The following is a 1,153,433-nucleotide window of genomic DNA, read 5'->3' on the forward strand; positions in this document are numbered from 1 at the left end:
AACCAAAAAAGCACACAACCTCCATTCAGATATAGCCAGGAAGAGTTTAACCAAAAAGTTGTGCTGAAAGCTCTGTTGTAAAGACCTTGCCCACTCATCTTGTCTCACTAACCAAAAAACCCTAAATAAAAATAGGTTAGACTCCCCAAAGCACCTTCAAAACATTGCCTTTATAGACACACAAAGGCTGACCTATTGCAACGTCTTATGGATCCCTTACATAGGACCAACTTATGTCTTAGTTTAGGGAGACGGAAGATTTGATAAAAAAGAAAAAACTCTTCTGAACTCCTACCTAGGTGTATGAACTTCCTTACTATACTTAATAGGAAGGGAATTACCCTCTTCTGTATGAAAGATGTTTTGAACAGAAAAAGAGATAATAAAAACTAGTTTCTCCAACTTATGAAAGCCACTAGAGCTTGCTGTATTATATACCATCCCCTCACTCTATACAAGGTTTTTAATGCAACTGGGTTTTATTTACATGCACATTAAACTTTTCTTAGGATTTAGAGGAGTTTCTTTTAATGCTCTTTCTTGCCACATCATCTGCAGAGCTCTTTACTAGTAAGTGCTTATTAAAGCAATCTTCTCCCACGTGTAACCCAGCAATAAACTGCTACAGAATGAGGTGGTAAATCTTAATGCATTCTGAAAGAAATGGTGCCCTTGCAGGACAAGGGGAATGGAACAAAAAAAATAAAAAGAGAGAAAAAAAAGAAAAAATATTTTCTGAGCTTTAATTTTTATTAAGAACACCTTTTATACTGAAATTCAGAAAATGCAGATGGCTTTTTCTGAATCTTGATGTGCTACTGTAATTTCTTTTGGGGGATGATGGGCAGCTGGAAAAAGGGGACAGGCAGGGGAGTGCTAAGCTACAGGGAAGCTATAGGAGCATTTTCCTAAAATGACAACTGATAGGGAACAATATGACCTGATCTTTAACCACCATTTGTATTGGTAACTGGAGCATACCCAGGTCTCTCTTCGTCCATAAGACACACTATAATTCCACATGGGGCTTAACAAGATTTCAAAGTGCAGCTGAGAAAGAAATTGTATCCTGAAGCACTGGAGTGGGACATGTGGGATGAATAAACAACTTTTTCCATTTGCCTGATCTCACATTAACCTCCAGTGCTGAAAACACACATCTTTATACCTTGAAATAAGGATCAAGCTATGGGCAAGAGCTGACAGAAGAAATTTCTTCTGATTTAAGGGGCCATTTATCTCAGAATCCCATGTAAAATGCAACTCTTCTGAGTGGATGAAGCACAGTGTTTGTGACCTGAAATACAGGATTCCCAGTTAGGTTTCCACATGCATCATGGGAAAGATACGGAGCAACACATCTGCTACAGAAACATGAACTATGCAGCTGAGGATCTTAAGCTTGGATTTACCAGAGAGGAAACAAACCAAGCACAGATCATATTTCTCTCTACAGAAATGCCATGACCTCATCAGTTAATTGCTTGCTGGCACCAGTTTTAAGCATGAAATATGGTCCTGCCAGATCCCTCTGTAAGTATCAGAGCCAGCTGAAGTGCCCTTGTTTCACTGGAAAGCATCCCTGGAAATTGTGTCTTTGATAAGAAGCACAGAGAGAGAGATCAGCTTCAGCCACCTGACTGCTGCATCTTCCTCAATCTTCAAAAAGTTGCGATGAATATTTCTGCTTTTACAATTTTAATTCAGAAAAGCAGGGGAATAGGTTAAAGCTGCCATTAGATTCTTCTCCATTGTTTCTCTTTCTGGACACATCATTTTCAAGTACCTACTGACTAAAACTGCCAGACACAGAGCCAGTCCAAGTTGCAACAGAAAACAGAAGATTTAGATTAGATATAAGGAAGAAATTCTTCACTATGAGGGTGGTGAGGCACTGGAACAGGTTGCCCAGAGGAGTTGTAGCTGCCCCATCCCTGGAAGTGTTCAAGGCCAAGTTGGATGGGGCCTTGAGCAACCTGGTGGAAGGTGTCCCTGCCCATGGCAGGGGGGTTGGAACTAGATAATCTTTAAGGTCCCTTCCAACCCAAACCATTCTATGATTCTATGATCATGGAGGAACTAGAAGGTAGGGTTGGACTAATTTCTTCTGCATTTAAGGAACTGCAGTTTGTCTCCCTACAACCTGGTCACCCCTTTTAGAGTGCACAAAGAGAAAAAGGTGCGTGCAGTAAGTGATTCAAGTGACATATTTTGAGTGCCTATGTTAGGATGCTCCAACCTCCATTGCTAAGTTTGACTAGCTCTCTGTGGACTACCAAGGGAGTTTGGAGACATCAGCTTAGGTGCCAGTGTCTGCGCTGAATCCCATAACAAGTGATCTGCCCAAAGCCTTGGGGCTGAGATTACACAACTTCAGCAAAAGGGCAAGTTGTCCAAAATTCATGCTCCCAGGATGTCTGTGCTGGACCAGGATCTTGTCCCACCACCTGGGCTCTGATCTCTAAATCCAAGCAAGAGGCTTTCCATTGCTCTGGAAGATGCCAGCTGGTTGCATTCGTATTTACAACTCACTTGCCTTCGAATGCTCAGAGGAAACATTTCTGCCAGTTTTTCTTTCACACCAATATTTACAACTCACTTGATCAGGGCTGAGGTGGTTTATTTCAGGGTAATTAATTATACCAGGGACTTCGTACATTAAAAATTAATGAAAGGAGAAACTGATTCATTTGTTTGATCTTCATGTGGAGGTAGAAAAAAATCTCACCTCCTCTGAGAAGGAAAAAAGTCCTGTTTAAAGCTTGTACTCATGTTATGAGGGTAATGCCTTAATCAAGGGCAGCTGTAATTCAGCATTGTATGGACAGTTTTGTTCCTTGTTTCTCTGCAGCACCTTCCCATTCAGCCCTCTCTAATGGATTCACTCATTCTCACATCACATATAGGTGTTGGTCTTTCCATGATATGTATATGCACAGCATAGCAACAAAAAAACCACACATGGACTTGGCACAGGGCTCCCCTCTATCCCCCATCCGATAGAGCCCAGGAGCTCTGTTCATCTCCCTGGCTCCAGCTACTCGACTGAACTCCATTTTTTTGATGAGGAGTTATTTAATAAGATTTTTTTAATTGGTTTTCTCTAGGTTTTGCATGGACCAAATTAAACCCATAATGTGTGCAGATAAATGTACTGCTACCCCAGGGCTGGTATATCACACAGTGAGATGCTCTTTATTAAACCAATTTTTCTTTTTAAATCACCTTCCTCAGAAGAGAGCTAGGAGAGAAGGAAGATGCTCTCGTGGCACATAAGCCAGCCTGGAGACTTGCTCCCTGCTCTATGCTACTGCCCACAGTGACTAAATATGAATGTACATGAGTGCAAGGGGAGCTGCTTTTTTCTTTGCCTAAGTTCATCTTTGATCAATGTGTATAAAAATAAAACTCCTGGAGCAAGGCACATCTTCTAGAGCAGTGTATGGAGCCCAGCAGCCAAACTCCTCTTGCAAAACCCAAACGTGGCTGTGGGCTTAAGTGCATTAACCACTATATCTGTATTTTTTAAGGGACAACCTAAATTACATCATTTTGATTGAGCCAGAACAGAGATGTGAGCAAGCCCTCAGACATTTGCATTGTCTGTACCCTTTAGTGAGCTAGAAAACTAGTTCCTCTGGTAGCTTCTTGGGGCCACTGCAGTCAACGGTTTCTTTGTGTTTTCCCTGATAGGCTGGTTCCTAAAAAAAAGGGCCTGATCCTTTTGCTTATAAAAGCCAAGCAGGCACCACGTGGGTTTTAAGAGCAATGGTCCCTCTTTCCAGAAGCAGGACCATAAATAGGAGGTGGGACCCATTTAACAAAGCGAGGTAAGAGCATCTTTGACATTAATCTTGCCAATGTGGAAAGGATGGTTTTAAACTAGATATTTCAAGGGATGGTGGTAACAGCTGGCAGTTGATTGAGGGAACTGTAGATCAGAGTAGTTAGTATTTAGCGTAAGGTAATGGGTAAGAGAAAGGCCCCAGGAAAGATGAAAACAGGTTAGAAAATGATCCGCTTCCCATGCTTGTGCACAAATGCCTGACAAACAAGCGGAGGAGACAGAGCTCTGCCGCGTGGGCCCCTCTGCTGCGCAATAACAGAGAGGTAGTGGGACAGCTTGCAGGACTGAGTCCCATAATGGACACTACGGGCTCCCCAGGAAAGGCAGGTAGGTTAGACCAGAGACCTCCAGAGGTCCCCTCCCACTTGCATGTTTAGGAATCTGAAGTTCTACTTAGAAAATTGCTGGTAGCCAATAATATCATTCAAGGGAGGTGATTTGTGGAAGATTGCACTCTTGCTGCACCGAATACACAAAAGCTGTTTCAAGCTGTGACTCAGGAAGATGAGAGAGGACACTGTGCACAGCCAGTTTTGAATGTGATGTGGCTGGTGCTCCTCAGAAGTATGCTTGATAATGTAGGAATGTGCCTACCTCCCTGATGGTCACTTGGGCAGAGGGATAGATCCCTGCAGAAAGCAGCTAGAAATACAGACCAGAGCCAAGGTCAGGAGGAAGGGTTTTCCCTTCCCACCCAGACCACCTGCTAGGGAGGATTTTTCTCATCCTCCTTTGCTGAGTCAAAGAAAGACACCGTTAGAAGAGCTTGTTTCAAGGGAGAGTAACTAGGGAATGAGAAACGAAGGAAAGGGTGAAAATGGAGAAAACCTGGACGAGAGGTTTTCTCCAGGACGAGACCAAGAGAAAGTGATTCCCTGATTGCATCAGGTTTGTGTCCTGGTGGGTTGGCTTACAGCATGCATGCAAAGGGCTAGTGGAGGCAGCTGGACAATAGGAAAAGCAATGGCTCACCACCATTGCATCCTGCAGTTTGGGATAGCCACCATATCTGTCTTTCTGTCCAAGGGACACACTGCCCCAGCACCAGACTAGCTAAGTACCTAACTTCTACTGCATTTATCCTCTAGAGTTCAAAAAGAAAGAGGTTAAGAGGTTAGAGCCATTTCCAAGCACAGAGAGAGGGACATGACTGAAACACCACAGGGAAACCATACACTTCAGCTGTTACTGTCATTTTACACCTGGAGTTTTGCTTGTTTTCTCATGAGAAAGAGTAAAAGGAAGAGGGAGTGAGAGGTGCAGCAGGAAAACAAATAAAAAAGATAATGAGAAAAGATGAGAGGTCAAGAAAAAAGGATAAAGGGGGATGGGACACAAAGACAAAACATGCAGGAAAAAGAAGGAAGACATGCACTGGCTTCACTAGTCAATGTTACGTGAGAAATAAGCAGAATCTGCAGTGCTGGACAGCGGTGTAGGACCCCATCAGAAAGCAAGAGATTGATAAAGGGAGAGAAGGGAGACAGAAGAAGAGAGAAGAAGGGAGAAATTAAAGCAGCAGCAAGTGAAAAATAATCAAAGATAAATAAAGTCGACACAAAAAACGACTGTCATTTTCTCTTGCAGGCACTCTGAAGTGAGCCGTACGAGCAGAGACTTTAATTTGCCTCCTTCCCACAGACTCAGCCTTGCTGATTCATTCAACTCGGCAAGGCTACACTGCTCACTAACCTATAGTACCAATTTATATGCTAATCGCCTTCGTTTGTAAATCAAGGCAGTCTTCTCCAATGCCTCCCCCCACCCTAAATTCACTGGTGCGAAATGCTGTCCATCTCTGTACACAGGGCTGGGAATTGCCGCCTCTGAGACACAAAAGACATCAAATCCTAAATAATTGGATCACTGATGGAGTTCATCCCCGTGGATTAAGTTGCTGTTTCATCTCAGCCCCTCACCTGCTCAGCAGGAACCTTTCTGAAGAGTTTTATAATTAGTCAAGCCTGGGAAAGGGAAAAGAGGAAAAATAAATTTAAAAAAATCCCTCCTTTTCCTCTCTGTCCTCCAGTGTTGCCTGATTTTCTTCTTCATAGCTCAGAGATCTCTCTTGGAAGGACAAGCTGGGACAAGGAAGCAGCACCATTTGTTTCTTAGACCCCTTTTCCACTTTTGAAAGAGTCTATGAGTACCTGAAAAGGACAAGTCTGGCAGGAGCCTGCCCATATCCAGAGGACAGATTGGAAATTAAATGGAACTATTAAGGTCCCAGGTTTTTTCCAGTCTTCTGCTGGAGGACTCCTGGGGGACGAGAGAAAAAAGCATCCTGATCTTCCAAAGGAAAGATGCCTTTGGAAAGCTTTGGAAAAAACAAGAAGTCTGTTTTCTTAAAAGAGGTTAGGATTGCACTTAATTCATCACCTGCTTAAAATGAGATCTTTTGATCCCTTCTGTTCCCTCTGAGAGAATCCACTCTCACTACACGGTGCTGCTCCAAGCACCCACTGGGATTATGAATCAAGCTAAGCAGAAAAGGATGTGAATCTGGGTCTCCTACTGCACCGCTAAATATTCTGCAGGGGACATATAACGTGCTCAGTTACTTTGAACAGAAAATCTGTCCTCTTCTTGACAAACAATCTTTCACAATTTCTGGATTTCCACAGGCCAGTAAAAACAGGGTAGTTTGGTATGCAAAGGTTGCTACTTGGAGTAATTAATACCAGTCCTTAACACTCCAAGACTCCTAGCCAAGTTTCTAGCAATCAATACCAAAAAAAAGGAAGAAAGTTACAGAGTAATCATGCACTTTTACCTCCAAAAGCAGCCCCATCTCTTCTTGGAAGCCCTTCCTTCAATATATTTTTAATCAGGATGCTTTCTTGCTGTCAGCTTTTGTGGTTCATGGCACCCAAAGGGATCCCCAGTATGAACTACTCCTGTACAGACAGAAGAAAGCCACTGCTGAGTCCCTAGACTGGACCCATGGGGTTTGAAGATGTCCTTTGGGTGAACTTTTACCGCTTTCCTCTTTTGAACACAGTAACTTTATGAAATCCTGCGTTAACAGCGATGGAGGTAAATGCTTAATGAATGGCAAAGGCAGCACAGTGACATTCACATCTCCCAGGCTGCAGGTCAGGGCGCTGTGGTCCAACCCTGCACCTGATCACCATAGTGTCCTATCTTCTTATAAGATGCTATTCCTAATGATTTTCTTTGTCCTAATGGTTTGCTTTGTTCTCTCTATCTTGAGCCTATGTGTGAATGCGATGAGCTGCAAGCTGGGCTGGCTATAAGCAACGTAGGAGATCTGGGGCCAGTTACTAGACTGGGACCACCAGCCTCAGGAGCTCAAGGGTCCTGGTGCCAGACACTGGGGAGGACTGGGACCTGAGAGACAACTGCTGAATAGACTAAGCCCAGCTGCTGGAGAGACCCATGCTGAGCATGAATATCCCTATAAGGTCAACCCTTGTCAGCTGGGGAGGAGGAAGAGGATGGGGCCATCCATGCTGACCTTGTTTATGTGAGTGTTATGTGTGTTTATGGGGTGCTGGTAAAGACACTGTTCTCCGTGCTGAGCTGTGTGACTGGCTGTGTCTGTACTCTGTGTGTGTGCATCTGCTCAGAAGACATGCTCACTCCCACTGAGGTCTGGACTTGGGGACGCAGAGCTGCACAGCTTTTGTGCTGGGGCAGAAGGAAAGCCCTGTCTTATAGCTCACTGGATGTGGCCATCTCTAAGGCCCTTCTCTTCTGTTGTGTCTCCCTCTTGAACCAACTCCATGTTACTACCTCCCCAGCTCTCCCCCAGGTTGGAATTACCACACTGCTAGTTAGAAACCACATCCTAACTTCCACCCTTAATTTTCCCATTTCTATCTTTATAATCAGGGACTCTTGCACCATCAACGTCCTCTAGGTTCAATAATTCTTGTTCTCTTTTGCTGTTCCCTCCCTCCATTCAACAGTCATCAGCAACAGTCATAAACCTCTTAACATGGTTTAAACAGACTAAAAGAGACAGTCTCTCTCAGTCTGACCATGTGGTCTCGGTTCCTCTGAGCTTTTGAACAGCCTTTCTCAGTTTGAATCCCTCTTCTCTGACCGTGTGTGACTGGTTGCACTGGTCTCACCACCAAGGAGGCACCAGGAGCTTGGGCAGCCCCAGGACCCCTCAGTGCCTGGACACACACAATGCTCCAAAGGAATTTCACCAGGTTCTTGCAAACTGTCATCTCCTCCTCTTTATTAACACTGGAAAGGTCTTTCCTGGTACCCCTCGAGCTTGGCATTTCATTTTCCTCTGATTGATGATTGTCCTGAATGCATTCAAGCCTCTCTCCCTTGTTGCTCCCATCTGCTGAGCCTCCCAGGCTGCAGCATGAGTTCTGTGCTTAGCTTGACTGTGTGCTTTGTACTATGAAATGTTATTCTGTTCCTCTCCCCGGCTCTCACCAGGCATCTAGTTCTTGGATGATGTCTCAATCCTTCTCTGTATTGACAATGTCCCTCAAAGTTTTGCCTCCAAATCTTTTCTTGACAAACACTTAACTTTTTTTTCCAAGGCTTCAAATATATTAAATAAGACAAAATCTTCAACTTAACTGAGGAACATGATTATTGACTCCTGCCCTACTCCCATCACAGTCTTTTATGCCCCAGCACCTTCCTTATCCACTACCCACATTTTCTCTACCAATACCACAGTGCAATAGTTTAGGAGATCCTTTGCTGAGAATAGACAAAATATTCTGATCACAGATCTAAGCTCATGGAAATCAGCTGTTTTATTTAAGGAAGATAATTAATTACTATGGAAAAGAACTCTTTGGCCAACTATCTATGCAGTGTGATCCATTTTCTATTTCCTTTTGTCTTTATTGATTCTTATAATGGGCCCAAAGCCCTGCCTGACACTGAATGGAGGTGAGCTTTTATAAACCAAGCTGATTTGCACTGTCCTGGCCCAGCTGGACTGAGAGCATCAATGAGGCCAAGCTTTTAAATCACTTTCTTTCATTAACAAACAATAGGTGTCAGCGCTGAAATGCCAACCCTTCCCCATCTCACGTCAGAAGAGAGATTATTTCATGGTCAGCAACTGAGACCCAGCAATGCCTTCTAGGCCTTTGACCTCTTCCAGAAAATTCAGCAAAACTAAGTGAGACGATTTTATACCTTGAATGGTATCATGGCTTGGCCTAAAGGGTGTCTGTGGAGGAACCAGATGGTCAGAATTTAACCTTTCCCTCTGCTGATGGATTTTCTGTGCTCAAGTCAAGCGTCTCTGCCTTTCCCTTGAGTTTCTGTCTTTCAAATAGGTTGCCAGCTCTTTGAAGGGGGCTCTTCGAAGGTTGCCAGCTCTTCGAATAAGAGCATGGTCTCTTATTTCCCTTGTAAATGCAAAACACCCATGAGTGATGGAAGCCTGTGTTGGCCGAAACCTCAAAGCTTGAGTTACAATATTAATAATAGGTCCAAACATGAGCTAACGTGAAGAAGCTGCCAATTATTTCAGACAACAATTGATCAAAGCCAAGAAACGCCTGATATACATTAAGCGACTCTTTGATTGTCCATTCCCTGAAAACCCTCAGCCCACACAGACCAGGAGATGACAATTTGCCTTTTCATTTAATTATTTCCCCTGAAGAGAAACTCTGCTGCACTTCTCTTGCTTCCTGCAGAATTTGCCTCCTCCTTTCTTGCCCGCTTTCAAATCACTCCCAACATTTGCATAACCTTCTTCGGTCATGGCTCCACCTCTGGAGAGGTGACTTGTCAAAGTGCTGCCACGAAGTGCTGTATTTTTTGAACTTCCATTGCTTTGAAGCTGACATTTTCCATTAGACAAAAAAAAAAAAGCCTCCATCCTGCTGTGCACCACATAAAGCACAGCTATGTGTTAGCTGCAGCAGCAGGTTGCTTTGCAAAACCTGCCAGGCATATGGGGAAATATAGCCACGCTGGGTACCACGACTGGTGCCCAACAAATTGGAGAAGCTAAAACATTAAGGCATTTATGCAAAAGTGATGCAGGGAAGCCTCTGACAAAGCTAGAAACTGAGTCTCCATCTCAGGAGTCTCTGCTCAGTGTGTGTTCCATAGCAAAATTCATGTTGTCTCCTGCGCTGCTAACCCCAAACAGGAACCCAAGCTCATTTTTCTCCTCTGTGCCCCAAGCTCTGTGGTTTTCATGCCTGTCCTGATCTCTGCAGGAGGGCAGCAACTTGCTGAGTTTAGAATTAAATAGTTCATTTGCAGCTGGTCACCCGCGGGAGGCAAAAATAAGCCAGTCCCATAGGATCAGGTGAGAAACGTACTTCTGCCTTGCTTTTCCTTTGCTGAAGCTGGACTTTATTAGCAGTCTGCTTGGTTGAAAAATTCAGTTTCCACATTATAAATAGAAAAAAAAAAAAAATCCCAGCCAACAACAAAAAAACAACAAAACAAAATCCAACAAAAAGCCATTGCAGATGTGCAGATCAGACAAATGCTACTGCAGCTAATTAATTGCTTCATATTGCTTAATTCACATTCTCTTTCTGAAGTTCACTGAGCACATTTCTCACATAAATCTTAGCTGCTGCCTGAGTCCCTTTTTCAAGGCAGTTTGACATCAAAAAATGCAGTATATTTAACCTGTCCCAATGTATTTTAATGATTTTGTACATTTACAGTTGTTTAGTTGTGTGTTTATGAAGTAGTAGGTAAGTACGTGTGCATGAGGGTGTGTGAGAACAATATATATATGTGTTTATATGCATGTACATGTGCCAGAGATTTAGGGTCAGAGTATTGTTTAGCATCACGTATGATATTTTGCCCCATGAGCACTGTGTAGGGCATGGCAGTGGCTCTCAGTACGGGGTTATACATACACACTGAGCATGGGCATGTGAAAATGCTAAACCACTCCTAGCTCCATTAGAAAAATGCCTGTCACTACTGACTCTGCTCCAGACATGTTGATTTTGATGATCAGGCAGGTATTTGCTTTTCTTTAGAAATCTGGATTAATTAACTGAAGCAATACCTTGGTGATGTCCTGTTTTCTACATGATGCTCTAAGCCTTTAAATTTTCACCTTCTTTAATGAACAAGTGTTTAACACCTGCCCAGCTGCTGGTGCTAATGGAGCTGCAGGCATTTACCTGGCAGAAAATTTCATGGTACTGACTTCTCTTTTCCTCAAATTTGGCCTTTTACCTAAAGGACTTTAAAGTCAATGGGAAGTGGTGATGGTGGGGACTCAGCCCTGGTGTGTGTCTGTAGACGTGGAGTCATCTAGCACAAGTCAGGGTGCAGCAGCTGAGTGCAGCACACTTGCACTTGGTTATTTCTTAAATGAAATCTGCAAGGGAAGAAAGCAAACAAAACCACCCAAACCTTACATAGGATTCTTCCCCACAGGCTGAGAGTCCTGCTTGTCCTCTCTTTCCATCCAAAATACAACATCTGTCCTTTCTTTCCCAATTTAGAAGTTCAAGGAGCTCTTGCAAACTCTGCAGGAGCCAAGAGATGTTGCTTTTCAAAGAAGCAAACAGCTGTGAAGCAGCTGGATAGTGGGGACCTGATCCAGGATGGTGATCTTGGGACTTTGTTTCTCAAGGTGCCACAGCTCTTCTGGCTGCCATGGTGGCTCCATGCTCTCTTCAGAAGCCATGTTGCTCCTCACTAATGAGCCAAAGCTACAGTATCTCTGGGACACAGAAGGAGATGAGCAAGGCCCACCTCCATGTGGTGGGGCTCCACAGAGAGTTGTTAGGGTGAACAAAGGAAGTTCAGATTGCATGGTTGACTTATCTCAAGATGATCAGGGAAGAGACTGAAAAGTGACTGAAAGCTGACTACCTCATTTCCCTGGGCCTCTTTTTTGGCATTACTGACATAACAGCTACTCAACTTGCTAACAAGCCAGTGCAATGAGTGATGTTCATTACTCAAACATAATGAGCATACAATCAGCAGTGAGTTTCTCTGTTGATGCTATTCAGCATCATGTCCTAAAAGGACTCTCAGGTTTTTAAGGCCAGGAAGGAATGATTTCAACCATCCAACATGAAGTCCTGCATGGCCCCAGCTTGTCTTCCACGTTGTCATCTCTAAGGCTTGGTAGGAAATTAGCCTGCCCAAGGGGCTTGCCAGCATAAGGGAGCTTTCAGCCTCAGATACATAAAAGGTTTTTTGGAAAATCATGAATGCAAATAGGTCTGAGCAAGCGAGCACCTGGAGAGGTCGTCCACATGGATCCCCTGAGGACTTCTTACTCAGAAGGCTGTTGAAAGCTACTTTGAAGGTGTTTTCTATTTGCTTGAAAGCTTCAAGGCAGACACTTCCCTGGGGAGGCGCTGACCTCTTCCTGGGAGGAGCAGGTTGGGGAAAATAAGAAGGAAAGAAAAAACCCAGCCATCTTCTTTCTTTTCTTCTCTGTTTAGGTCTTGTCAAAACAGGAGCTCAGGAACAGATATTCATCTCAGGCCCAGATTCATCCTACCTCATCTTGGACACCTCAGGTAGTAGCATAGTGAGCTCAAGCACTCCCTTCAGCCACAAAATAGATCGACCGCAGAGAGTAACCTCCTGCCCTGGTCCCAAATCTTCCAGGAATGGTGTCTTGCTCCATATGGGCCTTTTCCTATATGGGTAGCCCAGAGAAAATGCTTTGCATTTTCTTCAGTTTTCAGATTCTTCTCAATTTTCCAGCACAGCCATGTTTTCCCAGAGTAGCAACCAAGGAGTATGATTTCTTACATGTGCAATGTACCATTTATCCACTGCCGCAGCATGGCTGTGCTTCCTCTTTGTGGGATCATGGTGTATGTACAGGTGTTCTGCGTTTGGCCCATGGCTATAGCCTGGCGTGGCTGCAAGGCAGGATCATGGGCTCCTAGGACAGCTCAGGGGGACCTCAGGAGGCCCTTTCAAAGCTGAACTATCCTGTCACCCTCCCTTGCAGCCACACCACATTATAATCACAGCGCAAACTGAAACCACCTGTACATACACTGACCTCCTGCGTTCTCCACCTCTGATAGTGCTGTTATTTACAGTCCCATGAACACAGCGGGGACATGTGCTTCCTCCTTCCAGCTCCCCTTGATGAGAAGCAGCAGGACCTCCTGACCCATTTCTAGGGCTGTGATATGAGGTTTGGGCTCTCCTGCCCTCCCAGCCCGTCACCTCATGTGGTGCCTGGTGGTTAGTATTTCCCTTCTGCCTGCTAATGCTATAGGAGTATGGTATGTGAGATGTAGGGCGAGAAACACCCCTGTAGGAAGGATGGAGAAGCCCTGGGACTCACCATCAGGTGCTGCTGGTTGAAGAAGGGTTCGATCATGGCTCAGGGATGGGGGGACTGGGCTAAGAGCCTCCGGGCAGCCCCATGCTTCTGCAATCATTTCAGATGTTTCAGGATATCCAATTCATTTCAGCCAGGCCAAGAGAAGTCATTACATCCGGGGACCTACTGGGCCATGATGGCTTTGGATCGAGGCTCTGGAGAGAGGCAGCCCTGGATCTGATTTGCCAGACCCCTAAGCCTCCTGCAGTCCTGCCTGTAAACCTAAAAACTGTCAATCAGGTGATGGAGCAGAGTCAGGGAGATAAGGACACATTTTCTTGCTGGAGGATTTCAGCCATTCAAGGGTAAGCACCAAAGGAAGTGAATAATCCCTAGCTCAATTCATTTCTTGTCATCTTTCATGAGTGATATCCTTAACCACCTTGCGCACTGAGCTATGCTTCTGCTCGCAGCCTGCCTGGTAACGCAGGAGGTGGCAGGGAAATCCAGGTGAGGTTGTGATTGGCTTTGCAGGCATGCCAGCAGGGTAGCATCAGCATTTCCCTGGCCTTGTTGGAAACTATAACCCAGCATCACTGCCCTCTGCCAGTAATGCTGCCAGATCTGTGTTAAGTATCAGCCCCTCGCATCATATGACATTGGGAAGGGGGCATCAAGGTTTGGGTTAGAGGTACCTGCAGAAAAGCAGGCTGCGCTGCACAGAAAAGGGAATTCTTCGTGCCCTGGAAACGTGCATCATAAAGGGAGGTATTTTGGGGGGTATCAAGAACCTACGAAGCTAAAAGCAAAAGATGCACTCATGGGGCAAGTTTGGCCCCAGGCTATGGCTCTCCCAGAGTAGAGAGCCAAGGTGGCAGCTTGCAGGTCCAGGAGAGGTGTTTCCCAGCACCCGGGCATGATGCAAACCACACGTGGGGCGTGGGCAGGGGCGCTTTTAAAAAGCAGACATCTCTAGAGTTTACACCTCTTTTATTAGAAATAAGAAACATTCATTTTGTGCTCTGAAAACTGTACAGAAAAAAAACTGACGAACACAGAGAGGAGAGAGGCATGGCACGGAGCAGGGCAGGGCATGGGAAAACAGAATTAACCGGAGGAGCTGAGCAGAGAAAGTCGAATATCAACAGTTATTAAACAAACATTTATCTCTGTAATTACATAACACCGTTAATGTCCTGCAAGTCGGCTGGAGTGAATGGGTGAATGGGGAAGGTTGGAGCGAAGAGGGCAGACTTGGTCGGGCAGGGGAGGGGAAAAAAAAAGAGGAAAGAATTAAAACACAGTAGAAAGATATCTGTATGCTAAAATTCATAATATGTAATTATAATAATTACAATATCATACAACCCAGCATCTGAGGGAGGCCTTTGTGCTTTCCTGTTTCATAGAATAATCTAAAATTGAACAATAATATCACAGTTTTTATAAGTAATCAGTTTCCCTATTTTTTTAACTATTTGGATTTTTTAAAAGTTTTTCTTTCCATCCTTCATATTATACAGTTAATGGCAAGGTAAATGCCACTGTCCTTAAAGATCAGTTCCCCAGGTGGCCCAAAGGAAAATGGAAGCAGGGATGTCTGCATGTCAAGCAACATCTCTCAGTGGAGAAAACACAACTAGGGTCAGTGACTGTTTTGCATCTTGTATCCATTGTTAGCTTTTTCCTAAAAATGTGTTTTGTTTTGTTTTTTTTAAAAAGAGACTCAAACACACAGTAATAAGTCAGACCCTGATCAAGCGTTACTGCTGTCTGGCACAATCTGGCCACTCACAACCAGAGGTTTGTCGCCGCACATCTCCAAAGCTGGGATAGTTGTTCCAAACATCAGACAGACAGTGCTAGGAATGATAAAAAAAAAGAAGTCTGCGTGTAATGTCAGTGTGATATTTTTAATGATAAAAATATTGCACAACACTTTCTGGGGTCAAATGTAGATACCTTATTTTTTGTAAATAGCCTTGAGAAATGTTTAACGAAAAAAAAATCGTTATTATTTTTTTCATGGTGAAATAAGAAGACAGTATTTTATGATGAGGAATGTCCTGCTCTCCTGACCAGCTCCACCTCTTCCGTCTTGTAGGACCACAAACCTGCCTCCTGGCTCTGGGCAGCGGGGAGGGAGGAGAAGAGCCAGTGAGGGGAAAATAACCAAAACCCAAACTGAATAAAACAAAGCAAAACATTGCAAGCGAGCAACGAAGGCGCCGTGTATTCCCACCATCCCAAACTTTCCACGGAGCAACTTGCCTTCCACCTTCAGCAGGTGGCATCCTCACCCCATGCCTGCGCAGTCCTATGGCACAGAAAGGCATTCGAAATGACAAGAGTCAAAGAAAAGAAAGGTCTCGGGTTTCAAGTTCTCTTTTTATTGAAGAAAAGAAAAGAAGAAGGAAAAAAATAGATTATTTTGTTTGTTTGTTTGTTTGTTTCCAAGTGGACGTTATTCATGTTGTCAGTTTGTCTCAATGTCCTAAGGCAACATCTCTGTATACCAAATATCTCCAGGTACATTGGCAGATCTGTCTTTCCCTCTTTTTCTCTCTGCCTTCCAGGGAGGGGCAGCTTGGAATAAATCTGAGTCCGAAAGCAAGGAAAATAACAGAAAAAAAAAAAGGATGAGGCCAAAAGGACCTTTGCAAGGCCCGTGCTGAGTTTACCTATTTAACAGTCAATAAAATGACCTACATTCTTCTTGTTGGTCTGTTTTTCTAACACCTTCGACCCTCTCCCTGGAGACGGGGCAAGCAGGTTTTGGAGGTGGTCCTTTCCTCCTGTGCCTGTCCCACTCCTTAGGGTGCACAGGAGCTCTGCTGTGGAGGGATCAGAGGAGGAAGCCCCACCTTACCTCTCCACCTAAGCCATGGATGATGCCACCACTTCCCCCTCCAGGCCCCATGGGGACCCGCTGCAGGGGTGCCACGATGCCAGGTCACGGTGTGGCACATAAGAGTGGGAATGTCTTCTTGGCCACCACTTGGCGCGTCCCGTCTCCTTCCTTCTTGGATGAGCTGGTGAGGGAGAGGCGGGGGGCGAGGATCGGCAAGGGATGCCACAGACCCTCAAGGCTGCGTCTCCCCTGGGGATCTACGGCCAGACCGCATCCCAGCGAGGCTCCCGCAGGTGTCCCCTCTTGTGGTCCCCAAACAACCCCAATCTTCTTGGCCCTTTGCGGTGACTGCTGGGCGTCCTTCCACACCTCCCCGTGGCAGAGCAGGAAGGCTCCCGGCGTGTGGCAGCAGCCCGAAAGCATCTCGGCAGGGCTCGTCCCCTGCAGTCCCTCCCCACCCTCTGCCTCCTCCTCACTCTCTTCCAGGTTCACTTCTTCTCCAGTCCTACCTGGGAAAGCTCGTGTTGTCCTGAACCTACAGCTACTATACTCTATAAAGTAATATTCCCCCTCTCTGCTGAGAACAATACAAAAGTTACTCCATCTTACCAAGGGTTTCAAAAGAAACCAAACACTTCTCTCACTCGGTTCCGATTTAATTTAATCATTTCTTTAAAACGTGGTTTTGTTTTGTTTGTTTTGTTTGTTTTCTGGAAAAAAAAAGTCCCTTTCTTCCCTTTCTGCTCAGACCTCTGTCTGAAGGTCAATAATGTCTTGTCCCACCAGGGGGATGGTGGCTCCTGTTTTCTCCCACTCTACAGTTTTTAGTTCTAGGGGAGACTGTGCCACAGGTTCGATGTCCTTTTTAACCCATGATGGTGGGGACTGGACTTTCCTGATTCCTTCCCAGGGTCTCTTGTTTGGTGTCTGCTGTTTTTCTTGCTGCAAGAGGAGGGAAGTGTAAGAAAGGAGAGAAAGAAAGAAAGAGAGGTTAGTGCCTGTGCAAAAAATAGGATTTTTTCACCTCCTTCTCTTATATCAAAGGCAATTTTTTCTGTGAAACTCCTGATCCAAAATAAAGTGGGGTTTCAATGAAAATTGCACTTGGTGTGTAAACTGTCTATTTTTCAGGAAGAAAATATAAAGAGTTCTTTTTTTCATTGCTATCTCTATCACCTAACGCCTAGATATTTCAGCTTTCAGCTGAGGTTTTTGCCACTTGCATTTCCACTGAAAAACTGAACATGGTTTTGAGAATTCAAGATCTTTTTCTACTTCTATAGAAAATCCCCACATAGAAATCCAGATTACGATGAGGTCTTTTTGAACACACATCAACTAAATTTTATATAGATGAGAATATTTTTTTTATGTAGCACAGCTATTTCTAGGCTATTTAATTGCAGCAAAACATGCTAACTATTTTGCCAGTGAACCCATGCTGTTTGATGGGCTGGATTGTCAGCTCTGAAACTGAAAGCATTTCCATCAACTCCACACCAAGCCTTCAAGGCTTTATCGACTGTTGTTAGCCCAGACTCATGCCAGCATCCCACCATGGATATCAATTCAGAGAATATCTTTCAATGTTTCTGCCAATACGCACCAAGACAAGACTCTGGGGAGAGCTGAGGCTCTGTAAAACAGGTGTGTTCTTCAGTGTGTATATGAAGGAGAGTCCATGCAAAGATTTTAAATGAGTTGTTCCACTGAGCTTCTCCCCCCCACCAAGAGTGATGCTTTTTACAGTTAATTATCCCCACAAAACACTCCAGCACTGGGTGAGAAAAGGCACATAACAGGAGCATAGAGCCCCTTTGAGCCACCTGCCAAAGGGAAAGTGGCAGCTAGCGGAAAGGGTGGGAGGAAACGCAGCTGGGTGGAGGATGACAACAAGGAGAGAAGAAGTCTGAGGAGAAGGTGAGGAGACAGACATGGAGGTGACATGCAGCCCAAGACATGTCACAGCTCAATGCTGTCACCAAAATGTATTGATTGAGGGGAGATGAAGCCACACATAGACTGCAGTGTCATGATTGTACTCCAGGATGCTGCAGAGATTGCTGCAGCCCTATAGGAAACCTAAATACCCATCTGCTACATGCTAATCCACCTGCCTTAGCTTCTGATTTTGTCCTTTCCTAGGAAACTTTTGTAAGTCTCTTGTTTATCTCACCTCCATACTGCAACGCCGATAGGAAAGGCATTGTAGCATTATCCCTACAGGGACAGCTTTCATCACATCACCCAAGCCATGAATTTTGCTTTTCCAAACTTTCACCCTTAATATAAAAATGAGATACATTTGAAGTTGCTCCTGCATCCTCGTAGCTGCTCACAGGAACAAGGCACTGGGTGGGGTCATTTGGTGGCTAGAGAGTGGCAAATGTAGGAACCAGGTAAACCCGGTCTTCTCAATGTGAAGTGAAAACATCCTGAAATTATCTTTATTTTAATTCAAAGGGAGAAAAAGAACTTTTAAAAAGTCCTTTGAAAGACAATTTTTTCTTAAAAAAATCATGTTTTGGAAAAGTATTTTTCAGAATAATGTAAAACATGTCAGTTCTTGAAATCTGCAGCTGTGGTTTTCATTAAGCTCTATGACACAGAGCTTTTCTTACGCTGTTGGCGTTATTCTTACTTTATTTCATGATGTAACACAGTGGTGATTAATACTAATATGACTGAAAAGGTGATAGAATTGTTGATTTATTCCATTATCTATTTTGGAACTTATTTAAGAATGACTGCCACCAAAAACTGAAACTTTTTTATCTCTGTGTGTGTCTTAATGAGACAAGTTCAAGACTTCCTGAACTGAAACTTCTACCTATGGTGTTTTTGCAGGCCATTAGTCTGACATGAAAAGATGCAGCAAGAAAGTACACATAAAGACAAAAGCACATATAGAGCAAAAAATGGAATGAAACTGGAAGTTTCCCAAAAGGTGAAGAATAAAAAGCTTGGTCGGAACAGCTCTTTTCAATGAAAAAACATTTTGTTTTCTCCCACAATTGCTGTAATGCCACAAGTTTTCAAAGTTACTGATGTCGACAGCTGTATTATTTAACAGAGAGCAGCACAAATGATCATATGCATGAACTTCATAAACAATTCCATCTTTTCTCTCAAATGAAAGCCCTTCTTTGATGGCATTATTTACAGCCACCTTCAGCATCGGGTTCTTCTATTCCCAACCAATCTCTGTTTTAATAGTCCCTCCGTCTGCCACACTCCTGACCTTCAGCCTCTCCTTCATGCTGTGAGGATGCACCCAGATCTGATCATGTACACTGAACGTGATCAGAAAACCTCAGAGCCGTTCTCGTCACGGGCTGCTTTTGAGCTACCAAGTGAGAACAGCTGCAAATCCACGTAGGGAACAGAAACTGGGGGGGGGGGAAACAAACCCAAACAATTAGGAGTTCACATCTACAGCAATGGCCTCTGATCAGACCTGTCACTGGGGAACAAGACCTAAGGGTTAAAATAATTATTCAATGGCAATAACAACAGACATTAAATGTTGTGAATTATTAAGAATGGAGAAATTAAGAAAGGAAGAGAGAATGAAGCAGAAAACATCACTATACCAGTACATAACTCCACTCTGCACCCGCATCTTGAATATTACGTGCACTCCATGGGCTTCCTGATAGAAGGATACAGGGGAAGTGGTAAGGGTGGCCAATTTACAGCCATGAATAAATTTATGGAGCATGTTCTATAGGGGAAGGATTATACAGACTAAGACTTTTCAGCCTTGAAAAGAGATCATGGGTGGATGTGAAAGAGGTTTATGAAACTCTTAGTGGCTTGTTGATGATAGGAACGGACTACTGATGGTAGGGATCACCTCTTCCAACACAAGAACTACAAAGCATGATGAGACACCAAGCAGTGCCTAGCCCAGAGTGAACCCCAGGAGCTGGTCCTGCACACAGTGCCCAGCCGAACTGCAGACCACATTTCCACAGCTCTGTTGATGCTGGAAACTTTCAAAGTTATAAAAAGTATGTGGAAACATCCACAAAAGCAAAATCCATTCAGTACTATGAGGTAAGGTGACACCATTTTGCGTCAGGGGGCCTCTGAGCACAAATTACTGGAGTATTGGGGTTCTGTTTGAAGATGTACTACCACATGCTTGCCCTGTTCTTTTATCTTTCCAAGCTGCTTTAGATTCTGCTATGGAGAGAAGGCAGGGCCAGACTGGCCTAGGGTCTGACCCCACACAGTTGTTTCTACCTAGCTTATCAGTGTGATGTGTTATCTAGCTATGACTGTGGCGGGCTTAGTGACTCCAAAGATGTCTACTTACAGCTATAAGATGAAAAGGAGCCTTGGGACATCAGCAAATGGAGAGGGGAGGCTTGCTTTTAGTTTCCCACTTCTCGAAAAAGAATTAAGACTTCTCTAGTGATGCTGTGAGTGGAGGTGCTATCTCAGGGGTGGGCTGTACCGGCCGTCCACCATAGTGCACCAGCAGCTCACAGAGCTGTGTGCACAGCCATGATCTGAGCATGGGTGCAGAAGGACTCAGTGCCCAGTCGGATCTCTATGCAGGCTAAATGCAATCAGCCAGGCTGAGCTCTGGCAACGATGCTGGGAGACAAAAGAAAATCTTCTCCTCTTGGCAAGAGGCACCCTGGGAATTGGTAGCAGGGTCCCGGGAACAGCACCCTTTTTCTTTCCCTCCATATGGAAAAGGTTTTTATCAGGTCTGGGTCACTTGAACAGCATATAGCAACAGCCACTGGGCTCATGCTTCAGCTCTGGCATTTTCTTCCATCCCCACTGTAGGGTCTTAGCAATCCTTGCAGACAGGAGGGAAAACCTAGCTATGCACAGAAAAGAAGAAAAAACCTGGAGAGAGGGTTGTGTAATCCGTCTGTAAAAGGCGCCGGTGCTGGCCCAGGGCCTGGCGCCTCGGAGAAAGCCAGGAATGGCCCGAGACAGGAGCTGAAAGCAGCAGAGGCTGCTCTGCCAGTAACTCACAGAGACAGAGCCATTACTCTGGCCTGACACAGCCCATGAGCTTCTGGCTGTCGGGGAGGAGGGAAATGTTTATCGGTTCCTGCCTGGTGCCAGGATGGCAGAGCAGACTCCTCTGTTGGAGGACTGGGAAGGGAGGGAGTGCCCAGACCCAAGGCTGGGGTAAAACCTGCTGTGCAGGGCAAACTGGAGGTCTTCATCACCCTGGTGGCATTTGGAGTCTCCTTCATTCAGCCGTAGATTTCATTTTGGCTGCACGTCTTTAAGGCAGAGGGAGACGATTTGGGACAAAAGGCATTTAAGATGCAGTGCTAACAAAACTCCCCAAATCCCTAACAAAGACAGAGGCAAAGTGCATTGAGATAATCCAGACAGCCCTCTCCTTCTAAATCTAGTCCTGGCAGACTGCAATGAGTCACCTGTGTTGGACTCATGGTGGCTATGGAAAGGTGACGATGGTGGAGCAAGGCACCTCCCTACCACAGGCTCTTCTGCACGTTGGCTCTGTGCTGCCTTCAAGGGACCAGGCTGGCTTCATCCAGAGTACGCAGATCCTAGTGCAACTGTTTTGCTTGGGAGTGGCATCAGTGTATTGCATAAATACGGCATGGGAGACTGACTGGCTGCTCTAAGACAGCTTTCATTTCACACTTCGGTCAAAAACAATGAAATGTGCAAGCTGCTAAGCTGCATCTCCTTGTGTTTGGGTTTTTTTTGGTTGTTTATTTCTTTTTCGTTTGGTTGTTTGGGTTTTTTTAATATCCAGTTTTTATAGTTACCCTGAATAACCTGAAGAGGAATTCAGTGCTTTCAACAGAGCACTCTGGGATAACTCCCCTAGAACCAGCTACTCCCATGCTGTTTTCATTGCCTCTAGTGTCAACTTGAAGGATATTTCATGACCCAAATGGTCTCTCCCCATGACATTGATGACTTTAGGACCAGAATGAAGTTATTCAGAGCGTATAGCAGGGAATCTGAAAGATAAATGTGGCTCATGCTGTCTAATCCATCTTTGGATCAATGTCGATGAAAAGTGATTAGAAAATGGGAAAGCTGTCTTGTTTTTTTACAGAATGATAAATTTTCTTTTCTTTGTTAGAAACAAGTAGCTGCAGTTCCTTTATTTTATGCTACTGAACTACAAAGATTTTTTTTTTTTTTTAGGAGAAAAGCAAAATAAAAGGAAGTGGCTGACTTTTGTTCAGAATTTCATTTTTTAAAAAAAGAAGAAATAATTTGTGGGTTTAACTTGCATTGATGGAAATCAGTTAGGAAACTTGAAATACCCAGCATTTGCTGGGTTATAAAAATATCTTCTGGTTCTGTATTCTCTTAAGTTCAGATGGTCTAACTTGTAGGGGCTGCTGTGAGCCAAAGCCTAGTGAGGCCAGGCACAGCTGAATGTGAACAGGCACTGAATCAAGGAGCTCTTTCACAGACCCTCAGGGGCTCTTTCCATAGACATACACCATCCCTTGCCTGAAGGTTGCAGAGAAAGCCCATGGTCCCACCAACATGTCCTACCCACAGGCTATTCTCCAGGTTATTCTTACCGTTAATCCACCTGGTTAACATACCGTCCTTTTTTGGACAATTCCTATGGTCTACTGAGGAGCCCACTCCACTTGGTGGACATGGAGGACTGGGTGTTCCCCAAAATGCTGAAATCATTCAAGGCTCCCGCATGCCTCACAAGGGCACCTAGGGACTCCAGGAGGGGACCAAGAGCACCCAAAGCACAATTCTGTATAGAATCCTTTGGGTAACCAGTTCAAACAATTAGGAGCTGCAATCTGCTGCTGGCAACTGCAGGGTTTTGGAGCAGCTGATGGCTAGTTAGCATCAAAGGGCACGGCAGGAACTGACTGTCAACACAGCAGATACAGGGAATAAGAAGTCTCTCTGAGAAATACAGAGTAACTGATGCCTGATCCTTGGGACACAAGCTATCAGATGATCTACAGGAGGAGGTGAACTGCTGATTGATGGTATATTTGGACACCTGGTGGCTGACAGATGGTTTATGGCTGAATGAATTAAGGCTTGACGTCATTTTCAAAGAGAATTTATTGTAGTAATTATTATACTTTATGTAGCATTCCTCCCTATAAAAGTTATCCTAATGGGTCTTTTAAAACTTGCCAGTTACCAAAGCGTTTAAGAAGTGAAGAGAGGATTAAACACATGGCACAGAGGAGACACCCTACTTGTAAGTGGAGCTTCCCTTGCAGTGGGACACACAATCGACAACAGGAGGAGCACAGCCTCCCAGTTTTCTAATTCCTCAGTGAGGAATGAGCCTGAGTTTGACATAACTACCATCATCAGAGCTTCTTCACCCCCAGACTCAGCCCATGCAAAGAGGTTCCCATGGACAGGAGCCAAATTTTCCCACCTGGGAGCAGGGCTGCCAGCTCCCCAGCCAGCCAGCAAAAGGCCAGGTAGCCAGCAAGCAAGGGAATTAATTCTATCATGCAGCAGAGCATGCCAGGGAGACACACAGCCCTGACTAGGAATGACCTGCAATATTGATCAATATTCCTTTTTTCTCACTACTCTGTTAGATACCAAACTAAGTGCTGGTGGGATGGGCATACCCTCCAGGTGTCCGAAGAGGAAAGCTCAGAAAAATCTTGACCTGAGAACGGAAAGTGAGTTATCAAGCCAGAAACATTGTCTATCAGGAAATAGAAAAAAGTCATAGAATGGCAGAAACCCTTTTTCCACCGGGTTTTGGAGCAAGTGCTTGTCCAGGACCAACAGAAAGGTGGGACTGGATTTGAGAGCTGAGTTACAGACCAAGTCCGGATCCTGTATGTGAACTCTGGGACAGGGCTCCAGCCAAAGCAAAAGCCATTTGAGCCACGGAGAGCTAAACATAGCAAGTAGTTAATAAGCAAGAATGAGCAAATCAGAGAAATTTGCAGAGCTCTGTTCAGCACGGCTTTCGCTGACCTCTGCACAAGTAAAGAGTTGTCGCTTAAGATGAATGCAAAGCCGGATGCTGGCAAGGAAAGAGGAATATGTATGTGATTCAAACTTCTCTAATGGAGCTGGATCAAAGGACTCTTGCCGAGGGGGAAGGCAGGAGCGTCACTTCCATTGCTTTCAAAGCTGGCACTAAGCATAGAAGAAACAAAGCCCTTGCTTCCTTTAAAGGCTGCAAAGCCTCCACTTTCATTCCATGCTGTTGCAGAGCATGTGAACCCCTCCTGATGTCCAACCCAAACACTGGAATTTCTTTAGCAATTAACTTGCAGGGAGGACCAGTGTTGGTGATGCTTTGCCCTGACAAAAGAGTTCTGCGCAGGAAAATATTTCCCACGTGGTACAAAGTAGCTTGAAAATAGCCACTGCCCTGCTTTAATGTGGATAGCTCTCAGCTGCAGGAATTTAGACCCTGGGGCATGTGTGTATTTAGGGGGAAGCAGGGAAAAAGAAATTGCATGTTGGAGCCTACAGTCTGCCAGGCAAAGGGCAAGCTTTTAAATGGAGAAACAAACTTACAGCAAGGTTTCCAACAATGTGATTTTTTTTTGGTAGCAATCAGGTATTTAAAGAACAACTCAAAGTGATGGGAGTGATTAGGAAGGAAGAACTCTGCTGTCTGAGTCTGTACCAACCTAATGTTTCAACGTGCATCTGTCTGGGCAGCAAAATGTGCCTTAAAGCTGCTATGAAGAGATATCTATGACCCTGGTGGAAGCCCCTCATTACTTATTGTAACCTTAAAAATGAAGGCTTGGTGGATCCCAGGGACCAGAAGAATTTTTAATTTTAATCACTTAGGATGCATGGTGTGGATGGCTGGGTTTTTTGATGCAAATCCTGCTGTGGTTGTCTCCAAGCCTTTGGTTCCTTTCATGCTTTGTGGCTGCAAATAAGCTGTCTAGGGGATAAATATTCAACAAACAGCTCATTCAGTTTTCTGCTCAGGGTCTACACCAGCTTCCAGTTTGGTCTGGCATAAAATGGAAGGGCAACAGTGTGCAACCTCCACACATAGACTGGCTGCAAGTCATTTGGGATGAGGATGAGCGAAGTAAATCCAGCTGTTCCTGAGATACTCTTTTTAGGTACAAAATCCCTTCAGGTGGACAGAGATAATCTGTCCCAATTCCAGCTTAACAGGAACAAAGGAGTCTTGCCTACAACCCTGTAGCTTCCTTTTGAGTAAGGGCTGATTTTTCAAAAATCATCTCCATCTTCCTTGCCTCATCTGAACTTGAAGACTGCAAAAGAGAGAAAATTTACCATAGCCCATGGTAAGGTCATACAGAGATTTATTATTGCTTTAAAAAATTGACTTTTCAACCTGAAGTCATCAGATCTTGCTGTATGTCAGTCTGTTAATATCTTAATTCCTTAGCACTGAAAAGTTAGCTTTGGATAATAGCATCTACATCCCTGATTAGTTCATAAAGCCACAGATGAGTGAGACCTCTTTAGGCTGCTGCAGTGGTGAGGTGGCCTAGGTTTGAATGCAGGTGGATGTGTGGTCCTGTATGCTTTGAACATGAATCCTGCTGGACAATATGATTTTAATCAGGAATATCTGAGTGTGCTTCCAATGGGAACATTTTTATAGTTGAGATACATATATAAGAAGTACATGTTACATGGAATAGATTTAATGTAATAAATTGAAAAAAAATCATGGAAAAATCCAAGTTTGTCACCCAAGGAAGGACAATTCTGTATTATTATACTCTGAGGCTCAAGTTACTTTAGCATTAGCAGTGTGCTTTGATTTGTAGCAAAATAACTGTAGCAAACACTGGTGCCACAGTGGTTCCTGGGAATGCATTAAATATGGTCAAGATTCAGACGTGGTCGGCGTTCAGGCAGTATTCTGGTTCTCCTAATTGCCTGCCTCTGACATACCATCCTGGCAACATTGCTCATTAGTAAGTTGATGACAGGTCAGCTGATGATGGCAGTGGGGACATCCTAATCTCAGCGGGATGTGGATTAGTCTCCAGATTTACTGTAGCAGTTCTGACTTGAAGAGTGACTTGCGATGGCTAACATAGTGTTGCACAGTGCTTTGCATCACATGTATGCTTCCACCCTGTGCCCTCTAGTGCAAGGGAGAAGAGAGGTCCCAGGGAAGGAGTCCTGGGCTGCTGGGTGAGGGGAAAGCAGAATTTGTCCCCAAACCTGTCCCCACATCTGCAGGATGAGAGACAAGCCCAGAGGCATTTGTCAAGGCTGCCTTTGATAGGGATTGGGTCATTCTCACATCAGTAATGCCTTTCAGAAATGGACCTTGTAAAGGAGGAAAGCTGAACAGCTCAAACATGCAGGAGTCCCCGATTATGTTTCCAGCTCTGTCGGTAACTGGTCTGGGACAGACGGCAAAGGGCAGTCTTCTTTATCTTTCAAGTGTACACTGCGGTAATACTTATCCAAAGTTTAAATGTGTCAGGATACTTAGAGAGGAGCAATATATGTGCTGGTACAAACCTTCAGGTCTTTGCTGAATACCCCTTAAAAATCATGTTTTACCACTGAAGCTGGAGAAATTCTCAACAGTAAACACATGTGATGGTTGAATTTTCAACCCCTCTTCCTAAAGAGAGAGAAGACCTGTTTCTTCCTCCCTTTCTTCTGTTGGTGCTTCCTTCAAATCTGACAATGTAGTAATTCATCTGAGAGGAACTCAGTGTGACGAAGTAAATCAGTTTTGGCCGGCGCACTGAAGTACAGTGAGGACTAGCATGTACCTCATAACCAAAACCCAAACCAATTCCTAAAAAGGGCCAGCACCATTCCTAGGAATTCCCAAAGGAGGTCTGTCCTATGCAGACATTTAGTTCAAGTTTCAGCAGTACCCTTCTGACCTTGGAGTTGAAGGAGGAGAAAGGAAGTGCAAGAAGATTAGGAAAAGCACCATATCTTGGAAAGGACTAAGGACAAGGGGACATGCTGCCGTGATAGGCTGGGAAACTGCCAGGGCTGGAGAGGGACTTGGTAGCTTGACTTTGTTGTTGCTTATTTAAAAGGGAAATCAAAGATACAGCAATGCAGGCAGATGGACTAGACCTAGTAAACATCCCTTCTGCTCTATGATGCTAGGTGTGAAAGGGTTCAAGGGTATTCCAGGATCCTTATGATCTTGTTCATGCCCACAAGACAAGGAGTTTCCTACCGGTGAAGGAATGTGTTTGGATTCATGCATCATGGAAGGGTTTGGGACAGGTCTACAATGCTCTTCAATGCAAAATGAAAGCCAGACTTACGCTAACGTTAGTTTTATCACTTCCACCAGAAGAAATACTCCATCGTTTTATAACCTAAACATACATAAAAGAGAAAAATTTCTTTTGTTGTTACTTTAATCCCTGGTACCCGCAGTTTGCCTTCTCAAGGCAAGCTGAAGATGGGGCACGATTTCCAGTACGGTCTCCAGCAGCAAATGGCAGCAAAAGGGGTGAAGAAAGCTATTTATTTTTCTTTGTACTGCTTTGGATGTCTTTAAACCAATACCCACTACTGACTTGCCAATAGTGATCTTCGCAAGCTCACCCTCTCGGGTTACATCCAAGGAAAAATCACAACTTGAAAAAGATTCAGTCAATATGCAAAGGACACCTTCGCAGCTTCTTTCCAGCAGTTCAAAGCTCTTTAATGCTGACACTGGCAACTTTAATTCTAGATAGATGTATCTCTGAAATGCTCAGAACATCTCAATCTATAAAACCCTCCTGCAAACATATCACAAATTAGCTTTTACATGGTATTTGGGCATTTCTGATTTTACAGCTGTGTCATACCTAAATAATAGAAAAAAAGCAGAGAGATGAAATTCAGTGAAATGCATTGGGATTCTGGGCCAACACAGGCTTCTTTGATCTGAACCTGCCTGCTAGATTCACTATCCCTCTCATTCTGTAACACTGGACAGCCCCTAATGACACCTTGCCACACACAATAAAAGTAGGATTTGCTGGGACCACATACCCAGGGCTCAGCACAGCAATGCTGTGAGATCTGAAAGCAGACCAAAGGCTCTGCAGTGCTCTGCTTCCACAAAGAACCAAACTAAACCTCTTGTTCAATCACCCTCTGAACTCTGGTCTTGCCTTTAAGGGAGTCCCATCAAAATAAGCCCCGCTAGTGCCTCCTTGGCCATGCTGCAGGTGACTGTGCATCCTCAATCTGACTTTGCTTGCAAATGACCAAGAATATTATAAACAGCTCACTTTGCCCTTCTCCTGAGTGCAGGCACAACCCAAATTTCATTTCTTACTGCCAACCTGACCTTGCTGCTTGTTTTTCCCTTCTGCTGGAGTAGATACACTTCTTTGCAACCTTTCAGCTCTTGCCCAGCAGGCCTTATGGGCTGAGACATGGGGGAGGTGCCATCCGCCTGCCCTCCCTTATTCGTGTTATCCACATCACTTACTACACAGGTTCCTGATATCTGTTTCTAGTACCAAACCTCTGCCCCACTGAAAGGCTGCAAGGTCTTTCCTTCAGCCTGCCTCCCTCAAAGTCTCTTCTTGCCCTGGAAGTTTGGTTCTGTTGAGGAAAACCATGTATGTGGTGATCAGGTGCCACAAATACTCTCATGCTACTTTTAATTAGCATGCAGTCCCCAAGAAGTGCTGCCACCATTACAGCTTTAATCCCACTGCTGTGGCTTTCCTAAATAACTATGCCCAACACTGCTACCTTGGCTTCCAACTCAGACCCTGCAAGGGGGACAGAAGATTCTTGCTGTCCCCTCCTTCTGCCCTCTCCCTTTTCCACCTAGATTTCCTCAAGGCTGTTCTGGTTTCCAGTTCCTAGCTATGAGTGGATGGATGGGACACTCAGAGATGACCTGAATGGGGATGCAAGAAACAGACACAGGGAACAGAGACAAACAAGGCAACACAGACTCCATTCACCACAAACAGACATGAGGACAGACATTCTCCTTCCGGGCTGCTGACCACTCTGTAGACAAACTAGTGGTACCTCTGTGACTCTCCGTGTCCTATGTGGTGCACATGTGCTTGTTGCAACATGCATGGACAGAAAATCAAGGTAAGGCATTCAATGAAGGTTCCTAAACTTTCCTGCTTCTTCCCATGTTCCTGCTGGCACTAGAGAGCTCCAGGAGATGATGGTTCTGCAAGTGTCTGACTAACCTTGCTGTCCGTTGTTGGAGACTCCTTCTCCTTCTCTGCGTGCTGGAGTTTTCTGTTCAGGTCTTGGAACATGTCTTGGTGACGTTTTCTTGTGTGCATGATTTTCTGAAGCAAACATAAGGGCCACAGGTCAGCAAACGCCATTCAGCTGTACAGAAACAACATGTCTTCCCACCAAAGTTACACACATTATTAAAACCTGCCTCTGTCTCCCTGCAAGTGCGATCTGGTGTGCCTAAACTACCTTCAAAGTTCACTGAGGACCCAGTGTAGCACTGCCTTTATTTTCAGGATGAGATGGTGGGAGAAAGTGGAAAAGACTAATTTTTGACCTTATGGTTACCCTAAACCTGCAACTGCCAACTGTTTATACTGCAGAATTTGCGCTTGACTGGCAGTTTTCTAGCAGCTTGACCTAGGAAGCTTTGCTGACCTCCTTTAACTGATACTTGACCTCATGCCCACTCTGTTCTCAGTGTGCCTCCTTTGCAAATGTGTTCAGAGCTTATCCAAACATGTAGCATTTGGGTACAAGAAGTTCCATCAGAAACTATTCCACAATTTCCTTTTCTTTGTATTTTGGCCCTTCTGCATTTCATGTCTACCTTCTACTGCCCAGAAGGAGAGGCAGGACCAGTATCTACAAGGACTTCCCTTTGCATGTAAAAGCATGTTGAATATGGCTTTCTTGTGCTCTGCTAAGTGCTATATAATCAGAGAAGGTGGCTCAAATGGTTTGGGACCAACTTGAAGTATCAGCTTAGATGTACCCATCATGTCTCAATTTCAGACCAAGCTCACAACCTGGAGCTCTGAAGTGATTCTAGCATCAAGGCAACTCCTTGTGGGCCCTTAATGTGACTACTTTGTTTTGGAATAAGCTAGCAGCTTTGAAGGGAAAGGATAGCTCTGCCGGGAAGGATGCCATGATTGGACTCAGGATAGCTGCACTAGCTCTCAGTAGCTCCACGGACCCTCTGTGGAGGATTGGCTCTTTCGAAGCTTTCCACTCTGTGCCTCAGGTATGGGGACAGACATTTCCCTACGTACGGTATAGACTTTTTCCACCCAGACTTATTCCGAGAGGTTCATTAATAGGTGTGAAAGACCAGGATTGATGATGGGTTTTGACAGTGGGGACATATTAGCTTCCTTTCTGTTAAGCAACAGATCTTGAGCACAAAAGGCAAGGCACTTTAGGCCACCAACCAAATGTACGTGTGCTTCCCAAACAGAAACGTGGTGCAGTCACCTGTACCGCTCCATCAGCTCTCCATAAGCATTTTGCTCACAGAGGAGAAGTTACAGGCCTTGGACAAGCCGACGTAGGATCTTGATTTACAAATGTTTACACAGAAGCTGCTCCATAAATTAAGCATGAACCAATATAAATCACCCACTTGTTTAGCGGCACAGTGTAAGCCTTACTAGGCAGCCAGCACAACTCTTTCAACCCACCGTTTTTAAACACTTGAAGAAGCTCTTTGGCAAAGGCAGCACTCCTGCAAAGGTGCCAGAAAGAAAATAAAGCAGTATTTCTCTTTCTTATCCTACCTGTCGGAAAACATATTCGTAAAGAGAGGTACTCACCTCAAAATCTAGCTCTGCATATCGGGATTTCCGCCTCTGGGTATTCAAAAGAAAAAGAGATGGGTGAAGGTTAGTAAGGGATTAATGCTGGAGAATGGGCACAAACTGAACTACACGGTAGATAAAACAGGGAGAGTCCTTCTCCTTTTCCTTCTTCTTACACCTTTAAAGTGTTTCTCTGGCTCTTCATGACGGAAAGTGCCAGCCATTTAGAAGGATTTCTATCAAAAAACACTGAGCGCCAGGGAGGGCTGAGCATGGGCTGAGCATGGGAGTTTGGCCAATTCAAGCTTCTGTCCTAGTTATGAGCTTGCAGGTGGTTCACAGAATGGAAAGCAGAGAGGCTCAGCCAACTCATCTACTGGAGCTTTTGAGCATCAGTCAGCCAAGACTGATGTTTGGACAGCAATGGCCGAGACCTGCTCTCTGACAACAGGCAAGAAAAGGGCCAGATGCTGAGAAGTGCAAAAACTAGGACAGACATCAGCATAAGACCTATGGTCTAGGCAGAACTGCTAATATATGTAATGAGTTATCACAAGTCAGAAGGAGAGGGCTGCGCTTACGCAAAACCTCTGACATCCCTTGATGCTAACAGAATTGTGGGGCATGCCTTAGGGACATTTTACACCTGCAATCACTAGGGATTTCTCATCTGTATCATGACGGAAGTCATCAAAATGGGAAACAGAGATGGAGAATAGAAGGAGAAAAGGTAGTGCAAGCCATGTGCCTGGCACTAAAATGAACAATCTTTGACAAGCTAACATTTTTATTGGACTTTGCATTGCCTGTAGGGCTAAAGACAGTCTATCCAGCAACGGAATATGTCTGTGGAAGTCATGAGGGATTTTAAACACTAGATTACAAAATGTATGACATGCCAGTGATCCCTCACGATAATATAATACTGGCACTGCATGGTGAGTTGCATTTGGCCTATGGTGCTTCTCTTGAAACACCTGGTGTGGCCAGCATTGAGGGCAGGGCGTCATTCTGGTCGGAGAACAAGACAGTAATTCACACACTGACCTCCAAGGAGCTCATGGAGAGGGTGGAGACAGTCTCACTCTTGGACACCACACCCGAGTTCCCTGAGTCACCTGTGTCACACAGGCTGTTGGGAATCTGTGACTCGTTGGAGATATTTTGTGGAGCCAGCTGCTGCTGTTGTTGTACCATGGGGGAACCTTGCACCTCACTGCATGTCACGGTTACAGGCTCCCGTGGAGGACTCTTGACAACAAAGCCTGGGTCAGTAGCCATACTGAGGTGGATGAGCCGTGTCTGGGGCATCTGGTCAATATTGATGCTGTACTTGCTCTCATCTTTGGGCGGTTTGGCCCGTAAGGTAGACGTGTTGGTAGGCAGAATGACGTAGCTGGTGTCCAGTGTTTGCTCTTGTGCCCGGGAGAGTTCTGAGTCCAACTTCTTGAAGATGTCCCCATCACAGATGTATATGGACTTAGGTGGTTGGTTCTTGTCCTTCTTCAGAGTAAGAGTGTGATTGCTGAACTCATTCAGGTTGATGGCCCCCAAGTAGTGTGGTGAGCCCTGAAGATGCATCTTGGAGACATTGGCTGGAAGACTGTTAAAGTTTGATGACCCCTTCTGATGATTGAGTTTCAATTTCTCTTCATCCGGTAGTGACGGACGCTTCAGTGTTCCTGTGATGGTTGAGGTTCTGCAGGTGGTGATGTCTTTATTCAGCACTAGGGAGACAGACAAGTATCCTTAGCACCTCACCTAAGTTTTTGTTAACACATCAATACACCTACCACAGTCACACCATGTTAGGATGCTCCCTTGGACCTCTCAGAAAGAGGCTATGGTAGCAGAACAGTGTTTTACACTTTCTTTTTTTTTTTGTATGCAGGATGCTGAAGGCACAGCTAAAGCTAGGGAGGAAAAAAAAAACTTTCTCATTTTGAAAGAATTATTTGTGCTGCAAATTTCCCAACACTATCATGGCCAAAACTCCAAACCAGGCCATCACATATTATCACATCAATAACTGTATCTTGAAAAGCAAATACATGCCTATATATTTAGTACATGTAGTATATGTATATGTATATAAAATACATATTACTAGCCTATAAAAGAGTAGAATTTTTTAAAATAAAAGGTTGCTTTCATATAAAAATTATTTTGATTCAGTAAATAGCTGAAATGCAGCATTATCAATGATTTCAAATGTAAATTCTTTTTTTCGTTTTAAACTCGCCGAACTGCTTCAGGTTGATCTTCTCCCAGGAACAGTTTCAGTGTCAATAATTTGGTATTTTAAAATGCACCGCATTTTGTTATAAATTTCTAACTGCTCTCCAAAAAGCTTACATTCCAGTAATCATGCCAAGCCTTTGCGAGAGCTAATTATTTAGTGTTTCTCATTTTCCCTTGAGGAAAGAAAGGAGTGCCATGAATATTCCTTAATAGGAGAGGAAAACCTAAAACTGAGGATGAGGTGAACGTGCCAATTAGGAGGTATATAAAGGACACACAGACACTCATTCCCACGCAACACTGCCCACAAGAAGACATCTGCTCCTTTTCTAGGCATAAGAATCTATTACTCAGTAGATTTCAGGCTGCAACAAAGACCTTAGGAAGATAATGACATCAGCCTTGATGTCTCCAGGAGATGGAAATCACAGACTGTGGGGCAGGGGCAAAGTGGCACGGGACTGAAGGCTACTTACCCAGTATTTCAGCACAGGAAAGGAGAAATAAATGCATGTTCCCCTTTCACCCATCTCAGAAGGAAAAAAACAAAGGTCCTTTTACCTATTTTTTTCTGAATGGACCAGAGACAAGAATCTTTGGGGTAACCTGATACTATTCAGCTGCTCCACCTGGGACAGAGGCAGGACATGACATAGGCATCCCATGAGACTGAAGACACACTAATTTTTCTACGAATTCATACTGTGCGAGATGGGTGCTGGAAGAGCAAAGCTCCCCTCAAAGACTAGAGAGCAGGCAAGGCAGAATGACAAGCATACCAAGTAGAATAAACGAACCTTTAAAAAGCTTTTAAAGCTAAACACACTGGGTGTAACTATGGCAGCCATGGTCATCCTGACATTGCTGGAGGACACGCTAGGTAAATCAGAGCACTACAGTGTATTCATAGCATACACTGCGGGAAGATGTTACTGAAGTCAAACCCTTCATTTGGGAGTGTCAGTAAGGTTTATTGATTCAGGCTCTTCTCCATGCTCACGTCAGCTGCAGAAAGTAGGTTTGGAGAGGTTTGCACTTGGCAATCTACAAGCATGGAGTGGAGTGAGCTTTCAACACTGAGCCATGAACCCAATCCTACCAGTGAATCTAAGTGAGGAGGTTATGAGCAGTATCAGGCATATCTCCAATCCATCATAACATGAGAGCTGGTGCCTCCAGGAGAAATGATGGCCAGAAACCAATGGACAGATTTCTGTTTTTTATTATTCAATAAGCAGAATGCATAGGATGATGCACCATATAGAAAGGTCTCTGAAATGGGGACTATTATTAAGTACTTAGCTTGGCGCAGACTAACAGCACTTTATCAGAGGAGGAATATCTTTTCAGGCAGACATCAACAAATAAATTGTATAGCTGTATGCTGGCAAAGGAAGGGAAGCCTAGGCTGTTAGCAAGCTGCTGATCCAGGGTCTTCTGCCCTGAAGTCATGTGAAACCAAACAGCTCCTTCCTTTCCTTTGGGAAGCTCGATTTGGGAGCAAGAAGCTCGGTAGCAGATCCAGAAAGGCTCCTTTATTGCAGGAGTCCAGGGTCTGCCTTGGTTTCCAGCACAATGTGGGCTGCTGGCTGTATAGCTGGTTGTGTGTGCCAACACCCGGCCTGGATGTATGTTCACTGAGCATGTGTTCAGGTCAGACCTGGTCTCACATGCATGTTTTTCGCATGTGACTTTTTGGAACGGAGGTCTTCGGTGTCAAAAAGGAAGGAGGAAGACAAATGAGAAGAGGGAGACTGCTAAAAATTAGAGAGTGTGAGACAGAGAAACAGAAAGAAAAAAATGGACAGACCCTGAAAAGAGATAAATGGACAGAAAGAGACCATGAAATAAGATATCACAGGGATAAGTGAGATAAATATACTGTGACTGTGATAAGCATAGGGAGAGGGAGTGAGGCAGAGAGAAGGACAGGAAAAGATAAATAAGATATATAGATATTAGATAGATAAATGATAGTGACAATGATAGACAATACCCAGAAACACAGTGACAGAGATAAATGTTGACAGAAATAGAAATACATAAATAACAGGTACAGCAAGACAGACAACTGAGGACAGAGATAAATAAGTGATTGCAAGATAGAGGGAAAGAGATGAATTATAGATAAATACATTAGAAGCAGATAAATAAATGATAGATTAGATAAAGAAAAAGATAAATGAAAGGGACAGGTAGGTGTGCATAGAAAGACAGAGAGAAGGAGAGAAACAGAAAGAAAAAAAAAGGGAGAGAAAGAAGGAAAGAAGGAAAGAAAGAAGGAAAGAAAGTGGAAGGAAGGAAGAAAGGAAGGAAAGAAAGAAGGAAAGAAGGAAGGAAGAGCAATATAGAGAGAGACAGAAGCTTTCCCATGATGGTAACTGAACACACAGTATGTGCTGTCCTTGGCTATGGGAGATCCTGGTTTGGAAGATGTGAATTATATGCAAGTGCCAAGCAAGCTGGTATTTCTCTTGCTTGGGAGAGAGGAGAAGTCTGGGAGGGTAAATAAAAGCCTAAATATCTACAAAGGGTAAGAAAAAAAAAACCCAGCCAAATGGTCAGGCATGCCAGGACCAGGAGGATGAAACCTGCAGAGACGAACAGGTAGCAAAGGAGAATCCAGACAGCACAGACACCCCCAGGGGAATGAGAGAAAACGGAGTTATCAGGGAAAGGGACTGTCAACTCATGCAGATCTTCAGGATCATAATGAATGTGTGTGATTGAGCACACAGTAGAAAGGTGCAGGCAAAGGAGGAGAGACTTGACCCACCTCCATATGTACAGGCAGCTTACAACTGCACTAGAAGTGTGCGTGGAGCCAGGTGGAGTGGTGGGAAGGCTCACCAGATTCCAGACCTTCTCAAAGACACCTCTCCTGAGCACAGAGCTGTCTGAGGTTGGTGTGATCGGTGTGACCCCCTTGGGCAGGGGTTGCTAAAGCAAAGAAGGATCACAGTAGGAAGAGATGGATTCAATCTCTTCTTCCTTGATACTCTTCTCTGCCACTGTGTTACACGGGCCATAGGTAAGAAATAATGCCTCAGAAGCGAGGTTTAATCTTAGCTAAAAGGCCAAGAGAGCTGTGGGGAAATAGGATAAGCAAAGCACGGGGGGAATTAGGGGAGTTGCTTTGTTTTGGTCAGGGTCAAGAGTAAGGGCAGCCCACGCAAGTACATGCAAGTCACTAAGACACACACAAATAAAACAGAAAGGAAAAAAAATGGCCTAGTTCAATCCCCAAACCAGGTCACTTGTTGATTCTCACCTGTGATGTGCTCACCTGATCTACAAGCCATATCCACATCCTTCTCAAAATCGGTCTGAAAGACAGAGAACACAGAGGACGTGGTCAAAAGGAGGTGGTGGGGGAAAGCAAGCCATTTGGAAAATGCAAAAACCACTTTAATTAGTGAGCCAGACACAACCACTGCTGGAAGAGTGGAGGAGAGACGTTTTGCTTGAGCTTTGAAACATGGCAAACAGACCACTTTTTTCCAGCTGTGGCTCTTGAACTTCAGGCAGTGGTAAAGCTGTAACATTGCTTTTCAGCTGGATTCACCTGCTCATCCATACACTAATTCCACTAATTAAAATATCTCCCTGGAACACGTTTATGCACATTCCTAAAAATCAGGGGGCAGATTCCTGGCCTGATCTGCCTTGAATATATATCTCCCTGCACTTGGTCTAAGTGAATTCCTCTCCAGTCATTAAAAAGATCTGGGGATGCCGCTGAGAACGCTCCATACCCACTGGGCTTTCTTGTGATCTATCACCAAGTCACATGAAGTGGAAACAAGTCTCTCTGCTTCTGAAACTCTTAGCATATAAAATCAATGGTCCCTGCAGGCACAAAAGCTCAATAACTTTTTCAAGCGGTCTGTACAGCCAAATGAAACTCCTTTCTTCTCCCAGTATGAGTTAATCCTTTTTCTAAAGCTTTTAGCAGATAACATTTCAAAGAACTGGATACACTGAGTCACAGTGAGCCAGGAGTTTTCATGGAGTAATGGAAAGACCACAAACTAGCAAAAGGTAGAAGAGTTCACTGATTATTTCTAGTATCATTTCAGAAAGAAGACAGTTAATATAATTGTATTAATGTGATTAAATGCATTCCAGTTTAATACTAAGAAGAGTGTGAAAAAAAATCCCCATTCCCCTGGGATAAACACTTTAATATTAGCAGGTTGAGATCCAAGAGTTTTTGAAGAGCTGGTTGAGGAATTATCTCAACCTTTGTGATGCTAATTTCTTAGTAAATTATTTGGGATATCAAATAAATCTGAAAATAATAGAAGAGAAATAAGATTGAGTTAACGCTTAAATGGGCAAATAGGATGACACAGAAAAATATAATCTCATTTTCATTACAGGAGTTCCAGAAAAATGTAACTGAACAGCCTGTACTAGTTCTATTGATAAATAAATAAAAAATAGGTCTATATTTAATACCAGTCAACAAGATTTTGTGGAGAACAGTTCTACTCAGCTAAGCTTCTTTTCACTTGTTGGGTAGATTTGGAGATTACTGGAAAAGGTAACAGCAAAAATGCATTCCTCCAAAGCTTTTGATTTCTTTGGTTATTTTACAACTCAGTCACTACAAAATAACATTGTACCCCTCTAAAAAGATCAGTGAGGAGTCATCATTCAAGTCTAGATTCCGAAGCTTTTTGTGCCTGAATGTGAAGAAACTGATTGTAAGCTCTCTACTTCTCAACACATCCATCAACAGTGCAGAAATAAATGTAATCTCTTTGCTAAAAAAATTGTAGCTGACAGAATTTTGCAAGGTGGTTGATAATGAATGAAAACAGAGTTATACAGAGAGACAAAAATCTGAAACTTCAGAATATAGCGTTTGGGATGTTGACAATACAATAACAAATATAGTATCCACATTTTTAAAGGATGGTGAGAGGCTGAAGGGCATGTGGAAAAGGGTTATATAAATAATTTGAAGGCAGATGTCTTACAGAGGGAGAATAAAAAAGCTCAACGTGTTAACTTATTGAAAGGAAGATTGAGACTGGATATGATTATGGTGTCTATTATTGAAGGAGCGAAAGTACTAGGCACGCAAGGGGCTTTCTAATTACACATAAATAGGCATAGCAAGAACCCGTCTGAAAATGAGAAGACTACACATTTAAATTAGAAATGAGGCACCTGTTTTTAACAAACACCTATGAGGTGTGGTAAAATTATGTATCTCTTGATATATTGACTTAAAGATTGTGCTGTTTGAAATGAGACCTTGTACCCAAGCATAAGCTACTTAGCTTAGCACAGGAGTGATTGGAATAAAACACCATGGGGTTATGATATGGGTCTAATATTAACTAGACATTTTTGGAACTTGTTCAAATCTTGTGATTGTCCTGATGTCCCTACCCCAACCTCAGAAATCAAATGCCTCTTATATCATCTACATTGTAACACTGAAGCAGATGCAAGACGATTCCCCATAGCTTATTCTTCTACAGCCTTATCTAGATTTTTTATTTGTAAAGGACTTACACAACAGGACCAAGGTTTACAGTGCTTAAACTATATTCCCAGTGAAGCAATGTAAACAAGTGTGCTTTTGAGAGAAACAAATCCTTTTGAGACAGCATCTTTATAATAATGACCCAACACACTGTGATTAAAACAGTATTAAACTACTGCCTCCTAGCTCCAGCTAGGACAAGGCAGCATGATGGGGATGAAAAGGTCTGGAAGACCTGGGAAGTATATTTTGGCTTTGTATTTTCTGGGAAAGAAAGAATCTCACCAAGGTGTCTGCAAAACCTGGTGTGTAAGTTTGAGCCCCTTAATATTACAATGAAAAGAAACTGGATTTGTGTGAAAGAGCCTATGAAAGAGCTACATTTGGTCAAGCACAGGTTTAAAGGAAAAAACAATTATGATTGCAAAATCTATGATGGACAGAGCCTTTTGTTTATCAGTTATGAGTTAAAAATGCCTATAGGTCCTTTAATAATAGACTAGGTGGTAGTTTTCCCTACCATTAGCTGAGCGTGTCCATTCTGAAATGACCCCCCTGAGTCTCCATTGCCCTCTTCCTGACGATCTACTACTCGGCACTTCACAGCATCCTGGACCTGCAGGAACAAATGGATTTGCAAAAGTCAGAGTCAGACAGGAATACCAAACCATATCAAATTCTGCTGAGGAAAAAAAAAAAGGTCCTTGGTAGATCAAAAGAACATGGATCCTACTTTAGTAGCATTCAGGTATTAATTTCAAGTGTTTTATATTCACATACTAACAGAGCAACTCAAAGGTTTTACAGGTGTCCTGGGTCACTGTGTTGGTCACTTCTAGTTGCTTGATTTATATAGTCAAGAATAAAAATGTCTTCTATTTTGCAGCTTACAATATGTTTACAATGGATGCTATTACATAAACCATTATATTGGGGTCTACAATGTCTGATTATGATCCCATATTGGCTGTAATACGTATCTGATGATACGTATTACAAATGATCCAAAACTCACTGAAATCTATGGAAAAAAATGCCAGTAACTGCAATGGGAGTTAAATGCAAATATTCATAATGCAATCAGTTGAAGGAGTATCAGCCAAGTCAGTGGTATAGTTCCATTGATTTCATTGGCCTGACATAAGAAATTAATCTGTTTTACTTAATTTAAAGGAGCTGTAAGATGATAAAATGAATATGGAAAAAAAACCCCTCCTGTCTCTTTTATTAATAGTCTATCCACTCAGTAGGATGAAAGAATAAAAGAAACATAACAGATTCATTCTTTTCTTCCCTGATATAATTTACCATTTTAAATCTCCAGAGGGAGGCTGGAGAGAATTTACTCAATTTCCTTGCTTGATTATTGCTAGCTTTGCTTTCTAGCTCAAATATCTAGGCACTACTGCCAACATACAATCATTCTGTAAATCTCACTGCAAGTTGCCTCTCTTGAAATCAAACAAATGAATTGTTTTTCTTAATATTCTATTTTCAGAGGTGGGGTGTAAAAATTCTGGAAATATTAATTTTGGTGTTAAACAAGCAAAACCTGACATGTTAGCTAATCTAAGACTGTCCCCAAAATTCCACTCTTCAGTACACTCAGCATGACAACCATTGATTCATCCCTCCTTCCCTCTGACCGATACTGTCATGGTCATTTTTGTGGTCGCTGTCTACACAAAGGCAAAAGTTCATTGGATTAGAGAACCTACCAGGCTGACTGGACATTTTTCAGAGGTTTTCTATGGGAAGTATATTGGTTATGTAAAAGAGAATGACTCATTTGTCTCACCTCCCGCCTTAGGATGCAATGGACCATAACAATGACAAAGCCCTCTAACGAGTCAAAGACAGCAAAAAGGATCTGGAAGAGTGCTGACCGCCGATCTGTGATTGCAAGAACTGCAGACATCCAGGTGAGAGCCAGGAGAGGCAGGACCACGCAGGAGCTCCAAAGGGATGCCCTGTCAAGGGAGAGGAAAAGAGAATTCAGCTCCACTTCAGCCTCACCCGCTTCCACGTGGGTTGCTAATTCAGCCTCCTGATCCCATGAGGCTTCAGAAGACTTCTTCAGCAAATGTATACTTGTGCTAGACGTCTTCTGAGCCCCTGCCACAGGGAAGCAGGAAGATGCTTTGCACACTCACGCTACCAAAACAGGTGACACACATTTCTACGGGAGGGTCTACTTTTCAATGGTGCAGTCATGCATAAAACTTGAGGTGGGGAGGAAGGATGCAGATACCTCACTCCCCCTTTCACGCCCTTCCCACTCTATGTCACTAGTCCACAATGATGGCATTTGCCAAGGAGGGGAGACAAAATACAATCACTGTAGGTTGCCAAAGGGAAGGGGAACAGTTGCAGCAGAGACTGGTTTGTCACGATGGCTGTTGGTACTTGGGTTACAGACACTTGGACTTCCACAGCACATGGAAGACACCAACACTGGGGACATGTGTCACGGTTTCAAGTGACTAAAATGGACAAGCATAGAGCTGATGTGGAGACTGATATTTTGCTGTTGCTCTCTTATTCTACACTACATCAATGAACATCAGGAGAACTGATACCTGACCCAATTTTTCTATGAACAGAAAATTTTCTGCTTTCTTGTGTGATCTCCCCAGCTGAATGTTTTGAAAAAAATATAGTTGTTTCTATATTTAGCAATTATGGTACATAAGTTTATTCTTGGGTGGACATTCTAAGTTAAAATAACTTAAGATTCAAGCCACTTCTTAATTCACAAGACAGAAAACCGGACAAAACAGTTTTCTGTAATGCAAGTACTGCCCCATGAACCTCCACTTTATCTACAAATGATGGCTCTAGAAACGGGAAAGCAGCTCTGTTCCCATATTTAGTCATTTAGCTCTCTGACCAAAAAGGGTCCGAAGCAATTTTAACAGCTTACTAGGGAGATATTAAGCTGTCAGTCATCCTAATATATTTGGCAGCACTGGTGCACCAAGAGTACCAGGAGAATTTCTCTGTGGGCTTTTATCTAACAAATAAGAGTAGACCTATGCACAGGCTGAATAACAAGTTGAGCTTCAAGATCTTTCTGTGTAGAAAACCTCAACCTATATACTAACAAACAAATACAGGCAACACAATAAATTACAGGACAGATATAATGACACACGTTTTACAGTACTTACATGGGACTTGCTTACCATTTTCTGATAAATGATCAAGTTTTTAATAATGATTACTTGCTGGTTATCCAGGTACCACTCTCACAGACCTCGGTGAGAGTTTTACCTGAACAAAGCTGGAGCTTGGACACAGGTATGGACATCAGGATGTAACGCCCTGGCTTCAGTTAAGAGTTTTTCAAGGATTGTTACATCAGTTCTGCTGTAATGACCACATACTGAAGTGACAGGTTATTTTTATAGTCGTAATGATACTCTGATTGCAAATATTTCCACAACCTGTCCAGACTCAGATGTGTTCCTTAGTGGTTTTATTAAGCAATGTAATTTACCTAAGGGAGCAGGTAAATGTAATATACTTTTTTTTTTTCAATTAAAACAAGCATTATGAGACTTCCATGTAAGATAAGGGCCATGACATAATCTGATACCTTGTAATTTTATACAGGATGACAAACTGAATGTTCTTTAATGTCCAATATGAACTATAATTTCAAAGCATCATTTAAAAAAAAATGCAGCAGCCAGACAGCCCTCAACCAAACAACTCCTAAACAGAAGTTTTTATTTCACTTCTCCCTCAGCTCTCTGAAATCTGCCTCATTATATTGAAATCTCTCTTTGCTGTCATTTGCAGTGGTGCATTAATAAAACTGGCTAAGCAATAAGTGCAGCAAAAAAATCAGAGAGGCAGAAAAGGCAAATGGAAAGATAAGGCTTGCTCCATAGCATGCCACTCTAGATGTGTCTTCCATGCGAGTATCAGCAAACACAACATGCCTGATGCATGGCTTGGTAGATGAAATCATTCCAGTAGCAACTTGCAGTTGTGATTGCTGGAAACCAGCAAAGACAACAGAGGCTGCTAGAAAAGGTTTGTACCAGACAACTCTGTTTCCTGGAATTATCTGGTCTCTCAGCATACTCTTAATCCACACATACGTGTACCTTACTACCACCAACATGCAAACAAGACACCTGGCAACCACATATGAGAATGGATCTGACCTGTAAGTACGGGTCTGAACCAGCCATCTAAATTTGGATGGGTTTTCCACTCTTGAAAAGAACTGCAATATCAGATTGACAATGATTTGGATCTGGATCCGAGATTGAGATGTGGATTTGGGTTTGTAAGGGATGCTGCTGAGGAGGTAAATTATGTTTCTTTTTAGCAAATGGTTACATTTCAACCCACTGGCTTCAAAACACTTAAAAAGAAATGCAGGCACCCTGCTTTAACAAGGCACCGCTTGAGTCTATTTGCTATCCAGAGCACAGATGCAATGATCCATAACTACAGTGGGCTCCCTTCAGAGCTCCTGCTGTCTACACTGGACTCAGTGAGTCCTTCTCAGCCCCTTGCTCTGTGTGTCTCCATATGGGCAAACTATTCAACTTTCTTCTGAGTCGAGACATCCTGATGGACTTCACTATTGCTCCCAACATAAGCAACCTTAAATCACCACTTAAATCTCTGCCATTCTAACCAGATGATGAAAACATCATCTGCCCTTCCAACTCATATGATGAAAACAGTATTACATCACATGTTCAGCTGGAGTAAATCAGGATTTTTCCAACTGAGTTGTGCTCAGTTACACCAGCTAAGAGTATGGCCTTTCTGCTCTCTTTGTGATTCACCTTGCAGATGCCTTTTCAACAATATCTATCCCTTACTAATGCTATGGAAATGTTGCTTGCCACTTAATGCATAATCTTTATTCTCAGGCAGCAGATGGCAACAGGTCATAGGAATGTAACTTACTCTAATTTCACTTTCAGAGCTCTGCTTAGCTTTTGAAATGTTAAATTCAAAAACAGTTCCACTTAAAAAAAAATCATATCAAGACTGAAATTTCAGAAGAAAACTCAGGGGAAGATAAGTGGGTTTCCTGGGACATTGCCCTTAATTCTATTTGCTGTGAGCTGAATTCATAGCAGAACTCATACTTCTGCCACCTTTCTATTTGTCCCTTTTTTAGGAGGTACTGTGCATCCTTAAAAGGTTCCACAATAATTTATAGGACCTAAGAAACTTCATGTTGTGGTGCCACGTGATGTGAAATGAAATTATGATTTGTTATGTAATGACATTGTGATTACCTAATGACTCTTCATTATGGATTATCTATGATCAATGAATCCAGGATTTTTATTGCTTGAGACAAAGGAATTAGCTGGCAGATCCTCTTATTTGTCCCATACATGACAGTACTGATGATGAGTGACAGCAATATCAAGGGAAGATCATTACACTGCATTGTGGAAGCATGATGCTGGATGACCATGACATGACAATGTTACTCAACAGTACAGTTGTAGTGTCATGTTGTTCCTCCCCACCACACCACGCTACTGCTGCATTGCAGAGGAAAGGCGTTACTTTGGGATATGGCAATGCCATAGCACAGTGCAACTAAATACAATTACAATGACGTGTGACAACATGGCCACACGATAACATTGTCCACAGCTTTATCTAGCATGGCAAAGACTTAATCTTATGAAAGCACATAGCAGACCCAGCTCTGGCAACAAGCAGATGATGGCCTTTGGTCAAAATGTCAAAAACTAGCTGTGGTTTTGTTCTTTAGCTAGCTAGCAGCCTTGAGAGTCTTAATCTTTGCAAAAGAAGCAGGATAAACTGATGGCACTTAGAGGATAGCAATGGAAAGAGCAAAAAAAAATGTTTTTAGAAACAAAGATCGACATGAATAAAGATTAAGAGGCCTGCACCCTGACAAAAGGCAAATGCAGGAGGACACACAGTACATGCCAACAAAGATGTAAAGGGCCTTTATAAAGAGGTAAGTAATCAATTATTCTCATTACTCAACACTGACAGGGCAGCCAGTACCATAAGCTAAAGAAGCAGCAGAAGGAAAAATAACTTTATAGTTCAGAAAGCAGCCCCTGGAGAGGAGCTCTGAAAAGGAAGATGGTAGGTGGAGTCAACACTTAAGACAATGGATGGCTCCTTACATGCTGCACAGTGGCACATGCTGCTCCACTACTCTGATGAGCGTGCTATTCCTGCACCACAGCAGTTCTGCTGCAGGAAAACCACAGTACAAGGATTTACTTTATTCATTCCCTCCCTCCTCTAACTTGTATTCCTCCTAAAGCAACAATGTTGCCCCAATTTTAGGGACAGTTCAGAGAAAATCCCTTTAACTCAATGCCCTTATAACCAAGATAGGAAATCTATAACTAGGAAAGAGGGGGCACTGTGCATGCACAGGCAACACCGAAACACAAGATATTATTTCTATTTTCTCCAAAAGATGATTCTGCTCTCAGTTTCTGCAATCTGAACCATACAAGTAGGGGAACAGGAAATCAAATGCCTCTAAATGAGACAGGCAGGTAACGAAGTAGCTATGAGCAGACCGCTTGATTATTCACCCATAATAAGGGAAGTTGTTCTCTGACAGTCCAAGCAAGGACCTGCAGGGCCCAAGTATTATCCCCAGGTAAGGATACAATTTCAAATTCCTTGAACTATGAGAACAACACTCTCACGAGGAACAGTCTCCTTCATAAAACCAGCCATGCATGGAAATATAGATCACATTAGTCCTGGAACTACAATATGGACAGAAAATTTGACATCTAAGACTTCCTGAAATGACTTTAAGCCAAGAAAAAGAGAAAATCCCTTAGATGGGAGATTTGACACATGAGCTTCTGATGATGTAAGAGGGATGATGCATGAGAAGGGTCATGAGGACTCCCTGACATTGACTCTTGGGTGGGTTGCCTACAAGAAGAACACACCGTGCCAGGGCCTTAGTCTTGGGCCAGTCTCTTCCCTATGGTCAGAACCTGAGAGTCTGTATTTGCAATGCACTGCCTGGCAGGAATCCTTCCTTCTTTCCTTCCTTCCTTCCTTCCTTCCTTCCTTCCTTCCTTCCTTCCTTCCGTCCATCCATCCATCCATCCATCCATCTATCCAATAGCAGTCCCTGGTATCTGCAGTGGGTGTCCTGGTTCACAGCAAGTACAAAGAAATGGCATGCCCCTGAGATATTTTTTCCCTGTCTCAGATAAAAATTTTTCACAGGTAGCAAAGACAAATTAATTATAAGGCAGTATTTCACAGGCTGAGGCTACCCTACAGACAGCAATAAAAGGAAGGAAATGTGGGAACAGAGGTCTTCCAATGGCAAAATATGCCCAGCATCTTCTCCAGAACAACCTAAAGGGAAGGTTTTTTTTAATCCACACCTGTCAAGTCTAGCTAATCCTTAACAGGTCATAGACATCCAAAGCTTTCTTTTTCATCATTTCCCAAGACAAGAAATTGCACAATTTCCAGTGCATATTTTTCACTTCTGTCATGATTACTACCTGCTCTCCCATCAGTGGTTTACCACGTTTTCCCTCAGTTACACATCTGCTTCTCTGACTCCTTCTCTCTTAGACACAGATATTACCACAAAGAGTTGCTCAGAACTTCTATGATTTCCAAAAGCCAAGAAAAATGGACAAAAGGATTATCCTTTCATGCCATGCTATTCCAGAAATGAGCTCTGAAACATATGCGAGGTAAGCTGGAGAGGACATGAGCAACCCGAGCAGGAACAAGGCAGTAACGTCCTTGATGTGCTCTCTATCAAACAACTATGGCTAATTCTAGGTCAGAGAGGAGCCAGGAATCCTCATGGCATCTGATTTGCATTACAAGATTTCAAAACTGAATGGCAAAGCTGGTCCAAGATCTGGGATGAAGGCCAGCAGAATGGTGGCAGTGGCATGAAGCATAATCAGGGCTTTGCCTTATTGACAACCTCGTCTACAATAGATTTGGAGGAAGAAAAACAGAAACAGTTCAGCTGCAGAACGAAGTGGATGACAAGGGTAGATTAGGGCTGAGTGAACTAATTCATGTATTACTCAGTGGTCCCTTTGCAAGGACAAGAGCATAGGACACTTGAGGACAAACAACAAAACCAGTACTGGAATTTATCATCTAAGGTATTCTATCTGCTGGGAAACAAAAGACATATCCTCTTACAAGAGCGCTCCAATTTCTATCAAACTACTTAAATTAGAAAAGCAGGATAAGTAGGAGATCTGGATTTCATATCCCTTTTTTTTTCTGAATTGAAGATAAATCAGAATATGTGATTTATGACAGACCTATGTCAGACAATATGGGAGAAGGACTTCAGATTGTTTTACTTTTTAAATGAATTTACTATGAACTGAAAGCCTCTCCTATTTAATAGTCTAATTTATTAATAGTAAAGCTTCTGCTGGTTTAGCATTCCTCTGCAGTCACAGGAAACCGAAATGCAGTGACCTGCTAGTTCCAGACTTGTGGTACACGTGTCTGGACCAATGCCATCTCACCATCTCAGCTGGGCACTGTTGCAAAAGGTATAAGTAAATGACTTCAGCAGTGAAAAATAAATGAGATTTTGTTTAGTTTTTGCATCTCATCGAAACTGCTAGCTCTTAATAGAGGTGATGGCATGTTCTCTTTTTCTAACGACAATTGGTTATTTTTCCGAAATGTACATTTTTCCCTAAACTCTTTTGTATTTTATAAAAATGGCTCTGTTTTCAGAAAAAAAGGAGAAAACTTTGTGTTTTGATTTTCTTTTATATTTCTACATTTTGTGATTTGGTACTCAGCTGCCTATTTTTGTTTAGATTAATTAAAGGTAGGAGTTTTCAAATTACACATGTCTATATCTGAGACTGTTTCTTTCACACATTTTACATATATTACTTTAGTCATCAAATCCAAAACATAGCATCACTTGGAAATGATGCAGATAATAAAATTTCAAAAAGGGAAGGAAGAAAGACAAATCTTCCCTCATCGCTCTCCCTCCTACCTTAACCTTTGGGAAAAAAGCCAACTATATAAATAGCAACAATTTCTCCAGCAGAACAAAGCTCTGGCATTTTCATAACTTTTTTTTTTTTTTTACTAACTCCGGCAGCATCTAAGAAGAGATTTAACAGCATTTGACTTTTGTAACTCAGAGCTATGAAACACTTTAATATTTTGAGAACTAATTCCAAGTGCTTTTAGGGGTCCAAAAGAGGCAGTCAACACTTATCAAATCAGAACTGCAGCCCTACAAGGTATTAAACTTAACTCTAGCCTTTTATAAGAGAAAAAAACCCACTTAGAAGTGATTCACCAACTCACTTAAATCATACTCAATGCTCTGCAGCCTCTGGAGTAAAAAATTCAAGGACATGCTTAAGTGCTTGACAAAGCTGGAGTTTGAGGCCCCCATCTACCATCAAAATTAATTAGGGAACCACATCTTTAAGTCTGTAACTCCAGGAACTAAATTAAACGGGGGCATTAAACGTATACCCAGCTTCCAACAAACAAACAGTCCCTTTGTCTTCCATGGGCTGCTCACATGCTTAAATCTAGGCATGTCACAAAGTGCTTTTCAGGATCCAACCCATCAGCTTTTGCTCCAGGGATGTTGCAGGAGCCCTACACTACTCATGGCCCACAGAATGAGGTCAGGGAGAGTTGGGGATGTGGGGATGTGGGCAGGGACATGGGGAGAGAAAACAAACAAGGGCTGGTGAGTGCAGGGAAATGAAAGAGGGAAACAAAATAAATTAAAAAAAAAAGAAAGTGGAAAGAAAGAAAGAAAAGAAGTTGAAATTAGAGGAACTAACATGGCGTTACTGGTGGCTGTGGCCGAAACTTCAGCAGAAGAAACTACTCCACACTTGGAACATTTGAGCGTCATGCCGTAAAGGGGCACTGCCATCTGACTGCAATTAAAACCAAAAGACTGAAACAAAACAAAACACTTTGCTTATGAACACAAACGTAGAAAGGAAAGGGAAGGAGAAGCCAAAAGAAAGAAAGAACGAAAGAAAGGAAGAAAGAAGAAAGGGAACCAACCAACCATACCCAGTTTGAAAAGAGAAATGAAAGACAGGCAGGAATAAAACTCTCTCATCTGTACCACTCCAGATGCGGGAAATGGGAAAAATGTACAATTCAGAGACGTGTTGGTGCCGCTGGAGAGGGTGGAACTGTGTTGGTGAATGTTTTGCCAGATTCAGGGTGTCTCTCTCTGGCACCCACGGAAGAGAAACCAGTACTGCTCTCCCAGTCTCCACCTTCTTCTTTTGGTTTGTTTTTGAGAAATTGCTCTTTTCCCTCCTGGCCTTTTTGCTCCAAAACAAAAAAGGTGGCAGGGTTGTACAGTAGAAGGCAAGAAGTAGGGCTGTGGGGACTGTGCCTGCTTATCTTCTTTCCTAAAGCAACGCAAGGGATAAGTCATATATTTTCTCCATTGGCCCTTGTGTGCTAATCCTCGCCTTGGTGGGGATACCCACATGGCAGCTGACAATACCAGGAGACAGGCCACTCTTTGGTTGCTTAATTTGTGATGAAGTACATGCAAATGGGACTGTTTATGTCCTGGAAGTTAAGCATGAGCTTGGGTGTTTTGTAAGACCATAAACCTGCCCTGAAGGGAGCCGGACTGGCTGACTACTTTTGAGACATTTCTTCTCTCAGATCTTGTTTTGGAGCTGAAAACATCCTTGGGATGAAGCCTGAGACTTATTCACATCAGTTGCTCCCATTTTTTCTGGATGGGATCAACCACAGAACCAGGCCATTGTGGGCTGCTGGTATAAGGGACTCCAGGGATCTGCTAAAGGGTATGCCCTCATCATTTTTATAAGCTAATGCATGTGAACCCACATAGCTGGCAAGCCAGCTCTTACTCAGGAGCCCAGAAGCCACGTTAGCTTGGCATTGGCCCTGTTTCTTCCCAGAATTTACTAGTTTGTGTGCACTCTCCGATTTCCCCAGATAGACAACCACATCAGATCTGGCTTAGAAAATGGGCAGGAGTCTGCAAAACATCCTACAGGCCCACATGCAGTGCCTGATATCAGAGAAGGCGTGCACATCACTGCCAAAGGACAGTAGGTCTCTCATTCTTGGGTGATGGCAGTGCAGCTGGTGAGGGGTGATGTTTGCAGGTACAAAACATCAGGGGTTTTACAGCCCTACCTTGCCTGGGAGAGAGATTGGGAAACTTGACAGATCATTTCTTAACTTTTATGGCTTTCTGTTCAGTCTCACTGCAAAAAGGACTTCCCCATGAACACCAACACAGCATTATCAGTGGTCCTAGTGGCCCACTTTCAAGTGGCTATTGATTGGTCTTTTTATTACTTACATTGACATAACCCATTAATCTCTTCCAGAATAATGGCTAAGGTATCCCACAGAAACTTTCAGCCTTCAGACACAGAGAAAATTAGCTCCTGTGTCAATAGATACATATCTTCCAGGAAGGATGGTGTAAATCCAGTGAGGACAATGGCTGAACCAAAGATAAAGTGGGTCTTGAGAGGCATTAAGTGCACGACCCTTAAAAAAAGACAGCTTATCCCCAGATCTATAAGCCACAAAGAACAGATAAGCAGAGAGACAGAGAGAGGCAGAGATAGGCAGCAAAAAGAAAATAGATTGATTTGAGGAATTTGATGGAAAACTATACCAGAAAAAACATGAATGACACTGAATCACAAAGAACTGGCCAAAAGACCACTATAACACACAACTGTAGCTGCTGTTGGGTGTATTTATGCAGAAAGTTGTAAGCAGTAGGCACAGATGTGGATACATTTATATTCTAATTTGTTCTTGTTGGGGGCATGAGGTTGTTAATACACTGAATTTCTGTAGCAGGTTTATATTGGTGCCTGTATGTATGAAAGAGCAGCTAATGAAATAATCACAGTGAATAATGCATTCATTTAATTGAGCTTTTTCTGCTTCCTAAATATCCACAAACAGCTCACGGACTCATCTGATGTGTTCACTGGAGCCTGAACTTTGCTACCTTTTATTGAACAGTGCTTTACACCATGCACAGCCCAAAGAGCAGGAGCACTGCTTCCAACATGAAACATTCCCAGATGAAGGGCAATCTGAATCTGTTCCTGTTTTAATGTAGTTATTATCTTTCCAATTACTTTCTTCTCTATGCACTGACAATCCAGCTCCATTACACCCTGCCAGGACAGTCGCGCAGAGAATATTTCACACAAGGTATTGGGGCAAACTTTCTCAAGTCCTCTCTATAATCAACGGAGAGATAAAAGAAGTAAAGGTCCTCTAAGGGGCAAGTTGGAACAACTGAACAAGGCTCCCGTCTCTCTCCAGTAGTTACAGAGGAAGCCTAGGGAGATTAAACTCAGCAGGCTAAAATTACCCTTTGTGAATATACCCTATAGTCTCATTCTTCTTCCCTGGCTGCGTGAGCACACAAATGCTTCTGGAATAAACACTGGCTGAATAAATTTAAAATTCATTTTAAAGGCTCCTGCGTCTGACATTAAAACATTCATTTTTAGTAGCACTCCCATCAATAGAGCTCAAAAACTGTCGGTGCAGCTGACTGTGAATGGAGACCGTTCTGCTGGGAGACACTTGCACGGTTTTCTCCTGTGCCTGGACAGGAGTTGGGGCAGTTGCGTGCATTTCTCCAGATCTCCAGGCAATCACACCCAACTCTCTACAGCCTGGTTTTGTGATAAAGTCATTGCCATTAGAAAGTCAATGTCTTCTGACAGATGTGACAACGGTAATCATAGTAATTTCCTCTGCTAAGTACAGGACAAAACCTATCGTGGCTCAGGTATTATTTCGCGGGAACTGTTAGCACTGATCTATTTGTGCCAACTGATCTGTGGTATGTGTGCTGGGCTCCTCTTAGTATTCAAGGTCTTTTTTTTTCCCCCTCTTTTTGTTTTTTTAGGTCTTTTTTTTTTCCCTCTTTTTGTTTTTTTTCCCTTTGTTTTCGTTTTTGCAACACTGAACCATACTTCTTGCCTCTGCTAAAGGAAACACAATGTTTCTTTATACCATCTCCTCAGATCCAAACATCTCCAAGGCCGTTACTCATTCTGATTATCTTCAGATCTACCTTCCAACACGGTTCCCAAGCCCAGGCCAGAAGCGGCTAGCTAAAGGGAAGGGGCACCAGGCTCTCAAAAGTGCTTCCGCACTCTCAGCGGGTGCACTTCAAAAGGAGAACAAAATCATTGAGCACAGAGAAGGCTTAAAAGTGCTGCACACACACACACGGACACGAAAGAGGGGGGAAAAAGAGAAAAGAAAGAAAAAACAAAGAACATCAGAAAAATTACTTTTTTTTTTTGCTTTGTAGGTTTTGTTTTCAAAGTAGAACTATGAATGTGATCAATAACCAGCTGCTATGTATTAAAGTCATTCTGTATGCAGTTTAGATTACAGAGGGAGAGACTGAGAGACAGTAACTCACTGCTCTGCTAATCCAATAAACCATTTATTTCAGCGTTGACTTTCAAGTGCAATTATCTTGCTACAGACTCTGCCTGCAGTTCGGGTATTTTCTTGAGTTCTCTCTTTGTAAAGAAGGCATCATCCAGAATAAAGCACTCGCTTGTTAGCAGCTGCTTTAAGCAATGCACCAAGGTCACTTCTTCGCATACCTGTTCAACCCAGCAGCAACCAATACCTTGGATCACCCAGTCGTGCTTAAGTCTCTTCTTATTATCATGACCATGGCACTGCTCAGGCATCGAGATTCCCCTCTTTGCTGCACCAAGGGACCACGCCACTTGGCCATGTCAACACTGCTGATAAAACATGAACCTTAACAGGTTCTCGTGTTTCTCCCCTCACTGGATAAGAGCTTGCTTCTACCCTCAGTTTTGCTGCCATCACTCAATTAAAAACCACTTCCACCAGAACTACTCAATAGCGCAGTGACAGGAATATTGAACGTTGTCTGTACTTTCTGCCTCTACCCTCTGAGACTCAATTTTAGGGCTGAAGGCTTTTGCAGCACCACAGTGGATAAAGCACCTTACCCTCTCTGTGAAGCCTAGGAGTGCAGCATACAAGTCGACAGGTACCCATACTCCCTCAGGTTTCATAGATGGGGTATATCCTGTATCTTCTCCACCAGCCTCCTAAGGTTTTAGGCTCTGCCAGTAGCCATGGTGCAGAGGCACAAGAACACCTCTTGCTCTCCTTGTCTCTTCGTCTTCCTTCAAGAATATGATCATTATCCACAGTGATAAATCAAATGCCATCAATGGACAAGTGAGAACACACAACCCTATCTTTCCTAGCAGCAGGTAAGGAGATAGTTTCTCTGACTGCAACAGCAAGCCAAGTAAGGCAGTGGAAAATAACATACTAATATCAGCAGCCAGGCTGACCTGTGCATTTGATTTGACTCAGAGTGTCAGCTGCAGTTTCTGTCCTTTGCTTGGAGCATGGCATAGCTCAGGGATAAAGTCTGAGCAGGTTACAGACTCGTTTCTAGAAATGAAGATGAAGGGGGGACTCATCCTGCTGGAGCCAATGACAAAATAGCCATTGTCAACAGAGTTTGAAAGTAACCCAATAGAGAGCCCTGCATGGTAGCTGCTGCCCCAGCCAACCCCTAGTGAGACAAGGGTGATAAGAACTGTGGAGTCAGCTCTTCAATTTATGCTACAAAGAAAACCAGGTAACACAAGCCCCAGGCTTCAAGGATGGAGGTTGGGGTGGTGGCTGTGGAGAAGATAAAGAACCTCAGGTGGCATCAGAAATTTTTCTTGCAGAAGAGGTATCTTTGCTTACCAGTCCTCCTCTTTACACATCCATCCATCTACTAATCTGTTCACTGCCAGATCTCCAAAGACCTTTTCCTTAAAAGTATCACATACCTTTGCTGTCCCTCAGCCACCTGCCAGCCATTAGACATGCCGTCTTTGTTACACAGCCCATGCCATGTGCCACGCTCAGCAATGATGAGTCCCTCTCTGATCCAGCTGCTCTCTCTAAGAATTAGTGAGAAGAGTCATTTTGCTCTCCCGAATCTTTGGGAGGATACATCAGCCTGGGCTGGAGCCATTTTAACAAAGAGATGAACTTCTAACCTTCCTCCGTAGTAACACAGTGCTACTTCTTGGATCATTTGTCTCTGCTGTACTGAATGACAAGGCAGAGTGATTAAACCAACTGGGTCTTTTTTTCCTTTCATTTTGTTTAAATCTGCTTTTGCTTTTTGTTTGCATCTCCAATCTCTCTTTGCATTCCTTGCCTGGTTATTGATCACAACCTTGGGTGGTTTTGTTTTTTTCATTCTTTACTTAGATGTATTGATAAGGCATACCCTGCCCGTTCCTTCAGTTTCTTATCTGTTATTCCATCTTTGGATACAAGTTTGTTAAAAACCAGAATGCCAATAACCATGTTCACCTGTCGAAAGAGAAACAACACACAATTTTGTTCTCAACTGGGTCAGGTCAAACGTGGTAGCACAGAAGGAAAAAACCCAACATTTGGCAAGCTAAGTCCTTCCCATTTCTCCTGAAGCCAGGTAGCATGGTCACACTTCTGCAGGCCACCACCCCTTCTGTCCCCTCTCCACCCTTTCCTACCTCCCCTGGCCATGCATCAGTAAGTTCAGGAGAGCAGAATGCAGCTGGCAGCAGATCGGAGAGGTGTCCATGAACCAGGACAAGACTGTAAAGTGCTCAGATTGCTGCAGGGCTGTTTGAAGCCTGATGCATGCTTGAGATCTAGCAAGGCAAACTCCAGGCAGAAGAACAATTTTTCAGGGTAATACAAATAGAAAGTGGCCAATATGGGGGAGTAGCAGTGGCTACTTTCAAAAGTGCCTTCTGGAGTCTGTGCTGCCAAAGCAGCAGCATTAAGAGGAAGGGGAGGGGCAGTGCAGAGAGCTTGTCATAGCTCTTGCTCAGTGAACCAGCACCGCTGCTCTCAAAGGAAGAGGTGGAGGGGCACTGGAGCAAGTAGAAACATCAGCTACTATGGTGGAATGTCTTCAGAGATATTGCAGATGGCACAGCACATAGATTAGCCATCTAGTCATTTCCAAAAAAATCAGTGGGCAGGACAACTGCATATGCAGTCCTTTGGTCTGCTTTGTTAGGGTGAGAGCATGGATGTCTGTATCAAGCAGGTATAAATATTCACAGTGAAATACAGGCTGTACAGAACTGAGGTCTTGCAAAGTGATCCTAAACTCTTCACTATGCCTTTCTGACTACATTCACTGCTGCCAGCTGCATCTGTTTTACAAACCTCATCCAAACCTCAGCAACCTCTGAATGTGAACACATTAGTGACACATGAGCACCACCCTCTTCATGGAGGCACAGCACTGATGGTGGAAAAAAGTGACATTCTCCTCGTTTTGCTGTCAGTGAAACATCTGGTGTTGGTAGAACGATGTGCTAGATGCTCTTTTGCATGTGGGGATTGCAAGGAAATGTTTAAGGCCAAATTCAGAGATGTGCAACATTACATGTTAGCCGAGAGCCTTGGTGACTTTAACAGACCCTCGAGAGGTGGTCCTAAGAGACACCTAGTACAACATCTAGCCCAAAGGAAGGGAGATGTCTGCTCACACCAAGCCTCCATCTAATTGCCTAAATCATCCTCAAGAATGAGCAATCTTTCTGAGTTTGGATCGCTGGTTTCAGCAGGACATGACCCAGCTCACTGATGTGGAGGCCACAGCTGGGAATAAATGGAAGATCTCACAAATAGCAGTTATTTTCTTTTGCATCAGCTGCTGGGTCAGTCAACTACTTTCCACAGCTGCGAGTCCATTTCTAGAGCTCACCATGGTATTGTTTTAGAGAAACAACACTGGCAAGTCAGACACAGTAACTCAGCCAAGGATCAGCAGGAAATCAAACCCTAGTTATGTGCTTGGAGAGAGAGCACTTTCAATTCACTGATCCTTCTTCACTGGGCTGGAGCTGGTGAGTGCAAGAGAGACTTCTTTAAGGTGCAGCAAGGCAGTAGGAAAGATGGGGTTGAAGTGTGGCAGACTGGATTGCTCCTGGGGCTGGCCACAACACAGTGTGTGTCCTCATTCATATATAGCTGGGGAGATGACAAAGTGCAGCTCTGCAATTGCAGCTCTGCAATTGTTTTAATAAATAAAAGCTATTTTATCCAGTACATTGATCATCATGATCAACATCCTGCTCTGATCCCAGCTCTGTTTCTTTACAAAGTCAGGGATATAACATGGACATGCTTCTAAACACAGCCGCTCTTAATAACATGCAATGTAGCTTTACTTCCTTATCTCTGGGATGCTATCCAGAAGCAAAGACACAAATCTGAGATTCAGCCCTTGAGATAACCAGTACCTGATGACTGATTACTCTCTGTCCTGACTTCACCATGCCATGAGCCTCTCCCTGCAGTAACCCATTGCCTTCAACCTGCACGCAATTATCACCAGGCTGCTTCACCTGAGCTAGGTGAGTAAAACAGCTCTGCATTTCAGGTTGCTAGGATTTTTAAGACTAAAGGTCAAATCTTTGCAGCTGTTCAGTGTTAGTGGACTGACTGCAATTTGCAAATATTGCTGAAGCTGCAGGCCAACCATCTTAAGAATATTATTTTGGGTAAAGATATTCTCCAAGCCAAAGGCCTTTTTCCAATGTGGAGAATAATAAGGCAGGGTGTGGAGGAAGACGGTTACTACAGGTAATAGAATAATCATGTTGATAGAACTGCAGTACAGAGATGCTTGAACGGCTTGGGAGGAGTGAGCACAAGTCTAGCCTGGCTGGGGCTAAGGCCGAGGTAACAAGCCCAGCTATAGACAAGTCAGCTGTGTGCAAAGTCACTTGGACATCTGTATATCATACACATTAGAGTTTTAGGTGAGAAAGAGCTCAGGCACAGAGCCAAGTTCCACCTTGGTCTGTGCACCCCTGCACAACAGCAGCTGTATTGTCTCTGGAGCAAACCTGCCCTGGGAGCAGCACAGCTGCATATCCCCTGTACAGCCCTGCAAGAGCCTGACTGTCCTTATGTTGAGCAAGGTGGACTGTCCTTCCATTGCTGACATGGTCAACTTGAAATCAGCACAAAGTACACAGAGAACAGACAGCTGTCCAGTCTTGCGGACAGTGTATGCTTGAGAACTATGTGTTCAACTTCTGGCTCTGCTAAAAGTCACAGTGTGAATTTGGGCAACTTAGTGAGTTTATCTCTTTCCCAGGTTCTTATTTATAAAAAGGCTTTCAATGCTGCTTCTCCTTCTCCTTCCCCAAGCTCCTCAGTATATATACCAACTTGGGCAGCATTCACTTCTCACTTTAGCCAGCAATGAGTCAGGTAGTCTAAACTAGGTGTGTAGGCTCTTTCTCTGGGTACTGAATAGAGACAGACACCCCCAGAGACGATTCACTACTTCCTAAGATCAGCTGTATGAACCATCATTTGCAAGTGTTGACCTCTCTGTAAGGACATCTCCATTTCCAGCTTCAATGGCGAGTGAAAACTGAGATGCCAAATGGAAGCAGGCTCATCTGTTTTTCTCACACTTTAAAAATGCTAAGGGAAGCTGAAGGATTACTTCCCTTGTTGTTGGCACAACAAAACCAAGATGGCTTAAGGCAGCAAATTGACTCCCCCTTCTCCGGGCACTACCAAAGCTCCCTCCCTCCTAATCACTGCTGTTTATTGAGCGTTCAAGCCACTGAGCCAGAGCTATTGGCTGTTATGTTGTTGGGGCAAAGAGCTAGTTCATCTGAAAGCACTAAGCTACTTAATGCTCCTGTCAATTATCCTGGCTATAAAGAAGATCCTGACCTCCATCAGCTACATTACTGAGGGAAATCCAACTATCACATGCCTACAGAGATCTAATGACTGGCTGGCATGAACATCTGCTTATCCTCAGACTTTGCTGACTGCTATCTGAAGGCTCAACTATGTGACACAGCCCTACGCTGAAGAAAGACCCTAACTGATACAAGCATTGCCTTATAATAGAGGAAGGGCAACTGCTGGCTTGTCTCTTTGTCATCATGAGGAAACGATGGCACCAAGGTGGTTTGATGTGCAATGACAGCAGTGAGAATAGAGGCAGCAAGAGCTTTTGTGTAGTTATTCTCCTGTAAGCCCGCTCCTGCTTCGCCGCAGTTAACCCCCCAGGCACTGCACAAAACAAAAGCCTGATCTGAAAAAGAAATTGTGAGTGTCAACAATGCCATTCCTGTGGGACCCTCCAGGGCACTTGAGCCTTAGAGGACATACAGCTCCTCCACTGGATAAAAGACTGGGCTGGAGAGAAACTGCAGACTATCACTTACATGCGGGGGCTCAAATGTGGCATTCAATCCATCTGAAATTGCTGCAGGAGGGATTTCCTAGAGGACCAGCAGCTCTGAAATTCTTTGAACCCTGACAGTAAGATTTCTCATGGCCAGTGAGGCTTCAACAGCAGGGAAGCTTGATGAAAGTATGTCATCTCTTGAGTGACACCTTCAACTCAAGTAATAACTGGCCAAGATTGGCTTTGGTGCTGTTTTGGAGCCAAGGGTGAGGGGACAGTAGAACAGACTCCCACCATGAATGAGCTGGTGGGACAGAGTTTAGGAATGTTCACTTTAACCATGCCATCTCTTTTTGAACTAGAAGAAGGCATGACATTTTTAGGGTCACAAAGGACCCCCTCAGCACTGATTTGAAGACCTTCATTTCACCTGCAAACAAGAGAGGTGCTCACATGCACTGGCCATCTAGGACACACCAGGAATAAATCCTGGCTGTGGAGGCATAGCCTGCTCTGAAAGCAACCAGTAACAGCAGTTTCTGAAAGAGTTAATGTCAGAGTTTTCCACCATCATCCTGCACTTCCATCCAGATAGGGCAAAACCAAGGTAAAGCATTAATCAGATGTCTAGGGGACTCCAGAGAAGACAGAGGTGGAAGGCTGAGAACTGAGGCATATTATACTTCAGAATCAAACCCATCCCAGATTGCTGGCTTCTAATACTTTGCTCTTTATTCCTGAAGGAGAAAGGTATTCAAAAAATGAGTGGAAATAAAGAGGGGCATTCTTGGGTTGAAAAAACAAAGAAAGTGCTTTAAGAGAAAGAGGGGAAAAAAAAAAGCTTTCAGCCAAGCTTAAATACCAAAACGACAGCAGCCGCTGGTCCCACGAAGGCATAGAGAAGACCTCCCTCTAACGACAGCCAGCAGCTGGAAAATGAAGAGAGAAAATAAAGTTACCCAGTGGCTAGCATCACTGACAGGCACAGGTTTGCTTCTTCTCTTTGCCTGCAGAGTTCATCTTGGGAGGTGATACCCCATGGCAAAAAAGTCTCAGACTTTACAGCAAGCAAGTTTTGCTTCCCATTTCTCCTGAACTTGCATAAAGGCTTGTTTGCCTGGGGGTCTGCCTGCAGAATGGCATTTGATTGTCGACAGAGGAATGCATACAAAATTAATGATAGTGCTCTGTTTCAGATCAGGTCCTGGAAGCAGTTGCATCAGTTTGCTGGCAAGATGATGCTCTTATCCTACTCAGTCAGGCAAAAGAGTAGAAACATTGGAAATTGTCCCTCTCTCATTTGCTAACCACTATGCCTGCCGGGGGCTCAGGTCCAGGAGTGCAGCACATTTCTTCTCCTGGATCCTCCCTTTGAGCTTGCTGCCATGGGGAAATTTTACAACACAGCAGCGAGGTGGGAATTCACAGCACTCCTTAAGTGGATGCTCTTAAGGAATGAGCTGGATGTGAGATGCATGGTGCCTCTTCTGGAAACCAGCTTGTTCCTTCTCCCTCATATGATGTAACCTGAGAAGGACTTCTCCTTTCTCCACTGACCACGTGTGGAATTTAGGCTCCTAAACTGCCTGGTGCCTACACAAACTGAGGGGGCTTTTCTGACTAAGTGCTGATGTCTGCCCTATTGGTGCCTACCACAGAGCCAGTCACTCTTGATAACATTTCTAGGCAGCAGAGATCCTACCAAAAGATTCCAGGATGAGTCATCTACATTCAATCAGATGAATCACATCCTGAATTCCACTGACTGCCTTGACCAGATCTTCACCATCCAAGTAAGCAGTGCACCTAACCCAGATGGAGACATCACTGGGGAGATGAATCCCATCGCTCATGTAAACAGTATGATTATGCTCCAGGTGTCCCCACAGAGCTCCTACTGCACTGTACATTCACATGCAGATCTCACTGCACACTGAAAATCCCCATACTGACAAACTTGGTGTAAAAAAACAAGCAAAGAGAGGCAGGGGAAATCTCACCCCACTCCTATCCTCAGAGCTGAGCATCACAGGGTGTCTGGATAGCCAACAGGGATTTTCAGATTTGACCGTAAAGTCAGGAAGGAAACACTTTTTCACTGTGAGAGTGACCAAGCACTGGCAAAGGATGAGCAGACGGGTTGTGGAGTCTCCATCCTTGGAGACATTCAAAAGCAGTCTGGGCATGATCCTGCGCAGCCATGATCCTAGGTGACCCTGCTTGAGCAGCAGGGTGGTTGGACCAGATGACCTCCAGAAATCCCTTCCCACCTAAACCTGTCTGTGACTCTGTGACATTCATGAACAGTTGCAGCAGCACTGGAGCTGAAATTTCCATTTTGTGGAGAATCCAGCAATTCAGAGCATGGACACGTAAACTAGGTACTTCAGGGCAAGAGAGGATGCAAATTTACACTGTGTCAGCCACCCCACGGAAAGTTTGCATGCTTTGACATCGCGGTACCCTGGAGAAAATGTGCAATGAAGTAATCCTGTTTCAGCAGTAAACTGCCGTGCATTTACCACAGGATAAGAGCAGGCAACCACAATGGAGCAAGGACTTTCTCAAAGCTCTTAACCCAGCTAACCCTGCAGTAATTCAGTTACGTGCTTGTACTCTCAGCAATATGGTTTCATTCTGCATCAGAAGCAAACTGATGCTGCCTTTCAGAGTCTCCCAGGAAACAAAGCCTTCCTGGAAACATTTCAATTTTGTTGATCAGCCTCGTATGTTTTTGTATCAATTCTGACTTGCAAAAAATGTTATTTTTTTGCCCCAAAACACAGAACATTTGGGAAAAGAAAAAGTATTTCAAATGGAAAATTGAAAGCAGGACATTCTGTTTTTCTCTGAGGCCTGCATCTTGTTTATTTCTAAATTAAACCTGTAATGTGTTAATTTAATCAATTCTGATTTCTTCCTGATAGCAAGTTGCTCTGTCACAAACTGTCTGAGCCGCTGTAATAACAAAATGAATAATCAGCTGGGGAGGGAGGGAGTAAGAATGAAGCTTTGGAGGGCTGCAATAACTGGAGGTCTCCCCAAATGCAAGGAGAGGACAGGGGGAACCAGGAGGGCTCCCAAATCCCAGTCCTTGCTCAGACCTTTTTCTCCAGTGCTCCATCCTAATTTTGAGACCATTTTTCCCAGGGTCTCTTCCAACTGACAGCTCAGCCAAAGAAAGGAGCTGACAGTCCTGCACTCCAATTAGCAATGAGGACTTGGTGCAACGAGGGCTCTTGTTCATGTCAGGTCCCTGGCAGCCCCTCTTCCCCTCTGAGCATCAGGCTTTCTGTAGGCGAGTTCACACATCACCAAGCGCTGGTCCTTATCCCTTCTGACTGCCTGACCTCCGTGCCATAGTCTTAATCAAAGCATTTCCAAGGCTGTCAGAGGTGGTGGCTGACAGCAAGGGAAGGGAAAGGGTGAAGTGATATCCGAGAAGGGGAACTGACAGCAAACTCCAGCAATATATTAATCTAGTGGAGATGCTTTTAGCCTTGTGCCTACAAGGCACAGAAATATTTGCATTGCGCTAAGAGGTTCCCCAGTACTTGCCAAGGGATCTCTTCACAGATCTCTTAAATAAAATCACCACTGGAAGGAAGTGAATGGTTTAACAATGCTCAGCAGCTCCAGACTACTATTTCTAAGCAGTGCTTCCCAGACTGACAGCAGCTCTTGTGTTCAATGTGAAAGACCTCTTTGCAAAACATCTGATCCTTTTGTGAATCTGCCACATCAAAGATGTGAGATGGATGGCTTTTGTCTTGGTCCTGCGAAGAGCTGACTTCTACAGAGACCTTCTTGACTACACCATACAGCTCTGCCAGCAACAGGTCTCGCCTCGATCGTGTGCAAAAATTAAGCAGCCCCAATGCAACAGCCAACGTATTTGTATAACTAAGACTACAGCTGGGAATCAGGGCTGTCCCACCAGTGTTAATTTAGAGACTAATATAGCAGCTGCTGAGATACCTGTGGGTGGCAGAAGCCCTGATGCAATGGCACACAAGGACCCCTGGAAATTTGCTGTGTCCTGGCACTGCTCTCAGAAAACTTTTTGTGGGCTCTCTTGTGGGGAAGGATATGAGTTCCCAGCTACCAGTAGCACAACCTCAATTACTCAGTTCAAGCTTTAGGAGGCAGTTTGTCAAGCTTTAGAGGTCCAGAGTCAATCCCTGGAGTACCAGCTAAAAGGAGAGTTATTATTCAGGCATTCAGCCTAATACAAGGAGGTGAGCAGTGGCAGGTCCTCTAGACCTCCATTATCTCTAAGACTTTCTTTGAAGCTGGAAGTACAGCCTGTACCCTACCCCAGCAGCTCTCCAAACAACGGCAAAATCTCCTTTCAAATGCTGTTCAGATAAGAAAAAGGAAAAATCCCCTTGTGTCCTCCTCTCCTCATTGTAGATGGAGAGTTCATAGCACTCCAGAAGTGTCCTGAGCAATAAAGGCCTCTGAGTGAATGGCTGCTGGGGAATCGCCACTCAGAAAACAACAGAGACACAGTCCAAATCCTGCAGTACATATTCAATTTTTAATCTGAACCTCTCTCTCCCTTCTCATCTTACCACTCAGTAAGTCTGGCCCTGTCTGGCCAGCTAAAGGGTAAATATTATCTACAATCTTCCCACACTTAGCACTGTCTCTGATCTCTCTGCAGTACAGCTTGGAGACATGGCCAACCCTTTGACTGCTACCACATCTTGATAGGACAGGCCTCCATAATGCTGCTCAGTTGTGTTTTTATCGTTACAGAATAGCCTCATCCCATGTACAAACAAAAGACAGGACAAAGGTGGGTGAAATCTTGCTTAGGGCCCAAGTAGACCACCCTGTTGGAGGTTCCTCCCTTAACTTGCTCCATGGCACCTGGCCACCTTGGTGTACCCTGCAGATGAACAGTTTCAGTCATTGTGACACAGAGCCACATTATGGATTTCACACACTGTCCCTTCCACCAGCTTTGTCCTGGCAGTCTGCCACACCAAGATTAGAGCTGCAATGCCTTCAACAGTTGCAGCTGTCCCCAAAATGCTCTCATGACCATCCCATAGATGGATGTCAGGGGTTTTTTACCACTGTGAGTGGGATGAGAAAAAAACTGACATTGAGTGTCAGATTCTGTGCTCAGCTAAACATCAGAGCCCTGCTTTGTCTTAATGCCCATCTTCATAAGAAAACCAACGGGTGCTAATGCACTGCTCTTAGGATCCAGAAATTGCAGGGTTGGAAGAAGCTTTGAAAGACACGGTGAAGTCCTTTGTGGTTTATCATGTCAGCTCTTGTCCACTGCTTCACAGGGAGGGATATGTTGTGGCTAATGTCTTTCCTTCCTTCTGCAAGATGGAAACTTCGTGCCTTGAAAGTCTGCCAATGTCCATTTGAAATGCCCTGTGCATGCCCTATACTAACCAGAGACAAAGCTAAAACAGCTCCTGAGCTCTAGCTCCAAGCTTTGCAACTACCTCACATGTTTCTGCAATTGCCAGAAACCAACAAACATCCTGGGACAAGCTTCAAACCAAGTCTGTGTTCTGTTTATATGCCTTTAGCATCAGTGTTAAATCTAGCTCTCAACAACCTCAAGTTTTGGAGTTCAGCTCTGAAATTACTGCTATGTAATGTTAACTTTGCTCTAGAGGAGAGGTAAAACCAAGGGCCTCCCCACACATAAATGTAAGAAAGCTTTTATGCCTTTCGAGCAGGAAAACAGGGATAAGTGTGAATGCACTGCAGTCTGTCGGGGCACCCTGCCTTGGTTGCTCCACATGAATATTTGCTTCACATTTTAAAATGCAACAATGTGCAAATGTAACTCTCTTTACAGTGATGCTCAGAACCATTTTATGCTAAGCATCATGGCTCATGAATCCACCACGCCATCCGCCTGGTTGCAGCAGTGTGCACCCACTTGCCCCTCGCTGCATGGAGGTAGGGCAGGGACTACTTAAACAGTGCCCATGGAGACATCCATGCTGCTTGGGGCAGAGATGCTGGCTTGAGTGTGTGACTCCAGATTAGCTCTGTTTAGCTCTGGCTCTCAGTAAAGCCAACAGCAGGAATTACAAGAAGATGGCAGCATTAGGAATGTCTGATGGGCTCTCTGTGGTTGAGAGGAACGGTTGCTCCTCTCACAGCTTTGCTGGGACTCACCAGCTTTACCACACACTGGACTGCAGCATGGAAGAGGATGAAGAGGACCAAACTGGACTTGCTGGAGTGCGAAGGTCCCCTGCTATTTTGGTGACAGGCACCCTGACAGCAGAGATAGGAAACGGTGTCACTTGGGCTGCAGCTCCTGCTGGGAGCACAGGATCCCCTGCCATCCCCTAGGCAGCCAGCCTGCCTGCCAGGCAGGGAGACAGGCAGCATCCAGCCCTTGGATGCATGGAGCGACAGTCTTTAGGGCTGAAAGGAGTCAGAGGATTAGCAGCAAAAGGAGGAGAGCTGGTGTGGTTAAGCATCCCCTGGGAACGATGGAAAGTCAGTGCAGCCTGTTGGCCGCCTCGCTGGTGTGCCAATCTGAGAGCAAAGCAGGAGTCCAGAAGGTTTTGTCATGGCTGACACCCTTTTGGCTGCAGTCTGGGAAGGCTTTGCTCTGGGGCGGGAAGATGTTGGCACACAGTGGTCCAGGGCAGTGAAATAGGGTCTGCTTTCCTGCACGTTCCTCCCTTCCCTGCCCAGGTTCTTTTGTGTGGTCAACATTGACCACAAAACTCTGCGGTGGCCCTTAAGCATTAATAGGGAAGAAGCTACCAAGCTTTTTGCACCAATTCCCACCAGTCTATAAACAGAAAAGGAAGCAGAAATATTTAGGACCTCTTTCCCATTCCTCTGATGCTTGTTCATTATGAATTGTTCTCATGGCCTTGCATGGAGTAAAGTGCCAGAAACAGCAGACCCATAGAAAAGCTAAAGAGCATTTGGAATCTCGGTGGCACTTCTGAAAGCCAGCCTGTGTGTTGTCTTCTTCTGAGTCATACAACAAGCACTGGATCCCTCTCCACCAGGACACATCGAAGCCAAGTCACCTGAGCTGGGGCAGGCAAGTCAGGACAGGTACAGCCAATGCATCCTGATGCCAGCACAGGCTTCAGAAACAGTATCTATGGATTTGCATTTGACAAACCCGCCTTCCTGAGCCCTCTGTATTGTACAGTAATTTAGACTGCAGTAATTTAGACTGCAAAGCAAATGGAGAATGCTGCTGTGCTGTTTTAATACTCTCCTGCAATCAAAATGCAAACCCTGGACCATTTGGTTGTGGATGTGCAGAATATGGTGGGAACTGAGAAAGAGCAGGGATTCCACATGACATTTTCTCAGTGGGCCTATCGAACCCTCATCTGTTGCTGGACACATCTTCAGCTTTTGTCTTAAACATTGTTCACGTGGGATGCAAACTACTGGCCAGGAAGGCTCTGGATAATGATGAGTTGCAGTAGGGAAGGGCCTGATTTATTGCTACATAAAATATTATCCTTTGGCTGCCACTATGCATAAAATTTCTAAGCTATCTTTTTCACAACACAGTGAAAAAATAACACTTTCTTTTTCTTTTTTTTTTTTTTAAGTTGTATTTCTTTTGTGTGTGTGTGTTTCTTTTCTTTGTTTAAGTTTTAATGCTCAGCTCTGAGTGATTTCAGTCTTGCCTTAATGTATTTTTTACCTCTGCACAGTCTTGTTCCATTACTTCTACCCTGCCTTCCTTCCCCCATTACGTGCAAATAAAAGTTTCCTAAAGGCAAATCCTATGGAATTCGGAAAACAGGCAAATTCAGATTGCTTTCAAAACCTTGGTTTGAAAAACTCATGCTCATTCTGGTGCCAAAAACTGAGCCGAGCTATTTTGAAAACCTGGGACCAATCACGCAAACCATTAAACAGATAAACCCAAAAGCTATTTTTACTTTTTAAACATCCTAAACTTTAAATAGTCCACATTTCACCCTAAAAAATAAATTAAAAAGATCTCAAAGTAGGAGGTACTTAGATCAAAGTGGTGTCATATATGCAACAGTTAAATCTAACTAGTCCTTATGAACTTGTTTTTAAAGGAATACACAATCCACCTCGGCCAGCTGATGGCTTGAGGAGGCATGGAGGCAGGATGGCTCCTTCCTCTCCCATCATCCCTGCTTCCCTCTGCCATGGGCAGCACACCAGAATTTATCTCCTACCCTGGCTCCTGTGGGTCAGTGACTGGATTTTGACAAAAAGGATAGAGAGTGAGACAGGCAGAAAAAGGAAGAAGAGCTCCTTTACTCACTAGTTCACGGTGCCGTACCCCTTGGCTTTAGTAAATCCCACGGAAATGGCAACCACCAAGGCGGGGAGCCCTACGGAAATGAAACGAGAAAATTGGTCATTTAAGCATATGTGCAGCTCTTCTCCCACTCAATTACATAATATACCCCATTCTTCCCAGTGTTATTCTAGCACCATCTGTCCCAGCCTGGGTCTTTGGCAGAGACTGAATTCAGGACCTTCCTGAATTTAGACTGAATTCAGGAGCCAAAAGCATGAACCCTTGTTACCTCTGCTAATGAAGTAAATGTCATCAGCTGTAATCAGCTCATATCCTGCTGTGGTCTCAGCAGTTGTATGAGGACTGACAGTACATGCAGATGCATAAAATATATTTATTTTATCCTTAGGTACACAGGCCAGCCAGGAATATATAAAGGTGTCTCCTGAAGATGGAATATTCATCCACAACCCAACTCAAAGAAGCTAGCAAGGAGGAGATTACGGGCTATGTTTGCCCTTAACATAATGTATGATGAACAACATAGGTTCAAAGGTCACCCCAAATGAGACAGAAAAGGAAATGCAAACTGAGTTCCTCCTATCCCAAAAAGTCCCCTAAGTGCTGGGCCATGATCTATAATAGAGCAGGTCCCTCTGAAGAACAATAGAAAAGAGCATCAGAACATCAGCTCTTTGTGCAAACCAGGATACTTCTTCTCTTGCCAGAGACCTGCTCCCTCTTTGTGTCCAAAAGGGGAATAAACTAAGAAAAGCCAGCTGCCCTCGAGAGGCACACTTCATTACGAGTGTTGCAAAGGATGAGCAAGTTAGCCTGTGGCTGGGAAGCCACAATGTACAAAGTACAATTTATCTTCAGAGCGTCATGAGCTAACGGTGCCAGCATGGGATGTCATTTCAGGTGCATAAGAGGATGAAGCTACAGCCTTGATCTTACTGCTAGAAGCTCCCATAACATTAGAGTGAGGAGTATAAAGAAAACCTGCTGGTTATTGGGCAACCTGCTGGTTATTGGTCTAAAACTTATTAAAAGTCCTGAAATTGTTGGGTCCTTGAATGCCTAGGCACAATCAGAACAAGCAAAAGACACTATACTTGCTAATAGTCTTCTGATCCTTCTTATCCCTGCCACAATAAACTGCTCAAGGATCTACGGAGGAGATTGGGTACTTTTCTGGTTCATTAGCCCCAGCCCAGCTCTCCCCTTTCCCTAAAGAAATGCCTGGGTATCAGCTAGTAACATCTGGTTCTTCAGCTACGGAGGTCTCCATGTGGCTTTTTATAGCCCTCCTCCTTGTGACATGATGAATTGAGCTGTCTCAATGCTAAAGATGGGCAAATCCCATTAAGAATTAGCAGGATCAGTAGCCAGCTAGGATTAGTGCTTCTTGACAAGACCCTAATTCGTGTGCTGTAGAGGTCATGGCAGGTGACTGTGGAAGACGTTGTAGATCGAAGGGATGTGCAGACACAGCATCCAAACAATAACCCTGCTGGCAAGGTGGTCACTCAGCAATACAAATCAACACACGACTGGTTAATAGTGAGGGCCTGCAGCTAGCTGGGAGGTATAAGGCCAAGTTAGCTGGAATACACAGTATTTGAGAGTTATCATAAAGGAAAGTGTTTCTCTTCCCATATGAGATTTCCAAGCACAGCTCACATTTGATCAGTCCAAAACCAACAGGCAGCTAGTTTAAAAGATGTCTCTTTTTTTCTTTTCTTTTTTTTTCTTAAATGACTATTGCTCCTCTTGCTAAGCCTCCTTCACACCTCATCTGGATATATCCTGGGTGCTGTATTCACTACGATGCCATCAATATGGCATCCCATGGCAAGCACACCAAGAAACCAGATGTGAAAAGACTTTTTCAGGAGTATAGCTTGATGCAAGAGGCCCTGTGAAAGAGAAAAGTTGGCTAAGACTCTTTCAAAAATAGCACCTTGTTCTTCGCAAAGTGCTTCTCTTAGATGTGATAATTATGCAGAAATACAGACTCAGGCTGTGAACTCGTCAGCTTACAGGGACTGGCTCGTACCAAGCCTGGGTAGGAGCCCCAGCTTGTGCTGAAAATGGATGTGTATAAGAAGCATTTACTGAAGGTGGTAGCTATGCCATGGTAGCTAAGTCAAAGAGGATCATAATGAGGGGTGCTCTACTCCTCTGCCTTGGGAGAGCTGTTAATGGTCTAATAACGTTAGATGTGATTAGATTGAAAAAAAAAAAAATCAAAACTTTTAATCTATTTTTTGATTATTTGAAAGAAAGTTATTCCTAAGTGGTGTGTTCCATATACTGTGTGTGGTTTGTATCAGCCTTCTAGGCAGTCACTCATGCTACGTAGTCACTGGCAAGGTTTTGGGGGCTTTTTGCGGAAAGTGAATTTTACATTCACAATTCCAAATAAATGCATTGGAAACCTGTTTCGAAGAGTTTTGTAATGCCAGGTCAGAGGAGAATCAGGTCATGTGTTCATCATGTCCCATTAGAAAAAGTCGTTTGCTAATAACTACCAAGAGCCATAACTGTTATGAACAGTTAACTGAAGACCCACGCAGAGCCTGAGCTATGGCAGCATTAAAAATCCAGTTGTGGAAACTATGACATGGTCATTAATAGACTGACAAAATTATTTCTTCTTTACTGGGGCTAAATATGATGTCTGAATTGTTTCTAGGGAACAGTTTGTCTGTCTGTTCTAAATAATAATACTAAAAAATTTTAATTGCTAAAAAATCTTTTCTGGAAAGGCAAAGTTGCATAACCAAGAGGAGAACAAAAAGACAGGGAATAAACTTCACTGCTGATGAAAACCACTGTAGCTTCAATGAGTTACAGCTGACAGCAGCTGAGAACTTGGCAAAGACATTTAGAACAAGGGCTTAGAGAAATGCTAATGCGCAAAGGGGGAAAAGGGGGAGAATAAGCCCATGACAAAGTGAATTGTGCTAATTATTTCAGATTATGCTCTTTAAAACATATTTTCGGCCTCTTCCCTCTTAGAAGTGCCATTAATCCCAGCTCTACAGCTGAAGTCTAGCAGGATGCTAAATATCGGAAATTCCCTTGCTGCCTTAATAGGCGAGAGTGTTCTTCATTTCTTGTCCTAACCTATTCCAAATGCTTATTATGCATCATTTATCAGCCAGTGCATCCTAGCTCAGAGATGACTACATTTTACTAGCAGTGCAAATTATGCTTCTACACATGTAGGGTGGGTGGTTTTTTTTAATCTGTACAGACTACAAATGTGAATGTCGCTCATCCAAAATTCCCTTGGCTAACACGCCCATCTGTCCCAGCTTTTAAGAATCAGAAAAATCCCTTTTTATTACCCAGAAAAGCTATTAGTTTGTTGCATTCGATATCCCTGATGTTCCTTGAGTCACAGAATGTTTGTGTCTAAACATATGCATGAACACACACAGGCGCATGCAGCCTGTGCTTTGCATGTATGTGGCTACGCTCCTGCTGCACACAAACACTATATTTCAATACTACAATTTATTTTCCTTTGTAAGCAAAAGCTAGGAGTGAAAACTTAAAGGGATGCAGGTGCTGGAATGAGGACGGCTCTTGATGTGTCAGAATAAATCACATCAAGGCGCTTCATAAGCATCAGAAATATCGTGCCTGGGGTGAAATGCTTGACTTCAGTAGTAAAACGAGACTCATACAGCTCAAACGCACAACGCTTTCTCCCTCCCTTTCTCTTTTTTGCCTGCTCGCTTTTAAGCAACTTTTTGTTCAGTTGCTCCTTTCAAACGCACGCTTGTTATTGCTTTGAAAGCCCAGGTTATGGGTTTGTGTTTGTTTTCTACTACAGAATGCATCATTTAAGGCTAATACATTAAACATACAGAAGAGGAAGAGGGAGAAAAATTAGTTACAAGCATCTGCACCAGTCTCATTCATAGTTTATTTGTCTACGAAAGGCCCTGCTGCCATGGAGATGGGATTTCAGAGCTTGCTTCACTCTGGGTTGCACATGGAAGGAGACAGTGAGAGAGAGAAAAGGAGAAAGCAAGAAAGAGACCCAAACTCAGGAGAAACGACCCCCAGCACACCCTTTGAAAACTCAACCCCTCTCGACTCATCTATTTTGTGTGATCCTTGGGTGCACTAGGCAGCAGCAGGACTTATGGCTTTTGCTCATGCTATTTTTAACCATCTCAGCCCTTTTTGACAGCCCCGAAAGGGTTGCAAGCACCCCCTGCCAAGCCTTCTGCAGAGCATCAGTCCCTCCTGTAGCCCGGACCCTCTCTGCTCCGCATACCGGGGGCAGGGGGGACAGCACTTCCCCCCCACCCCGGGGGAGCTGCTCCGCAGACCCAGGATCCTCACCCCATCCAAGACACAAGAAGCGCTTGCGGATGATGCGGTTCCGTAACCGGCCCGTCACGGCCATGTAGGACTGCCAAGCCTCGGTCAGCACCCAGCAGAAAGAGGAGAGGAAGAAGAAGTGCAAGAAAGCCGCCACCAGTGTGCATATCACCTGGAGAGAGGAGGAAAGGAGGACATGTGAGAGGAGCAGCAGGCAGAGAGACCAGCATGTAGGAGAGCAGAAGGTGCAGGGAGATGCTTCCAAACCAGGCTCTGGAAGGCAAGGTCATGAAGATCAGGACACGAAAAGACATTTTAGGAGGAGGCAGTCTCCCTCACAAGCTTTGACCTAGCAAAGGACCAAAGCATTTGCTTCAAATTTAAGTACTGCATGGGAATCGGCTGCTCTTAAGCATGAGCTCTAAGATAAGCCAATGGTTAACACTTTTGCTGAAGTCTGAGCCCACGTCCCATCCTGGTGCTTTCTTGGCTTCAGCAAGATATATTTATTTTCCAAATGATCAAAAACATTGCCACGATCCTTTTGGGGAGGACGGAGCAGTTAGTAAACTGTGCACTAATCTCAGCTTAAAAGGTTTGCAAAGCACCATGTCACTGGCAGCCGAGCCACAGAAATGAAATCAGAGGAAGGCAATTTAGACAGTGTCCCTGCCAGGAAAGGATTGCTGAGCGAAAGAGTTAAGCCGTGAGAGCTGGGTGAAACCACGGCTGCCAGGGGCTGGTAAGGACTGCAAACATGAGAGGTGCAGAGTTGTCCAAGAGCATGTAACTACTAGCAGACAGGAAAAAAAAAGGGGGGGAAAAAAAAAAAGAAACTACATTAGAAGGAATTTCATAATGGTGAGCTCTACTACTCGGTGGGGAAATCTCTCAAGGGAAATTCAGGGAGCTTAAGCCATTTAAAATTAAACTGGGGAAAGTACTAGCAAATGCATTATGAAGAACAATCCTGTAGTGCCAGGGAGATGGACTGGAAAGCTGACAAGCTCGTCTTTGTTTTTAACTCAGCAAGGCCAAATCTTTCACTGGTGCAAATTGGTGCCGCTCTGTTTAACTCTGCCAGAGCTGTGCTTAATTTCCACCATCTGCGAGTCGGAAACCGTGAATCAATGTACTCAAGAAGAAAATGATGGAAAGAAACTCCAGTGGCTCCCAAGGAGAAGGGAGAGCAAATAGACTTTAAAAGTGACTCTGGATGAAAAAAAAATGGTTTAAGGCATTCAGGGCAGGGGGAGGGAGAGGTTTATAATGAAGAATTTATCTGCTTTGAGTTATATCAAGAAACATGGACTTTGGGTTTACAGTCAATGAACCTTCCTCTTTTTTCATCCACCAGCATCTTTTAACACAGAGCTTTCATGCACGGAGTGTCTTTTATCATTATTTTATCAGATTGCTCCCAATCCATACACTGGCACAAACCGATGTTATCAGAGGTTGTGAATAAAAGTAAGACTGTGTGTTATTTGAGACAGGAACTGTCTTTTTGTTCCATATTTGTATTTGACACCAAAACCCTTGGTATTCTGCCTGTAAATGGATTCTGGATGACAGTTCAGTACAAATAACACAGCTCAATATGATAATTTCAAGTAATTTTCATATTTTAAAAGAAATCTAAAAAGGTGGTTGCTATTCATCAGCTTACAGACCTACATAAAACAGCTACAAACACAGGATGCTTTCTGGAATGTATTTTAAGAGACTGTTATTTTAGAACTTTTTTTTGGCCAACATCAGCTACGACACTGTTCATTTTACCATTTTGATTTTAATCTGCACCAACACAGTTCTGCCCAGTTTGCTAGCAGTTTGTAAACAGGAGAGAAAAACTTTGCTTTCCAATTTTATGTCAGAGAGATGCATTTTCTAGGTATTTTTTCTCAATCAGCTAGTTTTGATAGAAAGGGAAGGAGAAGAGAGGACGGGAGCACAACAGAAATATGCACATCTCAGCTGGGCCAGTATAAACCCATTGACTCAACTGAAACCAGGCTGTGAACTTGGCCAGCTGATGGGCGGGCGCATATTTGCTTCTGCTACCTCTGCTGCAGGTTTTTCCTTCCTTGTAAGGAAAAAAAAATCTCCACTAAGGCCTAAGGAGAGGGATATGATGTCCCAAGCTGCTGCAGAAAGATCTAGCAGAGCTTGTCAGTCTGTCAAGGCCATTAGCCCTTGCTTTCCTTTAAGAGGAGAAATCTCTTTCCTTGCAGCACGGAGCCATGCCTTTGAGATATGGCCAATTCATGCAGAATTCATTTCTTTTGTATCACGTTATTGCTGACTGTAATTTTTTAGCCTTTTCCCAGGCCTTTCATCTTCAAAAAGCTTAGCAAATCCAGGCATGTAGTCTTGCCTTTGAGGTTACATGGATGGAAATCAAGGGAGAAGTTGGCATTTCCAGGGAAACTAATACTGTAGAAATTCTCCGAGAGTAACTGCAATTATAAATCAATCACCAACATTTTAAGACACTCCATTATCAATAATTGAATGTGAATAAATTCCTAATTTACACTCCTTCGTCTCTTCTCTGTATAGTTTTCCTTCTCTGTTCCCTGCCAGAGACTGTTTACTAGATGGCTGAGCGGAAATCCAAGAATAACCTTTCTATTTATGGTGTTTCATGCATATGTATGTGCAAAGAGCTAATCTGCCTCATGCAATCGCAGCCGGGAGCTTTGAATCCCCACTAACAGCTCTGACAGTGAACACCCAGAGTAATGTGAGAAAAAGCACGAGAGAAAACCTGGGCTCACAACTGTGCTCTGAGGGGGGTGGGAGAGGGTGAAGACATCCACCTCCTGTCCTGGGGTGAAGAAGACTAACCAAAGAGGAGGTCCAGCCATGGTTTGCCATGTTGAGCATCTCTCAGTGTTTCTTTCTATGGAAAGAAGCTCCTAGCACACACTTGGAGTTGCAGACAATGCACCCAGGGAAAGCAAGAGCTTAGCTCACCCTTTCTCCACCTCTTGCCCTGAGAAAACCATATTGGCCATGAAAGAAAACTCTGCTTTGCAACGTTAATTTCTGAAGGACACTTTTTTAATAGGAGCAGAGCTGGCTGGCTGCATCTCTCCACACTCCTTGACACACATATGACTCAAGCAGCTGTAAAGCTTTCCCTAAAACATAACCTAGCCCTAACCCGAAGGGCCCTCCATAGAAATGAGTCTCTGTGATTCATTAAACCCTGGGGCTTCTCTGCAGAAATGCTTCCAAAAGTGACAGCATGCTCTGGCTGCCAAAGTAGATGCTCAAAAAAACTGGCCAGTCACTGGTTACTGTTAATTAAAAACTAAATTTTGACTTCTGATTGCAACTTTGGCAGCAGGAGTAGTGGAGAACACTTCTTGCCTCACTTTTCTGCTTAGTGGAGTTAGGATGGTTGGAGCACTTGGGAAGACGGGAAAATGTACAACAGGAAAATACTAATGATGAGCAGTGATTTGTTATGCCAGACACCAATGGGGAAACTGAAAGTACTTTAGCTGAAGAGAAGTCATACAGGCAACACATGCCTCTCCAGCTGGGTCTGTAACGTGGGAAGGCATGTATGTGCAACCAGTGCACATGGCTTGAAAATCCATGTTACGTCTTGCCTTTACTGCTCAAATTACACGGTGATCTGCAGTGAGTCCCTCGCAGCCCCCGGCTCGGCAGTGTGCACAGCGCATCTGGCAACGCTTCCTACCTCAAAAAAAGGTGGGGTTTGTGGCTGTGTTTGTTAACATCTGCCAGGCACTTTAAGCTCGGAGTATAAAAGTTGCTGGAGAAATAAATGTAAAACTGAGATGTTGGGTTTTTTTTAAAAGCCTTTTCTCAATCTGTCTTCCTTTGTAATTTTTGGAAAATAAAATGGTTAAAGCCTTGCAAATAACCATGTTTCTTCACTGTGCCATGTGCCAGCTACTCTAGGCAGATATTCAAAAATATCACGTTGGTTTTAATCAAAGCCCCGAGGATGCTGACAAATTATCAAAGAGAGAGCGAGAGAGAAAATTGAAATCTGCCATTTAGTCGTGTCTTTGACATGTCGCTAATTAACAGATGGAGGAAAAATGAGGAAGCGCTGCCTGACTGGATCATTTCAGTGCTAAATCAGGGGAAAAGCAAACAAACAAACAAAGCCCAACTGATCTCCTACCTTATTCCGGGTCTGGGTCTGTCCGATCAGGATGAGAGCATTGGAGGAGATGATGGATAGGCAGAAGTTGATAAGAATGACAGAGCGCTCTGAGCGAATATACCTGCAGCAAGAGAAGAGGGGGAAGGAGATCCACCCTGTTACAACTTCATTAAGTTACCTCTGAAAAGCATCAACCAGGTGCAGGTTGCACTGGGCCAGGCCCTACAAAAGGCCATGGTAAGAGATTGCCCATTTCCTGCAGATCTTGTATGTTAAACAGACAAGAACAAGGGGAAAAGGGAGGGGGAAAAGCTTGGGTGTAGTGCTCAGCCCACAGATCTCTCACTCCTCCCCCATCAATGCTGGAGTTATGAGCATGAGTCAACAAACTAGGGGCCAGCCTGGTCCCTAGTCTGAGCCGCTCCTAAAACAGTCGAGTGCTGCAAGTCTTCTTCAGCTCTGCTTAATTGAAAGGGGACTTGAAAAGGAGCTTAAAAGAAAACATACAGGCAACACATGGAAAGATTCCCAAATAAGAAGAGCCACAGGCATGCTGGCAATGAAAGCAGATTATGAATGCATGCACCTTCACAACAAAGTGTTTGTGATTCAGCATTCCCCTTTGTTTAACCTAACAACCCGCCCTGAAGTGAGAAGTATTTGTGGCCCCCCCCCCCTCAGACGGAGAGGTTTAACACTTCTCAAAACTAGGCCAACTACATAACTGCAGCTGTGAGTCTGGGACATTAGTGATCCAAGTTAGGAAGCTGTTGCCGTCAGCACCTTGCAGGAGCAAGCTATTTGTCATTTCTGATTTGCAATGTGCAGCACAGCACCAACTTGCTGCTGAGGTATGCGCACAACAATTAATTCAAACCACTGGCTACGGAGGAAAATTTCTTTGAAGGCACTTTTATGCCTTCAAGGGAATTGCAAAAGTGCAAGTCCTCAAGGATTGACTCAGGACTTGACCATACCAACACTCATACATGTGAATAACCTCAATGATTCGGCAAGTGCCCTGCCTGAATACCAGATGAGTGAGAGTAGACGCTGATGCTTATAGAAATTAGAAACAGATATTAATCAACCAGCTCACCCCTGGAGGCTAATGCAGGATTATTTCCTATATTCCAGCACGGCAACTATTTATTCTGGGAATTTTAATTTCATTAACTAATTTTAGCAGAAGTTGGTCATGCTTTGGCTGCAGAGTTTTAAGTTTCTGACTAGGTGGGCAGGACAAGTTTACAGCACACGTGTGTTCTGCCAAGGGTAAATCTGTGCTTTAGACCTGCTGAAGGCTGCAAAACTTTGATTTTAACTTCCCTCTGAGTTTTACCTTCAGACAAACATGAAGGTTGAGGATATGCCTTCCTGGATACAAAAAGTCACAAATGCAAAGTAGCCTGAACTTACACTTTGTTGGAAATCTGGTTTATAGGTAGTTCTCCCTGAAACTCACCCAACCCCAGAACAGATTATAAAATTTAGGCTTCCAGCTGAGCTAGAAACTGGGTTGACTGCCTGCAAAACAAGCCTCTGGTTCCTTTCATGGCCAATCTGATCCCAAATTTCCCCATTTCATTGGCCTCAATACAAGGTTGTGCATCACCTGAATCCTATTCCATTTGTGGCTGGGGGGTGCCAAGACATCAATCTGTCTATACTTTGATTTTGTGAAGTAAAACATCAAGTGTCCAGTCACCAACTTCTAGGGGATAGAAAGGGAGATTTGGACTCTGTCCTGGTGGCAATGAGTTGTAATAAATCTGTGTAGCAACACTATGATACAACTGGCATTAGCATGCACTTCGAAAGTCTCCTCTGGTCAAAAAAGGTAAGAAATGAGTTGACCATAAGTATAGTGTGTATGTGAATGTAAGGGAAGATAATCCAGCTGTCTTCAGACTTCTTCCCCCCTTAAACAAGCCTCTCCTTTCTCCATGCTTCCCTTCATGCACTGAGTCCATCCTGTTCCCCACATCCCTGAACCTCTGAAGAACGAGATGTGGGTTGGCAATGTGTAGAATCACAGAATCAGAATAATTTATGTTGGGGAAAACCCTCTCAAGTTCCCATTCCAATTCACTGCCCAAAAAAGGGCTAATTTCAAGTCAGATCAGGTTTCTCAGGGTCTTGTCCAATCAAGTTTTGAAAATCACCAAGAACAGAAATGCCACCACCTCTCTTGGATGACTTGTTACAGTGCTTAACTGGTCTCATGGTGAAGGATTATTTTTCTTTATATCGAGCTGGATTTTTTCCTGCTGCAGCTGGTGTCTCTAGACCTTTCGCTGTATAACTCTGCAAGTTCTTTGACTTCTCCATGACTCCTCCTTAATAGCCTCCCCTTCTCCAAGCTAACCAAGTCTTGTTCCCTTTGCCTCCTTTTACATCACGTTCTCCAGCTCCCTAAGCATCCACTGGACTTGCTCCAATGTGCTGACATCTCTTGTACTGGGGAACTCCAATATTGGGCACACTTTTCCATATGTGGCCTTAAGAGCGTCAAGCAGAGGGGAATAATCAATTCCCTTAACCTGTTGGCTATATTCTTGCCTATATAGCCCAATATAATGTTGTCCTTCATTGCTGCACGGGTGCACTGCTGATTCATTTCCAAATCGTTGCCCACTAGGACCTACAGAGCCTCCTCTGTGGAGGCGTTATCAAGCCAGTCAGTCCCCAGACCATCCTGCTCCACACAGTTATTCTGTCCCAGGTGCAGGACTGTGCATTTGTCTTTGTCGTACCATTTCTCCAGCCTGTATCTCCAGTTTGCTGAGGTCCTTCTGAATGTCAGTGCTGCCCTCCAGCACGTCAGTCATTCCTCCCAATTTGGCATCATCCACAAACCTGCTGAAGGTGCATTTTGCCCCATCATCCATGTTGTTAAAGAAGACATTAAACAATATTGGCCATAGTATCAACTCCTGTCAGATGCAACTAGTAACGAGCTCCTGATTAGGCTTCAAGCCTTTGGTCATTACCCTTTAAGCCTGCATAAACTCCATCCTTTAGCTATTAAGCTATTAAGCTATTAAGTCACCTTAGAATCCACCAAACCAGCGCACAGTTTCCTAGTCTGGATACGAAGATGCTATGTGAGACTGCGTTAAAGGCCTTGGTCATGTCAAAATATACACCACCTACTTCTGTCCACTGTCCATGCAACCAGTCATCGCATCACAAAGGGAAACAGGTCAGTCACGCACAATCTGCCCTCAATAAATCTGCGCTGTCTATTCCCAATCACTTTTTGTCCATCATTTTGCCTGGAAATAACCTTTATATCTACTTGCTCCTTAATCTTCCTAGGGGCTGTGAGTAGGCTGACCAGCCAGTTGTTCTCTGGATCCTCCTCCTTGCCCTTTTTAAAGATGAGTGTAACATTTGCCTTCTTCCAGCCATCAGGAACCTCCCCAGATGATAGAGAGTGGCACAGTAACTCCAGCCAGCTCCCTCGACACCCTCGATGTATCCCATTTGGTCCCATGGACTTGCAAATGTCCAGCTTACTTAAATGGTCCTCAGCTCTCTCTTCCTTGGTAGTGGGTAGTATTTTCTTCCCCAGATTCTGCCACTAGGTACAGGAACTTGGGTACCTGGGAGCAAACCTTGCCAGTAGAACAAGGCAATGAAGGCACTGAGTACCTTCACCTTTTCTACTTCCTTCTCCATTAGGCTACTTGCCCCATTCAACAATGGGCCAACACTTTCCTGAGTAATCTTTTGGTGCTGACGTACCTACAGAAACCCTTCTTGATGCCTTTCAAATCCCTTACAAATTTCAAATGCAGCTGAGGTCTGACCTTCCTTATTCAATCCTGCATTCCTGGGCAATGCTTCCCTGCTCCTTCTTGGTAGTCTAACCTGGCTACCAAACATTTCCTTGTTATGTTTCAGCTCAATCAGAAGTTCCCCATTATGCTAAGACGGCCTCCTGCCATGCTTGCTTTTTTCCTTCCATTTCCTCTTCTCCAGCACAGGATGCTCCACAGAAAGAAATCACCATTACTATCCAGACTCTCTGGCCAAAGAAGTCAGGAGCTCACATCAAAGAGGGAAAAAACACAGAACTTCATGGTTTTTGCCAGAGGAGAGATCTCCAGCAAAGGCAGAGCTACTCCAGGGTGCTGTCTCGCCACCCCTTGGCTGATACATGGACTCTGCCTACTTATCAAAATACGCTGTACTCAGCCACCAAAGCAGGGGAAAACTCACTGCAAATTTAGGGAACTTGGGCTCTGGCCTGCGTCCTGCAGGATGTGGGGAAGCCCTGTGCAAACCAAGACAGATGGAGAAGGTGGGAAAACCCTGCAGTCTGTCGCTCTGTCCCCATTATGCTCCCTTCCTCTCCGCAAACACTGAGTCACTCTTGCTTTCTCACTGTGCATACACACATCCTTCTCCGCGCAGTCACTTACTCATTCCTGCTACCTCCCACAAGGGCCACTGAGTACCTCAGCATCTCTGGCAAAGGCAGAGCTCCTGGGTTTAAAGCAAATGTTAAAAGCCCCTTGAGAGCTCATTGACAACCACTAAATCAATCCTCAGGCTTCGATGGGCAGGGAGTGAGAAAAGCTCGCACTTTGGATATCTCTCAGCAATACAGCATTCACCCAGCCGCTGCCAGTGAAAAAGGTCTGCCGTGCCCCACATGCTGATGGGCTGGTGGAAGAGCTATTCGATAGCAAGCATTGATCTCCATGCTATGGAAAGGTCACTGACTCCAGAGGCTGTTGAACCACAATGAGTTCAGGGATAGAAAACACATTGGTGCACTCCTGAAACACCACTGTGTCAAGGAGCCTCTTAAAAGGAGTGGTACAAACCAAAGCTTAGAGAAACACGGTACTTAGTCATTTCACCTGTTCTGATGCTTGAATAATTCCTTTTCTCCTCAGTTTTTTTCATTTTCATGTCAGTTTTCAAGAGGGAAGATCTTTTTCTTTCAATTGCCCCTCTTTTTCCACATGGGTGGTGGAGCATGTGGCCCACACACAGATAGTGTCTCCAGCTGTGACCCAGGACAGCCACTGCCAAGACGTAACAAGGTCACTCCACTTTTATGGCCCACTGTGTCACTGACCTCTCTGTCGAGACTACTAATAAGGCCAGAGATGCACCATCTGCAGGAGAGTTTTGCAGCCATCTGTCTACTGGGAACCTGAGTGAGTCCACCAACAGGCCACCAACAGCCGTCAAACAGAAACAACGTCCAGTTTTCAATGAGACTGTGCCAAGTTGGCCGTGTCTGAAGTGATCGCTTGCATCAAAAAGTTCATGCCAATGGCTGAGTAGGTGCCACTAAGCAGCAACCATTATTTGGGGATTTTGAATGGGAAGCAGAGGGTAAATTCATTTCCTCTCTGATATGCAGCCCAAAGCTGGGATCACCTCCCTTTTACTCTGCCCCCTTTTCTTTACTGTGTTCCTTTCCCTCTTTCTCCCCTGCCCTTTCTTTCTGCTTCCCATGTATAAACAAACCCTAGCTGGGCAAAATTCTGGGAAAGTTTCCAGATTGTCAGCCTCAGTGAGCTTATTCATCAGAAGTGTTTCATACTCAAGCTGAGCCTATGTATGCATGCTCCAGATGCTTTTGTCCAGAGGTCTGAATGGGAAATTTCCCAGCCAAAGCTCCCTGAAACAGCTGAGCTCTGGTGAGTGCTCTCCACAGAAGACCAGGCAGCTAGGGCACGAGGATTTTCTCCTCTGCACACTGAGAAAGGACCACTTTGATACGGCTCCTGTATTTTAGCCACAAGAGCTGGAATAATACTGCTGATCCCACTTCTGAGCATTCCTCCAGCTGTTGTCTATCAGACTAAATAACATCTATGGAAAAACAAAGTGGGAGCCAGGAGATAATGTTGACTTGACTATGATGTTCCTGAGACCCTTAACAGGACAGCACATTCATGTCCAGCAGCTATGCCTAAAATAAAAAGGACACACAGAGTGCTCAGGGCTCAGCCATGGGAATGCTGTGAAGTTTAGAAAACATGAAATCATGATCTACAGAGAAGAAATGAAACAAACTCAGCGCACCAAAGAGAAATTCTAGAGATCGCTTGATCATGCTTTACAAATATTTACACAAAGAGACTTAGGATAGAGAGCCCTTTAATCAAGATATAGCTGGTCTCAGGATCACTTGGAAATGCATGTCCATCCTTGGCTAGCTCAGAAATGCCCATTCAAGCCTCCCATAAACACGTCCCCCCATTCAGGCTGATAATTTTGGGCATAGGCATAACGCAAAGGCTGGAATGAGAAATTAAAAAGAGCATATTTTAAACAGGGCAAGCAATTAACTTTACTGTCCTCAATAACAGTAAATATTGAGGGGCACACTCCTGGAAGAAAATATATCATGTTATTCCAAATGACTCTGGCATGGTCCAAACTGATTCAACCTCATGTCTGAACTTGGGTTTCAGATCCTGAACTTGTTTCTGATAGGAAAGAGAGGGTGAGGCTCGAACACTTGCTCTTTACTCCTCTATCCTAACTTTCCACTTGATCCTGACACCAGTGACACCAGTAAGTCACCTACCAGCGCTGCCCAGTGCTGCCCAGCCTGAGGAAAAGCAGGAGAGGACAAGGACTTGAGCAGATCCAATGATACCCCAGGCACGGAAAAACCTGAGTTCTAGATAAATGTTATTATGATCAGTCTTCAGCTCAGAGCACTTGCCATAATTAACTAGCCACTATGCACTGTCACAGTATCAACAAAAAAAGATGCATTTTTTCCTCATTTTTTGCTCTCTTGTTTTTTTCCTCTATCAAAGGGTAGAAAAAGTTATCTCAATTCACAACTCTGAACCGAGTTTACCCTTTCCTCCCTACTAAGAAGAATCACTTGACAAAATAAGAGCCTCAGACTGATCCCTCCTCCCAAAAGGGTCACCAATAATTTCCAGAGAGTATATTCTCTGTAGCCACTCAATTTCAATTTCACAGTCATTTACCTGGTTCTGATTTTCTTTGTTTTATTTAGCTTAGAGTCATGAAGCTCTCAGCATGTTTGCCATGGGTTTAGGAAAGGCATGGGTCTTTTAGTATAAACTCAGACCTTGTTCAATGCAGTATAGGGGGAGAATGCCTTGCACACCTTGGGTCCTCCAGCTTATACAGTCCACCAAAACATATCTAACAGGGTCATGGGCCAATGTGGGCCTTTGTTCAATAAAACTTGCTACGAAACCACTTCAGCTTCTATAAACGATAGAATTTAAGGTTCCACCTGACCTGTTTATAGGTGTACAGGAGCTCTCTGCAATGGGATGTACTGAAGAATCCCATATGCATCTGAAGCTAAAGGCAAAACATAGCTAAGAGGTTGGAGAGTTATTTAGACCATGCGGTTTAACATCCTTAAGCTCCTGAAAAGTGCTGTCAGTTCTTCAGGCCAGATGTTTCCATAACAGGTCGTGGATGTTTTGACGTTATCAAAGACCCAGCCGGGAACAGTTTGAAGCAATCTGCCTGCCAGGAGGCAGTGTGCGTCCACCTCTCCACGAACAAGGTTTCCTGGGGTATACGAAGGCATCTAAAACAGCACGTGTCTTTTGAAAATGGAACAATGCGACTACATGGGGTCATGGCACTAATTTCACTGTACTAATTTCTCTGGCGCTAAAAGGAATGAATAATGCCAACTAAGCCACTATGATGACTTTTTGCAGGACCCACTCATTACAAAACGGTTCTTCCTCAGACACCAGACACCCAAAGCAGGAGAGCAAAACCTCCAGGATCCATGTAGATCAAGAGACAGTTACTTTCCCCAACAAGAAGAGAAGAGAATGAAAGCCATACCTCCAAACAGAGACATAAATGATAATCAACAGCAAAAGTGTCAGCGAAGATACTCCACAGCCTACAATTAACGTGACAGAAGGGACCAGCACCTTTTCCATGTTCTGAAAGAGAGAAAGTAAGACATTAAAAAAAAGAAAAAAAAAAAAAGGAAGATGCTCAGCAAACACTACCAGCTCAATTTCATGGCAAGAACTTTCCTCCTAATTGTCGGTGTGTCAACTCACCTGACCTTCACATTGCACTGCACATACAAATAAAGAGGAAAGAAGACCAGGATCTATTTCTGGTTGACTCAGCCTTTTTTTGGACCCGATTCTGCTCCCACACACACCAGTGTTAAGCCTGGGTAACAACTCTGATATCCATGGCAAGGCAGGTGTGTAAAAGGCGTGGGTTGCAAGAGGAGGATCAGGCCCTTCATATCCAGTGTGAAACTTTGAAGATAATTAATTGAGGCAATAGCGGAAGGCAGTGCCTATGCTAGAACAATTACAAATGAGCTCTTCTGGGAATGGTGGTGATGAAGTTTGGAGGATGAAAAGAAGGTGAAAAATCTTCTACCAACTACAAACATCCATCTGGAAAAGGAGGAGATGAAGCAAGCAAAGGAAAAACAAGATGAATAGCCTCCCCAGGGACCCAGCATCCAGTCATACCATCCATCACTTCACTACTCTTACACTGCTACACAAGACATTTCTTCATATGCAGGGGTCCTTACTGGAAAATCTCGTGTGGAATGGTTCTCCATTCCTGTCTGACCACAAAAGATCTGCTGATCATCAGCTCTTGCAACATCAAGAATAAACACATGCTATAACCTCTCCTAATCTAGTTCTCTGCATCACTAGGACTAACTGTGTAACTAGCCAACATCTGGCAGACTAATATCACTAAAGTCCCCCTGTTCTCAGCTTAGAGTGAGGATCTGGATCCCACTTGTTTTTCTCTGCTGCAGGCCTTTTTTCTGGCATGTTTCTCATTTCCACATCAGTGATCTCTGCTGGCATGAAGGCAGAGAAGCAGAGACCCACCATGCAGCAGACACATGAGAACCCTCTATTTAGAGTGATTAGGCAGTATGCAGAGGTGTGGGAGCACAGTCAAGGTTGTCATTAGATTGGCGCACTACCAACACCTATCGCTACAGCCGTAGAGATGAGATCGTTTCTGACATAGCAAGGGTTTAGCATAGAGGAAAAAAAAGCAATTATGCGTGAATTTGGAAATGGAACAGGCAGTCCTCTAAGGACTTGTCTACACCATTTTGTTGGCAGGCATGAGGCTGCTCAACCTGAACCTCCAATCAGCAGGACACCACGAAGCTGAGGCTACTGCAGCTCTGTTCCAGGCTACTGAGCCTGCTGCAAAGCAAAATATATTAGGCAAGGCTCAGTGCTATGTTTATGTGGAGTTTGGCCAGCTCAACAGATGGGCAAAGCAAGCATATGTCCATTGACTCAAGGCCCACAGTCAGTACAGGTTTACTCCACAGAGCCCACCACAAAGAAGAGACAAGTAACCCCAATATATTGGGATCTGAGCTGAAGTGTCCCTGCAGCCTGAAGGGCTTGGGAAGATCCTCCTTACTTGCATATTTTGACCAAAGGCACCTCTCACATTTTGAATGTCATTGGGGGGAATTAATGAGGAACAAAACTTTCACCATACTGCTGCAGTGAACCCCACAGGAGCTATTGGGAAGGCTGGCACAAGAGCTTAAGGGATCTGAGACAAAATTTAGTGACATAATCAATGGCTTGAATGCCCAACTGGCATATATACCCAAAGGAGTACAGGTTGATTGCGGAATCTTTACTGGATGTAGACCAGCTGCAGACTGGAAGCCAAACTGCACTGCAGTGTGGTTCTACCTCTCTGTAATGGCCCCTCCCTACAGACCATATTAGCTCTGACACATCACTACACCGGCATGCCTGTACAGCTTCCCTGAGTTTGCTCTGTGAAACAGGAGGCTTGGGACTCTCCAAACCCACCGCCATAGGTACGTACAAAGGGTTTGGATGCTGAGCCTAATTCAACTTGCTGAAAATATGGAACTGGATTTCAGGCGATACCTTACTCCTTTTAACTACAAGCAATTGTGCAGAAATTGCAAGAACAACACAGCACTGAGCCTCACCAATCCATCCAGCAAGGTCCTGTATCTCCCCCACCTAGAGCTTCCCAAAACGCTCATGGAAAATGCTACAGCTCACATGTGGATTCTTCTTCTAAACTTCTATGGAGACTTGGATCACTGCAATTTTTAACATAGCTCATGTGACTGTATTCCCACCCTAAGAATTTACTCCTGACAAATATTCGTGGAAGGTTAGAAGCAGTTTTTTGGGAACTAGGTAAACAGAAAGAAATTTCAATAAAAATGTCAGCATTTTGATTCATCTTCCATCAAACAGAATTGAAATTGGACATATTCCAGGCACCGTGAGTGATGAAATACCATATCCTGCTCCTTACAAATTGAAATGTGGAAGGAACTTTCTTCTGGGAACAGAAGCCTCTGATTTAGTCAGGCACTGGGGTAGGGTATGGGAGAGAGAGATGCAATCTCTAGTATGAAGCCACAGCTTCTCACTTTGCCACCCGTGGTTTGTTTCCCCCCCTGCAGAACCCAGGTGGGCAACAGCCCTGCTCCACCTCAGAGATGTATGGTCATGATAAACGCACTGCGAAGCACAAGCCCCTCAGACATGAATTGCTCCTTGCTCACTCACTCCAAGCTCACTTCCAACCCTTTTTCTCTCCCTGTTCCCTCCTTACGGCAATATGAGTTCACATCACACAAATGGTGGCCTGGGATGAGCATTGATTGTGACATTTGATTTAAGTAGGTCTCATTTCACTGACTTTTCATGGGTAACTGGATAAAAGTGGGGGAGGAGCTCCATTAAAGCAAAAAAAGCCCAACATATAACTCACTCCTAAATCATCCAAGAAAAACTGAAGAAATGGAGTTTGGATTTTAAGAGAGAAGCAGACTATATGCCTATATCTCCAACACAGTAACCCTAACTCCCCTCCCTTCCACATCCTCTCTGACATCCCTCCACCCTCAACAACCTCACGTTCTTTCACCCCCTTCCCTATCCCCTTTCCCACATCACCCATAATCCTCTCCTAGATCCTCCATCAGCTAAGTAGAGGTTGCATGTACTGGACCATTCCTAGGTCAGATGTTTGCTCATTGGCAAGGCATTACACAAATGACAGCTGGCCAAGTGGAAGCCAGACCAGTGGGTAATAGCTGGTGTCTATCTGCAGCCCTTCCCACAAAAAAGACCCTGATCTTCACCACCTCCTTCTTTATCCTTCAGCCAAACTTTCACAAAACCCATGCCCACCGGAAGGACTCTTTCTGAGGAGATGCTATGAAGCTTATTCCTTCTTCCTACAGAGAAGGGATGGTTGGTCCAGCCCTGATGGGTTTCTGTTGGCATCATGAGGGTGGATAACTATAAAAAGCACTGGCTGCAATAAGAGCAGGAACTCGCTCCTTTGGAATTAATAAGTCCTAAAGGCTTAGGCCCATGTAGCTTAGGATTCTCCTTTCCTTCTTCACTATTAAGGTTTCTCTGTTCTCCCCATCTTCCTTCCCCCTCCCCCACTTCTTCCCTTTGGCAAATGAAGCATCATTTGTTTTATTTCTTCTGACTAATTAAACCCCCTGACAGAAGGTGGTCGGATGCTGTATGATCTGAGCCTTGCAAGAGAAATTTCCTTGGAGGAGAATGAGGGGGAAAAGCAAGGTTGGTTTAAAAAGAAATAGTGATACCAGGAGAAAAACAGCAAGGCATTCTCAAGGCAAGAGAGAAATCAGTCCTATGGGAGTTTCCCAGCACCACCTCCGAGGAGCAAACTGGTTATCTGCAACAGACAAGCTAGGAACAGGGTCTCCACCTGCTTGGACAGGAGGTGTTCCCTGATGGCCTGTCCCTCACCACCTTCCCAAGTCTGCTGATGGGTGCCATCCAGAAGCACCCTGAAACACAGATGAAGCTGTGCCTAGTTGGATCTGGAAAGAAAACCTTGGCCTGGGCCAAGCAGTAACAGAGCAGGTTGTTATGAGTTGCAAGTCCTGCGATTCTGTCACCAAGCATGACAAGGGAGGAGAGAAGCAATCAATGACATCAGCTAGGATGGAAATAATGAGAGCTAGTGCCTGGGGCTGCTTGCTGTCCTACCACCTCATCACTCTGCCTAGTAGGGCAGAAGGACACTCCTCCTTTTCTTTACAATTTCACTTTGCTTCCTTCTTCTTCTCTTCTATTTCCTTCTTTTCCTTTCTCCCTCATTTTTTCTCTCCTTTGTCTTCTTTCCTCCCTTCCTTTGGCCATTTTCCATGACATATCCTGTCTTTTCTTCTTGCTCTTAATGCATCTCTCTGGCTCTCCCCCCTTTACATTCTCTGCATTTCTCTCTTTCCTTCTCTTACTTTCTGCACAACACTGTGAAAAGCAACTTCATTCAACTCGTGCTTGTTCCATTACCCTGTTCTGGCTCCAGGGTCAAACAGGCTCCAATTAGAACAAAGTCAAAAATGGTATTTCTTAATGCCATGCAATTTGCCTGAGACCTTACAAGCAAGCTGTTCTTTCTGCTTTTTCCATCCTTGATACTGAGAAAGGCTGTGCAAAGTCTTTATAGGTACAACATCATAATAAAGTCACTGAAAAATTAAACCATTTATTTTGCTCCTAAATTAAACACAGACATATGAGTTTGGAATTTGGGGTGCTGGGCTTTGTTCGCTTTTAGAAATGTGTTTGCTATTCAGAATGGTTGCCTTGAGCTTGAATTCCTGCACATTTGAAATTTAAGACCCATTAAGCATTAAAATTTCAAAAGTACTGGTTGCAAGGGGCATCTAGAGCTTTCTAATCCAATTTACTTCTTGGAGCAAGACTATCACTAACAGCAGGTGAGGTCGACCATGGTTTGTCTAGATGAGCCTCGGAAATTCTCAAAGATGGAGAGCTCCCATCCTTCTGGTGGCCGTTCCAGGGCCACACCACTCTCCCAGTGACAGGGTTTTTCCTAAGGTCGCACATGAATCTCCCAAGCTACAGCTTGTGGCTCTTCCCCTTGTTAAATCATCAGGCACAAGCAAGAGGAGCTCGGTTTTATAATTTTTGTAATTGCCCCTCTGGTACCTGTAGGTTGTGATTATATTGCCCCTTACATTCATCTTTGCAAGACCAAGAAAGCCTTTGCAGCTCCTTCTACCTCTCTCCTCACGGCTCATGAACTCAAAGCAATGATGAGACTCACTCACTCCACCTTTCTGACAAAGAACTGGACCAGGTGGGTGTTATTTACTCCAAGAATTGTTCAGAAACCATTTTACTGTGCCACTGGCCTAAAGGCTTTTCACGATTCTTGAGAAGTTTTTTAAGCCACATTGTATTGATTTTGTTGCTGGTTGGACAACTCTTGTCAAAGCAGAGAGCTGGTTGTTAAAATTGCTGGAAAATAATGCTTTTACCAGTACTCACAAAAGTGAACAGCTTTCTACAAAAAGGGGTGTATGTCAGTGCTGTAAGAAAACAACTGAGGAGTGTTGAATAACAAAGAGGTGAACGTGCTCTTGTCATCTGCCAAAAAAATCCTGAATTTTTTTTTAATCCCCATTCGGTTAGATTCTGGGTTTCTCATTCAGACTCAGGCCCTCTCTATATACATATATAGACTGCAGTGGTATGGTATAGCACCAGCCATGTACTCTACCCCAGTACAACCACTTGACAAGAGGACAGCAGCCACCTCAAAGGGCAGCAATCCGCAGCAATATACAGTATCTTTTAGGGACTTTGGCAATGAGTGATGCTATGACACCTTCACCTGGGTGAGAACCAGGCTCTTGACACAACTCAGCTGACAAAGGTGTAGCTGATGTATGTGTCCACCTTCAGGGACTCTGCAGAACCAAGAGGAGCAAAGCATAGCATTTGCCTGCAGAAGGAGCAGATGTGAGGCAGGCACACACAGGGAGCAGACCCACTGAATAAGCAGGTGCTGTTCATACCGTACCACTCTCCTGACCATCATGCAGTGCTCAATGAAAGTTGCACTGATGTCCAGCTGTCTGGTCATGCCAGGGCATGCCAGTTGCTGAGGCCCATGGTAAAACTATAAATACAGATGGACCTGCTCAAGGGAACGCTCAGTTTCCACCTCCCAGAAGACATATTTCTTGCACTAATTGCAAGACAGGGACAGAGGAAGAGCAGGACACAAGCTCTTCCTGGTGGATCCCAAAATATGGGCAGTAGCAGGGATGTAGTGAAGGCAGGATTGGGCCACCAAAAAGCTGAAAGGAGCTTTTTGGTGGGTCAGCATTATCAGAGGGACTACGGGGTTCTCTCAACTCAAAGCAGAGGAACAGGGAAGAGGCACCAAGCCATTTTTTCATAGAATCATAGAATGGTTTGGGTTGGAAGGAACCTTTAAAGATCATCTAGTCCAATCCCCCTGCCATGGGCAGGGACATCTTTCACTAGATCAACACTTACGATGATGGGGCAGCCACAATTTCTCTGGGCAACCTGATCCTGTGTCTCACCACCCTCACTGTAAAAAATTTCTTCCTTCTATCAAATTTAAATCTACTCTCTTTCAGTTTAAAACCACTGCCCCTTGTCCTGTCACTACAGACCCTGGTGTTGTGGACCAGTCCCTGGCCAGCAGCTAAGCACCACACAGCTGCTTGCTCACTCTCGCCACAGCAGGATGGGGGGCAGAATCAGAAGGGTAACAGTCAAAAGCTTGTGAGTTGAGATAAAGAGAGTTTAATAATTAAAAAAAAAAAAAAAAAAAGGAGGGGAAAAACTAATAGAGAGCGGAAAAAAAAACCCAAATCCAAGAAAAACAAGTGATGCAAAAGAAAACAACTGCTCACCACCAACCAACTGATGCCCAGCCCGTCTCCAAGCAATGGCAGCCCCCACCAACCTCCAACCCCCCAGTTTTATTGCTGAGCATGATGTCATATGGAATGGAATATCCCTTTGGTCAGTTGGGGTCAGCTGTCCCAGCCGTGTCCCCTCCCAACTTCTTCTGCACCTCCAACCTTCTCACTGGTGGGGTGGGGTGAGGAGCAGAAAAGGCCTTCATGCTGTGTAAGCACTGTTCAGCAATAACTAAAACATCCCTGTGTTATCAACACTGTTTCCAGCACAAATCCAAAACACAGCACCATACAAGCTACTATGGAGAAATTTAACTCTATCCCAAACAAAACCTGCTAAAAAGTCTTTCTCCATCTTTCTTATAACACTTTATATATTGAAAGGCCACAATAAAGTCTCCCCAGAGCCTTCTCTTCTCCATTTTCTAACCTCTGAGGACGACTTTGTGATCTCTGCATGAAGATCGCTTAGTGGCATCATTAAAAAATAATCTCTTCACAACTTCTTTCTGGAACAACCCAACATCCTTCCCAGGCCATGTCATTGCAAGACAAGTCCAGAGGATTACTACCTCCTTTTGCTTCCTTCGTATCATAACTACAGGCTTCTCATGTCAAAGCTAATAGTCAGCCATTATCAGGAACACGTTTGTGGAGCTGAGGGCCCCTTTTATGTAATTTGGCCGGTCTAACAGGCAATTCCGTGTAATTATAGTACACAAAAATCACCCAGAGAGACATCTTAATGTGCTACTATTTATTAACAATTGCTAACTCTTCACTCGGTATTAAGTCTGTTCTCAAGATACAACATGGCAATCTGCGTTTAGTAAACAGCCTTGATGAAGCTCTCAGGGCAGAGGAGTGGTCACGCAGCCACTCGTTAATATGAACTGTCAGGATAATTTCCTTCAGGCTGGTGGGGAATTACAGGAGTTAACAGTATGCGCTATCTACCTGCCAGTCGCCAACACCACAGTCAGCTTGCTGCGGCTCTTTGAACTACCAGACTGCACTCTCAGTGCCTCAGTTTCCAGTCCTGATATCAAGGAGGGCTGGATCAGGCTCATATTAACTCTAAGGACCACTATCCTCCTGCCCAGCCAGCTGTTACCAAATATTTTCACTAAACAGCCCACTGTCATTATCTAAAATACATTATGCTTTATTCCCTTCCCGCCCCTTTCCCATTGCACTTCGCCTGGCCAAGCTACTGAAATCACTGTTTAACCGGGCTCTGATGAGTAGCTGTGGGCCACTTTGCATCCCTCTGCGAGCTACAGTTTGGGAACCAGAGTGCCGAGCAATGGGACCACAAGCGAGGAGAGGGGGGGTCTATTCCCAGCTTGCCCGCAGGTCAACTGTGTATGCGTGGCTCCATCATTTAAGCCAATCTTTTCAAAGTCCTCTCAACCTATCTGCTTTAGATTGTAAACACTGGTCTTAACTTCTTGGGGGCCTATTTTGACCCCCTGGAAATGGAAGAGAATAATACTGCTCTCCATCTCTCTTCCAAAACTCAATTCAGCTTAGCTTTCTGATATGTGTAAATGCCTTAGGGGGTTCCTAGGGCTACGTAAGGTCAATCAAGCGCCAGCATCTCATTCTCTGCTGTGCAATATTAACATGGGGAGGTATGGAGGAGAGAGAGGAGAGAGCTTTTGGCTTAAATGTTTGTGAGCTGGCCAGATGAATTGCCTGATTTTTACATCTTTGCTTTTCATGCATATCGTAAGACTTGCTCTGTTTCAGCCTTTCCCTTTAAAGCATGTTGAAGAGAAAATAGAATCATTTTCCACATAAAGTTGGTAATAATCAAAATGACCTATTCCTCTATGGGTATGTGCTCTTTCCTTCTGAGACGACAGAGGAAGAAGTGAACTTTAATCAGATTGTGCAGTACCACTGTCACAGGCACCGTGGTAAGCAGCAAACCTCTATCTCGCTATGTCAGTCCTAGAAAAAAAAATGGTCCAGGACCCACTCCATTGCCCTGAGATGAAGTGATATAGTATAGATAATATTTGTACAAACTCGTTGTTCAAAACAGAGGGGTCTTGTCCATACTGCCTAGTGGAAAATTCATGGACCATGCCATCCCCTGGACCACAGGTGTATCTTGCTAGTTGGCACAAGCCAAGACACAGCTGGGGAGCATTATAACAATTATAACAGTAGGGACAATTACAGGACAGTGCTAAAGCCTTTGACATGGAATTTATTATTATTAATAATATTATTATTACTATTACTAGCATTATTTTACAGTATGGACATATGCTCTTACTACATTAAAAATGAGCCTTCTTTACTGCTCCTTTCTGCTTGGGATTGTCCCTTCCCTGTACTATACAAAGGATAATAATTTCAAAGCCGGTAACTGATTTGCAATCTGGTCCTTACATTACTCATCTTGCCCTGGTTTCACAAGCGTGCCCTCATCTCTAGTAACTTTGCAGCAGCAGTGCTGAGCACCTTGCAGGGAAATGTGGTGAGATTTACACACAGTTAAAACAGAATAACTCAATGGCAGACTGGGAATGGAAAATGAGGGTGGAATCCAGACTGTGTTTATCCTGATTTAAGCAGTGTTTTGGTTCCATGCCAGGCGACAGCATTTCACCAAATTATTCCAAAACAGCCCGCTGTTTGTTTTACTTTATCAATGTCATGCTGATGAGTGATGCCAGACCAGCAGCTCTCCCCACAGCATGAGCAACACTTGCCTCCCCTGTGCCCGCACATCCTGCCCTTGGGAAAGACCCGACTGAGGAGTGAGGGAACACCTGAGGCCATGGTGTCTGGAGGAAGACTTCTGCCAAAGATGCTCATATCACCCTGCTGCCTACCACCATGGAGAACAAACGCCTGTCTTCCCTTTCCCCTTCTAACATCCTTGCCTGTTGAAGACCAGTCCTTAAAAAAAAGGTTCATCCAAAGCACAAGCTGTGAACACTTGTGCAAAGACTGCACAAGCCATCCCTAAAACACCTCTTAAACCCTGCCTTTGTTCAGTCCCTTTGCAGATGTGATCCTCTCCTGTAGGACCCAGGCAGAGCTTCCCATCTCTCACTGTTCACCCACTGAAGATCCCCATACTGGCAATGGTTCCTGACCCGAACTAGGGCTGAACCAACAGCCTTCAGGTAAAAGATGTCTCCAGCTCATTATCAGTCCTCAGAGTCTTTCAGGGGCTCACTGGCTAGAGCTCGCCTCTGAAAAGGAGACAAAGGCATTTCAGCCATTTAGCAGATGATCTGTACACTCTTATGATGATAACGACAGCTTTATTCCCATTGCAATCTGAAGAGCTCATGGGATCCAGCAGGTTTCTGCCCACCTAGTGCAATACACAACTGGTTACTGGGGAGTTACTGGTGCTAATTCCCTCTACATGGAACAGTGATCTCAAAGCAGCACTCAAGGAATCAGCTTCTGGCCCCGATGCCCATCTCATTCACAGCTGAGTGACTGGGAAACAAAATTGTAACAGCCCCTGGATTTACAACTGTACCAAGCTAATATAAACAAGATCAAAACTGGCCCCAGTAGTAGGGTATTCCCCATCTGGGGAACGGCTGACATGATTGCCATGTTTAAAAGAGCAAAAAAGAACAATTTGTCATGAAAAATGAAAGCGTTGTCTTGCTTGTGGGAAAACAGCAGAGTCGTTTTGCTTTCACAGATTTATTGAATATATTCTGTATATTCTTTTGGTTAGTAGGGCAGGTAGCTAGTGAGCACTCCAGCTGCAGACTTAGATTTGACTGACCATTATCACGCACAGCATCATCCCAGTTTCCCGATTAGACAGTCCTAACATTTAGAGGGAAGTTTCAAGCTCAAATATTCATAATTACAAGTCTGACATTTGTTTTCCATGCATATTGCCTGGTTTTGCTTAAAGATTGCCATTACTGCCAAAATCTTGCCAGTAGATTTGTCCATTCAGCTATTCATAGATAGCAAAAGTATGAAGAGCACAAGCCTTTCAGAAACTGATTCAATTTTGGTTTAAATGAGTAGACATTAGTTGTAAAAAAATAATAGTGACTTAATTTCTATGTCTCGCTTCATGGCAATTCAACGGCAACCTTAGCCTTTAGGCAGGGCACAAGAGGGCTCAGTGGTGAAGCAGCTTGCCAAAATTACCTAAAAAGGGCTTTTCCAGGCCAAAGTACTACGGAGATGGGTGCAGAACAATGTAAAAAAGACAAGCAACGCTCAACAGTTCGACTGACTCTTCAAACACGTGCTGAGACCTTGAAGTTGTTTGAAAAGGAAGATAATCTCATTTAGCACTAATGCACTGACTCCCACCCCTGATAAGCCCATGAAACCCAGCCTCCATCACCCACTTGTTACCATTTTCAAAGAAGCACCTTTGTGATGTCTCCCATGCCGTCCTCTGCCTCAGGAGAAGCTCCCCAAAAAACACCTAGAAAGCTATCCAGTGCTCTTGCTTTAAACCTCCTCTGTAAAACCTTGCTTGGTGCAATGCCTACAAAACAATCCTGACAACGGCAGATGTGCCACGACTTACTGCGGATCGTGATGACTAATGCCCTGGCACTGCTTACATGTGCCCCCACACCCGCCCGTATCCAAGCATCCTTGTATTTCAGCTGGAAATTTCAGCTGTATTTCACCTATTTTGGGTCAGGGTGGCTTAGTGGTTTGTTCAGCACTGAGCAGGTTGCTGAAGTCGTGCTCCATAGCTAAGCCTCCCAGGTGATGCGGTGGTCCAAATAACACATGATAAATATAAAATAACAGTGGATCAACAGCTACAGCTGGATATGGAAAGCAGGCAAGGTGGTCTCTCCAATTGTGGACAGCCCCTGTGATTTTTCCAAATACATGCCCTAACCCACTAGAGCTTCCCCATCTGCCTCCATCCTGCTCCTCCACCTCCCAGCAATGTGCCACATCTCTGCTACGCTTCTCTCTTTTACATAGCAAGAAGCAGCCACGAAGGTGATCTGGTTTACAGAATTACAGGCAAGAGGGCAGGAAAAGACATGACAAGCTCAGCTCACCCATTCACCTGCCTCAAAGCTGTCTAAACCACCCCCAGCCTGTTCAAGAAAACCTTTGCTGATGGAGGCTAGGCTCTCAGTACTTGACTATCCCTGCAGCCAGAACATTTTCCCTTGTGCCTAAATTAAATCTCTCTCACTGCAATTTGAGTCCAATCCCCAGCAGACACAGAAAGCAGATTACTCCCTTTCCACAGCTACCTTCTACCCATTTGATGACTATTATCCTCTTTCCCCTCAATCTTTTCTCCTTGAGAAAAGAGTCAAACCATCTCACAGAGCTCACCTCCGCTCACCATCAGTGTGGAGGTACCACGCCAAACATGTCTGACGCATCATCCTCTCCCACGCAAATACTCACACACTCCCACACTCACGTACCGTACCAGTCATCCTGCTTGAACACAGAGTAGAGCATCCCGGAGAGGTACCGCTCACCCTCTTCGTTCACATTTCTGGCCCTCGATGGCTCAAATCTGCATGCACTGAGTCTGAGAGCTGCTTTCCGAGCCTTAGGAAAGGGGAAAGTGGGAATCGGGAAGACCCTGGTGTCCTGGCTTAAATCCACACCTCCTTTAACAGAGAAGTAAGCTGTGGCTGGGTAATAGGGCAGCTGTCACACTTGCTAAGCTGCCTTCGTGGCAACAAGCCATTAAGCACTGCAGCTCAAAATAAGCACCAAACCGCTCAGGAACGCCTGGACACGCACTATCCTAGACGCGCACAGTGAGTCTTTAATTTCAGCTGAAAGCACGAGACTAACCTCAGCCCTGGTCTGCTCCTGGGGTCACTTGGTTAATGCCAGTGCTGCTCTTGCCTTTACACCAAAGGGTGAATTTGGCTCAGTATTACTCATGCTGAAGCACTGAATCCCATAACAGTTTTAAGCTCCCAGCCACTTGATCATGTTCCTCTCCCACGTCCCCTTCAGATGAAGAGATACAGGGTGATGCAGCATTTGCCTGCAGAAGAGTCACTGCCAGGGCTGTGCGGAGCTCGCTGGCTTCGGCTCGCGGGGGAAGAGCTGCAGACCCACGCTGCTGCAATCCCACTGCCTGGAGTTTTGTCGTGAGTTAAAGACCTGAGTGAATCCACAAGCACAGAGCAGAAACTAAGTGGAGGAAGGCTGTCAGCTGTGAATATCTACTGAACTACCCGCTGGATCAACAGACAGCTGAATCCGCAGACAGCCGTGAAGGAGGTGGGATGCTGGATGACTGCTTATTATGCTGAGCCAATTCCTCCTATTATTACCTTGTGTGCTACCTGTCTTTTTTTAATATATTCAAGTGTTGTCTCTCCTAGAAGCACAGAACTGAAAGGGATTTCCTATCACCCTCATCTCTGATTCCTTTCCTATATATGTTCAAACACCAATCACTTATTTGCTGATGGGATCCCTTCTTAGAAATCTGTGTACAGCATATAGCAATGGCAATCTCCATTCACATGTCCCACCATCTCCTCTGCTCCCTGGCACCTGGAGCACATCACAAGCTCTATCAGTAACCCCCTTCCTCTAAAAACCCAACATAAATCATCCATACATTGACTCCAGGTCCTCTCCAAACTCAAATAAGATTTAGCCCAAATTCACTCTGCAATGCATACTGACAGACTTCACGTCAGTGATGACAAAGCAAATGGTTAAAAGCAGGTGACTTCCAGCAAAGTGACAATGTAGGATCACAATTCAGCCCCCTCTGCTAAGAGGCCACGTTTGAAAAACAATGCAATTCTTTTAAGAGGGAGCTGGACTGTGGGTTGGCCCATTTGGCCATCTAAGGGCATCAGACATCCTCTTTACTTCCTAATCATATTATGAGAGAGAGTGGGAGGGGAAAACTAGCTGCCCAGCTGACTCGTACTCTATCTTCTCCATGCTATCAACGCCTGCTGAAATTCAGGGGGACTATACTGGGTTTGGTGAAAAGAGCATCCCTGCTGAGCACAGGAAAGACAAGCTTGTGATTTGCAGAATCACAGCCTGCTCCTACGGGCTGCCACAGACCTTAGGGAAAGGTACCCCTGAGAAAACACAGCAGCTGCTCCTGCTGTGGAGCAGGAGATGGGCAAACCCCAGAAATCCCCAGCAGCACTTACACCATAACCTTTCCCAATCTCAGCACAAAGCTCTCCTGAGATGGGCAGGAGTCCAGCTGGAAGTGTCCCTTTGTCACTCCCACTTTGGCCTCTCCATAGCCGGGGAGAGTCCAGCAGTAAGAGCACAAATCCCCAGGAAATTTTAGGAAACGTTTCCAGTTCGAGGGCTCCACAGCAAGAGGCACAATCAGCTCCCGAGAGACACTCTACGTGCAGCAGCATCCCAGAGAGGACAGGGTGACTGCAGGAAGAAGTGCCAACGGCACAAGCATGGGAGGCTTGCAGAGGATTTGGACCTCAAAAGCCTAAATGTTTGCAGCTCAGCAATGTTCTCCCTGGCACGGCTCTTGCTAACCGAGCAAACGGAGGCTCCTAATGCTCTGTCAGGGAAATGACAGCACTTGGTGCTTTCTGTAGCACCCTTCAGGCTTGGGGCACTGTACAAATATGGATGCACACAGCCTGGGATGTCACCTGCAAGGGTGCTGCAGCTGGAGAAATGGAAGAAGAAAACAATGAAGTGATTAGCCCAAGGTCACAATTTCACTTACAGGCACAGAAAAAGCTCTTAGTCCTGTAGCTTAGCCAATACACCCAGAGACACCAGTCTAATAAACTCTTCCCTAGACTCCCTGTACAAACTGGCAGTAGTTTGATGCCTTAAGACTTCGAGCTGGGCAAAACTGAGAACTTCCCTTCAACAGAAAAGTCCAACTTTTGAATCAAAGAGTTAATATTGCAGGAGAAGCAGCATCATTATTAAGGTAACCTGAAAACTACTGTAAATGTGAGAACTGGCTGTTCTCAAGGTATGCAAAAGGCTTTGTTCTTATCCAGACTCCAAATCTCACGTGATAAACGATGGTAGAATATAAATGTTAAAATGTTCATCTCCAAATAAAGTGCTCAGGCCTTATCTAAGTGAAACACTGCTATAATTTTCTATCAAAATGTTGTCAGAACTGCTACACCCTTACAAAATATTTTAATTCATTAACATCAACATTTTTCCAGGGAAAAGCATGCTGCTGGAAAACCTGGATCTACTCCCTGTGCAAGTGAGGCCCTACAGAGTTTTAGGACTTTAAAATAACCCACCTTGTGTCTGCACACTCCCTGAAGTACACTCCCATAGCACAGGGCAATCTTTTCAGAGGGAAGATCTTCAAGATATAGCAAGATCACACCAGACCTGCATGTTGGTTCCCTTCCCACAGCCTGCTCAGCCAAAATGTACACTGAAAGTCTACTCTCCATGCTTCATTATTTCGCCAGGGTAAAAAGGATTTCTTCTCCTCTGTTGCACACACAACGTTGGGATGTTTTCAGGAAAAGAAAGTAAACGTGAGTTGAGAGAGGAGCTCAGAAGCTGTTGTCCCTTTGGGTAGGAAGCATACCACGAAAGGTGCCTTGCATTCATGCAAACTGGAGATAACAACGAACAAAGCCTCTTGCAACATCCTGGGATATCATAGGGTCAGGGCTGCTCACTTCGTACACTCATCTGCCTTGCCAGCACACTTCCAAGGTGGCTCTGTAGTTTGGTCTGCTACAATACACTCCACAAAAATACACAGGTGCTGCACAACCCTTCCAGCTAATCATTTGCCTGTCAGTAAACACCATCGTGGAGATAAAATGTTCAAAAAATTCAGCACAGACACAACAAACTGAGAATCCATACAAGTTCTTGCCACCAGCACCTTTCAACCTTCGCTAACACTAGAAATGAGAGCAGAGCTCAGATGCCCAGTTCTGATCAGCCTTGTCTCTGCAGATGGGGCTAGTAAGGAGGAGGAGAGAGAGCAGAGATATATTTGTACAGTCTTACTACGGTTGTAAGTGCTGCAGGAACCAATCTTTAAAGCTTGATTGACTTTATAAAAGCCTATCATGAGCTGGTAGGCAGAAGAGACAACACGAGCCAAACTCAAACAAGACAATCAAAGAGTGGAAGGCTCTCCTGTGCATCCTCAGGCTCCCGCTCTCTTTCCTTCCCATCTAGACGAAATTGCCAAGACTGGCAAGAAATATTGAAAAAACACCACCATGAGACTCTTAATCAGCCTGACCGCAGTTTGCAAATGTATAGTTCAAACACTTGGCTCTGCAATTTCCTTTTGCTCTTATTCTCTATTAGCATTGCTATTATGCAGGTGTATCGTCACAGCATGTCAATACCGTTGCCCTACCAAGCTAGTCATGGCAAAAAAAACAAAATGAAAAGACAGCCCCAAAAAGCTTGTCTATGTTCCTTAATTTAAGAGGTTTTAATCTTTCATGATGGTCAAACAGCAATCCTGCTGAACCAGTGTGAGAGGTTGCCTCTGTCTAGTCGAAATAGCAGGGTCCAAGGGAAACCGGGCCAGAGAAAGAGTTAAATTTGAACTCCAGCTTTTGAGCTGGATCTGAACAGCTCCATCACGGTTTAGGGATGCCTGTCTCCAAAACTGATTCAAAACACAGCACTTTCAGCCCCTAGCTGCATTGAAATCAAGGAAAACTGCTTCTTTTCCCTGCCGCATGAGCAACTCTCAGGGCCCAGCCCAGGGAAACTCTGTCCTTGGCAAGTCCAAATTGGCTACCTGGGCAGCAACGCTCATTCCCCACAAGCCTTTCCTGGTCCTTTTTCACTGCAAAGAAGCTGTGCCCATACCAGGGTTACAAATATTTCAAACTGCCAGGGCCAAAGACTCCAGAAGGGAGATTTATAGCAATAAATAATATTAATGACACAGGCGGACGGAGCTTCTTGTCCTGAGAGCTCCAAAGGCACATGAAAAACTGCACCATAAATGTCACCACCGCAGACACCAACGATGACGAGATGCCACCTCTGGGGAAGGGAGGCAGCGTGGGCTTGCTCAGAATGGCACTCAGTCAGGAAACGAAGGGTGCTACCACAAGGACCTGGGTGACCAATGCTCCACAGCATCAACAAACCCTGGGCTTTGCTTAGTGGAGGGACTCAGGAGCTAGCCAGGCCCCAGCTTTCCTCCCAGCATGGTCAAAGGACTCATCCTGATGCTCATGAGTTGACTTCCAGCTGGGAAAAAATAAGTTGTGAAAATGTAACCCAACCAGCAGCCAGCAGAGTTGGAAAGAGGACGAAGGAAGCAGTTTTAGGCCTAAACCCCAAAGGACCAGCTGAGAGGTTAGTTGCAGATATAATAAAACATGCCTGGGGGAAGGAAGCTGCATCCTCCTGCAGCCAAGCCCACTCTCAGATGCAAAAATACTTGAACTGATGATAAAGGGCTTACACCAACCCTGTGTTACACAGATAACACTCCAAACACCTAGAGCTGAGGGAGTCACAGTATCTGGCCACTTCAAATTAACCACTTTTTTCCCTAGCTGTTTAGTTAAATAATACCAAGCACCGTGTGAACATAAAGACTTAGCCCTCCGTTAGAGAAACTTCTGCTTTAGCCAAGCCAAAGACTCCTTTCTTCCCACACTGCCTGGTCCTTCACCAGCAGCTCAGCTGTGCACCTGGGCTGGCTTCGTTTCAGGCTTTGCCTTAGAAGTATTCCTGCAGCAGAAATCACAGTTTATTTTCTCCAACATTGCAACCTCCCTAAACTTTGTCAGGACTGGGTTGCTTGCAATGACAGCATGGAGTCCTTCCCGTATGGGACAAGGCTCACTGGTGGTCATCACAACCTCTGGAGCCAGACACTTAAGCTGCTGTAGCTTGGGCTGAAGGGTGAAGCCTTGCTGCTAGCAGGACACAGCCCTGCAGGCTCACAGGGCAGGTACAGAGCAGCAGGGTACAGAGCTGCAGGAGATGGGTCCTGGCCGGCTCACCTGAGCTCAGCCTGGCCACCTCAGGAAGGCTGGGCACCACTCCTGGAGAGCACTGGCTCAGCAGAGTACCTCCCTGCCTGCTGAGTTTCATGCAGATCCCAGCCTTCCCGGTGGGAAGACAGGGAAACAACGACCCGTGGAAGATGTATGCAGGGATGCCAGCATCAATGCAACCAGCTCCTTCCAGGTCCCTTCCAAGCGGGAACCCAGTCCCAGTCCTACCTCCAAGCATCCTTCAACCAGTGCATCTCTGCCGAGACCAAAAGCTTGGTGCCTCTCTCAAGAGGACCCCGAGAGCAGTTCTACCCGATGCCCCAAAGCCCATTTCACAATGCTGTAGTGGCTGGGCCTGCACGGGGCCCGGGCAAACACAACCAACACTGTGTCTTTAAAACCACTTCAGTGCAGATGTTGTTTCCATGGTAACTAGTGGACCAAATACATTAGTGTTTCTAATAATAAACCAAACCTTCATCTTGGAAAATGTGATCCCCCCACCCCCCTTTACCACCATCACCCTTCCTTTCTTCCTTTCCCCTCCCCTTTCGCTGAATTAAGCCAGCATTTAACAAGCAAGGCATAATTAGTAAATAATTGCAAAGGCCCAGTAACTCCCAGTGCCCAGGCAGATGGAGAAGCGCTAGGTGGAGGGGGGGGTGCGCTTTGCTCTGTGAACCTGGGAACTGTCCAAAAAGGAATGAACTACTTAAAAAAGAAAAGAAAAAAAAATAAATTAAAAAGCACAAGGTGGAAGAGAGGAGCCTGCAAAGCCCCTTTTGGCCACCCTGGTGTCGCCTTTGGTGCCCTGGCACCCGCCTCACTCTCTCACTCAAGGTGCAGCTGCCCGGCGATAATTTCTAGGAATCTCGCACTTTTTTCTGGAGGCTCCATCCGAGACGCGGCACCGGCTTCGTGTCACCGACAGCGGCCGAAACTTCGCAACTCTTCCCCTCCACGGTCCCCTATTCTGGAGTGGGGGGACCCCTCGCCCCAAAAAGTGTGGGGTAGCGAGAAGGACCCCGAAGCAGGGAGAGGGACACGACCGAGCTGAGGAGCCGTGGAAGGGATGGAGGCAGCGCAGGGCGATTCTCGCCCAAAATAAGACACGTGCGAAGATTTCGTGCGTGGGGAGCCCACGGGAGTGAACACACCCGGCGGGGCTGGCCACCCCCCACGTTTAGCGGTATTCATATTCAAACGCAGAGCGGAGGGATGGAGGGACGGGAGGAAGGGGGGGGAAGCAGTGCAGCAGCAGCCCCAATATGTGTGTGTGTCCCCCAAAGCTGCGGTCAGGGTCGCGGGGGAAGGGGAGAGGAAGGGCGGCGGTGAAGGGGGAGGGTGATGCAAAGCCTCACGCTGTGTCGCTACGGTCCCGGCGACACCGGACTGCAGCAGGGCTCGGGGCTGTCCCCGGCGCCCCTTCGCGCAGGTACGCGGTAGCCGAAAGCCGCACGCCGAGGGATGCTCCGCTCCGTTCCCGGTCGCGTCCCCTTCCCTCCCTCTTTATTTTCCTCTGTCCCCCGTGTGTCCCCCCCTCCTCCTTCTCCCCTCTGCTCCTCCCTCCGCGGCGCTGCCGGCGGGACTCACCATGTCGGGGCTGAGCTGGGCTAAGATGGCGAAGGCGGAGAGCCGGTCACACAGGCACTTAGTCCGGGAGGCGTCGAGCGGGACCGTTCGGCAGCCGCGCCAGGACCAGGCGCCGGGCGGGGAGGCGGAGGCGGAGGCTCTGCTGGAGGGAGGGACGGGGCGGCGGAGCGGGGAGAGAGGGAGAGCGGCCGTCAGGGCGGGCGGGGAGCGGGCACCGCGCCCCCCGCCGCCTTCCCCCCACCCCGCCGGTCACCCCCCCACCATCCCCATCCCACCGCCACCCCCGCCCCCGGAGCTGGATCTCCTAGTCCTGGTCCTTGTCCGCCCCCGGGTCCCTCGCCCCGCTCTGACCCCTCCATTGCCCCTCACCCGTGTAGAGGTCCCCCTCCACCCCCGGGATGCCCTGCCTCACTTTGCCCCTATACACCTCCCTAACCCTATAGCCCACATATCCCATGTATGCACGCATAACCGTACAGTCTTACCCCACACACCCACTATGTGGATGCATAACCCTATAGCCCTGTGACACACACCCCATATAAGGATGCATAACCCTATAGCCCTGTGACACACACCCCATATAAGGATGCATAACCCTATAGCCCTGTCCCACGTATCTCATATACACCTCCTTAACCCCATAGTCCTGCCCCATTTATCCCATATGTAGATGCATAACCTTATGGCCTTGTCCCACACACCCACTGTGTGGATACATAACCCTATAGCCCTGTGACACACACCCCATATATGGATAAATAATCCTATAGCCCTGTCCCACACAACCCAAATACACCTCCCTATGCCCATAGCTCTGTCCACATATCCCGTATATGGATGCATAACCCTATAGACCTGTTCCACAGACCTGATATACACCTTGCTCCCCCCATAGCCCCATCCCTCACCCCATATATACCCCTCCGCACCCCTGCCCCACACCCCATATAGACGTGTGTGCTCCCCCCCATGTAGACCTCCTCCAGCCACATGATCCCCACAGGGGAGTGCACCCCAACCCTCCCCCACACCAATTACCTCAACACATGACTCCACCCCTCCCTCACCCCTTCCCCACCCCCTCCACTACCACCTCCAATTACTCCACAGGTGTCAGCCCCTCCTCCTCCCCACCCCCTCAGCTGTCCCCCCTCCCCTCTTCCCTTCCCCCCAGCTTTCTGGGGCCAGGGTCTCCATAGGCCATGACAGGATCCCCTCCTCAGACCTCCCCTACACCCCCAGAGCTCCAGGCAGGACAGGAATGCCCCTGCCTCATGGCCAGAGGAACCTCAAGAGATCGAAGGGACGGTGTCCTTGCTTTCTCATGGCATCCTTTCAGGCTGGAGAAGAGCAGCAGAATGGGAAAGGGGTCGTAGGTGGGAAAGGCTCCCTGTGAAGTTGGCCACTGTCCCGCAGATGGGATGGTTTCATCGGGAAAAGTTATTGCAGCCCCATCTCCACATGAGCACTAAGGGCTAAGCCAGGGAAAAGGGGAATCTCATGCTCTGCCTCACGTGCCAAGGTACAGTCATCACCCAAAAAGTACAGTCATTTTCCGCCCATTGCTTCTGAGTCTTGCCCAGACCACTCTCCTGAAAAGTGGTCATGTACGGGGTGCAAATGCAGAGAGTAAGTGCAGAAATGCTATGGATGGGGTGAAGGTCAGGATCCATGCGGATAACCTGGGTTTCACGGGAGCCTGGGACAGGATATGAAGGCAGAGCAAAAGGGCTATATGCCTTCACTGGAGGAACATGGGTGTAAGGTGTCCCCTCTCCACATCTGACCATCCTCAGAGGAGAGGACCTAGACACGAATGCCAGTAGCAAGCTCAAGGCAGCTCCAGATGGAGCCAAGCTGCTCAGCAGCCTTAGGTGTATCACAGATGGCCTGGACTTCTCCGTACTGCTGATTCCAGCAGACCTGCCTTGAGTTGCAGAGAAGTTTTTTGCAGGTCTCGACTCCATGCACACACTGACATGTTCCTCATGCAATGAGGCAGAACCTCCTTCCACCTCCCTAACCACTCTGCAAGAAAACGGAAAGAATGGGCTGGGTACCAGCAGGGTAACAGAGCATCAACACATGCTGTTGATTCTGTTGTGATTATCTACTCGGATCCAGTTTAACACGTGACACTGAGCCTTCCTGAATTATCTCCGTTTTGGATTAAAGCACTTTTCATAGTAAAAAAAAAAAAAAATTAAAGCCAAACTAATTTTACTGTAGAAGTTGTCAGCAACATACAATCCAGAGGAGTTTTTTTTCTGGCACCCATCCAGGCCTTTCTAAATGCCTGGACCCTCCTGCATGTTCATCCAGCTGACGGGACATAAATCTGTCTTCCCTGGATAGTCAGGTCTTCACATGCTCTTCACTGAGCTAAGTCACATCATCTCTTAGAGACTCTCAGGACCAGGCATTGTTCTCTGGTCTCTTCCATGCACCTTCTGCAATTCACCAACACCCTTCTTGGAAAGGACTGAGAGATCCAAGGCCAATCTCAGAGGGAATACAAATTCTATATTCTCCCCTATATGTACCACCTATATTTCCAAGAACTGCATTAGCCAGTCATTCTGCTTTTTCACTGTCACCAAGACAAATGACTTATTTATGATGTGTACAAATAATGACAAATGCTCAGACTCCAACTCGAATGCTCATAACTACCAACCAGTTATGTATTCTCACAGAAAGTATTAATTTAGCTTGACAAGATCTATTTTCCATAAGCTGATTGCTATTAATTTCTTTGTTTTAATAAGTATACTATTATTCAATTATAATCATAATATTACCCACAATCCCCTAATTTTTGGATCCCATATCAGATGGTGTGTTATTGTGCCTAAGACAGATGTGAGGCGGACGGCTCTGGAGTGAGGCTCTTGTGCTTGCAGACACATGCTCCTCTCTCCAGATTTTGGGAACACTTCCACCCTTCTTTTACTAAAGAGCAATGATCCCCAATTAGCCTTAGCCTGCTCTTTTAAAACTCTTGCATGCAAAATTACTCCGTCTTGTTTCTCTTAAAAACGTCTTACTTTATCAGATGATGTATAGCATGTTTTCTAGCTGCTGGTGTAATGAAAAGTATTTCATTAGCCTGGGATGTGGATTAAGTAACCAGGCTCTCTTCCAATTACAGAATACAGGCGTTTATTGAAATTTCTGCATTATTATAAATAAATCTGTCATTTCTAGCTCGTAACAAACCAATCCCATTAGGATTTATTTTGGTTTTAGTATAATCTAAATTTTTCTTTTTATTCATTGTAACCATCCTGAACAATAAAATTCTGTTTTTTCTCTTATCTTTTTCAAGCTTTTAATTTGTATTGCTTGCTATCAATTTATCCTTTGTCCATAATCTACAACAGCTTTTACTTTCCCTCTAAAACAGACTGTTGTTGTTTTTTGTAGAATATTGGTTTATTTGTCTTTGCTTGTTTGGGTTTTTTTTTGTTTAGTTGGGGTTTTTTTAGTGCTCTGTTTATCTTTTTCATTTATGGTTGTGCAGATATCTAGAAAAGTGCTCTTAAAGGGGCTCCTGATTATCCTTAACTTTTTCTGTTTAAGCAGGCTTTCACAACAAATAGACATGCTTAAAGCTATCATTCCTAAAACATCAAATATGTGTACATTGACACATATACACCCCCTGCCCCCAAGCAATTTAAACTCTCTTGAAATGTGTGAATACAATTGCCTTAACATCACTTTCAATCCTGAAGCCCAGCTTTACTCATTTACCAGCTTTCAGGGTAGACGAGGACAGATCTGGGCCATGCATCAACAGAAGTAACCTCATCCAAAAGAAAAAAGAAAAAAAAAGGCAAAAGAAATCAGAAAGCCTACCAAAACAGGAAACCCCAGGGAAGGCATCAGAAAACAAATAACACTCCCTAGATGCTGTGCCTGGTCTCACACTCGCATGGCAGAAAAGCTGACAGTACAGCAGTGAATGCAATATCAGAATAAAGTCTATCCAGAGCCAAAGCCACACTTGGCACCGTCTGATATCCATTTCTAGATGCAGATACAGAAAGAGCACATAGCGATATCTAGGCAAAAAAAGTAACAATTATAATAACCACCCTTTGCTCTTCTAAGACCTGGTCTGATGCCTGCTTATTTATCCCATTGGATTCAAAGAAATCAATTGGATCAAAGCCATTCAGTTTTTACTTTAAAAGCTGCTATAAATCACGGATGCTGTGGGACGTGCTGAGTCAGAAACTTGGTGTAAATCACCTCAGAGTAAGTCCAACTATGCCATTTAATAGAAAATGAAAATCTGACCCTCATTACTACAAGTGATTATTAATTGATTATTACCAGTTATTAAACTACTCAGAATATTCTAATGCTGGGTGCTCCAAAGAGCATGTCCATTCCTCTGGTTATAAGCTCCTCGGAAGAATAACTCTTCTCTCATTCTTTCCTTCCTCTTTGCAAATCTGCTTAATTACCTATCCTCTTTGCCCTGCAATCCTATTGATACGAACACCTCTGCACCCTCTTGGGATGTGGCTTGGAGCTGGGTTGGGGGTAGGAGGTTTTGCAGGCAGGAGGACATGTCAGAAGAGTCACCGGCCTCTTTTCACTGTCTACATGGTACCATGTGGCAAGAGGCAGGCTAAGCTCAGTCTTCAGAGAGCTGAGCAAAAGGTTTTTTGGGCATTGCACCATCTCAAGGGCTAACTGATATATCATCTAAAGGTTTGCTTATTGCTTCACTCATGGCACTCAGGCGAGGTGCCAGCATTGCCTTATTCCCACTGTAGACATGATATTATGAACCTTCATTCAAGCCTAGCTTCTGGATGCAGCCTGTGTTTCTTTCTTTTAAAATTAAATTCTAGTCCACATGGTTGCTGAGAAACTCCTAAAAATGCATGATTCAGTTGCAACTGGAAGGCTTCAAAATCACAGCTGTATTGGTGCGAAATCTTGTGAATAATGCCAGTCTGGTGATTTTGGGTGGTCCCATTCGTGGCTTCTGAATGTTTGAGCCTGTCCAGCAACATATGCTGCAGATTACATATTCAATACCACCAAGAGAGATCTAATAAGATCTCTTTCCATGGTCAATGGAAATCACATCTGAGGGAATTTCGGTCTTGTTGGATGCAGATAGCATTCTGCCCAGACAAGGGTGTGTAGGTTCAGCCAGCAAGTATTACCAAAAGCCTCATAGTTCAGAGCAGACTTCAAATCCTAAACAATTTGATCACTGAATTTTGTAATATAAAGATTGTTTCACTGGGATCTCTTCAAATTACGAAACAGGGATATTACAAAAAGGGCATATTGCATATTTGAATGTAAAATACTTTCATCATGGACCTGATTAAAAGCTGTAGAAGAAAATGGGTTATTAATGAACAGGTCCATAAGGGGAGGTACATGTGTGCGTTTGTATGTGCATGCCTGTGTGTACAGGTTTCATCTGTAGATCAGTACTGAGCCTTTGTCTTCTCAGCAAACCCTTTGATTCTGCAGAAAAGTACACTGGGTTTGTGATGGAAAACCCATGCTCACAGCTCAGTGGCAAAGAAAAAGAGCAGAATTTGAGTTATTCACAAATATTGAATCCAGGTACGCTAATAAGGGAGCAGAATTATTTCCAGGCGGTCTCAAGAGGGGAGGGAAGAAAGAGAAACTCTACTAAAGGGAAAACGTGGGCAGAATATTAGAGAACAGTGTAGTCAGACTGATTACAAGCTAGTCAAAGAGGAATTGTAGAAATCCCCAAACCAGACTGGTGTAAAAAACATTGTACTGGAAGGGTTAGCAGGAAACCTGACAAGTTGGTTCTGACTTTAATGTCTATGGTGAGATTGGTCTCCAGTGTAATTCCAATGATGTTCCAGAAGAAAATGTTTCACCATATGTTACAACATGACTATGAATGTTATTTGAGCACTTGATGGGAAAAAGCAATTAAGCACTGTCTTGTAGATTTAAATAGGAGCTAAGCACATGCTTAAGGACTTTCTTAAATAGAAATGCTGTTCTGAATAGGAATTTGCACAAATGGAGTGCGTTTGTTGTGGGAAGAGGCATGGATCAGAAAGCAGTTTTAAAAATGGGGTATATATTTGAGACTTAAATAATACAAACGATGTCCAGAGGTTTCTTCCAACCTCAATGATTCTGTGGTTCTCTGATACTTCTTGCTTCACATGGGCCATTCCCCCCTCGCTAACCAGGCAGGTCATGCAAGTGCTTGGCACAGGTCCAGCTGGCAGATTGATTATTAATTTGGAGAATGAACCAGGGATGAAGTCAAAGTTAATCCTTTTTGTGGGATTCCCAAAAGCAATTTTCATTTCTAGCCAAAGGCTGCCCCAGAGCACCTTTCAAACACTTTGGCTCTGCACAATAGCTTGGGACAAAAAATGTACAATCATTTTTCTGCAGCAAGTGTGTCAGAGTCACCATTTCTGCAGGACCTCAGGGCTAGATTAAAAAGTGGATGGTTCCCAGGAAAAAGGGACATGAAAAGGTTTGCACCTTTTTTTTTAAAAAAAGGCTGATTTAAAAAAAAAAATAATCTTTGATTGGCTGCTAAAATAGTCACAAAGGATCTCATGCCAGATAGGTAAACACTGAAGTAAATTAAACACTAAGCTAAATATGGGCTAAAATAAATCTTTAACAGCCTAGCTGCACGGGAAGTTTTAGACGCTGTCAGTGCCAAAGCAGTAATCATGCTTTGGTTAATTTAGACCTTCCTAAGAACTGAATAAAAGCTGCAAAACTGTTTCACAAGGGTCATCCTATTATCCAAGAGATAATTGTGCCTTTCTGTGATCAATCCACTGATTCAAAGCCAGGCTGAGCTCTCAGTTATGCTACTGAAAATCCTGCGAGACATCTCACACATCCAGCAAGTCAGTCTAGGCTTACTGGAGCAAAACCTATCCTAGAAAAATCATGCACTTCTGCATCTCTGAATTTGAAGCACCAGTTTGGTGACATCCATGTAACCCTATCTGAAACCTGAAGCTCCAATGCAATAACTGATTGTCCAGCACTTTTCCTACACTCATTTAAAAGAAATCAAGTGTCATCAACCTCATTTAGCTCGCAGCCCAGAAAGCCAACTGTATCCCGGGCTGCATCAAAAGAAGCGTGACCAGCAGGTTAAGGGAGGTGATTGTCCCCCTCTACTCCGCTCTGGTGAGAGCCCCTGGAGCACTGTGTCCAGCTCTGGGGTCCCCAGCACGAGGCAGACATGGACCTGTTGGAGCGGGTCTAGAGGAGGCCACAGAAATGGTCATAGGGCTGGAACACCTCTGCTGTGGAGAAAGGCTGAGAGAGTTGGGGTTGTTCAGCCTGGAGAAGAGAAGGCTCCGGGGACACCTTCTTGCGACCTTTCAATACTTAAAGGGGGCTTATAAGAAAGATGGGAACAGACTTTTTAGTAGGGCCTGTAGTTACAGGACACGGGGTAATGGTTTTAAACTAAAAGAGGGGAGATTCAGACTAGATCTAAGGAAGAAATGTTTTACAATGAGGGTGGTGAAACAGTGGCGCGGGTTGCCCAGAGAGGTGGTAGATGCCCCATCCCTGGAAACATTCAAGGTCAGGTTGGACGGGGCTCTGAGCAACCTGATCTAATTGAAGATGTCCCTGCCCATTGCAGGGGGGTTGGACTAGGTGACCTTTAAAGGTCCCTTCCCACTCAAACGATCCTATGATTCTATGATAAGAAAACTGAGGCACACAAAGGAGGTGCAAATGGATACTGACATGTAAGAGGGCATTAATAGAGCTCTGGTCTTTGGAGTAAGCAGGCACTCCTGAAACTACTGAGCAACATTGCCTTCCAGTCAATAAATGCATCCATACATCCATTGGCTAAGTTACCTGCTTTCTTCATAGAAAAAAACCCAACCACCAGGTCTCTGGAGCCACTCTAAAACTTTGTGCTCAACTGCTGAGATCTCTCTGTCTCCTTATGAGTTTTGTTTGGCACTGATGCCCTTTTTCTCACCTCTACCCCGACAGCATAGACCTGGCACTGAACAAAACAATCTTCTGCCGGTAGGAAAGAATCAATAATCAGATTAGCAACTATTATTAAATTAGCTCTTTAGAAAAAACAATGAAAATGGAAAAAAGGAAAAAAAAAAAAAGCCTACTATTGATCCAGTTGCTTGGCACAAGGAAAATGAAATGAGAGTAGGAATATTAATTTTTTTTTTTTCAGAGGCCACTAATTCCAGGTGTTTTCAGTTGATTTACTTCAAAACTGACACAAGCAAAGTTAAGACAATGGTGATTTCTGAAAAGATTCGTGACCTATGGGAGATATTTGGGATTTTCTCCAGGTCCTTTTCTTTTTGGGGGGGAGGAAGGGACAGGAAGAAAAAGTTATAAGGAGGTTAAAAGCAAGGCCTTCTCCCAGCTGTGAATTCATAATCATGGCTAACTGAATTGGAGCATTTTGCAGGGGACAAGGTTACTTACTATCTGCAAATTAGCCCCAGAAAAAAATGAAACAGCCCATATGCAGCATCCAGTCTAAAGATTTAATTAACATAAACAATGTTAAAACGCACAAAGAAATACATATTACCATTGAAATAAAGCATATGGCTGGCTAAATACCCGTAAGATTATCTGGAGATAATCTTTCTAGACACCATAAATACAGCTGACGCTGAGCTGTAATGACTCTCGTCAGAAGGCTATCCCAGTGGAGAGGAAGCTCAGCACTTCCCAACATCAACAGCCTCCTGGGCTTTGGACTGCCGTTTAAAATCCAGAGTGTGAGGTTGATAATTAATGAGCACTCTCCCCCTTTACATCCCTGCTCCACAGCTCCAGAAGAAGGCCTGAAATGCAGACATCACCTCTTGCAGATGAAACTTGCAAAATGCCTTGATCTACGAAGACCTGCCCCAGTGCACAAGGAAGGGTGGGATGGGAGAGGGGAACTTGGCCATTAGGTCCATACCCTGCGATTGTGATTTTCTTGCACTTCTCTGCCAAACTTCCTTTCCAAAGGCAGCCACAGGACGGATGTTTCATCAGGATGGACCCCCAGAAGGACTACTCTGCCCCATGTGTTCTACCCAGTAAGCCACTGAACAATCCTCAACACATGCCACTAATATCAAAGCTTTAATACAGAAAACCTGATACCATGGACTACAATGGGCCATAGGGAAGAAATGGAGAAGCCAAAGACACTGGTAGTGTCCTTGGCCTTTAAAACAGAAACAAATGTGAAAATCCCTGTGAGGTGTCGCAATATTCATGTTGCAGAGGAAACCAGTTCAATAGCTCCTGCTCATTGAACCTGGAGAAATATCCCTTCTGGACCCAAGCAACCAATAGTTCTAGTGGTTGCTTAATAATTACAGATCAGATCTCTTCCACAGTATCAAAGCTCAACTTACACACAACATCAGGAATTTGGCTTGAAGTATCATGAGGGTTTCTTTCTTTTTTTTTTTTTTTTGGTATCGCATATTTGAAGTCTTTTTGTCTGTGGATTTTCTCCTTTAAAAGGATGACATTTTCAAGCTCCTCTACAGAACCCTGTGAAATAGAAACAGAAAAGCCTACAGCTCCCTATAATCCTGTGACTTCATAGCTTTAAGAAAAAAGAAAAATCATTCTCAGATTTAGCTATACTGCAAGCACTGGTATCATCAGGTTGGCTCACCTGTCAGTGACTGTAGAAGATGACCTTGGACTACTTTCCACAACAGATCAATATTTTATCCCTCCAAGACTTTAGCCTCTGCTCTTAAACTCGCTATTGCTATCCAGAGCTAAAAGCATCATTACAGCATTTCTGGAATCTCTCTGATGCAAGAAGCACAGGCTATACCTCCTAATCTTATTTTTGGGCAAAGTTGCCCCATTGAGCGTTCCTGCTACACTGGAATATCAGAGTAATAAATAGTTCATTAGGTATCAGGGTCGTCTTGGGAAAAAGGTGGAAACAGGAGTTACTGTGAAAGTATCATAAATAGAGGTTGGGACTTTCTGAAGTTGACTTTCCCGAGTGGAGGGAATTGTACCACCGGGACAACAAGCGAATGGAAAGATGAGCAGTAAGATGGCTGGTCTCATTATCATATAGGGCTTCTTTCCAAAAAAGGACAAGGTGAAATCAGTGAGTGATATATCTGTCTCCCTCCCACCTCTACATGACATTCATAGCTGCTTATCCAGGCTTTGCAGGACCGTTCTCTCCAGGGGCAGCTCCTCTGGTGTCCCTGACTGGAGCGCTTGCATGGAAACGTTTTGGCAGGTCTTGCAAAACAAGAATGGGAGCTAGGACTGTGTTGAATGGGCTGTCACCCACTTGTACCACACTGCACGACCCTCCTGAAATCGCCTGCTTTAGCAAATGTGTAGAAAGAGTGTATGTTCCAGCTGGACATGAAAATGCTCAGCTTACCCTCTCAGCTTTCATATCGGCTTTCCAGCTGTAATTTCTCAATTACCATGAGATGCCTGAGACATTAAAGATTTGTGGCTGGTTGTGCAGTCAGTCCTTCTCATGCTAGGAAGTCTCAAGCTAGATCACGGTCCAAAAGATGGGTACTCTGCTTTTCTGTTTATAAAATGATGTGGCTCCATGGCAGGCATTAACCCGTGTGGGGTCCAGGCAATCCTCTTTCTCTGCCTTGTACAACAGCCAGTCATCCCACAATCATTTCTGAGAAACTGGGAAAGTTTCCTGGTTACACAGAAAATGATACTCAGCGCACCAAAGTGATAAGCAGCAGCCTTGGCATATGTACTGAAAACATTTCAGGGAAAATCCTCAGAGGAACTGAGCACATTAGCAGAATACACTGTTTTCTACGCCTGGACATCATGGTCCCATGCTCAAGTCTCATGGGAAAGGAGGCTTGGGAAGAATGGGGAAACAAGGTAGTAAATGCTTTTGCTGAGCGTACCAGATGCCAAAATAAATGTGAGACATTGAAGTCAGCAGTTAACAAGCTCCCTTTGGCTAGCCAAGGATGTACAAATGCACTCAGTTTAAAGGCAGGGAGAGCAATACAAACACCTGGTAAGAGATATCTCACATCCTCTTTAGGGTATGGTCAGGCTGCCTCAGACATTGCAGCATCTGTGTCCTGTTTGCAGTTCAGCACTTCCATCTTCCTAGATGACCCCAACAGAGCCTAAAAGGACTCTTCCCCAAGCCCTCAGCCAGAGCTCAAGGGAGCAGAAGGTTGGTTAGCTGGCATGGGGAGGGAGGTGACCACAACCGTCATCCCATGGCTGCTCACACCAAACCCTGGCAATGACAGCGCAGCAGGCTTGCCTCTGCATGTCCAGCTGGGGGTTTTAAACATTGCTCCGGAGCATGCAGCTGAAAGGAAAGAGGAAGATGAAAGCATGTTATTAGCTCTGAACAAAAAGCCTGCAAATCCCAGCTCTGGTCCAGATCCCCTGTCACTTGTACTCTCTTTTTTTCAGCCTCCCCCTCTCTGAAATGGCCCTAGCAATCTTCATGCTCTTCCCAACTTTTCATGGCAAAGTCAGGGACGGAAACACAGACTGCCTCATGTCTACCTATAAGCAGCACTTCGCAAAACAGCAAACAAACACTGCTGCCGATGTCCCATCCCTGTCTCAAAGAGTACAGGAGGCCCCAGGGCCAGGTTGGGAAGAACGATGGCTCTCTCGCCACCAAAACACTAGCTCCAGGGTACACTGCTTCTCAGAAACCTAAATCAGAAAATGTTAATGGCTGAATGCAGGGCTAGTGGATAAAGAGACAAAGAAAAATAAATCAGGCAGATGACAGAGGGGCTGGGAATAGGAGGAGGTAGCAGACGGTAAAAGAAATTAAATCAAGAAGCCAAATTAAGGTGCTGCAGGCAAAGATGAAGATGCTGGCTTAAAGATTAACCGTAACCAAGAGGGAGATGCAGTCCTTTAAAGGTACAAATTACTTCAATGCACTTAGCAAAACCCCCACAAATGTCCTAAGAATAAAGTCCTCACAGATGAAACTGAATCACAGTAACAGACATATCTGGACCTGGGAACCCTGTATAGCTTCACGCTCCAGTGTTTCCAGCTGAGAAGAGGCATTAAAAGCAGAGCAAAGGCAATCACCCTAAAAAATGGAAAGTCATCTGTTGGCTGAGGCAAAGGAGAGGGGGTGCAAGAAATCTTCTGAGAAGGGCTTGGCACCATACAAACAAATTCTGGGGGTATTTTGAAATTATTCTGAATCCAGGGGAGCTGCTGAGCCCTTTGGGGCTGTCTGTTCACTGAGTATTTCCTAATCTATCTCTTGCCAAATAACTCCAAAGGAACGCTGGGCAAGCTCAAAGTGGAAGCGCACCTTTCACACCTGCTTCTTCGCAGCCAAAAGCAAGAGAGCTCAGCAAACATCCCCATCAAACTGCAAGCAGGTGAAGCAGGTCACCCTTCGGCTCAGCCACTGGGCACAGAAGATACTTGTCCCATCACGACACATTACGTGTTTGCACATTTCACATCACCGCTTTGGGATTGCCGGGAGAAAGGTCACTTAGGCATTGCCACCTCCTTTTAGCACAAGCAACTCACATTTCGCAATGAAGCATCTAAGAAAGACCCTGTTTTTATAAGTGTAAGGAGGGGGGTGGAGGAACTGAAGGAGGCTGTGGGACTGACATTTTTAAAACCCTGAATTGTTTTTATCATGTCTTTCAAACATACTAATAAGGTTCTTCCGGGCAATACAGACTTGGCAGCGGCTGTACAGACCACAATAACAGCAGGTTACTTCTGGCTGTGTTAGCCTGTCTGTTAGGGTCCAACCCTGCTCCTCAGACAGACAGAACTTTGAGCCTTGCTGTTATTGGCACAATTGTCCCATGATCAGAACCTCAGGGAAACAGCAAAATGAAAATCAAGACCAACTTCAAGCCTACAGCTGTACATCAGTGAGCTCTGAATCAGGCCCAAGGAGCGATTAGGAGTTCAGAGAGCCAGGTGATAGTAGCAAGAGGCAGACACACACACACACGTGCACACAGGGGTGCTGCTCTGTAGGCGAGAAGGTTTAGTCAGTGTGAGTTCAGCTAGCTGCACTTTTTTCTCTGCCAGTGCTTTCCTTTGCTCCTTCCTTTCCCTTTGGCCTCCTTTTCCTTTGCAAAATGAGCATTTCATGGAAGTGGAGCAGCCAAAAGAAGCAGAGCTGACAGCCCCTTGAATGCGTGGAGTGCCTCCCTTGATCCCAGTTCAAATTTCGGAAAGCAGCATCTGCCCGTTCCTGAAGGTCATTTGAATCCTGGTTCAGGAATACTGCATCGCTGCTCACCACCTCCTCATCGTTATTCTGCGTCTATAGCCACTATAGATGTCCTTTCACATTATATGCTAGTTTGTTAGAGGTTTTGGGTGGGAGGGGGTAAATAAAATGTAAAGCAAACCACAAAAGCCCACCCTGGCAGGACCAGTGTGATTTCTGACTTGGGTTACGTGGGTGTATAAAGAAATCTACTAGAGGGTTTGCTTTGGATTTACATTAGCAGAAGAGGAGGAAACCTCTGGGAAATAAAGATGATGCTAATGCAGTGAGGGGGCTGGTGCACTAGTAGCTAAATAAATGCTAATAAATAAATGCTGATGTTTAAGATCATGCTGCCCCCTCTCCTTGAACAACTTGTTCCCAGCCCTCCTGGGTGCTGATCAGATGGTTTCTCACCGGAGGTCGATGTAAACAGCTCCCTGGTGGGCAGGACCCAGATCAATCAGAGGGAGAGGGTGACATCCCTCAGCGGGGCTGCGCTGCTCAGCTGGGAGCAGAGCAACAAGCAGAGAGGCGGCCGGATTCATCGATTCCCTTTCAGCCCCAAGCCACGCTGCTGGGAACGGTACCTTGTCACAATTTGAAATGCAAGACAGCAGCGAGGATGCGGGGATGCAGAAAGCCACAGACAGCAAAGCTCAGTGTTGTAGTGAAACTAGAGAGCAGAGGAGCAAACTTCCCTTCTCCAGCCTGCTAAAAGCCTGGCTGGACTGGCAGGAGGTCAAAACACGAATCAAGCTCCAGACCTTCAAAGCTGGCAGAGGTTTTCCTGCTGGAAGATTTCTCTGCCGTGGAAACCCAATGGTTTTATGTGGGACAGTGTGACTGTTGGGTCTGCTCTAATTCCTCCCTTCCCCGACTGATGTATCTGGCTGGGAGAAAAGACATGCCTGACCCACGGACCTAATTCCCCAGCATTTTGCGAAGAGCAGGCATAAGGAGCGGGTGCTGAGCAGAGCGACACAGATCTGCTTGTGCTTTTCTCAGGAAAGCAGGTCACGGGGGAGGAGGGAGAGTAATTTCCCAGCTTTGCTGCTGAAAATGTATTTAACCAAAGATACGCTGGTAACCAAACACTCCGCCGGCCCCTGGAGCTCATGCAAAGAGGGATTGCTATCAAAACCTTTTAAACCCACTTTCTGCTAATGAAAATCGCTTTCAGAGATACTGGCTGGTGGAAACCTCTCTCCTCCCAGCAACATTTCTTCATTAAGCTTTCTCTTCCCTCCTCACCATCCTACTTTATCTCTGTACATCTGGGCAACACAAAGGACAGAGTGCTCCCCAAGAAACCCAGACAGCGGACTTTATCTCATGGCTCCAGCAACACCCCTACCTTCAGCCGACCAACTTGTCCAAACTGGACAAATGTTGCAGCATCTGTGCAAACTTGCACTGAACTGTCTGATGTATTTTGTGTCCTGACGTTAAGCTGAGTTGCAGTGACAGGCTTTGAAGGGACTCCATGAGTATTCACCTGATAGGGAGTTTCTAACTTCCCACTTAGTAGGAAGACACAGAAATACTCCTCAGCTAATTAAATACCTGCCAATTATAAAGCAGCATAAACGATGACTGTGCTGGCTAAAGCAATTTATACTGAAAAATGTCTGTGCTGCCCTGTCTCTGGTTTGCAGCATTGGGAATGGCCTTTATTGCAGAAAATGCTGATTGCACTGCAGAAGGTGCAGTCCTAGGGGTGAAGTGTCCTTTTTTCCTGTTGATCCATCCACCCCAATCTGCCCAACAATAATATGCACACACGCCAGTGCCAAACACATTTATCATTGCCTTCTCCCTTGGCAGACTGATCACTAAAGCCCTGCTTCTGCACCTCCTGCAGACCTGTGCAGATACCTTGGGCTCCAGTTCCATGCTACAATGTCCTTGCAGAATGTGAACCAGCTCCTGCTAGCTAAAGGCACCGACTTGTGAGACTCAGCCTTTCACAGACCCTGGAGGGAGTAGGATTGGGTCTATAGCTCCCAAGCTGGGAAACTCAGAAGCGCCATTGATACTCATAGAGATCTCCGGTATTAAGCCAATAACAACTAAATGCACTTAACCCTCCTGGTACTCTCTTTCCCTTCCTAGGGGAGGGAAGGAACATAGGAATAAGAAGCCAGCTAGTATCACCACCACAGATGAAATGCAGAATCCCAGCAGGAAGCTTTTATCCTCTGGCTCAGCAGAGCTGCACATTGCCAGGGTGTTGTCTCCAAAAGCCAAGCTGGCACCTGGAGCCAGGAGTTGCAATAAGAAGAGATCAGCCTGGGCTCGCAGAGGGTGAATAAGGGGGATTCCTGCTGCTGCAGCTCTCTCCACCCCAGGGGAGAGCATCGGCAATAGCAATAGGAGTTGTTCAGCTTTACTCTAAGGAATAAACAGCAGAGATTTTGCAGAGAAGGGAGTTTCTGGAGCCACTGGAGAAAGAGAACCAGTAGGGGAGAGAGGGTCTGGAGATCAAAGGGGGTCCAAGTGCATACATGTGTGTAGAGGGGGAGAAGTTGATCTGGGCGTTTAGTTTGACACTCAGGGGTCCTGAAGGAAAAAAAAAGGTTGGAAACCACAGCGCTAAGGTGTGTGCTGGTACAGGTTTGCTGTATTGTCCCCAACCCATTCAAATGCCCCTGCCAGCATTGCTGGGTTGTGAATTAAGGTCTTCCACACACACTGAACAGTGATTAGACAGGCAGGTTAGGACCAAAGTGATGAAGCTGCTGGTCCCAGCCTTCACCCGCCCAAGGGTAGCATAATTGAGCAGGAAACATGCAGTGGATGTGACAGCTCCCACTCCATCCTCCTGTTTGATCTTTCTTTCTTTCCTGAGATGACAAGCGATGTCAGAGTGAAGGAGTATTGCTCACAAGCTGGGGGCTCCCTGGCCACCTCTTCTGATAGCTTTCCTGGGAGGAAGGCCAGGAGAACAAAAGTGCTCCTTGCAAGTCCCATGTTCAGGGGACCCAAGAGCAGGTCCCCTCATGGCTCCAGCTTCAGAGCAGCAGAAATGTTCTGAGAATTACTGTCAGTTTTGCTGCATTTTGAAGCCATCTTAGCCGTGAAAGCCAGAAAAGCAAAGTGACATTTGTCATTTGGCTGACAGTGCTTCCTCCTGCCTTTTCTGTTCACCAAAATTCTCCTAAAACATTAATCTGGGTAAAGGCAAATGTTAAAGAAACTTCAGAACTGTAAGTGACCTAGAAAAGGAGTTTTTTGTTCAGCTCTAGTTGCAATAACAACACATTGAAGGCTGTGAAATACTCAGGCATGACAGTAATAGGAGTCATGTAAGTCCTGTTTCACAGACTGCGGCAACAGCTTTTTACTGTTGCTGAAGATGTAATGGGCAGGACAATCTCAGCTGCTTTCCAGATCCCAGGAGGAGCTGGCAGTTAGCAAAAGCATCTTTTGCACTTGTAAACTGAATGAATTGGGTGAAAATGAACTGGGAAGTGGGGAAATGCCCAGCGCAGTTATGCCATTTCTAACAATACTTCTGAGATGATGATGCCTAAGTGGAGAGAAATGCAGCAGCCTCCAAGAAGCGGGGGTGGAGGCGGGGATTTCTTTTTATAGCTACATGAAAAAAATCAAAACAATTTTTGTCCCACAAACATAATACACCTGAGAACACTGTGATGGGAAACACCTCCCCATCATTTCAGACTTGACATGAGGAAGCATTTCTTTACAGAGAGGGTGGCCAAACACTGGAACAGGCTTCCTAGAGAGGTGGTCGATGCCCCATGCCTGTCAGTGTTTAAGAGGCATTTGGACAATGCCCTTAAAAATTTTTGGTCAGCCCTGAATTGGTCAGGCAGTTGGACTAGATGATCACTGTAGCTCCCTTCCAACTGAAAATATTCTATTCTATTCTATTCTATTCTATTCTATTCTATTCTATTCTATTCTATTCTATTCTATTCTATTCAGCCTCTCCATACCATTCCTTGTGTGGGTGTGTGGGTCTCCTGTGTGTCTGCTGCACCATGCTGAGGCAATGCCAGTTCTGAGCTGCAGGTTGTTTCCTCCCCTGCCCTGTTACAGGAGTCTCAGTCAAAGCGTGTTCAATCTCCCCCCTCACCCTAAGTTGTTTCTCTTGGGGATGGACAGGAGATTCTCTGCCGGGACTAATCAGTGCAACTTTAATGACTGGGAAGATGCTAGGGCTGCAATACAGCCACAGCTGTGTGTGTGCTACAGCCTTTCCTATCACTGCACTCACGCTGGCTCCCCATGTGCTGGCATGTGTAAATTACACCTTAGGCATCAAAAATCCCTTCCCTCCAGGTAACATTGCAGCTGAAGGATGATTTTCCCAGCCAGGACACGGATCCTGCAGTAATATTAGACACAGGGAGCTCCCTCCACATTCCTTGCATTGCCATGTGTGCAGCAGCTCCAGAGACACTTTTTTCTTGAAGCTGCCTGGATTTTAGGTATTTGCATTGCAGTGCTCTGCCTCACTCGTCACTACGAGTAACTAAACAGGCCCTTGGCACATGCTGTTAAGTGTCGGCAAAATCTCCACCACAGTTTTGACTGATGCATGGGACACATGGACTGGGAAGAGTCTGCCTGAACAAAACAAACTTCCCAATAGCAGTGATACTTTACTGTAGCTTTCATTTGGGCCCATATGGAAGATCAAAGACAAAGATACCCCAGCTGACAGTCAAAAGACCTGCAAACAGCCCTTTGCAGCACTTGTGCCCCAGCCTCCGATTAAGATTAAAATAAGAAAAAAAATCACATGCATATTGAGAATCCCTGGATCAAATCCTGTGGAGTGCCCTTGAAGCTGTCAGGAGCCTTGCTGAGGTTTGAAGGATGCTCAGCATTCCTTAAGATTTGACGTATGAGCTAAAACCACCACTAAATAAATAATATCCACAGCTAAAAAAAGAGTAACATTCTCCTGGATCCTTGCCTCCTTTGGACTCCTGTTCTCCCAATACAAGACATAGCTAACTTTTATTCAGAGCCACCAGCACAGCTGTAAGAGAGGACAGGAGATCTGAGTTGCTGCTCAGCTCTGCTCCTCCTTGGTGACAGTGGATAAATCATTCCCTCAGTTTCTCCTTCCCCACCTGCAAATGACAGCATTTAGGTTTTTGAGGACAGTCTATAACTCATCAATGCAATTATGACCCTTTCCATTTTTGTCCCCTTGGCTAGCTGGTGGTAGATTGGATACATCACCAACAGCTGAGGGGAACTGATTTACTTCCCACCCAATTTGCTGTATGCACTTCCATCCACACCAGAAAGAAAAACTGTCCTCAAACCTTGCAGAATTCACCCCAGGAAGATCTAGGCTCTTGCTGGGTCAGGCTTAGGGTCACCCTGCCAGGCACCACGCTCTGGCAGAGGGTGAATTTGTTCCCTGGCTCTCCATCAGAGACAGGTAGCAACTCCCCTGCCTGACTTATCATCCCACCAACATTGCACATGTACTTTAAACCACCTTGAGAGGCAGCTCTGGCCTAAAGCAGAGGGCTGCTCCAGGAGATTAATACGCATCTTCCAAAGGGTCATTATTGTAATTGAATCAAAGTATTTGCAAAGCCCTGGCAAGGGCCTTGACAAGTCTGAAAATCATTATATGCCATGTAACAGGGCTTTCTGACCTTGCTGCATCAGTTGTTTTTCTTTATGCAGCTCCTGACTGAGGGTTAAAGTAGATCCCAATAAATCCAATGGTCAGGGCAAAGAGGATCTGTCCTCTCCGGGAGGAGGGCTTTACCCATTGACTCTGGAAGGGCTCAGTGCTGCCTGCCATATGGGTCTGCCTGCCCCTGCTCTTTCCACTCGGGCAGCAGTTCGGCTGCAAGACATCGGTTCTCCCTGCGGTGGGAGAAGCTGCCATGCTCCGCATCGAGCCGGCTGTCAGAGCGGGCTGGATGCTGCATGCATTTGCTAATCTGCTCTGCCACATGGCTGAGAGGCCACCGTTAGCTCAGGCAGCCAGTGGGATGCACAGGCCGGTGTCCCATGCCATCGTGTGCTCAGTCTCTCAGTGATTGCCCTGAGACTCCCCGGTTCCATTCCGCTTCGTGAAGACTAAAATTCACATTGCGGTACTCGCTGCTGCTCACACGACTGAGGCGTGATGGGCAAAGCTGACGTGATGTGCGCTCATCTTGCATGGATGACCAGTTCAATCATAAAGCTCACGTTTAGATAATCAGTTCTCAGTGATAAATAACAATACTTATTTTTGCTACTTACTATCACTTAATGGAGCTCCTCGCTCCTAGATTTCATGACACTTAGAAGAGCTGTCTGATATTATTAGCACAGTAGACTCAGGGAAAACTGAGGCACAAAGCTTACACTGATTTGCCCAGACACACAGAAAGTTCATCATCAGATGAAGGCTGTGTCCCAGGCACTGTGTCCTCCTTTTGCTGCTGTTTTAGTAGAATATTTAATCTCCTAGTGCAGTGCACAAGCAGTCAGGTGAAAATGAAAACAAGTCTTTTTCTCCTCCTTACAAACAGGGGCAAACTTTCACTGTCCTTATTCACAGTGTGCCAGTTCTCAGCACTTTTCTCCCACATCCATCAATCCTACCCATCTTTGATCAATGACATTGACTCATAAACCTGTCTCTGCACCCTGACCATTTGCCATGGACTCCCATCATGAACGTGAGAGCTCTGCAAAGTATCTGGGACTGGAAGGGGAAATATTGCCACTCCCCACCCCCGTTAGGATCCCCACTGTGGGGCAATCCATTGCCTGGGCTATGGAATATGTGCTGATGGCTTTTTGTGGCTGATTCACAAAGCAGGCAAGAGACCTGCTAAGAATATCAACTCAGGAGGGTTTTCTTTAGGCCAGTCAGTAGAGATAAAGAATAAACTCTTACATGGTTGTCAAGAGATTTTAAGAAATACTGAGCCCCTCAAATATTAGCAACCTAAAATTACTGTGATTACAGTGAGTAGTGTTGTGTTTCTGGCTTGCATGCTGGTGTAGTTCATGGATTCATTAAAAAATGAGGCATTTTAAGTTCATCTGAACTTACCTCAGTCTTGCAAGGAAGTTGAGCAAAGAAGCCTGATGGGGAAACTTTTTCTTGTATTCTTAACAGAGACACATAGGACGTAACCTGCTTGAGCATCTGCCTAGTGCTGATGGTCTGTGCTTTGGAAAACCCTGGTCCTGAGATACTTGTGGTCTTAACATGCTTTCCTCACATCACGCACAGGCTGCTCTGCAGCCTTCAGCTTCCAGCAAAGCCAAACAATGCTCCAGAGGATACAGACCTGATATCCTCAGGATGGTGATAGGATCTGCAGGTTTAGAGACAGAATCATTTGGGAAGTCCTGCTCTGGATCTAGACAGGCTTTCTTGTGCACATAAAGGGAGAATAAAATCAATCCAGCAAAGAAGTATGTGGAGGTGCAGTGACTCTGCTCTGACTTTTACACACAGAGAGTGCTGAGCATCCTGGTAGTGCAGGTGTTTGTCTCTCCTCCATGCCCCTGAGCCTGCCTTGAAGTTGCTTCAAAGCTGCACTCTGTTGGCTATTGAGTCATTGGAGTTAGAGCACACCAAGGGTAGGCTTCAAGTTTCCCTAGCCTCTTTTTTTTCCCCACACTTAAAGGCCTGGAGATGTGAATCAGAGCTCTCCACCAGCAGATACAGATGCCTGTACTGTGTTATTACATTCTCAGAACATACAAGGTACCACAAAGACAAGCACCAAGTGAAATGCGGCAGAAATGCACCAGGGATGGGGCCTGGAGTCCCTTCATGCAACCTGGGAAGTCAAGGTGGATTTCCACCACATGCCACCGAAAGCCCTCGGCAGCCTGGCACTTCTATGGCAGATGGCTACAGAAGGGCACATGGCTGCTAAACTTATCCCCTCCCATCCGCAAAGGGAACATGAGTAAAGGGCATCGTGGCTTCAGAGCAAACAGCTGTAAATAAAGAGAGCAGGCAGGGATGCAGGCAAAACATGCAACCCCAGTCTGGCACGCACAGCATGCTGTGCAGAGGTTTGTGCATACACATCCTCCTGCTCGCGCACACGCAAACACTCTATAGCTCCTGCATGCATTTAAACATATATTGTACACATGTAGCTAGAGATTCATTGCACAAATGAAGGCTGGCTTGGGTTAACAGCCTTATCTGGGTACTTGTGTACCCTTGTACACATGCCCACGTACTTTTGTGTTGTCCACACACAAACGTATATACAAATGCTGCCTTATACTTGCAGGTACCTGCATACCTCATGTGCTTATGTTCACACTGACACACCACCAACACCCTGCAGCCCTCTGATTGTGCACAGAAACACACTCGCATGTGTCTGCACTCACACTCAGGCACCAGCACTCACTTGTTCCCACACATTCACCCTTTTATATTCTTGCACGTATTTTGCACATGTGCCTTTATATGAATACATAGCATACACGTGTGGACATACAAGCCACCCTGAACCCCATGGTGCTCTGGCTCACAGCGCACACTCAGCACTGAGTTGAGGTTGGGAACCACACCACTGAACCCAAAGTCCCTTCCCAAGCGGGAGCATCCTCCAGGTCTCAGTGTCTGGCTTCTGCCAGTTCTGTAAAGGGAATTAATTTATTCCATCCATATTCCTGACTCCTTTTCTAGGGAAGCAAGGGAAAAGCTGGAGCATTTGATTCAAAGCCTCTGAATCCTCTCTCCTCTCCCCCTTTCCCTTCTGTTGAGAGCCATTAAACCATGCTCTTTTGGCAGGCAGCAGAAGCCCTGTATCTGCTGCTCAGCTTCTCTTGCATCCTGTGCTGTGAAAGGCGCTGGAGAATAAGCCAGCTCCTCCTTTGCCAGTCCCACAGACAATGCTGACTGCTGGGCAGTAGCTCAGCAAAGGCCAAAGAAGTGCGACTCCTCTCCCGAATGGGGATGGGCACAGCCCTGCGGTCTGCTGGTACCTTGTGCCAGCTGCTTTGTACTAACCAGGACCTGGACCACCTCTTTCCTGCAGCACCTGGAAGTCCAGGTGACAAGGTGTTCCAGGAAAAGGTGTCCTCAGGCTAAGGCAGATGCCTGGGAAAATAGTCCCATGGAAGTAGTTCTGCTCAGTGCTTCCAGCAGCCCCAGGTTGAGCAGGGAAGCTATAATCCTCAGGCTCTAGAGGTGTGACTGGGTTTCACTGCATTAGCCGTTTTGCCTACTCTCATCCAGGGCTAAAAAGGGTCTCCTGGGGCCATAATTCAATCTGCCCGGTTGCACACTGCAAGTACAGTCAGATAGGCTGAATTAGACAGTACTTTTAACTGAGTTTAACACAGGGGAACTAATGGGAATATTCAGATTAACCTCCCTGCGTGCCCCTCTGTAGACAGGCTTTGCAAGCACAACACTGCCTTCTTTCACAGACATCCCTCAATACCTCCACAGAAGCACTCGGGAAAGGCAACATTTGCAGGTGGAGCTAAAAATGAAGATGCTAGATAAGGGCAATGGACCTGGAACAGGGGTACTGGCAAACCCCAGCACAAACACCCTGCATGGGATCACATGAAGGGCATGTCACTGGCAATGTTGCTCCCCCACGGCCAGCTGGAGTGTTGCAGTAGAAAATATATAGTATATAATATGTCATGCATAGGTCCAAAGAGGAGAGAAGTGCTCTGATTTCTCACAGGGCTTTGGGGCTGCAGTAGATTCCCTTCCTATCTGTATCTGGGGGGACTCATCCATCTTCGTCAGCATAGGCACGCTGTGTTACCACTTGATGTACAGCTCTGGCAGGGCCATTAATGCACTAGGTGATGGACAGAAGAAAAGGGAATCTGTTTCCCGACTTTAGAAAACTTTTCTTCAAAAGACAGGCACTGGGAGATGGATCAACTGATGTAATGAGCAAAAAGTGTCCATGGGATGCTATATATACAACCTACCCTCTGTGACGTTTTTCTGGTGGCAAGGGGTAGTAGAAGAAATGGACCTATTGTACATGCCCTCCAAAGTAAACCAGTGAGTTAACCACCAAGACTGAGATTGCACTAAAGTCCCAGAAAGCACAGAAAACTTCCTACCTTTCTCTTTATCCAGTGCATCAAAGGCTTTAAAAAAGTAGGGTGAAGCCCATGGAGCCTACACTGTATTGCTCCTTGCGCTGCCTTGCATCATGCATCAGTGCACAACTTTCTTGTAGTCATGTAGAACATGCAGTCAGGAATTCGGACAGCTTAGGACTCTGTACATTATACTCTGGACATCCCACCCTGAAAATAGGAATTTCAGGCAAAGCAGCTGCACTGCAAGACTTGTGGGATGGCTGGACCATAAACACCTGAAAGAACCCAATTACCCTAGGGAAAAATTATGGTGCCTGACAGGCAATACCTCCTTCTAGGATGTTTTTGGGGCTCCTCTATGGTGTTCCAGACAAAATAAACAAACAAAAAACACTCCCACAAACTTACTATGACACTGCAGAGCTCTCCCTGTGGATTGCAATTCTGTGTGATCACCTTTCCGTTCTGCCAGCCCTTGGTCCACACAGCTCTATCAACCATCCCCTTGAAGGACCAATATACACCCTACACCTCAAGTGGTTCCTGTGTGAAAAATACAGCATCTGTGAGCTGTATTTTAGGATCCTGTAAGTTTCCAAATGGGGACAGATTGATAGTCTACATTGTTTGGCAGCATCATAAAACAGCGCTCTTTGCAGTTGTGAACCCTTGAGGGAGATTTCTGCCTGACCTCAGCTGGGCATCAGATCCAGCCCAGAGCCAGGAGGATGTAATTTAGCCTTGCCCCAGTAGCTGCTGCACTGTTCACCTTCTTCTCCACCCTAACCTTGCTGTGCACGGGGCACCTTCCTAAACAGTGAGGTCTGCATTTCCTAAGCGAGATAGGTTAAAGGCTTTAATTACTGGAACAGATGATCTTTCCCAAGGGAAGGTAAGAGTGTCCTTGAATCAAAACCACAGACTCCTGAGGCACTTTCTCTTCTAAGAGCAAAAAGCCTTTTATGCAAATATTTGTGAAGGTTTGGAAGGCCTCTCAAGATCAGTTATTATAATGTCTAGCTATTATTATGCTTGCCTTGGAGACAGAGAAGCAGAGAAAAGTTGGTAGGTGGAGCCAGGCAGCTCCTCTAAGAGCAAGCTTTCCTTGTGGGATGAGAGGTTCCCTGGCAATACAGACCTGCTGGATCCCAGCTTCTGCAGGTATGGGACTGGATTTCACGCTTGGCATGGCACAATGCTCTTTCATGAACCATGAGCTAAAATACAAGACCCAGCAGGCTCGCTTGGTCCCTGCTGTCACCAAGGCAGGGCATGCTGGAGGGGAGAATTAGCATTCACCTGTGGCTGTGGGTCTATCTATGGCACCAGACAGTCAGTCTAATCTCATGGTCTCTCTGCAGACACTTGATGGCTTGTGACTGTTCCCTTTCATCTCACAACATCCCCATCATTTGACCTGGTCCCATGCTCAAAGAATCCCAAAACCAACTTTGGAGGTCTGAGTACACAGACTTATCAGTCCCATGGGGTAGCAGGACTGCTCTGCAACACTAACTAGCCCTGCATCTTCCACTGCAGCCACGAATCAATGCTGCCACCACTAACAACAAGCTTTGGCAACTGTCTCACTGTTCCCCTTGCCACATGGCAGCCCTGTTGTGCACCAGAGCAAGGCAGGCAAGAAATACAAATCTGGTGATGCATAAGAACACGAAAGCACATAAGATGGCTGCATCCATCAACTCCCTCCGTCCTGTCCCAGCAGGAGAAAGTGGGCGCAGGAGACCAGATCCTGCCTAGGTTTTAACTTCAGCAAGGCTAAGCAGCTAATAATTACTCCAGATGAATACCCTTGGAGGAGAGCCAGAGAATCCCAAATCATTCTCCGATTTCAACTTTCAATTTACCCAGCTAGTGCTAAGCTCATTAATCATACTTGCAGCGCCCAACACAACAGAAATTAGTCCCTGATCTTCTCCCCTCTTATTTCATGACATGAGAAGTTGGGGGCAAGAGGAAGAGAAAGGAGATGGAGAGGTGCCACCCACGAATCTAGCAATCACTCAAAGGGGGTAGGATTAATAAATCAAAAATCCATTATTAATATTACAAGCTTAAATATCTATCTAAATGCAAATGAATGAACACTCGGGGGTTCTTCCTCTTTTTTTTTTTTTTTTTTTTTTTAAGTGCTCTGTTCAACAACTCCGTCTTGGAGGAAGCACATGGCCACATGATAATTGTCTGTTCTAATTGCAATTTTACAGTTCAACCCTTCACGGCCCATGGATTTTAAGTGGCCTTTAAAGGGCTGTGGCATGTTTTGGATGGGATTGAAAGCTCAGGTGGCTGCAGTAACAGGCAGGAGCTCTCATGTAAGGATTGCTTCCAGTTTCCTGCCTCTGTACCTGTTCAGTCACATCGGCTGCAAGGGGTTAAATCCAGAGGCTGGTTCACTGGAATCAGATGGAGTTTGGATCCCCAAGATCCGCAGCCTCAGATGGACGACTGCGAACATAGGGAAGGTCCCCCTGGCCAGCCAGCCTTGGAGCAGGATCATGGAGAGCCTGCAAAAGAGCAAGCTTAAGAGACAGCAGAGCCTTCTGAGCAAGCAACACCATGGCAGGCTGGCTTGGGCTGTACAGGGAATGTGGTGGGGTGAATAACAGACAGAGAAATGAAGATGTAAAGCCATTAAATTGGTCAGAGCTGGGAAATAGAATTTCCTGAAATTCACCCACTTGCACAACCATCTTATGAGACTGATCAATGGGAAAACCTCCAATTTAAAGAGAGGGGTGGCAGGAAGGAGAAGGTGGGAGCAAAGAGAAGAACCAAATAAATATGGATGAACCTCAGGGTTTCCTGGCTCAGAGTCACCAGTTATGATCTCTACCATGTACCAGGCAACAAACAGGTCCAGGGTGTAACCTAAAAATCCTTGCTCCAAATAGGAAACAGTTATCCAAAACTCATGTAAAACCCTTGAGAACTCCAGAGCGCCGTTCAAGTTTGAGGTGAGCGTTCAGGCCTGGAGAATAGGGTTGGCATAGTTTGCCTTTCATTAGACTTTCCCAGGAGGTGGCAGTGGTAGCAAATCAGCTTTAAAATGTGGTGCAAACAGCTTTGCAGCTCCCATTGCCAGAGCTCACTGGATTGCATCTAGCTTTGGAACATCCCCGTAGCAAAATCTTCTGACATCAGCATTTTAAACTTTTGAACCGCTTGAGATTGCAAATGTTGGCTGAAAACACTTGCAGACGTGCACACACACACCCCGACATGCACCGAAAGCAGAGTCTTAGCGACAACATTTGAGCAACCAATCTGCTGGGGTTTTGGAAACCATCCTTGACAACTGACCAACTGAACAACAGCGCCGGTGCCAAGAAATTGTCTGCTCAACTCTTAGCTACGAGCCCATCCTTTGATGCCGTGGAGTTGCAAGGATTAAAGACTAAAGCATTCCTATCACCCCACGCTCTCAGAGAGACGACAGGCAGCCAAACAAGCTGCCAAGCCTTGTGAGCAAGTATACGGAGCAGTCAGACCTCCCAGGACAAGGCTAGGTGACAACGCTGAACTGGGCACTGTTTTGCCTCCAGATCAGCAATGGCATTCGAGCTTCTCAAGCCATGTTCAGCACTGGGTAACCCTTCATCTTTCTCATACCAGGCACCTTTCAGTGCCAGCTCTGACAGATATGTACCCAGCCTGAATGCCACCACTCTCCCTCAGATCCAACCATGTGCAAACTGGATTTTGCTCTTTTCTTGCTCAGACTACAGCTAATTAAATCCAGCTCTGAGCATAGCAGGGAAACACCTCCATCCTTCTGGACATAACCCTCTCTCGAGAGCCTAGAAAGCCAAGAACAATGAGATGGTGGGCAGACCAGAAGGGGCATTGGTTCCAACTTCTGCCTTTACTTGCCAAAAAATGGATTTGTATACAAGTGCTTTAATCCCATTCCAGCATGGAGAGACAACAGATTTAGCAGAGCAGTCCAGTTCCTATCCAAGCCTCCTCCTGAGTCTACCCACCTATAGACAAGCCTCTACTTTGGGCTGACTACAGACTCAGTAATATAATAAAATCCCATTTTAGTAATTTCATGAAGGTTCACCTGCATCCTGATGTGTGAAGTCAGCATAGCACAGCAAGGGACAGACCTTGCTCCTGCATCCCAACCGTCTTCTAATGCTGGAGCAATTTTCACTACAACCCAGAGGGACCAGTTCTGCCCTGGGCTACAACATGGGTGTGATTTCACAAGCAGGGAGTCCCTGTGGGTTCTTCAGCTTTGCTTTAGATCCACTCATACATGCCAAATTAATCACAGACCAACAAAAATGGTAAGCTGACTGCAAATATGTTGCCCGCCTATGTGTGTATATGCAGCTTAATGGAGCATAAAAGGAGAAGAATAGAATCATTTTTTTAGACTCCACAGATAATAATAATAAATAGGAATAATAAATGCGGAGGTATGTGCCAAATGCATGAGATCTCAAGGAGAGAAACGGACTGTTAGCAGAAAAGAAGTCAGGTTGGTCCTCAAACTGAGAGACAAAAGCCAATGAAGTAAAAACACCACTAAAGAAAAAACTTTGTATCTTTATCAAGCTCACTCAGGATTTAAGATCACACTTTCAGAGTGTACTTTTTTTTTTTTTTTAAGATACGTGCTTCCCATATAGGATTTATGGTCCTGACTCTTTGTGGTAACTTTGGATTTCTTTTTTCCCTGCTGACCACAATCACATCACTCAACACCTCCTGAACAGCACCAGTCATTGCACGAATCCTGACAGAAATCATTTTTCTGTATCACAGCAGCACATTACCTACTTCACCACTGCAGGCTGTATTTGCAACAGTAGTCTCTGATTTTGCATTACTCTCCTTATGGTGAACAATTTGGGGTGAGCACTGAAGAGAGCCAAGCACTGCTATGTCGAGCTCAATTTAAGGCAACCTGCGAAGGACTCCACAGTCTTGGGTCTCAGTTCACATATTCCTCATGCAGGAAAATCCAATATTGGAAGAGTTAAAATAAGAGGCCACTTTTGCAAAATGCAGACTAGGGTCCAAAGCAGCAAAGGAAAATGCAAACACTCCTCCATGTGAGCAGAAGTACACATGAACATCCCTGCTTGGGTACTGAGAGATGTTTCCCTGGTACAGACACACAATGCTCCTGGCACATAGGGCTCTTCATGGGCTATACTGACAACATCTAATCGCAGATCTTTAAATATAACACCTAGTTCAACTGGCACTAAAAGACAACGCAGTAAGAATGGATGCATCTGTGTGAAGGAAGGAGCACTCCCCACCAGGGCAAAGGACTTTGTCAGCCGTGAAGGTGGACATAAGAAAAAACTAAGTAGAGCGAGCAAGTGGCTGTCACAAACTTACACATCACTGTTAAATTTGTGATTATTTCACCCCAGAAAGCAAATGGACCCATGAGAGTAAAGAGAAACCCACAGCACTCACCCATCAGTCTCATCCCACAGGATGCAGGTCTGGTTGGTGGTTCCCTGCCAGGAGAGAAGAAAGGGAAAAATGAAACAAATCAGTGCCGTGCTGTTTATAGGGTTATTTGGAGCAACTAGAATGAAATATGGAGGTCCTGTAGAACAGCTTCCACTACTCTAAGCATGGTGAGTCTGTAATACACAAGATGGGCAGTCGCAGAGCTGAGTCCTTGGAATAGCTTCTTTCACCCTTGGCTTGAAAGGCAAGAATAAAATGGGCCTCAGTTTTTTCTGCATCAACACCACTGCAGAAGGATTTGATTCCGCATCTTTCCTGACTCAACCTACTGATGTTCTTCCTTTTTCCTCCTTTCACACAGAATCCTTTTGCTGCTCCCTTCTGGAAAGTGGATCAAATACAGCATGTGTTTTTGTGGGATACAATACTCAGAAGAGCCACAGCCCTGCAGGAGGTGGTCACGTGTGTTTAAAGCCCCTTGGAAGAGCTTTACCACTGACTCCAGCTGCAGCTATCTTAGACTACTTTGGAAAATCCTTCCTGGAAAGTCCAAAGCAAAGACACGAAGCATCTAATATTCATGTTGCAGAGCATCGGGAGGACATCTGAAACCCACAACAACAACAGGCCTTGAGGTCTGTAAATGTCCATCAGATATATCTGCTTAGGGTTGAGGAGGGCAACCTGGAGGGTCTCTTTAACTGCCTAATAGCAACAGTAATATTCATGTCTCCAGGGGTATCTGAGGACTGCAAAGAACATTTCATGCATTAATGGAAATAACCTTTTCCCTCCCACTTTCCCTCCTCAAGGAAGATCATTGTTATAACCCATTTTTTAATGAGTGCACAGTTCTTCTTCCATGATCGTGCCCACAATGAAATGGTGTGAATTGGGACAAATATGCCCGCATTTCCCATGAAAGTAGTGCTGTCACCCTTCTCCTGAATTAGCAATGCCTGAGCAAGGAGCACAGAGCAGGCAAGGTTTGCAAGGCCGACCCATACAGTGCATCCTTGGCAGTGAGCAACAACAGGACACCAACACCAGCCCAATCTCAGGGTGTCAGTCGAGTGCCTTGGCAGCCTGCATGGAGATTGAAGGGTCCTGCATTGGGAAAGAGAGCTCAGAAGCCCAGGAAAACCACCTCCTTCTTTGCACCAACACATTTCTGCTGTGCAGAAGCAAACACAGCTGCGTGGTGGTGCAGATTTCCAGGAAAGACTTACATTGTATAGGTGGGAGAATTCAATTTCCAAGGGAGTGAGGAGAGACCGGGGAAATGGCTTCACAGTCACGGAGATGACTTTGGAGTTCAGAACAGTGCTGTTCCTGGGAAGAAGAGGGGAAAGAGATGCTTTAAAGCAGACTGAGGCAGAAGAGCAGTGAGTCCCACTGCATTCGTTGCTGGTGGTACAAGGTTTAGTGTACATAGTGCAGAAGGAGTTGGCCCCATTACTTTGAAATACCATCAAAGACACTTGCTGCTGATGGACCCCATCCTCTGCCCTTTGAGCTCCCCTCACAGCCACTCTATATTTATTCCTCCAGGAATCAGAACATTTTATGAACCACGTAAATCCCTAAAGCCATTGGACTTAAAGGCTGTATCTATGCTGGTAATAAAATGGTCCTGGACCCATTTTCTGTCCCTGACAGGAGGAAACAGAGCCCCGTTCATGTCCTTTCAAAAAAACCCCCTGTTTCTCTTCTGAAAGGCTGGCTTAATCTGCACTGCAGCAACTGTTGGGCAGGGGCATGATGGACTTTAACAGCATATCCATGGGGCAGCACATGATCCCTTTCAGTTCATTACTAGAGGCACTGGTATGTATCTCCTTCCTCTGAGGATCCAAAGCAAATGGAAAGAGGCCAAACCTTTCATGTGGATGTCTAGTCTGTGCCCAGACAAATACTCTAATAAATCTGGCAGCCCTAGGAGATTTGACTGTCGGGAGAGGTGATAAGGGAGGAGATATCTCCCATACCTGTGCTCCTGCTCCCTGGAAAGCCAAACCCGTTGTAGGCACTTCCCTGGACACTGGGCATCTAAATACACAGAGGTTCCTGGTGTTTCTGCAGCAGGAAAAGACTTGGGTGTTTAAATAAGCAAAAGGTCCCCACAAGCAGCAGTTGAAAACGCTGCCCCTCTAAGTTTACCATGAAGGAATCAGTAGTAGAGAGGTAGCCCAGCATCAGGCTGCTCCCAGCCCTTCCAGCACCCGTGGGCAAGGGAAATCTTTCCCTATCCAAATCTCCACCAAATCTCCAGGCATTGGCAAAATCTTTCACATTTCTTTCTGGGTCTTATCTTCCTTTTACAAAAGAATTACATGGAAAAGATTTGCCCTTGCTTAACAGCAAGTGGGTTAAATAAACCTCTCAAACCAAAAAAATCTTGGAATTGTCCATGGATGTGTAAGTGGATGCTCAGAAAGCCACTATTCTACCAATACCAGAGGGAACAACAACATTGTTGTAGCAGGGTAAAGAAAAAACAAAACACATTTTCCTTAAAAAAAGAAAACAAGAAAAAAAGAAAAAAAAGGAACAAAGCAATAAAGCACCAATATTAGTCTACAAAGGAAGAGTAAAGGGGGAAGTCAATGGGAGTAAATATCAGCTCTAAGCTTTGAAAGGTAGGCAGCTGTAAATAAGCTAAAAATGGGAGCTGCTGAAAGGTAAACACCAGTGCATGTCTTCATTAGTAGCTGGGTCTGTAAGGGTCAGTTCTTGGTTCAGTGCTGTTGAATATTTGCATGAGCAACCTAGATGACACAGAAACATCCTTTTGAAAGCTGCAGACCACGTGAGGATTGATGCGGTGAACAAAAGCAGAAGCAGCATTTGATTTTTCAGCTTGGCAAGTTGTTAGCACACAGAAGTTACTTGCGTGCAGACTGTGAAGGTTGCTTAATGGCCAAGTAGTCATAGGCCAAACAGAAGTTATCCCAGTGCATCCAAGAGTCGGGAAAGGCATCTGAGCTTGGAGAGTGCAAGGTCTGCACGCAGAGCTACAGGCTCTGCTCCAGGGAGCTGTGACCCAAAACGTACCCAGGGAGACTGACTTCAGTGCAAAGAGCTGTGACAGAAAGGTCAGAAGTTATCTTGTGCAGGAACAAGGAGATGAAGCAGTCATCTTCTCTCCGCACCCCTCCTTGACAGGATGCCACTGTACCATTGGGTCCAGTTCCACTTCAAGATGGGGAAACAGTGGAGAGAGTTCAAATGAGGGACACAAAATTGATCCAGGTGCTAGAAAACCAGACAAAAGACTTCTGTTGGAAGGCATGTCTGACAGTTCGTTGTATGTGGGGGATTTTTCAGTCGCCCACCCGAAGGCCCAGTGCCTGGAAGTGAAAGTCAGACAAATTCAGCCTTAAAATAAGAGACAGCCTCCTAGCAGAGAAGGTAATTAAGCATCTGAGCAGCTTTCCGGGGGAGGTGAGGGACTCGGCATCACAGGGAATCTTTCAGGAAGAAGATGAGTCGTCTTTTGTAAAAGCATGTCACAACCCAGCTTCTGGGAAGAAAACAAAACAGATCAAGATCTGGCTTGGACAGGAGGTCAGACGAGCTCAGAGGGCTCCTGTGTGGCTGTAAAGAGTGTGTGAACAGCTGTAAACATGCTGTTTGGTGCACGGGGCTGTCAGGTACCAGGTTGTTGACTCTCCAACTGCTGCATGCGTACTCTGCAGCATTGCTCAGCTGGGACCAAGCACCACTCACCTCCCTGCCTTGAAAAATCAGGCATCATGTGTATCCCATCTCAATTGTCACAGCTGCCAAGAACCACAGGGCTCTCCGGATCCAAGGGGACAGAGTAACGAGTGGCTTCGATAAGGAATTGTTGCTTGGGAGAGGTAAATGGGGACAATTAGGAACAGCTCAGCCAGTGCTGCTTGCTGAGTTAAATCTACATTTTTTTCTTTTAGGAAAAAATCATTCTTCATTGAATCAATGTGGTCAAAACCAGGATCTGGGTCCTTCTTGCTTGTGTGTACCCAGGAATAGCTGCTCTCCTTTGTAGTCAGAAATATTTTTACCCCGTAGGCAGGTGCTATACAGCTACATGGTTATTTAAAGACATTCCCCTTTTGCTGTGTCCATTTGCACAGTAGTGAAGTAAGAGGTACTGTTCTGGTGCTGCTTCTTTTACTTCTTTTTTTTTTTTTTTCCTTTGACTCTGCACAGGTGATTCAGGGCTCTGGACCTTTTTAAAGAGGGTAGAAATTAAAGGATAGAAAACTATCCTTTAATTAAGGAACGTCTTAAATCAGATCTCCCGTGGGAATGCTGTGCAGAGGCTGTGGCTGCTGCAGCTGCTGGTTATCAGAGCTCATTCACTGCTTGGCCAGAGAAAGCTGAAATACCGCTGGATCATTTGAGCCAATGATGTTTATTGCCCTTCTGATCTAATTCCCAACGCTGTAATGGAAGATATTACAGAATACAGTTGGCTGGCTTGCTAATTCCTCTCTGCACTCACTTGGAGCTCTTTTGCCATTGCCAGTGGTAAATCTGTAGGTATTTAAATGATTATCGGTAAGGAGAGATGCCCTGGTGTTTATGGTAAATGGGCTCACGCTAATCAGTGCAGAACAGATTTAGAAGGTGCCTTAGGATGCTTAATTTACTGCTTCAGTACTAGCCTCGGAAAAAAAGAACGAGATAGCGAGAGAGAAAGGGAGAGGAGTGAAGAAAAGGAAAGGGAGTGCTGAACACAAAAGCTTCGGTGCCTGAGGCAGTTTGCAGCGGCCGGGAACATGGTAGACATGTGCAGCCAGGCGTGCTGCTATGCTCCTTTCCCCTCTCTGAGCCTGTCTTCTGCCGTGATGCTCTCAGAGGGCTCGGCGTGGCTGGCAGCTCCCCAGGAGTTTGGGAGGATCAGGGCAGCTGAGCTTCCCCCATCTGTCAAGCCCCCCAAAATCCCTCGTGATGAGGAGGGCAGCGTGAGAATCCATTCCTGGAGGGCAAAGGGTGGCAGGCAGCTGGCAGGCAGCGGTGTGGCAGTGGCAACAGCACTGTGCCTCCCCTCATATCTGGGATGCACGGCACTGCACATGGACGCAGAAAACCTTCCTGCCCATCCAGCAAGCGATGTCTGTGATGCATGAGCCTGGCCCCGCCTGAACATGCAGCATCAGTCAATGGGGGTCAAAATATTTGCACTGCTGTGTCAAAGTCTGTCTCGTACCCAGTGACCTTTGCTTTTTCCCTGAAAGACCAGGGCTCTGCAGCCAGAGGGATCAGCAGGAAAGCCTGGTGATTTCTCAGCTGCTCGCCCTCCCCAGGCAGCCCCTTTTACCTCTGGAGGGAGAGGATGTTGCCCATGTTCCGGTACAGCACAGTCCCCACAACGAAGACGGAGGAGTCGTCTGTCTCTGCAGGACACCAAAGGAAAGGGAAAAAGACAACAATACTGAGACAATCAGGATGTCAGCTGTCCCCATGGGACACCCAGGTGCAGGTTAGACCTCGCATGGAGGGGCTCTCTATTGGGGCATGGCCAACACCAGCATCACTACAGTGGGATGCAGTGCCTGCTGTTACCACACCAGGTCTCCATCAGTCCCAAGGAAGGGCTCAGTGCCTTTGGGGTGACCTGGCACCCCAGGCATCTGCCCTCATGCAAGGCTCACTCATCCCAAATGACCGGCCTGGTGATTCCCCATTTAGAAATCCCGCTAATCCCTCTGACAGCACCACAGTGGGAAAATCTGCAGGGCGGAAAGGTCTCTTGCAGCCACCCAGAGGCATTTGGACCCATCCACAGCTATCAAGCCATCAGAGAGAAGAGCTGCACTCAGGCCGACAAGGGCAGCTGAGAAGGGGACGTGTCCCACTGTGCCTGGTCTGACCCCACAGCTTGTGCACTGCCTTGGGGGTCACGGGGGCCACAGTCCCAGATGAGCCTCTGAATCATCTGTGAGACCTCTGAGCATATCACTTGACCTCCTCCTCCTCCACCGCCTCACGGTACCCAGCTGCAAGATGCAAGATTTTCCCCAGAAAAAGCACAAGTGACAGAGGCAGCCCTGCAGCTGAATTTTTTAGGGGAGAAAAAGCAAGTGGCTGGGTGAAAAGCAGAGCTGAGGAAGCCTAGGGAAGCGCCCTGAGGTGGGGTTTCTCTGATGTCTTGTACTGAGGTTGAACTTACAGTGCGCCCGCTCCATCAGTGCAGGGCAGACACAACTCTGCGTGTCTGTCTTCCTCTTTGTCAAACTGGGCTCAAGTGAGTAGCTGGTGAAAACATAACTAGGAGAGACTGACAGACAGGCTTGCAGAGCAATTGCATAAGCCTTGCTTCTTTAGGAAAGCTGGCACAGTCTTTTGGCCTTTCCCATGAATCCCTATGCAAACAAGGATCCTGCTCCCTTCAAAGAGAATTTTCCCTCTTTGTGCTCAGAGGATGCAGTAGGGCATTTACAGAAGAAATGTGTGCTCCTATGAGACAGAGCAAGCAAAACCCTAAGGCCCACAGGCTGGGTTACCACAGCACCCTCCCAGGAAGGCAAAGAATCTTGGTTGTAATAGAGGTGGAAGCTTGTCTCTTTTGGTCTGGGACAGATCTTAAATAATGCAGGTTCCCATCAGTCGTGGTGTACAAAAAAGAAATCCTCTGACGTGCTACCCAGCTGAAACAGCATTGCATTTTGGCCATGTAACACCTCCCCAGCGATGTTCACTCACCAGCAGTATTTGCACAGCCCGCAGCCCAAGAGACTCATCACCCAACTATATAAATTAGTGCTGGCCCACTGAAGTCAACTGTGCAAAGTCAGCTCCCAGCAGTGAGGAGGTCTGTTTTTGGTCTTGCTAAGCTGCCTGTCTCCATCACTTTGCTCAGGATAGCTGCCCCTGTTCCCTGCGGCTAAGGAAAGGTGAGGATCAAAACTGACAGAGGTGCATCTCCACTGTTAATCACTGAGTAAATCCTCAAAAAGATACCACCAGCGCAGGATGCTGAACAAGGCAGAGGCAGTACAGCCCTGAGTGGTACAGGACACCATGGAAAGGTGAGGACCAATGGGAAATTGATTCTTTGGGGCAGACCATCACATTGACTACTACTTGGGGCCCTATAGCAGCTCTATGTGAAGATGCTTGTAATAGAAATCTGGAAAACAGGCCTGTGAGGAAGCAGATGAGGCCTCCTAGGACAGCCCTCAGCCCCAGAGTAGGATCAGCTCTGCCTATGTCTGGTGCCAGCAGTTTGTCCAACAAGTGATTAAAGGTTTCCAAAGGCTCCACAACTTCCTCAAACAAGCTGCAATAACCCTCCCAATCTGCTCCAACTTCTCCCAGGAAGATAATTTTGTCTTTAAGGCACAACAAAACACAAGGACTGCTGGACATGATCCTTGGTCTGCCAGTGACTCACTGTTTACTGCTGGGAGTGTCACTTAGCTGTTCTTGGCCTCAGATTCCCCAGATAGAAATGATGGCTGAGTTGTTTCCATCCACAGTAGGGGGATGGAAGACATGACAAGACATCCTGGTATGACAAGAAGAGGCCAAAGGTCTTCTGATAGCAACAACTCACAGCCTTTGGCCTCTGTTCCAAGGAAGGACAGCACAGCCTGATGCAGCAGCCAGAAGCTTGCTGGCTCAAAGCCACTAGTGCCATACACAGCACCAGGGCATATACAAGGAAAACCCACTGTCCCAGCAACAGGCCCAGCTTAAAGTCCTGCTTTTGAAAACCCAGGGCTTGGGTTTGAAAACCCAGGGCTTGAAAACCTTGCCAAATAATAAAGGTCTCTGCCAGAAGATGAGCACCTTAAGTGTGTTGGTTCCTGGGACTCACATCCAAGTAAAGGCTGGATGCTCCAGCAGAGCATCCCAGAACCCTTCAGGTTTCCTTTCAGATCTGGCAGTGAGGCCAGCTTGGCTGATGCACCCAGCACTCCCACCTCCACACTGTGGCTCATATGCACGCCCTGCTGTGGAGCCAGTGACCTCAGTGGTAAATGCCCGTGCATTTCATTTCTGAAGGCAGAAAATTTCACACAGCTGCCGTAAACCCACAATCTAGCAAAGCTTGTCCATGCAGCAGACCCAGACCCATCGGTTGCTCAGCCTTACATGCTGACCCCCAGCTGCTTACCTTTACATGGCCCTGTCAGGCCTGGATCCAGTCTTGGAGAGCGTCTACAGTATTGTTTGCCTACATGGCCATTGTGATAGGTAGCAGAATCGTCCCCTGAATGCACTTGCCTTCCTTATACTGGTTAACCATACCTATATGGTACCCACAGTGACAACTAGCATTCCCTACCCCTAATGGCAATCCGGCATATCTAGGGAGGCATGAGAGACTCATTTCAGCACCTAACGTGCCCTGCAGAGGACGGCAGACTCAGCTCAGCACCCACATGCATCAAAAACAGAGTGACCCAGCAGACACAGGGGTGTGCTCACTTTTTCCCAGGTTCAGAAACCTTGGAAGAAGGAATCATCAAAGGAGTGTTGCTCTGAGTTTTTGTGCCAAGTCCTGCTCTTTTCTAAAAATGCTGCTTATTTAGGAGAAGATGTACATCCACATCCAGGCACTGAGCCTGCCCCTGAACTTTTACAAGTTGTTTAGATTTGACGCTTGGTCAGGCCATATATGAAAGCCTTATTTGCACCCAGTAATGCTTTTGGTGACCAAGGTTTTGTGAACAAATCCAGCTCAGCTGGAAGGAAAATCTGATCAGCCAAATGGAAGGAACCTCTCTTAGAAAATGAAGAAGAAATTTTGTTCTGGAGTGCTCTGGCTGTGCTGCCTACCTGTCAGCCCCGAAGACAGGATGCTCTTGGAGACAGTGACCTTGTCTTCTGAGTTCTTGGCCCAGTCCACCATGCCCCTCCAACCTTTCATGGGGAAGGTGATGTCAGTTGCTGCATTAGCAGGCAGTTTGTGAATGCCGAGGACTAGAAGGAAGCAAGAAATAAAGCTGTAAGCAAAACCAGCCTCAATAAATTCACATGTGCTGAAAAACCCATTGGAGGCAATAGTGGGAAACCAGATAGCAGAACGAGTGAGGTTGGATCTTGATAGCTATAGGAGTGATGCTGTCTTCAGGTAATGTCTATGCATGAAGGAAGATAACACTAATTGTTAGGGTTCATTCTTCTGTTCATTCAAAAGAACCTGCCTGCACTAAACCTAGCAGAAGAGAGGTCAGTCTACTCCAGCATCCTGTCTCCAGGAGTGGCCAGTAGCGACTGCTTAGAGAAGTGTGAGAAAGAACAGAGCAAGACATCTCGGTCTGTCTTCCCAGCTTCCAGCAATCAGCAGGACTTCCTCAGCTAGTGGCTGTATCCAGACCATCAACTTTAACAGCCACCAACGGACCTCTCCTTTATGCATTTTCCTAATCCCATCATGAACCCATCTGTACTTTTTGGCTTCTGCAACATCCTCTGGCAACAAGTTCGATGCTGTGATTGTGCATACGGCATAAATCAAATACTGCCTGCTGTTTGCTTGCTGCCTGATCACTTCATTGGCTGTTGTGCAGCTCTTGTGTTAAAAAAATAAAAGGAGGCAAATAATTCTGCCCAGTTTGTCATCTGTTCTCCATTCATGGTTCTATAGATATCTCTCAGATCTCTCCGTGGACATCTCTTCTTCACGCTGAAGTCCTAACTTATTTGGAGAAAAGCCACCCCATATTTATGATCATCCATGTCTTTCCCCAGACCTTTTAATGTTCCACCACCTGCTGCCTTCCCTCCTTCCCTCCCCACAGCCCAGGTTATACATATTGCACAGTAACTACAGCTCCCTGGGGTCTCTACCCAACACGGGGAGTGCAAATCAACTCACCCAGATTGTCCGTCACTTGGTAGGAATCCCGGAAATCTTTCATGCGAAAGCCGATGACATCAATGAAATCCTCCACAAGCCTGAACAACTCCTTGGCATTTGGCCCTATCTGCAGAGAGAGGGAGAATACTTAGTAGCACAGATACTGAACAGCACAGCACGAGTTTCTCTGAGGGCAGACGTTTCTGTCCTCATACGTGTACTGGAGGCATACGCTGGGTATAATGGAGTATAATGGAGCTGTGAAGAATGAGGACTGAGAAATCCTAAAAGGAAGCCTAGAAAAATAAAAACAAAGGGGCAAGAAATAATAAGATGTCATTCAGATTGAGAAAACCTAGAGTGGAGGGCAATACCCCAAAGCAAAGGGAAATATCTGGGACTCTCTGAAGCAGAACATAACCTGTCCATCTCCTTTGCTTCCCTAGGATTACCTCTGCTGCCAACAACCCCATCCAGAGCAGATAAGATACTTCTGATGTTCATTACGGCCCTGTTCCTGCAGTTAATGCAAGAAGAGAAACACACTGGGACAGACCCTTAGCAGCCATGATTTAATGTAGCTCCAATTTCTTTCCAATTCCATTGGCTGGAGTATTTGGCCCAACCTAGCTGTCAACAAGCCAGAGGCATTTGCAATTGCACATCCAGAGACATCATGCCAGAGAGTGAAGATGTGTTCATGTTGATGTGTTGAAGCTTTGCCCTTTGTCAAATTCTGAGAGCCTTTCCCAAGCCTTAGACTTCCCTGACACTCAGGTACTGTGATACTTGGCCTGAGAAACGTATTTGGGCTACTTCTGATGGTATATGTACGTTACCTACTGAGAGAGAGTCCACAAAACATTACCCCCACCAGGACAGTTAATTTTGCTATCACTCCACTGAAGCAGCCATACCAAAGGACGTCCATGGTCAAATGTTGAATCTCAGGCACACATAATTCTATCCAGGAAATCATCACAGTCTGGTTTTGTGCTTTCCTGTTTTGTTGGCAGGATCTCACTCTCCAAATAACCAAGTTGCTTCTTCTTGGCTCCAGGCCATCTTGGAGCTTCTCTGTCTCTTTTTTCATTCCTGGTGTTTCACCAATGATAAAGACATTGACAATAGTTCTGTTTTGCCTGTATTTTGCCAGGCTTACACAAGGCAGTTAAACAATAACTAGTTTTCCAGTGACAGATTTCATAAAAGATAATCCACCTGAAATGAGCTGTGCTGACTACCTGTCTTTTCCCCATAGTAAATTTGCCTACAGGGGCTTAGCAAATACCATGAGAGGCTGAAGAAAAGCAATTCAGCTCCTTATATCTCTTCTTTTCCTTTTCCACCACTTTCACAGAAGTTTTGGTTCCTCACTGTAATCCAGACCTCCTGAGGTGGCTGAGCAGAGCTGAAGGGACAGCTGGAGACAAACAGGACAGCACGACAGCAGGATGGGATGGAGGAAGAAGGAAGGCTGAGCTGGCGAGTGTATGGGCAAGGAGCACAGGGGTGCCTATGCATGTCTCTCTCTGTCTATCCGAAGGAAGCTTGGTAAGACTAAAACTGTATCAGTATCAGATCAAAAAGTCCTGCCAGTACAGCAGGTGTGCACATAATGAGGAGAAGTGAGTGAGGAAGCTATTTTTAACAGTATACTTTTATATTCTATTACAGATTGAAATCACAAGGTCAAGTTAACCCCAGGCTGCACTGGCCATTGTCTTTCACATTTCTATCATATAATGGCCAACACAATCTCCTCAAAAAACACAGTAGCCCTTCTCTCAATACTTTTCTGGGTTGTTTTGGTTTTTATTTTCCTCGAACAACAACTTTGCCTGAGGGGCCACTCGACACTGGGATGTGAGGCTGTGATGAAGTTGGGTTTACTTTTAATGAGCGAACTGGGAGCCAAAGACCTTGTTTTAAAAGAACTGGTTAATCTTGTGAAGCATGGGGCATGAGTTTGGTCCAGCAGCTTTGAGGGAGAAGGACAGAGACTGCCAAAACCTCTGTTGTCATCCAGTGCCTGAAGATTTCTGTGTCCTAAAGTCATGGTGTTGGCTGTCATCTCGGTTCCCACTAAAATATACACCAGGCAAACATTCTCCCCATGATTGTCCCACTCCTCGTGTAGGTTACAGCGATGCTGGGAGTTGTATCTATCTATAGGTGCAAAGAGCAGATTGTACAGGGAAAGCCAGTGGGAACGAATTGCCACAGAGAGTAAGCTGCAGCTGTTTTTAAGGGGATCAACAAGGTTTCCCTGTTGTCATGACAACTTGACAGTCTCCTCTGCTCTGTGCTGAAATATGTACACGCACCTGTAGGCTTGAAACTGAGTATTTGGTCACAGACTCAGAGAGTCACAGAATAGTTGAGTTTGAAAGGGACCTTGGAGGTCATCTGGTCCAACCTGCCTGCTCAACCAGGGCCATCTAAAGCCAGTTGCCCAGGACCATGTCCAGATGGTCCTTTATCTCATCTGGAGCCAGACCACATCATCGTCTTCCAAATGCAATGGGAAATCACCAGATCTCAGGGAGAAAAGAGGAGAAGAACAGATTCACAAGGCTGCTCAGCTCCTGGTGGAGTTCCTGTTGTATGAAGGAATTCTGTTCAGGTTCCTGTCTCATGTTCTGGACTGACAACAATTGTGCCAGCACCTGCTGTTAAGAGTTTTTCCCAGAGGACTTTCCTGGTTGGTGTGAGTACAATTGGACTCCGGGGTTGCTTTTTGTGCTGGGTGATTTTTTCTTGATTGGTATTTCCACACCTCTCCAAGGAATTTTGTAGCAGCAACAGATGGTTAAAAAGGAGCTGCCACGTTCTGATCCACATCTCTGGGTACTTTCCACAGGACTGATCTCTCACAAAGGCTGCGTTATATTCCTTGTCCAGGTTATTTTTCAAGCTGAGACCAAGGCGAGCTGGTGTTTCTGTTCCAAGATGCAGAACAAACGTGGAAGGAATGAGCATTAACATGGGCCTGTCCACCAGAGCATCCACCAGACCTGCTGGTCTGAGGCAGAACTATTTCACTCTGATGCAATCTACAAAGGCTGTAGTGAGATGACAGCATCGAGCAGCCCAAGGGCTCACCAAGAGAATGGGAAAAGGACAAAGGAACAGGTCTCACACAAGCCCAGAGAATTCAACTGGGGCATAAGAGACAAGGGGCAAATAAGACAGAGAAAGAAAAACAAACAATGCCTTCCCCTGATACACGAGAGTTTAACCACTGAGTTATTCAGCAGGATCCCCAACATTGAGAGGAGAGAAATAAAGTAAAATAGAACTGAACCCTTGTTCAGCTCATGCTGAAAAGAACCAGAAGCTCAGCTGAGCAGAGCCCAGCTCTGAAGTATGAAAATCCTGCCTGTCCCGCATCTTTTTAGCCAGGAACTCAAACAAGTTTGGCAAGAGGAGAAGAAGGGAATTATGGCAAGCCAAGAGGGTTATCAACTCCAAACCCAGCCTGAGCTTTGAGAGCTGTCCCAAGTTTGGTATTCACCCCAGTTTTTCACTGTTCTTCATGCAAAGACTCTGGCTTAGTGCAGAGATCCTGCGGCTCACTGAGTTACTCCATAAATATGACTCAGGTTGGCACTGACCTCACCCACATGACCAGTTGCATGAATCAGCTGATTGGCAGTCAACTCTGAAGCTGACCACAGCTGACCATGTCTGGGTTGTCTGTCTCTTTCGTCATGAGGATTTATCCAAGGAGAACAGCATTGGTGGATGGGGATATTTTGTGGTCTGTGGTTGAAAAACATACATGTTGCACACAACTCATTGTGGGCAAGAAGAGCTAGGAGGTCATGTAGACACTTGGAAATTCCCCTTGTCATGGCTTAAGCCTATGCTGAAAGCCTGTCTTGTTTCAGGGAAGGTGCTGAAGGTTCATACCAGCTGAGCTTCCTCCCATTTGTCCCGGTTTTCCTCTGATAAAAGATTGCTGATGATCTGGACAAAGTTCTGGAGAAGGGAGACAAAAGAGGAAAAAAGGGGTGGTTAGCCAAATGTAGCACAGGCTAGGAAGGACACAGTGATGTGCGAGGAACATGTGAGAATCAGCCATGCTCCAATAGGGTTCTCATGGTCCCATTCCCAAAGGATCCCACAGTATTTCACAGGCCTCTGCCCCCAAGGATGTTAAGGAGCCTTTTTCCAAAGGCCTTCACTTTGATTATTATATCTGATAAGGCATTGGACTGGGAATATATCTTGTATCCATTACTAAAAGGTTTTAAGAGCAGATTAAGTAGATGTCTGTCAGAAACCAGTTAAAAACAGATGATCTTGCCTTGTATAAATCCCTTCCTATCCTATTTTCACTTGGACAGAAAATACTCCAGCTTTTCATCACCATTGTGTCAGCTACAAAGGAGGTAATCAAACCCTGAGCCCTGTGCATGCACACACACCTGTAACCTAGCCTTGGTCTCCAGGATATGCATCTCAGCTCACCTGCACATCCCCAGAAGTTGGGCTATGATAAGCCCTACGGAAGATCTCTGTCATGTTCCTGAGTACATCGATGGTGGACAGCAAGTCCCCACTGTAGCTGGTTCCATCCTGGGAGATTTCCACAAGGTTTTGGAGCACTTCTGACAGCCCATCTCCCATCAACCCACGCTGAGCTTTGGAAAGATGTTCCCTGGTCTGAGAAACAGAAAGAAACATGACAAACACTTTAGGGACAGTCAAAGTCAAGTTAATGAGCTCAGTGAAGGAATTGCTGGGGGAAGGTTTTTGACCTTCCTTGTATTTCAGAGTGCAGATTAGATGAATGTGACAATCTGTCGGCCCGAGAGCCTGGGATATTTTTAAAATGGCAGGAGAGCAGAAGTGAAATCTTCTGTATGCCCACAAAGGAAAGGTTGTGTGTAGGTTCAGAAGAGATTATTCTACTACACAGATGCTATTCTGTTCATAGTCCAAGGCCAGCTAACAGAAGATTTTTGCCCCCAAACCTTGTTTTCTTATAACCAAATTGGAACTATTTTAGGACAGACTGTAGCTTGTCCTGAACAGGAGAGGGTGGCTCTCAAAAAGGCAATGCCATTTTAGGGCAAGCCACAGGAGACCAGCAGAAATTCATCACAACAACGAATTTAAGACTAACGAAAAATAAGTGGCTTATTTAGAAGTGATATAGTCACAGCAATTCTTACTGATAATGTGATATGAAAAACCTGGTAGGACCTGGTTTCTGCCAGGCTACATATTAAAATACTTAGTGGGGAACCACCCTGTCCTGGTTTCGGCTGGGATAGAGTTAATTTTCTTCCTAGTAGCTGGTATAGTGCGGTGCTTTGGATTTTAGTATGAGAATGATATTGATAACATGCTGATGTTTTGGCTGTCGCTAAGCGGCATTTACATTGGTCAAGGACCTTTTTTTTTTTTTTTCCCCAGCTTCCCATGCTCTGCCAGGCGCCCAAGAAATGGGAGGGGGCACATCCAGGATAGTTGATCCAAACTGACCAATGGGATATTCCATACCATATGATGTCATGCCCAGTATATAAACTGGGGGAGTTGGCCGGGGGGTTGCAATCGCCGCTCGGGGACTGGCTGGGCGTCGGTCGGCGGGTGGTGAGCGGTTGTATAATTTTATTTTATTTTATGGTTTTTTTTTCTTTCCCTTTTCTTTCCCTCCCTTGGGTTTTGTTCCTCTTTCTCTCTCATTGTATTCCTTCTCATTATAATTTATTATTATTATTATTATTATTATTATTATTATTATTATTATTATTATTATTATTATTATTATTTTGTTCCAATTATTAAACTGTTCTTATCTCAACCCACGAGTTTTCTTACTTTTGCTCTTCCGATTCTCTCCCCCATCCTACCGGGGGGGGAGTGAGAGAGCGGCTGTGTGGTGCTTAGTTGCCAGCTGGGGCTAAACCACGACACACCCCTTGTCCATGGAGTGCCTATGCATCACAAGTTAAGCAGACAAAAACAGTAAGAGAAAAGCAGGGCAGAGCTGTCATGTCCCTTTCACATGGAAATAATGCTTTCCTTCTTTTTTGTAACTATAACAGTGTAACAAGCATTTGGTGGGATCCCAAACCTGTTGAGCTGAGAAGTCAGTCTGCCTTACCATCATCTGTATGTTCCTGTAATCAATAGAAACACACTTGATGTATGTTGGAGGCTCCCAATAAGCTATCCCTTCTTCATCTAAAATGCATCTTCGAAGGATCAGCCCTGAAGAGGAAAGAAACAAATATGGGAGTGAGGACAGCAGGATGAAAAGCCAAGCACCTTCATGGAGGTCACCCAGAACTGGTCAATGCATCCATGTAGGCACACCTACCAGCACAAAGGGCAGCAGGAACATCTGCAGATGGCTGAACAACACATGCAAACATGTAGGAGAGATTATTTTTATTTCCTTCTGCATTTTCTTATTGAGGGGCAGGACAGCAAAAGGAACTGGGAATGAAAACAAAACCTGACAAATTTGACATGGCTAGTCAAGGTGAAAGAAGGTTTCTTCTGCCCTGGAGGGCAGCTTTCTTCCTGAAGGAAATCCCGTGAGCCTCCCCAGGTGGCATGGTCTGGTACTTGCAACTAAACCACCCACGGTGACTTGTGCTGCCTACATAGTCTCATGGAGAATAAATATCCAACAGCACCATCTTTGCATCAGCTGAAAAACTCTGAAAGCTGCTTGCAGTCCTCCCCCAGGCCTTTCCTTAGCTTCAGTCTACAGTGAGTTTTGCAGCGTTAATCACATGCATTTGTGATGCAGAGGAACAGACATATCAGCAAGGAGGAAGAGGAGAGGGATCACCTTGCCCAAGCAATTATGCTGCCATTTGGAGAGTCTCTGAGGAGCAGACTTTGCTGGGTCCACAATCCCATCACTACTGCTAAATGAATCAGTGATCTTGCTATGGATACAGCCCTTCATCTAGGCTAGCATTTGGTATGACACTGACTGTCCCAGGATGTGTGAGTCAAAGAGAGAGCTACAGGATTTGTCTGTATCTGAAAACCCCACTCAAACTAAATAAAACCTTTACGTTCATTGCTGACACTGCTGCCCCCATTTCTGTTCCTGCCTGGGAGGGAGGAACATCCAGCTGAGGACAAACTCCACCACCAGCATGTCTTCTGGAGCATTCTCTGCACTGCTTTCCACTTCTTGGGGAACAGGTGGCCACGGTCACAACAGATAATACCTGGATGCCCAGACACTATCACTTTACACCACCATGGTCAGACCATCAATTTGAGGACCTGAAGACACATTTAGAGAGCTGCTATGGTTTCTAAGAAGGAGAGGAAAGCACCTAAGTGTGAGTGGACAATTCAATTCAGATATCCTGCTTTCAGATACTAGCTTCTTTTACGGGCAGTGGAAAGAAATATAATGCCCAATTCTAGAGGACTTTAAGCCCTACCTGCTTCTGCAGAGCTATTTGTAGATAATAGGGAGAACATACCACAGTAACCCTTAATTGCAAAGCTGTCCCAGGACTAAGCATAGGGAGACACCTCAGATTCTCCAGAATGAACCAAGAAGTTGTTGTTAAACAGTGAAGGACCACAGAAACCCGGAGAGAGTTAATTTAGCTCTGAGCGAAGGGAGGGAAGTCCATTTGCTTGTCCTGTCCTCCCACAACCAGGTTCTCTTCATCTAGGAGGCAAAGGATGAAGGATACCCTGAAGGTGGGCCAGCTCCCCAGCCAAGGCATGCAGTCATCCTTACCAGTAGCATTGCGAGGACACCGGACAGCTGCAGCATCACCAGCGGGCGTCTCTTTCCAAACCACAGAGGCAAGACTTTCCTCGTCACAGATTTCGTGGGGCTCTGCAAGGAACGAAAAATTCCATTGGTAAAGCCTCCTCCTCAGGAGGGATGTGGAAAAAGGAATAGAAAGAGAAAACAGGGGAGTGTGGTCTGGAGGGAACAGCAGTGTGGTGTGAGCCAAGAGACCTGGAGGTGAACTCCCAGCTCTGCAGCTGCTTGGCGCATGGCCCCTGACAAAGCCACTTAACCTTTCTGGAATTTGCTTTGCCTGTCTGAAAACTGAGTGTCCATCCATCCTGAGGATTAGCTTGCTAATAGACATGTAACAACCTGGGAAAGCCCACTAACACGCCTGCCTTGCCTTGCGGCAGCTCTTTGCAAGAAAGTTGTTGTTGCTACACCCTACTAAAGAGTTTTCTTTTCTTGCTTAAGGGGCTGATGTCCACCTTTTGTGGGTGAACTCCATGTCTCCAGACTTTATGCTTTCCATCCTTCAGGGTCATCACACAGGTTTTGGATTGGATGTGTCTGAAATAAGGCTCGGCATAAATAAGTTGCGGTAAGAATGAAGGAAAGAACAATAAGTAGACAAAAAAACAAAATGGACATAGCCTCTGTGTGGACTTCATTCAGGCCCTCTGTCTGCTGCCATCTTATGCGAGGACACAGGGAGAAGATCTGAGCACCAACAGGCTGGATTTGCATCAGCAGCTCGTTTCCAAACACTGCTGCAGAGTCCAGGAGACTGCAAAATGTGTTTTGAGACATCACAGAAAAAGCTCTTTGGAAGGAGGTTTTTGGATGCTTCTGTCTGTGGGTGGAGCTGAGTTGGTCCCAGAGTCGATGGGACCTGGGAAAAAACATTCACCGCAGGAGAGCTTTGTGCCAAGAAACTCATTACTTGCAGCATGTAAAAACGGAGAGAGCCATGAGGATGGTGTTAAAGCTATGTGCTGGTTTTGGCTGGGATAGAGTTAATTTTCTTCATAGTAGTTAGTGTGGGGCTATGGTTTGGATTTGTGCTGGAGACAGTGTTGATCACACAGGGATTTTTTTGTTACTGCTGAGCAGTGCTTACACAGAGTCAAGGCCTTTTCTGCTTCTCATCCCACCCCACCAGCGAGTAGGCTGGGGGTGCACAGGAAGTTGAGAGGGGACACAGCTGGGACAGCTGACCCCAACTGACTAAAAGGGATATTCCATACCATATGACGTCATGCTCAGTATATAAAGCTGGGGGAAGAAGGAAGGGGGGGACGTTCGCAGTGATGGCATTTGTCTTCCCAAGTTACACGTGATGGAGCCCTGCTTTTCTGGAGATGGCTGAACACCTGCCTGCCCATGGGAAGTAGTGAATGAATTCCTTGCTTTGCTTTGCTTGCGTGTGCAGCTTTTGCTTTACCTATTGAACTGTCTCTATCTCAGCCCACGAGTTTTCTCACTTTTACTCTTCCGATTCTCTCTCCCATCCCACCGGCGGGGTGTTAGCGAGTGGCTGTGTGGTGCTTAGCTGCCAGCTGGGGTTAAACCATGACAAGCTATTTATCACTCCTGAGGGTGGGGAGGAGAAAAAATTGTATGTATTGGTTTTCGATTACAGTTTTTAGTTATTGTGTATGTAAAACTACCAATAAAAAGGAAGCTGACTGTATGCCTGCAGCTGGAAAGGCAGCCACAAAGCGAAAGCCAACCAGCCGTGGAGCCTGGCAGCTGCCTGCTGAGCTTCCTTCCCATGCAGGAAAGTGCTGCCCATACCAGCATCCAGTGGTGCCAGTAGAGACACGCCAAAGTTGTAGGGAAAATGTACATCTGCCATAAAAAAAGAGGGAGGCCTTGAATTTTCATGTTTCTCCCAAGGGAGCTGTGGGGCAGCGATGACCCTGAAGGCTTCTTTATACAAGGGACTGTGCAATGATGTGTTTTTATAGACCATTCCAGGACCTGCACTATGGAGCAAATACCCAGATGGACATACCCTGCTGCTGCTCTGGAACTACTCAGAGCACCAACATGGCTGTAGGGAAGGCTCAAACCTGAGATTATGGGCATGGCGTCCTACTTCTTTGAAGGACTCATACAAGATCCAACAAGCTGTCTACACATCACTGCTCCTGGAGTCAAGCTCCAAGACCGTGGGGCTCCAGCCCCAGCTGCAATTCAAAGACAGATTCCTCCCTAGTAGACACGGTCTCTGCTTGGAAACAGATGCTCCTTCCCCTGTTTTAAAATTCTCTTTGGAGTAATCACTACTGTAGTGAAATCCCGGAGGGCAAGCAGGACCCCTGCTGTGCTCTGCACATATACAGAAATAGTCCCTATGCCAACAGTTTATGACTTCTATAGATAAGGCAGAACATGGGTCGAAAAGAGGCAGTTTTATTTCCAACCTGTTGACACAGAGCTGTAGGACAGTGAGATTAAATCACTCAGTTGTGACCTGCACATGGTCACCCAGAAAGCCTGGGGCAGAGCAGGGAGCTGAATACAAACTCCTGCCTCCTGGACCAGTGCTTTGGCTACGGTCATAGACTCTCCACATCAAACTGTGGTTCAAAGGAGGGTTTGGGGCATGGGGTGGGAAACTTCTAGCACCCTCAACTACAAAACAACAGAGCACATCAAAAAGCAGAGGGGGAGTGTGTTCACATCCGACCTCCTCTTTCTCCTCCTCTGACCTGTCAAACCTTCCTGGTCTCGTCACCCCTGCAGTCTCCCTGGGGACCGCTGAGGGATGCTGTGGATCAGAGATGCTCTTTAGAAATACAATGATTTTCTTGCGTTGTCTTGCCAGTGAGCACAGAAGCAATTCCCAGGCCAGGAGAGAATAATTTCATCTCTTTTTCTTTTTTTTTTCTTCTTTTTTTCTTTTTGATGTTGCTTCATAACAAAGCCCTTTTTACCAGAGTAACCTATTTGCACTGGGAGATTTTAACAACTAACCCAATTAAACTCAATTCTTCTGTTCAAATCAAATCATGCCATCATTTGATACTTTCTTGAGAACAAATTGAGCGGGTTTATTTTTAGCCTCTGATGACTTTCCACCTTTTTCCTTCCCCTGCAAATTAACAACTGCAACGGGACCCTTCTGGTTTTGAACCCTAGCAGGGCTCAGTCCCTGAGACATGCCTTTTCCTTTTGTGCACTGTGCAGGCACCAGCCCCTGCGGAAAGAGAAGAAAAGATTGGGCTTGTTCTGCCAGGGCCCCAGCTGGCACACACTGAAGCTGAACTAAATCTGCATCACTCAGTAGACACCACCCGACAACCCGGTGCTAAGATTTTCTATGGCGAGGGAGAGCTTTGTGGCTGAGTTAGAGGAGACTCACACGCCACTGCTAATTGAGAGGCACAGCTTGTAAGGAGAGGTGATGTCTTTTATTAGAGCATAGCTGGAAAGAGTGAATACGCTGTCGCAGGCACACAGCCTCTTTCTCTGTTATCTTAGAGCTAAACGGGCTGAAACTTCCACGCTGAAGTGCTTTGGCTTTTATCTTTGTCTTCAGTAGTTTGCAAGGGACTCTCAGGGTCAGCTGTCCTCGACGTGACAGATCCACCCCCAGAAACATCTACACCAAAACTGTTACTTCTGTGTCGAGCTACAGCCTGTCTTTTAGGGATACACCCCTTTTCACTAGCACTGCCAGGATGATGCCGTGAGAATCTCTCCTATCTCTCACTGAGATGCTCTGACAATTAATTACCCTTTCGGTCAAAAATCAGGGCCCGTTACGATCGATGCAGTCTGACTACGAACATCACATAGGCCATTGATTCCCCACTGACAATTTCACCAGGTGCTTCAACTGAGACTGAGAAAGAAAATAAAAATGGTGCACAAGCCTTTTTTCTGGCCTCTTTATACTGTGTGAGAGACAGACAGAAGCATTCCCACTCACAAGTATTCGCTCCTGCTTATTTTTTGCATTAAGCCCCAGGTTTTTCCCTGTCCTACAGCTCAGTTGCCCTCTGTTCAAGCTTTTACATCCTTTTTCTCAAAGGGATGCTGCTCCCATGGCTGTAGCTGGAGGAGGGTGAGATAGGGTAAGGCTCTGACAGATGTAGACACAACTATCTTTTTTAAAAATTAATTGGTGCGCAGGTCTCCCGGAGGCTAGGTAAAGGGTGGGAAACCACTGCAGCATCCTCAACACAACTACGTTATGGACTCGAGACTGATACCAATTTTTGCTATCAAACAGCATGTCTTTTCCTCTTATGGCTCTATGGCAATGCAAAGATGAAAAACATCAAGGCTAGACTGGTGGCACTTACCAAACATTCATTGAAATCAGCATGGTTACACTGGCTTTGGCAAGAATTAAATCAAGCCCTTGACGTATTTTGTGCCTGGGTTATGGGGCAGGGTCCAACGAGATCACAACCCCTTGTTACATTCAGCTCTCTGACACTTGACACTCTTACCAAAATCCCTGTCCCCCCATGCAAAGGAAGATATGAGGGGTCTGGGGTACATACCAGGACATTTTCTGTCATTGCACTGCTTATACTCTTCCTTGGGACCCTGGCAAGTCTCTCCACCGAAGAAGGGCCCGTAGCACACACGGTCACGTCTCTGAGTCCCACCTCCACACGTGGTGGTGCAGCTGCCCCACACTCCCCAGGCCTGCCACTTCCCATCCACTGGAGACAAAAAAGAGGAGAGAAACAGCCTGTCATGTCCCAAACATAATCTGCAACAGAAGGAGGCAAGGTCCCGAGGTGAGCAGTGGAACATAGCATGAGTAGAGCATGGCTTGGTGGAAAGGGAGGTCTCCTGCCATGGATCTTTGATCCTCAACAGACATGAAATCAATGTGTGCTCTTTCCCATTGCAGCAGCCCTTTAATAGTTGAAGGGTGTTCTTGTGTTTCTCCTCCACATCCTCACCGCCTGCAAAAACAGCCCTATCTCTTTTCTTGGGCTCAGATTTGGGGCTGTGCTCATGAACACTCTTCAGGTGGGCAGGGATTCAAACTGCCTGGCAGCCACATCTGCCAGTCAAAATCGATAGCTTGAGTTTGGTTGGGATGTACAATGTATATGTGAAAATAGACCTTCCCAGAGAAGGTCTGGCCCAGGGATTTAGAGAGACCAGCAGAGCCTTTGGGCAAGAAACCATGAAGAAACATCAAATAAACCTCCATCCAGCTGTTTCCATTGCACTGTTGTTTCATGTGCCTTGGAAAGAGGTTTGGGACATTGTCTCATTCCATTGTATCTTCTCCTAGCATCTTTACAGATTCAGTGGAAATGCTACTTTTTTTACATTAACAATGGCATTTATCAAAACGCAACTTCTTTTATATTAACAATGGCATTTATCAAAGCACTATAAAAATGTTAATTAGCCCTCACAACAAGCCTGCAAGGTAGGGAAACATTCTCCTCTGCTGCATCACAGATGAGAAACAACAACTCAGTGACAGAACTAGAGCAAAGACCTAAATCTCATGATTCCTGTTAAGGTTTTAATTAGGAGTTAACATGTCATCTTGGGTTGAATAACTCCTTTTGGGAGGGTGAGGGATCCCCCTCTTCTTCTCCAAGAAGCAGAAGAAAATTATCATAGAAAAGGGACAGCACCAACCTCTGATGCTTTCTTTAGTGACACTGTACGCAGTGGAAGCCATGACCAACATTGCTTTGATAACTAACTCTGAAATCAGTGGGACAAGATTGTCTAAAAAAAAGTGAGGCCCTTTTTGTCTTTGAGGATCTCCATAAGTTGCAAAGAAGGAATGAGGTACCTGAACACCAAAACCTACTAAAGACCATGGCAGAAAGTCTAATACCTGTGTTAAATACTGCTTGTGGTCTGCTGCAGATGGTGATGCTACCAGAGACGATAGGGATTCCCTGAGGAAAGAGGCATACCAGGCTGAAGAGCTACCGGCTTCTATGCTTGTGGAGTGGAGAGAACGACAATACTTGCTCACCTGAGGTATGAGAAGTACCTCAAAGAGCTGAGCTGTTTCTGGCTGTCCCTGTTCTCTCGGAAAGGGAAGAAAGACCCTCTCCATCTCAGGGATCCACTCCTTCTCAGTCCCATGGTCTAACAGGGATGGAGCACCCAGGGAGAGCCAGGGAAAGAGCCAAGAGAAGCATGGTAAGAAAAATTGGTTGCTGATCAATCTTGAAGGCTTCTAGATGTTCAAGCTTTGTTTCCAGGTCAGAATATTTTCCACCCCAGCTGACCCAATTGGTTCCCTTGCAATGGCCTCTCCCAAGAATTCTGCACAGAAAGGAGGAAACTGCACCTGCAACTCTATAGTGCTGGTGTCAGTCTGAGAAATGCAGACTTCTGGTGTTAGGTGTGGTTTGGTATCTACTTCAATTTTCTTCGCTTCTCCTGCATGAAATGGCTCTCCTGAAGCCCATGGTCCATGGTGTGAAGACAAGGTGTTTATTCTGAATGTAAGGTACTGGCTAAAACAGCTGGGGCAGCAGGAATTTATTATTATTATTATTATTATTATTATTATTATTATTATTATTATTATTGCTGTTATTATTTTAAGACACAGCTAGATGAGTAAGTGACAAGTTTTAGATAGGCATGAATCAAGGCCAGACCTTGTCACAGATAAGGTTCAGAGCTGTGATACAATAGTGGTTGCTTCCCTGTTTGCTTCAACTATAACTAGGAGTGGTGAATTGGTAGGAGAAGAGGAACAAAAAAAAAAAAAAAAAAAAAAAGAGGAGGAAATTTGAAGCATGGTGGAGGCATGGAATAGGTTGCATTGATATTTTGTTCATTTTTTTTAAACACATGCAGAAAACTGGTATCTAAGGTTAGAAGGACATGTTCCCTGTGGGTAATCACTCACCTCTCTGTGGCCTCCTGGAGCATTTGTCAGCTATGGATTTTGGCTTGCATGGTCCGTTGGTATGACCCACAACCTCCTTATTACTGAATTACTGGTGAAAATTGAAAATCTTACCCAAAGAAAATAGGAGGGGTTTTCACAAAAACCTGCCTGGAACTGCAGAGAAGGATGACCCAAAAGAAAGAAGAAGTCATTGGTCACTGACCTGGGCATTGGCGTAGGAAGCAGTCCCTGGTCTCCACCCAGTGTCCCTGGCATTCAGCTCCCCCGTAGGAGGGTCCATTGCACTCCCTTGTCCGCTGCTGGGTGCCGTTGGAGCAGGAGGCAGAGCAGGAGCTCCAGCTCGACCACTCATTCCAGTTGCCGTCCACTGAGTGGCCCAAAGAGAGATAACAAAACTGAATGTGAAAATCGCTCCCACTGGAAACAGACATGTGCAAGAGTCTCTGGCCTGTGCCTACAAGGGACTGAGGCAGGGGATGACAAACCGGAGTCATGAAGCATGAGAGAGGACAAGTGCCATCAAGAAAAAGTTCAGACAACTTTGGCAATAGCAACGTGTTGGGACCCTCTGTAACCTCCGACTGGTATGTTATGGCCCAGCAGGATGCAAGTGCCATAACATGCACAAACATCAATTTTTATGTCCATACTCTACATAACACCATAAAAGTTGAAATTATTGATATTACACATTCCAACATAAAAGTCAAAACTAATAATATTGCCGATCACAACATAACATCAAAATAGAGAGCATGGATCATGTTTTCACTGAAAATTTTGAAGGAATCAATACATTACTATGACATTTCCCATTTTGGGCAATCAGCACTTTTTGAGAGAACCCATTTTTCACCAAAGTAATGCACGAGTCTGCAGGAAGGGCACTTTCTCAAGCACCCAAATGCTGTTTTTCATTAAAGCACATGCAGAAACTCGAATCACGTTATTTACAGGAATTCACGCTGCTAGCAGGGAAATGCTCGGAGCAAAGGTGTGCTCCAACAGGATACCACAAGCGGAGCGCCCGTGTGTGGTCAGTGTACTTCTCTCACAGCTGAATTAACACTGACAGGCTTGATATGTCTCTACACAGCAGTGTCTTTGATAATTAAATAGAGGAGGGAGGGACAAGAGAGGTTATGATAGGGACGGGGTTCGAGAGAAACATGAATACATCTTATTAGCGTGGTACAGTGTGAGGCATTCCCAAGTGTGGCAGTTACACCTTAATTGGTCCCTGATCAACAGATCCATCACCCAGTCTGCTATTCCTGGAGCACTTTTTTCTCATTAGCAGCAGTCATCATGCTCTGTTTAGCTCTCACTAGCTGCTAGCTCTCACTCAGAAAAACAATCTGAATCCTTGAAAAGTCTGAATTCTGGCTCATATCATGTTGCTGTAGATTGCAGCTCATTTTCTTTGGCTTTGTTTGTCAGTCCAAGAAAAATATATGCAACCTGGTCCCCTGTGTAATCTGCAAGGACCTGAACAGCCCTGAATAATCCCCATTGCAGCTGAGCAGCTTTTTGTTTGCAAGCACGTAAAAAAATGTCAAAAACATCCAAATGAGCAACTGTTAACTCAGAGGGAGTCACGTGAGCTCAGAAGGTGTGAAAAATCAGGCAGGCATAAAGGTACTTCCAAAAGGTGCTTGTTTTTAGCAATTCAAGCTTGATGTTTTCATCGTGCATAAATTCAAGGCATCATGTCAGTGCCTATCAATCCCAAGGAGGGGAAATGCAAGAAGCAGTGACTGACAGGTGATTCCTCTCTGGTAATGATCCAAAACCCCACAAAGTAGGTCCTACCAGGTATAAATTAGTATGGCTTTTCTGACTGAAGGAAGTGCTGCTAGTTTCCATGAACTGATGGTGCCTGCCCTTCATTAGTATTCCCCTATACTGGAAAAGTAAGATTGTATTTACCAAAGTAAATGTTGCATTTACCAAAAAAGTTGCATTTACCAAAACTGTTGATTTTACCAAAGCCCTACCTGCTGCTGTGGCAGTGGTGATTGGCACCTTACTGTGAGTGTGAGCATTTGGAGGTGGGAAAATAAGAGAACCACATCCATAAATTGCTCATTCAGTGTGGGACAGGGAACAAGTTATTTCCTTTGAGATGAAAAATTATTTATTCACAGACTGTAATTTCAAAGACATTTAAAAAAATGAGAAACAGAGATGGCTGTGTTGCACCTGCAGCCGCGTGCGCTGATGTAAAGGTGTCTCTTGGGTGAGATACTGAGGGGTCTCCATCACAGCTGCAGCAAAGACCGCTCAGTGCCATTGTCACACCTCAGTGTGAGTCTATCAAAAATGTTCATTGGAGTCTGGCTGGTGTAGTCTCTGCAGAGACTGGCATTGTCTTCCCCTTCTCTCTCTGAAGGACTTGGGGCTCAACCTGTGATATCTCCTGCTCGGGAGAAATAAAAGGTCTGTTGTCTCTGCGGCAGAGCATTTTTATCAATTGTAGTAATAAATCCTCAGAGCGGGGCGGTAATAAGCGATATGACTCTGTGTGGCAAGCACTGAGCAGTGCCCATTGTTGTGCTTCAATGAGTCCCGCAACGCTGCACTCATTTGGCACAGCAAATCCACTGATTGCCTTTGTTATTAGCTGAATAACCCCAGAAAGCACCTCTAGGTTGTTCCTCCAATGTATTCTTTCCTCATAGAGGATCCTCTTCAGGACAGTGCAGACGGTGTGCTGATTCAGCTGAGGCAGCTGCAGACCCACTCAATGAAGCCATGTGTGGGCATCTTCAGAGATGGGGAGACCTGCTGAAGGGAAGGCTTTGAATCTCTAACTGCCTTACCTGGGCAAAGTGCAATGTTGCAGAACTTTGTTTGCTTCTCCGGGCCCTCGCAGGGGTTCCCACCAAATTGTGGGGGCTTGCATGTACGGGTCCGATCCCTGTACCCTCTCCCACACGTGGAAGAGCACAAGCTCCATGGAGACCACTCGTCCCAGGTGCCATGCACTGCAATCAAAGCAGAAGAAGTAAGTTTCCTTTCCAAAGGAGGTCTGGAGAAGTCAGTGAGCCCACAGAGCACAGCACCTTCCCACCCAGAATGAGAAGCATGTGAGAAGTGAGTGTGGGAAGGCCAAGAACAAACCAACCCAAAATGTGCAAGAGGAACATTGTGTAATTTTTTATGTTTTGGTGTTGACACCAAGTGTCTGTTACTTTCCAGTCTATTTGAAACAAATCTCAATGCACTATAACTGACCCTAATTTTTCAGATTTTTGAACCAAGAGAAGAGAGCATTTTTTGAGCAAAAGATGTAATTAGCTAGAGAGGAACAAAAAACCCACTACCCTTTGGGAAGCAGCATCACCATCATTTTGTCACTTCTTACACTTATTTCCCTCCCTCAACACATTTTCTCATTGAAACATCGAAGGCTACAGCATTTTCAAGCTCTCAGAAAAGCTGTAGTCTGGCTACTAATTACTATCATACATCAGTGACACCACAGGGACAAAACTAGGGAGACATGGAAGAACAAAATGGGATGGGCAACATGCTCCAGTAGTGCTCAGGCCATCACTGGTAACTCCTGGAATTAGATATCTAAAGCCTTCTAATCTATATTAATCTAATCTTCTCCAATCTAATCTAATCTAATCTGGCCAGGTTATTTATGGAAGGTTAGTCACTGTAATCTCTAGAGGCCAAATGTTACAAGAATGTACTGATCTCTCTTAAGGGACTTCATCCCTTCCAGCTTTACCTGAGAAGCTAACGCAAAATCAATAATGCTTCAGAAAAAAAAAAAAATACAGGTACTTTTCCATTCCTTCATCAGTTGCTAACAGTTACTGATCCCCAGTATCAGGAAAGGGTGTTCAAAGCTAACGTTTTACAATTGTCACCAGGCATCTTGCATGATAAGAGGTAACTAGAGGAGGAAATGCAGGAATGAGCATGGGAAAACAGCTTGGTGGTTTCACCATTATAAGATTGATTCTGAACAATGATGTTGCTGGTCAGAAGTCGTGAATAACACACCCAGCTTAACAGCATAATTCTTCAAAATAATGTCCAAGCTCCCCAGACTGTACTTTTTCATCAAAATTGTGGAAGAAAGAGTATGAAAACAGAGATGATGGCTGGCTCAATTCATAAACATACCAGCAGCCTGAGTTTTTCATGCTGACTTTGCAATGGTATGCCCAGTGTTGGCATCTCAGCAACTCAAAGTGTCATCTGGTGCTTGTCTTTCCCAGTCTGCCCCATGCTTGGAAACATCCCAAAGGGCACATGCCTTTCAGATGTAATGTGTTCATTGCCTTTAGACAGTATTAAATTGTCCATACCATGCAAAACAAGTGCCCATCTAATGGTGCTTGGTCTAGCAAGGGTTTCTGTATGAGCCTTTAGGGGAAAAACAGAAGGAAGAGGAAACAAAAAACATCTCCCTTCAAGTAGGTAACACAGTGGAGATATCACAGGCAGTCAATCCTCTGTGCATCTCCCTTCCCCTCCTGCCCACACATACGTGGAGCGCTCAGCCCACCTGGGCACACGGCAGAGTTGTTGCATTGTCTCTGCTCCCGGAGAGGACCACTGCATTGAGTGCTGTAGGAAGACGACACGCAGAACCTCGTCCTGGTCTGCCAACCCTCCCCGCAGGTGGTTGAACACACGCTCCACGGGGACCACTCCTCCGCCGCGGGGTCACCTGTTGGGGTTGGAGCAGAAGGTGAGGATGTGGCATCCTTGGTCCCTGGATCTCTGGGGCAGTGTTTTCCAAGTTGCACTTCACCAGTTGCTGGTGATCTGTGAAGCTGTGCAATGTGTCCCGCATGTGGTGTGACAAGAAGGGTGCAAGGAGATTGGTGAGAAAATGTGAGGGTTGACAATGGGCTAAAAGTTTTTTTGGGGTACTGCGTAGAGCTGTAACACACACACAAAAAAAGGGAAGGACACTATGGAAGCATCAGGGCACTGGGCAGGGCAGGTTCCACCACATGGTGTAGCCACTGCAGAACTGTATGAGCTGGGATATGTATCATCTACTCAGAGATAGTACTAATTAAGTAACAGGGATTAGGCAGATATAGTAAAAGTGTCCATAAATTGAGCAGTTGTAAGGATTCAGCTCCTTCCCCTGCCTTGTCACAGAAGTGGAGGAGCAGAAAAAATAGAGGATGACAGTGCCTGAGAAGGATATTGGCTGAAGTAATCCCACAGAGCTTTCTCTTGTCATCTCCTTCACATGTGGAGAAGATCTGCTTTGAGAACAAGACTGACTGTTCCCAGGCATCATACAGTCCCTACAACTGCTTACCTGATGGGGCAGTATTGGAAAGGCAAATAAAAGCATCCCATTGAACAAGAGACGGGAGTGGAAAGCAATGAGACATATTCCCTTTGTTGTTAATATCCCTGCAGACAGATGGTCATGTCAGGGGTGTTTCAGCCAGGCCACAGCCTCCAGATAAGTCACCAGAAGTGTGACATGGGCAGGGAAAGGACGGTTTTCCATTAGTTTCATAGGCATTAGCCTATCCTTGAGGAAATGCCTTTCTCTCCAGATGAAAACAAAAGCTTGCTCTGTTTCATTTAATTAAGCTCTGCATTGTTTGGGTTTTTAGATTTTTAATGGATTACTAATAATTACACACGATAAACCTAGAAGGTGACATTTGGTATGTATAGTACACAGGCATATGGCACAAATAAACACCAGCACATCTTTGAGGATGCATAGTAGAGGGGCATACCCTTCTAGTAACAAGTTCTTCAGAGCATCAGACTGCACCATGTCACATCATAACCAGATGCATCTGGCAGACTACAGATGATATAAGAAGGATCATGGCACAGGGTGCAGAAGGTAAGCAGAACTTCAGGGGTTGTACAACATGGCACAGCCTGAGCTGCACCCCGCATTTGGATGTGTTTTCTCGCACCACCACCCCATTCCCAAAGAAAACTGGACAGTAGATGCTGTATTGGATTGACCGGCTGCAACATGGAGCATGAAAGAGACTCTAGCAGTGGGCTGCTACAGCTTAAGATCTCAGCCTGTTTGTAGGGCAGTGTGGGTTATAAACCAGCTGTGTGAAAGTCAGTGTTGGTACAGGAACTGTGATGGGGACTGTAAGGGTTGGAGACCACCAAACTGCCCAATACTACCTCATCTGACCTAAAGCTGTGCATGTCTGACTTCTTCCTCAAGGTGGTATATTTATTTACTAGTGTCTTAAGGGGAGTTTTCTGCATGCAATGAAATTTCATGCAGGATGGCAAGTGTTTATGGCTCTCATCAATCTGCTCATTGGGAGTTTTGGTAGTTATCTGTGTTATTTGTTATGTGTCATGCTTTTCAGCACATCTACTTTGAATGTCTCCAGTCATTAAGGCAGTTGGCAGTTAAAAGTATTCCCACTAATTGGAGGCTGGTGAATCAATATGTGCAGGCCTGTTGAAGGGGAAATGTATAGAGGAAAACCTGTCCTTGATGCAAAGCGGACAGGCTTTCATTCCTTCATTTACTGGCTGGAGTCAGAAAGAGGTGGAGGTAAGGATGAGTCTTTCTCCATGTCATCTATGCCATTGCAGCGATTATCATGAGACATAACTGCTTTTGTTCATTAAGCCAAAGTTGCTCAATATTGTTTCCCCTTGCTTTTGTGTTTTGTTTCATTAATCTACCCAGCCGGTTCCAGTTAGGTAAATGTTATGGACTGTTGGTCATTCTTTGGGATGTGTAGGAGACGGTGTGTGTTTTGAGGTCTTCAAGAAAACATTGCTCTCATATCTCCTGTTTCTCAAGTATTAGATCTGCTAGTATACAGAGATCTGCATTTCCATGGTAATTTTGCTGCCTTTCCAATAAGGAACTCAAATGGCTCTGTCAGACAGACAGTCCTGTGATACTCCGAGTTCACCACCAGCAAGTTACCTTTTTGGTACCATTATTTCAGCATTATTTCATTCATTATTCCAGAGTGGCCCAGATTTCAGGAGATGCCTCTTTGGCCCACAAATCCCAACCATTCCTGCTACCTAGCCTGCTTGGATGCTGCCTTTGCATTGCTCAGAGAATGCCCTCCATTGACCTTGAGCAACCTTCCCAATTCTGCACCCAGCAGCACCAAGTCCCGCAGTGGCAGGGAGCTGGCACTTTTTGGTAGTTACATGCTGCCAGTCTGTGCCCAAAAGTCTTTCTGAGAGGCCAGAGGTGGATCAGAAGAATCCTGTAGAGATGCAGTGGCCTCCTCCATCAGCAACTCATGGCTTGGAGAGTGCCATCTCACCACCTTCCCACTCAGGCTTGGCTGTAGTTTTGCAAGCTCCATGTCCAGACAAGAGTTACTGTGTCACTAGATTAATGAATGGTATCTTTGAACCAAATTCCACCTCTTCTGCCTCTTTCCCCTTCTTTATTATTTTTGCCCTTTGCCCTTTCACAGTAGAAATATCTATGATCAGAGGTAAATTTCCTCAGTTATAATATCTCACAATGCATCGATCTCTGGCTTTTAAATCCATAATATCGTTTGTTTTCCAAGTGCTGGTTACTCCTTTGGGTTTGGTGTCATTTTGAGCTAAGCAATTTATCTCAGTCTACTGGTGTACTATGTCCAGTCTAGTCTCAAACCTTGCAGAAATTCAACTGATTTTCAAACCATGCGAGACCCAGTTCTGAGATGCTCTCAGGCATCAGGACAAGCTCTCTCATTCTCCATCCAAGAGAAGCAGTACATTGCCCATCACCAAAACTATAGATGAGAAGAATTTCTGCACCCCTGTGGGTCAGATTGCAGCAAATACAAATTACTGGATGCAATATCTTCCGATTATTTATCCCAGAAGTGAAACCTGTCTCTGTTTTTTTGTATAAGGGCAAGAAATCTACCATGCTCATCAGGTTTGAAAGGCCCCTAGTACAGCTCAGTACTATCTTATAATTAGACCTGCCCGTGATGCACTCCACCAAATTGGTCTTCACTCCCCAGAGGACAAGGGACCATGCACTACCCTCCATCATGACTGGTGCCTGTAGACAGATGTCTCTGCAGGTCTGACCTTCGATTAGTCCTGTGATGCTCCACGCTAGCTTGGGGATTAACAGGAGTGTCCCAAAGGAGTTCACAGGGGCAAGGACCCCACTTCAGGTGGGAAGATGACCCTTTGCAGGGCTTGCTGCTCCCACAGAGCCAGCTGCAGTACCTCTCCTGCAGCTGGAGAGGGCCCAGCAGGTGCTGCAGAAGGAGACACACTGGGCATCACACCATGGGGACGTAGCACTGCAATCCAGGATCCTTTCCAGCTCCTGGCCAGCCCTGAGAGTAACTGAGCTGGCGTTATATAGAGCTCAGCTGGCTGCGGGGTCCCCATCAGTGCCTGCAGCTTCTCCGTGATGCTTCTTCCCTCGGCACTAATGGAGCGGCACATCGCTGTCATCCCTCCACCAGGATCCCTTTTTTTCTTTGGCATCATCTGTCAATCTGACATCTCACCACGTGCAAGCCGCTTCTTCGCTCACATCCTGCTGCTGGCAAAGACCTCCTGGAAGCAGTCTGTGGGCTGAGCCGGGAGGGCCCGTGCCAGGGACCTGCTGGGCTAGATCTCACTCTTGTGCTATTGCTGGGAGAGACACGTGGGCAGCCAGCAGCACCGCAGCTGAGAGCACAACTGTGCCAGAGCCTATGAGCCAACAGGACCTGGACACCAGGGCTGTGGAGGGCTGGCAGAAGAAAATACTAGTCTTCAACTGGGCAGGACCATCCCCTCATCCCTAGTCCTTATGGCTGGCATCAGCTATTTTTTGTATTTCATATTTTTCCAGGTCTTGAGTGGATGTGGAATGGCTTATCCCCTACAAATTGTGTTAATTGCTAGGGAAGACGTGGGCTGTGTTTTGGCATACCCAGCTAAAGACTCCCTCTAAATCCCTTTCTGGTCTGTACCCTCTGCCTGTTCTTTACACCTCCTCCATCCTGATTTCTTTGAACAACTTGACTGCAGTTGCTGCTCCTGGGACAGTGGCAGGAATGCGGCAAGCTTGCAGCAGGACAATGCACATCTCCCAGCCCATGCTGCACTCAGGGTTACCACAGCCCACGTGAGCCATGCTACAGCAGTGGCTATGACAGCAGGGAGTTAATAGAGATGTCACTGAGCCCAGATGCGGTATACAGCTGCACGGCAGGAAGAAATGCCAAGCTATAAACCTGATGGCTGAGCTACAGGCTGGAACAAAGCACTGGGGAAGCACCTGGGACCAGGCAGAGCAGCAACAACGGGGGACATCACAGGACCTGCCTTGGAGTGCCTTCTCTTCCCCCTCCATTTGAACACATGTGACTGAGAGACTGAGCTCAGCTTCACCAGGTTATAGCGGTGCAAATGCCCTCCCTCTCCTGCAGCCTTTTGCCAAACACCAGTGATGCTGCAGGCAACAGAGCTGCTGCCACTGGAGGGAGCAGATTCAGTGCAGGGTAGCAAGGAAATTCAGACTGTCTTCTGCCTTATGTTGAAAGCCACAAGCCCAGCCACTGCCCGATCAACCCTGGAGCTTCCACACCACTCTGCTTCCTGACGCTGTTCACTGCTGCACACTGGCAAAGTCCTGCTGGGCTGGATGGAGCACAGCTAATTTACACTAGAATATGACCCACTCTCTCTTATAATCTATTTCACAGCTCTAGCTCTTCAAATCACCTGTCTGAAGCCTTTCTAGAACACAAACTCTTTTCAAGGTCACTGGGCAATGATTTTAACCTGTAGTCAGGGTCAGCATGCCTTGTGTTGCCCAAGATCCATGATGAGCTCCATCCATGAGCTCCTGCCACAAAAAGCAGCTGTGAAGGGAGAGCTCAAAACCTCTCCAGATTGGACCTGGCATAGATCTAGGTCCAATTCATTCCCATCTTCCCAGATGACACTCTCTAATATTATTACGTATGATTCCCCTCCTATTGCAGGAGAGTGGAAGGTCCTGCTGCAGAACATACCAGATACAAGTCCTTGCACAGCACTAAAGACCCAGTGGCAGAGGAAAGTCCTGGTCTCTCCCCATCATGCTCTGCACACATCCTCCTACGGTCAATGGGAAGGCATGACATGGACATCAGCAAAGAGGCTGTATCACACTAAAGTCAGCTTTGGCTTAATGAACCATGACTGTTTAGATAGCTCAGACAAAGCAGTGACTTAGAAGTAGGCCGGGTGATGAGAAGTGGTCTGTGAGATGCATGGTCTTGTTAGGGCTTTGAGTCTAACCCTTTCTGCCTTCTCTGGCTAACGGCAACAACACAAAACCCTGTAGGGCAATGGGATGGGAACAAACTGGGTGATGACCATTTGCTCAGTGTGTGACTTGTTTGATAAGCCTACATTAACCTGGGGGGAAAAAGTTGGTTAGCTGGGTCATTGAAACAGCAAAGCGAGTCAATGCAGTCAGCCCAGCCCAGCCAGGAAGTGCAGTGACCAGGCAGTGTGTCAGCTCCAGAGGCTGTTGTGGTAGGTCAGAGCTTACCTATTTGAGGTGCAGGGTACCCGTAGTGCTGCAGTTCGTCAGTGTCCTCTCGCTTTCTGTTATCTGTGGACCTCAGCGATTGGCTTCTGGAATTATAGCGTCCATTGGCTATGGCAAGGTAATGGGTCATGTAAATACACCTTGGTTCACTCTGCAAGATTTTTCACTACAAAGGTTACATGTATAAACAACAGCGACCTGCAACATTTGGTTGACACGACCACCTGCCTTCCAGCCCCAGCACCCCTGGCCACCAGCAGTCCCGGAGGCTTTAGCACTGAGCCAGCCTGCAAGACTCAGACTGACTGGCAGTTCAACCCCTTGTTTCTCAGTGAGACTTGGACCATGCAGAATATGATCCCTTATGTCTGGTCTCTCATCAATTACAATTATTTTCTAGGGTGTCTGTGCTTTTTGCTGTACTTGTGGAAGATTCAGCCTTTTCAGATGTGCTGACAATAAATCCCACCATCCCTAGCAGTATTTTGAGATCTACAGTGATCACTGGCAGTATTTTTTGGTGGGTGGAAAATTCTGCCTTGCAACCAACACCTACTTAGCAATGTTCTGCAGAGTAACCAGAAAATGCTGAGTGGAGCAGGCAGGTGAGGGCAGGTGAACGGGAAGGGATAGATCAAAAGGATGTCTCCTTCACAGACCCTACCCTACCACCAGCAACAAGGAGAGATGAAGGTCTAGTATCAACAAAGTGACTTATGTACCAACAGAGCTATGGCTGGGCACCTTTCCAACTCAGGTGAAAGAGCGAAGCTCCTGACCCTAGTGTCCTAACTGAAATATATCCCACTGAAGACCGTGGTTTTGAGATCAGAAGGTAAATAATGCAAACACTGTAAAGGAAAGGCATTTAGCTCCTGACGGACTGCTAGCACCCCTGTTCCTTCCAAACCTTCTACCAGCTTTGTATTTGCATGCCATGTGGATCAGCCCTGAATTTGCTAAAGGGGAAACTAAAATTTCCATTCTCCATAGTTTTGGGCATGTTGCGACCCTGACACACACCCTCCCTAGTAAAAAGAGAAACAACTAAGCAATAGCAACCAAATCCCGCCCACCAGTACTGCCTGCTGTAAATCAGGAGAGCTTAGCTGACTCCACTGGAGTCATGCAGAATAGCAGAGAGCAGAGCTGAGTCCGAGTAATCTGTGATCTGGCAAGCAATTTGTTTCCAAACAGCAAGTACCAGACAGAGGATCTTTTTCCCTAAGGAGGTAAAACAGTCAGACATCTTTTCAAGAAGTACAAACTGCCAAGAGATGAAATGGTGACAAATTTGATCCTGGAACCCTGAGAAAATTAATAAAGGTTAATGAAGCTTCAGTGTGGTGGCAGGAGTCTTTATTGCCATCCAAAAAGGGAAAGCAGAGGAGGGAGAGGAATGATTCAGAGAGTCCCTGCCAGGAGCCAGACTTTATATTCAGCAGTTTGGTTCATGAAAGAGGCCCATCTAGTTTGTGAAATTATTTCCCATTACTGTTGCCTCAAAGCAGGACTTAAGGAACCTAGGAACTGGCCACGCCGACTCCTCCAAACCTTCCCAGCACTGACTGGTTGCAAGCTGCTGTCTGGAGGGGATGGGACTGGGCAGTCACGTGCCTGGCATCATCAGGGGAAAGGCACTGACAGCTGGACATCAGGACTACAAACATCCTGATATTTGCATACAACTTATTTTTGTCTGGCTCTTTACTGGAATAGAAAGGGACCAAATCCTATGTTTTTAATAGCTACAAAGTCATGGGGCTTTCCTGTGTGAGATTCAATTTAAAAAAAATGCCAGCCTCTAACTAGCTTTCCAATATCCAGTGTTTTGAGTTTGCTTAGGAGGCAAGTTAAATTAGTCCCATATTTGGGACACATCACAAACCCTGCTCCATTCCCACCACCCATTGCTGGCTATACCCACGCACTTTCATCTGCTCTGATTTAAATCCTCTTCATGAAATCATACAAACCACAAGAACACACAAAATCTCCATCTGCAGTAAATCCCGTAGGCTTCCCAGAGACTTGTTTAGGCTGGGAGGAGAAACAGGGGATGGGCAACAAGGGGTAGATGTGGAGCTTGGATGGCTTTGTCAGCTGCCCAGAACAAGGAAAGTGACAAGGAAAGCTTGGGATTGAATACCCCAGAAACAGCCAGTGGGCATGGGTGGATGGATGGACAGAGAGATAGGAGGCAGGACAGAAGGAAGGAACAATAAAAAGTAAAACAAAAGTTTTAAGTGCAACCCTGGCACCCTGGACCTCCTCTCACTGTTATTTGGGTCCCAATTTACTGACATCTTCTAATGACTGATCCTAGTCTTGAAGGAGCTGCATGATTTCCTTTGCTCCCTGACGGATATAACAAGCTTGCGCTGTTATTGCTCATCCTAATTAAAGGCAATCAGGTCTAGTAGCTGAATGTGTGACCCTTCCAGCTTGCCCCAAGCCTCCCCTGGCAAACACTGCCTCCAGACCCATGGTAGGGTCGCTCTGCTGCAGCAGGCAGGCTGCCTCCCCTTTGGAAAAGGTGTTGCAGAGAAGCAGGTCTGTCTCCATTTAACACGGAACATGGCTTAGATTTAACCTGGACAGTTGCCTTGAATATATGCAAAAATCAGCCATGGTTCTGAACAAAGCAGGAAGAAGCCAGGTCCCTTATGCACAAGGCAAAGTTGGTGCAATTGATGCTTTGCTGTGGGTTTTATGCACCTGAAGTTTATGGGGTGGAGGCCATGAAATAAAGGCAGTGGGGAACTGGTCGGATTTCAGCAGCCTGCTTCCCACGACGAGGTCAGTGGAGATGAGTAATGCCAGGATCAAAGGAAGACCTAGACTTGATTTACATCCTAGCTATATAAATGTCGTGAGGATGGCACGTCGTTGAAATACCCAGCACCTTGGAGAAGCTAGCAAGAGGGCTAGAGGAATAATTCCCTTGGAGGGAACACAGAGATGTTTCATTTGCAAGCGAAGGCAAGCACGTGAGATTTTGGAAGAATATAGCTCAAATGTGGATGGGGAGGATGATCTTGCAATGCTGGCAGTAGTGGGAAGAGGAAGCAGGTGACCAACACTTCTAATGAGAACATGTAGTGTGTCAGACAGCACCTTGCAACACAACCAAGGGAAAAAAGATTGAATGCAGAGACTTTGCAGTGTTTTGGGCCAAGGTTTTAACATCCAAGCATGTCTCACCAGAGCTACACACTCTTCCCTCTATACTCGTCCCCCAAAGAGGAGAGGCAAAGAAAATAGCAGGATCATGAAAATTTTTCAGGCAAGCTGGGGTGGTGGGAACGAAAGGATGGACGAGAGCAAAGAGTGGAAAGGCATCATTAAAAAACCCCATGAAATGGGGTAAATGTATCTCATTGCAGTAAAACTGAAGGAGAAGGTGTTGCCTATGGACTTTCTGGGGCATCTAGCAGCTGCTAAAGGAGTAAAACTGAGAAGGGCAGACTCACTAACAAACCCTAAAAACTAAGATCTCAGCGGTTGTAGAAGAAAGTCATTTTGGAGGCCACTGAATATATGGCAATTGCACCAGCTAAGGAAATGGCCTAAGGCATTTTGGTTTGAACATCTGAGACTTGTGAAAATGTCACTGGGTGAGATGCGTGACTCCTAGATACAAAATGTCTGAACCATTATTAAAAGGGAAGACAGGGTGAAGTCTCTGCAAGCAGCAGCAGGTACCTATAGGACAAGGTGCTTTTCCAGCCTGCAATGAATTCTAGCCTGGTCTGCGGGGAATGAAGATGCTCTTACACATGCACAGGATATTTCAGCTTGGTGGTTGCACCAAGAAGGCTATTTTTAATGAAAATCAGGGGCGGCAGAGAATGAGACTGAGGCTCCGTCTTTTGAATGTCATGTGGAACATGCGTTTCTTCACACCATTAACAGTTACACAGCTGAAGGGCTAGATCCTGAACCTGCTTGATACTGGAAATCCAGCATGGACTGCACTGGTGTCACGCTTCTGCACCTGATGGCAGGATGCGGCCACCCCTTTCCCAGCCTAGGGCAGATGTATCTGCCCAATCTGCATATTCATAAGTGTCAGAGATGGTTTTGCATTGCCTCTGCCAGATGGGATGGCAGGATTTCAGCTGGCTCCTCTGCCAATTTTCATTCCCCAGGAATAAATGCAGGCTGCCTACATCTCTGATTGTTCTTGCATTTCTCCGGCACTGCCGAGTTCCAGTGCCAGGGTCAGGCCTGTGACATCCCTCCTCTGGTTTGGATGTTGTCCTGCCACGCTGCCCATCCAGCCTCCCTACCAGGACGCTCAGCATGCCAGGTTGTAAGCAGCCACAGCTTTTAGCACCATGCAGCCAAGAGGGCCTACCACAGCACAGCGGGTGTCCCCTTCTATCCAAAGAGGGTGGACCTGGAAAGCTCCTCTGCAAGCACTTACCACCACACTTGGGTTGGCTTTTTTTCCTCCCTCTATAAAACAGCAGCTCCTGGCCAAATCCAACAGATGGAGGAAATCTCCCCTGTCTGTGCCAGAGAGGAGGATATCACCGGGTCCTTTGCCTCTAGCAAGGAAAAATCAGACTTACAACAAACACTGAATGTTGTCCTTCAGATTATGTCTCTTGAGCTGAACAGCTGCCATGAAAAAAGGCTCTGCCTAAGCCAAGCTGCTGTTACCAGACAAAGTTTCCTTTCCAGTTTGGGATGAGCCTTCATTACAGTTTTTCTTCTCTGTTTTGCGGCTTTGGGTTTTGCCCATGGAGATAACTTGCCCGGAGATAACTTGCCATTGGGCTTGGGTACGTATCCCTGGGGAAATTTAGCCAGATGAAGATCATCAAGCAAGAGACTCCATTACATGAAACAGCAGAGATGGTGGCCCAAGCAAGTGGAAAAACATAAAGCCCACATACAAGTGGAACCTGTGGAGTCATTCAGCTGTCCCTGTGCAGTTTCAAACAATACTATGGCCTCCAGACAATGTGTTCAGACTCAGCTCTGGGAACCACGTGGCTACACCTATATGTTGGTGACCATGCTACCAGAAGTCACACCTTTTGGAAAGGCTGAAAACCACCATTACCACTGCTGCATACTGGGACCTGCTGAAGGTCCACCTGGGGCAGCTCTGGAAGAGGAAGGATGGCATGACCTGGAGAAGGTCCACCTGGGGAGGAGCTGCATGAAAAGAAAAATTAGATCCCTCTAGCACATTTGCCATGGCCAGGCAAAATAAAACAATCAATGAAACCCTCACAGATCCTCTGCAAAAGTTCACCTCAGCAGCTCCAGAGAGCTTAGTGGCAGCACCCAAAGTTCTTCCCACTGAGAACCTGCCCCAGATGTGGTATCAGACTAAGACCTCTACCTGCTGCTGGACGTCCAAATAAACAGCTAAAACACTCTTACTAATCACCCATCAGCTTATTAGCCACTTTGGCAGAAGCAAGGAAGGAGAAGCTAAAGAAAAGAGACGGGTTTACCCTTGTTTTGAAGGTGGTGGTGATTTCTGTGTTATTCTAACCTAACCTTCTTGGCCAACATCTGATTTTACTTTTCAGTGATGGTATTAGTTTCCTTGGACAAGTTTCAATTTACCCCCACAACAAAGAGCAAAATATCAGAGCACTCATCCCTGTTTTGTTTTGTTGTTTTATCAGGATTATAGATGGCCCTTTGGTCAAGGAAAAGAGTATTTTTTCCTGTTTGTTTTCTACTAGAAAACTAAGGTGTCAGCTATTCCACAATACCTGGAGAGCTAGTCAGGTATTATTACAAGCTACTGAAATGCTGCACAATTCAGCATAAAGGTGTTCTTCTGTCCAATTCTTCTTTTCTTCTTTTTCTTTTCTTTTTTTTTAATTTAAAAAAAATAATTTGAATTTATTTAACTGCAATGTATAATGAACACTTAGGAAAATAACAGTTCAAGTGGAAGAATGAACATCCTACTCATGCCTAACAAATCTATGAGCAAAAGTCAATATGAGAATAACAGTGACACATTTAAAACAGGATTTCTGTTCTACTTTTAAATCCTCTCAGGTTTTGGTATAGATCACAGTAAAGGAAAGGATATATGCAAAAAAATTAAAAGCCCTTCTTGGGTCAAAAGTGCACCTTTCTTGGGCATGGCTGCAAAGGCAACAAGGGACAGATTCACTGAAGAGCGAGTTCAGAGCCAAATGCACAGCTTTGGTAGATATGAAGAGATACAGGTTTATCTTGAGGTAGAACACAGACCTCAAGATGTGCATGGGCAAGCCTTCTTGAAAGATTAATTCTTCACATCTTCCCTCAAATGCTTTCCAGCTTGCCAGTGTGAAAGCATCACAACGGGGCTCAGCAGTTTGTCTGCAAAGAGGCCCTTGGGAAAATTAATCAGAATTAACTTATTTATTTCAAAGGGATAAATCAATTTGTGCTGCCCCACTCTGTGGGCATACTCTCTTTCCAAACTAGGGCCTTCCATTTAGCTCAAGATCCTTTCTTCCCAAATAAGCTCAGCTGAACTAACCGGACTGCAATTTGGAGCAGGAGTTGACTGGGTATGTAATGGAAAGAGGACAGGAAGACAAGTGAAATAATTTATTGAATCATAGCCCCCCCAGGGTACAATCAGTTTTTTCTGCACTTAGGATCAGCTTTGCTGAATGTTGTGTTCTGGAAAAGACGAGCGAGTGAATAGTGAGTAAATAGCGATTCATCCTTCACTGCTGTGCTCCCCACGATGAGCGGAGCTGGAAACCCAGCCCAGACTTCCAGGCTCCATGATTGCCCACCATCCCACTTCATCCCTCCTTGCCACAGCAACCTCAGGAGATCTATCATGAAGAAGAGCAAAGTTTTGCCCCTGGGGCAGATCAAGGGAAGATGTTATGCCCCTTGCTCAGTGCTGGTCAGGTTGGACCTGGAAAACAGTGTTCAGCCCACCCCCCCCACCCAGTTCAAGAGGGATGTGAAGGAATTAGACAGGTCCCATGGAGGGCTTTGAAGTTGGTTAGGGATGAGGTCGGATATCCTGCAAAGAGTCTGGGGAGCCAGGTCCTCGCCTTGTTTGTCCAGCACAGAAGGGGCACTCTAAGGAGGCTTTTTTGCCTGTTGCCCCATGAGCCTCCATGTTCAAAGAATGCCCACATCTGCAAAGCCCCCTCTACCCACCCACAATGCCATCTCCACCTTCTTCTCCTTCACGGCATTGACCACCAAGACTGACGTGGCCCTTTCTCCAGCTCCATTCAGCCACACTCAAGTCCCACAGCTGGACTTCTTTTCAGGTCCAGCTTCCAGTCCTTGTACTCTTACCCTCACTGCCTCAAGCCACAGCTATGCTATGACTACAAAGTCACCAGCGAGCGTGGGGAACATAGATTAAACATCCCTAGTGTGGGCGAACCTCAGAGGGAAATTAGCAACTGTGAGTCAAGGAGATGAAATTCAATATACTAGAAGGTTTCATTAAAAAAAAAAAAAAAAAAAGCTAATCGCAACAGGATTTAAATTTATGGAAGTGGTAAAAAATGCATGAAATCATTTTAGCCCTTATTAGAGGAATATATTTATGTCCCTCTATTTGAACTTCCCCTTTATCGGGAGATACTTCCGTGCCTTTGAAGACAGTTGAACTTTCCCTAGTTATTTGACTAGTCAGAGGAGCTATTCAAACATTCTCTACTATGAATATGAAATAAAAAGAAGGGAATAATTATAATCAGCCATTCACTTGCATTTGCTGGGCTGAGCTGCTTCTGCTGTTGTTTTTTCCTCTTCATTCCCCTCTCAACTCAGCTAATGCAAAACAAGAACTGGGGATGAAAGTGGTGGAGGTTCACCAGCTCAACCCATTGATAACTGACTGCTGACTGGTGTTGACAATCTGTTCCCTGCTCTCTAGAGAAGACGACATGGAAAGAGGCTGCATTACAGGAGGAGAGCAGAGCATCTGCAGAAGACTTTGCCTTGCTCAAGCCCTGTGTTTTGTCTGTCTAATGGCCAGATCTTTCTCCACAACTTAGCACTGTAGGCTTCATTTTACAAAAGAAAGGGACAGCAACACTGCTCTTGACTGGGAAGATGAACTAAGCCAGAAAGAAGCAAGATTAGCATCTCCCTTAGCTGCATGCTTTATTTATTTGGGAGAGAGTCTCCAACTGTCAAAGAAATGCCTTTAAGGATGTATATTTTGCCATCCGTGGCAGATTTATCACCAGCATATGAATACCTGATGTAAGCCTGCATATAGGTTCCTATAGATTAACTCCTATCCTTTGGTGTAAAGGTCTGGATCTGCAGGTGTCTGTGTCGGAAGATGTGTGTCAGCACGTGCGCATGTGCATGCGTGACCGCGAGACAGGCAGGGAAGGGCAGGGCCATGCACAGCCGAAGTTGCATGCTCTTCTGGGCTTGCCGCTCTGACACGGCCCTTCGGCAGTTTTGTTGTGCCTCTAGAGCATCCTTCATTATTTATGGCAATGAGGCCAAGCTCCTCCTGGGAAGAGCGACCCACTCGCGCGCGTGCAAGGGAACATGCCTCCACTTACTATTGCATGCCTTCCTATTGCACAGCCGTCCTTCCTCCAGGACTCCCTCGCAGACAAGACCTTCATTGGGAAGGGGCTTGCAGGTGCGCATGCGGGTCTGCAGGCCTCCCCCGCAGTCCTTGGTGCAGTCGCCCCAAGCCGACCATGGGTTCCAACCACCTGGGCAAAATCCAGAAAAACCCTGTCAGCTTCAGTGACAGCCCAGCACCCAGGAAGCCAAGGCAACACTAGCCTGGCAGACCCTACAATTTACCCGCTGCCAAGCCCCAAAACTGGGATGTCTTTGAATGTGGTAGGACTAGACACCACAAGGTAGCCCAGAAAGTCAAGAGATAGGAGGAGAAGGGAGAAGCATTGCCTTTTTATTGATTTGTCTTCAACTATTCCCTATCTCTAAACAGGAACTTTGCTTTCCTGGAAACCCTGCCCCATTGCTAACTAGTCCAGCTCTTCCTGTTCTTGCTGCAGCAAAGAGGTCCCCTCCTCTGAGAAGACCCTCTGCCCATCTTGTGGCCTGTTGGCTTGTAACCCCAGAAGGCACTTGCAAAAAACACTTCAAGATACACATCCAACATCGGTGAGGTTGTCTCTCCTCCCTCTTCCCCCACGCAAACACACGTCCCTATGTGCAGACAGCACAAGGGAGCTGGCAGGGGGTAAGGGTCCTACCACCCTTTCCCCCCAAAAAGGACACTCCTTTTCCCCACACTGCAGATACCACCAGCCACAGAGAGGAACCGGTCTCAAGGACAGCTTTAGTAGGGAAATGATATTCCCCTCCAACACCCTTGCAGCACCCACAGGGAGCAATCTGTAAGAACCATAAGATGAAGGTGCTTTTTTGGCTTTCCTTCCCAGCCATGCTCAGCGCTGGTGTCAGCAACATGCAGCTTTCTGCCTTATACCGCCAGCTACAGCCCTGTAAGCTGATGGAGCCAGCAAGCCCTAGCTGCAAGGATGATCCTGCCACTTGCAGAATGGAAATGTTGTGCCTCTTCAGCCTTCTCCACCCTGCGTCTTTCCAGCTTGCTGCCAAGAACAACTGGCCCTGGTGGGATGTCCGTAAAGGTTGGTGGCAGGATGGACCATGAAGACTGCCTGAATCTGGCTTGCCTCCCACAGTCCAAAGCCTTACATCAGGCTGCCTGTGGGGAGCCTAGCAAGGCTGGGTTTTGTGTTGTAAAAAGACAGCAGGGGATTCTCCAGGCCCTTCAAGTGACGGATAAGCTGTCATATTCCTCAGTGGTCCTCATCATATCCCTCAGTTCACTCCTCATCGGCCATATGCAGCAAGCTAAAATCTGCTCTGTAATAGGCCTCTGCTTCTAACAGCTGGTGACTGCTTCCACTCCATCATTTGCCCACCTCATGGGGAGGAGCAGAGGTGGCCCTTCATCCCAGAAGTGGCCACTCTCAGATGGCTGCTTTTCCTGCTGTGCATTCTCTCATTACCCACAGCTACCCTTGGAGATGCTTCAGGTCCAAGAAATTCAGCTATGTGTCATGCTCAGGCACAGATAAAGATAATGAGCTAAAGATGTAGTTTTTTGAAGAGAGGAAACACTGGGAGAAAGAAAAATGCTGCTTTTTAAATAAAATAAAAATGAAATTAAGCCCCTTTTCTTTTTCTCACCAACAATCAGAGATTTGAGAGATGCAAATGATCCATTTCAGCTGACCCAGCCTCCCAGTTTCACTATTTATGAGGCAATAGAGATCACAGCTGTCCTCTGAGCTGTGGGCTCTGCCACTCCCTACACACCCTAGGCAGGACACCAGCCCTACCTAGAAAAACGAGGGTCCTCAACAGCCCAGCTAGGTGCCAGATCAGAATATAGGGATGTTACCAGCACCCCCTTGCACAGGGATGGGCAGATACTCATCCATTCACAGCATAAAGCTGTGAGTTCATACTCTACTACCACCAGCCTAGCTGTGCTCTAACTTTTGCTCCCAAGACAGAGTGAAAATAAACACATGCTCAGCAACATTCACACTGCTGAATGCAATGGAAGCTGCTTAGATACTTAATAATGAGAATAACATGGGAAAACAGAGCAGGATGGAAATGCAGGCTAGTGAACCTTCCAGCAAGATGCTCAGAGATCCTGGCAGCAGTGTGGAGGATGGAGTTGTTATTGCCAAACAATAAATATTTGACCTTGAAGAAGACTGTCTTTCCCTTGAAAGTCACTTTCTCTGCTGGTTCCTTTTCTAAACAGCATGGGGAAACAGGCTTTTCTCTCCCATTTCCTGATGAGAGACAGATTGTGTTTCAGTTACAAGAGAGGCCGTTGGCATAATGGCAGGTATCCTGATGCCTTGCTTGAGCTGATTGATAGGATATCTGTAACCAGACACATTTAGGAGCTAATCAACTCTTTGCTTCCCCTTTTAAGGATATCTTTCTTTACTCTCACTCCCTTGCAGATTAGGAGTGGGGCTGGGGAAGGGAGAAAGCAGCTCCACACAAGCCTTGGCTAGGCTTGTGATTTATTTACTTGGGATGCTTTTTGAGTGAAAATGCATAATTGCTCCAGTGTCTTTAAAAGTTATTTTATATTGTGTTTGTAAGCAAAATACTGACTGGTTACCCAGACTGATTGCCTGTCATGGTGTCCCCAGTTTGATGATGGGTTATTCAAACAGGTCTGCATTTCAGAATATAACCTATTATGATATTAACCCCCTAAAAATATATAGAAATAGATGCTGCCTGGTCTCACTACAGGAAAGAGTGGGGGATAGTGTAGGTTCCAATCTTTGACTTCTTCTTACTCTGCTTATCCTCAGCAATGGGAGAACCAGTCAAAATAAGATAAAAACCATCATAATCTCAAACCCTTGACTGGAATGAGATCTCTTTATGAGGTTGAGCACAGATAACTTCCTTCCTCTCCTTATTCCTCAGTTTCCATCCCATTTGTGAGTACTAAAGAGAAGCTAGAGAAGTACCAGAGCACTTATTAAATCAACACAGGCATTTACAGCCAAGACAAAGGTATTCCCCACTTTATGGAGTAGTCCTTTTTTATCATCAGGTTGTCTCATAGTCCTGGCAAATGAAATACTGCATGTTATTTATCCTGTTTATTGGCTGTCAGATAAACCTTTTGAAATCTCCCTTCTTTTCCTGGGTCTAGTCATTCACTGTTTCAAGTGATTTGTCTTTTTTAGTGGTGCTGTAAACAAGCAGTTAAGGGCCTTTTATATGAAGTTATACCCATCCCATCTTTGAGGGGGAAAAAAATGCTGTGCCATGAGTAAAACATTTGGCTCTTCTGCCTACTACTTGAAAGCATCTGGCTGGTGGAAAGTGGTGGCTGGATAACAACGTGAATGAGCTACCATGGCTGCGGAGCAGCTGAGCTGTGGCAACACACAGATGCTTTTAGCCTGGTGCAGGTGCTGCAGAAAAGACACGAGTGGGATTTGTCATGCAGTGGCTGCACACATGCCCCATTACTCAGTTCATCAGGAATGACTTGTTGAGCTGCAACAACCCTCATGGACTCCCCATCTTCTAGGAAACACTCATTCCCACCTGACTGCTGCACAATTCCCTGCTCTGCCCCTTCTTACATTTCAAGCATGGGATTGGAGGAGACCTTTCTGATGCTGGGAAGTCAGTAACCCATACAAAACACAATGCAGAATCCCACTGAAGTTAATGGGACACTTTGCAGAGAGTGCCTTTTTGCCCCTGGAGTTGTGTTTCATCAGCTCTCAATAAACTGCTGCACCCCTGTGATTAATGCGGATTGAGTTGCCATCTGTCCTTAATCCAGGAATAACGAGTCTGCTGCAACTGCTTTATGGAGGATTTTGCTTTTCAAAGGCACACTGACTCCTGTGAAGGTCTGTGGCTGGGATGGAGTTAATTTTCTTCATAGTAGCCAGTATGGGGCTATGTTTTGGATTTGTGCTGAAAACAGTGTTGATCACACAGGGATGTTTTCATTATTGCTGAGCAGTGCTTACACAGGGTCAAGGCCTTTTCTGCTTCTCACACTGCCCCACCAGTGAGTAGGCTGGAGGTGCACATGGAGTTGGGAGGGGAAGCAGCTGGGACAGCTGACCCCAACTGACCAAAGGGATCATCCATACCATATGACATCATGCTTAGCATATAAAGCTGGGGGAAGAAGGAAGGGGAGATGTTCATAGTGATGGAGTTTGTCTTTCCAAGTAACCGTTGCCTGTGATGGAGCCCTGCTTTCCTGGAGATGGCTGAACAGCTGCCTGCTGAAGGGAAGCAGCAAATTAATTCCTTGTTTTGCTTTGCTTGCATGTGCAGCTTTTGCTTTACCTATTGAACTGTCTCTATCTCAGCCCACGAGTTTTCTCACTTTTACTCTTCCGATTCTCTTCCCCATCCCACTGCAGGGGGAGTGAGCAAGCGGCTGTGAGGTGCTTAGTTGCCAGCTGGGATTAAACTACGACAAGGTCACATAACCAACTCGTTCCCACTTAGCAAAGTTTTGCTCAGCTACAGCCTTGCAGAACTGCAGACCTTTCTCACTTTGCTCTTTATTCCCTTTAACTGGAGTAGCTGTGGCTCATGCCTCCAGCTCCAGAGGTTCCCATCACAACCAGCAGCTATCACATAGCAAGGTTTAGCTTGTATTTTTTATTTTTTGAGAGCAGTCCTAGCTCCCAGCATGAGTTTGCAAAGGCAGCTGTTGCACATGAGGCTGCTGCTTATGGGACCGTTTTGAGTGCCATGGAGACTGTCATTTAGGGAAGTCTTTAATCCAGTTTCTAAAGGGCTTTTTGATGCTCCTCAGTCAGTTCTTATCATGATCACGTACTAAAACAAATTACTTTTCATGCTAGGCTGACCTAGTGCATTCTAATTTTCCACACTTAAATGGAGAAACTTTCAAGATGGTCAGAATCAACTGGCAAGCTCATATTTGGCATTTCTTGTTCTGAATCTTAAGCAGAGATGCCAAAAGAATAGGTCTTTCCTACTACAAATTAACTGAGAGAGCTCCACTTAGATGCCTCGTCCAAACACCCTTGATCTTTGGGAAGATTTGCATCCCGATCCAGAGTTTATCTTTGCAGCTGACAGCTGCGATGTGTCTCAGATGCCAGTCAGTCAATCATGCTTTTTAATTTAACAGCAATGCCTTAAATTAGATGACAGAGACAACAGCAAAAACTAAGGAATCAACACAAAACAATCAATACAGCACAGCAAAAGGGTCTTTGCTGACACACTACATCCATCTCTGATTTTGATTTTTTGGATTTAGCCTCCCACTGACCCCAGCTGCAGACACTTCTTGTTGGCAGCTCTCTCAAACTCGGCAGGGCAGGACATCTTGTGTCTGAAAAACATGTCGAGACTATATAAAGCCACCACAGTTCTGTGTGCTACCACTGGAAATATTTGTAGTGGACCTTATATCACAGTATCTGAGGGTCTGAGAATCATCAGTGGTTCGCAAATGAGTGAAAAAAAATGTTATTTCTTATGCAAATAGGGGGAAGGATGCTGAAAGGAGATTAAGAGTGAGATTGTCTTATACCATCTGAAAGATAAAATTCTTATACAATGGGGAAAGCGGGAGAGCTGCTCCACAGGGTTTTATCACTCTCCTTTCTTACTATGCTGGGAAAGAGCAAGTCCAGAAGGGGCTATTTTGAAGACAGCCTTCTATTACATAAAACAGTGATCTTTCCCTGGAGAACCATGCATTCAGTTTGCTACTTCTGTGAAAAAAGGAAAAAAATCTTTCAGGAAGATGGCCCCTTCTCATGCCCCATGTGATGAAAGCCTATGGCAGCACAAGTGAGTTGCTCCAGTGGTTCATTCTCTGCCCTTTCAAAAATAGATCCCATGTAACACTTTGCTGTTTTGCAGATTGTGCACACTAATATCAAAACTAACCCCCCAAGTTCCCTAAAAAGCAAAATCATTAATTCCAGCTCTCTTCTACAACCTTCGTCTTTCAGATGCCAAAGCTTTTGATGAACAGTGTATGAACATGATACCCCCATGATTGACCTAGTGAGAAACAAAATGAAAAGGCTGGGGCTAAGTACCCTCTTCTGCCCACTGTCCATACTGTGTGTCATGAGCTCTGTTAGGTTATCTGGCTAATGACAAATTTAATTAAACACAAAAACCCAGAGGTAATCAAAGAAACATGACAGGCAGAGGCATCTTGGTAACCTACTGAGTGAAAATGGACCACACACAAGGAGTACCCTCTAAAGAGACAGATCAGTCCCTGGTGTGAAACCCACTATTGTGAGTCATCGTGAAAGACACCCTTGGGAATGCCATGCAAACCAAGAGGGTCCCTTGCCTAAAGGACTATAGGACTTATTGTCCTATAGAGAAAAGAGAATTTTGGGGATGAGAGTTTGGGGATTGCACAAAACTTTTTATTGGATTCTTAAGGGTGGGGGGAAGGGAAGGCTGATCAGTGTACAAACCGTTAGCAAACTTCAAGCTAGACTAGCCAGCAAGTAGGATAAGGAAGGCCCAAGACAGGGCCATCTATCTATGCAGCCAAGATCATCCTTTCTGTGTTGTGTGTGTTTACCTCTGACAAACTCTATATTAACAACAGCCATAACCATACACTAGGACTGTCCTCCATGGAAAGGAGGTGAGTGCAGGTGGGAAAATGATGAAGATGCAATAAAAGTTCATGAGTGACCAGGGCAAGGTAACTAGGGAACCGTTGTTCATTGTCTTTTCCAATATTGGAATTGAGGGGTGTCGAATCTAGCAGGAGACAGGTGCAAAACCAATGAAGGACATAATTCACAGACACAGAGCACTGTCAAACTGTGCAATGCTTGTTACAGCATGAAAAGGTACCAAAGTGTCTATGAATACAAAAAGTAGCTAGGGAAATGCATGAAAGAGAAACCCACCAAATGCTATTAGATATGAAAACAACAGCTCTTGCTCAGAAAGTCTCTGGGCTGCAAGTTGCTGAAGGCTGGAAGGATGCTGTATGCTTGCCTTGTTCTGCTATTTTCCCTTGGTAGCCACTGCTAATGAGAGGATATTGGGGCAAAAGACCCCTGAGCTGGCCAACAAGATGGTTTCTGGTGCTTTCCCACTTGCTTGGCCTCTTCCTACCTTAACTTTATTACTATCACTCTCTTTCACAGAGATGTGCTCAGAGCACAGACAGCTCAAGGTCAAGCCAGTATTCCCCACCACTATTCAAAAAGCTGCTCAGATGATTCACTTCTGGGTACCCAAATAAGTGATGTGATTTTTTCAAAGCTGCTGAGTGGCCAAAGCTGTCATTGATTTCTGCAACATTCACAAGTCCCTGCAAATGAAGGTAATGAGGCCCAATTTGGACAAACATTTAGGACCAGCTTCAATCTCCTCCTGCTCTGCAAATCACTTAAGGAGGATGGAAATGAGGCCACAGTGCTCAGCTTTCAAGGAAACCCAGCATAAAGCTGTGCTTATTACATGAATTCCTGCAAATGAAACACTAGGGATAAAGAGAGATTATTTATGTGGAAATAGTGGGGGAGGTGGGCAGGGAAATGAGAAAGGGAATGTTTAGTCTGGAGCAGGAGATCAAATAAGACCGTGGAAAAATCTTCCCCTAAGAAAGCCATAGAGGCCTAATCACTTAACGTATTTCAAAGCAGAGCAGGCAAAATATCAGAGAACAGACTTGTGAAGAAAAATCCAGCATACACCACTGGGGAGGAATTAAATGCTTTCCCTCCCTGAACCTCTCTGATACTGTATAAATCACATCAGAGCTGAGTTCACACACTATTTTCTTCTTCAAGTTATCGCAGACCTCAGTGCAAAGCACAGAGGGGACATATTAGCATAGACACATGCATGCCTCTGTACAGTGATAAATATATGAACACATTAAAATCTAACTGTGTAGCCCAAGTTGATTGAAATCTTTCCTGATATGAGTGTCACTGTCTATTTTCATAAAAGCTTGTTCAAAAAGGAAATCAAAGAAGAGCATTTGTGAAATTTCCTTTCATGTTCCATCTGTCCTGGCTTGAAGGGCCTCAGTTTTGCCAAAGGTGTTTTCACCTTTGAAAAGGTATAAAGCACTTGCAGAACACTGCATAAACCCATAAATGCAGTGACATGTTGTAACACCCAGAGCTTTGCAAGCCCCCTGCAATATGAGCTTGTTTCCTGAACAGCATTTCCAGCTGAAGGATTTCTATGGTCCCCAAGACCGCAGTTTCTCAATCCTCCACGAGCTAAGACATATTTCTCTTCACAAGAGCCCTGCAAGGCAGGGCTGTGCTGTTATTGCCTCTGCAAGATGAACTGGGGAGGGGCTGAAAAGCTAAAAGACTTGCCCGCAGTATCACAGGGCACCTGCTGTACAGCACAGACAGAAGTTAAATTTTCCTAAGGTAAGCATCTTACAGGAGGACATACAGTAAATCAGCCAGGAAGACAACCCAGGAGTCAGGTATCCCCTGCTCAGAGCAGTTTTGCCAAGGAGACGCCGCTCAGCAGACACTATTCGTGGCTCACAGCACTCCTGGCTCCACTAACTGCTCCCAAGACAGAACCAGAAACGCAAACTCCAGCGCAATGCTGAGGCAGCCGCCTTGGCAGTTATTACACCAAATATTTAATGACATTTTGATACGCACAGCCAAACCCTCTTCACACAGAGATGTCAGTAATAAGGATTTTGCCTGGAAGGGGAATGGAGGCGGTTGAAAACCACATGAAAGCGCTCGGTGTGTGTGCACCTCTGAGGAAGGCTGGCGAACAAGCAAGTTGTCAGCAGGCATTTCTCCCTTCGGTGTCCTCTCCTTCGCAGAGCTGTCGGTTACACTCATCCTGCAGTGGGAAGATGCTAATCCTGAGTGCCTTGCTGGGCAGAGGCTGCCTTTACCAGCTCATCCTTTGACATGTCGTTAGTGTTTTTCATTGCAGAAGGAAGCAGGCTTTAGGCTTGTCTCTGTGTGTAGTTTCTGTCTCTGTCTCTTATTAAGTCCCTTTGTTAAGAGGGGGACAGACAGAATGGTTGGGTCACGTGCCACTTGGGCAAGGTGAGTGAAAAAATCTGGGGGAGTTAAAAGGTGATGTCTGTCTAAGGGGTTAGGACGTAGCACAGAGAGGAGCTTATCTGCAAGCCAAAGTTCGGGGTCAAGAAGGACTGCATGCCCAGGGAGCTCAGGAGGTCACTTTGCTAGGAAAAGATACCCAGCAGTGTCCAAAGACAGTTAATACAGCCCTTGGGAGAGATGCTGTCTGAACTGGATTGCTTGGGAACAGAAATTGCATTGTACCGGTGAGCATCTGAGATCCTTTATTGGGTTGACTGCTCCAACTGGCATCAGGAATGACGTTATGGATTAATGCCTGGAACCAGTCTGAGCATGGTAGGATCCAGTCCTACCTTGACAATGATGGGAGGAAATAGCGTAGAGCTATGTCTGCACTTGAAGTGTTCAGAGTAAAGTGACAGGGTTACTGCACCAGGGCAGGTCATGAAGATGAGGAACGAATCTGCCTGCCTTTTTCCCTCCTCTGCCAGACCCTATGCTCCCAAGGGAGCAAAACAAAACTGCAAAATAGGCAGTGAGATGTAGCACCTTCCTCTTTTTCAGGGATTTGGGGTCTTTGATTGGACCATGGTGAGAAGGGGAGGAAGCTTTCCAGTCCAAACCCCACCATGTTGGGAAGGGATTTCCCTCCTGGATGTGCTGTTCCCAAAGGTGCTAAAAACAAAAGGAAATCTTCAAAGGCATTCATTACCTGTAGGATGGAAAAGATCTGATTAAGTTGAAACCCTGAAATTTTTACTGTATGCTGCCTTGGCCTGGGCAGAGTTTGCCCTGACTTTGTACATGATTGGTAAACATTAGCAGTAATAAAGGATGTGCACACAATTTAGAGGCACGGTGTAGCATACAGGACCAAATCTTTCCCTGTATGCAATCATGAACCACAGAGAAATGTAGGCTTTCACCTCCACATAGGTCTCTGAAAGCTGAGTTACGCTATGAGCCTCTGAAACTACTACCCCATTGCTACTCATTTTCCACAAAACGTGTCTCTCTCTTCTCTGGGATACCAATTACAGTGGGCCATCTGGTAGGAGATCAGGTCCTTGGTGTCACAAATCTTGAAGTTAGACATGAAGTCTTTCATTCATTGGTCTTTGCGGGGTGTCTTTGATTTATTTGATGCAGTATTACCATTGCTTGCTCTCAGTCTGTGCTCTCTGACCATTAATTCAGCACTATTGGTTGCTCAAATCAATTCGGGCATTTTGGAAATGGAATAACTTTTTGAATCTGCCAGTGTTTAAGGTAGGAAACAGAGATCTGAGATATGAGCAGATCCACCTTGGGAATCGTGGCTGCATATGAGTGAAGGGGATTTATTATATAGCAAACACCTGCAGTCAGTGACAATGGTTTCATCAGTGCATCCCATGGGCAACTGGGACCACCATGTACAGTCCAAGAAGAAGGCAGAGATATGTTCAAACCATGGGAGGCACCCAAATGTACATTGCTTCATGATAGTTTAAGGAGCCAGCAGCAGCAATTTTGCATCTGGGATAATGACCATGTGGTATCCAGAATGCCTTAGCATCAAGGGCAAGAAATCAATATCATCAACCTTGATCAACATTATAATTAAGAGGTTAATATTGATCTTTTGACATTGATGCTAGGGTGTGGTAGGTGTGTTGGGTCATTAGCATCGTTGCTGGCAATCTGAAGTTGGGGCACTATAAAACAGACTGCAGGCACAGCAATTAACTCACAGATCCCTTAGAGACACTGGATTATGATGATTAAAGCAATCCTCAGCCTGATTCATAAACAACTGTTCCTAAAGTCATCACCTTTTCTATCAATGGTGAGAGGGGATTACTCACACATGCCTGTTATGTCCCTTCAAAGTCCCAGGGTGACACAAGGAAATGCAACTCCATCTGGTCCTGCAGGCAGCAGACTTGTGGTCTTATACTGTGTTTTTATCCTGAAAACTAAATAGGAGTTGAGCTCCTGTTCTTCATAATGGATTGATGCAGAATGGCCTGTGTGGCCATGTTACCGGTGAGGTCTCCCTCTGATTTCTCCTGTTATGACCACTAAAAGAAAGCCTTTTCCCTAATGAATGTCTGAAGCATCTTCATGAGCATTTTCTAACCCCGAGTGTGCTGAGCCAGACCCTGATACCCATAATCTTCAGCTAACAAAGATCAAGGTCTGTCTTGCTTAAAACCGTTCTTCCCTACGGACAAATCTGACATGAAATTCCCTTGGTCTGAGGTCCTGCTTAAGAAAAGAATGGCACAGTATTGAGAGATTATATCAGCACAGATGATGAGGAGATGCCATGAAGGCTCAGCATTTACCCAGGCATTTGTAAATGACTTTTTCTGTTATTCATATTTGTCATTTATATTCCAGCAGTGTTAAGAGGCCTCGAGTAAGATGAGAGCCGTCCTGGGATTGGCACTCTACGAGCAAAACAGTCACAGACAGTCCTTGATCCTAAGAGCCTGCACTAGGCAGTGCCTAAATACTGCTGTGATTGGTACTACAGAGCGAGAGAGGTGAATGTGCATGGAGAGGGAAGAGGAGAAGAGTGGCTATATTACCAGGTATACAGAGATTCAGACTACTTTGCAAATTATTGACTGTACTTAAATGTTAATCATCGTGTGCATTAGCTATTTTTTCTATGAGAAAATGCAGACAAACATCCCTGAGCTATAAGATTGTCTGCACAAATGGGTGGATTCTGAACAGACCAAGGATGTTCTTTTCCTCCCAGCATATTCCCGCAAACTGAGTGGAAATTAATCCATACAAGAACAGAGGATAGAGACTGACAGCAGAAGATTTCTCTGCATCCTTTTTTTCCTTTTGTCACTATTGATGCTTATAGGATTCAGGAGTGGTTGGGTTTTCATTGATTGCCGGGACTATTCAGGGTGGAGAGCCAATACACCAGGCGATTCATTTTCCTCTAACACTCCATGAAGCTAGAAACATGGGTAAATCCCATCTGGATAACCACATGAATACAACCCCAGGAGTTCAGCCCTGCTCTCCATTCCTCTCTCCATGACTCGTATCTGAAACCATCAGATACACATGGCACATGGCACCTGTTCCACAGGGCACAAAAGAATCATGGTGGTCAACTCCAAGTGAGAGCTGCAGCCCCTGCAGCCCCCAGACCAATACTTGTTTGACTCTGGCCTCTCTTAATATGGTTTAGTCCCATCATTTCTCTCTCTGCAGCTGTCCACACCGCCTGTCTGATAAATACAATCCAACACCTCCTCTAGAAATACTAACTGCTTGTCCAGCAATTCTCACTTTGCACAAAGCAAACAACAGCTAAAAATGATATCTACTAATTACAAGTGACTGCTGTCTGGGGAGTTGTGTCATATTTTATTTTTCTCTGTGGTCATCTGGGATGGTCTGTGATGGCCAAAAGCAGAAAGCTGGGTGAAGGACAGATCTGCACTGCGTGGCTTCAGAAGGTTCCCAAATGTCTCAGGCTGGATACATCTTTTTTAAGCACATCAGTATAAGCCAAGAGCAACATCTACTGGTCGAGCTGTTTAGTAAGATGCAATGTAGATCTGGCACAACCCATGGATTTTACAGACCACAACACATCTGTGAGGTATTTTTAGTTAGTACCCAAACACAAGGGTTAGCACCAGCACTTCACAGCTGTGGAAGTTGTCATGAAAGCAAATATCTGAATCCTGTACACCTGGACCTAGCTCATATCCATGCTTAATCTGAAATTTGCTGTTCAAGCCCACTGTGTCCTGGGTAGTGCATCCTGGTAGACAGTGAGTACCTGTGCATCTCAGTGTCTTCACAACATAGTCCTTCTTGCATTTCCCATAAAGTGTTCCTGGGCTGAAGCAGTCTGAAGGTCAGTAGCAGTCCATCTATTGCCACTAAAGCTGCAAGAAACTTACAGTGGGCGGTCTAACTTTAGACATTGAAAATAAAGGGTCCAAATCTAGAGGCTAGGCCTGTTGGTGTGTCTGCTGGTGTGTGGGGCGAGAGCCAACAGCATGCGTTGTGTGTGTTTCAAAGTGGGGGCTCAGCATAACAAATGCTTAGGAAAGATAGGAGGAAGGGGCTTCACCTTCCAAAAGAGTCTCTCCAGGTGTGTTAAATTCAGCATTGTTATCAGCCCCTGTTCTCCCTCACCCTCAGCCTCTCCCTTGACAATTCTTCTCAAAAGGGAGTGTGGGAATTTCTGGGAATGAGAGAGAGAAATCCATGAAGCTACACCCCAAAAATGGAAGCAAAAAAGACCGTGAGTTCATCTTGTTCGGAAGACTGAGTCTAGAACTCATTAATAACAGGCATAACTCATGCCTTCATCTCTGCGGCCTGGAGAACGGGGCCATTTGGGCATTGATGGGTGAACAGAACTCTAAGGAAATCCAAATAAATTACACATAAAATACAACTTCCTACCCTCAAGAGAGCCATTTCACCCTGCAGAGCAAGATTTAAAGGGAAGTAAGAGTGAAGCAACTTGATCTATATTCTGAGCTCCCTGCAAGATCACATACAATCCTCCAAAACATTGCCAGAGTGGGCAGCATCTCAGCTAGTTTTAGAGGTCTATGGTACAGATGCGTGTATCGGAGCCCTGCATAATTAAAGGAGGGAAATAAGCACTTTTAGAATGTAGGTTATCTATTTCACCGTCTTGCTTTATAGTGAGATGAATCTCACCCCAGAAATGCCCATTTCTCTCTGTGATTGTAGGAGACCAGATGACCTCCTTAGACATTGAGGATGTCATTTGGTCAGAAGAATCTTTCTCTCATAGCATAAGGAACTGAGAGACGGCAGAGAACCGTAAGTCATTGAAATGAGCAGGAATCACAAGTCAAAACTGGATAAAATAAGAAGGACCAAGCCTGCCTACTGCAGGCAGGTGGTCAACTTGCTCTATATAGGTGTCTTGCCTGCTGACTCACAGACACATCCAACTGTCCATTTGGGACAGTCTCCTTTCAGGACAATCCAGGAGTTCCTTGCAGACAAGATTGAAACCAGGACATCTCAGGTCTGCAGGGAGCTGTGCCCTTTGAAGGGGTAGAGACCAGCAGCATCACAGGACCATAACCCTGGTAACTCAGTATTTCTGATCAGGCTTGCTAGAAGTCTGGTAGATGATCTCAGAAGAGTCATTTTCCCTCTGTCCCTGTTCCCTAAGATAGTGAGGGTCTCTGATCATGATGGAGAATATGAAGACACAGGAGGATGCTGAAACTTGGGAGCAAAGGCAAATTTTGCTATTTTTGACCGTGATATATAGACAAAGATCCCTGCTGGAAGCAGTCCTGTGTATATTTTACTGAGCCTGGTGCAACCCAAACCCCATCAGACCCCTCAGTTCCAAGCGTCTGCCAGAAAGGGACCATAACCAAACCCACCTCCTTGAACAGGCATGGTACCTGTCAACATAAGCAGGTAAGACAGAGAGGCAGGTTCATCTTCTGCTTTATTCTGTTCCATAGATGATGGCACAGCTAAGTCCTTGGTAGGCCCTTTAGGCTCCTAGCACCTCATAGGGAGGACAGGCAATTTCTCACAGGGAAATGCATCACCCAGCTCCTCCAAACTGCCTCCAGGACCAGCACAGAGAAATGGTGGTAAGTATCCAAGGCCAACGAGAGTGGAACAGGACCACGAAGATGGATCTTACCTCTTCCTGACAATGCCTGGCCTTATCCAATGCTTTGTGGGTGCTACAGTGATTTCTACCTGGTTTCACACTCAAGTTAATAGGCATGGCTTCAGTGCAGCACCCTTGGGAAAACAAGGAAAGGCCACAGACAGTTTGAGTCTTCCTTCTCTTTCTGCCAGACTGTAATCTCCTGGTTACAGCAAATAACACATGAAAGGCTTTAAGGGAAAGTGTCTCCTTGTGCATGGAAAGAAGAAATCCCCCTTATGTCTAATGAAAAAGATTACTCTCGGCTCCAGAACCACTGGTGTCTAGTTTCAGCCCCATATTTCCCAGCTGGCCCCTATTTCTAGATAATAGGTTGAATCAAAATGCTGTATCTAAGCAGATGGGATGGTTGAGGTTTTCTGATCTCTGGCTGAGCAGGCACACGAGGATGCACGCAGGTAATGTGTGAACAGAGGCCAAATAAAGAACAGAACATAAACTCAAGACAGGAGGGGCACTAAACTAAAGGAAAAGGTTGAGCTCTTGTGTCTCCTTGAATAATGCAAAGAGCAAAATATTCTGTTACCAGCCTAGGGAGCAGACAATTAAAACACTACTTGAAGCAAATGTCTCCTGACTCTGGCTCAGAATTTCAATTAGTCTGCAAAGTCTTATTGCACTTAAGTGCAGGTTAGTGACATTTCAGGAAAGAGAGATTGATTGGGAGCTGGGTTACAGCTCAGCCAGTGGGGATCATATCTAGGGGCCTGTCCTTAAAAACAATGTGTGATCTCCACATGGCATTTTCCTTGTTTAGCTCTTTTATGTTTCCTATGAGAATGAATAATCCCAGTAGCCAGAGCTGTGTCCCCTCCTTTCAAACACTGCCTTATTTTCTTTCTCGTTTTCCTCTAATCTTTTCTTCCTTCCTATTGCCTTTTTCAATGTTCTTTAAGCATCCTTAGGTGTCCAAACAGTATTTCCTGTGGCTTTTCTGTTCCTCCTAAAGATGTTAACATTTTCTTGTCTCAAGAATTAGGCTCTGACTTCCAGGAAACTATGTTCATACTAGTTTACCAGCTTTGCAGAACCAGAGAAATCAGGATAGCACCTGCTATTTTTTGTCCCTGATGGGCAGTGACTTCTGTATTGCTGAATTTGGCAGAGCGGGCAAAGAAGAGGGGGGACATACTGCAGCAGTATCGCGGCATTGCCTGACAAATTACACCTGCAGGTACAAACAATCTCTCTCCATCTATACTGGCTGCAAAGCAAAGTGGGAAAATACCCTCAACCAGATTAAAAAAAAAAAAAAAATATTGGAAGACACCAAGTGTGCACCAGGGAAAGCCCAGTAGCTGGTAAGCCCAGGCAGGACCAACCAGCAGGTCCTTTTGCGTAGAAGACCCCTGCTGTGGTTAGATGTGTCTAAGATAACTACACTTTTTGGGAGAGGTGCATGAGATAGGAGACAAACAGGGCAATGGTTAACAAGCACACAGATACAACAGATTTTCCTGCCATAAGTAAGTCAGCATGGGAGATGGGATTTTTTCCATAAAGCAGCCCAAAAGTCATCTCCATGCCCCAACCAGGCCTGCTTTTGTCTCCATTTCTCATGCATCTATACACAACTGCACATACCATTAAAAATATCACCCAAAATGAAACCTTCCCAGAACAAAACACTCTGATCTAGCACTTAAACTCCAGCATAACCAAAAACTCTACCAGGGACACACTGGAAGAGATAGGGAGCAATACAAATAATCAGATAGAATAAAGTTTTCTGTCACAAAAAGCTGTAGGTAAATGAGCCTCCTTACACTGACAGTAAGACAGACGGACAAGCCAAATGTGCCTTGTGCTGTTAGCTGGTGGTGACTTTATTTTTAATCACCATCAATGGATTTTTTTCTGCGGAAATCTGTTGAATTGGTTTTTGGACCCATGGACACTTCGGTGCTGGCAGTGTCCTGCAGCGAGGGGTTTCACAGATTCATGATGCACTGCCTTGGCATGGTAGGCTCATCTACCATTCAAAAAACCCTGCTGAAAGCCAGGATATGTTAGCTCAGTAGGACATTAAGCTGTGTATATGAATTCTGGCTGGCCTGGAGACAGACTGCAAAGACAAAGCTTTTACAAAGACTGTTTTAGATGCATCCCTTCCTACAGCCGCCACGGGGACCACACCAGCATGTGCTGGACCTGCTGGAGCAGAAAGGCTGCAGCTCCAGAGGCTCTGCATGTCTCTGGGTGGGCAGAGGTAACCGCTGTCTGTGAACAAGTCCTATAACAAAGAGAGACACACAGGATCAATACTGACTCTCTTAGCTTTCTACAACCTTAACTAGCTCTCTACAGCCTCCAGAGATGTTCTGCACATAAATATCTGTATACAGGCATGTGTGTATCAGGCAAATACAACCAACTGTGAAGACACTTCTCTTCCTTCACTTTCTTCCTCCTACATGACCAAACACCCCCAGGTAAAACTGCCTTAGTCCAATCTCCCAGTATGGTCATCTTTGAGGTATGGACTTCCATTAGAAGAGAGGTGATAGCATTAGGCAGCAGCTTTCCTCTCAAGAAGCAAACTGGCTGCAGCAAGGCCAGCCCTCATCCTGCCTTTTCCATTATGGTCCCAAACATTGCTCATGCAACGGTCCTTCCCACGCCTTGGCCGTACAGGAGGGAGCCACACGAGTACCTCTAACCTCAGACACGGCCAGCCTGCACACAGCAGACCTAGCAAAAACCTTTCCAGAAAGCCAGCCTTTGCCTTTGGGAATGGACTTGATTGTGCTGAAAGGCAAATATTTGCCAAAGGAGGTCTTGCTGGGTCTTTCGGGGATCTCTGCACGTACAGGTTAAATTACTAGTCCACTCTGCTTGGGAGCACAGGAGTAAAACATATATTTTTTTTTTTACCAAATGGTGTTTTCTTCTCCCCGGTCAACTATGAGAAAGGTTTCATTATCAGAGGAAACTCCATTTTGTGTCATCACTCATCCTTTCCCACGGAGCCTTTCATGGCCCACGTGAACCGCAGCCACTCGGAAACCACCCCGGACCCTTGAAAGCATCCTGGAGGTTTTCAAACACCTCTTCAACAGATTGTTCCTCTTCGCATCTGTGGAGTAAGATGGATTGATGGGGGACCCAGGAGGGTTATTTTGCCCATGAATTATTTACACCCACTGGGTAATACTTCATTTTAGACTGGCCTTGTTTTACGCTTGTAATTTTTAATTCTTATAATTCCACCTCCAGCAAGCAGAGGCTCCTGAGAGCACTAGATTATATCTCAGCGGGCACACTCTCTAATGCATAAATAACCTCTCCTCTGCTGACAGCACATGGGAGATGGGCTGGGCTTTCAGTGAGGTTCGGTTCCCCCCCCCATCCCCCCACCCTCTCTCTCTTAAAGGAATCTTTATCTCTGTGCAGCTATTCTGTAACATGCTTCTGTTTGGTAGCAAAAGCACTATTTAAATGCAAATGTTGACTTTTTGCCAGGGACTGAAGGGAGAATACTTGTCTGATGATGTCTTTCCAAAAGTAAAACTGGTGCTCTTTTTAAAGGAACTGCATCAGAAGTGACTGGGACTTTGGTTCCTTGCACTCCTAACCACCTCTGCCAATGCTATCTTCTACCCCTTGAAGTCATGCCTATCTTTGCAAGAAAAATAAATAAATAAATAAATAAATAAATACAGGCTAAACTAAAAGCAAAGCAGAGCCTTTTGATCAGATTCCCCTTTCCTCTGCCCAGCCTCTTCAAAGATGGAGGAGACACAGTCAGTCCACACTCATTCCAGTTCAAGATGTTTGGGTTTTTTTCCTCCTCTGTTTTGGGACAGATGTTCCGGATGTTAAATGTCTGTGTGACAAGGACAGTAAGGTGACTGTTGGGCTGGGGCCCACTTGAAAAGGAAAGCAGTTGGCTGGCAGGAGGGGGAAGGGAAAGAGGAGATTCAGACTCAGGAGGTGGGTGAGAAGGAAAGGAGACCTGGGGTGAGTAGGAAAGGGAAAAGATGTCTGGAGCAGGGTTATTAATTTTGTCTGGGGAAACCCACTGTTTACAGTTTTGTACCATTTTTCTCTGTTGAAATAGTGATTCTGATTTAAAGCCAAAATTAGGCAGACCTTCCAGACATGCTTGCAAAGGTAAATAGCCCAGTGATGCTGAAAGAAGACAAAAGTTAGGCCAAACAGGAAGAGGGGAAAAAACCCAAATACACAACCAATATCCCCACGGAAGTGCCTTCACCCACAGCCATAGGGCTAGCAGCAAACACATACCCTGGGCTTAATTTTGGGCCGTGTCCGCTGCTCCCCATAGTAAGGTTTTGTGTAGGAGCAGGAAGGGCTCAAAGCAGTTGGAGACAAGGCTTGTCCTCTCCCCAGATGTGTGGGCTTCACCAGGGGCAGAGAAAGTGGAAGGAGACATCACAGTTTTCCTTGAACAGGGAGTGTTGGGAAAGGGATGGATGTGCTGCAAGACCTGTCATAGACGGGAGCTGTAGCACAAGCCAGGAGTTGGGACAAAACACGTGGCAGTGGAGGCTGTACATCTGCATGATGCACCTCACCAGCCAGACCAAGAGCTTCCCACATCCTTCCCCCTCCTTCCCATCTCATTGCTTGGGCTCTGCAGGCTGATGGATTTCGGTCCAGTTTTTGTCTGATGTGGTTCAGTTACCAAGGAGACAACAATCTGCAAGGGGGAACCCTTGTGGCATCCTGAGGAGTGAAATCGATGCAGATCACTCAGGGGTTGCAGATGGCCGCAGGCCCAGAGCTCAGGAGCTGGGAAGCATTTGCCCTGGCCCATGTGAGGCGTCCCAGGCAGGCTGCACTCTAGAGGACCTCCAAAGTAACATTTCAAATGAAATCAGTCTATCTGTGGGATGAGGAAGAATCAGTCTGTCCTTAGCACCAACTGAATATTCACATCCTCTGGGAAAAGCAACTTGAGAGTTAGAAATCTTTTGTTTGCCTGCTCCAGTGGCCTATGAAGTGTAAGAAGTCAGGTCCAATGGTTCAAGCAAAGCAGGCAGCAGTCTGGGGTAACAGACCCATAGCTGTGGCAGAACAACCATGGCTCATATTGCCCCTGCTGTCCATCTGCTGTCTGCCCCATCCCCTCAAGGGCTCACACACAATAACGAAACCCTCAGCAACCTCAGTTCAACACCACTTAGAGCATCCAACCAGGATGCTGGAGATGAGAAATGGTCCTCTTGTCTTACATCACCCTATGGCCCAATGAACATGTTGGAGAAATAAGGATCATCGTGCCTGCACTCTCACTAAAGCTCCTTCAGCTGAGAAGAGCTAGACAATCAAGGCTTCAAGGCAATAATTGTCCTTAAATCAGAGCTAATTTTTTAGAGTGAGGTAGAAAGGTTTTGCAACCTACTGCCAGGGCCCTGGCCTTTCTTTTCCCTTACCCTCTACGGACCAAGTGACTATCACCCTGCCCAGGCACGTGCCCAAACTTGGATGGAGTTGAGAGGTGCAGCAGGAAGGGGAGGCTGTGATGCTTTGGAGGTCAGATGGGACATATCCGCAAACACAAGGCTTGTGGAGGATAAAAAAACCCTTGGCTGGAGCACTGCAGTTCTTGTTGTTCCTGACTTGTCTTTAGCAATCGCTGCAAAGCATGGTGTCATGGTTTAACCCCAGCCGGCCACTAAGCCCCACACTGAGCCAGCACAGTCCCTGAGCCAGTACAATCCCTCTCCCTCCTTTGCTGCTGTAACACTGAGACTCGGAAAGACTCCTCCCAACAGGCAGAACTGCCGGCAGACAGGGTATTTCTTCCCAATCCCCACCTGATGATCAAATCATGACCATGGAAGATGAGTGCTGAGGGACCTTGCTAACTAGCAAGAGAGATTGTTTAGCGAGTGTCTGCAGAAGTGGGTTAAAAAACAATAACTCAGGGGAAGGTTCTTCCTCCAGCAGCCAGGGAAGAGGGAAAACATATTTCAGTTCTGTATATTCTCCTCGCCTGGGGAAGGCTCCGTAGCTGAGATGTCAGGTTTAATCTCTTCCCAACATGTATTTTGCAAATAACTCCTTTGTTCCTTTTTAAGTTGGGCAGCTAATATGCTGGAGCAGTGACAGTCTCCAGCAATGATTTAATAGAAGAGAAGGTAGGGTCCTCCTGTGTCACCTTTCAAATGCATTCAGCATGAAGGAGGCTGTGAAAAAAGATGCACTCGAGATGTGTTGACCCCACAGCAGGCACACAGAGTTGCCCAAGCCATGGCTCTTCTCTCGTCAGGCTCCTCTACCGACAGACCTAAGCAGAAAACAGGGCAGGGATGGGGCTGTTGTGGGAGCATGTAGCTATTAACTAGCTAAGAGAAACTGACATCCCTTTAAATCTAAATGCTTGTTTTTAACAAATTTCAAAGGGAAAAGTGAGCCTTCAGAGTGCTGGTAGTATAGGACTGAGCCAGCACAGTGACACATGTTAGATGAGTGGATTTTATAATCTTTTTTGATAATCCCAAACACCCACAAGACATGGGAATAAATTTTCTGGAAAGGATGTGGTGGTTCCCTCACTGGTTTTAAAGAACAGTTTATTAGGGATGGATTGGGTAAGGATTAGGGATGGGTTGAGTAGCTCCTGCCCTAGGGATGGACTAGCCAATCCCAAGGTGGTTCTGATTCTTGAGTCTTGATATTTCAAATAAAAAAGGCTGGTCCCAGTGTTACAGCACATTTCAGATTGGTCTGGAGATGATAGACTTGTTCAGTCAGATTTCTGCTTCCCCACCCTGTCTGGGGGATGACAGGAGCTGATTTTGGAGGGGGAAGAGAGAACATGGAAAGCAGACGTGCAGTTGTCATGACAGGAGTTTGTGGCAATGATGCACATTTTCAGCATTTATCATTGCTATTTGTACGTGCATCAGTTTACAGGAACATCACACAGTTCGGGGACAAGTGGGAAGAATAAGTCATTCTCTGTCTAGCAAGCCCTCCAACTCACACAGTTTGAAACACCCACAGTCCCTACCCAGGGTACCGCAGGCCCCATCTGGACTGTGCTTTTCAGGTAGAAGCTGTAAACCATTTCCCAAATCCCCAGCTATCCTGAAACAACACCGTAGGTGAGGGTTAAAGATCTGTATATGGAAGAGCTACCAAGACCTTACAAGATGAACAAGAGTTTCATAAGTAATGAATAAGATTGTTTTTTTCTAAACTGCATCTATTCATGGCTCACAGAGTAGCCACACAAGACTTCTGTGCTGAAAGGAGGACTATAAAGGTTATTCTACCCAGCACCAAAATGCAGCTGATTCTGATGTGGAACATGCCACCTGCCAAATGCACAGCGGTGTGGGGAAAGCCATGCTCCAGCAGTCATTGCCCCATAACTTTGATACACCAGGCAATCAGTATCTCCAGTTTGAAGATGCTTTTCTAGCACCTCTGTGCTAGGAGCCTGCTCAGGAGTAAGGGGAAAAAAAAGAAAAACAAACAAAAAAACCCCAAAAAACCCGCACCAAAAAAACTAAAAAATCCAGTGCCATCTGATGACCGGAAGAGCCAAGACTTCAGCACAGACCAGAGCAAAGAGGTTTCATCAGGGCATTTGATGGTAAGCATTCCCTAAACCACTTTTTATTAAAATAAGTAAATTGCTTTCTGACCCAAAGACAAATTTTCCATGGAAGCATCTGGGTTTTTCTATATTTTTGAGTGAAAGAAGGAAATGTTAGAACTAAATGTTCTGTGTGGGACATTCCCACTAGACCCATTTTGAGGGGGAGCAGGAAGACAAGAACTGGGAGTGTGTCACTGCAGGGGGAGTTAGGAAGATATTTTTAGTGGGTTTAGAAAAATAAAAAGGCAGGGAATTTTAGATAAAACTTTTCAAGTGCATGAAAATATCTCCCCATGTCTAATCAGGAACTGGTAGAAGGTTCAAAAGGGAATGAAAGATCCCTGTGTGAACCATCTGAGACTCTGGAAAGAAAAGAAGCATTTATATCCTTGCACTTGGATTCCCGGTGCCCTGGGAATGGCTCAGTAAAAAGCCCAGCTCATGGCATGCCCCAAGGCAGTGGGGCAGCAGACCCCTCCTCTGGTCCTCTTGTCCTCTGCAGCTTTAAAGGACACTTCCACTAGCCCTAGATGGGAGTAGGCATGTGTGGATAGATGGGTATTGCAAGGCAAAAAGAAAAAAAAAAGAAGGGAGGAAAGAGAAAATGACACCAAGAAAGAAAGAGAGAGAAAGAAAGAAAAAAATCATGTTTTTCTACTAACCTCCATCTGAAAGTCTTAAGGATGTTGAAATCCTTTATTCAAGTGGGGAAACTGAGGCACAGAGAGGTTACATTTCTTGCCCAAAGAGACATGGGGCATCCATGAGCAGGGACCTGAAGCACCTTTCTCCTCTTGTGATTGCAGCAGGGCCAGGGAGAGGCACTGCAGGGGATGAAACCCAGGCTGTCCTCCGCAGGGGGATGGATGCCAGGTCCCATCAGTAATGGCCTTGGAGCGACTGCATTTGCAGAGCCCTGGCTTGAGAGCTCAGCTCCCAGTTGCTGTGTCTCCCAGGGTGAGAGCACCATCTGCTTGGAGGAGCATGACACAGACAAGCAGAAAAAAAGGTCAGCTGCTTCCCCCGTTATCCTCCAGGTTGGAAGCGGGAAAAGCTCTGCCCCGCACCGTGTGGCACCTCAGACCTTCCCTGGGCTCATCACCCCCCTGATAATTCTTCCACCAGGCCATACGAGGACACAAAGGCAAAGACCCCTTCGGGCCAGCAGGTAGCAGAAGATAGCAAAGGAGAGGACAAGCAGCAAACTCCTGTTCACCCTGTCTTCCAGAGAAAAAGAAATCCAAGCAGCCAGTCCCTTCCCCACGACCTGAGCTCACCCTCCAGTCCAGGAAACCTTTTGGGCCGTGACACAGGACCAGGCTTGCAGAAGGTGGGTTGTGGTTTCCCGACTGAGAACTGAAGGGGACACTGCATAGATTCAATGTCATTTCAGGGGTCTGGGATTTTTTCCTGCTGTGTTGATTCAGTGTAACAAACTCATTCCTTTTGCAACGCCGCTGTATTTAACCAAACGGCAACCTCTGTCCTAGGCTGAAATGTGGCATTTGGGATGTCAGAGCTGTCTCAGTGAGACCCCACAACCACATTAACCTAAGCTGTTCATGGTAGATGTTTGGTCCCTTCCTGTTGTCCCCAAGCTTTACGGGGTGACCCCAAAGATAAACACACAGCCTCAGACGTGGCTTTCACCCTCTGGCCCAGCACCCCAGCCCCTTTTTATCTCCCTGGCTCCATGTACCCACTGCAAACCACCCTGCTCTGCCCACCATGGGCTGCCTCTGCAGCAGTCATATGCATTGCCTGCCCTTTCCCTGTGTCTCCAGGCTTTGGGGAGCTGCACTCATCCTCTGGAGCCCTTGCAATGATAGAAAGTCAGGGTTTGATCTGTAAATGGCCTCCAAATCCCAGCTACTCCCAGGTCACCAGGAGGTGGAGACCTTCCAGCTGGCCACAGACCAAGTGGCCAGCTGCCAAGTTCATCTCCTTGAAGTCCAAGCAGGTTTGGGGCCAGGTCACTCAGGCTTATGCAGAATATCTGCTGAGCCCTAGAAAAGCATCTCAGAGAAACCTCCCATGCTGTCCACCCCCCGCAGCCCCTGCTTCACAGCACTGATCAGTGCACAGGAGCAAAACCTCCCCTTTAATGTCCTAAGGTGGCCAAGAGTGGCACGCCAGGGACAGATTTGAGGCCTGCAGGAAAGAAAACATCGCTTTACACCCTGAGCGAAGGGAGAGCTTTGCTTTCAGCAGAGCATATGCCATCTGTTCCTGTCGCCCACAGATCCGGCCACGCTGCGCGGCCGCGTCACTGCACTGCCAAGCACAAGGCACTAGCGACAGGCTCCAGCAAGGCAATGTTTAACCCCCCTCCATCCTGAATAGGATGGTGCTGCCAAGGCAAAACCAGACAGCAGGACACCCTGAAGACCATCATGCCTGACTTGGCGTAATGCAGGGCTGGCAGCTCCAAGAAGGCGCCCAATGAAGTTGCTTGCAACATCCCTGGGGATTTTGCATCCAAGCAATCTGCAAGATTCAGGCAGAAGGACTAGGGCAAAAGTAAGCTTGCAAAGCAAAGGGAAGACAGCCAGGTTTGGCTCACTGCTTCCGGCCTTGGCCCATCCTGTTGTCACCAGGAAATCCCTTGCACACCCGTAGGAGGAGGCCTTCAGCAGCAAAAGAGCAGAGAAGCTCCTTTGGGACTGAAACCATCTCTACCAGAGAGAGGAAAGACCTAGAGTAAAAGGAGCAGAGGAAAATGTGTTTCCTATGCTTCCTTCTCCAGCTGAAACCTGCTTTGTTCAGAGAGAGCTCCTGTATCCCTGTTTAATGATCCACTCTTCATTTACATTTGATTAGAGGAATGAAAGAGCCAATTAACAAGATCTACACTAAATACAAACAAAAGGGATCGCTGCTGACTCAGACGCAGGGGTAGAGCCAAGAGGTGGGGCTTTGCAGACAGCTTAACCAGGCTGTGGCCAGAAGGCACTATGCCATGTGTCCCCTTTTCTGAAATCTGGGTGGTTGCACCATGATTTGGGCCACCTCATGGATCCAAATTAAAACTCATCCCTGTTTTTCTTTCCTGAGGTTGGCTTTCAGCTGGATGGGTGAGCAGAGTCACTTGCCATCCATTGCAATATCACTGGTGCTGACATTGGGGGCACAGCAAGAGCATGCTCAGGGAGAGGGGAGGAGGCCAAAGCACCCCTCTCAGGTCCAGTCCAGGATGAGTTTGGCTCACTTGGATAGCAGAAATGCAAAAAAGGATACAGCTCCACATTCATAGCTGCTGTGGGGGCTTTAACGTCCACCCCTGGCTATTCATCCCACATCATCCCATCACCCCTCCTGTGACAGCACTGCTGCCTGTGGATCCACGCAGTGAATCAGCCTATTAGAGTGATAAAAAACACTTATTTTTTTATTTCTTTTTAAGCTGGGCCAGCTTCCCATCCAATTTTGCAGGTTATCATCATACATGCAGCTGTGCCAGCACTGCTGAGGAAGGAAGGGGAGGCTTAAGCACAGAGGAGGGGAGGCTCGAAAAGCAGTGGGAAGTGCCATCTAAGAGGCTTAAAGCGCATAGACTACCACCAGGCCACCTTCAGCATTGGTCTCAGGGCAATCTCTCTGCCAAGGGTGCAGGCCACATGGCATTAGGAGCACGTGCCCACACCATGCTCAGCTCGAGACTTCTGCAAAACACAAGCACTGCATGGTTGTTTCTACTCCTCCCAGTGCAAAGCAGATGAAGGGGTAGAAGACCATGACGTCTCACAATCCAGACTTTCCACCTGCACAGCTGGATGAGAAAGGCAAGCTTATAATACGGGCTGGTGGACAGGGCTGTGTGAGCTGGTTCCAGCCATTCCTGCAGTGTGCAAATCACGTGCAATGAGGCTGAACAGGTTTACAACGCTGGTCCAAACCAAGTGTGAACAGACCCAAGTGTGTCAGCACAAGCTTCACCCTTCTCTCAGGGTTGGATCTCATTAACCCCAAATGAAGAGACATCTCGTCTGATCTCCTGTGAGCCAGAGCTCATCACCAAGATCAGCTTCAAATTAAGAGAGGTGTGTGAAGGGGTGGGCAAGGACCGCTTCTCATGGTATCCTTTTAATAAGTGGTCATGCTTGAAAGGAAGGGAGTAATCAGAGTGTGGGGAAAACAATCTCCAGGCAGGGACTAGGGATGATCATGAAGATGGGGCAGACAGAAGGATAATCTGAAGACTTGTTGAGGATGGTGTAACAGTAGATCTCAGCAACCATGAAATGGGAAACTTCCCAAAGGTTTAGACTTACTGAGAGCTTCTTTTTAATTTTAATTGCTATGAGTGATTTCTTTGTTTCCTTTAATGCTGGGGAAAGAGACAGCTTCAGCAGGAGGAATACTCTGGGATGCACAGGCTTTACTAACATCCTCCCTGCAATGCTCTTGTGCTCCAGCCCTTAGGGATAGATCCCGCAGAAAAACCTCTCCTGGAAAGGAGATGGAGAGGACCCAGCAAGGTCAGGTGGCTTTTACCAGGGATGGGCTTGTATCAGGGCTAACCTTGGTACCTCATTTCAACCCAAAGACAATCACTTCAGTTATAGCAGTGGCAAGGCTGCACTCAAGCTGAGATACCACCTATAACCATTACTCGTCCTCCAAATCAACTATCCAGTCCTTTTGCTAAAGATCCTGACTCCTTCCCTCTGATGTCTATTTTGGGATAGGATGAAGCCTGCCCTCATACCTACTACCCACCTCAAGCAGCTATTTGTTGACTAAGAAGGGAGCTCAGGGTGACGTTGAGATGTGAATGTCTCCACTGGGGACAGCTGGATTTAGCCACTACAGCACACAGGACACCAAGAGCTGAGGTCCTCTGCTGCTCACAGTCAGACAGACAACTTAAAACAGATCTGAGAGCCAGGGCTCATGGCTTAAAGAGATCAGCAAACCATTTACTGAAGTCAATGTCCCAGATATAATAATGAGGGTTATGATCAAACTGAGCTTGGAGATCTGTGATGCAATGGCACATCCTAAGACATATGTGCTGGTAAATTAATTCCTGTCATTACATGATCTGCCCAAATCTGGTCTTTCCTTCTTCTCACAGTGTTGTCAGCAATGTTTTACAAGTATTGAGCAAGAATTTTCACTTTGGACTCACTCCTCTTACTGCGCTCCCCACTTGCTTGGTTGCCTTTAGGTTTTGTTAAACCACCTCAGCTCTGCTGATGCATGACAGAGGAGTGTGGATTCTTTATCAGAAAATAACCTTGACTTGCTCACCTGTAGCTCACACCAAGAGAAGCAGCAGATGCCCCAGCCATTACCAGGCAGCATACAAGCAAGAACAGTACATCATTTTCACCTCCACAAATAGAACATCACAAAGGTGACAGCACCTTCAGAAGACAGAATGGAGATTCCTCCACCAGTCAATCCATTATTAAGACCAGCCTACCTGTGTGCTTGTTCATCCTGGTGTAAATCCAGAGCCCTTCAACTCAGCTCAGCAGAGTGCCCCCATCTTTGCACCTTGGCAGCTAATGGTGAACTCTGTCTCTTTCTTGATTTAAGATGAAAAAACTCAGTACGAGCCAGATAGCAAATGGAGTAATCAATATGACAGATAGAGACATCCTCAGGGCACAATATAGTTTATCACTGAAGCACTAAAAACCTACATTGGGTGTCTAAAGATATTTTCTCTGCACCACCCACCTGCCTCCTTTAATGCTGGACAATCCCTCTCTTTCTATCTGCCAAGCAGCCTCAATGCAAGGGTGTCACCCTGTAAGAGACGATCCTTTTCCTAAAAGAGAAGTAACTCCACAACCAAACTTTAACCATAAGAACCACTGGAGTATTTATTAATTATTATGATTATTTATATCCAGTCTTACTAATAGCTATTATCACAACTCAGGGAGTGCTGGTGCTAGGCACTGTACATCTGTTTTCTAAGAAAGTGCCAATTGCTCTCAAGATCTGAGTCAGAATAAAGAAAGAAAAGAATACGAGGATAAAACCAAGATTAAGTGCACCATGTACACAAATGCCTTGACTTCTTCAAGGTCATGAGCAGATGCAAGAACAGAGCATAGGCCTCCCTGTGAGGTTCTGGTCCAGCATCCTTAGAACCCGCTCCAGCACAAGACCACAGCTAAACTGGGTGCAGAGACCCATGTCACGCAGCACAGATGACACACTCAGAATATAAAAGTAATTCAGCATGCTGCACCATAAGAAAACACCCACATAGAATGAAGTTTCGTGTAACATTATTTTTCTTCTTTTTTTCACAAAGATACATAACTGGCAATACCAGATGTTTCACAAATTCATGCATTCTATCAACTTGTTTGTCTTCAATAAAAGCAAAATGCATTGCAGAAATGTACAGTCAATATTTGGGTTTTTCAACCCAGAAAAATTGGGGAAGGGGACTGGTCCAAACCTTCCCTCTATTTTGTTTTGTCAAAAACATCATCCAAACTAAACCCAACACATTCAGTTTCCAGGTTCAGCAAAAGATTGCATTCAGCCCCAGACATTCATAGCCCTGAAGTGTCCTTGATCGCTGTAGCTCTGCTTCCATCTCCACCCGCACATCTTCTGGATGCAAAGCACTGCCCATTGCAAAGCCTGGTGCTTGTCCAGAGGAACCATTCCCTGCAACAGGCCCATGGATTTACATCATGCTCCACATTTATAGAGACACACTGCAAAGCAATACTCAGGAGCACGTGGGTTATGGAGGGCCCACTGGCTACATGACCCATGGCTGTCATTTCTGTGTATCTTTCAAATGTTTGTTGAGGAAACGTATTAGGCTTTTTACATCTTAGTCCCTTTCAAGAACAAACAAAAAATGTGTTGTGCCTCAAGCAGTCTTTTTATTATCTTACATAGACTTCATGCAATAAAGTCCGTTAATTAAAACATGAATATTTAAAATGGCTTTCAAGAATGGCAGCCTTATCTCACCAGAGGGAAGAAGAAAGAAGAGGGGAAAAGAAGGGAGAAAAAAGTGGTAAAACACAAGGAAGGCAGGAAATGGTTCATTTTGCCAGAGGAGCATTCAATTATTTTATTGCTGAATGAATGCATTTTCCCCAGCTGACATTAGATGTTCATTTGCAGCAAGAGGGACAGGGCGGAGAAAGGTACAGAGGGAAGGAGCGGGGGCGAAGGCGAATGGGTAGTGTTTTAATTAAAACGTGAGGTAAGCAAAGCTGTCATTTTTGGCAGTGTTGCCTTTTGAAGTTGGGACTTTCTCAATGCAACAGTCCTGCGAAAGCAGAACAGCCACAGTTGTCTGCTGCACTGAGGCTGCTCTGACACCGCAAAAGGATCAGACAGCTCAGCATCCCAACACCTTCTTAGAGTGACTTTGCTCCTCAAAAGCATGTCAAAGGGTCTTGGTGTAATGAGAAACAGCCCCCAAGATGGAAAGACAGAGAGGACAATGGGACATATGGGAGTCAGAAGTACATGTCTGCACGTACAAACCAGCATGCAACTGGAGACATGTGAATGAGTCTGCATGTGTTGCATGGAGCTTGTGCATAGGTACCCACACCTGAGCTGGGATATGGGGAAGACAGGAGTGGAGTTGTTGAGGAGCAGTCAACAGTCTCCAAAGCCACAACTCTCCAGTAAAACTCCCCAAAAGCCAGTGCGCATGCTGCAGGGATAGATGCTGCAAGCTCTCCTGTTGATAAGCCACACATCAGGCAGTGGAGAAAGAGCTTTAAGGAAGAGCTGGTGGTCCCTAGGAGTGCCCTGGTTCAACCCACCACTCAAGCACTTATGGACTTTAAGCAGATCAGGAGCCTTTTACGTAGCAGGAGAAGACTGCCGCATGCACTGCACTGCTTTGCTGTGGGAAAGCAGGGCAGAGGGAAGCATGTCCCACCAGCAATGGGCCTGGGGACAGCTTTGGATGACTGCAGTCTCAAAGCAAGTCCTTGCTTTGTCCCCTCTGAGTGCCAAGCCATGCAGGTTGTCCTTTCCCACCAAGCTATTCCACGCTGGGGAATCCATCAGCTTGCTTTAGCTCTTGGGGGATTAACAGAAGTTTTACTTTTCATGGGAAGGATCCCACAAGTATAAACAAAACCAGCTTCTTCCAAAATGAACCATGAGGCACTCACTTTCCAGATAGGCCTCATGGTTTATTTTGGAAGAAACATGGAAAGGATGAAGCATGAGTCAGCCTCTTTTTCCTGCAGTGAGTTTGCATGCTGTGGGTCTCGATGGGTATGCAGCCTCTCTTGAGTGGGAAGCGGCATGCCCCACGTTTTCTGTGTGTCTGGTTATGGGGCTGCCGATGGGGGGGTCTCAGGTCCTGGATATGTTCATAGGTGTGTACTGGAACTCACATGGCTGTGGGGGTGTGCAGGGATTGTGATGTGCAGTAGCAGTACATGTGCACATGTTTGCAGACTCATTTACATGAGTGTGTATCCACCTCAGAGCATATACATCTGTCTGCTCAGCTCTGTATGTGTGTCCACCTGTTTATTGTCAGGTTTGCATGTGCATGCAGGTACGTTCATGCCCATTTGTCTATCTGCCTGCCATGTGTGGTTTTACCCTGCTGTGTGCAAGCATATGTCCATATACATGCACACTTGGCCATCCGTGTATACGCTCATGAGCCTCTTCCTGTATATATATATATATATATACCCATGTGAGTACATCCATGCGCCAAATCAAGCTGGTGTACACGTGCATCTGACTCTCTGGACATGCATGAATGGAGATGCGTGCCAGTGCAACTGTGTGCCTATCCAAGCATCTCTGGACAGGATCTGCCTGTGCATGGACAGATGTGTTTCAGCTTGCTGTGGGACAGGGTAGAGCAGGAGGTGGGGGTAGATGTTGCATTTCTGGTGACAAAGAGTGTGGCTGCATCTCTCACACCAGGTCAGTGGGACACAGCCAGGTGACAGCAGGGATAGGCTGTCAGATCTGGGCATGTCACAGGCTCACAGTTGCACCCTTGAAGAGGGATAGAGGTTTTCTGGCTGCTGCCTCCTCCGCTCCCTCCTCTTCCCATGTTGATGCATGCTCTCAGTCAAGCAAGGGAAACCCAGCTACACCATTCATATTTTATAACTGCTGCTTCTGGCTCTCCCCCATCACCTTTTCATTTCTTTTCCTTTCCTACTGAAGTATTAAAAACCATTTCTTTGAGTGCACAGTGCCTGCCCTTCCCCAGCCATTTCTCACCAAGAGGAGCTCTTTTCTGAACCAGAGAGAAAAGGTGCAAGACAAATACTCCTCCACAAGCCTTTGAAGCCTCCAGCACTACATATGGCATTTCTCCCAAGGCCTCCTGCTCACCCTTCCCTACCCAGTCCTGCTCCAGAGAGCAAGACCCACTCCTGCCATATGACCCAGATGTTTCCCCAGGGCTGTGACCCACACACCAGCTGCTTCTGGCATTGCGTAGCGGGGAAGATGCTGCAGAGCAGCCCTGTGGTTATGGGAAAGGCTGTGCATGGTGGGCTTGTACTCAAAGAGCTTTGACTCAGAGAGATGCTCCTGTCCCACAGCCACGCACCATCAAATGTCCCATCACACCACCTGACATGAGGCCCCTGCCTCAGGAGGAAAAGCAGTTGGTGACCCTGGACAAGAGGTTGTTGCCTTTTTCTACCTGTCCCCCTTTAGATTGGCAGCATATTTAGCTGGAAGTAAAAGCTAAATGAAACATGAGTGAAATTGTACTGGAGCAGGTAAGGGAATGATCTCTGGAGGCAGAAGTAAATAGACATTTCACATATTCATCCATGTTTATAACATGCAAAGAGCCAGGGGCTACTCAGTCTCCTAAAAAGGACATTGGGGCACTGATGTGTGTCTCTGAGAACCCACTGCTGTTCTCTGGAGAGACTCAAGCCCCATGGATCGGTGTTGTGTTTGTAACCCAGCACATGTTGCAAACTCTGTCTCTCCCCTTGCTTTGCTCTTGGGATACCACTCGCTTGTCATATGTCCCTTTGCCTCCCGCACTCGACACAGGATTCTTGTCAACCCCAGGACAACCTCAAAGCTAAGCCAGGCTAACCCAACAGCTGTAGTGGGACCATGTGGCAGAAGTCCCAGAGCTCCCACAGAAACACTGGCCTAGGTTTCCTCTCCAGGCAGCTCCCCAAAGAAAGATCACCACTTTTGTCTGCCTGACTTCTATCCCTTCACCAATTGATGTTTGAGGCCAGTCTCACCCCAAAGGTGCTCAGCCCATGAAGGTTTCTGGTTAGCATGAGGTCAACCTAAGTGATCCCACTCACCAAAAAAATAGCTAGTAAGCAGTTATCTGGTTTATTTGGCACACCATCCAGGCCAGCAATGCTCCAGATGTGCTACTTCTTGTCCAGAAAAAGACTAGGGGACCCAGGAGGGTGCTGGTAACAGGAGAAGGCCAGAGGCATTGGTGGAAGATGAGTCATGAGAGATTTGTATATGAGCAGCAACAAGAGGAGCTGGGATTCTCACAGTAGGGGAATACAGGACTTCATGTGGTAGGAAATCAGGCTTCATCCTTTCTACCATTCACAAAGCCCTATTTTTAAGACTAGAAGGGACAGCATGCCACCTTGGCCTCCCCACTGGCAAATTTGAGGCCAACACATCAGGCTCAGGAGTAGAGAGGAAGGTGGGTTGTTGTGTTTAAAGGCTTGGAAAAGGCTTTTGGAAACTCTGTTTCTGCTTTACAGCAAATAAAAGGCACCAAATTATGCCAAGGCAAAACTCCCACTGAACTTGTCACCGGCTCCAATGACAATAGGCTCAAAACACAGCACTGCTGAGCTGCCCGTGGGGCAGGGACACCGGAGTGGGTGGGAAGGAAGGGACTGCACAGAGTGGCATGTTGCATGCAAGAGCTGCTGAGCGAGAAAAGCCATCCCTGCCCTAACAGCTGGTGGGATGCATCGTGGCTCTCCCTTGAGGTCTGCTGTTCTCCTTGATGGTTCCTCAGCTGCAGTGGGTCCATGGGGTCAGGTGGTTGAGCTCCCCAAAGGGGCCTCCTGAGTTCCTCCGTGGCCCAAAAGCACAGAAGCATGAAAAGCAATCTCTTTAAATACCTCTCTATAGTTACCTGGGGACTGTCCTGGTCCCTGCATCTTTTCTTCTTCAGCGAGTACCCTCCTGGCAAGCCAGATGTCTTTCTGAGCAGCTCCTCTGCTGCTCACTGTCTGCCTTGCTGTTACCAATCTCAAGTTACACCACCATCCATTGATCTTGGCTGACCCTAATGCACTTTAGCTACCTAAATTTCAGGCCAATTAAGGAAGGTGCCCGCAGAATTTAAAATCTAGACATGGGGGAGGAGAGTTTGGGGAGGCTTACAAGGCTGAACATCTCTTTTCTGTGAGGAAGGTGGTCAGCCAGGTTTAGATGCTGCATCGCTGGGTCATGATGAAAACATCACGAACACCTCCAGGCTGAATCACCCCAGCAAGGTGATGCTGGCGCTGGACCTGACTCTTCACAGTTCGGTTGCAGCATCCACAGATTGAGTACATGGCTACCCATCGAGCACAGCCTCATGGGCTGCTCCCAAGTTAGAGTCACTCCAAACCCAGCAGAGCTCCCTGAAATGTGCACTGTCCAATGCTTAGCAAAAAGCATACAGCACAGCAGGAAGCTTTGTAATTCAGAACATTAAAATGAAAACAAAAAAACCCAAACCCCAAACCAACAAATTAAAGAAAGGAGGAGGAAGGGGTATGAGGAAGAGAGGGTTTTGTGGGCAGAAATTAATTGTCTTCAGTCAGTTTTATTGATGTTCCTTCAACTGACCCCATGCAAACAGAAGACAAATGCTGAACAAACCCAGCTGTAAATAGCAACCCTGGCTCATCTGCCTGGGTGCTTTGTTGCTGGGCATGGCCAGTTACATCTTTTCAAGCACATGTCCGCAAATGGAATTCTGGTGCAGATGTGTCCTTGGTCCAGCTTTGTAGAGATTACTAACCCACTGACTTTAGGGAGCTTAGACCCAGTCCCAGGTTGATAGGCACCAAGAGCACAACTGGCACCATCCTCATGGACTGGAACTGTTAATGGGGACTGGACTGTCTCTCCCCTGGCAGCATCCCATGCCAGGACTATTTTGGTTGTGAGTATATACACATGCACAGCATCCCTGCCTCTTAGCCTGGTTGCCCCACAGGACACTAACTTTAAAGCCAAGAAACTCTGTGTACAACAACAGAGCTGCTTCTTTCCCCATCTGGGATCTAGGCTGGGCCCTCACGGAGGTCTCTGATGGCCAAGCTGAACCTGCACTGCAGTCTTCCCCATGGCACATGCGCTGCACTGCCTTTCTTCCACACCTCTACTTCTGACCACAGAACTAGTAGAAATGGGATTCTGTTCATGGCCTTGGTCACACCAGCAAGTTAAGTTGAAAATGGCTAACAAACAGAATCAAGTTATGGGAAGGGACACCAAAACTATACCTTGATTTCATCCAACAGGCACATGGGATGGCATATAGGCCTGCATATGAAGTGCACACAGATTACTGAATAATGCTTTTCATGTGGCTGGGTTTAATCTGGGGGTGCAGGAGACATAGGGAGACATGGTGAACTCATTGTACCCCATGTCCTATTGCAGCCTCCAGTAGATCCTGAAGCAGAAACTCTCTGTAGGCCCTCTTCTGCATCAGCCCCAGGGTCTCAACAAAAGCCCAGATGCCAATAACCTGAATCTTTGTCCTTCAGTCTTCAGATTCAGGAGCAGGACCAGTGAAATGAAGTAGAGAAAGCACCCATGCTCTTAGCTGTTTCTCCTGCTTTCAGTACCATATGCAGACCTTCACTGTCTTCCTCTGGTTTGGGCACCTCCAGCACAAAGATAGCCAAACCCCTGACCCCAAAACTGACAAGCAGAGAAGTGTCCACTTCCATCCAGAAAAAAACCCCAAACATCCAAGCTGGCAGAGACCAGGGCATCCCCCTCTTAATCCAGGCAAGATGACAAAGCCAGGGACCTGCACCAGTAATTTTGTTCCTGCCCTAGGACACAGGGAGGGATCAGGCTCCCTTCTATTTGATGATAATTGAATCCCTGTGTTTTAGGACCCTACCAAACTTCTTGCACACACATATCTGCTGCCCTATTATCTCCATGCACACAAACTGTTACAGCACTTACAGGAATCAACACCAGCCTCTCTCCGTGCCTGTCCCCCATTGCTGCTGGTATTCGTGTGGATCAAAGCAGTTGTACTGCAGGGACAACACAGCTCAAGCTGCCCCAGAAGTGATGGGACAAAGCAGCCGCCCTACCAGGGCAGCCCAGTTTCTTCAGGAGCCTGGAGTTGCAGCTTTCACCCCTGCAGGTCCCTTCTCTTCCTTGCTGCTTCTAAGCATTGCGAATACCCCAAGCCAGTAACTGTTTGTTTAATGGCATGGACCGCTCAAGACCTATTGAGAGCATTCAGTTTAATGAGGTGTGTGGCGATTATTGCTCTATCAGAACTAGAGCCAGGGAACAAAAAGAAATATATTTAAACTCAACAGATCTGCAATTCTGGTGTGCTAAAGGACGTTCTTTCCTAGCCTGGTTGTCTCACCCTGCTGGAAGGCTGAAATGTAGGATATCAGTATCAGATTCCTGTCTGCAGTGAGTGCAAGAAGTGAGTGTACTACACGGAAAGTCAACAACTGGAGGTGACATTGGCAGAACCACCCCAGCAACACACAGTTGCTGAATCCTCCCCAGGTTGAAGTATCACAGAGCCACACTAAAATATACCTGCTGAGAATTTAAAACCAGTTTTCTAACCTATTTAGCTCAAGCTTGCTTCAGTACTGTCTTGGGGGATGGCAGGCTCACAGGAGACAGAATCATCACCCATAGATATTACAAGATTTAATTGATTATCAGAATGATAGAAGGAAAACATGGGAGAAGAGATGAGTTGCAGAGGTGACAACGATGCTCTGGAAGAGGGTGAAATCTACTGCTCTGCCCAGCATCGGAAGAGACTGCTGTGGCTTAGAGCACCCAAGTCCACTTTCTGAGTACTCATGGATAAGCCTCTGTTTCCAGCCTGTTAGGCAAAGATCAGAGCCCTTTTCTGCTCCTAGATCAGTTGTCTGCTAGATCTTCAAGGCAGCTGGGCTATGCCCCATCTCAGCTAAGTCCTGACTTCACCCAAAGTGTTTGGGAGCTGCATCTGGGTAGAGGAAACCAGCACTGAAAAAGGGAAAATTCCCTTTCAAAGAAACCTGGGAGAAACCCTAGAGCTATATCCACCATGAGAGACAGGATCCACCAGGTCAGAGAGCTCAGTGCCAAGGAAACCCATGGAGGTCAGGCACCCCAGAGGGGCATCAGACACCTGAAAAGCTCCATGGATCCAGTTCCCCTTGGAAAGACATTGTTTTTCATTTTTCAGCCTGCCTCCATCACCTAAATACATCAGATATTCAGGGTGGGCGGTGAAAAGGGCCAGGAGTGTCTCTGTGCACCCTCCCTTCTGAGACATTAGCATCCTCATTCTCATATCCAGTAGTTACAGTTATAAAACTACACTGCACATGTGATGATTTTGAATCTGGTGTCTGTGTTTCCCTGCATCTAAATTTCACCCTGTATTCCCATACAAAACATTTTGGGGCAGCTGCTATGGGTCCTGAATACAAGAGGATGTTAAACAATGGCAAATTAAAAAAAAAAATAAAAGAAAAGCATAACTGAAAAACTGAGCCTTTCACCAGGCTGCCACTCATTAAATTACCCATAAAAGTCCCCTCATAGTAATGAGGGGAGTAGTTCCTGTGAAACTCCCTCGGCAACTGGATGTAAATTCCACCTTTAGTCTCCCTGCTACAACAATAGCACATTCAGATGGTAATTGCTGATGTTTCTGCATTGTGATCATGTCCACAAGCTGTTGGGTTCACAATGGAACTGATCGCTTTATTCTCCTCATTTTTCTCTCCCCGCACATCTCCCACATAGGACATCTCCATACAGACCCATGCACGAGTGAATCGAGTGCTGAAAGTGGCATGGACACAGGAAATCTCTGCTCTGCCACTCTTACACTCATACCTAATTCTCCCTGGTATCCAGTGATAGGACACATGGGAATGCTTCAAAGCTGTGCCAGTGGAGGTTTAGACTGGACATTAGGAAGCATTTCTTACTGGGAGGGTGGTCAAACACTGGAACAGCTTTTCTAGAGAGGTGGTTGATGCCCCAAGCCTGTCAATGTTTAAGAGGCATTTGGACAATGCCCTTAATAACATGCTTTAACTTTTGGTCAGCCCTGAATTGGTCAGGCAGTTGGACTAGATGATCATTGCAAGTCCCTTCCAGCTGAAAATATTCTATTCTATTCTATTCTATTCTATTCTATTCTATTCTATTCTAATTGCAAGGTCTTTAATGACCCCAGAGGAAAGCAGTGGGGCAGACAGGGCTTGTACAGATCACAAAGATGTGAGTGTTTAAACTGAGTCAGAAACCCGCTTTTCAGCATCCAGGAAGGAGTTACTCACACTTGCCTCATCCATAAAACACCCCACTGACTGCAGACAAGAGGGACAGCCCCATCAGGAGCTGCCCATATGGGTCCAGTGGGCATTCACTGCAGGAGACAAGGTGGTGAAGGTCGTCTGTGAGCAAGGTGCCAGGCTGTGTTCAACCTCCTCCTCCAGGAGCTGTGAAGTGGTATCAGCTCTTGGTCACAGCTGCTGAGGTTTGGAGTTCAGCTGGGGAGATGTAAGGTAAAATCCCCAATGCTTTTTGCAGGGTAACATAGGAAAATTTCAAAAGTGAGCCAAAACCAGTTCTTCCTTGCCCCATGTTTTGCTGGTGATCTGTCACTGTATCCTAGCTCTGCTCTGAAAGATGTATAGACTAGAAAGCAGAGGCAAACACAGATGTTGAAGCAAGGAACTGGAAAGCAGCACACCTTCCCCAAGCACATTCAGCAAGTCCATGCCAGGAGGAAGGAGAGGCAATGAAACTGCATCAATCCAGCTCCATTTGCCATTTGGTGGCAAATCCAAAAATGAGGCAAATCCAAAGCCAAACAACTTTCTCTGCAAGCCCAGCTGTTGTTTGGTCCAGGAGGACTCTTGTGGAAGGAATAGAGCCTGTGTGGTAAGATGGAGCTGAAGAGGTCAAGGAGAGGCTTGAGAGCCTGCCCCTGGGCAATTTACTCACAGCTCTTCATCAATCCCTGAGCTTTCATGGTCACTAAAGCTCACCAGAAACATAGAAAATGACTTATCAAGTTATTTGTGCCCTGGGGGAGATTCAAGTGGAGGAGACCTGTGCCACACAACGTGACTCCTGCAGCAGGGAGGATGGCAGTTGATTCATTTGTCCCTATGCCTCTGTCCCCTCTTCCATACCAGCAACTTCTTTCAGCAGTCACTCAGTCACGAGTCCAGGCAGAAACTCAGCCTTTCTGAGGAGACATCACATTTCAGCCAGCAGAACTGGCCAAGCATGAAGCAAAGCTTCCCAACAACAACCAAGGTTTGGAGGATGAGTCCTGCGGTGAGAGATTTATGGAGTTCATGCATATGGACTTAATGCAGCAGAGGTTAAGCATCAACTTGTTTATGGGTCTATAAATGCCTCTCCAAACAGTAGAGAATGGACGCTAGATGACTTCTTAATCTATCAGACAGAGGTAGAAAAACATCTAAGGACTGGAAGGTGAAACACCACCAACGAAACAGAAATGAAGTGATGAGCATGTGTGAGGAAGGGGGGATCTGCATTTGTTCAGAGTAATGGGGACAGCAAACCAGTGGAAAAGCTTATCAGGAAAGGCAGGAAAACCCCCAGCACTTCAGACTAGCAATATTTCAATTCAGTTTTTTGAGAACTAAGAAGCTCCATTTAAATCTCAGTTTCAAGTTCTTTGCTGAAATGAATTTGTGAAATTCTCTGGCTAAGACATGAAACCAATTAGACTTGTTCATCATAAAAATCCCTCCAGCCCTGGAGCCATCTATTTTACCAGGGAGCAAATAATATACTTCAGGGGCACACACTTAACCCTGTTTTGCGGTCAGCATCTTGGATCCCTCCAAGATGGGGATATGAAGAGCAGAAGGACTAGAGCATGCTGGTTATCTCTTTGGCCCACCAAAATGTGACAGCACTGCAATGGCCTTCCAAGAACAGATTACATGAAGACAAGACTAATTAGACATTCATTAAGTGCCTAACTCAGCACAACACTTAAGCACACATTTAACCTTCTCTCATTACAATGTCACACCAGCGTCCCTTTTAAAGCTCCAGCTCTCATTACAGTGAAGCCAGCTCCCATTTTGGAGAGTCACCAGGATTTTCAGACCTTGAAGTTCCAATGCCCCATGTTTCAGGAAGCTTTCCCATCTGCAGCCCCCTGGTCTCCTACCCCAAACCGGTGTGGGAGCCTATTCCAGGAATGTCAACTTGCACTCCCAAAAGAGAGTTCAACTGTAAACATCAGGACCTACAACCAGTCTCTGCCTTCTTTGCATGTTGCCTGAGCCAGTCAAGGGAGATCTGATGCTGGCCAAAGATATTTCCCCTGTTGAATTGTCTTCTCCTAGAAAAAATCCCCTGTTCAAGCCTTCCCAGAGCAGCAACTTGAGGTAGCTGCAGCAAGGAGGGGAGATGTGGGGGGTGGGCTGCTGCTGCCAATACATTTCCAAGCGTGTCTTGCTGATCACCAGGACAAGCTCCATGTGCAGCAAGACACCAAAATATCTCCTGCCGCCTCTGCACCCTGACAGATTCTTCCCACCCCCACCACCGCCCTCTGTAACCTCTGCAACGTCTGCGTGGGACAGCGAGTGCAAAGAGGGTGTCTCACTAAACCTGGGAAGCAAATTTGGAGCAGTCTCTCCTACCTCCAGACATCGAAGAACAGACACTGCGGACAAGGCAGGGTCACTTCGGCAGAGTTACTTTGTGAAGTCCCATTGCAAATGTCCACAAACATCCCTGTGGACCTGAACCAAGTGCAAACTCATTGGCCATGAGTGAAATTAGGCTGTCAGTTAGGTTTCTTGAGTGCCCAGTAGCTCTGGAGCGACAGGATCAGTACGCCCGCTTCTCCACCATGACCAGGAGATCTGTGGCCTGGGTTGGCAGCAGAAGTTCATCTCCCAGTTCTGCTCTTTGGCCACCAAAGCCAATGTCCAGCCCAACAGATCCATCCTTGGACTGCTCTTGAGTGACTTTAGAGAGCAGGGAGAGGGCAACATCTAATCCAACATGCAGACACATATATGCATTCTCCATCCTTTGGTATACCAGTGCCCAGGGATGGGGAGTGAACCTTTTCAAAGGGATCTCACCCCACAGACTCTATGAGCCAAAGCACAGTTGCTTCCAAGGCAGCATCTCATTGTAGCCTCTATAGATTTGCACCCACCCATTTGCTTTGGAAATATCCCGGGTATAGAAGAGGCACATCAGGAAAAGTCAGGCTCCACATTTTGGGGTGGTATCTGGGTGTCTAGCAATTCCTTATGTGCCTTGAAAGTCATCAGACTAGATTAGTACAACACACGCATGCACCCTTGTTCAAAGATGAAAGTGTCAAAACAGGCCCAGAAACAACAAACGACTTGGGAAACAACGGGAGGGTGGGGGGGAAGCTTTTAGGAAATAAAATGCTACGGATACAATCAGAACAACAATGACAGCAATAATCATCATCAGTGCTCGGAAATCGGGAACCCTATCAAAATATTCCACCCACAAAATGCTGTTAAGGGATCACTGCCTCTCTGTCCAAATTGGATCTCACCTCCATCTTCCTGATCAAGCTTTTACAAAAATCAAAACAGACACAGTGACAGACAGAGCAGCACATGGAGAGGCCGGGCACCCTGCAAGCATTGTTTCTATGTAGATGGCATCCCACCAGTGAAGATGATAATTCTGTACCTTCAATATGGAGCAGATGTGAGCAGCCAGCAAAAAATTATCTACGCTCTCTACAAATATTTGACACCCAAAAAGGATTTTGATTCAGCCACCTTTGAGCCTCTTTCATATTTATTTTCTGGGAACATTCAAGCACTCAAGCTGGACTTGGAGCGATCTTTACAAAAGCCAATATTAAGCTTGAATGCTTCAGGATTTGCTGAAAATCTTATTTCAAATTTCACCTTTGGTTGCAATGAAAAAGGTCACGCTGCTTGGGTTGAATGCATAAATCATCCAATCAGCAAATGCAAGGCATGACACATGACTTAACGAAGCTCGCATCACTCCGAGGAGGCAGCCAACACGGTACTCCTCGCAAGCTGTTCACACAGGAGAAAAGGGCATTGCAAAGAAATCTGAAATCTGGAGAGTGAATATTGCCGAGTGCTCATAGCTGGGGAGGGAGGCACAGCTGAAGAACTAATTTGCAGGATTTATGGCTCGGCTGTGTGCCTTCATGTATTGATTCACAGATCAGTGAGAAACAAAATCTCCCCCAAAATACACTGACGAAAGCACTAATACCTGATCATATACTAATCTCTCAGCTAACGCCAGACTGCGGTCTGCAAGAAAATCACGCTGCACAGCTTGGACCTGTGCCCGGTAACCTCCTTCCTACTGCAATCAAATTTAGCCTCGTTCCCCCATCCTTGAGAAATTCCCCCCTGATTGGGGGTGGCTGTAAAAGCCAGGCAGGAGCCCCAAAGCCCAGACCCAGGCAGACGCCAACTTTTTCCCGGTAGCAGAGGACATTTCAGCGTAGCACCTGAAGAAGATGAGACCCTGGGGTGGGGGTCAGGTGCGGGTCTGAACCTTGCCAAATTGGAGGCTCCCCTCCCCACTGCCCAGATTCCCATTTAGCATCACACCTCTGGTTTACATAACCTTCATGCTGGCAGGTGGGATGGGAGCTGAGAATAAACACATCAGAGCGGATCTGACACAAGTCCTGAAATAAAGGATTCAATTTCCAACCCCCCTGATTTCCTTCTGTTTTGCATGGCACTGTAGCACTGGTGGAGACTGTGTTGGATCTCTGGAAGGAACATTTCCCTCCCCAGACCAATGCCCAGATCAGACCTCAGGAGCATCTCACCCTTATTCATAGTGCTTCTTGTCATGCTTCTTCCACCTCTCTAGTCCCTTTCCAGCCCATACCATAGTCAAGATCATCATCAAAACACTGATGAAAAGTCTGAGGAATGAGCCCCAGCAAAGGCACCGAGCAACCCCACAGAAGCAGCGTGGTCAGTTTTCTTTCTGAAAGCCTCCAGAAGGAAAATGAGGCTGGGAACAAAATGAGCGTGCCTTCTGTTGCCGTTCCCTCAAACCAGACCTGAGAATTAAGTTTTTCCCATGAATTAAAATGGTTGATAGGGCTGCTGAGTGCAGCCCGCCTCGGGAGGTAGCTTGGATCCTGCCTTTTCTAGGACATCTGTAATTACGTTGGAAAACTGCTCACCCTCAGGTAAGACTCTCCCTGCAGCAGCTCTGAGGCTGCAGAAATAAAACAAGCAAGGTACAAGCCCTGGGAATGAATTAAACAATTTGGGGTATATTTAGGGGAAGCTGCTTTGCAATTCCAGTCGCAGGCTCATAAAGAGCCACCAAGGGTTACCAGACCTGCCTACCAATTAGGAAATAAGGTTTTCGTACCAGGCATCCACAGACTCAGACACAGAGGTAATGGGGACAGCATGAGACCCGGGAGAGGACAGCCCAACCAGCCCTTCCTCCCAAACGCCCCCAGCTGCCCTCCACTCACCCAGGAACTCCACTCCGCTGCTGTCCTTGGGGCTGCTCATGCAGTTCTCCAAGTAAATTCCATCCTTATAGCAATCTTCCTTCTTCCTCGTGAGCCCCAGGATCTCGCTGGCCTGATCTAGGACCTCCCCTCCTGAGCAAGAGCATGGGGTCTGCATAATGCCGCATGGGTGGGAGCTGCTGCTGATGGCCAAGCACGCATCCAGCCATTTGCAGAGCATCTGGCAAGCAGCTTTGCTAGGGTTCCTGTTGCCCACCACGAGGTACTCCACTGAGAAGTCCCGCTCCTGAGCCTTTGTGGGCTTCCACCGCACGGGCCAGCTCTCTACCCCCGGTGGTGTGGTCTGCTTCATCTGGAGGAACTGCTTGTTGGACTGGAGGAAGGCATAGCGGGTGGACCCATCGCAGAGCTTCAACACATCATCAAAGCTCTCCATGCCCAGGTAGGTGCGGGTGGACTCCAGGAAGGAGTCGAACTGGTAGGTGCGGATGTGCTGGTGGTCACATACGCCGGTAGGTTTTAGGATCTTCATGTACAAAGTGTACCTCCGAGGGTCAGGGTTCTGGATAATCCAAGAGCAGAGAGAGGAGTTCAATGGGAAGACGGCAAAGGAGGAGAAATACCCAAAGAATTTCCCCTGGACCAAAGTGGTGCAGGGAGTTTGTGCCAGGTCCAGAGCGACCACGGTCCACACAAAGTAGAGTGGCGATACCAAAAGCAGGTTCAGGGCAGATCCAATGCTCCTCATCCTAGGTCTCTGGTCCTCTGGAACTCAAAGTAAATGTCAAGCAGGCGCCAGATCCTGGACATAACAGGGACCAGCTTAGAGGAAAAGTGAGAGTTTAAGAGGCTCTGGATCCGAAATCAAGCCAATCCTCCCATGTCTGGATTTGAGCTCCCTCCTGTGGCCATACACAACACCTGGAAAAAAAGGGAAGGGAAGGAGGAGGGGAGAGAAAGAGAAGAGATTTGGGATTTGGGGTTTTGGTGGGGGTTTTGGGTTTTTTATTATTAACCTTTTGCAAGGCTGAGTATCCACACAGCATCCCTAGTCCCAGCACATCTCACTGGGGAAAGATGCAGCTCCACATCACCATCCCCATGCTAGGTTTGGGGGTATCCCCATCCCCAGGATGTCCTAATCCCCAGGAGGGGCTTGGCTGTGACAACATAGGACATAGGGCATGACAACATAGGGGACAACATAGCTGTGACCTCCCTTTCCCAGTGCCCTCCTCCCATGCAGTGCCCCTCTGCTGAGCTGAGCAGAGCCTTTGCAGTAGTTTCTAACCATCTCCCCAAAGCAAACACCACTGATCTCTGTTTTAGGGAGTTTCCACCCCTCTCCATCCCAACAGAGCCAGAATGCTGGTTCAATGCAGACTTCAGGCTGCACCTGGGGAGGGTGGGCTGGAGGCAGGCATGGGCAGCTGGGCTCTGCCTCCTCTCTTCCTCCTGCCAGCCCTTGTTTTCTTGCTTCTTTCTGTCTCTCCTTTTCTCTCTCCTCCCTCCTCTTCCACCAAACCAGTGCAGGGGAAAGGAGTTGTTGTTCGGTACCCCAGCCCTGGTCTAACCCTGAGCCCAGACAGGAGGCCAGGGCTGGAGGAAGCTGTGCATCCAGTACAGGAGGAAAAAAGGGTGATAGAGGTAGATTTTAGGTCTTCCCACATCAGGTAGCCACCCCACCTTTCAACCCTGTGTGCAGGACACCCCAAAGCCTGCAGTACTGTAGCTGGGCATAGAACATCTCCAGAGAGTGGGAGTCCTCCCTGCCAGCCCCAGGACCTCCTTCAGCCTCAAAAGCCCCTTCAGCAAAAGTAACATCCATCCTGCATTGCCCTATGGGACCCGTTCCCTGCAACCCTTTTTAGCCCAGATCCCCTCTTCAGCCCAACTGCCCAGACCCTTGTGCCCCCCTCCATGCCGAACAGACTCCTGTGCCCTCTGCACTCTTGTAAGTCTCCCTCTTTCTTACCCCACCAAGACCCTCCTGTGCTCCCTTCCCTCCATCTCCCCCCTTTCCACAGGAGGAGAAAGAGGGGGAAACACCATCAGTAGCAGGACTCTCTTCATCTTGTACCCCCTCCCCACACAATGTGCACCTCCAAGTTTGGGGAGAGGGCCAATTAACAGATGCAGGGGTTGATAGGCAGGAGGGGCAAACCCTCAGTGTGTAGGGTAGAGCTTCGCCCACTGCTGGGCATACAGCCATGGCACCTTTTCCTTGTCACCTTTCCAGCCATTTCCTTTCCTGCCCTCTTGGCTCACCCCAGGTAGAGAAAATGAGGAGTTTTCCCTTGGGTGAGCCTTGGCCTGACCCTGCAGTATTTGCTGCCTCCAAAACAGGGCTGCTGCCAAATTTCAAAAGCACAGATCAGACCCCTGGGAGGAAGGTTTCCCCTACCAAGTCAGACTATTGCATTGATTTCAGGAGCCTCTGTGGTCCACAGGTTAGTGAAAAGCAAGTGCTCAGGACCTCTGCATTGAAGCCTGAGTGCAAACAGCCCAACTCCTGAGATGCTAACATTGTCCCGGGCTGCAACCCCAAAATAATTCAGATCATCTGGGATGTGTTTCTCCGTGATCAGGGACCACGGTGGCACTGCCAAGAAGGAATTAGGGTGAAAGTCTATGGAGAGGGGCACCTGTTGCAAGGGAGGAGGGAAAACACATCTTCTCCATTGTAGCCATTGACCCTCCTCACAGCCCCATGGTGTCCACATGGCTCATCCCCAGTCCTACCATCTCCCACCCTGCTGCCGGGCTCTGCCTTCCCAGACTGTAAACAGAGGAAGCTTTCACAGCAGCCATACAAATTCCCAGAAAATCTACAATTCAGGCAGCTAAACCCAATCCCAGGAGAGACTGAAAAATAAGAGATGAAGCCCATAGACCATCCTGCGCATCTGGGAAGAGATAAGAAGCCAAATGCATTTCCATATTCACCCCTTGGTTTCTCTCCTTGCTCTATTTAAAAGTTTTATCTCTGCATCTCCCCTCTTCTGCAAAAGCCTTTTTTTCTGGGGAGGAAAGGGTTAGGTAACTTGAAAGTCAGATCTGCTATTTGCAAACTGTGTTTCATCCGAGCTTCAAATCACTGCAGGCTCTGCCAGCAGATTCCTGAGTGTCTGTTAGACCTGACACTAATCAGCATGGAGTCCAAATGCATTTGCCTAAATTTTTTAGAAGTCAGGTCCCCACTCTTGACAGTGTTTTGCAGCCTGCAAAGCTCTGCAGTGAAAATCTCCCTGTGCCAGACTCCTGCCTGCCTCGGGGGCCAGATTTCAGGAACGCAGCCTGCTTAGGGGATGCAAAGCAATGCTTGCTTGCAACAAAAACCACAGGCATCAACCAAATATCCTATAAATTTCCAGAGAGGTCATCCTGATTAGCAGGAGGGGTTGCCTGCAAATTACTGTGAATGCCTTATATATCAGCTTTGGTAAGTGAAAGGTGCTTGCTTAGCTGAGACTCTGAAAGAGACCACTGGTTCACCTCTTCCTCACTGTAGGGCGGTGCCTGAGCAGCTCATGCTGTTTGCAAGGGGGCACAGCCCCTGCAAAGCCAAAGTCTATCCGACCTTCACACTGATGAGCCAGCCAGGGATCATCTTAACCTCTGGTCCAGACCGTGAAGAAACCTGTCTCTCCCGGCTGGAAGCAGGAGCCAGCGGTGCCTCCATAGCAACGAGATGATTAGGAGACAGGGCTTGACTGAGATCCAGTCCCTAATGGTGACTTCAGCACGTGGGATTCAGCCCAAGCCTCCTGCTCTCCACAAACGCAATTTTTCTCACGCTGGACACAGACCTGCTACTGAATGAAGATGCAGCGAGCACAAAATGCATCCCCCCTCACCGGCCTTCTCTGGGAAAAGCACCATAAAAGCCAACAAACTTTAACTAAGCAGACCCATTAATGGGACGCTGTGTTACGGTTGTTAGGTCTCAGAATGGATTTCCCCTGAATGCAGTCCCATCTGGAAGGTTTCACCATAAGGAACATAAACATATTTTTTCTCTTTCAACTAATCCTTGCTGAAGTGGGAATCTTTGCTTAGAGCAGAAGAAGTGAATAGACAAAACCCCCTCCACACCTGGATCTTTGGCTCAACATGTGTTGGACCTAGCAGGGAAGGAAGATGCAATGCACAGTTGACTGGCTGCTGCATTTCAGCAGAGAGATCCATCTTCTACACTTTAATCCAGAAAAATCCCAAGGGGATATATACCAGAGGCTGCAGCCTGCAGCTGGGGAAGTGATATTAAATGCATGAAAATACAGATTATTCCAGTGTTGGAGACCACGTTCCTATGGCACGCAGGCAAATTTGTCCTGATTCCCATGGTTGTTGCCACAGCTAGTGTCTAGGGAGCCTGGCTGTTTTCGTAATTTTGTGTGATGGGAGACATCCATGCCTGGTCCCATCCCTTGTCTCCAACTTGGAGTACATGCCACCCCTCCTGCCCTTTCCTTCCAGTCCTGTGCCTGGGAGATGTGTCTGGGAGAGAAGCTTTTTCTGGAGTAAAGCCTGGGGACAGCAGGTGAACATGGAGTACCTTGGGCTGTGCCTTGCCCGCATTTCTCAAGGACAAACCGAAGGGCAAAAATATTGTCTTCTTTGTGTGTGTGCCCCTGGCAGAAGGCAGTTGTTCATCCCAAGCAACTCACAGAAAGAGGCTGACAAGTTTGGTCTGAATGGTCCTTCTGCCTTGGTTACCTTGTGCAGGTGTTAGAGACGATGAAGCAGAGGGTTATGAAGAGATGTGAAGCACCGGCATGGCTCCTGCACCCTTGCGCCACTGCACAGAGCCCTGGTAATTTTTTCTACCTCCTTGCTGAGTATTTGCCATCCCACCTTGACATCCACTGGAGCAGGCACAGTTCAGAAACACAACCCGAGACAGACCTTCACAGTTTAAAAACAGGCAGGGACTGAATCACGTTACACCTGGCACCTGGGCTGTCCAAGGGGTTTAGGCATCCAGTTTGCACTGGTCCCAGTGAATTTTGGAGCCTGTAAGCCGTGGTGAGCTGTTTGGTGGTGCACCCTATCTTCCTGCAGTAATGGTAAACCAAGATGATCCGGGTCTGAGGCTCACGTCCCTGCTTGCTTTCTGCACATGTTTGTATGCCCCAAGCACACCCCACGCCCATCCTGGGGACGTAGGCAACATGGGACATGTGTGAGCAGGGAGGGATCAGGGCATCCCCTGACTGCCTACAACTGCCTTCACCCTCTGCCTGAATAGCCCCGCATGCTGATTCACCCTGTCCCACCAATATCTTCCAGACGGACATCTCCAAATTGCTGTGTCCCACTTTGCAACTGTGCCCCAGCATAGGGATTTCAGCTCTGCACAAGCAGGAGGAGCCCGTGAAATGCAGGCAGTACAGCAATGTGCCCTGCTTTGCAGAGTCTGTGCACTGCACAGAGTCCTCCCACACGGGAAGGGCAACCTCCCCGGTTGTGCATCCATCACCTTCCTCGGTTGTGCTGGTGACACAGGATTCTTGGTGCAGCAGCCTGGATCTGGCCAATGGAGGGCACTCTTAGACACACACACACACACACACACACACTCCATGGAAAAAAGAGGAAAAAAAATCAAAACAATGACTGCAGAAAGGGCATCCTTCCCCGCTGCTGCCTGTAGGACCTCTCCCAACACCCTCACCCTTATCTGCCCCCACTAGCTCAGCCGTGCCCCAACTCCCCTCTCTCTACCCACCGGCTCAGATGTGCTATCATCCAAGATTTACCTCCCTCTGCTTTTCCTTCTCCTGACCTTGGTACATGGCTGACATCCCAGCAGGGTGAAAACCACTCTCATCAAGCTAATCCTTCTTTCCTGGGGCTTCCCATTTCCCTTTAAGAAGTCCCCAGATATCAAACAAAATATCCCTTTTGCTGGAGGCAGAAAACTGCCTGGACCCAAAAATCTCAGTCCCTTGCCACTCTGAGAAAACATGGAAATGAGTATGCTCTGTCCTTATTCACAAGGAACTGCTAGCAGCAAAAAAAAAAAAAAAAAAAAAGCTGCAACCGCTTAGAAATTTTCTTTTTGCTACCGAGGCAAGTGAGCAAAGCATGGTGGAAATGCCTGGAGAAACACGGTGGCATCTGTGAACCGACAGCACACAGAGGAGTCAAACTCGGACCTGGCTCTCATTTGGCTGCAGTGGCTCTGCTGGGATGCAAGGAGAGGAGTTAGCCCTGAACAGCACCTAGAGAGGGATGGAGCTTGGACAGATTCTGGAGCAGCGCCTCTTCCATAAAATCAATGCTTAAAATCAGGTTTTTCCTTAGTATTATTTTTAATGATCCATTTTCCTTTTCTTCTGTTTTCTATGAGTATTTACTTGACTCTGGCTCTTACCAGCAACAGATTATCTATAGAAATTTGTGCTTATTTTCTGGCAAAGCAGAATCTAGTGAAAACTAGGACCTGAAAAAGCAAAAGGATGACTTGGTGGGTATTGCAGGACTGGGAAATCCTTTAGGTCTCACCCTAGCTTCAGTGCATATCCACTGTCTGGAGAGGCATTTCAGATGTGGACCATATCCTGGAAAGGCTGCTAAACCAGCTCCAGCTGGAGCTCCCCACGTCAGGCTCTGGCCTGGCCAGATCTACCTTTGGACCAAATGATGAGAGCTGAACTCAGACAAAACCCCTTTGGGAAGCAAAGGAAAGCAGACAAGAGTCAGATAGACAAGAGTCCAACCCTGCTCCCCTCCTGCTGTTTCATTTGCCAAAAGCATATTTCCGCATGGACTCCTCAGGACCCTGCATATTTGCTCCACCACTGTAGAGACTGATGAACTGCCCCATCTCAGTCTACTGAGTGCAGAGAAAGCCTGATTCTCACTTGCCTGCTGTGTTAATAAATTATATTTATACTTACTAACATCCTTCATCCCAAATTTCTCTCAGCTCTGACCTGGAAAGGCACCTACTTTAAAGGTGGACCCCAGCAGACATATAACAGCCTGCAGGAACAGCATGAATATGGTGGGAAATATTTGATCCTGTGATGGAGATTGGCTCGTGGGGACAGAATCGTGGTTCCATTTCGATTTTCAAAGGCTGGAAGAGGGGATTTGGGGAAAGGGAAGGCTGAGAGGTGATATATAGAAATGCATCATACTGGGATGCCCCAAGAGGCTTTCAACCACAACAAGGAAACTCCAAAGCCCCTGAGCCTCGGTTGAACCATCCCATCCCTGATCACCTTCAGCACTGACCAGAAGGGGAGACACTATCAGGGGGAGCCAGAGGCCAGATTTTAATCCTGGCTCCAGGATTTGTGCACACGCTCAATTAAGCATCTCTGCCAATTCATGCTTCAGTTTTCCCACCTGAAAAGATGGATGTAAGAAGCATCCTCTGCTTTTCTCTAGTGCTCTGTGATCTGAAAAGCTCCAGCAAAGTGTTGAAGATGGTGATTCATATCCAACCCACTAGGATTTCATCCCGAGACGAGATTAACAACCTTAAAGACTAAGGTCTCCACTCCAGATCAGGTTAATTGAAGATGAGCCCATTGCTAAAACTCTCAGGCAGGGCTGTAGGCAGGTCAGGCTCAGTTCCTGGCTCTTCATGTTTTTTTCAGTGAGTGGGATCAGGAGACAGCTGAGCAGAAAGACCTAAAATCTAGGACCTAGTAAATCTTTTGTAGAGAAAAGCCTGGCAGACAAGGAGGGCTAGATGTGCTCCATCTGGTCCCAGATGTGGCTGCCCGAAGGAAGTGGGCCTAGGGCTCTGCAGCACCTTCTGTTGGGTACAACACAGCCTCAGAGAGATGTCGTGTGTGTACTTGGTGTCTTTTAAACATCACCTCAGCCTGAGCTGCAGCTGTGGTTGTCCTCAGCTTTCCTCTATCTGGGTACAAAGTTATTGGCATGGCCTGTTGGGAGTACTACCAGGACTGGGCGTTTCTCAAGGACTGCATGATATAGGGATAGGTTAGATGCCATTGCATAGAAAAGTCAAGGAGCCTACGGGGTTCTTGGCAGAAGGCAGCTGATGCAGGTCGCCATAACGTTACATCTTTCTCTGCCTCAGTTTCCCATTAGCAAAGCAGGCTTAAACCCCATTTAACAGAGGTAAGGTACAGCCTACTGTGGGTTTAGGCTGGTCATTGCTCCACACTGTTCCCAGGCGTTTCCTCACCCCCAGGGGAATACACAACTCTTCTGATCCCAGTAAGGTCAGCCTTTCCTCCATGCCAGCATCACCCATACCCTCTGACTGCCCTAGCTTCCATCCATCCCCATCAGTGGTACCACCCGAGGAGCAATGCACATTGCCAGAAATACCCTGGATTCTACACCAGCAAATCCTAGAAAACTCCTGCTTCTCCTGTTGCCTTATTTCTGCCCATTAGTACTCCACGGCCAACCCTTTGGGGTCTTTTTCCCTATGCTCCCACCCTGCTCCTGGGTGTGAGGGTTACACAAGAGGGCCTCTGAGGGCAAGGTCATCCTAATGAGTGGCAGAAAGCAGGCAGGACCAGACCGTTTCCATCATTGTCCATTTGTACTGGGGACTGGGATGCGATTGATTGGAAATTCAGCTGGAGGTTAAAAGCACTGGTGTTATCTGGGGAGCTAAGTGTGAGCCCCCAGGGAGAGGGGATGTTTGGAGAGGGCTGTGTGTGCATGCTGAGGCTCAGACTTGTATGAGTGTGTGGGCAGAGCAATGGTTAATAAACCCAAAACTGGGCTTTGTGATTCACTGGGTTGCACACGCACAAGCCAGAGCTCAGTACATGTCCTGACATTGCTCACTTAACGCATCCCGCATAAATCATATGCACCAGGGCTCATTTTCTGGCCCCTGAGGCCAAGAGCTTTGACACAGCTCATGCCCATGTGGCTAAAGTACCAATATTCCAAAGCAGAATGGTACTGCCACAGTGTCTAATGCTCTCTCCTGAGCTGTGCTCAGGCACGGTCTGGGGTAGTGCTTGTTGGCTGAGGCCAAAACCTTGCCAGGAAGTGTCCTAAGACGTGTAGGCAGTGATGGGAGAGTGTTTTGGCCGTATCCTGGCCCTCTGGGGTTACTGGTGCAGAGATGGCTACAGAGGATAAAGGAAAGCTGGTGCCTTGTCCAAGGCACCAGGAGCTCTGCTCCTGCCCGGTCTGTCCAGACTCCCTGGGACTGAACAGCCGCTGGAGTCTGCCCCTTGCCTGCTCCATGGCAGCCTCGAGCTGGGCTGGCCAAAGGAAAGGAGGGAAAGGGGATGAACACCCAAGTAGCTGTTTTTGCAAACAGCTCCAGAGTAGGACCTGCACTAGCTCAAGTCCTAGTGCTTCTCCCAGCACCAGGAAAGTAGATTTCTACTTTGCTGTCCTCCAGCTCCTTACACGGCTGGGTATGATCAGCAACAGGGGATGACCACAACCAGAAGCCTTCGACCAGCCCTGGATGTATGGAAGTTTTAATGCATGCTCTTCTTCTGACTCCTTCCATGGATTTGTGCTCTCTCTCAATGACTGTGCCTCAGTTTCCCCATCTGACAAACAACACTGACACTACCCCAATGATGCAGATAGATGTCCTAGGCAGCAGCTGGGAAAAGAAGGAAAGACTACATCAGGGTACAACTTTACAGCAACCCTGAAGGTGCACCGTGCTCAGTTTTTGAATGCTGCAGTCTCAGCACAGTTAAAACTGGACTGGGAATGTTTCCGTTTTTGAGAACAGGAATTCAGCTCATAATTTTAGGCATTCAGTTACCAATGCCCAGTGAGGATGTCTTTAAATTACACACAGAAGGACTGTAAGATGGTATTGCTCAGATTTGCAATTTTCCTGTACCTCTCAGCAGGAGGAAGATGGAGATTCAGGCTGTGGCTATGAGAGACACCTGAAATAGAGGTCCTTTTAGTAAAACCAGAACTGTGACCATCCCTTGCTTTACCTTCACTCTCCACAGAATGAGCAGCACAAGAGAACTTGAACTACAGGACTGCGCTAGCTATGGGAGTGATTCTATCTGCTTCTATACAGTCTGAAATGAGGGGCTTTGAAGTCTTCTGATACCACACTAACATGGGTAAACAGGAACTTCCCAGTGGCATGGAAGGGCTAGAAATATCTGAGCTTGAGCAGAGTGTGGGAACTTTCTACCAAGTTGAGCACAGACCCTGAAGGTGGAGAGAATCAGGAACATACCCGATCCCCTTTAAAGTCCCAAGTTTCAGTGGTTTTGGATCCAGCCATGACCTTGAAGAAACAGAAGTCTGCAACCTGAACTTACAAAACAAAAGAATGATACATATGTGCATGTCTACAGTACCTTCTCTCCAAGGTCCTCAAGGGACATGGGTAGCAGCAGTGAATTAAGCCTCATGACGCAGAAAGCCATCCTTACTGACCCCAAAGGCTGAACGCAAACAAAAGGAAGTACTTTTTCACACAGCTTGTAATTCAATTGGGGACCTCATTGCCACAGGATGCTGTGGAGGCTAAAGGTATAAAAGAGTGCCAAAATGGATTAGAGAATTTGTAGAGGACAAGTCCATCAGTTGCTATTAAACACAACGGTCTGGATGCAACTGCCAGTCTCAGAAGTGTCTACTCTTCTTTGCCTTTCCTTCAGTCTTTCATTATGCATCCAGATAGACTTGGATGACTCTGGGTTGGGGCAATCCTCAATATCAATACAGCCTGGCAGGTGAGTGGGTTGAGAGCAGCCCTGAGAAGAAGGACTTGGGGATACTGGTGGATAAAAATTGGACATGAGCCAGCAATGTGCGCTTGCAGCCCAGAAAGCCAAGCATATTTTGGGTTGCATCAAAAGAAGCATGGCCAGCAGGTCGAGGGAGGGGATTCTCACCCTCTACTCCACTCTTGTGAGACCCCATCTGGAGTACTGCACCCAGCTCTGGGGTCCCCAGCACAAGACAGACATGGACCTGTTGGAGTGGGTCCAGAGGAGGCCATGGAAATGGTCAGAGGGCTGGAACACCTCTAATATGAAGAAAGGCTGAGACAGTTAGGGCTGTTCAGCCTGGAGAAGAGAAGGCTCCGTGGAGACCTAATTATAGTCTTTCAATATATAAAGGGGGCTTATAAGAAAGATGGAGAGAATCTTTTTACCAAGGCCTGTAGTGACAGGACAAGGGGTAATGGTTTTAAACTGAAGGAGGGTAGGTTTAGACTGGCCATGAGGAAGAAATTTTTTATGATGAGGGTGGTGAGACAGGTGGACCAGGTTGCCCAGAAAAGTTATGGCTGCCCCATCCCTGAAGATGTTCAAAGTCAGGTTGGACAGGGCTTTGAGCAACCTGATCTAGTGAGAGATGTCCTTGCCCACGGTGGGGGGAGTAGAATAGGTGGTCTTTAAAGGTCCCTTCCAAACCAAACCGCTGTATGATTCTATGATTCTATGACCTTTGCTCCTTCCCTAAATAACCATTCTTACATTTATTATAGAGAGGTGCAGGGATATTAGTAACCACCCCTAAGCCATAAGATGTATGTCCATACCACTAAACAAACAATGGCCAGAGCCTGAAACTAAATGGAGTGTCACAGGTCTCATCCATGCCACTAAGCTCCCCTACCAAAATGGGTTGGCCTGATCCATGCCCTCCTGTTCAGTCTGCTATGTCCTGCATAGTTCCATTGCACTGCTTGGGAGAGCAGTCGTTGGGATGGTCATCTGCCCTGACCTACACCTTTCTGGAGCGTCATGCCCACATCCATGCAGTGCCATGCCTGAGCTAACCATGCTGGACAGCAGAGGGTGGCTGCCTGCTCTGCTCCCTGGAGACCTTCCCTTTTCCTTGCAGACTCCTCAGGGCAGAGACTGCCTTCTAGGCTCCCTTACAACAAATCCCAAGATGCTCAAATGTAGACAGGCTGGCAGAGGGATGCAATGATAGCACAGGCGCTAACGAGCTGGATTATTCCTTGCATCTCATCTATCAGCCTCATGACAAGCAGTTCAGGATTTGCATAAACAAGACAGATGTACGCTTTTCCCCTTTTCAGTCTTTCTCTCCAGGAACCCTTGAGCAATGTGAGGTGGGAGGGAAGATAGTTTACTGGTAAGGGGAAAACATGGGGGTTATTGGGAAGCAAAGGACTTCTCTCTTCTCACTGTCTTGGGCTTTGTTTAATCACAGGAGATGATGGAGGATGTTATGGAGTGATTTGTGCAGCATTGAGAATGTGCTGGTTTGGGGCTGGCGTTAGTTAGCTGTCTGTGTGCAGCCTTGATGAAGATGAAGGATTGAAGGAGGATGGTTTATATTTATTCTGAGAAGGGTTCAGGTGATGCTTCATCACAGGGATGACAGCAGAGTCTGTGATTTTCACATGCTCCTTCATTTGTATGGGTTTTCCCTTCTGGCTCGGAGAACAGGCAGACAGCACTGGAGTGAGGAGCTGGAGGGGAGCTGGAGGTCTGCAGACAACAGGCAGGGCTTAGATTTAGGTTTCTAGCCAGGACCTAGGAGGGGACCTGAGCTACAGAGCCACGTGCAGGCAATTCTTCTGCTTCCCATTTCCTCCAGAGAAAGATTTTGAGACTGTTCCTCCTGCTTCCAGCCCAGCACTGTTTAGAGAAACCTCACCGTAATGTAGCAGCATGCACAGACTCATGTGTTCCCGAGCAGCCCTGCAATGTCAGACCCGCGTGTGCAGCCCAGAGGCCAGCTTCAGTAAGCTGGGAAATGCAGGAGAGACGAGCAGTCCTTCTAGGAAGGTGCCAGGAGATGAGGATCATGGCCTTTTTTGCCGAGAGGGTAGGTTGACCCAACACAGGGGGACACAGTGGATGTCCTCAGATCACTACCTGGAGGGCCTGCCACATCTCCACATTCAGTGGCGGACACAGGTTGGTTGGGAAGGAAAGCCCCCACCTCGTGCGTGCGAGACACAATGAGCAGATGGCCTTCCTTTTGTTCCTAAAGAACAGAAATTCACACGCCAGCTAAATGCTAATTTGCCCTTTTGCTGTCTGTCTCCACAGGCTATGTCTATACTACTGAACGAAACAGAGCAGGGGCTGTTCTTTGGCTCTGGGGCCAAGCACGGCACAGCTTGCAGCCACACACCTCAGCTCTCCTCCCCTGTGAAACAGGCTGGCCACATCCCACAGACCTGTGGGAGAGTGTCCCTTGGCTCAGCCATCTACCAGACTGTGTCCTGGCACCATCTTGGGCCAAAACTGCACCAGGGAGCATGCAAGTAATTAAATAGTCTGGATGATCACGGGACTACACTCATGCCTGTATTTAATCCCTCATTTATTTATGAGTATAGACATAGCCTCAGAGGGAGTGACTGGACATGAACAGCAAAGGGTTGGGCCTCTTGGGTTTCACCGGAAAAACTGAGAGGTGGTAGAGATCTCGCCATGGGGAGTGAATCCAGGTATCACCTTTGTTGGTTCAAGTGGACCTTTGGAGTCACATCAATGGGGGAGCTTGTCTCTGTCTTACCCAGCTCTGCACATAAATCGGGAACTTTGGCCTCGAGAGAAGACTGAACCCTACCAGCCCCACCACGGCTGATTAGAGCACTCCCCTCATCACTCAGCACGCCTGACCCCAACAGCCAGATAAGGAAAGGTACCAATCCAGCTCCTCCTTTTTGTCAGGGCTGCCCATTGGCATCTCACAAAGGGCCAGTAAAGGTGGATAGGATGGGTTGATCCTGGTTAGGCGAGCAGAAGCATAATGTTTGCTGCTGACACTTCATGCGAACTGGATTGCTGCTTTTTCTCTCTCCTTCTCCCTCCTTCCCTTCTTCTCTTTTGCCTTTGCAAAGTGAGACAGCGTGGGGATGAATCGCCTGATTGTGTGCTCCTCTTTCCCCCACCACGCCGCACCAGCAGCAGGGTTGGGGGATGGAAAAGGAGCCCAGCTGCTTCTTGTGGGCTGTTCTCTCTCCACCCACCAGGCACTTTAAATCAGACACAAATTAACACCAACTCCTGGCATCCTTTATTAATCGGATTGGCTCAGTGTTAGTTTGCTTTGCTTTTATCTTCTATTTTAATATTTCTTTTTTTTTTTCCCAAGCCCACCTTCCTGAAGAGCATACCTAACAATAACAGCAATGCACTGGAGAGCAGAGTTGCCTCCTGAGCTGTTCCAGGTAGTGATCATCTCTGGTTTCTCAAGCTTTAAACGAAACACCATGCCCCAGTAGGGGACAGCAATCTCTTGAATCTCTCCTATTTCAGCAATCTCTTCTATCCATACTGCTCCCTGAGCATCGTTCAAGGAGAAACTCCATGCACACAGTCACGAACATGCTGAAATGCAGCCACCTTTAGGGTACTGTGCATCTGTCATTTATCATCTGATAAGAAAGTTATGTAAGATCTTTTCTCCTAGCATAGGAAATTGAGCTAGCTAAAATTTGACTGCCCGATGTGGGACATAGTGGAGGGGAAAAGCTGACTCCTGTGTAGCCACAAGTGACCACTGTCTCCAGAGGCTCCACAGTGACTTAAACAGACACCCTGGGAAACACACCCTGGGAAAGTTGGTACCAACAGGGTCACTGACCCTTACCATGACAAAAGTCTAAAGAATAGCCATCACTGATGGAGGCACACACATGACTTCGTGACAAAGTACTAAGAAAGGGCTGCCAAGACTGGACCTTCAGGAGCAAGGATGAGAATGATTATAAGCACTCACTAACTTCCTTTGCTGCTCCCAGCTTTCAGAGACAGGAATGCTGGAACATATGTCCGTCAAAGCCTTCTGTCTACTCAGTCTTCCCAGCTTTGCAAATCCTCTGGTCTTAGTGTGCCCTGCCCCTCTTATACCCCTGGCTTGTCAGTCTCCGTCAGCAATATGCATGATGGAGGCAAGATATAAGGAGCAACTTATGGGTTTACTGCTGGAAGGACCATGCTTAACTGGGGAATTGGCTGGTTCCTCCCTGCTATCTGTAGGGCCATGTTTGCCAAGCCACTCCATCCAGCATGCACTCTTCAGCAACTGTCAAACCTTTTGTGGATTTCTGTCTCTGCAATATTCGTTTCTTAGCAACTCTGCTTTTAGCAAAAACAAAATGTCTCTGTCTGTGGCATGCTATTTTGAGCAGAAATGGTGCTGTTTCAGGTCCACGCTAGTCAGAGGGACCCTGGTGAAAATGGTCCTGTCCGCCCACTCACTTCTAACAGCACTGGGTGAAATTCTTATTTGTTTCCTTGCCGTTTCACCTGCCGCAGGGAAAGCACGGACACGGATTGTGGCAAACAGCTAATACTGCTACATTGCTCTTCTACGGTCCTTGCCATTCTGGGGATCTTGAAGCATATTGTATAACTCAGGTAATAAAGGTACAAGTCAGCAGCAAATTTTACAGCAGAACAGGGTTTCAGCAAGAAAATACAGTTATGTGAACCCGGTGCACTTTATTGGAAATGTCTCTGGTCTTGCCAACTTTGATTGAATCCAGCTCTACAAGAAGCTTTCCCAGCACATCCAGCTTAAGAGAAAGACCACTGAACTTGGAGGCTCAACCACAGACCTTGTAAAAAGTTCGGCAACAGCAATTTCTACCGTTGACCAAAAATGAATGGCAGGAACATGAAGGTCAGTGTGTCATTGCAGGATCCATATTTTTCATTTTTTCTTTTCAGTGATAGTATTGTCAGTTTCATTCCCACCAAAATGATACAAAGCCAGTCTCTGTCTAGTGGAAACTGGAATGACTAGTCAGCTCTACTTACAACCCCTCTGTGAGGTACATCTTATCCTCCTTCTTGAGTTACGATTAAGGGTAAGGACACACAAACTCATGTTAAACAGCATCAGCACATCTTGAGATTATGATTTAGGAGTTCTGATTGATTGGAAACTAATACCAATTAAAAACCAACCAGGCAGAAATGCTGCCTCACTTTACAGGCTCACTTTACAGGAAAGAGCTGGATGAAATGAGAGCCCAGAAAAACAAATGGGAAAAGCACCTCAGCCCTCTGGCTAAAGACATTTAGCATCATGGTAGGGGAGATGGATAAATAGAAAGTGGGACTTTTACAAGGTGAAAATCAGCTGTGCTTGAAACATAACTACAGACATCAACTCTCCCACCCAACACATAATTTCTCTACATTGCATTCACAGTTTAAGTTTAGCTATGCACATCACCCTGAACATACCCTACACCTCTGAACTGCTCAGAATATTTAGGACAGGATAGAGACCTCACCTCACCAACTCAGCCTAACCCTGGTAGAAGGCTCCCTTAGTTATCTTCTCCATCTCTCCATGCCCATGGGAACAGCTGATCCCCTGGAGTATACTTTGCAGCATTTTATCCACTTTGCAAGTGACTCAAGTAATGATGATTTTCTATATGAATCCAAAACTCTCAAAAAGCTGGTTAAAAAACAGGGAAGATAAGAAGAAAAAAAAAGACTTGAATTTTAAAGATCTGTAACTGGCAAAACTGTAGATGCAGGATGCGAAAAGAGGAAAGGGGATGACATGAAGATGCTCAGCAACTCCAGAATTAATATCTTGAGGCCATCATCTCTCAGGAGGCCTCTAGTAATCAGTGGAGTTAGACACTGAACTCAAACAATGTGGGAACTAACTTGTATAGTTTGTAGCCATTTTCTTTGGAAATAAGTACCATCCGTCTTTGATTACAGATCCAAAGTTATTTACTGAATCTGAGAAGCCTCACTGACGTCAGTGGGGCCAGGAATCCATCTCTTTATTCCTGAGTTCAATGCCTACATATTGTTTTCATGCAGCTGTAAAGACCTCTTTTATGCATCTTCTTGATTTTTCTCTCGCTCATTCATCCTGATTCATCTTCCTCTGCTTGGAGCTCCTTGAATATCCTGTAAGAAGCCCACACACTCAGACACATTCTTGCCCAAGCCTACATTGCAGTATATTTGTCCAACTAATTTTTACTGAAATAAAGTTCCTGCTTTGTGAAATTGCCAAGAGCAATTGTTTTGGTGAATCATAAATACTGCAGAAAGTAAATGTTGGTTCAGGTTGGTTGTTTCTGCTTTTGGCAGACCAAGCTGTAAGAGTACATACATTCCTCAAGAAACTGAGATTTTAATTCAGTAAATAAACTACAATGGCAATGGCTATTCATTAGGAGACCCCTACATTTTGACCTGAGAAAAGCCCACATATCTGAAAACCTGTCTGCTAATGTGATCAGGAAAGACTCCTTTAATCTTAGCCTCTTTGGCATTGGTTTGGTGAGGCAGCTTAAAAGTTGTATAGATCAAAGAGTCTTGACGCCATCGGGCAGTGACCAGATCTTGGAGAGCAAACCTTGTTTGGGAGAGCAGGATCTCCAGCTGTCTCCCGTGCCTGAGATGAAGGACTAATGGATACATCTGATATAAGGTGGAGCCCTTCGGCAAGCACTCTGGGAGGTGAATCTGCAGCACATCATGACCTTGTCCCTGCCAAGGATCACCATAGCTGTGGCAGGGGCGGTGGAGCAGGGTAGGGGAGCAGGCTTGCATCCCTACCTCTCTGGTCATCGCACTCACCTCACCTGCCAACCAGCCTCTCCAGGCCACTGAATGACCCAGGGGAGGATGCAGGAAGATCCCAAAGCCAGAAAGAGAAGGTAATGTAGATTGTGCCACTATAACTTGTGGGTTGAACTAGAATATAGAAAGATACTGTGCATTTTATCTGAAGCCTTTTTAAGGAAAAGTGCATAAGTTGCCCCAAGACTTGAGAAAATTGGGATTTTCAGTCTGGCTGAAAAGTGATGTAATGCTCTTACCACTAAGTTTTGATGTTTAAGATGTAGGCAGCACCACCTGGAAGATACTCAGAAAGGGATACCTTGAACTATCCTTAGATGACTAAAAGACAGAGGTACAAATCTGAGCTGACCACTTGAGGGTCCTTGAGCTGTCCACAGAATTTTGTCCAGGATTTTAGACAAGCCACTGTTGTCCAAAAATCTCAGTGCCTTGGTTAGTCCTGCACCAGCAGACAAGCTTTGATGGGCACATTTGTGAACAACTACTGTCCCCATGCCCTTGGGAAGAGGGATAAGTTGCCATGAACAAATTCATCAGCAGCACTGCTCAGTGAAGACAATTCATGGGAAGACAGAAACTGGACCCCAAAATAGAGATCCAGACCCCGCGCCAGGACCACGTGCCAGAAATCTTGTTATTGAGCTAGAGTCCTTTACTAGATCTCAGTCTAGGTCTGTTCCCTAGTACCAGTGGAAGATAGCTATCTTCTTAAGCAGATACCAATTAAAAGGCCCTCTAAGCTGTACTTTAATACAAATAACGTATAAAGCTAACACTATCATATTTCATAATATGGTGACTGTAATTCCACTCTTGTTAAAGAGCAATTGCAGTGTAATTATGATAAGTATGTTCTCTGACATACTTTAATATCACAAATACAAATGTAATATAATTATACTCCATTACAACATATATTAGTATCACAATATAATTTTACGTTAATGTAATAATATAATTGTTAATTATGGGTCATATTACATGTATTAGTATTTTACATATGTGCACACACGGACACACACCCTCATGTCTTGCAAAAAAAGGGACTAAATGGTTCACGGTATGGCTGAGAATAAATACTGTAAATATCACTGCAGTGGTGTATATTCATTTCAGGTAGCATAGGGACACCAGAGAGCTAACACAAACCATTCACTCTTGCAGTTAATGTTCTTATTATATCAACAGAAATAATTATTGATTGAGAAAAAAAACCCACAGTGTAATTACATTTTAATTGCAATATAATCCTACTGTAATTACACTTTTTTCTATTATTTGGCTTGGCCAATAACAATCAGATTACAATTTTAAAAGATTGTACTATTGTGTAATATTACACAGCCTCCCAAGAGAAGAGGATTCACCATTCATCAATTATTTCAACCTAAACCTGGATCAGTGTTGAAAAATTAACTATAAACAGCAACATTGCTGAGTAGCCCTCCTGAACTCTTCATGTCTCTGGTATCTCCAAATCACTGGCACTCAAAGAATCTGAAAAAAATACTGAATGGGAAGATGTGGTGCCAAAAGATAGGTCCTTACTCTCAGTTTAGCATCTTCTGTCAGCTTTTAAGGAGGCCTCTTTCCTCTCTATTTGAAAATGCTATAGTGTTTAGAGTGGAAGAGGACTATTATTCTATCTAATTCTGCATTTTCTCCCCAAAATCCCACTTGATTCAGGAGAGCTGCCTACCCAGAAAGCATGAGAAAGAAGGTTATTCATGCTGATCCCACCTTACTCAAGATACAATGCCATGAGCACCCCTGGGTCCCTCTGAAGTCAGTGATAATGGAAGATGTTACTCCACAGAAGCTCTGAAGAGAGTTATGTTATTATTCTCAGAAACAAGAAAGGGTTGGGAGACCTCATAGATGACAACAGACAATTATCTCATCATCAGCCTCAAAGCATTTTTCAGTTTAAAGCACTGGGATGAACAATTAGTATCCTCCCTTCCTCCATTTCCCCTCTTATTTCCTATTCATTAAAAAAAAATAATAAAAATCAACTCAATGAAAAAGTTGGGAAGGGAATGAAATCCTGTGTGCTTCCCGGAAACTCTGGATGATATGGTAGCCATGGCAACAAGCAGTTCAAGAGAACTCCTTTACCTTTGATTTTTCCATTTTTGTCTTAATGTTTACATGAAATAATGTAATTTTTGTCCCCAGTCCATCTCCTGTATAGGCCAGTGATTACTGGTGAAAATGCTTTGTACAGTTTCTCATGAACTGTTCTCCCTCTTGTTCATTACTCGCATGAGGGCATGACCCAGTCCCAGATGAAACCAGGTTGACCATGAAGTTTTCATGGACCTTTATTACAACCCCCCAAAAAAAACCAGGAGAGGAGGTTGGGAGATGGGTTGGAGACACATCCTGAACTGACCGAGCAGCACTTAACAGTTAAACACTGGGACTCATTGCCACAGCATGACCTAGAATCCAAATGTTCTGGTGGGCTCCAGGAGGGATCACAAAGGGATCACATCCATCCATGGTTACAGAATATATTTCTTCATACACAGTTTCCAGCTCAGAAAAAAATAATAATCCTTAATTCAGTGACTGCTGGAAGTAAGGAGTGTGCATCAAAGATGGGATTACTTTACACTTACTCCTTTTTGCTTTATTCTTCTCATAGGCATCTGCTATTGGGACTAACTCCATAGACCATTGATCTCACCGAGCATGGGTGTTAAGGAGTTTTTGTGCTCAAAGTCATACCCAGCCTTCAAACTTCCCATCTGTCCTGGTGAACAGTGGTGTTGCAAAGTGAGGGGTGATACCAAGGCGGGGGCTAAGCCAGGGAGCCTGGATCAGCATTCAGCAAAGGCTCCAGCCTGATCCCCAAGTTCAGGAAGGATCTCTGGTGAGATCCCGTGTCTGATAAACGCAGGGCAGGCTCTGGCCAAATGGTGTAGTAAACCATCACACTGTGCAGATCATGGACTGCTCATCTGACAGTCTCTCTCAGTCTGGAGCCACTGAGTTCTGCCTCCAGAGCTGGGAATGCTTTGTGAATTTTCACAACTTTCCAGGGAAACCTGAAGCAAGCACAGTGGCATAGGCAATGAGCTCAGAGTCATGGCCCAATGCCTGCCACTGCAGAGGTATTCAAGCCTGGTGTCTTGCTTGGATTTCTTTTTGAAAAAGGAGCCAATTTCAGGCCAAGACTCAAAGCAAAAATTCAGAGTGGTGAGACCATACCCCACAGGCACCAGAATCACCCAGATCCTCTAGGAAAACAGGGTTCCTCTCAACTGCAAGGAATAAGTCCAGCAAAAGAAATGGGGGTTTTTTGTTTGTTTTGTGTGTTTTGGGATATTTTTTTTTTGCCAACAAACCCCATAGGAGACACTGACAGGGAGCCTGGCTTCTGCTGCTTTGACTTTTGCTCTTTCTCACCTTGCCCAGCAGAAGCACTATGAACACACGAAGCAAAAGAGTCCTTATCCTGCCTTGCAGCTCGAGCTCTGCCTTGTCTCCCCAAGCATGCAGGCAGACTGCAGCAACTATGAGAGAGGGGCCAAGTGTTTTCATGCTTCTCCCCAGAGCCAGGAGACTGTGGCAGAGTCAGACTCTGTGCTAGGGCTTGGGCTTGCAACCAACGCTGACACTGCATTGCAGCACCAGGGAAAGTGGGGAGGGAGGAAAGCTGACGTGCACCCTGCAGGGAAAACAGCACAGGCAGGATCCTCCTGCCCATCTCTGATGGGAAGCCTTGTCAAAGAGAGCTACGCTCCCATAGCACCTCATCACAAAAAGGCAAAGAGAGAAGCTTAGCACTGGCATATGGAAAAAAAAACCAAACCCCACAACACAAAAAAACCCCCAACACTCCCAAATTTGTAAAACATAAGCCTAGCTGAGCTGGCAATTCTGTTTCCTTCCACAGTCACTGTGTTTCCAGTCTAACTCATTACTTTATTGAGTGCTCTGGGATACTCAGAGTGTAAGACTCTGCTCCTAGAAAATACACCGCTGTCCTACAGTCAATTCCATTCTTGCTCTATAGAATGCAGATCAAGCTATTACAAAGAAAATCCTGCCAGAACCAATAACCGTACAAGGCATGGCGTTATGCTAAGATGCTTCTTCAATAAATTATCAGCTAAGAAGGGTCTGGATCTGTTAATACTCCGGGGATCCATGGCTGCGCAAACCTATGTGTGTATACAGATAAATGCAGTTAAACAGATATACCGTATGATATTGTCAGAGGATTATCTGAGTAACAAGGAATGACACATTTAAAACTCTAGGTTAAAATTGGTACTTACTGACCCGTCTCCAGAGATGAAAAGTGCCACATTTTAGGGACCTGGTAGCTAAAGAAGGGGGAATCCTACATGTCAACACTCCTAACACTATGTTTATGTAAAGGAAGATCTGCAAAGGATGATCTTTGCTGTGGATCCTTGGGACTCATTTATGCTGTCAGGTCATGGTATACGCTGAAAACAACCTTTAGAAGAGGAAATCAAAGACTGGCTGGTGGGAGGAAGAAGATTTGGCAGGACTGCTGACAGAAACTAGACAAAAAAATCATGAGGCAACTTTCATCTCTGGGAGGGAAAAGTTATTTAGTTGAATCTGCTTGAAGAAGGACTGGAAGCATAGATGGAGAATACAGCCACTAAGAAATATCAGTGGGACTTCTTTCCCCTCAGAACATGGTTAATGCTAAGGACTCAATGCCATGAGCCTTCCTTGAAGGCCTTGAAGAGTCCCTCTCCATGCAATGATTTTTTTTCAAGAGTGTGGGTAGTCTGTTTCAGAAGTCATAGCAGGGCTGATTCTCAAAGAACAGACCTTAGCTCTTCCTGATGGCCAGACCCTTCTGAATGTCCTGAGTTGGGCCATCTGGTGAGCTGAGGCTTCTGTTATTGAGACATCCCTGAATCCCTGGTGACATTAAAAGTGGTCCAGTGGGATCTGTGAGATAAGTTCCTCCTAATTTAAAGGGATGCAACTTTCTTCTCAGAACTGCGTCAAGAAAACGATTAAAAACTTCCTCTAAGATCTCAAGGGTACTGCAACTGGCTACAATATCCATCATTGTGTTCACCCATCACTCACCCTATCCTTAGCTTTTTGAAATATCCAGCATACCTTTAGTGAACTAAGATGTCAGGACCATGTGTTTTGCTGTTAAATCTGCAAATATTCAAGCAAGGCAGGCTAGGAAATGAGGAAAAGCGGGGGTAGCTATGAACAACTGACTGAATATTAAGTTGAAGAAAGGAACATCATCTGCCCAAACATCAGCCCCACTTTTCTTCCTTCCTCAGTGGACTCTCAGCTGAACTACCGATCAGCCTCGACTCATTGCCTAGCTGATGAACTCTGAAAGATTGCAGCCCCAAGCAGTTACCTTCCAGGGATTTTCCTTGCATTTCTCTGCGCAGCCTGTAAACAGATATGAAGCTTTTTTGGGATGCATTAGCACAAATGACGCTCTGCAGAAAGGAATTGTGTTGCAGTGTCTGCTGCATGCAGACATAAGTCCTCCCTCCCTTCCTAGTTGTTGTTACTATTATTATTACGGATTTCATAATAACATGACTTGGAGGGTCACGATTTGTCTGGGAGACACAAACTCTAAAAATGATGTATTCTTTCTTTCCATGTCTCCCTTGCCAGCAGTAGGATGTTGACATGATTGAATTCCTGGGGAGGAAAGAAGGGCGGGGAGGGGGCAGGCAGCAGGTCCAATGTGACAGTGGAATTGAATTCCCAGATCTTGAGCTGGAACAGAATTTGCCATCAAGAGTGTTTGTAAAATGAAACACTGCTGGCACTTTTGTTTAATACTGGAGCTTGCATGAATTCTGTTTATTTTTGCTTGTTGGCTAGCTTCTTCCCGAGAACCCAGCCTTACCAAAAATGAAGGGAGTTGCTTTTGCAGTGCTGGAAAGATGCAGGTTTTTCTTCTGGGAGAACCTATTTACAGCAAGATCTGCTTTCCTGGGAAAGCCGAGATAGAAAAGCTCAACTTCTCTGTGTCCTGGAGAAGTGCCATGGTGGGAAGTTGGCTCAGGGGAACTTGGAATGAAAAATGGGGAGTTTTGTTTCTAGAAGACTGGCTTGATTCCTGTTTGGACCAATGAGGAAAAAAAGGAAGTTTCCATTTGGATCAGTAATGAGAAAAGGAAATCTCCTTTTCATGGCTCCCTGATGGATTTTGTGGTCTTTCCTCAATTTCTGACCAAGTTGATGCTCACACCTCAGAAACTCCAAGGCAAACAAGTGCTAACGACCTTATTGATATTCTTCAATGAAACCGAGAGACTTCTCCTCTGCCATCTGAGATCTGGTCTGAGAGACACTACTGAGGAAGGATGGATGGAGTCCAGCTTCTTTTTGCTTGCACTGAGTATTTTAATCTCCACAGCTTTCAGTCCCACACCTTTTGCAGGCAAGAAAATAAGCTTCCAAGCAAAGATCTTCTGCTGGCGTAAACCAGGAAAACTCTAACATATCAATCAAGCAACATCATTTCAAACTAACTCATTATTTTTAACAAGGGACCAGAGAGAGAAAGTTTCCTTTCTTATAGTAAGACAATACCTCTCTTTGGCAATTCAAGGAAGGAACAAAAAAACATGCCCCAGCATCCTAGATAGCTCTTGATCCCTTCAAAAGAAACAGTCTGGCTTGACACTCATACAACAACAATGAACCAAACAAACAGTGCTCTGGAGAGTCCTGCCTCACACCCTCTGGGATTTAACAGCAGTGATTGCTCAGTGCAATAATCCTAAAAAAGAGTTGGTCATTTTCCAACAGTTAATGACAAGTTTGTTAGTTAATGGCCCAGATCAAAGCCAAGGGCAATTAATGATCTAACAAACCAGTCGATAAACTAGTGATGAAGACCAATTATAAGTTGTATCAACAGCCCCCACCAAAGAATCACCTTTATTAGTCTTTCTTCTCTCTGTAGGGTCCAGGACAAGCAAGGGGCTATTTCAGGAAATTGCTTGTTCCCTAGAAATCGATAACCAATCAACACCTGGAATTTATTCTGAAGAAATGCATATGCCAGAAAATAAACTCTCTAAGAAACATTTTACCTAGAAAATAAACGAGCCCAACATATAATGTGATTTGCCTTAGACTCAGCTTTTCAACAGCTTGTTCAAGGGGACTCTTCTTTTTCTGTTTTTTAAAACTCTTGTCAAAAATTTACAATGCTGGGGAAAAGCACATGTAAGTGGAAACCCATTTCCTGAGGTGTGATACTAACTGAATGACCAAAGTGAGCTCCCTTGCTGTGACAGTGAAAAGGCTTGTCTGAAAGAAGCATGTATAACATAGGGATATTATTTTAGGAACTGAAGAGTTCACAACAAACTTCACAGGTCCTTAAACAACCCAGGGTTGCAAGAACAGCATTGAATCATAGACAACATAGGGACAGACCTACTCCATCTTCCTACCTCTAGAGGTGTTTCACCTTGCAGAAAGCATTCGTGAACAATGACCTTCCAATCTGCTTTTAGAAGCCTCCCAACACTACCAGCCCAATGTTTCATTACCCATCTCTCTACGAAAAGCCATGTCTAATTTGGATATCCAGCACTGCAATCTAAGCCAATTATTTTTTGTCCTGTAGATTCAGAAAACTATCCTATTTCCTTTATTTGTCACAATTCCTCCTGTACCCCTACACCAGGCAAATGAGTCTGTCTCCATTTATTGTACTTTTCTGTAGACTGAAAAAATCTTATTCATTTATTCTTCAACATTAGTAGTGTCCTAATCTCAACTTTGAACTCACCAGCTCATAACAGAGCCCACAAGAAAAATGCCCTACCAGAAAAGCCTAATACTAGGTTTCCAGCAGTGCCAATAGGAGACACTATTTAGGGAGAACACATAATTTTGGCCCATATCTCCTATTCAGAATCTAGAACTGCTGATTCAGAGGCATTAGAGGAGACTCTGCCAAGTATCCCTTTCAGTATCCACCTAGTTTCATTGCCAGCCAGCTTCTTTAGAGGACACCAGTGGACATCATACTGCTGCAGTCTGCACTGATGGACTCAGCTCAAAAGAGAGTGTCGATATATCACTTGGGAGCTTTGGGAACTGTTGTAGCCAAGGAGCAGAGCTCCTCTATCCCCTTTACCTATTCAGCCAGTTATATGTCACTTACTTAAAGTTTCTTTTTCCTACTGCTCCTTCTTTCCAGAAATAAACATTACAGTGGATATTAACCCTTTCACAGTATGAAAGAAATGGAGATGGGAATATGGGCAAAGGGAATTAGGTGGGAGAAAGAGGTGGTACAAATAAGTGATGGTTTAGAGGTCAGTAGGCAGGGTTAAAAGGCTGTTAAAACATGTGTGTGTGTATGTGTGTGTGCAGGGGGAGTGGGGTTAAAATAAACTCTTCTTCTGTAGGAAAACAGCTGCAGCTGATGACCTCCTGTCCTAGGATGAGACATCTGCATTCTGCTAAGGCTTATATGTGAGCCCGCTGCTAAACGTATGATGGGCTTTAACTCCAACAGTCAGCACATACGTAAGATTTACTATTGGTTTTAATAGTAACCGTACTGGAGGCGCAGAGACAGGAAGAATCGTACAAGAATGTAAGCCTTCAAACAGTCAAAAGAGAATGATAGCAATCTCCTAAAAGTGATTTAGCTCACCAAAGAGCTGCATCACTTTGGTGTTATGAGCAGATGATGATGGTGGTTTCAAGGTCTGGACTTGATTTCATGCCTGGTTCTGCCACCAGCCTCCGTCTTTGGGGGCAGCAGTAGATACAGTGCATTGGTGCAGTCTGCATTGATGGCATCAGCCCAACCTAGCTCTGATTGCTTGAACTGCACTGGTGTAAATCATCTCTCATCCCCCCCACGACAATGTGAGTCACTGATCCTGGCACTTGGCTGTCTTGGCAGGTCTCCCAGAATTCATTGCATGGCTCTCAGCAGTCAGGGGATGCTTTCAATGGGATTTGTGGGTAGAGGTATATTGACTTCTCTATGCCTTGATTTCCTCATCAGTGGAACAAAGCTAATCACCCTTACCCACTCCTTAATATAAGAAAGGAAAACCTTCATCAAAAAACTTAGCCAGCTGTGGTTTATGTAATGCTTTGTGATCCTGTGGCAGAGAGAACTCTAGGAGAGAAAAGTCAAGTTATTATGAATAGTCTAAAAAGTCTCTCCTCCACATACTGTCAATTGGTTCACGCTGACTTAATCTCTCAACTCAGCTGAGCATCTGCTTGCCCAGAATTAGCCCTGGGGATGGGAAGCCCAATTCACATTCCACTTGCAACCTCCAAGGTGAGGCACTGATCTTATTCACCAGCTGGAGCTGGTTAGAGGGTACTGTCTTGTTTCCTTTTTTAAACACTGAGCTGTCCTGCTAAGACTGTCCCTACTTGTCTTACTCCTTTGTTCCCTGATGATCAATTTGACTTAATTTCCTCTTCTTCTTCCACTGATTTACAAACCTTTATAATATAGTAGCTACTACTACTGCCAAACTTTTTTTAATGTCAAGTTCCCCTCCACCACTGCTCCATCTAATCTTTATTAATGAACTAGTTAATAACCTCAGATTATTCTGTAAATAAATGAATGTCAGAGCTGCTTCTGCGTAGTGCTTTCCTCCTGCCAAGCAGCATGGTACGAAATTCACCAATTCACAGTTTTTGCAACAGATATTTTGATAGAACAAAATTTGTACCCTGGGATGAACTTTTTGCTGTTGTCCAAGAATGACCCATTTTGAATGCTTTGAGTACAATGGAGCAGTATTAGGATTGCCATTAGTCTTCTGAGCTTCAAGAGGTTCAAGAAATCACAACAGAGCTCCCCACCTCCACAGGCACTTTTCTAACACCACAGCTTTTGGAGTAGGCCTGCAGAAGTGCTGTGAACCATGCTGTGCCACCAAATTTGGGATGGGTGGCCATCAGCGTTTCTGGTTTGGACACATGTAGACCCAGTGCCAAAATCTAGTTTCATCTCTACCGACAGCAACAGGGTGGCCAAAGAAATGTGAATGGCATGGATATTTGTCTTCGAAACAAGCTAAAGGATTGGAAATTGTGTTGCAAGGCAGAAGATCAGAGCCCATTCTTGATTCCCAGGTGTGTGACTTCCTGGGTGCTCTCAGGTAAGTCACTTAGTTCTGCACCTTGGCTGCTCTGTCTATTAAAAAATGCACTGTGGGCTACTGAGTCTTCCTTAGAGTTTCTCAAGAAATGCTTTAAAGTCTCACATGAAAAGCTCTGCAGGAGGGAGCAGCTGTTACTAGCAGAATCATACCACCTTCATGCAGATGTGAGCGGGTCTGCAAAGTTCCAACTTTCACTGTTATCTGCCCTCTCAATAGCAATGTCAAGGTGCCCTCCTGCTCTGTCACATAAGTCACTTGCCTGAAGGTCCCCAATGCTAATGAGATCAGACTCATAACACTCAACACAGGCAGGGAGTAGAGCAACTTTACAGATGAGAGCATGCATATAGAGAAGAGTTGAGGTGGGTTCATTGTTGTCATGGGCTCCAGATGAGCCAACATTTGATCCTATTTACCGAGACATGGGTCTTCCTCTTGTACATATGGTCAAGGCTCTACCTGTTCTGCAGAGATGGGAGATACTCCCCAGTCTCAGTTTTGGATACTGTACCCTGTGACTCCCCAGCAAAGTGACTATTGCTTTCAGTGTTAGAAGATCAGTCCTGTTCTGTCCAGGGCTCAGTCCTCCCCCAACAGACCTCTGAAATTAATAGCAAAATTCTCACTGATTTTAGGAAAGAACATGTCATGGCATTAATTTCTTGCTCTCTCTCTCCAGAAAGAACCATTTACTCCTCTCTCTCTGGAACAGTGGGAGAAATTTTTCACCACTGCACTGATGGAAGAAACGACTCTGCTTAATAGAAGCAGATGGAAAAAATATGAGGTCATTTGGTCACAAATGAAAAACTTGCCTACTCTAGTAGTTTAATGCCGAGTTTGCCTGGCCCCCTCTATGATTAGATTATTACTTATTCACTTATTCTTCTATTTAATCATATCAAGGGAGGGTGCCCTACATGACCCTTCTGGGTACTTGCTGATTCCTTTGTTCTTTTATTCTGCTTTTAACTGAGATTATTTCCATACAGGTTCCTTTCATAATGAGCCTTGAATTATTTTACTTTATCATCCATAAGGTGCTCTACGATTTGCTGGTGTGTCCCTGTCTAACTAAGCTATTCCTGCAGGACACATTACTCTTAAGTGACTCACAAGAATCAGCCATTCGCAGAGTCCTGAATTTTAAGGCCAGTTGGACCCTTCTCTTTCTTATCTCCTGAATGGTGATGGCCTTAGACATTACACTCATCCTGAACTTTTGGCTGTTACAGTGTGTCTTTTAGAACTAATACAAATTAAATCAGAGGTGCAAAACTTGTTAGAGCACTAAGCCCCAGGACACCAGGGTTCTCCTCATAGCTCTGACAGTTTTTTTGCATGGAGTCTAATTTCAAATATCCTTTTTTAACTTTACCTCAGCTTCCTTACCCATAAATTGGGGATTTCTCTGTTGAAGTGTGGGGGTTTTTATCTAAAGATGAAACTAGTTGTGTAAGAGAGAAGTATCAAGGCAATATGGAAGCCTGCATAGGACACACTGTTTATTGATTTCTTGTGAAGCTATCCCTGTGAACAGCTATTATTTGTTTAAAAATTGGTACCATGTTTCCTGGTTGCATCTGCCTGGTTTAACTAGGAGTCATTATATACAATGAGGCTTCTTCTGTCACAATACACCTGCACAACACATCCAAGAGACAATAATATTAACATTGTCTTACTTTAAACAATACATAGGGAACAAGGTGACTTGCTTTTGGCTGTATTGCTTAGTCAGTAGCAGAGTTAGAAGGAAAATCCTGAGGCCTTGATGACCAGTTTTATGGTTGAACCTTTAGACCACATCCCTGTATTATGGTTTCTTTGTAGTGTTGCTTCGCTTTCCTTAGTGATGGGACTGCATTGGATAACTTCTTGAGCTTTTTATTAGCCTCACAACCCATAGATGGACACGTAACTATGCTTATAAAACCAGAGAATCCTTTCAAAACAGCAAACAAATGTTACAGGTGAATATTAAATCTGCAATAGCACCACTGCATTTCTTGCTAATAAAAGCTACAGTAATCAAAACTCCATCTTGACTTCAACTAACTAACCAGTCATACACACTCACTTTAATCCAAGCACAACAAAGGACAAAACTCAGAAACGTGACTCAGATCCTGAGCCAAGGAAAATAGAAAAAGTTGAATGGTCAGCTTTGGTTCAGAACACAGAAGTTTGGGCTGATACTCTTTTACATGACTGATAGCTGAAAGCTGTGCCCTAAGAGGAGAGCCTGGGAAGAAAACATGCTCAAAGAAATTCCAGGAAACCAATGAGGCGCTTGAAATGCAGTTATCTTGCCTCATCTCGTAGGCCAAAGGTTACTACCATTAAGATTTCATCCAACACAGGAGCTGTGATCTGCAACAATCTGCATGGCCTTGGATGGGAGAATACTGGCTATAGGAGGAAAGAGTTGGAAAATGTGCCAGGCACCTGACTGGAATTGATGGCACTAAAATGCAGCAGGACTGGCCCTGGGAAAAGTTGATTAATAAATTCTAGAGCACTTTCTCATAAATCTGTTGCTTTTATAGTATAGCATGAGCCATGTGAGTCCCAAAACAGCAAAACATTCTGGTGTAAGAACACCAGAGGCATGGAGTAGTGTTAGCATCCTGTGTTGGCACATGGTGAGTCAACACATTAAGTGTGCATGTAGCCATGTTTTCAATTTCTCCATCTACAGCGATCCTACCAGCCTACTCTGAGAAGATTCCTGGGCCCAGTCTCCAAACATATTTGGAAGAGGAGTTTCAGGCCTTTCTTGGTTGTCTAGGTTACATTGAACCAGGATGGACCAAGCTTCACCAGCAGATATTCACTTGCTCACATCCTTCCAAGTATGGTGTACATTCTAAAGCTTAGACTAAAGTTTAGCTAACAGCCAGAAACTTATCTCTGTTCTTCATCTCACAGCTAATGATACTGCACAATGGTATGTATGCTAATATCTTGGAAAACTGCTGGTTTAGAGTCTGATTATATCCAAAGCTGGGCATGTATGAGAGCTACAGAGCTTTCTCAGCCCTCATGTCCCAATATCAGGGTCTGAAACCGATGGATATAGACAGTAAGCACCCTATTTCCTAACTTTATCTGTTTTCAAGGTAAGTACCTCCATAAAAGCAAGTCTGAGGCTCCCCATACAGTCAGGAGTAATCTAGAAAACAGAGTCAATGAAGAGTCGTACACGATTCGTCAGATGAAAGGTAGATACCTCTCCATTGACTCTCCAGATGGGTCACAGCAATGACTACCCTGGCAAAATTGTGTGATTTCTGGACATTTGAGATGTACAAGAAGTCCAGAAAGAACTAATACTGCATTTTCAATTGGCATTTTACTGGAAAACAACCAGTGGATACTCACTGGGTATTTGACCAACGCAGAAGGTGACTGGCCGGCATATTAGAGATGCTCATCAGAGTTTGTTCTGCAGTGACCAAAAACTCAAAGGACCAAACTAGTGAGGAGGCAGAGGAGGTGACTTAGAGACATTACAGAGAGGGTCTTCAAATACAGCTAAAAGTAGAAGGAACAGCCACCCACAGATAGGTGCCTTGCAGGTGGAAAAACTCCCTAAGGCTGACATCCTTCACAGCAGTGAGGTCCACTACTTTATGGGCCAGACTCACTGTGTGCTGGGAGGTGTGATCATGAGCAGTGTTTCTCCAGAACAATTGCAATTTTAATTCCTTCAACAGGGTGGGGAATGAACATGTCTCTTTGCATTATGTTCATTCATAACACAGGATCAGAAACACACTTACAAATAATATTCACGTCATGCTGTGTTGTTGTTGAAGCCAGTGGGTTTCGGATGGACTGGGAGCCAAGCAGTGGTTAGGCAAAATCAGAAGTCTAAGCAGTGACTAAAGAGCAAGTTTATAAAAGAAATTGGCAAACGATGAAAGGAAATTGTCAGGTGATGCAGTCACGAAAGGCAAACAAATAAAAACAAATTCAGGGAACAGCAATTGCTTTCTGAAGGCAGAAGAATCAACATGTCTAAAAGGAAAGTGAGGGGAGTGTAGAGACGGAGAGGAGGCAAGACTGCGTATTTCCTTTCTGAGGAGAGAAAAACAAGTTGCAGACCAGACAGTCCAATGAGATACTTTATTACTTCAGCTTTCTGACAATTTATTACTGTCTATTTGTCTTCTTATTTTACAAAAGTGCTGAATCCATCTCCTGTGTAAAGTGTCTGTTATAGAGAGTCAAAAATAGCTTTCTAAGCCCAATATGATCCGGATTGCAGCAGGAGCAATGAGTCAAATAGGGAAATATTTCTCATCTGCTGCTGCTGTTTCCAAAAACCAATCACATGAATGTGTTAATCTGGACTTAACAGCATTAGAGCATTCAGTGATTGGGATCCTAGAAGAAAATGGGATGAGAAACACAACCTTTCCAAAGATTGAAGCCTAATATTATGCCTCTTGCCAAGATGGGTGAACAGGTTATGTTATCACAGTGTACACCCTGCCAGCACGTGAAGGTGGGAACAGCTTTCTGATACAACCCTTAAACACTGATATCATACCAGCTCACGTATTCAGCCTCTTCACTTTGTCTTCAAACCCAGGAGAAGAAGAAGAAAACAGAAAAAATCATGACTTCACATACCCAATGGGGTTTTAAATCTTGTCATTGTGGGAGATACCAAACCTCTCACCTCAGGTTTCACTTGCTGGGAAGTAGGAGGTCCAGAAAAAAAACCCCAATACACAGGGATATATTGATGATGTATCTTAGAAAATGATGGGGAATTGCTCGGAGGAGAATTAGCTCTTATTTTCACACTTCTGGCTGTAGTCACACTAACCTTGTCTAATCTCCATTGCACTGGACTATTCTCATAACAGGGTAAGCCCTATGAGATGGAGTCAAGATGATCAAGCAGGACCTGCCTTTCTCTGTTCTGTAAGATTCATTGGCTGCTGTTCCTCAGGTGAAGAGAGAATACGTCTTACATGTCAATCCCAGCTCTGAATGAGCTCTTGCAAGTAAAAAATGAGTGTTCACCACCTCTCCATGAAAGAAGGCAGAGCTATTTCCTCCATGTTCCAGACTGGAGCTTCAGGCACAGAGACACGGAACAAGTTTTTCAGGGTCACATGGGGATCCTGAAAGTGAGTTGTAGTTTCCTGCTGTCTAAGCCAACCGTCTTCCTAGGAGACCCCTCCAACCCCTCTTTGGTGGATGTTCTCTCTTTGCAAGCTCAAAGAGTGAAACTGTCTGAATGGAAATGGCTGGGAACACAGCTCCAGGCTCTTTTTGCACTAAAAATACTCAATTGACTGTTGTCTGTGGATACCTAACCAATTACTGCAACAACCAAATAAATTAAATATATTATCTTGGCCTAGGAAAAAAAAAAAAAGCCAACAGCTGCCACTTCAAGAGAGAAAAAAATAATAATCCTGGAACACATTTCTTAGAATCCTGTAGGGCCCTCTTTTACGGCAACTATCCTAGGCATAAAAAAAGAAATTTTTCCTGCCCTGGGTAGAAGGGCATATCAGCCCTCCAGCTTCACTATTACGTCATTTAATGCCTATTGCCTGGATTAATAGGCATCTCAATCGAAAATACTTTTTGGAGCAGAACTTGGCTGCAGCTGCTTTCCTTTCTGGAGATCCCCTACAGTGCTCTATAAAGCAGCAGATTAAATACTGATGGAGCAGTGCTGGGAAATAGCAATTGTAGCCATGGTGATTGTTCACACTTATGCCTGGACATTAGATCTTGGCATCCGAGTGAGAGAATATTAGTTGAGACGCTGGGGTCATGCTTTGGTATACCAGGACTCATATTTAGAAGGTACATATAGAGCAGCAATCACCTTCACAGTGCTAAAGGCACATTAATTATACTTTCTGTGACAGTCTATAGTCTTGGTGGAGATATATACACTGGTGATACGTCCTAGCCTTGAAAACCCAGGTGTTCATTAGATTTATTAATGGCAGAATGGTTTCTCTTTAAACATAACCATTTTAGGAGGTTCGATATATAATAAGGGCTTTGGATCAGCACTGCTTCTCTTCATTCCCCTGCAGATACCTAGCAAGCTCTTATTTATTTATAGAGACAGTCCCAGGTGAGAAGGTTTTAGAGAAAAAAATGCCAACCTGTCTTTCTTCCCTTGCTCCCCATCCAAATCCACTGGGAATAGGAACTTTTCAACTATGGGCAGCATTGGTTAATCACTGATTTTTGTGAAGCATGAAAAGCCCAGCTGGCAGCAACTTGAGCATGGGCAGACTGCTTGCTGTTTGTACCCATGCCCTCCCATCCCAGGAACTAAGTCCAATGCTGTGTGACCCATAGGTTGGTGGAAAGCAGCATATTTCTCTCGTTATGCCAAAGCTGAAGTCGGTAAGAGCCTTCTGCACTGTGGGATGCTGCCTAGCATGAGTTCTGCTTCTGGCCCTCCTCTGAGGTGCTGCACTGATGTATGCCAAGGTCTGCCTTGCAGAGAGGCCAGGATTGTTATGCCTAGGTTTGATCTGCCAGCTGGGTCTGGGGATGGAGGTAAGCAGGCTTCTGTGCTCTCCTCTGCTGCACCTAGCTTTGACCAGGCATGCTCAATTCTTCACTCATTACCTGCAATGTGGCTGGTACCTGGCTATTACCTGTCAATCAGCACCATCAACCTGAAGTAGCACGAGGCACGTCTGTGATCGACGCATGGTGGATTAACAGGAGTTTCCAGCCATAGTCACATCCCTGGTCTAGCAAGTCCTTCCTACTGCCAGCTCTGTGTGCAATTGGAGCCCAGAATAGTGCTCCAAACGGCACTCCAGTAAAGATACCGAGATAAAATTGCCTGACACAGGTCACCCCTATTTTCTTGCAACTAGCATCACAGAGTGGTTCTTAAAACACATCAACATCATGAGCTTGGACAGTAACCGTAAACTCCCTGGGAACAGAAATGTCTCTTATTAATAAATAATAAGAGACAGCCCCATGTGTTGTCTCTCAAGCTGAGAGGGGACAGAAGATGTTCTCTGCCTCTTCCAAGCCACCATCACCTCTTACATGGGAAGGCCACTGATTCCTACCTGCTGCCATCCCAGAAACAAGCAGTTTGAGATCACATAGCTGTTGAGGAGAGGAATACGATAGCTTATGTGAATCTGAGAGCAGATCTAATGCTACACCCAGGCTTGCTAATGCCTTATAAATGTCAGCCTTATCTGCTTTCAAACAGGTAGGGGGAATAAAGCAAATGCTACGTGCTCTCTATGTTACTTCAATCTGACTAACGCTGCCGGAGCTGGGTCTGGTGGACTGCAGATGAAAATGTAACTCAACAGGTCTCTGACATCCTTAAGCACCTCTCCCTCTTTCCCTAGAGGAAAGCAGGATCTGGGGCCTGTAGGGATGATGTGAAATGGCAGCGGAGGCATCCCAGAGGGACGTGTAGCTGGAGGCTCGTAAGTGAAAGAAGCAGAGAAAAGATGTGATGTTGGGTGGAAATGTAATTCTCAGGGGTGTAGCAAGCTTGACTAAAAAAGCTTTTCACCCTGCCTCTGTTCATTCAACTGAGGTCACCCCCCTACTCCCCCACAAAAACCAGGAGCTCCTCCTGGTCATTGTACTTTGGTAGTGTCAGTCTGCTCCTCCCTGGAGCAGCTGGCAGGAGATGTCAGGTTTTAAAGTGCATCCTCGGGATAATAGCACGATTGCTGTTTTACTTCTAAATAATGTATCACCCCCCCCCCCCAGCACACGCTCCCAGCAGGTGTCTGTCTCGGAGCTGTACAAGTGCACTGTCAGCTCCACGCTTGTCATCAACCTGGAGGAGTTTAAGAGGAGATGGTGCCACCTCTCTTGGTGCTTCCAGTCATTTTAAAAATGAAGTCAGCTAGGTCAGCAAATTGAGAGCCATCACTCTGATGGTTTTCAAGCAAAGGAGAAGTAGGGACCAGGACTGGTAACCCCTCAGCTGAGGGGAGGTGACCTCAAGGTGATGTAGACAGGGGAGGATTGGCAGGGGTGGGGAAGGAAAATTTCTTAAACCACTCAAAGCAGTCTTACCAGTTGTATCTCAAGACATCTCCATCTGGTTTTTGAGACAGAAAAGCATTTCTTTTTGCACAAATAGCTTTACTGAGTTTCTGTAGGGCTATGGTCTAGTTCTGCCAGGATTATATTGGTTTTTCTGCAGCACAATCAATAAAATTCTTTCCAGTTTAATTTATATTTTTTAGTCAGGTGAGAAAAGGGGAAGGTCCAAAAAGAAGCTGAGCAATGAAGTAAGAGAGTGACACTGTTTTTGTGCTAGCTCACTGATGTCCATTTTTCATGTGGATTATGAACTGTGGTTCCCTTGCACAGCAAAACTTCACTGGTTCAAAGCATGGCATGACTTACCATGTGCCTCACTAGAAGAAAGGTCTGTCCTTCTTGTGGTGCATTCACAGTGCTGGCATCAACTGTGCCCCATAGGTCGTATAGACAGAGCTGAAGCTGAACTTTTCTCCAGGGAGGGATGCAGAACTGGAGAAGGGAATTTAGCGAAGCTCCTTTAATGTGCATGATGAATGCCTGACCTGAGGGGACAGACTGCAGCAAGTAACCTTTCCGACATCAGACCTCCTTCACCACAGCTTGAATTATTCTGTGATCCTTGCAAAAAGGACCCTGGGATCTGTCATTATAGATTCAAAATGGCTATTAAAGCCATCTGCCCTGGGCCTGACCTGGTCTGCTTTCTGATGCCAAATAGGTGTCGTGATCATTTCTGGAAGATGGGGAGCACTGCCCTTACATACACAAACACACGGAAAACCTCTTTCCAAACATCTAACCCACATTCATTTTCTCCTTGGACTCTCCTTCGAGGTGATCTTTCCAAAACACTGACCCAGTGACCCCATTCCCTCCCCCACTCCCCCGGCCCTGCCCCCAGTAGGCCTCCAATTAAATCCAAAATTGCCTCTGTACAAAAGCAGCTCTGTCAGCTCCATTCAGAGAGGAACAAGTGGCCTGAATAGCTTTGGGCGCATTGGAAACTGAGAAACAGTGTGGTCTTGTGTTAAAGTTGAATGGTGGTGAGGGGGGCGGTTGGAGGTTGAGGGGGAGTGTTGAATCAGTTAAAGTAATTATTGAGTCATTCGGAAGGCTGGGGAGGGAGGAGGATTCTTCCTAAACAAAGCCCTGTAATAGACACATAAGACGTTTCACCCCTTAAGGAGGTCTTGGGCAGAAAAGGAAAGTATCAGGTATAAAGCAGCAATTTGTAGAAGTCAGAGCTATTGTGATGCTCTGGCCTCTTGTTCCCCTTTCGAGATGGTCGATCGTGGACCTAGCTCATCTTCACTTCTCTATTCAATTCAGAGAGTCCAAAGGTCTAACTCACTTATTCTGGTACAGGGGGTACAGCTGAGCGTATTTACATGTAGACAAGGGATTTGATTGCTTTGTATGTCCTGGAGTCATCTGGATGGTGTACCCAGAGAAGTGCTGTCAGGATCATTACAGAAAAACCTCTGTCATTTGTCTGACAGTTAATACTAATCTGACAGCCTCCTAAGCAAAGTACTTTGGGTGTAACCCAAACCCTAAAACTTGTCACTCATCAACTCAGCAGGAAGACCACATCCATGTATGTGTCAGTGCTATCCATCAGAAAATAACCCACAGTGAGAGGAACAGAGAAGACAACAATTTGAAAGGCCAGGAGACAAACTCTCCAGCAGGGAGATGAGGCAGCAGTCCAAAAACAGCAGTGGCTTTCTACAGAGGTTCCTCTGCTGCTGCAGATATGCATCTCTCCTACAGCAAGCTGAGATTCAGGGGCAGGAAAATAGGCTCTGTTACTCTGTCACAAAGACTGGTATCCTGGTATCATTACATCCACTACAGCACACCTTCCTCTTCTATCAGGAAGAAGACCTCAAGGTATTTTTGGACAAACCTTTAGTGAAGAGTCTCCAGTTGATGCTCTACTTATAATACCAAGGCATGTGTAAGAACCAGAGGAGGCTGAGATGACAACATTTGTAGCAACAGTTCATTTTGTCTGTTCATTCCAGGCCAGGAAAGACTTCCCAGGTGTTCATTTTCCAGTGTTTTGCCTGTCCACACTGAAATGTGAGTCCCAAGGTAGAAGTTAGTGAGTAGTCAACTTCAGATAATGATCCAATATGATTTGCATTTTTCCCTACTGAGAGATTAGGATTTCAGCACGTTTATTAGTTATTTTCACTTATTCAATTATTTGTTCCTTGTTGAATGTAATTTTTTTTTTCAATGCCACTTCCATTACAAATAGGAAGAAGAGCTGTTGGGCTGCCATGCTGGTTAGTGATATCGGTCAGAGCAATCACAGATTGCTGCTTCTGCTCCTTTTTTGGGCATTGTACTATAGTCCTGCTGTCAGAAACACTCTTTTGTGAGGGTAAAAATCAGTACACGTTAATTCTCTTCCCTTCCAGATTCTGTTCTTCCTGCCAGTGAAATAATCACTATGTTTATTACTATTTATTGATACTGCAGTAGTTTCCTGAAACCTGGGTCACTCAACAGAAACTGTGATTATCCCATGCACTGTGTATGTCTAGCATGCAAGAGGTTGATAAAAGAGCCTAAAATACCAGGATAATCAGATATCTGCCTTTATTTACAAAATATGAGTAAATATTCATACAGGACCTTAGATTTTTAGGGTTTTGACAAGATTACCTCTTCTCCTCCTTTGGGGTACAAAGTCACAGCCTTGCAGAGCTCTTTACTAGAAAATACACTAAATATCAGATACATACTTTTCTCCCTAATTATTTCTCCTTAATTACCAAAGTTAATAACAACTCCACCAAATTTCAGTGGAAGGTACATCCAAAGTCTCCATGCACACAGTACATAGCAGGGAATTGGCTAAGCCCAGAAAGACTTTAGCCTTATAGTCAGTCTATATTTGCTTGAGTAAGCCATGCTAACATGTCCAAGATGTCCCCAAAGTGTGAGTTGATCTGTACGTGACTTAACAGGGTATCCTTACGGCTCTGTGCTGTGCTAATGCAGAAACGCTCTTAGGTACTTCTGAAATTGTGAGTTTTAACTCCTAAAAATTCTCTTTTGCTCCTCGGCACAACCTTGGGACCCTTCTCCTGCTCGACCTTTTCTTCCTTGTATGGCATTCGCTCTGCTCCTTAGACTCATCTCTACAGCTCCGAGTTGATGCCTCCTCTCTCGCAACAATAAAACATGCTACTACAACCTGCTGAGTCACAGTTTGGCGCAGCCGAAGACAATGTCATCTCCTAGCAACGGTGAGACATGCTAATGGGATTCTTGCACGTGCAGAGCTGCAATGGCAAACATGTGCAAAGGCTGCCGTGGCAGGTTTCACTTCTGGATCTCATGCTATACCTTGCTCACCAGGGGCAGAGGTCATGCCAAGACTAAGTTTTTAAGCAGAGCTTATCCTAGTCCATCCTGTGACCAGAATTGCCATGAATGACGCCACCAAGACAGCAGATAAATCCTGGCTAAATGCACCACGACAAGAAACCAGCAACAGGGCTCAAGCTGAGCTCTGTCTCAAGGGGAAGTTACTTTATGCCCATCTTAAAACAGGCAATTAGTCATAGACTGTTAATGACTTGGCTGGCCTTTGCGGGAACTACTCCCAGGTGGAATCAGAATCGCTGGAGCCTGACTCATATGACACTGTCCTGACAGAAATGTTTTGTATCTCAAGGCCTGAAAAGGCCTATTAACTCAAAGCTGAGTTTGCACTCACTGCAGCTTTTGAAGCACATGCTTACTGTTACAGCGGGATTTTGCAGGTGCTTAAGTAGCTGTGAAAGAAGTGTTGCCTCCTGGTTAGGCTACCAAGCTGGAATGAGAAAGCTCTGAGCATTTTCTGCCCTACAAAAACTGTGGTCACATTGTTCATTGCTTGTCTTTGGCAAAGCAGAGGCAAAATAAGGTTCATGTCTCATTAGGACTGTTGTGGTTTAACCCCAGTCAGCAACTAAGCACCACACAGCTGCTCGTTCACCCTCCCCCCCACCCCTGGTGGGATGGGGGAGAGAATCGGAAAAAAAGTAAAACCCGTGGGTTGAGATAAAGACAGTTTAATAGGTCAGCAGAGGAAGAGAAAATAATAGTTGTTGTTGTTGTTGTTGTTGTTGTTGTTGTTGTTGTTATTATTATTATTATTATTATTATTATTATTATTATTATTATTAAAGAATGTACAAAACAAGTGATGCACAATGCAATTGTTCACCACCCACTGACCAATGCCCAGCCAGTCCCCAAGCTGCTCCCTGGCCAACTCCCCCCAGTTCATATACTGAGTATGACATCAACTGGCCCTTTGGCCAGTTGGGGTCAGCAGTCCTGGCTGTGTCCCCTCCCAGCTTCTTGTGCACCTGGCAGAGCATGGGAAGTTGAAAAGTCCTTGACTTAGTATAAGCACTACTTAGCAACAACTAAAACATCAGTGTGTTATCAACATCATTCTCGCACTAAATCCAAAACACAGCACTATATCAGCTACTAGAAAGAAAATTAACTCTATTCCAGCTGAAACCAGGACAGCACTATGATTTCAGTGAGAGCTTGGTGCTCTAAGTAAGTCATGGACATGTCCCTATGCATTTGTAAAGTACCCAATGAAATGGGGCACAATTTTAGCCACAGCTTTTAAGCCCTTCTGTGATCCCTTTTTAAAGTCCTTCCTTTTACGGCCCTTTCCTCCATCCTCTATAAAGAGAAGGGCAGGTTTACAACAGCCATTGCAGTTAATAGGGTGGAAGTAGGGCAGAGGGGTAGATACATCCAATGATGCAAGAGATGATTAAGGAGTGAGGTTTTTCAGTAGATCATTCAAGTCATAACTAAAGACACAAGTCACCCTTTTTGAACCCATCCTGAAGCAGTTAACTTAGCATTTTCCCAGCTTCACTTCTATTCCTGCTTGGCTCCACCTCCATTTCCCTCTAGGCTGTTCCTCCCCTTCTATGAGCTTGATGTTGATTTCCAATATCATGTTCAAGATTTGGAGAATGATAAAGAAAGGCTTTACTCTAACAGGATAGAAGAAATAAAAACACTGTGTTTTCTTCCTTTTCTCTTCACCTCTAGCCTTATTTCATGATTCTCTTAAAGAGTCATATATAAGGCACAGAGGAAGCACGCAAATTATGCAGCCTTTGTCAAGAAAAATGAAATGCATTATGCCTCTACAAGGTACCAGCTGACTGTATCATTATCAGCAATGGTAATAAAAAATGCAGCTCTCTCACCTTAAGGGGATTTGAGTCACTGACATTTTAATTAACAAGGTTCCCGTCTCCCAGCATCAAGTCTGCATTCTGCACAAACTTCTCCTTGCTGTAATGGATGGAGATCAGATGTCCTTTGCCCTTCATGACAACAATGCCATGTGGAGATGATATGTCCTATTGTGTATTGCACTGGGGACTGGTCTCAAAGCAAAATGAGCAGGAGGAGGCACACCTAGCAGATGATGGTCTTTCCCTTTTTAAGGGCAAAAACCCCAGAGGAAGCAGTTGGCAGAAAGCAGGCTGCTGGCAGCCAGTCCAAGCCAGTCACAAAGAACGGTCACAAAAACTTTGAGGAGTTTATCAAAATATACAAACCTAGAAATAAGTGAGTGGAGAGGCTGCTTTAAAGAGGGAAAACTGCAGGGGCAGAGCCTGGCACAAAGGTCTGGTAAAGATCATCTAAACCATTGAATCTGTTCTTCAAGGACTGCAGATGACTATGCAATACATCCAGAAAGCTCTCCGAAGTCTTTCCTTCACAGTCTCACAGATCATGAAACAGGCTGACCAACACATATGTCCTGGTTATCACACAGGTGAGGCAGGTGGTATGTCCTCTTTTTCTTCCCTGACATTAATTTGTGGAGGTAAAAAAATGGCACTAAAAATGAATGAAACTCACTTGCTGCCCAAGACAAGGAATAGTAGATCTATGGTGCAAGGAGGAACAGGAGATGGCTGGGAGGACCCCAAGGAGAGAAGGCATGAAGGTGGCTTTGTCTCTAATAGAAAAGCCTATAGACAAAGAAAAGAGAGAACATGGATATTTCCAGCATCCCTGAAGGTAGAGCAGAAAGATATATGTGCTATTTGTCCAGATGATATGAGGAACCAGGTTATATGCAGCCCTTCTACCAACCTGGTTGATACACTCTCTACCAGTTAAGATCTTCACCTACCCCTTTCATCAGTGCTACATGGATAAAACCTGGCATTAGCTCATGATTTGGAGCACAAATAAGTATTTAGAATGGAAATTCAATGTCTTTGTGTGTTTGTGTGTCTTCTAAACTGTCGTAACTAATCACAGAAGGGGTAGAAGCTTCTCTGTCACTGGGAAATATTAAACTGAGACTGGATCTAATTCTCCTGCTCAGACTGTGTTAGGGGACTGTTTCAGAAACTGCTGAGTGAAGCTCTCTGGTCTGCTCCACACAGATGGCAGATCATCATGTTCCCTTCTGGCTTTAAAATGGTTTTGTGTAGTGAAGCCTAGGGGGTCCTCTATTCTCTGTACTGCCCAGCAGCAAAGATCTCCATTCACTTAGATGTGTTTGGGGAATCAATCAGTACATGAAAGGGAGAAATATGGTTTCAGTTTTTCAAAACATGGGGTTAGATACATAAAAGTAACTATCTCCTATTCAGGTGTTCAAGAGGCACCTGAACACCTAGATCCATGTATTTTGCACCTGAACACCTAGAGCCATGTGTTTACAGCACATGACAAAAAATGTTTTTTTAAAATGAGGAATTATCTTTTGTTGTTGGAAGTCCTAGGAGAAGGCAACAGAGCACAAAACATCTTTAAAGCACCTTTATTTGGTACATGTTAGGAACTTTCTTCAGCCAAAAATTATCCCAGTCTAAAACTAGCCCAATTGCTTGAATGCTAAGCCCCCCAAGATTTGCCTGAACATAATGGAAATAAGGACATAAGAGTCCATCCTCCAAGCTCCTGTATTTTTGAAAGTTAGTCCATGTAGCCATAAGACAGAAGATGACTTCTGCAAACTCCAAATAAGTGTGTTGGTGAGATCTAAGATTGCTCTTTGTCTGCCTCCTGACAGTCACAAAACCCTTTTGTGACTTTTATATAAACCTGTACAGCTCTTTCCTAACAGCACATTTGCCTCTGGGTATTACCTTGTCTCGACACAATCCATTCTTAAACACCAAAGCTGCCAGTTAGCACAATGTTGAATTGTGTGTCTGGAAACCAAATGTTTTTTTACAAATAGAGAAAATTGTATTTACAGTAAAAGTTACTGTATCATCACTATCAAATGAATTTTTCAGATGTGATCTTTTTGATGAAATGGTTTTCTTTCCACACCTTCTAGCACAAAGGTCACCTCTCAACTACGTTTCATCATAGTTCATGTTATAATGCCCTTCAAAATAGTAGTTAGAATAACCTACTTGTTTACACAATGCCTTCTTTCCTCTCCTAAAACTTAACTTCTTCCATCACATTAGAAGACACTAACCTCCAGTTTGTTATTTGAGTGCTGCTCTTGAGTACAGAGTTTTGTAGGAGTAACTTGACTTTGCAAATTTGACATAAGCAGCAAATTATGTCCAATCCTTGAAGACCATTTGGGGTGTTGTTTTAGAAAAAGAGAGTTTTTCTGTCACTGTTTCCTGTCACCAGGTCCATTGCCTTCCTCCACATGAATATTACCACTAGACATGACCAAAGCACCTAGCCATGTTCAGGCACAGTTGATTGGGTACTATCCATTGCCAAATACACTCTTCTCAAACCTAGATCTAGCCCACAGGCCACAAAGTGACAATCCTGAGATAGAATGCTGTCTAAAATCCCAAGCAGATATCATAGGGAGGTTGAGAGTATGTGGAAGGTGAAAGCAAAACAGTTTTGACTGTGTCCTTTCCAACTTCATAAACACGTGAAAGAAAATGCACCCAGGTAGAGATCAGAGAGAACTGGAGAGCTTCTTTTCCCAAAATACCTTTTATGTGGTGTCTGGAGTCCATGTATAAATAGGAAACAGAATTGTGCACTGTTGGCATAGCAGCATGTGGAATAAGGGAAAAAAGGGTGAAGGTAAATACAGTGAAAAAACACCTTCAAAGTTACTTCAGATACTCGGGCTCTGCTTGTATTTCTAGCACTGACCATGCTAGAGCATGAGGTCACTTGGCTGGTCTTTGTCATGAGACAGAACTTTTTCAACACATAGACCCTACTAAACCAGAGGCAGAAGAAAAGAAGTAACAGTGAAAGCTATCTGTCATCTAAAAAAGTGACAGAAGTGATGGCACAGTGACTCCCAGAACAGCCATTATGCCCCAAAATAAGACAACAGTACTTAGGAGCTGGTGTCACAAGGTGAATGGAAACTTAGTTGAAGAAACAAGGGCCATGCACTGGGGAGGGGACGTGGTGAATATGTCACTAATAGAAAAATCTGCTGGTGATTCTCTCCTTCCCCATTAAAAACATTCAGAGGTGGGGGGTACATTTGTAACTCCACAGGATCATCATATCTATCACCTGCATCATCCAGTGATTTCTGCATTGAACAAAATAACTTGTAGTTAAGCTAGAGCCTGCCTTTCAAAAAAACAGGCAGCTTTGACGTACAGATTTCGAGCAATGGAAAATCTACCACTTCCCTTGGGAAAGCTGCTGTAGCAGTTAATTAATTTTGCTGTTAAAAAATGTTTGCCATAGTTCCAGTTTGAATTTGTCTACGTTGCTCGAAGGAAGGATCTTTGTCAAGACTGTTAAGCAATTTCTGGTACTTACACTCTACCTTCATAAGATCTTCTTCAAACACTTGATAAATGTTAGAGAAACCTCACAACATCCCTGTGAGACATAAAAATGTAATTATCTTAGCACGTTACATGGATGAGAACAAAGGGAGAGAGGAATTAAAATTCTACTTAGGCAAAGCTAAGATGTGAATCAAGTGGGATTCCCAGGAAGAAAACCTGGCACCTCGATTCCGTGGTCCATAACACTGTCTCCTGCATCCAGGCTTCAGAAACAGTCAAGGTTACACGTCCTTCGCAGCTCAGAGACAACCCCAAAGGGGATGATCTCTGCAGTGCTGAGCACCTTCAGCTCCAGGAAGAACTGAGGGCACTGAAGAGCAGGCAGTATCAGTCCTTCTTTGCTCTGTACCTAGCAGCTTGCATGGATCCATGTAGGAACACGTTTCCCTCTATGCTGTGAAGTTCGATAACACAAGATGTTTAGTGGAGAGTCAGGCCTCTCCTCCCCAAACACAGCAAGGAATACAGAAGTTACTTTAGAAATACCGGAAATTTCCAAGACATCTCAGTCAGGTACGTAATTCCCTCAAGTCCCTTAGTAAAACCCTCGCCCTTACTCTCTGTTAAATACTTGGTCAGTGACCGATACTTTATGTCTCCAGAAGCATTTTCTCCACTGCTTAGCCTCCAATGTCACCAGCTCTTCTCAAACGGGATTATATGACATGGTTGGCTTGATGACCTAGAAGGTCCCTTCCAGCCTTATGTTGTAGTAGAATATTAATGACTCTGCTAATTCAGAGCTGTCTGACCTCCACTCTGTACAGCCACAAGCAAGATGATCTCTCTCTCATTATAGCTGTCGTGTTCTCAAATAACCTCTTCATGTAAAATGCATGCACAGTTTTCTTCTTCTCCTTGCAATACAGTGATTTCTTTCTACCCAAAAAAGCCAGTCACTGTTCAGATTATCTTCTCTGTAACTGTCTGGAAAACATTTTGGAGGATAATTCCTTTTTATTCCTAGCAACCAAACTAGGTATATATCTATGAAATAAACAGAGATCTTAGTCTGAAATAATTTGACTTAAAATCTGGAAGGAATCTGACGTGCTGCATTTATCTCATATATCCCCCAATCCTAACTAATGAAAGTAAGGGCTTGATGAGCTAAGCCAAGGAAGTCAAGGGGGCCATTTCTGTTCCCTCAAATAAGGATGGCCCCCTACTTGCCCTCAAGACTACACATGTTACCTGCCATCTTGGAAGCTCATAAGCTCAGCCAAATATAACTTTTAGGTAATGCCTGGCACCTTCGTGCCCATGAGCAGCAGAAACATCAGCAAATCACCTGGGGGTCTCCTGCCACCACTCAAACGAGTGCGCAGGAGAGTGGAAGGGGGTGAGATGTGGAACACACCATATTAACGTTGGTCCAGAGCCACGCCTTCAGAGCAATGCAGATAAGGCAAGGCTTTTTCATCCACTCAGAGGAGTTTGGAGCAGACCTAGAAACTCTCTGCCCCTTATACTTCTTAGGGTTATCTAAGAGTCTAAGCGATGGTGCAAGCCTGTATCAGGCACTGTACAATCATGTAAAAATTCTTCACTTTATCCAAAGATCTTGTAGGAAATGCATATGCAGAATGATGTTATGTGGGTGGTAGTAATGATAATAATAATAATAGATTTTTTCCAGTAGATTTTAGGGGTATAAATTTTATGCCTTATAGATTCAGGCCTTTAGCCAAAGTTAGGCCAAAAAGAGATGTCAGGGGAAAAGGAATCAAAGACATAAGTGAGTGCAGAAGGAGAAAACTATCACCTCTACCACACAGCAATATCAGATTGATTCATATTTCAAAATAGGTTGAAAGTTAAATTTAGTCTGACCAAGGACAACAACTATTTGCAATGATACAACATACTGTAAATCTTATGTCAGAGACTGGACAATAGGCAATTTCTTCCCTGGAGCAGTGTTTTGCTGGCACTGGGCTCATGTTCATGCTGAGGTTCCCACTTGCAGGTAAAATAACACCCTCACTTCCTTGCAACTTAATATCTGAAGCTTGGGAAAGATTTACCCCTACCAGGCTGGCCATCTGTTAGCCTTCCCTAGCCTCTTCAAACTTCTAAAGATATCACTAATTTGTCTCCCTGTCTGTCAAGTTTATAGAAATAATACTGCCTTTGCATTTCTCTCATGAAATATTTCTATTACATTATTTTACTTTCTTTGCTGCATTTCATGATTAATATTCTCATTAAAACTTCTTTTTACAGGCAGTGCTTTGGATATTCTGATTTTCTGGAGCTCATTCCTTAAACGTCTCCGGTTCCAAGCTCATGTCTAGTCAACATCTGCTGCTTGCCAATAGTCTACAACTTGCAAAGTCTTATACACACCCAGCAATCTCGCAGCTCACGGGGAAATCTGAAAGGAAACCCAACAGGTAAGCCACATGTCCTGATAGATAGTACTCTACAATGTGCATAAATCCTCCTCCCATCCCAGGATGCAAGTCTTTTCTAAACAGGAGACAGACAGATTAAAAAAAAAAAAAAAAAAAAAGAATTAAAAAAAAGGAAAAACCTTAGAAGGATATACCCTGTTTTCTTGGAAGAGAGGAAGCCTGAGCCCTTTCTGTGCCAAGGCAGTTAGACCAAGATTGGACAGGGGAGAATAGTCTGTAGGGACCAATTGTACTAATAGAGATGAACGAGTCGGTTAAGTGAAAGGTCTTTTCCATTTCTTACCAACCATGATCAAAGGAACAAAAGTCACTGAAGAACAGGGATACCTCTTAGGGAAAGACCTGCTTATCAACAGGGAAGGATCGATCACAATATTTTGTTTTAGTGAAATATTTGGCGTGTCCTGCAGTGATCAATGCCAGAGCTTTGGAGAGAACGATAGCAATAGACTATAATTAGCTGCGATAACTCCTTACAATAACAAGTATATTCTGGTTTGAATTATTCATGAACTACTGTGTTATTTATGGCAATTCCAGCCTTTCTTTTCCTCTGGTAATGTGGGGTGTTTAGGTTTTAGGTATTTCTTATTTTATTGGGCCAGGCAAATGTTTTAATTACTAAGCACAGGAATAAATAAATAAATAAGCTTCAGGAAAAGGGGGAAAAAAAGGAAGTTTTCAGCAAGAATCAAGTCTTCACTCACAGTGGGGGACGGGGAGGGAGAAACAGGATGTGAATTTCTACGTTCTCCATCAATTACATGTCTTTCTGACTACGCAGTATATGGACCGCCCAATTGGAAGCAAGAAAGGACTGCTTCTTTGGGAAGGACCAAGCTCCTCAGCTTTCTGAGCACAATTTCTCACCAAGCAGTTGCAGGGTTTCAGCTTTCCCCCAAGGTTCCCCAAATGAAGTACATGAGGAAGCGCTTAGCCAATGTTCTGCATCTATCTGATGTCTCTGCTCCTAGCAAATTGACCCAACGGCTGGGATTTTTGCCTTTTTATCTCAAGAGATGCATTGTTTAGTTAAGTTCCAGCCAGCAACAATGATGGGGAAGGTATTAGACATTAAAAATTAATTTACATTGGCAGCCCAAGATAATGAAGTCCTCTATTCACAGAACAAGTACAGCCAGGCACTTACAGGGCTGCTGCTTCAGTTTACTGTTGCTCCACCTTCCATCTTTGCCTTTAGGAGGCTATTTACCAGAAGAAGATGTGGTCTCTGCCTTACTGCAAGGAGTACTACTTGCCTTTTGACTATAAAAACATCACTCCTCCAGGAGCAAAGGCTCTGATCCTGCAAATCAGAGAAATAAATTTACTCTCCTTCAAAATCAGTGGGTTACGCTTATAATCAAACCAAAGCAGCTTGCACACTTGGTCTGAAGCAGATTGATGTTCATAGCAAAACCTCCTTCCTCCTATCCAATCACTATAATCATTTTGGGGAATCTAAGACCAAGAATCACACAAATTTATTTCTCCAGATAGCCCTCACGCAAGAAAAAACTTTCACTTCCTATCAACAGAAGGTTATTTTCATGCAAGGTCTTGAACCACTATTTCGAAGGTTTTCTGTACCTAGATTTCACAAACCACTTGCCCTTCACAGTAGTTTCCACACACAGTTGGGCTGAACCGAAATGCTTGCCTTCCAAGACATGAAGCAATCCCCACTTTGCATAATAGGTTGGAAATGCTACTTGTCACCTCATCCTCCCTGAAGGAAAATTGCCACATATCTCCCAAATCAGAATGAAAGCAATCTAACATTCATATACTTTATTAATACGTAAGTTGTTAAGAGACTGATGAAGTACCTGATATCTCAGCTACTGTTACATGACATAAAACTGTATGTTGTACAAAAGCCAACACACACACATATACATGCACACATGTGCACACACTTTTTACGCATTGCCATTTACCCAGAACAGAGGAAAAGCAGTTATGCTACCACTGATACCCCAAGATCATTATTGGGTATTGGATTTCTGGACACTTCAGAGTCAAGTAACACCAAAAGATACTTGGTACCAAAAGACCTTTTACAAACTCAGCTTTGAGGTCTGCCAGCTTCATAGGTAATCTCTGTGTGCCCTAGAGACTGGGACAGGATGGACATCATGTTCTACTAACAAAGACTGTACCTTCGTTTTAGGATTCATTCAAAAGCCAGCTTTCTGGTTGCTTAATACTGTCCTGAGACTTGCCACCTTTGGTCCCTCAAAGGAACCTTCCAGGTTTTCCTGACATTTAAGAGCAGTTGCTTGACTCCTAAAATGAGACAGAAAGGTGAAATTCTGGGAGAGCGAGAGGAGGAGTAAATCACAAGACCATGTATTTAGGAGAGATCCCTGTTCTCACCCATGCAGAGGATGTGTGAATCACTGCTGAATGGTCTGCTGAGCTGACTGTGCATCTTTCACCCCGACCGCTGCATTTCTCCATCAGCAGCAACTGGGGCAGAGGACACATTCAATAGCTACTGAATATAATTAAGTCTAATTGCAAAGTTAATTGTTGAGGAGGAGGAGGGGGGGAGAAAAACAAACAGCGTGAAACTAAGTGAGGATATCAGAGCTCAGCAATCTGACATCCTCAAGATAAAGCTGAAATTCAGCTTCCCTGCCCCATATTAACTGCATCCCCCTGTGTATGTATGCGGCTATCACTTCTTGCTTCTCTGACTGGACACCAATGACTGCGAAACCCCTCTCTCCCGAGGAAAGGACTCAGACCCATCAACAGCTAAACTAGGAAGTTGAAAATATCTCAGCAGCATTCGCCTGAAAACTTGTTCAGGTTGGGACCCAAGGAGAATGAGGGCATCTTGGTACTAGGAGGAAATGATTTGACTGCAGGACAAGTCTGACTGTTTGTGGGTTATATTCCCAGCTGATGTTCATTGCAGTAGGTTCATTGATTAGGACAGAGCTATTCTGCTGCTACAGCTGCTAAGATATCTCTTAGATGCTGCTTCATTCAGAAATCAGGCTCAAAGTCTTCCAAAACCTGACCTACTATGACATTTCAAGGCCTCCAGTCTGAAGGAAAGTCCCTGGGGATGTATGTCAAAAGTAGCATGGAGTGGGCTTGGAGACATATGAAAGAATCAAAAAATTCAAGTTTACTATCACTGCTGATAGGCACAGGGAAGGGATATCCATCAGTGCTTAAGTCTAACATATAACTTTTAGAGATTTGAGTGGAATCCGTTGTCCGTTATCTGTCTGTCCATGAAGGGACACTGGCAGAGGTGGGATACCAGCCCACCTGGACCTTCTCAGGGACCCAGCCTAGGCTTTGAGAGCTGGAGGACTATGATGCATGCAGCTCACTGTCTTTGGTAGCAAACAGACACCGCAAGCACTGCGCAACACTGAAGGGAGTTGTGCCAGGCAGGGAATGCTGGGAATAAAGGGGTCTGTGATATAGCAGCACAGACTGAAAGATTGTACTGCACAAACATCCCCAGACAGTCACTCTTCTCTGATGCAACATTAAATATTAATTTGCAATTGGAGTGAATTTCATGTTTATTCAGGGGAATTCCTTCTCCACCTGACATTCCATACAATTTTGCTGTTTCCCTATGCAAACAGCCACAAAGGGAGTTAAGGAGGGAGAGACAAAAAAACCACATCAACCATATCTTATTCGAAATAAGACATGAAGGGCCAGACCTCACTTGGGAAGATGCACATCAGTCAGATTCTTCCTGTGTTTGAAGCATACAGTCAGTCAACATCTCACCTGTGTTGCCTGATGCCAAATAGGCTTGCATGTGTCTGCATGCACATGTAGGATGCTAACAACTGATGTAATGACCTTATGACAAAAAGCTGGGCTTGCCTGTTCTCTAGGTTGTCACAGTAGAAGCAGCACTACTGGGACCTGTCCTGGAGACATCCCTATGCACATGTGCACCCCAAAACCCAGATTTTCCCAAGTGCCCCTCTTTGCATGGAACAACTGCAACAGACCCCAAAAAGGCATAGTCATCTCCAAATACATTCTTCGACCACAGCTCTGTCACTCAGCTCAAATATCACAGAAAAAGAAGTACAGAGCAAGGTCTTCCCCACGAAGGGGAAGCAAACCAACCCCTTTTTTGCTTACCACGTACAACCAACAATCACAAGATTGTTGTACTGGCAACAGGGATGCCAGAGATTTGCATTGGGAAACATGTAAAAAGGACAGGTGATTTTGGTGGGGAAGAGGGTTCTTTGTTTCCCCCCAGTTGTTATTTTTTCTGTCATTTTAGTATAATCTCTGGGGAAGCAGGGTGGGGGGATGAAGGAAATCCAGCTGTTGCCATGGCAGCCTCTAGCTGGCCATCTCCCGCATCACTCGAGTTACACAGTGCTGTTTCCCTCCAGTGCCAGCTCCTGGTTTCAGAGCAGAGGAGTTTTCATACTGGGGATGGCAGGGAGGGAGTGTGTGTGCAAAGCAGTGAAGAGGAGGGACCAGCAGTCAGCATAGGATGGGAAGAGGTGGCCTGGAAGAAGGAAGGATCACATGAGAGTGGATGAGGACAGACCGTCAGGAGTGAAGGTGAATGCAGTGATGGATGGAAAGGAAGTATTTAAAGACAGAAACAGAATAAGCTTGGTGGAGACCCCAGGCAGAGATAGAGGTGTGCTCATCATCTAGAAACTATTCTAATTTGTGCTGACACTTGCCCAAAACCAGTGGAGCTTCCCCCGACACCAGAGCCCCTTAAAAAATACTCCGCGACTTTCCCCCTAAACCTGTCTCTGGCTTCTGCCACAAATAGCAGCACCGCTCTCTGAGTTCAGGCTCTAAGTTTAGTCTCTGTCACGTTTAGATCTTAATGCAGCCCAGACGTTAAAAATTCATGTTCTGGCAGTTCCCATTTTCACAAGGGCCTGTTCGAACTAATGACGTTGCCTCAGCGAGCACTTCATAAGTTAATCATATGCTATCACTTCTCACTTCCCTGAAGATGGAAGCGGAGAAGTCTTGCTCACAAAGTTTCAGCATTCACGGCTCTCCTTGAAGACAATGTTCCATGCCTCCGCAGGATTTAACCAGCTACTTGCCGAACTCTTCAGGCAGTAAATGTGAGGAGCTCATAGGTGCGTTCCTGGGGACCAAGTGACAAAGGCTAGCAAGGAAGCTGCTACTGTCTCTAGTACTAAAAGGAAAAACACACTCAAAGGGCTGGAAGGTTAAAATTCATGGCCTCCTCTATAGCTGGCATTATGCAGCTATGGAGAACCCACTAAGAATTTGCTCTATCCACCACAGGAAGCCCACAAAACCCCAGGTTTTCTCTGAAGAAAATCCCTACAAGATACAAAACTACAATGTACTACATTAAGGGAGCAAAATAAATGATGGCATGCTTAAAAATCTTAGGGCTGGGCCACAGCAATGAATTTTTTAGCTGAAAAGGCTTTGATGGCCCTAAGCAGACCACATATAAGTCTACTAAGGAAAACCTGACCCGATGGATAGTGTTCGTCTATACAAAAACTGACCAAGCGGGCACCTGAGAAAGCTTCTGATATCACTTTGAGAATTAGCGGCCCAGCCCATAACCAATCTCCAAAGCGTCAGTTAATTCATTTTTAGCTACAATGGGGGCTTTTGAACACAGTGATGGAGGAAACCACTTAGACACTGAAGGGATGTGAACCCAGTGGAAAGACAAGCAATTGGTCAAGAGCTTCCTTTTGTGCAGGGTCATCTTTACATGCAACAGGAGGGGAAAGCATTAGTCCAAGAGTCAAGAACACTGAAGTGGGAAAGGACTTGCAGGTCCAATTTAATATGTGCTTCCAGTCCAGGGAAAGATTTTTTTCCTTCTATCTAAACAATTCAGGTAATGGACCATCCTTAAAAAGCCCATTGCATCCTCCCTTATTTTTCACTGTCAGCAACATAATTCCTTAACCTCCTAATGAAGTTTACAGATCCATCCTGTCCTTGGGCATTAGAAACCCTTTCCCTCAACTATTTCATCCTTACTCTTGCTTCCCAGTCCCAACATGTTTTCTCTTAACAGTCCCAGCTTTGTTCAAGCTCTGAGGTCTGGTGGCCCCAGTATAGAGATGGGCAGATACTTGTGTATCCTGTTCTCAGGCTATGGCTGCGATCAAGGTGCGCACAAGGTATCAGATAGTCTAAGCAGGTTACGCAGCTTCCTCATAGACAGGACAGGGCAGAGGGTTATTTATCTTTCCCCAGCTATCAAGAAACTGCAGTGGTACCTCCTCTTTCCCTCCCCAACTCAAGTTGCAAATGAAGCCTTCAGTCCCTTGCTCCTCTCTCCCCTCCTCCTCCACCCTGGGTTGCCACTTTCCACCAAACTTTATGCATGGTATTTGCTAGGGTGGTTTTTTCACCTAATACCAAAGCTACAGATCTTCCTGCACTGGGATCCTTTTATATTGCCACTCTAACTCCTGCACCTCTTTACTCCTCCTGAGCATCATCCAGCTACCTCTCCTTTTTTCTAAAGTGCATCTCCTTCTGCAGAGACCAGTGTCTTGCAGTATCTTCACTCAGCTGGAAGTCTCCAGCATAGGAAATTAGTACCACCAATTATTCTAAAACCCCTAAGCCCTTCTAATCCCACTGATGCTCTGTTTCAGCCTCCTCAAGCTGAAGGCAATGCACTGATTGTTTCTTCAGCTCAGCAATGAGCATGAGGCTTAGGAGGAATAGAGCAGCTTGCTTCTGTCTTCCTGGGCTTGTTATCACATATCTTTTGTCTTCACAGTCACAAAAGGCCACTGATGAGTGCAATCACAGGGAAAAGCCCAGATCAGAGAAGAGTCCACAGTCAGAGTGTGAAGGAGTGGGTCAGAGGTTCATTTAAATCGATGGCCACATACAGTAATTGCATAAATCTAAAACTATACCAACATGGGGATGTGTGGTGTAATTTTAGAGGCAAAAATAAACTTTATCAGTGATAAAAATTGATAGAGATGTTATGTAATGAGAGATGTTTCTTAATGGCTATTCGGGGATGAGACACTCTCCTAAATGCAGTAAGGAAGTCTTTCTTTTCACACCAATTGTTTAAGCGTTGGAACAGCCCTAGCACCTGCATTAGGACAGGAGATACAGTTAGTTTTGATTCTCCACTTCTCTGAGCATGAAGTAGAGCCAGGTTAAACACCCAATTCATTCTAAAGTGACTGGGGAGTATTAAAAAAATAAATAAAAAGGAGATAAATAGCATTTAGCATGCACGTGTTGGGCAGAAAGGTCCACAACGGACAGTCATCACAAAAGGGGATTTATCTTGGAAGGGACAAACTATTCAGACTTCAGTGCAGAGCATCCTAGTGACCCCCAGGCGAGGACAACGGGACACTGTCTGGCCTGGCAGCATTAGGAATTCCAGCCCTCCATGACGTTTGTCCTCTCCTTGCCCTTTGGAGGCAGGTGCAGTCACAGCTCCTCTCCCCCGGGATGGTTACGTGCTGGTACGTCCTCTGCTGTGCCAGAGGAGGTCAAGATCTGTAATTTTCCATTACTGCTGCTTATCAAATGTCAGCATTCTGGCAACCTTCAAGAGCGTCTGTTCCCCTTGTCACCACTGGGACCCAAAAAAGCTCTCTTCCTCATTCCCTGTTCAGAATTTACATGAGGGACTCAAACGTTGAGAGAGTCGTAAGCAAAAAGGGAAGTATCAAATCTCTTGTCTGTGTCACCCCTTGTTCTCCATCCAGTCTGGCACCTTTTTCTATTCTTCATCCAGGACACCTATTTCTTGAAAGTGGTTGATACTGAAGAAATTGCTTTTAATGTTTTGAAGGATCCTCAGCATCCTTGGAGGCCTTAAAGCATGGAAATTACTTTGGCAGCAGACACGAGATTTGGAGCTGCTTTCAGAGATCAAGGCATACATCAGCTTAAAAGGGATCCCCTCTCTGCAGAGAGAATGAGGAGACCTGGTACGTCCTAAAGAAAAGAGGTAGATCAAGCAGTCCCTATTGGTAGACACGTTCAGTGACACAAACTTGATGGTTTCTACATTGGGGAAGTCCTTGGTGGCTTTGGTATTTAGGCTGCAGGGTTTCCAAGGCATCCACATGCTTATAAGACTTTTGGGGAGGACGTGTGACGAAGTGCTTACCAGTGCTTTACTTAGATGTCTGTTGAGTGTATGGGGAGCTACATTCAGGCAAGCCTGGATAAGAGACAATCAGTCTGTAACTCCATGGAGAGGCTGTATTAGTTCACCTTCACAAAATAGGCAGACAAAGTCTGGCCTATACTTCTCCTCCAGAATTACCCAGGCACTTAAAACAACTGAGACCACCAACATTAACAGCAACTCAGCGATATTGGAACTCCAGCTGTGGCTTTTAGCTCATTTTGGCCACCTGTAGGGAAATGATTGGGTGAAAGCAGAAGTGCAGAAGGATGTGCAAATGGACAATAATAAGTTGTTATAAATTCCCAAGTCACCTCTTCTCACCAGCCTTTCAGCCAGAGGTCAACACTGTTCATAAAGAGAGACAGACAGATAAAATTAGAGTTGGCCAGTGGCAACCCTGAGTTATCCTTCTAGATAGCTTGGGTTCATGGAGAGTCTTGCCTTGGAAAGAGATTACTGATCAAAATTTGGTTCTTGAATTCCCTGGCTCAGCTTTGATGCTAGCTATAAAACACCTTTCACAAGCGTGGGAGTTGGAAGCCTTGGAGCAAGAGCACATTATCATCTGATGAAAGGTGAGGTAACTAATCTTCTCCATTTGAATTTTTTTCCTGACCACAGACGCTTTATATGGAACTCGTGATTTTGCTTATGTGGGGTGTGGAAACCTCCATTTAGGTGAGCAGGGAAGAGATGTTGCCTTACCATCCAAGTGAACAAGATCAAAATCTAACAAGATTTTTTATGTTTATCTGGTTTTCCTAACCCAGCAGACAAATGCTAAGTATCACAAATACACACCGAGAAGAAAAGGAAGGCACAGAACTTCAACCTCTCTGGCTGACACTCCAGGAAGTTAGAAGGGTAGTTCTAACAGATAGAAGATGGATAGAAGGAAAATCCTTCATAAGAGTAAGAAGCCAGTGGGACTCACTAGTACATGTCATGGGAGGAAAAGATACAAAGTCATTCTTCACACTCTGATTGGCCATTAATGACAAATAGTAATTAGTAACGTAAGTAACCTTTAAGCAGCGCTTTTAATCTTCACACATTCAGCTTTAGCAGTAAGGCTGTTTAGGATAGCAGTAAGGCTATTTAGGATAAAAGCATCTAGTTTTTAATCTTTGAGCTTTAGGTAACAGAAAAGTCACTGTAGTGAAAGAGAATCTCCTTTTCCACTTAGAGGGTAAATCAAAAGTGCAGTGATTTGCATGGTAAATGCTGTTGCCATCCCAGCAGCTCTGCAGCTTGTGCCTTGCCACACCTTTTTTTTTTTTTTTTTTAAATCCAAGAAGTTTCTTTCATATCCCATTTTCAGAAATTGATTCTCATGAAGCCTTCAACAACATGTTCTGTAAATCTTCCAAATTCCTTATTATCCCAGCCATTCGCCTCTGACCACCATCTGATATTTTTCTTATCAATCTCTTCCTACAGATGAAGAATCTCCAGATTTCATAAATCTCTTGAGCCTGGGTTGGGGGTAGGAGGATGAGCAGGCAACAAATTTGCAGCTGTAAGAGTAATATACTGTCTCTTGTTTTCCTTCTTTGCTGCTGGTAGCTTATATTGTTGATTACTCATTAATACTTTGATGATTAGTGAAACAATTGGAAAAATGTTCATCTTCAAAAGAGCTGTAGGTCAACTATTCCATTTCACAAGGCGTCCATTTGCCTCCCTCTGGTAACAAGGACTTGGATAGAGGGTGAGGGATCTCAACCTCTCAGCAGCTCAGGAGGTCATGATGGAGGAGCAAAACCCTGAAAGACAGCAGCTAAAGATTTAGTTCTCCATAGAGAGCTTCTCCAGGACCATTGGGCCTGGGACATTGTGAAAAAAAACCTTATTTGTTATCAACTCTTCAGTCACAAAAGGAACAGGATTAAATGTATGTATATGTTTATAGCACTTAGGTGGAGAAAGACACACACACACATGCACCCAAGGCTGAAATAGGACTTCAGAAATCCCAACATCTGTATCTGGAAGTGTTAGTATATTGGTTGGTTAGTATATCGGAAGTTGGTTATCCAACTTATCTCATTTTTTAAAAAAAGCTTGGAAAACTGCCTGTACATGTTATATATGGACGTACTTAAACCACTCTATGGGTGAAATGACCATGATTCATGATCTGTATTTTATCAAATATAATTTAATATAGAATTCAACTGAATTCAACATGAATATATAGCAGCCAAAGAGAGTTTGGCAAAAATCACTGGCTAAAAATTGGTTCTGAGATAAGCTGTTATGAACGAACCAATTTGTTCACAGAAATTCAAAATCTTTTCCCCATGGACTTAGGAGAAAGAAAGAAAGAAAGAGACTAACCTAACTGGGTTTTTTAAATCATTATCATTGTTGTTGTTGTTGTTGTTGTTGTTGTTGTTATTATTATTATTATTATTATTTAGTAATTCTGACTACCCTTATCTGTTATTTTTCCCCAATCAGCTTGGAGAGCATCCATGTTGAAAACATTTGAACTTTGTCTCTGGAACAAGTTAGATTCACTTTCATTTCAAAATGCCTTTTGTTTCCCAGTTTCAGCAGAAGAGCTCAGGGGTTAAGAGAGCTGTCATAGACTGAGTAACAGTTTGCAGCCTTGGATTTGAAGTGGTTGCCTAGCAGTAAAAGACTCCTTACATACGACTCCCAGTTGGAGTTGTTCCCTATTTCATGTATATAGTTAGCTATAAAGATCATATGTAGGAATATATAAGAAGATATATTAACAGGAGCATCCTCTCAAAATCAGAGTATTGAGTATAACTGGAAAAAGCCAAACCCTTTCAAAAGTAGTGGAGCATCGCACAGTCAGAGGCACCAGCTTAGCCCAGCAAATCAGTGTTGGATACATAGCAACAGATGCAAAAATCAACTGGTACGAAGCACCATTCTCAAGGAGTTTTTCAGGATCATTTCTTCAGCTTGAGGGAAACACTGGCATGGTACTAAGTCTAGGTCATTCTTCATAAAACATCTGGCATTTTTGGTTTTTTAATTTTTTTTTTATATATATATATATACACACACACACATATATATATAATGCCAGAAGAGACATTTATGTTCATGTAGTTTGTCCTCAGGCAGAACGAAGCCATTGAATCTCACCCAAGGATTCCCGTGCTTAGCCCAGAAATCTGGGTTTAGCACAAACCCCATAATTACACCTTACTTGTGTATTTTCTGACAGCCGCATGAGCCATTCAGCAGTGGTGACTAGCAACAACAACAGTATCTTGGATGCTGTTTTTCCCATAAAAAAGCAGTAGTGATGAGCCTTGCAGAAGGAAGACTCCTATTTATCCACAGGACAGAGTCAGCTTCCTTTCTCCTGACCCATCCAGTGAGTTTGCAAAGGCACCAGCTATCACTTAAGCTCTTCCACATAGACAATCTATGGCTATTAATGATTTTCTCTTTCTGGTCAATAGATCACAGGCAGAAGCCAACTGGCTTTTACGCAGACCAGCGGAACAGGCTTTCCATAAACTTCGGGTCTCTTTTGCCCTATTTAGGTCAGGAGTTAATATCCCTTATCACAAGCAAGGGGTCATGTCCTGCTGTTTAAAGTCAGCGCACGCCAAGCGGGCTGCCAGGATGAGCTGCCCCTCTCATCCAGTGAAAGCTGGGCTGAATTGAGACCTGTGCCTGAGCACAGCAGAGTGAACAACACCGCAATATGCTGCCAAATACTCACAGCGCATCTTGAGTGAGTTTTGCACAGAGGGCTTTTCTGGTCTAAGACACAAGATAAAGAAATGGTGCTAAATCCGTTCTTTTTGGGGGGCAGAAAACAGACTACACTGTCCCAGTCTGTCAGGCTTGGCTTGCTGAAAATCAATAGGTCATAAGGAGCTGCCCCAGTCTGCAATAGCTTTGACCCCATCATGCTGTCTGGAGAGACCCCTCTCCCTGCAGGTTGAAGGAGTTCAAGTCCTGTCTTGGATCACAAGTAGAGTGAGTTTAGGGGTCTCAAGACTTCTAAAAACCCGACATGAATTGGCCTGGCCTTCTCTCCATGACTGCCGTGCCCCAGACTGCTTCGGAGAACAGCGATGCAGAGGTGATCAGATGAGCTGTGCTTTTGTCCTCCCCTCTCCTGTTCTCCCCACTCCACCGTGCACAACAGTTCCAGGAGAATGGTGTCCACCCCAGACATCTCAGGATGAGCACCCTAGCCAAACCATGGCTCCCAGATGGGTTTGTCCTGCTGTTCCCTTTCACTGCTACCTGCATTTAAGACAAAAGCTGAGCCAGTTGCATTGACTGATTTCTGCAGCTGGCACACCCCTGCCAGCTGGCGAATCACCCTGGGACAGGAGGGAGCCTCTGTCCTCAGGCATTGGACAGCACCTTTTCTTCTCCCTCCATCTCTGAGCAGCCAGCACCTTCTCATTGCCCTCTATAAGGAGGAGACCAGACACCACCAGCACAAGGGAGGCAGGGGACAAGGATGGGTTGTGGCAGTCGCTCTTCTGAAGATACCAACGTTCACCTTGTTGCTGACCAAAACGACAAGGGGCGTTTACACCATCCTCCTCCTTCCTCTAGCCCCGCTCCCTTCTGCCCCAACAAAGCAAACAAGGCAAAGGGCTCTGTTGTTTCAGACCCCTGAGGGAAAAGAAGAATGAAAAAGCAGCCCATCCTCCCTGCCTTGCATGTGACGAGCCACAGAAGAGCAGCGGTGCTGCCAAGCCTGGTGACTAAGGCCAAAGAGAGAGGAGATAGAGGAACACAAGAGCCTGCTTGTTTGGGTTTTGTTTGGGGAGTTATTTGAAATTCAGCAGCGACTGGCGTTGGAGAACAGAGTCCACTCAGAGCCTCTCTCTTCCCATTCATCCCCTGCCCAGCAAAGAAGGGAGGGGGGGATGTAGGCTGAGGAGCAGGAAAAACAACCAGTCTTCTTATAATAATGCCCGCCTAGTAGAGGCAGCCTCTGCCCATGGGGAGGCATTTGAACCTAGACTTCATCAGCTTCGGAGGGCAGTCACGGCAGGACAAAGCCTTGATGCTCACAGCAGCCTGGTGTTGAAGCCTGAAGAGACTCTCTCCTTAACAATGTTTTTGGTAAAGCTTATAACCTCCTTCGTGAAGGCCAAGTCATTTTTTGCCTCTTCCTCAGTTTCCCCAGGTGTAACATAAGAGTAATACTGTCACATTTAGATAATGGGGACATTCCTAAGCTAAAAGCTGTAAGAGTAAAGTGACTCCTACACAGCAGAAAAAAGCAGAAGATGAAGATACAGGTTGGGTACAAACAAACAACACAGCTGTGAAAAAGGCAACATGTCAATCTAGAGATATTTCCAGATTTCCAAATATAGGGAAGACACTATCTTCAGCCATAGCTAAATATTGTATCCATTTTTTGTGCTCAGGTTCAAGAAAGATGAATTCACAGTGAGACAGAGTTGCAGAGAAAGATCACTAAAATGACTACAAGAACATAAGATTTACCAGAAGATACTGGCATATTTGTCCTTGCAAAAGGAAGGTGAATGGAATATTAAAATGCTATACTTAAATGCTGAGAAGGAAGCACCAGGAGAAGAAAGACTCTTCAAATTAAAGGGCAGTGATGCCATGAGAATAAACAGGCTTGATTTGGCAAAAAGGATTTGGTTGAGGTTCCTAGCCACCAGAAAAATTATTGTCCTGGACAGTCAGTCGTGTATGAGTAACAAGGCAATCTTGCCACCGTTGAGCTTGAGTTCATTAGGAAGGCAGCTGGCTTCAGGAAGTGGTCTTCTAGTTCTGTCCATCTGTATTTAATGCAGAGAGATGGAAACATCTTCACATCTCTGTAGCGTCCATCTATAGAGTGGAGCACAACAGGGGGCCTTTGCATCAATGTATTTCTGTATCCCTTGAGAAGTTTCCTTGCTGTTTTCTCTCAGGCATTTGGTGAGCCATCAGCAACAAGGTGAAAGTTTTCTGGTCTAACCTTACACTAAAGTCCCCAGTAGCTCAAGGACTCATGTGACAGCTTACAGACCTGACAACTACCTTCTGCAGGCAGGAGAGACTGCTTCCACTTGTGTACACATTTTTACTTCAAGGTCCTCCATCTCTGATGCCTTATGCTCAAGGATACAGATATTTTAGGGGTCCAGGGCAAATTCCAGAGAGCAACCTCATCCTGATAAGATATAGCATGATGTTAACAAGCCAGGTCACATTCAAACCAGTGGGTCCAAGCCCAGCAGCCCTATTCTATCCTTACTGAGCTATCTTGGAGTCCTCCTCCTCCTTCTCTGAGCCTCAGACTCCTGGTAAACTTCTAGGGGTTGTTGAGCACCACGCTACTGGGGGCAGAAACCTCTTCTTCATGCACTTACTTCCTTCCTGCCTTACTTTCTTCTTGATGTCAAGGTGAAGGTAGCCAGGAGAGATGAAGGAAACTTGCTGAACCATCTCCTGCCCCCTTTTAACATGGCAGAAATCTCTGCACATGAGCAAACCTGAATCCAGAGAAATAGTCACTCTGAATACAGTTCCCCTTAATCCTCTCCTGTCTATATTATCCCATGATGCCTCTTTCCCTCAATCACACCTTCACATGCCTCCTGCAGTCATTACCCTCTCCAGTATGGGTACCACATGCTTATTTGCAGCAGAGGGGCAAGGTTCTTTGATCTTTCTCCATGTAGGTGTGACTCAGCCTCTATCCCATGTTTAAATCTCACCTTCAAGTCCAAAGTTCCTGTTGGTGCATTTCAGTTGTCTAATTTCAGGCAAATTTAAGTTTAGGCTTCCAAAAATAAGATTCTCTATCTCCACATGCACAATGAACCTAAAGGACATGCCCTTTCCAGCCAGGATGCTGATAAATGTGAGTACAGTGCCAGAGAGACCTTCATTCCCCGTGAACTGCTCCTTTCAGTTTCTAAGATGCTGCTGTTAGAGAGACAGAGCTCCTTGGAGACTGAAAGAAAAGATGCAGAGGCAAATACTTCACTCCCCATGGAGACTGTATTCTGTCCTTATTACTGTTTGGTAATCTCCTGGTCCTTTCAGACATACCTCTGTCCTCAGATTCTGACACCTGTGTGGCAGCTCTTGTAATACCTGGTATTCTTCCATGAAATCAGAATTCCTCAAGTTATGCAATTATAAAAGACAGATAACATTTAGAAATAAGTACAAGTAGCAATTAAAAAAAAATTTCCCAGCTGTCATTGCTGAAACAAGCTGGAGAGGCTGACCACAGTTCAAATTCCAGATTTAAAAAAAAAAAAAAAATTTTCTAAGCAACTCAAGATTTGAAGGGATCCAGTTTCACAATCTCCAATTTTTTTATTTTGGCCATGTTTCATAACTAGGTGAGAAAAGGTGAACAGCACAGGCCACAGATCTCTCCATTCAGGCCCATGCAACACTCAAACAAGATTGTGCAATTCACAGTTAAACCCAGCCTGGACGCAGCTTTCAGAGAAGAGTGCCTCCAGCCCACGGGAAGAACAGCTGCCACTGCCACACCGTGACCCCGTTCAAGGAACGTGCAGTCCGTCCTCAGCCCTGGCTGACACTGTGCTTGTTCCTCACCACTGCCTGCTATTTTGGTCCAAGTGTCCCTTAACACCTTGTTCACATTGCTATTTTAGACTGGGTGTCCTGTACTACCTTGTTCTCATTGCACTAAAGCATAAAAAAAAACCCCAAAAACAACACAAAAAAACCCCCCAACAATAAAAGCCCTCTAATTAATATAAATGGAGGCTGGAAATATGGATATTTCACTGAAGTCCTGAAGCAAATGACATCTTCTCAGGAGATTACCGTAGTGGACACAGGCACGTGTGTATTATTTATAGCTTTAGTTTTACTGCAGTCACTCAGTCAAGCATGGCCAGGACCGTATATAGGCAAATGCGGTTCACTTCTCCCCTCTCTACTTTAAAGGGCAGCTAACAGCTTGTCCAGAGTGTTTGTTATGAATTTTATGAGCACAACTTAATCACAGAGATAGAAAGCAGTTGCTCAAGAAACACAGCTGCAAGAGAGGGAGGCAGATCCCCCCTTCACTGCCCTCCTGGCAAGTGGACTATGATATAGAGGTGCTCCAAGGAGGATTCAGGCTCCCTATTCCTTTCAGAGCCCTGTCTCAAGTGTCCCTCATTTATATAACATGCTCCATTCATCACTGCTTGGAAGCCTCTAAATCAAGGCACGGCATCTCTCTAACAGGTTCACTTGACTCGTACCACAAGTCACAGCATCCGTGCAGTCATTGTGGGATGAACCTACTGTCCCTGTCCACAGGAGCTTAAACACAAGATTATAATGATTCCTTCTGGCCTTGCAAGTGCTGACTTTCTTTGTCTCCCCCTCTCTGATGTTCATTGTTCTGCAAAGAGACCACTTAAATCAAATAAGGCCAAGGCGTGACTACAGCACCAGCTACTGAGATGCTGGGAGTGATGATCAGGTGATAAATTCGGTCTGCTTCCTCTTGCTATCACCCCATTCCCTCTCTTCCCTTCAGTGGTCTCTCTCCAACCCTCATTCTCACCGCTGTTAAGACTCTTAGAAAAGTTAAAAGCTTTCCTGGAAGAAAAAAAAATAAATTATTCTTCTCCCTAACCTCCTCTGGACTTTATTTCTCTTGCCTGAAATTTGCTGTTGAACTTAAAGGCTGCGTCTAGATCACATTACCATGAAAGGACCCACACAAAGACAGTAACATCAGTTAACCTGTTGACACCTTGCACCTTGCAATCACTTTGACTCGCACTTTCCCCTGCAGACCGCAGCCTTGTCCTCCTATCCTGTATTGTGGTAGGTTGGTAGAAATCATGTTAATTCCCACCCACCCAGGAATAGATCTGGGCCAGCTTCATTCCCTATAAACTTGCACTTTGCAGTCATGGATGTCAACCCCAACGTTTAGATCTACCTCAGTCTATCTGTTGGCTTGAAGCAAACAGGAGGGTAATCAGAATCCGCCTGACACAGCAAATCTAGGGAGGAGAAAGGGGGAATCAATTTTTATAATACGTGTTTGGCACTACATAATAGATATAACTCTAAATGCAAGCCATAAATTTGGAGAGGCTTATAAATTAAATCCATTCTGTCCCTTTTAACTAAAAAGTGACCTTACCATAGAATTAAATGTGTTTTTTATCCAGTGATCTATGGAGCTGTAAAAGTGGCTGATTGTTGCCGTACGGTGTTATAGTACAGAGAGGAGCCCCCAGACAGGCATCTCCACACAGCTCAGCCCATGTGCTGCTGCTTGGTTTACAATTAACGCAGGGCAACTGTACAGCTGGGGATTTCAGCCCTTTCCCTGCCAGAAGAGGGTGACCCATGTCCCTGCTGGGAACAGTCCCTGGCCAGGCTGTCCTCCGAACTGTGGCCAGGCTTGGGATGGGAGAGTGCTGCCTGAGCACAGCTGAAAACACATCAGGGTGTGTTCTAAAAATTAAACTGTCTGCACAAATGCAGGGCAGGTTTTGGATCTGTGTCCTATCCCTGTTTAGTTTACTGGGCCCTAACTAGAGCGCAAGAGGGGGAGAGGATTAGTAAGTACCCTGGGGTTCAGCAAAATGCCATAGTGGCGGAGAAAAGGGGGGTGGAAGGTCCTTGATTACTCATGTAGTGACTCCATCCCCCTGCTCCTGTAATCATACAGGAGAGTCTGAAATACAAAAGACTTGACATTGGAATCCAGCCCAGAGGACACAATTTAGGATGTTCCTGAATGCTTTTGAATGGCCGGAAATTATCAGGCTTTGTCTCACAAGAAAATATGGTTTCGAAGACTCTGCTGGGTTACAGGTTGGCATTCATGCATATAGGCTCTCAGAGCCTGCAGGAGACTCAATGCTCCAAGGAACATAATCAACACAGGATTGAAGGCTGTTCGACTTCCAATCAGTACAGCAGTGAAGAAAATCACTTCCCCCATGCCACGGATGAAACAGATGCTCAGGGAAGTCAGTGGTGTGTTTCCTCATTACTACTGAGAAGTGGTGCAAAGGAGGAGCCAAGATCCTTCCCAGCTATTGAAAGTCACTGAAACTTGGACAAAAAAGTGCCGCCAGGTCTGTCTGTCTCTTCTATGTGTGCACTGGACTGGTGTTGCTCTGTGAGCCACGAGCCTCCATCAAATAGCAAGAGTGGATTCAGGAGAGCAGTCCAGATGGGCCAATGTTATGCTGGAGACTCGTCTGAGATGCCACGCTTACTGTGCAACACATTGACCTCGACTAGTTATAGGCCAAGCCACCGAATGCAAATCCACACTGCTAGCTCTGTTACTCTTTGGCACATCCCAGGCTACATACAAAGTGTTGTCCTGAGATGTGGTTTGTGAGTACCACCTCCCTGTAAGCCTGGACACTGATGCCAGTGGCTCCCTTCTCATTTTGGTCTTTCTTTTTCTCCTATTATTTATTATTATTTGGCTTGATAGTGGCATTTTTGTCTGCAACTATACTGATGAACTGCACAGGGACAGAGCTTGGGCTCAAGAACTGTCTGACGGCCATCCTTGCTATGTAATCGTTATCAAGGCAATGCCAAGCACTATCCAGGGGACAGCATAGGCCAGGGACTATTACTAATAGACCGTATTATCAAGGCTAAGCTGCAGGTGAGGAGATAGAGAGAACTTAGTCCTGTGGCTTCCCAGTTGTCCTCCACTTCCCAGTTCTGCCTGCCTATCACACCCGTGCAAAGGTTTCGTGCTGTTACCATTTCAAAGTTATTTATGTCTAATGTTTGGAAAAACCCAAATACTGCAGCCATCCAGGACCTGCAATGGATCAAATCAAGAACATGTGGAAGACAAGACTCACCAGCAAGAGTCCTTGTCTCCAAAGAAAGAAAGAAAAACAAATAATTTCAAACTTTGAAAATGCAGTTGGATTTTCACAGAGAAAATTCAGCTATTTGCATACCAGCTTTTTGTCAGCCTAGAGGTCTCCCACCCTCACTGTTTCTACCACAATGATACCAGGAGGCACCAACTAAGAGTCGGACCGCATTGTAGCAAAGAGGACCAACTTCTTGAACCTCATGAACTCCCAATCCAAATTTTCCTGAGACTGAGAGTATGTAGGAAAGGGTGAAAAGAAATTCATAGTAAAGACCTGGCAACAGCTCTCCAGGAGCTTCACAGAGGGATAGGGGTAAGCTGGAGATGAAGCAAGATCCCAAGACCACCTGATGTTGACCTCATCCCTGCCAATGGTTCACTTTCCACCTAATTCAAGCCATAGACCAACCAGCTGCCTCTGTGCTCAGGAGCTCTACATTGGCCATACTCATATTCAATGCTATACAACTCACAGTGATAAGTGATGTAAGCCTACAAGAGCTCATCAAGAAAAGCTCAGAGACAGCAGACAGTATTGGCCAATAATTTGGGAAGGAATAAAGCACAATGACTTTAAATAATTCGCCCTGTTGATGGCCCAGGAAACATCCAGGCTAGTTGCCACAAGAACAGAGAAAATAAGGGTATAGGCAGAGCCCCAGCTGCCAGTATTTGATGAGGGCTTGGCGGTTGGACAGAACAATTACACCACTGAAGTCACCTTCCAGACTAGAAGCCAATTTGCACAGCTGAACCCCCCTTCCAATTACTCCTTCTCTGACTGTCTAAGGAGTTGTAGCAATCAGACCGACACTTTCAGAGAAGGACATCTGAGTGGCAGGATGGGCCACTGAATGGAAAGTATGGCTGAGCAGCATCATTAATTCTCCACCCCATTTCTGGCATTTGCACTAGGGTGATTGATTTCTTCCCCCCCCCCTCCTCCTCCCCAGCTACAAATAACTTCCACAGGGAGATTATGCTGTCTGCTCTGTAATCAACAGCAACTTCAAAAGGGCTTAGTGCTAAAAGAAAACCTCAGAGGGCCAGTATTAAGTGGGAAACAAACACAGCATTTAGGTTGTAATTTGAGGTGGGAGGCTGCGGTTTTAATAACCACATCACTACGGCATGCTGTGCACCTTGCGTTTCATAACAGCATTTATGAGTACAGGAAGTTACAGGAAGACTTTTCAGTCCATGGGAAAGGCAGCCATGTCTGGTGTGGAGCGCCCGACATACTTAGCTGTGCATAGTAGTTGTATTTAGCACCAGCTTTCCTATCATTCCCTAGCACTGTCACTTGCACACAAGCAGAGTCTGGTGACCCAGCTCCAGGACTTGGAAGATTCATGTCCTATTTAGATCCAACCACCCTTTTGGGCAAGGGAATGGAGGTGAGAAAAATCACTGCTTTGTTCCACATTCCCCTCACCACACAAAATGGAAACCATTGTGGTGAGCTCCTCTATAAACACATTTGAGATCTATTCAAGAAAGGAAAGAGAAAGATGTTTCAGTTCCCTGAACCTTTTAAGTCGAGCTCCAACCCAAGAAATAGTCCTTGCACATGCTGGGAGCTGGTAAGAATCACAGCCAGCTTTACCAGCCATCTTCCTCATCCCCAGCACTACCTCCCACATCGTACCTGATCCTGTTAGTACTCAGGTGCTATCCTCACGGGCACTCTAGGTTGGTCTTAGAGGTGCTTTTGTGAAGACCTTTTCTATTAATCAGAAGCCAAAAGCCAGACCAAGCAAGGGAGGGACCCACCAGCTATCAGCCCCACAGAATCGGGAAGAAGGAGCTATCACAGCTTGTGGTGGAGGATCCCCTCTTTCCACATCCCAGAGATGTCTTCTCAGCTCCAGAGCAAGCCTGAATGCTCAGCTTTTCCCAGGACAACAGAGGAGGCTATTCACAACAAGGCAATTACTTGCTTCAGTGGGGGAAGAAAAACAAGCTAAGACTCACATCTTAGGGCAATGTGTGTTCACATTTCTGATCAAAGATGATGTAGCATTGCCACTGGCCACAGCCCAGACAAAAAAAAATCAGTGTAAGGCTCCAGAGAGATGAAGGGGTATGGACTGACTAAGAGGGTCCTTGTCTAGAAAAGTGGGATAAGGTCAACAGGACATCAGTCCAGGGCTTTGTCCCAGTACAGGGCAAGGAGTGTCTCTGCTTCTCGAGGGGTAGTAAGGCTGTTTTACACAGTAACGAAAGGTTTTACTCCCACTCAAAACACCTCAGCACCCTTAGATTTCTGGCCACAGACCTCATTCCCCATCAGATTTCCTCCCTTCTGAGATACCAAGCCCAAAGGGTGCTGTCATACAGTCCCACCCTGGAGTTTGTCCTGCAAGACAGCCTTAAGTGCTTTTCCCAGGACACCTTTAAATACCCTGCAGGCCTTCTGCTCACTATATACAGGCCAAAGAGCAGCTCCTGAGGGCAGCTATGGCCAGCTATGTCCATTAAAGACTGCAGCACTCATGTCCCATCTTCACAGAATCACAGATGCTCGAGGTTGGAAGGGACCTCTGGAAATAACATCATCCAACCCAGCCCTCATCTTCCTCAGTCTTGGTAGAGGGCCAGGCTCTGGACTGAGATTACCCATCTGGGGGCTTGCTATCAAAACCTCCCCTTCCAGTGGCATTTCCATGCCTTCAGTCACTGCCCACAGACAGGCAGTTGTCCAGTTCCTGAGGGATGCCTTGGGTACATCTACAAGCGTGATAACTCTTACAGCAAAGGATGCCTTCCTGATATTTCCGTGCATCCTACTTAACTGGATCCCCCAGCTAACTGGCATTTTGCTGGGATCTCTCCTGGCTTCCCCCTTGCCCTCCCAGCTTTGCTGCACTTCTGACTGTCACCATCTCTCCTGCTGGTAGCAGAATCGTCTCCATCTGGAGAATCTGGAAGTCCCCACAGCATTGCTATCTCTATTAACATATCTAAAAACCCCAAGCTGGCAGGAGCCAGCAAGTCACACAGGACAGACAATATTTAACATTGTTCATGTTATTTTCTTAGGCATTCAGAATACACAGCAAATGTACATTCACTATTTACTTAGTCCTTCACTTGCCCTCATGGCTGAACATGCAAGTGCTAGCGGCTGTAAGTGGCTACTCTCACCAGAGCAGACCAGGCACTAAATGCCCTTTGTCACGCACTCTTCCTAAACCTAAACCCATCCCTAGAGCCATAAGAGTTTCTCAAGAAAGCTGCTCTGCCCTGGGGGACACTTGCAAGGTGGGCAGCATGTCAGACCATTGACTAACCATATCACTGCCAAGCTCCCTCACAAGTGTAAGTGCCAAGACAGTTCAGCCCTGCTCACAGGGGAGAGGTTCACTGCCATTTATGCATTTAACATCACCAACGACATAAAAGACAGCAGCTGTACAGGCTGCTAGGTTACAAAGATTTTTCTCTCCTCCTATCCCTGATTTCTGCCATAAAAATCATAGGCTCTGCTGTAATTTTACTTCCATAAAGAGATATTCTTGGGACATATGCAAGAAACAAAGTCCCTTACGATTGCCTGCATATGGCGAGCTTGCATTAAGCTCCAAAAAGGAGGGTGCTCACCCTTGACCCTTGCTTTGTATGCATGAAGGTGAGGAGCTTTTTGTTAGCAATTAACCCTTGTTTCAGCTCAATAGGGCTGATCACATTGTCGAACAACATCTGAGAAGTGAAGATTAGCAGGCCAAGCTCTTTAGTACTTAAGGCATCAGTGCAGCTACTCAAAATCAGATTTCTCTTTCTTCACTGGCATTTGATTAAAGCCTTTTCAAGCAGTTCTTTCCAACTTCCAGATGCTTAAGTCAGGTAATAGAGAAAAACTCTTTTTTTGTCTGGGAAATGGCAACAGCTTGTATCTCAAGCATGGTCAGGACAAAAATCATGCCCAGAAAACATGCACAAGTGTGTGCATATGTCTGTGCACATGCACTAACGCATAGCTTCGGTAGAGCTGACCAGAGCACAAACGTGCAAAGGCTTTAGTAGCATGGCTCAAGAAGGGGGAAAATACTCTTAAAGCAGGAGCTGAGTCCAGAAATAGATTGTGAGAGGATCAATTTTTGCTGCATACTGATTTATTCAAACCTTCCACAGTGGCAAAGGCCTCTATAACAAAATATCTGATTACAGGACTATGACCATAAATTCCACACACCCTCAAGCAATGGCCAATGAATAACTGACTTGTTAAGGGAATGAACCTGCACAATGAATAAATCTACCAACAGGGCTTTCAATACAAAAGACCCCATCGGGACAAATTTCCTTCTGAAGGTGTATCGACTTTCATTTGCAGGAACCAGCAGATATTTGTTTCGAGAAGATAGCCATTGTTAGATTGCTGCTAAACAACATAGAGTGTAAACCAGACTCCTACCCCAGGCTTAATCCACTTGCATATCAAAGTGGGCTGGACTATACAAAGGACCATTTTGCAGGACAAAGTATTATACAAGGTCTCCTGAAAAAGCATGTGTTTATTCCAGAGGGAACCCAAGGCGGGTACAGAAGACTTGCATACTTCCAGACCCTCAGCTGTAGAAAGGCATCAAGAAAATAAGGATTGAGAAAGGACAAGAAATCATGACTCAGGAGGAACGTTTAAGGGTGGACATGCATTCACAGTCGAAACACAAGAAGAATAATTCATGCCCTGTGCTTGGCTGGTACCTTTCATCTCAGAATCCCAAAGGAATTGTTGTTTGACCAAGTCCATTTGAACAGCTGGTACAGAGCCCCATTCGGAAGGAGGAAGCCAGGCATCTCCATTTTACAGATGAAAACACCGAAGTGCAGAAAGACCAATGTCTAAAATTAACTGTGACCTGAACCCCTGGCCTGAGACACATGGTTTGGCACAGGGTGAGATCAGCCCTACAATGCCCTTGGCCCTTAGTGAGGATTGCACTACAGCATCTTTTAAAACCAAGCCATGGGGTTTTGTGTTGGGTAGACCAAACTTTCAGTGGCTTGTGGAGCTGTAGACTTAAATGATCAGCTGAGAGGTCCACAAGAGGACAGCAGCACAGATGGGACAAAGTTTTTCAGCTCCAGATCTATTCTAGCATGGAAATCATGATGACCCCTATCCTGAAAGCATTTAGAGAGAGAGCTATGCTAACTCTCAATGAATATGGAATAAGTAGGTCTGCCAGGAATGGGATAGTCCTAATATCTGGCAGAGGGAGGAAAGAAAAAAGCCATTTTGCAAACAGCAAGGACTTTGTTATACGCCAGCTGAGCTCTAAAACTGAGAAAACATCTCCATCTAGCAAAGCCAGCCTGATAACAGGCAGGAGACAAGGTGAGCGTGCAGGTGGGAGTGCTGAAATCGTAGGATGAGGTATCACAAGGCCTGCCTCTGACCAAAACTAGATGTTCAGAAAAAGAGTTGGCAATAATATATACTGGTGCATGCATATGGCATGCACAAAATGGTGTCCCAAATATATGCAGGATTCCTCCATCCTTCTCTCAGGCCAAATCAAGTCAGCAAGCAGCAGCTCTACCTGGAGTAAAACACCTCCCTAAAAGCTATGATGCTCACTGGAGGGAGGATTTTTCATACTTTATGTACTTCATACATGCACTTAGGCTAACATAGAGTGTACCACATAAGATTACAGCCATCTGTTTCAATTTTTACCCAAAAATATTCCAAACTAGTAGAAAGTCTATATTTCCTTACAAGGTCTCTATTCATTCTTCCTCCAGATAAGATTTGCTTTCTCCGATCCCCCTTGTCCCAGGGATAAGGCATGACACCAAACACAACAGAGCTTGCAGTCACAATAGCTCATTTATCATCAGCTGGTCACTCCTTGATCAATGTTTTATGAAGGGATATTTCAGAAAATATGCAGAGGGAATAGGAGAAGGAAAGTAGGAAACCATCCCCAGTTTAATTTTGATAACATTGGCAGGGGGTGATTTGCTCCAACAAATTAAAATCAGCAAATCTTCTCTCATTTTCTCTGACAGAGGTAACTAATTTAAATTTTCATAAAGGGGGCAGTGATGTGTGTCTTTGCAAGACAGAGTCACCAATCTAGCAGCCCTCTGATTTAAAATATTATCTTTCTCTTCCTTTTTTTTTTTTTTTTCCTTCCCTGAGAGCTTCCTGGAGCAACATGACAGATTATCTCAGCATAATCAGACTAATACAAAACCGTTGCTCCAAGAGGCACCGCGAGGAATTTCTAAGCCCAAGATGTGACGATGAATGGACGTTCTGAAGGGACTTCATCTACTGCTAATTTTCCTTTTTTTTTTTTAACGTGTGCTGTTGTGTTTTGTAGCTTCACCATAGTGCAAACCATATTAAAGAGCCAACTATCACACAGAGTGCATGTAAGAGAAAGGCATGTACGTTCTCCACATGGGCTGGCCTGCCAGATTGCTCTCCAAGAGAGAAGTTTGGCTTCCAGTTGGTGGTTTCTTGTGTTCTAACAAAATGCCACCAGTACTGGGTTGGGGATGGTGTGGTGCTGTGGAAGAATTGCCTTTTGGGCAGCAGGAGCATTAAGGAAGGTTACAAGGCAGATGGGACCTCCTGCACTGGGAAGCTGGAGGATGCTAAACACCAGGATGATGTCTGTGGTGGCCTTGACCTGGAGAAACAAGGGTTGTCACAACTCCCTGTCATGGTGATTTGGGACTTAGAGGGCTGGTCCCCTGTGGATTTGGGACCTGAGGGGGCCCTACATGAACCTAAAGAAAAAGAGTGCATCTCAAGTCAATGGGAACTCCTGCCTCTCCAGCACAGATGGGACACTGAAATACTGTTTTCCCTGGCAGAGACGTGGTTCAAAGCAACTGAGATACAAAGAAGGAGATCCCTATCCCCACCCTGGCTGAGAGAACTGTGCCCAAGCACCTTTATTCCTGTGCTTCAGAGCCCCAGATCCCCACCCCACCCAAATATATGGATGGGCATCAATGCCCACCAGCAGGTTACCTATGCTTTAGTCTGGTTTCACCCAAGCACAAGCCTCCCCCTCCTGCCCTCTTTCATCCCAGCACTTTCTGCAAACCCCAGGCAAGCGGAGAGCCCAGAAAATTTGGGGAAGGAGCCATGAGAAGAACACGGGAGCATCCTGTGGATGGCGAGCGCTGGGATGCACCGGGGACCCCTGCGTTTTGTCTGCAGCCACATTGAGCTGTTCCGATATGTGCTGCGACACTGAGAAAGAACAGTCTTCTGCAAACGTCCAGGCCAGGTGCCAGCTCCCTTCCCTTTGAAGGGTCGCTCGGGGATGTGAATTTTCTCCAAGGGGAGGAGGCAAGCTAGTTGCAGAGACAGCCTGTCATCCATCTTGAAGAAAATACTCCTCTCCCTTTGCACCTATCCTAGAAAGGTGGCAATCAGTGTGCTGCAAGCCCAGGATCAGGCCCAGCTTTGACTCATTTGTTTACCAGCTCAGGTTTCCTGGAGCTAATTAATGAGCCAAGCTGATACCCTGCAACAGGTATCGATGACAGGGGATTTCCTACACTTGAGCTACGGGAGAAGGTGAATTTGGATCTATGATCACACTGCTTCCCTCTCTCCCTCCCCAAAAAAGAGGGGAAAGAAAAGCCATCTGCAGGCACCAGGGGAAGCCCCTCCATCATCTTCCTCTCCCGGAGCAATGATGGGGCACGATCCCTGCTGGACGATACTCTCGGCTGACTCCCAGGAGCAGAGCGTTTGGGTATCCCCTTCACCACTTGTAGGGAGCAAGGGCTCGTACGCAGCCCCCGAAACAAGCGCTTGGGGCTGGGGGCTGCCCCCCCCCGGGCATGGGGGCGAGCAGAGCTGCACATACCGCTTGCACTCCCAGGGAGAGCCTGTGGCAGCCCAGATAGCTTCTTGCTTTCACAAGGATGCTGAGATCGGGGAGAAGTGGGGCAGATAAAACATGCGGGGGAGTATGGTAAAAAAACATGGGGGGGGGGCAAAACGCCCATGGGAAGGTGATGCTCGCAGAGTGGGGAATAAACCCCGTGGGGCTGCGTGTTTGGGGTGCGCGGGGTGCGAGGTAGCCCTTATTGCGAGCCCCAGCCGTGCAGGGTGGGTTGTATTTTTTTTTGGGGGGGGAGATATAAGGGGGGGCACGCTCTGCCGGGCTGTGGCGAGCAGCCGTGCGCTCCGGGGGCGGCGGGCAGCGATAGCCGGGCTGCGAGCGCCACCTCCCCGCCGCTCGCCGCAAGCCCCGGTCGCCCCCCGGCTACCAAAAGCGGCCAGGACTGGGGAGACTGGGGAGGGGACCCTGACGCTAAGTTGAGATTCCTCCTCACCCTTTCCCAGCCTCTCCCTCCCCGGGGATGGCCCCGATGTTATGGGATGGAAGGAGAGAGTGTGTGTGTCTGGGGGGGGGTGTCGTTAAGTTTGGGGTTCTTGCAAAAGGGGGCTGTGTAAGGGGTGGGCAGGGGGTGCTGCAAGGGAAGGAAGGGCTCCGTGTGTGTCTCAGACCACCTCTGAGTGCCAGCGGGGAGGAGGGCAATGCAGCTCTCCCTGGGGTGGCAGGGCAGTGGGATGGGGGCGTGCTCCCCCCCACCCCAGAGGCTGCCTTTGGCTGCTCCTTGGGAATGTGACTGGGGTTCAGGAGTCTCCACACACACACACACTTCCCAGCCCGGTTACGGGGTCTGGCACACCTCCCCTGCCTCAGTTTCCCGCATGTAAGGGGAATAGGGGTACAGATCCTTCGTTAATGGAAAACCACCCCACTTTGCAGCCAGTCCTTCCCTGAGCCTGCCCACTTTTGCTGGTCAATTCTGCGGGGCTTCAAACCCCTATCCCTTCACTCAGGGCTCTGCAACGCTATCCCAAGCGCTATGGAAAGGCTCAGGAGCCCTGCTCCTGCCCTACCTCTGCCCTTTTTCTGCCTGGCCTCCCCCTTCACCCTCCACAGCAGAAAGGATGCTACACCCTGACCCCACTACAACATGTGGAGCGGAGCATGGGGGTCCCCTGGTTCCTCCCCCCAGCACCCCTGCACTCTCCATGCCCCTCTGCTTCAGCTGAGACCCACCAGGCAGGATGTCCTGCCTGCTCAGCCCCCTGCCTGTTCCCCGGCCGCTGCCTGGCTCAGCCCCGTGGCCACCCTGTCCCCTGGCAGTGCGGCTTGGCTGAGAGCTGGTGCAATTCCTCAGCACCCTCCGAGGGTAAAAACCTCCCCTGCTCTGCCCTGCGACCTCCCTCCTCTTCCTCAGCAAGGTCTTGGGCACAGTAATGACTGCAGGACCCAGGTTAATGAGTCATTAATTAATTAGGGACCCACTTAATATGCACGGAGAGTTGTTTGTTTCCTTTAGCAGCCCGGGCTTTGGATGAGATCCCAGCTCTGCGAAGCCTCCAGCCTCGTCTCCCAGCTGATAATAGATAATACAGATATTTCAGCACCAGCCAAAGCAGAGTCATCATCATTAATACACAGTCCTCCCTGCTACGCAGCGGAGGTCGCCAGTCAACTCCGCGGAGTGCCCGGGGCTCGTCCCTCCTGGCTTTCCTTAGGCTTTGCATGGCCAGGTGAGAACAAACCTATAGCTAATCAACAGGTAAAGGGGCCGGGGAGGTGCACCCTGCACCCTGACCAACCCCTGGCACCCTCCCAGGGAGCACTGACTTTCGAGGCGCTGAGATTTTCGCTCTGCCGCGCAGGCAGGTTTTGGCATCTGTCAAAGTAGCTTTGCTCTTCCTCACCCCCCCCCCCCCTTCCCCTCCTCCTCCTCCCTCAGCCATCAGCTGTCAGCTGGCCCTGGCGCTTGCCAGACCCAGTGCTGGAGCTGGATTGAGCCTGAGCCCTGGAAATACCCAGCTCCAAAGGGATGGGGTGGTCAGGGATGGAGGTGGGGGTCTTTTTGCCTTCCATCCCTTTGACCTTGCCTTGATACTCCCCTCCCCACCACCTCCTCTCTGTGCAAGTGATTCACATGGGTCGTTTCCTTGGCCAGGGCAGGATCAGGGGACATGAGCATGAGTCACAACCGAAGGTACCTTGCAGAGTTGATCTGCAACCCCTGCCTTCGATTGCCAGGAACTGATGCCTTCTCTCAGGCAGGACCGGGGCACAACCAGGCTGAAAAGTCCCTTCAAAACCCCTACCTGCTCCCCTCCACCCTGCTTTTCCTTCCAGCCTTGGCAGAGCCATGGCTGAAATACCTCTCTGCAAAAGTCTGAAGATGCATCAACAGCCACCCTCCATCAGCGAATGTCAGGCCGTGAAAGGGAAGGGGGCGGTGGGGGAAGAGGGAGAGACAAATTTTGCGATTCATTCCCACACAGGGTGATTCAGAACAAGATGCTTTGTAATTACGCATCCCTGATGGAGACTCCTTCTCTCTCCACCCCCCCCCCCCCCCCCAAAGAAAGGCTAAGCCATGCCTGGGTGCCAGCATCCCCCAGGAGCCCAGCTCCAGGAGCAGTGTGTGTGTATGTGTGTCTCTGCCATAGCCTGATCTCTACATAGGCTAAAGGCTAATTTTCTCCTTCGATGTGATGCAAAGTGCTGATAAATGGCATCAAGGTGGGAGGGAGACATTAGGAGCTCATTGCCTCCCCAGCATTGCCTCCAGCCCTGGGAAGGTGCCACACGAGTGGCAAAGCAAGCAAGGACCCCCCAAAAAAACTCTCCAAGGAAAAGGAGGAAGGCAAGGAGCTGGGATGGGGGCAGATTCATGCCCGGGGCAGGCAGCTGCCTATCCCTCTGAGACTTTGTTTGCCAACATTGCAGGCTGAGGAGTCCCAGACCCTAGGGCTGCCCGTGAAGGCACCGCGGCTTCGCAGCACTTGGCAGTTCAGCCCCGGCTGGCTCTGCAGCTCTCCTGTCACGATCCCCTGCTCCCCTTTCCTCGCCTGGCTGCCTTCTCCCCCAGGAACAACCCAGTCCTCAGCTCCTTTCCCCAGGACACGAATGCATTTCCCCCTCTGCATCCTGCAGACATCAATATTTTCCACCGCTGCTTGATGTTTGCCCACAGGACCCGCATGCACAAAAGTTAAAACTTCCCATGGCAGGGAGCGATTATGCTCTATCAGTCCAAATTGCAGAGCGGAGGGGATGAAAACATCCTCCGGGTGCTATTTCCAGGGGCAAAAGCAGAGGAGCGGGTGCCCACCGCTGCTCCCATCCCTGCCTCCCCTGGGGATGGAGAGAGAGACACACCCCCCCCCCGCACTCGAGGCAAAGCGCAGCCCGGAGAAGTCGTGTCCCCCACTCTCCCTCCCCTCCGAGGAAGAAGGAAGGGTGGCCTGGAGCCCCTTACCTTGCAGAGCTCCCCAGGTTTTATATCCTTCTTCCCTTTGTCAAATTCCAAATGGAAACCAGCAACATATCCAGGGGTAACCAGCCCAACATTGGGCAGCGCGTGAAGTCCAAAAGGATGGCAGAGCTCTCTCCCCCTCCGCTCCCTCCACTCTTGCCTCTACATATATATATACATACACACTTACATATATATATATGTATATATTAAACGGAAAAGGGAAAAAAAAATCCTAAAAGAAATGGGGGTGGGGAGGGAGAGGAAGGGAGAACCTTTGGTGTCTCTGCAGACAGGCAGGTGGAAGAGAAAAGCTGAAAATAATTAAGCTGTTTTTTGAGGAATCCTTAGGAGAGGGGAAAAATGCAGTTAAAAGCCAGTAAATCATTAGATCCAAGCAAACAATCAAGTCTTCTCCTTTAAAAAAATATACAGCAGGGTTCAGAGTAGCTTTCCCAGCAGTGAAGAGCGAGAATGGTCTTCTTCAGAAAGATATGTTTGTTTAAAATCCACTCATCTGCTTTTCTTTCTTTCTCTCTCTTCTCCCCCCACTTTTTTTTTTCTTTTTTTTTAAATTCTGCTTCTGAATCTCTCTCTGTGAAACTAGATCCAGTCTTTGTAGCCAGGGGCTGCATTAAGGATTACATCAGGCTTTTATAAGCTTTCCAGATCACACATTAGAGTGAGAGAGAGAGAGAGAGGGAGGGAGGGATAGGAGGGAGGGATAAAATGCACACACACATACACACGCACACGCACAGATCGGAGCTTTGTAAAACAGGCAGCTATAGGCAAGGACCCTAACTGCCACGGTATCGCATCGGGCATGCTCCGCTAGCCTATAGGAGGAGAGGAAGGATGGATGGATGGATGGATGGATGGATGGATGGATGGATGGATGGAGCAAAGGAGCCAGCAAGAGCCGGAGTGCGTTGGCGGCGGGGCAGCGCAGCCTCCCCGGGACAGCTTAGCCCTAAGCGGGGAGCCAGGAGGTGAAGAGGGAGCTGGGGTGGTGGTGGTGGTGGTGGGGATGGCAGGGGCTCTGCTTCCCCCCCCCAAAAAAAAAACCACCAAACAACCTGCGGGGTTCAGCGCGGGAAGGTGCCGGGCACCCGCAGAGGGATGCGCAGGGACACGGCTCGCCGCTCCCTGGGTGCTGGCAGGGAGAAGGGGTTGCTGGGGCTCCCTCAGTGCCCCCCACGGAGCTGACAGCCTGGGGAGGGGGACGGGAGACGGGACAGGACGGCGGGGAGCCCCGGGGCAGCGGCTGCCCCTGCCCCCCAGCCCGGCAGGCGGACGGGGGCTGGAGCTCCCCGAGCACCCCGGCTTGGCGGTGGCTTTGCACCAGGGCACAGGGTTTGCCCAGGCAGGAGACAGCAACAGCGATTAACCCTTTCTTATTTCATTTTTTTAAATCTTTTTGCTAGCACCCCCCCCAACTCCTTGCTCCATTAACCCACACGTATGGGGGGGGGGGGGGTATCACACCAATGCAACACCCCAGGGTGGCAGGAGGATGGGGGGGAAGGGAGAGTTTGAGCAGATGGAGGAGGAGGACATGGGCTGGGGTAAAAGGTGCATGCTGCATCCCAGCAGCTTTGGGGTAAAGGTGCTGCCTCCGGGTTTACAGCTCGGGAAAGGTCCCCCGGTAATGAGGAGCCTGCTGAGCAGGGAAGGGTTGTGGGAAGGGGATGGCGGGCAGAGGGATAAGGCTGGAGAAGGGGGGGGAGAGCAGGGGGACTTCAGCATCCTGCCAGACTTCAGGACCTGCCCCTTGTTTTTAACCCTTTCTACTCCACGAGGAGGAAACCAGCCCCTTTCCCTGGCAAAACCACCTCCCTCCCTGCTCGGGGCTGCTGCCCCCCCTCAGTGGAGGGGCACAGCCCTGCCCCAAGGGGCAGAGGTACAAATCCCAGCTGCCCTCACCTTCTGTCCCTCTGCCTCAGAGAGGGTGAGGACCACCCCATTCCTCCCCCCACGGACTCTCCAGGGCACCGCCATCCCCTTCCCTTGGCCTTCTTCCCCCTTACTCCCTTCCCTTCACCTCATCCAGCCCTTTTACCACCATTTCCACACCTCCGAACCTCTTTTACCCCCAAAAACTTCTGGGGGAAGGGGAAAAGGGAGAAATCTGTTCATTTAGGGGAGCTGAACAGCAAGCCCTGGCTGTGGGGGAGCACGGCGAACCAGCCTCTCCTCGTCCCCAGCCAGCACTGCAGCATTGCTGGCCAAAGGCATCTGTGACATCTCCAGTTAAGCAGGGACTGGAGCAAAGGGGCAGCTGGGGCCTGAAATGCTTGTTTTTAGCCGACAGGCGGCTATGCTGGATTAGCACCGTGCATGCTCCGAATGGAAATCTCTCCCTTTCTCTCTCCAGCCTTTCTGGAGTTTGTTTGGCTGGTTTGTTTTCCTTCAAGAAGGCTTTCCTGCTTCTCCGAGTCCCCCAGGGATTTATTCTCTGCTTCTCTTTCTCCAGCCCGCACAGGTGCAAGCAGGAGAGTGGAGAGCTTCGACGGGAACCACGGGGTGCTTGGCAAAAGGAGCCCATGAAAAGCAGCAGATCCTGCCCCTGTGAGTCCCATGGGGCAGCTCTGCCATGCCTTTGCGGTAGTGGGGAAAGTGGTGAGCACTCGCTTTCCCTGCCCTGGGGTTGGGGAGGTCAGGCAGAGCAAGGTGCAGCCAGGATCTCTCTTGTGTTGTAGGGCAAAGAAGCTCAGCACAAGGAAAAAGTATCAGAAATGCCACAGACAAAATTAAACCCATTTCCAACCCCCATTGCTGCAACGGGGCATGATGGAAATCTCATCTTTGTGGGAGTGGGGAACTGGGTTCGATAAAATGAAAAGTTTCACTGCTGCTCATTTCTATGCAGTCCTAGGTACAGAGGTCCATGAATCCCCAGACCCTCATTTGACAAGAGTGTAAACGTGACCCATGCCTTAAAAACATAGAGAAGAGAGGTCTGATACCCCCGTTTCTCACTGTGTCCCCTCCAGGAAGAACTGGGGGTGAGCTACAACAGGGAACAGGGCATGTGAAGAGTTGGTCCCTGCAATTGGGTGAGGTAACCAAATGCAATAACTCACCTGGGCCCTTTGGTTTTGTACATCTGTGAAGTGATTAAGAGGAAACAACTTTACCATAATGTACAAGGATCCGTGAAACTCACTGCTGCAGGGTACCTCTGAGGGCAAAGAAGTCTGCTTGCAGAGGAAGAGATGCTCTCAGCACATCAGGTCTCTTAAAGTCTGAGTTGGGGGAGACACACCCTTCCTTCCATCCTGCCAACATCCTGCCTGGGGATAATGGCCTATTTTATACCAGTCAACTGGATTGACCAGTCTTTAGGTCATTTTCCATCCTGGCCCACTCACATGGTGAAGAAGGGCAGCCCTTGAGTCCTCAAGCAAAAAGGGGAATATCATGCCAGAGAGCGGGCCTGGATGAGCAGCCATGCCATGGAAAGAGATGGAGAAGTTGCATTAACATGTTTTTTTCCCCTTGCTAGTCTCCACACATCCCAAAGGTACCTTTGAAGGGAGTCACTGAGCCCACAACACTGGGACACACTGAGATGTAAAGACACCTTTGCATTGGTGGTTGTCCCCCCTGCTCCCCATGTAAGGACCTTGCTGGGACCATGCTGCCCAGCCCTGGGGCAGTACAGTTTATTTATGATACAGAAAGCCCTACAACAGAGATACCAGCCCCATTTTGCTTGAAACTACTCAGATATAATCAAAGGGCCTGAAGTCAACCCAAATTGGCAACCCCTGTCCCACCAGGATGTGGTACGAGGACTCCTGAGGTTACTCAGGGCAGATATGGGTGCCATCAGGACCTTCCAGTGTCATTGTGAAAGGAAAGAGAAGCAGACAAGACTAGCAAAAACAGAGGTTACAAGGCACAACAGCTTCTGGGACACACCATCCCCCGACCACCATAGTGGTGCTAATAAGGCCAACCCACCCACACCACTTCTTGGGGAGGTGCTGAGTGGGCTTTGTGACAAACACTGGCTTTGCTGTGCAAAAACACAAAAACCAGACGATTATTCTCCTCTCCACTAGACTCTTGTTGCCTTTGCCCATGGTCTGTTTTCTGTCTGGGCTTTGCAGATGGCAATGCATGAGTTGGATCCAGCTGTAACTCTCTGCTTCTCTCTGACAAAGGAAAACAGCAAACTCAATACAGATAACCAATCCCTCTACCCTTATAAGATAGAGATAGAACCTCCCTCTGAAAGCATTTGTGATGCTGGGTCTGGCAGCAGGAAAGAGTGATGGAACCCCAAGCCTAGATGTTCACAGCTCCTCTCTTCTTCCCCCGAGCTTTGCACTGACCTTGATCTTTCCTCTTCCCCTCTCCAACACGCACACTTTTGTGGGGATCACAGGAGCTTTATACATCACTCTTGGCCACAGTATGGAGGCAGAGGGACCCCCCAGCCCTTCTTTTCCAGCCTGCAGGCAATTACTCCTGCCCCGGTCCCCAGCTGTGGTCCCTCACCACCCAACAGAGATGCTGGGCTCTGAGTGCATCCCTGTTTGGCTCTGGGGATGAGTGTGAAGGGTAAGAGATGGAGGGACACAACAACCCACCTCGCCAAGGGGTGAGCTTCAGAGAGACCTTCCCTTTGCAAGGACTGGGGGAGAGGAAAGGGCCAAGTCATTACGTGTGAAAGTTTTTTCCTCCCACCTTGACCCTAATTCTGCAAAATTCCCTCTCCAGCCAGACCCACAGGGATGAATGAGACACCCTAAACACCCCAGGACACTTCGGTGGGAAATGTAAATCCTCCTTTTCCTGATCTATCCCAGGGTTCTGTGAATTGGCACCCCCTTCCCACTGCTGTCCCAGTCTTGGGGCTTGCTTTCCAGACTTTTCATGTTTGCAGTTCCCAGGTGTCCATGGAGAGCTTGGTAAGACATCACAGAGTCATCTTCTGCAGTCTCCTATGGCAAGGCCAAAAGCTGGTGGAGATCCAGGAACCAGAGGCTGAGAACTACTAGTCTGAGGATAAAAGCAAAGTGTACTTTTAGGGAGAGGGAAAAAAAAGGAGATTATTTTAATGAGTAGGAAGCTGTTAAAACATTGAAGATGTTTGTCCTAGAGGGAGCTGCGTTGTATCTGCCTGTATCACGGTGGTGCACAGAGTGACGCTATTGCCAGTGAAGTCAAAACCGGAGCATCCCAAATGGTCACATAAAGGGAATCTCTCTAACAAGTCCTCAGCTCTTCCTTACCCTTGTTTGGAAACTGTATTCACAAGAGGGAAGGTGCTGAACACCTTCTAAAAATAATAATGGTAATAATAATTACAGTGTCTTTTCCCACAATAGCTGTTGGAAAAAGCTAGCCACTTTTTAAAAACCTTGGTTAGCACAAAAGGTTTCTTTGACGGTGTTAAAGCAGATTCATTTGCAGGGCTCGCCTTGCATATGTGTTTCCCAAGCAGAGCTATAGATGGCAGTACGTAGTATTTACGGAGTTGTTTCCCCAAGTAAACCTCCTTATTTTAGCAGAAAGCGAGAGAATTTCATTTCCTTGTAGTTACAACACGCTCCGAATGAGAACTCTTAAATCAATGGAGAAAGTGGAAGTACACAGCAAGAAAAGCCTCCTTGCCTGAGTACTGGCAAATGGAGCTTGAAATGTAAAATACCACTGTGTTGTATAAGATTGTCTATCCCCTTTCACAGGGATGATACCTAGAGACTTGAACAAGAAAACTGTTTTCCATACTGGAAAAAAAGTTTCAGGTATCTCAATTGGCTGTCACAAAAACCTGAAATAAACTGAAAATCCCAGGATCATTTTCACAAAACAGCAGTTAAGCAGGCCATGTGAATTTAATTCAAGCCAGTCAGAATATTTTCTTTTATTTCAACTTATATTTCCGCTTTGTTATTGCTTTAATATCACTAGGTTAGCTTTCAAAATTCAAAATTATTTTAAAGTAATAATGTGTGGGTTTTTTTCATGAAAATACCAACATTCCCTTTCTCCTTCTTATAGTAAAGCACTCCTTTTCCACAAACTGAAGTATAATTTAAATGAACTCACACTTCTAGCCCAAAAAGAGAGTGAAGAACCTTACTGAAGAAATATGCAACTTGTTGCAAGTTTCTTTCTCTTCCTGCCAGGTATTTGGTGTATCAAAGCTACACAGTGAAGATACTTTATTAATTGAAGCTTAGTGTAAAGAAACTCCTAAGCTTCCTGACTACACGAGTACCGGTTTTGCATCAGATCTGCTAATGCCTCTGACAGAGTTGGGGTAAACTCACTTATTCTTCATCCTTGCAGCAGAAGCAATGACCCTTACACCTGAAGTTAAATAAAAATACTTTGAAATGCAGAAAAAAAAGTCTCCTGCAGGAATACTCCTCCTTCCCCATTTAAAATTCCCCATAGCAATGAGCCCACTCAAAGGTGGCATCTCCAACAGTCATTTCTAAATAATCCCAGCTAGCAAATGACCAAACCTGTAGGTCATCTTCTTGCCCCCATGTTCCCAGCACCCAGGGGCTAAGTCTCCGTTGGTTTACATACAAAGATCCAAGTCAGCTTTTCACTGAAGTCAGAAAAGATAAGCAAAAAAAAATCTCCAAAAGTTCACACAATGGTGCGTTTCCAGCTTCATTTTGCAGAGTCAAGCAATTCAAATAATCTCCCAAGTGTCTTTCTTGCAAGGCCAAGTACTTCCAGGCTACCACAGAAACTAATGGAGTTGGAGAGTGCTCAGCACCTTTTAGGACCTGTTCCTTTTATGCTCACATGAATGAAAATCTGTGGTTTTCCTATAGCTGTATTTGATCCGAGCATGTTTTCTATGTGCTGAAATCAAGGCTGATCCCATAACTGTATAGCTTATTTGACCTAAGCAAATCTTCTATATGCTGTAATACAAGGTTGATCCCATAATGTATAGCTTATTGAACTTACCTTGGAAGTCCTTCAACAGAAAGTGGGATTAATCCTGAATAAGGGAAGAAAAAAAAATGACCTTAAGACTAAATAAAGCATTCACCCAAACTCAGCCCCGTAACTTTTGTGGTTGTTTTTTTTTTCCTCAGATGTAATTATAACGTATGCTGGGACACGTCTGTTTATGATAATGGAGAAACCATTTATTAGACAGCTTATCACTGCCTTCTGCCGTAAATCACTGAGATCAGTTGGAACAAGCCTGACTGTTGAGCCATTCAGTACCGGTGTACAATTCACTCCTCGATGCTACATGTGTTCATAAATACTCTGCAGAGGCTTCTAGCAAAGTTCAAAACTTCTGCAGGTGAAATGCTATTTGTAAATGCAATGACCTGTCATCTATTTTACTTTTTGATGGCAACATGCTATTTTAGAATTTGCCCACTCCCCTCATTGATTTTTCTAGGGCTTTCACTTCAGAGATCAACTGTTCGCATTTGGTGGTACCCTGTTTTATTAGCAGTGCCACAGTAGCCGAATTCTTCAGTCCCACAACACCTCTCTAGAGCAAGGCAATTCCTACATCCCATACTAGCAAGGCAGAACGGCAGCACATGGTGAATAAATGCTTTGTCCCAGGTCATATGGGAATTCTGTGGCAGGGGAGGCAACTGAACCCAGACTTTCCCAGGCTCACTTTGACCATAACCAGTTGTGAGAACTATTACAATGACTGAATTTTTTACCCTCCGCTTCCCCAGAAACATGCCATGATGCTGCATGAGTCCTTCTCTGCTTTCTCTGTACTACCATCCTACAATTTTAAGATTATTCCCTTTGAACGGAGTTCAGCAAACGTTTTGTTAGTGATGCTCTTCTAGGTGCTCTTCTTTTCTCCCTTCTCACAGCTGTTTCCTTTAATCTGAAAATAAGTCACTTCAGACAGAAAGAACATGTTTTTCTCCCTCTGAGTGTTGAACATAACATCGTGACTTGTGCATAAAGCCTGTTTCAATTACGAGGAACTTTCTTCTATCCTGTTAAACGTAAACCTCTGTGAAATCTATATGTACTCAGGAACAGAACAAGAGAACAAAATTAAAAGTTTAAATAAGCTTAAGGGACACAGTCAAGTAATATTAAGCTCAAAATACACAAGCAATGCAACTGTTGTGTGGGTTTTTCTTTTCTATTTTTTTTTTCTTTTCCTTCTTATTTTGAATGACCCTCAAGTTTTACAGCCCACTGTACTTCTAGAAATGAATGCAACTGCTGCAGGTTGAGTGAAACCTAACTCATTATTTTTATTATGGACTTTAATGGAAAGCAAGACCATTTGCAATCAAGGACCTTCACCCTCTTCCCAGCATTTCCCACTCCACCCAAGGGAGACCTCAGACTCTAGAAACCATCTCCCCCTCTGGTTAGAGAAGTGTTTTGGGTTTAGATGCAGCCTTTGGAGGCTGCTGGAATATTTGGAAGGCAATCCAAGAGGCACATAAGAACCACTGATGTGCCACTTATGCAGGCAAAAGCTGCTTATCTGCTTGGGAAAACATGGGCCTAAGGAGATTAAGACAGAGAGAACAATCATGGTCCAGAAGCGTGGGGATGGAGCAGATGACCCCAGGGCCATTTCCAGCACCAGCTGTATCCCCAGTCCTGCCTCACCTTGATCAGACTTGGCAACACAACCTAAAAGCCCACGTGCTGATTGCATTTGTCCTTTCCCTCTTCATAAATGACATTTCTTTCTACATTTCTTTCAGAGAAGGCTGTGATATTCAGAATCTCAATTAATATATAATGAACCATTTGTTTGCTTGTTTGTTTGTTTTCTTACTAATAAGAGTCCTTGTACATCAGACCCACATTTACAGTCAGATATTGCTTATTTCCTTCCCTGTCTTCCCATTCCTCACCACACAAAAGTCTCACAGGACTACACAGAGTGCCTGAAGATGGGGACCAGATCAACTGATGTAGATCTGGGACCAACAGAACAGGCTGAAGCCCATGCTGAGGTATCCATTGGTGCTGGAGCCATGAGTAAGCAAAGTAGACTGCACTTTAATTTGTTTATTTGAAGCAGGGGGTGAGAAATATGCCCCATATCAAGGGACACACAAATCTTTCACATACCTTTGGCAGGCACAGGCTTAGTTTTCTGCACTACCGGAGTGTGGCACATGGGCACACTCATGTCTGGATGTTTTGACCTAAGCACCACCCCAGTTTTCCTTCAACTCCTCCAGACTTCATCATTGACTCCAAAGCAACCCTGCCAGAGAAAGCCCAGGAGCTTGTAAAAGGTTTGGTGAAATGGGAATAAGGATCTCCAGGGATGTTAAAACTCACAAAATCAGCAACTTCACCGGAGTGTAGGAATGACTTGAAATAATTGGAAGAGACTGAGAACATCCTACTCAATACAGCTGCATGTTCCTTCCCTGAATCTGGTTTCTTTTTGCTTAGTGAGCTGATTTACTTCAAGCTGCATGGAAAACTCTTAGAAGTCACGATGCCTTTCCTGGTATCGCTAAAATATTTGGTCCAACGGCACAACTGTAACATTTTTACATGCATGACGAAGTGTGGAAGCCAGTCAATGGTGTCAAACACTGCACATTGTAAATGGTTTGGGGCAGAGACCCTCTTTCTGCTCTGCCTTCCTTGAAGCTCTGCTGAAGGAGGGCATAGGCATGACAGAAATTAATATAATATCTCGTGATTTTAATAACGCGTAACTTGTCTCCTGGATATACTGCCTTTCCCCAGGAGGGTTCAGAGCCTGTGCAATGTTGGCCATGACCTGTTGGTCACTGATGGAGATGTTGATGAAGACAGAAGAGCAGAGGCCTATGTCTTCAGAGCAGATATATTGCAGCTGTTTATATATTGCAGATATATAAACCAGTTTGCCTGTGCTAGAAAAAAATCCCACAATCTGCAAACAACTTCAATGGCCTTGCAGTAGCAATGGTCCCACATGTGCACATGAGCATGACCTTACCTTTGGGCAAATATGCTTATATTGGCATATAAGTCCTACACAGCTGGGAGGTGACGATGGGTTTAGTCTTAGACTTGTGCACCTTCCCCATTTTCCAGCATAGAGGTCTCTCCCTTGACACAGATTTAGACAAATCCATGAAGAGCAAATTCACCGGTGCTTATTAAAAAGGGTATCTGCATGCAAATTCCAGCACAGAAAGTGTGAAGCCTTCTGCTTACAGATAGCTGAGATCTCACACAGGCCTTCTTATGCAGAAGAGAAACCGCTGGCTCCAGCATTTACTTGTGAAGGACTGTCTTTTAAAAGGAAGGGCTGATCACTAAACCAGATGACAACCCAAATCAGCCTGAGCTCATACGAAATTTTAAGCAAGCACAACACTATGCCACAAAACTGTTTTGGATTGGTTTGGTTTATTTTAGGAATTTCCCCAAGAATTTGGAACAATAGATTTTATACCAATTTTCACTGTCTCTCTTCATCAGAATAGTGCATATCTGCAAAGAGGAATCTTTCTTACCTGTTGAGTCAGATACTTTCAAGCTAAATGTAACTGTGAAACACATGCAGAGTATTGGGCACCCAGTGGAAATGTCTACAGCACAGAAAACCACAAGGAAAATACCTAACTAGTTAGTGATAAGCTGGTTCAAATCCACGCTGGCAGGGCCACAGCTGGTTCCCTCTCCCAGGCTGAGAGTGCCAGCACTCAGGACAGGGACTGTTGGAAGAGTCTCTGCAAGAGCGTGACCCTGTACCAAAAAGTTTACAAACAAGCTGGCAGTTGCATAATTAGTTAATGTAAAAGAACCAAAGACTTTGGTAACAGTCTGTATTCTGGTCCTAACCATCTCTAGCTGCTTGTTCAAAGAAAAGAAACACAAAAATAGAAAGAAAAAAAAAAATCCAAATCAGACTAAGCCAGTTACGTCTCCTGCCCACAGGGAAGGAGGAAAAAGAGACTGTTACTTCTCTTAAACTCCGTTGTTATTGTCACTGGGGGGAAGCATGCATAGATACTGTGATGGAGCCTGTTTTTTAGTTAAGTAAAGATGCTGTTGTTTGTCAGGCATGGTAGCACAGACAAATGAAGTTGCAGAAGGTGCTGCCATACCCCTGCGGGCACCGTTCCAGAAGAAGTGTGTTCAGCCTACTAAACCACCCTGCTTCAAATCAAAACCCAGACTCCAACGTTAACCGGATTTGATGTATTTGCAGCATAGATTTCAACAGTCAGTTCTGAATATTCCTATTCCTGAAAATCAGAATAGAAAGGTATTATCCAAAAGACACGTCTGCATGCATCTGAAGGATGCATTACATTGTGCTCTGTCCCCAGTTCTAGTAGAAAGCAAAGTCCAGACCTCCTGCTCAGCTGTCTTCACTGGTGCTGAGCTGGCTTTGTGTAGCTGAGCAGAGAGGAAAAGGTTCCTCTGGCTGAACTTCAGAGGTTCAGCTCAATTGAGGAGGCTATCAGTTGATGGTCATGATGCAGTAGAAGCCCAAGAAATGGTTCACTATCTCTGCAAGACTTACAGACTCCTAGGATAATGCCTGTTTGCCTGACAGTGGATGAAACTCTTCCAACATTAGGATCATCTCTAATACATATTAGCCATGACCTGGTTGTTGCAACCCAGTAGTGGCTGAGATTGGAAATCAGCTGCAGTGCATCAAGTCAGGTACAGGGGTCTGTGAGCCCTCATCTGAGACAAGCTCAGCAGCAGCTGCTCATTACGTGGCTGGCAGAGCAGCTTCCCTCTGGCTTCCCTGGAAGAGCAGCATCTCATGGTCTCTGCTCCAGATTTGCGGACAACGACGACATTGGAAACCAGCCTTCAGCAAAGAGCAGCACTGAACACTCCGTGGTCAACCACTGCTAGGTCTGACAGGGGGCAGAGATATATTAAGGTGGGAGCAGTAAGCGAAACCTGATACTCACCCAAGGTGGAGATTTTAGAAGAGGCTGACTGAGAAAGGCATTGAATTGGGGTTTCATTCATTCACACCCAGTGTGGAAAAACACAGTGAGCACCACTAATCCCCAACTGCTTAAATCTGTCCTATTATTATTATTGCTCTATTGTTATTTCTATTATGTATGTTACTTATTCTCAATTATACTAAAATGTTATCTGGAGATCTAGAGCAATTTCTGGACCCCCCTAGGCACAAAGAGTGACATGCTATTTGCTAAACTGAGATGTGGGAATAACTGGTTTTTCATTTTGCTGCCAATTCCACAAAGCAAGCAAATAAATAAATAAGTTGAAGGCAGATCTGAAATGTAACTTTTAAAAAAAAAAAAAAAGAAAATTGTCTAACTGAAAATGGAAAACAAACAGACTAACAAGCCCAGCATATCTGAGTTTAAGTGAATGTTGTCTTCCACCCACAGTGAATTTCTTCATTTTTTTCAAGCTTTATAATGTGTTTCCTCAGCACAGTAGAAAAAAATCTAAATGGAACATCAGTTCAAATTAAAAGAAAATAAAAATAAAAAGGAAGTGTATTTTTTTAGGAGAAAATCAAAGTGAAATGTTTTGATTTTGTTTGTTTTTCTGGAGATGAAAAAAATCAACCTCCTTGTCAAAAATTCACATGGAGTTTCTGTCAGTTTGGAATCTACCTTTTCCAACAAAATTCTTTCAGCTGGAAATTTTTCACTGCCTTATAACAAGTCTCAAAATAAGCAACTTTTTGTCTGGGGAGCTGGAAATGCAGACCTGTACTTCAGAACAGCAGTCCCCTTATCCTAGTCACAATTCTAAGTTTTAAGTCACCAGCAGAGCAAGATGGCATGTAATAAAGAAACCACTTACTCTGAAATTGCCTAAAATCAGAGAAAAGTAACTTCTAGTGGGTTGCAAAATGCACACAGTCGTAAATTCAGTGCTAACTTCTACACTTTAATGAATATTGTATGTTTCTGTAATTGTCAGACACATTGTAACTTTAGGGGTATGCATTATTCCAATGTGAATCCATGAATCCCGCGGTGTTCATTAATAATGTAGATTAATAATTAAGTATTCAAGAATCCCTAATAGAGGAGTCATTGTCTGAAGTAGGAAATTAATCTTGTCAGAGCTCTACTTTTAAACTTTCTGTGAAAGGATATTGATACGCCTTTCTCACAAACATCTGTTCAGTTGGAGGGTAGGAAACTTTCATGTCAACAACCAAGTGATAACACATGACAGTGAGAGAAAACTTTGATTTTTCTTATGCATAGAGAAGTGCAGAGCCAAAGTTTTGAACAAGCCACCAACCATGGAATTCTTTACTGAACTTTAAGTATCTGAAAATCTAGATATCTCATGAAAAATACTCACCAGGGGACCCTCTCTGGCCAATGGGAAGAAGCTGACTTCTCCCAGAGGGTGACTGTCCCACCTACCCTGTTGGTATGGGTTGAGTCACGATCAGGAAGAGCTGATCTCTCTCGGTTGCTCTCGAAACAGCTGAGACCAAGCCCCTGCCTGTAGCCAGTGTCATGTCAGGCAGGTGAGATGGATCCTGCCTCCCCTTTATATAGTTTCTTGTTTCTGCACAGTTCTGCTTTGGGTTTGTTTCTTCCTTAAAGTGCCAAGAAGAGACACCTGAAAAGGCAGCATTTCCTGCAGTTGATCTGCTCCTACCTGGGTTTATTCACTTTGCTGATGAAAACAAAGGTTTGCTCCTGTTACAAGTGCAAAATCCTCCCATTTTCTACTGAGCAAAGGCCAGATCAGCAATGTTTCTGTATCTTTCTGAGGGCTGCCCTGACTGCCCATGAATTTTGCAAAGTGAGCCAGCAGAGATGGTTGCAGGCACAGCTGGGGACATGGCACGGCAGGCTCAGGGGCACCTGCTCACACCTGAAGGGTTGACCTGTGAGAAGCAGTCTTGACTTGGAGGCAAAGCTCATCTTCCCGGGCAGCATGGACAGAGCCTTTCGCTTGCAATACCTTTTCTAGATCTTTCGGGAGGAAAAGAAAAAAAGAAACCTGAGTATAAAACTGTGGAGAGAGAATAGCTGTAATGTGGACCAGTTGAGGGTTGCATCAGTGGAGCTGCGATAAGGGATACCCAGGGAGACAACCTGTGAGAGGAGACCAAGGACAGGAGATAATCTGGTACCCTGAAGGGTAGTCAGCCTTAGAAAACTGGCAGAGGTTACCAAGAAGAAAGGAAAGGGAAAGGGAAGGGAAAAGGAAAAGGAAAAGGGAAGGGAAGGGAAGGGAAGGGAAGGGAAGGGAAGGGAAGGGAAGGGAAGGGAAGGGAAGGGAAGGGAAGGGAAGGGAAGGGAAGGGAAGGGAAGGGAAGGGAAGGGAAGGGAAGGGAAGGGAAGGGAAGGGAAAAGGAAGGGGAAGGGGAAGGGGAAGGGAAGGAACACAACTCACACTAATGTCCCACAAAATGGTGCCTGTGACACATCTGGCTGACCTTGTGTCCCCATGAGGGGTGTTATCCCACTTCCTCCTTTGCTGCTTGCTGTGTGATCTTACAAAATGGTCCACAAATGTGGATTCCCACTCTGATCTTCCTGATAGCCCTTTCCAGCTTCAGCTGAGCCCAGGAAGGAAGATTAGATGGAGATGACCAACTAAAAGGTGACCAAGACTGAAGACAGTATCTCAGGATCCTCTGTGTTTTGACTGTAGAAATCAGCTTTCCATCTCCTATGAAGTCCTCAGTGTTTTAGGTGCTGTATAAATATTTAATTTTAAAATCTGAGCACAAACCCAAAAGATCACTCAGTCTTCTGTCAAGATACAACACGAGTCCTCAAACTGTGAGAGCAGCAGACTACAGCCCTTATCTCTTTACTGATGTATTTCTCATAAAGCACTTTAAAGTCTTTCATGGTCTCAGGGATCTTCAGTAGTCCAAGAAAACAGGGACAAAAAAATGATGGGGTTGCCTGGAGATCATGCTATCACTATTGCTGCCCAAGGGCCAATAAAAGACCAGGACAAACCACCTCAAAGGTTTTAGCATCTCTGCCTGCAGCCACCACCTGCATGTTTGTGGCCCACTGCAACACCACCTGGTGTCAGTAAAAAGAAAAAAAAAAAAAAAAAAAAAAGTCATAAGTCCCCACATTTTTACTGCCAAGAGTTCAAATTTCTCCAGACAATAAATATGCACAAAATTCCACTGGTGTTAGCAACTGACACGCTCGGGGAAGAGGATCAACCTCTCCCAAGCACTAATTGAAACTAGGCAGGTTACTGCTGCTATCACAGCAGCTCTGTTATTGATTTTCTAATGGGAACGCTTGTCTCCTGAGCAAACTCTTGTAGAGATAATAAGGCTGCTTAAAAAAATACAAAAATAAAAAATAATAATTGCCTCTCTGAGTCCTCATTTTATTTCACATTCAAAATCCAATTGCAGATCTTTCCGATAGCTAATAATTTAACGGTCATTTATGTACAGTTTAGGGTCCATTGTTAGCAACTTTGGAGCGAATAAGCCAATTAGATTAGCTGGATCTTGCATTCATGTAAAACAAATATGTATCAAAGCAATTAAATGTGCAGTTTAATTGCTCCCAAACTATGAAGAAGACAGTTGCCTGAAGGTCCCAGCTCTTTTCGTCCCTCCTGCTTCCAGCTCCTGACATCGATGTAGCAAGAGCCATTTGCTGTGTGGTTTTGGAAGCACTTATTTAGCATGGCAAGATACACAAGTGAATTATTGACCTCAGTATTTCCCAAGCCAGGAGGCTGCAGCCCTGAGGGGAGAGAGGTCCCTGCAAGACGGTGAAGGTGGTAGCAAGACAGGGAGCATTTTTAATTTCCAACTAAGGCAAAGCAAAACCCTCACTGCCCACATGCACTTCTGCCCTACAAGGTTCTGTGTTCCCTCCCAGCATTCTCCCACACAGATGATTTACTGTGCTTAGCACTGCTAAGGGCTGGCATGTTTATACACTGACAGGCAGAGCATGGGAGACTGCAAAATATTTGAATTTTGAATAAGCAGTTGCTACTCTGAGAAATGAGGGGGTGATCTTGTCCGCCCTCTGGCAGAGACGCCGAAGGGAGATGAGTCCTGTGGAGGGTGGCTTTTGCTTCTTGCTGACACATGGGTGATCCGGACAGATTCAGGGTCCTTCCATCCAGGGCTGCTCACAGCCCAGGGAGGCCACCATCCTCCTTCTGAGCAAACCCAGGACCATCTCTCTGTCCTCCTGCAGGGACAGCAGACACATTTGCATTACTTGGCACTGATTATTAATGAAATTTCCTCTAGCATGTAGCCACCCTCAGTTTAATGCTTCCTCTGCTGTGCCCTGGGCATCTATTTCCATTCTCATTACATGGCCAGAGGAACTGATCCGGGTCAACATTATAATATCCCTTTATGCAAGGGTAGGTAGTTACCCTGACTTCCTGCTGATGTCTTATCTCCTAGTTGAATGTGCACCAGCTCTGAGGGTTTCCTGCTCAAATGCTTTTATAATTTTTTTTGTTGCTCTGGTAATCACCAATCCTCAGCTCACTTCAGTCTCTCTGTCAGCCATGCCTGGACAGATCCCAAAGCTTTCCAGGATTTTGCAGTATTGCAGGAGTTGCTTTGGAAAATAGCAATCAAAAGGGTTTCCCAAACCACTGCAAAAGTCTTTCCTGTTTCCCACTTCTATCTCAGTCTCCATCCAGCCCCAGGTATCTCCTCATCTTCACTGCTAGAAGCTCTCTCCCTTGGCTGTCTACGACCTGTTTAGACATTTCTGCAGGCTGAGAAGCAGGAGATAAAAAACACAAGGAAGGTTGCAAGCTTCTTCGAGGGAAGCATCCCATGGGAGAAGCCATGGTTTATATCAGAGGAAGAAAAACACATTCAACCAAGAGCATCCACTTTTATAGCAAAAACAACTCATGCCATCACTTGTGTCACGCAGTAGCCATGCCTGGCTGCTCTTCTGCACAGGGCAGGGACATGAAAATACTTCCTGTATCAGATAAAGGATGATATTTGGAAAGCTTCAGAGGTCAGAATATGCACCAACTGTATTGCAGGGAGCTGGGGTCTCAAATTCAGATTATGGTGTCATGATGGGTCATTTAGCATAGGGTTCACCTCACCTGTGGTTTCTCCCTAAGTGTCTCATCACAGCTGGATTCTCTAGTGGACAGAGGAAGGCTGACACTTCCAGAGGGTGTTTTGTTCAATGTTGTAGACACTTACCTTGTTGTGAAATGACTCTTCATGCTCACATGGTTAAATGGTGGGAGAATCATGTAACAAGCCTGTACTCAGCCACAGAACCCTCAGAAGGAAGATCTCAGATCCCTGGATATTTTGATGGGACTGTTTAAAGAAACAAGGACAGATAAACAAGAGCCTTTAGAGAAATAATAAAATTATACTTCTTTTTTCTTTTAAGGGACTATCTAAACCAAGGCTACTGTGAAATCTACTGGGGCATGGTCCACTGGTGGTCTTCTCCCATTCAGCCACAGAAAGTATTTTTTTCTCCCTGGGTGTCTGTTTATGTGCATTTGCAGTTGCAAATACTGCAGCCAGATCCTCCTTAGACACATTTCTGTTCTTCAGCTCTAATTCCTCTCCAGATGAAGCTAAGTCCTGCAACATTGCTCTTTTTTACTGATGGCATCTGCCCAGCTTTGCTCAGGACATTAAAGCCAGAGGTACCAAATCAAACCACCTTTCGCAGCAAAACCCAGGCAGCAAGCAGCTTCTTGCAAGTCTTGCAAATCAAACCCAAGCGACTGATTCTGGAAGAACATTATGTCCAGCTCTGTCCTATTTGTACAAGGCTTTTAAGGAGCTGTCAACTGTCTTCTTTCTCTTTTGCACAGTCTTTCCAACACTGTAATTTCAGCTGAGCCTGGAAGCATGGAAGTGGCAGGTAGCAGCATTAGCGATTGTATCACTGCAAGTGCAAAACTAGCAGTGCTCTCACCGCTGCACCAAGAGTAAGGAGTAGAGCATAGATATGACACAGACAGCAAATTTGAGCTTAGGCAAAATATTAAAAGAAGTTTAAAAAATGTACTTTGAGTCACTATTTCAGGAGTGGTCTTAATCTTGCATTTATGCAGAAGATTGTAATGAACTGAAACACTTAAAATGCCTCTTTTTACTCTCCAGACAGCATCTTCAAAGTCAGCTCCCCAGTATGTACCTGTTTACCAACTGCAACACTTTTCAACGCAGGTTATTTGGATGCTTCCCTTCCAGCATGAGGAAAACCAGCCCAAACAAGAGACTATTCCTTATGGACAGATACAGTTGGTGATCCACGGTGTAACAGCAATGATAACATGCATTTCCATAGCAGCTTTCACCCAAGGGTCTTCAGAGAGCAAGCTTGTATTTCAGTGCTAACCTCTGTTCTTGTATTCACTAAAATTATCAATTCTCTCCTGTGTGAAAAAAGCTCATAGGAATGACTGTAGGCTTGGGTAGCAAACCTTCAAGCACACGCTATGGTCTGATAAGGATTCACAAGCCCTGTCACCTGGGGCCCTTGCAGCTCAGGGGAGATAAGGTGGTCTAGTAAAAACCTGAGAAGTAAAAACATGTTCAAGAGCCTGTTCTGCAACTGATCTGGGGAACATCACTTCCTTGCTGGTTTTCCCTTTGGCAAACTGGGAGGTGGATGCTGACTTCCTCTGCAAAGGTGCTTTGAGAGGCAAGAGCAAAATGTGCTGTATGAAACCTTGATGCCAGTATTTGTGTTACATCATTTCTAGGAAGGGCTTGAGATCTAGGCCATTAGCTGGTGGTAGTTTGGAGGTGCCCTCTACTCAGCACTGATGAGCCACACCTGGAGTACTGCATCCAGTTCTGGACTCCCAGTACAAGACAGACAGGGGCATCAAGGGCCATGAAGATGATGAAGGGTCTGGAGCATCTCTCCCACGAGGAAAGGCTGAGAGAGCTGGGACTGTTCAGCCTGGAGAACAGAAAGCTCAGAAGGAACTTATTAATGCATATAAATACCTGAAGGGAGGGTGCAAAGAGGAAGGAGACAGGCTCTTTTCAGTGGTGCCCAGTGACAGTCAAGAGGCAAAGGGTATAAACTGAAACACAAGAGGTTCCTTCTGAACATCAGGAAAGACTTTTTTATTGTGAGAGTGACTGAGCACTGGCACAGGTTGCCTAGGGAGTTTGTGGAGACTCCATCCTTGAAGACATTCAAAAGCCATCTAGACATGGTCCTGGGCAAGTGGCTCTAGGTGGCCCTGCTTGAGTAGGGGGGTTGGACCAGATGACCTCCAGAGGTCCCTTCCAACCTCAAGCAGTCTGTGATTCTGTGATTCCATGTGTCACTTGTTCCCTAAGGTGAATGTTCCCTAAGGTGAGTTCAGTGTCCCCTGTGCTACACATACCAAGAGAAGTGCATAACTCAGCCACCCCCACAACTGATCTTGCTCTGAGGAACTCAGAAATGCAGTGAACCTATTGCTGAAAAGGCTGAATCCTTCCTCCCTCCTTCCCTCCCTTAATACCCTTTTCTCTGTAATTCCCCTTCCTTCCTTCCTTCCTTCCTTCCTTCCTTCCTTCCTTCCTTCCTTCCTTCCTTCCTTCCTGTTTTCTTCCTTCCTTGCTCTCTCTCTTTCTCTGTCTTTCCTTCTTTCTTTCTTCCCCTCCCCCCCACCCCTTTCTTTGAACTTATATAGGTGTAAATCAGGGGCAGGAATACAGTCTTATTCTCGAGTGCCATCTCACAGCGCTCGGCATTAGGAGTGTTACCCATGGGTTTTTCTTACACTGAGAATCATGTAACAAGTCAAAATACAGGTCATTTAAAAACGATGTGAAACTTGGCAAGCACTTTATTAACTGTTACTCTCTGGCTTCAGGATGACTTGGGGATTTAGTAAGTGGGTTAAGGAGTTCTCCCATCAAGGTCAGTGGCAGGAATCTGGTGCAAAGTGGTAATAACAACAAGGTGTTTGCATTTTCTGGCCTACAGATCAATGAGTTTGGGTCTAGCTCATGCTGCGGGGATAGTAGCATTGCAAAAAGCCTCTAATAATAAGCAGGGAGGGGTTTTTTTTACTTTTTTTTTTTTTTTTCCTCCAGACAGGAAAATGTATCAATGCATGCAAACAGGACTATTTTCTTGAAGGCAGGCTATGGAAAGTGAAGGACAGACTCCATCCTGATGGCATAATATTTGTACAGCACCCTGGATGCTGTCCTTCATTTTTGCAAAGTCCCTGTGATTATGAATGTCCATGAAGCCCAGAGCATGTGCCTTACCATCATCTGGTTGAGTTTTAATCCTGGACAGACCTAGCTGGATCCTTTTCCTATTGGAGAATCTGTGGAAAAACATTCCCAGAACTGGACATTGAGGCATTAGTGCCATCAGTGCTGAGATACTTTTCCAAACAGAGGTGTGTGATGATACGTGCTTCAGGGTCCAATTCAACTCAGCTAACCCTAGTTGTCTAAGACTAAGCCATCTAGGCAATGCTAAGACAGGCAGCATTAGATGTAGATCACCTTATTTAGACATTTGTCATGGGATGGGATTAATCACACTCTGGGATGCATGTATAGAGGAACTGTTTGTAAGTATTTCCATTAGCTGACTTGTAGACAACTTGTCTGGGATTCACCCTTCTAATTTTAGCCGTCCATATTTACTATTTCCATCAGATGCCCATTGTAGTAATGGAGAATTAGTCAATGCATTCAGTAAGGGTAGGGATATGATTCATCGAACCCGAGAGAGACATCTTCTTTATGTTAAAACAAATCTTCTCCCGTACTTCCGTCAATGCCACTGACTCACTCTCTTCTGAGAAGAAGGAGAGCCTGGATGAATTGTTCAGTAGTTACTTCCCTTGTGGAAACCCACAAACAGTGGGACAAATCCCATCCCTAAAGATAAAGCAGATGAATACCATCCTGAATGTATGAGATGAGGTCAGTCTTCACTGCCTGGCCACAGAGATGTTACCAATCTGGTATCCAGATATGCTAAAGCACTTATCCTCCTGCTGTAGTTGCAAAGCATTCCTGTTATAAAGGCAATAATGCCCCTGACAGTGAGAACTGTAGCCACTACTGCTGAATTCAATTGTGGAAAAGATTTTGGGAAAGCTCTATAATGGTCTATCTGCCTCAGACCTCTTCAACATTTGGAAGTCAAGTTATAAACATTAAATTGAAGCATACCCCAGACCTGTCTTGATTCCACACTGGCTTCTGGAGAGAATCGGGAAGTCTGACTTGACCTACAAGGTCCTACATGTTACACGTCCTTAAAACGTTAGATGTCATTCTTTCTCATGTGTTCACCATCACAACAGGGAGATGAACATGAGTTGAATACCCATCTGACTGGAAGAGGGAAGAAGGTTGGTATCAAAGATTCCCTTCTGTACATAGCATTTTTATGGCCCAGATTATCTTGCATCTGTGGACCTGTCAGACCTGCCGCAAAGCTCACCAGCTTGACATGGGCTGGCACACCAGCAAGGCACGGGGCTCTCATGTGAGTTTCTTGTTTTCTTGTATCTCTGATTTACTCCAGGATCACATATGGCTTGGCTAGATGCTGTTTTTTATTTCTGCCTTCACATCCAGATATATCGATATTAATTATTCTTTTCAGGCTTTGGCTACTTCTTCTTTAGTAGAAAAATATAACTCAACCAATGATGAATTCTTGGTTCATGCCCACAAATCAAGATTGTGAACTCAACCCTGGATTATTACTGTTTGTTTACAGATGATCAGTTGGAAAGATGGAGAGGCACTCAAGTACTGCTGCCAGCAATACGTTGATGAGCTCCACTGCCTTGCAATGACGCTTCCAACCCCACTTGTAATCTGTCAGGGTGCCTACAAGGAAAAGGATCTGGCTCAACCTCAGCCTAGCAAGACTGAACACATCCTGGCTTAAAAAAAAAAAAAACAAAAACAAAAAACAAAACTTGAGAAACTCCCTTTGTCACTAATTTTTTAGAAACGTCCTTTGTCACTGCGTACCAAGGACTCGCTTGCATCTGCTATTTATTGCAAACACTAATCCATAGCCTCACCCCTGGATTTAACACTAACTATAAAGCCACTTCATCAAGCTGGTCAGTGACAGGCTTCCTTCAGTGAGCAAGAGTACCTAAAAGGAAAAGAAAAGAAGAAGAAACCATTACAAACAAGTTGCTACAAAGAAAATTAATAGAATGATCAACATGCATAGCATGACTTTAAAAGCATAAAATGAGGGAAAAAATGTGGGGAAAGTTTGAAACAGATTCAATATTTGAATTAATGTCAGATGTGCAGTCTTTTCATCAGAGGAGATGAAATTAAACTATTTTTTTTCGTTTTCCTTTTATCTTTCTCCTCCTCTCTCTCCCTTTTCTTTTTTTTTTCCCCAATAAAATAGTAGTCCAAAAATAGTAAGAGTGGGAAAAGTAAACTAGCAGGTATTAATTAGCTGGATGGGTAGCAAAAGTAAAAACTGTACAGCTCCATACTCTGGAAATTTTGGAGGGGAGAGGGAGGGGGCAATTAACATTTAAATATTTAACCCATTCAGTGATTTTTTCATCAACTTTCTTATTCAGTTAAAGGAAAGAAAGATGGATAGTGCTTGCATCCTTCTCTGATGAATTTCTTGTCTTGAATGACTTCTGACTTCTGACACCAAAACTAACAGCATTTCTGCTATGAACATAGCGCCAACTTTGGGAATTAATTATTGAAGTGTTACATCTTGGGCTTCTCTCTGTATGTCCCACCTTCTCATATCTTCTGCTAAGGTCAGAGGAAGCTCAGGCATGCTCTGCATATCCTAAATCCTGCCAAAGCAAAGAGATCTTAATCCTCCCCTTTGGTCTCTCCAGGCCATAAGAGTCTGTGCTCTAACTTTTATGTCCCACTGCCTTACTTCGCCTTGCGTGATGCTATTCCTGTGCCTGAATGCCTTTGATAAACAGAGCTTCATGATACAGGTGGGAACACAGAAAATTAGGTTACTGTTTAACTCCCATTTCCTTTCACTACATTTAAAGACCATAAGCTGGTTTTGCTCATTCATAAACCCACCAAGATATCTTTTTAAATACTCATGAAAACCTGACCTTTACTCTCTGTGTCTTTGACCTTAGAAATACAAAGAATTTCAAAGCCACTCTCATCTACCTGCTATGAGAAGTAGGGTCTATTGAAGGGTTCAAGCATCAGTTCCTTGCCATTGCTGGTGGCAAGTGTTTTCCCATAGACCCATGGCATGTCGGAGGCATCCCAATCAATGTACATCCACCAGGTCTACACAACTGGAACATTACTGGGGAAGTACCTTCCCAAGACAGTTTCAAAAGCCACATATTGTCTGGTTTTCCATTTTTCTGGTAGGGAAGGCATAAGAAAGGTCAGTTTTTTCCTTATATAGTCCCATCATTGTGCCTGACCTTTTGAGGGAGCAGGAGAAGTCAAGTCTCTATGACCTTTTCAGTTCTTGTTTTTTCTCCTGAGACTGCCAAACAGGAATTCAGATGTCAGGTTCCTCCAGAGAAGAACCAAGAACAGGAGCTGAATCTTATACTATAAACAGATGGATATTACCCTGGCTGAGGGCTATGCTATGATCAAACACTGTGTCTCCTACTGTCAGCCCTCAATTAGAAATGATCTGGGGTCATTGTTGATCAAAGGTGGGGCTTGAACAAGGAACCAAAAAACATAGGTCAACGACACAGAGGGCTGATTGCCTCAAAATGATAACCAGATTATTTTGTTAATTTGTCAGGAGACATAACTGTGGAGGTCACCTTCTTTCAGCAATGTGTCTTCTCAACGTGTCAAAACAATTTCTGGTATTCTCTGTGGAATTACCACCAAGGTTAATTTAGTGCCATAAGCCTAAATTTCCCTAGTATCTCCTCTTGGAAACAATAAAATACAATAGAAGCAAAGACCCAAACAAAATTAAAACATCCTAAGACTCATTGCACCTGTCTGTCTCATACTTATTATCTGTAAAATAACCCAAGAGTATTAAAGAAAAGAGGAATATAATTTGACATTATTAATATCATCAATCAATCTTCACCTATGCTGAGATGCACACATGCTCATGTTCCTAAAGGCAAGAATGTGCTTAAGTGCTTTGCTGCATTAGGTACATGAAGGCAACTGACTGCACACATTAGAAAAACTCCGTTACATGAATTTCCCATTCTGTTACTCACTCATTAACACATTTCAGAGGAGAGGGTAGAGCATGGAGTATTGATCAGACAGCTCCGTAAACCCTTCATCAAGAAATGTAAGCTTTAAAGGTAGAATATATTTTCTCAGATTTTAGCAAATAAGTTAGAGAAACTATCAGAGAAAATCACCGTCATGCTCCAATAGTTGATGGAGAAAAAGCCAAAGCACTACTTACCCTGTAACAGCAATGTGGGATAGAATTAATTAATTTGGTTTTTTTTCTGATAACATTTTAGACTGACAACATCTTTAACTTCTGCTTGTGCCTTTCATTACACCTAGCTTTCATCTCTTCCCTAGCCTCAAGATGAAGGTCTAATCCCTAGGCCATGTTGCCAAGTCCTTTTCACTAGATGAAAGATGAGACAAGAAACAACAGATGGATATAAACCAACAATGTAGCGCAAAGAAGTCATGAGACAATCTGGTGCAACCATTATCAAGATATCCCTCCTTGCAGTTTTCTGAAGGCACTAATTTCTGTAGACAGCTGCTTGGGAAAGGTTTTCAGAGGTAGGTGTACCGTAACACCCACAGCTTGGGAATCTCTGGGCTAGAGGAAAGAGGATAATTTCTTTCCCTTATATTCTAGAGCTCAGTAAAGTCCTACATCCTACACAGCATACATCTCTACTGAGATGTTATTCTATACCTACCTGCAGTCTCTCTCCATTCCCCTCCAACCCCAGTACTGGTAAGGTAAGTTGGAAGTCACACCAGTAACATTACCGCCACAAATGGCTAATAGCTACAGGAACCTCCCAGAAGGTCTAAAAGAGAAAAAAACCCAAGTTGCAACAAAGAAAACCTGGTTAGACATTATGAAAAACTTTTTCAGCAGGACAATAGTCAATGTAGGAGAAGGCCCCTGAGCAACCTGCTGAGAGAGGGGGGTAGGATCAGAAACCACTGATCCATCCATGATTGTGTCATAGTGTGACTGTAACTGTAAAATGCACAGTAACATCACTCAGTGCAATGAAAAAAGACAGCTGCAAATGCTCCATGAGCCCCATGACAATCATCTCTGCATTAAATATTGTTTGCTTGGGCTGCTTGGGCTGAAAATACAGCTTGAAAGTCCTCTGTGGGTTGGCACCCCTCCTGTCCACCAGCAACAGGGGGACAGTGGCACATGATTAGGAATGGTGTCAGTCTTTCAGTGAGTGCCAGGAACCAGGTGATAAAAAGCTTGGAAAAGATACAGTTCCTTCACCTCAAAAAAATTGAGGTTGTAATCAACTGCCACTAGCCTTACCTTTTGATCTGTGGGCACCTTCTGAGCTCACAGGACATGGTGGGCTTGCTAGCTGCTTTTCATTCAGAATGAAGGATGAAGCTATTTGCTATTTTTCTATTTGGTGATATGTGAAACCACAGAAGGTGCTTTCTGATGGTTGGTCCATCCTAGCAAAGTTGAAGGTCAAGTTTAACTACGGATGCCCAGAGATTTCCCTGGAAACTGAGGAACAACACAATGGTGGAGGATGGCTTGAATCACTGTTCAGTGCCTGGTTGGAGGAGAAAACCAGAAAAAGTAATCAGAAAAGGCAGAGGAACCCAGAGAGAACCTGTTAACACGGCCTTGTGAAGGAGCTAAGAGAGAGGAAGAAAAAGCTTGTGTTTATTCAAGGTCTACATGGAATCTGGCTCAAAAATTAATTATTCTTAGCTCTTGGTTCCATTCCTTGAAAACAGGAACACACCCCCAAATACACCTATCCCACTAGAAAGAGCCTGGCAAAAGTCCCAAATACCGTCTCACTGGCTGGGTCAAGAGAGGTTACATTGAGCTCTCAGGAGGAAAAGAAATGTGGCAAGCATTTACTCCAGCTTAAACATGGCTAGAATTTGCTTCACAGGCAGGGGAGAATCTCTCCACAGCTCGTTATAGTTTCAGAACATCGTGCAGGCAGGCAGAAACATGCACAGCACTACAAATTCACAGGAGGAGGTACTCCTTCCTTACATAAGGGAACCCTGCTTGATAGCAGTCCAACTGCAAATCTAGCAAAAAAAAGAAGGTAGTTCTCTGTTTTGACAGAGCACTGGCTTCCACTGAAAGTGTTGGAGAGCTTTTTGCAGGAGGGTTGGGGTGAGGAAGGTAAATGAACTATTTCAGATGGCTAATGTTCAGGAGACAGAAAGATCAACCCATCAGGAGCTATCTATTCACAAGCATTCATGGGAGATCTATCTGTCTGCACTTATCTCTGAGTTAATAATAAGGTGCCCAGATTAGAACATAGGAGCTGTAATGCAAGAATGAATTAATGCTTCATCAAAGTACATTTTCAGAAGTAGCCAACAGTTACTGCGCTGGGAAAATGTAGTGCTTTTATTTTCCCTGTATTCCTCAAACACTCACTTCTGAAATTCTCTTACTCCCTTCCATATCTACAGGTTGACGACCCATTTAATCCCCGTACAAAATATAAGGTTTTTCTGCTTGGCCCATTCCCTCTTAGAGATGCTGCTGGGAAGGGCAAGCACGAAAGAGCTTTCTGTGCTGGTTCTTTTCCTGGTTTCATAACCTAACACCTTTACGAGAGCTGCAAAACCCCAGAGGGTGTCAAGATTAATTTGAAACACTTCCTAAAGGCTTGCAGAAGCGCTTATGTGAGAGGAACCACTGCTAAATTTACTACACACTGTACTTAATTTTCACCACCAATAACCACTCCTTTTCCTTTTAAAACAGCAACAGAAGTTTAATTTCTTTAGTTCAAAGAGTGTAAAGGCATTTACTGAAGACTAAGTGGACGGTAAAACTGAAATGCAAAAGTAATCTAAAAACTTAAAGAGACACTAAAGGGAGTTAAGCTTTTCAGTGTAGAGCAGAAACCTCTAGCAAAAACCATGAAAAGTGATGCTGGGAGAAGCTAGAAAAGATTATGTCCCTACCTATAAACCTTTATCCCATTTATGAAACAGGTGTCAAGTCTTCAGGACTTGTTGAGTTTCTCACTGAAGAGAGGCAGCCAACATAACATTAAAGTCTAGAAAGGTCTTTTTTGACTAGTAAAGCTGGACCTTGATATTTGCATGGTATTAGCTTTTTTTCAGCCTAGGATGAACAACACTTTTTCACTGTACGTGAAGCTGAAGAAGAGACTCGTGAAGGCACTCCTAAGTACTTGGAAAGTGGATGCCCTCCTTCCCCTTTGCAATAGCCACTAGACACACATCAGGCTCAAACATGTCCCCTGAGGTAAAAAAGAGTGGAAAACTTCTGCCTTTGCTATCCTGGGCATTGGTGAGCCAAACCCACCCATTTGGATATTCAGCATTTTATCTCAAAAGTAGTTTAAATGGAAGAGTTGCAGTGAGGGGTTCATAATCAGGAGGGAAAACAGACAATCTCCCAGACCAGAGCAATCAATCCAATGCCTGACAGCCTAGAGGGGCACTAAACCACCTCCTTTCTTAAAAAAGTCAACCCACTTTTCCATTAGAGCAGCATTTCCTAGACAGATGATCCAGACAGTTGCTAGCACTTGAGTCCACGACAACCCTTCTCAGATGGTCCTTAGGACCATATAAAACAGCACTATCAACTTCAAGTTTAACAGAAAGGACACATTATGGTTTACAAGGAATTGTGGTAGAGGTCAATTAAGCCAAGAAATTTTGGAATCTTTGTAGTGAGGATAAGGTTGATATTCAAAGCTTTTCTTCCCCAGCACACTATAGAAGCCTACAAAAAACAAAGCAAATGCTCAGAATGTAAAAGTAAACATAAAGGAGAATGCAAGGAGAATGCAAGTCATGAAAAAAAGGTTTCCAGAGACTCCATTAATATCTCTCCTGGGGAAGAACCTAAGAAAGACACGGCATTTCCCTAGGCTCCAGAGTTAGTGGAGCAAGATATCCATCCCAGCTAAATTAGGCACTGAAATTAGGAATCTAGTCTTCTGCTTTAGTAACACAGAAGTAACACAGAGGTCCCAACATTCAAGGAAAAATAGCTCTTGGGGAGGCAGGACTGCCCTTTTGCTCCACTGCCTGCAGGATATCCTGGGATCATCTGAGAAGTATTTCAGGTAAGCACCTACAGTCACATAGGATATGTCTGGGCCACAACGACTAGACTTTTGCTATTGATTTCTGTGATGGTTACTCAGAGAAACTCAACTTATTCCCCATTGAACATCTGCACAGCACACCAGAACAACTCAAGGTCACTCATATTTTAAAAGTTTACCTTGGTCATAGGGACATATGTATCCCTCTTGCATGTGCAACAGGCAGCCTGCTTGCCTTTGGCCTTTTTTCCATCAAAATATTCAGGAGAAGCCTTTAAAGTAGCTTAAGACTTGGAGAAAGATTTTCAACCATAGTTTGTCTTGAAAGAAACCACAAGAAGATGCTGAGGAAAGCTAATGAGCACTTTGTTTTGCTTCCTGTAGCATGTATCACAAGCAAGCAATAATCTAAACCTTGCCTGGTTAAGTGTGTGCCCAAGAAATGTTACTGAGGGCATTTCATCTTGAATTCTGAACACAGACCACAATCTGGAGAACTTCAAGATAGTCCTGAGGCTGTGAAGATGATAACCAGAGCCAATAAAAGCATTTTAAAGTATAATACCAAAGAATCAGTGTCAGAGGAAAGAAACCAAAGCATAAAATTAAAGATTCATTTCTTTTTTCCTCTTCCCCGTAGCTTTGCAGGGCTACCAGTTCGACTGAAATTATATTCCCCTAGAATACACCTTTTGGGGACTGGCTGCAGCTGGATAAGAAATGAATGGGAGAAGCCCACTGTGGGGGGGGACAACTGAAAAGAGCAGAAGGTGGTTTTCTTTAAGCACCGGGAGAAGAGCAGGCATTGGCTCTGAGAAAAACTAGTTTTCAGGTTCTAAGTGAAATGTGAATGTGGGATGTAACGTCACCAGGACTTTGGCTGATGAGAATGCTTCATAATTGATGTCTTTCTTCTGTTTCATTGTGCACCCTCGTTCAATCCAGCTGTGACTTCATTAGACCAAATGGTCGTGCAAATCTCTGTGGATAGGCTACATCTGGTGTATGAATATGTAATTATATTTCTCTGTAGGCACTATATGAATGCCCAGGTGACTATGACATTCGGTATCTAAGAAGAAGATGTGTTATCTAGGCAAAATGAAAAAGCAAAAAAATCCTTCTAGGATCAAAATAAGAACAAGTTCAGGTTATCAACTGTTTGGAGGATGTATTTTCATTGACCTACCTTACTCAGCTTGCTGTTGGGAAATAAGAGTGAAAGAGCAATAAATGCATGAAGGGCGTTCTCAGAAGTATTCCATACAGAGAAGCTTCTTAGAGGATCATGAGAACATATATTTGCCTTACGTCCTTTCAAAATCCATCATGTTTATCAATTTCAAATTAACTTATTTCAAAGCAGATTTAGAACTATTACTTTTACTAATATGCACAAAAATAATAGAAAAGAAAACTGCATTTTAAAAAGTTTCAACATTAAGTTGTAAATTGTGTCAAAATTATGATTAAACCTCTTGGAAGGACACAACTTTTTGCAAAACCATAAAAAGTAAAAAATTTCCAAATATACATCAATTCAGAAGGAAGCAGAACCATCTTCTCTAAAAGACATCAAAACAAGAATCCCAAATCCAGGCACTCTGAGATTTTAGAAGAATTCAACTCCAGATCTGACCCAGGTCTGTGTTTTTCAGAAAAGCATGATCTGAATTTTATGCTCAGAACAATGCCCCAAGCAGGCTGAGCTCCATTCTGAAGAGCTCTGTTCTGCACTATGGAAGAAAAAATATTTCACGCAAAATAAGATAGAATCTGAACGTCTACCTGAAATTCAATCTTACCTTTGCTGGGGGTCCTGAAGTTCACTCTCATTTCCCTCCCATACACATACGAATTTTTAATTTGGCAAGGAAAGATGCCTGTACTGCTGAGATCTGGAACTGAATTAGATGAGTTGAACTCATCTAATCAAACTTGCTTTTCTGCACAACATCAAATTGCCTGTTCTGGTTGCCATATTCTTGCTGTCTGCCCCTCTGGTAAGTATATTATGTTCACTACCATCCCTTTAATGATGTGTAAGGACGCGTGGTCTGGGCGTCTGGAGATACGACCTTTGTTTCTCCTCAGCACCAGTAACTCTGGGTGTGTACTACCAAGTTCTTCTGTACAGCAATATGGTGAGGATGGATGGATGGATGGATGGATGGATGAATGCTTGTGTGACATTTGTACTGGGATCAATGCAATTTACTGGGCAGGCTTATGAGAGCTAAATCAAATCTGATTTTACCATTATGATATCAAATGGCATTTGGGTAATGACAACTAATATTCACACAGCACCTTCTGGCCACAGGCATACATGACATTTCAGAGCTACTCCACAGAAGTAGGTATGTGAGTTATCATGCATCTGCCACCAAGTGAAATGAATGAAATGGCAAAGGCTCCTGAAATGCATCTGGCAATAGTTCAGCAGCAAGCTGGTGAGCAAAGGGGCAGCCACAGTCATCAATAGACTGGAGGGGTGGCAGGGACACATGGATATAAGCCATGTTGGCTCCTGGTTTTGTTAAACACATCAAGGCTCCGAAGGACATCCTTTCCTCCCCTCACTAAATCAATGCCTAGAGAAAGTGGATCTGTGTATATCAGGAAATGAAGCCTTAAATACCCCCCACACACACTCTTTATTATACAACCCTGGATCTACCCATCAGCTGCTTTACCAGGTACTTTCCCAACCCTTTCATTCTCTTCCCTGTACAAAGATGCATCAGTTTACGCCCTTGCTTATTACCAGCCTGACTTACCCCTGTGTTTATGCAGCTTGTAGCTTTGACCTTTCCAGGCATTTCAACATCTGTGGCATTTTCTTGCATTAGAAGTTCCACAATCCCCTTTTCTGTCCCATACTCACTTGTCTTTGTCCTCATCTAGGCTTTTATTCTCGTAACAATCATCCCAAAGGGGTCAGTAACCCCAGCCCTGGGTAAACCTTTTGTAAAGGACTTGAGAAACTCAGTTGTTCCACCTTTTAAGTTTTGTTGAACTCTATAAAAAGCTCAGCAGCTCTGTTAAGGGTGTTATGTGGACAAATGCACACAAATGATTATTCCAGCCAAAGGAGAGGAAAAAAAATAAAAAGAAGTATGTTGGATATTTTTAACTGTATAACGGGTAAAAATTATGCATGAAATCAGAACGGCACGTTTGCTTCCAACACGCAGTCTCCTGTCACCATCTTCTGAGGTCTCTCCTGTTCCTCTTGGGAGTGTGTTGGTTGGTGGTTAAAGAGAGAGCTTTGGAGGTGTTTAAGTGCCCAAAGGTGCACAGAGAAGCCTGAAGGAAACTTCAGGTCTGGTTTCACCTTACATAACTGAGCTGCACACACATATTAAGGATCCAGTCTTTAAAGACACATCTGGAGATGTCTATGGGAGGAACCACATTGTCTTAGGCTTCTTCGGTGTTCCATAGAGAGAGATGGGCATGAGAAGTGACTCAGATCTAAGCTGGGCTGAGTCACCCCTGAAAGATGCTGACCTTTTCTACTGAAAACCTCAAATCCTCATCACTAAAAGGATAATAAGCTTCCTGTCCTTGCTTCTGTGTGTGTTCATCTTGTCTCCTCAGATTGCAGGTTCCCTGGGAAGGAATTATCTCTGACTAAGTATTTTAAAGTGGCACAAAGCATAATGTAGTCACATTTCATTCAATAATATAAATTAGAAAAACAACAACAAACACCGCAGAAGTTTAATAGTTGTTTTTGTGTCTTGAAAGAGTTGCCTGTCAGCCTTAGGGAAGCTTGGGTGCAGGTGTGCATTCACCTAACCCTACACCCAACAAAGATATCGACCTCCATAGCATGTTTATCACTACATTTTAGTACAATACAGAAACTTACAGCAAAATAACAGAGAAAGTAATTCAGGTGGGTGCATCTGAGATGAAAGAGTAGAGGAAAAAATACATAATAGGTCAATAAAGAGACAACTAATTGAAGGAACAAACTGAAAAGAAATCAATGGAGGTCCACCCCTGCACTGTGCTCAGAAGCCACTCAACAACTGATTCCACTATTGTCATGGTGTCACTGGTACCCACTGGAGCATGACACTATTTGGGATAAGTATGCACTAGACTGCTGTCATCAGCAAGTGAGGTTAGGTGAGCTATATCTTACACTAATTTTATAGATGATGAAAAAAATCCCACATATATATCCCAGATATATACACAGAGAATGTTCTGTTAGGATCTTCCTCTTGCTTTGGACAATTTAGCAGTTACAGAAGTTAGTAATTTAAGCAAACTATCAATTGCCTCTTAATCTCTACTCTGGAATCAAAAGCAAATCAATACACAATTAACTAAAAATGTACTGTAATATAAATACTCTTTTCAGCGCTAGAAATACTTGAAGTGTAAATTTTCCCCCAGAATAGAGCAAAAGACCAAAAAATATGCCAACTCTTCTTAGCATTCAGCAAACAGCTTCCCCATGGAGGGTCAAGTGTTTGCTGCTCCTCATCCCTTTTCACTATACCTCCTGCAATCTTCAAACCCTTGTTTTATTCCATACCTGCCAGGGCAACCCGTACCATTTTATTGTCCCCTTCTTCCTCCTGAACAACCTCTGTGGTCACTGCCCCAAGGAGTCCTTGCTGCCCTTTGCAGCAGGTCCACTACTACCTACCCTATTCATACTCCCTCCTCTCTATCAACATTTTTAGACTCAACTTCCCAGGAGAACCAGGCTCACACTGGTGAAACTGATTGTTTCTGCCTATTCATCTGCCCAATAGCTTCTGAACTCTTTGACTAATTTCAGACAGCTCTCAACAAACACATACAGTTGGAGGAGAGTCAGTGCTCCCATCCAAAGAAATGGCTGTTGCATGTCAGCTTTTATTATACTAAGGAGTCCACATCTGAGAGGTATTATCAGAAAGGTATTATGAATGCTCACAACTGAAAGGAAAACTTTGGTCATACCCTGGGCCAATCAAGAGAGGCAAATTCAGGGGATTTCACTGTTCAAAGAGATATGGTCTTGCAGTATCTTCCTCCAGCATTTCAGCATCATTCACCAATGAAAGGTGCAGTTTGCTGCCAGCTTAAGAAAATCAAAGACTGGTTTTCTGTTGCCACCAAAAGGGACAGTCCCACTTGCTCCAGCATCCTTTGTGGTATGTTCACACAGCCTCCCGGCATGTCAGCTCTGGCAAGTGTGCTCACACATGAGTGCTCCACTCACTGATCCCGCAGAAAACCAACACAGAAAAGACAATAATTTTCAAACAGAAGAGGCAGAAGGAAAGGTGAGCCCATCTCTGCTCAAATCCATGGGAAGAACAATGTGCCTTTGGTAGCTTCACGGCAGGCAGCAACTTAACGCCAAATGTGAAGTCACGAACTGACACTTTCCTGCAAGCTTCGGACAATGATTGCTCTCTTTTTTCCTAAAAACATGGATTTTTACACAAAGCCATGTGCACACACACAGGGAAAGTCGTGGGAACAGTACTTGAAGACAGACCTGGTACAGAAGAAGGAGCATTAATGTGATCTCAGGACCAGTGACATTTCTTACCATACCTTCTAACTGCATCCTATTACACAACTCCCTCTCTGCAGTGTCCCCATGCTGATTGGGGAGATTGCCCTTCTGCTTGATTTGGCACCCAAGCAATGTCTCTGCCAGCTTGCCCACCCCATGAGCATCACACAAACCCCAAGGCCATAGTGACACCACTGATGCTTCAGTTGTCATGAGGTGTCCTACAGTGTGAGGGAGACCACCATGCTGTGCCAAAGGACTCACTGGTTTGGAAAAATGACTGAGAGGGAACATGAGCAGGCTACAAAGTCATGAGGGGCCAAGAGACGGTGAATAAGGAGATGATCGTTTACCCTCCCTTCTAATAAGAGAAAACAAGGAGAGCAACACAAACACAAGGAGATACTTTTTCATACAAGTTGTGCTAAGCTGCGGAGGCTCTTTGCTGGATGATGCCACTGGTGCTTGCATGGGTTTAAGAAGTGTTTGGATAAATTCCTAGGAGAAAAATCCAAAGGGTGCTGCCTGGTACCATCACACCAGCTCTTGTCCAGAAGGTTCATGAGGCCTGGCAGGGTTGGGGTACCCCAAAGACATATTCCAGTGCATTTACTCTGCTCTTGCCCTTCCATCAAGATCTGCTTTGGCTGCTCAGGGCTGCACTGTCCTTTGCTCTGACCCACCACCACAGTTGTGCCATCCCAGGGAAAGGCTCGTTCAAAGACGTCTGAAGGATTGCACAGCAGGAACTGGCTGATTTTCTGTTCCACGTCATCCCCCAACACACTCTGGGCTGTCCCCTTTCCCTTGGCAGTACCCCTGGCTCTCTCCCCTCTGCCCAGGGCTTTCTTTCCCTTTCCTGGTGATATAAATTCAACCCCCCTACACCCTGCCTTGTCCTCCCCTTCACTCCCCTCCTTCTCTCGCTCCTTTTCTTGCCGCTGTCAAGTTTTCCACAGCATGCAGCCCACCTCAGCAAAGAGATGCCAAACAAAGGGGCTGACGCTATGCTCGTTGCCCGCCAGCTTCTCCAAGTGCTCACAGGATTTCAGTACTACAGATGCTGTGGGTTTTTTATTCCCCTCTTAACACCCCTCCCTCCCCCCCGGCTTTTGTTCAACAATTGTCATTAACAGGGAAGGCTCTTGGTCTCTATTTAAAAGCACTGTGAATCAGAAAGGAGACTGTTAAAATTTAGAGTGGGGCTGTCTCCCCCCTCTCTTTTCTTTCCCCCTCTTATCCCCACTCCTGCCCTTTACTGCAGCTGGTGGGGCTTTCTCAGACAAGGCAGGAAAGAAATGCAAGACCCATGCAAGGATGCAGCTAATCTGCCTCACGTAGCTTGTGCCGACCGGCACCACCACCAGCTCCCCCACCACCCCAAAAAATGACAAAGGAACCTTGATTACTGACTCACCGTACTAGCCGAAGGAGGGGGGGGGGGAAATAATGCATTGCATTCGTTTATAATAGTGGGCTCTGAGTCTGCTGGGAGATTGGCTGGCATTTCAGCAGCTGAGGGGGCTGCCCCGTCTCTGAGCTGTCACACTGACTCACCTGCCACAGCAGCAGCTCTGAAAGGCACCTCAGGAGGAGTGGGAGAGGGAGAGGCAGGGGATGGAGGAAGATGCACACCCCACAGACACACGGAGGGAAGGTGTCTGCCTGCCCCACACCCTCCCCTCCCAGCTCTACCCCACAGATGCACACGTTGTGCCTTTCGAGTGTCACTCACTCTCCTCCTTCATTCAGAAGCAGAAGAAAAACTCAGATTACTTCCAAGCTCCCCTCAGCTCCCCATCCACATTTGTCACAGCATAATACAGCATAAGGAAGCCTAAATTGAGAAAGACAATTGTCCTATCTGACCTGCTGCTTCACTTCACCAAAGCATCACTTTCAAGCGGTCAAGGACGTGGGCAGGAGCCCACAGCACTGCTGTTCTGGGTGCTGGACCCAGCCTTGGGACTGAAGCACTTTGCCTTCATGAGGGAAAGACCATGAACATCCCTGGTCAGTGGCTGGTGAGTCATCGCAGTCCCTTGCACTGAACATGGAGGCAGGAGACAAACTCTGAGGATGTTTCTACAGGAGCTTCAAAGTCCCTTCTCAGTATTCATGAGTGATTCCGGCATATAACAGAGAAAAACAGTGTTCATTGTATTACCAACTACTTTTTGTCTTTGGAAATTTTCCTACTGTTTTAGGACCACAGGGAACCAAGTGGCAGGACATTGACTGCCTCTTCCTACCTTGGGTGCTGCTCCCTTTTCCTGCCATCCTCTTCCTCCTTCCTTTTCCCCCTATTATTTTTCACCCCATGACTGGCCTCTCCTCTTCTGGCCCTTCTCCATATATTCTTCCCTCCATCCGTGCTTCATCCTCCTGCTTTTGGAAGTTCCCTGCATGAAAACAGACACCTGAGTATCTGCCTTTTGCATTGACAAACCATCTGAAAATAAATGAGGCAAAGGGTGGTTACTCCTATTTTTTTTTCCCCCACTTTATTTCATGAGCAGGTAACTTCTGCATTAAAACTTTTTCCACTGCTCAGAGACCAGTCAGTTCCCCTCACCATTAATGGCATCCTCAAAGGATTCAGTTTCTACTCTGAAGGTGTGTCAATGCAGCACTGCGTGGAAAGGGAGTGCTTTGATAAAGGAATATCAGTAAGTCAGTAAGGAAGGATGAGGTAAAAGGCCTCTAGGGCTGGGACCAGAGAAAGGAACATCAGTGGTACAGAGGGGTGACAGGTAAGAGCTAATTAGCAGGAAAATGTGATGATAACCGGTATCATCTTTTGGTATTCTACCACCTGTCCGGCTAAAGCACCTACTGCCCCTGCAGTGAGCCCTTGGACTGCAGCCTGGGGTCACACAATGAGGCTTTCATGTGTGTTTGCAGCTCCTAAATGCTTCCAGATTAATAAGAGTTATGAACAATAATTGATAATTGTCATACACTGTAATAAACTTAGTTTCATTTCCAGTCTTCATACAATCCAGAAAGTATCAGAATCCCAAACACATTATTTGGGACATTAAATGCCAAAAGAAGAAATCTAATAGTATACAAGCTGCAAACCACAGGACACCCATCCAACGCAAACAAAAACTCCATGAGAGGGAAGTGAAAGAAACCACTAATTCCGAGGGATTTTATTCCCCCTTCCAATTCTGTGAGCACATGTTGAAGCTGTTTTCTCTCTCCCTACATAGAGGACTTCAGTGTTTGATCTATACCCTGAGCCTTGTTTGCTGCCTTGCTTCTGAATCTGACTTGAATGGCACAAGACTGATTGGTGAAAGTTTGCAGTTGTTTCACTCCTGGCAAAATGAAAAGGAAGGAAAAGAAAAAAAAGGAAAAAAAAAAATAAAGGAAGGAAGGGAACACCACAAATGAGTTAAAAAGTTTGGAGAAGTGTTGGGAGCTTTATGTTCATTTCCAAGGGTTGCGCCTTTCTTTTCTAATAAATATTGAGCTGGGAATAAATCCACAGGATTGATGTGCACACTACACTGAGTTATTTCATTTTAGTTTGCACTGGAAAATCATTTCAACGGTGTTTTTTGGTGGCTGATACTGTTCCCTCCACCTCTGACACACTGGATTTGGCTAGGAAGCTTTGCACAGAGGAGAGAAACAGACTTAAAAGCATCGGAGAAAAGCCAAAGTAAAAAGCAACCCTTCAAAAAGAGGGAACAGGGGAAGACGAGGCAACCACAAGGCAAAGGGCTGGGGAGTGTGGTTTAGTGGCTAGAGGTCAGCTGGTTTTCACTCAGGTCTACTTTTTTTTGGCTGATATTTTCCACTCTGGTGTCTCTGGCTTGCTGGGTGATGGCTTGAACCCTTTCCTCTCCAGGCCTTGTTTTCATCTTCTCCAGTCAAGGGAGATGGGAGCTGCCCATACTCTCCTGTGATAACTCTATGGTTTATGTTGTACAGGAGTTGTTACCAGAGACCAGTATCCCCATTTCAATATTTTAAATCCTTTCTCTGCACTGAAAAGCTATTTTTAGTGAAGGGAAGATCCTAGCTGGAAGCAGAATAGTTCACTTTGATTAGCTCCTCATTTGAACAGCCAAATATGCTAAGCAGAGTTGTACTTTCTTCAAGGAGTTGCAGGTCAGGAATTTTCCTCATGTGTTTCCCCCAAGCTGGTCAGAAAGGAACTGTGATGCAGGTGAAAAGCAGTATGTTTCGGAGACTCATGGATTTACCTCCGCTGCCTGGTTCAGTGCTTCTCTGCGCACTCTCTTCTCACAGCTCACACTTTTGTTCCAGCAGAATAACCTCCTGGCTCTGCAGCCATGTGCTGTTCAGCATAGGATTGTGGTCATCCGTTCTGCACCCCTCTCTCTGCATTCACTCACCAATGCCAGGCATTAACCTGGGGCCCTTTTTCAATAACGTGTTGAGTGGTCTGGCAACATGAATCCACTGACTGCTAACTTTCCAAGGAAACCTGCAAGCAGCAGGTCCATGGGGAGGTGGCAGTGAACCAAGAGAGCCTTTCCCTTCCCCTTCTCCCTGACACAAGTCCTGAGTTGTGGGATCAAATTGCCATCTACTTTGCTGCCCACCCTTTCTTACAGATCTCTTTCAGCATGACTTGCTTCTTAAATTCTCTTTTACATAACATAGACACATTTGAATTTATTCCTCTTTATCTCCCCACATACAACCTCATTTTAGTCTTTTCTGCCACCAGTTCTGAATCCTGAGCCTTCTCATCTACCTTTCCTCCTTTGCTGGTTGGTACCCTTAGTGCTTCAGGCACCTTTAAAAAAGAAGTCATGAATATGTTACGAACTCACTTTATAACTAAGATAATTAAAGCCTCCATAGGTCCTGTTTCTATTCCATCCTCTATGCTATGCCCGCCCTTCTGCTTGCAGTCTCTTACCTGGTTTCCAGTCCACACATCAGCCAAAATAAATCCAAATTTCCCTAAATTAATGCTTTGAGGAAGTTTCATGAGACACACAGACTTTTTGACATTCCCTGGGCCCGCATTAACCCTTCATGCAGCAGAAAAATGTTTCTTAGATTAGTTTGCTAGATTGCTGGTCCTCCTCCTCTTGATCTTTGTTGATAGATGGATCTTGTGGTGTTTTGGTTTTTTTTCTGCTGGATTTAGAGCTTGCGCCAGAGGAAGCCCAAGGTATGAATAAAGTGTCAATCAGCTTCCCCACCAGCTGGCTTCTGAATAATCAAAGCTTTAGCCATGCATAACTAACTCACATTTGACAAGGATGTCCCGGGCAAGCATGCTGGCAGAAAGTCTACCAAGTCACTCCCTTCCTAGCCCTCTCACCAGGACCCCAAGAAATCAATAAATCCTATGTTAGCCACCACGGCAGCAGCTGCCAAGCGCTATATAGGGATGCAAGCTGACCTTCTTGCCTCTGCTGGTGTCAGAAGCAATGTAAGAAGTTTCTCTCCCACACACAGTATTTGACTCTCCACTTCTTATCCCACTGGGAATGCAGGCACAGCACACGCCCCCACATGCATTGCAGTCAGTAAAACACACCAAGCAAGATGCTGTTACCTAGGCAATGGTTATCACAAGTCTCTGGAAAAGGAGTAGGGGGAGAGGTACAGGACAATGCAGGCTTGGGGAAGGAGAAAATTAAGCCACCAGAAGGAATCAAACTGAGATATCAGGCCTGAAATGCTGTGATACTGGCAGCTGCTGGTACTAGAAGATTGGATGTTAGACTCTTTTTTTTTAAAAAAAATGTTAAACAGAATTCTGTGATGGACAGAAAGACTTTGGCTCTACGATTTCTTACCAGCCTGAAAAATGCTACCATCTTGCAGGCTTGTGACCTAACCTTTGCAGAAGGGCAGGCTGCTGGCCAGACCCCCTGTGGTGCCATGGCTGGCCAAGATTTTGGACCAGGGCTCATCCTTCACACAGCTGGACCTGAGCAAGGTCCATAAGGAGATGTTCCCTGAAAATTTTTTGGTGTGGTCTCCCATAGCAGAGGTGTCTCCTCTCTTGATGGTCTTTACCCCAGAGTCTCTCTAAATTATCCCCGAAAGGGAGCAACAATGAATTTATAGCATAACCCTCCTGAAACAGAAACTTACCTGGAAGTAAACCTAGAGGTTGCATGCTCTCACCTCCACATTGCCCACTGATATGTGTTTCCAGTGTGAGCTCCTCTCTCCAATTGCTGGTGCCAGGTCTAAAGTTAGAAAAGCTGAGCCCAGGAATCAGTACGTGGCTCACACAGGGATAACTCAAGAGTACAACTGCAGTGCTAATGAGCATTTCTGTGAAGCTTCAAAGCCTTTCAGGGGCAAGATCTGAACTATTTCATGGCATGTTCTCATGCATGTAAATAGATGCTGTACTGAAATCGGAATGAAACAACTCCGCTCCAGCAAAACCACATGGCCAAGAGTAAGACGAGCTGCAAACTCAAGTCCCGTGAGATGTTCTGTTACCTGATGGCATTTAATTCACTTTTGCTGGGTGTGTGCTTGACAATGTAATGTAAGCCAAAGAATTCCATAGTCCTCTCGTTGGATATGGGATGTAGCAAAACATCCCAAATGCAATGCTAGCCCCTCCAAAAAACCCTGTTAGCTCCCCTTGTGCTCACACAGTCACCATGGCCACGCTGGAAGTTAGCAGTACAAGAAACCCCAGCAGAAGTTTGCACATGCGGGTCCTGTGTGGTAAGGATGGAGGATTTCAGTCACAGCAGGATTGCTTAAGTGCCCTGACGCATGGAGATAGGTGGGCATGTGGAAGAAACAACACGATGAAATCTTTTCCCTTCCTCTTCAAGCATTACAAGGAGTGCAGCTTATGAAAATAAAGGAAAGGAAAGCTTGGGAAGTGGGGGGAGACAATGCTCTGCTTGCAGGTTTCGTTTTCAGTTGCTTTCAAATCAACAGGAAGGGAAATTTGGAAAAGAGGACTTTAAAAAAAAAAAAGGAAAAAACACAAAACACGCCACACACACACACATGAAAAATGCCAATACCTCCCCTCCCCAGCAGCTCAAGTGTCACAAGGAGGGGATAGATTTTTCTTGCTTGCAGCATTTCCTGTGTCCGCCTCCCCACCGGGTCTTTGTGGTTTTGTGAAAGGGAAAGGATATTGTGTACAAAAGGGACCAAGCTGCTGGGGCGGAAAAGCAATGGGGGAGGACCAGGGAGAGGGAAAATGGAGGAGGGAATAATAAAGGACAGACAAACATCTTGCACTAAGTAGAGGGATTTGGAGCATTTAAGCATTTAAGCCCCTTGTTGGATTGTTTATTCTTCCCCAAAACAAGGTTGGTGGTTGGTGGCCAAAATGACATTTTGATGGTTACCAAGGTGGTGGAGAGAGGGAGGTGGGGAGGGAATGATGCATTTTCTATGCATGGCTCGGAGAGAGATCCAGCATGGCAGAAAAAGGGAGGCCTTGTTAACACGGCAGTGGGGTGGTCCTTGTGATGGACAAACCAGACAAGAATCCTTGGCATGGCTCAGCACCACCCCTGCTTTGCTGTGCAGTGAAGCAGTAGTCCTCCAAGTAGCCTGGAGAGAGCACTGGGATCCCTCCTGGAGTTAAAGTGAGCACAGACCAACTCACTGACAGAGAGATTCTGGGGGCAGGAGGTGGCTTAAATTCAGGAGATCTGCTATAATCAGGGTCTACTCAGAATCACAGAATCACAGAATTGTATAGGTTGGAAAAGACCTTTAAGATCATCAAGTCCAACTGTAAGCCTAACACTACCAAGTCCACCACTACACCATGTCCCTAAGCACCTCATCCAAACCTAAGCACATGTCCCTAAGCACCTCCAGGGATGGTGACTCCACCACTTCCCTGGGCAGCCTGTTCCAATGCTTGATAACCCTTTCAGTGAAGTAAAACTTCCTAATATCCAGTCTAAACCTCCCCTGGCACAACTTGAGGCCATTTCCTCTCGCCCTATCACTTGTTACCTGGGAGAAGAGACCGACTCCCACCTCTCTACAACCTCCTTTCAGGCAGCTGTAGAGAGCGATGAGGTCTCCCCTCAGCCTCCTTTTCTCCAGGCTCAACAACCCCACTTCCCTCAGCCGCTCCTCATCAGACTTGTGCTCCAGACCCTTCACCAGCTTCGTTGCCCTTCTCTGGACACGCTCCAGCCCCTCAATGTCTCTCTTGTAGTGAGGGGCCCAACACTGAACACAGTATTCGAGGTGCGGCCTCACCAGTGCCGAGTACAGGGGGACAATCACTTCCCTAGTCCTGCTGGCCACACTATTTCTGATACAAGCCAGGATGCTATTGGCCTTCTTGGCCACCTGGGCACACTGCTGGCTCATATTCAGCTGACTGTCAACCAACACTCCCAGGTCCTTCTCTGCTGGGCAGCTTTCCAGCCACTCTTCCCCAAGCCTGTAGCGTTTCATGGGGTTGTTGTGACCCAAGTGCAGGACCCAGCAGTTAGCCTTGTTGAACCTCATCCAGTTGGCCTCAGCCCATTGATCCAGCCTGTCCAGATCCCTCTGTAGAACCTTTCTACCCTCAAGCAGATCAACACTCCTGCACAACTTGGTGTCCTCTGCAAACTTACTGAGGGTGCATTTGATCCCTTTGTCCAGATCATTGGTAAAGATTAAACAGAACTGGCCTCAATACTGAGCCCTTAGGAACACCACTTGTGACCAGCCACCACCTGGACTTAATTCCATTCACCACAACGCTTTGGGCCCGGCCATCCAGCCAGTTTTTTACCCAGCGAAGAGTATGCCCGTCCAAGCCATGAGCAGCCAGTTTCTCCAGGAGAATGCTGTGGGAAACAGTGTCAAAGGCTTTACTGAAGTCTAGATAGACAACATCCACAGCCTTTCCCTCATCCACTAAGCGGGTCACCTTGTCGTAGAAGGAGATCAGGTTGGTTAAGCATGACTCGCCTTTCATAACCCATGTTGGCTGGGCTTGATCACTTGGTTATCCTCTACATGCCGTGTGATGGCACTCAGGATGATCTGCTCCATCAGCTTCCCCAAAGGTCAGGCTGACAGGCCTGTAGTTCCCCGGATCCTCCTTCTGGCCCATCTTGTAGATGGGCATCACATTCGCTAATCTCCAGTCAGCAGGGACCACCCCAGTTAGCCAGGACTGCTGGTAAATGATGGAAAGCAGCTTGGTGAGCACTTCTGCCAGTTCCTTCAGTACTCTCGGGTGGATCCCATCAGGCCCCATAGACTTGTGAATGTCTAAGTGGTGCAGCAGGTCACTAACCATTTCCCCCTGGGTAACGGTTAATGGTTAATACTCAATGGGGGTTCACCTCACCCTCTTCTTTTAAACAGCAACGGTAGATGTAAAAGCAGTGGGACTGAAGTACAGGGGTTGGATTTGTGGTGTATGACCTGAACCAGGCTTTTGACATGTCCAGCAACCCCACCTTCCAAGATGTCCAGAAACCCCCAGATCCAAGTCCCAGATGGCAGACTGGAACATTCCTACAAAATGGTGCTAGAAGGGGTTACCCTGTTAGTGTGATATGGCTTGCAGAGACATTTTGTTCTCAATTAAACCGGCAGTGTAGAGAAAGGTCTCTGTCCTGAGTTTTGTTTCTAATCCATATCTCTTCCACGGTTGGGTACAGAACTTCAATCCTGTCTCACAGCCCAGCACACCACAATTTGCCATGCCAATGAGGACACCGGTGCATGATTACAGAAGCAAAATTATGTTTGGTTGGACATTCCTGTCCACCTTGGATTTTCTTCTTGTTGAACATTTCTTCCAGGGAAAATTCTTGGCTGTAGAGAAAAACCAGCCCTTTCCAGGTAAAGCTCTTGAACAGATCACTAGCAAAGGCCATAAATTCCTGCCTAGAGTATCACCCATTTCTGAGACAGATAAAGGTTTCCTAGAACTTTCACAGTCCCAAAATGTATTTCCGTACCATACCTTTTAGACAGTGTTGATTTAAGAATTTCTGTTCTCTGTCATGAGTCACTTTGCAAAGAAAGCTCTGATGAAATATGTACCTTAACTTCAATTCTAGGTTTGGAGCCCAGACGTACTTATGTCCCTCTGCAGTCCATGGAAGACACACCTTACTCAAGAGAGGGATGCAGGTAATTGATCTTGTTTAGGTAGCAATGTTAAGTACATAGGTGGGAAGCATGCAGTCCTGGCTTGTCCATACAAGGACGTCCAGCTACCTCTGTTTGTGTTTAACACATGTACCATCAACCTCAAATGAACTGAGTCAAGGCCAGCTCATTGGAATGTGTTTTACCATTGACTTGTTCATGTAATACAGTACAAAGCACCCAGGACAGTGCAGGAGAAACAGAAATGTGCTCAAATAACTTATTTAAAAGCTGTTCCACAGTCCTTAACCTTGATGTATGCCAACTGTCTTGACAAATCCTTGTATGTAACTATTACTCATACCGAGGCAACCCAGAAATTGTCACCCCCTCATTAACACCGGACTGCATGTTCTTTGCTTCGCTTGCAGAGCCTTTAAAGAGTAAGAAGATGCTGCATCATTCAAACATCTCCAGCAAGTGCTGTGAATAAGCAGCCTTCAGTCCTTGCAGAGGATTTTCAGAGAGTGAGTCTTTAAAAGGGTAATTTATGGAGAGGGGTTTTGTGTCATAACTGCTACAATCATCTTTGATGAGCACAGTCAAATGGAAAAGGAGAAGTTAGTGCAAATACAAAAACATCTCGAAAAATAAAGAAATAAATGACAAATAAGAGCAGACAACGTAAGTGACCAATGAGTGGGCAAAGTATTACATGTAAAGGTTTGTGTCAGAAGCAAAATCTCAGAAGATTAGAGGAAGGACACCTTACTGCCAACATCTGCCAGGCTCACCAGACAATCCTACAAGACTTATAAAAGCAAGACATAGGAGTATCAAACCTTTACAACAAGTAGGCCAAACTGTTATATTTCAAGCTGATAGAGGCTGACAAGTTGCAGACATAACAGTTAGATTAGTTACACCAGGAACATTTATCATAATCAACTGTGGAGTGTTAGCAGTCCTCCAGGAGGAACAGAAAATATCAAAAGAAGGATGCTGTCTATTTTTTTAAGGATTTCCAGAAAACCAGCTGCTAAGAAAAAAATAACATACCCAGCCAGACAAAGACAGAAGAAAACACAGAAGCGTTAAGATGGGATCCAAATATCCGCTCCACCTCTCTTATCAAAAACAGTCTCTTAAAAACAGGGAGGCTACCATTTATCAGAAACTCAGCTATGTCCATGACTAACATCCAACAACATCCCTTTTAGCCAAAGTCTATCTGGACATGGGATTAACCTGTTCCTTACAGGTTAATATTTTGTGAAAAATTCGTATTAATTTCTATTTGATTAAAAGAAACAAAACCAAAATCAGAGAAAACATATTTCTTCCCCCCCTATTTAAAAACTGTTTTCTGTTTAATCAAAGACAAATAGAAAGATGCTGCTCTAAATACCAAAGATTTGGCTGGAGCTATTGGACCCTTAACATGTGAGAGGAGCTTCAACTTTTGTATCTCAAAGCCATGCCGCATGGTGATACCAAAATATAAATTTACTTTCCACCACATACCAATCACATCTCCCTGCCAAGCAGAACACACCTTGCACACCTGGAGTCTCCAACCCTCCTGCTCCTATTCCTCTGGCTGAAATCTCAGCTCACTAAGAGGATTGATTCAATGTATACATCTTTTTTTGCTGATGTTGTTTTACCCCTTGTCTCTAGTGGGAATGTATTATCTTTATCTCTGCTCAGAGCACTCAAGATGAGGGGAAAAGCTGTTGAAAATAAATTAGACTAAAATAAACTCCGATTGGAAATGCTAAGTACTGCATGTTCCTGCTTTAGGAAAATGAAATACTTCATTCACATTCCTGAAACAGGACTTGGGACAATTTCAAGTGTTGTGACTTTTTTTAAATCCTCCAAAAATAGTAAGTGAATGTTATAAATTCTTACTTTTCTCATATGATAAGGAATGCATTCATTATTAACGTATAGCAAAGCTTTCTTCCCTAACTACACATTTAATCAGAACTGGGCCTCATTATCTAACACGTCTGCATATTGCATGTGATTTTTGTCAAGTATCTTTTTGTCTGGTCACTGATGACCACCTGAACACATCTCAGCTTTACTAAACAACATTAAGATTGAAATGTTGGTGCACCTTCCATACATTTAAAGATGAATTTTGCTTTCTGCTAGAAGCTGGATCTAATCTAATTTGGAAGGGAATCTAATTATCAGACCCCAAGCGTTCCATTTGACCAGTCCTGCTAGATGCTTTAGCAAAAGGGATGGGGAGATGCTTACCAATATTAATGGTGTCTGCACCACCCTAGCAAACACAGCCCTGAGTCACCACCAGTAAGTCTTGTCCTAGGTTAGCACCAAACATCTAATATGTCCACTGGCGCAACCTCTGACTTTGCTGGTCCCAGAGTTGTATTCAGGACTCTGAAGCAGGAATCCTCCAGAGATTTCTGCAAGGTTGGACAGACAGATAGATGGGCAGACTGCATGTGGGTACCCAGAGGTGATGTGGACTCCACTTTCCTGAATGTCTCATTTGTGGTCCCAAATTTATTTTGGTTAGAGAGCTCTTGTTCCCCATGCCTTTTTTCAAGGGACAGTAACCATGTAGATGAATCTCAAGCAAAACAGTAAAGCACAAGAATATTTCATGCTGCCAGGACCCTTACCTTGAGGAATAACCTTCCAGAACCAGCCATAGGATTGGCAAGGGAAAAATCCAGGTATATAAGGATAGACAGAGAAGTCCTCTGGGGGTACATCTAAAGTTTCCCAGCTGGTACTTGTGATCTCCATCCCTCTTCGTATACTATTTGCTGTGTCCTTGTCCTGACTAAAAGGCCTGGGGATGACCAAGAGCTTCTGCCTTTTCTTAGAGCAGCCTGAGACCTTGAAGCAGAAAGCTTTGAAAATGGAGCAGGGACATCTTGTCTGCTTTGAGGTTGCCTCTCAGGGGAGGCAGGCAGGGAGTGGGGAAATGAGAGAGAAGAAAGGACCCTGTGGCAGAAAGACTCTTTGCCCCTTCCACCTTTTCCCTTTTCTTCCTAAGGCTCCTCTACTCTTTTCTTATAAGACATAATGGGGAAGGTTAATGGGGTCACTGTAGGTGGACCTTGTCCAGCTCCATAACTTGGTAACATCTGTAGTAAGGTAAAGAATAATGGACACAGAGGGAATTACTGTTGAGATTTTGCTGTGTCACTCAGCATACTTGGAAGAAACTTAATGACAGGTCTGAAAACCTTGGGATGATTAAATCATAATAAATAATATGAAGAAAAGGAAGTCTGTTATGGTCTAGAGGTGATTTGTTAAAAAGAGCTGAAAACGTTAATAAATGGTTATAATAAAGTCACTACTTATACCAACCCCTTAGGTTCCTTTGTTTAGATGTCCCCCACCTAAACTTTAAAAGGGTCATCAGGGTGATTGTCCCAAGCATAGACAAGGAAAAACACTGTAGGCAATACTGCAAAGTATTTCTTTTGTATCTCATCACAGAGCTTTTGTTGTAGTACTCACAAGTTACTCCCATCTGATACTCTTTTTGGTAAGTGACAAGCTCTGACCTTTGAGTTTCTGATAAGACCCATTTCTTTCACTGATATCCAGGCAAACCTACCTAATTTTTCACTTTGGACCAGCTGACAGGTCCTGTTTAGTCTGTGGCTGGGGAGCACTCCAGGTTCTCAGACCTGTCAAGTCATATATTAAATAAGAGAGTCATACTGCTGACTCTCACCTTGTGTTACCCAGCAGCCCAGCTGGCGTATAACTCACTTCCAGCACTGTCCTGCCTCTGCACTGCGTCCATCCTGAGCCCTCGACTGACGGTGCAGAGCAGGAGACAGTGCTGGGTGCTGCAGCTGGTGCAATGCCACCTAGCAGGTCATGGTGCTCAGAAGAGCCCTGCTAAATGGTCTCCCTTTCCTTGCTGTTGCTGAGATCAAGCCTCCCTCTCTGCATGCACAACTGTGTCCCCCTCTGTCTTGAGGAAGGATAGTGGGATGGGCAACAGGAATGACCAAACACTGTGGGGTCATCATCAATGCACACGCTTTTTTTTTTCCCCCTATGCCAGAAGCATGAAAAGCCACAGTGACCACTGCTCAGCGAGCATCCAACAGGTTGGCCAAAGCTCCTTCCTTTTAGCTCCTCAATGCGGCAGTGTTTGCTATACTCACAGCTCCTACCCCTCCAAACAGCAGAGACAAGCCTGACCGTTCAGGGGTCTCCCTTCAGCCCTCTACCCCTGGTTGTCCTTCTTTCAACCCTGTTTCTTCTGCTGGCAGCCCCTATTCAGCCTCTCCTAGCCTTCATTCATCGTCATTCAGAATAACAACCTTTGATTTTGCTTACGGTGCTGAGATAGAACTGTCTCTATCTTCACTATTTGCAACGGTGTTGTAGACATGATAATCTAATGAGAAAGTCTGACTACCAGGAAAGGTAGCTCAACTTCTGACCATGGGACATGAACTCCACAAGCTTTTTTTCCTAGGGAATGTGTTACTTTCGGTCACTGGAATAGCCTTACTTCGTATCAAGGCAAATCCTGAACCCCTCAGTAAATTTTTGATCAGTCTGTCTTCAAGTAGACTGGATTGTCTGCTTAAAAGAGACATGAAAAAGAATCTTCTAAACTCTAGATTTTGTACCTCATTAGGAGGACTGCAAACCAGGAGGAAAAAGAGACAAAAAGGGACAGTGAATCTCTATTTCCAAAGTAGCACTCAGTACATTTAAACAGATTCATAAAGACAGCTCCAAAAACAAATGGTTGATTAAATTAAATCAGATTAAATAAACAAAAGAAACAAAGGGAAAGCACAGCTAAGAATTGGCTCTGTGACTGGTATTATTAGCGGGGGAAAAACAGTTAATTTAAATTTTAAGAAGGATGCTATTTGTCAGGGTGGTTTCATTTGAACAGATCTATTTTGTCTGTGACACATTGCCAGATCTCCTCTTTGTAAAGCCAACAGGGAAAATCAGTGGTTTTTTACCAGTCCTGTGCTATGGTGAGGTTGGGACATATTGACATGAACTTTTCCTATAAGAGAGAGCACTCTGGGCAGTGTTTATTTCTGTATGTAAAGAGTTTTGTATGTGGGCAGCCCACTGAAGCCTGCTGAAGCCACTTGGATCTTGATGTCCAAGGGTGTCCGTGTTGGGATGTCACAGGGGCAGGGCTGTATTATTTAAACAGCACAAATCCATGTCAGAGCTTTTACTGGTGCCAGTGCATGTCAGAAGCCAGTCAGGGGTAAAGTGAAGCACCATTTGAGCTGTACAAATTCACCCAGGCTTATGATTCCTGTTTTTCTCAGCATCCCTGGTTTCTTAATGTAATTGCTCCATCTTCACATGATGACTGTGGAGTGTTTCTTCTCTTTTCTTAATGAAAACAAGGGTCCAACTGAGAGTCTTCATTGTGCTACATCCCTCCATGATGATTTCTGTTTTATAAGCCTGCCTTTTTCCCCTCAAACACTCAGCCATGGGGAAATGTTACTAGTGGCCCATGCTATTCTTGCTCCAACTCATCAGCATTAATTAAAGAGGAATCTACCAGCATTGATTAGAAAAACACTCAATTAGCTGCACAAATGAACACAAAATGAAAATCAAAATGGATAGCCCCATGGACCAGGATGTAACAGTCACCATAGTGTTTAATTCTGAAAAGGGAACAATGAATATTCTTTATTATAAGCCACCCAAATATTATTCATAAGCAGCAGAATTAAATGAAGACAGATTTTCTACAGAATTGTGTGCATAATGTTTTGTAAACAATCCTACCACAATAATCTCAGCTTTCCTCTCATGTACAGAATGATCTCCACCTACTGAGATACACTAAGGACATTCCCCAGTCCCAAGTCTGGCAATGAATCCACTTTGCAGATCACAACACCTCCAGTCCTCCACAACCCCGAAACTCCCCAAATTCCTCCAGTTCCTCCTGATAACCCCTGAACTCCCATCCATACTGTCTCCAGCTCCTCTCATGTCCCCTCGTTACCAGTTTAGCAAGAAGTAGAAGAGGCAGCGATGCCAGGGTGCATACATATTGACTGGTGTGGCACCAGGCCAAGAGGAACCGGTAATTCTGGTTTTCATGCTGAAACCCTGCCCTCCATAGGCCCACAAATGTAGTCTTCTGTACATTTCTGACAACAAATTCTTGGGACTCTGAGTCATTCTTTCAGTCTCATTGAAACTGGCAAGCAGATGGAAACAGTATTAGGAGGAAGAAGCAGGACTGACAGTCAGCTAAGACAGATGGACAGTTACAGTGTGATCATGCTCAAAATGAGAATCAAGGTAAAGAAACATCGCTGAAATGTATCCATAGGTTTAGCTACCTGTCAGTCCATGTTTAAGTGCAGTTAAATGGTTTTGAATCAGTGCAACTTCCAGCAGGATTGTATGATGTGATACCTGCAACTGTAGGCAATGAAAAGCAGTGTCTTGTGCAGTCCTCTCCAGTCTGCTCCCAACTGAAGGATGCATCTCTGCAGATCTCAAGGGTAAGCAGGGATGTAATCAAAAGCAGCATTTCACACCTTGAAATCTTCCAGGTGGCTATCAGTTCTAGTTATCCAATGTTAGCATTTTGCATGTTGTCATATGGAAGAGGCCACCCCAAAAGAGGTCATGTGCTATCTGCTTTGCAGCCACTCATGGCTGAGCTCTCTGAGGTCCCAGATCCAGATAAGCATTTCATCAGCACTCCAGCAAACATCAAGGTGAAAACTGTCACCCTGAATGTAGGTGTCAGTAACATAGGTAGCTCCATGATCAACCCCATGAAGTACAACAAGGCCAAGTGCAAGGTCCTGTACCTGGGTCGGGGCAATCCCCACTATCAATACAGACTAGATGGTGGATTGATTGAGAGCGGCCCTCAGGAGAAGGACTTGGGGACACTGGGGGATGAAAGACTAGACATCAGCTGGCAATGTGCACTTGCAGCCCAGAAAGAAAATTGTCTCCTGGGCATCAAAAGAAGCGTTGCCAGCAGGTCAAGGCAGAGGATTCTCCCCATCTACTCCACTCTCATGAGATGCCACCTGGAGCACTGCGTCCAGCTCTGGGGTCCCCAGCACAAGAAAGACATGGACCTGTTAGAGTGTGTCCAGAGGAGGCCACAAAAATGGCCAGAGGGCTGGAACACCTCTAATATGAAGAAAGGCTGAGAGAGTTGGGGTTGTTCAGCCTGGAGAAGAGAAGGCTCCAGGAAGGCCTTATTGTGGCCTTTCAATACTTAAAGGAGGCTTTTAAGAAAGACAGTGAGAGACTTTTTACCAAGGCCTGTAATGACAGGACAAGGGATGTCATGGAAGTACACTAACTCAAATGAGGGACAAACTCAAACAACTTTATTTCACAGAACAGCCAAAACCACACGGCAGAAACCAATGAGAAACAGAGGTAAACTGAAATCAACACTCCGATAACATTTAACACATAACAGGTTCGAGGTGTCAGTCAGGGTATTGTTACTACATGGCAATACACACAAGAATTATGATCCAAAGTGCGCACACACACTCGCTCACTCAAAAAGGGGGAAACTCTCTTGTGGGTACCCAGAAGATATAACCGCTCACCCAGCGGTGTGTGAGGGCTCACTCAAGGATATATCCAGAAGAAATCACTCACCACAGGAGGTGAGGGCACTCAGTCCTGGGAGGTTTCCTCAGGTGATGTCCAACCCGAGGGGAGAGGTCCTGAACACAGGCTTGCTGCTCCGAGAAGACCACACTCCAAGGGGGTCTTCAGTGGCACCCTATTTATACCCTGGTTTGGATCTATGGTCATAATTGGGCATGATCTAGAAGCTTCTCTGAGCCAAGGCGCCTCATTGTCTGTGGACCCTGTCTGGTGACCAAGGGGTCCCGCCTCTCCTGCTCGCCCTGCCAAGGTGTGTATGTGCCTGGGGGCACGGCAGAGCGGAAAAGGTGCAAAAATGAGGCACAAAAAGCTGGTGATTGCCATGCCAAAAGCCCCGATCTTTATTGGGGGGTGAGGGGGGTGAAGCGTACTTCTCACAAGGGGCAATGGTTTTAAACTGAAAGAGGGTAGATTTAGATTGGACATAAGGAAGACATTTTTTATGATGAGGGTGCTGAGATACTGGACCAGGTTGCCCAGAGAAGTTGGGGATGCCCCATCACTGGAAGTGTTCAAGGTCAGGTTGGATGGGGCTTTGAGCAACCTGATCTAGTGGAAGATGTCCCTGACCACGGCAGGGGGGTTGGACTAGATGATCATTGAAGGTCCCTTCAAACCAAATGATTCAATGACTTGATGTGAGCAAGTCACCCCATATTCCCCATAGAGGAAGTGAAGTTTGGGGACCAATTGTCTGTTCCTAACACAGATCCCTATAATAGCTCAGATCACAGACTAACTTCCACAGACTCCCCGTTGACTGTATCTGGAGCCTTGATACCTCGCTCATATAGAGACCTACATTCTGAATACATGATATGGGATTTAGTTGCCTTACCATAGGCATGTAGTGCCACTTCAAACACTGATGGCACCTGATGACAGTCCAGAAGAGTGCAGGTCTTCAGTAGGTCCTGTGTCATCTCTGCCAGCCCTGTGCAGATGCCTTGGAAACCCTGGGAACTCCCAACGAGTGCAAAACTTCCAAGTATTTTCAAGTTAACCCCACTTCTAAAGTTAGGTGAGATGCACCACATACATGGCACCTAAAGTTCTAACGGGCTAAAGATTTTTCAGGCAGTGATAAAATCTTCCTGTCCTTTTCACAGTGCAAAGGACAGTAGGCTATAAGTTAGGATTGCAGATCTGGTCACATTAATTTTAGTCATGATAATAATTATAATTACAAGAACTCAGATGTTCAAGTTCAGGCCTTGAGAGACTGTGACCACAAACGTCTAACAGCAAGAAACAGCCCCATCTGCTTTCCCATCTGAAATTAGCTGGAAATAGTCTTGTTATCCGTTTGGCCCAAGTATGTAATCTGAAACCGCTTCGTAACATATGCTTTTCAAAATATATTAGCTTTGTTTTACACGGTTTTGGCAAAATATTTTTCCATCATGATTTGCAAAGTCATCAAAATCTCAACCTTCTTGAAGAATGCACTGATTTCAATACAATGTTGCTTAAAAAAAGCTTTTACATAACATGTTTTAGTATTTAGTTATTAGAGTTATTCCATTTGAAATATATTTTAGGATACATTGTTTATTCTGATTTATTTTATGTTATAAGCTTATTTATTATGTTCTCTTTTATTCTGCATTTATGTTCATGTTTAATTTTATATTCAGTTTCTTATTTTAATTCCATATTCTACAGTTATATCTAGTAAAAATGAAATAGTAGAAGTCAAACAAAAATAAATGTTGAAATAGTTTTAGTGATATATTCTCATTGACCAAAAACGTGATGCTTTTTTAAATGAACATGAGAGGCAAAAATCAAAATGTAGCATTATATTTCAGATTGCAATGAAAAAAATATATCAGAACTACATAATTTCCGATAAAGCTGAGACTTGATAGCTCTACCAGCTCACTATACATGCTGATATATTTATTTAATCACCCGAACATAAAAGTCTTTTTTTCTAATACTGACATTGGTTATGTCATTAAAAATTGATTTACAAATATTTTTGCTTTTGTGAATAAACACTCCATTTTGCTGTGATTTTTTGAATTATATCATTATTATGCCTACGTATTTTGACGTTGAATGTTTACACTCACTGGTTTGAATCCTCTTCAATCTGATTCTAGATACATCCTACTTCTTGTTAGAAGAACTAAAGAGCACACAGATACTGCATAAGCGTATGTGGCATTTGCTATTCCTTATCCTCAGGCTGAAAACATTGATTTCCTCAGTAAGGGAGAAGAAGCAGAACAATGCAAACGTTGCTAATTAGCTATACACTGCAAATTCAGAAGGAGAAATAAAAGTCTGAGAACAACCACACACCAACAATTGTGCGAGATCTTTCCTTTGCCTGTAACTATTCAGCAAGTATTTTGTTGACTAATGCATTTGGTGAGAGTCAGGATTCATGCATCACCAGTGTTTTAACCAAAATATGTGTAGTAAACCTATCTCCAGTTTATCCTTCCTTACGCTGCTGGCTCAGACAAAACCCTTGAAATACAGTAATCTGCCTTCCTGTATCCCAATGAACAGAGCATTAGGTAGAGATCTGCTTTTGTTTATGATTGCTTTTTAATGTCTTTTCACTACAGCAGATAGACCTGACGTCATTAAGCCTGTTGTTATTATATTTTGAGAGGATTACTAAACACATAATTGATATCAATTTTCCTTCTGTTATAGATTTGGAAAGTTTGGTGTATTTATATAAGCGTTTTTTTTCAAAATATTCTATGAGACAAGAGAACAAAACTGTCTTATTTCATTACCTTAGTCAATGCTGATGTGCGCTTTGGTTTGCTTTTGCTTTCCTTTTCTGGATACGGAACGTTGTTTCATGAAACACTAAACTTTATGCAGATATTGAAAAGCCAATAAAGTTGAATGCTGAGAAGAATCAATGCAGAAGGGTGTCAAAGAAAGCCACTTCCAGCTGACAGGCTATTGCAAGGGCTTTCCTGGTCTCACTGCTTTTTCATATGCACTAATGAATCCTCTTTTTCTTTTCTTCCTTCAGATCTCACTTGAAATGCCCAGTTTCCCAAAAGCTGCTGAGTAGAAATAGCATCCAGTCATTCCTGCATCACTACAATAAGGATCTCAGAAAGACATCGATGGACAGGCAACCACCGCAGACATTTTGTGTGAACTCATGCCAGAGTTGCACGGCTCTTTCCATCCAACATGGGCAAGTAGTAGCAGGCAAAGCTGGTCCCGACTTATCTCAGCACCTGCACCATGGTTCCCACACCCTGGGGAAAGGAACTGATCGGGTTCAGAGGATGGGCATGTGAAATAGATTGGGTGAGAGGGGAGGGAAGGAGGCTCTGATGCATCCACAGTATGTCTAACAGTGTATCCGGAGGTGCCTTTTCCACTTCCCCAGCAAAGCCCAGCCCTCCACACAAGGGTTTAACTTATAATGCAAACCTGGCTGTGAAGGAGGCAACGTGATGTACGGCAAACCGCATTGCAAAAACCTCCATGTTCTGCTAGATCTCTCCTTAGAGTCATTTGGAAAGCTATGCCTCTTTATATTAGACAAAAAGGAAATGGGAAAAGACAGCAAAAATCATAAAAACAAGCGCCAAACCCTCAAGGCAGGAGGGAGATTGCACAGGAGCAGCCGTGCCCACTGCAGAAACACCTTTCCACAGCTCAGAGGCTCAGCAAAGACTGTCTAATGGAAGCAGCAGGGGCTTCCAGCAGCAGTGAGGACAGCTTAACACAAAGGTTATTTGTGTCTTCTCTTTCAATCTCATTTTCCGGCCTGGGGAGTGAACTCCCAAACGTGTTTGACAGGTTTCCTAAAGCCAAGCTTTTCACACCAGCTGCTCTTTGCTTCATCTGATCCACTGGCAATATTTCCCCAGCACAAGCCAGAGTCACCTGCCCACAGTAGCCCGGGAGGAGTCCTCACAAAAGGCACTCAACTGTGCATTAATTTGTGGGGACTGTTCACTTCGGTCCCAAGCTGGTGCAGGCTGGTGCCCTGAACTGTGAAAGACCAGAACTATTAACACTGATTTATATCCTACCTCACCTAGCAGAGCTGCACATTTATATTCACCTCAGCATGGTGGAAATGTCTCATGTGCTCTGAATCATACTCAACTATTTTTTACAGGAATACTGAGCATGCTTTTAAAATTACCACAGTGATAATTTCCCATTTACTTGGATTTGGTAGGTGGAGACTGCTCATAAGATTTCCATTGCACTAAGTATAGACGTACTCCTTGCTGTCTCCTACCTCCTCCTTTGTCTTGTTTTCCCTCATCTTTCAAAGTATTTTGATCATTGAGAAACCCAAGCAATCTCTCAGGATGCAGCCACACTGTCAAGTAACTTAGATCTCAGCTTACTTTCCAGTCCTGGTTCCTTAAGTGCAATTTGGATGCAGTCTTCTCCAAAGGGGATGGATTAGTTAGCAAGGCAAAATCATAGAATCATAGAATCATGGAATCATTTAGGTTGGAAAAGACCTTTAAGATCATTAAGTCCAACCGTAAACCTAACACTGCGAAGTCCAGCACTAAACCGTGTTCCTAAGTGCCACATGTACACTCAACCACTTCCCTGGGTCACAATGACCACACTGAGATCCTAACCCAGCACCAAGCAAAAGGCTACTGATGGGTACAGTCCGTAAGACCTTTGGAAGAAAGTGAGAATTCACTTAAATGGTGTGCATATTGAGTTTTAAATCCTATGGGTCGGGGACTTTTCCACTGCCCACCACCTTCTAACAAAGGCCCTCATATCATCCATTCAATGTATGAGACTTTCATTCCCTGAGGGGTGAAGCTACTGGTAAATCATCTATTTAACCAGGGAGAGGCTGACCATTAGAAAATGGTAATAAATTATCCTGTGATTTAAAATCTGAATGTAAATTCAGACACATGCAGCAGAAAAGGGGAGGAGGGGAGATGGACCATTAAGAAGCCGCTATTTTGTTTCCAAAGCAATTGAGCAGCATGTAATGAGGACCAGCAGGAACAGATATTCAAGGAAGCAGCATGGTTTTCTGCAAAATGAACTGATGGAAAGCAACTCCTGTATGTTGCTGATGGCTCCACCCAGATGCCTTTGTGCTGCTTCACTGGTTACATTTCCACTTCCAAATTCACCTGTGCTGGGAAAGACCCATACTGCAGCCTCATCCATACTGTCACCCGGGAGCAGTCCTTGGAGGGACGTATTGCCTGAACTACTGCAAGTCTCGTTTTGGGAGGCAACGGGTGGGTTGTCTCCCAAGAAGAAAGTCCAGGAGTGCAGCAAGATTTGGAGGTATCAGGACTCAGGAGTAAACTGGGGAGCTCAGTTATTTGATAGGGTGGAAAGCCTCTTATGATCCCAAGCAATTTATCCATTCAGCCAGCATTAGCACAGACTGAGTCAGGGGTAGGACTCACAGTATTTGTTCAGAAAGAGGATCTGCAGGTAGCTGGACACAGGGTGCATGTATGAACCGGAGGGGTTCCTCCTGTCCGCACTATTTCCCAGGAGAAAGGTTTTGCCTTGAGCACAAGAACACTGTAAAACTCAAACATCTTTACCTTTTTTTTTTTTTTCTGCAAGATGTAAAATGAAACTGCTCCTATCATTTTTTCTCACAAAATACTTTCTTGTTCCCTACCAAGGTGGACTGGAGAAGGCCAAGGCTTGAGCAAATTGAAGTCTCCAGGTATCTAACAGTCATTTCAGCTTCTCTACACGGTCCTTTGCATTACTGGGGCTTCTGCAGTCAGGTTGTCATTTCAGTTGGCATCTCGAATCATTTTTATTTCTTGAACAAAAACACAGTGGAGATGCTCAGCCCTGTATCCGATGGGTGCTGATCAGCAGTGAGATAAGAGAAGGACCTGTCTGGGCAGCCTTTGGTGGGAAAGGCAAGACAACCATTAGGAAAATATTCCTTAAGTGTCATTTCTTTTAACATATTCCGATTTTCTAGCCCCACTACTTCTTCATGAACTACTTCCATACAAGCAAACGAGAAAATGAACAGGAGCTTCTGGTTCATGCATTACCACCAACTAGGGTATAGCTTCTGTGTTCAGCAGCTACCCACTCACATGATGTCTGAAGCTGTCTGTCTATTATTCCTTTAAGCACCAGGAATTTTCCCATATATCTAAATTCAGCTCAGAATTTGCTGTGGTTTGTGCAGCGATTAATGGAAGGTCTGAGCTTATTTCATGTTGCCAGCATCATAATCAGTTTACTTGGGGATTCTCTTCTGGGATTAACAACTTTGCAAAAATTGTTACGTCACATACAGTTCCCAGGGGTACAAATGCCGTTTTTGACATGATTAACTGAGGAAAGTTGCAATTATGAATAGACATACATGGGGCTGGCAGGAACTAATAAACTGTGTTGCAAAGGGATGCTTAAAGCCTGTTTTTACCCTAACTGACTGACAGTTTCTGTCACTCTTATGACCACTGTGTTTCTTGGGAATTGCCCATAATTTAGTTGAACTCATGGGACCAGGTCTGTTGCTAGTGTAAATTAAAATATGTGCCCAGTTTGCATTGGGAAAGGCCAGTTGATGTCTTCACACCAATATATTGCGTGTTGCATTGCAAATTGCCCGACACTTTAAGCAGAGATGAACTCCAACTTATTCCATCGCTGTTACACCCACTTTCATGTGGTGTGAAATGCAGCAGATTTCAGGATATTTCATTTTAGAGGACTGAATTTTAATGAGAGTATCTGTTAACCTCTAGAGTCCCAGCTGTATCAAACACACTGTAATTCAATACAAACTCACTCTGACAACTATCCGGTCTCACCAAAGAAATTCCTGCCTATTGAGAGGTCTAAGAGGACTGTAATGTCTCCTGCATTGTTCCTCAAGCACCATATAAAGGTGTCTTTGTATGCTGCTTGCTGGATAACAGTGCGCCTCTGGGGATGGGCAATAGATGCTCTGAGCTTTGTAGAGTACGTGGCCTTTCTCTCACCTCAGTGAATTTGAAAGATCTGCGTCTAGTTCTGGTCCCTTGCTGGCTGTGCCAGTCAGCCCATGTATCTCAGCTGCCCAGGCGCTGAATGAGCCTTTGGAGGTGCCCATCTGTATCCACTTGCTATGGAGGAAACCTAGATAACCAGTTCAAATATATATATATAGCTATTTTTAAATGGCTCAGGTTGAATTAGATGTGACCCACAACACAGGGCAGGAATTTCACTCCAAGACCCAGACAGTCCCTTTCCACCCCTCAGAGCTGGGCTCAGCATGCCCTTCAACTGCAGTTATTGATCAAGGGTTTGGATCAGCTGGGAGCACAGACCAAAGTCCCACTGGTTCAGCACATGGCCAGAGTGATCTCTAGCATCCTTCCAAAAGGCTACATGGAAAGGTTTTGGAGGGAGGATTTTGTATCAAGCCATTTCTGGGAGCCCTCTCTGAGACAGAAAATGTCCACTGTCATTCATTTATGAAAAACACATAATGGACCAGCATGCTCTTCTGCAAACAAAAATAATAGCACCTTACACGCAGATAAAAGGAAATGTAGGAGTAAAGAAAGCTGCCCAGTCCATGACTGAGATACAAAAATTTCACAGAGCCTTTTTCTTGCTTTTGCACTTCCAGGTCACTTCCTGGACCTTTATGCACATTTTCTTCCATCCGCTTTTGCTTCAGTCACAGAAAAAAAAATGTACAAACAAAACTCCAGGGTGATGCTGTTGAGCAGGGCTCACCCTGCCAGCTTGTTATTTCTGGCTGGATCCTTTTAAACTTGTGGATGGCTCTGTAAGCCTTATTTACACTTATTTACTAAACTCCATCTGACAGAAAACACAGCAGCTTTTCTCCCTTCCTTTCCATCTCTCTGCAGAAGGACTCACGCAGGCAGAACCACAGTGCCCACTGAATGGCAGAAAATGTGACGGGAATGGGTGTGAATCCTTGCTGTTAGAGGAACAGAAAAGAAAAAGGAACAATGTATGTCCAGAAATTTTCAGAGAGACCTCTGTAAGAGACCCTTGCAAACTCAAAAGAGGACAGCGATGTTTCACATTGGGTGAATACAGTACCCTCTTCTGATTCAGGCTTTTTTCCTAGAGTAGGGGGTGGTCCACTCAGAGGTGGAACAGACCAGCTGTTTTGCAACACAAAGCAACACCAAAAACCAGTGCCAGGCAGCAAAGAGAAATTCTGCATAGAAATGAAATGGCTGGGAAAACTGAAGCAGGTAGGATGTCATTTCTCAGCAGTGTGCAATCACAACACCTGCAGGAACACCATTAATCCAATAAAAACCACCACCTGCTTTGCTGAACTCAAGAGCACCCTGAGCATCAGGATGTCTACAAGACACTCTGCAATAAAAATAACATGAAGCCGGTGCACCCCCAGACAGGTCCTAGAGCAGCCCCCCCCAAATCTTTGGGCTTCTCTCTGCAGACTTCATCACGCATGGCTTGGATGAGCTCCTACAATATGCCAGTCAATGAGCTCTTAGTGAAATCAATTCTTCCAACCCATAGCAGAGACTTATGGCTCTTTCAGCTTAGAAGATAAAATTAAATGAACATGATCCAAGCAAATCCATAGAGAAAGGGCAACATGTACCATCACTAAGCCTAGGACAGCCATGAAGATCCTCATGGGTTCATCAGTAGTTTCCTTACCAAAATTTGTTAGGTCTTTCCCTTTACAAGACACCAATGTCTACGCACATCCCCCACAAGGGCTTTTGGCCTCCTTGTTATTTCAGGTAGGTATAAACCCAGAGTAAATATGATTAGGGCAAAGAAAAGTCACAGGGAGATCATTAAGTCTTTCGAAGAGTTACCATATTACTAAGATTGCTTAAAAGTCAGGCCAAGGGTGGAGGAGTGTGCTGGTTTTGGCTGGGATAGAGTTAATTTTCTTCATAGTAGCTAGTATGGGGCTATGATTTGGATTTGTGCTGGAGACACTGTTGATCACACAAGGATGTTTTCATTATTGCTGAGCAGTGCTTACACAGAGTCAAGGCCTTTTCTGCTTCTCACCCCATCCCACCAGCAAGTAGGCTGTGGGTGCACAAGAAGTTGGGAGGGGACACAGCTGGGATAGCTGACACCAAATGACCAAATGGCTATTCCATACCATATGACGTCATGCTCAGCATATAAAGCTGGGGAAGAAGAAGGAAGGGGGGAACATTCGGAGTGATGGTGTTTGTCTTTCCAAGTAACCATTGCCTGTGATGGAGCCCTGCTTTCCTGGAGATGGCTGAACACCTGCCTGCCAATGGGGAGGAGTGAATGAATTCCTTGCTTTGCTTTGCTTCCGTGAGTGGCTTTTGCTTTACCTATTAAACTGTTTTTATCTCAACCCATGAGTTTTCTCACTTTTACCCTTCCGATTCTCTCCCCCATCCCACCGGAGGGGAGTGAGCGAGTGGCTGTGTGGTGCTTAGTTTCCAGCTGAGGTTAAACCACAACAGTCCTTTTTGGTGCCCAACAAGGGACTCAAAGGGTTCAAGATAATGACAGATTTGATTGGAATGTGCTAGATTGAATTTATAGCTGTTATTGCTGTTTAGCTATTAATTGTCAGGCTCCTGTGCTTGCCATAGGGCTTGCTTGCATTACTGTATATCAGAGTCTAGGGCTTGTTAGTGGCTGCCTTTTGCTTTTGCTACTTGCTGTACTGCTGTACTGCTTATCGTCTTACTCTGCTGTGCCTGGCAACATTTTGATAACAGCAATGGTGATGTGCCTGGGCTGGCAGATGGCCAGGGCATCGCTGCTGTTTCTGTGCTGCTGTACTGGACAGGCTGGAACTCCAAAGTGAACGCAAGTCAAAGGGACTGTGACCTGTGGATGAGTCCGCATGGGAGCAGGACGCCCCAAAGCATCTGTGGCCAGGAATAAGTTCACACCAGAGCAGGTACAGAGGTGTCTGTGGCCATGGTTATGTCTGTGCTGCAGCAGGTATACCTCTGAAGGGATTGTGGCCCAAGGATATGTCCACACTGGAGAGGGTACACCTCGAAGCATCTGTGGCTGTGGATAAGTCCATGCTGCAGCAGGTACACCTTGAGGCATCAGTGGCTATGCATGAGGTCATGGTGGAGCACCTGAAAGCGTGTGTCCATGGATAAGCCCACAACAGAGCAGGTACTCCCCCGGAGGGACTGCAGCCATGCGTAAATGGCATGTTGGAGCAGGTTTACTTCTGAAGGGACTGTGGCTGTGGGTAAGGCCACACTGGAGCAGGTCTATCTCTGAAGGCATTGTGGCCCATGGAGAAGGCCACGCTGGAACAGGGGCACCTCAAAGCAACTGTGGCTGTGGATAAGTCTATGCCGCAGCAGGTATACCACTGAAGAGACTCCACTTGGAGGCTCCACTTGGAGCAGGTACTCCCCTAAGGGACTGCAGTCTGTGGATAAGTCCAAGCCGGAGCAGGTGCAAGGGGAGGAGTTCATAGGAGTTCAAACCCTATATCCTGTCCCAAAGGGACCAGGGCTGGAGATTGTAACGGAAATATGTTTAAGTTGTTGTAACCCATGATTTGAGTTGCATGTTATAGGAATTACCATAGCAGGAACCACCTGAACCAGTGGAGAACAAGTCTTACAAGAAGCAGTGCAAGTGCAGCAGCAACCCAACCTGAGCTGGCTTTGTTGCTCAATAACTCCATGCAACAAACCACCTCTCCTGTCCTGAGTGACCACCATAACAGATGGAATCCAAAGTCATGGACTAAATGAACTCAATGGACGTCTTGTGGACATTTGTGGACATTTTATGGGCATTTTATAGACATTTTACAGGGGTGGTCCATAGACTAAAGGAATTATATCCGTGTATTATATCAAAACATAGGAAGGGGGGTTGGTTATGAAGATGTATTGGATAGTGTGGGACCTGAGCATGACAGAAATGGTATGGAATAAGGGGTGGAGAATGTGATGGTTTTGGCTGGGATGGAGTTAATTTTCTTCACAGTACCTAGTATGGGGCTATGTTTTGGATTTGTGCTGAAAACAGTGTTGGACACCTAGCTGCTGATGGGAAGTAGTGAATGAATTCCTTGTTTTGCTTTGCTTCTGTGCACAGCTTTTGCTTTACCTGTTAAACTGTCTTTATCTCAGCCCATGAGTTTTCTCACTTTTACCCTTCCGATTCTCTCCCGTCTCCCATCGGGGCGGGGGGGAGTGAGCAAGCAGCTATGTGGTGCTTAGTTTCTGGATGGGGTTAAAACACGAGAAGGAGATCTGCAGAGCACAGAGCTATGGTTTTGATGGGTACTTTTCCAATGTAGACTGCACCACCTAACCCCAAGAGTAATATTTAAACCTAGTGAATATTTTTGGCATATTCAGACCCCTCCCACAAGTCGCCTCCAATTAAACATGAATTAGCTGCAACTTAGCAGTCCTTCTGCTGCTTAGTTAAAAGGACGTACTGCAGACACTAATGAAATACCGTAGTGTGATTTACAAACATAAATGCACTTAAAACTGGGTTTCTCACTGGTATCTAATTTTGTGCAGAACGAAAGACAATTGACATGCTGCTGATCATTGTTCCAGTTCCTGAAAGAATACCTCCATCAATGATGTAATTACACAATAATTTGAGGCTAACATACACTTTTTTTCCCCAGACATGTTATTTTTCTTCTCAAAGTTTTGTCAAGGCAAAATTTAAAGCCTTATGTGGATGCATTACTGCCCAGTTAGAGGAATCTCTCCAGCCAAGTATGGAGCAAAATGAAGTTTGGGATGCATCAAAATTACTGTTGTGGTTTCCCTCTTCTTTCCACCCCCTTGCCCCCAGTGTGCCAGATCATTGGAATTTCAGCCAGAGTTGGTACTTATCTGCATTTAAAAAACATGATTACTTTTGGCTTAAGGGGCTTTGTGAGTTTCAGTGCAGCTTTTGAAATCAGAAAGATGCTCTTACCTTCATAGTACAGTGACTTTCAAAGCAAAACAGTGGCTGGTGGATTTTGAAACAACTCCACAGCACACATTGCAACTCCACAGCACTCACACAAGGATGGGACAGTTGACTACACACTGATATGTTAACCAATACAGGGAATGCTGAAGGACACTGAAAATTACTCATCTATACCACTAGGTCACTACAATGGTCCTTGGCATGGCTTTTGCCCTCTAGCAACTACCACCACCCCTTGAAGGTCATTCTTTGTACGTGGTGTTTCTTGTAGGAGACCATGTGGCAGCAGGACTTGAAGAGTCAGGAGCTTCCTCTGCTCTCCTGGTCTGCATCTACTTGGCCAAGCCATAGGATTTCAAGCACACATCACAAGTCATCTTCCTGGTCAGATCCCTGAGGACAGCAGATAATGGATTTAGTTTGAAAACAACATTGTACAATTTTTTAATAACTAATAACTTATGAAAGGTGCACTGGCCAGGGCAATTGTGAAGATATAGAAATCACTGGAATAAATAAATAAAAAGCACTCTTTTACCGGAAGCATTTTTGTAGTGAAACCAACTGCAAAGAGACGCAAAACAATCTTGCCAGTAATGGATAACATTTATCACATTCATGGAGCCATTCTGCACACCTGAGGCTGCTAACAATGTGGGGGATGGGGGAAGTTACACTAAAGGCCAACATATGGCAGTAAATCTGGAATAGCTAAACACTGTGATAAATTCACAATAATAATTCAAAATGCTCCTAGAAGAGTTTTGGGGCTGTGCCTCCCCAGTTGCCCTGTGAAGAGGTGTAAAGGTAGGAGATTAAAAGCGTCTTCTCAGTGATGATTTACATGCAAAAAATGTGAAATTCAATTTTAAGAGCAGATTTCTTGCAGCTAATTCTAAAAAATTAGGCATCTACTGTAAGGCAGGCTTCTACAACATTCATCAGGGACAGACAGTCACCTCCAGACACCAATTCTCAGAAGTGGGGTGACCCATCTCTGGAGGAGCCTTGTTCCTTCCACTGATCACACAGGGAAACTAAGCTGTGTGAACATCATGAAGCTTGAAAAGGACAGAGTATTTCAATTACAAGATCATGGAAGAGAAAATTGATGTTTTAATTTTTATTTTACTGATTATTTTTACTGGAACTCTGTTTGCCTTATTCCTGCAGCCCTCAAAGGCACGCGAGGAAATAATTAAGGCATAATCTCTTTTGCTTGGTAAAATATGGAGCAATAAATGGCTGTTAAGATTGATTAGGGGCTGAAGCAAAGCACAAGCCTGGGGTAGATTTCACCTTGCTATTTCTCAGGATGATGCAAAGAAACTGAAGTGGGGCCTTTTGCAGGCAAATCACATGCCAAATTGGGAAAAATAAGCCCTGTGCACAGCTCCTTTCCTTGGGGTGAGTCTGGATCGTTCTGTAGTGTTCCTGCTTCATATTGTCCAGAAGAACTGGACCAAAATCAGTTTCTTTGAATGAATGATCACACTTAAAAAGGAAGATATAACTGAAAGCCCAAAGTGAAATATTCATATACATTGAAATATATGATTTTCTGAGCCAGGTAACAGCCTGGAAAACCACTTCTGTCTGCCCCAAAGCAGCATCAAAGAGTTGTGGGGCGGGATTGATGCCAGAAATCAATCAAGAGGTTTGCGTGCCAGGCTGAAGTGCAAGTGGGGTCATGAATAACCCATGTAGGATGGAGAGAACACAAGGAAGGTTGCACAGGGCAGAAGTCGTTATCAAACGATGCAGGTGAAACCACTGAAAATGGGAAATCCCTTCTCCAGAAAGATGGTACATCTTGCAGATTAATAAGTAATCCTACCCTATACTAAACCGGCTTTGCCTCTCTATCTCTTTTTCTTTTCTTTTCTTTTCTTTTCTTTTCTTTTCTTTTCTTTTCTTTTCTTTTCTTTTCTTTTCTTTTCTTTTCTTTTCTTTTCTTTTCTTTTCTTTTCTTTTCTTTTCTTTTCTTTTCTTTTCTTTTCTTTTCTTTTCTTTTCTTTTCTTTTCTTTTCTTTTCTCTTTTCTTTTATTTTATTTTATTTTATTTTATTTTATTTTCCCTTTTCTTTTTTTCTTTTCTCTTTTCTTTTCTTTTCTTTTCTTTTCTTTTCTTGAGTTTACAAAGTTATTCCATTTTGGGAGAGGGTATGTTAATTCATCATCTGCCTGCCACAATGGCTGAATACCTGCTTACCTGCCTTCTTCTCCTATTCCTGGGGTGACTTCTGTTGTCCAGCTACCTGCCTGAAGGCAAAAGTATAAATGACAAAGGTCATGGAGGCTGGCCAGCAAGGACCATCACTTCAGTTTTTCCTGACAGACAAACTGTGCATTTGCTGCAAAAATAGGTGTGAGAAATAGTCACATGAAAATTTCAATGTTGAAAAAAACTTCTTTTTCCCTTAGAGAATCATTCCAGCTAAGGTTTTCCCCCATTGCAGTGACTACAGAGATTGATTACTCCTGTAGACAGAGGTGACTGCAAGACTGTCTGAGATTAGATTTAGAGATAGGGGATGCAGGAGTCAAATCTGAACATGGACATCAGTGTGGCTGTACATTCACAGTTCTGTCACTGATGGTGTCGACTGTGTGTCTCTATGTCTGGGCAAACCTGTGTAAAACATTCTGATATGATTCCCATTCTGTGATCTTGATCCCATGTGATCCACAAGCTCATAGTAAGAAGTCTGCAGGACATCTATGGAAACATAGTGAACAGTGAAGTGTATCTCTGATGGTAAGCCAAGTAGTGCTGCTAGAGCAATATTAGTACGTGGCAGAGACCTGCTGGTCTGAAAAGTGATCATGCAGCAGAGACAGTCTCTCTTTCCCCCTTCTTGATCCCACACAACCATAAAATGTCCTCCCTTGAAAGATTTTACATTTTACTTATGGAAGGGATGACATCTAAACCCAGAGAAAGCAGCTGCTGTGGAAGGTGAATATTCCCCAAATGCCACCTATGGCTTCACATTTCTCTCCCTCATATTCCTGTCACATTTCCCTTCTTATCTGTAGGTCTAGTATTAGTATAAAACAATAAAGAGATAGATAACTTTCTATTGATCTGGAAAATAAACTGGGAGCCACAAAGTGGAGAGAACAACAAGTTGCAACACTCCATTAAAAAAAGACAACACTGCTGTGGTGCCTTTGAAAGCTAACTCAGTGACTACCTGTATCTGGACCTTCTCCTCTAGGTTGTGGCAAAGGAGGAAGCTGAAAGGAGGAGGAAGATGCATAAAATAAACTAATTTTGAAAAATAAGTGTGTCCCAGATCTGAAAGGATGACGGCAGCTACTACAGGGACTCTCAACTTGAAGCCTTCCTGGAGACTGATGGAAGCAATCTTTTTTAACACATGAGGAAAGCACTTGGATTTGATCAGTGGCAAATTAGGGATCTCCAAACTGAATCAAACTCCTGCTGTTTTCTTGATTTTTACCTCCTCCTCCCCTTTCTGATTCCTGTGAGAAGCCCACCAGTAGCAAACAAGGGAGAGCCCAACCTGCTGCTGGTGTAACTCAGCTTCACTCCATGGGTCTGGGGGAAGCTGAGCTGAGTTGTCATCATAAGCTTGAGTTGCACAAACTAAATGCAGAAGGGAAGGCTCGAGCAGTCTAAGCTGATGCAATTTACTCCCTGAGAGGAGGGAGAAGCCTTGATGAAGGAGATGGAGAGGTTATTACAACTTGCAGCTTTCTATACACTCTTGCCAGACACATCTATTGCTTCACCTCACTGAACTGCATCATTTAAAAACCCTTCGACTCAGTGGTCTTTAGTCCATATGGGGTGTAATTTAGCATTGACTTCCATTAACTTCAGGGGAGCTACACAAATTGTGCCAGCTGAGATCTGGCCTTCAATAGTCCATTAAACCCACTAACCCAGGTAGGAAACTACTCTGTACATCAGACCTGCCTTCACTATACTCCTTCTCCTCTATCCTTTTATACAACTCCATCTCCACCACACTGGAGTTGTGCTGGACTTACGCTATTGTGGCAGAGAAAAAAAATCCAGCTCTCCTTTTGAAAAATAGGATTTGTTTTCTCTCCTGCTTTTCTTTCCCTTGAAGGCCCAACACTATCCTGCCATTCTGGGTAGCTGCCACTGAACTCGGAAGGAAACAAAACCAATTAGGGAATGGGATACATGAGGAAAAGCCAGCCAACCTGCAGAGGATCAGAGAGATCCTCTCACACAAGTGTCCACAGAAATGAGAAGTAATGAGCTGAGCCTTCCTCAACAGCTTTTCATAATACAAAGCATTGGGCAGCTGGTCAAGTGGAGAAAAAAACCAACCACCAACGCTCCTTTTTTCTTCTTTCCTTTTATTTTTAGCTAGAAAATGTGTTTAGTCCAGGATGAGGAAATCTGTCATGTTGGTTAGATTCTCCTTACCACAGCAACAATCTGAAAAGGACAGCTACTCCAAATGGGTCACTTCTCCCATCAACCACAGGGTAAGCACAGCAGTGGCTGATTAACAGCATGGGGTAAAAGCCATCTAGGACAAGGATGAGGCAAAACCTTGCTCAGAAATGAAGCTGTGGGAGAAATGAAATGAGTTGGTTGTAAGTTTTCAGGAGCCTGTAGCCATGACCACAGCAATGAGCCCATGAGTTCACAACTCTGCACTATGTTTCTGTTCTACTTGCAACACTGGTCACATCTATGCTCTAACATAGTCCAAATACAGGCTTACAGTTACGTTCAGTCAGTCTGTGAGGGTGGCAGGGAGTTAGGACAGAAACACGTCACCTAAATTGAGAGCCTACAGAGAGAAGGATGTCCATGCAAAGGTCACTACACTGGAGATTGTTTTAGCCATGTCATGATAGCTGAGGGAAGGGTGTTCATATTCCCCAACTTTAGGTATTTACCTCGATCATAGATCATAGAATGTTTTGGGTTGGAAGGGACCTTAAAGATCATCTAGTTCCAACCCCTGTGCCATGGGCAGGGACACCTTCCACTAGACCAGGTTGCTCAAAGCCCCATCCAACCTGGCCTTGAATACTTCCAGGGAGGGGGCAGCCATGACTTCTCTGGGCAACCTGGTCCAGTGTCTCACCACCCTCTGTTGACCTGAGTCAACAGTTCGCAGTCTCCCTCTACAGCTGATGGTGAGAAACTATAGGTGGGATTAACCTTATCTGTCTTTAGGTGTCTACCTTCAGGTGTCTACATCTACACTGGTTTTCTGGCCTCCTATAATAGTGGAGTTGTAGTCAACAGAGTCAATAGAGGTAATGCCACAGGTCTGTCCAGGCTAGGGTAGATGCCTACCTTTTGTCAGATAAATCATGCCCTGAACTTGACTTAATAAAGAGAACCTGGGGTGACTTGCTCATATGGAGACACCTATATTGCAGATATCCATCCTAGGTCAGACAGTTTTCACCTATGGAAGGTTATATGGAGAAGGTGTCTGGCCTGGGTGTGCTCTATCTTCCTGAATAACCCTTAGTTCACTCCAGTGACTCCAAAGGAGACCTTGGGTGACCAGTTCCTACATGCTTCCTATTTTGAAGACAGAACTGTGCCATGCACACATCAGTTTAAAATCAGAGCTCATCCCTCTGACATCTGATCTAACACAAGCCACCAAATACCACTCAGTAATAACTTTACTGGGAAAAATTGTTACGGTTCCATCCTTGCACGTGGAAATGACTGTACTACCTGAACTGTTAGGTGTCTGCCACAGTGCCTTAAAAGCTTCCAGACTCACAGATCTCACAGGGATGGGTTTTCTTCCTGAAACAAAGCATATATTTTTTTTACAAGACATACAATTCATTCCAGCATGACCCAACAACTCCCCACCCAATTGAGTAAGAGAGGAGTAAGTATAATCATTAAAAGACAGCATATGTAAGATCAGTAAAAGAAAACTAGAGGAGAGATCCAATACAAAATTAAACTCCGTGAAATTTAAAGTCAAATATGAGTCTCAAGGTATCCTGGGACTAGCTCTGCCTAGTTTGAAAGGGTGATTTCAACTTGCAGCCTTTATTTACAAGAACTCCACACTAATGTCCAGCGAGCGACATGTGGATCCATGCTTATGAGCCGCCTGGCAAATACTTATGCACCTCCCACAAAAACCCTCTAATTAAATGTTAATTAAATGCAACACATTAGGCTTAGCAGACATTCTGCTGCTGAGTTATATACATACACTGCAGACGCTCTAATGAAATACTTGACTTTGATTTATGAACATGAATGCAGCTAGAACTGGGTTTTGCGCTGGTATCTAATTTTGCGCAAAACAAAGGAGGCTGCCGTGCCTCTGCTAATGGTTCCAGCTTTTTAATGACTACTTCCCGTGATGATGTAATTACACAGTAACTTACAGGCAGGAAAGTGACACAAGCAGAGAAATGCCTTGCATGAAGGGAACCTCCTCTCCCGGCAGTGGAAAAAGAGTTTGTCAGGTCTCCAGCAGCAAACACCCTTCACCCACCGCAGTGATCTCATTTCAGTCCTCATTGCTCTTGCTGCCATCACAAAACCTATACTTGATCTAAAGGGAAAGAAACAGCAGGTATAGCTTGTATTATGTCATGCCAGTTACAGTCAAGATGATGAAGGGCCACAGGTGAAAATCATCAAAAGAAAATTAGAGGTGTCATACTTCAGGAGTGAACCCATTTATGCAGATGACTCCTGACAGAGCTTCTCATGCCATGTTCACTCATTACACATACAAAATCATTAACACATTATTAACATTTATTCATCTTGAAAGTAAGGAAATACACCTAATTCTGGCCCAAGTGTAGAGTAATCTCAAGATTGCCTCCTTTTTATTTTTTTTTCCACTTGACCCCTTACAATTCCAGTGCAGACACTGGCTGGCAATTTCAGAAAAGAAACTCTGAAATACTTCTCTTTATTAACATCAAGCAATGTGTAGCCTGGTATATGGGACAATTGAAACTCTACAGTATTTATAATATTACTCATATTCTCCTGGACTTTTCTGTGGAATTCTCCTTTAGTATCCAGAAAGGGAGATATATCCTGTAATGTCATATATTACAAATCCTCAATGATAATCAGCATCTAGTCCAGAGTATGCATCCATGTGGTATCCACTCTCACCACAAAATACACTGGCAGAGGAACAGTATTTTTGCAGGTTTCACACAAAAAGCCCTCCAAAGCTCTGAGACTACTTGAAGGTATCCACCTGCCATGGAAGCCTCAGGTTCTTCTTCCCAAGGACTGTTCCTAGTTCTTGTGCAATGACCCACCCAGCAAAAACGCAGAGCAAATTGCCCCATGCTGAATTTGTGAAGCTTTCGACAGAGGTATAATGAGCTCAGGTAGAGTTTGTGCTGCTGCACTGCTGTCAGTAACTGAATTGGTACTTTTAATCTTAGCTAAGGTATCTCCTCCCTCCACTGTGGTTATTTTCTTTTTCAAGCCCATATCTCTTTCTCCTTAAAAATATATGGCTTATTCCTCAATGTGGAGAAGAGCATTGGTCCCCAAGCAAGCCCAGCTATATGGACAAGAGAAACTTGAAAATAACAACCCTCGCTGAAGTGGTAGGAGGCTGAAGTCACTTATGTTGGCATGATACCTTGAGATTCCCAGAATGGAAGACATGGCTGAAATGCACATTACTGTCTCAGGGACAAAGAGGAGAGATCAGATGAAATAATGATAAGAAAAGGCAAAATAAATTAGTTCCTTGCCTCCCTGAGGGTAGGCTGTGCTGATTTTATGAATGTGAGAACCAATTCTTGGTCTTACACAGGCACCTGTGAGAAATATGTCACTGTTGCATCCCTGTATGCGTATCCTGTCAAAAAGAGTGAGCATGGGGAAATTTAGTGCACCTGACACATTCTGCAGGAAGGCTTGGGGAACCAACCACATCTTTCTGGAGGGCTCTGTGTACACCGCAGCTAACTAAAGGACCAGCAAGGTCAGAGACTACCTTGGATGTAGTCCTAGAAAACCATCCAGGCGCACTAAATAAAACAGAAGCCAGTAAGCATCTGGGGAGAAGTGATCTTAATGCATTCAGATCAGAGATGTCGCCAGCAGAAGGCTCAAGCAGCAAAGCTTGGAACATAAGACGATAGGAAGCTTTACCTTAAACAGAGGTCCTTACCTGTGAGGAAACATAAACAGATATTGAAAACATCTAATTATTCCAGCCTTTCCATAATGCTAACTGGAAGGGAGGGAGTTTTCCTTGGGAAGTCCCCCTCCCACAACAACAAAAGACGCTGTTGTATGAAGAAGGCAGAAAAATGCAAACTGGTAAATGTTGGGTTGGCAATACTGTAACAAAGCCTTTCTGGACATTCAGACACCTTACTAATTAGCATGGAGCTGTGAGTCCATAGCTCCCAAGTTGTGCTTAGCTTACAAGAGATAAGACCACTCTATACCACTGAAGAGAAACTATTTTTAAGGTATTAGATGACCTGTTGTAGACTTCTCCTCCAGGATGAGAAGGTTCACACCAAGCAGTGCCTCTGCACTGTGTACAGAGGGCAGACAAATACTACCCTCAGTCCCTGTAAACCACCCACTTTGTTTTTGGCAAGACTGGAGGCAATTTAAAAGATTTGGATTCTTCAAGGGAAACTGTACACAAGTTTTGGCTCCAAAAGAAATACAGCGCTTAGGGGGTTTTTTAGCTCTAAAGGCAGTTTAATTAGCTGTAGTCAGCCAGGAGTAGAACATACCATCGAACTCAACTCATGAGCTCCACAGACCAGTTACCAAATTATGCTGGTTATTTACAAAATTGAGAAAGTTCTTGTCTAATGCTAGCCTTTGTGGGTTAAATTCTTTCCCAGACACAGGAACTGAAAATGTTGAATGAAGGTGACATACTGTCCATCTAAAACCTATAATTAATCCAGAAGTCATGCCTGTTTAAAATTATTCCTTGATTTTTGAGACTTATGGCCTGAATATTAAGCAATCCCATGAAGTTAAGGTACCTTTTTTCCCTCAAAATGGTTAGTTCTTCTTTTCTTCTCTACTTGGAATGACTTATTTAATTTTATTTTTTTCCCTTCCAAAAACATTATAATATATTGCTTGATCACAAAGTGCTTGAAAAAAACATATATCCAATTTATGTTAAGCAGATTTCCAGAGAGGAAAACAGAGTCAATGGCTTTAAAAACTGACTCGTCCATCTACTCCTCAGACTGGTCTACTACCAGGATGGGAAGAACAGAAAGAAGCAATAACGCGTGATACCTTCTAAGTTAAGTCCAGTGAAATCTAAATGTTAAACACAATGAAAGTAAATGTTAAACACAATGAAAGGAGGTTGAGGGGAGACCTTATTGCTCTCTACAACTACCTGAAAGGAGGTTGTAGAGAGGTGGGGGTCGGTCTCTTCTCCCAGGTAACAAGTGATTGGACGAGAGGAAATGGCCTCAAGTTGTGCCAGGGGAGGTTTAGACTGGATATTCGGAAATTTTACTTCACTGAAAGGGTTATCAAGCATTGGAACAGGCTGCCCAGGGCAGTGGTTGAGTCACCATCCCTGGAGGTATTTAAAAGACGTTTGGATGAGGTGCTTAGGGACATGGTGTAGTGGTGGTCTTGGTAGTGTTAGGTTTACGGTTGGACTCGATGATCTTAATGGTCTTTCCAACTTATATGATTCTGTGATTCTGTGATTCTGTAAATGCTGTTCATCCACCTGGTGAGCAGGACAGTGAGAAATTAAATAGAAAACTATAAAAGACATAAGAAAATGGACAAGTGAATTGACACCATGAATGAGGTATGCCAACAAATCAATGGTCACTCAGGACTTCAGATTGGTCACCATGAAGTTATTCTCAACTTTGCAGCAGCAGCAAGGAATCAAACCTATAGGTGCTAGGTCCAAAGCTGATGAGCATTGGATTAGGCTGTCATTGGCATAAGGCTACAGGGCAATGCTTTGCTGCTAGTACTACACATTCTGTGGTTCACAGGGCAAGAGTTATGATTCTTCACAAAGACAGAAGTGCAATTTATAAATTAGCAACTCAAAACATTGTATGAAGAGAAAGTCAATGGTTCCATGGACATGGGAAATGTTGAAACCTAGGTTCCTGTGAAACTGCATCTCACAATGTCTTAGATGATTATACTAAAACTAGTTTGAATTCAACCCTATTGGATGTCAGGAAGAAAGACAAAGAGATTTTCTGAATGCCTGGTTTGTGGAAAAAGCTGGAATTTGTGCTCTATTAGACACCAGAGGGGAACAGGAGAGAAAACATACTTTGGTGTCTACAATAGCCAGGACCATTCTCCCAGTGGAACCACTTATTATGCCACTCTTATTTACCTGGAATTCCATCCATTTTCACTCCAGCTTGTGAGAATTTAATATTTTCCTTCTGTCAAATTTCCCTTAAATTGGCAAATGGACTCAAAAGTCATGAGAAGGGAACAACTGACAGGCTTAATTATGCAGTCTCAGCTGACTAAATCTAGCTGAGCAGAACCCATCAGTGGTGAGTTATGACACCCAGAGCTGCAGAGGCTGCCAGGACAAGAAAGAAGCACTGAGACAGACCTCATATTTCAGAGAGAAAAATCAAACCAGAAGTATCTGTGTAAGTAGGCTGAGGTGCAGGGGAAGGACTTAAAAGGAGATAAGTTTGCAGAAGACGCAAAACTGGGAGGAATGGCTGATATGCCAGAGGGTCATGCTGCCATCCAGAGAGACCTTGACAGGCTGGAGAAATGGGCTGACAGGAACCTCATGACATTCAAGAAGGGGAAGTGCAAAGTCTTGCACCTGGGGAGGAACAACCCCATGCACCAGTACACGCTAGGGGCCACCCAGCTGGAAGGCAGCTTGGCAGAAAACAACCTGGGGGTCCTGGTGGACACCAAGTTGAACATGAGCAAGCAATGTGCCCTTGCAGCAAAAGTGGCAAGTGGTATCCTTGGCTCCATCGGAAAAAAAAGCATTACCAGCAGATCGAGGAAGGTGATCTTTCCCCTCTGCTCAGCAGTGGTGAGGCCAGACCTGGAGTATTGCGTCCAGTTCTGGGCTCCCCGATATAAGAGAGACAGGGACATACAGGAGAGAGTCCAGCAAAGGGCCACAAAGATAATGAAGGGACTGGAGCATCTGTCCTATGAGGACAAGCTGAGACAGCTGAGTCTGTTCAGCCTGGAGAAGAGAACACTCTGGGGGGGGATCTTATTAATGTATATAAATACCTGAAGGGAGGGTGCAAAGAGGAAGGAGCCAGGCTCTTTTCAGTGGTGCCCAGTGACAGGACCAGAGGCAATGGGCACAAACTGGAACACAGGAGATTCCCTCTGAACATCAGGAAACACTTTTATACTGTGAGGGTGACTGAGCACTGGCACAGGTTGCCCTGAGAGCTTGTGGAGTTTCCATTCTTAGAAATATTCAAAAGCTATCTGGACATGGTTGTGGGCAACTGGGTCTAGGTGGCCCTGACTGAGCAGGGGGGTTGGACCAGATGATCTCCAGAGGTCCCTTCCCACCTCAAACATTCTGCGAGTCTGTATTCTGTAAGGAGGAAGCCAGAGATTAGATTTTGAAAAGACTGACTGGCTGGAGAATTAAAAACCCTGGCAGCCACAAAAAGTGGAGAAAGTCTAGGAAAACAGAGTAGTTGGTAATGCAACATATTGCAATAAACCAAACAGGAGGTGACTGGAGCATGGACTGAAGTCTGGACTGTAGAGTACGGCAATTTCTTTTGAAAAGGGTTGGCAACTAAAGGAAGAGAGAGAGAAAAAAGGCTTTCTAACAGGGATGAAAGGAGGTGGTCAGTGAGGAGGAAAATGGCCACACTCTTTTGGAAAGAGGAAGATGTAGAGAAGATGGTTCATAACAGTAAAGCCTGTGCTGGCAGCTCTGTGATGTGTTCAGATAATGCTGGGCAGTGGACGCTGTCTCCCTTTCTCTGCCATGCAAGTGTCTGGAATGAGATTTACTCTTGGGGGGGCGGGGGAAATGAGTTCCCAGGAATCACGAGGTAGCAGAAGCTAATTCTGGGGAAGGAAATAATATGGTACTTCGTCAGGATGCACAGAACAACTATTAAAAAAAACCCCCAAAAACAACTACTATCCAACAAAACACCGAAGGATATGTATCATTGGGACAAGAAAGACATGGCAATTTTTGTGGGTGTTAAAAATTGCCTTTTTTCCATTTTAAGGGAGTAACCAGTGGTCAGGTCTAACAATAACACACTGAATCTTTCATGTTGTCCACAATCAATTTTGCCTGGGAGCTGGGTGTGCTGTGACGAATTTAATAACAGAGGTGTCAGCTACCTGCAGACAACCTGTGATTAGGCTTGGTTTCATCACACCTACCTACAAGGTGGGCACCCATTAAGCTAGTTGGTCTTGGCTCCTTCCTCGCTCAACAGAACAAGATCAGCACCTATAGAGGTGATTCATCTTCCTGTCTCCCCACATCTGTTCCCCCTCCTAACTTATGGTGGGATGAATCACCCTATGGAGATATCATTCAACCTCTAATAAATATTGAGGGAACCTACTTGACTGTCTTAACAAATGGTCTAACTCTTCGTTGGCTGAAAGCATAAATCCAGCCTAGATGATGACTTGGGTGCCACAGTGTCTTCTCTCCATCTGGGGCATGCATTTTCTGGGTTTATGAGATGGGGATTACCCCATCATAGCACTTTCCTAGGTGGCAGGAGCAGCCTTCAATCCAGACAGAACCCCATCCCCGCAGGAGGAGCACTACTTTATCCAACTCCAGCTTATAGCTCAGAATCACAGCATCATAGAATGTTTTGGGTTGGAAGGGAGCTTAAAGGTCATCCAGTTCCAACCCCCCTGCCATGGGCAGGGATACCTTCCACTAGACCAGATTGCTCAAAGCCCCAGCCAACATGGCCTTGAACACTTCCACTGAGGGGACATCCACAACTTCTCTGGGCAACCTGTTCCAGTGCCTCACCAACCTCACAGTGAAGAATTTCTTCCTTATATCTAATCTAAATCTACCTTCTTTCAGTTTAAAGCCATTACCCCTTGTCCTATCACTACATGACCTTGTAAAAAGTCCCTCTCCAGCTTTCTTGTAGGCCCTCTTCAGGTACTGGAAGGCTGTTATAAGGTCTCCCGGAGCCTTCTTTTCTCCAGGCTGAACAACCCCAACTCTCTCAGCCTGTCTTCATAGGAGAGGTGTTCCAGCCCTCTGATCATCTTCTTGGCCCTCCTCTGGACTTGCTCCAGCAGCTCCATGTCCTTCTTATGTTTGGGGCCCCAGAGCTGAATGCAATACTCCAGGTGGGGTCTCATGAGAGCAAAATAGAGAGGGAGAATCACCTCCCTCAAACTGCTGGTCATGCTTCTTTTGATGCAGCCCAGGATACAGCTGGCTTTCTGGGCTGCAAGAGCACATTGCTGGGTCATGTTGAGCTTCTCATCAACCAGCACTCCCAAGTCCTTCTCCTCAGGGCTGCTCTCAATCCATTCTCCACCCAGCCTGTATTTGTGTTTGGGATTGCCCCGACCCATGTGTAGGACCTTGCACTTGGCCTTGTTGAATTTCATGAGGTTCTCACGGGCCCACCTCTCAAGCCTGTGAAGGTCCCTCTGGCCAGCATCCCTTCCCTCCAGCATGTCGACTGCACCACACAGCTTGATGTCGTTGGCAAACTTGCTGAAACTGCACTCAACCCCACTGTCCATGTCGCTGACAAAGATGTTAAACAGTGCCAGTCCCAATACCCTGAGGAACGCTGCTCGTCACTGGTCTCCACTTGGACATCGAGCCGTTGGCCTCAACTCTTTGAGTGTGACCACCCAGCCAATTCCTTATCCACCAAGTGGTCCATCTGTCAAATCCCTGTCTCTCCAATTTAGAGACAAGGATGTCATGCAGGACAGTGTCAAATGCTTTGCACAAGTCCAGGTAGATGACATTAGTTGATCTTCCCTTATCCACCAACTCTGTAACCCTGTTGTAGAAGGACACCAAATTTGTCAGGCACGATTTGCCCTTAGTGAAGCCATATTGGCTGTCACCAATCACCTCCTTATTTTCCATGTGCCTTAGCATAGTTCCCAGGAGGATCTGCTCCATGATCTTGCCGGGCACAGAGGTGAGACTGACTGGCCTGGAGTTCCCTGGGTCTTCCTTTTTTCCCTTTTTAAAAATGGGTGTTGTGTTTCCCCTTTTCCAGTCAGTGGGAACTTCACTGGACTGCCATGACTTCTCAAATATAACGGATAGTGGCTTAGCAATTTCATCTGCCAGTGCCCTCGGGACTCGCAGATGCATCTCATTAGGTCACAGGGACTTGTGCACCTTCCAGTTCCTTAGATGGTCTTGAACCTTATCTTCTCCTACACTGGGTGGTTCTTCATTCTCCCAGTCCCTGCCTTTGCCTTCTGCAACTTGGGCGGTGTGGCTTGAGCATTTGCTGATGAAGACTGAGGCAAAAAAGTTGTTCAGTACCTCAGTCTTCTCCATATCCCAGGTAACCAGGTCTCCTGTTTCCCTCCTGAGAGGGCCCACATTTTCCCTAATCTTCCTTTTATCAAGAAGCTTTATTTGTTGCCCTTGACGTCACTAGCCGGATTTAATTCTATCAGGGCTTTAGCTTTCCTAATCTGATCCCTGGCTGCTCGGACAATTTCTCTGTATTCCTCCTAGGCTACCCGACCTTGCTTCCACCCTCTCTAGGCTTCCTTTTTGTGTTTGGGTTTGTCCAGGAGCTCCCTGTTCGTCCATGCAGGCCTCCTGGTGTTTTTGCCTGACATCCTCTTTGTTGGAATGCATTGCTCCTGAACTTGGAGCAGGTGATCCTTGAATATTAACCAGCTTTCTTGGGCCCCTCTTCCCTCCAGGGCTTTATCCCATGGTATGCTATCAAGCAGATCCCTGAAGAGGCCAAAGCCTGCTCTCTTGAAGTCCAGGGTAGCGAGCTTGCTGTGCGCCTTCCTCGGTGCCCTAAGGATCTTGAACTCCACCATTTCATGGTCACTGCAGCCAAGACTGCCCTTGAGCTTCATAATCCCCACCAGCTCCTCCTTGTTGGTGAGAACAAGGTCCAGCATAGCACCTCTTCTTGTTGGCTCCTCTATCCCTTGGAGAAGAAAGTTATCATCAACACATTCCAGGAACCTCCTGGATTGCTTATGCCCTGCTGTGTTGTCCTTCCAACAGGTATTGGGGTGGTTGAAGTCCCTCATGAGAACCAGGGCTTGTGAACATGAGGCTGCTCCTATCTGTCTGTAGAGGGCCTCATCCACTCGGTCTTCCTGGTTGGGTGGCCTGTAGCAGACCCACACTGTAATGTCCACCTGTCCCTGCCCTCCTTTTAATTCTGACGCATAAGCTCGCGGTCAGCTTCTCATCCATCCCCAGGCGGAGGTCCATGCACTCCAGCTGGTCATCGACATAGAGGGTGACACCCCGCACCTCATCTCCCCTGCCTGTCCTTCCTAAAGAGCCTGTATCCTTCCATTCCAACACTCCAGTCACAGGAGCCATCCCACCACATCTCTGTGATGCCAATAAGATCACAGCCCTGCAGGTGTGTGCACGTCTCTAACTCCTCTTGTTTATTCCCCATGCGACGTGTGTTTGCGTAGAGGCATTTAAGTTGGGCTCCCGATGAAGCTGACTTACTGGCTGGAGTGGCTGGAATTCCTTTGTGCTGCTCTTCAGGTGCTCTCCTGCTGACCTGTGATCCTTCTTCAGGCTCTGGGCACCTATTGCTGGCACTGGCATCAAACTGGTAGGAGTGGGATCGCTCCCCTCCCCTGGCAACTTTAGTTTAAAGCCCTCTTCACCAGCTTGGCAAGCCTATGACCAAAGATGCTCTTCCCCTTCTCTGACACATGGACCCTTTCAGCCACTAGTAGACCAGGTTTCTCAAAGCGAGTCCTGTGAAGCTCAGATCTCTTGACATTGCCAAGATCTCATTTAGAGCTGCAGGAAAGAAAAGGCCATCAACTTCTTGACAGTGAGAGCCAATGGGTTGCTTGTTTTTCCAGTGGTCATTGGCATGCGCTACGTGGCTATCAAGTTTTGGGGAATGAGGGGAGACACAGAAGGCTTCAGAGACTCATCTTCACTGTAATTTGCAGATACTGCTGCATGAGTAATTTCCATATAAATGACCTTGAGGAAAATATTAATAATATGATAATGAATCATTTGTATATGCTGCCGAGTATGTTGTCAGTTCAAACAAGAGAGTTTGTCCAGAGCTCTTTGTCAGCAAACAGAGAAGCAGAACAAGCTCTGCGAGTAACTCTTACATTGAAAATCCGAGCTGATATCTGAAAACACTGGCAATAAGCTTGACTTCTTTGCAAGATTTTTTGAACGCCAGATCGCAATGAGGCAATGGGACTTGGGCACTGTAAAAAATATTACTCAGAGTTCAGAGCTAAATTTCACTCTATTTTCACCTTTCCTCTCCTGATGATTTCCTGTGTGCAGCGGCATTCCCCAAAGATCAGAAAAGCAGGTTTCCTGATTTTGAGAATCTCAGCATGACAAATGCATTCCAGTTGTGCTTTTGTTAAAACCCACTAAAATCTGAACTTAATTTTTAACAATCACTTACACATAACAGAGCAAAACACCAAACCAGTCTTACCCTAAAATACCTACAATTTTAGGTATTTTAACTGTGCCATACCTTTCACTGCAACAGATCTATGATAATTTCTTTCAGGTGATTGAGAAACTTTTGAAAATTCCATCCAAAGTGGAAAAACACCCACCCTGTAGACTTATAATTTTCTTCTCCCTTCTTAGTATAACTTTCCCTCTGGTGATTACATTTATTATGGGCATAGAAAGGACAGTTTCAAACATGAAATATGTGCTTTGTACGCTAAAAGGGCTAATTTCTCAAAGCTGAGAAAAATTTTGAGAGAAATTGACATAAGTGTAGACAGGAAATTGTGAATGAAAATTTAGAGTCTTTTAGGAATAATTTATTAGATGGCCAAAAGCCAAGCATCCGCAATCAAGGCAGAGGATAACTTTGACTAAAAAGCCATTATAATTTTCTGACAAAGTGAAAACATCAAGTAGAAATATCTATATATAGGCATGTTAACTTTGTGTCTGTGTACATTTATTATGTCTTATTGCTTCCTTACTTCTTCTGTGTACACATGTATTTTTTTCATGCAGATGAAAAAATATGCATTTATGTATTTTTCATAGAATCACAGAATGGTTTGTGTTGGACCTTGAAAGATCATCTAGTCCAACCCCCATGGCATGGACAGGAACATCTTTCACTAGATTAGGTTCCTCAAAGCCCTGTCCAACCTGACTTTGAACACTTCCCATGATGGGGCATTGCACAACTTCTCTGGGCAACCTGGTCCAGTGTCTCACCACCCTCATCGTAACAAATGTACTCCTTATGTCCAATCTAAACATACCTTCTTTCAGTTTAAAACCATTACCTCTTGTCCTGTCAGTACAGGACTTAGTAAAAAGTCTCTCACCGTCTTTCTTAGAAGCCCCCTTTAAGTACTGAAAGGCCGCAAGAAGGTCTCCACGGAGCCTTCTCTTCTCCAGGCTGAACAACCCCAATCCTCTCAGCCTTTCTTCATATCAGAGGTGTTCCAGCCCTCTGACTATTTTCATGGCTGTCCTCTGGACCTGCTCTATCAGGTCCATGTCCTTCTTGTGCTGGGGACCCCAGAGCTGGACATAGTACTCCAGGTGGCATCTCATGAGAGCGGAGTAGATGAGAATCACCTCCTTTGACCTGTTGGCCACACTTCTTTTTATGCAGCCCAGCAAATGATTGGCTTTCTGGGCTGCAAGCGCACATTGCCGGCTCATGTCCAAATTTTCATCCACCAGTATCCCCAAGTCCTTCTCCTGAGGGCTGCTCTCAATCCATTCATAACTCAGTCTATACTGATACTGGGGATTGCCCCGACCCAGGTGCAGGGCCTTGCACTTGGCCTTTTTATCTACTCTTTTTTTTTTTATTTACTTTACTTGGCCTTTATTTATTTACTTACAAATCCTAGATCACAGAGGGCAAACGGAAAAGGAAAATTAAAGTTTTCAGAAAGAATAAGTAAGGTGGGGAAATCCCAAACTGGCAGGAATTAAGAATTGTGGAAGGAAGGTTTTTAAATATACCAGAATAAGAATGAAGCCAAGAATGCCAAAGGCCAACAATCTAACCATCTCCAGCTAATGGCGTTATAGAAGAAGGATAAGCATTGAATAAACATTTCTGTTCTATATTAGGAGACCTTAATATTTGTTGAGATTTTCAGCCTTGTAATGTTAAGTTTTCATACACCTTGGAATCCCAGAGACATTTCAGAAGGCTCAGTAAGAGTTATGGCTACTCTCATACCCTAAAAGGGCAAACCTGAAACTATAGACTTCTTAACATGACATCAATCCCAAACACAACATCAAAATATAGCTGTTAGTTGGTAAAGAACAGGACAGGCATATAACTAGTGTCAGTCAACACGGTTTTGAGGGAAAGAAGCACTGAAAAACTCAGTCTGATTTCATTCATTCAGGGCGTTTGCTAGAAGTTATTTGGGAGGAAAGACAGACATCTTTAAGGAATTTGGCTTATTGATCACAGAATCAGAGCCACTGAAGTTGGAAAAGATGTCTCGAGGTCATCTAGTCCAACCACCCACTCAAGCAGGGTCAACTAGAACAGGTTGCCCTGGACCATGTCCCATCAGGTTTTGACTATCTGTATGGATGAAGACTCAAGTGATGGATGATGTTGACATTATAAACCAGACCCAAACAGTATCATTACCATGTTAAATGGATTGTAAGACAGCTGACTGACAGACAGTGGGAAATCAGTTTGATAGACCTGCTTCCAACAACATTCTGCAGGGATCAGTCTTAGACCTCTACTGATCCTGTATTTTCATCAGCAGGCTGAAAATAAATAAAAAATTAATTGTGATCAAATTTGCAGACAACAGACACTGGGAAACAGTGATGGGTGATGGGGCTGGAGCAGTCCTATAGGGCAGTCTGGACCAGGCAGTCAGCTGCACCCATTCCAGTAAAATGCAGCTGCATCCAACCGAATGCCAAGAACAAGGAGCACTGGACGTGCTTATAGAACAGAATGTGGTTTTCTAGCTCATGGGGGCTGTGAACAGGGTTTTGGGAGCTGAATGGCATTCAGCCATGACCTCCCAACACAAGGCTGTGGCAAGAGCAGCCTTTGTCTGAATGACCAAGGAAGAAGTGAGTGGGAGAGAAAAGCAATCCTATATTTACAGATAGAGTTGGTCAAGGTGGTACTGATGAATTTGCATCACTTTGTTGTCCATCCTTTTCAAAAGGTCACTGGAGGTTTTGGAAAATACTGTACTATAAGTTAAAATGTAGAGAAAGATTCCTTATTAAATGAGACATAAAGAGGTCATGCTGTTTATCAAAAAAAATACAGTGCCTAGGTTGTGGCATAGACGTACCTGCATCAGAGGAAACTGTGGGTGCTCAAGTTTCTTTAATCTAGCAGAGAAAGGCAAAACAAATACCAAAAGCAGAAAGCCAAAGGCAGAGAGATCCAAATTAGAGGAAAGGCACACATTATTAATGGTGATTAATCACTGAAACAAACTATCCAGGGAAGAAGCAGAATCTTATCTCCTGATGTTTTCAGAGCACATGTATTTGCTTTCTCAGGCAGAATGCTTTCTGTAAACATATGCTATTGGTCTTGCTACAGAAGGAACCAGTAAAATTTAAGAAAGAGTTCAAAAAGAGTGACCTAATGACCCCTGTTCTCTTATCTTTTCTTCTAAGGCTTGTATGAGTCTATGAATCTTTACCTAATTAGCTATATTCAGTCATTACAGAGATAATGAGAACACCCTGGTTACATCACTGTCAAGATACATTTGCATAAGACACCTCCAAACAAGCACAAAACTCTTCCAGACAAAAATTGGGTATTAATTGACAAGTGGAGGGGGAAAAAAAATCCTTTTTCCATCTCCCACTGATTTTTATTCTCATTGGGGAGTTTGTCCTGACCTGGACATCTTTGATCTGAGACAGTGTATGTTTCCACACCTGTCATTTTGCTTGCAAACCTTTTAAAAAATTGATATTCACTCAAATGTAAGTAAGATCTCCTCAGCTTCCTGTTTATTGCAGAAGTTGAATGCAATGCCTGATTTATTTTTCAGTCTGAGTGCTCAACATTGCTTAGAAACACCACTTTGAAGATGTCCCAAATGGTCACCCAAAGGTAGTGGATATGTTCAGGTGACTAGATGAAGAGAGTCATATATTGGTGTTTTTGATAGCAGCACAAATATTAAGGGCTGTCATATAATACATGTGCACAAGTTGGTTTATGTTAACATGATCTCAGAGAAAATTATATACAGCCAAAAATTATAGCATCATTATTATTATGACATTATTAAATAATGCCAAAATTAGCATTTTAAGCCTCTTTCTTCCTTTAACTAGCTAATCTCCACCCAGAACATTGCCCTGTAACAATATATAATGCTAAGGCTGGCAGGCTGGGAACAGAATGATTCTGGAGGTTGGAGCATTAATTAAGAGCAACTGGATTCTGATTTATTCTATTCCCATTCATCAACATAGCTTAGGTGCTAGCTTTCTGATTTGGTTTCTGCTGTTTACCTCATTTTCTTTGGCTTGTTAGTAGAGCATCCAGGATTCCTAAGCAGTCTCCCACCTAAATACTAGCCAGGCCTTGAACGGGTCCATTTCCAAGAACAGACGAAAGCAGTACAGTTGTTCCAAAATGGGCATAGGCCAAAACATTCAATGTTCACAGCCAACTGCTCGTGAACTGTCTACAAACCAAGAGTTATTGGCAGGCAGCGTATGGCAAATATGTTGCTCTTCAGAAAACTGTGATCTCTTTGTGGGCCACTTTTAAGTAGATAAACGGACCAAATGGTTTGTTATGAATTATATACACCATTTCTATATGTCACCAGATGTGTTTCAGTGTAAAATCACCAGTCCGTAATGATTAGTTAGCAAGCTGGATATGAGGAGAGCTTGGACATTTCAGCATTTTCAGCTAGATGGTTTTTAAACCCTTGCCAAGCTAGATCAAATTATGCCCAGATATCAAACTGTGCCTAAAAAACACCAGTGCTGATAATGAGCACCTGTATTTTTCACTGATAAATCTCACTGTTGCAACAAAGATTCATTGGGAAGAGTAATTATTGTGAGCGAGCATAACAGTGACTATTGTAATTGTTCTAGTAATTGTTGGCCACCATTATGCCATTGACAGCAAGTTAGATGAGGAAGAGAATGGCAAAAGGTTGCCACTGTGCTAAATACAGATCTGGATTCATATCACCTCTTGCCATGCTCAGAGGGTATCCTTACTCTTGTTTGTAGACTTCAGCTTTACATCACCACAATAAGTTTTGTTAAGTTTCTTCTAGCTTCATGCCCTATAGTTCACATCAGACCAAAGTTTAGCCCTTCACTCTTGAAATTCAGTGAAGTATCTTCCAATTTAGGAATATGGACGGACAGTCACCACATAAGCCGTAAGCTCCTGTCAGTCTCTTCATACAGTTGTACCTCTATAACAAAATAAGAGTTCAGAAAAGACTTAGCTTAGAGGGGTATAAATTGAAGCAAAAGCTTGCATACTAGATCTGTACAGAGAATGTCTTCAATGAGAACAATTTTCCTGAAAAGCACAGAGGCCATAAGAAACCTTGAAATAATTAGAAAACTGGGAAAGAGGGATCTGTCCATCCAATAGCCCAGAAAGTTATGTTGATCTGTTAGGGCTCCCCAAAGCAGCAGCAACAGGTTGCCAAGAAGCTCCCCCACCATTTCAGTCAGTATCTCAACAACAAAAGCTTCTGGTCCTTACCTGTATGCAGATGCACAGTACTCTTTGAAAGGACTGTGCTACCACCAAGGGTAGGGGACCACCAGTCCCAGGCATGTCACGTACTGCCTTGGCAGTTCAATGAGGGGAGCACTGGGGAACTCAATCCCTGCAAAGCCAACTGTACAGAACACAAGAATATAAAAAAATCCCCCGCATTCACTCTTTCTCATGCCACTTTCTGCTGGAATAGCAGGTTGATTGATGCTGGGGTGTTCACCCAGGCTGGAAGGTGAACTTTGTCTTCATGCTTACATAGCCTGATTTTAATTTAAGGTTTCTCTTCCTCCCTTGTGGGTTCCTCTCCCTGCCCTGCTCTGTGACTTCACTGGATTTTATGAGTTATGTTAATCAGTCTGCTGCGTCTGTGCTAATTCATCATCTGGGTTCCAGCAGATGGATGAAGCCGGGTGGCTGTGCTCCTCATTCTGTACCCCACAGCCTCCAGCAGTCTGAAGGAAGAGGGTGGTGGGTAAGGCGAGACCTGCTGGGCAAAGGTGAGGAGGGACTACTTGGCAGAATAGAAAGGGCAAAGAGATGCCCATTTCTCTCCATCATCTTGGAAGTGGATCTCCTCTCTCCATGCAATGTTTCCTCAAGACACAACAATCCTCCTGAAGTCAAATTTCAGGATGGGGTGCTGGGGAGCTTCTGAGAGCAGCGTCAGTGTCAATAAGCTGTCAGGAACTAGCCTTATTCATCATGGTTATTGGGCAACTGCCAAGGACCCTACAGTAATTCAGTTGAGTTTCTTCTCTGCTAAATGAATTTACAGTGATGAATAGTGTTTTCTGGGTAATTTAATAATATTAATGGGATCTCATTAGGTTGGCATTCATTTACATTCTTGAAGGTGTATCCCCTGCTGGCAGTCTTTGGAAAGACTGGGGTGGACAGGAAAACCAATATCCTAATTCATTCATGTCCCTAAATACTTCCAATAAGGTAAAGGTTTTAAAGCACTTTATTGGTTCGGTTTATTTAATTTACATTGCTCTTTGTGTACTGTGGTTTTATTTCCTACAAAGGCAGTAAAACCAATATTGTTTAGTCGAAAGTGCCCTCAAGAAAGATGATATTAGAGTTAGAAATAGATATAAAAATGGCCAGAATTGTTATTATTATTTTTATTGTCATCCAAGAATCAGATGATGGAAATGCAATAATTCACTCAAAATAAATCCGTCTTCTACCAGACCACAAGTAACCTATCTGTATGAGATCAGCAGCACTGATAGCACTGGTAGCTGTAATCTCAGTCAATGCTCCAGCTATTGAAAAGTGGACTGGAAGAAAGAAGGTATTCATACTGTTTGGTTTGATCTCTCTGAATGAGATCCTCATTTTTATTTTCATTAAATTACATATCTCCCTGTGTGAAACACTCTCTCTCTTTTTTGCCTCACGGGACACATGAAAGTACGAATCATCGTATGACATTATCAATAGGAATAACAGTATCGGGGCAAAGAATCGTTCAAGAAGTGGAGGTGCTACCATAAGCCATGATGCTCCAGAAGATCCACAGTGGCAAACTGAAGGGGAAATTTAAGTTAAAACTTATTTTCAAAAAGAATTACCTCAAAATATATTTCTGTGCTTCGTGTTCTCACTGGCCTCTTAGGTGAAGGTAGCTAGATCATAACATTGAGTGCAACTTCATGTTCTGGGCAAATAAGAATCTTCTGCAGAATTTTCCTTTGGAGACTAGTGCAGAAGATATTAGCTTTCACCCATGTGCTCCCTGATACTCGCCTTATTGAATTTCTTCCAAATTTTCCTATTCACATCATTTCTCAATACCTTTAAAGAAACCTTTACTCCTAGAAGCTTATACTACAGGCAGTTGGAAAATTTCTGATTTTACAAGGAAACTCTTATTTTCAGTAAATATTTATTTCCCTTTTTGAAAAAAAAGTCTTAATCAAAATTGAAATTTCAACTTTTTCATATTTTAAAATTCTTTTTATGTTGCATGGTGCTGAATATAATTTTGGATGGGGAAGACTTAAACAAGCTATTTCTGTGTTGGAATGTAAAAAAAAAGTGTAGACAAAAGAAGGGATATTTTTAATAAAATACGTTATTCAATAAAAATATTGCCATGTTTTTCATCACAAATTTCAAATAGAATTCTTTTTACACCAGTTGTAGTTTACCCCTAATACCAGAACAAAATCCCTATCATGCTAAAAACCTCCACATCCTCAGAGCTCATATTTCATGCCATTTTAGCACCAGAAGAGTGAATAATTCAGCAGATTGGAGTAATGAATCATTTTCTCATCCCAAGGTGGCTGCTGCTCACGATGATTAATACTGATTTATTTATTACTTGTGACAGTCTCAACCAGGTCAGGGCCTCACTATGTGACATACTGTATGGGATATACTGAATAAACAGATCCTGCCCCAAAGAGCTTGCAGTGTAAGTTTTTGTTCTTTGGGTCATCGCCAGTGGATAACTGCCCTTAGTGAGCAGCCAACTTTTACCCACACCAACCATGGAAAAGAGAAGAAAGAAGAGAAGAGAAAGAGAAAGAGAAAGAGAAAGAGAAAGAGAAAGAGAAAGAGAAAGAGAAAGAGAAAGAGAAAGAGAAAGAGAAAGAAGAGAAGAGAAGAGAAGAGAAGAGAAGAGAAGAGAAGAGAAGAGAAGAGAAGAGAAGAGAAGAGAAGAGAAGAGAAGAGAAGAGAAGAGAAGAGAAGAGAAGAGAAGAGAAGAGAAGAGAAGAGAAGAGAAGAGAAGAGCTAAATGGTCATGGTTGGAGCAGAGAAGATAATCCCCCTGCATAGAAACCTTGCCGGTTTATCCTACCTTTGATAAACATCAGATACTTATTTTTTTCAGCAGCCTCACCTCATGTCACCTGGTAAAAACTGGATGATGAGATGTTTTTTGCAAAGAAAGATTCCGGAATGAGGCATTTGTAGGCTTCCTGAGAGTGTTGTTAGGAGTTGCACTTACATTATTCAGCTACCCATGCCTGGATGTGTTTAGGTTTTTTGACAGGCTGAAGTCCCTGGCCAACAACGAACACAGAGCTGAAACACAGGCTGTGTGCAATCTCATTTCTCTGCATTTATTAATCCGTTTAAAAAAAGACCGATACGTATTCAATATACAAGCCCACCGACACACACAAATGCCACCAATTATATGATGATCTCTTTGCAAAGGAAACAGTTTGCATAAAGCTAATTCCACCCAGAAGGAAAAGCAAGCATTGGACAACTGTGAGACAATCAGAACCACTTCACCTTCTCAAAATAGCATGACAGATTGCACTTTACAACAGCCGGCTGTCTAGGAATAGCAAAAAAAAAAAGAAAAAAAAATTGTTTATTCTCTTCTAAGTGGAAATTATGGCTTAGGAGCTCATATTTTCCCACAAGCACTGAAGAAGTGTGGTGGTGTTGTTGTTGTTATTGTAATTGTTATTATTATATTACTACTACTACGAATTAAAACTATTAATATTATTAAATTAAGCATTATTATTCTTGTTTCCCAAGCAGAGATTACATAGACCATAGTTAAACAAAAAAGATAAAGATATAAAAAAGAGGAAGCCTGTCTTTGTCCCCTGCTCTGTTTGGTCCATGACACAGGACTGCACTGATCTCCCTGGCATCTCTCCAGCCCAGCCAGACATTCGTTTCATACCAAAACAGGGGAAGGACGGGTGGCTGGCATCTTTTAGACAAGTGCTGCTCTACTTCTCATCCTGACATTGCACTCAGCTATAGCTCTTAACTCATCCAGCCTCATACATGACACCTGTGAGTGCTGTACTGAGTGGTGTGTGATACTTTTTTACCCAGAGTCCCATCCTCCTGCCTTCTTTGACAGGTGCTTTCTTCTAGTCAACTTTTTTGGGGGGAAAGAAAAAGCTTACCTAAATTCAAGTCAGCAGAATTTACCCACAATTCTCTTTCTCATCCCTGTCGCTCCGTAATGAAGAATGGGATTTCTTTTCAGGAATCCTTTGCAATTTTGTTCCTGAAGGAGAAAATTATCTCAAGGGAGCCTGACTCACACATGCTCAGCTCACATCTAAGCAAAGCGGTATCTGCAGACCAGGATCAAGTCTCATCTTTAAAATAGGATGGTTTAGCTGTGGAAGGAAGTCCTCTTGTCTTCTGAAGCCCCTGTAAAGGCATCACCCTGGAGGAGAAAGATAACTTTATAATTCAAGAGGATCTGTCCAAAAATATTCAGGAACCCTAACTACAGGGCTACACCAGTGATGCATCAATACCGGCAGAGTGTGTCTCCCACTGTTTCCTGCTCAAACAAGCATCATTCATCATGTTGTCCTACACTAGGGAGGGACAATTCACCACCACAAATGCCTCTCGTCAGTGATTACAATAACAGGGATGTTATTTCTCAAAGAAAATAATTTCAGCCTGCTTTTTCTGCCAGAGAGATCAAATAGCAGAGTTGTGTCAATTTATCCTGGTCAATAATTTCTCCCTAAAAAAGAAACGCTGTTCCAAGCTCATGTTCATACTCTAAACTTGGTGTGTTCTGTATCTTCAGGGAATGGATAGATCTGGGACTGCCTATTTGTTGTTCTTTATCTCATCTGCCTCCTTTCTGCACTATTTACTATTACAGGGTTAAGATCTTTTCTGTTTTAAAGATTTTGTTTCTTCTCAGTTTCTAGACTCTGATGTTAATTTTTTTTCTTTTTTTTTTGTGCAGGACCCCCAGACCCTTTCTCACCATTTTTCTGCAGAAAACTTCATCTCCAGACACACATTCAACCACCATCTTTATGCAAGGGCACCACAAAAGTACTCCTTTTTGTCAGCTACATTCCAAACGGGTATCTCATCCTTTCTCTTTGACATTGACCCATAAATGTCCCATTGTCAGCTCAAATTAAGCTAATTTTTTATTTTTATCCCAGGACTTCCTCCCTCTCCTGTACACTTCAGCTGAAAACTCCAAACACCAACAAACCAACACAATATTTTCTATTGTCTTCTTCCTTAATGTCTGTAGCAAACATGATTTTCTCGACTGTCATATAGACCCTGGAAGTCTATCAACTTCAAATTAGATCTGTCTCTGATCCACCTGTCCAAGGTGTGCCTTGGTCTTACAGACTCGCCTTAAATAAAAACTGTACAATCTCACCTTTTTGGCCTCTGCTGCTAAACCAGTGGCCAAGTTCTCTCACATCTTCCCCAGGGCATTTATCTGTGCTTCCATCACATATAACATTGTCAAAGTCACTTTCTGAGGCTATTTTAACACATCTCTATTGACTCCACCAGTTCCCTTTCCCTGTACATAAAACGTACTGTGCAGTGTGTTAAACAGCATCCTGCTCCTCACCTCCCTGATCTTCTGCTATCATCTCTTTGGCAAAGTGCAAACCTGCTTCCCTATGGACAAGATTCCTCTCTACCCAGTAGCCCTGTGCCCCTCTCTGATGTGAGCATTAGCTAGAGAGCCCAGGAGTTACTGAGTCCGGATATGTAGGGCAGGATTCATCTCAGGCACTTTCATATAAACATCTATACCACAGCTCATTGCTTAGAGGTTCCCTGTATAGTCAGTGGGGAAAAAAAAATAGATACTCCAGGGCCCAACTGACCCACTTTATTTGAGACGTCTATTCTTAACGACAAGAGGAATTGTATCCAACTCTACAACACTCCGCTGACTATATTGACTGTATCTTCCCCAATTATAGTGGAGCTGAGGGCAACTGCTTTCTGTGAAGACATCACACGTAGATGAAACCTGCTTATATTGCCAAGTGTAAAAAGAATTTGTTGCTGTCAAGTGCACAACTTTTTTTTCCATGGTGAGGTGAAAGCATTTAGCTTCCTTGCAGGAAGAAGCCACTGGCAAGGTGTAAGCTCTGAATACCAATCCAGAAATAACACTTGAAGAACTGACTGCTTCCTTGGGAATGAAAGTGCAGACAGAAAATTTATGTGCATTCAGCCTGGGCCTTTTATTCAGCGTCCACAACAATTTCCACACAGGACATTTTGGGTTAATTAGGTCAGCTCAGATTAGTCACAGCTCTCTCAACGAATGTTTTTAAATAGGTTTCTCTTCTTAGGACCGTATGGAATTAGTAAGAGCCTAGTCAAAATACGTGCACATAACAGCCTTTTCTGGGCTAGGGCTTTAGAAAGTTTATTTAGAGAAAGCCATTAAAAAAGCCAAGTTCTAGTTCAGCTCCCCCTGAGCACGAGGAAATAAATAGTGCCCCTGTAGCGCTAAGATGTGTCTCTGGGAGTAAACAAAATAAGGGATACTTTCCCTCTCTGCCCTTTGATTTCAGACCTTCAGACCAGACTGATGGCTGGTTGCCCATACACTCAATAAAATGTGTCCATTATTACAGTCTGTAAAATAGAGCACTAAGGTCATACTGCCCTACAGAAAATACTCAGAGGAGGAAAAAAAGGTCTTTTTTGTGTTTTGTTTTTTTAATCTGACTGCTGTTTCACGTCACCCATGCCAGCCTAGACCCTCCATCCCTTGTCCCCAACCATCACACTGACCATTGCAACTCAGAAATACCCTGAACTGATGAAAAAGTTTTGTGAGATATTATAGGCCCATATCTAGATGTGATCCTTTCGTGTGTCCTAGTGCCATGGCCCACAAATCTGGGGATCTAGCTAACAAAAAACCCTTTAGGAGTATCTCCTAGATTTTTGCAGGAGATCCAGTGGCCACTGTGTTCATAGCGGCGTGCTGACACAGTTGGGAGCCATGGAATAGCCTTCAGACCTGGCTACTACCAAGCCAGTGCCATCAAAGACTCAATGACAATGGTCCTCTTGCTCCTTTAGTTGATGTTGCAGGTGTTTCAGCATGGCCAGGAGTTTGTCATGTGTGCATTAGGGCTTGGTGAGGTTGTTGGCCCCATGGGCACACTCTCTATGAATGGTGGTCATGCCAGCTCTAGCCCTTGGGCTGTGGTGCATCTGCAGAGAAAGCTGGCCAGAGTGCTGCCATGCCTTGTTGCACTTTGCCTCATCCCCACAAACAGGCAGTAAGTGATGGTCAAGGCCATTTCAAGTGAAATTGCTGTGTCTCTAAACCAAGAACATCTTGTGTATGTACTGGGGGAGAAAGAGAGGAGGAATTGGGGCTAGAAATGCTAGTGTGAAGCCTGGGACGTGATCTGACCCATTGGCCATTTCTGTTCCCTCTGACCCTTTGGGTAGCTCATGCCTCTGATTTCTTCCTCTTGTCTTCAGGTATCTCCCTAAAGCCCCCTTATATCTATCTCTCACTGAGATAGGTGACCCAGAAACTTGCCCACCAGTGCTTTGCCCCTGTCCCTCAGCATTGGCCTAAGAAGGTTGTGCCCATCTCATCCTCCGCATCTTTGGGATAGACATAGGAGATAATAGCTATTAGCACTTTCTGAGGCAGTGGAGGAGGAGGTCTAGCTGTTCATCAACCCATCACCTCCCCTGGGGTCTGCCAGCCCACCAACAGTGACACCACATCGCTCTATGGAAGAAGATGCCTCAACCTGAGAAGGAATCACCAACCTTGGCCTCATTGTAGGTCTCTTTCAGATTTTTAACTGTACCCACATGCTGGTTGCAATCTTGCCAAGGCATATCATAATGTGTATGGGAAGTCACAAGTTGTCTTGCAATAACTATGATCCTGTGCATACTTTTTTCCAAATGGAGAGGAGAAGATAAGTATCCTCCTCCCAACTGCAGCCTGAGTTACAACATTGTCTGGTGGGGATGCTACCTGGAGGTGAATAAAAGAGATAAAGATTTTTTGCCTTTGCTGTGAAGATTTGAAGTCACTCACCATGAACAAATTTAGGCTCAGTATCGTTCATGAACAAGAGACTCCTGGGACAGAGATGGGGCAATGCAAACAGGAGTGCTCCCAAGTGCAGGTCTTCCCTGCTGCATGGGTGAGCACAGTGGATGAATTCATGTGCATGACGGCACAGGGAAATAAAGCCCCAAGCCTTATTTCTGCTGGGGCTCTCTCCCAGCATAGAGTAGAAGCATTCCTGAGATGAGCACTAGGAGTAATCACTTTAGAGTATGATGTTCTGGTATTGCATAGCTGCAACTATCAATAACCCCTGCAATGAACACTACAGACTCCCACCCATTTTGTGTCCATCTGAAGGCAACTTATCAAACCCCAAACACTTCTGAATCCTGGCAGACAGCTAGGTGTAGTCCCTCTCACAAAGCATTCAAAGGTGACGCAGAAGAGCAAGCAATCACTCATCCCTCCAAATGGGTGTGATGGAGCCAGTAGGAGAATCATAGAATCATAGAATCATTAAGGTTGGAAAATACCTCTAAGATCATCTAGTCCAACCGTCAAGAAGAGTGAATGTCCTTCCATCTGCATTCCTAAAATGTATGAAACAAGCCAAGGGCAAAGAATTGTTTTTAAAATAGTCTTTTTAGTCTGATTCATTGCAGCAGGGAGAGAAGCCATCTGTCTGGAAGTGATGCTTCTCCCAAATCCACTACACACTTTAGGAGTCATTTTCACAGGAAAGAGTCAAAGGGTTCAGATACCTTCATGTCTGCCTTATACAACTGTTATAGATGTGGTCAGTACCATAAAATAACATCAAATAAAATGAGAAAGCAAAATGCATAAATAAAATACACAGAGATAACATGACAAGAATTGACGTTCCAAAAACATGCAGCAAAAACATGCAGTCCTAAAAATGACAGTCACTACCATTGTGAACTGAAGTGGTTCCCTGAGTTCAGTTTTACATCTACCTTGTTTAACAGTGGCTACTCCTATCTTACTCCTGGTAATGGTGCGCAGTCCACAATGCTACCATAAAACAGCTTGGGAGAGAGTCCAGAGGAGTGGGGCGTGGAAAGAAAAGAGGGATCTCTCCTGTATATGCCAGGCACAGGGATGTACTGGAGCCTTCTGGCACTGTCTGGCAAATAGAAACCTTTTAGCTTCTGAAATAAATTTCTTCCTGTCTCAATGGATCATGCACCGACATGAAATTTTACAGGTTTAGCGTAAAGCTAAGTAAACATAGAGAAGTTATTACAGTACAGCAGCTATGTGCTAATCCCTGGGTGACACACACACAAGTGTCCAGAAAAGGTCTTTTGAAGCAGACCCCCTCCTGAGTGCTGCGAGGCCCAGCCGAAGTTGCTAAAGGGGTCAGGTGCTGGATGCAGGCGAGTTGCACAAGCATCCTTCCAGCTCCTGCTGCGAACCTGACGCCTCCCACCCCATTTCAGACCTTGTGTTCTCAGGCACAGCAGGGTGCACTGCCACTGCGAAGTGACAGCTTCGGGGAGACCTCAAGACACCGGCTGGAAACATCTCAGGTGTGTATTTTTAGCATGCTATGTCTGGAAACTCAGCTCTGGGATTTACTATTAGGAAGGCAAAAGAAGTGTGGGAGTGGGGAGAGGGGAAAGCGGAGTAGATTCTGGTAAGGAATGAACAGCTATCAAATGATCACAGTTTGGGTACCTGAGCCTGCACCCCAGCTTTAGCATCTTCCCTCTTTTTCACATTAACAGAAATGAGGGAAGGACTAAAGTCATCTTCAGGGGAGAAATGGAAGTTTTGGGAAGGGAGCTGCAGCCCCCTTAGATTTCCTCATAGCCTCATTCTGAGTTTTCCACCCGGACCTCTGCAAAGGGCATTAAGTGCTTGACCCACCAAGGGAGTCTTTCTGGCTCTTTCTCCCTGTTTGTCATTACTGTCATTTATAAAGTAAGTTTTTAGGATGGGGTAGGAGTTCACCTAGCTAGTGACCCTCCAGACAGCAACAATTGGATGGTTTGCGGCCTGGGACTGATGTGATTTGAAGGTCTGGAGGGCCTTCACACAATGGGATGAGGTGTCAGTCACCAAGAGAACAGCCAGAACAGTTTAAGCATGGAAGAAGTGGGAGGAGCAGGAGCGTAGAGAAGGGATGAATGTCTTACCTTGTCTGCAATTAGCACACAGAAGAAAATGCATTAATTCATTTGAATACAGAAACTACCATGGAGCATGAGGCTGGTGAGCAGTCCTCAGGCACAACAGGGTTATAACTGGTGGATCAGTGGGAGTCTCAGACCACCACAGAGGGGTCTTTTAAGAGGTGACTCAAAAACTCGTCTTCACCAGCAATGCCCACCTATAAACTTTCTCAAGTTCTGCCATTTCCTGGAAATCCTTTCGGAGTGCCATAAATTATTGCTCCCCTGAAGACTCACACATCCCCCTGGGGTGAAATAGGCAGCAGCCTGTGGCCCCCCTTAGGATATGCATCAGGCACTCTGAAATCTCAGCTGGGAGGTGAAAGATAGGGAGATACTTCTAAGAAAAATCTTGATACCAAGCTGGTAAAACCTTTGAGCCTGATGCAAACTGAAAGAGTCTCTTGAAACTAGTCACAGCCAGAAGGTTTTTGGTGGTGATTCACGGGTAGTGATACGGCAAGAAAACAGCTGTTTGGGGACTTATTTCAAATGGGTGGGTGTCCTGGTTTCAGCTGAGAGAGAGTTAATTTTCTTTATAGTGGCTGGTATGGGGCTATGTTTTGGATTTGTGCTGAAAACAGTGTTGATAATACAGAGATGTTTTCGTTGTTGCTGCACTACTCAAGGATTTTTCAGCTTCCCATGCTCTGCCAGGTGCAGAAGAAGTTGGGAGGGGACACAGCCAGGACAGTTGATCCAAACTGCCCAAAGGGCTATTCCACACCATATGACGTCATGCTCAGCATATAAAGCTGGGGAAGAAGAAGGAAGGGGGGACATTCAGAGTGATGGCGTTTGTCTTCCCAAGTAACCATTACGCGTGATGGAGCCCTGCTTTCCTGGAGATGGCTGAACACCTGCCTGCCCATGGGAAGTAGTGAAGGAATTCCTTGCTTTGCTTTGCTTGTGTGCGTGGCTTTTGCTTTACCTATTAAACTGTCTTTATCTCAGCCCACGAGCTTTCTCACTTTTACTCTTCTGATTCTCTCCCCCACCCCACCAGAGGGGAGTGAGCAAGTGGCTGTGTGGAGCTTAGTTGCCAGCTGGGGCTAAACCACAACAGTGGGGTAAAGCCAGTGATGGAGATAAGGCACAAGGACTGGTGGGGACAGCAGTATAAGAGACAAATGAGCCATGGGAGACACTGGGGAAGCAAGTCTTCTGCTAAGTGGTACTACTACAACCCCCCTAAAAGCAGGCTGTTTCTTGACCTTGAGAAAAACACCTGTCAGATCCCCTTCTCTTCCACTCTGCCTCCACTTCTTCTTGGTTATTAACTACCCCCGGCAAGTTCGGGAAGTCCTCTGAATACCTGAACCTCAGGCAGAGAATTTCAGAGCTTTGCATGTAAAAAAAAAAAAAGTGACAGGAGGGGTGTGAAACTGAGCAACACATGCTATTTTTCTGGCTGAGACTTGATGTGCCTTGGATTCAGAAGCGGTCCTGATAAATACTCATCCCGCATTTACAAAATTAAATTAGGCTGCTTAAAATTAAAAATACATATTTATTTTAACCAGCCTGGGTGTTCTGAATGAACTGAAAAGGAAAGAAGATGGAATATTACAAATGAGACAATTAAGCAAAGCGAGCAGGAGAAATTGTATAAATTACAGTCCTGCGATGAAACGGTGCTTTGATGCAAGGGAGGGGAGCTGGCAAGGACTCCAGTCACCAGAGATGGGAAGTGTTGGGGAGGGGTGGTGGGAAAGGAGTTAAAGAAGAAAGCAAAAAAATCAACTCTGAGAAAAATCCATTAGTATTGATTTAAGGAGGTAATCAAGGGGAAACAGTCTCAAACGGACAGGATGGAGTGGTAAAGGTAACACATGAATGCTGTGATGCTTGGAGACTCGCATAGCCGAAAGAGATGTTCGGCTTCCAAGGAACAATAATGACTCATTGACTTTTCTGTATGGCATTTGGGATTTTTTGCCTTTCCCCAGCAGGAGAAAACAAAGCTGGCCATGGACAGTGTTTGCAGCTTGCTGGAGACTAGAGATGCTCAGCACATTGCAGAATCTGGCCCCAGACATGTGAACTATTCCTGAATAAAGTTACACTTCTGGGAGAGCCTTGGTCCAACCCTGGTACCTCCTGGCCTGGCTGGATTCCCAGCACCTGCCAGGTGTAATGAAGCTCGTGGGTGTGAAACAGGATTAGATCAGACCTGAAAGGTCTTCCCTTGGACAATGCTCAGGATGGGACCATAAGCAAATAAAAAAAGCAGAGTGAAGGGGGTTGCTGCGGTTGGAACCAAGCCAATGGGAGAAGAAAACCAGCAGCTTTCAGCCCAGCGCCAGCGTGCTGTGCCAAAAATCGCCATTTTCGGAACAAAGAAAATTCCCAACAAACACAAAAGTAAAAGGAAGAGCACATCGCTCTCCCCCCTTGCACAGATCACAGACCCCTGTCACAGCAAAACTTCTGTGCAAGAAAATACTCCCAGGAAGGATGCAGCTTTTCCAAGGAAAAATAATGACCTATTGACTTTTCTATATGGCACTCGGGATTGTTTGCCTTTCCCCAGCAGGAGAAAACAAAGCTGGCCATGGACAGTATTCGCAGCTTGCTGGAGACTAGAGATGCTCAGCACGTTGCAGAATCTGGCCCCAGACATGTGAACTATTCCTGAATAAAAAGCAAACTAACCTTTCTCTTGAATATACTGAAAATATTTCCCTCGGTTTTCGACAAGGAAGAAAACACCAGGGTGCTCTTGCAAGAGCGCAGGCATATACACATAGCTCAACATATTCCCTTAAAAACATACCCTTGCTGCACAAAGAGCTCTCAAGTACACAAGTTCTACTGCTGTGAAGTAGGTCCTAGTCACTGTGGGGTGCAGGTCCTATAATGGGGGGGAGGGAGAGAGGGCATGGGGGGAGCTTAGATGAGCCAACCTAGCTCAACTGGACCCCACAGAGAAGGGAAGAGTCTCTGCACTTTGTTACCAATGAGGGTGACTTTAAACTCACATCTGCCCGCTTATCACTTCTATTTGACTGTCTGTATGTGGTTGTGCAATTTCTATGCATGCTTAAAATATATGGTTTACATTCACTTCTTAAACAATTCAACATAGTTATATTTTGGTCACAATCAAATCAAATCTCTTTGGGATTAGTTTTTCAAAGGGAAAAACAATTATCACGCAGAGGCCTGGGCTGTCCTGAAGGAGACTTATAGAACTCTGCGTAAGGCATGAGCTGGATTAAAGGAGTATATAGGCCTTCCATACAGATTTGTATTTCACCTACTTGACAAGCATACATTTTCACCTTCCACAAGTCCCATTGTAGCCGCTAGATCCTAAAGTCACATTTTCCAATGTACGAAACTTTCTCTTTTTAACGGTGGATCAGGAAAATAGAAGCCTCAGGACGCCTGGCTTCTAGTTCTGTATCGCTCACAAACTGCACAACCTGCCACTTATTAGTTTTTCCAAAGTTCAAACTGGAATGGAGGAACTCAACTAACCAGTATATGAGCCTTGCAGACCTGTTTCTGTGAGGGTGGTAAATCAACAAACAGATGCCAGTGTCTTCTTTGGTAAAGTCCTGACTATTTCAAAGAGCATCCTATTTCCCAAACATGGGAGAAGCAATGAAGAGGTAGTTTCTTCACTCCTGATAGCCAAAGTTGGGTCCTCAGGGGGCTGTGTGCCTAGAACTGTCTGCCTGTTTCTGTCCTGGGACATATTAATTCTGCCACTCTTGCTTCCTCCCAGGGTTTTCCCTTTCCATTTTTGTCACCCGTCCAAATATGTAATATCATTTTTGCAAATAGTCCTGCAGAAACCCTTTCTAGTCCTTCTGTACTTGTTGGTATACAGGTGTTTTGGTTTGGGGTTTTTTTTTGGTTGTGGTTTGGTTTTTTGGTTTTTTTATCCTGCGGATCAGTGACTTGGGAAGCAGATTCTATCACCTTTAGCTGTGTTATAGATGAAGGGGCATTTAAGTGGTCCTTCTATTTCACTTGACAGATGGGTTCTTTGCAGACCTATTAACTGTAGATCTGAGATGAGAGATCTACTTGATCGCTGAACATCAGTACTGTTGAATACAACATTTACTTTCTTTCAGAGCTTCCTGCAAAGCCCAGTTTAGCTATCCACTGCAGAAATATATATATAAATATATATATAAATACTATATAAATGCAAAGTGGTATTATTAAGGGGAGAAGAGAATTGCCATATCGATCTAAATAATATGCTGTTAACTGTCAAAGAGCAAGCACACTTTCTGCTAACAGGTTTTTCTAATTCTAGAGGAAGAATAACAAGGCTGGAAGCTGGAAGGCATTTAGCAGCAAATATGAAAATGGGTTTGTTTGTTCTTATTCTTTGTTCCTTTAAACTCTCTGTGCTTTGCTGCATGCCTGTTTTACAAAACTGGAAAGCACTTTTACCCTACCGCAAGCTCTAAAAGCAATTTCACATGGCCAACAGAGCTGAAGGAGGGAGTGAAGAGGAAACAGATTGACTTTTCAATACAGGGAGATGGAACAAGGCATGGAGAGACCTGTGAGACATAGAGGCATCATGAACCAAGAAAGTAGCTGGAGGTGTCTATCTCCTACGGCCTGGCTTTTCCTCCCTTTAACTGGTTTGTGCTGATATAGATTCATTTGGATATTTGGATATTTTTCTGGGTGTCCCTTCATGGTGAGGGAATTGTGCAACAAAAACTTGGGAGCTGGTTGCTGGTTGATGGGAGCTTAGATGGTTTTCTGCCCGCCCCTCATGCCAAGAGAAGGTAGAGATCCTCCACGCTGCTCTGTCTTTATCAACTGAAAGCCACACAAGAAACCAGGTGAGGCTTAAAATCCAGCCCAGTGATGTGGTCAGGTAACCAGATGACAGTATTTTCTATTGGCTTAACCATGGGTCTGCATTGCAGCCTCCTATTTTGGTATCAAATTTCCCCCCTTGAAAACCTGACATGGTGTTGATTGAAAGGTTACAGGCACCATTTTTAATACTTTTTTTACTTTTTTACTTTATGTTTTACTTAACTTTTTTTTACTTACATAGGGTGTCTGTCAATACTGCAGTGAACCAATGTGTGTTTACAGATGTGAGGCAGACAAAAGGTACCATCAATCATTTTGCTTCATGAACAACAGTAGTAGCTGAATCAGCACTCAAGAAAATTTATGGGTGTTCCCTGTGATTAAATTGCCACATATCTAGTGCCACGTAAGAGTACTATAAAGAAACAACAATAATGGGAAGGCACTATAGAGATGTCCAGCTCAGATCCGGAGATGGTCTAACTCAAGTGGTCAGTGTTGTACCTCAGTTAACAACCCCTGCCTCTTCTCAGGCTGTTCTGGCCTCCTCAACACCTCTTCTCCATGTTTCAGCATCTTTCTATTATTTCAAGCAGGGTTATCCCATCTTTACATCCTGATAGGCGAAGAGCAAGAGGAGTAAGCCAAATGTCATGTCACATTCTTTGCTACGTGGTGGGACTTGCAGGGATGTGCAGTGTAGGCTCTGTGTATATGAAAAAGAGATGTTCCATAGGAGAACTTCAGTACTGTTATGTGAGGACCTGAAAGGTTTGAGCTGATGATGATGCTCATGTTTCAGATCTGGAGGATATGCAGGGTGTTGATACCCGACATTAAAAAACAGTGGGTGAGGTGGGTTGTGGCTGAGAGAGATTAAAAGCTTTGTTTTGGTCATATTAGACTGATTTGAGGTTAGCCACAAGGAGATGTCAGAGGCAGATGGCAGGTACTACTAGTTTGGACAGAAGTTTTAACATTCATCTCATTTAACTTAAGATATCTGTGCTACAGATTGCCCCCCTCTCAGTTAAGCATTGAGAATCCCTACAGTCGATGGAGAGACACAAATATTTCCCAGTGCTTTTCATCACCTCCTCAGAGAGACCTCTGAAGTACATCTGAAGAACTGTGTCCCAAAAGTACCTGTTTATTCCCATTGACTACAAACAGCATTTTCATTAATGGCTCACATGCAGAAGTGTCTCTTGTATCTGTATAAAATCAGGCAAGGTTAATCCCACCTTAGGAGACCACCTGATGAAAGAGAAATTTTTGAAGTAGCTACACAGGGATGGCAATCAAAATGGCAGATGACAGTAGCAGGACCACAAGCTGGTGGAAATCCCCCACCAGCTGGAGGATAAGGAGCATCCTTCACAAGAGCCATGAGAGGGGTAGAAGACAACAGTCATGGAAATGAAAAGAGGACAAGAAGAGTACATGATGAGTGAAGAGTAAGGTGCAGTGCTGAGTCTTAGCTTTGGCTTGGGAAAGGTCATTGGAGACTTCTGAAAAAGTCATGTCAGTGCTTGGGGCAGGCACTTGACTACAGAGTCTTGGGTGGAATTGGCAGAGAGGAGCTTCACACCTTGAAAACAAATGTTCAGGGAGGTTGGAGATGAGTGGGAACAAATGAAGCACCTTGTCCGTCTGGAAAAACAAATAAAATAAAGACTTCCAATCTGTTATCATAAATACATCTCTGAAGTAAGTAAATAAAGAAACAAAAGTGTGGTCAGGTACATGCATCATCTTTCTATTCAGTAGCTAACCTTTTGAAAATCACTGACACCACAGAAGTGTGCCAGACTCTGGGCAAAGGACAAGGTAGAAATTTCCCCACAAACATAAGCTGGATTTTTTAATTTTTCTCAGCATCCTTTTGTTCAAATGGTCCCTAATGTGGATGTCATTGGTTATATTTTAAGTAGTTTTGGGAACAGTCTTTAATAACATTCTTGTCATTGAAGGCACTGATCAGGAGTAAAAAGATGTGAATCCACTTATTGGCTGTGGCACCAGTTCCCTCTCTAGTATCAGCTTAACACATTAAAAACTCTCTGCCTCAGTTTCCAATTGCTAAAAAAGCGTAAACCTATGTCCTTTGTCCTGCTTGTTCAGACTAGAAATGCTCTGGGTTACTTCAGTATGTAGAGCAGTACAATCCTGATCTCATCTGGGGTCCTGGAAGCACCATGTTATAAATAACCATAACCAATTTCCTGCAGTCTTACTAAAAAGTTTTTTCTCCTTCTGCCTGTCTCCATATACATATGTATGAATATTAATCCTGCCAAAAGAAGAAGGAAAAAAAAAAGGCAGAGAGAGGGGTAATAAAAATTCAGTACATCAGACGGACTTTTCTTGATTTACAACAGGTAATTATCATTCTTCACACATGGCTGGTCTCCTGTTGTGTGAAAGCAGAGCAGGTGGAGCACTGCTTGCCCGATATCCTTCCCCCCGACAATCGCCTCCACCTGCAAACTCCCCGTGCACCTGCATGAGAGAGGCACTGTCAAGACCAGACAGAAGGACGGGTGAGAAAGATAGATGGAGGGAGCTGAACAGAGGCAGCTGGAAAAGCTGGGTTTGCCCACACTTGGGTAGAGTTGAAATCTTCCTTAGCATCCACTTTCTTACTTAATTTGCCACAGCAATGGCTCTATCTTTTAACTGTGGGGGTAAAGAAAAAAAAAAAGCAGTAAAATTAAAGGTCATAAAAGAAGTGTGGAATGATAATTGGAATTATTCAGGTAATGGATTAAAACTATTACAAGTACCATGATCTAAATCTGAATGGTGGGGGAGGGGGAAGAGGGGAGTAAACTAATAGAACTTGGAATTGATTTTCAAAGAATACTAAAAATTATTACCAGTAAAATTTATAAGCGCTGTAGATCACGCTCACTGCTGCCTTATTTGTAACAGAAATAACCAATTCCAGAATGAATCGGTCTGTGCTAAAGCTAACTCTTGCTGATGGTGGCAAGTTGTTAATTAAATGACACTTTTGTGCTGTTCATTTTGAAAGTCTCTGGAAAGATAACCTGAAGTTCTCAGCTTCTGAAATGAGTGGGGAGAGGTGAGCAAGCACAGAGTTTTAAAGACTCCAGGGGAAGAAAGAAAAAATTCCCTTCAGGGGTATGCTCATCAGGATAGGATTTTATCACACAGCCTCACCATGGTAGGATTTTATCACACAGCCAACACCGAGCAGGGGTTAGATGCTTAGAAGGGAAATAAATGGAAGTACTAGGGATGGTGTTCACAATCCAGAATTGCATGGTCTTCTGGCAGAGAAAGTTAGGTCAGCAGAAGAGCTATTTTGTGAGTAGTTCACAGAGGCTCCTGAGTGCCCACGGATGATAAAGGCTTGGTTTTCTAGCAAACTGTGGGATGCAGTATTCTCCCTAAATTCTACGGGGGCTATATAGAATCATAGAATCATAGAATAGTTTGGGTTGGAAGGGGCCTTTAAAGGTCACCTAGTCCAACCCCCCTGCAATGAGCTGGGACATCTTCAATTAGAACAGGTTGCTCAGAGCCCCGTCCAACCTGACCTTGAATGTTTCCAGGGTTGGGGCATCTACCACCTCTCTGGGCAACCTGGGCCAGGGTTTCACCACCCTCATTGTAACAAATTTCTTCCTTATATCTAGTCTGAGTCTACCCTCTTTTACTTTAAAACCATTACCCCTTGTGCTATCGCAACAGGCCCTACTAAAAAGTCTGTCCCCATCTTTCTTATAAGCCCCCTTTAAGTACTGAAAGGCTGCAGTAAGGTCTCCCTGGAGCCTTCTCTTCTGCCTTCTCAGGCTGAACAACCCCAACTCTCTCAGCCTTTCTTCATATCAGAAGTGTTCCAGCCCTCTGACCATTTCCATGGCCCTCCTCTGGACCCGATTCAACAAGTCCATGTCCTTCTTGTGCTGGGGACCCCAGAGCTGGACGCAGTGCTCCAGGTGAGGTCTCACCATAGCAGAGCAGAGGGGCAGAATTACCTCCGTCAACCTGCTGGCCACGCTGCTTTTGATGCAGCCCAGGATACAGTTGGCTTTCTGGGCTGAGAGCGCACATTGCTGTCTCATGTCCAATTTTTCATCCACCAGTAGCCCCAAGTCCTTCTCCGCAGGGCTGCATTACATATACATATGTCATGCTACACACATGTGTAAAGCCTTGGTTGGAGGACGGTCTAGCTGTCCTGGTGCTCAAACCACCTCCATAGCAGTTAATTCCATTATGCTTTGGATAAGTCCTTCTGTGCTTTCCACTGGACATCTCTGTTTGACTTAATAAATCTGTGGCTACATGAGCATGAGTGCTTCTGATGATCTTTAACCATGCACTCTATGGTGGGGCTGAGCAGTAAGTTTCACAGAGGGGACTCAGAAGACATAGAGACAAGTCATGCATAAAACCTGTCTCAAGAAGGACTTGAGCCTGTCTCCAAAGTGTTAACTTAGTACCCTGAATCTCTCCACAGCATGTTAGTATACTTCCAGCCCCAACCATTGTAAACAATCTTCCTCTGTCCTTTGAAAGGACCTCTTGTGGCCAAAACAACTTGAACTCTTACAAGAATCACTTAAGGGATGGCTATAGCCTTTGTTTCTACAGCTGTAGCTCTGTGATTCAAAGGATTCCCTCACATTTGGATAAAAATCAGAACAGGAGGTGCCCAAATCACCTCTGCCATAAAGCACCTTCCCCGTGAGGTCAGTGAAGCCATGTCCATTTCTGCCAGAAGAGATACTAGCCCAAAGAATGTTTTGGCTCCCTGTCAGCAGTTGAAATCCAGCCCCATGCACGTAGCAAGGGGAAGCTATTGCCTTTCAGACATCCCTCCTCCCATTCAAGTTGCCACACCAGGACACAGTAACTGGCCCTACCAGGTGATCCTACAACTGTCACCCACCGAAACAGATCCAGCCTAGGGTTATCTTATTATTTTTGTTTTCTTTATGCAGTTCTGCTCCTTGGGTCTCACATGGCTGCCAAAGTTTTCATTTACATGCTGATCCTAACATCCTGCCCCGGCTCTGTTCTCTGCAGCATTCACAGGGAAGTGTGAAATATAGCCGGAGTGGTTCAGTTTACTCACGGAGCACCTCGTTCCTCATTTACAGGCAATATATTTTTCACAGTGGGAATCTTATCGCTTTCATTTTACTACCTTTATTTATTTATTTCATACAATGGAGAAGTTTATTTTTTTACTTTTTTTTTTTACTTTTTTTTTGTGCGGGGGGGTGGTTTTAGCAATGGCAGCAAGGACGGGCGGAACTTTGCTAGGAATAAGAGCGAAGAAGCTACCAGCTGAGGCAACTGTCTCTCTGTCTTCTATCCCATATACTAGGTGATAAAACCTCTCTAATCAGTGCTCTCTTTGGCTTTGAATTTACTCAAAGGTTTACCGTCAGACCTCCCAGGTGTACCTATCTGTACACATGATAGAGGAAGACAGAATTAGAGGCCACTTAAGCAAATAGGATATACACGAGTCCATGGTACCACGCAACTGACGGTGCTGAGCAAGTTCACCAATGACATGGTGAGGCCACTCTGTAGCATATATAAAAGTTCAAGACAAACAAAGGATTTTCTGATATCTGGAAAAAGGCAAATGTCACAACCAGCTTAAAGAAAGGCAAAATCCAGGTAGCTACAGGCCAGTTGGCCTGGAATTCTCTGGAAAGGCTACAGAGCAAATATTCCTGGAAACTATGGAAACATAAAAGACAAAAGTGTCTAAGAACAGCCAGAATGAATTTATCAAGGGCAAGTAATGCATGACCAACTTGATTGCCTTCTATGGAGATATGACTAGCTCCAAAGAAACAGAGAGAAGTAGGTGTCATTTACCTTGACTTTAACAAGGTTTCAACAGTCTCCCATAATGCTCTTGTACATGTATTGGAGAGAAATGGACTAGATAAGTGGACTAAGAGGCAGGTAGAAAATTGACAGGACCACTGGGCTCAAAGGGTGGTGGTCAGCTGTATGAAATCCACATGCTGGCCAGTTGGATTCTTCTCCTCTGGTTCAGTAAATAGCACCTGGATTACCAGTTCAAGTGTGGGACTTCCCAGTGCAAGACATGTACATACTTGTCCAGTGGAGATCACCAAGACGGTCAAGGGGATGGAGCACATGACAGACAGGGAGAGGCTGGGATAGCTGGTTTTGTTCAAACTGAAAAAGAGAAGGTGAAGGGAATATTGCTGTCTTCAACTATCTAACAGAAGATTATAGCATAGGTAGGGCCAGACTCTTCTCCAAGGTTCACAACAAAAGAATATGTTAAAACAAGGAAATTTTTATTACATATTATGAAAAAAAAGTCACCATAAGGGTTGACAAACATTGGAATGGATTCACAGCAATGTTGTGGAATCCACAGTTTTGGTGATTTCAAAGCTCAGATGGATAAGCTCGGAATTGAAAGCTCAAAGTTGGATTTAAAGTCAAGTATACAAAATGTTCTTCTAAGATTTCACTCCAGAATAGTGGTAATCTTATCATACCATAGAGATTTTCAGTTTCCCAGACCTCTGCATCCCAAAAATGGCATGGTTGCAAAATTTCATCCATCTAGGAAAAAAAAAAAAGAAAAGAAAAGAAACCAAACCCCAAACTGCAGGCATCCAAACAAAACAAAACAAAAAAATGAAGAGAGGGAATATCCAACTTCCTATGTCTGGGACAGAGTGGCAGTCATACAAGGGAGTTTGTGCACAGGGATCCGAACTGCAAAATTCAAAATAACCAGATTCAAAGATTATCCAAGGTCCAGAACACATTCAAGAGGGATAAAATATTCTGGCTAGTGGCCAGAGAACATCAGAGATGTTTGTCCCAAATGTTTTCAGCTCCCTCAGAAAGAAAATAGGTAAGGTGTCTGTGGGATGATCCAATACATAAAGCTGTGCTATCCCAAGCATCATCTACCAGTTGCATACCTAAGAGGGGAACGATCCCTCTGTACTTCTCCAGCTTCAAGAAGTAACAAATCAGCTTGAGTTTGGCTCAGGCCATGTAGCCGTAGATGTCTACAGAATCAAGGCTGAACATGTCACAGCAAGTTGTCTTTATAATTAATGGAGAGATATAGGCATTTTTAAGGAGTGAGTCACCTGACCTTTTTTATAAATCTGCTTCAGGATCAGATGAATCATGTCCTGAACTCCGCCATCTGTGTTGACTAGCTCTCCATTTACTGACTCAGTTTATTCCCCATTTGTTTTGACAATGATGTTTATTTAATCATATATATTCCAACCCAGGAAATGTAAGAAATAACCTCTTTATACCTCCCATTTTATGCTCTTACCCTAAGTGTTCATGAGCACCAGCTGTCACAGACAGGATAGTTGGGCTGATGGACATGCTGATCCACTGGAGCTGGTCTTACAGGCCTCTTTAAATGACATTCCTGCACCAAGTCCTCCACACATAGAGGCTAGAAATCTGACATTATGCCAACGGAGTGCGACTGGAGGAGAGACAATGCCAGCTTTGTACAGAAGCAGAGACAAATATTCCAGTTTCCATTTCCACAATTGCCCTCTATCAATGCAAATCAAAATGAGAACTAGACTCACAACAGCTTATCAAAGACATTTCCAACAATAGCTGTAGGTTTGCCACGTGGTGATCACACATTCACTAAACTATCTCTACTTGCTTTTCCCAATGATATGAGCATAGCAAGGCCACTTACCCTGGAAGGCTTTACTGTAATTAGGATAAATCCTCTGGGAGTTTGCTACCCACTGTCTTTAGAGAATCTGAGCCTAATGGTCCCAGATGTTGGCAGCAGGGACATGGGGTCTTCCACCATGTGGAAGAATTACATGTGGGAATCTCCACTTCAGATCACTCTGCAGGTCTACTCTGATCTCCAAAGTAGGATTGGAAAGATCTTAGTGCATTTTCTAATGGTCACAACTCCTCATCCTTCAGATGTCTTCCTCCTTCCCATGACACATGCTCCCTGGCCAAACAGCCAAAGAGCAAGGGGAGTCAAGGAGCTGGACCCAGCTCAGAGCTGAACACTCCTCAGGATGTGGGAGTGGGAAGGAAGAAGGGGGCGGGTTCACTCATCAATAGGCCACATTATGGTTATTCTGTGGCCAGGACTAGTCCAGCCTTTCTGATGAGACCCTCATGCACAGAAGTGTGGGGTGGGGGAAATAAAGACACCATAAAATGTGCCATATTGTGAGTGTCAAGCAGCAGGGGATGGATGCAAAGGGGTGAAAGGAATTATAGCATGAAAAATTGCTTTCTTTGACAGAATTATAAACTTATTGGGTGAAAGGAAATTTGCAGATTTAATATGCCAGTTAATGATGTGGCATTTGAAACAGTCTCTCACAAAGTACCGCTGATGATATTAATTGATAATGCCTCTGAGAGGACTGCTGAGTTTAAAATTGGTGGATGCATAGAAAACAAAGAATAACCTTTACCCAGGCTAGTATATATCCGCAGAATGCTCTCAATAATTTTTAGTTTTGATAAAAACTGTTAATAATGTCTTTGATTAAGTACTAAAGAACAGGGGTTTGTTTTGCTTTTTTTTTTTTTAAACCAGAACACAGAAAAATCAAGCTCCCGGGAATCTAAAGTAATTCACTGTACACAGTGTCTGCAACATTTACCCTCTCCTGGTGACTGAGGCAACAGTTACAGCAGAAGACTGATGGAGAGCCCCAACTCCAGTCCCATTAGCTCTAGTGACTGAATGAGGTGCGGCACACAAGTACCTGAGATGATAACAAAATTTCTCATTTGCTGTTTCCTGAGAAATCACAGGATAATGAAACCTCTATTTTTCCGCACACGGAGTCAACTCCAGGCTGGCCAGCAGGTCAGCCAACCATACACTCCACTTCTCAGTATAGATATATTCATGTGGCCACAGGTAACACAGTACCCACATGAACTTTATTAAATACATCCTGAAAACTCTTCCCTGCAGAAGGGCAATGTTGTTAAACCCCCTGTACCAAGGGAGAAATAGTTCAAAGGAAATAAGTCCCCTGTGCAAACACATCCAGAAGATAAATGAGAGACGGACAAAACCCAGATCTCCAGAATCCAAATCCAGTGCTTATTAGCAGCGTGTCCTACTTTGGGATATAAAGTACCTGTGAGTCACAAGGAGGTGTCACTTGGATCACAGTGTGGATCAATGTCAGATCAATCTGCTTAACAGCCTTATTGCTTATATGCTAATATGGAAGAAAGAGGTAGGAGAATCCTAATGGCCACTGTGGATTAGAGACTGGTACAGATATCGCACACAAGGGAGGAAACAACAAAATGCGTTCAACTTCTCAGGGACTGAAGTCCTGTCAGAAAGCCTGCTGATGGGGAAGACGTGTGAGAAAAACCAGCCCCTGGTGCTCTGCACAAGCATTACAGGTGAGATGAAAAAAGACCCATGGTGAAGGGCCCAGCTTGAGTGTCTCTGCAGAGCATCACCAGAACCTCCCTTTGGAGAAGGCAGAGACAGCAGTCCAGGAAAGACTGCAGAGCTGGGAGTCAGGATCAATCCTAAATGCAGGACAAGTTAGGTAACAGTCTATTTTTTTTTCACCCAGTGAAACAGGATTGTAAAAGTCTGTGCTATTGTGCTAGATGTTTGGTAAAACACAATATACCTCGCATTGTGAGCTACCTGAAAATGCTGATTAGAAACTCAAAAGCAGCGTAATAACTTGTGATGAAAAAGGAAAGTGATAACAACTGAGCTGAATAATGATATCTGAAGTGTTGAGAAGCCATACAGGAAAAACTGAAGACATCAATTAAAGGGCCATGCACTTTGGGATAGAAAGAAAAAAATAGCAATGATATGGGGCCCAGTGCTAGATAGAGATGGCCTGCTTATAATGTCTAAGAAAAAGTGTACAGTGACTATTTTTTTTATCCCTTTGGAATAACAGTAACAGGGGAAAATTAATATCACCTTTGGGAGTCAAAGCCTTTTGCAGTCATTCAGAAACCGAGAGCATTGTAATGCATATCTACTGATGGAAATACATTGAAAGTTTAGGCAGAGTGACTTACACCCCGAAATTCTGAAAGATAGGGCAAATGACTGCATTACTTTTTGGGGTCAGCTTTTGAGAAATCTTCAAATGTAACAGAAAATGCAGAATGTGTGGGAGTGTGGATATCACATGTCTGCTGAACTGGAATTAAACTGATCTGGTATTGCAAAGCTGCCTTGTGCATTTTGCCTTTACTACAGAGCAGCAAACCTTCCCAAAGCATTTGATTAAGTACTGATGACAAAATTAGCAGTTGGAAATATTGGTAAAGCACATGGTAAATAGATTAAATAGCGAAATTATTAATGACTAGTCATCAGTGGGGAAAAGAGGTGTTTCTAGTCGGATACAGAGGGGTGATTTCTACACCTGATCTACACAGCATGTGCACCAACAACAATAGCATTTATAAAAATATGTGACCTGCTTCAGTGAACTGGTAAATCAAGAAGGGCATGGCCAGCTCTGGAGAGAGTTACCTTCATCGCTGGATGAGCCAATGACCATGAGTTCCCAATGCAATGCAGTGGCAAAAAGACTTAATTCAGTCCTTGTTTTTACAGAGTAGTGAATAAAGTACAACTTTTATCAATGTCCCCTGTTCCTCTCTTGCTTCTCTTTTTTTTTTTTTTTTTTAATTTTTTGTCAGCAGGCAAAGGGGAATGCAAAAAAAAACGAAAGAGGGAAAGGACAGAAAAATTGCAAATTGGATGCTGATGGGTTTTTTTAAAGGCTTCTTCAGATATCATTAAAACCAGGAAAATTTGAAAATTACAAACAATTGGGGTTTTTTGTTTGAGGAAAAAAGTCATTTTTATCTAAAAGAAAACTTTAAAAGAAAATATTGCAAATAGCTCTACTTAGGCCTCTGGAAGCAAGACTGAACTTAATGCCAAGGAAGGCTCTGTAGAAAGTAAATGAGGCACCAAAAGACTTTATAATTGCCCCATTAGCCTTCTTTCATTTTTTACATCTATGACACAATCAACACTGGCACCCTGAGAGTCTGAGAGAAAGGGTTTTTACTTGCTTGCAGGATGAAGCTATCAACTAGCTATAGTACAAGCTATCCAATTTGCACTAAACTCTCCCAGCCCAGTTAATTTCTGCTGCAATGGGACAGATGGCAGCCTCAAAGGAATTTATCATTTCTTTCCTTCTACCCAGAAAAATACAGGAATGAAGGGCATAGAGTCACCGCCAAGGAGTTGCACAGTTGTCATTTAAACTGTAATTCACCCAGAGCCGATGGAGGAGCATCAGCCTTGTTGGGCCTGGAGTTGCAGGATTAATGGAGCTGAAGTAGAGCAGAAGCTTTTTACATGCAATTCAGGAAATGTCTAGACTTTGTGAGAAACCTGTTAAATTAGAGTGGCAGGATGTTGGGAACAGGGAAGCTCTTCTTGCTCTTGGCAAGAGGATCGGTTGGTGGAGAGGGAGGAAGCAGTAGGATTGATTGCTGGGGGGTGTTTGGTTGTTGCTATTTGGAGAGTGATGGAGTAGTTGGCAAGGTGAAGCATTAGGGAAGGTGAAGCACTCAGGACTCTCGTCTCTAAATAAAGGTGGGGCATGGCTGGAAGGGAAATAATTTTGGGGCATCTCATATGAAATTGAAGCCCTATGGCAAACCTGTTGTTGACCCCAGCAACAGCTGAGGAGGGAGGAAGAAGGTTGATCAGTCAGAGAAATCATTTTAGGGTCTCCTTTCAACAGGCATCCATCCTGCTTTATCTTGATTTCTGTTCAAGCTTTCCCCACCTGAGGGTAACAAGCACAAGAAAACCATGTCATGCCATCTAGACCAAGGTACCTGCAACTATGGTTGCCCCATGCAATCTGGTGGTGGTCTCTACAACTCTGTTTAAGACAGCACGTGTCGTTACCTTCCAACTGGCTGGGAGTTCCCACTACGTTAACCTGTGCTTGCTACTTGAAAACCCTTGCTGCTTCCTCTTGTCCCTGCTTAGTTCCCAGAATTGTGTTATTATCTTGGTTTCTGTGCTATTTCCAAATCTTCGGTTTATTAGAACCAATTATGTCAGACAACTAAAGTTGTTTTCCCAAGACAGAGTAATGGGTCTTGTGAGCAGGAGAGAAGCAGCAGAGGTTACATCCTGGCATTCGAAAGGCTCTGGTCAGTGTTTCATATGATATTTTCCTAAGCAAGATAAGGAAGCACGGTGCAGATGAACGTGAAAAAGTGGGTATTCGCAGAGTGATGACGGGTGGCACACTGTCAAAATTAATGCATGCATCTAACAGGAACCTGCAGGAGCCCGCTCAGATATACATGGCAGGAGCATAGCTTACAAGACACACACTCATCTTTGCCCAAGGCTACCTATCCACTTTTTTGAGCCCTAGCAAGGTCTCTCACCCAGTCACGGTTCTGAGAATCACAGTCCAAAAAATGTGGAGCATTGGCAAAAGCTGGTTAGGGGAGAGCAGGGAGAAGAGTGAAATGCCAGAAAGCTGGCTGCAAGGTGTCTTGGCCATGTGGTGCTTGGCCTTCTAACAGTGTTACCTTGGTGTGAAAACACCAGTGTTCTCATACTCTCCATGAAGAGCTTAGCCCTGCATTAAGAAGGAAGGTTTCATGTCAAAACGAGTTTAATCCGGACACAGTTTTGAGCCCTTCGAAGGTGGTTCTCCATCGATGGCTCACAGGATATCATCAAGGGAAGCCTCTAAAGAAATGGTTTTAGAACTAAGGAGATGAGGGAGATCCTGGGATCTCAGATCTCTTATCTCAGAAACTCTGCTCTTCAGGCTTGGTTCTGCACAGAAAAAAAGAAGAAGCAAGATTAAGCCTAAGAAAGGCTATCTAAATATATATATATATATATATATATATCTTGCAGTCCTATTTTCTCAAACATATTTAACTGAATATTTAACCAGCACACATTCTCCCCCAGGGCAACAGACCCAAAATTGCAAGTAAAGAGGCCAGCTAATTAGGTAGAAGCTTTCCAGGAAAAAAAGTGACATTCCTCTGACACAGGGCAAACATTTTTGGGATGAACCAGGGATGACCCTGTAGTTGCCATACCTTCTTCCTCTGGGGGATGGAAAATAAAGTGAGAGAGAAGATGGGGGTGGGGGTTTCCATGGAGCTTAAAAAAAAGTGAAAGATGCCGTTACACTCATATTTGCTCCTTTGCACAATTAGTGCTCTGGCTGGGGATGGGAAACCAAGCAATGCAGAGATTCAGGCTGGCAATCACAGGGAGGTGAAAGTTTGAGGGCCTGACAGACCCACATAGTCTGATCTCCCAAAGCAAATTGGTCATTTCCTAAATCTTTTATAGAAGACACCAGGGACTGGGCCTCTCTATTCACCACCTGCTCTCATTCTGTCACTGCTCTTTTAATTTTCTTTATCTATAACATTAATAATCCTAAAGGTATTTTTAGTGGGTTCCCTAGGAGATACATCTCTTCCAGTCTATGTGTTTCCTTGAATACCAATAGTTGAATATCCTGATATCATGATTAGCTACTAAAAATGACTTAACTTTTTTTTATATAAAGAGTTTCCCACTAAAAATATCCAATAAAATTTGTTTTCCAAATTATCTCAATTCTGTGAAAGTGTCTGTGAGAGAAAATAGTTTTTTAAATGTCATTTGTTGCTGCTAAATTTTCAAATTAACTGCAAGTTTAATGAGAATTATTGCTCCAGACAATCCCAATATGAGATCTTCCAAACTTTTATCTGTTGATATTTGCCAGCTACAATTGTCTTTCATAAATCAGAATGCAGAAATATTCAGTACTTTTAAGTGTGAAAGCTCATTTGCCTGTTTACAAAAAAAAAAGTAAAGAAAAGCCTCTTTTTACTAAATAGGCATTGATTCAGCAAAGCGTTCAAACCTATGCTGTTCCTCGCAGTTTTCTCACCACGACTAACTTGAACAACTGTGCATTAGGTGCATATTTTGTCATATTGCTGCTACCTGTTTTTTTCCAGACCACATACATCCGTGTTCTTGAAACCTACTCGTCGTTAACACAGCGCTCACAACTGGGCACACTCGTCTGACTTCGTTCCCTTAAGCATCTTTGAGCCCGTGACAGCACTGCAGCACTTCGTCCATGGCCACGCATTTTCTTAATAGCCTCGTGTACGACACTATCTCAAAGCTTTTTTGCAGATCCACATAAATCCACCAGGACTTAATCTCACAGCCCTTTCCAATGGATTCTCATGGATTATTGAGATATGATTTTCCCCTCCAGAGGACACTCCGCATTGCTTATTTTCTCTATTGCACCGCTGCAACCAATTTTCCTTCTACGGAAATCACACCTTCCTGGGCAGCCTGTCCCAGGTTCATCTGGTACCTTTATAAAGCTACACTTTGGAACTGCAGGTGCATGTTTCTATGCCAGAACAGCTATAATTAGTAATTCCAGGAGCAAACTGGAATCTAGAAATATTCTTCCAGTACACTCTGCATGAAAAAAAGTGTAGTGCATCACATTGCCATTATATTAATTCATTGCATTCAGACTGTGGTAGCAACCAGACACTATATCAACATGCTGCTAAAGGACAAACCTTTCCCCAAAGAGCTTAATACCATACCAGTTTTATCATATTGCTGAACATCAGTTATGCTCCAGCTGCTCTCTCCACAAAGGTAATAACTATATTCTTTCCAGACAGGGTCTCAGCAAACTTTCTCATATCTGAAATACAGTCTTTAGAAGACTGATCTGATTCCAGAATTATCACAGGACTGGGGAAGCACTGACCTTGCACTTTTAGGATTTGGCATAAAGAGGAGTGTGAAATAGCACCAAAACTTGTTCTCCAGGAAGAACTTATCTTTGCTCTTCCCTCAACCCCCTTCAAGAAAGCTTTCTCCACCTGATATTTCCTGGATAGGCAAAGACTTTCAGGAGAAGAAAGAGCGGACAGGTAGAGCAGAGCAGATAAGAAATCAGTGATATAAAATGAAGCTACAAGGTGCCCCCAGCTCTGCATAATCAATGTCCTAAAGCAGCCACAACATTCTGTCTGGGTTCAGAAAAAGCAGCGTTTTCAGGAGGCGCTTTGTTTGCCTACTGCTCGGCCAGAGAGAAACCTGACAGTTCGGAGCAGTAGCTCAAACTAACAAGTGTCTGAGTCCTCACTCTGCAGGAAAGGCAACAAGCAGGCAGTGAATTTATGTGCTAGTGAAAATCACCTTATTATTTTCAGCAGTAAATTAAACTCTGCAGACTAAGAAGCACCCACACACCTTGGCTCACAAGCATCAATGAACACTTATACGTGCATGCATACCGATATTGAAAAATTTGCACAAGAACACATATAAGCCCTAAGAAATGCATTCACAAGGTCATGTAGAGGTAAGGATAAATCCTTGGATAAAGATGCAAATCAGAAATGCGAAATCTCAGACAACTGCTATGCAGCTGCACAGCCTTGAGGAAATAACTTTTTCTAATAGTAATAACTTAGCAATGACTTCCTCAAAATACGGGACTCGTTCAAACACAGGGGAGCTTCTTTCAAGAAAGTTGTTATTTATTTATTCTAATAACCGGTCAGACTCATTCCTTCAGATGTCTATTAATTGCAGACTTGCTAGGCTAGAAACAAGCCGATGCTCATCTATGGACAGCACCGGCTGAGATAACTCCTTCAACCCACACAATTAAAAAGAACTGCTTTTTTTAAGAAACATAAGGCTCAGATCTGTGGTCCTTTCAGTATGTTCCCACCTGTCAGCTGGGCTGTGGTAACTATCAGTCTGTATGCTTTCTGCGTTCACTGTGGCTCGAGCTAAATCAAAGTAAATCCCAGTGGTGTTGGGCTAAGAGCACACTCAAAGACAGTTACTGCAGCTGAGCTCATAGGCTGACTGCTCCCCTGGGTCTCCGGACCAGCCCTACTCAGGGACCTCTGCTATCTCTGTGGATACATACTCATATAGAGTTGCAGGAGATGTTGAAATGTGACTCAGTAAAGGAATCGGTAATTCCTAAGTGTATCGGGGCCCTTATCTTCACCAGCACTCAACTCATTCAACAACGCCAAAACAGTTAAAATGAGCTGATAGCTGCAGAAGGGCATATTAGCATCAATATGCTGGCTTTAACTGCATTTTTTTTGTTTTGCACCAAAATAGCTTGCCTACATATGGTAGAGATCATCGCAATGATTTATCTATCTCATTGACTTCCCAGTTCCACAGCTGATGAAGATATGGGGAGGAAGTTCATGTAAGCATCAGAAAGAGGCAAATTGGGTTTTCATGGCCCCATGCTACTTTATCCAATTATGCTTTCCCATGTGAGGGCATCCCACTGGGGTCTCACCCTTGGATTCACTCTTCTTAATGACATTCAATCATTTTGTGCTGAAGACAGTCATTTTCATAGCTGCTTGCATAATAAATTCACAGTTACATGCTCACTGGCTCTCTAATTATACCCCATTCCTGTAAAACAAAATGATTAAACTGAGTTTCTACTGAAAAGATTGTGAGTCAGCAGTTTTATTTTACTGACAAAGTTTGAACGTATTTGAGTTTTTTGATATTTTCTTTTGCAAATTGTAAGCTCACTGGATTTAAACGTTAAAAAATAGAAAATTATTGAGCCAGTGGATCTTTGTCCATTGAGTTTGGGGGATATTCTGTATTCCACTCCTGGCCTAAAATGATCTCAGTGACCTTGGGAAAGTTAACCTGCATCAAGTTTGAAGGTTGTGATACAGTACTATGCAGAGGCAGCAGGACCCATATGGACTAAATGAGTTTCAGACCTGGAGGCCACATAGCTCCTGCAGCAAAAAAAAAAATCATTCAGTAGACATCTGGTAGATAATGGAACATGAACTATTCATCTATATTTAGGTTAGTCTAATCACACACCTCAACGTAATCTAAACCCAGTAAATTTTCACATTTGTGAGATTACTAGAGAAGTAAAGCTGGGAAGCTCCAGAGGAGGTGGTGGAAACCATCAGACCTATGATCACCATGATTAGGGTTCCTACTATTTTAGGTATCCTGTGCTGAGTATTGCAACTGACTGTTGGCTCAGAGGTCTTCTGAGCATTTTTAGTTGTCACACATCATTGAAATTGCCCTTACTTCATTGGTTCTGCAGTGGGTGATACAGGTTGAGGATGTAATTCTGAGTGTAAAGGCACTGGAATCAGTCATTCCAGGTGCTGGTTGTGCCAACTAATTGCAAGACATAAGATAAACATGGTTCAGAGCCTAAATCCAGTTGAACATGGAAAAAAAAAAAATCCAACGGACAGGCACAAACAATAAAGCTTCATTAGGGGGGTTCTCCTAGCCTTCCTAATACATTCCCCAATGTCATACCACCCTTCTGTAAATGGCCCCAAAGCCCTCCTGGCTACAGGAGCTTTGAGATGTAGGACAGCATTGTCACATCCAGAAGGAGTGCAACAGGAAGGGAGAAACATACCCCTATGGCCATGTTATGGCCACCGAACCAGCCCTTATCTTTGCCAATATGCCACACGAGGGAAGCTTTTCAGTTAATTATTTGTGTACACAAGCAAGAAACCAGGAACAAAGAAGATGGATGCTTAACTTACAGGTCTTCCCTGCATAAACAAGTGATAGTCTTTCCTTTCCAACCTGAAAATTTTGGTTAAAAACACCTGTGCAATCAAAATTAGAGGATTTTCTAGACATAAGCTACACATGCTGACTTGGTTTCTACTGCAGCTCAGGAAGACATTTCCAAATTATCTTTAAATTAACTCACTTGGGTACAGCCAGGAGTGTGTCTGTGGTAGCAGGGAGCTCAGTGTGGGTTTAATCACCTCAGATCGATTAAGTTTTCCCAGCAAGTGTCACTGCATCTATTGAGTTTCTGTATCTGAGCAGGCCACTTTGGTACACACCTCTGCAGGGGTAGCCGACTTGTCCTGAGGTGGGATTCATCTCACCCAACATATGGGATAGGTTTTGTCTGATCAAAGAAAGACGGAGATGAGATGAATAATGTCCTAAGAACCTCTGGCTCTACTGACTCACTCTTCCTTGACCATAAAGGGAGCCAGCAGTGATGGCCTCTAATATTGGCACTTCTGGTATAGACATCCATGCTTAGTCACGCAAATCCTGCCCTAAGCAAGCCCTACTCACTTAACCCATCTTCTTTTCACACTCACACAGAATATATCTGCCCTTATGCATCCATTTTGCTTCTCTCAACCTTGGCAAAGATATGCTTTCCCATGGTTATTATGGTAGACATTAACGAGGGAAAAAAAGTCCATCTTCTACTCCTGCTGTCAAGGTATTTCATAACTTGGTAGGGTCCCCATGAGTTGAGGTTGTGCTCTTTAACATTGTTGTGATGCGTGGCAGCTTAGATCACGTACTGTCTAGGAGAGCTTGGTTTGTACAGTCTGCATTCTCATCCACCTTGTATGGATTCAGTGACTATAGATTGAGATCAATCATTCTGATATAACCCGGGTAAACAGGGCTCTGTCTTGCAGGTAAAGCAGTAGGACTTGGTCTTCTGGGAGGGCAGTGGGTCTGTCTGCACAGCCTACAGTGCCAAATCACCTTCACCTTGGGCTGAAGTTGCTAGCGGTTGCAATGGCAAGATGGTTTTCATGTCCCCTCTGCGTCTCATGGCAGATATCCCCCATAAATGTCAGACTTATAGCCCCTTCATTTTTAAGGCCCTACTGGAAAGCTCCTCAGTCCTTGTGGGCATGTCAATAAATGAACAAAGTTAATTGTGATCATTACTGTGTGGATAGAGGATCTATGCCATCACTGTTTGTTTCCTACCGCTGGCTTCTGTCACCACCCATCCCTCATCTTTGTTGCCTTTTGACATTGTAAATTCTTCACAGCACAGAACTTGCTCTCTAATTTGTCTGTTAAATGTCTAGTCTACAAATGAGTCCCAGCCATCCTCATTAACAATAGCTTGTACTTATTCCTTCATAAACTGATGGATGAAAAGCTCTATAAAAGTGCAAAAAAATATTATTTCCCCCAAGAGGAGGGTTTGCAATGTCATTGCTCAAAGCAAGCCAGCAGACTTTCCCATCTAACTGAAATCCACCACAGCACAACTCTGTTGCCAGAAGCATATCTTGTTTTCCTCTCTCTTTTTTTAATTTTACTTTATCTTCTGATTGATTCACTTATGAAATTAAAGGAGATTACGATTTTAACTCTTTAGTTTTAGAGCCATGAGTAACAAAAGCTACTAGCACTGCCAACTGCAAATTGCAAGAGACATAAAACAGTGTAAAAGAAAGGAAAAATAACCATTTTCCACTTAGCAGAAGTGGAAATATTTCAGCAGAAGATTAATTTGCTGTCTGACACTTGATGCTTATTGTTTGCAAACTCCAGAGCTGCAACTGCATATCAAGCTGAAAAGCATCATCTAATCAAAAAGGGGATAATCTAACAAGAAAGCACTCATTTGTGTCTTCCTTTCAGGTTAACCATGCACATGCATGCTAAAAGTGTCACAAGAACACAGGTCCACTAACCCGGTACACATCTGTGTCCATAACAGACTCCTCGGACAAACTGTGATTCACTGCCCTTTATATTTCAGTCGAGACATAGAAGTGCTGATTCCATCACACAAAGACTCGAGACAACACCCAGAACTTGAGTACAGCTCTGCCAACTCATATTCCAGAAAGAGGCATTCAAGTGGGAATAGAAGAGAAAGTCTAAAAGGGGGAGCAAGTGAAAAGGAGATCCTTTGGTCACAACATGCCTGATTTTTAAGATGTGATGGCTAAGGTGAGAAGTTGACATAGTGGTCCAGGAAATTCCTTTTCCCCACCTTCCCATATATGTAAGACATTATTAAAAGGGTGAACCAGCAGTACAGCCTTGAGTACATTGCAGAAAAAGAGTACATTTTTTTTTTTAATCTAGACTTGTTGTAACTCTATTAAATCTTTGCTTCATTGATTCTAAGCCTGTCCAAGCCAACCTGAATGATTATTGTTATTATTAACAGAGCACAAAGTGAGAAAAGAGAGGGGTTTTTTTACTCAAATAGGTTATTCTTCCTGCAGCTGGCTGTGCTGCAGAGGCCTGGCAATGGTTCATCTTATGAGCATTACTGATTCCTTAGAGCTTTTCAAGGGAGAAGCTTACTTTGACATTCTCATCAACTCATCTCTCCCATATTTATTGTGCAAAGATTGGATTATGTCCTCTCATAGCAATACTTGCATTTTTAGACGCTATCTATGCAGTTGTATCTTTGTGTTAGGACTTTTCTATGGCATTTCTGTTTCCTGCTGTTTACCAAATAAATAATTCTTGTGGTTTCAGTGAGACTTTCCTCTCCTTTCCTTCCTAGCAGAGAAAAGTCACCTGTGACTGTATAAATCTGTAAGAATTCAGCATGAAAAACTTCAATAAAAGTACATTAAAATAAAAATACTGGGTCTGATCAAAAACCAATTTCAGCCCATGTCCTGACAAAGAGTGGTTACAGAGGAGTACAAAAACAAGGTAGGGAGACAATGATACTGGCCAGGACCTTAATGACCCTCAATGGATTTTTTCCCATTATTTTTTCCATAGAAATAGCACTGTCCTGTGGCAAGGAGTGTCACAGCTCAACCACATGCTGCCTGTGAAGAACCTACTCCATTCCCCGTCACTGCTACCACATCCATCATGATTTTAGCCTGACAAACCCCCTCCCCAAAATGTCTCTTCTCAAGACTGAAGTGTGCACATCTATTTAAACCTTTTCTGTTCTACCGCAGCTGTTCCTTACCATCCTTCTCTCATCGTCTCTGAGCCTTTTCCAGGGCCACTAGAGCCTTTTAAGAGGGGAGGACAAGAACCACACACAGTATTTAAAATGCAGGTCCAAAATGTATTTGTTCAGTGGCATTACGATGATTTCTGTTTGGCTTTCTATTCCCTCCTTAATAATCCTTAACATTCAATTTCCTTTTTTGATTGCTATAGAGCAATGAGCTCATAATTTCATTCAACTGTCCATTATAAGCCCCAAATGTCATTCCTTAGTAGCAATAATCAGCTCAGAGCCCATCACTGTGCATGCAGAGTTAGAACTGTTGTTCTCCTTGTTTGCAATGCTCGTTTTTAAATGCCACTGAGTTTCACCTGATGTTTTATTTCCCAGCCATCCAGTACAGTAAGATAATGCCAAAACTCTTCACAGATGGTGTCAGGGAGCCACAAGTGTGGGGCTTATCCACAAGGGAAGGTGAGCTGAAACCCAAGGGCAACAGCAAGGCAGGGAGAGACCTCACCAGCAAGGTGTAGTAATTTCCCTACATATGAGATTTTTCTGGGTAAAATTCACTGCCCTTTCACTGATCCCTTAGGGGGAGAGCTGGAGTCTGATCCTTTCTGGTCCAAACACACCACTCCATCTTTTTTTTGATAGCACAGCCTTATTTAAAGCTGGGTGTTTGAATTTTGCAGTCTAATCGAGCAGTTTGCAGCAGCCTGGCCAGCTGACAGCAATAATGCAGTATTGTGATTTTCCCATTTCAATGGGAAGTGTCTGATGTACCAGATCACCTCCTGTGTTTTTACTAAAGTGTCTTAGTAGCTGTGTTTACTCTCCATGTCACAAAGCGTTACAGAGAAAATCTAAATACTCCCAACTCATTGCCCCAGACAACTATAAAATCCTTCCATGTAGTCAGATTAAGTTACCTATAAATCTAGTCCCTACAAATCTAGTCCCTTAAGATAGGGATTTTTCAGGCTGGACCCCAGAATCCTATAAGAAAGAACTGTGCATCATGTCTTCTGGTTGATGATGTCACCAGAAGTTTAGATAAAGGCTTCACATGATGGTAGACCTGTCTGCAAAGCTGGTAGGTGAGATAAATGTGGATGCCAAAAGCAAGGTACAACCAAGCTTTCCCTCGTGATTAGTAGCTAGAACAGAAAACTCCAGCTCTCCAGAAGCTCATCCACACAGATCTCTGTGGTTGAGAGAGTAAATGCCACAATTTGGAGGGCAGTTTGCACATTGGTGTGGGCACAGCTATTTTATGTGTGATAAAAGTGTGATGCACTGAGAAGCCACACAGGTTGCATGACACTGGGGAGACAGCTCAGTCCTGTCCAAGTGCTGCTGCTCATTTTAATGAACGGGAGCCTGTCCGCAGATGACAGCCAGCGGATGCTGACAAGGCAGCATGAGCTGAACTGAGGAACCTTTGGTTCTCCTGACCTGACAAGCGCTTCTTCTCATATGTTCATTAGTTGATGTCAAAAATTCAGAACAGAGCTATGATTGCATAAACGGGAAGAAGTAGCCAAAGGGTGTTGTATTTACTATGCTTGCCCAATGTGAAGACAAATTACTAGAGATACGCATCAGTCCACTTTTCCAGTCTTTGTGTTGATTGCTTTACTAGGTAGAGGTGTTAACAGGGCGCAGCTCCTCTTTTGTAGAGGGATTACAGAATAGCCCTCCACACAGCAAGTCGGTGAAAAGCTTTGGTTAACAGAGCATGAGGCACACACGCTGAAAGAGCAATGGTCAGAGCATCTTCCATGGGGAAAATGTGCCTGTGAGATCTGCTTCTATAAAAGACCGTATTATCTTCATACTGTTCCCTCTTCAGTAATAATGCAAGATTCATCCCAGTGGAAGTAGAAGAACATTGCCCCAGCACCATTTAGAGGGATTTGGTAGAAGAGGTAGGAAAATTATTCTTGTTATAAGAAAGTGCATACAGAGACGGGCATTTGGAAATGTGCTGAAAGCTGGGTTATTACAATGCTGCTACTAATGACTACAATACATCATTTCAACTTGTTGGTTTTTCTTTCCTTAATTTCCAGATTATCCTGCTGTTGCTTATCCTCCACCCATTCTGGGAGTAAACACAGACATCATGTGCCTGAGCTGCAAAAAAGTTACTTTCAGCAGCAATTAACTTGTGGGGCTTTTTCTCTCTTTTTCAGGAAAGCCAATCTTTCAACTTTACCTTTCAGTGTTACTTTTTCAATTTTATCTTTCAGTTTTCTTTTGCAATTTTACCTTTGTAACATCTCAATTATTTATGAAAGTATTATTTCTATTCTAGAAATAGGGCAAAGTGTGGCAAAGGGTAGTTGAAATCTCTTGCATAAAGTCCCAGCGGAAGTCTTTGAGAGGGCTCAGAGAAGAAGCTGCTTCTCTGGAGTCCCAGCTCAGAGCACTCAACACAACCCCAACAATGGGCTCACACTAGATTCCAGCAAGGGGGGATTGTTCCCACACCTTACCAAGATCCCAGGAATAGGAAGCTTCTGGCATTGCTATGGGAAATCTGTCTTTCCTTGCCCGTCTTCCAGCTTCTTGGAAAAGTCCTGCAATGCACTGCCAACCCCAGCTACAAAAACTGTATGCAACTTGTTGTCAGATGAACCGTTCAAGAGAATATAGGAAAATCTCCCAGAAGACCCCAGTAAGAGTCCAGGGGTCTTGGCAAGACTGCCCAAAGGCCCTTTGTGAAAAAATACAGAAGATCTGGATCTATCTGCCACTCTTTCTTCCTTTGCTTTGGAAGTCACCCCCTTTTGTCACGCTCACAAAGGCTTTCACATTTTTGTCGGGGAGCAGCGCTGTTTTGAAAGGGCCATGAATCACATCCATCAATCTTCAAGAGAAAAATAATCAACAGATGGTCATTAAAGATCACATGGTTCCACTCAAATCAGGAGATGTAGCAGAAAACGAGCTCTCTTTTCCTCTTGGTTATGCTTCTTTAACGCAGTCATGCATTCAGCCGCATCCAGCCTAGCAGGAAACATATGACAACACCAATGCTTTGTGTATGGTACCAAAATCATCACATAAAGCTCCAGCCTCAATCAGAGAAGAATATTTACCCTTACTAACCAGAAGGAGAAAGAGAGGAGTGTTTTCAGGCCACATAAAAGAAATACTAGATTGCTGAGAACTAAATAGAGTTTGGTCTCCCTACTTGGTGTGCAACCTGCAGCTGTCTCTCAACCTGCCATCTTCCATTCCCAACAACAACAAGCCACATCCATTTTTAATGCCAACAGGTGTGAGGGAGAAGCCTCAAAATGCAAATTAGACGTCTCTTATGCAGATATTTTCATCTGAGCTTGCAGTGAGCCTTAGAGGTGTCAACTAACCAGCCATCACAATAAGGGATTAACTCAGACAACAAATGGGATTTCTGACTCTTTTTGCTTTGGGCAGCTTGTTTTTTAAGCCCAGAACATTACAAAGGATGGACTTTGTCTTTGAACATCTATTACTCTCCTTTGGTTTATGTCTATACTATGCTGGACCTAACCAAGGTGGGAACCCAGTGCACACCAGAACTTGCTCCCTCATTGCCCTTGGACCTTGCCTGAACTCAAGTTGCTAATGATCCCTTGCTATCCTGGAGAAAGATGTTTTAGGGGCCTTTTTAAGTCAGAGTATCCAAGTCTAGTGAAATAGGGTCATTCTCCATGCCAGCTAGAAGCCATTTGATGCTCTTAAGACAGCTAAAAATTGAACTGATCAGAAAATGATGGCCCTTTGCTGAAAAAACTCTTAGGCAGGTGGGGAGGGATTTGAGGTAAGCATTTTTGTTTGGTTAGTGTTTGGGGTTTTTTTCTGGCAAAAAAGCCACTACAAATACTAAAATTTTCTCTCAAAAACATTTCTTCAAAGATCTCTGTGGCTGATGTCTAAAGAAGGGAGATGTTCATGGTCTGGGACCCACAGACAAGGTCCTGTAAAATCCTTTCACTGACAACGTTCTTACTATTGCAGGGAAAAGGAAACAACACCAACACCCACCCAAAAAAAACACAAAACCAAAAAAATAGAAAATAGCAAGCAGGACAGAAGGCAACCTGTAAAATTACTTATTTAGGAGAAGTAATGCATATTCAGGGGATATTTTTGAACATCTTATTGGGAAAAATAATCTTTTAATTTCCAGCAGATCTTAGAAAATAATTTATGTCCTCCATTTCCACCTACATAGTCCTTCATTTACTCATTTTTCTGTCATCAGAGGAGAGGCTTGCTATATTTCCAAGGCAGGGAGGTATGTTGAGAATTTCTGTCTTTTGAGTCATTTTTTTTAATACATGCCTAAAGACTGGCATGCTTTTTATTCTCTGCCTCGCACGTACACAGCATGCTCTTGTCCAAAAGATAGATACCACAACATGAAGCAAAATGCAAAGGATGAGGAGCGCTTCCTGGATACATCGTTGTAGCTTGGACATTTGTTTCAGCCAGAGTTTTCTGCCTGAGTGTGGAAAGCCCTCAGGTTGCAAGTATTTCATCCCAACCTGCAACCTGCTCTTCCCACAACAGTGGGGTGAGCACTCACATTGCAGAGTCCCTTGGGGGTCACTGTAAAAGCAAGCCCCCAAAGTAGTTTTCTCACTATTTTTGTCCTGCTCTTGAGAATGACGCTTTTGTTTTCTTCATTCTTTATCTGCTTCCAGTGGCTCTCCACTTCAAAATGTATATTGGATCAGGAAAAAAATTCATTTCAGATAGTCACTCCCCGTTCCCAAAGCCCACCTGAATCACCCCAACATCAGTGTCTGTCATGAGTAATGCATGGGATGGAACCACACACAGTCTGTTCAAGACACTGAAACCATGGAAACACTTCTGATGAGAGCTGCTACTTGGGATGATCATAGGAAAGAGTGGCTGAAGGAAGCTTGTCTTGTCCACCTCTGTGGCCCAAGGCCAGATCATTATATAACATGAGGGATATCAGGTGTCAGACTTCACCCCCACAAGGTTGCTGACAGTTTTGGTTAACAGAAAAACTTAAACAAGACCAGAAATGGGCAATCGTGGAGTTTCCTCAATGAGATCTAAACACTTTGAAGTGGGAGCATGGATCTCAGGTGTGATTCCATGGGACCAAACCACCTTCACAACCTTTGGCTGCCTTTGGAGGCCAACTCAGATGTGGAAGGACAGTTCATTTCAATTTCCTCCTCCAATGTGGACAGTGAGATGTCCAGGACCTAAGGCCATACAGCGCAGGACTGCTGCTTCAGAGCTTAGACACAGCCTGGGTTTAAAAGGCCCTTTAAAAGGCTGAGGAAGAGGACAGAGATTATAATGAAAGCTGCATCCCATTTTTGTAATCATCAGCCTCTTTAAGAAGGCATCCACAGCCCTCCAGAAGCAAGTTGGGCACTAGCTTCTTGCTTCTAGGAAGTTCATCTACCCTGCAATAAATCCTATGGTTAAAACAGGGTCCAGGTTTTTGAGAGAATCATTAGGGGTTTTTGAATTGCTGTACCATCCTCCCCACCACCCCATCTTTGGAAAGACTGTCCAAATCTGGGCACTTAAAATTGCCAGCTGTTTTACAAATGATGGCTGGAGGAGCACAGGCCAGGGGAAGACTGCAATAATCTGTAGGCAATGTATATCACAAGGAGAAGGGTGCCTGACAGAGGGGAATGGTTTATCACCTCTGAGATGTGAGAAGAGCTTGAAGAGCATCAAAAACTAGGTAGCCTCCAGCCTGTCTCCTGTGCTCCGTAGCCTCCTTGTTCACACATTTTAGTGATACTAACTAGAATAGATAGAGGAAAGACTTTTTCTTTTCACTTTATTTTCCCGTGATTTTCATTATAGTTAGACCAGTAACAAGAATGGTTTAGATGTAATATCAAACTCCTCAATGTCTCACTCCATGCAGTCTCAAAACTAATCTTTCCATCATGCCTTCTCCTCCCCTTAGCATCAGCTTTTCCGTGCTCAGAACAGAATACCCACTCCCACGACACCTGATACCTCTCCCATCTATTTGGAAGTGTTTCTCCAGCCCCCCTCTACTTGTGGGACACGTTTAAATGATACAGAGCAACCAATGCATCTAAAATACGCATCCTTTGGCATGGAAGCAGCAGCTAAAATTAGGCTGCAGTCTGAAAGTGTAGAAAGGAGAATCTCAGGCTAGTTATCTAGTTATTTTACAGCTTCTTGAGTCACCCATGTGGAAGCAAGCAGCTGCTGGGCGACACAGAGTGATACATACACTGCAGTGGTAAGACACCGATGCTAACAATAGCTCATATGCATGGAGCATCTGTCACGATCCAGCTTCAAAAAGTATCAGGAAGATGTAGAGCACATACCTGGAGTGCTTCATCCACCCCTGCAGTGATGTGGAAGAAAGGTCGGATAACAGACTCTCAAAACATCTGCAGGCTTTGAAGAAGGCCATTCCTGCTCAACAGCGCTCAAAAAACCCCTGCAGCAACACCAAAGCCTGAGTCAGTGAACTCTTAAGTAACTTTTCTCACCTGAATAGGTCCAGAAAAAGTCAATAAAGAGCTTTAAATAAACCTGCTCTTAAATTAAGTGGCTTCCAAAACCTTCCTCATCTGTGCAGTCTGGTGACGTGTCTGAGCATAGTTAGGAATAGACCCCAAATCTGGATGTGAACCAGAGCTTAGTCAATATTCCTGAGTTATGTTTCATGTCTCACCTCTTTCTTTGCCTTCTGTCACTGATGTTCATAAACAACACAGCCTGATTTCTGATCTCAGTTTCACTCCAGCAAAGAAATTATGTCAATTTTGAGTGGGTAAAACTTGTTTCACAGGAGATGAAGCAAAGCCAGACACAACCCTACTCCATAATGGACATGGCTATAAATCATCTGAGGCTTCTGTTCCTAGGTAAATACTTTCCTCCCCAAAATTCATCATTCTTCATTCAGAAGAGGCAGACAAACTATGCTGCAAACTATTCCAACACAAAGATGTTTGCTAGGTAATTACTGCTATTTAAATTATTCTGTGTATACCGTACAGCATGAATGGCAGATATTAAAATGTAGAGATGACTTAATAAGTTATAGTTATCCAGATGTGTCATTCTTCTAATAAGATGAAAAACGTGTTGTTATATTTCAGATTTACTAGGTGTACAGTAAATAAAATTAGTATATTATATTTCAAAATCCCTGTAAGCGATATCATCCCTGTTAGAATTAAGATAAATGACAGCAATAAAATAAGCAGGTTAGGATATATTATTCTTTTAGGTGCTGAATCAAAAGTATATTAAACTTGTTGATATGCATATTAAAATCAATGTGAATGGAAAAAAAAATTCCCATTAAAATGAATGATTAAAGAGGTGAAATCTCAGTGAAGGAGAATTGGACAGCTCTGTGAGGAAGGGGCAAAGAATTTCTAGTACCTGAGTTTCTGTTAAGGCTACATGGCAACAGGGAATTTAGCTGCTACTCAGATACACCTTAACTGATCCACTGATAGACCTCAAGCAAAACAAACAAGACACCCGGGGTGTAATGGCATTTTAAGACTCTGTCTTTACAGCTAGACTAAGCAGTTATCTTTCTTGGATCAGTTATGAACACAAGGAAAATACAGGATTGCTTCGGCTCCTTGCAGCTGAGACTGAAGCTGGTGAATAACCAGGCAAGCTGGGCTTATCCCAGTACAATGTGTTTCAATTCATCTCAGTGCAAGGTCGGATTTCAACAAAGAATGGAAATTACGGACAGGGAAGGGGATTGTGCCTTGCAAAACACATGCAGCCAGGTGTGCAGAGTCCTGTTGAACAGTAGCAAGCTAAAATAGGAAATACAGCCTTGGATGTCTAACCAAGGAAACCCTGAGTGGAGATTGAGTTATTAATGCAACCAGCTCTGACATACCATGTCTGCTCCTGCTTTTTTTAATTTCTAAACCAGTGCACATTAAAGGGAAATTATATTGCTATCCCATATATGAAAGACTGTGAAATCCCAGTCTTTCTCATAACATGATAGAGTCCAAAAGAAACTATAAAAAATTCACAGCCCTGACATCCATGACTGTACCAAACACACAGAGAAGGGGGAAGAAAACTCACTTTTTATGTGCATGCACGTGTACAGTGGGGGGACCCCACTGTAAAGGGGGCTGATAAAATGGAATGGGTTCACAGCAGACCGAGAAGAGTGAGGCAGGACCTGGAAAGCTGGAGGGATCAAGGAGCTTGGAAGAAAAGGGCAATTGGATCATCCATGTTTGTGTGTTGCAAGCAAAGCACCCTGCATTCCTCTTCTGGATGAGAGAAAGAAACTGCTTGCTTTAGGCAGCTCACTGTCAAACATTTTTTCTTACTTTTCCTCACTTGCAAGTTAGACCTATTGCCAGGAGTGTAGAGGTGCATCTCCGTTTTGAGGATGGTTTCGCAGAGGCACGGCAGGAGTCAGCTGAGTGTCTCCCATTCAACACGTGCATGCACATAAAAAGTGAGTTTTCTTCCCCCTTCTCTGTGTGTTTGGTACAGTCATGGATGTCAGGGCTGTGAATTTTTTATAGTTTCTTTTGGAAAGCTGGACTCTATCATGTTATGAGAAAGACTGGGATTTCACAGTCTTTCATATACGGGATAGCAATATAATTTCCCTTTAATGTGCACTGGTTTAGAAATTTAAAAATGATATCTAACTGGTAGATTTTCACTGGAATTATTTTTGCAGAGAAAATTGAGTTTCTGGAATATCAATTATTTTCCTATGGGAAAAAAAATAAATTTTGCCCAAAATGTTATACATTCTGCTGCAACACCTTATTTGGCTTCCATTCAGGATTTTCAGGACTGATTAGGCTCCCATCTTTTCCAAAGCTGGCAGACTGGGTTTCAGGCTCCTCAGTGAGCTTCAGACATGCTTCAGAAAGATTTAAAGGGAATCCCTTCACAACTTCATCTAAACTGAGTGTGAGAGTTCCCATTCCACAGGAGATTTGAGTTTGATTCAGTTTCAGAATAATTATCTCTAAAAAGAAAACGGAGGGGATTTTTCCGTGGAGTTCCCAGGGAGTTCCAGTTTTGAGCCAAATCTATAGATAGATGTAGTTTATTCTGTGCTCAGAAATAAACTGTGAATCTTTCTAGACAGTACGGAGGATCCCTCAAGACTACGACTTCATACAGGAGTCCAAAATGCACAGAAATAGATGGGCTGCTCCTCTCAGTTAAATCCTTGGCAGAGATCCCACCCCTAAGTCAACGGTATTTACAGTGAATCCACCCCTTTCTAGATTGCATCCTCCTCAGGACAGCAGAGCAGCCTAGTCTGAAAAAAAAGGTGTATATATGCCCATACATTTCTACTGTTTTCAATAAATTTCTGGGTTTAATAAAGGATATTGCCTCCACCTACAACTCACATCTTGCCTACAACATGGATAAGGATACCCTAGTACTACTAGGATACCCCAGAAGTACCATCATTTGGGTATGGAAGATACTGAATTTTAAATGGGGACTACAAGACATGGAGAAGAAAGAAGCCCAACTGAACAGTAGCATCTACTTTCTAAACTTAGGGAAGAAACATCACACCATCCGCTGGTTATTTAATTTTGAAATTTGCTGCTTCAACGTCAGACCTGAAGGAGAGCTGGTGGGCACTAAAGCTGAAGTCCCAGGTGTGGCGATGAGCATTGCAAATGTGAGTCTTCTCTATCCTGAAGCCAATGGCTTTAGGCTTCAGTCCAAGTCCAGTCAAGAAACCACAGTGAAGAGAAGTCCTTAAGGCAGAAGTCAAGTTAAAGGAACCATAACTATGTTCTTATGCCCCTAAGCCTTTACAATTACAAAGCACCACTAATACACTAATGAACTATTACATTTACTTTAAATCCCTAACACGTCTACATAGATAAATTTCTAGACTGTTGGAGCTGGCTATGCCAGACAGCCAGACTATATGGTCGAGGGAATACAGCATCTCTCTACGCCTGTATTTGAAGGTGGTGAGGGACAAGTTCATCTCTGAAAACTGCCTAACCCAGCACTGTACGTGAGTTTTGAGGCCCGGCTTAGGGGAAATAGACCCAAGGTGATGGAGAGCACCATACTGATGTGGCTCCGTGCCTTCTCCATGTTGCCTTGCATGATGTATGAGGCTGTGCAGGTCTGCTTCTGCGTGTAGGCATGTCCTGGGACAGTTCGATTCCTATGTTTATCTTGGAGCCCTCAATATTAAAATCCATGCCCTCTGTTGCTTAGTCCTTCTCTGAGGGCCTCCCAGCCCATTTTTTGCCTCTTAGCAAGCTCGTTTGCATCTCTGCCTCAGGCAACAGCGACTTCTGCTTTCAGTTAAGCCTTGGTTCAGCTCTTAGGTTTCTTCGAAGAGGCATTGTTACAGGAAAACCAAGCAAATCAACTGGGGCTCAGTTCACCTCCACAAGAACCCCACCTGGCTGCTTCTCCCTGCCTCGTGATCCACATTAAACATCGGAATAAAAAATCACCCTTTATTCCACGCAGGCAGCAGGCTTGAGTCACATGGACATGCCTGTTACCAGCGGCAGTGCCTGGATGGGATGCAGAAACACAAACAATTCCTCTGTACTGTATGATAATCAACAAAAATTAGCTGCCTAAGGGAACCAGGAAACTCTGCCATGAATGCAGCAGTTAGAGACTGAGCCTATTTATTTAACAGGTGTCCCCTGAGCTGGGATGCCAGACTCTGTTTGCCAAATTTGCAGAGAGAGGAAGACAGCTTGAATAAATATGGGCAAGAGGGGAACAGTCCTGAAGCCATTTTCTTTTTGTTTTTTTTTTTTTTTCTTTTCAACAACTTTTTTATTGTAAGAAAGTATATATGCTAGTTCTTGGCCACACATATTCAGAAAGAAGCAGCTGTGTGCATATCCAGTTTCCCTCCTCACAGCAAGGCATGGTCCAGCTCAGCCACAATGCAAAGGTAGCACTGCTGGATGGCTCCACGATTGGTTTGTTTGTTCAGTTTAATTAAAATACAGTATGGGGTATGTTTTGGATGCGAACCCATCCCAGGCTGTTAGGGACCCAGAGCCAACAACGGCAGGCTGCTGTGTCTAAATGAGTTCCTTCCCCATTCCCGTGCAGTGGAAATGTGCCTCCAAACACAAGTTGCTGGGTCTGGTGCTGCAGCATCGAGAAGCCTTGGGATGGATCAGTTGTCACAGCACCGAGCATTGCACGCGCAGCATCTGGGTGGTCCTCGTTCTGTTTTTGGAGTGTTTACACTCAGTCTGGAGACAAGGGATGGGTAGTGACAGAGAGGAACTCCTGCAGACATTTATGCCACCTCTCAAATGGAGGACAAAGCCAAGCAGCTCATAAAGGGGTTTTAGTGATGTCCAGAGAGGGGAAGCCCAAGTGAATCCTGAACTTCATTCTGGGCAGGTGTCCCCAGGCAACTCTTTCCCCAAATAGCCCTTGTTGCTTTGCAGTCATGCCAGAAAGCCAATGCAAGGCAGAAGAGTCAGCAGAGACACATCATGGAAAGGGGACTGCAGCAGCCCTGGCTAACAGCACAAGCTGAAGGCAGTGAGTAGAGTAAACGATCTGCTCATCTGGCGAACGATTCTCAGACAACATCCCAACCAACCCCACAAAAAAATATGCAAGCAGCAGGGAAAAAAGCTTTCTTCAACCGGAGGTTTCTGCCTGAGAAAGAATTAATTTCCAGAGACTGTAGAAACTTTTACTGACTGTTCCTTACAAGCTGTAGTAAATGTTTGCTGACTGCACTGGCGGGCTGAGAGATAATCTGATAAATAAACAAGATGACATCTAGTTTCCATATTGTTTTTCATTTAGTTTTAGTGTATAACGCACTGGCCCTGCAATATTAGTTACATAAAGTACACAGATTTCCCGGCTGATGCCAGCAGTCTCCAAGTCATTTCTTGCTGATTTCAGTCATGAACAGGGCTGACATTTATGTCTCGTATAGCCAGAGTGACATCTGGGAGATGTTCATCTCCGTGGCAAGACAGAGATGTGAAGGTCTTGCTCATGCCTCTTTCTGCCAGCAGCTGTGAGCTGAGTGGACAACAGCGTGAGCCAAAAGATGCCCAAGGTATCACTCGGTGGTGGCATCTGTGTGGGGCTTGCAGTAGTCATAAGTGCATGACAGAGAGCAGCTCACCTGAGCCCTGCACCACAAATATTTTTGCCCCCAGGTCATCCAGCAATGCGGAATCCAAAGGCATTTGCAATGGTGAAGAGTGAAGTAAGAGCAGCTTTTGCCTTTCGGCTTTGCTGGTGCAACAAGCGTGCAGCACAGGGCTGAATTCCCCCTCTGCTCAGCTGGAGAGCTTGGAAGAGCCCAGTCCTGCTCTTTGGTGGCTGAATTCATCCACACATCCATTCGTGCTGCTTCCCACGCTGCGTTGCCCTGAGCAACCTCTGCCACCACCTCTGTGGCAGCCTTCTCCTCTCTAATCACCCGCAACAGCTCCTCGTGGGTGACGATGAAATCTTTGCCCACCCAAGGTCAGCTCAGCTAACTCATGCTGAAAAACAGAAGCCACAACAGGGAAACCATACACCGTGCTCTTGCCAGCTGTGATTAAAGAAATAAGGATGAAATGATTCACGTCTCTCCCCCAGTTTCTATCCTGAAAATCCCAGCAAAGCCCGAATATGTCTTGAACCCTGCTGCAGGGTAGAGAAATGAAGGTCTGTCTATAGCAACAGAAAGCTAAAATAGCTGGGTGTTTCACGGACCTCACTGAAATGACATTGCCAGTCCCAATCCACAGTCTAGTAAAAGGCTGTGTATTTAATTCAAGACACCCAAAGTGTTTTCACCCAAATTATCAAGCCTACAGGAGAGGTTTAAGACGGCATTACAAATTCATAGGTCTGGGAGAGATCTCAAGAAGTTGCATAGTTTATTTTCCTGTCCCAAAGCAAGATACAGTATTTCTAGGTCACTGTTGATGGAGCTTTGTTTAAACTGTTTTTTCAAGTCCTCCCATGATGGAGATGTTGCAGGCAATTCATTCCAGTGTTTTGCAGTCCTGACCATTGGAAAATCTTTCCCAATATTCTAACAACAATCTTCCTCATAGCAGTTTAAACCCATTGTGTCTTTTCTTATCCACTGTGAACACGAGGAACAGATTTCTTCTCCTCTGATAAAACAGTCCTTCATGGATTTGAACAGTGCTACCATATTCTGCTCAGTCCTCTTCCCTCTGAAGGAGGTAATTATTTCAGTATTTCCCACAGGTAGTTTTTCCCTGTTGGCTGCTCTTGTGGTTCCTGCTAGATATTCCTGAAGTAGGACAAATCTTTCTGGAAATGGAGTGCCCCACTTTATATACTCTCCTCTGACCGAGGCTTTCCCAGGGGTGAGCAGAGCCTTGCTGGCAGGTTACCCAGCGTACTACAGCGTTCACCTTTTTCACAATAGCATGATGTGTTGATTTTGGGGGCAGGTTGTGATTCATTACAGCCTCCAGATGCGTTTTTTTTTCTTTTTTTTTCTGAGAACTGATGTCTGATCAGTTGTTCCCAGCCCTGGATCCGCATTACTGAAATTAATTAGGAAATCACTGAGGTTCAACTTCCTTAAGGTACTCTGGCTAAGGCCACACTGGAAGGAAACCAGGCTATAGGGTGAGTGTAGGAACATTTAATTCCTTGCTATAAATTTGCCATCATGGTCAGGGCCTGCATCTACCTTACTCAGGCTCAGATCGACTGATAATAGGGCTTTAGGGGAAAGTTTGAAAACGAGAGTATAAAGTGAATCTCATCTGTTTTGCTCCCCTACGCTCCAGTGCTCAGTGGTTCTGCTAGATTATTCTGGATTAGGTATTTAGATGCTAGCCCTGAGCCTCTTCTCTACTGGTTTTTCTAAGCTCTTCATGAAAAAAAAGTTGTATTTTTAAATCCCATGACAAGTTCCATGATTTGTGTAAAGGAACTTCTTTATGTTTGTTTTAAACCTGCTATCTGATCATTTCATTAGTGCCCCTGGGTTCTCATAGTATGAGAAATAATGAATAACCATTGCTTACTCACCCTTGCCATACTCATCATCACTTTGTAGGTGTCTACTGATACACAGGCTCTCTGCTGCAATGAGAAGTCCTACTTAGCCATTCCTCATATTAAAACTATTCCATGTCTCTGATCATCCTTCTTTTTACCTTTTTAAGCCTACTGCATCCTTTTTTATATGGCATGAATGGAAGCACACACAGTGTCCCAGATGTAGGTGCACCAGGGTTTTATATACACAGTTATAAAGTGAAGCTCTGTTTTCTGTCTATTTCCTAGTAAGTTCTAGGATTTTACTCACATTTTTTGCTTGTACTGAGCACTTGCATGGCATATGAAAGCATTATCTGCATTGACTCCAACATCTCTTTCCTGAGGGGTCAGTGCTAATTTAGAGTGGATCATTGTGTATGCAGTTACCAGCTTTTCATTTCCCTCCTGGCTGTTACGTGGCATTAGCTCAGGCTCAGAGGGTTCATACATGATGTTCTGAGCCACCAAATATCCTGAGTCCTCACCCAAAAATATCTCATGCCCCAACTAGAGCTTCCTAGTTTATTATTTGGGCTCAGACTTTCACTCAGTTGAAAGGGTAGACATATGCTTGGGTAATTGTGTGCACTCTTTTTTCTGCCATTCATTGAAGCTAAAATCCAGACAGGAGAGAAGACGCATCTTTCCACAGTCCGTGCCACTTCAAGCCTGGTCAAAATCTGATCAATTGGGCTAATTTCACTGAGAGGTGGAACTTCTATTACCACCTTCTGTTATGAAAGACATGGGAGAAATCACACCATCTACTACATCTTCTAGACCAGAAGCCATTTCATATGACTGGGGAACACAGCAGGAATAAGCACAGCAAAGATTTCCATGACTCTGAATCATGCATATGCTGGAGATCTGCTGTTCCTACTTCAAATCAAAAGAGGAAAAAAACCCAAGATCTATTCCCTCAGTTCATTACAGTGTCAGTCATAGCCTGCAGACATGAGAAACTGGCTGTTAGATAATATTATGTCACCTCTGAAAAGTTAGGAGGAAAGGGGAGCAAAGGAAAGGTCACATTTACCCAGCAGCCGCTCAGCCACAGTCTAACGACTAGAATCGTCAAGTCCTAGGCAATTCCATAACTGCTCTTTTTTCTCCAAATGTTCCCCCTCCCACAAGGAATTTGAAACCAGATGGATATGTATTTGTTTAGCATTCAAAGGGTACCAGCCTTGGAAACTTCATTGTGAGTTTCTTACAAGCTCACAAGCCTAAGTCTTGGAGCACAAGGGCCGCTCATCCCTGGAAGTTCATTGATGAGCTTCATAGGAAGGAGCCCAATTAGTCCCACTCATGGGGATGTTTGTTCCCATAGGCACCTTGTCACTAATGTTGAGCCATGGTCCCCCTCTCAGCAACATGGCCTGGCCATGCTGTTAAGTGTTACCAAGGAGTAGGCAAGGGCTACACTGAGATTGACATACAGGACCTCAACTTACCCATGGAACCATAAAACCCACGTCTGTTCTGGATGCATTAAGGTGAGATGACTGCTAAATGGTACTTCTCAACCAAGTTCTAGTTTTACAGCCTCATGCTACTGCATCTTACTGCCTTAAAGCCAGTTCAGCCTGTATTATTGCTTTCCCAGCAAAGCTGCTGCCAGCAATGGCAGGAGTTCCTCTCTCCATCCATCTCTGATTGCTATTCTGGACCTCCTTGGAGTGGAAAAGAGGAGCTGAACTCCATCCAGGAATGTTCTCTGTAATTCTGGGCACTTTTGCATACCAAACATTGGGAAAACACACGGGAGAGCGTCTGACATTTCCAATAACGTTTGTTTAGTTGTTGAGAATCCCACCGTAAGGACAAACCTCAGACCTAGCGCATGGGGCCATAATGTCATGGCTTTTTCATAGCCCTTTCTATACTTCTGCAATCAGCCTTTGGCTTCTAACTTGGCACAGATGGGGAAAAAAGGTCTCTCACATATGTGTTCATATAGAAAAGCAATGAGCCCTGATACAGCCAAGGTCTCTCTCGTTCAACTGCATCCACATTTTTTGACCACGCTATGCCCATTTATGAGCACGCTATCCAGGCATGAGTTTCGAAACGCCAACACACAATGCACTGCAGTTAAGAGGATGCTGAACATCTTTCAATGCCCTGGCTTTTTGCATATTGAGAATCTCAGCTGGGACGTTAATGACCTCATTTGCTTTTAGAAAGTGGGCCTTTCTAGCCAGGATCCCTGCTACTATCCAGAGACATAGAGAGGAGGTCTAGGGAAATCGTTGTATTGCTTAGGAACAGAAAGTCATATGGTTCCAGCAAGAAGCCTAACAGGTGACCTGGGGCCAAAACAAAATCACAACCTATAGACCTCTCTGGCTGTGAAAGAGTGCAGAGACATGGCAGGATTATATTCTGGGAGCAGATCAGAGCTCAGTATAGAGAGGGTGGCAGGAGTGTCCCAGAGAGACAGGAGGGGATAAAATATGCAGAAGTACCGTTGAGTACTTGAGACAGGAAACTGCTAATCGGGAGATTTAGCATCTCTTCCTAAATCTGTCACAGCAAGAGCTAGTGAGCATTAATCAGTCAGGGCATTCATCTCTCCTGTGCCTCTGCTCCCCTGCCTGGCAAAGAGGGATGGCACCAGTTTCGCAGGGACCTTCACTTGCTCACGTTCCCCCCGATGAAATGGTCTATCAATAGGCTCAATATTATTCCGAGTGCCAACACTTCTTACACCATGCTGGATCTGCTACCTTGAAATCTGTGGTACGCATATTTGCAGCTAACCTGTTCCAGCTGATGTGCGGAGTGAGGACCATCTGATTTTTTTTTTTCTTTTTCTGTTTTTTAAAAGGATGGGCATAACATCTACCCAGACTGAAACATCATTGTGATATAAAGCAGCAGAAGCAGAAGCAGAAGCAGCAGCAGCAGCAGCAGCAGCAGCAGCAGCACAGACAATTAGCTTAATTTCCAGGCTGAATCCAAAGAAAGAAACAGTTACAGGTGCGCAAGTTCGAAAACGAGCTGCAGCCTGTTAAGAGACAGAGCTTTCTAGGGGTGAAAACTCCCCTGTAACTATAGCTGCAGTGCAGAGCTTGCAAACAGACTTCTTTTTCTCACCTCTGCTCTGTCAACAAATACGTAGAAACCTACATCCAGATCTCTTGAAAAGTTAATTTCCCGGGGCTCCGTGTTACAGAAACCCAAGTGCACATGCATGTGGGTGTATGGATGTAGGTGGTAATTTAAGGGTCTCACCATAATCAACTCTTCTGGGAAAATTTAAAATACCATTCTCCTGTGGGTGGGGATTTGAGGACCTTCTCCTAGCAAATTAGAAGCTTTTTTTTTCAGTGCACACGTGGGTGGTGAAACTGGGCTCACCTTCGGCAACTCCGATGTAAAAATAAAACTTGTAAGACATTTAAATCTTCAGAGAGGATTTCAGAACTTCCTGCAGACAAATTAGCAATGAATATCTTACGCATATGTAGAATAGACAGAGTGGTAGAGATACAGAGCTCGTTATTATTAGCACAATGTTAATATCTCTGGGGGTTCAAACTCAGATAGAGGTGTTGGTGTGCAGGATGCTGCAGACACCGTAAGTGGGGCTCGGCAATTTTTCTTCTAATTTATTTTATTTTTATTTTTTTACTCACTGATTGACTTTTTGCTTATTCTTTATCCCCCCTACACATTATCCATTGCACACTGAAAAGCTTTATGAATCTTGGTCAAAGTTCCAGGTTAATTTCAAGTGAAATAAATAAGTAAATTAGAAGGTAATGGAACTGTCAGTCTTCTGCTCAGCAGCTCACTGGTAGGGGGAGGTCCTCAGTGTCTGATTGTGGGGACATTTAACTCACCAGTATGGATGCAGACCTTCTTTAGCTCTTATGCTGGTTGTAAACATGGCCCGGAAAGAAACATAAAGCCCATATGATGACTGCATGGTGGTCAGTTAGAAGGAAAATAGAGCAAATATTGAGTCTATAAGCTGCAACTGGTTTTAAATATTACCTGAATCTCGTCATTGCTTCATCACTAACACACCATGACAACTAAGGCTAGTCAAAAATCATGCTCCCATATAACAGTGTTATTGGAAATTATGTATCCACTTAAAAAATTCCAATTTATTTGTATTTGACTCAATGTGGAACAGGTGAATCACTTTTGCCTGGCTCTGGTACAGCTTCTTACTGACTAATTTTGGTATATATTGGTTTAGAATGATAACTTCGAAATATATCAGAGTTAATAAAGACAGTGATAAAAGTAATGGCTGAAATTCATGGTAATGCTAAGAATATGGTAAAAGCAGTGTTAATTAACATTGATTTCAATAATAGGAAGATGGTGGGAAATCCAGAAAGCAACTATATCCCAGGCTGCATCAAAAGAAGCGTGGCAAGCAGGTCAAGGGAGGTGATTCTGCCCCTCTACTCTGCTCTGGTGAGACCCCCCCTGGAGCACTGCGTCCAGCTCTGGGGTCCTCGGTACAATAAAGGGTCCAGAGGAGGCCACAAAAATGATCAGAGGGATGGAACACCTCTCCTATGAGGACAGGCTGAGAGCGTTGGGGTTGTTCAGCCTGGAGAAGAGAAGGCTCCAGGGAGACCTTCTTGCGGTCTTTCAATACTTAAAGGGGGCTTATAAGAAAGATGGGGACAGACTTTTTAATAGAGCCTGTTGCAATAGGACAAGGGGTAATGGTTTTAAACTAAAAGAGGGTACATTCAGACTAGATCTAAGGAAGAAACTTCTTATGCTGAGGGTGGTGAAACACTGGAACAGGTTGTCCAGAGAGGTGGTAGATGCCCCATCCCTGGAAACATTTAAGGTCAGGTTGGACGGGGCTCTGAGCAACCTGATCTGGTTAAAGATGTCCCTGCTCATTGCAGGAGGCTTGGACTAGATGACCTTTAAAGGTCCCTTCCAACCCAAACCATCCTATGATTCTATGATTCTATGAAATAATTTATTTCTTATCCTTAAAAAGGTTCAAATGATAACTTTAAATCCAAACGCCTTTCTCCTTTTGGGGGATTTTCAACATTGGATTTAAACTTCACATTGAAGATCCATTTGCGAAACCAGAAACAAACATTCCTCAGTTACCATTCAAAATTAAATATGGCTCTAGATCAGTTCCTAAGTGGGCAATGTTTTTTTCCAGGACCCTGGCCCGGACTTCCACGTAGTTTTCTCAGGCAGCAAACCCTGTGAGAACTAAAAGGAATGTGATGCTGAACACAAAAACCCAAATCACATCCCCTCACTAAGCATACTCCCTTTGCCCATAAAAGTGCAGAAATTGTTTTCTAGAAGAAAAGGCTTATCTCAGTAGATTGCTACTAAGGGGAGTGTGTGTGTACAAAGAGGGGACTGGAGACAGAGGACTGGGAAACCAAAGACCCTGGATTGTGGTATGAGAAAGACTTAGCAAGACCCTTGTATTTGGTGGCAGATTGCCTTCCCAAATCAGCAATAGCATGAGGTTAATATGCACAGAAATGGAAAACAGTCAGTGACACAAGACCCAGCAGCACAATCACCAGCGTTCTCCATTGACCAGAGATGAGTTGGGATGTCTGCACTGCACTCTTATTCTAGAGATAATCCTCTTGAACCCAGATGAGATTCACCCTTGGATGGAAAGCTTTCAGTGCTTATGTCTTATTTTGGGTCAGCCCCTGCTGGGATTTTTCTAAGCTGTCTTGCATCTTTAACCAGCCACTCCTTTTTATTTTCTTTATTTTATGTTAAAGCAAAGAGACATGTTTTCCAGTGGGATTTACAGTTTCTGATGAGCAGAAATAGACAGCTGATGAGACCATCATTCATATCTTTAGTCTGCTCAGCTCTTCTCCTGGAACACAAATGTCCTGTAGCTATCTGATAAAACTGAATGCCTGAGTCTGCATACCCAAGGTGACTCCCACCTTCATGAGGTTAAGATCATTTCAAAGCAAAAGACTTGCCTAACATTTCTGTGAACTTAAATTTTGAAGGCAGAAAAGAAAGGGAAGGCATTTCCTTGAATTTCAATGGACACATTGCTAGTTCAAGAGTTTCTCCTGGAGGATTGTCAAGATTCACTGTGTCTTTGAGGTTCAGATAATGCCAGTGCATCAGCTTTGTCCCCATAATGTAGCTTCCAGTAAGATCAGTTTGAAAGTCAGGCGTGCATGGCACGATAAGGTTTATTTCTCACAGTTTCTTTTTCTTCCAGATACATTTCTGGCAAATACAATAAAATAAATCAGCTACTTCTAACAAAGAGAAGTATCATTAATGAAGGCAGTTATGATAACTGTAGGAAAAATGGGATTTCAGAGGCTTTTACTTCATTGTTATGAAAACAAACAAAAAGAAACAAAACAGAAAACATTGACAGAAACAATGTGTCAGCATTTGGGAAGGGGAAGGTGGGTGGAAGAAGGAAGCAGAAGATGACATTGACTCCAGGGGACAATAACAAGCCTTGGAGAAGAAAAAGAGGGAGACTATAATATTTACTGCAGATTACTTGGAAATTATAATTTTTATTAAGGTTGCTTAACTTTAGCCTTGTTACATTTAAGCACCACTTAACTACTCTAATCATTGCCAAGCCACTGCTACCTTGCTCTTCTGGACTGTTTGACCTAGCTCTCTACAGTCTGTCCTCTTGCATCTAGATGAGAAATTGCTGAAGACCAGGACCACCTTTCCATTTTTTGAGCATGTCACTCTTTGTTTATGGGGTGTCTTATATACCTGGTTTCTAGAAAAATGTCTGGAAAACATTAAGCAGTAAAAAAAAAAAAAAGATGCGCAGGGGCTGTTGCTTTCCATGAGTTGTTACAGACACCTTAGCATCCAGCAAAACAGTTGAGTTTGTATGCTACAAAAGGCATATATTTGTATCTACTACGATTAGCCAAGACTGGAAAAGATTGAGCTAATGAACAGAACTGTAACTATATTGCAAAGTAGCTAAATCACTTCTGAGGTTCCACTTTCTTACAACTGCATTAATTTAGGATACTTTACATCAGTCACCTAAAAAAGCAGGTTTTCAAAAAACTAAGCATTTCTTAAACGGCTGAAAATCATTGAGACAACCCAGTATAAGTCAAAGTTACAGGCAGGAAAGATATCAGGGAGTTTGCTCAAGACAAGACATGAGCTATAGACAAAAGAAATGGGAAGCATGCTTGTACATTTCATTAATGCTTCCTAGGACTCAGCAGATTCTTAAGAAGTTGATCTATAACAAAAATATTTTAATTACTTATCTGGGCAGCTTTCTTCATTAGAAATTGTTTCTTGTCATGTGTCTGTCCTGTCAGCAGAACAATCCCTTGCCATGGGGTTGGCAAATCTGATGTCCACATGACTCCAGCGAATAACGATCTCATGCTCAGTTCAGGGGCAGAGGGTCATCCAAGTTTACTGTCTGTAAGGAACCGCCCTAATGCTCATGATTTAGCAGACAAAGTGCCAAAATGCATGGCAAGACACAGACACAAAGGCACCCACCTGTACGATTTTACAGGACTGCTCGTCATGTACCATCCCCGCTTCCTCATGAGCACATTCATGTGTAGTAGCCCATCTATTGGTCACAGCATCCACAGAGCCTGTTTTGATTAATGGTGTCAGGAAAGCTTTTCTGTAATTACATGTACGAATCAATGCTTCAGGCAAAACATACAGAATAAAGGACAATACTTTATTACAAGAAGTATTTTAGGGAAATACTGTTTCTGTTAATATATCATGTCTTTTTTTCTAAAGTGAACCTTATATTGCCCTCAAATATACCACTGAATTATTACAAGCTTCACTTTTCTAAGTAACAGAAGGTCTCTGTCTAAGATATTTCATAAAACATTCATTTTTAAATCTATTCAAACTTTTCTTTTACAGATATGAACAATTTAACCTTAACAGAATCAGTATTTATCAGCTTCTGGAACTTGTTTGTTTACACAAAGAAAAGATTATTTTCATAGCTGCCTTGGAAATAAAAATGGATACAACAAATTCCACAAGATTTAAAAAAAATGGTATTTGAAGAAAAAACATCTGATCATTTCTGAATGCATGATTCTCGAGGCATGTACACACACTCTACTTAATCTTTTGCTTCATCCTGTCCTCTTGTTGATCCCACTTATTTCATAAAGTTTATGACATCCTGAAAAAGTTAACTTTTTTTAAGAACATAGACAAATTAGATATAAGAACACTGCATTCCATGAAAACAAATGTCAGTTATTTCAAAAGTAGTCTATGTTATGTTGCTGAATAAAATATATTTTTTTCTGCTTTGCTATCACATTCTTTCTAGGTAAGACATAAATTTATAACCAATTTTTCGTAATAATATATTATAATTTGTCTTTTAGATATTATGTTATGCCTAAACTTCAGTGTGAGAAGATCAGGTTGTTCTAAGCTTTAACGTTAAAACCAGATAGATAGACTTCTAACACATTTCAAAAGACACATTAACACTCAGTGGTTGTAAGCGACTCTGTCCTCCTCATTTTTTTCTTCTTTAAAGAACTTACTTAGAAAATTGAATTGAGCAACTGTCCCCTAACATACAAAAGAAGGGGTTTATAGCAGGAAAATACATTAAAATGTATCGTAATGCAGGGTGTAAAGGGAAACACCTTTTGTGGATGTGCCTAAACATTTTCTTGGTTTCACGAACCACATTATGAAATATCTCCTGTAAATTTTAAACTCCTTTTGGAGGATTAAGAAAGGTCATTAAGAACTATTGTACCACATTCAAGGCCTGGCTCATGTGATTGTGAAGCTTCTGCTTATCATCTTTGAAAAATAACAGTGATCAGGGAAGATCCCTGATGACTGGAAAAAAGGCTGATCTTAAAAAAAAAGCACATCTTTCTAAAAAAAACAAAACAAAACAAAACCAAAACCAAAACCAACCGACCCCCCCAAACACCCCCCCTCAAACAAAAAAACCCCATACCCCCCCCAAAAAAAAGTGATAATAAGGAGAACATTAGGAAGTATAAGTCACTCCACATCACCCCCATCTCTGGAAAAATTATGGAGTCCAACAGCAAGGGCAAATGGTGATTGAGGGCCCTAATTGCCTTCCATGACAAAATGAATGGCTGGGTGGGTGAAAGAAGATTGGTAGATGTCATATGTCTTGTACTTAATATGACTTTAGATATCACTTCCCACTGCATTCTCCTTTGGAGGCTGAAGCAGTGGATGCACAGGCTGTCAAGCAGGTTGAAAACTGGCTGGACCATCTTGCTCAAAGGACAGCGATCAATGGCTGAGTGTCTGGCTGGCAGTTCGTAACAAGAAGAACAGCCAGGGCTGATATTGTCTTCCATCTTCCTCAGTGACCTCTTCAACAGGGGGCCCAGGCCCAGAGGACCCAAAGAAGGCAAACAGAGTTATTGGTAACAGTTACCAGATTCAGCTGAGAGCCCAGATCACCAGGCAGGACCATAGTCATGAGGCAACTTATCTCAGACAAGGATTAAGGACAAGAGTCAGAGCTCAAATGCAGCTCTTGGGGCAGCAGCAGTAAGATGTGTGGGTGGAGGCCCCAGAAAGCTGGTCAGAGAAGTTAAGGTCTATTGGTATATGCAGGGCCTCATCAATAGTTGGTCCAAGGCTGGCAGTGTGATCCTTGTCAACAGCTATGTTTAATTATTACCTATGTGTGGATTTCAATGAATTACACAGACCATGACTTGACAGTGCTTTAAATGGTAACACTCCTCCAACAAATCAAGATTTAGTGTCTATAAAGAAGAGACTTTATACTCACTAGAGATACAAATTTGCATGGATCATCAGCGGTAGCGATTATTATTATGACTACTGTAGCTGATGCAGAAGACTTTTCTTAATTGTTCATACTTGACCATCAGATGTAAGGCAGCATGCAAACAAAGTAATTTATAAAACAATTTTTGTACAGGGTCTAAGCACTTGAAATGTTTTCCCTGATGAAGATGTGGAGAAAATTACACATTCTGGCTTTGACAGAAGCAACTTATGTGCCACAATAGTATCTACAATCATTCATTTGGGTCATTAGATTGAAAGAACAAATTAAATAGAGTTGTTCTGCAAAATTCACCCATTGTTAAATAATATATCTTGGTAGAATAAAAGCATTACATATTTCTGGTAATATGCTAGCTCCATTTTCAATCAAAAGAATCATTAAAGGCTTGGTTGAAAAGGGTGTATTTTTCTCTGTGGCCACTGGTGCTTTAAACCATGGAAATGTTAAAATGTTTCTGGCAGATGTTCATTCCTATACAGTAGAAAGAGAAGGGATTTATTGTCTGCTTAATTATTTTCAATACAAGAGTAAAAAATCATTAGAAATGCTGGAAAATGCAAGAAGTGTATTAAAGTCAATTGATTTCACAATGTGTTGTCATTTGCAGATGACAAAGATAATACTGACTTTCATCGTATGAGTACTGTTGGTCTGTGGTCATCTGAAAATACGAGGTAAGCAAAGTGTGCAGTGAGAGATAATATCTTTTCTTAGACAATCAGATATAACTGAGTGTGCTGGTTTTGGCTGGGATAGAGTTAATTTTCTTCACAGTAGCTAGTATGGGGCTATGTTTTGGATTTGTGCTAGAAACAGTGTTGATCACACAGGGATGTTTTCGTTATTGCTGAGCAGTGCTCACACAGAGTCAAGGCCTTTTCTGCTTCTCACATCACCCCACCAGCGAGTAGGCTGGGGGTGCACAAGGAGTTGGGAGGGGACAGAGCTGGGACAGCTGACCCCAACTGACTAAAAGGGCTATTCCATACCATATGACGTCATGCTCAGTATATAAAGCTGGGGAAGAAGAAGGAAGGGGGGGATGTTCGGAGTGATGGCGTTTGTCTTCCCAAGTAACCATTACACGTGATGGAGCCCTGCTTTCCTGGAGATGGCTGAACACCTGCTTGCCCACGGGAAGGAGTGAATGAATTCCTTGCTTTGCTTTGCTTGTGTGCGAGGCTTTTGCTTTCCCTATGAAACTGTCTTTATCTCAACCCACGAGTTCTCTCACTTTAACTCTTCCGATTCCCTCCCCCTTGAACCAGGGGGGAGTGAGCAAGTGGCTGCGTGGTGCTTAGTTGCCGGCTGGGGTTAAACCATGACACTGAAAAAAAAAAGAAACAAAAACCCCACAAGCTTTTAGGGACACAAGGTCTTCTTCAAATATGGAGTAGAATCATAGAATCTTAGAATCACAGAATCATTTAGGTTAGAAAAGACCTTTAAGATCATCAAGTCCAACCACTAACCTAGCACTGCCAAGTCCACCACTAAACCATGTCCCTAAGCACCACATCTACACATCTTTTAAATACCCCCAGGCATGGTGACTCAACCACTTCCCTGGGCAGCCTGTTCCAATGCTCAATAACCCTTTCACTAAAGAAATTTTTCCTAATATCCAGTCTAAACTTCCCCTGGTGCAACTCGAGGCCATTTCCTCTCATCCAATCACTTGTTATTTGGGAAAAGAGACCGATACCCACCTCGCTACAACCTCCTTTGAGGTAGTTGTAGAAAGTGATAAGGTCTCCCCTCAGACCCCTTTTCTCCAGGCTAAACAACCCCAGTTCCCTCAGCTGCTCTTCATAACACTTGTGCTTTAGAACCTTTGTTGCCCTTCTCTGGACACGCTCCAGCACCTCAATGTCTTTCCTGTAGTGAGGGGCCCAAAACTGAACACAGTATTCGAGGTGTGGCCTCACCAGTGGTGAGTACAGGGGGACAATCACTTCTCTAGTCCTGCTGGCCACGCTATTTCTGATACAAGCCAGGATGCTATTGGCCTTCTTGGCCACCTGGGCACAGTGCTGGCTCATATTCAGCCGGCTGTTGACCAATACCCCCAGGTCCTTTTCTGCCAGGCAGCTTTCAGCAGCCTTCCCAGCTAAATAGGAGTGGGGAATCATTATTCAAAGTTAAAGTCACTTATGTTAACCAATTGAAGAACATGAAAGAAAATCTAGCAAGTGTCTGTGGAGCCAGAGTGATGTGGGAAGCAGGAGAGGTGATAAAGTGGTTAGCATCTCCTGGACATAGAGAGAGAATGTTAATTATTCATGTAAAATACTGAAGGCTGAGATCTGGAAAATTTTTAACAAGTGAAACTTTTAAAGATATGGATAACAAATAGTATGATAATTCTACTAAATATTCAACTTCAATATCTACTACATTTATGAAATTTATCTCAGATTACTCTTTTGAGAGAGTTTTGGTTTCAAGGCTCTTGCCTCCATTTAAGATTTGGATTGCCAGCGAATTTCACAGAAATGTTACTTGGAAGACACTCGCAGAAGGCATCTAGTGCAGCCTCCTGCCTGAAGCAGGAGTGACCTCCTGAGCTGATCTGACCTGAGCTGATCTCCTGCCTGAAGCAGGACTGTTGCTGACACCAGATCAAGTCAGCAATGACTTCTAGTCAAGTCTTGAGACTTCTATGACCTCTCTAGTGAATTGTTCTGGGGTTGCACTACTTTTCTAGCTAGGGGGTTGGGTTTGGTTTTGATTTTGTTTTTTTTCCAGAAGTCCAACATGAACCCTCCAAGCTGCAGTTTGTAGACATTGTCTTTCATCATATCATCTAGCACTACCAAGAAGAATTTCGCCCCATTGTCTGTATAACTGTTATGGACAGTTATAGGACAGCCATACAGTTATGGACAGCTACTAGGTTGCCCTTTAGCCACCTTTTCATCAGACTGAAAAAAAACAGCTCTCAATCTCTTTTCATAGAATCTGTGCTGTAGACACCCAACTAGGAGCTGTCTGCTGGACCCTCTTCAGTTGCTCCACATGGTTTTGAATGGAGAACCCAAAACTGGATGCAGTATTCCAGGTGCAGTCTTACCAATGGCAGGTAGAGGGGGTTAAGAACTCCCCTTCACCCTGCTGGTCAGATTCCTTTCAATTTAGTGCAGGACATGGTTTGACTATTTGCAATCAGAGTGCGCTCTTAGCTGATGTTCAACCTGGTGTCCAGCAGAACTCCCAGGTCCAATTCAGCAGGGCTGTACACAGCCAGTCAGGTCCCTGCCTGTACTGAGGTATGGGATGACTTTTGTCCTAGGTGCAGAACTGTACTCTCTTCCGTGCTGAACCTCATGATGTTGGTCCAGTCTGCAAGTTTATTGCATCCCCTTTGGGTCAAGGCTCTGCCATCTCTCAGCATGTCAATCCTTCCTCTTAGTTTAGTGCCATCCTTAAATTTGCTGAGGGTGTGTCATCACTGTGTCATCATCCAGGTCACTGCCTGTCTTGCTGTCACCCCCAGCCTCCAACTTGCCATTCCTTGTGGAGCAGCCCTAGTCTTCTTGCTACCCTGACAACTCTGACCTCATGGTGGAGCTTGGCCCTCAAGCTGTGCAGGATCTTACCCCCCAAGACACCCCTCTAGTCTCATACTGACCTTCAAACCCTGCAGAAGATTATGGTCAGCATGCAAGGCAGGTCACACCCCTGTGGGCTTCCCTTACTCCAATGGACATTCAACTCCATTGTGCAGTCTGAGTAAGGAGAGTTTTCTCGGTCCTGCCTTTCTCAAATTGTCCATCTCAGAGCTTCTACCCAGACCTTCTCCTATGTTTGAATCAAGATCACTTCTTTTTGGAGTTCAGACATGTTCCTGCTGATCCATGCTGGATTCAGACATGCTCTGTGTTGCATTCACACTAGAGTGAAGACCCAGCAGCTGCTGGGCTTGGAAGAATGTTTCCAGAGACTTGTGATAAAGTTCCTACCCACAACTGTTTAGGACTCATCAGAAAGATCTCACTTGCCACCACCTCTTGAGGCTTTAACTGACAAATAACCTCATTGCATCTTTGCAATGAGACATTCTGGTCTGCATCTCTGGTGAGCATCTGCTGCCTACTGAGCTGTTAATGGGCCTTTCACAGATCTGCTTCCTTGCATACAATTTCTTTACTAGAGTAAAAAGTGCAAAAGCGGATTTATGGGGTAATATCAGATTTTGACAGGCAAAGTCCATTATTTTTATTTCAAGAGTGTAATTCAGTACTGCTGAGGACAACATGAATGGACTTTTCTTAAAATAATTTGTAGAGGCTTGGGCTTACTTTTGTTAAAAGGTTTCTCAAGGCAGATTTTACACTGAAAAGTGCCATAAACAGCCACTCTGCTTAGTTTTGTTCTGCAAAAGTTTGGTTGATGATTAAGCTGATTTTTTTACTTACCTAGAGGAAATGAATTAAACAAATAGAGCTATTATTGAAAGCAAGGGAGAGCTTGCCGTCTTTAGGGAGGTCTTCCAGAAATAAGGGATAACCCTTTAAAAACAGGATGGTTAGTCAAGTTAATGCCTTTCTTCATCTCTCCCTAACTAAAGACTCCCTAAGCCTATAATAATGTCTTTTATTCTCAAATACAATCTGTCTTGGAGGACTCGCAGAAGGTTACCAGCCTGTGTGATGCTTTGTACCTGCCTGTTCCTCATCAGAGTCCCACCACGGTGGGCGCTCACTCTAGTTGCTAACCTCACAGTTCGCTGCTCCTATGGGAGGCTATCGAGGATGCTGTCCTCTATAGGACCTCCTTAAACATTCCTCTTCAGCAGTAGCTTCCCACACATTCCTTGGAGTAGCAGAAAAGTAGAGTCAAGGAACCTCTCAGTAAGAAACTAAATCACAGTTGCACCCCTGGTTGTGTCTATCTCAGCAGTTCCTGTTATGTTTGGGAGTCCCTGGCACCACTGGCAGTGGAATGGGTTCATCTACGTGTACACTGCCATATGCCATAGGGCCTTGCAGACTACCTACAGATGTTGCCAAGTTCCTCCTATGATTGACCTTCAGAGGAAGGTGGGAAGGAACACCAGAATTACCTGAAGAATTTGTGACTTTCATCCAAAACCCCGTGATTAAAAAATCAATAAAAAGATAAACATTCTTCTTCAACTTCTGTTTTTTAGCTTTTAGATGAATTCAGGTCCCACTTTCAAGCCTCTTTCTACCAAAATGAACATTATAATTTTTGTTCTTATTTTATTCAATAGAAGCTGAGACTTGTATGGAATAATTTGTTTTCAAATCTCACAAGAGGCAGGATTTTATGACACCTGGCAATGTTTTGATAAAAAGCCCCTATACTGAGTGGGAATCTTTAGAGTGTTTTGGATCAGATCCACAGATAGGATGGGGAATGTGAACACTTAACTTACAGGACATCTAAACTTTGAATACATTAATGGTATAACTGTCTCAAATGAGCTAAGAAACAGTGGTTTGGTCTTTGCTTTTTCTAATCCGTAGTTAAATATATTTTTGAAAAAAGGAGAAAAACTGAATGGCTTCTTCATGTTGGAGCTAATTAATATTGTAGGTGGAATGGTTTGGCTTGGCTTCATGTTTTTTTTCCTCCCTCTGTCAACAAACCAGCTCATATACCAACTATGATTCCCTTTAACAAACTAAAATAGAAGCAAATACACTGTTATCATACACTATTCTTGTTCTGAACATGTATAATATAGCCTTTCATCTGTGGGTTTTTAATGTCTCTCACGTACAAAAGATCACTTAACTAACCTAAAAAATTTCATTTGAATGCCTCTTTATTGTAATTCTGTTATAAAAAGGTATATAACATAAAATTTACTAAATATATGCATGCACATAAACATGTCTCAGTATGCAAATCTCTTTTTTTCTTGTATACACTTTAACCTCTGCATTAAAAAAAAATGTGGATGCATATATTTATATATTAACTTCTGTGTTGGAGATATAGAACATACATAGTTCTCCTTAACAATATAGCTGCAGGTGTTCAAAACCATAGATAATGTATTCAGGTAGCAATGAGTTTAAAAAAAAAAGTATTTAAACAGAATATGTTGGTCACAGTTTTCTTACTTAGAGGAAGGTCTGACTTCTTGTAGTTCGGGATTGAATGTCCCCTTCTGTGTCTTTCTGAATCTCAAATTAGGATGGAAATTCCTCACTTTGAAAAAAAGAGATGTCTCTAGCAGATTAATATTTTGGTGGTAGCCAACTTGCTTTGGACAGATCTTTCCTGGGTCAAGATTTCCACAGCTAAGTGAAGAGATGGTGAGGGAGTGTAAGCAAGGCAATGTAAAGTTTAATGGGTAAGACATTGAGTCTGGTATAAATGTGTAATCACACCTGCCCTGGTTTCAGCTGAGATAGAGTTAATTTTCTTTATAGTGGCTGGTATGGGGCTATGTTTTGGATTTGTGCTGAAAACAGTGTTGATAATACAGAGATGTTTTCGTTGTTGCTGCACTAGGCAAGGATTTTTCAGCTTCCCATGCTCTGCCAGGTGCAGAAGAAGCTGGGAGGGGACACAGCCAGGACAGTTGATCCAAACTGCCCAAAGGGCTATTCCACACCATATGACATCATGCTCAGCATATAAAGCTGGGGAAGAAGAAGGAAGGGGGGACATTCAGAGTGATGGCATTTGTCTTCCCAAGTAACCATTACACGTGATGGAGCCCTGCTTTCCTGGAGATGGCTGAGCACCTGCCTGCCCATGGGAAGGAGTGAATGAATTCCTTGCTTTGCTTTGCTTGCCTGCGTGGCTTTTCCTTTCCCTATTAAACTGTCTTTATCTCAACCCACGAGTTTTCTCACTTTCACCCTTCTGATTCTCTCCCCCATCCCACCTGGAGGGAGTGAGCAAGTGGCTGTGTGGGGCTTAGTTGCCAACTGGGGATAAACCATGACAACACCCCAGATAAAGCTGATAGCCATGTAACAAATAATTATGATGAGAAATAAAAAGATTGTCAGGTGCTGAAAAAGCTATATTTGTATTGGACAGAATCGATTTCATTATAAAATTTAAGATCATGAAATACTGTACAAGCATAGTGACAATGTGAGTTATAAAGATGAAAATACGTGTTCCGGAAGTTTTTTCTAACTGACATAATCTTGCCATTTACTATGTCATCATGATATATATTACCACCTATATGTGTTCTCTAGAATGAATATTTTCTAAAGAAACCCATAGGAGATTAACCTTTTCTAAAAAAGTTTGGGGAAAGGGAATTTAGAGTATAAGTTCAGTTTCCTCTGGATTTCCAACCAACTAGTTAATTCACGTGGAAAATGACAACCTGGACTGGAAGGTCAAAAGTGACTGACTGGTGTGATAACACTTATTAACATGAGCCAAGGCCGGTAGCACAATGGGATAACCTTATACTAAAGAGGCCTTTGCTTTTTATTAAGCTTGACCAATGCAACTTCCATATTCTTTTTTTTCTTGATGTGAGTTTGCCTGAGCAGTTTAAATAAGAAATAATAAGTGACTGGCCTTTTCTTTGGTGACCTCAGATGACAGGGAGACTGTTAAAAAAAGCCCACCAAAATGAGGATGATGGTGATTTAATTGTCAGCAAATGGCATGTGCTGGAATGAAATCCTTTTCTCTTTCCTAGAGTTCTAAAGATGAACATCAGATTGGGACAGCATTTTTGGATGCCTGTGTACCACTACACTGAACTGTCTGGAAATGTCCTCAGGCACCAGAACATGATCCATCTATATTAGCAAAAGGTTGGAGAGGTCCTTGGCGTGCCTTTGGTATGTGCCAATGAGGCTCTCCAAACACCTCCCAGGCACAGCTCAGGCATAAGTGTATTCCAGGGTTCGCGCCTATTTGGCAGTTTGCATGCAGCCACCCTGCATCTAAACAGGTTCCTAGTACAGAGATAGGTTGTGATGCACCAATTGCCCTTATTGCCCAGGAAATTTTCCAAGGACATTTAATTTTTGAATGCAGACAGTGTGTCCCAGGAAAAAAACATACTGCATCTTCAGCTTCTAACTCTGCAAGCTGATGGGAATTTCTGCTCTCACTCTGCTGGTTGCAAAAGTCTGCAAGGGACCCTAATTCAGAAAACCATGTGTTTATGTGCATTGCTAAATCACAGCCCATACAGATAAAAGGCCTTAGGCTTTATCTAACTTTCCTTCAATATTAATGGCAACTTGAATTATTTTCCCCCTATGAAAATTTGAGATTTCAGAAGGCAGGCTGAGGATGATGGGCACAAGGGGCACTTGCAGCCATACCTCTTATTTTACTTTCCCCAGTGTATTAAAATTATAAAGGGTCAAATCCTGACACTATACCGAGGTTGAGTGGGACTTTAATTATTTCAATGAGATTGCTAGGGATAAAAAGTGTCATTCAATGGATTGCGGTACGCACTAAAAATGAAGAGCAGGTATTTCTGTCCCAGGGCAGAGATACTGAAGACTTCTTCAGAAGCAGGCATCTAGCACTATTAGAGTCCTAGCCTGTAGTTTTCATCCTGGCACAGCCTGGTAGTGACAGCTATGATTCACACACACAATAGGTTACAAGACCTTCTCCGAAAATAGAAGCTGAAGTATAACAGACTGCAGTAGTAACCCGCTCAAGTTACTGAGGGAGATTTGTTCGGCGTGTGTAACATTTCTCGTTCTATGATTAAAGGAATGATTTGGCAGTAAATGTTCTATGAATGAGCTGACAAGACTCTATGCACCAACCAGCAAATGACTGCAATATGCCGTTTTTATTAGAGCATGCGTCAGCAATGAATATTTATTTAGAAATGGATTTCCAAGAGATGCAATGGACCTAAAGGTCATCAACTCCCAAAGCTTTTGGACTTTTTAATATTGAGCTATCTTTCTTTTCTAGAATAGATGAGTAACCCCTCTACTTCACTCTTCCTCCCAAATTCCCTTGAAAAGTATTTTGTTGTCATCTTGCTGTCCACATCGGTTCAAAGAAAAGAGTGTGTGTGGGTTGTTTGGTTTTTTTTCATACAGCTTCGAAGAGATAGCCTTTGGGGATAGAAGCAGTAAAGAACAAGGGTAGAGGGAGAAAGCAATTTTCTGGGGCTTCTGTCCTTCTCAGGTACATTCTTTGTCCCCATTTTATGAATCTCTGCCCTAGTCCTTTCCTCTGCACCAAGGCAGAATCAAGGATACCTACACCACTCCGGAGCACGTTTGCCTCAGGTCTTCTAATAAACATCCAAGGAGTTTTCACAGCCTCTCTAGACAACGTTCACTCTTCATTTTCTTTTATGGCATTTAATTTCTCTTCTTTGCTGGAAGTTGAACAGTTTTCTTGTTGTTCTAGTCACCAAGGGCACAGAACTATTGATCGCCATACTCTTCAAACAAATCCAACTGCTTCACCTTTTCTTCACATGTTGTTTTCACATCCTCTTCTCATTTTCACTGTTATTCTCCAGAGGTGTTTCAGCATGTGTGGACTCTCTATATTTCTACTGTGCCTTTTCTCAGGGAGCTGCCACTGCTGAAATTCATCAGATTTCTGAAGCTTGTGGCTTTCCATCATCCAGTGAATGAAGGAAAAAAGGGATACTGAACCTCCAGACAGTTCTGGAGCTTAACTCCTAGAAATCACCTCTAAGGAAAGAGAAAAGGATTTCATCTCACTGGCCTAACTGCTCCTTTATCTGTTTGCTCAGACTGCTGAAAAGCCTGAAAAATGATCAAAGGAGGGCTTCATAGCAGGGTCATTGGACCGAGACTATGGAGAAATGAACCCCCAAACTCACTAGAAATCAACTTGTCTCATCCCCTTAGCTCAATAGTCTTGCGTAAATTCTTTGACCCTCTCCAGCGAGGAACCTGAGCAAAGCTGGGAGGTGGACAGACTTCCTCATGCCAGGGATGGGCAGTACCCAGCACCCACTACGATGGTCTTGCTCTCCCAGTGCCCTCTGTGCTCAGTGAGTGGGACAGCAATTCTGATCCTCCACATGCTTATGTCCTTCAGCGCCTCTGTGTGGAGACTTTTTGGCCCTGAGAAAGGTCTTCTTTGCTAAAGGAGTTGCTGGATTTACAAAATCAATGACCTGTGGTCTTAGGCTGCCCAGAGGTAGGTCTCGTGTGAAACAGAGGCGTTTTCTGGGCCATCAGGTCAATTAACGCAAGGAATTATTCTGCATTTTGATGATCAGGTTCCACAGCTGCACTGAGACATGGGTATTGGTCTTCATAGCACCTGACCAAAGCTTCAAGTTCCCTGCTTGGCAGCAGCAAACTTCGGGTGGAAGGTAGAGTTACTTGGCACTCCATCCCAGACCTGTTTCTGCTTCTAGACTGAGGAGGCAGCCTACAAACCATAGGAGAAAAAGTTGTTGCCTTGCCCATTTGAAGCACTCTAAAGAGGAAAAGCCAAATGCAACATTCTGCCACTGCCAAAACCAGAAACACCTGGATTCATTGCCACTGTGCTGACAGAAGCGGTGTCTCACAGTGAGTTCAGGCAAGCTGTATTGCAGGAAAATAAAGGTTTTTCTTAGCAATCCAGGTTTAGAAGAAATCCTTAGGTGAATAGAAGAAAATTTTGAAGACAAATAGAAGACAATCCTTTTTCAAGACAGGTATCTTTTCTAGAGCATCCTGTTTAGTGCTGCCTTTGAGATACGACAGAGGAGAATATGACAGTCCAGTGAATGGTCAAAGCCTTGAACACCTTTTGCCGGTTGCTGGCTCTTGTTCACAGTGTCTTCTGTGCATTATAATGGCTTATGTAAGATAAGGCTAGTTTGAGAAGAGAGATTTTCAAATGCAATTTTTTTCCTGCCCTCAGGAAAAAAAAAAAAAAAACAAAACAAAACCCAAAAAATGCAACTACAAACAATTTGTCAGAAAAACCTGACCACAGATGACATGAAGCTTTTCTTCAGCCATCTGGGGGGAAAAAAAAAAATAAAAAATCAGGTGTCCCAGGTGTTTTAAGGTATCAATCTAGTATGATGCTATTTAAAGCAATGAAGATGGTCTCCTAAAACTTTTCTCAGATGCTCAGATGCTGACACTGAGGGACATTAAGGGAATTCTTTCCCCAGATAATTTTTCTCTGAATTCCTCCAACCTGACAGAATATTTCTTATTATTAAGTCCCTCAGAAGTGCATACTATAAGCCAGGTAAAGCCAGTCAGCCTACAGGTATGAAGAGTAGGAATATCTGTTCTGTGAAGCTGTCTGTACAGGCAGCAAACCCACAATGGTGATGTAGTGTGCCAAAGTCTGAGATATTATTATTCTTTTAATTAAATTCAAGTATGCTCTGCAGATACTATTTACTTTCTCTGATTACTGTACACAGACTTGTGTCAAAGGCATTAGGAAGTACTAAGTGGGGATGGTTACTAGCGCAGCTATCTAAGCCAATAGGGAACATCTGGATCATGAAAGTTTTAGGGAGATAAAGATCATGAAAAGTGACAGAGTTGGAAGATAAGTCTACATCTCGAATTCAGAGATGACAAGTCCTAGTTCACTGCAGAGAACAGCAAGGCGGTGATTCATGAAGATGTAGGGAGCTGATTTAACCCTTTAGAGGATGTGAGTAAGGCAGAACTGTGAATTAACCAGTCCTTCTTCCTACTTTTCAAAAGATTGGACAGTAGGACATCCTTTGGGACTATATAATTACAAAACCTAATCACCATAATCATGCTTAAGGACTGGTACACAAAGCAGGTACTGTGAGAAATGATGCACACTTTCTGGTAGAGGGAGCTCATAGAAGAGGAGTAAGTTACAATGGTAACAAAGCAAAACCAAAAGCAAGGCATGCAGAGATCCCAAGAGAAGGTGGAGAGAAAAGGTTACATGTGAATATAAAAAAAAATCTACCAGGGACCATAAGACCTGATCCTGACCTTGCCCTGGGGATTGATTTCCCAGCTCCTGGGACCTGCCTCATCCCCATAAACTTGCCTGGTGATCTGGCCTCTTGGTTGAACCTGGCCATGATCTGTCCTGCTCACTTTGCTCGGGGATGGGGCTGGTGAAGCTCCTGCCTGGCCAGCCGTGTTATGGAGCTTAGCTGCCAGCTCCCCATGCCTTAGGGAGCAGCCGACCCTGGCTGCTCTCTGAGACCCCCGTTAAGAGAGTTGCTGAGGGATGGCAAGAAGGAAGCCATGGATGCAACAGGAAATTTCATTTAATCAGCCACTAAGAAACAGTTAAGAAATTAAGCCAAGACACATGACTAAAACATCAGAGCTTGCCCTCTCCCCAGAAGAAATACATCTGTATCATTTAACACATCTTCTGCATCTTGGTGATGGATGCCCAGAGAAAGATAGCAGGAGCTGCTGCCTTCTTTACAGGAAGACCCATCACCCATGGCCTTGTGCACAGAGGAGCTTTCACAGCCCTTTCCTTCTCCTGCCCCCAGGGTAGGACTTCCTTCACTGGTTATTCTTTGCAGCCTTGCTGGAAGTCGGCGAAGGATCAGCAGGAAGTTGAGGTCAGGCCATTTTATCTTGGACTCCTGCCATGCTGGGACAGTTGAAGGGAGCAGATGCTTGCAAGGCAGATGATCATCTTCAGGAAGGTCTGGGGAGACCCTGCAGAGGACTTGGAGCAGCCCCAGGGGCTTGTGAGAGGCAAGGGCTTCTTTCCGTACCCAGTATGCAATGGGGTAAGGACATCCTTGAGCAGCAAGAAGGACAGGGGAGGTGGGCTCAGGACCCCCCCCGGAGAGTACGGTATGTCTCCTCCAGCAGCATGGCTATGGAGAGGACTTAAAGCCAGTGATTCTGAGCCACCAGAGCTACATGAAATAGAGAAGATGTGAAAGTGCTCCTCCAGTTCACAGAGTGCAATGGAAGAGCCGGTCACCTTGCCATCTCCTACCTCCTCTGTCACCCAAGGAGTGAAGGACATGACCAGGAGCTCATGTGGTGTCATTGCTGAGGCCATGCTGACACGGGAGCTCCAGTGCTGCCGGAGGAAGGCTTCTGGGAAACTCTGGAATCAGCCATTTGGCTTGTATAGGCTGATTGTACAAACGGCTCTTTCTGTAACATGTCCTGACTTGCACTTTTGGTGAGGAGATGCACCTTGAGAGGCGACAGAGGAGCCCAGTGCTCTTCTAGCTAAGCTCTCTGTGAAATGACTTTGCACGCTGGTAGCGGAGCCTGAATGAGCTCCTGTTACTCTGAGAAACATGTAACCTACAAGAGTGGGTGGAACTTCACTCAAGCGGTTGCAAGAGAAGGTACAGGACAGCTACTATATCAAAGGACCCAGAGGATGAGCAGCCACAGAAGAGGAAGGGGATACACCTTGCACAGCTCCCATAAACTACTCCCATATGCACGCATAGCAATCCCTCCTCTGTTGCCCTTTAACAGCCAGCTAGTTAAAGGGAATATTTTTTTCATGCGCTACATGACTGAACTGTGGAAATCATCACCTCAACCTGTTGCATAGACGAAAGTAGATTCCAATGCAATCAGACGTATTTATGTAAGGAAGGTCTATCGAGGGCTACTCATGATAAAGACATAAAGACATAATTATACTCTGGATCAGGATGTCCCTAAGTCACAGACTGCCAGAGGACAAAGGATCTTCGTTTCACACCTGTCCTATTCTTAAGCCTTTTTTCTGTGCATCCGCCTGCCACATCTTCCTTTTGTCCTTGATTGTAGGGAGTGAAGATGGAGCCAAACTTTGCCAACTTCTGCCCTTCTTGACATCTTGGGACTCTGCGCATCTCAAAGAGAATCTTAGTAGCCACATGGTCTCCAAATGAAGGACTACAGGTGAAGTCACCCTTCCACAGTGCGTTCCACTATGTTGATAAGTTGTCACATGTTACACAAGAGTTACTTAGGTGCTACAGCATAGAGCTCATCAGCACATACCAGTAGGGAAGCTTGACCCTCAATGACACCCACTATCTGCCCCTCCATTCCTTTTTCTCACTCTCCTTATTTCCTACACTCACTGGTATCTTCAAGCCTTCCTCAATCCAGCATGCTAGGACTTTGAGTAGTACTAAAAGGAAACGCCTTCCTGCCCATACATCCCCTTCTCTCCACACAGCATGCACAAGAGACAGTGGAGCTACCCAAGTCTAGAGGTTACGGAGGTACTACAAGTGCGGGAAAAAAAAAGATTAAAAAAAAAAACCCACACTTTTAGGAGTAATCAAAAAGACATCTTTCTAATAAACCAGAGCGTATCTGCATCTGGTGTAAAATTACGGTTGCTTCATTAACTCTTAATGAGAAGCAAAGCTTATGTGATGTACATCAGTCACAGTCTGACTGCAGAGCTCTCAAATGCTTCTCCTGATTTTTATGGCATTTCCCACAAAATCCCTTCCCTGAAACAAGAGCTATATTTCAAGTTCAGGAGGTCAGTTTCTTTTTGGGGAACTTAGACTGAGTGGTGAAATTTTAATGGGAATCTAGGAACAACCTAAAAGTGGAGCCAAAAAGATTGCTGTTCTGGGAACACTTCTTACTGACCTTATAATTACCAAAACCAAGAAAAGCACAATTGAAGTCAAGCACTTCTGCCCCCTTACAGAGCATGGAGGATATGTTATTATAACTAAAGACTAAGTCTTAAGCTTTCAAACAAACATATAATAAATCAATGTCCTTTCCCATGTTTTAATTTCACACACAAGATTTATGAACCTGTATATTTAAACTGTTTATTTAGAGCTCTGGCATGCAGGCTACTCTTGGCACAATAAGAGAGCTTTCTCTGAATGTATGTTCAGATGCTGTTTTGATTTGGCTTTATTTTAATGATTTAAATTACAGAATCCATCACTGCCTTCCAAAGATCAGCTCAAAGTTAGCAAGGTCAAAGGCATGTTTTGTGTTAGTCTCAATTTCGCTGCAGCATCATGTTTGAACTACACCTGATTCCACAAGTGGCAAAATCTCTCCTTTCTTTGTAACACCCCTTTGGTTCCTTTGTTGGTTTCAGCCCTCAGCCCTCTTGGTCTTCTGCATTCCTCCCTACCCCGTGCTGTTTTTTCTTCTCTTCTGCATGGAGTTCTTGGCTTGTAACCAGGTGCCACCTTGGAGCTGAACCAGGGGAGAACACAGTTGTACTCAAGTCCTCCCACCAAAGAGCATCTTTCTGCTTGACTCACCAAAATAAGAATAAATATAGATGTGTGTACAGTTTTTTAATTCTTTTTGAATTGCTAGCTTTCCCTTTAAACTACTAAACCTCTCTGATAGCAGCTCTCAGCCTTTTGCATATCAAGAATATTCCTTGCTCATACACACCATGGATACCACAAGGACTGTCCTCTCTCGTCACTATGGGAATACAAAGGAGTTACGATGATTTTCTCCTCCACATCCCTTTTTCTCCAAACAAGGACTGGTGTTCTGCAATTTTTTCACTCTGACTGTTCAGTGGATCACTTCTTTTCATATGACATGGCCCGAGTACCGGTAGAATTTAATATCACTGACTCTCATTTGAATGTGGGTTTCTGAAAAACATTAATCATATGTAAATACTACATTACATTTATTATTTTTGCTTTTACTGTTTTCCTTTTCGTAATCAATGTTTAAAATGTATCCAGCTTTTTTGACTGCTCTGTGAACCTTTCTGAAATCTTCCCAGGATGACTGTGTTGTCACTCCCCTACTTGACTCCCCCATTGACTGTGACTGTTGGGTCACAGTGACCTGGTGGCACCCAGCTTGCAGCAACCGTAAGAGAGATAATTTTCCTCAAGATGCCTCTGGAAACACTGCAGATTATTTGTCAAAATGGTTCCAAAAATGACATTTTGATCTCTCTCACAGGGGAAAGCCTTTCTCCTCGCTTCTTCATAGTTGATCCCACATGAGGAGTACTCCTTGAGTGGGATGAACTGTCAAGAGCAAGGACAAACATGTTCCTCTTAACTGACCTGTGGAATACATCTTTGATGGGGATAAGACACTGCAGTGTAAGGAGATCTAAGTTTAGATTGTTTAGAAGAAAGAAATATGTTTCGCTTATAAAATTGTCTATTATTGTTCATTATTTAACTGTTGAATAAACTATCAGTGCCTTGAAGAAATGCATTTTCCCCTTATCAGTGTAGGGATTTTTTGTATTTTCAGGAGGGAGACGAGGAGGTTATATATGGTTCTAGGTGAGACGTTTAACCTCATATTGTATTTCAATCACTCAGTAAACTGAGAACGGGGTTGACTAAATTATTCCTTACAACAACGAGAGTGCAATGTCACTGCTGAGTAAGGTCTCCTGACTGGTTTTGACTGTATTCCTTTGGATACATCGTGTGAGTGAGCATGTAAATTGTTTTCTGCAAGTACAGCAGGTTAGCCTTTTACTGAAAAACTTATTGTTCTGCTGAAATGTTTAGTCAGAGAAACTGGAAAAGAAAAGGACAGCTGAACAAGAACATGACGTCCTCTCCTCTTGTTTGACAAATGTCCTTCGATTGCAACTGTCGTTGCCTGTAATGCTTAGTCTTAGTCCAGCAGGTAGAAATACAAAATACAAAGGAAAGATTTTTCTCCTCACTTACGTAGACCTAGCCTGGGCATTAATGGCTTTGCTTAGATTAATCTTTGCTTATTTTTGATCTGATGGCAGTGTTTCAACTAAAATTGGAATGACCCTGGGCTCCCAAGAATCTCCATGTAGAAAAAGAGTTGCCTTCAGAGCATGGCTCAGCTCATTTAACCTCACAGACATCTCCTCCACCTAAAGATCAGTAGAATCCTTCCTGCCTGGAACCAACAGTAGACCTCAACGTCTTAATCATGACTCATCTAAGATAGGTTTGTACCATGCACCAGAGAACAATGCAAAGGTGCCAAGCTATCAGAGACACAGATCAGTAAATGCAGCATCATGCAGACATCCCCGTTCAGGCCTGAAGGTGACACAGCTGAGCTCAATGTATCCAGAATCTTTCTGGGCAATCACAACCCATTCTGTACTACATCTGGTGTCATATCTGGTGATATCTTTCAGTTTCTTAATAAATCTACCTGAAAGTAAGGTCTTTTGTTCCCATTACTGGGATTAGGACACTGTCCCAGACCCTTCAGCCTAATTCTTAAGACTTTCCAGACTAAATTCATCCATGTCCAATGTATACCAATTTGTTCTTGCATCAGTGTTCTCTCTCTGCTTAAGGAGTCCTTCTCTGTTCCTTGAGTTCACTTATATTTAAAGAAATAATCATATTCCCTCTCAGCTTTCATTTTCCTAGGCTTTATGAAACACAAACACTTCTAGGCTTTTCCCAACTGGTAACCTCTCCATGCCACTGACGGTCCCGGATGAACTTCACAGCGCCAGCTCAAAGTCATATTTCTTGTTTGTGGGAGCCAAGGATTTTGTACACTGTTCTGTAAGAGGTCTCACTTCAGTCTCATCAAAGACCTCTCCTGAGGACACCTCAGCTGAGGCATCCCTAGGATGTTTGCTTTTTCAGGGCTGTTATCATTTTGCAATCAACAAACACATCATGCCCTTTTTACTCCCTTATTTTCCACTGACAAGCTCCAGCTTTATAGCCGATTCTCTTGTTATTAATCCCCACATGCATGACCTTACTCTTTGAACCATTATAGTTTTCAGTTCTCCATCCAATTCACCTCACTAATACACCAATCCTCTTCTGAATTGCCTATACCTCCCAGCTTTGTGCTGTCTACAAAATTCATTAGTAAATCTCTATTTTTTAAGCCAGGGTCACCAATGGAAACATTAAATAAGATTAGTCCAAAGACAGAGCATTGTGAAACTCCACTAAAAACTGCCCTGCAAACTACAAGTTCTCTACAGAACCCCAAGTCATTTCTCTTTAGTAGTTACTTACCACATTAGTATATTGGAAATGATCCACATTTTCTCCAGTTAATAATATCCCATGTGACACAATATTGATATTGCTTCACTGAAGTCTAAGTGGATTATGTCTAAAGCATTTTTCCTATCCGTAAAAATTAGTTATCCTTTTTAAGGAAAGATATCAGACACAAACAGCCTTTGATAAATCTGTATTTCCTCCCATCTTGATTTATTTTCACCTCCTTGTGGTGGTTTCTTTTCTTTAATTATTAATTAATTTTTGTTTTCTTGAAGATTTATTCTAAAGCTTGCACATTTGTGGGGTTGGGTGGTTGCTTTTCTGCACTCAAATATGGACGCTATATTTATTATTTGACATACAGATGGAACCACCCCCAACTTCATACATTTATTAAAAAGCTTTGAGATAGATCGCTGATTTCCTGAGCCAGCTCTTTAAAATATCAAGAATGCCGATTACCCAGCTCTCTATCTCCTCCCTTCTCCCTAGCTAAATGAAACTAGTTTAGAGAGTTTTGTTTCCACTTTGGTAATAGAAATTTCCATGTCCACAGTCCTCTTCCCATTAATCATCTTGTCTTTCCCTAGCAGGTTCTACATCAGAGTCCTTACAGAACACTGAGCTGAATTAGACCTTTAACTGTGAGGTAGTATTTCCATGATCTTTAATGTCTGCCCTATATTTCTTATTCCACGTTTTCTCTCTGTTTTCATGTTTATATACTGAAGAAATCCTTGCTCCCTATTTTAATTTTCTTTGCCAGGATTAATTTGAATTTACTTTTAGCAATGCCTGTGTTACCTCTGCATTTTTTTGAGCTCTAAAATGCAGTTTCCTCTACTCATCTTTTTGCTCTTTGTAAGGTCTCTGCTTACTCCCACTTTCCTGTTAAAGTGATTTCAGTTGGAGCAGTCCCCCTTCTGAGGAGCCTAATGAACTTCATCTTTGCAAAACACAGGTTGGTCTCCTGTGGTTGGTTTTTTTCATCTGCCAGGAAACAGAGATTTACTGGCCCTCGTAATTGTTGGCCTAAAATGGGACACATCTCCTCCATCCTCTCCTGTTATACTACCTCCTATATTTCACTAAAGTCTAATACAAATGTTTAAAATAAATGAATTATTTCAGTAGCAAGTATCAGCTTGAAGACAAATAGAAAGCAACCAGTGATCACACTTATGAACATATCACTTTTATTGCTTCTGAAACAAATTACCACTGCACCATGTAAGAACTTCTAATTATTGAAGTTTCTATAATCACATGGGGCTACGGTGCCATTCAGAGCAAATTGCCAATGTTAGGGTACAGTTGCATGCCATGCCTAAGTTGCTCCAGTTTCAGGCTGCTGCTGAAGATGTGATCCCAGTTCTTGCTGCTACCCCCACCTACATCACTGCTCAAACGCATGGGAAGGCATAGGAATATGCAGCCAGGGTCAGCTGAGAAGTGGAAGGAGCAGGACCAGCTCTTCTTCTGGTGGCAGCCCACACTGAAATCAGCTTAGAATGCAGATCAGCACACTAAATCAGGGACATTTAAAATACTTTAAATAAATAGATCAGTTGGCCCATGTTTGCTTCTGTTGTTTTTGAAATTATATCACTTTAAGGTCAAGAGATCTGGCTCATTCAAGCAGCAGTTCATTAATATCCTAAGCTAGTGGACTATGAAAAACATTTTGCAAAGTTAATCATTCTCCCTTTTTGTATATATCATCCTGATGACTGCATGTAGCCTTACTACCATTTCTCTTCCTGTACCTAGCCCAAGTACTGTATTATCTCAATGGTCTGCAGGTGTGTAGATTTGTATCTCATTTTATCAAAGCCGTCTGAGAAAAATAAAATGAATACACTAACTCGTTAAAATGAGGGAGCCAGCCTCACTCTGATTTCACATTCTTTAATCTGGCTGATCAATAGACTTCAGCTCCAATCTCCAAACAGATAAATAACTAAGTAAAACAATTTCCAAAAAAAGTTTTATTCTTATGATATGCAAGTAAATGAAAACACTAATTTCGATTTATATAAAGTCTTCAGCATAAATTATTCAAAAGCACTTTGTGAACTGACATAGGAAATTGATCCAAAGCTTATTGACTCAGCAGAAGTCCTTCCATTGACTTCACATTAACCTTGGACCAGGCCTGAAATGCAGCTGACCTCTGCTGAAGTACAGCCGCTTCTGATCAATGGTGGAGGGGCTATTCAACAGCATATCAACACCTGCCATCATGTAAAACTTTGGGACACGTTATCTTAATGAGCTACATCAGTGATTTGAATTCTTGGTGAAATTTAAGCAGGCAGAATATAACCCTTCAGCTTGTTACTTGGCCTAAGCCTAAACCTAACATGCCCTTTCCTAACCATCCTCATCTGTCCTTCTTGACTGCAAGTGATAAGGATTTTTAACTAATTCAGGATGGAGGGATTCTCCATAACGTAGTATCCTCCTGCCACAAACTGAAGCATCTGTTCAGTTCTGAAGCAGAGGGAAGTTTACCTTGTGGATGTCTTTTTTGCAGCATCCAGCCTCTTCCTTGGAGGCCTGCCATCAATGATAGCTTTGAAATGGCTGAATAACTAGTACATTTTAAGGAAGTAAATTTAGTTAAGGTGGGTATGAGGTACGAAAGATGCCCAGACACTGCGGCACAAAGCCAGGTCTAATGTCCTAGGGTTGCAAGGCCAAGTCTCAGTGCTGCTGTGTGTCCTCTCCAGTTAAGACGCACTGCATAGACCTGTACTCATCTCTCCCACTCACATAATAAAAAGTACAAAGCTGTCATAATGAGAGGCAGGGTCTATTTGCATTTTTACATTTATTTCAATTATTTAAAAGGATGTTCAGTCTGAAAAGAATCAGTGATAAAACCTCTCCTATAAAACATACAGCTGTAGTTCACTCCAACAGTTAGTAAAAACACATTTTTACTACATTTTTAAGAGGAAAGGCAAAGTAATTTTACAATCCCTAAGCAATCTATTAAAGAGCAAGGATGAGGTGCAGCAATATTACAAAGGGCACCCACTGAGGGAGGTAATCTCTATTATTTGGTGGGACACACCCTCTAGGAAAAAAGCTCTTCCAAATGAGGATTAGGGAAATTCAAGCAAATCCTACCCATTGACTCCCTCTTCTTTATCATGTGAAACATGAGTGTTCTGGTTTAACTTTAAAGGTCCTCTGTAGTACATCCTTACACCCTTTCTACCCTCTCTTCCAAGAGGTTGCCTAGGATCCCCTGTTTAATGAGCTACAATGTTGTGTTCCTTTTTGGCTGTTCCTTCACTGGCTTTATGAAGCTTGAAGGCCTTTTTTTCTGCACAAAGGCACAGCTTTGCCTAGCAAGATAGAAAGCAGCTTTAACCCAGCTGCATGATTAGCACATTTTTCTAGGACATGGGAATGGTAGATTGGAAACCTCCCAACCTGAGAGACTCGAGCCCAAGCCACCCACTTCCTAAGCAAGCAAGCTAATCCCTACTATATTACAAAAAGGACAGATTTTGCATTACTAGACAGTCAGGACAGTGTCATTGGTGATCATTACATGACCCAGAACATGCTTTTGAGACGAGCTTCACTGGGGTGTTTGAGAAAAGAATGCCAATGTCATGAATCTCATGAAGTGCTGGGAAGGAACTGCTCAGCTCTGCTGAGACAGCAGCACCTCTGGATATGCACAGGAGAAAATTTTAGATATCTAATGTTTAATAACAAAAGCATTGGCATTTATGGACACAAGTGCCTAAATAAACCTAAGGAAATCGTTTTGCAGATAGTTTTGTAGAGTAACCATCTCAAACTTCCTTGTGAAACAGGACTTAACAGCTAAAATTTCTTAATGTGGATCTCATCTCCAGTGCTAGAAGCAACAAGAGATCCAATCAGTATTGGCAACCTGTACTACGAGCACCTTGTTAGCCAAAGTGCTTCGTGTGGGTCTATGTGATATCTTGTTGTCTTATTCCTTGCTCCCACTATTGCTATATGCAGTCACGACACTGAGAAATTTTGGGAGAGTTTTAGTAACATAAATAAGGGCAAAGGAAAGCATATTTCCATGATCACAGACTATCTGCCAGCCATTCAGATGGGAGGGGAGGAGCTGATTCAAGCTGCTAAATTTAATTAAAGCATATGCTCTTGGGCTTTGCAGTTGAATATCCTTAAATCTCCCTCACTTTGTCTCCTTTCCAGGTCATCACAAAGTTTAAATCACACCGAAAGGTTCCTGTTTCATTATCACGCAATATTTTTTTCTAAAATTTGTTTTTTGCCCCCTCTCCACTTCCTCCAGAGAAATCATATAGAAACCCTCATCAATAAGGTATTAAGACCATTTTAAAGAGGATAGCAAAACTAAGATGCTCGGAAGATCAATCAGGAAAGAAGTTATCACCTATTAAAGGTATTAAAAAATATAAGACAATGCCATTCATTGTTATAACATGCAAAGGTAGTTGGAAGATTAGAAGAAGCAAGTGATGGGGAGTCTGTGGTCATGGCTCAAAGAGTATCAATGACACAGGCAAGGGAGGTCCTGTCTGTGGAGGCAAAATTTAGGCTCCTGGAAAAGAAACTGAAGAGAAGGACCTCTATGGTAATGTTCTCTGAAATGCTCCCTTATCTCTTGCAGGTCCAAGGAGAGTGGTGGAGAGGCAGAGTTTGAATGTAAGACGGTTTCAGGCTCATCTGACACATGTAAAGCATCAAAAGCCAGCACAAGAGAGACAGAGTTCATCTGAGGCATTGTCACTTAAGATTAAGGAGGCTGTGAGTGAGCTCTTAAAGTGAGGATTGAGGGAAGCCAACTGGTGCACAAGAGCATATGGTTTGGGATGACATTTCTAAAGATGAAGACAGAAACATAGGTACCCCTCAATGAAGAATAGGTCACAGGAAGTAAATAATCAAACAGAAAATGGAAAACAAATAGACTGACATTTGAAAAGGTTGCCAAGACAGAAACGAAAGTGGCAGTACATGTGTTACTACGTGAATGCTGGAAACCTCAGAAACAAAGACAGTGGAACTGGCTTTTTTGAACCTGAATGAAGAGATGGATATACATGTAGCAAAAACTTGGTGGAAGGAAAACAATCAAAGGAACACTATATCAGATGAGTCATATGCTGGAAAAAGAGACCAAAACACGTCATCAAGAATCACTATGAATTGAAACGCCAGACCAAGAAGGAACAATACAGCCTTGGGTCAATAGACCTTACTGCTCACCAGTACAGCAGCACTAACTGATGCTAACAGAAAAAAGAAAAAGAGGTAGGAAAGGCAGGAAATACAAGCGTATTGTGTGACTTCAGTTACTTCCATGGAGACTGAGCAAAGGTCACATTTGGGTGTGAAGCAGCAGCTGGTTATTGATCCCAGAAGAAGATATGTAACCCTTGGGTTAATATAAAAATCTAGTTCAAAATCTCATCATGAAGTCAACATCTTGCAGCAGATTCCATGACGTACCTTGTGTCAACATCCCTATGGGAGCAACCGGAGCTGAGCAGTCCACCAAAGCTTTGCTCAAATTCAGCAGCAGGGCGGTGTAAAAATAAGGTCTTAAAAAAAGTTAGAAGGGGAAGCTAGAGGAATGAAATCCTTACAGGTGTTGACAGTACTGAAGGGTGTTGAGTAGGAAACATGCCACTGGTGTACTGCTGTTTTTCTCTTAGAAAAGCCTGGAGAAAAAAGTAAGCCAGCACGGTTGAACAGAAGGGTAAAGGCTGCTATTAGAAACAGGAAGGCATCCTTCAAAAAGCTAAAGCTGTATCCAAAAAAAGCAAACAGAATCGGGAACTCTAGCAGATTAAAAGTAAAAATATAACGAGGCAGGTCAAAGGAGGCTGAGGAGCGACCAATGAAAGGAAACAACACTAATATTAAATTTTTATTTCAACACCTCAGGAGTAAAAAGCCTGCCTGTAAGACCAATTGATAGCAACTGTATACAAGAATCCCTCGCAGAGAAAAAGGTCACTGCAGAGTACCCAAGTGAATTCTTTGCACTGGTGTTTACTACAGAAGAAACAGGGGTGATAAACATCCCATACCCTCTTTGAGGGAAGAATTCAGCAAAGAGCCTGCCTGAAATTGAACTAAAGGTACCGACTAAAAAGACAGAATAAACACAGATAAAATAGCAAGGCTAGATATATTTACCCAAGAGTTTTACAGAAAATAAAAAATTAAATATCTGAATTATTAACACCGATGTGCAAGGTTTCCCTTAAAACTTCCCTGGTATGTGAAGACTGGAGAGAATCCAGGAGAGATCCAGGGAACTACAAGCTTATAAACCCGACATCTGAACCAGACAAATTAGCCAAAACTTTTATGAAGGAAGATAAAAAGATTCAACTTATGGTAAATTGCATCTTACAGATCTCTTGATTTTTTAATGGGTTAACAGGCTTGTGGGTATCAATAACTCAGTAAATAAAATGTCCTTGGATTTCCAATAAAGTTTTAACAAAAGGTGTTTAAAGGAAATAAGCAGTCATGGGATGAGATTATCCTCTTATCTGGTCTTGACCAATATAAATAATTTTTCAAAGACAGGAAGCAGAGAGTAGGAGTAACAATTCAGTTTCTTCTAGCGCAAGGACTGATGTCTTCAAATGAAGCTAATGGGATTCGAAATAAAACAAAGAAGTTGGTCCTTCATGCAGCAAGTAGCAGACAGGAAAAGTCTGAATGAACATTTTTATGGACTTAAATCTGGGTGGATAGCTGAAGGAAGGAATCAGCAAGGACCACAACAGGGTCAGGAAATCCCTGAGCTGGAGAATAGCTGGAGACTGGTGGAGTGGTCATAAACATCTCCCCTGTGCTTACTTTTTCTCTGGCATCCACTTACGGGTGCTAGTAGAAGGACATAGGCTAAATGCACCTCAGTATGAAACAACATTGATTTTTCTAAAAATTCTTATGTTAAAACAGAATGGTTTTGAATTTCTGATAGGCTTAATCAATACAGCCCTTCCCCTTGACATAGTCCAAATCACAGAATATATAGGGCTGGGAGAGGTTTTCAGGAGATCATTTGGTTCATCCCCCAAATCACCTGAATCATCACGTAAAACGCTTCCACAGATGATTAGTGATTCAATCTGGTTTTGAAAACTTCCAGCAGCAGAAAGTCCAGGCCTTCCCAGGTGGTTTGTACAAGTGCTTTACTGTCCCTAATACTGGATAGTACTTTTTCATATCTAAATTAAATCTTCTCCCAGCAATCCAAGCCAATCTAAGCCAATGGCTTCTTGACCTATCCTTGGTGGGCACGGAGAAGAGTTTTTTCTGCTTCTTTTTGCAGTAAGCCTTCATGTATCTGAGCAGTTACTCCCATTTCCCCAGAACTTCTATTTTCTAGATTCAGCAAGCTCATCTCTTTCAATCTTTGTTTGTAACTACATTGTCTAGATTTTAGATCTTTCTTGCTGTTGTTTTGTGGACTTTCTCTCACTGTCTTATAGTGTGGGTAGAAGCCTTGACAGAATTTCAGCTGAGTCCTTATAAACACTGGAAAAGTACATTTGCTTTTGTCAGTGAATCCCCCAAACCTAGGGTTCATCTTTGGTCATTTTTTAAATCTTTCCTTCTGAAATGGAAGATTTTATTACTTTTCTCAGCACAGTATTATTATTTAAAAATGATTGCACAGTAGCACTTGCAGACTGAAAGTGGGAATCTGTTGTGCGAGATGTAGCACAAATGTGTAGAAAACAATAATCTTTTCCTCCAAAATGTGTAATTCAGGATAAAACCTATTAACTGGATGAGATCACAGGCGGAAAGGACAATTCTTGTCTAATCAGTGGTAGTAACTGCAGCTCTAATAACAGTAACCAAATAGAGACTTAATTCTGGTAGTGGGAATTTACCCTTAAAACCAGGCAATGAAACAAACCTTTATGTTTGTAGAATTACACCAGAAATACACATTTTAAACCCAGACCATTTTCTTCTTTTCTAGGTTTCCTTCCTTGTTTTGCATGACATGCTTACTTGTTTCACAACTTCATCATAAAAAGGAGGTTTTCAGTTATGCTTTGAATACTTTGATGCCTTTAGATGTCATAGGGAAGAACTAGGTACTAAGACTTTGAGAGCTGAAACCTCCCTCAATTCACCCTCTGCGATGCTCTCCTTGCATCCTTCGTACTTGTAACTCTAGTACCATGGCTCCTCTGAATCGGCCAATTTTTCCTCCTGATTATACAGGTGCAGCAGCAACTGTGTTACTGAACCGAGCAAATTATCAGTGGTGTTTTGTCATTGAGTTAAGTGGAATGAGGGCTTTGTTCCAACCTCTAAGTTTTCCTCCCCGCCAGCTTGGTTTAGCCTTGTTCCCTCTCCGTTGTGTTACGTCTGTTGCACTCAGCATGTGCTCCTTTAGCTCTGTCAACATTAGTTTCAATTGCCACTTGTCATCCCTGCTCAGAGCGGTGAGGAGTTCAATTTAATGTCTCTAGCCTTCATAAACAAAGCTGATCGCTAGGATTACTGAAAGTATCGGACACGCTTTATTGATGAGGTGATTGACTTATCACTGCCTCAGATACGAAGTTTTTTTATATTGGCTTGGGGCTTTTATTTTCCTAATTCAGACACAATAATATGTTTCTAGAAAAGGAAGGGTCAAATCTAGTGTTGCTAAGATCAATCCAGGCATAATGCCACTAAAATACGCAGCTATTGCAGATATACCCGGGTGCAAGTATTGAAAGTGCAAAGTATTGAAAATCAGCTCTTCACAGCTCGTGATTCCTCCTTGTGACGTACTGGACCTGCTAGATAGTCACCAGCTTGGGACATGATGAAAACATCTGTTTTATGTCAGAATTTGCTAGGTCCCAGAATTCAAGTCTCTCTTGGACTTTAAATAGACTGAAATAAGGTTGTTCAGGGATTAGCTGGCATTCTCCAGCCTCCTTTTATTGTTTCTATAATATCTTTTTTATTAAATTGCTCACAGGTAACAACATACAGATATGCTGCGATAAGCTCTCCGAGCTGTACTGTTTTCAGGGAATCTTAGGTCACTGTCATGGATCTCTGGAAATGGGAAATAAGAATTAGCCTTGTTTCTGTGAAGCATTCAGACCAACTTCTATTTGTTCCTGTGCTCCTTGCAGTTGACTGGTTTGGTATATAAGGCATTTAACTGGAAAACAGCATTTTTATCAAAGAAAAAAGCACTCTTCCAGCTGTGCAATTGTCCAATTAACTCAGGATTAAAAAGTTAAGTACTGCTAAAAAACCAGCTATATTTTGTCCAGCAGTCTTCAGAAAAGCTATAATCCCAGCCCAAGTACTGAAAATAGCAGGAAAGAATAGAAAAAGGAGGTAGTAATCTGGGGGCGGGCGAGGAAATAATTTCTCATTGAGATCTGAAAAGAAATTGGAGCAAATGGAGAAAGAAACTTCTGAAAAGAAGTTGGGTTTTTTTTGCAAAAGTGGAGACTCCTTAAAGCACAGGAAAAGATGAAAAACTACTCTAAATAAATAGTTCCTAGGCTATTTTAAAATCTGGAGAAATTTGTTTGTAGATACTCCACACAAGTATTCAGGCTTTCTTCTTCATGCTATTACAATAGTAAGTTGCTCTTTACTTTTCCCTTATTGCTGTATTAGAAAAGCTTTGCTGCCACGTTTACATGGCTACTGGGAGACATAGCAACTGTGTGTTAACGGGATAAATTAAGCAGTCATTGACGCCTTCTTGTCATATGCTATTTAATTACCTCTCTTTTCCTGAACGTATCAACACTTCCAGTCAATCCAAAACAGGAGAGAAATTAATAGTAGTTTCGATTTTATAAGTGATGTTAAGATCACAAAACAAATTATAACCTGAGAAATCCACGTGACGATCCTCTACTCTTCATGCCAGTTATTCTTCGTGTTCTCCTGCTTTGTGGAAAAGTCCTGCAGTATTTAATAGGAATGAAACCCCACTGGGTTATATGTAAGTATGTAATAGGATAGAACACAAATTTATGTTTGCTCTTTTTTTTTTCTTAAACTGAAATTCAATAGGAGAGAGACTGTTCTTTTAATATTCTCTAAGATATTTGACTATCATAGTTTATCATTTTCTATAAAATCCTTGATAATGTTTTCATAAGAGCATTACTTGCTTTATCATATGTCAAAGAAAGAAACTCATTAGATGACATAAAGAAATGGCACTGGCAATAGAGGCTGATGAAAACCCAGGAGGTATCGTTATAGCGAAACCAAATCAACACAGTTTAGAAAAAAGTAACCGAGAGGACAAAAGCATAACCTTTCCAATAAATACTTTAATAGCATAGTTATTAAAGGTTATGATGTAAGATGATTCACAAAAGAAACCAGTGAGCCAAAAGGAAACTCCTTCCAAACACTGGAAGAAATCCCCTAAAGACACAGTCGGCCTAACTGGATAATCATCTCAGCAGGAAAGAGGTGAAAGCATCATTGCTCAGTTTATTTAAATTCAGGTAGAGATCCTCTGATGCATCCCATTTCATCTTCGTAAAGGAATCAGGGCAGTTTTCCAAATCAGAAACACGCTGACAGCTTCACCCCTGAGTCACCTTCACCAAACTCCTCCAGGTATGCAGGTCTGACCTCTATGAATTTCGCTCACCCTGGAATGAAATCACTGTTTCCACCTTGGGAAATGCCACGCAGCAGATGGCAAATGGGCAACCTCCTCCCAGTAAAAGACGACAAACATGAAGATTAAATTGTTTAAATAAAGTTTTGGCCCTTAGGGCTTTTGGTCCCCCTATAACTGACTGTGTATTTTTCAGATTTGTAGATGCTATTGCTTTGGGATGGAACACAGTTGTTAATTGCTTATTTTTTTGTTCTCAATTCAGGCAAAGCGTCATCTTAGATGATGCAAGACGCCTTGCCTGCTTATGTAAAAGGCCTGATTTCCATGCCATGCCAAGAATCTACCCTTCCCTCTTTTTGAAAGCTGTAACAGATCAATAAGCAGCTGGTAATAACAAGAACCAGTCCTGATGCACACAATACAAAGGTCTGCAAAAGCCCAAATCCCTCAGATGAAAAATGTCCCAAGAGAACGCACAGTATTATTATTGTATGAATAACACATTTATTGATTAAGCAGTATTTCTTCAACTATGAAATGCAAAACCAGCAAGATGCAGACTGCAAACCAAAGCAATCATATGAGTTTTATCTCACTGTAATTTTTATTGTTGCTGTCCCTTAGAATACTTTGTCTGTGTCTTATATTGGCACATATTTACATATTTCTTATTTACTTTCATGAGGCTCACACTGAAAGTAAATACGATTTGTACTGAAAATTACTGGACTGTCCTGAATTTTGCCAAGAGGTTTTGAACTGTAATCTATGCTTCTTGCAGGATTAACCTGCTCTTCCTTTCCCCCTAACTGCCCCTCCCCAAAACACCCAGCAAGGCACAGTGTGTTGCACATGTAACTGTAGTCAGACGATTTTGCAGACAGCAAGCAGGACAGCTGTATTTCATTAGCAATGCATTTTTACAGCCTTTTTCCTAAGGGATTTTCTTTAGCGTCCACAGAAATAAATGATTTACCAATGCAGCAAAAGATCGAGGAAACTGCTCTGATAGCAGTCTGGTGCTGTAAAACCCTGAAGTTTATGGAGGCTCAGGTGGCCCCTCAGCCCTTTAAAACTTTTTTTGGCAGGGCTATTGGTGCAGAACAACATTTCTGAAAAGGCAGCTGGCTTGTCAACACCTTGTTAAAATGAATTGTTGTTTAAAGGCCCTATCAAGAAAATCCTTGCTTTTTAACTCCTTTTGCAAAGCCAACCACCAAGTAAAGCTGCTGTCACTTTGCAAATAAAAAGGAAACCCCTCCCAGGTTACAGTGAGTTGGACCAAACGTCCTGTGCGCCGGACTGCTCTATCAAAGCACTTTTTTGGTGAACCTCCAGTCTCAGTCTGCAATTCGTGGTGTTTTGAACAGCATTAGTAGTTTTAGTAGCAGTAAGCCCATGATTTTAATTTATTTATTTCTGTTCCTGTGTGCTGGGCACTGCGTGACTACAAAGGAGGGCACAAACCTGTCCTCAAAAAGCTTAGGCTGCTCTCAGGAGTAACGAAGAGTATCCGCTAATGATTAAAGGAGAATCAGGTCATGTAGTGCGAAGGGCTCCTCAGCTGATGAAATCAAAGGCTAACCACATCACTCACAGTCCCACCTTGGGGCTCGACCCCCGAGGGGAGGTAGCTGAGATGTTCAGACCACTGTTTTCAATAATGACATATAGGAGAGGAGTACCAGGGCTGGTGGGGTATGGCAAGAGAGAGGGTAGAAGGGAAGGTGCTAGGAAGCTGGCAGCGGAAGTACTACCTTACAGGCCAGAGGAGACTGGACAGGAGAATCCCCAAGCAGGGGAAGAGCGGCAGGGAGCCCGTGGCGGGACAGCAAGCTGAGGGGATGGCGGGCAGGCCTCAGGGACGGGAAAGCCGCCTTGGGGAACGCGGGTGCAAGAGGGAAGGTGGGACCCAGCGAGCCTCACGGCGTCTGGCGGGTCCCCACGTAGGAGCGGGAGGGAAGCGGGAGGCCGGGGAACAGGCCGGGGAACAGACCGTGGGGCAGCGCGGGGCGGAGGGAGAAAGCGAGCAGCTCCCGCGGCGGCCGCACCCAGCAGCGCTCTGAGACGGGCGGTGCTGAGAGAGACGAGGGCGGGGCTGGCGCTGACGGACGGTGGGCGGGACCGCTGAGGTGTCCGCCACACTGGGGTGGTTCCCTTCGGAAAGAGGGCGGGGCGTCGCTTCGCGGTGCCTGCTGGGAGTTGCAGTCCCGGGCGGTGCCCGCGGGCGGCGGCACCTGCGGGCTCGGGACTCCAGCGGGCGGGGGGGGGGGGGGAGGCGAGCACGTGGTCAGGGCGGGCCCGCCGTGGTCACGTGATGTTTGGGTGCTGGCGGCACGGCGCAGCCTCGCGGCGACGGGCGCGCGGCGGCAGGTGAGGGGCGCGCGCGGCGGCGGCGGCGCGTGCTGGACCTTCCCCGCCCCTCCCCCCCCCGGGCGTGCGCGGGGTGAGCGTGTGTGTGACACGGGGGGGACACGACACGGGTGACCCGCCTGCGGGGGGTGTAACCTGGAGACGTGCTGGCCTTGCACGGGGGGCAGCCTGGGAACAGGGCTGGTTCTGAAAAGAGGAGGGAGTGTGTGTGTGCGAGCGGCATAGGGACAGGGCTGGCCTGGCACAGGGGGGGTGTGTGCAGCCTGGGGACAGGGCTGGCCTGGCACAGGGGGTGTGTGTGCAGCCTGGGGACAGGGCTGGCCTGGCACAGGGGGGGTGTGTGCAGCCTGGGGACAGGGCTGGCCTGGCACAGGGGGTGTGTGTGCAGCCTGGGGACAGGGCTGGCCTGGCAGAGGGGGTGTGTGTGCAGGTTGGGGACGGGGCTGGCCTGGCACAGGGGGTGTGTGTGCAGCTTGGGGACAGGGCTGGCCTTGTACAGGTCTGTGTTCAGCCTGGGGACAGGGCTGGCCTTGCATATAGTATGTGAGCGTGCAGCTTGGGGACAGGGCTGGCCTGGCACAGGGGGTGTGTGTGCAGCCTGGGGACAGGGCTGGCCTGGCAGAGGGGGTGTGTGTGCAGGTTGGGGACGGGGCTGGCCTGGCACAGGGGGTGTGTGTGCAGCTTGGGGACAGGGCTGGCCTTGTACAGGTCTGTGTTCAGCCTGGGGACAGGACTGGCCTTGCATATAGTATGTGAGTGTGCAGCCTGGGGACAGGGCTGGCCTGGCACAGGGTATGTGAGCGTGCAGGTTGGGGACGGGGCTGGCCTGGCAGAGGGTGTGTGTGTGCAGCCTGGGGACAGGGCTGGCCTGGCACGGGGTATGTGAGCGTGCAGGTTGGGGACAGGTCTGGCCTGGCAGAGGGTGTGTGTGTGTGCAGCTTGGGGACAGGGCTGGCCTGGCACAGGTCTGTGTGCAGGTTGAGGATGGGGCTGGCCTTGCACAGGGTGTGTGTGTGGAGCTTGGGGACAGGGCTGGCCTTGCACAGGGTGTGTGTGTTGCTTAGGGACAGGGCTTGTACACAGAGGTTTGTATTTGCAGCCTGGGAGCAGGGCTGGCCTGGCACAGGGGTGTGCGTGTCCAAACTAGGGCCTGTGGCTGCCCTTGCACAGGCTTTGCACACGTGTATTTGCACAGTGTAGGGACTGTGGCTGGCCTCTCATGGGGTTTGTGTGTGTACGAGCAATTGGGGGACAGGGCTGGCCTTGCCCAGGGGTGTGAGCAAGGAGGGGCACGTGTGCCGAGGGTGCCGTGCTCTTCCAAAGGCCACACTTGTGTCCCGTGTGGCCAGTGACCAGGTGAAGCCAGGACGTCCCTGCTTTCCCACCAACAAGTCACCGTGGCACTGTCCCGTGGTTGCTTAACACAATGAAACATTGATGTGTCGACCTCCGGTGCGAGGGCAACGTTGGGAACTGCTCCCTTACCAGAGTTGCAGTTAAATAACAGGTTTTGGCTCAGTTTTAACCTCACACAGCGTATAATGGTATTTCTTTCTTTATTTTTTTCCTTCCAGGCTAATTCAGGAAGCTTTAGCCATAAATTAGTCAGTGAGATGGACTTGCAAGTGCTGTGGGGAAAATACAGGAGAGGAAATTAAACCACTTTTAAATGTATAAAGCGCCTGCAATAGGCCTTGGTTGACTTTGCGGAAACTTTTTTGTTGCTTTTGTACTTCAAAATGTTTCTGGTTCGAAGCTTTTAATAAAAGCTCGCCCTAGCTGCGTGGTACAATTAACCCGCAGCATCTGGTGCTGGGGTGGACTTTTCTGGGGAAATCTTGTGTTTCGCTTGGTGTCTTTGTGTGCATATCAAAAAGCAGAGGGTTTGGAAACCTAAAAGCGTGCTTTCATTCTTCCACCATCGCACCAAATACGCGCTGCAAAACCTCTGTTTGTTTGCATTGGAAATATTCTGTGACATTTGCGGCTCGAGCTGTGGCCTCGTGTCTGGGAGCGCCTCGGAAACAAGCGGTCGTCTGTTTGCAAACCCGTGGATAACACGTGCGTGGGGTGGTGGCCTGAAGTTTTGCTCTTTGTGCTTCATCCTGCTCGATCCTAAATTTTTACTAGCTGTGTGGTGCATTAGTCTGGACTAACCCAAGACATTGGGGTTTTTTCCCCTTTTTTTTCTTCATCCAGTAGCAATAAGGTTCATATTTTACCAAGCATTTACCCCTTTTTCCAGGCTGGTATTTCCCTTTGCAATGGGTCTGTGAATATGCTATGCCCCATCCTGCTTTGATGATCTCTGTATTGCCTTGGTCTCAGAGTCAATGTAGATGGTTCACGTCTTTAAATCACTGCTGTCTGGCCCCTCCGTGTCTTCCTGCTCTGCTGTCTTCTCCAGCTGCGACATCTTTTTCCATCTCATCTCACCTCGAGGTCCATCTCTGGGTTTCTTCTGGGGTGGTAATGATGTGCTGATTCCCTCTCTCCAGCCGTCAGCCGAGCGATAAATAACCCTTCTTGCTCTCTCCGAAGCCTCCCACCTTGCTGGTTTGATTGTGTATATTAATGCAATTAAAAATTAGCGCAACCACGGCTGATGTGGCTTGGATGGACATTGGAGAGGCTGAGCAGCGCAACCACGCGTCCTGCTGCAATCCTGGCTCCTGGTTCAGCCCTCCATCCCCATTTCCTCCTGCCATCGTGTCTAAAACAAGACTGAACTTTCAGATACGATGTCCCCTTCCTAGAGGAGTACTGAAAACTGCTTGGTTCAGAGGAGTTTTGCAGTATAATCCTGTGCTATTGTGTTTTTCCTGGCATCCAGGGTTGCCTCTTGTGCAACGCCTACAAGTTCTTTAGCTGAGGTTAGCTGCAGAGACTGGTGGAAGAGAAATTTTAATATTAAAGTCTTTTACTCCCATCCTCTCTTGTGCAAGAAACCTTATTCCTTTTCTCACAACTTGTTTGTTTTTTGTCTTTGGGGTTTTTTTTAAGTTTATTTTAAACCTCTTGTCATTTGCTCCTCACCACGCGACTCTCCAATGTGACCGGGTCTCCCAGCAAAACTCCTGCTCTGAGGGTGGAGGAGAAATAATACTTCTGTGTCTTGATAAATTTGCACATCAACATTACAGCACTTAAAATCTAATTTAAAAAAAAAAAAAAAAGTAGGCAAGCTGAAAATGAATGAGTCTGTGCTTCCCCTTGCTTATAAATATATATCAAATGGTATTTTGAACTGCTGGTTCTTCTGGGAATTCAGGGATATTTAAATAGCAAGTGTGAAAGGGTAAATAATATCAAGATAAAAATAATACTTTCAATTCCCTGCCTGTACCATAAACACATTCTGCTAGATGAAAATGGAAAGAACTTAAAAAAAAATCTAATTTACTTTTCCCATCTTTGTTATCTTCCTTCCTACACTTCAGTTAGTTTGGGCAGCGGGGTGGGTAGGTGGCTCTCGCTTGGCTTTTTATGGACCTTCTGAGAGTTGCTGGTGCTGCAGGGGACCTGGTAAATCTGTGACACCTGAGGGCTTTGTGTGGGCAGGAGGAGCCTCTGCCTGTGCTTGATGCGTGGTTGGAGTTGTCATCATCAGGGCAAAGGCTGCTTGCGCTGGAAAGGACTTGTGCATCCAGGTCTGATCCCCATGAGACCTGACGGATGGATGGAGGACTGGGTCCTTCCACTAGGACGTGGTTGGTGGTGTCTCCTTGACCATAAGAGCGGATGCGTTTGCCTACAGCATGATCCATTTGGTCTAAATTTCATCCAGATTTTTAAGCATGACCTTAAGTTGCAAAATGAAGCATCAGAGTGTGGCTACAAAATGAAGCATCAGAGTGTGGAAATATTGCAAAACTTGTCCTCCAGCAGCATCGCCAACCCTTCAAATTGCATTTTTCTTTTTTGGCATACTTTTCGACACGTGCAAGTAAAATCTGGCCACAAACTTGTCTTGGCGTTGCCAGCAGTGGCATTAAGCGTTGCAAGGATGAAGGGAAGCTCGTGCCCATCACTTGATGTTGAGTGCCCAAAAAGCTACGTACAAAATTCATGCTATTGTCCTACTGCAAAGGAGCATGTGTCCTTTTGCTGTCAGGAAGACGATTTGCGGGTTTTAATAATACACTGTTTGTCCAAAGGAATATGGTCAAGATAATAATCCTACTTTCTCTTCTCCCCCACCCCCACCCTGCTTGCCTTGCAAATGATTGTATGTAAGATTAAAATAATGCAAAAGAGTTAAATTAATCTGATTTAACACTTCCAGGGAGGTTTCTATTTAAAACTCTTTCTTTGTAGTGTCACTAGTCAGGAAATTCAGTAGGCAGGTGCCATCTCTTTGTTGCAGTGCATGGGCACATCTCTGCTTTTCAGTGTTTCTGATGATGGAAAAAATAGCATTTAACAAAAAAAAAAAAAAAAGAAGAGGGAGCAGGATGAATTTTTTTTTTCCATGTCCGTTTTGGTTGCAGCGCCATTAGAAAGTGAAGGTTGCATTGGTGATCAGATGTTTTTTCAAACATATTCCAAAGATGGGTAGAAAACAAGAAGAAATGGTGTATCAGAATGTTTTTTATTTTTAATGCTGGGATGCAGAGCTGTAGGGAAGAGCTCTCCCAAGAGCAGTTTAGGTGCGCTGGCTACTTATCTGCTGGGATGCTGCAAGCAAAATGTGCAAAACATTTTCCAGCTTCTCCTTGAATGAAGTTGAACTCGGCTGCGATACCTACACTTACTTTTTTTTTAGTAAATTTACTTTTTAAAATTTTTTTAAGTAAATGCTCATGTTGGGTTAGGCTGTGATTTCTTTGCTACCTCTGTAATCTCTTCCCTAAATAAAAGCAGAAAATAACTGCAAAATGGTTTATGCTCTTCGTTGTGTAGCGTTTGTTTTGTTCTTGTTCCGCTATCACCCCCACTACAAAGCCCCATGTTGCAAAAATGTGACTTTTTTGAGGTTATCAGGGTCTTTATTTGTCCTCCTTCCCCTGCTGCATATATTTATTATGATTATAGTCTTGAATAACTTGGCCATGTATTTTTTTTTTTCCCCTGTAGGACTCCTCCATCATCTGGTGCATGGAGTAAAGGAGTGCAGGAGACAGCTGTGCTGTAGGATTTTATTCCAACCCTGCTGTGCTGTAGGTGGCTGTAGTCCTTATTTCTGTAAAATAAAACATTTTCTTCTTCCATGAGGGACTTTGATCACGCTCATTGCTGAAGCTTGTTGCTTTTTTTCAGTTTACAATGAATCTTCTTGTGATGCTTCTGCGTGGAGGAGGGAGGTGCCTCCTTCATTTTTCTCCATGTGAAAACCAGGCAGATTTGGAGGTGGTGTGACCCAAATTTTTGGAATAACTCATTTCTTTACTGTGTAAGATGCCAGAGACTCGAATATGGTACGAGGGAACCCCCAACCTTGCTATTAATGGCTGCTTTGTAAAAAATCTCATATGAACAGATTGCTCAGGAGTTCTGTGGTGGAGACATACAGCCATGAACACTGTTTTGCTTAATTTTTCTTTTTTCCCCTGAAATTCCCTTATTTATTTCCCAGCATGTGATGTCCCATCACTGTGACCACAACCCGCATGCAATGGTGCTCACTGTGCAGCTCACGTGCTCCAATTTAGGGGTGTCTTGGGGGAGAAAAATCCTCCTGGGCTGTTTGAGGAAGACTTGGACGATGTCTCACTGGGTTTGTGAGCTCTGCAACGGCGGCTTTGAGTTTAGGCAAAACTCACTGTAGGGAAAATCCAGTCTGTGCTCTGCAAAGACAGAGTTTTTCATGCAAAAACCGCTGCTTCTCGATGAAATTTCCCCCTCGAATTCAGTCCTTGGTTAGATAACCAGTATTGAAATTTTTAATGTGAATAGTTTGTTTGGAAAACTTATTAGCGGCTGAAAGAAAGGCTTTTTATCAGAGGGAGCAGTGCTTCCAACTAACTAGATAATTGCAATTATGTTTGAGCTGAATTATTAGCAGATGCTTTGCAGCATCCCATGTCCCGGCCTGGAGATGTTCATTATGCTCCGAGTTTTTTCTAATTTTGGGGAGAAAAAAAGCTGCCGTGCATCTGTTTGGTGATGAGGAAGGTAGATGATGCTGCAGGAACTGTGCTGACTTGCAGGGTAACGCCTTGTTTAATATAACACTGTACATGACAGGTTTTCTTCGTTTGCTATTTATTGCGCTTCACGCGCCTGGAAACGGGAGCTGCAAACGGCGATCCTGTGAGTTTGCGTAATTTTGCCATTGCTTCTGTTGAAGCATTCTTTTTCCCACACGTGGGCTTGTTTTTTTGAAGGGGGATAATGCAGATTATTTGCTTCCAGTGCTGGTTGTGCACAGGCACCGTTCAACGTCCTGCCGGTGATTGAAAGTCCCTCTTTGTCCCTTCTATTTGCCATGGAATCTTTATTAATGAGAAAGCAAACTTTTTTTTTTAATGGTGATTGCTACAACAACTTGAAGTTAACGCCAATGAACTGCATTTTCTATTCCCAGCTAATAAAAAAATTTAAAAATCATGTGGCTGTATGAGAGTAGGTGCTGTGCATTAAGGCATAGATCGATCTACGTCGTTTTTTACTGTCTTCCATGTAGCTGCATCCTTCTGTTGGGAGCTGCAGATCTTGAGCTTTTCCTTCTTGCAAAGTAAAGCAAGAGCTAAACCTTAATACAGCTTTTGCCCTTTTTTTTTTTCCAAAACAATTGATTTATGATCCCTTGTGACACCATTAGCTTTCTAGACTCTCATGAGAACCTCCTAATTTCTAAAATACCTAATTTATACAAGTTTAAACATACTGCTAAATAGCTTGAGATGTGATTTATCTTTCCCAAATGTTTTGATGTCTTCTGTCGTCTGCCTGATGTATCCCCAGCTGTTCTCTTACCTGAGTGCGTGTCGCTGCTGGAGAGACCCTAATGTCAGTCCCATCAAATATTCCGCTACAGGTAGTGACCAGGAGCGGATACTCAGCGGAAAAAGTATGAGAAATTAAAGTTGTATACATATATATATATAAACAATTTCTCCAATAGTGCATATAAGATAATAGATTATATATATATATATTTCTCATATATATAATAATAGTGCATGTGTTTTTGTTTGCTTTTATGCTCTGTTTTTTTTTTGCTTTTGTTTTAAAGAATTGAAAAATTTTGTCTTTTCTCTGCTGAAGCCACTGTGGACAGAGCTGTGGGTTTGGTGCGGGCAGGATCAGGCCATGGTGAATAAGCATAGCTGTGAGCAGGGAAGTGTGCCCAGCTTGCTGATGCTCACCATCCTCTTACCTACCATCTCGTACAGGTTGTAAAGCTATCTGGATTTGTAGTGACGGTGAAGAATGAAGTCATTTTACTAGGACTGCTTTTACTAATGATAACTAAGGCAAAAAAAAAAAAAAAAAAAAAGGTGGTGCTTAAAGTTCTCTTGAGGCCACTGCATGTTAGTGGCTTGATTTCTCAGTGTCAAGGACCTTCAGCTTCCATTAACTGCAAGTGCCTGAAGATGGAAGTAGGTGGCAAAATGTGGGCGTTGAAGCCCCAGAAATGCTGCCCTAAGCTTTTTGACACTTGGGGTTTAGAGAATAACTGCCTGCTTTCCCAAGCCCTCTTAAGTATTGATCATGCACCACGGGGAAGTTTCATAGGTATGGGTTGTTCTTCTAAAAATGTAATGGATTGCTATCCTAGCCAAGTGCCAAAACTGGTCCCTTGGAGATGTGTCTTAGCCAGTGGTGTAAACAGTGCTGCAATATTACAGTAAAACGAGATGCTGCGTCTGACTCACCTTTGAATTTGAAAAAGCAGATTGACAGTCTCACTGCAGATATTTTCCTGATTATCATCTTTAGAGCTTCAAGGAGATGGGTTTCTTCTCCTTTGCCCCAAACACAGGGCAATGGAAAAGATTTCAGTTCTGTTCCGCCCCCCACCTCCCCCATGGAAATACCTGCAGTTTACTTGTAAAGATCCTCTTCTTTGTGCATGGAAACCAAGGTCTGCCTTTTTTTTTTCTTTCTTTGCACATTATTCAGATGTGCCTTTGTTTCCTTTTGTATATAGAGGTGTCTCATGGGCTCACAGGTCTACAGGCTTGCTCTCCTCTCTTTGTCCAGTTCCTTTCCTAATGCATTGTGTTTGTCATCCTATTTTGAATTAATTAGAATTTATTATAATCCCAAACTTGGAAACAGAGCTTGGTCCTGTTTGTGAGGCTTTGAACACAGAATATAAAAAGAGTGGGCAGAAAGCAGCCTGGAGGTCCTCCTTTCCCTGGGGCACTCGCCTCCTGCCTCCCTGCACCTCCTGGCTTTGACCATCCCTTTTCCTTTGGCCTCTGGTAAAACCAGAAGGAGCTTTTGCATTTTCCTCAGTGGTTGCTTCGTGGGCTTGAGACACTGCTAGCTTCTTCAGCCCCGTTGGGGTGTAACGTCCCCTTGCAGAAAGGGTTCAGCTTTTGCTGTTTTTCTCTGCCAGCAGAAAGGAGAGGGAGGATATAAAACTTTGCCTTTGCTCTTTGCAAGCAAATTGCTTTTCAAAATCTGTGGTGCTTCTTGGGTTGGGATGATAATCTAACTCCTTGGAAGCGGGCGGTGGCCGTCAGGATAAGGCAATTAGTGGTCTTCATCAATCTTCTACACACAGGTGGAACCCCTTGGCTGCCGCCTCCTATGACAGCTTTGGTGGAGGAAGACTTATGGACCTGATATCCTTCTTGCTCCTCTCCCATAGCCCAGGAGAGGCAGGTAGTTGTCATGGTCAGTTAAGGGCTGAGTGGACATCATCTTGATGGACGTCATCTCAAAGACTACCAGCCCCATGATAAAGCTCTTGCAGTTGAATGAGGCAATGTTTTGTGGTGGTTCATTGTGCTCCATTTCCATTACTTGCCTTCCTGGGCAGACCGAGGCTGGTTATTTTGCCTGGCTGGCTGCACACCACTTTGCAAAGTTGCTCTCCTAAGCAGGTGAGGGTGACCTTGCACTTGCTGATTTGGTAGCCAGGCTCCAATGCTTGCTCTCTGCATTGCATGTCGTAAATAACTCCGGTTTTTAGTTTCATTTCCCGGACCTGTTTACGCCTTGCCAAAAATAATTACAACCTCCGAGACCAGGGTTTGCCGGGCGAGGAGGAGGAGGAGGGCACAGAGAAACCTGCAATCCATGTTTTTTCATGCGCTTTCGTCAATGTCGTGCTGCCAGTGGGACCAGGAGCTCCCTTCTGGGGCGTGAATCAGGCTGCGCTCGTGTTCATCTGGGATCACTCCTATTCTGTGCATGAGGTTTCTTCCTCTGTTCAGCATCATCTTAAATTCATGTCCCGGGTGATGCCTCCCTTGCCTGCTTTATTACCTCTTAATGTGTTTTCCCAAGTATATCTTGCGCTCGGATAAACCTCTCCTGCTTTCCTTGGCTGCAAAACTGCCTCTTTCTGTGGTCTTCCTCCTCCAGCTGCTGTGTGCATCCTTCCTCCATCCATGCAGAGGTACTCTTCTACTTTTTATCATGTTTTTTGAGCACTTTGGAGCCTGTGCATCCTCCTCGAGAAGCGGGTGGATGCCGTTGCTCCCGGTTTTGCATCCGAGCCGGCGTTAGCTGTGGTCATGTGCGGAGCCGGTGGGGAAGGCAAGAGTATTTTTAGCTTGCAGTTCTGTGCACCGCTCAGGGGGCCGCCCACAGTTGAGTATTAAAATAATAGCGGGGACATTGGGTAAGCTCTGCAGCAAAATGTTGATATGCAAATTGCCATCTTAAGAGCAAACCTCAAGGCGATTTTTGGCAATGCACGCAAGGTTCCGAAGCAGTGTGTTTTGAATAAAGATTACAGCAAGGGATTTTGTCCAGAAGGCATGCTCGACTCATTTATTCTGAAGCTTAGCAGAGCTGGTAATTCAGTGTTGGATGCCAACAGGGTGAAACGTGTGCACCTTTAAAAAGGTATTAGATTAGCATTGGCAAAACAAAATGTAACGTCACCTCTGTAAGTTGAATTTTCAGGGTTGCAGAAGCAATAAATCCTGTTGCATTTCATTTGCAAGTAATTCCTGGGCACTGTCCAGGGGAGAGATGGCTCCGATGGCTGCAGAGTTGGTTTGGGAGGTTTGGAGGCATTATCTGGTAATAAATGAGCTTGTGCCAGCTGACTCAGTGTTGCTTTGACTGTTATGTTCAAGTTGGTGATAGGCAGCTTGGCTGTTTGAAACCTTGCAGTAAGAAATTGGATAAAATATGAATCGACTTTTGTTTTGTTTTGTTTTCCTGGTTATTGAGTTCATGGTGGCACTACTGGGAAGGAGACAGCAGTAAATTAGGAGAACCAAAGCAGTGGTTTCATGGTTCTTGCTTTGCGACTGTCCAAGCTGGTTCTCTGTCCATCAGTACAAGTCAGAGGTACCATTTCTCCTTCTTTTTGCCCCCGAGCTCACTTGTATTCAACAACTACAGCTGGGCACCTATGTGGGTTTTCAGGTAGGTAAAGCAGTTATCCTGCTTCAGTAAGGACAAGGAGCGCTGAGGGCGATCAAGAGAAGCTATTGCATGCCATGGGACCACTAGCCAAAAGTTGCCCTATTTAATATTTGAGGACTGAAAAGCAGGTGGCAGTTTTAACCTCTTGGCAGTACCTTCTGCACTGGCATATCTTCTTTTGTTACCCACTCTTGCCTAATAGTCCTGTTTTATCCTTGATCCTACTTTTGAACCTTATTTGACTTGTGGTGTCTCTTTGTCTCATTAAATGATGCATTTAAGATGTCCTTGATGACTTGAACACTAGCAAGAGCTCAGGTCCTTTCCCTCCTCTCACGCACATCCCCCATAACTAGATTATAACCACAGTTACTGAGCGGTTCCTGTGTGCTGGTGAATGGGTTTAATTCAGTGGATGTTTCCTGGATAGGGTTGATGAAATGTTTTTGCCTGTGGACCATTACAGCATCCTCAGCCATTGGATAGGAAGGCTGGAAGACTGTGTCTGCAATGCTTTTATTTGTTCATGTGATTTCTCAGGGACTTAATAATCTGAGCTGAGGCGTGCGTTGGACTTGTACGCCCCATCAAATCATCATGGGCCGTGGTTGGACTTGAGTGAAGCCAACGTGCCCGACAGAGCAGTGGGAGAACGTGCCCTGGAGCTTGGTTTTCCCCATTGTACGTCACACTGACGTTAGCTTTTTAGAAGTCTTGGTTGACTTCTTAATAGGTCAGTTGAAATTTTCAGTTCAAATTGAGGAATCTGTGCCCAAATCTACCAAGTTTTGTATAATGACTTTTTAGATACTGGTAGCAAGAGGGAACTTAGTGTGTGAGTGCTGCTGTGCTCATTTAGGGTATAACTGCTGAATGAATAATTTTCACACAGGTTTAGTTTAATTACTTGCAAATCGGGAGTTTTAAGAGAGAGAGGTTGGGGGACTTGCCCCAGTGAGGTGACCAGTTGGGAATTGGATTTGAGTCCTTCCTTTTATTCCAATTCTTGAGGAGCGAGTACTGTGGTTCTTCAAGAAATACTAATTTGTAGGTGTTTTCATTATTCTTATATTGTGAAGCCTGGGCATTGTTGAGGGAAAGAAAAGTTGGTATCACAGTAAATATGTTGCTCTAGGATTGGAAACTGTCAGTAAATGAGGCAACTTCTTGTGAGTTCTCTTTTGTTTTGGTTTTTTTTTGGTTTTTGGTTTCTTTTAGATCTCTGAGATTGGTACAAATCTGTACCTTTTAGAGGCTGGAGAGGGATGATCTTCAGTAGAAATAAAAGTAGTTGGTAGCTAATTTGTCTTTCTTTCGATGTAGTATGGAAGAACCAGGTGGCTGAGACATTGTGGGGACACGTTCTCCTGACTTTGATGCAAGTTTGTGTTGATCAGCTTAGTTCACTTGTGTCCTCTTACTTTAATTATACATTCCAATACCATAAGACTTTTAAATATCAAATTTTGAGGGTGTTCTCCGCCAGAACTGCATGGTTTAAGTGCAGATTCTGTTGGCAGGCATCTCAGGAGCTGTTGACTTCCCTCCTTCGTAACCCTGTCCTCTCTTGCCTAGTTTTTCCCTCCTTAAAAGTCAAACAGATTTTATAAAATGGCAGAGCTTTCTAAAGCATTAAAAGATAGTACATAGGAACTCAGAAAGTGGCGGTCTGTAAAGCGCTCTCATGAGTGTATAGCACTGTGAAGATCACTGTGCCCTGCTTACATCTCGACAGTGCTGAGTGAGTAAAAGAAAAACATCTTCCTAGCTTGGATCAGGCACGTCTTAAATCTTCTTTGTGTCTGTCCTTTACTGCGTCCTGCATCTCTGTGGCACTACACACAAGCTGCTGGTTACGTCTTCCAGAGCCCTTCTTGTGCTGCCCTATGCTTCGTTGAGATGTTGACTCTTCCCTCCAAGGTCATGAATCTCTGTTCCTGACTTTGAAATGCTCCAAGTCTCTGTCGCTCCAAGTCTTCTTCCCTCTTGATGACATCACCCATGAACATTTGGAGGGACGCTCTTAATTTTCCCCAAACCTTGTTTTTTTGATGGGATATCTTCAGGGAACCTTGCAGCTGACTGTCATGCTGCTGTTGCTGTCTCTGCAGATTGTCTCTGCATTTCCTGATGTTTCCCATCCAATCTATGTTCAACTCTTTCTGCATTCAATCTCCTATTTTAAGTTCTTTAACGCAGGAATCATCTCCTTACTCTGCATTTATACGCCATTTAATGTGATGCAGATGTGATGTATATAAAATGTGTGTAAAGATATATATATATATATATATATATATATATATATATATATATCTATCTATTGGCCAGGGACAAAAGTTAAGACATTGTACCATGTTAGCATTTGAAAAATCTCACGAATAATAAAAACTGTATATTCTTTCTGTCCCTACCTTGGCTCCTTTGGTAGTTAGGATATCAGCTGCTTTGTGTGGGGAAACTGAAACAGTGAACTCTGATCTTGCCGGGTAAGAAACATTTTTGTAAATCTGTGCATTTAGACTAATTCTGTCTGCCATACAATGTGCTGAGGATTTGTGATCCTCAGCAGGCATTTGACAGATCTTAACTAGTTATGCTATGTCTTGTCAATCAAAATTAAACGCCTACCTCACTCCTTCCTACTTTCTCTCTCTTCCAGCTTTTTTATTTAGGTTGGTCATTAAAATTGCTTATAACCATAGAAACGAGGAAAACCCGCCCCTTACGTTCCAGATCTTTAGCATGATATTCCTCTACTGACATCATATGAGTTATATACACAATGGCTTAAAAAAAACCCCCAAACCTGCAGGTAGGCAGAGTTGTCATTAATTCCTTCCTATAATGGGCTTGGGACAAAGATCATGTCCCTCTTGCATTCCTGTATGGTGTCCAGTAGGAGAGATCCTCCTGTGGAGAAACTGCCTGACAAGATAAGAGTCAGAGAAGAAAACAGATAGATCCGTGGGATGGGAAGGGTGGGAGGATGAGGTAAGGAGAAGATGGGTTGCCAAGAAGTCGCATGCGCGACGTAGTGCGTGTTGATAATTTCAGTATTGGTTTTCATCCTCCTAGGGCTCCCTGCACCATTGGGTGCTCAGAGATGGACATAATATCGATACTTCTGTAAAACAGGGCCACCAGGTTTCTATGCTTAAGGACCTTGAACCCCCACTTGGCAGGATGCGTTGTGTCATGGCTTAGCTTGTTCTGAAAAATTAAAATGATTACTGATTTTTGCTTGTAGAGGCAGTTTAAAAATGCTTGACCCAAGGCTACATGAAGGTGATAGAAACTCTTACCTTAGGAGCCATGAACATCTTGAGAGTTCAGTGCTGGACTCTGTGTGCTGGACAAATAATGCTGTTTTCATTTGGAGCAGGATTGCTCCATGTGAGATTGCCCGAGACAAGATTTCTGACTTTTTTCCGCACCTTAAGTTGCACTTAATCACACAAATATTAGGTGTTTTTTTTTTTTTTTACAAATGGAAGGAGGAATTGATCAGGTGAAAATAGTTAACTGCAGCTGCCAGCATTGCCCTCTCTAACTTGCTCAGGTTTGCTCTTTTTATGAATTATGGGAACTTGGTAGCACATGGAAAGAGATACAGGCGGTCAAGGAGTGACTTTTCTGGGTACGTGATGGCAGGGCTGGAGGGATCCTCTGCTGCTTGCACTTTGTTGGCACCTCTGAACGCGCTGAGATGTGGCGTGCATCGGAGAAGGGGAAAGTCCTGGCACTAGAGCAGGTTGGTGCGTATTTTAGCTGTACACCAAGCAGTTACCTCTGTTTTTACGTTTTCCTAATAGATTTCAAAAAACCAAAACAAACCCACAAAACCCAGAAAAAACCCACTCCCAAGGCTGTTGAATGTTGATACATAGACTTTCTGTTTAGTTGCAAATGTGTAGATGTGAACTAGTAGACTGTGGTACTTCATACTGATGCCTCCTTAGATGTGTTACAGGAGGAATAGGATTTGTACAAGGAATCCTACATCTCTGTGGTGCCAACGCACATGCTTCGTGCGTCGCTGTACAGTGATTACGAAGAGGGAAGGCTGCCTCCTTAAGAAGTCGCAGCATGTCTTGATGTTTGGAAGGTCTCCAGGATGGAGATGTGGATTGTTCCTGAGGTAGTTGGATATAGGAGTTTCATCGCTCTCTCTATAGGAAGGCTTGTCTCTTGGGAAGATGAATTTTGACCTTTGGCTGGGGAAATAATGAGGAGGAAGTGTTGTATGATGTAGCATGACAAGGTGTTGCTGAGCAACGTCTTAAAATTTAAAGGTCTTACTTATTTACCCTGTCTTCAACAACCGATGCCAGGCACTGTACTTTAACATAAAGGCTCTTAATGATTTTTTTTTTTCATGTGTTGGAGCTTCTGTTGTTGGCTTTTGAGGGTGTTGAAGTAGATTGTGTTCATCAAAGAAGAGGAAAGGGTAATTGTGTGGTTTTTCTAACAGTATGAAAACTGAGGGCAGGAGCTCCTTCAGCATCCTTCGCTACTCTCTCCAGCCCCAGTGTCATCCCATGTGATGTGACTTTCTCCACCATCCCGTCACAATGAGGGATAAGAAGGCTTTGATCATGAGTCTGGAAGGCTGAGTCCCGTGTGATGATGCTTAAAACAAACCAACCAGCCAAAATTTTCAACAGTTCGATTAAAACACTTTCTTTGAGGAATAATTACTGTATAAAGGGAGGAGTACTTCCACTTTCTTAACGTTGCACAGCATAAAAGTGCCTCTACCTGAGTTGCCTTAGCCATTCTTTTTCATGTTTTCTTTCTTTTTAAGCATAAGAAACTGCATGAAAAGCATGTTAAATTCCATCTGAAGCATTCATTTCCAAATTTGGGACGAAAAAAAAAAAAATCAGTCGCTAAAGGATGTGAGGAAAAAAGGGGTTTAGTAAGTCTGGAGACTCTAGTTAATGCTGTATCTGAGCTATCGGATCTTTACAGATACTGTTCTAAAATACTGCCTCTACATGCTAAAATATAGGCAGTGTATCTGTCTATATGGATATGTTATCTCTTGTCTCTTGCTCTGTACACATCCATGTGCACATGCAGTCTTGTATGAATCATCTTCCCAAAAGTAATAATTTAATTTTTCCTCTCTCTATATATTTTTAGTTCAAAATAAATTATAAAGGTACCATAATAATTTTTCAGCCTTCTGCTAACTTTGCTTTATAACAAATTGGCTGCTGTTATAAAGGCATGCGTCCCCTGTGCAGCTTTGTGTTACACCATCTTAGCGAAGGTTTTGCTCTTCTGTGCTGAGACCTTTTCCAGCGCTGGGTCTGCTTGGGTTGTCCCAGTTGCGTGCTTCTAGCTCAGCAGTCCCTTTAGTTGCATGGGCTTTCTTTTTGTAGGAAATGTAGGAAAAATGCTGACAGATCCTGCTTAACTGGCTAAGATTGAATATAAAATGTGAGATCACTAAGCAGGGGGAAAGGACAGTTATGTGGAATCACAAATTGCAGAAAACAAAAAATACTTGCTGTATTTCACTGGGTATCCCCTAATGTTTCCACCCTGAAATTCAAAGGAAGGAGTGGTGTGTTTTGGTTTGTTTTGTGGTCTTTTTTTTGTTTTTTTTTTTTTAAATGCATGTTACATTGTCAAGAGATATTGTGTAGGCCAAAAGCAAAGCTTGTCTAGTATATATATTTTTCTTTAACAAATTCACAGGGTGTGAAAACTCCCAAAGGCAGCTGAATCTAAAGATGCAGCTAAAACCTCAGTCTTGGGAATGCCTGCACTTCAGACCGGGGGAAACAGAGCAGATAAAAACCTGTATGAACTTTTTACTTCTGATTTTCATTTTTTTCCTTTTCCCTGAATGGAGACAATACTGCCGAGACGGACCTTGGGTCCGTTGGGCTATTGCTGCCTAGTGCCAAACAAATGGCTCCACAACACAAGGGAATAAAATTGTGGGCAAAATACTTTTTGCTGTTTTCTTTCTTTGATAATCCTTCCTGTTTTCGGTTCTTTCTTTTGTTTTGGTTGTTTTTCTCCATATCCCTTCAACTCGTTGGAGGTGATGCTACGTTTTGTGGACCCAACCTGTGGAGTGGGTGTGCAGGAACATTGTGCAGGGCTCAGTGCTTGCAGATGTTCACCTCTGGACAGCATCTTCTGCTCTTGCGGTGGTTTCCTTGTTTTAACTGGTTAATATTGGGCAATCTCCCCCCAAATTCTTCCCCTGTCAGCTGATCTTGCCTGACTTGGCTGATTCATGAAGCTCTGGGTTGGCCTACGCTTGCAATGCGTTGACTTTGAGTTGGGCTTTTTGGTCAAAGTGAGTGTTAATGGGCACTCTCTGCTAGGAACAGATGGTCAGTGAAGGTTTCATTTTTCAAGGTGTAACAGACTGTATTTGTAAAACCTTTAGAGTTTTTTTTATCAGAAATAGTTTTCTTAAACTACATCTGTTTTTCCCACCTGGAATACTGTTACAATAATTTGTGTCGTGGCTGGAATAGTTGTTTCATGTTTAATAGTAGGAAATAAGTCTTTTCTTGGTTATTTTTGGTTTGTGTACCTGTTCCTCCTTCATAGAATACTTTAGACAGTATTCTAGAATTAGAAAAAAGGAAGGGTTTTATATATTTTTCTGAATCAGTTGGTTATCTTGCACTTCATTCTTATTCAAGAAATCACAATCTTTGAAACAAGTCCTTAAAAAGGACTTTATTTCTCTACCTCTGTTTTCCATAGCATGGGGAGAATTGGCACGTTCTAGCCCTGTTTTGTATACAGAGCTAAACAGATTTGTAACATTCAGTAAATAATATGCAAAAAGTATGCCTATTAACATCCTGAGCAATCACCAACAACAGAGTAAATACAAGGTTAATGAGATTAAGAGGAAAGAGGAACTAAATGTTTGAGTGCCCCTCCCCATGGCCCTGTAGCCGGTGGCAGCCCCGTTTCTGTTGACGAGCCCAGCATGGCTATAGACGCAGGAATGATTTTGCTGCTGTTCCCCATACAATGCTTAATAAGTTCCTACTGCTGGCATTTTTCTTTAGATGCTGTATAATATTATTAAATCCCACTCAGATTTTGAGCTTTTTTTTTTTTTTTAAATAAATCTTTATTTTCATTTTTTCGCTATTTGTTTCTAGTGCTGGGGCTCAGTGGTAAGGAGTCTGATTAGCCCTTGTCTTCTGAAGGCTTCTCCCATGCATCTGGTACCCTCCTAGATGTCTCCTCAAGGCCGCCAGAGGAATTGGCCCAAATCTTTTCTGGGAAACATAGTACATCGGAATATCGTACCCAGAAGTGCATTGAGATTTAGCCCTTACTATTTTACCACAAGCTCCATCCTGATTGGATTTCATTTGTCCTTTCCTTTCTCCTTCCAAGTGCTCTCCATCACGTGCTTTCCACTATACCTTGCAGGGAGAGAAAGACCCATTGCCAAGCAAAAATATGGCTTTTTTTCCTACTGTAGTATCTCCCAAGCCCTCTCCCTTTTCCAGGTTAGTGGGTTTTCTGGAGATGGTGCTCTCTGTCCATCTTCCTCTAGTATCTTCTGGCAGTCGTCAATGTTTTCTCAATGTCACTACCTCAGAATTGTTTATTTGAGTTTTCTCCACCCAAAACTGCATATGCGTGGTTGACTCAAAGCTCTAGGCAGCGACTCCCCTTACCGGTCAGTTGACAAACTGCAACATATTTTTTTCTATTTTAAATGGAAATACCTTACCGACAAACCTATTTCGTTTACTCAAGATAAATTTTGTACTTCTGACCCTAGCTTTTCTTTTTACAGTAGTTCTGATTAAACCGTGAACCTTCAACTTAAACAATTCAAGTAGAGTATGGGCACTGCATATTGCCTAAATAAATTATTCACCTCTTAGCTTTTGTTTTTATTTGTTGCGGTTTTGGGGTGGGGTTTTTTGGTTGGTTTTTGTTGGGGTTTTTTTGGTTGGTTTTTTTTGTTGTTGGTTGGTGGGGATTTTTTTTGTGTGTTGTTTTTTTTTTTTAATATTTCAAATTATTTTCCTCTTGTTTCAATTGAGTAGGGCAGTGGTTTCTCTCTCCTATCAGCTCTTTTGCATTTGGGTGTGATGATGACTATTGTCCCCTATCACAGCTTTGCCTGGAGCGGAGATTTCCTTTCCAGACTGCATTGCTGGAAGTCAGCCCGATGTCTTGGCATAGGCTGGGCAAGGTAGAAGGGCACTCGAGTGCTTCATCGATGCTGTGGGAGGGAGGAGATATAATTCCACCAAATTGCTGTCCAACAACACAGCCTTGAATAGTTTGGGCTGGAAGGGACCTTTAAAGGTCATCTAGTCCAAGCCCCCTGCAATGAGCTGAGACATCTTCAACTAGATCAGATTGCTCAGAGCCCCGTCCAACCTGATCTAGTTGATGTTTCCAGGGATGGGGCGACCTGTTCCAGTGTTTCACGACCCTCATTGTAAGAAATGTCTTCCTTAGAAGCTAAGAAGATGGATTTTTGATGGGAACAGCTCTTCCCTTGCCTTGCAAAGACATGATATGGGGCAGTCTCAGGGAGAAGAAAGTAGGTCTTGAGTTTGCTTGGTGGGATGATCTCTCTCCCTTTTCGTCCAGTTCCTGTTATGGTTGGTAACTGGGAGACCAGTTGAACTCAGTGAGGCTCTCACAGTGCTGAGGGTTTGGCCATTAAGTCACATTACTGGTCAGCGTCCAGAGAGCTCGTGCTGATGCTTCCAGATGTTGCAGTGTAGCTGGACAGAGAGATTGCTGATATGCAGGACAGCAAGACCTTCATAAGGGGAGGAAGGTGTTAAAATCAAGGGCACGGTTGCTTGTAGTTTCATTTTGATCTCTTTGCAAATAGGAAAGCGATGGAAACAGCAAATGTGCGTATGTGAGTGCAAGGGAGGGACTTGCACATATTCCTGTGCAAGGGCAGGGGAAACTCTTCAGCTTGCTGCAGCATGTTACTAACATTTGTGTATGAGTGCTTAAAATTTTGCAAGAGACGTAATATTTGAGAAATCTACTTTGTTACCTTGTAAGTGGATGATTAAACCTTCTGCATTTTCATCTTTTTCACTGTGGGAATCTTTAAGTCGTTATGCTTGTTTTCTTTAGGGATCATATGAAAAGCAAAGAGTGGATTCATTATTTATTTATTTTTGTAAAGCGCTTCTCTTTGCTTGTTTTATGCAAAAGCACTTTAATTAATCTTTCAGATGGTCGAGAATAGGACAGAGAAGAAATTATTTAATGCAACATACAATTCTTTCTGGTTTTGTCTCAAAATAAGAAGCCACTTTGCTAAGATTTATGTCTCTAAACACAGTTTATGCACACGGTGCAGCTATGTTTTATCTGCCTACTGCAGCAGGCTAATGCAAAGAAATGCCTTGATCAATGGTATGAACTGGTTCAGGATAACTCCCAAACTGTTCCCATGATAAACACGGTGCTAGTTTCTTACCACCTTGATTATAATTACAATTGTTGTATCTTTTTACATTTGTGGTTGTGTGGTTTTTTGTTTGTTTTTTTTTTTTAATTTAATCTACTTGAAGGTTAAAAATTAAAATGATGCAAGTCCATTTCTTGCTGTGCTATACTGAAGCAGAGTAACACACCATTAAACCAAGAGTCCCTCCTATGCATTTTGCAGCACTAGGATGCTTTGGCAGCAGGTGAGATGACTGTGCCTTGTCTTCAATTCTCCTAGATACACAATACAGCATTACAGAGTTTATGCAAGCCTGGCAATTGAACACAGATTGCCTGAATTGCAAAGCATCACTGCAGTGTCAACACCTCCCTCCTGTCTATTTAAGGTGAAACAACTGGGGTGATTCGATGCTGTTGTACACTTACCTTCAAGGTTTGAGGTCTGAGCTTTAATCTGCACATGCTGGCTGAGTCAAGAATAGTTATGGGCTGGAATCGCCTTGCTTTGGCTCCGTCATGGTCAAAGGTCAAATAAAATAGCGTGTATCAGGTCTTGTTCAGTGTTTGTGATCTGTTGTGGCTGAGTTGTGGATTATGTATGTGTGTTAATGCACACCTCCATGGTTTGCTCTAAAGATTTCTGGGGATATCTGGACATGGTCTGGAAGAGTCAGCTGTGAGACTGTGCCTTAAAGTTTTCCCTAAAACAATGAGCTGTATCCCGTCATGGTGGGCTGAAGCTGGAGCTTGATGGAGGTATATGGCAGGATGCCACGGGAATGATGGAGAAGGGACTGACCTCTAACACCCCATCAGAAACCTCTTCTCTGCATGTAGACAGAGTAGAGCCACACAAATATATGTCCTACTGTTGAAGGTCCAGCTGGTAATTAATGAGTTTGAGCACTGCTATAGGATATAGGGATTGCAAGCTGGAAGCCGTGCAAGCTCAAGACAAGAAGGTTGGTTCCTGACTTGGATAACTTCAAATTTACTGGAGAGTAAAAGGAAGTGAGGAGATGATGATCAACATCAGATCCAGTTCAGAGGCTGGAAGCAAAGCCCAGCTCACAGCAGTTCAGGGCAGTAGGTGCTGGGGAAGCCTGGTGTCCCACACAGATGGATTTGGGAAGTCCTGTGGAGCCTGGAAAGACTACAGAGATGTGGACCAGGGGGTTGTTGGCACCTTCCTGTGCTGGTGAGTTTGTCCGTGCAATTGAGTTAAAATACGTGGAAGAGATTGAACTTCTAAGAAGTTGCATGAATGTCTAAAGTAAGTGAAACCCTTTACTGAAATAGCTTCTGATATTCTGGAGATTTTCAGCTGCATTTGTTTGAAATACACCATGGCATTTGTCTGAAATATACCATGTGCCATGCCTTAAGAGTGCATTCTCAGTATATTTTTGGGTCCCTCATTTAATGTTGAGCTTGAGAAAGAACAGCCCCTGTCTGCCCTGCCCCCCGCCCAAAAAAAAAAAAAGAAAAAAAAAGGATGAGAAAAAGTGAGAAGTAAGCCAAAAGAGCTTGTCATGAAACCTAAATTCACTTAAAAACATCTACTTTAGAAAGGCATCTTTAGAAGTTCATTCTGTACTTTTATTGCAAGGACGGTGTTATACTGCTGTACTATATTGGAGAACTGTGTAACAGCAACTCTTCTGTCCTGAATGACTGCCTAGAGCTGTAGGTTTTTGTGTTTAACCCGACAAATATTTTAGCTTGGTGTCTCCGGGGGTAAAATGAAGGAGTGGCTGCTCTGAGGGATTGATACGGAGTGAATTAGACATTTGTAAAAGCCATTAAAAGCCGCAATCGCTGTAGCGGGATTGCATCCCAGTGTTGGAGACAGGAGGTGAGATGCTGCGGTGTCCGTGGGGAAGCTGTGAGCCAGAGGCTCTTGCAGATCCTCCTGCTGATGGACCTGGCTGCTGTGAGTGGAGCACTGGTCTGGTCCAGGCATGGGGACAGCCATCTGGATTGCAGGATGAAGACAGCCGCTTATTTTCTTAATGTGTGTGTAAATGAAAGGTGCTTAGATCAGACGAAAAGGGGGGAAAAAAAAAAACCAACCCCCAAATCCCTCATATTTCCCAGCATCAATCATAAAAATAGTTGTAAAAAACCTCAGGGGTGTCTCTTCTCTGTTCTCTCACAGTTTGAGTAAGCACCACAGGCCAAATGCTTCTGCTTACTGTGAGGATGCTGTTTCTTGACCCCAGAAGCTGCATCCCAATGTCTTCCCCAGAAGCTGCATCCCGAAGTCTTCCCCCGGCTTCCATCCACGAGGCAGGAATAATGCAGCCCACTGGGCAAGGAGATGCCCAAGGACTAGCTCACAAGCAGAACGTGGTGGTGTCCTCTGAATGTCCTGCTCCTACAGCATCCCCACACAGGTCCAGGATGGGAGCCAGGCAACGTCTTTGATCTAGGTAGCCACTAGTTGGGGGTATTGAGACCCATTTTCCCACTATCAGGGTTATTCTGGTGACCCAGCAATGCTTGGAGCAGCCCAGCCCTTGTTCTGCTGGCTGGGCTTGGCGCTGGTTTTTTGCCACCTTCTCAGAAATCGCTCTCAACTCGGCTTGCTTTTTTTAGAAATGTGCTTTCATCATTTGTAATACTAAAGGCTCTCCTGCAATGGAGGAGTTTTTGGCTGTTATTTTTAACTGAATGTTTCATTGATCTGATTTACAGCATGAGCTGCTGGCCGCTGTGTTAGCGAGAGAGCGGAGAGCCAGCCATGGTGTGGGGTGGGGAAGGAGCAGTGTGGGGAGGTCTTGACTTATCTCGCTTGTCAGAGCTAATGCATCATGGAGCTGTAGCCCAAAGATGCGTTTTTGCATCGTTTTAAGCCAATAAAATCAGGGCTCTGCTCTCTTTTAAGTGGATCCATGGACTTCAGTCCTATCCGACGTTTTGGCATTGATGTGCTGGTGTCTGCGTGGTGAGCCAGTTTGAAAGCCTGATTCATTCAAAATGAAACCCTACGAAAAATAAAAATGACTTCGATTTTGGATAGATGAGATGTAGTCTTAGCCCTGTGAGGCAGCTTGCTGCTCTCGCTTGGGTTGGATTAATCTTGCTTGCACCCCCAGCTGAAGAGGCTGAGTGCCAGCCATCAGGTCATGGTGGGACCTTGGTTGGTGTGGTAGGGTGGAACGTGGTTTCCTATGGGCAGTGCCGTTGTCTGTGATGTGGCATGCAAAGCCTCCATCGCTGATGCTTTGCTACACGGTGAGTGCAAACCTGAGCTAGGAGCACCTGAAATCTTCAATGACAAGTTTGAGTGTTCAGCTCAGTCCTAACCAAGTGCATAAATAAAGCTGGAAGCCTGAGGAATGGGTTATTTTTCTACTTGGTGAACCAGAAAATTAAATACAAACACAGTGTTTGGGGCACGGGTATGAAAGTGAGAACAGATGAGCGCTATTAAGTTGTTTTCAGAAGTGGAATTTTTTTTTGATAGTCTGAAGCCTCTCACTTCCTTTAAGGCTTTCTCCCGTTGCTGTCTTTCTGCCTCTTGCACTTTAGTAGGTTGGCCAAGTTAATCACATCAGAGAAAAGAGTACAGTTCGCTGATTTGAGCTTTTCTCCTCTACCCAACTGTCAATGAACATGTTCATGAAGCACATAAGGACTTAATATCTCAGTGTCATCAAGGGAAACACAGGAAAATTCAGTGATTATCTATTTTTTTTGGTATCATCCAGTCAACCAGTTAGTACGTGTCCAGGTCTAGATTACCCATGTATGCTACTTGCTGCATCTCTGGTACTTGGGAGGATGCTTTGGAGAACAAATTGAGACGTGGATGGGGCTTGAAGCTGCAGACGGGAAGCATCCATGGATATATGGAGGATGTGGAGAGATTGTGACAGAGTGTCACGGGGATAGAGAGTAGGGCAGTAGGGGTTATTGTGGCAGGAAGCATTTTGTAGGGGACATGAGCAGGGATGCTCAACCACTGTTGGCTTTGAGAACGTGTTGCTCTGCAGTACTCAGTGCTATGCAGTGTAGAAATGTGTGGTTTTATCGCTGCTAAGGCATGTGTTGAGCAAACAAAATGGACTTCGAGACTCTTCAGTTGAAGGGGAATGTGACTTTTTTCAAGATACTATTCTGAAAGTTGGACGTTTAGGGCATTTTCCTTAGTCTTCCTAATCCAAAATAGGTGAATTACCTGACATTCAAGATACTTGGTGTATGCCCTCCCTTCCCCTGGAAGTGGAACCAAAGACATGAACCTGATAAAATACAAAGGAACCTGATTATACAAAGCAGCACCTCTGTTGAGGTCAGGGTGACTATATTTCCTTTAGAGATCCTGAGTTGTTTTGCGGCAAGTGTGTCTATGTGGATGGTCCAAAGTTAGAAAAGAAAGTAGGATGACATTCAGCCTCTCCCGTTAGATTGAGCTTCTTCATATTTTCCTGTTCTCTCCTTTGGCCTCAGCATGAAACTGCCAACTGGAGTTTGGACCGCGAAGGACCCACTGAAGTCAGTGACACAGTGCTGTGTGTCAGTTGTCTGCTGATTTGGCTGGACAGGGTGCTGGGCCATCTTGTCTAGATCGTGCTTTTACCAAGAAAGGTTAGACCAGATGATCCTTGAGGTCCCTTCCAACCTGGTATTATATGATTCTGTGATGACATACAATGCAGACCTCCATCATGTTCTTCCAACAAAATCACATAAAGAGTTTCTCCTTTACTGGAGAAGCTGTGTTTTCATCGGATGATAGTGTCCAGAAGGGAAGAAGTGAACTCTACATTTCCTATCTCCTATAGCATTTGCAAAAAGGCTGAAAGCTTAAGTCTAGCCTGCTCAGGGCAGCAATCCTTCGCACTTTGCTGGAGGGAGATCCTGGCTACTGAGACTTCTGCACTAAAAGACATGAGCCAGCTGGGAGATGGGACATAACTCCAAACTGTTCTTCTGTGTTGATATATATAGCTTTGCCAAGGAGGGCGTTCCTGTCACACTGGGTCCTGCTGTTGATGGCACTAGTGCAAATCTCGTGTGCTTCATCATAGGATGTCCTGGCCCTCTGAAGATGAGGATGCTCACCTGTCTGGGGTGAGGAAGGCTCTTGCATACCCAGACTTGCTCTCTGGTTGCTCTTCTCCCAGAATGCCCAAATTAGCTCCTTTTTCTGTTGAGATGTTGTTTGTAAACTTTTCTGTTACCTTTTGCTGACTTCAATTTACGAGTGACCTTTCTTGCAGCCTGAATGCAGTGTTCTTGATACTGTGAGCAATATAAACTGTCTTAAATTACACCTCTCGCCCTCTGTTCATCTCAGTTTAGTTTTGCAGGAGGATCGTGCATTGTCACTTGGAGTTTGCTTTCAGAATTGAGGATGGTGACAAATAAATGCTGGTGGTAGAAACTGGAGAATGTGGACGGCTTTAGCCAGCTCAATGTGTGGAAAAGAAAGAAGAATGGATTTTTTAATTTTTTTTTTCCCTTCACATATGCCTTGGATAGACCTCTGTGTTTTCTTCAACCTATGCTTTCTGGGACTGTAGGCAAAGATGCTCATGTCAGCTGATTTTCCCATCTCACAACTGGAAATGCCAATTAGGGTCGTTGCAATAAAGGCAGCTGTGACTTGGTTGGAAACCGGACTAATGCAGACTCTGCCATGTGTGCTTGTCTTTGCATGCTTCCCCTGCACCTGGGATTGTTTCCATTCCATGAGATGACTTTTGATTGGAAACCTACAGGTGTGTTGCTGTATTTTTCTTAGTAATCTCTGGCATTCCCTTAATTTTTACACTACAGTTTAGTGGAAGGGCTGTTGAGATCCAGCTGTGTTGGCATTCATCAATTTTGCTCTGACTTGACTGCAAACAAGACTGTGTGTTAGATGGCAAAAATCTTCAAAATAGAAAAGCAAATTCATGCAATGAATGATGTAGATCTAGTTTTTGGAGTAAAGTGACAAAAATGAGGTCATTGCTTTAACTGAAGTACACCTTTCTGTTAGTCCCCTGTTCTATTTATGTTCTAATTAACAGTCCCCTGTTAATTATGGTCCCAATTTCTTGGGATCAAATGGGAGAGTAATGTGAGTGGATGCATTTGTCAGAGCATGACAGTGCATGACATTGGAAACACACTCTGTAATTTGCTGGTTGGGCACTGTATACTTGGGGAGCAAGAACATAGTCTTCAGGCCTCTGGCTGTGGGACATCTGCTCCTCACAGGAGGTTTTTGGGCAGCAAGATACTGATACTCTGGTGCTTGTCAGACTATGTATATGTGAGGAAACCCAAGTGGTTGAAGTGACTTTAGGGCTGGAGCAGTAGTGGCTGGCTACACTACTGTTGGCTACACCATCAAGTTTGGCCTTGCTGTTGGTGGGGACACCAACCAGGACGTCAAAAAAGAAACATCTAAAATATGAGCCTCAGAAGGAGGATCTCCATCTGCTCTCCACGCTCCATCTGCTGAAGAGCAAGTAGAAGGTGCCTGGTTTTCTACAGATGTGCCTTTCACCTCTTGACACATCCTCTGCCACTTCCCATCTCTAGTTGCTACCCCCACCACCAGAGAAATAACTCTGGCTGGTTGCCCATTTGTTTACTCATAGGTAATCGTCCTGGTTTTGGCTGGGATAGAGTTGATTTTCTTCCCAGTAGCTGGTATAGTGCTGTGTTTTGGATTTAGTGTGAGAATAATGTTGATAACACACTGATGGTTTAGTTGTTGCTAAGTAATGTTCACACTAGTCAAGGGCTTTTCAGCTTCCCATGCTCTTCTGGGCGCACAAGGAGCTGGGAGGGGGTACAGCCGAGATAGTTGATCCAAACTGGCCAAAGGGCTGTTCCATACCATATCACATCGTGTTCAGTATAGAAACTGGGGGGAGTTGGCCAGGGGGTAGCAATCGCTGCTCAGGGACTGGCTGAGCATCGGTCGGCGGGTGGTGAGCGGTTGCATCACTTGGTTTTTTCCTTGTGTTTTGTACCTCTCTCTCTCTCTCATTGTTTTCCTTTTCATTACAATTTCTTCTTCTCATTATTATTTTATTTCAGTTATTAAACTGTTTTTATCTCAACCCACGAGTTTTTTTTACTTTTGCTCTTCCCATTCTCTCCCCCATCCTACCGGGTCAGGGGCGGAGGGTGGGCGAGCGGCTGCGTGGTGCTTAGTTGCCGACTGAAGCTAAACCACGACAGTAATCCACATGCTGGGTAGTTGCTGCAGGTGTTGTGTTTTGATCTACTTCTCCACACTGGTGTTCACTTACCTTTCTTTCCTTAATTCAGCCCTTAATATTTCACTCAACTTTCAGGGTGGTAATTATGTTTTAGGATTCTTTTTTTTGTCTTTTTTTTTTTTTTTTACTTTTTCTCCAATTTGATTGAAGCTGGCCAACAGGTTCAAGTTATGGGAGCAGCTGAAAGGGCAGGAGAATGGGAGTAGTAAATGGGAAAGTCAGTGTACGCCACTGATGGCTCTTGTGTCGCTGTAATACTTTGTGGTGATCATTGCCACGTTGCTGGGAAAGGCTGAGAAAGTGGCATCTGTTACTCCATGACCATGGGAAGCTGGCCATTTTGTTTGCAGATATGGAAAAACTATAGGATGAGTGTCTGGAGGCAGTGCCATGGTAACAAGTAGTAAAGACTTTTCTGTCTCTTCCAGAAGATCTCCTGGTGGGGAATGTCAAGAAATGCATCTCCTGTGACTTCTGCATCTCTTGTGACACAGCATCTCTCTTAACTTTTGGTAGCCTATTTGTGGAAGTATTCGGGGAACATATTCTCCTACATATTCTCCCATCTGTCTTTTTCCCAAATTCACTGGCCTTGGTGTATGCTTAAGAATAGACTTGCTTTCTGCGTTATGTTGAGAAAGCAGTCAAGAATGTATTTTTTGACCTTCCTGTGTTTAGATGATAATATTTTTAGTATCTTATATGATGGCTGTTTCTGAGTTGATTTGTAGTTTGGACTTTTTTTTTCCCATTAAAATGCAGAGGGGAAGGCTTGATCAACGTCTTAATTCGAAAGATATTTTGGGGCGTTCTGTTACCCGGAGCAGGTTGTGTGAGAGCCCTTTGCATAGCACTTTACCCTTTTACATTGTTTATAAAGACTTTTTCAAGAATGGATGAACTGGGCTTATGGCATTTACCAATCCACAAGAACATACAGTTGTTTGGCTGTACAGACCCTGAATAAGCATGCAGAAAGGGAGACCAAAATATCACCCTTCTCCTACCCCCAAAGAGGTGTGAAGTGGGGAGGAAGAGATTGTTTCTCCATGTAAACTTTTTTTTTTTTAAGTATTTAATTGGCTTCCCCACAGTATCAGTGATTAGATGGGCTTTTTCTTCTATTTGCCACTTATCCCATCTCAAGCTTGCTGACAGATAACTAGGGACAGTCTTTTCTTTTCTAAACAATGCTGAAGGGATAATACAGGCAAGAGCATCTTGAATGATCTGAAGACTGTAAGGTATGGAAAAAGCTTCCTATAAAATTATATCTATTTGGGATGTGGTGTATCTCTTGAATGCAGTGTAATTGGACCACGTTCAGCTGTGTAACTTTTGACATGGACTGACATCTGGATCTCTGAAGGCTTAATGGTGCCTTTAATTATAAGTAGTCTAGGAATTGCCTAGTGAGAGACAGGGTTCATTTAGCTCAAGAATCTCTCTTTTGGATGGTGACCAGTAAAAGCGTGTCCTGAAGAGAAAGTAATGTCCTGATATGCAAATTCAGTGATAATTTCTCCCTGAGTTTCTCCTGATGGTTAATTAAGGTCATCAAGGCTGGCTTAAGCATTTGTGTTACAACTTAGTTATGACAACTTTGGCTGGTCTTGTTATGCACTTCCCTGTGCCTTTGGATGCTTGAGTTCTTGGCCTCCACAACCTGGGCTACGGTTCAATTACTCAAAAAATTTCACTTATCTCTTGAGAATTTCCTGACTTTTCATTTTTTGTGGGAGATTTTGTGTTTTTTCTGGTACGTAGTAGGAAGCACAGAGGTTCCAGATGTCTTTTCTAAACTGTTCCTTATTGAGTTCATTTCTGCTGTGTTTGGTGTCAGTCTCCTTTCTAAATCAAACTAATTCCTTCAGTGTGTCTCCTTCCTTCTCCCCCATCACCATGCAGCAAGGAGCATTTTTACTGCTTCTCTCTCCTCTTTACTTTTGTGAGCTCCTTCTCTATTGAAAAGAACAAGATCCAGATGACACTGCACTGCTAATTTTTGCCTTATAATTTTACGTTATAATAATCTATGATAACTATATGTTACATTATAATAATCTATATTATTCTGTCTTCTTTCCTATGCATCCTATTGCTTTCCTGGGAGAAGTAGCCTTGGGCAAAGTTACTTTTTGAGGTGCCAGTGGTGACATCCAGTTCCTTTTTGTTGGCTTCAGTTTGCGTTAGGAGCGTGCATGTTGTAAGACTTCCTCTCCGTCATCACTTTGCATTTATTGAGCCTGGTGTAGCTAATTCTAAGACATATCAAAGCAAATTTCCTGAATGCTTTAGGTAAGGGGAGAAATCAACTTGCATGTTCAAGGAGCAGTGAGTTGGCATTTGGGTTCCACAGGCCACTGGGAGGGTCTTAATGTGTCATCCCCTTTGCTCATCAGTTGAAGTCCCCTGTGATCCTAGATGGTTTGTGTTCTCTTCTGTGGTCAGACCCAGGTAGTGATGACTACCCAAGGGACTTGAAGTTACTGGAAACCTGTGACTCCTTCCATGGTCAGTGGAGCTCCTTAGGGGAGGCTCCAGTCTCCCTCCCTTGACTGTAGAGAAGCCAAACTGGAGTCCTAGACGCAACACTGGTTACGTGGGTGAGCTTGGCCGCAGAATGGCTTTTTCTCCTCTCCCTTTTTGCTAACACATTCAGGGAATTTAAATTGAATTCATGTTAGTGTTTACCACTTTCAGATGTGCTTAGTCAGCACTCTGGCTGCTGTTCATACCTCTGCAAGCCTCTTCCTTGCACATCCCAATCCTTTGAAAGATCAGAAAATCTTTGGCAAAGCATTTAATTAGCTGTGTTACAGAGTCACAGAATCGTATAGGTTGGAAAAGACCTTTAAGACCATCAAGTCCAACCATTAACCTGGCACTGCCAAGTCCACCACTACACCATGTCCCTAAGCACCACATCTACACATCTTTGAAATACCTCCAGGGATGGTGATTCAACCACTTCCCTGGGCAGGCTGTTCTAGTGCTGGACAACCCTTTCGGTGAAGAAATTGTTCCTCGTATCCAACCTAAACCTCCCCTGGCGCAACTTGAGGCCATTTCCTCTTGTCCAATCACTTGTTACTTGGGAGAAGAGACCGACCCCCACCTCGCTACAACCTCCTTTCAGGTAGTTGTAGAGAGCGATGAGGTCTCCCCTCAGCCTCCTTTTCTCCAGGCTGAACAACCCCAGTTCCCTCAGCCGCTCCTCATCAGACTTGTGCTCTAGACCCTTCCCCAGCTTTGTTGCCCTTCTCTGGACCCGCTCCAGCACCTCAATGTCTCTCTTGTAGTGAGGGGCCCAAAACTGAACACAGTATTTGAGGTGCAGCCTCACCAGTGCTGAGTACAGGGGGACAATCACTTCACACTATTTCTGATACAAGCCAGGATGCCATTGGCTTTCTTGCTGCCTGGACTTGGCAATATTTGTGATTCTGCTTGTTTGCTTCCTCTTAAACTGAAGTTGTGGCCGGAGAAAAGACGGTCAGGATTCCCAGTCGAAGCTCACTGGTCTTGAGTGTAGGACCTGGAGTCCCTCTGAGCTCATGCATCACCCATGGAGCTGTTTTGAGGTTTCATCTTTGCTACTCGTGATGGTTTGTCCACAGTAGAGAAACTCAGTGGAAAATTTTCTGCCGCTGGTAGCTCTAAAATCGAGTCAGCAGTATTAACTTCATTCAAAGTTATGACTCGGAGCAGGTTACCGTCATTTTAAACCATATGTGTTTAATTCCTTTGCAGAAAGCATCTTGTTGGTATAGTAATTCCCAAGCCAGATCCTGGCTAGAAGTTGCAATACCAACTGTTAAGGTCATCTTTCTGCTTTGGGACAAACGCAGTCATTTGAAGGATCCTCCCCATCTCTTTGGTGCCTTTCACTTTGATCTGGGAGCACTTTTTTTATCCAGCCTCCTGGTATCTTTGCGAGGAAGGGAGGTATTGAGAGAGAATAATTTATAGGACTTCATGGCATGATGCCATTTTGTTACAGTGTAATCGCGCTTGACATATTCAATAGAACATAGTTTTCAAGCTAATGGGGAAGATTGTCATTGGATTATGTCCCATGTGATTTTATTTTTTTTTTGCAAAGTTTTCTTGGTGCATAAGAGATAAATAAATGATTATATCTGCATTTTTAGTAGCTGGTATCAGAAGTGAGGTGCTTCAATTAAAATATATCTAGATTTTTTTTTTTCCCCCAAATAAGACTGTTTTATTAGCTTACGTCCTTACTTTTTTTTTTCCCTCTTTCAATAATCCTAAAATCTGGATACAAATTGTTTCCCTCTGCCCACACTCTGGGTAAAACATATATTTCCAAAAATAGTGGAATGATGTTACATTTTATTTGTTGTAGAAAGAAAAATAGCAAGTTGGAGGTGAACAGCAGAGTGAAAGTTCTTTGAGAAGATAGGAATTGCTTTTTCTCTTTACTTTTTGTTGCTGTTGTCAGATCTGTACCAGATGTGTGACTGTGACCTGGTGATGATGTGCAGGTCCTCCAGCTATTACTGGGCTGGTGGAGGGACAACAGAGAAAGGGCTGTAAGAGCATGAGTAGAATATTTCTGCATTTCAGGACGCTACAGAGTTCATTTCCCCATCAAAGCATGGCTTAGAGAAATGAATGCTGTTAAAAGGACCATTTCTGATGATTTTCAAAATCAGTCTGGAAAAATCAGAATGCCCTTCATCCAGCCTAGGTAAAATAAAGGTAATTCAGGGTAGCTTGAATATCTTTTTCTCAGAGATTTTCAGCAGATGTTCTGTTTTAAAACCTAATGATCTTCGTAGGAGATGTATGTACAGTACCTGCTGCCCTGATATTGAACGGAGGAGCTCAGCTGTATTATGGACAGTGCTTTCTTGTTCAGCATGGGAAGGGTGCTGAGGGAGCTGGTGGAAGTGCTCACCAAGCCACTTTCAATCCTTTATCAGCAGTCCTGGCTAACTGGGGAGGTCCCAGTTGACTGGAGGTTAGCAAATGCCCATCTACAAGAAGGGATCTGGGGAACTACAGGCCTGTCAGCCTGACCTTGGTGCTGGGGAAGGTTATGGAGCAGATCATCTTGAGTGCCATCACGCAGCACGTACACAACAATCGGGTGATCAGGTCCAGTCAGTGTGGGTTTATGAAAGGCAGGTCCTGCTTGACTAACCTGATCTCCTTCTATGACAAGGAGACCTGCTTAGTGAATGAGGGAAAGGCTGTGGATGTTGTCTACCTAGACTTTAGTAAAGCCTTTGACACTGTTTCCCACAGCATTCTCCTGGAGAAACTGGCTGCTCATGGCTTGGACGGGCATACTCTTCACTGGGTAAAAAACTGGCTGGGTGGCCGAGCCCAAAAAGTTGTGGTGAATGGAGTTAAATCCAGTTGGTGGCCGGTCACAAGTGGTGTTCCCCTGGGCTGAGTATTGGGGCCAGTCCTGTTTAATATCTTTATCAGTGATCTGGACAAAGGGATCAAGTGCACCCTCAGTAAGTTTGCAGAGGACACCAAGTTGTGCGGGAGTGTTGATCTGCTTGAGGGTAGGAAGGCTCTCCAGAGGGATCTGGACAGGCTGGATCGATGGGCTGAGGCCAACTGGATGAGGTTCAACAAGGCTAAGTGCTGGGTCCTGCACTTGGGTCACAGCAACCCCATGCGACACTACAGGCTTGGGGAAGAGTGGCTGGAAAGCTGGCCAGCAGAAAATGACCTTGGAGTGTTGGTCGACAGCCGGCTGAATATGAGCCAGCAGTGTGCCTAGGTGGCCAAGAAGGCCAATAGCATCCTGGCTTGTATCAGAAATAGTGTGGCCAGCAGGAGTAGGAAAGTGATTGTCCCCCTGTACTTGGCACTAGTAAGGTCACACCTTGAATACTGTGTTCAGTTTTGGACCCCTCACTACAAGAGAGACATTGAGGTGCTGGAGCGTGTCCAGAGAAGGGCAACGAAGCTGGGGAAGGGTCTGGAGCACAAGTCTGATGAGGAGCGGCTGAGGGAACTGGGGTTGTTGAGCCTGGAGAAAAGGAGGCTGAGGGGAGACCTTATTGCTCTCTACAGCTACCTGAAAGGAGGTTGTAGCGAGGTGGGGGTCAGTCTCTTCTCCCAGGTAACAAGTGATTGGAGAAGAAGAAATGGCCTCAAGTTGTGCCAGGGGAGGTTTAGATTGGATATGAGGAACAATTTCGTTACTGAAAATGTTGTCATGCATTGGAACAGGCTGCCCAGGGAAGTGGTTGAGTGACCATGCCTGGAGGTATTTCAAAGACATGTAGATGTGGTGCTTAGGGACATGGTGTAGTGGTAGACTTGGCAGTGCCAGGTTAACGGTTGGACTTGGTGATCTCAAAGATTCTATGATTCTGTGAATCATCTAAATGATTCTATGATTCTACAGTGCCTTGTCCTAATTTCTAGGGAAGAAAGTACCCTCTGTAGTCAAAAAAAGGATGCTGGAGTAGATAAAGTTTTCCCATATGGTAATACTTGCTCTCAAAGTTATGAGGAATCTTTGATCAGTCCTCTGTATTGTTATCTTAATATCATGACGACTGATAATGTAAATGGAGATTTCAAGCTTGACCTGATTCATAAATAGGATAAGTTAAAATGATGAACGTGATTGAGGTATTTGCCGCAGCTGCTTCAAGGTCTGGATTGATTTGAATTTCTGCTGACAAGGCGTTGAGACCGCTGAGAAGGACGTCCCTGAGCTTATTAACACAGTGCCAAGGAAAGAGGAGTGTTGGGAGTGGATTGAGATGCAAAGGGTGGCTAGATGGTGGCGGACTGGCTGGACTCTGAAGGCTTGGTCTCATAGTGAGGTCTTCTACAATAATTTGGTTTGCTTGTAGCAAGATAGTTCAGTTAATATAATAATTTTTCTTGGATGATGTGTTCCTGATAGCTGCCGCTGTAGTTGATGCATCTCAGTTTTTTTTTTTCATGGTACTGCGGGCTGAGGATTGTTGCTGGTGAAGTGTTTTCAGGAAAAACTTGGAGTGTGGGCACTTAGACAAATACTAATTTATTGATAAAGACTTCTATTTGGGTTATTTGTATGTTCTGGCAAAATTTCCCTTGGCAAAGCATTCTCCAGTCCATGATGGGATTTTGTCTCAAACCCAGACATTGTGAAATGCTCACCTGTGACATGTGGGACCTGAGCTGGATCCATGCTTTGGAATCTCCTCCAGCACCTCAGCTGCCTATCTCAACATCGGACTCAAATTGGTTTTCCTTCTCTTGTCTTAAGATTGCACCTATGTATAACTTCCATCATAGTTTAATCTGAAAGCTTTGACATCACCGAAGTTCATGGTTGTGAATCTGCCTGGAGGAGATCTTGCCTGCTGGCCCTTGGTGTTGATGGAGAAGGAGCATCTCGGCAGGGATAGCTATGCTGACTAGGATAGAGGGTGCTGTCTTGTATTCCTTCAGGTACACATCTACTTTGCATGGTTGTACGCTCTTCCATTTCTTTTGACTCCAGACCCTGTTGTGTTTTCATCCCATCTTGGTTACCCTATTTTCCATGTAAAGCAGCTGCTCCGCTGCTCCACTGAGCTGAAGACTCCTGTGTCATCAGCCAGATTTCCTTCAGCCATATAGACAGCACATCCATAATGATCCTTTGAAAACAAGATGTATCATCATAGCTAGAGGGGGAGAAGAGTCTTTCCATGATAGACACACGGTCCTGACCTTTTTTCCTGACTGGCATTGGTGCTGATGCCACTGGTGATCTGACAGCCTTTGAAAATCATCTCCATGATCTGATGAGACCTTGTAGCTAACATCTAGGTCTGTGTCTATGGGATGATGCAGGTGAAAAGGTTTATTTTTTCACAAGTACATCAGTGTAGAATATGGACAAATAATATATATATTTAGAGTATATATAAAAATATATATAATTATATGCATGTGTAGAAATAGGATATATATATATATATAAAATAAACAATATATAATACCGGGGTTTTTTGCATTGAGAAGTTGAAGTAGCAACAAGGGAGAATTGCCTGAAATAGAGCAGCACTAAATCCAATGGATTTTTGCCATTTCCTACCCATTATAATCCCAATTTAAGCCCTCTCAGTTCCAGCTTTTGCTCTGAACTGACCACCTGAGCACTGGACCCCTGATGAGCAAGTTCTGCGTGAGAGTTAATTATTGCAGCTCAGTTAGGTACAAGTGTGAGAGGCTTTGGAGACAGAGGCAAACGTACCCTGAAAACCTTACAAACAGAAAGCTCCAAAGGATTTGGCTTTCTGGTTTATTGGTTCTGCTGTATATTTTTTGTAAAAATAGCATCTCCTGTTGTCAATTTGCAGAGGAAAAGATGGTCCATTTCTGGAGTGGAGTACAGGGTACGCCAGCTTTCGGCTGTCTGCTCACATCTGAGCAGGGGCTCAAAACATGTCATTTGCTACTCTTTATTTTTGTCATCGTTAATATTATTGCATTCTCAGTTTGTCCTTTAAATAACACAGTTGTATATCTATCTTGACATTAACCTTGTGTAGGCACGTGTCCACAGAATTGCAGTGTTTTCTCTGTAAGTATTCATCCCTATCCATATATCTCATCTACCAACTCTGCTTTACTTAACCTGCAAAGAATTAAAGCACCTAATGGCTGGAAGCTTTGGCAACATGAATTAAAAGCCTTTTATAAATCAGTATTCAGTAGTCTTCAGCGCACTGTGTAAAGGTAAATAGCTACTCCGTCTCCCCCTCCTGCTGCTTCATGGCTATGTCCTTGTGTTAAGTCCTCGGTAAACCTCCTTCTTACTGTGTTTCCTCTGTAAATCCTGCAAGTTGTAACAGGCTCCTAAATCTTGCAATTTGGTATAGAAAATATCTTCTATGTTTACTTGTTTGTTACTTTTAGGAGAGTCATTTGTATTTGACCAGCTTTGCACAGCTCTCTGTATATGTATCTTTTTTTATTCTTTGCACAGATCCCTATATTTATTTATTTATTTATTTATTTTTAAATTCTAAAAAGCTTGTCCCGTGCTAGGTAAACTTCCTCAACCTGTTGTGAAGTGATGCCTCATTTTTATCGGCGAGTCAGGATTTAGATGACACAGTCAATGTACCCTGCAGTTTCATGCACTGCTGCAGAGGCATTGCAATAACTGTTCCCATTTCTGCTCCTCGCTTGTACGGCACGTGAGATCATCTGATAGTCTTTAACTTCTCTCACATCCGAGCAAACCTGGTGTTGGCTAATACAGCAACCCCAGCTCAGCTGATGTGCACTGATTTGTGAGACTGAGGTTTACCTGGTGCTTTAGCTTTGGGAGGAGGATGTTAACTGCATCCAGACTTCTACAGGCTTCTGAATTACAGCCCCATTTATTTATTTTTTTTCCTCCCCGCCTCTTTCCAGGACTGCTGCTTTTTCTGGGACTTTTTAACAAACAAAACAAACCAAACAAACAAAAAAGTGAATTTCTTCCTATACAAAAAATCAGAGCGGTGTCTGGTGCTGGGAAGGGCTTTTACAAATGCTGTGCAGCACTGCTGCTGGGAACAGCCTCCCATAGCAACCTTCAGCTTGAAAGCTAAAATCACATCACCCCATATGACAGCTTTATTATTAGATTGGCATGTGAACCCTTTGGAAGCAGTCTAGGTGGCAGTGAAAAAGTTCCCCTAGATTCTGTCTTTAGTTTGTTTTTTTAAATGTTATATTTTGCAGGTTTTTGTATCACTTTGAGTTTTGGTTTGGTTTATTTATTTATTTTTTTTAATTTTCTTTCTCAGATAGAATAAATGTTAGAAAAGTGAGAGATTCTAGGTAAGGTAGAAGATCTCTGCCATGAGGTATGACACATGATCATGACCATCCCTGCAGCAATTTGAAGTCCTCTGCTGCTGCTCATGGACGAGTTGGAGCCCTTGCTGGAAAACTGTGTCAGCAGTGGAGTTGGGCTCAGGTTGTGCTTTTTTGGGATTTGTTTTTATTGCAGTAGTGCTGGAGAGCTCCAAAGGGTTAGGGTCCTTCTCTCCCAGGGACTGAGCAAATGGGTGGCAAGAGCTTGAACACATTTGCTATCAGCACAGCACCCATCTGGTAGTTAGCGGGTAGCTTTTGAAGACATGAAGATGGATGGTGCAACGTGCTCTGTGTGGTATCTTGGGCTTTTGCCTGCCATCCTTGGATAGCAGATGCTGTGCAGGTGGTCAGTAAAGGGATCTGGGTCTGTTGCTCAAAGTCTATCTAAACCACTCGTTGGCGGGGCTGCGCAGTAGCTGTTGTTCTATCACCACCCCTAAGGAGATTTGAGTTGGCAAACTTGAGTGTTTCTTGGGTTAGGAAGTTATAATTTCATCAGTTTGAGTTTCATGGAGCTGATGAGCTTGGCCCCAGGTGGGTCTGGAGTATGCTTCTATGTTTTGCTAGGGTAGCCTCTCCCTTTGCTTTCACAGTGGAGGTTATCCTGGCCCTGTCCCATCAGCACTCAACATAAATCAAGACTGCACTGATACGTGTGCCATTCCTGTTGTCCAGCCTCTCTGCAGACTCGTGTCACACCTCCATGCTGGCTTTGCTTCTTCAAAGCGTCTGTCGATCAAGGGAGGACTTGAAGGGTGGATGAAGGTCCTGGAGACCCAGGTGGGACTCCTGAGAGCAGTTGTGGGACCAAACCAGGATGTTCCAGATCCAGTCTGAGATAAGGCTGGTGGTGGGAGTGTTTGTCTCTTGGGCTTTTCGTTGGGCTTGGCATTACTGATCTGATGGACTCTTCCTCCCCACCAGAAAACCGATTGCAAAATAGCTGCTTGCAGTCTTCACCCACCCATGTGGACACATGTGGCTCACTCTGAGCTGGTGGCTGCTGGGGCTTGTATGGCTGCAAGGGTAAGAGAGACAAAATGCCTCAAGCTGTTGATGATACCAACTTACATGATCTCCCTTGATCATATTCCACTGGTACAGAGATAGTTCCATCCGTACTTATGAGCCACCAAGTCCACGGGAGGAGCAGCATCGCTCCTGCTTGCTCCTAGAGCTCTCGATTTCTTTTCCCAAGCTCTTCTGGGGAGGAAGAAAGCTTGGTGAGTTATTTTTGGGTGGCGGAGACGGGGTGGCTTTCTCTACTGTCTGTAAGCAAGGAGACAGCTGGACTCAGACCCCGGGAAAACTATGGTGATAGAGAAAAGGTTTTGGAGCCCATGTGAGGAGCTGCCTCGCTTTATCTGTAACGCCCTCAAAAGCTTTTCAAGCTTTTCTAACAGGCTTTGTGAGTGTCTCCATCCTCTCTTTAAATCCTGTTCCTCTCTATCCCTTTGCACTTTATAGAGAAGCAAGAAGTGACTCATTACACAGCCTACGAGGAAACTTTAATGAATAAATGCATTTAAGAAAAAGAAGAAAAGAAAAAAGAAAAAGAGTTCTCCTGTCTGGGACAGAGTGATGCTTTTACTGTCTTGAACTCTGAAAGAATAAGTTAGGCTGCTGCTTTTTATTAGCTTTTAATTAACTGAGTTACAGGAAATATTTTAGTGCTGTTGTTGAGACTAATAGGACTTTGTTGGGACTAGAGCTGTGGGTTTGGGCTTTTTTTGGTTGCTTGTTTTTAATTTGCTTGAAACATCAAGAACAAAATTTGCAGATCTCCCAACTATTTCTCTTCTTCCCCCTTCAAATCTCCTTGACACTGGCAACATCCCACGGGGAGGAGGAGGAGTTCAGTGCCCTGTGGTGATTTCTGGGCATCCTTGGCACTAATCGGAGCAAAGCAGCGTCTTCTGAGGCACCTGCGGTGTCTTGGAGGTTGATGGGAGCCTATTGCCTTTCCGAGGAGCTGTGCTTTTCTGCCAAATCCCTGAAATAAATATGTTTATTTAGCTTTCTCCCTTTGCTGCTTTGATGGAAGGAACCTTGGTGACACTTTTCACTTTTTCTCCAATGATAAAATAACCACACATACCTGCAGTTTTAAAAATAGACCTTGTGCATCCCCTTTCTTGCTTCTGCATCTTCTGTTCTGGTTGAGATCTCTCTGCTCAGGACTCCTGAACAGAGCGGGATGACAGTGTGCATGTATATATTTATATAATTCATGTGATGTGATGCATGAATTATATAAATGATATAATTTTATAAATTTTATAAACAAATTATATCTATTTATATAATTCGTGCAATGCATGAATTTTGCAGTTCACAGGAACAGTAGGGTCAGGTGGCTGGGGCTGGTGGTAATAACTGGCAATCGCACTTGGTTTTATTTAAAGGTGGATCTTCGTTTTGAAGGTTCTTCTTGAATTCAAAAGCTCGTTAGTTCTCTGCTTCTTCTCCATAAGCTCCAAGTCTCTTCTCTTTGTTTAAATACAGGAAAGCAATGTTTTCAAAGGGAGGGAAGAGGGTGAGAAAGAAGTGTGGGTGCTCCTCTGAGATTGAGCCGATCCATTTTTATCTTGTTATATATCATTTTTACTTAATGCTGTTATATTATTTCAGCTGTGCTTGGTTTTCAGATTCGATGCAGATATGAAGTTGCTATAACAACATGATGATTCATATAATGCTAGCAACAATCTGCTGGGATTTATTTTTCTATCATGACGACTTAAATGTTTTTGGTGGGGATTTCTGTCTATTTTCAGATAGACTGCGCCATTAGCTTTCTGCAGTGATTTGCTTTGGATTACCTGGACTCAAGGTAATAACACCTGTGCTTGTGTAACAGACCCAGAGATCTCAAAGCACTTTACAAAGGTCAGTACCGTTGTGCCAGATTTCGGATGGGAGATGAAGGCAGGGGGATGCAGGGCTGGCCCGAGCACATTCAGCATGTCAGGTGTGCAACCACAGCATCTGGCACCTTGTACCTGTGCTTAGGTGGTTCTCAATCTCATTCCTTCCTGCAGAAGTACAGCTGACAAACTCATTATTTCTGAATTCCTCCTGATCCGTGTCCTTTAAAAACCAGAGAGGCACAAGTTAAGAGCTCTTGAATTTCTCCTGGAAAAATACTGCTAGGGTCTTTGTTACCACCTAAAGGTCTTCTGAAGTCACTGGGGAATTACAGGGTAGATCTAGAGGATTTGATTAATAAATCTGTTCCTTTTTAAAAAATTTTATTTTATTTTTTAAATTGCAGGCTGTGATAACAAAAAGGGGTTTTTTTTGAGTCTTTTAATAAAAAAAATGCTCGGAATTAGGGATGACTGATTTTTCTGTGGAAGATGGCAGATTATACAGAAATACCTACTTCACGCCAATTTTAAGCTGCTTCTCCTTTGCAAAGAGCAGTCGTGATGGGAGATGTTTCAAGGTACCTCCAGACGCTTTGTCAGCTTCTCAGTTCAAATCTGAAACTTAAGCAATGGAAATAAATGCCTTCAGCATCCTGAAGCCTTGCACCGAGAGCTCTCTCCTCTTCTCTCTCTTTTCTGCCCTAATGTTGAGAATTTCAGATAACACATCTGGGAATGGAGCAATGTGCCCTGGCACCTTTCTTGGAGTTTTAGGTTTCTCCAGTCTTAAAGATGAGATTATTGGTTTTTCTAAATGAAACCTTTTGTTTTCCTGCTAACAAATTTAGGATTAAGTGATGGGTGTTTCCCCCCACCCACCCCCCATGTAGAGCTGTAGCAGGGCTCCATGCCTTTTGGAAAAGTGCTGTTCCTCCTTGAAAAGTCCCATGCTGATCTGAAAACCATCCAGATGTAGTAACGTGCTTTTGTCCAGCCTGCCTGTTGAGCTGGCTTCTCTTTATCTTGCCCGACAACTGGAATGCAGTTGATCCTGTAAAAAGGTCTGGGCTTTCTGTCCTGCCTAATTGTGTTAAATTGCATTTGCATCCTAAAGAGAGCGACTGGGAGAGGATGGTGAAGCCTTACATGCATTTTTAAATTCATAAATGCCATCAGTGGAGTCCAAAGCATCAGATAACTGACTCTAAAGGCTTTGCTGAAATGCACTGACGTCTTTATGTCTTTGACAGTCGCCTTCCCCTGCACTTTATCTCCAGATCCTACACGTGTTGCTGTCAGCTGTATTAGGGGTAAGGAGGAATCATAACTGAGAAAACAGCTGGATTTGGAAATATGCCATGGGGGCTGTAATATCTGTACACTGTCAAGTGAATTTTGCAATTTTGCAGGGGGTCACATTCTGACACCTGGCATTGCTGCTGTGGTAGGACTTCTGTTGCAGAGCAAGAAGCTGTTTTCAGATCTGTCCTCCTGAATCAGAGGAAACATCTTCTCTTGGTGACTCTGTGCACATGCCTTACCAATACCCACTACACTTTTTCAACAATTGGATATTTGGGCACCACAATAAAAATGCAGTAAAACTGGAGGCAATGGAAAATATATGCCAGTAAATTATAACATCTTCTAGAGATGCATTCCAGAAGTTTAAAGCTCATGAAGCAGGCAAACCGGTAGAGTATATGAGATATTGCAGGCATCACTAAGTGATGTTGCCATCGCTTCATTCCTAGGCATAGCTTTTTATCCCTTGACCACGTTCATCATTCTGACCTGATCCCACGCAGCCGCTTCTATTCAGCAAATTGCAGATTTCTGCTCCCATGACCTCCTTGGCACATGAGATGAGGACCTTCCTGTCTGGCTTGGTGGCTCCTTGGATGCTGCGATGGAGCAGAGGAAACCTCCTTCTGCTCATCACAGCTGTGACAGTCCTGCAGTTTGTAGCTTCTGGTTCTTGGTACTCTTGCTGCTTCTCGCCTTGTCTGTGTTTTCTCACAGGCACGTTGCAGAGCTGTGCCGGTGGTTGTTAGGGTGATACAGGTGGCTGAAGATAGTGTCTCACCCAGCTACTTGGGTGCATGTGTGGTTTTCTGTGATGGGTAGAAGAGGACTCTTCCTCCGAGTCATGCAATTCCTATTTCCTTCTATAGGCTGGTAAAATCAGTCGGGGGACAGGGAGGGAAGAAATAGAAAGTGTCTCAGTATTTCAGCAACCACTCCTCCGTGGTGGTTATTTTAGCAGCAGTTTGCATCTCAATTTCAACCCCAAAATATCCATCAAGTGCAGGCAGCTGTGTTTGCTGAGCCAGATGATGTCTGAGATGGTGTCAATTTTCTTGCTGTGGTCCTGATAGTGTGAGGAGCCATGAAGGAATTGTCAACCATGTGGATGAGAGAGGTAATGTGAAAAAAAATCTGTTGAGGTTGGCAGCAAGACCTTGGAAACGACTTGGCTTGCTATATTGGTGCCTGGTTGTTGAACAGAGTTTTCACAATGGGACACTGACTGCCTTGAGGGCTGTGGGTCAGCATCTGTCCCGATGCTCCCTCTTATAGAGCTGCTCATCTCAGCTGGACTTTCAGAGTCCTGAAGCCAGGTGTAGCATGGATAGTAGGGTTTTTCTCTGGTCTGGTAGGGCAGCATTACACATCTTGGCCCAATACCTCTCTATAGGGTAAGCAGTTGATGTGCATGGTGGGTGGAGATGCTTTCACATATGGTTCTCAGAAGCTCTTTCTACTTAGGGATGCCCAACCTTGCAACGTGTCATGGTGGTGTAGCCCCTGAACTCTGTGTTTGCTCCTGCCTGCTCCTTGGGGTTTTTACTAAGGTCATTTTGGTTTTCCCCTGCCTTCTAGTTTTTCTTCTCTTTTGTCAGCATGGTGGCAAAGCCAGAACGTGCATAAGACCTTCAGCATTGGTTTCTGAGAAAACACTCATGGTTGCCTTTTGCTGCTCCAAAATATCGGGAAACCTGTCTTCTCCTGGTCCTGCTATGTCCATTTGTATTGGAGGATGACCATTGTCCACGTGCATGGAGGAAACAGTGCTCTAAAGGCAGCCTTGTTGTGTCTCAAGTAGCAGTTGGTCTGCTGGAACAGGCATGGTGGTGGAACTGAAACCCTGCTTTGAAGTCTGGTAGCAGCAGAGCAATGCTTTTGCTGCTGCTGCAAAAGCATTGCTCTGCAAATACAGCTTCCCATTAGCTCTTTCAGCTGTCGGGAGTCTCTTGACACGATGCAGGGAAGTTTCCACATGATGAATTTCAGGCAGTGAGGTGAGGCCGGGTGTACATCTTAATTTTAGTTCTGCATGACGGAAGATGCTTGTGAGCCCATTGTATTAATTTCAAAAGCTCTTTGGTATTGTGGTTATTTTGCTGCAATAATACAGTGGGTTGACTGGGGAATAAGCAAGCAAAGTGGGAATTTGGGGAACAGTAAAACCAACCACGCAGGCATAAGTTAGCCTGCACAGCTTGTCAGTAACCACCTGCATCTCTTCCTTGACCCCATTCTTACCCTAGGAAAGAGGTTCTGACCCTGACGGATCTTTGCATCCTCAGTCTTTTTGGACTGTAGTTACTGGATTGGAAAGACTCCAGTTGTCCAGCTCTCTAGCTCAGCCATCTTCCACTGATCCCATCTGCTAATTCATTCTCTAGGAGAAACACAGTCGATGTCATGCCAGCAGGAACTGTCGTAAGCTATTTTCATGTCTAGTGCCTGGACATGGCATAGGGGAAGGCATGGAGAATTCCCAGAAAGTCAGTTGAGTAATGGAAGGTGATGGGTCCAGATGGAGCAGAGAGAGCTTCAGAAAAGGGCCTTTCTTCCTCCCCTCTGGTTTCCATACAACCGAGCTTTGACAGCATTAAAACTTCAGGTAACCTCTTTGTGGAAGCCTTTGCTTGCTCAAAAGGGGGAGCTGGTTGCAGTGCACGTATGCCTTATCAACCTGGAAGGAACGTGGCATCGGTACAGGCAGTTGGTCCCTGCAGTGCATGTAGGACCATGCCTGAAGACATAAGGTGGCCCAGCAGTGAGGATGTGAACGTTGGAGTGAGAAAGCCTGGCTTGGTCTCTCCGCATCAAAAGCGTTGCTAATAATACAGGTGTACAGGGCAGTGTCTTTGACTGTTGATTTGTCTTGGCACTGTCCTGGTTTCCACCCCAGAGGCTCTTTAGGTTTTGGGGATATGGCGTACATCTTGGTTGTGTTGCAGCTTGGGGATGTTCCTGGAGAACCCACCAGACAAACTCCTCTAGATAGCAGCTGTATTGGATGTTGTACAAGTGAAATGCAATCTGTGCCTCCATCTCATGATTTTTGTTGTTTTTTTTAAATAAATACTGTGTTTGTGTGCTTGGATGGCATTTTCCCTTCAAAAAGGGAGGGAAGGAATGAACGTGTCACCCACACTCAAGGTGCTGGGCACATAACTCAGGAGAATTACTCATAAAACTGCAACCTCATTATCCAACTATGAAGGATTTCTTCCACCAATTTCCTCAGTCTGGCCACAATCCTGAAATTAATCTCACCTAAACAGTCAGGAGCATTTCCTCTATCAGTGCAGGCAGAAATCGTTTTGTTTTGTGGCTGAATGCTTCAGACAAAGAAAAAAAAAAAGAAAGAAAGAAAGAAAAAAAAGACGAAAGTATAATACTTAAGTGGATGCATTCACTCTGGGTTTTAGAAAAGGATGTCTCCTTTCCAATTCCAAGCAGATGATGGAGTGCATCCCCTGGAAGCCCTGAATGGATTGCTGTGATGTTGTCGTTGTAGTGTGTATCAGCCTATAGGGGTTGAATCCATTGCGACTTTGTCGGCCTCATTTTAGCTGATCTTCTTCCTGCCATCTGAAGCTTCGGTGTGCGGTTCTTCTAGCCTCCCTGCCTTTCTCATTGAATCTTAACGTGTTTCCGTCTGTCATCTCCCGCACCAGGTTTCCTTTTCCCAATCCTTGGCCATCACCAGGAACGGCCGACGTTGCTCTTGGGTGCGCTCATCCTGGCTGAACGACAGGATGCTTTTCACAGCGTTTGCTTTCCAGATGGATCATCCCTCTCCGAGTCTGCTGTTTTGCTCTGCTGGGGAAAACACGGCTGCCCTGGGGTTTGTTTTGCACGTGCAAGCGTAGGTGGAGCAGATTGGAGAAGACTCAGAGCACCTGGGTGGCTGGTGAGCTGGGTGGTTGAGGTGGTTTCCCTCCTGTAAACATCTCAGGAGGAGGGGATAGCTTACCCTTTTGGGTAGCAGATGGGATCTGGAGCTACTGTGCCTTTGTGGGCACTGGTAGGATGAGCTGATTTTTGGATCTTGTTGCTTGGGAGAGCCTGTGTGAGGCTTCAGGCTCTCTTAAGTGCATGCTCCTGTATTTCTTTCTCCTGGGTTTTAGCTGCTCTTAGCACTGCTTTGCAGTTAATGGGCTGGTGAACGTGTGAGCGTTGAAATTCAGACCTAAGTGCATCTCTCGCTGATGTTAAGATTCAGAAACCTAGGGGTCTCTTATGTGCTCTTCATCGTACTCTTCCTAAATTTCTGTTCCTGAGTGGAAGAGGCTGGCAGCTGAAGTCATGAATTCCCAGCTCTCAGCCTCTACTGCTTGTTTTCCTTCTTAAAGAAAGGAGGTGAAGTAAAGGTGTTTTGGGACATCCAGCAGAAAAAGCACCCTTATAACCAGAGCAGTGATAGTGTTGCTCAACAAGAAGTTGGACCTAGGATGTCCTAGGCAATACAAGGTAAACTGGCAGGCCGCATATCGCCTTGTCCTGCCTGTTATTCTCGAAGAAGCTGATGACATGTCTTCTGTCAGCTGCTAGCCATGGTTGGAGGCTTTTTAAAAGTTTCTGTTTGCCCCATGGGCTAGTTTTACCTTGCCAAGAGGACATGAGAGTGCTGCTGGGGATGTCCCAGGTGTAGGATGCTGAAGAATGAGGTGGATTAACGCTCGTTTGCTAATGAAGACTATGGTAAACAAGAGGGGATGGAGGGGGAGGATTGAGCTGAGTTGCCTGATGGTGATTTTCATAGGTTAAATGGGCAGGAGGTTGGGAATTACATCCTCTAGCTGTAATAACTCAATAAGATCAATGTTTACAAAACACCTTGCACAATTTGATCCAAATCTTGATTAAACCTCTAGGCTGGTTGTCCCTAGCCTGAAGCGCTTGGGAACGTGTTTATTTGTTACGCTACCTTTTGATGTTTCTCACAGCCAGCAACAAGAAGTTGCTGATACAGGAGGGGAAAGTCTGCTGTCACAGTGTGTAATTGGCTTGGTATGTTTGCACAGAGGTCACTGAAGGCTGGGATTGCTGCTCTGGGCAGGTACAAATCATTGCTGCAATTTTATCTCTGAATTTTTCTGCCTGGGGAAATTGCATCCATTTTTTTAGTGAGCTTTGTATATAGAGCATGCATATAGGAAGTATATAGCGTTTATATAGGAAGTGTTTATTAATACCTTAAAAATACTATTGTATTCTGCATATGGTGACCAAAGCAGTATAGGAGCTAAACCCAGTGAGTGAAGAAGGGCTTCCTTGTTGGTGTTAATTGAAAAAAGCAAGTAGGTGCATTAATTAAAACGCCTTTCGCGATAACAGACTGATGAATGGACACTACATTTTCTTTGTAATGGAGTAAATTAAGAAATACTGCATTCTTAATAGCTGTTGCAAGTTAGATGGATATGTTAAGGAATCTACAATTTATCTGGCTAATGCTCATGTTGCATCATCCGAGTGTCTGCGGGTAAAACCATATAACTTGTCGGTGCAGCTCTGGGTTGCATCTTGAAAGCTGCTCGGATGCAGGACCTGCCTCTCGGGGTTCTACCAGCGTTTTTTCGTCCCAGGGGAATTAGGTGCTTTTACAGCCAAGAGAGGTTGCATTTCTAGAAGGATAGTCCATAGAATAAAAGCTGAAAATGGAAGTTCTTGCAAGGTAGGCGTCTGCGTACATGTGTACACAGGCGCGAAAACAACCTGCTGCTGGGAAATGTGAAGGTCTTGATTAAGCGGGGCTCTCCATGTTCTCTCAAATTTGACATAAACTGAAATGCTTAACTGGATTGTGGACAGCAGTTCCTCCCAGGACAGGTTCAGGCAGGACGGTGAAATAAGTGAATCCCCTTTCCCATCACAGGTTTTAATTTGTCATTTTTCATCTTGCAACCAATTGTAACCTTCCTCTGCTAATCTGGAATTCTTAAAACCCTTTAGCAGCTTAAGAGCTTCATGTCCCCTTTCTTTTAAAAAGAAGATGCCGTTCCCATACTCAACAGTGATGTTTTGAGGAATCAACACGTGCTTTTGTACCTGTTTGTACAGCCCAGCTTAGAGACTGCAGGTTGTTGCTGGACACCGGAGCTCATGGTGCTGATGGTGTCCATGTCCTTAGGCATGATAGTGAAATAGTTTTCTTCCCAGTACTAATCAGTTGTCTCGCTTTTCCTTCCAGATTAGAAGAAAGTCTTGTGTGACCGGGGGAACAGGACTTAGGAAGCAGTTGGTAAAAGCATTTCTGCAGGAGAGGATCACCCGCATGTGGAAGGATGAGGCTCGGGCAGATGCAAATAAAATTTTGCTCTTGAGAAATGTTTTTTTCCCGGCTTTCATTTATAGAAGCTTCACCCTCTTTTGGACTAGGTTGCAAACAGGGAGAGCAGTTTTTTGAAAGTTTTGAGCTCCTTCTTCTCCAAAACAAAGCCTTCCTGAACAGGCCTTTTATTCCTTCAAAGCTCTCCTCAAGCTACAGCCCTGCCAGTAGTATTGTTTTAAGTGCCTGTGCTAACGTGCTTAGAAATACCACTTATCTAACTCAGTTAAAAAGCCACCTGTTTGCCTACTCAGGCATAGCTGGTGGTCTGGCTAGTTGTCTTTTTTCACTCCCACATCCTTGATTTTTGTGCCAAACTAGGCTGTACGCAACTGTCCTACAGAAAGCTAGCAAGCAGGATTTGGTGATATGTTGCTTTTCCGTGTGCTGATATGATGGTGAGGCTAGGGAGTCCCTGTGTGTCATGCCTTAGTTTCACTCATATGGAGAGCAACCTTACCCAAGAGCTGTCTCAGAGCTGTGGCCATATTTTCGTGTTCTCCCCATGTTGTCATTGTGCTGGTCTTTTGATGGTTTCGTGTCTTTGATCTCTAGAGCTAGCTATGTACAGAAAAAAATGAAATACGGAGAATGGCAGTGTTTTGAAACACGAGTGCGTAAAGATGCAATGTAGAATTAGAATCAGAATCATAGAATGGTTTGGGTTGGAAGGGACCTTTAAAGGTCATCTAGTCCAACCCCCTTGTGATGAGCAGGGACATCTTCAACTAGATCAGGTTGCTCAGAGCCCCGTCCAACCTGACCTTGAATGTTTCCAGGGATGGGGCATCTACCACCTCTCTGGGCAACCAGGTCCAGTGTTTCACCACCCTCATTGTAAAAAATTTATTCCTTAGATCTAGTCTGAATGTACCCTCTTTTAATTTAAAACCATTATCTTGTCCTGTCACTACAGGCCTTACTAAAAAGTCTGTCCCCAAATCCCCAAATTCTCTGAAATCACTGAGGACCACGTTCTGTAGGTCTTCCAGTTTAACTTCATCTTCTTCCTCTTGGAAGCTCTTGCCAGGGAGAGTAAAGCCTTGTTGGTCCCCTGGGCAGTGTGAAAGGCAAGCAGGGGAGTGCTGGTCCCATGCCATGCTGGTGGGATGTGCATGCATTCCTTGCATACTCAGTGGACTGGTCCACTCTCGGGGGACTTGCCATCTGCTCCAGCAGCAGATTCACAAGCAGCAGCTCTGTTCTTGGCCAGGACAGCTGAAGCCAAGCTCCATTGGCTCTTCCTGGGACTGTTCTTTCATTTTCCCTCCCATGTGATTTACTTCCACTTGGAGGTGTAGGGAGCAGCTGTGGATTTACATGACTCTTCTGTCTCAAGGGACACCATGGCAGCTCTTGATTCACCACCTGCAAGGCTCGTGTATGGGGAGAGAGCAGAGCTTTGTATAATTTTCATGTTACCTGCGGCAGCACCGGTGCTGAATCAGTGGGACGGGTGCCCCTTTTGATAGGGGTGATTTTTTCCCTAAATATCAGTGCTCATTGCCCCTGGATCTCCTTGCAGCGGTACTGAGTAAAGAGCATTAGCGGTGTTACTGCTGTCCTGAATAGTCCCCCAGCACCACGTTTTGCTGGAGAGAGATAACATAAATTGTCCTCCTACAAGGATCCGGGCTGAAAACTAGAGGATTTGGCTTTCAGTACGAGCTAGTCATGCCTTAAAACAAATTTTGCTGAAGGCGTCTTTTCTCAGCTTTATAGCTTTCCCTTTCCATCTCTTGCTTTGACGTGCAGTTTCTTCTATGTGGCAGAAAGGACCGGCTGCGTGGGGATATGGCCTCTGGGAGCTGCCTAGACCAATGGGTTAGAAAGCTGTAGTCGACCAGGTGGTGGGGCAGATTGTTAGCAGTGAGGAGGGAAATAACTGTTGTGGCGTCTCTGTATCTCTGACCCATCTTGCTCTTGCTGGACCTGAAGTCACGAGCCTGGTGCAGGGCGTTGTTTCGTGGTGTGAATTATGAATAATGCCATACGTGATGAATGTGAAAGTCCCTTTACGCTTTGAGAGATGTGTTGATGGTGTCAGCCAAGCTGGGGTCAAGATATCTATCTCCCACCAGCTGCCGTGATGGTCCCTGGCTGTGTTGACAGCGTGTTGGTCCCTGTTGATTTGCTGACCTATCCAACATCGTAACTGTTTCTGTGATGTCTTTGTGCTTGTGGACACTTGCTGATCGCTCTCTCCCCACTCTGTATTTACCATGGGTCTGGTGCTCTGCCCGTGTACATGCTGTGTGACGAGGATGAGGAAAGTGGGTGGGAACTGTTTGGGGGAGGTCACCCCAGCTGCAGGGTGGGTATGGGATGCTCTTGAAAGCCTCGCTGTTTGGTAGCCACATGTTGGTCCTTTGGGAGCAAAGCTACAGAAGGACATCTCTTGCAGCAGAGAGGCCTTATGTCTTCTTTTTCAAATTTGCTGTTTTTCACCTCCTGATACCCTTAAAGTCCAGGCAGCAGAGTTGTTTTTAGCTCCTTGATTCTCCCTGCCTGGGATCTGCGCCGAGCGAGTGCTGGTGAAGGCACTTTAGCTGGAAGGGGCTTACAGGGTACAAGCACAGCGTGCTCCCTGGCCCCAGCCTGCTTCATCCACGTGGCCAAGTGTTTGCCAGAGGCTGCTGAGGTCCAGAGAGGCCACTCCATGCTAAATACACCAGCAGGTCCTCCCTAGGGACGTTGTTCAACTGGCCTGACCCATGCTTCAGCCATTCAGGTGACGCAGGTAAGAGGTTGACTGGGGCTAAGCCTGTGCCTGGATTCATGTCTGCGTGGGAGCAGTGAGCATCAGCTTCAGTGCTCAAACTTCTCCAAGTCTCTGTGACTTAGCTCTGACTTTCAGGTAGAGGCACGGTGATTGGAAAAATTGTGTTTATATCGATGCATTAAAAATACATATGCATGCACACAACTACATGTAAAAGATACCTTTTTTTTGCTAAAGCAAATGGAGATACAACATCCATATGTTGATGCCCTTACTGTGCCCAGGTCCTCGCTAGATCTTGTTGCATTTTCTCCTTATCCTGGTCCTTCTGATCTTTGCAAGTGTCGCTGCTGAACCTCACAAATGCTGTTTTCCGTCTGAGTACTCATTTTGTCTTTAGGGGTGCTAAAGAATTGGGGACGTTGTTTGTCCAAGGGCATATACAAGGGCTCAAAGCTGGAGTTGTGGACTTGCTGGTGGACTTGGGTTGCTGTTGTTCCTCTCCCAGCATGCTGCTCTGTATCCTCATCCCACATGTGGTTCCCGGCTGTGGTGTAGCTCTGCAGGATGGTGTCAAGTGTGTATGGAAGGGAAAAGGAGCCGTTATGCAACATCGTTGTGCTGCTGTCCCAGCTGTCAGCATGTGATGTGAACAGTGTGGTGACCCAAAAAAGCTTCTACCTGGGTGGTGGCTTAATCTGGTACCTACCCACGCCTACCTTCGTCTGGATGTCTTGATGTTTAGCATTCAGTACACCACCCACCTTAGAGCAACGGGCAGTGTCGCCAGGCTGTTAGCATATTTTGTGCTTTCTCAAACCCGTTTCTTGGCCAACGTTTCAGCAATGGGGTGGTTTCTGGCCAGATTTCACCCATGTGGTGGTCCCTGCTCAGTGAGCAGGCTTGGCTTCGCCTCCACAAAGCCTGCGGCTCCTATCTTGCTGCTTTTTCCCTGCATCTCAACGCTTGCATTCCTGCAAGCAAACGAGACAACCGCCACGTCATTTTTGTAGCAAACTCTCCTCGAAGTGACAACTGTGGGCAAAAGTGTGTTGTTGTCGTTCGTTGGGATTGCTGATTCGCTGGGCTATCGTCCTGATCTCCTTAGCGTTGAAAGAGTTGCCTCTCCGAGCTTCCTCGGTTGTCTTTCTTGAGAAACGCTGCCTCCGAGTGACTGGGAATCTGCACAAATTCCCTGGTCTTCCCCAAAGAAGTAGGAAGGTGTTCTCCCACTTCAGCAACGTGGTTTGGGTTTGGCAGAGCAGAGCGTGCAACTAGAGGGAGAGCTTTCCATGCTTGGACGCGAACATTGCTGTCTGGACGCGGGAGGTGTCTGCCATGCACCGCATGGGAAGAGGGTTTCTTGTGTTTTGGGAGTGCTCCTCGGATGAGGAAAACCTGGGTGTTAAGGAAGGATTTATCTTTTTTTTTTTTTTTTTTGAGATGTGGGGGAATACAGGGAAGTAAAATTATAGTTATTGCAGTAGCTATTGCTAAGGACCACTCCTGGATGTTTGTCGACTTCAAAAATGAGCTTAATCTCCACTGCATATTAAGAGCTTAATCTCCACCACATATTAAGGGATTGGTGAGAGCTTTCCTGTGCTGTGCAGGTGTTTGGACCAAGCACCAGCACCTGAAAACACATGAACTATGGAAATCCAATGTCGTTTCTGCTTCTCACCCTCCTGCAGCATCATGAGTCTGCTGGTGCCTGCCATCACCTATTTTCCAGCCTATCAACGCCCTCTTTTGCAGCTCGGGTGGAATGGAGGAAAGATGAGACGGTCCTTGCCCTCCTTCTATCAAATGGCTACTAACTTCAGGTTGGGATGCTATGACAGGGTTGACGATTTAGCTTTATTTATTTATGTATCAATTTTTTTTAAAGAAGTAGAGGGATTAATTTTTCTCTTTTGACCTGGAATTTCCAGAAACTCAGGTTCCACAGTCAAGAGCGGGTGCCTCCTTGTCTTAAAAAGCAAAGATATCTGTGCAACCACCTTAATTTCTGCAGCGAGCTGCCAATGAACCTGTCCTGTGTCAGGCCAGACTTTTTGGCTACAGCCTCCGTTTTTCAGAGTCCATCAGCGTATTTTGAATTATCTGCATCCCTAGGCCTTACAACTTTTTTGTTCCCTGTTGCCAGCTTTGGATTTTTTTGGTGTGTTTTAAAAACACCTCCTCCACACACGGGCAGGTTTCTGTGCTGGTTTGGGACGGCAGCCAGCATTTCTACAGCTGGTGCGTTGTTTCGTGCGAGGTTTCTGCAAAAGAGGCAAATCCAGATGTCCCCTTTTTTTTAAGCAGCGAGGAAGGAGCTGATGTGAATTACTTCTGCATTTAGAGATCCAAAAGGCCAGGTGTATTTATCTTTTAGCTGAATGGGGTGGCAGCTCTCCAGCCTGCTTGCTGCAAATTCAAGGTTATTTTATGGAGCTGTGGTGGGGATCTTTCCTCTTTTTTTTTTTTTTTTTTCTTTTTTATTTTTCCCCTCTACTCTCACAGTATGCAAGGATGGAGATACTGTGTGCGGGGTGGTGTTAGAGCGGATGCTCTGAGGGATATGGATCGCAAGGATGAAGAACTGAGTGTAGGTTTGGAAGAGGATTTTGTTGGCAGCTACAGAGCAGAGGGAAGGGATTCTGGCAGTGATTGCACAGGAACGGGCTCCAGAACCCCAAAAATACTGATCCAGCATCAAACAGTAAGAGAAGGAAACTCTGTGGCACTCTCCAAATCTGTTGTTACACTAATTCCAAGGGAAAGGACATAATTCTTTTCTAAAATGACATTTTCTCTATGAAATTTGAAATGCTGGTGAAACTTTTAAATTCTTGGTGACTTTTTAACTCCACTCCTCTTCCCACCTTCATCTTCCAGCCATGTATAAAGTATAGCGAGAAAGGAAAATTCATAAAATCAAGCAACACAAAGGTAATGAAGAGGCAATGACATGGTGCCTGTCATTGAGGGAGAGCATTTCTGCATTTGAAGATGGTTTAAATCAGTGTTTGATGTTTTAAAGCAGTGCTGCAGGTTGGCTCATGTCATCAGTCCTTGTCTCCTCAACAATATAATTGCCTGAGATGATCTACTGTGGCTCAAGCTGGCCAGCTGGGAAGGATCTTGTCTTGGAAACTTTTGGGTTAGAAGTATATTTTGAGTTAGAAAGAAATTCACTCTATCTGTTTTGAGAGAGCAGCTGGGAAGCAGAATAAAGGAATCCTTCATTTCTATTGGGAAAGTAACAACAACAAAAAAATAACTACAGAAAAAAATGAAGAGAACCTGCAAACAGAGTTGAAAAAGCTCAACTTCAGTACTGTTGTGTGTGAATATGATTCTGAAGCCCTTGTTGGGATCAAAGCATCTCTGTCAAATGCAAAATAGTGTCTGTGCCTGCCAGCGTTGCTGCTTCTCAAGAAGGTGCAGTTGTTCAGAAAGTAGTTACAATTTTTGGGGAAAATATCTAGAAGTGATTAAAAAGTAATTTAAAATATCTGTGCTTTCCCATTAAGCTTTTGCCAGTGGCATTAAACAGTCTGTTTCTTCCCCTGCGCTTATAACAAGCCTATTGTCACGCTGTAGGCATTTTTATGATAAAAAAAAATAACATTGTGTATCGACCAAAGCTCAGTTAACTAAAGCAAGTGGAAGACCTCCCTCGGCAAACAGCAACCTGCGACTGGGGATGTTGATTTCTCTAGGGATTAGTAAATTTGGCATATCAGTGTATTTTTAAATACCTCCATACCCTCACAGTGCTAGTTAGGGAAAGGGTGTTATTTCCATTATTTCCCTGCCCCATAAATTGGACCAGGAAAACCATGTGTCAGATTTTTTTTTTCTTCTAATTACAGTAGAGCAACAATGATAACAAAAAAAAAAAAAAAAGGGCAGTAAGCATTTGGGGCAGACTGTGGAGCTGAGGGGATACAGATGTGTTAATGCTTTCCTGGGTCTGAAAAATGCCTACTTTGCCCATTACAGGAAAAACAAGGTTGCAGCTCCAAAAGCATGTGTTGCACCCATGTAATAATATAAGTGGTATAAGTTATTATAGAAGAGCTTGCACAAAGAGCTTGAAAATGCTCAGACCCCCTCTGGATGGGGTCTGGAGGTGCTGCTTTCATTGGGTATTTGAGGCAACTTTTGGGTCACATTTTTTCACAGCCCTCTTGGCCTTTGCTTGGTGTTGAGTTTTTCCAAACCACGCATTAACTCAACGGAATCTCAGTGGAGGGAATGGCTTCTCAGAGTCAGCTAGATCTTGGTGGTGAGGTTGGACTTTGTTAGACATGGGGGGTGTCCTGAATAAAGCAGTCTGCAGGACTGGGCTCGGGGGGGTTGTCCCCAGTGACTGCTGTCTTCAGTCTGGAGAGGACTCTGGACTTTAGCTCCATGGGAGTCCTTGCACCTGCCCTCCTTGAACCTCTTCTGTTGAGAAAAGTTGGCTGAAGGCAACAGATGCTGCATTATAAGCATTGACATCCCTACTGGCTGTTACACTAAATGGGTATTTTCCATATGCCAATGGCTTGATGTCTCATTTTCAGATATCATCCCAAATCCTTTTTTTTTGTCTTCTCTCTTTGCTTCCCTAAATAATACCTGAAGGAACAAAAAACCTTGGAGGGGGCTGTCATAGTTGGTGTGCAAGGTGCTATATAAAATAAGGCTGTCTTTGACAGCATTGCTTGCCCTGCTGGTGCAGCCGTTGGTTGGTTTGTTGGCTCCCAACCTGCAAACACTTCCTGGCAATTTGGTCCTTTGGCCAGAGCCACTCTTCTAGTTAATGAAATCTGAGGGCTTTTATGCTGAAATGCTGTCCGCAACCAGTGCTCCCCTCTCTTACCTTTATTTCTTCTTTGGACGTGTGCTTTCTTCTTAGGATGGGGGACTTCCCAGTGCCTACAGTGAGGAGAAGTGAAAGCAGGTTGAACAAAGAAGCTCAACATTGGAAAGCTCTACAAGACATGAAAACCTGTTCTTGCACAATGGTTGTTCCCAAATGCTTCTGCTGAACCCCCAGCACATACTGTTGAGCCATGCTTCCATGATGGATAGATACCCACGGGGCTGTGCTGGATGTGGCAGTCAATGCAGTGGGGGATTTTTAGAAGGGGGCAGTTGAAATGCTGTTCCTTGGCTGATCTGCACTTTGCCCAGACCTGCTCCGTAGAGGCTGGTGGCCTTGGCTGAGCTAAGTGGTCTAGTTGGCATAATTTCTCTTTTCTCTCACAACCACTCTCATGCATGACATCTCTGATAAAGAGCTCAAATTGTCTTCTAAGAACTGTATTTACAATAAGCTATGTAATCTCTGCTGCTGCTATAGGGTAGCCATAATTAAAAGCAAACCACGGGAGTTTACTGTCTAAATTAGCAGGTAATTACATACAATGAAAGAGGAATGGGGGTGGGGGGAGGAGAATCTATAGGCTGATGGGTTATTTGCAATATACTCTAATAATTCTATTTTGTAATCTAATTATAAGAGAACAAGGGGAGAAAAAAAGTTGGGTAGTAATCAGAGGAGCTGACTCATGATATTGAAAGGATAAACAATTTTCTCCCTCAGGAAAAAAAAAAAAAAAGTGTGTTTTGAAATTGCTTTTAAAACTTAATATTTACAGGACTGAAAACTGATGGACTTTCTATTATGCCATAACTAATCTTGACGGCAAAGAGCTTTCTGACTCTGTCACACCCAGTTAAATCAGATTTGGCAATGCTGTGATAGGGTTTTTAAGTATCTGATGTTAGCCAAGGAGAAGTGTGCTGGCAGAGACCCATGCTATGAACCCAACTGTAATTTTCCCATGTTTTCTGCAGTAGCATCTCCCTCTAATGAGCAAACAAAATCCCAACTTTTGAAAAGTCACGACCTGGATAAAACTAACCTTGAATTTTCTGTCTTTTATGATTAAATTCTTCTGTGGCTTTTTTGTCGTGTTTCTTGCTGCAGATGTTCTGAGGAAACACTGAGCTTTGGTATAAAATACAACCCTGTGTTTGTCTAAAAACTCTAGATCTGTTGACTTAAAGTAATTATACACCTTTATTTTAATATATTAAATATATATATGGCCAGCAGACCTTTAGATAACATAATAGCTTTACTGGTGGCACTTAATCTCATTCCTGAGCAGAGGTGTAAGCTGGAGGGCTGCTTTCTTTCTAAGTGCACGTAGTTGTATGAGCTTTTCAATCCCACTGCTCATGTGGAAAACTGGGAGGGTTTGTTCCCTGTGGAAAGACATCAGTGAGCATGTGAGAGAGTTAGGAAAAGAGTCTCAGGAGGTTTAGAGGAGGGTATCCACTCTCTCATTTTTTAGTTGGCAAGAGTTTGGCACTATCGTGGATCTTCTTGCTGTTAGTGAATTTTTAAACTTGTTGGTAAAGTCTCATTTTCCTGGGTGTCCTCAGCCAGCATCTTGGATACCTTGTAATTGGCATTATGATCAAGGCAGAGCTATTTCAGGTTGTGCCTTTGTGGTTGCATCTACAGGTCCAGATCTTTGTGCTCCGCTTGTTGGATTAGCCCAGCTCATGGGAAATAACTGGTCTGTTAATAATGTGTTAATTCACCAGGTGCATGTTCCTCCACTGTTGCTTAAATGTGTCTTCACTACTGCCAAGCTGAAAGCATCACTGTTGCAGCATTGAAAAAAACCTGTTGTTGAAAAGATGTTCTGGTCTGCTTGATCTCTTCCATGTTTGTGATGGACATGGGTCCATTGCTTGTCGGCTGTGGGGAACCATGCTGGTTCTCAGCCTCCGAAGAAGCTCCTTTCCTGACCTAGAAATGCAGCCCTTACATTAGCCATTCACCACGTGTAGTCTGGTTGGGCATATTAAAAACTACACAGAACTTTAATCAGTTTTTAAATACTATAGCTCCTTGCCAGCCCTGCACTCAGTGTGAGGGAAGCAGCTCTTGGCAGTGGTGGATGAGGGCAGCTGTTCTGCCTGGATGTCTGTGGCAAAGTGCTATTTTATGAACTCCTTTGCTTTTGGCTAGCAGCAGCGCGTGCTCCGCAAGTTTAATTTTGCTCAGCCTCCACGATGTGTTGAACCTGGTGTCGCTTGGCTCTGCGTCGGAGGTATTTTATCTTCTCCAGCTGAGGAAGAACGGGCTGAGTGAGGTGGTTGGGGGTGCTGAGGGAGATGCTCCAAGCTGGACATGCAGCTGAAGCCACCACCTGCAGTTGGACTCTCAGGCTCATTGCCTCTGTGAGCCAGGAAGGACTGTCCACCCCTTATGCTTCGCTTCAGACACTGGTTGTCTCTCTAACTTTCCACCTGCATAACACAACTTGTCCGCTGCTGCCTTGCAGTTGGACACAACATAAATTTATATAGAAGAGGAAAGAACCCAACTCCTGTAGGAGGTCTAAGGCTGTGGATTTTTCTCTTTCTGAACAAATTTCTGGTTTGCAGGCCTCTAACCATTGTCCGGTCTTCCCTGTGTGCTCAGTAGAGATGTCTGGGCAATAGCCTTGTTTTTCTTGGCTCTTTGCCCAAAGTAATTCATGGGCCTGTAAGGTGTCTGGGAAAGAGAAGGTGGAAACTGCGATCCTAAGTTTCAGGGCCCAAAAACTGGAGAAATGCTGTTGTTTTGGGACTGGTGTGATTATGTGCAGGCATGCTTTCGTGCATCTATAGTATTGCTGTGGCTGGTGCCTGTGTGGTCCAACCTCGTCACCTGGGCGTGCTGGTGGGGGTGCCCATCCTTAATGTCCATCATCTCACATTGGTTTAATCTGCATTTTGCTCTTCCAGTTATGTTGGGGTATGGTGGTTTGCTGACCCTTTACATGTGGGAGTGCCCGTAGCGGGACTGTTTCAGGAAATCGGATGATTGTTCATGGTTCGGCATTGTGTTGAGCTGCAGAGCGCTGTGTGAAGTGGCAGCCCACAGCTTTGGTGTTTTCTCCTACTGGAACCCTATTTGAGACCACTCTGAAGGACTTTGGGTCTTTGGGCAAGCTAAGGGCTTGCTGCTATAGCTGTGGCATGCAGCTGTACTCTTAGCTGTAGGGAACAGCTGTTGATAGGGCACCTTTTGAAATATTCACGTTTAATAGCAATTCAAGGCATGGCTGAGCTCTGAAATGCCGTGAAGGACCTAAACAGTGGAAATGGAGTGACAACATAGCTAAGACTTTTTGGCTTTTGTTCTTATTGAGCTATCTGGCTTTTGTATGTTGACTGGTCTGCTGGCTTGCACTGCTGACATTCATCTTGTCTCTTGACTGTCAAATTCAATGTAGCGGAAATGTTAATCCTGACTACGGTCACAATGCAAAGAATGATCTTCTGGTAAAAGCACATATAGAAGCCATCTTATGAATCTGTTTAGGTCTGAAGAACAAATCTGTACATGATGCTGTTCATGTTTGTTCATGTTATGCTATGAAGTCCCATCCCACCAGGCTGTGGAAGTTGGTTTGTGTCATCTCTATCTACAGAACCTGCACAAGACAACTTCAGAGGATCCTCCTCTTCCTTAGTTTGTGGAACAGGGCTCCCATTGGGATTGAGGGGGTTTTAGTGGTCATATGCGGTATGTGGGAAGAATGGCCTGATATTGTGCTACATCTCCAGTCTGGGATAACCAACATCCCCTTGTTTGGACTTGCCAAAGGCCATAGACCTCTCTGAGATATCCCTCAATGGTTTGGAACATAGAGATGTCCTTTATTGTCCTTTATTTCCAGGCCATAACTGTGTAGGATCTAAGCCATAATCACAATTCCGTGAAGTTTTAAGCAGCTATCTCATTGTACTTGATCTCCTGTATGTGCTGTCACATCTGCCTGTCAGGGTGTTCCCTGCGGAATTGGGACTCCATGTTGCTACAAGATTTTTCTGGTCCCCTTTCAAAACACCTTCTCCTCTCCTTCCATTTACATGACCTTAAAGCTGTTTCTTTTTTTGGTGGCTTTTCTGAGAGCTTCGACTCTCCTTTGTTCTTCTTTCAAGTCCAGTTCACTCTGGGTAAAGCAGAGCTGGAGGCAAAGTTGCTGTCACTTTCTGAAATTTGTCCTTTGTGTCCAGGACACATTTGTAAATGGTGACATTTTGCTGGCTCCATGTTATGGTAAGCAGCAGAGCTGTCCTGCCTGCAGGATTGTCCATGCAAACTCAGCAACATCTTGCTAAACCTGTGCTGATGTCATTTACCATGACATCATTTGACACCATGACACCATGATGTCATTTGATGTCAAAAGCAGTTTGGGAATCACTGTGTGGCCCGTAGGGCAGTACTTTGCTGGAGGACAGAAGTCTCAATGGAGACACAGATGGCAGACATTCCTGAGCCTGTGGTGAATGTGGAGTGTCAAGGAGGGACAAAGCCCCAACCAGTGTCTTGCGGTTCTCCAGGGTGGTTTTTCTATTAGTGCATCTGGTGGAGCTGAAGGAAATATTTTTGGTTAAGTGATGGTCCATTTTGGTGAGATCTGCCATAGGAAGGGGAACAGGGGTCTGACTTCAAATATCTTCTATGAGGGCTACCACCTGGAGTGGAACATTTTTTTTTGTCCCACACTTTTTTTTTTTTTTTTAAACTGCTTTTTGGATGGATGGGCTGAAGGACAAATGGTTCAATGGATACTGTGTGCTCCCAAGTCAGAAGCAAACTTGGAATAGTACACTAAGTTTGGGTATCTAATTCTGGAATTAAATTCTTCCAATCCCAGGATGCACACAAGTCACTCCAGTTGGACGATGCTCTGACTCTTGGGTGATGCTCCAACTCTGGTTCTTCAATCACAGAGAAGGACACAGCCTATGAAACTGTCCCAGTTGCTCTAGATGGAGCCTGAGTGTGTCTGAATACTGCTCTCCCACCCAGGGAAAGCGTGTCAGGGTCATGGTGGCGCATTTGACGTGTACGTGCGCTGTTGAGCATCTGACCTCTACTGCTCTTCTGCAGAAATATTTTGTCAGGATTCCGTGCCACCCCCCCATATTTGATGAACAATGTGCAGACTTCAGAAGCATTTGATTGAATGAAAAGATTTACCTCTGAAATTAAGCTTTTGTGTATGAACAAACCTGTGTTGGAATAGTTGGGAGGAAACCTCATAATACCACCAAAGTCTTTAAAACTATGAACCTGCTATCCTCCCTTCACCCCAATTTCTCAGGTGTGACAAGCTTGAAAGCTAGAAACCTCTCTCTGACTACACAGTAGATATGACACGGAGAATATATTTTTTGGAAAATGAAGAACAATTGGTATGTTACTGAAAGGAAAATACTACTGATGCTACATCACTGAAGGAAATCCCACTGTTGCTTTTTTTCCCCCAGAAGCTACAGAATTTACAACGCTGTTAATGTGCTGAAAGAAAACTGTAATAAATTAGTCCCTGTAGCCAATCATACTTGTACTACAGAAATGCTCATATTTATTAGAGTGGTCAAACATGCAATAGTGTCCAGAGATGTATGGCAGTGTTTACAACAGACCATACCCCTATATGATTTATCACAGTGCACTACATAGCAGGCTAGAATGTGCATTGTAATTAGTGTAATGTACCTTGTAATAGCTGTGAAATAAATTCTGCATTGAAGCTTTCAGCCCCAAAACACAGGATCTAATGCAGATTCCATGAAGACAGAGGGGGGAAAAAAAAAATAATCTAACAATGTAAAGGCCTACGGGTGAAGTCTGAAGTACATACATACATAATCCATAGGTTTCAAATTTGTGGGCAAATTGTTTGTAACCTTTGCACTGTGCACCCTTTTTACTTTCATGACACAGAGCTTTTCTCTGCCTCATAGGCTCAGTCTTCCTGTGCCAACCCAGGTAGGACTGGGAAGTGCTTATTGACTTTAGCCAACCCTACGTCTTTGCTTGCATCATCTTGGTGTGGCTCTCTTCAGCACTTGGTAGTTTTGGAGAGAGGATGACTGAAGATCATGTTTCAAAGCACTGTGGGCATCTTCTAGTTCCTTATCTCTGCTGCGGCTGGTATTTAAGTGTACTAAAAGACATCCTTTTCAGGTGGGAGTGGGTCTCCACACGGACTTCTAGAACGTCTTCTGGTGCATTGCTGAATGATGCAGCCAAAATGAGCACTTCTTGGTTTTTTACTCTCAGAGGTCCTGTATGAGTGTCAGGTACTAATGTTCCCAGTTCATAGACAAGGGAACTGGCTCCTGAAGGGCTTTCGCTGTGAAGTGGTGTCGAGAAGGACTAAGCTCAGACCTTTGAGCTTTGCTTCCTGTCTGAGGTGCCCTCCAAGTGCTTGGGGAAGAAGCTTCCTAGTTGATGTAGGATGGAATTTATTTCATTACTTGCTATCTTTCTATCTAGTAAAAAGGCATGCTTGACTTTTTATTTTCATGAGGAGCCTTTATTATTCAGATCCTTATTAGGACAGAATTTCATTTTTGGGGCTAGTGCTGTGTTGGTTTTTTTTCTTTTTCTTTTTTTCTTCTCTCACTGTCTGGCTTTTGCTCCATAGATCATGAGTATTTGATTGGGGTTGGAAGAGTCAAACCAAAGCAAATTTATTTTGTCTGTCAAACTTCCTCTTTGTAATATTCTTCTCTATGTAAAAGATGACACAAAATCAATCTCCCGGTTAGCTTTACCGTTCTGCTTGCAGCAGCTCTTGCTCAATGATCGTTATTTTTTGTTTGGTTGCATTTTATTCTTTAATGTGTTTTCAAATACATCATCTAATAACACTTGCGAAGGAGGAGATCCTCCTTCCATTTGAAGGTGGACGTGAGTGTAGACGTGAATTCATACGGCCTTTTTCTAACCTTTTGTGATCATGTTGTACTGCATTTTTTTAGACAGGGATACCAGGGGAAGGAGTTGAGTGACAGTCAAGAATGAAGAACAAGGATATTATATTGCAGAATGGGAGGTGGTTTCTATGTTCTTTTTCAAGCCATGAATTTGTGAAAGCTTCCTCCAAATATCCTTTAGTTTGTGCTCCAGTTCTGTTAACCTTTCTTTCCCATCCGCTGCTCTTGTTTTGCCTTTTCAAATTCTCTGTAGTCTTTGTGATGGACTGTGAAAGCAGATGCATGGTTGTAAGTGAAGTGAACCGAAACATGAATTCTTAAAACTGCTGTTCCACTGATGTAATTCATTTTTTCCTGCATGCTTTAATTCAATACAAGTTCTTCCATACTATAATTTTTAATTATAATAGACTTTTTGAGAGCCTTTATATTTGTAGAGTTTCTGATTCAGGGAAAAAAAGAAAAAAAAGAAAAAAAAAAGTGTGAATATCACCAAGACTCTAACCTGAACTGAATGAACTAGTCTCTTTTAATATATTTTGTAGTCAAGACTTTGCAGGACCGTCTCATTTCCCCCCACATAATAAGCACTAAATGTTAACTCCATGGTTTGAGGTATTGATCTGTAAAGACTGGGAAAAGGGATTTTTGTTGAGAGAGTATTGGAGAACTGACTGATGGCAAAGGGTGATGAACAGGAGGACTCAGAGCCCGTGTGAGCCCCACCAGCAAGAAGACACAGAGGCCGGTGATTTAACCCCTGCTTGGTTTACTGAAAGGTCATTCTTCTCATAAAAGTCCGAACCAGTGAATTTTAAGCCCAAACTCATCGAAGGACCTATGTATGAATCTGAATGTGAGTCAGCAGAGTGTCATTGTGCCAGAGAAGGTCAACCACATCCCGTGTTAATAAAAGCGTGGCCAGCAGGTCCAAGGAAATGATCCTTCCCCTCTGTTTGATACTTGTGAGACTGTGTTTGGAAATAGTGTCCAGTTTTGGGCTCCTCAGTAAACTACGACATTGGTATGTTGAAGCACCTCCCGAGGAGGCCGCCAAGGTGTCTGGGAGTTGGAGCCCAGAACATATGAGAAGGGGTGGGGAGAACAGGGTTTGTTCAGCCTGAAGAGGAGATGGCAGAGGGGAGACCTTACTTTTGCCTCAGCTCACCATGACCGTTTCTGAAGGCTGGAGCAGGGACCTGGAGATGGTGTGAAATACCCAGCCTTGGAGATACTCAGTGCTTAACTGGACAAGACCTGAGCAACTCTTAACTGGAGCTACTTTGAAGAGGAGGATAGACCTAGAGACTTCCAGAGGTTGTTTCCAACCTAAATTATTCTTTGACTCTAAGTTTGTCTTGTTTCAGGCACAAATGTCAGGGTGTTCCTGCCCCATGGGATGAATCTGCAGAGATTTACCCAATGTTCAGTAGGAAATTGCTGGTCTCCAAAACTCCTCTGATGGTAACTGTGAAATTATCCTTCTTTCAGTTCTTCCCTTAAGCTATTAAAGAGATTTATTTCTTGAACAGCTATTCCCAGACTGGGAGTTTCAGTTCTCTAAGTAGGATTGGAAGCTGGGTGAAAATGTGTCTGTTGGGGTGATGAGACAGCAGTCAGAAAACGGGTTATCAACACCAAAGAGACATCTTCTACAGAGCGATCCGGGAACTGATGATGTGCAGTAGCGTTCATCCTCTTGCTCCAAGACTTTTGCAATCAAATTATATTTAGCGCTGTCTTCAGATGTGTCCCATTGATCTTTTTGGCGAGTGCTGGTTGCATTTGAATTTGTAGGTCTAAATAGCTTCTTGTGATTTTTTTTTTTTCTTTCTTATCATGAAGGGTGATGCCAGTTTCTGTAAAATGGCAAGCTAAAAATCTTATGAGTTACCAGCTTTTCAAAATGTCTCAGCTCTTGTGGAGATGAACTGCTCTCCTAAAGGTGTTACAACTCACTTCTGAAATTGGAAACCACAAGATTTTCTTAAGATTTCTCCCTTCTCCAGCAATGATTGATTAATGCTGCTGTAACCGAATGGGTTGAATGGCCTGATGTAAATCCAAACACGTGGAGACCTTTGCTCATCTTTAATCATCTGCTGTCCAGTGCTATGGTGGAATAAATTATTATTGTTATTATAAAAGCTACAATTAATCTTTCTTGTGACCAATCCTCGTAGCCAAATTTTTATTTTTATTTTGTTTTCCTTGAGACATAGTAGGTGGCTTGGTTTTTTTGTTTTTGTTTTTTTTTTTGTCTACCAATATAAATGAAATTAAGAGTATTTGCAGTGTTACTGTAGCCAGACAGTTACTGCTCATCACAGTCTGATTGCAGTGGTTTCTATTCAAAAATGACCCAAAACATGGTAGCTCTGTGCATGCTTCCTTTTGCTCTTGAATATTTGATTTTTAAGCAGACAGTCCTCCTCTCCCTTCTTCATATCGCTTCACTTGATGCATTGGCAAGAGCTGGTATGAACACACAGGTATTTTGTCCTGATGAGATATTTGGCAGGTCTTTATTAGCCTTTTCAGTGTCATTCTCCTGATGCGAGCTGAGGATCAGAAGCTGAGTTATTTTAGGGGACTCATAAGACAAAATATAAGCTGCTTCAGTTCCCTTTCTTCCTCTGTGTATGCACAGGCTACATTGTGGAAGCCGCTGGAATTATTTCTCTTAACAATATAGCCTTTCATCTTTTTCAAACTGTAATATATATATAATCCGACTGGTTGGTTTATTACATTTTTGTAGCTGTCAAATTTTTCCGAAGATTAGACTGCGAGGAAAAATGCCTTCAGAGTGAGATCTATGAAGGTGTGAAACAGTCTCCGAGGAGAGGCACTGGAAGCACCGCTGCTTGAGTTATTGCAAAGCGAACAGTCCAGAGGATGGCAAAATACCCCCCCGGGGGCATTGATGTCTAGGCGACTTGGCTGGGATGGATTAGCTCATGCTGGGGGTCATCTTCTCCAGATGCAGGTGCTCACAGGATGGATAGGTCCTGCTGGGAGGAGAATTGGCTATTGCCAATGACTCTGTTGGATTCACAACATCTTGGAGATGTGTTTCCTACAAAACAGCTTAAGCCTCTATGTGCTAGTAGACTGCAGGGTGCGTTCCCATTTATTGATGGCTTCTAAATGGTTAATTACTGATATTGTCCTGCTTGTTTAACGGATTTAATTGCCCTCTCTCTGGGGAAACCTTATCGTGGCCTTTCAGTACTTAAAGGGGGCTTATGAGAAAGATGGGGCCAGACTTTTTAGTAGGGCCTGTAGTGACAGGACAAGGGGGAATGGTTTTAAACTAAAGCAGGGTAGATTTAGACTAGATCTAAGGAAGACATTTTTTAATGATGAGACCTCATTTTTATGATTTATGATGAGACCTCATTTTTATCATGAGAGGTGAAACACTGGTCCGGGTTGTCCAGAGAGGTGGTAGATGTCCCATCCCTGGAAACATTCAAGGTCAGGTTGGATGGGGCTCTGAGTGAGCTGACCTAGTTGAAGATGTCCCTGCTCATTGCAGGGAGGTTGGACTAGGTGACCTTTAAAGGTCCCTTCTAACCCAAACCATTCTATGATTCTGTGATTTTACCATATTATTCCCTAGTGCTTCTGTGCGGTCTTTACCCATTTCTCAGGTAGGCAGCTAAGACAGTGTTTGCTTGAAGCTCAGTGTTTTGTAGCAGAGCTGGTACGGGTAGCACATCCTCACCCCTGCCAGGCAAATGAGTTGGTGTGCAAATGACCTGGGCAATATTTATTCTCTTTCCTAATAGCACAGCCTGGATGAGCATCAATAGGTGCTCTGATAACCTGTTGCTAAAGGTTTGCTAACTGCTCAACTATTTTTAAATGTGATTTTCTTTATGCTGAAGGACAGTCCACTTGGAGGTAAGGTGGGCTCCTGAGGGCATTTCTGGATACCCATTTTTGTGCCAGAATAGGACTTCTGCAGGGCTTTAAGGGATTGTGCAGGTGGTGGTTTTATGGCCAAAATGGAAGGACCAAATGCTGGTTGGTACAACGTAACTCTTGGAAGCAAGAAGTGATGGTTATTTTTCACACTTTCAAGGCTTTCCTGATGGACACGCTACCTTTAGCTCCAGTTTTGTGCAACGTGTGAGGTCACACTCAAGTTCTGCTTACCAAAGCCCCCTTCCTGCAAAGATTGACTTTCTTTTTCCATTTCAAGGAAAGAATGTCTTTTCATAGATGATAGGAATGTGGGGAATAAATGCTGCAGCAGAAGATTTGAAAGCTTGTCTCTATAAATGGTAAGGGCAAATTCAGCATTTTTTTTTAAAAATAATAATTTTAATGTACATCTTGGTGGAGGCTTGAGCTTCATTTGTGTGGTTGTACGAATGCAAGCAAGAAACCATGTCATTGCTAAAGAACTCAACAGCCCAGCTTTGCTTTTCCCTAGCAAAGCTAAATATATTGTACAGTGTCCGAGAGCTCTTTTTCTCTACACCAGAGAATGTTCTGTTCTATATACATTGCTCCATTTTACTGCAGAGGACTTCCTTTCAATCACGTAAGACCTGATTAATCCCTTATTCCCATATAAATGTGAATCCTGGCTGGATCAACTCATCACCATATTTTAAGCTAATAAATTGAGCTCTGTGCAGGTTATCGCATGGGGTTCTTCCAGAGACAATCCTTACCAAGTAAAAAGGTTAATTTTGCTTTTTGTGATTATTAAAGATCTGGGGCACCATTTGCAAGAGTATGTCCCGAATGCTTTTTAAAACCATATCTTCCATAAAAAAGTTATCTAGCTCTCTGTATTATTTGATCTCTTATCTGTTACCTTCACTGTAGAAAGTGCATTGCTGCATTTCAGCAATAACCTTATTCCTGTATATCTGCAGCAGTATTGCTTTAGGTTTCTGTAGTGTCCTTCATCGTAGCATCTCCAGGAGCTTTGCAAGTGTGCTGGAAAGTAGGTCAGTGTTATTCTCGTTTATAATATAGAGGCTGAGTCTTTAGGTTTCTCTGTAACCAATTTTTTGTTGTTTGCAAGTGGCTCTGGCTGCGGACAAGTTGCTGATTTCTCAGCTTCATTTTGCAGTTAGGAACCTCCCCCTTCTTCCCCCTGTGCAATTGCAAACCGCTTCTGAGATGTTTGAGGAGAGGCCTGCTGTCATATCAGCTGGTACCTAACTTGCACGTTGTTGTTTTATTGTTGTAGTTCTCTACAAAATCCCTTCATCTGTGTCTCCGGGAACGCTCAGCACTGCACAGAGTGGGAAGTAGAATGTGAAAAATTATCTCAAATGCAGCAATTAAACTTGACCTTTCCTTGTGTTTGTTTTTCTTTGCGTTTTATAATTATTTTTTAAGTTCTTAGAGTTGCTCAGGAGAGGCCGATCCATTGGTTGGAGGCGAAGGAGCAGTCCTGCAGGAGGTCCTGTATCAGTCCCCATTATAACTCATATCTTGTCGAGTTCATTGCCTTTAGCAAAGTGTTTCAAAAATCATTTTGAATGGTTTACGCAGAAGCTGTCTGCTTCCATTGTGTTCACATCTTGAAGTACCCTTATCCTTTTTGAATGTTTTGCCGTTAAATTCAGCTGACCTCCCACCTCTCCTCACACCCCCTACCCATCAACCCTCCTCTTCCCCTTGCATATTGCAAAGGTCTTCAGCAGAAGTCACCTTTTCCTGGAGACCACCAGTAAAATATTGGAAAATAACATGTTTATGGCAGATATTACCCTAGAAGCATCAGTATTTTGAATTTCTCTTGAAACTGTGCAGATACTCTGACCCCTCAGAGAGTATTAGGTGTTTTGTAATGGTAATGGATGTGTGTAAGGAGGCTTAGGTTTATAGAAAGGTGAGGTCTGTGGTGCACTCTGCACTAGTCTCTTGGAAGAAGAACTGGAAAACAGCATTTTGGTGTATTTGGCACCTGGTTAGGCAAACTACATTGCATTTTGATGAGCAGTTATGAATGGTCCTTGAATAGACAGATTAGAGTAAGAAAAACTTCTATGAAATTTATAGCAGTTTGGACACGATAGAGTTGATTGGGGTCATTGTATCCCATTTTAAGATACTTTTATAATAGTTTTGTAGACCATGTTGGGTGTTGACAAGTCATCCACAAGAGCATCTACTCCTGTGGCTCTACACTGCTTCTACCCTTTTTCCACCTACTGTATGCTACTAACCACCCAGTTACCCTCAAAGGGGAAGAGTTTCTAAGGGTCCCATGTCCGTGTGATAACAGAGATTATATTAGATGAAAATGTCCAGCTGAATTTAGGATGTGGATCGTCCAAACAGCCTACCAGTTTCACGCTGTCTCTGAAATGCCTGACTCCAAATCTGGCAACCAGAGAGGATTTACAAGATTGGATAAGACCAGTCTCCCAGGACTAGGGAAGTGACTGTCCCTTTGTACTTGGCACTGGTGGGACTCCACCTCAAATACTGTGTTCAGTTTTGGGCCCCTCACTACAAGAAAGACACTGAGGTGCTGGAGCGTGTCCAGAGAAGGGCAACGAAGCTGGGGAAGGGTCTAGAGCAGAAGTCTGATGAGGAGCGGCTGAGGGAACTGGGGTTGTTTAGCCTGGAGAAAAGGAGGCTGAGGGGAGACCTTATTGCTCTCCACAACTGCCTGAAAGGAGGTTGTAGCGAGGTGGGAGTCGGTCTCTTCTCCCAAGTGACAAGTGATAGGACAAGAGGAAATGGCCTCAAGTTGTGCCCGGGGAGGTTTAGATTGGATGTTAGGGAAAATTTCTTCATGGAAAGGGTTGTCAAGCATTGGAACAGGCTGCCCAGGGAAGTGGTGGAGTCACCATCCCTAGGGGTATTTCAAAGACGTGTAGATGTGGTGCTTAGGACCATGGTGTAGTAGTGGACTTGGTAGTGTTTGGTTAACGGTTGGACTCATGATCTCAAGGGTCTTTTCCAACCTAAATGATTCTATGATTCTCTGGTTGGACTTTATATGTGATCTAGAGGAGCTACATGGAAATCCTTTGGACTTCTAGATGCCTTTAAAATTTCATGGTTTAGATTGCTGGGCAGAAAGACTTGGTGTCACGGTGTCCTCAGAAAAAGACAAAGTAGTCCATAGGGTGCAGGCCAAAAAATGGTGAGCTGAAGTAAGAAGTTGTCCCTGACCATGGCAGGGGGGTTGGAACTAGATGATCTTTAAGGTCCCTTCCAACCTAAACCGTTCTATAATTCTATAAAATTAAGTGGAAAGCATCTAGTGCTCTCAGTAAATTTGGGTATAGGCCCCTGTTGCCTGTAAATAACTATATGCCACCGCTTGCAGCTAGGTTGGAAAACTGGGCTCCAAACGCGTTCCTGAGAAGCAATCTGCTTTATTTTCTGTCCAAAAGATATCAACGTCTATTCCATTTTTGGTCCATTTCTGCTGCTTCTAGAAGCAGTGATGATGTGTTGATTCCCAGAACATGCACTTACTGCGGATTACAAAGGCGTGACATCTACCGATGCATCAAAATGTCCCTGTTAAGCATTAAAATGTGCTTTGTTTGGATGTGCATATTAAAATCGGTCTTATCCTCCATTTCCCCTAACATCAAAAAGCTTCAGGGAATTACAGAGTTGTAAACAACTACAACTCCGTTCATAAATTGAATGGTAAATAACTAAATCTAGAGAAGTTTGCTTTTCCCTGCCACAGAGTTGTAGTTGCTTTTGGGGTGGGACATAACAGCAGTGTAAATTAGTAAGTTTGCTAGTTATATCTAACCTGTTTGGAAAGGTAATGCGTGAAAATAAAAAGTAGAAGCATCAGACTCTTTTGAGATATATACTACCCACGGTGCTGTCCCTCCTTTGTGTGGAGTTATGGTCTTGGACATGAATAGTTGTCCAGAGTGGTACATCTCAGCAATAAGTCTAATAAGGATATTTAATGAATGTAATAATATACCTGTGAAGGTCAGCAGTGCTGCACTGGAAAGAATACAGATCATGCTGTTTAAAAGGGATGCAAGATAGGTTGCAAACTACAAGTCAGATTTATTTCTTTGAAAATAATTATCATCCTTGCAGGCAAGAGAAGGTGCCTGCAGAGAGCTCTGTCCATGACAGACTTGCTGTTTGAAAGACTCTGCACTCATTTTAAATAACATAATTCCATGCCAAAAAAGCTATTGCTCTTAGGTAGTTCAAAAGTTGATTTTTTTGCCTTTTTTTTTTTTTTAAATCAATTAGCAGAATAAAAATGTCACCGCTATATATAGGCTGTAGAAACTCAATGTTAGTTTTCAACAGGATGTTCTTCTAAGAGAACACAGCTAAGGACAGAGCCGCTGAAGGAGGCGGATGGATGCTGAGCTGCCTGTTGGAAATAGCCAAATTCAGCCTTTGATTGTTATTTTTCACCATATTACATCATCACTCCCCAAACTTCAGTTCCTCTGTCCTTTGTGTGCTGTAGATTTTCACTCGATTTAAATAGCATCCTCTTTGTGCTTGGGGTAAGGGGGAGGCTGAGAGATTCCCATTTGAGTTGCCTCAGATTTGTGGGGTTTTTCAGAGCATGAATGCTCAGCCCAGGGATGTCTGTCAAGAGGGAGGTGGTTTTGGTAGCTGAGTATATAATGTTTTTGTTACAATATCTTTGCTTTTTAATTCCTGTTGCGAAAGGCTTGTTCCTCCTGTTAAACACGTGACTTTTCGACAGTACAGCTACCTTCATGTGACAGCATGCAGATAAGCTCAAGGGCAGGTAGTGACGGTTTACTGCAAGCAGATACTGCTCTCAGCCCCCCAAAATGTTCTCATCTTGCAAATAATCCTCATTTTTCTCTCTCTCCCCATGAAACATAAACCCCAGCTTTTCCTTGACCCTAATATTTTCCCATATGAGTATTTGCATCCCTCCTCCTAATTGCACAACACATTGCATGGTGTCAGACATCTATGTGGCATGTAAAATCTTGTTTGCCTTTAGAGAGGCCGTCTCTTGGTTTGTCTTGCTAGTTGTTGCCTTAAGAAGCAAACCTGGACAGGCGTGTGCACACTTGCACCTTGCTAGGGGATTTGGAAAAGGATGATGCTGGTAGTGATCAATTAGGATTAGCCTGTCTGCAACTACAAACTTGATACTGGGAGCGGGTTATTCCTGGAAGAGATGAATGGGGGAGGAATACTTATATAGAGAACATACAGAGAAGATCTGGTGATTGCATGGCTGCTAGAAGCCCGTGGTAACGTGGATTCAGATGGCTGGTCCCAAACAAGCCGGAGATTGAAGCTTGGGTGTTGGAAGTATTGGAGCAGCAAGAGGTAAGCGATAATTTGCTGGACACGCCAAGGTGGATGCCAGTTTCTGCGTTTGCTTGAGTAGTTGTTTTGGTGGTTTTATTGGTTTGGTTTGGTTTTGGGCTTTTTTGAGAACTGTTCCACATATCCCAAGCACCATATTTGCTGGGAAGTATTGCTGCTGTGGGAAGCTGCAGATGTGAGTTCACATCTGCAGATCCCTGTAGCTGTGTGTTTGCACGCTTAAACTTCATTTGTACTGAAAATGCAATCGTGGGTCCACGTATGTTCATGTGGTTATGGGGGAGATTTTATTCACTACTTGACAAAGAGATGATTTCTGCTGAGGAAGTCAAACTGGTAGTGGATAGGCTTCCTTGCCACTAGTGCACCTTGGAGATGCAGCTCTTGAACCCTTCACCTCCTACCCCACCATCCCTTTGCCCTAGTCTCTTTTTTGCTTATTTTATATCCAAATTAGATAAGTATAAAAATCTTGGAAATAAGTAAAACAGTTTGCTGGGAAATTGCCTGCTGTTACCCCCAGCAGGCGCGATTGAAGTGCGTCTGGCTTTTAATCCCTCTCCGGTCTGGAAAACAATTCATTTTATTCCAAAGCAGATACCCAAAATAAGGTGTTTGACTCTATCAAAGATTGCAACCAATAAAACAAAGCAAGAAAGCCAAGATTTAAACTACCTGATATTATTCACCTTCTGCTCTCATAGTCATAGGCTAATGTATTTATGTATTTTGTGTTGTGTGGTGAGTGAGAGGGTTTATTCTGTGAAATAGTTCCTTGTTAGAAGGAAAAAAAAAATCTATATGAAGGGAACGTGCTAATGCTGTTTCCATGTGGGATGTCTTTGTGGTTATCCCACCCCCACCAGGACACGGACACACACGCAGAGCCCCAGCCAAACAACGAAAAGACTTATTTTTCAGCTTAAAAGTAAAAGCAGGGTTTATCCACTCTTTAGGGAATAAGGAATTTGCTATTGTGATTTTAGATGTTTCTATTGCATCAGCATCCTTGTTACCCGAGAGATAAAATCCAAGTGGGATTCGACTTGGGGGGGGGGGTAGGGGAAAAAAAAAAAAAAAGAGTTTTCAGTTTGTATACTTAAGTGGTGGAACTGATGTCTTGATAGGAAAGTTATCACAACTCCAGGACACCTATTGCAAGTCAAACTCTTTCTGATGCATGTCAATGCCAGGGACTGTCCAGTTCCTTGCGATGCATATGAATAAAAGTGGCTCTTGTTATAAATGGGCTTTTCCATGAGACTTTTACAAAAGGGGCATGGCAGAAGGTTTGTTTATTTTGTGGTTTGACCATTGATGGTTTGCGTCTCTGCATCCCCAACCGGTGTTTGGGGAGATGTTTGCAGTGCGAGTACGGTGGGTTGTGTACACTGTGGTCCACAGCTCCCCTCCCGCAAGGAGGGCTCTCAGGTTGCTGTGCTGGAGCGTCGCCTCTTTGTCCCACCAGCCCCGTGTTGGTGGAAGGTTTCTTCATTAGTCCAGCCTGACAAAATGCTAAATTGCTTCTGGGTTTAAGGGATGCAACGTTCTTCCTCTGGCTGCAGGATGGTCTTTTAAAAGTGAAATACATACATGAAAACTTCTCAAATCCTACTGCATCAAAGGTTTGATCTATGTTTTTCTTCCCTGTTTGGGTTCCTGTTGATTGTGGAATATCTCCTTAGTTTTTTGGGTTAGTTTTTTTCCTCGCCCATCTCCCCCAGTGCTATATGCTACAGCTGATCTGGACTGTGCAAACTGCTCTTCAGCTGAAAGAGCACCAGATGAGACTTGTGCTTTGCAGCCAGGCCGTTGTCCTTAACCAGCTGGAGAGGGTTCAGCTTTGACCCATGGGAAGTCATTTATTTCAGCTCCCAGCCACACTTTTTCCATAACACCACTGGCCCAAAAAGCCAGGAAATGTTACCGAGCGTGCCTCTCCTGCTTGCCATGGCTTTTCAGCTGGGTGGTGCTTCTGGGTATCAGCTTTTCTCTGGGGGAGCTTACAGCTTGGTTTCTGCTAGCTGTGGCCTGTTTTATAATCGTTGGGTTGTGATGGTGCCACTGATGGTCTCACCCAGTGGAGCTGTGGAACGGCCCTTGGGGTAAACCATGCCCAGGGAGAAGCGTCTTGAGATGGAGATGAAGTTTGGAGGTGAGAAGCTCCATCTGGAGAAATGTGCCCTGGTAGACCTCATACTCCTGTTGAGGTACGTTCGCGATGCCGACGTGTCTGATTGTTCCCATGTGCAGTGCCATTTCCCCAAAGGCATCCTGTGTTTTGTCTTTCTGTGCCAACTTCTGACTTGGATGGGAGGTGACACGTCATGTTGATGTCTGCAAGGCAAGTAGCACAGAGGGGCCTGAGCCCACCTTGCAGGACCTACTTGCAACTGTAGTTTAGACACCAGCAAGATGATGGTGATTGCTGGAGAACTGTGTAAACTCATCGGATTTTATTGCTCAAGTCAAAATAGGGTGAGGTAGTGAGGGTGGTTGGCTAGGTGGAGTTGATTAATTAATAATTTATGGCTTGTTTGCTGTTTTCCTGAGTGTGAATTAGCAGGATTTTTCTTTAAACCCTATTTGAACTTGGTTATCCTTAGTTGCTTCCTCTAAAAGTTTCTCCGAGCTCGTATCATGATAGCTTATTCGCGAGCAGTTCACTGCCGGTAGCATTTTGCCTGAAAATGCAAGTGATGCTGTACGCTCATGTTGCCTGGCTGGACAGATACGAATTACAGTTCTAGATTGCTCTTGACCTTGTGATAGGTTGTGCCTCACTGTTTACTGAACCTGGATGCTGTCATGAAAGATCCTGCTAGTAAATGAGTTTGGGAGAGTGTCGCAGAACGCAGGATGGCAGGAGGGCTCCCCGAGCAAGGCAACAGCCCCATGGGTATTTGCGGTGATTGCTCAGAAGTTTTGTCCTTGCCTTGCTCTTGTTGGCTTGTTTGTGCATGTATTTTTATTTTGCTCAAAGTTCTTTGAAGGCTTTGCTGGAAGAGCCCCTTCAGCCATAACATTTAAAACTGCCATCTAAAGTACGGTGGTAGTTAGAAAAGCGACTCTGGAAGTGACACGGTGGCACGCGGTTGAGGATTTTGTCCCTTTCCGTTCTCCCAAGTGTGCCCTGTTCGTGCAATGAAGATCTGAATTTAATTTCTATTCCCCACCCCCCTTTCTAAAATGTTGGTGCTTCACAGATCTTGGTGGTACTTCTGATGAAGTTCAAGGCAAAGCAGGCTCCTGTCTCCATTGTGGCATTCGCTTTTGCTCTGCCGACGGGAGCAAGTGCTGTTTTTCATAGAAAAAAGTTAATGGCTCTGACTCAGAGGAAGCGGATGCATTTGGTAAATGGTGTTTTACACAGTCTGGCTTTTGCTGCAGGTGGCCGCAGATGGCTGGCAGCGGAGGCAGATGTAGCACCAGCATCCAAACAGCCCCGTGTCTTGCAAAACTCACCTTTGCAGAAAAAAAACCCTTGCTGTGCTCATCAATTCTTATCTAATGAAAGCTCTGCTGTGTTTCACCTGCCTCACGCTTGGCCAGGGGGACCAAACCAGCTTCTCTCCATTGTCCAGTTGGTGTAAGCCATGATGCTCAGGACAGGCAGCTCCCGCCCCTGATGCTGAAGGTGTTGGAAGCTGGAGCTGTGCTGGCGAAGCACACGGGAGTAGCAGGATTTATTCAAGGCAGGCGTGTGCTGCTGAGTACCTGATCTTTCTGTCCTTGTCCCCTGCAGCTCTGTAATAGATTGGCTTAGGTGTTGTAATTGCGTTATGCCTCCCTCCCCCTTCTATTTCCCTCCTTGATCCTTCCACCCATCTTCAATATTTAATATATGCAAGTTCTGCCGCAAAGGAAACTCAGAATTAAAAAAAAAAACCACAAAGTGTTAGAGACAGGAGGGGAATCCCATTGCTCTTTGCATCATTCCCACCCATTTTTGGGGGAAAGGATGGAAAATCTCCTTGCAGTTAACATGTCTTTAGCTGTGAAATAGGGCTTTGTAAACGCAGCCAATGAATGGGGTAGGAAGAGAGCTGGGATGTTCCCTTGCTCTGCTCGAGCATCCCAGGTGACCAAGGATGAGGGTGAGTGGGGAGCAGAGGGTCTGTCTGGTTAACCTGCTGGCGCTCAAGCCGTTCAGCCAAACACGTTCGCTATGAAGTTACCCAAATATGTGTGTGCGTATTTGCACACATTTTATTTATTATATTTTATATACAGGATACATATTTTATATACTATATTTGCACACATTTATTTATTTATTCATTTTTATTCCTTTCCTTGTTGATTTGAATCTACTTGCATGTTGGTGCTGCTTGGTCCTTCTTTGCAGCGTGCTCTTCGGTGCAGCTCTGCACGAGGTGATGCACATTGAGCTCGGAGGTATAGCTGGGAAGGTAATTGGTGCCAAAATAAATCACAGCTGATTGCTCGCTGCAGCCTGACTGGTTGAGAAATACAACCTTTCCTTATTTTTGCCAGCTTGTTTGTTGTCATTAGTTCTTCTTTGTATTTTGCTTTGTTTCGTTTTATTTTTCTTATATGCAGAGCAAAATAAGGACAGAGAAGCGCAGCTCCTCTGAACGGGAGCAAATCCCAAGAAGTTTCCTAGGAGCAAGAAATATCGGCATTTGCCAGCACCTGCCATCATTTGAGGATGCTCCATGGGCAACAACGTGACTTGCTTTGTTGCTTCTGTCTCATCAGCAAGTTTTTAATTAATATGGAAAAGGTCCTAGATAAAGCTTTTTTCTTGGTGTTTGTTTTTTTTTTTTTTTTTTCCCCACTCCCCATCTGTCAATATAGAACTGGTGAAAGCTTCAGGCCATGAAAAAATGCCCTGAAGACTGGGATGGCAGCCAGGACAGGAGTTGCCTCTCTAATTACTTCTTTTCCATCTCCAGTTCTTTGCCTGTTGGTCCAGCACCTTTAAGAAATTGCCGTTGCAGCGTGTTGATTTTTAACTTTGAATAATCTTTAATAATCCCTGTCATTTTATATTTATGTGACACTTTTTATCTGGCAACGTTCTGTAATTCACCCATCACATACAGAAACAGTGATTCTGTGAGGGGAAGAAACAACATACCAAAAGCTGGATTTTCTTTTTAATTGAGGTTTCTAACCTTAATTACAGCAGACTGTTGGTCCAGCAAACTTTTTGCTTCAGGAGGAAATCCATTGACAGCATTTTCACCTCATTGAAAGACATAAAAATGAAACCCTGGACATTTTGTTCTTGTTTGCTAATGCAGAGAAATAGCAATTTGGAGTATGAATAATGTAAAAGGGATGCAGTAGTTTGTGGGAGAAGCGAGCCAGTTCTGCTCGCTGAGGCAGGCTGAAACTTCACCCAGAAAGAAGCACCTCTTGCCATGAACTAACAAAGAAAAATACATTTGGATGTTATTTTTAATAACAGACGTGACATTTTGGAGCTCCTGGATAGCTGTGTGGGAATCCAAGACGTATGAAGAGAGGCTGTAAAATGGAGCTGTTCACTAATAAAAAGTAGTATTAGAGGTGGTCTTCCATTCTGAAGTTCTGGAGGGGTTCTTATGGAAGTGAAATAGAGATTTGGGCTTTTCTGATTACTCTATATACTCACTACGGCATCTTCCCACCAAAATATAGCTTTTTTTCTGAGCAACTGTGGAGCGATACATAGAAAGGCTGATAGTTTTATAAATCATGAATTTGTCGAGTATGGTAAAACTTGTGATTTTTACAGAGACAGAGAGGAAGGAGGGACGGTACAGTGACAACCTGTGGAGGCTGGAAGGTTATAGTTCTCTCTCTCATTTAATTTTCACCCATCCTTGTCTCTGCTTTCTCAAGGATGTAGTTTGTGTGCCGTCTTTAGGTTCATTTTGCTGCTTGGGAAATTACTGGCATCTCTGAGCACCTTTAGTGAGCAGCGATGCGGGAGTGCAGCTGCTCAGCATGCATTAAATATAGAGGCAAACAGAGACTCTGACGAGTTAGGTACTGCTTGTCTGGAGCGTTGTGATCTGAGTCAGTGTCTTTCTACAGATTTAAAATACTCAGTTTAGCTGAGCACTTAGCTTCCAGAATGGTCTCTTGGGCTTTTTTGAGCATTAAAGGATGTTAAAACTACTAATTTTTAGGCATTTGCTTAATTATTTGAACTTCTGCAAATGAATTTAATTTTGCATGAAATGCTGTTGCATACAGGGCATTGATTGGTGGCATCTTCATGATGTGGGTTTTCATTAAATCCCCTTTTCCTTCCTTTGCTCTGTAACCTGGTTAGCGGCTCTCGGGTGGGCAGTGCCGTCGCATAGACGAGGCTGTAGTGGAGACGAGAACAATGTTTGTAGGGTGAAGTGGGACAATAGATAAATGTCTTCAGGGAAATTTCATCCTGCTTTTATTTTCTCTTTCCCTTTCTCTTCCTTTCTTCTTTTCTTCCATGGGAAGCCAACTGTAGATGGAGAGGGATGTGCACTTAGAGGGTGTTGGTCTAAGGGACGTAGGATGGAGCCATGCATCGTACTTTTGTCCCCAGGTCTGCACCGTCTTGCTCTTCAGCATATTGGCACAGCAGGGAGCTAATGATGCAGCCCATGGGGATGCTTTGCCATTCCCTGTGTTCTTTGCCGCTTACTTTACTGTCTTTTTGCAGGCTGGAAAACACAATCTTATATGGGGCAGCTTTCCGGCCAGCAAAAGTATGTGAACATCTGGAGCTTCGGCCTCACTGCTCCATCAGCAGCTCCCTGCATTGTTTTTTTGGATGCCCTTCTTCTGCAATCCCCTACCTCCAATCATCTTCACTGCTGATAAAAATGAATTACTGCTTAAAATTTAAAGATCTGTCTATCACGCTGTAGTGGTGCATGGGAGCTAAATGTGGTGAAGAAGAGGAATTGGGGAATTCTGCTTTTGAGAATGAATTTGGTAGGACTAGTGTTAATGGATGAGTCACCTGACGGAGATGCTAAAACCACTGGCACTAACTTAGCAAAGAGTGAGCTGATAAAAGGTTAGTGGAAGGTACCGTGCATCAGAGAAATCAGAACTTGCTGGAGTTTGAGCTGAAAATTGCAAGATGTTGATTGCTATGTGTTGGGTTTTTCAACTAACTCCTTCCCCTAGTGCTCTTTCCCATCTGGAGATTGCTGGGGACGGAGAAATCAAAGCAGATTATGCAAGTTGTTTGTAGTCTGTAAGAAGAAATAAAAAAACCCCAAAACAAACCCCTTATTTTCTTGTAGTCAATAATAATTCTCACTGGTTTCTGTAGACCATAAGCTACCACGTTAAATAGGGAAAATGTGATACAACTCACACAAGGTAATTTTTGATACTCTTGCATGGGGCTGGACTTTTTCTTTGGAAGATACCTTGTGTTCACGCAAAGGAGTTAAAGGGCAATAAATGGGAACTGGACAACCTTTTAAGGTTGTAGAAGAGAGCAAAATAAACTGTCTGTTTTAAATGTAAGTTTATAAAATCCTGGAGTGAAACTGCCCGGACTAATTTCATTGGACCAAGGCAAGTTGTGCTGCATGTAGCTAGAATGGCACTTAAATAACCCATTAAATATCCATGTTTTAAGAATCACAAGTGGTGATTTTATGTGCATTTGTATTATGGCCCATATCATCACTTACATGTAAACATAACATAGATGAATATGGAAATTTTTCTTATTAACTTGCTTTTAAGGTGGATGAATCTGAACTTGAGAAATTTGCAGTAGAGTAGGTCTGAGTAGCCATCATTTGCACATTAATAGCTGAAATCAAAGCTAGGGTGAATGCAGATTTGTGGATTTTTATTTTTTGTTATTGTATCTCTGCTATTTTCTGCTATTATGGTCTTTCAATATTTTTGTGCGTGTGCAATTCTTTGTAGCTCCATTTTGCCTTTTTTTTTAAAAAAAAGACAACTTGGGGATCCCAGATGCTGCATAAACAGAAGAGAAAAAAAAACAGCTTCTGTGTGTAAGTATTCATTTCAGATGGTGGAGGAACTTTTTAAGGGGTACTCATATGTTGAATATCTTGATGTTGCAAAAGAGGAAGGGATAGGTTGCAAAGGGCTTTGCAAGTGGGAAGTACTGTCTTACAAGGGAATGGGGAGCCAAGTGGAAGAATGGCAAGATTAAATCTCAGGATAAGGGAAACATGATTTTTGCATGAGCCTTCTGGTTTGCTTAAAGTGGAGTAAGATGCATATGCCAAAGCTGGAGAAACGGGGGCTGCAATAGTTGGAAGATGAGGTTGTGGGAGCAGCCCTCCTCCTCCATGCCGTAAGCCCACAAACCCAAATGGGCGCTGCAGGAGGTGACCATGTTCCTGCCAGAACTGGAAACGGGCCCTTGGGGACCACTCAAGAGAAGAAAATTCCTCTGATCTTGGGTAATATTTGAGATGGTTACCACAACTGAAAAAAAGAAGATAGCTGTATACACATAAGTGAGTCTGGAAGATGTCTACATTATTTGTGTCTGTGTGAATGGAAACGCTGAGAGGGAAGGAGGAGAGGACAGAGCTGGGAAGTTGGAGGAGCAGGTCACAGCAAAAGAATCACCAACTGTGTGAGGCAAGAGCTAGGTCAGGAGAAGAGTCATAGGAACAGGGTTAAGCATTTGGACATTGTTGAACCTGAACTTTCTGATTTCATCTTTCAGCTGCTGTGTTTTATACCTGTTGCTGCCTGTGGTGGATTAGCCTCTGCAAACAGTCAAGCACCCACCCAGCTGCTCACCTCCCACCCCAAGCTGGATGGGGGGATGAAATAGGATGAGAAAGCTTATGGGTCAAGATAAATACAGGGAGTTCACTTACTAATTACCATCATGGGCAAAACACACTCAACTTGGGGAAAATTAATTTATTGCCAATTAAAATAGATTTGTTTTAAAACATCCCCTCTCGGCCGCTCCTCCCTCCTCACATGGCTGCCTGCTCCCACTTGGGCTCTCCATGGCCACAGCTGCTGCAGGAAATATCCCCAATGCCTGGACGTGGACACCCAGTACATTCCCTTTGGTGTTAATCTAATCTAAGGCAGCTTTGAAATAGTCCCGATGGGGCAGGGATGAGAGGGGGAAGCTATGGGGTTTGATTTAGGGGTGTTTGCACAGTGATGGGATTTACATATCACATCTCAGCTAGTAGGAACCCCTCCTTCAGTGGTGTTGGCTCGTCTCGGAGATAGTGATTTCAGACTGTTTTTTTATGATAGCACAACATGGAAGTTTCTGAAGCAGGAGGGTGAGGGGTGATGTCCAGCTCTGAAATATCATCCTGATGCCAGAGATGTGGGAAAGGGGATTTTTAAGGGAGTTTTACTCTGTGGTTGCTCTTAGGGGAGAGTGGGGAGAAGGTTGACATGCCTGTATACCACAGGAACTGTAACTCTTGGTGTGAAAGGACAAGCTTTATAGCTTTTCTATCATATTCACAGTATGCCACGCGAAGTACCTGTAAGCTTCATGCCCCATCTCTTTGTTTTGGACATACTTTCTTTCCATCATTGTTCCTGTTCAGGTGTGGCAGGACCTGCCTGTGAATATGTTGATGCATATGAAAAATCTCCGTGGAAGGGCAAGAGAGAACCACAAACTGTTTTTAAAAACTAAGATAAAACCCGCTGCATCCCCTGTGGATGGTTTGAATGAAGCAGAGATTACACCGAGTCCTGGCTTGGCCGTGCAACACCCATTGCAGACCTAGGCTGCCCAGAACACGTCTACAGAGGCAGGAGGGCTGATTTTTATCTAAATTAGAAAACGGGCAAAATAAAAAGAGCAGCAGCAAGAAGCCACAATATTGCCTAAAAGTTGCTCTGTTTGCTTTTGAAGCGTCCCCTGATGTGACCACTTCTCCTAGATGATTTTTCCTACCTGGTCAGATGAAGCTTGCTCCAGGAATCCAGAGCCCTGACTTACCTTCGCTTGGTTATTTGAATCTGCAAGGCTGAACTTTGTCTTTTCTTTTCCTCTTTTTGGGAACTTAAGGTCCCCCTCCCTTCCCTGGATGTCCCTTGAGCTGTTGCTCATGTGCTGCCCAGCCTGGTGAGATCTCTTCTGGAACAGCGGGTCCAGCTGTAAGATGAATAAAATGGGACAGTGGTTTTATATATTGCACCTTTCAGGCTCTAAGTATCCCATGGCACTCCTCAGAGCAGCGAGCTTGAAGCTATTGTGCTGAAAACCAGAGCAGCAGCCCTCAACTTGAGCATGGGCATGGTGGACTTTGACAGATGGAAAGGACCTAGCGGGCTGCCAGGCCGATGTCCAAGAGCACAGAGCTTCCCAGTGGCATGTTCTTCACCATCTGGCCACGTGTCCTGTGTCTCAGTGTCTTTTTTTTCAATAATTCTTCTGCTCTCTATCTCCATATGAGAATGGGAGAGGAGATCAAGGTTTGTAGATCAGCAGGGTTTGGATGGTAGGCTGGGACTCATTTGGGTTTGGTTCCTAGTTTGTGGGTGGTTTTGGGGCCCCAGGCACCACCGGGAAATAAATATGTGTGCCCTTAAAGTAGGAGAGCAGGGTGGGAAGATTTCCCACTTGGGAAATCCAGGTGGGCCCAAACCCTTGTTGGTGCAAGACAATGGAAAAAGTGTGGAAAGGAGTTGATTTGGCCCAGAAATGGGAACGTTTGGTAAAGAGGGCAGTGAAGGCACCCAGTGTGATGGGAGCAGAGCTGCAGATGGGTTTGACAGTGGCAGAGTCCTGCTGATGGGACCCATCCAGTTGCGCTTCTGCTCGGTGGTTTGCAAGCTGGAACCTTCCTGCTCTCCTGGTGCCTGATGCATCACGGAGAGCCAGCTTCTCCGCTGTCTTGCCTCTGTATCTGATACCTCCAGGCCTTGATGCACATTTGGGTCCTGCTGGTGATAGTTTCTGCGTGGATCACGTTTTGCCCCTTGTCTGGTATAGCTGTATTTTGAGGAGTTTTGTCTGAGGACAGTGTTCCTCCGATCCTTGCGAATACAGATGTTGGGATCCTTTGTGCACCTTTACACAAAGAGGTATAGAAAGAGTGACAAGCCTGCACTTTCTTTTCCCTTTTACCTCTGCTGTAAATTCAAACTCTCTGTAACAACATCTCTGACTATTTTCTAGGTCCCAGAGCTGCTGTAATGAAGAAAACCAGCAGTCATTTCAAGCTGTGACCTAAAATAGGTTCTGTCTTTCCAAATTTTCTAAGTTTCTGTACGTGTAAATCCTCTGGTCTAATGCATCTATTCTTTTTTCTTTTTTTCTCTTTTTTTTTTCCCCCCTCCTAGTGCTGTATTTACTACAGTAGATAATGTTAAGGGTCTTATATTTTCTTGCATAAGAGATTTTTGTTTGTAGTTGTGCTTTCTTGGAAGAAACGCTGTCCTAGGTGAGACACCAAGAGTATTGTAAACGCCGATTATCAAACAAATTTTGTGCAAAGACAAGAAAGATGTATGTTTGTAATACAATAATTTAGGTAGAGCAGCACTAATGCAAAGTTGAACACTGTTGTTTCTTTGCATTCTGTTTCTAAATTTAAAAAAAAAAGGATCAAATAGCAAAAAAACCCCAAACAAAGAAAAAAACCCTTTTAATATTTAATGGAGAAGAGTAAGGATGCGATTTATTTGTATAATTTAAACATTTCCACAAAGATAGAAGCAAGGGTAGAATGTAAATAGCTCCTGGGGAAGAGGATGACTTCTTTTTTTATGGACTTCAGACAGAAAAGCTCATGTGTTGGTAGGCACTGCTGTTGCCTCAAACCACCGGTTCAAGACGAGCCTCCAGAAGAGAGGTTACTGATCCAGAGAGCATGGCTTGGAAACTCTGACAAGCTTAGTGGCAAAGGAGACTTTTTTTTCCTGGATTCATGTGACATAAGCTCATAATGTTCTGCTGAACATCAGTTTTTCACTTAAATTGTCTTTGCTGCTGCGAGGACCAAAGGACAACTTTCTGGATGTAAGTGAAGCAGGAAGGCTGTGCTAGAAGATAGTGTGCACGTTGTATGATTGGGGGTTTTGGGGAGGATCTGGAGGTAGGTGATGCTCCTTTCTTTTAGGAGCTTCAGTTTTTGCATGCCAAGGGAACACATTCCCAAATTGGTCACAGTAACCTAGTCTAAATTAACCTCTTATCCCTTCTTGTCAACTGGAGATTTTATGGAGGTTTTTAGTGTCCATCCTGTGGTTCCTACTTCGCATTGGCAGGAGGAATGGAAATATGATTGATATAGAGCGGCTCTATCATCCTGTGCCCAGGGGAAGCAATGATTTTGCTAGAGAAAAGTGCAGGCAATTGCCTCCAAAATAATTTGTTTTGAAAAGGGGTTTACTTGGCAGCCTTTCCATGCTGGGATGTGCTCAGGACCCAAGGCTTCTGCCCTTCCTGACCTGGATGACTGAACTCTGACACTGGATTTAAAGAGCATCACAAAATGGAGTTTGAAGATAATGCTATAAAAAAAACAAGGGGGGAAGAAGAGAAGAGGAAGAAGTGGCATCCTCTCAAAGGCTTCTGCTTTCATTTTCATAGACATTCATAATTTAGTTGAAAATGGGAATTGGGCAAGTTTCCAGACGCTGGAGTTAATGGGAGGTAATTTATCAAAAGATGAGGGTTAGTGGGCTTCCCAAGACAGGTGGTTGCTTCAGGGATTTTTTTTATTAATATTTTCCTGTTTTTATTACTTGCTAAAATACTTCAGGTGTGTTCATGTGTAGTTTCTCTGCACCAAAAGAAGGTCTATCAATGCAAGCTCAGGGCTAGTGTGCTTTGCCCCCACAAGATGCCTCAAAGGAGACACCTGAATGAAGCAGCTAATTTGGTATCTATAACACAGGAAAGACAGGAGGAGGAGAAGCAAAGGCAGAGAAGTGAAATGAGTGGGCAGGACAGAGATGTGGAAAGCTGCTTGTCACGGTTGCAATCAGCCTACCGTGCTGCAAAGAGAATTAAGGAAATGCTGGAGAAACTTCATCCCAAAGAAAATTCAATTGTCCCCCAAATCCATTTGTTTCGTTCAAAATAATGTTTGGCTACCAGAGAATAATCAAGTTAGCTCAGCTCTGATCAGGCACATCAGTGGCAGAATCATCATTCTAGAGAAAATGTTGTTGAAATGGCACCCAAATGCTAACGAAGATGATGCTATGCACTTTGCAGCCATGGAAAGGCTGGGTGACACTGCTTGAAGCCACCCTAACTCTTTTTCTCTCTCTTTTCAAAAAAATCCACCAAGGCAGTTATGGTCCTTGCATCCATATCTGTGCTGAGCTTTGCCACTGAGTGTAGCTCCAGTGATTTCAGTGGCAGCTGAGAAACAGATTATAAAGCCAGAAGGAATCACTCTCATTATCTAGTCCGATCTTTTATATAGCAAATACCTTAAGTCTTTTTCCCTTCAGTTATTTTCGCTCTGAACTAAAGCATATCTTTTAAGTGGGGTAGGGAAATCGAAACTTAGATTATCTTTCATTGCCTTCTTTTTTTTTTTTTTTTTTTAAATCTCCACAGTAGATTTTTCCAAAGGTAATGATCCCTCCTGATGGAAATTTTCACCTGGTTTCTAGTTTGTGATCAAGTTTAAAGTTCAACCTATGGTGAGTTGGCTTGTTTGGCTAATCAAAGAGCCAGTTAAAGATTATTTCAATACGATGATGACGGATACATAAACATTCAGATAAAGTTGCACCAAAGTATACATTTGGTTAAGATAAACATATCACAGTCATGGAAAAACTCTGCATTTCCAATATTTGAATAATTCTCTGGATTCTCTTTTGATGCTTGGTCAGTGTTTCATAGAACTTGGCAGTAGAGTTGGACCCAATGTGACCACGACTAAGAAGTGTGGAAGTGACCTCCCCATGTTGGTGACCTGTTGGCACAACATTTTTAACTAATTCCACTGATCCTTGCGTGACCTTAAACTGTTTCTATAAAGTAATTGATAAAAACGACCCAGGGCCAGCCAAGAATCCATCCCCATTGGACTGTTCTGGAAACATGTCCCATCTCTTGGAGTTGCATGCATGTAATCATAGCCTGATATCTTGTGGTTGATGAGTTTTTTATTCTGGGACGTGTTGGTTTTCTTTGGTCACTCAAGATGGTGCTCTGCCTCGCGGGCTTCAGTGTTGTCACCCTTATCAGTGCGACTTGTGATCTGGTGGAAGAAAACATGTCACCGAGTTCAATAAGCCATGGTTTCCATAAATCCATACTGATTTGAATATTTACCAACTGTTTCTCATGGCTGGGCATTAGGTTACCACTAGCTGAAGAAGCAATGCATTGAGCTACCCCTTGCTGGAGAGAAAGCAAGGGTTAAATTGCCCACTGCATCAGGAAATTAAAATATTCTCCTTTAATAATTGAGTCCAACATCAGCTGTTTCTACTTCTTTTTCTTTTTTCTTTTTTTCTTTTTTTTTTTTCTTTCTTTTCTTTTCCCGGATTTGTTGTTAGGCTGGCAGGCCATTAATGAGCACTGTATTATCTGTTTTTCCCTTTAGCTTTGATTCAACATTAGCTTTTCTTCTGGAATTTCCTTGATTTTTTCCAAATGGTGTCACAAATCAGCACTAATGAGCCAAATCGCTGCTTGCCGTGCTCTTTCACAGCGTTGGTGCTTATGTTACTGAGGCTTGCTGGATTTAATCACATCTGAGCTGCTATTTTTGAACTTTCCTGAGCAACTGATGGGGTGGACAATAATTTCCACCAGCTTTCAGTGAAATTTTGTATTTGAATGTTTTCCAGATATTTTCCGAAGGTAAACAAAAGGTTACAAACATTCCTGATTTTTCTGAATTATTTCTGAGTTCAGTCTCTCCTATCCTGTCCTGTACCAGCTCCATTATGCAAGTTAGCTTTTGTCCTTTCTTTTTTTACTTATTTGCCTTTTTTTGGCAGTAGTTTTCTTGTATGTGTTTTGTTGTTTTGTTTGTGTTTTTTTACCAAACTGCTACTTTTTTTTTCTTTTCTTTTTTCCCCAAGTTCATATATGAGCATATGGTTTTGGAGTGGTTTGTACAGTTCTTTACCCCATGTAAGAAGGGTTGCCTTCTTCCCTAACTGAGAATTGTGGACATTCAGGAAGGGATACCTGTGAAATTCCTACATGTTGTTGATATTTTTATCAACTTTTACCCATCCAGTTTTCCCTTCTCTTTTTCTACTTATATGCCTTTGTAAAACAGGCCTTTTAAAACCAGCAAGGGTTTCTATTGCTGTTCTAGGTGCTTTTTTAAAATATTTCTTTTTTTTTTTTTTAAGTGAACGAGTCATGATTACCTAAGCAGCCACTAATTTTCAGTTCTTTGATCAACTCTTCTATATCTAGATGAGGTCTAACGCAAAATTCCCTTGAGTGGTGCACAATGCTTTCTGAGGTAGGAAACTTGTCAGCTGTAATACTAAATAATTCTAGGGATGTTTTAGTCCTGGCAGCAGGAGACTTCAAGCATATGCCAGTCAGATTGAAGTCCCTTTAGGGAACATTTTTCCTTACACTTCAGAGGCAAGTGTTGGTCTTCTCTAGTGTCGTCTTATTCGGCATGCTGCTTGGTTTGTCTGTGGTGTGGAAATACCGTCACATGTGGCTTTGAATGCTCTTGCTTTGTTGGTCCCTCTTGAAGAGGTTATAGCCTGGAAAAGTCATGCCTTGAGTATGCAAAGGCCTCTCCACGTTTCGATGGTATCCATCCATGTGGGGCTATCAAAGCTTCCCTAATGGGAGAGCTGACCTTCAGTCTAGACTGCGAACAGAAATTGTGACCATCTGATTGCTCTTTTGAGGAGCTGATGGGTGAAATAACCCAGTCCTGTCTGAAAGGTTGACGCTGATTTACTGAATCAACCCTTTTTATGAAATTCTTGCCTTTTCTGATGGTTGTGCTGAACCGTAATGAAGCTTGCATCCCCGTCTACAATGTTGGCTGAAAAGGTCTTGGTTGACTTAGTCACGTCATGCATCAAAAAATTATTCAAATGCTTTAGAATTTTACTTCATTAAGTGACAAAGTTTGACAGATTGCTGCAAAGGACGGTGGATGTGGTTTCTGGTTTTCCCCATGGGCAAAATAGCATGAGAGGTTGGGTTGGACTACGGTAGTGGAGTTTTCTGACAGAATGAAGAAAGGAAGAAGCTCTCTGGAGCCCCGAGCTTGAAACCTCAGGCTGGTGTTTACCCTCTCCAGAGGATTTTAGGTAGTGGCTGATGGGGCTTGTCTTTATTTGGGATTCTTGTGCCTCTGTTCAGTTCATTATAGGTTTGTCTTAGAGATGAACGAACCCGTACTGTGGTTAGAATATCGTATTGAAACTCACGTGAGAAATCCAAATATTTTAGAGAGATGCTGAAAGGAGTCTCATTTTGGGGTTATTTTAAAAGTTATTTAGCTTATAAAATTGAAATTAATCTAAGTTTATATGTTGTAATTTTAAATACAGAGATTCACATACATGCAAAACCAAAATGTTTTTCACTGAAGGAAAAACTTGTGTGTGTAGAACTGCTGGAGAAGAGCTAGAGAATGAAATGCCTGAAAGCTAAACAGGTCGTCTCCTTTCAGAAAATGTAGCTTTCAGACTGTTCAGGTTTTGCAAAGTAAAGCCAGTGCCGAGTTTCCAGATCCTGAGAGTCCTTCAAGTTTAATTTATCTGTGTTGGCTTCAGTGACAGAGAGAGTAGGCATACGTGAGCATTTTGTTTTAATTAATGCCCCTTCAGAGCAGCATCTGGATGCTTCAGCAGTGTTGAGATAGGATGTGAGGCTTCTTAAAATAGTGAGGAGATGCAGGGAGGAAGAAAAAACAGCATCTTCTCTGAAGGTCTGTTGTCTGCCTGGACCTCAGGACCCTGCCAGATGTCTGCATAGGGAAGATTTTTAACCCTGCAAATTGAAAAGCTAGATTTTCTTGTGGTGTTTTTCTGAGTTTTGTAGTTTTTAATAACTTTTGAACCTTGTATTCTCAGAACCGTCAGTTGAGCTAGAAGAGTTTTCTTTGTATACATCAGACACTGTTAGCTCTTGCACCTTTTTTTAAATTAAATAGGCACTAAAGGAAGGCTGTGCACACTCTTGCAAACTGCTGAGTGTAACACTTAGAATATCTTGTTCTTCTTGTGTTCTCATTTGGACCAGCATGGAGAGAAATGCCTTGAGGGTTTATCTGTGTTCTTTTTATTCTTCTATAAGTATGTACACAACTAGGAAGATGGAAAGAAAAAGGAGGTTTGCAAGAGAGTGAACTAAATCACTGAAAAACGATACCACAGAGGAACACGAGCAGAAGCAGCAAGGGTCAGCTTGCCTTAATGAAATTACATCGTTTGAGGTTGTTATTTTAAGAGCTATTCCATCTCGCTGTGCCTGAGCGCCAGTGTCACGCTGTTAAATCAGGGAGGCTGAACTGGTTTGGTGTGCTCCGAGACAGTATCCTGATACAGGAGGGATACCTTAATGGTTAAGGTTAACTCATACCAGCGGCTGCTGTTATGTTTTGACAGCTAACATGCTCTTCACTGTGCTCTTCCTACCCTTAGATAGGGGAACACCATGAACAGTGTGGCTGCAGTGGAAACGTGCTGATTATTGCCGTGTTTTTAATAGGGGCCATTGAATATGGGAGTTATGTCGTTCGTAAAGTGCTTAGCTAAACTTGCTGCTTTTTTCTTTTTTTCTTTGTTCTTTTTTTTTTTCTTTTTTTAAATAAGTGATAGTTTTGAAGAGGTGCACTTGAATTTGGTTGCCATGGCATGTGACTGAGGTCTAGTACAGCTCCTAGAAAGCACAGCCTTGACTTTAAGGATGGATGTTACAGCTGAGATCCTGGATAGCTGATGACAGTCCTCATCTGTCTGAAGCATCTATGGGGAGCAGGATGCTCTCCTAAGGAGATGGTGTACGCCACAATGGGATAAGGAATAGCTCTGTGCCTTTCTGAGTGTAGCCAGCATGTAGAGACATCTATATAGCTGTGTAATACCTTCTTCAAGATAAATGCCATGAAAAGCCTGGGACGCTGGACAAATTTGCTCTGCCATATGCTTGTGGAGGAGTATTTTTCTGAAGCTTTTATGTATGACTGGTAATCATAGATTGGTTTAGAGAGACATTTCTGAAAGTGTGAAGGGAAAGGAAGGGCAGCATGCTAATTTGAATTAATTGTAGTGCTCATCAAGTCAACATCCAGTGGAGACCAATTCATTATGTCGTCTTCCTTTGCTTGTAAAAAGCATAATGCTGCATTGAACAAATGAATCCAAGGCCAGCTTAAAAAAAATTGGGATACGCCCTTAACATCTAATATGTTGTAAATTCTTATCTCATGCGGTAATATGTGAAATGGATTTTGAAGCAGACCACAGTGTGGGGGTTTTTTGTTGTTGTTTGTTTGTTTTCCCCTTTTAATCTGCAGGTATATGAGAGGAGCTAGTTATTTATGCAGCACAGAGCTGAGGAAACCCAACAGAGATCAAAATTCAGGTTTATTGCATGCATTGTTATGGAAGGAATATGTGTTGTAAGATCTTTGGCTCCCTTACTGGGGACAGGGAGAAGAACAAAGATGCGTAGCCTTGAGCAGGAAATCTGAGAGCCGTGGCCTGGACCTTCATCCCACTGCCTTCATCTTGTTACCTTTTACATCAAATACACAAGTACCAAGCACTGCCTTGGATGCATCCCCTGAAAAAAAGTTGAATTACTAATATCATAGAATCATGGAATCGTTTAGGTTGGAAAAGACCTTTAAGATCATCAAGTCCAACTGTTAACCTAGCACTGCCAGGTCCACCACTAAACCATGTCCCTAAGCCCCACATCCAAACGTCTTTTAAATACCTCCAAGGGTGGTGACTCAACCACTTCCCTGGGCAGCCTGTTCCAATGCTTGACAACCCTTTCACTGAAGAGATTTTTCCTAATATCCAGTCTAAACCTCGCCTGGCACAGCTTGAGGCCACTTCCTCTTGTCCTGTTGCTTGTTACCTGGGAGAAGACTGACACCCAGCTCTCTACAACCTCTTGATGCTCAGTCTCATCCTTCTCCAGAAGTCCTGCCAGGACCAACGGGATTATTTGCAGTTGAAAGAGCTGCTCGATGTTCGTCAGCTCTATCATCTACCGGACCACAACAAATATGAGGTTGATCTGCATGTGGTGTATATAAATAAACTGCTCCCTCCTTCTTGGGGAGCTGCGATCCGGCAGTCTGGATGTTGGCAAATGGAACATACGTTTTTAGGAGCAGAAAATTGAGAACTTTTTGCCTGATCTTAAATGAAAAAGTGGATACTCTACCCTTATGACACATGATGAAGTATCTTTTGGTATCTAGAGACAGCACTGTCATGGGACTAGGCTGTTAATTTATTATGTGAATGATGGTGGTATCAGCCTGTGCTTATCTGAGTTAAGTCTATTTTAATGAACAAACTCTTGAACTTAGAATTTAGGGAACAACTTTGTGCTAAATTAAGCAAAGGGACAATTTCTCTTTTTCACAGAATTTTAGAATCAACATTGATTAATTGGAGTCACTTGCAGTAATTACAGCTGATATTAAAGTCTGTTGTGGGTGTTGGGTTTTGTTGTTTTTTTGTTTTTTCTACATAACATTATTATATCTTCTGTGAGGGTTAAAAAAAAAAAAAAAAAAAAAAGACAGGTGGAGAGCCTTTGGTTTCCACCTCATCAAAAAGAAACGTAAGTTTTGGTGACAGAAGATCTGTAAATATTTTATAGAATTCAGCCGGGAATCCATCTGGACCAGATTTCTTTTTTTAGCTTTTCGTTCTTTTATAGTTTCCCTTAATTTTATCTGCAGAGAGCGGCTATCTCAACTTTTTGAATTGAGTATTTGAAAATGGATTTCAAGACGTTCCCTGCAAAATAATGGCCTGGTAAAGGCATGTATTTCCTTAGAGCAATTTAAAGTGGGACTACCGATCCCTGCTGGAGCTTGCACATACTCTGTTTTGCAATGAAACAATTTATTCTGAAGCATCTGCAATATGTACAGTACCTGGCAAAATTTAATTGATGCAGTTGTTTATGATACTTAGTTGAAATAGCAACAATATCTTCTGATTTTTATGAGCGTGTAATCATTAGGGGCCAGATTCTCATACCTTTAGTGGATAACAAATTTAATCCTTGGATTAAGGCGGCACAAAGACAGAGGCACTGTTCAATTTGAATAAGTATTTCTTGTCTCATCGTAGAACGAACCCATTAGACACAACTCTGTGCACTCTCCCTGTGCTCCCATGAACTTAATTGCCTGAATTGTTTGAGTTTTTATTTGACCTTAAACTATTTCAGTTATGCTCCAGTTGCAGTGTTTTCATTTCCTTCCTTATAACATAGTGAGATTGGGTTTTGATTTGAAAGGTACAACGAATAAGCTTTTCTGTCTTCTTTAAATTTAAAGCTGGAATTTTCATCTTTGCATAGCTGACTTGTCTTTTAAGATTTTTGTTTTTCAAGTTAAATGTGATTTAATCAGGTTATTTACCAAGGGGAATATAAATGCTGCAGAAGAGGAGCCATGAACTTGGCAAATGGTTCTGGAAACTAAGGTGCCTTTGGACTTTTTCTGATGGGTCTTCAGAAGAGCTTTATTGTGCTTTGGGACTCACCAGCCACTGTGGTCCTTCCTCCCAGGCTCTTCTAAGAGCTCTCCAAAGTGGTGCAACTCTTCAGAGGAGATGGGAGGGGACATGGATGTTGTATTCCTTGGGAAGATCCATGTTGGGTGGCTATGCGCTACAGCTGTGATCGGTTCAGCCAAGCATTTTTGTCTGGTCTGAAGCCACGTAAGGCCCATACGGTCTCCAGTTCTCTCTGCTTCCTTTGCTTTCAGGAGTTTGGACTTCCCTCTGGTTGATTCACAGAGGGAGGAAAGTGGCCAAACCCATTAGAGATCTCCTAGATCTTCCACTGAGATAAGAGGGGAAACAAACCGCAAAACCTGTGGAAGGGATGGAAACTCCCCCAACATTTGTCTAATTCACTTTTGCCCAGGGCTTCTTTCATTCCTTTTGTCACTTTTTTTTTTGGGGGTGGCATCAAATCTCCTCGTTCACCATTTCTTTTTTGGACATTTCTCTTCCTCCTCAAGCTATTCCATGCTTTTTGCGTCATCCTTGAGTTTTCAGTTTCATTTTCCAACCAAAGCACTTTTTGCTTGCACTGGCACCTTGCAGCTGTAATTTCCGTGGATAATTTTGTGTCTATATAGGTTTGGATGGCTTCCCAAACCTTTGAATGTAACACAAGCAAACGGTGCAATAGAATATTTGAAATACAAGTTCTTTTGGTCCACGTCCCAACTCCATTACAGAGTCGCCTTCATTTTATGTTTTATTTATTTCATTTTCAGAACGATGCTTTCTTCAGGCTGAAAAAGTTTGTGAGATAAAAAATGTAAGTTAAAAACTGACTGCATGCATACAAAGAGCGAGAGGAAACAATTCTCCTCAAATGTGAATCCTATCCTTTATGTAGAATCAAGCCACTAAAAAAATAAAAACCAATACAAAATGAGGCCAGAGATATTAGACAAGCTTGGGTAGAGAATAAAAAAAAATAATGTGTGGGAGTCTGTGTTTCTACTCAGTATTGCAGTCCTGTGTAACGATGTTGTAACAGGAATGCCTGTGTGATGAAGTGCTGTGGCACTACCGTCACAGGCTGCGAGCAGATAGAGCAGAACAGGGTCCATCTCTCACTTCACCTTTTTGGGACCTAAATATTTTTATACTTTACAACCACCTCGATTCATGTGCATCCTTTACAGATGTGCAATCGTACATCATGATTACAGTATTTCTGTTAAGAGCAGTAAAATGAAGCACAAGACAGATGCATCTTTTGCAGACTTTTCATCAGATGTGAACTTAGCATCTGTTAGTTCCTTGTGCCCGTTCCCAACTTTAGTCTCGAAAGACTGTTTACCTTCATAAATGCACAGATGGATTTAGATTTGAGCCTCCCTGAACACAGAAGGATGCTCAGCCACCAGCCCTTGGAGACTGATGGGCCCCTGGTGATGCTCTTGCTCTCTCCTTTCTACTGAGTTATTTCTCTTTACTCTTGGGTGATAGAGATCTGGTGGTTCTTGATAATGTGGTTATCTTGAAAGATGGCTCTTAGGGTTGGGTCTAACCTAGTTTATAAGGCCAAGATACTGGGGTTGAGTGGAAGGCATACTCACCATGGTCATGGAAAGCAGTTGACCAAAAGAGGCGAATTTCAAGTATCCTGGCAGCTCTTGAACTGTCTGGTTCTGTGCTTACCTGAAGGATTTCCTTCTGGTATTGTCATATGAAGAGACAAACTGGGTCAGGACAGAGATGTGTCTATGCAAGGAGAACCAAATCTAGTCCCATTATGTGATTAGTTGTGGCTGCTTTGCAAAGAGCATGAGAACAGGGCAAACGGAGCAACGCTTCCTCCAGTATTTTCCTATGTTCCCTGAGTCAGAGGTGGTACATTTAATACCATGTGATGGATTTTTTTTTTCTTTTTTTTTCTTCTTCTTCTCATAGTCCTGTTGCTTTTTGAAACCTATGTAAGATTTTAGCATACACAGCAGCCTGTGACATGGGATTCTTGCTTACCTAGACTTTACACAGAGGAGTATCTCCTTCCTTTCGTTCCTGTCTCCTCCTGGATTTGCTTCATTACTCCCTAGTTCTTGCACTGGAAAAGGGGGTGGTTTGCCTTTTCCAGGCAACTCAGGACTTCATGGGATGTTATTTTATGGGCTTTTCCCCCACCCCATCATTCTTTTCCCAACCTGAAGAGACCTCACCTGTTTAGTTCTTCTACTGTATTAGGAGGAAAGTGGTAGAATTAGATAAAGCACAGAAAAGGGAGGTGAAAATGAACAATTTCAGGGTAAATTTTAATATTTTTTAAAATCTGTTGTATGTTTGTCCTTCCCAGGAGCTGTCATCTTCCTCCACTCCCTCTGTATACTGAAAAGTAGGCACCTCCTGTGCATTTTGACTTGCTCTCCAGGCTTCACCGACTGTACTGACTTAGGTCTCTACCCGTAGCCATGGGTGCTCAGATACTTTTTGCACACATTGAGATTTAGGTGCCTTAATTTGGAGCTGGTTCCCACTCTTCTGCCAGCCCAGAAGGCTGTGCATCACCAGTCAGGTCTGCCAGCCCCACATGTGGCTCACAGGGCATCTCAGATGGTAACTGACACCTATATTTAGACAACTGCATCCCACATTGTGTGTCCTGTCTTCATCAGGCTCTTACACATGGCTAATTGTAGAAAAAATACAAACTGCTTTTTTGGTGGAAAAAATTGCAGTCTGTATTTTTAAGGGCAACTTTGCGCTTACGTGCAGGGTTTGATAGTCAGCTGTTTTGCTTTGGCTTGTTCAGGGCTTGGCGTTCTTCTTGCATGAGTCACGCGCTGAAGCAAAGCTGCTTTTTCTCCTTGATATTTGCACTTGGTTCCCTTTGGTGCCATCATGTGCTACACGAGCTTATCAGCAGGAAGGAGGAGTCCCAAAGTATGCGGCGGACAATACCAAAGCTGGGAAATGAGCTGAAATGGGGCTTTTTATGGTCTCTGGTTCATTACTGATTGGAGGCTGTGTCAGAGCAGACCCAACCAATACAGTTTTTCTCAGCATGATGGTGGATGTACCCCAAAATATATCTGTCATTAGGGTGAAAGCAAGCTGAGAAGGTGAAGAGTTTAGTTGTCTGCAGGCTGCCTCATGCTGTTGGCTGTCTCTGCCGTCTCCTTGGCAAATGCATTCTGAGCGGCGCTGGTCTGGAGAAGGCAAGCTCCTTTGACAGCACGTATTTACACATCCAGATGCTTTGTGTGCGGTTTCTTGTTGTCCTTGCCTGTAAGCCTTCAAATGCGGTGGAATCTCTTTTCTCCTGCTATGCTAATCCTGTGCTTGCCTACTGCACTCTGCTGCAGGTGGGAGATGTGGCAGGAGCGTCCAGTCCCTCGTGGAGAGCCTCCCCTCCCCGGCTGATGAGGGGTGGTTGTTAGTGTGTTTTCCTAGGATTTAGGCAAATTTGTCGATGTGCTTTTCTGCTATGTCCCTCTGGTCAAAAACATCTCTATTGCTTGTTCCTCTTCAGTCCACGTTACTTAATTTTCATCCTGTTGCCTTGTTACAAGCAACTCCACCAATTCCTTACCCGCCTGCGACTTTGCACCTACTGAAGAGCATCCCTTGCTTTAAAAACTTTTGATTTTTTGATGGCTTTTATTTGGGTAGAGGAAAAGTGGAAATAAAGGTAGCCATGGTAGTCACCCTCCCTCCTGACTTAGAGAGACCACGTTGTGGTTTAAAAATACAGAAAGTCATTCTGTGAACAGCGAATTGATGTGCCGTTAAGGTCCACTTGAAATAATCAAGGGATCAACAAGAGAAGACGTTTGAACTGAGGACTGAGACCCGCCAGCTTTCTAATCTCAGCTGCTCCAACTTGACAGAGCCTAACAAGCCACTTTACCTTCCCTGCAAAATGGAGCTAATAGTAGTTCCTTTCCCTTTCAGCCATATTCTCCATCAGTAGGGGATCTTGGTGAAGGTGGGTGAGTCGGAAAATTGAACACACTTTTTTTTTTCTCCAACATGTACAGTGGCCCATGCAGGTTCAATGGAGGTTTTTCAGCAAATTCACTTTAATTTGGCAGGAAAATTGTCTCACAGCCAGTGCTGACTCCAGGCTGTGATTCACGACGGGTGGCCACAGGACCCAGTGCAATCCTGAGGATCTTTCTGCATTTTCTCATTGTTGGAGCACATGCATTTTTGCTACTTGCTTTTACTTTATCTCACAGCATGACCATTGTTTGGAAGTCTTCTGTAGTCTTGGGTGAAGATACATAGCTGGAGTAACCGTAGAAGCACAATGGGCAGAGCAACGAATAGAAATGTCAAAAGGGCTCTTATCAGCAGAGGCTGGTGGTGTGTACAAGCTGGCCCTCCTTGCCTGTTCATGAGCTAGATGATTTGTATAAAGAGGAGAAGGCGATGACTACTTATTCGGATGCAGTATTCTTACGGTGTTTTGCATGGGTGCATAAGTAAATGTGGCCACTGTGGGTTTTTTTGACTTTTCTTTGAGGTTATTCTTGGGGGAAGGCAGGGACTAATGATTTCATAGTTAGGTGATGGTTACATAGTAGTTGGCTCCGTGCCCATGTTCCAGCTAGTCACTGGTTGGGATTGTTTTGAACTGTTTTCTCCTCTCTGTATCCCTGAAATATTTTCAGATATCTCTATTTCTCCACCTTGGTTGCATGGGTTTGTGCCTTCCTCTTTCTATCTTTTCAAAAGTGGCCTTTGCTTCCAGGGCATTCTGGGGATGCCCCAAGCCCCCCTTCAGCTCCTGCTAAGACTCAGCATCTTGAGTTGGTGTTTGACCTGGGATGCCCGTGTTCACTGACATTTGATTTTTGAGGCATGTTTCATTTTACCTTCCTGAGTGCTGACCTCTTACTGGAAAGAAACTTGAAAACTGCTGCACAGCATCTCTTTGGTTTTCTTTCAGTTCCCACCTAAAAAAAACACACCACCAAAAAACCCAAGCAGAACACACACCCCCACCCCCCAGTATTTTTCTCCCCCAAACACTAGGTTTCGGAGACTGCTATGCATCGTATGGCCAATGTGATAGGTTTTTTAATTCTGTCCTCTCCACATCCATCTGTTGACTTGATTTACACCGTGCTTAACTGACTGCTGTCATCTCCCATGGTCTTGGTAGGAAACCTGAAATGAAGATACCAAGTTGTTTTCTGTTTCTTGACAAATCGCTACCAAAGGTAAAAGTAGATTCTTCAATTTCCCACTGTGTATTGTGTCTTTTCACTAGACCATGCTGTTTCTCATTTAGCCTTCTGCAGGATTTATTTATAATACGACTACCAGTGAACATCGGTGTAGATGAGAACTTAGGCTGATGTATATCCTGATCATGTGTGTTGAATAGCAGTATTTCTACTTTAGGAAGTGGTACGTAGGAAATGAGTGTTGTTGGGTTATAGGGGAGCAGGATCCTGGGATTTAGGAATCTATTACTTGATTAATTCACGCATCCCATTTCACCCTGCATCTTCTTCCCCTAAAGCATTGCAAGTCTGTTAATCAAAATGTTTCTGTGGACTCAAAACTGGTTGCTGTCCTCAGATGTATTTTTCCTTATTCTGTTGAAATCCAATATAAATTTATAAATGCTATTTCTAATTTTGTTAAGCTGACCTAGTGTGTTGCAGTTGGTCTTTGTCCATTCGTGCATGTACATATTTTATAATTAGTAAGTTTACTCTTAATTTCACAGTAGCAAACTAGACACCAGTTCCCTCTTCTCTGTGTTCCTCCTCCCTGCTTTTTTTACAGAAAATAGACATTAATATTCATCTTTTGTAACCAGTGAAAAGGCAGATGAAACCTGGATTCTGAACTGAGTGGAAATTTAATTGCTGTTCACTGAAATATGTAATACTTCTGTGTTTGTCTAGCATATGGATAGATTAAGACTGTTCTACATGCAAGGTTCACAAAAAGTAGACAACGTGGTACAAAACAGCAAGTAGGAGAAGGCAATATAGGAAAAAAAAGAAAGAAAACCCTTGGTGGATTAGAACAGGCACTGTTTCAGAGCATTTGTGCTAGGGGAATTCAGGGTTGGAAGCCGTCTAGATCATGTTCTCCTGCAGGAGCTGGAAGAAATGTTGTTTAATCATTATTTTAATGTCCGTTTAAAAGATAGGAAGGGTGACATCACATTTTGATCAAACTGAGTTAACGGTGACCTGGCACTAAGTCATCTAAGCCCTGCCACCCATAGAGCCTGGAGTTGAACAGTAGAAAATGTTGCATACAACTCAGTGGCAGTACACTCCAAAACATCTTTGGTCTCCCAAAGACAGTCTTCCTTGTTTTCTCTTGATCTGAATACCTCAGTACCAAGGAAGCCTGACTGCTTCTCCAGGTGAAAAGAAATTTGGGTCCTGAGGGTTAACGTTGCTAGTGCAATCACTTTGTCATTTATCACATTTGGCTGTTGCTTTTGGGAACCAAACTGTTGCAGTTTGTGTTGCCTTGTGTTTTGAAGATGGAAGGCATCCATCTTTCTGTGGCATCTGTGATCCTTTTGATGGAAGACTTTTTCTAGCAGCCCTAAATAGCCACTTTTGCTCTCAAGAAGTTATACAGCTTGAACAGGGCGTCTAGGAATCAGATTCCCAAGCTAAACAAAATATATCTAGTCCTTATTCTTGGCATTTGCCTAAGGCCAACCTGTCTCTGGTGCCACTTAGCAGGATCTGAAGACTGTCTTCAGTTCTTTTATGAGAAGACGTGCAGTCAGGTTGATGTGGAAGAAAAGTATGTGTATTGAAGTGGCAACTGGGACTGACATGAAAGGAGCACGACAGGCTTCCAGATTGCTTGCCTTACCTCTGTTCTTCATGTCTGATATGCAGACATTTGTGTAATGTGAAATGTATACAGATGATTTCCAGGCATTCATTCCTTCCCATCTCTGTTGCTTACGATTCCCTTCTCCTTTATGTTGCGTGACAGTCCATCCGATCTTAAATCCTCTAGCATCAATAGAAGGTCTTAGATGGAGCCTTCATGAGCTTGGTGGGGATGGAGGTGCCTTGTGATTGACAAGAAAGGGTCTGGTGTACCTGATGGGTGCTGTTAGCTGCAAATCCTGGGAATGACTGACTGATTAAAGAAGGGGTTAGGCAGAAACTGTTCATGTTGGATTTGCATAGTGTTGCTGAGCTGGTAGAAAAATGAGATTAAGTGAAGGTTGCAATCAAGTGCGCTGAGGCCAGCCAGAGCTCTTAGTGTCATCCCAATTAGAAGCACAGTAAACCAACTGTCTTTATTTGTGGCTCAGTATATATCTCCGTAAAATGTCATGGATGCCTTATCTCGCTATCTCTGACTTTGCAGCCTATCCTAATAGTATCTGTTCCCCAGACAAACTGCTCTGCTCCTGGAGACATTATGATAGCAGCTATACTGCAGGGAAGAAAAACTAAATCTGTTAGAAAGTGATCAGATGCTTTCCTGAAATAAGGCTTTGACAGGGACGAATGCAAAAAGAGTATTTTTTTCATTGTTTCTTAGCAAATCTCCAGAACAGCAGAAGCAGCTCGTTTCTGAGATAATCTGTGCTGTTTTTACTTTGCACCTACTCCACGATGCCTTAAGGCTGTGGGCGTTTGCTTCGCTCTGTAGTACACTTCAGCTGGAGGAGGGTAGACAAGAGCGTGCTTCAGTGTGTTGAATCAGGTTGTTTACAGTCATAAGTGACGTTGTGCCTGTCAAGTACTACATATGCGGCTCTAGAAGTTTCTGGAAGCCAATTCGATTTGTACAAGGTCTGATTATAGATATAATGTCCTGGGGGGTTTTTTTGTTATTGTTGCTGTTGCCATATTTTGTGCCGTGTCAACCTAGGCTAGACAGTGTGCTTCTCAGGCCGTGGGGACAGAGATGACTTCACTCTCCGAGGACCTTCAGTCAACATTAAAACTTAATTGGGAAGCAAAGTAGGAGAAAGCATCTGTATTGCTGCATCCCCAGCCCCACTGCGTGCAGGGCATCGCTCCTGGACCGCTCTCCTGCCAGTCACTTCTTCAGCTCCTGAGCGCTACTGCCATACCTTGCCTGCCCAAAGCCACCTGAGAACACGGCGTTAATATTACATACATCACAAAAGATCCAGAGGAGCATAAATTACCTCAAAGGCTTAGACTGAAAAAGAAGAAAGTCATCCCCTACAGCTATTCTGATTGACCTCTGACAGTCGTGTTACGAGGCTCAGCGAGCACTCGGGGATTTGTGCAATTACACCAACTCAATGTTAAAACCATTGATTAAAAAAAAAAAAAAAAAGTGCTTCAGCAGCAGAGCTTGTTCATAAATTTCAGGCTCTCTGAGAAAGAGGAAAGGGGCATTTTTCCAGGTGAACAACATAAAGGTTTATTGAGTTTTGTTTTTAATAATTGAGAAAATCCCTGAGAAGAGAAGTTGAAAAGCAGCATGTCTGTGACATGAGTGACAGAGTCAAGTCTGTTAGAGGGGATTTGGAAAAGCAGCACGCTTTGCAAATATTCCCTTTCATCTCATGGCTTCAGAAAACTTCCATATTAATCAAGTTAATCCTGGTACCCTGCAAAAAGAAGGGCTCTGTATCTGTCTATCCATTTTACAGGCAGGGAAATGGAGGCAGCTGTACGGAAAGCAGGAAAATACTGAGCATTCTCCCTTCTTGTGATTTGTGTGTGCTGGTAAACAAGCCTCCTAGTGAGAAATGAAAGGGGGTCAATCTGTTTAGTTCATCTGAGGGAAGGTTAAGAGGCAACAGAGAGATCAAACAGCAAAGTTCAAGAGGTGAGAAGATGCAGCTCTCCTAACGGAGTGGCTGGGGCTGGTCCTTCATTAACTGGAGCCTCAGAGAGGCTCTTATGGAAAGAGGTGACCTGGTCTAACCAGAGGCTGTAGGGGTTGATGCGTAAAGATGATTTGTGTGAAATGATCTGCTCTCCCTTTATGAAGAAGGTCAGACTGGTCAGCACAAGGATTTTATCTGGATTAAAAACCTTGGAAAAATGTATCTCTAGTTGGCCATCCGGAAATGGAGGTGTCGTTATTGCTAATCACTTCTGAAACCCCCAGTGAAGGCACTTCTCCATTAGCAAGATGGTGGTAGAGCTGGGAATAGAATACAAGAGTTCTGGTGCTCTCACCACCCCCTGCAGTCATTACTGGCAGGTAATTATTATCCAAACTGTCTGTGATTTTATTTTTCTAGAGCTGAACAGTAAACAGAAACAGTCTGCTTTGTGGTAGCAGTGCCATTCCCCAGGCAGGAGAAATCCTGGTGAGGAGCCCAGCAGCACCAACAGCTCACTGTGAAATTCAGGGCAAGGAATTCACCTGGATGCCTGGTCTTGGCTTCAGCTGGCTATTAGCCTGCCAGAAGGTCCCACTGAATCCACAGCCAAGTTCTTAATGCTCTTTCTTGAGGAATCTGGAAGGCCTCCCTATGATGTGATGGACCTGTCCTGAAAAGAGTGAATGCTCAGCCTGGGATGCATGCAAATGCAAGACCGGAAGTTGTGAGTTTGAAGGTTCTGTGTCTGCAACCACTTTTGCAATAGATCACATTGCCTGTGTGACCCTTTTCTCCTATCCCATAAACGGCCACCACCTGCACTTTGATGATGTGGCTGGTTAGATACCAAGGAGGGACTCCAGTTTATGGATGTCAAGTGCCAGAGGTTTCCTGGAGAGGTTGTGTAGTCTCCATCCTTGGAGATATTTAAAACCCAACTGGACACAATCCTGGGCAACCTGCTCTAGCTGATCCTGCTTTGAGCAGGGGGGGTTGGCCTAGATGGTCTCCTCAACTGTTCTGTGATGTTGGCCCATTTCTCCAGCCTCTCCAGGTCCCTCTGGATGGCAGCACGACCCTCTGGTGTATCAACCACTCCTCCGAGTTTGGTGTCATCAGCAAACTTGCTGAGGATACACTCTGCCCCATCATCCACATCATTAATAAAGATGTTAAACAGGACTGGACCCAGTATTGGCCCCTGACCAGTGTTGGCTGGTCTTATCACCTCCTGGTGTAAGAAGACCTTCCTCATGTTACGTGTTCCCAGAGGTGCTCTATCCTTCCTCATAGGCTCTCCCAGTGTCTCACTTCATCTTTCCTGCTTTGGTTTAGAGCTATTCCCTTGTCTTGTCCAACACGAATGAAGAGAATGTTTTCCTCCCTGTCTTTTTGCAGGAGCTTTGCACAGATTTGAAGGCTCTAGTTTTCCCATCAATCTTCCCTTCTATAGGTAAAGCAACCCCATTTAGTCAGTCTTTTCTAGCAGGTCAAGTTTTCTTGACCTGTTGTCATTCTCCAAATTCCCCCTGGACTTTCTTCAGTCTCTGGCAAAATCTTTGCTGGAGCTTGTTGCCTACAACTGAGGACTCTGCAGTGTGGGGTCAAGCAAAAGGTTTACTTCACCTGTCTAGAAGATTGTAATCCTATTTATACATCCCATGATGATGTCTGCCACTTTTACAGGAAATGTCATTGCAGATTCGTGTTCAGCTTGCAGTCTATAGATTCCTTCCATCTTTGGAGGCTGTCTTGGGCATAGCGATCACGAAATGACAGAGCTTTCGATTCTTGGAGAAGTGAGGAGGGGGGTCAGCAGAACTGCTACCTTGGACTTCCGGAGGGCAGACTTTGGCCTGTTTACGAGACTGGTTGACAGAGTCCCTTGGGAGGCAGTCCTGAAGGGCAAAGGAGTCCAGGAAGGCTGGACATTCTTCAAAAAGGAAACGTTAATCCTAAGTATATTAATTGAGGGTAGAAAGGCTCTCCAGAGGAATCTGGACAGGCTGGGTCGATGGGCCGAGGCCAATTGTATGATATTCAAGAAGGCTAAGTGCTGGGTCCTGCAGTTGTGTCACAACGACCCCATGCAACGCTACAGGCTTGGGGAAGAGTGGCTGGAAAGCTGCCTGGCAGAAAAGGACCTGGGGGTGTTGGTCAACAGCCGGCTGAATATGAGCCAGCAGTGTGCCCAGGTGGCCCAGAAGGCCAATAGCATCCTGGCTTGTATCAGAAATAGTGTGGCCAGCAGGACTAGGGAAGTGATTGTCCCCCTGTACTCGGCACTGGTGAGGCTGCAACTTGAATACTGAGTTCAGGTTTGGACCCCTCACTACAAGAAAGACATTGAGGTGCTGGAGCGTGTCCAGAGAAGGGCAACAAAGCTGGTGAAGGGTCTAGAGCAGAAGTCTGATGAGGAGCGGCTGAGGGAGCTGGGGTTGTTTAGCCTGGAGAAAAGGAGGTTGAGGGGAGACCTCATTGCTCTCTACAACTACCTGAAAGGAGGTTGTAGCAAGGTGGAGGTCGGTCTCTTCTCCCAAGTGACAAGTGATAGGACAAGCGGAAATGGCCTCAAGTTGTGCCCGGGGAGGTTTAGATTGGATATGAAGAACAATTTCTTTAGTGAAAGGGTTATTGAGCATTGGAACAGGCTGCCCAGGGAAGTGGTTGAGTCGCCATCCCTGGAGGTATTTCAAAGACATGTAGATGTGGTGCTTAGGGACATGGTTTAGTGGTGGACTTGGCAGTGTTAGGTTAACGGTTGGACTTGATGATCTTAAAGGTCTTTTCCAACCTAAATGATTCTATGATTCTCTGCAGCACTGGCGTTTTGTTCCCCATCCTCCGTTCGTGCACTTGTTTGCTGCTTCTAAATTCAGGTTCCTGCAGTTGACCCGAATTATGTAGTGTCTTATTTTCTTTGGCAAACATCACTTCTCGTTTGTTACGATTGTTATGAATGCTGAAGCTGTCATCTAACCTCCCTGTTTAGTGTCGTGTGTGCATTTAATGAGGCTGATCCCTGTTCCATCACTCAGCTCACTGCTCAAAATACAAATTGAGAGAGCAGAGCTTGGTGGACCCCACACAGTTTCTTCTTTGGTTATGGCAACAGTCCATTGGGAGCATTTTTCTAATTAAAAAAAAATTCACCTGCACCTCCAATCCATTTCTTATGTCATGCAAGGAAACCCCTAATAGCATAGAGCTGTAACATCTGCTGTTTTTCTGCTAACTCCACTGCCTGATAACTTGTTGCATAAAGAAGTTAACGTTGGTTTGATATGCCTTGTTGCCAGATGCATGCTGGCTGTGACTCTGTTTTTTACCATCAGATACATTCAGTGAATTTAGTCCAGTGTTTTCGCAGGAGATGGAAATTAAGCTGATAGGTTTGCAATTTTCTTACTCTTCCTTTCTGCCCCCATTTAGTAAATAGGCACAGTAAGGGTCCTCCAGTTTGCCAAGGGGGCCATGAATGGCTCTCAAGTTGCTTCAGGCATCATAGGAGGAAAATCACAGAATAGCAGAACTACTGAGGTGGGAAGGAACATCTGGAGGTCATCTTGTCCAACCCACCTCCTCAGAGCAGGGTCACCTAGAGCAGGTTGCTCAGACCCATGTTCAGTCAGGGCTTGAATATTTCCATGGATGTGGACTCCACAACCTCTCTGCACAACCTGTGCCGGTGTTTGACCACCCTCACCATAAAAAAAAAACCCAAACAAAACAAACGGCTTTTTTTCTGAAGTGGAATTTCCTGTATTTCAATTCATCTCCATTGCCTCTTGTCCTGTCACTGAGCACCACTGAGAAGAGTCTGGCTCCATCATGTTTACTTCCTCCCATAGATATTTATACACATTAATACCTCCCTCCCCTCCCCCCGAGCCTTCTCTTCTCCAGGATGAACAGTCCCAGCTCCCTCAGCCTCTCCTCATATATCAGATGCTCTCATCCCTTAATCATCTTCATGGCCCTTCGCTGGATTCGCTCCAATATGTCTATGTCTGTCCTCCTTTTCCATTTCTTTCCAGTATGCTCATGTCTTTCTCAGTCAAACTCAACTTTAAAAATATCTAACTTGCCTAAAGTGCTCTCCAACCTATTTCTTCCATGATGAAATCTTACTTTTCATTCCTACTATTAATTATGCTGGCCATCTGAATGTCCCTCTAAATGGAGACTGATGTTTATAGGGGAACTCTTTAAATAATCTTGCCTGCTTGGTTTTGCCTGCCAGTATCTTTCCCAATCCAAGAAATGTGGACCAACTTTTTCCTTGAGATCCTACATCCTACTGTTATACTCACTTCACTATTGACTTCTACAGGATATACAAAGCAAGAAGTAGTTGCATGTCATTAAAATACAAATTCATGCCTCTGGCAGGATGGATGTCCTTTTAGTCTGGCTTGGATGTGGTTGTTCCTTCATTTGTTTTTAAAATGATGAGGATAAAGCTGTGACAAAATCTTTTATTTCTTTTTCTTCTTTTTTTTTTCTTTTTTCTGTATTTAGTATGTTATGCAATGCTTGTTCCAATTTGTACAAACTGCCTTCACAGTAAATTGGACAAGTTTCCCTGAGGAGCAGTAGACAAAAGACTTGGGAGGTGCCATGGGGATGGGGAGGGAAATGCTTTTATTGCCAGTCAAATTAAAGGTATTTAGATCTGCTGTTAAGTTTTCCTGTAAATATATTACTGTGGGGTAGGAGTGTGGTTCCGGAGCTGTGTGAATAAGGGATATTTCAATGGCTTAGTAGGACGGGGTGGGAGGTGGTTGTTTCTAAAAAGGTCGGTTAAACTAAAACAAAATATTTCATTTTCAGTTCTTTCTTTTTTTTTTTTTTCCCCTTACAGGGAGAAAAAGTTTTAAAATGGAAGCATGCTTTGAAAATGATAAATCAACATGAAACATTTGGAGTGCTCTAAAAGCCTTCCTTGTCTCCCCCTTTCACACCACTCTGTTGGGGAAAAAATAGATGCATTCACTGTTTGCCAGAGAAACACTTGCCCAGTTGTAATCAAGTCATTTTACAACATGGTGTAGACTTTCACTTCACGTTTGTTTTATGTGGCCTTGGGGAAGTCATGGCAGCAAATGCTTCCATTTGCTTATCTCTAAAAAGAAAGGATGAGTCAGGATCAACCTCTGTACAGAGGCAGTTTTCAAGCTGTTTGGTTGTCCCACTTCCCTGCTTACAGCAGTCTTAATCTGTAGCCACGCTGGGTGGTAAAGAAAATAAGATAACTCCTTATCCCTGCTCAGAAATTTTCTCTGTAACTGTCTTCTGTGTGCCCTTATTTTTCCAGGTAAGAGTTTTGCTAGATCTTGGGTTGCATTTTGCAATGGAGGTTGTGTTACTGTGGTAGTTGTGGGCTAACCTGAGACCTGGGAGAGGCAAGATTTGTTCTCAAGTCCACCGCAGACTTCCCATGTGAGTCTTCATCTGTTTCTTGTAGTGTTTAGTGGTTGTGATGAAGAACTTCCATCAAGACATCATACATTATATTTTTGTGGTGCTTAGAGTTTTACATGTTTGACATGATCGCCTGTTGTGGTGGTGTGTGTCTTGGAAACCCTTGGTTCACAGATGGCTTTTTTTAACTTTCCCTCTTGTTTACTTCATTTTCTGTCCCCTCGATGCACACACAAATACATGCACTCATCCTCTCTCTGGCCGCTTGGGCTATTGCAGGTTGGCTTCCATAGGTTTGGACTGAAGGCCGTTTTCCTAAAATGAAGGATTTATGGCCTAGTGGTACCTGCAGCCTCAGATGCCAATTATGTGTGTACGTGGTACACTGAGGCTGGGTGGGGAAACTGTACTGTGGATTTTCTCCACTTTTAATGGATTTGGCTCCCTTCCATTGCTCTCTCAAGGCAGTTGCACTTTCATCCTCTTTTATGTGTCTTGCTCAATTAAGTGAGGATGGTGAGCGATTTCCTTTAGTCCTAGTTTCCCTGTCTGGCAAATCTCAGCAGTAATTTTTTGCTTGGTTTTGAAACTTTGAAAGAAAAAAGGAGAATGAAGTACAAGAGGTGCCTGAGACCATTAGACTGTTCCCAGTACAGTCCAGAACTGGGAATTTTCTGGTGCTCTGCTCTCCATGGAGGACAAACCAAAGGAATAGTTGCAAGTACACCACTGTGTCAGTGCACCCCAAAAGAGACTTCACCCCTTTGCTGAGGCATCTATCAGCACATACATCAGGATATCATGCAACGTGTGGCCATATGTCAAGAAGCTCTTACAGGCTGGAGACCATTCCCAGCTTTTTGCATGTCAGAGGGAAAGTAGCTGGTCCAGGCCACATGCAGTTTGAGTATCCAAGCCTAGGACAGAGCATTGCATCTCGTGTCATCCAGCCTTACACCCCAACATCTTTCTCAGTACAAGAAAGACATGGACCTGTTGGAGCAGGTCCAGAGAAGGGCCACAAAAATGATCAGAGGCTGGAACACCTCTCCTATGAGGGAAGGCTGAGAGAGTTGGGGTTGTTCAGCCTGGAGAAGAGAGGGCTCCAGGGAGACCTTATTGCAGCCTTTCAGTGCTTAAAGGAGGCTTATAAGATGTGTACAGACTTTTTAATAGAGCCTGTAGTGATAGGACAAGAGGTAATGGTTTTAAACTAAAAGAGGGTAGATTTAGGCTAGTTCTAAGGAAGAAATATTTTATGTGAGGGTGGGGAGACACTGGCCCAGGTTGCCCAGAGAGGTAGTAGATGCCCCATCCCTGGAAACATTCAAGGTCAGGTTGGACGGGGCTCTGAGCAACCTGCTCGAGTTGAAGATGTCCCTGCTTATGGCAAGGGGGTTGGACTAGATGACCTTTAAAGGTCCCTTCCAACCCAAACCATTCTATGATTCTGCCATTGTGCTGAAGGGGTTGCACATGCTTGTTGGAGAGGGTGGTTTGTTGACCCAGTTTTTTTGGTCATCCTTCAGTTAAAAAGTGACATTAATGAGACAGAGAAACTCCCTACAAGGAGGGCAGGTGGTATTCCTAGTCATCTCATGCCAACGTGTTTTCTCCACTGGACTCTCCCATGCTGCTATACTGCAGCATCACTGCATCGCTGCTTGATGAAGGGCTACCCAGCAGGTAGCGTTGTCTTCTACCTTTTCTTCTACCTTTTTTGGGGAATAAGTCTCTATCCTCAGCCTCCAGGTTTTCTCTGTTTGTGCATTTTTTCGTAGTCTTGGTGTAAGGAAGCAGCAGCTAGGTTTGGTCCCGTATCATGCCCGAACTGATGCAGCACCTTTATCTCTTTTCTTCCTCTTCCATCGTCATCTCCATGCCTTAGGGTTGAACTATTTTCAATATCAAAGTCCTGGGACCCTGCTGATATGCTGGAGGGTATCTGGGCCCCATGGTGAGACAATGCCTGTGGATGGGAAGGGGGGAAAAAGTGGTCTTTCTCTGACACTGCTGCACTGATTTCATTCTGCTGCTGCTACCTTAGGCTTTGCAGCTTTTTTTTTCCCTTTTTTTTTTTTTTTTTAAACCAGCAAGGAAAAATAACTCTGCCTCCAATATTTATACTAGAAGCCCAGGAGCTTATAATATAGCAGTAAACTGTCTCTTTTGAGAGCTCATCAAGACTGAAGTATGATGGATAGACTCCTAGCTAGCTGCATAGTGGTAATGTTCCAGAAGACAGCATTACCTTTTTTTGATCGAGTGCCTAGTCTTTGCCTACCAGCCTAGGATCTCAAAGCACTTTGTGAACAGCGAGGGATTAAAAGTCTTGCCGTGTCTGAAACAGATAAATGGTTGCCCTTTACCACTGGAGAAAATAAGGCACAGGGAGGTCAAATGACTTGTTTGCCCCCAAGATGAGCTGTAGTCCACGAGACCTGGCTTTTAGTGCTTTTCTTGGGGTTTTTTTGCAGGTAGGCATCCTGAGGTTTGGAGATAGTCCTGTATTTTTCCATTTGCCTTTTTTTTTCCCCTTTGTTCTTAGAATACTGGGGTTTAACTGACTTTTAACAGTGTTGTATCTGTCTTTTTCTCTGTTGTCTTAGGTTCAAAGTATAATCCCGCATCCATTGCTATCTAGAAAATGTCTTATGGATCTATTGATGGGAGTGGATTTGGGAGCAGGAATCCATTTGGAGGCCCTTCGAGACAAGGCTATCAACCGCTTGGTAAAGTATTGATCCCTTGCTGTAATTTATTCTGCTTGACTCTCTGGCGACTGAAGTTTTACTTGCTCATGTTCAGTGTGGCTGATGTATAAATATCACACTCTTTCCAGAGGTAATTTCTGATAGTGATTTTCAAAGGTGACAACCAAACTTTTGTTGGGTTCAATTTGTTAAATGAGGCACCACATCTTACTGTACCCAGGACTTGAGGCTGCAATGTGGAAGAGCAGTGATGATGAGGATTTTGGAGGTATTTTAGAGGACTACAAGAAGAAATGTAGCATATTCTCTAGACCTGCTCATGACTTTCCTCATCTACGCAGCACCTTTGCAAGAAGCTTGTCCAAATGGTTGCTCTGTGGCTGGCTGTAGGCACGCAGATGATGGGAGCAGATGGGAAGATGTGCAAAGGGCAGCAGGCTGTGCTTCCACAGAAGGTAGCTGCTGTGGAGGCTGCTTGAATCTGGGAAGTGTGCTTGGATCTGGCAACCGGGTCAAAAACTTGCTCAGGAAATGCTGCAACCATAAACAGTCTTGCAAATACCTGTGGATTCTGGTGTTGTGGCATGTTTTTAAACAAAGCTCAGATGTGCTTTCCTTACCTGTTCCCCCCTTGCCCCAAAGGACTCTAGAAACGCTAAAGTAGAAAGAGAAAAGCATCCAGGTGTCAACCTGTCTATCTGAAATGGTCCCAAATGTGCAAGTCAAAGCTGCGCTTCATAAAAGCAAATTGATAATGTAACTGTCATAACATGGAGCGCAGCTAATGATTATAACCTCCTGCTTTTGTGTGTTGAAGGTGTTGACTCTACTGTGTCCCCTTCTTGACATGGGCAAGTTGTAGGAGGCATCCTTTGCCAGAAGTACACTGGGTGGCATGACGGTTGTCCCTGTTGACGTGGGGCTGGGCTTGTGCATGGAGGTGTAAGGTAGGTCTCATCCTGCCCACTTGTGAGCTGCTGTTTGAGAGGCCAGCCCACGTGGGTATGGGCAGATAAGATCACATCTCCAGCTGCCCAGATGTGCACCAGATCCCGATCCAGATGGGTAGTCGCTGTAGGGCCAGATCTGGGTTAATCTAGTCTGGTTTTCAGTGAGCCTTGTTAGCCGGAGCATGTTCTTGCATTTAATTTTGGTCCTGGGTGTGGCTTGTGCTGCAAGGTGAGGCTGCAGTGGCTACAGTGTAGACACAACTGGGAGTTCAGACCTCTGCAGAAGCATCAGGAAAGGAGGGGATCTTGTAACATGACAAAGGGCTGTGTTATTGCTTTGCACCGGGGAAGAACATCACCTCTCTCTTCAATTGCCCTTGATTTCGACTGGGCTGTTCATTAATGCAGCCTGACTTGGTTTTCAAGTTTTGAGGGTTGCAAATGTTCTTTGGGAAACATTTCATTGTTTTGCAAATAGCTGTTCCCCCTGGATGAAAATACAAAAGAAGTATAGAGGTTTCTCTTGGTTTTCTGTTTCCTTACGAGTTTGGGTGTAATTATGAGGTTTTTTCTTTGAACAGGAAGAAGGTACTGAAGTAAGTGCGAGTTGTCTGTTCAGTTGTAAATAGTGATTCTTAGGTTATTCTACAAGGCAAAATTAAAGGCATAAAAGCAAGGAAGAATGGGATACTTGGGCACAATGAAAAGAACCATAAGAAAGGAAAATTGAAATGTGGACTAGACAAATGATGAATCTCAGTGCATTGTAGTTTAGGTTAAAAAAACAGGAATACTTATTGTGCTGTATGAAAGGACTGCTATTTTTAATGCAAATGCACAGAATAATTCAAGACACTTGCAATCTCTAAATATTTGAAGAGATACCTTATTGTGCCCAGCTTACCCATCATTTGGTGGTTACTGATGTGACTCTGAAGCCACCCTCAGTGGATTGCAAAAAGCAGCTGATGTGGAAACATCAGCTTTCTTGAGACAGCCACTGTCTGTCCGCTGCCCGGCTGGAGCCTGTTAACATGTTCGTTTATGTCTTGGAGTTAAGTGCTGGCTTCCCCTCCATGCATGCACATATCATCTCGGGTGGCATTGCGACGGACACATCTCCAAGGTCCTCCAGGGCTGATTTTTCCAGCAACCCAAAATTGGTTGTGGACTTGCTAAATACCGAGTTGGTCCCTTGGCTAGGCGTCACTGTGGAAAAGATTGCAAGGGAAGGAACCTGATGGTGTTGGCCAAGGGCAACTTGGAGAAACTTTTCTCCTTTCTGTGTTTCTCAATCAGAGATGTTACATCTGAACCCGTGCAGCTCCCCATGCCCCTTCGTCATGGGAGACTGAGTAACCCATGCTGGATGTCTTTTGCTGTAATATCTCCAAATATTGTCATTAATTAAGTGTCAGGAGAGGGTAATGCAACACTAATCGTCTGCCTCCTGGTTCTGAAAGACAGATGACTGGCTTGCTAAGAAAAACTACCCACTGTATTAGATCATGGTATGGCTGGAACAAAAGAGCGTGGCCTTCCTGCCAGCGTACGTATGTCTGCTCACAGGGGGGGTAGACCTTGATGGACATGTGCTGCGTGTGCTCTAAACCTTTTCTTCTTTTTATATCTAATAAATAAATAAAAACAAGTACCAGCATCCCTGCAGATAGTTACTGTCCGTCGGTAGTGTGTAGTCCAGCAGTAATACTCAGGCATCCAACAGAAAACCCTGAGATCCTGCAACAATAAAGGTGATGGGGATGGCACGGCTTAAATAGCCTTTTGGTAATAAATTGGCATGGAAGTCACATACAAAGAACAAGCAGGTTTTGGCAGCCCCAGCTCACCCAAGGAGCTGGAGGCTTGTCACAGCAAGTGGTTGTACAGTGGGATGGGGAAAAAAAGAACCTGGGGACTTCATTTTTGAAAACTTTAATTTCATGAAAGAGAGCAAAGAAAAGGGGGCTCAGGTTTTGTTTGTTTGTTTTAATAAAGGGTGATACTACCAACAGGGTGTTCTCTGTTGTAATACCCATCTGTCCATCTTGGCTACGTTTCCGCCGTGCTCCATCCGAATGTGCTCCCCAGGCTGGGAAAGATTAATTACTTGAAGGTGCTTCCCTTGGCCCTGGGCTGACGTGATGATGGATGGACTTACAGCCCGTCATCGGGCCGCGTGGCAGTTGCCCTTGCTGACCAGCCTAATTAGAGAGATCCGCAGGCTCTGTTTGCAGCAGTTTTGGGAGGAATCCTAGAGGCAAGTTTTTTGGGGAATTTCATTTGCCTGGGACTCCTGGCTGTCAGACAACTCTCATTCATACTCTGCTTTTGGTGATGTTGCTGGATATCCAGGATTTCTTGGGGGGAAAAAACCAAGTATACTTCCCCCCCCATCGGAAATTGTTGGCAGGAAAGAGATTGTGCTCAGCAAAACTCAAATGTTCTGTACCCTTAACCGGGGAGTACCCTAAGGTGTGTCACAAGAGAGACCACCAGGATTACTTGGAGTATAGCAGTTTTGGGGGTCAATGGTGTCATCCCACAGCCACTGAAGAACAGCGAGGGGTGGAAGGTGGAGGTGTAAGCCATGTCCCTGCTCTGCAGCTGTGAGGTATGACCTCCTCCAGCAGCATCTGCATCCAGTCCTCATTCTGCTCCCAAAAATCCTTGTAAAACTAAGTGTTCCTCTGTTTCCTTGTAGGACCTTCTCTGGGCTTCAGCTGTGCATTGGTGTTGCATGGAGAAGTTGGAAAGTAGGTGGTAGAAAGTTGTTTTTTTTTTTTTCTTTTTGTTTTTATTTTTTAACCTGAGAAATGAAAAAGATTGAAATTACTTCAAAAGATTTTAAGTAATGTGACATGTCTGAAATAAACAGAGACCAAACACTGTACAGCAGTAGGAATTAAACCCTGAATTCTTATGATTTTGATGTGTGCAACGTGCGCTCTCTGCCACGTTCAACATGTCTTCCCAAAAGCATCTTTTTTGTGGGGAAAGTGAACAAAACTTGCTGTACACAGGGAGGCATAGAGGTCAGGGAATTCAAATAGCTTGAATTAAAATGCCACAAGCCAGGAAATTTTTAATGCTGCTTTTATTAACCTTACTGTGCCCTGGGCATTAAATGCCAGATTTCACAGGGTGAGGGTAATTTCATATTCCAGAGGTTCAGTGTTTTTAGGTGCGCTCAAGGGACTGTTGGGTCAGTGCTTAATTTTACTGTGACTTCATCTAGACCATTTTTCCTTCAGTTGCTCGTGAAGATATCGTGCGGGCCACTGGCCAGAGTTGTAGTCAAGGTATATCGCACGTGCATCTTTCTCCTTGTCTGCTAGGTTGGTTATCTTGTCACAGAACAAAATTAGATCGGTCCGTGCAAGTTGTCCTTGGCAGTGTTCGCCTAGTGTATATCACCCAATTATCATTTCGATACTTAGCAATTGTTAAATTATTTGTTCTAACATTTTTCCAGGAATCAGGTCTATAATTTTCTTTGCCCTCCCCTCTCTACCACCTACCTGCTGCTCTGGTATACCAGACAGCTCTTGCGTGGAAAGTCCTGTCTAAGTGCTGGCAACGCTGTCTCTGTCCTGTCTCAGTGGTTGGACCATTGTTCTGTCCTCTTTGTACCTCTCCAATCCTATTTTGCTCTTTTCTTAGCAGTTTTGGAAGTTGGTTTGTCCTTAAAAAACACACCTTGAGGTTTACTGGTGCCTCCAGGCTGGTGAAGTCGCAGAGTGCATGTGCTGCATAGGAGGGAGATGCTCACACTGCTCATGCCCCTTTGGTGGGATGGGGATGGCAGGAGCTCTGCTGGAGACCCAGCTCCAGTGGCTAAAGCTGGGGTAGATGTTCTGTAGACAAAACTCACTCAAAAGCTTGAGTACGGACCAGCGCTGTGGCCCGACCACCCCATGGTCTCATTGCAGCTCTGGATCTGATGGCAAACCATGGGAAGGAATCCACTGCCAGCTTTGCATCTTGATACTGCAAAGCGCTGAAGCGCATAACAAACTCTTAAGTACACAAGGAGTCCCCCTGAGGTTAATTAACATTAAGCAGGTGGTTAATCCTTTTGCTATATTAGGACCTGAATACTGCTTTGTTTTTGCATTAACTTCTTGAATTACTTCCAATACTTGCAATGCTTTGTTAAAGGGACACTGAAACCCTTGGTTGTTGCAACATACAGCATTGTCCAAAGGGTCTGGAAGGTGGTCTAGGTGTGGTCATGGCAACTGTTCTTCACTGGAGCAATGAGGGACCCAACCGTGCACTTAAATGTCCTTAGTATAGAGTGTTAGAAAGAGTTAAAAGCAGTGAGAGAAAGCAAGAACAAAATCTTTGAATCTTTTAGGGAGATTCAAAGCTATTATGCAATATTAGGGGTGTTTTTTTCAAAAGTTAAAGCCTTCAAAACTGAAGGATTGGACCGTATCTTGGTCTCATTCCGTAATATAACCAAAGCGTGCTTTTGGGATGGAGTCCTGTCAAGTGTAGAATGGAAGGAAGGACTTAAAGTGCGACCCTCTGTAGCACCTTTTATCTGCCATGTGTAGAGGGGTTCACAAATATTACTCCAAGGTTACCACCTGGACTGTAAAGAGAGTGGTCTTTCCTCTATTTTATACAGCGCTAAACAATAAAATGGCTTGTCAAATGTTGTGTTAAAAGTTTCTGAGAGTCTTAATGATTGACTTTCACTTCTAAGGCTTGGGTCCTGTCATATTTTCTTGAATTTTTGGGGACACAGAAGTGGAGGACTCAGGTGTTGTATTAAATAAGTTATTAATTGGCCTGAAATAAAGTGCTGCTCAGAGCCTAGATGCAAATAATAAAAAAAATCATAATAAGATGATCTCTCCCACTAGACAACCTGAAAAAGCTTTTTTGTGGCATCTACAGAGGAATTATTTCATATTGTTTCTTTGCTATTGTGCCAGACTTCCAAACGTTATAAATTCATTTCCTTAGTCCAGTTTCACTAAATTTAGAGGATATTCTCTGTTTTACATCCAGTTCTTAGAGATCTTAGCAGTGATTTAATGAATTAATAAGCCTAAACATAAGAAAACATATTCAAGAATAATGAACAACATGTTTTATAGGAAAAGGGATTGCCAGGAGAATTAACTTTCATACGCGAATTAACTTTGAAACTGTTTGTTTTGAAAACCTCTACCCTATCCCTTCTGGCACTTTTAACATTATAATAAATGTTTCGCTATAATCTCAGTATTTCAGGGAAGTTAAGTGGTTATGCATTTATTTATATAACTAGCAAAACCAGAACACACCGGTGGAATAAATAAGTGTTTTATTGAAATATGTGAGGGTGAGCAGACAACTTCATAGCACTTAAAAAAAAAGAACCAACCAACCAAACAACTTACTCTTGGGTAAAGATAAACTTTTCTTTTTCTACCAATTTTATTTGCTAGTCTTGGTCATCCAAAGCCATTTGACTGTAAACATGTAAAAATCATGCCGGTGGTCCCAATCTTTAACAGGAAATCAGCAAGCAAAGAGGCTGGCCTCTCCCTAGGCAGCGTTCAGCTGGAAATGCATTTAAACATCTCATCCTCTCAGAATAGCTTGCTCCATTTTCCACTCCATTACAGTCAAATTAGAAGTACCTTAAGAAGATCCTCTTCCCGCGGTCTGCTCATCATATGGGTAGAGGTAACCTGATAGGGAAAGCAGAGCTGGATGAACGTGCTGGTGATGCCTTTAGTTTCCCAATGGGTGCCTGGCCACGAACCCCAGACCTGAGGTTGTCCTGGGATGTCTCTCCAAGTGGATGTATTTCCCTAAAGGAGAAGAGACTGTCCCATGCTTTAGTTTCAGCTCCTGAAATTAATACAGCTCAATGCTTTTTCCTTCTGGCTGCTCTTGCAGCTGGCTGATCTCTGGCAGAGTCAGTAACCAAAGGCTTTTCCTCGTCTCGGGTCCAGAGCAAAGAAAAGTTAAATTTTATTAAAAAATAAAACTCGGCTATCACTTCACAGAAAGTTTGTATCAGTTCTTGTTTATGCTATTCAGACCTGGACAAGACATCAATGCTCCCGAGATTTCTTTAATACTGTCGGTTCAATCCAATTCTTCTTTGCCAACTTTCTCAGTTGTTCAAGAGCTCTTCTCCAGTTAGGAGAGCAGAGCAGTCTTTGCTTTAGAGCTCTTGTCCAACAAGCCATGAGTGAGTGCTTGGCTGTATTATGAAATTCCTGCAAGTGCTGCAAGGCTTCCTTATAATTTTCTATACCCCTGGTCTTGTACCCTGTGCTTTGCATCCTGTTCTTTGCGTCTTGGTGGTATCAGATGATTGCATCAGGAGCCTTTTTTCTTAAATTGTGCCTACAAATAAGTCTACCTCAAGCAAGACACAGCTGAAATCGAGCAGTGACCTTGTATGAACATCTGTCCATGCTTGCTGAATGGAGATCCATGGGAAATAGGCTGAGGTTGGAGCTCCTCTTCTGCAGCTGTTTGCTTTTCCATCAGAGCTGTCTCACCGCGCATGTCCCAGCGCTCGCCTATGTCTTGCTGTGCCGTGCAGATGTGCTAGCAGGGAGGTTATGGCCTGAAATCAGTGGTAGATCAGGTCAGAGCTTATTGCCAGGTTTGCGCTCAATGTGCCATGTCCAGGGCTGCTGGGGTGGTGTCTGCATCCCAGTTCGGTTCATCCAGTCATCTCCCCAGGGAGAAAGAAGAATTGGGCTCCAGACAGGCTAAATGCTCCAGCAAGCACTTTTTCTGAGGTTCTGCAACTCCTTTGCCACAACATGAAGGGGAGAGCCCCCAGATTTCACTGAAAAAAGTGGTGTCCAGGAGCAGGCTGTCATTGCTAGCACAGGTTTATCCACTTCATGTTGTACTCCCTTCTTCGGAAGGTGCTGGCAGTTTTTACTGCCCTTACGGCTTGCTAAAAGGTCTCTTTTTTGTTTGGTTGGTTTTTTTTAATGTCCACATCAGGAAAACAAGTGAGGTTGAAATTAAATTCAGCTTGGTCTGTCCTAGGTTGGATTGCAAGGATGTTGATGTGCAGTGAGTGATCAAGTGCACGCTCTGTCTCCTCTGCTATTGCTGTAGTAACCCCAGTAAATTTGGGAAGGGACATTACTGGGCATCGGAAGGAGAGCTAGAATAGTATCTGGCATGATTTTGCTTTGTCCCAAGCATTCCCCAGGTATAAATCAGACATTGGCACAGCTCAGGTTGTTAGCATGGGTAAGACTGTGCTGCAACGCTCTGATCTTTGGCTGCAAAGCAAACTTTATATTAACTGTACTGCTTCAGAGATTATTTTTTGTTGTTGTTGTTGTTGCAGAATTTCTGTTTGGGGTTTTGGCTGTGAGAGTGAAAAAATCCAAAGAATATGAAACCTGGGATAAAGTTTAGGAAGGGAATACTTAACCTCTGCTGCCTGTGCTTTTGTAATAGGGAAAGTGCTGCAGAGCACACTGGGTGAGATGGAGCTCGGTGTATTTGCCAGGTTGGGGTGTATTTACATCCAGTGTTACGGGCAAAAAAATAAATATATATAAACTAGCAAAACCTCTGTGTATGAATGCAGCTTGTAGCCCAGCAAGCCATTGACCTTTTGGAGAGCAGATACGCGTTCAGGCCCTGCTCCATCACTCCTGCTCCCACCTGCAGATCTCTGAGCCTCCAAGGAGGGGGATTTTTCTCCTAATTTGCTTGCACAGCCCTGGAGAAGCCCATACCATCGCTTGGGAATATCTGGCTGAGTCAGCTACTCCTCTAAAAAAGAAGTTACATGCTTCTTTACCTGTCTGTAAGACAGAGCTAAGGTGTGCATTTTAAAATGGATAAACACGATTTGTTTTAAACCTAGGTGGTACCTAATAGCCAATCTATTGTAAAATTTCTCATGCTGGGATTAATTCCTGTTTGACAAGTGTATTGCTATTTCTTTCCTGAGAGCACATCCAAAATACTGAGTCTGGGAGCTGCAGACCACTGGTTTTCAGTAACAAATGAGGAATACTTTTTTTGACATGGGAGGAAAATCCTTTTAAATTCCAAGGTTCTGGAGTTGAAAGTGTTGAGCTTGCAAGTCTTGGTCACTGCTGGCACTGCTCTGTAGTGTGGCCTTGTGCAAATCTCTTAAATTCCCTGTTTTCTTGTTTCCTTGCCCGCCTGCCACCTAGTATTATCTAATTAATTAAATTCTTAAGGTTGTAGAATATGTCTTTCTTAATCAATTAGAAAAACATAATTTAGCATCCTTTGTTTATGTGTGCTTTTTCCTTTTTCTCTTTGAAGATGCAAGTGGAGTTTTATAATATTTGTTCCCGCCAGGAAAATGGAGATTTATGTAGATACTGAAATACTGTAGTAGTGAATTGCTGTTCTGAAACCTAACTATATGGTTGTATTTATTTGCAGAAAGTACACAAACTCACTTCTGTGCACTATGAAGGATAGGCACAGCTGACCCAAAAATGTATGTGACACAAACAGAATTTGGGTTGAGTGGAAAAAAAAAAAAAGAATAAAGCTTTTATCTGTTCTGTCAGTCCAAAAATATAATTTCTAACTCTCTTCTTCCAGGTTGACATTTGCTTGGAGACAGGCACTGGCAGCTAGAAGTGGGCAGGGATTAAAGATCTACAGTGAGGAAGGACTCGACAGATGTAAGCAGGTAGATTGGGGATTAGGGTGAATTAGTGTGGATGGAAAGCACTTAGGAGCCAGGAGGGATTTTAATTGGATGTTAGGATGTACGTGTTGCAGATCTTCCCTGAATTTCTCTGTTAGACTCGGATATTAATGGTTGTTTTTCATGAGACTCGGATATTAATGGTTGGTTTTCATGAGCACCTTTAGTAGCTGTTGATGTGGCCAAAGGTAATGACAGTGCTACAGATGATTGTAGTGGGGTGGAAGAAGCAGCTTGCATAGGTTTTGAGGTGTGCAAGTGATTGTATAAGTGTTTCTAAAACCTATTTCCCATTGCTTCCTCATGCCAAGCTGGAAAAGACAGAGTGAAGAAGGAGGAATAAATCAAAGCCCTGCTGATTTATACATAAATGGCCAAATGCAATGAGCTTAGCTAGGAAAATAGCACAAAGTTGGTCGCACTTGACAGCTCTCTGCCTGCTCACCCCTTGCGCTGCTGAACCATGGCATGGCAGTGGGAAAGGCGAGTGGAAAGCTCACGGTCTCTTGTGCCTGCGGGGGCTGGAGGATGGCTCTTCCCGTCCCGTCCCAGCGGCATTTCATCCCCTGCAGAAAACAAGTGTTATCCTCATTTGATGGATGGGGGATTTGGGTCATGGAAGGATTCCTGCTCACAAACTGAACCCATTACCTGCTGTTTCCCTTGGGGATTATATTGTAAAGTTTGAAGCTGGCATGATTTCCATGGAAGAGGCTTTCTCCTTCCCATTCCTGAGCTGCGGAGTTTTCCTTAGCCAGAGTCCCTTGCTGTTAAATCTTGGTTATTCCCTTAAAACAGGGACCATTTTAGCCACTGCAGTTTCTTGGCTTGCGATTCACAAGGCTTGCTCTCATCTAGCTCTGGCCATCCTTTGAGCTGAGCTGTTTCTGTCCTGGGCTCATCCTTCAGCAGAACTGCACATGAGCTTTACTGCTGGGATTTTTGAACATCTGCACAGTAGAAACCCAACAAGGCATAAACATGCTTTTAAATTTTAAAGGAAGTACTTGAATAAAGCAAAACTTGCCAGTGGACAGTTATGTAGATGTAGATTTTCTTTCTCTTTTTTTAGAAGAACTGGTTAGCAGCTATCTTCTATGGATGGACCTCTCTCTTCTGCCTGGATGGTTTCTTAGTCTGGAGAAGCACTTGAAGAAAGTGTAATTTCTTCTGTCCTGTAGCTGTGGGAGTTTGGTACAGGTTGTCATCATGGACACTTTGACTTGCCTGCAACTTCTTCCCTTGGCTGAGATGGAAATGAAGCAGCTGGAGAGTGAAGTAGGGCAGGTTTTGCCCTTCAGGGTACTGCTTCTGCATATGTGGATGTCAGGGCTGGAGAAATCAGTCCTGAAGACTTAAGACAATCTTGAAGAACCATAGATTGTGGTTTTAGTCATGACTCTTCAAGCTACGAAGAGCAGGGCCTGTCTCTCACAACCTTTAGTTGTGCCACCCCAAGCAGTTCGTGCATTTTATTCTCTGGTTTCCATGCCTTTCTGCAATGCATATGCTTTCTTGCCCCAAATAACTAATTTTTTTAGAGAAGTTTAGGGTCAGAGACTGACACTTCTTATTGTTTCAAGACTATTTGCCTTTGTCATCTATGTCCCAGTCCACAGAGTCACGGGGGATGGACAGAATGACTCTTGTCTGGTGACACTGGGGAATGTCCCCAGTTCTTCCAAATCACAGAGTAGCTTCCTTGGGCTAAGGTGCTAGTTTTTAGTTTTAATTGGGCTTAGTCTATCTGAAAAACTTCATCCTTTTGTCCCTGGCAAAGACCCACATGTCTAGCAGCGAGGCATGCTGCCATCTCGCCAGATGGCCGGCAGGGCAGTGGCCAGCACAACTGTGTCACATCTCCTCTCCTTGGCAGCACACATTCCCAGCTGACAGTCACCATCCACTTTAAACTTAAAACACACCTAGGGACTGGCCAAACCGATGTCCTGGCTTTAATCCAGCCCCACGTAGCAGTAACTTCATTGAACATCATGGAAATAATGCCCACAACTGCTTTATAAGCTGGTGGGACTTGCTGAGAAGGCCCCTGTCTTTGACATATGCTGGGTGAACAGGAGGTTGGCTTTGGGATGTCCTCTTATCCAGACCTCAGGCTGGTTTCATGCAACATCTTTGGATGAACTAAGTAGAAACATGTTATTGGGATGTCTGTGTTTCTTGCCTTTCTCTGGCTGCTGAGGGACGCAGTGGGATGATGATACTTCTTTTTTTCTATATGAACACATCCTAAGTACATTAAAGATGCTTTAATTCCTTCTAAACCCAGTATTTTTAATGGGAAGTAAGCCTGCAGCACACTGAAGTGGTAGGCAAGTGATAATTCTTGGGAGGTACAGTACCAGGATTAAAATATTCACAGTGGGCTTTTTTTACAGCCTATATCCCATTTTCAGAAACGCTTTTAAGGTCAGATCTCAGAGGTCTCCAGGTACTTGATGATGCAGGTAAGGACAGGGGAGTGGATAGTCCAAGGCCTGTTTCTGCTCTGGAAGGCTTTTAAGAATCGCTTGAAATACAGTCTTTCAACCAAAGGCTCTTTTATAGCCAGTCAAACCTGAAAGCTCTTAAATCCCTTGGAGCCCAGAAATGTGCTGAAATGGGATTAAATGCCTTGAAATATTTCTGTGTGTTTGACCATTCCCTGCTTTGAAACTTCTACCCAGAGAGATTTGGGAGTGAGTTTTCAGAGAGACAAAGATCTTCCCATAGGTGTGGATAAACATGCCCGTTGTGCAGATACATGCAAGGACTTTGGTTAGGTAGGGAATTTTTTTTTTTTCCCAAAATGCTTTGCTCAGGTGCTTAGTGGAGAGCAGAAAACGACTGAAGAGCTGACCACAGCCGCACTGCATAAAATGCTGTATATCCTCTATTCCTTCTCCTCTCCTAACAGAGATACAGGAATGGAAATAGAGATACAGCTCACAGAGGGACAAAGTTATGTAAACAAGATTTTTGAAAGTCATAAATACATCTTTTTGGGCTGAGAATAGCACATGCCATGAACTTGCATGTGAAACGGGTCTGTTGTGTATGAAGCTGTGCTGAGGGAAGACCACTGGGAATCCTGTTCCCCAAAAAAAGAGGTTTTGAAGGGGGAAAATTAGTCCTGGGTGCCTGAAAATTTCATACCTGCTATACTTGTCCACTTGTATAGAGACAACTGAAGTGATGGGCTGAGTAAAATGAGATTTCTGTATCACTTTCTTGCAGTCATCCTCCACATCTCTTTTTTATTTATTATTATTTTCACTTCTGTAAGAAGGTATAAAGCACAGATTTATAAAGAGGGTTTGCTGCAAAGTACGGTTTGCAAAGAACTTGGGTTTATGACAAAATGCAGCAAAAAAACCTTTATTGCAATCATGTAGTAGTCAATATTTTAGATTTATTTCAGGTACTGCAAGAGTTAAGCAGGTTGGGAAAGAGGAGTTGTCTGGAGCTTTTCCTGAAGTGCTTTACCAGCCAGACAGTAGCCAGATGGCTGTGCTTTTGAACAATACATAGATAATACCAAGCCAGGATCTAATAAAAATAAAATAGCTAAAACTATATAGAATGTGTTTATATACATACTTAGGGTGTATGTCTGTGTAGTGTATGTATTTGTGTGTGTAAGGATGTTTTTGAAATGTAATTTGGAGTTTTCAGTTGTACTGTCATTTTATGCCTCTCCTTTTATAGTCTTACTGCTAAAACAAAGTGTTGTCTATTCGTATTTTTTAACTTTGGATTTGTTAACAGAATTTCAATATTTTCACAGAGATTTTTTTTTTTTTTTTCTTCTTCGTGGGGTTTTCACACTTATTGCTCATCAGTGAAGAAGAAACCAGGCCCTGTTGACATACTGACAGGGAGAAAAAAATGCATGCTTATGTACAAGATTAATAAGAAAACAGCCACTGTTGCAAACAAGAGTTTCCTTTTGGGAGATTGAACTTCCTGGAGATCAGAGAGTTGGACCGCTTTGGATTTGGGGGATGCCCTGCATCCCCCCCACAACAAGATGGGGGATGTTAATTGAGTTCTTAGTCTGTCTTATGTCAATACTTCTTTTTCCCTCCATACCTCCAGATTTGACCTGGTAAGAATCCATCTTTATTTTATTTTATTTTATTTTATTTTATTTTATTTTATTTTATTTTATTTATTTTAATGATGTCTGGTTAGTGAGAGGAGGGCTGCTTGTCTTGGTACTGCTCTCCAACTCTTTTGTTTCTGGTTGAACATCCTATGCTCTTTGGTCCATCTCTTTTTTTATTGCTGTGTTTTACTTCTTCCAGGCATGCCTGAGACCTCTTCAAAGCTGAGCTGAGAGGAGACGAGGAGCAGGCCAGCGGTTCAGCATCACGCTAGACGGTGGCAGTGCCTCTCTGCAATAGAAAGCCTTACAAGCTCTCCTTGTAGCATCTCTCCACCTTGGCATTTGCATCAGGGTGGCTGTGAGTCAGGCAGAAGGGATTCCCTGCTGACGGCGGGGGGAGTTCACTGCCATAGCACGCTGTGAATTCCTCTTCTTGGCTAAAAACAAAAGCCAAACTGCTTTCAGGGAGAAATGCTGGGTATTCTGCTTGATTTGCTGTCTCGCTCTCTCCTAACTATTTCTAAAAATCCCACTCCCTCTGTATCCATTGGTTTAGGCACAGCAGGGACTGAGCTTCTTTTTTGTTTCCCCCCAGTTTATTTATTTTTTTTTTTTCCCCCTCAATTGTTTTCTTCCCCTTCTCTCAGTGCCTTTCTCCTCACTTGCCCGTGCTGCTTTTCTTGGCCAGGTTTCCCGAAGCAAAGTCAATGACATTGTTTTACAGTGCCGTATAAATACTTTTCCTGGTTTGGTACGAGCATATTTATGTCCACATCTCTGTCGGTGTAGACTGCAGAACGGCTTTGTGCTCAAACCCCACCGTTAATCTTGGGTCGCCTGGAGCGGGCTCCAGCTCTGAGCCGCGTCTGCATGGGAAGGGTGGGTGGTGCAGTCCTCAACTACCAACACAAACCCTTCCCTGCGCTGAAACTGAAATGGGAAGTTGTTAAGTTTTAAGAATTCCATTCCATCTTCTCATCTGAGATGGGGACTATTACCTGTAGGCTTAGATGGATTGTCCTGCGTTAAGCTGTGTGTGGGAATATGTTGGTGTCATCCCTTGAAGCCCTTGCTGAAAGGAGATGTGTGTCGTTGGTATCCTTGTGAGCGAGCTGTATTTTTAGCACAGTAAACAGATTTTCTCCTTTGTCTACCTGCTGAAGGATATGGATGAGTATTGCTCTCCTCTGGAGAGTCCTCTTGGCCAAGGTTGTCATGATTATTTCTCATTAAACTCTACAGTAAACGTGATGTTTACCAGCTCGTTTGTTGTCTCGTGTTTTCAAGACTGTGACCATGGCTCACTGGATTACCTTCAGTAAGTCAAGCATCTTCATGTGTGTCTTGCTTCCTTGACATGGAAGAGGAGAGGGAGGAGAAGGTTGTCACCACTTCCCAGGGAGGTTTCCCACCTGGCACAGCCTGCGGACAGGAGAGTGGCCAGGAGACCAGCTGAAGGATTAGGAGAGTTTGTACGCTGTTATATATCTTCTGCTGCTCTTTTTTAAAGGTGTATTTATTTGCCTGGGGTGGTTTTTGGGTGCTGATCAGCCTTTAAGCAGTGATTGTGTCAGATCTCCTAAGTTAAGCAGGAAAAGAGGGGAAACAGAGAGATGGAAAATGAAGGTGATTTATTGACGGCTGGTCCTCATGGGTTCTAATGCAGAGGTCCTGACAAATACCTAAACGAGCAAAGATGTCAGATTCCAGCATGAGAAATACCTCAATTCCTGGGAGGAAGCTCTACCAGGCCTTTTAATGACCCCCAGTGGCCAAGATCAGTTTTATCTCATCTGCAGCTTTGCATGTAGCCACAGATGAAAGGCTTTGCAGCACAAGTCACGTACAGAACTTAGCTATACAGGAGGCAAGTGCCAAGAAATAACGTGGCGATTAGTGCAAGCTTGGGACCCAACCAGAGTTTCCTTGTTGCAGTGCTGGTTACTGGGCTGCGGCGTGTGAACGCTTCACCGTCAGCTCGAGCTCGGTTTCCTCTGCCTGTGCCTGGATTTAGAAGATCAAAAAATAGATCAGGATATTGGCTGTGTCTTCTGGGAGGAGCATCACCGGGTTTGAAGATGCAATCATTTAAAAATAAAGAAATGAAGGTTGGTGTGCTCTAATGCAGGAGCTTTTTTTCTTTTTATTTTCCTTTTTTAAATATACATGATAACTAGTCTTCAAACTTCAGTACTTCAGAGGAAGCCTGAAACTAATTTTGGATTTGGATGTTCTGGTGGGCTAAATGCTTTGCTTTTTTTTTTTAGAGAGGATGTTTCCAATCCCAGGTTAAAAGTTGGAAAAGGTAAAATGCCCACTGATACCTGCAGACACCATGAATTTGCATTTTTTAGCTTGATTTTTTGTGAAACTGCAATTTTTGTCAGCTCAAGGTGAGGGTCAGCACAGCTGGCAGGACAGTAGCAGGGGTTTTGGTGACTTTTCATTGTGAAACCACCCCATGCATGGCCAACAAACCACCTTGGGTGCATCAAGGGTGGCTGCAATCAGGAAGGTGGTGATATGGGGATGGAGGGCACAAGGAAGCAAATAAAAGCAGCTCTCCTGCAACACCCTGGTTTCTGCCCTGCCCCAAAGCTCCTTGCAGAGGTGGATCTGGCAGCAAACGCATCAGCCTACTGCCTTTTCCATTTATTTCACAACCCCATGAGGGGACATGGTGCTTACCCACTGTAGGGGAAGAGCTTCTTGCACTGCTTCATCTTTTGCTGTGCCCAGCAGGAGAAGAGAGGGATTATTCTCTAGTTGTTTGTGTCTCTTTCTCCTCCCCAGCTGCCATCCCTGCTAAAATAAATATCAAACTTGTGATTGCTCTGCTCACAGATAACTTGTAAAACTTGCTGCTTCAGGCATCGAGAAAGACAGACATTTGCATTGGAGCAGGGAGGCTCGAGAAATAGATGGAAGTGCTTGAGTATGTTTGTAGACACCTTGTTTTTCCCTCGTGACTCGCACACATGAGACTCCTTAAAACACAAGGCTCTATAATGACATAGTCTAATATTAAACAATGTGGATAGCTTATTTTTTATGCTTTGGGATATAACTGCTGGGGAGTTGTTTTGGTTGGTTGGTCCAGAGTTGCTCACAGAAGACTCAAGCTACCCATCTATGTGTGAAACTTGCTATGGGAAGACATCACCATGGCCAAAAGTTCACCTGCGCACGAAGAGGCACAAACTATTTCCGTGGCCCCAAAGAATATACATAACTGTAATGGTGAATATTTAAGGATAAGGAGATTAGATGCTTCTGCTTCAAGGTAGAAAAAAAAAAACCTCCTAAAAAATGAAGGCTTTGAAGGACCATTCCCATGTAGCTTATCTCTCCATTTCTATAGCTTCTCCACAGGTCCCGGAGGCAGGTATTGAAACACATGAATTTCTGATCTGGTCCATTTGCTCAGATCTTGTATAATACCTGTGCTTGCCTTGGGAAAAGTTTTGTTTGGGGAAAAGTTTTCTAAATTCTCTGCTGGAAGATGCTTTGGAAGGGCAAGGAGGATAAAGAGGATGAAGACTCAGTGGATGTCTGCGGAACAGTATTGTATAAATTTAGGGAGGTTAGGGACGAGGCAAAAAAAAAAAAAATTTTTACAGAATTGGATACAGTATCTGGTTGGGACCTTATCAATGAATAATGAAGCAGGCTGCAGATGACCTCCTCTGCACCTTTATTGGAGATTTATCTTATGGTAGTTTATGAGACTCACTGGTGTGCTCATGAGGAGGTTTACAAGGGATTTCACGTTAGTGCTGTGTGTGCAAAAGGAAAGAAATGGGGATGGAGGAGAAAGATGGAGAGAATGGGCATGGCAACCTCTTAGTGCAGAGCATCTATGAAACTGTTGGGAAATGGGACTGTCATCCTCAAGGCAGAAGAAATGGAGAACAGCAGGTTGGTTCATCCACATATTTTAATTTCTTTGGAGTAATTAGGGACAGACCAAGGTAAAGTTGCAGCTCCACTTGGGTAAAAGTAACTTTCCTGGACAAACTATACAAACCTTGCCCAGTGTTAGTGCAACTACCTGGAAGATCAGAGGAGAAATATTTTGTGCACAGTGAGTTTCACACCCCTGAGACAGGAGCAAGAATAAATGACTTATTTTGCTAATAGGAAAACAAGACCATTGTGGGACAGAGCGGAGTGCTCATTTAGACATGATCTCCTGATATTCCCGGTGATTACATTTTGTGCAGGATCAAATACTGACCGTCTTCTGAAGCTTTCATAGTAATTCTTCAAGGTCAACTTCTTCTTGTGTCCGGAAAGGACCCGGCTGAATGGTAAATTTTGCTTGATTGAAATCTGCAAAGCATAACCCGTGTCCTTGCATCTGCAGTGACATAATTTTGCTCTGGGATTTTGGAGCAGGCACACGCAAGTAGATTGTAATATAGCAGGCATGTTTGATGTCCTGTCTTAAATCCCAAACTATTAACTTAATTAATATTGTAGGCTCTTAACACCTTTCTCTACTCGTGAGCTACCTTGCATGAGACTGGAAAATGATGCTGCTTCACCTTTCCTGGCCTTGTAGAGGCAGAAATGTGTGCCGTTTGGTCTGTATTAATTATTTCACTTTCAAGGTCCTGGTCAGTCTTTGACAGAGAGCTCCACGTGGGCTTTTAGCTCTGGGGTTGAGCAGCTCCCTCGCTTTATGCCAGTGGCAGCTGCACTTTGCCAGTGTATATAGTGGTACATGTGTAGATATACAAGACCAAACCCCACTTTCTAACTGTTGCAAGGGTAAATAAGGGGTTTTTCCCCCACTGTAAAGGTGGATAATATAATTGTGCATTCTTTTTAGCTAGAGTAGTGCTGTCCTCTGGGATAGCCAGCCTAGTTATGTGCAAGTGAGAGTGCAAGTGTTGTTTTTCTTAGGGAGATGCTGGTGCAGAAAAAGATGCAAAATCGCTCCAATTGATTTGCTGTTTGTGTGGACCAAGGGGAGGATGAGATGGTTAAGCTGGTGTCTGACGTGGAGATTAAGTTCAAGGAGCGCAGTGATGTGTCAGTGAAGATAAGTTATTTTGAATAGGCAATTCCTTAATCAGATGCTTCTAGGTATCTCCAGAGTGTTCAGTTTAGGTCTGCGGCTTATTTGAAAATACTTAGGGCCCTTGGAAGAAGTCTCCCAATTTTTCAATGAGAAGTTCTCCATCTTTTCCTCCACAGGGAGAGGAAAGGAGGGGGTGGGAAATATTGAAACTTGATTTGTCCTAGTGTTCAGGACAAGACTGAAGAGTTGGATATCCCGAGGTCTTTCCTCAGCCTTGCCACTCCCTTACCATTTCTGGGCAAAAACTGAAGCAGCACTTCTTTCCCTAATGGTGTTGATAACTCAAGTTATACGTTGCTCTTTCATTTATAATTTTGAAGCATATTGAGGATCTTGCTGTGATTATGAAAATTGCAAAGAAATATTTATGTCTTTCCAAGCTGTCAGACTGGGCAACAGGGAAGGAGGGAAAAAACCTTCCTTATTCTTCTTTGGGATCTCAAGGCTGGTAGAGGACGCAAGAAGAACAGGGGTGTCTGGTCTCCTGCCGGACATTTTGCCTCTTGTTAATTCCTGCGCTCCTGAGTGCGTTTCATCATCATAAAGGTTTCATTGCAGATTTTGCTTTGAGTGCTAAAAGCTTTGCTCCCCTCTGCCTTCCTCCATGATTTAAAAGCCACAGATGCTGATACATCTCCGAGACAGAATCTATTACACTTCTCCTGCCAAGCAGAACTATGGCGCTTGCTTTATTTCCCTCCTCCTAACATTCAATTTGTTCTTTGTCGGTGCTCAGCTGGCCGCATTGCTGAGCACCAGCAGGGCTCCTTCCACGCAGTGGTTCCTCTTAGCTTTCCCCTTCTTAATTTCATTATCCATTTCTAATGGCTTTTTAATGTCTGAGCTGAATTTACAGTACCGAGGACTTTGTGCACCTTCTGTTTCTCCAGAAGTGTTTCAGGGAGGGCATGACTGACCATCCGCTGCTTTACTCCTGCCATAGAGAAGAGCTGGTCTCCAGGGTTGGAAATGCATTTATTGGTCTTTCTTTTTTATTTTATTGAATGTGGATGGTGGGGTATTCATGTGTGTGTCCTGAGCTTCCTACCAGTTTGTAGCAATTGCTGATTTTCCTTCTTTGAATCTCAAATGATTGAACACTTGATTGCATGTATGTTGACAAAGTCTTTGTCCACTTGTATCCTTTCAGGTGTGAGTAGCATTTTTCCCAGAATGCTCTACAAGCATTCCTCATAAACATTGCATCATTTATCTTTTCCTTGATTTCTCTTTATTTATGAAGAATTCAGTAGTTCTAAAACTCACTTCCCACTTTTTGTTTTGGTTTGGTTTATTTCCCTGTTTATTCCTCTGGTCTTTCTCTGAGCATCCTTTGGCCCTTATCCCAGCCATAGAGTGGGACAACAAGTTGCCCCTTGGCCTGGGGAGCCCATGACACTTCTCTGAACAAGATTAGTACGTGACCTCATCTCTGGCAGCGCTACCAGGTTTTTACAGCTAATCTGCCTAGTTTTTGATGGAAGCAACCAGTGTGTTTATCTCCAACTGTACCCCGGGGTCTTTGAGAGCCACAGACCTGCCAAGAGGGTAGGTGGCTCCCAAAGCTGCCCCAGTGCCACATAGGGGTCACAGTCGTTGGTATTGGTGTTAATATTCATACGAACGTATGCTATTTTTATTAGTCAGTAAATCTGTAAGTGGTGGAATTGAGGCGTTCTGCATTTTAAAGGTAATTAAGGACTGAGTAGTTCATAAAACATGATGCATTGTGCAGGGTCCTGGCAAGGTACTGACTGTTGCGTGCAGTTGCCAAAAGGACGCCAGATGTTGATGGGAAAACCAAGCTCTTTCCCTTCCCATGTTCTTCTAGACTTCAGCGAGACCTGAAATGAGGCCTGACAACATGGATGTGACAACAGGTGATGGGGTGTTCTCCAAGCTAAGACATCTTCATGGGCAGGAGCAGCCCTGCAGTCCATCCCCACTGAAGCTGTCCCTTGCGTTTCTACATGTTCCTCATCATCAGGCTTCAATTACTTCTCCAGAGAGATTAATTCAGATCTCAGCATTGAGAAATGCTCCCTGAAGTATAACCCAATCTTTCCTTTAAGTCTGGTTCCTTCACGTTTACTGTTCCTTGCTCCGATCCTCCCCAGGTTACTTCTCCTCCATAATGTTGACCTAACAAAGCGTGGCTTCAGAAAGGTCTCAGGATTCACCTTTTGTCTCTAACGGCATTAGCCTGAATTAGCCTTGTGTGCTGCAGAAAGTAAGAGTGAACATCCCATGGCAAGATGAATAAATGTGATAGGTGTATGGTGTGACGCAGGGATGACTGTGCTTGGGGGTCTTAATGGGAAACAGATAAATCTTTCAATTTTTGAAGAAGAGAGGAAGAGCTCTTGCTGTTGGACTTCTAAAATTGTGAATGTCGTAGTGGAGAGAGGTACTGTTGCTGCGCATCGTCTCTTCCCTCTCTAATATCTTTTGTCTCATATAAAGTGAGAGCAATGGCAGAAACATAGTTTCTCAGGCACGTAACCTTGTGTGTCCATGTTTTATAGATTTAAAACAAACGAACAAATAAAAAATCCCAACCAGAGCTATTTGCTTTCAGGGAACCTTCCTGCTTTTGCTTTACAGCTCCAGCTTGGAAATTTGGGTGTAGTTTTGAAAGGAGAAAAGTAGTTTCCTCAAAGGGCCGCCTGCCATAAAGTGGGAAATAAGAAAATGAAAACTGTTAATATTTATGTGAACACCAGTGACCAAAGCTAACAGCGGGGATCAGTATTTATTCCCTGGAAAACAGGGATTATATCTGCCTCTGTCATCTCTTCTCTGCTGAGCTTCTGGTGCATTTATTCGTTGCTTTATATTCTCAGCAAAGACTTACACTTACAAGTTGTGTTTTCCCACCACAGAGGGACAGGTAGTGAAAACAGAGTAGGATGGGTAGCGCTGTCTTTTGGAAAGGCAAATACAGAAAGGATCTTGCTGATGCTTAAGGTGTGCTGTTGTGATATGGAGGTTTGTTAAAGCAACGTCGGGGAATGTAATATGTGTGATCTGTTCCATCAGGTATTTCCTGGACCACAGAGTGGATTTAGCTGAATTCCTTTGAAGGGAATTACTTTTTTTCCCCCCCAGTATAATTGATACCTATGTGCTGAAAATGTCTTCCTTCTTTTCAAGGACAGGTGCAGTAAAGGGAGCTTTGGGATTAATTTCCCCTTCTATCGCCTGCAATGCTGCTCCACAACAAGAGGAGAGGGAAGGGGGATTCTTATTTTTTAAACACTATCTATGTTGGTTATAAATATGCTCAGCAGCATTTGTTAACTCTTAAGAAAACCACGAGTGTTAAGCACTCAACCAAAGCAAGGCACTATGTTGCAAATGCATCCCTTCCCCTGGAGAGAAGAAAACAGAGGGGTAAGTGGCTTTACGAGAAGCAGTATCAAGTCACTTTGTGCACTTTGGTGGAGGGTTGCTCTAAGAAACCGCAGACCATACAGCTCTTGTATCTCATTTTCACATATCTTTAGCCATTGGAGAGCCTAATTTGGTATGTTCTCCTAACAGGGCATTAGACCCTGTGAACCACCAGCTCAGCTGGCTGTTTAGGATGGTTGCATTTAGTTTAGTGCTGCTTCTAAGCTAATATGGGCAGGGTTGTTTAGCTTGGACACTCTGTCCTAATGTGGCTACAAGCCTTCAGTCTGCATCTGGCAGGTTTGTGGCTCTTCCGTGGAGAAGAGACCACGTTTCGGTCTCGTCTGCCTGCCAGCATTTTTAATAGTTATGATAAGTGGTCCATTCAGAGTAGGGAGACATGCAGCCAGGTCTGAAAATAGTGAAAAGATGATGGATCAGAGCCATTTATCATGTAGTGTAAGGAAAGAAAGGGGGGAGGTAAGAAAAGTGGCACCAGCTCAGTACAGGTGCTTCCTCGCAGTCTGCATTGGTGCTGCCAACTATGCCAATAAAATTAAGTCCTTGCCCTTGGAGCACCCAGAGGAGTCGTTGAGGTTGGCCAGTCTTCTTCCTTGTGCTTTAGCAATGCAATAAGTGGGTAGACACTAATCACAGCAACCTGCAAAAAAATACGAGAGGTCAAAAGAACAGCAAAGTTTTGGGGGCTTAATTTGTTTCCAGCACTGGGGGAGGAAAAATCGCCGTTACTTGCAGTTTGTGCACATTCAAGAGGCATTCAATGAAATATATGTAATGCACATATTTGGGTATATCAGCTATTAGGCTTTGCTCTTTGCTTAGAGGGACGGGTAGGATTTAAATGTGCTCAAAATAGAGAAGGTCACTCATTTCTTCAAAACTGTAGTTTCCAAGAGAAGGTGGTATATGTCCCCCTCTCAAGGACACCAGCATGATGTGAGTATAATTTCCATTTTGAGAAAATAGATTTCATAGACTGGATAGAGAAAGATAGGCCTGACTGCCTAAAAGGAATACATACCATATGATTGAATGCCTGCCTTTAGTCCCATCTATTTGTGTTGGGGCTCCAGCCTTGCTTCACACGCGAGTAAGCTTGTTATTCTTGGAGGAACTGTTAATAGACATATGTCTGCGGGATCGGGGCCCCCCCGAAAAAGCAGATTTAATTATACGCATGGCAAGTTCATGTACTTGCTTGAACAAAGAAACATCCAGTGTAAGCTCTTCTGAGGAGGAAGCATTTAATCATGCATGTTTTGTGCAGCGCTCGGCGTGATGGAACGTCAGGGAGCAATTCATTCCCAGCACCAGTGCAAAAATGGTGATTAATAAAATTATAACCATTTATACTTCTAATACTAGGTTTTAACCAGTCTGGTTGTGTCTTTCTCTGATTCAGGAGATAGTACAATTATTTTCATATATGTGAAGCTCGGATAATATGATAGCTCAAATGCTTACTCTCTAGTTGCTGATTTAATTATATGAAATGTCAAGTTAGTTTAAGAAGTACTTGGGGAAACCCCTACCTCTGTCAACCAGGAATATGCCAAGTGTTTCAGAAGATAACTCGTACCTTGCTATTAAAAAAAAATATTAGGCCAGAAAGCAACACGTGCACAACATCTGTGCTCTGTGTGACACCTCTTGGATATTATAGCGAAACTGAAACAAGAGATATTATTTTCTTTTACATTTTGAAAGGTGACTAAAACATCTTTGTGTTGCTCACGGTGTGTCTCATAGATGCCTTTTTATTGCCGATGAGTTTCAAACATGGTGAATAAAGGTAGGATTTGGGACTTTGGTTGGGGGGAAAAAGCGTTTACTAGTTAACTCTTCTCAGCAATGCGAATCCTCGTATGCATGTGATCTCTGCCTCAAGAAAATGGACTTATGATCTAGAAGAAAGGCCTGGGTGAATAAAAGGAATGGATATGCTCTTTGCTGAGATCAAAGAATGTGGTTTTCTTTTTTCCCTTGCGCTCCAAAGGCTTTGAAGTGCAGGGAAGCCACATCAGTTGAACAAGTTACCGTTTATTAGTGGGGCTGTGGTTTGTCCGCTGAACCCAATGCCAACGTTAGATAAAACACACTCGCCTAAATCTTTCACATGGGTGTAAGCAAGTCTAATTTATCTTGGTTTGCTGTTGGCTAGGAGCACACATGCCTTTAGTTACATCAGCTCAGTGACGTAACTTGGTTGCACATTGAAGTCGCGGTCTTAAATACTGACAGCGATTGCTGCCGTTTCTTGCAAACATCTCAGTTTAAAACTGCACAGGCTATTCTGCAAATGTCCTCGCTGAATCTGATTTTGTAAGTGTGATTATTAAATTTCAGATGTGTCTTTATGGTTGGATATAGCCTTGTGCAAGATGTGGATGGTGTCTGGGTCACATCCTTCTGCAAAAGCCAGGCGATTCCATCAGCTTTCAGAAGTTTACTTTGATGTAAACTACTTCTGAGATGCAAAATATTTGGAAATGTCTTCTGAACGCAAAGCTGAATTTAGTAACATCCTTGTGGTATTATTGGATAAACAAGCACTTTATGCACCAGTGTCATAAGAGTGTTTGAAGAAATAATTTGTTACTATTTTGGGGTACAGCTTAAGTATAAAAATATTAATACGAAGTGAGGAACTTTCTCAATGTTTAAGAAATACCTTGCTAGACTTGGGAAGATAAGTGTCTTGTTAAGAAGAACAGACAATAGCTTCTTTTACTAATTAAGGACAAAGCTTGAATTTTAAGAAAGCTATCTAGAAAAATGAAAGACTTTTACATAGGCATTAAGAGTAATTTTGGTACTCTTTGAATTACAGTTTTGCCTTCTCTGTACTTTCTTGCAAGATCAGTGATCTCTGGATGGGGGCTAAATACAAGCAATAGTTGCAACATCATTAACGGTGGAATTCTGCTTATGTCCTGATATGAAACAAAAGTGATTACAAGGCTCTTCAGCGTGCATTGATGTTCTCTGCATGGTATTGAAGATACTAAGACCAACTCTGGATGGATATTGTAGTCCAGCCAAACCTCTGGAAAAGGCGTCTATCCTCAGTACTGATAAGGGAAGAGATGTATTTCTTATAATAAGCCAGTGGTACCACTGCTGCTCCTCTGAAGCCACAGATTTATTCTGGGGAGCTGAAGAGCCCTAGTTTCTTTTTCTCAGATCTTTGGTAGTCATCATTTTAGCAAGTTCTGAAAATGCTGTAATATAAAGGATCAACAGTCTCTTCTAGTTTAAAATATCAGGTTCTTTGACATAACAGTGAAATTTCTGGTGAGTTGTTTAAGATTGTTTAATAAGAATGATTTTATGTTCCTGGACTTCTGAATGAGTTTGAGTTGAAACTTCAGTTCCATAAATCAGGGTTAATTTGACCCATTTATGAGAAAGTAAGTTATTTGTAGGAACACAACATACCTCAGCTTTGCTTCTGCTAGCAGAAGGCATTCCCAGCAGAGGAGGTGCCTTTCACAGGTCTGGTCTCAAAGGTAGGAGTAGGTGCCAAGAATCATCACATGGTGCAAGAGTCAACATCATTGTCATTGAGAACTGCTGTAGGTCATTTGTGCTGTTGTGTCTGTGTGTATATGTGTGATGTTAGCTGTTCTCCCTCGCCTTATAGTTCTTTAATCATGAACACGCAGCTGGCTTTGGTTGTTATCTCCTTTAATATATGTAAGGTGTTGAGAATCAGTTCCCAAAATTGACATTACAGAGCATTTCTGTGTGTATATAATTATATAATGTGTATATATGTATTTTTTTTCTTTGTTTGTCATACATTTTCTGTTTTTGTGAATTTGTTTAGGTGCAATTACCTGGAACACTGTATTAAAGCTCCTGTTTCTAGTCCTGCAGACCCTGGCGGGACTTCTGACTGATCATTTGGCTGGCGCACGGGCTGAGTCATCCTCCCAGCCTGTGCTTGTGACCAGCATCATGGAAGTCAGCCTGTTTGTACAAGCAGCTTCAGACAGATAAAAGCAATGGAAGAACTCTACAGTGGAAAAGGAAAAAAAGGAAAAAAAAAAAAGACTTCTTTTTTTCAAATCTTAAGTGATGGGAAAACCTATCAAAAAGGTGTATTTTTCAAGTCTGAAGTGATGTGAAATCCTGTTAAAAAAATTAAAATATGCTTTTGTACCTAGGTTGTAGATAGATAGTTATTTCACAGGTAATCACCTGAGTTCAATCAAGAAAGCACAAAAGAAACCCTAAAACATCTACTATCTACTTGCCCTCAGACCTCTTTCACTCCTTTTCCTATCAGGCCAGTTTTTATGGTAGCTGAAAACCTCCTCAATACCTTTAGATATTTCAAGACAAATTTGGGGACTTGGGTGTTTCAAACATCTCTGCTCCTACAGCCATGAAGACTTGCAAGTTTGCTTTTGTTCTGGCAGTCGGACAATTCACGGTGTGCGCTTTCATAGTATTGAAGTGCATTTTGGACAGACGTGCAGACCCTTGGAGGAGCCTGGAAACTTGGTGTGCTCATCACTGCCACACTCCATATTTAATTGCATGACTTCACGCACATAATTTTGGGCTCAGACTGTCCCCTGAGAAATTTTACCATGTTTTTATGTGTGGTTGGTGGCAAGTGTCCAGCTCAGCTCTGGAGGTTGCCCTCTCCCAAGTGAGTGCATGTGGCTTGCACCTGACTGTTATCTTAAAGCACCAACAAAAGAGAGTTTTTATGAATATTTTGGGCAGTGACTAGCACCATCCATCTGCCCAGGGGGTAAGTCACACCGGTGGGGCAAGAACTTGCTGGGGTAGAACAGTGTATGCTCCTGCCACTGTTTGCTTTAGTGTGTGTGTGTCAGAGCCTTTAGTTCTCTCTGCTACAGTTCCCTCAGTAAATTAGGGATAATTATTGCCTTCCTCACAATTCTGAGTATATTGGAAAGTGAGGTTGGCAAATCCGTTTTGATTTTCAGACCCAGGTGTTATAAGAGTAGAACTTCCTCCTACTTTTTCTCATCATTCCTGCAATTACTCTTGCAAGGTGTTGCACTATCTGGTAGCCATGCTGGCAGTCTCCGGTGCTTGCTCATCTCGTGTTCTTTATTGTTTGTGGAAGGATATCTTCTTTCAAGGGAGGAATTTCTGGAAAGGCTTTGGGCAGAATCTGATGTGGAAAGGCTGAACTCACTTTCCCTGCATGGTGGTAGCACAGACTGGAAGTTGAAGCTGAAGCTTTGTCATCTGCTGTGCACTTTAAGTGGAGCTTACGGCTGCTAAAGGCAAACCAGAAGGCTTTCCTTTTAAATAGTTAAAAAGTCCATTAGGTGTTTCTTTTTAGTAAAATAGTCAATAATGAAATGAGTGTTGAAAGCATTGTCTTTTGGAGGGGAATGTGCCCCAAAGAGAGAAGTAGAAGACTGAAAACTTGTGCTACTGGTCAGGCTACCGGTCAAAGTGTAGAGCTTCAGCAAACGTGCTGAACTTGTTCATCCTTGGGTGAGGTTTATGGCTAAACACATACACACACACTGATAAACATGAGGCGGTGATGCTGTCTGCCTTGGTGACTGTAAGCATTTAATTACTAGATTTTAAATGCTTTAATATTGATGGAGAAAAGGAAACCTTTCCTTGATGTTACTGTGTTACTTCTCTTGTGGCAGCAGAATCCTCAACTTGTCTATTTATTTTCAGATACATAAGTATTGAAGTATTGATTTCAATATTTCTTCTTTGGATCCGGTGTATTAGCAGCAAAGCTCACCTTCACGTGTCAGATGCAGGCCCCTCTGAGGGACCTAGTTAGGAATAAGAGAGCCTGCGTGTGTCTGAGGAATTCAGCAAGGACGAGCTGGATCCAGCGCATCCCTTTCAGCAAGCAGCAGCAACAGCTTCGGTCCTGCCGGGCTGTCCATCCTCGAGATGGAAATTTAGCATTCCACAGCACTTTCCATTGCATGAAGCACAAGCCGTAAAGGTACTGGAGTGGATACCGACGGTGGTGGGTTGACCTTGGCTGGATGCCGGCTGCCCACCAAGGCGCTCTATCACTCCACCTCCTCAGCTGGACAGGGGAGAGAAAATATAACAAAAGGCACGTGGGTCAAGATAAGGACAGGGAGAGATCACTCAGCAATTACCGTCACGGGCTATACAGACTTGACTGGGGGAAAATTAATTTAATTTATTGCCAATCAGAGTAGGATAATGAGAAATAAAAACTAAATCTTAAAACACCTTCCCCCCATCCCTCCTTTCTTCCCAGGCTTAACTTTACTCCTGATTTCTCTACCTCCTCCCTGCCAGCAGCGCAGGGGGACGAGGAATGGGGGTTGCGGTCAGTTCATCCCACTTCTCTGCCGCTCCTTCTTCCTTAGGGGGAGAACTCCTCACACTCTTCCCCTGCTCCAGCATGGGGTCCCTCCCATGGGGCACAGTCCTCCACAAACTTCTCCAATGTGAGTCCTTCCCATGGGCTGCAGTTCTTCACAAACTGCTCCAGCGTGGGCCCTTTCCACAGAGTGCAGTCCTTCAGGAACAGGCTGCTCCAGCGTGGGTCCCCCACGGGGTCACAAGTCCTGCCGGCAAACCTGCTCCAGCATGGGCTCCTCTCTCCACGGGTCCACAGGTCCTGCCAGGAGCCTGCTCCAGCGTGGGCTTCCTACAGGGCTACAGCCTTCTTCGGGCACATCCACCTGCTCTGGTGTGGGGTCCTCCATGGGCTGCAGGAGGATATCTGCTCCACCGTTAACCTCCATGGGCTGCAGGGGGACAGCCTGCCTCACCATGGTCTTCACCACGGGCTGCAGGGGAATCTCTGCTCCAGCGCCTGGAGCACCTCCTCCCCCTCCTTCTTCACTGGCCTTGGTGTCTGCAGGGTTGTTTCTCTCACATATTCTCACTTCTCTCTCTGGCTGCAATTGCTGCTGCACAGGTGTTTTTCCCCTTCTTAAATATGTTATCACAGAGGTGCTACCACTGTTGCTGATGGGCTTGGCCTTGGCCAGCGGTGGATCTGCCTTGGAGCCAGCTGGCTTTGGCTCTATGGGACATAGGGGAAGCTTCTAGCATCTTCTCACAGAAGCCACCCCTGTAGCACCCCACCTGCTACCAAAACCTTGCCATGCAAACCCAATACACTGATAACAAATGCATCAATCATGATTCACTCATTGGTTTTCCACCATCAAGCTGCAAGCTCCAAAGATGGTATTGGAGAGGTTTGTGCTCTAGTGTATGAACAAATGGACATATAATTATCTCTGCCCATCACGAGTGTGGGAGGTGAATTGCACTCCTGAAGCTCTGCTTTTGTCTGCCTCTACCCTGCTAGTTATTTGACTTGAGCAGGAGCAGTGTTTCTCCAGCACTGCAGGATCCCAGCTCGGAAGACCTCTGTCTACCTGGGAATAGTGATAACGATTTGCCAGCCACGGTTTGCATGAACCAGAATCAGGCTCGTCTCCACAGAGCTCGGTTGTTCTACCAGGCAACTGTGCTCCGATTTCTTTTTCAGCACTTCTGACAAACTGCGTGGTGTGATGAACGCTCGATTCTGTCCCATGGAAAAAACATCAGTCCCCTGAAAAAGTTCAAGAAGTTGTGTCAGCTATTGCAAAGTTCTCATGTCCTTTTTAGTGGAGAAGGGGATATATCCCATGTTTACCTCTGCAAACTGATGCATTGATAATCCAGTTTTGTTTTGTGCCTTACTCTTAATAAAATATGGATAAACATCTGGGAGATGTTCAACAGAGAGAAGTAAAGCTGGGCATTGCTGGTCTGCGTTTGGTGAGCCTGGGGAGTGGAAGTGTGGCATGATGATAGGATTTATCAGGGAGAGGCCTCCAGACAACAGCAGGAGCAGTGCTGCATGCCAGAAGATCAGATCCAAATAATGCCATGCTGCAGAGTCTGATGTTTTTCCTTTGGTTTCCCTCCACTCAATGTCCTTCAAAAGCTGACTGCCGGCAGCTGACTAATGCAATGGTGTTTATCCTTTGCTATGTCATAATGAAAAGTAGCTTCAGTTCATTGAATCTGGAGTTAAGTTCTCATCGGAGACCTGAGTGGGTGCAGCCTTCCTCAAAGATCTTCTTTGCTACATTTCATGTTCACATGTTGGTTTTAATAAATAGATAGATAGCAGCAGAGTTTGGAGTCCTGCTGCGCAGGCTGATGTTTTGCCCAAGGCAGGGTACGCTCCAACCCTCTGTGCAGTAGAAGAGATGAAGATGAGCTACACAGTGGGCTCGTGTGGCAGGGGATGGTGGAAACACTGCATGGGGAGGGAAGGACCTGCCATCTTGCATAAGGCCAGGGGTCCATCTAGTCTGGAAAGACTTTTCTACTATGGGGGTGACTGAGCACTGGCACAGGCTGCCTAAAGAGGTTGTGGAGTCTCCATCCTTGGCGTTATTCAAGAGCTGTCTGAACATGGTCCAGGGCAACTGGGTCTAGGTGGCCCTGCTTGAGCAGGGGGGTTGGACCAGATGACCTCCAGAAGTCCCTTCCAACCTCAACCATTCTGTGAGTCTGTGATTCTGCTCTTTTGACATTATTCACGTGGCATCTTGGCAGAAGGTACAAAAAGCTGGCTGTATGGCCTGTAGAGAGATGTTTTGCTGGTGAGTGGCGGCCAGGCTGAGAATTAAGTTTCTGTTGCCAGTTTTTTATCTGTTCCCTCTTGCATTCCGTGGAGGTCTTCTCTTGTCCATGGAACCACACAAAAGCAAACTGAAAACGAGTACGAAGGTGAGTTTTCCAATGCCATGCAATAAATCAATGGCTGAGCAGGAACTGTGTGGGAGTGCCCAGCTCTGCCTGTTCGTGATAGTAGGGCAGTCTCCACTCTTTCATGCTCCATGTATTCTCTTCAGTAGCATGATGACAGCTTTCTCTTTCCACCTCGTTATGTCTCCTGCATACGTCTCCCTAAAGAGCTGAAACACATCTGTAGATCAAATGTAATCTTGCTGTTCTGCATTAGACCGTGCTCCTTCTGCTGGGACAGCAGGCTGATCCTAACTGAGGGCAGCATGTATTTTCTGCCTGGTTTCTGTTTCAGTAAGTGAGCTGACTCTGTGCTGAGCATGGACGGGATCTGAACATTGCAGGAGTTAGCTTTGCCTACGCTTACTGTAGAATGTACATCTTCAAGTAGAGTTAATGAAGCTGTGGTCAGCCCCCATGAGAATAAATAATAATAATTTTCCCATGGTTGGTGCCTTTCACCCAAACATCTCAGCCATTCTACAAACATTAATGAATTTAACCTTCATGCCACCCCAGAGCAGTAGTCCAGTATTTATCATCACTGTTTTATGGATGCAGTAACCAACTCACAGAGAAGTGAATCAATTTTCCTGAGGTGCTATCAGACAGGAATAAAATATGGGAGTTTTTGGCTTATAGGTCTATAGACTGACACGTTTTCCTTCTTTTCTTTGTAAGACATCCAGAAGGGGATTTATCGGTTTGTAGGTAAGGAGATTTTTGTTTTCAGGTCTTGACTGGGAAAGAAAGAGGTGCCTGTGAAATCTGTCAGAGAGGATGCATCTAAACTACCAAGAGGGCCATGGCAGACCTGTAAGCAATAGCTTGTAAGGAGTTAGTTGTAGCGCTTAGCGGGTGAGGCACAATCTGGGGTTTTTTGGGTAGCACCACAATAAAAATGTTAAGGCCAATTAATAAGGCCCTCAAGCAAACTTAGACTTCTGTGGAGAGATCAGTGTCATTCTCCATTCTGCAGTGAAAATAAATCACCATTGGGATGTGTTACATTAGAATAGTCTTTCAAGAAATGAAGAACAAGCTTTGCTGCTTGAATAGCATTGAAGTGAGAGTAGGCAATGAGAGCAGGTATGTGGAGGAGCATTTCTGTGCTGCCTCCCTCCTTGGGAAGGGACTAGATGACCTGGAGAGTCTCTTTCTTTTCATTTTATGATTCACTGAGTAGGTTGCTCAGTTGGCATTTGCACTGTTGACCTGTTGGCTCAGAAAGATGTTGCATCATCTTCCTTCAGGTGATTATATGGCTCACCCTACAAGCATGTGCAGAGCAGCAGCAGTATGGTAGAAGTAGTAGAAATCTCTCAAAAGCTACGAAGAACCCTTCATGTTGCAAATGTTTTTCTTTCATTCTTTCCTCCATACCCTTTTTTTCTCCCCTGAAGAGTTGCTAAGGATTTAGAGCTACAAGGTTTGTGGCAATGATATTTCACTGACAAAGTGGTTCTCTGCACAGTTTTGGGTAGCAGCTTCATCTTTATTCTGATATTGAGCCCATCTCCTGGCTGTGAAGACGAAGAGTTGTGTTTGGTCTCCACACATCATGTGAAGGTAGCAGGTGTCATGTTCAGAACAAACAGAAGGAGGGGAGCCTCAATCAGCTCCAGTTATGTCATTGAACCCCTTGTAGTTTGTTACAGGTCCTGAAAGTGTATGTGGCTTTGAGGGGAGACTAAACATGGTGAAGTACTCCACAGAAAGCACTTTTTGCTCGAGAAGTCCCCAAGATGCAAGTGGTTGGTAGCTGGGAAGGTGCTTGTGCAGTAGAAGGTGTGCTTTCCACCTTCTTACTCTTTCTAGGCATCTGCTGTTCACCACTGCTGTAGACCTTTGATCTTCCCCAACGTGCCTGTTCTTATTTTGTAGGTCAGTTGTGTCAGTTCCTGGCCACCCATCCTCAGAGGCAACCGTGTTGAGAGATTTACTGGTGTGGATGCACAACCCATGCCCAGCTGATGCAGTAGCTTGGGCACAGCACTGTCTACAAGGGTATGTAGCATCAGGAGGAAAAGGTGCTGCTAGGGAAGGTCTGAGTCAGCCAAACGAACCTTTTTATACAGCTGTTTATCTTTTACTGCCCATCCACTTGCTCTTTGACCATGAGAAAAGGCAGAGTAAAACCAGCCTGTTCTCAATAAGGGGATGGAGAGCAAATACTTAATTAGCAAGCCAGTATTGCCCTGGAGGTTGCTGCAGTAAAATGTTAATTGAGCAAGCCTAGTTCGGAAATCGTACATATTTAGTTAAGTGTTTAGTACTTTGCATTTTTGCACTAGTTAACAGTGTTTAGTGTTGTGCTTACAGTAATATAACTTTTTAGCATGATTTTTCAAGAAAGCCAAATGGAGAGATAATGGTCTTGTCTGCAAGCACAACTTGTTACCATGCGTGCGTGCATGCCTCTGTAGTGAGGATGTGCTGGACAACACCTAGATTTAGGCCATGGTATTGGTTTCAGCAGCAGAGATTTGGGCAGCAGAAAGTGGGAATATTCTCCATAGGTAATATTGTTTCTGCCTGCTTGGGGTAGATTACTTTCCTTCTTGGCATCCCTACGTAATTTTGCACGAAGCTCCAATCAAGCTTAGAGAGTTAATACTTGGAGGGGGAGCCTTTTATAAGATGTACAATTGCCAAATAGAGGTCTAGAAGAGGGTCTATATTTTTATTTCTCTTCTTGGCGGATTCCAACATGGTAGAGACCTCTCTTCTATTTGTTTTTTTTTGTCATTTTTACAAAGGCACTGTTGTTTTGCTATACAATGGCATGGGTGGGAAGGGACAAAGTGGCTCAGACGGATCAGAACAGGAAGATTAGCTTTGCAGAATGCTTATTATTTTATTATTTAGCCAGGGAAGCATTGTCATTTGGAAGGTGGGGGGAGAGAGAGGAGAGAGAGATGTTATCAACCAAATTGATTGGTTTTTTTCTTTTATCCTTTCCTCTGTCAGGATAAAATGTCTTTTCTTGAAGAAATATATATTTTTCTTGATTTCTAGAGGATAAACTTGAAGTTTAATTAGATTCAGTGGTGCAGTATTACTTCTCATCTGCTGATCACTTTAATTAAATTATTGCAAGGATTGGAAAGTATTAATCTAGTGGTTGGAGAACCAAGCAAGCGCTTGGGAAGTTTTGTGCAGTGATTCTTACCTTGAAACAAATTCTCTGTAACCATACATGGGTCCATGATTCTGTTTACCTTCCTACTTGTGCTAATAATCTGTTTTCCTGGGATATCAAGAAGATGGTATAATACCCAGAAGTGCGTGAAACGTGTAAGACGTTATGCAAATGATATTCTACATTCATCAAAATGACACGTATGTTAGAAACTCAACAATTTCATTAACAGCATACTTTGGATTTTCATGAGAAATTTGGAGGTTTTAACAAAGATTTAGTAGCAGGTGCTTTTAATGTGCTCTCATTTTAGGACATCTCAGGAAAATCTTTGCAATGAAAAAGTAATATGCTATAAAAAATGTTTGACATGTATCTGGGTGTATACATAGCCACATGACATGCATATACCTACTGTAAGATGAAGAATTATCAATGATATTCTAACATTAACAAATGAGCAGAGGAATTTGGATATTTTTGTTAATTTACTGCCTTGCTTTGAAATTCCTAAAGAAAGTGTTGGGCGTTGTTTTGGGGTTGGTTTTTTTTTTTTGGGGGGGGGTCTTGAAGCAGTGGGGGATGAACAGGTCCTTACTTCATAGTGGCAAAGGTTCAGTCTATATGGGTGAATACTGTTATGATGCATCCTGCTGTTGAATGCAAGAGCCTGTGCCCTATGTATGTTAAATCCACTGAAACTAATGGCAGTATCTCTGGGTACTTCCAGGTTTAGCAGAATATAGAGCCTGAGAGACTGTGCAGTGCCTGGTTGTATTCTCACTGAGAACAATTTGTCATGGTTTTCTGTTTTGCTTTTCATAGCTTTTTGCAGCTATTGGATAAGCAGATGTCTTGCAAGTCACTAGTCCAACTGTACATAATGCATAATTCTGTTGTATATAATACAGCGTAATATAAAATAATGCACATCTCTATTTTGGTTGCATTGGCATCCTGGTATGTATTCTGCTGAATTCGAACTCCTGTGTTTTCACCTTGTTTCCATCTACTCTTACGAGCCGCTGTGTGTTGCAGTAGAGGGAGACTGTCCATCCCAAAGGAGACTGTAGCTTGCCAAAAAAGCAAGGGCTTCACGTGTCTCAAGGAAAGGGAGCTGCACCTGCAAACCAGATGAATTATTTTATATCTATTGATGTCAGGTGCCAGGAAATATGTTTATTATTATTGAATTGGGCTACAAACATCTGCAATGGTTGTTCCTTCACTGCCCTTTGCCATTGCCCGCTGTCAGTGGCAGGTTGTATGGGCATCCTTTCCAGCGTGGCTCCTCCTGCCGATGGGCAGCCAGGTTAGAGTGACAAGCTGTGAGACAGTCGTCACAGGGAAGTTTTCAACTCTCTGCTGAAGCTTTAATTAGCTGACTTTCTTGAGCTGATTGCCTGACAGCGAATCTCCTACATGGGCTTGCCTCCTAAATTGTAATGATATGGACGTGATGGGCAGACATGCTTGGCACGGCGTCATCTTTCCAGCAAGGTGGCCAGTTGTTGCTGTAGAGTATAATTGAGCCGTAGGAATAAGGGGCTGTTTGTCCATGAACGAGGCTGCCTAATCTAGGAAAAGCATGAATGGGATCTTTACTTAATACTCATTTTGGCACATAAAGGACTGTTTCCCCTCAACACATGGCAGACGGGCGGTGGCCTTTCCGCTGCCCCCACCCTGAGGTCTCCCTGGCAGGGCTGGGAGCCTGCATCTCAGACAGATTGATTGGTCTGTCCCGTCATCAAATCCAGCTCGAGTCAAAGTTGCTTTATTGACTTAACCATAATGCAAGTATTGCCAAATCTAATACACGGGAATTAAATGGCAATTATCCATTTATTTGAGCTGGCTTCTTCCTCCCTCAGTGTTTCAGCTCTCTTTCGGCTTGCAGGCTGCTTTCCTAATTGAATGCTGCTCAGTGCGGTGCTTCCAGCTCTGGCTGGGTGGAGGGATGGGGGCAGCTCTTGACCCCCAGTGGTAGGGGGAAGGCTGCCCATACCAAGCTGAAGACAAGTTTGCTTGGAGGACTTCCAGATCCTTTGCCGGATTTCTGCCCATGTCTGTGATGTGGACATCCCGACTTGAGGGGATTTGCCTTGTGCATGCGTGATGCTGCTTTCCACAGCTCAGTTGTGTCTATCCAAGGTGGGCTGGTTTCTTCAAGAAAATTGCCCTCCACGAGATGGGTGAAGAGGAGGTGCAATCAGATGGTAGCTAAGCAAGGGACAGGAAATCTTTGCAGGCTTTTTTGTGGATCCTTATGGGTTTTCTCTAAAAAGACTAACATTCGATACAGATGTTTGTGTGCTGGAACCTGGTTGTACCACATTGCTGTACATTATGTTGCCCAGCCTTGACACGGGTAACATCTGACCGAGGTTCAGACGCCAGCCAGGGATTAGAGAGCTCTTCTATCTCGTTGTGTGTCTTGGAGCCCACCAGCTGCTGGGAGTTGTTTTCTAGCAATACCAAAATGCACCCAAGGAAGGTGAGACTGTGGCTCTTTCATGCATGCAGCAAACATATTTCTTATTTGGTATTGCTTTTTTTTAATAAGCTGTTTTCCAGGCGGTGCCTCACCAGCATATAATAATTTTGACTGCAAGTGATTTTTGGAGTAGCCGCTGTTTGAGTTTTTCACTGCTTAGAATAGAGGCACAGGCTGTTTTGGGAATAGTATGCCCTCCACATCCCACCCACCCCTGTCCATGTCCTAAGCTTTAGCACCAGTGCAAGAAAAATGGAGTTTTGTCATAGCTGTAAAAATCGATGCTGTGATGTGTAATCGGGTGCCAGGGCAGGAGCATCCCTTGGGGTCTTCTGGAACATCTTCAATACAGATGCCACATCTCAGGGGCTCAGTTTGAAGACTACCAGGGTAATCTGGTCCCACCCTAGTGTGATGCTATGGGCTGCTGGTGTACACTGGGTCTATAAACCTCTTTCCTGTGGGAAGAGGGATTTTTGGTGATTCCTCACGTCGCTGTGTAGTGGGGGACTACGCAAAAGTTTGGGAGAATTTCATCATTGCTGTGCAAAGTATCATTAGTAATGGCATGACGGGAGCTCAACATTCAAAAAGAAATAGGATTGTGCCTTTCCTCATGCCTTGGCTTATAGTGCAACACTAAATATCTATGTTTTAATTATTGTGTGCAAAATACTACCCTGTAGCAGTCAGATGAATCTTGCTTATGGCCATTGAGCTTGAGCATTAAGCAGTCAATTCCTGTGTGAGGATAGAGAGACTGTAATAGAGCTCTGATTGAATTAACGAGCTTAAAAAAGCATACGAGGGCCAGCCAGTCAGATGCCAGTGCGTGGATAGACTTTGTTTTTAAAACAAACCAAAAACTGCTTGAGAAATGTAAGCCTCCAACTTTTTAATGGAGGCATGAGAATTTTAACTTTCCTTGTCTGTGAAGTTTGATTTTTTTTTTTTAATTTGGTTTAAGACAATGGCATGGAAGTCCCCAGACACAATCGTAGCTCATTTAGACAGAGCATGCTTTTAATGACGCATTCCTGCTGGAAGATGCTCCTTTTTAAAGTGTTGTTTTCCACCTACTCAGCCAGTTATAGGCGCAAAAGTTTGCTGGAAGTTTTGAAATTCTGTTATTTAGCCGTGATCTTGGGTGAAAATATGTCTAGTCTTGGCATTAATGGTAAGCAGCATTATATTTTGTTCTGGCATGTCTTTCAGCTCTTGCAGTCATGGATTTTAAAGCTAGAAGGGATCATGAGATTATTTTGTCTGTCTTTTTGGATCACCTGTATGCTAAGAACTTACTGCAGTATTATTTGATGTATATTCAGCTTCTTGCATCAGGAAGTCATCTGGATTTACCTGCAGGATGGGTGGGAGGTGCTCTATCCCATTTTCAGCTAGGGGAACTACCCAAAGCTTTTAACGCACCCACTCTTGCAGGCAGGATCAGAGGGATTTTCCCCCTCCAACCTCCATAGAAACAGGAGACGGGATTCACCAGAGTGAGAAGAGAGCTTCAGATGTTGCAGGTCACCCATGCAAGGCCAGGACCAGGACTGGGACCAGGACTGGGACCACCACCCTGCTCTTGCCTGCAACTTGCACAGAATGTGGCCCACAGTCTGGCGAGGTCTTGTGCTCTTCCTGCTTACAAAAATAACCCCAAATCTTATGTGTGGTGGCCCAGAGACTGGAGTGGTTCTGCTTCATGTTACCGTGGGTGGCTGGCATGGGTCTGCGGGGAGGAAAGGGGACACAAAAGAAGCCCTCACGACTCAAGTGAGATCCTAGTCAGGGTTGTGCACACTAATTTTAGCTGCATCAAACCCAGCAAACAAGAAAGCAACCTTGGGTTGGCTGTGGGTGGGAGCATTTTGGTGGATGCAGCTCCCCAGCAGGCACATCTTGCCTCCTTTAAATGTTTGGGAACAGAAGACGTTTGGGATTTGGTAGACCAAAATGCTCTTGGTCTGGAGCAACATTGATACCAGCATGGATCACAGTGCTACGCGCTATGCTGTTAGCAAATCTCAACCTATATAAATTTACCCCAGGCTTGTTCTTGTAGGTCTCATGCCTTTGCACTGTAAACAGATCCATAGTGTCTAGAGAGACTATGCTTAGCATGTTGGCTAACATTTTGGTTATTTTATACGTATCTTGTCTTTGATTAAGCACAGGTGGCCGAGCGATATGTGCATGTGTGCACCTGTGTGTGCATGTGTGTTTTTTCTTCTCTTTTTATGACTTGGGACTGTTAGGCACTAAGACAAAACCAATTAGGTTTCTAGTTAATGCCTAGTGGCATCATTAGAGAGGCTTTCCTCCTGAATATGCAAGCTTTTCCCCCCGGACATGCACACAACACCTTTCCGAGAAAGACGCGTTTTGGCGATGTCATTCTCCTTACAAATTGCTTCTCTCTTGGTATGCTCTAATTATAGAAGCTGCAATGATGTGTGTGCATGCATGAAGGCGGCAGCAGGAATTTCAGATAAAATCAATTCACTTAAACTAACGGATGTTAACTGCTTGGGCTGCTCATTACAATGAACTGGAAGAGCAGTGCTGATTGACCTCCTCCTCAGATCTCTGGGGGATGTTAAACCATCTCAAGTGTGGAATTAGCACAGTGCAGGGAGTGGGACAGGAGTGCGAGTGAGTGAGACTGCCAAACTCTGATTTCCACCTGTTTTGGGGAAAGTTAGCAGATGATTATATTTCCAACCAGACTGTGAACTCATTGGAATGGGTGTGTAGGGGCTGATCCCTACCTTCTAGACAAGCCTTCAAGACCTTCAAGCTTCTTTTCTTTGTATCCAACAGGAGATATTTTCTGTTTTCAGGGAGAATTGACTACTGTGACTTTTGCATGCTCAGTGTAGTGTTGTCCATGCTCTCATGGACTTCATTCATCCAATACTGACCATCAGCAGAGAAGTCCGTCTGCAAAGCGTCTCCTTTCCCAGCAGATCCATGTGCACCACCCAGTCTACGTGATCTGTCTTGTGGTCACCCAGTGGGACTGGTGCAAGGGTAACACCTAATTGCTGTGAGATGATGAAAAGTCTGTGGGAGGCAACTTTTCATCACTTAAGGATCTCCCGGTGCCCCTGAGCAGCACCATCTTACCCATTTGAGCAGCAACGTAGTCTAACTCCTGCTGCACATGTCCGGATGGCAAGCAGAAGGATGGGCTGAAGCTTGCTGAAGCTGAATATGGGCGCTGGGGATCCACCATCCTGGAAATAGAGACAGAGGGAGTTTTGGGGGCCCTGCAGTTTCAACCTACTCTTCCTGAGGAGTGGCGAGGAGGGGATTTTGCCTAAGGAGGGATGTGGCACGTCTCAGTCTCCCTGAGCTGCTTCCTGAGATCTGCATGACAGTGGCTGCTGCTGACTTTACAAGCAGTGGGTGGAAAAAGCCTTCAGTAAGAAGCCAAGGGAGGGAAGGAAAGGAGGAGGAGGCAGAAGGAGATGAAAGGAAGGAGAAGGCAGTCCAGCATCCCCAGACAGGCACCCAAGATCGGTCCTCATTGAGTGGCCGCTCTTGGTTTGTGGATGGGTAAATCCCCTGCCCCAGCCATGCTAGGCACAGGCTCTAGCTGCTTGCACCCAACCACTTAATGCTGGTTGATGCAACAGCAGCATGAGGGAATGTGGAGGAGCAGGGATTTGGCAGCAGTCCTATTTCTTCTGCAAGAACGTTATATTTTATTATTGTAGTCCTGACATGGATGAAAATCCAGAGAGCCATTGCTGGCAACACACTGCTAACGTGTTCAGATTTCCCATTAATAATGGCAACGGCTGTATGTGTGCAGAAAATCAGGGTGTTAACCCTTTTATAGCGTTTGATAGGGAGTGTGCGTGGGGAAGGGTTTCTTTGACCTCAGCTGCAGCAACATGTCATGGAAAGAGTGCCAGAAAATGATTGCAGCACTTTGCAAGGATGTTTGAAGAGAGGCTGCAAGAGGAAGAGGGACATGGAAGAGTTCAAAATGATATTTCTTGGGTTTACTAACAGAATGACTGCTACAGCCCTAAAATGAAAGTCCGCTTTGGGATTCCTTGAGATTTTGCAAAGGGACTAATGGGTTAGCTCCTGTGGAGGTTGCACATCTCCAGGAGTTTTGCCCTTGAAGCCAAAACGTTTCAGACGTTTTTGTTTTTCACCACTTTGCTATGACTTGTATGTGCATTTCTCTCTGCATGAGCAGTAGTACTGGTACTCAGTGGGGTGATGTAAATAATTGATCTGTATTTAAGTTTTTCCTCCTTATGGCTGATAAATATGTTTAGAATGTAACTGAAAATGGAAAAAAAGAAAGAAGAGTTGCACTGACTGAAATATTTGGGGAAAAAAAAAATATTTTTTCTAGTTTTCTTGCTCTTTTGGGAGTTTAAATGTGGGCAGTTTTTGAGAATACACAGTATTTTGGTTCAAAATGTCAAAACATTTCCCTCAGAAAGCTTGCAATGGGCTGTTTCAACTACGGTAAAGGGAGGAAGAAAAAAAATTTTCGGCTGAAACCAGCTTACTGGGTTTGTCATTTGTATCTGTTGACCTAAACCAGAATGCTTTAGCTAATAAACCAGTTGTCTAAAAAATTTAATTCAGCCTTTTCTTCATCAGTTTCCTGTCACTTCCACTTTCTCATACTCATCAGTATCACAGTGGCGTGGATTTTTTTTCTTTTTAGGCAAACACTTCAACCCATGAGAAGAGAGGGAGAAAGTCTGTGTTCAAGTACATAATAGAGTCTTTTCGATTAAGATGAAGAGCAAAATCTGGTCTGCAGATATTTAATGAGTCATGCTGAGAATGAGAAAGAGAGCGAAGTTCTGCTGAATTAAACAGCAAAAGGCCAGTTTTTGTCTCACAACCAAATGCACAGATAGGCCTGAAGATGGATCAGTCCTCCTGCATGTTAGGGCTGAGCCCCAGTGCATTACATGTGCTGCTGTTTTACCCATAAGGAAGGGGTATTCTTGTTTTTTTACGAAGGTACAGAGGGTGATATAATAATCTTTAATAAACATTAACACCCATGCAATCCCCCCCTTTTTTTTTTTTTGTGCAAACATGGGTATAAAGTTCATTGTCCAATTCACATTACAAGTGGAGTAACTACATTTCTTCTGTAGCTTTACATAAATTTCTAAGGAACTTCTCTTTTTATTTTATTTTTTAGCACTGTCATGGGCTGTGTTGTTCTGCATGTGTCAGAGGTTGCCTTTTAGGTTAACAGGTCCATGAGATAATGCCTTCAATTGTCTTTGAAAAAGCAAAGTATTTTTTTCTAATCAACAAATAGCAGTAAGATGATGTTCCCCTCTACTTCTGTCTCAGTAGATGAGGAAGGACTGTTGCTGAGAGTGTGTGTGTCTCTGTGTATGAAAAATAAGACTAATTCTGTAATGTTTGCCCACATTGAGCATCTCACTAACGATGAACAATACGAGGGCTTGCCAGTAACTTGCTCAGGGTCAGAGAACTCAAAATCTGGTCCTTGTGAATCCCAGGCAGAGACAGCTGAGCCTGGGCCTGTTGTACTAGTCTTTCCTTTCTAGTGAATAACTACAGCAGTAGCTGCGTAACAAGAAACAGGATGTTTTATGGCCATTGCTACAACTTCTGCTGACCATCTGCAGATCCCATAAGCTGTGGAGGACCACATCTGCATACAATGTCCCACAAAAACAAACTCTGGAGACTTCCAGAAATTACGGGAGATGGTATGTCATCTTCCTCCCTGAATGGCATATGGCGTTTTGTATGGATGGATTATAAAACCCTGTATGGGTTTTACGATTTCTTCTAAAAGAGCTAGTTCCTTGGGCCAGATAGTTTCTATTATGGTTAATCTTAGGCAAACAAAAGTAATTTTCCTTCCTCCATTCAGTAAATGTTGGGAAGGTGCATACATTATCATGCATAAATTATCAATATAGTTTTCTTATTTAAACATATAGATAAAGACTACCAATACATGGCAAAGGGTGTATTGCACTTTTTCATTTCTCTTTGGGCATCTAATAAGTTACCATACTCCTTTTTTTTGCTAGAGAATTGAAGGTCTCCAGAAGAGAAAGGTGCATCGGTTGGTACTTTTGTTCTGAACTTGGGAATCTGCTCCAACACTTGCACTACTGTCCATCCGCAAAAAATTCTTTTTTCCCACAGATAGATGCCAGCTGTCGCATTGCTTGGTCACTGTTTCCCATTGCATCCACTTTGTCTCTGTTTCAGTAATTTCTGCTATCCTGTCATCCCAGATCTCACTTCATCTCTCTGGGCTTCTGGTTTGTAAAAACTCTTCATGCAGATCTCAGTGACGCTGCAAGGGCTCTCCAAGAATGTTGTATTTACTTACTGCAGGTTCAATTTGTCTTCTATATCCTTGAGATGGTCTGAAATTTTAGTCCTGACCAACAAAGGAAGCGATGAAGAGGAAGGAGATGGGAGAAAAAGGCACTTTCTACACTAGAACTTCTTCAACCTTGTGCTGGAACAAGCATGGCTGACCCTGAAGCAAGCTTGCAGCTCCGCTGGGGTCCAGCATTGCATCTTGCAACACCACCTTTTCCTGCAGAGCTCTCATGCTCCTGCTCTCCTGTCCTCCAACTCTTCTTCTCTATGGACTCACACATGCCAAGGGGCTGGGGAGAGACCGATTGACTCCATTGGGTGCCAGTGGCCAGAGCAGAGAGGAGGGCACTCCCTTCTCCCACCCCACTGTTCATCTCCATCTGAGCGTCACCACTATTCATGCACTGAGTCTCATCTCTGTTGTTGCCCCTTGTTAGCTTAGTGACTCATCCCAACCCTGGAACCTCTCTGCTATGGTGGTAGTAAGGATAATCTCATGAATTACATGTATTATCTGCTGGGATCACACATTCTTATTCATTTTTATTACTAACTTTTCATCCAATATGCTTTGGGAGTCTTTTTGGTAATTGAGTTTACACTTCGGGATTTTGTTTATCGAATCCATAATTTACAAGGAGTGAAAAAAAAACACCATTTACCTGGATGTTTTCAACTGGAAAGCTGTGGTAATGTAATATTTTTAAAAGGTTTCTGTCTTTCATTCGTATGGCTGATGATTATTCTGATAACATTCCTTGCATCGCATGGACTTCATCAGAACAACAAAAAAAAATCATCTCCATTTTGTCATTAATAGCCTGGATCTTTTAAAAGATATTTTCTAAGGCAATTAGTGCTGAGTGCATTAATAAGGCCAGAAGAGAGACTGATTAAGAGCTAGTTTAAAAATAAAAACAGTATTTTGTAATTTATATCACCAATAAATCTTTAAATAACGATGTTTCAAAACTATTTGGATTCTTTATCTTTTTTGTTGGTTGTTTTCATGTTACATTTCCAACAGCTCGGGCAGTAAATGTAAGATTAATCCTTTTCACTTTTTTTTTCAGTCAATTCCTTTGCATTTTCACATACCATTGGTGCTGGTGTCTGTGTTTGCAGTAGCACAGGGCTACGGACTATCCTAGGAATATAGCAGTGCAAACAAAAACCTGCTTTCACTCAGGTTTTATTTATATACTCATACCACATCATCATTAAAAAAACCAAACAAAACTGTCAAACATCTTCAATTGCCTTTTTTTTTTAATGGCTTGAGTATCCTTTTAAAAATACAGGCAGGCACCACCTTAACTCTTGCTTCTGCTACTGCTTTGGAGCATGAAGAAGGGAACATGATTAGGCTTTCCATCTTGGAAAGCAGGAAGCAATGGGATTTGATAGGGAAATTTTGCAAATGAATTGGTATTTTCCAGTACATTGATTTATTTAAATCAAAAATGAATTGTCTTTTTAACTCTCTCCTAATCCACTACCAGCAAAATAAATTAATCAAAGTGCTTTGTTTTATTTAAAAGCTCCTTAACTGCGTCTTGGTAATACATCAGAATTATGTAAAACCTTTTAAAGTTTGCCTCCCCTTTGCTTAAAAATGGAGAAAAACTCTTAATTGTAAAACTGTCCAACCAAAGCCAAAATTCCACACTCTGCCAGAATTAGCAGTTTCTTAATCCATTGCGCAGTTCCTCTCTGCACTTACTCTTCTTAAAATTTTACTTAAAAAGAGCACCACTTTTTTACTTAAAAAGAGCACCTCACAAGAATACCCCTGCAAATGGGGATGTCTGTGGCGAGGGTTGCCATCATTCTCTGAATTACTTCATTAATTTTATAGATATTTGAGTGGGTGAAACAGGACTGAGAATCCCACCAACTCATTTCCCATGGGCTGCCAAGCTTGCCTGACCTTCAGATCACTCTTAGCCATCGTGTTGCTGCCATGAAGTGATGAGCTTTTTATTCTAGTAACGGCCTTGTGAGTCTTTGACACTTCCTTCTAGTAAATCAACAAGAGCTGCTGTTTTTCTTGTTGTAGAAATTAGAAGGCAGCATGGGGGGTTTTTTTTGTTTAGTTAGTTGGTTTTTATTTTCATTTTTTTCACTGCTGCCTAAAAAGGAGTATAGGATGAGAACAGATTTTTCTAACAGCAATATGGTTTAATGCAGATGTAGAGAATATCAGGTTTTGTAATGCAAGCCACTGTTTGCTTTCTAACATCTTTAACAAGCTTGAGAAGAAAAGACTGAAAACCATGAAGTGTAATGTGCTGCTGGAAAAGATCGGATATATTTCTAGTGTCCTTGCAAAAGCAGGGAACCTGTTGATAATAAATTAAAATAAACTGTTAGGATAATAATGTATTAAAGTTTGGGGATTGTTTGGGACTTTTTTTGTTGAGTTTTGTTGGGTATTTCCCCCATCACCATGAGCTGGAAGCAGCCTCTATCCAGCATCTCTGTTTTGTTTCACCCCTTTTGTTTTACTGTGTGGTGTATCCCATCTTCTGGGTGACACGTCATGCCAACAACTTTCTCTAATGCTGTTTCTGATGCTGTCTGGGATGTCTCTGCTACTTGTCAAGATTGTGCGTGCAGTGTCTCCAGGCTTTTGGTTATAGCTTTGCCATTCAGTCATGAAGTCTACCTTCAGAGCTGGAGCAAATTTGGGCAGGGCTGCTATTGCTCATGTCTGGCTACATGGAATGACATGGTGCTCACCAAGGAGGACACCTCTCGACTTGGTGAAGAGCCAGGGCCCAGTGGGGTCAGAATGAATCTGTGACTCTCAGGGTTGGCTCTAGAGACAACCTCTTCTCTTGGTGGACTACTCGGCTATCTCTCTTGCTTGTGGGTGTGGGTGGGCTTGGGGGGGTGGGCTTGGGGGGCTGTTTTTGTTGACTACTGCTATGAGATTGATGGAGATGAACCCTCTGGGGCATGGATCCAAAGCGGTTCAGCAAAGCTGAACAATGCGTTGTCGGCGCAGCTGCAAATCTACTTGGCCAGGCTCTGTATGCATGAACTGATACGCTGTCACTGTCTGCTCTCCTCAACACGCAGGGCAAGCTGCAGGGTTGAGAAGATACCAGCGCTAGCTGTGCACCTAGAAGGTCTCGCTGCTTTCTTCTTCAGCAGTTGCTTATTAGCATATATGCTAAAGAGGGAAACAAAAGAGAATAAAACCATCTGAACTAGATGTCTTAACTAGAAATAATGCAAAGCAAACCTGATTGAATCTTGATTGCACTGTAAAAAGATATCTCATGTTTCCTTTTCTCTGTGAACCACTTCTTGGTGCTTCTTGCAGGTACACAGATTTGTTTTTTTTTGTGGATGAGGACTTGGTGCTGTGTTTGGAGTTGCAGGGGGGTGGTTTCCCTCATGGTAGGGGCAAGGAGGATGGGAATATGGCAAAGCACTCTAGGGTATAATGCTCCATCCAAGTGGCTTAGGAAAAACCTTCTCTCTTGGCTGATTTAAAATAGGAGTGCACAGATTGTGCGCAGCCCCTTTCCACAGCTAGGTCGTGGAGGAGATAGTGTCTTAATTCTGAATCTTCTTTAATTTCTGATGTTGACTTTCACTACAAGTTAATGCTCACCTTTTACCTTCCCTTGATTTCTGTAAGGGATGCTTCTCCATGCCTGGGCTGTCCCTTGAGACGCCTCCTGTGCCACCAGTGCAGACACTTGTCAAGCTGCAAAGTTTTGGTCCCAGTGCCCTAGACCTCACCTACATGGGAACCTTTTGTTTGAATAGCTTCTGTCCTTGGCTTCTTAGGCTTTCCTTGGCATAGGCTCTGTATTTATTTTTTCTTTCAGAGATATGTATTCTATATATATTTATAGTGTTTTTTTTTTCTAGGAGCTTCCAAGAAAGAGCCATGCTGAGCTCCAGTTAAAACTTACTAGCTCTACCAGGAACACTTGTGCTGGGGACACCGTGCATTGCAGTTACTTCTCTGGGGACATGTTAACTTAAAGCACAAATCTCAGAGGCTTTACAAAGATTAATGTATTGAAACTCTACTTCAGAGAGCACAAGAAAAAAAAATGCGTGCCTAGGTGGGATCCTTACCAACTTGAAATTATTCCTCCAGCCTGCTTTACCTCCTTGGTCTTCACAGAATCACAGAATCGTATAGGTTGGAAAAGACCTTTAAGATCATCGAGTCCAACCGTAAACCTAACACTACCAAGACCACCACTACACCATGTCCCTAAGCACCTCATCCAAACGTCTTTTAAATACCTCCAGGGATGGTGACTCAACCACTTCCCTGGGCAGCCTGTTCCAATGCTTGATAACACTTTCAGTGAAGTAAAATTTCCTAATATCCAGTCTAAACCTCCCCTGGTACAACTTGAGGCCGTTGTCCACTCTTGTCTCCTTTGCTCAACTTGCTATAGCTATGGTAGGTCTCTCAAAGAAAAAAAAAAAGTTCTATTAAAATAGATGTGTTTTTTTCTCTCATTTGCTCTAAATTTTTTCTGCTAGTGTATCTGGTGGTGGAGTAAGGTGGGAGTAAGGTACTTCTTTGGGGCAAGGCTGTGGGGTGAGAGACCTCCCAGCTTCTCAGTTTTCCCTTGGCGAGAGGAGGAGGAGGCAGGTACTAAACACATCTCCCTTTCAGATGGGTGGGACAAAAATGGGTTCTTCCAGCTGAGATGCCTTCAGGTAAAGCTTCATTTCTAAAACTAGGAAAATTTTATTTTCCTAGTTCAGGAGAACTTGGCTAACCCAGGAAGGCGATTTCAAAAAAGTGAACAGGAGTTTATAAGTCTTATTGCAAACAGAGACCCTGAGTTAACCCATAGGTAATGGAGTTTTTTAATACACTGTCCCCACTGTGTGAGAATGGAGGTTGGAAGAGGATTGATGCCAACACCAGCTTCATCCCATTAGTTAAATGTGTAATCCCCTTGGTGCCCCCTCTTTGTGCTGTGGCCATGCCGAGGAGACACAGGTCTTTTGCAAGTCACTGCACAAATCCATAGCAAAGAGCTTCAGAGCATTGCCACGTGAAACAGCATCACGTTTTCCAATCCTGATGAACAGCATGTTGCCTGATGAGTGTGATTTTTGCTTACATTTCCCTTTATCACTTATTTCACTCAAACTTCAACAGGAGGAAATAAAAACCTTCTAAGCTTGCATGCCAGGAGCAACTTTGCAACATTAGACACAATGCTACTTCTTTCAGTCCCTTCATTTTCCCTTTCTATTTTAAGCTCTTTTCGTTAAGGGAAGGAGCCTTGTCCAAACACGCTCTTGGCCAACCCTTTCTATGCTGGTATTTGCTGAAGCTTTTTTGACCAGTTTCAACAGAAGAGCAGAGGTCATGAGGATGAATGAGGTTCCTGTGGTTTATATGAAATGGAAAGGCAGCTGAAGACCAAAACAGTGTTCTCACTGTGGAAGAGACCAAGGGCTGGTATGAAGCATTGGATCAGACACCAAAGAGTCCACAAGGAGGAGCACTCTGGGAAGCTGTTGAGTACTGGTGGCCAGAGGAGTTGTCTGGGGTGGGTGTAGATGTCTGTGCATCCACCAGTTCTTGCTTGTCTGTTTTCTGTAGCATTTTATTGTTCCCATGACAAGCTGCTGCTTTGTCTTTACTCTTTCCCCTTTTGCCTCCTTCATCTTCTTCCACCTCTTCATTTTTATGGCAATTGTTGTGGAAAAGCTAAAATAAAGACACGAATTTAGCATTTTGTTCCAGAGCAAATCTCTTGCTCTTGGGCCAGCAGCCAGAAATCAATCTCTTTCTCTACCTTGAGTTTGATTTCCCAGTGCCAGAGGCACATGGCTCTCATTGTGGATTATTTTCTTCAACAGAGGTACTCTCTTAGATAACATAGGTCAACGCTATGAAAAGTCTTCAAGGGGGGAATTGAAGCCTTGCAACGCGTCCCCTCATCCTGGGGAAGGAACAAAGTGCTTAATGGGGGAGACGTGCATTCAGCTGTGTTGTGAAGGGGTTAAGCCACCCGAGTTGAATACAGTGATGCTTAATTATTATTGGTAAAGGTAAACTGAGGATTTGGGGTGGATGGTTTTAAATCGTAGTGAGCAGGTTGCTACCTAACCACACTTTACTCCTTACAGGAGTTTCAGGGTCCAAAAGGGGAGTTTGGATACCAAGTAACTTTCTACTGGAATGTTTTTCAGCAAAGGATCATGTTATAACTTGATTTAAAGCTTTCAAAGGAGTGAAGATGCAGATGCATGAAATCTGTGACTGTCTTTTACAGAGCACAGACATAGCTCTCTGTGTAAACGCATTACAATTTTCAGGTGTTGAGCTGTTTTACTACAGCCACATTAAGTATTGTAAGTAGAAAGATTGAATGCTTGTCCTGTTTCTCCTCTTTTCCCTTTTTATGGGAGTTACTGTAATTATTGCCTCTTCTTTTCTGCAGCTTTTGAGTTATTTTGGGTTTGCTACAAAATTGAGTTCAGGGAGGCAATTGACTTCACCTGGCTGCAGAAAAGCCATTAGGAGCTTCAAATTAGTGTGAAATAATTAATAGGCAAGGAAGATTAACGTGGGGAACATGGGCAGTTTTCATTAACATTAAGCGAAAGGATATTCCTGTAGATACATTTACCATGTGTGTTGTCCTGGACCTCTAGCTATTCCCTTTGGACATTAATTATATCAAGATTGCTAGAGACAAGACCCTACAAGCCTGCTCAGGCTTCACATTTGGCTTGTCTTGAAGAGGAACGGAAAGACATTTCTGCTTGCCAGCTCGCTCGGATTTCTCCTTCCCCTGCCACAACTGCTGTCGGTGGTGGTTGGAGCTAATGACTGATTGTCACAGTGCCTGAGAGCCCCAGGGATGCCCACGTGCATCAACAGTGTTTTCTCCCTCCTGACCAGTATGGTGGGAAGCAGACCACAAGCTTCCAGGTTATATTTTGCTCTGAGCACTGACACAGCAGTTCTCTACCTGGGCCAGTCCTCATCCCGATTGTCTCCCGTAGACAGAGGTGTGATGAGTTAGAGATTGTAATTGCACTGAAACATGGAAAGCAATGCACTCTGAGTCTCCACTGGAATAATGGTTGCAAAAATCATGTGTGAGGCTTGTATGGATTTTTAAGGTGCTCAACCACTCTCTACAACCACCTGAAAGGAGATTGTAACAGGATGAGTGTCAGTCTCTTCTCCCAAGTAGCAAGTGATAGGACAAGAGGAAATGGCCTCAAGTTGTGCCAGGGGAGGTTTAGATTGGATATTAGGAAAAATTTCTTCAACAAAAGGGTTGTCAAGCATTGGAACAGGCTGCCCAGGGAAGTGGTGGAGTCACCATCCCTGGAGGTATTTTAAAGACGTGTAGACGTGGTGCTTAGGGACATGGTTAGTGGTGGACTTGGCAGTGTTAGGTTAATGGTTGGACTTGATGATCTTAAGGGTCTTTTCCAATCCAAATGATTCTATGATTCTATGATTCAGTTTCTTTTTTTTTTTTTTTTGGTGTTGGTCCAAAGTGCTAGGGGTAGCACAGAGTTTAGGACACCACCTTCGCCTAGCAGATAAGTGTGAGATGGTGTTGCATGTCTGGACTTAAACCTGGTGCAATCATCTCACTGTTTTTTGCCTAGAGGAAGCAATTTCTGGGATAAACTATCCCTGGAACAGCTCCTGAGTTTGCCTTGGCAATATGGAGCTGAGTAGCCTAACTATAAAATATGGTTTGTTCCCTCACTCTGTTTTATTTACTAGTGGACATGTTCCTTCAAGGTTTATTTTGAGGCAGTTTGCTGGGATGACAAGATGGGAAGGGTTAACAGCAGGGAGAAGGCAGCAAACTCTGGTGAAAGGGACTGTGTGGCTCTGAGGATGTCCATTCCTCCTCCTCCCTCCCTGTCCCTCCTCAGTGCACTGTCAGCATCATCGGACAAGGAATATCTCGTACTGTGCACATGCAGTTATCACATGGTGAGATGCAACTAGTTTTCTTGTGAAGGAAAGTGATTTTTGGTACAATAAATAAAATAAGCACATGAATGACAACAACAAAAAGAAAAGCCAATAAATGCATTTCCAGGAGTGTAGCAAGGTGGATTATGAGGCAGTGGCTCTGTCTCAAGCTGCACATTTCCTTAAGATCCCATTGGCAGCTGAGGTTTCCCATTGCAGTTGGCCAGACTGCATATAAACACACTTTGCTTTGGTAGAGCATGTACTTAAAAGCTTGCCCTTTCCATTTTCTGCACCCACCTGTAGCTTTTCAGGCCAAAGACAGAAGAATTAAGAAACAGTAGGAAAATACCAGAAATGGCAATGTTGATTGCTGCTGCTTTAGCAATTGCAATAAATATAACAGGTCATCACTATTTGCTAGATGGGGAGAAGGTCGAGCTGATAGCAGAGGCAGCTGGGTTGCCCTGTCTCCTGCCAAGGGGATTCTGCTGGAAAACAAATGGGGAAAATAGCTGGAAACTGTAAAAATGTTTTTGGAAATATCCAGTTAAGGAAGCGGAGAAGTGATTTGCACATAGGATTCTGTAATGTACCCACCATTAACCCTTCACAGCTTTCAGGACCCACAGTGTGAGTAAAAGTCACCTTTCTCCAGTTGTGGCCCTGAACTCTATTAGCACTGAGGCATGCAAAGTATTTACTGGATATTGGCAACCTCATATTCCTTCTTGGGGAATCGTAATATTTTAGCACTTGCTTTATGTAGTCGAAGATGTTTAATTTTTTATTAAGACACAAATGTACTTCACATTCACTTTCTTTTGCAGTCTTGGTATGTCTTCACTTAGCTTGGCAGTACAGATGCATTTTTGCTTTGCTTTCTGCTGCTGTTTTTAAAATGTTTGCTTGTCTGCTTGAACTGCTGAATCGTCCATGAATAGTTACAACATTTCTGCTTGATGTGTGGAAGCTTGAAATTGGAGTAGTTAAACCAAGATCCTTGTTACTATTTTCTTTTCTTTTCTAAAACAAAAATAAAATAAAACCAGAACTGGCAGCATGTTGTAACATGAAATAAAAGTCCAGGGGCAGGAAATTGCAAGCCAGATTCAATGCAGTTTTCTCAGATAAACCATTCTCCAAGCATTGCATTTTCAAAGTAATTGTTTGGAAATTCTGGCCAAAGGTTGTATCTGCCTTTGTTTTTTCATTTAATTTGCACTTGTTCGAAGTGTGGGATTGTCGTGGCACCCTCGATTAGATATTTACGGATTGAGATTTCAAGCCTTCAAGGGGGAGTTCATCATCTCACAGTCTTCTTGCATTTGGCTAAAATAAATATACTGAGGCTTATAAAGTTAAGTATTTCCATGTCTTCAGAGTATGATCCTCACACATTTTCCTGTTGTGTTTTGCCTCTTTTCCACTAGGGAGATGCGGTACAGGGTGAGAAAATTGGTCTCCCCATGGCCACCCAGGAGAGGTTGGATAAATCCCACCCTCCCAAATTAGCACCTGAATTTCTGGGTAGTTTTTAACTTTATGCACCAACTCTGGAAACATGGTGTGGCTCGGTGTTTCTTTCTCATGGTGTTGCAGGGACTCCAAAATGCAGGCACGCTCAGTCCGTGCAATTAAATTGGTGCTTCTTCTGCCTTTTGCAACATTTGGGATATTTCATCTTTGCTTTTGGGTGGGTTTGGTATTTTAAATTACTCCCCAGAGGTACCTGCTGGATGCTGTGAATCTGCAGGAGTGTCCCCATGTGGGAACACATTGAAGTCTGCAGTCCATATTATTTGGGGGGTTTAATGCAGTACTGTTCCTGGCTGGGTGCTTATAATTGAGGACTTGAAGGAGTTTCCAACCCTTGGTTTGCTTGCATTACGGTTCATCTGAGGCTTAATTCAGCAAAGTACCTAAGTGCTTTGGACTCAGGATCACTGGGCCAGGCTAAAAATCTGTTGAGGCAAACTCTAGTGTTTCTAAGGAAAGAATGGAAATAAATAGGTAAATAAAGCCTTCTCTCCCCCACAAAAAAACCCACCCATCCAAAAAACCTCTATCACAAAATGTGTGGACTAGTCATCTCAGCACATGCAATTGGAAATTTATCCAAGCTGAAGCCATGTCTTGGCTGCCCATCCTCCCTTATTACTACCCTGGAGTGTGTTGGCACACTGAAAATCCAAGAAAAACCTCCCAAAACTGGGGTCAATGCAGTCTGTAAAGATCTAAAAATCTTATCCTGTGCTGCTCTTTTGTCAGTGATTTCGTGAAAGCTGAATCTTGTTAGTAACAAGTGAAATTCCTGGGGGACGGGTAAGCTCAAGCTAATTTATTTTATTATATATAGCCTCATATATAAAGTAAAGGGAAGGAGTGTCTGGGACAGCTGATTTAGGAGGAAATGCAGGAAGAGAATATTGGGAAAATCTCTAGCAATGAGCCCCTGTGCATTTGGATTAAACACAATTTAATGCCCTGGATTTGTGTCAACCTGACAGACTGATCCAAGACTTTATTTACAGCTGGTACAGGGCTGAATCATCACACATGAGTGCTGCTGCGGTTGAGATGTGTGAGAAGCAGTGGAAAATCCCCTGATCATGCTGTTTGGATGTGGATTTTGTCCTCAAGCACTGGGAGATGCATCCTCAGGACAAAACTGAGCAGTGCATCAAGCAGGCTTCTCGTTTTGTTCAATATTTATGGTTTTCGCCTTGCTCCATCGATGACTTTCTGCTCTTCCAAATGTAGGTTGGGCACACGGTGTTTTAACAGCTTAGGGAAATCTGGTTAAGGGATGCAGAATATGTCGTAGTTACAGTCTGCTGACTTGAAAATATGAATCGTAGCTCCTGTTCGAGTTTCTGTAATGCTTTGGCTCAGAGGATCGGCTTGCTAATAGCAGTGGCTGTTTGAATGTGCTGTAGTGTGTTGGGTGGACAAGCCCTGCAGTGCTTTTGGACTTGACCAAAGTTTCAGGTATAGCAGCTTCTGGGAAACCTGCAAAAGCTGACCCAGGTGGGAGGCAGAATAGGGCTAAACCATGGGAAAATCTGCTGTAAGGCTGCTGCCATATAGCTGGTGCCAAAGACATAGGTATAAATGAGTGTTTCTTTGGTGACTGTTACCAATCAAAAACCAAATGCCTGTTTAAAGCTTATTTAAGCAATGTATACTTTCTCTGTAATATAGCCCAGTCCAACCTCATGTCGCTCCTTCTCTGGGGATGAGGAAGCTGTGGAGGAGCTCAGGATAGTTTCAGGGGGTTTAAAGTTGGGAAAGGAAGCTAACAAAAAAAAAAAAAAAAAAGACACCACCAAACCTTAAAACCCCAAATGTTCAAACCCTCACTTCAGTGTTCTCTTTGTAGGGCAGATTTGGGTACCTTGGCTGAAGTGGGACCTTGGGAATAAAGCTGAGACAAGTTGTCTGGGCAGTGGCAATAGCAATTCCTGGCACTGACTCATTGACCCTTTCAGTTGGGCTATCAGGAAGAACTAGGAAGAAGGGGAGCATCTCTTGGGGGCTGGAAGATGAACGTGTGGAGGACCCATCTGGGCTCCCATCTCCCTCCTGCCTCAAAAGCTTTGAGCCCACAGAGCAGTTGCACTCTGCTCACTGCTTCCTCCCCTTTTCTGAAGGCAGGATCTGCTTGCGTGCCCTCCTGCTCTGGAAAGCAATGGTTAAACAAGCTGTTGTGCTTGCGGTTTCTCATTCATTCATGGCTCTGATACTCCCACTTGATAAATGAGCAGAAATCATTTATATTCCAATTGCTAATAATTCCTACAAATGCTGTCTCAATTCACGTGGGCCGTATCCACCGTGTTGCAGCAGCATCTTTACTGTCCTGATGGTGCTGGAGTAGGTATTTGCCTGTCCAGTGCAAGTTGCATGATCAGACACTGTGTAAGGCTACATCAGACCACCTACTTGGGCTAAATTTCTGCAGCAAGGAGGAACCTGCATCCTCCTTCAAAGGATCAGCTGGGAGGCGAGCCCCTTTCAAAGTGATCGGTGTCTCCAGTATTAATATATCTTCTCCCTTTTTGTCTTCACAGCTACCCAGATTGATCCCAGTGAACTACAGGAACTTTTTCAGGAGACTTCAGCCAATGTCTTCCGAATTAACTCCAATGGTGCGTATAATGAAAAGTTTCCTAGTCAATTGTGTGCTGTCCTGCTGATGACTCGTGTGTGTGTACACGGTGTATGGCAGCTCCTGTTGTCAGGGAGCAAATATTAATGCAGTTTTTCTGCTGCTGCATCTCACGAGCTCCAGCACATGTCCAATATACAGTTCTTTATAAGATGTAAAAATATTCCACCATATGTTCCATTAAACAGGCACAGATATATTCCAGTCCTTGCTGAGACCACATCCTTTTCTATTTTTAATTGTGTCATCTGTTACAATAGGGAGTTAGAGCGCAGAAAGGTGGAACAAGCCAGACTCGTTTTCTAATGTGTTACAGCACTACTGCGTTCAGAGCCTGTCATATGAGCTTGCAAAACATCTATCTCCCTTACAAAAACACCAACACCAAAACTCTTCTGTTATCCTCCACTCTGTAGGTTGAGCAGGGATGCTGTTCCTGCTCATGTCTCCCCGGACCCTAGAGATGCAGAGTGGTTCCCTCCTTTGAAGACATGCTCTGGCTCATCAGTTTTGTTGGGTCGGGCTGGAGGGATGTATTTTGCAGATAGATATAAACTAACATTGCTGAATGGTAGTTAATGTCATGGTATCCCAGTTCTAAAATTCACTAGTGTCAGACAAGGATCTAAAATTATCGGGTGCTGATTTTATGGTGGACCTTGAAATTGCTTCTGAATCACCTGGACAGCTTCTCTGTCCGGTCTGTTCTGTGTCTATGGAGATTAGGTGACAGAGAGGGCTGGCCTAGGTGTAAAGAAAGAATCTTAGTGCTTCCTTATTTCTGTAATTATTCCCCGACGTGTCCCAGGGGTAAAGCCCCAGTCCTTGTAGCAAGGAATCCTTGCTAGAAGGATGGGAGGTAAAACTTCTAAAATGTAGTCGTCTCTTCTTTAGAGGAGTTGTGTATGCTCCATCTGCCAGAAAAATTCAAGCACCAATTTTCCTATAACTACAAGGGATTGGTAGGTTTGAGTTTACTTTTGACAATCATCACCCTGAGTTCAGGACCTCCTGCAACATGGATATACCTTGCCCTAAGCACTGTGAGCCTCATTGCTGCTCTCCACTATCCCAGAAGGTGAAGGCCTGAAACCAATATAGGCTCTATGAAGTTATTCAAGTGCCCAGCTTGCTGTAAAATCAGAAGGAAAATAATTATTCACACATTCCTTTGTGCCTTGGGATAGAATAACCCTATGCAACAGGACAGGATGGGTGCTGGCTTGCAATAAAGCTATTTTGAAGAAAAGACCTGTGGGTACTGGTCAACCACAAGTTGAATATGAATTAACAGAAATCATATTCTTGTCTGTAATTACCTAATGAAGACTGTAGAGTAGATGGAGCCATAACCTCTCAGATGTGCATGATGGAAGGACGAGAGGCAAAGGGCATCTGAAACATAGGACGTTCCAACTCAATAGGATGAAAAAGGTTCTGACCATCAGGATGGTCAACCAGTGCAACAGGAGCCCAGAGAGGCTGTGAGATCTCCGTCCTTCAAGATATTCAAGACCTGGGCAAGACCTTGAACAACTTGCTTTTAAGTGGACCTTCTCTGAGCAGAAAGTTGGACTAGAGACCTCCAAAGATCCCCTCCAGCCTGCATGAGTCTATGAGTCTTCAGTATTTTGTCAGAATCTCAATTACTGCACATACCAGATGATTCTGAATGGGTCAAAAGCAAAATGGGAAATGCACACTTCATGTTTGTTTATTTTTTGTTATTTTTCAGAGGAGTAACTGATAGATACATTATACAAACAATTGTTTAAAACACTTATTCATAGTTTTCTGGCAAACTGCTTGGATACCACAAGTTCGACAGGTTTCTTCACAGAGCAGAATCCGAGAAAATCACCCACTGAAAGTTGCCTTTGGGTTGCCAGTGATATTTGTCCACTGGGCTTCTGGAGAGCAGTGGTGGGATTGATGGTGCCTGGGGTGAAGGACAACTATATGCTGCAGAAGGTGGAGGAATTCATAGAATCAGAGAATGGTTGAAGTTGGAAGGGACCTCTGGAGGTCATCTGGTCCAACCCCTTTGCTCATGCAGGGCCACTTAGAGCTGGGTGCCCATGACCATGTCCAGACAGCGTTTGAATATATCATGGAATCATAGAGTGCTTTGGATTGGAAGGGACCTTTACAGGTCATCTAGTCCAACCACCCTGCAAGAGCAGGGACATCTTTAACTAGATCAGGTTGCTCAGAGCCCCATCCAACCTGACCTTGAATGTTTCCAGGTTTGGGGCCTCCACTACCTCTCTGGACAACCTGTTCCAGTGCCTCACCACCATCATTGTAAAAAATTTTCTTAAATCTAGTCTAAATCTGCCTTCCCTTAGTTTAAAAGCATTACTCCTTGGATGTCCAAGGATGGAGACTCCACAATCTCCCTGGGCAGCCTGTGCCACTGCTCAGCCACCCTCACAGTAAAAAAGTGTTTCCTGATGTTCAGAGGGAACCTCCAGCATTTCAGTTTATGCCCATTGCCTCTGGTCCTGTCACTGGGCACCACTGAAAAGAGCCTGGCTCCATCTTCTTTGCTCCCTCCCTTCATGTATTTATATACATTAATGAGATCCCCCCTCAGCCTTCTCTTCTCCAGACTAAACAGTCCCAGCTCTCTCAGCCTTTCCTCATAGGAGAGATGCTCCAGACCCTTAATCATCTTTGTGGCCTTTTGCTGGACTCTCGCCAGTATGTCCCTGTCTCTCTAGTACTGAGGAGCCCAGAACTGGACACAGCACTCCAGGTGTGGCCTCACCAGTGTTGAGTAGATGGGAAGGATCACCTCCCTTGACCTGCTGGCAGTGCTTTGCCTAATGCAGCCCAGGATACCATGCACCACCTTTGCGGCAAGGGCACATTGCTGGCTCGTGTTCAACTTGGTGTCCACCAGAACCCCCAGGCCCTTTTTCCTGAGCTTTTCCTTGAGAAAACTCCAATGCTGTGACCTGGGCTTGTGGCCACTGTGGCAGCTTGAACCTTCCAGCTGTGATCACTGGTACTTTGCTTACAGAGAGGTGTATAACCATATTATAACACACAAATACCTGTATTAGCGTCGATATTAGTTGCTCCAGCACTAATAATTTTACCTTGATAGTGGTGGTGATGAATGGTAGTAGCACTTCTTCTACCAAACCAAGGGCTCAGTGTGAAGTTTAGAAACCTGCTCACGAGTCTGTGTGTGCTATTAATACCCAAACTAGCCAGGTTAGGGCTGACTTGACGTGTCTGTGCTGTAATCACAACTCCTGCTGTAGTGGAGTTTATCCTGAGGCACCCTTAAGATGAATGGTGCATCGTTTTTGAAATGCCACAATACAATTTCTATTTTTATTCTTTGTTAGAATTGCATTAATCCATTCAATTAGGCTTTGAGCAATTTCTGGTGGTCTTTGTTTCTCCTCTTGAGATGGTATAGAGTGTGTGATGATGTGCTTTCTGTTAAGAGTTGCCTGTATTGAGTGCTCTGTGAAGCAGGTAATGACAGTGCCTGTACTTAAAACTATTTTGCAAAATTGGAGAGGGTACAGAGAAGAGCTATGACAACTGTTTGAAGTCTGCAAATCAGACTTTAAAATGCATGCTAGCTGAACTTCTGTTTGAGACATCTAAGAGGACTTGATCATGGTGTGTAAGTACCTCTCTGGGAAGAAAGACATCAAACAGATAGCATAGGGCTCATTAATCTAACATTCTTGCACATAACGAGATCAGGAGATAGGAGTCAAAGCTAGACAAATTCAATCTTTCTGTATGAGGATAACTAGCCATTAGAACTGCTTATTGAGGAGACGTGATGGATTTGGCATTGCTTCGAACCTTTAAATCAAGATTTGAATGTCTTTTTATAAGATATACTTTAGTCCAGCTACAGTCTACGGTCTTGATGTAGGAGTGATGGGACAAAATTTTATGGTAGGAAATCAGATTGGATAATCAGAATTGCTCTCTCTGGCCTTTAAAATCTATGAATCTATGAATTTATAATGCTTTTTAAAGTGCTTTTAGGTTGAAAAAATGCCCATAAGATACTCTACTGTTGTTGCTCTGTTCACCGCCCATATTATTTTTTGTCTGCTAAAGTCAGTTTCCTTTAGTTTGTGTGTGGCTTCTTCATAGCCTTTTCCCCAAAAGGGGGTACAGCTTTTCAGGAGAGGGATGCTGAGTGTACTGCTAAGATTTTGCAGAGCTAATCCATGTTAGGTAAAGAACTTTGCAGGATTATAAAATGGGAAAGGATGCCCATGATCCCTTCTGCCCTGTACAGCTGTACCATATGGTCTCTTCAGGAAATCCAGCAAGCTCCGTCTCAGAGCATGTAGCACAAGTCAGTGCTGTTGTTTGTATACCACCATGGAAGCAGCTGAGCAAGGAACGAGCAGCTGCATTGCAGATGTTCACCAGGTGATGGTTTGTACTCCTGTTGTGCTGGGCATGGTGTGTTGAATGTCCTTCAAAGTTGCATAAATCCAATCACAGCTCCCCTTTTCCTTCTTTTCCTGCCTTACCCCTGCCTCTTTGGGGTTTTCCAGGTTCCATGTTGCATTTGGGGACCAAACTATGCACCTGAAATGGTCTTCCCCATTGGGATGCTAACGGTGTCATGAGCTCCTCATGCTATGCCAGGTCATGGACAGCCTCGGCTATATTTTTTCTGTCTTTGGGGAATGACTGTTTTTAATGAAACAAGAAGTCAACTTTGTACTGGGATTTTAAAGCATCGTTGATTTTTATTGAGTAACACTACAAAAGTAATAAACATTGCATACTTTGTCCCTCTTTGCTCTCTTTACTCTTTTTGCCAAAGTCTTAGCCTTTGGGGTGATTTAAATTCTTCTTGGGCCTCCTGACCAAGGGGTATCTTTGGTCTTATCAGCTGTGAGCTGATCTTGGCTGATTTCACATATAAATGCCTCCTGCTCCCTTTTTCTGCTATGAAAATTGAAATCTTCCTCATGTGTTGAATAAAAATCTTAGCCAGGACAGTTGGTTCTGTTTATGTACTACTGGATCACTCTCTGGCTAGGTCATAAGCTTACAGACTTTTTAAATCCCATCTCTTACAGAAGTGTCAAGGAGTGTAGAGAGAACTTTTTCCTATTCTTTGCATCTGCTTTCTTTCTCTCTAATTCTTTGGGGGCTGTCCCTGTAGAGCATAGGGAAGTTTGTCTGATAGTGCTTTGACTTATGTGAGTTTTATGGGTTTTTTCTTAGTTGTTTTTGACTTTCAGGGAAAAAAAAACCCACAAAAATAAGCTCAAGTACTGGCTGAATTTGTCTTACTGATGCCTTTTTTTTCCTACTTATTTTTATGAAGGTTTTGCATTTCTTTCAAAGTCCGGCTTTTAGCTGCCTCTCAGTAAATGCCTTATAAATAAGTAAAATAAATAACACTCGTAAAAGGGGTTGGTTTGATGCATCTTGTCTAGAGGGCTGATCAGTGGAGGATATACTGGAGGAATCAGACCTGTTCTGGCCAGATGGAGAACCTGAGTGCTCTAATGGGTCTCTTCCCTCTCTAATTCCTATTACTTGCTCATTAATGACTCCCCGTGACAGGTTGGTGCCATGCGCAGTCCTATTACCTTGATCTGAGAGGCTGAGCAAAGGATTTTTCAGCATCCCCCAGGTGTGATAAAGTCTCCATTGCCATCTCAGGATGGTTTCTTATCCCCCATTGATTTTAAGGATTGCAACAGCATAGACAACTGGTGCCAAACTCTCAGTTTATGTAAATCAGTGCAGCTCCAACAGCAGTGATCTCTTCTGAATGTGCCTCATCCATCATAAGACTAGCGTATGCCTTTTAAAAATTAAGTGTGCAAGGCTTTTAAAGTAAGATGTCTGTTTTAACACTGTCTTCACAGCATCTCTCCAGCACAACTTGACGTGTTGCTCCTTTGACAGAGTTACTGCTCACATGGTCAGAACTGGTAAATTGAGAGGAATTTTCCATATCCAGCACAGGAACTAGACAGATTTTGATAGAGCAATTCTTGGCCAAATCAAGTTAGATCCATCCCAAAATAGCTCAGTCCCCCCAAGATCCAGGAGACTCAAGTTTGAGTGTCAGTTCTGCTATTTCCCAGGCAAGAGCCATATCAAATGGCTCTTCCAGAGTGCATATCTTCTCTTTTTGGGATAACTGACCTTTATGTAAATGTGTAAATATTGTGCTCGGATTAAAATATTAGATAAAATTTTAGGATAGGGACTTAAATCTGAGTCATTTTCTCACCTGATTGCCAAGCATTTTGCTCTTCTCTTGCATTCCTTTCTCAGGTTCTTTTGCATATATGTCTCTTTTCCAAAATATTTAACAAATGTGAAAGATCTTGGATTTGCCTCAATGTGAAATGGCATGTATGTGAAATCTTAAACAGTTTTGTGCAACAGGAAAACTGCTTCCTACTCCGTTCTTCTCCAAAGCAGGCAGTAGCAAAGGTCTGCACTGTTTTTGCAGAGAACCACCTGCGTATGAGATCTGTCTTCCATCAAGCTTGTCTTCATTTGGAGGAAGATGCTGGCAGACTAGCTTTCACTTTGAATTGTCCTGATTTTGCAGCTCAGGTTAGAAAGGTGCCTGGGTGATGTAGCTGCTGTTTTCCTTTCTGGAGTTGCACACGTGACATTAACACATTCTTAGAAATTCAATGTCTGCACAAGTGCTTTCTCTACCTTGACTTGCTGTCCATTCTCCAAGGACCACACCCTGCTTTGTCTTGAAGCGTTGAGGGCCCAAAAGTATTTTTAGATGATGCAAAGTTTTGTCTTTGAAACAGACAGTATATAGATTGCATGGGAGATTGATTTGTTAGGATTGCGGAGGGGGGAAGAGGGGGAATTATAATATCTGTGAGTTCTCTGCAGGATCAGTGCTGTTATCCTAGAGAAGCAAATGGTTATTAGTGAAAACTCTCAATTCATTCTTTAAAACATTGTGCATCCAGCAAAGGATAATAATTATTAGCTCAGTTATAGACAATTTCTTGAGGCTTTATCTGGCAGAATTGCCAAACTCTACACTAAAATCTGTTATTGAGGTCTAGCAAGCAGGGTGAAAATATATGGTGGTATTCAAGCTTGTTTTGAATACTCATGTTGTCTGGGCACATTAGTTACTTTTTATGCTGTTTGGTGACTTTTGGTGTCAACCCAGAGAAGCCCAAAAGAGAAGAGGGGATTTTGTCTGTCAGTGGAAAAATATTAAAGTGACTTGTTCAGAGTTACAGGCCAAGTCCAAGTCTGCAGAGTCATTAAAATAAAGGATTTCTTAAATTTCTATGGAAATAATTGAGACATGTTTCTAATCTGTTCTTTTTTCCTTCCTTAAATATTGAAGTGTGACTGATAATGAGTTATGAGTTTTTACAACTGCAAGTGTCCTGAGAAAATCTCACATGTAAATATTAAGATTGTAATTTATTTAGCGTCTTCCATTGTGGAAGATCTTGAAGTACTTTGCATACTTGATATGCTAAGTGCAACAGTAGTGACCTGCTGTTAATTTGAGAGTGAATTTGAGACAGTGAACATTCGAGGGTGTAAAAAGGCAACAGTACTCCTAGATTTCTGCCATTTTTTTATATACACATACACACACACATATATGTTTCTTAAATCTGAAGTCACTGGGTATTGCAAAACAAACCATGTTTCCAGCTTCCAGCTGGTCTTAGGGTATTCTCCTCCCCTGATGGAAACACCCAAGAAGGTGTCTAGCTCAAACACAGGAGATGATCACAGCGAAGCACCCCATTTTATTGGAGCCAAAACATAGGAAAGATTTGGAGTATTAAAGTCTTGAACAATGAGATAGAAGATATCAGAATGGACAACGGTGTTCTGCCTCTTAATCGCTATTCAGAGCAATGAATAGTTATTACGCAATTGCTTGCCTCTTCATTGAGGGCACATTTCCAGCTGGAGATACTCCATGTGCAGTTCTGTGGGACCTCAAGGCATGGACCTCCTGAGGAGGATAAGCAGTGGTTTCCCACTCCCAAGAGCGCTGCCCAGATCTCCTGGCAGAAAGCACAACTGCCTCCAGCCTTGAGAATTTCATGCAGTTGCTGTAATATGAAGAGTTAGAAAGTTTGGGACTGGCAAAGTCAGAGATCTGTGCAAGGTCCATGGGATGGAGGTTTTCTTGCTGTTACAAGCAGTCATGCCCCATCGTGTCATGGCACATGACAAGTGGATTCACCATTTCTGCATCCAAGGGACCCAATTTATCCATTTTGGGGTAATGGGCATTGTCAGATGTTGTCCCCTTTGTCTCATGAGTTACCTACCCAAACACCACTGTGTTGTTTTGAAAGAAAATAAACTAAAAGACAAACAAATGAATGAAAACCCTATTTTTTTTTTCTCTGAAAAAGTGTACTGCTTCTTTATCTTTTCTTTTGCTGCTGTTGACAGTGACCTCTCTGGAAAGAAGCCTTCGATCTCTGGGGACCTCAAATGATACTCAAGAGCTGCAGGATGGACTGTGAGTTTGTTTTGAATTGTTGCAGATCTCTCTTTGTCTAAGCTTTTTCATTTTTTTCCTCATCTATCTTCACCCTTTCTTCTGTCCCTTTTTTATAGCTGGACACTTTTGTGTCAGGCTTACTTCGTTTTGTTCCTTTCTGTCGGTGATTAATGATGGTAGGATGTGTATTAATCATATAAAGCTTTGCTTGTGCTGGTTTCATGTGGCAGAGAATGGTAGGTGGATAACAGAAAATGATGGCCCACAGTGAAAGAGGGTTTTCCCTGGTTGTGTATGTGTTGTTACTTGTTGTTGGTTGTTTTTTGTTGTTGATTTTTTAAAATTTATTTTTAATGTGAAGCCAGAGTAGGATGCTTGTGTAGTTTTTCCTTCCCTCTCGTCCCCCCACTTTGCCAAAGACCATGAATCCAAGAGAAAAAAAAAAAAGAGAAGGAGCAAAAAGATATTTTATAGGCAGAAAAGTGTGTTGTGGTGTTGAAACCTGCATCACAGCATCACACGGCACAACACTGAGAAAATGAAACTTCATTTCACTTGCAATAGATACAGTTCATTAAACTCTCTCTTCTAGATATGTGTATACACAAACACGCACAGTTAGTTTTCATTGTACGCATGCTAATTAGAGAATTAAAATGGCTTTTCCAAATGTAGCACAATTTATTAAAGCTGCTTCCCTTAATGCAGCTTGCATGCAAAAATCAAGTACTTAGGATATGGCTCTGATATCGTGTATATGACTGCAGTTCCTGCTGAGATTTGGCTGTGAATAAAGGGGAGAATTTTGTTTCTATTTTGTTATATTGGCTTTATACACTGTAATTTGCCTGATGGACTTGACTGACCTTCTCAATGCAATATAAACTCTCAGACTGATTTGCAGTCTCTCTCTTTCTCTCTCCAATCCATTGCTTTCATCAGTGCATCGGATCTGCCCTAATTCACATATACTCTGTTTTGCAAACTTGAGGATTAAAAATAGTAATAAAAATAATAGTCAGAAGATTTTGAACTAAATTTAGGAGATTGGAGAGGATGTAAGAGTAAAAAGTCAGCCTGTGGAGATCGATGTAATCAGGAAAGATGTTTACATGTAAAAAATTATTTGTAGCATAAACCACCCTAGTAACTGCTGGAGATCCTTAACCCAGAAAAGCTTTTCTATCACTGTCCTGGTTTTGGCTGGGATAGAGTTAATTTTCTTCCTAGTAGCTGGTATAGTGCTGTGTTTCGGATTTAGGATGAGAATAATATTGGTAACACACTGATGTTTTGGCTGTTGCTAAGTGGTGTTCACACTAGTCAAGGACTTTTCAGCTTCCCATGCTCTGCCGGGCGCACGAGGAGCTCGGAGGGGGCACAGCCAGGACAGCTGATCCCAACTGGCCAAAGGGCTATTCCATACCATATGACATCATGCTCAGTATATGAACTGGGGGGAGTTGGTGGGGGGCAGCGATCGCTGCTTGGGGATGGGCTGGGCATCGGTCAGTGGGTGGTGAGCAATTGCATCACTTGTTTTTTTTTGTTTTTCCCTGGGTTTTGTTCCTCTCTCTTTCTCTCATTGTTTTCCTTTTCATTACAATTTATTATTGTTATTGTTGTTGTTTAGTATTATTATTTTTTTTATTTTATTTAAATTATTAAACTGTTCTTACCTCAGTCCACATGTTTTCGTACTTTTGCTCTTCAGATTCTCTCCTCCATCCCGCCGCAGGGGGGGAGGTGGAGGGTGAGTGAGTGGCTGTGTGGTGCTTAGTTGCCGACTGAAGCTAAACCACAACAATCACACAGAGCAGCTATTGTGTGTGCACTCCTAAACTATTCTTTTTTGACTCTTCATAGCACTTTTCATAGCATCAATTCCTTGACTCTTCATAGCACTTCAAAAACATGGCTAGATAATTTTCTTCTTTCCTGAGCAGTTACATAAATAGATGTGTAATGCACTAATTGCAATAATTATTTTTGATCTCGGAATTATCATTAATTGTCCAGATAGCTAAATGCAGCTTATTTTTATTTTAACCGTGCTTCCCTGCCCCTGTCATCAGCCCCAGGATTCCTCCAGCTGTCTCCTTCCACCCTCCTGGTTCACCCCCAATCCCTATGCTCTAGCAGAAGGTCTGTCCCGATTTCTTCCATTTGGCTCATCACATCTCCAGACAGAACAGTTGCAGGGTGCTAAGCAGAGGAGGACCAACAGCTGTCTTCCCCTCAATCTTCTCATTCTTTCGTCCTGTCCTAACACTGGTGTGTCCTTCGCATTGCCCCTGATTTCATTGCCAGATGCAGGCAAGCAGCCTTGAATGCTCTACAAGCATCTCTGCCTGTCTCTCATGAGAGCTGCACCAGGAAAAAGCAGTATACCATGAATCACGAGAGCTGGCAGTGCTGCATATATCTCTATGTTCAGGAACAAGCAGAGGGTCAGCTCTTCAGGTGAGAACCTTGGGGCAGTGTTTTCTGCTTCCCCAGCTGCAAATCATGGCTTAATCTTCCTCCTTTGCCACCTGACCCCTTTCTTTAAAAGGTTGATGCATGTTTCTCCTTGAACATCCTCTAACTTGGAAGATGGTTGCGGAGCAATGAGTGAATATTTGGTAGGTTTATAGCCTTGGCTATTAGAAAAATGATAGTATTTGTGGGTATCTAAATTGTAAAATTGCCATACCTTCTACTTTCATACTAACTGGGTGACTATCACTCTGCCTAATAAGGGATTGTTAGGCAGGTGAGGGGAGGCAGAATATTTGAGAATAGGGGTTCATGGTGAATAGTGGTCCTGCCACATGAGACATTTAGTTGCCATAGTCTGTATACTGCCAAAGTATTTACTTACCTAGCTGCAGGGTCCTGCTTAAACAGAAGAAAACAAAGTTGCCCGAGTCCTTTTCAAATTCATGCAGACTTTCTGCCTCTTATGCACAGGACTTACAAGGGCATCAGATGAGGGCAGGCTTCGTACTGTCAAATTGGGCTATTCCCTTTTCTGAAATGGTTTCTCTCCCTTTGATAGCCGAGTCGTTCAGAATAAGGACTGTATCTGTGGCAAGTGAATTTGGGAGAGTTCATCCCAAATGGAGTGCCAGCTCTAGTCAACAGAGACAGACTTGGCTGCGGATGTACGAGTAGGGTATATATGAGGCCAAACAGTGAATAATTCTGGTCAAAGATCTTCCCAGAGCCAGCACAAATACTTGTGTGCTATGTGCTTGGAACTGTAAGTCCTGGCAAGTGAGATGCAAATGCCTATGAGAAGCTCTAGATGGAGTCGGCTGAATGCAACTGACCCTGGATTAATTGGGAAGGGAAGGGGAGCAAAAGGAAAAAAGGTGCATGGAGCTGGGGTGAGGAGCTAGGGCCAGTAGGCAATGCTGACAGCTTTCTCCAGTGATGCTTGGCTACAAACAGCTTGTTAAGTACTGATATGTTGCAAGAAAAAGCGACTGATTTTTTTTTTTTTTCCTGACCTTTGGTTTAATAATCCAAGCTCCCAAGGAACTTATCTGCCTCCTTAGCCAGAGGATTTGCGATGAGGGTTTTTTCCGACATTAGGCACTGAAGGTAACTAGCTTTTAATTTAGGCAAATAAACTTAAATGCCCAGATAAATCACTGTCTATAAGAGACAGTGAAAACCAGTCTGTTCTTGTGAGTGGGTGTGTCTAGTTTGTCTCCCAACACCCTCAAAAAAGAGGCTGGAGATGAAAGCATTCCTGTAACCTGGGCAATGCTCTCTGAGAAGTATGATATGTTCCTCCGTATCAGTCTTGCCCACGTTTGTTCATCGCTGACCCAACATATCAGGGGTAAAGGATGCCTTTGCCCAGCTGAACACTGAGGCTTGGGTCCAGAGGCAATGCCTTTTAATGTTACTGTGAGGATAAAGCTTCCCTGTGTACCACCAGATTTTTTTTCCTGAGAACAAAAATTAATTAGAAAAAATGTAAAGCTAGCATTTTTTTTTAGGGGGAAAAAAAAAGTCTTGCATTTTTTTACAACCTCACCTAGTCTTATTGTGACCTTGAGAGAAGAAAGGTGGTTGTGCAGGTTGCAAGTAGCATTTGATGGCTACCTCAAAGTCATGAGACTGAGCATTTAGCGGCATGAAGGGTTCTTGATGCCCTTTCTGTGGAGGCTGGTTGACCATAGCAGTGATCCATGCTCTCCAAACCAGGCTTTCTGCATTGCTCACCTCAGTGAGGAGTATATCTCCTCACTGGACATTTGGCCTTAGCTCATTGCAGGTGCAAGGTCAAGAACAATATTGCATTGAGTTACAGTTGTAGCTTACTAGCCTTTTTTAACTGTGTCTGGGATGTAGCCCATGAGTCTTCACTCTGTGGCATTTTTGGATCCTTTACCAGTCACTAGCAGGAGAATTTGCCTGTTTAGGGAGGAGTTATAAGAAAGATATTTTCAGAGCTTTTAGCACTGAAGGGATTTTTGAGTGTGTCCATACTGCAAAATGTTTTGATTTCTCCGGATTTGAGGAAAAGCTCAAATTTTGACTTCCACCTCCCTTCTCCCATTGACATTGTTTTTTTTTTTTAAAATGTGCACATTATAGAAATATGTAGGGAGTTTTTTTCTGCAACTGAGAGAGGACTCAGCTCTACATCTGTACAGTGTGTGAAAATAATCTCCTTTTCTGATAGAAGTGATATGGCAATAGTTAGTGCTCTCTGTCATAACACCTTTCTATTCCCTTGGAAAAATCATCCAGACACTACAAGATTACTACCAGAGAACCCACAAGGACACAGATCCTCCTGTCTTTGAAACCTAGTTAAGATGGTCCATGGCAGAGAATTCCTGTGGCCACAGCCTGATTTTCACATCTGAGCAGTAGTAGTGAATATATATAAAATATATATATATATGAAGTGATCAGTGTCTGCAAAACACTGACGGAGTGCATGCTTTTTTGATGTATAATACTTTAGTGATTTAATTAGGGCTATGTAGCAGAACTGATTACGTTGCAGGACTGCAAAGGAGTTTCAAAGCATTCTCCAAATGGAAAGCTCAGTTTAAGATCTGAGCTGCTTCAGGGTGAGACAAAGGCAATGGTCCTGGAAGAGGCCAGAAGTGCAGCTTTTGGATTGCTGCTCATACCTGGCTTTTGGCCAAACAGTAACCTCACAGGGCACCTGTTTTCCCTGGGCGTGCAAATTGTGCCAAAATGCATATACGGTTTGCCATATTCTTGGCTGGGATTAGAAGGAACTTCATCTTCCTCACCCATCCCCAGGCAATTTGCCACATCACCAGGGAATTTTCTGGGGGTGAGTAAAATAACTTCATCAGTTTATTTTGCCATCACACAACCCTGAAATCAAGTCATACCTATGGCGAAGCACCACCAATGTGACATATGCAGGGTGCCCTATTTGGGGTGCTCTTGGGAAGAGCAGCATCCCTCTCCAAGCTTGAAGCCTCTCTGAACAGCGAAAGTCAACTGAAGAATGGCAATGAGTTCTTCAGTCCACTCAGGCTCAGTCTGGGGTGGTTTGCTGGATTTGTAGAAGCACTTTTTAAAGACGTTGGCATTCAGGACATAGTCATTAAGTCTATGATGGATTGGACCCAGCCGTGGTGCTTGCTTCACACAGGTTCTTCATACCACCTTCATTATGGATAGGACACCTAAAGGTAGGTGTCTACGTGAGCTCGTTGTATGGTGTCTGTCAAGCTTCAGCTCATCCTGATAAGACAGATGACTCTTGAGGCTACTGAAATGCTCTAGGGTGTGTGACGGTGTGCTTCCCCTGCCCCCGACCTTTATCTCCTGTAACCCTGCTTAGGTGATAACCACCAGCGGTGACTGTAATGGATGCATCTGGTCACGATGGCTGCGTCAGCTCAAAGTGAATTCAGGAGACAGATAACAACACAATAGCCTAGGGCTATTGTGCAATGCACCCACCGAAGAAACTAAAACCTCTTATCCCCATAAATAACCATCTTATCCCCATAAATAGTGAGCAGCCCAAGAGCCCTTTGAGCTCTCCTGCACGGCAGCGGGCTGCATGCCAGGATCTCCCCTTGAGCAGGGACGCCTCTCAAGGTTACTCCTCGAGGTTGAGAGATTCCTTGCTGCAACAGATCCTCGGGAAGTGACTAATAGCATGCTAAACTTTGAAATCTTAGCTAAATGATATAAAGGATTGATTGCGCATATATAATCCTTTAGATATAAACCATTGACCAAGTCTGGGACTAGGACTGGATCTAGCCGCACCTAGACTCCTCTCTGAGAAGGAGTTTAGAAAGCAAGGGGATCCTTCCGAACCTCATGACTCAACGGGAGGGTCTCCCTGACAGTTTTGTCTGACCCTGTCCTCTATGCAGTAAATAATCAAGTGTGCCTCGCCATCGAATCTTGTTAAAACACTGTCGCATTGAACTTTGTTAACTCCCTATTCTGTATCAATAAACTATATTTTTACTTCTCTCTTACGAGTGAAGTGCACACTCACTCCATCCACGACAGGGTGTCTGAGACGCACATGTGGGGCTGGAAGTTTTGGCATAGGACTTGCTGTTCAGTCACTTCTGAAACAACAGCTGTAGGCCTGGTGGCACCCTAGGACACCTCAAGTGACACTAGGTGTCCCCCTGAATCAAATGGGAGAATTACCACTAGTAGTTTACCTTCAGACTGAATGATTAAGACAACTCAGTGTCTTCCTACCTAACTGGTGTTACAGTAAGAAGCATAAGTAACCCTTGGCTTTTTTGTGAGTTGTGGGGTCATTCATACCTTAGCTGGACTGAAATGATCTTTGGAGATGCCCAACTTCCTCTGCATGTGCTCCAGGGATGCTGAACGGTTGTCCTCATGGCTAGGAGCCTCACCAACCTGCTGGGGAGGCAGATGAATCCAAGCCCCTCAGCTTTTCTGAATTGACATAAAACAATAAAGGCTTTTTTCTCAGTTCATTTTATCATTTATGAGTACTGTTTCCTTCTTCCTTTCCTATCTTACCCTTATGTTTGATACATTGGAGGTATAGCTTAAAAATTTTTTTTTTTAAAAGCTTCTGTTAAAAAGGTTTTCATTCCTCTGGAATGCAGATTCATTTAGAGTAGAAAGATATTTTAAAGTCATAATTTACTGAAAGAAGATTTTTTTTTAAGTAAATCAGACAGAAGCTTTTAAGTGTCAGCATGTTTAATTAAGGGTAGGATTTAATAATATTTTATATGGTTTTGTTATATTGCTTGTATAAGCTTAAAAAAAAATAAGATTTCCATAAATATTTTGAAATGTCGTTTTGATTCCGCTAATATGTTAAACCCTTCAAAGTAATACCTTCCCTGTTCAACTCAAAGCGGTCGGATTAACTTTATCTATCCTCCATTTATCGCTGCTGGCATCTATTTCTGACATGAAAAACCTTCTAGGTTTGGCAGTAAAAATGGGTTGCCAGATTGCAACATTTGCATTTAACTGTATAATACACTTGCTGCATTAATAACTGTATTTATGTGACAGATCTCACCCTTAAGAATCCCAGAACTCCAGATATATGACATCTCTGTGATAAATTACAAAAGCTGGTGATGAAGCGCAGAACTCTGCAATGATGATAAATTCATCTGCTTTTGACCACCTTCCCTGCTTAGAGAGGTCCTTGGAGTATCCCTTCACATGCCTGAACAGTTTCTAATGGTCACTACAAATCAATCTGTCAGATAAGTTTTTCTTTTCGGTGTTTTCCTCCCAGATTGCCCTTGCCAGAGGTCTGAGATGGTCAGAAACCTTGGCCAAAGCAATAGCGTCTTCCCATGTCAAGATATCAGCCTTTGGAAACAGGCTGTGAGTTTTGGGCCATGAAGTGATGGAGCAATGATTAGTTATTTGTGGCAAATGATAGATGCTCCAGGAGATGCAAGCATGGGGACATGGAAAGATGGCATCTGGGGGATAACCAACTATCTCCTCTTGAGGGTCTCTTACTGCTGCTGCTTCTTATGTCATTTTTTCATGCTTTCATGTCTGAGCTCACAATTTCTGATCTCTCCTCGTTGTCATGGTGAGTCAAGGGAACAAGACCATGAGAGCCCACTCACTGCTGCTGTCTCTACAGGTGAAAACTGGGTTGCATGGGAGCCCCAGCCTTCCCACATATCCTTGTTCCCATCTCCAGTTTGCGGATTTGCCCATCAGCTTTAGGTCCAGCTGGTTAAACAACATGGCTGTAACATCTTCAGGGGAGGTGAGGAAGAGAAGTTGGTTAACACAGCGTGAACACAGGTCCTTGCATGCTCGCTCCAAGGAAACAGGGTCTGCAGTAACATCCCATGGTCTTTACGCCATTCAGAGCACAGATCTGCGTAAACAGAGATATGACTGTTGTCTTCTGCCAGTGGCTAGATAATGTAAAAATAAGCCTTCTCCCCACCCCATGCACCCCTTTTAATTTGGTGCCTCAGGTGAAAAGCATACGCTCCCATTTTGGAAGCCAACTGCATCCTCCAGCAAGCACTCTATTTGTAGCAAGAAAGTTTTACAGGTAGCAGAAGTGTAGCTGGATATTGCCGTGTATAAAAATGCTGTCATGCTTCATCTTTTAATAAGTTTATTCCAAGATGTTTATCTGGGAAATGCTGAACTCACCCTGATGTTATTTTATTTTTTGTTTTGTGGGTGACAACAGGAGGAATAAATAAATAGAATAAACCACTCCCTCCCTCTTCAGCTCTTTGACCACCATGATAACAGCAATACTTTTACTAATTTTTCAGAAGCCTTTTTGAGCTTAATCAAGAAAAAATATGGAGATCTCCCCTCCTATTATTAGCCAAAATATTAGCTTTTTAATTTTGGTTTTACTTCTTTTGCCATTCTCATGTATTGGAAATGAAATGTGGTATTTGAATACATTAAAGATTGGCATTTTGAGTCAACAGAGCAAAATTCATCCTCCCTCCCCCCCAAAAACAAATAGCTTCAACTATTTTGTCTCTTTCTTCCTGCAAAGTTAGAGGTAGTGAAAGAAGAGTTCACATTCTGTTAGCATAGCCTGCAGAGGGCAAATAATTTTTTATTTGGGTTGAAATATCCACAGGCAGGAAGTTTATCTTATGACTTGAGATCCTGATTGAAGTGACTTGCTTCTGGATTTATAAGCACAAGTTTTGTAAACTTTTGGAGACAAAAAAAAAAAAAAATTCCTGGAGGGGGCAACAGGACGGCTGCATGTTTACGGTAAGTTTTTGTGCCCATAGTTACACATTCAGTGATGCAGTTCATATTGATTGACTGGAGGGACCTGTGGGATGAAGTTTGTTTAATAATTCATGTATGCAGGCATGGAGTGCATGGTTGTCAGGGATGAGCATCCATTCTGCTGTGGAGTCCTTCAGGGGTCTGACACACTAATCCAAACATGCTAATGTTTATTGGAATACTTCTATTGGCTTTGTGTAAGTTCTTGTTTATTCCCTGAGTTTTACGCTGGCCATAAAGCCAGGAGCAGCAGTCCCGTCAATGAGAATGACGTTTGTTGTGATCTGTGGCTTTGGCTGATCCATTCAGTCGCATTTCTGCAGGCTATCTGTGGAAGCAATTAGCATCCTCTGGAAGGTTTGCTGGGTTTAAAGGGAAAAAAAAAAAGAGAGAAAAAAAGTAGAGTCCAAACTCAGAGAGGAGTATGAGGATCTGCCGAGCTGTTTCTTGCTGGAGAAGTCACTCTAGCTTGCTAATATCACTGCATTTTTTCACTGCAGTGCTCTAATTGATGAGTCCTTTTGCACCATGCTTGATGAGGGCCATAGTAAACCCTCTGTGCAGAGACAGTTGTCTTCCCACCACAGGAGGCACCACCAGGGGTTAATCAGATCTTTAGGCAATGTATATGGACATCAGATGTTTTAACTGAGTAAGGAGATGGTTTTCAGCAAGTAACATTTCCACAGAGCAGTAATGGGAGATGAGGAGGAAATCTCATAGGGGATTGAGTTTAAACCCCTTTCCCTAACTCGTTTGAAGTGGCTATAGATAAGCCCGATGAGGATGGTCTTTGGGAAAATGTCTTGGAGGAAGACAATTTAATAATGCCAGATGAAAACTAGAAAGAAAAGAAAAGAGAAGCCAAGGCTGCTTTAAAGAAATGATAATTTTAATACAGCATTGATTGTTTGTTAGTAATGTCACAGCTTTTGGAATTTAGCATGTGACTTAGCAGATTTATTCCAGAAAATGCTTGTGATCAGTCATGGGTCCACGACCTCCTCTTGAATCTGAAGGTCAAGTGTTCAACAAACATGCTTGTTTTATTTTGAAGAAAGCCAAACCTCAAGGGGATTATACATGTTTACCAGGACATTTTATATTGCTGTCTCCTTATATTCTCTCTCCCAGTGTTCACAGAACAGATGCAATTTGTACATGGAGAGCTTGCCTGTTCGCATCCTGTGATCTTCATGCATTCAGTCTTGCAGAATAATGAACAAGTAATGTCATGCCTCTTTCCTAGATTGCAGTGTCACAGGACAGGAATTTTCTTTCTAGATTTAAGATAATGAGGGAAAAAAAAAATATCTTAGTTCACCAGTACACATCCTTAGGGGCTAAACTAGCTGAGGAGGAATTTTCATCCTCCTTTAAAAGTTATTTTATTAATATTAATGCAGTAAATAATTCCAGAAGGTTAAGACTGTACACATGACCCCCTACACTTTGCAACAGTACAGTTCAATAAAGTTTGAGTGTTTGAGTACCATTAGTGCTGTGCACTTGGTCCCATGGCAACAACCACATTACAAAAGGTGCAGACAAAGAAAGCAAAATTCTTAAAGCATTCAAAAGGTACAGCATTGAATGAGTGTTTTGTTTCAACTGTATTTCTCCTTTTCTTTCTCTTAAGCTGCAGGAAACAGTAGCCCTGTGTGCCAAAGTCTTGTCTAACACACTTTTAGATGGTGTTAAAATTATAATATCCTCCCTTTGGGTGAAAAACAGAGAAATCTGTTGCCTTGAGAGGAGGTGATTGTGGCTGGAGCCCAGTCTTGCTTCTTGGAGGCAAAACCTGGGGTGGAGGAGAAATACAAACATAGCAGGAGAAGAAGGAGCAGCAGCTTTGTTTCTGGTGCTGACTCCCAAGAGGTGCAAACTGAAGAATCTTGGGTTTGGCCAAAAATAGCATGTAGCTGATCAGTGCTGTCTAGTAAGCTTATACCACCCTGGAGCCAAAATGCTACTTCTAGATGCCTTTTTGAGCATGGCTTTAGGCAGGACTTCAGAGGAAGCTGGTTGAGACGATTAAGCACAGATGTAAAAGGAAAGGGGCAATACAGGTTGCCGTAAGTTTGATCAACACAAACGATGCTGCCTGCTGGATGGGGGGAGGTAAATTGGTGTCACTCATTCAGGTGAACCTGTCCCTGGCAGAAGGAAGGAGATGAGAGCAGAAACAAAGCCTTGCATTGCAGATGCAGGTGCAGATGCAGATTCCACACCTTGAATACTGTGTTCAGGTTTGGGCCCCTCACTACAAGAAAGACATTGAGGTGCTGGAGAGCATCCAAAGAAGGGCAACGAAGCTGGTGAAGGGTCTAGAGCACAAGTTCTATGAGGAGCGGCTAAGGGAACTCGGGTTGTTTAGCCTGGAGAAAAGGAGGCTGAGGGGAGACCTTATCGCTCTCTACAGCTACCTGAAAGGAGGTTGTAGAGAGGTGGGTGTTGGTCTCTTCTCCCAAGTAACAAATGATAGGACAAGAAGAAATGGCTTCAAGTTGCACCAGGGGACATTTAGATTGGATAACCCAAAAGGGTTCTCAAGCACTGGAACAGGGAAGTGGTTGAGTCACCATCCCTGGAGGTATTTCAAAGACGTGTAGATGTGGTGCTTAGGGCCATGGTTTATTGGTGGACTCGGCAGTGTTACGTTAACGGTTGGACTTGATGATCTTAAAGGTCTTTTCTAACCTAAATGATTCTGGGATTCTATGGTTCTATGACAGCACAGACTCAGCTGAAGCAGGAGAAGTTGGGGTTGTATTGGCAGAGAGCAGTGCTGACGTGGGTTGGGCACTGTTAAAACTATTGTCTGTGGATGGACTCCCAAGAACTGGAAGAGGTTAGTGAAACTGATACTTTGAGGGCTTCCTACTTATGTGCAGGATTGCAGTGGTTTTTCCATGTGACGTTCTAAGTGCACTTGTTTCCTTTCAGTATAATTACCCACTAACAAAGTCTGATGCCTGACATTTTTGTTGTGTGTTTATGGTACTGTACATGATTGCAGTTGTGTTATTATATGGCAAGGTTAGAGATAAAACCATCTCAGATGGTTCAACTGGTGATGATGGATCATTTCTGTATGTGCACCATTTAACCGCCTGAGCTAGCAGATTGCAAATGGGATTTAATATGGGTTTAGTATTAGCTGCTGTGTTTGAGAAGGTGGGCAAAACAGCTGAGTTATTTGCCAAAAAGCAGGTTACAGCAGCAAGTTGACAAGAGATTTAGATTTTGGTGTTGATAAAGCCCCTCACCTCTCCTGCTTGATTTGCATCTGGAGTAGAGGGAAAATCCAGCTATGTCACACTGAAGAACATAAATGAAAGAAAGTAAGATTATTGAATTGCTGTGCACGGCAAATTCCCTCAAGCCCTGTAGAATAATGTATTTTAGCGATGCTGTACAGTTTATAAAGGTCAGTTTGCACTTCAATTACAAATCTAGGTTTAAAGGTTGTAAAGGACACAGGAAAAAATAGTGATTTCATTTTTTTTCTTTTGTAATTACCTTTTGGAATGCTGATAATATTTCAGGCTCATTTGTAAAGAGATTTCACAGTACTATAGCAACAGGCATTTTAAAAGCCTCAGTTGAAATGCTGAAAATCTAGGTCCTAGTTTTATTTCTCCATTTTACAGATGGACAAAATAAGCCCTGTGAATTTTTAAGGTTTTCCAGTGAATTAATCACAAAGTTGGGAAGCAATCTTGTATGAAAGGTTCAGTCAAATAACAAACCAAGTTTAATTAAAAAGAAGCCACAATTTTTTATTTTTTTTCTTATCCTTTTTACCAGCATTCTGGTTGTTAATCTTCTTTATTGAATATGATTTCACACTGAGCTAGGAGCACAGGGTCTTTGCATCCTGGTTAAAACTAGAGTTGACTGGGATGACAAGAAAAAAGGTTTCCGGCAATGAGGAAATGACCAGAAAAAGGAATAACCTTTTTCTCCTGTATAGATATGATTGGAACAGGGCAAGAAACGTTAGTATTAAGTAGCTGAGCAGATGCCTGTGCATTTTACCCAGGCGCTGCCTTACCACGGATGGCAGCCATCCCCAAGCTCCGTAAACGTCTCTTCTTTTTCTTGGCTATGCCTGAATGACCATGCTGCTAACAAGCCATAAAAAGAGAAAGCTGGGTCACAGGCTAAAGGTTACTACATTAGATGACCAGACCACGCTAATTATGGCACTGAAAAGTGAATTTGAGTGGATCAGCTAAATTATTGCATTTCTCAGGCTGGTAGAGAGAGATTTTTTTTCCTCTCGCATCAGCCGAGGAAAGCTCCCTCCCTTGACACATGTGCTGCAGTCTATTTTATGTGTTGTCTTCGTTCAACCAATTATGCCTGAGAGATGGAAAATTAAAAAAGCATCTGTTTTTACATCAAGAGCACTGCTGCCTCTGACATTTTACTTGCCATAGTGGTTTTCTACATGGGGGAGGAAGATGAGGGAGGGAAAATGGGGTCATAAGGAAATAAAAAATAAAAAAGAAAAAGAAGTAAACTTGGAAGATGCTCTTCTAAAAGCTGTCAGCGGTGTGTGTGCCTCCTGAGCTGCCTCGCTTTGTTTAAACAGGAAAACGTTTGACAAGTGGATTGACAACAGGATTGATGGGAAGCTGGTCTCTGCAGTTTGCTGCTGATGCTCTCGGGATGAGCGGTTGGGTCATGGTACTGGAAATGCTTTTGGGCGTCAGACTGGGCATGTGTCACCCAACACGGTTCCTGCAATAGGTGCACAGCCTCTGAGAAGAGTCAAGATGCTTCTGCCCATTCTGCCTCTGGCAAAACAAGGGGTGGATGGATGCTTTGCGTGGAGGTGATGGACTTCAGCCCTGTGGCTTTTCCCTGTCCTGCCTTGTAGGAAATGTCACATGGCTCATTGCTATGTGAGGAGAGAGAAGCCAAAAGATGTAGGGCAATATTTGTCACATATTTTCACGTATCCAAGCTGCTTTGGTTGGGGGGTGGCATGTGAGACAGCTTAATGCCAGGAACTGATCTTGGCTTTGACAACTGACTCTAAGCAAGTCATGGCCAAACCCACCTGTTTCCTATAATACAGCTCTTCCCACTGTGGTTTCTTCTGTATAGGCAGCTGTAGGCTTTTGGATCACATCTCTTCCCAAATCTAAGCTCACTTGCACACTGAGCCAGGAGAATTTGGGAGATGGGGTATAATGTTGCCACCCAGTAATCCCAGTCACACTCATAGAGCCGCAGCCATTGCCTTAGAGAGAAGTGCTCCAAGTATACGTCATATATGCTGTTTAGTGCTTATTAGTCATAGCCAGGGAAATGTCAGCTGTATTTCATCCTAATTTTTGTGAAGCCACTGGGGCTCAGTTTCTTTCTGCTGAAGCAGTGTAACCAACAAGCATTATTTTAGCATTTAGCTGATTTTTTCCAAGTATATAACTATATATAAATTGTGTATGTAAGTATATATATATATGTGTGTCTGTACACTATGTAGACACCCTTACATAAATATGTAAAACATTTTATTAGCTATGTATAATAATCATTTTGTGTTGTGTTTCCAAATGTCTTGTGTATCGGCATGAGGAGCATCTGTCTGCCAGACAGACCCGTGAATTGAGGCATGGAAGGAGATGAAATGAAAAAAAATTGGGATTTGGGGTTTTCATTTATCTAAACTCCCATTCAGCAGCTGTCATTTAAGGGACACAGTTTTGCGGCCAATGGAGCAGTTACAGTGCCTGATCCTGCTGCAATAGTTTCTGCTGCCATGGAGAAGGTTTCCTCCTGTTGTGTCTTGCAACATACAGGTAACGTATATAAGAATAAGAGCAGAGATCACTTTATGTGGATAACCAGGATATACAGTCATAGTTATACACCTCCTCTTCCCTTTCAAATGTGTGAAATTCATTAAATATTTAATGTTTTAGTATTGGGATCTTCTCTCATTCAAGACTGCTGACCCTCTTTTTTTTCTTTGTTATTTAGAAATGAAATGAGTATGTACAGTACTCTTCTCACACTTGTCAACTGGCAAGATGATGGATAAAGAGGAGAAAAGAGATGCTTGTGCTTGTCAGTAATGCTTATATCCTGCTGAAAGCAAAACACATTATATTTGCTTCTGAAGATATTCCTTAATCCAGCTGCTAGATCACAGAGTGATTGTGCAGCTCTTAGAAAGCCAGAGCATTTCTTATTGCAGTTGTCCAGATTTCCTTTTCAGAGAAAGTACATTTTCCCTCGACTGGTCTGAGCAAGTTTTCCAATCTACCCATCCAAATAATATACATAAAACCATATATGCACCTGCTTCCCTCACTGTGTTCAGCGGGGGCTGCAAGATAGAGAGTGCTGGGAGGATCTGATTTATGCATGAGCTGCTGTGCCTGCTCAGCAAAAGGAGATTATTCCTGTGCAGATGGGTAGTGTTACTGAAAAACGCACCTTGGTGGCCTGCCTCTCTAGTCTTTTCCCTCGGTATTTTGCAGGACTCGAGGCAAACGACAAGTACCCCTAAGCAAAGTAATTTATTGCTGTGTAATTGCATGGAGTGTACTTCTATTGTTTAGAGGTTTGCTGCTCATGGGGAATTTTGTCTTGGACTGTGTTCAAATTGATCTTTTTCCTAGATTTTGGGGCAGAACGGTCAAGCTCAAGACATAAGTCTTTGTTGGCTCAGCCCTAACTTCTTATTTTTAATAAAGCATATAAGAAATTATTCAGTGCTGATTAGGGTTAAAGAAAAAAGCAATGAGAATAAAGACGTGGTCCAAAGAGCTGGTGGTTCTGTTGTATAATGCAGGATGCTCTGAATAGTTCACCAGAATCAGTCCTTGTTGGGTCATGGCCAAATCTGCTGCTTTTGCATGTTGATTAACACCTGAATAGGAGTACTTATGGAGTCAGCTGGAGCTCAATGGGAGTCAGAATTCTGTTAGGGTACAGCAACTTTCTCCCCCCATCCCCTGCAAAAAGAAAATGGGAAGAGAAGGAGTATAAGCAAGCAAGCCTACCAACTTTGTGGTGCCTTATATGTGAATATTGCCCTAGAAAGGAGACTTCACTTGAGTCTGCCCTGAGAGGCTCTACAGTTTCTGATGTGACATTCCTCTCTGAGGTTCCTCTGTACAGACAGTGTCTTATTAACATTAGTATGAGCTGTTGGACCTATCAAGAAAATATGGTAGCTTAATAAATGATGATACGGGCAGCATTTTACTCATAAATGATGGTGCGGATGGAGGCACAAAGAGGGGAGTAGGAGCTGAAGGAGGCATTAAATTTGGCATTTGTAGAGTGGGAAAATCATCAGCGTGAGGGGGAGCTGGAACATGATGGACTGTTTATTGTGAGAGAGGAGAGATTTATGATGAGCGTGTGAACGGCTCACTGTTTTCCCCATCGCCTCCTGTTTTCATGGAGGAATAGAGTTTCTAGCTGAAATCAAAGTTTGCCTAAGCAAGAACAAAACACTGTTGAGAGCAATCAGGAAAAATGAATAACGTAAGTAAAGAACCTCATATTACATTTTAAACTAACCTTGGCACAGTGTAAGATGATTGTAAAATTGCAAAGATGCCTAGAAAACAAACTCTGAATAATTCCTGGGTGAAATGAAGAACAGAATTGACTTCAAAAGAATGCTATACATAATAAAGTTGAATAAAATACAGAAAGCTGATTCCATCCTTTCATATGTGCCCGTAAGCATTCATGTTTGCTTTTTTCATGCCCTTCTTCCCTCCCTCATCAACTGGCTTAACGAAAATTGCTCCCTTTCTTCACGAACTTTCTTGCCTTATGCAAATATGACTGCATAGCTTTTACAGCCCAATGCCTTCCACCTTGGTGGATGCAATAGTACATCTGCGTTCTGATGTACCTGCCTTATCATTTGTATCCTGTGCATCGTTATTTATTATAGTTGTGAATTTGCTTTATTTTCTTGTGCACCCTTTTTGATGGTTTTCTGACTCAAAAATTTAATATAGTCACATCTTACGGATTTCTTAATTAAATGCCGATTTCATAGGTACGTTAGTTCCCTGTCACCACTGATGTCTAGATTTATAAATGGTTCACTTACTTAACTAAAGCTTTAAGATCTGATCAAAGCTTATACTTATAGGTAAATGTCTGTTCACCTGGGGTTTGTCTGGGGGTTATATGCAGCTGTCTGAATAGATTAGTAAGGTGGTTCTGCATTTAAAGGGGTGCTGCTCAGCCTATAAATGTCAGAGGGCTTGGGAAAGATGTACGCTATTTGCAATGAGTTGTGTTTTTCTTCAGTTGTGGGTTAGGGTTTTTTTGTGGGTTTGTTTTGTGGGGTTTTTTTTAGAACAGAGTAATTTTTAATCCAATTTACTTGTCACAGCTGTGATTACTCAATATGGGAAACAACAACGAACAGATTATTTTTAATCCTTTTTTAATCATTTTCCCTTCTTTAGTTTTGCACTGTTAACACATGGCTGCAGAGTCTGAGCTGTGTATATTGTAGAACATTTAACTGACTTTTGAAATCTAGATTGGTGAGAATAAGGACAAACTAACAAAAAAACATGCAATCCTTTCTGTTTATGTATGAAGCCTGCAGACTGACCTCAAGGCCATCCCAACCCCCATTTTATTCAGAGGAGAGGTATTAAGAAAAAACATGTTCTGTACCTCTATGGTACCGGAAGGTACTAAAGCAATTCCTCTCTGAAAGGTTTTCACTTTATGCTTTACTGCATTTTTGTGTATATTCCAAAATTATTTTATTATTAAACAATTTGTAACAATGTCTTTAAAAAGCTGCAGTGCAAAATGACTAATTCAGTGTGTCACCACCTTCTTCCTTGCTCTTGATTTTCAGGGAGAGAAACAGAAGAGCCCTGACCACCCCATGCCCCTAACAAAGCACATGACACCGACACTGATTCAGGCTTTAAGCTTTTAGATTATGTTGAAACCTCCCTTTTAAAAGATACAGGTACAATGGTCCACGTTATTTTAGCCATTCATTCTCCAAGCACCTTCATAAGGAGAAAACAGGAAGGCATGGGTAAAGGAGGGCATGTGGAACCCGTTGTCCATCCCTCTGCTCATCCCCAACCTCCAGATTTGAGCTCTTTGCCTTCTAACCAGAAAGCGTTACCATGCTTTCAGTAGCATTATTGCAAGTTAGCTAAGAAGAGCCTCTTTTGCCCTGTTCTGCCAGACTTTGCACGGGCAGAGATGCCGCACGAGGAGTTTGGTGCGTGTTGCTATACACTCCAGCAGTGATGTGCATGGTGGGTGTGCAGCGCTCCTTAATGTGGTAATTAAGGGATGCCTGATTTAAACACACTACAAAAGGCATGCTGTCATTTATTTACTTGTTTATGTTGGGACTTTATTCATTTGTTTGCTTTGATAAGTAACCTGAGTACTTTGAAAATGTGCACGGCAAAAAACCTGTATGGCTGCAGTCCCTCTGGGGTGTCCCTGCCCCATCATGGGTCTCTGCTGTTCCTCAGATAAAAAACTTTGTTATTGACAAATAGTTTGTTATGTAAATGTATATTTTTTTTAAAAAAGCACTTAAATTGAGAGAAATTATATAATAACATGGCAGCAAATGTTCTATAAAAATGGATTGGGTCTACCCTTCAGCCTGGTGAAGTAGCTGGGCTTAAATTTGGTCTTTGACTTGAGTCCTTGGCTAAATCCAATGTTTCTGGGTGAAATATTGCAAGTGAAGTTCCAAGCCTAAAATAATTCACTGTGGCCTTAGCACTTGGTTTTGGCACATACCTAAATTTATCTCTGTCCTACCTTCATTGCGGTGATGTCCGAGCTCCTGGTATTTATTATGGTTTTAGTCAGCAGTCCTTTGAATATCAAAATAAGGTATGTAAAACTCCTACAATGTTTACTTCATTGGGACAGCAGCTGTGCTAGAAGCAGTTGTAATAGTAATAAGAATGAGAAAGATTGCTGGGAGGTATTTTAGTCACTGTCAGAATCAGTATTTCACTTTCAAAACAGGGCTATGTCTCTCCTGTCAGCACTATAGCAGTAGACCGGGGACTGAAGGATGTAGCAGAATACATCAAGCCCATCAATTCACATGGAAATTTATCCCTAGCATCTTGCAGGGACCCCCACCTTGCAACATCACAACGTTGTTCATTTTGTTACCCCCTCAAACCTTGTTGGGGCAAAAGGGAGCACACCATCTATATAGGGCCATGGTTTTATTGTTAGTCCAGCTAATGTTTTAACAGTCTGATTGTCCAGGTTACCTAATTACTACAGATAGGTTCATTAATAATACAGTTATGATTGCTATTAGCAGTACTTTTGTCTTGTTGGTTCCCAATTATTCAGGTTTTCTGTTCTCTTTTGTCTCTCTAAAGTTGGTTTTACCTGGTTCACAAGGTAGCACTGCTGTCACGAGCGTTGATGAACCATGATGGGTTGTGTTTACAGACTAGGATGTCTGGTACCATCTCATGTTTGCACTTGTCCATACCTCATTTTACTCTAGAGTCATAGACAGAATAACTACTTGTTATTACTAAAAACTGGTGCTAAACTAGAACAAATTTGAGCAGTGGCAATTGTCCAGACAACTGTTATTGCAGCTAAAATAAGCTCAGATGAGCTCAGGTCAAGACAAGCTCAGACAAGTCCTTGAGACGCTGCACTGTCAGGTCAGGCCAAAGCCTGTGGCTTTTTACTAAATAATGACAAAATCATATTTACTGATTTTCTACCTTTCTAGCCAGACCAGCAAGCAGAAACAACAAATGTTGGAGTAACTAACAAGAAAATGTGACCTGTTTGTTCATAGCTAGTGGGCAAATTACAATAACCAAGATTATCCCAGAAAACAGGATTGAGGCTAATTTTGAGACTGTGTTAAGAGTTAAAGTCAGTATAATAAATGACACTGTGTTATGCCCAGTCCTTCCAGATTTAGGAACTGATTTTCAAATAGGGAATGAATGACTCTGAGTGACCAATGTGTCCCTAATTAGATATGTCTTGTGAGAACCAGGCATTATAGTTCTTCAGAGGCATAATCCTGTTGACACATCTGGAGTGTAGCCCCTTTTTCCAGGTTTATTCATTAAATCTGAGGGCCAGAAACAAATGGCACTTGCTATTCAATATGTGGCACAAGCAGCCAAAAAGTCTTCTATAGCTTCCTTTATTGTCAAAAACTCTTCCTCTTCAAGTGGGTGTAAGTAATATTGGCACATGTATGTATCCCTGAACAAAAAGAAAGGTGTGCACTAGAGAAAAAGTGTTGAGGACTTGCATTGCTCAATTAAGGCTGGAAATATTTTTTAATTGGGGTGGAGGCAATGCTTACCATTTTTGCATGCCTGATAGATTTCAAATTAACCCCACTAAAAATAAATATATCAAAGGGAAACAGAAAATTTCAGCTCTGTAGTTTTTCCATACGAGGATTCCTCTCATCCTGCCTGTTCTCCTCTTTTCTCTATATCAGCTGGATCTAGATATGGCCTAAATCTGGTATAATGCTGAAGGAAAGATGAGATATAAACCTTGGTGTATACTTGTGGTCACAAAGTCTAGCTTGAACTTGACTTATTTGTGTTCTGTTTATATTTAGGTCATTTAAACTATGTGACTAGAAGGTGGTGTCAAGGCAGAGGGGGGAAGGAAGTGGGGAGGGAGAAGAGAGGGCAGGAGATGGATGCTGTGTGCTGATTTTCCTGCATGAGGACCAGGTCTTCCTGAATGATTGCACCAGGATATTCGATAGCTGCTTGTAGTTCAGCAGCCAGCACTATCTGCTCTTGTGAATGATGCATAGGGATGGTTGCAAAACCCTGAAGAATGTCGCGTGTCTTTGAAGCTGGCCTTACATCAAGCTGAGAGCTTGACCAAATGACCACATGTGGTCCCATCCCACCAAAATTATTCCACGATTCTAAGAGAAAATATCAAATACTGGTATTTTCCTATGAGGTCTCATTTCTGTTGTCCGTACACATGGACAATTATGTTGCAGAGAAGCTCTGTCACATGGAATTTGATGAGGCCACCTTAATGAAAGATTTTCTTGACCAAACAGTTATACTGATCAGTCATGTCTGAGGTATGCAAGTGATGTTGCAGCCAGAATTTTGTGGGTGATTAGAGGTTATTTGTCACTTTTAACTTTAATACTTGCAAATCTATCCAGTCCTCCTGAATAAGTTTATATGCCTCATCATTGTGCTGTCTAACCCTTGTTAAAATTTTCACAATGTGTGAATGAGGATTGGGAAGGTTGTTGAAGCACCCTGAAGAGGTACATGGGTTGTATTCGTTTCAATGACAAATTTTGCTCCAGATTTACCTAGATGATGTGGATAGGATGGGTTTTAAAATGGTTTAGCCATTTTTAATTATGCATAGATGGGGACAACAGTGACATTTAGAGGAATTTTGTAAAGTTTTAATGATGCATATGGTGAGCCTTGGGTACAAACTGCTTGAAGGTGGAGTAATTAAAGCATACTTGGAAAGGTTGTCATGTGCAACTCGCAGTAATACAGATTTAACCTGGTTTATCCCCACCCTTTTGTTGTGGATTCAGCTTTGTGCTTTTGTGTGTTTTGTCCCACCTTCCCCCACTGGGTTTTGCCTTTGCTTTCAGAAATGGCAAGTAGACGTAAGATGTTGGAGATGATTGATGGGGATGTTTGGGGTTTGGGCAATAGACTGCTTTTCTCTCTCTCACACAGCTTCTCATTCATCCCTGTTTTAATTCAGCATCTGTCTCCTTTGTTTCTCCCAGACAGCCCTCCCCAGAAGGAAAAGAAGAGGCTGTCCTTGGCCTCTCTGCTGTCACCACCAGCTGATGCTTGTTTGGAGAGGTTTTTGGTTTTGTTTTTGTTTTTTCTTCCTTCTGGGAGTCTTCTGGAGTTCCCTTCATTTTTGATACTTCTTCCAATTCCTCCTGTGTTTCTTGATTTACTCCAAAAGATCTTTCAGTGTCCTCCCCTGGGACTTTTGATTGCCCTGGCACTGAACTAAACTATTAGGAAGTTATTAAACTAATGGGAGTTAAAACATTTTGACTTTCTCTGCCTGGCAGGGTGGTATTCAAACTCCGTATAATCATCTGCACACACTGAATCTTAAATTTCTTATAAAAATATAATTTGTTAATTAGACTTCCTCTGTCACGTACATCAGACTAATGCTTGCGGCTCATTACTCGTCCGAGGACAGTCCGGGTGGCAATCAATCACTTTGGGATGCAAACGGGTTTGTGATGACTGACCTCCATAATCCAGTCTTTGAGGGATATGGGAGGAGAAGGCTTTTCTTCTCCAGGGGCTACTTGAAAGCAAAGTGTGAGCTAATGCGATGCTGAACTGAGAGCCCTGGTGTGTATTTACAAAAGAGAAGTAGGATGGTGTCGACCTCTGAAGAGGAGGGAAGAGGGACACTTCTGCGACCCAATTAGTCACTGTGGCTTTTTCCACTGTGGCTTTTTATCACAGATTGATAAAAGTCAGCTCCAGCCATGTGAATGTTGAGTTGCACCTGAAACAAGCCCTGTAGGCTGAATGCAGCTCTTCATGGAGTAAAGCTTGTTTGATTTTAGAGGTGGTGCTGAGAATTTAATGTGTTCAGAGTGGTGAATCCAGCAAAGTAAAATCAACAGGACTAAAGCAAGAAACTACACCTGCCTGAGCAACTAGACATTTCCATGCTCCCTCATCCAACATCTTTCACCATCTTCTACTTCCTTGAAGGTTTTGACATACCAGCATGGACGGACATAAATTTCGTGGCTCATCCAAAACACCAAGGTTTTGTGACCTTGGCTGCCTTTCAGAGACTAAATTTGAGGTCCTCAGCATGCCATGCCCCTTCCTCCCCTTCATGCACGTCTGAGTTGTATTGACGTCCATACTCCTCGCCTTGCCACCTTCTGCGCAGATTGAACAGGGGAGAGGGCAGTGAGGGGGAGCTGCCGGTTTTGCAAATGAGACTCTGCAGAGCCTCAAATTAGAGGCAGCTTTTCTTTTTACGTTCTTTTTCTTGTATTAACAGAAAGGAAAAAAATAGTTGTGATGCTGTGTGCGTTAGCAGCCTTAATGCTGGATTTGCAAAGCAAGTCAGAAAAGTAGTACTTTGTGCTGAGCGTAGGGAGGTATAAAATGAGGAGGAGGAGGACTAGTAGCAGACCAAGCTTAGGCTTTACCTTGTAAAGGCAGGTGTTTCAGTACTGTGCTGTTCAGCAGGACCTGATCTAGCTCAGACTGGGTATTAAAGAGCTCATGTTGCTTTCATTGGACTTGTAGGTAGAGTTAACATCTTTTATTAGACCAAGTGTTAGAGCAGGAAAAATAGATGAGCTTTCTTCAGATGTACAAGAACTGTCTTGTAGGCCTAAAGCTTCTTCCAGCTCTACCACTTTGATACAAAATATTACCTCTGCCTAAAAACGTTGTCTTATATATGTTCTCAGACCATCACAACTACAACAAATTACTACTTGTTGCCTTGGGAGAGGAGGGAGATTGTCTGGGGTATTCTAGGAGAAAAACCTCCTTTTTCTGCAAGTGGCTGGGGCTGTTGTGTTTCCTGGGTGGGACAGTATTGCAGTGCCGCTGGGGCTGCAGAAGATCCCTTTGGGAAACCTCTGCTTGCAAAGTGCTCTGTGAATACATCCTTCATATGAAATGTAACTTATAGGATGGAAAATCTAAAGCAAGTTTTAGATTTTAAGGCTTTCAACTGAAGTATTGCATGCCTTTCTTCTCTGGGACTGGGTGGTTGAAGCCAAGAGGAGGAGTAGGACAATAAATTACTGGGGGACATAGATTACCTGAGGGAGTAAAGGAGATTGTCTCATGTTAAATGGCAGAGGGAAAAAATAACAGGCAATCCTTGCTGTATTGAGCAGAGACAGCTAAGGTGTGTTTACAAGGAGTGGTGACAAGTATAATAACCAGTTACAATGCACTCCCAGGTATAAGTCCCTCAGTCTAACGTCACCAGGCTATTAAACAGTAGAAGAAATAATAGTAACCATAGGATGTCATCATGTGAAGCTCATGCAGCACTTGCCACTGTTCCTTCCCCTTCCCCTTCCCCTTCCCTTTCCCCTTCCCTTTCCCCTTCCCCTTCCCCTTCCCCTTCCCCTTCCCCTTCCCCTTCCCCTTCCCCTTCTCTCCTGCCAACACTGTGGAGCTGAAAATAAACCCAAAGCTTCTGGTATAGGACTTGTCCTGATGCTTTCCATCTAATTTAAAAGCTAGCAGGAATGTCTAAAAGCTGTCCTAGCTCTCCTTAAGCACCATCTGATGGGAGAAGCAAATTAGTAACCTTAACATTGTCCTCGAATTGAACAGCAAATTGCTGGCTAAAGGCTCTCTCTGTGGATTAGCAGGTCAGCAACATTAGCACTAATGTGCATCTGCACACCCGGCCCCAGCAGTGAGCAGAGGTGGCACTTACGTGGGTGGTGATTGCCAGCATAAAAGGAAGAATAGATGACACAAGCTCATTTTGCAGATAGCAAAACTTCGAGGTTTAGGGAGATGGTGAAAGAAGGAAACCAGCACTGGAGTTGCATTTGGAAATGTGGAGGAACTGTAAGCTTTTGGTTTTGGTAGCTTATATTTCCTTGTGTTCTTGAAAGGAATTCTTCAGAGGTTTCATGAGGTTGATTGGGGACAACTCAGAAGATGTTTGGGCTCTGTTCTGTATTCACTTCCAGCCAGCCATGGCAGCTGGAGACATCACTGTCCTGTGTCTCCTTTGTCCCATGCTGGGGTCAAAGCTGGCAGAGGAAAATATTTTTGCTGTTGTTGCAGTTCACCATGTGGCTTTTTAGCATGAACACAATTAGTTTAATTTTGTCTTTCAACTGAATCTTGGAGATAGATACTTTTCTCTCTCCTGCCACCAGTGACCTTCCACAGGAGTGTGCAGGGGACAGGTAGGGCCATGAACAAGATGAACTTGTGGAGTTGGTCAGTCTAGTTTGTTCATCAAGCTCCTCCTGTTTCCTTCCATTATCCTATATCATATTCTGTTTACCTGCTACCATTTTAACTTTTTGGGAAATTCCATGGGTAGTATTTGCTTGGTTTGTGTAAGGATGTCAAAACATGAAGACTGTCTAAAATACTGTATTTACTTCAAAAAAGCAACCTGCAAAAAAAATCCAGCAGAGATGTTCTTTATCTTCGTTCTGTGGGGGATTAAGAAACCCTACTGATGTTGCCAAAGCTATTTTAGGCTATGAGAACACAATACATTTGAAAGTTTAATTGCTTGCTGAATAACGTAAGCTGTCAAAATAAATACTCAAGGCCTTGCATAAGGGAGAACATTAAAAAAAAAAAAAAAAAAGACAAAGCAGAAATGTGAAGTCAATGAGAAGTGGAATCACACTTTACCCCGGCGTTAGCAGCACCTTTATTTCTGCAGTCAGTAATTGCAGCAACAAAGAGCCAGCAAAGGTTTCAGGGGTAATACTCTCTATTTTCTAAAGTATTTGGAAATCTGCTGGCTGGCTCCCATAAGTGTAACTGCTCAATGATAACCTCCCTTTCCCAAAGCTGATGGGTATGCAGGCTGCCTTTTCTTCAGGCTAACCAGAAGGAACGGTTAAGCTCCATTATGCAGATGATAAAAGCTCTCACCCTGCAGAATGCAAAAGAAAAGCCACTGGAGGGGTGGCCGTGGAAGCACTCATACAGACAGGAGGCTTTGGGCCACAGAGCTTGCCAGAGAGGCAGCTTGAAAAGAAACCGATGGCTGGTTTAGTGTTTTGTGGGGTTTTTTTTTTCTCATTTTATTGCACTTGAGGAACAGGTCTTTGTGCATGTTCTTTCTAAAAAAACAGGATTGCATCAGCAGCATACTAGCTCTTAAAACAATTTCTTTTCAGTAGGCAGAATGAGGAAAACCTCTCCCTGTCCCTGCAAAATCCAGGGAAACACACAAATTGAAGGTTGGTTGGTTGGTTTTTTTTGGCAGGTCACTCCCGTTTAGGCTGAGGCGCAGCAAATGCTATGAGAAGCTATGAGAAGCTATGAGAAGCTATAGCTTTTTGCTATGAGAAGCATAGCAAAGTTGGCAAGGATCAATGCTCTCAGCTAATAGGAAGCTGAGCTCAGAAACATTTAGCAAGAAACACAGAATAAATAAAGAATTCTCACCTCTTGTTGTTCTGCAAATGGATTTCTAATACCTAAGGTTTTGAGTGACATTAATTAAGATTCTTAAATTCCTTTAATTAAGCTGTATCTGTGGGTTGGGCTGGTGGTCCACAATAATAGTGCTTTTTAACAGTGTGTTGCACACAACGAGATGTGTTGTTTTCTCGTGTCCTGTTGTTCCCAATAGCAGACACTTCCACTTATCTCATTAGTACCAGGAATGATACTCATGTGTGGAGGGGATAAAGCGCCATATGTTCCTCTCTGCCTGCTGCAGGTAAAGACGTGCTACCGAGGTGTCAAGTCCCTGACACCGTTGGAGGCAGAAGATGATTTCTGTGAAGCTGAGCACTCGTGGAAGATGTTTAACCGCTCACATACCCGGGAAGAGCCATTCAGGGGCTGTGAGGGCATGTCATGGTGCAAGCTCTGCGTGAACGTGCATCAGCAGTCCAGTATGGCTTGTACAACAAGCGTATTCCTCTTGCAGTCAGGGAGAATTACCTCTTAACTGAATTTCATGGTACTTATTCATAAGTGTAATTATAAGTAAGTAATTTGTAAGTAATTATATTGTTCAGGGCTGAAAGTTAGGAAAGTGTTGTTTTTTTAAAAAAAATACAAATGAATTGAAGGGTTTCTCTTTCAGAGAGCAACTAGGAAAGGTTTGCACGGACTATTTCTTTCAGTACTAGCAGGTACGTGACTACTCGTGTGTGCTGAAGCCTGCTAGCAAGAGAGCTTCCTCTGCATTTCTCTTCCTCTCCTAACATCACCTCTTTCCCTCCTTAAGTTCTGCTGGGAAGCCCAAATGAGCTTCATTGGTAGAGAGCACTGTAAGGCTGGGTGAGGGCCTTATCAAGGGTCCATCTGGTTATATATAGACCTCACGGGAGGCATCCCTGCCATACATTGCCTAGTTGTCCAAGTTGGGATCTGGCTGGCATATACTGTGTCTCCTCTGGCTTATACAGCCTGCTTCCCTTTTCATGGAAGAGGGGACTCAAGGGAGAATGATAAATGCCCAGGTCTCACTCTGATGAAGAACTAAATGCTTCCTTGTCACCTAAAAACATCATCTGTATTTCCCAAATCTCTCTGCCTCTTCTACCCCAGTACACACACAGACACATGAACCCAGGAGGAGTTTTCGTCCACGGTCTACTGAGTTTGAAAGGTAGGATAAGGATTGTGACAGCTCTCTGCAAAGTTAACGGGAATCAAAACTGAGCATTTCTAATGGGTTTTCTCTGTGTTTGCTATCAGGCCTGATCCTAATACGTGATTTCACTAGTCAGCCCTAAGTGCCTGTAAAAATATTTCTACTAAAATTCAGAGCTAGCACAAAGATCAGTGAAGCTACTGAGGAGGCTGGAGAAGCTGTACATGGTGTTAGACTGAGCTCTTTCTAGCAGCATGTTTCTGTATAGCCAAACACAGAGTTATTGCTAAGAGAAAGCAATATGAACCATGCTTATAAAACAGGGATACATGTTGCAAAGCAGTGACCTAAAGCTGGTCATGGAACTCGGCAGGAATTCCCAGGGATGGCATTCACAGCTGTATGAACATTTTAATAGTGAGTTTGGAGCAGGAAGATGATTTTTTTGTGTCTCTGTATAACTAAGGAATTGTGCACCAGGACAGATCGGAATATTTTCAGTGTTCACAATTTTAAAGGATTGTGGTGAAACTATAAAAAAGGATCCAAAGGAAACACAAGAAATAATTGAGATCTATGGAAAAAAAGGTGTTTCTCAGTGAGCCTTGTAGCACAGTCTGTTTTGCTTATCAGAAACGAGGCTGAGAAGTGACTTGATTACAAAGTACAAGCACCTTCAAGGGGGAAAAGTAGCAGCATCTAAAGAGCTCTTAAATCTAGCAGGAAGAGGATTGATAAGAAGAGACGATAAGAAGTTGACACCAGAGAAATTAAAAAAAAAAAAAAAGGGGCAATTAAAAAATAGTCTTGGGTGTTCTTAACCAGGGAAACTAGCCACCAAGACTTTGGTATGCTACATTTGACTCCACTTGTGAAATGAAAGAGAGGTTGAGCAGGTATCTGAATGGCTTTTGAACTGCTTTTTCCGAGGAGATGTTCGCAGAACAGAAGGGAATGCTTCAACCCTGCAAAGATGGGCAGATGCTGGAGGTGAGCAGGTCTCCCCTTGCACCGGGAGGGATTTGCATGTTTCAGCAGAGTTGTTTTCACTGAGTTGGTCACACATAAATGCTCTTTAGTCAACCAAGAGAAATAGACACTTCCATGACATATAGTTGCCTGTATTTGATTGGATTATTCCCATATGGTAACTGTATCCAGGCATGATCGGTCCTTTATTTTATCCCCTTTCTTTTTAATTTACAAAATCAATCCACCACTATATTGCCAGGAAGTAAATAATTTAGTGTCATTTACAGAGTGTGGGTTAGATAATGGTTTGCTCTAGTGGACTGAACTGGAAGCCCATCTCCCACCTCTTGCTTTCTGATCACCCACCAGATCACTAGTTATGGTTTCCCACCTGGACCGAACTAAACTGGATGATGTAAAAAGGCTCCTTATATTTCTACTAAGCCACAAATTTTCTGCAGTGCCTCTTTGAATCTTCCTTTTAATAGCCACAAGGTGGGTCATGGGAAGCTGTAATTAAAAGATAGAAAACAAATTTCAGGAGGTTAAAGGAGAGGCTATATGCAGAGAGCACCTGGAAACAAGTAAGAAAAATTGTAGCAAGGCCAGAAAGGCATATACTGGAGAACCCTGTCCCCTTTTGTTCTCAGACATCTTGGATTATAAATAGAAGATAATGGAATGCAGCGTCCTGCAGGAACCATGAATAATTAGATGGCTGATGTACAAGAGCAAGTGGAGGTCACACAGATAAACTAAAATAGTGCTTGAATTTATTGGGGAAAAAAATGACTTGGAAATGACTTTGGCTAGCTTCTTGTTTTAATGGTAGGAAAACAAAATATATAAATCCTGAAAAGCAAAAGCTCAATTCAAGACACCAGTGCAAATCGAGAGTAATTCCATTAAAGCTAATGGAATTACGTCAGTGTAAGACCGGAGGTAAGTTCAGACCGAATTACATCTTGGTCCTGAAATGAGATTTCAATATTGTTTGCTAGTATTTGTATTGCAATGAGAGCCCAAATGAGAGCATCATTTTGCTGTAGTAGGTGATGCTCCCAGGAACCTTCAGTCCCAATAGACAAGGTACACAAAGTAAGAGAAAAGAAGCAGAAATTAGTTCTGTGTGTAACAGAATGGGGAATTAAGGCAGAGAAGAAGCCAAAGTGATAATACTGTAAGTAACTTGCCTCATTAATTGCATTTTAAAAAATAATATTTTAAAAGGAAAAACAAGTGCCCTGCTCTCTGTGGGAGCAGTGTGCACCTGGCCAGTGCTATCAGTGTGGAGGAAAGCTTGTCCTTGGAGTCAATTATGAAATAGAAAAAAGTGTAGAAAGGGGCATCTGATGCAAAACAGTTGGATGTGCGGCTGGAAGGTAGCAGGTTTTGGTGACCTGAGTTTTTTGATCTTTGTATAAAGAAGAGAATGGAAGAAAATGCAGGGTATGAAAACATTTCCTTTTTAAGGTTATTTCCTCATGCTTTTTAAAAATATTTTTGTTCCTCCAATCAACATCTGAAGGAATACTTGTATCAGCTAGTAAAATCACAGTGTTAAAATTCATCTTGTCCTGCAGGTAAGGAATAGTTATTTCCTTTAACACAAGAAATTGATTTTGCTGAATAAGAAACATGGAAAAAGCCAACATCTATGAAAGAGGTTTTGTTATGGTCAGTGCTTTCTCCTGAACCCACAGTTTTATTACTTTTTTATTATTATTACTTAACATCTGTGTGGTTTCAGAGGGACACTAAGATGCTCTGTGTTTTTAACAATGAACTGAAATACCTTGAATTTCCCCTAACCATCCCATCTGCAAACAGATTTTCTCAAGAGTCCACGACAGCTGTTACTGAGCTGTTAGGTTCTCCTTAAGAGAGAGTGTTGTCTAAACTCGGGTAAACTTTTTATAATCTCTAATTTCCTGTCCTGGACATTACCAGACTGGTTGGGGAATAGTAAAGGAGTTGTTTTGACTTAAATGACTATCAGGACTCTCAATGGGACACAGGAAACATAACATGGTATTTCAGTCTGATTTAATAATAAAATTATGGACTTCCCTTAGCTATGTGTCACTGTTTCTTCATGGCTAATTCCCAACAACATAGAGGTAGCAACTCTTACAGCTTGGACTAAAGCCTAACGGTAAGGAATAGTAGGTGTAGCTGAATAGATGAAAATTTGGACAGGAGTCAGCTTGCCGTGCCAGGTAATGAAGCTGGAATCGTGAGCCAAGGGGAGTTGAAGACGTGCTGCCTTTGATATTAAAAGGGGAGCTGATAAATTACTGGATTGTCTGTTTTAAAGATTGATTCTATTTTGGTCCATGAGAGAGAGAGTAGGTGATTTGACTGGTAGATTAATTGATCTTTTTCTTTTCAAGTAATTTCGCTTGCTGTTTTTCAACCATTTTGCATTTGGAGAGCTACCACGCCAACACTGAGAGTGTTAAAAAGGCAGCTATCCAGGGAGGGGAGGCAGAAGGGAAGAGGAATATTTCTGCAATATTTTTCTCTCCATTAAGAAAAAAGCCCCTAAAATGACCTGATGACTGGTTGAGAAGTTGAGATTGAAATCTCCTTCCCCATCAGGTTCCCTGCTACACATCCAGACATTTAACAAGTTGATTTTGTAACATTGCCCAAAAGCTGCTTCTGTGGATTGCTAGTTTTATTCTCTGTTCTCAGGGATACAGTCTCAAAGACCTTTCTTTGTAGTTATATCTCTGACATCTTACAACCTCCAAAATAATAAAAATAAAGCACACTTCCAATGTGACATTAATTTAATACATTAATGTAGGAGATTGATATGGAGTAATCAAACCAATACATCTGATTCAGCAAGTTCCTTTTATGGAAGTTTTTAGGGCAGATGATAAGATCCCTCACTGATAGAAACTTTTTATCTTCTGTAAGAGATTGTAAAAGAGTCCTTTTCTTTAAGTCTGTTTGTTAGGGAGTGTGTTTTAGAACTAAAAATGAGATCCTGCCAGTGTGACAGAGGAGATGTTGTGTCAGAGAGGCACATCCAGCCATCATACTGTGAGTGAGATGACACTGGTTGCATGCGGCTCCTTCGAGCTGTTGCCTAAGTGTTCTGTTCAACAGCCACCAAACAAAAAGTGTCCTTGTTGCTGGAGAGAAGAGGAAGAGGAGATAAAACATCGTGCTGCACTGTGTCTGCAGATGGATGAGAAGTAGGTGATAAGGACCCATCTGGGTGACAAGTAGGAGCACAGTTTATAAGGCATGTCTACAGCGGAAAATTATGTCTCATGGAGGGGTGTAAAGTTTGCCAAAATCTTGCTGAACTGAAATTGAGATTGCCTGTGACAGCAAAGTCACAGTAACATGCTGGGTTGTGAATGGCTGCAGTTCTGTTCAGGACCACCATGGGCTACCTTTCGTGCAGGACTGTAAGGTGGGCATAAAGACTCGGGTCTGGCAATGCATTTGATCTAACAAAGCACAAGCCCATGGTCTGATGCAGTTGCTTAGAGGAGCCTACAACCACAAAATATCCAGCTAATGTTAGGCTAATGGGATGAAATGTATGGGCAGAATATTTCTGTTTGGCAAGTGCAGCTAAAAATATCACCAGCTCTCTTGGCTGTTCCATGTAGCAAGGACTTAATTTATTTTTCTTTTTTGTCATTAATATGAAAAGTAGATAATCAGGAAGCAGTGGGTTTTTTAAATTGCATGATTCCTTCAGGGCTTTCCAAACATCTTGATAAACTCTGTTAGCTGACCAGAGACAGCCCTCAGAGGCTGGAAGTTCCCCTTGGACTGAAGCGGTTGGGAAAAGGGTGATAACTTATGGGAAAAGCATCACTCCAGTGAACTGAGCAGAGCTCATCAAGTCGCAAGATGGTGTTGGTTGGAATGGTCTTCCGCATGTCACCTGGTCCAAGTCCCTGCTCAAGAGCAAGGCCAACTGAGCAGGCTTCTGGGGGCCTCGTTGTGTGAGATAGACCTCAGTTAAGGAAAATGGTGGGGTTCATTAATGTCTTATAACTTACCCATGCTGACTTCATGCCTTCAGCTGGCTAATCTTCACATCTTCTCAACACCTTTGGATAGGGGGAAGAGATCCAGGAGAATGCTCCAGCCAGAAGACATGGTACAACTTGTGGGTTGGCAGCAGCAGAACTGTTTGTGGGGGTTCTCTGTGCAGGAACCCGTCAGCCTGGATAACAAGAGAGCTTTAACAGCAGGAGATCTGCCTGTCTCCATTGAGAAGGTATTTCTAAACCTGTGGAAGGAACAAACAGTAAGTTCCTACAGGCCTTTAAGTAAATAGAGAGCCACACTCTGTATTTTGGTACCTACAGGGTGATACAGTCCTGGATGATAGGTGATTAGATGGCTGGCTTGGCTGTCACATGCATTAGCAGTTATGAATCTGGATCTCATCTAGCATTTGTGTATTGTACAATTGGACAGAGTCCTGAAAATAGACTCAAGAACTGGTTTGGGATATCTGGCTGATTTGATGTTAGTGAAAGAATTAACACTGCATGGTAATGAGTCCCATTTAGATCAACATCAAAATGACCTAAAACCCAGTGTATCAGAGGTGCTCAGTCCCCAGAAAGCCAAGGGACTTAATGACTGTGGCAGTACCATCTGATAGCCAGTCCAGGATTAAAGGTACAAGGACAGGAGATGTTTCTTTTCAGCATGAGAGAATCTGCTTCCTAATCTAATGGATTATCCTCACCTTTTAATTTCAATGGTTTTATTTAGACAACTATGGGATTATTAATTCAGTTTGCTCAAAAGCAGTCCAGGAGTTTCGAGTTGGCATGTGCCTCCTGGTGCTACCACAGCACACACCACCTGACAGATTTGAGTTAGCTGGCAAATGAGAAGGAGGGAAAAATCTCTTTCTGCTCCTTATGAGCCAAGCCATCATCACTTACCCAAGATCTCATGTCCCTGAAGTTCTCCAGATTTTCACTGTACTCCAGAAGTCAGTTTTCAGCTGAACAAACTCTTCTGTCCATTTGGGAAAGAAAGGGAAAAAATTATATTTAGGATCTCTCCCCTTAGCTTCTTGCATTTCAGTCTGACCCTGTTTTGATGTAAGATCCCTTTATTTTAAAAGGAAAGGTCAGTCACATGCTTCAGCAACACCTCTCCTGTGGTGCATTGGGCCTTTAATGGATATTGCTGCAGTATTTGTTTCAGTAACTTGTCAGATGGATCCATGTGCACAACCTTTTGGCAGCTATTGCATAAACCTAGGATACTTACCATTTTGTATGAAAGTCTGTTTTTAAGCACTAAGACTGCAAGGAAAAATGTTTGGGCTGATTTGTCTGGTTTTACGGTGCACTGAGTGTGACTTTCTCCGTTTTCTTTTCTTTTTGTGTCTCTACCTGCACAAATGCAATGTGATTTTTCACAACATGATAGTAAATATATAATTTCCTAGCTTAGTTTCATTTACAATAGCTTGCGTTGAAGCAAAGCAACAGAGAATCAGTCCCTGGAATATTTTATTCTGCACATAAGCCTCCATTCAGGGAGAGGAGAAATATTATTGATCTTTCATCAGGTAATTTTCTTCTTTCAAGTACCTGCATTGGACTCTTAACAACGTTTTTTAAGCTGAATCCATTTCCCCCCTAGAGAACAAATTTGCTATCAGCAGCAGAGGTTTCTGATAACAGGACTTACAGTTTTCACATTTGAATGGATTGGAACAATTGGGTATTTCCATTGTCCCTCACTGTAAACAGAGAGTTGCTATATCTGAGTTCATTATATGCTTGGTCCATTGCCTTCTGCCAGCAGAAAAAGATAGTCTTGCTTTACCTGAAACAAACCTCAGAGCCTGTTGATTTATAATGAACTTCCTCAGATCTTTTATTTTGTTTGTTTATCCTTCTATTATATATCTGTGCCCCATTCTTATTAGGGAAGTATCTCTTTGAAGTTTAATTTTTTGGACCACCGGCAGTGCATTTTAATTATTGCTCTCCCTCTGGAAGTACTCGTCCTTCTGGCCGCAGCCTAAGATGTTTTGTCATGGACCATGGATGGTGATTTGCACAATTCCTGTAATAGCAATGCCTTTTGGGTGCTAGTGCAAAATTTATTGCCCCACAAAATGGGGTCTTCATTCACATGGCCGCTCTTGCGGGTGTTTTATTGGCCAATAAAGTGCCTTGTGTTTTTGTAATCTAACTGCTAGGCTGCTTTATGATCTGATGTCAGCTGGAGGGTGGTGGGGAGGAGTGACTTGTGGTACATTGGGAATTACATATTATTGTCACCTGAGAGTCTGAAGGTTCTTTAAATTGATGAAATGTGGGGCTGATGAGCAGAGAAGCCTCACTAGTAGCATTTCTTTTAAGATTTTGTCTCTTTATTTGAAACTTAATCATTCCTAAAAAGAGACAGAGACATCTTTCTGCCTGCTAAATTAAAGTGTTGCTAGAAAGGCAATGCAAGGGGGAGTGAAACATAAGTTGAATGGAAAGGACAGTGAAGGAGATAGGAAGAAAAGTATTTAGAGATCAAGAACTCTATATTTTGAGTGTATTGCATTCTGTGCAGGATAAATATATTAATTTCCCTTGCACTTCACAGCTTGCCCTTATGTTCAAAAAGCTGCAGCGATGTCAGATTTAAAGAGGCATATGAAGTATATGGGATAGAGCAATAGGTGGTAACTAGGCTGCTGAGATCCATTTCTCTTCCCAGCCCAATTCCTTTTAGTCATCTCCGTGCTTTTTGAGAATGAAGTGCAATATGAAAACAAATAAAGCTTCAACAAAAAATCCTTCTCTCAAGCAAACATATTTTAAAGCTGTTTTCTGCCGTACATTATTTTCATTTTTTTCTTTTCTCCTCTCTCTTGCTTAAAAAAAATCAGAAAAAAATAGATCTTGGCAAAAGTGCCTCAAGGGACTGTGTTCAGAAAGCGCCAGCACCGTTACCAACTTCAACTTTTACGCTTCACTTTGTACTTTAAAACGGCTCTTTCCTCCTGCTGGCTTCCCTATCTGCTTACCACTGTATTCCCAAATCCCTTCTAGGACAGGAACAGGAGGAGAGAGAGAAAACAAGACCAAGTTGTGCAGCACCTAAGGCCACTGTGTTTGCTCTTGCCGGGGAGTAGATGGAGCTGGTCACAAAGGTAAAACGAACCCAGTATCAGCAAAAATGCCATTAATTAGAGCAGAGGTTCCCAACCCATGGTACGTGAAGCAGCCAGATGTCATGCTCAGGAGCAGTGGGAGCGACCGCCTTGGAAAGGAGCTGTGAAGGTAATGTTTGCAGCTTCCCATTCTGGTCTCAGTATCATTGTACCAGCGAGGCTGAGAGCTACACCTCTGGCTCAGGGCATGGGTGGGTGTAAAAATGGGATTAATATTAGGCGAGTGAGGAAGTGGTTTGGGCATCCCATATCAGAGGAGATGTGATCAGAGGACGAGAGTGAGAAGTCCTGATATCTTGATCTCGGTTGCTGGAGTTCATAGAATCATAGAATCATTAAGGTTGGAAAAGACCTCTGAGATCATCTAGTCCAACTGTCAACCCAACACCTCCATGTCTACTAAACCATGTCCCGAAGTGCCACATCTACACATTTTTTTGAACTCCTCCAGGGATGGTGACTCCACCACCTCTCTGGGCAGCCTGTTCCAATGCTTGACCACCCTTTCAGTAAAGAAATTTTTCCTAATATCCAATCTAAACCTCTCCTGATGCAACTTGAGGCCATTTACTCTCGTCCTATCGCTAGTTACTTGGGAGAAGAGACTGACACCCACCTCGCTACAACCTCCTTTCAGGTAGTTGTAGAGATCGATAAGGTCTCCCTTCAGCCTCCACTGGTCCAGATGAAACAATCCCAGTTCCCTCAGCCGCTCCTCAATAAGACACGATCTCCAGACCCTTCACCAGCTTCGTTGCCCTTCTCTGGACATGCTCCAGCACCTGAAAGCCCTTCTTGTACTGAGGGGCCCAAAACTGAACACAGTATTTGAGGCACGGCCTCACCAGTGCCGAGTACAGGGGAACAATCACTTTCCTAGTCCTGCTGGCCACACTATTCCTGATATAAACCAGGATGCTGTTAGCTTTCTTGACCACCTGGGCCCACTGCCGTCTCATGTTCAGCCAGCTGTCAACCAGCACCCCCAGGTCCTTTTCTGCCAGGCAGCTTTCCAGCCACTCTTCCCCAAGCCTGTAGTGTTGCATGGGGTTGTTGTGATTGAAGTGCGGGACCTGACACTTGGCCTTGTTAAACCTCATACAATTGGCCTCAGCCCATTGATCCAGCCTGTCCAGATCCCTCTGGAGAGCCTTCCTACCCTCAAACAGATTGACACTCCCGCCCAATTTGGTGTCATCTGCAAACTTACTGAGGGTGCACTCAATCCCCTCGTCCAGATCATTGATAAGGATATTAAACAGGACTGGCCCCACAACTGAGCCCTGGGGAACACCGCTTGTGACCGGCTGCCAACTGGATTTAACTCCACTCATCACAATGCTTTGAGCTCATCCATCCAGCCAGTTTTTTACCCAGTGAAGAGTACACCCGCCAAGCCATGAGCCACAAGCTTCTTCAGGAGAATGCTGTGGGAGACAGTGTCAAAGACTTTAATAAGGTCCAGGTAGATAACATCTACAGCCTTTCCCTCATCCACTAGGTGGGTCACCTGGTCGTAGAAGGAGATCAGGTTGGTCAAGCAGGACCTGCCTTTCATGAACCCATGCTGGCTGGGCCCGATTCCCTGGTTGGCCTGCACATGCCTGTTGAGTGCACTCAAGATGAACTACTCCATAATTTTCCCCAGTACCGAGGTCAGGCTGACAGGCCTGTAGTTCCCTGGATCCTCCTTCTGGCCCTTCTTGTAGATGGGCATCACATTGTCAAGCCTCCAGTTGTCTGGGACCTCCCCAGTGAGCCAGGACTGCTGATAAATGATGGGCAAGCTCCTCTGCCAGCTCCCTCAGTGCTCTCGAGTGGATCCCATCCGGCCCCATAGACTTGTGAGTGTCCAGGTGGTGTAGCAGGTGGTTAACTGCTTCCTCCTCGATTATGGGGGGTTTATTCTGCTCTCCGTCCCTGTTTTCCCGCTCAGGGGGCTGAATTCCCTGGGAATAACTGATCTGACTATTAAATACTGAGGCAAAGAAGGCATTAAGTACCTCAGCCTTTTCCTCATCCTTGGTGGCAATGTTCCCCCCCGCATCCAATAAAGGAGGGAGATTCTCCTTGGCTCTCTTTTTGTTGTTAATGTATTTGCAAAAACATTTTTTATTATCTCTTACAACAGTGGCCAGATTGACTTCTAGCTGGGCTTTTGCCTTTCTAATCTTCTCAGTTGTGCAGGTGAAGGGTGTGAGTGGCCATGCTTTACAAGTGCATGGAGATGTAATGGGGCAGAAGATCACGTCCTAGCTCAGGGGATAGGGTTGGGGTTATGTTTTGGGAATACATAGATTTGTGATAAGGCATAGGAGATTAGAGAGATGGATATATAGCAGAAGTATAGTAGTAAACTGTTGGTGTTGTTGTGGTTTAACTCCAGCCAGCAACTGAGCACCACACAGCCACTCACTCACTCTCCCCCGGTGGGATGGGGGAGAGAATTGGAAGAGTAAAAGTGAGAAAACTCGTGGGTTGAGATAAAGACAGTTTCATAGGTAAAGCAAAAGCTGCACGCTCAAGCAAAGCAAAGCAAGGAATTAATTCACTCCTTGCCATGGGCAGGCAGGTGTTCAGCCATCTCCAGGAAAGCAGGGCTCCATCATGTGTAACAGTTACTTGGGAAGACAAACGCCATAACTTCAAATGTCCCCCCTTCCTTCTTCTTCCCCCAGCTTTATATGCTGAGCATGACGTCATATGGTGTGGGATATCCCTTTGGTCAGTTGGGGTCAGCCGTCCCAGCTCTGTCCCCTCCCAACTTCTTGTGCACCCCCAGCCTACTCACGGGTGGGGTGGGGTGAAAAGCAGGAAAGGCCTTGACTCTGTGTAAGCACTGCTCAGCAGTTGATAATCCCTGTATTATCAGCACTGTTTTCATCACAAATCCAAAACATAGCCCCATACTAGCTACTGTGAAGAAAATTAACTCTATCCCAGACAAAACCAGCACAAGTGTGAAGCTTTTGCTTTAGGAATTAGTGAACGTGGGGATCGTGTTTGCTTTCGGTGAAGTGGGTATTGTTGGGTGTGTGGAGATGGTAGGGACAGAAAATTTAGTTCCTTCTCTGTAGAACATGTAGGAGTGATGGTTGAGACCAGGGAGGTGAGATGTGGGGCAGCAGGGCAGGTTTTATATGGTCTGGTTTGGGAACATGAGCATGTTTGAGCACATAAAAGAACGATATTAAGATTTTGGTTTTTTTGTGGACAGAAAGATGTGTGTGTGTACTGTGCGATACAAGAGAGTCCAGAAGATGCTTATTTATTTAGAAGGATATGGTCTCACTGCACATGGACTCTATAGATCAGTCTTGTTTGAAGTAGGCTTGTCTGGGAAGATGTGCTGAAACCCCAGGTGACTAAACCCAAAATCTGAAACCAGATCAGTCTCATCTGAATGGAGTTTCCAGGTGGAGAAGAATGAGATGTCAAGAGAAATACAGGCTGTGGGATCCCTACACATCTGCCTTGGAAGCCAAAAGCTATGCCACTGCCTCTGCCAGTGATGGTGCTGAATTAATTAAATAGATCAGGAGTTTGCTGAATGCTTGGTTCCTTTGCGTGATACTTCACTCTTAGTGGATTATGCATCCGTCTTCAACATCTGTTGTAAATGCCAGTCCATTTTCCTTGTCCAGACAGCTTAACTAATTGATATTTATAGTGCAACATTAATTCACTTCAACATGAAGGTTTATGAAGGCTTTCTTCAGTGCCTAAAAGGTGGATTTCTAACAAACCTGATGTCACACTGGCTTTCGGTGCTGTTCTTTTGAAATAGTGTCTTCACATTACCCATTAAGGAAATCAGTGTATATCAAACCTTCTTCCAAGCTGGTCGAAGAGCTTTATGGTGACATTTCCTTCATTTGTCATCTGGGACGGGGTCGGGGGGTCACTGTAACTTCATTAGATGCGTTTGCTTTGCTGACCTGCTTCCTTCTGAAACCTATACCACTTGATTCCTGCCATGGTTGAACATGAAGCCTTCGTGTTTGTGCGCTGCTGCAATGCTTATTGGGTGTTTGACTGTTGATTCTTAAAGCTGAGCTTCTTGGAGATGATAAACCACCTGTTTTTGCACTTTAGACTGCAGAAGAATTGGTTGGTCATTGCCTTTCTTTTTAGATTTCTTGCTAGTCAAAGGGTGGACATTTTTCATAGGTTTATAAGACAGCCTGCTTGCTACACATTGACAATTTCAGTGGTACAATCACCACTAATGCCTTTTCTTTCTCACTTAAATCCTGATTGAGGAACTGGGTTTAGGCATATCGCTTAATTTAAGTATACACATAGGAGCGCTTGTGCTTTAATACCACTAACTAGAAATACACAAATAATAACAGCAAGCTGAAAGGTGTCTTGAGCTGTTTGTTTGCCTTTGATTTCTTGCTCACTTCACAAAATAACAAAAAACCTCACAGTCATTTGAGTGAAATGGATTCATTTTTCAATTAAAATTGCCTGGTTTTAAGCAAAGTTGGCTTTTTTAAAAAATGAAACATGTATTTTCTTGGGTGAAAATGCCTACAACTCGGAAATTTGTGTGATTTATTCCCTTTTTGCATATGTTTGCTCTGGATGTTCTTGCCACCGAAAGCAACTTTTAAAATCAGAATGAACCCTCAAAAGATCTACATCTCTGTTCACCGAAACTTTTCATACTCCAAGGTACAAAGTGCTGGCTCATTTATTCAGCATAGTTTCTCAAGGAGAGCTAAAGCAATCGATCACTCATTCACATCCGTAAAGTGCCCTTCATCTTTACTTTTCACAGTGCCATACTGAGTATTAACCCACGTTAAATGCTAAAACCAAGAGAGCGAGTGTAGGAAGGATAATAGGCTAAATTAATCTGCAGTGCAATTTATCTCCTGTCCATTTGTCCCTGTCTTTCCTACATACGTGTGTGTGTAGGACACATTATTGCACACTCGTGCACCCACACTCACTCATCCAGTCTATCCAAATGTATTCATTGGTTAGGATTGGTGCATGCAGTGAGGGGGATGTATTGCCATATCATTGATAACATGGCATCATGTCATATTATTTAAAAAAACATCCAGCAATGACAGAAAACCTGACGTAATGGGAAGTGGTGCTCTTAACACCACCCATGACCCTAAAACTGTATAGGACCACTAGCTAGACACAGGGATGTAGCGACTGGGATTATCTTTAAAATACAATAGATAGGACTGCCATCTCCTGCAGTGACACACAGAGCCTGTGTGTGTCCCTGGCTCAGCCCTGCACTCAGTAAGCTCCTGCTATAGACAGTTTTATGGCTGGGAAATTCCTAAACAAGGAGACATGGGCTTCTTTTTTTTTCTGATGCTACTCTGAAATGCAAGAGTTAATGTTTACAGGTGTATATATTATGAGAAAACATATTTAAGCAGATACATCAGTCAGCTTTTTTATCTGCATGAAGTCCTTGGGATTCGATATATTGTTTACTACATTTTGTGTCTGTAGCTTCCAGCCTGTGCTCTGCAACAGGCAAGTTATAAGAGGAAGTTTGCATATATTGGAGTCCACATACATAGTGTTTCCAAAAACGATTTAGGGGTTAGAAACATAACACAATGTCCATGTCTCTGCAAATTTCAGGGAAAGAGACAGTTTCTAACACTCTTTTAAGGTATATAAAATGTTTTCTGTGTTTGTGGACTATATGCAAGACTCAGAAAATATGTTGTTCTCCCTGCCTCTCCCTGCACGTTGACTGGCTCCATTAACTCCTGCTACAGCGTCCTAAATGCAGCACCCCGGAGCCTTAGATGTGCATAATGCTTCTGAAAACCCTGGAAAGATGGCTCTGATCCAAGCTTCGGCAAAGAGCTACAGTAAATTACTGGAAGAAAGGCGTGGTAACAACTATATGTAGGTTGTATGTCGCTTAGTTGCTTTCTGGTGTTGTTACAGGCACCTCTGGCTATGCCGCTGAGAGTTACCACAGGGATACATCCCAGTAACCTTTCCGTGACAGATATTAAGCTGTGGTCCACTTGTTAATGCAGAAATACGAAAGGCACAACAGAATTAGAAAGCACAGGCAAAGCAATCAGAATAGTCATGGTTTGATGCCATTTATCTTAGGGCGTTAAAAGGATTATCGGGGCAATGCTGGAAATGCTGGTGAATGTTAAGAGCTGACGGAGGGCAGCTGAGGTCCTTAGGCTGGAAAGGGAGGGACCTGCTTGCTTTTTGCAGAAATGTGGTGCAGGAAGATGGTCTACTTCTGTACAACCTAAGTTGCAAGAATAGTTAAAAAGAAATAAGCAGTTTATCAGCACCTGGAGGAAAAAAAAAAAAAAAAGATTATCGTGATCAGTAGGCACCAGGGTTCATCAAAATGAAATTATGGTGAATTAAATTAATTTCTGTCTCTGATAAGCTAAGAGGCTTACTGGATAATGAGAGAGAGGGAGGTGTAATATAGCTCAGTGCTAGTAAGGCGTTTACAAAGGATCCAAGGGTCTCTTTTATTAGGAAATAAAGTGAAACTTGTAAAATTAAAACTTACTTGGGAATAGTATGGGTGGGAGGAGGAAAAATAACTTGAGAGGTGACTAATGGCAGTGACATTGTTAAGCTGCTTCCCGTGGGGTCCTGTTTTGAGTGCTCTCTGAGCTGTCAGTAATGATTTGACAGATGGAGTCTGAGGCGATGCTAAACTAATCCGTAGGTGATGTGGGGTTAAGAGGGGGTCTTACTGTCCTGGAGATAATTTAGCTGAAAAACACAAACCTGAAAGTCTGGTAGCAGGTCAATGAGTAACTATCTGCTTGCAAAGACTGGTCAAATTCTGTAGGGGAGCAAGCATTCTCCTTATGTTAGTAATAAATGCTTCTTCATTTTTTATGATTTATTTTCAAGAAGCAATGCAAAAAAAAGGTGCCTGATGATAGGTATTAAAAATACCATGGAAAATTTTGCTAGGGTTTGCATTGTTGTATATTGCCGTGGTTGCATTTCTGTGGTGAAATTTGTGAGGACTGCTATCTGACTACAATTCATATGTTTTAATCCAGAACTGCTGAACAATGTAGCTGCTAGTCTATAGCCATGTTCATTTCTAGAGATGACACAGCACGAGTGCCAGGTGGATTTGAAATACCTCCCCTCTCTTCCCACACAGCCACAGCCCATCCCCTAAGCTCCCTAAAGAAAAATAGTGCCACATCTCCAAATACTTTCAAGTGACAGGCAAATTGGAAATCTATGATGCTTTTATTATAGAATATTGTGTGGCTTGAAACTTGGCTTAAAACTTGGAAGTAGCAGTCTGTTTTTCTCCTGACTTTTAGTCTGCTGGATGATTTACATCAATGCAAAGGGGTTTGCTGACAGACCAGAATTAGAGCTCTTATTTTGCTCTGCTGTAAATGATTTCTTAACACGCACAATCAGGCCCTAAAGGAGAAAGAGGAAAAAAAAGAGTTGTGAGAGTCAGTTTGGAGCCAGAACAAGTAGATTTAGCTTTTCTTCCTTTGGTGACTGTAACAATACAGTAAAGATACTTTAGAGTTTGGTGAAACAACCTTTCCTCCTAGCTCATCTTTCTGCTTTATTTACATCTGCAATAAATACTTATAGATGGGAGATGCCCACTGCATTAATCCCTCCCTTCATGCAGAAGCAGAGCCAGCAGCCCTAGAAGACAAGGTGTGGGGCTGTCTATGGGCAGTAAGTTATAGCGATCTAATGCAGCTCAAGTTTACATCCTATAGATAAGTGTTTGCTAATACAACTGTTGAACACATCCGCCTGGATCACGCATTTCTGGAAATATCCTTAGCTCTGCCATAGGATCATCCTGGCTGTGTAAGAGACACCCAAAAGTGGTGTGTTATTGCTGAAAGGTGGACTTCTCTGCAACACCTTTGGAGGTGCCCCTCTCCACAGACCATGAAGGACCTCTGTTGGCTTTGCTCTGAAGTTAAACACCTTGATTATGTGGTGAAAGGGGAATAGGAGCCTCAGGGACTAAGTACCCCTTGCTACTTCATGGCTGTGCCTATGGCCAATACATAAACTTTTATATACATGTATTTATAGTTTGCTGAGGCCTATCGTCAGCTCCCACAGACATCAGTCCTTCACAAAATCCAGCTCTAAGACAGGGAAGAGATTGACTAAAGTCTTACGGTGTGAACGATTTCCTTATGCATGCTTGATGCACTTCTACATATTTATGTCTCTAACAACAATGGAATATATGTAAATGCATATACTCAACCTATTTCTCCTTAAGCCACAGATCATGCAGCTCAGTGCTCTGCTCCCCATACTATAATTTTTACCTCTTTTTGTACAAGAAAACTGCAGTGAGTGGTAAGCACTACAGCTCCTGTGCAAAAGAGAAGTATACAGTTTTAGTTATGCTGTGCTACCTGGCTTAACTGTAGCCAAATCTACTTGACCACCCAGCTCTTAAATGAATATGACTACTCCATGCTATGCAGTTGCACTGTGCCAAAGGGGATACTAAATCTAATGAAGTTTAAGCCAGTACAGTAAAAGTATCCTTGATCTGTACCTGAAAAACTTATTATTGCTCTTATATTAGGGATCAGATGAAAGTAAAATAAGCCATATCCTATATTATAAATGAAAATGCCTTTCTCCTGCTGGAACTAGAAAACAAAGCTCTTTGGGATTATTGTGAGTGGCAGCAGGCACAGTGAGACAGAGAGAAGTCTTTCCCTTGTCGGTCTTTGCTGTTGCATTTGGGGTCTGATTATTTTTTGTTGACTTGGTCATTCATCAAGTGTCCCAAAGAAATGGCGCAAAAACTAGTTAAGCTCCTTCGTTCTGTCCCTGTGGAGAAGAGAAGCAGCCGTCATCACATCTGCCTCTTTGCTATGCTCATTTAAAAACTGGATAAATAAATTAGAGATATGATCGTTCAAAGAACAAACTGTAGGCAGCTGCACATTGGGGATTATGGATTCGGTGGACCGTACTTCTCTGGTAAAGGAAACAGCAGCCATAGGAAACTCTTAGGCAGCAGTGTGGCATCTCTTGTATTATTTAGTGCATTGTCTTTGCAATCTTTGTGCATACAGAAATGCACAGCAAGAGATGTTATTCTTCCTAAGAAATACCCTTTTTTGTTTTTACTCTTAGAGTGCTTATTTTCAGAGTAGCGCTGTAGACAGATAAGTCTTTTACAACGTTTATATTTTAGGTACTCGCTATCTCCACAGACTGAGTATTTAACTTACTATTGTATGGAGGACTTTTTCAGAAGCAAATTTTATTCATCAGAGACACCCCTTTAATTAACTTCCACACTTCCATGGGGAGATGAATATAAAGAAAGCTAATAATAATAATAATAATAGTGACATATCTTGTTACCATTATATATTAAAATAAAATGCTGCAGGGAGTGGAGTTTCAAGGCCTCTTTTTTAATGAAGATCTTAATAGCATTTAATGTAAATTAAATATAATCACTGTCTGATTCCTGAGCATATCTCTGAGGCTGAAGAATAAGAAGTTAATTGTGCTGACAACATAGTGGGAAGTGCCAAAATCAAGCACCAGCATGTTGGTTAAAGTGCATTTTGAATTAAGAGGTGGAAGGCAGAACTTTTATTTTTTGTACTCCCGCTCCCAGTTATTTTGCAGCAGTTCAGTGCAAAGTTTGTGCGCAGCGTGGATTTATTACATAAGATATCTAACATAAAATTTACATTAGAATGCAAATGGAGGAGACTTTATTTAACTTTAGAGATTGGGAAGGATCAGATGCATGAGCCTAACAAGCCATTTTACTTTGGGGATGGGGAATTGCTGGTATGTAAATCCCTGACTCGTTCTGTGGGCAGATAATTTAATGAGGTCTGCAAAATGACTGGACATCAACTCCAGTGTCTTGCATTGCATTAAGAGGAATTAGTTGTGGAAGTCTCAGTTCTGAAACTGCTGCTTATGGAATTCATGCACTTGGTGGCAAGATTTACTTGATTAAAAGACTGGGGATCAGGCTAACTGTACTCCTCAAGGTAGACGATGTGACAGGATTCAATTCCCAGCTCCCTCTCTTGCGATGACAGTGTGGAATACCTGTCTGTGGTAGATATGACCTCTTCCATCTCAAATTAAAAGTGATGTAATTAGTCAGCTGGTGCAGTGGGTCCTGGGATCACAAATAAATTAAATGCATTTTGATGAATGAATACAGAAATGGTATCTTAATTTAGCTAAGGAGAGCTGAGAATAACTAGTTATTGGATCCAGTCTTGTCTTCATATGGTGCCAAAGGAGTCCATGCCTTCTGTGTGCTTGTTCAACCCTTAACATACATCTGAATTACTGTTCCGCAGCTAAGAGATGTTATATTCACGGTATGCTAAGCTTTCACTTGTATACCTGGTAGGTACCACGCATAAAATTAAGTGTACTTTTATCCTAGACGTCTTTCCCACCTGAGCTGTCTGAACAAAGAGCTTGCTTAAGTGGAAAAAAACTGCCAAACTTTGCTATGGGGGTGAATATCATAGTTCGTGGTGCCTATGTCCATATTTCCTGACTAGATGGAAATGACAGTCAGTGGAGTGCTTGTTGAGAGGTCTTAATTTATTTGTAGTTAAGGTTGCATTTTGTAAAGACTGGGGGCTGGCCTTGTTCCTCAAAGGAAGTGCTGAAAGAGTCGACATAAGTCCTGAAAGAACTGGTCTCCATCAGTGCTGACAGAGAAGCAGGGAGGATCTGAAAAGCCAGGATGGGCTGTGGGTCTTCAGGACAGAGGGGCCATTAACAGTCATCTTAACATTTTTTAATCAAAGATCTTCCATTCACTCCACATCCCACCTACCCTGAAAAAAGAGCACTGACAAATGAGTCTTTTCAATACAACCAAGGCTCAAATGTGCCCTCTAAGGGAGAAAAAAGAACATTTTTCTCCAGGTCTTTATTGAGTCTTTCTAGAGTTTTTGACTGAAGCATTATGGAAAACCAACCCCCTTTCTAACTAAAAAGATCTGAAGTGCTCCCTGGGGAAGCTTAGAGCCTGAAAATGTCCTGTTGACCTTATAAAGCTTGAGAACTAGTGGACTGAGCTAATAAATACCTTTGGGCAGCATTTATGTCTCTTCTCCCTATTTTGTGTGGTCCCGAACAGTGAAGCCAGCAACCAGTGCTTACAAGAAATAATGGTACTGGAATTTGGGGTGTAAAGGAGAGGGACAGCCATGACTGGAGAGAGGACTGGTTTGTCTCCCTGCCTGCCTGTTTCAGTGCTCGTAAAGCAGCACTGCACCTTTGCATTCACAGTGCTTTTCTGGAGATACTATGTCATTAGCAGGTTGATGATCATGGTAAGTAAATTTGTCCTGCTCAATTTCTGTCTCTTCAAATTTCTCTTCTGAGTACAAAATTTTCCTGGTCAAGACATCAGGTAACTCCCCAGTCCCATCTCTTTTTGCTATACAACCCTTCTTCCAACAATTTTAGTTGCAATACCAACCATCTGTGATGGCCTTGTTACCTGTCCACCCGCTATTTTCACCTTATCTTCCCCCATTGACCTTACAGGTCCACAGGCATTGTCTTTGTGCTGATGCCAGGAAGAACATTTTGGGCAGCTCCTTGCTAGTATTTTCTACAGCCTTCTGGCTGCCATTGCTGGTCAAGACCCTGGACTCGTGTAGTCCTACTGTGGCTCCATGTGCTGTGTGTTGTGTTGTGTCTCAATTGCTTTGCAGCTTGATGAATTTCTCTAAGTGTCTCATTATGCAATTAATTTCAATTGCAATTCCCATCGTCTCTTCTCTTCTGCAGGCATGCAACCCAGCAGGAGACTAATAAAACCATCACAACTAGCACCAAAGCCATCAAGCAGCTGTCTGAGGTTGTCAGAGGCTCATCCAGGGTACGTGTCATTCAAGATGCTATTGGGGGAGACTGCTGGTTCTTATGGAGGGAGGAATAATGACAAAAGAAGTGGTAGTGGGTGCTTTAAAGCTGTTGAGCTCTATGTCTTGTTATAACTTCCTTTCCTGTTACACGATAAGCATAGCTTGCATTTATAAATGACCAATAGGAAAACAGCTGCAGAAAACAGTTCTTCTCCCAAAAGTGGAAGTGGGAATCTGGAAATCAAGAACTCGGCAACAAAGCCTTGACTAGCTCACACCTATCTCAGGGTCTCACTCAGTTTGTGTGAAAGTACTACAGAAATCATCTGGCTCCACACAAGTTTGGCATTGGTTAAAGACTCAGTTGTGCAGTGGGTGCACTGGGTGCAAATGAGTTTGGAAGTGTGTTGAAGTGTCCAGAAAGGGCAAAGCAGTGGAATAAGTCTCGATATGACGTTCATTCAGTGCTGCATGCTAGTGCAAAGGCAGCAGTGGGAATAGATAATTATAGGCTGTGGCCAGATCAGAGCAGGACTTTGAATTACAATTTACCCCAAAGTAACCCCATCTGTTGTACGGACAGACTGGTCTTCTGTCATCAGTAGATTCAAGTCATATGAACATCATTGTCACAGGGGTATGAATGATCCCCGTCCCCTGGTCCCCAGTGCAATGATTGGACAAACAAGGTTTCCAACCTTTCCACAAAGACCTTTATACCCCATATGTTCCTGCTGACCTTGGCTTGTGGTATGCGTCTTGGGGAAGAACACGAACTTACTGTGGGGAGCAAACTCCAGCTTCTGTGAGAGTTGAGGAGAAGTTTTCACCCACATAACAGGTGATTCAGCAATTGAAATGAGAACAAGGACAATTCTTTTCTACTTGATTCTGCCTAGCAGTTTTCTGTTACGTTCTTGCTTCCAGCATCCACATAGTTTCTGGGTCAGGTCAGTGTTTTATCCTCACTCACTTCCTGCCATTTTCCAAAGTCCTGTATTACTTCAACTCTGTTCTCACTGTCCTTCCACCTAGAAAACACACTGCTCTAAACACACAACTCATCTCTGTCCAAGTGTTTTTTACAGCCTGGTTTTATGTCACTTGCCAGCAGGCATATGAGATAAGGATTTCAGAGCTGAATCACCGCAGGTTACCTTTGTAACCTGTGGAGGACCATGTGCAATTCAGCCCACCTAAAAAAATGCATGGGTTATGGTCTACTCCAGAGGATGGGGAGGGAAGCCTGGAATGACTGTTCTCCATACATAGACATTGACCTTATGCAGGCATCAATCTTAATACTTTGATCTTTTTTAACATGTTGCTTTGATTAGTGATGGAGTACAAGAACTATATTTTCCTTTTTCTTGCATACTCTGAGAATAATTACATCAGAGCTTGATAAAACAGAAGATGCTTCTTGGAGATATGGGGATCTGGGATTTTTTTGTGCTGATCTCCTGGCTCCATTTTGTGACATAAATGGGGTCCAAAGGGGAATCAAGCAAGGTCATGTTAAACCCAATTATAGTGCCACACAAGAATGTCGTTATTTGCCCTTGAAGCCCATGTAGTGTCCACTGGGGACTCGCAGGAGAATAGCTTTTACTGTCATGGGGAGAAAAATTGCTAAGTTAAAGGGAGAATATTTGAGAGCTGAAGGAAATAGACACACAAACAATTACAGTAATATGAGGAATAAACTTGCTGCTCTCTATTGGCATCACAGAATAACTTTTTCTGCTCCCTGGTCAATTAATTCAACAGATTTTTATTTTTTTAACTCTTCTGTTCTAACAGTGTGCAGTTTAAGTAATTAAACCTACAAATTTTGATATAAAGCCTGTAGCCCTCCTCCCTTATAGAATAGAATAAATAGTTCTGGTGGGTATTGGCTGCTGGTCGGTAAGTTCCTCTTGGGGATCGGGGTAGCATTGCAAACTTTCCTCCCATAAAATTTCTCACAGCATGAAAAGCCATCCATTAATTTAGAGCTTTATAATCAGTCCTTTCTGATCCATTATTCTGTGTATTGCTTTGCATGCACACACGAAGAAAAAAAATTTTTTTTTTCTTTCTTCCTTATTTTCCACCAGTAATGCACTGCCAGCAAGGTGCACTGTGGGAGTTTCTCTGACTTGAAGCTCCAAGTGCTGCTGGAGCTATTGGAGTCAGGATGCTCAACTGAGCAAACAGATAGTATTTCAAGAGCAAAGATACTGATGTAAGTGGATCAGTGTGATACTAGGCAGGAGACTGATGTAAAATAGCACATGGCTATTTTAAGGCTTCCTTTCAAACTAACCTCAAAGGACTTAAACAGAGAGGCCTATCTGGAATTCCAAGCTTTTGTAGGATGAGTACTGGACCATTAGACCAGCTCTCCAGAGTGGCAATCTTGTCTTATTTTGCATGTGTAACAAACATAAGTTTTATAGACCTTTATCTGTAGAATGGGAATAATGATACTTGCCCTGTTCTAAAAATGGTTTTAAATCTTTGGATGAAGAACTGTAAGACTGGGATGTTCTTCTGTGTATGAAAATACTACCATTAAAAATGAAAGATGTTTATCCCATCCTTTATAAAATCTACTTTTGTATTCTTAAGCAGTTGTCTGAAGCAGCTGAAATTGCTGTAAAGTGAACATTTCTGGTTAGTAACTTTAGTGTAGATTGGGCTTTGTTTGCTACTTGGCTTTTAAGGTGATGCCCCACTTCCTTGCAGTTCATTCCCCTTTGTAAAACCTGGACACGTGAGCTCCTGCACACCTGAAATCTGAGATCCAGGGGGTAGAATAGTTCCAGGGGAATTTCCATTGCCTGACACTGTTTAGGTTAGGTCACTCCATCTGAGTGCAGCGATTTTGCAGCATGTTGGATAGTTACATCAGGCTAGACTGAGGTCTTCCTTCTGAGAACACTTTTGTTTCATACATAGATCGATATCTTGCTGGGGCAAGCTCCAGGCAGAAAGGTGGTGACATTTGGGTACATGTTTTGGAAAACATGGAGATAAGATGGTTTCTGACAATCAGGCGCTAGGCCAGGCAGAAGAAAGGTTGTTGTGGCTGATGGACCTCTCAAGTCCAGTAAATCACCCATTGCCGTCAAATGAGGTGATGAAATCCATCATGGGGTATCATCCAAATAAAGGACTTTTTATAGGAGGATCCCTTGGGTTATCATCTCCAGCAGATAATCCGAGGCTGGATTTTAGTAAGTAGAAGCAGGATACCATGCTACAACCATTCTATTCTTTTGATGGCAGTAAGGTATTTATTTGCTTGCTTTTCACAGTCTTTAAGAACTGGTATTGGAGTGAGACCCCCTTCATGCAGTAAGCAGGACAGCAAAATGTCCCACTATATATCCCTGCCACAGAAGGTGTCCAGCTCAGGTAGCAGACCACACAGTAGTCATGACTTGAGTGCTATCTTGAATATATATCCAAGGTGACATTTTTTAATTGCTTTTGCCTGAAAGATTAAAGCATCTTGGGCTCCCTTCCTAAAACAAAACCTCGTAGCATCCTGGCAGTGAAACTGAACTTTTAGAATACTATTTGTGCCCACTTTGTTTACTTGGTGTCTCCCACCAGGACTGTTTCCCATGGTCACAGACAGAGTCTACAACTTGATTTATCTCTACAGATCTGCTAACCAGGCCTCTGTTTTTCCAAAACAGCAAGAGCGACTTCAGCTCGACAGGCTGAAGAACCAGCTGTCTGATGCTATCCAGAGATATGGAGCTGTGCAAAAGGTGAGGGCCTCTCTTGCTTCCACTCTTCCATATGTGAGTTTGGGAATGTGTTTGTTACGTGGGAACGAGCGTAGCTCCTAGGAGCGTGGACCATCTCCATAGAGCTGCTTACGTGTAGTTTCCTCCCTCTTTTCTTGCTTTATCAGTCAAGGAGTGTATCATTACACTGGAATATGCACACGCGTGCAACCGCAGAACAGTTCAGCAACAATGGAAAAGAAAAAAAATGTGTGCTTTTGCCAGCAGTGTATCTGGTAGGACCTTCAGTGGTACCCCTGGATTAGACATGACATTATTTTGGTGTGTCTCCACTGTCAGGGGAGAAGGAGAAGTGATTTCACAGTGCCCCTTTCACCTTTGCTCCTTACAGAAAATGTGCGGGCAACATTGCTAATTTAAATGTTAACCCACCTTATGGCTCTGCTGTGTTATATGGCTTTGCAAGAAGGTTTCCAAACACATCTTGTGGTTTGGACCTGTCACCAAGATCAAGCTGTTTAATAAAACAAACAAAACCTGAACTCCAGCTCTTTCATTTGCTTCTTGCTCTTCCACTTTACTCTGGGGAGTCTCTACGGATGAGCAGATTTGCTTTGCTTTTAAACACTGTAGTAATGATTTATATTTACCATCCTCAAACTGCTTCTCTCCCCTGCAGTAACAAGTTTGAACATATATCTGGATTAATTGAATCCTATGCAAATACAACCTGGACAGACTCTGATTGCTTTCTTACACTATTTTAGTGAGTTTGACCCATGCCTGCAATACATGGGAAAGAATATATTGTAATTATACAGGTGTAATGAAATTTGGCTGGCAACATGCACTTGATAATGTATCTCTATTTAAAACACTCTGTACTGATTGATTTCACAACACTTGCTGCCTATGGTTTAAAAATAAATAAATAAATAAATAAATAAAACCCCTTGAAATTGCACTTCAACAGCACGTATATTATGTAATAGCATTGCATTATCTCTAGCGCCATGTCTTATTTTTAATTATTACTCTGTCTTATTCAAAACCCCAAGTGCCGGGTCTTTAAGTGAAATAACTTTATCCCATTAAATGAGAAGTTGGAAGGATTCAGGCTCCACCCCGATATACACACATCTTTTTAATGCTTTTTTTAAATGTTCATGAGTACAATCCATCTGAACTGTACATGTAGTTTTGTTTTTTTTAAAAAAAAACCTGTCATCAGTTCAGAAGTGCCAAAATTAGCCACTGCAGTTTGTCAATGCCCGGTTGCGTCAGGAAACCAATCTGAGTGGTAAATTGCTACTTATCCACGTCCTAGCTGTCATTTTTTAAATGCGTGTTTCAGTTTTGATAACCTTGTAATTCTGGAAGCTTTGAAGACTTTTAATTCTTGCAAGACCAAACTTTTCAATGCAGTTATACTCCCTTGCTTTTTCTAAATAATAAGAGTTTTCTCTATGTCCTTTTCTTTAAAAAGCAGAAGAAATAGCTCCATATGATTCCTTCCCTAAATATTTGGACTCTGTTTTCTCAGCCATTTTCCCTCTTTTTTTTCCATTTTTACAGAAAATAGCAGAGAAATCCAAAGCTTTGCTTCCTACTGGGCAGAGAATTACTAAACAGGTAAGTTCATGTGTGTCTCTGTGTTTGACAGTAAGTACATTGCTAAAAAAGGGCTGTTTTCTAACTCCACTAATGATGCCGAAGAGCATGGTGCTCCCCCACTGCCTACACTGAAACCAGTGAGGTGGTTTTCAAATAGAGATGTATGACATCTTTGGAGGTGGAAGATACAGGACCCAGGAAAAAAGTCATATGTAAGACCTGTTTAATTATCCTCTGCTTTTATGTTCTCATGGGGCTGTTTTTCCACTCTTGATGGGAGTTTTGTCTACTCTGAAATATATGAAAGATCAGTCCTGTACTCCCTTCCCTGGGAGCTGGGATCTTAGGCTAACTGAAATCACACTCCAAGTGCAATTTCATAGAAGGAAGTAAGAGGGGTTTTTTATCAAATATCTGTCCTCAGTTCCAAGACGGATCATGTATTCTGCATTCTTCAGCTACATTACATTGTGGTTAACTATTATATACATATGCAAATACAGCATTTTTTTCTCTTTTTACCCATATTAAGAATTTTGTCAATGAATAAATACTATATGTATTCAGAGTATATAAATTATAGTTTTGTGCATATATTTAGTTTCATATGTACATGCATGTGTGTGTATACGTAAAATATAATTAAATGTATGTAAGCCTGTGCACATATGTAACATGATTAAGAATGTAGATATGTATGTGTATATATATGTATACATATGCATATGTGTGTAGTCTTTCACAAACAGTAATGCAAAATACTATATATGTAAATAGTAATGCAAAATACTATGTATGTGATATGTGTGTGTGTGTATAAGAAATCTCCACAGATTTCAGTGAGAGGTTTGATGCCAGGAGATCAATTGGCTGTAGCATGAGTCCACCAGAGACTAGGTTTGCCTTTCAAGTCCTACACACTAAAAAGCTTTTAGGTATTTGCAGCTGATATCGTGGCACCAAAAAGCAGAACTCTGTGCTGAATTTCAGTGATTATTTCTGATATCCTCGATACTCTTGTCTTTTCTTTTAAAGGGCAGTAAGCAGATTTTCTGCTTTCCTAATGAATCTTCATTCCCTACCTTGTTATGTCACCTGGTTTTCTATATCCTCCTTAATGTGTATATAAGAAAGAGTTGTTCTTTGTAACATTAATTCTTCTCTGTAAAGAAGGGTGGAATGATGCCACTGAAGACCCTACCATTAGGGCAAGTCAATGGACCAAAGCTTTAATGTTAGATATGTTTCAACAATTACAACTGTGCACCAGACCTTCTTGTCACTTAGTTGGTTTTAGGTAGTAGTGGCAATGAAACTAAGGCCTTTGTGTGCCAAAGGGCTAATATATTCCTTTACCCTTATTGAGAGTTCCTACCACCACCTTTGGAGTGATTGTGCACAGATGTTGCTTTTCAGCTATGCATTATAGAAAAGTTATAGCTTATTTTTGTCCACCAACTGGTGATCTGTTTTGAACATGGGTATTGTGCATGGTTACAAATAGCATATTCTTGAATGGTGGTCAAATCCACCAGATGTCAAACATTTATTGGTTTTCATGATAGAGCTCAGAGATAAGGGGGTTTATTTTGGGCAAATATGCTGTGATTTATTTTCATGCCATCTATATTGTATCACTTCTTGTGCTTTTAACCAACTTTGTTACGTTACTGTCAGTGGAGTGGATGGCAGAGGTGGGAACAGCTCTGGTCTTGCCTTGACTACCACATGGTTGCATGGCCATGGCTGTTCCATATGATGTGGGACACTGCTGGCCATTAACCAGTGCTGATAGGATGAAGGAGGCTAATTATTGCATAGCTGTTGTGTATCCCTGCACCTGGGGTAAGCCTGGATGCAATCAACTTTTTTCGGTATGTTGAAAATGGTTGATGATTCCAAAACCAGCCTTCTCTGGAAGGGAGCAGAGTTTTAACAGGGGAAAAAAACAAGATGTCGGATAAAAGTACTCAAATCTTGGAGGCAAGTGATGGTGGGGTTGGAGGTAAAGGGAGGCTGGAGGAAGAACAGGACAAGAGATGAGCTCCTTTGCCTTGAAACAGGTAAGAATCCTACCAGTTAGGAGACTGGAGCAGTAACAATTTGGTGTAGGTCAGGCAGCATCAGCAGAAATTGTGTTAAACTGGATCAGCTGCAGATTGTGTCTCCTTGTAGCTGTCACTTGCAAGTGAACGCTGGTGATTGGCTTTGGTGCGTTATGAAAAAGAAGGGGGTTGTGTTATGTCCTTGGTGAGATGCTTCTGACTCAGAAATAGGTTTGATCACACCCAAGAGCACATACTTTTCATGCAGTGACACTTGCTTGGACTGGGGACACATGAGGTTTCATGCAAACTGCTTGAAAAGAAAGTTAATTCACATCCGTTTCAGCTTTCCTGTACGTTTACAGCTTCGCGCATGTCTTCTTTTCTTCTTCCTTCAAATATAAAAAGAGAGAAATTAAATGTAGAAAACCTGCTGAAGGGAATGCAGTAGTGTGATTGGTTTTTACTTATTATTATTTTTCCAGCTGCAGGTTGGTCAGAAAATGCAAAATTATAGTTCCCACAGCAACTGTAACCTGACCACTATGTGCATATATTAAGGCATTAAAGTTAACACCCTATACAGTAATGCAAAATACTACGTATTTTCAGGAGACCTGATTTATGGGTCTTGTGAGACTGCATGGTGAACGTCTCAACTTGGTGCAGATCCAGTCTTGATTCAAATGCTGCTTGCCTGCAGGGCTTTGTTTTATTTTATTTATGCTTTAATTTATTACAGCAAATTGTAAGAGGTTTGAAGAATGCTAGTTTTTCTATATGTGTGTTCCTAAAATTCTTCTGTTCCATTGGTGGGTGGGAAAGGTAAGATGTTGGGTAACACAAACTCTAATAAATTCCCTTTAGGAAGTAATTGATTCCCTAGGCCCATGTGACAGGTAAAAATAGGAGAGTGAAGCTTCAGGAAAATTGCTCTCCTGCCCATTGTGGTTTGCTGTAAGTACTGTTTAATTGAGTTTATTTATTTATAGAAGCAAAATAAAGGCATTGATCCAAAATTCCTTGCAGCCTGATGTTATATAAATTCTTAATCAAATATGTGTTTGTAGGAATGTATTTGTATGTAGACAAATCAATGTAGTTCTATAGGTGTGTTACTTCATATATTGAAAGACAATTTTTTACTATGCTAAATGATCATTGTTGAACGTGGGTTGTGGCAACTATTTGAAAAAAAAGCCCTTTCCCTTGGATCTGTGAAAGCAATTTTAAATATTCACCCAGTGGCCAAAATGAGACCTCAGAAGTCTCATTAAGGGAGTGCACAGGGGAATCCTGGAAAGCAGTTTTCCATTTATGAGAAATGCTGTTGCAGCATACAGCAGAGACAGTAATGTATTTGATGATATGGCCGCCTCTGGTTCCTGCCTACGTATGGGGCAGACGTGCCTTGAATCCCACATTCTGCCCCTGCACAGACGCACCTCAGTGTTCTGGGACAGTGTGGTCAGTGGTAGGGGAGGCTGGACAGCCGAGTAGACCTGTCCTCTTGGGCTAAGTCCATCCCACAGTGAAACAGTTGGGTATAACAAAATATGAATAACACAGAATAGATTATCCATAATATTAAAATAATAAATGATAGCCTGCAGAAAATCCACAAAATAGCCAATAATCCCTCTAAGCATAGGAGGTGAAAATAATCCTTTTTTCTAATTCTTTTTAATTATCGTGCACCTAATATCATCTACTTCCCATAGAAAGAAGGATATGTTATTGTGACCATGACTGAATAAGTTCAACTGATATTGAGCCCAACAGCAGACTAGGCTAAAAAGCTGAGGGCTCCTTAAGATCCGTCCCTGGCAGTGCCTAGGAGGGACAGCCCAGTTTGTGCGTCCTTACTGCATCTGTGACATGCCTTCAGGCCACCTCCATCTTTCCTGGATCCTCCTTGACCACACATAGCCATCTATCTTCTCAACTAATGAGGAGGAAAGTGGGCTTTCTCACCATCTAGACTTTGTGGGCGGTTCCCCAAAAAGAGTGGGAGAGGGGGAAGCACAGCTCTGTTTTAGCTGAGGAATGAGTTTTAAACTAAAACGACACCAAAAATCGGAAAAGACTATTTTTTTTTTTTTAAGAGGAAACTTTCCTGGCAATTTTTAGAAATTAAAATTACAGTAATTGTCATAGTGTAATCGCACCCCTCTTCATTTCCTGCTGCTCACGGGGAGAGGGAAGGATAATTACTGCTCTGGAACATGGCAGTTACCAAAAGAGATGCCTTTGTTTCTTATTCTGTAAGCCTACTTGACCCTTCCCTCAAAGGTCAGTAAATTATGTTTCTTAGGAGCACAAAAATGGGTAATAAACCCCTATTTGCATATACAAGCTTCTTTCTCCTGACTGCATCAATTTATTCATGCTTTAAATGGACTTCCTGCTCACAGGAAGCATAATTTCTCCCTTTCTTCCTATGTTTATGAAGTTGTTGTTTTTTATGTGATTAGAGTAAAATTCTCATTTAGGGGCAGCAAGATCCAATCCTTGTCTTTATGGGAGAATAATTTCTTGGCAATAATATCTGCATAAACTGCATATATGTATGTGTGTGTGTAATGACTCTAGTTACTTGGGCTTCTATTTTTACAGGGTCCTTATCATGGTAGATGCTGTATAAGCACAGCTATTAGATTGTGCCACCCTGAGGATCTCGCAGGCTAAGCAAATGCCATCAGGCTATTTTGAACAATAATTAACGATGAGTTTTAATGCAGTAGGTGGTCTTCATGCTGGAATTCCAAAGCTCAGTTTGAAACTGGCTTCAACATTTGCGAGAGGTTGTGGTGTGTATTTTTCTTAAATGCAAAATTGAATTTCTCACAATCAAAATAACGGCTTTTGCCCTGACAAATTGAGCTTTTTATTTACACGTTTATCTTATTGACTCTAACATCTTATCTTACAACTCATCCCAGTTCCTAATGTTCCAGTCTGGCTGGTATATCTTAGGAAATCAAGCCTTAGCTTTGGCGATAATATATCTTGCATGTGTGGTAGTAATTGCTGTCTTTTCAAGGTCATTTGGTATGCAGCTACTTCTGTAAAAAGTGTTATTTCAATAATGTCAACTTTGTTTTAAATGACTATGCATCCATTAAAAGCCATATTCTAATCAACCCACTCCCCTGTTCCTAGGGCTGTCAATATGGAGCATTTAAATCACGCAGCTATTTTTTCTTGACTTTATTTAAGTGTGGGCTTTTGTTTGTTTTGTGGGGTTTTTTTAAGGCGGTCATTAAAGCAATTTTCCTAAGACAATATTTTTTTTTTTTTCTGCCTGCTTGGGACTAGGGAAATAGATTCTGATACAGGGATTTAATAAGTGGATGAAAATAGATTCATACCTGATTTTCTTTATTTGCTCCCTATATTCCCAAGGGAGGTGGAATCTATTCTGAATGGCCCAAAGTACTGCCCCTGCACTGCTTCCAGTGGGTCTGCTTTTCTGCTCAGCATGCCCATGATCTTGCAAAAAGGTGCCAGTGGGTTTTATAGACATAGTACTTCACTAACTAACCATTAAACTCCATCTCTGATATTTCAGGGATGCAGCACTTCACAACTGTAAGAGTTAAAATGAAGAATCCTCCATCCTTAAGGGCAATAAAACCTGCACCGCAGCCCTTGGGAAAATGCCCATATACCTCATGCTGCTTGTGGCTGTACACAGCTTTTGTGCAGCAATGGGAGTGCTCAGGACTTCAGTGTTGCATGGAAAAACATGTAAGAAAACCCCCAAATCCTACTATATCTGTAAAGGAGGTAATTTGCAACGGCTAGAGGCGTGAGCTTCCAATAACATATAGTCCCTTATTCTACAAAAGGAGAAAAATAAGAAAAGACCAAATCCTCCCCAAACCTGCCATTTCCTAAATTGCCCAAACAACTTCAGCATCGTGGATTTTCCTTAGCAATCCCCTATCAAGTGCCTGTCATGGGATAAGCCTGCTTTGCTTGCCCGTGTCTGCTGATGGAGCTCAAAACTGCAGCTGCCTATATCAGCACCTGAGCAAAGGATTTTGTATTTATTAGCTGGGTTTTCTGGTTGGTTGGGTTTTTTGTTTATTTGTTTGTTTCTTTGTGTTTTTTTATTTTTTTTCTTTTTCCTTTTGTTTGAATGAGAAAGGACAGAGGTTTTTATGTGGGCAGAGGATGAAGGCAGGGGAAGGGGTTTTTTTGTACAAAGCCTCCTCCACAGCAGCTTGCTGGCTTCACACGCTGTGCTGATGCTGCTCTCCTCTACCCCAGCTCTGAGTCACTGCTGGAGCCGTCTTGCAAACCGAAGGGCTGTTTTGTCTGGAATGAGCCAACATCACCACCCAACTCTGCAAGCACTTGCTTTTATGTTCCCGAATCCTGGAGCCACTTTCCCTTACCCCATACCGTTTAGGACCCTGCTGGGAGGGCTCTGCGTGGGAAAGGGTGACACTGGGGTTGCGTGGAGGTGTTTGAGGTCATGGGATGAAACGCTGGCATGAATGTGCCTTGTTAATAGGAGAGAGTGCTTTCACAGAGAGCAAATCTATATTGTGCCCAGAGGCTCAGACAGATAACATAACTCAACTGGTATCCACATTATTATTCTTCCATAGCCAGTGACAGCTCTGCAAATATTTTTCCCCATTGCTTGTGGTAGCTGCCTGGGTAGTTGCAGTGCTCCTTTCTCTTCCCAGCTGTTAAATTTAAAGGATATTGCAAACACCCATGTCTTCATGCCAAATCAGGGTCATTCACGGAGGGGATCTCTGCGCCTGTAAAGGTGGGAAAAGCCTTTCTCACCTGTTGCATCAGATCTGGCTGCTGTTTCAGGGAGTACTGGCTCCTGTTTTCTCATGAGTACTGCTTTTTGCACAGTGAGTGTGGGCAGCGCTTTGCTGCATGGTCCCAGTCAGCACTGCTGACATGGATGTGTATATCTATAGATATAGATGTAGATATGCATGCCTACATCTACATTTACATCTACATCTATATAAACCTAAACCTAAACCTAAACCTAAGCAAATATAGTGACAGGTGTGGCCAGTTGGATGGATACTCACCTTGGTCAGAGAGCTTTGTCCTTGCACACAGCTTTTCTGGGCAGTGAGGGTCGCCTTTGGCAGCACTGTCAGATCTGTGCTGACAGCAGTATAAGAGGAAAGCAAATGCAGGCCAAGATTCCACAGCTGATGAAACGTAGGCTGGATCTGTAGGACATGTGTGGCGGCTATGGCAGTAGTATAATTACAAAAAATGAACCTCTGGATCAGTCTGCAAGCTTGAATTTTGTTCACTCTACATCAGTGGCTTTTCTCCCCTATATTTTCCTTTTTCTTTTCCTGTGCAGGAGCCTGATGATATAATAAGTGGGTGGTTTTGCCCACTGCAAGTGGAAGTGGTTCCTGCTGGTGTGATGGGGAAGCTCGTACAACCTCATCCACCTCCCCTCCTTCAACCCCATCTCGCAGAATTTGCATTCCAAGCGTCTAAGTTGACTTTTGCCCTGGCAAAGATCACACAGTAACTGGAGAAACAAATGTGAAACCTTACTGAGTGTGTCACCTTGCTCCAAAGTGAATGCAGTGTTATTTAATACATTTAAACCCCCCTGTGGAGATGGATTATTGAAAGGAAGGAAATTGTATTCTTCTAAACCCACTTTGATGGCTGCATTTATCACATGATTAAATGTGAACGGCAATGGTATTTTCCCACGAAAGAAATGTGTTTGGAAATAGGTTAACCCTTGCTTCACCAGGGTGAAGACAAAAGTAAAAAGGGCTCCATCTGATTTATTTTCAGGGTCTCAATATCCAATGTTATATCCACCATATAATTCAAAGGTATTTAACCCCTTTCATTCCTATGCAGAGGGCAATGCTGGTACCGCCCCTACATTGTATATCATCTGTGAAATGCCGTGTGATACTCCAGCTGTTGCAGATACTAGCCCCCAAATTGACCTGGCATAGTAAGACAGACTTGCTGTCTCAGACTCTTTCAATTGATCACAATTTTTCCTGATTTACTGCAAACAAAAGGAAACACAGGACCAGGCTCATATTTGGATTCTTTGTTCTGTTACTTAGTTCTGGTGCCCAGCTGAAAACTATAAACCAAGTTTGTGTTATTTTGCCAAATGAAGCTTCCACTGACATTTTGGTTTGTTATGGAGTTTCATCTTCACTTTTAATGATAACCCAGGATGCTCAAATACCTTTGGAGTTAAACCTTAAAGCTGGACATATATCAGAGATACAATTTATATATAGTTTCTTTATAAAAATACACCAGGATCTGTGAGCTAAGGCATGTGCTGCAGATGATGTTTCAAATAGTTATTTTAAGCTGGTAGCAATAGTCTGTGTGATAAATAAAATAAATGTGTGTTCACCTAAACACAGACAGTGGTTCTTCCTTATAACTCTCACAAACTTCTCAACTAAGGCACCTGTGTACCAAATAATTCCCTCAAGTTTAATAGACTTCTTCAGCTATGTCTGACTGTCCCAAATCTGAAATTAGGTGGTGGTTCACAACATGTGCCATGGGCAAACCCTCCTGAAAATTGCCAGGACATGCTCCCATGTGCATAGATGGGAATGAAATAGGAGTTGGACTCGATGATTGTTATGAGTCCCTCCCCACTCGAGATATTCTATGATTTCTGTGACTGAAAAGACTGAGCCATGATTGTGGCTCATCATTGCTACTGTCAGGAGCAAATCAATGTTGCATGGCTGGTACCTGCTTGGCACTGCCCGTGTGCCTCTTCATGCCTGTAAACTGTGGATAAATCCTGAGGCCAAGCTATCCCAGCCAAGCTATCATGGGTATTCTCCTCTTGCGGGTGTTCAAACGGGCAATTTTTCATTTCAGCAGCAAGATGCCAAGAATGCATCTTACTGTTTCCCCTGCAGTAAAACACAGTAGCACTTTGCAGTGTCCCCTTCATTAATCCCACTTTAATTAAAGCTGTGTTACCATGCAGTACACTGGGATGAGCATTAGGCATTAGGTCACTCAAATGGGTTTGGTGCCAGAGGACTTTTACCCGGCTCCCTGCATCAGGTAAGGCCTCAATCTCATCTCCTGTCTCTCTGTGCTCAACTTGAGTACTTTTCTTCTCCAGATGCTGGAAGGGAGCTAGGAACAGTAAAGCAAGGAAGGTTTTTTCCTCATGGGTCGTTTTCCCACATGGATCAGTCAGATATTTTATATAAATGCAGTATTTCCCATGATAAAAGAAAAATAAGTTATTACACTTTTTTAAAATTTATTTATTTATTTTCATGTGATGGGTCAGAGCCTTGTGAAAACAGGCAGTTGTACTGTGGTCAGTGCAGCACTGCCAAGGGGCACGGAATGAAGGAAAGCCAACCTTCTGCCCCTGTTTGTGCAACCTCCCAAAGCAAAGCTCACACCACAGACAGGCGGTTCCCAAGGTCCTCCTTGGCACAGAGACCAAGGCATGGGAAAGCCTATACAGGTTATATTTCTGCATGGAGAAACTGGCTGGAAATAGGTCAAAAAAAGGCTTATTTCCATGTACCCAGTTTTGTATGGGGCAAAGCTGAAGATCCTGCTTCCAATCTGTGCAAGCCCTAGATCTGTTGTGAGTTGTGGTTTGCATATCTCACTTGGATAAAATGAAAAACTTCAGTATTTTATTTTCTACCTTTGCTCAGCCTGTAAGCTCCTGAATGAAATAAAACTATCAAGATGGTTCCTAGAACCTTAACTCAATATTACACTGGATACAACTGAATCTCTTGATTTGCAGAGTTCCTTGCTTTAAGGATTTTCCCTTCCCTTCCCTTCCCTTCCCTTCCCTTCCCTTCCCTTCCCCTTCCCCTTCCCCTTCCCCTTCCCCTTCCCCTTCCCCTTCCCCTTCCCCTTCCCCTTCCCTTCTTTTTCTGCACATTTGCATGAAGAGCTTAGTAGTGGCATGCTGAGAAACAGATAATTGCTCTAAGAAAAAAAAAAAAACAAACCAGCAAACAAAAATAAATAATCAAAGCATCTACTTGCAAGCACAAACAATTTCTGGCACGTGAGGAAGGTGTTTTCTCTCTTCCTGTGCCCAACAGTTTGTAATTGGTTATGTGATTTAAGGAAAGAAAGTGGGAATGTGGCTTTTGTGTGCAGCAGGACATACTGACCTCTTCTGGAAGCTGAGGGCTGGGAAGTTTGATGGCCCTATTGTGTGAGCTACTTCGTTGACCCCTATATTCAAGCATGATTAAAAGCACCACTGAAGAACCGGGCACAGAAAAAAGCCTTTTCCAGCAGTTGCTGGGGATGGGGTGAGGGAAGCTGTGGATGCTGCACACTTCAGAGTGCCATCTGCTGGCATAGGACTCACTTAATCGGATACAGGAGCCTTGTTTTACAGATCTCAGATGAGGACAGCGGTGGAGAAGTCTTGATGAACCATTGATGCTCGTTGTCAATATCATTGAGACGAGGATAAAATCTGTACAGACTTGGAGTGGAATAAGATGTTTTATGCTTCTGTTGAAGGCAGAGTCCCTGCTTACTAGATGGTGGAAAAATACAATAAGTAACCACCTGCTACATGTTCTCTGTATCAGGTAGAACATACATATTATAGAGTTGAAATAAGTATAATATTAATGCATTTGTGTGTATGCATATATAATTTTTCAGGTTCCTAAGGAGGAGAAATTTTATCTTTAGGTCACATCTGCTGGGAAGCATCAGGGAGACTGCCAGTTTTTAGTCTCAGCTAGTCTGGTGCTCATCTGTGGTGGAGGCTGTGTAGGGCTGTGTATCCTTCCTCTCCCCAGTTCATATCATTTGGGTACCCCAAAGGTGGGAGTAGGCCTTGCCCATCAGTGCATCTTGCTTAAGCCCCAGTAGGGTCTGGCAGGGCCATGAGTGTGTGTCTAATACATGGGAAAGGGAAGCATGGTGACATATCACTGGGTGCAGCACGGAGTAGCGCTAATCTGCTATCTATGAGTTTAACAGGTTCAAAACTATTGACATTAATAAGAAACCTCAGCTCATCTGTGTGAGTACAGGCAATGGTGATACCAAGTGGTGTTCAGATGTTGGACACCTGCCTGGTCAGAGCTGCCAGGCAGTCTCAGGCTGGGAAAAAGTGGGGCATGAGGGAGGGTTTTGCAGAAAAGTAGGGGGAGAAAGGACTTTTTCTTTACAGAGAACACATTTTTTGTTTAAAAATGCTGAGGTTTGGATCTGCATTTTTTTCTTTTGTTTTTATATGTTTTGTCCCTCATACCTCTCATTTTACAAAGGTGCATGCTTCGATTGTGGGACATCATTTGTATTCTTGTCCTACACCAGTCCTGCTTATTTTGAGATGCATTTAATTTTGAGCTTGATGATATCCAATGTTATAAAACCTTTTTCTCCTCCTAGCACTGCATGTTGCTTCCAAGCCTATAGGCATTGTCCCCCTGTAGAGAACTGAGTTCACACAAAATCCCTTTAATCACCCTTTTGCCTTCTTGACTCTCTGCTTCAGCCCTCTTGAATCTCACAGCTCACCAGTGGTGCTTCTTCCCCTTCCCAGCTGTAAGAGGATGGAAAACATTACAGAATATAAATTGGCCACCAAATAAAAAGGACAGGTTCAAAGATGTGTGATATGGTGGTTTGTGGTTGTTTTTTTGTTTGGTTTTTTTAATGCTTTATTAGGCTTCTTTGTTTACGAACAGGTGTTTGTATTTAAGACTTGATATGAAATGGTGGCATGAGCTGGGGAAACTCTTCCAACCTAAATTTTAGTAGACATCCCTGCAGGTCTGAAACATTTTGGAAATTAAGATATTTTAACTTGATAGGGGGAAGAACCCATTCCCATTTCACAGAAAAGGGAGAGGTAGGAGGGAGATTGTAGGTCGTGCAGCAAGTTGTACTGAGCTCAACAGATTTGACTTTGTCACTGTTGTAAACACAAAGTGTTTGTTTCCAGAGTAACCCATGCCATGGGTTATCTGCTTTGTTATATCTTGTGGGGTTTTTTTTGTTTGTTTTCTTTTGTTTTTCATGATGCTCAGAAGGAAATGGAGATTGGTGGGTCTGGAGGTGTGTACAAAGAGGAATAGGTTAAGTAGCTGTCAAATGGAAGGACTTTTGACATGCAAGGGGTCTGCAGCATTTATGTTTCATGGGTTTGTTTACCTACTGTTTGACATTGGAGTATTAGGTATGGGATCGAGAGTAGACCTAACAAGTTAAGTCAGATACTTTTGGGTAACCCCTCAGTGAGTTTGAAAGCTCCTGTCTATGAGAATAGAGGAACTGGGCCATGGTGTCTTCGTGGTGTGGGGATTTGAGGAACATACCCTGTTGCTTTCAGTAGTGCTTTGTTGTCATTGGTCTTGCTTACGGAACAGGAAAGATGGAAGGGAGAATGAAAGTATTTCAGTGAGATTCATCTCATATGACTTCTTCATGAAAGTCATGTAGTCATTGTAGACATTGACAGGAAGATATTTTGCAAAAGGAGTTATGTACCACATTGCTCTGTTTATTTCCCTGAGTTTCTACTGAAAATCCAAGGAATGAGTGAGCTATTTCGTATTTATGCAACATCATTACATTTAACATCTCTGAGCTTTCCTTTTGATATCCTCTGTCAATTCCCAACATCACAGCAGGAAACAAATCAATGTCCTTGTTCCTTGGTGCAAATATTTGGTGATAAGGTTACTGATAAGCTCTAAATTAGCTTTCATAGTTTCTGCATGCCAAGTTATACATGAACTTCCTTACATACCATGGCAACTGGTTCCTCTTGGCAGCTTGCTCCACTGAGTATGATAAATATGACTTTGGCTTCACTGCAGGACAAGTGATGTGAGAAGACCGCTTGTCTGCAAAATCTTTCCATCAGGAAAATTCCTCGCACTGTGATTCACTCACGCCATATGTGGGGGAATTAAATTCTGGGTGAGATGCATGAAGGAAACCCCACAGGAGAAGAAGTGGTTTGGCAGCTGATCTGTAGAGCTCTTTCAACCACCTCTAAAGAAAATGCTGTGATGCCAGTATCAGTTTCATTACACATCTGGGCTTGACTCATCTGCTACAGTAAAAGAAGAAAGAAAACCAAAGAAATAATTAAAGTTCATTATTGCATGTATATGAAATAGCATTATTAAAGTATCTACCTCACATTTATTTATAACCCTTCTTCCTGACAGAGCCTGACATGTTTCGCAAACACCACTGAATGATTATATATTCTTTGCCCAAAATCTGAGGATGTTGCTCTGCATTTTATTCATCACTTGTTCAGTCAAAATTTATGTTCCTGCACAATCTGTACATTTTTTGAGATCTCTTTCTGTAGGAACATTACTCACGAGACCTACCAGGCATATTTAGAATAAATCGGGGTGGAAGGGCTCAAATTTCTTTCTGAGAAAGTCAACATTTTCTGAGGAGTGCCACTGCATGACAGGGTGAGACTGGAGGAGAAGAATACCACCATCGTCACTACAATCCAATAGACATGTTTTGGTTAGCAGGATGGAGTTATCAATGATGACACTTATCCAGGACAACTGAACTAAGATAACTCCTCTAGGAAAAATTTCTGGAACTTTGGGTGGTACCCAGTGCTCAAAACCCCTTGTAAAACTCAGCCAAATGTAGTTTCCTACAAAATTAAAGCACACGTTAACATCCTTGGGAGACTGGCCCAGGACATACCTCAAGGGCTTGTCTCTGAGTTATGATCAGACTGGTCTCATCCCCTTCCGTTTGCCAAATGAGACCTGAAAATAGATGAAAAAGGTATGTGGCTTTGGCATATTAGCACAGCTGTGTTTGAGCTAAGCAGCAGCAGGGGTAAAAGCATGGGCGGTGGAAGCAAATAGAAAGACTCCAGGACAAAGGTAATGTAAACCCATCAGGGACTTTAAAATGCTGAGCCAGATTGATGCTGCTTTGCTGATGGAAAGTGTCACCTCCCTCAGCGGGCAGTGTCAGTGGTTCGTAGAGCGCTTTCCATGGAGAAAGTCGGTGTGCAGCCTAACAATTATGATAAAATACGCAGTGATATTATGGACTCAGTCAGCTTCCATAATTGGTATGGAAAATATATGTCCAACATTAACTGTGCCAACAATTTCCTCACTCAGTCTAATCTCAGATCAGTAGAGAGTTTAGTATTTACCTGGAAAGAGAGTTTTTTCCGATGCTTTTCTTTTACCCATTTTTTAATCTCTATTACGAGAAGCCCCTGTGGCAAGAAAGTTTCCTTTCCAGAAGGCGGGCAGGATGTTGTTTTATCTTCAGAAATTAGTGGCAAATACTTCTCCAGGAGAAGACAGAAATTTCTGTCTATAAATGTGATTTCCTGCTCAACCACTGTGGACTTTACTCCCCAATAGTTGGGTTGTGTATGGTAACTAAGGAGCAACAACAGTAATGCATAGGCTTCCCTAATGGTTACACTGGTTTTAGAAAGATTCTCTGCCTTCCTTCTCCCATCCTTGATTATGAAATACGTCAGCACTACTGAGGGTTTCATACCCTATGAGGAAGATCTGCAGATGGTCCTATCTCAGGCCCCGTCTTACCTGAGTGGAAGATCTTTGCCTTTTGGAAGCATCCTGGATCTGTCTTTGGCTTCCTTTCAATTCACTTTCATACTTTCTTTCCTATTTGTCCCACTCTCCCCATTCCTGAGCATCTTCTGTGTTCTTAATTCAGTCTTGCTAGTCCCTGCTCTCTTTTTGGTTAGTTGTCCCTCTTCCTCTGTCACTGTTTCTCCTTCTCCCCCATCTTTTGCTCACGCCTCTCCCCTCTGTAGAAGTTGTGGCAAAGAATTGAGAGTGAAAAGCATTGAAGCCATTTCCTTGACATGTGTACCTCTTTTATAGCATGTGATATGACCAGTTGCATTTCTTCCCATAACCGTATTATTAATGTTTAAATTGTACTTATTGACATAATGATACCTATTGTGAGACTAACAATATAAATATGCTCGAGGAACAGCTAGGAAAACAAGATAAGAGTGTCTCAGTGCCCGGGGGATGTACACAGGGTGGAGAGTAATGGAGATCATTATGTATTTTGATCATCAACAATTTTTCAGTAAAAGAGGATTTAAAAACTTGCAGCAGTTTTCAGCATATTAAGTGTGTGTGTGACGCTGAAGCGAATTGGGATTAGCTTGTGTAGTGACTCCTTTCTGTGTTGTAGCAAACTACTTCTTACTCAAACTTAGTTTATGAAGTTCCTCTGCTCAGTGGAGCCTGTGGAAGTCCGAAGTGTTCTCTGCAAATATCGCTCTCTTCATATTTGAAAATTTGAAGGGATATCAAACAGGATTGATCAAGGATTGGGAGTTTGCATGGCAAAACAGACTCTGTTCTCCATTTATTCTGCTTCTGCCTGGTTTCTACACTGTCCTTTAGAAGAACAAGGTAGCATTTTTGGAGAGAATAGCAACCTTTGTAACTCAAAAGTATGTCATGCTAAAAAGCAACCAGCTGAAATGAAACAAACAGGTTCAGTCCAGGTGTTTTGAATAAAAAGTTAAATATCGTAAAGCTAAATAGACGTGGTAAATAACTTTTGAGGAGTCATCGTGGGAAGATAAAGAATCAAAAAAACCCCCATTGATATCCATGAGAATTTTGCCATAAGCTTCACTAGGATCAAAATTCAACCCTCAGAAACTAAATCCCAGGAATTATAACAGTTTTCTTGCTGATATTCTTTTTCTTGGTCAGGGCCCCTCCTTGTTGTTACATGAAAGGTCAGCCTGGAACTTCGGAGAGAGAAAGGTGAAATTTGTGAGGAAGACAGCTTTAACATAGTGGCTTCCCCACTGCAGTACATCCTTCCTGGTCCATATTGGGCATCCCTTGATGGATTTAAATTGACCTTCAGGCTTCTTCCTGCCTCTTGGATTGTTCTGAGCACTAAATCCTGGAGAAGCAAAGACCTCTTGTCTGACCTGAGCACATTTCATGGATAATCTCTGTGTCTGTTCTGTGGACTCTATAACGTCTTCAAAAGACACAGCATTGAGCATCTGCTTTCTCCTCTCTCCCCACCACTGGTTTGTTTCTAATGAAATATTTATTAAGAGAATGATATTTGCAGGCAGAGAAGGAGATAATTCATGCAAGCAATCAGCTCTGGGTTAACTGGAGAATGAAAATGTCTTGGACCGTAGCAAAAACTCATAATCAAAGGGCTCCCCAGCTATCCATCAAACAATCAATTACTGTATCCATTAGTCCCCTTTCACCACACATTAGAACAATTTACTAGACATGCTAATGTTCGGGTCATTGCTCCTTAAGGATGAGCAAATAGCAGAGGCATCTATCAAAGTTTTGATGCAGTGTGATCTCAAATAGTGTGAATATATAACTTAGATCACTTCATATTCTCATGGTATTATTAAGTCTATTAAGGACCTGGTCTGTGGGGGAGATGCTAGTTGCCTCCAGATCTCACCAGCGGGAGGAAAGTTGTCAAAAGAAATTCAGCATTTCATATGGTTCAGCCTTCTGTGTGGTGAGATAGAAGGTCATTCTGTGCGAAACATGAACTAACAAACCGCACATCAGTAAAACTGTGGTGTTTTTGTCACTTCTTGGTTATGCTGACCAGATAATTGCAAACATGTTTTCTACTCTTAAATGTGCCATGTGGGAGAAGACAGAATTTCACCATGAAGAGGGAATCCAGGTAGGTTCTAGGGCACCACCCCAAATCTGTCTTGCCTCACTGTGCTCATCCAGTACCGGATAAATCTAATGGGATCTCAAACCATACATGCCAAAGGAATCTCTGTTAATTATTCTACAGTGTAGATTTCTACCTCTGAAGGCAACAAGGCTCTTTCTACAGTCAGTTGAGAGAAATAGACACATCTTAGTGTACTCATCTGAGCTAAGTAGGATGAATTGTTCTCCAGGGGGAAAAAAAAAAAAAGTAATCAGTGAGGGGTTTGGTGGTTTTTGTTGGGTTTTTTTGTTTGTTTGTTCTTTTTTTCCATAGTCTCCCTTGGCCACACCTGGGCATCTGAAGTGTAGGTCTCTACTTCTGAGCCTGACATTCAAGGCTCCCTTTATAGTCTACGACACAATCTCATGTTAAGTAGCTGTCAATCTTTTTAATCTGGAGAATAGGGCTCTTATCTCCATTGACTTTATTGACCATGTCTCTACTGAATATAATGGGAGTCTTAATAAGGAGCTTGGAGGTCAGTGCTTCCAGTATGGGTATATAAAGCTTGGCGAGGTGGATTTCTGGCAGTTCAATTTGGCTGATGAATTCAAACGAAGATATCTACTGTGCAAACATCTCAAATTAGTGTTAAGTGATCCCACTTACATGTCTATACCTCCAGTCCTGAACCAGCATCTCCCTAATTTATCCCTCTTTTTCTGAATGGGAGACTTGATATCTGATTGGACAAACTGGCCTCTAACTTTAGGTAACTCTGTTAACAGCATATAGCTCCTTGCCTCTATTAGCAGTTTATAGCTCCTTAGAAAGTCAGTGGTGAACAGGCAAAAAAAATGAAGCAAGGGCATAACTTTGTTGGGTTGAATTACCTGCTGGAGAAGCCCTCTTTGCTGTTTTGGGTAGACAGGGAGCAGAAGGAAATAAATTCCCTGCAAACACCCTTCCTGTGGTTCGCTGTGGTCCCTTTCTCCCCCAGACATTCATGGCTCCTTGGACAGAGAGAGGGGACAGTGCCAATGGGTGTGTGCCTGCACCCATGTGTACACCCATATATGTTAGTGAGGAGCTTCTTGTGCAGTGCAATCTTAGGTGAAGTGATTAAAAAGCTCATGTCCACACACACAAAGGAGCACCAAGGAACAGTACATTATATACTAGAAAATACTGTGCACCACGGCATGCACGCATGTGCTGTATCACCTGGAGCAGCTCATTGCTGAGGTCGTAGGTCGTGATTTACAAAAAGAGTAAGTAAAAAAAAAGAGAGCATTTTGAGTAATAAGTAGTTATTTCATAAGGCATTATGAAGCTTGAGGTGTAATCTAGTCTTCAAAGAAATAACAGAAAGCTGTTGTCTTTCTACTGAAAGGATCCTATTTCAGTGTGGTTTTGGAGCCAGAGGTCTATTTTGGGGAGTGAAATATGATTTTAATTCAGTGAGTATGTCCTAGCCTTGCAGAATCTGTTCATTTCTCCTTTATTACTGTAGGAATGGAAAGTATCCAGACTTGAGCCCTTTGAGAATAGGTCAAATAGTTATGAAAATTGCCAAGAGGCAACCAATCAACCAAACAACCAAAGCTCCCATACAGCAGTTTTCAGAGTGGACTTTAACATGTGACAAAATTTCTCCTGTGTTTGGGTGAAAACTTCCAACAGAAATGTATTTTTATGGCACAAGCAATGAAGTCTTGGAGTTAATGGCTTGGGAAGGATATTGGTACATACAGAGAGAATAAAAAAGAATACAAACAGGGCAAGTAAAATAACGAGGAATAGTCTATAAACATCAGAGAAGAAAATGAGGGAGCTAAATTAAGTAGTCTAGAAGAAAGTATCAATAGAGACATGATTACAGTCTATAAATACTTCCAAGGTGAAAATATAAATGAAGATCAGGTGAATTATTCGCCAAGTTAAATAATAGAAGTCGGAAGGGCCTGATGTTAGGGAAGATACACGTAAGTTAAGCACTAAAGCTCATAAAGAACAGTTGTGTGGATGGTTAATGCTCCATCAGTTTGGAAAGTCAATAGCACAGTTAAAACATAAGTAAAATAAATAATAATAATGGTCAAATAAAAATGTGTGGTAGAAATTATCTGAATATTTATCTGTGGCCTCTTCTGCCTCTGACATAGTTAAGACATTGTCCTGATGTTCACTGGAAAAATGCACAGATTTTGGACAATTTTGTTACACGTCACGTTCTGGAGGTGCTGAGCTGAAAACCTTTCAGCATTTTTTATCTTGATCCTTTCCCTGAATGTTTTATTTTGCAAACATTTTAGGTAGCTTTTCAATCCTCATGAAAGCCTTCATCAAGTCTGTATGCTAATCGCGCGGTATGGGACTGAACGCTTGAGCTAAAGAAAGGTTAGCATCTCTGTAAATGTATATCACAGAGACAGCATGGAGCACATGAGGATAATAAAGCTGGTCTGCACTGCTTTCCTTTGCTGGCACTTCCTATTTCTTGTCACTCTTTGGAAGGTTAAATTCACTTCATCTTGCCCTATAAAGAACTCATACAGGATAAATTAGCAAGCTGCTGAATTCTTCCTATTTAATTGTCCCTGGACAAACTAATTCAGAAACAAGATTTTGTTTCCTTTAGCAATGTTTACTCTTCCCATTTTCATTATTTCACTTTGCAGGTACTTTGGTCGCAAATAAACATCTGTGACTAAATTTATGTAATATCTTTAGTTTCTCTTTCTTGAGACATTGTCTAGATCTGTAATAACTAGATTGCTGTTCTTGAGGAAAAAAATAATTTTCTTGCTGCTGTTCTTGTATTTTTCTTTAAATCAGTAAATGTCCTGACTTCATTTGACTTGAAATTCAAGTTGTCAGTCTTCATTTTTCTTGAGTTGACTAGTTGTTAAATATTTCCAGTAAATCAGTGTACTCAGATCCATGTTGCCCCTTGATGTCACAGCACGCAAAAATCAGGGCAAGCGTTTAACTCCCTTCAGCTGAACTTATTTTTTTTAAGGTTATTTACAGGTTGGGAGATTAGACTATGTTAGACAGGAACTATCACTGGTCAGGAGAAAGAACCAGACTCATCCCTCCTGCATGGATGTATCTAGGACAGGTAGGAGGAATGGGGAAAAGTCCCCATTGATGTTTCTGGTCTTTAGAGGAAGCATTCTTAGAGGGATAGCAACCATTTCACCAATTTAGTTGAAAATGTGATCTTTATTTCACTGAACATATTTCTTTAGGAACAAATGCCACAGACCTTTTGATTGCAAAAGTCCCTGTCTAAATAGGCTCTGCTGTGCAGTGCTGTGCCATAATTATACACTTAAGAATACAACTACTAGAATAAAATGCTAATTTCCAAGTATCTTCTTTTCCTCCCAGCACTGCCAATTGGATGATTGTGTCCCATGAGCTGGAACATATCAAGTTTGGAGAGAAAGAAAAAAAAAAAAAGTTTGGTAGGAAGCATGGGGAGACAATAAAAGGAATTTCTATTTGTTAGGTTATACACTTTCAGCACACACCTTGTCAGCTTGAGCAGATATGTCACTTAAAAGAGACCAAGGAACTTGCCCTAAGCAATTCTTGATTGCAGCACACAGAAACAGCAAAAAACATTGGAAAAAAGCTGCTTGGTCTTGCTAAAGCCCTATTTTATCTTCTAAGTTTAAGGAAAAGCCCATAAAGACTGTGCTTTCCTGGCCTCAGTTATTTCCTTGACCCAAGAGGAACAGCAGAAACTCTATAATCAGCATAGATAGATGTGCTCTTCCAGATCCAGCTGAGCTGACTGAAAACACAACCCACTCAAGCTGTGTTGGGATTGTCTTCATGGCTTTCCTAACAGGATGGCACTTGTGTTCGCTCCCAAGTCCATCTCTAGCAAAACCAGTGGAGAAATACCCATCCACCTTTTTTTAAGAGTACCTGCATGTATAGCTGATGTGGTATAAGGGGCTTTCACAAAAACTACGAGCCAGGATCACTTGCCTGGATTTATCCTTTGTTAAATAATCTAAAAAGGGACCCTAGAAAAAAGGCAGGCAAACCGTCAACACTACCTGTGTTGGGAAGTAGCCCAACATAATTACCTAGTCTTTGTTAACAATTACTTCCTCCGTCATCTTCACGGTGTCTTTGCTTTCCTAAATCTCATTTTGAGATGCTCATGACAGCTTCAGTTCTGGCCAGTTCTGGTCAAAAAGCTCAGTCTAATTAGATCTCCCTAGAGATAGAAAGTTTTCTTCTCAACCTGTTGAAAAGAGAAGCCAGAGCGAGCCCTTTACATGCTGTCTGGCCATTGTGAATGGGTTCACCAGAGGTTGACCACAGATCATGTCACTGATCCATGACAGCCTGTTGTAAAGCAGTGCTGCTAGATAGTCCCAAATTAGATTTTCAATATTTTCATTTCGATTCAGTTGATGTCTCTTGTTTCACTGCAGGTGTCTGTCATTTTGTATCTTTTTAACATTTTTATTACTTTTGTTTGTATTTTAATTAAAACCAAAAATGTCCTGAAGAAAAACAATTAAGGGGTTTTGTATAGTATTAGTGTAATACCTAACAAGCAGCTGCCTGCAATCAGACTTGGATCAATAGGCTTTATTGTAGCAAATTTACAGGTAAATTTTAAAAAAAAGGTTTACATGGCATTGAGGAAACATGAACTTTTGTTCCCTCTTCTCCTATCACTGCTGTGCACATATGAAGGGTCTGTCAAAGACACTTTATTGTGGAACTTTCCAGCTTCTGGTTTTGATCTGTTTGGTTTCTCTGCTGATGCCATGCCATGCCATGTGTGCTGCTGACTTCACGCTTGCTTGGAGTGGCTATTTCAGATGGGACAAATCCTGTCCTAGACTCCACTTACTTGATTTTCTCTCTATCGAGAGGTTGCTTTCTCAGGTGGAGATGCCACAATGGGAGTCACCAATTAATTACTCAGAAGGACTTTGCCTTGCTCTGACTCTTTTGATCATTTTGAGTAAATCACTTTGACTTTATGTTTTCAGGTTACCAGCCTGTGATAATGCCCCTGTTTTGTTCTGAGTTAGTGCCGAAAAAATTTGCTGTGAACTGGACCAAAGGGCTGAGCATCCTTTGCGACAGAAGACAGACCATTTATGTTTTGATCCCTTATGGTGAAAGCCGATGGATAATCGAAGGCTGCTGAGAAAAGCCTGTAAGTGAAAAAAGGTTATGTTTGCCTGCAGAGGCATTGCTGTTGTCCCAGTGCAGAGCTAGTCATTGCTGTGCTGCAGCATCTTGCTGTTTTCTCAGTACAAAGTTGTCATTATTCAAGCTGGGGCTCTTCCATGGCTGATGCCAGAAGCTGTGGTGGGGGGAACAGGTGTCCCATTCTGCTGCTCCAAGCTTAGCCCCCACTTTTCTTCTTCTCTCCCACAAAGGTGGACCCCACTCTCACAAAGAGGCAGGACCCTTGTCTTGTCTCATCAACTGACCACCTACCCTCACAAGGCTCAGCGATGTTCCTCCAGATGAGTGGTGAAAAGCTGCCTCTGATTTTAATTCTAATTTGGGATCAGGCTTTTGGGCAGTAGCTGAAGTGCTGTGAACACAGACAGTGCAGGGGCTGTGAAATGGGCAGATGCTTTGTAGAGAAGTCACTAAATGAGAATGTTCCTCAATACAGCTGTGAACATTTGCTTGGACACTGAGCAGTCCACTGAAACTCTGCCAAAGGCCAGTAACAAAAAGAGATTAAAAGATTGCTGCCAAAGAGGTTTTGTGGGAGTCAACCACATTTCTGAAAAAAAAGTGTCTGTGCACTCCAAAAAACCTGAGAAGGAGAAAAGGATTAACAGGAGTGACTCTCCTCCAAAGTGCATGGCATAAAAATATACTCTGGTTTTGCCGCTAACATGCAAATTCAAATGCTCCATTCTGCATAGCAGCTACTAGGATTCAGTAAATCTGCCCATTTTCATACCTTCCATGTAGTACAAAAGCAGTCAATTTATTGAAAGAAAAAAGACATACTTTTTCTTTCCAGCATCTTCCTACTTTTCCACTGCACCACACTACAGAGTGGAACTGTGCCCATGCTAGGGATTGTCTCTGCTGCAGGAAATCAAGCTGAATTTGGCTCTTGCCTCCATGTGAACCCAGGAAAAAGACTTCTCACTTGTTTTTGCACTAGACGGGTGTTAACGAGTGAGCCAGTGACTCATTCTCCTTCTTGTTTGCCTTTCTAGAAGGGACCTGCTCACCAGCTGTGCGGCACATATGTTGGGAGGCAGAGACAACACGGTCATTTCTAGACAGTCTTGATGTGTCTGTAAGCTCTTGCAAGTGTGGTCCATTTACGAAAATGCTGGGTGCTTCAGGTGTTCAGTGAGGGAGCTGTGAGCAGGGGAGTTTTCTGCCTAGCATCAGGATCCAGGGACAACGTTCAGTACAGCTCTCAGCCAGCAGTGCCAGCCAAAAATAAATGGTGCCAGCAGCAGAGTTGTGCAGAGATGGAGAATTATGAGAATATAATTCAGACAGCTAGGAAAGGGCAGGAACAGCTTTAGGAATGTGGTGTGATGCTGTAAAAATACCAACGAATGCTCTCCTTTTGTGACAATATTAAAGGAGCATTTATCCACTTGCTTTGCATGTATAGAGATGCCACCTGAAGCTAGTGATAGCACAAGCACTTGGCTTTGAGAAGGATTTTAGACATGTGTGATCAGACTTAAGTCATTCAACGAAAAGGGTTTGAAAAGAAGATGCTAGATTACAGAGAGGGGAAATTTATACCTCTATTCACTGTTGCTGTTTCGTTTCACTCACATTGCCATGGGACCATCTATTTGCATGGTAAATAAAGCTGCCAAATCAAGAGAAAAAAAGGAGAAGGGCTGGAAATAAGAACAGGACAAACTGCCCCTTCCTTCCCTTATGGGGCATCCATAAGAATTATGCAGTGTGAAAATACATGACAAAATGTAGCCCTTGCGATCAACTGAAGTTTCCCCTAGAAGCTGATGATCTCCATGAGCAAAATATTAGTGTCCGCCCCACCGTCTAAGCCTGGTGGGAAGGGCATTCCTCCTAAAACTGGTCTTCACCTCGGGGTGAAAATATGCTGTGCTTCTTAAAAGCACGTTAGTTATCAGAGAGCTAAACCTCAGGCCCCTGGCTTATTTTCTTTTTCTTCATCTACCACAGACATGTCATTTAATTCTCTCACCCTGAGTACAGTAAGATTGACTCTGAACTAGAGAAGCCCTAGGTGATGAGGTCAGGATTGCTCAGAATGAATTTGGTGAAGTAATAAAGTCTTGAAGGAAAAATAAAGAAGCAGAAAACAGTAGGAGGTATGAACTAGGTACTCTGTTACTAAGTCTCTTCTAGTTCCAGGAAACTAAATGGATTTTCTTAGTCTTCATGACTGCAGAGACTTGAACAATTAAATTTATAAATGCTGAAAAGTGAACTAGCAAAATAGTTTCTGCTATTACATTTCCCCTAAAATTATTAATTTCTTGCAGATTCTGTAGCAGTAAGCTAGTAGAAATGGTGATTTTCTTGCTCAATGTCAGGTTCATATCATTCAAAAGTAAACAACTTGATCAAGAGTGAAGACAGAAACACATGAGAGATTCTAGATAATTTAAATAAAAATGCACTTCAACCCTTCCCTTTATGCTAATTTCCCCATGATGTTTTTTCTCATGCTACATTGGTGCAGAGTAATAAAATTTACATAACTTGAAGAAAATGCTGAACGCATTTCTGTATTTGCCCATGTTAGTGATGCGTGCAGGAAGGATTGAAAATATCCCACTTAAAAGTTGTCCTTGTTACGGTAGTTTTAAATGTGCCCATGTTTGAGTGAAAAGGAAGAGCAAGCAATGGTTAATTTGTGATTGCATTTCTTCCCCCGTTGTTGTGGGAAGCTCCTCTCATAAGATAACAGAGCTCAGATTACCAATCACTGCTGTGATCTTCTGTGCGAAAGATAATGCAAAGTTGTAATATCACTATTTCACTCCTCTAAAAGATTTAGAAGTCCCAGGCTGCTTGTTCTGTGCCTGCCTGAGGCCTTTCTACCTGTAATTGCTTTGGGCTTTTGCTTGGCAAGATACAGCTCTAAATCTCATTGAGTCTGCAAGGTTAGTTGTTTTGGAAGGATGGTTTGAGAAAGATCATCTAATCTGATTTATCTGCCTTCTTAATTTAGCTGTACATTGTAGATAGGTAGGCCAAACTGGCTACTCCATGCCATTTTTGTCCCAGACAGCTTGCAGTGCCAATGTACTATGAAAAATGTGTCAGGCACAGGCAGGCAGCATAACTACAGCAGTATTCTGCACAGTGGTCCTCCATGTAAAGTATTTTATTGATCTTTAATGCAGGCACTCCGGCCTCATTATTCTACATGCAATAAAATGTGAATCTCTAAGCCTGGATGCTAGTGAGAATAGGATACCCTCATAAAGTGTAGCCTGGCTGTTTATATGTCTATACATACTATAAAGCAGGAGATAAACATTTCTGCATTTGCATTTTGTGTGAAAGCCAGAGCCAAAATGTTACCCAAGGAGATGTGATAGTTTGCCGGAGGTGTGGGAGGTGTGTTGATTACTGCTTGAGCTGGCCATATCCCTGCTAGAGGTGCAGGAGGCTTCTTGAGATTGGAGAAGACAGATCACCCTTCCTTGGTTTGCTACCTGAGACATGTAAGACCTCTAAAATACTCTATTTTCATGGTTGCAAAAGAGTTCCTTGGAACAACCTGCAGTGTGTAGTACAAAATTAGCTTATGTGAGCTAGATTTCTTTTACCTCTGCTCATATAAACTTGGAAGTAACCAGTGAATTTGTAAGCTGTGCTTTGCATATCAAAGGCAAGTTATTTTCTGGATTGGGCTAGTTTGGATCTAAGAGAAATGGTGCTGTGTAATAGAGCAAGTTGCCAGACTGACTCCAAGACCTTGCAGGATGATCTAGAATAAAGGAGAAGGCTTTCAGTCTCGAGTGTCTAGCAATCAGGTGATGATGAGGACAGCTCTAACTGCTTGAAATGTGGATACGAGTGGAGAAGTAGTCAGAAAAATTTACTTGTGTTCCTTCTTATTCTCCAGAATTAGGTCTTCAGTCCAGTTAGAACACCCACTTTCCCCACTTTGATGGTACCAACAGCTCTGTCACATCTGTCCTAAGATACTCCATTAATATCCTCTTCCCGTGTTTTCACACACAGTCAGAAATGAAACCCTCCTCTCCAGGACACAACTCCTGGCTGAAGTCAGAGTGGATGGAGATGGGGTAGAAATGGGTTCACATTGTCTAATTTCAGGCACTGAGCTCAATTAAGTCTCCTCTTCAGCTGCCTTCATGCCAAAGTTGAAGATAGAAGCATGTGCATGTCTTCCTTAGCCCTTCATCCTCCTGTCCCCATAGTGTGTCATTCATCTGGTGGACACAGTCTGTAAATCCAGTTCCAATAAATCTTAATTACTTACCTCAACCTTTACAGTTCTTTTGGGAAAGACTGTAAGATGACCATCTTATTGCAGCTGACATTGGGCACCTTAATTATCTGACTTGTAACTAACCTGAGCTGGAGGGAGTGTATGTGTGTGTCTCCCTTTTTCTCTCTCTCTTATAATTTTTGTCTATATCTTCAGATTTTGATGAGATGTGGAAAAGAAATTTTCTTTTGAAATCACTAAACGTTTCACTGGCCATAAGAGCCGTTTCTCATCCACCTCCAGTCAACATTTCGTGTCCTTAATTTCTGATAAGGGAACAATCTTGTAATGAGCAATCAGAAATGGCATCATTAAAGTTAGAGATGTAAAAGGGAGCTACAGGACTGAGACAGTACCAGCACACATCTTACTCCTACAGGAGATTCCCTAACTCTCTGAAGATGAACTGTGAAGGCTGGTTGATGTTATATTAGCTGGGGTCTGTGTTAGATTTCTGCTTCTGGGTGGAATAAAGACCATATGGGAACTAGAAGAGAGGTCATTTCAGTCCCTAGCTTGGTGATTTTATGTGACATGGGTTGTAAAACTTGTGATATTGCTGTGTACAAGGAGAAGAAATTGTGTGTGTTAACGTTCCTCTTCTGTCCCTTCTAATATACAAATGGCAAGTGAGGCAGGCACAGGGCTGAGAGGGGTCATCTTTGGAGGGATCTCAGACATGCAACTTCTGATGCAAAGATTTTACTGCTGGTAAAGTACAGGTACTGGCAGAGGTTGTCACCATCCAGATAAAACCTTTTAAAATTTTTTTTCCTTTTCTCTATCAGCAGCTGCATATAGCATCTCCCTATTGGTAGAATAAATCTGGTTAAAAAATGTAGTTGTAAGCAGCAACGATTTTATCCTAGTGAAAAGATTTTATCTATAGAAAAAAATGTTGTGCCTGGGCATAATTTTTCAGATATGATGAATAACAGCATAGTATGACCCTCAGTCCTAAGAATTTAATTTTAAAAAACTACTGAGCATATCAGATATACTCAACTTTTTCTTCCTATCATTTTTTTCACAGGCAGAGTTTGGTTTATAGATACATCTTGACAAAAATCTGCCACAGGCAAATTTCAACAAAAGAACCACTTCAAACACATCCAATTAACAATTTATGAAAGGAAATCCAACAGAAAATTACACATAGATTCATAGGGCATAAAATTTGGCACTAAATAAAATTTAATGTGGAAATGACTGTATAGGGAATTATGGCCCCTTCCAGTGCATTGTCAAAAGGAACTTTATCTGTGGAGGCTGAGTGCCCTCCATCATATCTTTTCTTGCTATAAATAAAATATTTTGTCAGACATGGCAATGAGCACAACTCAAAAGGGAACGAAGACCACTGATAAACCAAGCTATATGCAGTTTTCAATCAGAAGTATTAAAAGTTATTAGATTTCTTCACACTGTCGAATCTAGGATTTGTTCGCTTTATCACAGAAATGAGGGGCTCTGTACCATCAACAAACACAAAATCACTTTTAATTTGTTAGCACAGCCAGCCACCATACATACCCTGATAGAAGGTCATGGTGACTGTATTTAATGTTACTATGGAGCCATTTTTGTCTGGAAAGAAATTTCAGCCCCCCCTGTTGTTTCCTGATTTACTCACTCATTCAGCAGCCGTGGTTGGATTTTCTCGAAATATACTGAGGATACAAACTCATGTAATTGCCTTCAGGAGCTCTGAAATTAATTTAAGTCACTTCTTTGTTTAGAGAAAAACATCTGTGTCTAGACCATTATCTATTTAAGCACATGAATAGCTGGCTTTTGTAAGGGATGACTGAGCAGCATCACTTGCATTGCACTATCTGGATTATTTGGGGGGGAGAGTGTTATTTACAGATACCAGGACCAACAAGGGGGGATGACTAATAGAGTTGACACAGGCCAAGATCAAGCATATTTGTGATACAACTGTGGTATTACATGGACTGATATAATTTGAAGAGTTGGTTGCTGTATTGCTGGCTTTCCTGTTAATTCTGTTTTCCCACATCAAAACAGAACAGGAAACATTTGAAAACTTGTAAATTTGTTGTCTTCCACTGAAATGCATATCTGTGTAGGAAAGCATGTCTTTAAGTGTCCATTCATGTGCATTTAGGTCCATGGCACAGTGTTGTTGCTGTGACTGTGGTACAAGAATTTCATTAGATCACTGTTTTCTGCATCTTCAAAGGGCAGACACTTGAGCTCTTCCAGCCTACTTGGCGTTGTGCAGTATAACTGCCTCTGCATGTCCTAGTTAGCCCACTGGTGAAGATGAGAGGACACCTCTGTCACTATAAATGAAGCATTAGAATACCCCAAGGGCTTTTTTCTTGAGTCCATTAATACATGTTTTTGGCACTGAAACACTCTACCAGATAAGTTAGTGTCCAAGGCACGTAATAATTAGCGAATAAAACACCCCCAGAGTATCTTAATCCTATTAAAATGTGTCTTTAAAAGTGTAAATGAATTTTTAACCTAATTTTAAATGATAATTTTCTTCCTGTAACACACCCTTTCTCTGTAGATAACAGAGGCCAGGGAAGCAGAAGGTGAAACAAAGCAAGATATTAATGTCAAAGATTTTAATCTGTTTATATTTTTGAAAGATGCTTGACTGTTTGCTGCCAATTTTTCTGTATGCCTCTACTTCTTCCATCACTCCACTTCCTTCATCACATTGTATAATTTTCAATGATGGTGATAATAATAACAAATTAATTTCGTAAGGCAAAGTCTAGGTTTAGGCAACTGCAACAATAATTTAGTTTCTAAATGCAGAAATTGTATGCTTTCTAAAGAATTAAAGAAGAGTTAAAGAGTTAAATAAGTGTTTCCAGATGCCTGATATTCTTTAAAATCTAGCCAGCTAGAGTGTCTAAATGTGATTGCAAGAGTTAAATATTACCCGTTTTCTCTATGCTTCCTTCACAGTTCCTTCCAGGCAGATCTCTAAGCAAACAAGCAAGAAGTAAAACACAATATAAGTGGTTTTTTGTTCTTATTCCCCTGCCTCCCTCATGCATGCTCGGTTAGACTTCTCATTCTTGCTGTGGTGATTTGGCATTGTTTCCACTGCAACTTCCACTCAAGTCCTCCCAGTTCTTCCAGTTCTTCAGTCCTTCTGTGCCCTACCAGCAAGCTTCCCGATGGCCTTGCTTCCTATTCACTCTGTGGGAATTCAGGGCATTTAATATCTTTGAAAACTTAGCCACAGCAAGACAGCAATGGCCTTTATTTCTCAGGCACAACTCATTGGAAAGACCCGGTGTTTGTGCTTCAGATAAGCCCACATTCAGAGAACTGAACATCCCCCTGAATTCTTGTGCTTGCTTTCTCCTGTAGCTTTCAGTGACTTTGGGGACATTCAGGTCAAGAATGTGCTGTAGCGACTGCTATTTCTTCTTTCAACTTCAGAGCATCAGAAGCACTTAGATTGCTTTTTTATTGTAACATTTGATTAGGAGTCAAAGCTCAGCTCAAGGCCAGTTTAAAGGACCATGTGCATTATTTGAAGTGAAATACTCATGCAGTTGTAGGATTGGAGTCTTCAGCACTGCCTATTAGTTTAATACTTGAGCTCAGCCTCCTGATTCTCCAGACCAACCTTGTGTCATTTCATTCACTGAGTCCAGTCTAGACTGAACCTAACCTCTATAGGCACAGAAGCTAAAGGCTGAGAGAAGACCTTGTTAAACCTCTGCCCCTACCTGCAGTGTAGATGCAGCTGGATCATGAACAGGCTCTTAAAATATGGATCTGAATACAACCACAGCTCCCAAAGGCAGTATGAACATCTAGCTACCTAGGAAATGGTATCTGATATGTCAGCAAAATCGAGTCAACTCTGTAGAGTGAACACCGTGAAACTGTGAGTTGCTCAAACTGATGACTATGCAGTAACATTACTATAATGATTTTCCCTTTTTTAAGCTGTATTTAGTTTATCTCATAAATAGACAAGTTAGGATCCTTTGTTATGTTGAATGTTGCAAGCTGGATCATAAAGTCTTCAAGACAAATGCATAGGCTTTATGTCTGCCTGAGAAAGTATCTAATTCCAGAAGAATTTGCAGGAAAATCAACAAGGTAAGCATGTCATTTTTCAGATATATGTGTTTTGTTCTGTCAGAAGAACTGTTGGAAATTGAAGTTGGTTGCTGGGGCTCAAACGTAGCTCAGGAGATCTGGCTTCAGGTCCTAACACTTCCTTCAAGACTTGATGTGCTTCCTCTCATGTAACTTACTCTTCTCTTCACCTTTCCACCACTGTTTATGCAAACTATTATATTAATATTTTCTTTTCCTTTAAGAAGACTATTTAAAACTGGACAACATTTACACTTCCTTTGCTTTCTTTCCATTCTCCTATCTCAGCAGAGCCCTAGGACCCCCTTCTCTGACCTACCTGATAATGAGAAGGTCTTTAACGGAGGAGATGGCATGTGGCAGAACCAGAGCCAGGATCAAGCCTTGCTCTCGGAAATCACAGAAGAGGATCTGGAGGCCATCCGTCAGCGGGAAGAGGCCATTCAGCAGATTGAGGTCAGTAACCTTCTCCCGTCACGGGCTTGTGAGCTGGAAGTGCAGATTCCTTGTGTTATGCGTTGCTCAACATGATGAAAGAAATGCTGATTTACATTGCTGCCAGTACAGTATCACTAAAAATGGGAGAGATTATTAAGTGTTTCTAAAAATGGAAATCAGTGGCAGAAGGAAGAATTAGAAATCTATATGACCTGTAATGAAAATGACAAGAATTAATTAATGTTCATGGGCTAATGTTTTTGGGTTTTTTTTCAGTGGGTCTTCCATAACAGAGTCTGTAGTGAGGTAGTTTAATTGATCTTGGTTCTGCAGCAAAACAACTTTCTTGGTGCATGCAAACTTGAAACTGGAATTGGTCACAGACAAGATATATTCAGCTTTACCATTACAGAGAATAATAGGTAGACGAAAGGAAATAACTTGTTAAGTTTTTCAAATAATTCAATATTTTTGCTTTATCAAAGTATTTGGACATTCTTAATGTAGTTAAAAGAAGACATACTATTTTTATTCCCTTTTTTTTTTTAATGCTATAAATAAAATAGGAAAAAAAGGAACAAAAAGAGGTCTGAATAAGTTAAACATGCCACATTTTTCTTTTTATACTTCTCTTTTTATGCATTTTGGAAACCCTTGTTACTCAAATTTAAGCAATAAATGAGCAAAACAATAACATTTTAATTCTTTCTAATTTGTATGCCTTTACAGGCCTAAACTCAAGATGAACTAAAAAAAGAGGGCTTCAGAATAATCAGAACATTTAATTAAGGACTATACTTTGTCCTTTAATTGGATTGAGCTAATTTTATCAGAATAGATTTTGGTTGCGGTATAGCAGGAATTGTGATTGAGTTAATAGTGCAAACAGAGGACAAAGATTCCTGCTGTAGACTGGTGCTTTGAGTCTTTGACCTCTGTTTGCAAACAGTGATAGCTACATATAATTCAACACTGTAAGTAAGAAATGTTGATGGTTTTACAGAAATGGGTCGAGGTTATTGTATGTCTAATTTCTGTTACGGGTTGCTGAATAGAGATGATTGAGCTTTGTGGACTTGCATCATTACTAGGGATGAAATTGTTAAATATTCTCACACTGAGTATCCTTGAGTGTGCATTGTTCTTTCATACTTGAGGAATCTCTTTGCATCCACCAGGACAAACTCAAGGGAACTTTGTTGCAAGAAAATGCATGTTTTGGGATGTTCCTGCACTTTGATGTTCAAGAAGGATGGATGTAAAGGTATTTCTGAAATGGTGTTGTGGACACAAAGGATATTGCTGTGATCCTTTTGTTTGAAATATAGTCACTGCCTTTTTCTTTCCATCTTTATGTTGTCCCTGTCCTCCCCAGAAAAAAACACATTTAGTGTTTGCCCATTACACAGTGGAGAATGACAAACTCAAAGACAGCCTCAAGTGCACCAACTTTGGAGAAACAAGAGGTGCAGTTGTGTCTCCTTAGAAAGATCCTTTTTTTGCTGGTTAAATCCCATTTCTGTGCCACAAGCTGATATCTCTGCATGAGGCTGCACTGGGCCACGTGGCCATGGTGGGGTACTTCAGGCAAATTAAGTGAATCCAGTCCCAGCCCTACATAACTTCTGAATAAATGCAACACACATATATTGGGCAGGTTGCATATCTGTTGGTTTGGTAGATCCTCTATACCTTTCTGCCTAATATGAATTTATCTCTGAATAACTTATTCAACTTATACAGTTAATAACTTACTCAATTTAAAGCTGTTAATGTTGCTCAGCCTTCTGCTTCCTAAGGGTGTGTGCACTTTCTTTTCCCTGTTTTTTTCCCTATCATCTCCAACATAACTGCATTCATTTTGCTCTGCTATCCAAGATCCATATTAATCTTGTAAGGAGGACTGCATTCCACATGAATTATTTCAAACGTAGCTTAAACATTTTTCCTCAGGAGGAAAACATTTAGGACCAATAGTATCTTATTTAGCATCTCTTTTGAAAAAAATATAATTAAAATGAAATGTATTTTTGGACTGTGTCGTACCTCTCCCCAGCTGTATTTGAATAAGCAGATGGTGCTTTTAAATAATTTTCATTGGGTTTTGTTTTTCTGTTTGTTGACCCACACAAGCATATTTCTTGTGAAAGGACTCATCTGATGTCTCATTTGACTCATCAAAACTTCCCTGATTTCATTAGAAGTTGTGGGTATACAGAGAAGGGACTCATTGAGCTCATAGTCACCCTTACAGCCTTTTTCCAATATGTTTTCAAAACCAGTAAGTAACCAAGAAGGTTAAAAGGAAACATTATTCCTAACTGTCAAACACAGCTAATAAAATAAATTTATTGCCAAATTGATATATAGCATTTGTTCTCCTTTGCTCTCTGGGGACCAGAATGAAGAACAGAGCTGTGTAAAACATATCTTATGCAAGTAGATTGGTCTTGCTGGGATTTTTACTTTTCTGCACATCTCGCACCAGAAACATGTAGATATTAAGCAGCAGAGAAGGGGTCACAGAGCATTGCTAGAACATCATATCTTCTGGGCCACACTGATTAGAACACAACTTTGGAGAAGCTCATGGTGCTGGTACCAGTAATAGGCCTTTTTTTAAAAGAGACATTGAATTTGCCCTTTTTGCAAGAACAGATATAAAACCTTTTTCATTGCTAAAGAAATGAGGAAATAAATTCTCTTCCCGTCTTGTGTCCTGAAAAACAGATATAAAATTGTGCCCATAATAGACATCTTCTTAATGTTCCAATGACTCTTTCCCACTTGTGTGTTTTCCACATCTCCAGAATCTCTTCAGAGGTTCAGGTTAATAGGACATTGTTCTCTGTCATGAACATCCCTTGAGGCACTTTTCAGCATTCACTGTTTCCACCTAGAAAGATAACAGCCATGTCAAAAGTTCAGCTGGCTGTTCATTTTATTTAAATGTGCTCCTTCTGCTATTGCTTGGAGATTAAAAATAGAGAAGTCTGCAATGGAGATGTCTCACCAAAACCTTACATTTTGGATAAAGATCTTTATTGCTTGGAAATGTTTAAATCTGGTAGGACACAGCAGCCTTGACACAAGTGTTATTTCTTAAAATATTGCTTTGAACTGTTATATAAAACCTATTTTAACTTGAACTGTATTGGCAGTGAATAATAGATGCCATAACAACTTTATATATAGCACTGTAAAATGTGCCATCAGAAATACATGAGCTGAACTGTAATGTGCATTGTCAGTGCTCAGTGCCAGCACAAGCTCTGTCATAGCAAATATATATAATTTAGTGTCCCATGCCTTTCATTGGCACCTGTGGTCATGTGAAAAATGGAAGGAGATAAAACTTTGAGAAGAAATGGATAACCATTGACTGCGGAACATCAGGATTTCTTCTGGTGACTGGAAGGACCTGTAAAAAAAGATGCTAAATGCCATATTGATTCAGAAAGCCTCCAGTGATCCTCCTTATGCAGACAGCTTCTCAAGAGGTGATGAGAAAAGAAGATGAGATGAACCCCTCCCTGACCCCACCACCATTCCCTTGGAGTCACCACCAGGTTATCCCACCTCCTCCACAACCCTCTTCCCTTTTTTATAGCATTCTCCTGTCCCACTCCTGTGCTTGCTGGGCTGCTAACACAGCAGTGAGCATTCTCCTACCATGAAGAGTGGGGAATATCCATTTTTCTCTCCGTCCCCACAGGAGGAACAGCAGCAATAAGAGCTCAGTCCATGGAGGTAGGCAGCTGCCCATTTTGTCAGCTACCAAACCTGACACTACCAGGACTAAGCACATCACCTCTCAGCCCTGAAAACCAGCAGATGCCAGTCAGTTTATACAGATAATTGCAGTTACTAAATTACTTAGCAGTCAGGAAGTCAGTCATTCAGATCAAATGAATACCAGGTAAGTCTAGCTGAAACACAGTTTAATGATTAATCACAGCTGGATGGACAGACATTGCAAACTGGAGACCATCAGTTGCCGATGCCTGTGCAGCCATGGAGAGTCCCCCAGTGGAAAGGTGCTGGGAAAGCATTTGGAGAAATTAGTTCAAGTGTCAACTCTGCCATCAGCTCCTTTTGTGCCCTGGGCACTGATCATATGCTCTTAAGTCACTTGCCTATAAAACGATACTGAAAGCATCATCCTATGTCGCAGAGGTAATTGGTAGCATAAGTTGTTTAGTGTGTTCCTTCCTCATTTTGGTCAGAAGACACAGTAAATAACAAGAAGGATCCCCCCCTGCTCCCTGGGGTATTTCCACAGGTTTCCATTTCTTTCTTTTTGTATTTAATGCAGAACTCAGGCATTAACTTGGCTGATGTGAGAAGGTGGACAGTTTTCTCCAGTAATACATGGTCATCAGAGCATGAAAGCCAATGCTGTCTGGTGATGCTTTGCTAACTTTTGGCGAGTATATGGCGATAATACCACCACCCAGTTTCTAATCATCAGTTGAGGATATCCTGAAGAAAGCAAAACTCTGCAACAGAGTTTCATTTTAATCGGTGCTTCTCTTGGCAAAAGAAGAGGAGAGTTGGATAGGGTGTGGCAACAGGTGTGAGGGAAATGCTTTTATTTTTAGGAAACGTTGTTCCCTCTGGGTCAGTGTTGAGAAATGTTGATGTTCATTCCCTATCTGTTTTGAAGAGAAGTGATAGATGCCAGCCTCCACACCTGTCAGTCAAGCATTTGTAAGCAGACAGAAAATTAAATACAATAAAAATAAAACAAAAAAAGCCCCACAGAGTCTGTCAGAGTGTGTTTGTTAGTTCAAACATGTTCCTTGTTCACTCATTACTACATATCATTTCTTGCTGAGGGGTATTTTCAGTAAAATCTCTCACTGATGCTAGCAGTTTAGAAGGTTTAATGCAAGCTATTTTATATCTTTCATCAGCTTCAATAGTCCAGGGTTTTGACTTACTTATGAGGGCTCTGCCTGCCTCTTCACAGAGACTTTTCAACTCAGAGTAATGTATAAATAACATGATATAATGACAAGCACCGTAAGTGAAAGATCTGGTGCTGCGTGAGTGTCAAACAGCACTCTTTTCCTGGCAGCGTGGTGGAGCCTAATTATCATGAGCAGCAGAGCTGCCTGTGAGGTTGACATGGCCATCCCTGGGACTCGGTATTGAGTTGTTCCCTAAAGAATCCACTCGAGTATTTTGGCCAGTCTAATTTAAAATGACCTGAGCTCTAGGACTGCCACCATTTATTTTGGGAGACTATTTCACGGTCCAGCAGGCTTCAGTGTTGATGAAATGCTTCCCTATGTTCTTGCTAAAGATCCCTTTCTCATTCTCAGCTCTTTATACCTAGTGAAACTCTACTGGACCCGCAAATAATTCTTCTTCCCCTTTGGCTTTTAAACTCCTCAAATGCTAACAGTTATTCTCCTCTTCACAAGTCAGTCTCCCTTGCTTTTCACTCACTTCAGTGCTCTATTCTCAATTATTTCCCATTTGTTAGTTCCTTTCTCCTACAGCAGCAGACTGTATATAGGATCTTGGTGTTATACCAAAGCTGAACTGATTAAATGTGTAAAAAACCACATGGATGCAATTCAGAAGTTACAACTGCTGATGGAAAATTTCTAGATAATTTCTACACTAGTAAATTAAACAGTACCAAGGACGCTAGAACTGACTCATTAACTTCTAAATTGTTAGAGCATATCCTGGTACAATTTTGACCAAGGTTAGCCATGCCCAAATATTGACAGAGTTTGAAAGTTAACATGTTCTCCGTAAGCAGTTTCGATGCAGCCACCCTGTTCAGAGGATTAGGGGACTTACTGATGTGGATGCAATGAAGTGCATACCTGCAGTTTCAGTGCCTGAGAACAGGCATCTTCCATGTCTTTGTACAGCTGCAGCCCTATTGACTTGATGATTTGATCACAAAAACTTCCTTTAGTCTTCACTGACATTTAGAGAAGAGGAGGAGTAAGGCAAATTAAGGGTAAATTCTATGGAAAACTGTGCAAGCCTGAGGGCAAAATAAGGGATATGTGAAAATAACAGCTGGCCTCTTTGAAAATGCGGAGAAGCCTTAGCAAGTATTGAGAACAAAAAGCAGACTATCCCAGCAGACTCATGCAGTGACCGTTTTCATTGCATATTGATTTGCCCATGCCTCCCCTCTCTGTCCCCTTGTGGCCTCCACAACTTATGCATTGCTCCAAACCGCAATTACTTGACTTCATGTCAAAACCCTTCATAGGCAATCTCCACATCCTTAACATGTTGCCTTCAAACTGCCAGCGTCATGCCAGTCAGCACTGAAAAGTTTTATTAATTGGAGTTTCAGAGACTCTGCCCTGAATGGGCCAGTGCTGTTTTGGTGTTTTCAGTGTCATTTTGACTCACTCCCTGTTTCACTCCAGATTTTGCTCTCTCAAGCATCGTCATTAAACATGTGCTAGTTAACTTCCAGGCTTCTTTGTGGAGCAAGTCTGCTTGAGGTGTGTCTATTTAAATGTTTTTGCTTCTATAAGAAAGGCAGTTTCAGAATCATAGACTTGAATCATAGAATCATTTAGGTAGGAAAAGACCCTTAAGATCATTGAGTCCAACCATTAACCTAACACTACCAAGTCCACCACTAAACCATGTCCCTAAGCATATTTTAAATACCTCCAGGGATGGTGACTCAACCACTTCCCTGGGCAGCCTGTGTTGCATTAAGAGTTACTGTCATGTAGGAGTCTGAGGAGTGGCTGAGGGGGGGGGAACCCTCCCGTTGAGTCACGAGGTTCAGACAGGACCCCCTTGCTTTCTAAACTCCTTCTCAGAGAGGAGTCTAGGTGCGGCTAAGTCCAGTCCTAGTCTCAGACTTGGTCAACAGTTATTTTCTAAGGACCGTATATGCAGCCATTCATCAGAGTAAAGGCGACAACGTTAATTTAAACGCGCTGCACCCCCAATCTAGTCATGTTGCATGAACTATCACGGCCACATTAATAAAGAGTGCAGTTTATTAGAGCAACAGATACACAGATTCTTTGGATTACTGGTGATAAATTTACTGTCTGCAAAGCACGTGCAAATACCAAGAGTATGAGTGACACTGCCAGCTATAAACGCGTTAAAGATGATAAAGCAACTCTAGAGAGATTTCTAAGTTTCCCGGGGAGGCACTTGGAATAACCAAGTGTTAGAATCTTACCCAAAGGCGTCCCGATGGGGAGGAAGAGAGGCTCAGCCCGTCGACTGGTCCCAGAGGTCAGAGTGGTACGCGATGGTGTCTTCCCTAACATTCTCTCTCTCTTAAGCTATTTTATACTATCTTTCACCTTTCGGGTGGAGCTTGAGTGACTCTAGTCATACATCTTTGTTTAGGATTCGTGTAAAGTTTTCTCGCTTTGCTTTTAAAGGTATAGGCTAGGAAAAATTCAAAGTGCAAGCTCAGTGAGGGGTGGTCGCACCTTGGAGGTGGGTAGCTTTTGGGATGGAGGTGTGTTTTGGTATTATAATGACGTTATAATGAGCAAAGTTCATCAAAGGACAGCATTTTGTCAGAAACATGACAGACTGTTGGCCCAGGATAGCAAATGTGCAGCTTACTGGTCACACACAATACCTTTGAGTTCCCATTTAATTGCAGAGCCTGGCCGCGGCGTCTCCACACCGCTCCACCCTCCGAACAGTACCTTCTTAGAGTCAGTACACCAAGCTCCCCTGGCGTCACCGACGTCTAAGGTTACAGGCCTAGGGAAGTGCCATGGAATCGCCTTGCATGTCAGCCGCATTCCACCTGGGAATCTTCTTCAATGCTGTACCTTACCTAAAAGTGTGAATATAAGTTTAATTTCTAAGTCACCTCCAGCTATTATCCCACAGCCTGTTCCAATACTTTGACAACCCTTTCGGTGAAGAAATTTTTCTTAATATCCAATCATCTAAACGTCCCCTGGCACAACTTGAGGCCATTTCCTCTTCTCCTATCACTTTTTACTTGGGAAAAGAGACCGACCCCCACCTCACTACAACCTCCTTTCAGGTAGTTGTAGAGAGTGATAAGGTCTCTGCTTCTCCAGGCTAAACAACCCCAGTTCCCTCAGCTGCTCCTCATAACACTTGTGCTCCAGACCCTTCACCAGCTTCGTTGCCCTTCTCTGGACACGCTCCAGCACCTCAATGTCTTTCTTGTAGTAAGGGGCCCAAAACTGAACACAGTATTCAAGGTGTGGCCTTACTAGTGCTGAGTACAGGGGGACAATCACTTCCCTAGTCCTGTTGGCCACACTATTTCTGATACAAGCCAGGATGTTATTGGCCTTCTTGGCCACCTAGGCACATTCCCTGGTGCATATTTTGGTGGGAATCGCGCAGTTGTGCTCACATATTGTGTTTTAGTTCACTTCTGAGAGCACTCTCAGAGCTCACAAATTAAATTCATGTGGGATGAAACTCCATTAAAAGACGTATTGCAAGCATCCACCTCATGGACTCTGACCAATAATAGACATTCAGTCCATAGGAACAGGCTGGAGCTGGTGTGAAGTAAAACTTCATGGATACTTTGGATATTGGGTCCCCAGCACCTGCTGTTTTTCTCTGTACGTCTGCGCCTGCTGCTCTGCAATACTTGCCAGTGCAGGTACAGACTTAGTTCTTTCCAGAGGACCTGAGAGATAATCTGTTTCTTGGTCTTCTCCAGAAAGCCAGTGTGTTTACATATTACCTTAAGTTTGGCTTTTTCCATCCATAACAGTTCCCAATGCTGCTTGAAAGTGCCATATACTTTTTTTATCATGCCCTGGAGCCCAGAACATCATCATGCTAGAGGAGTTTCACCATGATGCTAGAAGAAAATTGCTCCAACAAGCTGTGACACAAGTCTCTCATGATACCTACCACCTTGCACAGAGAAAACAAATATAAGATTACATTTCAGGGCTAAAGGGGCATCAAATGGGACCCAGAGGAGATCCAAGTGAAGTGCTCTGCAACGTGAGCATAGCTAGTCAGCTCTGCTAGCCTCGCACAGTTCAACTAATCCATATCAAATGGCTGAGGAGTCAGGATCCTTTCCCTGCTGCAGCCCACGGAGTATGACAAATCAGTAACAACCTGGAGATAGGTTGTATAGATGGCAGTTACATGCTAAAATAGCAAACACAAAAATCACATGCACCCACAGAGAGTTCTTGTTGTATTTCCTTCTCTTTCCATTTCCACTGTTTATTAAATGCTACCGTTTTAAGTATATGGGTATGCATCTATCTGGCCCATAAACCCAATAGATCCAGACACAGAGGCAATAGATGAAATACCACCGGGTAATACATTGTGAAAATTCTCTCAGCATCTCCTTTCTGCTCACACATCTTCTTTGTTAGGACTACTTGCAAAAGTCCAAACTTTTTCTTATTGGCTGGCTAAAACTGTATTTCTTCTTCTCCTCATGGAAATGATTAGAGCTTGTATATTTTTGCAGTCAGTATTTCATCAGGGATATGTGTACGACCTAGGATCTCACTTTGCAAGACAAAGAAGATTCACGTATACATAACATTTACTTTTAGCCCTAGACATTTCTTATGTCTCAGGTGTAACCTTGTGACGATACTGTGTGTAGTGAAGTGCTTTTAACTAAATTGGAGAGGTTTCCACTGTGTGCTAGAGATAATTTTCCTTTTCTGACTTAGATTCCCAGTGCCTTATCCAAAGACTGTTAGTGTCAGAGAGCCTTGCCCTAAACCCTTTTCTTCATGCACTCTTCCTCTCGGTGAGTTTGCATGAAGAAGCTAGTAATGAAACCCTTGATTCAGCAAATCACTTATGTATGTGTTAAGAGCTTTGCTGAATAGGGATGGACTTTAGCACCTACTAAAAGTGAAGTATTTCCTCTGCAGAAGGAGAAAATAGTGCTGACACACACATTATTTGCTAATAATCCAAATTTTAGGCAGAGGTATCTGCATATATACATCCACAGAAACTGAGCCGAGTTAAAGACTCGTATATTGACTGTCAATGTACATTGATAAGGTAGAGAGCTGTAGAGAGATGTCTAGTGCTTGTGATGAAATAGTGTTTAGCTTCTGCAAATCCTCTCGCTTAAGTGTTAATATTTCCTTTGTTAAAAGGCTGTGTTACTTTCCTCCTCCATTTACTGCACTTTTGCCTATTTTTTTGTTGCCAGATGATGACTGTCTCAAGAGAGGAAATATCTTGCTCCTATTTCTGTTAGCACAGACACTACAAACATCATATGCCTCATCGATACAGCTATTTTTGTGGACATGATTTGCTGTCCCAAAGGGGAATTACCACTCTCACCTATGACTTTGGTTAGACCAGTTCACTCTCTAGTTGTCTGGTGCTAATTAATAACAATGTAGATCAATAGCCCATCCATCAGCCAAGATCCCTTAGAAGTGCTCTCAAGAGCTGTTACTGCAGATTTGAATTCTTGCCTTCCTGGACTGAGTGCCGTGCTTTCTTTTTTATTTCTTTTTGGTAGGGAAATCAAAATTTTCCCCAATCCAGAAGGAAAGAATAACAACAGGTTAGTCTTATGTCATGAATAGATAAAAGCTCATGTGGCAAAGCCCTGGAGCATCCCATTGAGACCCCGTTGGTTGGAGAGGGAGTCAGCCCTCCCTGAACAGCTCAGGAGAGAGGAGGGTGAACAAAGTGTGTTGAAAAGACCCTACAGAGATAACAAGGGAAGAGATCACTGAGAAGGTGATTGAAATCCACATTTCACAGCAAGACCAGTTCACGTTCCCTTCTACTTACCAAAAGGTGCCTGGTTCTTTATAAATTAACCTTGACAGTAATATTCTCCCATATCCTCGCAGAAATTAGCCTGAAAATCACAGATGATGTTAACAGTATTAACAATGGATGTGAAATTTTAGAGGCTGATGCAAAAGGCAGTATTAGTTTATGCCCTCTGCACTATGCAGGCTCATCTTCTTGAGATATTCTTTAATACTTTTAATTGCTCCTTTATAAGAGAGGGTGTTATAAAACCGTATTTCTCCACCACCCTGTTCACCATCTATCTACCCAGTGTGTCTCCTCTGGTTGTCATTTCCTTCCCTGCGTTGAAGTCTTCTATTCCCCTTTGTATTGAAGCTACTAGACAGCACACGTGAGGCAGACAGACAGTTGAGACTCACCTAGGTGTTAGGGAGAAATGCAAATTTTAATGTAACTATTTTAATATATTTTTTTTCAATGCAGATTTTTAGCTAGACCCCTGAGCAATTTGGTCTGACCTCATAGTTGGTCCTGCTGTGAGTGAGAGGCTGGAATAGGGGTCTCCTGTGGCCCCTTCAAACCTGAATTATCCTGTGATCCTGTGATCCCATTATCTCTCCATCTCCTCTGACTACACCGCTGAGAGCTACCAAAAGTTCGTGTGTTAATCTTGCTTCAATCTAAAGCCAAGACATCTCTATTTCCCTGTCTGTGTGAGGTCCCAGGTCATTCTCATTCTCCCTCCTCTTCCATTTATTGCCACAGCAGGCAAGGGTTCATGCTTTTCTTCCCCTTTCACACCACATTTGTCATTTATTTGGGAGAATAGTTAGGATATTAGGATGTCAGCATCCTTTTCTCCATCAGGTGGATAGGTAGAAGTCAGCAAAGGCTGGTGTGCAGGAAAGTGTCCATGCCTATGTCTGTACCTCCCTGGAAGTGTAGTCCTCTAAGGTGGCCCTGTGCTCAGTGGGTCTGTGTCCCATCAATGGGGTTACGCTGTGGACATCCCATGGACAATGTGTCCATATGTTCTGGCTGGTCCTGAGTCTGCACTGACATGTTTGCTATGAGTGTTAATAACAGTGCCAATCTTATGAGTAACCATTGAAGCTACCCTTTGCTGATTGTGCAAACAGAGCTGTCTGGTCTATGAACCATTAAAGAAATATCTGAAAGTGTGGCTGTGGAGAGAAAATGGTGGGTGCCCCATGGTGGCATTCAGCTGACCAGATGCAGATATCTTAAGAGTAGGCATTTCTGCATAAACTGTTGCTTAGAATCTGTTTATAGGGAGGGAAATAGGGATTAGGGGTGAATAGAAATAGGGTTAGATTAGGCTCTGGGAATGTCCTGAATGCAAGACCAGAAGTTGGTTTTTTCTAAGATGATGTTTATTGATTGTGGATCTCTCTGTACTCTCAAAGGACACTGAAACACTCTGCCACATTGTCCTTTCCTAAAGTCTTATGTGTATTCTTTCCATTTTTGCCCCTTTTGCCAACTCTTAGTTGTAATGGACTCTGTGTCTGTGCCTCTTGTGATACTTACTCCCCCAAGCTCCTGCAAGTATCTCTTGTGAGTCCTTCACAGATCAGCATGAACTTGCTCTATCTGTGCCCTCAGCTGACACAAAACCACACTCCCATACGTCAAGCTCACCAGAAGTCCTGTAGCCATTAGTAGTATGAGCCCTTACTTACTAACAGGAGAGACACATTAACCAAGATTCAGCAGGCTGCTAGTATGGTGCTATCACTATTGAACTTTCTGGATTAGCCCAAATAGATGCATCCTTTCTGAGCACTTCTTTAAGCACTTTTTTTTGCTGAGCACTATTCCTTTTTGAGGAATAGATCCCAACAGAGTATGTGGGAATCATTGCTTTCCTACCATGTTTATTAATTCATTAGTCAAGTAGAGAAAAGAAGCAAAGAATGGATAGCATAAAAGTTGCCTGAGAAGCCTGAATAAGTCAAGGCCCCACAAAAACATTTCTAGTACTCAGTAGGGTGTTGCTAGTCATAAAACTTGTAGAAGCACGTGGTTTAGCCTGAAATATTAAACCTCAAACACGAAAACACAATAGCTTTTAAATATTCCTTCCCTTCCTGGAAATGTAGTAAACATACAAGCACCTGTGTTGATGCAGTGTCCTCCCCTCTGTATTTGAAATACATATTGGAAGTTCATTATGAGTGAAGGAGGGGACTATTTTGATACAGAGAGTTTAAGCTCTTACAACCAGGGTCACATTTTCAGAAGAATTCAGATCTGTCTTCTCCAGCAGCAAGTGGAATGTAGAAGTGGTGGGGTCAACCATGTAGTGAAAGTTTAGTTGCTTTATTTAGGAAGGGAGCTGGAAACTAATGCTTAAAAACATCCATTTGCTCATGTAGGTATCAAAACCCACATTTTTTGAAAATGTGGCCTCTTGCTGACATAAAGAACAAAGTTGAATTATCTTCTAATTTAAGGGTGAGAGATCACCATTGAAGGATGGGAGATGGAAGGGCTGCGGGTCAAAGATCAAAACATATCCAGACAGATTTTTGTAATGTTACTCTCAACATCTTCTACTGAGCTGTCAGAGACTAAAAGGACTTTTCTGGATAAGCATTCTCGTGAATGTTGAAGACTTCCTTCTTTCCATGTACCTGTAGCAGGCAGTGCTGCTACAGCAATAAACATCTGCTTACCTTTAACTCTGCCTTTGGTGCTGGTGATTTTTGGAACAAAAGCTCCTGAGTCCTATTTTTCCTTGTCAGTTCTTGCCCACACAGCACACTAGGGATCAAAGCTGCTGCAGTGCTCCTATCCCCATTTCACAGCTGGGGAAACTGAGACATTATGGATTGTTTTTTCTGCCAGTGGAGCTCCATAGAAATGTAAATTCCTTGTCTAAGACCTGGGAAAGAGTCAGTATCAGTGCCAGGATTAAAATGCTGCTTGTTCTGTACTTCCGCACCGAATTCCCTTCAGAGTGTGCTGCGATGAGAGATCCAAATACAAGATCTGGCATATTTGGCTTTTAATTTTTCTCCCCTTATTTGAATTGCTACGCAGATGGAACATGCTCCTGTTCACAAAACACACTGTCAACTATCCAGCTTGGATGAAGCTCAAGGAAAATGCTAATCATCATTTGTAACTGAAGGCACATCTCCCCTACAGGGGCAGCTTGCTGTGCTCTGAAGTTTCGCCCATGGTATCATGACTTTATCAAGAGAAGCTAAACAGCAGCCCGTCTTTCCAAGAGTGCATAGCAGATTGCACTGTCAAAGAGAGAGATAACTTCTTGCCCTCTGAAAAATCTTGAGATATGAAGATGACGCTATAGGAGAGAGGGCAGGGAGGAAAAGAGCTGCTCCGATACTTGTACACATAAAACACACCTGGGGGCAAACTTACAGGAGTGTCGGCTATGTCAGACAATGTGCTGTTAAGCTTTTAAAAGCTGAGTAATCTCCTGGGTGCCGTGGGATTGACAGACAGATGTCCACGGGGAATACAGGTACAATGCTCAGAGATGAGTGCTGGAGACTTCGATTAGCATATGCTGATTTTACAAATGATGGTTTGCTCACAAAAAGGGTTTGTGTTCAAAGCACTCATACGTACAGGGGCATTTTGCTCTTGTCAAGCTTCTCAGTGGCCACCTTTCTCCCCTGGAAATGATGGGAGCCTGGATATCTGGCAATGATGATGAGGAACAACTTTAAATCCATACAGTGCTGAGAGCTCTTGCATTCTTTTTAGGAAGAAGACTGCTATTTTCTCATGTAAGAAAAAACTCATCTTAATGTGTGAGACAAGTTTTTGAGGAAAGCAGTTACTGTCTCTTTGCCTGGCTGGTTTTAGGGATTGGCCATAAATTCAGAGGTTTTGAGGAATTATGAATCTTTTCAGATTCTCTGTCCTCTGTGCTGACCAGGTTTCTGGTGAACCAAAGTGCCTTTGGAAAGCTTCAATTTGTCAGGCATGAAATTAATTTGGTGGCTCAGTCTCCGCCAAGAAATTGGCTGTACCCGATCATTGCAGCAGAAGGGGCTTGCACAAAGTAACCCATGTGTTCTTCCCATTGCCCAAAACACACACAACAACTGCTCCTTCAGAGCCTCCGTCCTTGTGGTTTTCAGGGGTTTGGATCTTTCTCGATTAAACTCAGATGAGAGCAGAAGTGCCTCTTTATTCTTGTTCTTCTTGGCATGGGGTGGGGGCAGTGGGAAGTGATATTGAAGGGAGGGTGGGAGACTAGTAAGGAGGCAAAGTGAAGGATGTCTAGAACTACAATGATTCAGCAGAATGTCATATTTAGTCTCATTTCGACAGTCCCTATAAACAGTCTGCCATGCAAATTTCAACTCTTCAGCCTGATTTGATTAGCCAGCAACCAGGACCCAGAAGTCGCTCCATTAGCATCGGTCCCTGTATTTGGCTTTATCCTTTAAAATAGCCCTAAAGATGAACTCTCTGGAGCATTTTGGTTGTCACAAGAGGCATTTATCTCCTTCCTCTTTGTTCGTTACTAACTGCAGATGAACAATAAAAAGGGGGGGGGGGGAATTAAGAGCAACCCCCATGACTTCTCTGCCTCTCTGATTTCAGCTCATGCTTATAAATATGAGTCTCAGCGTTGTGATGCAGGGACTCTTGGGATTAGGTCCTCTAACCCTGGGTGTACCTGGAGGACATAAAAGGAAATCCTGCACCTTTGCACATTGGTGCTGATTACTTAAGAGGGAGTCATGTCCTACTGAGGTCTGACAGGGATAAGCTGTGTTCCTTCAGTTGTTTCCTCTGTTGTTCTTTCTAATTTATATCACTGTGAAGGGTTATGGAAGGTGACTTCAGGTGTTGCCATTAGAAAGTCAAATTGCAAAAATAAAGCATTAAAAATGAATGCCACAGTGGAATTGCTGAGGCAGTGAATAAAGAGCTTTAAATGCAAACAGGGAACTAGCTGTGCATTTCTCTACCAGTCACCTGTCTCCCTATCTAAGGATTAAGGACTCTGTGTCTTTTAGTCTTGAGTCTTCCCATTTAACTCCAGGTGCTGCTGAATGTCACAACTTTTTACAACTTGCCTATTAAGATTTAGAAGAACTTCCTTCCTTTTATGTGGACAACAGTAGAAAGGTTATCACTTCTTCTGAGACGTCACTTCCTAGGAAAGAGACCTAAGGAGGGTCTGTCATAAATCAGTGGGTTTTAAATATAGGTAGTCTTCCCCCAAACACACTGTAGGAATTTGATGAGTGAGCTAATTTGCTTATAGGATAAATACTCTGCTACTGGAAGTTGGTATAGATCAACTGACTTCAATGCTGATTTCTATGAGCTGTACCTGAACTGGTGTCTCATTTTGAATGACTTTCAAACACCTCCAAAGAAAAGCGTGAACAGCATTTCTTTCATGCACAGCTTTCCTCTCCCCTGGGTGTTTCTGCAGAAGCACAAGGTATTTTACAACCACACTCAAACAGATCCTGCCACGCTAGAGCATCTTTCAACATTTTTCTCTCCTTGTCCCTCCCGCAAGATACAATGTTATTCCCTATATCAGGGTGCAGTGGTCGTTCCCTGTTGTCCCAGTCCCATGTCTGTGACACTGGTACTTTACCCTGATCTTTTGCTGGGGGAGAAAAGCTGTCAGATGGAGCATCTTTCTGGCTCCTTCCTGCTGTGTGCTGCTGGGGCTGGGAAGGCCTCACTGGATCGCAGTCCTTGCTGCGGGCAGAGGGCAGCCCAGGAGGATTGGGGGCTGGAAACTGTGCAACACAGAGGAGGTCTGGGCCAGGCTGAGGGACAAGATGGATATCTCCAATATCATGGTAGCATCATCACCTCCTAACTGGGGACAGGGCCATATCATGCATTTTTACAGTTCTGATGTCCCCAGGGCACCAGTGCATCCCCACGAGATGCATGCAGTTATTATACCATGGTGAACAGTCTTGGCTTCAAATCTAGCTCTGTCTGAGCTTTCTTTTCTTTCCTGCATCCCTCCATTCCCCCTGAAACAGCAGTATTAATTAGTTTTGCAGCACTCTGTGTGGGTGTGGTGAGGTTTGGGTTAAACGCTATTATATTAATACCTCTTGCTAATCTTTTTCTCCCGATGCCTGTGGAGTTAGAGCATCTATTGTTGTGTGCCATCAAAAAGACTGCCACAATAGCTTTGGAAGAGCTGTGAGAAGCCAGCACTTTGTTTCACAGGTGGGTTTTCTCCGTGGGTGTCAGGACAGCTCCGCGTTGCGGCAGGTTGAGCTGAGGGGGTGGCCGAGCAGATGGCTTTGTACTGCAGGCTCTCTGATGCTCGATGACCTTCAAACAAGGTGAGGCAGGACCCCATCCTCTGAGATCTGGGGGCAGGAGTGCCACTGAAGTGCCACCTGCCTCTGCCACATTGTTCCCGTCTACAACAAAGGTGCTGGCACTCACTGAGCATATTGCATTAGCACAGAGATAAATTAGTCCTTTCCTTCTAAGTGAGGCTGGAGCTGGTAAGTGGTGCCAGACTGGCAACCTTGTGTTATTTATTGCCTGGTTCATTGTGCTTCCTAATATCTTGTTTGCTATTTTGGAAGGCATCAATGCATTAAGCAGCGGTTTTCCTCGGGCTGCTTGAGTCTGTCTGCTGAACTCGTGTGCCAAATGTAGAGTCATGTGAGCTGTACAAGCCATTTTAATTTTGCCCTTTTACACTTGCATTCATCTGTGTTGAACATCATTCACTGTCATATTATTGAAAGTGCTTAGGTCTCTCTGATGTTTGTAACAGCCCTTTCCAGTCTTGGCAAGCCTGACTACAGAAGTACAGTCTGTTTCTGCTCTGTGCTTTGCCCCCAGTGGTTGACTTCTACATCTTTTGTGTACCAGGTCTATCTTATTCGCTGTTCCATCTCTTCTAGGCAACTGTAGCCTTGCTGCCCTACACACTGGGCATTGCACTCTGGGTGCAATCTGGCTTTACCATCCAGCTGGCCTGTCCCACAAGGTCCATGCTGAGCTGCCCAAATTCAGTCTTGTTGGTCTGGCCACCTTTTAGGGTATTTTGAGACCTGGTTCTGATTAGCCAGGTCCTCCCCAGGGCCTGGAGACACCCTGCTTCTCACTAGACAGCCAGTTACTGACTCAGGTCCGTCTTTCATTTTTCTTGGCAGGTTTTGCCATCCTCCAGTCTAAAGGCTTACCTGAAGATTTTGGCAGAGGGCTCAGGGTAGTCAGTGGCTTGACGTGTAACCCATGTAGTGCCATATGTGCTTGGATATCTATGCCTCCTCCACCTATGTACCCTCCAGACGAGGCAGTTTAAGTGGTCCTGGGTTTGTTGACAGTTCTATATCAAATTTCTGCCCCAAGGGGGCTAACCAAAGGTTACAGTCTTCTGCACCTGAATAGAGCTTTCATGTTAACGTGGAATTTGCAGGATCATCATAATGACAGATGGAGATTTTTTGGTCTTGTTTTTTAGGATTTCTTTTTTTTTCCCCTCCACCACTGATTACCCTTCCTGGAGCACTAATGAATATATTTAACAACAGGGAATCCAGAAAAATGCCTGGAGGCAGCTGACTGTTAACCTTTTGTCATGATGAAAACTGACCTCCTTTTAGGTTTGGGGTTTTTTTTTTCCTTCTTCTTTCTCCTGACCTGCTTTTGCACTTGACATTGTTTTGTACCTCACTCCATGGTAGTTATCTTCTGCAGTCACCTCAGGAGTGACATCACAGACCTTTACAATCTGAAAAAGAATTGAAACAGCACCTCAGGAGTGACAACATCACAGACCTTTACAATCTGAAAAAGAATTAAAACAACTGTTTTACAGCTTCTTTTTCATTAACACTGAGCTATTGACTAATTTAAAGAATTGCAAGGGATAAGTGATCTGTGATTTTCCTTACAAGGACCAGGCTATCACAGCCTTGCATGTGTTTTGTTGTTTTGTTCTGGTTTAGCCATTTTACCATGATGTGTAAGGTTTTATTACTCTATTCATCATTCAAACACCCAAGACTTTTTGTAAAGCTCAGTTATTTGTAACGGGCAATGCGCAACAGGGGTTGTTCTTAAATAGAGATGAGATGTTCCTGTTAGCAAGTCAGCTGTTGGATACTGCAGGTCATTAGGACATCTTGTCACCCAGAGCGAGGTACCTCTTCCCTAGCTGTAGGTTTCCAGGATGTAGATGTCCCCACCTGACTTTAAGGTCTCAAAATAATCTATGAGAAGACACTTTTAGGACACAGTTCATCTAATGCGATTTTAGATATCTGTTCTACCATGAGCTGACCCATGATCAGCCTGTTTCTCTTCATTTACTGGAAGTGCTGTTTATCTCACAATCTCAGACATACATCCATAATCACTGATACCTATGGTTTTCTTCTTGACCAGACTGTTCGGACAACACACTATTTTTGTGGATTTTTTTCTTTTCTTTTTGAATGGCAGTGCTGTAACCCTTCTTCTGTCATCCCCATCTCTTAGATCACCTTCTCATTTTGGATGTAAGTTAAGAAGCTTTTGACACCTGAAGCTTTTCTAATTTGATCTTATATCTTTAGGTATTTGTTTTTCAGAGACCAATCTTAACCTTTTCATTTTCTGCTTACTCTTAAGAGTGCAGCGTAGTATTTTAATATCCACGTTGTTTGATTTACCCCAACAGTTTGGTCATGATGGGTCTTCTGTAGTTAGAGAGAAGAGGCATAGCATTCTCTCGATAATCATGGACTGATGACTGCATGACTAAATGCATTTATAAACTGTCAGTCTGTGATAATGAAATTAAAGAAAAACAATGTCCTGATTTTGATGCTTACTTTTAATTGAACAAATGAAAAGCTTTCCATTTAAGCATGCCAGGGTTATCTAAGTAATATTCTGGCAAGTTGCCCTTTCACCAACATGACAGTACATTCCAGCAACAAAATGGGAAAAAAATCAATTCTATTGGAAAAAAAGTTGAATCTAATGTTAATTGCAGATCAGAAGAAGAAATTTATTTTTACAACTTAGGAAAGCTAAGTGAAAATGTGAGCAACAGAAAGGTTGGCTCACATCAGGATGAAATTCATATCTTGTTCTTTGTTGGAGAATGGTGCAACACATCCTTTGATATGACCTTGCAAATGAGCAGCAGTATCTCAAATCAGGCTAAGATTTCTAGAGCTGAAAAAACACATTTTCCTACTGTGACTTTGTCATCTAAAAGACTTGCAACCTAAAGGATTTGCAGAGTTTACTTTGCAAATAAAAGATCAATCTGTCCACTTGCACTTCTGAAGAATGTATGTATATCCAAAGTCTGGGAGATATACAGGAGAGACCTGTATATAATTTCCAAGTGGAGTGCTAAGGAGGGAAACACATATACAAAAGTGGCACCCCCGGTCCTGCCCTCGCACCCGGCTTTGGCAGAACCACTGTGGGACAGTGTCTGCAAGCCAGCCTGTATGAATAATGTCTACTACATGGTTCAAAGTGCAGCCTTTGAGCATCATTCACTTGTGTAGTGTGCAGCACATTTACACCAACCCTTGATGCATGCTCTGGTCCCACCTGCCCAAAGGATTGAGTTTTTATAATCTTCTAAGCCTTATGAAGGCTCCCAGTGGTGATGCTGTCTTGCTACTTACAAGTCTCTTTGCTGGGCCATTGAGTTACCATTAAGGCATGAGCAAAGCTCAGTCTGAGACAACAAAAAATATTTAGCCCCAGTAAAGGATTTAACCCTGTGGCTTCTTTCATGCTATAGCTCATGCTTGCTGCTTGGAAGGCTGCAAAACAGTCCTGCTGTAACAGTGAAATATCTCTTTATGGCCGCTGGAAAACAAGCTTCTGTCTGGACATTTCTATTTTGGGTGAGAAGTGGTGTGGGGAGCTTTCTGAAATTAATTGAAATGTGACTATCATCTTCAATAGGATCAGGTTTCGGTTCCCGTTCTTTTAGTGAAAACAAACTATTCAGTTCTTCCCTCATGTCGGTGGTGTTTTTCTTGGATGGAAATATAGGTGTTGTGGCAAGAAAGGAACTGTCTCAAGATGGACTAAGATGCGTGTATAATTCCTTGGGTAAAATTCCTGTTTTCCTATGGCTTGAGCCGGATTGTAGCTTATTCTGGTTTGATTTAGGTAATTCTGGATGGCGGGAAGATCACAGCAAGCAAGAATGCAAAGTAGCTTCCCTGGGAGATGAACAATCCAATTTCTGCACAGCAAGGGAGCAGGGAAATTTAAACCCAGTAGCATTAATAGAGAATTTATCAGGAGAAAGTGAAAAGTCTAATAGCCAACTGAAATGCAGCTGAAGTTTAACTTTTCCTTCGTAACGCAGCTTCACATTATGGGATTATAATGTCTCTGTGTTAAAAGGGAGAGGAAATCGTCATCGTTCATTGCACTCATCTAACTCCCCTTTCTTCTCACAGCCCCACAAACCTTGGAAATAAAGGAAAAGATGGGGGGAGCAAAAAAATAAAAAGAAAAAAGAAGAAAATTAAGATTGGAAGGAAGCCTTGGAATTGGCAGCTGTCAGCAGCCCTCAGGACAAGAGATAAAATGCTACGTTAAAGTAGCTACAGTGTGAAATGCCATTGACAGAATAACGAGGATGGGAAATAACTTTATAAATGTGCTTACCAGGATAAACAGATGTGACTGAGGGCAACTCCATTCTGTCACTAAACACTTGAAAGCACAAAATTTATAGCAATCTATTTTCTGTTAAAAAAAAAAAAACAAACAATGAAAAGATACAAAACTAAACCCAAAGAGGCTTCAAACAGAGGTGAGGGTTCAGTGCACATGTAAGGGTGGGAATCAGGGCAGAAACAGTGTCCTGTAATAAACCATTTTGAGAGTCCAATAAATTGAAATGTAACAGTGCGTAATGATGCTGAGAAAGGGGGGCTGGTTCCTGACCGTGTATGCTTTGCAAAGGCAGCAGCCAGTCTACAGGCATGACTTGGGGTCTCTCAGAGGCACAATATGCAAAGGGATATTAGTTTGATTTTCGGCTGAGCTGAGGCTGGCTGGACAGTAGCTGCTCATGGAGGCAGCTCAAATGTAAAGGATCCTTTGGGCTCTGGTGAGGAGCTGAAGGACTGTATGTGCCATCTGGGATGTGCACCCACTAATAAAGTTTTCTGAGTGCTTTCATGGCCTCTGGCACTTGGGGAGGATAAGCTGCAATGGGCAAGGTGTCTCCACCACCTTCTTATCCCCATGTCACAGGGAAAACTTGGTATGGGTACAAGTGAGAAAAGCTCAGCCAGATTCAGGTGGGGAATGTTTCAGGGCTGGAGGGCAAAAACAGTGAAGCAGAGCACATCGCCGGTGTTTTCAGAGGTCAGCTCAGCTTCAGAAAGGTAGAGAAATACAGCCCTGATCTGTGGGACAGCAAAGAGGATGTGTTCATCAATGTTCAGCAAGAGCCAAGGCCTTATCCAGCCTCCTGGTGGTGGAAAACAATGATAAGCCAGTGTGCCTTGAGGAACGCATGGGTTGGGTCTTGCAGGATAAGGTCTCTGTAAGAGATTTCATCAGATAAATGAGTCTGCTGTCAGTATCTATAACTATCCAGGCATCAACAAACAAATGCAATTTATGCTTTTTGGTTTTGCTTAAGGAAACTAAAGTTTTGTTCTTTTTTTGTTCTAAATTGCCCCCTCCTGTTAGCAACTAAGGAAACGCTGCAGTTGTGTTTGACTGTTGGTATACCCCACAGGTCCTGCTGACACATGACCAGTGGTTGGTAAGGACTGGACAGAGAGCTCAATCCATCACTTCATGCCAAATAGTCATCAAACAGTGAGAACTTATTGGCTGTCACCAGCTAAAAAACAATCCAATGACTCTGTTTCTTCTCTCCTTCAGAAGTGTTTGAACTACTTCAGTGGTTCTTCAATGTTGTTCACCAAGGAGTGATATAAGTATGCTGATAGTACCTAGTATTACCAAAAAGTCAAATATATATGTATCTACTCTGTGACATATCATAATATGTGGTATGATAGATATAGTGCTTAAAGTCTTCTGTGCTGGAAAATTATTCATTTTGCCAATCTACCTTGAATGAAAAAAAAAAAAAATAGCTGCAGTCTTAACAGTAGCCTTTTTGAGGTACCTTCTGTCTGAAAGCAACCCCCTAGTCCCTCCACTTCTCATCCCACACCCCTAGATCCATCCAGCTTTCCTAATGCTTCACTCTCTGAGCCAGAGGCACCTGTGTGTTCCTGGGAAGGAGCTGAGCCATCCCCCATTCAACTCGAGACCCTCACCTGCCTCATTTGCAAATTAAAATAAATTTAAAACAGTCCATTGAAAGCTGATCTGAATTCAGGGAACACAAGGTGAGCATGACTGTATATAAATGCTTAAAACTTTCGAATAAACTGGAGAGATTAATCCAAATTCTTCTAAATTAGTATTTCCTTGGGGGGCCAATGCAGGTGGGAACAAAGGCAGGATAACTTACTTCTCTGCTGAGTGACTAGTGGTTTTATAAGCACAGGAGTATCTGGTCTGTCACTGCAGATGTGCTTGATGGTTTCTAAATGCAGCCTTTGGGACAGGGGCTGGTTGTGGCTTGTTTTTACACACAGCTGATAGATGGCACACTGTTGTAAGGATTCCCTGCCTGCAGATGCTATTGTTCCATGCTAAAGAGGTGAGACGCTGCTGTCTGATTGTTATCTGTTGCTATTTAATAACAGAAAATGTCTTCATTGCTATTGATAAGTTGGTTAAAGCTTATTGAGTTTTGCCTTTTATTTTTGTGGACAGGGATGTTTAGCAGAGCAGAGATTTGCTGGATTTGTCTTAACATGTAAGAGCTGAAGGAGAGGTGTGTGCTTTAATCAGTTTAGTGACTCGAGTTGATAGGAAGTTTGTGGCTGCTGTCTGAAATAGTCCGTCTATCTCTGATTTCAAGGGTTTGTATTGATTGCATTGAATACTAGACAAGTGGAGTTAACAGCAATCTTTAAACATCATCAAATCCATCTCTCAGCTCAAAGACAGGATCAACTACCCATATCATTAGTTTCTTGTATAAATGTCTTCTGTTGTTGTTTAATCCCATGAATTTCTGTCCCATGGATGACAGATATGGAGAACAGCTTATTCCCTTCCTATTTGCAACAGTTTCACTTATTTAAAAAGTGTTATCATGTGTGTCCCACCACCACCACCCTTTTCTACATTAGAAAACACACTACTGTGTTTCAGGGTGTGTTTCTGACACCTTTTATCATTCTCATGGCTTTTCCATGAACTTTCTCCAGGTGGTCCGCCTGAGATTTATTGCTCAAAATTCTACACAATACTTCATGTCACAAGTGCAACCTTTGCCCCTAGAAGCCCTCACTGCTTTTTTGTTTGTTGGTTGGGTTTTTTTTGAGGACTTATTTTGTTTCCTGTTCTTTATGTCTAACTGTAGAATTCTGTATTTTCATTATATGACTACATCCTTTTTTTCTTATAGTGTTTCCCCAATTTAACAAGATCACTTTGAAACCTAATTGTATCATCTGACAGGCTCAAAATATCTCTGAGCTTCACTGCACCTTCATATTTAGTAACTGTCCTTTCTACTCCATCACCCAAACCATTACTGAAACATATTAGTTAGTCCTGGATCCAGACAAACCCATGAAGAACTCATGAAATCATAGAATGGTTTGGACTGCAAGGGACCTTCAAAGACCATCTAGTCCAAACCACCCGCCATGAGCAGGAACATCTTTCACTGTATCATGTTGGTCAAAGCCCTGTCCAACCTGACCTTGAATGTTTCCAGGTATGGGTCATCTACCACCTCTCTAGGCAACCTGTGACAGTGTCTCACCACCCTCATTGTAAAAAATGTCTTCCTTATGTCCAATCTAAATCTATTCTCTTTTACTTGAAAACTGTCTCCCTTTGTCCTGTCAGTACAGGCCTCAGTTAAAAGTCTCTCTCCATCTTTCCTAGAAGCCCCCTTTAAGTATTGAAAGGCTACAATAAGGTCTCCCCAGAGCCTTCTCTTCTCCAGGCTGAACAACCCCAACTCTTTCAGCCTTTCCTCGTAGGAGAGGTGTTCCAGCCCTCTGACCATTCTCATGGCCCTCCTTTGGACCCGCTCCAACAGGTCCATGTCTTTCTTGTGCTGGGGACCGGAGAGCTGGATGCAGTACTCCACATGGGGTTTCATGAGAGCAGAGGTGAAGTATCACCTGCTCGATCTTCTGACCACACTTCTTTTTATGTAGCCCAGGATATGATTAGCTTTCTGGGCTGCAAGCAAACATTACTGGCTCATGTCCAATTTTTCATCCACCAGTATCCACAAGTCCTTCTCCACAGGGCTGCTCTCAATCCATCCCACAGTCTGTACTGATACTGGGGATCACTCCAACCCAGGTGTGGGACCTTGCATGTGGCCTTGTTGAACTTCATGAGGCTGAACTCCTCTCAGTGAATTCTTCCAGTCTAGTACCTAAGAGAATTAATAATGGAGAATTAGTTTTTAAATATGGTATTCCAGCCAATTTTAGAATTCTTTGCCTAGACTGTGTTTGCCCTGCTTGTGTATTTGTCATCTGCTGCTTCTCCCCTTCCTCAGGTGTGTTGGTCTGCCCTAGAAAGATACTAGGTGGTTTTGATAATTGCACACCTGTTGCTGTTCATTCTCTTGCTGAGTTTTGTGCAACTGCAAATCATACATTTGATTATTTGTCCCATCATCTGTACCATTGGGGGCTGCACGGGGCTGACGTTAAGATGACTGACATCTAATTCCCAGACATTTGGATTTTGCTCTGTTCAGACTGTACACTCTCTTTTCTGGTCTTCTGGATATTCACCTGATTCCCCATGAATTTTCAGACTTAACAGCTCTAAGGTTGTTTCACCTATTTCTCTAAAAAATTCAACTTAGTATTTATGAGTACCAGACAGTTTGAAAATATCTAACCCTTAATCTAAACTCCTCAAGCCCACTGTTGGCTCTCCATTGACTCTGAAGGGAGCCCAGGGCAATTCGATGAGCAGTAAATATAGGTGTAGCAGACATCAACATGTAATCCACCAACTCTGCTCTATAAATAGTAGCTCTTTCCTTTAGAGACTTAAATGACCTAGACTTTTTTCTGTGAGAGCATCTCCCCCATCTGCCAATGACAGATAAGCAAAACTGACAATGTAAAATGAACGATTAATTGTTTGAATGATAGCTGCTTTGGTCAGAGAGCAAGCTGCTTGTTGTTCATAACTGTCATTTTAATTATTGGATAGTATTGTAATTCACAGTGCTGATCTGAGATGAACATAAGATTCCTGGATTTGGGTTGTCAGACATCATCTCATCTTGTGCTGGTAATGTGTATACATAAGAGCTCCAGTGCACACAGCATGGGCAACAAACAGGAGGAGCTGAAAGCCATTATGCAGCCAGAAAACTATGATAGAGTTGCCATCATGGAAACATGGTGGGTTGACTCACACAACTGGAGTGCTGCAATGGATGACTATAAACTTCAGAAGGGATAGGCAAGGAAGGAAAGGCAGTGGGGTAGCCCTGTATGCTACGGAGTGGTTTGATTGTCTAGAGCTTAACAATGGTGACGGTAGGGTTGAGTGGTTATGGGTAAGAATCAGAGGGAAGGCCAAGAAGGCAGCTGTCATGGTGGGAGTCTGTTATAGACCACCCAACCAGGATGAAGAGGCAGATGAAATATTCTATAAGCAGGTGGGATAAGTCTCACAATCGCAGCCCTTGTTCTCACGGGGGACTTCAACTTACCAGATGTCTGCTGGAAATGCAATACAGCGCAGAGGAAACAGTCTAGGAGGTTCCTGGAGTGTGTGGAAGATAACTTCCTGACACAGCTGGTGAGTGGGCCAAGTAGGGAAGGTGCACGCTGGACCTGTTGTTTGTGAACAGAGAAGGACTTGTGGGTGATGTGATGGGTGGAGGCCAATTTGGGCACAGCGATGACAAAATGATAGTTTTTGATTCTTGGAGAAGTAAGGAGGGGGGTCAGAGGAACTGCTACCTTGGACTTCCGGAGGGCAGACTTTGGCCTGTTTAGGAGACTGGTTGACAGAGTCCCTTGGGAGGCAGTCCTGAAGGACAAAGGAGTCCAGGAAGGCTGGACATTCTTCAAGAAGGAAATCTTAAAGGTGCAGGAGCAGGCTGTCCCCATGTGCCGAAACGACCCAGCGGGGAAGAAGACTGGCCTGGCTGAACAGAGGACTTTAGCTGGAACTCAAGAAAAAGAGAGGTTATAACCTTTGGAAGAAGGGGCAGGCAACTCAGGAGGACTACAAGGATGTCATGAGGTTATGCAGGGAGAAAATTAGAAGGGCCAAAGCCCAACTCGAACTTAATCTGGCTACTGCCGCAAAAGACAATAAAAAGTATTTCCATAAATATGTTAGCAACAAAAGGAGGGCTAAGGAGAATCTCCATCCTTTACTGGATGTGGGCGAAAACATAGTGACAAAGGATGAGGAAAAGGCTGAGGTACTTAATGCCTTCTTTGCCTCAGTCTTTAATGGTAAGACCAGTTGTTCTCTGGGTACACAGCCCCCTGAGCTGGAAGACAAGGACAGGGAGCAGAATCAAGCCCCCATAATCCAAGGGCAAATGATTAGCGACCTGCTATACCACTTAGACATACACAAGTCTACGGAACTGGATGGGATCCACCCAAGGGTACTGAGGGAGCTGGTGACAGTGCTCACCAAGCCACTTTCCATCATTTACCAGCGGTCCTGGCTAACCGGGGAGGTCCTAGTTGACCGGAGGTTAGCAAATGTGATGTTCATCTACAAGAAGGGCTGGAAGGAGGATCTGGGGAACTACAGGCCTGCCAGTCTCACCTCGATGCCAGGGAAGGTTATGGAGCAGAGAGAGTGCCATCTTGCAGCGTGTATAGAACAACCCAGTGATCAGGCCCAGTCAGCATGTGTTTATGAAAGGCAGGTCCTGCTTGACTAAACCTATCTCCTTCTACGACAAGGTGAGCCGCTTAGTGGATGAGGGAAAGGCTGTGGATGTTGTCTACCTAGACTTCAGTAAAGCCTTTGACACCGCTTTCATCAGCATTCTCCTGGAGAAACTGTCTGCTCATGGCTTGGACGAGTGTACTCTTCACTGGGTAAAAAACTGGCTGGATGGCCGAGCCCAAAGAGTTGTGATGAGCGGAGTTAAATCCAGTTGGTGGCCAGTCACAAGTGGTGTTCCCCAGGGCTGAGTATTGGGGCCAGTCCTGTTTAATATCTTTATCAATGATCTGGACGAAGGCATCAATGCACCCTCAGTAAGTTTGCAGAGGACACCAAGTTGGGTGGGAGTGTTGCTCTGCTTGAGGGTAGGAAGGCTCTACAGAGGGACCTGCACAGGCTGGATCGATGGGCCAAGGCCAATTGTATGAGGTTCAACAAGGCTAAGTGCTGGGTCCTGCACTTGGGTCACAACAACCCCATGCAACTCTACAGGCTTGGGGAAGAGTGGCTGGAAAGCTGCCTGGCAGAAAAGGACCTGGGACTGTTGGTTGACAGTCGGCTGAATATGAGCCAGCAGTGTGCCCAGGTGGCCAAGAAGGCCAATAGCATCCTGGCTTGTATCAGAAATAGTGTGGCCAGCAGGACTAGGGAAGTGATCGTGCCTCTGTATTTGGCACTGGTGAGGCCACACCTTGAATAGTGTGTTCAGTTTTGGGCCCCCCGCTACAAGAAAGACATTGAGGTGCTGGAGCGTGTCCAAAGAAGGGCAACGAAGCTGGTGAAGGGTCTAGAGAAAAAGTGTTGTGAGGAACAGCTGAGGGAACTGGGGTTGTTTAGCCTGCAGAAGTGGAGGCTCAGGGGAGACCTTATTGCTCTGTAGAACTACCTGAAAGGAGGTTGTGGTGAGGTGGGTGTTGGTCTCTTCTCCCATGTAACAAGTGATAGGAGAAGAGGAAACATCCTCAAGTTGTGCCAGGGGAGGTTTAGATGATTGGATATTAGGAAAACTGTCTTAACCAAAAGGGTTGTCAAACATTGGAACAGGCTGCCCAGGTAAGTGGTTGAGTCACCATCCCTGGAGGTATTTAAAAGTTGTGTAGACGTGGTGTTTAGGGACATGGTTTAGTGGTGGACTTGGCAGTGCTAGGTTAACAGTTGATCTTAAAGGTCTTTTCTAACCTAAATGATTCTATGATTCTATGAAAAATAAAACCTGAGAAATCCCAGGCATTTCAGAATAAGGCATAAAGAGAAAATGAAGTAAAAAAAATATGTGCTGCTCTATTTGGGCTTTGTACCTCACACTATATATAATAAACATTATGTGCTTGTTATTTTCTCTAAAGGTGGTTTCCCTGGCCAGCCTGGGATAGAAGGAACAACTTCGGCCATAGGTTTTATCATGCATTAGGATATTTGTTTATTAGGACTGTAACACTGATATCACAAATGACCACGTTGCCAATATTCTTACAATTTCTTGTATTTTCCCACAGATCTTCAGCAAACTAATGAGCATTATCACTATAAGACCTTTAACGGGGCTAAATCCACTGGCTTTCAAACATGTCTTCCCTTTCTCAAGGCATTGGGGTATTTGAAATGCTATAATATCTTGCATTAGAAAATGCAAAGTGAGCTGTCCTTATAGTTCCCATATTCACGACATAGAACCAAGTGTTGTCATACACGCATTAAATAATTCAACAGAAATGGTCTCTGTGGGACTTCACAATACCATAGACCAGTCCTTCTTCCTACCTTCTCGGAACTTCTAGATGAAACAGTGCGGGCAACTTATCATTGTGTGACTTACCTCTCTCATTGCCCAAGACTTTATCTGTAGGACATCAGGATTCTCATTGTGTAAAACAATGTGTATATAAAAGGTACTTTTCCTTTTTCTGTCTACATTATAAATGAGAAGTATCATTCAAAAGTCTGTAAACATTGTTTCCTTTGCTTGTCTAGAAAATACAACATATATTTATTTTTCCTAAATTTGTGGTGCTGTCTTTGGGAGCTATCTCATTGCTTAAAAAGAAAAAAAAATAGTTGGGTTTTTTTTCGGGAAATGTTGTGAAATGATTCATTTCCCGGGGAGAGGCCCTGCTGTGAAGGTCCACAGTCTGGTCCATGGAGTTTCACACAGCTCCTGGTTGTGCCCAGCTTAAGACTCATGATGCAGACTTTGCACACAATTGAGATAACATTTTTTCTTTCCCCAAGGCTAGCAGTGCCACTCTGCATGGACCACCAGCAGCACTCTAACCCCTGAAGGCTCTCATTGCCTTTAGTTTCTTTGTAGGCGAGACACTTGCTTTTACCTGCATCTGTTGATAGTCTGCAGGTCACAATTCTGCAAAATGGGACAGGTTATTACAATGAAGTTCTTGAGATCTTGGTTGTGATCTAGGTTACAAGAGATAATTGATCAAGATATGGATGGGTAATGATGTGATTTTCCTTTGAGAAGGAGTCAGCGTCATGAGACCTTCAAGCAAAAAAGACCCAAGTTAAATTAAATAATAACTCAAGCTATTTTGGAGGGGAAATGCATTGGGCCCCTATTCCTGTGTCTGGATGCCCTCAAGGGAATTTTTTTTTCCTTATATTTAGTTGGAATTTCCTGTGTTTCAGCTTGTGCCTGCGACTGTTTATCCTTCTACTGTACACCACTGAGAGGAGACTGGCTCCATCTGTGGCTTCCCATTAGGTGTTGTACACAACAGTAAGGTCTCCCCTGAGCCTTCTTTTCTCCAGTCTGAACAAACCCAGCTTTTCTCAGCTTTTCTTATCCTCTTGAAATATGCCATGTGCTCCAGACCCCTGAATATGATGATGGTGCTCTGGTTGACTCCAGTAAAGTTGAATCCAGTAAAGTCAATGTCTTTCTTGTACTGGTGAGCCCCAAACTGGACAGTACTCCAGGTGTGGTCTCACAAATGCCAAATAGAGGGGAGGGATCACCTCACCGGGCCTGTTGGCTATACTGTAATGCATCCCAGGAGGCTGTTGGCCTTCTTTGCCGCATTGCTGGCTCATATGCAACTGGTTGGCCACCAGGTTCTTCTCTGCTAAACTTCTTTCTAGCCGGTCAGTCCCCAACATGTACATGGGGTGATTCGTCCCCTTGTGCAGGACTTGCCATTTGCCTTTCTTGAACTTCATCAGATTCCTGTCTGTCCATTTCTCCAGACTGTCCAGGTCCCTCTGAAAAACTTGTTTAAGGAAGATCAATAAAGATGTTCAGGAACTGGTTGAGATACAGAAAGTAAATTGCATCTTGGACAGTGCAGGGCATTATGAGTGCTAAAGCATACCTTAATCAGAAACTGTGGAATCAATTGCATGTAATTTTAGATTGGCACAGGATCATAATCCAGCTCACGATACCCAGACCAGTACAGTTATGCTCATGTGTGCAAACACAGCTATGTTGTCTGTAGGGCTGGGTGACCAAACTGCATTTTCTGAACCACATTTTTCACTCTGGGAAAAAGGACTCAGAGGACTCTTTCTCCCTTTGCAGTGCTAGCTACAATGTCTCAGACTCATCCCACTTCTATTTAAATACCAAAGATGTTAACTACTTTCTGAATGTGCCTGCCTCCCTCTTGTGCTTATTGAGAAAGACTAGAGAAACTTTTCTTCTGGGTGACTCTGAGATTGTGGGACCTAAGGATTTGCACCTTTCTAATGTCTTTATAGAGACACACCAAAGTCTTCCCATGAGAATCTCAAAGCCTATTGCAAAAGTCGACCTAGAACAACTTTTCTAGACCATTCAGACTGTACCACCCACCAAAGAATGGCTGGTACCTCTGAGGTATAGGAAGACCAAGACTCAATGTGAGACAATGCTGTAGTTTTAACCAGAAATTGGAAATTTTTAACTGGAAAGTAAATACAGACAGTTGGAAAGTAAAGCATACTGTCATACAGTCTTTAGTGTCTGCCTTAGACGTTGGCACCTTTTATCTGATAGGAAGGTATGTAAGAAATGAGAGCTTTTTGGCCTGTTTTTTCTATTAGAAATTTGGAGGTGATCCAGAAGGAAAGAAATGAGGAAGAAGTATTAAGTATAATTTATGAAGAGAGATTACAGGAATTTACCAACTGCAGGCTCAGAAAGTGCAGCAGTGATTAGTTAAGCCATGATGACTACGTAGAAATACTTGATGTGTAATAGCATTGTAAAAGAGGTAGAATAATTTAAGATATTAAGGTTGAAGGTAGTAACAAATTACCAAGTAGTAACTAAGGACAGATAGGTATAAATTAAACATTAAGAAAAAATCCTTGAACAATGAGATTAATCATTTTGGATATAATGGATACTTCTAAAAAAGAAGCTCTCTCATGCAGAGAATGGAGACTAAATCCATGTGAGGGTTGTTTTGTAGAGTCAGCTCCAGCAAGTCTGCTTTTTACTGGAAGTGATAGCCATCAAACCTTTCTTTTATAAGCCTTTTAGCTGTAGTTGTGATTAATTGTCTCTCAGATACCTTTATTCAGCATTTGTGCCTTTTAGGTACTCTGCATTATTGACTAAAAATATACAAGATAAGTGTCAACAGCATAGGCTGCAATCCACAGAGCCAAAATCTGGAATAGTCTACAAAGAACATAGCATTTGCTTTTGAAATGCATAGGGAAATATAGGGCAGAGCCTTTTTTTTTCACTTGTATGGAGCATGTATCTTCTCTTTGCCCAGTTTGTAGCATTGAGGAGCACATGAACCTTGGGTAGACCTAGGATTTGTAGTTACTCATGGAGCTGGTGCTATCTGCAGCCCTTGGAGACCTGGACAGCTATACCCCATCTTTTGGCTGTGCCCCTTCAGTCTCCTGAAGATAGAGGACAAGAGCTTCCGACCGTCAGTGACCTCTTTAAGAGATTACAACTTCCTCTCTGCACCAAAAAACATGCCTCCACTTGTAAAGAGGACTGACTTATCTTCAAAATCTGTACCGAGTACAGTAGTTTCTATTTCTAAACTGAGAATTGGCAACATAGCAGAGAATTCTGAATAGATACTACCTATTTCCAGTTTTTTCCTCTCCCTTGTCCCTTTGTCTTTCCCCTTTCAGTTAAAGTTAGGTATTCTTTTTTAATTTCTCAAGAATAAATAGTGCACCTAAATGAATCACTCAGTTGATAGCTGCAGATCAGACTCTGCAATCAGTATTTTATTTAAGTAAAATAATTGAGTGGCAATTGATAATACATGACAGCTTAAGATTGCTCTAATTGCTTGGTTTCCCAGAACACTCCTAAAAAGAAAATTAATTCCTCCATTGTATTTTTCTGGCTACATGACCCTCATGGAAATAAATCCAGAGTGAAGAATTAATAGTGCTGCAAACAAAGTGTAGAAAGTGTTGGAGTTTTTGTCATAATCTTTGCACAGTTTCTATTTTTGAAGATAACATACTGCCCGCAATAAACTACCTTTCCTGGGGCTGGTATCAGTCAGTGTGATAGATTACAGCTACTTCCCTCACTACTCGTATTAGTTTATACATTGCAGCCTGGGGCAGAAAGCAGAAGATGCTAAAGGAAAAGTCAGTGTGTAAGATACTGAGTTTGGAGTTTGCTTATGGATTTCCATATCTTTGGTGACTTAGTACTCAGGAGACCTTCTTCTTCTGAACAGCTACAAAAAAGTATAACTGTAAATATTAAATGTACTTTATTGTCTTTTTTTTTTAAAACAGGGTGTCCCAACAAGCATTCCTATTGTATATATATTTAAAAAAAAAAAAAAAAAAAAGTTTTTCATAGGTTGCTGTAAGAACTCATGTTTCTTACTTTTTGCAGTTTGTTGCTGAAGAGACCCATGGCTCATTGGAGCGGTTTAGAAGCTGATACAAGATAACTGTGTAATATAGACTAATAGTTCCTGGTGGACAGGTATCCACATCATGAACCAGTCCATAACAGTTGCATCTAATTGGTCTGTTTATTGTCCAGCTCTTGCAGAAAGAACCAAGTGACCTGTTGCTCATAAAAGCCTTTTCTCAGACAAGGCTATGGGTAATTGTGGGTGGACATTTCTTCTCTGGTTGGCATGGCTTTTATTTTTACATTTTGTGTTGTATTTCATTTTCACTCTCAGGGTGTCAGGCCAGCAAATTTCACAAACCCTAAGCTGCAACCTATATCTAATTTCTAACGACATTCTCTATTGGGAGAACCTTTCTTTTTCACTAAGCATTTTTATTTCTAGAATATGAAAGCCACAATGTCAAGCATTTCATTATGTCTATTGGTATTTATTCTTTTTGTGTCTTTCATGCATTTATTGTTGTGCCGTCTGATTATCTGTAAATGTAAGTGAATTTACCTTGGGATGGATTCCTTAATTCAACTCGAGGAAGCTGGGACAGATTAGTTGGCCAAAAATCCCACAGAAAGCTTTCTAGCATAGCAGAAAACAGAAGGAATATTTCTAGCCTGCGAGTCTGATATACAACCCATGAGTTTGCTGGAAACACAAGGATATTGATCTTTCTTTAGTGGTAAGTAGCTAGAAAGTTGGTTGTGGGAGAGCAAAAGGTTGGATTTGTAGTGTGGGTTCACGTACTTTCTTCTGTAATGTTCACAAAATAAATGCATAACCTAAGAAGTGTAAAGAATAAGTATTAGATGCAACCAGTCTAATACATTTTTGGTGGTTTTGCTTCCAAATATGCATTATAACATCCTAGAGACTTGCACCACCTGTGTTAACAAAGTGCAGTAATGTCAGACACTGAGAGAGGGGAAATAAAATTGTGGCATTGCCCCCTTTTGGAGAGCAGAGCCGATGTTCTCCCTCACGCTTGGGAGAGTGGTGAAATCTCTTCCCTCTTCATTTAAGTGGTTTGTGGATCTCCCTTCAGCTTTCCCTCTGTGTGCAACTCACTATCAGGGACTTTATGAGTGTGTAGGGGAAGACGATTGAGGTGGGGATGAAGGAAGGTTGGTACACTGCAGAATACAGAAATGCACATGCTCTCCTCCATCATGGATAATTTTTGAAATATTTCTCCATTTGCTCTGCACCTTGACTTTGTTGCATAATTTCTTTGTTCCCCATACAAGTGTTGCCTCTTGGTTTTCTGATGAGAGCTATTCTTGCCTTTGCTCTGCCTGATATCAAACTATCGTGCCATTAACTTGAAGGAAAAATAGAATCAATGCAGCTTTTTAAATGAAAACTAAGCAAGGCAAACCAATTTTTTTTTGTTTTCTTGTTTGCTTGCCTGTTATCAGAATGTATCGGTGTTCATGCTTATCTTGCACCAAAGTGTTTAGCCAGGAAAAAAAGCCTGAGATTTAAGGTCTGTTTTGTGATACTGTAGACAGAAATAGGCTGTGTTTGTATCTCTGCAATCTGCTAAGCCTCAAATGCTCATTCAGCACCTGGTGTATGTTGGGGGCAAGTTAGATTTTAAAATTATTAGTGTATCTATATATACAGTTACTATTTATACAAGTGGGTGTGTTTGTGGTACACAAGAATACTTGTGTATATGTGCCTGTATAAATATTCACATGTATGTGCATATGTGAAGTCACATACCTTTACAAACTGCTGGATTTAAATGAAATTTTGGATGTAAATTAATTTGAAATTCAAAATCGTGGTTAGTAACAAGAATTATTTACATGTTCTTTGATACTTTATTGTACGCCACATTTTCCCAAATATAAAGTGAGGATACCTACTTAAAAACAGAACTATTGAAGACCTCCTCCATTAACACATCTTCTACTTCCAGATCTAAAGGGTTTTAAAAAGGCAAAGTACCTCTTCCTATCATTTGCATTATTATATTTCCCTGAGACTACAGTCCAGTTCTGACCTTCAGCACAGACTTGGAACTGATAAAGTTCCTGTGAAAGAAAATATCTGCTGTAAACAGTCTTCAATCTCTATAAAGGCAAACACTGAGGGATATAGAGTACGTGGGAGACAGTGATAGCATGTTTGCAGGCAATCTGATCCAGATGTAGGGTTGTGAAGCTTCAGAGAAAGGGTGTAGTGCAAAAGGTGGCTAAAAGATATTAACACATCTCACAGTAATGTCCTGTTGCCCCCGCATGCCTCTCACACATTTTAGACAGTATCAGTGATAATGATGCCTATCATTAACATAGGCTGTCAAGGCATGTCTTCAAATGCAGTTTGATGGCTGGGAGGAGTTTTCCAAGGGAACTGACCACCATACCCGCTCATGCTCAGATTGCTGCTGGTGGGAGGACACACACTGGGGGTGGGAGAGAAGGTGAGTTGGAGGTCTTAGGTCCAATTCATTCAAGTAGATCATTAAAATAAATAGTAACCACATGTGTATCTGATCTGTGAGATATCCATACGGTAGACAAGGGCAAGTGAGCTGCAGTAAACACATTGCCACTTTTTCCACTCTTGCCAGTCCTTCAGTAGAAATTGTTTCTGCCTCTTTTTCAAATATGCAGAGCAATTTGGTCTTCCCACCCACCAGCCTTGCCCTCTCCACTACACAGAAATTTGCACTGAAGATGGCATGGTACTTTGAACATGTCATTGGGTTATTTCTCACTTAGGGCACGATGTATAATATTACTAGCTGGCTGGTTCCAGGATCTCTTTATTCATCCCTGTTGAGGTGCCCTCTGCAATGGCCTCCCCTCCGCCTGATGAGCTTGAGGCATCTCACTTTCCACAGCCACTCCATTTGGCTTTTGGTGGACAGGAACACTGTTCACGCTGTGTTTCTTGAGCCTGCTGTCCCCAGGTAGATTCTGGATTAGCATGCTAAAGCTCGGCACAACTATTTTAATTATGCAGTGCAGTGCTACACTTCCTGAGACAACACTGACTGCTAAGACAGCAAAACAGAGAGGAAGCGTCCACAGGTGAGCAAAAGGGAGAAACTCCCCACACTAGCTGTCGTTCAGTCCCAGAGGAGATCTAACTCAGTCTGTAATTGCTGTTCTGGATAGTTTCTGCCCTCAAAACAATTTTCTGCTGGTCTGTTGTTGCTTAGGCTGAATCAGTTTGATTTATAGAATGTCATTTTTTTTCTCCCCAGCCACAGACGAGAGAAAAATATTTGTTGAGAGGCTGTTGCAGCAAGATTTAGTTTTTGCCCATCTAGCATCAGAGACGCTTGCTCACTTTTTATATGATTTTTTACCTTTCCCTTCCTTCCCTTATCTAGCAGAAGAGAATCGAGATAGACAAACAACATGCTTTGATTAATCTTTCTGTGTGCTCTGGATCTGTGGTTCACACATGCTGGACCACAGGGTAGGAGATATCCCAAGGGTATTGCAGATGGGGCAATACACAAGAAGCATCTCAGGATCTCTTTGGTAAAACATGCCAGACGCTACAAAGGGTTTTTATCTTTTGGGGTTTTTTTTGTTGTGTCGTCCCCGCCCCCCCCCCCCCCCCAAGATAACAAGCACTATGGTTTTGTTTCGCTTTATTTTGTTTTGGAGTGCTTCCATATACAGAACTACACACCTGGACATTATATTACATCTTTCAGAATCTCCTTCAGGTTTGTTTTATAGCTCTCCTGGCTGCTTATTGCAGACTGGATCGTGGGGCAGAATGAGACCTCACTCGTAGAATTCAGCATCTCCTGAACATTGAGTCAGCAATTAATTTAGAAGTTAATTTGTAGTCCTTCAAAAAAGTTGATGGATGGTTTGTAAGTACACACAAAAGCACACGTGCTAAATAGGATAGACCACTGATATTTCTGAACCCATTTTTTATACAAACCTGAGGCAAACATTCATAGAAATAAGTGTGACTCTTCCCTTGAGGACCTGAGCTGACATTGATAAAGGATGCTGGGATCTGGCTAAATGTGAGAGAGAAATTATTGACAGCACATGCTTGTTCTGTATCCTTTTGAGGAGAGCATGTTTCCCCTCTCTGGTTTATTTAATGTCGTTCTCGTGGCTGGAATACAGAAGTGTCCTGAGAATATCATTACAGTTAGGGCTGTTAGAAGTTTTCAATGTGCATGAATCTTCATCCCACTAAACGTGAGAGTGGAAGACAGAGGAGGTTTACTTATTTGCTGTCTGGGAAAATACCTCAGTAATGTTTGTCCCATGGGGAAGTGGGCTGCTGGGATTTATGATTAGGTGGTTTCCATCTTGGTTACAATGTCTGGGTTTTACAACCCAACTTGCTCTCAGATTAATTTTTAAAATGCTGAAACTGTGGTCTTGTTAAAGTAAAAAATGGGAAATTTTCTCTCAGTACTTTGCAGTGACATTATTCACTTCCTGAGTCAGATTAAATTACTCAAATAATCCTGCCATTTTAACCTAGTACTTTCTGTTAAGAAATTTCCAAGCTAACTTTTTCTAGTGAGAGTTAATCCTCCAGATCTTTAGGGTCCCAAACTCTTTCATTTCTCTGGTTTTCTCATCTGCATGACTTGTTTATTGGCACTTCTCTGCTTTTTTGGTCATCTTGAGTTACTGCCAGTTACTAGTCTTAATTCTTTTTGTTCCAGCACAGATGACATTAAATCCTGTATACTAATCTGTACGATGAATTTCTCCTTTGGAAAAAAAAAAAGAGGGTTTAGATGAAACAGTTTAAATCTGTCTCCCTCTTGCTGCCGAATGTAGGGCGAGAATTGTTGCCAGACAGGAAAGGCTGCTGTTGATTAAAACCCAAGAAACCCCAGCCTAGTTAGCTGGCAGGGAGACAGCATTTTTGGAACGATAGCTGGCTGTTGTACTCCCAGTTTCTGGGAGTCAAAGGGATTTATGAGGAGCTGTATTTCACTGTGAGTTCTGCATAGTACGTGCAAACATGGGAAACCAAAGGCAATCTGATTTTGCTAACAAACTCTGATGCCTGGCAAGTTCAGAGATACTTCATGACAGCTAACCTGGGAAGAAGGAACAGGAACATAGCTCCTAGGTATATTCCATTATGGAAAGTCTTTATTTCTGGCTATTTTTCTTTCTTCCATTTTTTCTTTTGTTTTGCTTACATATATCAGGGACTTTGAAACTTCACATTGCCAGGTTAAATTATTCAACAGATTCCTTGCTTCAGGTCAGATTGCTTTGTGCTCTGTGCTTTACAACTCACTCCTGTTTGTTTTTCCTTAAATACAGTAGTCACATTTTTTCCTTCCTAACAACTCAGCGGCTGGCTTTAACTAATGCATATTTGCTAAACAATGATTTTAAGTGTTGTTACAATGTTATGAAAAGGATCTATACTCCGCAGCAGCAGATGGCTGTTTCATCCCAAGTACCTGGATATAAATGGCAAATCTGAAACAGCACCGTTCATATACAGCATTGAATTTCCTTTCTCATTCTTCCCTTCTTCTCATAATATCCAGGGGTGAGGAGGCAGACAGCCCAACTCCCTGTGGTTAAATTAGCTGAGGAAGATCCTATGAGGAGTCAATATATCATATGATCTTTCTTAGGCCAAATTGCCTACTTGTTGTATTCCAATGGAAATACTTGGGGGGGTTGGCATGTATAATTCAATATATTGCAATAACCTCTATCCACCCAAATGTACATGCAAAAACATGTTCATGAGTTTTAAGCTGCGTTCACTTAAAGTGCTGTAAAAGAAGCTGAACAAAATAAAACAGACTGACTGAAAGTCAGAAGGGTAGAAAGAATTTTGTTTATATTGCAAGTAACAGAAACTGAAGACTGATGTCAGTGGCAATTTAGCCAAGAGAGACAAATAAGAATTCTGGGCTTTTTTAATATTATTATTTGTTTGTTTAATTTTTCCTTAATCATCTTTTACTAAGCAGTTAAATGAGAGCAGAACAATACATTAAAGTTAATTCTCAATTCTTCACATTTTGCTAAACTTTAACTTTCTCCTTTCAAAGATTTTTACCCAAAAAACTCCCCACCCAAAAAAATCACAACTAATTTATCCTCATTTCCTGCAAATGATTTACTACCACAGTGTTCAAGTGCAATCTCAAGTTACTTAAACTTCATTGCTTTTACAAAATATTCTGCAGTATTTACAAGTTATGAATAATACCATACATAATTAAAGCTTCATTATGCTTGACAAGTGAATGAATGAAGCATATTTTGTGATACATTACTCAGTCTTTGGTTGGGGGTTTTGTTTTTTGTTTTATTATGATTTCTCACAGCTTTGTAAACCTTTTGTTTCTCCTACTTCTTCAGTTATTCAACAATCTGGTATATTCTAGAATTCACAATGGGACTCCCAGGCTTCATTGCAAATTAATGCGATGCAATTGCATTATATGATTAAATGTTATGCCACTTATATTCTCATAAAAAACTTGAGTAGAAGGGCATGGATTCATTTTGCACCATTTTCTAAATTTGCCAGTAGGGAACCTGAGGTCTTTAAAACTGGGGTGGAAGCAATCGGACCTTTTGGTATGATGGACTAGAGTTGCAACAGGACCCAAGCAGATAAATTACTGTACAATTAGCCTCAGGAGAAGTAGATTCTTAGGAAATGTTTTCAACACTTCAGAAAGCATCCAGTGCTGGGTTCCCCAGTATAAGGGTACATGGATGTACTGTTGGTCAGCCAGCCTGTGGAGTCTCCAACCGTGGAGATATACAAAAGCAGACATGGCCCTGAGCAACCTTCTTTAATTGACTGCTTTGAGCAGGGGTGTTGGACTAAATGATTTCCAGAGGTTCCTGCCAACCTCAGTGTTTTTGTGATTCTGGGATTTGTAAAGCCTAAAATGCGTCCTGTTTGAGTGTCTTTTTCTGCTCTGCTAATGTTGCTAATGTTACTGGTAGGGCATTCAGCAGTATCTCTATTATTATGCCTATTATTGCTAGATTAATTCTTTTTATAAGAGCCAGTGTTATATGAAGTCAACATATGCTCACATTTGCTCTTGTATATGGTAAGTGTTCAGAAATGAGGGAAACAAACTTACTGGCAATTTGCTGTGTTTTAACTAAGAAAATTTCAGTGCTGAATCCAGTTACTTTTTTTTTTTTTTTTACACTTGAAAATGTAGAAACGAATCAATTAATCAAACAGGTCTTTCCTTATTGCCTTACTAATAAGATTTCAAATTCAGGGAGTTTTTGATCATATCTCCATCAGTTTATGAATGCTATTTTATCAGATGGATGCTATGCTGAAAGATGTTTTTTTTCTATGTAAGAATCTGCACTCTGGGATGAATGGGCTGCATCAAATATAACTTTTTTAAAAAGAAAAGGGGTTGCTGCTCTTGTTTTTATTGTTGTTTTTTTCTCTCTTAGTCCTCCACAATTCTGAAAAGCAACTGTATAATCTAATCATTCTATTTGTTTCTTATAGAAAGCTTTAGTCAACTGGCTGACTTAGATCCAGCAAACCATGGCTTTGTTTAAGGGGATTTTTGATTTACTATGGGACTATTATAACTTTTTCTTTTAATTCTACGTAGACAAGGTTTTCTGGTTTTGTTTTTTTCTTTGCAAAGATTGACTGTGGAATATGCCTTTTATGCTTGGATATTACCCATATTTCATTAATGTTAGACTTCCTGTCTTTTCAGAGTGACATGTTGGATGTGAACCAGATCATTAAAGACCTGGCCTCCATGGTGCATGAACAAGGAGACACAATAGGTAGGTACCACTGTTAAAGTATGGGCTTTATTACCCTCCTGCACCATTCCAATCTGATGTTGTGTGTTGCCTTATGAGTAGCTGTTTGTTGATGCTGTGATTGTTTTTACTGTGTTTTGGGCATTTTGTACATCCAGTGATGTTTTGATCTGACAAGCTGCCCTGTGCAATAGGGTTCTTTATATTAAGGATAGTTAGCTGGTATATTTGGCATAAAATAGAATTTTCAGTGAAATTAATCCATTCCCTTTTGACTGTAAAAAGGAAGCTGGAGAATATATAACACTAACTCGAAAGGGATCCAATTCTTCCTTTCCACCTGGAACTGTAATTAAAAAAAAAAAATAGTAGTAGCAATTATTGTTATGATTATTGATGGTGGTGGAGAAAATTAAGCAGCTTGCTTCTCCTAAATGGAATTTTCCTTCCACATTGCAGGGTGTGTCTGATTAAATTTAAAGTAGCCTAACATCATGATGTGCTCACACACAGAGTCTGAAGCTTCTGCCCATTAGTTGACCTCCTCTTGCTCTCCAACTACCAGTGGCTAGGAGTGTGTTGGAGAAAACTTGGGAAAAAAGATAGAAGTAACCCCTAGTATTATCTTCAAGAGCAGCCCATCACTGACAGCCACCACTTTTTGTAAATAAAGGGATAAGACACAGTAGATCTGCTCCTTTTAAATTTCCTCTGACCTTGTCTTTGTCACTGCTGTCTTCTGATGCAGCTAAGAACAATCAGATTTTTTCCTGTATCTCTCATTTTGTGTATGTGTGATAATGCTGTGCAGTGCTTCAGAAGCAACTGGCTACTTCCAAATTTGAGAGCTAACTGTCCTAAAGCCACATTGAGGGACTTAAACTCCAGAGAAACAAGATTTGTGGAGATATTTCTAACCTGCAACGCTCACTGGAGCTCCTGGGAGTTGGATCAAGTCCTAAGACAACCATATGTAGATCATAAAAGAAGAAACTCTTCTCTGCTGTTTATTATCACTCTGGATTTCTTTGCCAAGCTCATACCTTTGCAAGTTTCCATTAGCATAAAGTATGTCCTTTCACACTGAAATGAGCTAGCTGCATCCCACTGAGAAACACCACTCAGGTTCACAGGTGCAGAAAAAAATCAACATGATATCTAAACCCAACTTTTTATTATTTATTTTTTAATTTAATTTAATTTAATTTAATTTAATTTAATTTTATTTTATTTTATTTTATTTTATTTTATTTTGTTTTATTTTATTTTATTTATTTTATTTTATTAATGCTTGTTTGGAAGATCATTTTTGTACATGGATAACTTTGGAGCCTGGTTCATCTTCTAAAAGCACATCAGATGTTAATGCCTTGAGGAACATGACAACATACATCAGCTAGCTCCAAGATCCTTGTAACTCCTTTTCTTAAGGCAGTATTTATTATTTTAAGATGTTGCCCATGCATAGAAGCGATCCCAGTATTAGCCTGCCCGTGAGAAACAGTTAGACTAAGTAGGATGCTTTGTCTTTGAACCAACGTAAGGTTTCTGTTGCTTTTATATCTGACGTGTTCTTTCTTCTTCCTGTTTCACTGCAGCAGATTTTTAATAGTTTCTTTAGGAGTATCTCTTCAGCCTGGCAGCCAGTCAAGGTATCTTCCCAACCAATCGCTGAAAGGTCCCACTGCTTATCTTTTGACATTCATATTACACAGAAGTAAGTGAGATTATGAATCAGGAGGTAAAGGGAGTCAAAACCCCCACAAGTGACCATTCAAAAGCAATCATGATAACAGACAGTTCTCTTGCACTTGTTTTATTTTTTTAATGCATTCCTCTTACATGCATGAAATGAAAGCTCTGTGTGTGCTTGTCTAGAAAACACAGGGAAAATACGTAACCAGGGAATGTGAGATGCACCACTCTGCAAAATGCTCCCAGGGCTGTAGAGCAAACCACTCTCTGGTTTGCCTGAGCTGGAAAGAATTAATGGGAAGAGCTTGTCTGGTCTATGCATGGCACAAACAGAGTAACCCATACTTCTTACAAAAACCTAAAAGTAGTTTTTCTAGCATGCGGCCCAGTTCCTTAATGAACACATCCATAACACTCCTTAGGGTAGAGAGCAATTTCTGTCATGCAAGGAGGAAATAGATGAAGGGAAATGTAGACTTAGGACAGCATATCTCTGTTATTTTTTGTGTTCTGTAAATAAGCCCCATGCCTGTGTTCCTAGACAGGGCATCTCTTTGATATGAATATTTAACTAAGCATTACAGTATCGGTGAGTCCAAGCCCTCCAAGCCAAAACAAGCTAGTGGCCTAGGTTACCTTTGAATAATCAGAAAGAGGCTTTTCAACACAGTCTTACAAGAGCTCTTGGCAAAAGCAACCCTATGCAGCTTCATCACACAGGGTGCCGGTGAGGAGAAAGAGTGTGAGGAGGAGGGCACTAATAGGAGAAATCAAAAATTGGCTGGGGAAATGATGTTGGCGATATATAGTTTTGGGTTCTATAACCATGGGACCCTGTTTGCATCTGTTTTGGAGAGATGGGATCCACCTCACTAAGCAGAGCAAAACTATGCTTGCCAGTAGGATGGCTGACCTCATAAGGAGGGCTTTAAACTAGGAATTATGGGGGAGGGACGAGGCAACCAGCAGTCCTGTGAGGGGGCAATGGCCAGGACTGCTGAACAGAGTGGTGTGGCAGGAAGGGTTCACAAAGTCATCACAGTGCGGCCTGGGCATGGTCACCTCTAGCACTTGTATGTAGGCAGCAAGGTGCCTACAAGGCACCATTGTGGAAAAATACCCCAAACCCTCTCCAGGAACTCAACATGCTGTGGTGCATCTCTAAAGTCCCTGTACACTAATGCATGCAGAATGGGGAGTAAACACGTAAGAGATCTGCGTGCAGCTGCAGGGCTATGGTTTTGTTGGGATCATGGAGATGTAGTAGGTTGGCTCCCATGACTAGCGTTGCATTGGAGGGATACCAGCTCTTCAGGAAGGACGGAATAGGAAGATGAGGAGGAAGAGCTGCCCTTTATGTAAGAAAGAGAGCAGCTGGAGTACATGCGGCTCTGCTTGGGGATGGATGAGGAGTTGATGGAGAGTTTATGGGTTAGAATTAAAAAGAGGACAGGCAAAGTGGATGAGGCCATCTGCAGACAGATAAGAACAGCCTCATGTTTGGAGGCTCTGGTCCTCATGGAGGACTTCAACCACCCCAATATCTGTTGGAGGGACAGCACAGCAGGGCATAAATAATCCAGGAGGTTCTGGATTGCATTGGTGATAACTTTGGGAATCTGATGTACAAATGGCAAGGTCTCAAGATGGCTAGAAGCGGGCCATCTCCACTGCTAAGCTTTACTCTCATGGTAGCAGAAGTATTCTTTAGCCAAAGCATCCAAGGCAAGGATTAAGGACTTGGTACTGTGAGAAGTAAATTACATTGGGGGTGATTGCTAGAGCAACAGTCACTCCTTTCCATGCTCATAGATGGCAAATCAACTGAACTACGAGTGCCTCAACAGCTTGAAACATTCACAGTGTTTCATACTGAACATCGCTGTTTTACATGTACAAGCTTGTTCTTTCATTGGCCGTACTGGGATAAATAGACATAGTTCCATGAAATCAGTTTTATAACTGGTGTTAGGGAGAAGAGAATCCTTAAATCCCCAGTTCCTCTGAAGTAAGTGTCAACAACACAGCTGCCAGTATTTGTATTAGTACCTGATGAAGGCAAGTGCATATTTGTCCACCTCTGTAGGTTTCTGTTTGTCTTGTAACAGAGAATAAAGATGACCTGAATAATACAGTTATTACTTTTTTTTTTTTTGCCCATGGCAAAAGAAAATGCTGTTCTGTTTTTGTTTTAGAAGAGCTGTTTTTCCATCCTACCTGTGTATGTAACCTTACTAGTTATGCCAAAATAACATGCAAGATCTACATCCCTTATCTAAACTGCTCTAATTCGGCTTTCATCATTTATATCGCTATTGCAGCTCCTTCACATTTCTCAAAGCCACAAGAAAAGACCCACGTTGTTCTGAAAACATTTTACACTTTTAAAAGAGTCACATTTCTTCCTCTGTTGGACAGTTTTAGAACCAACCTTCTGCCAGTGTATCTGTAACCTCCCCAACTCCCTAAAATAGGAAGAAATTCCAAGTTCACATACCAGCCACCGATTTTAAGATTACAGCAGCAGAGACACAACAACTAATTTACCAGTCCTCTACCTCTTTGTCCAGACCAAATGTATACAAATCTATGTTTGCACAGCAAATCCCACTTGCTGAAAGAAGACCCCACTGCGTCAAGCAAAAGACTTCCTAAGACTTTCTTTTTCTTCCATTACTTACCCAGGCTTAGATCTTAGTGGTACTAACCTTTCACTTCACTCTTGAAGTCTGGGCATTTTATATTTGAAAATAATAGGGTGAAGAAATTTAATAACATGTTCTAAAGTGGATGCTCCCTCACTTTACAAACATCACTACATGGTATCTGTCAGGCTAGAGCCCACAGACCTGCCAAGATAAATATAAACATGGCAGCTGGTGCTTTCCTTCAGTCTTGGAAGAACTTCCTGATGGTGTCAATGTATTCAGTCCTTGAGTAATGCTGGTGTTCACTGACATACCACATTGTCACTTATTGCCTAACGATAATAATAATAAACCTCCTTCAAAGTAAACTATATTTGCACGAATGTAAATGTATTGCTTATTTTAGAAGCTTTTGAATGTGGGGAGGTTTTTTTAGGTATGAGATTTTTTTATTGGGGTTTTTTCACCTGTGAAATCAGCTCAGTTTTGTTGCCTATTTTGTCACTGTTGCCTTTCTGACCTGAAGGCTGGTTTAACACACAGAAACTGTCAAAAATCAAGAGGGTCCAGTAGCACCCTTCCACACATGTCCTCCTCCAGTCTGACTGCCTGAATAGCACAGCCAAGAGTCTGTTGTCAGATACGCTAATGCAAACCGAGCTGGGGAATCATTCAACTAGATCCTTAACTAAACTCTCCTGAGTTATGTGTCTCGGTTGGGACATCTGAAGAACATGAACACATCTTGAGAGTGGTCCCTGAATACCTCAATGTAACAGCTTTAATATCTACATTCAGTTGAATGTGGTCTGCAAAGTCTCTCATTTGATTAAGTTTCCTAAGTGATCTCAGAGGAGGCTATTATGTGAATGGGTACATTTATGTTCTTATTGGTTCCTGATGAATTGGGAAATCTTCTCTTGGTTCTCTTGCTTTCAGCCACTTGTTGAGACACAGAGTTACATGTCAGTACAGAACACAGCCCATGCAGGAAGGGTACACTGGGGTATTTCTGAATCAGTGATAATCTATGCCACTTCCCGTTCGCTTCCCAAGAATTCTCCAATTTCTTTGTTCATCGTAGGTATATACTGTGTCATCAGTTTGTTGTTCTTTTATCTAAGTCTAATGAAGCTTTATTGTAAACCACCCCAGCTGCTGAAATTGCATAGTATTACTACCCTTAATTGCCTTGTAGGCAACAATTTTAAGGTCACAGTGTTTTGTATACTACTGGCCTTGCTCTCCCTGGACTGCAGCAGCAGTGACCTCCACTATCACTTTTCACACGTCCTTGGCTTTGGACAGCACTGAAGAGCCTGTAAGGTGCTCGGTTTCATGTTAGGCACAGGCTGATGACCACTGCTACAACTGAATTGTTGGAGTCAGGTGTGGGCTCCCATGATCTCTGACCAACTCATTTTACTTGAGATAATAGGCAGCACAAAAAATGAATGAGCTTTTGTGCTTCTTTCCTGTTTCTTCTGTCTGTGAGTGTAAGTTTTTGTGTCTTCCCGTGTTGTATGTGGACTTTTACATTTAGGTCTAGTGCTGACAGTGCTGGTAAGACAGTGTGTGCTGGTTTATAAAGAAAAGAATAATCGGTCACTCTACACTTGCAAATGTACTAACGCCTAAAGATTTGTCTGCTGTTCTGTGTTTGACCCTCATAATGTGAATGGGCTGGTACACTTGCAGTTAATGAGCCATCTAATTTTGTACAAGAAACGAGGCTCTTCCTTTTATAAGGTTTATTGCCACCAGTAGGATTCTTCTCATACCAATTTATCCAAAGTCATTTTTGGGAAGTTGAAACTGCTGTGCTCTCAATTTCTAGTAATGCTGCAGTTGAGCAGTAAATGTCATAAAGGCAGAAGCTGCCCAGGTGGTTGGTTTATTTCTGTTGGGAGGTGTTATACTCTGCCATAGACAGACATTGTTTGGGAGGCCATGGCTTGAGTAGGTTAAATAAATCAAACAAGCCACGTAAAGCAAAAGAGGTCAAGCAAGTTCTAAATATCAGTGACTTTACTTTGTAGGTAAAATATATGATCTTTCCAACACAGTAATCAGAAATAAAGTATATTTATTTCTATGAATCAACACCCCCATCATCCTCATTTATTCCTGTGACAAACTCAGATTGACACTTCTTTCATCAGTTGACTGAGCTATAGGACTTGATAGTTTATGCATTCAGCTGCGTGAGGGAAGGTGTTTTGTTAATTGTGGACAAAAGTGGACTTCTGAAAAATGCTGCATGCAAGTGAAATTAAGGTATTTATCCAAACTGTGGCAATTCATGAGCTGCATTTGGAAAAAAAAAAAAAAAATTTTGATCTTTCTTTTTTGTCATTTTAAAGAAACACTGTATTGCAGTTTGAAATACTATTTTCTTTAACTTGGATGTCTTATAGAATTAAAAAGAAGTGTTGAGTGTACATCACAAGGAAAAAGAAAGAACATGCTACAGACAAATAGCTGGAATTTACCAGTCAAAGCTAGATTGAGTGCTGTTTTGCTCTTTAAATTACTTTCAGAGATTATTTTGGAAAAAAAGAAAATCTGACATGCCCATAAATTTCTGCACAAAAATATCTTGTTCAAATACCTTTTTTGATCAGAAAAAGAAGGAAATGGAGAAAAAAAGAAGTGAATCAGGTCTATTGCCATGATGTAATATCGTCCCATGTGCAAATTTTGTGGGATTAAAACTAGAGCCTTGGATTACCCAGAGCCATATGAGAGAATCATATGGGAACTGTGGATACCTCAGATAGATAGCTGAAAGCATAGACCAGGCAATGAGGGCAGAGACCATACCATGCACCCTCAGGAAACTCCTCATATGCTGACTGTTCTCCTGTGGTAAATATCAGTAATTTGAGTCCACTTGTCTCTATAAGAAAGAATGGTAAATTGCTTTGCATCTGCTAAAGTGGTAATATTTCTGCAGTCTGCCATTTAGCACAGAGCAGATGATATGAGGTACCTTATTCTCTGGTAGGATGTGTTATTTTCAAATAGATATACGTAGGACAACGTTTGAATTTTAAATCCCTGGAAGATGTATCCTGGCAGGCATGGTAAACCTCTGGCAGGGTGATACCATTTTTCAGCGCATACATATGTAGCAGATACTTGACATTTCCAAGATGCATTTCAAGGACAGTGTAAATCACTCAGGAGCTGAAGTGTTGTAAATTTATGCTGGTGTTCGGCCATTGCCTTATAGGAACTTTTATTCATACAGACTAGGGCTTTAGGCTGTTGGACGAAGAAAACCAGCAGGAAGAGCTGGTTATGATATTTTAGGGTAGTTTAAATAGTCTTTCCAGGCCTGCCTGGTAAATTAGGGTGAGTAGCTGTTCAGTGCCTCAGTCCTTACCTCTGAGTGTCATGGTCTGTTACCGTGTGGAAGAATTAGATCTCTGCTAAAATCAAATAGAAAGCTAGGTGCTATCTGCCTTTTGTTGGAAGCAATAACCCTGACTCCTGATGACTCATGGAGCTGCAAATTGTATTTCATTGCACCAATCTAAGCCAATGTGACCCATTTAGCCTTAGTTTAGCATACGGGCAAGATTATTTTGTAAATCCTCTCGTGTGCAGAATTTATAACTCGGTGTTTACATTGAAGTTTGCAAATGACCAACCCTAAGCCATTTTAAACTTCACTCCAGAAGAACTGCCATAGTTTTTCTTCCCCTTAACATCCACAGTTTTGCTTATAGAGAGCCTGAGGGTCTTTTGTTTGTGGAATGAGACTCACTTAAAACTCTCCAAGTACAATAAGACTGGGCAAAATTCTTTTTTATGCTGAAAGCGATTTAACCCAAAATTTTGCTTTTAATTAGGAAATAAACCTTTATACATTACCAAAATACTCCTTTTTTTTTTTTTTTTTGTGCTTCTCAGTGTGTTGTATTAATTATTTTTAGTCAGAAGTTATAGTGATAAAAGAGGGTTAAGCTTATTAAAGTGCTAAAAATAAAAGCATACTGTGAAACCTAAAGGGGCCCATTTTGGTAACTGCCAAGTGGAAGCATTTTAAAATTCTCATTCACAAGCTCACTTTCCTGTCTTTCAAGTGGTTTTACTGAAAATGCTGCCTTGTGAAACCAGTCCATTGTTGCCGCTATAAAGACTCAGGTCATATGGGTGATTCCTTGATACGTTCGGACAAAAAGCCCACTCCAGCCACTGTCACTCGAGTAATTTCACATATAAGATTGCTGTTGGTCATTAGCAGGGCTTGATCTCAGAAGACACGTAAATAGATAGGGTTGACAGACACCTCTTGGGGTCATCATGATTTCTGTCTCTGTGTGACAAGTGTGTCATTAAATCATATCAAAGTACATCTAAAAGCTGTTTAGCTCTGCCACTTTCACTACTCCTATTGAAAGGTTGTGCTTTAGCTGGAAAATTAGAAATCTTTTCCTAATTCCTTGGTGCATTTGTTTGCAACCACCATCTGCTTTGGGGCAGCCCTCTCCCTCAGTTTAATAAAATGGCGATAACATCACCTTAAGGTTTTTGTTTGTTTTCAAACTGTACCATAAATTTGTCATCACAGACTGAGGACAGAAAATTGTTGTGGGATTCAGGCTCCTTGGAAAATCACAGACCCAGGGCTGGGTTATCTCACTTATTTGGGAACAGAGTCACTGTCCCTTCATACCAAAGCCAAAGGAGAAAGGAAAAGGCAGACCCCTCCAGCAGGTTTTTTCAGTCTACCTAGGATCCTACTGCCGCTCTGGAAATACTTGCCTTTCCATCCCCAAGCACGGTACCTTGGCAAGGAGCCTGAAAGTGAGCAAGGTGAAGCTGTGAACCATCACTAGCATTCAGCAAAGATGCACTGAAATAGCTGTGAATGACACATTCATCATCGACTTATTAACATCATTGACTTATTACTTACTTCCTTGTGATTTGACCCAAATTCTCTTTCCTTCCTTGCTTTCCTGTGTTAATCAGCAGAAATATCTAGTTAAATTGTGTTACATATTTATGTCTTATTTTTATAGAGTTTTAAAGCCGTTTTGGTGGGGTTTTGTTTGTTTTAGTTTTTCCCCTGTGTCTCAGGATTACAAGTTGCTACAAAAAAATGTTGAAATGGGAGGTTTGCTTATTCCAAGGCTGGTATTCCCCTGTTAGGAGAACAAGTGAGCAGAAACAGTGCCACCAGGGTCCAGCCTCCTCCTGTAACATCACATCAACTCATATAGGACATATAGCACAGGTCCATCCTACTTGTGAAAGCCTGTGCTGGGAAAAACGTAGATGGTGTTTGCAAAACACGGTGCATAACATATGATTAGCCCATTCCATGCAGTGCTAAGGGGGCGTTCACAGTGTTTAATTTTAGCTAACGAAGGCAAATCTCCTTAGGCCCCCCTGCAGGCAGCGGAAAGTGCTAGCTTCCTCTGGAGGGCCATTTAAGGAAGCTAAATTAAGCTCCTGCTGTGATTTCCCCCTGCCCCAAGAGGAGCACAGAGAGATTACTTGTGTTTTAGTAGGATATCTTTCATAAATTTCTCCTCTGTAGCTCTTCGATGTCTAAATGATTAATTTTCTGAGGACAATCAGCCTTTAAGAGGCATTGAGTAGTGAAGGGTGTCTGCACTAAGATCCTGAGAAACATAAGATACATAACCAAGTTCTGTTACTTTGATTAGGTGATTGTCAAGGTGTTTAGCACACTCCCTCCACCCCTTCCAAATTTCCCAAATGCCCCCATCCCTTCCAAATCCATCACAAAGTAGCTTAATACATGGAGGTGATTTCCTACATAAAGTTGTATTTTGTAACCCAAAAACATGATCAGACTTTGTGCTTCTAAAATTAACAGGTGTCCCAGCAGGATATATTCTTAGTTTTGGTTCAGTTTTTTACCTGATATATTTTTATTTTCTTCCCATCCTAACATGTCACAGCTTGGTTGTAGGAAAGCTATGGCATATTGGAGCTTTGAGTGGTCTGGAGCTAAATGTCAATTGATGCAAACTGGTGTTGTCCCAGTGGCTAGTTCTTATGGACTTCCATAGAACGTATAAAATTTTTTTAGGCAAAACCAAGGTGGTTAACTATGCATCATGTAGTCATGCTTAACCATAGAAGTAAATACTTGTCAACAACTAGGCAATTAAGAATTTGTCACCTTGGGTGAGTGACAAGTTATGCTGGCCAATGCATCCTGTTTGTGTTAATGACATACTAACTCTTTTGGTTTCTCTGCCTTGTGCCTTGTTGTTTCCATATGCAGAGAGGCTCATACACAGAGTGCTGGAAATTGGATCAGGGCTTGTAGTTGTCAATTACCCAGCACTGTCCTAACATGCAAACAAAGAAAGCAAGGACTACCCTGTTCTACAGAGCCAATATCTAGGCCATAAATCTACCACTTTTCAGCTATTTCTCAATTCTAACCAGAAAACATAAAATCTCCCTCTACTGGTACTCCTTTAAAATACGTAGAATGACCAATTACTGATTTGTGGGTCAGCCTCAGATTCTGGCTGGAAGGACATCAGGGCCAGTCCTGGAGTTGGGACATCTATTCTTTATAAACAGAAGTGTGATACCAATTGACAGCGATAGCACTTGTGGAGAGGTGGTAGTAGGGTTTTCCTTGTAAACTCACCTAGGACCTCATTATTATCAAGTGACAAGTTGAAATCTATCTATCTACCATGTTTCACTCACAAGAAACACCTTGTTTCTCGGGCACACCTCTTTGAGGTAGACCCTGGGTAGATCCACTCACATGGCAAAAATGCTGCTAACTGCAGTGTGCTGTTGTGCCATTCATGTTTCTGTTCATAATTTTTGGTAATTCAGCACCATTTTTTTCTACTGGTATTGAAAAGAAAAATCTGGCACTTTCCCAGAAATGCCTTCAGCTCAATGCAATACTGGAAGTAAACTCTTCAAGGCTGTCACACTGATGTGTGCATGTGTGTGGATGCAGCTCTTCTAAGGATCTGTAGAAGAATATTTGGTGTTTCTTCATAGACAGAGGTTGAGTTCCTTAGAAGCCTTTTGATCTCTTCCTGCTGAGTCCTGAATGCAAGGAAAGCATTTGGGCAGAGTTCAGTGATGCCAACCAAGGTCCACAATGTTAAAGTCTTAATAAACATGGTTTGAGAAGCAGTGGATATGGCTAATAAAATTATCGTATATTAATCTATAAAAGTGCCGGCCATGTAGGTTTTTTCTTGTGTACTACAGCATGCATAATCTAAAATAAAAGGAATGGAAAACCATCTCTCCCAGCTGTAATACAAGACTTTTAACAGGTTTCCAAGTGTTAAGCTGAAGTTTGTTTATTCCATGGTTCTGTTGGTTTGCACTTTCTTTGCTCTTCTGTTTTGTTTTGAAGTTCAGTTATCAGAAATGCATAATTACATTAAAAGACTTGCAACACTGTTTCAGTTAAAAATGGCAAAACCTGAACACAACCGCTTTCTATAGTTTATCTGCAAACATTCATTTATTTACCCATCACAAAAGTGGCCAGTCTAATTAATATTCTTTCCTTCAAAAATAAAAGAATATATTACTTAAATCTTCTGTGGCATGTCTTAATCCAACTCCTAATACCACCAGTTAAAGAATTTCCATTAATTTTATTAAGGATTAGTTAAAAATAATTAGTGAAGGTATTAAGAACCTTATTCTCAAATTTCTACCTGTGGCTGAATTCCTCCTGACCATTTTCATATACTCTATGGTGTAATATCTGCTCTAAAACACACAGAAGCAGACCAAGTGCACATACTCTTCCATTGTGGCCAGAAATTATTGGCTGCACATCTCTTACGGGACAAGCTGGTCAAGATTGCTAAGATTTCTGATGGAAACACAAACCCTTATTTGCAGGTTTTATACCATAGGTGTCTTGCTTTCTAAGCACAGCTCTGGACTCAAAATTAATACTTGTCTCTAATGGAAGTGGAGAGCTGCCACCTGCAATGTGTAACTGATAATCTTTCTTTTCTAGTCTAATTTTGATTCATCATTGTTCCTCCAGCTTCCCCCAGTGTCAGACCTAGCAGTATAGGGTGAGATTCTTCTCCCTTAATTTTAGGTACTGGCAGTGTGTCTCAATCTGAGCCATCTGTACAGACCCTGCCTTGCAGCTTCAAAAGATGATCCAGGAGTTTAGGTTGTGATTTGTCTGATCTGATCAGTGGCAGTCAGCTACTGTAGAGTGGGATGAATTGCACAGTATGGACTTGCTCTCTGTTGACTGTGATAGTGTCCCAGGTGACTTGATCAAGTGCAGAAACCTGGGGATGGTCAATAACCTACATGTACTCAAATGAATCTTATCCCTGAGCTCTAATAATGAGATAATTTCTGATACAATCTGCCATGTCCCTTCTGTAATTTAACTCTAATCTAGTAAATATACCAGCCTTGAGCTGATTTCCTTTGAATTCCCTGTCAATCAGACTTGTCATTGGTTTCAGTGGGAATGGGATGAGCTGCTAACCTCCATCCTGTCTAGGAACACATGGAGAGCTGTCAGTCATACTGCCTCTGACTGATGGATTAGGTGTTCATCAAAATGGGTGGCATTCCTATTTCCCTGTAATACTACAGCTTGCAAACAAGAGGCTGCTCATCTCTTTATGCCCATGAGTAAATTGCTGAATTGCTGTTGGTATAAAGTCTTTGTTTTCGGTTTGTACCCTGTAATTATCTTCTATTATCTTAATTTGCAGATAGTATCGAAGCCAACATCGAGACTGCATCTTCTAATGTAGAATCAGCCAATGAGCAGTTGGCAAAAGCCAGTCAGCGCCAAGTAAGTGGGACTAAAAAACCCTACGGATACATTCAGTAATAGTATTTAAAATAAAGAGATCACTTGGTGGCTGTGAACCACATGGCACATGGGCTGCGTTGGATTTGTGCTACCTGGAAAGATGATAAAGCATACTCTAAGTAAGAGCTAAACTTTTTTTCTTATATATATGATTAAATTACTGTAGCATCGGCAATTTGCATTAGAGGAGTCATTAAGAGTTCTGCATATTAAAGAGACATTTCCCAGTAGGAAACTCAACAATTAGCTACTGTTGTTCTTGGAAAGACATCATAAAAAGTGCATCATTTGAGTGTATATGTGCTTCTTATTGGAGTGTTTCCCTCTAATCAGGCAACAGTGCTTTTCAAAAACAACTGAGTTGTCAAAAGACATGATGTGATTGGTGAATAATGGCTATGGGAATGGTGTTCAACACTTTTTAAAGGCAATTTGAGGGTAGGGCTTTTGTTTTTTTTTTTTCTTTTTCTTCATTGGAGCAAGAATAAAACACACACACACACACAAAACATTAATCTTTTTGAAAATAGCTTGACCAGAAAGAACTGTTCGATGGTTATAGTTAGTACTTTCTAGGGATGAAGGGTGTTGGGGGGGGAAGCGAACAAAGAAAAAATTGTTATTGCTTGCATTGGATTGACAGAACAAAAGCTGTTAGTTTCCTTTTTTCCTCGATCATAAATTGGTTTGTTGAAGTCCAAAGTGAGTTTCATGTATCTGGAGTCTCGTTATGACAAAATATAGCTGAGGTCCATGAGCGTACATAATGCCTCCTTCCTGGTCCTTGGACACAATGAATTCTGAAGGTCTGTGGCAAACCTCCAGACCAAAGGAGTAAGAGCTACAGGCATTTTACTCCACTGAAAAGGAGTAATGTGATTTTAAAATTATCTACAGCTCATTTTCTGGTGAAACGTACTTTACTAATTGTGGGTAATAAGAACAACTTTAATAGAACTTTGATATTGCAGAAACTGTGTGGTCTTCACTACGTTTTGGTTTTAAAGCCATATATATTCAAGATAATGTGTGTCAACCTGCATTTAATTCTGCATTTGCCTTGAAAATAGCCTGTTGCGTTTTTACTGCATGAGGTCTAAAATGAGACAAGAATAAATTTAATACTTGACAGTAGAGCCGATCACAAAGCTGCAAATGAGTTAATGACAATTTTGGCTAAGAAGGTCAAAGAGTAGTCAGGCAGAAAATGAACACAGCACAGTGTAAAAGATCTGCTTTCTTCAGCCAGCAGGAGCTGATGAAATAGCCTGCCCAGTCAGGAGGTCCTTTATTCCTCAAATATGTTGATCAAGATGAAGATATAGCCAGTTTTAGCAAGTCAACCGCTGCTAAGGGCATAAATGTGTACTGACTGCTATTTATGGGAAAACACTTCAGAATCTCCCTTGCCCTTGAAACAAGCCTGTATAGACAAATATTACTTAGAAAAATTCTGCTGTCAAATAAAATGTGCAATCCAGATCTCCTGTAGAGGACAGGTAGCTATCCTGTACACTACTGGATGAGCATCACTAGACAAACGCGTGCAACCCCAGCTTGCTCTCTGTCACTTCTTTCATGAGGTTCCCTGAGATATGGACAGGAAATGGAGTGAAGTTTTTGTGACTTCAATTGCTGGCCTGCTGCCTGGGGTTTGTCAAATGGCACATGATGCCTCCTCTGTTATGTGCTGTGATATCTGCTCATCTTATATCCAAAAGGACATTGTCCCCATAATGTGACAAGAAGGGTCCTGAGCACACAGCCCTCAAGGGCTTTTGTAGGAAGTGATGGTGGTGCCAGTTGCATACGTATGGATAATGCAGTGGGAGATAGGTCATCCTTCCAGGATGTGTATGTGATTTGGGCTGCTTTAGAAACATCTAGGATGGATTTGGGAGGATGAACAGCCAGACGGCTTTGTGGGTGAACTGCTTTCAAGGGAGCTGCCATAGTTTTATACACTTTAAATTCCCTCTGCACTCTTCTGTGCTGCTCAGAGATCAAAAGCACAGTCTGTTTTTTAAATCTTACTGGGTAGTTTTCCTTCTTTTGTTAAAGTGCCAATTCATTAATGTATTTGGCTGTTACCTACGACCTCTAGTATAGTGTGATTGTCCTGTAAATGCAGACTGGCTTACATATATTTGTTACTTATCCCTGTTTATATGTATATATGTATATGAATATGTGTGTGTATGTAGTATTCTTATTAGTATATTGACAAATGTATACATAAATTGAGAAATAAGAAATGTCAACATCGCTGAAACATTCAAGCTTAAGACCTACCGTAGACCTTAATGAACAGATTTCTGTCAGGATTAAAGATTAAGTGACTGGTTATTTAACATAATGTTTGCATATAATGCAATTCAGTCACTTCAACAATTCAACTTGGAGCACCAGTCTCAACCTGTACATTAACATAACAAAACATCAGTAAATAGCTTTTCTTTAGTACAGAATAAGGCATTTAGGTTCCCTGAAATGATAGGAATGTTTAAACAAATGTAAATATCTTCCTGTTGAGCTCCTTTGTCTGCGTTTTAAATTTTGTAATGTACTCCTTCATCTTGAGATGTATGTGCTAACAGCAGTGTTTTATTACTTTGTGTGAATTCTCATGTCCCCCACCTAAACTCTTCACTCACCCACAAAAAAACCCCACACCCATCCCCCCCAAAACCATAAAACAATAATACAGAACATAAGAGGGAAATAATATGGTAATTAAGGTAGTGGTGACCAACTTTCAGGCTGGACAAGGCTGCGGGGTGGCTCAGTGCAGCCCGCAGCCAGCCCCTGCTCTCAGCCCAGGGAAGGGTGCAGTAGGTGGCTGTGCAAATGATTCTGCTTCCCTCCTCTCTGTTCCCTGCCATCTCCTGTCTCATGGGCCTGCAAATCTTCCCCCTTTTCAATGGACGTATACATGCAGGCTGCATCATGAGGTAGGTGTAACTCTTCACCGGCCACCATACAGAGGCGAGATACCAAATTACAACCCTTGTGCATCTCCATTTGACATGAGGCAGCTTGTCTCAGCAACAGGATTGGGCACTGTTATTATAAGAGGCAGGATCAGACAGCTCAGGAAAGTAGGTGGTCTCAATTTATCATTACGCTCTTGATCTTAGATACCACAGGAAGTCCCTGAGTCCATGCTGGGTATCGTAATTGGCAGCCACATTATTGCCTGTAGCCCCTCTTCTCAGCTGTAGACTTCACCCCCTCACAGTAACACTTCCCTGCTTCGCCAAGTAAATTCACTAAGGACTCTGTGGTGATCAGATATTACAGAGACTCTATGGACCATATAGAAAAATAGCAATACCCATTATGCCTATCCATGATGTAGAAAAAGTTTATCTCATGTCATATTCACTTTATTTCCGTAATTTTTTCCCTGCCATTGTAAATCATTGTATATGTTCTGATTCCAGCACTGCTTGATTTATATTGGGTGAGAGGTACTTGCTATATCTGTGCTGCAACAGAGGATGTGGTAGATGAACTTGTAATTAATCATGACCAAAAAAGGTATTACATCCCAGAGGCATAAAAGGTTTAGTGGGAGCTGTCAGAGCTTTGGAAGAAATACTTTTTTTTTTTTTTTTTAATTATTAGCAGATTTTTTTCCCCCTCATTTTAAATTATTATCCTGACAGAATAATTGTTTGTGCTTAAAATTATTTTTACTACAGGTAACAGTTAAGCTGGGCCACTGCATTATCTGTAAGAACACGTAGAGTCAAAATGCAGATGAAAGCATAAATGTTGGATATTGATACCAGGAGCAGAGGAACAGAGGCCTGTTTCTGTATGAAACCCCTCTTGGTCACAGAAACTTGACAATTTTACTTTGTTTTCCTACTTTTCACTAGAAAATTCAAGTTTATAAAACAACTGAGAGGCAAACAAGTCTGGCAGAGAGACGCCAGCAGAAGTAATCTCCTGCAGTAGACTAGCTTCAGTGCCTTTCTTTTCTGTGAGGGTCTCATATCTTTTGGACCTAAAGCAGAACTGACGACCCTTGCCATTTAATACCAATGGCCCCGACTTGTCTCCTGAAATGTCACTGTCCATGCCCCTAGAGAAAATGATTCATCCCACCTATCTTAAACCACCAATTTTAACATGGGTCAAATTGCTCTCTGGAAGCTAGGGATTTATTGGACCAAACATGGGTGGTGGAGGCATGGGTCTGAGTTAGGTGTATGGACTCCCTTCACACTGACCGGGAGGAGGAACTGCTTCCAGCACACGGCTTATCTTATCTCATCTCACAGGAGATGTCTAACATAGGTCTGATGACTGCCTCTCTGGAGATGACTGTTCCCTCCTTTGTCTGTAGAGTCCAGATGATAGCAATTACATTGCAAACATTTCAAGGGAAAATGAATCTCATGCATATCACCTATCCCTTTATCAGAAAAAAGGGGAGATCTAGACACCTGATGATCTCAGTACCTGCCTTTGAGATTAGCTTAGGTGGGCTGAACATCACACAGAGGGGCCGGCTGTGACGAGATCAGCAGTTTTACTTTGCTCAGTTTGTTCATAGCTTCCTGCAGATGGATTGAGAGGAAGAAAAAGAAACAAACACAGACTCCACGGATACATATTAAACCAGTTACTCTTTTTGACGCGAAGTTTGGCCTAAGTTCAGCTTGGATGCACTGACTGAAGGACTCTGTGTGCTGACTGTTGAAGCTAATTTGTTTTGGAAGAGCTGCTTGTGTTGCTCTGATTAATGCTGGTTGCTTTCCTTCCCTATATCCTCTGTGGAAGTCAAGCTAATTTGGATTCACTGGCATCGCAAAGGCAAGCAACAGTTCAGTGACCCACTTGTGTAGTCTAAGAACAATGAGTTTTTTTCCTGTAAAGAAGCAATTCCTGGGTTTGGCTTTCAGAGATACACAGAGGGGCACTTTGAAGGCTGGAGCTTTAAGAAAAAAAGCCTCATAAATCTGTGACATTTGCAGAGAGATCTTATTGCCTGGGGACCACCAATAAAGGGCTAGCTTCAACTTTTGCACAAATAGCTCATTGGTATTTTAAAAACAAAAGAAAATTTGAGTTTTTGAATCACCTACTCAGTCTTTGAAATTTCCTGGCATGCTATCCCCTTAAAGTACTTGCTACTTATAAATACTGTGATACTGAAGATTGTCTTCTCTTCCCTATGGGTATGCCCTAAGATCCTGACTTACACTGCCGTTAAATTGTTTTAAAGCTAATAGTTTTTAAACTACGGTGTACAGACAGTTAGCAGCACAATACGATGGGATTGCACTCAAAACCGTGGTGGAATGGGGCAGCTGGAACATCTTGATGCAAATGCAGCTTCGTAGCTATTTAATGTCCTAGGACAAGAAGAAGCTAGATGCTTGTAAGGCAGATTCAGGACCGATATAAGATGCAGCGTATACAATCAACCTCATGGTGCTGTTGCTTAGCTGTGTCTGTCGCCAGTGTGAGCGTGGCTGAGTTTGCTTCTTCTTTGGGTAATTAGCACTTGGAAGTTTTATTCGGGGGATTATGAAGCTATTCTTTCTTCTGGCAGTTTCTGCCTGTGAAAGTGATGGGAGCTGAATTAAAGCTGCAATAGGAACTTGGAGGACTCCAAGCAAAAGCCATTACTGAAGTGACTATGTAATTACACGACTGAGCCTTAATCCCTCTCTTCAGCAGCAGAAGGAAACTTTGCTGCCATCCAGAGTCCTCATGATTCCGTGCCGTGATCTTCAGCTAGTAAAAGAAGTCCTCCCCAAATTGCTTGAATCTCTAAAAAACCAGCCAATTTGCAGTCCCTTTCTACTTTCTGTTTCTCAGTCCTCAGCAACATATTCTCACCAGCTCTGTTCAGAAGCCTCTGCCTGGGCTTCCCACTCAGAACTGATTTCTTCAACTTCAAAGCATTTTCTCCTCCGTAACACTTGTTTTCCTTCCACCCCTTCCCTCTCCCATTAAGCCATATCTTTTCATTTTCACTCTCAATTCCAATCTCTCAGTCCGCCCCTGTTGATGCATTGCTGCCAGCAACACTGATGCTTCAGTCTGTTCCCTTATAACGATCCCACTAATTTGCTTACCCCAGATTGCTCAAAACCTACCATATAGGGATGTTTACCTGTATCACCTGTCAGATGTGCCCCCACATGGTCTGTACCGCTATGGAACCTTGAAGCAACTCCATGTTTCATGCCTGCCTCCTGGTTTCGGCTGGGATAGAGTTAATTCTCTTCCTAGTAGCCGGTATAGTGCTGTGTTTTGGATTTGGTATGAGAATAACGTTGATAACACGCTGATGTTTTAGTTGTTGCTAAGTAGTACTTACACTAAATCAAGGACTTTTCAGCTTCTTGTGCTCTACCGACTGAGAACGCTGGAGATACACAAGAAGCTGGGAGGGGGCACAGCCAGGACAGCTGACCCAAACTGGCCAAAGTGATATTCCATACCATTTGATGTCATGCTCAGTATATAAACTAGGGGAAAGCTGGGCAGGGGGCCGGAGCTCAGAAACTGGCTGGGCATCGTTTGGCGGGTGATGAGCAGTTGCATCATGCATCACTTGCTTTGTATATTCTTTTTTTATTACTATTATTATTACTACTACTACTATTTTATTTTATTTCAGTTATTACACTGTTCTTATCTCAACCCATGAGTTTTCTCACTTTTACTCTTCCAACTCTCTCCCCCATCCCACCAGGGTGGGGGGAGAGTGAGTGAGTGGCTGTGTGGTGCTCAGTCACTGGCTGGGGTTAAACCACAATAGTGCCCCTACTTTCAGGCTCCTTTTGTCTTGGCAGTGTGCTGTGGCCAGCGAGCAAGGCTGTCTGGAGCAGTGCTTTGAACAATTAAATTGTTTTGCCCTTCACCTTCCCTCAACAAATAGGCAGCAGCAGCAGGTGGTTGGGATAAAACTTGTGCTTCCTTTTTTCTTTGCTCCATTGGCTCCCTATGAAAGATAGGCCGAGTTTTCAGATTTAAGAGTGTTTTATTTTGAAGCAACTTCTGTTTGTGTGTGGTTTTTTACTATATTTTAATGCAGCCCATTTGCAAAACAGCTGCTTACCATAGGAAATGGTGTTCAAGTCAGCGGCAGTCCAAGTGATAAATGAGTTGCGTGAATGCAGCAACTTAACCTCAGTGAGGTCTGAGCCATAACATTTATTTAAAACTATCTTTTTTTTCTGTAAATAATGGATCTGTGTGATCAAATATTTATTGGGAAAGGGTTTGTTTAGAGCTTTTGGATGTCATGCAGTTGGGTGCTCTTGCATATGAAGGTAAAATCTTTCAGGCTATTTGTAATCACAGCTGAAAATCTCTTCATTTGTACCATCAAAAAGAGAGAGTTGACTCAGCCAGGTGGTAGCTTAATCTTTCTTTCTTTTATTATAAACCATGCCCAGTAGAATTTTTGGAAGAAAAAAAAAAAATTGTCTATTGTGAGCTCACTTTTTATTTAAGCAAAAATCACTCCTTTCTCAAGAATGAAATGGAAAGGGCAAGAGTGGAGGAGAAGAGAAGGATATAATGGAAGGGTTGAGAGCAAATACAGTGGTGAGGCATTGCTGATTAAGCTTCTTTGGCTGGTGAGAGGATGAGTGGGTAGCTGCAGCCTTTACCGATTGTTCACCTTGGTGGTATGCAGCATTGCGACTGTATCAAGTCAAGATTTAGGAATATCCATTGCGTTATGCACAGTGGTCTGGATTCAGTATTTCAAAAGCAAGGGTTTTGTGTGTGAAAGCTGAACAAGTCTGATCTGTGACAATTCAGAGGTGGCAGAAGGAAATCACATAGTCTTTTGTTTTTCTATTTCATTTGTTTAACAAAATCTCTTTCCAGCATACAATTTCATTTTGAAGGGTCAGAGATTAAAAAGCAATTTTCCCTCGCTGACAGCGGCATAAACAGTGAGTTACATTTCTCTTAATGGCCTCATTTAACTGAGGAGTGAATAGAAATCCTTGGTTACTGAGTGGAAAACCACACTTAGAGTCATCCTTGTGCCCAATGGCACATATGATCAATTGCATTGCCCAAAGGTCAAAGCTTGGAGAAATGGTATAGAACTTGCCTCTTAATGGGCTAGGAATAACAGGAAGTTAGGAATACTAACACTGGAGATGTATACCTAACCTGGATCTGATGAAAATCAGGAGCAGAAAATAAGTATGCCGGTTGGAGTTCCAGCTGTATAGCCTGAAGCGGTATTACACTGGGCTGTGAGCTTGTCAGATCTCATCAAGTAGCAAAATGGTCGAGCTTGGTCAGTGTTCATACTGGAAACCTCTGCTAAAAATCTTCACATGCAGGCAGCAGTGTTTTTCTGTTCACTTTCTGAGTGACTCCTTTCTGGCACAGGGACACCGTCCAAACAGTGCCAACATTCCTGAGATATTTCACCAAGTTTTCATAATTAGCGTTGATAAAGATTCTACATTGGTTTTCAAAGCCACAGTGAAATTAATAGTGGAATTCCAGTATGGAGATTTATACTCTGATTTCTGTGCCTTGATGTTTTACTTGGTTCTCATTTGCATTCAGTTTATCAGCTCATCTTTTTCATAGGGACAGTGTAGGGGCCTATAGTAAGTATAGTGTCATCTGATCTGACTTGGTACTTAAAATTTAGGCAGCTAGTACAAGACAAGCTAAGCTTCCTTTGCGCATACCTCTGGAAGACTGTTCATCCTGCTTGTCTTGGATATTGTACCTTTGTCTGTGATGAATAGTGCCCTAGAGGTGAACATCTTGCCTTCATGCTGATAGACAAGTACCTTCAAAAAAGCACTTAACTACTAGGAATCTAGGGTTTGTTTTATTTGCCTAAAAATAAATATTTGGTATCCTTTTGTGCTGAGTAGAGAATCCTGCTGTGTTTCTGGCTTCCACTATGGAAGTCTGTTGTTCCTCCCAAAATCACAAGTCACCTCTGCCAGCTGTGTTTAAATGTAACAGAGAACCTGGGGCACCTCAAATGGTCAGAAGTAGCTGAGAAAGTAAATTCTTATTGCCCTATTGTGTTTTAATAACTATATTGATCATGAAGGGAAAATTATGTGTAAGGAGAAAGAAGTTACAGAACATGAAATTGCTTTTATTTCCACTTTGACAAAACCTGGAAGCACTTTAATCAAAAGTCTTTTCCATATTCCTGAAAGCAATCACAGGCCTGGTAGGAAACATTTGTAGTACAGCTATCAGGTCATGGCCTGGCACTGTCAGAATTGGAGAACAGGAATTGTTAAGTACAGCTTATGTTCAAGAGGAGAAAAGAGAGTGAATTATAGTCTTATTAAATGGGACTTCAGCAATGCACAAAGCTCTTGAAGATATTTTGAAATGAAGAATTAAAAGCATGGAGTTCAGTATGTATCAGCGTTTCCCTAAACAGCTGAAGGAGTTAGCTTGGTTGGGGTTTAGTTTGACTTCATCTGTCTTCTCTGTAGACACCTACATCTGAATTGAGGGTCTAAATTCCCTTTGTATTTGATGGAGACTGATGGTACAATTCAGTTGCTCAACACAGGCATCTAGTGCCATTTGAGATACACTTGGGAATCCCAAACAGCTATGTAAAGCTGACAAATATGAGACAGGAACTACAGGAAACCCACAGCCTCCTGGGATGGCAGCTGTAGGTCACCTCAAATGATACTGGATGCTTGTGTGTAGGCAACTGAATTGCCAACTCAATGCAGTCAATGGAAACTGGAAAAAGATTCAGCTGACCTCCCAGTAAATGTGTACTTTGGAGCTATCTGATTTGCTCCCTAGTTTTTATGGGAGGAGCTGGGTGCTTCTGCCATGGCTATAATAAGAGTTTAGACACCAAAGTATGTGTGTGGATGAGTAGCACATCAGGTGTGGATACATATAGCCAAACTGGTGAGATATGGACTTGATAAGTGGGAAAAAACTTGGGTGGAAAATTGACCAAACTGTCAGCCTTGAAAGGATGGAACTGGCTGTGTCTGGCATGGGGCAGCCCATGGCGTCTTCCCACAGAGGCCATTCCTGTCAACAACTGGACACGGACACCCAATACATAGTTATATGCTACTAGTTGTACAGAAGTTTAAAAAAAAAAAAAAGAAAAAATGCTAATGCTAAATATTATTCATCATTTTTTAGTTGGACGCTAATATCAAGCAAGTCAATTTTTTCCATTATGTTTCGTAGCTGGAAAGCATGAGGAGAACTGATTTTACCTCTTGGCTATTGATCATAATCCAACAAACATGACTTACTAGTGAGATAAACTTAAAGTGAAAATCTTGTAATTGGCTCTTTTATTTTTTTTTGTACGTAAAAGCTGGGGCATAACTTAAGCTAAAAATCAGTGACTTAGATGTCTTCTCTAACATAAAACAGTTTGTGTGACACAGAGACAGCTTGCTGTAGGTTTTTGTAATCTAACAAAAGAGCAAAGTTTGAGTTGTAGACTCCCTGTGGACCCTCCAGTCAACAAAAGCCTGGCTACTAGAGAGAGAGATCCAAGTCTTTGTAGGCTGTTAAAACAGTATAAATTGGAAAACATTCAACTGGGCCTTGCATTTTTAATTTTGCAGGAAATTATTATTTAATTGTTTGTGGTGCAGTTGCTTCCTTTTTTGCACTATGTTCAGTCTAAGAGAGGAATGTACATCAAGTCCATTGATTCAGGTTATGAAACCTATGAAGAACCAGAAATGTACATGGCCAGATGAGACATAGGTACTATGTATTCATCAGGTCCTAGAGCTTTTGTGAGAGTTGCACCTGTTTGCTACAAGATAAAATTATTTCATGGACAAAATATCTTTTTTTTTTTTTTTGAAGCTGCCATGTCCAATATATCACTCAAATACTGTTAGGTAACTATAAATCCAGGCGGTCCTGCCAAGTAAGCAAGATATCAGTTCTGTCTTAGTAGTCACTCCGATAGTTTCTTTATCATTGCTGTTGTTTGTATTTCTTGATAGACAAATCACTAGCCAACAAGTTCTGCAGGCTTAGTTCCTACATTACAATTAACATTGATGTAATGAAAAATCACATCAGTGATCTCAGTGCGATTAAACTAATCTAAAAATGTAGGAGATTGAGGTTGCACTTGAAGTCTCATTATCATTCTAGGTAAATGGGGAGAAGCTTCTTTCAGACACTCACCCAAATGAAATTCTTCTAGTAAGTTTTGTTTTCCTTGGAAGCATATGAAAAGCTGAATCTGGAAAGTACACTTTGCCTGGTTCTGCTCAGACTTTCAGCAGCACAAGTCTTGATTTCTATTTGAATTGTTTCAGTGTAAGTAGAAAAACTAACCCTGGGCTTGTTTTAACCTCTAAAGTTGATCCTCAGGTAGTATAGAAGTGTGCAGTTGTATGGAATTAAGATTTTTTTACACCAGGTAAGAAACGTCCCCTTTTCTACTACAGTTACAACCTAGTAGTATCAGTTTTCATGGCTTATCTTCTTATTCATGGTCTATGGTGGCCATCAGCAATTAACATTAGCATAAGCGTATCTATTTCTATATTCCTGCGTACTGTTTCTAAGTAATCTTTTGTCAACATCAGGAAACCACATGTATTTCATTACATTATTTCTAGGTTCTGGTGAGAATCCATCATGAAACTGTCTTTTCCTATTTCATCTATTCACAAAAGGAATGGATTTAAATTGGTGGATGCTTGCCAGGGAGAAGAACAACTTTAGCTCTGGCAGAATTTTAAACTGTGTTGTCAGAAGTGAATAAAAACCATGCAAGTCTCTACAGAATGAGTAAGCCTGTGGAGGGACTCTGTAACATTCTCTGGAAGATGCAGTGCTTGGGGAGCACCATCCAGGAACTAAGAAGTTTCTCTTTCCATAAGGAGAAGCAGACAAGGAAAAGCTGAAGGAGAAATTTGTTTGCCAGGCACATCAGTGGATTATACTGTGCAGGTGCAGATTGAGAAGTCATTTGGCTGGACAGGAGGAGGCTACTAAAGAGACTGAGGTCCTGCTAGCAGTAGTGGAAGACAGTGGTGGTAGTAAGGATGTGGATGCTTAGAATGATGCCCCAACTACAACTTTGGAGCTTGGCTAAGGTAAAGACCAAGAAAAGTCCCAATCATTCCTTCTACACATCTGCAGTCAAGCAAAGGCAATAAAGAAGGGGAGATGATGACTCTTTCTTGGTAAAGTAATCTCTAAAGGATGTAGACAACTGTCCAATGCAATGTTAAACTACTAATGACAGCCTTATCTCTGACAGTTCACAGTCTGACTATTGCATACAATAATATCAACTCCTGGTCTATTACAGGATGTCCTATAAGGCAAGGAAGTCTCTTTCACATATATTAGAATCATAGAATAATTTAGTTGGAAAATACCTTTAAGATCATCAGGTCCAGCTGTTAACCTAACACTGCCAAGTCCACCACTAAACGATGTCCATAAACACCACATCTACACATCTGTGAAATACCTCCAGGCATGGTGACTCAACCACTTCCCTGGGCAGCCCGTTCCAGTGCTTGACAAACTTTTTGGTGAAGAAATTTTTCCTCATATCCAATCTAAACCTCCCCTGGCACAACTTGACGATGTTTCCTGTTGTCCTATCACTTGTTACCTGGGAAAAGAGACCAAGACCCACCTCGCTACAACCTCATTCAGGCAGTCGTAGTGAGACATAATGTCTCCCTCCTTTTCTCCAGGCTAAACAACCCCAGTTCCCTCAGCTGCTCCTCATCAGACTTGTGCTCTAGACCCTTCACCAGCTCCGCTGCCCTTCTCTGGACACAATCCAGCACCTCAATGTCTTTCTTGTAGTGAGGGGCCCAAAACTGAACTCAGTATTCAAGGTGCGGCCTCACCGGTGCTGTGTACAAGGGGACAGTTGCTTCCCTAGTCCTGCTGGCCACACTATTTCTGATACAAGCCAGGATGCCATTGGCTTTCTTGGCCACCTGGGCACACTGCTGGCTCATATTCAGCTGGCTGTCGACCAACAGCCAGTCATTGAGCAGTCATTTTCTCCAAAATGAGCAGTCATTTTCTCCAGAAGAATGCTGATGGAAATGGTGTCAAAGGCTTTACTGAAGTCTAGGTGGAAAACATCCACAGCCTTTCCCTCATCTACTAAGCAGGTCACCTTGTCGTAGAAGGAGATCAGTTTAGTCAAGCAGGACCTGCCTTTCATAAACACATGCTGACTGGGCCTGATCACTGGGTTGTCCTGTACGTGCCGCATGATGGCACTAAAGATAATCTGCTCCTTAACCTTCCCCGGCACCGCGGTCAGACTTGGAGGCCTGTAGTTCCCTGGAACCTCCTTCCGGATGGTTGAGCATCACATTTGCTAACCTCCAGTCAACTAGGACCTCCCCGGTTAGCCAGGACTCCTGATAAATGATGGAAAGTGGCTTGGTGAGCACTGTCACCAGCTCCCTCAGTACCCTTGGGTGGATCCCATCCAGTTCCATAGACTTGTGTATGTCTAAGTGGTATAGCAGGTCGCTAACCATTTGCCCTTGGATTATGGGGGCTTGATTCTGCTCCCTGTCCTTGTCTTCCAGCTCAGGGGGCTGTGTACCCAGAGAACAACTGGTCTTACCATTAAAGACTGAGGCAAAGAAGGCATTAAGTACCTCAGCCTTTTCCTCATCCTTTGTCACTATGTTTCCCCCCACATCCAATAAAGGATGGAGATTCTCCTTAGCTCTCCTTTCATTGCTAATGAGCCCTCCTTTTGTTGCTAATGTATTTATAGAAACATTTTTATTGTAATTTACAGCAGTAGCCAGATTAAGTTTGAGTTGGGCTTTGGCCTTTCTAATTTTCTCCCTGCATAACCTCATGACATCCTTGTAGTCCTCCTGAGTTGCCTGCCCCTTCATCCAAAGGTCATAAACTCTCCTTTATTTCCTGAGTTCCAGCTAAAGTCCTCTGTTCAGCCAGGCTAGTCTTCTTCCCTGCCAGCTCATCTTTCAGCACATAGGGATGGCCTGCTCCTGCACCTTTAAGATTTCCTTCTTGAAGAATGTCCAGCCTTCCTGGACTCCTTTGCCCTTCAGGACTGCCTCCCAAGGGACTCTGTCAACCAGTCTCCTAAACAGGCCAAAGTCTGCCCTCCGGAAGTCCAAGGTAGCAGTTCCTCTGACCCCCCTCCTTACTTCTCCAAGAATCAAAAACTCTATAATTTTGTCATCGCTGTGCCCAAGATGGCCTCCACCCATCACATCACCCACAAGTCCTTCTCTGTTCACAAACAACAGGTCCAGCGTGCACCTTCCCTACTTGGCCCACTCACCAGCTGTGTCAGGAAGTTATCTTCCACACACTCCAGGAACCTCCTAGACTGTTTCCTCCCTGCTGTATTGTATTTCCAGCAGACATCTGGTAAGTTGAAGTCCCCCGTGAGAACAAGGGCTGCGATTGTGAGACTCATCCCATCTGCTTATAGGATATTTCATCTGCCTTTTCATCCTGGTTGGGTGGTCTATAACAGACTTCCACCATGATAGCTGCCTTCTTGGCCTTCCCTCTGATTCTTACCCATAACCACTCAACCCTACCGTCACCATCATTAAGCTCTAGACAATCAAACCCCTCCATAGCATACAGGGCTACCCCACCGCCTTTCCTTCCTTGCCTATCCCTTCTGAAGAGTTTATAGACATCCATTGCAGCACTCCAGTTGTGTGAGTCATCCCACCATGTTTCCATGATGGCAACTCTATCATAGTTTTCCTGCTGCACAATGGCTTTCAGCTCCTCCTGTTTGTTGCCCATGCTGTATGCATTGGTCTAGGTGTACTTCAATTGGACTATTGGTCCTGCCACCTTCTTGGGGAGAGAAGTCCCAGTTCCTATGTGACCATTCTCAGGCACTTCTGTGGTTTCTAACACATTCATAGCCCTTGTGTCTTTGCTGCCACATGGATCTCCATCCCCTAACTCCACTGAGACAGCTGACCAAAGGACCTCGTTAGCACACTGTCCCTCAAACTTTGGTGTGCCGCCCTCAGGCTTATTTCTAGCGAACCTGGTTTTATCCCTTCCCCTCTTCAAATCTAGTTTGAAGCTCTTTCAATGAGCCCTGCTAACTCCTGCACAAAGCTCCTTTCCCCCCTTTGAGACAGGTCACCAGCAGGCCTGGTTTTGTGTAGACCAACCCATGATCAAAAAAACCCAAATTCTGCTGGTGACACCAGGCTCAGTGCCAGGTATTGATCTGCTGGCTCTTCCTGTTTCTTCCTTCATCATTCCCTACAACTGGAAGGATAGAGGAGAATACTACTTGTGCTCCTGATCCCTTAACCAGTTGTTCCAAAGCCTTGAAGTTTCTCTTGATTGCCTTTGGACTTCTAGTTGCAACTTCATCACTGCCTACCTGAAAAATCAATAACGGATAATAATCCGAGGGCAGTACTAGGGTAGGAAGCTTTCTCTTCACATCTTTTACCCAGGGCCCATGGAGGCAGCAGACTTCCCTAAGGAGTGGGTCCGGTGTGCATATTGGGCCTTCTGTTCCCTTCAGAAGGGAGTCTCCTATGACAGTGACCAGTCTTTTTTTCTTTATGAAAGCAGTTTTGATGCTCCAAGTTACTTGAAAAGCATTGGTTCTGCAAAGAAGAAGGGAATCATACGCAGATAGGAAGGAGTTTTTAAGGTCCAGAATTTTATCACCACAGCTTGTCAAATGAAGTAGGTGCTCCAAAGGCAAAGAAAGCCCTCTAGTGCATAGTATAAAACATTAAGAGACATTTGTATCCACAAAAAGCCCAAGGAGAAGAAAAGCTCCCAAATGCTTTTCCTAAGTTCACAAGTACAGTGGCAAAGAAAGCACTACTCCTTGAGTGCTCTACTGCCAGGGACTTCTTGTTATGTTGCTAAAACATAGAGAATTCATGTTCTGATACTGTGATCCCCCCACAGGCAAGGAGAAGAAAATGCCTTGTTGCACACAAGTGCCTTTGAAGACAACTGTGATGTCTGTGCCAGCTGAGATGGAAGTGCTAGGAGCTAGGGGTGCCACAGACCAGTTTTCTCTTCCTTCTCTCTTCCTCCTCACAAACTCAATCTCTGAGAAGTGGTCATGCCAAACTACGCAGCAACCCAAACGCGCTGCTTCCACGTTTGAGGTGCAAGTGCTACATGTCCCACCTCTAGTCGAGCACTCTGATATCCTCCTGGTACCAACATCAGAGCTCTCCTTGGTCCAATAGAAGCTTATCCTAGATGACTCAGTGGAAGACAAAAGGCCACAAATAATGCAGAGTCCCTTGAGTAGACATTGGAGAGGCTGGTGAGTTCCTGGCCCTCATGCAGGGAGACAGTTTCAGTGCAAGGCTGTACTACTGCTGTCCAGATGCCTTCCTGGATAGGTACTGGGGAGACTGTGGAGCAGACTGGGATTAAGGTCTTCTGTGGAATGATCTTAGAAGACTAGGAAACATCTAAAGGAACCGTGCTCTCTTGATAAACTACAATTTCAGTATTACATTTTTTTAAGATGACTCTTCAGAAAAAACTATTTATACAGTGGGTCAAAAATTCATTATGTTTTTTATGTCACAATAAATACTGCAGTAGCTCCATTTTTAGTGGGTCCATCTTGTGCATATTCTCTATAGCTTGCTTTTTTTGCCAAGTGAGCGACAATGTATCATTCTTTTTTTATAGACAACAGTGCTGTCCATTTATGAGAAACAATTCTTGCATCAGTTCTTTTTACTGTAGAAGATATTTTTCTTACATAGATCTGAAACATATAAAAAAGTAAAATAAACTCTGTTCGTATTTATCTTTACTTTTTAGAGTCTGTCCCAGTGGATATTACTCTTTTCCTGAAACATTTTTTTTAAGAGTTTAAAGAAAAGGAAATCATCTGTAACTTCAGGCTTTCACTGATGTCAAAGGCACACTTCTCATTCCCATTAATGGAAGTAGAATAGAGCTCTATCCACTATACAGGTCATATTTGCTGATTTAATAGTACTGGAGAGAATTCATGAACATGCAGGTAAGTTTATTTTTTTTCTAAGCAGAGAATTGTTAAATTCTACTCATAGTCTCCAGGCTTTCCCTGACTGTCTCCCCAGCTGTGTCTTTGAAAGATAAAGGTTATATTATTGAATATTTAGGAGTATAAGGATGTAATAACAACTGATTTCAGCTATCACCAATATAATAAAAAATGCCATGATCACATTTTTCTTTAAGTTCCAGTTTCTTTGACCTAAAAGGAATATGAATGCCATGTATTCATATAACTGAATATACCTCGCTGTCTTCCTTCTTCCTTATTACTGGGAAAGCATGAAATGCATATATCCCCAAGACTCAGAAACCACAGACCAAATTGAACCCTCCTGCCTTTATTTTTAAGTCCCATATTTCCAAGGCATTCTGTCATCTTGATGTTATGTGGAATGAACCATTGTCTGGAGGTGCCTGTTTCTCTTTATTGCTTTTGTAGGACAGCTGGCTTCCTATTTTGAGGTCCTGAATTAGACATCTGAAGTTCAGTAGGATAAGTCTGAACACAAATGCTTCAGAGAAAGATATAAGAAACCTTCAAGTAGATAGAAGTGTAGTACCATGAAGTTCCTTCTAGTTACTTTCATTTCAGGTTCAAAGACTCAGGTTTCTCTTTTCTTCCAGCTCTTCTTCAGTAATATTGATGGACATGCAACCATGCAGCCATGGACATAAAACAAAAACTATACTCACTTCTTGTTCCAAATCAACTCAACAATATCCTGTCTGATAATATGATGCATAACAACTATTTTTTGTTATTTTTTTCTGTTAATACATCAACTTTTTGCTTCAGTATACCCTTTTATTTTGTTAAACCTTTTTTTTTCTATTTTATTCTATTGTGTTATCTGCACAATTGAATCTGAAGGATTGAGAGCCTTCTGATACTGAGCAATGTTTCTCCCTGTCTATGCCAGATGTAAATAGATCTAAAACTAGTGAAGAAACGATTGAAGTTAATTTTTGGTGACTATTAGCGTGGCTCAATTAGTCATACTATATTTGTGTAAAATGAAGGGTCAAGAATGAAAATCAAAATTGGTCTATTGCTGCTTGGCATATGACTGCATGTCAGCTCTAAGCAGAATCGTCAAGTGTGCACGCCGCTTTCAGCAATGCAGGATCACACATCTTAACCGTGTTTCTTTACATCTTTAGTAAAAGAAAATCCAAATACTGTGTATCTTTTCCACAGGCAAAGAGCATGAAGATAGAATTCATTATAGCTCAGCTGATGCATGGGATGGGAGTCATCTCAACTAACTTTTGGTGTATCCAAAGTAGGAATGCATCACTGAGTGTGTTCTCTAGGTACCCTACATATTCACTAGAGATCTAAGAAGTATTATGATTCATGAATATGTCTACCCAAATATGGGATCAATGATGCCATAGACTCCCACTGACTGTGAGGTTTGTTACCGTCTCAAACATGGCCTGTGCTGTATCGCTCAGGTCCATATAGATGTCTCAGATACCGCAAGGCATCTCATATCCAGATACTTGTGTTTAGGTAGCTGGATTATGAGCTGCACTTAATTGGACAGATCCCATTGCAGGGCAGTTGATTATGCCACGTTATTGTTTGAGTCTTAGTTCTTACTTCAGTGATAGGTGGTGCCTGTGTTGAGACCATATGCTTTAGATTCCTTAAAAATCATGCTTAATGTGGCTTTAGTGTGAGTCTACATCACATTAGACTAGGACAATTTAATCATGTCTTTCAGATTATGCTGTCTGGTGTTGGGCACTCATTTTGAGACATGGGTCAGTTACTGAGAGTTTATGGGAAAGCAGCAGGAGTGATCTGAGAGCTTGCAAGCCTGACTGAAGAGGAGAAATTACAAAAAGAGAGTTAGTTAAGCCAAAAAAGAGAAGATGGAGGTGAAGATAACAGTCTCTTGGTACATAAAAGTCTGCTGCAAAGAGGAAAGGAATAATAATTACTTTTTTGTTTATTACGGATGGGAAGAACAAGAAGTAATGGACTTAAACTGCAGCAAGAAAGAATCAGCATAGACATTAAGAAAACCTGTCTAATAATAAGGAGCTTGAAACACTTTCTGGGAACATTTTAGAGTCTCCAGCACTGGATATCTGTAACGGTATCGAGTGAAACATATTTCAGGAATGGTGTTTGTATAATTGCTTTTACTGTTGCCTGTCAGATCACACTGCAAGGTGCAATGTAAACAGGACATATTCGTATCATATCACAAACCATCATTATTTAATCAGAAAATATTGCAACCATGAATCGTTCTTTGATTTTCATTGTCATCTTCTCCTCCTCCCCTGCCTTCTCCCCTCAAAAAAATTGTGTTCTTGTTAGGCACCTGCTTTAGGGACCAAAATCACTTATTTAATGTGACAAAGGTGCTAAGACTCAGCATTTTCTCTTGACTTTGGTTGGAGCAGCTGTTGGGTACAAATCCCATAAATCACTTTGCTTTATCCAAATATTTTCTACCTGGCTTCCAGGTGTCCTGGATTTGGTTTGCAATCATAGTTTGTTCTCCAAATAATTTCCACAAAAGAGGAGTCAATAAAACTATAGTGTGTGTCCTTGGTAGTGGTTTGGATAAGGTAGTTGAGCCCCACAGTCATTGAAGGTGAGGTATGTGGGAGCTGGGTTGGCATTGCACTCTCCTTGAAGAGTAACAGGTAGTCATCACATTTCACTTTAACAAGCTGCTGGATTTCTGAGTCCTGGTTACATTTGATTAGCATCAGGGCTGGAAATAAGGAGGATTTGTAGGAAGAGGGAAGATTAATGTGCTGGTAGAATTCAGGAGGGAATGCATTTGTACTGCTGAATAAAATAAGGCCAGGGACTGTCCTGTGGATCCAAGACCTGGTCATGTCCCCATGGTTAAATTATCTCCCATGCAGAAAGAAGATCACAGCATCCAAACTGTCCATTAGGAATGGTCACTGGCATGTGCTAGGCTGTACTTGGGTCATTCTTTGGGAGAACAGGACAAAGCTGCATCAAAAAGCGTGCATGTGTGATGGAGAGCCAGTTTTTGTGCCTACGCCTCATCCTTCTTTGAGTTATGAGTATAGAAGTAGCTGCTTTGTCACAAAATGTGTGCAGGAGCCTGAGTGCAGCCACACTATCTGCCTATCTTCCCCTTGCCCCCGGGGTCTGGCTGACCATGTTCAAGGCCAGCTCTGATATGCACTGCTCTTTATCCTTGGATCACACTGTTGTGAGAAAAACCTGTGAGATACCTCCACAGGAGCATCAGCCCTTTGCTTGGGAGGTGCAATGAGGCTCAATCCCTTGCTCTTGGTCCCTGCCTGAGCTATGCTGTAGGTCTGCCCTGTCTGGCCATGTACCATGCTGAACCTGACCCAACTCACTGACTTGACTTTCTGGTTTGGCTTTGAATCTGCCTCATTTCTACAGATGTGCCTGGAAGTTACTGACCCATTGGCTGACCCTGATTACTATCTCCAGACCTGCTCTGCTCTTGCTCAGGTGCTGTGGGACTGAGCCTTTGTTCATGAGGGTGCTGCCCCAGCTCGCCTTGCTGTAACCCTCTCTCCCAGCTTGCCCTCCCCAGGGGAGAAGCTTGCTCTTGCAGCTCCCTGACAACTTAAAGGTCTCTAATAAAACAAATATTCTCATAGGAATGCATAAACTTCATTAGCACTTAGAAAGATTTTTAAGAAAGCTGGGCCCTCTGTTCACAGGGATGTAAATATATCAGTGCAGTTTACCAGCTCTGGCAGTTGCGCTGTGTCACAAGGTAACTAAATTTTATTCTTGATGGTCCATTCAGAGATGAACTCTATGTGCTTCTTGGGGTCTTGTTTGATTCAGTGCATTTTTTTTTCTGGTTTGCTTTTTTGGATGTATTTATAAACAGAAGGAACATTTTTTGGCCCAAAGATTTTGAAATAGTTGCAGTGTGGTCAGTAAGAATATTGCATAGTTGTTTTACTGCTGATGTTACTTTTTCATGGCCTTAAAGGAATTCTTGATTTGATAAGACACAGTGGGGTTTTTTTCAGTGCTAAAAGAGATAGAGATAATAGAGTCAGCATGAAGAGGTGACCGAGACATTACTTGGACACTTAGGCTCTGATAGAGACTAATCCCAAACAACACATGGAAACAAATCTTTGCCACCATGATCATAAAGGTGATGGTCATTAATTGGCTGTAAGCCCCTAGAAATGACAATTAGAATTCACAGTTTTTAGGAATAAATATGCTGGAGGACAGAGGAGGGGAGGGATGACATTTCTGTATCTACCTGGAAATTAATTTTAGAGAGAAAAAGAATGCTGAATATAGGTACTGCTTGCATAAAGCCAATTTGTGTTGGCAGGGAGGACATTAAATTCTGGGTATTGCACTTTGAGAGGGTTTAAAGGTAGCAGGTTTAAATATGCAATAAAGTAAGACGTGAAAGTCCAAGGATTTGGAAATGAGATCATCATGCCCAAGACCAGGCAGTGGTTTGATCTGTGCAGTAGGAAATGAGACCACAGAGCAATACAAAGCAGCAGAAGGAGGTGAGAGGCAAAGTCTAGTAGATCAGGGCCTACATTTTTTTTAATTCACATTTCTCTTTGATTACTTGGAGTACTTTCCAGCATGCAGTGAAAGAGCCACAAAGTCAGATTCTGCTCTTGGTGTTATTGTCATGAATCTGGAGGATCATCATGGAATTAGGCCAGAAATAATCTGATATAAGGAAAGCAGACTATGTCCCACCCTCTGACAATGCTGCTTCTTGATCAGGTGAGGGATGCTTTCTGCTTTCTCACCCCCCAAGCTCTTGCCTTGCGGAGCAAAGCTGCAGTGAAATGCCTGCAGTGTCTGCCAGCTACAGCATGCTGTGTTGCACAGCAGCCTGCTGCATCAATAACCATTGCCATATACATCCAGTGGCTACCAGGAATTAGATTACTTCTGCAACATGTATCTCCAGTCTTCTTCAGCAGCATTGCTTTCAGTAACAGGCAGCATGGGTATTGTTTTATTTCTTTACTCTGGCCTCCCTTGCATTTTAGCATGCAAAGCTAATTAGGATTGAACAATAGAAAGAGGTTGTCGAATGACTGTTCTCAAACAGATCATAAAATTCTGGTGTACATGCTTTGTTTGCAAAAGTGGATAAAATGTTGACCACCATGTAGCCATCCACAGATTGCTTTTCAGTCAGAAACAAGCATAAACTTGTAGGGCAAAACTTTGCCTCATGACTCGGGTTTTTCTGGTCCATCTTCTAAATACAGTTCCAATGCCTAAAGACCTGATAAGGAGTCAGCAGCCTTTCCTTATATACTTCCAGAAGGCAAAAAAAGGATCATTTCAGGTCTACCTCTGGAGACCAGTAAAAGAAGGACTCATCTCCAGAAGGTGAAGGGAAGACATATTTTTTTACTCTATGCTCTCTGATCCTCTGTCTTCCCACCTACTGTTTTAATAATGTAGCCAGTCTTCTTTCCCTTCAGGTTGCTCATCTCCACATAATGGAGTGATTGTCATCTGGACATTGTAGATAGGGATTTTCAAAGATATGCTGCAGTCATTTCACTTCCTCTCATGTCTACATAGAAGGAGAGGAGGAGCAACAAAACCCTTGAAGCATCAGTTCTGACTGAGTCTGGATTCATCCCACTGAAAGCCAAGATAGCCACAGATTCCTTGCTATCACCAACTTCTTACATGGTTGAACCTACCAGGAGCAAGCTGAAGGATGGGGAGGGATATGTCAGGGGTAGAGCAGCACCAGGAAATGACCTGAGTAGCTGTACAGCCTATGAAATCTGGGTAACTTCGACTGTAACTACGTGACAGACAACAACATGATGTAAAATTGCTTCAACAGGAGTATCCAAAGCACACTGACCTCTGTGGCACAGTGCTCACTGCAGGTTCATTAAGTTTCCCAACACGATAAGTAAATGTGCTTGCAGTTAAGTTGCACCCTGCCGCAGTTGAGCTGGGTCTGGCTTGACTCCTTGCTAACAAAATGTACCAGTGTACTAGTCCTTGAAAGCACTGTCAAAAATCAACCTGGTAAAAGCTGCAGATCAATAACCTCTGCTGAATCTAGCTGTGGCAGCGTAATACATTACTGTTTCCAGTGTAGATGTCCCCGCTGGCAGTGACTGCTGGCAGAGCAGTCTGCGGGAGGAAATGGATAAATGGATGTCTACTCCCCAAAGGCAGCAGGTGGTGGGAAGTTCATACTGAGCCTGTGTTGCCATGGATTGTCCGTACTGGACATGACTGGCAGTCAAGACACAGCACTTTTAACCAAAACCAAAACTTACTTCAGTTGCATTTTTCTCAGTTTCCTTTTAATTATTGAAAACATTTAATTTCAAACTTCCTGAGAGCGTTTGTGGGGAAAAGAGAAAAAAATGTTAAGCCTTAACCAGTCCTTTTTGGATTGGATTTGTTGTCTAGATACATTCAAAAGGAATTCAGACAATATATAGTTTTCTTAACACATCTGTCACTTAGGACTAAAGCTCAGCAGAAGTGTTGGGCCACCTTATGCCCTTAGGATTCGAGAAAGGTAAAGGCATTAGTCACATCTCATAAATATGCATGTATGCTTTGTTTGTTCTGCAGCCAGTTGAGGAGGACTGTGTTGCAAATCCCATCACCCATACCATCAACATCTGGGAAAGCCCTAGGTCACCTCGAGCTGGGAATGGTTCAGCAGTACCCAAGTATATCAGTTGGTATCATTCTCTTTCCATTGTAGCTAGTTTGATTTGATTCTCTCCGTGTTTCAGAGAAAAAGATGAAAATTTTATATACTCCCCATGAAAATTATTCTTCATTCCTCTCTGGCAGCCTGATCAATTGCTTGAATGGCTTTTTGAGAGTGTTTTTTGTGAAGCATTAAATATTCCCTGCCATGATGTTAGTCTAATACTACTTGGTTTGACTTCACTAACTAATAAAACAAAAGTATCTTTTTTAATGGACTTTTTTTGTATTTATAGGCAATTAACCTGTCTCCCTAGGTCATATTTTCTTCCTGTCTTTTCCTAGGCCTCCCATCTGTAGTAGATCTTGTTTACCACACCTTTTTATAAGTGTGGGTGGTCCCCTCCAAACTCATTTGTCTACATAGAAAGTAAGTCATCCTGTGGCCCTTTGATGCTCAAAAAGAAAGCAGAAGAAAGAAGCAATTTCATCATGCCAGTTTTGTATGAAGGCAGCAGATGCAGAAAGAACCGCATGGTGGCATGGGACACTGTCTCACCACATACACCTTGTGAAACAGGATTGGTTGTTGATGCACAGACATGGGCAGATTAAAGCTGTGTGGTCATCTTCCCCAAATCCAAAATCACTGCACCACAAAAAGGTTGAATTATGTTTTATTCCTTGCATTGCTATTATTTTTATAAGCCAAGAGCTGTTTCCTAAAAGGTTTAGCCATCCCTATCATCCCCAGGTCAGGGGAGGAGGGGGTGACTGACAGTAGTAGCTCTTCCTTTATTTGAGCAGACTCTTGCCTCTTGCTCAGCTGTCAACACTTTTAGGTTGCCTAAAATGAGCAAATATATTCAATTCCTTTATGGAATGCTTTTTTCTGGACAAATGCATGAAAATCCAGTGAGACTCACATGTACACATCCATGACTAGAGCATGCCCTGTGGGGAAGATTCTTCATGACCTCAGCTGGTGAGCAAACGGTACCCAGAAGCACTGAGTATGAGGTAGCCCTTGTAATTCTTGTTCTGCTTGCACAGCAGCAGATGCTGCTCTTGACAACAAGCCAGTCTTCCATTCAAGCTCACTCCTGTTTGTTTGTTTTCTTTTATTTTTTTTCTCCGCCATAACATTCTCCATCAGAATGCATCAGTGGTTCATTTAAAATTTTTCATTCTCAGGTCTGTGAGGTCTCTTGGGCTGAATTGTACATAGCTTTTTCTTTCTTTCTTTTTCTTTTCTTTTCTTTTCTTTTCTTTTCTTTTCTTTTCTTTTCTTTTCTTTTCTTTTCTTTTCTTTTCTTTTCTTTTCTTTTCTTTTCTTTTCTTTTCTTTTCTTTTCTTTTCTTTTCTTTTCTTTTCTTTCCTTTCCTTTCCTTTCCTTTCCTTTCCTTTCCTTTTCTTTTCTTTTCTTTCTCTTCTCTTCTCTTCTCTTCTCTTCTCTTCTCTTCTCTTCTCTTCTCTTCTCTTCTCTTCTCTTCTCTTCTCTTCTCTTCTCTTCTCTTCTCTTCTCTTCTCTTCTCTCCTCTCCTCTCCTCTCCTCTCCTCTCCTCTCCTCTCCTCTCCTCTCCTCCTTCTCCTTCCCTTCCTTCCCTTCCCTTCCCTTCCCTTCCCTTCCCTTCCCTTCCTTCCCTTCCCTTCCCTTCCCTTCCCTTCCCTTCCCTTCCCTTCCCTTCCCTTCCCTTCCCTTCCCTTCCCTTCCCTTCCCTTCCCTTCCCTTCCCTTCCCTTCCCTTCCCTTCCCTTCCTTTCCCTTCCCTTTTTTTCTTTTTCTCCCAGCCAAACAGAAAATTGCTTTTCAGGATGAAAAGCTGCCTTTTACTCTCAAATCTACCTCAAACCAAGGAATTAACATGATGAATCAATGGCAAAATGTGTCTTTTTGAAGCACTTAGGAAGAAGGAAGTTCCTTGATATCATTTCATCACTTAAGATTTTTTTCTCACATTCACAGTCAACATTTCCTATTCTTTCTTCAGTGAAGTTCTTCAGATGTTTACCTCATATTCAGGGAGAGTTCAGGGGTAGTAATGTGAAAGACAACATGTTTCACCTTTGAAATCCTGTTTTTAATTTGACAGGAAAGTGTGATTCAGGAGCTTCCAGTCCTCCATACAGTCATGAAAAATTAAAGACATCCTTTACCAAACGATGTCCAGAGTGCCAAACTGAATTAGAAATGGAAGAGCTGTTTTCTGTGGACGTGGAGTGTTTCCTGGGTCTTGGTGAACAAAGGGTTAATCCAGGCTGAATTATTCCCTCTCCTTGCACAGTTGCCTCATTTTTTCATAGTCCAAAATTTGGCAATGAGCTTTGCAAATAATGTGACAAAATAATCTACATTTTCCCCTGACACCTTCCTGAGTGTTTCACTGAGCAAAACAGGCAGCTGTCTCCTCTTCTTTAAGCCAAGTACCCACTGCCCCTTCAGCCCACCAACACCAATCCTTGTCACAGCCATGATTCACCAGCATAAGTTCGGCTTATCAAGGCTAGTTTTTGAGCCTCAGCAAATCTTGCTTCCTTTTTTGGGGACAGGGACACACAACTCTTCTCTTCACAAACAGGAAAACATACAAATTTCACAGTGCTTTTTGGCAGACCAATTACAAGCCCATTTTGGCATTCCCTGAAAATTATTCCTCTGCTTGCTTTGCAGCCTCCAAACAGAAGAACACTGATGGTTTGGGGTTTTTTTCCCCTAAATGAAGAAATCTGACCTTGTGACATATCTTACCTATACCCTTATTCTCCATTTCTAAATCCTTTAGGCTCAAACTATGAAAATTACAAAAGAACCTAATTCTGGCTGGAATAAATGGGACAGAAAGATTATACTACCAGTGCAAAACTTGATGTCATATCTAGTATGCTGAAGGGTAGTACCACAGGGAGAAGTGCCTTTGAGTAAAGCAGCTTGAAACATAGCCTAATTGAAATACAAGTTTCTTTAATTGCATTAATCAGGCTCTTAATAGGATTAAAACAATTGCTCCTTTCTCTTTTATCCTGCAGCTCCTTTCTTTCCTTGCACAAATTCCATATTTATATCTGCTTGTGCTTATTTGCATTTACAATCATATCTAAAAATTAAAGTCTGACTATTTCCAGCTGAGCTCACCTCCCAACAAAGAACGGTCCAGAAAAGGCAAGCTTCGAAAAGATTTCCTGCTCTTTATTTGAAGAGGTGTTTGCTGATGTATGTCCAGATGTGGTGACCAAGCCAAACTACACACAGTTTCTGTAGTTATATTTAGAGCTGAACAAGGCTAAATTTTGGTCTCAGGTTTCTCAGTTTCAATCTGGAATAAATCCAAGTTACAAGGATACTCTGTCATTTGCTTTATTTCGCTCTTTTTTTTTGCTGTTGATAGCAGATTTTTAGAGGAAAGGGTGACTGAAAAAAGAAGAGGTTTAAGTTCCTGTTTCACTGTAACAAATTTGTCTCCGACTTCCTCCACTGTAAAGCTGGACTAAGTGCTGAAATCAGTACTTACTCCAATTGTATCTTTAGGGCAGTGAAAGCAGAACTTCACCTATTGTGACTAGCAACAACCACCCCCCAAAAGTGCTTACGCTTTTAATTTTCAGGTGCATCAGATTAAATTATAAGTAACTGTATTGTATTAAAAGCTACAACGGGCCTTAACAACTCAGAACTCCCCTGAAGACAGCATTCTTGCAAATGTCATTCAGTTGATCATATTTTTATAAATTTGTACTTTTGTGCCATTGCGTACCATCCCTGCTGTGCTTCTGAGAACTGTAAATTCAGTCGTTGATTTTTTCCCTTTTAAAAGCAGAGTGCTGGTTTTCTGTCAAGTCTCTTTAAATCTATGTGCCTTTGTCCCCCCTGGTCTCACATACAGTCGTTGGATGTTTCTATTATATGCTAACATTAATGCAAAATAGGAAAATGACCTTGAACAAAAATTTGAACTAGTATGTTCTTTCAGAATAATTATAAAGCTAGTGTGGAAAGGGAGTGTTTGAGCTATTCAAAATGTTTAAAGGAAAAAAGAGATAATTCCAAGTAAAATGTAAATGTATTGTATGTAATTTTTCAACTTTATATCACACCAGCCTGAAAATTACATATATATGTATAGATATATTTCCTTAAACACTCCTTATAACTGTGTAAGTATGAAGGAATCTGAAGGAAGTCACTGTCTCTTTGTAAATGTTGTTTCTCATTCATCCTGTATTCGGGTATCAATGGCCCCTCTTTATCCAGAATGAGTGACGTTTTCTAAGGCCATGAACAGCTGTAAGGAGAGAGGTTTACTCTTTTATTCCAGGCACTGTGGTGGGCCATATAACAAAGTAGTAGAGCACATCAACGTATTGGTGGCTTTCATTCTGAGAAAAGGAGAAAAGAAAATACTATTTCTCCCATCACAGTGTCAGAAAACTGGCATGCAAAGGTGAGGTTCACCTAAGCTTATTATTTTGTAGAGGAAGAACGGGATTAACCTGGCCACAAGCAGACAGACTCAGGAAGGTGTCTCCATCTGAAATGGTTACCTATTCTTGTTTTGTAATCAGGGGACAGAAATAGGCACATTCACAGCACAATTTGAAGGAAATCAGTGCAACAAAACATGGAAGTGATATTTATTTTAAACAAAATTGATCTCAGTGACGCACTCTTACTCATACTCACTGTCTCATAGATTTTGCTCACACTCGCACACCCACATATCATAATCCATATAACCATAATACCGTAATCACCAAGATGTGTGCGTCAAGTAGTCTGGTCAGGATGACTTGCGTGGGACAGGACAAACAGCACTACCTCAAGTCCTTGCTATGTCTCATGTTCCTCTACAAAACAATGTTCAGACAGTCTTTTTTGGTATAAAGACACATTCACTGGTCTTTATCACTTCAACTATTTTCTATTGTGTCCTTGTTTATCAATGTGTGCCATTTCTGTAATCCTTCCTCTAATGTTTGCCCTGGTACTTTTGCACACAGAAATTTCCATTCCTACATCTTTCAAACCACCCTTAATATTTCTGTTACAAAGCTCTACAAATTCATCTCATCCTACAGCAGATACCTAAAATTTATCAGGTGAATGGCTGACTTAGAAAACCTGTTTCCTCTTCCTGACTGAAAAGGGAACTGAGCATGTCTAGGTCGGCTACATGTATCTCACTCTGAACCTATGCTAAATCAATTGTCAAGCTTTGCTTCATAACCACTTGAGAAAGATCAGTGCATTTAGAGGGTGAGTCATCCTCCCCCATTTTAAAGATCTACTTCAGGATTCAATGACTTGCCCTCTTGACTACGATTACTTTAGTTAATCACTTGGTTTTTAGACTTCTAGAGTCAAGTGAGTTGAATCTTGCATAATGAACCTCTTGGCTTGCCACACCCCAAATTGCATTCCATAACACAAATCAATGTGCAGATGCTCACACTTGTTGTTGCACTGGAGGCAGGATAGTAAGATCAGTGCAACTAGTTGTGCCCAAGCTACTAGGCTTTTCTGAAATGCCTGACAAGATACCTTGTTATGCCTCTGACATAGCTGTTCTGCCTCCTGAATCTAGCTGGTATCTCTGCATAGTGCTGAACTATTGAGATATGCTAGCTCTGATGACTGCTACCTTGAATTTTCCAAGATGACTTTCCGAGGATCTCACAAGAGACCTGCAAGCTGACAATTATTTCTTGCTCTTCCAAGGAAACATCTTGGTGATGAGAATTGTTCTTCTCCTTTACTGGCCAGATATCACTTCAATAGACAGTCCATGCTATGATCAAACAAATCAGGCTTAATCTTGGAGATTTTTGTCCTGAAGGTCTGAAATAGGAGATGGAGGGAAATGAAGGAGTGTTGTAAATATACATCTTTCCTTATAACCAAATAGGACTAGGTGCAGAAGTTTTAAAAAATTTCCTCTTTCAGAACAGGGTCATGATTATAGTCAAGTCTGAGAATTACTGAATTTATTCTTCATGGCTTTACTAATAAAATGACTGACAAACTTCAGGAAAATGCAGATTTTAGTAGTGACCACCAGAGTACCTTTTGGGTCCCAGTGTTTCATGAGTCTTATACAAGATGAATAGCCCTGGCTTCTGTCCTAAGATTTCCATAAAAATTTATTGGACCTTTAATTCTCAAGAGCTTTGAGCTGATTAATATTGAGTTTTGCTGATGACCACTGAGTTTTTATAATTAACAATCTCAGTTGCCAAACTTCTACCAAGCAAATAGGACATTGACAAAAGACTATGTCCTCTGACCACTTAAAATTCTTGACACATGGACCATGGTCTTAAAGACTGGCACTACAAATGTCTGTTTTTTTATCAAGTCCTGAGTGAAAAAAGGTGAAGATTTTCTTTAGTTCATAGGTACCTTCACTTGTAACAGTTGTCACTATCCTATTTCCATTATTTGCCTCGGCTTATGATATCGTCTACAGCGGCCAAAGAGGTTTTCTTTGAGATAGCAAATAAGGGAAAACAGATACATAATTCCATGGTAAATTCTGGGGATTTCATTTAAATAATTTCTGTGCTACAGACTTTTTGACCTTAGCAACATGAGGCAGATCTTCATTGGGAAAGATTTGTCAATGAAGTTGCTGGTGTATGTTTATACTTGTTTGAAGGTAGGCAAATGAGTGTGTGGAGGAATAGGTGGTTGTACTCATAACGTTTCTTTGATGAAATGTATCTCATAGCCACAGAACATATATTTTCTGTACCTCGTGGTTTTCCAAGTGAAGTAATTAGTGCTGCTATTTATTTTGGTTGGTTGGTTGGTTGTTTTAATACAGGTCTATATTCAGTAAGGCATTCACCAATATCTACATAGCCCCAAGAATAATGACCGTAAGTGGCATTATTTTACTGAAAAACTATTTCAACACAGATCAGGTTTACCTTCAGGTTTACCTAATGATAAATATACTACCCAGTCCCCAAAAAAGGCTGTGAGGAGAACTACATTTAAAAAATAATAAGCTTGTGAGCAGTTCAGGTGTTATGGGAGCAGGATCCCTATAAGTATGTTAGATAGACTGCCATGTTCTCTTCTTGGGATGTGTTTGTGCATCACCTTCAGGAAATATATGCCATGTTGTATAGATGTGCTTTTGCAAAATCTGTGTCCTTTTGATGTATGTGAAATCATAATATCATAGGGGTCTTTTCTGTCAAGCTGAAACTGTACAGCTGCTCCCTGCGATATTTAGTTCTTTTTATGTAACTGGCTTGCAGAAGGAAATGTATGTGTCTATTCCACTACGAATGGACATTTCAGCAGGTGTCAGGTCATAAAATCACTTTACACTACTTCTTCGAGGCAGTTTATGATCACTGGATATTGTGCCTTTGGTCCATGATATGGGGCATTGCCATATTGATTAAATGCCTTAGGCTGTTACAGGGGAAAAAATAAGGATATTTAATCAATAGACCTGCACTTTAGTTACTGTTCCTGTCAGGCTGGAACAGAAATAGCTCAAGAAAGGGGCAGCTTCTCATACAATTTGAGGGAGTTAAAGTTTGAAGAAAGCTAAATAATGTCTTTCCAGCCCTGTGAGGGAAGATAATCAACTTAGCAATCGCAACTGCGGGGACTGAGTTACCAGATCAGTCTGGCTTAAGGGTTCAGGAGGCTTCAGAAGGGACTTTGGGCCTCAGAAGGGAGCCCTGAAGAAACCATGGCTTAAACAGGAGTGGAATAAATGCTGTTCGTTGCCAGTGATATGTCCTGATCCTGAATGTTACAACTATGAGGATTAATTACCTCTCAGCTAAAGCATCTCATTTAGTGAGATAGTTCAGGGGATGAGTTTCTCCACATCTGTGTTACAGTAAAAGTGAAGAAGCAGTTTTCCCAAGAGTGCCTAACTTTGCCATTGAATCTCATGACTACGGCATTCTCTTGCCATTGTTTACCTGTTATTATGTTACTGTAACTCACGATCTATACCTGTGGATATATTTCCTTGACTACTGTCAAGTGGGTGCAATTTATCTAGCTAACTTTAGATGCCTTCTTTGTAAATACTTACATTCACACTTACAGTCAATGCTTTTTTTATAGTCAAAGCACAGAAACAGGCACTTTTAGGACACAGTTTGTCCCATCTATATTCAACATTTATCCTTGACTGAGAGAGGCCACAACAATCTTATCCTACTAGTGCCTGTCTCCTCCCACTGACCAAAAAATGAGCCTAGGTTGACTGGTTCTGAAGAAGACTTCCACCCAGTAGAAATTTAGGACAGGTGAGTCCTCCTTAGGATGCAGGAGGAGGTTTTAATTCTGCATTGGAATGGTCAAGAATAGGCATCTCTTTCTGCTACACTATAAAATGGATATGGAAAAATTCCAAGCTGGAAACAATACCATATATGAAGAAACTAGAAGTGTATATAGATTATTGGAATGAAGACTTAGCGGAAACTTTATTACACTGTACTTGTACTGTCCTTGCAAGAAAATACTGAGCATTCAGGGTTCTCAGATGTAGCAGAGAAAAAACATAACAAGAATGAATGCCTAGAAGCTGGAGACAGACACTTTCTGGGTGGAGGGAAGACATTTACTTCTAATAGTAAGGGTATTGAAAAACTGGCTGAAATTACTAAAGGAGCAGTAGGTTTTTCATCTTCTGATGTATTCCAATTCAGGGCGGTTGTCTCACTCAATGATAGCCGTCTCCAAGGAAGTGATTTATACCTGATGCATAGGAAACATGTGATGCAAAGTGAGACAGCCTAGATTAATTAAGATGAACTAATTGTCCCTTCTCATCCCCAATCTGTGAGAATTCATGGAGAAAAAAAAACCCACTTTTTTTTAGAAAAGTAACACAAAACAGTGAATCTAATTCTCTTTGTGCAAACACAGATCTTACATGGCGGTTGAGGTGTACTTGGTATTTGCTGCCTGTCTTTATTTCTCTATTTTACCAGAGCATGAGAAAGGAATTGCCTCTTAAAGTAGGGTTCTTGGAGCTTGGTATCCTTCAGTCATTACTGCTTGGGGTGGAAAGGACTGATGTATGTATCCAAGAACAAATACAGCTTGACAGCATACAAGCTGTTAAGACAACCTGACCTTTGTGTGTCTACTCTATGAACAGTAAGCTCAATTAGCTGTAATGCTTTGAGGTCCTGTACCACCATTAGGAAATGCCTTATTCAGCTAAAGCTGTGATTTTTTTTTTTTTTTTTTTGTCAGTGTAAAAAGCATTAAAAGATCCATTGTAAATACTGCCAGCAATAAGGGGAAGATTCTCGTATTCAGCAAGGTTTAAAAATTAATTAACTTTATTCCTTAAATACAAAGTAAATACATCCTGCTATAGCCAAAAGCTTCAGGGCTGGGTTTTAGCCAGTTGGGTTCAAGCCGAGATGAGAGCTCTGGCTGCTGTTAGAAACAATTTGTTGTAGAATTTGGGCTGGTACATGTCAGTTTAGAGACCAGCTGAAATCACCAACTCTTTCTACAAAGACAAGAGGAATGTTAAAAAAAAAAAAAGGCTAATATATAGGACAGTGGACAGTGAGTCTAGAGTATGCATGGTCTGTCAGTAGCTTACTTGTCCTCATACGTCATTTAAATGCCTCAGTTTACCCCTCTCTGAAGGGATGTTGTGATCCCTTCTGATCCCTTGTGCTGTATGTAAGTGATTTAGCAAGGTCCTTGATGTCATCATAGCACTTCCAGAGATTTCCAGTATCTGAGGGACAAGAAGCAAAGATAAAGTGTTGATTTTTATTGGAGAAGAATAGAGAAGCACTACAGTGAAAATGAAATTGTTTTGTATGAGTGGTTTCTCAGATTTTGAGGGACTGCAAGATTAATTTGCTTAGATATTGGAGGTCTGAGGCTTGCTGGGGTGACAATCCATGGAAAGCTTCCTATGATTTTGATGCAGAATTACGTTTTTGTGATTCATAGGAGCTATGTCCTTTTGAGGAACTGGAGAAACAACAGGTTTGGTATGCTGTCCACATCATACAGAATACAAAAAATGCACATTTTCTCTCAATTTCTTACATAGCTAGACCTCCATCATGGTAGATATATTACAAAAGAAAATCTCCTCCTGAGGGAACTCACAGTTTAAATAGACTAGAGACTCAAAGGAGAAGAAATGAGTATATGCACTTCTGGTTTACAGACAGCTAATGGGACATCAAAGGTTGTGTAAAGAATCTGTAACACATCAGGAGATAGACACCAGACTTCTTGGTTACACCTTTATTGGTAAATAACATAGGGCAGGGACTGTTCTCCATCCCCAAAGCTATCCTTCGTAGTTGAGTGTGTGTCCTTTTAGGATGGCTGCAAGCAAGCAGAGTGGCTGCAACATGTGTGCCCATTTGCAGTGGTCACTGACCTATATTAACCTTTTGACTTTGCTCAGGAGCCATCTGGGAAAGTGTTGGTTTGCCCAATCCAAAACTGTGCCAAAACAATTTAATTCTCTGAATAATTGCAGAGCAGTACTGGGGCACTGTGTAGCTTACTGGTACTGATGTGGGAACTGGATCCTTGTCCTGGGCTTCTGCTGAATGTTCAGCCTTTGTCTTTCTTTCCTGGACTTCTGTTGGGCTTTATTTTGGTTTGTTTTGGGTGTGGGGTTTTGTTTTTTTTTTTCTTTTCCTAGTTTATTTGGAAAACTGGGGATATCAAAAGAGATAGTGGCATCTAATGCTAATCACTATGTCTCATCAGTATTAGAGTAGGCCAGGACATAGATTGCTGAAGGTCAACTCAGTTCCTAAACAAAAGTTTTAGTGCTGCTTGAGACATTTCAATGGTTTCAAGATACCCAAAATTATATCCATCTGTGTCAGATGAGGTACAGGACCTAGGGCAGATTCATGCCCTTCCGGATCAGCAGTTGGAGGCCAGGTGGGATGTCCTAAACTCTTTCAAAGGTCACTAGACTCCTAGACATCTGAACTGACCCCCAAAATTCGAACCCTGGCTCCTTTTCCTCTTGCTCCTGCCTGAGGGGCTAACTACCCCGGTGCATGCTGCTCCCCAGCACTTCTTAACCAATGCCTTGCTAAGAAAACACCATGGACACCTTGTCCTGGAGCTCTGGTGTCACAGTTTTCAATGGCATAGTTACTTTTTTGTGTACTACATATCTGAGGTTTTGGATTGTGTTTCCTGTACCCATCATACATTTAGCAATGTATAATTTTCTTCACTTGGCACCCAAATACCTTTTGAAGTCTTAATTTAAATTGGTATCATAGTTTCTGAATGGGAGAAAGAGAAGAGAGATTAATCCAGTTTTAAGAGCTGTTCCTCAGTTGCTCTGCATTGATTTTTGTGGAACTGTTCTTTAACCATGTTTTCCATCTGAATTCTCATAGCCTTCTGATGAAAGCCAGTCTTCAAGTGCAGGGTTGGATTTACATTGATTATTCCCTTTGTTGTCTTTCTATGGCCCCTTTTGAACTATGAACTCAGAGTTGTGGCTTGGGTGCAAAGGGCTTTTATTCCTATCACACTGACTATAACTGTGGATTAAACAGTTGAATGCGACAGGCATCTGATCTTTCTCCTATGCAAGCAAAGAAAAAACCTCCCACCTATATTAAACTACAGTTTGTTTCTAAACAAGAAACATATTAACAACTGACAACAAACTGTTTTCATTTAGAGGCTGTGGGATGAAAGAGACGAGCAAAATGTGTGCCTTATTTGATGCGGTTTGGGTAATTGTGTAGGCAAAGGTAAAGATCTGCAGATCTCATATTCTAGATATATTAGTGCTGCCATAAAGAAGCATTTGCTGCTGTATGTGTTGTAAAACTGTCGTGTTTCATTTCAAGGGGAGAACGGGTGGTAAACACTTTAATATTCCACTCCAGCTATGGGTGCTTTGCAGGTGATTGGTAACAGTTAGCATGGATTTACCAAGGGTAAATCATGCCCGACCAACTTGATTGCCTGCTCTGATAAAATAACTGGATTTGGGGGTGAGAGGAGAGCAATGGATGTTATTTACCTCAACTCTAGTGAGGCTTTCTTGGATACAATATTTCTGTATCCAAGTTAGGACGTTACAGTCTGGATAGGTAGATGTCGCGGATGGAGTGAGAGTGCACTTCACTCGTAAGAGAGAAGTAAAAATATAGTTTATTGATACAAAATAGGGAGTTAACAAAGTTCAATGCGACAGTGTTTTAACAAGATTCGATGGCGAGGCACACTTGATTATTTACTGCATAGAGGACAGGGTCAGACAAAACTGTCAGGGAGACCCTCCCGTTGAGTCATGAGGTTCGGAAAGGATCCCCTTGCTTTCTAAACTCCTTCTCAGAGAGGAGTCTAGGTGCGGCTAGATCCAGTCCTAGTCCCAGACTTGGTCAACGGTTTATATCTAAAGGATTATATGTGTGCAGTCAATCCTTTATCTCACTTAGCTAAGATTTCAAAGTTTAGCATGCTGTTAGTCACTTACCGAGGATCTGTTGCGGCAAGGAATCTCTCAACCTCGAGGAGTAACCTTGAGAGGCGTCCCTGCTCAAGGGGAGATCCTGGCGTGCAGCCCGCTGCCGTGCAGGAGAGCTCAAAGGGCCCTGGGCTGTCCACTATTTAAGGAGTAAGATGATTGACTTATGGTCATATTTGCATATCAGCAAGAGGTTTAGATCCTTGCTTCAAAGCAGCCAATGGCTACTTTGTTGCCATTTGTCCTCAAGGTCCAGGATAACTGGATGCAGCTATCAGGATGACTCCCACTGATGGTTACTGCTTGTGCAGGGAGCTGGGGAGCTGGGGGGGGGGGGGGGGGGGGCACACCGCCACAGTAGATGATGGGTAAAAACTGGCTGGATGGTTGGACTCAGAGGGTAGTGGTTAATGGGTCAACATCTACCTGGAGACCTGTAATATGCAGAGTGCCACATGGGGATGTCCTGAGACCTGCCCTGTTTAACATCTTTGTCAATGACGTCAAAGAGGTGATAGAGTGTGCTCCCAATGACTCCAAACTGGGGGAGGACCAGTTGGTACACTCAAGGATAGAGCTGCCATCCAGAAGGACCTGGATAGGCTGGAGGAATGGGCCTGCCAGAATCTGCCAAAATTCAACAAGGACAGATGCAAAGTCCTGCATCTGGGAAGGATTAATCCTTTGCAACAGAACCTGCTGTGACTGGTGGGGAGCAGCTCTAGGGAAAAGGCCCTGGGGTAGTGGTGGAAAGTGATCCGAACATGAACAAGCGGTATGTCCTGGCAGCAATGAAGGTATCCTGGGCTGTGTGAGCAGAAGCACAGCCAGGAGATCGAAGTTATTATCTCCCTCTACTCAGCACTTGTTAGACTATATCTAGATAGTCTATCCACATTTGGGACTATCAGTACAAGACATTGATCAAATGGAGCAAATTCAGGAGAGGCCATTGAGATGGTCAGGGCTGGAGGATGTGCCTGTTGCCTGGTGTGGGATGGTGCTTGTTCAGACTGGAGAAGGGATGGTTTTGGAGGGACCTCTTAGCAGCTCCCTATACCTATGGGGAAGATAGTAAAAATCAAGCTAGGTTCTTCACAGTGGTCCATGGTGGGAGGATGAGAGACAACAGACACTAACTGAAACCAAACATGTTCAGACTGCACCTAAGGAAAACCTTTTCCCCATAAGGACAGTCAAATGTTGGCAGAGGCTGCCCAGAGAGGTTGTGCAGTGTCCATTCTTGGAGGGTTTCAAGACCCAAATGGAGAAAGCCCTGAGCAACCTCATCTGACCTCATAGGTGACCCTACTTTCACAGGAGGTTGAATTAGAAACTAGAAACCTCCTGAGGTCTCTTCCAGCCTGAATTATCCTGTGATCCTATGGGTGGCTCCTGCATGAGTGAAGCTTTGCAGGGTGCTCTGCAGTGATACAAGCATGAAGCACCATGTAAAAGAAAAATGATACCATTAGGCTTTGTAAAGACAATCTGAAGAACAGTTTTGATTAGCTTTGTTGCCTTAGTAAGTACCTTGTTCATCTGTTTAATACATTTTTGGAAAATACATAAAGTGTTAATTTATCTATGAGTGTTTTCTTTGGAATGCGAACAATAAGCACTAATAATGTGCGCCTAAATACAATTACACCTAATAAATCAAGGACTAGTTTTCCCAGATTTTATATACTTGTTATTTTCCCCTGGGTTTTTTGCTCTTTCTTTTTCTTTGTCTGTCTTCTCACGTATATATGTTCTCTTTGACTACCTAATCTTTGGAAATTTCTGCTTTGAATAAAATACATCTTTCCATATACCAGCAAGGAATCCATATTCAGCACATAATACAAGTTTTCAGCAGGAGGAAGAGCAAGTTATCAAGTTATAAAAAAACAATCCTTACCTACTCTTCTTAGCAGTAGAATGATTCATATGTGTCATTTACTGAATCTTTGGAAGACCAGCAGGACACAGTCAGGACTGTATTATATGACCTTCATCAGTAAAGAAAAAAAGTATATTTATTTGGTATTAACTGTTTCTGAACCCAGACTGTCAGTGCATTTGAACTTGAACAGATGGCTTCTAAAAGGTGAATACAGTTGACATTTTTATAGCAATGTAACATTTATGTTACTTTTGGGGGAAAAATGAAAATAGAGATAAGTATTATTTTGTGTCCTAATTGAGTATCCGATCCAGTCCTGATTGGGTTTTAGGAGTGATACATCATCACACAAGGGTCTGAGCCAGGGTCTTGGATGCATGGGACCATCACACTTTGGGGAGCTTTGAATCTGAAAGCGTTCCCTGTTCTGTAATGCACCAGAGTAATATTCTTGATTCAAACTCAGTCAGGCTCCAGGAAAATGAAAAATAAATGCAGGTATAAACACAGTGGATTGAAAACATCTCTACTGCATGTCATTATCGTCTTTTACATAATATGAAATGTATGATCCGATCAGGTGGTCCATCTGCACATAACCACAGGCTGTTCAGAGAGGTATGCCAAGAAAATCCCAGTCATTTCCACCAACTCCTCTTCATTTGGACTTGACTGCTGTGAGAATGATTTTATATGGCCATCAAAACGGCTGGTGGACTGGTGCCACAATATTCAGCTTGCGCTTGCCTATGAGGATGGACTGCAGAGCTGTTGTGTGGTTGTTGCAACTGCTGGAGATCCTCCTTCCCGCTGAAAGCCCTGCCCATCCCGCAGACCCTACCCCATTACAAGTTCCTCTGCCTGTCTTGCCCACTGGATTGCATAATACTGATGGCAGAAAAAGAGAGAGAGAACTGAAGACCTCAAATGTATCAGAGCAGTCAGGGTGATGGATACTGGATGCCATTATCACTAGCACATGTGCTTTAGAAAACTAATGACCATAGAATCATTTAGGTTGGAAAAGACCCTTAAGATCATGAAGTCCAACCTTTAACCTAGCACTGCCAAGTCCACCACTAAACCATGTCCCTAAGCACCACATCTACACATCTTTGAAATACCTCCAGGGATGGTGACTCTACCACTTCCCTGGGCACACTGTTCCAACGCTTGACAACCTTTTTGGTGAAGAAATTTTTCCTAATACCCAATCTAAACCTCCCCTGGCACAACTTGACTATGTTTCCTCTTGTCCTATCACTTGTTACTTGGAAGAAGACACCAACACCCACCTCACGACAACCTTCTTTCAGGTAGTTCTAGAGAGCGATGAGGTCTCCCTTCAGCCTCCTTTTCTCCAGGCTAAACAACCCCAGTTCCCTCAGCCGCTCCTCATAAGACTTGTGCTCTAGACCCTTCACCAGCTTCGTTGCCCTTCTCTGGACACGCTCCAGCACCTCAATGTCTCTCTTGTAGTGAGGAGCCCAAAACTGAACACAGTATTCGAGGTGCAGCCTCACCAGTGCCAAGTACAGGGGGACAATCACTTCCCTACTCCTGCTGGCCACACTATTTCTGATACAAGCCAGGATGCTATTGGCCTTCTTGGCCACCTGGGCACACTGCCGGCTCATATTCAGCTGGCTGTTGACCAACGCTCCCAGGTCCTTTTCTGCCAGGCAGCTTTCCAGCCACTCTTCCCCAAGCCTGTAGCGTTGCATGGGGTTGTTGTGACCCAAGTGCAGGACCCAGCACTTAGCCTTGTTGAATCCCATACAAGTGGCCTTGGCCCATGGATCCAGCCTGTCCAGGTCCCTCTGTAGAGCCTTCCTACCCTCAAGCAGAGCAACACTCCCGCCCAGCTTGGTGTCATCTGCAAACTTACTGAGGGTGCACTCGATCCCTTTGTCCAGATCATTGATAAAGATATTAAACAGAACTAGCCCCAATACTGAGCCATGGGGATAATAAATCTATATAGATGGCTTTCTGAAAGAGACCCATGCCGACAGGAGCTAGTGCTGTTTGCCAGCAGTGTTCTGCCTCCTGTTATTATTGCAATCAAAGGAAATATTTTCTTTCACTTAGAAAACTGGGGTTTTTTTCCTTGTCATCCTTTCCCGCTCCCAACTGCTGTTTACCTGAGCCCTTCTGAAACTTGAAGCTACAGAAGTGGCAACACAGATACTGCAAAGCTGAGAATCCACAAATGGATATAACTGTGAACAGGATGTAGAAATGACTTCAGCGATTCCTTCTGGTCCATGCTGAGAGAAGTGAAAATTTAAGTATACCATAAATAGTATATGTACACTATATAATATAGACATATAAAATGCCCACTTGTATTTTGATCAGTTGGTAACAGTTATGCTTTAAAAATATATAAGTAACATATGGTGATTATGGCAATGTTGTTTTAATGAAGCTTTAATTGAAATGAGTTGCTGTACTGTGAGGAGAAAGGCTAACAAGCAAGATCAAATGAGCAGAAAGGGAAACCAAACCAGAGTTTCTGGAGTTGAGAACTGTATTTTACCAGTAAAGCTAGAGGCAGTGGGAGAGTTTTACAAGATAGTTTTAATTTTCAAAGAAAAGTAAGTCTAAGGTTTTCAACTTTTCAGATGTATTTAAGCAAATGAAGAAACATGTCAGATTTTACATCCTCGCCACTGTCCCTTCAGATTTAATGAAGTGTCACTGGAGTCTATAAGATAAGGCAATATTTAATCGCGTATCTGTAGCTTCCTCCCCTTGGACTGGGTTTTCAGCCGCAAAAATTGGCAAAGACTCAGCCTATGGCACTACATCAACTTCCACCACTTGACAGTCTTGTCCCTTGTGATGTTGACTCAGATTGATTTTACTGAAATTCATTAGTTTTCTCCTCATTCCTTTTAGCTTGGCAGACTGTGATGGAGCTACGCTACAGCAAGGTGGATATCATAGTATTCTGCCTTGTGCATCAAGAACAACACTGTAATTTAATAGTTTTTTATAATCTCTGTGACTTGATGAGGATGTGCGGAGAAAGGACAGACATCTAGATAATCAAATCTCTGGCTAACACTGGCTCTTAGAAAAAAAAAAATTGCCATATACAGTGATAGAATTTTGCCTAGATGAAGAAAGAAATGTGGAAAGTAAAATGATTATATTCATGGTCACTTTTCTGATTGCAACAGCAATCTGCATAGGAAATCAGTCTAACCAGAGCCAATTATGCTACTCATTGTCTTTCCAAACACACTGAACAGGCACTTGAATCCATCACGTATGGTATGAATCTCTTAACACTTTGACATGACCACAGTTCAGTCTGTGTAGCAGTAACCTTAAGTTGTCCACTAGAGGATTCCCATTTTGTAGAAGGGAAAAGAGAATAATCATCACACTTTTTGTCTCAGTGTAAAAAAATAAGGTATGAAAGAATCCTCTATTCCAACATCAAGTTCAACCTCAAATACATAGTCCCAGACTAGAGAATATTAACTTTGGACTGACAAAAAAAAAAAAAAAAAAAAGTGTCTGTAATGACAGCATTGTTCATTCACATATCTAATGCTCTTAGGTGTTGGGAAAATCAAGATTTTTCCAAAACTTTTCATTTATGGGACACCAAAGGCAGAATGTCATACCTGTATAACAGTTAACCATTTTGTCCCAAGCTAATTCTCTAAGCAATATGGGCAAGGTAAACATCCTCAGAGAGGCTGAGAAACTTCAGCCTTTCATCACTTCTTTGAGAAATGACCACAGGAGTTTGTTTGCCTGTTTTCCACTGTATATGAAATTAAGCTTCCTCCACAGGTCCACACAAGCCACTGGATAGAGATCCCTTAATTCCTGTGGCCAGGACAGAGTTTCAAATGGGGGAAAACAGATGGAAAGACCTCTCTCCCATTACCTTTTCCAAGCAGTTTGCCTTTTGGATTTGAATTTCTAGAAATCAGGGTGGTTCTTTTTCTTTTAAACCTCCCTTCTTCTCCTTTTGACCTTGTCTACAGACATGTTGCTTTTATGCCCATGCCATTTGCGGGTCTGCCCATCTGTGTGTCCTGTCTCCACTGTATATAGTTACAACCATTTGGCTGGTTTCTATCAAAATGGTCAAAATGGAAATCTTCAGTTTTACATTCCTACAAAGTTTTGCAAAAACCTGTACCCAGGTAGAAAGGAAATACTATTAATATTATAAATACCTCCACCATGGGAATGGCTACAGGGCAAGTTCATTCCCTGTTAGATGTGAAATAATCCACACAGCAGAAGGCTTGCGAAAACCAGCTTTGATAGTGTTGGTGCTCTCTGAGTTACTAAATTTTGAAGTAAGCTTCAAAATGAGCCACCATTACTACAGCAGAGAGCACAAAACAAATGGACTGACTATGCACACCTGATTCTGCACTAGATGTGTTGTTGTCGTTGTGGTGCTCCGAGATAAAAAGCTTTGTAGTGAAGGTCATGTCTTTTATTAGGTTGACCCATATATCTGGAAAAAAAAAAAGAGTCTCTTTTAAGACCACAGGCTCTTGGAGTGGCCTGAAGAATGGCTCGTGTGCCTGAAAGCTTACTGCCTCTTCCTTCATCTATTTCCATCACTCTAATAAAAGATACGTGCTCTTCCTACAAAGCTTGTTTGACTGACATCACACTGATCTAGATTAGGAGAAAGATGAAGTGAAGAAACAGTGTCCAGACAGGAAAAAAGAAAAAAAGAAGAAAATAAAAAGTTATTTAGTTATTTCAGAATCAGGCCCTGAAAATCTTATTTTTAAAAAACATTTAAATCTCAGATTATGGTGATGTTGCATGCAGCATTGACAGAGAGACAGCCAGGTTTTAGCTACAAGAATAGTCAGTTATATGGCTATAATTTTTTCCCCTCGCTTGCAAAAAGTCCTCACCTCTCCGATTGAGCACACATGCAAATAAAGACTGTAGAAATGAGGAGGTGGCTGTAGCAGTGATGTGTAGGTACCAAGAGATTATCCATTTAATAGAGCCAAACACCTGGCTATTTAATAGAGGTCACCGGCTAAATCAGTTAGAAACAGCTTAGGCAGGCATGTGGAAGCAGGGCTGAATTAGAAATAACTGAATCCTAGCTTTAGCCACAAATATGTGGAAAATGAAACTAAATTAAGTTGCTTCAGCCCTTTCACTGGCACAAACTGATATAAATTGGTTTCATTAAAAAATCCTAACATATTTTAAGGCTGCAGTCCTAACCTATTACGTTTTGTGTGGTTGCCGAGAGCTAGTAGCTTAGTGGCATTTTATGTAGAAAATGAACAGGGGACAAATAGAATTTTATTGCTTTCTAAATGAAAAGGCTGGGAAATTTTAGAATAAAATTGATTTTCACATCTGGAAAAGTTCACCTTATCATTAGCTCTGTGCTTGGTCTCTCTCTTTCTCTACTTATTTTTCACTCCATTGTTTTCCACTTATTTTGCAAGGCAGCCCTGTAATTTTCATTCTTATTCATTCATGTTCTCAAATTGTGTTTTTCTTTTGCAAGTGCAACATTTGACTATGTTTGCACAGGGGCTACTCAGCTGAACTGTTACTTGGATGGGGTGGGACAGGCAGTGATCTCTGTCTTTTTTCCTCTCATACCTCTGGATATAATATTTACAAAAGGTGGTTTTGGAGCATTTTCAGAAACCCTCACTGCATTTAAAGGAGTTCTTTATAAGCTCTGTGATCCACTGGTCTTCCCAATTTATCAGTACAGCATAAGGAAAATGCGCCCATGGTACGATACAGCATTATACAGAAATACAAGATTTTATATGGCACCTGAACTTGCATAGGAACACCATGCTTATATGGAAGGGATTATTAGCTCAAGTTATGCACCTTCTTGCAGCTTTCGTGAGAGCTGGGTGGCTTGGCATCTCTTCATGGAAATGATACTGACTTTTGCCACTTGCATGAGACACCCTTCATGGGCTCATCCAAAGATCACTGCTTTTCCCACATTTAATCCCTGTTTAGAAACCACATGTGCTCTATTTTGCGGTAGTAATTTGGCTCAAAATCTATAGAATAGCCTAACATTATGCTAAATTTCATTTCTTGTAAATTGGCAAGTGCCAGTTTAGTAAGAAAAGGGCTAAGGGAGTTGGTGCTCCGTTCCACTTATCCCATAATGTGCAATGTGTTGTGTTCTGTGCCACATGATGAAGGAAACTGTATGCAGTTTTCCACTGCACATCACAGAAGCATTGTGCCCTGAACTGTGTGGCCCTTAGAGAAGGGCCAGCTCATTGGTGAGTCTCTGGGAAGGGTCAAGCACTTGTGGCTACTACACTACCTGCTCGGTAAAGAGAAGAGCAGCCTTTGCACCAGCTGCTGCTTCAGCTTCTGTGCAGGCTCCAGGATGCTAGTGCTTGTGGATGTCTTCTCACCCAGAAGTAACCCAAGGTTGCTTGATGTGTCTTGCACCTCTTTTAGCAACAAATGGGTCAATATGTACAGCTGATATTACTGGCACGAGGTTTTCAGATCTAAGGATGTCCCTCAGGCATATTCTGGGATCGAATGTCTCTCCCAGGGAGATGCACAATGTGACGCCTCCATGAGGTAAGACATTTTGAAAGCAAGGGATAGTCCATGAAGAGTTAGAAGGGCATGAACTGAAGTCACACCACATGGTGCAGCTTGCTGAAAAAAACTGAGGCATACCTATGTTTAATTTGGAGGTGGTGAGGGGGCCACTCCCCAACAATGTAGACTATTGATTGGGGTGCTTTATGTGCCTTACTGAGCCACACTGAGCTATCTAGGGCTTGATTTCTCACCAGTTCCAATGTCTTTTGGAAACTGGGGGAGAAAACCATGTGTCTGAAAACAGAGGTCCCTGTTGGTAAAAAAACATCACTCTTAATGGTTTTCCTTGGCAATGGCAAAGATCAAACCATCATTTTATCCTTGGACATTGTCCCTCTGTGTGACACTGTAGGTGTGTTACGGAAAAGTATGTTTGTGGGAGCTTGTACTGCCCCTGCCTGCTCTGCTAGTTGTATGCCTACTTTCATTAATTGCTTTCTTATTAAAAGGAACAAATTCTTCACTCAACCACAAAAAAAGCCTTATCACAACGGTCAGCATGAGTGTGGGCTAGTGATTACAGAGTAATCTTGGGTTTATTATGGCCTTCTAGTTAGTCTAAAACCTGTAAACTTCCACGCTTTCCCTTTCGCTTTGGGTTGCCAAGCCACATTAGGTACACACCATTTTTCTACTGAACATAGGCCTTTCAGAAGTTTTGTCTCCAGTGCTGTCAGCTGGTCACATTTTACTAGCACAGAATGCAATTTACAGTGAATAAATTCAGTAAGATGTTTTGCCAAGAATTACTCAGCTCTTCGTGACGAAATATTAATCGATAATGCCTCTTTAAAATTTCTCTTCACTCCAGTCATTTTTATGGTCCTGCAATTTACTGCATGGAAGCAGGGTAGTTAAAGATAAAAAACATCTGTTAAGTTGCATTATTATTAATATTTATCTGTCATTTACAGAGCTCCAAAAGGTGTGCACAGCACTTTCCTGTTGGTCAGCATGCCAGACAACTCAGCCGCTTTCCCAAGGACTGCAGTTGTGAATAGGTACAGGACAAAGAGACGTTGTAGTCAGAGAAAAGTCTTCAAACAATCCCATGAAGCTTTCTGCCCAGGATGTCCTGATTAGCCTTTGGGGTCTTTTAAAAAGGAAAGGGAAGCAGCATGCCTGAATTCATAGGAAGACAATACAAGATCTCAGATCCTGAGCTAAGGAATATTAACGTAGAAATAAAAAATAAAATAAAGTGATGTAGACGTATGTGCAGGACACAGAGCTCTGAATTAGAGCTGGGCAATAATTTTTTCTGTTTTGTTTTGTTTTTCCCTTGGAAACTTTCCAAGGTTTAATTTATTATTCCCAATTTGCTCTGGAGCAAATCTAAAATATTTATGGGTTTGTTTTTTGTTTTCCTGTAATGAATATACCTAACTTGCAAAAACGCATTTCTCAACCCCAAAATGCTCAAGATGCTTATGCCACTCTTATTAGATATTTGCAGGTGATCTAGGGTCTAGTCATTACTTCTCATTCCTGTGTATCCCAAGGGAAGAGCCTAATCAACAAAGCTGGTGGTTACACCAGGGAGAGGTTTTGGTAAAGAATTAAATATTCATTGGTGATGGACAGAACCTCCTATAGCCTGAATGCTACGCTGCTGCAAAGCATCAAAGAGGAAGAGAAAACAGCTCTCCCAGAATAGCTGCAAGCCTGCTGGTGAGACATTCATGGGGAGCCATCAGTTCAAGGCTTGGAGCTGGACTGAGAACAGGGATATTCTCATGGCTTGTCTGGTTACAGCATATTCCTCAAGGGTCTCTGTTAGCATGTGATGCAGGACATCAGCCACATGCTTGAGCTATGGAGCAATTCACCAGAGGTTGAATAGTTACAGATACTTCAAGACGGTATTAAATCTGATGATGAGTATGTACTGACAAAGGATGAGGAGGAGGGATAGAAGCTGTATTTGTGAAGGAAAATGTCTATAGCATAGTGGTATATTTTGGTAGGTCACCCTGAGGAAGCTCCTCTTCATTGGCCAATATACAGAGTCAATGAGTGACTGTGCTCCTCAACACCATTCCCTAGTGAACGTGAACTTAATAAATAAGGAAACCGCACACAATATTTGCTCCCACATCCTGTTCTGTAATGAAGATAATCATACTCAGTCATGAAAGAAGTATGTGATTCAGCATGTAGGCAATTCCAATAAGGGAGTGAGTTTAGAGAAGGAGCATTGTTTAGGCTTCAGTGGTTTTCAGACATTGAAAACAGCACAAATATGTTTTTATAACTGAGGTTACAAATACTGGTAATTACACTGATTATGCAGTGGATGTCTTGTTTTCATCTTTTATAAATCCTTTATTCCCTTACCATTGTAAGTGGGCCACAGGTTTTGCTTTTCTCTGATAAACATATAGGAATAGAATCTCATTAGTTACTATCTATGAGCAGCAGGAGGAAAGCAATGTCAATGAAGTTGTGCTTGACTGGGGAAATTATGGTATCATATGCTGGAAGTATGTACAGTAGTATCCAGTGTCCAGACATTGGAAATGAAGGCTTGATAGGTAGATACCACCTTGGTACTATGAAGTACCAGTCAGTCTTGGTCTTCCCAGGCTGCATTTTATGAGCTTGTCAGTGGTCTAGTGATGTCCTCCCTTCCCCAAACACACAAATCATATTCTGAGCTTTAACAGTTATTCCAGTCACAGAGATATTTTAGACAAGATAATTTCTCTCTTTCCTTCTCTGTATTATCTATCTATCCTTTATAACTTGTTTATGAGAAGATTCTTTTTTCTTTTTTTTTTAATCCAAAAATGTGGTATATTCCAGCCCTACTTATGTTTGAGAAATATTTGGAGGAACTTTGTTTATATCTATGTTGCTCTGAATTTATGCTTTTGCAAACTACGGTACATTACAAAAAACACCTGAAAGCTGCAAGGAAAGAATCTGATGGTTGTCTTCTGTCACACTGGATCAGTTACTCTCCCACAGAGGGCAATATGAGGAGCATTTGCAGGACAGTGTTCAGTCACAATTGCAGCTGGGTTTAAAATGAGAAGGAGCAATATTGTACTTGAACCCTTCTCCAGTTTGGCAGATCTCATGGCTGCTGCTTGCAGAGCTCATTTGTACTAATGCTGGAATAAAAGCTGATTTCTCCTAGGATGAGACAAATACATGAACAGCAAGTCCTTATCTCTTGGTAAGAGCATCGAAGGGAAGAACACTTGAATGTCAGAGTATGAAGGAAAAGTATTTAAACCTTAAATCGTGTTCCTGGGATGTTCAGCACCATTTGAGCATAGCGAGATTTACTGTGGCTGTACTGGGCTCAAAGGATATTTCTGGTGGAAGTTGAAAACATCAGGACCATCTCAGACAAGGAGGACATGAGATAAGGAAAAGTGGGTAAAGAAAAATGGCGAATGCACACTCCTGCAAAAAAAAACCCAAAACAAGACACAAAGAGAAGGATGCAGGCAGACCTGGGGACCCCTGAATAGAAGAAACTCAGGTTTATTTTTTCTGCCCATGTGAGTACAGCGTATGAACTTCTCCCTTCAGGTGCAAGTGGGACATCACCTCTTGGCCTTACCTCTCACCAGCTTCTTTGAGAGTGGCCGGAGAAGCAGCTGCCATTTGCCTTTGCAATTTGGAGGGCCTTAAATTACTTTGTAAGGAGCCTTAAAGTGCAGTGTGCTTCTGTGGCTCCAAAATCCTGAAGAGAATGTAAGAAAGTGGATTTCTGTGAGTAAATTGTGAATGCGTAGTTTTCTCTGAACGGTTTTTTAATTGAGCTGCAGCTGGAGCTGATTATGTTTGTTTTTCCTTCAGTGTCTCTCATTTCCTTTCGTTTCCGTTAATTCCTGCTTTCATTGGGTAACTGTTGCTGTACAAAATTTAAAGAGCGGTAAAAAAAATAGAAAAGAAAACAAGAAAAAAAAAGTGCATATTTTGGGAGCTTTTTATGACAGTTGTTCCTGAAGACACCTGTAAACTATTGAGCTGAATTGGGCTGCAGCTGCTGCTGACTGTATGGGGTGTGAAGGAGAAGGGGTGTGACTCATTCTTCTGGTTGTTCCACCTCCCTCTTCTTTGGCTGGGCCTGCTGAGGTGGCTGTCAGGCCATGCGTGCTGTGATGTCTTTTCAGTTGATTCTCTGGATCAAGAAAATCCTAGACTGCCAGAGGCTAAAACCAGAGGGTGATTGAAGGGAAGTACCACTCCCATCTCAGCTTGGGCAGGGACAGGACACTGACACAGATGGAGGTTACATGTTATGGCATCGAAGGAAGCATCTATGGCAGTGCTGCTGTATATGAGAAGTCAAACTGCTATGTGTCCTGGGCAGACAATGAACTGGGAGGACAGAATTCATTATCTATCTTATTTCCTAATCTACGTGAACAGAAAGTGAAGATGGTTGAGATGGGTTGACAGCAACCTCATGAAATTCAACAAGAAGTGCCAAATCCTGGACCTGGGAAGGAACAACTCCATGCACCAATATATGCTGGGGGCCACCCAGTTGGAAATCAGCTTGGCAGAAAAGGACCTGGGGATCTTGGTAGACACCAAGTTGAACATGAGTCAGAAATGGGACCTTGCTGCAAAGGTGGCAAGTGGTATTCTTGGCTGCATTAGTCAAAGTATTGCCAGCAGGTCAAGGGAGGTGATCCTTCCTCTCTACTCAGTACTGGTGAGGCCACACCTGGAACACTGTTTCCAGTTCTGGGCTCCTCAGTACAAGAGACACATGGACATACTGGAGAGAGTCCAGCAAAGGGCCACAAAGATGATTAAGGGTCTGGAGCATCTGTCCTGTGAGGAAAGGCTGAGAGATCTGGAGCTTTTCAGCCTGTAGAAGAGAAGGCTGAGGGGGGAATCTTATTCATGTATATAAGTACCTGAAGGGAGGGTGCAAAGAGGAAGGAGCCAGGCTCTTTTCAGTGGTGCCCAGTGACAGGACAAGAGACAACGGACACAAACTGAAACACAGGAGGTTCCATCTGAACATCAAGAAACAGTTTTTTACTGTGAGGGTGACTGAGCACTGGCACAGGTTGCCTAGGGAGGTGGTAGAGTCTCACCCCTTGGAAATATTCAAAAGCCATCTGGACATGGTCCTGGGTAAGTGGCTCTAGGTGGCCCTGCTTGAGTGGGGGGGTTGGACCAGATGACCTCCAGAGATCCCTTCCAACCTCAACCAGTCTACGATTTTGTGAGATATGTCTGTCAATGGGGAGGATCTTAGTATTTTCTTTCTTGTTCTATGGACTGTCTCTTCTGCTTTTCTTACGTTACAGAACAGATGCTGTAGAAAGAAATCATGATACACTGGAACTGCTGGGGCTGCTAGGTCAAATTTGTCATACAGTGCTCTCCCAAGAAAGCTTAATATGAGAAAACAGAGGGCATGTTCTGGTTTTCTACAGGGCAACATGTCTTATCTTTGAAGGTTAAGTTAATTTGCTTTTTCAACCCTTTTTTTTATTCCGTGTCATACCCAAGGGAATAGTCTTTGACTACCTATGACATTCAAGGCTACATGACCAGTTGAAACCTCCATCTTCTGTGAGTATAGCTGGTATTGTAAAGAAAGAGAGAGAAAAATCCTCCAGAGAACTTTGGAGGCATGACAAGATTAAGATCCTGGCTGATCTGAAAGAAATAAATTAATAATACAAATTGATATTCACATGCTCCGTCATTGATTCCCATTTAGATTGCACAAGAGTTTTGTCTGGAGAAGGAAGTCCATTGTTCATTCATTCTGCATCACCTCACTTCTCCACCAAAACCATTTCTTCTTGGCGTCTGCCAACTTTGGAGGGCTACAGTCATCTAGCAATCTGCTTCTTGTGCTGTTTAACTATAATTACGCAGAAAGACAAATATGGAGGTCTCTTCTACTTTCTTCTGTGTAGGGTGGTTCATTTCCCATTCTAAAAGTGTTTTTTCATATCCTCCGGTTGAAATATCCTAAGTGTCTTTATCTGTTTGGAATTCCCTGTCTCTGGACATCGGTTTGTCAGGCTGTGGCATTCCCCTTAACACTGCAAAAATACCCTGTATCTGACTTCCCAAGATCACCTCTATGCAAGACAGTCATGCAGCCATTTTTTGCGTTAAGTATTTTCTCTATCAACAGCTGTTTCTTAACAACGCCAGGGTCACCGAACATACCCAAACACATAAAACCAAAATGAGCTCAGTTTTCCCCTGGGTTTTTGTCAGTCTTATTTTTCTCAGTCATGCAATGCTAAACAGATAACCAGGGTTTATGGTATATCACCATGCAACACTACCACATGGTAGCACCGACAGCCTTTTGAAAAGATGTCCTATTTTAGAATTGCAACTGTCACTATATGCCATGTCTTTTAACCAGTCTTTGATAGCATACACATTCACTAAAAGATGTCTGTGCAATTAGGTTATAGCCTCTAAAAACTTTTGGTCAGATTTCTAGGCGGAAACTTGAGGAGAAGCAATTTAGGAACAAGTTGCCATAAATTGCCCTTGATCAAATTTCTCTTCTTTGGGACTATATATCCAGCTTTCCTACATAGCTCTTCTGAAGCTCTTACAAACTGGACTTGCCCCCAGTGGCTGATGTTTTTAAAAAACAAAGTTCCTTGAGACAGAGTCCCTTTCTTTCCTCCAATTTGTAGTTGCACAAATTGTGCTGTCTTTTAATAGCAGTGAACTCATAATTGTGGACCTGTATCAAAATATTTTTCCCCAATAATTTTGCCTGAGCTTTTGTATGTGCGATAGGATAATGTTTCCTTACTTCCGGTTTTAAGAAAAATTTCCTCCTTATGGACAGATTTCCTGCTGCTCTGCAGTTATTTCCCTGTGGAGTATCACTGACTCTTTGCATGGAATTAAAAAGTCAATGCAGAATTAGCCCTCAAATTTGAAGCAACCAGAATTGAAGCAAATTACTTCAATTGACTCGCCAGCCTGCCCCTTCAGTTGCCAATTACCTCATCCACATGGGGAAGGCATGATCTCTGGGAGTGTAATAGGGACCATGTTTTGGAGCAAGCCCTTGTTTAAATACTACCTACCAGCTGTCACACCAGTGCAAAGTCCCAACTAATTGGTAACTCAAAGGAAAAAAAGCCTGCTTTATAATGCTCCTTGGGGACCCAGAAATTGACAGGGTTAATTTGTGTTTTCTGTCTGGGCTAGAGCAAAATCTTGTTTAGCTTTCTTTATGAGAGAGAAGCCAGTGCATCAATCCATAGCACCTCCTAGTCTGCTTGACATCCTGCTTTTTCTAATGAATACATTTCCTGCATTGCTGCATGCTTCTCCCAGTGTAGATATCTATGATTAATATGCCTTGTCTTTTATAAACAAACCTAATGCAAAGCCAATAATGTGAGTCTCATTTCTTTACTGCCAGCCCACATCTCAGCTTTGTTTGGGTATATATGTAAAGGAAGAAAGATGAATGTTCACTCAAGCTTGGGAGCTGGATCCATAACAAATTTATGGGATGAAAAACACACATCAGTGTGAGGCAAAAATGGCCTGGGAAGGTCTGCTTTGCTCCCTCCCTTAATTTTACTTTTTAATAGCAAGAATACTGTGTTGTGCACCCAGCCAACAGATGTCATACTACGCAAGCACATTGCAAGGGGAGCAAACATACTGAAGTACCTGGGAAGCTTTTATCACTGACTAGATTCAATCATAGTATCATAAATGATAAAAGCAGAAGGAACTGCTGTGATCACATAAACGGACCGTTAGCCAGTGAATTTCCCCCAAATCAGGTTTTGCTTGAACTACTTTACCTCAGAGACAAAAGAAGAGGTAGAGGGAGGAATTACAGTTTTAAATTCTGAATGATGAGAGGGCCGACCACAACCTGCATCCTGCTTCTCCAATGGTAATTCCCTTTAGTGCTCAAAATCCACACTGGATTTCCAAAGTGAGTTTGTCCATCTTATGGGTCCAACCATGGGATTTTACCTTTCCATTACATGCTAGATCAAAGCCCCCATTAACAAAGTCATATTCCCCAAGCAACTATGTCCCGGGAACATGAGAGACCTCAATTTCTCTTTGGTAAGGATGGATGATACAACTTACAGAGCCCCAGTCCTTTCCCCAAAGAGACTGGATGTGTGGCTTTGAGGTTTTGTTTGTTTGTTTGTTTTGTTACCTCAGTCTTTCAGTTACTGAATTTTTCTGGACTTTTTCCTATTTGTCAAAATCTTTCATGGCATGTGGATCCCAGCCATAGATCTCAGCACTTCAGTAATGAGTGCTGAAAACCAACTCTTCTCATTCCTACTTGGGAGTCCCACATTCCTTGTGGCAGCTCCTGTTGACCTAATGATACATGCAACTCCCCAAGCCTTTTTAGAGTCACCCAGGCAAGGATCCCCATCAGTACCCATCCTATCAGTATGGCCTGAATTCTTTGTGCATTTATGTCTGGATTTACATTTGGCCCCATTGACTGCTTTCATCTTATGGAGGACTCTTGATCCTTCTGTAACAAAGATCCCACAAGGATTCAACTTCATCATGATAGATTTGTCATGTTACTAATAGAAATACTCAATGGGGCAGTTTGTCTGTAGGAAAACCAGATAAACACTCTCTTGTGAAGTATCTTCCTAGTTACTGGAGCAGCCAGAGACCAGAGTGCTTGGCCATCCTTTGATTCATATCATGTGTCATGCGGATGCGTTGCACCAGTCCAGACACTAATTTTACTTAATTAGTTTCATCACACAAACTAGTACTGTATCCTCACCAAAAAGGACATAACATTCAGTTCATGATATCTGTTCTGCAGAAGCCAGTAATGATTGACACTGATTTATATTCATTTTCTTTAATTCTTTATTAGTAGAGTCCTATATCAGTTGCTCCATTATTTTGACTAAGATAAATGCTAGACTGGCAGGCCTGTAATTACCTGGGTCATCCCTTTTATGATCTGACTACATCATCTGTCTTCTTCCCCAATAGTGGACAAAAATTTCATTGAATGCATTCACCTTTCCCCCCCCACCCCCAGCTTTATTATTTATACTCTTTCATTTCATTTTACCTGCAATAGTGGATTCTAGTTTAGGATGCATTTTTGTTTTATTATACCTGGAAAATTCTTTTTTGTTGTCCCTACTATTGCCAGTCACAGGTTTTTGCTATGTGCCCTGTAGCTGACGTGATGAATTTTCTTCAGTTCTTATCCTCTGATTTATATCACATTCTTTTTTTTCCTATTTTCAAAATATGTGGGGATTTTTACTGATCAAACCCTACAGAAAAGACAGGAATGGAAATCAGTCCTGTTAAAGCAAAGAGTCCAAATAACAATTTGGTTTAAAAATGCAATTTAGTTACAATTTATGTTCCTACATTCAGTAATAAAGTTTAGGAAAACCTAGGTTACATGCTTAGGTGCTGGTGTCTGTTTTCTTTTCGGAACTTTTCTTTTTCTTGTATTGCCACAATTTGATTTCAGAATCAGATTTTTACATTCCAGTGCTGAATTTACTGATTTAAAGATCAGGGAAGAATTATCATTAATTCTAGTGGTCTTTGGACTGGCATCTAATTCATATCTAGACAATAATAGTTTAAACACAAAACTTAATGGGGGTAGTGCCAGTGTGGAAATAATAATTCCTTTATCATGGAGAACTTTCCACCCCCACTGAGATTTTTAAGTTCATATCGCTTCTGACTTACACAGCAGGAAATAAGCAGAGACTATAACTGAATTACCCAAGTGACTGGACTGTAAATCATTTGCAGAGTTGAGGTGGAAACCTGACTTCTCCATGTCCAGAAGGCTACATTTCTTGTGGAGGAGGGAAAGATTGCAGAAGAGATGTTTACACACAGTCAATGTCTTTCTACTGCACTTAGCAAAAATTTTGGGTAGGAAATATATTTATTTAAATATAGTTGTGTGACACTTTTGGAGAGTCGACGTTTCTGAATTAGAGAAGCTCATGATCAGTGAGCAGGGGATTATCTTAAAGGGCAGGGTAAATACTTCAAGTTTCCAGTATTTAATAGTGGTTATTCTGAAATTGTTAGAAATATATGTTGAATCACCTAGATTCTGGGTTTGTGAAGGAAAATAAGCTTTGATAGAGAGGTATAATGGAAATAGAAGACAGTTTATATACAGTGTGGACAAGAATGCTGAAGATAAGGGAGAAACGGGAATTTCTGAAATTTATTGCTTATTATATCTTTCTATAATACTTCTGAGTGCCAGTTTTTGAAAGCTCCCTATCTTAAGGAGTTCTTATTATTTAAATGACTGTTGCATGGCTGTTGCATGGATGCTAGGGCAGTAAAGTATTATATATTAATTGTTTTTGCTAAAGCAGTTGGGAACATGCTGATTTGTGTGATGTCATGCTCTAGATTTCTTGCAAGAATCGTTGCAAAAAAATGAACTTTTCTGAAGGTTTTGCTGAAGGAGGAAGGCCACTGTGGATGACTTAAAGAAGGACATTTTGGGGTGAAGTTACAGCACTTGACTTTATGCATTTAGTTGAGGTACCCAAATTAGGGCTCAGACCTTTGTAGTATCAAATCATCTACTGAAGTAATTATTCTCTTTCTTTTGATGAGAGGGAGTCTTGGTAAATGTAGGTCTAAGGTCTAAGGTCTAAGACGTTTGAGTTTGATTCCTAAAGTTAAGAGGTGTGATTCACTCTTCACTCCAGTCATGCCTAATAAGAAGCATGGAAGAGTGCCTGGAGGAGATTAGGTTAGCGGAAGGGACCCTCGTCCTATAAAGAGCAAAGCAGAGGGGATCCAAAACTATATGAGACACTGGCAGGTGAGTGCACAGAGGAAGTGAATGCAGACCTCTTTAGAAAACAAGAAGGAATTTTGCCCAGGTATTCTGAGGAAGGTCTTTAAGGAAGAAGTCAGGATGGTCAAAACATCAAGGATGGGACCTGAGCATCGCTTTGCCTCTGAGAATTAGAGAATTGTCTGAGGCAGAGAAGTGGTTGCAGTAGTCAAGACAGAAGAAGAGGGTTATTTATCCAAGCTCTCCTGATATATCAAGTGTTCAAACCCTTTTGTTATTTTTGTTGCTCTACCATCAGTATTACCAGTTTAAATCTACAGTTTGTAAAGTGCAGTGTCCCAAATTGGCTATAGCACTTTACCTTGCTGACACTGAGTTCGCTTGAAAAGTCTGCTCTGTTTTACTAATAATAATCCCATCAAGACATTCCAAAATAAGATTTATTTTTCTTGTACAGCATTACATCATTGGTTTGTATGGAATTTGAGGTCCCCTTTCAGCACCAGAATTTTGTCTAATATCCTGCCAACCAACCAAACATTTTTGTATTTGTGCATTTAATTTCTTCATCCCTGGCATAGCATACTGCATGACTGAATATTAAATTTCTTCCTCCTAATTTCACAAGTCTCTCAATATTTTTTCAAGATCATTTTAGATTCCATCTTTGTTCTCCAAAGTGCTTGTACATTTACTCAAGCCTGCTGTCATTCACAAACATTTATGCTTTTTATTAAAAAAAGTCATTGCTTGTATTTTGAACAGAACCAGGCCTAAGAAACATCACTGAGATATCTCATCTAAGATCCCTTTCTAGTCTGATACCGAGAAGCCTCTGACAATTGCCCTTCCAAAGTGATTTACCGGTTGGTTCTATCTTCTTAACCTTACTGTTAAAAATCTTTTTCTAGCATCATATAACACCTTCTTTTACCTTCTTTCTCACCTGGCTTTTTACTAAGTCAGAAATTAAATTACATTATTTAGAATTATTTCCTATCTTACTTATTTATTTCTCTTTAATAAGGTGATTATCTTCTGGGTATTTGCAAATGGTTCCTTAATAATTTCTTCTAGTCTCTGCCCACAAGTTGAAGTTAGGCCTACCAGTCTGTAATTTCCCAGCCATCAACTCTGTTTTTCATAGGCAGGTTCTATATTTGTCCCTCTTCAGTCCGCTGGTACTTCTAAATCCTCCACAAACTCTTGAAGATAATCACTAATGACTCAGTTTGCTTCAGCTAGTTTCCTGCAAAATCTTCAAGACCCAACTGACTCAAACATCTCTGCCATCATGAAATACTTTAAAGCCATTCTTCCTGTGACGCAACCCTAATCCAATCTCCTGTGTTAAGATTAACCCCTTCAGCATCTAGTCACAGGTTACCCTCTTTGCCAAGACAAGCAAAACATCCCTGGGATACTTCAGCCCTCTCTGCATCTTTCTTTATTAATTGCCCTCTCTCAGTATTTTACTTCTGACTTATAAAACCATTATTTTCCTTCTGATGATAAAGCTGGAGCACAGGAGTCACTGCCCCTCCACTCTTTCTTTGATACTGGGGTCTCTGTGTAGTGCTTGCTCCATAACTCATTGCAATAAGCAATGCAGCAGCAAAGTGGCCTTGTCTCTATTGTTGTTTGCTGCAAACAAAAAGCAAACAAAAAGCAATTGCTGCTGCAATTGCTCTTTGATCACACTGAAAACCATGCTGGTGAAATAATCCAGGTGGTTTTAAGCAAAGCAAGAAATAAAACAGAAAAAAATATTGTTTCTCCCACTGCCCTTGTATAATTTCATGGATTCTTTCAGAGCATGTGTGTAGGAACAGCAGGGTGAAGCTACATGTGATGAAGTGCCTCAAGGTGACCATGTTACCATCTCTGAAAGGAAGAGGACACTCTACCCTTTTCCCCAAATCTCATACTTCTTCTTGCTTTGCACTGGCTCTGGTGTTTGCCCAGCACTCTAGCAAGCCAGTTCAGTTTACTAATCTAGCAGAGAAATAACTCAAAAAGCAAGAAAGGAGTTGGAATTCTTCAGTGCTAGTGAATTCAGATAGCTCCAGGAAGAGTCACTCCAGCACTAGAACTGACACACAAGAGTGCATTAGTTGGGTAAGGGGGGACAGGCCGGGGCTAAGGAGCAAGAGATCGCTCTCTTGAGTAATGTGTTTTTACATCAGCTCAACCAAGTTACACAGCTTCAACCTGAGAGGACAGTGAACTATAGTGAGTTGGCAGAGGTGGACCACTGGGAACCTCTTACAGTGTCTTTGCAGCCAGATAAAACTTATATTCTGACTGTCACTCCAGTGAGTGTCCTCTTTTAGACTTTACTAGTCTTTGGATCAGCCCTGGAGACTGATTAACCTTCTGCAATCTTCATTTCCACATAATGCTCCAGCTGTAGTTTTCCCTTGTACATAATGTCTGGAAGCAGTAATAATAACGATAGAAAGGGCTATGCAAACCATCTGAGGAGGAAGCTCATTCACTTGTCTGCACGCCCGTCCCCCAGCCCCTTTTATTCCTTTAAATATTAAAGATTACATTCAGTGATAAGAAGCAAGTGTTTGATTTTCGGAAGTGCTGAGCTCCCATTGTCTTCAGTGGGCGTCGTGGCTGCTCAGCATTTCTGAAAACCAGGCTCATAATGATCAGCATGTTGAGAAAATAATTAACAGCTAAATCTTTCCTGTCCCCTCCTTTCCATCCTCAAGCCAACAGAAAGCTTCTCCCTATCCCACATCCTGTAGAATGACCACCTTTGTCCTTCTGTGCCACCACACTCTTATCCTCTTCACCTAACATCTTACAGGTCGTGCTCTTCACCTGGAGCACATTTAGTGGGATTCATCTGATTAACTGCAGATATCTGCAATGTGGGTGTCTGCATCTGGGCAAGTTGCCCTAGACTCTGTTCATAGTCAATGGAGAGTGAGTCAGCAGAGTCAATGGAGCTTAGGGCGTGATTTCACATCCTAAAATAAGCATCCACATTTGGTCAGATGACTCACACTCTGAACTTCATTGACTATATTTACCATACCTCCAGTGTCTTCAATGGGAGACTAGACAAGAGACTCAGGTGGTGGGACACCAGCATCAGATCCTCAAAGTGAGGTGAAAGTAATGCCACCCCTCCTGTGAACTAATACATCAACTCACTGCATATATCACATTCACCTCCTTCTTTAAAAACTATTTCTGTCTTGGTGCCTACAGGAAATGAATTGAGTAATAAAGGGTAGTGAAGTGGAAAGATAATGGTAGGTCATAGCAGAAAATCAGACCAAACCTTAGGTTGGATAAATTAGAGCAGTTTTATTGAATCCAGTGGAGTCTCTCTCCTTCACATAAGAGTTTTTCTTAATAGAATTAAAAAAAAAAAAAGAAAGAAAAAGAAACAAAAGCTAAGTGTGCCCGTGAACTGTCAGGGCGTATTCTAGCTGTTGTCTTTCCATATGAATTTATGATTCATCATATTTTCCTTCCAACTTCATTATTACTGTCTAGATTGGGAGACTTTCCCCAGTGGTAGGCAGTTCCTGCTCCTGACCCTTACTGTGTGGTGTGTAATGCTCCAGCACCTCACTGATTTCTACTTGTAAGGACTGGTGGAGAACTGCTGGGATGTCTGTAGGACTGCAGGCAGAGTGCAATCTCTAGCACTATGAGATCACATGTCAAATTTCCTCCACCTCCTTTGCAATACAAACTCACCTTTATCCTCAGTTGTGTGCCCCACCTAGAGATTTTAAACCCTGGTTACTTCTGATTTCTATGATAATTTAGGAATTGGTCAGTTCCCCATGGGCTAACTCTTAAACTTCTGTTTGCAGAAGTTAGTAATCACCTTACAATCTGAATATTTACCCCAAAAAAAGTGACTTTACCTGGCGCATCCTGGAAACTCCAAATGCAGGCAAAAATCCATGTCAATGCAGCTTAGCCAAGTAGGGAGCAGCACGGCTGGAAGAGCATAGTTATGAAATAGATATGTAAGAATCAGTGTGGAACACAGCAAAATAGAGAGTAATAATAATAAATTGAATTTAATTAGTTCTCCTCTGGTCTTCATTACTGCTATCACCATCTTTTGCTTTTCCAGTTCATCAGGCATAAGCACAGATGCTATTGCTACTTTCTACATATTTAAAAGACAAAGCCCACCCTCTCCTCAGCCTTAGACATTTCCTCTTAACTCCCTCATTCATTACACCATCCAGTTTAAAATTACCCTTCTGTGTTATAAAACCCACCATAAAGGGAGACCAGCCTCTGCCACAATTTTCCTCTCTCTCTTTCGTTATTAGTGGGCATTTCCTGGAGTATTTCTGCTGTCGGTGAGTCTTCCCTACAGCTCTGACTTTATCCTTGTGCCCCATTTGTTCTGACTCATTTCAAAAATCAGTTGAAAACAACTCATCTCTCCCTAGCTTCTGCCTGTTAATTTCTTCTTCCCTCTGTTATTATTTAGCTATAACCATATTATTTAACTCTAGATCATTTCATGGGTGCAATTGGTATGAAAGGTTCTGCATAAAGTATTGTAGTAGATAGACAATTTGTCATGTAGTACAACATCTAACGAGCATTTTAAATCTGGTTAGTCTGAGTCACTGAAAACAGACTGTTACCAAACCTCTCATTTTATGAAGATTGAACAACACGTTTGTTTACTCCACTGGAGAAAATGCTAAGAAACCAAAGTGTCTCATTGTCTTTCTTTCTCTTTCCTTCTCTGTGCATGTAGATTTGTGAGTATATTGCACCTACCAACACACACAAATCATTGAACAATATAAAATTCTTCCATAATGAAGCTCTGAGATCTGTCACTGGTGAAGGTTGTAGTGTCACTCAGGGACTCATTGACAATCTTTAAGGCAAGAGATGGATTATCGAGAATGAAAGACCTAACATCTATCAGCCATAATTGAGCAAATTAATAGCTTTGTGAAGTCTCTTCTTTGGTTAGCATTCCATGAAATGACAGTAAATGTGGCAGAGTTTCACTTACAGCCTCTGCTTGCACTTTTTTTTTTTTTCTTTTCTCTGTTGTCTTATGTACAATGTGCAATGACAGTGAAACAAAGGGGATTCCTCTACAAAATCAGCAACAATTTTAGCATTGAAACGAAGATGTAAAAGGTGAACACTGAAGAGCATTCAACTTCCCCTCTGGTACTGACTTTGAAGGAAGATTTCTTTGTATTTAGTCACCAGTTTTGCCCTAGATGTTGTCTCAGTCACAGGAGGAATCAGTAGGGAGCCAGCGATGGAATCTGGAAGCCTTGACTTCTACTTCCCCATCTTTGAGTAGGCACTTTATGGCCCTTTTCTTCCCACTTCTCCACTATTTCTGGACATCAGTGGCTATACTGCCGCACTCACTGCAGAAAGAAACACTGGCAAGCTTTCCTTGAAACAGGGACTTTGCTGTGCTTACTACCAGAGGAAGAAAATCTTAGGAAGAAAGTGTAATAGCCTCCACTGGAAGAACTAGCAAGAGGGTGCTCTCCACTCCCCTTACCAGAGGCAGAGAAAAGCCAGTTTGGGCCACCATAATTATGGGAAGTTCTCCCTATTTTGGACAACTCAATACTCTTGCTTTGTTTATGCTCTGAAGGGTAAATACGATAGTAAATTGTGGGCATCAATGTCTTTACAAAGGACATAGAAACAGTTTAAGACACAGCCAGCATGAAGGTGCTGCTGCAAGCAGGATCAGGTCATTGCTATTTAGAGCAAAACAGCACATCACAGTACCCATCAAACTGAGTGTTATAAGTAAATGGAGATGAGAAAGTGGGGCCTGAATACAGATCCAGAGGCACTAATCCCTAGTGTAGCACAGTATTCTGTCATACTCCCAGGCACATACCTTAACCTATTCTGCTTTTTTCTGAAACAGAAAGCTATCCTAAGAAACTAATTTAGTTCTTTGAGCCTGTCTCCTTAAAGCTTTTCCTTCAGCTTTAAAATAGTATTTGCTTATCTTTCCCACCCACTATCTAGTTTTTATTTTCTTTTTTTTTTTCCTAAAGGACAGCAGTATTCCAGTATTAATCTCTACACCATTTACAGAATAAAATGAGGTTGTGTTATTTGCTATTACTTTTCTAGTCTCTGAAATTTCCCAGGTCTTCCAGATCTATTAAAAATAAACATAAGTGGGTCAGTCATCTTCTAAGAACATTCCTTTTTGTGGAACTTGCCTGGATTGTTTTTAAGGACTTCCTTCTGAGGGAAAAAACCAGGAAAAGAAATCTCAATTTCTTACTATTTTCCCAGCTGAACCAAATATTTCTCATATGTCTGTCACATGTCAGTGGGTTTGATCTGTGTACACTGTACAGTTTGTTGAATGTACTTGGTTTCTAGCTGTAACGACAGATGAAACATTCACAGTCAGGGCTTCAGGGACATACAGTCCTTGTGCATGGTGGGCTTTGCAATTGAGTTCCTAGTTCTTCTAGGTTTAGAAGATGGTTCATTCTCTAATTTTTCTAGACGCTTTCATTTTTGTTTTGTTTTTCTCCACCTCAGATTTATTATTTATGGAGGTATTTATTTATTGATTCTCTGGAGGAGAAAAACTGTTTAAAATAAGCCAGTTTAAAAAATGAAACTATGCTTGTGTCCCCAAAGTTTCTGTGCTAGCAGGAAGAAGAGAGCTGGTTGGTACTTAGTCCATACAGCCAACATTATTTATTCATTATTTAGGAACATAAATGCATCAGTTTCTATCTTCACACCCACCAGTTTGTTCCTTCCCACATCACTTCCCACTCTGGCTGTTCCAGAGCTTCACAAGTCTTATGTTGACAGCCTTCTTATTTCCAGTCTGCATGTCTTTATGGCCAGTTTACAAGCATTTGTCCTTGTGACAACTTTTTCAGTTAGTTTAACTAGCTTGTTCCCTCCCTGCTGTTTACTCCCCTGCTTTATTTATAGAGATTGATCATACCCTTTCTCAGCCTTCATTCTGGTAGTCTAAACCAGCCATGGGTAGTATACACACAGACACACAAAATGAAACACACCATCTTCAAAACATCTGTCATGGGATTTGAACTTGGTTTTGGTGGAACAAACATCTCAAAATCTCTCATGCCATAGACCAGCTGTAAGGCTTCACAATTCCGCTTTGTGGTAGTGATATTGCTCCTTTAAGGCCTTCAGAAGCAGTAGCTACTTTTAAAGAGTTAATTGGAATATTTTCTCCTGACATCAGTGCAAACTGGTCCAGTTCCTCTGTGGAAAATATCATTAATCTGCAGAAAAAATGAGAAAGCTACAGGGTTGGTTTCACAAGGCTAAACCCTAGAGCAGGATGTCATGCAGGATCTGGCTCCTTCCTCCTTGCTTATGGGGTATGTTAGGAGAATTTAGGACTTGCCACAGGCTATAAAAGAATGTGATGGTGCTGAAGTTTATCCGTTGTTGTCCTCCTCCATTGTCCTGTCCTCCATTGTCACAGCATTGGTTGCTATGTTGGGGAATTGCATTAGGAAAGCTCCAGGGCTAATCCTTAAATTGTCTGGGCTAGGGCAAGGGTATATTGGTCCTGCATGACATCCTCATTTCATGCTCTCCCCTTTGCTAAGGAGTACTCAGCAGCATGTGAAGTCACTCTTTCCAGAGGAGTGCTGTTGCTCATTCTCCTGTGGGTCTCAGATTTGTGCATGCATGGTTCAAAGACAAGATGGTATTCACATTTCATTCATACAGCAGCCCCAAGGAAGGTGATATTCTGGACCAGTCTGGCATTCCTAATATGACTAGCATTACACTTACGTATTATCTGTAAGCTAGGGCTAAGCTGCAGGCCATCCTTTGCTCTGAAACCTGAGAAATTGTCTCTGTTCTCTCAGCTTCCCTGTCAGCTTGCTTTTGGCAAAGTTAGAGTGCATGAAGAAGAAAAAGATCTGCCAATTATATCCTCACTGTCGGCTGCTCAGGGGGCAAACACATGTCTTATGCATTATGATTCAGAAACCTGCTTGCACATTTTTTTACCAGCTTCTGAATTCTCTGTATTGATATGTCAGTTTAAGGAAAAACAAGAAGACCTGAATGAGGATTATGGTGCAATACAAAATGTGTTTGAGCAGTACTTCAAGGTAAAAGCTTCCTCCCACCAAAGGGCCAGAAAACTTACTAGCAGCCCCAGTTTTGTCCTCATGAAGAAAAATCAGTCACTGATTTGATGGCAAAAATATTGGTGACTAAAAGGAGTCTGTAGTGCCAAATTAGATTTTATTTAGAAGTAGCTTGTTCTTGAATCAGAATCAAAAGAAAAATCCAGTTGCATTTGGTTTAAGTTCAGGTTTTGGTTTTGGCCTCTAAAAATAGCATGCTGAACCCATAATGTTCTCAGTATTGAAGGAAGGTGACATCCAGGAACCTGCTAGGAGCTCCTGAGTCAACATGACCTTTCTTTTATATCAGAGCCTCCAAAAAACTTTTCTATGTCCCTTTTTCTGACCTGCTTTAGGAAGCATCCCCTGGTGTGATCTTCATCCCTACGGTCTGTACAGAGCAGACAAGGGCAAATGATCACCTTGAAGCTCACCAGTGTCTCTGTGGGAAGGGACTAGTTTCTTCGGGTCTGGGAGAGAGCCTTGCAGTATGGATGATGGGAGGACTGAAACATGAGGATGAACCCTGAAGTGATGGTTGCTGCACTTATAGTGAGATGCTGACACTGCTGAAACAACACAACAGAGCCATATTTTGTCACACGTCTATTCGTCCTTTCCTTAGCAGTTATCCTACGTCAAGCTGGAGGCAGTCATCTGGCACGAGAGCTGGATAAATGGCAGAGAAATTCCCCATCATCTATCTATTTTTGGGAAAAATCAATTCTCTCTGTATTCGAGAAGCTCTGAGCTTGCTAAGCTCCCTACCTTTTAACTGTAAATTGCTCTAAATATTTTCCCCTTATCATCAATACAGCACAGGGAAGCAAATCCAGTTTGAGGCTGAGCTGGTATATTTTCAGGCTGGTTTAAGCCAGCTGTTTTATTCATTTATTTTTACCTATATGTGCAAAACCCTGCCTCTCTTGAAAGCCATGGAAGTCCTGCTTTGATATGGTGGAGAACAGTGCAGCCCAGAAAGGTCCAAACCCAACCAACCGGTGAGCGTTTGCGTCACCTACTGTATTCACAGGGAGGGATGGATGCTGGCACTCCTACCAGATGCTCTCTTGCTGGTAACCTAAAAACAGGCAGCCGTGAAGTAGGCTGGCATAAAGTGAACACAGAGAGGCAGGGTCAGGAGCAAGAGGTTTTGGGTCCAAACCTGAGCAAGTTGGGAGGAATGAGGGCAAGGAATGATCCAAAGATTCTTTGTAATCAGTGGGTATGATTTTAATATCCACTTTGTCCAAACTGGGCCAAATTTCTTCCAGTGGGGGTGAATCTCCAGGGGAATAGTTGTGGGAGAATAAAATACCAGTAATTGCTGTTGCCAAGTCCATCAAACAGGCGTTGTATGAACTGCTTGGCATTGTACAAGACACAAAATGGCTTGCCTTCAAACTGCTATTGTAATTTTAATCAGAACTGTGCTTCTGACTCAACACACTGTACTTAACACAATTTATGACAATATTTCTCCCTCAATAGCTTTTTGTAGAGTGTGTGCAACCTATTCTGCAGACTGCTGGTTTTCTTACTTAGCATCTATTTTATGGTCTGCATTTTAAATTCCTTTAAGTGCAGGCAGTTGAGGAACAAGTTTCAGAGAGAGAGAGAGAGAGAGATCACTACTCAATCCCAATTCCCTCATGCAGTGTCTCTATACTCTGTATAGGCCAGTACCTCCTCCCCCAGAGACTGCGGCATTTCAGGAGTAGTAGACAGAACAATCCCAGTCTATGTAAATCACTTAAAATCATAATGCTCTGTGAGATTCTTCCATATATAAGAAGGAGTGTTGATATTGATATGACAGTAACTTTTAGCTGAGATCACAGAACTCTCATACTAGACATTACCCAAATCCATAGGGAGAATTTGTTCCTGCGTCAGAAAGCTTGCATTGTAAATAGCTGTATGAGATAAAGGACGGAGGAATAAACAAAGGCAACCACATAAGATACATCTACATTGTCAAATAACTCTTACGTCTTGGCCTCCTGATCATCCACATTGCATCAATATTAATTCTCTGCCTTTTTTTTTTTTTTTTTGAGTGAAACAACTAGTCCAGCCTTTTTGGAGTGAACCAACTAGTCCACTGCAAAATGAAACCTGGATGTTTGTGGGATGAATCACTTCTGTCTGAATGGAAAAATACCAGGTTTAACTCCTTGCACCATCTAGAGCCCTCCAACACTCCACTCGACTTGTACTGTCAGCCTCCAATGTCAAGGCATATAATCCATCCTCATACAATCATGCCATAAAACCCCACTCTGGTGGGCAGCAGCAAAGTTTTCATGTGTTTCAGGCTGCTTTGATATGAAAAAAAAAAAAAACCCACAAAAAATTGATAATTATATCTTAGAGCCACAGAGGCACCTTGGTAAGTCCAGAGCCACATGCTATGACCCATGGACCCTGCTGATCCATTTCAGAGGAGCCAGTCCAGGACAGGGTAGACACAGATACTCTGTACCATGTAATAAGAATCCCGGAGTACATATTTTTTAGCAGTGTAAATATAACCATGATATAGTCCTGTGGCAGAAAAGTTTATTAAACTCCCAGTGTCCTTCTCCCAGTTCCAGCTTTCTTGCCAATGAGCTCAGCTTGGAGAAAGGGGGATGAAGGGAAGTTGTAAGTCTAACAACTTCCCAAGGGGCAATCACAACATGAAAAGCCTGAACTGCCACCAACGAGCAGGATTAGCACTGTAGGAGAAAGCCAGCCACACTGATGATGTCTGACAATATAACATACAGCAAAAGTCAAATATGTCAAAGCACATCTTCAGACATTTGAAGTACTCTTAACTTGGGCATAACTGATTACTTTCAGAGCTGAAAAATGTATTTTGATTATGTTGTTAGCACAGGCTCGGGTTCATAAGTCAATGGATGACTGTTGTGCAGGTGAACTCCAGAGGTCATACAACAGAAACAAGCCTGAATCCTTTGGCTGAAGTATTCAGGCAAGTCCTCAGCATGGCCCATACAATCAGAGCATGGTGATTAGCAGAGGTTACAGGAGCAGTGGAAACAGGAAAACACCAGTTTAAAAAGGAGTCTATCACAAAGATTTAGTTATGCTTTTCCACATCACGTATATGCTCCCAGCCCCAAGGCTTTATTATTCTGTGTGCATTAACGGTGACACATTCGCTTCTGATCAGATGGTCTTCTGCAAAGCCTAGGAATCACTTAAATCCCCCCAAACTCCTCTGTGATGCATTGGCGTTTCCTAGCCCTCTATACCCAGCAGCTTGCTGTAGATCTTGGCTGAAGACATTAAAGGCTTGAGGGGGTGTTCTGTGATGTGGTGATCTGTACTGTGTGAGGTCTTTCCTTAAACTCTTGAAATACTGTAACAGGCTTCACCAGCAAAAGATAAAACTTAGTTGGATGGCCTAGGAAGACAGCTTTTTTTCTGATACTTACAAAAGTCTAGTAGGAAATCTGGGAGATCTTGTGGCCAGAAGTCTTCAGGTCAATTGTGTGTCTCATGAAGCTGTATTATTATTTGTAATAAAACATTATTTCAGCCATTGATGTATGTGAACAACGTAACCATGTACATTAGATAGATGCTTCTCTTCCTTACCATTAATTTCATTTCATTAATTTCATTTGGCTTTTCTTACAAGAAGAATTCACACTTGTAAAACATCTTCCATCTGTCTCACCTGCTTATTTAAGATGCAGAGGGACAAAAGGTTTTCAAACCTTCGCAAAACAAAAGCATAAGCTGTCATTTAGGAAATCTACTCAGTAGTCTATGACACAAAATGCTCATCTCTCCTTTTCTGTCCCTGGTCCTCTCACAGTGCTGTACTGTCTTAGCTCTCCCAGCTTCCCTTCCCTCCATCCTTCCCCTCTCTTTCTTACTTGCCTGACTTTCCCAATCCCAATCGCAATTCTGTCGTGCTCTTGCTCAAAATGAAATAGCTTGTTTTTCTCTACTCTCTTGCTTTGTTTGCAAGTCCTCCCAGGCTTCTGATCATTTTCGTTGCCTATTCCTGCCTCCTCCTCCCCTTCTACCTACTGTATTTTATTTCATTGCACTTCATTTCATTTCATTTCATTTTTGAGGCAATACAGCCAAGCTTGAACACAATATTCAAGGTGAGGGCATCTCGTTAAATGATATAATGGCATTGTGCTACTTTCAACATTATTCTCAGTTCCATGCTTTCTGTACAATATGATTTTCTTTTCTTTTGCAACTGCCATTGTGGATGTGGCAGATTCATGGAAATGTCCACATTTGGACTCTGAACAGAAGAATTTGAGAGTATCAAAGAGGTTACTTCAGGCAGCTGTACTAGAAGCTCAGAGATGTAGTTCAGCACGTAAACTTTTCACTCTTATTTTCCATGGTAACATTGGTAGAATGGCTGTCTAGCTGTATAGAAATCTTAGGCTGAATAGTTTTGTTTTGTTTTGTTTTGTTTTTCATTGTAGGGAAGTTGGAGGTCTAGGGAAGAAAGGTTCCTCATAGCTACAGAAATAATCTGGATCTGAGTTCAGGTCAGTTCCTGGCACAGAAAGATATTGAATAAGATGCTTTGCCTCACTGTGCTTTTATTCTCCATCAACAAAACAACATTTCCTAACCTAACTTCTTATTCACTGGGATGGAATTCCTCTCTTGAGCTTGGAGGAGTTGTTCCTTGAATATTAAACAGCTTTCTTGAGCCCTTCTTCCCTCTAGGGTCTTATCCCACGAGACTCTTCCCAGCAGACCTTTGGCCTCTTCACTTCATTGTTCAGTGCCATAGGATTTCTGTCCTGCATGGTAGGATGCTATGGGATGTACAGCGTAGATGTGATGTGAGCATGTGAGCACACAGCTTGGGGGCCAACAGTGTGAACACGGACAGGACATTACCAAGTGGACCTTCTCTAGGGCTAGCCTCTGAATTGACAGCTCTGTGAGCAAACATATGTTAATCTCTTCTCCTGGGTTAGGGAAGTAAGAGGCAGGAACTGGTTACACAGTCAAGTCTAAATTAATCTTAATGAATTTCTAATGACAGCCAGTGGGCAAAGGATGTTATTTGGGAAGATCAGCAGGAGCGGGCAGAGTTCTGCTGAGCAAGGCAGAAGGCAGCATGGCTTGGGCTGCTTCAAAGAAAACCGAGGTTTCCACAAAATTGTAATGCTGCAGTCCAGTGGAAGCAGAGATGAAAATCTGGACATACTGGGGCAGAAAGGTCTAGTATTACTGTATGCATAAGCCTTGGGGGTTTTTTGTTTGGTTTTTTTTAAGAAACTTGGAACCACTATATTCAAGTTGACTTTATCAACATGTAAAGGCAAATTTCTGCCAACTGCACATCTGGCAGGGAGATCAAGTCTCCTCAGAGGAGATTTGGTTTATATTTATTCCTTGAATGTGACATAGGGAGACACTGTGGCACCATGTCAACGTGGACATTTTCATACAGCTCTTAAAGTCATTTCCCTTGTCAAGCCTGCACTATACTCTCCCTCTTACTGTGTGTTAAACCTGTTCCCACAGCAAGCAGTTTTCCAGTTCTAGCATGAGTTTTATCCCAGCTGGTATGTGCAATTAAAGCCTAAGCACAGCCAATCAATTCTGTCTTCACAGAGATTTCCTGGCTGCTTCAAACAGTTTGAGAACAAAGTTTATATAAAAAGATTCCCTTCATCCCTCCTATTCCTTGCTACATATGTTTGGCTAATCTTTTATATTGTGTTCATGAAAAACACCAGTGATACAAAAATATAGTAGACTTGTACTTCCTCAAGACAGAGCAGTTAATTTTCTTGTTTTCCCATATTAGTGGATTTAAGAATGTTCATATTGTGAAAATATCCATCAACAATGCTCTTATAGGTCCATGAATGGGTGGGAAGTTTTGAATGAAATAACCTTTATATTTCCACTTTCTAATGTAAATCAGTAGAGTTAGAGGAAGTAGTTATCCGTATCTATAAATCTAGAGATTTTTTTTTTAACCATGGAAAATGCCACTGTGCAACTGCTAGCGCCTTCTTCCCCCTTTTACTCTGTTTACCAAAGAAACACTTGTTAAGTCTATAATATCTGCTGGAAAGAATATGTGGCTTATTCATCTGATACTGTGAGTTGGAAGTTTTCTCCCGAGTGCCTCTCTCTTTGTACTCCACTATCCCAATTGCAGGAATTTATATCCTTCTCTATGGAATAAGGCTGGGGTTTAATTGCCATCTTTGTATGAAGAGGACAGTCAGATTAAGTGGGGGAAAAAATGCATTTCAGCAGCAGCCTGAGTTACACACAATCAGAGGCAAAGTCAAGCATGTGTTTATCCCAGAGCTCCTCCGTCCCCAGCAGTCCTTGTCCTCTGATCCCCCCTCATCTGTTTCTGTTATTCTAGTTCTTCCCTATTTCTGATTCGTCCCTACCTTTGCACCTCCTTTTGTCCCCTTTATGTAGAAGTGGAGGTTATCTGATGATATATTTGTCAAGTAACCCTATTTTTAGAGTAGTGTGGGCTATTGGGTACAAGCTAAGCATGTGAAAATACAGTAAATGGAGAGTATAAGAGAGAACAAAAATGATACAACATCATCCAGTTTATCCAGTTCCTGCTGAAATAGGTAATTGCCATCTTTAGCTGTCATTGGAAGTTCCCATTTAATATAGGAAATGGAATACTAGAAAGAAAGAGGTTGTTAAACCACAGGTTGCTTCACTCACTGATTTCTTGTCTTAATCTTAATTTAGTTCTGAAAAACATGCAATTTTTCTAACTTCTTAGAGATCTTGTTTTAATACTCAAATACCTCATTCCAGACCCTTAATTTTTACAAGATATAAAAGTTGTTTTATACCCAACTGCTTACACATTTAAGCCTCTGAATCCCTCAGCTGGTTTTAGTGCCACTCTGACAATGAAAAGGCCTAATTCAAGATCTATTCTTACATTTATAGCATCATAAAGAATGTTCAGAGTAAAGACTTCATTTGCATACATCATAAAAATAAACAAAATAATTTGCATAAAAGACTGTGCATGTAGCAGTGCTTTGACTGAATGAGGAATCTTGGGAAATATGATTGTAAGATGAGAAAGAAAGGGGGAAGAAGAAGATGGCTTAGCAAACGTAGGAAGTCTTTCAAGGAGTGGGATGCTCTGGCTTCTTTATATTGCTAAATCCTTTGATATTTTGCAATTTTGAGGCAGACATGAGCTATAAAGATCCCTGGGAATCCCTCGAGAGGTGATAGGTGATGTGTGGCAGCTTCAGGGATTCTCTGGGTTGAAAGTGGTAGTCAGTGCTTTTCCCGGTCAAGTCTAGGATTGTACTGCTCTGGCCAAGGCTTGAGAGAAATCCCAGTGGTTGGTTATGGATATTTAGCATGCATCATTTGTCATCTGTGTCTGCATCCCAGATTTCTCTCTGGTGTGATTCAGTATTGCTGAAGTCAGCAGCCTGCATTGGAAGTATGCTGATTTATTGTGCAAGGGGAGAATCGAGGTTGGTAGCATATCCGTATGGCATGATGTGGTGCCCATTTAGGATTTTCTGGAATTGTACATCAAGAACATGGAAAATAACCCTGACAGCCTACACTGACGATGTTCATCCTAGCCATGCTTGCATCACTTTTTACTGCCATATCTACCTTTTTTAGAAAATATTTTTGCTTTATGTTTTGATTACTTCTGTTTGCAAGTATCATCCTCCATGGTGCTCGACTTGAAGAAAATTTGAAGCCAGAGGAGCATGTGTTTAAAAGATACTAACAAGAACTAGCTTCCTACAGCTTTTAAAAGTGCTTGGCCAATTTCCTGCTTTGGGGCTTTGAATATACCACTCCAGGTCTTCCCAGTTCCCTGAGTCTTTCAGATAGGGGTTAGGTTTCTGTGACTCAGTTCTCTCCCCTGTAAAATGAGGGTTGTCAGAGACTATGCTGCACTCAGACACAGTGTAAAAGGTACTGTGTAAATAGTACAGAAATACAGGTCTTGAGAGCTAAGCGAAGCAGCCTAAAGAGTTATGTGACAGGTTGTGGCTGTCCTGTGGTCTCCTCTCATCCAGCTAATGAGTGTAAAGCAAAATTGCTATTGGGATGGAAGAGCCTCAGGAAATGTTTGAGTCCTATGCTTGAGTAGTTACGTCTAAAGCTGGGGTGATTAGCTGGTGCTATGGGGAAAATCATTCAATACGCATCAGGATTTCACAGCCCTCTTTGATCCTGCCCTCATGTAAAGGTTAATGGATCCATGAATTGCTGGAGCAGATAGACCTTCCCCATGGACCCTGCTGACAAGGCATCCCATGACGACTGCAGGTCTAGTACCTGTCTGTCCACCAGACCCCTGCCACTATGGGATGGGTCTCCCTGTAGATTCAAGGGAGGGAAGACTGCTGTCTGCATCATCATTAACTGAAAATTTTCACCTGTATTTCATAGATTTAATTGATAATAAAGGTTGTGATTGTGTCTTCATATTTCAGTAGTTTCAGAAAACTGTGTGTTATTAGGCATTAGAAATCCCACAGAAAGCAATTTGCAAGGTCTGGAGTTTCTACTTGTCTTGGCCCAAATCTTCACATAGAAACCCCTCCTTCCCACCCTTTGCCTTGCAATTTAAATGACAAGAAATGAGCCATGCTTCTCACGCTGGGACCATGCAATGTTAGCTACACACATACACACACACACAGACACAGGGACAGCTGCATTTCAGGCAGGGAAGTAAAACATATATGGCTTGACATTCAGTTGTAACCCGTTGGTATAAAACAGCTCATTGTGTATTGTAGCATCTGATTGCAGCATGATTGCAGCTGTAACAGCTGAGACTGGCATCTTTTGAAGCTGAGCTGCTGAGACTAAAGGAGCGTAGAGAAACAATGGGATGTTGACACTTGCCTCTGCTCCCCACCATCAAACAGATCAGGGTCCCAGGTCCCCCTAACAGCACAGGTCTAAGCTTTGGATCTCAGACTCTTGCAAACTAAAGAGCATCTTGCCTGATCTGCTGTTTCTCCCTCCTCCCAGCGCCTGAAATCTTGGTGCTATCGAAAGGAATCTCCATGAAGAAAATGGACAAAACTAAAACGGATGAAGGGAGGGGGACAATGAAGGGCAGTTCTGTTGTGTGTGCTCTGCTGATTCATAAGACTTGTGAAAAATTTCATGCCATGCATAGCAAGCTTAGTTTGCTCTCCAGCACATACCGCTCTTTCATATAGGCCAGCAATTTTGTGCCTGGTAATTGAAATGTTGCACACTTCTAGGATTTTTTTTTGCCAGGCGTGGTATCTTTTCAGCTTTGAAACAGAATCCCCTTTAGCTGATCGCCAGCAGCGCGGTATAATGAACAAGACAGCCAGTTTGGGTGTGATGCTGGCAACACGAGCTAGTAATTTATACCATATTACACAGCAGGGCAGGAGCAGCTAATGAAGTGCTACCTAAGTAAATAGTCATTTGTGCAGCTCCGATTAAACCTTTGGAAGTATTTCCAACAGAGCATATAGCGCTAATGAATCTCATTATTACAAATTGCCAAGCAACGCCAAGTGTACGGGGAGACCTTGCCAGTCAGCCCTCTGTGGCCACAAATCTTGCAGCCATAACTTAGCATGGACATAGCTTGCACCACGAAGAGGAAGGATTCCTTAAAATGAGCTCTGCGAAGTCAGTCCGCTCAGATGCAGCATCCCTCTCTCCTCCTCTGCTATCTGCCTGTCATCCTGAATATCTCCAGCCTCCAACCTTCCTCTCTTTCTTCCCGACCTCACTTTTACCGTCTGTTCTCACACTCTTCTCTCTCCAGGATTAGCTCTTCTTTGTTTTTTTTTTTTTTAATTTTTTTCTTCCCCCCTTCTCTGTCTCTGGTGAATCATATCAGAGAAACAGAAAATAAGAATATCCAGAACAATAGAGACCATGCCTTGTCCAGTTCTCCTGGCTTCTTTGCTAGAGATAATGCAGAAATGATCAAGCCAAATAAGATCACTCTGTGAGGTTTCTATCGCTTTTTTTCCTCTTCTTCACCTTATTAATATTGCAGCTGTCGCAATCCATAATCTCATGCGTTAGCTTTACCCAGGCACGCAGCTCTGTGTTGATTCGTTTATTTTAATCAAAGTTTCGCCTCCTGATATTTTTCCCTGTCCAGGCTGGAACAGGGAAAATGAAATTTCAACAGAAAACACAAACACAAATCATTAATATTTGACCTCTGGAAATAACTAATTTATTAAATATTTTTTCAGCCCTTCAGTGTATTCAGAGACATAGTTTCTTTGTGTGTTACTTTGGCAATAATACTAAAGCATTTCCCCCTGAGCTTCTCTAAGTGATCTCAAGTGTACACTAATAGATCTTTGCCTTTGGCTTTCCTCAGTATAACACACACTTAGTCACAGGATCCCCTTTGGGTGATGTGGGTTTTTTTAGGTGCGGGTTTTTTTTTTTCATTTTTGTGTTTTTCTGGGTTTTTTTATTTTTATTTTGGGGGTTTTTTTTGGTACAGCTTAGAATAAGACAGTTTGTTACTGTTTCAGTATGAAGTATAGGAGTTTTCTGCTGCAGCTCTGGAGTTTCAACAGATGGAGAATATTAAACCTTCATATATATATATATTTCAGAGTGTAAAAGGATTGATTGCCACAGAGCAAGACACTAAAAGCTGGTTGTTGGTTTTTCTTATAGTGAAGCATGTTTCCCTCCTGACAGTAAATGGCTCCAGAAAGACGCTGACATACTGATCGTCTACTCATATCATTCTGGGTGGTGGACACCCTTATAGACAATTTAGAGATTGAAGGGCCTGGAAGTACATATTAAAGAAAATTAAAAATCCAATCAAAACAACATAATAAAAACAGGAGCCAGAATTGCAATTGCTACACTAAGCACTAAATCTTGAATGGGGGTGTTTCAACAAGCTGTTTCTCAAAGTTTAACAGAAGAAACCTTCTCCATTGCTGGATGGAAAAGGGGATAGTTCTGATGAAGGAGGATGTGGGATCATGTCATGAAGTGGTGTTGGTGGGCTCACATGGCCAAATTCAAGGGTTCCTGGACCAGTGGGAATTTAAAAATATTAGAATTAGTAGCAAGAATAGTTTCCACAGCTTAAAAGTGGAGCATTAACTGTGGAGCAGTCTCTGGTCTTCACAGCAACATGGGATGTGGGACATTTCTAGTCCCCAGGTGTCAGAAGTTGCCAGACAATTTTTCACGTTAAAGAGGGGAAAGATCTGGGCCTGTGGGGGAGGGCTGGCTAGTTTGGCCATGCTGGTATGGATGTATATCCTCTTTTCTGTTTCTCTCAAAATCTATATGCTTTCACTATACGGAGTATCTGGACAACCTGTAGATAGGATCAGACCCAAGGGATCTGCATATACCAGTTTATGCCAGAGGAAAAATGGCAATGCAAGTAGCCACTTTCCTACCTTGCCCTACTTCCCAGATACAACCCCAATCTCAACCCAGTTGTCCTGTAAGAACTTTGCTTGCACTGCCTGGGTTACGAGGCACTTGCTGGGGGCTGGAGTCAGTGTGTTCTCCATTTCAGAGCTGCCCAGCCACACACGTGCCACGTCTTTAAAAGGCAGAGAAGCCGGACATCTGTGTGCAGCATTGAGCCCATGAAGCAGCAATTAGCAATGATTTCTAAGTTTTCTTGGTTAAGCTCTCATTGTATCTCACCAGCCCACTCTTTCCCTCCACCCCATCCCTCAACAGCCAGTTCTTTCTTGAGATCTATTAATATCCTGTGATTTACCTACAAATAAAGTATGTTACTTTCTGATTCCCACCGGGCATATGGAACAGATGTCCCTTTTCAATGGATTTATCAGCAATTACAAATAATGCAGTGTAAATAAGTTTTCCAAGACCTTCAATTATGCTCATTAGCTTGAAGCTAATGAGACGTGGTATCAGTTTAAATCCACCAGCCTATAAATTTGGGGATGAAGAGGCTTGCTTAGGTCCACAGCTTTAACTGAATGTGAAGCCAGTACAACAAGGCACTCTAGATACTTGAGGCAAAGCTCCTCAGGATTTTACTAGGAGCTTTGCATGAACTAGGATCATGACCATGGTCTCATATTTTTACCCCAGACATTACTCAACTTAGTCTTGTCCGTTCCTTTAAAGGGGCTGCTATTTCAGATCCACACGGGAGTAAAGTCTTCAAGGCACACCCTCTTCAAGGGAAATTACAGGGCAACACAAATGTTAATGTTCTGCTGCTGGGGAGACAGGATATTTTTTTCTGTGGGCTACCCAGGTATTTTTAGTTTCACCTGCATCAGGTGCTTTAGATAAGAGTACATTTGGAGACTGCAAGTCCCATGTCTCCTTAGAACCCTCCTGGTTAGAGTTGTTGGGGAAAAAAACCTAAACTAACAACAAAGAAAACCAAACACAAAACCCCCCAACAAAACAGAAGATGGGAGCCGTGTCTATTTTAGTACCTCCACTTCTGTTCATCAGGACCATTTCTGCAAGCTGATCTTTGCAATGTCATTTCTTCCTTCTACTCCCCTAGGAAAATCCCAAAATCCTGTCAGACATTTATACCCACATACACACACATGTGTATCTTCTGCCACAGATTCTTTTGCTTTAAAGATTAGAAATAGCTCAACAGAGCAGCTTCATCCATGACTGGTTATTAGTAAGAACAACGGAGAAGAAGGGGCTGATGGGCAGAGAAATACTTTGTTAGCCTTCTCAATTTCTCACCTTCAAGGAGGACACGTCTACTGGTCTACTCCAAACGTATCTCAGGGATACTCAAGATAACTGACATGTATTTAATATGCTGATTTTCTGTTGTTGGATCTTGGCTGAAGCTACAGAGGAGATGAGACAGGATTAAATGCATACCAGAGAGATAAAAAAGGTACGTCTAGTGCAGGAATGTGAAGCAGCCTTTGAAGTCTGTGGGAGGTATGACTGTTTCCTCCAGCTCAGAATTCATATCAGATTATTTAATTCTTTTTAGGACTGTATATTAACAGACTTTTTAATAGTACAGCTTTAAGCAAGTAAGTCAATGAGCAGTCCATAGCAGAACTACTGTGTTATACTTCTGCTGTCTGTGACATGAACAATAATAGATCACCAACTCCACTACTCAGTGTAAAGTGAAAGTACATTTCTCCCAAAAGACGATCTGTCTAACTCAGGAATTTTTTTTTTCCTTGATATATATTTAGAATAGCTAGATAGGTAGATTCTATTTTGGTAGAATTAAATCTCTCCATACATCTATAATAGATATAAAAGTGAATAAAGGGATGTTAATTCAGGAGGATATTCTGTGGCCACATCCAAGAATGAAAAGCATCCTGGAAAATTCCAAAATGTGTTTTTAAATATCATCATCCAGTGCAAGGTGCCCAAATTGACTTTAGAAGCACATTGTTGATATTAGGAGTTGCTATAATAAGCAGAATCAACCAGCAGTATTTCCTAATGGGGTTTTATAATTGCTTGTTGGGTATTTCCGGTTTTTGGCTCAGAGCCTTTTATTCTTGTTGCTAACAGAAAAAGTGTAATAACCAGTAGCTGCAGCCTACTGTGGAGGACACCATCCAAGTTAGGAGAATATGTAATGAGCAGTTTTGATTCACATTCTCTTACTCTTTAGAAAATAATTCTAGTCTTTAAAAGGCTCCATGCACCACTTAACTCAGTAATTGGCAAAAGGGGATGGAAATACAACATTCTGCAAGTGAAGTTGCACATTTCAGATTACTCTGTAAGGAGAGCAGGCACTCTTTGTCACATATTCATAACTTCTTTCCAGTACTCAATAACCATTTGATATCAGGCAGCTGGCAGAATCTTGCTCTGTCTTGCATGGAAGGATGCTGCTTTCCTGGTCTCCAGGGTATGTTACAGCACAGTTACTTGGGGCTCTTCCACACCACATTTTAAGAGTTAGGCTGGGCAGGAATTTAATGATTGCAGGACAGGGTAACACAGATGCTTTTCCAGTCCACAGGGAAGAGATTTCCACATGAAGGTGCCCACAGGCTAGAAGGGTCACAAAAATGGTTGTTGTCAGGACAGCTCCCACCTGCCATATGGTGCAGCAGTCTTCAGAAAAATCATTGTGAATAGGGCGTATCTCACATAACTTTAGGTGTTTACAGTGTCGGTGTCTGTACTTGGTACCCATAGGTGTCTAGGTTCCTATTCAAGTCACTGACATTTAAGAGGGAGGCCATCTAGTCAATTATAAGCATTTGTGGTAAGGTGAGAAGGTTCATGCCCTAAACTCCACTTTTCACTAGCTCGTCATTGAGTATTAAGTATGCTCGGATCTTTTAGGAAGGAAGGAAGGAAGGAGGAATGAAGGAAATAAAGAGAGAAAGAGAGAAAGAGAGAAAGAGAGAAAGAAAGAAAGAGAAAGAAAGAAAGAAAGAAAGAAAGAAAGAAAGAAAGAAAGAAAGAAAGAAAGAAAGAAAGAAAGAAAGAAAGAAAGAAAGAAAAGAAAGAAAGACAACATGCAGTGTAGATTTAGCTGTCGTCACTTTTTATCCCAGACATAGGATTTCATGCCAAAATGCAAAGCACAACAGATCCTCATTTGTGTGGCATCCGACTGCTTTTTTGCTCTTTGAGAGAAGCTAAAATTCAAAGGATATCATCTGACCTCAAATGCGTTGTTGTGGTCTGCTAATCTCAACCCTGTGTTTTCAGTAAAACTCACAGGTATTGAAAGCAAAGCCCCTGTAGAACTGACAGTCCCCCTCAATTTACTTAACCTTCTGTAGTCATCCAGGAGTTTATGCTCCAACAAGACTATTTTTAAGGTACAAAGACTTGCTTTCTAGTTCACTGAACACATGGAGAGCCTTTTGTTGACATTATCTGCACTGTATCTTCAGGGAAGACACAGAGTTTATAAGTGAAGAGGTTTGTGAAATTCACGTCCAAAAGTCAGGGAAGCAAACAAGCCGAGAGATAAAACATTCCTGACAGAACTAAGTTCAATATTACAAAATGGAGAGGAAAAAAATTCAGAGGAAATGAATGCATCGGGGAATTTAAAACTAGAATTAAATCGGTTAGTTTCTGCAATACTTGCATATTTTTTATGGGGAGTTCAATTATGGTGAGATTATTAATTTGTTAAGTGATTAATGTAAGATTATATTAGAACAGGCATATTTCTCATTACAAATATCTTGTTTTATCTCATCTCTGCCAACTACAGTGCCAAATCTTGGAATGTTTAAATTCTGTTCTTCCTGGAAGAAAGGGAAACTTCCTATTCTTCTAGACAAACATGTAATATTTGTTTGGAGGCACACATGGATATTTGGACTATAGTTTGGACACTGGAAATTCATTTTCAGTTGCTGAAAGATGCTACATATGTCTGGTAGATCTTGGGAAAAGTTCTTTACCTCTGTCTGCCCAAATATTTTCTGTGCAAATTGAAGATACAACTTCTCTGGTTCATCATGTTTGTTCTTTAATTATACTGTAATCTCTCTGGGGGAGGTGTGACAAGATGACACATTGTTTAGAAAAAAAATGGTGAATTCAGTTAGACAATTAACATACAAAGCTAAAATCAAACAAAATCTGAGTGGTTTTCCTTTTTTTTTTTTTTGGGGGGGGGAGCAGAATAACACTAGTAATAGAATTTTAATTGATTTTTGTTTTAGTCTAATCAGGCCTCAAGAATCTTATGGTAAACTATGATCTGATCTAAGTCAGACAAAATGCAGTCCAGCACTTATACTTGGAGAATTTTTAACCAACCAAACTTCAACCTAGCTCCTTTGAGGAACAATGGTCCACTGATTGATTGCCTCCTGACTGAAATCTGTGGCTAAGCTTTCCAAGAAAAATCCATGAGTTTCAACTCCCTAAGCTGTCATAATGTCATCTAAATGTCAGGATTTGTCTTTGCCAGGAAATGCCTGCTCCCTTGATGTCTTGAGACCTGGCATACACTGGAGAAGCAAAAGGTAAAGGCAGTATTATATACTGAAAGTAGGAAAAGATGTGAAATACTGTCTGGGTGATGCCAAAGCTTTGTCTTTAAGGGGCATACGTTTTCCTGAGTTTTGTTTGGGATTCGGGAGCACAGTTTTTAATATAGGAAGGCTTAAGTAACTTTAGTAATCCTTCTAGGAAACATCTGCATCCTACAATGTGCTGCTTTGCAGAGGTACTTGAGAAAATTTGGGTAAGACAAGCAGCACGGCATTTTCTTTGGTGCAGGAGAGGTCACTCACTTTTGTATCCCCGCATCACACCACTCTTCTCTGAAGAAATACCCCAGTGATTCAGGAATACAAACGTCATTCAGGGTCAACGGGGTTCAGTCAGTAAGTGGTTTTGGCTGGGATAGAGTTAGTTTTCTTCCTAGTAGCTGGTATAGTGCTGTGTTTTGGATTTAGTGTGAGAATAATGTTGGTAACACACTGATGGTTTAGTTGTTGCTAAGTAATGTTTACACTAGTCAAGGACTTTTCAGCTCCCCTTGCTCTGCCAGGTGCACAATAAGCTGGGAGGGGGCACAGCCAAGGTAGTTGATAGTTGATAGAGCTATTGCATACCATATGATGTCATGCTCAGTATATAAACTGGAGGGAGTTAGCTGGGGGGCAGCAATCACTGCTTGAGGATGGGCTGGGCATTGGTCAATGGGTGGTGAGCAATTGCATTGTGCATCACTTGTGTTGTATATTCTTTTATTATTATTATTATTTTCTTTTCCTTTGCTGTCCTATTAAACTGTCTTTATCTCAACCCCTCTTTTCTTTTTCTTTCTTTTTTTTTTTTTTTTCAATTCTCTCCCCCATCCCACCTGGAGGGAGGAGGGTAAGGGAGCAGCTGTGTGGTGCTTAGTTGCCGACTGGGGTTAAACCATGACAGTCCTTTTTGGCACCCAACGTGGGGCTCGAGGGGTTGAGATAACACCAGAACTGGCCAGAGCATGTTGAAACAAATTTGTTCTAAGCATTCATTATATTAGTTTAGTAGTCACTGGTCACAATGTTGATTTACTTGCTCTCAGAGTTGTGTTTGTTCTCAGAGTTGTGTTATGTAGCACCTTACTTGCCATATATACTGTTTATCAGTATTTATGTGCTGTTTATCACCTCTGGGGAGTGGATTAAGGTTATCGCTTTGCTATACTATGTAACACTGGCTTATGGTATGATAAAATTATTGGTCATGAGATCAATCTTGTATTTGTACTCAGCATTGCTGTCACCTCTGTACTTCAGGAGCCATCTATTGGAAATTATTAATGATTATACTTTTAACTTTTTCTCCTAGCAAAGCCAGCCTATGGGGGAGACACCTTCCTCCATCTTCCCCTTCTCCTCCACTAATTACAACAGCTCTTGAGAATTTTAAATGCCCTTGGGATGTTCAAACCAGCATGTTCCTATTGCTATGTCTCCTGAATGCGTGTCAGGTCTTGCTTAGGGTTAAACAACTATTTAAGAATACTGCAGTTACTCCAACCCCGGTGAGAGGTACTGTGGCTACTTCAACCCCTGCGACAGGCACTGTGGCACTTAGGATCCGGTGATAGGCACTGTGTCTACACACTCTGAGAAAATCAGAGAAAGAGGAGTATCCATAAGATACCACAACCAATCTTAACCTAAATACAGGCAGTAGGGAAAACCTTCCTCTGGTTCTGCTCATTTCTTGCTTGTCCATGACCCATACTGGTATAGATTCACATCTTCATAGCCTGATTTAGTTCCTACTTGAGCAATGCTCTTCCTGAAGTCATCAACAATTTTTTCCTTGCTTAAAGTGAAGAATTTAGCCCAGGCTGTTATAATTAAGGAGAAGAAGATTTTGCAGCGTAATATTTCCCAAAGACGTTTGTCCTTTTCAGAGATAAAGATCAGAGGTTGTTTTGCTAGAATTTCTTTTCCTCGCAGATTGACCTAGTCTATTTTGGTTTTTAGTTGCTTTATTGTTACAAGAGGACTTCTGATGTTAATTTTCCATCACATCCATTTGCAGAATTATTCTACTTCCCATGCACTTTAATGTCTTAAAAACTGGACAAATTCCTCACTGCTCTACATATTTAAGATGACTGCATAAAAAAAGAGAAAGAATAAATGTAATAAGTATTGAGTAGAATATTTTCAGCCTTTAATCTGGCATTGATTTAAGCCTCACAATGAAAATATAAGTGAAGAAACACAAATGAATTTCCTTACATAAAACTCACTTCTTATTAAAAGTGATAAGCAAGGTCCGGGAGAAACATTTGTGCAATTCCTCTTCTTTGTTTATTTCTTGCCTGGATAGGCAGCACAGCTTGTAAGTGACTGCCAGAGCCTTAGCAGCCTGGCAGTGAGAAAATGGGTGGGCATGTTATGAGAGGTAGGTCCACATGTCCACCTCAGGTCTGAGACCTGCCTAGCACCGTGCAGAGTGTGGCAAAGGGATTCCCAGTGCCTGGTTTATTCTCCAACATGGCTTTATGACTTCCACCAGTACTGGGGAAGGAAGCAATGGTCCACGCAGTTGTCCTATACACCAAGCTGACCTTTCCCACTCTACTGATTCCACTTATGTACTATTTCATCATAAGCACTTCAGTGACTTTCCTTTAGCAAAAGACTGACAGTCTTTGTACAGTGCCGGCTATGCCAGACCCCTTTTTCCTGGCCTGTAAGTACTACCATAAGCATGATTAACAATATTTATTATAAGTGCATATTATATTATGCATTTTATGAGGCTTCTACAAATCCGTGGTCTTTAAAACATACATTTCAACTAAAATTTCACCTAAGCCAAAACAACATGAGAATTATTACACTGCAACACCACCAACAAAAAAAAAGGATTTTATTTTTCAATAACACTTTATTTTCTGCAGATGGAGTCACAAGGGATCTTTTTATTTGACTACAACTGCTTTCACTATAATTTTCCACTCATCTGTCTTCCCAGGGATCATATTCGGATTGTATGTGCAAGGATTGCACCCCTTTCTAGTGGTATGCAGCCACTTCTGGGGTGGAAACTAGAAGCTTTTAATTCGCATACCATTCCATATTGGAATTATCCACTGGAAACTATAGGTGAAAAATCATGTGGCGGTATGTTATCTGTCTTTTTCTATGTAATCTATTTTTAGAGACCAACATCCAATTGCTAAGTCAGCTACAATATTTATTTTTATGATAACTTTCAAGAGTTTTTAGATAAGGAAATTAAGCTGATGGGATGCATGTAAAAATCAGTAAGCTCTTTGATATATTATCACATGGAAAGTGAATACTTAATTTGAAAAAGCTAGAGATTACAGAAGACACTTAAAAGTGGGCAAGACACTGATTTAAGGGGAGATGTTGAGATATGATCAGTAGCTGCTGGATTTGAATGGACAGTACAAACTGGGACTAATCTTATTTAGTATTTTCATAATATGTTATTTTATCTTGGTGCACAGTCAGGAGGTATTGGGATTTCAGAGGAAGAAAAGGATATCACTGAGGAAGAATAGTTTTACCAATGTTAGTGAAGCAACAAACACATTTCCTAACATTCAGGTTATTCACTTAGGGACTAATAATTTCTGCTGTAAAATGATATCTCGTCGGCTGAATGTGAGACAGAACAAAGCTTGTGCCTACCAGGGTGAGTATGAATTATTAATGTATAGGGTCATGAAAAGATGCATGTGGCCATAGGATGTGGTAGGCAAGATATTTCTGGTGCTAAGGAGGGACTACTGCCCTTGTATCAGATACTGTGGGGACCTCAGAGTACTGTATGTCATTCTGCACAGCAAAAGTGAGTTCAGGTAAAAGCAGAGCTTAACAGAGCTACTGACATGATGGGGAGAGGGGAGATGTTACATGAAGGCAGGCATTTATACCTGCTGCAATCTGCAGCTTAACACTGAAACGTGCTAGCTGGCTTTTTATGGGCCAGCTCAGATAATGGAAATACTGGCAGTGCATGGATAAAGTTCCAGCATGGAAATTCACCTGTTTGCTTGCCAAAAACAGAGCTCCCGTGCCTGGCACATCAGCAGAGTCACTAATAGCTAAGATTGTCTCTATATGGTGTGGTAGCATAGGAAAATAAAGACTGAGAGGAACTGTTTATCCCTACAATCAATAATATTGTAAGAACAAACAGTTATAACATGCTCATTAATAAATTCACGCTAATCTTGGATTAGGACTGTCCAGGGAGACCATCTGACTAGGGTTCAGGTGGAGCCTGATCAGCAAGCAAGCAGGGATTAGGATGTGGTTGCTGGCAATAGCAAGGGACAGGGTACCAACGCAGATGTCCCTTTCAGTATGTGCTCCTAAATAAATCATAATAACAAACACATCTCAAGAAAAGTATCTCAGTCTCCCCTTTCCAGTTCCTAAATCTGCTGGATTCTAGGCTGCTCCTGTGACAGTGTTCTTCATATAGTTTTAGTGGTACCTGGGGCCTGTCGTGGAATTATTTATCACTTTCATTCCTTTATGCATTTGAAGTAACAATGTCTGATTATGTTAAGTACAGTAAAATATCCAACAAGTATCATTACGCGACACAGTTCCTGTCAAAAAGAGGCAATTGTACAAAAAAAAAAATCAGGAAGATAATCTTCTTCCTAATATTGTAGTTTGAAATGTTCACAGCTACTGAGAATGGTGAATCTGTTCTGCCACCAGCTGTTCTCAAACCAGCCTAGAGAAAACGTGGCTCATATACAATGATCTTTGGATTATGTTTGGTTTGTTTCTTTGTGCGATACAAAAACAGTACTTTTAGTAAAAGAATCTGACACATTTTTCTTCTTTACATAATTTGTTACTTTTAAAATTCATTTTACTTTCAAGACTGTCATATCTGGGTGGTTTTGTTTAGGTTAGTTATCTCCGTGTGTTTTCCCAAGCTCCCATGTACTTTGATTTGTTAGGATTTCAGTGCATCTTACCTGTGTATTAGATTTCATGGGTAATACTTAGAAGAAGACCATTTATTTTATTTAATGATGCAATTACAAAGGTATCTTGTTTATTACATTAGTGCCCACATCCACGTCAGACTTGTCTTCAGGAGAATTAGTATCATTTGTCTCATTCGGGACCTGTAACTTTATGCCTCAATTATTCTGTACTATTGCATAAGTAACATTGCCAGGATCTCTATTAGATGGGGACACCAGGTGACTTAAGGAAATTTAATACCCTGGCATTTTCAGCTGCAGAGCACTTGGTCCTATTATTAATCAAGGCTCCAGAGCCTTATTCACCTCCTGATTAAAGATTTCAGCAGAAGGGAATCATGCAAGCTTTAAGTACAGTATTTTTAATTAGGGACAAATTCAGGATATCACTATGCATTACTTCTTTAGTAGGTGTAATTAAAGAGCTGATCTGTAACGAGCCCACTTGGAAAAATACTTGTTTTTAAATCCTAGCAGCCTGCTCTTAGAAAACAGACCAAAAGAAATGGGGCATAACATCAGTCCCTCAGAAATCTGGATGGGAAATGTCTTGTCGTCATTGTTGCCACCTGAAGGCTGAACATCTTTAGGGAAGACAGGTTCAGTCGCACCATGTAGTATGAAAAAGACACATTCACACAGTCTTCATGCAAGCTAGAAGTATGTGGAGAGTCACTTCAGTTTAAGAAATAGTTTATGAATTATCTATAAAAAGCAGTAGGATTTGCTGTAGCTAACCTTAACCATCTAAATATGATATATCTAGTTTGAACTACATCATCTAGGCTCCTAGTGGGGAGAGAAAGACTCCTCCAATTAGGGATTCATCCCATCCTGTGATAAGTTTTTGAGACTGATTATGAATGCAGGCTGTGTGATATACCACACATAACAACTAGGCTACCCTAAGACATTTGATGAGGCAAAGAGATAAGGGTCTACATAACTCAAAAGGTTAAGAGACTAAATGCTTTAGAAACTCAGTAAAGAAATTTGTTCCATCTGCAATCAGAAGCCCCTCTGGCTTGCATGTATTATTAATTTGTCCAGTGGCTACTACAGCTTTCTTTGGGCTGATGCTTCCCCCAGCTTTCCCTCCTCTCATCACAGGCTTCTTCCACTAAAAAAAAAACCAAAACAAACCTCTTCAAAGCTGAACCATGTTGGTTTTGTACAGCTTCCATAGTGGTATGAACATCACCATGGAACACAACTGTGAATGAAGGGTGTATGATACAGGATTGGGATGGAAAGTTTCTACAAAGTGGTATGAAATTTTAGTTAAGATAATGTATTTAAATATTACAAGCCCATTATTATGGGTAGCATGTGAACCAAAATCAAAATAATGTTATTTTGCTAATTTGCCTACTGTTTCTCACCACAGATTCATTTTCTGTAATCTGCTTGGAACTGAAGGGTATGACCTTGAGTTTTAGGAAACATCACAGGAGTTTTGAGTCCTACCCAATCCATAGTTCAAGGGTTCTCCATTGCTAGAGGGAATACTAGTTTAGTATAGTCTTGCAGTCAGGTTAGAGCAGCTGAAAAAGCTACCACACCTCAGCTTCCAATTAACACTTTTCAGACGAGAAGCTATAAATGAACACGTTAGTGCTCCCAGTTCGTTCCAGCATGAAGAGTAACAGGGACAGCATCTTAGCTGAGGAGGCACTAAGTAGGACCCAAGGAACAATAAACTCCCTGATTTCTATGAAAAGAAGATATCTAACCACAAATATAGCTGTTCCTTAATGGATGCTCACAGGGTAGCAGAGACATCTGAAGGCACTGGTTCACAGAGAGTTGATGGAGAATACCTGACTAGCTCTGTTGGATATACTCTGGATGTAAATACACACCATGTAAATACTGTAACTATACTGGGGAAAGCTTACCTGGGAATTAGCCACTACTGTCATTATTTGCAGTGAGTCATTGGAAGTAAAATGAATACGCACATAAGCTTCAAATAAAGGTATACGGTAACTTACAGAAAAGCTCAGGCTGTGGTTCTGAAGTTTGTATTTTGAACTATTAATGCCAAATGTAAAAAGCTGTGTCAATGCAATGCAGTGTACTGATTGTTTAAAGACATTCACCTGGTTAAAATGTGTTCAAAAATTGTCTGGAGTAACTTTGCCATGACAAAGTGTATGTCAGCCAGGGGTTACCTCCCTGTCATTTTGAGTTTCTGTTAAATCAGATACCACATGAAGGTATCAGGAACTGTTTCACTGAATAATTCTACAGAAACATGATGGCACATTCAAAGTTGATCACTGGCTAGTGATCCAGTAGTTCAGATCCAGTCTTGAGGACTGTGGGATGATAGTCTGATCTTTCCTTCCTCATCAATGGCAAAAGGGGGCTGTACTGGAAGGCTAAAGAGCACACTGAATATTACTGCAGGTATGGGTGGAAGGGAGAGCAGTCACAGACACAAACTAACTTCATTACACTAAATACTTGCATGCTGCTGGCAGTCACTGAGGCTCATATCCTAAATTTCTTTGGGACAATTATCACTACAGGTGTGGAAAATAATAATTTAATTTATCACATTTTTATTTTTTCAATTTAAAAAGGTAAATAATTAAAATGAATTAAATACTTTTAACAAAATTCAACTGCACATTAAAGTAAAAGGAAAAACATTATTTACCTCACTAGGAAAAGTGCCTTCAAAGGCAATCATTCCTTTTCAATTAACCAAAATTACTTTAGGGAATCAGGATAACAGCTGCAGGAAATAAAATGAGGGTGAGAACATACTGAGAGATTACAAGAGTAGATCAAGAACTATCTCAAATTTGGTTGATTTGTGTAGGGTTTCTGCATAGGGGTTTACTATGTATAGGTTTGAAGACTTGACTTTCTTCATATAATTTTAATATTGCTAGAGCACAACAACAGGGGCAGGCATGTAATGATATATCCATAACACCACTTTCCCAGTGTTCAGTGCTCGCTCGCTGAGACACTTTCTTAACCAAAGATGTTATCCATGTGCCTAATACTCTTTGATGGATATATACATATATATTTTTCTTCCATTATTTTTCTACTCACATTTTGCATGCACATAGACATTTAGCATCCATTCTCTCCTGTGGTAATGATTTCCACAGTCCAGATTCACGTGACAGAAAAAAAAAAGTCCTTCCTTGTATTTTAGACCTACCATGTGATACTTACTTTCTTGTGATGGTCTGTTGTTCTTCTATCAGTGATAAGGGTGGGGAAAAAAACACCCAAAACTCCAACAAAAAAAAACCCTTCCACAACACCCCCCCCCCAGTTTATCTAAAAAGAACATGGAAGGGAGCTGGTCCACACACAAATTTGGAGGTATAAACAGTATTGGTGTAAATCAGCCTCCACCCCTCCTTGTGAACCTGAGGCACCAGAATAACAAAGGGCTGCATAAGATAGAGTTTCTGACTGTGGTCAGAATTTTATTTGGACTTGATAAGGAATTGATGATTCTGTGGACAGAATTTTGATTTGGACTTTGATAAGGATGTTCCCTTAAGACACAGAGTTTCCTACCCTCTGAATTTTGCACTATGTACTCATTGGATAACATGGCCCAGCCAATTACCCCTGTGCTGTTGCATAACGGAAGCTAGACCCTAGGTGATACTAAAGTTTGCTCATGAAATAAAGGCAGGAGGTAATATCAGTGCAGAAGGGGAGGGAGAAAGAAATAAGTGATCCTGAGGACAACAAAGAGATGAAATGTAATATTCAATGTCATGCATTTGGGGATGAATATTAGAGAAAATGATCCTACTATCGTATAATTTAGCCCATATTATCAGAGACAGCAAGAGGGATATAAGCCAAGGATTAAGATGCTGAAGAGCTGAATTCCAATCTTGTCTCCGCAAATGGCTTGATGTATGCCCTTAGGTAAATTCTCTACCTTCTCTCTTACAGCTTCTCTTTCTGTATTAACAGGATAATAATATTTAGATGAGCTTTGCAAGGCCTAATTAGTTAATGATTATAAAGTGCTTGAATATGTAAAGTGCAATGCAAGTGCTAGGGATTATTATCATCTTTGAAATAATGAAGAATGTTTATTAGTTAGTTATTGTGATTATTTCTTTTAAACCTCTTTATTGCTAAGTGTATAAGAGGCTGTCATCCATAAAGTGGGTTTTACAAAGGGATTTAAAAGGGAGGGGTTGGAGGAATGGTTAGGAGGCACAGATATAGTTGTAACAGGGAGTTTTAACACTGTATGCATGCCAGTTCCCACCTTAATATGGCAGCTGGTAGTCCAGACAGGAGAACAGTGAACAGCAGCATTTGTAGCCTCCAGTCGGTGTTTTGTAACTTCTGCTCTGTGACCTTGCACTGCCTGCTTGTTGGGTACAACTACTCTTTGACCGTGCGGTGCTCTACATACTGCTCCTCTGCAATCAGTTAAGGATTCTTTTTGGGACACTGTAATAAGAGGACAGAGGGATGACAAAGATAAACATATTGTTGGCTCTACACTGTGAAGTCCATGTATGTCTGGGAGCTGGGTAGGGATGCACATCAGGAGGTTCTACTGACAGAATTACAGAATAATTGTGATTGTGGCATGTCTGGAAATCTCATAGTGCAACCCTCTGCTCAAAGTAGGGTCAGCTAAAGCAAGTTGCTCAGGGTTATGTCCAATTGGGGTTTGCATATCTCCAAATGCAAACCCCAACTGTGGATGGAGACTCCACAACCTGTCTGGGCAACTTCCCCTGTTTGAGCACCTTCATAAAACAACAACAACAATAACAACAACAAAGTTCATTCTTGTATTTAAATGGAATTTTCTGTATTTCAATTTGTGCCCATTGTCTCCTGTTCTGTCACTGGGCACCACTGAGAAAAGCCTTGCTCCATCTTCTTTACTTCCTCCCATCCAGGCATTTATACACATGATTAATATACCTGTGAGCCTTTCCTTCTCCTGGCTGAACAATCCCAGCTCTCTCAGCCTCTCCTTGTATGAGATAGTCCACTCCCTTAATGAACTTCGTAGCCTTATGCTGGACCTGCTCCAGTAAGTCCATGCCCATCTTGTCCTGGGGAGCCCAGTACTGGACACAGCACTCCAGATGTCTCTCACTAGGGCTGAGTATAGAGGAAGGGAGGATCACCTCCCTTGACCTGCTGTCAATGCTTATCAGCTTAATGTATCCCAGGAGGTTGTTGGTCTTCTTTTTGCTGCAAATGAACGTTGCTGGCTCACGTGCAATTAGGTGTCCACCCAGGACCCCAAAGTCCTTCTCTGCAAAGCTGCCTTGCAGACAGTCAGCCCCAACCCATACAGGTGTATGGGGTTATTCCTCCCTGGGTGAATGACTATAGACCAGGGACACATAAATCCTGAACTGTAAGTAAAAGTGTGTCTTCATTTTGAAGATTATTTAGCTGTTAATTCAGGTTTGGTAGGTATAATGCACAGTGGTGACTGGCTACCAGGAGAATGACATAAGATCATACGATAATTCAGGCTGGAAAGGACCTCAACAGGTCTGTAGTTCAACCTCCTGCTCAAAGCCTGCTGCTTCTACCTCCTGAGTACTGCCTTTTTGCATGGGAGCTCTGTTATGAATTTTCTGCATAGCCAAGCTTGCCTCCTGATATATCTATTTGTTTTGCTGAGTATTGGGATGCACTATTCCCACCATTCTTGTGCTTATAGGATGTTGTCCTTAAAACACTGCTAGCTTTTCTGAACTCCTTTGCCCTTCAGAGCTGCCTCGGATGGGATCCCACTGACTGGTTCCCTTAGCAAGTCAAATCATGCTCTCTTAAAGTCCAAGGTCTGCACTGGGCTCCTCTTCCTCTTTATCCCCTCAAGATCTGTAATTATACTAGTTAATGCTCACTACAGCCAAGACTACTATTGATTATTACCTGTCTGCTTCACCCAGCTAAGTCCACCTGCACTACACCTAGAGCTAAGATTGTGCTAAATGTTGCTCATCAAACTGGCTGAACACTGGACACTTTGAATCTGAAAACCTGCTTCCAGGATGTTTAGGCAAAGCTCATTTATTGCAGTTGTCTTTGCTGGGCCTGTTAGCTGGAGGATTGCACTGTGCGGGAGTGACAGTATAACTCCTGGAGTGAGCTGACACAGCACTGCATTGAGCAGGTTTATTCTCATCAGCCCAGGATCTCTGCAGCGCTTTCCACGGCACGGTGTAGATGTGTTCTACATTTTCTCGAACTTCCTAATCCTTCTAGAGCACTTTGCTATCAAAGCCCCTAAAAGTATGTTAATACTTAACCTGTAAAAGCTCTGCTTATCTTCCTCCTGCCCTCCCACCGTCCCAAACAGAAAATTGCTGACAAGTCTCAGGATGAGATAAACTGGCTCATGAGGGTGAGGAGAAGGAAAGACACTTAAGCTGACAGCCTTGATCTCCTTCTGCCATCCTTTTCCTCCAGACAGCCCTTCAGAGCTCCAGTACAAGCTGCATGTGGAACAACTTTTACATGACGGCGTTTGCACTGCTGTATCCCTCCCACAAGCTTCTTAGGGACTAAACTGTATTTACTTCCATTTCTCTGAACTTCTCTTCTGGCAGTGCAGCCCAGCCCTCTGCTCTCCTGCACAACCTGTCAAATGGCGACAGTGTGATCTACAGGCGGCTTCTGAGAGGGAGACTAAGCTTTTAAGTGCCTTAAAATTTCACATGGAGATGGGTTTTCCATTGTAATAAGAGCTGACGGTACCTTTTTATAATCAAAATGCAAACTCCCTTCCACTGCTTACTGCTCGGGAGCACAATTGAGAGTGACAGAATTCATTACACAACAGAGACAGATGGAGGACTTTAAAAAGAACCATACATCAAGAGTGGAGGTCTGTGAGAGTGTAGATAGTGGGCAAAAAGCTTAAAAACTTCAATCCCCTCCATGCTGCTGAAAATTACCAATCTTCTTATCTTGGCAAAACCTTATTATGCAAATAGTTGTCAAGTGGAACACTCAAATTGGCAAAATTACTTTATTGTAGCACTTTTTACACTCCCTCTAAGAAAAGTATGTTTTGCTCCTGTGATAAGTAAATGATTGATTACTCTTGCTGTTTCAGAATAGCATGGAAATGATGTAGTAATACTGTCAGTGGCACAGGCTCCATGTAAACAGAGGGACGCTACCATTTTTGGAAAGGAACCTGCCACTTAAAAATGGCCCAGCCAGTACCTCTTCCTTCTCCTGCTTAACGATTCTGGAGGCATGAAGGCAGGTGAGTAGACTGAGATTTTTCAGACACCAAACGATTCCTCCCTTTTGCTTGCACCATTATGGACTTTGGTTGTTTTCAAACAAAATATGGAACTTGCCAGCACTTCTTCCCTGCCCAAAGTAGTAGAGACTTTAGTTTTTTTCTTCCCCTCAACAGTTTTTTCTGTGTTGCAACATGGAATACTTAAGTCTCTCAGATGGGGACTCAGTGATGAAATGTGTCCATTACCTCCACATGAAGAGTATTATTGCCTTGGATTTTTTCTTGAGAAGTCAAGAACTGGAAATGGCTAATGGAGCAGAACTGCATACTCCCTCTCTTCAGAAGTGTTCAGTCCTCCTCTCCAGAGCCGATAGAAACTAGCTGTTGAATTGTGGGCACAATATTGCCAGGTACACTGCAGTCAGACTTCTTGGCACTGTCTTAGTACTGAATAATAAATGGCAGCAGAGAGGAACCAGATGTAACATAAAACTGCCTGAAATGGTCACTGCATTATTAAAGTGATTCTGTGAGTATCATCAAGTCATAGAATGGTTTGGGTTGGAAGGGACCTCTAAAGGTCATCTAGTCCAACCCCCTTGCCATGGGCAGGGACATCCTTCACTAGATCAGGTTGCTCAAAGCCCCATCCAACCTGACCTTGAACACTTCCAATGATGGGGCATCAACAACTTCTCTAGGCAACCTGTTCCAGTGTCTTACCACCCTCATTGCAAAAAAAATTATTCTTTATGTCCAATCTAAATCTACCCTCTTTGAGTTTAACATCATTGCCCCTTGTCGTGTCACTACAGGCCCTGGTAAAAAGTCTCTCTCCATCGTTCTTATAAGCCCCCTTTAAGGCTCCCTGGAGCCTTCTCTTCTCCAGGCTGAACAACCCTAACTCTGTTTTTCTTCATAGGAGAGGTGTTGCATCCACCTGATCATTTTTGTGGCTCTCCTCTGGACCTGCTCTAACAGGTCAATGTCTTTCTTGTACTGGGGACCCCAGAGCTGGATGTGGTACTCCAGGTGGCGGGGGGGGGGGGTCTCACAAGAGCAGAGTAGAGGGGGAGAATCCCTTCCCTCAACCTGCTGACCACGCTTCTTTTGATGCAGCCCAGGGTACAGTTGGCTTTCTGAGCTGCAAGTGCACTGCAGGCTCATGTCCAATTTTTCATTCACCTTCTCCACATAAGTCCTTCTCCACAGGGCTGCTCTCAATCTATTCATCACCCAGCCTGTACTGATACTGGTGATTGCCCTGACCCAGGTGTAGGACCTTGCACTTGGCCTTGTTGAACTTCATGAGGTTTGCATGGTCCCCTTCCTCAAGCATTTATGATAGGAGACAGTGCTTGCAAAAAGCCATGCTTTCACAGCAAGTAGTGTTTGCCGTCATATGAAGCTGTCTACATGAACAGAAAGGATATGCTGGTGATACAGGTGCGGGCAGATTCCAGCTGCCTTCCAGGGCAATAAGGATTCCCAGTGGTGGTGTTGGGAGCAATGTGGAATGCAAATCACTGTTGAGAGTTTGCAGCCAGCTCTGGAGCAAAGAGATGCCTTCTTGGCTCCAAGTGATTACTGAACAACAGGGCGGGGGGGAAGGAAAAAAGGGGCCTGTTTTTCTCCTTACATCCCACTTGAGTTGCTGTAGGTGACACTAAAATGAGTGAAAAAGACATCACGCTATTCTTTCTCAGAGCAGGGAATGGAATAGCAACTGAAAAACATGCCCATGGGCTGACATTACAACAGCTTTTTGGAGGGCAAGCAATGACCATTCATCTCCTGACATGCCTTCACAGGAAGAGAAATTCAGATTGCTTGTTTGTTTGTCAAGTTGTTTGCAAGTTGCTATTGCTGATTTCCCCATCCATCTTTTTTTCTTCTCTTACAATGTGATAAAAGCAGAAGAGTATCTGCTGACATTTTCTGGGCTGAACCAGCCTGACCACTAGCTGTAGTAACAGTGGTGGCAGAGTCTTTGTGGGATGTTTTGTTACACAGATATGTATCCTCATTGAAATGAACTGAGTTACACTTGCTTTTTTGTCTGCTCATTGGCAGTCTTAGAGTGGCAAATCTTATCTGAAAGCTTTCTAATTCAGAGACTATGTCTGTCCTTTTTTGTAGCTAATTCTCATTTTGGTAGAACTTTCCTTACTGATGCTGTATGTACATTCTCTTCTCCATCTTTTATGAATGTCACTTTCCATCATCTTTGTGGTGTGGAAGATCTTGCAGCCCCAAATGTTATATCTACACTTCACTGTCAGAGCAGTCTCAAATTCTTGTAAGTACAGTGTGCTTGGCATTTCCACCATCTTCAGATGCTTTTTTAACTGTGGGTGGTGGAGGACTGTAGTGAGTTGACCTTGGCCAGCTGCCAGATCCGCATCCAGCTATTTAGGGAAAATTAATTTAATTTACTGACAATTAAAATAGAGTTGGATGGTGAGAAAAAAAGACAACCATCAAAACAATACCTTCCCCCCCAACTTTTTCCCAGTCCCACCTTCACCCCTTCGCTCCCAACTCCTCTCCCCCATGAGGGACAAAGTGCGTGGGGATGAGGGTTTGGTCAGTCCATCACAGCCCCTCTCGGCCGCTCCTCCCTCCTCACACGTCTCCTGCTCCAGCGCGGGCCCTGCCCCGGGCTGCAGTCCTTCAGGGACAACCTGCTCCCGCCCGGGCTCTCCACGGCCGCAGCTCCTGCAGGAAATATCCCCCTGCTGCGGCGTGGGGCCCTCCCCGGGCTGCAGGGTGGGTCTCTGCTCCAGCGGGGTCTCTCCAGGGCTGCAGGGGAGCCCTGCTGCGGGCCTGCAGCACCTCCTGCCCTCCTCCTCCTCCGGCCTCGGGGTCCCTCTGCTGCTGCTCCCTCCTTGGCTTCCTCCTCCTCTGCCTCTGCCGCCTTGTGCCCTTTCGGAAACCTCTTTTCCCCCAGGCACCCCCAGCTTGGCTGAGGGGCTCAGCTGTGTCCTGTGGTGGGACCCTTGGAGCTGGCTGGGACCGGCTGGAACCGGCTGTGTCTGGCATGGGGCAGCCCTGGCCTCTCCTCACAGAGGCCATGCTGCAGCCCCCACTGCCAATAGCTGGGCACAGACACCCAGTACACTATGAGATGACATAGTCTCCAACATTTCCAGTGTCTATTGGCAATCCACTGTCTTTATTTACTATGGAGGGACCTAGATGTCCAAATCACACTTGGTACTTCTAGATAGATAAAGATAAGTGAAAAGAATCCAGGATGAAGCTGAGGCCTTTGCTTTCTAGGAACTGCCTCTGTGCAGAACACGCCTAACCATACCATGAGGTCTGGTCCCTCAACCACCAGACCAAGCATTTTCTGAAACAACCTGTAGCTTCCAACCTATATGTCCCTGTTGGGAACGTATGGAACAGTGAAGATGCAGACAGTTCTGCCCTGCTGTGGTGCTGGGATGTACTGGAGTACTCCCCTTTCCCAGGAATGTGGAAGTGCTCTAGGATTCCCTAATTTAGACATAGCCACAGAGTTCTTCATAACTACATATACCATAAAGTACATTTAAGTCTCATGAAGAGACCTTGCTGCACATGCAAAGCCCCAGTGAAGGTAACACAAAGCCTTACTTCCTAGATATGTTACAAAGGAGTGTGGATATGGGTCCTTACAGAAGTCAGTGGGGCTTTGTGTGGAAGAAACACCCTGCCTATGCACATTTGTTCATGAGATCAGTACTCTACCTGCAAAGAAAAAAGTGTGGCTTTAGCTACGTTTACTGGAGAACTAATAAATGCTTTCTGTAATTTTAATTCCTCAATAAATTAGTTGCATTGTTTACACATCTACATGGTTTTGTCATCTCTCCCCAATGCAGTGCGTCCTTTTTTTTTCAAATGATAGCATTTGTAATCCACTTAGAAAATGTAGCATTGTAGACAGCACCACTTAAGAAATAAATACACTTCACGTGCATCTATCTAAATTGAATGTTTCTAGAGTACTTTATCTGAAATGCAGTTTAAATATAAATAGTTTTATCTCAAATTTCATATTTTATTAATTTATTTACATGGAATGCATTTACACAGTTTTGATAAGTCTCTTTGGAAACGATGCAGCTATGTTCAGGACAAATGTAATATCTAGGCAATACAGATTCTTTCCACTTTGCACAGGCACACAACTCTGCTGCCTCCAATGCTCTCTTTTTCCCTTCTTTGAGTTAAAGTGATGAAATTCTGATGCTTCACAGAATTTTGTATATGACATTGATAACGTGTCAATTTTCATAAGTAATTAGATGATCAGTCTGATTGCTTATATATCAGCTCAATTACTCGTCCATTGAGTCTCATAACTGTGTTTTTTAAAAGCATCTATTACACTAAAGTGTCCAGGCTTAACTAGCAGACCAGACTCAGAAATTATACCATTTGTTCCAGTGGTTAACCAACCTCCCAAGCACTGTACCTTGTTTCTAATTAGAATGTAACTGATGTCTGCTTCCAACCACACACTCTTTTGAAGTCTTTTCCATCAGGTTAAAGAGCCTTTTAATAGATGGCTTTTTTTTCTGTCCCTGCAAATATTTGCAGATTATAATTTTCTGTCTTTCACTGAAAGACAATTTTCCAACCCTTACATCATTTCTGTGTTTCTTTTCTGGTCCATGTTGTGTTACTTAGCATCCATTTTAAATTGTGAGTAGTGGAAACGTATTCAACATTTTAGTACCAGGCTCCTCAATGTCATACACAGTCATGAAATCTCCTCCCACTCCTAGTTGCTACAGTGCATGGCCAAGGTCTGCCTCAGACCTGTGGACATATTATTGCACCAATAGCTCATCTTGAGCTGTTTATCTGCTTTCACTCTTAAGTCGTCTGCACTCTCTACTTATTAAAATACTGTTTCCCATTTCCAGTCTGTTTCCCATTTTCCAAATATCTGGCATTCTCAGATGTTTGGGTTTACATTTATCTCCATTAAAATGCATTAATTTGTTTGGATGGATCTCCTTTGTCAAGTCTATTGCCTTGTGTTCATTGGCACACTTCAGATCACTGGTGCAAAGCTCAGAAATGTTAGATCCAGTGGCTGTTCCTGAGAAACAGGTTAGAACTTGTTCCATTCAATGTGTTTCTCATCAACAGCATGAATAATTGGAAAGCTTTGTGAATATGACCACGTCCCAGGAAATGGATCGTGAGGGATTATAGATGCTCAGACTTTTCTTTCCTTTCTTGAAGTTGATTCCTTAGTGATGTCTAGATCGGAAATATGCAAGCTTCTTCATTTGAAATGTGTTTTATGGAAATTTCTCAGTGCTGTGTTTTCCATCAGAGTGTTATGAGCTATGAAAGTCACCTTATACTTGACTACTGGATATTCATAGTCACCTTCAGCAATCAGTTCTCTAACTTCTCAGAATACAATCCAATTTGTTCAAATACTTTATGTTTAAAATAAATAAAGAAATAAATAAATAGGCTGGTACTGGGTCCAACCTCATACTTTAATTCATTCTCAGTTGAGTCCTGTGTTGTTGTATTCTTTTGAGGTCAAGCTAAGCATGTTGTAGTTATCTGTCTTGCCCCTCTTGCATTTCTTTCAATAGAAGTATAACATCAACATTCATTCAGCATTTTGGAATTTCCCCTGTATCCTAGGATTTATTAACATTTGACACACCAGTGGGACGGGTACACTTGGCTGTCTCTTTAGGAGCCCTTGCGAACAGGCTGTCCAGACTTGCTGATGAAAGATTGCAGAAGTTGTTTAAAATCCATCTCTTATATCCCTCAATAACTCATTGAGGGATATAAGCACAACAACATTCATTACCCGAATATGCAAAAGAAGTGTTTATTGACTGGTTTTGTGTTTTTGTGTCCTTAATAACAGTGTTCTCTCTCCACCCTAATTGGTCTGTGACACTGCTAAGTTTTCTTTTAGTTCTTTCTCCCAAAAATCCCCCAAACTTGTTTCTTTAGCCTGGCCAGGAATTGTTTCTACTGTTGCCTTTAGCTTCTCTTTGTAATGTGTAGCTGACATTATATGCTGTCTATTTATATTACATTTATATTTTTAAGCTTCATCTCTTAAGTAAATGAGACATATTTAATCAATCTCTCTGTCAGCATCTATCACCACTGAGGCCTGGGGATACTGCAGATTAAGGTGGGTTTTGGGCGTCCCTCATGGGGATTCAGGCCTATGGATATGCCATTGGTGATATCATTGTAAGAGCTGTGGTTACCAACGCAGGGACATATACAGTCTGTTGGATATAAAACTAGAGGATTGCAGAGGGTATTCATCCTCCATTCACATTACAACTCCTTCAATTTCTAATTGCTGCCTACACTTTGTCACTGAATCGGGATGAAGTTTTAACTAAAACTCTCAATTTTTTGATTGTGAGATCAGGGCACACTGGCCAGTTCTGTTCTTTTGAGTTCTCTCAATTTTCTTTCTCATTTTTCTATTTACATGCTTTCTGCTGTGATTTTTTCTCAGAACTTTCTCAGTTTGGGGAGATGTGCCCTTTTGAGGCACCAGTTATATATACATAAGATGTTACTGATTGAGAACTGATTCTGTTTTTCATGTTAAATGTAATCAAATCATGATCACTCATCTCTTGAAAACTACAGATTTCCAATCCAGTAATTCATCTATATCCACCATAATCAGGTGCAACCACGTCATTTTATCTTGGCTACACTAGTCTGACATAAAAAGTAGCAGCTGCAATTTTTATGCATTATGAGTGGCTCCTTGCAACCTTAATCACATTCCTCAAAAAGTGAAATTTCCCTTCACAACATCATATATTCTGTTTTTAATTTTTTAATCTTCTCTCATCGACAGGCAGGTGCTTAAGGAGTAAACTTCATTTTCTCTGTTTTCTTTTGATAGTTATATCAAATCCCCACCACTGTGCCTGCTCCTGGGCTTTACTTATTAGCACGGCATATTAAAAATTATGAATTATTCTGTAATAATGGCTCAGAAATAATGCTGCAATTCTGAATTATTAATAATTCTTCAATAAGTAACAGTGTCTTTGACAAAGAGTTCTTCTTGTCCCCCTCTCCACCCCTCTCACCTTCTTGAGCCTTGTTAAATAAAGAAGTACTTAGCATCAGAAGTGGTTTGTTTCTGGTCTTCTGAAAAGAATTTCGTAATTTCACTTAGGTACATGTTTTCATCTGTAAGAATTTCCAGTTTCTTTTGCTTGTTTTCCAGACTTCCAGCAGAAGCATACAAGCAAGTTGAAAGCATTCTTTGTCATGTCAGGTTGATCAGTTCAGCACTGTAGTTAAACTTGCAGCACATCCGCCTTTTACACATCCTTTCCTTGCATTTTGAGCATGGTGGGTCAGACAGCATTCAACCAGAAAAGATTAATTCTCCTCTGCATGTGTTGGGTGCACTTTTACAAATAAAAACACAAAGCTGCAATGAAAGCATGGGATGTCTGCAAGGCCAAATACTGACTTTCTGGGAAAGCTGAGAGGTAAAAATCCCAAAATGTGGTTCCAGCTCACCAGTTGCCAGATGGAGATTAAATCCATTGCCCTCTTCTCCTCACAGTCTACCTGCTCAATTTTCAAAGAAAGGGCTTAGCATCTGCCAAGTTGCAGTACTGTAGATCTCTATAGCAGAAATTTCTACACATGCATAACAAACACACAACAGTATGTATTTATTCTGGTATCAGATCCCTGACATGTCTCTGGCCTTTTATTGACATGATTCTGTGTCACCCATTGAGATGCACTTCAAAATTCAATACTGCCTTATAGCTGATATGTCTTAAATCATCTTAGCTGAGCTGCTGGGGAAAAGCTAGACACAAACAAGAGGTTAAGCCATTTCCTTGCCACCAGATTAGAATAGGAAAAATCTGGTCAAGAACAGTATCAACATCTTAATTGGCTGTCCTGGTGAAGATTAAGCATCACATAAGCCACAGGCATAGAACATCTCTCCCCTGATGTGTAATTCTCTTGCAATGCTACCCTGAGCTGAGGTACAGGATGATGGATAAGTGGAAATGCTGTTGCCTATATTGTGGGGTTTTTTTCTCTGGAAAACTTGGATTTTTTTAGCCTGCTAACCCAGAATTTTTCCACTCTTGGAAAAAAAGTCTGAAGACTTGAATCATCTAGTGCAAGGAAAAGCAAATGAAAAAATGAAGTCTAAGAAAAAGAGAAACTTTCTTTAAAAAACACGTAATTTCTCACTTTTTTTTTACCACCATACCCACACACTCATTTATTGATTCACGGCAGTTACAAGATGACAATCAACAGATCAACACCTGAGCCCAGCTAATGAGATCAACAGAACTAATTATAGAAAGACGGTAATTATTTCAGTTCCATTGGTTTCCACATCATAGTCTGATGTATCCAAAAAGGCTCCAGTTGCAGGGATTTTACAGGCTAAGCATGCAGGCTGTGAATTTGAGTGAAGCTCCAGACATTCCTGCTCAGCTCAGAGAATGCTAGATACTAGATCCCTACCCACCTCTTCTTCTTATAAGCTGCTATTCCAACATGAGGTTAGAAGGATGAGCCTAATTCTGTCTTTTCAGTACATGGTAGCACACAAATACCTGTAAATTTGAGAGGTACATTTACATTTTTGTAAAAAAAAAAAAGCTACATCAGGTAGTATTTATACATAAGCATCCAAGGAGAAGCACCTTGTTTTTTTCTGCTGTTGTCTTCTTCAAATCTCTGAGGACTTTGTGATCTGTTATTAATGGTAATGTGCTCTGAGGGATTAAGGTACGAGTGCAGACAACTATAAAAAAAAATAATATTCCACTCTCATGATGAGTGTGAAACAAACAAATAATGAAAATTTCCCCCCCCAATCTGTTAATATAATTTCTGCTCCATTGAACAGGTGGAGCAAAAGGTATGGGTATCTTTTACTTCTTGGAAATATCATCTGTGTGTCTTTCCAAGATGAAAAAAATAACAACGCTGTATTCACCTGCCTGCCATCTGGATCGTCTTCTGAGCCTTGTTTAAACAAAAAATGAAAACAGTTCCAAGATCTTTGCATGAAAACAATGAGAAAAAATAAAACAAAATTTGGCAAGAAACAAGGTGTATGGATTAATGCCCAGAACGGCATTGGAGTTACAGCTCCAACTTCACTGGGTATTCCTTTTCCTCACCTCTTGGCACCAGTGCCAATGAAAGGTCCAAGGTTTTAAAGATGGCAGCCCTTTGTAACATTGGCATGGCCTACAAGTTCCTTGAAGCATGAGAGATCAGATGTTAGTGGACAGTTGAAAGGCAACAGCAGTCCAAAACTTTACAACCCCATTGAGCATGCTTTATGTCCACTCACCATTAGTTTTGCTCTGACGTTGCTGGAACAGACTCCTATGCTTCACATGACAGGTGCGATTTATCTCACCTATTTGCTTAGCGTTTTTCTCCTATTTTTCAAATGCATTTACTAACTTGAGAGCTTCTGAAGGATGCTGGACAGGGACCATGGAGAAGCAAATTCTCTGTCCAAGCACAAAACCTGCAGTGCAGAAATAGTGACCTGTGAAGCCAACCTTTGCTTCCATTGTCTTTCATTTTTCTATTATGTCTGGAGATGGGACGATAGATTAATATTCATGGTCAGTTCAGTCTTTGGCCTCCTTACTGCTAAAATGCTGGTAGCAGCTTTACTGTATGAACATCTGACTTGTGCTAGGATATAGTTTTGGTTCTTTTGTCTTGTTTTCTGACCTTATGTTTTAGATAAGGTTTCTAGCACTTAAATTGTCTAGCACCATTTATGTATGTACCTTTGGAGTTTCAGACAGAAATCAACAGGACAGAACCAGTGTTACTGAAAGTAATTCACAATCTGTGGAAGCAATGCCTTCTGTAGATGTTTGTCTGCTTGATTAAGAGTCATGGCTTCTGTTTTCTGCTTCGTCACATATTTCCTGGTTAGAGAAGTTATCTGAGACCAGATCCAAAAGGGACCTTTGCATTATAAAGAGAATAGCAGAGTGAAAAATGAATTGTTATTCTATCATAACTCTGCGTGCTACAGGCTTTTCCTCAGATATTGCCACTGCAACCTACCAAGCCTTTTGGCCAGGCAGTAGTTTTCATGGGTAATAGGCAATTACATTTCATTGCATCACGAAAGCACTTTCTGAAAGTCTTGGACTGAAAACCAAGTTTTGTTGCAAGCAGCAGAATTAATAATGTCTAATTTGCTGTCAACTGTGGCTGTTGTCACCCTAAATTTCTCTTTTTCTCACGTCTCTCCCCTTTGCTTAAACCCCACTATACATAAATTGAAAAAACATGATGTTTCCAGAAACTGCACTATTTGCTGTTTGACCAGTTAACTGCTGGCAAATTAAAGAAGTGTCTTCTTTACAAGGCACCAAGTATCATGAGAACATAAGTATTTTAGAGGCTTCTGTTCTCTCTCAGATGTGACTGAATTTGGCAAAGAAGTTTGGAGCTCTTGGGAGCAAGGAAAGGGACTGACAAACAGAATACCCACTTTCTTGCAAATTACATGGCTAATAACAGGGCACGTCAATCCTACTTTAAGATGATATGTTTAGAAGGAAAAAAAGATTTAAAAAACGTAGTTTCAGATTCAATTTTTATCTGTCAGCAATGATCACACAGATAATCTGATAAGCATAAACTGTTTGTAATGTACATTTGTAGAGCAGCATTTTGGCTATTTATTCAGGGACTCCCTGGTTATAGAACTGATTTACGCCCACAATTTAATAAAGCATATGATAAGATTTAGCAGGATTATAGATAAAAAAAAAAAACAGCGAACAAAACAAAACAGAACAGTTTACTGACATTCTTTATCAGTCCTCCTTTAAATAGCAACCACCTACTGCATGGTTGGACTCAGTTTGAATCAGAGACATTAAACACAATAAAGCCATGCATTTAGATGTTTTTACCTATCACTCAGATTAGGTTGGATTTCAACAAGGATTCTTCTAGTTTCTAAAGACTGCTATATTTACATCCTAACAGAGAAACATGTTCTAAAAACAAGAATTTCCCAAGAGAGTAAGACAAAGGAGACAACCACGTCTTGGGTCTAATTGAAGGTAAAAAGCTGGAGAAGTTCACTGAATTGAATACCAAAGAGTACGAACTTCATGTGTGTTGCTCACCTGTATCTACAGCACTGTCAGACCTACCCTGAAGAGAGGCCGTAATAAATGGCTTCCTCTCTCCCGCTTTGGTTAATGGATGCTTCTGCCCAATCAGGCTGCTCTGACTGACAGCAAGAAAACATCTTCAAAGTGGGAATCTGTGCTCTGTTGTTTGCCTAGTGCACATGCCAGTCTTTTGTCCAGTATTTTGCTAAAAAAGAGGGAGCCAAACGCATCAGCCATGGTGTCTGATTTTCCTTTGGAAATTTGAATCTGTGTAGTCCCTCCATCTAGAACTGGTTTCTGATAGTTACACAATAAATTCATCATATTCCTGATAGAAAATTTTCTCCGTCCAGCTATCAAAGTAGTGTTGCTACTTCTGATGATATTTTAGCACTCTGTCATGAATTATCTAAAATTATAGTTTAATTTTAAATATATATGTATATTTTCCCCCTTGGGGAATAATTACATAGTCTAACAGAACTTGGAGTTAAGGGTTTTTCTTTCCTGAAGTTTAAATTGCCTTTTTTTTTTTTTTTTCAGAAACATAATGTATTCCTACTACTCCTTATGGAACACTCTAAATTATTTTAATCTTATACTTTAATTTTCAGCTTTTTCCCCCACTTCCCCACAACAGTTTCATTGCCTTTTTTTCAAGTTATTAATAAATAAAGATTTGGCTTCATAAATTCCTTGACATTTTTGCAGACATTCTAGCAACAGATTGAATAAATTATATTATCAGATGTTAACCAAAATAATGGCCTATTATGAATGGAGAAAAGCAAGTAACACTAGATCAAGCTTGGCATTTCAGCTCTTACAGCATGTGAACTGTTGTGTTATTGAATCTTTTGTTGCTGTAGCAATAACCAAACAATAACTGTGTGCCTGAAGGCTGCGGTGGAACATGCACATCCCTCTGACCTTTTGCAGCACTATTTCAATTGGAATGGCTGTTTCTTTCTCCAGCCCACTCTTTGTCTCTCTGCATGTGTGCAAGAGTCAGCAAATATCACTGTCTCAACAGTTTATGTAGCAAATTTGGGGTCTCAACATGCAGTGGCAGTAGAATAATTTCTATAAAGGAAACCAGCTTTCCTATTCACTAGGCCTACAGCAATCACCAACTTTTTCAAGCATCACCACACCATCAGCTGTCAACCTGTGCTATCCAATAAAGTCATCCATGATTAATTATTCTTAAATGACAGCAGCATATTGAAACAAGCTGATAGCTGCTGACAGTGGAAATCCAATTAACCTGAATTACTATCTTGATTGTGTCCCAATTAATGTCAGCTGTGCCATGTCAGAAGTGAAGGCTTGGCTAAAATAATTGTTTAATTAATTCGTTGCAGAGATTAGTTGATGTGGGACTGCCTTTATGCCTACTTCTTTTATTCTTTTTTTTTCCTCCCCCACTGAACATTAGATTTGAGAAAGAAGGGTAAGCAGCTTTCTGTCTACAGCTTTTTGCTTAAGTGGATAAATGAAGTTCTATCTTTAAATAGGGTTTGAAAGATCACGGATGGAATAGTAGACTGTTAAACTTCTGTTAAGAGTCTGTTGTTGCCCATTGCTTCAGTGAGTTTTACTGTGCCCCATAGCTGAGATGCAAAGGGATTATGAGGACTTTCCTTTGATGCGTTCAAACTGAGGTATGATGTGGCTATGCATTAATTATTTCTCTGCCTTTTAAAGTACATATAGTGAACAGTAGGAAGGCTGGTAATGGTGAGGGGTGGATTTATTTACCTTTAGAAATAGAAACTTGAGTCAGAGGTGACTAGAAGTTTGTTGCTCGTGACGTAATATTTGCCTGGTGTCTTGAGTTCATGTTCTCAGATCTCTTGTGCAAAAACAGTCTTGCATGTCAAATAATTAGAGTATTAAGAAATGTGTTATGATCAATGGAATGACTCACTAAAGAAAAGGGTCTGTTGGTGGTTCATCCAGTTGAAGCACATTAAAGTAGCTATTGCAAACTTTGCCATGTCCATTTTAATTCCTCTAGCTCTCTGCTGGTCAACTTTCAACAGTCACAATGCATTTAAAAGAAAGGTAACACCTCCCTTCATAAAGGGCAATACAAGAAAAAGAAGTACAACAAAGTAACTGTAGGCCTAAGTGTCACACTGAACCACTGACTAATAATAAGAAGTTGGAGTTTGTGAAGTAGATCAAGAGAAAACTTTCCTTGATCTCCACCAGAAACTTTAAAATATTCTTAAAAAATACAGGCAGACTCAGACTGATTACCAAATAAGAGGATTATAATGAAAAAAAAGGAGCTCTAATGACTTAAAGGAGCTAGCATTAAAAAGTTAGACTCAGTAAATTAATATTTTAAGTACAGAGGCTTTGACAAGCAGAAAGGGGAAAATACACACACCCATACAGATATCTATATGGCTTTTTTCCCATGTGGAGCTCAACTATTTAAGCTCTTGTCATAGATGTCGGGAGAAAAGGAATGGAGAGTTAAAAGCTTTGATCAGCTGCATGTAAAAAAAGCTGGGACACTTAACAAGTTCAGAGGTTCCCTTCACTTCTCCAGAGTCTTAAAAAATATCTGGTTTCTTGAGTTTCAACTTCAAAAAATTCCACAATCGGGACCTCTCTGGAGATATCTGCATTTGAATTGTTCTCCAAATAGAACCAGTGCATAATCTCCCATGGAGGTTTCAGCTTAGATGGAAGTACTCAGAACTACTTTCAAAACTTTCTTAGAGCTTCAAACCAGTCATTCAGATAATTTTTCAGAAGTTTGGGAGGATTTGTAGATAAGTTTGGGAGGATTTGCAGATAAGCCTTCTCCTGGAAACTGATTACTATCCTCATCTTCTCAGCAGCCTAAGAGAACTGCCCAGCATATTTTTAAGAAAACCATGCACAACAAACTGAACTACATAAAAACTTTTTAAGCTTAGCCTAGTCAACAGTTTATTAATTTATTGGCTATGCATCTCTACAAAGATTTCTTTAGATGTTATGTAACTGAAATTTCTTTTTCTTAGCTAAAAGTTAGTTATAGTTGAGTGACAAGTTGTCTTTTGGCTAAATGCCCCTGTTTCTACCGTGCTGGAGAATCACATCTATCTGCTGTCTTGTTCATTGGAGGAAACGTTTACAGATTGTTTTTAACTTACACAGCATAAATGGATGGAGTAGACCTACTTTCTAATGTGAATCTTGCAAACTGGCTACAAATTGGCACCATGACAGAAATCATACACATATATACAAAAATATGGTGGATTTAATACAATTCATTGCTTTCTGCCCCTTCCACCCTTGCAATGAGATAAAACTCAAACATGAAAGCTATTTTCTCTTTTGCCCTTAAAGACTCATAATTTCATTTAATTCTTTCTTTTGCAGGTGGTCCTCTCATTGCTGCTAGTAATGGATATGCTCTGTAGGAGAGATTGTTGGCACTATGCTTTGCGACATTCACAGAGCTCTATTATGTTGTCTATCACAGCCAAATTATTACTACACACTTCACATAAGTCCTCTGTGTTGGCAGTGCTGACTAGACTGCACCTAGACCTGGGATTATGATTTTGACCCACAGGGTTGGGCTCCAAGGCCATTTGTGAAGCAGTGCTGATATTCCATTGTTTGTAACAAACTGATCTCTTTTATTCAGAATCCATTACAATTTGTAAACACACAAGGATTTTGACATAGATGCAGGAAACGCATAGCTTTGATGGCAGTGAATAATGCAGCATGCTTCTGAATACTGTCAGGAACTGATTAGAAGTAAAACATTTAGACCTGTGATTGTTGTCAACTTTCATATCAGACATTGTTCACCTTAGCTTAGTTCAGAGTAAAATACAGTTTAGGACATATATTTAAGGATAATGCTGCAGAGAGCTCCAAATGGTTGTTTGAGAGATGAAGGAAGGGACTCCATTTTATTCCTCTGCAATATGAACTCCAGTACCATACCCATAAGTCTGTTGTGTGACTACATAATTAAACAGAAGTGCTATCATCTAGAAAGATGTTAAAGCTCCTAATCTCAGAAATAACTGAATTCATTTACCTAAAATAAAAACAAAGAAAAACCCATCCACATACAAACTGAATATTAAAAATCCAGTGTTTGTGTGCTGATCTTAGCAACACACAATGAGATCCAGCATTACAGGTGTCCCTACTTGTGCTCTATTTATTTAATGAAGTAACATCCCTAACCTTATAAAAGGGGAAACTAAGAAAGGAAGAAGTTAAATGGCTTATGAAAGATCACATAACAATTTAATGAGAAAAGTAAGCATAGTGCTATATCTGCCTGTGCAGTTCTCTGCATTGCCTACTATTTTGAGATTTTTTTTTCTTTTGGTCCTTATATTCAAATGCAGTTCTTACAAGTCCTGAACTCTGCTCTTTGTTTGACTTTCCCTGGACGTCCATCTGCAAACCTGAGCAGAAAACCTCAGGAGAATACTCTCATGCAAAATTTTCCAATACTTTGCGCTTTCTCATAGAGGCAGAAGTGCAGTATCAACTCAGGCTACCTCCTGGCATTTATGCATTTAATCCATCAGAAAACTGAAAGCTCATAGGCCAATGTGAAAATGAAAAAATAACAGAGATAAAAATACTATTCAAACCTTGAAGAACTTGTTTGGGTTTAAACAAAAGCTTAGACGAGGAATTTTGATAGCCTAACCAATTCTCCATGGCTTCTACAGAAAATCATGCTGCCTCAAATTTAATTCTGTCCCACCCAATAAAAAGATATGGAGGCACTGCTATTTCTTCTTAGTTTCACTGGTGTTACACTAGATGTGCCTTTATCCACTTCTTGTGACAGATACTAGTAGTTAAAAGGAAATATCCTTTTGTCCTTTAACGATGCTCATTTGGCAATTATTTAAGACTCTTAGCTTGTCTCTGTGGGATCTATTTTGAATGGGTGAAGACCCACATATAGGTATTTGTAGGGTTAAGAAGCTGTAAAACAGCTTTTAGTCTCCCTGTAGGTCTATGCTGTGTTAGGCAAAGTGTGGAGGTGTGCATTCCTTGAGTTCCTAGCACACAATGTATTGCTTTTCCCAAGTAAGATTTTCATGCCTGGTCTCAATTTAATTTACTCACTGTTACTTAGCACTTTGCTCCCAAGTAGTCTGCATACTGCCAAGGAGCAGCAGTGACATGCTGAATGCTTGTAAACTGGTGAAAAATAGCATGCCTGGGAGGAAAAACCAGTCTTGAGCTTTAATAATATTCTTGGTTGCAAAACCTGGTGGTTCTCTTGGGGATTCTTTTTTAAGGAACATTCTCTTAATCTTGTTATTGAAACATTTTTTTCTCTACACTCTTTGGACTTCAGTACCAGAAAAACCCTATTTACCATGTTTAGAGTTCTATTTAAAGTTCAGTGCAGCAGAAGTCAGCTCGGTTCTACACTACCACGAAGTAATGCATGATAGTTTGTGCCTGTCAACCACTGCTTGACATGCTAACGATGGTAGTGTTTTAGCAGTAGTAGAGCTACTACTAGAATAAGAGTGATGTTAATGATGGTCTAGAGATGGTGGTGAGCAAAGTTTGTAAGAAGTAACATCCTATATTAAATCAATAGGCACAGTAAAGAAAAAACAGACAGACTTTGAAACAGGTAGCACAAATCTTTCCTGCTTTTTGGGTTGTTTGTTTTTCAGTCATATCAACTGGTCCAATGAAAATACAAACACAGAATACTGCCTATTATGGTTCTGTGACATTTCCACTCTGGAGATTCATCAGCTCCTAACACTGACTTTCTGAGGCATTGATGGCACAGTACTTCCTGGAACCCCTCCCAAAATTTTCTTCCCAAGATTCTACGGGGCTGGAAGGAGCTTTTTGGTGGATCGGTTACTGTAATGTACCGACTGATGTTTATATGTACAGCTGCCTTCTGGTGGTAGAATCAGACCAGCTTAAACCTTCAGTTTGTTCTTTGGTGCCTGAAGACTTACACTGAGGGTAATTTGTCTTAATTTCTGCTGAGATTTGAAGGCAAGTCTTAGTTCAAGAACACTATGCTTTGAAGACAGAAAATCCTTTCTTGCAGTCCCAATGTGAAAAATATTGTTATATGAATTTTTTCCTCTACCCCCAGAAGTGCCTTTGTTTTCTTTATCTGACACTTGCATTTGTTTGAGGATGGTCTGAAGATCCTTCATGGCTTATGCTCCACGCTTTACCAAGCATTTTATTCTTATTAGAATTTTCAAATAAAAATGTTGCATATAGCTATACACATGGTACTAAGGAGAAATTATTATTAATTTCTTTGGACCAGAATCTCATAATGGAACTACTCCTGTGTACCCTTAACACCAATGGAGTTGAGCCAGACTATACACTTTCTTTGGCTCTGGTCCTTATAAGCTTGTGCAAAGTTTGATCTAGTTGTTATTGACATAAGGACCCAACCTGGGGAGCCCAAACATTTTTTGGGACAGAGAATGAGCCAAATCTTTCCTCAGCTGGTTCTACAGTTAAGGCTTTCTGCACTGGCTCCCGTAACTCCCTCACAGAAAAACTGATGACGTACAGACTAGATAAGTGAGGTGGGTTGAAAGCTGGCTGAACTGCTGGACTCAAAGGGTTGAGATCAGCAGCACAGTGACCTAAAGATTGTCATTTCCAATCCAGCTAAGTAGTCCTATTCATACAATAATATAATCTAACTAATAAACATGGCTCAGCAAGAAGGCTTTCTCTGAACACAGCACTGCTTTAATGTGGTCAAATCATTCTCTCTCTGCTCTGCTCCCTTGCAACTGTGTTTCTGGGTTTGAATTGTTGGGGGAGTTAAGGTCTCTGTGAGTCTGCCTGTGTGGGGCTGTTAAGCGTCTCAAGGTGGTTTCTGCAAAAAGTGTTAGGGCATTTGCTTTACTACCTTGGGCAAATTCTGTTTTGGGAAAATGCAGGCTCTCTGGTGTTTTGGGTACACACAATAATTATTACCTTCTTTAAACTGCTGGCTAGATTTGCTATGTAGAATTTAAACAGCTGCTGGAGGTAGGTGGCTTCATTCCAGTGCTGGGAAAAAAATAATCCTCTTTATAGTGAATTTGTAAATCACATTGGAGGTCTGCTGCCTTGGAAGATATGATAGAAATGTAAGCCCTTATCATGTGTTATCACAAATGATGCCTCAGCCATTAGAAAAACAAGTATATTAACAGAATATTAAGATTGCATTCAGAAGTTGGAAATGCAGCAATTAAATCTGTGTGTACAGCCTTAACATCAACCCCTGTTAGCTTTTAGGCAAACCAACACAGAAAACATTGTGCTTCTATCTTCATCCTGATAGAAGACTGTTGCAGATAGTGAAAATTATCTCAGATTTTGAACTAGTCATGAGTGTATATGAACTAGGGTTTGAGAGAAGTCATATCTTTCCCAAGCTGAGCCAAATTTCCTAGAAACACAAAATGCACCCTCACCAATGGGACAAACTCCTTTCTCCCTCTTCCTCCTCACATTCCCCATCTTTTACCAAAGCATGGAGGCACTAGAGAAAAGATTTGCATTATCTTTTTCAGGGTGGGACACTTGGACATTTTGCAATAGTTTTCTTCTTTGATTTGGCTGCAATATTTTCATCTAAATGAAATAACTTGAGGTAGATTGCAGGCATGGAAAATGTAACCCTGAATGGTTATCACTGGCTAAATAGCTATGCGGCAGAAAATACAGTCTTGCAATAGGATATGCTGAGGAACCATACCTATAGATGGCAGTTGGCTTCACCTGGAGTATATGCAAAGAAGATAAATGAATAAGAAGGGAATCACGAAGAGACTTATGGGGAACGGGAAGACTGCGCAGAATTAGTGGCAAGTGGCAAATACATAGACACAGCATCATAATGGAAAGTTTGAAATCAGTCCAAATGATGTGGAAGTAAAGGCACAAAAACAATGTGTCAAAGCAAAGTGGTATTTCCTAGCTGGTGTAGGCTGGCCTTTTCCTGTTGCTCTCATATCTTGTGGGTTTTACTCATATGCAACTTGTCTGCTTCGTTCTCATTTAAAAACACCCAAAGTGCTTAATAATATTACTGGCCTTTTCTAGCCCGTCTGCAGAAGCAGTGATATTTAATAGCAAATTCATTGTTACTCTATAAGGAAGCTTTACCATAAAGGTCACCAAATTTGGTCAGTGCATTTTAATTTGTACACACGTTAAAGGTCATATTCCTCACTTCCATTGCAATAACACAGTGTGTTTACTCTCTTATCAGAGATGATTGTGTATGACTTATCCAAAGGATCTTATCAATGTAAATGGAATATAAAACAAAAATAATAATGATGAAAACACTGGTGCAAGCATAAGGGGATTTTTTCCCGCTGTATGTTTACATAATGCTTGGAGGTAAACACATATCTACAAGATCTGATTTTCTGCTGTGTTACTCCAATATTTCCTTTTCCCCCCCCTGAGAACTCCACAGCCTTCAGCAGAGTTTCTGCTGGTGTATCTTGGAATGACAGTAGTTTCAGATTCATAATATCATCTCTGTATAAACACGTCCAAACGTAATTAAGGACCTGGGCTCTCAATCCAGCAGACCTCAAATTAGCTTTCAAAATGCATATTAAGAGCATAGACAAATGCTTTCATGCAATTCCAAATGACCTCTGAGGGCAGGGTGAACAAAATTGTATGAACCTCTTTAATGTCACAAAACTCTCTCTACAGAGATTTGCATATAAAGTGTACCATTTTATGTCAAACAGATTTGTTAATCTTACAATGAAGGAAACAGTACTTGAAAATTAATCAAGGTGGGTTTTCATTGCCCAACAGAGGCCCTTAAAAGGACCTGACCTGATAACTGGAGGCTGTTATTGTGTGGTTTGTAAATTCAATCATTTTGGGGGTTTGTTTTCTGGATGGGTTTGCAGGAAATAGATCTCCATAGCAGATAAATCTTCAATGGTTTCTTTGCTTGAGTAGTGGAACTGCACTTTCAGAAGTTCTTGTAATCCTGGCTCTGTTGGAAAATGCTTCATTATTTGTTTGTTATTTTAAAATTGTGTTTAAAATACGCATAAGCATTTCTGTAGGTAAAAGTGGGTAGTCTTACTGAGTCTTTCAGTACTGAGTACCGGATAGCTTTTTGCTTACTTACCATAATAACCTGTCTAAGAAATGATGACTGAAAATTGGACCTCCTCCCCTAGGAGGCAGGTTCTTGCCCATACAACCTAACTGAAAAGCCTAGGGTATGTCAAATGCTTTTATTATTTGGCATTGCAGGAGGGAGGGACAGAGACACATGGTCTTGGGTTAACCATCTTGGGCAGAGCTCTTTCTCTGCTATCATCATCCTTATCCTAGTCCAAGGGCTAAGAACAGGGAGAGATGGAATAAGAAGGTGGGATATTGGTGAGATCAGTTTAGCTAATATTATCAACCTGCCCAATGCTTTTCTCCTGCAGGAGACCTAGAAAATGCCACAACCATGGAGTCATAGGGTATGTCTCTACTCTAAAGCAGTGTCGTACGCTCTGAACTTCCCAGAATAGAACAGCTGCTCTAGTACAGATCCCTGCCTGAACTGAAACAGTTGTTTCTAAGGCTTTTTGCCTCCTTAGTAGGGCCAGCTGTGAAATCTTGACCTTCCTGCCTTGCAGTGTACAGCATAACCAATCCATACAGGGTAGAGAAGCATGATGCTGCTTTTCCATACGTGAATCAAACGCTTACTGGTTTGACTGATTTTTTTCTATTCTATATAAATACAGGAAAAACAGTTTCCTCTGGCTGGCCTCTCCTCTTATTTATGCTTTGCCCCAGCTAGCTTTTGAATCCTTAGCAAGAAAACATTTCTTTCCTCCTTGTAACTGCATTTGCTTAGGAATTTCCAAGATGAAACTTGCTTTTCTGGGCCTGGAGCTGTAATGGGCTTTAATAGTTTTTAATTACTTAGCTATCTGTTGTGACATAATTAAAATGTCTTTCAACATTTCACATGTCACCCCCAAGAAATAAATAACTTCTAGGCTGTAAAATATGACTTGCAGCTTATTTTTATGAAACAACGAGGGAAAGGCTTCTTCCAGGCTCAGTCACATCCAGTTCGCCTGTCAATATAAAGTGCTTCTCAGCTGTGTCCCTAAATAGCCTTGCTCATTCCTTCCCTGCTTTTCACTCCTATTTCACATGTGTGTTTAAAGAGCTTCTGTCAGGATTAAAATATATCTTTACCTATACCATTTTACAAAAAAACCCTGAGAGCTTAGCAAAAATAACTGTAAAAAGTCATTACATCTTAGGGGTTAGGATTAGGGGTTTTTTTGTCCCACGCTGTGTTCTTTTCATCTTGGGAAAATGTGTACAATGAAAATAGATTAGCTCCAATTTAATCAACAAATTCTAGGAGGTACGGGAAATAGGCTTACAACAGGTTGGGACAGAGCTATAAAACCAGAGCAGTGCAACGGCATACCATTCAAGGTTCAGAATAAGCTAATATAATTAAAATGAAATCAGATAATAGTGCTCATAATTATTTCTCCTACATTTTCTAGCAGAAAAAAATATTTTCTGGTAGCTTTAAACTTTTCCCAGATTCAGCCCGAAATTTTGTTTGTTGCATTGATTTCTATATCTCTATTTAGATACACATTTTAAGTGATAGTTAAAGGGAATCAGTGTTTTCCAAAATGGAATTTTGGGAAATGTGTTTCCTTGGGAGGAACATGGTTTTTTTAGGAGGCTTCATTAAATTCTAGTGCCTCCTATATGTGGACAGAGCTTTGCAATTTAGCAGGAAAAAAAATTGAGAAAACAGCCATGTCTTTTTCTCACCTCTAGGAGTGTTTGGCAAAACCTTCAAGTCTCTGAAAAAAAAGCTGTTCCCTCAGTTTTTCTTGATACTTCTTAGAAACTGAGGGGAACACCTTCAAGATTCAGTTTGTATCAAGAGTATACTTCAGCTACTGATACCTCTGCTGTGCCAATAGTCCTAGGTATGTCTTTTCTTTGGTAAGCAGCTAAGTATGCTTCAACTGCAAGTGGAAGATGCTGGGCAAAATTATCTTACAATTGCTCCTGCAAGCAATTGTGGCTGCAGGTTGCAGGAACTGAGAGGAGGTCACATTGCTCATGCCCTCAGAGCTTCCTGTGCTGGAGCCCAGGAAAGTCAAGGACAATAAGGAATAACATTAATGCACAGTGTGAAAAAAAGATCTTCAGCAGTTGAGGGGAGAAAGAGCTGGAAAAAGACGAGTGAAATCAACTGTGGATTAGTCGGATGCGTGGGAAATGTTATAAAAATGCAAAGCTCCCTGAAGAATTATGTCATAAAATAAATGATTCATTTTACAGGTGGTTTGGTTTTTTGTTGTTGGTTTTGGTTGTTTTTTTTTTTCTCCTTAAACTTTCTGTGGCTGTGGCTCTGCTGTTCTGAGACTACTAATTTTGAGGCAGAAACATAGTAGTATCTGTCTCAGGGCAGTAAGGAACTTGCCCTGGTGAGAAATGATCCTGCTACAGGTTTGGAAATGGTTTACCATTTCCATGTAAGCATAGATTAACCTTGATTCAAGGGTTGGCATCATGAATCACATTTTTTTTCTTCTTCTTTTTTTTCCTTTGGGGAATTGGAATTCTCTTGAGATCAGCTATACTTCCACCCATGGCATGTGTCTCCACTTCCTTTGCCTAAAATGGACATAAACCCATCACTGCATTGATATTTAGGATGGAAAGTATTAATCATATGATTCTGCTGTCATGGAACTCCCATGGGAAAATTAGGATCTTGATGTGAAGTGAAAGGTTTGCATGGTCTCATGTGAACATGGCTTTAGATGGATGTCCCAAGAAAACTTGAGTAGATAAGTAAAATTTGTAAACATACGTGATGTACATAGCATAATAATTACCCATTTACTGAATAAGGCAGAGATCCTGCTTGAAAAAGAGGGGGAAAAAAAAGCTACCTGTGCATGCATACATGGGAAACATAAACTCTAGCATTTCCTAGCTGTTGAGTGCTTACATTTCTGATGTTCATGTGCTTCGACTGTGCGCTAGTGCCTTGGGGTTATTAAAGGTATAGGGATGTGTTTGGTTTTGTCTCCCAACTTCCCTCAAGAATGACAGTGATAGCATTAAGACACCATTTATAATCTCAGTTTGGCAATCAGATTCTGTTAACCTAAACTAGGGATAATAACCAGAATTTGTTATATGTAATATTATTATGTATGCTGGTTTTTAGTGTATATTTATGTAATATTCAGGTGAGGGTGCCCATACCATGGTGTGCAGATCCTATCCGGTGAACAGAACAGTCTGTCCAACCTGGTCTGTGCTAACATCTTTGTCCTCTGATAAGGGCAGGGAATGGGTCACAAGAGCTCACCAAAACGCAGGCTTGTCCTCTTCACAGGACAGGGTTGGTGAACTCCATGGGGTGTGTCTCATCCCACTCGGTGGGCTGTGAGATGGGAGAATCTTTTCGATTCCCCGACAGTTTGTGTACCAACAAAAGCCGATCTCTACTCGGCAGAGCCGCGTGGTTGGTAGAGTCACGACAATGACTCAGAAGAACAGGCTGGCCAGCAACTTTATTAACTGGCGAATTCCACAAACGGACAAACTTAATGAACTGGCAAGCCCAACGAACGAACAGAGGCGATTTGGCAATGGAGCTATTTTCAGGGCAACCCATCACAATTTATCCCAAACTTGCATATATTGGAAGAGTAGAGGAAGAGAGAAGCGAGAAAAGGAAAGGAAAAGAGAGGAGGAAAGAGAAAGAAAAAGTATCACCACCCTTGGATTCCGCGATGACCATGACAGACATGGCAATCCTCCAGTGGTGGGCGCGTGCGCGGTTCCCTGTAGGGCGTGTCTTTTATGAGCTAATCCCTGCCTCCAGGTACGCCCCTTCAGGACTTGCATCGTTCTTGTTCTAGAAAGTTCTCAATCTTCTGCGCAGGTGCTGGGGGAGGGGGGTGGTCGCGAGGGGTCTCTCAGGCGGTTGCAAGCCCCTTCCTCAGATCAACTCTGTGTGACTTCTGGCCGTACATGGTAAGGTCTGGCAGAACCCGGAACCGCGCATCCTCCGATGCGCTATCCACGTCCCGCTCTCGCTCTCCCCCACCCTGTGCTCACCGACCTGCCATCGCATGCAAATAGCACCTCAAGTCACCACAATGTTTGAGATATTAACTCTTTCAGTCTCTCACTGGGTGTCAAGTCACATGAGTAGGCAAGCTTGCATAGGCCTTCCTGAAGCAGCATGTGCATCTGTACCTTGATGGGAACTGCTGCCTTTTGCTAATATATCAGTGTTTTTCCACCTGAGTGACAAAAAGAAGCTGGGGTATATGGCCACTCTTCCTCAGTGTGTGTAGAAAAGGTTGTGTGATCAGGCAGGGCTCAGAAGCTATGTGAACAGAAGCTCCTCCAGCATGTACAAATTTATGACTGGAGACTAAAGAGGCTCGAAGAACTGAACATTTTCCTTATAGAAATATCAAGCAAAGAAAGAACTAGGAATTAACAGGAGAATCCTGCAACAGATTATATGGCTGTGAAGGACAGTGATACTAAATCCACTAAGAGATGTTTTAAACAGAGCAGGAATCATTATCCTGACTTACCAGCCAGGACAAGGCCATAAAATGTGAACAAAATACCAGAATACAGGCTTGGCTGCATCTCTCCTACCCTCTGATTAGTCTGTTAGTCTGTTTATGGTTGAGTTTTATGCTTGCTTTATGTTGGTCAAGAACAAAAAAAAATAGGGGGGGGGGGACACAACACACTACGTAAAGTGCAAAACAAGAATTAATAGGACTTTGTAATGATAGAAAGAGCAAAACAAAGGAATCTCTTTGCAAAGGGATTGATGGAAAAGCCATCTGAAGTGATAACTGTACAGCCTTTGAAATTCTCATTAGGAATATTTGAGAATGCTGCTTCAAGCTAAATGACCCATTAGCATCCTCTGCTGACCAAAAAAAGGCTCTGGCATTTTGGAAGTGGACAAGGACATCTAGGTGTTTTAAGATAGTCTGCAGTTTTAAGCAGAGGTTTCCTGTTTGACTTGGAATTAATCAAGGTTAAAAGAAAAGACGATGCCGTAGCAGGCCTGTTGTCTCATACACTCAGCTTTCAGAATGCATTTTAGTTACCCCTCTAGAAATGAAGGCTTCAAGTGCAGAGCCACTATGAAGAAACATCACTTTGTGGGTGAAAAAATTTGTTAGAGAGACATAGCCCTGGTGCACCTGTATTCTCCCCCAAGAGTCACAGTAAACTGATTGAAAAGTGTGAGCAAATGGGTGCCTCCAAGCAGGGTTTTGGGGAGGGGGAGAGTAGTGTTCCCCCACCCACTCCTTCCTAGCATACCTGACAAAAAGATTCTTCTTAATACATGCACATGGAATGATATATTTAAAGCACCTATTTTTTTTCCAAACCCAAAGAAAACATTTCCGTGTGAGTAATTAAAAAGGAAATGGAGAGCCAAGATGAATCACTGATTATCTGCTGTGGAGGTAGGACAACGCAGCATTTTAATTTGTTAAAAAATAATAATCTGGAAATCCACACTTTAATAAAAAACACCAGTTTGGGTGGTGATTGATTCTGGAGGAGAGGACACATCATGCATCACAGTCTTCTGCTGGAAGTGCTTCTCCAGCTCTGCACAGCAAAACAGATGGGCCCTGGGAGGGTTGTGAGGGAATGAAGCACTGGGCTTTGGAGCACCAATGGAAGAGATGAGTCTCCTGTCACTTGCAGTGTAAAAACATCTGTAGAGCAAAATAGCTGGAGAACTATGGCTCTATGGGAAATGTAATGCAGTGCAGAGTGGTGTAAACCAGTTAGTAAAGGATCTGAGGCAGACTGGGAGGGCTGATTACAGCAGTTAGGGGAAGAAAGGAAGGAAAAGTGGATAACAGCAGTAATATTAACATAATCTTTCCTGTGAGAGTGCTGCTTCAGTTGTAAGAAAAGAACTCTGGACAAATGCAATTGGTTTCTCAGGTCAAGATGGTGTTATTAAGTCTGGTGGCTGGAGGACTGGTTGATCTGGTCTCAAGGAAAATGTCTGAGTTGACTCTGTGTCTCACTGGAGTTACTTTTTTTGTGTGTTGATAAGAGGATTACTGACACTGTGGGATCATAGAATCACTCTTCTTCTAATCCATCCAAAAAGGAGGAAGAGGAATTGAACTATCTGGAAAAGATTTTAAATGGGAACAAACAACATTATGGCCATGGAGGTCACTGGGAAGGCTGATGGGTTTAATAGAAACACGCATCAGAATTAAAACCCTGTAGAATCTCTTTTACCATATCTTAATTTGAATGAAATCAGGCTTGTTAATGCTGCAGTTACATTTCCCTGCCCTGTAAACAGCCTGCCTTATTGCTTGGCTAGATTTAATTGCACAGCAGGGTGGAGAGAGACCTCTTTATCTTGCAGGAGACAGTTTTCTCCTGGCAGCCGGAAAGCAGATTTGACACCCCTAGACCAAAACCAAACTGAATAGCCTTACCCAAGTCCAGCCCTCCAAGCCGAGTCTGAAAATTTAGTGTGACACAAACAATGATTTAAGCAGGAAGAAAGTAGTGCAGAGGAGGTGATTGTACTTAAGGGGGATTTTCACTGAAAAGGAAGAATCTCGATTGTCCAGAAGGATGAGTCAGTCTGAAAAAAGACAAATTTTCCATGTTGTATTGACTTGTTTCAAATACTCCTACCAATGGAAAAATAGCCAAATTCCTTCATGGATTTACCCTCCATCTTCCCATTAAATGTCCATGCATTTATTTCTTTGTCTTTCTCCTCTTTTAGCTACGAGCCAGGAAGATGAAATGTTGCCTTCTCTCTATTGCGTTGGCCATTCTGCTGTTCATTGTCATAATCATCGCGGTCTCTGTCAAGTATTGATCTGGCTACGATTTCCACAGGTAAAAGCCTTTAACTAAGTCTTTTATCATACTTTGTAAAATGGTTGGAAGACAGTTTAGGAAGCCAATAATGGTAAGAAAAATTTATCTTAGCTTGCATATTCAGGTCTGGCCTATGAAAAAAATTTCCCTTAAAGGGTATTTGAGCTCAGAAATAGTATCCTTAGTGGATCCTTAGATTTAAGCCAAGATAGTATTCAAAGAAAACATCTATTTTAAATGGATCTCATAGCAATGCTAATTAATGAATCCTAAATCCATATGAATTAGAGATGCAGAAGTGGTGTTAAAGACCCCAGACTGAAGCAGGGTCGGGGGCAATCCAACATCCCACAGATATACTGAGATGTTCCAAAAAGACCCTGGAGCCAAGCCCTCCTGAGAAGCAGGAAGACAAACAACTGGAGATTGTAGTATGGACAAAAATAAAAATGGGTTTCTGGTGATGTTTGCTCTGGATCCAGCCCTAAAAGGAGTATTGGTCAGTAGTAGGGAGACTGGGCTGTATCCTTACCAAGACAGGTGAGACATCAAAGCAACTTCATCCCACTAGTGAAGTTTAAGCTATAGTGTGTTTTCTTTGTAAAGCATGTGCTCTAAATGTAAAGCATAAGAAACAAAAAAAAGTTTTTCTTTTCCATTTTTTGTGCCTCATTACCCTAGGAGAATGACTCATAAGTTCTTTCTGAAAATCTCTGTCTGATACAAAGCATTTCTCTGTGTCTGCTTCTTTAGAAGGTCGCTAGGCCATTATTCAAGGAGACATTAGATTTACAGAATTTCTACTACTCCAAGGGCTCTGGCATTCCAGGTCTGCATTCCTGCTGCCATGGCAAGGTTTCTGACTGGTAAAGCCAGAACCCAAGAGTATCAATGGAACTTTTCCTGCAGAAAGCAAGTGGGAGGCCTGAGGCAGAAAGCAAGGGAGGGTGGGGACAACTTCTGGTTTAGAGACCTCTCAGGTCGCACAGAGACTTGCATAAAACATGTGTGGTGTCATAGATACTGCGTTATACTGAGGCTCGCTGGGACCTTTTACAATAATTTAAGTGGAGATTTCTTAGCCTGAACTGTCCACTGGAACTACCCTAAAGAAAGCACAAAGGATTGATAGATTTTGTTTATTGTTTTGTTTTACAAGAGTTCAGTGTTACTTAGCAATGCTATCTGTCCACCTGAGGATGGTCATTGCCCTCTAATGTGCCTTCTTTCTACATCATGTTCTCAACTGAAACTAGCAGGGGTTGGTTCAAAAGAAACAGAGAAAGACGATTTTCACACAAGGTGTACTTAAGCTTTGGAACTCCTTCTGGCATGACGTGGATGCCAAAATTTGGGAAGAAGAAGAAATTGAACAAATCCATTAAAAAAAAAAAAAAATCTGTTGAAGGCTGTAAAGTACCATCTCACTGGTTTTGGATGAGGATGATAATGAGCCCTACATTATTGAATGCTAGGAGAAATATATGTAGATATTTTACTACACTTGTGTGCTTATTTTGAAGTTTGACCAGCACCGAAGTGAGGACGGTATCTGTGAGATGGACTTTTAGATTGATCAAATATATATATATATATATAAAAATTCTACATATATTTTAATCCCTCTTTTACATAAGAGACACTGCTTACGGGTGCAGATAGTGATCTGTCCTGCTGATTTAAATCTAGAGCGACTACAATAATTTTAATTGCATTATTCTGGTTTTACTCTGCATTAGTCTCATTTGAAAATGTGATCCATCCTGGTAATCTATAATATAATAAAATTTATTTTCTATATAAAGTTAAATATTCCTATCTACTTGAAATCACAAATCTTATAAAGAGATAAGTTAATCTAGACACATTTTAATCTAAATCCCTTAAGTGGAGAAAGTCAGAGAACCAAAATATTCTTACAATAAAACTCCACTGGAAAACTAGAGTTAATCTTCTGTTAAGAGATCCACGTCTTGAGGGAAGTGAACCTAGAGATACTAATGAAAGCCCTAGGAAAAATATAATGCTCTACTTTTCATCATCAGTTGTGAAACTAATTATTAAGCTTCTAAAACATGAGTTACTCTCCAGCAGTACAAATGCAGGCAAAACCTGCATTGAGTTATATTGGAACAAGTATGCTTTCTGATCATTATAAACTGTTCTTAATCTAGATTGACCCCAAATGCTGTGCAGCAGATTTCACATTTGTATTTTGAAGATTTCTAAAACAGAATGTTTTCAGAATTTCCATGTCCATAGTGAACATCTTTTCTATTCTGAATTGCAACGCAAATGGATTTTAAAATATCAGTGGATTTAAAGTTTCAACTACCTCAACAAACTGTTTCATATAAAACTGTCTTACATGCTTTAGGAAGATAGAGAACATCTGGGTTTTAACATGTAACAACTCTACATGACCATTCAGAGAAAATAAAGAGAAGAAAGCAAGCTAGGGAACTAGTTACAAAATACTCTGATTGGCACAGGACACATAACTGAATAAAATCCCATGTTTAGTAATGACTGGCCAGAACTTCCATTTAACATCTCATCAAAGAGTTGGCTCTATGCTGGATCAGTAAGGAGCCAAAAGAAACACCACCAGCCACCCTGTTCAAGTGGTTTAAGTCCCATTTGCACAATATGCAAGGTAGGCTTCTTTAGCTTTCACGAGTGCAGCTGCAATGAGAAATCTGAAGGTCACTATCCAGTGAGCTAAAGAAATGATGCCATTAGTATCTATGATACTAATGATAGTTATGATCATTAACATATAAAGTCTTCTTCCTTTTTTTTTTTTTTGTTCCTGTTTCTACTTTTGCAATAATGATACTGAATCAACGGTTCTTCTCAACAGGACAAAAAAAGCACATTTTTTCCCCACCACAAATCAGACATGGCTTTGGTGGACAAGCCCATCCTTCTATAGGAAAGATCACTTTATGAATCTTGAAAAAGTGCTTTTTTCTTTTCCTGTGAGTTTCTCAAGCAGTGGTGGCATCATAGGCTGCTGGCTCAGTGCGTGCAGAGAGACCAGCTGTTCAGGAGAGCTCTGAGCCCTGACTTCTGCCTGTCGAGGCCCCTGCTGTAAGTATGTCACTGCTCCCTTGGGGCAGTTTTGTCTGGCAGAGAGAGAGAAGAGCGTCTACGGAGGATGAAGAGAAAATCCTGGGGACTTATGTCTGTACGTTTGTTTGCTGACACCTCAGGAAAATAGCCCAGGAACTTTTGGGTCACATTGCTCATATTGTAGCAACATTGCAGCTGCTCTTTTTGCTGTTATGGTACAACATCAGTAAACATCTTAAAAGGACAGTATCACAGTAGCAGTCTGAAAGAAGTCCCTCGTTTAACAATGTCTTTGTCCAGTATCAGGTTTTCTTAGCCTAGATAGACCTTCTGTGTCCTCCTTTTGACTGATTTAGATGAGTGCACAATTGCACAAACTGACAATCAAGATTGTTGGAATCCTAAGTCTTAAGCATTCTTTATAGGAAAAAAGGGGTGGCAAACTTTGAGAAAGATGCTAGATGTATTTGATGGTTGGAAAATATGCTTTTCAATGCCAAATTAATCATCTTGGCCTATTTAGCCAAAGAAAAAGAGAATGAAAGATGACTTGACTACTCTGTGCCCTTTTCTTGGAAGAAGTCATTGCAGCAGCAGGTGCCTTCCCCATTTATAAGACACGCTTCAGTCAGACAAAGGTTACTGGACTGAGTACATGGACTTTGTTATATAGGTCCTTAAACCCTGTGGACTTACTGTTCTTTCCAGCCTTAGCATCTGTCAGTGAATAAAGAGGCGAGAGCCCAGAGGAGTAAAACAGTGTTTCCCTTCTCGGTAGTTGATGCAATGGTTGACAGTGATGCTCAGCTACGGAAGAGCAGAGCAACAGGAAAGTGCACAAGTGACCATTCAGCAGAATATTCTCCCAGCCTTCAGTGACTTGAAGCTCAAAGGCTTCCTGATCCAGGAAGTAGTTATTTAATCTTTAAAAGCCATTGATGCGTTCCTTTCTTGTTAATTTGACCAGTTGCATTTTGAACCATCATAAACTTTTAGAATGTGAAATCTCCTGAGCAAGGAGTTCCACTCTAATTACAATCAACGTGTAATCTTTCATGTACACCTAAAACTCCATCTTGGCCAGCAGCTCCAGAGCAGGGCTGTAGTCCATATGGAAAAGCAATAAATCAGGCTCCAGGTATCTGTTTCCTGAATATGCAACTGTCTTGTTTTGAATTTAAATTGAATTAATTATTATAGAAAACTAGAAAATATTGGTTTAATTTGTATTATGTTTTTCCCTCCTTTTCATTTATGGTTTTCCTTGCCTAATTCATTTATGGGCTTATTATGTGGTTAAATGTTTTCTGTAACCTGACCAAGGAGAATGAGGTTCAGACAGGTGATTTTATACAGTCCATCTTTGGTGTTTGTTTTTTCCTTACTTTCAGACCTTAAGTTTTTTGGGTTGGATTTTTTTTTTTTTTTTTTTTTTTGTACCTCATGCATTACAGTGTCCCTGTGTGCGGTACGTCTGGTTCCTTGCAATTCAGTAGCAACCATAAAACCTGCACTTGTAGTCACTGTGTGTATTTAGAGGAGCAGAGGAATGCTGCTTCATGCAGTCTGGCCTAGGGAAGTAAAGAGCATTTTCATCTCAGAGTTTTAAATCTTGGAGTTTGAAACCAGGACAACAGAATAGTATGACAGGATTTTGCTAGGTTAGCCTCAGCCCCTTCTGATGTCATTAATGCTGCACCTTTCCCTTGAGTCGTATTGATTGCACATCAATAACCCCACCAACAAATGCAATCAGAGCCCGTATCTGTTGGTGTCATGAGGGCTGTAGGTGGCAGAGAGGGAAAGATTGGCAAGTGGCTTTGTGGTACTTCGCATTTACAGTTCTGTCGTTCCTTCCCAGCAGGAGACAAGTCTGGACACCCTCTTCTGACACTTGCAATAGAAATTCTGACATTTGCCCGGTGCATCTCTTGCCTGGCAATGTCAAGTTGTAACAACACAGAAGTTCCTACTCAGTGTTGAACAGAGCAATAATTCAACCTAATGAACATTGTAAATAAGGGCAAAACATAGACAGGTTTGCTTCACGGTATTGCTTTTGCCTTTGAAATTGATATCAATTTCAATATCAATATCAGTTTTGGGACTGGCTTCACTTAGTGTCTCTGTTTTTACCACACATCTATATATGGCTTAATAACTACGTGAGTGGCTCAGTTTTCAAGCTTGTTTCAGTCTCTCAAGCCCTGAAAGGGTCATAATGTTTTTGACAGCTGTCATTCAAATTCTAAAATAATTCACCCCTCTGCCCTGGCTGTGGCATTGCTGGCATGTTTGTTCTGCAGCACAACCAGGAATCAATAACTCTGCAATATCTTTTTTTTTCCCTGTTTCCTATTATTTTGAAAAGGTTCCAATATTTATAGTCAGGTGTCAATTCTTGTCAATCCGATTCTTGACTTTTAGTCTATACTTAATTGCTCGGATACTGGCATCCTTGCTCAATTTTTGCTCTGGCAGGAAGACTGAGATACATCCTGATTCTGCAGTAGGTTTTGTGCTTCAAATTTAAACGAGTCAAAAATGAGATCTGAATTTTCACTGATTAATATATAATGGGTCTGGTTTTAAGATTTCACCCAATTTCTTAAATTAAGCTAGCATTTACATTCTTGAAGACTTTCCTGATTCTAATGGCTATGTCTGCATTCTTTTAGCTAAATTATTTCCCTGACAGCCAGTTAAAATCTGAGATACAGGTAGGTAGAAGAGAGGAATGATTACCAGTAGAAAATGAAATTTTGAGAGACAAGAGTCTGCTTTATGCAAAAAATCCTTCAAAGTAACAGAGCAAGAAAGGCAGAAGAGCCAGTAAAAAAGTTCTGAGTTTTCACGAATTCTACACACCTCTTCCAAACCTTCAAATAGATGAATGTTTTGATGGGATATCACATGATCAGGTTACTGTGGTTGAATGCATTTCAGGCTGACCTTGATTGTTGCCTATCTGCATGCTCTTTGGTCTTTATAAGCATCACATAATACCATGTCATTAATTCTACTGTGAAAGGGAGCTAAGGGAGGATGTATTATGTTACCTTTGCCTTTGCTTGAGAGTCCACATGTAGACAGTTCCTGCAGCTCAATTAACAAGTAGTAACTTAAATTCATTGATTTGAATCCAAAGTCAGTAGGACTTTCGAGCAGTCATCAGCTTTCTTCGTCCCATCTCAGGTTTCTACACTGTTTCTTTGCAATGGATAGGAAAATGGAGTACTCCCACTGAGTGGCTGTGCACAGTGTTGACCCTTCAGATGGATGGCAAGTCTTTGATCTGAGGTTCCCAAAGCAATCTGCAAACATTAATTATTTATGCTTCGTAATGCCTTTAAAATTTAGCCATGTTGACACACCTCTAAGGAACTGACAGTAGAAGCTGATCTTCAGTGCATTCAGTTTGAACTGCTAGAAACAAGACAAAAATGGCCATACTGATTCAGCCCAATGGTCTCTCTGACCTCATATACTGTGTCATCCACAGGTACTTAAGGAAAGACCATGTGAAAAGAAGAAGAAATATCAGCTAGAATTGTGGACAGCACCAGTCATTCCTTTAACTGCCTAAATATGGCTTTAGGTGCCTAAAATTTAGGTTCCAGCTTGGAAAAGATTGTCATAAGTGTATGTGTAAAATCTTTGAATGAGTCAGTGGCAAGTGTCCTCTTCCCTATGGATAGTCTCATTTCCTCGGAGCAGTGATATGTGGTCAAGGGAGCAGTTGGTGTTTGCAGTATGATTAATGGCTCAAGAGGGTTCTCTGAGGCATAAATCAGTAGCCCCCAGAAGAAGGGAGTATTAGGCTCTTTATAAGAGTGACACAGATTTATAAACTGCTCTCATGTCACTCCACCACTGTTAGCTGATGTTTTCAGCTGGCAATGCTTGAATTATCTGATTGAACCCCCAAAATATAGTGAGATTTCGGTGTTGTGAGAGAGACAGAGTAGAGAAGAGCAGCCTAAGAGAATCCATTGTTCATCCTGGTGCCCCTTGGCTCTGGGGTGAGCGGACTTTCAATGAAGTCAGTTTGGGAAGGTGTGTGGTTCTTTTTGATAAGGTTAAAACAGCTTATTCTCTGGAGAGCAATTCCTCTTGACCTGGGGATGATGGGAAGATGGGTAAGATTGCTGCTGCTGAGTGCAGAGCTTCGTGTGTGGGGGACCAGGAGGCCCTGAGTGGCCAGTTCTGTGCTAGCATGCATTGATCCAACAAAAGCCACAAATTCTGTATGTTTCATCACCATTTCAGTCGCAACTGGTTCTGTGATATTTTAAAGCTTTTGTATATGAAAGAGCAAGTTTGAAAAAGAAGTGTCTGATGCTGGCAAACAATAGATCTTCACTTGCCCTACTCATAATATTAAAGCACTGTTATTGTTCTTTGTCTTTTCTCCCTAAGTAACTTAGAAATCCAATCTTAACAAACTTGTTTTTCTATTGGAACAACACGAACACTGGAATTATGGCAATGTTCTATCTCCAAAATCAGTAGCAAAGACAGACTCTATATGTTGCTTTTCCCCTTCCGTGGAAATGCATACAGTAGTGTTATATAGAAGCTCTGAGGACATCAGGTTTTGATACACTTAGGTACTCTATCTATCTGTGTTCTTGAGATGTAAATGTGAAAAACATTGTCTCCTAAGACAAGGAGTCTGTATTGGGTCTGGCTGAGATGGAGCATAGTGCTATGCTTTGTATTGGTAGCTAGAAACATGTTGATAATATACCAGTGTTTTGGATGCTGCTGAGCAGTGTTCGCACAGCATCAAGGCTGTCTCTCCAACATTCCCCCCGCCCCTCACCCCCAAAGGCCAGTAGGCTGGGGGTGGGCAAGATCTTGGGAGGGGACATAGCCAGGACAGCTGACCCAAACTGAGCAAAGGGATATTCCATACCAACATATCATCTGCTCAGCAATGAAAGCTAAGAGAAATGGCAGGGGGCCATTCGTTATTAGGACGTTTGTCTTCTGGAGCAACCACTACAGTACTGATGCCCTGCTTCCCAGGAAGTGGCTGGGCATCGCCTGCTGATGGGAAGTAGAGAATAAATCTTTTGTTTTCTTTTGCTTCCATGCATGGCCTTTGCTTTTGCTTTATTAAACTGCCTTTATCTTGACTCACAAGTTTTTTTCAATCTTATTTTCTTCCCCCCCACCCCATTCTGCTGAGGAGGGGAGTGATAGAGTGGCTTGGTGGGCACCTGGCATCCAGCCACAGTCAACCCACCACAGAGTCTCATAGGTTTCCTTGGGAACAGGGCAGCATATAGTTCATCAGTGCCATTCACTAAATGAAAGGATATAATTCTCATTGGTATACAAGCTGATTGGAAGTGTTACATCACTATTGTCCTTGGTGGCGGTGTCAAAGCAAAGTAATTTTGGATCAGTGTTCTCTGGAAGAAAACCTAAAAACCAGCACAGGAGGTTTTATTTGGTAACAGTGTGTTAAAGAAGAAATATTTTGTCAGTTTAGCTACAGAAACTAGTGTTCCAGCAGGAAAGACTCTTAGAAGAGCAGTATATCTGTGATTATCTTTTCATGAAGAAAGTTGTGTTTAGAGGGGACAGTGTGTTTGGTGACCTCTCAGAGGGGTCACATGCAGTGATATAGATGGGAAGATTGTTCTGTCTCTTCAGTGCCAAAACCTCAAGTTCTGTCTTGGGGAACTGCAGCCTAAACAACTTGATGTTCAATAGGTTGGTTAGAATTTCAATGTCATAGGAAAATCATTACAAGTGATAAAATATACTCACTGAAGTGCTGTCCTTTATCCCAGCAATCTCCGCTGAAGCCCCGGTGGTGGTCAGCCTAGTTGGAAAATGGCCTCATCCCATGATGTGCAGTAGCTTGTTATGTTCTCCTTTGCAACCAAGTTACTCTCTCCAAGCAACTGTAATGATCTGGGAGGTATTCTTTAAACCTGAGAGTGAAATCAGACCAAAGGTAGGGGGCTTATTCAAGGCTGTTTCTGTGGCCTGCTTTTCTTCCTAGGCCTCCATTAACATGAAAATAAAAAACCCTAAAAATCCCACATAACTTCAGACCTGACTGAGTTATAATGTAGTGGTTACCAAGTCTTTATTAGCTATCCACCTCCTTGGGTAGATCTTAGCAATATCCACATTTTGGTCATATATAGTCTGTTCAATATATAAATAATAAACTCCTAATTGCCTTTATCTCTCTGATGTAAGATTCTCAAACCATCATAAAAAGAGAATTATAATTCCACAGTACTCAGTGAATTTTCTGAAATATCCCTTGTAGTTTCATTAGGCTTTAATAGGAGTTAGAATCTGCTTCACAACAACCTTTCATTTACAGAATATGTTTCAGCTCTCAAAATAGGCTTTTTAGATGTATCTGGAAAAGGAGCCTTTTGACTTTAGTAGTCATTAAAGAAATAACTGTTTATTTCCTAAAAAACTGCTGGAAAGATATTTTTTTTTTTTTTTACTTCTGAGTTTGGTAAGGAAGTTGCTTAAGCTTTGACAGATTATTAATTTCCCAATTGATAGCCATATTTTAACACTGAAATGGGCTTTTTACGTTACAGTGTTGAATGACTTTGCTATATAGTGCATAAACCATTTCATTTCTCTCACAAGTAGGTCATCAGGAATTACTATGTTGAGGGCTTGTACAAAGAGACACTGTATTTACAACTGTGCATCTCAAATGAATCTTATAATCCCAACTCAGAAGGTGGGCAAAGTTTCTTGTCACTGAAACGATGAACAAGGTGGAGTGCAGGTAGATAATTTCAATTTTCACATTACTGTGGTTGATTGAATTACCTCTTGTTAGCTGAACTGCTTATAGCTGTCCATGTACAGCCTGCTGAGACTGCAGAGTAAAATGCATTAGTTTTGATGTTATGTCATCAAAACATGCTAAGAATAACTTCCCATCCATTGCTGCCTCTCAGCTGACAAGCAGTAACTCATTAAACAGCAGTAATTTGATCCGTTTTGATTGTCTGCCTAGGCTTTAGATAAAAAAAGCCATATCGTCTGTGGAATATTTTCAAGGCATCTGCTTTTTATTCTTAAAGTTTGAGAGTTCTAGAGTGCTTACAGAAGAAGAGCCATGCAACAGCAGTATCTTGAGCACCCTCTGCACAGCTTTGGATTGGCGGGATTTTTGAAATGGGGGTAGAAGAAAGCGTACTCAATTTTAGGCTCTGATGATAACTGTCTGCATTGCACTTTGATTTTTGATTGTACATCTCCTTACCTAAATAAAAGCCAAACTTCTAAAATGTAAGTGCCTTGCAGAATCACAGAATGGTTGAGGTTGTCAGGGACCTCCAGAGCTCATCTGGTCCAAGCCCCGACTCAAAGCAGAGTCACCTAGAGCAGATGCTCAGGGCAGTGTCTGGTCAGGTCTTGAGCACCTGTAAGGATGGAGACTCCACAAACTGTCTGAGAAACCTATTCCAGTGTTTGACCACCCTCACAGTGAAAAAGTTTCTTTGTTATGCAAAACTGGAATTTCCTCTATTTCAATTCCTGCAAGGATTGTTTTTTTGATGTCTAGTACTGTGCCTTGTAAGAGTTTGCTATATGAAGAAGCATTCTTGTTGATTATTTTGAACAAAATTGTTCTTAGTTTTACAACTACCATTTGTGTTACGTTTTCAACATGCAATTAAGGATTCCTATTAAATGTTCTATACAAGGCCGATCCCAGTGACCAATACTTATTTACATTTTTTCCAGAACACAGCATTAAAAAGACTATAAAGGAGAAATTTAATGCAAGAAAGAAGCTATAAAACCTACATTTCAGCTTGTATGAACAAATTTGGGTATTTATTGGCCTAGAAAATTTTTTCTTTTGACACTCAAATATTGCTGTGGGATGACAGACACACAAATTTCCTGTAATCCCTTTAATTTGTAGCAACTTCTCCTTTATTAAATTATATATTCCAAAAGATATCTTGTTAATGACCAGTATATGGCAAATATATTCTCCAAGATTATTAATACAGAAATAATTGTAAGTAGCTGCTATAGTTCATTAAGGCTTATTTATTTTATAGTTCATTAAGGCTAATTTTATAAGTATAAAATATATTTTAATAGCCATTTTTGCCTCTGTTTTTTATGTTTCTCTGCCATCTACTGCTAGCAATAGTTTCTGATTTTCTTCTTTGGTCCTAGATAATTTGCCACTGTGTTTACTGTGAACTACTTAGTGATGGCTTTTAATGAACAGTTTTGCCAGGCAGTAACAGATGCTAATCTTCAGTCAGACACATATTCAGTTACATATGCTTCTCCTGGGTCAAAAGGGGCAGTTAGTATGATGTCTGATCTCTCGATCCAGCACACTGGAAGTTCACCTTGCTTTATGGACAGAAATTTCTCTTAGTGTATACATGTGATAAAAAATTTCAGTAACTTGATTCAGTGAGTCCCTTGAAGCCCAGAACAGATTTGGTTTACATCAAAAGTTGTACCATGGGAGTAAAAGGGAATGTGGGTAGTTTTATTTTTGGTCTGAGTTTTTTATTTTATTTTTATTTTTATTGATAGCATAATCATATTAGTAAAATGCTTTAAAATAAGTTCTAGAACTGTTAATGTAGAATATATTAGTTAATAAAAACATATCAGAGTAGTTTAACACACAATTAAACTCACCAATCTGGAGAACCAATTTTCCAGGCTGGATTTGAGCTATATATTCTTTTGTTGCTGTTTGTAATGAGCTGTTATAATACTGAGTTTTCTCCTGCCCTTTGATCAGTATCTCACTGAGCCAGAGGATACCTGGCTTATCCATGGCAGATATGGACTCGATAGGTACTTCATTGCCACAGATAGTCAGATTTTTCATGGCTCCGGTTTTCCAACAGATCACAAGGGAACATTCTCCATCCCTAATGTATTTTTGATTTTGATGTGAAGAGAAACTAAAGAGCAACTTTACCTTAAATCTAATCAAATTATCTGAGAGAGAGACTGATACAAAACTTGGTAAAGCGAACACCCACATCAGCTCAGACATGGAGGAGAGGGAGGAATCTGTCTATTTCTTTTTCTTATGCCTTTTCTACTTTCAATGAATACTTAAGTATTTATTGATAGAAAGACCATAACTGGAGCACACTGCCTCTCATTCCTGTGTCTTTGCTATCAAGCAATGGAACTGTGCCTGTTTAATGTCTGTCTCAGCAGTCATTTACACATTTGAAACCGTGAAGCAACTGCAAAACAGCTTAAATGGCGGCCCCTTCTGCATGTCTCATACCCTCCTGACTTATGGTAGAAATCCATGGTTCAAATCCTTATTCTGGCTTTAGGGCAAGATCTGGGTTTGAACTCCCATCTAACCATATAAGCCTAAAGCCAGAAGGAACAGTATGAGGAGTACTAAACAGTTTTCCTCCCTTGTGGGATTAGAGGAACCAATGTGACAGTATTCAGGAGTACTCAAAGGCACAGTCATTTCTGTCATTCATTTGCACAGGGATACAGCAAAATTTGAGTCTCATTCAACTGTTGACAAATGTAGGCGAGGAAAGGTAGTAAACTTAGAACACTTTTTTTTTTTCTAAATTTGTGGATATACTGAATTTTATAATCTGCTGACATCTTTCGTTTTTCATGATGTGTTCAAGTGGTAATTTCAATACAATTTTCTGTTGTGAGAATTTCATTTGGGTAAAGTCAACACATTCATCCTTTGCTAAAGCATACATAGACATGTATGTGCACACACATGCGCCAGAAACCTTGGGTCCTTACCAACAGAAAAAAACCCTGAACTGGGGTGGGTGGAACAAGCTCACAAGAATGATTGCAGTCAGGGATACAAGTAGTGATTGTTTCAGTTATGAAGAGGAATGAAAGAGCATGAGGTTAATCAGCAGCCAGCCTTCTCTTCCATTTTCTTGGAGCTGAAGGACAAAGTACTGACAGTCTTAAGCATTATGTTCATACATTTGTGTGTATATGTGGTGTATGTGTTTTTCTGTTCATATGTGCATTGGCACCTCTGTTGAAAACAGCCTAGTTTCACTATGAAATATCTTGCAGATTGGATACTATTGGTTTCAATTGCTTAATACAAAACAAAGGGCTTTAAGATTACTTTCTATTGTTGTGATTAAGCCCTGAATGCTTTCCCTTTTCATTGGAAACATTTTTATAAGTCAGAGATGGCCATTCTTTTTGTTTGTATTATTTGTAATGATTCGTCATGAGGGCTGCTTTTGTCTAAACACCCAGGAAGTTAATGAGCTTACTTCCAAGGGAACAGAAAATCTCACTGTGAGTCCATATAATCCTTTTTTTCTGGTAAGATCTTGGTGTATACAGACACAGTAGAGAAAAGCTCCTCAGTAGCCAGGAAAGCAGATTTCTATCTTCCAGGTCACTCCACCACTTTTCTTCTCTCATCCTCTGTGAAACTGAAATTCAAGATTAAGACAGGAATTTGGGTGTTAATGCACCTCCATGAGAGCCAAGTGTTCTGAACTCCCCTTAGAGCCAGTGGAGAGCTGGACAATGAAGCCTGGACAGCAATTCATCTGCCCACTTCAAAGGGATCAGTGCATTTGTCCACACATATATGCCTGTTGTCATTTGAGTTTCCCAAGGCTATGTCACCTGGATCCCAGTTGCCAGTACAGAAGGGCATGGGTGTCACTTTTCATAGCTCCTAGTCCCACACAGATGTCTTGTATACCTTAGCAAGTCTCAACTGGCACAAGACGGTTGTTTACAGGCAACTGAATTGAGCCTTAGAGGTCAACTGTGGAGAAATTAGCTATGTGGGCTTCACAAACTGTATTGTCTGGCTATCCAGTGCCTACAAGTGGAGCTTGTACACCCACTGCACATGGAGACAGAGCCATGCTGATGCCTGAAATGGGTGCCTTAATTCTGAGCTGAATTATCAGTCACAAGTGGAAGTGCCATTTGGATTTTGCAAAATGAAAGAGACCTGAAACACAATCTGGAGGTAGAGGTCCATTGAAATGTCAGTATAGGTGTTTGCTGTGACTGTGCATGGGCTGGACTGAATGTGGGCTGGGCTGATAAGGGTTATACATGCCAACTGCAAGTCTTCTGCAGAAAACACACTGCTTCCAAGCTCCAGAGTTTTATACTGAAGAAGACTTTGGAAACATTTCAGCTGATCTTAGCCAAAGTGGAAGATAAAAGGACTTGCAGGCTGGTGCTGCATCTAATATGACATTAACTCATTTGGCAGCCCTGATACACATTTTTTTTCCTTGCAGCAGAGATCCAGAGTATGTGGGTCTGTTGTTTCAGCAGGAGCTGACCGATCTTTTTTTGTCCTGTAAGCAACATGTTTCGTTATGGTCAAAAACTGCACGATGCATACCACATGGCTTGCAGGCAGTAGCTGGCATTGCCTTCTCAAGAGTTCCTGGGACTTGGGTTGGGCTGGTGGTTCATGCCAGGGATGACAATTTGGTTTGCTTCCTCCCAGAGCTGAAAATTAAGATTATGCAAAACCCCATGTGCTAGCAGAGCTCTGTATGAGAATTGCTTGCACATCGTATATGTCTCCAGATCCCTAGTTGGATTCCCCCTCTCTTGCATCTTGCTTCTGTGTAGCCAGAATTTCATTTGTCCTTGCTTCCCACAAAGGGGCAGTCGTGGCAAGGAAGATGTGAAGATGATGAAGCCAGCAACAGCCACAAGTAGTGGGAAAGCTAGTACTGACAGATTAATCCACATACCTTCCCTTGCTTTGGTTCCTGCAGCTTCTTCATATTTCCATACAGAGGATACTCAGCCTTTTCCAGAATTCCTGACACCTCCTGAGTTTCTGGGCAATTGAATTTGCCACTCTGTTTTCTATCAATAACCCTCCTGACTTTCTTAGGAAAGATAGGAAAGTATCTATCCTACTTTCCAGTAGATAAGAAACATTTGCATAGCCAAATGAGCTCATACAACCTGCCTGAAGTGGTTGCGGAGCAGCTCTAAACTGAGTAGCCATAGGGAATTCCTGTAATAATGCAGGACATTTTATTTGCCTAGATAGGATAGTAAGTAAATGTTAACTTCTTATGATGAGTTTAATTTACTTACTGTGTTTGAACAATCCACATGGCTGAACTTATTCTCAGCGTTTCCTTGCTGTTGAGTTATCCCATTGGATTAACTTGCTCAGACCTTTACAGTAAGTTATGCTGATTCAGTGGGTGGTCTGGCTCCTATCCGAGGCACATCAGGCATCCAAGGAAAAGGCTAGTGATAGCCTTCCCAAAAGAACAAAGAAGCCATTGTGGTTTCTCATGGTTTCTCAGTGCAAAGAGTCTGAGCAATTGACCCAAATTTAGTGTACAGTTACTACAAACATGGCAAAGTATGATGTTCCCTCAATTTGGCAATTCTGAAAACTAGACATTTAGGTCAAGCAGGTCATGGCGATCCTCTGTCTCATCAGCGGTGAAAATTAACCACAGGCACAAGTTAACTCACCTCTTTCTGTCTTTGACACTCACATTAATTTTGGAGAACTTGCGTTCTTGAGATGTTTCTCTCTGTATAGAGAGACAATAGGTGCGATCAGTGAGGGTAATGCTGGCTTTAACATTCATGATGAGAGACCTTTTTACATGTTGCTGGGCAATACATACAGAAATGGGTATAATGACCCCCCCATATTCACAGGCAGGAAAAAAAAAACATTTAGGGGAGGAAGAGCTCAAACAGAGCCTCGAGCACATGCTTAATGCTTAGCAGGTGTAACCTTCCTGTCTTGTAGGAGCTGGTGAAGCTGCTCCTGAGTTTCAGGTGCATGTTTCACTGCAGGGACTTTGGTGAATCAGAAACACAGAGTGAGTCCATGAGTGAACTGGAAATAAAAGCCATGTTCTTGCCTTCTTATATCTGTAGTTCTGGGTAGGGACATACTTTGTTTTTGTCAGGCTATCCTGTTCATGAGAGTTCTCCCTCCCCCCCAGCCTACTGACAAGTACTTCACAACCCACCCCTCCAAAAAATAAACCCCAGCCAAAGTATTAGGCTTGATGCTGCAACTCAAACAACCAAATCCCCTGCTGAAATGTGTTGGAAAAGTTTAGGCCTGCCAGAAGTATTTTGTCAGCCTGTCTCTGGCTTTCCAGTGAAAGGCAGGGTTTTGCTCTCTGTCAGATTTTTATTTTTTTTTAGTCTCCTTTTGATGAGCTTCCTATTGGGTTTTTAGCTACTTATAGAGGAAAGTTAATTTTTTTAATTGCAGTTTCCAACAAAAAAAAAAGCATCATTTCAGAGATCTTCTTGCTTTCATTTTTTCCTGCTGTTGCTTTTACACTTGACATTCAGCCTACTCAACAAGTCCCAATATGACACTCCATAAAATCTTTATCCTGTCAAAGCCCTGCTGTGAGCATTGCCCAGTGCTTCCAGAATTTGCATTTAGCATCCATTCACATGGCTATATGGGTGGGGCTTTCTTATCATTGAGTAGCCCTCCAGCTTTATATGAAAGGGCACGAAGTTAATGAAAACAGCATTAACTCTATTAACATTTAGTGAGATTACTAAGCCTTGTTCTGAACTTAATATTAGTTTCAGCATATATATTTTTTTTAACTCACAGTACCCAGAACCTGAGACAGCAGAAACAGTCCTATCGTTGAGCCCATTTTTCAGGTGAGGATGTTATTTCTGAAGGAATTGAAGGCTTTGATTTTGAAGGGGATTGTTTGAGGGTTTGGAGATTTTTTATGTGTTGTTTTTTTTTTTTCCCCTCCTTTTTTCTTTTGAAAGAAGAGCCACTCATTGGAGTTTATGTTTCTGTACGTTTTGACTTGAATTCCTGGAGAAATGAATCCCAGAGGGAGAAAGATCTCCTGGAAATGTCACATGACACCCTTCTTATTTCAGAATGTTAGTGAGGATTTTCCTTCAGACACAAACTTTGTTTGCTGTTGCTTTTCTTGGGGAAAAAAGAGATGAAAACAACATGTGGTAGTGATACAGAAAAGAAAATTTCCTACCATGCAAGTGAAAAGCAGACTGAAGCATGCTTGGATCTAAGTACCCATGTGCTTTCCATCCACAACCCTGGCTCTAGCTCAAGCAAGACCTTCAGGTGCCTCAGGTGTAGTGCTTCTAAAAGTACCAAGAGATTATCTCTATCCTCAAGGTCAAGTTACAAGGCCATGTTGCTTAAGCATACTCTACAATTCCATAGTGCAGAGTACCATCTCACATCGCTTGACTTTGGGTCTTCTCTGGGTCCTGTGTGGTTCCCTTTTGGTCCTAAGACATTATTATACATTTTTTGCTGTGTTTTTGGCTCTGGAAGTACCCATACTATTACACTGTGCTAAGGAAGACTGGCGCTTGAGCTAAGATGTGTCACACAACTTGCTACAACAGATGTAGAGCTTTTTTTAGCTTTGGTCACTAAACCTTTTGGCATAGCTGTGGTAGACTATGTGTGCCTATTTGGCATAGCTGTGCCTAAACCTCCTGTGTTTGAGTCATCCACAGAGAGACAGCAAGTAAATGTGGATTTGTGGTAAAGTTTCTCAAAGACATGCTGGCAGTGGTGGTGTTCAGCAAAGGGATGGAAGAAAAGTGGCAGGTTCTGCCTGATAATATCAGTTCTATTCCCAGGGAAACCTTCAGGTAACACAGAGTTGATATATTGAACTACTCTGATGTTACAGAGGACAGCCAGCATTGCTGGCTATTCCAGTGTGAGACACAGACAAAAGTGAGAATACTTCTCAAAGAAGAATATCCCCAGCTGAGGTACTTCAGTCTTTCTCTTTCTATAGAAGGAAAAGCCCAAGAAACAATTAAGCTATTATGTTCCAGAATGCACAAACCCTATTTTTATTTTCAGTCTTTGTACTGAAGGACTGATTTGATGGCTGATAAGGAACTGGATGAAGAAGTCACAATACCACCTTAGTTTGTGATTTTGATACCTGACTTTTCCCATGGGAAAAACTTCAGTCCATTTTTGTCTTAGTTCCCCTTCCCTAAATTTGGATAATGGTGTTTGAACTAATTGTCTGTCTCAATTATGTGTTATTTGGGTCAATTCTTCTGCTAAAAATGGATGGAAATCTTCTCTAATCCAAAGTCATGTTTTGAGGGTAAATTCACTAAGTGCTTCCACCCCTGCAGATACTATGGTAACATTAAGAGAGGGCATATAAGGACTTTGGCTGATAAAAGGACCTTAGAAGAAGAACTGGACAGAATAATCTTCTGTCATATGTTGAGTCAGCTAATAAAAAAGGTAGTTACTTAAAATGTCCACAGGCATCAAAGCGTAACGGAAGCCTTAGACAAAGGAAAATAATTGAAATTACTATGGACATAATGAGAAATATGCTATCAGGTTTTACAAAGGCTTAGACCAAGAGCTTGATTCTCAAGCTGTAGACAGTAGAATTGCATGTAGCCAAGTGTAAAAAAAAAATTAAGAATGGATTTATAAAAGGATATTACAGAGGGTGGTATTAAGTGAACTCAGCTTGTCAGTTCTGGAGCTCAACGTGAACCCAGGTACTGTTCTCATTAGAATGAACAGAGATTGAAGCATGTAATGCTAAACACTTAAATGCCTCACATTCCTTTCATAATGGACTGTAAGACAGTGTGCTGAACTGAAGATGTTATAATACAGATGTTAATAAAAGCCCTGCATGCCTTTCATCCAGCAGGTCTTAACTTACCACTCCGAGCACCCCTCTGAGGTGCAGAGCTATCAATACCCCTGTTTTAAAGGCAGCAAAACTGAGATATAAAGAGGTTAAGTAACTTGCTGGAGACTATTAGAGGAGCACAATTGTGTCAGTTGCTCCCAAGCTCTCACCTTTCAAGCTCAAAGATATTTTATTTGCACCTCACTCTCTCCAAAGTACGTGTTTATATAAATGAAGCAAAAATATCTGTGGCGCATATCTGACAATTTCAGTAGAAGTTCTTTGGGGATTAATTTGATCTGCTCATTTCTTGGTAGATACCAGGAACTCAGCTGTGTGTATTTAAAGCACACTAATCCCATCTATTGGGGTTGCTGTGTAATTGATTGCATTGGGTTATAGTAGGTCATCTGTCTTCATGTTGATAATTTCTTTTGGTTTTAGTAGCATTCCATCATTTTCCACTCCATTGTATTTTTCACTGTCTAAGGAATTTCAGGTGAAAACGTATTCCCCCACCAGCAAACTCCTCTAATAATTTCACTGTTGTGTCTGGGTCAAATATTGATTGTGGCTCACCCCTGAGTGAGGAAGGTGCTGTTGTTTAACATCAACAGATTTTCTTTCTTATACCTCATTTCATGCAAAAAAATCCCTGTGTGAGCCAGCTGTAAGGATTCCCAAAGAAGAGGCAGACTGAAGTCAAACGAAGAAAGGCAGATTCATCTTCTTTAACTCATCCATCTAAAAGTTAGATTTTCAGTCTAGGTGAGCTCTCTGAACTCACCTCTAGGCAGTAAAGAATTGTAGTTATTGCCGGAGTGGGAGACGGACCCGGAGTAACGATGAGTCTCAATATGAGTATGGTCGTTCTCCTTTAATTAGACTATTCGACAGGTTTATATAGACAACCAAGCAAAGCACGCGCTAATAACAACTATACTATTGGATAACTACATTTGTCCATGCACCTAAAACAGTTATTTGGTTGGTACAAAGCTGCTGTTCATGCGCTGCTCACGTGAAGGGGGTCCGTCGACATTTCCCAGGCTTGGTTCCGCTTATCTTGTTTACCAAGTGCTCCTTCCTGCTTTCTTCCTTATCTCAAGGACATTCCACCGTGACATCTGGTTCTTCAGCCATATCAAAGGCTGGAATGCTCACATCAATCAAATCGTGCCCTTTGTCACTCAACCACTCTCCCACAATTCCCCCTTCTTGTTTTTGAGCAATCCAGGCATGGTTTACTATGGTTAAGAGGGTCCTTTTAATACAGCTAAATGCTATACAAAAACACAAACCTACAATAACTAAGATTATTAAAAGTCGCAACCCTTCAGCCAACAAGCCTTTTAGCCATTGCGGCAAAGGCCCAAATGAACTGGTTAACCATTCATCAAGAAACCCCTGATCCTGTTGAATTTTGCTGGCATGCTCTTTTAGCCGCTGCAGCTGTTTGTGAATTGATTCACCATGATCAGACAGGTTCATACAACACATGCCTTCAAAATCTTCACAACCATGACCTTGAGCTAATAGCAAAAAATCAATTGCTGCTCTATTTTGCAAAATTGCATGGCGCAAGCTATTTTGATCCTCTAATAAAGCCTCTATTATTTCGGTAGTGATATTTGCTTGTTTTTCGGCCCAACAGGCTAGTTGCCCTATCTGTTTTGAAAAGGTGTCTATAGTTACATGCGGATACTTCAGTCGACCAAACTTGGGAACATGTGTGACATCCATCTGCCATAATTCTAATGCCTTTAGTCCTTTTGGATTCACTCCAGACCCTATACCTGGATACATGATTTCCACATTTTGGACAGGCCTGAATTATACCTTTTGCCTCATTTTCTGTTAAATTAAATTGTCTTTTTAACCCCTTAGCATTTTGATGGAAATTTTCATGACTTTGTCTAGGTTGTTGGAATTTATCCATAGGAGGTACATGACACACTGGACTGACTAGACTATCAGCCAGCTGATTACCTTGGCCAAGACCAATGTCCAATTAATGACTATGAATATGGATAATACAACAGGCTGCTGTTCGTTGACCTAATACAGATCGTAGTTTGACAAACAAATTCCCCAATCTAGGATTCGTTGTTTCCCTTAATAGGGCATCTTCTAGACGCGGCACTACTCCAGCCACATACATTGAATCAGTCACCACATTTAAGGGAATATTTATCCAGTTAGTCAAAGCCCAAACTATGGCAGTCAGCTCCAAAGTCTGGAGGGAATCTTGAAGTTGTCCCTCCATGATATGTCGCTTCCAATTGTCACCTTCCTTCCAGACACAGGCTGCACGCCGCAGACGCTTTGCCGGCATCAGTGTAGACAGTGACACCGCCTGGCAATGGGTTCTTACTTACTTTGGATCTTTGTATCCATTGATTCTGCCTTAACAATTGCCATAATTTCCCTTGTGGCTGCTGAGAATGTATCTTGCCACCATAGCCTAAAAAGGCATTCTGTATGGCCTCATCATTACGAAGCCACCACTCCACATCTACGGCGCTAACGGGTATGCTAATATCTCCTGGCTCTTGGCCACTGATTTCTATGGTTCGTGACCGTCCTTTCCGTATTAGTTCACCTATTGCTTCAGTCCGTGTTTGGATACTCGTTTTTGGTTGTACACCTAAGAATACCCATTCCAAAATATTAAACATATCTCCTTGTCCTTCGCATTTGGCAGTGGCATCTAACTGAAGGGGAGAAATGAATTCCCCTTTCTTGTTTTGCCACTGACAAATGACTGCATAAGGTGAGTCTTTTCCATTGCATATGATCAATGATATTGGTAGTGGCAGGATGCGGCGTGATGACCAAGCCGCGTGCATTTTTTGAATAATTTGTTGTAGCACTGTGTGGTGCTCCATTGTTAACGTCACTTTGTCTGCAGGATTTGTTCCACGCAACAGCGCAGTCAGGGGTGCAATATCAGTATTGGAAATACCAACACAGTTGCGAACCCATTGAATGTCTCCAAGCAAAGTTTGGACATCATGTAATGTATGCAGTTGAGTGGCAAGTTCTGTCTTTTGTGGTCGGATTTTTGAGTCTGAGATGGACCACCCAAGATATTTCCAAGGGGCAGTACGCTGCACCTTTTCTGGTGCAATGACAAACCCCTTTTTTGCTAAGATGCAGGTAAGCTGCTGTAACGACCCGTCTGAGAATGGTTGTTCTTGACAACAAAGAATATCGTCCATATAATGACAAATTATTGTATTTGACCACTGGGCTCGAAGTGGTTGCAGCGCCCATGCTACATACAATTGACACAACGTGGGTGAATTTTTCATCCCTTGTGGCAAAACAACCCATTCGTATCGCTCTGCCGGTGCGGCCTTGTTCACTGTCGGCACCGAAAAGGCGAAACGTTGAGTGTCTTGCGGGTGCAGTGGAATGGTAAAAAGCAGTCTTTTAAATCAACTATCAAGACGTGCCATCCACGTGGTAACATACTAGGAGATGGCATCCCAGGCTGCAATGCACCCATAGATTGCATTTGTTCATTGACTTTACGCAAATCATGCAAGAGTTGCCACTTTCCACTCTTTTTTGGGATTACAAAAATGGGAGTGTTCCATGGACTAACAGAAGGTCTAATATGACCAGCTGCAAGCTGTTCAGCAACCAGTTGTCTGGCGATTTGCAGTCGCTCTTCAGTCATGGGCCACTGGTCAACCCACACAGGCTCGTTTGTAAGCCATGTCAATGGCGGGTTGGGTGGGTTGGGCGACTGCTCCCCAGTGCCCATGACTGAAAATACTTCGTTGTTAAAACTGCTCCAATTTGACTCAAAACATCCCTTCCGATTAGTGCTTCTAATGTCCCAGGTAAAGGTAACACATACACCTTAAGAGTGGCATGCTGCCCTTCCGGAAATTGCAAATGTATTGGCTGTTTACTAATATAGGGTGTTGATTGTCCACCTACTCCTGTGATACATGATGTTGGTAACTCTACTGGCCACATTGAAGGCCATATGTCACGGCTGATGATTGTAACATCAGCCCCAGTGTCTAACATTGCATCAATTTTTTGTGATATGCCCTGTTGAGTAATGGTTATTTTTATCGTTGGCCGTTGGTTCAGTTTTGCTGTAAAACAAACGGCAGGTCCAGTGGACCCGAAACCATGATTGCCTCGGTGAACATTTGATTGTGGCAAATGGCCTAGTGGATTGCAAACTGCGACTCTCTGTGCGATTTTACTACCTCCAGGGATAAACAAAGGTGGACAAATGGTATAGACCATAATATAAATACGACCCGTGTAATCTGCGTCGATCACTCCGGGCAACACAATGAGACCTCTTATACCGGCGGAGGACCGGCCTAGTAACAATCCTCCAACGTTGCTATCTTGATGAACGAGAGGCCCTATAACATTGCTGGGAATTCTTTGAACGTTAGAGTCAACAAGGGTGACGTCTATTGTGGTTTCCACGTCGACTCCCAGACTTCCTCGGGTGGCTGGTTGGTACTGTTGTAAAAACCCTGTGTTTCATTTTGGGGGTTCATTTGTGTCTGCGCGCGACCTCTCCCCGCGCTCGGCTTCCAGTTTCCCGAGCATGCCTTGGTGGCATGAATGCTTTTCTGACAGCGCTCACACCAAACTGTGACACGACAATTCGTTTTAACATGGCCTGACTCCCCGCAGCAGAAACAATTTCCCCGAAAAGGTTGTCCAGGTGGTCGATGAGACTTTCCCTTGGGAGCTGGGCCTTGTTTTTTCTGCACCACTGCGGCTAGGGGTTGCATTATTTCTCAAACTGCTCCCTGGACCGCAGCAGCGACGGTGTTTCCATGTCGTTGTGCCTCGGCTCTTTCCACCCGCAGAAGCATTTCCTCTACTCCAGCTCCTTTGGGCAAACTGGCCAGCGTTTGTTTTGTCGTTTTATTGGCATTGTCAAAAGCCAATATTTTGAACATTTATTGTTTGCTGTCTTCTGATAGATCAGGGTGATTCATGATCGCTTCCCAGAGTCGATCCACAAAATTACTGTATTTCTCTGTTGCACCTTGTTGTAGATTACTAAATGAGGGGACGCTTGATCCTGGTAAGCCAAGGAATGCTTCTAGTGCTAACTGAGCAGACAACTGCAACATGTTTGCCGGAAATGTAATTTGTACCTGAAGGTCACTGTATGGTCCTTGCCCTACGAGCATGTCGACAGTGACTCCACGAAGTGGATCCCCGTCCCTTTGCCTTTGAGCCGCAGCACTAGTGGCTCGTTGCTGCCAAGACGACATCCACAGTAGATACTGTGTTGGGGTAAGTAACAGTCTCATTAAGTTTCGACAATCCTGTGGACACATGAGGTCGGCAGCAAAAATCCAACTAACAATTTGTCGTGTTGCTTCGGACTTTACTCCATATGTTGAAATAGTGGTTCGGGCTTGTTGTAATATTTTCCAATCATGTGGCGCCCATTTTCCTTGCCCGTTCTCTTGTATGACCGGGAACGCTAATGTTGCAGGGCCCTCAGCCCCTCCAACAGGCTTCCATTGTCCTTCTAAAATTGCATCTTTGATGACAGCACTCCAGCGTGTAGTTCTAGGGAGTGCTGGAGGGTTCATTAAACATGGAGGCACAGCTTCTCCTTTCCTTTTTGCTTGTAATTCCAGATCGTCAAGACGTTTTACAACTGTTTGCAATATTTTTGCAGTGACATCTGAGGATTGTGGCAGCTCCTCCCCGCTAGTCGGCGTGGTGGTTCCAGAGGATTCGGTAGAGGGAGGCAGAGGCGGGTAGAACGAGGATGAGGGTGGTACCGGAGGCGCGGAGGGTGGTTCACTGGAAGGGGCTGTAGGGGGGGGTCGGCAGGATGCTCCGCCCAAGTCATTAAGTTTCGTCAACCCCGCCCCTCTAGGAGCCTTTGGCGGAGTTACTTCCGCATTTACTCCACAGTTCGCATCAACTCTGCTAGCAGGAACTTCCGTTTTTCCCGGCGTTTGCATCGACCCCGACGTAGCACTACCCATTTCATTTAATGAGATGAGACCTTCTTTTTCCCGCAGTTCAGGAACATTTTTACAGACAGCTCCAGACATGCCCTTCACGGCAGGCAACCCAAAAAATCGCACAATAGGTCCCGGTTTACTTCTGGGCTTATCACTAGACACTCCCGGACCTAACATTTTGGCAATGGCGCAAGCTACTTCTCTCTCCGCCTTCATCGCTTTCAAAGTCTCTAACACAGCGTTCCAGAGCCCACGAACCGCTTTTATTTCATTCTCATCCTTTTAATCTCCCTCTATTGTTTTTTGCCACATTGCTCCTCCAAAATCCCGCCATTCCGAGACGGAAAACAACATGCAGGTGTCAGAAAAGTGACCCCAACTTTGTCCCAGCTTAATTAATCGAATTAATTGCTTCACTGGTGCTTCTATCCCTCTCTTGGAGAGGATTCCAGCGAGCAGCGTGGCTGCAGCTTCTATTTCCATCACTGCACCTGAGAGGTGAGGAGCGACCTCACACCAGCGTCTGCCCCGCTTCTGCCCCAAGCAGCGCTTCTCTCAGCCGTGGTTTCCCACTCCCCTCCTCTAACTGCTTACCGCAGTCACGGATATCTCACCGGCGAGTAACCATCCTCTGCTACCAGATGCCGGAGTGGGAGACGGACCCGGAGTAACGATGAGTCTCAATATGAGTATGGTCGTTCTCCTTTAATTAGACTATTCGACAGGTTTATATAGACAACCAAGCAAAGCACGCGCTAATAACAACTATACTATTGGATAACTACATTTGTCCATGCACCTAAAACAGTTATTTGGTTGGTACAAAGCTGCTGTTCATGCGCTGCTCACGCGAAGGGGGTCCGTCGACATTTCCCAGGCTTGGTTCCGCTTATCTTGTTTACCAAGTGCTCCTCCTGCTTTCTTCCTTATCTCAAGGACATTCCACCGTGACATCTGGTTCTTCAGCCATATCAAAGGCTGGAATGCTCACATCAATCAAATCGTGCCCTTTGTCACTCAACCACTCTCCCACAGTTATCACCAGAGGCTGAGCAGTCCTGTCTCTCTTTTAATATTATCTTAGAGGATTAAATACCTTTGGGAGCTGCCTGCTCCTTTCTACTGGCTGTACACAAGCCTGGATAACTGTCCTTTGGAAAAAAGAGAAGAGAGGAGAGGAGAGGAGAGGAGAGGAGAGGAGAGGAGAGGAGAGGAGAGGAGAGGAGAGGAGAGGAGAGGAGAGGAGAGGAGAGGAGAGGAGAGGAGAGGAGAGGAGAGGAGAGGAGAGGAGAGGAGAGGAGAGGAGAGGAGAGGAGAGGAGAGGAGAGAAAAAAGGCAGAAACCCATCCAGTCCACTACCCTGATTTTTGATAGGAGCTGTTTACAGATGTTGAAGAAAATGGATGAGATAAAAGCACATGAAGCATTTAGAGAAGCAAATTATAGCATTGCAAGGTCTAAAATATAGTTACTATAGATACTAGTTATACTATTTATTTTATGCCTTGCATGATTCCAGAAATAGCTTTCTATTTTCCTTTCTAAATGGTACTGGAATCTACAGAGGAGGAAACAATACTAGTTCTGTCCTTTTTTTCCTATAATAATAATAATAATCAACAGGAGTAGCATTCTGTCTACCTCTGTAGCACAATTTATCATCTGGAGATCTCCAAATGCTTTTGAAAGCACATGATATTAACTGTGCTTTAGTGACTGAAGAAACAGCAGCACATAGTTAAGCGATTTTCCCAGTATCACAGTGAAACACTACACTAGAGCTAACCGCAGGACCACATCTCCTCCTGTTTTATTCCCAGGTGGTTAGCTCTTCTGTAATCTCTCCATTTCTATCCTTTGTTGGTGGAATTTCCTGCACCCAGTTGCACTTGGTTAGATGTGATTTAATGATGAATCCATCTTTTATTGTCACCATGACAGGAGAGAAGGAATCTTTTCTCTTTCAAATAGAACATAGTTTTAGGATGCAGTTTGGCCACTGAGGGGAGGAGTTGCCTGAGACTCAGAGATGAGACTCAATTGAACAATAAGTCTTTTTTTTATTTCTAATGGGGTTCCTGTGCTGTGCTCATCACTGCAGTTTCTCAGCACATGTAGTGTCATAGGAGAGTTGCTTGTTGGAAGGCCAGTATTTGAGGGGCTGTAAATGATATATGGCAAGGGGTCCTGTCTCATGTAGGTCATTAACATGCTTACAATAATGAAGCCAGTACTAATGAAGGATACACAATGCCACAGTGAATGTGCCACTCTTTTCTCCCATTTCTCTCACAGCATTGTAGGGCCTAAGCACAGAGGAGGTGCTGCTGAGTTACTTCTGATGAGTATCGTCACCTGCTGCACATTGAGTATTGAAACTTTAGAGGAAAAAAACCAAACCAAAACAAAAACCCTCAAAACTTCAATTTTAAAGGGATATTGTGAAAACTGCATCATGTTCATTGAGACAGCCTAATTTTCATAATATTGGCCCGTACAGTTCATTCCTAAGAAAGCCTGACAACCTCACGTGGAAGTCCAGCCACCCACTTTGGCAGCTTTCAAGTGTTCTAAGATTAAGTTCTTGGCTCCAACTTCTCTTGAGTAGCTTCCTATTTAACTGATGTACCTCTTTAATCGTTTTGGTTGCACAAAGCCTCTGCAGGAAGAAACTGTGTCTTAATATCACGGGAAAACAGGCCTGAAGAATTAGCTGTAGCACCAATGAAGCGTTTTTATTTTCCTTCTAATTCTTGGTGGCCAGCCTTACAAATCCCTTATTATTCATTCATGGAAGTGTCACATTTAAAATGCAAATTCCTTCCCATCCTCCTCCCCCATCTCAATGCGTTTCCTTTGAAGTATCCCTGGAGCTCTTGAGGGGCCATCCACAATAGGTTCACTGTGATCAGCCAGCTTGCAAAAGAGTGCCCTGCACCAGCTCAGGTGAATTCAGCTGAGTCCTGCTTAGCAACCCCAGCTTGCAAAAAGCATCTCAACTTTATGGTAGAGGAAGGAAAAGGTAAAATAAAGGATAGGTATACTACTCTCAATGCAAACATACATATTTCTTTCTTTGTTTAGCTTCAGTAGTACTATTAGGACTGATGTTTTTACTAAGCCAGGGTTGCCCCTCCTGAGGCACATCACAGACCCATATCTGCCAGCAGCAGAATCTGTCATGTGGCAGTGAAGTCAATAATATAAATAGATCTCTCTTTTGCCTTGCACATATTCTCCTGGTTTTGTCTCCTAGATTGGGAAGAGCAAAACTCTCTTATGGCATCCATTCTAGCAAACAATGTCAAGGCTCAACTGGCATGGAATTTCTATATCCACATGGGGAATGGTCCATTGTGCTTGGTCCTTGCTGCCATCCAGCCATAGTTATGAGTTCCTCTAGGCACTACTAGCTGGCCCAGGACAAAATTGTGCTAGGAATAGTTCTACAAATTGAGAAAGCCTACTGTGTTCCACTGCAGTATCTGTGGTCCCGGGAGGCTTGGGGAACATATTGGACGAAAAGATTGTGTTTTCAGGTAGAGTCCAGCTTAGTGAATGCATTGTCCATGATTCAAACTTCTGGGAGCAACATAAATACTGATAACAATGACCATAATAGCATGGTAAATTATATTATCAGTAATGGCTAAATAGTTTAATAATCTTCATCAAATGACTGAGTACCTTATACAGCAGCTAGACTTGCTGTCTCCTGTGTGCTCATGCAGCCAGTACCTAAAACTGGGAGCAATGTAATTTTGAGTATAGACTGCACTACTTGAGTTAAAAACAAATTTTTATCAGTTTAATATGGTTTGTGGGGAGAGCTCATGCACACTAATGAACTTGTGGCCACAGAGTAATACTTCAAAATTTATCAAAGTTTATATAATAGTAATGGAGTCCCTGTAAGAATCTCAAATACAATGTTATTTCCTACTAAGTGCAAGAAGATATGGTATTCTTAGTAAAATACATGTTCCTAAACTGGTAAATCAAAACTGTACATAAACTGCTGGAGAGTCACAAGTTGTGAATACATGTTGACTTTATGGGTTGGTAATGATCCATGTCCATAAACCAGCCATCCTGTTGACTGATACACAATTGTCTTCCACCTTGTTTAAGACCCATCAGATGTATTCCACGCAGCTTGACGTCCTTGTATGGTTGTACACTTTGGCTATCTTACTGCCCTTTTCCAATCTGGAACTCAAGTATTGCATCTTTCCTACTTTTTAACCAAGGTCTGGATGCCCTTAAAGGAAATGTTGGCCCTTTCAGGAAAACCCATTCCTTCTACTTATGAAATGAAAAAGCTATCTGGAAAGTAGCTTGACGGAAAAGGGCCTGGGGGTCCTGGTGGACACCAAGTTGAACAGGAGCCAGCATTGGGACCTTGCTGCAAAGGTAGCGAATGGTATCGTCAGCTGCATTAGACAAAGCATTGCCAGCAGGTCAAGGGAGGTGATCCTCCCCATCTACTCAGCACTATTAAGGCCACACCTGGAGTGCTGTGTCCAGTTCTGGGCTCCTCAGTACTAGAGAGACAGGGACATACAGGAGAGAGTGCAGCAAAGGGCCACAAAGATGATTAAGGGTCTGGAGCATCTCTCCTATGAGGAAAGGCTGAGAGAGCTGGGACTGTTTAGTCTGGAGAAGAGAAGGCTGAGGGGGGATCTTATTAATGTATATAAAAACATGAAGGAAGGGAGCAAAGAAGATGGAGCCAGGATTTTTTCAGTGCCCAGTGACAGGACCAGAAGCAATGGGCACAAACTAGAACACAGGAGCTTCCCTCTAGAAATCAGGAAACACTTTTTTACTGTGATGGTGACTGAGCACTGGCACAGGTTGCCCAGGGAGATTGTGGAGTCTCTATCCTTGGATATATTCAAAAGCCGTCTGGACATGGTCCTGGGCAGCCAGCTGTAGGTGGCCTTGCTTGAGCAGCGGAGGTGGACCAGATGACCTCATAGAATCATAGAATGGTTTGGGATGGAAGTGACCTCTAAAGGTCATCTATTCCAACCCCCTGCCATAGGCAGGGACATCTTTCACTAGATCAGATTGCTCAAAGCCCCATCCAACCTGACCTCCAGAGGTCCCCTTCAACCTCAACCATTCCATGATTCTGTGATTCCAAATACCAATAATTAGAGAGAGAATACTGGACACATAGTTGCCTAGAAAAGCCAAACATCCTCAAACAACAGTCTGATCAAGTTTGCAGCTTCTTACAAATTTCATTAGCAAGTAGGTAGTGAGTGACATGAACTTCCTTTACCAAATTCCCTTAGCTGTGTTTGGCTTTTGTGCTTTGTATTTGGCTCCATGGGTATCTGGGAGACCTACTGCTGCTTTTAAACATGATTTGTGATTTTATTAAATGGATTTTGGAGTTAATTGTGTTGGGATGGTTCTGCCTGCCAACAGGAAACCAGGACAGAATTTTTAGTGCCCTTCAGCCCACATAATCTAAATAAATTCATGAATGCACAAAAATTATTCTACCTCCTTCTTCTTGCCCAGCAACATGTGTTGGCTCAAAGAGCTCAGATTTGCTGTAATCGCCTTTTCCTCTCCAGTAACTCCTTAGAAGTCAGCCGTCTCCTTCAGATAACTCTACAGCTTCCACCAATTCTAATTATCTCAGATTTTGTTTCTTTTTATGAACTTTTGGATTTGGGATATTTTGTGTAGCTTGAAAGAGTAATCAGTAATTTGGGAGTGAGGGAGTCACACCAGCACAAATAATTGGGAGGATACACTCCTCAATTATATATCTGATGAAGTCAGGAATGCTTTTAAATTCAGTCATTAATTTTTAGTACTCCAAGAAATGAATCTCTTAAACGGGGTTATCAAACAAATAGGAATTTAGGGGTAGAAAATAAAAGGCTAAAGGAATAAAAATTTGGTTTGGTAAGGGATGAGGACAGAGTCTTTTGTGTATTTCTGAAATGTCCCAATTTTTTTTTCAACTAAGAAACAGTTGTAAGTACGTAAAGTTAAATACCTTTACAATCCTACTACATACTGTGTTATTCTTCTTAAAAATGCATTTCCATATAAGACATTTTTACTGTACTAGATGTTCCATTAGTTATAAGCTATCTTTACACAGCCCTGTTTTGAAAAGGCATCAGAGGTGTTCCATTACACTGTAAAGTATAAGGTTGTTTTTACTGCCTATTTAGTCCAGCTTTATAGGAACAAAGCAAAGAGGGTTGCACTGCTTCTGTTAGGAGATCATTCCTTGGTCCTACATCACTAAGGATTTAGCATTTGTCCACATATATTATCTGGTCTTTTATTTTGATCCTTGCCATTCCATCAAACAGAACGGTCAACACAAGACTGCCTTCTCCTGCGGAAGAAACTATGAGTTTTGGTCTTGGAACATTCAAGATCAATTTTGATTACATTTGCACCAGGATTTTTATTTTTATTCTTTATGTTTGGCCAGGAAAACTCAGTAGTACTTTTTTATTAGGAGCTTCGTAAATATCTCTAGAATTATTGTGAAAAATGACACCAGTTGCTGACTTGCTTCAGATGTAGTGAGATCTTACTGCTGTTTCTTGGAATGTAAGAGAATGGATTTGCACTTTGTTAATATCTTCCCTCTTACTTTTGGGATCTCAGACAAGCATTTGTTTGCCTGGTGGTCATCTGCATATTCTGAAATGGTTGCAACTGTGCAACATATACATTCTATAGTGGCTTTTATCTCCCCTGCCTTTACAAATTACCTATCAATCAATCTCTCCCTCTTCACATAAAGTCAGAGAATGCTACTGGCACAGAGACACAACAGGTTTTTACTCTCTCCTAATCCCACTTTACTATTTAAGTGTTAAAGGGGATTATTTAGAATAGAGAAAATAAAATTATTCCTCTTAATTAAAATTTGATCAGAACATCAAGATTAATGGTCATTTAGCATTTTTACTGCCATTCCTACTCACAAGAGCAGTTGCTTCTTCAGTACTACAATACGTTGCAGTGAAATCCAAAGATAGCAAATCTCTGTTGGAAAGAGAAAGGAAAATCTCTCCTACAAAATGAGCTGACATTTCTGCCTGTCAGTTGAAAGTTTTGTTATTTGATACAGACTAGATCCTGCCTGGTATATGACAATCCACCTATTCTTTCTGAATCACGTATCATTACTAATAGTACATCCTGTCATAGGTACTCAGACAAAATATATAGTACATTATATAGGAGGCAGAGTAGAATCCATCTTATTTTCTTTACAGTGATACTTAAGAGAAATGAAGCTTATTTTTGCCAGTAAAATACAAAGACACTCAGAGAAATGATACCACTCCTTCTTCCATTATCCAGGGACTTGACTGATTAGAGACTAGCTGTGAGGCACTGATGTGGTGTGCTCATGAGGGGTTTATCAACTAATCCATTCCCAGTTGAGACACACAAACAGTAATGCTATTGCACAGGTGATGACAGGATTTCCCTGTGGAATACAACATGTACTTATGGCTAAGACAAATAAGCTCAAGCTGGAAGGTGGAGCAAAGGTAGAAACAGACTACTAAGATGGTTAAGATAGTGGAGTCCTTATCTTACAGAAAGAGACTGATGAGTTTCTTCTACCATGCAGCTGGAGCTCTAGAGGAACCCGAGTTAGCTCAGCTTGACCATGAACAGTAATATATTTCATTCTTGAGCCAAGTTACTTGATCCAACTTAGCGATGATGTAGGTAACTCTTACAATGGTTTTCCCAAATGATCTATCCTCTTTCAGCACTTCCATGTTCCTGTGTGCAAAGAAATGTGGCAAAACCCACAACCCACTTGCGTTGTTTCATTTTGCAAAAGGGAGTCTGAGAGAGGATACAACCACTCTCTGTAAATCCATCAAGAACAGGGATTCCTTTCCGAGGGAGGTTCCAACTGATAAGGATCTTCAGATTCAGTTCCTATGACGGTGAATAAATTAATGCATTGGCCCAAATGCAAGTTCTCCTTTACATATAATTTCTCCTTCTTTCCCTTTCATGTGCTTGTTACAGATCATTAGACAGTCCGTGAATTGGGCTCTGTGTTCAAACAGACTCCGTAACTGTCTTTTTTTTGCTGCTTTTCAGTCCTGTTTCAAAAAAGCTGAATGAGACTTGCAAAGGGTTAAACCAGTTTGTAGTGGACAGTGAGATACACACAGATTGCAAAGGATTAAACCTCTAAATGTTAAAGAGAGAGAAAGGAAGAGTCTGCCTTGCAATCTTGACTGAGCATCCCATCATTCCTCGACGTTAATGCTGCTGAAACAGAGATTAGAAAATCTGCTATTGAGCTAAGTGGAGACTGCAGCAGGGAGATAAGTAAACCAGAATATCTGTTCAGGGCTCATTTGTTCAACTTCACTCATTCAGAACCTTTCTGATGGAGAAACATAGGTCTGAATACAAAATTCACAGCTTGTTCAGCTCTGCCATCACTTTCCAAACCATTCTCACGAGTGAAGATCTACTCACTGTCATGTAGAAGGCTTCAGAAGATGGTTTCTTAGATTCATACATGCAGCTGGGTTTACACTGTGGAGTTACTCAATGCTGCCTTAGGTTAGATCTTATTTTTTTGTTCCTTGCTGTTGTTGGCCAGAAAGCCTTGAGGAGAATGGATGAGAGAGTATTGTTTTTGATTCAAAATATGGTCTTCTTCCTTCTGAACCAATGTTAACTGAATGTTCTCAGGAAACATGGGTGTTGTAGATTGAATTGTCAAACTGTTAGTCATTAAAAGATCCCAGTGCATTTTCCCAGGGATCAAATTTGAGTACAGATAATTATATTCTACTTATCTTTTTTTTTTTCATTCAGAGCTTTTTAAAATTTTCTTTTAACTTCTGTGATATGATCCAAGCCCCTGAGTAACAGAAAATCTACAGACAATTCAAATCTGGCCTGATAAATTGAAAAGTAAGCAGTGCATGTGCATAGAAAAGTATTAAAAAAAATCTGAGACAACTTCCTATATGTGAAGAAGACTGAAGATGAAGTTAAAGGAGAACAAATATGTTATCACACAGATGATAGCAAAATATTATCCTTTATTCCTCTAAAAGTGTTCTGTGTTCCACTGGGAAGGGGCTTGCATTTTAGCAATGAGTATAGTGACATTCTGTACAGAGCGTGTCACTTGGATGACAGTGATGATTAATTGATAGCATTGGGTTTTAAAACACTGAGAAAAATACTTGAGGGCATGAAGTACCAGCTTCTCTCCCATCTAGATCTTGTTTAGAAGTTGCTTTGCAGTTGAGATGCTGTCTGCGCAAATAAATCAATTTGAGAGAGTAAGATAAGGGGCACTTTGATTTAATTTTGATATTTTTCAGTGTCATCCTAGGTCCTAGGTCCTGGTATTTTTGTGTTTTCCAGCATAAGAACGTGGGCATTGCTGGGTTAGTACCTTGAGCATATTGTTTTCAAGGGTGATAACAGGCTAGGAACCATTTAGGGGTTGGTGTAAAAGTAAAAGCAATCAACCATTAAGAAACCAAAACCCTTGTGTTTCAAGGATGATTTCAAAAAAACAAAAGTGTTTCTAGGCCTTAGGAAATGCAATTTGCTAATAGACTGTAGCATAACAATTAAGGGGAAGTGATTGTAATTGTAAATTACCAAGTGCCACGTGGAAGGCACTAATACACTTAAAATACAATAGTGCATACATCTATGACTAGTAATGAAGGTGATAATCACCTTATATTCACAAAGGAAATGATGTAATAAATCCTATATAATGCAGTTTACAGGTTACCTTGGCAAGGGCAGTTGAATTGACAAGCAAAGAACAGGCAGTTCAATAGCTGCAGTATATATTATAATTAGGAGCATAAAATTCTAATGAAATGTTGTCCTAAGTAATATTGATTCCAGTTTGCTGGGGTAAGAGTATGATGATGTAATGGCATTCGGCTAGACTGGTCTACTAAGGAATTAGAGAAACACCCATACTACCCTTGATGGGGCCCTTGCAGCAAGACTTCCACCTCTCCCTTTAGTAAAACTTACTACTTTCTGACTCCAAAAAAACGAAACAGTAGGAAAAGGATTCTGCAAACACTCTATTGCAGCAGAAGCAATTTTGCAGTTTTAATTAGCATAAATTTAACATTCCATGCAAAAAGATGGGGTTGCAGAGCATACAAGCTGAAAAAACCCTCTCCAAAGTGTCCTTAATTTCACATCTCACTTAGTATGGGGGGCTGGCAATGTTTGGAAGGAGAGTTTCATTGTAGGCCTGTAAGGTGAGGAAGGGATACAAATGGTGTGTGAAATTGTGGAAGTGAATTAACAACAGCTTTTCAGGATCAGGATGGATGCTGTGGTTGTTTCAGGCTAAAAAAGAGCAAGACAGACTGCATTTATAATGCTACAATGGTTATTTACAGAGATCTACAGAGGTACCAATAGGAGCAGTATAATATCAAATATAGGCTTACTCTTATTAGTACACTAAAAAAAGTGGAAAAAATAATAATGAGGAAAATAACAAGGAAAGACTGAAGGAATTTGGTGTTCTCTTCCTGGAGAAGAGAAGGCTCGGGGAGGACCTCTCCACAGTATTCCAGTACTTAAAAGGCAGCTACAGAGAGGACGGAGGCTGTCTCTTCACAAGGAGCCACATGAAGAAGACAAAGGAAAAGTTGCACCAGGGGAGGTTTCATCTTGATATAAGAAAGAAAGTTTTTACAGTGAGAATAATCAATTACTGGAACAACCTCCCCAGGGATGTAGTAGAGTCCCCATCACTGGAGGTTTTCAAGCTGTGATTGGACAGGGTGCTAGATCATCTAGGCTCACTTTCCCAGAAAAGGTTGGACCAGATGATCTTTTGAGGTTCCTTCCAACCTGGGCTGTTCTATGATTCTGTGATTCTAACGGCACATGGAAGATGATTTCTAGTTCTTGATTTAGATCTATACCAAAAATATTCATTTCAAAATATTATAATTACTCAACTTCAGACTTCCAAATAATTTCATATTCAATTACTTTCATACCAGTTTTGTCTAAGTACTGTTGATCCCAAGGTAAAAATCATATGATTTTCATGTTTTCAAATAATAACTGAACACAACTGCAAACACGACAGTTTTGGAAGATTGATCATGTACTCCTCCATTTCCACAACAGTCCTATGGATCTAGTAAAAATATTAAAAAAAAAAACAAAAAAAACCAGCTGAAGGTGCAGGTAATTATCATGTGTTTGTTGTCAAATAGAGTTCAGAAGTCCTATTAAAGTTTGTAGTTATTCTTATACGTGCCTTACTCAAACAGAGTTGCTCATGCTAGGGCAAGAAGAAAAGCCTTTTCAGAAAACCTGAGCCCAGTTCCTCTGAAGTTGGTGGTTGCCTCTGAAAATTATGATTACCTTTATAGAATGAAAGATTCATAGAATCATAGAATGCTTTGGATTGGAAGGGAGCTTTACAGGTCATCTAGTCCAACCCCCCTGCAAGAGCAGGGACATCTTTAACTAGATCAGGTTGCTCAGAGCCCCATCCAACCTGACCTTGAATGTTTCCAGGGATGGGGCCTCCACTACCTCTCTGGGCAACCTGTTCCAGTGCCTCACCACCATCATTGTAAAACATTTCTTTCTTAAATCCAGTCTAAATCTGCCCTCTCTTAGTTTAAAACCGTTGCTTCTTGTCCTGTCACAACAGGTCTTGCTAAAATGTCTGTCCCCGTCTTTCCTATAGGCCCTCTTTAAGTACTGGAAGGCTGCTATAAGGTCTCCCCACAGCCTTCTCTTCTCCAGGCTGAACAACCCCAACTCTCTCAGCCTGTCCTTGTAGGAGAGGTGCTCCAGCCCTCGGATCATTTTCGTGGCCCTCCTCTGGACCCACTCCAACAGCTCCATGTCCTTCTTGTGCTGAGGGCTCCAAAGCTGAATGCCGTACTCCAGGTGAGGTCTCACCAGACTAGAGTGGCAGAATCACCTTCCTCAACCTGCTGGCCACATTTCTTTTGATGCAGCCCAGGATACGATGGCCTTCTGGGCTGCGAGTGCACATTGTTGGCTCATATCCAGCTTTTTGTCCATCAGTACCCCCAAGTCCTTCTCCGCAGGGCTGCTCTTGATCACATCATCCCCCAGCCTGTATTGAAACCGAGGATTGCCCCGATCCAGGTGCAGGACCCTGCACTTGGCCTTGTTGAACCTCATGAGGTTCACACAGGCCCACTTCTCCAGCTTGTCCAGGTCCCTCCGGATGACATCTCGTCCTTCTGGCGTGTCAGCTGCACCACTCAGCTTGGTGTCATCTGCAAACTTGCTGAGGGTGTACTCAATCTCGCTGTCAATGTCATTGATGACAATATTGAACAGCACTGGTCCTAGTATGGACCCCTGAGGGACACCACTTGTCACTGATCTCCGTCTGGGCATTGAGCTGTTGACAGCTACCCTCTGGATGCGACCATCCAACCAATTCCTTACCCACTGAACAGTCCACCCATCAAATCCCTATCTCTCCAATTTAGAGAGAAGGATATTGGGGGGGACCATGTCAAAGGCTTTACAGAAGTCCAGATAGATGACATCCATTGCTTTTCCCTTGTCCACTGATGTGGTAACTCCCTCATAGAAAGCCACTAGGTTGGTCAGGCAGGACTTGCCTTTGGTGAAGCCATGTTGGCTGTCTTGAATCACCTCCCTGTCCTCCATGTGCTCTAGCATAGCTTCTAGGAGGATCTGTTCCATGCTCTTCCTGGGCACAGAGGTGAGGCTGACAGACCGGTAGTTCCCAGGGTCATCCTTTCTACCCTTTTTAAAGATGGGCACAATGTTTCCCTTCTTCCAGTCACCAGGGACTTCACCTGACTGTCATGACTTTTCAAATATCATGGAGAGTGGCTTAGCAACTACATCAGCCAATTCCATCAGGACTCTGGGATGCATCTCCTCAGGTCCCATAGACTTATATATGTTCAGGTTCCTCACATGAGGTCATATTATTTTTAATCAGACAAAATTTCATACACTGGGAAACATCAAGACACATTAATGTCCAAATTTTGAGTAACCAGGGAGATAACAATATACATTTTTGTACCCTTTATTTACATTGCTATACCTTCAGCAGTAAATAGTAGCCTGTACTCATGAAAAATCCAATTAAAACATTTTTTAGCATACGCTGTTAGGAATGGAGCACTGCAGATCTTAATTCCCAGTGACTTGCCTTGTAAAGGATGAGTCCTACATTCATTACCATGCTGCCCTAATGAAATTCTTGATATTTTATCATTTATAGCACTGAGGCAATGGGAATATGTCACTGGCCCAGTCAGTCCCCATAACTCAGTTTGTTAGACTTCAGAAGAGGCTCCTGCCCAGCAAACAAATAAACTCAGCTTGATGTTATAAAAATTGTCAAATGTTTTAAGGCAAGATTTGGATGAGCAAAACAATGTATTTTTTAGATAGCTGTGACTGGATGTAAGTGTAAGCAGAATGCCTACAGAACTGGAGATCATATCTTTTGAGCTTTACTGAAAATGCATCCTTGCCTATATATCTGTTTTTATTTCAACACAAGTTTGCAATTCCATATGCTATTCATTATCTGGGGTTTTGTCATATCCTTTGCATTGCTCTTATTCTGTCTCTGTCTGTTCTCCTTTTGTGAGTCTTTCTCAGCCTGGCTGGCGTCATTTCAGTGTTACAAACTTTAAATGACAATCTAGCAGGATAATGTCTCAAAGGGATCCTCAGCACTGCTGCATAAGTGAAGCACAGCGAAAAGGGGCTTTTAAGAAACTGAGCAGAGGGTCAAATCCAGAGAATAAAGCCCAAAATACACAGGCAAGAACAAGTGGTCAGCACAGGGCATTTTGGTTCCCATAGTGCCCTGCACCATAGGAAATGCTTTCACACCCCCGTTGAAGAAGTGGTCACACTGTAAGAGAGAAGGTTGATAACTAATAATGAGAAAAAGATCAGAACAAAAAGAGATCAGAAACAAGGTGATTAATTTTCGTGATGAAGGAAGTTATGAGCAGGAGCCTTAGCTGTGCTGTGCATAATACTCTTGCAGTGGTGAGGTAATGATCTGGTAAAATTATTGCTGACAGAGAATTATTCAGATTATTTAGAACTAAAGAGTCCTCAAAGGATCTCAATGACTGCACAAAAGAATAAAATCTTCTGCTGACAAAAATAAATCCAGGTGCATAGGAAAAAACTATGGAAACCATGTGTATTCATTGTCAGAATTCAAATTAGCTATTCCTGCTTAGGAAAGGGATTGTACAGGTATCACCTGAAAACTCCAGCTCAGTGCTCAGTGGCAGCCAAAAGGGCAAATATAATGATAGGAATTATTAGAAAATGACTTGAGAACAAACCAGAAAACATCATTAAGCTAGCCTGGAAATTCACAATATGCATTCATACAGAAAGCTGCATGCCAGTCTAATTGCTCTGTCTCTGAAAGTGATAGCAACTTGAAACAAAATATAAAGAAAGGCAGTGATGCTGACTACAGATATGGAATGATTCCCATGCAAAACCTTTTGATATTGTTATGCAGAGACAGCCAGGAAAATGAGAGAGTGATTTCAACACACTGCCATGTGTTTGAGTGAAATAGAAGGACTCCAAAGTAGAATTAACTGCAGGATTAGTTGGTTTCTTGATACCTTTTATTGCTGCACATTTTTTATCCTTCTTTAAGTGAAGCAAAAAGGGACAAAATAGAAATGTCCCTCTTAGTTCAGGAAAACTGCCAGTACTCAGATCCTTGCTGGGAAAAATGCCAGCACTCCACTCATGCAATAGAAAATCATAGAATCATTTAGGTTGGAAAAGACCTTTAAGATCATCAAGTCCAACCGTTAACCTGGCACTGCCAAGTACACCACTATAAACCATGTCCATAAGCACCACATCTACACATCTTTGAAATACCTCCAGGGATGGTGACTCAACCACTTCCCTGGGCACCCTTGTTCCAATGCTTGATAACCCTTTTGGTGAAGAAATTTTTCCTCGTATCCAATCTAAACTTCCCCTGGCACAACTTGAGGCCATTTCCTCTTCTCCTATCACTTGTTACTTGGGAAAAGAGACTGACACCCACCTCAATACAACCTCCTTTCATGTAGTTGTAGAGAGCGATAAGGTCTCCCCTCAGCCTCCTTTTCTCCAGGCTCAACAACCCCACTTCCCTCAGCCGATCTTCATAAGACTTGTGCTCTAGACCCTTCCCCAGCTTCGTTGCCCTTCCTTGGACATGCTCCAGCACCTCAATGTCTTTCTTGTAGTGAAGGGTCCAAAACTGAACACAGTATTTGAGGTGTGGCCTCACCGGTGCCGAGTACAGGGGCACGATCACTTCCCTAGTCTTGCTGGCCACACTATTTCTGATACAAGCCAGGATGCTGTTGGCCATCTTGGCCACCTGGGCACACTGCTGGCTCATATTCAGGCGGCTGTCAACCAACACGCCCAGGTCCTTTTCCACCAGGCAGCTTTCCAGCCACTCTTCCCCAAGCCTGTAGTGTTGCATGGGGTTGTTATGATCGAAGTGCAGGACCTGGCACTGAGCCTTGTTGAACTCCATACAATTGGCCTTGGCTCGTCGATCTAGCCTGTCCAGGTCCCTCTGCAGAGCCTTTCTACCCTCAATCAGATCAACACTCCCACCCAATTTGGTGTTGTCTGGAAACTTACTGAGGGTGCACTCAATCCCCTTGTCCAGATCATTGATAAAGATATTAAACAGAACTGGCCCCAATACTCAGCCCTGGGGAACACCGCTTGTGACCGGCCACCAACTGGATTTAATTTCATTCACCACAACTGGCCCAGCCATCCAGCCAGATTTTTAATCAGCTAAGAGTATGCCTGTCCAAGCCACGAGCAGCCAGTTTCTCCAGGAGAATGCTGTGGGAAACGGTGTCAAAGGCTTTACTGAAGTCTAGGTAGACAACATCCACAGCCTTTCCCTCATCCACTATGCATGTCACCTTGTCATAGAAGGAGATCAGGTTAGTCAGGCAGGACCTGCCTTTCATAAACCCATGCTGACTGGGCCTGATCACCCAGTTCTCCTGTACGTGCCATCACGTGATGGAACATCCATCATTTTTCATTGTCATTTACGGCTGTAGCCATATTAAGTTTCAGTTGGGCTTTGGCCCTTCTAATTTTCTCCCTGCATAACCTCATGACATCCTTGTAGTCCTCCTGAGTTGCCTGCCCCTTCTTCCAAAGCTCATAAACTCTCCTTTCTTTCCTGAGTTCCAGCCAAAGCTCTCTGTCCAGCCAGGCTAGTCTTCTTCCCTGCCAGCTCATCTTTCAGCACATAGGGATGGCCTGCTCCTGCACCTTTAAGATTTCCTTCTTGAAGAATGTCCAGCCTTCCTGGACTCCTTTGCCCTTCAGGACTGCCTCCCAAGGGACTCTGTCAACCAGGCCCCTAAACAGGCCAAAGTCTGCCCTCCAGAAGGGCAACAGTTCTGCTGACCCCCCTCCTTCTCCAAGAATCAAAAACTCTGTCATTTTGTGATTGCTGTGCCCAAGACAGTCTCCAACCATCACATCACCCACAAGTCCTTCTCTGTTCACAACAGATCTTTCTCACTTCAAGCACACTCTTTAGGATTTGGGGGAAGACTACAAACCAAAGAATGCCCAATACAGGATAGCACATTGTGCATCTTCTTTATGCATTGGAAGAAAAATACCCACCAAAAGCCATAAATTCCTGGACTTTGCTAAGTGGTATAGGGGAAGTCTTATTTCTCCAGGATTACGGTTTTTGTAAGTGCTCTCTTCACATAACTTTGTAGCTCTCCATCATTAGTTATTACTGCTGTACTACCTGCAAAGCTAGCTTAAATTCAGAAATACTTCAGGTGGGAGCAGAAGGAACGGAAATCTGGAAAAGTATTGCAGCCCAAAAGGCTTTGGGGTCCAGGAGGGATCACATAGTCTTTTTCCTTCTCAGTCTTTAATTGATGCATTTGCCTAGATGCTGTTTGACATATGCTGGTGGTCTCAAGATAACACCTGGAGTCTCTGTTATTTTGGCAGATGCATAAACATGAACTTGTCTACCCATGTGGATTTCTGCTGAGTTTTAGGGCTTATTTGAGTAAGAGATCTGCACAGAGTGAGTTAGCAGGAAGACAATTGTTTTAATGGAGAAATAAGGGTCCTTCAAAGGTCCAAAGCAGGTATCCCTGCTTATATTCAAAATGCTATATCCCATTGGGTTTCAGTAGGAAGGAGGCTGTGCTTTTTCACCTTTGAAAATCTTCCTCCAAACATCTCATGTCACCGTCGTAGTTGTCATCAGCTGATCAGCATTTTGCTAGCCTCTTGGAAAAAAATAGAGTTTCTATTTTTCTATGGAACATCTATGGGGACAAGATGAGCCACTCACCTCTATCTGATGTCATTCATGTCTGAGCTGAGGGCTACCCATGAAGCAATTAAAAAATGGTTTCATAGCTATTACCTATCCTAGATTCATAGGTAAAGAAGAGAAAAAAAAAAACAAAACCAAAACCCACTGTTATCTGGAAAATAAAAACAAAATGTCTAACATTTGGGGTTTATCTCAGAGAGAACAACATGCCATGTATAACCTGCCATGAAATGTCCAGGGCATAGTGAAGCTTTAAAGCACTTAGGAATCATGTTGCTCTCCAGCCCTAGACCTTGACCTGGAACTGTTTCTGCTGTGTATTTAGCAGAGCCAGCTGTGACAGATGCTGTGTTTAAGGACCTAAGGCTTAGAGGAGGGACACTTTGGAAAGGGCATTAGTGAGGACTTCACAGAAATGCCTTAATTGTAGGGCACCATAGCTTTTTGCAATGTTAGGGCATGGATCAGATGTCACCCAGAATAAGATCTGCATGGTCAAGCCTCCAGGCCAGGTCCTGTGACCATAGAAATAAATGGCAAAATTTATGGTGGTTTCACTGGGGAAGGGAAGACTGAGTTATGAAAATAGTACACTAATGTGTAAAGCAGGATGCTGTAGAGAAAAGGTGTCAGCTGTTTTAATTATGCAGTGAAGATAGTTTGTAGGACATCTGGAGTAGCTTGGGAGGTGTCAAGAGGAGTTCTGTAGCAAATACTTATTTAAATTATTCCCAATAACATTGGAGCTGACACATCAAACTACAGAATTATACTCATGCACAGGGAAAAATACATCTATCTGCAGCAATTCTGGTGAGTGCAGAAATAAGTATCAGAGATTATAGCTAAAAAATATTGTGGTGCAGTGAATTTAAAACGGGATCATTCACAGGTCAATTTGGAGGACTGATCCCAAGAAAATGCCCACTACTATCACTAGAATTGTATCATGTTTTTGAACTTCAGTATATAATGGGTAATCATGTTTGTATGTAGTCTGGTTTTAAATGGCTGAAATTATGGTGGGTTTTTAGCACCTGTAGGAATCTGTCTCCCAGACTCATTGTGGTGATGAAAGCTAAGAAGAAAAGTATTTCTTCATAATTTAATTCCTTAGTTTACTCAAGCTCACTAGAAAAGGTTTTTCCTGGTATGGGATCCTACAGATCCCATTGTTTAATAGTCTTTTAATTTTATCAGTTGTTATTCCAACATTTATGCACATCCTGGGCATTTTTAGTGTCAAATAGATCTAAACAAACACAGAAAAAAAATAAGATCAAGCCAAAACAAAGTTTAAAAAAAAAGCTATCAGAAGACTAAAAAATAAATGTAAGAATTGAAATCAAGCTGAATTCTTCAGTGTAATTTTCACTTCTTTCATTTCTTAACTTTGAAATTTAAAATTGAAATAAAGTTGGTTAACTTTCCAATTCCCTCTATTTGCTTTTGAAAACATCAAAGCATAGATATTTATCCTCCTGCTTCTTTTAATTTAATTTTTTATTTTTGGCAAAACCCCAGTGCCTTTTCTGCTGTTGTTAATAGATCTTGATTTTTTTTAATCCACAACTTCAGAAGAAAAATACCTTTCAAACCCAATGATAACCTCTAGGTATGCCTTCTTGTTTATCTATGTCCTTCAAATACTAGGACATAATCATTTTCTCTTGAAACATTTTATAATTCTCCAGCCAGGTAACACAAGGGAAAGGATGAAAAAAAAAATAAAACTACGTAACCTGTAAAATTTAATATAACAAAATTTCATGTTTAATGACTAAAAATCCAGGTGGATTAATGTGAGAGCTTCAGGGAAGAACTGCAGAGAAAAAGCATTGCTATCTAGAAAAACTAATGCCATGGCTATGTAGATGATACATAGTGAAGACCACCAGCCAAACAACTTTGATACATCCTACAATGGGTTTTTCTTCTCACTCCAGTCTGCAGACACTAAGATGAAATTTTGACATCTTAACTCTCATCGTATATCTGCTTATTTAGAAGTGCATTCATTTACCAGAATAGATTATTCAGCTCTCCCCTCTTCTTCAGGGGATCTAAGCTGGAACATGAGGAGATCTAAGCTGGAACATCAGAAGGACAGCTGTAATGAGAGGCATAGCTACGAGGCTAGTTAAGACTGTAAGTTTCCATGCTAAATAATGTAAGCATTGCTTTCTAAGAGACATCGAGGAACTTTCCCAGGCTTAATCAGAAGGGAAGACAGAACAAGAAGAATCAAAAGTTATTTTTGTCTCTATTAATTTGGCAAACCCAGCTTTAAGTTTGTGGCCACAAAAAGCCCCATGCTTTGGTGTGTAGATGCAGTATTGATTTTAATAGGCAACTATGATAAGATCCTATGCCCAGCACATGGGAGGAGTAGGGAAGAGCCTCCTGATGCCTTTCTCTGCAGCACTATGTCCCAAGGGATCAGCTGTGCTGCACCTACAGTTGTGCAGCCTCCATGACTGCTGCTCTCTACAGCCTGCAAAAAGGGGTACCCTGAAACTGTTCCTGTGCACAGTGGGAACACCTAAGGTTACCCCAGTCTCCTTGCCACTGACACAGAGTAGAGTGAAGTAAAAGGGTTAGGAGAAAAGCTACATGGAGAAGAGGGAAAAGTGAAGAATGGCGAAGAAGTATATTTTCCAAGGTTGAGAGAAAAATATTGCTCCAGATTCCGGTTCAATGTATGAACAGTGTGTCTTTCAAGAGGACTTATTTCACATCCTCATTCACATCCTCCCCATTTCACATCCTGAATTTGAACTGCTAATTTATATGACAGATAAAAATGCCTGTATGTAAATATAAGTGCACATATTTCCTCTGTGAGGAAGAAAGTATTATCAAAGCTCAAGAAACTCATGAGGTGATTAAATGTTTCACCAAAGGTCATGCAAGATTCCATGCTGCCTTTCAAAGTCGGGTACTAAAACCTTTGAGACACAGAAAGGATTTAGCACTTGGCATCTCTCCAGACAATATTAGAAACATGGCCAGTGTCATTGGTGGATTTAACCATCAAGGCCTCCCAGGAACGGTGATAAGACCATTGTCTTGCTTCAGAGAGGCTGCAAAGTGACTGCCACCAAATTGGACTTTCCAGCATTGAGAAAGTGATATAGCTTTCATCTAAATCTCTGCAGTGAGGTTTCTGTTGAACATCTTTAGAAGAAGTGCTGGTAAATTTCTGCTCACTTGCCTACCTGGCAGGAGGCAGATAAAAGAACCTTCTCTTTGTATGAAGACACATTTGAAGAGTATTTTTAGCCAGTGGGCCCTCCTGTCTGTGGCAGGATCACGGCTGCTGTGCTCCCAAACTCTGCTATAATGGATTAACTTTCACTTCTATTTTCTCACGCAGTTCATCCTGGCATGGGTTGTTCTTTTTGCTAGAGCTGTAATGGATGAGGTAGCCTGAGAACAAGGCATATGTGGTCCTGTCCCTGCTGGCTTGCCATTTAGTGGCCCTCCCTTGAAGATGCTGGTAGGTCCATATCCTGGAGAGTGAGGGGAGAATATGGGCATATCAGTCTGTCCTGTTATTCTGTTCGAAAAGGTCTGTACACATATTAAAAATAATATACCTTAAAAACAAACAAACAAACAAACAAAAATCCTTTGTGATATTTGTTGGAATGGTGCAATATCTTAGATACTGGTGGAGTGTAACCTGGGAAGTGACTTTATTAAGTAGCAGTGTGGAGTTCCCTATCTCTGGCATCACAAAGATACTTTTTCAGAAGGTCACAAAATGCTCTGTTTATATTTTGGTTTTTTTTTTTCCCCCCTGATGCCAGTCAAGACATGCAACTGGTGCATCTCACATGGGATTGGCCCTAATCTAAGCCCTGTAATTAGAGCCTGCATTGTGGAAGCATCCCCCCAGTGCTGGCCCTGTGTGACAGTGATGATATCACCAGCAGCCATGGTACTTCTTTGGACTCTGTTATTGCCTTGTACAGTGAAGAAAAATTGTATTCTGAAACAGAGAACCAAATGGCATAAAAAATACACATTATAGGTCCCTTACACCTTATAAATTATTTCCTGGGATTTGTTCTTAGGCTCTTGCCATAGAAGGAAATATACCTGGCCAGGAAAAATCCTTGGATCTTCAAGATAAGTGTCATAGCATGGCTTGTGTCCCTGCAGCTAAACTCATTGTCTCTCCCCAAAACAAGGTGGCCGCATCCATGATGCTTGTTTGTAACAGGCCTGAACCTTGCACAGTCAAGTGTCTTGAGTCAGTGCTGTGAGTGCAACTGAGCCCTCTCTTAAGGGTGGCTGAGACTCCGCTGTGTCATTCAGTGTGGGTCCAAAGTGTCACCTGAGGAGAGTTATTGTGGCTGATTGGAAAGCTTAGACCAGAAAAACTCAGCCCAAGGGAACGTGAAAGCCATGCCATACTCCCAACCAACCTTCTGCCCTAATTTATGTGATGTAGGTCCTCCCATTTTCTGTGTGAGTGGTGCACCAGTTTTTTCTATTCTTCTTTCTCCTGCACTATAGAAATTGCAAAACTTGTCAGGCTCCATAACCACCTCCTGCATGACTCCATCTCTGCCACAGCTTCTCTATCTGCACCTAGGGACTTATTCTGTCTGCAGATATTCTGCAGCATACAATGAAAAAGGGTGCCTGTTAAGACCAGCCTTGTCAGCATGAGAGTAGATGCAAAAATCTGGATCTTAATCAGTGACACTATGAGCAGTTACTCCTTACAATGCTCCTGTTGTGCCTCGCTCAGAGGCAGAGGTCAGAGCAGTGACAAAGAAGCATCAGGCCAATGAGTCTACATTAAGCAATTAGATTAAATGAAATACAAATGGTGATATTGAAACCACAGGGAACCTTCTGCATAAGTCAAAAGAAAGTTGCCACTAATGTGAAAGGTATCTCAGCTTCTCCACGGAAATAGACTGATCAGTTTATTTTTAAAGCAGACTTGACAAAACTAATATATTGTAATTGCTAGCCTCCAATGGCAACTGATTCCACCAACGTGAAGCGTAAGAATCCCCTAAAGGCACATCCTATCATGTTATATCTAACACACTGGGAGAAGCAATGATCTTTCAGCAGTAGGCTGCAAAACAAGATGAGCCTCATAATGGAAGTACAGCCAGCTGTGTAGTTAGGTCTAAACCTTTCCCAAATTGGAATCTAACCAGAGAGGAGCTCTTTGGCATTTGGATTTAAACAGGCTGTTCCCAAAAATGTGTGGCATGGTGTAAAGCACCTAAAAAAAAAGCAAATAGAGCTGTCATGTCTGAATGAAGCATTTTGCATTCACAGTTTGACTTTCAATGTGGTCTGGTGGTACTTCAAAAAGAAACAATACTTGACATGTGGGAGTTACCACTTTTCCACATATATGTAACTTAAATTTTACCTGTTAAGAAAAAATGATCATGTGATTCAGTAACAATGCAGGGGAGTGTTTTATGTGGAGTATAATTTATATATGCAAAGATATCAAACTTTAAAAGAACTATAAGGTTAAAAAATTAAACTATTTTTTGGTTAGTAAACATCAAAATTAATATTGCTTATGTAACTTATTTCAGTTCTCTTGTGTATATATTGTGGTATGATATAAACTTCAGTGACCTAATCCACACGACATTATGCACAGGATGGTGAGTGGTCAGTGAACAAGCATTTGTCCTTCTCATCTTCACCAACGTGTGGTCACAGGTCTTGTTTACTGCACACCAGTCAAATCCTGTTCTGAATGTAAAGGTAATCACTTCATTGTAAGCTTCCATGTCTCACTTAATCATAGCATATCTGAATTTATCTCCTGAGAGTCCCTTTTACGTGGGAAGACATTTTGCTTGGATTTTGTGAATGAAGACCTGAAGTGCAGAGATATTATTGTCAAAAGTGATTGCTGGCATTTGGACACCAAAATATGCATGCTTATGACCTGTTTTTTTCAGAGAGCTGGGCTAGATAATAGTCTGTATGTTCAGAACATATTTTAGTAGCAGATGTGCATGCCCAGAAGCTTTGGAGAAACCCAAAGGTTCGGATGGTTGTTTGCCCTGTGAATGGAAGGCAAGGGAAGCATGGAAGAGGCATTCCCTTTGCCTACATTTCCTGTGAGCTTGTGGGATGAAGACAGGAGCAACTGAATGGATCATGCTTCATGCAGGTGATTTTCCTAAAGAATTTTAAATTCCTGGAGAATTTAGAAGTGTACATCTTTATGCTTACAGTGAGCATAGGCAAATATAGCCTTGCATCTTGGCCAAATGTATATTTCAGATGAATGACAAAAGCCATATTCTAAATGCCATTTCCAGTATCAGTTCCCTATTTGAAAAATGGTTACGTTAGAATTTCTCAGCAAAGCATGTGAAGAATATTTTAGTATTGGGGAAAAAAAAGTAAAGTTTCATCAGTTTACTGAGTTTGTGTCTCAATAAGGTGATCTGTGGTAATCAACAAGCAAAGAATGACCCTCATTGAAACAGAGGTAAAGATACACATGATGTTTCAGGCATTTCTGTCAGCCAGTAATTCTGGGTAAGCTCATTTAAATGGTTATGTGCCCCCTTATGGTATCATTAATGAGGCTATTAAAGCTAAGGTTATTTAGAGCAACAGATACACTAGCACGTTACAAACTTGGAAGAAGAAGAAGAGAAGAAAAAAAAATAATAGCGTCAGCAAAACAGAGAGAAAAAGAAGGCAAAAAATGCCAAGATTTTGACAAAGCCAATTCATTCTTCCTGCTGTTCAGAGATAACCAGTTATCGAACATCTGCGATAAACTGTGTGACAATGGAGATAAATCCTTGGGGAGCAGAAACTCAAGCTTGAAATAAATGTGGGCAACTTCAGCATAAAAGGTAGGAACACTGTACTGTCTAATTATAAAATAAATGCGTGCAAAACAAATAGTACTAAAATACATGGGTCACTGTCTTCAACATCTGTTGTAACAGAATTTTGAGATTTATATTATCCACTTCTGTGATAATAACCTAATTCTATCATCTGCTTGTTGTGCAGCTCTTCATGAGCCATTTGAACTTCTCATGGCTTAATTCACTGTCTTCCAAATGCCTGTAAGGACTCTTAAACTATCTCTTACATTAGCCATCTGAAACCCAAAACACAGCAAAATTCCTCTGGGATGAAGGCTTGAGTATGTCATTCCCTAACTCAAGCAAAGTTTTTATTAACAACTCATTGTACCTGGAATCATACATTGATCATGGGAGCAGGAGTGTGGAAGAGACCTTCTGGCCTCTATTGAAACAAAGATTATAGTTTCTGGCTTTAAGAAATTTGCCTCTTCTTTGCAAACTCCTTTCACTTTGAAAATAACTGAATTTGTAGCTTTTCCTTACACTGTGACTCCCATTCTGGGAGCACCATTTCAGAGTAGAAAAGGTTATGTAATGTCTGACTCGCTCAGGCCTGCATAAATTCTTATGAGAGCAACATGTAAGGGGAAATGGTAGAAAAAAATCCTTTTAAATAAGAGTGTATACAAACTTCACAAGACATGAAGGTGGAAAATGATCTGTAAGGCCATCATGCTGCCACAGTACAGTCATTCTGCATGATGCTGTGGAGAGAGGCTCCTGTCTGACTGAGGTGCTATTGTGAAGCAATTTGTCTAGTTTTGTTATAAATGTATCTTGCTGCAGGATTTTCACCTCTCCCCTCTTTGGGAACTTTATTGTTTTACATGTCAACTTTTATTCTTACCCTTGAGCCTATAACCTCCTTGGCTCGAGTTAGACTGGAAACACAGGAGAAGAGCGTCACTGAGCTGTGGTGCAGATATTCAGAATAAAATGCAAGCTACTCTAAATATAAGACAAAAATACTTCCTCCGCCACCCTGACCAAATTATCATTTCATACTAATCTCTAATTTCCAAGGCTGGGTTTTAAAACTATTACCACTGAAGGTGTGATATCCTTTCAAATTTATTTTGAATGTTTTTTGCATTAAGGTGGATAACATTATTATCTACACCTCTAGCCAATTGCTTTGCTAAGACCTGAATGGCGTTACAGGGCAGTAGGTTTCACAGTCCAGACATAGGTATACAGTGTGGGATTCGTCAGTCATTCTGAAGACAGCTTTTCAGTATAATAAAATTTATTCTTACTCTGTATTTCTATACAATTCTGAATTAATTCTGAGTTATAAATCAGCTTCAATAAAGTGTGATTATTTTACATGCTTTTAACTACATTACCATGTCACTGAATTTGCATAATAAACCACCCAATCTTTTTCTTTGTTTGGGAGAGTATTTTCCTCTTACCAGTCATTCCATCACCACACGTCTGTTGACCTCATTCTGTTCTGTGCTCTAAATGGTCAACCTTCCACCTCTAATTTTACATTTGCCTGTTGTTGCAAATTCTTAACACATTCCAAAATCACTTGGGAAAATTAAAGACATCACACTTCTCATTTTTTCCCATGAGTCAGCCCTTCAGTCTTGCTTTGGTATTTGTTGTCCTTGTTCTGACATTTGTGCACCTATTTTGGTGTAAAAAGGAAAAGTGTTCTGAACTTTAAAAGTTGACATGTATCATTTGGGCTAGATGATCATTGTAGGTCCCTTCTTACTGAATTATTCTATTCTATTCTATTCTATTCTATTCTATTCTATTCTATTCTATTCTATTCTATCTTTCAGTATGTCGTATCTTACTAAGTAAAATCATTCTTTCAGTCTTGGACTATCCTCACAAATAAATGTTGTTTTCAGTTTTTTACTGATGTAGAGTTGTAAAGCAGTCATTGAATGGCTGATTTTCTTTCTTAATTCTAAAGAAATGAAAGGCATTTCTCCTACTTATACTTACCTGTGTAGTTTAGCTTCAACAATAGTAACCAATGGCACAGTTACTTCCTTTCCTCTTAACCTTTTGTAATGCTGCAATGCCTCAAGTGGTTAGGACCACAACTTCAGCTGATTTGTAACGCTCTGGAGTAATTTGTGGCCATTTGTCATTTCTGGACAGCTTTTCAACTGTGTAAAGTAAAGTATTCAAAAGCAATTCTGCAGCCTTCTTATCTTTGGGAAGTTTGCATAGGTCTGTACTTATTCCTTTAGGTGCCAAAGTACCTTCGAAAACTTTACCCTAGCAGGATTTCTACTGAAATTGATGTGTTGGCTGGTACATAGCTTCATGGCTGAATGCTCATAGCATATCAAGACAACTTCAAGAGCCTTAGCACTGAAAAAAAATCTGAAAGCAATTAGTTGAAGGGAATTTCATAGCTTTGCCATTAACACAACCTCTGCTATTCTTAGTACATTTTTATTTTGCACAGTGAGTCACACAAATGCAGTCAGAAACAACAAAGAGGACGTCAAGTTCCATTACTGTAGTAAGATGGTGGATGACAAGGGCATCTGGTTGATAGAACAGAACAGAAAATTGCACTTTGTCTGGCAATTAAGAGAACAAAACAGAAAAAAAATGTCACTGTCCTATTTCTGTTTAACTTCAAAAAATACATATGATTTCTGCTTGGGGAAGTTCTGTAGGTGGCTGCCTGCCTTCTAGTCCTGCTTAAGCAACATTTTGTGTTCAAAGTGGAGGAGTAAGCCAGGTGATGAAATATTCATCTGACTAAATTCCTGTCTTTTTTTTTGGTTTTGATGTTAAAAAAAGAAAAAGAATAGTCCCATTGCTGACTAGTTTCAGCTTGGGAGTTGATGTAACCACTTTTGATAGGATATTGTTTTTTAATGAACTTTGCAGCTAGTTGGTGTTTGGCACAAGGACTGAGTGATGCTGCAGGCACAATAAACCCAAGTCCTTTTTTTCAATGCTGAAATCAAAAGGCAAACTTCTCTGCTTCTTTTAAAAGGTCTGAAACAAACCACAGATCCCTGTCCTGTACTCCATGAAGGCTGATCATCATACCTTCAGCTACCAGAATAGGAATTAAAAAGATATTAGTTTTGTAACACAACATTTTCCACATTTCTACAAGTTCACTGACTTAGTAGTCAAAAGGGAATTTGAACGAGTTATCCCAAACAATTTCACTTCAAGCTGTAATTAATGTATTAGTTTTTTTTCCTTTTTCTTATTTGTCATTTTGAAAAACATGGCTTCCTCCTCTGAACTGAACACAAACCAAATCCAAATCCAGCCCATTATCAGTGGGTTTTAATATTAAAATTCAATGACTTTTCATTTATTCTCACAAATGGAGTGGAATTTAAAGTAAGTCTTGGCCACTTTGTGCCAAGGTAGAGGTCACACAGACCATGCAGTCTGCTGTGATGAAGCTACACAAAGCAATAACAGCAGCAGAACCAGGTAAATTGGGACCCAAATTATATAGATTTTACATTTCCCATAGTCTCTCAGGTTTCTAATTACATTATTAAAATGTACAATGTTATTACTTAATCATTCTTAATGACTTTATATGTAACAAGACACTGCTAAAAGAGAAAATATAATAGACACTCTATTGTCTCCTTCTTCCAAATGTTTTATGAAAAGAAGAGGAAGGCATCCCACAATTTGCACTTATTTTCAAAGCACAAATAGTCTCAAGGAGACACTGGGAGTAACACAACATCCTCATCCAGCAGCATTTTGGAAGTTTTCCAGTAGGATAAGAGAGGTTTTTGGGCACTTACATCCTTGGAATAAGGCATTGAGGAATGTGGGCTTGAGGATCTATTTCAAAAGGTTTAAGAAATAATTACTCCGGCTCTTCATCCTCACTTTTCTTCTGTAAATTTCTGCCGCCATATGGATTTGTGTTGTGGTTCAACCCCGGCCAGCAACTAAGCACCACACAGCTGCTCACTCACTACCCCCAGGTGGGATGGGGGAGAAAATCAGAAGGGTGAAAGTGAGAAAACTCATGGGTTGAGATAAAGACAGTTTAATAGGTAAAGCAAAAGCCTCGCAAAAAAAAAACCTCCCACACCTACTTCCCATGGGCAGGCAGGTGTTCAGCCATCTCCAGAAAAGCAGGGCTCCATCATGCATAATGGTTGCTTGGGAAGACAAACATCATTACTCCTAATGTCCCCCCTTCCTTCTTCTTCACCAGCTTTATATGCTGAGAATGATGCCATATGGTATGGGATATCCCTTTGGTCAGTTGGGGTCAGCTGTCCTGGCTGTATCCCCTTCCAACTTCTTGTGCACCCCCAGCCTACTTATTGGTGGGGTGGTGTGAGAAGCAGGAAAGGCCTTGACTCTGTGTAAGCACTGCTCAGCAATAACAAAAACATCTCTGTATTATCAACACTGTTTCCAGTACAAATCCAAAACATAGTCCCGTACTAGCTACTGTGAAGAAAATTAACTATCCCAGTCAAAACCAGCACATTCTCCACCCCTTATTCCATACCATTTATGTCATGCTCAGGTCCCACACTATACAATGCATCCTCATTAACCGTCACCACCACCACCCTTCCCATCCTTTGATATAATACACAGATATAATTCCCTTAGTCTATGGACCACCCCTTTGAAATGTCCATAAAATGCCCATAAAACATCCACAAATGTCCACAAAATGTCCATTGAGTTCATTTAGTCTATGACTTTGGGTTCCATCTGTTATGGTGGTCACTCAGGACAGGAGAGGTGGTGTGTTCCATGGAGTTACTGGGAACCAAAGCCAGCTCAGGTTGAGTCACTGCTGCACTTGCACTGCTTCTTGTAAGGCTTGTCCTCTATTGGTTCAGGTGGTTCCTGCTATGGTAATTTCTATATGTGTTCCCTATTGTAAAACGCTTAAGTGAGACCTGGACTCTCCAGTTTCAAGTTTATCACTCCAAGTTCCATGTGGTCCTTCTGGATCTAGACAATGCATTTGATAGCCCGCCCCATCCCTAAAACAAGAGTAGTAAATAGGAAGTTATATTCCTCAGAGATAAGGCAATGGCCAGACTTCCCTCCAACCAATAAGACCAGTGAGTTTTCATTTATGTTCAGACATGTCTCATAGAAATGGTAGAACATAGTACATATTTAGTGTCCATGGGCTAAAAAATACGTGGGGTATTGAGGCTTCATAGCACAGCATAAGCAGTGCAGAAAAGTGAGTGAAAGTAGCAAAAACATGCCTGTCAACTCCAAATGAACTGTCAACTCCACAAAGCCACTTCTAGCATGTTACACCAGAGCCCATGACAGATGTTTCTCTTTCAAGCTGTCTCTTCTGAGGTCTCTTACTCAAATATGATATGAAGGCAATACAGTAGAAGGCTTTCAAATGCAAATACGAGGAGGGAAATGGCATATGGCAGAAGGCGATGGATGTGCTGGTGAAGGAATATTTAGCTTTTCTTTTGTATAACATTTCATTAATATGTCGAACTGTGAAGCTCTGGTGATGTTGGTGAAGGTAGTCCATGCAGTTGTGAATTCTTCAAGGGATAATTTGCTTCAGCAAACTGTCTCTTTTTTTTTTTTTCCTAAGAAGTGTGGTTTTACAAGGTTTGGAAGTCACTCTATTCAGTTTAGAAACAGGTTCTACAAAGGAACTGTAGTTTTTCCACTGGCAGTGCTTTAAAAAAAGACAAAAGCATCAGGCAAAAGTATGGCATTACTAGGAATTTCTGCCCTGATTGTGAAGTTTGAAAAATGAGAACCCACCAAGTTACACAATCATGTTATGCATTTCCAGAGCTGATTAGCATATATTGGAGGGGACCAAATTACACCAACTTCCAAATAGAAATTTTAATTGTTAACCTTTTTATTTCAAGGCATGAAGTGTTTATTAGCATCAGGAAAGAATTTCTGTCATCTTGATCCCCAGATGGGGAAAGAAAGGGAAGTATATTTCCCCTTTCTTCTCCAAGTCCTTTCTAAAAACATCCTCTGTAATGCCTATCCAAAAAATTAGCCCAAGCTAAATAATTATATTTAGGTGTATTTTGCATGTTTCAAACTGTATGAATAGTGAATCAGAATTGCTTGGGTTTCCAAAAGATCTATTCCAGTTTTATGTAAGGGCTTATATTATAGCTTTTATATGGTTTTCTGGACTATACTTTGAAGGTCAGCCTATATTTTGAATATTGTCTTTTGTTTCCTGTTGGGATTGCTATGTGTCCTTTTTCTACTATATTGAAGATTCCTCAAGCCTGGAGCATATAATTTTGTCACTGAGCTGTGCAGAGATTCCCAGGTGACATATATTCTAACATTTACAGTAATCCCAAATTAATATTCCATGTTACAAAATTTTGCTTCAACAGGATTTTTATACCATATAGTTACCAACCTGAAATATCTATGAAATTTACAAAAAGTAAGAATATATAGGTATATGTAAATTTTATTACATCTCCTCCACCATGTCATTTGAATGTTACTCTGTTGTCTTACATGGTTTTCAGAGCAGGTCACTCTAAATTTTGAAAATATTTTTCAATAAATATTCCAAACGCCTTGATTAATTGAAGGTTTATTTGCTGCCCCTTGCCTTCAAAACATGTATGGTAGTAAATATACTTGAAGTAATTTTTTGTTTTGTTTTATTTTGATCTACGTAAAAATGTTCATTTTTAGTAAGAAAATGCAATTATATATGCTAAGAATATTTGCATGTATCACAACTACTCTTTTGTAGTTATACAGACTTTCATTCTTCCAAATAGCAGGATGGTCTCAACATATTTGTATTATTGGATTTCTGTTATATTTCTCTCCAGCCTTATAGAAGTATAATACTTCTGCAAAATACAGCTCTGAGAGTACCTGAGAGATCTGGATATTTGTTATAATGTAACTGTTGAAATGATGAAATATCAGAAATTTGGGATTTCTTTTTTAATACTTTCCTTTGGGCTCAAACTAATTTTGGAGACAGAAAGCCAACTATCATAATAATAAATAAAATCCTTACATAAGCAGAAACCAAGAGTTTTCATCACAAACAATCAAATGGCTCACAAGTCATTAAAAAGGTTATTACAGTTGAAGGTAAAGGAAATCTCTGTTTCTGTTTTCCCCAAGCATTTCTTCAATGCAACGGCAAATATTTTCTGTCAGCATTTTGAAACATATTCACAACACATTGTTTAGGTTTATCATTGTTATCCTTGATTCATTTTTTACTCACAGAAAAAATGTAAAATGAGGCTCATGAAAAATTTTGCCCTTTGAATACAGTGTTGCTGATTTGAAATGGTTGAAAGACATGGATTTAGAGAATGTACTGTATCAACATCTAAATTTAAAAGGCCAAATTAATCCTACTTGTAATTCAGTCAAGGCTTAGACTCTGTAACAACTGCTGCATTGCATTTCTCTTGGACGGATGGATGGATAGATGGATGGATGGATGGATGTGACCCAAGATTTTTTATTTATAATATCTCTGTACTGACTTTTAAACATTGCTATAAAACAACAGAAGTAATTTCAAACGCAGTAGGAAGCAAATATTAGAATCCCTAGGCCTGATTCTCATTAACTTTAATGCCATTTTACACCACTCTTGCAGTGCATTGGGGCCATAAACTGAATTACATTAAGCATAAAATGTTTCTAGTGTGAGAACCAGACGCTCTGTGTTTACAGCAGTATTGCAATCAGCCTCACAAAGATGGTACAACAGTTCCTGCAATAATACTTGCTTTCCCATTTCTAACAGAGGGTTCGTCTCAGCTGCTTTCTGCCTCTCAGGTTGGAAATTCTTCCTTTCAGGTTGTATGATGTTGGACAAGCTAGAAAAGATCCATGAAAAGAATTCTGAAAAAAAAGCAAATGCATTGCTGAAACTGTGTTATTGGCTCCATCAGCCCCATGCTGGATTTAAGGATATCCTGCCCCTGGGTACAGTTGATCCATGACAACTTCTTCTCAATTATTGAGTGCAACTTAATTAAAACAGGACTGGCCAGGTAGGCCATTCAGGGGCATACCTGTCTGCTGTTGCTTTCCACGTGGTGGCATAGAAACTAAATCCCACACATGGAAATGACTGAAAGAAGAGTGCACCTTATGGCATTGGGCAAATACCACAACGTAATCTCTGCCTTTATATCAGCAATTATTTAGGAAATTCTGGAAGCAGTGAACAGCATGTTATATTTCAGTATTTCCTTTTATGGGGAGAACGCAATGATTTTTCCAGCTATTAGCAAAGTCAGATCTCAGGCGAAGTAATGGATCCAGAAGGAGATGAAGGAAGGCAAAAAACAGCAGTCAGATGTGCTATTACATATCAATGCTACCCCTTTCAGAAGCTGGTGTTGTAAGTCTGATGGAAAATCAGGAATGTTTGGGAGAGATTAGTCACTGATCCAAATAAATAAAATAAAACAAATCAAAACAAATAAAACAGGTAGCTCTACTCAAAAATCTTCAAAGTCTTAGGTAAAAGGCAATTTTAATATAAGAATTGATAATGATCTAAGGATATAACTTGATAACATGTTTAGCATGACCTACTGGGCCCATTAAAAGACTTGCAAGGTGACAGCCATGGGTAGACCTAGTTTACCCACACAGGCATTCAAATCTGACATAGATCTACAGAGAGTTTGGGAAATAAAATTTGAAATAAACAGAGACTTCTTAATACATTTCCTTTTATTATTTCTTGGAGTTAAAATTCAGTAGAATCCAAAATGAAAGTTGTGCTTTGTTGGAAACATCCAGCTTTGCCTTTTTAAAATACTGAACTATTGCAGAGAGTAATGAATAACAATGAAAAAGACCTACGTTAATTATAATTTTCTTCCTAAGGAATCCAGATGAAGGATTAAAATAACAAGGGAGTTTCTCAATAAAGGAATTAATGCTCTGAGAATACATTCACAGGACATTGTTTTTTATGGTACACAGATGGACATCAGAAGTTGGAACCAATAGTAAAAAATCACTGATTAAGTAAATATTTAATACATCTTGTGGATTCACAGTTTCTATAGAACAAGATAATACACACTGGATTTTATCAAGAGCACATGTAGCATACTTTACATATTGCGTATCTTTGCAGCAAGGATATCTGAGCTGCTGTAGATACATAACCCTGGGTGATACAGTCCCAGAATCAGTACAGTAATGTTAGCAGAGCAAATTATCTAGAGTACCATGTTGGATGGTGCAGCCACACTGCTGCTAATTCGAAATATCTTCTGTTCATTGCAAAACCTAGTGGCTCTGCATGCTGTGCTTTTGCATTACCCTAGAAAGAGGTCCCTATCAATCCCTGGAGGACAAAAGATTGCCACCAAGTTCCCACAGGCCTTTTGAGACAAACTGAACTTTCCCTGAGAAGTGGGAAACAAATGCATGTGATGAAAGGAATGATATTTATGGAAGTACTGTAAGGCAAAGATGAGAAGGGGTGACAGGTATCATGTACCATTTTGGCTCTGGCACCAAAGCCACGATCATCTTAGATCCTTGACACTTGCTCCAGAAGAGGAAACGGCAGCCATCCAAAGAAATTTGGAAAACATTAAGCCATGTAGCAACCATAATGTAAACGGAACCATATTAATTTAGCCCTACGGTCCTTCGGGCTGTTACTCTTATTTTGGGAGTGCAATAACTGCAATTAAAACTGCAGTCTTACTAGATCAGGACCTATCTGAGAGGTAGACATCCCAATAAATGGCTTATTTTCAAATAACCCTCTCTTTTCTCACTCTTTACTTGGAGTTTATATTCACCATGTTTCCTTTGCAACATACTACGGCACTGACTTTCTCTTCTGAGGTCTTCTATCTGATTTTTGATACAGCTCAAACTTGCTGAGATTGTAATATACACTATGAGCATGACCCTGGAGGGGGAAGGTACAACAGAAGAAACACTATAAAAACTTGAATCCTACTCCTAAACTCATGCAAATATTGGTTGGGTGAGCAAACCTTGAAATCAGTAATGGTATTTCTGTCGTAAGGGCAATGCCTTACATAGTAACTCTGCTGTGAAAAGGTTTGTGATCAGTGAGTCTGAGTCCAAGGGCTTGGAAACAACAGTAGTTCTTTCTAGGAAAGAAACAAGACCTCCAGCTGTTTTGAGCAGAAATGGAAGAGTTCAATAAGAATTCATCCTTTGAACTTCATCTTTTTTTCTTGATTCTCTTTCCTTACGTTTTCTTTCGTTCTCCCCTCTGCTCCAACCCCAGTATCTAGCATGCACCCATCTGTTAAAATATAAAAAGGGCTCCCTCTGCTAGTATCTATTAAAGTGCCATATGGCTGAGGTATAGCCTTAGGTGGTGAGCATCACAGAGTGCATCTCTGAGTGAATAGCGATTTCTGCATTTGAGGTTTAATTAGGTAAGTGCTTTTTAAGTAGCATCACAGTTTCCCCTTAAATATTTACTATTCCTTAGCAAAGAAAAAAAGAAGATGAAGCTGGTCTAAAATACAGCCTGACATGTACCAATGAGTGTTGCCATCCTTCTCATAATGATTCACATCTCCTTTATCTTCACTGTTGGGAATAACAGCCAAAGTGGTCTCCTGAGCGTGCATGATCCCTCCCACCCCAGTCTGCCCATCTTTCCTTCTTCATTAGTGCTGCTACAAATATGCTTGTACTCTAGGTTACACAGCACCATCTGTTACAGAGGAGGAAGGAGTTGTTTATTTCAAGATGCAGCTGCAATATAGCATTACTGAGGGGGGGGAAGAGCTAGAAGGAATTGTGTGCTTTCAGATGTCACTTAAAGTGATCAACTGGGGTGTCATGCTGCAGAAATCTACCACCTCCAAATAAGGAATTCCAAACTAGGAATCCAGTGCAGTCAAGGCAAAAAACCTCTAAAGAGAGACTTGGGAGACTTGGCAAAGTGTAATTTGAGATTATTCTGATCCTCCCAACTGCTGCCAACTGCAGGTCAAGAACAGAGCAGAGAACTGATGATAAATATTACAGATTTGTTATTTCTTTGCTTGTTTGCTTGCTTTTTCAATGCCACTGTCATTCCTGTCAAGGGTGAATTTCAGTATCTGAGGAGAGAGGAATGCCTGCTGCTTGGTGTGTGTGAGGATGTGTAGGCTTCTGCTCAGCCACACTAAATATGATGTCCAGTAACATCACTCTGAAAAAGGCAGTGGGCAGTGCCAAAATTCATTGCTAATTGTTATTTTCTAGGAGATCTTGGTTGTGCCAGATGGAGAAGACTGTGCAGCAACTACCACAATTATTATTCTTTTCAAATAACTCTAGAGACATAGAGTTAAAGATAACTCAAAAATCTCTTTCCATTCCATGGATTCATAGTAATTCCCTACAGTTTACTCTCTTGTATTTTGTCTAGACTAGTTTTTCACTTTCATGTTAAGCATATCAAAGACTTCAGTCATTGTGGTATCCAAGATCTGCTAAAAATACCTAAATGGATGTTTTCCATTTTTTCTTCATTTTTTCTCCCTTTTTTTCTTCCTCTGCCTTTTGTTTAACAGATTTTAGCTGAAAAAAGGCTTCTTTGGTACACAAAAGTTCTCTCTGTGTCTCCTGGAGCCCTTAGATACTTCATCTCCCCTTTTGTCTGTTAATCTCTTATAGCACTACATGCTAAAGAGTAAGTAAAATCTTAATCATTTCCGTTCACATAAATGGAACCAGAGGCACAATGCAGAATATATAATGTATAACTGACTCTTTGGTGACTACTTATTATTATCTTCCCTCCCCAACAAACTTCTATTTCTTTTCAAAAGAAAATGAAGACGCTCCTGGAAGTCTACATAATCCCCTTAGTGATGCTGTTCACGATAGGGATAATAAACAGAGAGGAGTCAAATAGATGCAGCACCCTGATAAATCTGACAGAGCTGATTTCGAGGATATAAGGTCATCCACTCTTGTCAGTACAAAAGGAATATTTCACCCATTTACTGCCTCCAGCAGAATCCATAAGCAGACACCTAGGGAAGAGTAATAACAGATGATGTACATAGGATATTCCCTCAGGCACTGTCCAAGTCTCTGATTATTTCCTGCTCAGGGACTTCTGACATGGTTGTTTGTTTAGTAACTCAGAGATCTTTCTTTGAAATATTTTTCCATTCCTCCCTTCAATCTGTGGATTTGATTTTATTTTATTTTTTCATTTTTGGTAGAGATTGCAGGAGAACATACATATTAGAGGAGGGGTTCGCTTTTCTGTATATGAAGAACACCATGGGGAAAACAAGATGGAAGCCATATCCATGTAGTAACTAAAGAATTTATGAGGTTTTCATTAGATGGCTGTCAGTAGGATCTAGCATGAGAGCTAATACTTATGCATATTTCCAATAATACTGTCCAAGGAAATTAGGATAATCTGGTCTCCATAGGAAAATGGGAACGCTTTGTGTGTACATTAAGAAAAAAAAAGGGGAGGGATGACACACCAGACATTATCACTTCCAGGGCACACTTTTATGAAGATAGGCTTTTTTCCTTATACTAGTGGTTGCAGCACTAGTGTATCTGGTCACTGAAGATTTATTTATAGGGAAAAAATACAAGGCAAACCATTAAAACTTGTGAACAGAATAAGAAAATACAAAAATATTTCAGAAGTAAATTATAAAACAATCAGGGTGGGACTAATTTCACTGAAGTACAGACAGCTAAACCTGACCCTTTCAGGCTAATGTATAGATAACAAACATGTTAAATGGTGATTTTTCTGTGCTGTTGAATAGATTAAAGGTGAGCTGGACTGTCCTCCAGAAGTGCTTGTATCTCTCTACTCTCTACAGGGAAATGAGGGTGATTCGTGTTGATCTGGAGCATTTGTATTTGCATGAGAAGAATCTCATCCATAATGCTCCATAGGTACTTGTCTGGGGCAGTAGAAAAAGGAACAAACCTGCAATAGACAGAATATTTCACCCCACTGCACTAGAAGGATGGTGGGAGAGATCAAAAGGAAAGTCAACTCAGTTATTCTTACTCTCATTTATGAACAGCCAACTAAGGACCAAATGAAGAGGTATCCAAAAGACGTATCAAGGTTTTCTACAAATATCAGAGTGAATTCCCTGACATATCTGTGTTTTCCTGCCACAAGCCTTTGCTCTGATGCAGGGACTAACTGCTTTAGTCTCCCTGGTGTCTACTGAAATATCTCCTTTCTGATAGGATTAGGTTTTGCATTTATCTAGTACTTATTACTAGTGTGTAAGTGAAGCAACCATGCGAAGTGTACTTCCATTCAGTGCTTCAGACCTGGCACCATCTGTATGAATAACACCAACATATGTATGTAAAAACAACATCACCCAGAGTTAATAACAGCTAGTGTTCAGATGGATGCAAAAATGCATTATGTTTACATCTATGGAATTTATTAGTTCTGTTTTTAATTAGTTCTCTGTGCAGCAATTTGTTTCCAGTACTGTTCTTAATGAAAACATTACAAGTTGCAGTTCTAATTCTAGTAGTAGGAGTTTTATCCATTACATCTTTGTCCTCATTGACTAAAATAATTTCTGTTCCCTTCGTAGTTAAATAGTCTTTAAAAAAAAAAAAAATCTGACGGAGAAGAAATGCAATTTATTGCATTTAAATATGCAGGGCTGCTGCACTGAAATATCCATCAGTGTGTAAGACAACAACACTGCTATGCAATGTACATAGTCTCCCCTGTGTTTTTCTTTCCTGACAGGTGGGCTTTTCAACTCTCATTTTCTCTAGTTCTCCACAAACCATGTTATACTTCCACCAGTTCCCTTTAAGCAAAACACAGAGCATACAGTTCCTACTCCCTTAGCTGAAATAGCTGGAGTTTAATGCTAAACATGTTGTGTGTCTTCTGTGGGCTTTTTTAGGGTTTATCAGCTGTATTTCCACTATCAAGTGAATGAGAATTTAAGGGTTTCTGTCACCTTTTGCAGCTCTGATTTGCTTGCTCTGTAGTTAAATGCTGCTGCAAGGTGAAAGTCTGGAATTTCCACATGACTCTTGGCAGATTCTCAGGGATGGTGAAATAGTAATGATACTCTGAATGGGTACTGAGTGATTTGCACGCTAGGCAGCCTTGGCTACATACTCTAGTGTTTAAGCATCCATCTCCTTGCAATTGTCTTTTCATGCAACCAGACATATTTTAATCTGAGTCAGCATTTTTCTTCCTGATACTTAATCCGAGCTGAAAGTCAAATGCCAGTAATTCTGCATGTTGCCAAAGGAACATAAGATTTGCCACATTGGTGCAAACTGATGATTCATCAGGTCTGCTATCTAATCGCTATTAGTCTCCAGCACATGATGTCTTACCTGGCCAGTGTTTTATGTCTCTCATTTTGGTATTATCCCAAGTGTTTCCCAGAAAAATTCAGCATGTTCATAAAGTTGATTTTTTCTCTCCTTCCTCCCTCCACACAACAGGAGTTGACAAATGTGAGTCTGGAAGCCCTTTCTTCCTAGAGAAAGATAGGCAGTGACTGCACAAACCAAAAGAGATGTGGCCTGTTTCAAGACAAGTGAGACTCCAGTCACTTGTCCATTAAGTTTGGGGAATGGAGATGTATACTGTCTGGCTCAAATGTTAACTTGCACCTGAGGATACAGGGGTTAAAGCATGTTTAAAAAAAAAGGATGAATGTTCAGATTGCCTTGGAGCACTCTGAAGGTCAGGTAAGAGGGAGGAAAATAGGCCACGTAAGTGGTGGTACTTCTATCTTAACATAACATCTTCAAATTGCCTCCATTACTGTAGAAGTCTGATTAAAGAAGTACAGTGGGAGCGCTGTGCCTGCTGTTCTATGCTAGCAGCTTTTGCCTGATAACCATACCACTTGCAAAAAGGTGAACAAAATAATTCACCTTTTTGTTCCAAGTGGCAACAGGAAGAAACACCTTGTCCTGAAATGTCGACAAATCTAACATCTCTGTGCTGTGTTCTCCTTTTCATCCTCCTCACGAGAAACAGAATTTCTCACTATTAACCTAACAATGTCTCCACTCCCCAAGCTCTCCAAATTGCTTTTTAAAAATAAAAAGACAGATGCGAGAAAAAGGCTGCATCTTGTAGCTAAGCAAAGTTAACGCAGCTTAAAGTGCAAAGTGAGCTCATGGATGGACAAAGACCAATACTATTTTCTTGGTCATTCAGAGCAATCTGTTTAATGTCACTAAGATTTAGATCATGCATTGCTGGCAAATTTAACCTTTTTTTCAAGCGACAAAGTGAAGTCATAACCCAAGGCACCTTAAGCCTTACTCTTCTGCATTTCCTTCTTCTGAAGAAGATGGTTCTAGATAAGTTTCTTTAGTTTGTTATTGGAATGTTATGAAGGAAATCCCAAACAACAGGGATTTTTTTTGAGAAGTAGGATGACAATGTTTCTACAAGAAAGGTAATATGAGGAGAAAATAATACACATTTTTTGGAAGAAACATCTTCTATGAGTTGTGACCTTGAGAAGAAGCAAAGCCTTATTTTTAAGTGGTTTTGATTCCTTCTCTCTCCTGACTTGCTTTAGTATAGGCATGAAGGACTTCTTTCTTTAAGCTTACCTTATTTGGAGAATGGAATTGCTTGTTTACTTATTTCCATATGTCAGTTTTGGACACATCCTTATTTTTCCTACCTTTTCACCATTTTCACCTTTTCACCAGTGCATTGCCATAGCACTGTGTGGGTGTCTTTGTGGACCCTGGACTGGAGCAACACACAAGGGCATAACCCATATAAGGTGGTGAAACATCTGCAGTCATGTCAGCATTAATGGTCAAAAGCAGGAGGTACAGAAAACCGGTTGGAGGTGTTGAAGCTCTATGGACCAAAACAACTGGCCAGAGAGAAAGCTAGCAAAATGTCATTGAGTCTTTGGTGAGTTACATTATCTTGTAAGTTTGTGCTTCAGGTAGGTCCTTGGGACTCCTGACAGAACTTACTGGAAGAACTTGTCAGAACCCTAGCTCTACACCTCACACAACTTTAAAAAATGCATTCAGGGCTTATGTCAACTTGTATGACTCAAATAATGAGAAGTTACTGGAGGATGAAAAGGAACTGTGTCTTGGATTAAACATTGTCATGTTAAAGAACTATGTAATGACTTTTCAATCATACACAAATCTGCTATGCACAATGTGCCATGAGGGAAAAAATAAGGTCAGTTCATTCATAAATAGGAAATTTTCCCCTTGTTTTAATGTTATAAGACAATGCTGCTGAGATTTGCTATTCACTTGCCATTTAGTCAGAGTTGAGCTTGCGATGTTATTGTCTGATGTTGCACATATTCAACATCAGATAATTTAAAAATCCTTATACACATAGTCTTGCTACTTTTATAGCAGCATTTGTTTTTAAGAGGTTTGGCAAAATTACTGCTTCCCGTTCCCCAGTTCCCATCTCATTCATTATGTGTCACCTTCCAGGCCCTGTACATTCCACCTTTGTGAAACGGATTTTCTCATGATCCCCAAAGTCCTGCTAGCAGTATTCAGTTCTGAAATGTGATATCACCTATTATATTTCTTGCCATAATTATGTCATACTTTGCAGTTTAGGCTCCTAGGTGCAGATTCTGACACTGCTACCTCCTTTTTTATAGGTCTACATGACCTTATCAGTTGCATGTTTCTTAAAAACTTTGCCGTGTACTGCAACACTGATAGGGAATGCATTGCTAAGACAAATCTTTACAGCTCAGACATAGAAATGCATGGGGGTAAATTCCTACTAGGCACATGCCAATCTTCTAGCATGAAGATGGAAAATGGTTGAGATGTCTTTTAGTGTAGTGAATCCCAAGGAGCTGGCTTACAGAGACAACCTCTTTCTTGGACCATCAAACAGTGCCTGTAATATGGGCTTGGGATTTGTTGTTGTTGGGGTTTTTTGGTCTTTTTTTGGTTTGGGGGTTTTTTGTTGTTGTTGTTGTTCCCAGTATCATCTCATTTCTTGATTTAGTTTTGCTTTAGGAACAACCCGTACTATCCATAAGATACACCTATGTCTTAAACTTGTGGTGGTCCCGGAAAGATGCCCATGTATTTCCATTAACATTTGCCTCTGAAAGTCCTATATTACCAACGATTTGCAGCTGCCACATTAGAAGCCATTGATGTCAGGGCCAGAAGTCCTCTGAACTTCCAAAGGATCAGGATTTCTACTGGGGCATATTTCTAAACTGAAAAATAAATTATTTAAGTGAAGTTGAATCAAAGGTGGTTGCTGGGCCCCATTGATGCAGTTAAGAGAATGCACAGGAGAAATAAATGACTAAGTGAATATGAAGCAATATTGCATGGGGTATATCATCACCCTGCTATCTCATTTTTTCTGACAGAAGACTCTTGGGTTATTAGGTCTGTCCTATTTTAAGAAGCTGTTGTTAAAATTCCAGTATAAGCAGAAATGGCTGGTGTGACTGAATAAAAAAAAAACAAACAGCTTTTCTGCTGTGGCCAGCTGTGCACTAGAGAAATGTGTAACATTTCTATAATGAAAAGTGGGTATCGTTTACTTCCCTAGAAAATTAGTGGGAAGGACTATTTTAAAAGGAGTAACTTTAACTGATGAAAAAGCAGGCTTTACTGAAGGCAAAATCTCATCATCTTATAGCACCTTTGAACAAAGGCCCAGACAAAGATTTAGGTCTGCAAGGCTCACAGTGTCAGTAATGCAATTCTCAGACTAATCTGGTATCTGATTAGGTTCAGTTTCAAAGAGGCAGGAAACACCACAGATTTTCTTAGTATTGTGACTTTTGTCTTCATTTCCTTGTCTTTTTAATTTTTTTTCTATCCTGAAAATGCATCATTAAGAATTCATGTATATAATAAAGTAATTATGTCAGGCCCAGGTTGAAACCATCCTCAAGGTGATCAGAAACTGAAGACATGGATCCTCAGACACCCTTCCCCACTATCACAGGTGGAAGAGATTCAGTTCAAATGAGTTAAGTCATGAATTGCACCCCAGCTGCAGAGGAAGGTTATTTGACATAGGGGTAAATTTGATGTTCATGCTCAAAGCCGGTGATCTGTTGAATCCTGAATACCTAAGCAAAGTATATCTACCATGTTGTATTGGGGTTGCATTGGGCAAGGTTTTGGTAGTGGAGGGGCTACAGGGGTGAATTCTGTGAGATGATGCCAGAAGCTTCCCCCATGTCCAATAGAGCCAATGCCAGCCGGCTCCAAGATGGACCTGCCGCTAGCCAAAGCTGAGCCAATCAGTGACTGTGGTAGCACCTCTGTGATAACATATTTAAGAAGGGGAAAAAAACTGCTGCACAACAGCAGCCAGAAGAGAGAAGTGAGAATATGTGAGAGAAACAACTCTGCAGACACCAAGATGAGTGAAGAAGGAGGGGGAGGAGGTGTTCCAGGTGCCGGAGCAGAGATTCCCCTGCAGCCCATGGTGAAGACCATGGTGAGGCAGGCTGTCCCCCTGCAGCCCATAGAGGTTAACAGTGGAGCAGATATCCACCTGTGGAGGACCCCACACCGGAGAAGGTGGCTGCAGCTGAAGAAGGCTGTGACCCTGTGGACAGCCCATGCTGGAGCAGGCTCCTGGCAGGACCTGTGGACCCTGGGGAGAGAGGAGCTCATGCTGGAGCAGGTTTGCTGGCAGAACTTGTGACCCACTGAGGGACCCATTCTGGAGCCATCTGTTCCTGAAGGACTGCACCCCATGGAAAGGACACGTGGAAAGGACCCACACTGGAGCAGTTTGTGAAGAACTGCAGCCCATGGGAAGGACCCACATTGGAGAAGTTCATGGAGGACTGTCTTATGTGGGAGGGACCCCATGCTGGAAGAGTGTGAGGAGAAAGGAGCAGCAGAGAGAATGTGTGATGAACTGACCACAACCCCCATTCCTCATCCCCCTGTGCTGCTTGGTGTGGAGGAAGTAGAGAAATTGGAAGTGAAGTTGAGCCTGGGAAGAACAAAGGGGTAGAGAAGTGTTTTAAGATTTTATTTTATTTCTCATTATCGTACTCTGATTTGATTTGCAATAAATTAATTTCCCAAAGTCAAGTCTGTTTTGCCCGTGACAGTAACTGGTGAGTGATCTCTCCCTTTCCTTATCTTGACCCATGGGCATTTTCTTATATTTTCTTTCCCCTATCCAGTTGAGGAGGGGGAGTGATAGAGCGGCTCAGTGGGCACCTGGCATCCAGCCAAGGTCAACCCACCACACGTCTGGAAAATCTGAGAGATTTCTGTACTTCTCAGAACTATCATGCTCTGCACACTTATCTCAGTTCTCTGGTACGTCAGGGAAAAAAGAATATTAGCAACTACAAGTGACTAGAGGCAAAAAACCATAAACAACCAGAGGTTTCCTACTTACCCTTCAACATTCTCTTGAGGGTTTTCAGAAACAGAAAACTTAGATCGTCATGTTACAAGATTCTATCTTCACTATCAGCCTTGCAGATGAGCTTAGGTTCTCTATCATGAATGAGATGGTGTTGCGGGATTTCAGCTCTGTCATATTTGGAAGCTACTTTCCAATTTACATCTGAAAGTGGTATAGAGTATATAACACTTTCAGGGGAAAGCAGATAAATACAATATATTGTGACAGGACATGCGCTTAATCAGTGTAGATTTGCATATGTGAAGAATTCAGTCCAAAAACATCAAAAGACATTTGTGCTTTGAAAACAGGTTCATTAGAATGTAAATGGGAATGCTGATTAAAAACAAAACAAAACCAAAACCACCTGAATTAAACAAAAATGGCAAAATCAATACAAAGACCCACCATTTCCTTTCTTTAGGCTGCAGCTCAGGATACCTGCGCCGAGGGTCCAGGTCTGGCACGTGCTTGCTCCCTGCGTGAGTTTGACATGTTGAGAAGGTGGCTATGAATAGTTCCGAAGAGCTGTTTCCATGTCCATGTTTTCAGTACTCAGTACCAAAATCCATCCGTTCAATCTGTCCTATATTCTCCATCTTTTGGACAATCCATCAGACTTACTTCAACAGTGTGGGTTTACAGACTATGACTTTGCAGAGCAACTGTAAGAACTTTCATATGGGCCTGAATTAAAGCTAGATAGTCAGTGAGAGCGTTTGCACTAACTTTAGTGAGCTTTGGATCAGCTCTCCTCTTTCAGCGATGCAGACTTCCACTTGATAATTTCATAGGCCTCCTTTAGTCATCTCAGTCAGCTTGTAATGAACACCATTGTTTCACACTTTAAAGGAATCATTCAACTGGCCAAAAATCTCTGCATATATAATGGTCAACTTCTATTAATAACGGACTACAACTTATGTGGATGAGCCTTCTCCAACAGAGAAGTTCATTGAGGTTAATGTCTATGAAAAAGCCTTAAATCTGTATAAATTTACAAAAGTCAAAAGTTGTATCATCAGAACTTACTTACACAGTGTGATGTGTTTCATCACATTTACTTAGAGGAAAGACAGAGATCTCACTTGATTTAAAGCAACAGCAGGTAGGATCAAATTTGTTTATTATTCTGGAGAATTTATTTTCCCATGAGACTAGCTCTTTAATTCACAGGCAGAACAGGCTAGACTAAATAAATGAGCAGAGGCTACACTGTAAACTCCAAAGGGGTGAAAGGTGCTTTGCTGAAGCCAAGGAGGGCTGTAGGATGGATCCGTAGGTTGGGTCGCTATTGCAACTTAGAGCTAGCACAAAACTGGAGCAGCTCTTTATGGTCTGTTTTTGCTGTTCACAGTAAAGTCTGTTAGCCTGCACAGGACAGTAATCTTAGCAGCCTGATAGCAGCAGAGTCATTTTCATTTGCCCCTTCTTTTCTTGCCCTCTCTCTTTATGCATGAAAAAAAATCAAGATAAATATGCCAGTTTCCTTTCATTGACTATGAAGGTAATAGAAATTACTCACTGAAATATGGATGGGCAAAGCCTTGAGTCACCCAGGTTTCTACTGGTAAAGTTCCTCAGATATAAAAAACCCAAAGATCTACCCCAACATAATTTTTATTTTTTTTTCCTAGGGATTGTAATTTAGTTCTCTACTTATATAGTAGCTAACACAAGACTGTATAGTCCATGACTAGAACTGCTAAACTCAGCATAACTATTACTATAGCAAATAGTAAACCCTCTCTTTAATCACAACCTAAAAGTATGACAGAACTCAAACTCTTTTTCAGTAACTAAAAATAACTCCTTTTTATCCTCAACTAAACCAGAAACATATATTAAGTCTGTTGGTTTGTTGTCCCAATATATCTTGTAGTTAGATTGTGTCTGGAGAATCTCTCTTGTTACACTCAAGAGGCAAGTCTGTAGATTATTTATGTCTAATTTAAATGGGTTTTGCAATGTTGAATATTTTCCCTGCCTGCAAATCAAGATTCATAATCCCCAGTAGCTGCAGAGCCTGCCAAGAGTAATGGCTTGTGCTGGTAGTAGGGTTTGCTTTCATGTCAAACATATGGTGCCCTTCATCCTAGTCTTTGGAGAAAAAAACCTGTCCAAGGTCCACAGAAACTGATTAGACTGTGTTCTTTCTCTCCTGTACACAGGCATGTGTGTACTCACACGTAAGCTCTCACTCACTCGCACACACACATATATATGTGCGTACACATGCATACATGCACACATCCACACACTAATCATAAAGGAACATGGCCAGCTTATTTAAGGCAGGCATCTGTTAGTGATTGACTTGAATTTGTCATTTACTGATTGATTACATTTGCGTCACATCATCATTGATTGCTTGGCATGAATGAGACTGCACTGAAGACAGCGCTAAGAAATCCAGACAACCAGTTGGCAGTTCTGTGATGCTAACACACATAGCTCAGGCAAAGCGTTGCAAGCAGATCAAGGGAGGTGATCCTTCCCCTCTACTCAGCACTGGTGAGAAACATCTGGAGTGCTGTGTCTAGTGCTGGGCACAGCATGAGAGACATGCACATAGTGAAGTGAGTCCAGCAAAGGGCAACAAAGATTATTAAGGGATGGGAGCATCTGACATGTGAGGAGAGGCTGAGAGAGCTGGGACTGCAGCCTGGGGAAGGTAAGGCTCAGGAGGATCTTATCCATCTGTATAAATACCTGATGAGAGGTATAAAGAAGATGCAACAAGGCTCTTCTCAGTGGTTTCCACTGACAGGACAAGAGGCAGTTGATACAACCTGAAACATATGAAAAATTGTTTAAACATAAGGAAATGTTTTTTTTTTTTACTGTAAGAGTAGTCAAACAGGGAAACAGGTTGACCAGAGAAGTTGTGGAGTCTCCAGCCTTGGAGCTACTCAAAATCCAGCTGGACACAGCCCTGATCACCCTGCTTCAGCTGACCCTGTTATATGATTAGTGGTGTCCATCCCCTTTCCAGAGCCTTTCCACTTGTCTGAGTAACTAGCAAATCTTTTTTTTATATTGGAAGGACTTCTACTACTGAATTTGTGCAGCTAAATTTAGGCATCCACAGTGTACATTTCTGCACCTGAAAAAGTCATCCTGAAGATCCCTTTGTAGTTAATGCTAGTCAGTAACAGCCAGTGAAATTTAGGTAATTCTGAAATTGATATCTTTATTCAAATGACCCCCACCCTAAAAATCCATTGGCTGTATTGATTAGATATGTAATTACTGTAATAGGAGCCTGAAGCCTGGGAGCCATTATACTTATATGGAGATACTCACACCTTAAATTAGCTGAGATGGATGTCATCTTCAGGAGGATACCCTTTCTCATTAAAGAGTGTTTCTGTTCGCTCTTTGTGGTGTTTAAGTGAATGCAAGGTAGGAGCTGCCTTCTATGCTTTGTATATGCAGCACAGCACACAATGGACATCTGATTTCAAATATTATCTAAATAATATCTTACTATGAAAAATTTTAATAATTGGCATAGATGACAATATGTACATGGTTTTGTATTTTGTTGCTTTGAGAGAAGAAGATGCTTAATCTCCGGTCTATTTTGACATCTTGTTGGTTCACAGTAAAGCATAATTAAGACAAAGAGTGTTTCTAAGGCTTTCACCTGTAGTAAAAAAAAAAAAAAAGGTGTTCTCAGTTATGGGTTCAATAATAATAATGGACTATTTTTCCATCCCTTTCCTTTCCCTTGATACCAAGTTTAACCAGATTTTCTTACATAGCATATATACAAACAATATTCACTAAGGAAGTAGAGGTAGAATAAACACAAACACTACTTAAGCCTGCTTATATTTCTCATAGTGATATTTACTACAAACACACAGGCCTTCTTCATGGGGCAGTGAGTGAAAAATACAGTTTGTCTAACTTCAGAAGTCTACAGTGCTGATGTCTATTTTGGAGGTGCTATCTTGGTGCTGATGTCTGTCCTAAGAGGCTTCTCTTCTAGTAATTGGAGAGAAACATGTACTTTCATCAAAAATTGCCTCTCTATTTCCATTGACTGTCTACATTGAGTAGTGTAAACATTTTATGTTGCGGAGCTCTGCACATGGTATGGTGAGTCCTTCCTATCAAGAGAAAATGTCTACTGGCTTCATTGTGTGGAAAAATGGAAAACAGACCAATATTTCTTAGATATATTCTCTCCTGCAAAGTGCATCAGTGTCACACTCTGGCTTCTATACTTAGTCCACTTTGCAGGAAAATGTATTTTTAAAACAAAATGCACCATCTTCCAGGTACAGGAACTGCTGGCATTGAAGAGAACACAAAATCTACTCTTTTCCTTGCTACAGCAGGCTATATGCCATATTTTCTTTATAAATTTGTTTTGTCTATACTCTTAGCCTCCCCACCCTTTCCACTTCCACAATTACCTAAGACTGGAATCAGTGAAAATACACTTTTCTACAGTCATATCTACTTCATTGTTGACTATGCATTTTGGGACCATCTTGAGTAGCCACCCTTCCATCAGTAACAACTTTACATCAGCAAATCTCTGGAAATCCTGTGAATACTTATTAATTATTCTTGCTTTTGCAGACCCTGTGATCACCCTGTGAAGTGGAATGGATTCTCAAGGCATTTCACGTTCAGGCCCTACGTCAATGTCTGCTTTACTGATCACGTCATATTAAAACTGCTATAGCCAACAAACACTAATTGTATGAAAGAAAAGCTAAGTTTTATACCGTGTGTTAGTATAATTGTGAATAATTTTTTCTTTTTTTTTTTCCCCCTTCATTGAAGACACGTTTTACCTTATGTTACAGATTTTAATTATGTCCCCTGTGTATCTGGGGAATGCTATTTCTTTGCCTCCAGAATTGGTATACAGTGTGCTGTAAGATACATAGCTGTTAATTCATCTTTATTGTTTGTGTTTTTAACATGCTCTTGATCTCCAGTTCTGCTCATTTAAAACCATGAAAGTCAACATGTTTTGTTTGATTCTTTTTTGTTATTGTTTTTGTACATTTTAAAAATAATGTAGCTCAGATTCTTATACTGTGCACTGCTGCTTTAGAATTTGCTCTGCCAGATCTGAGCTAAGCAATTTCACAATTATATGTGCCATTTACAAACAAATCAATTAGATGCTTATTTAATCCCATTGTATGCATAGAACACCACATTTATTTATGAGAAACACTAGTGAAAGAGCAGGACAAATAAACATTAAGACATATTGTTACCATTTTTTTAAAAGGAAAAGACCTTTAATCTGTTAAAAAGATCAAGCAATGCATCTCATGAAAAATGACAAATTTTGCATTAGATTTCATTTCATAGGTTTCAATGCAAGCAGCATTTGGGATTTTGTTCCATTTTCACCCACAATATTTTCTGCTGAAAACATGATTGAAAATGCCATTTAAATTCTTTAAATGTGTCGTGTACTATAAATGCAGTTTTCCTCCAGTAAATAAAGCATTTCAAAAATGGTTTTAATTAAAATGTCATAGGAAGTATTGAAGAGAATTTCACAAAATGATTTGGTTTTTATTCTTCATGAAAAGTTACACCTTTTGACAAAAATGTTTTTCACCAGAAAAAAAAAAATCAGCTATGTCTATGTTATATATTTTTGGTTACTGTGAAGTTTTAATGAATAGATACTGAAAAGAATAACAAATATTAAACTAGATTCTCACCTGCACTGATTTCAATTACATGCTTCCTTTCCAAAAAGCTGACACAGTCTTTTGTCAGTAAAGGTTGAGCACAGAAAATGCTCAGAGAAATCTTGCAGGTGCTTAAGCTCATTCAGGGTCAAAACTGTAAAACTTCTTAAATCAATGCAGTTAGGTTTGGTGAAGAAACAAAAGTCAGAGTTTCTGATGTTTTTTTTCTAGATCAATCCTACAAAATCTACATAACTGGATCATTATATATAATATTAAATATTCATTAGTGGCTATTAAGAAAAGCTAATTAATAGAACGACACTCTTTTTTTCCAACCAAGCTTAGTACTGGCATGAAATTACAAATTATGATACCTACTGCTTTACCTCACTACAGAGAGTTTACTTCTGAAATAGAACTCCCTACTTATATCCACTACAAACTGCAGGCTGCCTCTATCAGCAAATTTGGCAAATCCTATAGTGATGAAAATGACTTTCATCTAGTTAGTAAGACCTGAAACGAACCCAGCTCATAGCTGATTGCAAGCAAATATTTTGAGAGCCTCAAGTTGCATTTGAACAAGGGATCCAGAACAAACAATCCTTGCCCATTCGCTAATCCCATTCATTAGAAGCTCAGTGATTACCTCATTAGTATGATGCAGTGCAGAGGCAGACTGATGGAGCTTTCAATGAGCCAGCTTACACAGCAGATGGATTTGGCACTGATGACCCAGGTGAAGCATTTCTCTGCTGAAACTATAGAGGCTGCCTGGCTTAGAGCAAGCATGAAATCTCCATGTGGCAACACAGACATACTCCCCCCTGTTGTGTATTATAGACTCGGTTATAATGGCAAATGCTATTTCAAAAAAACACCATTCCATGAGGTTGCTATAAAACAGTACATTCATGCTGAATCATAGAATCAGAGAAGCAGAGAAACAGAGAATGGTTTGGGTTGGAAGGGACATTTAAAGACCATCTAGTCCAACCCCCTTGCCATGGGCAGGGACACCTTCCACTAGATCAAGTTGCTCAAAGCCCTGTCCAACCTGACCTTGAACACTTCCAATGATGGGGCATCTACAACTTCTCTGGGCAACCTGTTCCAGTGTCTCACCACCCTCATCATAAAAAAATTCTTCCTTAATTCTAATCTAAATCAACCCTCTTTTACTTGAAAACTGTTACCCCTTGCCTTGTCACTACAGGCTCTGGTAAATGTCTCTCTCCATCTTTCTTATAAGCTCCCTTTATATATTGAAAGGCCACAAGAAGGTGTCCCTGGAGCCTTCTCTTCTCCAGGCTGAACAACCCCAACTCTCTCAACCTTTCTTCATAGGAGAGGTGTTCCATCCACCTGATCATTTTTCTGGCCCTCCTCTGGGCCTGCTCTATCAGGTCCATGTCTTTCTTGTGTTGAGGACCCCAGAGCTGGATGCAGTACTCCAGGTGAGGTCTCACCAGAGCAGAGTAGAGTGGCAGAATCACCTCCCTTGACCTGCTGGCCAAGCTTCTTTTGATGCAGCCCAGGATACGGTCGGCCTTCTGAGCTGCAGGTGCACATTGCCGGCTCATGTCCAGTTTTTCATTCACCAGTATCCCTAAGTCCTTCTCCTGAGGGCTGCTCTCAATCCATTCATCACCCAGCTTGTACTGATACTGGTGATTGCCCCAACCCAGGTGTGGGACCTTGCACTTGGCCTTGTTGAACTTCATGGGGTTCACATTGGCCCACTCCTCAAGCCTGTCAAGGTCCCTCCGGATGGCATCCCTTCCCTCTAGCATATCAGCTGCACCACTCAGCAATCCACAAACTTGCTGAAGAGTACACTCAATCCCACTATATCTATGTCATTAATAAAGATATTGAACAGTACCAGTCCTGATATGGACCCCTAAGGGACACCACTTTTTACTGATCTCCATTTGGACATTGAGCTGTTGACTGCAATGTTGACTACAACTTCAGTTGCAACTGCAACTGCTAACTGAAGATACGTTTTAGAATGCTTCACTCACTTCATGGACACATTTGCATTCTCCTTCCTCATGACAGTTACATCTAACAATGCCATTAAACAGCTATTTATGCTATTGATGCTTCGGATGAAAATACTGAGTGTGCACACTGGCATAGTTTTTTCTTCTTTACAATATCACACCAGAGACATGGAGCTCAAAGTTTTCCAACAGCAGGCAGTTCAATTTGGGCAGATCCTGCAAGCCACCATGGGGTAGGGGCTTAATATGACGAAGAAATGTGAGAGGGGAAAATTCTAATAAAACCTTTTTTCATGGGCATTATGACAAGCTACCGCATGCTGGCAACAGTCGAAGAAAAGTTAAAAAGATCCTGACAAAATAAATTAAAAAGAGGCACATCAAAAACATAGTGAGCTAAGTACCCAATTCAATTATTAAGTTGTCAGGTCTTCTTAGTCAGGAGTGGAATAGGAAGCAGTTTTTGTCTTTAACGCCTTAAGGACAAGTGTGTATAGGAGAAAACAAACCTATTTGGCATGTCTCTTGCTGTCACTTAGACAAGCCATTCAGAAGCCATTGAAACTTCTCAGATCTAAGGTCTTTGCAAATGGGGACTGTTCCCTGAATATAGGTCTACAAAAGGATATAGGTGTCAAAACCGATAGTGTTGTACATACCATCTACTGTTCAACAATCTTTTTGACCTTTTGGCCCCTTTTATGATATGTGAAATTTTTTACGGGATATATAAATCTACTGTGCTGGGAAGATGGCTGCTTGAGCTAACCAGGAGGAAGTCCTGAGGAGCATTCTATGTCTTAATCCCCACAAGGTAGGACATAACAGTTCTACTGACTCATCTCAACAGGCCATATTACCTGGTATTCTGTCTGCAACGTGGGCCATAAACAAACACCTAGGGGACAGAAAAAGTACCTGTGATCTTTCCTCCCTCATAATCTCTCAGTCTCCATTCTTAATTTTTCCATTAAGGGGATTTCCTGATGATGGTGTGGCTTGCAAAGGAGTTTCAAAGGTCTACTACCAGCTGAGAAAAAAAATCAAACTAGAGAACACCCTTTTCTTGCGGGGCGGTTGAACTTGGCTATAATTTGATATGCCTTTTTTCCTTCCATCAAAAAAGGTCATTAACAATCTGTCTCAATACACCCTTTCCATCCCATCATGATTTTACAAGCTCTGTTATATACCTGTAAGTTGTCTCTTTGCCAGTGTGAATAGTCCCAGCTGACTTGGCCTTTTATTTTTTACTTGGATAACTTGCCTAGTCTGCATGCCTTACACTTTCAGTCGGCTAAAGGGATCTCCTAAACGCTAGCTTTAGACTATATGCCTGACTTTTAGTCAGCCACTGCTAGCTGAAAGGAGTTCAGTCTGTTATCTAAGCTGTTTTGTGCTAGCAAGGCATCTGTTATCTCTTGTGCATGGTGCATTTTGATCCAAAGTCAGCTGAAGTTATTGGACATATCAGGCATTGTATTTTGCTGTTCACCAAGTCTGATCATTTCTTAGGCAAGTGGCAGAGAGAGCAACACTTTAGCATTTCATGCGTCTAAGAGCATATGGAGTAAAAGTGAAGAAAGAAGGGGCAGCTCAACATATCACTCTCTAACAACTTATTAATCTACAGTTCTGTCAGTCTAAGGGGCCTTGAAACACTGAAAATGGCTGCAATTAATCCATTTAGTTTAAGTGCATTAACCCACATAATTAGGTGCAGCCTCTTCCAAAGCAGCAGCCCAGAGTGTATTAATGATCCCTCACATGGAGTCTGAACCGTGTTTCTCATGTGTTCACTCATTAGAGGCTTCCACACTGTGGAACTGAGTTGAACCTAATTAGACCACAAAGAAATATGGTTATAATTGGTCTGGAGCAGCTTAGTAAAATGTAATAACGTAGTTTAATTGGCTTCTTCTTTGTATTACTGATTCTAGAATTTATCATTTGTTTTGGACAATGGACCAACTCCACCTTACCTTGCCATGGAAAGCAGATGAATAAGACATATGATGATTAGTGGTAATTTGGTTGATGATTATACACAGCAATGGCAGAAATTGATGAGTTTCCCAATAAAAGACCGGGATTCCTGATCCTTGGATGCTGTCAGTAGCTGGAATGTCTGTTTTAACAGTATCAGATGCCATTTAAGGAAATAAGATAGGTCATTGCTGCTTTGTAACCTTTGTTCCAGTGAAATAGAGTTATGACCAATGCCAAAATCCCTAACTATCATAGCTAGCAACTACAGTCACATGTATAAATTAAATAAAGATCTATCACAAAGGTGAACAGGTTAGGCTTTTTGGTTGATATAAACAGGGCAAGGAAGCCCTTGTGGTGAGATTTTAGGAAATCTGTAGGAAAATTAACATTTAGAAGATTTACTCTACTAATTTCATTAGACATTATTTTTTCCTTCCTTCCATCCATCCTTCCTTCCTTCCTCGTTCTCTCTCTCTCTCTTGCTCTCTTGCTTGTTTTTCTTTCCTTTCTTCTTTCTTTCTTTCTTTCTTTCTTTCTGTCTTTCTTCTCTTCTCTCTTCTCTTCTCTTCTCTTCTCTTCTCTTCTCTTCTCTTCTCTTCTCTTTTATTTTATTTCTTTCTTTTCTGAGACCACTGTAAAGTTAAAAGTGTCATTCTTATGCTCCTGAAGTGGAATAGTTGAAGAACCAGAAATAGACACTATTGAAAATGAATACTTTTGACTACACAGTATCAGGCTACAACTACTTTAGCTAGAAGGTGGATGATGGACTAAAATGAAGTCCATCTAGATGTCAGAGCCCCGCAAGGATCAGGGTAAAAGAACACCAAAGAAGTCTTTCGGGTTTCTACACTTCATGGATGCACTGCTCTTGTTTCTGGACTTCTCAGGGTGTACAAAGTAAAACATAGAAATAATTGGTGTTTCCAGAGGTGTGGGGAACGTGACTTATTAAGATATGTTAGGAACTTGCATTGATCTAAGGCACAGATGAGGGAGAGAGAGTGAGAAAGAGAAAGAAGGAGAGAGAGAAATTCATACATCTATTATTGACAGGTTATAGACATGACCTCAGGTAACTGGTAGCTTTTACAAGACTATAGGTGCTCAGGGTTACAGGAGGTCAATGAACCACAAGATTGGGATGACAAATAATCAGAGGGGTTGACAAATAAAGGGATGAGATTACATTAAAGGCAGATTGATGCATATATACATTTGAACATTTCTAACACACCTGATTGTTTCTATAAGTGCTTAAATCCTGTATTTAGCCATACTGAGATACTTAGATTCACTGCTCCTAGTTCCACAGTCAGCTACTGGTGCTGCACTTTCTCCTATCATCTCTGATGGTCATGATCTCTAAATTCTTTTAGTTTTAAGAAATTGCATCAGTCAAGTTACTTAATGACTATGGGCAGCACCCATCTGTTTCAGAAGTGATTTGCCAATGCACATGTGAGGAAACAGAAAACAGCATAGAACAAAACTGGAAGCAAGAAAGCAAGGTAGATGTTCCCAGAAATGCCATCCATGCTCATTGTCTTCTTATGAAAAATGAAGCTTCCAAGCTGAATGTGAAATCAGAGGACTGTTGGAGTACATGGTTGATGATCTGATGTTCTAGGTCCCAATCCTGCCTCCATCTCCTGTCTGGACTTACAAAGGTCTCTACACCTCACTGTGTCCCAGTATACCAGCCTTCCAGCTGGTTCAGCCTTTAGGCAGCAATGAGGGGCTCTTCAGACAGGCTATGAAACAGGAATGATGTGATTAAGGCCTCTATTATATGGTGATGCACAATATAGACTCAACACATCAACCTGCATCACCCTTTCCCTTTCAGATGAGTTGCTATTTGAAATCAGCTGAAATTGGGTATTCTGAATGGCAGGCTCTAAGCTTTGAGAACATGCATTTCTATCTTTTTGGCTATGTCAATAAGATCATTAAAATCTGCATTTTAAGGCCTTGCAGATCCTAGAGGGAAAAGCAACTTTTTCCACTGAAGGTTTTTATAGGATTAAATTGATTTAATGGAGCACGGGGGTGGGGGAGATTTCTACCATGACCTTAATGCCATCCAAATGGTGGAGTTCATCTCACCTAGCTTATCTACATATTAAAAAGAATTTTCCCTTCAAGCATGTCCAGTGAGGGAGTCTCACTAAATCCCTGAGGAAGTTCCTCAACACTCTAGCTGAAATCACTTTTAAAAATGTTTTTCTTGAATTTTCAATTTTCTTATTGCAACTTCTGCCTGGTTGCTTTGCTCCCTTTGACAACCTAACGTAATCTCTCCTGCTCAGGAATAACATCAGTATAGTAGGCTATAGTGAATAATTGCTGTGCTGGGTCTCTTTTTTTCCAGGGGAAAAAGCCAAAAAGTTAATGACAGGCAAAGGTGGAGCCCTCTTTTCCCTCCTTTCTTCACCGAGCTTGTAGACATGAATTAAAGACTCTGTAGCAGACATCCCCTGCATAAACTTGGGCATTATATGAGACACGACTGCCAGAGGAAGACGATGTGTATTGAGCATAACAAAATGGGCAAGATAATGTGCAGAGCTGTCAGAGAGAAGGCGTGAGGCATTTCTTTGAAGAGAAAGATGCAGGCATAAGAGAGGAAAGAAAAATTTTGCCAAAGAGAGGACCTGAGGGAAACCTGTTGGGACAGTGCATGCCTAAGGTCATCACTTGTTACCTGCAGAACAACTACTCAAGTATTGTGTGTCTGATGGAATAGACAGGAGGTGTGTTTGAGAGCATGGCTTGCAGAATATACAGGATATGAATGTGGTTGTGTGAGCAGCATAGACTGCTTTCATGCTGTGTGTAGTAACATCACTGCAGGACATTAACCATGGAGCAGGAAGGAAGCGCACAGAGACAAGCTGGAGAGCATAGGGGACTCTGTCTGGTCTGGCTGATGCTGGCTGAAGATAATGCATGAATGTGAGATCATGAAAGGTGTTTGCTGAGAAAAGGACCCCAGGAGTGATTACTGTAATCGTCTGTCTAGCTGTGGTAGTAACTTCCTAGTAGCCAGCTTGCTGTCACACTAGATAAAGAAACAACAACAACAAAAAAAAGAACCCCATGGAGTATGTTGACATACTGGAAGAGCTTTTGTAATGCATGGCAAACAGGCAGTTAGTAAAACATAGAAGCATGCAGTGATGACCGACACTTTTGACAGCAGCAGGTAGGAAAACATCAGACAAGTCTGTGATTGCATCGTCCTTTGCCTTTTCTTTCCATGCTTTATGTCTCCACTGGGGTGTTTCTGACATACTCGGCAGCAATGCTAAGTGCTGGAAAGCCTGTGCCAGGATCCTCTAGTCCTGCATATTCAGAGCACAGACTCAGCAATTCTTCAATCTACAAGATGGTTTTATATTTTTAAATATATTTAAAAATATAAAATATATTTTAAAAATTAAATATATTTAAAATATATTTAAATTTTATATTTTAAAAATATAAAAATATATTTTTAAATATATTTTTAAATATTTCAATGTATTTAAAGAAAACAAGATTGTTTTCTTTACAGGTAAGTTGGATTCGCTGCTGTGCCCAGATTTTCCTCGTCTTACTTTAAGCATCTAAAAAAGGAGCACAGCCACTTTCAGCTCCGTTAGCAGTCAGTGGAAAGAGATCTTGGGATAGGCTGTACTACCCTCTAGAGATGCTTATGTTTCCCAAGGGTTGCTGTATTCAAAATTTAGAGCCTCAGTTAGGTGGGGTGAGTCGAGGCTGAGTTTCCCTTCACAATGCACCAATACAAAACTTCTCTCTGGTGGGCTATAAAGTTTCATCAGGGCTGTTCCTTCCCACTTTTCCAAATCCCATATTGATCTTTCCTATGCTTTTAAGTGTTACTAACCGTCTGAGCATGCATCTTCATTTGATGTAAGACCAAATAAAACACTTCACAGAGGAAGCCAAGCAAGGCAAAAGAAGGCAACCTTTGTACATGCTTCCAGGTTCTTGCAATATTTACGGTCCCCAAACGAGAAAAAGCAAACACAATACAAAGACTGAAGAAAAGTCTCTTTCCATTCCTTAAGGCAATTAGAGGATTCATAAATGGCTTTATATGTTATTCAAAATGAAAAAACTTTGTTATGAAGAGCTTTACAGTAGACAATGTCAGAGAAGTGATATCCATGGAGTATGGTCACAAAACTCTAGTACTGGATGGTATGAAAAAGCTTACTGGGATAACGCTGAGATGGCAGATATATCTATGTGGAGAAAACTGAACATTGGCTGAACGAGAATTGAGATGATATAAATACCTAGTAAAGAGAAACAGATTTAATTTTTTCCATGTTTGGAGCCACATAAAAGGGAGTTTAGGGTAGAAAATGCTGTTAATTCTTTGGTTTATCTGTCTGGTTCTTCCAAGCCAGTTAGGTCCCAGCTGTAAACAGGGCCAAGTTTGTCCCCATATGAATAGAAGTCAGTTCCTGATCATAGAATCATAGAACCATAGAACCATAGAATCATTTAGGTTGGAAAAGACCTTTAAGATCATCAAGTCCAACCGTTAACCTAGCACTGCCAAGTCCACCACTAAACCATGTCCCTAAGCACCACATCTACACATCTTTGAAATACGTCCAGGGATGGTGACTCAACCACTTCCCTGGGCAGCCCGTTCCAATGCTTGACAACACTTTCATTGAAGACATTTTTCCTAATATCCAACCTAAACCTCCCCTGGCACAACTTGAGGCCATTTCCTCTTGTGCAACCACTTGCTGCTTGGGAGAAGAGATCGACACCCACCTCACTACAACCTCCTTTCAGGTAGCTGTAGAGAGCTATAAGGTCTCCCCTGAGGCTCCTTTTCTCCAGGCTAAACAACCCCAGTTCCCTCAGCCAATCCTCATAAGACTTCTGCTCTAGACCCTTCACCAGCTTTGTTGCCCTTCTCTGGACACGCTCCAGCACCTCAATGTCTCTCTTGTAGTGAGGGGCCCAAAACTGAACACAGTATTCGAGGTGTGGCCTCACCAGTGCCGAGTACAGGAGGACAATCACTTCCCTAGTCCTGCTGGCCACACTATTTCTGATACAAGCCAGGATGCTATTGGCCTTCTTGGCCACCTGGGCACACTGCCAGCTCATATTCAGCTGGCTACCAACCAACACGCCCAGGTCCTTTTCCACCAGGCAGCTTTCCAGCCACTCTTCCCCAAGCCTGTAGTGTTGCATGGGGTTGTTGTGACCCAAGTGCAAGCACCCAGAACTTAGCCTTGTTGAACCTCATACAACTGGCCTTGCCCATCAATCCAGTCTGTCCAGATCCCTCTGGAGAGCCTTTTTACCCTCAAGCAGATTAACACTCCCACCCAACTTGGTGTCATCTGCAAACTTACTGAGATTGCATTTGATCCCCTCGTCCAGATCATTGATAAAGATCTTAAACAGAACTGTCCCCAGTACTGAGCCCTGGGGAACACCACTTGTGGCCAGCTGGAAACTGGATTTAACTCCATTCACCACAACTCTTTGGACCCGGCCATCCAGACAGTTTTTTACCCAGTGAAGAGTATGCCTGTCCATGCCATGAGATCCTTAATCTTACTAAGAAATTATAGTCAATATCACCAGCCAGTCTGTGCTTTAAGTCATGCGTGAGGTGTGTCATACTCTCCTGCCAGGCAGTAACCACTCTTCAACTTCTGTGTAGTGTCCTCAGGCTAAAAATCTTCGGGATTTCTCTTGTATAAAAGCTGAAGTACAATCATGCTGAAAGGAAGGATCATTTTACATTTGTCGGCTTTGTATCTGAGGTAAACGTCTCTGCCTCTATCCTAACGACACCATCAAGGCTTGGATTTTATATTCTTCTAAAAGGCAAGAGCAGCAAAGACTGAGGGACAGCATCAAAGCACTGAAAAGCCACACTGCACCTCATATCACCATAGTATGCTGTTATTCTCCACAACTGGTGAATCATTGGCTATAAACTAGTTTGATATGTCCTGCTTCACTGCTGAGCAGCATGTGGGGTTTTTTTTCTATCTTTTTCCTAAAATTTACTGGTGTGGGGAAATTAAGGGTTTGTAATTGAATCAGAAAGTGCATTTTTCTCTCAGTTGTGGCAAAAAGATATCTGTGAGGTGGCCCCAAAAGGCAGAATACCTGCCTGACACCTCCTGGGATCCTCATTCTCATTTCCAGTCCTTAAAGGCACCGTATGTGTGTGCATGAGCTGGTGAAATACCAGGGAAAGAATGTGGACATAGTGCCAGGCCTCCAGGAAATACAGGTAAAACTGCAGAGGGGGGATGGAGAGAGGAGATAAGCATTTTGAAGATGATCCAGTGAGGTTTGGAGTGGGGAGGAGGTTCGGAAAGGTTTGAAAAGTCATCTCTGTGGAAAAGGGTATTATTCAACAATCACTTTTTCTCCCTTGTACCACTCTGTCCACAGCACTGAAACTTTTTCCCTCTTCAAACTCTCCTGTGGATTTCCCCCAAGATTATGATAGTGTAATTAGTGATTTGATCTGTCCAACCAAGAACACAGATGCTCATTTTGGGAGCACAGCTTTCTCCTTACATGTGACCAAGAGAGGCAATCCTGGCCCTGGCTTCTGATCTCATTAATTCCTGACTTGATCAGAAGTAAAGGCTTGCCACTGATTTATGGATTGTTTGATTTGGACTCAGACCATGTTGATACTGAAGGACTATAAGGATTGTATTCAATCTCCCAGTAAACCCTTTTATAACTAGAGGGCCAAAACATATTAGAGAAGAACTGAGAAATACGCTGCTCTCCTGCTCTCAGCAGTCCCTCCCACATATTATTAAACATAGTTCTCTGCAAAAAACTGTGATATTTTTACATTTTTACCCCCAACACTAAGCAGCGGCATTATAAGATATAGTCTGCCTCCCAGGACCCAAAGCCCCTGCAGTTAATAATAATGTTCCTCTTGGTTTTAGCAGTCTGATTCATACCCTGATTTGTTATTCACTTGACCATGCTCCCTCTTCATACTTTGTACCACATGGACACTTTCACATTCTTCTCCAGAAAATTACTTCTGTCTCTGTAAAACCTCTTGAGATATCGCAGGCACTAAAATCAAGAACTGGAGCTAAGAATAGAAAAGCAAGATGGTAATCATGACAATAAAATCTCCCAGATCACCAGTCAGAGAAAACATTTCCATACACCTTTGGAGAGTTAATGTTCCCCAACCACAACCCAATTATAAGTTACATGGAGGCAGGAGGTTAGGAGTGGGAGAATGGTCTCTTATTGGTCTCTATCACAGCCAATAAGTATAATATAAAAACATATAAACAGGGGAACTGCCTGGGCCATGTCAGCAGGTCTGAAGGGATGACTGCAGGTGAGGTAAACCCCTGGAGTGGGTCATGAGCTCAGGAGAAAGAGAGGTAATTTAGTTGGTAAGCCACAAAATTCTCAACAGTGTTGGTGAAAATCCTTTAGTGTTTCTTCCTTGACCACACAGCTATTGCTTGCGTATAATGAAGACTTAATTTGCTCTATAAACTCTATTACTGGCTTAACCTCACTGTTTTGGCATTACATGTAACCAATGCTGTGCTACAGTAGTTTTATAAAATAAAGTTTTATAAAGAACACTTCTCTTTCTCTTAGTAAGTTTTTTTTTTTCCTTTGATTTTAATGGACATTTATAAAATCCCTGAGATGAGACCTACCACAAAACTGAGCACAACTTTTAATTTTGCTGTCAATTTTGCTGCTTAACAAACCTTGACATCTGAGCTTCATAGAGGGAAAATCTGAAAAGAAAGATGTTATAAAGTTTAGACGTTGGAGGCAGAACTCTACAGGATAAATTGACCCCAAGTGAGCAAGGATCAGAAATTTGGGGAGGGAGAGATGTGAGTGAGAAGTGAAATGGGATAGGAGGGCACTAAAAATACAGTTCACAAGAAAAATGTGATGTGTGCCACTGTGAAAATATGATGTCTCTTCTCCTTTGCTTTGCCCCCTTAAATCTGTTTGCTGGCGTATGCAATGCACTCAGTGAAAAGCCATTTGCATGATCCCAAAATGACACACCTCCTCCATTGTGTTGGGTTTGTTATGGCTTCCAGTTTCTGAGAATTTGGGAACTGTAACACAGAGACTGTACTTGTTTTCTGTATGCTGTAGGCTTTCCCAAGGCCTGACAAGAGGTGTGCTTCTACTCAGCAGGCTGTGTCCTGGTGTGCTCTCACTGATACTAATCCGGATTTTAAACTCTCTGAAAGTGGCTAATCCAACATGGTAAATTATTTCAGAGGCTAAATTCCTTCACTTAAAAAAAACCCCTACTAAAAGTTGGCCTGCTTCAACTTGCCAGTATTGTACTTAGTCTGGCGGTAGTTTTGTTGTCATGCTTCTGCTTCCCAAAGACGGCAGACAAGTGGTCAACTCCTCCATATGGTGGGTAAAGACAATCTTTCTCATTCCTCTTCATAAGTGCCACTTTCCAGCACTGAAGCTCTTTGACCTGTTTCCTAGGTCAAAAAGATATATCAAATCAACAGTATGACTGATAACCAGAAAGCACAAAAGGATGTGGAGTGGTAAGAAGGTGTTTGAAAACTCATATGTTGTAATCCAGACACTGCAATGCACTACAGTGTTTAGATTGATCCCAGTATCCACATAGTTTTGGTATTTTTTTGATGGCAAGAAGACCTATCAACTGTGTTTGCAAAGGGATGTGACGTTTGCACAGGGAATGTCATGATGCTTTTCTCTTTTTTTGTCACAGAAACTACGTATTGATTTTCACAAGGCAGGGTGCACTGTTTCCACAGTATTGATGTTGCCTAATACTGCACTTCAATTTATTTCTACAGGTCCCAACTGCAGGAAGCACTTAGGCTCAGTGTTGCCACATCTGTCTGGGGTACCTGGTTTAGTGGTTTAGCTGGCGTGGGAAACCCTTTTAGTCAAAGTTAGCAGCTCCAAAGGGCAGATAAGAGAGGAGGAATTGTCCTCTGAAGAAGATATGTTTTCTCTTTCCATCAATCACAGTAGGTACCTAGGATGAACTAAGGTACTGGGGATGAACTAAGTTCTCAATTAAATTTTTGCTTAAACAATTTGGCATTTCTGGTATTCAGAAACTTTCTTTAGAAATCTGCTTGTCTTTGGGATTGGAATAACAAAAGACATAGAGGAAGTCCCATATGAACATAAAGACAAGAATATAAGAAGAATCAGGTTGGGACACAGCAATCTCCACCTAATATCATGTGTGCAACAGTGCCCAGCAGTGTATGTCCATGGAGGATTATTAGAGGGGGGAAAGCAGAGATGATAACTCTCCAGAGTACTATCTCAGCCTCCATTGGCTTCCTGATCCAGAGGGTCTGGTTTTGTGTAGGGTTGGATGGATTTTTCTTTCATAAATTTTGTCCAATGTCTGCCTCCTTGCCCAAGGCATCCTAATGATTTTCCTGGTTATCCTCGGTTGTGTACTTTTAGATGGTGCCGGATACAGTCTGCATGTTGTGAACAGGTGGGACTTAGCATACCTTTTTGGAGGGACTAAACTTACAAGTAAGGTAGATTTTAAAGTTGTGCTGGTTTTGACTGGGATAGAGTTAATTTTTTTGGTAGTAGCTTGTATGGGACTATGTTTTGGATTTGTGCTGAAAACAGTGTTGATAATACAGAGATGTTTTTGTTATTGCTGAGCAGTGCTTACACAGAGTCAAAGCCTTTCCTGCTTTTCACCCCACCCCACCAATAAGTAGGCTGGGGGTGCACAAGAAGTTGGGAGGGGACAGAGCTGGGACAGCTGACCCCAACTGACCAAAAGGGGAGTCAATACCATATGACATCATGCTCAGCATATAAAGCTGGGGAAGAAGAAGGAAGTGGGGGGACATTTGGAGTGATGGCGTTTGTCTTCCCAAGCAACCATTACGCGTGATGGAGCCCTGCTTTCCTGGAGATGGCTGAACACCTGCCTGCCCATGGGAAGGAGTGAATGAATTCCTTGTTTTGCTTTGCTTGTGTGCGAGGCTTTTGCTTTACCTATGAAACTGTCTTTATCTCAGCCCACGAGTTTTCTCACTTTCACCCTTCTGATTCTCTCCCCCATCCCACCTGGAGGGAGTGAGCGAGCGGCTGCGTGGTGCTTAGTTGCCAGCTGGGATTAACCACAACAGAAATGTATCAGTAAAGTCATGATGCTCTGTTCAAGAAAAGAACACTCTTTTTTTTTTACACTATCCTAGCTACCAAGAAACTTGCCATCAGACAGAAATTAGTTGTCTGGGTTAATTAAAGTAAGATGTACAGTCTTTATATGGTATAATGATATTACATCATGGACTGTGACAATACAGTCTGAAAGTTAAAGGAAAATATGGCAATATTACTAGAAATACTGGGAAATATTACTGTAATTCTGCCTCTGAGATGTATTAGAATTTGTCTCTTTACATGTGTCTTTTTTTTTCCACTAAAATATTTTGTTGACCTTAAAGAACATCTTTGGCCTTCAGAGCCTTTGTCCTTGGCTGTCAAAAGGACAGTTAAAGAGAAAGCTGTGAATTTTGCAACCTGACTTTCCAAGTATTGTTCCACTCATTAGGTGGTCCTTTATTTAAAGAAAATAGAAAGGAAAATAAAAAAGTAAGAAAGAAGAAATAGAAGTTAAAAAAAAGGTCCTTTTTGAGCCTGGGGAAAGTAGTGATTTAAAAACATATTTCTCCTTTTCTCTACTAGTGAAATCAAGTGGATTTACCTACAAAGAACACAGCCTATGGGTTTCATCTGGCTTTATATAAACACTCTCAATAGAAACACCATATTTGTCCTATAGATCAAAATATCAACAGTAGACAGTCATTTATCTTCAACTCTCTCAGGACTAGAATGGTTATTGTTTCTCTCATTAAGAAAGTTGGTATATCCCAGGGGAGACTGGGGGTTATGGTTTCAACTGATACTCATTTGTCATATTTCTATTGCTGGTTAGATGCATATATATTTAGGCAATCATTGCTGCCTGAGGTCAGTATCATGCCTCCCTTAAGAGAACTAGAGGTTTATGAGGAAAAAAAGGCTCCCTTTAGGGAGAAAAAGGATGAAGACCAAAATTGTTTTTAAAACCTGGAGACTTCTAAGGTGCTGGATTATTGTTTGAATCAGAAAAGGTATTGTAGGGTGGACATGTCACTGTGGACTTGTCATCTTCATCATCTAGGCCAAGATCTCCAAAACAAGGAGAGAACACCTGAGTCTGCAGAGTCATGGAAAACTGCCTTAGGAGAACATTAACTGTCCCATTCACTTCAAGGAGATGTTGACTGACTATTGATGTATTTACATCAATACCTTGATGTATTGTTGACATTTTGAACTGTTTCACTGCTGGTAAGAAAAGAAAGAAAGGAAATGAAGCCATGTATCCTCAAGAGTTGCACTTTTCATGGAGCACAAATGCCTGGCACAGAAAGAACAGGGTAAGGTGGAAACTGCCAGCAAGAGCATTGCCAGAATGTGACAACAGATGCAAAAGCAACAGAGGAAGCTCCAAAATGAGAGACCCCAGCATGATTCCTCAATGATGCAGTACAATATTTCCCTTTGACAGGCACAGCAGATAAACACACCGAAGTAACCTGAATGGGTGTGAAGTTAAAGGGTCTAGTGGTTTTGGTTACAGCATTCACTGGTATTTTGAAAATATGCCTTTTGGGGAAAGGGATGAAAGTCAATCTTCAAAACTCATCCTGAACCAGGATATCCCATCTTTAATAAACTTTAAGATCATTTTTTTTAAATTCTGTGTGCATCTCTGCACCTATAATGGACAACTTCACTGGCTTCCTGGATCACCACCAACAGTATATGGAGCAGAGTCTGAACCATTAATAAGCCATAACTCTCAGCACCTGCTGGCAGCTTGAAGGTATTTACATAAATTGTTACTGCTTTCTAGTATGCTGCTGCCACTCTTTATTGCCCCCATTCTTCAACATACAGCAATATTCTTATTCTGCTGAAGTTATTTTGTAGTGAGGGCAAGTGGTAGATGATGGTACTAGATGGTACCAAGGGACTATTGATGAGCTATATAACTTTCCAGGTCTAAGTCACCTATTCTCATTAGTCTTGGTTTAGTAATATCCAAAATTAATTACTTGTCTGCTGACTCCACTAAATAAAATGCATTTGATGTGTTTAATCTAAATATGAGTGGTCATTCAACAAAATACCCTGCTGGCACTAGGGTTGGTGCTTTCTTCAGGGAGACAGAAAACTACAAGCAATGTAGACTGAGCTAGTCTCTCTTCACTAGAGAAGGGAAGCTGTGCCTGCAGGGCACAGCTAAAGCATGTTGGTTTGTTCAGTGCAATGAAGGTGCTTTCCCAGCTGTGTAGGTAAGCAGAGCCATCAGTCTCTGAGGCTGTCACTCTTATGTATTTCATAACTATTGCATTAGATTGTAAGAAACAACCAAAGAAGCTTTAATAAAACCGCAAACATTGTAGGATTCTCTACAGCACTTTTTCATTTTTTCTGGAGAAGGGAGAACAAAAATCCTGTTGCTTAGCAAAGGTCACTTTTTCAAGTATCACATATGTTCACTGGTTAAGTATTTCATTACAGTGCAGATAAAAGCCCCAGCTGTCTCCAGTGGTTAGTGATGCCATGTTTTATTTATTACCTTTTGTAACTTTATTCATCATAAAGGACACCTGGGTGTCCTTTTCTTAACCTCCAGTTGAGTTTGATTCTGAATGGCAATTCAATCCAGTGCAAAAAACCCCCATGCCAAACCAACCAACCAACCAACAACCAAACAAAGAAAAAACAAACAAAAACACCCCACAAAACAAATTTATCCTGAAAAGATTTAAAAATCTTCAATTACATGACTTATTTAGGCTTATTTCTACCAAGAAAATTGTGAGTATGTAGTTTTCTTATAGGAAAAGATCTGAATGGTCTGATACATATTACCATATAAAAGCAGATCACTAAGTGTACTGGTATTCCTAGGTCCCAGCATTATCTTTAAAGAGAGGAAATTAAGAGATAATATTTATCTTTTGCTGCACAGACTCTCTTTTGGAAAACATTAAAAAAAAAAAAAAGATTTTTTTCTTAGAAAAATTTAGAATTCAAGCTTTGGCAGACTGATATTTTCAAGTATCCTAAGGATAAAGTTTGAGCTTCAAAGGGACAAAGTAGAAAGATAGTTCCATCAAAGGTTATTAAAAAAATACCAACAAAACCCACTCAGGCCTGTGGACAGTTTGATATTTCACTCTGTTCCCAAAACTAACAAGCAGAATGTACCCAAGCACTCATCTCCTCACATCCTCTCCCCTTTCTTTGGACAAGGAGGCAGTGGCTTCAACAGCCCTCAGGGTAGAGGGGCTGCAAATATCTTCTTGATGGCATAGACTACACCAAGATCAAGATGTTCTCTGTATTTTAAAGCTGTGTGATACAACACTGTAAAAAAGAGATTAAATCTCTACTTCCTTCCCTTGCCTCCCACTGGGCAGACCCAGACACTATCTTGAAGCTCCTGTCTCAGCTGGGAGAAGTTGGGGTTTACATCTGAGTCCAAACAAGGACCATGCAAGAGAATCAGCAACTTCTGCTGAGTACAGAAGCACTGGTGGGCAGGGATGTGTTTGAAGCTCAAATCTTAAAGCAAATTGTAAGAGGGACAAGCCAAATATTATCACATAATTTGAAAAGCATTCACAGACCCCCCACTGTGTTCTGCCATGGCAAATTAAGGTGTGACAAATGGTTGCAAGAAAGCAGAAGAGGCTACATCAGGAAGGATGAATGTACCCACAATGGAATTATATCACAGACTAGCTCTGTGTGTGCTTAGCAGGGGAAAAAGCAAAGGTCTTTTTAGAAGGAAAAAATCAATAATAATCTGGGCTGTGTAATTAGTCAAAGATAATTAAACAGTCTTCAAATTTGACTATGACACCATGGAAAGAAAGAGAATAAAGTGTTACATTTTCACCATACGTAGAAAGCAATGCACACTTTCCAGGAAGGAACTTTTACGCCTGATTTTACATTGGAGAAACTTTATGATAGGAAGGACAGTGAGGCTTTGGAAGGCATGGTCCATCCTCAGGAGTGTAAAGGCAGCCCCTGTCCTTGGGTGACTTCAAGAGTCTGTCAGAAAGACCTGTGTCTGGTTGATCCTGCAAGGGAACAACCGAATGACCCTCTGGACCCCTACAAAGTTTTGTTCTATGGCTCCACAGTCCTCTGACACCTATCAAAAACCAACCACATCTCCTCAGGTTTCACAAATCCTACAGCAAGTGAGAAAAGGCTTTTCCTTCGCCTCCCTCCTGCTGTTGTACTAGATATGGCTTCAGGACTGATGCCTCTGACAAGACTGAGACTGACAGATTTGTCAGAAAGATTTTAACCATGAAATGGAGAAGCAGAAAACAGTACTGAAAACTGTGTGTAATGGAAACACCTAAGTATAGGGATTTCCAGTGATGCTTTCAGCAGTTTAATGTCATATGAGGGAAACTTCACAATTTCAGAAATAGTCTTGAGCAATGTTTTCTTCCTGGGAGCCTGAGGGAGATTTCAGCAAGCCAATGGCATTGTCCAAGAGACACAGGTGTGAAGGCTTTCTTGCGTCAACACAATCCCACTGCAATTCAACCTGAATTTAAAATTGGTGGTGTTAACTGAGGGAGTTCACTGGAGATATCTGTGCCCAAGGCCATGTAAACACTCAAACCCATGTCTTTCTACCCAGCAGGTGGAAATAACTGATTTTCGGTGGAATGGTTTGAGACACCTCCATGACACTGCCCACTCCCACATCTCTCTCCTCACCTCCAGATTGCTGAAAGCTTTTGAGAGGATGTCCATATGGTTGCACCTCAGCAGTCTTCCAGTCTTCTGAAATTGAAGAGCAAAGGAAAGCGACAGTTCCCAATTCTTACTGTATCTATATGCTTAGTCTTGTCCCTGGATCTCCAAATTATTAAAAACATAAGATGATTATTAGGATAAAAAGATTAAATCTTAAAGGGACCACTTATCCACTACATATTCTTCCCTCTCTAAGAAGAAACTATTTAATCTAGTCACTGACTAAATAAACGTGTGTGTACATCCCACTGTTTTATGTGAGCATGGGTCAAAAAATCCATGCACAGCTCAGGTAAAAAAAGGGAACAATACTTTTTCACCACAAATACTCCCCTCCTTTCCCATAGCATCCCTACCATCATTAATGAAATTCGATTAACCTGCCTTGGTCCTCCTCTTCTACAGAAACTTCTGTGGTTATTTATCTATCTCCATCACATAGACAAGAAACTTTGATAAATTGCTCAGATTCATTTGTACATCACTTGAGGCAGATGAGGTAAATCTTTTTAAAAGTCTCTCATGTCCCACAACAAAAGCTCATCAAACTTCTGAAGGGGATATACGCAACAACAGAACTGACTACAATGCCAGGCCAGGTACTGTGTAACCCCACACCTTCCAGCCCACAGTACTGGGCCAGTGCAAACACACAGTAAAACACAAGTGCTAGCCTGAAGGATTTCCCAGACAAGGACAGGAGATGAGACCTGAGTCCATGCTATTTTCTCTGGGTGACAAGATTCAGTGAATTCCCCAAGCTCACACAGAAACCTTTGGCAAAGCTGGCCCTCTATTCCATGTTTCTTGCATTCCTCCTCCCACTGCTAACCAACTGTTGTAGCAGCCAATTCTATTGCTGGGCTGTAAGACATGTGCCACGTGGGCCACAATTCTAGCCCTATGATTTTGCTGGTTGCAAAATATTTTACCGTATGCTGGGGCTTTCCTATGGTCTAAATTTTTTGGCTTTCTTTGCATGAAAATCAGAGCAAGGTGGCAACTGCTGCTTACCTACCAACCATTCTGACACAGGCGTGAAATATGTCAGGGGTAAGACCCTGAGCAATAGCCTCACACTGCAAACTTACCCTTAGAAAACAGTCCAGTTAGCCCTGGAAATTTGGACAGATAGCTCTTTGAATCAGACTGGATTCCCAGTTCTATTCCCATCTAGTCAAATGCAAAGTCAAAAAAATTTCTAGTGGGTGAAGTAATTTACAGTCGTACAGCCTAAAGAGTATCTGTACCTGGAAGTACTTGTGAGTTGGTACAGCCCTCTTAGGTATCCACCAACACAGACTGTGCGGCTATCTGCGGCTATCATCAATGAATGGAAAAAATAGGATCTGCAGCACTCCCTCAAGGACCAGTTCATTTGCTTTCTCATTTTTTGGTTTGACATTATGTATGAGAACCTAACGTGGATTTGAAGGGTACCATTCCCTGAATGCGCCAAACAAAGCAGCAGCCTCTAATTTTGAATTTCCCTGGAGCTGGGGAGAAAAAAGGTTTGTCAGAACTAATAACGGGTAAATCCCAAAATGGGCTGTGAAGAGAAATTGTCTAATCTTAGTCATTTCCCTTGACAGCCAGCTCCACTTTTGCTGGGAGATTCTGCCTGGATATTTTTTATTCAATAGCATGTTTTGTCTATATGGACCTATTTCAATACAGTTCCACTCTTGGAGACCCATCTGAAGAATTGAAGCTCCACATGTCAACCATTAGATAGTCAAGTATGGAAATATTAATTTTGGTTTTGATGTATTCTCTATTTTTACTTTAATTTGAGGAAATCCCCGAATCAATCAGTTAGAAAGCACTTACCCACAGTGGAGGCTGGAGGTTTTTAACGGAAAGGGCTTTAGTAACAAACAGTAAATCATCACAATAATACAGAACTGAATAGCAATATCATAGAACAAGTATGCAGCAAGATTCTTCCCAAAGCAGAGCACTTCTCATCATTGTGCAAGATGCATTAGCATCTTTAATATAATGTTAGGAAACAGAGTTTATTTCTTTCAGGGAGCAGACGTAATTCATCAGAGAAAACATATGTCTTCCCATATGATTTAGCATCTGGGTCTCCGCGGTGTAACACACCATTGGAGTTAACAGTTAATGTCTTAGTTCTACCCCACTAAGAGCTATTACTTATTATGCTGTATTCCCACAGTGCCTTCTCTTTCCTGAAAGGTATGTACATCCACTGCTGTTCAAGAAGTGCCTACGCAGAGTCCTTCGGTTTTAGATGGAAGCTCTCTTTGGACAGGGAAAATTGTTCCTTAATTGAGTAGCTGGGACTGCCTAGCTGTTTCAGTAATTAAGTCTCAGACCACATGGTTGGCTGGACCTTTCCGAAACTGTGTTTATGCTGTAAAACAACTCATGTGAGGCAAAATCTTCCACATTTGAGCATTTTGCCTTCAGGCTAATGCCGTAATTATGTGAAAACCATACTGTATCCCTAAGGATGGATCTTTTTGTTCACAGAGCAAACAATTTTATTAATTTATTTCTTTCCCTTGAATGAAAAAAAAACCCGCTGCTCTTTATTTGTTTTATATTCAGTAATACGCTTAAGGCACATTGTTTGGATGAAGTATGTGTAAGGATACTTCCCCATGAAATGTAAAGTAATACTTACATTATAAAAACTGAAATATTCAGTTTTCTTATGATATTTACTGAATTTTAGATGTGCTGAATGTGGTGATAATCTATTCTATAGTTTCTTAAATATATGCATTAGATTTGTGCCCATTTGAAAGTACATTAACTGTAGATGAGGTGGTTCAACTAAACAGTCAAATCCAGCTCCAACCTGAAAGGTTAGAGTTGCAGTTTAAACAGAGAGTGAGAATCACAGAGTTGAAGTAATTCCTTAATGTCATGAAATACATTTGCATTTGCTTTGCCTTAATTCCCCTTTCTTTAACACTAAGACCATTCCTTTACCTCACCGCAGACTGTAGAAGATGAATGTATTGATAGTGGCAAGGTCATTAAGCAGTCGAGTAACAGGAAAAAAAGTATTGTGAAGTTATAAATATTTGGTAGGGATAAAGATAGGCCAGGTAAACAATTGTTTTTGAACTAATTTCATCTTTTTAAACAGTCACATGGAATATTAAAAGCTGTTTTAGGAAATATTGTATTTCATACACTAAAACAAAAGAAATAGTAGGTTATGAAATTAATAAGCACTATTTAAGTTCCTTAAGGAAGACAAGACTTCAGTTGTTCTTACCCCAACCTCTCTCAAGCATAGGAAAAACAAGACCAGGGACAGATCTAAGAATTTTTTTCCAGGGAAAAACACTTTTCTCTCTGCTTTATCTATTACAGCTATTTTTTATCTATAGTTTTATTTATAAGACTTTTAACTGCGTAATTTATTTTTGTTAACTGTGCCTGTTTGTTGGGTATTTCATTTAACATTAAACAGTAATTTTTTGTATTCATGGACATCATACCGTGAAACATTGTTTGAAAATACCTGAGAACATACCTTGATTTCTCACATTAAAAGATACTTGATGTGAAAACATCTTCACGGTCTTATAAAAAATAATCAAAGGAACACAGGAATTTGCTACAAGGTTACCTGCTCTTGTTGGTCCATTTATAGGAATCATGTAGCCTTTCCCCAACAAAAGCAAACTGCTATATGCTCATTTTACTCCTATGTCCAAGGTCAATGCATTATCCCACCTGTTATAAAAACTAACAGTTTCTCCAGTGAATATCCAGTTTCTGTTTCCATTAATGTTTGTTGTAAAAAGCCTTGTTGTAAACCATAAGTCTTTTAATATATCTCCTGTTGCTTGGATGGTTTCTGGGTTTTATGTAATTTCTGATACTTTCCAGAGGTAGCTGCAAGGCAAGGCATCTCAGAGCAGGTAGGAAGTTTTAAGCATGGAAGGAAAAACACAAACCTGAAATTAGGTTCAGTTAGCCTACTCTTCCTGTTAGGATTCAAGGCTTTGTTAGGATTCAAGGATTCACATCATCACCAGATACTTTTTAACAGAGGATATGAATCAAAGGCAAAACTAGGGGAATTCTAAAGCAGATTGCCTTGTGGTGTAGCTTAGTCATAACTTTGGGGGTTTTTTTGCCCTTTTGATCTGTGCTGTTTTATCTGTAAGGGCTCTACCATGTACAGCAACAAACAGACATGTTGTTTCTTTCCTACTGAAAACCACTCTGGTTTATCCTCTTTCATCAAGATTTCCTTTTTGAACCCTTTCTGATCTCTTTGCAAAAACAGAGACTTCAAACAATGATGGTGTGAGAGAAACATTATGTGTTTCAAGAGCATGATCTGATCCATAAACATATTTCTCTGCCAACAATGCTGGCTTTGTTGCCTACTGAACACTGAGATGCTGAACACTTGACTTCTTTAGGTATTGGTGATTTTTTCTCCCTTTATGTACCAAGACTGGATGCCTAAATGTGATAACTGTGTGCCTAAAATGTGGTAACTGGAAATATGAAGACAGTGAGTAGCTGTGTATAGTTTCCTTTCCCAACCTTTTGCTCCATCTCTGCTGCTGGGTCTGCAGAAACAAAGTATTGCAAACAGGTCATTCTGCAGAAGGCAGTTGTAATATTTCAGGAGCTATAGATGGTAAAAACCTGAACACTTTCATTTTCTGATTTGGGGTCTCTGCAAAATATGGGACAAAACAACCTCCTTTTCTTACATATCTTCTCTCCTTCTTCTCCCCACTCCCCACCTGCCACTCCCCCAGAGAATGTAAAAGGGCATAAAACTGTCAGCTACCAAGTGACCTGAGAACTCAGGGTGGGAGGAAAATTTCTAAATGAGGAAGGTGAAATCACTGAGTTTCTCCATAAAATCAAACAAAACAGCTGAATACATACAATGAAGTCACTGAAGCTCATATGGATGAAAATGCTAAGGTCTTCTGTAGAGTACAGCTTGGTCTCACATAAAGGAACTGAAAATGGGTTCTTCTGCTCTATTTTGGAGATAATTGGAGCTTATATGGAGCTCCATATCTCCATATAAGCTGAGCATTTAGGTTCTCATTATAGTGAACAGACAATAAACTCTATAGTCAGTAGAGTTAATGGAAATAAGGATGTAACTCAACCCAACAAACACGAGCATCTTCTTTTCAGATGAGATGAATTTTACCCGCTGTCTATGTGGACTCCCTCTTCATGTGTCAGGGAGCCCAGGCTGACATGCACACTTGGGGTGGGACAAACCTACACTGCAGACACCTACATTTAAACACAACATTGAGGATTTACCTGATTTGATGGGTTCAGATATTATCTGCCTGGGGCCTAATGAATTGCCTCTTGTCTCTCCCTATGGCTTTGCATTCATTTACATCACTACTAACACTCTTTCAAAATGACACTAAACCCAGGAAATGCACAGAGATGTGAAGGTTCATTGGGTTGCATGCAGGGTTTGACAGCAAGAAACTTAGGTTTGATTCTCAATGCAGACAGGCTGAGGATTATGTCAAATTCACCTGCCCACCCATGGTCACTTTTGCATCCATCCTTCGTTGTTGTATTTACACAGAACAGTCCCTAGGGCTGAAGCTGCCTTTTAGAAAATGCATCTGCAACCCGTAGCACAACAGGGCTCTGATCTCAGTCAAGAGTGCCAGCTGTTATCATTTTAATAGCAAAAATCTGTAGAGGGAAACAGAGGAACTCTTATGTGTCTGCTATCAGGAGTATAAAAATAGAGGGAAACAAGCAGAGAGACAGATGGTGGAAGCAACAGGCAGGATAAGTAGCATTAATCTAATGCACTCTAGTAGTATAAAAGTTGGGTTTCTATCCTAAACAAGTTCTTCAGTAGACAACTGAAACAGACTGGAGGCTCCAGAAGGTGAATCTTTTCACTGTAATACAGATGACTAAAACAGAGTACAGATTGCACGTGCTCCAGCAACAATTTACCTAAAATTCAGCCTGTAATCTTATCCCCCTTCAGTGCACCTCGGTCCCTTTTCCAAATGGAAAGGCTAAAAACGATGTGGGTTTAGAGTGTTCTACAGGACAGCTGTGAACCTCAAAAGTTTGAGTTGAAATTAAGATTGCTTTCGAATTCTGGATTTTTCTAACATGATATGCTGGCATGTTAGCCAACATGACTCTTTGTTAGCCAACATGACTCTTTTATTAGATACAAACGAGTTTATAATCCATGTATTCTTCCTTAATAAAAATATGGTATTTCCCTACTGTTCATTTAAAAAAAGCTTTTAAAATTTTCATTATGAAAAACCTCAAAATGTTGCCACTGATTTTCCCCCTCTCTACCTTTATACTGCCTGTAAATCAGATGCAATAATAACTTCTGAGAAGCTGGAAAGAGCATATTTATCTCCCTGGAAAAGTTATGAGGATGACAGCTCAGTGCTTCAGCAGCGTCAGAGCTGTTACATTTCCATTCATTAACTTTCCCTTTTTCTATATAAAACCACATAATTGGGACTTCCCTTAGTGGAAACATTTAGTACATCTTTAATGGGCAACTCAGGATCACAGCACTTTAAGCCTGAATCTAAGAGTTATTGAGAGCTTCCTGAGAGCTGCCAAATGCTGCATGTTCCCATAGACTCAGCATCTTGCAGGATTAGATTCTCGTAATATTTTTAGTGTTAATAATGTCAAATCCTCTGTAGTACTTTTGTAATCTGTTTACAAAAATGTCATATGCAGAGCTTCTCCAAAATTATCTGACTATTCGTTTTTTCAAGTACAGTTTCTCCAAGCCTAAAGTTTTTATAATAATGTCATTTTTTTTCCCTTCCTCCAGATGAAGTTTCTGGTTAATAAGAACAAGAAAACTAAGTGCTAGTTCCATACTTCTTCAGGTAAGGTCGAGAGTAAAAACTAATCTGAAGCAGACAAACAAAGGTTTCATCATGGTGATCTTGCTCCACCAGTACCCACTTAGTTAGAAATGTGGTAAGGAGTTTTCTTTTGTCAGATTTTCAGTTTCACACCTATGAGATAATTTGTTAATTTGTTTGAAGTTCACTTGACCCTACAGCCTTCAGAAGAGAAGGATGGATCAGAGTTAGAGCACCACTCAATGGACTCCGAGCATTTTTATGTCATTCTGCCATGGGTTTCATGCACAAATCATGGTCTCAAAATTCATCACCCAGAAAATGAAGAACACATGAAGAATAAAATGAAGAACACATAAGAATAAAGTGAAGAACATATAAGGAATAAGTATCACAGAAGAAGCAACTTGCCATGACCACAAGTGAACTTAGAGAGGCCAGAACCTGTCCAGAAAGAAACATCCAAGCACAACTTGTCTTAGAGAGGAAGCCACTGTCTGATTTCCCATGGTTCCTTTCCTGATAAACTTTACCTCCCTCAAAGGCTGCAGTGAATCCCAGACACAGCTCCTCCTTATGTGGTCCTGCTACATCCCCAGAGCAAGCTGGGAATTTTTCATATAATAAAATGTGATATCATGATGCTTGAGAAACTTTGCTGTGTGTGACACTGCAACCCTAAAAATATTATTTAAATTTGCTTCTCCCACAATAAAACAGGTAGAACTGAAACAAATCCCTCAACATGCCTATTACTAAAAACTGCTATTCCAGTGCAATCATTGCATGGGCGTTGAACCAAGAAAGACTGAAAATATGTTTCTAAAAGCAATTGGTAAAATTCAAAACTCAGTCACTTTAATATGACATTTTGTTTTATTTACATTTTCTATAGCTCCTGGTATTCAGCCCCTTCCCACATCCCCAGATCCCCCTTGCTGTGATAAACCACCACATACAACAAGCCAACACAAGGGTATTAAACAAAGAACTATCACTATGGACAACTCAAGCTCCTGTCACTTGAACTGAGGAAACCCTCCTAATTAGGGGATGTGGTACATCTTTAACTATTTAAATACCATAGAAAGGAATGGAGACAAAGGACGCCCCTTGCCATGCTTGTGGAAAGTACAAATATATTATTTTCCTTCTATATTTCGTTCTTTTATTCTCTTTGCTGCTTGGCTTCAAGTATCCCTATTTTTCTTCTCTATTACTATGTGCAGTTCCAGAGGCAGGTATGAGAGAGTAGCAGATACTCCTGAAGAATACACAGTTTTTCTTTTTTTCGGGAGAAGATGCTTTTATTTTTACTCCCCCTCTCTCACTATATAGAGCAGTGACCAAAAGTGGTTGTCTTTATGAAAGTTTGGACCATGTTTTCTTTAAAGTTTTCTGACGCACTATTCAGCATGTCCCAGAGGCTGACACACTTAATTTGGTGTTTGCTGCTGTTCATGGAATACTTGAAAATTACTGTGGAAAAGGGGTTAGAAACATCTGGTCACATATTCCCCAGGATCTTCAAAGGATCAGGATTCTTCTGCAAAGAAAGACAAGTAAAGGAATAGTAAATCCAGAAGCAAAGGCACATGTGAGAATTGTATGTCAAGAGGGATGTTGCTGTGCTCAGCTTGTGTGACATTTAGTGTAACACAGTCCATATTAATTCAACTCCAGCTATTCTGATCCTTAGCTGACGACCTCATCTAATTCACAGTGGAGAGTAACGAAGTTCTTTATTTAGCGGACAGTGCAGGCCTAGGAACATCAGCCTGAGAATAAATGTAAAGTGGAAATTCAGAGAAAGTTTCTAAACTCCGGAGCAGTAAAATTCTAGGATAGCTTCTGATCAGAAGCATGGCAGGAAAAAATCTGACTGCCTTGAGACAGAATGTGAAGAGTTGTCAACAGGGTCATATGAGGTAGTTGTCTGCAGTAATTGGATCTGAATTTGATGACACTGGCAATTTCTCCAGCCTTATGCTCCTAATTAATGCTGAGTCCCATGTAGGGCACATGATGAAGAAGACTGGAAATGTTTTATATGATAAATTCATCGTTATTTGATCAGGCTGGATTCCACATTTTGACTTGGCTGGAGAGAAACATTTCTCAGTATTGATGACATTTGAAATAGCTCAGGGAAAAAAAAAAGTTTGTTACTAATAGCTGTTTCTTAAGTCTACATACACCAGGAAGCAATGCTATTTTTGAAATTATGTGTTCTTCATAGACCAGATGTCTTCTGTTGTATTAGTGCGGTAAATTTGTTTGTTTATAAAAGTCAATCTATCTTTAGACACATAATGGAGAAACCTCAAATGGGAGCCTAATCATCCTATGCTCCCTTTCTAGTTTTTGGAAAGAGGAAGGCACAGCAACAGGATGAGTCTGTTCACTCTGAAATTGGAATTACCCTCCAGAGATACCCTTCTCTCTCCACCAAAACTCAAGAAAAAATACTAACTGAAACATAGTAATCTCAAACTCCCTAAAATAACTATGTCCAAAAGATAACTTTTTTTCCCTAATTAAATATGAATTATGTAAATTAATAATTTTAATATTGGGACTATTAGGTTTTATGTCCTAACTTTCTGAGTCAAATTCTTTGCTCTAATAAGCATTGCACTGGCCTTACTGATTCAGAGTTCTGGGGACTCAGAAAGACACAACTCCTGGGATTCATTTCTACCATTCTGCCAAGCGCTTAAAAACAGGAGTACATCACTGTTGGAGTTTGCAGATGGAGACAGTGCTTAGAGCATGGGAAGTTCAAATTAGAAATAATTGATAATTTCTTGATTTGGAATCTGTGATAAGGCTATTATCTTACTAGAAATCAGAAAACAACCACCAAACTCACTTTGGTTAGCGAGTAGCTTTTCTCTTTATCCAAGAGAAAAGTGACTGAGAAAAGAAAGTTGTTACATGATGTTTCCAGGAATAATGTGGTAGAACCCATGCTTCTGCTTCTCTAAGATAACCCCACAATGCTGGCTAATAAATCTTTATGGGGCTGAAAGTTGAAATACATTGAAACTTTGGCACAGTAGGACACATTTTTATTCATATTCCCCCTTACCTTGTCCATGTCACATATCAGTCTCAATACAGTACAGTGGCTCTTATAGATTGTCACCTTGTTACCACACTTACTTGCTCTTTTAGTGCACTCTGACTTTGCTTAAATTACTACTGGATAAAATATTTTTGTGCTGCTCTCAGCCTCATCCAGCTAAATACCACTCCTGAAAATGTTCTGACCTATTTTGCCTTTTATGGTCCCAGGCAAGGTGAAAGATTAGCTTATTTCCTCAGGTTTACTAATAATATTACTAATAAGAATAATTATTTATTATTTAAAGCAATTTGCAGTTATTCATTACACTTCCTATAAACCTTGCAAGTAAGATTAGTTTTATTTTGGAGATGGGAAGATTGAAAGGTAGAGAAGGTAAGTGTTTGACCAAGGGTCTCTGACAAAAAGAGGTTAGCGTATCTAATTCCTAAATTGCTGCTTTGGACACAGAGATGTTTGGTGATTTGTTCACATGTTAGTATGAACAACTTTGATCACGAGGAGCTGGGCTGAACTTTCAGTTAGAAGATATTTGAAATGTCTTGCCTCATTTTCTACAAAATTTAAAATATGGAGAATGTGGGATGTCAGGTTTGTGACCTCATCCACAGTTTTTTTAAAGCTAAGCTACATGAATCTGGTAACAGATTTTCTGAGAAGCTTTGCATTTGGATTTTCATTTCCATTTGATGCTACTCTTTGCTTCTTGCACTATTTTTGGCATCAAAAGCATGCGCTATACTCCATTCTCCATAGCAAGTTCAGGGCTGCCTGACAGTCCTATTCTTGTGACATATATCAGCAAAGTAAAGACAATAGTTTGGAAAAAATGGGAACACTTACCAATACATACCATAAGAGAAAAAGAGTGACCACATTATGGTGGCTCTTCTCATCACTTTATTTAAACACAGTGTTTCATTCCACATTGTCAAGTAATAAATGTTCACAAAAGAAGGTAACATAAAACATATAAAAATGTTTAAGACATATATGAATGAGGTAATTTTAATAAGCACTTATATGCTTTAGATGAAACAAAGTGCTTTACAAAAGTAGATTATTTAGTACAAGGATCAGGACACCAAATTTTCCTTTTGTAGGTGTCTGAGTTATGGCTACCTACTGTATTCTAAACTAAGTAGTTATTTTCCACTTTGGGGCCGGTTTGTTTTTTTTTCTGCAGCTCAGATTTTCCTTGGGCTGTGGAAGGGAATTCTGTCAACTGTCCAGATAACTGAGCTAATCATGAGTCTACTATATTAAAGGCAGGCACCTCAAAGATTACAGCTCCAGATCTACAGCCCAGATATGAGAGCTTTCACCTGTGACCTTAGAGTGTGTATTCTCCTGGCTCTTTGTTGGTATGCTGCAATATTTCTCAATAGCCTAAGACTAAAGAATATAATATCCATTTGACATTTCACAGAGAATTTAAGCAGGGCAAACTGCAAATACCTGTGTTTGGCTGGAAGACAAAATTCAGTGATGTATTCAAAAACTGCAAGAAATCTTTCTTTGCACAGGGGAAAAAAAAAAAAAATCCTAATGTCTCATTTATGTCTCCTTACCAGAACAATCTTAGTGGTGCAATTCTACATTGCTCTCAGTCAGACACCTCACTTGATTAACTTCCTGATCTGTAAAACTACCACTTACCTCTGGATCTGCCTAAGAAGTTTCTCATCCAAACACAGCTCCACTGCAAGCCCTCTTAGGTCTGCCAAGGTCACAAACGCATGAAAAAAACCTCCTGGATCCTAAGAAACACTTTATCCTGTTCTGATTCACTTAGTCACCTTTACTGCATTAAAACTCGCTCTGCTCTCCGCTGCTTGCTGCAGAGAGCAAAAGGGTTAAGAAGCTAAGCAAAATGAATATGTAGTCGTTTCACGGGGTTATAATGGAAACTTCAGAGTAACATGATCAGATATGTTCCAATATACCCTAAAACCACTACTGCCATAGCCATGATGAGTGAACACATTGAAATTTGAGGCTAAATTGTGTGACTAATTCTGAGTTTATTGAAATGAACAAGGACAAATGAGGTGTTACTTTCTCTCCCAGATACACAATCAATTTTAGAAGGGCTGCAGCACCTTTATCATCAAGTTTTAAGCTGTAAATTACATCAGAGATTAGACTTTTCACATTGGCCATGGCTGCTGTTCGGCACCTTGACTCCTTGTGTAGATAGTAAAAAAAAAAAAAAGAAAGCATTTGCATTTTAACACTGTCCGCAACTGTATAAAAAACAGAAACAGTCTGAGGTTTTGGCACCAGGACACTCTTTGGCATATTTCTAGGTATGTTTCCTATCTTTTTTTATCATTAATCACATTCATCGTTTACTTTTTATTTGCCTGTTTCTGACCTCACATAACTAGCTCACATAACCTGGCTAAAATGTTGGGAAATGCTTTTGACACAAATATTCTTTAGCCTGGAGGGCAAGACATCCTTTTAGGGTGTTTGTTAGAGAGATGATTTTAAACACCTGACACCAAGGAGGTCCTAAAATTTATGCCTCCCACTTCCTGAGTGAGTAAGCAACACACAGTGCTGGTTTATTATGGTAAAGGTATGCATTGCCATTTACTTCTCAAGAGAGCCAGTCTTGCACCAGTAGGTTCTGATTTAATAAGGAGTTCAAGGTATGCTCAATCCTACATGAATTTAGGTCATCAGTAGGTCCCTTTACTCTCACTGGCAAAGTACAAGCTTAAAAAGACTGAGTCTACAGATGGAGGTCTTCTATGTATTTATTGAAATTATGGGGAGCTTGCTTTAAAACAATTCCCCTGCCCCCAACTTTATTTGGGGGATTTTAATCTAAAATACAAGCAAAATGGTATTTAAATAAGGAGGGCTAGAAATTCTCGGATATTTCTGACTTCTGTATTTAAAGGCTGGTGACCTAAATGATGTCTTAGTTTACTGGCTCCTTTTTCTGCATGCAAATACAACAACTATCAGAATTAAGCCCACTTAATTTCACTAAAACTCTTGGTGTTGCTGTATCTCCAATAATAACAGCAAAAATCAGTAACACTGAGAGGGACAAAATTTGCCTCTCCGGACTCAGAGGGAGTCTTTTTAAATCTGCCTTATGCAGTAAGTATAGCAGTAAAGAGAAGTATTATTAATGTGAAAGTTAAGGGAAAAAGATTGGAAGGGAACAGCTGAGATCTAGTGAGTCTTTCAAATGACTCGCTTGTAAATGTCTACTGCAGGATTAGTAGAAATGTACCCTAGGCTCATTTAATGCTACTCTAGATCTCTGTCAACTGTAATAGGAGCTTAGACCCATAGGCCACATGTGGACACCTCCATAAAGGCATGTACCTTTATCTGTCTCAATCAAAAGCAGAATCTCAGTATCACATACCTCCCATGGCAATGAGACTCCACATTGTTTCTTATCAGCTGGGTGTTGTTAGTCAAAATAAACATCCTGGTGGGTTATTTAAAGATTTCAGCTTTGATGCCCTTTTTCTGATATCTCAACAACAGGTCATTCTCTGAATTACTTCAGGTTACATATCTCACTGAAAACTGAAATTCCTTAAAGACTAATTTGTTTAAAATATATAGGATCAGGATGATGCACGAATCAGATTCAGGAACTGTTCAGAGCAGCTCTTCATGTTCTAGTTCATTAAGATGAGTTTTGTCCAGAAAAGCTTATGGTAACAGGCCCTGAAGCAGCAAGCATCTTTTGGCACAAACACCTTTTGTTATATCCACATCCAAAAAACCCAGAAGTCATGCACTTTTGAAGGCCCCAGTAAAAAAAAAGACCTAGCAGTAGACTCTAACAATGAGAACCCTCATTAGACATTGGTTTGGAGGAAACATGGAAAGGAACTGCTCTTCTCCCTTTTCTGAAGCTGGAATGTTTTGAATATGTTTGTTCTAGAGCAGTATGTCATAATTTTCATTTGATAATCATTTTCAGAAAAGAAATAATTTTCAAGTTCTATTTAGAGATTACAAGAAAATCCCACAGTTTTGTTGACCTAATAAATTTTCAGAAAAATTAATAATTTCAAAACCAAATATCATTCTTTGAGTTAGCTCCATATATTTTTATTTCCTTATTAACTTTTCTTCACAGAATACAGGGGTGAAATGGATTGTAAGAGATCATCTGCTTCATCTGGAGTAAGTTCTTTTAATTATCCTGATAAAACAGAGTTATTTTCAAAAGCAAAAGTTTGCAAATACTAACACATTTTTAATTCATTTTAGAATCAAAATTTTGATTAAACTTTTACTGAATATACTGGTATTGTTACATTACTGTTACTACCATAGAATCATAGAATCATATAATAGTTTGGGTTGGAAAGGACCTTTAAGGGTCATCTAGTCCAAACCCCTTGCCATGAGCAGGGACATCTTCAACTAGATCAGGTTGCCCAGAGCCCCGTCCAACCTGACCTTGAATGTTTCCTGGGTTGGGGTATCTACCACCTCTCTGGGCAACCTGGGCCAGTGTTTTACTACCCTCATTGTAAAAAATTTCTTCCTTATATCTAGTCTAACTCTATCCTCTTTAGTTGAAAACCATTACCCCCATCCTATCGCAACAGGCCCTGCTAAAATGTTTGTCCCCATCTTTCCTATAGGCCCCCTTTAAGTATTGAAAGGCCACAATAAGGTCTCCCTGGAGCCTTCTTTTCTCCAGGCTGAACAACCCCAACTCTCTCAGCCTTTCCTCATGGGACAATTGCTATGATTTACTGAATATAGAAATATAGAAATAGAATATAGAAAAATCAGCATAAATTTTGGATAACAAAAATGCAATTTTTAATTCAGAAAAAAAAAGGTTTTGGCCAGGAGTTTTTTGTTGACTTTTAAATTTATTTTTCTTGCATCAGCCTTAAATGAATATTCTGGCACATTCACAAGTAGGCCTGCTCTCATCAAACTTTAACTAAAAGTAATATTGAATAATATTCTCAGGAAAGGACTTTTCATATTGTGTTCTATATTTGTCAATCCCATTACATCTCAGCTACTTACAAGAATTAATAGACTCAGTTTAACACTCTCCTATTGAGGTACTAGCTTCATTTTATAGGTGAGTAACTGAGATAAAGAGATTAATTGACTTGCTTAAAGTCATGCAGGAAGTCTCCAGCACAGCTAAGAACTTGTCCCGGACTTTTGTTTTCATCCAATAGAACAGTGACTTAGATTGTGATGGTAACTTTTTTTTAGATTGGTGGTAAAAAGTTGTTCCATTCTACATTATCCATAAAACCCATATAATCCATAAATATGAGTTTTTATGTTCTAAGCTTGCCTCAGAGTTTTACAGCATCAAAGCATATGTGTTCAACATATGTACAATATGAAGAAGTGGAGTGATTAATAATAAACACAACTAACAGCTTATGCACATGTAGTTTACAAAGAAAGAAATATTTATAAAGTAGGAAATGAGTCTAGATTTAGTTTATAAAATATTTAATTCCTTTCATATATCATCCATGGCACTGAATGAGTTGTTCTCATTAGAGCTGGATGAGCTGCCTGATATGGTTGTAAGGTCACTCACAGATATCTGTAAACAGTTGTAATTGAGAAAGGTCCCTCATGTTTGTAAAAAGATTAATATTATGCCCATCTTGATGACAGTGATGATGGAGGACCCAGGGAATTGAAGATATCTCCAACAATTCAGGAACTGGAAGAATCATGGAGAAATCCTCCTGCAAGACACTTCTAAACATGCAAAGGAGAAGGTAATCAGTAACACTGAATATGGATATATCAAGGGGTATTTTAGCCTGGTGAGGAGGAAGGTCAGATGGGATTTGGTTGCAGTCTTCATCTTCTTAAATGAGTTACAAAGACAAAGGCACCAAGTTCTTCTCAGCAGAGTCTGACTGCTAAAAAAAAGAGGCAATGGCCACAAATTGAGGCTTAACAGATTCAGGTTGTACGTTGGGAAAAAAAGACAAAGTCCTTCACTAGGACCATAGTACAGTACTGGAACAGATCATCCAGAGAGATAGAGGTATCTCACCCATGGAGGATTTTAGGATTTGGTGAGGCAAAATCATGGCTGATCTGATCTACTGCTGCCCACATTACTGTGACGTGCAGGAGGTTGGACTGGAGACTTCTACAGCAAATAGAGTTTTCATCTCTTCACTTTACTGTGTTATTTCTATTAGTATTACCGGACCATTAGGGAAACGCAGGTAGGGATAAGGATAGACAATCACAGAGTTGGCCCCTGTTTTTGTTTAAGTTATAATACCAAGGACAACTACTCATTATAGACAGAAAATAAGGAAAGTGCTGATGACACCAGAAATGATGAGATTATAGCAATGTGACACACCAACAACATATTTTTTTTTTCTTCCTGAATGGTCATCATAGCAAATGAAACAAAAATAAGATCTGAAGGTACATAAGGAAGCTGCTTTGGACAGTCTTTCATGGGTCCCTCCTCCACGACGTCAGACAGCTCTGGTGAGTACATGAAATATCCCAATCTGCTAAGAGAGGCTGAAATTGCATCCTAGGATAGCAAAATTGTTGGGAATAGCCTCTGGGAGCCTTTGAAAGTAGCAGATAAGAAGCTACTGCCTCTTACCCTCAGAGAATACAGTGAACAGGGAGCCAGAATAGGCTTGACAAATGATAGTCAAAATGACAGGCTGGGGCAATGACATTCACAGGAATGAAGCAGGATTGTATTCCTCAAGCCCACCAACAGAACACTTGCAAGGAAAAAGTAAAGGGAGTAAATTAAATTGGGGTGAATAGGTCTGGTCTTTTTTACTATCTCCTGCTATGGAGTAGTAGAAGCTGCAAAACCAAAGGGATGGGATGTACCCAAAGGTGACCTTGAAGAAGTGCAAGGACTGGGGACAAAATGTGTGCTGAGTTCAAAAATGTCATGTTACAGCCCCAGCCACCAACATATGGGTAGCACGTAGGCTGAGGATTGTGAAAGAAGCTTACACTGTTGCTGGTTGCTCTGTATCTGCTTTTAGATAGAGAAATTCAATTTCCGCACTTGTCAATCCAGTGTTGTTCGCCAGCTGCTAACCACATACACATAAATGCAGTGTAATCATTTTTTGAAAGATGTTACATGTAAACCTGTCAGTAGGAGCTTTGATATATCTGGGTTTTAAGCACACTTTGCATTTTTTAATGCAATAAATAAATACAACAGAACTGACTGCAAAAACTGTAATTAAGAGAAAAACTTCAATAAGACTTGATAAAAAGAATGAATATACAAGATGCCTGGAAATGTCTGTCATGTATATAGTAGCTAGGTTCCTCCAGAAATACAACAGCAGATAACAACAGCTTAATTCTCAATTGCTAGCACATACATTACACTTTTGAGATGAGATGTCCTTCTTAGCTGGTATGTCTGAATGCACAATATATCCTCAGAGAAGACAGGACTTTCTTTCAATTATCCCAAGCATGTCCTGTATGTATGAAAAAAGGTAGAAAAAAGTGTACAATAAAACCTGTCCCCATACTTAACTTGCAACAAAAGAGGTATCAGATTTTTTAGACAGTGAAGCACTGGCATACTTAACCCAGGGAGTATGTTGAATTGACAATGCTGAACTTGGTTGCAGCAACAGTTGTCAGAAGACTCATGGAAAGCGAATCTCGCCTTGGGGCTGCTGGCTGAACGTCATGCCTTTTGAGCCCCAGTTTCTACAATTTTGTGGAGCTTCAGTGAGCTGAAGCTTCTATTTGTTGAAACAAAAAGAGGAGTTGTTGCATTATGACTGCATTATTTTTTTTTTGTTACAATTCCAATCAAATCATAGAAATATAGAATCATTTAGGTTGGAAAAGACCTTAAGATCATCAAGGTTGGAAAACACCTTAAGATCATCAAGTCCAACCGTTAACCTAGCACTGTCAAGTCCACCACTAAGCCATGTCCCTAAGCACCACATCTACACATCTTTGAAATACCTCCAGGGATGGTGACTCTACCACTTCCCTGGGCAGCCTCTTGGAAAGCTTGACAACCTTTTTGGTGAAGACATTTTTCCTAATATCCAACCTAAACCTCTCCTGGACCAACTAGAGGCCATTTCGTCTCGTCCTATCACTTGTCACTTGGGAGAAGAGACCGACACCCACCTCACTACAACCTCCTTTCAGGTAGTTCTAGAGAGAGATAAGGTCTCCCCTGAGGGTCCTTTTCTCCAGGCTAAACAACCCCAGTTCCCTCAGCTGCTCCTCATAACACTTGTGCTCTAGACCCTTCACCAGCTTCGTTGCCCTTCTCTGGACATGTCTTTCTTGTACCGAGGGGCCCAAATCTGAACACAGTATTCGAGGTGCGGCCTCACCAGTGCCGAGTACAGGGGAACGATCACTTCCCTAGTCCTGCTGGCCACACTATTTCTGATACAAGCCAGGATGCTATTGGCCTTCTTGGCCACCTGGGCACACTGCTGGCTCATATTCAGCCGGCTACCAACCAACATCCCCAGGTCCTTTTCCACCGGGCAGCTTTCCAGTCACTCTTCCCCAAGCCTGTAGTGTTCCATGGGGTTGTTGTGACCCAAGTGCAGCACACAGAACTTAGCCTTGTTGAATCTCATACAATTGGCCTTGACCCATTGATCCAGCCTGTCCAGATCCCTCTGGAGAGCCTTTCTATCCTCAAGCAGATCAACACTCCCGCACAACTTGGTGTCATCTGCAAACTTACTGAGGGTGCACTCAATCCCCTCGTCCAGATCATTGATAAGATATTAAACAGAACTGGCCCAAATACTCAGTCCTGGGGAACATCACTTGTGACTGGCCACCAACTGGATTTAACTCCATTCACCACAACTCTTTGGGCCCGGCCATCCAACCAGCTTTTTACCCAGCAAAGAGTACGCTCATCCAAGCCATGAGCAGCCAGTTTCTCCAGGAGAATGCTGTGGGAAATGGTGTCAAAGGCTTTACTAAAGTCTAGGTAGGCAACATCCACAGCCTTTCCCTCATCCACTAAGAGGGTCACCTTGCCATGGAAGGAGATCAGGTTAGTCAAGCAGGACCTGCCTTTCATAAACCCATGCTGACTGAGCCTGATCACGTGGTTGTCCTGTACATGCTGCATGATGGCACTCAAGATGATCTGCTCCATAACCTTCCCCAGCACCGAGGTCAGACTGACAGGCCTGTAGTTCCCTGGATCCTCCTTCCAGCCCTTCTTGTAGATGGGTGTCACATTTGCTAACTTCCAGTCAGCTGGGACCTCCCCGGTTAGCCAGGACTGCTGATAAATGATGGAAAGTGGCTTGGTGAGCGCTGTCACCAGCTCCCTCAGTACCCTTGGGTGGATCCCATCCAGCTCCATAGACTTGTGTATGTGTAAGTGGTGTAGCAGGTCACTAATCATTTGCTCTTGGATTATGGGGGCTTCATTCTGCTCCCTGTCCTTGTCTTCCAGCTCAGGGGCCTGGGTACCCAGAGAACAACTGGTCTTACTATCAAGACTGAGGCAAAGAAGGCATTAAGTACCTCAGCCTTTTCCTCATCCTTTGTCACTATGTTTTCGCCCACATCCAGTAAAGGATGGAGATTCTCCTTAGCCCTCCTTTTGTTGCTAACATATTTATGGAAATATTTTTTATTGTCTTTTGTGGCAGTAGCCAGATTAAGTTCTAGTTGGTCTTTGGCCCTTCTAATTTTCTCTCTGCATAACCTCATGACATCCTTGTAGTCCTCCAGAGTTGCTTATAATTTCCAGCAGACATCTGATAAGTTGAAGTCCCCCATGAGAACAAGGGCTAGCGACTGGGAGACTTCTCCCAGCTGCTTGTAGAAGATTTTGTCTGCCTCTTCATCCTGGTTGGGTGGTCTATAACAGACTCCCACCATGATAGCTGCCTTCTTGGCCTTCCCCCTCATTCTTACCCATAACCACTCAACCCTATTGTCACCATCATTAAGCTCTAGACAATCAAAACACTCCCTAACATACAGGGCTACCCCACCGCCTCTCCTTCCTTGCCTACCCCTTCTGAAGAGTTTATAGACATCCATTGCAGCACGCCAGTTGTGTGAGTCATCCCACCATGTTTCTGTGATGGCAACTCTATCATAGTTTTCCAGCTGCACAATGGCTTCCAGCTCCTCCTGTTCGTTGCCCATGCTGCGTGCATTGGTGTAGGTCTCCCACCACCTTTTTGGGGGGAGAAGCCCTAATTCCTATGTGACCATTCTCAGGTGCTTCCATGGTTTCTAACATATCAATAACCCTTGTGTCTTTGCTGCCACATGGATCTCCATCCTCTACCTCCACTGAGATGACAGACTGAAGGACCTTGCTAGCACACTGTCCCTCAAGCATTGGCGTGCCGTCCCCAGGCTTATCTCTAGTGAGCCTGGTTTTATCCCTTTCCCCCTTCAAACCTAGTTTAAAGCTCTTTCAAAGGCCAGTCATGAATAAGCAAATTCATTCAAAAGGGAATTACTGTTAATGAGAGCTGAGTACTTTCTACTCTCAATAAATCCATACACATGCCTAAAATCCCACTCTGATATATAGCCTCAGTTAGCAATTGCAGAAACGTTAAGCTTTATACCAGGGAGTTGCTCTGAACTCTTTCCATTTGGTCATAATGCCAGACTTGTACATTCAACAGATGTACTCCCAACCTCTGACAGAGACAGTTTGTTTTTAGGAACATCTACTTCCTTCCTAACCAAGATCTATACAGATAACCTGATAGGAGTAGTATTATTGGTCTGCATATAACATGCACTAAAAGGTACTGATCACATTCACATGGATGTGATACAGTCAGGTGTGGCTCACAGTGACATCAAGTGCAATCATGCAAGTATCTATGTTCTTCTAGACTTTAAAGACTGTAGACTGTTTCAGTCTAAATGATCTATGTTTGTTCATTTTCTCTGATGAATGATATGCCAAGATACATGGACAAATCCCTCATACAGTTTGCAAATTGCAGTTAGGTTTTCCAGGTTTCATGGTCTTTCTGAAAGTTGATCCTGGATTATATATGTGCTTGAAAGTTGTGACGCACTGGCCTGGTGTCCCTGACGGTGTTTGTACCTTGAAAGAAATAAGAGGCGTTTCTTTCAAGCCGTTTGTGGCAGGGTAATGAGAGGCTAGGGAGCATAAAATTCAATTATGTGAAGTGTGTTGTGTATGTGTGTTTTCATGATTTGTATTGATTCATGTGCATGACAGATTGCTTATAAATTGGGTAATATATTGTCTTGTAAATGAAATATATTGGATTGCAGGAGCATATTAGGTGGCGTATTGAATTCTCAGGGCCGCTATGACATTTTATTTGTGGGTGTAAAGAATCTCTGTTACTGTGTATGTGTGTCTGGTGTAATTGCTTTACAGGGGTGATACCTGGGTCATTTATGGAAATATATTGGCAGCACAATATGTCAGGTCAATGAGTGCCCTTGCCATCATTGAAGTGAAAGGATGAGTCTGTCTCTCAGAGCATGAACAGTCTCCTCCCAAGCCCATGGTCACAACTAGCCCAGCCTTGTCAACCTCACAAGTAAGACATCTGCTGGTGTATAGATTGACATACCAAGCACCCTTCAGGTCTAAATCTGTATCGTGTTCTTTTTAGATAGCATCAAAGCCACCACCAGAAAAACAAACAAACAAAGAAACAAACAAAAAACCCCAAACCATCAAAACCCCCCAAAAAGCTTTCTTATGTAGCCACTGAGTGTAGTACTACTCATACGTGGACATCCCCCTGAAGAGAAAGTGCAAAGGAACAAATTCTAGTAAGGAATGAGTAGGAAGTGGGGAATTTTGAAGGCACAAATGTGGAAAAAATGTTGTTACTTTCCTTTTACAAAAATATTTCTTATTGTCTGCAGCTAGATTAAGACAATAATTTATCTCTTTGCCCTGATGGTTTTGGCTGGCACAAATGCAGAAGCAAATGCTAAAAGTTTGTTTCTTCTAGAGTGGGAAGTTGAAAGAAGATTTATTTCACCTTATTATTTATACTACTTCTTATAGTTGTAAAAGTATTTCAATAATCTTTATAGAGCTCAATTATACCATAGCCAATTGATATGAGTGATTTCAGTACTTTTTAATATGCTGTTTAAAATCTCCAGTGTAAAATATTCTTAATGCATGGCATAAAATATATAGCAATATCTTTTAATGTAACTAATTCCTGGCTTCATTTTGTGGCTAAAATGCAGAAAGGATAAAGATTGAGTTTGTATTAGTCTATAGAGATGTTTACCTCCCTTCAGCTGAAGTTCTGTCAGTATTTCCACTTCTAATGTGGCAATGAGGTGTTGCACTGATCTGTGTTTACTTATGTTTCAGGGAATAACTGTTTCTCCTATTCTTGGTTTTTGGCTATTCTTGGCTTTGTGAAATTCTGTGCTTTGTGCTACACTGGAGCTTAGGTAGGTTAATCAAAGTACGTCCTCTTAGCTTTAGCTTCTGAGGATCAGATGTTCAGTTAACTGACAACACAGCTACAGTAGTGTGCAAGTAGTAATTATGAATCTACTTTCCTTATGGGACATACTTGGGCTGGAGATTTACGACCTCTAAAATATTCTGTGAGACTCAAATCTTATTATCAGTATTTACCTACCTGGTATCTCCTTTGGCATCTCATCCTTTAGACAAGCTTGTGTGGAAGAACAGGAGTAAATGCAACACTTGTGCTAGGAGATGTTTCTTGTACTAGCCAGACATATTAATGAATTTCCAAATATGGTGACGAACACTTTACAATACTGGTTTTCATATAACAGTTGGGAAACAGTCGTAGTGTAAGGTGATGGAGTATAATTTTTCCTCTGTGGAGGAAATACTGAATCTAGGTTTCAAAAGATGAAGCTTCCAAAAATGAAGGGCAAATCTCCAAAAAATTACAAGGCAATTATGAGGTAGGGTGTAAAGATATTTAGGTAAAAAAGGATTTCCATACTGCACTGAATAGTGCCTTGTAGAGGTGTCAGTTTCCAAAATTAATGCAAAACTGCAAGGCTGCTTGAACACTCATGATTAGCCAGGATGACATGACTGTTCCCCTTCTGAGTCTCTTGGAGTCCCACTACCCAGGTCCTTTGCATACCACAGTCTGAGGTGCTGTGTGCTCTTTCTATCAGTTTCTTCTGCTGTGTAGATCTGCCACCAGACACTGTGCATACTAAGTCTCTAAAGATAAAAGAAGCTTTGAATTTCGTGAGCACAGAGTGGTAATCCATGCCTCCTGTCTTCAGCACTGTCCCTCTTTTGAACTTTCATTCACATGTGTTATGAACCTGCAGTATACAACCCTGGAGAAAGACAAGCTGTCAAATCAGGATTCTTGTGGCGGCACCACAAAATGATGCCAGACCCTGAGGTTGCGTGCATCTCTCCTGAGTCATCCATACAGAGGAAAGTAATACTCATAATTAAATAGCAACCCATAGTAGTGGTGTGTAACTTGACTAACAGGCTTAAGTATGCTTAGCAGTGTAATGCTTTCCAAAATAAGATTTCTTCAGACTCAATTTGTTCACAGACGAGCAGGAGGAAGATGGACAGCCTGATGTTTTCCAGCAAATTAAAAGCCAAGTAGTCTTTAGGGTGGGAATATTCACCTACATAAACATGGTGAAATGAAATGTTCTTAGCACTATTATTTTGTCTGACACTACTAGCCAAGGTACTACACATTTTATATGAGTAATAAGATATCCCCAAAGATTTTTCTGCAGGCCGCTAGGACCAGGTATGAAAATAACAGGAAAAGTCACAAGGCAGGAAGGTGAAGGTAGTACTGATAAGATAAATATTCTTTCTTCAATTAATGTGAAACATCTACACAACACCCATGTTGGATTTTTGACCTGTGTTTTTTTCTGAACAGGGAACGAATGTCACCCACCATATCTTCCCTTTGCACCCGCCTTGCCTCTCTGATCTGCCTGCTTTGCATCTGGTCAAGGTGTACTATAGCATGACACCTTCCAGCTGACAACTCTTCTCTTTTCACTCATGTTTTTCACAGTTCATTAAAGCGCTGTTTGACATTTTTGCACTATAAAAGTACCTGTCCCATCACAGAGTCCTAGCTGCACTGAGCCACACTGTGAGCTGTAGGATGTTGAATGCTTTTGTGGTTAGAGGTGGATAATTTGCTTACGTTGCTAAATTTATACTTTAAAATGTCCTTAATTATTTAAATTCTTCTCCCAGAAGTTAAATAACAACTGCATTTCCAAAAAGGCTGAAAGAATTAAAAATTGATCATTTTTCTAATGTACTCCCAGAGGCAAACTTATCAATTTCTGGGTTTTTTTACTTTGTGTTTTTATGATAAGTAATTTCTGAGTTCTTGCTTACCTGCAGTATTCAATTCCCTGTGTTCTCTGTGAAAACATGTTCTTTAAAAGTGGAAACTAGACTTCATACTCTAAATAAAAATTAATCTGGTAGATGTAAGATATTAGGAAATTTTGCCATGTTGTGGTCATTGAGTGTGGGGTGCTGTATCCTTGTAATATATTTCTAAATATTTCAGGCTATGAACTGAGAAATGTCATAAGTTAAAAGCAGTATCATAGCTTATGACTCACACGCTACAAAATATAAGCCATTATCAGTGTATTTTCCTCAAGTGATTTCCTAACTGTGTTTGTGAAGGAGGTGGATAATTCTGGGAGTAAAAAGCTGTTTTATCTCTCCATGACTATTTGCCAGAGTGAGGTGAATTGCATGTTTTAATTTGAGAGTTACTTTGGTACTGGGTGGAGAGGCAGCTTTTCAATTTAGCTCTGACCCTGCAGCAGGGACTTTTATTGAACTTCTCTCCAACATGTCTTATAACTGGTAGGAAAGAAGAAGATTATTATTATGAAGGTGGCCGCTCTGCTGAACTAATGCCCTGTAAAAGCACAGCTGAGGAGTCATGTGTTGCAAATGGTTATATTCTCAACCTGCATCTTTCTGGACCTGTTTTCCGGGGACCTGCTGTCCATGATCTCTCATTGGACTACGTTTCCTATATCTGAGTGATAGAAGAGAACTGCAGTGAGTGAAGTAATCTCAACACCTTTGTCCATTTCCTAGTCCGATCCCTTTTCTTTCGCTTCTTAATCCTGGCAAACATGATGCCCCGCAGCCCAAACATTTAACGAAAATTAAAAAACAAAGGTGATATGCTTGTTAAAGTAACAATGTCAAGGACAGCTGGGATCCCTGTTGTCTATTTGAGCTGAGAAGTAGATATCTATCTCTCCAGACTGCCCTTCTAGACAATGGGGAGAACTGGACTTCTCTAGGATGTGATGCATCCCCTAATTTAGACTCTTGTTTTGGGTCTGGAGATGGGGTCCTCCAGAGGTGCATTTGTCTCTCACAATTAACAAGACAGGAAGACAAACCAATTAACACAAAATGCCCACCTGAGTTTTATAGTGTTAAAGTTAGGTAAAAATCTCATGACCAACCATGTACTCATTCACTAATGTCCTGAAAGACTAAATCAAATAAATAAGGTTAAGAGGAAACTGGCAGGTTTTCTGTCATTTTCTGCTCCATCAAGGGTTAACGTGTTAAAAAAACCAACCAAACAAAAAAATACCCCATAAAGGCAGTTGGATTTTTTAAATAGTTTAACTACATTTTAGGTCAAAGTTTTGTTTTGGTGACTTTTTCTTCTAAATTTGCTGGTGAAGTACAAAACAAACATGAATAATGACAGTGAAAATGGCTGCACAGGGATGTATATTCTTTCCTTTCTGTTTTTTTCTGCAGAATTCTCCTGTAAGACTGCAGGAAAACTTTTTTTCTCATTTCCCTCTGATTTTAAGTCTTTTATGTTTGGGGTCCTTCTTGAGACAGAAAATGGATCCAATTTTTCAAAGGGACAAATTTGACTCTGGACAACCCAAAGCAAATCAGAGATCATCTTTGAAAAGATCCAAAGCTATTACTTACTGCAGTTGACATACTGAGAAGGGTACTGCCATTGTAAATTCTGGAGGCTCAGGGTCACCCTGCAAAACCTTATCTGCTCTAACTCAGTGGAGAGGTATTCATGAATACTGGCCTTCTAGATTGCTTGTGAAGAACAGCAAGACTGAAAGGAATGCTGTTCCAGAGAGGAATATCAAATATGAGCAAATCCACAGTTAGGTGTTACTAACATAGAAAAAACACCACTGCTGCACATAGTAGCTCATAGTGTAGTGTTTTGCATGACTTTACTACCATCTGGAAGTTTCAGAGAAACTCAAAGGAACACTGCTTTACAAGAGGAATGAAAACTTATCAATTTTCACTCAACTGATTCACACAGACTAAGCACTATGCATTTCACCTCCCTTTCCACAGTATACTAGTGCCCTTCTGATTCTTTCACTGCTCATGGTGAGATGCAGTGTTGGAAGGTAATATCAGCTTGCATTGCACGTTGTTTCATGTAAAATATATTCTTAGCAATTACTTTGGACTCTAATTGAGCTGAACTAAATAATGATGTGTTAACTAGGTTTGTTTACTATGACTAAAGAATTTCCAAAAGGTAACCCATTTAGGGGTTAAAGTGCCTGTGCTAATTGTTTTCCTGAACAATATATCTTTTAATCACTTTTTCCATTATCCACGTAGATTAACTCCATTGTTTTTGAAAGTAATTGACACTACTCTTCATTCTTCTATCATCTCATAATAATGTCAGCTTAAATAAAAGAGGTAATTAAATCAGCAAAGGGGATAAATTCTGTATGCTGTGCAAACAAAAATGAAAAATCCAGGGACATTTAGTCAATAGTACTAAGAGCTTAATCATATCATAAGATACAATAATAGGGATATTATCCAGCTTTTTTTGTAATTTATTTTCCCCAAGTTTTCATGTGTGGACAATGGTTGCCCATAAGTACCAAACTATAGTAACTGATAAACCAAGGCAACTGTTTGTACCTAAAAAGTAGAAAAAAACTAGGTTACCTAGACTCATTGTAGGTAATGGTTCATAAATGTTAATATTGTGACAGCAACCAATCCACTGGACCACATTACCAGATAAAGAAGCCAAACTATTTCTGTTCAAATCAATTCCAGTTTTTCTGCATCATGAGCTATAAAAGTGTTGTGTGAAGAAAAGAGCAGGAAAACCTTTCAAGATTTTCTTTGGTAGGCTCTGTCTGAAATGGGTTTGTAGACAGTAATTAAGGCTTAAACTACTTTGTCCATTATCTGCTTATCATCTTGTTTGGAAACCACACAGAAAGAATATATTGTTTAATCAATCTGCCTCCTTTCTCAGGCATAATTTCTCCTTAGACTCAGCTATGAGTGTAAGAATTTTGTGTTAGTCTTTGTATGGCATTTGGTACAAAAGGACTCAAAATGCAGACCAGACCCTTTGGACTGTATTATGATACACATAACTGATTGATAGGAACATCGATTAAAAATAACAGCTAAAAATATCTGCATCCTATTCCACTGAGAGCAATTATAAGTAGATGGGAATATTCCCAGGTTTTACTTGCTATAGTCTTTTAATCATGTGCAAAGCCCTGTTATCCTAGTCAGTTACTAAAAGTTTTGTCACCTTTTTGGGGAGATAGAGTCACTCAGGACTTCTGAGACACAGAATGCTACCTTTAGATGGTTGAAACTGAAATTCAAGCTCCCAAAAAGACCCTCAGGTTTTACGTTTTTGGCCTAACTGTCTTTTCCAACATCAGAAAATAAGTCAGGAAGTCAGCTAAATATCTAGGATGGTAAATGAAGAAACACAGTTCCTAGTCAATAGCACAGATTCTTAAGGGAATTAGGTCTAATAAGGTCCTTACAAATATTTTGCAGAATTAAAATATTAACAATATAATGGCTCTGTACAAATATTTTGAGTTCCAAGTCTCATCTACATGAGGCTGTAGAGTAAGTTCATGTGTCACTGATGAAGGAGTTATTGGTTTTTAATTGGTAGAAAAGTAAAACATTAAGATATAATAGGCTATTAGACCATAAACTAATTACTAGAACTGAACAATAGAACTGAACAATATTTTTCTCATCAGCTTCACATCTAATCTTATCTTATCTGATCTTACGGATTCTCTTTTTGACAGCAAAGAAATTTCTCAAGAATAAATGTTTTTATAAAAAGCAGCAGACATTTGTCTGCTAGATTCTCTCTTAGAGGCAGTCTATGGGTGGGCAACACTATAGTTCAAGGAACTGAGACTAGTCAGAGCTGCATATTGTTCTTTTACTCCTACAGAGACAGCAGAGAGTGCCAGGTCTTTAGACCTGCCCAGATCTCATGAACTGGCCCAATCCAATAAAATTTTCTTGATCCAGCTGACCTAGGTTACTGCAGAGGAAGAGTTGTACTGCTACGGAATGCTCCTTTTTTTCTGCAGTGATTAATTTTCTCAGCTTTGTCACGTATGACCTGAGATAGAAACTAACCTTTAAGAATGCTCATTTTTTGCTCTTCTGCCTTTGATGACAAAACAAAATTGTCATTATAGGAAAACTGGTTCACCTAACCCAGGAAAAATAAAAATACCTTTTTAGAATTATAGTTAATTTGTCTTCAAACGGGACTTTTCTCATGCTTCATTCTCATTATATGCAATTTCAAACAATTAAAATAATTACAAAACGTTCTGTATGATACTTTGCTTGCTCTTTAGTTTAGAGACATGGCTGAAAATGAACCTACTGATTTTTGCCATTTTCTTTGAAACGCCTAAATACAATTTTTTTTAATGCAAAAAATCCTGTTCTGCAAGGAACATGTAGTGCAATGTCTTCTGAATCTATCATAGCACAAAACATTGCAAAGCAAGTTTCATGTGCATTTCTTTGGCTGATGCCAGTTTAAGCACCTTCCAAATCTGATCACGTGTTCCTATATCTGTTTTATCAACACTTGGTGCAGCCAGGTTGCATAGCATATCATGAACTAATCCAGAATAAAACAACTCACCAAAACTATACCTATTCTTCAGCTGAAATATTGCCTTAATCCAGTTCACCAAATGGCTGCCCACAGAGCTGTTCCAGCACAATGCTTGCAGTTGTTGGAACAACCAGCTGAAAACTTGTGGGACAGGGGAGAGGGACTGAAAAGGAATTGCTTAAGTTAGCTTCAGCAGCAGTACCACTGAATGTGCAAGCATGGAAATAGTTTCATTTTGCTCTGAATATGAACTTCTTTATATGGAAAATATATGCAAATCGACCAGATGTACTGAGAGGGAAAAACATAGAAGCCCTGATTTAGCGAAGTACTTAAGCACACTCTTAAAGTTAATCATGTGCTTAAGTCTATTCACTGAAGCACTTGACACATGTGTATGCTTTTGCTGAGTTAATGTAATAAAGCAGAGACCATAATGATAGTCCTAGGATAAACAGACAGGCTGAGTTGTTAAAAGCAAAGTATGTGCGAGCTCTTGTTTCCTATATCCCATCCTAAAATAGGTCTCTAACGCAGAGATGAGTCTCACGCTGCAGGCACTTCTCCCTTTGCTTTGTGTAGTGAGGGAACTCAATGATTAGTTTAGACTAGACAGCAAATATTCACATAGCCCAGATTCGGTGGCATGACTTGTGCATCACAGACTGAAAGCTGTCTTGCTTTCAAGCAGTAACTTACCCTCCTGGCCAGGGGGTCTGGAAGTTTTCTGGAAGAAGCATGCAAAAAGAGTAACTCCTGATAGCAAACTATGGCCTAACACCCCTAAGCAGATGCCCAACCCCATGGAATGTTCCTCCCAGTACTGGGTCCTTATTACAAAGTAATAAGAAACTGCTTTCTGCTTACTACCTGCTAACCAAAACCATGTACAGAAGGTTATTTTCAGACTACAGCTATTGTTCCTAAGATGAACCTAGACTTCTGAACTCAAGGAAGCAGTGGTGATTCAGAGAGGCAAGAGTATCACCAAAGTTAAACTTTCTTATCAGAAGAACACTAATCTTATTTCTCATTAATGACCATATAGCTAGACAGGGTCCTCAGGCATTAACTACTAATGGTGGGAGTGAGCTGTAGGTGAAGACACCTACATTTAGACCTTTGCTTATAGGTGTTCACATATGTGTGAGGTGTCAAAACTCCTTTGATACTCAGAAGAGAACTGGTCTGTGTACTCACAGGAGTCTAGAAAGCAAAACAGCTCATCCTAAACTGGATAGTGACTGGCTGTGCCAGCTAATTTCTTTCTAGTCTTTGTTTATTGTAGTGAGTACATCTTTCCTTATTATCATGGAGAACCTGCTCACATATGGGTACTTACACTTCAGCATCTAAATCTTGAACTGAATCCTACCCTGAGTGAGCTAAATTGCTCAAGACACTCCTGTGAAATGGTACACAGAAAATTTATTTGGTAAATATCTTGTTTTACCCTCTTTTTCTAGGAAGCTGGTACTGTTGAAGACAAGACACTGAGCAATGTGGATCCTTGTTCTGACCAACTCTGGCTTTTCTTACATCCTCATGTTATGTTGTTCTGATACGCAGACATTGTTTACTTAGTCAATGATCAATGGTGGGGCTTGAATCTTTTGTATTTCATGCTTTCATCTGAATTTCAATTTTTTTCTCACTAGCCACAGCAACCTAACTTTCCTTCCCTAATTCATTGCTTCATGCAGGAGTTTACTCACTTGGTATTTTTTCAATTTTTACCTGTTTTTCATGGCTCTTAACAACCAAAGCCTATTGTAAACTGGAAAATTCATGTGAAGACATTCATAGAGATTCTGGGATGTGAGCCAATTATCATTTCTAGCTTAGATGCCACTTAATGTTCTTTCAATTTATTAATCTTTTTTTTCTTTTTTTTCCTTCTTTTCGACTACAGCACTGTCTTTTCCAGGACTTAATATCCCACCTGCTGTGTAATGAAGGTATTGTACTCATTCATACCTCATTGCGCAATACAATTCATATACCCATTAAATCCTTACATTCATTTTACTAGAGTGAGTAAAGTCACATGTGCTTATCATCAATTACTGTCAGAAAAAAAGAATATATGTACTTCTTTAGTTCAAAGAAAAGCCAATAGGAGGGTTCACTGTATTCATCAGAATACCACTGGATAAAAATGGGCTGAGTGAACACAAAAGCATATTAATATTTCCTTTTTGGAGAGGAGGCAAGCGGGGAGGGACAACTTTTGGAGAATAGTTCATGGACTGAAATGGAACAAGTAGCCTTTACTACTCTCGTTTAACACGTTACATTCCTCAGAAGCACATTATAATATCATATGTACAAGCTACATATTAATGATTGTAGGCATTCAGTTGGCAAATTAATATGTAAGTTAATTCCAAATGGATATGAAGATGACAAAAATATATTTTGTGTTTCTAAATAATACCTAAATCACCATGAGCCTGGCAAAAGCTCTGTTGTAACTGGTGTGACTTTGCACTATGGAGCAGATGTGTGCAGGTGTGATTTGCCACTTGTGCTCAAGTTATGCAATACCCCCAGGATATTTTATGTAATTACAATTGCATTCAGTTTTAACTGGACTTGATAAACTGCAGGACAACATAAAATCAGATCCCTTTTATTAATTTCTTTACTTATCAGTCTATTTATACTTCTTTTTTCACAAGAACAAAAGAGACCTTCAACTTACAAAACATGAAAAAAAGGTTATTCTTGCAACTTCCATCCCCCTATAAATTTTACACTGTTGTGACTCTGTTGACTGAAGGGGAGTTAGTACTGACTTAATGAGTGATCAGAAACAGGCCTTTTTTTTAACACAGCTGATCTACAAGGCAATCTTGTAGGACTGATGTCTGCACTGGTCACAAGATGCATATGCTGAACAATAATGTTGGACACAGATATTTTGCTTGGTACAGGCATAAATGGATGCAACTACACTGACTTCTCCAACATATATTTTCAGACCAAACTTTACTATGTCTGCTGAATGATAATTACCCATTAATGTCTTGTGCATGGAGTAGCTGTGAGCTAGTATCTGAAACCTGGATGGGTCTTGTAACTGTTTAGAATGGAAGAAAGAGCTTTAATGAGAAATCAGTATGACTGTAAAATATACTAAATTAGGTTTTTCAGGAGTTAGCATCTACAGTGTACATCTGAGAAAATCACCCTGGGTTCCTGTCACAGATAATAGAGAGCTCCTTTGTGTAGTCAATGACTTCAGGATGTGATTAATCTCCTTAAATAGGCACCTACATTTGGTTCAATATAAATTCTGTTGACCAGTTCTTCACTGACTATAATAAGAGCCTGGAGAACAAGCTCTGATGCAGACACCCCATTGCAGATATCAGGAGTTAGATGACGTTGTGTTTTAGCCCCACTTGGCAATTAAGTACCACACAGCCACTCACTCACCCTCCCTCCCCGGTGGGACGGGGGAGAGAATCTGAAGAGCAAAAGTAAGAAAACGCGTGGGTTGAGATAAGAACAGTTTTATAACTGGAACAAACAAACAAACAAAAAATTGTAATGAGAAGGAAAACAACAAGAGAACGAGAGAGGAACAAAACCCGGGGGGGGGGGGGCGAACAGTGATACAACTGCTCATCACCTGCCGACTGATGCCCAGCCAGTCCCCGAGCAGCGATCACTGCCCCCCGGCCAACTCCTCCCAGTTTATATACTGAACATGACGCTATATGGTATGGAATAGCCCTTTGGTCAGTTTGGATCAACTACCCTGGCTGTGCCCCTTCCCACTTTCTTGTGTGGCCGGCAGAGCATGGAAAGCTGAAAAGTCCTTGACTAGTGTAAACATTACTTAGCAATAACTAAACCATCAGTGTGTTATCAATATTATTCTCATACTAAAATCCAACACACAGCACTATACCAGCTACTAGGAAGAAAATTAACTCTATCCCAGCCGAAACCAGGAGAGGTGAGGTGAATTCATAATTGTTATAAAAGTCTTTCATTTGAGAACACAAACCTGATACTACTGCTGTGTGCATGTTTAGCTCAAATTTGGGGGTGCATAGGTGGCTAAAGAGCCCTAAGAAAAATAACTACCTTTTATTATAGAAAATAAGTGCTGTTCAACATGTGAACTGCGGCACTTCAGCTTTTACTTCTTTTGTATTCAGCCCATCCAGGGTGTTGTGGAGTGTCGTTTTATCACCAGATCCTTGAGGGTTCTGAATAGTGTTGAGCAGGGCTCGGTAGGCATGGGCCAGGCCCCAGCACATTGCAGTGATTTGTATCATCAGAATTGCCAGGGTGACAGCATACTTTTTCCAATTATTCTACTAATTTTTCAGGATTCTGCACTTGTTCAGGGGTGAAGTTCCAGAACACTGGAGGTACCCACCATCCTAGGCATTTGCCCATGCTATCCCACACACCCTGCCACTCATAACTATCCAGCCTTGGGGCAGATCTCTGGATGAAATTCTTAAATTGCTTACTAACCTTAGACAAAACCGAAACAATATTCCCCAGAAATACCAATAGAAGTATCTTGACTACCCAAGGATGTTCAAGATACTGAAAAGTTATTGTAACAAAGGAGGAAACAGTGGAGAAGAAGGTAGTGAAGGTGCCATTTTGTATTTCCTCCATAAAAAACCTCTCAGAGGAAGAAGTATAATTGCTAATAGTCTCCATGAGGTGGAACCCGACGTACAGTTATGGCTTCAGTACAAAACTTAGATATCAAAGTAAACTCAAGGTCACTGTTTTAATAACAAATCTCCCAGGCAAGACATCACTAATCACTGCAGAGCACAGCAAACTGCAAAAAACAACGCTGATCTTTAACATGTACAGCAAAAAAATGAGCATGGTGCAGATCAGGTAAACCAATATCAAGAACAGATGAATCAATATCGTGGCCTGCAACTATTAACAGATCTAAATCCTTAATATGCTCTGGTTAATCTGTTATTATCTCAAACCCTTTGTGCACCACGTTGGGTGCCAAAAAGGACTGTTGTGGTTTAGTCCCAGTTGGCAATTAAGTACCACACAACCGCTCATTCACCCTCCTCCCCCTGGCGGGATGGGGGACAGAATTGGAAGAGCAAAAGTAAGAAAACTCGTGGGTTGAGATAAGAACAGTTTCATATTTGGAAAATAATAATAATAATAATAATAATAATAATAATAAGTAATGAGAAGGAAAACAACAAGAGAGCAAGAGAGGAACAAAACCCAGGAAAAAACAAGTGATACAACTGCTCACCACCCGCTGACTGACACCCAGCCAGTCCCTGAGCAGCGATTGCTACCCCCTGGCCAACTCCCCCCAGTTTATATACTAAGCATGACGTCATATGGTATGGAATAGCCCTTTGGCCAGTTTGGATCAACTGTCTTGGCTGTGCCCCCTCCCAGTTTCTTGTGTTCCCGGCAAGCATAAGAAGCTGAAAAGTCATAGAATCACAGAATCATAGAATCATTAAGGTTGGAAAAGACCTCTAGGATCATCTAGTCCAACTGTCAACCCAACACCACCATGCCTACTAAACCATGTCCTGAAGTTCCACATCTACACAATTTTTTTAACTCCTCCAGGGATGGTGACTCAACCACCTCTCTGGGCAGCCTGTTCCAATGCTTGACAACACTTTCAGCAAAGAAATGTTCCCTAATATCCAATCTAAACCTCTCCTGACGCAACTTGAGGCCATTTCCTCTCGTCCTATCACTAGTTACTTGGGAGAAGAGACTGACCCCCACCTCGCTACAACCTCCTTTCAGGTAGTTGTAGAGAGCGATAAGGTCTCCCTTGAGCCTCCTTTTCTCCAGGCTAAACAACCCCAGTTCCCTCAGCCCACTCCTCATAGAACATGTTCTCTAGACCCCTCACCAGCTTTGTTGCCCTTGTCTGGACATGCTCCAGCAACTCAATGTCTTTCTTGTACTGAAGGGCCCAAAACTGACCACAGTATTCGAGTCCTTGACTAGTGTAAACATTAATTAGCAACAACTAACACATCAGTGTGTTATCAATATTATTGTCATACTAAAATCCAAAACACAGCACTATACCAGCTACTAAGAAGAAAATTAACTCTATTCCAGACAAAACCAGGACACGGGGCATGCTCCTTCCGTTTGAAGACTTCTATGTCTTTCTTCACCTGAAACTCTACTGTAAGCCTATATGGAGCTAAGAGGGCAAAGTTTGTTTATGCAGTTATGCTCAGTCAGTTATGCTTTTGGTATGTCTTTAGCATGATTTCTTGAGCAACCATGCCTCCTTTTCTCACACTCCATCAGAGTGTAGGATCTGCTTGGGCATTTGCATGCTCTACATTCAAATAGTTCTACCTCCAGTCTATTACAACCAGACCTTCAGCAATAATGTCTCTCTGAAAATGCAGCAAATTTGCTTTGTGACTTTATCACTGCTTAGGTTATCATACCATGGACTACTGTGTGAAAGTGTCCTTGGTGAAAATCCACCATACAAATATTCCTTTTTAAAATATGTAAGTCTCACATTGGTAAATCAATGGAATACAAATAACAGCTTTATATACCTTTAATAAGTTGGAGATCTTGGATCACGCTCATTCAATAAACTTTCCACAGTTCATGGTATTTTTTTAGATGAGAATCAATATCTCTTTATCAATTCTGGCTTGATACTGCAGAAGAACAGGGAAGGTAAGTGAGTTTATGGATGACTAAAAGTTAAGTATAAGTGGTATTAAAGGAGAATATCCTACACAGTCTGCTTGACATTTAATGTCAGATTTTTCTTAAAGTTACACCAAAGTAAGCTATAGAAAGAGAAAGTTTTTTTGATCAACAGCTGATTATTTTGTTTGGAATGGCAAACCAATGGGCAATTATTCACATGTAAAAATTCCCATATAAATTATATGGTATAGGACCATGGCATTGTGGGAAAGCAAATTCCTTTACTCTAAGCTGCAGGACACCCTGTGTAGAGTTGCTTGAGTAAGGCAGCAAAAACTGATAAAGTCTCAAAACATAGCTTAGTCTAACACTGACTACACAGGGAAGAGGACATCAGACAGGGCTTTGATAGTATTTACTCTGCCAGGCATTCCAGCACGAAAACGAGCAAGAGTGGATTGGGACATACCTCTCATATTTTCTGGCTTGAAAATCCATATCAGTTTTCCCAAGTCCTATCAGTAAGTAGACATGAAATGCCAGGAAAGATTCCTTATTTATCTCTGTGACTCCAGATTATCATCAAATACCTCAATGCCTCCACTATCTATATGTTAAAGGAGGACAGTTTTCTTCTATCCCTTTCCTCCTTTAGCTTGCTTGCAGATTATTTCTTGTATTCATTCATTCATGCAGCTCCTAGCACAGCTTGATGGCTGGGTACTCTAAATTTTCAGCATTGTAGAAGTATCAATAACCTCAATTTACTTGAATGACCGCTGAATCAAACTCTGTAGTCGCAATTATACCTGTGTGTATATGTCTGTGCCATGAAAGAGGACTTTATTTCCTTGTAGATGCAAGGCCCCTCTATATGTGATATATTATTATTACTTCAAACCACAATCCTTAATTTAGAGATCTGAAGTTATTACAACAAGACACATTTGTCATCCGCTGTGGATATTACTTTAAAAATTTATGCTTTGCTATTTTAAATATGCATTCAAAACACTAAAGGCTTTTTGTTCAAACATTAAGATTGGAGTATTACAGTGAAATTCCTAAGTAATAATTAATTTTGTGATTCCAGCAGTTAAGCTTCTTGGGCCAAGTGCTGAGGGAGGCACAAGAGATGCAGAATTTGGCTCACAGTTGATTAATATTTTGTGGGTTTCTGTCTTTTTTTGCCAGTTCTTTCAGGCACATGTCAGACTTACAGTTTCAATGGGTCCTGGTCTGCTTCCAAATTATCTGGATTGCCACATTAAGGGGACAGAGGAGGTCAGCACCAAATCTACTGGATCTTTAAAGTGTCAGGTGTGATCCCCTCTTGCTTTGTGTGTTTATTACTACTTGAGTGATGTGAATCTTGGCTTGTTTTCTGGTAGGGTTCTTCTTATCACTGTAGTCATGACTTCTGTCCTTAGTGAAGAAAGTGATTTGGGTTGTCGGACTGGAGGACACTGTGGGGAAGGAAGGACAACACTTACTCTGCTACGACCTCTGTATTTCCTGAGAAAAAAAGAAACTGCTCAGATTTCAATATGCATGAATTTTTCATGAGCAATGCATTTAATGCAAGGGAAGCAAAGACACCAGAGAGGGCTTTTTGAGCTAAAAACGTCTGTTCTACTTTACTGGTGAAACATGATAGTATAAAGACGGAAATTAGACTTAGCCAATAGCACAGCACCTCAGCTGGAGAGAGAGATGCCCCTCTCCATCATAGCCTATGTAATTTTTTTTTAACTTTTTTTTTTTACATTCAGAGGATTAAGAAGTGACTAATTGTTGAGAAATGAACTTTTAAATCTTCCATGCTATTGGCTAATGCACCAGCAGCACTGTCTTAGCCCATCAGATAGAAAAGCAGCCACAACTTTCTAAAACACTGATGTTTGGACCTATGAAATCAGGAATCCAGGGACTTTATTGTAACTTGCCTCCAACAACTGTTGCCTTGTCTGATGCAATTACCTGAAGATTCAGCCAAGGTTTCATATATGTAATTTCTTCTTATCTGATACACCATCTGGGGTACAGTCAAGAGGCACATGACAGCAGAAAAAACAGCGATTCATTTATAACTCCCAGGACCTTTGCCTTCCAAATTTAGCTCCTATACCTGTTTGCCACTGCTCACCTGCTAAGGCAAATTTTGCTCACAGACCTGCCCTGAACTTTTTGCTATATGTACAAATACGATTAAATATATGAACCAGCCTGCTGCAGCTGTGTGTATGGCTTCCCCTGATCCACTCATACTCCACATCATACTGATGAATAAAGAATTGTAGCTCAGTCCAGCTGCTTATGTCCAGGACCTCAGTGTAAGGAGGAAAGTCAATAAAAACGACAACTGGAAGAGCAGATATTGAGTGATTGTAACACCAGCATGATTGGTGTAAACCAGCATTAACAGTCATTGCATTGAAACACAGACAGACGTACAGCAGTCACGGATGTAGCTCCCAGCTGTCACATTACTCTAGTGAGATAAGAATAATGTAGCTGATGGCTATCACTGCTACAAAGCTTCGGCAAAAAGGGAAAGGGGGGGGGGGGAGTAGTTTCTTGGGGAAAAACAAAACAAACCAAAACAAAATAGCTTCAAAGACAGCATTAAGAGTGACTTTTCTTTACTCCACATTGCATATTGAACTGAATGGTAAAATAAGATTACCGTGAGAGTAGGCTGTGTTTTTATTATTATTGGCATAAGGTCTTAATATACAGGGATTATGGGTTTAGTTCTTCAGTGGTATAGATTTAGTTACTCACTGGTATAGATATGGAAAAAGGAGATGATACTGCAATCACAGGAAATATTACAATGTGAAGTCATGCTTTGGTTTGTTCTTTCAGGAAAAATAAGACATTATTTCTGTATTTGCTTCCTACATGCAGTGATAATGAGAATATTACTACCATATGGCTTTGAATTGTATACAATATTTTTTAAAATTTATTTTCTAGCAAATTTCAAAATTTGAGGTAAAACCATTTCTAGTTTGAAATTAACTTTTTTAAAAAAATTCCAGTAAATGAAAGTTATTGATTCCTTTGCTTTGGTATATGAAAACGGGGGTTTCCAACCAAGTCACTTCACGTCAGTGCAAGATTTGATTCAGAAAATGAATAGTTTTAAATTTTCCAGCATGTCTCAAATTTGCTTTAAAAATTAAATGTCAGAAGCTCTGTGTATTTGCAAGATGTTTCAGGGCTACAAAATGTGTGTAACAGTAAAATAAATTAAAAGAAATCCAATTAAATTAAATTAAAATAACATAAAATGAAATAGAATAAGATGAAATAAAACCAATGCTTTCTAGTACGCTACATATATTCCTCTGACATGGGTGTCAGAAAAAGGTTTGATGACTTAGTAGTCATTTCACTGATCTAACTGAAGCACTGGTACGTTATCTGCAAAGTATTTAGCTCATATTTTTAGTTTGTTTGGATTTTTTCATTTGTTTATGTTTCCTTTTTTAATGCAGTATCAGTCTTAAAAATGTCAGATAAGAATTTAAATGAGAAAGAGGGTTTTAAAAGATTGTATTTTGGCCATGCTTTCAACCTGCTTTATAATTAGAGCGCTAGCAAAGAATTGTTATAACATTTTTTTTGAATCCAGAAATCTACAGAACTCTTCAATCACAGCAAAGAAACTGCCTCATTAGACATCTGTAAGTTGCAACTATTGTACAACCCAAAGGTTTCTCATTGTTTATAGGAGTAACTATCATGCTTCCATGTGACTGGAGTCAATTATAGATCATGTCAGTTGTCATGAAAGATGAGACTATAAACAAATATAGAAGACAGTTTGGGTTTTCATAGCATCCCTCATATTCAAAGTATGTCAAAGGAGTGTATAAAGCAGCAGAGCGGTAAAAAAGATACCTGTAACAGGGAAACAGAGCAGGTGTCCACATCTTGCTTAGCCTTGGGCATTGACAATTTATTTTTAGTAAAAGGGGTCATGCCACAATGGAGGCAACTTTACAAACAATTTGGATAGATGGGAAGAACAAAAGATAATCACTGTAGGAAATGATAAATAGATTAAGTTAGGTGGACCAAGAAGATGAGAGAGCGATATACAGACATGTAGACAGACAGAATAGGAGCCACAGAGCTGGCAAGTAATAGGCAGATATGCAGGGAAGTATGCAGATGACAAAGTGTACGTACTTTCTTAACAATTCATTGCCTTTTTTAAGAAGAGTTCACACATACTCAGACAACTGAAATAGAGACTAGCACAATGAGACACTACTGAGGAGAAAATAAAAAAGAACAAGTATGAATGGCAGTGCACAGATTTTGCAATCAGTCAGCTTACACTACATTTGAGCTGGTAAGTGAGCAATCAGGCATTCTGTAGCTCATTTCCAAAACAACAGAGGAAGCAACATACATCTTCAGTACTATACACAACAGCACAGAGAGCAAGGCTGGAAGAAACCTCAAGTGTCGACTAGTCCTTCTTTCTGCCACAAGGCAGCATAGGCCCTGCTGCATCTTTTTATAACCAAATGTCTGCCTGACCACTTCTCTAGGAACATCCAGCCGTGAAATCCATGTCATCTCTGTGAAATCTTCTTCCATGCACCTTCACCTTCCCCACAAGACTTTATTTTTTCCTTAGGGCTTGCTCAAACTGAACTGTCTGGTGAAGTCAACTCAGTTACTGTTGTTACATTTAGCACCATTTGAGATACCCTGAAGTGTCCAAGATATCCACATGGGCTGACAGATATGACACAGAAGCCACGGAAGACTCACAGCCTTCTGTAAAGGAGGTGGAAGCCAGGCAAAACACTGTAGGAAATCTCAAATGGTGCCAATACCTTACAAGTACCACTGAGCTGTAACTCTAACCCAAACCTCCCTTGCCACTGTTTAAGCCTCCTTGTCCTGGAGGCTCAGGACAAGGCTGATATGGATGCAGCTCTTGGTCCTTCTGAAGACCAGAAGTACTACTCCAGATGAACAATACCCATGGCTTCCACTACAGTCACTGGAGATCTAGCTCAGATGGCTGAGGGAGCCTAGACCGTCCTTCAGCTGATCAGAGAGTAAGGACCTACTTTAGGCTGCCATGACATGCTCTCCACGTTCCCTCAACTGTGTGGTCTAGCTGTCTTTTGAATAGAATACAAACTAAGTGAATATGAAGACATCTATGTGTAGCATCTAAATGGCTTAATATCAGACAAAGTATTCCCTACAAGAAACCTACTTCTTTCTGCCAGCTGTGGCCAAAAGTGAAGGATTGTTTTACATGTCTAACAAAGCACATCATGCTTCTTGAAATATTTCTGCATAGTGTTTGTCTTTTTTTTTTAACAGTGTGACTAAACTCTTGTTCAGCTTGTGAACCAATAGTAGTCTAGATCCTTTGCTACAGAATGACTGTCTAGTCTGCCATTTCTCATCTGTACCCAAAAAAATGATTATTCACACTTAAGGATAAAAATATGCATTTGCCTTTACTGAATTGCAGTGTAAATTTTTGAGAGTGTCACTCCAGTTTGTCAAAATAATTTTGTCAAGTTCATGCTAATCATGTCTTCCACCATGTCCTCCTGGGAGCCCCACCCAGCATACTGTCATCTGCAAATCAAATAAGCATGTTTTCTACTTTATATTCTAGCTCACTGTGCACTGAAGAGTGGTAAGTCCCTGACAGTTCAATGAGGGATTCCTATGACAGTGATCTGTTGAAAATTACACTACAAACAGTTTTTCAGCCAGTTATGCACCTACATCACAGTAGTTCTATTTAGATCATATTCCCCAAAAAAGGAGACCATGAGAAATAGTGTCAAATGCCTTCCTAAATCTAATACGATGACATCTATTGGTTTTCCATATCTGCAAGGCTTTTACACTGTCATAGTAATATTTTAGGGGGCTTGGCACAATTTTGTCTTGACAAATCTATTTTGGCTGCAACTCATCCTTTTGTTATCCTCTAAGTGCTTACAGATAGTTTGATTGATTATTGTTCCCGTATTGTTCCAGGAACTGAAGTTAAGCTGACTGGTCTAGAGTTCCTTGGGATTTCTCTTCTCTCTGACTTTTAAAGAGAAATATTCAGATTTTCTTCTGCCAGTTGACTAGGAACTCATTTGCATTTCATAAGTTCTCAAAAATATCCACTAAGAAATCTGCAGTTACTTCAGCTTTCAGCCTAAGTACCCTGTCATGAAATTCATGAGACCCAAAAGATTTGAAAACTGTTCTCTAACTACGATAACTTCTGTCTTTTTCCATTGCTTGCTCTCAAATTTCATCTGCAAAGATATCTATGGGTGCTTTTTTTTCTTTCTTCAAACAGAAAGCATAGTGTAATTTCTTTTCAATTGTTTACCTTCAGAACTAAAAAAATGCCCTTTTCCAAACTTGACTTGACCTTGTATTTCACAATGACAAGATATAGCCTATTCATGAATTTCAGAGTATTGTGCTTATTTCTTTGCTGATGTTTATGTTCTTACCAGGAACTCAGAAAAGTTTCTGCTGAGTTAATTTAAGAAATGGTTGGCTGTGCAGAATTTAGCAGATGTATAGTACATGGAAGTCTTAGGTATTTCTTTAACATTTCCCCCTTCTCCAGAAATTACTTACAAAGTAATTCTCTTTTTTGGACTCTCTAATCCCTTACATAATATATTTTTTTATCTGGGGATACTATCAGAAGTAGCTCAAGTGTTTCAATGTCTATAGGCCTATTATTTATCATTTCATCTTTTTTACAAACAAATAGGGATTTCTCTGAGCCACAGAAGTCACGTAGCTTCCAGTTGCTAACAGTAAATAGTATGAAAAGCAACACTTAATAGGTAATTTCTGTGGGGTTATTAAAAAATCAGATTTGTAGTGCTTTGCTTCTCAAGGTAAATTATAGAACTTTCACCACCATGGGTAAAAAGAACATTTACAGACTTCAGTGTGTTACATATACATCCTTTCCACATATCCACCTTACATTTACAGTAAGATTAATCTCATTATATTACCCTGTTCTGCATTGTCCTACTTCTACTCTCCATGTCTGCAGTCTACAGATATTTGCAAGCAGTTCGTAAGTGCAACCCTAAAAAGCTAGATTCAGTCTAGTCATATTTTCTAGGTAACTGGAAACTGGAAAGGCAGTGTGGGTCTGGATCTTATCTTTTCCTGTACAAGCTCTCTTTAACCCTTACAACATTCCTACTACCGCCCAGATTAGCAATGTGAAAACAAAAGCTAAAGCATCAAAGCACTCTTCCACTTGAGTGCTGAGACATCATAGATCCCAGATCCCAGAATCATAGAATGGTTTGGGTTGGAAGGGACCTTAAAGATCATCTACTTCCAACCCCCCTGCCATGGGCGGGGACACCTTCCACTAGACCAGGTTGCTCAAAGCCCTGTCCAAGCTGGCCTTGAACACTCCCAGGGAGGGGGTATCCACAGCTTCTTTGGGCAACCTGTTCCAGTGCCTCACCACCCTCACAGTAAAGAATTTCTTTCTAATATCTAATCTAAATCTACCCCCTTTCAGTTTAAAACCATTACCCCTTGTCCTATCACTATGCTCCCTGATAAAGAATCTCTCCCCATCTTTCCTGTAGGACCCTTTTAAATACTGGAAGGCTGCTATAAGGTCTCCCTGGAGCCTTCTCTTCTTTAGGCTGAACAACCCCAACTGTCCCAGCCTGTCCTCATAGGGGAGGTGCTCCAGCCCCCTGATCATCATTTCACATCATTTCACATCATTTCACTGACAAATATTGCATGCTTATGGTTGTAGTATCTGACTTCTTATTCATGCTAAAAAAACCCCAAACATCCTAACAATCCTCTGCCCCAGGGAAATGTGAATTCCTTATCTGTAAAACAGAAGCAAGGCACAAAATAGATCAAGTGAATTGGCCAAAGACACACAAGAAGCATGTTGCCAGGGAAGGACTTGATCTCAAGTATTCCTGAGAGAAGGTATCTTCTTTGCCATTTCCCCAGCTACCATTTCTACTGTTTTTACAGGTTCAAATCACTGTAGTTAGGATACAGAAAAGGAATAAATAATGACATAATTTTGTGATGCTCATCATACATTTGGGAGCTAGCTAGATTTCAGGTGGAAGAACCTCTCCAGTGAAACCACAGCCTGCAAACTTGCTCAGAAGTGTACTAATGACCAGGCTAAAATTTGCTTACAAAAGATTCAGTGATATTGTGGAAACTACAGCTGTAATCTTCCACTACTATGGGTACAGGGTATGTAATTAGTTGTTAAAAATAATTGCAATCTTGCAAGTGGAAGCCAGGCACGTAAAATGTGCAAGTAGCTAGCCTTGTCTGACACAGCATCTTTGATAAGATGCATAATGCCTTTCTCAGGAATGTAGGCAGAGCACATGTGAGTTGTAGCGTGAACAGTGGGTTATTAAATCAATAAGGTTTGGCAGAGAAGATAAGTATAGGAATATAGATTTGTGCACACAAGGATATTCCTGTATTAATAAAACTTTAATTTTTAATTGAATTCTCTGTGCCAACTCAATTTCCTTTTTCCCTTCCTCTCACTTGATTCCTGTCTTTTCAAAAAAATTCCATCTTATTTCAAAGCATCAAAAATGATGATAACCAATGGAAAAAGTATTTTTCCTTTCCAGATTTACAACTTTTTGGAGGAAAGCTAGGAATAGTATCTGGTGAAACAAAGTGAAAATGAGGAGCTGTGTGCATTTGCTAGGAGAACACACAGACTATCTAGTGGTGGACTCCAAAAAGAACTTTAAACAAAAGAACTAGGGGGAGAATTAACAGTAGAAAGCAATTATAATGCCAAAGGATGAATTTTCAAAGATCCTCCTGGGAATTTGTTGCTGAATTTCCATTAAAGTTAAGTATTGTACTGGTGTAAACCCTGCCTGAGAATCACTTAGTTTAAGGAGAAGGAATCAGTGGGCTATACAGAAAGTCAGAGAAGGGCAATATTTTCCCATAAAACACAGGGAAAAGAACCATTTGAAGAAATGAGTATGTATGCAGTATAGTGATGTATGGGAATAGCTTCTCAGGTGAGAAGAATTGTGTATTACATTTGTGGCAGTTATACACATGAAGTGAAACAGTAAAGCAAGCAATAAAAGCATTTTAACATCTATAAAAACAAGGATATATTACAATAGTAATATCATCAGCTAGTAGAAATTGGCATACACCCATTCAAGTTAAACTGATAACTATCGGCAGGAGTATCTGCCTTACCGTAACAAAATAGTTAGTTTCGACATTTACTGTGATCATCCTTTTCAGGAGACAATGACACTGTCTTACCGTGGAGTGCACTATTCCAAGAAATCCACAATATTTACAAATTCTGTGGGTGGTGGCATGTTTTATAACCAGTTTGGGATGCAGAAAAATCTCTACTAGCTTTATCAATCTACATCTTGGTAAAACACAGCAGAAAAGCTCTGATTGCACCCAAAAAACAAGAGCAGCATAAAATTATAGGGATGTAAACATATCCTATACAAACTGTTTGTTATTGTTTAGACTGACAAGTTAAGCAGGAATTACATGGTTTGAGCACTTCCCTTAAGAATACGTGGTTTGAGCACTTCCCTTAACAATTCTGCAAATACTTAAATAATTGACATTGTTGTGACATTTTCCCTGATTTCTAGACCTAGTGATTTCCCAGCCCCCTTGGAGCACTGAATACAATTTCAAAGGCCCTCTCCATCTTTGTGCAACTATTGTAATCCCATCAAAATGGACCAGTGCTTTGGACGAAGCCTTGGCCCAACTGAAATCAGTCAGAAAATTTCCATTGACTTCAGCAGGGTCAAAATTTAATCTTCATCATTCATCTTCCCTTCTCTTAGAGGAAAGCTATTTTTAAAGCCTCCCTGCCATGCTTTGTGCCTATTTATAAAGTGAAGATGTCAAAGCGTACCTCTTCACTCCTTTCAGACATGTAGACATTGGGTTATTTTCCCTGGCAAAGGTCTTCTCGGTCAGGACACTCAAGGCAGTGGTTTCATAAGTAAGGGTGAACCAGTAGTCAAGAGGTCAGCACTCAGTGGGTTTTGAAAACCCTCAATCCTCCAAAGCAGAACATATCCCAGTAGGATAGGAGGGAATACTGCCTTCAACTCCCCTGTATGTTTTAAAGCTCTCTTCTACAGAATGACTTTATTTTAGGAGTCTGGGGAATGAGAGTAGATATCAGCAGGTCTCCAGCTGGTTTATCCAAGGTCTCAGGCCCATTCATATGATCACTGGTTATAAACGAGGATGTTGGTGGGCATCGTTGGAATTGCCCCCCACATATCAATAGCCAATTAGGAAACATAACTCAGTTTGATCCACTGCATACAGGGAAAGAGTAAATGGCTTTATATGAATAAATCAGTTAAAGAGAATTATTTCTCCCTCTTAAGAAATTATAAATGCTTCTATCAAGTACCATTATCGGCTGTAGCGGAAATAAAATCTGACATTTGCCTCTAGAGACTTTTACATTAAAGAATGATTTTTACAATTACATTCTCCAAACATTTAGTTCACTAATGGCAGAAAAGGAGGCATAAGGGCAGCAGTCAGCAAAGAAATGAGGTTCATTCTCATGCATGAGAAAATTAAAGGGATACTTAGGAAAATTCAGGAACTAGGAAAGGTTATATCCCAATGTTCAAGACTCTGTATGTAGACAACATTTTTAAAGTGCTCACTTTCCTGTAGTTAATAAGAGTACCTGATTACATTTGTAAGAGGAGAAAAAAACTTCTGGAAATGGTTGCATTTACAAGTCATAGGAACTTAAAAAGGCTTTATTGTAGGCAAGATATCATAATTAGGCCACTTTTAGATGTCTTTTTACACCTTCATGTGAACTATGTGAAACTGGCTACGGTTCAAAAAAGGGTCCTGCACCAAATGAGTGATCACTCTGATTCACTCTGATGGTTCTGATGCTTTTTATTAATGTCTATTTGCAGCAAAATAAAGGTTAGTGTCTGTTTTATTTCTATTCAAAAGATGAAATTGGTTTTAAAATTCAGTTGTCTTATTCCATCTGAATCAATCTGACCTACCTTTGGAATGAGTACAGGAGTTGATCAAAACAGTGCAATCCTCCACCAGGTTGTAAAGGCATCAGTAACAAGCATTGTAGCACATTACCCTTCCTTCAGGCCTGCAGGACAGAAAAACAACCTTCGCAGGAGAGGTCTGGGAAGAACTCTGAATTTCTGGTGTAGCTTGACCCGCAGTCTCTGTAGCCCTGGTTGGGCTCTCTTGATGAGCGTATGGAGAAAGAGTGGTCAGGGGCTCCACAGACTGAAGACCCGGCAACAGAACGGCTGCTGGCATCCATGACCTTCAATGCCGCTGTCAGCTTCTCTGTCAATAGAGCTTGTTCAAGGAGGGTTCATTTGAATATGTTCAAATTATCTGCCTGCTTCCTGGCCCATGGATGCACTGTAAAAACATATTAAAACCTTGGTCAGTGTCTTTAGTTGTTTCCCTTCTCAGGCTTTTCAATAAATGTTTATTTTTTTTCTGTATTTACTTAAAATATGGACCTTATTATTTCAGAAGTATATTTTTTCTGTGCTACAACTAAACACTTACAGACACTCTTATTGGAACAAGCAGCTTCTGTATGTGTCATCCTTACAGTTACTTGGGACAAACCCAAAACATCAATATCTTAAATGCATTTGCTAATACAGGGGCTCTACCAGTGCACCTCCAGGAATAAGCACAAGGGGTCAGCAGACCTTGTAATGAATGCTCATCATTGGATAACACTTCATCTTTGCTTCTCTCTAATTAACACTAAAATAGTACTCAGAACAGATCGGTTTTACACAAAAAAGAATTCCTGATAGAGATTGACATTTATAATTAATAGCTTGCTAGGTCAAGTGCTAGCTCTTTACTTTTAAGTGCTCCATTATTATAATTTCTCCCAAAATTCATTCTAATAACACTGATCACAAAGAGACCATTCATCTTTGATTTAAAGGGATGTTTTCAATGATGGCAAGGCAAGGATTTGACCTATGTAAGAACATAAGGGCAAGGGCATGCTTTAGTACTTTGACATGTGGAGTTACAGGAGACATCTTCATTGTGATGACAGCAGCCAGGTATACAGTTGACATAAAGGAGATGCTCAAACATCTCCTCCTACAGCAGCCTCTCCTGATTTAATAGTGATGCATTGGAACCATCTCAAGGCCTGTGTATCTTGTTTGTACCAAGGCATTTTTACGAAGTACCAAGCACAACCTATACCAAGGTTGAAAGAAACACTGAGGCATTTTGTATGAAGAAAAGCCCAGAAGCACTGGGCTTGTCTTTAATCTACAAATTGTTTGACAGCAATGGGAGAATTAGCTAGTCTCCCCCCCTGCTAATGACCATCCACCCAATTCTGCAGATTGCTTACAGCTGGTGTGAGAGTTGATTTTGGTCTCCTCAAATTGTGAGATGGTGTATTTGGATCACCCATTTCTACACATTTTTTGGCCTTGTGGCCACACAGCCTCAGACTACTGATGGAGGCAGTCAGCAATTGTCCCTGAAGTGTGTGATCTACCCTCTTCAAGACAAATAGACATGGCAGCTTTCAGCACTGAAAGGTAAGTCTCCATAGTATTTTGCAACCCAAACAGGCTTGCTCTGCCTGCTCTCTACACTGCTAATGTGAGCCATCTCTCAAAATATATCACTGTTTACAGGGTACTGAGATAGAGCTAATAAACCCTTCTGGGAGAAAGTGTTGCTGATATGTGCAACAGCAGAAGACATTTAGGTTTCTATCTTACACGTATGATTCACTGGAGTTAGGAAAACATAACATGTAAAATGTATAAACTATTAAATGTACAAAGCAGTTAAACATTGGCTAGGACACTCTTTCATCCTGTAATATTTGATTAGGAGCTATGGACAATAAAGTTAAAGGTTAATTAAAGAGCAAACCAGCCTCACATTTGTAAAATAAAATTACCTGCTTAAAAATCCTATGATTAAAAAAATCATCTAATAATCATTCCTGGCTAGAGGCGGAAGCAGATTTCTGAGCTAAACTCAATTTTCAAGCTCAGGGAAATATCTGACTTAACTCACATACCTAAGTGGTGGAAGGTTTCAAATAATAATGTGTTCCCAAGGTGAAAAGAGATTCCCATCTCTTTTAGTGCTGCTACAGACCTCTCAGAGATGTCTGCTACCAAAATAAAACCAACCTTATAAAACCAATGTCCAATTTACTTAGAATTCCTGAGGGAACTACCTCAGAGCTTCAGTATGTATATGTTACAGGTTCCTCCATCACTCCAGTCTAGGTGGATTAGAAATTATGGGCAGCTGAGGGCTGAAATGCCCTCAGATTTTTTTTTTTTCCCTAAAGCTCCCATTCAAAGTAAAAACAAGTAGAAGGGGGAAGAAAAGTGTCGGTTTGGAGTAAGTTTCTTGCTGCTGGTTTCCTTAGAGCTGAAAAGATTAACCCAAGAAATATAAGTTATCCATATAATTTGCTTACAAACCAATCCATGGGCTCTTATATGCTCTGATAGCCCTGTTCCACCACAAATAATTGTCATTTTGTGCCCAGTAAAATTGGACTGAATCTTGCCATATAATATACACAATCCTAAAATGTTTCCAAATTCCTCTGCCTTAGAAATAATTCATAATCCTTAGTATAAACTGTATTTTATATTTGTGTAGCAACTGCCACCTGAAGATCTCAAACTATATTCCTAAATAACATTCAAAATTCATGTGAATGAATAGCTCACCTTTATTTTTGCAAGGGCAAACAGAGAAATCAAGTAATTTATTTAGCTGACATTGTAAGGGCATTGACTTAGCTGAAAATAGAATCCAGATCTCCTGATTCGTAGCCCTGTGTTGGAGAGACCATACTACTATTCGTAAGCAACCTCCCAAGAAGCCCATAAAATTTATAAGTGGCAGCTCTATATATAATGCTGATCCAACATTTGCCATGGGTAATGTTTTACAGTATATCTGTTGCAAATCATTTCTTTTAAAGCATTCCTCTGTCTGTACCTAATGATTTATTTAGTCTTTGTTGCCTGATGTGAATCTTCCTCCAAAAAAACAATATGCAAATCTATAAAAGTGCAACTTCAGGGGTTTTACTTTTATTTTATTTTATTTAAATCATAAATCTTTACATTGGGGGAATGAACATTAAGAAACCTGAAGCAAATACTTTCTGTGCTAATTTATTTTAGCCTACAAATGCTGTATTTTTCCTCCTCTTCAGATTTTTCCATGGCCCTGGAAATGACGAAGGGAAAAGATGCCAAGAATGTTTTTAAGGCAATGCTTGGAAATGGGAGGCTGTAGAGGAAAATGGCTTCCATCTGGTTACAGTGTTTTAAGGACATTTATTAATCTTTGAAGGTTAATGCACCTGCCTACTGCCCATGGTAAGAAACAGGATTTCCAAGTGGAACCACACTGATGTCATCAAGAAAAGTTATTTTTGAATGACCGTAAAGGAAATAGACATTGCTTCAGAGAGCTTGGAAACTAAACAGACAAGACAAAATATCCCTGTCCTAAAGCAGAGGACCTGAAAGAATAAGCATGTTTATTGGGAAATGATGGAATATGTGACAAAGGCTAGAACTGAACCCCAACCCACCCCTAGGTATAATTGATTTAATTAACTCAATGTTAGTCACTCAAAAGCCAAGAGTCAAGTTTGAAACTAAGCACCACAGCCTGTACATCAAAGGGGAAAGGGTGATTCATCAATACTAAAATAGTTGTCCGAGATAAGTAGCATGGTATAAAGTTCTTTGCGGATGCTTATTCCTATTGATGGCAGAGGATGTAATCTAGACAATGACTTTGTACTGGAGCAGATGTCTAGCTTTTAAACAGCTAATGTTCATCTCAAAGATGGTGAATGATCATCAGGTAGCACTTAGATTTACGCTATGAAACTGCATCCATATCAATCCTGCTGGGACCGGTAATGACCAAAGCCAATTTCTCAGGAGTCCTCACTAACTTTTATCTACTGGCTTGGCCTTCAGACAGTGATCAGGACATATACGATATTCTTAAGCCATGGCTGGATTTGACCTAAAGCTTGACAGATCTAGCAGAGAGGCAATAGTTTCATCCAGAAAATAGATATTTTAGGAGGGACTATACCTACCCATCTGCTGATAGAGTGCTTAATTACAGTGTAATTATTGTTCATTGTTATACCTTAAAGCTTTTATGCCTATACCATTTCTGAGTTATGATGGTAATGGCACCTCCTACCTTTGATGCCTAACTTTTGAAACCAGACTGTTTGTACTTTTTTTCTATTCTAACTTTCACTCTTGGGAGGATTTTCTGGTAAATAGCCAGAAACATAGCTCACTCTTCCCTTCCACAATTACCACAAATTCTCATTTGCTATGTTCTTATCACAAAAGTTAAGTGAGAGTTAGGCGTCTGATGGCTTAAAACCTGTCACCTTCATGCAAAACACTATCTATCAGTTCCTTTGAATTTTAACAACCACCCAGAGGCAAACTTTTCTGATGAGAGCTGAATAGAAGAACTTCAAAAGGACATGTGGTCTTCGCACATCTGATGGAGTTCTGCAGCTGTAGAGTTTTCCCATCTTCCCTTTTTCCTGCAGTCCACATTCTGGGTAAGTCCAGTGTTACATACCTATGCTTTGTACCTTGTCTCGTTTTGAAGACTGGATGCTTGGGGGAGCAAACCCTTTTCCTTCTGTTTCGAATGTGTTAAGCTGACCCATCACCAAGGCATCTAAACTTTATACTTACGCAAACAAGCTGTAATTTCATGTACTAGTAAAGCATTGTCTTTCCCGAATCCAGCAATTACTGTTAGTTGCTCAGGCCCTCATTTTCCCAGGTTGTCAGCAGTTTTCATCAGTCTAGGATACTTACTTTTTGCATTGCAATAGTGGAGATCATGTAATTACTTAGGTATTCAGTAATACACCTTTGGAGTAACTTCAAGTAACTTTTTGGTTTTAATTTGTCTTTTAGGGGAAATGGAGGTTGCCTTTGCAAAGTGTGCAATAAAGAGTTCCAGTTTTCCATTTGTACCTCAGTGATTTATCAATGATTTATCTCTGGCCAATTGCTCCTTTTCGATAAAATGGAAATTATATCATGTCATATGATTTATAAAGATAAAACAATCTTTGATTATGAGGGATCAGACACCTCAGCAATGGAGACCATGGCATTAGACTAAAAGGAGTTGCAACAATAGCTCTGCAAGGCAACTCTATGAAGCAGTTCACACTGGACTGTCTGAATGTGTCTGGAGACCCAAACTGGGAAAATCTCTTTGCTTTTTCTTAGTCAACCATTAAAAGGGACTTTGTGACAAGACTAGCAAACACAGAACCGTAACTCACCCTAAGCCTACACATCTTGAGCAGAGAATAACAGTGTTGGAAAAGGAGGGTTTGCTGGATTAACACTCACAATAAAGGTTACATGCCTGAAACTTTTCTATTCTTTGATCTTACCGTGTTTTGATGTCTTGCTTTCTACATGTTCATGCTCTGTTGGTCTTTTACTCATTGATGGCTGTCCTTTAAAAAGAATTCCTCTCACTTGTCTGTATCTTTCAGAAAAAGTAAAAAGGAAAGGAGGAAGAAAAGGCTGACTAGTAAGAAGCTGGCTGAGTATCTCAGAGCACCTCAGCCTTTAAATATAACTGGTCAAAGGCAATGCACAGATCCCTACTAAACATCAGAACTGGGTTAGTAGCCCTTCCAAGCTCCTCTGTGTGTGTTTTGGCTGTAGCCCAATTCTGTGCTGTTTAGAAACAGGCACACAAGTCCCATGTCACCTAAACCTTCGTTTAGGCAGTCTAGAAACCCCCATGCATGGATAAGAGGTGAGCTGACCTATGTCTTGACATGGACCATCAGGAGAACAGGCTCTCTGGACATGCCATAATATAAAATCACAGGTCACAGCATTTCGATTCAGCCATTGTGATTAAGGCAGACATCATTTTCAGACAATTACTCTTATCCTTGACTCCGGCACTCCCAAGGTAGTGCTGCTCTTGAAGATGACACCAGTGCAGAAATAGCAATTTAATTACTGTTACAGATTACTATTATCTTAATTTTAAAATGAGAGGTTGTGTGCTCCAGTCACTCCTTTGTGCTCAGGGGAAGATTAAAGATTCCTGGGATCTGCTCCCGGCTTTTCACATTTCCTTCTCAAGTTACTATGATCTCCCCTTTTCAGTTTTGATCACAATTTCTCTAGAGATTGATTTTGTACAGTGCCTGGGACAATTCACTCTTCTTATTCTCTTTCTAAGAATAAACAGTCAAAAAGCTTTTCCAAATTATTTGTCATATCCTCTTCACACAAATGCTAACTGTGATATAGGTGATGTGGTCCCTTGTCTCATCCTGCATAGGGTCTGAAGTGTTCAGTTATTTGGTCAGATTTGCCTGCAACTGTTAATTTTACCTCTTTCCTTTGAAGAGATAGTGGCCTAGCAGTTAGTTGTTTAATCTTGACCTCACTAAGCAGTTCGCTTGATGTTGCTATGTCTCAGTTTACGCATTTTTAATTTAGGGATAATAATAATCTATGACCTGTTTCTCTCCTGGGATACCCAGGAAATTAATTAATTAATGTGGCTTGAAACTACCATCTGAGAAGGAGTGGGAGGAGAGCTGGTCTTGGCTATATAGTTTGAGAGGCCCCAGGAAATGAGAGCTTAATTTTTTAGGTGGGAGCAAACTATTAATATTTGAGGATTTCATGGAGCTTGGTTTTAAAATATGTGTTTTGGACACCTGTCTCCTCAGAAGAGCCTGCCAAAGCATTTGATGCAGAAGAACAATGAGAAATGACTGTCAAATGAACCTGTATGTCATTGAACAGGAGAGGAAATTTAACGCTATGACTCAGACACAATACTGAAATAGTCCGTCACAGCGGCCCAGGGCAAGTGTCTCTTCTTCCTGACAGCACAAAACCCAGCTGATTGATCCCAACGCCTTCTGAATTCAGCAGAAAGGCTCCCAAGCTACCTCAGACTAATTAGCTCTTCTGTCAGTCTGAATATTGTCAGCCACAAGAGACTTTAAATAATAGGACTTAGAGTCCCTGGCAGGGATAGCAATATATTGAACCTTCCCAACCCACCCAAAACATCCTGGGGTCCTACACCAATGTTTGGTCCTACAGCAAGGTGTTGCATAAATTATAACTTTATCAAAGGTGGAAAGCTGCATATGGTGTGACTCTTTGTGCTAATGTCAGAGAACGGAAGGCTGGTAGAATATATGTGAATTACGCTAATGTACGTAAAAATGTCAGGATTTTCCTTTCTGTAAAAGTTTCTCAGTGCCTGGACGGAGTCTGAAAACTCTTCCTGAGAAGCCTGTCAGAAGACCCACTCCCAGTGAGTTGGTTTGGGTCGTTGATGCCTCCAGTGCAGTCTGTGCCTTTCTCTGTCTCCTGCTACAATTACATAGCTATGGCCAAGGCTTGGGCAGAATCCCACAGGCAATCTTGTGCATAAAACACTAAACTGCAGTTCAACATCATGGTCTGCTTGTTGGAAGCAAGGCAATTTAGGCACCCTGTGCCTCAGCCTCCTCATGTCCTGGTTTGTCTTTTCATCCATTTTTCATTTGCCTTCTCTGTTCTGGTCATTGGCATGTTGAGACCATGACCATTTCTTACTCCTGTCTGGTATGACAGTTTCTACTACATTTCCTCTTCCCCTCAGGGTATTTACATGAAGTCAATGGATCCACAAACTGACTTTGTTTTAATTTTTCTAGTGCAAGAAAACATATGGGTGAGTAAGTGTTTGAAATAGGCGGCCTTTGCTGTACTGCTAGGTCAAGGATTCTCACCACTGCTTTTAAAGGCAGTAGGATTCCCTTTTGCAAAAGGTGCTCCCTGTCTTGCATCTTTGCCTTTGCTATTGTCTGATTATAATGTTACCTTGCACTTCTACCACCTTTTACAGAATCTGTGGGCCAAATTTCTAGCAGTGTAAAATGGAGCACCTCCACGGAAGTCAACAGAATAATGGTGATGCACATTAGATAAACATCTACCTTATTAGGCATTAATTATTATTATCACTCTTTGTTATTAGTTTGTAATTTACTATTATTACTATTATTTATTATCAGGCTTATTTCCTCAGACGTTATGAATCCTCCTTGCATAAATGGCTTTGAAGACTCACATTATACCCCCAAGGTGGCAAAATGAACATATGAAGAAGCTTAGACAATATTTTCAAGACACCTCATTAGTTCAAATCCTAAAAGCCACAATATAATGAATCTGTTGTGTATATTTGACTGATAGTGAGGCAGTGGGGATAATGACTGGGACCCATCTGGTGCATAGGGAGGTGGTAGTAAGCTGGAGCTGTCTTGTGATGGAGCAACTGTCAGAGAAGCTATAGTGATGCAAAACCTAATGTTATATTGGTGGTTGATGTGGGGTTCAGGTGCACAAACCTCTCACTCAAAAGCATGAGATTTGACCTGTCAAATCTCACCAGTCAAAAGCTTATTTTCAGGAGTTTTCTCTGACCATAACTTGAGGCATGAGTATGAGTTGTGGCACCTTCTTTTTTCTCTGACTTGTATCTAATGGATTGGGGAAGGCGGGGAGGGAGGTGTTTGCAAATAATGACTTGCTGCAAACTTCTTAACAAGCACTAATAAAGGGCTGGAAGGAGTCTATCAGCAGGTGCTGCTCTAACCACTATATCATGCTGCCTTCTGGAGGCAAGGAGACCATCACTTTTAAGTTGCTGGGATCATTTTCCATGGGTTGGAAGGGGTGAGTTTTTCCTCTGTGCCTACAGCCAAGAACCAATGACTACCCACTGAGATATGGCCTAATTTTCCACCCTGCTACCTGTCCCAATGTTGTGGTTTAACCCCAGCCAGCAACTGAGCACCACACAGCTGCTCGCTCACTCCCCCCTAGTGGGATGGGGAGAGAATCGGAAGGGTAAAAGTGAGAAAACTTGTGGGGTGAGATAAAGACAGTTTAATACATAAAATAAAAGCTGTGCACGCAAGCAAAGCAAAACAAGGAATTTATTCACTCCTTCCCATGGGCAGGCAGGTGTTCAGCCATCTCCAGGACAGCAGGGTTCCATCACATGTAATGGTTACTTGGGAAGACAAACTCCATTACTCCAAATGTCCCCCCTTCCTTCTTCTTCCCCCAGCTTTTTATTGCTGAGCATGGTGTCATATGGTACGGGATATTCCTTTGGTCAGTTGGGGTCAGTTGTCCTGGCTGTGTCCTCTCCCTACTTTTTGTGCACCCCCAGCCTACTCGCTGGTGGGGTGGTGTAAGAAGCAGGAAAGGCCTTGACTCTGTGTAAGCACTGCTCAGCAATAACAAAAATACCTCTATATTATCAACACTGTTTTCAGTACAAATCCAAAACATAGCCCCATACTAGCTGCTATGGAAAAAAATTAACTCTATCCCAGACAAAACCAGCACACCAAATCACTCAGTCATCATGGATACATGGAAATACTGCCACGTTATCAGAGCACGATGGACATAATTGCTGGCAAGTTTTCATTTTCATGGGTAATGAGCAGAAGATGCCTCTACATAATGCTGACTTTCTAGAACAATAGCAAAGAACTGAGACATGCCTAAATAATGTTCTTTCATAATGTTGTTATTTAGCAGGAATTGGTGTTCACACCTGTTTATTTCTCTTTCAGATACAAATGAAAACAGTGTGCACGATTAATATAGTTAAATTGAAAAATAGCACAGTATTGATTAGCCAGCTTTCCATTATGCTGTACAACATCAGTCAATCTCTCCTAGACACCAGGAGAAACCTAATGGGCTTTTATTTATCACAGCCTAAGAAATCCCCATGGCAAACTTCTTCAACTCAAAACAGTAAATCTCAGGAATTTTGTTTCATCCCACAACTGAAAATCTTTGCTGCTTGGACCATAAGTGAAAGTCACATCTCAAATCTTAGTGCCATTTTTCTGAAGTGTTTGGATCCCAGAGATCTGACAGTCTTGTTAGATTATTGGCCTCAGCTACCGTGTTTTGAGGTATGTTGTGTATAAAACACAAGTCTAATTCCTGTCACATTTTCTGTTCAGGCTGTTAGAGCCCTAGCTCTATGCAACCATCTCATCTGTCTATGACCTAAATCCCCAGATGGAGATGCTAAGGTCAGAGACAGGGCTGATTTGACTTCAAATGGAAAGCGAGACAAATTACAGCACAGATGTACTTAAAAAGCTGTTCTCAGTTATCTCTCAGCTCCGATCTGCTGCTGGCTTTGCTTATTTTGACGCCAGCATTGGACAGAATTACAGCTGTGATCCTACAGCATTTTCACGAGTGAATAGAAGGCCTTGGTAAGAAATTGTTGTGCAGGCCTACTAATAATCTGATTTGCAAGAGAGCTCAGTCCAATTGATAACTTGAGAGACAAAATGCTAAAGGTTTCAAAGAACATACTAGAATTGCAGTTTTGCAACAGAAACATATATAGCCACTTAGGATGAAGATCTCAAGAAATTTTTCGTAGAAAATCCTGAGTTGGAAGGGACCCACAAGGATCATCAAGTCCAAGTCCTGACATTACACAGGGCAACCTAAAAGTTAAACCATACATCTAAGAGCGTTGCCCAAATGCTTCTTGAACATTGACGGGCTTGAGGTCATGACCACTTTCCTGTGGAGCTTGTTCCAGTGATTGACCAAGCTCTCAATGAAGACCTTTTTCCTAATATCCAATCTGAACTTCCCTTGATGCAGCTTTAAACCATTCTCTCACGTCCTATCACTGAAGAGATCACCACGTCCCTCTCTGCTGCCCCTCGTGAGAAATCTGTAGACAGCAATGAGTTCACTCCTCAGTCGCCTCTAAGCTGAACAAACCTAGTATCTTCAGCCGGCCCCCATAAGTCATGCCATCTAGTCCTTTCACCATTTTGTCGCCTATCCTTCTTATATTGTGGACCCCAAAACTGCACCCAGTACCTGAGGTGAGGCTGCACCAATGCTGAGTATAGTGGGACAATCACTTCTGCAGCCTAGTCTGTAGCTTGGTGAGTCTCATAAACTAAGATCTTGTACTATCTTGGCCCACATACAAATTGGTTTGAAAGGGATTTTTTTTTTTTTAACTTTTTTTGATGCTACTATAAGAATAATCAGTCTTTAGTAGGTTTGTAATAATATATTCTTTTTTTCAGTCACATAGAAAAACAAGAATAAAAACATGACTATCCAGTTGTTTTCAGTGAAAAATTATTCAGTTAATTATCAGTGGTTTGCAAGCATTTTTTGCAGACTTTGGCTGATGGCTTCTAAGAGTCCATGTCTAAAGAAGACTACTGGGGATAACATTAAAAAGCACAGGGTATTTTGAGTTTCAGTTTGTATTTTGCCATGTGACAATCTATATTTAAGACACCCTTAAAGGGGGATGAAGTCTAGTGGAAAATATTCAGGAATCTGCAAACCAAAATGGATTGAAAAACAGTGGCAAAGGGTAGTAGGAAATATGCCTTGAAGTTTTACAGCAATTCCATTACTACATACAAGGCCTTTGTGGATTTAAGAAGTCCCATAAATGTACTTTACCATATTACAAAGAAACTAAAACGTAAAGACCCAGTCCAAACTCCCTGTGCTCATGCTGGAATTTACTAGCTAAGTGAGTGGTTTAGTGAAGATTTACAATCTCAATCTTATTTAGAATTCATGGGTTTCCCATAGATTTTGTTACTGTATGTTCCTCAGATGCTAAGCTTTCATTTCTAGAATAATGAAAGTCGTCTATTTTTGATTGCTCAAATAGCCTTCTGAAGAACAGACGTAGAGAGGGAAAGCTGCCTGGGTTTGTAAAGAAAGAATTATGTTGGGCAAAATTTGATTACTTTTCCTAAATTTTCAGATGAAAAGGATGAAGTGAGCACATGCCACAGGGGCTCATGAAACTTCACCTGAAGAATCAGCCAAGTTCCTTTGGTCAGTGTCCCACATCATATGGGATGCAGACATTGTGGTGGGGATAACGCTGAAGAGGAGATACAGATGAACTTGATCCCTCAGTGTCTGCCTCAATATTCACACATATAAGTGCCAGAAATCAGCATAAATTTCTGAGACAACCAACACTGAACACAGCACTCACTTTTCTGTCTCAGATCAGTCAGGATTTATGCATTGGCAGCATGGTGCCATATTTCTTCTCCTGCCCCATGAATGTAGGGGCAAGGTTAGAGGTCAGCAGATGCTTTAATTTGCCAACGCATCTTTGCATAGGGGTTGCATGCCCTATAGGGGGAAGGAGTTAGCAACATCTTGCTGTTCCTCTGGGGTCATGCCTTTTAACCATGTCTTGACGTCCAAGACAGAAGGCCTCTTCTGTGTGTGTGACCAGCACAACACTCTCCCTTGTGTCACAGCCAAGGGAATTGCAGAGACTGATGAAGGTCAAGTGCTGTCAAAAAAGGCCAGACAAAAAGATGCTGCTTTACTTTATGAGAGTTCATATGGCAAAGAAGTACAAGCTGGTGATAATACAAGGCACATATCTCGCCCACAGACAATGGTAACTCATCAGTCCTACTTCTGCCAGTCACTCAAAAGAATGGGAACCATTATTCCTAATTACACAGGAGCTGAAACACAGTTTATCAATTTACTTTGAGATAGAGGGCTTGTTCCTGGGTGCAGAGAATTAATTTTCTTACAGTAATGCCTGGGAAAGCAGAAGATTGGTTCTGGTTGATTTACAGTGTCAGCGTTTTTTTATTATTATTTCATGAGCAACTCCATTTAATCACAAGGAAACTAGAAATTGAATACAAAAGGAGACCTTTCATTATTCATAGATAGTATCTTCCCCAATCAAAGACTTGTTTGGTTAATAATAACTATCGTAAAAAAAATCTTTGTTCAGGTTAGCCTCATAGGGCATCTTATTTATTTCTTATTTACTTTTAATAACAGAAAGTGACGCTGAAGGTGAGCAAAATTCTCCCCTGCTGCTCCGAGCTGGAGGATAGAAGTAGGAATTAATTTTTTTCAGATTATCTTTGCTTCAACTTGTGAAAATTTGATTCTGCATTTAAAAGTACAGTATTACAACTGTGAAGAAGTCTCTGGCCTCTGCAGTGTAACTACTACACAAGGTCTCATTGCTACTCAGTCAAGTCGTGCACAACCCATACCTGTGCCAAGACTGCCCTATGTCCTCGACAGAGCTAGTTAAGTATTTTATGTCTGAACTTTGACAGAAAATTGAAATGTCAATAAAATACAAGTTTTCACTGCTGTATGTAAATTTGTTTTCTGTAAGTTTTCAGTGTCTTGTTGGAAAAGCTTGAAAATTTTCAAGGAAAAAAATATTTAATTATTCTGCAATTTCTGGCAATAGTGGCTGATAGCTCTAGATTATTTTACACACACATATACAGTTAGTTAAAGACAAAATTTTCCAGAAAAAATGAAAAAAATTATCTCGCATATAAATTCTACTTATAGGGAAGTAAAATAAGAACTAAAAGATGTTTTCAGTTCTCGCAACTTAGAGAATGATCTTCAAATATGAATGATGGATAGCTGAATCTTCAAACGGAAACAAAGCCTTATCTAAAAAAACTTAAAGTTTAAAAAGCCTTAACTGCTTCAGTTCTCTTTACTTGAAAAAGTATTGCCAAAACTATCTTCCCAGTAGTGGGACATCACAAAACAAGTTTTATGGCATCTTGGTTAGTATCAAAGATAACTATATTTCAACTCAACCATATCAGATATAGTGTGGCCAGCAGGAGTAGGAAAGTGATCGTCCCTTTGTACTCAGCACTGGTGAGGCTGCACCTCGAATACTGTGTTCAGTTTTGGGCCCCTCACTACAAGAGAGACATTGAGGTGCTGGAGCGTGTCCAGAGAAGGGCAACAAAGCTGGTGAAGAGTCTGGAGAACAAGTTCTATGAGGAGCGGGCTGAGGGAATTGGGGTTGTTTAGCCTGGAGAAAAGGAGGCTGAGGGGAGACCTTATCGTGCTCTACAACTACTGGAAAGGAGATTGTAGTGAGGTGGGGGTCGGTCTCTTCTCCCAAGTAATGACTGATAGGATGAGAGGAAATGGTCTCAAGTTGAGCTAGGGGAGGTTTAGATTGGATATTAGGAAAAATTTCTTCGCCAAAAGGGTTATATTCTATGATTTTATATATAATTATTTCCATGGATATATACAGGCTGTTTGTACAAATAAGAGTTCCAAGGAAGAGTCTACAGTCTCTTTCTCCATGCACATAGTGCAGATAATAAGCCTTAACTTTCTGCCTGGGATGCTGGGAAAGTTAATTTGCTAATGCTTGTAAAGTGCCTTAACATCTTCAGCTATAAGAAGAGTAAAATGTAACAATTATTTTTTAATGAACTAGAAATAATGAGCACTCAGTCTCAGTGCTTTTCTTCTCCAAGAATGTTTTCTCTTAAATTATGTATTTAATTCCCTCTACATACCTACCTAGATTTTTTTTTCTTAACATGCACGTCACCATTTTAACTTGGCACTGATACAGAAACATGGAGTTTGCTTGTTTCTTTCCCTGACAACTTCTTAAGCTCATTACTATCGATTTAGGAAGTATTGAGGATAAATTAAGAAGTGGAGTTTGCAAGCACTAAGGTGCCTCCAAGGGGTTCATGCCATGGCATAAACTATCTGCAAGGCAGCAGGTAGGAGCAGAGATATTTCATGAGCTCCTTTTGCAGGAACTCCTACGTTTCCCAGAAGTCTTCTGTGAGATCACAGATATCAAAGGCAGAATTTATCCATTGCAAGCAGAAACAGCACCATGAGCTTGTCCATTTGAGGTATACCCCATCTGAACACTGATTTCACAGTTCATCACTCCTCATACAGATTCAGCATGACTAGAGACTTGTGAATATTATCATTTGAACATTTTAGGTGGGCTAAAGCAACACTCAGTGCACAATTCCTGCAACAGTAATAAATGCAGAGCATGAGACTATTTCTTTGGATGAATTTTCAGAGTGCTATTGATTCCATGTGTATGCTGAAGTCTATCCTTAATTCCCAAGGACCCCTTAATTCTCTTTCTTCATGGCAACTTTCCTAAGGAGAAAGGCAGTGCCAGGTTTTGCAGCAATATAGTGAGGAAATAAAGAATAAACCTGACCAGCATCTCAGAAGACAGCATAGTTTTACATCATCAACATCTTAGAAATGGCTTAAAATCTAATTTTTGTGTGTGCTGTGTATGCCTGTAGTGCTATAACAAGAAATAATGGTTGTAATAAGGGTAATTAAGAATTGTAAATAATTGATATAACTGCAAGGACTCCCTTACATTAATTTTTCTAGTAATAACAGGTGCTACTCACTTGAGAAACTCAGCTACCCAAGACAATTATGTCTGTGTAAGACCAGAATCATGATCGGTAGGAATGTTATTCTGATTAAAATACTGTTCTCATCCTCAAATATCCTATGCCTGTATGATCAAGTGAGCAGATGATCACTGTACAGGATGACCTTGAAGAGCTATGTATATGCTAGGCAAAAAATATATCATATTTGTTCCATTCATGGGTATCAAAATATAGACCTACTTGTCTAAAAGTGTTGCTTTAGATATTTTAATAATTTAAAAACTTCAGTCCAACTTTACTGAGAGCTCTGCAGTTGTATTTGCCTCATCTGTGTCAGGAAAAAGTTTGTTTTCATCTGTCCAAACATGGCATGAGGAGGAAAGGATGTTAAATGGACACTTTACTTGTCTGCAGCAAAAATGGCTATGTCTGTAGGGTTACATTAAACAACACTATGTTATGTTCTCAAGTGCTGAATCTGTACGTCTGTATTACGGTATTGTTAAAACAGTTCCTGGCATATTTTTGGATTAGAAAAGGTAGGACCTTCCCAAACATAATTTGAGATACATCATGAGGCAGATATTATAGGTGGTTTGGATGTGGCCACCCTGTTTTGGAAGATGAAAGGGTTTAATAACATGGATATGTTCCATTCTAGGCCAGTCAGTCCAAGCACCTGGGAACCATCCTGGGAGCTTGTACCTTAGTGTCACAGATGCAGTCAATAACTGCTTGACAGATCTCTTATCCAAGAGTAAGAAAGAAGTTCAAAACGATTAATTCTACTCCAATTTTGATTTTCTGGCAGCTTGTGAACAGCTCCTCCTACCATAATTACACCCTATGTTTCTCTCTGTGTTACCATAAAGGTGAAGAAAATGATCGAGTCAGGAACTGTAGCTCTGTGGAACATTTGGTTTTCCTCTTTGGATCTGTAAAAACATCCAAATGAAGACAGCAGTGCTTGTGGGCCTGGTATAACCTCTTCTGCAGTGAAATCAGGTGCTGTGATTCAACCCTATCCTAACCCTTCTTCCAACAGCAGAAAGGGCAGCAACCTTATGCAGTCTGGGCTAGTAACTGAGCAGCAGAAGGCAGCAGAGCCTTGAGGGATCTCAGCCGAAGACACTCAGCACGTGCAGTGATTTTAACAGTTAGCAGACACCAACAAAAGGGTTTATTCCTCCTTGCAGAGACTTCCCCATACAAGATCTTCTCCATCCACCCCAAGAAAGGATTCCTGTAACTGGAATCTCTAATGAATTTACCTAATTTACCCCACTGTACCTTTGGTCAGCACAGTACTTTTCCTATCATTTCTAGACATGAACACAGCCTAAAAAACTTAAGATTCTGTTTGAACCTGAATGATATAAAAATGGAGCCAAGTTCACTGAAATTTTATGATTAGGCCTATTTTCAGTTTACATTCATTTATTCTAGTAAATTAAATGGGCTTATTCTGAGATTGTTGTATGATACTCAAGCCAAAGTCACCTGGACACAGACAATTACATTTTATTACCCTTCAAAATGGTATGGTAGTAGTCATACTGTCTGTTGGGAGTGGTGCCTGGCTCCATGCTCTCTTGTCTACTACCATAAAGACTTCTTGGGGGAGTGTTACCTGACCAGCCCCAAAAGTCTGTCAAGGATTGTTCTAATAATTTAATCATATGGATGTTGAATTCTAGTGCCTGGAAACATTCCCCAATACAATATAATGCAAAGCTTAGATGTGAGTTCAGAAATTAGGTCTCCTTAGGGCTGGACTTGAAAGTATGGAGATATGGGAATGTAAAGTAGACAGTAGCATTTTCCATAAAAGAGTTTAATGCTTTTCTCTGTGCTGGTTTTGTCTGGGATAGCGTTAATTTTTTCCATAGCAGCTAGTATGGGGCTATGTTTTGGATTTGTACTGAAAACAGTGTTGATAATATAGAGGTGTTTTTGTTATTGCTGAGCAGTGCTTACACAGAGTCAAGGCCTTTCCTGCTTCTTACACCACCCCACCAGCGAGTAGGCTGGGCATGCACAAGAAGTAGGGAGAGGACACAGCCAGGACAGCTGACCCCAACTGACCAAAGGAATATCCCGTACCATATGACACCATGCTCAGCAATAAAAAGCTGGGGGAAGAAGAAGGAAGTAGGGGGACATTTGAAGCGATGGCTTTCTGTCTTCCCAAGTAACCATTACATGTAATGGAGCCCTGCTTTCCTGGACATGGCTGCACACCTGCCTGCCCATGGGAAGGAGTGAATGAATTCCTTGTTTTGCTTTGCTTGCATGCACAGCTTTTGCTGTACTTATTAAATTGTTTTTATCTCAGCCCATGAGTTTTCTCACTTTTACCCTTCCTAGGGATGAGGGAAGTGATCGTCCCTTTGTACTTGGCACTGATGAGGCCACACTTCGTGTTCAGTTTTGGGCCCCTCACTACAAGAAAGACATTGAGGTGCTGGAGCATGTCCAAAGAAGGGCAACGAAGCTGGTGAAGGGTCTAGAGCACAAGTCTTATGATGATTGGCTGAGGGAACTGGGGTTGTTTAGCCTGGAGAAAAGGAGGCTGAGGGGAGACCTCCTCGCTCTCTACAACTACCTGGAAAGAGGTTGTAGCGAGGTGGGTGTCGGTCTCTTCTCCCAAGTAACAAATGATAGGATGAGAGGAAATGGCCTCAAGTTGCGCCAGAGGAGGTTTAGATTGGATATTGGGAAAAATGTCTTCACTGAAAGGATTATCAAGCATTGGAACAGGCTGCCCAGTGAAGTGGTTGAGTCACCATCCCTGGAGGTATTAAAAGATGTGTAGACGTGGTGCTTAGGGACATGGTTTAGTGGTGGACTTGGCGGTGTTAGGTTAATGGTTGGACTTGATGATCTTAAAGATCTTTTCCAACCTAAACAATTCCATAATTCTATGATTCTATGATTCTATAATTTTATGAAACAAACCTCCTCCACCTGTTTTCTGTTATTCCTCTTCCTTTCACATGTCTTTTTCTTTGTGTGTGTGTGTGTGCATGCACGTATGCTCTGTTGAGATGCGTTTAGTGCGCTTACCTATATCTCACAGGCTACACTTCTGTTATTACTGTAGCCGAACTTTGTACACTTAACATGAGATAGGCACCTCCCAGATAGGGCTTGTGGTGTGCTACGCAAAAAGTGGGCCCAAATCTTTTTAACTGGATGTGTAGCTGAGTGTCATCTCCTGTGAAGGAGGCACATACCAGGTAGCACAGAACACCATAGCTTACACCGGTCCAATCCAGCCATAGAACAGATTCAACATGGCCTTTACAAATGGATGGTGTAGTTTACTTTGTCTCCATCACTTTTAAAGTATGCATAAATCAGAACTGAAACCTCAGCGTTATTTGCTTCCACACTGTGAACTCAAATGCTTACTCATGGCAACCTTTAGGGAAGGCTAGAAGAAAAATTGGGACCACTCTTGCACTTAAGTTTTCATGGAGAATCCATGTTGCTTGGGGTATTGTCTCTATGTAGGCCACATGTCTTGGAGGCAACGTCATGTAAGCAGGAAGTCTGTCTGAGGAAAGTCATGCAATCTTTTAGTACAAAGAAAGAAGATTTGTAGTTGATCTGATATAGCAAGCCCCAGCTGATCTGCTGTCACTCCACAGATAATAGGAGTGCAGGAATTGTGTGCAACCTGTGCCTGAACCTGCTTCCTCATCTGCCTCCTAAAACCAGTCTAGACAATGCAATCATACCCAGCTTGGGTGAGAGAGACAGAAAATAACATTTTTCCTTCCCTTTGAGGGGATTTGGGAGACTGACTACTTAAAGGAGGAAAAGGGAACACAGCAGCTGCCAAAGGGATCTAGTGATAAATGTCTTGATGGGATGAAGGAGTTGCTAAGATAGTGTATGTTGGATGCATTTTAGTTTTGCACAGCAAAACCAGCAAGGTTTAAAAGGCAATGTTTTGTGTCACTTCCTTTCCACAGCATTTCTTCCTTGACTTTCTTTTTTTCCTTCACCTTGTTGCATTTTTTTTTATGCTTCCTAATCTACTTGATTGGAAACATTGGCAAGAAATTCCAAGTGTATTAAATAAGATATATTTCCATAATAAATGGGATTCTCCTTTCTCCCTGGTAATAGGTATCAACATTATGAGACTTTTCCTCTTTGGATTGGCAATGGCTTTTGGAAAAAAGAGAATAAAAAGCAGCATGTGTACTCACAGTCTTAGATTTAACCCCAGGTAGAGCTCTGCTGTCTCTGGGCATATTAAATAGGATTGTCTGTTTTAAAAAGAGCATGAGATGAATTTTTTTATGTTTCCTTGAGAAAGCTCCATAGATGTTGGCACTGTAACCATGAAGCTGCTACAATGGTTATTTCTGCATTAATTGCAATATACAGGTAAAGCAGCTTCACAGAGCCATGATAGAAACCACTGAAGAATCAGGATGTACCATCTGTTATCATGCATATAGTATAAATATCTACAGCTTTCTCTTAAATGCTTAGAACAGATGTAAATAATAATTAAGAGATTTGCTCTGCAAGAGTCTTCAGCACTCTGTAGGATGTGAACCTGTGCTTTCATGGTAAGACATCCTTTCCAGGAACAGCACAATAATTTGAACCACAGGAGAGCAGGAGGAGGTGACATTGAGTGGATGCTGACTTGCTGCAAGAGGGAATTCAGAGTCTCCTTGCAAAAGAGCAGTTATTTTAAAGAACCATTCCATGTGCTAATTCAATTTCTTTCTAAAGGTTGCAGGAAGGCTGACTCAGTGGTTAAAGTGACACATACGTGGTTCAGAGAATGGGATTTCCCTCCACCACAAACTTTTGTGTACTTGAACAAGTCATTCAGGAGAAAATTTGCCAACTTGTCCTCACTCCTGGTTGCAGCAGGACTTGGAGCAAGAGCCAAAGAGGAGTTCAGGTGCCTAAGCTTATCTTAGATGCCTTTATTCCACCAAACTTCAAATTTGCCCAGAAATTTCTCTTTGCAAATTCGTTCTGCAGAGATGAGGGTTTGAGCACTAAGTTTCACAGATACTTCTCTTCTTCACTGAATGCCCAGATGTAGAGCAGAACATCCATTTGCTTATCCCATGCCTAACTGTTGTCTAAGAACAGAGAGTGGACAGCCCTCCACCCATCAAGTCAGTAGCTCAGTTCAGGAAAAATCCCAGTGAGACTGAGTTCTCCCCAGAGTATGGTGATTTCCACCATATTTTTTTTTGTTTAAGTGTGGGTGAAGAAGCTGGGCCTTTTGTATGGGAAGAAGACCTTCACACAAGATGTGAGAGAACCAGATGCCTTTAATTTCCTTTACCAAGGTTAGTCAAATGTCTTAAGGTTTGGAATATCTGCTCCAAAAATCAGGTACTAGGTATTCTGAGGGATAAGAGGGAGAAATTCTCCATCCTTCCAGCTGAACATATATAGGAAATAATGCAAGTTTCACTGGAAGACAAATGGCTTTCCAGCTTTGTGGGAAGGAAGTTTATATTTTGAAATTGATGAATTAAGGACCTTTTGGAATTTAAATCCATTTTATGAACGACTGAGCCATTTCTGCCCATGTGGTCCAGCCTAGCTCAGGTGAAAGTCTTCATCCAAACAGTTCTTCTCCTGTTTTTTTCCTTTTCCTTCATCTCCATCCGCCCTGATGAAATTTTCCTTCTTTTTCCTGGGAAGGTTTTTTTGTTTGTTTGTTTTGTTTTTCTACAAAGACTGGAAGCACTCCTACTTCAGATTACCAAAAGGGAATTGGGAGGTGAGAGATGTGAACTTGCTCAGTAACAAAATTAACTGTGTTTTCCAAGGAGAGTTTATGTATTCAAATCATACGATTAATGTGAATCATAATCAGGTGAACAAATCTTATGTCACCTTAGGATTTTTAGAGACAAATGTGTATGTATGTATGCATTTATTTATTTATTTATTTAAAGAAAGGGCAGGACTGCCTTTTAAGAGAGAGATTTAGGCTATGGTTTATAAATTTTGGAGAAAAATGGTCCAGAGAAGAGCAGGATTTAAAGTGTATTTCTCCCTGTTTTCAGTGTTTCTTACTGGCAGCTCCAGTCTCAGAAGGTCAACTCTGAGAATCTGGTTTGGGGCACTTATCTTTTCCTATGCTTTGTATATACTTTTAACACAAAAGTTTGATTTCACTCTAGAGCATCAGCAACCTAATGGCTCCATGTGTGTCCATGTTATGTTATACAGGTCTCCTTCTCATTACAGTTTCTGCATTGCCCTTATATGCACGAAAGTGTAATCTTAAGTGCCAAATAGGGATAAAACACTGTTCTACTTCAGATGGCTGCTGTGAGAATAAAGACATTAAAATTTTTGAAGTGGTCAGATGCTGTGATGATAAAGCCCCGAGATATCTCTTGGTCGAGCTAACTGAAGTTCCAGTAAAAATTCACTGTTCACTTTAATTACAGTTCAGCAGGCCTGCACCAACTGGAAGCAGATGTTTCCCTTCAGGTTGTAATTAATTAATTAATTAAATAAAAGAGCTTTATTTTAAGCATTGCTTTTCTAAGATTGAAATAGACTTTGAAAAACATGAGAAAACTGTTGGACCAAAAGTGTTCAAATATCCTAAAACACCTGCATGTCTTTTTAAGCTTATGGTAGCTCAAGCCATCCTGTGGATTAATAGCACAGACTTACAGGAATTGAGGGCATGGAAAAGAGCTTGGCCCTGTAATTGCCAAGGGAACCTTGCTATCTGCAGACTGTCCCATAAATCCACCAGAGTATTGAGGTATTGGCATTACCATCAGAATAAAAGAGTAAGTAACACATCTCAGCAACAAAATCCGCGAGGCAGTATATTAAACTGGGAAGTAGCTGGCTGTGTGAAATGCAAAAAGTAGGAGAGGGTAGAACAGCTCCTGCAAACTCTTGAGGATGGGAGTGTGTGAAGCCAATCACAGAGGAAAGACGAAAGGACAAAAAGGTTAGGCTGTTTATTTTATTTTTAGATGAAAGAATGTATTAAGATAAGACAATGTAACATGGGTGTGAACTTGGGATATTTTTGGTTGCATTTTTTAGGATGTTGCTTGTAGTAACATCTCAGAAGGAATTTCAGTCGATTTCCTAGGATTTTCTCAGATGTACTTACCCCAGTTTGAACACCTGGGCAAAACTGCATCCCAGGAAGAAGGTTTTCTTCCACTTAAGTTTTTTATTTGTGCATTCTCAAGACAGGTTTAACAGGTAACAACAGGATGAGACATTCTGTAAAGTACATTTGTGATTCTCATCCATTTAATCCATACAAGGAGAAAAAACTGCTTCTTATAAGGTGGTCTAAAAGTTGGAGCACTCAGGGAGAGATAAGAGTTTGATCCAAGAGAGTTTGCTAATCCCCAGTTGAAAAAAATAATTTCTTCACTGTGCAGCAAAGAAATTAAAATTTCTTTGTATGAGAGAGACAGGGAGAAAAACTCCAAACAGAAGTGAGACTTTGCTCTGTAAATGGTCACGTCTTCTAGAGGGGAATGCTGCATCCTAGGCCCTGTTCAAGGAGTCTTCCTTTCTTTTTTTTTTTCCAGTAGCTGCTGAATCTAATATAAAGAAACTGTCCCTAGCAAAGGAATAAGAAGTAGCATCACAATCTGCTGTCCTTAAAAAGGAGCTCAGTTTTTCAAAAGAATAGAGGGTGTGCCTTCCGTACAGGACTTACTATTGTCAATCCCTGAGACCCACAAATGCCAACCCTCACTCCTGAGTCAGTTACTTTCGTCAGAGTCCTCATTTCTGACTGTCTCTTGACATCTCCCTGCTCAGCAGGAGTGTTGTTAGAGAACTCTGTCATGTACCACAGGGGGAAGTTTGGCTCCTATATTGAGAAGAGAACGTCTTGAAAGCTTCGGGGAAAGCAGGTTCTCTCTGCTGTTCTATATTTGGAAGGCTTTGCTATCCTCTAATTTTAGGGAGGATTTTTGCCAAATGAAATGGGTGTTTGCCTACATTAGAAATACACAGAATCCCAGAAGTTTATGCAATTATGTTTTGCTCCAGCATTACCTCCTGAACCCTGTCATGGACCACCACCTATGACTACTATGGAGCAAAGACCATTCAGTATTTTCTAACTATCTCCTGCTACTTCAAGCCGTGCTGCAGACATGATGCCTCAGTTATTGTTGTAGCTGATTAACTCTTGCTCCACTCTGAGTGCTATTTTTGCAAGGCCATGGTAATCTCTAAATCACAGCCCTCAATGTGCACTCAACAATGGAAGAGCATTACCTGCAATTTCCCAAGCATTTCATTTCCTTGGAAGATTTATTTGTAAACAAACATGAGCTTTATTGTTGCTTGTTGCAGACATGCAGTAAATTAGTTTTTCCACGTGGAAATGCAGCAGCATAAAATTCTCACTCGAGGAAAGTACTAACTGGCATTATGGCATTACTTTGTTAATTATATTGGCACATACACTGTTGCTCTTTACATTAATCCTGTACACCAGAAACACTTCATACTTAATGATTTCCTGGACTTTTTGTATATCAATTCATGCTTAATCTACTTTAAATCGTTGGAAAAGTGACAAATGCAAGGAAGACACAGACAGCATTTAAAGCAACATGACTCCTGAGCCAGTGAGTCATGGTCATAGAAGCTATCATGCAGTGATTACTGCTAAAGATTAATTTGAATGTGATGAGTTTGGTTTTGGTATGTCTGACCGGTTTCTGACTCTTTCTTATCAGTCTGACCTGTTATTTTTTAACAGATTAGATTTTCCACGTGGTCCACTTCTCTAGCTAATTCTCAGTCATTTCATTTTTAGTTGTTGACTGTCAATGGTGTCTAATAAGATTATGAGCTTGGAAGACTACAATTATGGATTTTATTTAGGTTATTGTTTATGACAAGGAAGGCCATCACTAATTGATGATATAAATTATATATTCTCCAGTCCTTAGCATTCTTTGACCCTGCAGCATTCTTAGTGGGAAATGGCTCAACTGACACAGCCATCTTCCCAGATTTCTTCCATATTGTTTACAGCAACAACCCTGTTATTGCATGTCAAATATCTTACAAAACCAATTTACATCTTTTTATCATCTCACTTCAAATGGAGCTTTCCAAAAGTGCAGTAAATGTAAAGACATCTGCTGTGGTAGTTACCACATAAGTTTTACCTGCTCCTGAACTCAGAAAAGTACATGAAAGTACCTTGACAATACACAGGAGAATCTCTGGCTCTCTTGAAATTTGAATTCAGCACTTGAGTTCCTGCCTTCCAGAGATATTGGACCAGTGCTTCAATCAGGAGTCTTACATTTATATGGACTAAGTACTTAGTATGTAGTACTTGGTCTTTACAAGTACTAAGTGGACAGAAAAGTTTCCAGATTTCTCTCTTGAGAAGAAGAATCTTGCCAAAGTAGTTTCCATCCAGCTGGAAGGAGTGTTTCTCATCTCTGCAAAGAGCAAATCCAGTGGGAGATATCTGAGGTCTCCTGGATAAAAATGCATATAGTTACTTGCAAACATGGGACACAAAAAAGGAACATCTGTAGCAAGGAAGATATAAAAGAGGAAAAGCAAAACATAGATGTGTGTTTTCAATTCTTCATTTCTCTGCTATTCATGTGTGTTACTTAGCGCTACCAGGAGAATTGTCATGGCACTGGCAATGTCTCTGTCAAAACTGGAGCATGGGCTGTTTTAACTTTTAAAATTTGACCAGAGGAAGAAATAATGAAAATAATGCTGGCGATGAAGTGCACAATAATTATCACAATGACCATTAACATGTAAATGTACAACTGGTTGTTTCAGACTAGATGCTAGGAATCCCTCATCCCAGATGAGTGCTGCATCCACTAGGTTACTCAGACTTACTCTTAGCTATTATTTCTATCAAGCCCAATCAATAATTACTAAACACTGAAAATTCTGCTAGGCACCGTGCAGCAGGAAAAGCAATGTGGACACCTTCATAGGAGGTGGAAGGAGGAGTTTTAAACCATGCCTTGCAACTTCATTATCCCACTTACAATTACATGCAGAATGCAGTCCATGACCTCAGCAGAGATACTATGGGGAAAATTCTCTATGTGTTATCACTTGTGAAATGGGCTTTCTTTCTATGTAGAATGCAAGCATATAATTACTTTTAATACATTAATTTTATGCCCACAGCTCCTACTTTGTGTTATCACTTTTATTTTCCTACCATGATTAGGTTTTTCTCCCAAAGCTTTCTAGGAGCTTTAAACTATTTTTAAATTGCTGTCTATTTTATTTCATCTGTGATCTCCCATCCCTTTTATAGTTCCTTGCTATATTTCCCTCTGGTTTTCCTTTAGCTTCTAATTTCATTTTCCCTAGGTTCATTACTTTTACGCTAGAACTTTGAATATTGTTTTACCGCATGTAGCTCTTTTGTATCTTGTAGCTGTGAATCGTTATTTACACTTTGAAATGGAGGCTTGGATGCCTTCATGTAGCTGGTGGCTCCATGTCGTAGATACTGTGTTATCATGTAGTGCAAAATAGTCCATCTCAGTGGTGAATTTTTTTAACTGTGAATCCCTGTGGGAAGATGCTAAGTGTGCGCAAAGAGCAGGAGCTGAGTTCCCATTAAAGCTGATAGCAGAGCTTGCTGCACTCTGTTACAAAACCTTTGTACTTTAGCTGGAGCAGTGATAGCGATCATTTCCAGCATAAGGATTTTCTCTGGGATTACGACTACATGGGTACTTCAACCCATTCTTGAACTTTAAAAAGTTCTTAACACTTAGGTCTCCAGATTGTTTAAAACCTGAACCCAACATGTGAGATCTCACCCTCCAGAAATGTGGGGGCAGCAGTTAAGACCAGAGATGTGCCACTTGAAGTAGTGCTAAAACCAGCCAAGATTTAAGGTTTAACGAGGAGTTTCTCCTTTTCTGGCTGTATTTATATGAAAAACAATCAGGCAAGTAACCTTTGCTGTGTTGTAAGAATTTCTTGGCTGTTTCACTTTTTTGCTTCTTTGTGTTTGCTTTTTCCTAATGACCAGTGAATGAAACTGCGTGTACATAGTACTACGTTGTGAGACCTTAGTGCATGCTCTGCAACCCTGCCGCAAACTAAGATTTCTGCTGTATATCTTCTTTGGGGAAAATTTAGGGTTGGGCAATGGGTAATGTTATATTTCCCTGACAATGAGTTAAACTCCTGCCCTCTACCTCCCTTTCCTGAAGTAAAGTCTGGACAGTGAAAATACTTATAAGTTGCCCTTATTCTTCTGTCCTTTCCTCACCATAGCTATCCTTATAGTACAGTTAATGACTAAACATGATTAGAATAGTAATTTCACAGCATTTGATCCCATGTTTAGCAGTAAAACTGGGGTCTCTCCTTGACTTTCCCCCCACCCTGCTTCTCTTTTCTTCCTTGAAAATGTGTTATTGGTGTATAGTTCATCAGCAACACCTTTAGAAGACTGCCATGTAGACTCCTCAGCAGCTTGATGCGTAGATAGGAGTGGGGATGGAGGAGGAGAACAGAGGAGGAAGATACAGATTATTAATACCAGCAGTTCTTGTACCATTAAAATGGTTCCATTATGCAAAATCTGGATACAAAGCTTGTGGTTTTGATCTTGGACATGGAGCACAAATCTCACAGATGTATGGACACAACCACAGTCTTGCTTGTGGGGTTGGAAGGCAAAGCAAAATTCAGGACTGCCAACTAAAGTGAATTCAGATAAAAAAGAAAATTCTCTGGAACCAGTCCCTTTAACCTGTTTCCTACAGCACTTCAGCAAGTCCCTTTGGTTGCTACAACCTCCTCTCTACATTGAACTCTCCATGCCTTTGTCTACAATGTTTGCCTTGTCAGTTAAATAACTTTTATCTGTAGTGAAAAATGTCTTGGCAGAAGTAAGATCTTTTATATTTAAGACTATTTAGTTCCTCTAAACTCAGGAGGTATTCAGGCTTTTGCTTTGAGGAAAGGAAGACAGGGATCAGAGCCAAGCTTGTCCTTTTCCTTTATGATCTGCACATGAAAAAAAAAAAAAAAAAAAAAGAAAAAATCTCAGAAAGTAGAGGAAAAGTCCAATAAAAGGATCTTCACCAAAGTAGTAGTCCAGACTGCCAGAAATTCATTGCAATCTTCACTATAGAATATTGCTCATATTTTACATGCAATCAGAGCTGTTCTGGGGGGTAAATCTGGAGATTCATTCTTCAGATTTTATTTGAAGTGACAGGACAAGAAGCTACAGGCACAAACTGAAATAGAGAAAATTTCATTTAAACATTAGAAAAAAAATTATCGTGAGAGTGGTTGAACACTAGATGTGGATTCTCCATCTTGGCATTTTTCATTGTTGACAAGATTCACTCTTTGTTCTCAAAGCAACAAAAAATTCTAATGTCACATGTAGAAGACACCACTTTGCAGGTTGGACAGGTTTGTCGTGCTAGGAGCCACTTCTGCACGCTCTCATCCAAGGTCGACTTGAAATGACAGAGAGGTTTTGCATTGGCAGACTGCAACTTCACTGGGTATCCCCCCTAGTCTTTTGTGCAGTTAAGTGCTTTGCCATAGACCTGGCAATAAATTAGTGACAGAGAGTGGGTAGAATCTTAATTCTACAATTAATTCTCCGTGTAGCTCCTTAACACAGTACGAGAGATCTTTAGCTGGAGAAAGCTGTCTTTGGTGAGACGTGGACTCCCTGATGAGTCCACAGCTAGTATGGATTTTTTAAATTTTTTTAAAAAAATATTTATTTTGGCTTCATTTGTATAGTGACATCCTGAAGCTAGCATAGATGAGGATGAAATTTTTTTATCAGTGATAAAAATCTAAATTTACTTTTATTATAGCCAGTTATCCATGTGTAATGAAGGATGAATACTTCTACCATAAGCAATTCCCCACCCCAGTCATAGAAAAAACTAGCCACCTTTATTTTACACTGTTTTCTTGAGGTTACAAGGTGTATCATTAAAACTCCATTTCATACAAAGCAGATGTTAAAATTGCCTTTATGACTGCTTCTCATTTTCAGCATGTCTAGAGATCTGGTGTGGTCACTGTGAAAAGAAAATAGTATTTGTATTCCTATTCATATCATAAGTTATCTTCCACCTTCTGTACCCTTTTGGAATTCATTAATATAACTCTGTGTCATGACTATAATGGAGTTCTGGCTTGTTTTATTCTACATATTACAATGTGAACAAATTTCTAAATATTCTCAGTTATGCATGAGTATACCCTATAGAAGGGAAAAATAAACATAATTTGATGCTAAACTGTTAACTTAACACAGCTCTAGAGATTCCCTAACCAATATCGTCACTTGTATGCCTCCTGCCAATATTTAATTTTTTATGTAGAAAAGCTGCTTGCTAAATGTTCTTTGACAATTTTGAAAACTAATGTTGAAAGCAGCACACACTCAGTCTCTGAGTGCTGCTGTTAAAACTGTGTTTTCAATGGGCTTGTGTTGCAATGCACAGCTTTCAGGAGTTTCATCAGTATCCACATTTGACATTTTCTATCCTGAGTTAAGTCAGATATGGAGAGGTAAAGCTTGGTGTCTCAGAAAGTGCAGAAACTTGGGGGGGAGGAGAGAAGAAGAAAAAAAAAGTTATTTAAAATAAAAGGGTGGAGATACATGTTTCTATCTAAGTATTTGTAACGACACTCTAGGCTCCAAATCTACAGGATATTCAGTGACTATGTCTCTCCTAGACTTGTATGACAGTAGCATACTCTCCTGGACAAGAGAGCAGAAATACATGAGAAAAGTGACCAGTGCTGCCAAGATACATCGGATTCATGGCACAGTTGCTATTATCACAAACACAACAGCTTTACTGCATGTGTCAGATGGGCTGTGTGGTGCACACATAGGTCAGATCTATTTTTGCATACCCAGACTAAGGAAATTGTAGCTTTGGAATACTGAAGAGAAGGAATACTCCCTACAAACACTGTTCAATCTCTCTTCTCTGGACTTGTCTTCCTTCTTCCTGTCCTCTGTCTTCTCCTGACATCCCAGTCCCCCATGAGCAGGACTTACAATCCAGAGTGAAAGGGTTGAGTGAAAATATCTACATTCACCCATAGCTTTTTACAGCCAGTGATACTTAGTTGGGAATATTTTCAAATGTTTAAGTGATCTAGGAGCAGATATACCTTGATACATTGACTGATATGCAAACTGTTTTTTTTAAAGTCCCCTGCATCAGAAATGTTGTCTCAGATCAAAGAACCACACAGAAAAAAACATTTTGTCTAATTCTCCCAACATGTTTGCCAGAACTGCTCACTTAAAAATTATCAGACAATCACAATGGCAGGTTGCCCTTTATGATCTGTTTATCTTTTTCTGATAAAGCACTCAAGCAATTTTGCTGTGATTTTTTTTTTTCTTCATCAGAGGATGAAATGATAAAGGAAACTTACATATAACACTGCTTTTTGCATTTAAACTCAGGTTAAAAAAGTCTTGAACATGAAGGTAGGAATCCTCCTGTTACTAGACCATGGCTTAATTATCTGACTTTAAAATACAGTTGGCTGCTCCTTTTGATTTACTGGTGCTGCCTGATAATTAGCTCTCTTTCTTTCCCCTCACTGACTTTGTTTGATAAGGCTTTTATAGAGTCTTGGTGTGTGTAATTTAGTAAGTCCCATTTGTAATGCAGCACATCTCTCTCTCTCTCTCTCTGCTCTGTCCCAGGCTTGGAGCAGAACAGAAGTCTAATTGGCACTGTTTACAAACCATTGCACTTGGGAAGAGCTGTGCCTCCATTTGATAAGTAAAGATGTGAGAGATGAGAAGATTATAACTAATTCATGCTTTGAGCCATCTATGAGTCAAAAAACAAAGTAAGACAGGGAAAGAGAATAAAGTAAAAGACAAGCAGGTACATTTGGAAGGCAAATAGATTACACTGGAAATAAAGCATCAGGAGTTTTTATAAGACATGGGTTGTGAGCAGCTGATGATTTACAAGGTGCTTTGGACCAATCAAATTGCCATGCTGAGGGGTGGAAAGGTTAAAAAAGAAAAAAAAAAGAAAAAAAAAAGAAGTGTTTGCAGGAAGCAGAGGCCCATTTTTAATTACCAACAATAATTTCTATGACAAATCAGAACTTGGCCCACATGGGCTGAATGCAGATTGGATCCCAGAAAGCTTGTGTTATTTTTAACAGAAAATTTTTTTACTTAACTTAGGTGTACACACAGTACTTAAGTCAGGTGGCTAGATCCTGGGAGGAGGACACTGTGGGGACAGTACCATTCTGTGTTTTCTCTCTTCCACAATTTTTCCTGAAATATTTTCTTTTGGCTACCATCAAGGTACATAGAGCTTCATTCACACTGATGATGACTCTGCTTATATCTTCGGGTACCTTCTGCATGCTTATGAAATGAAAGGAGAGAGAAGATCTGGGCAGGGATTGCAGAAGGAATAAAAAAGTTTGCTTTGAGTGAATTCCCAAAGACAGAGAGATTCTTCAAGTATTAGCATGTCTGAGTGCTTCTTCACATAGATTTGCCTGAGCGTGCAATTTCTACCACTTAAGCATAGCACCAGAGATATAGGGATACTTAGTGTCAGACATGAAAGTATGAGGGAGGAGGGAGTGTTACAATGTTTTCTTTATATCCTGCCTGTCTGCCACATCCTCAGAGCCAATTAACTGCCCCTTCTCTGTTGTCAGCTGGGTGACAACAGGGAATTTTTTGGAGGCTGGGTGACTTCACTTATGTCTCCCATTTGCACTGGTAATAAATTATGCCAGTATTTCTGTGGCAAGGCCGTTTAGGACTCTCATTGCCTGTGGAGCAATCACTTTTCTCAGCCTGCTTTAGCACAAAGAGCTACTAGAGGACTTATGGAGATACAATGCGTGGCTAGAGCTTAGAGACTTAGACAGGGCTGTATGCAGGACTTAGAGACTAGGATGACACAGTAACATCAAGAGCTGTTTTGGGATGTTGTCCAGCAGTATTTGATCATTTCTGTCTGCATTCAAGCAAAATCATAATAGTCTCTATTTGATTTATTTCTTCTTAAATGTGGAAGAAGTGATGATGCATTCTGCAAAGATGGTTCTACAAGCTACATGCCAAATATCTTTGTGTGACCAAGAGCAACAAGACCCATCTCTGTAGTCTGAAAAGGTAAAAGAAGGCAATCTCCAGGCCATGATATCCCTGCTGGTGGCCCTATGATGTTATCCTACCATAGGGAGTCATGTAGCTCATGCACCATGATATGGCATTGCTATATCACCAGGGAATTAATCAGTTCAGGGACTATATGTCAGGCCTCTCAGCTCAATGACTGGATTAAAACTCATGTGTGGAAGTGCGAGTACTGAAATCTCAGTGCTTGCCTTACATTCACATGCAGAGGTGACCTGTCTCTCCAGCTTCTGAGCATCCTTCTATCACCTTCCAGTGTCCCAGCTTCTACAGCTACTGGCTTTGGCTACTGCAGCCAAAGCTTCACACAGGTAGCTAGTAAAGAAGAATATAGTATGACAAGAACTGCACTACGTCAGACCAAAGATCTACCTAACCCATTTCCTATGTCTGAGAGCAGCCAACAGTGTTTTCCTAGGAACAATTACAAGGATGGAGGAAGAATTGGGTCATACTCCTCTAGAATAGTATTTCAGCCTGTGGTGACTTGCTGTGAAGGAACTTCCAAATCTAGAGGTGCCATCACTGTCTCTAATACCCTTCAGCAGCTTTCTGCAATACAATGGAAACATCATGTTTTTAAGTGCTCTTTAATAGTATCTCACTATATTATCAGAAGCATAACTGATGGAAATAGTGATGTTAAAACTGACTTAAATATTTATATTTTTTTAAATCCTTTTTAAAATCCTTTTTTGCTTTGCTTTGCTTGTGTGCGCGGCTTTTGCTTTACCTGTTAAACTGTTTTTATCTCAACCCTCGAGTTTTCTTACTTTTACTCTTCCGATTCTCTCCCCCATCCCACCAGGGGGAAGTGAGCGAGCGGCTGCGTGGTGCTTAGTTGCCGGCTGGGGCTAAACCACGACAGACTGATAGAAAAACATATCTGCTGCTTCATAGTTTTGGGATTTGGTTGATAGTTCAGGCCGAAAGATAACAATCAACATTCACTAGAAAAGCTTGTATAATTCTGTTTGGAAGCTATTTCTTCCTTCTTTAGCCCTAATTGATTGTAAATCAGCCTTCATGAAGTATTAAATCCTTTGAACAACCTGAAGTACTAAATCCCTTGAACAACAAAGCTTTTGAGTTTAAGGAGTCTGTCTCTTCACTGTGAGAGCTGGGAAAATCTACCCTTCGGGGACTGAAAAACAGTCCTGGATGCCTCTTAACTATCTTGGGACAAGATGTGGGTTTGAACTGGGAAACTGCCCTTAGAGGTAAAGGAGCAGAAGAGAGTTGGCAGCTATTCAAAGACAATTTTCTTAGAGCACAAGAACTCTTGATTCCAATGTGCAAGAAATTGGGCACGGAGGGCAGGAAATGAGCATGTCTGAGTAAGGACCTCCTGATCATACTGAAACACATGAGGAAAACACATAGGCAGGAACACACATCTTAAGTATAGGGATATTACTTGGGAGTATAAGGATGGGATTAGGAAAACTAAGGCACAGCTGGAGCTAAATTTGTCAAGGTATGTGAAGAATAATAAGAAGGGCTTCTACAGGTACGTTAGTCAGAAAAGGAAGATTAAAGAAAATGTACCCCTCCGATAAATGAGACAGAAAATCTGGTGACAACTGACATGGAGAAGGCTGAGGTACTCGACAACTTTTTTGCCTCAGTTTTCACGGGCAACTGCTTTTCCTACATCTATCAAGTTCCTGAATCTCAAGGCAGGGACTGGAGGAATGAAGGCCTACCCATCGTAGGAGAAGATCATCATAGGTTTGAGACCATCTGAGGAACCTGAACATACACAAGTCTATGGGACCCGATGAGATGGATCCCAGGGTCCTGGGGGAAATGGCAGATGTAGTTGCTAAGACTATCCATCATAACTGAAAAGTCATGGCAGTAGGGCGAAGCCCCCATTGACTGGAAAAAGGAAAACATCACGTCCATTTTTAAAAAGGGTAAAAAGGAGGACCCTGAGAACTACTGACCAGTCAGCCTCACCTCTCTGCCACGTAAGATGATGGAACAGATCCTCCTGGAAGATATGCTAAGGCATATGGATGACAGGGAGATGATTACAGACAGTCAACATGGATTCACAAAGGGCAAATCATGCCTAACTAATGTGGTGACATTCTACAATGAAGTCACTGTGTTGGTAGATAAGGGAAGAACAACTGATATCTATTTAGACTTCTGTAAGGCCTTTAACACAGTCCCACACAACATCTTTGTCACTAAATTGGAGACATATGGGTTTAATGGATAGACCATTCGATGGATAAGAAATTGGCTGGATGGCCATATCTAAAGAGTTGCAGGCAACAGCTTAATCTCCAAATGGAAATCAGTACCAAGTGGTGTCCCTTACGGGTCCGTATTAAGACTAACACTGTTCAATATCTTTATTAATGACATAGTGGGATTGAGTGTACTCTCAGCAAGTTTGATATGCTTGAGAGAAGGGCTGCCATCCAAAGGGAACTTGACAGGCTTGAGGACTGGGGCAATGTGAACTTCATGAAATTCAACAAGGCTAAGGGCAAGGTCCGTCACGTGGGTCAGGGCAACCCCTACTATCAGTACAGACTGGATTATGAATGGATTGAGAGCAGCCCTTTTGGAGAAGGACTTGGGGATACTGGTAGATAAAAAATTGGACATGAGCCTGCAATGTGCACTCGCAGCTCAGAAAGCTAATCATATATTGGGCTGCATCAAAAGAATTGTGGTCCCAGCAGGTCAAGGGAGGTGATTCTTCCCCGCTACTCTGCTCTCATGAGACCCCACCTGGAGTACTGCATCCAGCTCTGGGGTCCTCAGCACAGGCAAGACATGGACCTGTTTGAGTGGGTCCAGAGGAAGGCCATGAAAAAGATGAGATGGCTAAAATACCTCTCCTGTGAAGAAAGGTTGAGACAGTTGGGGTTGTTTAGCCTGGAGAAGAGAAGGCTCCAAGGAGACCATACTGCGACCTTTCAATATGTAAAGAGGGTTTATAAGAAAGATGGAGAGAGGCTTTTTACCTGGGCCTTGTGATGGGACAAGGACCAATGATTTTAGACTAAAAGAGGACAGATTTAGATTGGACATAAGGAAGAATTTTTTTACAACGAGGGTAGTGAGATACTGGGGAACAGGTTGCCCAGAGAAGTTGTGGATACCCCATCCCTGGAAATGGTCAAGGTCAGGTTGGATGGGGCTTTGGGCAACCTGATCTAGTGAAAGATGTCTCTGCCCATGGCAGAGGGGTTGGACTAGATGACCTTTAAAGGTCCCTTCCAACCCAAACCATTCTCTGTTTCTATGATTCTATGAACCATTTGTCTGTGCCATGGTGTCTCTGCTTAATCCATTTGTGAAGAGCAGTTGTCCTGCTGTCTGGATATAGTTTGTGGATTATTAAGTATTTCTAACATATAGTATTGTGTCAATTCCAGAGTTCTTATTTCTTTTAATAATTCCCAGCACAGCCTGAGATTGTAATACAGAATTATCATCAGGTGTATCCAGGGATGAGGTAGGCAGAGAGTGAGGGATGAAAGGAGGATTGTAGTTCAGTGGAGCTATCAACTACGGTAAGATCTGCATATGTTTACTAGTCAGTAAATATTAATGCTTCTGCCCTTCTGGTATGTTTTATTATATCTTCTCTTTCCTGAAATAAATCAAGTTCTCAGCTTTCCGAATCAGAATAAAAATAGTAGGTAGAATCACAGCTCCCTTTGGAAAAATGGAAACACAATTCTGAGAAATGGGCCAAGTTTGCCAGAACTGAAATTGTGAGACAAACAAAATCAAAGTTTGGCATAATATCTGAGAATTAGTTCCATTATGTTTCCATGAGCTAAATACTTTTTTTTTCAATGAGAGGTGAATCATATTGGCATTGGTTATTCAACTCTTTACCGTATGTGGAAAAAGGCTCATCATCAGTATATGTGCAGCACACAAGAAAGGTTTTGAAATTATGGACAATGGATTTCTCGGTAGTATGAGGGCTGCATGGGGGAACATCTTGTAGACTAGGTCTAAAAAAGTCCTTGAAAAGCCACAAAAGAAGAAGACCAGTCTTACATTTGCTCTTCATAGCACTGTATTGCCAGTGGAATGTTTATAGGGTGTCAGCTTTTTTTTAAAAATTAGGAAATCATTGGTCTACAGAGAAGACAGTAATCATTTTGAACTATTAGCTCCTCTATGAGAGACGATAAAAAACATTTCCTGAAACTAAAAGAGAGCAGAGACTGTTCTGGAGTTTGCTACATAAGCAGAGAGGGCTAAGATACACTTCTCAATTTTTTTCTCCAACTTTTCTTTACTTCAAGCATCAGTTTAAGATATCATACAGGTCTGGTCTCTGTTGATTCTTAATTTGATTTCTGAAGAGACCTTTAGATTAAGAAAAAAGACTTGCAACTCATTCATAGCAGAAATCCTGAGATTAGCTGCTGAAGCTAAATGTGAAATGATCAACTTCAGAGTCCTGCAGCCAACAGCCCCTGACCTGAAGTACTGCTGGATGGAAAATACCCGGCAAATTTGGAAGTACAGATTTATAAAGGAGACAGCTTGAAAAGGCTGGAGGTGAAGGAGAGAGCAAGGTTGAGAAGAGGGAAGGTGTAGAGTCTGAATGGGGTAAGGAGGTGGAGGAGGGATGTAGAAAAATGTGTTTGTGAAATGCAGGCTCATGAAGGGGTCCTATAAAGGGAAAGAGGAACAGTGCTCTCAGATGGTGATGGCAAGACATGAAATGTCAAGCTTAAACTGAAGCAAACAATGTTCTTCCAGGACATTTATTGATAAAGGCAGCACAAATAACAATCAGGCAAAACCTAATGAATCTGAAAGTGAGCTCCAGGTCCCCACTCACACATTTGCTATGCCAGTATGTGAAGGCAAACACAAACTGCTTTCTCAAAGGCTTCCCTCACAAAATCTAGGGTGAATTAGTGCAAACAGAGAAATAAATGTTTACCCACTGTGCATTTGTCAGCAGTAACAGTTGCAATCAATGCTGATTCAAGGCTGGAAATTCCCAAGGACCTGCTTCTTAGAAAATGGCAAGAGGCATTATTCACTGAGTACTAACCATTTGCTCAGAGTTATCCCTGTAACAGGTTATTGTGGCTCCTGACTGACATCCCCACCATCAGACAGGTCTTGTCGCAAAAGTTTATAATCTCAGTTGACAACTGGCTGGGAATTGATGTGAGCTGACTTTGCCCATGGCCACACAACACAATAGTGCCAGAAGCACAATAAGACAGATTTCTTGAGCCTCATGCTCTATTATCTGAGGTGATTTGAAAAAAGAACTAGTTTGCTAGGTGAAAGCAACTAGTTAAAATGGGGTTTGGAAATTATTATTATCACAAATGACTTAATTAAGGGGCATAAGGAGCCAGATAGAGAAACAGATGAATAGGTGGTTGGGAGGAAATCTGTTAGAAAGAGGAATCTCCCTGCTACAGCTTAACTTGCCACAATTATATAATAATCACAGTAAATACTGAGATCAGTGGATTATTTGCTTAACATTGAATGACTTATGTGGCATGTCAGCAAAACACCCAGGAGAATAAAACACACCAGAAACTGCTCTCTAATTACTCTTTTCAGATGGAGTACTGATCTTTAATGTGCAGTGGATCTCATTAATTAACTCTCAGATTTTAATTAACTCTTTGCCTAATTCACCTGCCATAATATATTATCACAAATGTCAGCTTAACAGTTTTTTCCTCATTTGGGGAGGAGAAAGAGGAACTGTGTGTTCATAAGTGTTTTCTGTTTCCTCTTTTCTAGTGCCTCTTCTCGTAATGAGTAACTTTCCTAATACGACTGTATGGAGTAGGAACCTATTGAAACATCCAATGTGTTTGGTTGCCTAAATCTAATGAACTCAAGGGGAGATAGATGTCTGATTATCTTCAAATGTGCCTCACACATTTATTAGGGGACTTTTTAGGCGCATTAAAAAGTTGCAAAAAAACGCTGAACTGCTATCTTCAATGTGAAACAGCAAAACTGTGGGAGTCAGAACCATTTTGTGGTGTCCCAGGTCTGCTATACTAGCCAGTAAAAGAAATGTACTGTAAGTCTTATTTATTGTTAACAACTACCTCCTTAAACACTGGATATTCTTCCTGTTCCATAAAAACAAATATCTGAATCCTCCCTACATACTTCTAAATTTATTTTTAATCCAGGTAGCATAACTAAAAAGAAATAAATCCTACCAGTGTAGTCTGTGGCAGTAGTCCCATTGAATGACATATGCTTGTAGTACAAGGGTCTTCCTTGGGTATGCTTAGTGCTACCGCTATCGAGGAGCCAAGAGCAAATCTCATTACAGAAATTAATGTATTTGCATGGTGTTTCATTACCTTCAATATGAGTTTCTCACATGCTGAAGCAGATTTATCTTTGCTACTCCTTCACAGGGAAGAGTGGTAGAGTCAGTATCTTGTCACAGTAGAGGACATAGACAGCACAAGGTCTTCCCTTAGGATGTCAAAGTGACAGTTCCCTCAGATTTCTTCCTCCCTCACAGTTCTCCTGTAAGATTGGAGACCAGATTATCCTGTCCCTTAATGGTTTGTAGGTGAACACCTGATTTTCATTCCTGTCTTCACCACTAAGTTCCTGTAAAATTCTTGTTTCTCCCATTCCCTCCCCAGTCTTCACACATCTCCCACGTTCAACCCCAGTTTGTGCCCTTGCCTCTCCAAACAACAGCTTCTTTGGGACAAAACCATTTCTCACTCTGCTTGTACAAGACCTAGCACCACAGACTTTCTACTTCATGCAGGTACTTAAGTAGTAGAGGAAAATGAATGCCTTACACCGACATTTTGTTTTTCAGTTTTGTAGAAGATCTATTGCTTTTTCTGCCCCCAACATTTCCCAGCATTTCTAAGGCATACTGATGGATATTTTTAAGCAAACCTCAATGGAAAGATATTCTGTTTATACTCAAGCGCTTATGAAGATGAATATGTTGTAAACAATGACTACATTGGATAGTGATTGTGCCCTGATCTAACATTTATTAATGTATGAAATTAGAGATTTGTGCTAAGCTGAACTAATTGTTGTAACTACTGCTGCAGACAACTGAAACCTATTAATTACCTAAAAAATAACAACAACAACAAATGTTCTAATTTGTTTCAGGGAGATTAGATTTTGCCAGATTTCCCTTACATCACAACCCCAACATACATGCACCCACAATATTTTTTCTTGATGTTTCCTAAGTAGGAAAACAAGTTTTTCACCAAATGTGATAAATTTCCAGACTGTAGAACACGGAAGGAGTCCTGTCAAGCATAAAGAGATGACAGGCCATGCACAGGGTCACTTATTTTGTGTTTGGCTGAGGTGTACAAGTCAGAGAGGTAGAACCTGCTCTCTGTACAGAGCACTAGAAACCATCAGTTTTCTGGGATTTTAAACTGTTTTATTCCTCCTGTTTTCAAGCAAGTTATTTCACCTCAAATAAAATCACTGGTGAGATTAGAAGTGATGTTGACTTTAGATTAGGCTCTTCCTGGTTCTTCTGAAAATACTTCCTAAACAATATGATTTTGTAATAACAAAAGTAAAAAAGATTATTATTAATAATAATATTTTCCCTTTCCTCTTCTGTTATAAATTTGATGTAGATGCAAGATTTGAAAAGGAAGCAGCAGGAGGTGAAGAACTAGTGAATGTTTTTCAGTTACAGGGATAAAGAAAGCAGAAATGCTCAGGTAGTCTTTAAAACAACATCCAGCCAAGCCTGCTGTGGCTATGTCCTTCAGAGTAAAGTGTGGCTGAAGAGGATTGACCAGATATAGATGGACATGGTGAATTAATGGTGAATTCAGTTCTAACACAGAAAATAAATAGTTATAGAGGTCTTTATCTGTTCATCTTGCCCTCACGTCTTTGAAAATGACACATGGTGTTGGAAAGGACCTACTTGTTAGTTATGCAAGAACATGATATTTTAAGCAAGCCCTATACCTTCTTTGTTCTTCCCTATATTCCTGTCAATTTTTTTGTCTTTTTTTTTGTTTGTTTGTTTTATTTTTGTACATTTCTACTATGAAATATTTCACCCGTGTAAGACAGAGTTCAAGAGTGCCCCAAAGAGCCTCATTTTCAGCAAACGCTGAGCACCTTCCCTTCTGGGAATCATTCCCTCCTTGGATGTCCCATGCATTTCTCTCTGAATTGGCTGAGATGTCTGTGTCATAATATTAAAAACAATGATCTGTCTAGCAGCACATAATATTCTGCATCTTCTGTTAAAGGGGGAAAAAACAGATGAGCAAAATCCCCTAGAATTCCCTATTAAAATACCATGGGTGACTTAGATGCTAGGCCCCATTTGCAGTTTTACGCCCCAGGCAGGTGCCAGGGATCAGTTCAGACCCCACCTGTATGGCTACCACTTTGTGGGTTACTGTAGGCATCCACTCATTCCCATGTGAGACCTCACTCATATCAGCTGAGCACATCTGAAGACACATAGCACCTTTTGTGGTCTGTGTCTCACCCTGCTGGGTTTTACTGCTCCTGTGCCAAAATCCATAAGATCAAACATAGCCCCCGCCAAACCTTTTCCAGTTCACCTTGCAACATCTTACCCTCCTTCACTGGTGTTTTAAATTCACATGTAAAACTGAGAATTACATTCAGCAATGAAATGATTACTGCCTGATCACTCCTCTCTGTCTTCCTCCTCTTCCTCAGGGAAAAAAAAAATTTCATACTCAGGACTTCTTGCTGGTGGACAGTATGTAAACATGTTTCTTTTTCATCTCACATGTAATTCTTTTTTGTAGCAGCTGTAACAGCAGGGTTTTCATGGCCTAGAAAAAAAAATGCAGATACTACTCTGCACTCCACAATTAAAACCACAACAATTTATTTAGGTGTACCACAATCAACCGAGTTGAATCTTTGAGTTGATTCATATATATTAAAGAAAATATTCTTCACTAAGTTGCAGGATCCCCTGGCTGTAACAACAAAATAAATTGCTCCATTCTTGGTAACTAAGACATTCATAGCCAGATAAATATTTGAGCCTAAGTTGTCCAAATATAATTTTCTCCACTTAAAGGAAAACAGTCCCCATCCTTGCAGTGTCTTGTCTTGATCCAAGAATGTGATAGGAGACCTATCATGTCCATTATCTAATTTAGTGCTCGAGCCTGCACTGTGGGATACCATTACCCTGTGATTCCCTGCTGAAAGAGATAGTTGCCACGAGAAATATACATTTTATTTTTTAAAAAAATCCTTTCAGAAATGTCCACATCTTGAAAGGACACATGAATTTCCCATTTTCTGAAGCCAATCTCAACTAGATTAAAATCTCAAATGGATTAAAGCAGCATGATGTTGGAAGACACATCCTTAGCCATGCTGCAAGAACATCCAGCATTAATTTCCTACATCCTATAATTTCTTTCCTTCTGGATCTCACCTGTACTTATTGCTCACTGCATATCCTTGCTAAGCAATGACCACAGGTGGCTTCAGTTTTGTAAAACCTTAATCAGATATTCAGGAAGCCATGCCCCATTTTAAGTGACTAGGTAAATGGCTCTGATTTTGTATTTCTACTGGGTTTTTTTATGGGTTGTGATTTGTCCAGAGTTACCAGTATTGTAATCATAGATGATAAGAGACCAAACAAAGCCCTGATTCAAAGAAAAGACAATTAATCTTAAAGGGTAAAAAAAGAAAGAAATGTTGTCAAACACTGCACACAGAAATGTAGAGTCTCTGGCAATCTGGAATTTCACATCCTGATCAGCTTAATCTCAACTGTCAATGGTCTTCTAGCCTTAATACCCACAGATGGCCCATTACATTTCTGTCTCAACTGTCCCTCTCTTCCCCTGTTGGGGGTATCCTGCACTGGATACCTGCTGGATCACAAATCAGATTGGCCAGGTACATGTGCAGGGTGGAGAAAAACTAAGTGATAAGTCTTTGAGTTAGTGACCTAGTTGATAAGGATTGCAAGGCGGGCGGCAGCCTTGAGAATCTCATGCTGAGAGCAAAAGGTACATTTCCTCTGTTCACAACTAAGCAGGATTTCCAACCAGCAATATCCCCTTCCTTATAATTCACAGCCAGCCCCTTGTTTTATAGCACCACAGATCTAGAATTCCCCTGCTCATCTCCACTGGTTGATTGATTTCCACTTATTTACTACTAACAGTGGTACAATGCCCAGTGGTAAGGCAGTTGCTGATCTGGCACTACTGTGACACTGTCGGATATGTTTTCTGATTCAACCCAATATGCCCAGTCGACAAGGGGAAGATGGGACTGCAGTTTCCCCCAAATCTAATTGTCCAAGTTTGATGCTGATTTTCTGGGTTTTAATTAAAAAAAAAAAAAAAAAAAAAAAAGTTCTTTCAGATCATTGGGAACACTGACTTTTAATGGGGCTTACTGACACTCATTAGATGTTACAACATCATCATTCTATTTATATCCAAGTGAAGGAAGCGTGCTTGATGTGGCCTAAAATAGCTAAGCATGGATTTCTGGCTTCAAAAGGGACCTTATGTATTTTCCAATCATTCCCTGTAGTTTTCTAACACGCTGTATTATCTTGAAAGCTCATAATAAGGCTAGAATAACTCCTTTGATAACAATTCCACAACCTTCATTGACAATTACTTATAATCCCAGAATGATTGTTTAGTTATGATATAGTTATGATATTTCTTTTAATGTTACATTCAAGCCCCCGATGGCGACGTCTCCCTAGTTTTGCACAGTATGCTTTGTTCTGTTTACTGTGACTACTTGACAATAAGCGATGCTTGGGCCTTTCTATACCAGCTCTTTAAGCAATGACTACATCCTTTTCTCTGAACAGAGACTGTTCAACCTCTCTTTAATTATCAGAAATCTATATCCAAAACTTTCATCTTTATTTCATATCACTCCTCTCAGCTATCTTCTAAAGAACCACCCATATTGGGATATCTTCTGTATTTGGAGTCTAACTAGTTACTGTTGTATAGATTATTATATTTTCTTAGAAGTACTCCCTTTTGAGTAGCCATGTAATTTTATTTGGATGTTTGAGGAAGACAGAGGAAGGCTTTTTTCCTTTTCAGTTGTTAGGTTTTTTGTGTGCTGAAAGACTTATTTAATTAGACATAAAGAACTCAAGCTGTTTACCTTAAAAAAGGACAATCAAGAGTTGACTCTATTACAGTCTAAATATCTCCACAGGGAGAAATACCAGGTATTAAAGGGATCTTTAATTTAGTGGAGAAAGACGTAACAAGAAACAGAGCCCAGAAGCAAAAAACATATAAATTCAAATTAGAAACAAGACACTAATTCTTAAATATATGAAAAAAATTAACATAGAGTAAAAGTACCAATGGTCTTGGTGAATGCTCCATCTTCCTAAGCTTTACAGGCCATACACAGGTGTTTTTTCTGGAAGGCATGTTTCACAAATAAACATTTTGGATTCATCACAGGACAAACAGGACAAATTTCTTGGGCTTGTATTCTTCACAAAGCCAGAGAAGATGTTTTAATAATCCTTTCAGGCCTCAAAACTTGTGAAATATTTGATCGACAAGACAATACTCTTGCTATGAGTATTAGGAGAAAAACTGACAACAGCAGGATGGGAACTTATTTGTGAGACAGATAGCTTGATGTATTAAGGGTCATAGAAAATTTAATTTATATGTGATACATACACACACAACCTGTCTTCTCTAACAGAAATATATAGAAACAGGCACACTGAGGAGAAAAAAAAAATCTCACAAAAGCATATGGGCCATCCTGCTCCCAGATCTCACTCTGGATATGGAGTGGGTGAAAGAAAAAATAGTGTAGGACAGATATTAATTCATATGCTCCTAGAACAGCCTAGGTTGGAAGGGATCTTGAAAGACCATCTGGTCCAACTTTTCACAGGAAAGGGAGCCTAGATGAGATCATCTAGCACCCTGTCCAGTCGCATCTTGAAAACCTCCAGTGATGGGGACTCTACCAACATCCCTGGGGAGGTTGTTTCATTGATTGATTGTTCTCACTATTAAAAAAATCTCCCTTAAATCAAGATGAAACATCTCCTGGTGCACCTTGTACCCATTGCTCCTTGTCTTCTCCATGTGACTCTTTGGGAAGAGAGAGCCTCTGTTCTCTTTGTAGCCACCCTTTAAGTACTGCAATACTGTGATGAGCTCCCCCTGAGCCTTCACTTTTCCAGGGGGAAGAGACCTAACTCCAGTCTTTCATAGGGTAGGTTCTCCAGCCTTACTTTGATCATCTTCATGGCACTCCTTTGGATCCTCTCCAGTCTGTCCACATATTTCTTGAATAGTGGGCACCACAACCAGACACGATACTCCAGGTGTGGCCTGACAAGGGCTGAGTAGAGTGGGATGATCACATCTCTGCCTCTGCTAGCAACGCCCCTGCAGATGCAGCCCAGGATCCGATTTGCCTTTGTTGCTGCAGCAGCGCACTGCTGACTCCTGGTCAGCTTGTTGTCCACCAGGACCCCCAGGTCCCTTTCAGGAAGATTGCTCCCCAGCCATACAGATCCTAGCCTGTACTGGGCTCTTTGGTTATGTCATCCCAGGTGCAGGACTTTGCACTTGTCTTTGTTAAACTTCATACAGTTTTTGCTAGCCTATTCTTCCAGCCTGTCCAGGCCTCTCTATAAGATGGCTCTCCTTTCTGATATGTCCGCCTCACTGCCCAGTTTAGTGTCATCAGCAGACTTGGTGAGGGTGCTTTCAATCCCATCATCCAGATCAGTATGTAGACGTTGAACAGCGTGGGGCCCAGGATCGATCCATGGGAGATCCCACTAGTGACAGGCAGCCAGCCTGAGCAAAAACCATTGAACACCACCCTCTGAGTGCAGTCTCTTACCCAATTTCCTACCCGTCTCACAGACCACCCATCCAGTCTATATCTTGTCACTTTGTCCAGGAGAAAGCTGTGGGAAATGCTTTGCTTAAATCCAGGTAAACACCACCACCGATCTCCCCACGTCAGTAGATAATGTTTGTTGTAGAAGGTGATCAGGTTAGTCTGGCATGATTTTCCCTTGGTAAATCTGTATTGGTTTTCCCAATCACCAGCTTCAGTTGGTTTGTAATAGTTTCTAGGATGACTCATACCATTACTTTCCCAGGGACTCAAGTACGACTAATGGGTCTGTAGTTTCCTGGGTCTTCTTACAGGTCCTTCTTGTAGATAGGTATGACTTTTGCCCTCTTCCAGTCGTGAGGGATATACCCTGATCTCCATGACTTTTCAAAGATTATGGACTGTAACCTTGCAACAATGAAGTCAGCCATTGCTTTCAACACTTTGGGGTGTAGTTCATCCAGATCCATAGATTTATGTGGGTTGAGCCCTTGTAAGAGGCCACCTTCTTCTATTACAGGTGGGTCGGCACATGCATTGTCATAGCTACTTAATCCTGTGATCAAGAATATGGGTATGCTCACATTCTCCACCTGATCTCTACTTATATTGCTTACATGCTGGATGAAAGCTCTCAGATGTTGCAGATTAAAGAGAGCATAATAGATCAATATCAGAAGCCTTATCAGGGTACTTGGGGCCATGTCAGTGGTGCAGAATGAACCATATAGTAGAATATGCACATCTTCTGAGATAAATTGTTTTAGCTTTCTATTCCTCAGGTCATGGGAAAAAATGGTAAAAAGGGAAAAAATAACTGGAAAGAGATTTTGCATTATCTGGGGACAGGATTTTAAGAAGGGAAAAAAGACAGTTTGATGTCCAAAAAGCTATGAACTCCTTCATCCTTCTGACACTCGTGGAAATACATGAGGCAAACTGGGAAAATCTGCACCTCCATAATATCATTTCGGTAAAGAAGCCACATCTTCCATTCAGCTTCACACTGCCAGTTATTTCTTTGTTGTGTTCCACATGTGATGTTTGACTAATGCAACAAACATTTTCTATACTTTGTCACAAATATAAGTGACACTAATACCTCATGCTCCATCATATGCCAGCTCTTTCTCTCCTGTTGCACTGCTTTTCCAGTTTTCTTCAATGCCAAAGTTCTGTGTTGGATTGCATTTTCTATAGAAGAATGGCTTTTAATTTTGCTTTAAGAGACTTACTCTATCAATCTCAGCCCCACATATTAATTTCTCAAGATCATTTTGAATTTTAATCCTATCCTTTTAAATCTTTTAATTACCTCTTTCTTTCTAATGCCTGAAGTGCTTTTCCTATACCATCGTCTGCATTCCTAGTGAAAATAATGAATATATAAAACCAGCAACGGTTGCTACTTAATTTTTCCACTAAATTCCTCAAGATCATTATAGCCAGCTGCAAACCCATTTTGTAGCAGTCACAAAGAAAGTGCATATTCCCCATTTTAAAAACTTCATTAGGATTCTGGGAATGAAAGGGTGTGTTCCTGGCTCCCTACCTAGTCAGTTAGACATATTTTGCTGAAAATGACAGGGAGAAAGGGAAGATCAAAGTTTTGTGCTAAAGATGCTTAAGAGTGCAGTGCATTGTGATCTCAATGATAGCAAGTTCTTGAATGAAGTTGCAGTTTTGTATGCTGAACCTATAAATATGACCCTTTCATTCAAGGTTAAAGAAGAATCCGAGTAAATCAAGAGCCTCCCCAGATTTAGGATGCCGTGCTTTGCCATAAAATGCAAAGATGTTATATGTCTTTGCTTATGAGCTTAGCCTATGAACTGGTACAAAGGCAGTTACTGTAGGAGAAATGAGCCAATAAAGGTCTCAGTCTGTCTTGACTTCCTTTTCTTTCCTTTGACAAATGACACATAGAAAGAAATGCAAATTGACCCTGTTGGAGTTGCTCCCTAAATTGGTCACATGCAATTTTATATATTCTGTTTCCCCTTGCTCTCCTTTGGTCACCCTGTAGCTCCCTTCCACCCTACAAAGCAAAAATAAAATTGAACCCCTTAATACACAGGCCACAAGCTCAGAACAAAAACCCATGGCTCTAAGCCTTTCTTTTCCCACTCTTAAAATTTTGTTCTTTCTGGTAGCTCTTGTCACACCAAACTTTCCCTGCAACACCATTGCTACCTCAAGAAACTCTTTTTACAGATTCACTTCAATTTCCCAGGATATTTTAATGCTATTGTGAATCTTTTGATATGTCACGTGATCCTTTGGATCAAAAGCCTCCAGAGTACATGATCTACAAGTGGAAGAAGCAGCAATGCAGTTATCCATGCTTAGCCTGATGGATCAAAATACTCCAGGACAATAGGGTTTTATTCCATATATTATTATGAGGACTCATGCAGTTGCACATGCAACATAAGTATGATGATGCCTCTGAGTTACACATGCAACTATTATTGCATAAGCACAGGAAAACTTTGCTTACAGAAATGGCTAGCTGCAGTTCTAACTTGCTTTGCAGAGGTATTTACCTAATTTGAAAAGAGAATGGCAGTCATTATGCATTAAACTCTCCCAGGACATAGTGAACACATTTTTTCTGAATAACTATATGTAGATAGCTCTGAAAAATTGGTCTTGGAGTGCCTGTAGCAATAGATACATTCATCATAAGAGCACTACCAAAATGCTATATTTAAACTTATCTAAGACTCTGAGAAACTGGGAGTCTTATTAATGCAATAGTATTTGCAAACATAATCTAGTTACAGAAGAACGGAAGGAATATAGATTACTCATCCCCAGGGAGAGAATAATTTTCTCCAGAGGCTAACGAAGAAATAATCTACATTGAGGAGATTATTTTTCTAAGTTAGCTACACTCTAAAAAAAAATAAGATTAGTATTTAATAAAGTATTAATTGAGAGGAAAAACACTTCTTAACATATCAGACATGTGTAATATGTTTTTCTACAGATTCATATTGTAATAAAGATTTAATTAATGTCTATTTGTTTGCAGAAGTGTTACTATCATTTATTTTAATGACATCCATCATGGTAAAACCATCTGCTATTCACAGGGACATTATTTATTTTTCTATTATGTTTCCATTTAAATGTAGAATTACCAAATAATTTGTTATCAGATGCTAAAAATTATTTATTTCCTCTTAATTTATGTGAAATGAAACCTGTTCAAGGTCTGATAATCTCTACCTGTTTCAGACTCTGTATACGATTGATTTAAGGGCTAAAAGGCAAAGAAATTATTTCAATTTCTCCTACCGAATACAGAGATAATACCTCCATCAATACAGGTACAACTGCAATAGGAATTTGGAATTGCAGCAAAAATCTCTCCACACCTTCCTGCCTGGAGATGTTCATCATTTCGGACTGGCTACTGAGGCTCCTCCATGACACAGAGGTGTATTTAGACTCCTAAAATCATATCAGAATAAGGCAGCATGTATAACTGGAAGCTACCTAAGCTACACCTTTAAAAATATGTAAGAACTATAGGAATTGAATAACTCCACCTCCTATAGCCCTTGTACATATTTTCAAGAATATGATACATCATTTTCTTCTACCAGGTGAATAATATAACTATGCAGACATTTCTATGGTGATGATATCAAAGATTTTCAGAATAAAATGTGTCACAGGAAACACTTCTAACCACAAGATCTGTTTGGACTGCCTGTGCAGCATGAGACTTGGCTCAGCATTGAAGCAATACAAATTCAAGGTGAGTACTAACAACAGAGAGCATATGACACAAGAAACTGGCTTGTACTATGAGGAGGAAGACACGATATCCAGGATCTCATTTCTACGTGTAATGTTGTAACTTTTTATTCACTTTTCACTGGAACAGATTCTTGCATGATGCAGGGTGTATAGCTAACCAAGTGCAGATATTAGCATGAACTGTTCAACATATACATCTGCCTATACAGATATGTCTATCTGTGTGTGTTGACACTAGTCCTTTCTTCTGAATAAACTGGAGAGGCACAGATGTTTTGTGATATGGAAGACTTTCTTGCATTGTACAAAAACAGTCTTGGACATCTTGAACACAAACATTAAAATTTAGTCACCTGCAATTATCACCTCTCAAATAACAAGCCTAGAATAACTCACAGGTTATTTCTTTTTAAAAAACACATAGCAAAAGAGCAAGGGAGAAGAAAATATGAACTCTGCCAGACAGAGCATTGCATGCATCATTGTGAAAATACTAGACTGTGTGGAATAATGACAACCAAGAAGTCCTTAGTGGCTCCGGATTTGTTACAATCTCACTCATCTGGAGAATCTGCTTGAAATTTCCTCCTGGCTTACTTTGTCTTTTAGAGCTTGGATCGTGCTCATTTCATCCAAAACAAAGATTATCCCCCCAGGCAACGACTTTGCTCAGAGGTAGAAATGTAAACTGTGGCTGTTTGTTCTTCTGTAACTGTCCTAGATAGAGACAAACATTTCTTCCTCCTTGTAGTTTAATCCTACACTGACAAGGAATAGCATTTCTGATTTCTATTTTATTCATTAATTCTTTTGCAAGTGAGGGTTAAAAAGTGAGGTTTAAAGACAGTGAGACCAGCAAAAAATTCCTCATGCAACATTTTTCTTCTGTACAATTTCTACATAAATCAGTATGATTTTTTCCCATCTCTGTTACAGGATCTTTACAAGATTTCTTTCAGAAAAGCCTGAACTTCAAGCTTCCTGTGATCATAGCTGACTGGATCTCAATCAAATACTGAGCCTGTATTTGCATTAATGAAACAATGGACTGCAGGTTATAAATCCTACTGGGAGTCTGGATTTACCAGTTGAGTACTGCCCCGTGATAATCTTTTTTAACAGCTTGGAGCTTCGTTATATCTTAGTGGCCTGGAGGACAGAAGAAGCCACATCAGACCTTTTTGCAAATGTCTGTATGAATTTTTCTTGCATCATTTACTTTTCTATTTGAATGACATTTTTTAATATTGTAATTTTACATGATAATGAATGTTCTCTTCTGCTTTTTTGTTTCCAGTACAAAATATTTCAAGTTTTTAAAACAAAAGCTGCAAAAAAAATAGTATTTATAGTAGATTTTTAGTGTTGCCCAACTCTCAATCAAAACAGACTTGCTTAGGGAGTGGAAGGTTGCCCCTTTGATAAAAATCTGCATGACTTGGGAGTAAATAGACATACAGGAGCTGGGACTGACAGATTAAAAGTCAGGGAAAGAAAGAAGCAGCAAGGCACTGGAAAGGAGACCAGAGTTTGTTCCAGCAAATCTCTGTGACTGATGCCCAGGGAGGGAGAAGATTTGGGGAGAGATGAACTCTTCCCAAAAACTTAAAATCCCATGAGGACTAGAGCAGTCATGTCAATTGTGAATTAAATCCAGACATAGAGAAGTTTGCTCTAGCCCTCTGATTTCCAAACAGTCTTTCTCCATCTGAATAACATACCCAAGTCAGTGGGAAAACACAGAAAGGGTAAAACATGGCACAGGCAGAGGAGGAGGAAGCCAAGGAGGGAGCAGCAGTAGAAGGACGCCAAGGCCGGAGGAGGAGGAGGGCAGGAGGTGCTGCAGGCCCGCAGCAGGGCTCCCCTGCAGCCCTGGAGAGACCCCGCTGGAGCAGAGACCCACCCTGCAGCCCGGGGAGGGCCCCACGCCGCAGCAGGGGGATATTTCCTGCAGGAGCTGCGGCCGTGGAGAGCCCAGTTGGGAGCAGGTTGTCCCTGAAGGACTGCAGCCCTGGGAATGTCCTGCACTGGAGCAGGCACGTAAGGAAGGAGGAGTGTCCGAGAGGGGCTGTGATGGACTGACCATAACCCCCATCCCCACCCCCTGTGCCCCTTGAGGGGAGAGGAGTCGGGACTGAAGGGGTGAAGGTGCGCCTGGGATAAAAAGGGGGTGGGGTGGGGTCAAAGGTGGTGGTTTAGTTTTTGTCTTTGTTTCTCACTAACCAAAACTATTCGAACCAGCAATAAATACAGGTATAGTCTATTTTGCCTGTGAAGATATTTGGTAATTGAGCTCCCTGTCTTTTTCCATGAGCTTTCTCATCTTATTTTCTTTCCTGACCCATTGAAGAGTGGGAGTGAGTGAGCAGCTGGGTGGGCAGCTGGCAGCTGGGCAAGGTGCCACAGCCCACCACCTCAATCTTAAATACATTCACAATTGCCAAATTGCAGATTCTGGCCCCAAGCTAGTTTATTTGCTGTTGGGTATAAGAAGTACAAGGAATTGGGAGAATTAGAAGCAAAAGAACTTGAAACCCAAGGAAAGTCGAAGGAGAACTTCCTGTTGACCTAAGAATAAATCCTGAACTGGTCTTTCTACCTACTCTTTAAATAAATGATCTGTATATTACTCCTGGGGTTCTGAGAATGATTAATCAGGACTTAATGCTTTGATGGTGCGGCTGATGTATTTAATCACTAAAGCAGAATAACAAAGTGCAATCAATATTGTAATGGGGGTTTTTTTTAGCCCTCTAAGTATGAGCTACAAGCCAGTTTGGAGGGGTAATGGAGGGGATGTTCTGCTTCAGTGCCTCATTTGCTGTGTTTCGGAACAACATTATTTTTTTCCTATATAATGTATATGTCAAAATCAAACTCACAGATCCTCTCAAATTAATGCTGTGAAGAAAAATATTTTGATCAATAATTACTTTTTTGGTTTATTGGTTGTTCATGGGATACTGTTACTTTCCCGATATATCTGTTTTCCTTCACGAATACATTTCTCCATGGTGTCTGGAGGAATTGAAGTGAGAAATTTAATGTTTAAAAGAAGATACAGCAGCCTTTAAATCACTGATTTTATTATTAGGAAAATTAAATGAAATCTCTTTTTTCTCTTCACAGAATTGTACTGCTACACTGTAAATTTCATATGTATGATAATACTACTCCTCAAATAAAATAAATAAATAAATAAAAGTGTTGAAGAGCTCCTGGTTCTGAACCTCTTTTCTGTAACCCTTTTCGGTGATGCAGCTCTGTATAAGGTTATAGCTATATTTTTGTCTTGTTAAGCACTTAGGCTCCGTGTGTGTGATTTAAAGAATCTGCACCAGAGAGGATAATTTCTTTATGCTATCAGAGATTTGCTTTTATAGGTATTTGGTGGCCAAATCATGCAGAGCTCAGTGATATCATCGTTGAATGGTGCTGCATCTGACCTAATAAACCACTGCAGATTTACGTACACATGCAGATTCCTATCATAGAGTCAAAGAATCATAGAATCACAGAACCATTTAGGTTGGAAAAGATCTTTAAGATCATCAAGTCCAACCATTAACCTAACACCGCCAAGTCCACCACTAAACCATGTCCCTAAGCACCACGTCTACACATCTTTTAATACGTCCAGGGATGGTGACTCAACCACTTCCCTGGGCAGCCTGTTCCAATGCTTGACAACACTATCCGTGAAGACATTTTTCCTAATATCCAATCTAAACCTCCCCTGGTGCAACTAGAGGTCATTTCCTCTCGTCCTATCATTTGTTACTTGGGAGAAGAGACCGACACCCATCTCACTACAACCTCCTTTCAGGTAGTTGTAGAGAGCAATAAAGTCTCCCCTGAGTCTCCTTTTCTCCAGGCTAAACAACCCCAGTTCCCTCAGCCGCTCCTCATCAGACTTCTGCTCTAGACCCTTCACCAGCTTTGTTGCTCTTCTCTGGACACTCTCCAGCACCTCAATGTCTTTCTTGTAGTGGGGGCCCCGAAACTGAATACAGTATTCGAGGTGAAACCTCACCAGTGGTGAGTACAGGGGGACGATTACTTCCCTAGTCCTGCTGGCCACACTGTTTCTGATACAAGCCAGGATGCTATTGGCCTTCTTGGCCACCTGGGCACACTGCTGGCTCATATTCAGATGGCTGGGCTGTCGACCAACACTCCCAGGTCCTTTTCCACCAGACAGCTTTCCAGCCACTCTTCCTCAAGCCTGTAGCGTTGCATGGGGTTGTTGTGACCCAAGTGCAGGACCCAGCACTTAGCCTTGTTGAATCTCATACAATTGGCCTCAGCCCATCGATCCAGCCTGTCCAGATCCCTCTGTAGAGCCTTCCTACCCTCAAGCAGATCAATAGTCCCACCCAATTTGGTGTTGTCTGCAAACTTACTGAGCGTGCACTCAGTCCCCTCATCGAGATCATTGATAAAGATATTAAACAGAACTATATAAAACAGAACAGCATGTACAACATGCCCAGCTTGCTGACCAGCCTGCATCCCCAAAGGTCAGATCTAGCAATCTTGAAGAACAGGTTTGTTTTCTGGACCATCATTTGACCATCCCCCACATGAGACAAAAGCAATGAATTAATCGTACTACATACACACAGATAGAAACAAAAACCCATTGAGACAAGTATACTTCCATGCAGGTAAATATTTTGTAAATCTTTTGTAAAGATAGCCAGGGTTGTCATAGAATTAATGATACTTCCTGTGCAGAAGTATTGAGGAAAGCAGGGGATAAATTTCATGAGATCCTTAAGCACTCACCATCCCAAAATGCAATATTAGCTGTAATTCATTTCTCTCTGAGAACAAGATTCCAGCAGCATGGTGGTGACTGAGAAGATAAAAAGACTTATCAGTGCGAATAGCTTCCCAATCAATATTGGAATAAAAATTGTTGTTACGTTTTACTGCTCAGCGAAGAACCACTTTACCACATCAGGGAATAAAGGACTTTAATAAGACCCAAATAAATAAAATGGTGGCCTAAACCAACTCATGCCTAACTAGTCTTTCATCTTAAACTGATGTGCTCTAATGAAATTTAAAATATAGTTATATGTTTAGAGGAACTATGAGGTCTGATTGCTTCTAGCTCTGTCACATGGATTCTCCAGTATCTGTTAAGATGATTGATCTCACAGCTTACTGAGGACTTTAATTTGGGTCTCTCATTGAGTGCAATAATCCATTTTCACTAAAATTTTTTATATTTGTTACCTTCATGAACTTCATGACCTTTCTGCTAATTTTAGTTGAAATTGCAGAGCAGAGTAAAACACTATTAGCATGGACTGACAGACAATATAGCAGCATATATATATACTTTATTTAGAAAGAAGGTGGAAAAATATTTCCTTGCGGATATACTTGTCTCAGTCTTCCTACCCAGGGGGTGAAGTCACTAAGTTGAGGAAAGGTTTAAGGAAACCAGCCTCTTTTATATGGAGAATTGTTAGCCATTTGCAGGTTTTCTGTTAACTGGGAACAAATAAGGCAGGGAGCTCCCAGGGCTGCAGAGAATGAAGAAAGAAAGACAGAAGTTTTTCAGGAGGAAGTGGAAAATGTCCTAATAGGCAAAGCGAGGAGGAGGAGAGTACAGTTTCAAAATAATTTCTGAGGAGTTTCTTATCTCTCAGAGGTTGAACTGAGCTTGTGTTGTGCTACGTCTAGACCTGTTGGAAGTAAGAACTAGCGTATTTGCCTGCAATTCTTCATAGTATCTGCCTACTTGTGGAAAATTGAACTGGGTTTTTCTTTAAACGCTGAAGCACTTCAGATACAGGGAATGGTCTCAGGAGGTGCCCAGAGAGAGAGACCAAGGAGAGCAGTAGGATAGTGGCTGCCTCAAAACATTCACGAAACAGCCAGCCCTTAGGTTTCATGATAGAAGGGGGTCCAAAGCAGAGGTTTATATTTGGGATCTCTGCCTGTAACTCTCCGTCCATTTCTGAGTTCATCCTAAACATTTTGGTCCATTGAGGAGCCTATAGGGCAACACTTCAATTTTAGGAGAAAGGACAATTGTTGCAAGCCTGATTTCATCCACAGCACAGGCCAAAAAACATATCCCAGAGAATCAGGAACTAAGGCATATACGACAGCTGGTGTTTGTAGCGTCATGGGAGACAGATAGAAATATTCAAAATGCTATGGTCCTGTTGATATAAATTCTGGAAAGCTGTGCTTTCACTCCTGGGAATTTGGAGGAATGTTATCTGCATACCGAATTATTTCATTACTATAATTTTAAACATTTGTTAAATGTTCTTCTTAGTGGTTAAGAGCATTTCATTCAACAAGAAAAGACACGGATATGTTTGAGCTTTAATGACTTACTGTCTCTGTGCATTCAGTAGGGAACTTTCCACTGACTGATGGGCTCTGTGTCCCATGACCATCAGATGGGGGCTTCACCAAAAGCTGAAGAGCTCTCTAGAGTAAAACAAATGCCTGTAACAAAATTTGGAAGCAACAAGATTGGGCCTTAAACAATTACCCAAAATGAATATAATTGTATTTCCTAATAAAGCTGCAGTAGTAGACCTAAAGACTAGGTTATGCTTTTATGGTGCTTACAAAGGACCTGAGAAGCCTTTTCTGCAATTCCTTTAATTCACGTGTCACCAAATGGAAGTAGCTACTGTTTCTTGTGATGGGTGATGATTATAATGCTATGTTAAATGGCAAGGCTAACAAAATTTATTTCATAGTTTTATTGCATTAAATGCAAAGTGAGCTCACATGGGGGGTGGGGGTGGTATATCTCCTTTTGAGATAATAAATAAAATAAACAGCCTCACTTTTTTTTTCTTTTTCATATTATTAGCTGATACTGCCATGTCAAGGGGTGGAAACAAGTAAAACCTGAAAGAAAGAGGAAGTTTTGTCTGTCTCCTGCATTTATGAGCTCTTGCATCACAGGCACAAGTAATGCCGTTGATAAAACTGAACTGAAAATAGAACTTGTTCCTCTGAACGCCTGCAATATCTAATATTGGGATCTATAAACAGAAGTCTGCCTACAGAGTCACTAGGATATTGAGTTCTCTATTTACTCTCTTGGAAAGTAGAGCAGCATCCAGTTTTATTTTGTGTCCCAGGAGCAGCTCCATGTGTAGGTGTGAACTGGAGTATTTCAGAAATATTTCAACCAAAGACAAAGAAAGACAGCTGGTTGTCACAAAACTATTTAAATGTATAGGAGAAGGAAGAATGTGTTATTGGAGGTCAACGTGTCTGCATTTATTCTAGACCTATGATATGAACTATTGGACAGAAGGAGGCAATCACTGTCTACTTTGCTTCAATCCACTTCAGAAATACAAAAAGCAATATACAGATGATAAAATGAAAAATTAAAAACTATAAGTGCATTTTACTAGATGCTCAGGAAATGACAGTTCAGGAAAGGTCACTGATTATTAGTCAGCCTGTGCTGACAGAAAAATGAAAGTAAGCTATATAAGGATGAAAATTTGTAGATAGACATAGAAATATGTATCTATAAACAAATAGAAGGAAGAAAGAGTTATAGCAATTAATATAATTCAGAAGCTAGAAAATAGAAAAATGGTAAGGGAAACAAAATACATGCAAAAAACAAAAAACAAAAAACAAAATACAGCAGCTGGAGTGGATGCTCAGTGGCTACTGTAAACACTGACAGGTCCTAAAAACTTTCATTAGAAAGTTTTAAGAGTTACATCTGAGAAGTCTGCTGAAAAGTTACTGCCTATTTTCAACAAACCCTGAGGAAACATGCTCACCAGTATTATTACTGAGAATGGTCTGTGGGACCTAAGAGGATGCTTAGTCCTTGTGTCACCATGTGCTTTAATCAAAGGTTAATGCTGTTGTGGTTTAACCCCGGTAGGCAGCTAAGTACCACAGAGCCACTCGCTCAGCCCCTAACCCAGTGACAGAACCAAATTCTTCCCAGAGGTCCACAGTGAAAGGACAAGAGGCAACACACATACTGCACAGCAAGAAATATTCCTGTTGGATATAAGGATAAAGAAGTTGGAGTAAAGCATTAGAAGAGGTTTCCCAGAGATGTTGTCCAACCTCCATTCTTGGATGGAAAACCTGATCTAGCTCGGAAGTCAGGCCTCGTTTGTGTAGGATTTTCAACCAGAGACTTCCAGAGATCTCCTCCAAACTGAATTATTCTAATACTGTATGATATGCTTGCCTTGTTCTTAATCCGCCCTGCTTGTCCATCTATTTCCAAAACTGAAGACAGATTACTCCAGGAGATGGAGTGCTGGCCTGAACCAGTGCAGATTTCTTTAGGTGTAGCAAACTTGAATTGATAAATATTGGTTTAAAAATTGAAAGTTGTTCAATAATGTAAATAAACATGATCATATTATTTAATCTAGGATGTTTCTTGAATGCTTTGTTAGACTTTGGGAAAAAGTTTCCACATTTTTTCAAAGAATACTTTGATACATGGGAAGAGTTAGATTCGATCCCAGATGTACTTCTTGTCTTGTTCTCCTGTGCAAGGTGTTTCTCCTGTGCCTTGTTTCCCCTATAGTAAAAGTGTTCACCAGTTCTTCTGTAAAACCTGTTCTTTTGAGAGGATGAATTTATAAAAGGATGTGGGATAATGATAAGAGAGTGCTTATACATACATTAGAGAAATTACAGTAAGCAACACACGACCACTGTCAGACACAATAGTTATCATACTCTGTAACAATCTTTCTCTTAAAACATAGATATAATTACTTTTATCTCCCCCCTACTGTGCTTTGAAAGCTACGGATGCCTGGAAATATACAGATATTTCAGGGCTAGATAGCATTTGTACTTGAAAAGGAGCCAGTTTAGGAATAACTTATAGGATTATAGCTCAACTGCAACTGTTTTAATGAAAAAGTGCCAGAGAAGAAATGAAGACAGCATTTGATTAATGTATGAACTTCAGTCCAGAAGTTCATATGTTGTCATCATAATGAAAATATAATGGATGTCATCTGGAATGCCATCCATATTCCATTTGTTGCATACTGAATTTAAAGCAAGAGTTTCTGTGGATTTATTTATTTATTTATTTTTCTTTCTGCTCTCATTCATTCTTCAGAAGTAATTTCCTTTGTTAGAATTCAAATGGAAGGGAAGGTGCAGAAAAAGCCTTTGAGACCAGGAATTAGGACTCATCCCTGAGAAAAATAAGAGCAGATTGAAAATGTTAGGAAGCAAAGTTGTCTTTGATTAATCAAGAAAGCTCATAAGAGGCGAGAGATCCAGGAAGGGTGAGTTGATCTTTGAAAGAAAGAGGTAGGAAGAGATACTTATTTTAAAGTCTTGCTGATAAGAACAAATCAGGTGAGCAAGTTATTCTGTAAACACTGGTGCTAATGAAGCTTGCTTTCCTACAGGTTCTTGTTTCAAGACTGACGCATTTTGGCCTCAGAGAAAAACTGAGTTGTAAGCCAAACTTTTTGCAATCATGCACATCAAGTGTGTGTAAATCCATCTTGATCTTTCTCTCTTTTTATCTAAGTTTATATATGAATATAGTATGTATATTCAAAATAATAATATAACCATTTATAGAAATCCTTATATGAGTTTTCTGATGTCTTAAAAGTTATGCTCACATTATGATTTTCCCCTCTGTGAGTTGTCAGTTCTCTTAGCTACCTATTTTTATATTTTTTTAGTGATAGAATTTAAGTTATTCTGACTGTCTGACAATTTGCTTGGTTTTTTGAAATTGTTTTTTTGAAATTTGAAATGGTTAAAATGTTTTTGGGAGAGACATGCAAATAGATACTTATGATATTCCAAGTCTTCTTTCCAAAAGATAAATGAAGAGGGAAAAAAGGTAAAGATATTTCTAATACTCTGTTCATAACTCCTTTATTCATGCCAGTGACACTGCTAGCATTTGTGTCTGTGTTTCATTATCACCCATTCAGCTTCAACTCCTGCTTCTTTAATTGTTGTTGTGTGATCACAAGTCCCTATAGAGACTACTATAAACCACTGCTTTATTGATATGCAATTATATTAATTATATTAATCTCTGATTCTATTCTATGTCCCTTTCACTTTTTTAATTTGAGAGGCAAGTCTATGCATTATGCTTTTTTTTTCTTTAACCAACAAAGCAACAGATTAATATAATTTCTTTCTCAATAAACGATATGCTGTCCAGAATATACACCAGGTTAAACTTCTGGTAAGGAAAATAAACCTTCCTGAATCACAGTCTTGTTTGACTGATATGACAGAAATCTCATGTGAGGAATAAAGTAATTCCGCCTATTGTCCCAGTTATTGGCTTTGCATCTCAGATAAAGGGGGCAGGAGAACACCTAATTTTGTAGAGCATTTGGGGGACTCATTGAGAGCCAGCTCAAGCTTCATGTTCTTGTATTTACTGTCTCTGTAGGAAGTTAATTCCTTATAATGGAGATGAAAATACTGGTAAGGGGTAGAAGCAATCAATCCCTCAGCTGTAATTTACTGACTCTCAGGTGCTAGTGATGACTTCATGTAGCTGAGATGCAAGTGTCTCAGAGATGTAACAATTTCATATGTGTTTCTCTAGTCCTTTAAAATAGGCCACTAGAGCGTTCAGGGAAGCAACCATTTTATTCCACTTTGGCATGCACTGAAGCACACACTTGGTGAGTTATCATGTGCAGCTGATGGGTATTGTCTGGCTGTGGAGTGGTAATTTTACAAATAATTCAGCCTTATGCAGCTGTATGATCATGTTCATAACATATTTGCTCTGTTCTTCTTTGCCATGGAGATATCCACATGGGCTTGGCAACATAATGCGTTTTTACTGGACATGTTCACTCTTATTCCTAGATCAAGTGTTATTGTTCAAATGTTATTGACCAAGTGTTAAGTCACTTCCTCTCAGGCATCTTTATTTTCAGCAATGGAGAAGATGCTTTTTGTTGTTGTTTGTGACAAACATGATATTACTATCACAAAGCCTGAGGGCAATAAAAGAATAAACACTTGATAAAAGTATGATTTAAGATTAATAGTTGGCTGGTGAAGATTGATGATAAAACATCCCATAAAGACATTACTTGCCCACAGTGCAGAATTACTTTAGCAGTCATGACTGAGGCAAATAGAGCAGAAAGAGGAGGTCTTATTTCAGAGGATGTTTATCTAATTTGCAGCCCTACCTCTGCTCCAGACATCTGGTGAAAAGTTGGAAACTATAATGGTGCATTCTTAGAGTGAGATGAAGACAGGTCTTTTGTGAGTGGTAGCTAGTCTTCTCATGGTACTATAGGTCCAAGCAGAGGACAAATATTCATAGATATGACTATATGTATATATATGAAATTTTCATATATATATATGAGACTATATTCTGTGATAAAAACATTTTTTTACTGACTTTCTGGGTTTATGTTTGTAAACAGAAACACCAAAATATCACAAATATCTGTCTGCTTCTGCTGTCAGTTGTGGTTCTCAGTGGCAGCTGCAACAGATATTTCTGCTGAAAAAAAAATCAAACCTTAGTATTCTAGGCAAAGGAAAATGTCTTTAGCAATCAAGAAGTGATTGCACTCAGATGATTGTTTCTCCTAGCAAATGACAGTGATTAACACTATGCCAGTGCTTCTCAAAATTTTGGAAGTACAAACCTCTTTTGGTTCATCTGTGTCTGTGCAGCATTATTCTCAGCAGCAGCTCGGTTTCTTCAAGACTCAGGAAGAGAAGCAATTATAATTGATTTCTGCAAGTATTGACACTCATTCACTCCCACAAGGAACTGAGCTGCTGCCAGAAATTAAAAGCAGCATAAAATTCTGCAGACAATAATCACAGCCTACACTTGCTCTTACACCTGCTCCTTGGAGAAACTGAGGAGCTGTTGACTACTGTATCTGATGCTTTAGACTCCCTTTGAACTCTTCGGTCATGACCTAAGATGTGGGATGAAGAAGGAGAGGCAGTGCTGCTGCCATCTTTTCATTTTGATCTGAAAAATGCCAATCCTAGAGTGCTGTTGTTTCTATTTCTAAAAAACGTTCAGCTGAATTTCAACAAGAGGACCCAGAGCAGCATAAAAATTCCTAACCCATTTGTCTCTTTCCTCTGACGGCACTTTGAAAAAGCCTTTACAGATCAATTATGGACTAAGCAAGAAGCTGACAAAGGGTTTCACTGCCTTTAAAATTGCTCAGTTCTCTTTGAAATGCAGTAACAGATGTTCTTTGAGCTGGCATGTCAAGCTTTTACCCTACTCGTTTCCCTGCACTGAGTCCGTCTGGTCTCCTTGGGCCAGGTTCTCATCGCATTTAGACTCCAGTATTATAAAGCAAAGATGTGCATTTTAGCATGCACCAAGCCACATCAATGCATTTGAAGTTAAGGAAGAGCTTATGTGGTAACAGTTCAGCAAGCACTTAGATCCACTGACATCCGTAAGGTTAAGGAAGTGCTTAATCAGGGTTTTAAACTGGAGTCAGTGTGAGCAAAACATCCCTTCTAGTTCTTGAAAAAAGAAACTTCCCATAACTCTAATATACACTGAATTTCAGAGTTTTGGCCATTTATTTCTAATATGTCTTAAGACGGCTTGGTTCTGATTTCGTTTCTGCTCTGAGAAGTACAAGAACTGGATAAAGTAATCATTTCCATAAAAAACAACTTGAAAAAAAATGATGGTGCTATCACCTTCTCTAATTTGGCTATTATCACAGAGAATTATGTGCAAATGATACATTTATATGCAGTTCACAAATGGCTCTGCTAATTCCAGCCACTCAATGTGTCCTACATATGCCCCGTATGGTGTCTGTGGGCGAGGCAGATAAACAGTTGAGCTTCTGCAAATACAGCGTTAGGATCAGCATTTTGCTAAAAAATTACTTTTTCAAGGGGTATAAATTAGCCTGTTTATTCCAGCACAGTAGCAAAAGAACTGAAGATTTCACTTTATTTGGAAGGGATCATAAATACTGGTTTACATCTAATTTAAATGTTACTGGCAAACACATATTTTTGAGTAAAATTATTTTTTACAAGACATAAAAATGTTGCATGGTTAGATACTAGTCAAAGAAATTGTATCTTTTAAAAATATTCTTATAAAGTGATGTTTAAAATACTGAAATGAATATTACTAAGATTTCAATCATATTCTTAATAGCATTTAAAAATAAAATAATTTTGTTAGTCTCGATGCTAAACAAGTTTCAACAAAATGACTTCCTGAAAAATATTTTACTTACTTATTTAGTTAGTTAGTTTTTTAACTACTGAAACAGTGAATGGGAATTCAAGAGATTTTACTTCAGTCTCATCTTAGATTTTCTATGTTGTTATGTATAAATGACTCAGTCTCTCCTATCCTCAGTTTTATTATCTGTGAAATGGGGGTGAAATTATTTCTTTTATCCAATCCCTGTTCTTGGTAATTTTTACTAGAAGTACTGCAGTCAGGCCTCAGCAAATGGGACTTTTGTTCGGATAAGAAATGCCTGTTTATGACAAAAAATAAACTCCTTGTTGGATTTTCGCATTACAAGTGCTAAGCAAATGTTATGATTGTGGCAAAATTAAGAATAATTTTTTTTTTTTTCCAGTTTTGAAATGTAGCAATAAGTGAATGCTTGTTTCTTTTCCATGTACTCGTTCTTGGACATAGAATTCATTTAGGTCTCAGAGGACTGTAAGTATTTTCCCTGTTTTACTATAAAACTGGTATGACATATTGTACAGTTAATTCTAGAATGCTATGAAGCATTGTGTAGTCACAGCATGTCTCACTTTTTTGACTTCTCTGTTTAGACTATAATCACATTATGAAAAAAGTATTTATGTTTGCTAAATGTTTTCTTCACATGATGACACACACTAACATCCATGTTTTTTGGTTATTTTCTCAGCAATTTTTCCACTTCAAAAATACCCATAAGAAACTTGCTTAAACTGTTTTTCTTATGCTTCAGCTGTCTCAGAAGCATAGCATACTCTTGCTTCATTGTGGAATTATCAAAACTCAACAACTCTCTTGTAACTCACAGATTATGGACAAGAAACAGATACCATTTTTATATATATATATACACATATATAATGGATATAGTGCTAAGAAATGTGTTATGGAGATACCCATTTTTCTATGATATAGAGCTTTCTTGTATGTATTACACTCCTTTAATTATATATAGACAGATCCCCTAAATTGCCACAAATACACATACCTAAATATTTATAATTCAGTTATGAACTTAAGCATCATGGAACTACATAGTGAAACCATGATAGCTTGTCTGTAAAAGCAATGCTTTCACAATATAAATTAAATTTTCTTTCCCAGAATAACCTATAACAGAGTTCCTAAGAGTCAAATTTCTGTAGCTTATAATCTCTCTACTGGACTTGTCAGTAAGGAAAGCAATAAGGAGCAATACTGCAATTTTGAATGGAGGGATATTCAGTGCCATAATAAGACACCTAATTCTAGGTTTTCTACCTGGTTCCTCATTCTTGTTTCAGAAGTGTCCAGTTATCTTTAAATCCTGTTTTATTGAATGTCAGTCTTGTGCTGAAGCTTCTGATACCTTAATGCATCTCAAACAGCATGAGGTACTTGTATGTGGGCAATTATATTGAGTCCACTTTGGGAGGAGATTAATTTAGTTGTACATATTTGATAGGAACAGAGTCAACCTCAAAATATGTAATGTAAAAACATACCAAGGGCATACCTACCTTGACATTTACAGTTCAACTTGCAGGTTGTCTTTCAATAGATTATGGCACAGGAGCTGCTCTTATAGATTTTGTCCTATGTCTTATAAGACAGTATGGTGAACAAGACCAGCTAAGAAGAACTTCAGCCAGTAACACAGCAATTGTTTGCTTCTGGCAGATAAAATTAAATTACAACTTATAGAGTTGCTTATAAAGTCTGATGTTGCTAACAGATTATGCTAGCTGTTTCCAGCTTAGCTGTCTTCTGATTAAGGACTACCCACCCTTTTTAACTTGAGATAATTCCTCACTAGATAGTATCAGGGCTTTTATCCAGGTGCTACTAGGAAGCACATATATAACTGCTAAGCAGAAGCACAGTTCTTGGGATTGGCTAAAAGTGTTGCAGTGGGCCTTGAATTGCTTATTAAGACGGTGTGGGATTGAAGGAGTCTACAGAGGCATGGTTTCCAGCACTAGATGGAACAACTGCTCCAGCCTCCTCCTCCTGGCAAGCTCCTCCCTGGCTTCAGCCAGAGCTGTGGATGGAGGATGCAGTGGCCTAAGTCTCACACTGCAGGGAATGAGTGCCTGGTGCCTCGATCTGGCATTGGAGGTGGTGGTGGCTTCACATGTGAGAGATGCACCCCAGCTTAGATGCTCAGTTGCCAAGTGAAGGAGCTATAGGAGGAGGTGGGCAGACTGTGTAATTTAGCCCTGCTTTCAGTAGGAGTTTGGATCAGAAAACCTACAGAGGTTCTTTCCAGTATATATCATTCTTTATTAGCCCATACACCGTGCTTCTCGTCTTCCTAGTGAACCTTTCCAAGGATGTCTTGTCTTTCCTTCTGGAGTCAGATTTAATTACAAGCAACATGTGGGAAATCAGAAACAAGATGCTGGGCTAATAAATTTCCTGTGCGGGAATCATGTTGCATATTAGGAAAGATTTAAGGACAGCAAGGAGGGACATAGGTTAAGAGACAGGAAACATTTCACACTCTTATCACCTGCAAAGTTATTATGCTCCTTCAGGACAGCTACAAACTACAGGCTGAAATATTTGCAAGATACATGGACAATGTTTAGATATTCATTTACACGTATCCTAAGTACCCAGTGGGACAGCTGCTCTTAAATTGAAGGTAGGCAGGTATTTATTTATATTTATTTGAAATATATTTTTTATAATTTTTTTCTTATAATTTAAGACATTTATTTTATTTAACTGCTTAGTAGCACACAAAGAAATACGCACACACAGAGTCATATACCACTGAAAGCTGTCTTTTAAGCTGAATTTTGAAGCCATTGAGCTGATCCTCACAGCTTGGTCCTTAAGTACCAGTTCCTCATACAAATTCACCAGCTGTAATTCAAAGAAACACATAAGGTTATAGAGGAAAGACTATCTTTGCTATTACAGAGAGAGGAAAATGCCTCTCACTCATTTCACTGACTAAAAGGCATTTGTTCCCTAATGCTATTTTCATGTCTGGTAAAACATATATTTATCAGAGTTTAAACCAACAAAAGTACAAGAAATCAGCAGGAATCCCATTTAACCTCATTTATTGGCACTCTCAACAGAGGTATTAGGCATATTGAGCGCTAATGAATTATTTAAGATAGCACTAGATATTAAACGCTTTGAATTGTGGGCAAACTGCCAAATAAATGTCTTTCAGAATTTTTATCTTCTAATAGGAGCCCCAGGATATTTTAGCTAATAAATGGCTGTGTCCTCACAGCTCAACTGTTTATACAATGGAATCCATTTCTGAAGCTAAAAACAGGCATCCCAGGAAAAAAATGGGCATCCTGTAGCAAAGAAACAGTGCTGGAAGATATCTGGAGACACAGATGCCTTCAGATCTGCCCAAACCTGCTATGTATTTTTGTCACTGATTGAACTCCACTGCTCCTGGAGATGATAAGAGTAGTGACAGAATGGAGGTTTGCATGAGCTGGAAGAGAGCAAGGTTTTAACAATCCAGCAAGGACAAAAGAAACATGAATTAGAACCATTACCTGTAATCCACAATTACACTCTTTTTGAGCCCTAGGTAGCCAGCTCCAGGTCAACAAGATGACCATTTAGCTGAAGCTTATATTCCAGATCTAGCTGTACTGAAGCCATGCTGTGGGGCTGAAGCTACTCTATAGGCACTGGCAGACATCAAAGCTTTATAGTTGATGTTGAAGTATTGCTGTCTAACCTCAGAAATAATATGGCTCAAACCCTGTCTGGAAGAACCTATCCAATAAGTAGGGAAGGTTAAATCACCTCCATCTCTATAGTTTTGCAAGAATAAATGGTCTCTTCAGTTCTTATTTCTGCTCTCAAAAATTATACACAGTCCTGAAGAAAACAGAGCAGAAATAGACAGAAATAGACTCAAGTGCCAGTAAAAATAAGTGAAGAGAAGATGAGATCAGCTTAGACCAAAAAAAAAATCTAGCAGAAGCCAAACCCACAAAGGGAAGTCATGAAACAATGGAAAACACTTTCAAGAGTTAAGCTTTGTGTTGTATATAACCACCACTGGTTATTTCAGTCTGTTGTTTAGGAGGTATCCTGATTCTTTAACATACCTTTCTAATGAAAAGTGATTTAGCAGTTCCTCTTCACCCTTACGATTTTTATTCCAGTGTCTGAATGCTTAGTATTGGCATGACCTCACAAGACAAAAAAGAGAGTCTTCATGTCAGAGACAAATCAAAGGAAGAGTTGTTTTGATTTAAGGTGTTTGATTGGTTTGTGTAACAGTTTGGTTTACTGATGACTTCAGGGTCTGGGGATTATGATATGAGTACCTGAAGGATATAAATACCAATCTAGAAAAGAGGTTAATGGGATAGAAAGAAAGTAAAACCATAAGTAATGAATGGTTCTGATTATTAGATGCATTATAGTGGAACTAATGAGAAAAGACAAATATGTCCAATACTGATATCCATTAGGGAAATGATTACTTTCCTCTGGGTTGGACAGGAAGGTCCAGAAATCATTATTAGGTCTATTAAATCCAAAATGGATTAAGTTTCCACAAATGTACTGTAAAACAGTGTTCTTAGCAGAGTTTGGATCCTGGGATTCAGTTCTACTCCTGAAGAACTCACAATAAAAATTTCCATTGATTTGAGAAGACCATGATTGATCAGAGATTTTTTTTTTCCCCCATATTTGATGTCACTTAGACATTTTGCTTGTTTTTCAGTCAATTAAAAGCATACTGTATGAATGAATGCTTGTGCATGTAGTGCTTGTTCTCCCAATTGTGGTTGTGCTGGAGTCTCATAGAAGCAATATCTGTCAGACAGGCACTTACGTTAAGTACCATGTTAACATTAAAGGAATTGGGAAATGTGCCCTAAAGAGTATTCCCCTCCCAACGCTCGTCCCAGCAGAAGGTAACATTTACTCCTCATCCTGGGATAAATTACCATATTAATTATTCAAAATACTTAATGCCATCAAACAGGAATGAATTTACCAGATGCAGTCAAGAGCCAGACACAAGAAATCAATGGAGTTTAAAGGCCTCAGCTCTCCATGAATAATTAACTGGGTGTTCTCATGAAGTGCAGGTAGTGGAGAGTGTATGAATTGCCTGAGGAGGGAGGAGAGGAGGTCAGCCCAAATTGCAGCTCCAACTAAGAGTGAATTCTCCCTTCTTCAAAAGCCCCTGCCTATGATAATGTCATCACTTAAGGGAATACTTTAAGAGTGTGATGGACTGACAAAGAGCTCTGAGAACAGGATGCAGCTATGAAACCAACTGTGCTTTGAACCAGTGGAGTAAATGTACCATGCTCTAGTAATTGCACAATGACACTAGTACAGGTAAGCCTTTTTTTTTGGAAGCTGCTGCCACCACACAATTCTGTTGGTCATGGAATGTACCTCTTAACACCCGGACAAATCTGTGACAACGGATATCCAGCCTGACATGTGTTACAGTCAATGGTGATCCACAGGACAGAGTTCAGCCTCTGTTATTCCTCTTTCACTGGCTACCACTCCCATACTTGTTATGGTACAGAAATCAGATGTTTCTTCACGTCCTTTTTCTTGACATTTCCTAGTTATGACTTGACAGCATGTGGCAGTTTGCGTTTGCTGGCTTAGAGGTAGGAAGGTGGGTAGCTTAGAGTCTGCTTGCATACAAAAGCTATACTGGTTTAAATCTGTCAGTCATGGCTTATCCCCACAGAAGCAAAGTGGTGAAATAAGTTTTAGAAATATGAAGTAAAATTTGCAATACAAATCCAAATAAAGTATATTTAGACTAGAATGTTGTTTGCTTTCAGTAGTCTGGGGATAGATGAATCTGCAGCTGAGTGGTTAATGCATTTTACTTAATAAAGCCTTCCTTTTGACTTCAGCTTGCCTTGACAGTTAATGTAGTTAATACTGGGTAGACACTACAAACAAATCAGGTCTAGGGAGTGAAATTCAGGTTCTGGCCTTTCCTAGCTCAGTGGTCTCAAAGGGAAACGTCAGTCAGAGACCACTGTGGCTGGTCTCATTGCAAGATCTCCAAATTGTATGCTTTGACAACTTGCACCGGCTGTCTGTGCCCAGCTGTTGGCAGCGAGAGCTGCAGGGGTGGCCTCTGAGAGGAGAGACCAGGGCCACCCCATGCGAGACACAGCTGGTTCCAGTCAGTCCCAGCCGGCTCCAAGGGCCCCACCGCAGGACACAGCTGAGCCCCTCAGCCAAGCTGGGGGTGCCTGGGGGAAAAGAGGTTTCCAAAAGGGCACAAGGCGGCAGAGGCAGAGGAGGAGGAAGCCAAGGAGGGAGCAGCAGCAGAGGGACTCCGAGGCCGGAGGAGGAGGAGGGCAGGAGGTGCTGCAGGCCCGCAGCAGGGCTCCCCTGCAGCCCTGGAGAGACCCCGCTGGAGCAGAGACCCACCCTGCAGCCCGGGGAGGGCCCCACGCCGCAGCAGGGGGATATTTCCTGCAGGAGCTGCGGCCGTGGAGAGTCCGGGCGGGAGCAGGTTGTCCCTGAAGGACTGCAGCCCGGGGCAGGGCCCGCGCTGGAGCAGGAGACGGGTGAGGAGGGAGGAGAGGCCGAGAGGGGCTGTGATGGACTGACCACAAACCCCATCCCCTTGAGCCCCTTGGTGCGAGAGGAGTCGGGAGTGAAGGGGTGAAGGGGGAACTGGGAAGATGAGGGGTGAGGGAAAGGTGTTTTAGTTTTTGTCTTTTCTCACTATCTAAATCTGTTCGAACTGGCAATAAATTAAAATAATTTTCCCCAAGTCTAGTTTGTTTTGCCTGCGATGATAATTGGTAAGTGATCTCCCTGCTTTTATCTTGACCAAAGATCTTTCTCATCTTATTTTCCCTCTCAACCTGTTGAGGATGGGGAGTGAGTGAACAGCTAGGTACGCAGCTGGCAGCTGGCCATGGCTAAGGTGAGTTAAACCTGTCCCTCCACTCCAGCAGCTCCTCCTCCCCTTCTGCCCTTGATGTTCGTAGGGTTCTTTCTCACACTTTTTTCCTCACTCCTTATACTACCATGCAGTATTTTTACCTTTTATTAAAATATGTTTTCCCATAGGTGCTGCCAGCTTGGCTGATGGGCTCAGCACTGTCCTGCAGTGGGTCTGTTGGAGCTGGCTGGGATCAGCTGGAACTGGCTGTGTCGAGCGTGGAGCAGCCTCTGGCTTCTTCCCACAGAGGGGACATGGACACCCCGTAAAGGCTCTTAGCCACCCACCACACAACATCACTTTGGCAGTGAGCTCTCTCCCAGACCACATAAGCTAATGACTGTGGGATGATGAGCAGTGCCTTCAGCCTCATCTGGCTGAGCAGGTCTTGGGGCCATGCTCTGACCAGTGAGCAAGGCAAGGATGAGCAAAGCCTGTCACAGAACCACCTAATACAAGCCCTAAATCAGGCACGTCTGTCTAGATAGACAGAATTCCTTCCCTCCCCAGCCTAGCAATGTCAGATTAAAGCAGAAACACTGTATGGGAAAGAGGACATTCCCAAGAAAATGAATGGTGCTAAACTGGTGGGATGGTAAAATAAACACACACAATCCTTCCATCTTCTAGTTCCTTCTCATACTGGTCAAAAGCATGTTGTGTGGTGGGCACCTTCAACCTTTTCTATGAATGAGGAATGACATCCCTTGATCTAAGGATACAAGACACAATCTCAGAAAATTAGTGCTCCCTCTTGGTTGACTCCTGTCTGATGCTCACTTACTGCTTGTCACCGAGTTCTATTTAATTCCTTCTCTTTTCTGCATCCAGTCCTCATTTACTCTTGCTTGTCTGCTCAATGCTGAAAATGACAACAGATCGTTTTGCCATGAGTTGAGGGAAAGGGGAAAAATTAAGCAGAAGAAACAGAAGTCTGTGAGACAGTAAAGCATGAAAGCCATGCTCTCAGCCTGACTTGCTGTGAAGTGTCACAGCTGTTCAAAACTGCATCAGGAATACATTCCTTTGGGATCAGCTACTGGAGCGCAGTGTCTCCAAAACATTTTAAAAACAGAAAACATCCAGAGATCAGAACAGGAGCAAAACATCCGACTAAAAAACAGTCCTTCTTTCCTATAAACTAGTGAATATGAAATGAAAAAAGCTTAAGCCAGAAAGGTAAATATGACAAAATGAACTGGAATTGTGTGACAGTACTGGAGATAAATCAGCTATGGGAATTTCTACATTCACAATTGCTAGTGGGGTTCAGGAGAGCTTTACTTGAGCTCTTATACCTATCTTATAGTGAGTAGTTCTGTTAAAATCAAATTAATTATTTTGCCGAGCTCATTGCACATACTGTTCACACTGTACCTGTGTGGTATGTTGTGTGTTTGGGGATATTACATCCCTTCCAATCTTGCAGTGCATTCTGGGGAAGGACATGAAGGTCTAGGTTCTTCAGGCCCTGTGCAATGACAAGAGAGGAAGTGAAAATCCTTTCCCTTCCCAGATAAGCTGAGGCATTTATGGCAGAGCTGAAAATGGTCAACACTTTTTGCATGAACAACGATTGACTTTTCATTTTTCTTAGGGAGAGAATCAATTTTATGTGAAAATGCATCAGGTTCTCCTCAGACAAAATATGGTTTCTAAGAACAATTTTGAATCAATCCAAAATGTTCTCTTTTGTCAAATTATTACAGGGGGAAAAAAAATAAAGATGGCTTTCTGATCTACTTTTGTGATTGGTTTTTGCAAGAGTACCTGATGGAATGAAAGGGATGTGGATTATGATTTATTAGCACAATAGTATCACAAAATATGAATTGGATGTTACTGTGCTGAGTGCCACAGGAAAACGTTAAAAAGATCAGTTGGAAGCATATCACTTTCTCTTTCTGAACATCATTCTCTATAGAATGATGGACCTAATCCAAGTCCTGCTAAGAAACGAAATAAGATGGAAATTATTATAAGGAAATTATTTTTCATAATACATAGTCATTTGTATAGTTTTACAGAACCTCTTTTGCTGAGTCAGGAAGAATGAACATTTATTATTAATAATAGTACAATGATGTAGAACAATAATAGTATCTCAAATTATTGTAATAATCATAATTCACTAAGGACTAATAAACACAAAGATATGACCTCTGGCTCAGGGAGTCCATAAGCTGCAAATTGCTGGAGTCTGGGAGAGGTTTTTGAGGAAATATCATGGCATACTTGCCATCCTCTAAGCATCCACATTAGATGATTATTTGGTCTGACCTGATCTGGCTGGTTTTATGTTCTATACACTTCTAAATCTCATTGCTAGTTGTATCTTGTCAAGCCTAGCTTACAGATTGTCTGACAGCTGGCTTCACCGTTTTTATTTTATTATTATAACACCTCAAATCTCTGGTCATGGCCTAGGATTTTACAGTTCTATTTGCTATACAAATTATGAATACTAAAAGGAACTGCTTCCCAAGTACTATAGTATCCTGGGAAGATATTTCCAAAATATAAGTCCTCAGGTACCAGTTTTCCTTCCCTGTAACCGAAGGCAGAGGTAGAGGCAGGTAGTACTTGAAGGGGCATATCATGATTCAAGATTGGAGTTTTGAGCATCAAGTCTCTCAGATAATAAAAGCATCTATATTCTGCTGCTGATGCTTGATAATGAATTCACTCCTCAGTGAAATTCATTCTTCAGGGAGGTGATTAGACAAATCACATCTCATCTTCCTATCAGCTCAGCCCTGAAGAGACTTTCCTTTCCATCAAGCCACTCCATGAATTTAATTAATTCCAGTGCAAACACAGGCAAAAGAGATATTTGCATGTTCCTGCCTGGTGATGGGCTCATACCTCTTATGTGGTCCATGAGGACAATAGCATTGCTGAGCAAATTTAATACTCTTGAAATGTGCCACTCTTTGCAAGGAGCTCTAACTATTTTTCAGGCAAAATATCATAACCAAAAATATATTATCACTCTGTGTATCTTAATATTCAATTTCTATTATAGGAATAGAAAGTGCCTGTAAAAGAAGATTTCAACAACTAATTCTGCTATTCCACTTGTGGATGAATAACCTAATAATTTTAAGTAATATTATGCCACTAAGGGAGGCACAGTCAAGAGCTTATAGATACATTACTAGGCACAGCAGAAAGAATAGCAAAGACACAATCTAGCTTTGTGAGAAGATTCATGAAACACAACTATTAGAGAAAAGGTGTTGTGAGACTACTCTGGCACTCCTTATAATTTGAGTATAGAGTGAGTAAAATGTGAAAGCCCCAGAGAGAAAATGTGCTCATTTACCAAAAGACATAATGGGGAAAAAGGAAACCTTCTGTGAATGCACCATTAGTAAGAACAAGAAAAAGGGAAGTGCTCAGTGTGCTCAAATCACTCTGTGGCATGGAAAGATTGTCAGCAGATAATGTCAGAAAAATTAGAGAGTTGCCTTCTTATGTGTTATCAGTCTTCATAAAAAAAGTCAACTGTGAATAGTGAATAGTCCAATAAATACCAATATGATAAACAAAATTCTCAGATTATAATAGGAAAAGAACATTAAAGACTAGTCAAATAAGTTAAATTTTTTAAAAATCAACTGGATGTGTTAAACTTCACCCTAGGTAATTTATTTCATTGGCTGATGTTCTCTTGGATCTTCAAGACCTTGTGGAAGAAAAGGAGACTGGAAAAGAAAAAAGCACAAAGCCTGTCATTATAAAGGAAAAAAAAAAAAAGAAAAAAGAAAGATTCAGTCCCTAGCAAAAATCCGAGAACAACATTGAGCAGACAATGTTTAAGTACACAGGATGACAAGGAGATGGATTTGTCAAGAACACACCAATGTAGTTTCCTTGTACGGCAAGATAAGAAACATTGTGGAGCATTGTGAAGGGGGGGAAAGCCTTCAATACTTGGCTTCAGTGGAGCTTTGTAACTGTATGACATGACAATCCCATCAGTAAGATAGAGAAATGTGAGCTAAACAAAATTGCTCTAAGGGAAGGCAAACCTGACTAAAACTTCTGTCCAGAGTACATGACAAAGTTGTACTGACAAGTGGATGGTTATATCAAATAAGGTTCTTGAGACATCTGTGCTTGGTAGAGCTCAGTACTGCCGTTAATGTCCTGCGTGGTGGAACTGAGATTAGGGTTATTAATTACGAGTGTGGGAAGGACTATTAATATGTTGCGGGACATAGTGGTAAGTCTTGACAAAGGTGAGAAATGGTCTGAAAAACTGTGGCTGCATATTATTCTAGACCAGCATAGATCCTCAAATTTGGTAAAACTAATTGCCAAAATGCAGGGTAGGGAACACCTGGCAAAGCAGAAGTTTTTCTGCAAAAGATCTGGGGATTATAGGAAATCTAAGGCCAAATACAAGTCACAAATTTCATACTCTGACAAAACATGACAAGCATTTTACTGGTATACGTGAAAAGAACCAGAACTTGCAAAAGAATGACTTCCTGGTTTGTTGATCACTGTTAAAACTTATCTTAAATACTGATTCAGTTTGGGCTTTCTGTTTTAAGACAAATAATAATAGACTGAAGATATGACAGGCAAAATTCACTGAATAATTTGAGACAGATTACTAGTGTGGACTATGTAATCTTTTAGAAAGAAATTTGGGAGTACTAAGTACTCCCAAAGAGATGAGGCATGCTCCCAAGTCCAGCCAGCAGTGAAGCTGAGCAGGTATTCCCAGTAGGCAGATATGCAGAGCACAAGTACACAACTCATAAATCCATATATACATGCCTGGCCACACAGATCCAGACAGACAGACAGACACATTCGCACTCACAGCCTTGTCCTCTTGCCCTCTTTTGACAGCTCAGGATGAAGGTCTGTTAGTAGGAGGTATATTTATTTGTTTATTCATTTATTTATTTAAATGTATATGCAGCTAAGTCTATATTTAAATATATATGCATATGTAGAGTGTGGATCCAACTCACCTGGATCTCATTCTCCCCAGTTGCTGGCACCTGGACAGATGAGCCCTTGAGGCCACAGTCTCACACCAGTTGCTGGTACAGAATCCCATGCACACAACAAAAACACGCACACACGTGTGCACACACACACACACAGTGTGAATCATGCAGTAACATAGACATGTCTTTCAATCCCCTTATTCCTCTGTTTTCCAATTCTTGTTCCTTCCCAAATCACCTAGACCTATTCCTTTCCCTGCCACTGCTTTCTCCTCTAAACATCCCATAATAAGCCTTGTGGAATCCCAAAATGCTGTTTTTCTGCATCCCATAACATTTCCCATATCCCGAAAGGCGGTGACCCTCTCCCATTGACCCACTGGGTGGGTTCCCCCGGGCCTATGGGGCTGAGACTGTCTTGGGACAGCCCTGGGGATCCCCAAGCAGGGGCTCATGTCTCTGACCCAGTCACTGGGGCCTCCTTCTGTGCCCTTTTTCCTCTTGGCTCCTCTGTGTGTGGGGAGATGCTCCTTTGATGAGCAGATGGCTCCTGTGATGAGCCTGGGAGCAGCCAGGGCAGGGCATTGTTTGGGGTCATCTACCTCCAATTGTTCCTCTGTGGTCTTTTGCAGGTATGAAGATGAACTTTTCAAGTGCATAACCTAGCAGTACCAACTGAATATTCATATGCACTTACAGGCTGTCCTGAACAGAGACCAAAATTAGCTCTTTTATAGAAAAAAGAACATTAGTTTTTCCACTAATTTTTGGAAATACTCAGTTTAAAAAAAAAAAAAGGTTTTGAATTGCCAGCTGTTAAAGAATGTGCAGATGTTGGTAACAGCTGGCAAGTTACTACCCTAATGCATACAGGAAACTCAAACAACTGTCAATTTTGCATTTTGCACAACTTATACTTTTGCTGCTGTAAGGTACAGACATAAAATAACTCTTTATGATTGCCATTTCCCCTAAATACCCACCGTGCAACCTTCTTTGCCCTTCCTCTGTCCTGCCTGGGCAATCTTTCCCTACTACCACTTCTATGCCAGCTGTAGCTCTAGCAAGTCTGTGGACAGTATTTCCATGAGAACTTAAGTGTCTCATGAACTACAGAAATGAGCATGTAAAAACCTGAAAAAATCCATCCAGCATCACTCTTTAGCCTTCCAGGAGTATCAAGCCAGCAATTACGAGCAGTGTCCTGGCAGTCCACATAGTAGCCTTGTGGGCTTAAAAAAACCGGAGCATTGAATACATACCCAGTGCCATTTAGGTTCTCCCAGGCAGTGAAACACCTTGCAAATAGTATCCTCTGTAGTTCCCTCCCACCTAGAGTTTGGGGCAAGCAGAAGTGTTCAGCTTGGGAGTACTCTTTACAGAATGGAGTGCATAGCTGGGTCTAATTGGATATATTTCTGGTCACAAGGGAAGACGTGCTGCAAGGTTAGGGCTTCATTATATTGTCTAGGACATATAATGTCAGCAATTTGTATCATAGTGTCGGGTCTCCTCCATCCTTTCTCAGGAGGGCAATATTGCCTCTGGTTGCACGCAACGTCAGAACACAGTGTAAGCTATCTTGTGATTTGTTTCTCAAGGGCAGGAGGGCTTGCCTAACAGAACAGTCCTCCCAGAACTAATTCAGCAGATGTTTAATGCCTTTAAATATATATGAATTTACCAGGAGCTGACAGTGCAGTCACACGAGGCTCAACCCTCACAAAGGGACTCAGTGTCCTTTAGCAGCAGAGAAGCTGAGTCAGGAGAAATTCCTGGGCCAGATTGTCCCACTGAGCATCATCTCTAACTGCTTTGACTTAAAACCAGCTAATTGCTCAGCACAGAAAAGTGGCTTGTCGTTGCACCTCTGTTAAGAAATGTGTATGAGCATGTGGAGAGAAACGGTAAGGGTAGTTCCTTTTGCATCTTTGAAAAATAAAACCTAAAGCAAAGAGAGAAGCCAGAAAGCCAAGGCTCCTGGAAACAAATTTCAGCAATAGGAAGTGTGCTGGAAAGAGCAATAAAATCCATCTAAGTTAGATTTGGCATCTCCTTGGCTTGACTTATTTACAGAGAACTTATTCTCTGACCCTCAGGTCTTCTGGTTTTAATTTGCCATCACTGCCATTGGCCTTTAGGTTGTGCTTTCTTCTGTTGTGTCTTGCTTCCACAGGAACTACGTTCAGTCTTCAGGAGTTCAAGTGCCATGAATTGGAAAAGAATCACATTAATTACTGTCACTGAGAGTGTCAATGCTTCATTCTTTTCTTCTCCTTTGTCTCTGCAATCCCTTGGCCTGTTTTGTCTGGCAAGTTTATGACATGTACAACACTATCTCAAACCCTTATTTTTCAGATAGTGAAATCTACAAATACCCTTTCTGCTCCAACCGGATTAATATTTGGTTGCACTAATTACATTCAATTCTTAAAATGTAACATGGTTTTGCTGGGAAATCACCATCCTGGGAAATTCATCTGCTTTTGCCATGAATGTTTTATACAGACAAATAACCTTCTGTAATATGTTTATTAGGAAGTAATTATTGGACAAATCTGGGCATTAATCGAGCATAATGATGGGATGTATTGGTTTTGGCCGGGATGCAGTTAAATTTCTTCATAGTAGCTTGTATGGGGCTATGTTTTGGATTTGTGCTGAAAATAGTGTTGATTGATTGATAATACAGGCTTGTTTTCGTTATTGCTGAGCAGTGCCTACACACTGTCAAGGCCTCTTCTGCTCAGCCAGCAAGTAGGCTGGGGGTGCACAAGAAGCTGGGAGGGGATACAGCTGGGACAGCTGACCCCAGCTGACTAAAGGGATATTCTATACCATATAATGTCATACTCAGCATATAAAGCTGGGGGAAGAAGAAGGAAGAGAGGGGTGTTCAGAGTGATTGCATTTGTCTTCCCAAGTAACTGTTATGCATGATGGAGTCCTGCTTTCCTGGAGATGGCTGAACACCTGCCTGCCAATGGGAAGTAGTGAATGAATTCCTTATTTTGCTTTGCTTGCGTGCACAGCTTTTGTTTTGCCTATTAAACTGTCTTTATCTCAACCCATGAGTTTTTATACTTTTACCCTCCTGATTCTCTCCCATCCCACTAGAGGGGAGTGAGCAAGTGGCTGTGTGGGGCTCAGCTGCCCACTGGGGTTAAACCACGACATGGGAGAAGAAAATATACAAGAAGGAAAGAGAAAGAATATAATGTATTTTAGTACAAGGATCCAGAGAAGTGTCTCTCAAGTTCAGATAACATTATGCAGCATTGTGGGTTCAGTGTCCCAGGAAGAAAATTTTTGCTCTCTCCAGAGTACCTCAGATGGGATTCTAGCATAGTATATATATTTATGGAAGAAAAGATCACCTATTTGTTTATCAGGTATATGTAAAGATGTGCATGTGACAAAACAAAAGAAAAACTATCCATCAGTAAGCCTGACTGAAATGTTGAGCTCTTTGGATACATGGAGGTCAACCTTCATATTGAGTTATGAAGCTTTTATGTATACAGAGATTCTGCTACTGACCAAAACAAAATAAGAGACTTGAGGATACAACTGAATAGTCGTCTGGGATTTGAAAATTTCTTCTGCTGTCTCTTTGGCTGAGAGAGAGAAAGAAGAATTAACTGTGAATGTCTAATCAATCAGATGTGTTTATGTCTAATTGCTAATGACAGGTTTTCAAACAAAAGTTGTAGCTTGCATCCAATTGTTGCAAAGGACACAAAGTACAGCATAGGAATGACGCGGAGAATCCGGGGAGATTGTTCTGAGCACCTACCGCTCCAAACTGTGGGATTTGACCTGCCTTCAAAGAATGGACGCAGAGCTGGTCAGAGGAAAGCTGCTCACTTTCCAGCATCATTTGTAGATGCTAAATCTATTCCTGTTTCTTTTCACTGAAAAACAAAATCACAGTTGCACCTGGGAAAAAAATCCTGCTTGGTGCAACAAGTAGATTCAAGTCCCTGGTCTTTTTCTTGCAGAAGAAATCAATCCATCTCAGAAAGTCAAGGGAGACCTTGAATTTCAGGTTTTGGACTTCCTCTAGTAGACCTCCAATAACCTGACCTGAGACAGCCCTAACGTGATAGGATGCCCATATATCTCATTCTGTCAAAGTTACAACTTCACTTGGAATCAAGATCTTTGATTACTTTGGAAAAAATGTACCTTCAGTCACAGACTATGGTGGCAAGTCCCAGCATCAGATCTGGGAAATATGGCAAGGGCAAGCCATAACTGACCTCAGGAATGAAACCTGTGGCTGCTGCACAGCACTTCCAGCACCATTTACTCTAGTACCCAGCACAACCTGCTTCCTGAGTTCATAAATTAGCTGGCATCCTAGTGATGAAACACTCTGTAGCTCCCATGCTAATTGCAGACTCAATCAGTTTCAAGTAGCAAGAGGCATTCTTCAGTCTTCAGAGAGCTCCGAATGACAAGAACAATGTAGCAGCACAGGGAAAGATGACTCGTGATTTGCTAACAAGAGGAGAAGAAATTATCAAGCAGCAAGAGCCTTGAACTACAAAACAGATACTAAACCAGTGTAAACGTACAAGAACAGACACTAAGATCTGACACTGCAGTCGCATCAGGTTCTCCTATCGTAGATGGTACTTTATGTCCTTCCTACACAGACAAGCCTCATCAGGAGAAATACCTGAGCCAAAAAGTCCTGCTGATAATTCCCATGCACTAACTCTCCCTTTTTGCTTTTGAGGTAACTGATGGACTGAGCAGGGGAAAATGCAATTCACTCTGCTGCCTGTAGGAATGGCTTAAAAGGCAGCTAAAATACAGGATAATGGAACTTATCTGTTGGGGATTGCCATGAATAAAACATGTTTTGTTGTCTGCATGCATTTCTCCTAGCTGCCCTTCAGAGAAAGATCTCTGTTACACATCTCTATTTGGAGAGCAGAAAAAAGGACCTGAATGACCTTGTTCTGCTGGGGGTAGTAGCAGACAATCCTTCCCCAAAATAAGACAAGACTATTTCTGACCCATGGGACAAAGTTCAAAGGCAGAGACTTTCAAACACATTTAAGCTGACAATTTCTATCTGAATGCATAAGCCATTAAAATTAATGGGAGTTAATAGCAGTCAGATTTATAAATACAAATTAGTTACTGAATACTTCTGTGAAGCTGGACCTTATTTTGAAGGTATTATTTCTATGTTCCCCACCCCTGAAAGCCTGTTCATTTATTTCCTGATAACATTATTTCACTGGAACAGTTAAAAATTTAAAATAGTGGGAATTTGGAGAAGCTGAAATGTTTTGTTTCATTATTGCTAGAGAAAAAAATTTCAAATTTCTATTTCCCAGTGAATTTTCTTCCCAAAGTTTGCCTAAATGTAATAATAATAAGAAACATAAAGAATGAGAAACATGCTTTTGAAAATGAAATATTTAATTTGATTGAAAAGATTCTTTGTTTGAGGGTTATGTTATTGGGGAAAAAAATGTTGCAAGGTGGCCTTGAAACAATGAAAAGAAATGTTTTTTTCAGTGAACTGAAACATTGAATACTGACATAGCTCTACTGCTAAGAGATAGAATAAAGCACCGTGATGAACCAGAGAGTTACAAATCTAGACAAAACATAGCCACATCCTCCTGATCACCAAAAGGACAAGCACAGCAAATGAGGTCTCACCTTCAAATTGGGGAGTTTCCTCAGAGGCTTTGGTAAAACCTTGAGAACCAGCCCTTGACAAAAGACTGAGATAAGCAACCATGGGATGACATTTTCACTGGGCAATGTGCTAAACAATGCAGCCTCTCACTTTCAATATAATTTATTTCTTCAGTTATAAGTCTCATTGCTTGTACAGAAGGGATAGATTTTTCCACCTGTCCTATTTTTTTCATGAGATGTTGAAAGACTTAGAGCTCTCTTTAAACAGCTGTTGTAGCTACTCATAGCACAGAAGAAAAGGCAAGGAACATGCACAGAAAGAGCACAAACTTCCCTAGCCCCATATCTTGTGCTTCTTACCCTAGTTGGCACCCAGCTACTTAGGGATTGATAGCAGACAGCCAGTTTAAAGCAACACCCAGGCTCCTCTGTCGTAGTCTAAGGACCAGAAAATGATGGATTGTTCACAGTACAACTGTGGAGGAAGCTGTAACTTCCTAAGACCTGGTTCATCCTCAACAGACCGAATGGGCACTTGTTCTGGATATTTGATGAGTTACTGAAGGGAGGGCTAAAGCCCCCTAAAACTTCTACAGGCAGTCAGTGCTCCATGACTGCCTCTTTGCAGGTTTTACCACCTACCTACATGAGCCTTGGATACCCCTTTCTCAGGGAACAGACCCAACAAATTCAAAAGGTGCTTGCAAATGTGGGGAGCTCCCACAGACCAGGCATTTTAAATAGAATCTCACTACCTCTTCCAGTGTCTCAGCCTGTAAATGACTGCTGCACTCAGAGAGAGGATCTTCCCCTGCCTTTTCCCTTGCTAAGTAAAATGCAGCAGCTTCTTGTTCCTTCTTCCTCTTTGTTTTCTGCAAAGCTGCAGCTTTTTCAAAGCTTTTTTTGGAGGGGGGGAGCTTAGAGGGTGGGTTTTGTTTTGTTTATTTGTCTGTTTCTTTTTTCTAAGGCAAATAATACTAAAAAAGAAACCTCAGTTTCTCAGTGAGAATAAATGCATTTTTAGCCATTATTACATTAGTTTGAGGTTTGACCCTCTCTTGTGCAGGCTCCATAAATTATACACTAGGAAGGCAGAAAGTTTGTTTGTTTATTCATTCATTTATTGTGGCTTTTTGCACTGCCATGGACAAAAGGGGTCATCAAATCTACAGCATGAGAAAAATGGAGGGAGAAAAAAAATATGTAACATCGGATTCTCAAAAGACGTTAAAAAGCCCAGCCTGGTAGACCGTCCCTACCTCCACTACTTCCTCTGTTGGTGGCCTCCATAATCTGCCCATGCTAGCAAACCACCTTTAAAACCAGCCACAGTGTAAACATCTATGAGAAAGTATTCAATATTTAATATAACCCAGGAACATCTGTTGATGTCGGGACAACAAACCAGTTAATTTAATAGCTCAGAGTGTCTTCAAATGAAGAACAGTGCCTTACAATGTTTCTAATGTACTTAGAGACTACAAGTCTGAGCCAGCTCAGACTTCTTCTATCTATTTGTACGTTTATGATCATTATAAAACTCAAATACACAGCCTGATTTTGCTCTCCTGAAGCAATGGCAGATTTCTTTATTTGTTATTTTTGCTGTGGAAGTTTTACAAAGGCAAGGCTTTGTCTGGGACTTCTAGGTATGAGATAAATATGTCAAGCATTAAAAAGGTTTTCTGTGGCAATTTTCATCAAAGGCCATCAGAATTCCAAAGATGTCATAAGGCACTAAAAAAATATTTGGAAGCATACAAGATGTGGTTTGTAACATGTGGAAATTGTTGGGGTCACATTAGACAGAGTGTTTGAAAAAACACTGAAAAAACAAATGAAGGGAGTTTTTCAGAAAAAACAAAATGTTTCATTATGAAAGGGTGCTTCTGCTTTGAAGTGAACACAAACTTAGTTTCGAAAAAAAAATAAATAGCCTAACTAATACAATGGCATGCTTTGTTTTTTCTACAAACACTTTTGTTAGTTTCCATTATGTTAGTTTGTTTCATCATGAAATATGTGAGTTAAATATGAACAGATGGACCCAAAGTGATTTATTTTGGTTTGTGTGCATGGGGGGAGTGTGGAGGCTTGGTGGGTTTGGGTGGGTTTTTTTCCTATTTTGTCCACCAAACCAGAAATTCCATTAACTGCACAGTTCTTATCTCGGAGTCAGGCAGTGGCTTGGGAGATATCACTTCACCTTCTCTGCTTCTGCTTCTTTCTTAATCTCCTTAGATTGTAAGCTCTTGGGATCAGAGCTGATTTGTTAAGAATTTGTACCATCCCCAGAAAAAAATGTGTCCCTAATCTCAAGTAGAACCTTTAACTACTTCTGTAACAAAAATAGTAAAATAGTAAGAGTAACAGTAACAACCACAGTGCTTGGGAATCAAACTTGATTAGGAGACATCACTCAGTGTCACCTGCCAGCTGACCTTCATCTCAAACGGACACAGATTTTTTTTCATTTTTTAAAATTTTTTTTAATTTTTTTTTCTCACTGTCTCTTATTGCTGCGAGGCACAACTGCTATGTGAAAGCTGCTGCTGGAAAGCTACCCATTAAAACTGTAATTTCAGTGTGCTGACATTTCAATGGGAGGCGTGCTCCCTGTGTAGCTCAACAATTTAGATTTGCAGAATATCATGCATGGCTTTATAAGCTTGGCTTATAAAGCCATGCATGTCAACTATTGGTGGATTGCAGCAGGAGAAAATATAGGGTAAACTGAATGACTAAGAGGTTTTTGTAAGGCCCTGCATTTTATGAGTCTTCAAGTGAATAACATTAAATTATAATATATGCCTCTGATCAGAAAAAAAATGCCCTTTCTTCCAGGACTGGGAATCTTTATGTTTCCTTCATGTGTCCTATGGATTTTGTGAGGATGATGATGTAGACCTGCTAACACATAGAGAAAAGGCTTCTCACATAACTGGTAAATGCACCCTAAATAATGGGATACTTTTGATCAATTGTCCCAGTTAGAAACTATTTCACCTCAGTCCTTGTCCTGAAAATGGGCGAGTAATAAGGACGAAGACAGAACTGAGCTCGGACTCCAGCCTTGGGGCAACTTCTGCTTGACTCTACAGAGAGGGAAAGATATAGTCTACTTTGGGAGGGTATAACAAAGAGGTTACATTTCCAGTGAATGATAGAGCCAAAAGCATAGCCTTCATCCTTGCTAGTGTGGTAGATACTAAGCCAAGCTGTACTCCAGTCTGTTCAATTATAAATCAAGAGTCTTTCATTCAAATTAAAATTCATAATGATCCAATATGGCAAATTCCCCAACATTTCTGAGTAGGGGAGAGGAGCCTTTTGACATTTGCCCATTTCTTGTTACATTTTCTCTACTGATCTTTTTCTGAACAGCAAGTTACAGAGCATCTTGCTGTTTTCTGCACAGTACTGAGAAACAGGTTTCACAGAGACTGTCTCTAACCTTGATGGTAGCAGCTCCAGGGCAGAGACGCAAAACTCTTTTGAATTAAAGTCGCAAACAGCCATATTAACAAGCGTATGATTACAGTACAAATTGCCCTGAATAATTCAAAGAGAGTCCTAGCCAAAGTTTGATGGTAATCACAGCCTGGGAGGATATTATTAAAAATAAAACCTGCTGTCTGGGACAAGGAATGCTTTTCTTCTCTTCTCTTCTCTTCTCTTCTCTTCTCTTCTCTTCTCTTCTCTTCTCTTCTCTTCTCTTCTCTTCTCTTCTCTTCTCTTCTCTTCTCTTCTCCTCTCTTCTTTTTCCCTTCGCTTCTCTTTTCTTCTTTTTCCCTTTCCTTTCCTTTCCTTTCCTTTCCTTTTCCTTTCCTTTCCTTTCCTTTCCTTTCCTTTCCTTTCCTTTCCTTTCCTTTCCTTTCCTTTCCTTTCCTTTCCTTTCCTTTCCTTTCCTTTCCTTTCCTTTCCTTTCCTTTCCTTTCCTTTCCTTTCCTTTCCTTTCCTTTCCTTTCCTTTCCTTTCCTTTCCTTTCCTTTCCTTTCCTTTCCTTTCCTTTCCTTTCCTTTCCCTTTCCTTTCCTTTCCTTTCCTTTCCTTTCCTTTCCTTTCCTTTCCTTTCCTTTCCTTTCCTTTCCTTTCCTTTCCTTTCCTTTCCTTTCCTTTCCTTTCCTTTCCTTTCCTTTCCTTTCCTTTCCTTTCCTTTCCTTTCCTTTCCTTTCCTTTCCTTTCCTTTCCTTTCCTTTCTTTCCTTTCCTTTCCTTTCCTTTCCTTTCCTTTCCTTTCCTTTCCTTTCCTTTCCTTTCCTTTCCTTTCCTTTCCTTTCCTTTCCTTTCCTTTCCTTTCTCTGATTCAGACAGGAGGGAATTAGAAATCAGAGAAGTCTCCACTCAGTTCACTATGTGATTCTTGTCGCTGTTCCTTGCTAAATCCAAAATAACTGAAACAAATTCTGGCAGTCACCAAAGCAATTGTTTCTCTTATAAAAGGAATTTTGATTTGTGCCTGCGGATATAGACAAAGGGCTGCTAAAGCAAATTTCATCCGAATATCAGATCTGATGATGAAAATGCAGCAAGTCTCTCAGGTATTTGCTATGTGTCCTCCTTTTTTTTTTTTTCTTTTTATTTGAAATTGATTTACAGCTACAGAAAAGCACTGTATTGTCATCCCCAGAGAGAGGAATCTTTGTTTACCCACAGCACAAACATGGCACATCAGCAGCAGCTGTGCCTTGATGCCATGGGACCACTGCTGGCACCGGTGGTTGAGATGTAGCAGAGCAACATAGTCACCACTGACTCTCACACAAATAAAATAGCAATTAGTGCTAACCAGTTGCAGAACAGGCACTGGTGTGTTAAGAGTTGGGTTGAGGCCGCCAGCAGCAGGAGGGCTGAGATATCAATGGACCGGGCTGGCTGGAGGTGCAGGAAAAGCCTTGGTGTGCCCAGGGTGGGTCAGTGAAATGGTGTTTTGGTAACCATGGGTCTGTTTTCATCTCTGCTGCTGATCAGCCGTGTGTGAGCTGGGGTGAGTCACGGTGTCACTGTTGCCTCATCTGCCATCTGTGCCTGTCTATTTGCATTGAACACTCTTCGGGGACAGAGCTGTCTTTTTTTCTTTTCTCCTTTGTGGTGCACTTATCAGTACAGAGCCCAGAGGCTCAGAGTGGATTCTGGGGGAGCGTCTGTGTTGTAAGAATAAGTATATTCCTTGTAAAAGGCAAGCAAGCCACAGAAACACTATCTGACAACCTGTACAGACCTGTCACTGAATCTTTCTGGACCTTCTGGGCAGCATCAATATTATCTTAGGAGACCCTTTTCTCAAGGATCACATACTGACACATAGAGACATCTGCCAGGTCTCCAGATACCTCCCTCATAGGCAGACAGTGCTCAACACAGCTTGGACACTCTGCAGAACTCAGATGGTGCCCAAATTGTTTCCGGTGAAACATTGCTGTTACTGCAGGGATTCCTCTGACAACTTTTTGTCCTCTCTACCCAGCAACTCACTACAAGTATGAGAACAAGCTGTTTTTTCAGAATACTGACTGACAGCTCCAGAGACAGATTTTTGAGTTCTTGACATAAATGTGGAAAGGGAAGGAATAAAGGGATGGAAACAGAAAGCAGCTGAATGTGTATGTTTGCAAAGAAAGTGCCAAGCACCACAGAATGAAAGAAAGTTTTGACAACCTGAACCGATGGTAGGAAAATGGAGACAAACGTGTCTGTATTTGTGAAGGGTGATAGCTGCTATAAGTAGACAAGCAAGCCTAAGCAGGCTTCATTCAATGATTAGAACAGGATTTCCTTTCTGCTCTGCATCTCCATGTACAGCTGTATGTTTTCATTGCCAACAAGGCAGTGCACTAAATACTGGAGCTGTTAGAAAATAAATAATTTGATAATTTGAGTTATTTTTCTCCCATTCGAGTTTCTTATTTCCATATTGCATTTCTCTCAGCTTGGAGTGTAAAACAAGACACCATTTGGTCAATGTTGTTTTTGCTTTGTGGCCAGTTTCACTTTCTGGATCTCAAATCTAGACACTGCAGTATTGAGTTGTCAAGGCTGAGACTATCTAAATAACCCTTATTCCTTAATCTGCCTTGAGTAGAAACACTCAGATTGATCTAATTCGCTGCATTTTCCAATTAAAATTTAATTTTAGAGAAACCACTTTTCTAGCCATTAGTCTCCACTGGAGTTAATGTCAAAGGCTCAATTTAGGCTACCTTAGCTCCCTGCATTAAGAGCACCTTGTCAGAGCCGCTTTGGGACTCATAAAATTCATCAGAAGTGCAGACTGTCTCCCACTCAGCCAAAATTTACCAACTTTTAAGCACAAAGCATAGCTCATTTTCCCAGTCAAAGGGTAAAATCCAGCAGGGGAAAAAAAAAATGCACAACCAGTATTAAATGAAGTATCTTGAATAAGTGTTTAATTTAGAGTTGAGAAATCAATTATTGCATTCTAAATTACATTAAAAAAAAATAAAAGATTAAAAAAACTATGCAAGATCACATTAGATTACACCTTGATTAAAAGGCAATAAATTTGTTTCAATAATCATTACAATTTCTGTAATGTAAAATAACTATTTTGCACATAAGGACCTAGTAGCTGCCCCAGTGGATCCAATGACAGATTGGGCCCAGCATCTACCTCAACTGCTGCCCAGTGTTAGATACTTCAGTGGGAGGGACAGGAATTCTTCAGTTAGCAGTTATACAGAATAATGCCCTTGAGAGACATTTGTAGCTAATATTTCAGGCCAGTTTTGCTGCTGATAAACTGATAAAGTTTCTGCTCTTGTGATTCATCCACCCACTATGATAAAGCATCCCTATTTTTCATTTTCTGTTTACAAGTCCATTGTTTGTTTGTGATGTAACTTATTTAGCAGGGTCTTTTTTTAAAAGAAGGGGATCAGAAGTTAAAATACAATCCCAGATCAAGTCCTAGGGGAAAAAAAAAAAACAAACCACACCACAATGTTTCTAGGTAAATTTGCCTGTTCTGGTTTTTTTATATGATCTCATTTAATTTGTTTCTTTGACCAATGCTATACAGAGACAGTAATTCTGTTGGGTTTCTTCATCTACTGATAAACTTATTCCAGTACCACCACAAGTATGTAAATAACTCTTTCTAATGTATGCTGCTGTTAAGTTGGCAGCCCTGGATTATCTGATCACCTGGCTTTGCAAGGCTCTGAAATCTTTTGCCATTTCCTTGACCTTGTCAAGGAAAATAAGTACCATCTCTTTGCCCTTGATCATTTCCTCTTCTGCATCATGACAAAATTGTATCAAGCCGTGCTGTTGTGCTTGTCATCACCAAAAAAAAAAAAAAAAAAAAGTCATTTTGCAGAGTCCTAAGCTTTTTATTTCTTCGGTCTTGGCCCCTTCCACAGATCCCACCATATGGCATTAGAGAGGAGAATGAGGGTGTTCCTGTGTTAAGTAAATGGTCTGAGGTCACTTGCTTTTCCTGGATGATAGTTAGCTTTGCACAGAAATTCACAGGGGTATCTATCATGTATCATAATGCCTGTTTCGAAGGGTTGAAGAAGAGTACAGGTGAGATCTGTTGTTCTCCTGATCTCTTGTACCAATGATCTTCAGATAATACATATTATTATTTATATAATTAGAAATAGAATTAGTTTTATCTAGGAGTGGTCAGGGGTACACTGACTGCCATAGCCTCAATTGAAAAGATCCCATTTGAAGGTTGCCCACAACTATAATCAGCATTGCAGTCCCTCCTCAGCCACCTTTACTTGTTCCTTCTCACCTGTTCTGAGATTCAGGATATAGTTTCTCAGAGATGGGGAAAGGAGAGATTTAAACAGACTGAAACTTGTTTTCCTTAGTGGCTTATTGTGAGCAGGTCTGTCCAAGCTTTAAAGAGAACTTAGATAAATCAGAGACAACCAAACCTGATTCTGGGAAAAAAGGTCATGGAAAAGGCCAGAATTTCTGTTTAGTACATAAGTGCTAAGGGTCCTGGTATCCAAAGGGTGTGATGCAGTGCCAAATACATGAGATTGATGGCCTACTTTACTTTAAGCTTTAACAGCTTATAGTTGAAATCTGAAGTTGTCTGGTACAATGGATGACAAGAACAACCTGACTGACCTGTACTCTTCATCCCTTTCAAACAAGAAGAGGAGAGGAGAAGAGAGGAGAGGAGAGGAGAAGAGAGGAGAGGAGAGGAGAGGAGAGGAGAGGAGAGGAGAGGAGAGGAGAGAAGAGAAGAGAAGAGAAGAGAAGAGAAGAGAAGAGAAGAGAAGAGAAGAGAAGAGAAGAGAAGAGAAGAGAAGAGAAGAGAAGAGAAGAGAAGAGAAGAGAAGAGAAGAGAAGAGAAGAGAAGAGAAGAGAAGAGAAGAGAAGAGAAGAGAAGAGAAGAGAAGAGAAGAGAAGAGAAGAGAAAAGTTGAAGTTTTTTGCACAAAGGTCACTATCAGCCTGGAAGCAGAGAGGACCATAGCCAGCTACCCCCACTTTTAACTAAGGAAAAGTGTTGTGTTAACCAGGAAATATCCTCTGCCTTTAAGCCACAGCAAAGAGAGGGAGATTGAATTGTGCACCCAGACTTGTTATAAATAGTTCTTCATAATTATTTACAAAGTCCTTGCTGAAGAAGAGAAGAGCAGGGCTTACCTTGAACAAAGGAGACGTGCTCACTCAGACTTCCCATTTCTTTTAATAATCAATTTATGTAAATTTAAATACATTACATATGCAAGTTTAATTTGGCTGCTCATAATGATGACAATTGCAATTAAGCTCCTTGCTTTCTTGGCAGCAGCAATAAGACAGGACAAAAATAAATAAATAATAATAATAATAATTTATGTTTCTTGTGACCTTTTTAAAAACTTGTGGGTGAACTGGAAAATTGATCTTTTAAAAATCTGATTTTGGTAACATTTTAATAAACACATACATTTATTAAAGTGTTTATGTGTTGCCTTGGGGAAAAGAGAGGGGTTAAACATCCAAGAAACCTATTCACAAAGAGAAAGATTAACTGTGAAAACAAAACGTCTTCCATTGTTTTAATTATAATGACTCGAAAAGGTTGAGTCTTCTGTAGTCAATGAAAGCAAACTTCTGCATTTAAAGCAGTGATACAGGAAGATAAGGGTAAGGAAGATAACAGTAAGGAAGATTTTCTCTTACTGTTAGCTAGTAAAGTTCATCCTTCAAATGGAGTTGTACACACAAGAGGGAATTAAACCTACTCAAATTTAGTTGAGCAGGTATGTTTCCAAACATAGTTTTATGGTTGGAAACACAGAGTGGTTGGATTCATGTACGTTAAAGTGCCTATGTAAATGTGTGTGTCAGGAAAGTGAGAGGATTTGGAAGGGACAGAGAAGGAAGAGAGAAAGGGACAAACCAGTCACAAATGGTAGAAGTTCTCCTGCAGGCCATGACTGGGCCAGGCTGAGCAGGGAAGAGGAGTGTGTCCCTGTTCACCTAGTAAATGCCTCACTCTCAAGTTTCCCCATGCCTCACTTGTAGGCATTGAATCCCTGATCATCCCACACTGAGATCTCCAGCTCCTTTACTCCTACCTCTCCCTGTCACTGATGCAGATCATCAGCTGGCCACATACATTCGTTGAGTTAAAGTCTCTCAGATCTGCTGTTGATAAGCTTCCTCCACAGCCCAGTCAAACCATTTGTTTCTCCCTCCTGTGGCCATTCTGATTCACTTTTTCAGGGAAGGGGATTAATGAATATCCACCTTTTTGGAACATAAATGGGAGGATTCTTCTCTTAGATACCTTGTTGTGAATTCAGAGTGAGTCTTTAATAGATCCAATCTGGACTGAAATCCCACTGAATAAAGAAGGACATTGCCCAATTTGTACAGTCTGTATTGTATCCAGTTTCAAGACAGCTGGATGTGCCAGGGGGTAGTGCACCTTGGGTCAGGTCCTTTGTCTGGTATAAATGGAAAAAAATGGACATTTATACCCAGGAATCTGTCCTATTGGCTCCAGATATTTTATACTGTGTGTTTTTACCTAGGAGATAGACACAAGCATCCCAAACAACAAACATTTTTTGGGTTAGGCAAACTGACTTACATCCTCTAATGGAAACAAATTCGTTGAAATGAGAGGAATAAGACTACCTCATTGATTCCTCATCTACCTGCTGACATGGAAAATTACCTGTTTCAAGCAGATCTTTCATCTGCTAATTATCCTCATTGATTTTGGATGGGGAAATACACTGGCTGAATTCAGCTCCATTCTACAGCACGTTCTGCCAGCCGGGACCTGTTTGCACTCTGACATGCAGAACAAAGGGAAAAAAGAGCCAGGTATTCAATTTTCCTCCCCCTTCATGCCCTTCCCCTAGGATATCTGGGATACCTTTCCATTTGACTCATAGCAAGTAGTGGTTCTTTTTAATTGAAAGAATAATTATTTTTTATTGCATTGCATGAATTGCATATGGCACTGACACACAGAGCTAGAAAAGTCCAATGGCCAACCTGCAGTAAAATGAGAGGAGAGACAGCTAAAGAGGGGAGAAGACAGCAAGATGAAGTGGAGTTAAGAAAGAGATACTTTAAACAATATGGAGTTGTTTCACCAAGCTGCTCCAGCTGTTGTTGAAAAGAGAAAATAATAAACCATTAAACTCATCATGATGTTATTTTATTTTGTACTGCATGTTTTTGGACAAAGGTGGCCTGAACTCTTTCTGAGCTACAGTAACATAGCTCAGAATAAGATAACCGCTCATGCTGGTGCAGAAAGCAGCACCATGAAAAGCACAGTGAAACAATGCTGGAATATTTCTTATTAGTTAATATTAAATGTATTGGTAAGGGAATTTCATTAACAAAAACCCAAACCCTGTCTCTTCAGCAACATAACAGTGCCAAACAGAGTGAATCTAGTGTAGTAAAATGCCAACCTATTAGGAAAAATATCCTCTCCTGAGCTTTATGGCTACGGCAATTGAGAATTAGTACCATTAATTAGCTCAAGCTATTTGTTTTACAAATTACAATTGCATGTCTAATCCTGGTAACTTTCTGTCCCTAAGGAGTTACTGTAGCAAAGAGCTCCACAGTAGAAGCAGAGATTGAATGGACTGAACTTCTAGGAGCATCTGAGAAAAAAAGCACAAACTGTTATTTTTATTTCACTCCACTGCCTTTTTTCAGTCTGAGATGAAGAGAACAGAACTTCACATCTGCCTTCTCTAAGCCATTAATTCTTTTCCTGTATTTTTACTGCATTCAGTCTTTTTTTTATTGTGACATTTTTTTCCCCCTCACTTGTAGTATGGAAGTGCTTTTGCAGTCCTTTAATCATTCCCACTGGTTCAATCCAGCCCCCTTTCTTTATACAGTTTCTGTCTTCAACTTGATTTTACCAGTTGAAGGGTCTGTCTCAAGGAAGCTGCACTAGTGATTAGGGCATCAGTCAGTATTCCACTCCTTCTGCCTATTAATGCCCTGTTTGACTTCTTGACTTCCAAAATGGGGTTTAGTATTGCCTTTAGATCACTTTTAGTAATCTCCATCTAAGATAATTCTCATAGCTCCTGTTACAAGCAAGGGAGATCTAGTCAATAAAATCCTAAACTACTTCTGCAGACCAACATTGGGAAGTGGTGAATTTTACAGAGAGGCTGTGGAGTCTCCATCCTTAGAGATATTCAAAACCTAACTGAACATGGTCCTGGGCAACCTGCTCTAGCTGACCCTGCTTTGAGCAGAGGGTTTGGACCAGATGATCTCCAGAGCTACCTGCCAACCTCAATATTTCTGTGATAATGACTACTTAGAAGAGTTTTCTAATAGTCCTTTTTGTGTGACCTTGCCAAAGGCCCTTTGCAAACCAAAATGCCTGATACTATAGAGCTTCTTTTGACATTTTCCTAGTATGTTCAAAGAATTTTAAAGGCTCTGATGCATGCTGAGGAAGCCACTCATTACTTGCCGGCACTTTTGTGGTGCTTTGTGGTAATCTAGGGAAAATGTAAAATAATTCTTGCCCAGTGAAAAAGGGCTCAACTATCTTGAATTAGCTATCTTTTGGAACGGCATATGAGCACCCAGGAACAGGTATTATGGATCAGCTGATGTGTCACTGATAGTATGTGTAAAGGTTGAAAGACTAATAAGTTACCATTGCCCTCAGAGAATGAAACTGATAGACATTATATTATACTTTTTAATGTATTTGTTTTTCTCTGTTCAATGATTATTTCAACCAATATGCTAGGTAGAGCCCTGGGGTTTGCTGGTTCTTTAGTTTCCAGAATGTCTATTCAGTGTAGAAGCTAAAAAAGTATAAATGCATTCAAGATTATAATAGAGATTGATATTCATGTTGGAATATTTGTAGTGACAACATTCTGCAAATAAATGCTAATGGAAAAGGTATGGTATCAAGACCTAGAAAACTTGGGTCTTATTTTCAGTTGGCCACTGACTTGTTGTCTGACCTTTAAGTTTCACATAATCAGAGTTTGCTTTCCCTCAGGGTTCTTTCTCCATCTGTTAAGAGTATACATTTTATTACATAATCATCCAAAGTATAAATTCTACCACCCTTCCTGAAGCCTTTAGCATTACTGGATAGGATGTTGGGTTGGAGGAATGTCTTATGTGGTCCAAATATCTTTAATCAGAAACAAATCACCATCCTGGCTTCAAGTATCTCCCATGAAACTTGTTCCAATAAAGCCTCTCACTTTGACAACGGAGTCTGTAATATTTCTTTTGCAACCCTGTGTAAGGAAGTCAACAAGTTCCCTGGATACATCAAGAAAATAAATTATTTCATGGAAGAATAGTAATATTTTTAAGCTGATTTATGAGCTGCTTTTTGCTGGTGAATGCCTAGCCTTGAAGTCCACTTGAAAGTGATTTTTTTTTTTTTTTTGTCATTGTTGATAAATGCTTTACTATCATAATAAAGTCCATAGAACTTGAATGAACATCTGAAATCTTGGACATCTATTGAACAGAGACAACATCCATTTCAGTAATGATATATGACTCAGCCACATACTGATGTATCTGAACTGTATGTTTTAAGGAACAATTTTAATATTGTTATACAGTCATGGAAAAATGCCGTTAGCTATAGTTTTGTAATTGAGGGTACATGGTGCTTTCATGTCTGACCACATAACCCAGGGGTAAAAAGAGTAGAGAATGCATTTAATTTTAATTTGAAAGAGTTAATGCTTTTCTTTCACCTTATGTGCACAATGACAAGTGGATCATTGAGCATGGGCATGTGATAAATGAATGCAAAGACAGGATTCTTCTCTGTGATATTAACATATTACATCTATATTGAAAGTAGAGGATGTGTCTAAAGAGGTTTTAAGATATCTCGGTTGAAATGCAGAAACATGAGTTTAAGCTTTGCATCTAAGACCAGCCATGGTGTTTGCATCTCTAAGTGGCACCCTGGGAATCTGAAACAGATGGCCACACAACTTCCTTGGTGTTGAAAATTACACATTTATTGTTTTAAGCCACCTAGACCCTGATGAAATTTTGACCTTGATTCTGAAAGACTTGTTTCCACAGACATATTCCATTCTCTTATTTTGCATTTCTTTAAATATCTTTTAAAAAATATTTTGTTTCTTTTAATAATGCTTATTGTTCTTCTCATTATATAGAAGAACTTAGGGTTTTTATCTGTTCTTGGACAGATTTAATATTATAGTGGTAACTGAGATGTGAAAGATGAAACAATTCTTCATGGCTTAGATTTCTAAATATTTGTTAAATGTTATAACATCAAAGCACAGTTAACAAGGTTTCTTTGGCAGTTATTGTTTTTAAAAATACTGTTTTTATAGAAAATTCCAATACTTTTAAAATGCTCTTCGTTAAAAATGTATTGAAAACAGAAAGTATCAGGCTATTTTTTACCACTTTAAACCCAAGGCTATTTCTGTAAACAAAATATTTTGTTTATTCTGGAAGGTTTGTGGAAAATACCATTTTATGACAAATGTATTTGACAAAAGGCATATACAGTCAAATTGCTGAAATATGCCTGCAGATATAAACTCAGCTAAGATTAATTTCATGTTTTGATCTGAAATATATCAGAGAAGAACTTTGTGCTATCACATGCAGGAGATCTGCAGCAGAAAGATGCCATTTAGGATTAAAGATGTTACTCAAAAGGTATGTTACTTGGTGGCAGGAACATTGCCATGGGTTTGGTGCTTGCCTAGCAGAAAAAGACCCCAATTCTGAATAAGGTTTCTCCATAGTTTTGTGTTACGGTTGATAATAAATGGTCATGCTGGTGAAATTAAGCCACATCTGGTTCATGGTGTTGCTAAATATAGTTTGAGAATACTTCAAGTTATAGATTGATAAGTAATACATATGTATGTTTTTGAGTCAGACAGGATCATTGTGATCTAAGTTGTTTTCTTGTATAACACAAGCCATAATAATTACATTCAGTCATTTCCGTTCCCGAGAGTGTGCATTACTGATCTCTTGTCTTAATGTAAAGGTGAATGAGTCGATTGCATCTCTGCATGTGGTTAATTATTTTCCCTGTTGAATATTTGTTTTTTATTTATAATCTGAATTTGTCTTGTTTCAAATAACAGCTTCTGCATTTGACTATTTCATTGGATCTTGCGTTCTGCAGGATACCAGGCCGTCATCTATCAGCAATCTTTTCTCCTACCAGTGAAGAAATCTTAACACATACTTATAGACCTTAATCAAGTTACTTGCTAATCTCCTCTTCAATACGTTAAATGAGTTTCACACTCTAAGGAAGCTTAATTACTGTTTTCTAAGCCCTTTCTAGTAATCTAATTTACTTTTTTGCAGGGTGGATTTTAGAACTGTTTTCACTGATGCCACACATTATCTTTGTATTACTAATAGCTGTTTGCTGTCTGACATCTTCAGTGATTATATTTATCACCATATTGCAGTCTGACTTGAGGAACTGTGGTAAATAGCCTACTGAAGATCAGGGCAAAGCAGATGTGCTCTGCACTTCAGGTTAATTTCCCCAGTCTTGTATTAGCATGTGTTCTGAACACATTTATGATACATTAAATATGTCCTCACACACTTCAACTTTGTAATCTTCATGACAGTCCTGTGAGGTAGGGCAATACTGTTAACCATTTTTACTAGGACAGAACAGGACAGGACCCATTTTTACTAGGAGAGATACAAGAAAACTGAAAAAGAACCCTAATCCTTGAAAGTTATTTAAGTAGGTAACAGACATCATACTGGAAAATTTAATATGCAAGACCCAGGCAGTCTATAGTGGAGAATTGGCACTTTTCTCAGACTCAATCCACAGTGCTATATAATCATGAAAGGGAAAGAGCATGGATGATCAGGACAGTAACGGATGGTATCATCCATCACACAAAACCATTCCTGAGCTGTGGGATTCAGGAGACCTCTTTGTTTTCTGTGGGTGCATGTCTCAGCCACGCTGTGACTTCATGTTAGGGCTGGACCTGGGCATACATTGCCCCACTTTCCTGCACCCCATTTGCTCTTTGGGGGGCCTTCAGTCCCTGGGAAGCAAATGTTGTACCATGGAGGGCATCATGGTATAATTGGGGTAAACAAGAAGAGGGAACTCAGGATATCTCCATATAATAGTTTAGACTTAGCTAAATCCTCCACAAAGAGGTGGTCTGAAACTCCACGTGGAGGAGAAGTAGAGTTTGAAGGGACCATACAATTTCCCACCTCCCATCTCTTACCAGGAAGTTGCTGCATTGCAAATTCATTTTTCCTGTAGGTGTTTCCAGTCTCCAAGCCACCCATATCACTCAAAATTTTAATGCTTTTGGTCATTGAGCTCTTGAGCTTCCAGACTCCCCTCTGACAGAATGGCCTGGGAACATCTTTTTGATATCAGACCTCTGAGGAGCCCGTTCCTCTATTGCTTTTGCTCCCGTTCCCTTCTCTCAAGTGGTCCTACTCAGTTTTCAGGTTTACAGTAGCAGAATCAAATATTTGTAACAATGTGATTAAAACAGCCGAATACTATTTCAGTTTTTGATGAGGACATTTGAACTGATATGGGGTACGTAGCTAAGATTCTCAGATGGTACAATTCAGGTTTCATCCTCTGAAGGTTTAGTTCAATGAGCTAGATTCATTCTAGACAGAAGTCATTTAAAATAGGTACAGTAACATCACAGATGCTTTGGTCATATTGAATTCTACTGTTTAATTCAGAAATTAATTGGAAGATTAAAGAAAAAATACATTCTCAAACCAATGTGTGGTTTCTTTAAGCCTGAAACTATGATTCAAGCTTGAAAAAATATCGCATAGATTACTTATTTAATTCACCCTTCTCATTCAGCTATTGTTTCTACTTCTGTTGGAACAATCATGAATCACTGATGAGCTTGTCAGTGGATTGTTTAGACTAGTTCAAGGTCATAAAACAAAGAGTCAGGTGGGGGAGTTACAGTGGGGGAATGCAGAATTAATATCAGGGTGAATATCATGTTAGGCAAATTAAGCTGGCAAATTGCATCCAAGGAGAAAAGATGAAAACTTTAACATTGCCATAAGGTAAAATAGAATGATTCTGGAATAAATCTCACTTTTAGAAAGGAATGAGCATGGATCTACCCAGTGCCCATAGGCTTCCTTATTTTCTAATCAGTAGAAAAAAATCACATACAGACTTACATGCACACAGACATATCCATGATCCAACAATAGCTTCAATCCCCTCAGTAAATTCCTTTATTTTATTTACAGCCCCAAAGAATGTGTTCAAACTTTTTTTTTGGTTGTTACAGAGAATATCAGAACAACCTCTAGAATGTATATGTATGAAATGTCACATAGCTCTGAAACAGCAGTGAGGAAGGAAGGACTGAAAAATATTCATGTCCTTGAGTGCAAAAGGTAATGATCAGTTTCCAGTATGACTGTAAGACCTAAAGAAACCAGAATTAGAGTCCTTCAGGAATGACCTCTCACTATTCTAAAAGCATCACTTCCAGATCTGGGGAAACAACTGAATTTGTTAGGATTTTTTGGAAAGCTGTAGCAAGAAAGAAGTGATTTGAATGTTTGAGTTCTAAACAGTTGCAGTTGAAAATGCAGTATTTTTTGGTTGCTTTATCCTATCTATTTTGTTTGGAAAAGAAAAAAATATTTTCTTTCAAAAAGTTGTGAAGTATCATTTGAAAGATTATTTTCACTTAATTATTTTTTAAAATATTACATAGCAAGATAATAAAATATTTTTATTTGCTTTGTAGAAAATATTTTAGGTGAATATGAAATGCATTATTTTATTAATTCAGGCAAGAAAGTAAAAAAATACAAAATCTTTCAAATTTTTTTCTGATTTTTTTTATTTTCAATCCAAGTTTATTTTTCATTTGCAAAATTTAAATATAACTACAGTTTGTTACTATGGTTCAAATGTAAGATCTTCTTACAATTAAAGCACTTATGATCTTATGAACATATTTGCAATTCATTAACTGTACTGCCTTAGGAGCCTGAAAGCTGTTCATTGCTTGGATTTTCTGTTGCCAATAACTTGCAGAGTATATTGAATTTAGTGTGTTTTTGAAAACTATATCTGAACTCCAATATGATTGCTGTATATTCTCATATTTGACTAGTTTTCTTCTTCGCCTAAATGTGTAGAAGGTCATTGGTCTCAATGGCTCATCTTTTTTCTCATTAAGCCAGTGAGGTTTCAAAAAAAAGAGCAAAATCTTTAATTTCCCAAACAACTTATTTATTTTCCATCTGCTTCTAAAAATGTCAGCCCAAGCATGTAATTTTTGTTAATACTGATACGTGCATAAAAGTCACATTCCCTCACTGGATAATGTCTTTACACAGATTTTGTTCTAATGTTATATGCATTTCATTTTGCTTTTGCTTAAGTCATCCCAGAGGACATGGGATGTGTTTAAATTCTGTATATGATCTAAAAAGCAAGAGACTAATTTTCTTCCAAACTGTGACCTTAACAAACATGCCTCTTTGATACTATGCAACAGTTAGACTTCTGTGGGTAAGCATACATTTTCTCCAACATAAATTAATTTAACATAATGATTACAAATTTTCATAATAATTAATACATGAACATATACCAAAGAATAGCACTAAACTTAACTCATTCTGATTTTTAAACAAGGAGTCTATATTTAGCTGGTAATAAGATATTACAGTGCTCTTGTCAGTGGTGATGATCTCATCTTAGCTGTGCAGTAAGCAGACTGTTAAATGATTTACAAATAGCAAAAAAGCTACAAGGCCTGGCTGGTAAAAAGAGAAGAAAGGGATGATGAAAGCTTTAGGGTTCAATTCTCCATGGTCTCTGAGATATGATGCTAATTCAATATAGTACAAATTACTATTCAAATTCATTAGCATCAAACTAAGCAATATGCAATCACAGCCAAGTTCACAATTAGCATTAATGATATTCTCAAAGTGGGGAGAAAAAATTGAGGACTGAGTTTTACACTACAGACAAGATAATACAAGGAACATAATGCCAGGGATTAGTGTCTAAGACGGGAATTTATTTCCGACATGTTTACAAGCTGCAGAGCATGAAGAGCGTGAAGTTAACGCACAGACGGGATGTTTCTATCTGCAGATATTCACATCCAGCTTCTCCCAGTTTCACCTGGTCCTCAGTAGATACAGTCTAAGTGGAACTGAGGACAAAGCTGGGGATTCTCTAAATTACCTTTGCCTTGTCTTATAGTCCAGCTCCTCACCAAACTTCTGTTAGGAGCTTTTTGGAGAATGAAGCATTCAGGTTCTGGATATGACTGTATGTCTGCTCTGACTACAGGGAGAGTCTGACACAATTTCTCATAGACTAAACAGTGAAATTTAGATAGCTGCAGCTGGTGAAAAATATTCCTCTTTCAGAGTCAGCAATCATTAAAAAATTCTTCATAGATTTTTGAGATGCAACAGGTTATTGCAACCATGTAGTTTAGCTTTCTCCACTACAGAAAAAATGTTACCCTTTAAAATCAGTAACATTGGGGCTGGAACACCTCCCCTATGAGGATAGGTTGAGAACGTTGGGATTGTTTAGCCTAAAGAGAAGGCTCCAGGGAGACCCCATAGCAGCCTTCCAGTACTTAAAGGGGGCCTACAGGAAAGATGGAGAGGGACTCTTTTTCAGGGACCGTAGTGATAGGATGAGGGGTAACAGTTTTAAACTGAAAGAGGGTAGATCTAGATTAGATATTAGGAAGAAATTCTTTACTGTGAGGGTGGTGAGACACTGGAACAGGTTGCCCAGAGAAGTTGTGGATACCCCCTCCCTGGAAGTGTTCAAGGCCAGGTTGGATGGGGCCTTGATCAACCTGATCTAGTGGAAGGTATCCCTGCCCATGTCAGGGGGGTTAGAACTAGATGATCCTTAAGGTCCTTTCCAACCCAAACCATTCTATGATTCTATGATTCTATGATTCTATGATTCTATGATTCTATGTTCCTATGTTTCTATGAATATCAGCTTTATTAATATGAGGGTTGATGAGTTTTGAAACAACAGGCTATGCATTTCAGTCCTCATTTGATGACATTTAAGCAGTTAAGGCCCTATTATATCCCATGACATATTATTTCAATTATTCATTACCTTCCCTCTTACAAGTGGGGGTTTTCATTCAATTTTAATTGGTTTTCACCTTCAGTTTCAAAGTATTTATTCTTTTATTCCCTTTGAGGGCTTTTCTTTTTGTCTGGTCTGATTTTATCATCTTACGTCCTTGGGTGGCTCAGATTCTGAACTGGACTGTATAGTCCAGAAATTGGCTCTGTCATGCCATATACTCAGATGGCATAAACTTCCTTTTCCCTGTTCCAAATTCCTATGGTATTGGTTGGTGAAGTGATACCTTAGGGAGCAGAGGTAGGGGGTTAGGAGTTGTGCTTGGGTAGAGGTGTATCGAAGAATCATGGTCCTTTCTTACAAATCATTACATGAAAGATCAATGTTATATAATTACACACTTTGACCACACGGATTTGTATTTTAGTGAGGTTAATTGCTTAGAATCACTGCTTTTCAGTCTACCAGCACCTATTCATAATTTACATATTTTTCCTTAAGTAAAGCCATTCATCTTTTCTGACCGCTTCTAGCTAACTGGTTGGCAAAGCGTATGATTGCCCAGAAAACACAAGGAGCGGACGTTTGCTGATGACACGTTGATCCAACTGGACGCAAGCCCTGCATGATCAGATGGTTAGTGTGGTGCTGGGACTGACCTAACATTACTTAGACTTCCAGAAAGGATTATTATCTTGGGGACAGCACCCCATAATGCACCTGTATGGCACCTGGGTAGGCAGTAGCTGGATTTGCAGGCAAAGATTCTTACAAGGCTTTTGCAACTTGTCACAAGTTGCAATTCTTTTTACATGATCAGTGAGAGACATTGCTATTCAGATTAGCGTTGCGCACCCCAAACAACCTGCCTTCAGAGTTGCAAAGCTCAAAACCAAGGAGGTCTTATCTTGTAACAAGGACTGTTACTTGTATCTAGCCCAATTTAGTGATGAGGCAGTTTGGAGACTCCAGCAGGTAGGCAGAAATACAAAATTGGGGTTGACTGTCTGTGACAGATGTGATAAAGCCTCTTATGAGGTGGAAGACATTAGTTCCCAGTAGAACCCAGAAGTGTACAAAAAGTAACTAATGGAGATAGAGGACTGGGGAAGAAAGCAAGAAATGGCACTGAGAGAACAACTTCAAAGAACAGCACAAGGTCACAAGAAACAATATAAAAACCTGGATTCCTCTACTGCAATGCATGAATTCTGATCAAACGTCATTTAACCAAAGATTTGCATAGCTGCAGTAGATGTTCAATTAGTTCAATACTGTTGTTGGTATATTAAATTACTAACAGTGTGACCCTGTATTTATGCTTTGCAGTGTCATGACAAACGCAAATACTTTACTACTAACACGGTAAGTATTTCTTTGCGCTTCTCATTGAGAGACCACTGTTGAGCTCACTGAAGATATTCCCTTTATTGACTGGCATTACTGGAGAATGGCAGCTGCCCTCAGTTGCTGTGCAAAAGATGGCAAAACCTAGCCATGTAACCATGGGCTGGCTTATTTGAAAACTAATTTTATATGAATTAATGTAAGACTTTAGTCTGGAAGGAGACTTTTCTGAGAATATTACGCTTTCTAAAGCAATGCAGATCTTCCACTTCCATTGCTGAAGAGAGCAGAAATCTTTACAGAAATTTTCATGACATTTGATGTGAGTCCTGGATGAGATCAAGACACTAGCTGTACATTTCCTACTCTGGCATATAACCTCTCTTTTATGGTGTCAAAATGTGACTTTCCTTTTCATTGTAAAAAAAAATCAAAACCAAAAAACAGTGTGGCATGTAACTGGATGTGTGTGTGTCACAGACCTTTTTTTTTTTTTCTCTTTTAATCATTATCAGATGGCTTAAATTATTTAAGAGCTTAAAAAAAGAGTAAAAAGAAGAATTCCTGGGTGAACAGCTATCTCAAATGTAGAATTACTATTGACATCTACAATCAACTACTAGGAAAATTGTTAAGACTCATGGTATACAACATTTGTTTCTGAAAAAGCCAAGCTAACATGTAATTTTAATTTCATAAACCTACTATTTCATAATTTTGAAAATGCCAAACACTGATTTTTCTTTGCGGTGCTCCCACCTTTCCTGCTGTCTGAGAATTCATTGTTTTGGGAAAAGTTTCTTAGTTACAAGGTAGCTTTTTTATCTCCAGTATTGCAAAACACTTGTGATGGCAAAACAAATAACTTATCCCAATGAGTCAATCCATCTTCATGTTTTTTTGCTAAGAAGATGAACTGAGAAATCAATTTTCTGGGGCATATTTTTCAGATCTATTCACCCTCACCCATTTCCTTTAGTAAAATGCTCACCTCTGTTTAGGATGGACTGAATCACCCTCCAGGAATGTCATTTTTTATCTCAATATGCCTTGGACCTAGACAGCAGTTTAATATTCATAGAAAATCATAGAAATCCAATAGTAGAAATTTAGATTCATAGATGCAGCTGTCTGGAGGAGAACTCAAAAGACCATCTCTTCCATATTTCTGACCTAAGGCAGGGTCAAACTTCATCTAAATCATTCTTGACATATGATTGACTATCCCATTCTTAAAACCTGCAGCGAGGGCAGAAGGAGATTTCATGCTCACAAAAGCATGCATAGTGCAGTGGGTAAGTACCCATGCTGGTTGAAGGTTTTTTTCCTGATGTCTAACCTAACAAGGATTCATTGAACCAAATAATTGTCTGCTGAAATGGCAATCAGAATTCCAGGTACAATGACAATCTTTATTATGCAGATAGACGAGAAACTTGACTGAACCCACTATGTCCTGAGATGTGCCTTGGATTTTCAGGTTTACACTGTACTTCCACTACAGGACTATTTACTGAGGAGGAAGCAGGAAAAAGATGGACACATACTTTTATCTGTCTGAAATGTTTACATATCTGTTTTTCTTAGCTATTAAGCCACACAGCTATCAACCTAATGTTCCTATAGAAGTGTGACAATATAGACTATATTCTGTAGATGTCTTCCTTCTTTTCCATATTGAATTGGTGCTGTAACTAACACCAGCAGCACTTGAAAAGCAAAAAGCATCTCATTTGTACTTGGCACTGGAGAGACTGCACCTTGAATACTGTGTTCAGTTTTGGGCCCCTCACTACAAGAAAGACATTGAGGTGCTGGAGCGTGTCCAGAGAAGGGCAACAAAGCTGGTGAAGGGTCTAGAGCAGAAGTCTTATGAGGATTGGCTGAGGGAACTGGGGTTGTTTAGCCTGGAGAAAAGGAGCCTCAGGGGAGACCTTATTGTGCTCTAGAACTACCTGAAAAGAGGTTGTAGCGAGTTGGGTGTCGGTCTCTTCTCCCAAGCAGCAAGTGATTGGACGAGAGGAAATGGCCTCAAGTTGTGCCAGGGGAGGTTTAGGTTGGATATTAGGAAAAATGTCTTCACTGAAAGTGTTATCAAGCATTGGAACAGTCTGCCCAGGGAAGTGGTTGAGTCACCATCCCTGGAGGTATTTCAAAGATGTGTAGATGTGGTGCTTAGGGACATGGTTTAGTGGTGGACTTGGCAGTGCTAGGTTAATGGTTGGACTCGATGATCTTAAGGGTCTTTTCCTACCTATACAATTCTATGATTCTATGTTTCTATTTCTTTAGAAATTTCTAGGTGTAGACCTGTGGAGGTCACTAGTCTAACAGCTCACTTGAAGTGGGAATATTGCCAACACAGGTAAAGACAGAAGTGATTTTGTCTAGCCAAGCCTTAAAAACCTTCAAGGATGGATTTTCCATGGCCTATTCAGATGCCCTGCTCCAGGACCACCGTACTTCTTAGGAAAGAAGTTTCTTTCTAATGTCTGTTCTAAACCTCCCAACTTGCAATTTGGAGTTATTGTCCCTTGTTTTACCTTATGTCACTAACAAGAGAGTTTGGCTCCATTGCCTTTTTAACTGTCCCTCCGGCAGCTGAAGGCTGCAATTAAATTCCCCCTTTATGCCCTTCCTTCCACTTTTCCTCAGAAGATCAAAGCCCCAGGCTCTTGACCATCCTAGTAGCCTTCTTTCTGGCTCTCTTCAGTTTTTTACCATCCTTCTTGACAGGCCAGTAAAAACTCAGAGATTTGTTCCATCTGTGCCATCCCCAGTGCCAAGCAGAGCGGAATAAGGCTTTCCATCAATCTGCTGGTGCCATGCCTCCTACCATAGCCAAATATGCAATTTGTGTTACTTAGAATGAAAGAGTGTTGGCTTATAGTCAGCCTCATGCCTACCAGGTCTTTTTCAGCACAGCTGCTACTCAGCCAGTCAGGTCCCAGACTGTGCTGGTGCCTGGGTTATTATACAAATTTTCACTCTGTCCTGAACTCCATGAGGTTGCTGTTGGCCTTTTCACAGGGTATCTCTGGATTAAAGCTCTGCATTTCAGCAAGTCAGGCTCTTACCCTAATTTATTTAGCATTGTCTGTGAATTTGCTGGGATTACATTCTGCATCATTACCCGTATAATTGATGCAGACATTGAACAATAATCATAACCATCCCTTGGTTACTCTGCTTGTTAGCTACAAACACTGGGATATTAGGCTGTTAGTTATTTCATCTCATGCCCATTGGTCCAGCCAACTTGCAGCCTATCTTACAGTCTTTCTTTCCATGCCATGCTTCCAAATAAGAATACTGGGGGACGTGGCATTAGAAGGCTTAGGAAATCAAAGTATGTATAACCAACATTCAAAGAGTTGCACATTTGAAGAAGGAAATTGGGATCTTCAAGAATGATCTGTCTTTGGTAAATTCATTTTTCACTGGTCCTGAATACCATTTTCTCCTTCATGTGCTTGGACATGGATTCAAAGAGTATTTGCTTTATCGTATTTCCAGTGATGGAGGTAAGACAGACCAGCTTCCAGTTCCATGATTCCTCCATCTTCACTTCCTTAAGGAAGGTGCAATGTTAGTTTTTTTCCAGTGGTCAAGAACTTATTCCAATTACAGCAAGTTTCCACAAATTATAGACAATAGCCTCACAATCACATTGACAACATTTCCAGCACTCTTGGGTCTATCCTATCCAGCCCCATGGATCTGGATGTATCCAGTTTCTCTGTGTAGTTTCTAAACTATTGCTCACCAGTGGTGGCTCCTTACCAAACTTCATCTAGCCTTTGGCCTTCTCATATTGTACTTAAAGTTCTAAACTCTGCTGTGATATTTTGTCTTTACCCCCGTCTTTGTTTTCACTTCCATACTGTCTCTCTGTGTTTAAAGTAATTGAGAAGTGTCTTGCTTAGCCACAAGGGTCTTCCACTGGAATTCCCAGACTTCCTGCATAATGGGACACTTGTTCCTCAGTTTTCTTTGCAAATCAGCTAACTCTCTTGCCTTTTCCCTTAGTGAAGTTTCTTAGGGAATTCTGCCAGGAATACCGTAAGCAAATTGTAATCTGTTCTCCTAAATCCGCTCCTGGCTCTTCTGCTTGTCTTCCCAGACTTCCACTAGATCAGCTCAATCATCTGATGTTCACTATTGTAGCCACTTTTGCCACCAGTTCTTCCCTGTTTGTGAGCAGCAGCTCAAAGACAGCATTACCCCTGATTGGCCTTTCTGACATTTGTATTAATAAACTCTGACCAACACCATCTAGAAACTCCGTGCACTGTTCTCACAATGCTACATTGCTTTTTTATCAGATGGCTGGATGGGTGAAAAACCACTCATTGAAGTCAGGGAGCAGTGTGACAGTTTTTGAAACAGGGCTCTTCCAGTTCAGACAGCTGCCTGTGTTTCACAGCTGTTATCTATAGAAATGAAAGTCTTCATGCTTAAAGTATTCCAGTCTCTGCTTACTTCAAGTGTCTCATCAAAGTTGAGATAGACAAAATAACTAGAATATCAGTAGAATGATTCTTTCCTTCTGACTTTAACTCATTCATCTTTTTATACTTTTCTTAAAGGAAAAAATATAGCATTTCAGCATTGCTTTTTACCCATAGGTATAGAGACTATGAATCAATGCGTGTGAAGAGTCCTATTCACACACATGCAATTCAATTTTTCCTCCCCTCCCTTTCTTTATCTTTCTTTTTAAGACTATGAATTTGCTTTCCTTAAATCTACTGTCCTTGTTTCACCGTATTTTATTTACCTTTGGAAGAATCTATTAATACATGGCTCCGTGGCTGGTGTCAATGTCACAATTTGGGGTTTTTTGATAATGGGGTGGCCTACACGGCACCAGGCTTGATGGCGTCAAATGGGAGCTACCTTTCTCAAAGGGAAAAGAGGGTCTTTGCCTAGGAGCTTGTGGGGCTCATTAACAGGGCTTTAATCTAGATGTGAAGTGGGAGGGGGAACATATCAGGCTTGCCTGCAGCAAGCTGCGGGAGGACACACAATGGTTAGAGGGAAGGGGTACTAGTATGGGCCCTCAACCTGTTGCCGAGGGGTGTGCTGGAGACACTGCACCACAGTCAAAGTCTTGCGGAGATGAGCTGGGGGGCTCCTGAGGTAGTAAGAGCCAACAAGGAAACCCATGGAACACCTTAAGGGAAACAAGGGGTGTTCCACTAGGAAGGTGACATGGCCAACAGCCCAGATGAAGTGTCTCTACATGAATGCACGCAGCACGGGCAACGAACAGGAGGAGTGGGAAGCCACTGTGCTGCTAGAAAGCTACGACCTGATTGCCATTACTGAAGCCTGGTGGGATGAATCCCATGGCTGGAGTGCGGCTATTGATGGCTACAGGCTATTCAGAAGGGACAGGTGGGGAAGGGGGAGTGGAGGTGTTGCCTTCTATATCAAGAAATGGATAGAGTGTGAAGAGCTGTCCCTGAAGAATAGCCACTAGTAGGTCGAAAACTTATGGGTAAGAATCAGAGACCAAGGTAACAAAGGGAACCTTGTGGTTGGTGTCTACTACAGGCCGCCTGATCAAGGAGAGCCTACTGATGAAGCCTTCTTCTTCCAGCTACAGGAGGCTTCACACTAGCAAGCTCTTCTCCTACTGGGGGACTTCAACCACCCCAACATCTGCTGGAAAAGTAGCGCGGTGAGTTGTAGGCAACCCAGGAGACTCTTGGAGTGCATTGAGGGTAACTACTTAAGCCAGGTAATAGACAGCCCTACCAGAGGGTATGCAATACTGGACCTGATGGTCACCAATGCAAGTGAACTCATCAGTGACGTCAAGACTGGAGGCAGCCTAAGCTGCAGTGATCACACATTGATGGAGTTCACAGTCCTGAGGGATGTGGGTCAGGTGAGGAGTATAGTCAGGACCCTAAATGTTAGGAAAGCAAAACTCCAGCTTTTCAAGGAGTCAGTCAATAGGACCTCCTGGGAAACGGTCCTCAGGGACAAGGGAGCAGAACAGAGCTGGCAGATCTTTAAGGATGCTTTCCATAAAGCGCAAGAGCTCTCGATACCCAGATGTAACAAATAAGGCAAGGAAGGGAAGAGACCAGCATGGATGAGTTGAGACCTGCTGGTCAAACTAAAGGGCAAGAATGAAATGCACAGGCAGTGGAAGCAGGGAGAGGTATCCTGGGAAGAGTATAGGGACGCTGCCCGCTTGTGTAGGGATGGGGTCAGGAAGGCCAAGGCGCAGCTGGAGCTGAACTTGGCAGGGGATGCAAAGAATAACAATAAGGGCTTCTACAGGTATATCAACCAGAAAAGGAAAGTTAAAGAAAGCGTACCTCCACTGATGAACAAGAATGCTGACCTAGTAGCAACAGACGAGGAGAAGGCTGAGGTACTCAACAACATTTTTGCTTCAGTCTTCTCTGGCAACCGCTCTCCTCACCCCTCCCAAGTCAATGGACAACAGGTTGGGGAACAGGGGGGTAAAGCCCCTCCCACTCTAAGGGAGGTTGAGGTTTGTGACCACCTGAGGAACCTGAACATACATAGGTCTATGGGACCTGAGGAGATGCATCCCAGAGTCCTAAAGGAATTGGCTGATGTAGCTGCTAAGCCACTCTCCATGATATTTGAAAAGTCATGACAGTCAGGTGAAGTCCCTGGTGACTGGAAGAAGGGAAACATTGTGCCCATCTTTAAAAAGGGTAGAAAGGATGACCCTGGGAACTACCGGTCTGTCAGCCTCACCTCTGTGCCCAGGAAGAGCATGGAACAGATCCTCCTAGAAGCTATGCTAGAGCACATGGAGGACAGGGAGGTGATTCAAGACAGCCAACATGGCTTCACCAAAGGCAAGTCCTGCCTGACCAACCTAGTGGCTTTCTATGAGGGAGTTACCACATCAGTGGACAAGGGAAAAGCAATGGATGTCATCTATCTGGACTTCTGTAAAGCCTTTGACATGGTCCCCCCCAATATCCTTCTCTCTAAATTGGAGAGATAGGGATTTGATGGGTGGACTGTTCAGTGGGTAAGGAATTGGTTGGATGGTCACATCCAGAGGGTAGCAGTCAACGGCTCAATGTCCAGATGGAGATCAGTGACAAGTGGTGTCCCTCAGGGGTCCGTACTGGGGCCAGTGCTGTTCAATATTGTCATCAATGACATTGACAGTGAGATTGAGTACACCCTCAGCAAGTTTGCAGATGAAACCAAGCTGAGTGGTGCAGCTGACATGCCAGAAGGACGGGATGTCATCCAGAGGGACCTGGACAAGCTGGAGAAATGGGCCTGTGTGAACCTCATGAGGTTCAACAAGGCTGAGTGCAAAGTCCTGCACCTGGATCGGGGCAATCCTCAGTTTAAATACAGTCTGGGGGATGATGTGATCAAGAGCAGCCCTGCGGAAAAGGACTTGGGGGTACTGATGGACGAAAAGCTGGACATGAGCCAACAATGTGTGCTCACAGCCCAGAAGGCCATCGTATCCTGGGCTGCATCAAAAGAAATGTGGCCAGCAGGTCGAGGGAGGTGATTCTGCCACTCTACTCTGCCCTGGTGAGACCTCACCTGGAGTACTGCGTCCAGCTCTGGAGCCCTCAGCACAAGAAGGACATGGAGCTGTTGGAGAGGGTGCAGAGGAGGGCCACAAAAATGATGCAAGGGCTGGAGCACCTCTCCTACAAGGACAGGCTGAGAGAGTTGGGGTTGTTCAGCCTGGAGAAGAGAAGGCTGCAGGGAGACCTTATAGCAGCCTTCCAGTACTTAAAGGGGTCCTATAGGAAAGACGAGGACAGATATTTTAGAGAAGCCTGTTGTGACAGGACAAGGAGCAATGGTTTCAAAGTAAGAGAGGGCAGATTTAGACTGGATTTAAGAAAGAAATTTTTTACAGTCAGGGTGGTGAAGGACTGGCACAGGTTGCCCAGAGAGGCAGTGGAGGCCCCATCCCTGGAAACTTTCAAGGTCAGGTTGGATGGGGCCCTGAGCAACCTGATCTAGTTAAAGATGTCCCTGCTCTTGCAGGGGGGTTGGACTAGATGACCTGTAAAGGTGCCTTCCAATCCAAAGCATTCTATGATTCTATGAATCTACATCCATCTGGTATTTAAACTAAGAAAGACAACAAAATGAGGAAAGTCATTGGAAACTTCACATATATATGTAAACTTATATATGATAAATATGCAAACTGTGCTGCATACATACAATGGTGTAACACTGGTGTGTCTCTGTTGACTTCACTGAAGATCTGATTTATTCTAGGAAAGATGGAAGAGGCTCCAAATCTTTGACTACTGCATTAAGTCCACAGGAACTCTTTTCTCACTACTGGAGGTACAACAATCTGAAGAACAGTTGACAGCAAAATTATTTCTTTAACATCTCAAGGAGGCATCCACCAAGGAGAAGAATCTTCAGTCTTCACACACCCGAGGTCAGAAGTTATGGAATCATTCCTAACTGATTTCCAAAATGAAAGATAAGTAGCTATAAAAACACATTCGTTATCACATAAATTATTTAAAAAAAAATAATCACGATATGCTCTAATTACTACTTTTTTATCTGTCCTTACTTGCACTTTTCCTTGAGGCGTTTGGCAGATGAAATCAAGTGAATGAAGAAGTATATTTTAGCTAACAAGCTTCCTAGTCTAAAAATTCCTCTTGAGTGCATGATACAAGCAAACTAGAAAATAGAGAGAGAGAAGGAGAAAAAGCAAATAGAAGATGATTGGCTTGCTAATTTAATACTTTTGGTACACAATTAGTAAACATCAGGCTAGTCAATAGAAGACTGCCCTGAAGGTCAGCTTTTGCAGAGCAATGTGCTTTGAATGGCTCGTTGAACTGTTGGTAGGGTCTGCTCACATGCTGGGGAAGCACTCCACACAGTTTGCACCTGACAGCTTGCCAGAGATTAGCTGTCAGGAAAGTGCCACTCGGAATTTCCTCTTTCTATGATGGCTTCTATTATCTGGTAAACAGGAGCCAAAATGTGTTATTCTAGAACCCGCTCTCACCCTCAAAATGCTGTTCCAGGTTAGTTGGTTGGCAGGCTGGATGCTGAACAAAGCTTATTCATTCCCTCTATTTTGGGTAGGTATGGAATAAAAAAAAAAAAATAAAAAATTGCACACCTCCAGCATTTTGTGCATCCTTGCAGCAGAGTAGAAAAATTGATGAATGGCTGCTGGAAGCACATCCTCACATCTTTCAGGCTAGAGACAGTAGGCTGGACAGTGAAATCCTGTGTGGAATTGAAAACAGCTGGTTGACGTGACTTGCTGCCGTGCTCAAAGTTCAACTGCTACTTAGATTTGGGGTCAGAAGAGAATGTGAGTGTTCCCTCCAGGCTAAATTGGCAGGCATGATTGTTTGTTTGCTTTTATGTCTTCCTCTGCAGGCAGCGCATTGTCAGCTTTCAGCAATCACCTTTTTCTCTTGAATTGTCTAATTGATTAACAGAATTAAGTTGTCACAGCAATTTATTCTTTAGCCCGAAGTTTACTGCTTCTGCTTCAAGTCTAAAAAGGGAACATGCAGAAAGTCTTGTCTTTTCCCTATCTGATGTTCTAATAAAAGATTTTCCCTTACCCTACACATTCAACTTTTTAATGTGATATGGTACAGACCCCTAATACACTCACAGACATAGATGTCTTCATCTCAAAATGGATTACCCTGCTAAAATTAGTTGAAATAAATTCTGCAGTGCAGAAGTCTACATCTGAACCAGTCAATTTCAGTTCCTTTTATGGAGCCAGTGGATAGGAACAGACATAGCACATCTGATCTATTTTAGATGTCTACTTTAGTCCGATATGTCACATCCCAGACATGCCTGTTTCTTTCTGTTAATTCCTTTAATTCTGGGGGGAAAAAAAATAATCTGGTTTTGTAGCTCAGAAGTACACAATTGTATTTAAGCAGATAAAACCCCCATTCCTAATGACTTTACAAGTAGTTTTGCCTTATTGACAACTTACTCTGTTGATTTATTTTCCATATATGGCAATAATAGCTTCAGACTTTTAGCAGGTGCTGGTTGAAATACATTATAGAGCAAAGCATTCTGGAAAAAGTTAGAAGCTCCATGTTTTTCTTACCATTTTCTTACTAGGCTTCTGAAGCATACTGAATTCCCTGTTTCCCCCAAAGATATTGGTGTTTCATCAAATACAGTATTAGGGTGAAAGGGCTGATGTAGGAAAAGTAAATGGAAAGGCTTCTGATAATTTCTTTCTAATATCATGGAAACATCTGAATTTTAGGCACTAAAAGCAAGATCATCAGTAGCCAGACACCTTGAAAGTAATGTTTCTGGTGCTTGAAGGTGGATTTGGGGGACCAAAGTATTTGAATACATGATACTAAAGTAAGTGATTGCAATGAGAGCTTACATAATAATATATACTGGTTTTGGCTGGGATAGAGTTAATTTTCTTTATAGTAGCTAGTATGGGGCTATGTTTTGGATTTGTGCTGAAAACAGTGCTGATAATACAGAGATGTTTTAGTTGTTGCTAAGTAGTTCTTAGACTAAATCAAGGACTTTTCAGCTTCCCATGCTCTGCCAGGTGCACAAGAAGTTGGGAGGGGACACAGCTGGGACAGCTGACCCCAACTGGCCAAAGAGCTATTCCATACCATATGACGTCACGCTCAGTATATAAAGCTGGGGAAGAAGGAAAGGGGGGACATTTGGAGTGATGGCGTTTGTCTTCCCAAGTAACCATTACGCGTGATGGAGCCCTGCTGTCCTGGAGATGGCTGAACACCTGCCTGCCCATGGGAAGGAGTGAATGAATTCCTTATTTTGCTTTGCTTGCATGCACAGCTTTTGTTTTATGTATTAAACTGTCTTTATCTCAACCCACAAGTTTTCTCACTTTTACCCTTCCGATACTCCCCCCCATCCCACTGGAGGGGAGTGAGCAAGCAGCTGTGTGGTGCTTGGTTGCCAGCTGGAGTTAAACCATGACATAATAATAATAAAAAAACCAAATGTCAGAAAACCTACTTTATTGCAACAGCAAAGATGCAGAGTGCAAAAATAATTGGGTAACACCTCTCTTTTAGAATAAAATATTGAAAGTAATATGAAACTAATTACTTTGGGGATTCAGTTACCAGAAAATATTGATAGATTCATTTTCCTTAAACCACTTTAGTAACCAGAAGACATCAAACTGGGAACAATCTCATGATAAGAAAATCACCTGATTTAAGCACAAGTGTAGTGAAGAGCAGAATAACCATGACAATGATCTGCCTGATTTTTACATTTAGAATTAAAAGTATTCTTCCCTCTTGCTTTTTGTACATGTTAGATAGGTAAGGTGTCTGATGTCATGGAACGCTAACAATTATTTCTAGAAACAAATGGGAGCTAATTGCACATGCCACCTACCCTATCAGTATCTCAGGCTGCAAAAGGAAAATAAAGAAATAAATTACTGCTCTAGAAGTTGATCCTGATACATTGTATTTCTCACAACTTTAGAGGAAAAAAACCACCACCAACAGCAACAACAGCAAAAAAAGCCCTTACAGTTTACCATCACAGGAACAATTTTTTCCAGGTTCAAGGCATACTACCCACTTTCTGACCTCCAACTGGAAGCACAGAAAAAAAGCAAAGTATGTAACATAACCTTATGTAACTAAACAAACCTAACTGGTTCCCAGATATCAGTCTAGAAGTAGTTATTGTCTGTATGATGGATATAGCTGCAGAAAACTCATCTTTGTTTTTTCAGTACATTATTCTCATTATTATTTCCTGGTCTGAAACTGTAATCTTGAAGGCATTTTCTTGGATAAGAAATTATCTTCAATTGGAGATATTATCTGAAATTCTAGGCAAAAGATCTTAAATTAGAAGAGAAATACTCTTCAGAATGACTTCCTCAGTCAATGGGAAACATGAGAAACTCTTTCAGTGCCTTTTTGTTATGCTAGTCCCATCAAAGACACCAGCAAGATAATAATGCTGGTACCCAAATTGAAGAGATGGATGGATTTCACACTCTTTGTGAAAATCAGACCTCTCTAAATTGCTTTACATTACAGATTAAAAAAAAAATAAAATCAGAAGCACAACAAATCAGCAGTCCTTTGAAAATCCTCGATATGACCTTCACACACTCAGTTGATAGATTGCTATTTTTGGCAAAGAGGCATTCTGTCACTATAATGAGCTTTGTTTAAGCACCTAAAAAATTACTCAGTATATTTTTTGGGTGTCATAGTTACCCAAAAGATATACTAGACAGCGCAACTGAAATTATAGGTTTAAACTTGCCCATTTCCAACGTGAGATTTGAGACACAGACTTAAATGAGTACAGTAATGATTTGGAAAAACAAACAAACAAAAAAAGCAATTAGACAAAAATAATATAAGAAATCCATAAAAGTGTTCCAGAAATTACCACAAAAATTCATGGATGTTAAAAACTTGCATGGAACCAAAGCACTTCTGATAAACTCATTAAATACAAAAACACCAGTTCTCAAGCATCAACAGCTAATGCCCTAAGTTGTAGGCCATTGGAAGGTGGTTCTGGTAAGCGTCACCACACATTTCTGCTATCCTCACAGCTTTTATGGGTACGTATCTGTCAGCAACAGAAAAAGTGTCTAGACAGACCTCTGCCCTAACCTACTAGAGATGTTGCTAAGTTCAAGAATGAAGTCTCATGGCACAGTGATCAGCAGACAGGAATTAAGTTATTTTCTCTGCTAGAGACTGTGTGAGATTCAGTTTGCCTATGCATGCCTGTGGTATCTAAGTCCACAGTGATTTAAGGTTCAATGCAATATCTCACACGTAGGTGTCTAAAACCACTACAGAGTACTCAAGACTTCAACATGAATCTGGCACATATGGCAAAGGAACTGCGGTGGATGAATGTTCAGCTTGAGCAGGGCCAGAGGCCAGGTAAGATATCCCAAAGGATATCACATGTTGCTAGGTACTCTTGTGTTGGAATTAAGCCACTAGTAAAAATAGTCAATAAAGACTAAAGAGAATTGCACTTACCATTAAATAAATATCTACTGGTTTTTCAGCTGAATTAGTCTTTAGGTTACATTGACTGTACTGACTACATCTTCATCTGCTGTAATGGGAGGTTGAACACCTCACATAGATGGAGGTAACTTCACATATATGCCTACATTTAGATGTCTTAAAGTGGAATTGCATCCCACCATAGGGCCTCAATTCCTCTTCCTAATTGTAGGTGTCTAGTGCTATTCTAGACAGCAGGCTGTCCGCGATGTCTCCATAGGGCTAGTAAACATGACAGTGGACCCACAAGAGAGCCACTCCTTTCTGGAGCAGGGGCTGGAGCTCAGGTGGGACACTTAGCATGCTTCAAATAGCACAAGCTTAGCTGTGAGTCTTCCATAGTCCCTGGCTCTTGGAAATGTTCCTCCTGTCCTTTTCCAGCCTCTATCTTTTTAGATTGTTTGCCTTTATGAGAAAGGATTTTCTGTTATTATGTGTTACATCACAGTATCTAACACAATGACACTTCCTTTCTTGGGTGTATCTGTGTGTCCTAACGTAATAGAAATTTTAAATAACATTGAGTGAATGATATAATGCAAGGGATCTGAAACAGAAAGTGACTGCAATTCTTAGCCAATGTGTAATAAAAATATATATTATAATAGTTATTATGATAATTATTAAATGATTATGAAACATTATAATAGATAAGTAATTGGCATAGAAGGAAGAAGGTGAGCTCTCCAAAATCTGATCAACAAGAACAGACTTAGAAAGAAGATGAGAAAGGAAATCTTCAATATTACTGATTTTCACTACCTCCTAGGGAAATGTGCATGACTCAAAATGGGGACCTTCAAGGTATGGGTATTTCC

At 42.5% G+C, this 1,153,433-nt stretch overlaps 2 protein-coding genes across 7 annotated transcripts; one reads left to right on the forward strand and one right to left on the reverse strand.

The window, feature by feature from the left end:
* Positions 1 to 15,463: 15,463 nt before the first annotated feature.
* Positions 15,464 to 294,260, reverse strand: ADGRB1 (adhesion G protein-coupled receptor B1). The gene is made up of 32 exons (XM_072851811.1): positions 294,240 to 294,260; positions 217,007 to 217,927; positions 173,966 to 174,124; positions 165,435 to 165,542; positions 159,459 to 159,623; positions 157,753 to 157,917; positions 155,133 to 155,297; positions 152,577 to 152,741; positions 148,057 to 148,158; positions 146,440 to 146,546; positions 144,795 to 144,989; positions 144,234 to 144,302; positions 140,337 to 140,445; positions 139,295 to 139,438; positions 135,828 to 135,903; positions 131,749 to 131,851; positions 130,520 to 130,563; positions 101,722 to 101,863; positions 82,252 to 82,355; positions 74,440 to 74,542; positions 70,293 to 70,443; positions 65,949 to 66,018; positions 58,536 to 58,602; positions 53,735 to 53,820; positions 48,228 to 48,326; positions 40,196 to 40,367; positions 38,918 to 39,013; positions 36,169 to 36,223; positions 31,704 to 32,383; positions 30,672 to 30,707; positions 29,082 to 29,186; positions 15,464 to 16,887 (listed from the first exon to the last, which is right to left on the reverse strand). Exons 2-32 carry the CDS (start codon positions 217,752 to 217,754, stop codon positions 16,690 to 16,692), a joined length of 4,788 nt encoding a protein of 1,595 aa, XP_072707912.1. The 5' UTR covers positions 217,755 to 217,927; positions 294,240 to 294,260; the 3' UTR covers positions 15,464 to 16,689.
* A 175,589-nt stretch (positions 294,261 to 469,849) lies between these two features.
* TSNARE1 (t-SNARE domain containing 1) lies at positions 469,850 to 973,705 on the forward strand. 6 transcript variants are annotated; one of them, XM_072851134.1, is made up of 12 exons: positions 469,850 to 469,943; positions 578,739 to 578,861; positions 633,889 to 633,966; positions 642,423 to 642,492; positions 690,047 to 690,137; positions 693,813 to 693,887; positions 695,442 to 695,498; positions 726,123 to 726,290; positions 767,559 to 767,631; positions 780,689 to 780,771; positions 899,682 to 899,797; positions 972,832 to 973,705. In XM_072851134.1, exons 2-11 carry the CDS (start codon positions 578,777 to 578,779, stop codon positions 899,775 to 899,777), a joined length of 876 nt encoding a protein of 291 aa, XP_072707235.1. In that variant the 5' UTR covers positions 469,850 to 469,943; positions 578,739 to 578,776; the 3' UTR covers positions 899,778 to 899,797; positions 972,832 to 973,705. The 6 variants fall into 6 exon arrangements, with proteins under 6 accessions (XP_072707235.1, XP_072707237.1, XP_072707238.1 ...); XM_072851136.1 differs by having other exon boundaries at positions 726,126 to 726,290; XM_072851135.1 differs by lacking the exon at positions 469,850 to 469,943 and adding an exon at positions 475,320 to 475,360.
* Positions 973,706 to 1,153,433: the final 179,728 nt, after the last annotated feature.

This window comes from Ciconia boyciana, chromosome 2 (genome assembly GCF_034638445.1).
Source record: "Ciconia boyciana chromosome 2, ASM3463844v1, whole genome shotgun sequence".
In the NCBI taxonomy this organism is placed as follows: Eukaryota; Metazoa; Chordata; class Aves; order Ciconiiformes; family Ciconiidae; genus Ciconia; species Ciconia boyciana.

What these genes read in the sequence shown, in the direction of transcription:
- ADGRB1 (XM_072851811.1), bottom strand. Translation starts at nt 217,754, where the DNA reads ATGAGGAGCATTGGATCTGCCCTGAACCTGCTTTTGGTATCGCCACTC. An exon ending in AATTCTCCCACCTATACAAT is followed by an intron (nt 130,564 to 131,748) that starts GTAAGTCTTTCC and finishes CTCTCCTGGCAG; the next exon opens with GGAACCACCAACCAGACCTG. An exon ending in AGACCCAGACCCGGAATAAG is followed by an intron (nt 70,444 to 74,439) that starts GTAGGAGATCAG and finishes TCCTCTCTCCAG; the next exon opens with GTGATATGCACACTGGTGGC.
- TSNARE1 (XM_072851134.1), top strand. Translation starts at nt 578,777, where the DNA reads ATGTCTTATGGATCTATTGATGGGAGTGGATTTGGGAGCAGGAATCCA. An exon ending in CTTCCGAATTAACTCCAATG is followed by an intron (nt 633,967 to 642,422) that starts GTGCGTATAATG and finishes TGCTGTTGACAG; the next exon opens with TGACCTCTCTGGAAAGAAGC. An exon ending in CAAGAGCTGCAGGATGGACT is followed by an intron (nt 642,493 to 690,046) that starts GTGAGTTTGTTT and finishes TCTCTTCTGCAG; the next exon opens with GCATGCAACCCAGCAGGAGA.